The sequence below is a fragment of the Anomaloglossus baeobatrachus genome, chromosome 6 (genome assembly GCF_048569485.1).
Source record: "Anomaloglossus baeobatrachus isolate aAnoBae1 chromosome 6, aAnoBae1.hap1, whole genome shotgun sequence".
NCBI lineage: Eukaryota > Metazoa > Chordata > Amphibia > Anura > Aromobatidae > Anomaloglossus > Anomaloglossus baeobatrachus.
The window spans coordinates 378,382,786-379,536,218 of record NC_134358.1 but is presented as its reverse complement, the minus strand read 5'-3'; the positions used below and the strand labels follow the sequence as shown (position 1 = coordinate 379,536,218).

Sequence of the window (1,153,433 nt, the reverse complement as noted above, 5' to 3'; positions counted from 1 at the left end):
TATTTTATTGAAATATTGTGATGGCTAAAAAAACATAGTTATGTTGTTTTTGTTTTTTTTCTTTTTCATTACACTGTGTACCGATTGGATTTATTTATTTTAGATTTTGATTCTTTTGACATTTCCAAATACAGCAATAACACATATGTGAATCTTTTTCTTTTTTTTGTTTAATATTCAATGGGCAAATAGGGAATGATTTGAACTGTTCTGTATTTTTTTTAAATGATTTCATATTTTTAAAAAACATATATTTTTAACCCTTAGGGTACTTGAAGCTGCGATCATCCTATAACTTGTGCTGAATAGAGCAGTGCATTAACATGAGCCCTGCTCTGTACAGCAGACGACCTCCGATAAATGCCGGCTCGCATACGGTGTTCACAGGAAGTTCGCCATGACAGACACATGTGTCATCAACTGACCCCCGGCTGTCATGACAACCCATCGGTGCCCCGCAATCAGGTCACGAGGCGCTAATGAGGGTAAGATATAGCACACTTCCTTCCACCGCGTGTTAAATCCCGCAATCAGATATTGACAGTGGAATTTAACTGGTTAACAGCAGCGGGTAGATTTCCAAACCACCTGCAGCTGTTAGAGGCTCAAGTCAGCTGATCAGTTGTGCAAGGAAAGATACGGGCTCAGTGTTATTTTCCACATGGTCTCTTCCTAAGTTTGATTTGTACATTGTATAAAGCATTAATTGTACCTTCCTACTTTCTTATAAGCGGGGCGGGCATACCATTGGGGCAACCTGGGCTGCCGCACAAGGGTGCAAGGTTTAGGGGGCAATTTCTACCTCCAAAGCAGGTGGAATTGGGCATTATGATAAGCTATTGGACTGCGATGTGTCCATTAACTGTTCTTACACAGAAACTGTCTTCTGCTTTGTGTCCACCACTTTGTACCATCTTTTCACATTCTGCATATCTTGCTGTCATTCTTATACATTTATCTGTCCACTGATGACTTCAAAAACATCTTTGACTATGGAACAAATATTTAATGCGTTGGAATGTGCAATGCTCTGCAGATACAGATGACAAGTTCACTCATTGCACTTGCTGTCGTCTCGGTTGGCCATGTCATGGGTGTTGACCTTTCCCTTTCTACTATGTATATGTTTCACAGTATGTTATTTTGCTACCCTGATGCTTTGCCATTCCTCTCCAGATAGGATTTGCGGACACAGTATTATATGTGTTTATGATCTCTTGGCTTGCGGCAACACCTTCAGACGAGCCTCATGTTTCCCTTTACAAGCACAAATAAATGTTCCGATTAAGCTGTGTGCCTGTATGCGAAGGTCAACAACAGCTACACGAGCCATGTTAGTTTTGGACACTGCTCTGGAGTTTGCTTATATATGTAGAAATCTAGTTCTCCTCTTGTCATTTGGGGCCTTCTTGGTATGTGTTGTATATTCGCACTAAGAGGTTCAGTGAGCTTCCTGATGGAAATCCTACAGTACTCACCACGTAATACAGCTATACTCATTATACAGTTCGGAACAATTACTCCTTCTGTGTCTTGGTTCTTATGGGTCTCATAGGCTGAAATACAAGGCTAGAGATAATTAGAAATAAATTGAGGTAGGTATAGACTATACAGGGTATGCAGGACCTCATGACCTTGGGGACACCATCCAGTTGCTAAACACCATACCATTACCATTGTCCAGACTATATTCAGAGTTGTGGATTTACACTATTCACACTACAAGTCTTCTATAAAAGGTTACCCTGACTTTACTGTAATTATCTGCAGGGAGGGACAGTCATGGTGACATCATTGGGGTCCCAGCAGGCTGTCCCCACTGATCAGTAATGTTAGCAGATGTTTTCTGTGAGTTATTGAACAGTGAAAACAAGGAAGCATAGTTTCTCAGCAATACACAACAAAATCCTGGAAAATGTACCCTCTGGTAACAGTTGAGTAGACAAGTATGGAGACGGTAGTGATAGTGGCTCACATACTTGTACTACTAGCCCCTGCCAAACCTTACTGCATACAGTATGTTCATCATAACAGTGACATCTTTCTAGAAATAGTGGCCACCGACCCATTATAAGATCAGCCTTGTCTACAGGAACTAAACAAGTTGTGTGATTTATGATATCCACTTCTAAAAGTATACAGCAGGATATGGCTTTACATGGCAAGTGTTACTACAGATCGTATCTATGAATAAACGGTGCGGTAAACAATGCAGAATTGATTGTACGTAATCATATTATCCTGTTTACACTTCACAATAAATGATGCTAATTCATCTCTAAATTTAGTTTAGTCTGAGAAATCCTGTAATACATCTCACTAAGAAGACATAGAAACTAAACAGCGAGATACAGAGGCATTTATATAATCACACCATTTGTAATGTTACCTGTGACCTGTACTGATACGATCAGCCTGACCACAGTGAACCGCACTCTGGATTTACCACTGTCCATAAAAAGCACATCCAATCTATCATTTTCTATCAAGATTTCATTCACATATTTAGTTCTTAAAGGAATTATCCCACAAACAAAGTTCATTTAATCCATAGGTCTTGGAATAATATTAATATTCACAATTGGATATGTTAAAAAAAATGTTCCTGTGCTGAGACAATCTTATATATGTGTTCCTCCTGTGTACTGTGTAATGGCTGTGTCTGTCCGTAGTGGGACATGGTCTGAGCATACCACATCTCCTGACAGGGAAAAAGCACAAGGGTATAAAGGCAGTGCATCATGGTGTCCAAGATGCTGTTTTTGTGACACAAAATGTTTCCCTGCGTGCTTAAAAACATGCTTTACCTCAGAGAAAGAATCATCTGCAATGCTACGCTATGTGGCTAAGTTTTTGACGATGATCAGAATGTATTCAGAATGCTCTCAAGCAGGAAGACTTAAAGGCCATTTACACGCTGCGACATCGCTAACGATATATCGTCGGGGTCACGGTGTTTGTGACACACATCTGGCGTCGTTACTGACATCGCAGCGTGTGACACCTATGAGCGACCTTAAACGATCGCAAAAGTGGTAAAAATCGTTGGCCTGTGATACGTCGTTCATTTACCAAAAATCATTGTCTGGTCAGTAGCGAGTAGAGTTGAGCGCGGTTCGAGGTTCGCCAGTTTGCGGTTCGAGTGATTTTGGGGGGTGTTCTAGATAGAACTAGAACTCGAGCTTTTGCTAAAAGTTCGGCAGCTCGAGTTACGTTCGAGAACGGTTCTATCAGCAAAAAGCCTAGCTAATTCCTAGCTGGCTTTTCACTGTAATAGTGTGAGTCACTCTGTGATTCACACTATTATCAAATTTCAGCGTATAGTGTGCGGGGGGGACGGGTTTTAGATCTGTGGTGCTGAGAAAATGGCGATCGCCATTTTTTTTTTCCTAAGCGCGCGTACAGTGGGGCGGGCCAGCATTTCAGCCAATCCCAGACACACACACGGCTAAGTGGACTTTTTGCCAGACAAGCAAGGGCATGTGTCATAGGCTGTCCATGTCACATGTCCTTGCATTATAAATACGGCCATTTTCCCTCAGGACGCCATTATCTGTGCCTTCTGCGTCTGGGTGACAGTCACCTCTCACGCAGCTCCTGTCGCCGTTCCTGCTGTGTGCGCTCTACACACAGCGCTCTACAGCTTAGGGACAGAAGTTTATTTCAGCCCTTTTCAGGGCTAATTTCCTCAGGCTCAGAGCCATAGGTGACAGTCAGGTCCGTGGAAACGCTGTATACAGCTTCATATAACAGCGTCTGTGTACCTAAGGTCAGGGAACTCCTTGCTGCATTTCACCATTAGGAGGGATAGAAAGTGAGGCTTCCTTTCCTCTACACTGACCCACAACCCGGAAACTGTACCCTCCTGCACATTTTTGCAAAGTCATTTTAATTGAAAAGAGTGCTGCCAGTTAGTGCCATCCAAAGAGTGGCTGCTGTACTCCATTATTGTGCCACTTGTGCCAAGCAAGTCCCACCACCTCTGCATTCTACCCTCCTGCACATTTTTGCAAAGCCATTTTAATTGAAAAGAGTGCTGCCAGTTAGTGCCATCCAAAGAGTGGCTGCTGTACTCCATTATTGTGCCACTTGTGCCAAGCAAGTCCCACCACCTCTGCATTCTACCCTCCTGCACATTTTTGCAAGGACATTTTAATTGAAAAGAGTGCTGCCAGTTAGTGCCATCCAAAGAATGGCTGCTGTACTCCATTATTGTGCCACTTGTGCCAAGCAAGTCCCACCACCTCTGCATTTTACCCTCCTGCAAATTTTTGCAAAGCCATTTTAATTGAAAAGAATGCTGCCAGTTAGTGCCATCCAAAGAGTGGCTGCTGTACTCCATTATTGTGCCACTTGTGCCAAGCAAGTCCCACCACCTCTGCATTCTACCCTCCTGCACATTTTTGGAAAGCCATTTTAATTGAAAAGAGTGCTGCCAGTTAGTGCCATCCGAAAAGTGGCTGCTGTACTCCATTATTGTCCCACTGGTGCCAAGCAATTTCCAGCACCTCTGCATTCCACTCTCCTGCTCATTTTTATTAAGCTATTATAATAGCAAACACTGCTGAAACTTAGTGGCATCCAAAAAGTGGCTGTTGTACTCCATTAGTGTCCCACGGGTGCCAAGCAATTTCCAGCACCTCTGCATTCCACCCTCCTGCTCATTTTTTACTAAGCTATTATAATAGCAAACACTGCTGAAACTTTAAGGGACATAGTTGCATTGTCAAGGATAGTCAGTGTTGTTTCTTCAGCTGTCAATAAAGCTAGACCACCTCTGCAATCTACACCACCTCTCAATTTTTACTACCACATTTAAAGTGGCCAATCTTGTCGCTATCAAAATGAGTGGCAAAATGACAGATGCTGGTGGAAAGGGGAACAGGCGTGTTGGAAAAGGAAAAAAAGTTTTTGTCCGTGGGGAAGGTGGCAAAGCTACATTAACATCTGCTGAAGATAAGCCATCTTCCAGCAAAAGTAAGATGTCTACTACTTTCCGTGGACAATCCGATGTGCTCCCTTTTTTACGGACTCGAACAACTGTAAGAAAGGTAGATGATGCACAAAATAAGAACATGCTTGATTGGATCTCATGTGCTCCAACAAGTGCCCTCTCCTCCACCTCAACTACCGCATAAAAAAAACACCAATCCTCTGAGTTGTCATCCCAATCACACTTGCTTTCTCCCAGCTATCAAGTCTCCACCCGACCTGCACAGTATGGTGTACCAGAGATGGCTGAGTCTGCAGAACTGTTCACTCACACTATAGCCTGGGAATCAGAGGTCTGCTCCCAAGCTACAGTGAGTACAGACCAGGAAATGGTCTGCAGTGATGCCCAGAACCTTTGTGACTCAGATTCAGGCCCTGATGACCAACTTTCTGAGCATAATGTAGACCCTCATTCCCAAACTTTAACACCTGTTGGTGGAGACAATGAGGAACATACTGATGACGATGAGACGCAGATACCAGATTGGGATGACAACTTAAATATTTGGTCAGGGCAGGAAGAGGCTAGGTCTGAGGGTGAGGTGAGTGCAAACACAACGCTTGATGAGGAAGTTCTAGATCCCACCTACTGACAACCCACAGTCAGGCACTCGAGGAGGTCAACAGAGGCGGTGGAGGAGGATGCAACTGACGACGAAGTTACCTTGCGCCTTCCTGGACAGAGGAGGAGTACTGGTAGCACATCTACAACTGCATCCTCAGCCACCACTCTGCCTCTGAGCACTAACTAGTCAGGGTGGCTCAGCAGGTCGCATTTCCTCTAAGCCTTGCCTATCCTGGTCCTTTTTTGACCTTGCAAAGGATCGCCCAAATCATGTGATCTGTAAAATTTGTCGGGAATCTGTAAGTAGGGTCAAAAACCTCAGCAGTTTGACAACTTCTTCCATGAATCGTCACATGAATAAATATCATATGTCCCAGTGGGAACAGTGGGAAGCTCACCGTGCTGCAATGCGGCCTAGCGGAGCGGACCATCCACCGCCTGCCCCTTCCAGTGCATCCGCGCGCTCTTCATCTTCTAGGACTGTGGGGACAGCTGTCACACCTGGTTTTCCATGCACACCTTCCACCACTGTAACCGCAACAGGCAGTTTGCTTGGTAGGTCATCAGTTGGTTTGGAAGGGGAAACAAGTGCGTGTGTACAGCTCTCTCAGACATCGATAGCACCAACGTTGGATGAAGGCAACATCATGTCTACGCCTGCACTTTCCTCACAAACCTGCATTTTTCCAGGGACACCCTACTCACCACCGTCTACACACAGCAGCCAGATCTCTGTCCCTCAGATGTGGACAAATAAAAGGCCATTTCCTGCGACCCATAACAAAGCTAAGAGGTTGACTTTATCCCTCTGTAGGCTCTTGGCTACCAAAATGCTGCTTTTCCGCCTGGTGGACACACAGGATTTTCGAGCCCTTATGTCCGTCGCTGTGCCCCAGTACCAGATGCCCAGTCGCCACTACTTCTCTAAGAAAGGTGTGCCTGTGCTACACCAGCATGTTGTACTCAACATCACCGCTTCCTTGAGAAACTCTGTGTGTGAACGGGTGCATTTCACCACCAATACTTGGACCCAGGGCTGTGGAGTCGGAGTCGGAGCTCATTTTGGTGGAGTCGGAGTCGGTATAAAATGCACCGACTCCGACTCCTAAAATATATAATAAATTGGGGACAGTAGTGCAATCCAGAATGTGCTGAATATTTTACTAAATAATAACATTTAGTATAATGCTTATATTTAAGTGAAAAATCTATTGTAGTACAATGTGAACATCAGACATTTAATTATTTTTATGATACAATAATCAAGATATTTAGATAGAACTTAAAATATACTTATTAGAATACAACTTTAGAACACAAAAAACTAATAAATTGTGAATATGTAATACAATATACAGTATATATATATATATATATATATATATATATATACACACACAAGATAAATACACACACAAGATATATATGTAATCTACTGTATATTACATGGTGTATTACATATTTACAATTTATTACAGTTTTTTGTGTTCTAAATTTGTATCCAATAAATATATTTTATGTTCGATCCAAATACATTGATTATTGTATCATAAAAATTATTAAATGTCTGATGTTCACATACACATGTTCATGTACTACAATACATTTTTCACCTAATTATAAGCAATATATGTAGGAGTCGGAGTCGGAGTTGGAGTCGGAGTCAGTGCAAGAGAAATTGAGGAGTCGGAGTCAGAGTCGAAGGTTTGGCTTACCGACTCCACAGCCCTGCTTGGACCAGTAAGCATGGACAGGGACGTTACATATCGCTGACTGGGCACTGGGTAACTATGGTGATAGATGGCAAGACTTGAGCAGCAGGCCCTTCACCGTCCCCACGACTTGGGCATCAATCCTCTGTCTGTCCAAGTTCCTCCACTGCTTCTGCCTCCTCAACCTTGTCTGGGTCCTCCACCTCCGCCCCAAGCCTGTCTGGTCAGGCCACCAGCGTTGTAACTGCGCACAAGGAATCACGCACACCTCATTACTATGCTGGCAGCAGAGCGCAATGGCATCAGGCGGTCTTTATCTTGAAATGTCTTGGAAATAAGAGTCACACAGCGGCTAAGTTGTGGGCAGCTCTGGAGACTGAGTTTGGTAAATGGTTGTCTCCACTCAACCTGCAGCCTGGTAAAGCCGTGTGCGACAATGCTGCAAACCTGGGTGCGGCCCTTCGCCTGGGCAAGGTGACACACGTGCCTTGTATGGCTCACGTGTTGAATCTTGTTGTCCAGCAATTTTTAACACACTATCCCGGCCTAGATGGTCTTCTGCACAGGGCATGAAAACTGTCTGCTCACTTCCGCCGTTCAAGCGCCGCAGCTGAGCGACTTGCATCGCTCCAGAAGTCTTTCGGCCTGCCGGTTCATTGCCTGAAATGCGATGTGCTGACATGCTGGAATTCGACTCTCCACATGTTGCAGCGACTGTGGCAGCACCGCCGAGCACTGGTGCAATACGTCATGGCATATAGCCTGGCCCAACGAGATGCAGATGTGGGGCAGATCACCCTGATGGAGTGGTCTCAGATCAAGGACCTATGCACCCTTCTGCACAGTTTCGACATGGCGAAAAATATGTTTAGCGCTGACAATGCCATTATCAGCATGACAATTCCAGTAATTTACATGCTGGAGCACACGCTAAACACTATTCAGAGTCAGGGGGTGGGACAACAGGAAGGGGAGGATGTACAGGAGGATTCATATGCGCAAGAGACAACAACATTACCAAGGTCCAGACGTTCATCATCACCAAGGCGGCAGGCATGGGACCATGGGGGACAGAGATCAACAAAGGCGCATGATAGCAGACAAAATGTTGAGAAAGGTGCAGGAGAACATGAAGAAATGGAGGACGAACTGTCCATGGACATGGAAGACTCAGCGGATGAGGGAGACCTTGGTCAAATTTCAGTTGAAAGAGGTTGGGGGGAGATGTCAGAGGAAGAAAGAACGGTTAGCACCTCTATGTCACAAACACAGCGTGGACTTGGTCAGCATGGCTGCACAAGACACATGAGCTCCTTCTTGCTGCACTACCTACAACATGACACTCGTATTGTCAAAATTAGAAGTGATGATGACTTCTGGCTTGCCACACTATTAGATCCCTGGTACAAGTACAAATTTTGTGAAATAATTCCAGCCATAGAAAGGGACGCACGTATGCAGGAGTATCAGCAGAAGCTGTTACTCGATCTTAGCTCGGCTTTTCCACCAAACAACCGTGGTGCACGGAGTGAATCTCCCAGTTGTAACTAGACAACATGGGACGGTCTCATCATCAACAGTCTAACCGTACCAGCAGCACCGTATCTGGTGCTGGTAACAGCAATTTTATTGAATCGTTTCATAATTTTTTTAGACCATCCTTTGCAAGGCCAGCAGAGACAAGAAGTCTGACACATAGTCAACGGCTGGAGAGGATGATACAGGAGTATCTCCAAATGAACATCAATGCCATGACTTTGCAAATGGAGCCTTGCTCATTTTGGGCTTCAAATCTTGAAAAATGGCCAGAGCTTTCCACATACGCCTTGGAGATCTTGTCGTGTCCAGCTGCCAGCGTTGTGTCAGAACGTGTCTTCAGTGCTGCTGGGTGTGTGCTGACAGATAAGTGCACGCGTCTGTCCAGTGACAATGTGGACAGACTAACGTTCATCAAAATGAACAAGTCATGGATTCGCAAAAACTTTACTACCCCTGTGTCATCCTGGGGAGAGTAAATGCTGGCATATTTTTGAATGTGCTTGATGCAAATCTACCTGTGAAGTATACAACTGGGGCACAAGTGCTGCCACTGAAGGGGTGTCTGTGTGGCCCAATATTTGGAAAAAAGGGAGACTCCGATTGGAGTAACCCTTGCTTGCTGTGTTTCTAAAAATGATCCAAGATGAACAGATCTGGGATCAGCAAAGACTTTGCTACCTACCCCGGTGTCATCCTGGGCACGGTTAAGGATGGCGTATTTTTGAATGTGCTTGATGCAAATCTACCTGTGAAGTGTACAACTGGGGCACAAGTGCTGCCACTGAAGGGGTGTCTGTGTGGCCCAATTTTTGGAAAAAAGGGAGACTCCGATTGGAGTAACCCTTGCTTGCTGTGTTTCTAAAAAAGAGCCAAGATGAACAGATCTGGGATCAGCAAAGACTTTGCTCCCTACCCCGGTGCCATCCTGGGGACAGTTAAGGATGGCGTATTTTTGAATGTGCTTGATGCAAATCTACCTGTGAAGTGTACAACTGGGGCACAAGTGCTGCCACTGAAGGGGTGTCTGTGTGGCCCAATTTTTGGAAAAAAGGGAGACTCCGCTTGGAGTAACCCTTGCTTGCAGTGTTTCTAAAAATTATCCAAGATGAACAGATCTGGGATCAGCAAAGACTTTACTACCTACCCCGGTGCCATCCTGGGGACAGTTAAGGATGGCGTATTTTTGAATGTGCTTGATGCAAATCTACCTGTGAAGTGTACAACTGGGGCATAAGTGCTGCCACTGAAGGGGTGTCTGTGTGGCCCAATTCTTGGAAAAAAGGGAGACTCCGCTTGGAGTAACCCTTGCTTGCAGTGTTTCTAAAAATTATCCAAGATGAACAGATCTGGGATTAGCAAAGACTTTGCTCCCTACCCCGGTGCCATCCTGGGGACAGTTAAGGATGGCGTATTTTTGAATGTGCTTGATGCAAATCTACCTGTGAAGTGTACAACTGGGGCACAAGTGCTGCCACTGAAGGGGTGTCTGTGTGGCCCAATTTTTGGAAAAAAAGGGAGACTCCGCTTGGAGTAACCCTTGCTTGCAGTGTTTCTAAAAATTATCCAAGATGAACAGATCTGGGATCAGCAAAGACTTTGCTACCTACCCCGGTGCCATCCTGGGGACAGTTAAGGATGGCGTATTTTTGAATGTGCTTGATGCAAATCTACCTGTGAAGTGTACAACTGGGGCATAAGTGCTGCCACTGAAGGGGTGTCTGTGTGGCCCAATTCTTGGAAAAAAGGGAGACTCCGCTTGGAGTAACCCTTGCTTGCAGTGTTTCTAAAAATTATCCAAGATGAACAGATCTGGGATCAGCAAAGACTTTGCTACCTACCCCGGTGTCATCCTGGGGACAGTTAAGGATGGCGTATTTTTGATTGTGCTTGATGCAAATCTACCTGTGAAGTGTACAACTGGGGCACAAATGCTGCCACTGAAGGGGTGTCTGTGTGGCCCAGTTTTTGGAAAAAAGGGAGACTCCGATTAGAGTAACCCTTGCTTGCAGTGTTTCTAAAAATGATCCAAGATGAACAGATCTGGGATCAGCAAAGACTTTGCTACCTACCCCGGTGTCATCCTGGGGACGGTTAAGGATAGTGTATTTTTGATTGTGCTTGATGCAAATCTACCTGTGAAGTGTACAACTGGGGCACAAATGCTGCCACTGAAGGGGTGTCTGTGTGGCCCAATTTTTGGAAAAAAGGGAGACTCCGCTTGGAGTAACCCTTGCTCGCAGTGTTTCTAAAAATGATCCAAGATGAACAGATCTGGGATCAGCAAAGACTTTGCTACCTACCCCGGTGTCATCCTGGGGACAGTTAAGGATGGCGTATTTTTGAATGTGCTTGATGCAAATCTACCTGTGAAGTGTACAACTGGGGCATAAATGCTGCCACTGAAGGTGGTTTCTGTGTGGCCCAATTTTTGGAGAAAAGGGAGACTCCGATTGGAGTAACCCTTGCTTGCAGTGTTTCTAAAAATGATCCAAGATGAACCGATCTGGGATCAGCAAAGACTTTGCTACCTACCCCGGTGCCATCCTGGGGACAGTTAAGGATGGCGTATTTTTGAATGCGCTTGATGCAAATCTACCTGTGAAGTGTACAACTGGGGCACAAGTGCTGCCACTGAAGGGGTGTCTGTGTGGCCCAATTTTTGGAAAAAAGGGAGACTCCGCTTGGAGTCACCTTGCAGTGTTTTTAAAAAGGAGCCCTGATTAACAAGGTCATGGTTCAGCAAAGACTTTACTACCTACCCCAGTGCCATTTTGGGGACGGTTAAGGATGGCGTATTTTTGAATGTGCTTGATGCAAATCTACCTGTGAAGTGTACAACTGGGGCACAAGTGCTGCCACTGAAGGGGTGTCTGTGTGGCCCAATTTTTGGAAAAAAGGGAGGCTTCGCTTGGAGTCACCTTGCGGTGTTTTACATCATTTTAGAAGGGCATGCCATGCCTATATCTGTGTCTCTTCCTCTTTTTCCTCGTAACGCTGTTTTGTTTTCGCATGAGAATATGTTCTTGTCACTTTCCCATGTGTTTGTGTTGTGTTGTGAGTTGTTTGTCACCTTTTGGACACCTTTGAGGGTGTTTTCTAGGTGTTTTTATGTGTTTGTGATTGCCTCCCATTGTTTCCTATGGGGTTCGAGTGGTTCGCCGAACCGAATTCGAACGCGACCTCCTTTAGGCGAACCAAGCTCGAGCCGAACCACGACCAGTTCGCTCATCTCTAGTAACGAGGTTGTCTGTCGTTCCTGCAGCATCACACATCGCTGTGTGTGACACCGCAGGAACGACAAACATCATCCTACCTACGTCCACCGGAATGGAGGAAGGAAGGAGGTGGGCGGCATATTTCGGCCGCTCATCTCCTCCCTTCCTCTTCTGTTGGGCGGCCATTTAGTGACGCCGAACAAACCGCCCCCCTTAGAAAGGAGGCGGTTCGCCGGTCACAGCGACGTCGCTAGGCACGTAAGTCTGTTTCACGAGTGTAAGCGATGTTGTGCGCCACGGGCAGCGATTTGCCCGTGTTGCACAACCGATGGGGGCGGGTACGCTCGCTAGCGAGATCGCAGCGTGTAAAGCCCCCCTTACAGTTTATGGTCATTATGCCTCACCTAAGTTAAGCTGCAATTCTGCAATCTTTACTTTCTAAGGCCTACTTTTTACAATAACTCACAGTTATGCTCGGTCACGGTAATATCATAAAGGCTGCTGTTTTGCCTCTTTTATTGGAGTTCTGCTATGTTACCGCTACAAAATTCAACTTTCATCTCTGTATTTCAATTATAAGAAGAATTATTTATGCAAAATATTATTTCTCGGAAAATAGTAACTCAAGAACAATCAACCATGCGTGCACTTAAAATGTTAGGCCAGTGTGTACCTATAATAGGTCAATAATTCTAAGTGCAAAGGTTGTGAAACAAATGCGACCAATCGGAAATGATACATAAAAAACAAGAGAGAACCGAATAGAAAATAGAGGTCGTTATAAATATTTAGATTATTTATTGATTAAATACATGACTAATAAAGTAGCTTGGAGAAAAGAGGGCGTCAGACAATATACACAGTTGTATGTAAAGATATATGGTCAATTGTATGTAACAGAGAGGAAGCATCTGGCTTAGATGGTAGATCATTCAAAGTAATGTTGTGAGTGTTGCAGCCCACAAAGAATTGATAATATATATATTCCAATAAATAAATGTAGATTTGAACAGTGCCTGCTGGTACTGAGAGATAAGTATACACATGTAAAAATAAGGGCATTGATTGAGTGAAAAGGTACACAAGAAAATGTCTACAATAACTGCACAGTGTACTGTTATTGGGAGAGAGATGGCAAAGGGCTGCACTTGTAATATATGCTTAGTAGGTAGGTTGTTGCTGGAGTTTATACCAAAGCAAAAATTACAAGAATATGCATGATGCAACCCAGCATGCTATCCTAGGTGTATCCTGATAATGTGAACATAAAGTGCCTGCTGCTGAGAGGTAGGTATTTGTAAAAAGGCATTAAAGTGACTGCACAAGTAAAATGATCATATGCGCATCAGTACACAGTGATTCATATGCAGCATAAGTATACAACGATGCCATCCAAGATGCAGCCAGAAGAAATCATTCTGCTCTGCCTTCAGGGCTAAATGGTGGAGGTGACAAATTCAATCAAAGCAGCTCATGAACAGAAGCAAGCCCCTTACTGAGCTGAGCATTCAGCAGAATATAGGCAGGCATTTACAAGATTTACATTGGATCTTCAAAGGACAGTTTACAGTCTTCCAGGTGCCGATGTAAGAGTAACAATATTGTGGAGCGTGTCCCCCCACAAATAAAGCAGGCAAATTTCCAGACTCCTGACAGCAAGAAGCACGTCACACACTTTCCCCCTAAATTGTAAGACATACGTAGCAGTCAATAATTAATAACTCTCTGAAGAAAGCCCACAGACCTATCATGTTTTATGTCTATACATAGATAAAATAATAACTGGAACTATGATGGTCATATCTTCTGTGTAGAATGCTCAGGGCCTGAGATATGGGGAAAAGTGAAAAATCTATATTTCCCTGGAAAGTAAAAGTCACACCCATGTCCAGTCTCAGGTCATAAGGTGGGAGGGGACATGGAATATGCAGGGATTCATAACCTCATAAGTAAGGACCGTAAGGGCCCATATATAGTTCTTGCAAAGGGGCCCTCTTCTGTCTTTGTCCGCTACTGGTTATTTCCATGGGCAACATGTAACTTACTGTTCCATTGTTAGATTTCTGTATTACCACTTAGAATTTTCCCACTAAATTCTAGAATCAATCTATTATAAAGTCCTGATTGTGCCTGGAGCAGCTTTGTGAGCTGACTTGTGTCCTTTTTTAGCTTGAGCTTGGTGAGCTGCCATCTTGTTGTTGATAATATGTCATGTTACTTAGCAATTCCTCAGCTGTTACAGGAAAAGCAAAGGGAGCAAACCTCATCCCTCACATAACTGCTAGCACATCAGCTTAGAGTTTCTCATATGCCCATAAACTTATCCTATTATTATCAGCCCAATACTACATTCTCATTGACTATGTAATGTATGATAAAAATCACAAAGAGAAGTTGTGATTTTTGCAAAAAAAAAAAAAAAAGAGAATTCAGAGAGTTCTCTTATGACACTTTATGCAGATATGACATGATTAGTCATGAGCGAACCCCAACTGTATGTACAGTATGTCTGGTTCCTGTTCGGGTTTTTCATCTGAACAAATTTTGTTGAAAGCTAACCAGCAAATTTTTTCCATTGTGGGCACTTCTGGACCCATCACAGCCATATAAAATTAAAAAAAATATTAAAGAAAAGAAAAAAAAGCCATGTACTATTTTTGATAACCAGTGCTGGTAAACAGCAGCTACAGGCTGAAACTCCCAGTGGTCTGCTTTACCATGGCTGGTTATCAAAAATCTAGTCTCCCACTCTATTAAATAAATAATTTAAAAAAATGGCTTAGGGTCATCCCCATTTTTTATAATCAGCCAAGGCTGACAGTATTATTATTATTGGTATTATCAGGGTGAGAAGGGCCATGGTTATTGACTTGTCCTAGCCTAAAAATACTAGCCCGCCCCTGCCACAGAATTGGTATATCACATTAGATGTACCAATTCTGGCGCTTTACCCGGCTCATCCCAATTCTGACTTGCTCACTGCTTTGAAAAAGACCTATAGCCTCCTCTTGCTGGCCAGCAACTCTATTCATTTGGACAGCAGGCTAATAGCAGAATGGGTTTGGTGGCCATTCAGGGTGCGCAAGGCCCTATGTAAATTATTTCATATTCACTGAGTTGTATATATGGCGCCACTGTAGCTTCAGTCGCCACAGGGTACTGCATTATTCATCCCGGCTAAGGAGGAAGTTAGTGCCGGTCAACCACAATCCACAAATACACATAGCTAGTTGCCCTCTCACTGTGACTGGGTTAGGGTAGGGTCATTTAGGATGGTCACCATATCGTCTGGGGCCTCCCACCCACTAGCTCAGGAACACGGGGGGTAGAGCGACTGTTCGGGGGAGCAAGACGACACACACACACACACACACACACATACACACACACACTCAGTCAGCTGAGAAACCACCGGGAACCAAGTGAGACGCAGGAGAACATGGTCGCTAAGGGGAGAGTTCAAAGGTCCCTCAGGACCAGCGCACACTTCAGGGTGTGGAGCCCTAGGCTGGTGGGCACTGCAAGTCCCGCCAGCAGAATCTGCTGGGTAGAGGATTTCAAGTCTTCTGGCCCACACTCAGCGTCCGGGGCAAAGCAGCACATAGAGCCAGGAGTCGTGACCATAGGGTGGCTCCATCTACGGACTCCTGCTACCTGCTATACGGGATGGGGGGACTGAACAAACCCCAAGGACTCAGGTCCCAGCATAGCTTTAAGCTGCAGGGACTCACACAACACAGCGCAGGGAGGAAGGACTCACAGGAAACCGCACCGGTTCCGACCTCCAAACTATCCGTGATCGGCTGAGGCCCATCGCAGTGGAGTCCAGCAGTCCAACGGCGGGAGCAATTCAGTGAGTAAGCAACCTAGACTGCAACCGCTGTTTCGTCTAATCCTTCCGGCGCCCTGCGCTTCCATATTGGCGTGGACTACTACCCCCAACATCCTCCCTGGGACCTGAGCTGTGCCTGTGGAGAGATAGACCATCTGAGCTGCGTTGCCATCTGCCCCAGAGACAGAGAAACAGATATCTCACAGCGGCGGCTCCCATCATAGCCGCACACCACAGGTGGCGTCACGAAGACAAACTTTATCCTACTCCCCTGTAAATATCCCCATCTTTGTTGTCACCGACGGGGTCATGGAACAGGACCAGGCCGCTGTGACACCCCAAACCGGCTCGGTGACGAGTAACCCAAAAACCCCAGAGACCCCATGGGCGCGTCATATACCCCTGCTGACATGACACTTACAACACCCCTCTTGTTTTCCGCCAATCCCCTTTTCCGCTATTTTCCTGACCCTGTCCCTGTTTCCCCATTCTGTTATTGATTCCGTTCCATTAACCCACTTGTTAACTTTAGAACTGCCAAGATTGTCGACCAGACAGTAGTTTTTCCATTGACAGCCTAGAAGCCTTTGCAGCGAAGGCGAGATCCCTATACAAGGATAAATGGGTGGACGACAAACGTTCCCTGAGATCTGCTAAGCAGATTGTCATAAGACTGTCAGTAGGAACCTTATTAAGACTTGCCAGATTCTGCGTACACTTATAACAACAGGAGAAGTAATTAAGTGGCTCAGACAAAGACATATGGGGTGAGTGAGATCAGAAGAGGTCATGTTGGGTGACTGACTGACAAAAGACAGCACCCCATAGGTTCTAAGGAGACTTTTGAAGTAGGAAGAACAGCTCTGCAGTCAAACTGCTGACAAGTAAATAAAAAGTGATCTAATAGAAAATAAATGATTCTAACACATGTACGTGTATCATATGTGTGGATGTCGCATTTGCTGCTGCCATTTTAACATCATGTGTGACTTATCTATTTCGTTTTATACAGTATATGGTATAATGGTATCAGGGTTGTGTTCCCAGTCTGAAGTGCTATAACATGCCTATGGTGGGGAAAAGTAGAATTATGAGCCGATTACCGCTGGCTTATTTTAGGAATGGGGAGGAATGTTTTTCTGTAAAGCATTGCCGTCCTGGTACATGTTTTCCATTTTTCTGTAGTGCATTATTAGACATTGGCCATTACACCCGTCAGTATTTCCGTTTAGTTGCTGTGTTAAGTAAAATAACCAATTGCTAAATAAATGAGATGATGTGACATAGTTGGATGTGCCCTTTATAATTAAGTGATTTCCCAATGTCTCTATATATTCTAATACAATGTGACAGTTTTTTTAGTTGTTTATGTCAGTGAACTTGGTAATATTCCATTGGTAAATTATAACTAAATTATTATGTGTCTATATTAATAGGTAGGTTAAACCCCATTGCCATTGCTTAATAGGTGACAACAATCTTATGGACCCTCATCTATAACAGTAATATCCTCCTATGAGTTTGAAGATATTTGCTTAGATTTTCTTTTTAAGGTCCCCTTTAAACAGTGTTCTTTTGGGTGTTTTTAAGTTCAAGACAAAGGAAAACATTTTAAAATGTCAGTGATTTTTATGACGTGGCATTATTTTATTTAGTGTCATTTTGTACAAATGTTTTTCCTGGCATATAGACCAGGTTATGGGAGAAACATCCGAAAAACCACCATAACAAGAGCATGTTTTTGAAAAAGTCAGAAACACTCTAACCATAATGCATTGCATTACTAGCTGTATCTGAATTTTATATTTCAATATAGACTTTTAACTAACATTTGACCGCAAAAATGTTGTTAGGCCTCCTTCACACATCTGTGCAAAACGCTTGTATTGCACGGTCTGTTTTGTCCATCTGTTTGGTCATTTGTGTGTACGTGTGTGTCATCCAAGTGACATCTGTGTGCTGTCCGTGTGTGCATGTGTGACGTCCATGTGACATCTGTGTGACTGGCACAGGAAAAAAATGCATGATACTGACATTAACACAGACCATAAACACAGGAATACCAGCTCACCCAGTGGAGACAATCATGGACGGTGCATGGAAGGGAGGCCACTCCTAGATCCAAATGAAGAAAAATTCCAGCATCCAGTGCAGATAATAAAAATTCAATGGTATTTTTATTATCTGGACTGGATGCTGGAGTTTTTCTTCATTTGACATTAACACAGGGTATTGCATCTCAGTTAAAGTGCAGTACTCATCCTGGGAAAGAAAGAGGTTAACCACTGGTGTGCATCACTTACACAACACACACTTTAGGTGCTTTCCCACTGGAACTGGGCTAGAGGTGGTAACCATAGCAGTGGGACTTTCCCAACCACTAGTCAGTCATCAGGAAGGTGGGGGCAGGACGAGGGAAGTGAGGAACACACAGACTTTTACCTCAGAATAGTCTGGGACGCAGGAGAAGCAGGGTCGCTGAGGGGCATGCTTCAGAGCTCCCTCAGAGAAACCGACCGAGGGAAGTGCTTTATAGCTCCCTCGGGGAGGAAAGAGGAAGAGAGTGCCAGGACATCAGGGACTCACAGGACCACGGCAACTGAGGGGAGTGCTTCAGGGCTCCCTCAATTAGGACCAGGCAGACTGGAAGAAGCAGGAGACGACCGGTGGAGCTTGTAAGATGAAGTAGAAACACGGTAGCCAATGGTTAAGCCTAACAGTCCCTTCAGAACTGGTGCCGTCAGAGTGCAGAGCCCTAGGGTGGCGTACACTCCATGTTGTTCACATCCCATTGCCCACCACAAAGGTTCCAGGGAACAGCAGCATGTAGAGTCAGGAGTCAAGACCACTGTCGGGTCCACATTTGATTTGTGCTGCCTGCGAAGGGGATAGGAACTTAATTACCAAACGCAGGGGTCCCAAGCAGCTTCATCACGCCATGGGGATCCACACTACAGAGCACAAGGAAGAAAGGTCTCATACTCCACAACACCAGTGGTGGCTTCTGAATCATCGGCTGGGGCCCATCACAGCGGAAAGGTGACAACTTGACAGTGAGTAAAAGAACTTTGTCCATAGTCCTGGTGTCGTCCCGTCATTGCCGTTGTCATCACCCCAAGCTCCGGCGCAATCGGCCGCTACCCCCCACTATCGTCCTCCCTGGGGCCTAGCTCTGCCTGTGGGGAGCTAGACCATCTGAGCTGCGTTGCCATCTGCCCCAGAAGAGAGCAAAATCTCACAGCGGCGGATAATCGTTGGCCGCATAGCGCAGGTGGCGCTGCAAAGCAAACCCCCATCATCCCCAATACCGCTCACCTTGCACCTTTTATTGACACCAACGGGGTCATGGAGCCGGGTCAGGCCATAGCCGGGTCAGGCCATTCACAGTAACCCCAAATACCACTGGCCTGGTGACGAGTAGCCCTGTGGCCCCGTGGGCGCATCAGATAGATAGATAGTATAGCTAATTAGTTGAATTAATAAATAGTTAATTAAAGGAAAAAAATGACGTAGGGTCCCCCCTAGTTTTCATTAACAGCACAGGTAAAGCAGTAGCGGCACACTGCAACCCTCAGCTGTCTGCTGTACCTTTTCTGGGTATGAATAATAGAGGGGATCTCACTCTGTTGTTTTTAAAATATTTAAATAAATACTTTAAAAAGATGGTGTGGGGTCATCATCATTTTTCATAACCAGCCAAGGTACAGCAGACAGTTTTGGACTGGTATTATTAGGGTGGGAAGACCCATAGTTATTGGGTCCTTCCCAGCCTAAAAATAGCAGCCTGCAGCTGCCCAAGAAGTGACATATTCATTAGTTCCGCCACTTTTGGAGCTGAACCCGGCTCTTCCTGATTGTCCTAGAAATAATGGTTCATGGGGTTGATGCCAGCTGTGAATTGGCAGCTGGCATCAAGCCCTGGTGTTAGTAATGGGTGGGTGTCTATCCCAGGATATAAAATAGATAAAATAGAAAAAAAACACAAAACTTTTTTTATTTATTAGGTTTACCTACATTACTAATACCAGCCCTTAACTGTCTGCAGTGCCTTGGCAAGTTATGAAAATGGGGGAATCACACTCCTTTTTAAATTATTTATTTAAATGGTTAAAAAAAAAAGAAGCTTGCGAGCGTCTCTATTTTTCATAAACAACCAAAATACAGCTGACAACAAGGGGTTGCAGCCTGCAGCTGCTGCTTTACCTGTGCTAGTTATTTTTTCCCTTTATTTATTAATTCAACTGAATAGTTGTACAAGCTATCTATCTGTTATCTATCTATTATCTACTATCTATTATCTATCATTTTTCTATCTTTGCATATCTTTTACACATAAAAAGACATTCTGTATCATCCGTTTTTCTGGTACGTGTCACATGGATGTCACATGGATGCCATCTATGAGCTGCCTGCATTTGAAATATACTTGTCTCCATGTATACCACACGGACATGCAAGTGGTTTATTCGGACACATGGTCCGTGTGAAAACACAGCGGTGTGAAGATCCCTGTTGATTCTAGTATTAGTATGCATGGTAACGTGCCCCCAAAACTTGACAAAAAGGACTCCATATGTACTGGAAACACAGATGTGTTAAGGAGACCTTAGGATAAATATATATTTCGTTCATGAGGTATATGTCTGACAGTGACCTGAGTCTTCTTGATGCCAGAATGTCTGTCCTCCATAGGGACACATTGTAAATAAACAAAGGTTTTTTGTGGTGGCCTTCCATATGAGAAAGCCAAGTCTTCTGTCTTTGCAGATGTTAAATAAGTGGTATGCCGATTCATGCAATTACATTCCTTCACTTGTGACTGGTGAATGTGGAAACTCCCATTGTATATGTTCTGCTACATGCGCAGACTCACAAACAAGCTGTGTGAAACCAGACGAATTCTTCCCACAGCCAATTTCTCCCCATAAGTGAGCGCTGAGGAGATTACGGTATATACATATAGTTTAATGGCCTTTTCATATGGGCCAGTGTGAGCTGTATGAGGACAGACTGATGCTTAGTACATTCGTCCTGCCCCCATATAACTTGCATGTTGTCAGCGCATTTCCTCTTTACACATGGTGATGTTGTGTCAATAGCTAACAACAACCTAAGGATGAGTGGAGCACATTTTTCTTAAGAACACTTGTTTGTCAATTATTGGCCTATGATACTTAGCTTTAACCCACATTTTTACAGCTCAGTCACACCACATATATTGGTTGAGTGTTATCCAATAGTTTATCAGATAACTCTCGGACAATGATATGTAATGGGGCAATGCTGATCCGGCATGAGAAAAAAAAATCACAGCAGGCATCAATTTGATGCTCATATCGGATGCCATTCACACATGCAAGTATGTGGACGTGTTGCAAGTATGTGGACGTGTTGCAAGTATGTGGACACATGCATTGAATTGCACTGGGACTCACAGACTGGAGAAGATGGAGAAATATTGTTCTCCATCTTCTCCTCACAGTGTGCTCCGATTTTCTGATCCGAGAGCATCAGATCACACTAAGCTGACACTGAATTTGATTGAAATGTCATTACCATAATCAGCCCGAATCTCTCGGAATCGGGAGTCTACGATTGTGTGACTGTAGCTTCAGGCCAAGATGATACAACCTTAGGCCAAGTGCGCACGTTGCGTTCAATTCCGCAGCGTGTAAATCACTGCCTGTGCGTCTCAGAACGCAGCCGCAAAAGCTGTGTTCTGATATGCATTCGGCAGAACGCAATGTGCGCACATTCCTGGAGAATTCATGTGTTCTGGATGCTTGCTCTGCCATAGACAGAGTGGGAAAAGCATCCAGAATGCACATTTTTCACAGTGCGGTACCACTCGGCTCTGCAACATCCCCATAGACTTACACCAGAGCCGAGTAGGACCGCACTGTCAAACAGAGCATGGCTGGCTGCGAGACAGTGCCACGCAATCAGAAGGAACTCAGATGAACTTCACCCGACTTCATTGTGATCGTGCGGTTCTGTACGTGTACCGCGGCTTGATTTGCGGTCACACGTGAAAGACTCACCTGTGATCGCAAATCCCCTGAGTGACTGCAGTGAGCCGCACGATGAGCTGTGCTTTCACTCAGGTTACTCACGGCCACAGCTGCAGTCCTCCACCTGAGACTCACTTCAGTTGCTGCATGGAGCTCACAGGAGCGGCGGTGTTCTACAGCCGCTCCTGTCAGCTTCCGATGTAGCAGAGCTGAAAGCGTCGTAGGACCTTGCGTGGATTACGTTGGACCTGGAGTTGTTTTTGAGGGTTAATAAAGTGGTGAAAGAAGGTGTTTTTTTGTCTTTCATTTCAAATAAAGGATTTTTTGGATGTGTGTGTTTATTTTCTTTAACTTACAGGTTAATCATGGAAGGTATCTTGGGGAGACGCCTGCCATGATTAACCTAGGACTTAGTGGCAGCTATGGGCTGCTGCCATTAACTCCTTATTACCCCGTTTGCCACCGCACCAGGGCAATTGGGGATGAGCCAGGTAAAGTCCCGGCACTGTCGCATCTAATGGATGCGGCAATTCCGTCCAGCTGCTGGCTGATATTGTTAGGCTGGGGGGCTCCCCATAACGTAGAGCTCCCCATCCTGAGAATACCAGCCTTCAGCCGTGTGGCTTTACCCTGGCTGGTATCCAAATTGGGGGGACCGCACGTCATTTTGTTTTTAAATTATTTATTTATTTTTCTTACTGCTCGATATAGACATGCCCACAAGCGGCTGTGATTGGTTGCAGTGAGACAGCTGTCACTCAGTGTGGGGGCATGTCTGACTGCAACCAATCATAGGCACCGGTGGGTGGGGGAAGCAGGGAATACGTGATGGATTACTGAGCGGCCGGCATTTTCAGAAGAGGAGAAGCCATCACAGTGTGAATGCCGTACAGCGCCGCGCCGTTGATCGTGGATCGGTGAGTATGAGAGAGGGGGTGGAAGGTAGAGACTGACATGGACAGAGAGAGAGATAGAGACATAGAGAGAGAGAGAGACCGACCGACAGACCGACCCGACAAAGAGAGAAAGACGAAATACATGCCTTTGTTCTGTTAAAAAAACATGCGGATCGCAACAATAATGCAATGCAGATGCATTGCTTAACATTTTGGCAGTGTTTGTCTACAACTCATTGATTTCAATGGGTGTAGACCACTGCCAAAATGGCAAAAACAATTGACTTGTTGCTTCTTCAAACGCAGAAATTTTGATAAATTTTTGACAATCAAAACGCTGCGTTTGATAAAGCATTGTGCACACAGATTTTGCATGATTCTCATAGACTTTGCTGGGGAATCAGAACGCATGCATTTTGTCAATGACACAGTGCAGTTGTAAACACACTTAAAACACAGAAAAAACGCAACGTGCGCACATGGCCTTAGTTTCAGTCTGAGTGCAGTCTGAGGCCTGCAACACACATCCGTTTAAAACGTGCGTGTTTGGTCCGTTTCCGTACATACCGGAGATACGACCAAACGTGCACATATGTTGTTTTATGTTTAAAGGCACACGTGCGTGTTATTTGATCTTGTGTGTTCGTGTGCGTCCCACGTTTTTTGCTCCGTTTGGCATGGAAGCATGTTCGTTTTTGGGACGGAGCACGCGCACACGGACATAATGTTAGCCTATGGGAGTCCAAATAAAACGTTCCTTGCACGGATGTGTGGTTATGTTGTCCGTGAGAAATGTTTGTGTGTGATGCAAAATGTCGTTACTACATGTCGGAAGACAGAGTAGCGGGATGAGAATGAACTCGGGTGAACTTCACCCGACTTCATTGTCATGCCGCGGCTCTCTGTGTGCCGTGTACTGATTAGCAGTCACCTGTGAAGGACTCACCGGTGACCGCTAATCACCAGAGTGACTGAATGGAGTACCCCTCTCACATACTCTCCGTTCCCCGATCACCGGTGCGGCGCTGCACGGCTGTTCTCTAAACTCCGGCGGCTTTTCCTCTTTTGAAAAAGCCGGCCGCTCATTAATCAATCTCGTATTCCCTGCTTTCCCCGCCCACCGGCAAATATGATTGGTTGCAGTGAGACACGCCCCACGCTGAGTGACAGGTGTCTCACTGCACCCAATCACAGCAGTCGGTGGGCGTGTCTCTATGGAGTATAGAAATAAATAAATAAATAATTTAAAAAAACGGCGTGCGGTCCCCCCAATTTTAATACCAGCCAGATAAAGCCATACGGCTGAAGGCTGGTATTCTCAGGATGGGGACCCCCACGTTATGGGGATCCCCCAGCCTAACAATATTAGTCAGCAGCCGCCCAGAATTGCCGCATACATTAGATGCGACTGTTCTGGGACAGTACCCGGCTCTTCCCGATTTGCCCTGGTGCGTTGGCAAATCGGGGTAATAAGGAGTTAATGGCAGCCCATAGCTGCCACTAAATCCTAGATTAATCATGTCATGCGTCTCCCCGAGATACCTTCCATGATTGATTTGTAAATTACAGTAAATAAACACACACACCTGAAAAATCCTTTATTAGAAATAAAAAACACAAACACATTCCCTGGTTCACCAATTTAATCAGCCCCAAAAAGCCCTCCATGTCCGGCGTAATCCAGGATGGTCCAGCGTCGCTTCCAGCTGTGCTGCATGAAGGTGACCGGAGCAGCAGAAGACACCGCCGCTCCTGTCACCTCCACGCAGCAAATGAAGAGAGCCGCATGATCAGCAGAGGAAAAGCCGCCGGAGTTTAGAGAACAGCCGTGCAGCGCCGCACCGGTGATCGGGGAACGGAGAGTATGCGAGAGGGGTACTCCATTCAGTCACTCTGGTGATTAGCGGTCACCGGTGAGTCCTTCACGGGTGACCGCTAATCAGGACGCGACACAGACAGAGCCGCGGTATGAGGATAAAGTCGGGTGAAGTTCACCCGAGTTCATTCTCAGCGCGCGACTCTGCTGTCAGCCGGCATGTATCAACGACATTTAACATCACACACGGACATTTCATACGGACAACTCACACACACACGTCAGTTAAGTTTCACACGCACACACGGCCATTCCACACGCACACGTGGTTACCATACGCCGGACACACAGCCACCACACGTGCGTTATTTACGGACCAAAAAACAGATTACGGACATGAAAAACGGCCCGTATTACACGTGCGTGGTTATCAAGGACGTGTGTTTTAGGCCTGAGAGACCATTACATGAACAGCACTCAGTCCAATGTTATTCAGTGAGGCAGTGCAGATGAGAGCGGGCTCTCGTTTTCTGCTATGTGTCTGATAGGACTCACGCTTTCAAGTCCTTGGGTGTGTAAAAAAAAGTGGATTCATCCGGAGCCACAGTATGGCATCTGATATATGGATATATTACAATTCTGTAGCATAGGAAACTGCATTCAGTCTTGTACATTTTCAATAACTGCTGATGTATATGAATAGATAACATGTATTGTGTACAGATGACAGAAGAGAACAGTGTAAGTCTGGGGTCCCACGAAAGTATAGAAAATCGGTCTCATTCTCATCCAGAAAAGTGGGACGATTTTTTTTTTCTCACTTTTCTTCATTGTCCTGTCCATATACAATCCGTTTGTTACTCAGCAGCGATTATTCTTTTACTTGACCATTTACAGTTTCCCCTCTTATAAAATTGTAATGTACAGTATCTGTAAAATGGTATGTGACGCCCATCAGGTCCTCACAGGGTATTGTGCAATCTGCCCTTCTGCACAGTATCCACATCCTCCTTGGTTACGAGTCCCTAGCCTGTGGTGTTGCTCATAACAAGCTAATCAAAATCCTCTGTACCACACCCACCAGACACACCAATGGGTAGCCTGAAGGGAATAGGGCCACCCACTTGGGGGGTTGGTTAGGGAGGGTCAGCAGTGTCAGGAGACAGTCAGTGTGTAGTGTTGGAAGTGAAAGTGAGGAGAGGTCAGGAGCTGGGCTCCTTGGTGTACTAAGCGGCAGACGTTGGTCTGGGCCTGGTAGGAGCTGGAACCCCGGTCGCAAGGGATCATGACAAGCGGCACGAAACTGCCAAGGAGGGCAGCCGGTGGTCTTGTGCCATCTCCGGGCAGGAGTCAGGGCACGACGGGGTACGTGGACCCTAGGCCGGGAAGTAGCTTCAAGCGTCCTGGTAATTCACCCAAGGAGGATGGAGCCTTCAAGATTCGTTCTCTACCCGCTCCAAAATCGGTGTACTAGCGCAACGAGAGGGATAGGACTTTGCCAATCCGCAAAAATTATGGGTAGAGCTGGGCTCAACCGCCTAAGGAGGAAGGTGCTTAAGGGAAAGAAGGCACTAAGTAATATATTGGATCCCAAGCACTCAAATTTAGGACAAAGAGAATAAATGCAAAAAAGTGTTATTTTATTGGACTATTTGCAAAAAAAGAAAGAAAACGCCACCACAATATAGCAAAAGCCGACGTTTCGGCCTGTTAGGCCTTTTTCAAGGTTTTTGCGTATAGTGGGAGGGTGGATAGGACGAGTTAGACGTCATGGGATTGTTCCATGTGGCGTTTGCTTTGCTTTGCAAGGGTACGTCACGGAGGCCAGGGAGGCCCAGAAGACAGGTGGAGGAAGAGAAAGGATGCCTGGATAACACAGGGAGTGGGGACAGGGTCCCAGGGGTCTGTGATGGAGGCAGGAGGCATTTGCCAATCCGCAGTCCAGAAAATCCCAAGCGTGAACCCTGAGAGCAAGCTCACCCAGTTAGCCACACTGGAGAGCGGGAACCGACTAGTTTTACACTACAGGGGCCAATCAGTAAAAAGGTGCCAAGGAAAAGGTCACATGCTAACAAGCAACACCAACGGGCATGGGATCCAGGCGTGCTCCCTCCCTGCTGCAGCGGTGCTCAGAACTTTGGTTTACAAGTTGTCGGTGTCGTCATTGGACTGAGTGAGTACGCAGTGACCCTTACCTCTCCAACAGTATCCCTCCGCCCGCATCACCGAGCCCCGGGGCATCCCCCCTACCCACAGAGGGGTTGAACACCTGGCTGCCATTCCATCACCACCGGGTGCTCCCAACGGCAGCGGTGGTACTCCACCTTACCACACACTGTGGGTGGCGTCACAAACTTTAAATATACAGTCCCCTGTAAATACCCCCCTTTTATTTCGAGTGGCTGCACGACCCCTGGGTCCAGAGACCCCTCGAGCCACCGCGGATCCGGATCCGAGCAGCTCCGGCTTCTGACACGAGGGCGGTACAGGTACACCATACTGATGGTTGATATGGCATCCTAATTCTTTCTCTCACTGATTTTGGGGTCAAATCGCAGCATGCTAAGATGTATTTCTTATGCCGAACGCAGCTGAGAAAAAAGACGCAGATCTGCACTGACTCATTGAAGAACACTGGTCCTCATACAATCCTTTTTTATTAGTGTTCGGACTTAGGCTAGGTTCACACTTCCGTTGTTTTGCATCAGTCACAATCCGTCGCCTTGAGGAATTATGGTATCCTGCAAAATATTTTGCAGGAATCCAGTTTTTTCCCCATAGACTTCTATTAGTGACGGATTGCGACTGATGATGCTGCGTTGCATCCGCTGGGCGGGAGCAACGCAGCCTGTAATGTTTTTTGAGCAGTGCAATCTGTAGCATTTTGCTGCACATGCTCTCTCTGGCTCCCTGCACACGTAACCAGGATACACATCGGGTAACCAAGCAATGCGCTTTGGTTAGTTACCCAATATTTACAGTGGTTACGTGTGCAGGGAGCCAGCGCTAAGCGGTGTACGCTGGTATCTAAGATAAATATCGGGTAACCAATCAAAAAGTGCTTTGTTTTTAGTTACCCGATATTTACCCTGGATACGTGTGCAAGGAGGCCGACACTTCCCCACTCGGCTCCGCCCCCTCCTGCACTCCGCATGTGTACACACTCACACACACTCACACACACACTCACCTGTCCCCAGCCCTGCAGTCCCCGCAGCACTGACGTCCTCAGTGCCACGGCCCCGCTCGGCTCCGCCCCCTCGCGCTCCGCCCCCCGCACACAACGGAGTCCGACAATGATTTCTTTTCTTTGTCATCCGTTGTACAACGCATCAGTCACATGTGTCAAGCAACGCATGTGACTGATGCAAAACAACGAAAATGTGAACCTAGCCTTATACAGTCTTGTGAGCGAGCCCTTAAAGCGAGAGTGCTTTTATAACATCAGAAAGTGAACAATCATTCTTGAGTTTTAAATAGTTGACATATAATACTATAAATACCCACATTTCTAGCTCCTCTGGGGGTCCAGCAGTTTGGTGTGGAGGAACGAGAGGGATGAGCGTATGCAGGACACCCGTTGCCTCCCGCTCACGTCCTCGCTCCATGTACCTACATACAACAGCTGTGTTATACCATAGGAAGAGCACGGCTGTAATTGAGTCAGGGTGTAGTCAGCTTGTCTGGGGGAGAAAGAAAGAAGGGACGCATTATATGGAGACAGGGGTCAGCCTGGAATTAACTCTTGTGTAGCTGAAGCGTGGGCACTCCTGTATAATTGTGCTTGAGGTCTGAATGATTATGTGATGAATTAACATAATCATACATTTTCTGTAATGAATATGTGAAATCTCTGATCTATAAATAAATGAGTTCTAGTAATATGCAATATCTGTAGTTAGTGTTTAGAAGGTATCACATCGTCTGGTTAAAGCAGGGTGTGTCTGTTCCATTTCTAATGAGATCATGGAATATGACAGGAAAAGTCTGCCTCTAGCCAAAGAAAACGTCATGCGGCTGATTGGCTTTCTTACAGCACTGTTGGAGATATCCTAACTAATCTTACAGTAGAATCGGGAAAGCCTTATTAAAGAGTTACTCAAACATAGCCTATGTTTTATAGCAGCCTAGTAGAGATATTGCCAGCCTCCGTGTACTTCATGTTCAATCTCCTTCAGATACCATGTGTGTGAAAACAATTCTCCCAACATCTGCCTCTGACATTTCATGGTTAAATTCTCTCCTTCTTTAGATGGGCACATCCCAGAAACAACCTTCATTTATTGCTCTTAACGTGAATCTGTCGGTAGGTTTTGCTACTTTGTCTGAGAGCAGCATGGTGTAGGTAAATGGATCCTGAATTCAACGATGTATCACTTAGATTACTGGCTTCAGAATTTTTAGTTTTAGCAGAGCTGAGAGAGCTGTCCTGCCCATACTAGGCTCTCTGTACATTATACATTGACAATAAAGTGTCAATCAGAGGAGGTGGCATGCCGAACTGCCTTGTATTACCGAGTAAGGGCTCTTTTCCACTTGCGTATAGCTTCCTATGCGAGAGCATTGGAAGCGATATGCTGATGACCCTCTGCTGCGAGTGTCAGCCGAGGGTCATGCGACTGTGATCTGATCTTGCGATTGCATCACAGCTGCGGAGAAGAGGGAGGAGGAGCACTTTCTCCCATCTCCTCTGCTATCTGTCTCTGTGTATATCACACTGCACTCAGATTACATGCGAGTGCAGGGCGATGTTTCACACACTTCCATAGACTTGTATGGGTGTGTGAGCCGAGACTCGCTGCTAAATGCAGCATGCTGCGATTCACTCCACATGCCGCTGTGGCATGAAAAATCAATCACAGATGGACACTGCCCCATAGTTTTGCACTGGTGCGAGTGCAGACTGATGTTTTATCGGATTGCACTCGCACATGAAAATCGCAAGTGGAACCATACCCTAATGAGAAGTCCTGCTGTGTAAACACACACAGAAAAGAAACAACAGATCAGACCTTGACAAGACAGGCATCCCTGAACTTTCTGTGTTCACCCTTGCAGCATGCTGGCTTCAGCTTACGTAGTAAAAACCTGCTGACAGATTCCCTTTAAATCACAAGTGGTATAATCAGTTCATCAGTGCCAGGTAAAGGAATTCATACTTCAGAAACTATATACTGCTGCAGCTGTTTACTAAAGACATATACAGTATATACTACCCCCTGCTTGTGTATACATATTCTATACTGATAGCTAAGTGTTAAGGTGTAGAAGATGCACAATACACTACAGGTATGTTACATATAGAGGTTACGGGGAATCTATCAGCAGGTTTATGCTGTGTAATCTGAGAACAGCATGATGTAGGGGCAGAGAGCCTGATGCTAGTAATGTTTCTCTTACTGGACTGCTTGGTGTAGATGTAGTAGTGGTCAGAAAGCTGAGCTCCCCACACACCTGATTCCTGTGTACACTATGCATAGTCAGCAAGCTGCCAATCAGTATTGAGGGCGGGTTACACAGACTAGCTATCATAGCATGTCCACACTTTAGGTCTAGTCAGACAGTAATAATTTCCTGCTGATAAAACACTAATTATATTGAAACAACAACAAACAGCCAAGTGACACATCCCTGGAATCATGTGAAACCATGATTAAGACGTAGCCAAAACACACTGATAATTTATCTATTCCCTATGGTGTGTTTTTTCATTTTTGTTTGATTGCTTGTCAAGTTTTTACATCAAAGAAATAAATGTGAAATTTGATTCCATTTTATACAAATTCTCATCATGGAATAGTCCTTTTTTCTTTCTTCTTGTCAAGGCACATAACCCGCCAAGATCTTATCCGTGTGAATCGAGAGAACTAGGATACACAAAGTGGACAGGGTGAGCTGATGGCTGGATTCAGGGTCTCTTCCTCTATATTATGCTGCTCTAACATTAAATAGCAAAAACATTCTGACGGATTCCCTATAAGGCAGTGAATGATAAGCCGTAATATTAAAACCACCTGCCTGATCTTGAGTAATGAACTAACATTTTTCTCAAAAATACTTGCTACATTGCTTCCTGATAATAAAATAATAAAACTATAAACTTTAAAGAGGCTTTTCTATTTCAAATATTATTAACCCATAGGCTCAGACTTGTGTAAAATAACAAATCGATCTTTTATTCACCCTCGCAGAATCTAACGATGCCTTACCGCCACTGCTCCAGTCTTTGTTGATTGGCTGCAGCAGCGGCCCTGCCCATGTAAACAGCACAAGCCTCTGATCTGAGTTATTGGCTGCAGTGCTGGTGATGAGATGTCACCGCTGCAGTCTATCAACAAAGACAACAGCCGAGAGGCAAAGCTGGGCCCAGGCAGGGTGAGTAAAAGCTCAGTTCATTTTATGTGTCTCAAAGCCTATGGGCTAATATTATTTAAAATGGGACAACCCCTATAAAGTAAAAACAAATAGAATGCAATAGAATTAAATAAAATGTCATCTTCTCCCCAATCCAACCATAGGGGACATCCCCTACTACATGAACACGGACTATCTTCTACAGACCTCATAGACATCACTTGTCTATTTTCGGTACTATCTTATAGGTTATCTCTATTCCACACACATTATTACTTGTTTTCATATCTCTTTCCCTATCAGTCGGATTTTCTGCCTGCAAAGACAGGTTTCTACTTTACTTTTACACATCATTATATTTATTTTTCCAATAAATACATTAAAGGTTTGATAAAAACTACTGTGGGCATTATCAACGATACTGTGTGAATGCCTTCCGATATTACACTTTTTGTGTTGAATACTATGACAAGTAATTACTGATACAGTACGCAATTATATTGATTGATGAATAAGATAGGAAGCATTTGATGACTACTTCTTTTGCAGAAATATCAGATGATACCATGTATCCTTCATCAGGACGCCCCTGTGGTTCTGCGATCAGGGCCTGGCGGGGGTCTTCCTTGTATACTGAGGGTGAATATATTCTGGCTGCAGACATTCAGCGGCTTCAGAAGTAAACGGTTCTCTGTTTACGCAGACTCCATCCAATGACAAATCCTACAAGTCCTGGATCTCAAGTACTTTTTCCTGGATCTGTGAGCTGTCTTCTCATAAACTAAAGTTAAATGTCTGGCATTAAGTTCTCTTTGCTGGGGGGAGTTTTCTTTAACTTTTTTCATATGGATGTTCCCCTAATGGAATACCTTAACTACAAGATGAGCAAACTGTAATAAAATGGCATCTTTTATGAGAGAGAAGCACAAACAGAGGCATTGCTATGATGTCATACCTGATCCCCCGGAGAAAACTGCCTTGTGAAATACCTTCCATGTGTTCCTGCAGCACTAAGGCCAGAATCTGTTCTTTATTACGACATGATTATGTCGTTCGTCCATTCCGTGGGCAGCAGAATTCATTTAACTATGTAATAGCTGGCTGTGCCTGAGATGTTCCTCTAATTCAATGTTCTCTTAATTTAATGTTCCCAAAGTAAAGGTGCGAAAGTGTGCAACATGGATAATAGTTGAATGAAGGATATATGCACAACCGGTGAAGTCTTAGGCAACTAGGCCTAAATTAGCAACTATGCCCCCCCCAATCCCCAGGTGATTTTTTATTTTTTTTTGTTCTAACTTTTGTACCCCTTCTCTATGTCTTACCGTATATGGTGCATGTAATGGTTAATAAAACCCAATTGCAAAACAGAATGCAATTAGCTCCAGATAGACATTCTAAACTTCAAGTTATGTAGACAAGACCAGTAAAGACCAGGTCTAAAGATATATTCACATAAGTACTTGCAGATGCATAGTAAGGGAAGAACACATGCACAGTAGTTTGTAAACGATCAATCATTCACTTATGCTGTTATCTGGGGGTGTTTCTTAGCTCTGGTATTACAGACATTAGTTGAGCATACTTGGCTTAAAAGTTTTTCCAGTTTAAATTTTTAATTGTGTGGATTCCGCCCACCAATCATTGGAATATGGTGACTAAAGTTCCCCGTTCTACCTTGGTTCTACCCCGGCTGCAAAATGGTGACTTGGAGAAGATCATTGGAGTGCCCTGCCACTCCATTCATAGTCTATGACACTGACAAGGATTGGTGAGTGCCTTCGTGCACTTGGCTCACTTCATAACTTTGGTGCAATTGACTTGACTTGCAGGGTGCATGTGTGACCAGTCGCTTCATTCAGCTCCTCCTGGCTGCAGGTTAAGCCAGAATCACAATTGCATATGACTTGCACGAGACTCGAGTTGCGTCACTCGGAACGGCCTGCCACTCTCCGGACAGTAGGGTGAAGCTACATACAAATACATGCAGCTGCACTCTCCTGTCTGGAGAGCGGCAGGCCATGCCAGGTAATGCGACTCAACTCGGGAGTCAATCGTAAATGTGACTCCGGCCTTAGTGAGAGAATAGGGGCGCTAGTCCTCCATTTTGGTGAGATTTGATAGTGAATTATGTAAACTAGAAAAACACATTAGTAGCTAGCTTAAAGAGAACCTGTCACCAGATTTGGTGACTATAAGCTGCAGTCACCACCAGTGGGCTCTTATATGCAGCATTCCAGAATACTGTATATAAGAGCCCAGGCCGCTGTGTAGAATGTAAAAATGACTTTAAAAACTTACCTAAATGGTCGGTGTGGTGCAGACTGGTCAGATGGGTGTCTCCGTTCTCCGGGTCCGGTGCCTCCTCTTTCGGCCATCTTTGTCCTCCTTCTATTGAAGCCTGGGTGCATGACCCGTCCTACGTCATGCACAGTATCCGGCATTGAGGTCCCGTGTAGGCACACTACAATACTTTGATCAGCTCTGCTCAGGGCAGATCAAAGGGCGCTTGCGCGGGACCTCAATGTCAGCTTGTATGCATGACGTAGGATGCGTCATGCACCCAGGCTTCAGAAGAAGGAGGCCAAAGATGGCCGAAAGAGGAGGCGCCAAAAGAGGAGAAAGGAGACACCCATCCGACCAGTCTGCGCCACACTGACCATTTAGCTGAGTATTATAAAGTGTTTTTTATGTCCTACACAGCGGCCTGGGCTCTTATATACAGCATGTTAGAATGCTGTATATAAGAGCCCACTGGTTGTGGCCGCAGCTCATAATCACCGAATCTGGTGACAGGTTCCCTTTGAGTAAAGGGGGCTTTACACGCTACGACATCGGCCGCTATGCGGAGGGAAGGAGGTGGGCGGGATGTTCGTCCCGCTCATCTCCGCCCCTCCGCTTCTATTGGGCGGCGGTTCAGTGACGCAGCTGTGACGTCGCTGTGACACTGAACGAACCGCCCCCTTAGAAAGGAGGCGGTTCGCCGGTCACAGCGACGTCGCCGGACAGGTAAGTAGTGTGACGGGTCTGGGCGATGTTGTGCGGCACGGGCTGTGATTTGCCCGTGTCGCACAACAGATGGGGGGCGGGTACCCACGCTAGCGATATCGGTACCGATATCGCAGCGTGTAATCTGGCCTTAAGAGTAGATAAAGAATGCGTTCATCAATCTCATGCATTTGATATCAAAACTACAAAAGGACACTGCCTCTGCCATGTTTCATTGTAGTAACCAAAAGCACAGAATATTTGTAACATCTTCTCTTTCAATATAGAGCAGTACATCTATGAATACATGATAGCATGAATGAAATGTAACTCTCCAATACCAGGAGCTGTCATGCAGCACAACATAAGGACTCTGCCTCAACCATATTTCAATGTAGGCACCATACATCTTCTCAATTCATTTTTCTAAATGCATGGTTCCTACAGTGAAAGATGTTGGTAGCAGTTGTCCTTATGTGGGGCTGCATGTGTGCTGCTGGTGTCGGGGAGCTACATTTCATTCATGGTATCATGAATTCACAGATGTACTGCTCTAAAATGAAAGAGAAGATGCTACTATCACTCTGTGCTCTTGTTAGACGTGCACTTTTCCAACATTACAATAATTCAGAACACACAATTAAGGCCTCTTATCGCATTTTTGAAGAACAGGGTGAAAGTGACTCTGAGCCCAATCAAACACCTATGGGGAATTTTGAAGAGACAAGTTGAGCATCACTGTCCATCCAGCATCCAGGCTCTAAAAGAAGTCGTTCTTGAAAAATGCAAAAAAATAGATGTTGCAATATGTCGCCAACTTCTTCATTCCGTTCGTAGAAAACTTTGTGCTGTCGTTAAAAATCATGGAGGTCAAACAAAATACTAAATGTAATATTTTTTTTATTATGGGGTGTATTCATTTTTGCATCAACTAATTTGATTGCAACTGAAGATTTATTAATTTAAGTGATATTATTACCATTGATTTCATGTTATGGGTTAAATAAATGTTCTATAAAACGTAGTCTAAATAGAAATTGTTCTTGTGTTTAGTAATTAATTGATTAAATCTTACTTTTCAAAGAGGGTGTACTCATTTATGAGGAACACTGTAGCTTGTCTAGACAGGCACTTCTGAATGAACACAGAGCCATCAGTCATACATAGATTGTTCTCTGTGCATAGGCTGCCATTGTTTTCAGCAGCACATGTCCTGTTTAAACAAGACAATGTCATGTCAAGAACGAAGATCTTTAAGCGAGCTTAGCATCTGTTTAGACTGGCCGATGTGAGGAAATCAGCGTTCCTAGCACCCTAAGTGTAACTAGTCACAATGTTTACTGGACCAAGCATTCTGGTATGTAGTTTATTTATTAATCTCGGGGAACAGTGAGGTTAGATAAGGGACAGTGTTCCTTGGAAATATGTCAGCCTACAACGAGAAGTCATAAATTGCTTTCTGTGTAAACAGTGATGTTCCAACAACCAGCTTGGCATAATATGTGCCTTTTTATATTGTTATTGAGATCTATTTCAAGCTTTAATATATTGTAGAGCTACTGTTCAGAGGTGTTTCTGGCTAGAGTTTTCCCCAAATATGTTTTCGTAGCTGTTGGATACCAATTCCTTATAAAAGTTTATTTTAAAGTAGTATGTTTTTTAGATGGCCTTGATCCTTATGGAAAGATTGAATAGAGAATTTATTGTGGATATTTGGCAAGAAAGCCATATTCATAAATTGTTTACAAAGATACTAGATGCCAATTATATTTTGGTATATTAATGTATTATTTCATGCAGATTATTTGTATATAGACCTAATGTATCATGCCATGCTGTACACAGATGGTAATATGACACGCCCGGACCAGACCCTTATCAAAGGACAATAAAACTTTCACACTGAACTGCAGCAATATTTATGGCCCCACAACAGTTTGCCCCCCTGCCATAGTGATAGTTCTGTTTCATATAACTTGTTGTTTGTTTTTTTTTTGTTTTTTTTTACTGCACTATTCTAAGTCCTGTTGTGTATAAATATGTGACTCTTCAGATTTTGTGTTATACCATGCCTGATGAAGAGACCTGAGTAGTCTCGAAAGCTTGCAATTATTACCATCTTTTCAGTTAGCCATTAAAAGGTATCAACCACTGAGGACTTTCTGTTCTTTTAAACAATTTTTTATCTCTACTGGCTAACACGGTACAAAGATATATTTTACTTGTGTTAAAAAAGTGTGAAACAGCTGAAAATATGTCTTATATTCTAGGTTCTTCAAAGTAGCCACCTTTTGCTTTCATTACTACTTTGCCCACTCTTGGCATTCTCTTGATGAGCTTCAAGAGGTAGTCACCGGAAATGGTTTTCCAACAGTCTTGAAGGAGTTCCCAGAAATGCTTAGCACTTGTTTGCCCTTTTGCCTTCACTCTGCGGTCCAGCTCATCCCAAACCATCTCAATTGGGTTCAGGTCTGGTGACTGTGGATGCCAGGTGATCTGGCGTAGCACCCCATCACTCTCCTTCTTAGTCAAATAGCCCTTACACAGCCTGGAGGTGTGTTTGGGGTCATTGTCCTGTTGAAAAATATATGATGGTCCAACTAAACGCAAACCGGATGGAATAGCACACTGCTGCAAGATGCTGTGATAGCCATGCTTGTTTAGTATGCCTTCAATTTTGAATTAATCCCCAACTGTGTCACCAGCAAAACACCCCCATACCATCGCACCTCCTCCTCCATGCTTCACAGTGGGAACCAGGCATGTAGAGTCCATCCGTTCACCTTTTCTACATAGACACGGTGGTTGGATCCAAAGATCTGAAATTTGGACTCATCAGACCAAAGCACAGATTTCCACTGGGCTAATGTCCATTCCTTTTGTTCTTTAGCCCAAACAAGTCTCTTCTGCTTGTTGCCCATCCTTAGCAGTGGTTTCCAAGCAGCTATTTTACCATGAAGGCCTGCTGCACAAAGTCTCCTCTTAATAGTTGTTCTAGAGATGAGAAGTAGTGTCCAAACTTTTGGTATGTACTATATATATATATATATACATATATATATATATATATATATATCTGTTTGTGTATGTATAGATGTATATATACATATATATATATATACAGTATTACAGCATATACAGTATATATATATATATATATACTGTAATTGAATTGTGTGTATGTATATATATATATATATATATATATATATACACACACACACAAACAGATATATATATATATGCATATGTATATATATATATATATATATATATATATAGTACATATATATATATACTGTATATATATATATATATATATATATTGTGATAACACGCTCCGGGATCGCCTTTGCTGGGTTCAAAGGGCACGTATTCACTTCAGGCTGACAGCCGAATTCAAGGTGTAACTGACGCTTGGTCAGGTTTATTGCAGTGAAGCATAAACATAAGAAAAAATACCAACAAAATAAATCCTTGCCTGTCCGGCGCTAACTATACAGGGTGATATCCTAACTACAAACTGGAGGGCTTCTCCCTTCCAGCTAAACCATACAGACATCAAGCACTGCTCCAACTTACAAGTGTCTCCTACACAGACAGGCTTAGGCTGCTTTCACACATCCGGTTTGAGCAGTGTGGCTCAATCCGGCTGTGAAACCTATGCAACGGATGCGGCGAAAACACCACATCCTTTGCATAAGTTTTTACATCCGTTTTTTTCCAGTTGCGGCACGCTACTAAGCATGCGCAGTGGATGAAACCGCATGCGGCGGCCGGATGCGGTTTTTTGCGCATCGCGCCGCATCCGGCATCCATAGGCATGCATTGAACAATGCGCCGCAACGGCCGGATGCGGCGCGATGCGGTTTTTTTGCCGGAGCAAAAAACGTTGCAGGCAACGTTCCATCCGGCCGCGGCATCGGCTAAATCTGCCGCATGCGGCAAAAACCGGACCGAACGCAAGCCCATGCGGCACAATACGGCACTAATGTAAGTCTATGCAAAATAAACCCGCAACCGGCGGCAAAAAAAACATTTGCGGTTTTTCTGCAGAGCGCCGTATTGTGCCGCAGAGCAAAAACCGGATGTGTGAAAGTAACCTCACTGTGTTGCCCAGATGGAGACCCTCCCCCAACTTCCCAGATTCCTTTTACCTCCGTCCTTCACCTCCCATTAATCCATTAGTAGCCAGGTGTTCCTGACCAGGCTAAGTCACATAGGACCGATACCGGTGTGAGATAAACCTGCCCTCATCCACTAATCCCACATGAGTCTCACAATATATATATATATATATATATATATATATATATAAAAAGCATCTCCAAAAAGTACTGGCATTGAAAGTGTAAATGTTGTTTTAGTTCTTATTTCATATATCAATAGTATACATGAAAATAAGGAATTTGGTAAAATCGGTTATCATAAATATCTGCTTCTTTCACCTTCAGGACTGATCTTTTACTCTGAATTAACAGGGAAAAGCTGGATTCGTTGAGAATAGATTTTACCATGAAGTAAGAGTGAAGGATCACGCCGTACAGGTTAGGTATCTCAGAACGCATCGGCTGCCAGAGTTCTCAGTGGTTATCTCAAGACCATACCCTCCCAAGAATGATGATCTCTTGTCCAATGAATGATTGTTTTCCTCATTTATTGAGTGATTGGCTGCCATCGAGGGATTGGCTGCCTGTTTATACTGAAGGATAATCAGGAAACACATGTTTTAAGACTGCTTGTACACCGTTCTCTGTCAGTGTAAATGTAGCTTTAGACTCTGTTCACAGGTCTGTTTATCTTTTCCATTTGTCTGTTCCGTTTAGCTCGGATAAAACGGATCAGATAAACGGAATCAGCCTAGTATTCATGCATTCCTGTTTCACATGGAAGGCACGGGGCCCCACCAGTTTTTATGTGGTCCGTCTGTTTCCATTTATTGTTTATTTTTAGAACAGAAGAGAAAGTTCTCCATGCAGGACTTATACAATCCCACCCTGGGATAATAAACATTTGGTTACTTATCCCAGCTTATGTTTCACAGTTTACAAGCATATACTCAAGGGTGGTTTTACCATGGCTTTGGAGCCCCATAGATAAAGAGACAAACTGAGACGTAAACAGCTACTACATTCTATTACATTGCATGTACTGGACTGTATTTATAATTTGAAGAGTAACCATGACTGTACGATTGTAGATGCTTCCTTCTCGCTATGCACTAATCCCTTCATCCCACAGATTCCGCTTTGAATGAAGACATGACACCCGCTTGGATAATTTGGCCAAATCGGCCTTTATTATACAAACATGACATTAAATAAATACCTTTCTTTAAAGCGAGGAGGGTTCTTGGAGCTCCAAAACCTGGTGGACGTTCCCATAAAATTGATAAACCATCTGGAGTTGTCCCCAGCCGCAAACGACCACAAGCTCGGGGACACCATGACCGGAAAACCATTTCCCTAACACCGACTCCCAGGGGACCCCACCCTGGAGAGCCCCAAAGTCTGCCAGGTAATTACCATTCCAAATAAAAGAAGGGGGTTTACCATCCACCTGATGTACAACCCCCCCCCCACCATTTTACCACCAACTCCAAGAACCCCACCTCACTACCGCAACATGACAGAAAATAAATAAAAATACCCGGCCGAAATGACGCCGACACATAAAATATACAAAACTTTCTCCTGATGAAAACCCACACACCCAGCATAACACAGGGCGGGAGGGCGGGACCTTTTCTGCTGGCTTCACATGCTGTTCTGCTAGTACCCACCCCTTCTACTGATCCTATATTCCCAACTGACCACCCCTAGCACTTAACCCAGCCCCTTAAACTTCTGACCCCCCACAGCCCACGCTTTCTTTCCCTGCAACCAGTGTTAGGGTACCTTCACACTTAGCGATGCAGCAGCGATCCGACCAGCGATCTGACCTGGTCAGGATCGCTGCTGCATCGCTACATGGTCGCTGGTGAGCTGTCAAACAGGCAGATCTCACCAGCGACCAGTGAACAGCCCCCAGCCAGCAGCGACATGCAAGCGACGCTGCGCTTGCACGGAGCCGCCGTCTGGAAGCTGCGGACACTGGTAACTAAGGTAAACATCGGGTATGGTTACCCGATGTTTACATTAGTTACCAGCGCACACCGCTTAGCTGTGTGAGCAGGGAGCAGGGAGCCGCGCACACTGAGCGCTGGCTCCTTGCTCTCCTAGCTACAGTACACATCGGGTTAATTAACCCGATGTGTAATGCAGCTACATGTGCAGAGAGCAGGGAGCCGCGCACACTGCTTAGCGCTGGCTCCTTGCTCTCCTAGCTGCTGTACACATCGGGTTAATTAACCCGATGTGTACAGCAGCTACATGTGCAGAGAGCCGGAGCCGGCAGCACAGGCAGCGTGAGAGCTGCAGAGGCTGGTAACTAAGGTAAATATCGGGTAACCACCTTGGTTACCCGATGTTTATCTTGGATACAGCTTACCTCAGCTGTCAGACGCCGGCTCCTGCTCCCTGCTCGCTTCATTTGTCGCTCTCTCGCTGTCACACACAGCGATCTGTGTGTCACAGCGGGAGAGCGGCTTTGAAGAAAACGAACCAGGGCTGTATGTAACGAGCAGCGATCTCGCAGCAGGGGCCAGGTCGCTGCTCAGTGTCACACACAGCGAGGTCGCTAATGAGGTCACTGCTGCATCACAAAAAGCGTGACTCAGCAGCGATCTCGGCAGTGAGCTCGCTGTGTGTGAAGCACCCCTTAACCCCTCGTTGCCCTTCAAAGTCAGTCATGAGTCACTTTGCCCATGGCTCCGCTGTGGGCTCCGTTCAGCCTTTACTGGTAGATTATTAGTGAGACGCTCCATGATGAGCTGTTAGGAAGGCTATTTACGTCATTGGGGCATTGGGACCTCTGCTGTTTTTGTCCACCTCTGCATATGCTGTCTACAAATAAACATGTCTGTCCTGTAAGTACTAATTTCCATAGTTGTATACAAGTCTTCATTTCTCACCCTGTATTACCAGCCCAACACTTTTGAACCAAACTAACAGTATTAGAGGTATACAGTGCCTTGAAAAAGTATTCGTATCCCATGAACTTTTCCACATTTATTTCACATCACATCCACAAATTTTAATTTTTTTTGTTGGGATTTTATGTGATACTCTCACATGAAGTAGCAAGTATTTCTAATGTGTACAAGAAATAATTACTGGTTTTCTAAATATTTGAAAATTACAAATCTTAAAATTGTGACGTGCATTTGTATTCAGCCTTCCTAAGTAAATACATGGTAGGACCACCTTTTGCTGCTACTACTATTCCAAGCCTTTTGGGGTATCTCTACCAGCTTTGCAGATCCAGTGGCTGACATTTTTGCCCATTCTTCTACACAACATAGCTGTAGCTGCGTGAGATTGGATGGAGACATCTGTAAACAGCAATTTTTAGATCTTCACACAAATTCTAAATAGGATTTAGTTCTGGACTTTGCCTAGACCACACAAACACATGAATATGCTTTGTTCTAAACCATCCATTGTAGCTTTAGCAGTATGGTTAGGGTCGTTGTTCTACTTTGGTCTCATCTGATCAGAGCACCTTCTTCCACATACTAGGTGTGTCCTTTACATGGCTTTTTTCAACTGCAAATGGGATTTCTTATAGCTTGCTTTCAAAAATAGCTTTCTTCTTCCCACTCTAAAATAAAAGCCAGATTTATGTAGTATATGACTAATTGTCCTGTAGGCAGATTATCCTACTAGAGCTGTGGATCTCTGCAGCTCCTCCAGAGTGACCATGGATCTCTCGGCGGTTTCTCTAATTAGTTTCATAAACTAACCCTGATTTAATTTTCTCCACAACTGTATCCCTGACCTTTCTGGTGTGTTCCTTGGTTTTCATGATGCTGTTTGATCCCTAATGTTCTCAAACAAACTTCTGAGGCCTTCACAGAACATCTGTAGTTATACTGATAATAAATTAGACACAGGTGGACTAAAATTTACTAATTATGTGACTTCTGCAGGCACAGAATTTTATTTAGGGGTTTCAGACTGCAGGCTCACCTCACAATTTTCAGATTTATATTTTTTAAATATTTAGAAAACCATGTATCATTTCCCTTACACTTCACAAATTCTTGCTACTTTGTGTTGGTATATCACATAAAATCACAATAAAATTCAATGAAGTTTGTGGGTGTAATGTGAAAAAATTAGGAAAAGATCACAGGGTATGAATACTTTTTCAAAGTACTGTACATGTCACAAAACTCAATGTTCCTGTAAAATATATGATAGCGCATATGAGAAGCACCCGTGAGATAGGAGACTTATGTTTGTTTAACAGAACTACTCACCTTGTCAGGTTGTGCGCCCTCGCACAACCTCGATGGATGTGTAAATCCTCTGGGGAATGAGGGGCTGTCTCGGCTGGCGTTATCTGATGTTAGGCTGGGTAGACCTGGAGAGATGACCGCTGGAGGTTCCTGGTTCACTGACTCCTGAATTCCTGGAACTTCTTGCGGCTCTGTGTCCTCCCGCTGGAGTTATCAGAGTGAATGAATGGGATCTATTGCTTTCTGCAGCTCTATACCGGAATCCCTTTAGGGAGTGAGCATATGTGAAAAGTAAAAACCGGTCTTTTGAGCACTAGTAATAGATCTATTAGTCTTTAGTTTTCTTGGAATTAATAGAGCTTTAGTTGTGACAGAATAATAAAATAAAGCTCTTGTTTTCACAACGCGTTTCAGCAAGATCCACTTGACCTGAGGATAGCAAGTGGATCTTGCTGAAACGCGTTGTGAAAACAAGAGCTTTATTTTATTATTCTGTCACAAATAAAGCTCTATTAATTCCAAGAAAACTAAAGACTAATAGATCTATTACTAGCGCTCAAAAGACCGGTTTTTACTTTTCACAAAAACTCAATGTTCGGCACAGACCATAGCACAGACAAGAAAATGTATTCTAGCTGGAATAAATCATATTATTTGTAAGGAAAGTATGAAAGAAGGAGAAAAGGGACTCACATCATGACTGGGTGACAAAGTAATAAGCCTCATTAGGATCAATATGAGAATGGTAGCTGTCGGAGATCTAGCTTATTTCCCAGCAACTGATGGCGAAACTCTAACAACCCTTCAATACTGGGGGTGATTTTATCATGCAACTGTAAGGTAAAGGGAACCTGTCATGTTGAAGATGGTATTTCAGCAGATCAGGATATTATCTACCAGGAGCCGATCAGATTAATATATATTTTAGTGTGAAAAATTTCCGTTAATTTTTATTTATTATTTTCAGTGAAATCCCTGGTGTTTTTATGCATGAATCCAGTTTATGGCCCTATTCAGTGATTGACAGTGTTCCCTGTATGACCATTCATCTATATCTATATATATAATAGCCTTATTCTGTCTGTCTGTCTGTCTTGCTCCAAAATTGTGTCACGTGACAGACAGTGTCACCGTAAGTGTCATAAAAGTGACAACTGTCGGATTGGCCGCTGGGTTCGGCCTGGCCCCGTCCCCCCCCCCCGCGGATTGGCCTGGCCCTGCCCCCCGCATGAATTAGCCGCTCTGGGCTCGGCCTGGCTCTGCCCCCCCACGGATTGGCCGCTCGCCTCGGCCTGGCCCCGCCCCCCACATGGATTAGCCGCTTGCCCCGGACCTCCGCACGCACCCCCAGAAGAGAGAAGACAGAAGAAAGAAGACCCCGCAGTCATATTCACCAGACGCCGACCGGGAGCAGGTGAGCGCATCAAGGTCCTGCAGCGGCGGAACACACACACACACGCACACACATAAGAACAGACACACACATCAGATCACACTCACTCACTCTCACACACAGCTCACACACACATCAGATCGCATCCACACACAACAACATCCAGTGATATCGCTTACTTCTTGGCGGCGATACTGTGCGTGCAGTGACCTTCCAGGACCTGCCGGAGGATCACATGGCTGGAAGCATGTGGTATCTCCGGATGTTGTGAGTGTGTGAGCGCGTATGTGCGATATCGTCAGTGTGTGTGTGCGTGTATGCGATCGGGTGTGTGCGTGTATGCGATCGGGTGTGTGCGTGTATGCGATCGGTGTGTGCGTGTGTTCTGATGTGTGAGTCTATGCGATCGGATCTGTGAGTGTCGGCAGAGGAGCACGGCGTGCAGCACAGCTGCTGGGACCGCGCACCGGAGGGCACAGGGAGAAGTGGGGTGTGAGTGTATGCGATCAGATGTGTGCGTGTATACTGTCTTATGTGTGACTGTGGAGCACGATGGGGAGTGCGCAGCATGGGGGATGGAGCACGATGGGGGGGTGCGCAGCATGGGGGATGGAGTACGATGGGGGGTGCGTAGCATGGGGGATGGAGCACGATGGGGGGGTGCACAGCATGGGGGATGGAGCACGATGGGGAGTGCGCAGCATGGGGGATGGAGCACAATGGGAGTGCGCAGCATGGGGGATGGAGCACGATGGGGGGTGTGCAGCATGGGGGATGGAGCACGATCAGGGATGGAGCACGATGGGGGGGTGCGCAGCATGGGGGATGGAGCACGATGGGGAGTGCACAGCATGGGGGATGGAGCACGATGGGGGTGCGCAGCATGGGGATGGAGCACGATGGGGGGTGCGCAGCATGGGGGATGGAGCACGATGGGGGGTGCGCAGCATGGGGGATGGAGCACAATGGGGGTGCGCAGCATGGGGGATGGAGCACGATGGGGGTGCACACCTCCCTCCAAAACACACACACAGCGCCACACGTGCACCGCACAACACACCACACACACACTGGGAACCACAAACACCGCCCTACACAGACACCCACACACAAACAGACAACGCCGCACACACACAACACCCAACACACAAACACCGCAGCATACACAAATATACGCACATACCGCACAACACACACTGCACAAAACATACCTCCCCCAAAACACACACACGCACTCCACACCCACACAAACCGCGCAACACACACAACACCACACACACAGAACGCTGTAGACACACAGCGCTCCACAAACAACGCAACACACAATGCAACACACATAGAACACCGCTCTCACACACACCCCCACCTAGACAACACCCAGAATATTTACAGTGCCCTACACAAACACTGGCAACTACACACAACAACATCGATATATATAACAAAAAACATACATTAACTACACAATAAATTCTAGAATACCCGATGCGTTAGAATCGGGCCACCTTCTAGTATATATATAATTGCCTTATTCTGTCTGTATGTCTTGCTCCAAAATGACGTCATTACAGTAACAACCGTCGCATTGGCCACTTGGCTTGGCCCGGCCCTGCCCCCCACAAGCATTGGCTGCTCGGCTCGGCCACGCCCCCGCACACTTTGCCTGTTCGGCCATGCCCTCGCACACTTTGCCTGCTCAGCCACGCCCCCCGCACAGTTTGCCCGCTCGGCCACGGCCCCCGCACACTTTGCCCGCTCGGCCACGCTCCCCGCACACTTTGCCCGCTCGGCCACGCCCTCACACACTTTGTCTGCTCGGCCACGCCCCCCGCACTTTGACCGCTCGGCCACAGCCCCCGCACACTTTGCCCGCTCGGCCACGCCCCCTGCACACTTTGCCCGCTCGGCCATACCCCCCGCACATTTTGCCCGCCCTGTCATGCCCCCCCACACACTTTGCCCGCTCGGCGACGCCCCCCGCACACTTTGCCTCTTGGCCACAACTCTCCCACACTTTGCCCGCTTGGCCACGCCCCCGCACACATTGACCACCTATACACCTCCCTCCAGGACTACTCCACCTATTAGACACCTCCCTCACAGGACTACTCCACCTTTTAGACACCTCCCCCATGACTACTCCTCCTATTAGACTCCTCCCCCCAGGACTACTCCTCCTATTAGACTCCTCTCTCCAGGACTACTCCTCCTATTAGACTCCTCCCCCCAGGACTACTCCTCCTATTAGACTCCTCTTCCCTCAGGACTACTACTCCTATTAGACTCCTCTCCCCCCAGGACTACTCCTCCTATTATCCTCCTCTCCTCCAGGACAACTCCTCCTATTATCCTCCTCTCTTCCCAGGACTACTCCTCCTTTTACCCTCCTCTCCCCCCAGGACTACTCCTATTATAAACCCGCACAAACCGCGCAACACACACAGTACCACACACACACAATGCTGCAGACACACAGTGCTACACATACAACACAACACACAACGCAACACACAAATAACACCGCTCTCACACACCCCCACATCCAGACAACACCCAGAACATTTACAGCGCCCTACACAAACACTTGGCAACTACACACAATAACATCTATATACAGTTAGGTCCAGAAATATTTGGACAGTGACACAATTTTCGCGAGTTGGGCTCTGCATGCCACCACATTGGATTTGAAATGAAACCTCTACAACAGAATTCAAGTGCAGATTGTAACGTTTAATTTGAAGGTTTGAACAAAAATATCTGATAGAAATTGTAGGAATTGTACACATTTCTTTACAAACACTCCACATTTTAGGAGGTCAAAAGTAATTGGACAAATAAACCAAACCCAAACAAAATATTTTTATTTTCAATATTTTGTTGCGAATCCTTTGGAGGCAATCACTGCCTTAAGTCTGGAACCCATGGACATCACCAAACGCTGGGTTTCCTCCTTCTTAATGCTTTGCCAGGCCTTTACAGCCGCAGCCTTCAGGTCTTGCTTGTTTGTGGGTCTTTCCGTCTTAAGTCTGGATTTGAGCAAGTGAAATGCATGCTCAATTGGGTTAAGATCTGGTGATTGACTTGGCCATTGCAGAATGTTCCACTTTTTTGCACTCATGAACTCCTGGGTAGCTTTGGCTGTATGCTTGGGGTCATTGTCCATCTGTACTATGAAGCGCCGTCCGATCAACTTTGCGGCATTTGGCTGAATCTGGGCTGAAAGTATATCCCGGTACACTTCAGAATTCATCCGGCTACTCTTGTCTGCTGTTATGTCATCAATAAACACAAGTGACCCAGTGCCATTGAAAGCCATGCATGCCCATGCCATCACGTTGCCTCCACCATGTTTTACAGAGGATGTGGTGTGCCTTGGATCATGTGCCGTTCCCTTTCTTCTCCAAACTTTTTTCTTCCCATCATTCTGGTACAGGTTGATCTTTGTCTCATCTGTCCATAGAATACTTTTCCAGAACTGAGCTGGCTTCATGAGGTGTTTTTCAGCAAATTTCTCTCTGGCCTGTCTATTTTTGGAATTGATGAATGGTTTGCATCTAGATGTGAACCCTTTGTATTTACTTTCATGGAGTCTTCTCTTTACTGTTGACTTAGAGACAGATACACCTACTTCACTGAGAGTGTTCTGGACTTCAGTTGATGTTGTGAACGGGTTCTTCTTCACCAAAGAAAGTATGCGGCGATCATCCACCACTGTTGTCATGCGTGGACGCCCAGGCCTTTTTGAGTTCCCAAGCTCACCAGTCAATTCCTTTTTTCTCAGAATGTACCCGACTGTTGATTTTGCTACTCCAAGCATGTCTGCTATCTCTCTGATGGATTTTTTCTTTTTTTCAGCCTCAGGATGTTCTGCTTCACCTCGATTGAGAGTTCCTTAGACCGCATGTTGTCTGGTCACAGCAACAGCTTCCAAATGCAAAACCACACACCTGTAATCAACCCCAGACCTTTTAACTACTTCATTGATTGCAGGTTAACGAGGGAGGCGCCTTCAGAGTTAATTGCAGCCCTTAAGCCTGCTTTACACGGTACGACCGATTGTGCGATTTCACAATCGATCGTACCCGCCCCCGTCCTTTTTGCGTCACGGGCAAATCGCTGCCCGTGTCGCACAAAGTTACTAAACCCCGTCACACATACTTACCTCTCGTGCGACCTCGCTGTGGGCGGCGAACGTCCACTTCCTGGAGTGGGAGGGACGTTCGGCGTCACAGTGACGTCACACGGCCGCCGGCCAATCAGAGCGGAGGGGCGGAGATGAGCAGGATGTAAACATCCCGCCCACCTCCTTCCTTCCACATAGAGCCGGCGGCGGCCGCGGGAGGCAGGTGAGCTGCTCATCGACTAAAGTAACCGATATTATGGAACCTAACGAGCAGTACCCGACTCACGATTTGTGAGCGATACTGCGTCGCTAGGAGGAGTCACACAGGCCGGCATCGCCAGCGATGCCGGATGTGCGTCACAAAAACCGTGACCCCGACGATCTATCGCCCGATAGATTGCCTGGTGTAAAGCAGGCTTTAGAGTCCCTTGTCCAATTACTTTTGGTCCCTTGAAAAAGAGGAGGCTATGCATTACAGAGCTATGATTCCTAAACCCTTTCTCCAATTTGGATGTGAAAACTCTCATATTGCAGCTGGGAGTGTGCACTTTCAGCCCATATTATATATATAATTGTATTTCTGAACATGTTTTTGTAAACAGCTAAAATAACAAAACTTGTGTCACTGTCCAAATATTTCTGGAACTAACTGTATATAACAAAAATCATACATTAACTACACAATAAATTCTAGAATACCCGATGCGTTAGAATCGGGCCACCTTCTAGTGTAAAGATAATTCTTAGTCACTAGTAAGACTGCCCACTGGCCTCATATTATCAGCCGATGAAATAAGTATTCACTAATTTTGTAAGTATCATAGTATCATAGTTTTTAAGGTTGAAGGGAGACTCTAAAGCCCGCTTTACACGCTGCAATGTATCTTACAATGTGTCGGCGGGGTCAAGTCGTAAGTGACGCACATCCGGCATTGTAAGTACATTGCAGTGTGTGACAGGTACGTGCGATTGCGATTGAACGTTAAAACGTTCATCGCATACACATCGTACCTGTCTCTAGAATTGCACGTTAGATTGTTCATCATACCCGGGGTAGCACACATCGCAGTGTGTGACACCCCGGGAACAATGAACAGATCTTACCAGCGTCCTGTGGCTCCCACCGGCAATGCGGAAGAAAGGAGGTGGCGGGATGTTTACGTCTCGCTTAGCTCCGCCCCTCTGCTTCTATTGGCCGGCTGCCGTGTGACGTCGCTGTGACGCCGAACGTCCCTCCCACTCCAGTAAGTGGACGTTCGCCGCCCATATCGAGGTCGTATGGACCGTAAGTATGTGTGACGGGGGTTACCTGTATGTGCGGCACGTTCAACAAATTGAACGTGCCACACATACGATGGGGGCGTTGCAAATCGCATACGAAATCATATGCAAAATTGCAACATGTAAAGCAGGCTTAAGTCCATCTAGTTCAACCCGTAGCCTAACATGTTGATCCAGAGGAAGGCAGAAAAAAAAAACAACAATGTGGCAAACAAGCTCCAATGGGGAAAAAAAATTCCTTCCTGACTCCACATACGGCAATCAGACTAGTTCCCTGGATCAACACCCTGTCATAAAGTCTAATCTACATAACTGGTAATATTAAAGTTTTCAAGAAAGGCGTCCAGGCTCTGCTTAAATGTTAGTAGTGAATCACTCATTACAACATCATGCGGCAGAGAGTTCCATAGTCTCACTGCTCGTACAGTAAAGAATCCTCGTCTGTGATTATGATTAAACCTTCTTTCCTCAAGACGTAGCGGATGCCCCCGTGTTCCAGTCGCAAGCCTAGGTGTAAAAAGATCTTTGGAAAGGTCTCTGTACTGTCCCCTCATATATTTATACATTGTGATTAGATCCCCCCTAAGCCTTCGTTTTTCCAAACTAAATAACCCCAAGTTTAATAATCTGTCTTGGTATTGCAGCCCACCCATTCCTCTAATAATCTTGGTCGCTCTTCTCTGCACCCTCTCCAGTTCAGCTATGTCCTTCTTATATATCGGTGACCAGAATTGTACACAGTATTCTAAGTGCGGTCGCACTAGTGACTTGTACAGGGGTAGAACTATATTTTTTTCATGAACACTTATACCTCTTTTAATACATCCCATTATTTTATTAGCCCTGGCAGCAGCTGTTGCCTGACATTGTCCACTAAAGTGAAGTTTACCATCCACCCATACACCCAAGTCTTTTTCTGTGTCTGTTTTACCCAGTGTTCTACAATTAAGTACATAATCATAAATGTTATTTCCTCTACCCAAGTGCATGACCTTACATTTATCTACATTAAACTTCAATTGCCACTTCTCAGCCCAATCCTCCAATTTACATAAATCTCCCTGTAATATAACATTATCCTCCTCTGTATTGATTACCCTGCAGAGTTTAGTATCATCTACAAATATTGAAATTCTACTCCGCATGCCCCCAAGTATATTTCTAAAAGTGCAATTGCCATTAAATTCTCACTACATGTTGGTAACAACCCATGTAATCTGCACAGGCAAAGAAATCAAACCATAGATATCTGTAAATTAGGTGCAATAATGAAAAATGACACATGGAAAAATACTGAACACGCTTGCTATAATTTAATTAATTCGTACAAAAGCCTTTGTTGGTGATAACAGCCTCAAGACAGCTCCTACATAGAGAAACTGGTCATATGCATTGCTCAGGTGTGATTTTGGCTTATTCTTCCTCACAAGCACTCTTCAAATCCTGAAGGTTCTGTGGGCTTCTTTGGCTTCTTTGATAAACTCTGAGCTTTAGTTCCTTCCATATATTTTCTATTGCATTTGGGTTAGTTGATTGGCTCGGTCATTCGAGCAGTTTTATTTTCTTTCTCTGAAACCATTTGACAGTTTCCTTGGCTGTGTGTTTAGGATCATTGCCTTGCTGAATTGTCCACACCTGTTTCATATGCATCATTCTGGGAGATTGCAGCAGAGTTTTATGAAGAATTTCTCTGTTGATTTGCCTATTCATCCTTCATTCAATTGCATGAAGTTTCCCAGCGCTGTATGCTGAAAAACAGCCCCACACCATGGTGTTCCTACCTCCAAACTTCACTGTTGGTATGGTGTTTTTCGGGTGATATGCAGTACCTTTTGACCTCCAAGCATTGTGGGCATTATGGCATCCAAAGAGTTCAATTTTGGTCTTATGCAAACTATATTCTAGCAGTATTTCACAGGCTTCTATAAATGTTGTTGAGCAAGCTTTAAATGTGCTTGAACATGCTTTTTGTGCCTGCTGATTCCAAGTCTTTCTTTCCTGATAAATCTTTTTATTCCCCTGTCTGAGATTTTGCAGGCAACACCTGGATGTGGCCGGTTTATGGTGAAATTATGTTTTTTACACTTCCGAATTATGGCCCCAACAGTGCTCACTGGAATCTTCAATAGTTTACAAATTCTTCTGTAACCAATGCCATCAGTATATTTGGCTTCAATAAGGTTGCGTAGATCTTGAGATAGCTCACTGCCTGTACCCGTCATGGGTTGTTTCTTGTGGGGCACCTTGGCAATAAGACAACTTTTTATAGACCATCAGTTAAACCAGCTGATATTTTTTAAGTAGCAAGAATGCTTTCTAATTACTGATAGATTTCAGCTGGTGTCATGACTTTCCATGGCTTTTCGCACCTTTTTCTTTTCATGTGTTCAATACTATTTCCCTGTGTCATTTCTCATTATTACATATAACTTTATTTATGGGCACCTATGGTTTGATTTCATTGTATGTGTGGATTTGATGGGTTGTTACCAACATCTAGTGAAAAATTCATGCAAATAGCACATTTGGAAATATTCAGTTAAAATCAGAAGTTTACACTATCTAAAACAGGGGTCTCAAACACGCGGCCCGCGGGCCGCATGCGGCCCCTCAGGCTGCTTTGTGCGGCCCCCAGGCCCGTGCCCATGTTAACTATCGCGGCCGGTGCAGGGAACGCAGCCACTGTCTGCACTTTTTTTTTAGATGAATGTTTTGCCAACACTGTGCTCTCAGAGTCGAGGGCTCTGCGCCGGCAAAACAATCATCTGACATAAATCACTGACAGTTGCTGCGGACCCTGCACCTTCCGCGATAGTGAACAGGGGCACGGGCCTGGGGGCCGCACGAAGCAGAGATAAGGCAGCCAAGGGAACGCGGGACAGGTGAGAGGAATGGTGTTTTGTGTGTGTGTATGTATATACGTGTGTGTGTATATATATGTGTGTGTATGTATATACGTGTTTGTGTGTGTGTATATATACGTTTGTGTGTGTGTGTGTATGTGAAGGACGGCACATTAACCCCTTAGTGACCTATTGTCAGGGCCAGGTGGACGGGCAGACCCAGGAGGTGGATCCACTGGGCCGAACTCCTAGATGGTGGTAAGGGGTCCGGTAGCTGGAGCACTATAGGCAGCAGAACAGTCCGTGCACACGAGTATAACGGAGAAGTCCCTGGAACCACGGAGTCACTGGTGGTAGTCCGGGTGACGTAGCTCAGGTTCGGAAGCCGAGAAGATGTCAGGCGGGGTCCGGAACCTTTGGAGCGAGATGACGGGTCACCGCAGGGATCCGAGATGGTACGGACTGTCAGGATGGCAGATGGACAGCGTTCGGGGTTCGGGATTCGGCAGGACCGGATGGCGAGGCAGGCACGGCTCTACAAGAGAGATAGGTGAGTATATCACAGAGACACCAGGAGACCTGACTCCTAGCTTAAGAAACACGAAGATCAGGCCCCGCCCCCTTGGACATTACACCCCTTTATACCCTGTACCTGTTTTGCATCATTTCCTGTTAATGGACGCTGGCCCTTTAAGAAAGGGTCAATGACCGCGCGCGCGCCCTAATGCGCATGCGCGCGGCCCGAGTGCCAGAAGCCAGAGCAGGAAGCTGCGAGGAGGAAGCAGCAGGGCCGGGCTGGGGCTGTGAAGCCGACGGGCGCCGGGAGCGGGGACCAGGACGCTGGGGACGCGCCGGCAAAGGGTGCTGGAGAGCGGGGAGCGGCGGTGACCGGACCAAGGAACCGGGAAGCGAGGCGGGGGAGCCGGGGAGCGTGACAGGTGAGCCGGAGGGCAGCGCAGGGGACCCGGGGAGCGTGACAGTACCCTCCCCACGCCCCCCTCCCCGCAACCGGGACAGGAAGGCACGGATCAGCGGAGTACCCACATTCTCCCGGGGCTCCCAGGACCTATCCTCAGGACCATACCCTGCCCAGTCCACCAGGAAGAACTGTCGACCCCGTATGGTCTTCATGGCCACAATATCCCTTACCGCATAGATGTCGTCATCGGCAATAGGTGGAGGAGCCGAACTGGCAGCAGCGGAGAAGGGACCCAGGACAACCGGTTTGAGCAGGGAGACGTGGAATGAGTTGGGTATCCTCATCGTGGCCGGAAGCTGTAGCTTGTAGGAGACCTCATTGATCTTGTTGAGGACTTTAAACGGCCCGATGTAGCGAGGACCCAGCTTGTAGGATGGTATCTTCAATCGGACGTACTTGGATGCAAGCCAGACGAGATCTCCTGGAGAGAAACACGGAGGATCCAGACGTCTCTTGTCTGCGTGTCTTTTCATCCGCAGGGAAGCACGCCCAAGGGACGCCTTGACAGAGTCCCAAATGGTTGCAAAGTCACGGGCTACAGTATCAGCAGCAGGGACATCCGAAGAAGGGGATACAGGCAATGGGACTGAAGTCCGTAAACGACATGGAAGGGAGAGCTGGAGGACGACTCACTGATGTGGTGGTTATGGGAGAATTCAGCCGAAGAAAGAAGAGTGGACCAGTCGTCGTGATGGGCGTTGACATAGTGACGTAAGAAAGAGGTCAAGATTTGATTGACCCTCTCCACCTGGCCATTAGACTGAGGATGGTAGGCAGATGAAAAGTCCAGAGTCACTCCCAGATGTTTGCAGAGAGCCCTCCAGAAGCGGGAGGTGAACTGAGTTCCTCTGTCAGATACGATGTGTGATGGAAAGCCATGCAAGCGGAAGATGTGATGTATGTAGGCGTCCGCGAGTTCCTGAGCAGAGGGCAGTCCAGCCATAGGGACGAAATGAGCCATTTTAGAGAACCGATCCACCACGACCCATATGACTGTGTGTCCAGAGGACAATGGCAAGTCTGTAATAAAGTCCATCGCTATGTGTTGCCACGGAACTGAGGGTATCGGCAGAGGCAGAAGACGGCCATATGGCAGGTGTTTGGGCGTCTTGTTCCTGGCACAAGAGGAGCAGGCAGAGACAAAAGCAGCGACGTCCGTGCGAAGGGATGGCCACCAGTAATGACGTACAATCGCACCCCATGTTCTCTTCTGACCAGCATGACCGGCTGTTTTCGAGGCATGACCCCAGTGTAACACTTTTTGCCTGTCTGTCTCAGAGACATAGGTCTTCCCGGGCGGTATCTGGGCCAGGGTGACAGGGGCCACCGGAATGATTTTACTAGGACAGATGATGGGTTGGGTAGTCTCCTCCTCCTGCTCCATGGGCATGAAAGACCTGGACAAGGCATCAGCGCGTACATTCTTGTCCGCGGGTCGGTAATGGAGCTGGAAATCAAACCTGGCAAAGAATAAGGACCACCTGGCTTGCCGTGGGTTCAGTCGCTGAGCGGACCGTAGGTATTCCAGGTTCTTGTGGTCCGTGTAAATAATCACGGGGTACACTGCTCCTTCCAGAAGGTAGCGCCATTCCTCCAGAGCCAGTTTGACTGCCAAGAGCTCTCGGTCACCGATGGTGTAGTTGCGTTCAGGCGCTGAGAAGCTCTTGGAGAAGAATCCGCAAGTCACCATCTTCCCGGAGGAGGACTTCTGCATGAGCACTGCTCCAGGTCTTGATGAGGTGGAGGCATCCACCTCCAAGGTGAACTGGCGGTTTAACTCCGGACGGTGGAGTACAGGAGAGGAGGCAAATACCCGCTTCAGAGAGCCAAACGCGGCGTCGGCCGCAGGTGACCTGTCCTTTGGATTAGCCTCCTTCTTGGTCAAAGCGGAGAGAGGAGCAGTCAGGGCAGAGAAGTGAGGGATGAACTGGCGGTAGTAGTTGGCGAATCCCATGAAGCGTTGGATTGCCTTCAGTCCAGAAGGAGGAGGCCAGTTGAGAATGGAGGAGACCTTCTTTGGATCCATCTGCAGTCCGGTATCAGAGATGATGTACCCCAGGAAGGGGAGAGAAGACTGCTCAAAGACACACTTCTCATACTTGGCGTACAGACGATTCTCTCTCAGTCTTTGTAGAACCAGCTGTACGTTCTCTCTGTGGGACTGGAGGTCCGGAGAGAAGACAAGGATGTCATCCAGATACACTACCACACAGACGTAGAGAAGGTCCCGTAAAACGTCGTTCACCAGTTCTTGAAAGACGGCTGGGGCGTTACACAGGCCGAAGGGCATCACGCAGTATTCATAGTGCCCATCGCGCGTATTGAACGCGGTCTTCCATTCGTCCCCAGAGCGGATGCGTACCAGATTGTAAGCACCCCGAAGATCCAGCTTGGTGAAGACACAAGCTCCTCTAAGCCGGTCAAACAATTCGGGGATGAGCGGCAGAGGGTACTTGTTTTTTACGGTGATTTGATTCAAACCCCGGTAGTCTATGCATGGGCGTAAGTCGCCCTCTTTCTTCTTGACGAAGAAGAAACCTGCTCCAGCAGGAGAGGAGGATCTCCGAATGAATCCCCTTGCCAGGCTCTCTGTGATGTAAGTAGACATGGCCCTTGTTTCGGCTGGAGACAATGGATATATCCGTCCTCGAGGTGGTGTTGTTCCTGGGAGCAGGTCGATGGCACAATCGTAAGGACGATGTGGCGGAAGTACCTCGGATTCCTTTTTATCAAAGACGTCTGCAAAGGACCAATAGGCCGAGGGCAGCCCCGGTAGGTTCTCTGGAACCGGAGGTCGTCGGATGGGTTGTATGGTCTTCAGGCACTTCTCATGGCACGAAGAGCCCCATCGGGTGATTTCGCCAGTGCCCCAGCTGACTGATGGTTCGTGTGTCCGCAACCAGGGAAGTCCCAGCAGGATTTGATGGGACATGTGTGGGAGGACGTAGAAAGCGATGTTCTCGGTGTGCAGGGCACCGATACGCAGTTCCACCGGCTTGGTGATCCAGGAGATGGTGTCAGAGAGGGGTCTCCCATCCACAGAGGCAATCACGAGGGGCTTGTCGAGTGGAGTAACAGGCACCTGGTACTTGTCCACCGTGGCCTGCTGGATGAAATTGCCTGCTGCCCCGGAATCGAGGTATGCCTCAGCCGTGAACCGCGTCTCTCCCGTTGTCACTTGCACAGTCCACGTAACCGGGTCTGAGAGAGTCCCAGCACCTAGGGTGGCCTCTCCTACCAACCCTAGGCTTTGGAGTTTCCCGGCCTCTCTGGACAGGAGTGTAGCAGGTGTGTGCCCTCTCCGCAGTAAAAGCAGAGGCCCTTGGCGAGCCGCTCAGCTCGACGTTGTTCAGACTGCCGCACTCTGTCGATCTGCATGGGCTCGTGGACGGGGGCCCCAGCTGTCGATGACTGAAGTACGGCGGGCTTCTGCGGAGGAGAAGAATGCCATACTGGACGTCTCTCACGGGACACTTCCTTGGATCGCTCCTGAAAGCGAATGTCCACTCGAGTCGCTAGGGCGATCAGGGCATCCAGGGTGGTCGGTACGTCACGACCCGCCAGCTCATCTTTAATTCGCCCCGAGAGTCCTTCCCAGAAGGCGGCGGTTAGGGCCTCGTTGTTCCACCCGAGTTCCGAAGCTAAGGTGCGAAACCGGATTGCGTATTGGCCCACCGTCAGAGTCCCCTGACGTAACCGGAGAAGAGATGACGCAGACGCGGAGGCGCGTCCGGGCTCGTCAAAGGTGCCACGGAATGCCTGCAGGAACTCCTGGATGTTCGTGGTCACAGGATCCCCCTTCTCCCACAAGGGGTTCATCCACGCCAGTGCCTCACCCTCTAGATGGGACATGATGAAGGCGACCTTGGCTTGGTCGGAGGCAAACAAATGCGGCAGCTGCGTGAAATGGAGGGAGCATTGGTTTAAGAATCCCCTGCAGGTCTTGGGGTCTCCGGCGTATCGGGGTGGTGAGGCCAAACGAAGTCTGGAAGTATCTGAAGATGTCGCCACGGGAGCTGGAGCCGTGGATTGACTAGTGGAAGCCCGGGATGTTGAAGACGTAACTGCCGCTTGTAGCGTGTTCAGGCGGGCGTCCACAGAAGACATGAATTGCAGCATGCGGGTCTGAGTCTCACGCTGGCGTTGGAGTTCCTCCTGTACGGCTGCTAGTGCTGCAGCGGGATCCATGGCCTGATCTTACTGTCAGGGCCAGGTGGACGGGCAGACCCAGGAGGTGGATCCACTGGGCCGAACTCCTAGATGGTGGTAAGGGGTCCGCTAGCTGGGGCACTATAGGCAGCAGAACAGTCCGTGCACACGAGTATAACGGAGAAGTCCCTGGAACCACGGAGTCACTGGTGGTAGTCCGGGTGACGTAGCTCAGGTTCGGAAGCCGAGAAGATGTCAGGCGGGGTCCGGAACCTTTGGAGCGAGATGACGGGTCACCGCAGGGATCCGAGATGGTATGGACTGTCAGGATGGCAGATGGACAGCGTTCGGGGTTCGGGATTCGGCAGGACCGGATGGCGAGGCAGGCACAGCTCTACAAGAGAGATAGGTGAGTATATCACAGAGACACCAGGAGACCTGACTCCTAGCTTAAGAAACACGAAGATCAGGCCCCGCCCCCTTGGACATTACACCCCTTTATACCCTGTACCTGTTTTGCATCATTTCCTGTTAATGGACGCTGGCCCTTTAAGAAAGGGTCAATGACCGCGCGCGCGCCCTAATGCGCATGCGCGCGGCCCGAGTGCCAGAAGCCAGAGCAGGAAGCTGCGAGGAGGAAGCAGCAGGGCCGGGCTGGGGCTGTGAAGCCGACGGGCGCCGGGAGCGGGGACCAGGACACTGGGGACGCGCCGGCAAAGGGTGCTGGAGAGCGGGGAGCGGCGGTGACCGGACCAAGGAACCGGGAAGCGAGGCGGGGGAGCCGGGGAGCGTGACAGGTGAGCCGGAGGGCAGCGCAGGGGACCCGGGGAGCGTGACACCTATAACGTACTGGATACGTCATGGCTCCCTGGTACTTAAGGACCCATGACGTTCCCCGTACGTCAGGGCGAAATCGCGGCCCCAGAGCCCCGGTGGCTGCGATCGCTTTGCATTGCAAATTCCTTAGATTCGGGGAGGAAGGGACCTCAGGAGGGGTGGTGTCTCCTCCCCGGACCTTTGGAGGCTGTGATTGGCTGAGCGGCGTTCTTCAGCCAATCATAGCCACTGTAATGTTTCAGTCATTGAAATGAATGAAAATGAATGGCTAAAACATTGAAATCCAGCCACCATCAGTGCAGCTGTAGCACCAATCATTGGCTGAAGCTGGGTGACCTCAGTTTCACCCGCCCCCAGCTCTGATTGGAGAGACCGGCCTTGTGACCGATCTCTCCAATCACTTGTGGATCTGGGGCCGGAGACCGCCCCCTCAGCTTCACTCCTGCGTCTGTGGAAGGTAAGGGGAGCGATCTGTAAGTTATAGCGCCCCTGCCCCCTTTCAACCGCCGTCGCTACTGCCCCCTCCACCCATTACTGCATGATCGGAACATTACTATAGAATAGGAACTAGGTGGGCACATGACTATAGGATGGGGACAAGGTGGGCACATGACTATAGGATGGGGACAAGATGGGCACATGACTATAGGATAGGGACAAGGTGGGCACATTACTATAAGATATGGACAAGGTGGGCACATGACTATAGGATGGGGACAAGGTGGGCACATGACTATAGGATGGGGACAACGTGGGCACATGACTATAGGATGAGGACAAGGTGGGCACGTAACTATAGGATGGGGACAACGTGGGCACATGACTATAGTATGGGGACAAGGTGGGCACATGACTATAGGATGGGGACAAGATGGGCACATGACTATAGGATAGGGACAAGGTGGGCACATGACTATAGGATGGGGACAAGGGCACATGACTATAGTATAGGGACAAGGCTGGGGACATTACAAGGATGGGCATAATACTATTGGATGGGGAAATTACTATAGAATGGGGACAAGGCTGGGGACATTACTATAGGATGGGGAATAGGATGGGCACATTACTGTAGAATGGGGACAAGGCTGGGGACATTACTATAGGATGGGGACTAGGATGGGCACAGTACTACAGGATAGGGACATTATTACAAGGGGACAAGGATGAGAAACATTACTATAGGATAGGGATAAGGCTGGGGACATTACTATAGGATAGGGACATTACTATAAGATGGGGACAAGGATGGACACATTACTATAGGATGGACACATTATGATAAGATGGGGACATTACTATAGGATGGGACAGTACTATAGGATGGGGACAAGGTTGGCACATTACTATAGGATAGGGACATTACTGTAGGATGGGCACATTACTATAGAATGGGACAACTATATAATGGGGACAGTACTACAGGATAGGGAGATTGCTACAGGGGGACAAAGATGGGGAACATTACTATAAGATGGGGAAAAGGCTGGACACATTACTACAGGATGGGTACATTACGATAAGATGGGGACAAGGCAGAGGACATTACTATCAGATGGGGACAAGGATGAGCAAATTACTGTAGGATGGGGACTAGGATAGGGCACAATACTACAAGGGGACAAAGATGAGCACATTACAACAAGATGGGGAACATTACTAAAAGATGTTGGCCAAAATTTCTATATAGTGATAATTGTAACACTATTAGTTACAAGAAAGGAATAAAATGTAAAAAAAAAAACAAACAAAATAAGGCATGACATTTTTTTTACCATCAATTTTTTTTATATATTTAAACAAAGAATGTGCACTTTTATTATAATAAACAAGTGAAAAATCAATCAAAAAATCAGTTATATAAAGGTGTGTAAAAAAAATATATATGGTACCAATAAAAATGTCACTTTGTCCTGCAAAGAATGCGGCCCCCCAAATTATTTTTTTCCTCTGTGCGGCCCATACACCCAGCCAAGTTTGAGACCATTGATCTAAAAGAGCACAACTGCATGTGTTTCTCACTATCTGACATGAAATCAGAATAAACCTTTCCTGTTTTAGGTCAATTAGGAACCAAAATTATTTAGATTTATCAAATGCCAGAATAATGAGAGATAGAGAGAATGTGTAAGGCATTTTTATTACTTTCTGCAAAGTCAAAGGTTTACATATATTTCATTAATATTTGGTACCATTGCCCTTATACTGTGTGACTTGGGTCAAACATTTTGGATATCCTTCCACAAGCTTCTCACAATAGTTGGTAAGAATTTGGGCCCATTCCTCCTGACAGAACTGGTGTAACTGAGCCATGTTTGTAGGTCGCCTTGCCCGCACCGGCCTTTTCAGCTTTGCCCATAAATTTTCAATAGGATTGAGATCAGGGTTTTGTTATGGCCACTCCAAAATGTTGATATTAAGACACTATATAACCAGTTTGGCAGTGTGCCTTAGGTCATTGTCCACTTGGAAGACCCATTTCCGCCCAATCTTTAAGTTTCTGGCTGATGTCTTGTGATGTTGTTTCATTATTGCCATATAATCTTCTTATCTCATGATGCCATATATTTTGTGAAGTGCATTAGTCCTTCCTGCAGTAAAACAACCCCACAATATGATTCTGCCACCCCCCGTATTTCACAGTTGGGATGGTGTTCTTAGGCTTCAAAGCTTCTCTTTTTTTCCTCCAAACATACAGTAACAATGGTCATTATGGACAATTAGTTCAATTTTAGTTTCGTCACACCACAGGACATGTCTCCAAAAATGACGGTCTTTGTTCCTGTGTGCATTTGCAAATATTAATCTGGCTTTTTTATATGCTTCTTTTGGACTAATGGCTTCTTCTTGGCAGAGTGGCCTTTCAGCCCATGTTGATAGAGTACTCGTTTCCCTGTGGATAATGACACAATCTTACCAGCTTCAGCCAGCATCTTCACAAGGTCTTTAGCTTTTGTTTTTGGGTTGATATGCTCATGTTTCACCAAACCACGTTCATCTCTGGTACACAGAACCTGTCTCATTCTTGAGTGGTATGATGGCTGGACATTCCCATCTTGTTTGTTCTTGCGTATAATTGTTTGTATAGATGAACTAGCCACCTTCAGGTATCTCGAAATTGCACCCAAGGATGAACCAGACTTGTGCAAGTCCACAATTTTCTTCCTGAAATCTTGGCTGATTTCTTTTGACTTTCCCATGATGTTACACAAAGAAGCAGTGTGTTTCAGGTGTGCATTAAAATACATCCTCAGGTGTGTTTCTAACTCAGATGTTGCCAAAAAACCTATGAGAAGCTTCCGCTTCCAAAGACATGACATCATCACATGAGCTGTCCCATATTGTTTAAAGGCATAGTACTCTTAGTGTATGTAGACTTTTGACTTTGCAGAAAGCAATAAAAATGCCTTAAAATACTCTCTCGCTCTCATTATTCTGGCATTTGGAAAATATAAAAAATGTTGGTATCTAATTGACCTAAAACAGGAAACATTTATTCTGATACAGTTACACAGGAACTGTACGCCACCGTCTCGAAATCACTAAGGTTGACAAATCTCTGGCCCCGGATGGCATACACCCGAGAGTACTGCAGGAATTGAGTTCTGTAATAGATAGACCATTATTTTTAATCTTCACAGATTCCTTAATAACAGGGTCAGTACCGCAGGACTGGCACATAGCAAATGTGGTGCCAATATTCAAAAAGGGGACAAAAACTGAGCCGGGAAATTATAGACCGGTAAGTTTATTCTCTACGGTTGGTAAAATCCTTGAGGGTTTCTTGAGAGATGCTATACTGGAGTATCTCAAGAAAATTAACCTTATAACAGATTATCAACATGGGTTTATGAGGGATCGATCCTGTCAAACTAATTTGATCAGCTTCTATGAAGAGGTAAGTTCAAGCCTGGACCAGCGAAATGCAGTGGATGTTGTGTATATGGACTTTTCAAAAGCTTTGGATACGGTGCCACACAAAAGGTTGGTACATAAAATGAGAATAATGGGGATAGGGGAAAATATGTGTAACTGGGTTAAAAACTGGCTCAGTGATAGGAAACAAAGGGTGGTTATTAATGGTACGTACTCAGACTGGGTCTCAGTTCATAGTGGGGTACCACAGGGGTCAGTATTGGGCCCGCTTCTTTTCAACATATTAATTAATGACCTTGTTGGGGGCATGCGGAGTAGAATTTGAATATTTGCAGATGATACTAAACTCTGCAGGGTCATCAATACAGAGGAGGATAATGTTATATTACAGGGAGATTTATGTAAATTGGAGGATTGGGCTGAGAAGTGGCAATTGAAGTTTAATGTAGATAAATGTAAGGTCATGCACTTGGGTAGAGGAAATAAAATGTATAATTATGTACTTAATTGTAGAACACTGGGTAAAACAGACACAGAAAAAGACTTGGGTGTATGGGTGGATGTTAAACTTAACTTTAGTGGACAATGTCAGGCAACAGCTGCTGCCAGGGCTAATAAAATAATGGGATGTATTAAAAGAGGTATAAGTGTTCATGAAAAAAATATAGTTCTACCTCTGTACAAGTCACTAGTGCGACCGCACTTAGAATACTGTGTACAATTCTGGTCACCGATATATAAGAAGGACATAGCTGAACTGGAGAGGGTGCAGAGAAGAGCGACCAAGATTATTAGAGGAATGGGCGGGCTGCAATACCAAGACAGGTTATTAAACTTGGGGTTATTTAGTTTGGAAAAACGAAGGCTTAGGGGGGATCTAATCACAATGTATAAATATATGAGGGGACAGTACAGAGACCTTTCTAAAGATCTTTTTACACCTAGGCCTGCGACTGGAACACGGGGGCATCCGCTACGTCTTGAGGAAAGAAGGTTTAATCATAACCACAGACGAGGATTCTTTACTGTACGAGCAGTGAGACTATGGAACTCTCTGCCGCATGATGTTGTAATGAGTGATTCACTACTAACATTTAAGCAGAGCCTGGACACCTTTCTTGAAAAATTTAATATTACCAGTTATGTATATTAGATTTTATGACAGGGTATTGATCCAGGGAACTAGTCTGATTGCCGGATGTGGAGTCAGGAAGGAATTTTTTTCCCCATTGGAGCTTGTTTGCCACATTGTTTTTTTTTTTTTTTGCCTTCCTCTGGATCATCATGTTAGGCTACAGGTTTAACTAGATGGACTTAGAGTCTCCCTTCAACCTTAAAAAACTATGATACTATGATACTATGATTTCATGTCAGATAGTGAGAAAAACATGCAGATGTGTCTGTTTAGATAGTGTATGTAAACTTCTGGTATCAACTGTATCTACTTAGAAAATTGGTGATGTTCAATACTTATTTCACCTGCTGTACATGCAACAACAGGGATTTCAGTGATTAAAATGCAAGTTATTCTGAATCTTTTTCGACAAACCTATATATTATTCTGCCCAGCTTCACCTGTATTCAGATATTAGTCAATGTACAATGCGACAGGTTCCCTTTAATGTAATTGTTATGTGTGGTAGCATAGTGTAGCTATCCATGTATTACATATATTTGGTTTTATCGGCAGAACTGAGAAATAAATTGTGTTTTTATAGCTGAATCATAGAGGTGGGCTGAAATGTTTTTGTGCTTGTGTGAAGCCCCACAGGTGTTGTGTCGGTGCATTACCTTCAGGGACTCCACGAAGCTGGATCTCCGTCACTGGTAGGAAATCTTCTGTTTTAATCGTGACGCCACTCTCAGTATTGCGGTCAGTGGGGACCGCCACTGCAGGTTAGGGGACGCCTGGGGCTGATGGTGGGTGCAGTCGGATGTAGTAGCCTCCTGAGAGTGAGGCAAGCCCCAGGGCCCGGTGTAGGTTTGTAGTACCACAAGTCGCAGAATGACTCACACAGGCAGAACTGTCTTTCAAGGGCTTTACTCACATTTGATGGCAGGGTGAGTAGCCCGGGCGTAGCTGGGATGAACCAGATGGGAACCGGGTATCCTTCAGGCTGACTTTATGAGGGTGACTACTGACTCGCCTTCCTTAGCCCTTGGTGGTTTGGGGTGACCCCGACTTTGAGTCCCTATGGGGGTCACCCAGGGAAGATGCTGCAACCTCTCTCCCCCTTTTGTTCGCCGTTTGCTTGTTCCCCGGACCAGGCCACTCCAGCTGCTTGCCTCCTGTGACCTATGGGCCCTCACTGCGGTTACGTGGCTGCGGCTTTTGTGGTGTTGTGGCGTGGGCTTTGAGAGCCCCACACCGGCAGGTTTAGCAGAAGAAAGCTGGATCTATCTTCGCTTCGGGATCTGCCGCCCGGTTGGGCCTGGTGCTCTCTAGCAGTCTCCTTACTTCCCACTCCGTGCTTTCTCTCTAGCTGAAGCTGGCTTTCAGGTAGCACTCCTAGTTGACCGTTCTCCCCCGTCAGTAGCCACTGCGCGGGCGCTGTTAGACAGCATCAACCCCACAGGTCTGCTCCTCACTGAGCCCTATGGAGTTCTCCTCTAACTGACTCACTGCCCCTCCTCTCCTGTTCTTGCCTACGCCACCTAGCAACCAGATTCTCTTACCACACCCCTTGAGAGGAGATGGAGGCTTTTGGCCCCCTCCACTATTCCAGTGAAGGTCAAGGCTTTTCCCCCTCCTGGGATCCCCAGGGGTCCTCTCATGGGTACATGTGTGAGACCTGATCACTATGCGCCTGTGTTCCACACCCCGGTCAGCCTTCTGGATTACCTGTATTGTACTGTCCCCAGCATGGGTGCAGTACTCAGTGGTGCCTGACCAGGTCAGGGGCGCCACATTCCCCCTTAGTTATCACCAGCACGTCCTCGGGCTGCAAGACAACATTTTAAAATGCATAAAACATTAAAACATGTAAAACATTTTTAAAAGCACCAGGTACCATACATCACCACCCTCCACCCACAAGTCCGTTAACCCACCCAAAACCCTTTCACGTTGGCCGCGGCTTCAGCCACTTCTGGCAGGATGTAGAGGCGGCTTACATGGGCTGGTGGTTTCAGGGTATACCTGGCCTGGTGGATCCGCGCCTTCAGCCTCTTCTGGCAGGATGTAGAGGCGGCCTCCACAGTTGGTGCTGACCAAGTACCCTCTTTGTGGTGGTGAGCCAAGGCCCCATAAACAGGCGTGCTCTCTGGTTGCAGGTGAGCCAAGGCCCTATATACGGACGGGCTCCTCCTGGTTGCAGACGAGCCAAGCCCCTAAACAGGCTGACTCTGGTGGTGGTGGTGCCCTCTGGTGTAACTATTTACACTGCGAGAGTTTGTGGCTATAGCCAGTTCATAGCCTTAAGGTTTATGGTTTTCTCACAATAGTTTTTGTGGGCACATACTTGAACTTGAGAACGTTGCAAACCAAAACTTTTCAAAACTTCATCTGGTAACTTCTTTCTTTACTTTACTTTACTCCTCTTTACCAGGGCTTAAGCCTGTATGGCGGTGGCACCTGCTGCTTTCCTGCTCTTTATCGTCGTCTGTGGTCGTCTCATCCGTAGGTTCTTTTTCTCTGCTTTGTCTTCCTTCTCTTTCTTTAGGACTTTGTGTTACGTCCAGGGCATACAATCCTCTTTCACCTTGATGCATAGTAAACTGGACTGAATCTCCCATCTTTAGATTTCTGCCAGGGTGTCCTCGAGGCAGATGAGCTCTCACATCTCTTCTGTTGACAAATATCCCTTCTTTGATACCAGGTGCTACGATGAATCCGTATCCACTTCTCAGATTAAAATCCTCCACTACTCCTCTGAAAAGGGGTCCTCTGGCCTGGGCTTTGGACCTTCTCAGGGCTCGTTTTTCTTGCAGGTCTCTGACGGTGACTTCTCTCTGCTCTGGAGATGACGGTGCAGAGGATAGTTGCGTTCTGTTGCGGTTTGTCTTACGGGCTGGATTCTGTAGGGTGCAGCTCACAAACTCCCAGGTAAGGCTTTTGGGCAGTTCTTCTTCTGCAGATGGTGTCAGGTCTTCCTCATCCCAGCGAGAATAGGGCAGCATCTCTGGCTCTGGGTATGGCTCTGGAGTCAGCCCCTCAACCTCCTGGCCTCCTCCCCCCCTTAGTTCTTCCTGGCACTCCTTGGGTAGCAGTGCTGGGGATGGACTTCTTTCTGCCGGCCCAGGTGGGGAACTCTTTGCCGTGGTTGCTGCAGGAGCTGTCGGGATACTCTTCGGGGTGTGCGGAGGGAGCATGTACCGCTCCACCATCTCCCGTGGGAACTTAGCTTCCAGGTCGGCTTTTAGCTGCCAGTATGCGGAGTCCTCACCTACCAGGGATTGCCTAGCAGGGACTTCCTGAACCTGGGGAGCCTTGTCTGCTCTGGCCTTGCAGGCCGGGGTAAATGGTACGTCAGCCTTGTCTTGGCGGGCCGCGCCTGGCATGGCGGCGGCCTGGTCTTGGCGGGCCGCGCCTGGCATGGCGGCGGCCTGGTCTTGGCGGGCCGCGCCTGGCATGGCGGCGGCCTGGTTCGGCGTCGCAGCTGCGATGGGGTCTGTGCAGGCTGGGCTGGGCATCGCTGCAGGGACCGGGTCTTGGTGGGCCGAGCAGGGCATCGCTGCGGCGGCCTGGGCTTGGCGGGCCGAGCAGGGCATCGCTGCGGCGGCCGGGTCTTGGCGGGCCGAGCAGGGCATCGCTGCGGCGGCCTGGGCTTGGCGGGCCGCACCTGGCGTGGCTGCGGCCTGGCTCAGCATCGCCGCGCCGGGCGCCTCTTCAGGGACCGCGGGCGTGGCAGTAGGGGTCGGGGCACTTGCGCTAGCCGGGGCATCACTCGACTCACCCATCGTTGGCAGCATCGGGGTCTGAGTTGTCACCGCCCGATCTGGCACTCGGTGCGCGGCTCTCTCCTCGTAGGCCCGAACCGCCGCGGTCATCCATAGGAACTCCTCGCGTCCCTCTCTGATCAGCCTTCCGACCCTGGCTTCCAGTTGATCGCAGAACTCGGCAAGCTCCCGACACCACCAGGCAGCGGAGCCTGGCTCTGGGTCTCTGCACTCAGACGCCATTTTCATTAGCAAGCTGCTGGCTTCTCTTCTGCTCCGCCGTCTCCGGACGCTTCCGCTCTCTTTGCTGGCAAGCTCCGAACTCTGCAGGGGATCTCTGGGTAGCCACACCTCTTCGTGGGCGGTAACTTCTCCCAGCGCGGGCTGCTGTTGTTTTTCAGCGCGCTTTTCATGGTGGCAATATGGCGGCGCTTCCAATTTTTCAAGCGGACCGCCTAGGCACATGGTCACCTGTCTGAACAGGTCTAGTCCTTATCCTGTTCGTGACGCCAGATGTGTGAAGCCCCACAGGTGTTGTGTCGGTGCATTACCTTCAGGGACTCCACGAAGCTGGATCTCCGTCACTGGTAGGAAATCTTCTGTTTTAATCGTGACGCCACTCTCAGTATTGCGGTCAGTGGGGACCGCCACTGCAGGTTAGGGGACGCCTGGGGCTGATGGTGGGTGCAGTCGGATGTAGTAGCCTCCTGAGAGTGAGGCAAGCCCCAGGGCCCGGTGTAGGTTTGTAGTACCACAAGTCGCAGAATGACTCACACAGGCAGAACTGTCTTTCAAGGGCTTTACTCACATTTGATGGCAGGGTGAGTAGCCCGGGCGTAGCTGGGATGAACCAGATGGGAACCGGGTATCCTTCAGGCTGACTTTATGAGGGTGACTACTGACTCGCCTTCCTTAGCCCTTGGTGGTTTGGGGTGACCCCGACTTTGAGTCCCTATGGGGGTCACCCAGGGAAGATGCTGCAACCTCTCTCCCCCTTTTGTTCGCCGTTTGCTTGTTCCCCGGACCAGGCCACTCCAGCTGCTTGCCTCCTGTGACCTATGGGCCCTCACTGCGGTTACGTGGCTGCGGCTTTTGTGGTGTTGTGGCGTGGGCTTTGAGAGCCCCACACCGGCAGGTTTAGCAGAAGAAAGCTGGATCTATCTTCGCTTCGGGATCTGCCGCCCGGTTGGGCCTGGTGCTCTCTAGCAGTCTCCTTACTTCCCACTCCGTGCTTTCTCTCTAGCTGAAGCTGGCTTTCAGGTAGCACTCCTAGTTGACCGTTCTCCCCCGTCAGTAGCCACTGCGCGGGCGCTGTTAGACAGCATCAACCCCACAGGTCTGCTCCTCACTGAGCCCTATGGAGTTCTCCTCTAACTGACTCACTGCCCCTCCTCTCCTGTTCTTGCCTACGCCACCTAGCAACCAGATTCTCTTACCACACCCCTTGAGAGGAGATGGAGGCTTTTGGCCCCCTCCACTATTCCAGTGAAGGTCAAGGCTTTTCCCCCTCCTGGGATCCCCAGGGGTCCTCTCATGGGTACATGTGTGAGACCTGATCACTATGCGCCTGTGTTCCACACCCCGGTCAGCCTTCTGGATTACCTGTATTGTACTGTCCCCAGCATGGGTGCAGTACTCAGTGGTGCCTGACCAGGTCAGGGGCGCCACACTTGCGTATGTTAGCAGGTAACATCCGTCAAATACTGTTTCCTGCGACTGTCTGACTGCTACTCTGAACACATAAAAAGGCTACATACATGTAAAGTAAACCTGTCACCTGCTGAAAACCATAAAGTATGCTGGTAATTACAGAGTAAACTTAATGAAAAACACAAAAAACTAATTGCCTTCTCAGCTCTGTGACCAAAGTGAGTGTGACAGCAGCCATGTTTTGTTACTATAAGGAAGCTTTGCCCAAATGGCAGCATTGTGCAAGTATAAGGACAGTATAATGTTCCAGGTCGGAGACGTAGCCTAAGGCGGGCTTTGCACACTACGACATCGCAGGTGCGATGTCGGTGGGGTCAAATTGAAAATTACGCACTTCCGGCATCGCATGCGACATCGTAGTGTGTAAAGGCTCGATGATACGATTAACGAGCGCAAAAGCGTCGTAATCGTATCATCGGTGCAGCGTCAGCGTAATCCATAATTACGCTGACGCGACAGTCCGATGTTGTTCCTCGCTCCTGCGGTAGCACACATCGCTGTGTGTGAAGCCGCAGGAGCGAGGAACATCTCCTACCGGCGTCACTGCGGCTTCCGTAGGATATGCGGAAGGAAGGAGATGGGCGGGATGTTTACATCCCACTCATTTCTGCCCCTCCGCTCCGATTGGCCGCCTGGCGTGTGATGTCGCTATGACGCCCCACGACCCGCACCCTTAACAAGGAGGCGGGTCGCCGGCCAGAGCAACGGTGGCAGGACAGGTGAGTCCATGTGAAGCTGACGTAGCGATAATGTTCGCTACGGCAGCTATCACAAGGAAATCGCTGCTGCGACGGGGGCGGGTACTATCGCGCTCGGCATCGCAGCATCGGCCTGCGATGTCGCAGCGTGCAAAGTACCCCTAAGTGTGTGCAGAAGTAGCGAATTGTGCCCTGGTGTCTGAGGGGACACAAAGGCGCTCAACCAAATATGAAGCTATCAGTATTATAAGAGGCACATGGTAGGGAGGGAGCCTCATTTTAGATTAGTGCTAAGAGGCTTTATATATGCCTGTAAAATCAATGATTCTAATAAACCTGGCACGCATGATCTTTTTTTTACAAAAGTCCTACTGCTGGGACTACAAGCACTAAAACCGGGCTCTCAAGCTACCCACTCCTTATAAATGCACCCTGGCATGCCAATCAATATTTGTGGTTTTCATTGGCCTTATTTACTTTGGCTGGAGTGGTAAGATACATGCTTGACCTCAAACTCTTCCTCACATGCGGTGAATAGAAAGAAGGCACACCGCTTTCTGAGTGAGCAGTGGGATCCCTGCGATCCGACATTTACCCTCTATTCTGAGGATAGGAGATAAATATTCTAGAAGGCACATGACATTTAAGTATTTCTTTAAAGGGAATCTGTCATTAGGCTTTTGCTGACTAATCTGAGAGCAGCAAAATGTAGAGGCAGAGATCCTGATTCCAGCGATGTGTCACTTACTGGGCTGCTTAGTGTAGTTTTGATAAAATCACTGTTATACCAGCAGTAGATTATCATTGCAGGACTAGTAAACCTACTGCCAGCTAGTGCAGCATATTCATGAGCTCTGTATAACCCTGTCCCCACTAATGATTGGTAGGTTTCTGTGTACACTGTACATGGGCAAAAAGCTGCTAATCAATGGTGTGGGCCGGGTTATACTGCTCTCATCTATGCACCTACAGTCATGGCCAAAAGTTTTGAGAATGCTAGAAATATTAATTTTTACAAAGTCTACTGCTTAAGTTTTTCTAATGGCAATTTGCATATACTCCAGAATGTCATAAAGAGTGATCAGCTTAACAGCAATTACTTGCAAAGTCAATATTGGCTAAGAAAATGAACTTTAACCCCCAAAACACATTTCAACATCATTGCATTCCTGCCTTAAAAGGAGCAGCTAACATTGTTTTAGTGATTGTTCCATTAACACAGGTGTGGGTGTTGATGAGGACAGGGCTGGCGATCAATCAGTCATGATTAAGAAAGAATGACACCACTGGACACTTTAAAAGGAGGCTGGTGCTTGGTATCATTGTCTCTCTTCAGTTAACCATGGTTTTCTCTAAAGAAACACGTGCAGCCATCATTGCTCTGCACAAAAATGGCCTAACAGGAAAGAGTATCGCAGCTACAAAGATTGCACCTCAGTCAACAATCTATCGCATCATCAAGAACTTCAAGGAGAGAGCTTCCATTGTTGCCAAAAAGGCTCCAGGGTGCCCAAGAAGGACCAGAAAACGCCAGGACCTTGTCTTAAAACTGTTTCAGCTGCGGGATCGGACTACCAGCAGTGCTGAGCTAGCTCAGCAATGGCAGCAGGCTGGTGTGAGTGCTTCTGCAGGCACTGTGAGGCGGAAACTGCTTGAGCAAGGCCTGGTTTCAAGGAGGGCAGCAAAGAAGCCACTTCTCTCCAGAAAAAACATCAGGGACCGACTGATATTCTGCAAAAGGTACAGGGAGTGGACTGCTGAGGACTGGGGTAAAGTCATTTTCTCAGATGAATCCCCTTTTCGATTGTTTGGGATATCTGGAAAACAGCTTATTAGGAGAAGAAGAGGTGAGCGCTACCACAAGTCTTGTCTCATGCCAACTGTTAAGCATCCTGAAACGATTCATGTGTGGGGTTGCTTCTCAGCCAAGGGAATCGGCTCACTCACAGTCTTGCCTAAAAACACAGCCATGAATAAAGAATGGTACCAGAATGTCCTCCAAGAGCAACTTCTCCCAACTGTCCAAGAGCAGTTTGGCACCCAACAATGCCTTTTTCCAGCATGATGGAGCACCTTGCCATAAAGCAAAGGTGATCACTAAATGGCTCATGGAACAAAACAGAGATTTTGGGTCCATGGCCTGGAAACTCCCCAGATCTTAATCCCATTGAGAACTTGTGGGCAATCATCAAGAGACAGGTGGACAAACAAAAACCAACAAATTCTGGCAAAATGCAAGCATTGCTTATGCAAGAATGGACAGCTATCAGTCAGGATTTGGTCCAGAAGTTGATTGAGAGCATGCCAGGGAGAATTGCAGAGGTCCTGAAGAAGAAGGGTCAACACTGCAAATATTGACTTGCTGCATTAACTCATTCTAACTGTCAATATAACCTTTTGGTACTCATAATATGATTGCAATTATATTTCTGTATGTGATGGAAACATCAGACAAACACAATTAAAAACCAGAGGGCAACGGATCATGTGAAAATATAATTTTGGTGTCATTCTCAAAACTTTTGTCTATGACTGTACATTATGCTGCACTCATATGGGGAGATGGAAATATCAAAAGACAATAGCAGTTGATTCCAGTGCTGTAACCAATAAGGGGTGCAGAGGTAGTACTTGCCCTTAGTTTAGCACTCCCATAGCAGGATATATTCAGTGCTAATTTCTCCTCGCTGTATAGAAAGTTGTCACTTCCATAAACCCGTCAGATAGTGAAATCTGACCTTAATAAGGCCATTTTATGATAAATAAACTGTGCTGACTAATTTATTAGATGTTACAGATCTCGAGGTTTTCACATTTTACTGAGCATAAAAAATTCCAGCTTTTATACATTTCTAAACTTGATGTGAAATAATATACATGTCTGCCAAGGGTTGAAAGCCTTTAGTATAAATAGTTGATTGAATCAGTCACACACTTTCCAGGCTGTCCTGTATCTGCCATGAATAGCGAGCTCTCTATATAAATACGGAGCACTCCGGCAGATAGGCTGTAGACGCCGTGGGGAACAATAGTTTCTCTTGAGATTCCACAATTTCTGGACAAGTGTTAAACGCCATACGATATTTAGATGATGCCAGCCCGGGCGGAAGACATTGAGCTAGTTGTATATTTGTATTCTTTTTTTACCCATCATTTACGTTATGGCGGTATGCTGTCAAACATTATTATGCATTACTCAGCGTGGCTTGTAACAGTGCACAGATCTGATTTGGGAGCTGTATACGTCCTAAGCGATATCTCCTCTCAGTTAGTACTATATGGATATCTATTAGAGATCTGATATCTTTGTCACATGGCAGGAAGTTTGTGCACAGAAATCGGTTGACAATAACATCACAACCCAAATGCAAAGGCGCCTTTACATTTCAAGATTGTCATGAACGCATATTTGTAGGAACACTCATTCCTGATAATCTTGTAGTCTAAACAGGCTGATGATCACCTGATAAACCAGCAAAACACTCATTCATTGAGTCAAATGAACTTTTGGTTTTCACAAAGACAGCTGATCTGTAAATATTTAAAAATATCAGGTAATGTAAACCCACCTGAAAGGAAGTGTCCAATACTTAGGGTTCCGTCACTCTTTAGCGACGCACCAGCGATCCCACCAGCGATCTGACCTGGTCAGGATCGCTGATGCGTCGCTACATGGTCGCTGGTGAGCTGTCAAACAGGCAGCTCTCACCAGCGACCAGTGACCAGCCCCCAGCCAGCAGCGAAGCGGAAGCGATGCTGCGCTTGCAGGGAGCCGGCGTTTGGAAGCTGCGGACACTGGTAACCACGGTAAACATCGGGTATGGTTACCCGATATTTAGCTTGGTTACCAGCGCACACCGCTTAGTGCTGGCTCACTGCACTCGTAGCCACAGTACACATTGGGTTAATAAGCAAACCTTTGCTTATTTACCCATTGTGTAATCCGGCTACGTGTGCAGGGAGCAGGGAGCCGGCACTCGCAGCGTGAGAGCGGCGGACGCTAGTAACTAAGGTAAATATCGGGTAACCACCTTGGTTACCCGATATTTACCTTGGTTACAGCTTACCGCAGGCTGCCAGACGCCGGCTCCCTGCTCCCTGCACATTAAGATCGTTGCTCTCTCGCTGTCACACACAGCGATGTGTGCTTAACAGCGGGAGAGCAACAATAAAAAAATGAACCAGCACTGTGTGTAACGAGCAGCGATCTCACAGCAGGGGCCAGATCGCTGCTCAGTGTCACATACAGCGAGATCACTAATGAGGTCACTGCTATGTCACAAAAACCATGACTCAGCAGCGATCTCGCTATGTAAGAAGTACCCCTTAGGCTGCCCCATTCCATTCCCCTTGTTTGCTCCAGAAAAATAGTAAGCCTGCAAAAACCCATGTTGGTTAAACACGACTTATCTTTCATGAATCCATGCTGTTTGTCAATTATTATATTATTCTCTACAATATAATTTTGCATGTCATCTCATAAAATGCCCTCAAAACCTTTGCACACCACTGATGTCAGACTTACCGGACGGTAGTTAACTCTGTCCACCTTCTTACCTTTCTTTAATATCATCAACCACATCAGCCATTCTCCAATCCTGTGGCACCAACCCTTTTACTAGCATGTCTAAGGGCGGCTTTGCACGTTGCAACATTGCAGCTGCGATGTCGGTGGGGTCAAATCAAAAGTGACGCACAACCGGCGTCACTTTCAACATCGTAGTGTGTAAATCCTAGATGATACGATTAACGAGCGCAAAAGTGTCGTTATCGTATCATCGGTGTAGGCTCCGACTTTTTCAAAATTACGCTGCCGCGATAGGTACGATGTTGTTCCTCGTTCCTGCGGCAGCACACATCGCTGTGTGTGAAGCCGCAGGAGCGAGGAACATCACCTCCTGCCACCGGCGGCTATACGGAAGGAAGGAGGTGGGCGGGATGTTTACATCCTGCTCATCTCCGCCCCTCAGCTTTGATTGGCCGCCTGCCGTGTGACATCGCTCTGACGTTGTACGACCCGCCCCCTTAGGAAGGAGGCGAGACGCCGGCAAGAGCGACGTCGCAGGACAGGTGAGTGCATGGGAAGCTGGCGTAGCGATAATGTTCGCTACGCCAGGAATCACAAGATATCGCTGCTGCAACGGGGGCGGGGACTATCGCATGTGACATCGCAGCATCGGCTTGCGATGTCGCAACGTGCAAAGCCCGCCTAAGAATATGAGATACAGTGGTTTGTCGATTACTGAGCTTAAATCCCTCAATATCCGTGGATGGATGCCATCTGGCCGGGGACTTTGTCAATGTTTAATTTGCTCTGACTCAGGTTTACTTCTTTCTGTGTTAAATTAGTTATATCAAGTGGCGAACTTTAATTTTTGTCTTGTTGAATGGTCCCTGGAAAAGTTAGCTCATTGATGACCACGGATGTAAAGTGCCTGTTTAACTCAAGTAAAATATATCTTTGTACCGTGTTAGCCAGTAGAGATAAAAAAATTGTTTAAAAGAACAGAGAGTCCTCAGTGGTTGATACCTTTTAATGGCTAACTGAAAAGATGGTAATAATTGCAAGCTTTCGAGACTACTCAGGTCTCTTCATCAGGCATGGTATAACACAAAATCTGACTCTTCAGATTTTGTGTTATACCATGCCTGATGAAGAGACCTGAGTAGTCTCGAAAGCTTGCAATTATTACCATCTTTTCAGTTAGCCATTAAAAGGTATCAACCACTGAGGACTCTCTGTTCTGTTTAACTCATTCACCCCTGGGCAATTTTCCGTTTTTTTTGTGTTTTTTTTGCTCTCCTTATTCCGAGAGCTGTAACATTTTTATTTTTTCCTTCAAGCTTACCATATAAGGGCTTGTTTTTTGTGGCATGAGTTGTACTTAATTAAACCATTAGTTTTACCATATAGTGTACTGGAAAACTGGAGAAAAAATTCCAAGTGTGGAAAAATTGCAAAAAAAGTAAGATCGCACAATTATTTTTGGAATATTTTATTTGCTTTGTTCACTATATGGTAAAACTGATGTGTCAGTGTGATGCGTCAGATTGATGTGAGTTCATAGACACTAAACATGTATATGTTTACTTTTATCTAAAGGGATTAAAAAAAATTCACAAGTTTGTCCAAAAAAAGTGACGCACTTTTTCCGCCATTTTCCGAAACATGTAGCGTTTTCATTTTTCGGGATCTATGGCTCAATGAAGGCCTATTTTTTTTGTGTCTTGGGCTGACTTTTTAACAATATCATTTTTGCGAAGATGCTACGTTTTGATCAGGTGTTATTGCATTTTGTGCAAAATTTGCGGAGACCAAAAAATGTAATTTTGGCATTTGGAATTTTTTTGCAGCTACAGAATTTACAGATCAGGTTAATTAATTTTATATTTTGATAGATCGGGCGTATTTGAATGTGGCGATACAAAATATGTGTATATTTATTTTTTCTTTTTTTTAACCCTTTAATATTCAATGGGGTAAATGGGGGGTGATTTGAACTTTTAGGTTTTTTTATTTTTTACATTTTTTTAAAACTTTTAACTTTTTTTTTAATTTTACTAGTCCCCCTAGGGGACTATAAGGATCAGCTGTCTGATCACTTCTTTGTAGAGGCTTTAGATCTACCATGGGCATTCGCATATCAATTCAAACACTGATTTGTAATTAGTAATGTAATTGTAATTAGTAATGGAGGAACAGAATGATCATGTAAAGGTATTGCTGGATTTGTCTTTAAAAAAGCCATGTGCACATATGGCAAAAATTAACAGACCACTGTAAAATGTTCAGTTTTTCTGATTTTTCTCTGTATAGGTATATTTTTGAGTAAAATGTAAATTGCTCTTTTATAAACTACTTTTATAAACTACTGCATTGCTTTCAGACCTCAAATAATGCAAAGAAAATAAGTTCATAATAATTTAGAAACAACAATACTAATGTTTTACCTCAGGAACAGTTCAGAAATCATTATTTTGTGGAACAACCATGATTTTTAATCCCAGCTTTCACGCTCTTGGCTGCTTTCCTCCAGTCTGTCACACTGCTTTTGGGTGACCTTATGCCACTCCTGGCAGTAGAATGAGGTGGACTCTGGTTGGAATTCAACTGACACTAGAATTGACATGTAGAGCAGCTGATTTTATAGAACTGTGCAGCGGTCTCTTCATTTTTGCCAGAGCTGTATATGGCTTGTAATGTTAAATCCTTCTGACACATCCCCTTTAAAGAGGACCAATTACCACTCCAACATGTCTGTTTAGTAAATATACTTGAATGATTCATAAAAAATAATATTGTTGTGCTGTACCTCTGATGTTCCTACTAGAAATAGGAAAAACGCCTGAAGAACACATTGTATGAACATACCTTATCTCTGATCATCTGTAATATATTGACATAACAATGTTAGTTCCAACTCCCCAAGGTGCACAATACATTACATCCTTCTTAGGCTGCTTTCACACATCCGGTTTTAGCAGTGCGGCTAAATCCGGCTCTAGAACCTATGCAACGGATGCGGCGACAAAAACGCATCCTTGGCATAAGTTTTTACATGCGGCCCGTCCGTTTTTTGCCGGTTGCGGCACGCTACTGAGCATGCGCAGTGCAAAAAACTGCATGCGGCGGCCGGATGTGGTTTTTGCCACATCGCGCTGCATCCGGCATCCATGGGCATGCATTGTAAAAAGCGCCACATCGGCCGGATGCGGCACGGTGCGTTTTTTTTTGCCTGACACAAAAACGTGCCAGGCAACGTTCCATCCGGCCGCCGCATGGGCTAAATATGCCGCATCCGGCAAAAAACGGACCCAACGCAAGGCCATGTGGCACAATCCGGCACTAATGAAAGTCTATGCGGAAAAAACGCAACTGGCGGCAAAAAAAACAATTGCGTTTTTTCTGCAAAGAGCCGGATTGTGCCGCTCAGCAAAAACTGGATGTGTGAAAGCAGCCTAACCTTGTGAAATGTCAGATTTTATTTTGAAATCATGGTTGGAGCCATAGTAAACTCAATAATGGATGGGCGGCATCATGTATTTCCAAATAATTGATAATATTGTTAATTATGAGTGCATATTGTCAGATATATCTGTGGTCAAAAGCTACAAGAGAATCCTACTAGCCACAGCTCGGGGACTACAGTGTTAAAATATAATACTAGGAGAGCAGAAAATAATTAATATAGTTAGTAACAGACTTATTCTAAAAAAAAATGCCATTTTGAACAAATGTTACGCCCCAGCTGATAACTATTATTTTAAGTTGAATTAATGCAATCTATGATGCTGAGCATGTGACTCGTATTTGGATAGTATGTCCTTTGTACCAATCGCTTACAGGAAAGAGCATAAACGACTAAATCACTCCGGCAATAGTAATTATTGCCTAAATAATAGCTCTTGATATGCCAGATGAGAGAATAGCATCCTTTCACTAGAAGTTATCTCTTTCCTCCCAGGAGGCTGCCCTTTCCTTTTCATGCTATGAAATGAAAGGCAGTGTAAATCATGCACACCCTCACAGAAAATCACACAAGATACAGATACCATTGTCATCAATGTTCTTCCTGTATGATGGTTTGGACAGACTAAAACTTGTGGGCTGTATAGGACTGAATCATAAGGTTTTTTTTCAATTTGTTTATTAAGTAACAGAGATCAACCAGGTAGAAATAAGGACATGTATACAGGTAACACTGTCCCCTGTGCTAATGTGCCCATATTGTGCTCTGGTAGTAATGTGCCCATATTGTCCCCTGGTAGTAGTGTGCCCATATTGTCCCCTGTGGTAATGTGCCCTTATTGTGCTCTGGTAGTACTGTGGCCATATTGCCCCCTGGTAGTAATGTGCCCATATTGTCCCCTGTAGTAATGTGCGCATATTGTGCTCTGGTAGTAATGTGCCCATATTGTCCCCTGTGGTAATGTGCTTATATTGTGCTCTAGTAGTAATATGGCCATATTATCCCTTTGTAGCAATGTGACAATATTGTCCCCTGTGGTAATTTGCCCATATTGTGCTTTGGTAGTAATGTGCCCATATTATCCCCTGTGGTAATGTGCCCATATTGTGCTCTGGTAGTAATGTGGCCATATTGCCCCCTGGTAGTAATGTGCTCATATTGTCCCCTGTGGTAATGTGCCCATATTGTGCTCTAGTAGTAATGTGGCCATATTGTCTCTTTGTAGTAATGTGCCAATATTGTCCCCTGTGGTAATATGCCCATATTGTGCTTTGGTAGTAATGTGCCCATATTGTCCTCTATAGTAATGTGTGCATATTGTGCTCTGGTAGTAATGTGGCCATATTGCCCCCTTGTAGCAATGTGCCCATATTGTCCCCTGTGGTAATGTGCTCATATTTTGTGCTCTGGTAGTAATGTGGCCATATTGCCCCCTGGTAGTAATGTACCCATATTGTGCTCTGGTAGTAATGTGCCCATATGACCCCTGGTAGTAATTTGCCCATATTGCCCCCTTGCCCCCTGGTAGTAATGTCCCATCCTGTAATATCCCATTGTGATGTTGTTCACGTACAAAAAAAAATTATATTCTTCTCACCTTTCCTCCGTTCCCTCGTTGTCCTCCTTACCTGCTTCTTGAAGCCGCAGGCACATAGAGCCCGTGACAATTGCGGTACGATATATACACGGGGCCGCCGCCATCAGCGCGTTCCTACTGGAGAACGATTTGCAGCACTGCTACTCTTCTCACATCTTTACTAATGGCAGCCGCGCCGGCCAATCAGAATACACCCACATTAGCAGCTGGTCTCTGATTGGCCAGCGGCAGCTGCCATTAGTAAAGCTGTGTAGAGACGTGCTGCTCTGCGCGGTGCGCAGATTATACTCGCCGGCAAAAAAGTGCTGACAGCCGCAGCCCCGTGTATGTACCGGGCCGCAATCGTCATGTGGTCTAGGTGTCTGAGGCCACAAGAAGCAGCCTCAGGGGCCGCATGTGGCCCGCGGGCCACGTGTTTGAGACCTCTGTGCTATAGTGACAATGTAGTGACAATATAGTCTACAATTTGTTATCTATGTGTTTAACATTGAATAGTATAGGAGCAGCTTTGTAATTAATTAGGCTTACGATCGATCCGTAAAAAAACACTGATGACATTGATGGTAAACCAGACACACGGGTCATACACTAGTGTTACACTGATGAAAACACTGAGGACATCGGTATCATTGTATCACGGACGTGTTTAACCAGTGACGTGTGCATGAGGCCTAATATGAATTGAGAATATAAAAATATTTGTAAACACAGATTGTGCTCCAGAGAGTTGGATGCCCAAATCTTTCTAAGCATAATGTCATTATGTCAATAAGCGGTTAGTTTGGAGTGCAGATGGTGAATGCTTAGCTAACGTCTCTGAATAAATAGGATATAAATATGAGTGATGAAGACAACATGAGGCTTGCCGAGCATACGTAATAACAGATAAAGATCACATTCTCCAATCACAGCACTTTACTCTTATAGTGAAGAGTGACTTGATATATATGAAGTATCCCATGTCACTAGCGTGTGTGTTTTACTATGTTTGGTGGTTACTAGTAAGTATTTATTGATAGAGGTCTACTTTTGACATTATCTAATTATTTGAAACATCGTTGCTAAGTCATGTGACATGTGTACCCAATTATGCAGCCTGCTTTAATTACTGCTTCCCACAACTTAGATGAATTGATGATGACGTCAGTCTGAATTTTGTGCTAAAAATAACTGGTATCTGAAATGTTTGCCCACTATGGTAACAAGGAGTGTGATTTCCTGTATGTTGTTACATAGGATGCTGCATTTGAAGGCACATTTTTACCAATGTCCAAGAGAGTATAAAGGCATAAAAGTGATACAAAACACTGTAAAGTACCTTAAAGGGATTTTCCACTTCATCATTTTAAGAAATGCATTGTAGGCATAATTTAGTGGTATTTACAAGTATATAGGTATTACAGTTCAATGCTGACCTTCTTTATCATGTGCAGCCTTGTTCAGATGTGCTTCACGAAGGGGGAGATCCTGTAATAATATTGTATATTGTAACTACATACTAGTTCCACAAAATCATATAATGTAAAAGTGGGCAACTCCTATATAGGAAGAAGCAGAAGAAGATAGATGACAAAAAAAAAATCTGATTTGAAGGAGCATCTAAAAAATGATTCTTTAATCATAATACTCACCTCTGGAATCACTATAGTGTTGTATCTATCCAGCACGCTGCATTCCGACACCCAGTAAAGCCATTTGCCTGCACTAGGAGGAACTTGCTACATGCAGATCTACAGCTATAATTGAACTTTACACTAAATCATATATGAGCTCCTCGTAATGGCTGATGGTTGCAGGATTTTGTCATTTAATTCTTTAACCATGCAATGAAATAGAACATTTGTTTTATCTTAAAAATACAAGTCTGACCAGTTCCAACATCTGCATGGAGTTGTAATATTCTCTGTATGCTTGCTCTACTGTGCGTCTGAGATCTGTAATAGGTATTTTGAGACCGCTTAATACATAATAGGAAATTAATAAAATACAAGGTTTAGATTTATAAAGCCTAATGGTATATACTAAAATCACTAATATATTACAGGAAAAAATAGGAACTTTGCTTGTTTGTTAAGACAATATTTCCTCCTTTTGTAGGAAGAGCAAGGAATTTCCTGTGAATTATTGGATGAAGACTATCTGAAATGTAGCGTGGGATTTCCATTCATGAGGTCACGTTCTAAGGTAAGCTGATAAAACTAGATTCTGGTGGTTAGTTTATGCCAAATGCTATAACCTTTGGAGGTAAGTACAAAGAATATACTACTAATGTTAGTACCCTGCTTAGGGGCCCATCATGACAGTACTGCTGTCAGGGATCCCATCAGGACAGTACTGCTGTCAGGGACCCCATCAGGACAGTACTGCTGTCAGGGACCCCATCAGGACAGTACTGCTGTCAGGGACCCCATCAGGACAGTACGCTGTCAGGGATCCCACCAGGACAGTACTATTGTCAGCGACCCAATCAGTACAGTACTGCTGTCAAAGCCCCATCATGACAGTCATGCTGTCAAGGGTCCACAGCCCCATCTTCACTTATCACATTTTTCAATGTCATCCAGTAGCCAAAGCATTTTACTTGCACAGTGACTCTGGCCATATAAAATAAGCCCATTTATAAAAGGTGTAAGACTCAATTAGTGTTTTGTTCTCTCATTCTAAAGGGGCCACTAAATATGTGGTATAGATCCTACAATTTCATATGGTACTTTGTGTGTGAAAGGGGATTTTGACATGTGGTAATACAGCTGGAAGAAGACAAAAAACCCATTTGTCTTTATGACGCACTGATAAAACTAATGGCAGCTCTGGTCCTGTCCACAAACAATCTGGAATCAGTAACTCAACAACTCCCCAACATATTCTTGGTTCTCCTGCACATTGGGCCATACAGTACCTAAGGCATTATTAAGGAGAACAGTCACTAAGACTTTTTCTTCAAAGGGTTGTTTAAGTGTGAAAACCTTTCGGTAAACTCCTTTAAGGTCCATTTACTGTACAAGTTTATCAGAACATCCTAGGAATGCTCTTTCACAATAATTGTGCCGTCTGAGCATGCTGCCAATCACCTGACGAACAAGCTCAATGATCTCTTGGTCTGAATAGAGATCACTGTTTTTGGCAGCTCACCGTCCTGTATTTATTATTTTATTATTATTATTTATTATTATAGCGCCATTTATTCCATGGCACTTTACAAGTGAAAGAGGGTATACGTACAACAATCATTAACACTACAAAACAGACTGGTATAGGAGGAGAGAGGACCCTGCCCGCGAGGGCTCACAGTCTATTGGGAATGGGTGATGGTAAAATAGGTGAGGACAGAGCTGGTTGCGCAGTGGTGTACTGGATTGAGGTCTATTGTAGGTTGTAGGCTTGTTGAAAGAGGTGGGTCTTGAGGTTCCTCTTGAAGCTTTCCACGGTAGGGGAGAGTCTGATATGCTGAGGTAGAGCGTTCCAGCGTATGGGGGAGGCACGGGAGAAATCTTGTACGCGATTGTGGGAAGAGGAGATAAGAGAGGCGTGGAGAAGGAGATTTTGTGAGGATCTGAGGTTGCGTGCAGGTAGGTACCGGGAGACTAGGTCACAGATGTAAGGAGGAGACAGGTTGTAGATGGCTTTGTATGTCATGGTTAATGTTTTGAACTAGAGTCATTGGGCGATGGGAAGCCAGTGAAGGGATTGGCAGAGTGGCGAGGCTGGGGAATATCAGGGGGAGAGGTGGATTAAGCGGGCTGCAGAATTTAGGATAGATTGGAGGGGTGCAAGAGTGTTGGAGGGGAGGCCAGAGAGCAGGAGGTTGCAGTAGTCAAGGCCGGAGATGATGAGGGCATGCACTAATGTTTTTGCTGATTCTTGGTTAAGGAAAGCACGGATCCGGGAGATAATTTTGAGTTGTAGTCTGCATGAAGTGAAGAGGGCTTGGATGTGTGGCTTGAAGGATAGAGCAGAGTCATGGGTTACTCCAAGGCAACGAGCTTGTGAGACTGGGGAGAGTGAGCAACCATCAAGTTTGATAGAAAGGCTTGTTGGAGGAGATGAGTGAGGAGGAGGAAAGACAATGAACTCTGCTTTGTCCATGTTAAAGGGAACCGGTCATCAGAAATTTAGCTTTAAACCTAAAAGTTTCCCCCTCTGCAGCTCCTGGGCTGCATTCTAGCAAGGTTCCTGTACTTTTTGTGCCCCCTTTGAAACCAAATTAAACACTTTATAAAGTTGTACCTTTTTGTCTGCCATTCTTGTAAATTATCCATGGGGGCGGCTCTCTTGCGTCCGTTGCTGTCCCTCCTGCAGATTGACGCTGTCCCCCATTGCTCCATTTCATATCTCAGGACGCCGCCCACTGCGCCCGAGGTCCCGTGCACGCGAGGACCGCTGGTTACGTGGTCGCAAGCATGAGACTATGGGCAGCGCTGTGATTGCATCGCAAGTGCCCGCCCATAATCTCGTGACTGCGATCTCCCCTCTGCCTCCAGCGTTCTGCGCAAGCGCGGAAAGATGACCCGACGTCACCTCCTTCCCATCCTGCCCTGCAGCAGGAAATAGATGGGAGGAGCGCCGCCCATAGTCTCGTGCCTTCGACCACGTCACCAGTGGTCCTCGCGTGCACGGGACCTCGGGCGCAGTGGGCGGCGTCCTGAGATATGAAATGGAGCAATGGGGGACAGCGTCAATCTGCAGGAGGGACAGCAACGGACGCAAGAGAGCCCGCCCCCATGGATAATTTACAAGAATGCAGACAAAAAGGTACAACTTTATAAAGTGTTTAATTTGGTTGCAAAGGGGGCACAAAAAGTACAGGAACCTTGCTAGAATGCAGCCCAGGAGCTGCAGAGGGGGAATCTTTTAGGTTTAAAGCTAAATTTCTGATGACAGGTTCCCTTTAAGCTTTAGGAATCGCGCAGAGAAGAAGGATGAAATAGCAGACAGACATTGTGAAATTTTGGTTAGCAGAGAGGTAATGTCAGGTCCAGAGAGGTAGATCTGTGTGTTATCGACATAGAGATGATACTGAAAGCCGTGGGACTCTATGAGCTGTCCCAGGCAACTGTGTCAACAACATTGGTGCTTATGCAGCTTGAATGTTCTGACCATTCAGTGCGCGTCTGAAGCACGGTCGGCCCGTGTAAACAGGTTATTAAATGAGCAGGAACCGGCAAACACATTGCCGGTGGACGGTCGTTTAACCCGGCACATCATACTCCGTATCACTCACATGCATAAAGACGACAGACAGTGTGACAAAGTGGAATTTCATTTGGACACCATACCTTCTTTCTACCAAATTTGTGGCAGGATACTTATTTTAATTAATAAACTAATTCCTAGGAAGACAGAGAGGCAGCTTTGTGCATCATTATTAATACCGCTCTTCTGGTGGAATTACATTCAAGTTGAACACTACATTTGTTAAGCCTGTGTGTCATATTTACTCCTAAATGTGTTGGAAAAATAGTTATCACTTAATTTATTAAACAGGTTCTCTAGAAATAGAAAAGAAAAGAAATAATAAAAGGAAAAAAATACATTCTGATATACCTTCAGTTAGGAAATCACACTTGTATTGTCTAGGTAGGTCATCACTATAGTGCATTAACATGGCTTTCTTACACTGACAGAAACCTGTCCTAAAAGGTTAATATGTCAGGTGCCTGTGATCACGTGCATTAGGAAGCTCTACCCCTTCCATCATGTGTAAGAGGATGTGCTCACAGTGGATAATATGATCTAACACTAGAGATACCAGGGTTGCTGAGGTAAGACAAGACAGCTCACACTGCGGTCAACCCTGTCATTCTAATTTAATACTGAAGATACCAGGGATGCTGAGGTAAGTAGAGGCTGCTCACACTGCTGTACTCCATGTCTTTCTGATCTAATACTGGTAATACTGGGAGGGGAGGGTCTGAGGTAAGAAAAGGCAACTCACATTGCTGTCTACCCTGTCTCTCTGATGATAATAATAGTAATAGTAATACTGAAGATAGCAGATGTCAAGGGTGATGAGGTAAGAAGAGGCTGCTCAAACTGCTTTCCAATATATCTTTCTAGTCTAATACTAGAGATACCAGAGGTGGAAGTAGGGAACTGAGGTAGGAAAAGGCTACTCTTACTGCTATCTACCTTGTCTTTTGTTTTTAGGGGAATCTGTCACCAGGTTTTTGCTGTGTAATTTGAAAACTGCATGTTGTAAGGGTTAACACAGAGATGTCAGTGATGCATCTCTTATCACACTGTGTGTTGTTTACCTGCATGTTTTTTTTAGCTTCAGGACCTTATCATTACTGGACTACATTGCCTTGTGCATGGCAGTCCGGCATGGTCCCTTCTGTGATTAGCAGCTCCTCACTGTCTGTTGACAGATCGCCTGATGTGGGCAGGGGCAGCTTTTTGAGCTTCACTGCATTGCTAAATTTAAAATCCTGATTGTGTCAGAACTGCTGCATCTAGTAAACTAAGTGATACATCAATAGATGCAGGGTCTCTTTGCCTACATCATGCTGCTCTCGCTCTCAACCAACGTATCAAAAGCTTGCTGACAGATTCCGTTTAATGCTGGAAATACTAATATACCAATAGTGCTGAGGTAAGAAGTGGCTGCTCACACTGCTGTCTACCCTGTCTTTCTGATCTAATTCTGAAGATACGAGGGGTGCTGAGGTAAGAAGAGGCTGCTTACACTACTGCCCACACTGTCTCTCTGATCTAATACTGGAGGTGCCAGGAGTACTGAGGTAAGAAGAGGCTACTAGCATTACCATCCACTGTCTTTCTGATGTAATACTGGAGATACTAGGAATGCTGAGCTGAGAAGAGGCTGCTCAGCCTGAAGTCCATCTTGTCTTTCTGAACTGTTACTGGAGATACCAGGAGTGCTAAGGTAATAAGAGGCTGCTCACTCCTGCTGCTCTTCAAGCTCAGTTTCTGATCTAATACTGGAAATGCCAGGGGTGATGAAGTAAGAAGAGGCTGCTCACACTACTGCCCACACTGTCTCTCTGATCTAATACTGGAGGTGCCAGGAGTGCTGAGGTAAGAGGAGGCTACTAGCATTACCATCCACTGTCTTTCTGATATAATACTGGAGATACTAGGAATGCTGAGCTGAGAAGAGGCTGCTCAGCCTGAAGTCCATCCTGTCTTTCTGAACTGTTACTGGAGATACCAGGAGTGCTAAGGTAATAAGAGGATGCTCACTCCTGCTGCTCTTCAAGCTCAATTTCTGATCTAATACTGGAAATGCCAGGGGTGATGAAGTAAGAAGAGGCTGCTCACACTACTGCCCACACTGTCTCTCTGATCTAATACTGGAGGTGCCAGGAGTGCTGAGGTAAGAAGAGGCTACTAGCATTACCATCCACTGTCTTTCTGATATAATACTGGAGATACTAGGAATGCTGAGCTGAGAAGAGGCTGCTCAGCCTGAAGTCCAACCTGTCTTTCTGAACTGTTACTGGAGATACCAGGAGTGCTAAGGTAATAAGAGGATGCTCACTCCTGCTGCTCTTCAAGCTCAATTTCTGATCTAATACTGGAGATATCAGAGGTGATGAAGTAAGAAGAGGCTTCTCACACTACTGCCCACAATGTCTCTCTGATAAAATACTGGATATACAATGACTGCTAAGAAAAAAAAGAGACTGTCAGTTGGAAAAGCTTGACAGTACATGGTATGAGCTAACTACTCTACATTCTCACACACACCTGTCCTATTACCATTTTAAGTTATTGGCTGTTTTAATTCTATAGAGATTATTGCATAGGCAAAACAAGTTGATTTGCTAATTAAAGATATTTAGGTTTTTATTTTTAATGACCTGTCCTTTAGTTTTTTTTTCTATTCTCAGAGAACTGCTTTACTCTTTTCTGATACTTTTCTAGTCATACTAGATTGATTTTTGACCTGTTAAAGAATATGGTACACTGGTGGAGAGTCTTCTGCTCCACCCGAGTGTTTGGAATTGTTTTTTATTTTCTTTAGTCTTATTCTCCTCATGATAAATCTATTTTGTGTCACTTTATTCAATATTTGTTTTTGCCCAGTTTTCATATTCTATATCAGTTCTAACATCGTACTTGTTGTACATACCCAGATAACTTATTTTTTCATGACCAAACTTTTTGCCAAGATAAACCCTTTCAACTAATAATAGTCATTCATTAAATAATGATGTGATGTTTTATGATTATTTTCATTTGAATGTGTAACTCTGCTGTTTACGGGAGTTACTGGGGATTACTCAAAGACATGGAAAATGATCAGCCTCTTTCCTAATTAGCCTATGTGGGAGGAGGAAACAGTATGGCAGCTGCAGAAGTCGTTATTCGGAAAGCTTCCTAAGGGTTCATAAGGAGTTCTCCACTGAAACGTTACTCATTAGATTTGGTTTAATAAAAAAAACAACTATAGATATTTGATAAGTCAACATAGAAAAAAACAGATCATAACAGATCATGATTAAAGGATCAACCATAGATCCTGTAAGACAAAATATGCCATGTCATCAGTTTAGTGAGATCTGTCACTAGATTTCACTATACAAACTGAATATGTTAATAAATAAAATATTTTAGACCTGATAAAAATGTATTTACTTTGACTACCAATTTCAGAATGGCTGTATAATCCTTTATGAAGGGTTAACTCAATCTCCACCCACCTATCCTGATTGACAGCTCCACAGTGTCCCTCCTGCTGCTGAGATCTCACCATGCTCAGTACAAGCTGCAGCTGTCAGTTAGGCTGGGTGGACAGACACTGAATACACCTTGAGCGATATAGTTTTATATTTGGTGTCAAAAATGTCTGTCTTAATATCAGAATTTCACATCTACACTGACAGATATTCCCAAACTAAACCCACCAGCCTTACAGATCTATTTAATAATCTATGCAGTTTATATTGTAACATCTGATCACAGATCCATTTAAAATGTCATACTTCATGAAGATACAGATTAGGTTTAGGGTTAATTATTGTGAAATTGCAGGAGCACTATCACTGTGATGCAAACTTTATTTTTAATTGGTTAAAGGACTATTGCCAAATGTTGCATAGCAAGTTGAAAAAAAAGCCAAAGGTTCCTGTAGTTCTAACTTTGTTATGTTAATACACTACAGTTCAAAAGTTTAGGGTCATTTAGATATTTCCTTATTTTTTAAAGAAAAACACATTTTTTTTCAATGACGCTAACATTAAATTAAACAGAGTAGAAAGAGAAGTGGGAGGCCCCGCTGCACAACTGAGCAAGACAAGTACATTAGAGTCTCTAGTTTGAGAAATCGACACCTCACAGGTCCTCAACTGGCAGCTTCATTAAATAGTACCCGCAAAACTCCAGTATCAATGTCTACAGTGAAGAGGCGACTCCGGGATGCTGGCCTTCAGGGCAGTGTGGCAAAGGAAAAGCCATATCTGAGACTGGCTAATAAAAAAAAAAGATTAATATAGACAAAAGAACACAGACATTGGACAGAGGAAGATTGGAAAAAAGTGTTATGGACAGACGAATCGAAGTTTGAGGTGTTTGGATCACACAGAACATTTGTGTGACACAGAACAACTGAAAAGATGCTGGAAGAGTGCCTGACACCATCTGTCAAGCATGGTGGAGGTAATGTGATGGTCTGGGGTTGCTTTGGTGCTGGTAAAGTGGGAGATTTGTACAATGTAAAAGGGATTTTGAATAAGGAAGGCTATCACTCCATTTTGCAACACCATGCCATACCCTGTGGACAGTGCTTCATTGGAGCCAATTTCATCCTACAACAGGACAATGACCCAAAGCACACCTCCAAATTATGCATGAATTATTTAGGGAAGAAGCAGACAGCTGGTATTCTATCTGTAATGGAGTGGCCAACCCAGTCACCAGATCTCAACCCTATTGAGCTGTTGTGGGAGCAGCTGACTGTATGATATGCAAAAAGTGCCCATCAAGCCAATCCAACTTGTGGGAGGGAGGAAGCATGGGGTGAAATATCTCCAGATTACCTCCGCAAATTAACAGCTAGAATGCCAAAGGTCTGCAAAGCTGGAATTGCTGCAAAGGGAGCATTCTGTGCCGAAAGCAAAGTGTGAAGGAGAAAATTATTATTTCAAGTAAAATCATTATTTCTAACCTCGTCAATGTCTGGACTATACAGTCAGGGCCAGAAATATTTGGACAGTGACACCAGTTTTGTTATTTTAGCTGTTTACAAAAACATGTTCAGAAATACAATTATATATATAATATGGGCTGAAAGTGCACACTCCCAGCTGCAATATGAGAGTTTTCACATCCAAATCGGAGAAAGGGTTTAGGAATCATAGCTCTGTAATGCATAGCCTCCTCTTTTTCAAGGGACCAAAAGTAATTGGACAAGGGACTCTAAGGGCTGCAATTAACTCTGAAGGAGTCTCCCTCGTTAACCTGTAATCAATGAAGTAGTTAAAAGGTCTTGGGTTGATTACAGGTGTGTGGTTTTGCATTTGGAAGCTGTTGCTGTGACCAGACAACATGCGGTCTAAGGAACTCTCAATTGTGCTGAAGCAGAACATCCTGAGGCTGAAAAAAAAGAAAAAATCCATCAGAGAGATAGCAGACATGCTTGGAGTAGCAAAATCAACAGTCGGGTACATTCTGAGAAAAATGGAATTGACTGGTGAGCTTGGGAACTCAAAAAGGCCTGGGCGTCCACGGATGACAACAGTGGTGGATGATCGCCGCATACTTTCTTTGGTGAAGAAGAACCCGTTCACAACATCAACTGAAGTCCAGAACACTCTCAGTGAAGTAGGTGTATCTGTCTCTAAGTCAACAGTAAAGAGAAGACTCCATGAAAGTAAATACAAAGGGTTCACATCTAGATGCAAACCATTCATCAATTCCAAAAATAGACAGGCCAGAGTTAAATTTGCTGAAAAACACCTGATGAAGCCAGCTCAGTTCTGGAAAAGTATTCTATGGACAGATGAGACAAAGATCAACCTGTACCAGAATGATGGGAAGAAAAAAGTTTGGAGAAGAAAGGGAACGGCACATGATCCAAGGCACACCACATCCTCTGTAAAACATGGTGGAGGCAACGTGATGGCATGGGCATGCATGGCTTTCAATGGCACTGGGTCACTTGTGTTTATTGATGACATAACAGCAGACAAGAGTAGCCGGATGAATTCTGAAGTGTACCGGGATATACTTTCAGCCCAGATTCAGCCAAATGCCGCAAAGTTGATCGGACGGCGCGTCATAGTACAGATGGACAATGACCCCAAGCATACAGCCAAAGCTACCCAGGAGTTCATGAGTGCAAAAAAGTGGAACATTCTGCAATGGCCAAGTCAATCACCAAATCTTAACCCAATTGAGCATGCATTTCACTTGCTCAAATCCAGACTTAAGACGGAAAGACCCACAAACAAGCAAGACCTGAAGGCTGCGGCTGTAAAGGCCTGGAAAAGCATTAAGAAGGAGGAAACCCAGCGTTTGGTGATGTCCATGGGTTCCAGACTTAAGGCAGTGATTGCCTCCAAAGGATTCGCAACAAAATATTGAAAATAAAAATATTTTGTTTGGGTTTGGTTTATTTGTCCAATTACTTTTGACCTCCTAAAATGTGGAGTGTTTGTAAAGAAATGTGTACAATTCCTACAATTTCTATCAGATATTTTTGTGCAAACCTTCAAATTAAATGTTACAATCTGCACTTGAATTCTGTTGTAGAGGTTTCATTTCAAATCCAATGTGGTGGCATGCAGAGCCCAACTCGCGAAAATTGTGTCACTGTCCAAATATTTCTGGACCTAACTGTATTTTCTATTCATTATGCAACTCATTTGATAAATTAAAGTATGATCTTTCATGGAAAAGACAAAATTGTCTCGGTGACCCCAAACTTTTTAAATGTAGTGTATCTTCTATAGGGCACTTTTTATATGAGATTTGAGAGGTGTCTTTTAAAGCCAGTTTTCAATATAGTAGCGTGCTCACTGTATACAGTGACATTGCACCAGTCTGACTGTCTGTAATAACCAAGATCATGGCAAACATTTGTCAGTGAACAGTATAGTGTTCCAGAACTTTACACATATGTTTTTAAGACTTATTTTTTTTTTATTTTCCATGTCATTATACTAAAAAGAAATATTTTTTTTCAGTTTTCACTTTGACTTTGAAGTCTAATATTAGGCTGATGTTTCCTGTTCTGTATAGATCACTTTCCAGTAGTCATATTATTATCATCACTGACAGGATTGCAGTGAAAAAGATCACATAACCACAATAGGTGATGATAAGCTCTTTTCCTCCCTCTCTCATCCTTCCTGTACAATAACCTCAACAAAGGTAAGAGCATTCATAGAAAACTCGAATAGTAGTCACAAAACTTCTCTAGTCTATTGTTTCCTATGGTGCTGATGGATGATCTAAAGAATAGCTCTAAATGCTTTTCCAGGCAGTCAGGCACGATGGGAGCCCTAACAGTGCACAGAAAATAGCATAAAAAGATAAAAGTCAGAAAATATAAAAAGCATAGAAAAAGGAATATGTGTCACCAGTCTTGATTAGTAAAAATAATACAGTGACACATTTGCTTTGATGTATGACTCGCACAAGTGCAGTGAAAATCTCTGGCATTGCACTCGGGTCCATGTAAAGGCTGCTTTAAACGGTACGACCGATTGTGCAATTTCACAATCGATCGTACCCGCCCCCGTCCTTTTTGCGTCACGGGTAAATCGTTGCCCGTGTCGCACAAAGTCGGTAACCCCCGTCACACGTACTTACCTCTCGTGCGACCACGCTGTGGGCGGCGAACGTCCACTTCCTGGAGTGGGAGGGACGTTCGGCGTCACAGCGACGTCACACGGCCGCCGGCCAATGGAAGCCGAGGGGCGGAGATGAGCGGGACGTAAACATCCCGCCCACCTCCTTCCTTCACATAGCCGGCAGCGGCCGCATGACGCAGGTGAGCTGCTGTTCATCGTTCTTGGGGTGTCACACGGAGCGGCGTGTGCTACCACGGAAACGATGAACAACTAAATTAAACGATATTATGGAACCTAGCGACCAGTACACGACTCACGATTTGTGAGGGATACTGCGTCGCTAGGAGGAGTCACACAGGCCGGCATCGCCAGCGATGCCGGATGTGCGTCACAAAAACCGTGACCCCGACGATCTATCGCACGATAGATTGTCTGGTGTAAAGCAGCCTTAAGACAATGCTGTAGCTCACATCTGCAAGTCCTAATCGGACTGAGGAAAAAATCACAGCATGCTGCATTTGTCTGCAACTCTGGGATCACCCGCACCTATACAAGTCTATGGGTGCGAATGAAACAACGGACTGCACTCGGATTACATCCAAGTGCAGTGCGATATACACACAGGCTGACAGATAATGGAGGAGATGGGGAAATGAATCCCTACCTCTCCTCCGCAGCTGTTCTCAAATCGGAGGATGGGGTCAGGAACATGACACTCTGATCACACTCGCAGCAGAGAGGGAGCCGAGGGTCATTAGCATTTCACACCGATGCTCTCGCATCAGATGTCATACACTGATGTGACTCCAGTTTTTGTATGCGTATGCAGATACCAAACATATATAGTTGTTTTCTTAATTTAAGTGGCTAAAAAAAAATCAGAAATTTGTTAAAAAAAATTTACTTTTGTCGCCATTTTCCAAGACCAGTAACATCATTTCTTGGGATATGAGAGGTTAATTTTTGCACCATGAGCTGACCATTTTGGGGTAGATATGATTATGCTGTTCACAGATCAGATTAATTTGTTAGATTTTAATAGATCAGACTTTTATATAAGCACTGATACCAAATGTGTGTATTTTTTTTGTTTTATTTTTATTGAGGCAAAAGGGGGTGATTTGAACTTTTGTGGGTTTTTTCATATGTTTTAAAACTTTTATTTTCACTTTTTACTTTATTTACTAGACCCCTTAGTGCTTGAAGGTGAGATAATCCAATCACTTGTGCTATACATAGCAGTGCATAAATTCGGCCACGGCTGGCATCAGTACCCAGCGCACCTGGACAAGGGCTGGGGCCCTGGACCACTGGGGGGCCCACTCGCCGTCGGTAGGGGTGCAGATGTATCCTGCGGCCCCTGGGCCAAATTCCGGGGACCATAGTGCTATGGCCGACAGCTGCACGGTCCTGGCTGCCAGCCCTTAAATCCACACCTGCATGCAGCATGTCACTGCTGAACACTGCGTACAGGGGCATTAAAGTTGATATGTGGGCTGAGCTAGCGCGCAGTGTGCACTGCGCTCCTGCCCCACAAAGGAAGACATCCCACTGAACTGTATGTCCCCCCCCAGAACTATCTGTCCCCTGACGCCGGTGCGGTATACCCTCCAGAACTGTTTGTCCCATGACCCCAGTGCTGTGTACCCCCCAGAACTGTCTTTCCCCAGTGCTGTATACCCCCCAGAACTGTCCCCTGACCACAGTGCTGTATACCCTTCAGAACAGTCTGTCCCCTGACATCAGTGCTGTATACCCCCAATAATTGTTTGTTCCCTGACCCCAGTGCTGTATACCCCCCACAACTTTGTCTCCCCAGCCCAGTGCTGTATACCACCCAGAGCTGTAGCTCTCCCTGCCCCAGTGCTATATATCCCCCAGAGCTGTATCTCCCCCTCCACAGTGCTGTATACCCCCCAGAGCTGTATGTCCCCCCCACCCCAGTGCTGTATATGCCTCAGAGCTGTGTGTGCCCCCACTGCAGTGCTGTATACCCTCCCAGAGTTTTTTGTCCCCCCACTCCTGTCATGTATACCCCCAGAGCTGGATGTCCCCCATTCCAATGCTCTATACCCCCCAGAGCTGTATGTTTCCCCAGACCAGTGCTGTATACCACCCCAGAGCTGTGTACTCCCCAGAGCTGAATGCCCCCCTCTAGAGTTGTATGTCCCCCATAGCTGTATGTCCACAGCCTCTCCTGTGATGTATATACTACGCACTGTGTGAGGCCATGTCTGTTAGTGATGTCCACCAATCAGCGGGGCACAGCCACATGCCCTGGAGGAGCTGGATGGAGACAAGTGGGGGAGGTGAGGCTGCTGCTGGCTTCCCCATATTAAAAAAAATATCTCTAATGCATCTGTGTGTGCATGTATGATGTGTGTGTGTGTGTATGTACAGTATATATATATATATATATATATATATATATATATATATATATATACAGAGAGAGAGAGAATTTGGAGAAATGGGATCCAGCGAAAAGATGACTTTTCACCGAATAATTAATCTTCTTCTTTATTAATCCATTAAAATGTTATGACAAATATGTGAGGAACTCCGAAAACTAATATGCAATCCAGCAATGGACTACATGTTTCAGCGCTGTGCGCCTTCTTCATGGTCCGGTGAAGAAGATATTTTAAATTATTTGATGAAAATTCATCATTTTGCTGGATCCCATTCATCCAAATTCTTTATTTGTTTGGGCACACTCCCTGCCTGATCTCCCTGCAGAATACAAGGTGAACACCGACTATTGCAATAAGAGGAACTCCTTTATGGTGAGCTGGATACATGGTTTAAGACCAGTCGCACACTGTGAAAAACCAAAATAAATTCTACCTTATAACATAAATGGAGCTATATATATATATATATATATATATATATATATATATATATATATATACACACACACTACAGTTCAAAAGTTTGAGTTCATCTCCGACAATTTTGTCTTTTCCATAAAAAAATCATACTTTTATTTATCAAATGAGTTGCATAATGAATAAAAAATATAGTCCAGACATTGACTAGGTTAGAAATAATGATTTTTACTTTAAATAATAATTTTCTCCTTCACACTTTGCTTTTAGCACAGAATGCTACTTTGCAGCAATTACAGCTTGCAGACCTTTGGCCTTCTAGCTGTTAATTTGCTGAGGTAATCTGGAGATATTTTACGCTATGCTTCCAGAAGCTCCTCCCAAAAGTTGGATTGGCTTGATGGGCACTTTTTGAGTATAATACGGTCAAGCTGCTCCCACAACAGCTCAATAGGGTTGAGATCTGGTGACTGGGCTGGCCACTCCATTACAGATAGAATACCAGCTGCCTGCATAATTTGGAGGTGTGCTTTGGGTCATTTTCCTGTTGTAAGATGAAATTGACTCCAATCAAGCACTGTCCACAGGGTATGGCATGGCGTTGCAAAATGGATTCTTTGTTCAAAATCCCTTTTACCTTGTAGAAATCGCCCACAAAGCAACCCCAGACCATCACATTACCTCCACCATACTAGACAGATGGCGTCAGGCACTCTTCCAGCATCTTTTCAGTTGTTTTGCGTCTCACAAATGTTCTTCTGTGTGATCCAAACTAGAGATGAGCGAGCAGTAAAATGCTCAGGGTGCTTGATGCTCGAGTCGAGCATACTAAAATGCTCGGGTGCTCGACCTGAGCATCGGGCCCAATGTTAGCCTATGGGAAACTTGAGCTTTTTTCCGGCGTCACCCCCGGCCGTCTGGAGAAAGCTCAAAAATGTAACAAATCTATGACATCAGTGCTCAAATGACATGAGAGCAGCATAGGGAAGACCCCTGTAAGCATTTCTGACTCCCATGTCACTGCTGTGCACAATGTTGTCTTTGTATTAGGGGGAGGAAGAATCCTGTGTTCCTCCTCCCGCGTGACAGGCACTTTCGCTTTGTAGTGTATGTGTGTCAGCTTCTCTCTGCCTGTACATTCGCTGTAAAGTGATCAGTGGAAGAAAAAAAACAGTATATTCACCTGTCTGCAGACTCCTGAGACACTTCTGATCACTACAGGACCTGCCGGTGATCAGTTGATGCGGTCACCTGACGGCATCAGCTGATTATTTAAGTCCAGCGGTGAGGCCGACTTTTTACCACCCAGCCGGTTTAAACATCAGCTGATGCTGTCAGTTGACCACATCAGCTGATTACCGCGTGACTCCTGGAGCGATCAGACGGGAGTCTGCAGACAGGTGAGTATAGTTTTTTTTTTCTACTGATGCATCAGCTGATTGTATAAACGGCTTTTAAACAATCAGATGATGTGTCATGTGATTCAGGTCCTTGAACCTCACACATCATCTGATCGCTTTGACTTCCTTCTGGCAAACCGATCAGATGATATCAGATCCGAATTGGACATCGTGGGACCCTCGACCCAGGACTACGGCAGAGGGGGGGGGTTCTTTAGTTCAATAAAGATGGAGTCAATAATTGTGTTTTGTTTTATTTCTAATAAAAATAGTTTTCTCTGTGTTGTTTTTTTTTATCTTTACTAGAAATTCATGGTGGCCATGTCTAATATTGGCGTGACACCATGAATTTCGGGCTTAGGGCAAGCTGATAATACACAGCTAGCCCCAACCCCATTATTACCCTTCAAGCCACCCGGCACCAGGGCCACTGGAGAGTTCGACACAGCGCCAGAAGATGGTGCTTTTATGAATGCGCCATTTTTTGGGGTGGCTGTGGACTGCAATTCGTAGTGGGGAGGCCCAGAAAGCTTGGGCCACCCTATACTGCGGATTCAAGTCCCCAGCTGCCTAGCTGTACCTAGGTGGACACAAAAATTGGGCGAAGCCCACATTGTGTTTTTTTTAATTATTTCATGAAATTCATGAAATAATTTTCCCTATATTTTTGGTTCCCAGCTGGGTACAAGTAGGCAGCTGGGGGTTGGGGGCAGCTCGTAGCTGCCTGCTGTACTTGGCTGGCATACAAAAATATGGCGAAGCCCATGTCGATTTTTTTTTTTTTTTAAATCATTAAAAAAACAAAACAAAACATAACCCTAACCCAAGGGTTAGGGGTAAAAAAAATGCATGGGCTACCTCTGCATTTTCTATTGCTAAGAGTAACCCAAGGAGCTACTGGCTGCTAACCCGCACTGCTTGGTGGTACCTTCACTGGCAATGGAAAATCCAGGGAAGCCTTTTTTTTCCCAAAAAAGTAAAAAAATAAAAAAATGACTTTGACCTAACCATATTTTTGTAGGTACAGCAGGCAGCTACAGGCTGCCCCCAACCCCCGGCTGGCGATTTGTACCCAGCTGGGAACAAAACATAGAGGCAAGCCCTTTTTTAATTATTTCATGAATTTCATGAAATAATTAAAAAAAAATTATGTGGACTTCGCCCAATTTTTGTGTTCAGCCAATTACAACTAGGCAGCTGAGGACTGGAATCCGCAGTACAGGGTGGCCCAAGCTTTCTGGGCCTCCTGCTGGGAATTGCAGTCTGCAACCACCCCGAAAAATGTGCTTTCATAGAAGTGCTATCTTCTGGCGTTGTAACCAACTCCCTCAGCGGCCCTGGTGCCGGGTGGCTCGCTGGGTAATAATGGAGTTAGGGCCAGTTGTGTATTATCAGCTGGCCCTAAGCCTGAAATTCATGGCATCACACCAATTTTAGACATGGCCATGGTAAAGATAAAAAAAACACAGCACACAGAAAAATATTTTTATTAGAAATAAAACACGACACAATTAGTGACTCCATCTTTATTGAACTAAAGAACCCCCCCCTCTGCCGTAGTCCTGGGTCGAGAGTCCCGCGATGTCCAATCCAGATCCAATATCATCTGATCAGTTTGCCAAAAGTAAGGCAAACCGATCAGATGATGTTTCAGGTTCAAGGACCTGAATCACATGACACATCAGCTGATTGTTTAAAAGCCATTTATATAATCATCTGATGCATCAGTAGAAAAAAAAAAAAACTACTTTCACCTGTCGGCAGATTCCTGTTCCATCACTCTAGGAGCCGCCGGTAATCAGCTGATGCGGTCAGGTGACCGCATCAACTAATTGCCCACAGGTCCTGCAGTGATCGCACATGCCCTGGGAGTCCGCAGACAGGTGAATATGAATATCAAAGAAATCTCTCTCTCTCTCTTTCTCTCTCTCGCTTTCTACTTCTATTTGCCGAGAGAGAGAGTTCTTTAATATTCATATTCACCTGTCTGCAGACTCCCGGGGCACGTCGATCGCTCCAGGACCTGTAGTTAATCAGCTGATGTGGTCACCTGACCGCAGTCACCTGATCGCATCAGCTGATTACCGGCGACTCCTGGAGCGATCGAATGGGAGTCTGCAGACAGGTCACACTAATCTGTCCCTAGCTCATCAGCATCTCCCCCTACACTAGCTGGCTGTGGATCACACTGCCGAGAACAGTGCCGTCAGGTGTCATATAGAACTGATGACGCTGTGCGGCCAGCAAATCACTGTAATGCCACAACCAACATGGCTATGGCATTACAGTGTGTGACAGTCAATCCCTGCATATGGGCTGACTCTGTAAACAGCACCAACATGCAGGGACGGGGGGCCGAGCATGTGCCCAAGCATCTCACCGGTACTTGAAGCTCGCCAAGTATCCCGAGCACTGAGATGCTCGGGCGAGCACCGATTAGCGGCAAGCATACTCGCTCATCACTAATCCAAACACCTCAAACTTTGATTTGTCTGTCCATAATACCCTTTTTCCAATCTTGCTCTGTCCAATGTCTGTGTTCTTTTGCCCATATTAATCTTTTCCTTTTATTAGCCAGTCTCAGATATGGCTTTTTCTTTGCCACTCTGCCCTGAAGGCCAGCATCCTGGAGTCGTCTCTTCACTGTGGACGTTGACACTGGCGTTTTGCGGTTACTATTTAATGAAGCTGCCAGTTGAGGACCTGTGAGGTGTCAATTTCTCAAACTAGAGACTCTAATGTACTTGTCTTGTTGCTCAGTTGTGCAGCGGGGCCTCCCACTTCTCTTTCTACTCTGGTTAGAGCCTGTTTCTGCTCTCCTCTGAAGAGAGTAGTACACACCGTTGTAGGAAATCTTTTGTTTTTTGGCAATTTCTCACATGGATTATCCTTAATTTCTAAGAACAAGAATAGACTGTCGAGTTTCACATGAAAGTTCTCTTTTTCTGGCCATTTTGAGAGTTTAATGGAACCAACAAATGTAATGCTCCAGATTCTCAACTAGCTCAAAGGAAGTTCAGTTTTATAGCTTCTCTTATCAGCAAAACTGTTTTCAGCTGTGCTAACATACTTACACAAGGGTTTTCAAGGGATTTCTAAACATCAATTAGCCTTCTAACACAGTTAGCAAACACAATGTACCATTAGAACACTGGAGTGGTGGTTGTTGGAAATGGGCCTCATACACCTATGTAGGTATTGCATTCAAAACCAGACGTTTGCAGCTAGAATAGTCATTTACCACATTAACAATGTATAGAGTGTATTTCTGTTTACTTTAATGTTAGCTTCATTGTATAAAATTGTGCCTTTCTTTCAAAAATAAGGAAATATCTAAGTGGACCTAAACTTTTGAACTGTAGTGTTTATGTCAGTGTATATGATGTTGTATAGATTTTTGTCTATTTAGATGTATTTTTGTGAGCTTGTCTTTAAATATGTATATGTATGTCTGCCTGTATGTGTACGCATCTGTGTACCGTATGTGTGCGTCTGTGTGTGGATGTGGCCCACTGAGACTCTTTCACCCAGGGCCCACAAAAACCTAGAGCCAGCCCTCAGAGCTGCTATGTATAGCTAGAATCACACTCTCCTTTGAACGCCAGCTACAGGCTGGCTTTCATAAGAGGAACGTAATGATGGGCACAGGGGTCATAAGCAAACCCCTAGCTATCATGATAACCCATCGGCACCCTGTGATCATGTTTGGGCCACGTTGATGGAAACGTGGAATGATGCACCCCCCTGCCGGCATGTGTTCAATGCCGCTGTCAGAGATTAAAAAGACAAAACAATCACTGATCTCGGGGAGACAAGCCAGAGAAAACACTGCCGGCAGCCAACGAGGGCACTCAACACAGTGAAATCATAGGTGCATTGCCCCCTGGGAAATATTCAAATCAAAAAAGTCCATGGAGCCTCTGTTAGGAGTCTCGACACAGACACTAGCCAGATATCCCTCCAGGAAGGACCTAGCCAAGGAGTGACTCTTTTTAAGAAACCACCGTAACCACCATATTAAGTGGCCCTTTTAGTCAATATCCAACTCTTTGAGAAGTTTAAAGATATGACAAGGGAAATACCAAGGCCAAGTATCCATCCACAGACAGCTGTTTCGGGGTATTGCCCCTCATCAGTGTGGAGTAGGATTCTGGCCAGGTGGGAGCAGTGCCTAGTAGACCAACAAGACAAAACAATCACTAATCTCGGGGAGACCAGCCAGAGAAAACACTGCCGGCAGCCAACAAGGGCGCTCAACACAGTGAAATCCTAGGTGCATTGCCCCCTGGGAAATGTTCAAATAAAAAAAGTCTGTGGAGCTTCTGTTAAGAGTCTCGACACAGACACTAGCCAGATATCCCTCCAGGAAGGACCTAGCCAAGGAGTGACTCTTTTTAAGAAACCACCGTAACCACCATATTAAGTGGCCCTTTTAGTCAATATCCAACTCTTTGAGAAGTTTAAAGATATGACAAGGGAAATACCAAGGCCAGGTATCCATCCACAGACAGCTGTTTCGGGGTATTGCCCCTCATCAGTGTGGAGTAGGATTCTGGCCAGGGGGGAGAAATGCCTAGTAGACCAACAAGACAAAACAATCACTAATCTCTTGGAGACCAGCCAGAGAAAACAATGCCAGCAGCCAACAAGGGCGCTCAACACAGGGAAATCCTAGGTGCATTGCCCCCTGGGAAATATTCAAATTAAAAAAGTCCGTGGAGCCTCTGTTAGGAGTCTCGACACAGAAACTAGCCAGATATCCCTCCAGGAAGGACCTAGCCAAGGAGTGGCTCTTTTTAGGAAACCACCGTAACCACCATATTAAGTGGCCCTTTTAATCAATATCCAACTCTTTGAGAAGTTTAAAGATATGACAAGGGAAATACCAAGGCCAGGTATCCATCCACAGACAGCTGTTTCGGGGTATTGCCCCTCATCAGTGTGGAGTAGGATTCTGGCCAGGTGGGAGCAATGCCTAGAGATTGACAGCAGGATATAAAAAAAATAAAAGCTGTGGGTGGAGTGGAGCTCCAACTGCAGCTATTAAAGGCACATGATGGCTGGTTAAATCAGCATCATGCTCAGGGAAAGGTGCGGGTTCAGCATGCAAGCGCACAACAAATCCAGGGGCACAACATACAGTTAGGTCCAGAAATATTTGGACAGTGACACAATTTTCGTGAGTTGGGCTCTGCATGCCACCACATTGGATTTGAAATGAAACCTCTACAACAGAATTCAAGTGCAGATTGTAACGTTTAATTTGAAGGTTTGAACAAAAATATCTGATAGAAATTGTAGGAATTGTACACATTTCTTTACAAACACTCCACATTTTAGGAGGTCAAAAGTAATTGGACAAATAAACCAAACCCAAACAAAATATTTTTATTTTCAATATTTTGTTGCGAATCCTTTGGAGGCAATCACTGCCTTAAGTCTGGAACCCATGGACATCACCAAACGCTGAGTTTCCTCCTTCTTAATGCTTTGCCAGGCCTTTACAGCCGCAGCCTTCAGGTCTTGCTTGTTTGTGGGTCTTTCCGTCTTAAGTCTGGATTTGAGCAAGTGAAATGCATGCTCAATTGGGTTAAGATCTGGTGATTGACTTGACCATTGCAGAATGTTCCACTTTTTTGCACTCATGAACTCCTGGGTAGCTTTGGCTGTATGCTTGGGGTCATTGTCCATCTGTACTATGAAGCGCCGTCCGATCAACTTTGCGGCATTCGGCTGAATCTGGGCTGAAAGTATATCCCGGTACACTTCAGAATTCATCCGGCTACTCTTGTCTGCTGTTATGTCATCAATAAACACAAGTGACCCAGTGCCATTGAAAGCCATGCATGCCCATGCCATCACGTTGCCTCCACCATGTTTTACAGAGGATGTGGTGTGCCTTTGATCATGTGCCATTCCCTTTCTTCTCCAAACTTTTTTCTTCCCATCATTCTGGTACAGGTTGATCTTTGTCTCATCTGTCCATAGAATACTTTTCCAGAACTGAGCTGGCTTCATGAGGTGTTTTTCAGCAAATTTAACTCTGGCCTGTCTATTTTTGGAATTGATGAATGGTTTGCATCTAGATGTGAACCCTTTGTATTTACTTTCATGGAGTCTTCTCTTTACTGTTGACTTAGAGACAGATACACCTACTTCACTGAGAGTGTTCTGGACTTCAGTTAATGTTGTGAACGGGTTCTTCTTCACCAAAGAAAGTATGCGGCGATCATCCACCACTGTTGTCATCCGTGGACGCCCAGGCCTTTTTGAGTTCCCAAGCTCACCAGTCAATTCCTTTTTTCTCAGAATGTACCCGACTGTTGATTTTGCTACTCCAAGCATGTCTGCTATCTCTCTGATGGATTTTTTTTTTTCAGCCTCAGGATGTTCTGCTTCACCTCAATTGAGAGTTCCTTAGACCGCATGTTGTCTGGTCACAGCAACAGCTTCCAAATGCAAAACCACACACCTGTAATCAACCCCAGACCTTTTAACTACTTCATTGATTACAGGTTAACGAGGGAGACCCCTTCAGAGTTAATTGCAGCCCTTAGAGTCCCTTGTCCAATTACTTTTGGTCCCTTGAAAAAGAGGAGGCTATGCATTACAGAGCTATGATTCCTAAACCCTTTCTCTGATTTGGATGTGAAAACTCTCATATTGCAGCTGGGAGTGTGCACTTTCAGCCCATATTATATATATAATTGTATTTCTGAACATGTTTTTGTAAAGAGCTAAAATAACAAAACTTGTGTCACTGTCCAAATATTTCTGGACCTAACTGTATGATGTACCAGTACAACATATGTCATGAAGGGGTTAAAAGAAATTATGTAAAAGTTAAAGGTGCAGATGGAGCTTTCAGGCATTTACTGAGTTGTAGTTTTTGCTGTAGAAGTCTTGGGAACTTTATGTTTCAGCACTGTCCAGTACATAACTTGGCCTCATGTGCAGAAACTGATGACAAGGGATTGTTTTGTTCACCTTTTGGAAAATTAGTTCCAACCACCCACTTATAAAACATCCTCGAATTCTGTGTCCAAAATTTCTGCTAGTAGAAAGTGTTTGTTCCATAGCAATAATGTTCTACTATCCAGGCTCTAATATTGAAGCTGAGACTGAATTGCTATGGTAGGGTTGATCCATTCTGAGATATCAGGGGTTGAAGTGAGAGCTGCAGCTCGTACACTCAGTTCTGATTTTAAGAGCTTGCTCACACCACAGTATAAATTGGATAAGTGCTATCATATTTTTATCAGATCAATGTTATTCAATAGAGCAGTGCTGATGACCCTTTTTTTCACTGACCGTATCTGTGAAAAAAATGGCAGCTTGCTGTGATTTCACTCTGAAATCAGATGGGTGCGAGAAAAATATTGGATGCTGTACGGAGCCACATAGCATTCGATTCTTACAGATACATTACAGTTCTGTTGCATAGTAAACTGTAAATGGAACTGTAAATGATTAATAGCTGCTAAATAATAAGAATTGATTGATTATGGACAGCACAGGGATGACAAGTGAGGAAAAATCATCCCACTTTTCTGGATGAGAATCCTTTTATACACTAGTGTAACCCTAGCCTAAACCCTTAATATCTAATGACCAGGTTACAATTTTCAGTTTCAGGCTAGGGTCACACAACAGTATAAAAATCGGTCCCATTTTCATCCAGAAAAGTGGCTTTTTGTTCTCACTTGTCATCCATGTGCTGTTCACATACAGTCGTGTTTCCGTTTTTTTTTCTTATCAGCTATTAATCATTGACAGTTTCCTATGTTACAGAATTGTAATATATCCGTAAAAATTCAGATGCTATACTGTGGCTCCGCACGGCTTCAGATTTTTTTCTCACAACCATAGACTTGAATGGATGAGTCTCATCCGATTTCAGAGTCAAATTGCAGGGTACTGTGATTTTTTTTTCCCGTGCCAAATTGGTATGAAAAAAAAAGTTCATCACTACGGTCTCATTGAATAGCATTGGTCACAGTGCAATATGTTCTTTTATTGCTTTGCACTCGTCTGATTTTATACGGGGGTGTGAGCGAGCCCTCAAAATGAGTCCAGAATCACCACTGTATGTGCAACCCAACCTGAGATATAGTCTCCCTATCACCTACCTTAGCCAGTCTACAGTAGGAGAGTGATGGGGAAGGAGACTACGAGGATGCAACAGCACGGACAAGGTAGATGATCTCCTTCTGTCCCTGTGTAATGTAAAATGTGTATTATAGCTGTTGAGTAAATAAAAGTGTAAAAAAAAAATAATTAAAAATCATGTTAAGAAATTAAATAACATTTTTTCTTTTGTTCTTTTTTTTTTGTCATAAGAAACAAACACATTTTTGGCATCACCGTGTCTGTAACGACCCAAACTAAAAAATAGCTTATCCGTTAACTCTCCTGGTCAACCAAAAGCAGAAAGGGAAACCAGAATGGCAGTTTTATGGTCACTTTACTTAAAAAAACATTAGAAGAAAAGTGATTTAAAAAAAGCTTAAAATGGTACCAGAGAATACTACATTTTGTCACACAAGTAGAATCAGCTCTCACACAGCTTTGTCAATTAAAAGATAAAAAAAACCCATTTGGCTCTTATGGGGGCTTTAAATGTTGCGACATCGCTTCCGAAATATCGGCGGGGTCACGTCGTTAGTGACGCACATCCGGCGCCGGTAACGACATCGCAACGTGTAAATCCTAGATGAGCCAATAAACGATCGCAAAAGCATCGAAAATCGGCGATCTGTGTAGCGTCGGTCATTTTCATAATGTCGGGTCGACCGCAGGTACGATGTTGTTTGTCGTTCTTGCGGCAGCACACATCGCTGTGTGTAAACCCGCAGGAGCGACAAACATCTCCTTACCTGTCTCCACCGCCAATTTGGAAGGAAGGAGGTGGGCGGGATGTTATGTCCCGCTCATCTCCGTCCCTCCGCTTCTATTGGCCGACCGATTAGTGACGTCGAGGTGACGTCGCTGTGACGCCGAACGCACCTCTTCCTTGAAGGAGGGAATGTTCGGCAGTCACAGCAACATCACCGAGCAGGTATGTGCATGTGAAGCTGCCATAGCGATAATGTTCGCTACGGCAGCAAGCACCAGATATCGCATGTGCGACGGGGGCGGGTACTATCGCGCTGGACATTGCTAGCCGATGCTAGCAATGTCGCAACGTGTAAAGTACCCCTTAGAGTATGGCATCACAACATTATTTTTATATTCGATATTATTGTAAAAAAGTGATAAAACATGAATAAACTATACATATTTGATACCACCGTGTGTATAATGAACCAAACTACAATGTGAGCTTGCTATTTATCCCACTTAGTCAACGGCATAAAGTCAGAATTTCTCTTTTTTGTCACATTGTTTCACAAAAGATAAGTAAAAAGTAAATCGAATTGCTTCCAATTAAAGCTACAAAGCGTTCTATCAAAAATAAGCCCTCATATACTTACATTAACTGAAAAATGAAAAAGTAAAGTCTCCCAGAATATGGAAATCCCCCCAAAATGTTTTATACAAAGTATTTTTACTATGCAAGCATAGAAAAACAGAAATAAGGCAATATAAATTTGGTATATGGTTAATCGTACTGACTCATATGAATAAAGTAAATTTGTCAATTATACCATGAAGACAACATAAAAATTACCGTTATTGGGAAAAAATAGCAATTTCCACTTTTTACCATCTTCTGCACATTAACTTTTTGATGAAACAGTTGAGGTCAAAGTGGTAACCTCCCTGTGATAAATGTTTTGATGGCTAAAGTTTAAAAAAATGGGATCACTTCAGGGAGTTTCCTCTATACTAGTACCTCAGGGGTATGGCAAATGCAATATGTAGAAAGAAAACTATTCCCAAAAATGTGCTCCCCTTCCCTTCTGAGCCTTTGCGGTGCGCCAAAACAGTAGGGTTTTACCAAATTGACATGTTTCTGATTGGTGGTGCTCTGTTCTACTGCAGAGCCGATGCTTGGTTTTGTATTATTCTGGTTGTTCTCGATTTCGGGCCCTGTAGGGGGGACCTGTTCGTTGGAGCCTCGTTCCCGGTGAATGCTCTGCTTTATTTTAGAGCTACTTCACCCAAAATGCGGCTAGTGATCGTTCCTGTGTTGCAGCAATTGTTGCTGGCTCCCGTAAGTGACCATCTTGATTTCGTCCCGCTACCTTGTTGCTAGTACCCTCCTCCGCCTGTTTCCCCAACCCTGTCTTGACTCCCTGACTCCCAGACCCATGGCTTGTATCCTGACCTCGGCTACGCTCTCTCCCTTTGTACCTTTTGTGTCTTCATGGCTTCCAGACCCCTGGCTTGTATCCTGACTTCGGCTCCGCTCTCTCCCTTTGTACCTGACGTGTCTTCCTGGCTTTCAGACCCCCGGCTTGTATCCTGACCTCAGCTCCACTCTCTCCCTTGTAACTGACACGGATTCCTGACTTTGGCTTTTTTGACTACTCCTCCACTAGTGTATCTAGCGACATCTAGTGTTCTAACATCATACTTCTCCTCCACTAGTGTATCTAGCGACACCTAGTGATAGAGCACCACAAAAATATTGGGTATTGATGTACTCTGGAGAAATTTAGTAATAAATTACAGTGTACATTTTTTCTCAGGACCTTTTGTAGAAATGAAAAGTGTTTAAATATATCTACATGATATTGTAAAGAATGCAGTTTTTCATTTTCACAGGCCAGTAGTAAAAAAAAATCCATGAAACACCTGTAAAAATGTTCACTAACTCAGAGACTCTGCTAATGCAATAATGAAAACCAATTCAACAAAAGGTTCACTCCAAAAGACACATGGCACTCTTTCCTTGCTGAGTTAGGCTGTGCTCTAAGGGGTACTTTACACACTATGATATCGGCACCGATATCGCTAGCGAACGTACCCGCCCCCGTTGGTTGTAAGTCACGGGCAAATCGCTGCCCATGTCGCACAACATCGCTTACACCCGTCACTCGCACTTACCTGCCTAGCTACATCGCTGTGACAGCGACGTCACGCGGCAGACGTCCAATAGCAGAGGAGGGACGGAGATGAGCGGCTGGAACATGCCTCCCACCTCCTTCCTTCCTCATTGCCGGTGGATGGCAGGTAAGGAGATGTTCTTCGCTCCTGCGGTGTCACACATAGCGATGTGTGATTGCGCAGGAACGAGGAACAACATCGCTACTCACCAGACAATGATATTTGGTGTTTGGACGACCTCTCCAACACCAACGATTTTTACCACTTTCGCGATCGTTGTAGGTTGCTCGTACGTGTCACACGTTGCGATATTGCTAACGATGCCGGATGTGCGTGACAAACACCGTGACCCCGACAAGAAATCGTTAGCGATATCGCAGTGTGTAAAGTACCCCTAAGGCCTGCGACACATATCCGTGCCGCCGGCACGTGTTTGTCATTTTTTACACGTACCGGCGGCACGGAGACACGTTAAGCAATGCTACCCTATTGTAGCAGGCACACACACGAAAAACCACACGGAACGTGTGTCCGTGTGCGTTTGTACGTGTGTGCGTTTTTCAAAGCGCTGACATGTCAGTGTTTTCTCCCGCAGCACGGGTGTCACACGGCCTGCACCTGTACCACACGGGTGTAGTGTGGATGCGGTCTCGTGTGACACGCGCCGGAGCAAACACACGTGTCAGTGAAAAAAAAAAAAACATTAACTCACCTTCTCCAGCCCTCCTGCCTCTGCCGCTGCTGCCACTTGCTGCCGACCGCTGCTCATTATTCTCATTTAATATTCACTTCACTGCCTGGCAGCAGCGGGGAGACGGGAGGGCTGGAGACCGAGGATCAGCACCACGGACAGCAGCGCGGACAGCAGGAAGGACCAGGTGAGTATGTAAATTACCGGTTCTATGTGTGCTATCGCGGATAGCACACGTAGAACACACGTGGCCCGCACGTACCAGAGACACGTACTTACCTGCACGCAACACGCAGGGGAAATACGTGTCTCTCGGCACGTGTGTGAATTTCACGTGAGTGTGGCAGAGGCCTAAGACAGTAGAGTGCGACCACATATGGGGTATTGCAGAAATTCAGCAACAAATTGTTGGGTGGTTTTTTTCTTATTGCTCCTTGTGAAAATCACACTTTTAGCCAGTGCTTTCAATTTTCATGCATATTTTTTTAAATTTCACTTTGAAACAAAATTGCAAGAATATGCCTGCGTTTTTAAGTTGCTGCGTGGCATTTTGACAATTTGTCAGGTGTCTACCTTCAGAAAATTCATACATTATTGGGGTTAATATCAACTTTTTATTTTTTGTAATTTAGATTTTCTTTGTACACATCAAAACTGCAAAAATTATGTTGGTTAATGGATGCACAAAATGTAGAAAAAATCTTGGTTAAAAGTTAGGAAATGAAGTACTTTGTGAACAGTTCATCAAACATTGTACGCCATTTTGACAATTACAAAACTTGTGACTTTTGGTGTCTTGCGCCAACTCTGCCATCCTTATAAAAAAATGGATGGAGCTTAGCGGAAGGAGACTTGGCCTAGCATGACCGGACAAATTCACTATAATTTGCATGAATTATATTCAGAAAATGGCATGTGGACAGCTGGAAGATGCACCAACTTTATTAAGAGATGCACATCTTGTAATGAATTTGTGCGACTTGAATCTTACACCAAAGGCTTCTGGATTGAGACTGGCATGCAGAGCACAAGTCTTCTTTTCCAAAGGCCTCATACACATTAGACTGATAAATTATAAACTGGTTAGGATGACACACTATTGTATATGGGGATCCCAGAAAACTGATCTTTGGGGAGATGTCTATCAGGCACGTTGGACTTCAAATCACTTTGGACTATGAGAGACAACCTGGTGGAAGAGGTCTGGCGACAGGAACCTAAGCATCACTCCTGTGTATGGGAGAGCCAGCCAAGATGGCTGTCTGCTGAATAATTGGCTTCTGCCATCTAATGCCGGGTTATTACTTGCTTAACACCGGTGCACCAACTTTATTAAGAGATGCACATCTTGTAATGAATTTGTGCGACTTGAATCTTACACCAAAGGCTTCTGGATTGAGACTGGCATGCAGAGCACAAGTCTTCTTTTCCAAAGGCCTCATACACATTAGACTGATAAATTATAAACTGGTTAGGATGACACACTATTGTATATGGGGATCCCAGAAAACTGATCTTTGGGGAGATGTCTATCAGGCACGTTGGACTTCAAATCACTTTGGACTCTGAGAGACAACCTGGTGGAAGAGGTCTGGCGACAGGAACCTAAGCATCACTCCTGTGTATGGGAGAGCCAGCCAAGATGGCTGTCTGCTGAATAATTGGCTTCTGCCATCTAATGCCGGGTTATTACTTGCTTAACACCGGTGCACCAACTTTATTAAGAGATGCACATCTTGTAATGAATTTGTGCGACTTGAATCTTACACCAAAGGCTTCTGGATTGAGACTGGCATGCAGAGCACAAGTCTTCTTTTCCAAAGGCCTCATACACATTAGACTGATAAATTATAAACTGGTTAGGATGACACACTATTGTATATGGGGATCCCAGAAAACTGATCTTTGGGGAGATGTCTATCAGGCACGTTGGACTTCAAATCACTTTGGACTCTGAGAGACAACCTGGTGGAAGAGGTCTGGCGACAGGAACCTAAGCATCACTCCTGTGTATGGGAGAGCCAGCCAAGATGGCTGTCTGCTGAATAATTGGCTTCTGCCATCTAATGCCGGGTTATTACTTGCTTAACACCGGTTTAACGCACTATGTATAATTTTTTTCAAGTTTTTTCTGTAAAGTCATGTAATGTATTGTAGGGATTAACTCGCTTTTAGAACCAGGTACCATTCACATAGAACAAACATAAATTGAATACTACAATCCATAATAGTACAACTGATATACTACAATGGGGTCCCATATAACCATAGAAAAAACCTAAACATACTCCAAAGTACTTTGAAATTACTAATCATATACCACAAGTGGAGTAATTTTCTAAAGCAATTTTATTGATACAAAAAACAAAGAGCAATGGAGGCGAAATGCGCGTTGAGGTGCAGGGCAGTGGGGTCAGTATGGCCATCAGCGGTGGGTGTGCTAATCAGAGGTGGGTGTGCTATGAATTGAGGAAAATCAAGCGTGAAGCTGCCAAGATGCCATTTGCCACCACTTTGGCCATATTTCAGAGCTGCAACGTTACTGGAGTATCAAAAAGCGCAAGGTGTGCCATACTCAGGGACATGGCCAAGGTAAGGATGGCTGAAAAACGACCACCTTTGAACAAGCAACATAACACATAAGATAAAACGTCAAGACTAGGCCAAGAAATATCTTAAGACTGATTTTTCAAAGGTTTTATGGACTGATGAAATGAGAGTGAAGCTTGATGGGCCAGATGGATGGGCCAGAGGCTGGATCAGTAAAGGGCAGAGAGCTCCACTCCAACTCAGACGCCAGCAAGGTGGAGGTGGGGTACTGGTATGGGCTGGTATCATCAAAGATGAACTTGTGGGACCTTTTCGGGTTAAGGATGGAGTGAAGCTCAACTCCCAGACCTACTGCCAGTTTCTGGAAGACAACTTCTTTAAGCAGTGGTCGGTATTGTTGAAGAAAAACATGATTTTTATGCAGGACAGTGCTCCATCATATGCATCCAACTACTCCACAGCGTGGCTGGCCAGTAAAGGTCTAAAAGATGAAAAAATAATGACATAGCCCCCTTGTTCACCTGATCTGAACCCCATAGGGAACCTGTGGTCCCTCATAAAATGTGAGATCTACAGGGAGGTAAAACAGTACACCTCTCGGAACAGTGTCTGGGAGGCTGTGGTGGCTGCTGCACGCAATGTTGATCGTAAACAGATCAAGCAGCTCACAGAATCTATGGATGGTAGGCTGTTGAGTGTCATCATAAAGAAAGGTGGCTATATTGGTCACTAATTTTTTGGGGTTTTGTTTTTGCATGTCAGAAATGTTTATTTCTAAATTTTGTGCAGTTATATTGGTTTACCTGATGCAAATAAACAAGTGAGATAAGTTCATATTTTGTTTTTATTAAGTTGCCTAATAAGTCTGCACTGTAATAGTTTAGTGGCTTGCGAAAGTATTTGCCCTCCTTGAATTTTTAAACCTTTTCCCACATTTCAGGCTTCAAACATAAAGATAAAAATGTTAATGTTCTGGTGAAGAATCAACAACAAGTGGGACACAATTGTGAAGTTGAATGAAATTCATTGCTTATTTTAAACATTTTTTTAAAAAATAATAAACTGAAAATTGGAGCGTGCAATATTATTCGTCCCCCTTAAGTTAATACTTTGTAGCGCCACCTTTTGCTGCGATTACAGCTGCAAGTCGCTTGGGGTATGTGTCTATCAGTTTTGCACATCGAGAGACTGAAATTCTTGCCCATTCTTCCTTTGCAAACAGCTCAAGCTGAGTGAGGTTGGATAGAAGCGTTTGTGAACAGCAGTTTTCAGCTCTTTCCACAGATTCTCGATTTGATTCAGGTCTGGACTGTGACTTGGCCATTATAACACTCGGATACGTTTATTTGTGATCCATTTCATTGTAGATTTTGCTTTATGTTTGGGATCATTGTCTGTTTGAAAGACAAATCTCCGTCCGAGTCTCAGGTCTTTTGCAGACTCCAACAGGTTTTCTTCAAGAATGGTCCTCTATTTGGCTCCATCCATCTTCCCATCAATTTTAACCAGCTTCCCTGTCCCTGCTGAAGAAAAGCAGGCCCAAACCATGATGCTGCCACCACCATGTTTGACAGTGGGGATGGTGGGTTCAGGGTGATAAGCTGTGTTGCTTTTACGCCAAACATATCGTTTGGCATTGTGCCCAAAAAGTTCGATTTTGGTTTCATCTGACCAGAGCACCTTCTTCCACATGTTTGGTGTGTCTTCCAGGTGGCTTGTGGCAAACTTTTAATGACACTTTTTATGGATATCTTTGAGAAATGTCTTTCTTCTTCCCACTCTTCCATAAAGGCCAGATTTGTGCAGTGTACGACTGATTGTTGTCCTATGGACGACTCTCCCACCTCAGCTGTAGATCTCTGCAGTTCATCCAGAGTGATCATGGGCCTCTTGGCTGCATCTCTGATCAGTCTTCTCCTTGTTTGAGATGAAATTTTTGAGGGACAGCCAGGTCTTGGTAGATTTGCAGTGGTATGATACGCCTTCCATTTCAATATGATCGCTTGCACAGTGCTTCTTGGGATGTTTAAAGTTGTGGAAATCTTTTTGGAACCTAATCCAGCTTTAAACTTCTCCACAACAGTATCACAGACCTGCCTGTTGTGCTCCTTGGTCTTCATGATGCTCTCTGTGCTTTAAACAGAACACTGAGACTATCACAGAGCAGGTGCATTTATACAGAGACTTCATTACACACAGGTGGATTATATTTATCATCATCAGTCATTTAGGACAACATTGGATCATTCAAAGATTCTCAATGAACTTCTGGAGTGAGTTTGCTGCACTGAAAGTAAAGGGGATGAATAATATTGCACGCCCCAATTTTCAGTTTATTACTTTTTACAAAAGTTTAAAATAAGCGATACATTTCGTTCAACTTCACAATTGTGTCCCACTTGTTGTTGATTTGTCACCATAAAATTTACATTTTTTATCTTTATATTTGAAGGCTGAAATTTGGGAAAAGGTTGAAAAATTCAAGGAGGCCGAATACTTTCGCAAGGCACTGTACCTGCACAAACAGATATCCTCCTAAGATAGCCAAATCTAAAAAAAACCCCACTCCAACTTCCAAAAATATCAAGCGCTGATATTTATGAGTTTTTTAGGTTGATTGAGAACATAGTTGTTGATCAATAATAAAAAAAAAATCCTCTAAAATACAACTTGCCTAATAATTCTGCACACAGTGTATGCTATTACTGCGGGAGCTGGATTCTTTTTCTTCTTATCTTGAATGCTCCCATGCGTGCTTGACACATCTGAACTAAATAAGTTTATCTTGGTCTCATCAGACCAAAGGACATGGTTCCAGTAATTCATGTCCTTAGTCTGCTTGTCTCCAACAAACTGTTTTGCGGGCTTTCTTATGCATCATCTTTAAAAGAGGCTTCCTTCTGGGACAACAACCATGCAGACCAATTTGATGCAGTGTGCAGCGTATGGTCTTAGTAATGACAGGCTGACCACCTCTGCAACAATGCTGGCAGCACTCATACATCTATTTTGAAAAGAACCTGTGGATATGACGCTGAGCACGTGCACTCAACTTCTTTGGACGATCATGGCAAGGCCTGTTCTGAGTGGAGCCTGTCTTGTTAAACCGCTGTATGATCTTGGCCACTGTGCTGCCGTTCAGTGTCAGGGTGTTGGCAATCTCCTTATATCCTAGGACATCTTGATGTAGAGCAAGAATTTTTCTTTTCAGATTCTCAGAGAATTCTTTGCCATGAGCTGTCATGTTGAACTTCCAGTGATCAGTATGTCTGAATGTGTGAGTGATAAACTAACTACACCTGCTCCCCATTCAGACCTGGGAACTTGTAACACTAATGAGTCACATGACACCAGGAAGGGAAAATTGCTAATTTGGCGATTTTCACTTAGCAATGTACTCACTTTTGTAGCCAGTGGTTTTAACATTGTTGGCTGTGTGTTGAGCTATTTAGAGGAAACACCAAATTTCCACTGTTATACAAGCTGTACACGGACTTCTTTATATTGTATCACAGTGTCATATCTTCAGTGTTGTCCTATGAAAAGCTATAATACAATATTTACAAAAATGTGAGGGTGTACTCACTTCTGAAATGTACTGTATATCATCTTGTAGTGAATCTTCTGAAGGCTTTTCATTTATTAGGAATGATGTGGGTGTTGTGTTTATTATCACATACCTCTTATCACCCCACAGTGTTTATCAGTAGTTGGGTGAGCGTTGTTTCTCTGGAGTTGAGCAGTACAGATTTTACTGATACAGGCGGGTGAATGGCTTCCATTTAAATTCTGTATAGTAACTCGGGGTTATCAGTTTGGCCCGAGATCACATAGAAATTCTTGGAGTCTTGACAGATTTTATAGCTTTGTTACGGGAGCGGTCTGTTTTTTGGTTTCTTTAATGAATGAACATGCACGTGTCAGCAGATGGATGCTTTGCACATTAGTGCCTTTTAATGGCTTATTATTGTATGGCAGCATTCCTGGTTCAGTAAAAGAATGTAAATGCATGTGTAAAATGTTCAGAAGATAACATTGAGAAAGATATTTTAGCCTAATATATAAGCAGATCTGTTACCAGATTTCACAGTACAAGTGACAAATTATTATTAGGTAGATATATTAGACCTGGTAAGGCTTATGTACTTACTTTAAAAATACACTTAAAATAACTGTATAATCTTTTTCCTGCTTAAAAATAAGCATTTTAGGATGTCAGCTGTAGCGCTAATGCTCATATTAATTTGGGTACAATACAGCCATTCTAACCTCAATTATCAAAGAAAGTACATCAGCCTCGTCAGGTATCAGATATCAATTTAACAATGTGTGCAGTAGTGATTGGGGATTGTAATGATTAGACAACTAAGTTGAGCATCTCCAAAACAGGTCTTGCCAGGTGTTTAGTACCTACAGACACTGGTTTAAGGAAAGCAACCAATGAACAGGGGTAGCATCATTGGCACTCAGGGCTCATTGATATACATGGGTAATGAAGAGTAGCCCTTCTGATCCATTTCCGCATACATTTTGCACTCTCAAAGGGCTGAGACAAGGTATATTGGTGCCCTAGGCAAATAGAGCCGATGGTGCCCCCTCCACACGAACCTTCAGCCCCCATGTAAAGGAATGAGTAAAGAGACTAAGGTAACAGGACCCCAAATGCACTCTCCCCCCCCCCCTCTGGTGGGCAGGTGCCAAGATCCGTTGACTACTTTCAGTAGAATTCTTACCTGTTTCACCAAAATATACCAGAAAAAGTAAAAAAGTGGTGTACTTTATACGTGAGGCTCAGAAAGTGTGTTTTCACAGTTAGGGGTACTTTACACACTGCGACATCGCTAGCATTTGCTGGCGATGTCGAGCGCAATTGCACCCGCCCCCGTCGCACGTAGCGAACATTATCGCTATGGCAGCGTCACACACACATACCTGCTCTGCGACGCCGCTGTGACCGGCGAACCGCCTCCTTTCTGAGGGAGCGGTTCGTTCAGCATCACAGCGACGTCACAGCAGCGTCACTGAACCGCCGCCCAATAGAAGCAGAGGGGCGGAGATGAGCGGGATGTAACATCCCGCCAACCTCCGTCCTTCCTCCTTTTCCAGTGGACGCAGGTAAGGAGATGTTTGTCGTTCCAGCGGCGTCACAAATAGCGATGTGTGCTGCTGCAGGAACGACAAACAACATCGTACCTGCAGCAGCACCGATATTATGGAAATGAACGACGTGTCAACGAGCAACGATTTTGCACATTTTTGCGCTCGTTGATCGTCGCTCATAGGTTTTACACGCTGCTATGTCACTACCGGCGCTGGATGTGCGTCACTAATGAACGTGACCCTGACGATATATCGGCAGCGATGTCGCAGATTGTAAAGTACCCCTAAGATATGGAATGTGTGAAGCAATTGGTGGATATTCCAATGGAAGATAAACAGACTACATTATAAAGGGATATATATGATAGTTTTTATATCTATCATGCAATAAATACAATCTGCAACAAAACTGGGGTGGTTCTGGAACCATATTTCTCTATGGACAGTGGTTCTAGTGATGTGTTCATGTACTGGTTCTGGTCTTGTTTTTCTGTACTGATGGTAATTGTTGTGACATCTTCATGTAACGACGGTTGTTCTGGTGCTGTACTCATGTACTATTGATGACATGGTAATGTATTCACATAGTGATGATGGTTCTGTTGCTGTGTTCACCACCAGAACCATCATCAGAACCATCAGCAGTACATGAATACAAAACCAAAATCAACATCAGTACATGAATACATCACTAGAGCAATCCACAGTACATCAAAATGGCATCAGAATTATCATCAGTAAATGAATTGGTCACTAGAACAACCATCAATACATGAATATTTCACCAGAACCACCATCAGTAAATAAATGCAACACCAGAACTATTCCCAGTACATTAATCACCAGAATCTTCATCAATACATGAATACATCACAAGAACCACTATCAGTCAATAAGTACAACACCAGTACCGTCATCAGTACAGGAATACATCACCAGAACCACCATCAGTACATGAATACATAATCAAAACCACTATCAGTACATATATCACCAAGCTTAGTACAGAAATCAATTGTAATGTAAAGTCAGACTCATATTTATTTAACTCATGAGCCTACAACTCCCAATATGTCCTTAACAATATGTCCCAATATCCCCCCCTTATGTCCCCATAATATGTCCCCCCCTTTTACTTCATAGGCAGACCCTTTTGTCCCTATATCCAGCCTCTTATGTACCCATAGCCAGACCCTTTTGGAATGTCCCCATAACCAGCCTCTTATGTCCTCATAGATAAACTTGTATGTCCGCACAGTCAGCCCCTTATGTCTCCATAGACAGTCCCTCTTGTAATGTCCCCATTGCATCCCCTTATGTCCTCAAAGCCAGCCCTTTTATGTCCCCATATCCAACCCTTTATATTCCCATAACAAGCCCCTTATGTACCCATAGTTAGCCCCTTATGTATCAATAGCCAGCCCCTTATGTCCACATAGCCATGCCCTCTTGTGATGTCCCGATAGTCAGCCCCTCTTGTTTTACCAAAGCCAGACTCTTTTGGAATGTATTTATAACCAGCCCCTTATGTCCCCATAGCCATCCCCTTTTGAGCAAAACACTAAATGTCACAAGTTTTGTAATCATCAGAATGGCATACAGTCATATTCCTGTATGAGTCAAATATGGGTAGCAGCCTGGGGTGGACAGAATAGCTGGTGCAGATAGACTTACGCAGGTCACGTAGGGTAACAAGTGGTACCTATGTCTGCGATGTTTATTATCCTAATACTGTGATGCTCTTTCTATAAATTCTTCAATTTGGAAACATTCACCATGTTATCAAAAACTGATATTATTAAGAAAAGGCTAAGTAGGTTTATTTATGCTTGAATTTTAAACTTCTTTACTTTTTAGAAGATTGCTTTGTTAACAGTCTACATATTTCTAAGCGAAATGTCACCTAATTTAATAGTCACTTTTGTTTTCTTTCCTGATAGTATGACTTCAGTGTGATCTTTGATACAAGTCACTTATCTGGAGAAGATGATATTCTTAGGTTTCTGGTCAATGCCCAAAGGTACATTATCTGAAGTTTACTATGATGTTTATACACTTAATGTATCTATGTTATTCTTATCATTGGTGTGGTATGACTAATTTGCTGATGGTTTTCCCTAGAGGTGCCATGAAATAAACAATATACAAAATCTCATCAAGGGAGAATCCCAATTGATGTGTGATTAGTTAGCTTAGCTTCTAGGGGTGTTTTGTTGTCGTTTTAAAATTAAAATGTTCCAAAGCTTGGTCTGTATGAAAATCAAGCCAAAACCACACAAAATATATACTAAGGTATATCAACTAAAAACCACAAGGAACTACCTCAATTTCAATTTTATTTACATATCTTAGTTAAAAAGACACACCAGTATCCTCTCACTCAACATACAACTAAAATGTGACGGTATCAGTGAGTGCTGTACCCGTACCAAACAGGAGCAGTGGGGGATATATCGGATATATTTAATGAAACTCCTGGGATCTTAATCTTATAGGTGGATAGGGGGGCCTGCTGAATGAACCCTACTTTACCCCTTTACCCTTCCTACCAACGGAGGGTGTCTTAAGTTTTTGACTCATTTCTCCCGCTTCCTAACGCAATGACTTTTCAGTAGGACACCTGTAAGAAAACAAAAAATAGCATTCAGTTAAAAAGACTACACTATCAGTAGGGCTAGATGTCCGCAGACTACCAATTAAGAATGACTCACGTAGAATACTGTTGCCAGTCAGGGGTACTAATATAGAGCAGACTCGTTTCAACAAATCAAAGCAATTGACATAGGGATTAATATCCACTGATTCCTATAAGGAAAAATAATAAACAACTGCCTTCATCGGATGATTCCTATAACAAAAATAATCACAGACGCAATATCAAGGTTTGACCAGTATGACGGTCTATTTTTCATTCTAATGGTTCAGCAGGTACCTGTAAAAAATCTCTCTTATCAACAATGGTGTTTCAGGGACAATCCCCTATTAGGCTCTAAAAACAACCCAAACAATTATATACATTTTTGCTAGACCCATTCACCTCAGGCCATTATCTCCATTGGTAAGGTTATATATAGTTGGTTATTAGGGGTACTTTGCAAACTACGACATCGCAAGCTGATGGTAGCAATGCCGAGCGCGATAGTCCCCGCCCCCGTCGCACATGCGATATTTTGTGATAGCTGCCGTAGCGAAAATTATCGCTACGGCAGCTTCACATGCACTTACTTACCCTGCGACGTCGCTCTGGCCGGTGACCCGCCTCCTTCCTAAGGGGGCGGGTCTTGCGGCGTCACAGCGACGTCACACGGGAGGCGGCCAATAGAAGCAGGGGGGCGGAGATGAGCGGGACGTAAACATCCCGCCCACCTCCTTCCTTTCTCATTGCAGCCGGGACACAGGTAAGGCGATGTTCCTTGCTCCTGCGGCTTCACACACAGCGATGTGTGCTGCCGCAGGAACGAGGAACAACATCATAACATCGGTCCTTCCGAAATTATGGAAATGACCGACGCTACACCGGTCATACTATTTCGACGCTTTTGCGCTCGTTAAACGATTCACATACTCCGATGTCGACAGCGACGCCGGATGTGCATCACTTTCGATTTGACCTCACCGACATCGCACCTGCGATGTCGTAGTGTGCAAAGTACCCCTTAGTGTGCACGGGAAAAACATATGCAAACGGTCACATAGTTGTCCATGTCTTCCAGGATGTTTCCTAGAACAATCCTGCAAAGGAATTAAGAGGACCAATCTTATATATACAGTATAGCTAGGGTATCTTCCTCCTACATTATCAATTCATATTTACCTGCAAGAAAAATCCTCCTGGTCTAATAATGCCTCAGAGGACATAACAAGTAACTTATATCCTAGAAAAAACAACAGATATATACTAATAGAGCTACTGTTGCCTAAGGTAAAAAAACTACGCGTTTCGGCAGTATGCCTTCATCAGGTTACCCCTGAAACGCGTAGTTTTTTTCTTCATCTACCACCTGTCAGTGTTATCAGCCGGTGTTATTATACTTTTTTGGATATATTCTTTTTAACAAGTTGAAATAAAGAAATGCCATTTATTCAAATGCTTGGAGTCTGAGCTGGATCTTTCCCCTGCTTACTTTTGACTATTATTTATAGGAAGATACAGTATTCTCCACAAACCCGGTGCTTATTAATACGCTGTATATTTACAGAGATCATGCTTGCATTTATTTAGATAATAGGAATATACTCACATCCTACGTATTTTGTTTTATCAACCCACTATTACTTTATATCTCAATATTGGGAATATATGGAATATGTATATATCACTTAACCATATTCAGTCCAGTATGCATCTATCCAATCTCAAAATTTCTACATCCATCATTAATTAAAGACAATAAATGACATCTAAAATAGCTATAATCCATATTTTCCCCCTTAATGGCCTAATGGTATTCTATTTCACGTTTATGCTAGTAATGTAGTCTCAGGACAATATATATAAGGTAACAATGACCAGGTGGAGGGATTGCATATCCGCATTACTACTCTTTCCTATCAGTAAAACACATCAGACGTCAGATGAAACTGCTAAAACTCAAGATTTCATTCATCCCTCCGGACGAGACCGAGTCCAACAGAAACGTCCATCTCGCCTCTCGTTGCAATATTCTCCTGTTCCAATCCCCTTTTCGTTGTGTTCTTGGGAGCACCTCTATAACTTGAAAAGAGATGGCTTTGGTATCACCACCATGACATTGATTCACATGCCGAGCTATTGCCGTATCCCTCTTGTGAGTGATGTCACCCAAATGTTCCCCAATCCTCACCCGCAGCTGTCTCTTGGTTTTACCAACATATCCCAAGGGACAGGTGCACAGATAAACCACCCCCTGAGTCCTACAGTTGGCAAAGTCCCTAATCATAAAGGTTCTATTGGTGCTCAAATTACTGAACTCTTTCCTTTGGTTAATATAGGGACAGAAAATACAGTTCCCACATCTAAAGGTTCCTCAGCGTTTCCTGTCCAACCAGGTTCCCCCACCTTTTGGTGGTACAAAGTGACTTTGTATAAGGTGGTCTTTGATAGATTTTCCTCTCCTGAATGGCACCCGCCGTTGGTAGGAAGGGTAAAGTAGGGTTAATTCAGCAGGCGCCCCTATCCACCTATAAGATTAAGATCCCGGACGTTTCATTAAATATATCCAATATATATTCCCCACTGCTCCTGTTTGGTACGGGTACAGCACTCACTGACACCGTCACATTTTTGTTGAATGTTGAGTGAGAGGATACCAGTGTGTCTGTTTATCTAAGATATGTAAATATAATTGAAATTGAGGTAGTTCCTTGTGGTTTTTAACTGTATGAAAATCACCAAAACATGATTACTAACCTACTGTCGCCTTCAGTGCTGCCTGACCGCTGGTCCTTGTGGATATTTGTTGACCTGGCTGCAGTGGTGACGTCATGTCTACTGCACATTATGATTCAGCCTAGTGCTTATGAGATATATGGCACAAAACCGCCAAGTCCAGTGACTGGATACAATGGTCACTTGCTATCAATGCGACATCACCCCTGCTGGTTTGTAAAGAAAATTTGGTGGTGAGCAGCATTGAATCGATCAGTACTGGAGCAGCAGTGAGTAAGTAATGATGATTTTGGTATTTCATACAGATCAAGCTTCTGGATGTTTGAAGTTGGTCAAATCTAGAATACAATCTGGAAAATGAAAGATTCCCTCCGTAATAATTCTGAACCCCATGTTCCATTAGCCTTTAGTTTGGAGGTCTCCACATCTTCTACAAGTTAACTGTTAATGCCATTGGTAGCTCTACGAGGTCTACACCAATTAAAATGTCTCGATCTGTCACATGTTTCTTATAATAATAGGAACCTTTTAATATTTTTACTATTATGATGTATTCAGATTAAAATGTATTATGCACATCTGAACTAGAAAAATCAGTCACACCTATAGGTATAGGTGGGATACTAAGATACAATGACTAAATATAATAAGGAATCACTCCAAATACAATTAGAAATCTACATCTGAAGGAGTCATAACTTATTTGTGGTGGACTCTTAAGTCCACCACAAATATAAAGCCTGAATATTTTATTTAATGAATATACACATGAATAAAATGTCAATCAAGGTGAAGACATCAAACATAATTAGCAACACATGGTATGAAGGGGCATGGACAATGCATCACATTACACCACAATCATCAATCTTGATGACCCTTGAGGAAGCCCATGCGAAATGAGGGTTCGCGTTGCTCTTATATTTGGCATTCATTAAGCGAGTAATAGGTAATTAATGCCCTCATCACTGTTTGTTCTCTATATGCTATTTTTGATATGCACTTCACTATATAGGCTTTGTCCTGCATTATACTTCTCTATATTTATTGAGACATACTATATAAATATGTGTGGTGTATTGTGGTGCATTGTCTGTGCTCCTCCATACCATATGTTACTAACTATAATTATATCTGCTTCATGTTCTCACCATGATAAACATTTTACTTCATTAAATAAAATATTTAGGTTTTATACTTGTGGTGGACTTATGACTCCTTCGAATGTAGGTTTCTATAGAAAGTATAATGCATGTGGATCTGCTTCATGAGGAATTAAAGCCCCGCTGCATTCTTGTTTCTTCCTTATGGTTTGTCATTCAGTTTCTTTCAGATTTTCATGCAATTAGTTATATATATTTGTGTGTGTGTGTGTTTGTGCGTGTTTTTGTGCGTGTGTGTGTGTGTGTGTGCGTGCGTGTGTGTGTGCGTGCGTGTGTATGTGCGTGTGTGCGCGCGTGTGTGCGCATGTGTGCGCGCGTGTGTGCACGTGTGTGTGTGCGTGTGTGTGTAAAGAGCGACATTAAACATTTGCTTTATTGTGTCCTCCTTGCCAGTGGAAACAATGAACGAGCAGAATCTTTACATGACAATACCCTCACTCTAGCTGTGCCCCTAAAGCATGAAGTGGACTTGTCTGTAACAGGGTAAGCGACAACCTGGCATTTTACACTAATGAAGGGAAGTGTACCATATTCATCCCAATGGAAAATCACATTCTTTTCATGTTTCTATGTCAAACTTTCCATCCTCAGCTTTCATCTAGCCTCAGCTTTCAGGCTCTAAAAACAGGATATAGTAGAGTAATGTTTGATGGCGCGTTCACAACTCTTTCCTATAAGAATAAAAGACATCTATTTATTTAGTGCTAATAAGAATTTTTAACATTTAGGGTTCACACACACTGGCGTATAAAAAAAACGGTCCCATTCTCATCCAGAAAAGTAGGACGAGTGACAACCGTTGGATATTCCATTTGTCATGCAAATGTGCGATTTCTCCTAGCATCGTATGCAATGTGTTTCTTTTCTCAGCAATTATTCATTAATTACAGGACTATTTACAGTGTTCTATGCTACATAATGGTAATGTATTTGTAGAAAATGGATAGTCCGTGTAGCTTCCGTTTTTTTTCTCGCACTCATGGACTGGCATTGGTGAATCTTGTCCAATTTACACAACCACTTACAGCCAAATACAGCTGAAGAAAAAATTCCAGATCAGTACTGTCTTCTCATTACATAATATTGGTCAGTGTGATTTTTTTATCGGATTGCCATCGTCTGATTTATACATATGTGTGAATGAACCCTAAATGTGATCCATAGTATTTCATCACAAAAGTAGGGTCATCATTTTCCAACTGCTACATGTATCTTGGAGTGGGATTATAAACCAATAGAATGAGACCTTTTCTACACTATGTACACTAAATATCAAAAAAGTGTTTTAAACATGGCATTTATACAATGTGTGATCTGAGCTACACAGGGTGCTTTTGCAGCAGAATGCAGTGCACCACTGCTCAGGTAATTTAGAGGCACGTAAAGTGGACCTGTCATATCTGCCGACTTGTTATCGGAAATATTTGCATCTTACAGGAAACAACAATTTAGGATCATAATTTTTACATTTTGGCCTGGTCAGCTATTCCTCCTGGCAATGAATCAATAAATTGACTACTGGTTATCACAATTCCCATGATCAGAGGGGTTTGTCGTCACAATTCCTATGATCAGAGGGGTTTGTCGTTACAATTCCTATGATCAGAGGGGTTTGTCGTCACAATTCCTATAATCAGAGGGGTTGGATGCCACAGTTTGATATTAGCAGTGCTGATTGGATACTATCAGACTGACGGTCACACTCCCAACTTGTAACACCCAGTACTTAGTTTATCCATAAACTCCTATGAGGAGCAGCACAATGTCAGGAAAACATGCACCAGAATTGTGAGCTCTTGGGAAATATTTACTAAGTCAGCCATGCTATGAGAGCCAACAGATCCTTTCTAATTAGTCAAATATTTACATAAAAAAATCAGTCATTGGGATAGCTCAATATAGTCCTAAGAAATAAACCAACTGAAAGTCAGATGTAATTAGAGAAGGGGCCAATAGGACTAATGGAGAGGCAGCACCATAAATAGCAAACACTAAAGAAAAAACAAAGATGCTGAAAAACCTCAATAGAATGGTTAAAAAGTCAATTTTATTAATAAAATCAGAAATTTTAAGGGAACAATAACAAAAAAAAATGGCAACCAAATTACCAGCAGGAGAAAGGGGAGGTAATATGGACAAAATCTGACATAAATTTAGTAGTATTCTGTGATCACAACACAAAGCAAATTCCTATTTGAGTGTTTTCTTCTCTTATTCAGGACTGTGTCCCCTTCGTCCTTCGTGTATGGTGATACCGTGGATGCTTCCAATTTCGTTATTCTCCGGGATTTGGAATGCCACTTCCAGCCTCTTAATTTCACATTACAGGTCTGCATTATTCTGTTTAGTAATATTTGTGACCAACACAATAAAAGAGTGCAGTAATTCATCTTCAGCTCCGCTGTGCATACTCAGGACATCCACACATCAGTTTCATATTGTCAGTGATGAATTATCAACTGATACAAATGTATAAGAATGAGGAGAGAGCGCTACAAGTATTTTATAGAGATCTGGGAGGATTGCCTGTACCGTCTGGTTTCACAAGATCAGTAAGGCTGAAATTGGTTGGTGGTATTGAACACGCACTGCCATTCTTGCCCACTTGGCCAGTTGTGGCAGTTTTACCGCCTACATTTGGTTTCATCTTGAGGTTGAATTCTCACAACGGTGTGTTTTAAAGGCCAGCATGCAGATGTAACGCATATGGCACCTGTCCATTCATATTATCCATGAAAGTCATGGACCCATTTCTAAAAATATATGAGTTTGGTCCTCGATTCAGGCCAAACATGGATAGGTCTGCAATAAAATGCATCCATAGGCTTTATTATGTCTATGTGCTCACCATTAAAAAAACACAAAACAAAAAAAACCAGCAAACACACACAAATCAGGGTTAAAGGGGTTGTCCAGCCTTAAGGTGGCTTTACACGCTACGAGATCGCTAAAGCGATCTCGTTGGGGTCACGGAATTTATGACGCACATCCGGCCGCTTTAGCGATGTCGTTTCGTGTGACACCTACAGTATTAGCGATTTTGAATCGTTGCAAAAATGTTCAAAATCGCTAATCGGTGACATGCCCCCCTATTCCCAATTATCGTTGCTGCTGCAGTAACGATGTTGTTCCTCGTTTCTGCGGCAGCACACACATCGCTACGTGTGATACCGCAGGAACGAGGAACCTCTCCTTACTTACGTCCCGCCAGCAATGAGGAAGGAAAGGGTGGGCGGGATGTTCGTCCTGCTCATCTCTGCCCCTCCGCTTTGATTCGGCGGCCGCTTAGTGACGTTGCTGTGACGCTGAACGAACCGCCCCCTTAGAAAGGAGGCGATGCGCCGGTCACAGCGACGTCGCAGAGCAGGTATGTGCACGTGACGCTGCCGTAGGGATAATGTTCACTATGGCAGCGATCACCACATAACGGCCATACGATGGGGGCGAGTGCTATCACACTCGACATCGCTAGCATCGGCTAGCGATGTCGCAGCATGTAAAGAGGCCTTTAGACTACAAATCTGTAGTCACTCTGTGTCACTATATGTGACTGCAGACTTGTGAATCCTCACATTTCACACACTGCACACTGTGAGGATTCTCTGGTGCTGATGCTGGGAACACTGGGCACATGACCACAAGCATGTGCTTTACATATATCTAGTCATGTACCAACTAGATGGGTGTGGCCTCTCTCAATGCAAGTGTGTTGAATGAAGCTGGATATAGTCTAGTTGGAATGTGAACGGAAGTATGCAAATCACACACTTGCAGTCACATGACCGCCACCGCACCGGAGAATGCTCGCAGTGTGCATGAGTGGAGGATTCAAAAGTAGCCTAAGGCTCAACAACCCTTTTAAGAATGGGGCCTAAGGCCACGTTTGAATGGGCGTATTTCATGGTTTATATACTACAAGGTATGGTAAGTTTTTTTTTTTGCAATGTTAGAAATCTAACCTTTTGTGTGTCTAAGGGTATGTGTCCACGATCAAGACTCACTGTGTCCTGGATGCAGCGGATCCTGAGCTGCGGGGCCTTGAGTCTCCGCTGCAGCAGAACGCAGCTGCTCATACCCACAATCAGGGTTCAGTGCGCTGTGATCTGTTGCTTGTTTTTTCCCTACGGAGGACGCCTGCGATTCCGCAGCAAACAATTGACATGTTGCGGTCTGGAAACACGCACTGCAGGTCAGTGTTTGCTGCTGAAAAAACGAGCATAGTAGGCACGGGATTTCTAAAAAGCCAATGTACTATGCTTGTACTGTACACTGAAGCATGCTGCGTCCAAAGAGCTGCAAGCACTGATCGTGGGCGCGCACCCTTACTGTATACACTGTATACTGTATACTGTATACACACACATGCACACATACATAAACAACATCCATAAGGAAACAACTGTTAGTTCTGCATCAGATGAGAATAGGGAACATGGCTGGAAATGTGTCCAATGTTTATGCTCTGTTACAGAACGGTAGTGACCACAGGAATTTTTTCCCAGCACTGAAAGAACATGTAGAAATTGTAACATATGTTTGCTCTGGAAATATATAAATCTGGCGCCAAACAACTGCTATAAAAAAACCCAGAAAGATTTAAAAACAAAGACAGGAAAAATAAGCTGATGCAAAGAAGTGAGCCAGATATGGTTGTGTGCAGGGGCGGACATACCACTGGGGCACCGTGATCAGCCGCACAGGGGCCCAACGGATAAGGGCCCATTCCTACCGCCAAAACAGGTGCAAGTTAGCATTTTTATGAGCTCTTGGGCTGCAAAGGGCCCATATATTCTTCTTGCACAGGTGCCCTTTTCTGTCTGTGTTCTTCAGTGGTTATGTGTATAGTTTAATACAATTGCTACATTGAATTAGAAAGAAAATTGAAATGTAACAAAACTGATGACTGCAATGATTTAATGGCTAACTCACTTTGTTAGTGTTTCCTAAAAATCAATATAAACAGGCAAACTACTGAGAGTGGGAATGAAGTCACCATGCCACATGCAGTGAGTGTTCCACCGCAGTGGGCACATCAGTACTATATATTCTTATACTACTGTTGGGCTGAGACTAGCATGACAAACCTTATGTAGTAATGTAATTGAAGAGGCATTTCGGTGTAATAACCTGCAGGTAACGGGATACGCAAGGACTGCACAGAACCACGGGGGTTAATCAATGCAAATTTAATAATGTATTTCACAACACAGGTGGAGGAAAAGTGAGGGAATGGAGCACAGCAGTGGAGATAATGCAATATACATACAACTACTTTGAATAGCTTGTCAAGGGTAGGAAGCCTCAGATTGTACTCCCAAAAGCAAAACACAGAAATCCTTATTAAACAAAAAAACGCAGAGTCCATGTTATCTTACTTGTATAACACAGTGCAGAGTCTTTTCCTATCTGTCCCTAACTAAAAGTAGTGTGCACACTTAACTGCAGATTTCAGCGTGGGGTACCTCGTCACCGTTGGGGCCCGTATTCCGCCGGCAGACACCTCTAAAGTTCAGTCTTTGTCCCGGATCTGTAACTCGCACGTGCTGCCTGGCTCCTCGCTCTCCACATCCAGCCTCTTTGGATCGGTAATTTGCACGTGCTGTCTGGCCCCTCGCTCCACATCCAGCCTCTTTGGATCTGTGTCTTGGGGGGGGACACCACGCAACACTCTAAGGTACTTGGACCTCGGAAAACAGGGCAGACTGAGGCCTTCTATCTTACAGCCCACTCGAGCACACTCCACTCTGCAAAACACAGCTACAAGTAGACTCCTCCTCCTCCTGTTCCAGATTGAACCAGTCACTCGAGCAGTAGGACTTTTTGCCCGCTGTTCTCTGTTTTGACAGCAGGTGGCAGCATAACACAAGGAAGTCCACCAAACAGTCTTTTAACCTATATATATATATAAATGTTAACAGGTCTTACATTTACCCCCCTCTTTAACCTCGGCCGTCCCGGCCGATACACTCTTGAGGCACTCTGCAAAGGGGCACACGGTGGCAACTCCTGCCCTGCTTCACAACCTGTTGCTTGGGAGCCAATGTCGTAAAACAGGATTCAGTGACAGAACACACAAATTCATCTGCCAAGTACCACTCAGGGGGAATACCAGCATTAGCCCGCTCAGTCCGGCGTGGCACCACAGCTAACTCACCAGACGTCGGCGCCGTATCAGGGAGTACAGTATTCCCGTCCCCATCTCTGGAGATTAGTGACTCCTGCTCTGCAGGGGTGGCACCTGTGTCTTGAAAGGATGGGGGTGTGGATCTCTCCCAGTCTGCTGGGTTGGTCGGGGCCCGCCACCATTCTTCATCGTCAGAGCCCTCTTCGAAGGTAACAGGAACAGGCACGGGCACCGTCTCCGAGGTACTTTGTCTGGTCCTGTCTTCTGAATAGCAGGGCCTCAGCATATTACGATGCAGGATGAGGGTGTCGCCTCTTCGCTCACCTCTCACTTCGTATACTGATCCGTGGGGAGAGATTCTTCTAATCACAATGTACGGCTCTGTTTTCCAGCGCTCACTCAACTTGTGTCTCGGGTGTTTCTCTGCAACTAGTACTCGGTCTCCTGGCAAGAACGGGGCTTCACACACAGGTTTCCGCTGCGGGTGTGTCTTTTCTTGCAACCGCTTGGTGACGATTCTATGGATAGTCTCCAGCCGCCGACGGTGACAGTCAACCCAGGAACCTACGCTCTGACCTTCACTGATCTCGGGGGGAGCCAGGTTGAGCTCTTCTATGCCTCTTCCGGCTCTTCCAAACAGTAGTACGTATGGGGTGTACCCAGTGGTGGAGTGGACACGATTATTGTACGCCCACACGAGTTCTGCGAGATAGCCGGGCCAGTGATTCTTACGATCATCCTCCAACGTGCGTAGCATTTGTAGGAGGGTCCGGTTAAATCTCTCGCAGGCTCCGTTGCCCTGTGGATGATAAGGCGTAGTCCTTGACTTCTGCATTCCGTAAATCCTTTGCAGCTCTCTCATGACACCGCCTTGAAAGCAAGCCCCTTGGTCGGAATGTATTCTTTTGGGGCAGCCGTACACCCGGATAAAGTCATCACTGATGGCTCGAGCAGCTGATTCAGCTGTCTGATCTCTGGTGGGCGTCACCACCGCAAATTTGGAGAAGTGATCTGTCATCACAAGGCAGAACTGATAGCCCCGGTGGGAGTGGCCAATCTTCAGATAATCGATCATGAGTACTTCCAACGGCTCTTTGGTTACAATAGTCTGTACTGGTGCTTGCTGTGGGGGAGCCTTACTTAACTCGCAGGAACGGCACAGTTTACAGGCCTTCTCTACCGCCCGAAGCATCTGAGGACAGTATACTATTCTTTGCAACCACTGGTAAGTCTTGTTCGGTCCGAAATGGGCTCCCTTCTCATGCGCCTCTTGGGCCAGTGGTACTGCCATCTTCTGGGGTATCACTACTTGCCACCGTACTTCCAACTCTGTAGCTAGGTGCACTTTCCGATACAGCATCCCTTCTTGCACCGACAGCTTATCCCACTGGCTGAGAATCTGGAGGGCCACGTGCGACAGCATGGCCCGTATTTCCTTTCTAGGCTTGCGCTGCTGGATCACCCACTCTTTCACTTGAAGCAGTTCTGGGTCAGATGACTGAATTTTCACCCATTCCTCTCTGGTTTGGCCAAGCAGGCGTGATGTCGTGCCCGACGTAATTTCAAGCATACGAGCCTCTACCACTTGAGCGGTGAATTTACTGAAGTCCGGAATTTCGTCTTCCTCCAACTGTTCATCTCTCTCCCCCACTGGGGCTTCGGTGGTAACACGAGAAAGGGCATCCGCATTCTGATTTTCATGCTTAGAGCGGTATTGCACATGATAATTGTATCTGGAGAGTCGTGCCAGCCACCTCTGTTCCATTGCTCCCAGTTTGGCGGTGGAGATGTGAGCCAGGGGGTTATTATCCGTATAGACTTCAATTTTAGCTCCCGTGAGATATTCCGAGAACCTTTCGGTTATCGCCCATACTAGTGCCAGTAACTCCAGTCGAAAGGAACTGTAATTCTCGGGATTGCGCTCGGCTTCTCGCAACGTCCGACTTCCATATGCAATCACCCGTTCAGTACCATTCTGTACCTGGGCCAGTACTGCACCCAGGCCGTAGAGGCTCGCGTCTGTATACAACCGAAAAGGGAGGTTATAGTCTGCATAGGCAAGCACAGGGGCGCTAACCAAGGCCTCTTTCAATCGGTGTAAGGCTTTTGCTTGTCTTGGTCCCCAGCAAATTTTCTGTGCTTTTGGTCCTTTCGCAGTACCTCGGAGCAATTCGTGCAAAGGTTCTGCCTCCTTCGCGAAATCTTTGATAAAGCGACGGTAATATCCGGCTAGCCCCAGGAAAGCTCGAACCTCCCGCACTGTGCTGGGTGTGGGCCATTGTAGCACTGCTCTCACTTTCCCATCGGAGGGCTGTACGCCGGCTTCCGACACCTTGTGTCCGAGATATTCAATCTCTTCCTGAAAGATCCGGCATTTTTTTGGTTTTAGTTTAAGCCCATGGGCCCGTAACCGCTGAAACACTTGGTCCAGGTTTTCTAGATGTTTCTCAAAGGTTGCAGAATACACTACTATGTCGTCCAGGTAAATCAATGTGGCCTCGAAGTTCATGTCTCCAAGGCAACTTTCCATGAGGCGCTGAAAAGTTCCTGGGGCATTATTTAGTCCAAACGGCATGCGATTGAACTCGAAGAGTCCCATGGGTACAATAAATGCGGTCTTGGCCTTGTCTTTCTCTGTCACAGGGACCTGCCAATATCCGCTGGCCAGATCGAGGGAGGAGAAGTAACGTGCCTTTCCCAACGCCGACAGGGACTCCTCTATCCGGGGCAGAGGGTAGGAATCACGAACCGTGTATCCATTAAGCTTGCGGTAGTCAACACAGAAGCGGGTAGACCCATCCTTTTTCTTGACCAGCACGATTGGGGCAGCCCATGGACTCTGACTTTCTCTTACCACCCCGCTCTTCAGCATCTGCGCCAAAAGCTCTTTTACCTCTTGGTAGTACTTTGGGGGTATTTGCCTGTACCTTTCCCTGATCGGTGGGGCATCTCCCGTGGGTATTTCGTGCTGAATCTTGTCAGTACAGCCGAAATCTTCTGCGTGACGGGAGAACGTGGCTTGATTCTCCCAAATAAAGTCCTCTATGGCTTGGGCTTGCTCCGAAGCGAAGGGGCTCAGGTCCACTCCCATCTGCCCTAAGATGACGCGACTGTTCCATTGATCAGTGGGTTTCTCTTTTCTTTCCATAGAAAGAGCCCAAGTCCAGGCTTCCCCTGCCATGGGCTGCAATTCAATCGATTCTGCGGCCGCCACCTCTTCAGGCGCCAGGTAGACATGGGCCAGAACAACTCCCGAGGTCAAGGTGTAGGCCTGTTCACCGGTGTTCACGCAACGGAAAGGGACCCTTCCATTTCTTACTGTTGCTAAAGTGCGAGCCACCAACGGTTCGTCTCCGTTCTCTTCACCACGATAAGGCTCCACCAACACCTCCATCCCCTCGAGTGTATGGTGGGCCCCGACTGGCAAGGTGAGGACTGTCTCACGATTTGGAGGTAGAGTAATTGTTGTCTGTCTTGGGACTCGAACCCTCCCCACCGGGTAGCGGCTCCCACCATTCTTCCACAGTCCTCGGGCACGGATAAGGTGTTGGAAGACCTTTTGGGCAGGCCGGTTAGCAACTGTCGTCTTCCAGTAATCACAGCCCCCCGTGTCGAAGAGCAACTGGTCTAATTCTTTCAAGATGTTCATGCCCACGATAGCTGGCACCTCTCTGTCGTACCGGCCCTCCGTTAACACAATCCCTTTTTTGCCTAAGTTCTGGCCACAGGCACGTATGTTCATCCACACGACCCCTACAACCGGAATGGGAAGATTGTTTGCAGCCCTCAGTTTGATATGTGCCCCTCTGTCAATGGATACAGTTTGTCCAAAATGTTGGTAGAAGAACTGTTCTGGCATGGTGGTCACTTGGGACCCAGTATCCATCAGGCATCTTACTTCTTTCCCTTCAAATTCGGCCATGATCGTCGGCGTGCTGGCTGCTATATCTTCAGGGCGTTGGTTTTCTCTAAGCTCAGTTGGTCTCCCCGCCATGTGCCCATCCATGGAGGGAGGCACTAGTTTAACGGCGGTCTTTCTTGAGACGTCTTCCTCTCCGGACAGTGTCGGAATAAATGGTTCCGATTTCCACAGTTCCAACACTGGTAGTCTCCAGCGGGTCTCGGTCGTCTCTGCTCGATCTGTCCCCTCTCTTCTTGATAGGTATGCGTGCGGGTATTTGGCCGCGGTGCTGTAGTTCCTACTTCTGACGCCGGGGCTTGCATATTCTTCAGGAACTCTTTTAGAGCAGTAACAGTCTCTTGTAACTGATCCACTTTAGCCTCAAGCTGGCTCGGTTCTCGGTTTTTCTCACCCGGGACTACCTTATGCATACAAACTTCACCCCAGGCGTTCTGCGGGTCGCAATTTTCAGTTTGTGTGCGGGAGACTGCTTCTTCCAATATCTCCTGGAAAGTTCGTTTTTTTTCTACCCTGAGCCGTTCACGGAGGGCACCTTTGATCTTGGGGTTATGTAACCCACGGAGGAATTGATCTCGTAGGGTACGGTCAGCATAACCGGGGGTTTGTGCTAGCTCTGGCTCTGCTGTAAGCATTTGTCTCATTATTCTCTGGAGTGCATTTGCATACTGTGGCAGACCTTCTTCTTCACCCTGCAGCCTGTAGAACAGTTGCGCCTGTAAATCTCCTGCTTCTGGTTTCCCGCCATACACTCTCTCAAGAATCTTCACCACCTGCTCTAACGTCTTTCGTTCACTCTCAGGGCGCAATAAAATGGTCTCTTGAGCATGGCCTTCAAGGGCAATCAACAATATCTCCCCTTGATTTTCTGCAGTCACTCCTGCTACTCTCAACATGCCCCTCACTCTCTGCGCCCAGTCATGGAGAGGTACATTGCTGCCAGTAAATTTTGGTATATGGGTCAGCATAGCCCCCAGGGACAGTTGCCTTGCTGGTATTCCCCCATCAGGTTGTATTAGAACACCTCCATCAGCGACACCCCCCTGTCCGTCCATGGTTCCGTACCAGCCTGCGTATCCTGCCGACTACGCCAAATGTAATAACCTGCAGGTAACGGGATACGCAAGGACTGCACGGAACCACGGGGGTTAATCAATGCAAATTTAATAATGTATTTCACAACACAGGTGGAGGAAAAGTGAGGGAAGGGAGCACAGCAGTGGAGATAATGCAATATACATACAACTACTTTGAATAGCTTGTCAAGGGTAGGAAGCCTCAGATTGTACTCCCAAAAGCAAAACACAGAAATCCTTATTAAACAAAAAAACGCAGAGTCCTTGTTATCTTACTTGTATAACACAGTGCAGAGTCTTTTCCTATCTGTCCCTAACTAAAAGTAGTGTGCACACTTAACTTTAGATTTCAGCGTGGGGTACCTCGTCACCGTTGGGGCCCGTATTCCGCCGGCAGACACCTCTAAAGTTCAGTCTTTGTCCCGGATCTGTAACTCGCACGTGCTGCCTGGCTCCTCGCTCTCCACATCCAGCCTCTTTGGATCTGTGTCTTGGGGGGGGACACCACGCAACACTCTAAGGTACTTGGACCTCGGAAAACAGGGCAGACTGAGGCCTTCTATCTTACAGCCCACTCGAGCACACTCCACTCTGCAAAACACAGCTACAAGTAGACTCCTCCTCCTCCTGTTCCAGATTGAACCAGTCACTCGAGCAGTAGGACTTTTTGCCCGCTGTTCTCTGTTTTGACAGCAGGTGGCAGCATAACACAAGGAAGTCCACCAAACAGTCTTTTAACCTATATATATATATATAAATGTTAACAGGTCTTACATCGGTCTAAAACATTTCCTTGTCCCACCACTTCATAGGTGATAAATGCTAGATAGGTGGGAGTCTGATCGCTGCGACCTCTACTCTCTGCCAAAAAGGAGACCCTGTTCACACAAGCTGCAGCACCATGGATAGGAGGAGACCCTGTTCACACAAGCTGCAGCACCATGGATAGGAGGAGACCCTGTTCACACAAGCTGCAGCACCATGGATAGGAGGAGACCCTGTTCACACAAGCTGCAGCACCATGGATAGGAGGAGAGCCTGTTCACACAAGCTGCAGCACCATGTATAGGAGGAGAACCTGTTCACACAAGCTGCAGCACCATGGATAGGAGGAGACCCTGTTCACACAAGCTGCAGCACCATGGATAGGAGGAGACCCTGTTCACACAAGCTGCAGCACCATGGATAGGAGGAGAGCCTGTTCACACAAGCTGCAGCACCATGGATAGTAGGGTTTAGAATTGAGCATTAGGATGTACGGAAACTGTGTGCAGCTGGTTCATCAGGGCTATGAGTGACTTCTGGGGGAACCCATCACTGGGACCTCTGCCAGCTGCCGATTTTCAGATTGAGGGTCTTTGATACCCTCTACAATGCAGCGAATAGGAGTTTCATTGGAACACCTTTCTACCCACTCTAATTTTGTCCAGGACCATAGCTCTTAGGACACTCATCCTAAACATAATATGTTATCACCATTTGGTTTAATAAAAAAGCAATTTAGTTTTTCAATGGTATCTTTTTAAAAAAATAAATAAAAATTATATAGTGTAATACTAAACCACATGACTGTTACTAGTGGCAGAAGAGACTAATTTTGTGTCAGCTATATCCATTTATCCCGGTTTCCTTACACTTGTACTCAAAAGTTTACATACTGTGGCAGATTTTTTTTGCTTTCTTGGCCTTTTTTCAAAAAATATGAATGATAACACAAAAACGTTTTTTCCACTCATGGTTAGTGGTTGGGTGAAGTCATTTATTATCAAACTACTGTGTTTTCTCTTTTTAATCATAATGACAACCAAAAACATCCAAATGACCCTGATCAAAAGTTCACATACCCCAGTTCTTAATACCGTGTATTGCCCCCTCTAATATCAATGACTGAAGTCTTTTGTGGTAGTTGTGGATGAAGCTCTTTATTTTCTCAGATAAAAGAAAAGGTCAAACACCAAATATTTCCATAAAAAAATCTGTTTTCTTTATTGAGAAATCACATACATGATGAAATCAAATATGTCCCATGATGTGGACCTAATAAGGCCCCCGCCTAACGCATTTCAGAGGTGACTCCTTACTCATATTCATATTTTCTCAGATGGTAAAGCTGCCCATTCTTGTTGGCAAAAAGCCTCCAGTTCCTGTAAATTCCTGGGCTTTCTTGCATGAACTGCGCGCTTGAGTTCTCCCCAGAGTGGCTCAATGATATTGAGACCAGGAGACTAAGATGGTCACTCCAGATCCTTCTCTTTGTTCTGCTGTAGCCAATGACAGGTCGACTTGGCCTTGTGTTTTGGATTGTTGTCATGTTGGAACGTCCAAGTGCGTCCCATGTGCAGCTTCCGGGCTGATGAGTGCAAATTTGCCTCCAGTATTTGCTGATAATGTGCTGCATTCATCTTTCCTTCAACTTTGCCCAAGTATTCTGTGCCTTTGTAACGCACATATCCCCATGTCATCAGCGATCCACCTCCGTGCTTTACAGTAGGAATGGTGTTCCTTTCATCAGAGGCCTTGTTGACACCTCTCCAAATGTAACGTTTATGGTTGTGGCCAAAAAGTTAAATTTTTGTCTCCTCACTCTAAATTACCTTCTTCCAGAAGTTTGGAGGCTTGTCTATGTGCTGTTTGGCGTATTGTAGGTGAGATACTTTGTGGCATTTGCACAGTATTAGCTTTCTTCTGGCAACTCGACCATGCAGCCGATATTTCTTCCAATGCCTCCTTGTTGTGCATCTTGAAACAGCCCAACTGCTAGTTTTCAGTGACTCCTGTGTTTCAGCTGATGTTATCTGTGAGCTTTTATTTGCATCCCGAACTATTTTCCTGGCAGTTGTGGCCGGAATTTTTGTTGGTCTACCTGATCGTGGTTTGATTTTTATAGACTCTCTGATTTTCCATTTGTTAATAATCACAGTTTGAACACTGCTAACTGGCATTAACAATTCCTTGGATATCTTTTTGTATCCCTTTCCTGTTATATATGGTTCAATTATGTTTTCACATAGATCCATTGACAATTCTTTTGCTTTCCCCATGACTCACAATCCAGAAACATCAGTGGCTGGATGAAAGATGCAAGAGTCTGTCTGGATCCCAGAAACTCACTCAACGTTTATGCACACACACTGATTACAAGCAAACAGGTCACAGGTGAGGATGTTACCTGTATTAGCCATTCAAACTGGTTTGTATCAACCTCTGTGCATGTTACCAGGCCAAAATCACCAGGGTATGTGAGCTTTTGATCAGGGTATTTGGATGTTTTTGGTTGTCATTATGATTTAAAAAAGAGAAAACAGAGTAGTTTAACACTAAATGGCTTCACTCAACCACTAACCATGAGTGGAAAAAAAGATTTAGTGTTGTCATTCATTTTCTGTGAGAAAAGGCCAAGAAAACAAAAAAATCTGCGGAGGTATGTAAACTTTTGAGCACAACTGTAATTGTCTAAATATAAAGCTTTTGGAGATATTTTCCTGTTTATGTGCTTTTGATCTTTGATTTCAGGTTTACAATGCTGGACCGAGTACTTTGCCTGGATCGTCTATCAAAATTTTGTTTCCTAATCACCTTTCTGCTTCTGGAGCTGAGATGTTCCTTATCCAAGACGTTATAGTAAGTGTAGCCTTTTCATGTACTTTTGTATTTAACGGTCTTCATCACTTTTGTACAGTGAGTACAAACCAGCCAGCAGTTGCTGAGTACACAAGCGGGAGTCATAACCGAAAGCTACATGGAACTGGTCAGTAAAAGTGTTTGCATTAAAGAGTTGTCCAGATAAAATGTGCTTAACATAGTAGGTTATATAACTTGCTGAGGGCCTTAATTATCACAGGTACCCCAACATCCTAATGGCACAAAATCTTTAGAGGGAATCTGTCAGCAGGTTTTGCCATCTAATCTGAGAGTAGCATAATGTAGAGACAGGGGCTCTGATTCGAGTGATGTGTCACTTACTGAGCTGCTTACAGTATTTTGATTAAATCACTGTTTTATCAGCTGGAGATTATCACTAGATGACTAGTAAGCCTGCTGCAATGTTGTTCCCCATATTTTGAGCTCTGTTTAACCTCGCCCCCACCACTGTTTGGCAGCTTTCTGCCTATCCAGAGTGTATACAGAAAGCTGGCAATCCTATTTGTGCTCAGCACTTAGAAAACTACTAAATTTGCAGTAAATAAAACTGTGATTTTAGCAAAACCCACACCAGCCATTGGGAGAGGTCCAGTTACCAGGCAGTCTTTTTCTTAAACCTGAAGCATATTGCTGCCTATATGAACTTGTATATCTTCCCTGGACTTCTGCTGGGTTAATGACCAATTAAGTGTAACTTCTTGGGAGACACTATGTATTGGAGGGACTGGTGTCAGTAAATACGGTATGAGTTACGGTGGAATCTTGACACCCTGGTTGTTTTAGGGGTTGTTGAATAAAGGGAAGATTCTGGATATCGACTACCTGTTCCATCTTATAAACACAGGATTATACCTCTTTGAAAATAACCCAGGACCACAGCTGTATCAGCTTATTGAGATTGCCAGTTTCCTTTGGCAAGAATGATGGCCATATGAATGGTTGTATATCCACCAATTTGATACATTTTGTATGATGTTACTGACCCCTGAAGAGCCTCCTTCTGGGGAGGAGAAACGCGTCGGGTCAAGTTCTTTAGTGATGTAACGTAACAGCAATAATATATTGGATGTATTTTTTTTTTTCTTTCTCTTTTAAACTTTGAGTCATAAAAATTAATTTGAATAATACCTATACTCTCTCGTTATATTGTAATAGGTAAATTATACACAACTGGGGTTATGCATAACATTTAACTAAGATCCTTGTGATGCAAATGGCTATATTATTACATTAATATTGTCCGGGGCTGCATTTAGAATTAAATTCCTTTAGATATATTAGTACCTAGTCAATCCATAGATAGTTTAGACTGGGTCTGTAGCTAGTGGCTATTTTGCCAGATACAGATCTACAGTACTGAATCTCTGGGGTTGTCCTCAGAATTAAACTCCATAAATTGTGACTCGGACTTATGACAATTGACCTATAGTCGACTGTAAAACCTTTTCACCATAACTATAGCCCGACTGTATCCTTATTATTATCAAGATTGATGGGTATTATTCAGGTATAAGGCCATCCTTGGGAGAAATTTTATTATTGGTTCACTTGTTGGTGAAATTTGTCTTTCATATCTGTAAAGTGTTTTAGTATGTCACTTTTTCAAATAACAAAAAGAAATGTTTTTATAGCAGAAGTTTATTTGTGAGAATAGATTTTAGCAAAACAACAGCAAGCAGCTCAATAAGTGATTTGTCACTGGAATCAGGATCTCTGCCCCTAGATCATGCTGCTCGGATTACATAACAAAAACCTGCTGGCAGATTCCCTTTTGGCCTGTGCTTTCTGCAGTCATGCACATGTTAGGTATGCCATACTGTGTTCATACCTTATTTGAAGCAGATGGTACAAACATCGACAATATATCGTGATTTGGGTTATTAATGTTCTGTATTAAATCTGCATGTGCGCTGTGGGGTGTTTTTCTACACTGTGATCCGCCTGCATGCACTTTACCTGCTGTTTCTCTGTAAGGCTGTTGCTGTTGAGTTTGACAACTGGTTTTGAAATGAAGCAAATGTAACAGCCTAACTATAGTGAAATATGTTGGAAGCAGGAATAGCTCTGATGTGCCTCACTGGTCTCTTTTTTTAGGCATTATAAGGTCTCTTGGAAAATCTCTTAACAAAGGATTAGTTATGGGAAAGAAGCCAAAGTCTTAGATGTCTGAAAGGAATCTGAGTGTATCTATATTGATTAAAACAGCTTGAAGTGTTTAGAAGACGACAGTTAAGCAGACATATCTCCAGTTAACCCGCTAGTAGGATTAAGTTAAGACAGTAGAGAAAGTACAGTGAAATCGCAGTTCTGTACAACTGCACTTTGAGTTTCTAAATTAATTTATGACCATTTTTAACTAAAAAGTGTAACCACAACCTACCAAGTCAACATAAGGAGACTTATAGGTCACCCAATGCTATTCTGGGAACCTAAATATGCAAATATCCACTTTAGAAGAGAAGAGGACATGAACTCTTGCTCCACCTATTGCAGGCTTATTGCATATTGAAATTCCCTTAGGACATTGCATGGCTTACAAGTCTCCTTATGCCAGCTTAGCACTCTCTACAAGGAGAAACGTTCCTCTGTTGACCACTTACCAAAATCCTGTAACCTAGCCAGATCAGACCTCTTCCATTGCAGTGATGAGAGGCAAACACCTCAACATACGTGTGTGCAAATGGAGTGTCTGGTTTGATTTCTTATCCCAAGTCATATGGCAAGGCTCGGAAATCGTGGAAACCTTTTCTTGCCAACCAAGCAGCAGAGTCCTTTGGAATTATCATACATACTGTACATATTATAGCTTTCTTGACTTCTTCCGAGGTCTTCTCTTCTGTTTGCAACCTAGAAAAGTTCAACTTAATATTTTCAATGATATTAGACTGTACCATTGTCATTTTTCTTACTGTCAAATTGTGACAGTGTGTGATTTGCACACTATAATGATTCTCCTCTGTGTGGGTAGGTGGTCATGTGACAGATGTATACAATATGTATACTTGTAGTCATATACTGACTAGACCCCTACACTTCTCCCAATTCTCTTCCTTTGAGTGAATCTGAGTGAGACTAGTCAGCACATGACCACAAGCATGCAAATTGCAAATATACAGTGCCTACCCGCACAGGGAATACAGAGGAATCACCATGAGTCGGCCATCTGTAGCACGGATGTCAACTAGATTTCTTACTTTTTCTGGACAGCTTATCAAAAAATCAAAAACAATATTGTTTACAGACATATTGCAAAAACATAATAAATCCTTATGATTATAAGTGATACAGGCCTACAGCCCATAATTCTGATAAGAGGACATCAGTTGTATTCACTGTAGATTGTAAAATGATGATAATTAAAGTCAAAATAATCTGTATAACTTTTTTCAGTTTGAAAAAAAATCATCGATGCTTTAATTTTTTCTTTTACGGACAAGGCAAAAAGTGTCCAATCTTTACAGACTGTCCTGGAATTTGTGGGCAGTTGACAGCCCCAGTCTACAGTCACACAGAGCGGATGCAAACCTTCGTTTTGACCCCGGACAACCGTTTTAAAAGGCTGTTCCTTTGAAAGTAACTAAATTAACAATATCCACAAAAATAGTGTATGTACTCTAACTGCAACAAAAATTATAAATCAGAGAATGCTTGTTATTATTTCCTAAAGCGGGCTTTACGCTACGATATATCTAACGAGATGTCGGCGGGGTCACGTCGTAAGTGACGCACATCCGGCATCGTTAGTGATATCGTAGCGTGTGACAGCTATGAACGAGCAGAAATACTCACCTTCTCGTTCATCGTTGACACATCACTCATTTTCAAAAAATCAAATGTCCTGTTGTTCATTGTTCCCGAGGCAGAACACATCGCTCCATGTGAAACCCCGGAAACAATGAGCTGCAGCTTACCTGCGTCCCGCCGGCAATGCTGCAGGAATGAGGTGGGCAGGATGTTTTCGTCCCGCTCATCTCCGCCCCTCCGCTTCTATTGGCCGGCTGCTGTGTGATGTCGCTGTGACGCCGAACGTCCGTCCCCCTTCAGAAAGTGGATGTTCACCGCCCACAGCGAGGTCGCTTGGAAGGTAAGTACGTGTGACGGAGATTACAACATTGTGCAACACGGGCAAGAAATTGCCCGTGCCGCAGAAATGATGGGATCGCACGAGAAATCGACACATGTAAAGCTGCCTTAGGAGTCATATGGCCTTGTCTGACCACATTGCCTAGTTGACCATTTTGCAAAATAAAAGTCCAACCACAGTAGACTAATGCTGAGGAAAATTGAACAAATTCAACCATAACGAATGTTCATGTAAGATGAAATGTAATAATGTACATTTATTTCAGCACTCCAAATCAGCCACATTTGAATTTTTCATCCTAGACAAGAAATATTTACCTTTTTCACAAGATCTTTTTCCCATGAGTAACATTTCTTCAAAAGAATGCACCCAGGAAGATTACGCTTTTTTTTTTATTTTTCAGCATAAAAAAAGCATGTCTTAGCAGGAAAAAAGCTTATCTATCTATTGAGATAAAAAACAGCAAGTCACGATTCTCATAGACTTTGCTGGGATGCATTTTACTTGCTTTTATTGATTAAAAAAGCAAGTAAAAAATCATGAAAAAAGCCCTGTGGGCACAAGGCCTTAATTATCTTGTGTTTTCCTTTCAAGTACCACCTATTAGAGGTGGTTTCTTGAAGGTAAGGCTGTGTGCGCACTTTGCGTTTTTACCTGCGTTACCGCAGCGTTTTAGGGATTTCTTGTGCGCACTATGCTGTTCTAAATGCTGCATTTAATTTGCATAATTTTGGGCAAAAACTTAGCGTTTAAAGAAGCAACATGTCAATTGTTTTTGCCATTTTGGCAGCGATTTGCTAACATTAGAGTCAATGAGAAGTTGCAAAACGCATTCTACATCAAAATCCTAGCGTTTTACATGCTTTTTGGATGCAGAAAACATGCGTTTTTGACAATTTAATTGCATGCGTTTTTGACATTATATTAAAGGCATGATATGTCCCTTTACACACACACATAGTCCGACAATAAAAATGATGAAAAACATTAAATTAACGTTATTTTATACATAAATATCAACAAACATTAATCATTTAAAATCACCTACTGTAATTTTTGCTTTATAAGACGCACTTTTGTTCCCCCAAATTTTGGGAGAAAGTAGGGGGTACGTCTTATAATCCGAATATACGGGTGTGTGTGTGTGTGTGTGTATGTATATATATATATATATATATATATATATATATATACTAGAGTCCAAGGGAGGTGGGGGCAGTTCTGAGTGCTTCTGGGGGCTGGTGAAAGCTGTAGGAGACGCAGCGGGAGATCTCCTGCTCATATAATATGCACTGCCGCTGTCCATCACCGTGGTGCTGAAACCACACCGCGGTGATGGGCTGGGGCAGCGGCGCATATTATATCTGCCTGCGCCCTACTTTGATGGCACATGCCCCCCCTGTGTTAGATATGGCCCCCATGCTGCTGCCCATAGTAAAATAAAAAACTATTTACCTCCTCCAGCGCTGATTTCCCGGTATCTCTGCTGCCGCTGTGATCAGGCACGCAGAGATGATATCACTCTGCTGTGCCGAACACTTGACCGGCACCGAGAACCAGGAAGTGGAAGAGCTCAGCAGCATGGAGGGAGACACGAGGGAGGACAGCGTTTATTTTACTATGGGCAGCAGCATGGGGGCGATATCTAACGCAGAGGGAGGTGTGCCATCCATAGGGGGCCATATCTAACACAGGGGGAGGTGTGCCATCCATAGGGGGCCATATCAAACACAGGGGGACGTGTGCCATCCATAGGGGGCCATATCTAACACAGGGGGCGGTGTGCCATCCATAGGGGGCCATATCAAACACAGGGGGACGTGTGCCATCCACAGGGGGCCATATTTAACACAGGGGGAGATGTGCCATCCATAGGGGGCCATGGGCAGCACAGGGGTACGTGTGCCATCCATAGGAGACCTGTGCCAGCTGTAGGAGACGTGTGCCATCTATAGGAGACCTGTGCCAGCTGTCGGGGATATGTGCCAGCAATAGGGGATGTGTTTCAGCACAGGGGGACGTGTGCCATAAATAGGGGACGTGTTCCATCAATAGGAGACATGTGCCAGCAATAGGGGACGTGTGCCAGCAATAGGGGACGTGTGCCATCAATGGGTTCATGTGGCATCACTGGGGGACGTGTACCAGCATAAGGGGGCTATATTCAATATAAGGGGGCCATATCCAGATTAAGGGGGCTAATTTTATGATGGGGGGTTATGAGGGAGCTATACCCTATATGATTTGTTAGATAGACACTGGCATTATAAGACGGACCCCATTCAACATTAAAAAAAAAATGTCTTTTCCTTCACCAAATTTGGGGGTACGTCTTATAAAGCGAAACATACGGTAATTTGTTTATGATTTTAATCTTGATATTTGTTATCATTTTTTTCCCATTTTTTCATAGTGTTTGAATGTTTAAACTTTATTTAGCAGTGTATTTGTAATCAAAACGCATCTGACTTTAAGCAATGAAAAAGCATGTAAATCGCGGTAAAAACGCGGCCAAAACGCGGTAAAAACGCACGCGTTTTTATTGCGTTTTTGTGGTCAAAAGCAACTTTGGCAAATACCATTTTTGCAAGAGGATGCGTTTAGAACTGCAACTACCTCGACGCAAAGTGCGCACATAGCCTAAGTCCCTCTTTACAAGACACTTTCTTTCCTTGGGAGATAATTAATTCACAAATTAATTCAAGTGAACTTTATCCTGATTTTTGTTTTTATACTACACTAGTAGCCAAGACTCTATCTACAAACCTAAGGGCTCACGCGCAGGTTGCGTAGTAGCATGCATTTACGCTGCGTATAGCACTGTAGTGTAAATGCATGCGTCCTGCGTTCCCTGCACAATCTATGTAGATTGTGCATGATACGTGCGCACGTTGCTTTTTTGAACGCAGCTATTTGGGTGCTAAAATTTTGACCCAAATCCGTGCGTTCATAAATGCAGCATGTCAATTATTTGTGCTCTTTAGATGGAGCTCCCACTCTGTCTATGGTGGGGGCAGCAGCCAGAGCGCATGAAATCGGCTTTTTTTAACAAAAATACTGCATTCATTCTGCAGCGATTTGAAGCGCACATGTGCTGTGAAATCGCTGCAGAATAATCAGCAGTTATGTGCGCATGAGCCCTAAACATCTTTAACTGGTTACTGAACAGTGACTAGACTCTGTATAGCAGTCGGGGACCAGACCCACACTCTATTTTATTCAGGTGTTGTAAATGCATCTGTGAGATCAGTTGTAAGAGTAGGCCTGTATAAGGCTATGTGCGCACGTTGCCTTTTTTTGTGCCCACAAAGATGCAGCGTTTTTGTGCAGTTTTGGCCGAAAAAAAAAGTACAAAAACCCACCCACGGCAAAAACGCAGCGATTAAAACACATGCGTTTTTACCACGCTTTGGTGCGTTTTTGGCTGCGTTTTGCTGTGTTTTTGTTCACTGCGTTTTGCTGCATTTTTCCAATGCATTTCCAATGCAGAAAAATTGGCATGTTGCTTTTTTTTTTCCTCAAAAACGCAGCTTAAAAAAAAAAGCATAGTGCGGACAGCAAAAATGAAAACTCATAGACTTTGCTGAGGAAGCAAAATCATGTAATTTTCTGATGAAAAACACGCAAAAACGCGGCAAAAAGCGCAGCACGTACTTACCTTCCAAACGACCTCGCTGTGGGCGGCAAACATCCTCATCCTGAAGGGGGATGGACGTTCGGCGTCACAGCGACGCCACACAGCGGCCGGCCAATAGAAGCGGAGGGGCGGAGATGAGCGGGATGTAAACATCCCGCCCACCTCCTTCATTCCGCATTGCCGGCGGCTGCAGGTAAGCTGCAGTTCATCGTTCCCGGGGTGTCACACGGAGCGATGTATGCTGCCACGGGAACGACGAACAACCGGAGCACAGAAGGACGTTCGATTTTTAGAAAATGAGCGACGTGTCAACGAGCAACGATAAGGTGAGTATTATTGCTCGTTCACAGTCGCACGTAGCTGTCACACGCTACGATATGTTAAACGATGCCGTATGTTCGTCACTAACGACGTGACCCCGACGGCATATCGTTAGATATATCGTAGCGTGTAAAGCAGCCTTAAGATCTTTTGTAAGAACATCCTCTGCTTCCTCCATTGTTTTGCTTACCATAGCAAGTGCCCAGTCATCGGCATATCCAAATTTTTGTGACACTGATTTAGGAATATCAGCTAGGTACAGGGCAAACAGGAGAGGTGCCAGCACTGATCCCTGGGCCAGTCCGTTGTTTAAAGATTTCTTACAACTGGTTGAATCACCCATAATGCTCTCGAATCAGCTGCCCCCCTCACACACACCAAAACCCGCACAATCAACAGGCAACCCTGGCACACAAGGCAGACTAAAGAACTTAGACGGGCTTCCAGAATTGCTGAGCGCAGATGGAAGAGGTCTCATTCCACTGAGCACTTCATTGCATATAAAGAGTCCCTCACCACTTTCAAGTCCACACTCACTGCTGCAAAACAAACCTACTTCTCATCCCTCATATCTTCTCTCTCTCACAACCCTAAACAGCTATTCAACACTTTCAATTCTCTCCTCCGTCCTCCGGCACCACCTCCCTCTCCTCTCATCTCAGCTGAAGACTTTGCCTCTTTCTTCAAGCGGAAGATTGACAACATCAGAGCAAGCTTTGGCCCACAATCACCACAGCCCCTCATCATAGCTACTCATCCCTCTTCCTCCAAATCCAGCTTTTCCAGCTTTGACAGAAAACAATCTCTCCACTCTACTCTCAAGATCACATCTAACCACCTGTGCACTGGACCCGCTCCCATCGCACCTCATCCCCAACATCACCGCAGTCCTCATCCCAGCCCTAACCCATCTCTTCAACCTATCACTAGCAAGTGGTGTATTCCCTTCATGCTTTAAACATGCCTCTATTACACCCATCCTCAAAAAGCCCTCCCTTGACCCATCCTCTGTGTCAAACTATCGCCCCATATCCCTTCTCCCCTATGCCTCAAAACTACTGGAACAGCATGTCCATCTTGAATTGTCCTCATACCTCTCCTCCTGCTCCCTCTTTGACCGGCTTCAATCTGGCTTCCGACCACATCATTCTACCGAAACTGCCCTAACCAAAGTCACCAATGATCTACTAACCGCCAAAGCCAAGCGACACTACTCTATCCTCCTCCTCCTGGACCTGTCCTCTGCCTTCGACACAGTAGACCATTCCCTCCTACTACAGATTCTCTCATCTCTGGGCATCACAGACTTGGCCCTATCTTGGATCTCCTCATACCTAACCGACCGAACTTTCAGCGTCTCCCATTCTCACACCACTTCCTCAGCTCGCCCCCTATCTGTCGGTGTCCCTCAAGGCTCAGTTCTTGGACCCCTGCTGTTCTCCATCTATACCTTCGGCTTGGGACAGCTCATAGAGTCCCACGGCTTCCAGTATCATCTCTATGCCGATGACACACAGATCTACCTCTCTGGACCTGACATTACCTCTCTACTAACCAAAATACCACAATGTTTGTCTGCTATTTCATCCTTCTTCTCTGCACGATTCCTAAAACTTAACATGGACAAAACAGAGTTTATTGTCTTTCCTCCTCCTCACTCACCTCCTCCAACAAGCCTTTCCATCAAACTTGATGGTTGCTCACTCACCCCAGTCTCACAAGCTCGTTGCCTTGGAGTAACCCTCGACTCTGCTCTATCCTTCAAGCCACACATCCAAGCCCTCTTCAACTCATGCCGATTACAACTCAAAAATATCTCCCGGATCCGTGCTTTTCTTAACCAAGAATCTTCAAAAACATTAGTGCATGCCCTCATCATCTCCCGCCTCGACTACTGCAACCTCCTGCTCTCTGGCCTCCCTTCCAACACTCTTGCACCCCTCCAATCTATCCTAAACTCTGCAGCCCGCTTAATCCACCTCTCCCCTCGCTACTCCCCAGCCTCGCCACTCTGCCAATCCCTTCACTGGCTTCCCATCGCCCAACGACTCCAGTTCAAAACATTAACCATGACATACAAAGCCATGCACAACCTGTCTCCTCCCTACATCTGTGACCTAGTCTCCCAGTACCTACCTGCACGCAACCTTAGATCCTCACAAGATCTCCTTCTCTGCTCCTCTCTTATTTCCTCTTCCCACAATCGTGTACAAGATTTCTCCCGTGCATCCCCCATACTCTGGAACGCTCTACCTCAGCACATCAGACTCTCCCCTACCGTGGAAAGCTTCAAGAGGAACCTCAAGACCCACCTCTTCCAACAAGCCTACAACCTACAATAGCCCTCAGCCCAGTAGACCACTGCGCAACCAGCTCTGTCCTCACCTATTGTACCATCACCCATTCCCTGTAGACTGTGAGCCCTCGCGGGCAGGGTCCTCTCTCCTCCTATACCAGTCTGTCTTGTACTGTTAATGATTGTTGTACGTATACCCTCTTTCACTTGTAAAGCGCCATGGAATAAATGGCGCTATAATAATAAATAATAATAATAATAATAATAATAATAAGATGAAAAGTTTGATTTACAATCATATTGTTTAAGAGGTACATCATTTTCTTACATGGAATCACCTTCAAAACTTTATATAAAAGTCCTTCCCTCCACACAGTATCATATGCAGCAGAGAGATCGATAAGCGCCACTGAAACTTTCTTGTTCTTCTTGAATTCAGCTTCAATGAGAGTTGTCAAAGCTAAGACTTGGTCACTACAGTTTCGAGCAGCTCTGAAGCCGGCTTGCTCTATAGGTATTGGTATAGGTATAGGTAGTCGAAAATCTTTAAACTGATCTTGTTATATATTAAGCGTTCTAAGGCTACATGCGCACGCTGCTTTTTTTCCTGCTTTTTTGCTGCTTTTTTGGCTGCAGTTTTGTCAGCAGAACTTTCTGACATCTGACTTCCCAGCAAAGTCTATGAGAAGTCAGATTTGTCATGCGCACACTGCAGTTTATTTGTCAGCGTTTTTTTTGTCAAAAGTTTGTGACAAAAAAAATGCAGCATGTTCATTCTTCCTGCGTTTTTGTCAACATTTGTCACCCATTGAAATCAATGAGGGCATCAAAAACGCAGGAAAAATGCATGCTAATCAAAAGTGGTGCATTTTACCTGCCTTTTACCTGCGTTTTTGCTAGCAAAAACGCAGGTGATTTGTCAGGAAGTGAGGTCAGGCAAGTGGTCCCGTCCCGTCCCGTCCCGTCCTCCACGTGTTCCCCGAAGTACCGCTGTCCCCAGGGGAGATGATGTGGAGGACGGGGACTATCAGCAGCGGCAGCGAGAGGGGGATGGACATTGGCAGCTGAAAACATTGATTTTACCCTCTTGCTGCTGCCGCCGCCGCTGATAGTCCCGTCCTCCCCGTGTTCCCCGAAGTACCGCGGTCCCCGCACAGGGGAGATGATGGACCCCTCTCACCGCCACCGCCGCCGCCGCTGACAGTCCCGGGCTCCACGCTCCTGCCGCCGGCCGGCTCCACGCTCCTGCCGCCGGCCGGCTCCACGCTCCTGCCGCCGGCCGGCTCCACGCTCCTGCCGCCGGCCGGCTCCACGCTCCACGCTCCTGCCGCCGGCCGGCTCCACGCTCCTGCCGCCGGCCGGCTCCACGCTCCTGCCGCCGGCCGGCTCCACGCTCCTGCCGCCGGCCGGCTCCACGCTCCTGCCGCCGGCCGGCTCCACGCTCCTGCCGCCGGCCGGCTCCACGCTCCTGCCGGCTCCACGCTCCTGCCGGCTCCACGCTCCTGCCGGCTCCACGCTCCTGCCGCCGGCTCCACGCTCCTGCCGCTGGCTCCACGCTCCTGCCGCCGGCTCCACGCTGTAGCGCGATCAGCTGAGCTGTCAGAGGTTACTCGCGGCCACCGCTGGATCCAGTGACAGTGGGTAACCTCGGTGACAGCTCAGCTGATCGCGCTATTGTCTTCATTAGCTGCATGGAGGTGACCGGAGCGGCGGTGTCTGCTGCTTCTCCGGTCACCTCCATGCAGCACTGCTGGATGCGACGCTGGAGCATGCTGGATTACGCCGGACAAGGAGGGCTTTGTCGGGGTTAATAAATTGGTAATGAGGGAATGTGTTTGTGTTTTTTATTTCTAATAAAGGATTTTTCGGGTGCGTGTGTTTATTTACTGTAATTTACAGATTAATCATGGAAGGTGTCTCATAGACGCCTGACATGATTAATCTAGGACTTATTGGCAGCTATGGGCTGCCATTAACTCCTTATTACCCCGATTTGCCAACGCACCAGGGTAAATCGGGAAGAGCCGGGTACAGTCCCAGAACTGTCGCATCTAATGTATGCGGCAATTCTGGGCGGCTGCTGACTGATATTGTTAGGCTGGGGGGCTCCCCATAACGTGGGGCTCCCCATCCTGAGAATACCAGCCTTCAGCCGTATGGCTTTATCTGGCTGGCATTAAAATTGGGGGGGACCGCACGCCGTTTTTTTTAATTATTTATTTATTTCTAATTTTTTTTTTTTTCCAATTCAACAAGCTTTATGGGCTTGTTTGAACTGAAAAATACATGAAACAATTGTTGACAAAACTGCAGCCAAAAACGCACCAAAAATGCACCAAAAAAGCACCTACATTTTTTGTGACATTTCCAGGCTCTCTCTGACAAGGTGCAGTTTTGGCTGCAGTTTTGGCTGCAGTTTTGGCTGCAGTTTGTGAACACGAAAAAGAAGCAGCGTGCGCATGTAGCCTAAGAGCTTATATAAGCAGCTCAACAAGGCAATGGGTCTATAGCTTGATGGATTATCTTCAGGCTTCCCAGGTTTTAACAATGCAATTATTTTGGCATGTTTTAATTTACTAGGGACTTGAGCATTCTCCATAATATCTGAAAAGAATTTTGCCATCCATTTTTTCACATAAGGTCCACAGTGTTTCAGAAATTCAGGATGGATCCCATCAGAGTGGGGAGCTTTGTTAATTTTAGTTTCAGCAAGGGCAATTTCAATGTCACAGGTTGTAAAAGCACGTGAGTATTCTTCGGTTGGCGCCACTGATGATTTTAGTAGCTTAAACTTATTTTTAAATTCTATAGTGTGAGCTCGGTCTTTTGGGCTTCTTGAGATGTTCACAATGTGTGCTGCAATTTGATTTGGAGTTATAGCATTCATTTTCTGCTTCACTTTACGATTTCCTTCTAGTTTTGTTAGAAGAGACCATGCTTTTCTACTGGACTTTTTAAAGTCCAAATTCTCAACTGTTTCCATCCATTTAATACAGCGTGCTGCATTCAGTTTGTTTAACAATTCCTCACCGATTTACCATCTTCACTCTCAAGAAATTGTCTGTACAGTTGTTCACATTCATCAGACCATCCTGGGATATATTATTTGCGAAAGCCACGTGGTACTGATTTCTTTGCAGCTGTAATAACTGCTTTACAAAACCGTTCATAGTTTTTACTGATTGGAGGTATCCAGCCGATGCACTTATCAAGGTGATCTGCAAACTTCTTCCAGTTGGCTTTGGCAAGGTTCCATTGAGGACGCGGATACGACGTTACAAGAGGAATAGATACTCCAATGGTGATGATGACAGGGCGATGCTGGCTACGAGGGAAATGTTTGACAACACATCGAGATGTAGACAAAGGTTGATTGTTTCTATTACGTGAGACAAAACATAAGTCAGGATTCACTACTTTTGTTAGATTCCGCTTGAGACACAGTCTAATAGAATGCCTGTCAGCAGGGGTTTACATAGAAATCATGGGGCTTAGCAAAACTTCTAAATGGGCCCCCCTGCCCCCCCAAAAAAGAATAATTCATTTTCTGATTGGTCAGAGAAGAGCATGCCTCACAAGTGCAGCCCTTATAAAGTAATATAGTATAACTGCCAACATAGCCCTACATATAGAATAATGCACACCCCACAGCTCTCCATATAGTATAATGCACATAATGAACACCCAATAGTTTTCTATATAGAATAATCAACCCCAAAAGTAGAATAATGCACCCCATAGACCTCCATAGTATAATGCACCCCCATAGTCCACTATATATACTAATAATACACCCTCCTAGTTCTTCATATAGAATAATACACCCCTATAGTCCTCCATACAGAATAATGCACCCCCATAGTCCTCCGTATAGTATAGTCCACACCTCATAGTCCTCCATTTAAAATAATGCATGCCCCATAGTCCTCCATACAGTATAATGCGCACTCCGTAGTCCTCTATATAAAATAATGCACCCCTATAGTCATCTATATAGTGTAATGCACACCCTATAGTCTGCCATATAGAATAATGCATCTCCATAGTTTTCCATATAGAACAATGCACGGCCATAGTCCTCCATACAGAATATTGCATACCCCATAGTCTTCCATATAAAACAATGCACAACCCATAGTCAACTCTATGGTATTATGACCACCAGTGTAAAATAAATAAATACTCCCCTCCCATTGTTCCCCTGCTGCTCCAATCTCCTTGGTGAGTGCTTTGCAGCTTTGCTCTTCTCAACACAGCGGGTGTGCTGTAGTGACTTCATAGTTCTTGCTGCGCTGAGACTTGAGTCACCAAGGGAGAAATATGACGGAGGGAGCAGAGTGCTCCCTCTTTCATCATTGCTTTTAACTGTATCAGCATTTTGGATGCCGATACAATTGAACAGGCAGGGAGACCTGCCATCAGCACCTGGCCCGATCAACTCATGAGCCCTATAGCGGATGTGTGGTCTGCCGCCATTGGCAGTGCACTACTGCCTGCCAACATTTTGCTGACACACGTAATACAGCATAATACAAAACTATTGCAGTCCTCCCTGAATTTCTGTTGTTCCTGCATTCATTGTACTAGGTAGCTTTCCTGCTAGATTTTCATCTATTCCCCTTTAAACTTCTGTCCAGCTGCTGATTATCAGTATTCCCTTGTGCTTAAATATCCCCATATTTCCTGGACTTGTGCTGGTGATATTTTTCAGTTCATTCTAGCTCTGGATGCAAGCAGGTGGCTTGTACTCATCTGTGGTATCATTACTGAAGCTTTTCTGAACGTCTGCCTGAGTCATATGTGGATGAGTAGTTCATGCATTTTCCACTCTTTGTCCTACTTGTGTCTTCCTTTAGCATTTAGGGGGGTTGACGAAGAAGCGCGTCCGAACCGTTTAGAGTCCAGCACTAGGGATACCTAGGGTCAGGTATGCGGCCAGCACAAAGGTGCATAACCTGGTGAAGGACCAGGGACCAGCCAGTTTAGTCATGGGTTACCATGTCCCCCTTCCCTAGATGCAGTGGTCCCCTTCCCTTACCTTTTGCTGCCTGCTTAGTACTTGTCCGTTCCGAGTGTGGCAGTTACACAGAGTTTTGCACAAACTTTGCCGACTGTCATGGCAGCATTGGACTTTGTTCAGATTACAGATTCTGACACTCCAACCAATAGTTTCTCTGGTGTCTGGGATCAACACAGGCAGACTCCAGCGTCAATCTGCTTTGTGCTGATTCAAAGGCAGGCTAGAAAAAGTTAATCTCTCCTAGTCTGCTTGCTTCTTTAATCACATGTTGTGGGGAGACCTATCACATCTGCTCCCATTCTATTTATGCTGCTGAAATCCTGCCACCCATGCCAGCTATAGTTTATTCTATGTTGGTCTGTGAGGCCTGTGTCCCAGACTCTCTGGTTAAAGTTGTGCTTTAGTTGTGCTTATTGCTTGGTGCGGTTGTGGAGTTTACATCTGTTGTTTTGTACTTTCTTCCTGCTCTTGTTTTTCCTCCTTAATCATTTATTGTCTTTAACTTTGTGTATACGTGCTGTGTGGCAGAGTTTTGGTTTTCCACATGTCTGGTTTTATATGTGGTTTCAACACACTCCTGTCTCAACCCTCCCTGGGGTGAGGGGGAATAAGATCAGGACTGGTCAGAAGCAGGGCCAGGAAAGAGACTCGGGCCTTTCCACCATCAGGAGTATCCCTTAGATTAGGGAGAGCGTAGTGTCCACTAGATAGAGGGAAAGCTTAGGAGCCCCAAAGTCATCGTGACCCGACCTGTCCATATCATAGCTGCTGATGGAGGAGATGTGACCAGACCTGTCCATACAATGACTGCTGGTGGAGGAGAGGTGACCAGACCTGTCCATACAATGGCTGCTGGTGGAGGAGAGGTGACCAGACCTGTCCATACAATGGCTGCTGGTAGAGGAGATGTGACCAGACCTGTCCATACAATGACTGCTGGTGGAGGAGATGTGACCAGACCTGTCCATACAATGGCTGCGGGTGGAAAAGATATGACCAGACCTGTCAGTTCAATGGCTGCTGGTGGAGGAGATGTGATCCGACCTGTCCATCAGCTAATCCAATTGTAGAACACCTCAAATGGGAAGGACAGGTGCAGGTGACCGTGTCCGTTGTCATCTGAGAGAATCAGGTCGATTATGCAAGTAACACTTTCATCAAACTAAATTACTAGAATTCCATCAATATTGGATGCTGATTTAACAGAATTTTACCGTCTACTTATTATAATTTCGGTTATTTTTCTTATAGCTGATTCTGCATGTCAGGAAAACTTGCATTAAAAAATGCTGTTCTTTGTCCTAGCATTCCAGCTGTCACTAATTGGAAGAGGGGTAATCTTAAAATTTGTTTTCATTTCCCATTTAAGTCCATTTGAACCAGAGAACCTTAAGAGTGCGTGTTGGTATGCACAATGTACACAGAATAATTTGGAAATGTTGCATGCTACTATGTGGTGTCAGCTGTATATAATTAATCTCACTTCTCTTCAAAGACCAGTTATTAAATAATAGAAAGGGCTGATATTCACTTTTTATTACACCTTGTAGTCAAATATATCACCAACATAAAAGTTGTTGCCCCTGTGTGAAAAAGCGATTGCCCCCTAAACCTAATAACTGTCAAATAACAATCAAGCATTTGGCAACTGGCAATGAGTCTTTTACAACACTCTTGAGGAATTTTGGCCGACTCATCTTTGCAGTATTTTTGCAATTCAGCCCCAATGGAGGGTCTCTGAGCATAAACCGCCTTTCCAACGTCATGCCACAACATCTCAATTGATTTAAGGTCAGGACTTTGACTAGGCCACTCCAAAGTCTTAATTTAGTTTTCTTCAGCCATTCAGGGGTGGACTTGCTGGTGTGTTTTGGTCATTGTCCTGCTGCATAACCCAAGTGCGCTTCAGCTGGAGGCCACAAACAGATGGCTAAATATTCTCCATCAGGATTTTTTTAGTAGACAGAAGAATTTATGGTTCCAATTTCCACAGCAAGTCTTCCAAGTCCTGAAGCAGCAAAACAGCCCCAGATCATCACATTGCCACCACCATATCTTATTGTTGGTATGAGGTTCTTTTTCTGAAATGCTGTGTTACTTCTACGCCAGATGTACCGTATTTTTCGGACTGTAAGACGCACCGGACCATAAGACGCAGCCTGGTTTTAGAGAAGGAAAATAGGAAAATAAAATTTTAAGTAAAAAATGTGGTCATAACACACTGTTATGGGGCGAGGATCTGCTGCTGACACTATTATGGGGGTAATGTCCCCAAATTCTCTACTAAGGTACCCCATCCTGGTAATGATCCTCCTGCCTTGTGTGTATATATATATATATATATATATATATATGTCTCTCATCCTGGTATAGCCACATCTTGCTATATACTGCCATCCTGGTATGTACTCCCATCCTGCTATATACCTCATACTGGTATATGGCCGCATCCTGTCCTGCTATATATCCCATCCTGGCATATGGCCGCATCCTGCTATATACCCCCATCCTTGTATGTGCGCCCATCCTGCTATATACGCCATCATCCTGCTATATGCCATCATCCTGCTATATGCCATCATCCTGCAATATGCCATCATCCTGCTATATGCCATCATCCTGCTATATGCCATCATCCTGATCATATGCCATCATGCTGCTATATGCCATCATCCTGCTATATGCCATCATCCTGCTATATGCCATCATCCTGCTATATACGCCATCATCCTGCTCATGCCATCATCCTGCTATATGCCATCATCCTGCTATATGCCATCATCCTGCAATATGCCATCATCCTGCTATATGCCATCATCCTGCTATATACGCCATCATCCTCATATGCCATCATCCTCATATGCCATCATGCTGCTATATGCCATCATCCTGCTGTATGCCATCATCCTGCTGTATGCCATCATCCTGCTATATGCCATCATCCTGCTATATACCATCATCCTGCTCATATAACATCATCCTGCTATATACGCCATCATCCTGCTATATGCCTTCATCCTGCTCATATGCCATCATGCTGCTATATGCCATCATCCTGCTATATACACCATCATCCTGCTCATATACCATCATCCTGCTCATGCCATCATCCTGCTATATGCCATCATCCTGCTCATATGCCATCATCCTGCTCATATGCCATCATCCTGCTATATGCCATTATCCTGCAATATGCCATCATCCTGCTATATGCCATCATCCTGCTATATACGCCATCATCCTCATATGCCATCATGCTGCTATATGCCATCATCCTGCTATATGCCATCATCCTGCTATATACGCCATCATCCTGCTATATGCCATCATCCTGCTATATACGCCATCATCCTGCTATATGCCATCATCCTGCTATATGCCATCATCCTGCTAAATACGCCATCATCCTCATATGCTATCATGCTGCTATATACCATCATCCTGCTATATGCCATCATCCTGCTATATGCCATCATCCTGCTATATACGCCATCATCCTGCTATATGCCATCATCCTGCTATATACGCCATCATCCTGCTATATGCCATCATCCTGCTATATGCCATCATCCTGCTATATACGCCATCATCCTCATATGCTATCATGCTGCTATATACCATCATCCTGCTATATGCCATCATCCTGCTATATGCCATCATCCTGCTATATGCCATCATCTTGCTCATATAACATCATCCTGCTATATACGCCATCATCCTGCTATATGCTATCATCCTGCTATATGCCATCATCCTGCTATATACGCCATCATCCTGCTCATATACCATCATCCTGCTCATATGTCATCATCCTGCTATATGCCATCATCCCACTTATATGCCATCATACTGCTTTATGCCATCATCCTGCTCATATGCCATCATCCTGCTCATATACCCCCATCCTGCTCATATACCCCCATCCTGTTATATGTCCTGCATCCTGTGGCACACACAGAAAAAAAACAAAAAAACATTTATATTCACCTTTCCTTGCTCCACGCAGCATCACTCCTCCTCTGTCTGTGCCGGCAGCGCTGTGTGGAGCCGGCCACGATCCCTGTGGCATCGCGATGTCCTCCTGTCAGTGCCGGCGCGGCTGTGTGGAGGCTGTGTTTTCTCATTTCTTTATAGTAGTTTTATGGGTACAAATGAATCTGACTCTTTCCTTCACCTACAAAGAGATGCAATATTTATCTATCTATCTATCCCTCTATCTATCTATCTATCCCTCTATCTATCCCTCCATCTATCCCTCTATCTACCGTCTATCTATCCCTCTATCTATCCTTCTATCTATCTATCAATTATATCTATCTATCCTATCTATCTATCAATTATATCTATCAATTATATCTATAAATCTATCTATCAATTAATTATATCTATCTATCCTATGTATCATTCTATCTATCTATCAATTATATCTATCTATCCTTCTATCTATCTATCTATCAATTATATCTATCTATCTATCTATCTATCAATTAATTATATCTATCTATCCTATCTATCCTTCTATCTATCTATCAATTATATCTCTCTATCCTTCTATCTATCTATCAATTATATATATATATATATATATATATCTCAATTATATCTACATATCTATCTATCAATTGATATCTATCTATCTATCTATCCTTCTATCTATCTATCTATCTATTATATCTATCAATCTATCAATTATAGCTATCTATCTATCAATTAATTATATCTATCTATCTCTCTATCTATCTATCCTTCTATATATCTATCTATTATATCTATCTATCAATTATATCTATCTATCAATTATATCTATCAATCTATCAATTAATTATATCTATCTATCCTTCTATATATCTATCTATTATATCTATCTATCAATTATATCTATCTTTCCTTCTATCTATCCTTCTTTCTATCCTTCTATCTATCTATCTATTTATTATATTTATCTATCAATTATATCTATCTATCTATCCTTCTATCTATCCTTCTATCTATCTATCCTTCTATCTATCCTTCTATCTATCTATCCTTCTATCTATCGATCTATCAATTATATCTCTCTATCCTTCTATCTATCCTTCTATCTATCTATCTATCTATCTATCAATTATATCTATCTATCTATCCTTCTATCTATCTATCTATCAATTATATCTATCTATCAATTAATTATATAAAATCAAATCAAATAGGCTTTATTGGTAGGACCAAAAAACGATTAGCATTGCCAAAGCAAAAAAAGAAGTGTGACAGGGGAGTGGGTTAGGGTTGTGGGGATGGGGTTTTGGGGCCACAATTTAGGGAGTGATGGTCCATTTGGAGGTCTTTAGTACCCCTAATCTTATGACAATTATCTATCTATCTATCTATCCTTCTATCTATCCTTCTATCTATCTATATATATAATTGCCTTATTCTGTCTGTCTGTCTGTCTGTCTTGCTCCAAAATTGTGTCCTTACGGTGACACAAAGCTGATTGGCCGCTGGGCTCGCCATGGCCCCGCCCCCCCGCACGGATTGGCCCCTCGCCTCGGCTCCTCCCCCCCATGGATTGGTCGCTCGCCTCGGCCTGGCCCCGCCCTCCGCATAGATTGGCTACTCGCCCCGGCCCTCTGCACGCATCGCCAGACATAACCTTGCGCTGCTGGGATCGTGACGGAGCCGGTGAACGCTGGTAACCATTATACACATCGGGTAACTAAGGTCCCTTAATTACCCGATGTGTATCATAGTTACCAGTGTACACCGGCTCCGTCACGATCCCAGCAGCGCCACACATAACCTTGCGATGCTGGGATTTTGACGGAGCCGGTGAACGCTGGTAACCATTATACACATCGGGTAACTAAGGTCCCTTAGTTACCCGATGTGTATCATAGTTACCAGCGTACACCGGCTCCCGGTACACATGTGCAGGGAGCCGGCATTATACTCCTCTCCCCCCAGGACTACTCCTCCTATTGTAGTCCTCCTATTATACGCCTCTCTGAGTATAATAGGAGAACTATCATAGCATGGGGGATGGAGCACGATGGGGTGCGCAGCATGGGGGATGTAGCACGATGGGGGGTGCGCAGCATGGGGGATGGAGCACGATGGGGAGTGCGCAGCATGGAGGATGGAGCATGATGGGGAGTGCGCAGCATGGGGGATGGAGCACGATAGGGAGTGCGCAGCATGGGGGATGGAGCACGATGGGGGGTGCGCAGCATCGGGGATGGAGCACGATGGGGAATGCGCAGCATAGGGGATGGAGCACGATGGGGGTGGGCAGCATGGGGGATGGAGCACGATGGGAGGTGCGCAGCATGGGGGATGGGGCATGATGGGAGGTGCACACCTCCCCCCAACACACACACATAACACACCACACACACACTGGGAACCACAAACACCGCCATACACAGACACCCACACACACAGACAACGCCGCACACACACAACACCCAACATACAAACACCGCGGCATACATAAATATACGCACATACCGCACAACACACACATTGCACAAAACATACCTCCCCCCAAAACACACCACACCCACACAAACCACGCAACACACACGCACACAACACTACAGACACACAGCGCTCCACAAACAACGCAACACACGCAACACACATACAACACCGCTCTCACCCCCCGCCACACCCAGACAACACCCAGAACATGTACAGCGCCCTACACAAACACTTGGTAACTACACACAACAACATATATATATATATATATATAACAAAAATCATACATGAACTACACAATACGTAAATTCTAGAATACCCGATGCGTAGAATCGGGCCACCTTCTAGTCTATTATATCTATCTATCAATTATATCTATCTATCTATCTATCTATCCTTCTATCTATCTATCCTTCTATCTATCTATCAATTATATTTATCTATCAATTATATCTATCTATCTATCAATTATATCTATCTATCCTATCTATCCTTCTATCTATCTATCTATCAAGTCTATCTATCCTTCTATCTATCCTTCTATCTATCTATCCATCCATCTATCTATTATCTGTCATGTATCTATATATCCCTCTATCATCCATCCATCCGTCTATCATCCGTCTATCATCCATCCTTCTATCATCCATCCCTCTATCATCCATCCCTCTATCATCCATACATCCCTCTATCATCCCTCTATCATCCATCCCTCTATCATCCATCCATCCCTCTATCATCCCTCTATTATCCATCCCTCTATCATCCATCCCTCTATCATCTATCCATCCCTCTATCATCCCTCTATCATCCATCCCTCTATCATCCATCCATCCCTCTATCATACCTCTATCATCCATCCCTCTATCATCCATCCATCCCTCTATCATCCATCCCTCTATCATCCATCCATCCCTCTATCATACCTCTATCATCCATCCCTCTATCATCCATCCATCCCTCTATCATCCCTCTATCATCCATCCCTCTATCATCCATCCATCCATCTTTGCAGCTGAATAATCTGCTTCTGGTTTATCAACAGCAATATAGAGGTCAAGATAACCAAAACTGCCTATGTTCTTCCATACAGGCAGTGGCTCAGTGGTAGAGCTGCTGCCTATGTAACAATGGGCTCTCATGGTTCATGGGTTCGAGTCCCAGCCGCCTTGATAATCCAGAGCTGATGATAATTTAATTTAATTTATTCACTGCACTGAGGGGAGGAGCCGGGACATCAGCTGTGAATCGCAGGAGTGAGGGACACACCTCTAAAATCGGGGCAGTTCCGCAGAATCCGGGATGGTTGGGAGGCATGCAGGGCTCTGCACCCTTCCATACAGCACTCTGCACCCTCCCCCACACAGGGCTCTGCAGCCCATTATAGCATTATACGCCCCCACTGTGTAGGGAATAAATACATACCTCTCCTCGTTCGCCCGCTGTCTGTGCTCTGTCCATATCAGCATGTCAGAGAGCACAGACAGCGGGACAATGATGAGAATCAGCTCATTAGATTAGAGGTAAAACATATATATATCAGTAGATAATAGCCACCGATGGAATATAGCCCATCAAATGCACAAGGCTACATCAGATTGAATAATCAACACTGATATATTCTTAAAGTGAGGGTCATGATTAACTCTTTGCTACTCCCATAGGGTTAAAATTGATTTTTAAAGGTTATATTTTATATATGGGGTATTGCTTTGATTGATAGATCTCCTTGATGAGTGGTCTTTGCGCTGTTGTGGTAGTTTTGATCATCCCCACAATTCTACTTGCTACTTAGTGCCGGTATATTACATAAAATACATTTGTTTGTGGGTGTAACAAGAAAAATTGCAGAAGAGTTCAGGGGGTATGAATACTTTTCAAGGCACTGTAAATACACAGTATGTCTTATTAAAGGCCATTGTATAGCCACATTCTCGCAAAGAAAGTCAGTCGGTAAAAAATATGCACTATCAATATTTTCCTTTTCTACTAAGTCCATACTTAATCCAAGCTTCAAACTGCAATATGGGGAAAAATGAAAATATTCTAACAAAAAAGTTCATAACAAATGTGCTTATTTCAGTATATTTTTCTAATTGACCATGTGCTAAGCGAAGCTGTTCATGGCGTATGCACACTGAGGTAATAACTCGCAACAGATATTCCTAATCCGTGGAATAATAGTGTTTTATTCCTTCACATCATTATTTAGGAGTAATTTTGGTAACAAGTCCAGAAATGTATGAATGGTCATAGTGAAGCATGTACCAAGGACATAAATGTGACAATACAATGTATTTCTCTTTAGATTGCCCAAGACAAAGCACAGTGTACATTCCACAAAAACCCAGCCCCGTGTGTGATTCCACAGGAAAAGGAAAACATCTTTCACACAATTTTTTCATTCTTCAAAAAATCCGGCCGAAAAGTGTTGGTAAGTGATTAATTTTCTTACGGAGCATTTGTTTAACAAATGAGAACCCTAAATGTGCAAATTGTTATCAGTTATCCAATGACAGTGCCAATGACAATAATTGTCATCCATCACATCAGCCCATGTACTCATAGGATAGGGGCTCATAATCTACGTTTCTTATGTATCATACTCTACATAGATACAGACACACACTGGAGACTTTTGTATTTGTTTAAAAGTTAATTAACCTACAATATTGTTTTGTTTTTGGCATGTGGAAGTCAACCAGATAATCCTGGGGAAACCCATATAAGCTTAGGGAGAACATACATGCTCTGTGTAGCTGCTAATTTCGTTCACATATCAGCATGGCAAGGCAAGAGTGCCAACCACTGAGTTACCGTGCTCCTTTGGAATTACTATGCAGAAATGTTCACGTCTATGGTTCCATTCTCTTCAGATTTTTAAACTAGTTCTCTTTATCCAACCCTATTTTCCTATTCTTGACTTCTCCTCCTGCAAAATGGATATACAAGTTTTCCTAACAGTCTCCTGAAAGAAATTAGATCCATAGTGAATTTAGAAAATCAAAGACAGCATGGACACTGTTATCCATATACTAGTCACTTACGGCTTAAAGGGATTATATAGGACTATTTAATATTTTTTTACTATGGTCATAAGAACTAACAGCCAGGTAGTTGCTAACTGCCTGTTTTACCTGGATCAGAGTGGTCACAAATTGCTACTGCTGCTTTTGCTGGACATCATGTTGACAGAGCAGCTCTTTCTCTTCTGAACTGCTCTGTTAACAAGATGTGATTGGCAATGTCATGTAGATTGACAGCCAGCTCCCAGCAGTTAGGGTCCGGGTGGGGGGGGGGTGACTATCTGTCAGTAAGTATGACATCAGCAGTCATGTCCTGTTAACAGGACAGAGCGGAAGAGGAAGAGCTGCTCTGTCAACATGATCTCAGCGGAAGCAGGAGAATCGCCAGCAGGAGAGGTTTCTGACTGTAAAAAAGAAAAAAATAATCCCCTTTAAATATTGACAAATGACATATAAGGGTAGATTGTGAACTGTTAAGAAACTTGAGGTAAGCACCCATGTTTTCATAGGCATAAAAATGCTTACTTGTGGCCTTTATTGTTTCAGATGATTGATAGCATGACAGTAGTGCACCTGTATGATAATTATATACTTCCATTGCCACTTATCTAGTAGCTTCTTGTGTCTTTATTTATTGTGAGATGACAGCCAAACATAGAATCTATCACAGGCCCTTGTAATGTTTTTCTACAGTATTTGCCAGTGTGTTCTCATTCTCTGTGAAGGTTTGGCTTCCACATTTTTAGCCATATTGTGGGCATATGTGATTAGATACAGATTACTACTTGTGTGGTCTGGAGTGAGTAGTTAATTCTAACCATTTGTACTGGTAGATAAAGCTGAAAACAGCATGATACAATCTTCTTCGGGACAGGAGGGTGAGAATATACTTGGAGAGCTCCCCTGAGACAGCACAATGGGATCCTATCCGCGATGGGAGGGTGAGAATGTGCTGGGAAGCTCACCTGAGACAGCGCAATAAGGTCTTATCCGGGATAGGAGGGTGAGAATGTGCTGGGGAGTTAACCTGAGACAACGCAATAGGGTCGTATCCTGGGATAGGAGGATAAGAATGTACTGGGGAGGTCACCTGAGTAAGGCCTGAAACACACATCCGTGAAAATGCACGCACGTGTGTTACGATCCATTTTTCGGGTCCATGTCCCGTTTTTGTGTCAGTTTTTATGGTCCGTGTGGCATCTGTGTGACCGGCGTATGCTAGCCGTGTGTGCTTGTGTAATGCCCATGTGTGCGTGAGATTTGTAACTGACATGTGAGTGTGTTTTCCGTGTGAAATGTCCGTGTGTGTGATGTAAAATGTCGCTACATACCCGCTGACAGCAGACAGAGTCGCGCGCTGAGAGGGAACTCGGGTGAACTTCACCCGACTTCATTGTCATACCGCGGCTCTGTCTGGGTGTCGCGTACTGATTAGCGGTCACCTGTGAAGGACTCACCAGTGACCGCTAATCCCCTGAGTGACTGAAGTGAGCAGCGCGATTAGCGCTGCCGTCACTCAGGTTACCCGCGGCTAGCTGGATCCTCCACCCCCGTGACTGCAACTCACCTGTGACTTCATCGTTGTCACTCGGGCGACTTGCTGTCACAGGTGGAGGATCCAGCGGTGGCCGCGAGTAACCTGAGTGACAGCACAGCTGATCGCGCGGCTCGCCTCAGTTGCTGCGTGGAGCTGTCGGGAGCGGCGGTGTTCTTCTGCAGCTTCTGTCACTTTCATGTAGCAGAGCTGGAAGCGATGCTGGACCTCCGTGGATTACGCCGGACATGGATGGGTATTTGGGGCATAATAAATTGGTGAACGAGGGTATTTTTTAGTGTTTATTATTTCAAATAAAGGATTTTTTGTTGTGTGTGTTTATTTACTGTAACTTACAGGTTAATCATGACAGGTATCTCGGGGAGATGCCTGCAATAATTAATCTTGGCGTTAGTGGCAGCTATGGGCTGCTGCCATTAACTCTTTATTACCCCGATTGCCAACGCACCAGGGCAATTCGGGAAGAGCCGGCTAGAGTCCCAGAACTGTCGCATCTAATGGATGCGGCATTTCTGGGCGGCTGCTGGCTGTTATTGTTAGGCTGGAGGGGCTCCCCATAATGTGGAGCTCCCCATCTTGAGAATACCAGCCTTCAGCCATGTGACTTTACCCTGGCTGGTATCAAAATGGGGGGGGGAACCGCACGTCGTTTTTTTTTACTTATTTTTTTTTTTTACTGCTGAGTATAGACCCGCCCAGCGGCGGCTGTGATTGGTTGCAGTGAGACAGCTGTCACTCAGCATGGGGGCGTGTCTCACTGCAACCAATCATAGGCGCCGGTGGGCGGGGAAAGCAGGGAATACGAGATTGATTAATGAGCACCCGGCTTTTTCAAAATAGTAAAAGCCGCCGGAGTTTAATGAACAGCTGTGCAGAGCCGCGCCGGTGATCGGGGAACGGTAAGTATGAGAGAGGGGGGAGACTGACCGACAGACAGAGAGAGGGACAGACAAGACATAGAGAGAGACAGACAGACAGAGAGAGACCGACCGACGGACTGAGGGAGATTGACTGACATACACAGAAAAAGAAAGAATGACCGACATCGCTAGAAAAAAGCACAAAACTTACACGGACCATACGGAGATGCATCCATGTCACGTACTTGTTCGCACATACCCATTGACTTTCATGGGGTCCGTGTGTACGTGTTCCGTGCAGAAAACGGACATGCTTCCGTGCAAAACGGAAACACATACGGATCATGTACACGCACACACGGACCTTATGGAATAACACACTTGTGACCTCAATGATAGATTAACATTGGTGCATGTTTGTCCGTGTCTCCGGTACATACGGGAACGGACCAAACACGTACGTGTTTGACGGATGTGTGCTTCAGGCCTAAAGTAGATATGAGGCATAGTAGATATCATAAGCCACTTCAGACCATGGGCTCAAAGAGCCAGATGCAGGAGATGGAGAGAACAAGGTGATTTTCCTTTAGGCTATGTGCGCACTTTGCTTTTTACCTGCTTTTTCACTGCTTTTTCAACTGTAGCGTTTTAATGCCAAAATGCATGCGTTCTGCTTTTCAAGCAAAGTCTATGGGAATTTGGGTTTCTTGTGCACACTATGCTGTTCTAAACGCTGTGTCGTTGTGGCAGAAATTTGGGCAAAAACTCTTCTTTAGGCTATGTGTGCACTTTGCATCGAGGTACTTGCAGTTCAAAACGCAAATGGCAAAAACAATTGACATGTTGCTTCTTTAAAATGCAGAGTTTTTGCCCAAATTTCTGCAGCAAAAAAGCAGCGTTTTGAACAGCATAGAGCGCACAAGAAATCCCAAATTCCCATAGACTATGCTTGAAAAGCAGAACGCATGCATTTTGGCATTAAAACGGAAAAGCAGGTAAAAAGCAAAGTGCGCACATAGCCTTACTGCTTGCATAGATGAATAATATGAATACAGTGAATTAAAAGGGTTTTATTAAATCAAATAGATTTAATACATCAGTTTTAATTCACCACGTGTATTGTTCATCTATACAAGCAGCACAGGGAGATCACCTTGTTCTCTCCATCTCCTGAAAACAATTTGTACTGGAAATATCACTTTTGCAGTCTACTCATGTCCATAATCCAAAGTAAGGCCCCTTTCACACATCAGTTTTTTGCAGTCAGTCACCATCCGTCGAATTTTGAAAAACAACGGATCCAACGACTGATGCCGCTGGATCCATTTTTTTCTCATTGACTTGTATTACCGACAGATTGCGACGGATGGCCTCACGTTTCATCCGTGATTCGACGGATCCGTCCAAAATTGTTTGTCCGTTGGACGGAGACAAAGTAACGTTTTTTGTCTATGTCGAAAAATCGGACAGCGACGGATCCGTCACCGTCTGTCGTTTGGTAGAATGGAAGCCAATGGGCGCAGGATCCGTCGTAACTCGTAATCCATCAAATGACGGAATCCGGTGACGGATTCCGTTTTTTTTAACTGAGCATGCTCCAATTTATTTTATTTAGTATCAAATATAGCCAGCCAGTCGGATCCGTCGCTTTAGTTTTTCCACAATCTGCAACGGATCCGTCGATCCATCGAGCCAACGGATTGTGACTGACGGTAAAAAACTGATGTGTGAAAGGGGCCTAAGAAGAAGCAGATGCAAATCTCCCATGTCTGTGCAAAACAGTAATAGACTTATGGTTCTCTTCTTGCTGGAAACATTGCTTAGCAGCAGCAATTAGTGTGTCTATGAAAATATGTATAGACTTAAAGGGGTGGTTCACCCATTTTTTTTTTTCACCAATGATTGTCACTTACCATTGTATGCATCTTCTCCATTGTCTTCTGTTTCCAGTTCTGGCACTGAGCGGCGCTATCCTGCACGCTCAGTGCCTGTCACATGACCCCCTGGAGCTGTGGCCGCCGGCACCCTCTGATGTCCCGGCATTTCCGGGCTCTCAAACTAGACGGGTACGTCACAGGATGCCGGCGCCACTCACACTGATTGACAGGGCTGTGGGCGGTGACTACCGCACGTCACAGCACAGCATCGAGGGGAGGAGCCAGAGGACGCCAGTGTGGAGCGGTGAAGGCAGAGCGCGCTCTTACCCTCCGTCATCTGTGGGAGGTACGGGCTCCAGTGTGGAGTACAGGGGGGGTTTCCTCCACTGAAATCCCCCCTGTCACGCAAGTATGTGATCACACTGTCCACCCGCCCGCTGTGCTCAGCTGTCAGGAGAGCGGGCGGTGTCGGCAGTGTGATCATATACTCCCACCAGCAGCACAGGTGACCCGACGCTGCATGGGACCAATCTGTTCCACTCTGTCACCTGCACAACAAGTCCCAGAGTGGAGACAGTGACATGCTCTGCTCTGACACATAGTGTGCTGCATGTCACTATCTGTCTCCACTATGGGACTTATTGTGCAGGTGAGAGTGTATACAGTTGGTACTATGCAGCAGAAATCACAGAGTGGGGCAGTTAGTGACATGTATCATCCGGTCACCTGCACAACAAGTCCCACAGTGGAGACAGTTAGTGACATGTAGCATCCGGTCACCTGCACAACAAGTACCAGAGTGGAGACAGTGACATGCTCTGCTCTGACACATAGTGTGCTGCATGTCACTATCTTTCTCCACTCTGGTACTTGTTGTGCAGGTGACCGGATGCTGCATTTCACTATCTGTCTCCACTATGGGACTTGTTGTGCAGGTGACCGGATGATACATGTCAATAACTGCCCCACTCTGAGACTTGTTCAGGTGAGAGTGTATACAGTTGGAACAATGCTGCAGAAGTCACAGAGTGGAGCAAGTTAGTGACATGTATCATCCGGTCACCTGCACAACAAGTCCCAGAGTGGATACAGTGACATGCAGCACACTATGTGTCAGAGCAGAGCATGTCACCAACTTGCTCTGCTCTGTCACCTGCGGTGCTGCATGTCACGTTTTTGCCGCGATTTGGTGCGTTTTTTGCTGCGTTTTTGCTCACTGCGTTTTTAATCAGTGCACAATGCCATTAAAGATTGTTGATGAAAAAAAAAAAAAGGTCTGATGTCATTTCCTTATTCAAAATGTTCATTGTATGCAGGAGAGCAGACAGCAGCTGCAGAACTAGTGTATGCAGGAGAGCAGACAGCAGCTGCAGAACTACAAGGCTCAGCATCCTCCATTCACTAGTGTATGCAGGAGACCAGACAGAAGCTGCACAACTACAAGGCTCAGCATCCTCCATCCAGGACTGTATGCAGTTTTTTACCCAAAAAGAAAAAAAAAATGACATGGGCTTCGCCATATTTTTGTATGCTAGCCGGGTACAGCAGGCAGGTACGGGCTGCCCCCAACCCCCAGCTGCCTATTTGTACCCGGCTGGGAACCAAAAATATAGAGAAGCCCTTTTTTTTTTTTAATTATTTCATGAATTTCATGAAATAATTTAAAATAAAAATGACGTGAGCTTCGCCTAATTTTGGTGTCCAGCCGGGTACAACTAGGCAGCTGGGGATTGGAATCCACAGTGCAGGGTGCCCAAGCTTTCTGGGCACCCCCACTGCGAATTGCAGTCCGCAGCCACCCCAGAAAATGGCGCTTTCATAGAAGCGCCATCTTCTGGCGCTGTATCCAACTCTTCCAGCTGCCCTGATGCCGGGTGGCTAGCTGGGTAATAATGGAGTTAGTTGTATATTATCAGCTAGCCCTAAGCCCGAAATTCATGGTGTCACGCCAATATTAGACATGGCCACCATGAATTTCTAGTAATGATAAAAAAAAAAACACAACACACAGAAAAATATTTTTATTAGAAATAAAACACAACACAATTAGTGACTCCATCTTTACTGAAATAAACCCCCCCTCCGCAATAATCCTGGGTCAAGGGTCCCGCGCCGTCCAATCAGGATCCAATATCATCTGATCGGTTTGCTGGAAGGCAAAGTGATCAGATGATGTGTCAGGTTAAACTACGTGAATCACATGACACAGCAGCTGATTGTATAAAAGCCGTTTATACAATCAGCTGATGCATCATTAGAAAAAAAAATAAAAATAAATACATACTCACTTATGTGCTGATTACCGGCAGCTCCTGCAGCGATCGGATGAGAGTCTGATCCTGGCCCATCGCTGCAGGAGCGGCCGGTAATCAGCTGATGAAGTCCCCTGACGGCAGGATCAGCTGATAGCCGTCCGGGCGCGAAAAAGCCGGCGACACCGCGAGAATCGATCACCTGATGCGTCAGGTGACTGCATCAGGTGATCCAGCGCCAGGTCCTGGAAGCTTCGTACGTGCCCCGGGGAGACTGCACACAGCCAGAGCGGCGGTACCGAGACAGGGGCTGGAAAAAGGGCATGGCACCGGGACCCTGCAGACAGGTGAGTATGACATACACACACACATACACACTCACACACACACTGTATATACACACACACACTGTATATACACACACACTGTATATATGCACACACACTGTATATACACACACACACACTGTATATACGCGCACACATACACATACACTATATATACGCGCACACATACACATACACTGTATATACGCGCACACACACTTTCTTCCCCTGGCTGTGTAGAGCTGCTGCTGTCTCTGTGTGATTGCTCTCAGTGCACATCCACTGGGAAGAGGCAGGGAGGAGGGTTTGGATGGGAGCAGAGTGGGTGTATTAGACACAATGGGTGTGTTAGATAAGCTAGACACCGCCCTAGAGCCACAAAGAATTCTGGGACTTGTAGGAACTGAACACAGGAAGTCAGAGGAGAGATTAACCCCATCAGAGCTGTAGCCAGCAATGAGCATGTGCTGCTGGTGCACAATAAAAGGTAATTTTGCTGAAAAAACATAATAGATGTGTTGAGGGGCACATATTAGCAAGATTTATCAGAAAAAAAAAAATCAGTTTTGGTAACTGGACAACTTCTTTAAGTGATAACTGTGTAACATGAGCACAACTTGTGCACTGTGCTTGTCCAGCGTTAGAGTACAATACCATAATTGGTTATATTCACAAAGACAGTAATAGATGTGCGCTCAGTGCAGTATAATAGCAGCATATAAAACTCAATAGAAGCTGCAAAAAAGGTAATGAAATCAGCTAAAGTAGAAAATGAACAACAGATAGCCAAGAAATTATTAAAATACTTATCAAAACAAAATCCGCACAGATGGGGTCCCCTAAACAATGGTAAGAGGGAGCTGGTCTCCGAGGATCAAGAGAAGACACAATTACTGAATGGATTCTTTATCTCTGTGTATACCAAAGAGGAGAGAATGGCTGATGTACTCAATCCAAGTGCTCTTAACATGTCATCTCATGTACTCAGGTGGCTAAATGTAGATATTGAACCAAAGATGTAACTAACATAGATGTAAGAAAAAATAACATTAATTCTTAAATAACAAGGTATACACTGTTCCCAATTCTTTTAAAAATAGCAGTTAGATATTACATGTAAAATAAACAATAATAGTAGACTGTGTATAAGTACCCAATGAATAAAAGTCTACAAAAATTGATACATATTGCGAGTAAGGGTATAAACAGCTGTCGTCCCCTACCTGGGAGCCAGCTCACAGCTCGTCTCCTGCTTTTTACCCTGCACCGTCTAATAAACTAAAGATTCCTGCACAGCGGTACAGAGTGCGGTCCCTCATTTCCTTCACTCATCCAACGGTATAATAGTATATACAGTGCCTACAAGTAGTATTCAACCCCTTCCAGATTTAGCAGGTTTGATAAGATGCAAATAAGTTAGAGCCTGCAAACTTCAAACAAGAGCAGGATTTATTAACAGATGCATAAATCTTACAAACCAACAAGTTATGTTGCTCAGTTAAATTTTAATAAATTTTCAACATAAAAGTGTGGGTCAATTATTATTCAACCCCTAGGTTTAATATTTTGTGGAATAACCCATGTTTGCAATTACAGCTAATAATCATCTTTTATAAGACCTGATAAGGCGGCACAGGTCTCTGGAGTTATCTTGGCCCACTCCTCCATGCAGATCTTCTCCAAGTTATCTAGGTTCTTTGGGTGTCTCATGTGGACTTTAATCTTGAGCTCCTTCCACAAGTTTTCAATTGGGTTAAGGTCAGGAGACTGACTAGGCCACTGCGACACCTTGATTTTTTCCCTCTTGAACCAGGCCTTGGTTTTCTTGGCTGTGTGCTTTGGGTTGTTGTCTTGTTGGAAGATGAAATGACGACCCATCTTAAGATCCTTGATGGAGGAGCGGAGGTTCTTGGCCAAAATCTCCAGGTAGGCCGTGCTATCTATCTTCCCATGGATGCGAAACAGATGGCCAGGCCCCTTGGCTGAGAAACAGTCCCACAGCATGATGCTGCCACCACCATGCTTGACTGTAGGGATGATATTCTTGGGGTCGTATGCAGTGCCATCCAGTCTCCAAACGTCACGTGTGTAGTTGGCACCAAAGATCTCGATCTTGGTCTCATCAGACCAGAGAACCTTGAACCAGTCTGTCTCAGAGTCCTCCAAGTGATCATGAGCAAACTGTAGACGAGCCTTGACATGACGCTTTGAAAGTAAAGGTACCTTACGGGCTCGTCTGGAACGGAGACCATTGCGGTGGAGTACGTTACTTATGGTATTGACTGAAACCAATGTCCCCACTGCCATGAGATCTTCCCGGAGCTCCTTCCTTGCTGTCCTTGGGTTAGCCTTGACTCTTCGGACAAGCCTGGCCTCGGCACGGGTGGAAACTTTCAAAGGCTGTCCAGGCCGTGGAAGGCTAACAGTAGTTCCATAAGCCTTCCACTTCCGGATGATGCTCCCAACAGTGGAGACAGGTAGGCCCAACTCCTTGGAAAGGGTTTTGTACCCCTTGCCAGCCTTGTGACCCTCCACGATCTTGTCTCTGATGGCCTTGGAATGCTCCTTTGTCTTTCCCATGTTGACCAAGTATGAGTGCTGTTCACAAGTTTGGGGAGGGTCTTAATTAGTCAGAAAAGGCTGGAAAAAGAGATAATTAATCCAAACATGTGAAGCTCATTGTTCTTTGTGCCTGAAATACTTCTTAATACTTTAGGGGAACCAAACAGAATTCTTGTGGTTTGAGGGGTTGAATAATAAATGACCCTCTGAATAAACTTTTCACAATTTAAAAAAAAAAAAAAAAAAAAAAAATAACATTCTTTTTTGCTGCAGTGCATTTCACACTTCCAGGCTGATCTACAGTCCAAATGTCACAATGCCAAGTTAATTCCGAATGTGTAAACCTGCTAAATCTGCAGGGGGTTGAATACTACTTGTAGGCACTGTATAAAGTCACGCGGCAATAAATAATGGAGGTCTGTAATAAAGACTGTATCAGGGTAGAACCTCATATAATGTGACATAAGTATATAAATGGAGTGACAATGCAGCTTATATATTCCTAATGCTGGTGAGTCACACTCTGGCAGTGATGCGGATCATGTGATTGACTCTGGCTTGCGTTATGTACCACGTGTCTGGAAGCCTGCTCCTGTGATGTACACCGCCCTTTGGCTGGCACGGCAGTCAACGCACGCACCCTCCTTTTGGAACTAGCGACATGTACCACCAATCAGCGGGGGTTAGTTTGTGGGATTGTGCCACCCCCGCGACAGCCGACGGGCTGCTCAGACCCGAATCCTCAGTGGCTCGAGTGGTCTCCGGATCCGAGGCGGCGTAGCGTGGCACCCTCGGAAATAAAGGGGGGAAAATTTGTGGTTTTGGGATAATGTTCGTGACGCCACCCACGGTGTGTGGTAACGTGAGGGACCACCGCTGCCAGTTTGGGGAGCCCGGGGACGCTGGTGTGTGGCAGCTTAAGTTGTTAACTCCTCCGTGGGCAGGAGAGTGGTGTCTCGGGGTCCGGTGATGGATGGCATGGGGAACCCGTCGGGTGCAAGGGGGGTAACGTGCACTCACACAGTCCAAAGTCACTGATGATGACACCAGGTAAACCAAACTCTTGAGCACTCTGTGGCCCTTGGGCGGGCACGCTGTGTCCGTGTCCTCTTGGTGTTGCCTGTTGACCTGAAGTCTTGTCCTATAGCACTGTGTGTCCTACATGTGGATCCCTTACACTTAAAGCGTTTCAGGTCCCGCTCACCTGCGTGGCTAGCAGGGTGAGCTTGCTCTCAGTGTTCACGCTTGGGATTTTCTGGACGATTGTGGGAAGTCCTATCCCCCTTGTTGCGCTACTACCCCGATTCTGGAGCGGGTGGGGAACAGTTCCTGAAGATTCCGTTCCTGTCGGGTGAATTACTGGGCTGCGTGAAGCTACTTCCCAGCCTAGGGTCCGCGTACCCCGTCGTGCCCTGGTCCCTGCCCTGTTGTAGCACATAGCAGCCGGCCTGCTTTCTGTAGCAGCACCGTGCTCCCTGCCACTACATCCTGCGATCGGGGTTCCAGCTCCTTCTGGCCAGGCCAGCGTCTGGCACCTGGGACGTGTACAGGAGCCCATCTCCACAGCGTGACCTGGACTGTCACCGCTGTCTCTCTCCTACAACTCCCACTCGACAACTGCACTGACACTTCTGCCCTCCTTCTACCAGTATTACTCACAGCAAGTTGGGCTGCAGTGTGTACATCGCCCAGGCCAAAAGCTAATGCTCTACCAGGATACAGCTAAACCCCCACTAATGTGGAAGCATCACAGGTGCAGATGAAGCAGATCACACACACACCTCCATGGAATGGAGGGGAGGCGAATGCTAGATGATAAAACTGCACACTAGTGGCTTGCATAGAGCGCTGTTCACATGCAGATGGCACAGTCACAAACCCGCAGCCTATTAGGTGACGCCCTTCTATTAGATCAGGCGGGCTGCCAAGCCGTACCCCACTGTCTATCATGCACGGACAGACACTCTACAATGCAAGGCCCAACAGAAAGGGGCCTGGCTGTATCCTGTACAAACAAAAAAATATGAGGTTTTTGTTGGTATTTATGGCCATAAAACGTAAGCCTACACCCTCGTCACGGGACCTCATGTCTGTAGGTCCCTACACTAAATATAAAAATAGCAACAAAAAGAGGACAATGTCCTCCAAAAATCAAGTATTACTCACAGCAAGTTGGGCTGCAGTGTGTACATCGCCCAGGCCAAAAGCTAATGCTCTACCAGGATACAGCTAAACCCCCACTAATGTGGAAGCATCACAGGTGCAGATGAAGCAGATCACACACACACCTCCATGGAATGGAGGGGAGGCGAATGCTAGATGATAAAACTGCACACTGGTGACTTGCATAGAGCGCTGTTCACATGCAGATGGCACAGTCACAAACCCGCAGCCTATTAGGTGACGCCCTTCTATTAGATCAGGCGGGCTGCCAAGCCGTACCCCACTGTGTATCATGCACGGACAGACACTCTACAATGCAAGGCCCAACAGAAAGGGGCCTGGCTGTATCCTGTACAAACAAAAAAATATGAGGTTTTTGTTGGTATTTATGGCCATAAAACGTAAGCCTACACCCTCGTCACGGGACCTCATGTCTGTAGGTCCCTACACAAAATATAAAAATAGCAACAAAAAGAGGACAATGTCCTCCAAAAATCAAGTATTACTCACAGCAAGTTGGGCTGCAGTATGTACATCGCCCAGGCCAAAAGCTAATGCTCTACCAGGATACAGCTAAACCCCCACTAATGTGGAAGCATCACAGGTGCAGATGAAGCAGATCACACACACACCTCCATGGAATGGAGGGGAGGCGAATGCTAGATGATAAAACTATGATGGATGGCATGGGGAACCCGTCGGGTGCAAGGGGGGTAACGTGCACTCACACAGTCCAAAGTCACTGATGATGACACCAGGTAAACCAAACTCTTGAGCACTCTGTGGTCCTTGGGCGGGCACGCTGGGTCCGTGTCCTCTTGGTGTTGCCTGTTGACCTGAAGTCTTGTCCTATAGCACTGTGTGTCCTACGTGTGGATCCCTTACACTTAAAGCGTTTCAGGTCCCGCTCACCTGCGTGGCTAGCAGGGTGAGCTTGCTCTCAGTGTTCACGCTTGGGATTTTCTGGACGATTGTGGGAAGTCCTATCCCCCTTGTTGCGCTACTACCCCGATTCTGGAGCGGGTGGGGAACAGTTCCTGAAGATTCCGTTCCTGTCGGGTGAATTACTGGGCTGCGTGAAGCTACTTCCCAGCCTAGGGTCCGCGTACCCCGTCGTGCCCTGGTCCCTGCCCTGTTGTAGCACATGGCAGCCGGCCTGCTTTCTGTAGCAGCACCGTGCTCCCTGCCACTACATCCTGCGATCGGGGTTCCAGCTCCTTCTGGCCAGCCCAACGTCTGGCACCTGGGACGGGTACAGGAGCCCAGCTCCACAGCGTGACCTATCCTGTCACCTCTGTCTCACTGCTCAACCACTACTCAACCGACATTTCTGCCCTCCCTCTTCCATCCCTCCATCTGGGTGGCCCTATTCCCCTCAGGCTGCCCAATGGGTGTTTGGTTGGCATGGTGTAGAGTGTTCCTCAGGATTTAAGTATACCTGTTGGCAGCAACACCAAATTGACAGGACCCGTAACCAAGGAGGAGCGGGTATCATGCAGAAGGGCAGATTGCACGGCACCCTTGTGACGATCTGATAGGCCAGGATGTCACACAAGTTCCTAGGTGATAGATCCAAAAGACTTCACATGTGAGTAAGCGCTTCATGTGATCACCTTCCCGCTTTGATTTCTTAACTCTTTGTATGCCATAAATCTTCAAGCAATAATAATTTCATTGATGGTGAGTTATGAAGTCTTTAGCCGCTTGTGACAGATTTATGGGGATTAGTCGTAGTGGTCATATCAGTCAGATGTTCCGAAATACGGACTTTTTTGAGATGTACATCCCACACATACGGTAGTTTCTTACAGCTGACACATTTAATGATATATACAACATTTTTCGTATGTTAACTCAACTTTTAATTTTGTGTTCCGTACTCTGATCATGATTGAAGAAGATTTTAGTAACATTTGCTTGGAGGCAAGTCCAACACCTTTGTAAGCTGCATTTATATAAAAACCCACATTGTCTAACTATGTCTTAGTTGGAACTTGAGAGACAAAAGCACTTGGGGAGACGATTTTGCTGATGGTGGTAGCTCACTTGGCAACAACTTGACATCCCTCTTTCAGTATTGAAGACAAAATTTCATCCTCATAAAACAGGGGTAGGCACTTTTGAAAAATAGCTTGATTATACTTGAAATAATTTGATTATACTGAGGACTGAATTGCATTGACACAGTAGGTTTAGTTTGCTTAGTAGATCTTTTCTTATTAACTGACTTAATGAGGTCACCTCTAACGTTTTTACGTACAATATTATTGGCTTTTGTAAAGGTCCATTTAGGACATACTCTGTCAGATAATCTTTTTTATGAATTAAACAGTTACAAATTTAAGTTATGTTCCTGACTACAGTTTCGATTTGTTCTCTAAATTATTGGATATCAAGAGTTTTATAAGAAATTTGACTATTAAGCGTCACTTTTTTTCTGAATGTTACCCAAATTGCCACCAATAGCATTCAACTTAACCCACAAAAAAAACAAGTCCCCACTCAAGTCCACCATTTATTAACGGAAACATAGGGGGCTTCCACTCTACTGCTAGCTCAAAGTGGAAAAGTGCTATGGCTCCCCCCTCAAAAAAAAAATCCAGCAAAATCTGCCCTCCAAACACCCCCCTCTCTTCTGAATGCCACAGAATGCCTAAACAACAGTTAACGTCTACATGTTCAGCATTGTTGTAGTGAGGAAAGCCCGCTGAATTTACGGGGTGTAGATCTCCAGAAGCATGAGCTGAGCACAATGTATGAGCAGTACAATGTACTGGGCAATACAAGAGCTTATTTGCAGTTTTTAATTCTGCAACAATCAATGTGTTTGACTCCATGGGTGTTTTTCAATGACAAAATCATCATTACGCCTATCAATTAATTCCCAAAGGGGTGTAATTTTCAAAATGTGGTCACTTGAGGGGGGGTTCCTGCTTTTTTTAACACTTAAGGGCTCTGCACATGGAGTCTGCAAACTATTTTAGGAAAAACTGTGCTCCAAATGTCCAATGGCAGTCTTTCACTCCCGAGGCATACCGTGTGACCAAACATTACTCTACAGTCACATATGTAATATTGCCACATTCAGTAGAAATTGTGTAACACGTAATAGATTCTATTTTATCTATCCCCCTTGTGATAATTGGAAATCTGGGACTAAAACAACATTTTAGTGGTAAAAATGTAATTATATTTTCTTCACTGCCCGATAGTATAACATTTTGTGACACACCTGTAGTGTCAATATGCTCACTGCTCCCCTAGATGAATTCATTGCAGTTTGTAAAATGGGGTCACTTTTCGGGGATTTCTGCTGTTCTGGCACCTCAGGATCCTTACCAATGGGATTTGGTATCACAGAAATGTTCAAGAAAAACCCCGTACCTACACCCAAGGAAGTAGTGTTAAACAATGCTAAAAATGAACACGAGTGTAGGGGTTAAAAGGACAATAAGACCATTCAGAAAATTACATAAGACCAAAGAATAAAAACGAACAAAAAGGTCTAAATGATTATAACTTTTATTAAATATGTATAACACAAAACAGTTGGCTGGAAAGATAGAGTGTCACCGAAAATTGCATATAGCCTGGATAAGCCACTTTATAATATAGAGTAGACAGGTGCTATTTATATAATAACAGTAAAAGCAAAGTGCTGAATGAAATGTAAAATACACCTGACTAATCAAAACCCAATATATAAATATGGTAATAAATGTAAAGTGTCTACTCTATATTATAAAGTGGTTTATCCAGGCTATATACAATTTTTTGTGATGCCCTATCTTTCCAGCCAACTGTTTTGTCTTATATATATTTAATGAAAGTTATAATCATTTAGACCTTTTTGTTCTTTTTTTTTCTTTGGTCCCATGTAATTTGGTACCTGCAAATGTAGCGCCCGCATCCCAGCAGGGATGCCAACTTACTCACCGCCCCGGCCGGGTCGCGTCCTTCCCTGCTGCTCTGCGGCCGTCCACTTGTGCTCACTTCTCCCTCCAGGGCCTGTGCGCACCACACAGGCTCTCCGGGAATGTGCTTAGGGCATGCGCATGCACATCGGCCCTCCTCTTAAAGGGCTGGCACACGATTTCCCAGAAATGACTTTCGGCCTATGGCTGAGAAGCACTAGGTATTTTTAAAAAAAAAACCTCTCACTACAGGTGGTGCCTGTGCAATGCTCTTAGTTTGTCTACCAATCTACTAGCTAGTTATCAGTTCCCGTCATTCTTGTGTCAGTCACCCTTACCTGTGCCCGTCTTCCCATACCCATCTTCCCTGCCATGTCCACCATTCCTGTCCGCACCCACCTGCCTGTCTGTCTCAGTCATCTTGCCAGTACCTCCTTGCCCCTGTATCATTTTTTTCCTTATTAGCCCCTATAAAAATTAAAAACTTGTGCCAAAAGCAATTATTCTTTCTTCACCGCCCAATGGTATAAATTTGAGTGACAGACCAGTGGTATCAATATGCTCACTTCACCCCCTAGATTAATTGTACCATTCATTAAGGGGTGTACTTTGTAAAATGAGGTCATTTATGGGGGATCTGCCTACTAAATCTGAACTCTATTATGTCATTCATTCCTTTCTGAGCTTTGCACTGTGTCTCAAAAGTAGTTTTTAAAATTCTTGAAGATATTATGGGTTCAAGGTGCTTTCCACACCTGTAGGAAAATTTCTTGAGGGGTGTAGTGTCCAAAACGGGGTCACTTTTAGGGATTTGCACCGTTGAGCACATCTGTGGCTCTGCAAATGTGACATGGCGTCGACTATTTCAGCCAAATGGCACTCCAAAGTTCAAATGGCGCTCCTTCCCTTTCAAGCCCTGCCGTGTGCCCAAACAGTAATTTTTCACTGCATATGGGGTATCAGAGTACTCAGGAAAAATTGCACAACAAATTGTACTGTCCATTTTCTCCTTTTACCCTTGTAAAAATGTATTTTTTGTTTGGGAAAAAGTAATATTTTCATTTTTTCTTTCCACATTGCTCTAGTTCCTGTGAAACACCTAAAGGGTTATTAAATGTCTTGAATGTGGTTTTGAGCACTTTAACAGGGGTGTAATACTACTACCTTATAAAGTGTTAGTCTGACCTCATCTGAAATATGCAGTTCAGTTCTCAGCAACAGATCACAGAAATGATACTATGGAGTTATAGAAGGTACAAAGAAGAGGCACAAAACTGATAAGGGGCATGGAGGATCTTATTTATGAGGAAAGACTACAATCTTGAAAAAAAGATATCTAAAGTGTGAAAATTAGTTTCATGTAAAATCTCTGTAAGGCCCCCTTCACTCGTCCGTGAAAAACACGCACGTGTGTTACGGGCCGTTCTGCAGCTCCGGTCACCTCCATGCAGCAGCGCTGGAAACGACGCTGGACCATCCTGGATGACGCCGGACATGGAGGGCTTTTTCGGGCTGATTAAATTGTTGAACCAGGGTATATGTGTGTGTTTTTTATTTCCAATAAAGGATTTTTTCTGGTGTGTGTGTGTTTATTTACTGTAATTTACAGATTAATCATGAAAGGAATCTCGGGGAGACGCCTGACATGATTAATCTAGGATTTAGTGGCACCTATGGGCTGCCATTAACTCCTTATTACCCCGATTTGCCAAAGCACCAGGGCAAATCGGGAAGAGCCCGGTACAGCCCCAGAACTGTCGCATATAATGTATGCGGCAATTCTGGGCGGCTGCTGACTGATATTGTTAGGGTGGGGGGCTCCCCATAACGTGGAGCTCCCCATCCTGAGAATACCAGCCTTCAGCCGTATGGCTTTATCTGGCTGGCATTAAAATTGGGGGGGACCGCACGCCGTTTTTTTTAAATTATTTATTTATTTATTTTACTGCACAGTATAGGCACGCCCACCGGCTGCTGTGATTGGGTGCAGTGAGGCACCTGTCACTCAGTGTGGGGGCGTGTCTCACTGCAACCAATCATAGGCGCCGGTGGGCGGGGAAAGCAGGGAATAGGAGATTGTTTATTGAGCGGCCGGCTTTTTCAAAATAGTAAAAGCCGCCGCAGCAGTGTGAATGCCGTGCAGCGCCGCGCCGGTGATCGGGGAACGGTAAGTATGAGAGAGGGGGGGAAACTGACCGACAGACTGTGAGAGAGGGACAGAGAGACCGACAGAGAGATCGACCGACGGACTCAGGGAGATTGACCGACATACACAGAAATAGAAAGAATAGCCGACATCACTAGAAATAAAAACACCAAACGGACACGGACTATAGGTAGATGCATACGTGTTTACTAACGTGTGTGCACATACCCATAGACTTTCATTGTGTCCACGTGTGTGTGCTCCGTGCAGATAACGGACATGCATCCGTGCAAAACGCAAACACATACGGATCACGGACACGCACACACGGACATAATGAAATAACGCACGTGTGACCACAATCATAGATTAACATTGGTGCACGTTTGGCCGTGTCTCCGGTATATACGGAAATGGACCAAACACGCACGTGTATCACGGACATGTGAAGGGGGCCTAAAAAAGAGTGCATTCCCCCTGTCTAGAGAAATAAAAGTTCAATCTCCAAAGGAGCCAAGGTTTATTTACCATGAGAACTATTATTCTGAGGAATAGTCTACCTCTGAAGCTGGGCAGAGTGGGAATCGTTGTTGGTTGCATAAAGGTTTAGATACTTTTTTAGAATAAAATAACATAAATGTATACAATTAAACATATAGTATAATGCATCCTTAGATTGCTCCATATATTATAATGCACCCCTCATAGTCCTCCATATATTATAATGCACTTCCTATAGTCCTCCATAAATTATAATTCAGCCCCCATAGCTCTTGATTAGTGATGTAAAAGTCCGGATCCGCCCGGGTTAAAAAGTACCCGAGCACCGACCCCGGACCCGGGCCCGGAGTTCTCAGGGAACTCCGGTTAATGATCCGGGTCCGGCAGCTCGGCTGTTAACCTGAGTGACTTCATCGCTCATCGCTGCGGCGGCTCAGTCTCTGCCTAAAGCCAACAGTGTGCGGTCATGTTCTGTGTCCGCCTGTTGTGCCTTCAGTATGTATGTAGCAGAGCTAGAATTGTCATGGGACCTCGTTTGGATTACGTTGGACCTGCAGGAGTGTTTTGGGGGCTAATAAAGGGGTGAAAGAGGGTGTTTTTTGTATTTTATTTAAAATAAAAGATTTTTTCAGTGTTTGTTTTTTTCACTTTTGGATTAGTGATGGGGGGATCTCATAGACGCCACCCATTAGTAATGTAGAGCTTAATGTCATTAACCCCTTATCACCTCGATTACCACCGCATTAGGACAATCGGTATGAGCTGGGTAAAATTCCGGGATTGTCGCATTTAATGGATGCAACAATTCTGGGCGGCTGCAGCCCGGGGGCGACGGGGCAATAACCATGGGTCTCCCCAGCCTGAGAATACCAGCCCCTAGCTGTCGGCGTTATCATGGCTGGGTATCACACCGGGGACCGCACACTTTTTTTAAAATTACAGTGGAACCTTGGATTAAGAGTATAATTTGTTCCACGAGTGTGCTCTTAAGCCAAGTTACTCTTATATCAAACCGAATTTTCCCATAGGAAATAATTGAAACACAGACAATTCGTTCCACAACCCAAAACTATTTAATGTATTTATACAAACTTATTACAGTAATAAAAAATAATGTATTGTATTCATATAAAAGTATTACAGTACAATGATACAAAATACTGTACAGTAAAAAACATATAAAACAAAATAAATTGCACATTAGCTTACAATAGAATTCATGGTGTGCGGAAGGTAAACTATAGAGAGAACAAATGGTGTATAAATATGACAACCTTTATTCTAGTACAATAAACAAAAAACACCTCAAAACTATTCTCCCAAAAATAAGGGCAGAACTGAGCCAAATGTGGGGTAGAAATACAGCACAGGCAATTAGATTACAGTACAAGCAATGTGCGGTACAGGTTAGCAGAAAGACAGTACAATACTGTATCCACAAATGCAAATTGATAGACATGCTATATAGTACCATATATACTGTAAAATGGTATACTGTATACAGTACATATGTACACAAAGTTACCTCCAGAGCGGGTCAGAGTGCGGTGATCAGATGGAACCGTAAGTGTGCATGGTGAGTATTTGCTGTTATTGCAAAGCATTGCTCTTAAACCAAGTTACACATTTTTAGAAAGCTTTGCTTGTCTTGCAAAACGCTCTCAAACCAAGTTACTCTTAATCCAAGGTCCACTGTATTTATTTACATAATTAATAAAAAAAAGCCGCTTGCGGTTCCCCTTACTTTAAGGCTACATGCGCACGCTGCATCTTTTTGTGTTCACAAACTGCATCCAAAACTGCACGTTGTCAGAGAGAGCCTGAAAAAAAAATGCTTGTAATTGTAGGTGCGTTTTTGCTGCGTTTTCAGTGCGTTTTTCACAACATGCGTTTTTGCTATGTTTTTGTGACAAATGTTGACAAAAACGCAGGAGAATGAACATGCTGCATTTTTTTAAAAAAATAAATAAAACGCTGACAAATAAACTGCAATGTGCACATAGCAAATCTGACTTCTTATAGACTTTGCTGGGAAGTCAAATGTCAGAAAGTTCTGACCACAAAACTGCAGCCAAAAACGCAGCAAAAACGCAGCGTGCGCATGTAGCCTAATACACAGTCAAAGTAAGCGCACAGCTGGGGGGTGCAGCCTGTATCCCTATGCTATACCTGTGCTGTGTTTCATAATATGGTGCGACCCTAGACCAATTCTTAATTTATTTAGTTAGTTTTAGGCTACATGTTTATTTAGTTAGTTTTAGGCTGCATCTTTTTGTGTTCACAAACTGCAGCCAAAACTGCAGCCAAAACGCAGCCAAATGCAGCCAAAACTGCACCTTGTCAGAGAGAGCCTGGAAATATCACAAAAAATGCTTGTAATTGTAGGTGCGTTTTTGCTGCGTTTTGTGCGCATAGCAAATCTGACTTCTCATAGACTTTGCTGGGAAGTCAGATGTCAGAAAGTTCTGACAACAAAACTGCAGCCAAAAACGCAGCAAAAAAACAGCAAAAAACGCAGCGTGCGCATGTAGCCTTACACCAATTTAGGGACATACACACAACGGCTGTGATTGAAAGCAGTCGGACATGCTGTCACACAGGGTGAAGGCGCTGTCTGACTGCAACCAATCAGAGATGCCAGTACTGCTGGTGGGCGGGGGAAGCAGTGCATATTGTATGAAGGATAATGAGCGGCCCGAAAGCAGTGCGGAGACAGGTAAGTATAATGCGCCTGGTTTCCCCTTTTTTTCTTTAGTTTTCCTTTTTTATTTTTTTATTACCTGAGTTGCTGCATCCGGATCATTACCTGGAGTTTCCTGAGAACTCCAGGCAAGGGGGCGGTGCTCGAGTAATTTTGAACCTGCGTGGATCCGGACTTTTACATTACAGGTCCACCCATAACTAATTACTATACTTAATTTATCTCTAAACCCTTAAAGCGCACCAATCACCAGAATCTTCCTATATAAACTAAAGCCAGCTTATCATGCTGATTCTAGGCATACCTTTAGGTGTGAGCTCAGATGTATAGGTTTTGAAACACAAGCAAGTAAGTTTGCAAAATGAGCAGCTTTTTGATTGGCAGCAGCTGTCGGTCAGCTAATAGCTGGGTGTGTTTTGATAGTGATTCCTGGCCCCTCGCTGTCCGTCCTCCCCCTATCTGTTATTTATATTAATTCTATTATAGAAATGTTTTACTAAGTGGCTAGAAGGACCTGTGCTGATGTCATACAGATGTGACCAGAAGGGGCGGGGCCTTAGCCAACAGAAAAATAATGTTGCTTCCTGGTATCAGCTATGTTGGCTGAGGCCCTGCCACTTCTGGTCACATGGGTATGATATCAGCACAGATCCTTCTAGCCACTTAGTAAAACGCCTCTATAATAGAATTAGCAGAAATAACAGATAGGGGGAGGATGTGAAGGCAGGGGGTGGGAATCACTATCAAAACCCACCCCAGCTATTACCTGATTGGCAGCTGCTGTCAATCAAAAGCTTTACTTGCTTGTGTTTCAAAACCTATACATCTGAGCTGACAACTACAGGTATGTATAGAATCAGCCTGATAGCACCAGTATAGCACTGGCTTTAGTTTATATAGAAAAATCCTGGTGATTGGTGCGCTTTAAGGAAACATCTGTACCAGGTTTCATTTTTTGCTAGAGGCACATTTTCTGTATATGAAATAATTATCACATTGTTAAGAGCAGTGAGGAATGGATCTATTAAGTGTTTCACCAAAGTTAGAGCAATGGAATAACAAAGTAATGTGAAAGTTACATTTTTCTGGTTCAACTTTTTAAATGTGTATAATTAACATTATAAAAAGTCAACATTTATGTAACTTCATAAGACAATTAATGTTTAAGTTAGCTTGAGAGCTCATATGTTACCCTTCCAGACTGTTTCATATGGTTATTTGCCATTATTAACAAGTAATATTTAGATTGCACTGGATAGACACAGTGGAGAAATTGTTCTTCACTCTGATGAGTAGTTTGTAATAATAAAATGTGTCAGGCCTGCGAGCTATTCTCAGCTGTAGTTTTAAAATGTTGTTCTTCCTGTTCCTACTTCTTTCTGAGATTTTAAAAAGTAAAATTTGTATATTTTTACAAAATCAGTTATCCACTTGTCAAAATACTTCTGATGGTAGTAGTTGAGGCTATATTAAAAAGGCATAGTGTGAGATGTTGTGTTTGCAATTGGAAACCGCAGCTTTACCATTGTACGCATGCCCTATAGCAAAGGGCACGAGCTATGTGGTTTTCCCAGATGTTAAAACTGACTTGCTTTAAACACACAATCGAGGGAGCAATTTTGTATGATTTTAGTCCAATATTGGTGTTATTGTCATACACACGACTCACAAATAGTGGGATATTTAGCTTTCAGGTGAAATTTCAGGATAATCTAAAAATGCATGCTAACCTTTTCAGGTTGCTACCAACCTGCCTGCTGTGACAGCCACCATTCTTCTCCGGTACTAGTTTTTCTAATGCATCTGATTGAAATGAAATGTCATATACAGTATTATCAAAACATCCTGTTAAAATGGCCTGTATACTGAAGAAATGGTACAGCGCTACTCACTAGCACATGACAGAAAGACAGATTAGTGGATAAAGAGAAAAGTAAACAAACTACGTATCTAAATATAACCCAAGCTAAACGCTGGTAATGCCAGGGTCTCATAAATCACAAGTACCGTATTTTTCGGAATATAAGATGCACCGGACCATAAGAAGTACATAGGTTTTAAAGGTGGAAAATAAAAATGTTTGATGCAAAAAATGTGGCTACTAGTCTTCAGTGCGGCTCGGTCCTGATGGCTTTTAAAGTATCATATGTTTTTCTCTAAAGCAGCGTTTCAGGGCAAAACATATGTTGCTGAAGTCATAGATACAATCAGTACCTGATACATATTGCCTGTGGATCCGGGCAGCCTGAATCAGGAGACAGGTTCCCTTTAAGATCTTATGGGTGCCATTCATGTAAAAAGCTTGACCATTATCCTTTTGCCTTTGAGGAGAACTATAACACCCAGTATGTCCTACAGATCCTATGGCATGCTGGGAGTTATAGTTCACTACAGGAGTGGTACAGAGGTTTTATTTTTGGTACTCTTTCTTTTATTAGTACTTAATAGTGTTGAGCGAGTAGTTGACTATTCGTACTTGCTATGCTGTTAGCGAGTACTGTCCGCTATTTGCATATTCGTTACGAGTAGCAGGCACAATGTAAGTCAATGGGAAATACTCACTAAGTAGCGAGTAATCCGAAAGCCATACTTTTTGTGCAAGTAGCAAATAGTACAGTTTTCAGGTAACTCGCTACTTGGCAGGTATTTCCCATTGAATTACATTGTGTAACGGATATGCGAGTAGTGGACAGTACTCACTGAGAGCATAGCGAGTACGAATAGTCAACTACTCGCGCAAGACTAGTACTTAACCCTTGCCTCTTAATAGCTTCTCTGTGTGCTCATGTTAATGATTTCCCCCTGGCCCTGCCGCTGTGGTAAACAGGAGGATGTGGGTGGTCTCCTGTCCAGATCATGAGATGCAGTGATCTAATGAAAAGGTAGAGTCAGGGGGACTGCACACTGTGCTGTTCTGTGCTGCTCTAGCACTGCTTTTTTATTACATCACTGCAGCTCATGATCTGGACGGTAGACCACCCACTTAATTTGAGCGCAGGGCTGATACTGTGGGGCGTGCTGGCTGCTGAAAACAATTTGCACAACTGCGATGCTCACCTAACTCTGCCGACACCCTGCTCCTGCCTCCTGATAATCCAAAATGAATATTTACTGCTGCCCACACCCATAATCCATCCACCTCTCCATGCCAGCTTCATTGCTGATAGGTTGATGGGGTTATGGGTGTGGGGATCTATGGTTATTCCTTAAATAGTGGGCGCATGTGATTTCTTCAGTCTCCAGGTTCCTGCAGGTGACCCTTCTACTGCCTCCTGTGACCCAGCCAGGTACACTACATCTGGACTATAGGATGCATCCGCACTATCCTCCCAAACTTTTTTGAGGAAAAAGTGGGTATTATAGTCTGAAAAATACAGTATTAATTTCCTACTTACATCTCCTACCTAAATGTCTTGTGTGTTTACAGTATATCCTCATCCTTATTAAAAAATATACTTTAATGTCTTACAGGATTGTGACAAGTCAAATTGGCCATGTTTAGCGGTGGAATGTAATTTCACAACATTAGCAAAGGAGGAAACCCAAAATATTGATGTTCTTACATTGCTCAATACGGAGATATTGAAAAAGGTAAGAATACAGTTCTTCAGTATGAGTATATGTACGTATATTCTAATTATAGATATGAGATAATAAGTTTGAGTGCACAGAGATTTGCAGAATGTTTGCTATAAAGCTTTGCCCATAATTTTTTTTAGCCCCTTTGTATGGTGCAATGTTCTGGATATTAGGTAATGACTACAATGCTATGTTAGGTAATATATTATCATATGTTCTCCTCTTTCTTTTCTAGAAAGACAGGAGGGTTCAACCACAAAGGCTTACATTTTATAGCATTGGTAGCTATATTTACAGCAGAGATTTCCAGCTACTTTCACTCCCTCTCCCCTCTAAATTGACCTGCAGTACTGTTGGTCAGATATGCCCACTCCATACACTTATAATGAGTGAGGTATCGCCCACTAGTCCGCTCCTGGCTCAAAAAACAAGGAATCCTCTCAGCACATGGTGCCGGAAGAATTCATAAGTCACAGTCACATTGAGTAACTGCAGATTTACCATTCTAGACTGAACAACCCCTTTAAGGTTTGTGGAAAATGTTCACTGAAAAAAAGCACATAAAAAACGCAATATGTGCACACAGCCTAACAAGTCAGAATATTTTTCCTCAAATGTGTAGTTGTGTAAAAACGTGGTGTTTACATGGCAGTCCTGGCCAGTTATGCCAGTACGGATTAAACATGGGCTGAATATGGCTACAGCCGCTCATCAAGTTTATGATAAGTTACACCATTATAGTGGCGTAACTCCAGAAATATACTCCAGTCCCTGACTGGGGCTCATTCCCAGCAGCAGTGGACACTGGTCAACAGATGCACCTAGTTCATTAACCCTAGAACGCATATCTGGGGCCTCGCAGGCCTGCTAGGTTACTTGTTTTCTATTGTCTGCAAGATTGGTTGCGCGTTCTAGGGTTAAGTTTTGTGTTACCTAATGAATTGGGTGTATTATACGCCAGCGAGCCTCTTCATTAGGACTGCCATACGCAATACCAGTCTTATTGAATCGGCCCCAAAGTGTAATATGTTGCTTTCAATCAAATTTGTAGAAGTATTACATTTCTTGTGCAAGGGTAACATGCTAGTCATAGACCAATTACCCCTATAAAGCAGACAGACTACCTCAGCTGATGGACCCTCGGGGACTGTTCAGTCACTTTACCTCTCAGACTGCCACTGGGCCCAGGAATCCATATCATTCCCTTTGTAAGAATATACTTCTGGTTATTCTAATAGTGACATTCATTCCATAACTGAAAATGCTGCCCCGACTGCAATTTAAGCAAACCACAAATGTGGAGTTATGATATATGGAGTAATGATATACATTTTTTAGATTGTGAGAGTTGTTATAGAAGGGAAAATGTCATGATGTTCTCATGTGTCTTGTGTAACATTGTGTAAGCTAATATAGGTCTTTAAATATGATATGTTCTGCTCCACAGGACAGTTCCTCAGTAATTCAGTTTGTGACCCGAGCCCATTTATCAGTAGATCTAAAGTTATGGGCAGTAGAAGTGCCCCGTGGGAACGCACAGGATGCAACAGTAAGTACAATTAGCTGCTATTAGTCCTAAGCTCACAAATTCATCAGATTTTATGTGCATTTGAAATAAATTCAAAGTAATTTTTTCTGCAAGACGGCAATGTTGTGATCTTGGGCTCTCCGAGGGTAGTCATGCTGATTATAGTTACATTGAAATACATTGGTAATATATTGACTGTATCGATTGTTTTCATATTAAAAGGAATCTGTCACTTCCAAGGGAGTGATGAGCAACAGGACAGACGTCCTTACCAGGATCCTGGCATATATATACCACTGCCAGTAATTGACAGAAACATTTAAATGGATTAATAGCAGTGATTGGACCTACAGTAGTGCCATAGAAAATCCAGGGCCCTATGGGAAACTTTTGAATAGGTCCCCAATATGTGACGTCCCACTTTGACACTGATTAGCACAGCACAGAATGGACAGGACATTAAGGCTATGTCCGCACTTTGCGTTTTTACCTGCGGTTCAGCTGCGTTTTGAACTGCAGCGTTTTCATGCCAAAATGCATGCGTTTTGATTTTCCAGCAAAGTCTATGGGAAATGGGAATTTCTTGTGCGCACTTTGCTGTTCAAAACGCTGCGTTTAATTTGCATCATTTTGGGCAAAACCTCAGCGTTCAAAGAAGCAGCATGTCAATTGTTTTTGCCAATTGGGCTGCGTTTTGCTAACATTGAAGTCAATGAGGAGTTGTAAAAAGCAAGCAACATCAAAATTCCAGCGTTTTACCTGCTTTTTAGCTGCAGAAATCATGCGTTTATGACATCAAAATAATGGAATGATATGTCCCTTTACACACACACATAGTCCGACAATTAAATTAATAAAAAATATTAATTTAATGTTATTTTAGCCATAAATAGTATAAAACCGCTATAATTATATGAAATATTACTCTTATCGTTTTGATATAAATAATTACCATATTTTTCGGACTATAAGACGCACCAGACTATAAGACGCACCCTGGTTTTAGAGGAGGAAAATAGGAAAATAAAAAAATGTGGTCATGACACACTGTTATAGGGCTAGGATCTGCTGCTGACACTGTTATGGGGGTAATGTCCCCAAATTCTCTACTAAGGTACCCCATCTTGGTAATGATCCTCCTGCCTTGTATATGATCCTGCTATAAACCCCCATCCTGCTCATATACCCCCATCCTGCTCATATACCCCTATCCTGCTCATATACCCCTATCCTGCTCATATACCAGCATCCTGCTCATATTCCCCCATCCTGCTCATATACTCCCATCCTGTTCATATAACCCATCCTGTTCATATACCCCCATCCTATTGATATACCCCCCATCCATCCTGCTCATATTCCCCCATCCATCCTGCTCATATACTCCCATCCTGTTCATATACTCCCATCCTGTTCATATACCCCCATCATGTTCATATACCCCATCCTGTTCATATACCCCCATCCTGTTCATATACCCCCATCCTGTTCATATACCCCATCCTGTTCATATTCCCCCCATCCTGTTCATATACCCCATTCCTATTGATATACCCCCATCCATCCTGCTCATATTCCCCCATCCATCCTGTTTATATACTCCCATCCTGTTCATATACCCCATACTGTTCATATACCCCCCCATCCTGTTCATATACCCCCATCGTGCTCATATACCATCCTGGTATATGGCCTGTATCCTATAGCACAGAGAAAAAAAATAAACGTTTATACTCACCTTTTCCTCACTCCCTCCAGCACCAATCATCTTCCTCTCTGCGCCGCTGACCTGTGTGTGTGGAGACGTTCCCCTGCAGCATCGCGATGTCTTCCTGTCTGTGCTGATCAGCTGACCGGCACAGACAGGAAGACATCGCGTGCTGCAGGGGGACGGCTCCACACACGGGGATGGGTGAGTGTACTGATTCACTGCACCCCGCGCTGATGATGATGCGCGGGGAGCAGTGAATACAGCCGCACATGATCACTCCAGGCTGTAATTGCCAGGAGTGATCATGCGGACCGGCTCTTTACTATGCGCGCGTCCCCGCTCGTCCTCCCGCCCACCTGTCAGCGCCCGCTTCTGCGCTGAGCAATGGGCGGTAGGATGGGCGTGCATATGTAATGAGCGGGCCCACGTGGTCACGGCAGGTGCTGCTGCTGCCTGCTCGTGCCCCCGATGACCCGGTCTACCGCAGCACCCTCATTCCCGGCCGCAGCCCTATAGTCAGACCATAAGATGCACCCCCAACTTTCCCCCAACATTTGGGGGAAATAAAGTGCGTCTTATGGTCCGAAAAATACGGTATATTTGTTTTATATTTTTTTCACAGTGTTTGTATGTTTAAACTTTATTTAGCAGTGTCTTTATTTTCAAAACGCATCTGAGTTTAAGCAATGAAAAAGCATGTAAAAAGCGCTAAAAACGCGGCTAAAACGTGATAAATACGCACGCGTTTTTATCGCGTTTCTGTGGCCAAAAGCAACTTTGGCAAAAGTAATTTCTACCAGAGGATGCGTTTACAACTGCAACTACCTCGACGCAAAGTGCGGACATAGCCTAAAGGTAATCTGTCAGCAGGTTTCTGCTATGTAATCTGAAGACAGCATTCTGTAAGAGTTAAAACAGATTCAGCCCTGCGTCTCTTCTCACAAAGTGTGTTTTTGTTTACCTGCAATGTTAGGTTTAGCCTCTTAGCTTCCTCATTAGTGAGTCTGAGCTGTAGTTTGACTCTGACCCCGTCTGTGATTAGCAGCTTCTGTCTATGGAAATGTACACTGAAAGCCTGGTGTTGGGCGGGGGCAGCTCCGAGAGCTCTGCTACGTACAAAATCTCAAATCTTGAATTGTGTCAAAACAGCTGCACCCAGTAACCTAAGTGATATATCGTAATCAAGGCCGCTTTGCCTATATTATGCTGTTCTCAGATGAGGTAGTAAAAACCTGTTGACAAATTTCCTTTAACTGCTTCTTTTTACTATAGGATGCATATAACAATAAGACACAACTCAGATTGCGGGGGTCGATAGAGGAGTCATAGTTACATAGTTACATAGGTTGAAGAAAACACTTAGGTCTGTCTAGTTCAACCTTCCTCCACCAATTATACATTTCGTCACTAAAGTATTTACATAGCTACATAGGTTAAAAAAAGATCTAGATCTAGTTCAACCTTTCTCCACCAAAGTCAGTACCATTCAGTTTTGTACTCTAACTTAGCTATTACCTCTATATTCTAAGTGCAGTAAACGCCTATTAGTGTTTCTATGCAGCATGTGCAATATACACACAGCCATGCAGCACCTATATTATTATTATTATTATGCTATTTATTCCATGGCCCTTTACATTGAAAAAGGGTATACATACCGTAATAAAAACAAGTACAGTAATCATGAACAATACTAGGCACAGACAGGTACATCAAAAGAGAGGGCCCTGCCCGCAAGGGCTCACAGTATAGAGATGTACACAAATAACTTTCTAACGCACCACGTCCACAAAACACTTCTGCATGCACAGTAGATTTGCCGCATATATTCATATACTCACACAGCTCTGGATACATAAATACACTCAGTCAGCAATGCTATATACACACAGCTCTACAGCATGCATATACACACTCATACAATAGTGACACACACACACTACTCTGAATACATCCTAAATCAACTATATGAGTGGTTCAATAGCAGGTGGAAATTTGTCTTCTTAATACATCCTCCCACACGCTCAGTTTCTTGAAGACATGTGACTGATCACATGTCTCCAACATCGCAGATAGTTCTGGTCAGTGCTATTCTTTTTCAAGACCTGCAGCATGGAGAAAGCCATTTGGGATCACTTCAGCATCCTCTCCTGCCCTGATTAGATAAGAGAGATGGAGCAGTGCAGCTGCACAGTTCTATAAGGCTACTTTCACACATCAGTTTTCTGTATTCAGGCACAGTCCTTTTTTTTCCTGATCCAACGGATCCTGAAAAAAAAGTGAAAACCGTATCCACCGGATCCGTTTTTTTAACGGATCCGTTATGCCGGATCCGTTAAAAAACGGATCCGGTGGATACGGTTTGCATCCGTTTTTGCATCCTTTTCGTCCGTTTTTTGGCTGGATCCGTTTTGTTAATTACATTGGAGCATGCTCAGTTTAGAAAAACGGATCCGGCGGCCGCATCCGTTTTTTACCGCATTATGCCGGATCCGGCGTCCATAGGCTTCTATTGTAAAACACGCCGTATCGCGCCGGATCCGGCGCGATGCGTTTTTTTTGCCGGACAAAAAAACGTTGCAAGCTACGTTGCCTCCGGCCGCCGCATTAACTAATTTTGCCGCATCCGGAAAAAAACGGATGCAACGCAAAGCCATCCGGTACAATCCGGTAACAATGCAAGTCTATGGGGAAAAAACGGATGCGGTACTGGATCCGTTTTACCCGTTTTTTTCCGGATTGAACCTGATGGCAAAAAACTGATGTGTGAAAGTAGCCTAAGTGATCAGGAAGGACACTTCCTGTAGAGATGCTTTTACTATTGCATATGTCTCGGACGAGTCCCGCCCCAGAAGCGGTCGGACCCCTTGGATCCGGGTGTCACTACTCGTGACTCGAGGGTCTTCGGACCTGGGGGCTTGGGGTCCCGCCGAAACGTGATGGGGGTTATTTACAGGGTAGTTAGATAGTTTGTGACGCCACCCGTGGTGTGTGGTAATAGGGAGTACCGCCGCTGCCGTTGGGAGTACCCGGGGTGATGGAGTGTGGCAGCTGGATGACGTTACCCTCCACGGGTAGGGAAAGGTCCCGGGACCCTGGATGGTGGGATGGAGTGCAGGGGGAGCGCAGGCTCGCTGGTTGCAGGGGTTAATCAGGTACTCACTCAGAAGGAAAGCAGATGCTGACAACGTGCTAAACCAAGTCTCTGGGTGCCGCTGCCCTCTTGGGGAGCTTGTCCGTGTCCCGTCCCCTGCAGCACTGCCTGGTGGTCTGTGGCTTGCCTCCTGACACAGATTTTAGAGTGTTTGGTTGGCCTTTCATCTTGGAGCTTTCCGGGCCTCTCTCCCTGCTAAGAGTAGCAGAGGAGCTTGCTCTCAGAAGCTCACACTTGGGATCTCAGTGGGCTGCTTTGCTGGGAAAGCCCTATCCCCCTTGTTACGCTAGTGCCTCCGATCTCTGAGCTTCATGGAAACAGTCCATATAGGCCCTGTCCTCCGCAGGTTAATTGCCGGGTTGCTTGAAGCTTCTCCCCAACCTAGAGTCCACGTACCTCGACGTGCTTTCGGTCCCAGCCCGGCTATTGAACTGCGGCTGCTGGCTATCCTCCAAGACTAGCCAAGCACCTAGTCCCAATCTCCCGCGACCGGGTCTCCGACTCCTCCGGGTCCAGACCACCGTCTGCGACCTAATCTGCTTCTCCCCTGGGAGCTCCAACTTCCAGCTTCCTCCGAGCTCCTCACAGTTCGAGGGCTACCACTGAACTAACTTGTCACCTCCCACCTCCCTGTCTTACCCCTAGGTGGGCGGCCCTATTCCAGCTTAGCAGCCCACTGGTGTGCCTGTGTGCCTAACAGGGTGTGGTGCGAGGTGTGACTAGGATTTGTAGATGCTGGTGAAGGCAGTGCTGCAAGATGGAAACCCGGAACCATGGGGGTTGAGTCCTGCACTGGGAGATAAAGAGCATGCAGTACCCTGTGATGACCTGACTAGTCTAGGGGTGTCACACATAGACTTTTATTTTGGCCAGCTCCCCATGCCGCCTTGCAATGTATGCTAGATCTGCTCTTACTCAAGTATCTCCTACTATATACTAAAAAAAACAGGTGCTACAAACTATGTTGATTTTTTGTAATTATATGTGTATATGTAATTAGATCTTCAGGTATTTAAATATTTTAATTTCCTGGTATATTATCTCTAAACATGAGATTATTCTATAGCAAATTGTGCAAAACAAAGTTCTCCATATTAAGAGCACATGACATTAAAAGTAAGGTTTTCTTATAGATGCTAAATGTGGTAACACTGTCCAGAGCACTCAATATTAATGCAAGTTATTGAATACAACCGCAAGCTGAAATGTGGCTCTGGATTGCCTTTTCATTTGGCAAAGGATCTAGCAATTGAGTTGCAGTAATGGCTCCTTTCTGCTTACCACCCCCATAGCAATGAGAAACTCAAATATGTTTTTGTAAGAAAAGATCAACAATATTGTACGTTTTCCCCTGACACTGCTCTTTGGCATAGTCATTCTAAGCTTTTGGCTCAGGTACACTGACCCAGCACACAAAACAGCTACTTTACTTCAAATTGAGTTTTCTTTTCACTCACAAATCAAATCTGCAAAGCTTAGAAAAGCTGCAGCTCAATGTTTTGTGAAAAGCACCAAGAGAATTGCATTTTGGTTACATTAACAAGGCAATACATATAGTTGAAACCAGAAGTTTAGATTCACTATCTAAAAAGACACATCTGCATGTTTTTCTAACTATCTGACTTGAAATCAGAATAAACCTTTCCAGTTTTAGGTCCATTAGGAACCACAATTATTTATGTTTGCCAAATACTAGAATAATATGTGAATGTTTTAAGGCATTTTTATTACTTTCTGTAAAGTAATAAAGTTTACATACATTTCATTACTATTTGGCAGCATTGCCCTTACACTGTATAACTTGGGTCAAACATTTTGGATATCCTTCCTCAAGCTTCTCACAATAGTTGGTGGAATTTGGGCCCATTCCTCCTGACAGTACTGGTGTAACTGAGCCATGTTTGTAGGTCGCCTTGCTCGCACCGGCCTTTTCAGCTTTTCCCATACATTTTCAATAGGATTGAGATCAGGGTTTTGTGATGGCCACTCCAAAACATTGACTTTGTTATCCTTAAGCCACTTTGTAATCAGTTTGGCAGTACGCTTTGGGTTATTGTCCATTTGGAAGACCTATTTCCACCCAAGCTTTAAGTTTCTGGCTGATGTCTTGAGATATTGCTTCAGTATTGCCACATAATTTTCTTTCCTCATGATGCCATCTATTTTGTAAAGTGCACCAGTCCCTCCTGGAGCAATTCAACCCCACAACATGATGCTGCCGTCCCTCTGTTTCACAGTTAAGATGGTGTTCCTCAAAGCTTATCCCTTTTTCCTCCAATTGTAATGATGGTCATTATGGCCAAACATTTCAATTTTAGTTTCGTCACACCACAGGACATGTCTCCAAAATTTAAGGTCTTTGCTTCTGTGTGCATTTGCAAACATTAATCTGGCTTCTTTTACGTTTCTATTGGAGTAATGACTTCTTCCTGGCAGAGTGGCCTTTCAGCTCATGTTGACACAGTACTAGTTTCACAGTGGATAACGACACAATCTTACCAGCTTCCGTCAGCATCTCCACAAGTTTTTTTAGTTTTGTTCTTGGGTTGATATGCACATGCCTGACCAAAGCCCATTCATCTCTGGTACACAGAACCAGTCTCCTTCCTGAGTGGATGGCTGGACATTCCCATCTTTTGTGTAGTTTCATATAATTGTTTGTACAAATGAACAAGGCACCTTCAATTATCTGGAAATTGCACCCAAGGATGAACTAGTGCAGGTCCACAATTCTCTTCCTGAGATCTTGGCTGATTTCTTTTGACTTTCTCATGATACTACACAAAGAAGCAGTGTGTTTCAGATGTGCATTAAAATACATCCACAGGTGTGTACCTAATTAACTTAGATGTTGCCAATAAACCTAAGAGAAGCTTCCAAAGACATGACATTATCATATGGGCTGTCCTATATTGTTTAAAGCCATAGCACTCTTAGTGCATGTAAACTTTTGACTTATCAGAAATTAAATAAAATGTTTTAAACTTTCTCTCTCTCTAATTATTCTGGCATTTGGAAAATATAAATAAGCTTGGTTCCTAATTGACTTAAATGGGAAAGGTTTAGTCTGATTTCATGTCAGTGAGAAAATGTGTCTTATTAGATAGTGTATGTAAGCCTCTGGTTTCAAGTGTATCTGTAGATTTCCCAGTGACATTTATAGCAATTAAAATGATTGTATTATCAACATTACAAAAATAAAAGTTATTAGTTTTTTTTACGATGTACCAGCACAGTCATGTATGTAGCTCCAGAAAAATCAGATTGTGTGTAGTTTTCTTCAAGTCATGGAAATATGATCTTGGAATATCTTTCCTACTCATGTTAGCCCATATCTGTATAGAATATGAATGCATTATAGAAAATATGTCTGACGTACACTTACAATTTTATCTAAATAAGGTACTGTATATACAAAATGTTACCACAAGTTTGTCAACCAGCCATGTCTTAAATATTAAGCACTACTATATTTGTCAACAAAAGGACTTGTAGGTTTTCTGCTATGCACAGTAGGTTATCTCAATTAAAGGGATATTGCCACACAACTATAGTATACAATCGAGGAAATTACATCAAACATATCGATGAACCTTTTCATATGAAAGCAAACTGAGAAGTGATTTCCCATGAATAAAGTACATTTTAATTAATATACAGTGGAACCTCGCTTAACGAGTAACCCAGTTAACAAAAATTTCGCTTAACAAGCAAAGCTTTCTGTAAATTTGTAACTTGGTTTACGAGAAAGCTTTGCTGCACGAGCAAAATCCTCACCGCGCACACTTCCGGTTCCGTACACCCACCGCGCTCTAACCCACACTTGCAGTACGCACAAACACACACAAGCACACACAAACACACACACGCACACACATAAAGTATTATGCTCACCTTACCTTCCGTTCTACCGCTGGCCTCGTGGTTCTTGTAGTTCCCCGATACATCGTGACAAGGTAGGAATCCTCGTGGCGAACTAAAAGATCCCGGAGGCCGGCGATGGAACGGAAGGTAAGGTGAGCATAATATGTGTACCTTCAGTTCCATCGCTGGTCTCTTGGGTCCTGTAGCTCGCCGGTATAGGCTGTGCATCGGCAACCATAGCGACGAAGCAGGAACTTCCGCTGTCACCGCTACTCAAAGGCAGTGCGCTGACCAATCAGAGGCAAGCGGCTCCTGCCTTTGACGTCAGCGCTCTGGCAGTGGAAGTTCCTCCCTCGCCATGATGGTAACCCGATACACAGCCCGTACTAGCGAACAGCAAGTCCCAGGAGACCGGCGATGGAACGGAAGGTAAGGTGAGCATAATATGTGCGTGTACGTGCTTGTGTGTTTGTGTGAGTTTGTGTGTGTTTGTACGTGTTTGTGTGTGTTTGTACGTGTGTGGAATGGCACAATAGGGGACCAGGGTGGGACATTCAACAAGTTGTGGAACGAATTGTCTGCATTGCAGTGATTTCCTATGGGAAATCTTGCTTTGCTGAACGAGTAACTTGGTTAACAAGCACAGTCCTAGAACGGATTGTTCTCGTTAAACAAGGTTCCACTGTATCTTAGAATAAAATAAGTTCCACAATTGGGTGTGTTAAAAAAAATGTTTTTGTCTTGAGATATTTTTATAAATGTGCCCCTATAAATGAATACAGCTTGGTTTATTTTCTTCTAATAAACTGCAGCAACTCCTCTAAAGTGAGGGGGAGGGCGTCATTTTGTTACAAGGGGTGCTTATTAACACTCAAGGGGACTTCAAAGGCCATTTGTGATTATACTTCAAGGGCGCCATTTTACAACAATGGATATATGAGATTATACTCCTGTGAATGAATGTGAGTCATACATAGCACACCCCTTGTAGTATAATAATGCCCCTCAAGTCCAAGAATATATTCATATATGCATAAATATATGCAGTAACTATTTTCACCTCCACCATCCCTCTCCCCATTGCTAGTAACAGAGGCGCATACATTTTGTATAAATATAAAACTTTAAGGGTTATCTAGCCCCCTCACATTTCTCTGCTTCTCCCCTTGAGATCCACAGTGTCCCTGATGTGTGACCTTACACACAGTGACACGTGAGCTGTGTAGTGGTACTTAGCTGCTCCCTCTTGTCTTTGTGACTAGGACAGCCGACCTCTGTGACTCATGCCCCATCACAGGCAAAGCAAGCTGAATCTGCTGCAAGGCCGCCAGGCAGAGCGAAGGATATTTTCCCTGTCCGCACATACCTCTCTGTTGGGCAGTGTGATCGCATGACAGTTGGGGTAGAAAAAAAAATGCACCCTAAACAGAGTGGGAGAAATATTGCAACTAACTTGCTGCCACCCTATGGCGCCTTCCACTGAAGCAGCCGGAGCAGACACTAAGGCTATGTGCCCACGCTGCGGATTTACCGCGGATTTTGCCGCGGATTTGCCGTGGATTTGCCGCGGATTTCCCGAAAATCTGCAGCAGCGGCACTTCCAAGCCATTTCAATGGCATTTTGGAAATGCTGTGTCCATGCTGCGGATTTTTCCGCTGCGGATTTGCCGCGGATTTTGATCCGGAAAAATCTGCAGCATGTCAATTGTTTGTTGCAGATTTGGTGCGGATTTTGGGTATAGAATGGGGAAAAAAAAAAAAATCCGCATCAAAATCCGCGGCAAATCCGCGGGTGCGGATTTGCCGCGAAAGTCGCGGATTTTCAGGCAGAAAAGTCTGCAGGTACATTCTACCGTGGACACATAGCCAAAAAGTTCCATGGATGGAGTGGAGGCAGCAAGTGTAACTACCCTGCTGTCTCCCTGCAGTGCCCAGCACAGAAGCCTGGCACCCGGTGCTGCCGTTAAGCATGCTGTTATTGGAGAGGAGACAGCAAATGAACAGACTTGCTGTCTCTCTACGGCATCCCCTGACGTCTGGCAGTCATAGCCATGGGCCGGTCATGTGTACAAGCAAGCCATGTCTTTGTGGGCCAAATGTAATCACACTGTGGGCCAGATTTGGCTCACTGGCCAGAGTTTGACATGTATGCTAGAGGGTCCAGGACTGACTCTGCACTCATTGTTTATCTGATGGATATTTTTACTGCTATTTCTCTGTTTATCTATCTAAAAAAGCGTAATTAGATACGCCAATATATCCCTATAAAGAAGCTAAAGGAGGGATGTCTCTGTCTAACTGCGGAGGTAACTCAGTCGCTGTCTCTCAAATGTGACTATTTCTGAGACACCCTACACATACCTAAACATGCAAGCTATACTAAACTATATACAAACATAGACACCCCCCCATAAAAACACCTGTGTATACAATCCCATACATCAAAATCCTCACCAAGGAGCAGTCCACAGTGGACATAAGGTGTAAATCAACCAGTCCCCTTAGACAAACAGAATTGGACAGGCACCACCTATAATAATAATACTAATAAATAGAGTATCCGTGCAGTGAACCAAAAATCATGAGAACAAGGAATAAAAAGAAGTACACATACAAGCACCGGAACGCTACTGAATGAGATGTGCTACTCTTGTATATCCAAAGTGATAAAAATTTTATTAAACACAGTGCAAATATAAAACCATTAAAACACAAAACACAATTCACCTTTACAATAAATAGGGGATCCTCCCACATTCCCTATACAACATCACAAGGGAGCTGACTATAGATGTAAGATCCATACAGGGTAATCCGTACAAAATTGCACAGAGTATGAGAAACACAGCATATAACCAGTGATATCTACCATAATGGTTGTGTCAAATGACCAAAGAAATAACCCTAAGAGCATAAGCAGTCAGGAGTGAGGAGGTTAAAAATCCCACATCTTACACCAAACTTGTGGCTTCCTCGGGTGTAATAGTAATGGTACTGATTACCCTGTATGGATCTTACGTCTAGTCAGCTCCCTTGTGATATTGTATAGGGAATGTGGGAGGATCCCCCATTTATTGTAAAGGTGAATTGTGTTTTGTGTTTTAATGGTTTTATATTTGCACTGTGTTTAATAAAATATTTATCACTTTGAATATACAGGAGTAGCACATCTCATTCATTAGAGTTCCGGTGCTTGTATCTGTACTTCTCTTTTTTTCCTTGTTTTCATGTTATTTACCTTGTCTTACCACATTTCCCCCAAGAAAAATTAAGGATTCATCAGGAAAAAAAAGCAGGGTACACAGAGTATGCCTGGAGTCTTCACCATAACTCCTAAGAATAAGAAGCAAGTCACCTCGATACGTCAGAAGGCATAGCTCCAAGTGGATGGCATGCATCCCAACTGAGATAACCAGGCCCAACGTTGTTTGATGTGGGTGACGTCACTCGAACCAGCCCCTCTACACTACAGAAGTGGTATACAGGCATCTTACACAATGACAGACATATATAAGGTTCAGAATTATTTGCAATCAGTAAAATATATGAAAACAACAAATACATTTAGTATCACCGTGATCCTATTGACCTAGAGAATAAGCTAGCAGGTCATTTTTACTGCACAATGACTGCCATAAAATCAAAACTCTAAAAGCAATTGGAGAACTTCATTTTTTCCCACCATTTCATCCTATTAAGAATTATTTTCTTTCTTTTTGGTACTTGTATGGTAAGTGAATGGTGTTATTCAAAACTACAACTTTTCTATGGAAAAAAAATATGGTTATAGAAAGTACAAGAAAAACAAGAATGCAAAAGCAAAAAATGGCCCAAGCAAGAAGGGATTAGGCTATGTTACAGTGTTTTTGCCACAGTCGCAGTAGAACTGCAATGTATGAGCTGCGATTTTTGAAAATTACAATTGCAATGTTGTCACAACATGTGACTGCGGCCTTAAACTGGCCACCAATTTGTCTTGATCTCAGTCTAATTAATAATCTTTTTGACGATCTGAAGATAGCACCTACACATTACAGCTAATGTGCATTATTTTTGCCATCGTGCCGCAATGTTTTAGGCAAAAACGTGCAATTTGCACAAAAACCCACAATGTGGCCACAAAGTGTGAGCGAAGCCAAAATCTACTGTTATGGCTCATGCGCATGTTGTGTCCTGGCCAGTGCAGAAATAAATGCACCCTCTGGCAGACTTGACGCTGCGTGTTGACAAAAATAATGCATCCAAAACGCATGTATTTTGGATGCATTTTGCATGCATTTTACATGTGTTTTGGATGCATTTTTGTTTGTGCGGTCCTGTCACGCTCACCGGCCCCCCTGCCATGCTCACCGGCTCCCCTTCCACGCTCCCCGACTCCCCGGCCACGCTCCCCGGCTCCTTTGCAAGACGTCCCCCGCTCCACGGCCTCCATGTATACTCACCTGCGTCCTCCAGGCAACCCGATCCTTGGTCCCGGCACCCATCTGCGATGCTGAACGCATCTGCCTCCTGTGCACCGCTCCCTGCTCTGGCTTCTGGCACCCGGGCCTCGCGCATGCGCATTAGGGCGCGCGCGCGATCATTGACCCTCTCTTAAAGGGCCAGCGTCCTCCAACAGGATATTGAAGATTCAGGTGCAGGGTATATAGGGGGTTCCTTTCCAAGTGGGCGGGGCCTGTTCTTCGTGTTTCCTAAGCTAGGAGTCAGGTCTTCCTGTGTTTTGCCTCGTACTCACATATCTCTCTTGTAGAGTCGTTCCTGCCTCGCCAACCGGTCCTGACGATTCCTGAACCACAAACGGTGACTGTCCGCCGTCTCGTCAGTCCCTACCGTCTCCGGATCCGTGTGGTGACCCACCTCCTCGCTCCGTTGGTTCCGGATTCTGCCTGCCATCATCTCGGCCTCCGAACCTGAGCTCCGTCACCCGGACTGCCTTCAGAGACTCCGTGGTCCCAGGGACTTCTTCACTCCGCTCCTCTGAACGGACTGTCCTGCTACCCATAGTGCTCCGGCTACCGGGCACCTCGCCCTCGGTGAGGTGTTCAGCCCAGTGGATCCACCTCCTGGGCCTACCCGTCCTCCCGGTCCTAACAGTAAGAACAGGCCATGGATCCCGCTGAAGCACTAGCGGCCCAGCTGGGCGGTATGCAGCAGGAACTCGTCCGACAGCGCGAGACCCAGTCCCGCATGCTGGCCTTTATGTCCTCAGTGGATACCCGCCTGAACACGCTGCAAGCAACAGCCAGGCTTCTGCAGCACAGTCCACAGCTGCGGTTCCCGTGGCGGCTTCCTCGGAAGCCTCTAACCTCCGCTTGGCCTCTCCACCCCGATATGCCGGAGATCCTAAGACCTGCAGAGGATTCTTGAATCAGTGTTCCATCCACTTCAAGCTGCTGCCGCATCTGTTTGCCTCCGACCAAGCCAAGGTGGCGTTTGTGATGTCCCATCTAGAGGGTGAGGCACTGGCCTGGATGAACCCCTTGTGGGAAAAGGAGGACCCTGTAACCACTAACATCCAGGACTTCCTGCAGGTGTTTAGAACCACCTTCGACGAACCCGGCCGTGCCGCCGCGTCCGCCTCATCACTTCTCAGGCTACTTCAGGGGACCTCGACGGTGGGCCAATATGCCGTCCGCTTTCGCACCTTGGCCTCAGAATTGGGGTGGAACAATGAAGCCCTCACCGCCGCCTTCTGGGAAGGACTCTCCAGTCGTATTAAGGACGAGCTGGCAGGCCGCGATGTTCCTTCCACCCTGGATGCCCTGATCGCACTAGCCACCCGCGTGGACCTCAGATTCCAGGAACGATCCAAAGAGGTGTCCCGTGAGAGACGTCCGATACGACATTCATCTCCTCCGCAGAAGCCCGCCGTACTTCAGTCAGCGTCGTCTGGTGTCTCTGTCCATGAGCCCATGCAGATTGACCGTTTGCGGCAGTCCGAACAACGCCGAGCAGAACGGCTCGCAAAGGACCTCTGCTTCTACTGCGGAGAGGGCACACACCTGCTACGTTCCTGTCCAGAGAGGCCGGGAAACTCCAAAGCCTAAGGTTGGTAGGAGAGGCCACCCTAGGTGCTGGGACTCTCTCAGACCCGGTTACGTGGACTGTGCAAGTGACAGCAGGAGAGACGCGGTTCACGGCAGAGGCGTACCTCGATTCCGGGGCAGCAGGCAATTTCATCCAGCAGGCCACGGTGGACAAGTACCTGGTACCGGTTACTCCACTCGACAAACCCCTCGTGATTGCCTCCGTAGATGGGAGACCCCTCTCTGACACCATCACTTGGATCACCGAGCCTGTTGTACTACGCATCGGTGCCCTGCACACTGAGAAAATCGCCTTCTACGTCCTCCCGCATATGTCTCATCAAATCCTGCTGGGACTCCCCTGGTTACGGACACATGAACCGTCGGTCAGCTGGCGCGCTGGCGAAAATTACCCGATGGGGCCCCTCTTGCCACGAGAACTGCTTGAGGGCCATACAGCCCATCCGACGACCTCCGGTTCCGGAGTCCCTACCAGGACTGCCTTCGGCCTATTGGTCCTTCGCGGATGTCTTTGTTAAAAAGGAGTCAGAGGTACTGCCGCCACATCGTCCATACGACTGTGCCATCGACCTACTCCCGGGAACCACACCACCTCGAGGACGGATATATCCTTTGTCCCCTGCTGAAACAAGGGCCATGTCTGCCTACATCACTGAGAACCTGGCAAGGGGATTCATCCGGAGATCCTCCTCTCCTGCTGGAGCAGGCTTCTTCTTCGTCAAGAAGAAAGAGGGCGACCTGCGCCCCTGCATTGACTACCGGGGATTGAATCAAATCACCGTGAAGAATAAATACCCCCTGCCGCTCATCCCCGAATTGTTTGATCGGCTTAGAGGAGCTCGTGTGTTTACCAAGTTGGATCTTTGGGGTGCCTACAACCTGGTCCGCATCCGCTCTGGGGACGAATGGAAGACCGCATTTAACACTCGCGATGGGCACTACGAGTATTGTGTGATGCCCTTCGGCCTGTGTAACGCACCGGCGGTCTTTCAAGAATTAGTGAACGACGTGTTCCGGGACCTTCTCTACGTTTGTGTGGTGGTGTATCTGGATGACATCCTGGTCTTCTCTCCGGACCTCCAGACCCACAGAGAGAACATGCAGCTGGTACTGCAAAAACTGCGAGAGAATCGTTTGTACGCCAAGTACGAGAAGTGTGTCTTCGAGCAGTCTTCTCTTCCCTTCCTGGGTTACATAATCTCCGATACCGGTCTGCAGATGGACCCAGAGAAGGTCTCTTCCATTCTCAACTGGCCCCCTCCTTCCGGACTCCTTTTCCCCTGAGGAAGCCACCCTTAGAGGTGGCGATACGCGTGGGGTTATCCCTTGGGAAACCCTCTCCCTATGCGACCTCCATTTGCATGCTTCTGGTATTTTTCTGGCATCTCACCAATAGTGAGTATAGACCTAAGGGACCCTGAAGGCTTGGTGTAGATGAACTGCCCTGATTTTCTGGGCTACACTGATTTTTTGGTCATGCTGTCCCCTTATAGTAAGAATTTTGTAGCCAGTCATGTTAAGAGTTAACACTGCAGTTTGATGTTCATTTAGCATCTTCATTTATACCTTCTGGATATTTGGAGGCCTAGGCCTTTCCCAAATTGCATGTAGTGTTGTAAATTGTAATTTTATCTGTGGTATATCCAATTGATCCACCACTCAGGATCATTGTTGTAGCAGTGCAATGTGTAGATACTGTTTATAATATATGGATGTTGCATTAAGGAGAGGTTACGTATATTATATTTATATAATCATTTGTTATATACATTATATACTATATAAATTGTTTCCCAATGTGATTGGTTTCAGGCCATAGGCTTTTTAAGTGTTTTTATTACCTTTTGTGTGTGCCACACTTCCAGTGCGGACATGTGGTTTTTTGTGTACAATAAAATTTACTCCTTGATTGTTTGACAATGTGGTGATCCCGTGTTTGGTATACCCCTTTCCTCTTTCTCTAATTCCTCCTTCCGGACTGAAGGCAATCCAACGGTTTCTTGGATTTGCGAACTATTACCGTCCGTTCATCCCTTGCTTCTCTGCCCTGACTGCACCTCTCTCTGCCTTGACCAAGAAGGGGGCTAATCCAAAGGACTGGTCCCCTGCGGTCGACGCCGCCTTTGGCTCCCTGAAACGGGCATTTGCTTCCTCTCCGGTCCTCCACCATCCTGAGTTAAACCGACAGTTCACCTTGGAGGTGGATGCCTCCTCCTCTGGAGCCGGAGCAGTACTCATGCAGAAGTCCTCCTCTGGGAAGATGGTTACTTGCGGTTTCTTCTCCAAGAGCTTCTCAGCGCCTGAACGCAACTACACCATCGGTGACCGAGAGCTGTTGGCAGTCAAACTGGCTCTGGAGGAATGGCGCTACCTTCTGGAGGGAGCAGTGTACCCCGTGATCATTTACACGGACCACAAGAACCTGGAATACCTGCGGTCTGCTCAGCGACTGAACCCACGACAAGCCAGGTGGTCCTTGTTCTTTGCCAGGTTCGATTTTCAGCTCCATTTTCGGCCCGCGGATAAGAATGTGCGAGCAGATGCCTTGTCCAGGTCATTCGTGCCCATGGAACAGGAGGAGGAGACATCCCAACCCATCATCTGCCCAACCAAAATCATTCCGGTGGCTCCCGTCTCTCTGGCCCAGATACCGCCCGGGAAGACCTATGTCTCAGAACCTGACAGACAAAAAGTGTTGCACTGGAGCCATGCCTCGAAAATAGCCGGCCATGCCGGTCAGAAGAAAACATGGAATACAATTATACGTCACTATTGGTGGCCATCCCTTCGCACGGACGTCGCGTCCTTTGTCTCAGCCTGCTCCTCTTGTGCCCGGAACAAGACACCCAAACACCTGCCATATGGTCGTCTTCTGCCGCTGCCTATTCCCTCCGTTCCATGGCAAAACATAGCAATGGACTTTATTACAGACTTGCCCTTGTCCTCCGGACATACGGTCATATGGGTCGTGGTGGACCGTTTCTCCAAAATGGCTCATTTCGTCCCTATGGCTGGACTCCCCTCTGCCCAGGAACTCGCTGACGCTTACATACAGCACATCTTCCGGTTGCATGGCTTTCCATCACACATTGTGTCCGACAGAGGAACCCAGTTTACCTCCCGCTTCTGGAGGGCTCTCTGCAAACATCTGGGAGTGACTCTGGACTTTTCTTCAGCCTACCATCCTCAGTCGAATGGCCAAGTGGAACGAGTCAATCAGATCCTGACCTCCTTCTTACGTCACTACGTTAACGCCCATCACGACGACTGGTCCACGCTTCTTCCTTGGGCTGAATTCTCCCATAACCACCACGTCAGTGAGTCCTCCTCCAGCTCTCCCTTCCATGTCATTTACGGACTTCAGCCTTCCGTCCCATTACCTGTATCCTCTTCCTCGGATGTCCCTGCTGCTGATGCTGTAGTCCGTGACTTTTCAACAATTTGGGACTCTGTCAAGACGTCCCTTGGACGTGCTTCCCTGCGGATGAAGAGACACGCAGACAAGAGGCGACTGGATCCTCCGTGTTTCTCTCCAGGAGATCTGGTCTGGCTTGCTTCCAAGTACGTCCGATTGAAGCTACCATCGTACAAGCTGGGTCCTCGCTACATCGGGCCGTTTAAAGTCATTGGCAAGATCAATGAGGTCTCCTACAAGCTACAGCTCCCGGCCACGATTAGGATACCCAACTCCTTCCATGTCTCCCTGCTCAAGCCGGTTGTCCTTGGTCCCTTCTCCGCTGCTGCCAGTTCTGCTCCTCCTCCTATTGCTGACAATGACATCTATGCGGTAAGGGATATCGTGGCCATGAAGACCGTGCGGGGCCGACAGTTCTTCCTGGTGGACTGGGCTGGGTATGGTCCTGAGGATAGGTCCTGGGAACCCCGGGAGAATGTGGGTACTCCCCTAATTCGTCCCTTCCTGTCCCGGTTGCGGGGAGGGGGGCGTGGGGGAGGGGGTACTGTCATGCTCACCGGCCCCCCTGCCATGCTCACCGGCTCCCCTTCCACACTCCCCGGCTCCCCGGCCACGCTCACCGGTTCCCCTGCCACGCTCCCCGGCTCCTTTGCAAGGCGTCCCCCGCTCCACGGCCTCCATGCATACTCACCTGCATCCTCCAGGCAACCCGATCCTCGGTCCCGGCGCCCATCTGCGATGCTGAACGCTCCTGCCTCCTGTGCACCGCTCCCTGCTCTGGCTTCTGGCACCCGGGCCTCGCGCATGCGCATTAGGGCGCGTGCGCGGTCATTGAGCCTCTCTTAAAGGGCCAGCGTCCTCCAACAGGATATTGAAGATTCAGGTGCAGGGTATATAGGGGGTTCCTTTCCAAGTGGGCGGGGCCTGTTCTTCGTGTTTCCTAAGCTAGGAGTCAGGTCTTCCTGTGTTTTGCCTCGTACTCACATATCTCTCTTGTAGAGTCGTTCCTGCCTTGCCAACCGGTCCTGACGATTCCTGAACCACGAACGGTGACTGTCCGCCGTCTCGTCAGTCCCTACCGTCTCCGGATCCGTGTGGTGACCCACCTCCTCGCTCCGTTGGTTCCGGATTCTGCCTGCCATCATCTCGGCCTCCGAACCTGAGCTCCGTCACCCGGACTGCCTTCAGAGACTCCGTGGTCCCAGGGACTTCTTCACTCCACTCCTCTGAACGGACTGTCCTGCTACCCATAGTGCTCCGGCTACCGGGCACCTCGCCCTCGGTGAGGTGTTCAGCCCAGTGGATCCACCTCCTGGGCCTACCCGTCCTCCCGGTCCTAACAGGTCCCCCAGCTCTGCTACATGGCCGCTGACAGCAGACTGAGGCGGGCAATGAGAATGAACTTGGATGAACTGCACCCAACTTCATTGTCATCCCGCGGCTCTGTCTCTGTGTGCTGTCATGAACTCAGATGAACCTCAGAGGTCAGTGCTAGGACACAGGAGTCCACAGCAGTGACGTCAGACCTTCACCCGATTTCACTGACATCACGCATCTCTCTCTGTGTCGCAGCCTGTTTTGCGGTCACACGTCGAGGACTCACCTGTGATCGCAAATCCCCTGAGCGACTGCAGTGAGCCGCGCGATCAGCTGTGCTTTCACTCAGGTTACTCGCGGCCACAGCTGCAGTCCTCCACCTGAGAGCGGTAGCCGCGAGTAACCTCAGTGACAGCACAGCTGATCGAGCGACTCACTTCAGTTGCTGCATGGAGCTGAGAGGAGCGGCGCTGTTCTACTGCCGCTCCTGTCAGCTTCCGATGTAGCAGACCTGAAAGCGTCGTGGGACCTTGCGTGGATTACGTTGGACCTGGAGGTGTTTTTGAAGGGTTAATAAAATGGTGAAAGAAGGTGTTTTTTTGTCTTTCATTGCAAATAAGGATTTTTTGGATGTGTGTTTATTTTCTTTAACTTACAGGTTAATCATGGAAGGTATCTCGGGGAGACAGGGAAAGTAGAGAAAAGATGCCTGCCATGATTAACCTACAACTTAGTGGCAGCTATGGGCTTCTGCCATTAAATCCTTTTTACCCCATTTGCCACCGCACCAGGGCAATGCGGGATGAGCTAGGTAGAGTCCCGGGACTGTCGTATCTAATGGATGCGACAATTCCGGGCAGCTGCTGGCTGATATTGTTAGGCTGGGGGGCTCCCCATAACGTGGAGCTCCCCATCCTGAGAATACCAGCCTTCAGCTGTGGGGCTTTATCCTGGCTGGTATCCAAATTGGGGGGGACCGCACGTGTTTTTTTTTTATTATTTATTTTTTTTTTACTGCTCGATATAGACACGCCCACCAGCGGCTGTGATTGGTTGCAGTGAGGCAGTTGTCACTCAGCGTGGGGGGGTGTCTGACTGCAACCAATTATACGCGCAAGTGGGCGGGGAAGCAGGGAATACGAGATGGATTAATGAGCGGCCGGAATTTTCAAAAGAGGAGAAGCCGCCAGTGTGAACGCCATGCAGCGCAGCGCCGGTGATCGTGGATCGTGAGTATGAGAGAGGGGGTGGGAGGGAGAGACCGACATGGACAGAGAGAGAGAGACCAAAAGACCTGCATTTATTATGTTAAAAAAAACATGCAGGTCGCAACAAAAATGCAGTGCAAATGCACTGCTTAGCATTTTGGTAGCGTCTTTCTACAACTCATTGCTTTCAATGGGTTTAGAACGCTGCCAAAACGCTCAAAAGAAGTGACATGCTGCTTTTCTAAATGCAGAGATTTTGTCACATTTTTGACAATCAAAACGCTGAGGTTCAAAAAGCATCGTGCGCACGGATTTTGCATGATTCTCATAGACTTTGCTGGGGAACCAGAACGCATGCACTTTGACAATGTGACGCTGCTGCTCAAAACGCTGCAGAAACGCAAAAAAATAAGCAACGTGCACATGAGCCCTTAGGTAAATGAACACTGCAAGTATCCAAGAGCTTGAAAACATTGCTGTGGATGATGCTCATTGTTGTCAGAGTTTGTGCAATCAAATAATAAAGGGTTGTCTTGTTTCCAATTATTTTAATCCGTATTCTCCCAGACAATATATAACAAACACCTGTTATCAGGGCTGTATTTTGCCTTCGTGCTTCCCTAGGCACTTTAAGTGGTCGCGCCCCTTATTGACAACGTAAAACTGAGTTTTCGCACACGACCTCTGTTTAAGGCAGATCTACTCTGTAAAACACTTGAAAAAGTATCAATGAGAAACGAAGGGCACTAACCCCCCCCACAATGGGAATCACCACAGGCACATCAAAACATAGCATGAGTATAAAATATTCCCACCGTCCCCACTTATATACTGTGACTGTCACACTGCCCCTAATAAACTACACACTGCCCTCCCTTATAAATTATATCCACCACACCTTCCTCAATTATGAAATATGATCTGCACATTGTCCTCACATCATGCTGCCCCCCTCCTCAGTGTCCCATGCATGCTGCCCCCTCCTCACAGTGTCCCATGCATGCTGCCCCCTCCTCACAGTGTCCCATGCATGCTGCCCCCTCCTCACAGTGTCCCATGCATGCTGCCCCCTCCTCACAGTGTCCCATGCATGCTGCCCCCTCCTCACAGTGTCCCATGCATGCTGCCCCCTCCTCACAGTGTCCCATGCATGCTGCCCCTCCTCACAGTGTCCCATGCATGCTGCCCCCTCCTCAGTGTCCCATGCATGCTGCCCCCTCCTCACAGTGTCCCATGCATGCTGCCCCCTCCTCACAGTGTCCCATGCATGCTGCCCCCTCCTCACAGTGTCCCATGCATGCTGCCCCCTCCTCACAGTGTCCCATGCATGCTGCCCCCTCCTCACAGTGTCCCATGCATGCTTCCCCCTCCTCACAGTGTCCCATGCATGCTGCCCCCTCCTCACAGTGTCCCATGCATGCTGCCCCCTCCTCACAGTGTCCCATGCATGCTGCCCCCTCCTCACAGTGTCCCATGCATGCTGCCCCCTCCTCACAGTGTCCCATGCATGCTGCCCCCTCCTCACAGTGTCCCATGCATGCTGCCCCCTCCTCACAGTGTCCCATGCATGCTGCTCCCTCCTCACAATGTCCCATGCATGCTGCCCCCTCCTGACAATGTCCCATGCATGCTGCTCCCTCCTCACAGTGTCCCATGCATGCTGCCCCCTCCTCACAGTGTCCCATGCATGCTGCCCCCTCCTCACAATGTCCCATGCATGCTGCCCCCTCCTCACAATGTCCCATGCATGCTGCCACCTCCTGACAGTGTCCCATGCATGCTGCTCCCTCCTCACAGTGTCCCATGCATGCTGCCCCCTCCTCACAGTGTCCCATGCATGCTGCCCCCTCCTCACAGTGTCCCATGCATGCTGCCCCCTCCTCACAGTGTCCCATGCATGCTGCCCCCTCCTCACAATGTCCCATGCATGCTGCCCCCTCCTCACAATGTCCCATGCATGGTGCCCCCTCCTCACAATGTCCCATGCATGCTGCCCCCTCCTCACAGTGTCCCATGCATGCTGCCCCCTCCTCACAGTGTCCCATGCATGCTGTTCCCTCCTCACAGTGTCCCATGCATGCTGCTCCCTCCTCACAATGTCCCATGCATGCTGCCCCCTCCTCACAATGTCCCATGCATGCTGCCCCCTCCTGACAGTGTCCCATGCATGCTGCCCCCTCCTCAGTGTCCCATGCATGCTGTTCCCTCCTCACAGTGTCCCATGCATGCTGCCCCCTCCTCACAATGTCCCATGCATGCTGCCCCCTCCTCACAATGTCCCATGCATGCTGCCCCCTCCTGACAATGTCCCATGCATGCTGCTCCCTCCTCACAGTGTCCCATGCATGCTGCCCCCTCCTGACAGTGTCCCATGCATGCTGCCCCCTCCTGACAGTGTCCCATGCATGCTGCCCCCTCCTGACAGTGTCCCATGTATGCTGCCCCCTCCTCACAATGTCCCATGCATGCTGCCCCCTCCTCAGTGTCCCGTGCATGCTGCCCCTCTCCATGAGCTCCTAATGCTGCCTTCCTCTTTTCCATAATGACACCTCCATGCTGCCCCATTCATTCTAAGACCACCACACTAACGCTTATGCTGAGACCCCCCCCCCACACACACTACCCCACTCTTGATATTGACTCCCCCACATTGTTCCACTCCATACTGAGCCCAGACATGCTGCCCCTTCTCCATAATGAGCTCCCAATGCTGGCCCCCTCTTATTCTGAGTCCTTACACTCCCACCCATCGATATTGTCATTGCTCTATCCCTCAACCCTTGTCCTCTGTCTCTAGCATTGGCCCCTCTCTCCCATTCCCCCAGCAGCAGCCGCTCTCTCCTGCCTTCACCAGCAGCCTCTCCCCCAGCATCAGCCTCTCTCTCCCCAGCCTCCCCCAGCTTCAGCCTCTCTCCCCCAGCTTCCCCCAGCATCAGCCTCTCTCCTCTCAGTCTCCCCCAGCATGAGCCTCCTCCAGCATCAGCCTCTCTCCTCCCAGCCTCCCCCAGCATCAGCCTCCTCCAGCATCAGCCTCTCTCCTCCCAGCCTCCCCCAGCATCAGCCTCCTCCAGCATCAGCCTCTCTCCTCCCAGCCTCCCCCAGCATCAGCCTCCTCCAGCATCAGCCTCTCTCCTCCCAGCCTTCCCCCAGCATCAGCCTCTCTCCTCCCAGCCTCCCCCAGCATCAGCCTCCTCCAGCATCAGCCTCTCTCCTCCCAGCCTCCCCCAGCATCAGCCTTCCTGCTCCCAGCTTTCCCCAGCATCAGTCTCCCTCCTCCCAGCATCAGCCTCCCTCCTCCCAGCCTCCCCCAGCATCAGCCTCCCTCCTCCCAGCATCAGCCTCCCTCCTCCCAGCCTCCCCCAGCATCAGCCTCCCTCCTCCAAGCCTCACCTTCCCCCTCCCAGCCTCAGCCTCCCTCCTCCCAGCCTCCCCAGCCTCAGCCTCCCTCCTCCCAGCCTCCCCAGCCTCAGCCTCCCTCCTCCCAGCCTCCCCCAGCCTCAGCCTCCCTCCTCCCAGCCTCCCCCAGCCTCAGCCTCCCCCAGCCTCAGCCTCCCTCCTCCCAGCCTCCCCCAGCTTCAGCCTCCCTCCCCCCAGCCTCCCCTAGCCTCAGCCTCCCTCCTCCCAACCTCCCCAAGCATCAGCCTCCCTCCTCCCAACCTCCCCCAGCATCAGCCTCCCTCCACCCAGCCTCCCCCAGCATCAGCCTCCCTCCTCCCAGCCTCCCCCAGCATCAGCCTTCCTCCTCCCAGCCTCCCCCAGCATCAGCCTCCCTCCTCCAAGCCTCCCCCAGCATCAGCCTCCCTCCTCCAAGCCTCACCTTCCCCCTCCCAGCATCAGCCTCCCTCCTCCCAGCCTCCCTCCTCCCAGCCTCCCCCAGTCTCAGCCTCCCTCCTTTCAGCCTCCCTCCTCCCAGCCTCCCCCAGCCTCCGCCTCCCTCCTCCCCAAGCATCAGCCTCCCTCCTCCCAGCCTCCCCCAGCATCAGCCTCCCTCCTCCCAGCCTCCCCCAGCATCAGCCTCCCTCCTCCCAGCCTCCCCCAGCATCAGCCTCCCTCCTCCCAGCCTCCCACAGCATCAGCCTTCCTCCTCCCAGCCTCCCCCAGTATCAGCCTCCCTCCTCCCTCAGCATCAGCCTCCCTCCTCCCTCAGCATCAGCCCCCCTCCTCCAAGCCTCCCTCAGCATCAGCTTCCCTCCTCCAAGCCTCACCCTCCCAGCTTCCCCCGGCATCAGCCTCCCTCCTCCTAGCCTCCCTCAGCATCAGCTTCCCTCCTCCAAGCCTCACCCTCCCAGCCTCCCTCAGCATCAGCCTCCCTCCTCCAAGCCTCACCTTCCCCCTCCCAGCCTCCCCCAGCATCAGCCTCTCTCCTCCCAGCCTCCCCCAGCATCAGCCTCCCCCAGCCTCAGCCTCCCTCCTCCCAGCCTCCCCCAGCCTCCCTCCTCCCTCAGCCTCCCTCCTCCAAGTCTCCCTCAGCATCAGCTTCCCTCCTCCAAGCCTCACCCTCCCCCTCCCAGCCTCCCTCAGCATCAGCCTCCCCCTCCCAGACTCCCCCAGAATCAGCCTCTCTTCTCCCAGCCTCCCCCCCAGCTTCAGCCTCTCTCTCCCCCCAGCCTCTCTCTCCCCCCAGCCTTAGCCTCTCTCTCCCCCAGCCTCCCCCCCAGCCTCAGCCTCTCTCCCCCCAGCCTCAGCCTCTCTTCCCAGCCTCAGCCTCTCTCTCTTCCCAGCCTCCCCCCAGCCTAAGCCTCTCTGTCTTCCCAGCCTCAGCCTCTCTCTTCCCAGACTCCCCCCAGCCTCAGCCTCTTTCTCTTCCCAGCCTCCCTCTCTTCCCAGGCTCCCCCAGCCTCAGCCTCTCTCCCCCCAGCCTCCCCTTGCATGATTACAGTGGACAAAAAGAGGCATCGCAATTTGCAATGATCATCAACTAACCTGTAAGGTGCCCATACATTCTAAGCTCTGCCTTACCTGCTCCGGTGCCCGCCGCCCTGCTCTGGCTGGCTCCTCTTCTGGCTTGCTCCAGCTGCAGACGCGTCCTCCTCCGCGGCGTGTGTCATCTGCAGCATTGGACGCTGCAGCACGGGGCAGTGAGCTGATTGTCGCGCCCGCGCGCCTCTGACCCCGGAAGTGCAGGCCATGGAACTTCCGGGGTAAAGGCTACTTTACACACTGCGATATCGGTCCCGATATCGCTAGTGTGGGTATCCGCCCCCATCTGTTGCGCGACACGGGCATATCGCTGCCCGTGCCGCACAACATCGCCCAGAGCCGTCACACATACTTACCTGTCCGGCGACGTCGCTGTGACCGGCGAACCACCTCCTTTCTAAGGGGGCGGTCCGTGCGGCGTCACAGCGACGTAACTGAAACGTCACTGAACCGCCGCCCAATCGCAGCGGAGGGGCGGAGATGAGCGGGACCTAACATCCCGCCCACCTCCTTCCTTCCGCATAGCGGCCGGGAGGCAGGTAGGGAGAGCTTCCTCGCTCCTGCGGCGTCACACGCAGCGATGTGTGCTGCCGCAGCAACGAGGAACAACTTCGTTACTGCTGAAGTAACGATAATTGAGAATGGACCCCCGTGTCGCCGATTAGCGATTTTGCACTGTTTTGCAACGATGCAAAATCGCTTATTGGTGTCACACGCAACGGCATCGCTAATGCGGCCGGATGTGCGTCACAAAATCCGTGACCCCAACGACTCCGCATTAGCGATGTCGCAGCGTGTAAAGCCCGCTTAAGTCAGCTCACTATGCCTGGCGCCCGCCATGTATTTGAATAGACAGCAGAAGTGCGCCTCTCCTCCCTCCCAACCCCCCCCCCCGGAACACAGCTGAGTGTAATGGAGGGAGGGACGGGGGGCGGGGATGTAAAAAAAAAAAAAAATTATATATATTTTTTTTTTTCTTTTTGCTGCCAGAAAGTGCCGCCCCCCGCAACGTGCCGCCCTAGGCACGGGACCACGGGTGCCTAGTGGCAAATACGGCCCTGCCTGTTATTCATCCTCTCTGGGTCCCGTGATGCATCTCCATTGTTGCTCTGGACTTTGTTGATCAGCCGCAGTAGTAAAGTGCATCTCATAAATCACGCTTCATTCTTTTTTCATGATTGCACTGCATTATGTTGAAAGGTCAACTATTTTTTCGACTGTACTTGCACATGCTAGTGAAATATTCCAGGATGAAAGTAATGGAGGAGGGATGGACTTTACTACGCTGTCAGACACCAGTGTGGGAACATAGATCCCTGGTAGATATAGCCAGGAGACCAGGAAAAGTTTCAGTGCGGTTTATTGCCAGCACGTTTCAAAGTTAACAAACCTTTTCCTCAGGAGAAACCTCAGATGTCACACTGCCTTCCAGTCATAGGGAAGTGCACGTAGTGGCTACAGGAGCCTCTCACTATATTTTGAGGTGAGGCTTTTATTACTGCCCAACACTTTGATTGACAGCTCACTCTGCACATGTAAGCTGCAGAGTGAGCGTCAAAATGTTGTGACGTGATTCCATCCACCCCTCACTATATAATGCAGTGTGAGCGTAGTGGATCCATGCACTCCCCTAGTAATGGAAGCCAGTGGCTCCCAAAGGTTTATTTCTTCCTGGTAGCTGTTCTTTCAGTAAGGGGCCAGACAGCTTGTAACAATATTTAGATACAGATTTGCATGCTCCTGTAGCAATATGTTATATGCTGTATGGCCTCTAGGGGTCTCACTACCTGTATCAAAAAGGATGTGTCAGGACAACACATACACACCGGAGTACTTTTTTCATAAAAAAATGGTAATTTTTATTGAACATATAGAAAAATACACATTGTTAAAATACAATAAATTCATCAATATGTAGGTATATATAAAGGAGGACCTCTACCAACAATCACCCACAACATATAGGTAATCAGGTCCCCAGATGTAAAGATTCAAGCAATCAAGTATACTTGCATCACATAAATGAGCAGCAGAAAGAATTTTATCAATCAGTGTAACTATGCATGTGTCCTGAAGTCTGCTGCATACAGATAAGTGGAAAACAAAGTAACACCAGCGCTGGCCAAGGGCAAAGCTAATCAAAGTGACTAGCACCGTAACACTAGAGGTATATATAAGGCTTACCCATATTTGGACAGTGATGGCAAAGGGCACACAGAGTGGGGGAAAGATTGGAGCTCCCAGTCCCGTACGCGTGTCGCTGTCACTTCCTCAGCGGGGTGGAGGCAGGGGCGGAAGTCAACTTGGAAGATTTGGTTATCTTGACTAGTGCATTGCAGAGTGAAGTCTCCGGTGACAGCACGGCTGACTTCAGGTGCTGCGTGGAGAGGACACAGAGCGCTTGTGTTCTATGCGGCTTCCTATCATCTTCATGTAGCAGAGCTGACAGTGTCGTGTGGATTACTTCGGACCTGGATTGTTGTTTGGGGATTAATAAAGAGGTAAATGAGGGGGTTTTTTTGTCTTTTATTCCAAATAAAGGATTTTTCGCTGTGTGTGTTTCTTTACTTTCACTTATAGGTTAATCATGGAAGGTGTCTCGGGGAGACGCTTGTCATGATTAACCCAATTATTACATTGATTGCCACCGCACCAGGGCAATTCGGTGTGAGCGGGGTAGAGTCCCGGGACTGCCGCATCTAATGGATGCGGCAATTCCGGGCGGCTGCTGGGTGATATTGTTAGGGTGGTGGGCTCCCCATAACGTGGTGCTCCCCATCCTGACAATACCAGCCTCCAGCCGTGTGGCTTTATCCTGGCTGGTATCAAAATTGGGGGTAACTGTATTTTTTTTTTTTTAATTATTTATTTATTTTACTGCACGATATAGACCCGCCCACCAGCGGCTGTGATTGGTTGCACTGACACAGCTGTCACTCATTGTGGGGGCGTGTCTGACTGCAACCAATCATGGGCGCCGGTGGGCGGGGAAGGCATGGAATACCTGATTGAATAATGAAGCGGCAGCCATTTTCAAAAGAGGAAAAGCCGCCGGAGATTTGTGACAGCCATGCAGCGAGGCGCCCGTGATCAGTGAATAGGAAAGAGAGAGGGATTGTGCTGTGGACGCAGGACGCATGCACATACGCAATGTGCGCACATACTTACTGTGAAAACCCACGCTTTTGGTGATCGAACCTAACTCTAACTACCGAACTTTAAGCAAATCGTTCGAGTTTGTCGAACGACTCGAACACCCCCCAAAATCACTCGAACATGAAATTGGCGAACCATTGGACTCGAACATCGCTCAACTCTACTCATGAGTAGGCGTACAAAGACACTCTTACCAACCGCTAGTCATCTGTTAAAGCCAAAGTTAGTGGGAAACATCAAAGATCAACTAAAAAAAATCAAGATAGGCAAGCTTTCTATTACACTAAATCTACAAAGGATCTGCCGGATCTCCAGAGGAATGACAACAAACGACTGTAGCCAAGCAGCAAATACGACAAATAACGACACAAGGCAAATGTTGTCCAAAAACTAGGACCTCAGTCCTACGAAATTGTAGCAGAGGATGGAAGAAGCCTAAGGAGAAATCTCAGATATCCTAAGAAAACGCAAGAACGAGATGATTCATGGCCTTTTGAACAGTATCCTGCCACCCAAGACAATAAGGCAGCATGTACAAGCCAAGTACCAACACTGACTGCTGACCATCAGGGTGAGGATGCTAGCCAGAGACAGGCAATATCAGAAGGCATATTACCAGAATCAGAAGAACTGCAAGATATAGATAGTGACACTTGTTATGTTACTAGGACGGGAAGAATGATCAGAAAGCCTGCGCACCTCAAGGATATCTAACTGTATTTATTATGCTTATCTCTTACTTGGTTAGTTTAATCGTTGTGTTTATTATGTTTAATTCTAGTTAAAAGAGAAAGTATTTAGCAATATGATATATGCTGTATGGCCTCTAGGGGTCTCACTACTTGTATGTGTGCACCACAGAGAAGTGGGAACTCGCTGGTACGGCAGATTGGATGCAGGCAGGAGACAAGTGTAATAGCTGACAACTCCACTTAATAAAGAGCCTGAAGATCTCCACTGAGTGTGATTCATGAGAGACGCAACAAACAGAACAGCTCCCTCAAAGCTTGTGGCATTGTGCTGTGTGATAAAACTGTACATTTTAGGGTGGCCTTTTATTGTGGTCAGCCTAAGGGTAAGTTCACACAGTGCGTTTTTCGTGGCGTTTTTCGGGTGCGTTTTTGGCTTCAAAACTGCATGATTTTGCTTCCCCAGCAAAGTCTATGAGTTTTCATTTTTGATGTTCGCACACAACTTTTTTTTTTAAGCTGCGTTTTTGAGCTTAAAAAAAAAAATGGACGTGTCAATTCTTTCCTGCGTTTTTCTGCGTTTTCCCCCCATGCAATGCATTGGAAAAACGCAGAAAAATGTAGAGATCAAAAACGCAGCAAAACGCAGCCAAAAACGCACCAAATGCGGTTTTTGTAATCTTGATATACCACACCTGTGAGCAAAGGAGAAGAGGTCACTAACACAGATTCAGACAAATTTGTGAACAATATTTCAAAGAAAAAGGCCTTTTGTGTACAGAGAAAAAGTCTTAGATCTCAGAGTTCAGTTCATGAAAAGTGGGAACAAAAACAAGTGTTGGGTTTAGATTTTTGTTCAGTGTATATGAATGCATACACTTAAAAATATATTTGAGTATATTTCATTTCTGTCTAGAATTTATCGGGCTGGTAATAAAACTATACTATATTTTCCCTAAGCTCAGATTATATGGGTAGAAATGTTTTAACACATTGAAAAGTGAAATGCAGTAGCCTAAAGGAGCTATAAAAGCCATTATAGATGTTGGCGTACGCTGGGTGTAATATGTTTTTCTGGAATCTAAAAGTGAATAAATATTCTGAAACTTTTATACATTGAAATGAAGTCCATACACTTCCAGTTATCATCCTCTTAAGGGAACCGTATCTTGTTCATTATAGCAACATATCCACTTTGCGTTGTCCACTCTTTAAATATTGTGCCAAGTTTATAAGCACAATTACCCATAAAAAAAATCCAAAAAAACGGAAATAAATGAGAACTGCATTATGTAGTAATGATTGTTTCTGCCCCATAAATTTTGCATTGCTCCATGTAAGAGGGCCTTAAATAAATGCCTGTGTAGACCCACCTTATGGCTATGTTCCCGCAGTATAGTACCAGTCAAAAGTTTGGGCACACCTCTTCATGCAATGGTTTCCTTGTTTATATTGGAATCTGCACATTGTAAATTCAGACTGAAGGCAGCAAATTCACAATGCAACACATACAGAAATTAGGAGTAAAGAAACACTTGTGAAACAAACCAGAATGTGTGTTAAATTTCAGATTTCACAAAGAAACAACATTTTATTTTGGTGGCTACTGTACATCCTCTTGGTATACTCTCAAGCAGCTTCAAATAAATAGGTATAAAATGCAAGGAGAAAGGTTCCGCTCACCTGTTCCCTTGAGTGCAATGGATAATAGGTTCCAGCAATACAGAAGAAAATCCAGCTCTTCAATAAGGGATAGGCTTTTATTATATATAAAAAAAAAAATCAAATATAAAAAAGACAAAGAGATGGGTAGTAAAAATATACCCCAATGCGGTTTATGCGTTTCAAGGCTACATGCCTCTTAATCATAACCATTGTTCTCATTGATTTTGTACACTAGATTTTAAGAAACCTTATACTTGTTTGGTTTTGAAGTATAGTTTCATCATTTTTTTCACTTACTTATCCCCCTTCTTTTTTTTTTCTACAGGTTATTTTTGAGGCCCTACACAATCAGGAACCACGTGGTTATGTGGTGGGTTGGATCATTGCCATCAGCTTACTAGTTGGGATCCTCATATTTCTTTTGCTGGCTGTGCTGCTGTGGAAGGTGAGCTAGAGAGAAACTGAGGAAATGAAATGCCAGTTGTAGTTATGTAAACCCATCCTAGGCTGATTCTGTTGCATGTAGGGGTCAGATTTATGGTAAGTGGTTAATGAAAAGTTATGTTTCAGAGGACTGGCTACATCAAAATAAGTCATGTCGTTTTTTGTGATGTTAGATTTCATTTTCAGACAGTGTCTTTAACCACAGACTTGTCTCAAGTAATAAGCTGCTTCTCATCATTTTTAGATGCTAAGTTGAAAAGTTGGAGCAGTGTTTTTCCAAAAATAGGCCCTACCCTGAAAATAAACCCTAGTTGCAGTTCAATAATGAAGTGTCCATGCAGCTAAAAAAAGTTAAAGATACTGCAGGACACTTCATTATAGACAGCGGAGACCCCGCAATCATACTCACCAGACGCCAAGCAGGAGGACCTGCAGTGATCACACACCCACACACATCAGATCGTACACCCGCACACATCAGATCGTACACTCACATCAGATCGCACACCCACACACATCAGATCGCACACCCACACACACCAGATCGTACACTCACATCAGATCGCACACCCACACACATCAGATCGCACACCGACACACACCAGATCGTACACCCACACACATCAGATCGTACACTCACACACATCAGATCGTACACCCACACACATCAGATCGTACACTCACATCAGATCGTACACCCACACACAACAGATCGTACACCCACACACATTAGATCACACACCCACACACATCAGATCACACACCTACACACATCAGATCACACACCTACACACATCAGATCGCACACCTACACACATCAGATCATACACCCACACATCTTAGATCGCACACCCACACACGTCAGATCGCACACCTACACACATCAGATCGCACACCCACATACATTAGATCATACACCCACACACATCAGATCGCACACACACACGTCAGATCACACACCCACACATGTCAGATCGCACACCCACACACATCAGATCGCACACCCACACACATCAGATCGCACACCCACACACATCAGATCGTACACTCACACACATCAGATCGCACACCTACACACATCAGATCGTACACTCACACACATCAGATCGTACACTCACACACATCAGATCGTACACTCACCCACCTTAGATCGCACACCCACACATGTCAGATCGCACACCCACACATGTCATATCGCACAGTCACACACATCAGATCGCACACCCACACACATCAGATCGTACACCCACACACATCAGATCGTACACCCACACACATCAGATCGCACACACATCAGATCGCACACACACACATCAGATCGCACACACACACACACACACACATCAGATCGCACACACACACCACATCCAGCGATACCGATTTCTACTGGCCAGCAGAATCCTGAGATGCAGTGCGGTGGAATACAAGGACCTGCGGCTGCAGATGGAATGCATACAGGACCTGCGAACCATAACTTCCTCCCATCTTTCCCTGTGGCTGGAGGCATTCTGTACCGCCGGATGTGATGAGTGACTAGTGAGTGTGTGTGTGTGTGCGATCTGATCAGTGATTTTGTGTGTGATCTGATGTGTGTGTGCGTGTGTGTGTGCGTGTGTGCGTGTGTATGAGTCTGTGAGTGTGATCTGATCTATGTGAGTGTCAGCCAGAAGAAGGGGAGGACAGTGCGCAGCATACCTGCTAAGAGGGCCCACCAAAAATCGCAGGAGGACCTGGGTGCCACACAGTCGCCTGGACCCTGGTGAGTATGACTCTCCTGGGAAGGGGGGAGTCTGCTTTTTTTGGGAAGGTAAATTTACCCCCAACCTTGTCTCTCCAATAATAAGACCTACTCCAAAATTAAGCCCTAGCACTTTTTTTGGCGGCAAATAAAGTATAAGACAGTATCTTATTTTTGGAAAAACACGGTATAAATAAATATGTATTAAAGTGAAGCTTCTGCTGCAATTTCTTTTCTTTTTTTTATGTTTACTAATTAACTGCAACATTTTCAAAATCCATTTATTCTTCTGAGACTTATTCATTAATATGTTTACACTAGAATTCGGTTGTAAAATACCTTTATAAGTCACAATATTTTGGAGCAATTCGGAATTTGCCCAAAAACATTGAGATATTTGCCATTTACACACCAGTCTAGGCCAGCTATGCCAATATAGGCTTAGAATAAGTGGGACATCAGCGTGAAAGTGCATGGCTTCACCTGTCTGTCAAATTTATGAAAAGCTAACTTGCTCCAGAAATGTACTATTTCTGGCGGCAGTGTACCGCCCCGCGGCCTCAGCTGCGGCCACCGAGCCGCTCGGGTCCATGCTCGCGTTCTACGGGTTGTGGCTCGAGCCTCTCATGGACCCGGGGGTCATGTCGTTCTGCAAGGGGGTTTGCGTTGCACACGGGGGAATGCGGGTATTTGATTTTGGGATGATTGTTCGTGACGCCACCCACGGGTTGTGGTGATGATGGACACCACCGCTGCGGTGAAGGTATGGGGACTCCCGGGAGCAGTGTAGTGGCGCAGCTAGGTGTTGACCCCTCCGTGGGTAGGGGATGTGGGTCCCAGGGCCCGGTGGTGCGAGGGCCGGGGTGCAGGGCGCAGGGTTGCGGTGCCGCACGGTGCGGTGCCTGAGGGCACTGGTGTACTCACGATTAAACCACACAGAGTCACTGGTAAACCAAACGAAGGTATGAACGGGGCCCGCAGCCGGCTGCAGCTTCCTAGTCAGGTTGGCATTGTCCACCTTTCTCCTGCACCTATGTTGTAGTTTGACCACTGTGCCTGAGCACTGGTAGTCCGCTCCCCGGCGTGTAGATGTCGGAGGAGCTCCTTTGCCCGCAGGCGCTGGCCCTTGGATCTCTGGCCTTTGGTGGTGGCTACTATCCGGACGGGTTGGGCTGTTGCCGTCAAACGGGACTTTGGTGGGAATGAACCCCTGAGGTCCAGACCGCAATCAGTTAATTCGACTATGGTGGTGGCATATAGCCTAGTTCTGGGTCTTAGTACCCTGCCTGGTGCTCCGGTATTCGGTTAGCTCCCCGGTTTGGTTCCGGCGGGCCACTACCCTGTCCCGGTCCCTTACGGTTCCGCTGGTCGTGTTCCCGGTCTCCTGCAGGCGGCCACTGCCGTCTGCCTGCCTAACTGATCTGGGGTCCTAGGCTCCAGCCAGGCCCCAAGCAGAACTGTACGTCACTACTCTCCACTCCACTGTACTGAACTGGATTGTTTACTATTTTCCTGCCTCAGGCCAGCAGACTCCTCGGGGGGCGTGTCTTTCCACCTGACTCCACCCACCTGGTGTGCCTGTCTAACACTGAGGGAGGCAATCAGGTCTTTATGGTTGACTGATGGTACCTTTCTAGTGTGGGGGTGTACGTGGTGATGTTGTGACCTGTGACCCCTGTGTCTAGGGCGTCACAGCAGCACATGCCAATTACAGATGCACCTAATTCATCAAGTGGTGTGCTGCTGAATGAATTAGTCGCATTGTACTCCAGTGATCCCATTTAATAAGAACGATGTGCACAACACCGGTCTTAATGAACTGGCTTTATAGACTACTCAAGCTAGCATTTGATTATAATACAAGAAGCCCATTAATGTTTAAATACTAATCAGCAAGTATGCAAATAAAACTATAATCATACCATGTAATACACAAATGCATAAACTGTTATGCTATACTGTATATTCCTTATTTTACTTGAGGCTAGACATATACAGTATTTCAAACAGTATATGCATCAATGCAATATATGTTTTTTGTGGTTTGTTACAATCAAAAAACTAAAACATGGAGTCAACTTTGAAGATTTTCATGATTAAGAATTTTCCAGTGTTTTATGTGTGCAAATCTGTTGCTAATTTTATGTGACTCCATGGTTTAAAACTACCAAAAAAACATAGTCTGGTCCTGCAGTCATATTTGTTTTTTTCCATTAGCCTGTATACTTTGCTTGCCCAAAAATATATCTTTTAGACAGCAGTAGAAGAGAGATATAAAATATGATGACTGCAGAATGGGACTACACTAGGTTTGTTTGTAGTCTGTTACCATGGACACAGGTCTATAAGCAACAAAGAAGCTAAATACAAAAACAGTAGGAGAAATTGAACCAAGATTATTTGCAAAACTGCAATGTGTTTCTTATGAATCCATTGGAGCAATAAAAATAGGTTTGCAAATGGCTATACTCTTTGAAGGTTATTCTCGCATGTACAGCTTTGGTGAATGAACCAGTCAAATATTTATAAAACCTTGTATGTGTCTTGGGATATTAGACACTCCATGAATGTGTGGTGGAAAGTTGCATAGAAACCGTTGGAATCCTCACACACTGAGGTGTTAGCAGCTAAGAAGCAGCAGGGAAATGGGACACTGTCAAATTATTCTGTTGTGGAATGACAACCTCATAGAATATAAGTTAGACAATACTATGCGCATTTTCTTAAGGAACGTATCCGAGCCGATGTGAAAGCCCCATAATAGAGCTCTCTGCTATGTCTTCTGGCATTGCCTTGAATTCCTTTGGTTGATGTGTTTGTGGAAAAAAAAAGACATTCCACGATGCATTCCTTCATTTTGCCTTTGTGGATATCCTCTTGCTCATTTTATTGTTACTCATTTCCCAATTTCGGTTCCTGGAAGTAATTAATGGCCAATAATAAATGACGCCCCAGCCACAATGCATTAATGAGGCCAACTCTTTTTACAGATCCTTGGAGTATAGTCTCAGGTGAAGGAGAGGGGGGTCAGAATAGAAAATGGAATCGTTCATTTTGTCTCTTCAGCTTTGAACGCTGGGATGAACTTTTATAGCTGTAAATGTTATTTTCATCTGCGTATGAACCATATGGAAATTCTGTACAGTCAATTACTACGGAAAAACAAGGGCCTGCTGGAATGCATTAGATGCATGAGTCTACTTCATGGCTCCGAAATATAGATGAAAAGGAACGTCCTGCTCCAGGAATGCGAGATATAACACTTTATTGGCAATATTATTTTATATTGCATGCAAATAATCTTACCTATCCTGTTCTAGTGCTGCTAATTAATTACTATTGGATAGGTTAGACTGCAATGCTTTCTTATAGAAAGTATAGAAAGTGTGCGCTATACACTAGAAATGAATGTTTGCATTAAAGTTTCAAGAAAAAGTTGGAAGTAGCGATCCTAAAAGTCACAAGTGGATTTTTGACAATCCTTTGCAATATGACTCAGGATATATAAGCCAGATCAGAATCCCAATTTGCAGACACGGTGTTTCGGGGTGCTTGCCCCTCGTCAGTGCAAAGTATGGGGGTGTCTGATCTGGCTCATGAGAAAGCTATGTGGGGACCACGGGGGAACACTATTCTCCTTAAGGAGACTTTGCAAGCCAGTCTGGCTGCCAGGTAAGGGGACTTATAGCTGCAATGCCCCTAAAATTCCACAGGGGAACACTATTCTCCTTAAGGAGACTTTGCAAGCCAGTCTGGCTGCCAGGTAAGGGGACTTATAGCTGCAATGCCCCTCTGGGAAATATTCAAATTGTCTCTCCAGTAAAGGAGACAAACTCTAGCACAGCGCCACCTATTGGAAGTAGCGATCCTAAAAGTCACAAGTGGATTTTTGACAATCCTTTGCAATATGACTCAGGATATATAAGCCAGATCAGAATCCCAATTTGCAGACACGGTGTTTCGGGGTGCTTGCCCCTCGTCAGTGCAAAGTATGGGGGTGTCTGATCTGGCTCATGAGAAAGCTATGTGGGGACCACGGGGGAACACTATTCTCCTTAAGGAGACTTTGCAAGCCAGTCTGGCTGCCAGGTAAGGGGACTTATAGCTGCAATGCCCCTAAAATTCCACAGGGGAACACTATTCTCCTTAAGGAGACTTTGCAAGCCAGTCTGGCTGCCAGGTAAGGGGACTTATAGCTGCAATGCCCCTCTGGGAAATATTCAAATTGTCTCTCCAGTAAAGGAGACAAACTCTAGCACAGCGCCACCTATTGGAAGTAGCGATCCTAAAAGTCACAAGTGGATTTTTGACAATCCTTTGCAATATGACTCAGGATATATAAGCCAGATCAGAATCCCAATTTGCAGACACGGTGTTTCGGGGTGCTTGCCCCTCGTCAGTGCAAAGTATGGGGGTGTCTGATCTGGCTCATGAGAAAGCTATGTGGGGACCACGGGGGAACACTATTCTCCTTAAGGAGACTTTGCAAGCCAGTCTGGCTGCCAGGTAAGGGGACTTATAGCTGCAATGCCCCTAAAATTCCACAGGGGAACACTATTCTCCTTAAGGAGACTTTGCAAGCCAGTCTGGCTGCCAGGTAAGGGGACTTATAGCTGCAATGCCCCTCTGGGAAATATTCAAATTGTCTCTCCAGTAAAGGAGACAAACTCTAGCACAGCGCCACCTATTGGAAGTAGCGATCCTAAAAGTCACAAGTGGATTTTTGACAATCCTTTGCAATATGACTCAGGATATATAAGCCAGATCAGAATCCCAATTTGCAGACACGGTGTTTCGGGGTGCTTGCCCCTCGTCAGTGCAAAGTATGGGGGTGTCTGATCTGGCTCATGAGAAAGCTATGTGGGGACCACGGGGGAACACTATTCTCCTTAAGGAGACTTTGCAAGCCAGTCTGGCTGCCAGGTAAGGGGACTTATAGCTGCAATGCCCCTAAAATTCCACAGGGGAACACTATTCTCCTTAAGGAGACTTTGCAAGCCAGTCTGGCTGCCAGGTAAGGGGACTTATAGCTGCAATGCCCCTCTGGGAAATATTCAAATTGTCTCTCCAGTAAAGGAGACAAACTCTAGCACAGCGCCACCTATTGGAAGTAGCGATCCTAAAAGTCACAAGTGGATTTTTGACAATCCTTTGCAATATGACTCAGGATATATAAGCCAGATCAGAATCCCAATTTGCAGACACGGTGTTTCGGGGTGCTTGCCCCTCGTCAGTGCAAAGTATGGGGGTGTCTGATCTGGCTCATGAGAAAGCTATGTGGGGACCACGGGGGAACACTATTCTCCTTAAGGAGACTTTGCAAGCCAGTCTGGCTGCCAGGTAAGGGGACTTATAGCTGCAATGCCCCTAAAATTCCACAGGGGAACACTATTCTCCTTAAGGAGACTTTGCAAGCCAGTCTGGCTGCCAGGTAAGGGGACTTATAGCTGCAATGCCCCTCTGGGAAATATTCAAATTGTCTCTCCAGTAAAGGAGACAAACTCTAGCACAGCGCCACCTATTGGAAGTAGCGATCCTAAAAGTCACAAGTGGATTTTTGACAATCCTTTGCAATATGACTCAGGATATATAAGCCAGATCAGAATCCCAATTTGCAGACACGGTGTTTCGGGGTGCTTGCCCCTCGTCAGTGCAAAGTATGGGGGTGTCTGATCTGGCTCATGAGAAAGCTATGTGGGGACCACGGGGGAACACTATTCTCCTTAAGGAGACTTTGCAAGCCAGTCTGGCTGCCAGGTAAGGGGACTTATAGCTGCAATGCCCCTAAAATTCCACAGGGGAACACTATTCTCCTTAAGGAGACTTTGCAAGCCAGTCTGGCTGCCAGGTAAGGGGACTTATAGCTGCAATGCCCCTCTGGGAAATATTCAAATTGTCTCTCCAGTAAAGGAGACAAACTCTAGCACAGCGCCACCTATTGGAAGTAGCGATCCTAAAAGTCACAAGTGGATTTTTGACAATCCTTTGCAATATGACTCAGGATATATAAGCCAGATCAGAATCCCAATTTGCAGACACGGTGTTTCGGGGTGCTTGCCCCTCGTCAGTGCAAAGTATGGGGGTGTCTGATCTGGCTCATGAGAAAGCTATGTGGGGACCACGGGGGAACACTATTCTCCTTAAGGAGACTTTGCAAGCCAGTCTGGCTGCCAGGTAAGGGGACTTATAGCTGCAATGCCCCTAAAATTCCACAGGGGAACACTATTCTCCTTAAGGAGACTTTGCAAGCCAGTCTGGCTGCCAGGTAAGGGGACTTATAGCTGCAATGCCCCTCTGGGAAATATTCAAATTGTCTCTCCAGTAAAGGAGACAAACTCTAGCACAGCGCCACCTATTGGAAGTAGCGATCCTAAAAGTCACAAGTGGATTTTTGACAATCCTTTGCAATATGACTCAGGATATATAAGCCAGATCAGAATCCCAATTTGCAGACACGGTGTTTCGGGGTGCTTGCCCCTCGTCAGTGCAAAGTATGGGGGTGTCTGATCTGGCTCATGAGAAAGCTATGTGGGGACCACGGGGGAACACTATTCTCCTTAAGGAGACTTTGCAAGCCAGTCTGGCTGCCAGGTAAGGGGACTTATAGCTGCAATGCCCCTAAAATTCCACAGGGGAACACTATTCTCCTTAAGGAGACTTTGCAAGCCAGTCTGGCTGCCAGGTAAGGGGACTTATAGCTGCAATGCCCCTCTGGGAAATATTCAAATTGTCTCTCCAGTAAAGGAGACAAACTCTAGCACAGCGCCACCTATTGGAAGTAGCGATCCTAAAAGTCACAAGTGGATTTTTGACAATCCTTTGCAATATGACTCAGGATATATAAGCCAGATCAGAATCCCAATTTGCAGACACGGTGTTTCGGGGTGCTTGCCCCTCGTCAGTGCAAAGTATGGGGGTGTCTGATCTGGCTCATGAGAAAGCTATGTGGGGACCACGGGGGAACACTATTCTCCTTAAGGAGACTTTGCAAGCCAGTCTGGCTGCCAGGTAAGGGGACTTATAGCTGCAATGCCCCTAAAATTCCACAGGGGAACACTATTCTCCTTAAGGAGACTTTGCAAGCCAGTCTGGCTGCCAGGTAAGGGGACTTATAGCTGCAATGCCCCTCTGGGAAATATTCAAATTGTCTCTCCAGTAAAGGAGACAAACTCTAGCACAGCGCCACCTATTGGAAGTAGCGATCCTAAAAGTCACAAGTGGATTTTTGACAATCCTTTGCAATATGACTCAGGATATATAAGCCAGATCAGAATCCCAATTTGCAGACACGGTGTTTCGGGGTGCTTGCCCCTCGTCAGTGCAAAGTATGGGGGTGTCTGATCTGGCTCATGAGAAAGCTATGTGGGGACCACGGGGGAACACTATTCTCCTTAAGGAGACTTTGCAAGCCAGTCTGGCTGCCAGGTAAGGGGACTTATAGCTGCAATGCCCCTAAAATTCCACAGGGGAACACTATTCTCCTTAAGGAGACTTTGCAAGCCAGTCTGGCTGCCAGGTAAGGGGACTTATAGCTGCAATGCCCCTCTGGGAAATATTCAAATTGTCTCTCCAGTAAAGGAGACAAACTCTAGCACAGCGCCACCTATTGGAAGTAGCGATCCTAAAAGTCACAAGTGGATTTTTGACAATCCTTTGCAATATGACTCAGGATATATAAGCCAGATCAGAATCCCAATTTGCAGACACGGTGTTTCGGGGTGCTTGCCCCTCGTCAGTGCAAAGTATGGGGGTGTCTCTCATGAGCCAGATCAGACACCCCCATACTTTGCACTGACGAGGGGCAAGCACCCCGAAACACCGTGTCTGCAAATTGGGATTCTGATCTGGCTTATATATCCTGAGTCATATTGCAAAGGATTGTCAAAAATCCACTTGTGACTTTTAGGATCGCTACTTCCAATAGGTGGCGCTGTGCTAGAGTTTGTCTCCTTTACTGGAGAGACAATGTGAATATTTCCCAGAGGGGCATTGCAGCTATAAGTCCCCTTACCTGGCAGCCAGACTGGCTTGCAAAGTCTCCTTAAGGAGAATAGTGTTCCCCTGTGGAATTTTAGGGGCATTGCAGCTATAAGTCCCCTTACCTGGCAGCCAGACTGGCTTGCAAAGTCTCCTTAAGGAGAATAGTGTTCCCCCGTGGTCCCCACATAGCTTTCTCATGAGCCAGATCAGACACCCCCATACTTTGCACTGACGAGGGGCAAGCACCCCGAAACACCGTGTCTGCAAATTGGGATTCTGATCTGGCTTATATATCCTGAGTCATATTGCAAAGGATTGTCAAAAATCCACTTGTGACTTTTAGGATCGCTACTTCCAATAGGTGGCGCTGTGCTAGAGTTTGTCTCCTTTACTGGAGAGACAATTTGAATATTTCCCAGAGGGGCATTGCAGCTATAAGTCCCCTTACCTGGCAGCCAGACTGGCTTGCAAAGTCTCCTTAAGGAGAATAGTGTTCCCCTGTGGAATTTTAGGGGCATTGCAGCTATAAGTCCCCTTACCTGGCAGCCAGACTGGCTTGCAAAGTCTCCTTAAGGAGAATAGTGTTCCCCCGTGGTCCCCACATAGCTTTCTCATGAGCCAGATCAGACACCCCCATACTTTGCACTGACGAGGGGCAAGCACCCCGAAACACCGTGTCTGCAAATTGGGATTCTGATCTGGCTTATATATCCTGAGTCATATTGCAAAGGATTGTCAAAAATCCACTTGTGACTTTTAGGATCGCTACTTCCAATAGGTGGCGCTGTGCTAGAGTTTGTCTCCTTTACTGGAGAGACAATTTGAATATTTCCCAGAGGGGCATTGCAGCTATAAGTCCCCTTACCTGGCAGCCAGACTGGCTTGCAAAGTCTCCTTAAGGAGAATAGTGTTCCCCTGTGGAATTTTAGGGGCATTGCAGCTATAAGTCCCCTTACCTGGCAGCCAGACTGGCTTGCAAAGTCTCCTTAAGGAGAATAGTGTTCCCCCGTGGTCCCCACATAGCTTTCTCATGAGCCAGATCAGACACCCCCATACTTTGCACTGACGAGGGGCAAGCACCCCGAAACACCGTGTCTGCAAATTGGGATTCTGATCTGGCTTATATATCCTGAGTCATATTGCAAAGGATTGTCAAAAATCCACTTGTGACTTTTAGGATCGCTACTTCCAATAGGTGGCGCTGTGCTAGAGTTTGTCTCCTTTACTGGAGAGACAATTTGAAGAAAAAGTTGGATACTTAATGGTGTTGTCCAGGATCAAAAGGAACCATTACACACTCTTTGGCATTGTAGCGGATCTCCATACATTCAATTCTGACAGGCAGCAATGAACATCTAAAGCAGAAGAGTGCTCCACAATTAAAGGGATTTTCTACTACAGAACAACGTCTTATTGATTGACCCAAAGAGGTAAAAAAAAAAGGATATTACGGACGTTAGTCTTAGTGTTTCAGTGCTGTAGTCCCCACTGGTTCCTTGGTACCGATATTAGGCTGCAGCGCTCACATGACTCCCCTGACAAACAGTGGTCTGTTGCAATTGTGACGTCCTGGACTAGCCAGGTAGTCACAGTTAGCGCCCCGCACAACGCCTGTCCCTTAAAAAGGTGTCATCAGCCAACCATTAAACTCTAGTCACCCCTTTCTAAGCTTGATGGACACACCAGGATGCGGAGCCAGGCAGTTGGCCACGCCCACCGAGGAGTTGAGAGGGCCAGAGGCAGGAGAAACGTCAGTCTGTTAGTGGAGAGAGTAGTAGAGGAGGCAGGCCTGTGTGTCAGGTCTGCAACTAACTGACAGGTGTCAGGGTTGGAGCCCTGGTTCCTTTGGCTAGGAGGCAAGCGGTGGCCTCAGCCTGCAGGAGCTGGGAAAACTGCTCAGTGGTACCGTGGTGGACCGGGACAGGGTAGTGGCCCGCTGGTACCGACCCGGGGAACCGACTTGGAAACCGGAGCACAAAGGGGGTACTCAGACCCTGAAACGAGGTCCAGAAGCTACTGGACCGAGTTAATTAACTGATTGCGGTCTGGACTATAGGTCCTTTCCCACCCAAAGTCCAAATAGCCCAACGAGGGGGATAGAAAGCCACCGCAAAGGCAGAGAGATCCCACGGGCCAGCATCTGCGGGCAAAAGGGCTCTTCCGACATACACAAAGCCGGGGAGCGGACTCCCATCGCTGAAGCGCAGGCAGTCCACAGCTACACTACACGGTGCAGGAGAAAGGCAGAGACCACCAACCGGGTGGAGGACCAGACACAGCCGGCTGCGGGCACCGACCACCATCAACCAGAGACTTGTGTGTTTTTCTAATCGTGGGAACAACAGTGCCCTCCGGCCGTGCACCTCCCTTCACCGCCCAACCAAACTACAACACCTATCGGGTCCCGGGGCCACCATCCCTGCCCACGGAGGGGTTAACAACTTGCTGCATAACATCTCCCCCGGGTGTCCCGCAATAGCAGCGGTGGTGTCCACCTTCACCACAACCCGTGGGTGACGTCACGAACTCAACATGGCTCCGGCCGTACACCTACGTCCCCTAAACCGCCAGCCCCCCTTTCAGATCGAAGTGGACCACGGGGCCCCCTTGGTCCGGAGACGCTCGAGCCACCCACCAGCGAGCCCGGATCCGAGCGGCTCGGTCACAGCCGAGCCCAGGTGGTACACATCGACTCTTCTGGCGTCACGAACAGGATAATTACCCATTCACTCACCTGGTGAAGTGTGCCTTGTATGAACAGTCAGCGGTGATCCGTTGTGAAATTTCTGAAATCCGCCATCATGCCGCCATCTTTTGGCGCGAAGATTCCCGCCAGAGTCTTCTTCCCCGCAGAAAAGGTGCGAAAGCTGAAGCCCCGCCCCCTGGGAACACGGCCGTAAAGCAAAGCCGGAGGTCGGAAAATGAAACTTACCGGCCGGAGAAGGGAGTGCCGCGAAAAGACCAAGCGGGGGCGGGTGAAGATTCAGTGTCATGTGACCGAGCTGATAAAGGGCAGGGACTCCAGGACCCTGCCACACTTCTGGTTCCTGGACCCCGCGAGAGTGACATGGCCGACCCATCCCACAAGCCCGCAGCATCGGAGCCCGCACCCGGAACAGCGGCGTGGGTGGAAGCCCGAACCACCCAGATGTGTCGCCGGATACAAGCCCAGGCGCGGTTCTTAATGGAACGGTGGATGGCCGAGATGGAAGAGCTGGCTGCGGCCGTGCGGGCACGCGAAGTGAAGGTGACCTTAGTGGAGCAGGTGAGCGACCCATGCCCCTATGTCATTGAGGGACCGGCCGAGGCGGCTGAGGGACCCGGTCTGCCCCTGCCCTCTATATCGCCTCCCTCGCTGCCCGTACCGGTTGCCGCTGACCCCCCGCTCGGTCCGGAGATGCTCGAGCCACCCAGCAGCAAGCCCGGATCCGAGCGTCTCGGTCGTAGCCGAGCCCGGGGCAGTACACATCATTCACGTTTCCACACATCCATGTACTGCCATGTGCTGCAGCTGATCAGTGGCCACTTCTAACATGATGGCCTCACAGGATATTGATGCCAGGGCAATGGAAGGGATCACAGCTCTGAATTGAAAGGGTCGCCACCATTCCTGGAGGTATTCCTTTTTTTGTTACCTCCCTGGGCCCATTAGTAAGAAGTTATCCAATAGTGGACAATCCTTTGAAAAATAGAGTCCTCCACTATAAATCACTTGCTTCTTCTGAGAGTTGGCATCAAGTTTGTTGTTTTAACAAACACTATTGCTTATGTGATGGTCAGTTGTGCTGTAAATAGAAACATTTCCTTTTTTTCTGCATTTTTTTCTTATTTTGAGATCACATTTAAGGGACTTCAGAAGGAATTACTAAGTTTACTACAGAGATCTGGTCTCAAATTACAAGAGTTTCACCTTGAACTGGTCTGTCTGGAAAGAATTAATATTGTTACTCGAGGGGCCAATGTGCATTTATGAGGAATAATTATATATTCCATGTAAGGATAATCTCTGATTGGTACTTTTTCATATTCTGCATCAGAAGTAAGCATTTGTTTGGGTAAAGAAAAAACCCTGTTCTGCAGAAAATATGACACAACCGAATAGCAACCTTAAAAGGTTATACAGCTGGCAACACATTTTTGTATCAGAGTAAAGATATGCAGACCAAAAACAAATCCTTCTGTTATACACTGATGAGCAAAAGGGTAACAATATTTTGAACTTTAGGCTCCATACTTCACCATCCACTACAGGTTTGAGCGTGAAGCTACCATCACTTTGTTTACAATCATTTTGGCTATCTCATACATAAAATTGACTGGTAACTATTTAGCATATGATTAGTTATTCAGATTATTGTCCTGTCACTGCATTGTTACTGCTATGCTCCTGGTGTTTGAAGAATCTTTTTCTTCCTGTATACTACAAATTACAACCTGTTCTCACTTCCCCTAATACAGGGGTGTGGAATCTGTGGCCTGCGATCAGGGCTGACGTCACCACCCAGCAAACCCTGTCAAATGCCAGGGCCCTGGGCTGCCGGGGGAGCCCACTCGCAGTGGCAGGACGTCACACCTACAACGGGTGTCCGGTGCCCGCTCTGTCACCAGCCTCCCCCCCTCCCTCCGCCGAGGATCGCACTTTCAATTGTAGCGGCATCACAGTTGCCGATTCAATTGAAAGCAATGAATGATGAGATAGAGCGGCGCGCTCCCTTATCATTCTCCCGCTGTGTCTGTTGGCGCGCTGACAGCAGCAGAGCATGGTGATGTCAACACTGTGCGCCCGCTGAGAGGTCATAGCGACAGCAGTGGACGCGCTGAGGAGACCGGAGCAGCGGGGAAATGAGAAGTGAGTATGCATTCAATCACTGTGGCCAGACGACCATGGGGGCTGTATACTACATGAAGGTGCCTAATGCTATCTGGGTCTGCACTGTACTATATACAGGCTGTATACTACATGAAAGTGCCTAATGCTATTTGGGTCAGCACTGTGTTATATGTGAGCTGAATAATACATGAAGGTGCCTTATGCTATCTGGGTCTACACTGTGTTATATGGGGGCTGTATGCTACATGAAGGTGCCTAATGCAATCTGGGTCTGCACTGTGCTATATATGAGCTGTATACTACATGAGGGTGCATAATGCTATCTGGGTCTGCATTGTGTTATATACGGGCTGTATACTACATGAAGGTGCCTAATGCTATCTGGGTCTGCATTGTGCTATATACGGACTGTATACTACATGAAAGTGCCTAATGCTATCTGGGTCTGCATTGTGTTATATGGGGGCTGTATACTACATGAAGGTGCCTAATACTATCTGGGTGTGCACTGTGTTATATACGGGCTGTATACTACATGAGGGTGCCTAATGCTATCGGTCTGCACTGTGCTATATATGGGCTATATACTACATGAAGGTGTCTAATGCAATCTGGGTCTGCACTGTGCTATATGGGGGCTGTATACTACATGAAGGTGGCTAATGCCACCTGGGTCTGCATTGTGCTATATGTGGGCTGTATACTACATGAAGGTGCCTAATACTATCTGGGTCTGCATTGTGCTATATGGTGGCTGCTTAATTTTATATGGGGGTTCCATAGTGCTATATGGGGGTTGCATAGTGCCATATGGGGGTTGCATAGTGCCATATGGGGGTTACATAGTGCCATATGGGGGTTGCATAGTGCCATATGGGGGTTGCATAGTGCCATATGGGGGCTGTATAGTGCCATATGGGGGCTGTATAGGGCCATATGGGGGCTGTATAGTGCCATATGAGGGCTGTATAGTGCCATATGGGGGCTGCATAGTGCAATATGGGGGTTGCATAATACTATATGGAGGACTATGGGAGCTTCATAACACTATATGGAGGAATATGGCGGCTACATACTACTATACCCCCAGAGTTGTATGTCCGATCCATTCTGGTGCTGTATACCCCCTCAGAGCTGTTTGTCACACCAACCCAGTGTTATATACCCCCAACAGTTGTATGTCACCCCTCCACCCAAGAGCTGTATACCCCCAGATCTGCATGTCACCCCCCTACCTCAGAGCTGTTTGTCCCCCCACCTGAGACACTGCCCCACTCTGGAGCTGTATGCCCCCCATTGCTGTATAAACCTTTCCTCAGTAATATGTATGCCCCACAGTAATGTGTATGTCCCCAGCCTCTCTTGTGATGTACAGTTCCTTGTGAAGTATTCGGCCCCCTTGAATTTATAAACCTTTTCCCACATTTCAGGCTTTTTTTAAATTAATGGTGAAGAATTAACAACAAGTGGGACACAATTGTGAAGGTGAATGATATTTATTGCTTATTTTAAGTTTTTGTAAAAAATAAAAAACTGAAATTGGGGCGTGCAATATTATTCGTCCCCTTTAAGTTAATACTTTGTAGCACCACCTTTTGCTGCGTTTACAGCTACATGTCGCTTGGGGTATATCTCTATCAGTTTTGCACATCAAGAGACTGAAATTCTTGTCAATTCTTCCTTTTCAAACAGCTCGAACTCAGTGAGGTTGGATGGAGAGCGTTTGTGAACAGCAGTTTGCAGCTCTTGCCACAGATTCTCGATTGGATTCAGGTCTGGACTTTGACTCGGCATTCTCACACCTGGATACGTCTATTTGTGAACCATTCCATTGTAGATTTTGCTTTATGTTTGGGATCATTGTCTTGCTGGAAGACAAATCTCCGTCCCAGTCTCTCATCTTTTGCAGACTTCAACAGGTTTTCTTCAAGAATGGTCCTCCATCCATCTTCCCATCAATTTTAACCATCTTCCCTGTCCATGCTGAAGCAAACCAGGCCCAAACCATGTTGCTGCCACCACCATGTTTGACAGTGGGGATGATGTGTTCAGGGTGATGAGCTGTGTTGCTTATATGCCAAACATATCGTTTGTCATTGTGCTCAAAAAGTTCGATTTTGGTTTCATATAACCAGAGCACCTTCTTCCACATGTTTGGTGTGTTTCCCAGGTGGCTAGTGGCAAACTTTAAACAACACTTTTTATGGATATCTTTGAGAAATGTCTTTCTTCTTGCCACTCTTCCATAAAGGCCAGATTTGTGCAGTGTATGACTGATTGTTGTCCTATGGACAGACTCTCCCACCTCAGCTGTAGATCTCTGCAGTTCATCCAGAGTGATCATGGGCCTCTTGGCTGCATCTCTGATCAGTCTTCTCCTTGTTTGAGATGAAAGTTTGGATGGACAGCCGGATATTGGTAGATTTGCAGTAGTATACTCTTTCCATTTCAATATGATCGCTTGCACAGTGCTTCTTGGGATGTTTAAAGTTTTGGAAATCTTTTTACAACCAAATCCAGTTTTAAACTTCTCCACAACAGTATCACGGACCTGCCTGTTGTGTTTCTTGGTCTTCATGATGCTATCTGCACTTTAAACAGAACACTGAGACTATCACAGAGCAGGTGCATTTATACGGAGACTTCATTACAGACAGGTGGATTATATTTATCATCAACAGTCATTTAGGACAACATTGGAATATTCAGAGATCCTCAATGAACTTCTGGAGTGAGTTTGCTGCACTGAAAGTAAAGGGGCTGAATAAAATTGCAAGCCCCACTTTTCAGTTATTTTTTACAAAAATTTAAAATAAGCAATAAATATCGATCACCTTCACAATTGTGTCCCACTTGTTGTTGATTCTTCACCATAACATTAAAATTTTTTATCTTTATGTTTGAAGCCTGAAATGTGGGAAAAGGTTGAAAAATTCAAGGGGGCCGAATACTTTCGCAAGGCACTGTATATACAGCAGTGTCAGTGTGCTCTATGTGCGGCCATGTATGTTAGTGACGGCCTCCAATCAGCGTGGCACACACACATGCCCAGGAGGAGCTAGATGGAGACAAGTGGGGGAGGTGAATGAGGCTGTTGTCGGCTTCCCAATATTAGAAATATCTCTAATGTGTTTGTGTGTGCATGTATCATGTGTATCTATGTGTATCTATGTATGTCAGTGTATATGATTGTATCTAGATTTATGTCTATTTATATGTGTTTTTGTGAATTTTTCTTTCAATATGTATGTGTTTGTATGCCTGTATGTGTATGTATCTGTGCATGTCTATGTGTGGATGGAGCCCACTGAGACTCTTTAGCCCTGGGCCAACGAAAAACCTGGAGCCGACACTGCTTGTGAAGACCTTTTCTGCGGCCCCTATGAAGATACCCAGGAATCGCAGTGCTCAGGCAGCAGCCATGTATTGCTGGCTGCTGGCCCTTTAAACCCCATGTGCAATGCGGGCATGCATACATAACGTTAACTAATGAAAGATTAAGCCACGTGAGGATGTACTTTGTGGGTGGGGTTAGCCCACAAACCGCTCCCGTGCCACAGAAGAAGAAGAAGAGGTGCAGCCCCTCCGTCCCCATTGCTCTCTGTGCTCGTCAGTGCTGTCTATTCCGCCCATTGATGTATGTACCCCTACGTGATGTACACAAGCTCTTGTCCAACAGAGGAAGATGAGGTGCAGCCACACCATCCCCAGTACTCTCTGTGTCTCCCAGTTCTTTATATTCCCCCAGTAATGTATGTACCCCCAAGTAATGTATATACCCCCAGTGCTGCATGTCCTCCCAGTGATGTCTATACCCTTCAGTGTTGTATATGCCCCCAGTGACCTCCAGTGATGTATGTGCCTCTGTTCTAGCTCTGATTTAAAGGTCAGATTACAGGATCACCAGTGAGGCCTCTTAGATATCAAATTCTTGGAGAAAGGATGATGCACACTTGTGAGCAAAATCTCACAAGCAGCAGCCAATACAGCATGGACACATGTGGGAGACCATCTGATATCTGGGTCCAATCATACTGAGTAGTAAGCTATTGGTCTTTGTTTGTCACCATGTTGCTGTGTGAGAACGGCTGTCGCATGACCTCCCTGTTGTGAACAGAACAAGAAAAATGGTTGATCGTAATTTGGAATACCTAGGGTCGGGACTGATGCAATGAGCAGTTTGAGAAAATGGAAGTGTGTCGCCCTGGGCAAGCCAGGGGACACAGATAACAACACACACGCACCCCACATTCCCTGTAGGTACACCAGCTAACCCACAAATCCTTGTTGCCTTCCTCCAGGAGTCTGATGATGCACACCAGGGGGTGGGCCAGGTGGTTGGCTCCGCCCACCGAGGAGCTCACAACTCTGGAGGCAGGAAGTTCCAGGCAGAGTAGCCCAGGCAGGGCTTGAGTAAACAGCAGATAGCTCAGGGACGAGCTTGAGTAAACAACAGGTGGTTCAGCCAGGGAGGAGAAAGGAGTAGGAGGTGAACAGAGGGTAGCTCAGGAGAGAGCTAGAGTGAAACAGCAAGCAGTGAAGTAAAGAAAGAGAGCCTGAAGTTGGTCTGTGGCTGTGTGCCCAGACGGAGTCAGCAAGGTCAGCAGACAGTGGTGAAGATCTGCAGTGGGACTGTCTGGAGGTTGCTGGAAGGGCCACGGAGGCTGTGTGTATCCGGGGGTCTGGAGCAGTATACAAAGGGCAGTCAGCACCAGAGCAGGGGCTTTCGGATCCCAGCAAGGCTTGGAGTCGCTGTAAATTGCTAAATCCGTTAGTGAAGGGGACGTAGATCCCCCAACAAGCAAGTCCTGATTGACGGCAAAGGTCCAACCACAACGGGGAAACACCGCCACCGCCAAGGCACCAGTTTCCCAGGGCCGGCGCCCGCGGGCAAAGTGTGGAGCTCCTCCGGCACAGATTGCAGTCGGGGAGCGGGTAACCGGTGGGAATCCATCGCTACCAAACAGACATTTCAAAGGTGCAGGGAAGAGACCGTCACCGCTAACTGCAGGGAACCGCAGCACCGTGAACCGTCCGAGGGACCCGTCCAACCAGCCGTTTGTTTACCGAGAACTGTGTTGTGTTTACTGGCTGAGTGAGTACCTCAGTGCCGCAAGGCACAGCGCTGCCCCTGCACCCCACTGGGCCCCGGGATCACCAACCCCTACCCACGGAGGGGCAACACAACAACTGGCTGCTCCACATCACCATCCCCGGGATCCCCACATTGAGCAGCGGTGGTGAAATCACCACAACCGTGGGTGGCGTCACGAACTATAACAATCCCCACACCCAACAAACCCCCTTTCACTCACGGGCGAGGAGTGCCGCTCGAGAAACCCCCGGGATCCGGCCCACCGCTCGAGCCACCACTGAGCAGCAGCCGCCGGACCCGAGCAGAAGGGGTGAGCGTAGTGTGCTGACACCCTCCTCCCCGCCCGCGACAACTTGGCGTCACGAACAGGATCTTACCGCTCTGCCGTCTGGTAGAGGTGCGCCTTGTTACCGCCGGAGGTATCCGGCAGAAAAATTTCAGAAGCCGCCATCTTTGGCGCGAAAAGTTCCCGCTCGAGCGTCTTCTCGAGCAGTAGAGGCGCGAAGGCCAAAACCCCGCCCCGAGAGAGGAGGGGCCGAAAAGAGCTAAGGGGGACGCGATGGCGGCTGGCGGCATGTAGTCGCCGCTATAAAAGCAGGGACGCCAGGACCTTGCAAGAAGACCGTTCCTGGAAGCAAACAGTGAAGACACCATGTGGATGCCGTCCCGAAACACCGTGGCCCCCGTACCGGGAACCGCAGCGTGGGTGGAAATCCGGACCGCGCAGCTCCACCTAAGGCTGCAGGTCAAGATGCAGCTCCTCTTGGAGGAGTGGGAGACCGACATGGCGGACGTTATAGCCACCGTGCGGAGACGCGAGGAGGAAGCGGAGGAAGGGAGGGTGAGTGACCCACGCCCCTATGTCCCGGAGGGACCGGTCGCTGCGGCTGAGGGACCCGGTCCAAGCCCTCTCCCCCCATTGCCTCCTTCGCCACCCGTCTCGGGGGCCGTGACCCCGCCACTAGGCCCGCTACCACCGCAACCGGTAGCGATACCCAGCCCGTCCGCCCCAGCGGACCGACCTGTAGCCGGAGCCCGTAGCAAACCGGAGGCATTACCTTGGAAGGCCCCGAAGATTGTGCCAGAGACAGTCCCCGAGCAGTTTCCCGAGCCGGAGCCGATGACCCGCTCCGAGCCGAAGGCCCAACTGCGGAAAGCCCCTGTGCCCATCCCCCACACCTCGGCTGAGGTGGCGCCGGGTTGTTGCTGCAAGGCAGCGCCCAAGGCCATGACACCGCGGGATACGCTACCCACCTTCCTGACAGTGGGTAACGTGCTGGATGTCCCGCGGGGCTCAACCCGTGCGCCGGAGCTGGCAGCAGCGCCATACTGGGACAGGGAGCCGACAAAGCTGGGCCTGGAGATCGCGGAGAGGGAGAGAAGGAAAGCCGAGCTGGTGGCCCGAGCCATTCGGGAAAAGGAAAACCTGCGGCAAGCGACCTTCCGTGTCCGGGGCCCGTTCTACGAGGGGCAGGTGAGGCGGTTTGATGTCCGCCGGGGCTACGGATTCATATACGAACCGGGCCTGGAGGCCGAGGTGTTTGTGGCCCGGCGGGACGTGAATGCCCATCTGCCCGAGGAGCATCCTGGCCGCAATCTTATACCGGGGGACATGGTGCGTTACACCCGGCACTGCGGAGAGAGGGGGTGGTTTGCCCTGGATGTAAAGCTGAAGGGCAGCCCGGAGAGCAAGGTGAGCTCTGCATCCCCTCCCTCGGATGAAGCAGCAAAAGGACCGGAGTAGGGCAGCGGATGCCCGTTGCACCGTCCCCGTTGGGACCACCACTGAAGTTGTTGTTGTTTGAAAGTTTGAAATGATAAGAAAATGATACCGAGTTTTCACTTGATTTGTTTGTTGATTTGCAACCGGCCGGAGCTGGCACCGTTGTCCCCGTGGGGACCGTTTAAAATGCATGGGAACTATCCATGGACAAGCCCGTGAACTTGCAGGGCACCACAAACGTTAAGTGGCTTGTAAATATGTTGGGTACCGTTACCGTTTCTGCAATGCCGCCTCCGGAGAGGCAGGTTGGAGGGAGGGCCCTGAGCAGAGCAGGCTAGGGCCCAGCCACCAAAGGAACCGGTGGCTACCCTCTGGAGGGGAAGGACAGATCCCGCTCGGGTAACTTGTGCTGGACTGTGGGTCAAGGGGTGCTGCCTGGGTTTTAGGGGCAGCATCAGGGCCAGGTTGCTTGGGTGGGAGAGAGCGGAAACCGTGACCGTACACCGTTGTAACGTTAAAAAGTAAATGTGCCTCCCGTCTTGGGAAGAGTTGTGATTAAAAATGTATATAATTTACCGTTTATAATGTTATACCGTTTTATCTTTTCAGAAAAACAAAAAGGAAAATAAAACCGGTGTTGGACGGGCAGCCCGAGGACGGTCTGCGTTTTGCTAAGGGGGAATGTGTCACCCTGGGCAAGCCAGGGGACACAGATAACAACACACACGCACCCCACATTCCCTGTAGGTACACCAGCTAACCCACAAATCCTTGTTGCCTTCCTCCAGGAGTCTGATGATGCACACCAGGGGGTGGGCCAGGCGGTTGGCTCCGCCCACCGAGGAGCTCACAACTCTGGAGGCAGGAAGTTCCAGGCAGAGTAGCCCAGGCAGGGCTTGAGTAATCAGCAGATAGCTCAGGGACGAGCTTGAGTAAACAACAGGTGGTTCAGCCAGGGAGGAGAAAGGAGTAGGAGGTGAACAGAGGGTAGCTCAGGAGAGAGCTAGAGTGAAACAGCAAGCAGTGAAGTAAAGAAAGAGAGCCTGAAGTTGGTCTGTGGCTGTGTGCCCAGACGGAGTCAGCAAGGTCAGCAGACAGTGGTGAAGATCTGCAGTGGGACTGTCTGGAGGTTGCTGGAAGGGCCACGGAGGCTGTGTGTATCCGGGGGTCTGGAGCAGTATACAAAGGGCAGTCAGCACCAGAGCAGGGGCTTTCGGATCCCAGCAAGGCTTGGAGTCGCTGTAAATTGCTAAATCCGTTAGTGAAGGGGACGTAGATCCCCCAACAAGCAAGTCCTGATTGACGGCAAAGGTCCAACCACAACGGGGAAACACCGCCACCGCCAAGGCACCAGTTTCCCAGGGCCGGCGCCCGCGGGCAAAGTGTGGAGCTCCTCCGGCACAGATTGCAGTCGGGGAGCGGGTAACCGGTGGGAATCCATCGCTACCAAACAGACATTTCAAAGGTGCAGGGAAGAGACCGTCACCGCTAACTGCAGGGAACCGCAGCACCGTGAACCATCCGAGGGACCCGTCCAACCAGCCGTTTGTTTACCGAGAACTGTGTCGTGTTTACTGGCTGAGTGAGTACCTCAGTGCCGCAAGGCACAGCGCTGCCCCTGCACCCCTGCACCCCACTGGGCCCCGGGATCACCAACCCCTACCCACGGAGGGGCAACACAACAACTGGCTGCTCCACATCACCATCCCCGGGATCCCCACATTGAGCAGCGGTGGTGAAATCACCACAACTGTGGGTGGCGTCACGAACTATAACAATCCCCACACCCAACAAACCCCCTTTCACTCACGGGCGAGGAGTGCCGCTCGAGAAACCCCCGGGATCCGGCCCACCGCTCGAGCCACCACTGAGCAGCAGCCGCCGGACCCGAGCAGAAGGGGTGAGCGTAGTGTGCTGACACCCTCCTCCCCGCCCGCGACAGAAGGAATCAAAGTGAGATCAAAGGAATTTGGGAGGCAGACTTTATCCAAAGCTTTCAATATTACACTAAGTGCAAAAAGGTGCGCAGTTGCCGGTGGGACCTGGGTAAGGAGAGATTTTGGAATGCTTGTTTGCTCTCCTTAGCCAGGTGTCTTATACGTTCAGAGATGCAGTGACCTAAAAATGTCGCCTTCTGCTTACAGTACTGTAATTTTTCACGTGAAGCTTTGCAACCATTCTCTGCTAGAAGACATAGCAAAGAAATTGTGGCCTCCTTACAGAATGTCTGGTCTGGACAATAGAGCAAAAGGTCATCCATGTACTGCAATAGCATAACCTGTGGATAAGGCGGTTGCCAATGTTCCAGAATTCCTGCCATTGCTGTAGAGTAAAGGGTAGGTGAATTCATTCCTTCTTGCAGGAGGACTGTCTACACATACTGTTTCCCTTCATGCGTGAAGGCAAAAAGATACTGACAGTCAGGGTGTAGAGGCACAGAGAAAAATGCATTTGACAAATCAATTACTATAAAATATTTGGAGGTCCCTGAGTTTGTGTCACTAAAGTATGTGGGTTTGGAACAATTGATGTCACACTCTCAGTGACAGGATTAATAGCTCACAAATCATGCACCATTCTGTATTATCGGGGGAACCTTTGGGCCCTTTTTTCTTGATTGGATACAAGGGAGTGTTACAGGGGGAGAACATTTGTACTAGAGCCCGTGCCTGCACATATTCTTTTATATCTCTGGTCATGGCCATTGATTTGACTGGGCTTAAGGGATACTGCTTTAAACAAGGAGGAGTGTATCCGTCTTAATTTGATTATGACTGGGGGGGTGGGAAGCCGACCCACGTAAAGTTTTTCCTTTGCCCATACAATGTCTGGTACCTGTTGCATTTCTATGTCTTCACGCATTCTGGTATCAGACACTCTCGCAGTTTTAGGCTACATTCACACGACCGTTCCGTTTTTGCGGTCCGCAAAAAACAGTCCTCTTTTTTCACGGATGCATCCGTGTGACAACCGCATCTGTCCTGTTCCGTTCAGTATACGGCTCGTGTGATATCTGTGTGACTTCCGTTTTTTTTGCAGACATCAAAAAAACGGAAGGAGAGTCCAGGGTATCTGGCCAGAACTGGTCCCCATATAAAGTCTATGGGGAAGAGAATCTGGCGCAAAGGGGTAGGAGCAAGCGCTACATACTCATCGATCACCTGCACAGCTGTAACACTGCTCCCACAGCAGCTCTTTCTTCTTCCCGAGCCGGACGTTCATTAGGCTCATTTCATATTCACTGCTTCCCTGCTCACCGGCGTCTGTGATTGGTTGCAGTCAGACACGCCCCCACACTGAGTGACAGCTGTCTGACTGCAACCAATCACATCCGCCGGTGGGCACGTCTATATCGTACAGTACAATAAATAATTAAAAAAAATATATGGCGTGCGGTCCCCCCCAGTTTTGATACCAGCCAAGATAAAAAGCATCACAGCTGCTGGCTGGTATTCTCAGGCTGGGGAGACCTACGTTATTGGGAGCCGCAAAGCCTAAAAATATCAGCCAGCAGCCGGCCGAAATTGCTGCATCCATTAGAGGCGACAGTCCCGGGACTTTACCTGGCTCATCCCAAATGCCCTGGTGCGGTGGCAAACTGGGTAATATATGGGGTTGATACCAGCTGTGTAATGTCACCTGGCATCAAGCCCAGATGTTAGTGATTTCATGGCGTCTAACAGATACCCGACATTACTAATCCAGTCAGAAATAAAAAAAAAAATAGATGACAAACTTTGTTTGAAAAAACACTTGCCATCACATTCCCTCTTTCACCAATTTATTGATAAGAAAAAACAAATCCGGGTCTGGCGTAATCCACTAAGGGGGTCCCATGATGATCCATACTCACTGTCCCAGTCCATGAAGAACAGAATGCTCCCCATTGGCTGGGAGAGCAGTGCAGTGACCTGAGATAACATCATTAGGTCAGGCCAGGTCACCACAGGGGATGAGGAGCGCTGACTTCATGAGGTTAGCTGGGTACATTGCCTGGGTGATGAACGTCGCTGCACTCCTAATGTCAGCTTTCGTCACTGACTTCCATTGTCCGCCGCGTTCACAAGCGAAGTATCGCTTGAGCCCATGACGTCACCGCTAGTCACAGTCTCGGGCCGCTCGCGAAACTTGATGTGAGAACGCGGCAGACATGGAAGCCAGTGACGAGCGCTGACGTCAGGAGTGCAGCGGACTTCCTCACAGGAGGTAATGAACTTTGCTAACCTCCTAATGTCAGCGCTCATCTTCCCCGCAGCTGCTGACACTGCTATGCAGGCAGATGCTGACAGGCTGCAGTGCGAGCAGCTGCAGGGCTGGTGCGGGAGAGTGACACAGACTGCAGGGCCATCCAACGGAAGTGCTTACGTGCGGCTTCCGGGGATTTTGCGTACCCATTGACTTGTATTGAGTCACGGTCCGTTATTACAGAACAGATTAGGACATGTTCCATAATAACGGAACGGACATACGGTATCTGATGTGTTTATTTTTTAGGAACTGATGCACACGGAAGTGCTTCCGTGTGCCATCCGATCCTACACAAAAGACAATGAAAAGATGGTCCTGTCAGTAGGTCCACAAAAAAACAGGACATGAACAGGACAGACAGAACGGTCGTCTGAATGAGCCCTCAGACATATACACCATTGCTGCAATCTTGCACAAGTGTTTTTCAGACAGGGGACTTGTGTGACTGTAATACCTTCTGGAGTGTATTGTATGGTAGCTTGGATAGCACTTAATACATCAGTCCCCAGCAAATTTATAGGAGTATTCACACTAACAATAAGCTTTATGAGAACTCCCTGGCCATCCTGTAATTTCAGATTTCAGCTTCATCCGTCTTGTCAAAGGAGTTTCAGACACTAGTCCTTTTACACGCACACACACACACACACACTCCACAGTAACAGTGTCAATTAAAAATTCTGCCTCTTCTCACCCTGGCAACGTTATGGTTCAAGGTGAGACCAGATCCTGAGGGAACAAAAACAGGGTACACTTTTGTCACTGGGTTACCAGTTTCCTAGGCCAGAGGCAAGGGAGCAGGGAAATCAGTCTGCTCCCTCTCCTTTTTGGGTTTTTTGCACTCTCTCCACAATGCCAGCATTGTACGGTCGCTAGATCACCTGGTGTTCCCCTTCTCTGCTTCCACTGTTTTCAGTTGGAAGAATACAAGTCCATTCATCCATTCAAAATCCAAGCTGTGGATGTCCAGGCAAGATATCAGAGTCAACAAGTCGGCTCATCACAAGGTCTATCAGTTCTGGCACGACAAACATGGCAGTGGAGTTGACTCGTATTTTTTCGTAATGGTGAGATCACAGACATCCATGCAAGCACCATGTGACACATGTTACATAAGTCTGGAATGGTGGCCCAAGGTGAAGAAGTCTAGTCTTCAATATCATTATGAAAAGCATCGGCTCGAGTTTGCACCCAAAAAAGTACAAAAAGTGGACATTAGATAATTGGAAACTGGTGATTTTGAGCAATGAGACAAATGTCAATAATAGAGGCTCTGATGAGTGCAAATGGGTGTGGAAGAAACAAGGGAAAAAGGGGCTACGGGATTGAGAAACTGATGGAAACTGTCAAGTTTGGTGGAGGAAGCCTGATGATAATGGGGTTGTTTCACAGCCAAGGGTGTTGGATACTGGACCTGGATCAAGGGTGGTCTCAATGCTGAGCTACAGTGGGTACGGAAAGTATTCAGACCCCTTTAAATTTTTCATTCTTTGTTTCATTGCAGCCATTTGGTAAATTCAAAAAAGTTCATTTTTTTTCTCCTTAATGTACACTTTGCACCCCAGACAGAAAAAAAACAGAAATGTAGGAATTTTTGCAAACTTTATAAAAAAGAAAAACTTAAACATCATGTGGTCATAAGTATTCATACTCTTTGCTTAGTATTGAGTATAAGCACCCTTTTGAGCTAGTATCGCCATGAGTCTTCTTGGGAATGATGCAACAAGTTTTTCACACCTGGATTTGGGTATCCTCTGCCATCTCTTCCTTGGAGATCCACTCCAGTTCCATCAGGTTGGATGGTAAACGTTGGTGGACAGCCATTTTCAGGTCTCTCCAGAGATGCTCGATTGGGTTTTGGTCGGGGCTCTGGATGGGCCGGTCAAGAATGGATACAGAGTTGTTCTGAAGCCACTCCTTTGTTATTTTAGCTGTGTGCTTAGAGTCATTGTCTTGTTAGAAGATGAACCTTCGGCCAAGTCTGAGGTCCAGAGCACTTTGGAAGAGGTTTTTTCTAGGATATCTCTGTACTTGGCCACATTCATCTTTCCTTCAATTGCAACCAGTTGTCCTGCCCCTGTAGCTGAAAAATACCCCCTTGGCATGATGCTGCCACCACCATGTTTCACTGTGATGAGGTACCTGGTTTTCTACAAACATACCGCTTAGAATTATCATCAAAAAGTTCTATCTTTGTCTCATCAGACCAGAGAATCTTATTTCTCATAGTCTGGGAGTCCTTTATGTTTTGTTGCAAACTCTATGCGGGCTTTTATATGTCTTGCACTGAGGAGAGGCTTCCGTCGGCCATTCTGCTATAAAGGCCCAACTGGTGGAGGGTTGCAGTGATAGTTGACTTTGTGCAACTTTCTCCCATCTCCCTACTGCATCTCTGGAGCTTAGCCACAGTGATCTTGGGATTCTTCTTTACCTCTCTCACCAAGGCTCTTCTCCCACGATTGCTCAGTTTAGCTGGACGGCCAGGTCAAGGAAGAGTTCTGGTGGTCACAAAACTCTTCCATTTAAGGATTATGGAGGCCACTGTGCTCTTAGGGACCTTGAGTACTGCAGAAATTCTTTTGTAACCTTGGCCAGATCTGTTCCTTGCCACAATTCTGTCTCTGAGCTCCTTGGGCAGTTCCTTTGACCTCGTGATTCTCATATGGTGTGACATGCACTGTGAGCTGTGAGCTGTGAGCTTTTATATAGACAGGTGTGTGCCTTTCCAAATCAAGTCCTATCAGTATAATTAAATACAGCTGGACTCCAATGAAGGAGTAGAACCATCTCAAGGAGGATCACAAGAAAGAGTTAAAAATGTAAAGGGGTCTGAATACTTTCCGTACCCACTGTATATGTTAGTACAAGATGTTACTTTCTGCACTCAAGTACTATGGGACTGAAAAGGACGACATAGTGTTCCATCAGTAGAATGACACAAAGCATATTGTTACGGTTGCTGTGGCTCTGGAGACTATGTCCGGATTTCTTGCTACTGCACATGTGCAAGCGCTGGAGACTAAGTCCTATCTTGGAGCCATTGCACATGTGCGGGTGACATCATCGCTGACACGAGGTCACATGTCTCTGACACCTTCTAAGCTGATTGGCCACTGGTCATGTGCTTGTGACACGTGGTCACATGTCTCTGACACCTTCTATGCCGATTGGTCGCTGGTCATGTGCTTGTGACGCTTTGCTCGGTGATAGGCCAGCGTGATGTCATTGCTGTCATTCTGGCAGCAGATTGGCTCTGGTGTCCTCCATCTTGGATGAGGCACAGAGTCTATATAAGACCCTGACGCACGCCGCCCGGCGCTCAGTCCTCTTGGTTCATGCATGAGGGTAGACGCCCTGTGCACGTCCCTCTAGGCATCTCTCTGTCTATGTTAGGTGAGCGTTACCGGCAGGGTAGCGTTCTTATACCTTACAGCTCCGGCTGCAGTCCGTATCCTTACCTCTTAGTGGAGCGGACATAGGCAGGTGCCTGAGGCACATGGTCCGGCTGGGCCTTGTGATTCTACTCGTAGGTGGACGTTGCCGCTAGGGTAACGTTCCTTATACTGCGTCTGGCAGTTGTTCGTATCCTTGCACACTAGGGGAGCGAACAGAGGTAGGAGCTTTGTGCGGCTTATGCTGCTGTCCGTCTCTTTTGCACCACTAGAAGAGCGGACCTAGGCAGGTGCCATATCTAGTGGTTCGTGTCCTCGCACACTAGTGGAGCGAACACAGGTAGGAGCTTTGTGCGGCTTACGCTGCTGTCCGTCTCTTTTGCACCACTAGAAGAGCGGACCTAGGCAGGTGCCATATCTAGTGGTTCGTGTCCTCGCACACAAGTGGAGCGAACGCAGGTAGGAACTTTGTGCGGCTTACGCTGCTGTCCGTCTCCTGGCACCACTAGAGGAACGGACCTACGTAGGTGCCATGTCACACTCACTGCTTTTGTCTCTGTGATCTTTAACAGAGACCATTCCACACACCCTTCAAGTAAGGGAGGAATTGCTTTATTTTCTAATTATATTCCTCTGTGAGTTTAACAGAGGTATTGCCCTCTGCACTTGTGCTATTATTTTTTACGGTGGCACACTTATATACCCCTTATCCTCTGCCATAGTCTGCAGCAGAGTCTTTGCACGGTGGACCCTGACTGTCTGACATTCCTTTAGGTTTTATAATCAGACAGCCCCCGTAACACATATGTTGAGATTAGCAAAGAAGTGGTTCAATGACAATGAAGTAGAAGTGCTGGATTTGTCCCCACAGTCCTCAGACCTTAACCCAATCGAACACTTGTGGGTAGAGTTGAAGAAAAAGCTGTATACATACCCAAGTGAGCCGACCAGTATGAACCAACATTGGGAAAGTGTAGAAGAGACCTGGGATGAGATTTCGGTCAAGACATGCTTGCATCTTATCGAGTTGATTAAATATAGAGAGGGAACCACGGGTATATGCCGCTCTTAAAAACCACTGAAGTTGAAATGATGTGAAAATTTCTCTTTTATTTACAGCATTCCTACGCGTTTCAGAGACAAAGACCGTCTCCTTCTTCAGGGAAAAAAGAAATCATGATTTCTTTTTCCCTGAAGAAGGAGACGGTCTTTGTCTCTGAAACGCGTAGGAATGCTGTAAATAAAAGAGAAATTTTCACATCATTTCAACTTCAGTGGTTTTTAAGCGCGGCATATACCCGTGGTTCCCTCTCTATATTTAATCAACTTTCTATATTGTTATACGGGGCCGCTGCTTGAATCACACGGACACTCACATGCTTTTGAAGGAGTTGTGACTGGCACAACCCTATCAGGTGAGTGTAAGGCTATGTGCGCACGTTGCGTACAAGCCCTGCAGAAATTTCTGCAGCGATCTGAAGAGCACATGTGCGCTTTAGATCGCTGCAGAAATGTCCGTAGTGAGCGCCGATTCCATGCGCTCTGCCTGCAGCTCCTGCCATAGACAGAGCAGGAGCTGCCGGCAAAGCGCAGGAAAGAAGTGACATGTCACTTCTTTTTGCGCAGCGCTTTGGCAGTAGCCGAAGCGCTGCGCACTGAGACGCCACGTGCGCACGGCCCCTGCACAATCTCCATAGACTGTGCAGGGGCCGCAGGACGCATGCAGTTACGCTGCGCTACAAAGCGCAGCGTAACTGCAAGTTTTTACGCAACGTGCGCACATAGCCTTACTGTTCCTTTCCTATCACCACTTGTTATATCGGGTAAGACCCTATTGCGCCCTTTGTCTCCCCCTTTTTTAGTTTCTGTGCATCTTATCGAGAGCATGCCCAGAAATTCAGTCAGTGTAGAAACCTAAAGCTGGATATACAAAATGCTAACAAAGTAATAAAAATTTAACTGTAGATTTTTCGGAGCAAAACAGTAACAATGTAGTGACATGACAAGAATCTGCATAACTAATGATATGCTAAATAGTTGCAATTCAAATTTATGTATGAGATAGCCAAGATGATTGTCTATCAAATGATGGTAGGCTCACACTCAAAGCTGTAGTGGATGTGAGACATGGAGCCTGAAAATCAAAAGTTGAAAACATTGTTACCCTTTTGTTCCTCACTGAATGTATTTATTAATAATAATAATATTCATTCATTTATATAGCGCTATTAATTCCATAGCGCTTTATATACATCAGCAACATATATGCTGTGTGGTGTGAATAAAGCCTTAGTAATAGCTGTTTTCATCATTTCCATATTATAATATAAATGACTTCTTAGACTAGATCTTCTTTCATGTGCAGACTCCTTAAGGCACATGTCTCTTAATAAATTAGGCACACCTTACCCCAGTGTTGCCTTTATTAAGACTAACATACAAAATACCAGTTATAATGAACATGGCCCTATGTGATAGTGATTTTCCATACAGACATGCAGATGCCAGGTAGTTCTACCACCTGTCTGCTATGTGGACTAGTGCACAAGGCTGGAAGATGACCCAATCATATCTGTAATTTGTGGAAGCGACTGGCCCAAGAAATCACTTTTTTGTCTGAACAGTCTAAAGGCTGCTTTACACCAGACAATCTATTGTGCAATAGATCGTCGGGGTCACGGTTTTTGTGACACCTCCTAGCGACGCAGTATCGCTCACAAATCGTGAGTCGTGTACTGCTCGCTAGGTTCCATAATATCGTTTAATTTAGTTGTTCATCGTTTCCGGGGTAGCACACGCCGCTCCGTGTGACACCCCGGGAACGATGAACAGCAGCTCACCTGCGTCACGCGGCCGCCACTGGCTATGTGAAGGAAGGAGGTGGGCGGGATGTTTACATCCCGCTCATCTCCGCCCCTCCGCTTCCATTGGCCGGCGGCGGTGTGATGTCGCTGTGACGCCGAATGTCCCTCCCACTACAGGAAGTGGACGTTTGCTGCCCACAGCGAGGTTGGACGGGAAGTAAGTACGTGTGACGGGGGTTACTGACTTTGTGCACCACGGGCAGCGATATGCTCGTGACGCAAAAAGGACGGGGCGGGTACGATCGATTGTGAAATTGCACAATCGGTCGTACCGTGTAAAGCAGCCTTTAGACCATATCAATGCCACATGTTACAAATATTTATACAAAATACTGATCAAATTAAAGGGAACCTGTCACCAGGATTTTCCCTTATAAGCTGTGGCCACCACCAGTGAGCGCTCATATACAGTATTCTAGTGCCCAGGCCAATCTGTATAACGTTAAAAAAGAGCTTTTATTTTACTCACCTAGTACGTGGTCCGGTCTGATGAGTGTCGCTGATCTTGGTCCGGCATCTCACCTCTTCTTTCCATTGTCCTCCTCCTTCATAGCTCTGTGTGAATCACACATCCTACTTCATCTACACAGAGGCCTTCATTGTGCTCCTGCGTGCTTTGATCTGCCATGCTGAGGGCAGAACAAAGTACTGTAATGCACAGGCGCAGGGAAAGGTCAAAAACCGCCTGTGCATGCGCACTACAATACAGACGGGTTTCCATTTAATGACCCATAGCTACTGCATACATAGGCAGATGGAATTATGGTATGTACGTTTTGCATGCTATTATCATTGTATTATAGTTTTGTACTGCACATATCCATAATATGGTGCCAGGCCTAAAATGTCTAGTAATTGTTATGTTTGTAATTCTTAGTACAATATGTATGTACATTACCAATAGTGGTAGTAAATTATGGTTCTTTTAATATGAATTGTAAAAATATTTTTTTTACCTTTGGTAGAAATAAATAATACTCCTATTTTGTTTGGCTGTAAGTTCATTTTGTGAGTGTGGTTTTGGGAAAACCAGGACCTCTTTTACCATAGATCTCATGCCAGCATGCTCCACATGAGAACACGTTACTCAGAAATCCTGGCTGCTCTCTTAATAGGCTATGTGCGTAGTCGGTAGAAGCGTGCCAGGGCTGTTTTTGGAAAACATCTAAAACAGAGCGAATAAAAATGTTCTATTAGTAAAAAAAAAAAATAGTTATGTGCATGGATCTGATGGAAGCTGGTTTCATCTCACTGTTTCTTTTCTAGTCTTCAATTTCTATTCACCACTTTGTACTGATATGTCTTTGGCTAAATATTATTTTATTATAATGCGGATATTATGTTCACATACACTAAGTTATTTTAGTTTTCTAATAGCAGAAGCTTAAGCATAAAAGAGGGGGATCATTGATATTATCACTAATTTTACATCATAGTTGTTAGGTATGTACATGGATTCTAATAAGTCTTAAGAGGTTGTCCACAGACATTCTTTGCTCTAGACACTCCAGCCGGTCCCAGGACATGTTTTGTTGTTCCTTTTTTCACCCCTGTTCAGTAGAAAGGTACCTGGGTTGCATCCATAGAGTAGCTGCTGACTGGTGAAGTGAATTAACTGCAGGTTAGTTGACAAGCCAGACAAAACCAGAGGCTGGTACCAATTACAATATCAGCAGGAATGCATAAGTAAGTCAGTCCAGAGTCACGCCCAAGTAGATTTGTTTGTATTGTAGATTGTAACCCTATGATGGCAAGGCTCTCTTCCCTCTGTACCAGTCTCACTATTAATTGTAAATAATATACCGTATTTTACAGACTTTGAGACACACACTAGACCATAAGACATACCTAGGTTTAGAGGTGGAAAATAGCAAAAAAAATTGAAACAAAAAATGTGGTCATGACGCACTGTTATGGGGGGATCTGCTCCTGACACTGTTATAGGGGTAATGTCCCCCTATTCTGTCCTCTTAGTCCCCCATTCTGGGCACCCTCCTAGTGTATATATGTCCCCCATCCTGATATAAAGTATATGATCACCATGCTGGGCCCTGAAAAAGTTGTAATTAAGACATCGGTCTTGTAATAGAATAAACATCAAGAATGTAGCACAAGGAGCTGAATAATAACGTATAACTTGCAACGCGCAGGATGTCAGGTGCTGTACAACCTCAATCATTGGACTGTCATCAAGACTTAAATAGATATTCCTATCTCCAAAATCCTATCCCAATATGTAGTAGGTGTACTAATAAGAATTTTAGCAAATACTTCCAGTTAGAAATGTAATATAGTTCTTCTGAAAAGCTATGTCACTTACCTTAGCTGCAGGGCATTACAGTAGGTTCAGAATATTGGAACAATTAGTTGCTCGCGGTCGTAACCATGGATACCTAAGCTGCAATGCCCTGCACATGCTATAGCTATATCAGGGGAACTATTCTACATTTCTAAGTGGAAGTATTTGCAAATATTATTATTATTATTACACCTACTACATATTGGGATCGTATCTTGGAGATGGAAATAACCTTTAATTTACATGACTTAAAATACTGCATTGAGCTGGACATCAATCATGCTGAAGTATAAAGATTTTCTGATGTATTCTGGATCAAAGAACATGCATGACCTTTATTTCCACAGGAATTAAAAAAAACATTTCTGGTACATCCAAATATTTGTATTTTTCATTATATTTGGAAAATACCAGTATACTTGGATGTACGGGAATTGTTTTTATATAATTCATGTAGGAATAAAGCTCACACATATTTTTTAAACCAGAATACATCTGGAAAGCTTCATACTTCAGAATGTTGTTTTACCACATTGGGCAAAATTAGTCTTTTCTGTGCCGAGGATTGTTGGAGCCTTAAGGTGGCTTTACACGCTACGATTTCGCTACAGGGATCTCGTTGGGGTCACAGATTTTGTGACGCACATCCGGCCGCTGTAGCGATCTCGTTGTGTGTGACTCCTAGGAGCGATTTTTGGATCGTTGCAAAAACGTCCAAAATCGCTCCTCGTTGACATGGGGGTCCTCTCCCAATTATCGCTGCTGTCGCTTGGGCGAAGTTGATCCTCGTCCCTGCGGCAGCACACATCGCTACATGTGACGCCGCAGGAACGAGGAACCTCTCCTTACCTGCCACACGCCAGCAATGAGGAAGGAAGAAGGTGGGCTTGATTTTCGTCCCGCTCATCTCCGCCCCTCCTCTTTGATTGGGCGGCTGCTTAATGACGTCGCTGTGACGCCAAGTGAACTGCCCCCTTAGAAAGGAGGCGGTTCGTCAGTCACAGCGACGTCGCCGAGCAGGTAAGTACGTGTGACTCTGCCGTAGCGATAATGTTCGCTACGGCAGCGATCTTCACATATCGGCATAACGATAGGGGCGGGTGCTATGACGCTCGCCATCGCTAGCATCTGCTAGCGATCTCGTAGCGTGTAAAGCCACCCTTATTCAGGGGGAAAGGGATTGCAGATGTATTTTCTATAGCAATCATACTGCCTAGCAGAACAGGCCTTTATGAGAATGACAGGCTGATGACGTTAGCACTGTCCCCTGTAATGTCAATGCTACCTACCAAGTCACAATGGCAGCACCTGAAAGTGGAGATCTCTTACTATTGATTTCAATAGCATTTCAGAAAATACAGATGAGTCATCACTTTAGCTCTGAAGGACTGGAATTTAAAGGGGTTGTGTTATCAGGACACTCCCTGTCTACATGTCTTATTATGGTATACAGACATCATAGACTGGGGTCCTTCTAGTTTAGGTCCTCTCTGTTTTCCAGTTATCTATGGTTATCTATTTCTGTTTTCAAATGTTGAATTTCAAACCAAGTAACTTTTTGTAACAAAATTGTTTTGTTTTGTTTTTTTTAGATGGGATTCTTCCGCCGAAGGTATAAAGAAATCATTGAAGCAGAAAGGAATCGGAAAGACTACGAAGAAAGTTGGGACTGGGTACAGAAAAATCAGTGAGAGGCATGTGCCAGCCCAGTCACCTCACACACATTTGCTAGCTAATTGGCTCTGCTCTTGTATCTTCCATATGTGGAAGAAAAAAAATCTTCTCCAGATTTTCTGGAGGCTTGTTGATGCTGTGGATTCCTTTATCAGGCTGACTAGCAAAGGAGAGTGTGTCCTAGAGAACCACTGAGGCAACACAAAGTGACTGGAGAAAGACTGTTCCCTCTTCCAAGACAAATGGCCACCATGCTGCAGAGAATTGCAATAAATCCATCGTAAAGTATGGGGTGTAATTTCAGGGAAAAGCTGTTACCAAGAAGTATTTTTTTTTCATTTTTTATTTTATTTTTTTTTAATATTCAACTTTTATACTGAACTTGTCTTTATATTTGAAGATATACTGTATGTAATGAAGAGCTGTACAATTCTCTGACACACTGATATCTGGCTACTTGTACAGATCCCACCTAATGTATTAGGTGAAGCAATTCTACATAGTTGCACTGAAATGCAGATTATTATTGCCACCCTTGGGACGGAGTTTCCCCATGATCATTGGTCTCCAGCCTGTGACTCTCCGGCTTCTGTGAAACACCTAATAGTTGCACATTTGCAGGAGACCCCCAGGCTGCTGACTTTGGGCTCACTTTGGTGGGATGCCTGTCCTTTCATATTGTATACATGTATAGATTAATACAAATGCCTCTGTACATAACACACACACACTCGCATGAACTATCATGTGCTTCAATAAATTATTTGACTTCTCAATCATTACAAGACTCAGTACCTCAAATACATTTGTGTGTAATACTATACAGGTGTGTAAGGAAGAAGAATCCCTAATTCTTACTGCTGCTCTGTAATTATGCTATACTTGACTTTTACATGATCAGTTTCATGCCAACAAAGGATAGCGCCAGGTCAGTGCAGGAGTAAAAATCTGACTGCTACTCGGAAACATTGGCAGTTTATCTCACACTAATGCATTGTCACTTGTATAAACAATTCATACTTTTATTATTATGAATTACTAACAGGTCATCACTGATTTAGGCTGGAGTCACACTAGCATATGGCATCAGATGCGATATGCTAATGACCCCCGTGTCTCAGGCTCTGCTGTGAGCATGAACCGAGTGTCATGCAACTGTGACCGGATCTTGTGATCGGGTCACAGCTGTGAAGCTGAGGGGGGGCGCTGCGGAGGAGAGGGAGGGGTTAATACCTCCATCTCCTCCATTGTCAGCCTGTGCGTATATCGCACTGCACTGGGATAACATCCGAGTGCAGTCCGATGTTTCTTTCGCACCCATTCACTTGAATATGACTCTCACAGCAAATCGCAGCATGTTGTGACTGACCAACTGCTCTCCATCATTGACTAACATTGGTCAGAGTGCAATGCGAGATTTTCTCGCATTGCACTCGTCCGTTTTTCACGCTCGTGTGGGCGGACCCTTACATAGCATAAGGATTGATTATAGAACCACCAAGCCTTATTTCACGTATTACAGAATATTATTGTCACACGTCTAATGTATACACTACTTTACAATTTTATTTCTTCTGTCTATGTTGGAACCATGTCTCGTATTTACTGGAGTGGTTATGTTGCACTTTTTACACAAAGTTCAATATCTTTTAATTTGTTATTCTATTAATAGGAGAAACAACTGGCCAGTTCATTTTAGAGTTGAGAAACACAGCAAAATGAGCTTCATTCTTCTATCTCATATACTACTTACTCATAGGATATGTGTTAAAGGGAATCGGTCACAAGGTTTTTGCTACCTCGTCAGAGCAGTTTAATGTAGGGAAAGAGATTCTGATTCCAGCAATGAGACAATCATAGTTTTTAGATGTAGCATGGAGCAGAGCTCAGAAAGCTGCCCCTGCCCATACCACAGCTTCCTACATTGTGTAGTGACAGTAAGCTTATAATCAGCCCTGGGGTTAAGTGGTTGGACCAGGTTTTATACGGGTGCCTAGTCCGTGCAGTTATAAGCTCCTGCAGATAAAACATTGTATTGAAACAACGGTACACAGCCTAATAAGTGACACATCCCTAAAATCAGTGTCTTGGCACCTATCTCATGCTGTGTTCAGATTACATAGTAAAAACCTGATGACAGATTCCTTTTCATAGTAGGGAAACCTAGCACATGTTTGTCACACCCTATTTTTTAGCATACCTTTTATTATTAATTTTTATTTAATTTTACGGCTGATAAAAATATAATTTGACTAATGTGAACGTGTTAGTAATGGAAGCAAGGGTTCAAAGGAAACATCTAAGACCTAGCCCAAGACAGGCAGTAACGTCTTAGGCTTACATCATTCTAAGAGGAATATGGAAGAAGATGAAACAGCAACCAGGAACGGGTCCAATAAGGTTTCTGAAATGAGGAATCCCTTTCACTTTGTATCTTTGAAATAGAAACACTTTGGAAAATGATACCATTTTCATTGTACAGCACATCACTGGAAAAAAGGTCATACTCCCCAATACATTGTTGATATACCAGTTCATTGCAGACAGGTCTTGTGGATGTGTAATGGACATAGTACAGGTGGAAAATAATGATGAGCGTCACTCACACACCTACCCTTTATGATGGTGGCGCCTGCTTAGTGTTCTAAATGCACACACATAAGGCCTGTATAAGGTGCCAGCCACGCGGTGGTTATGGCTTGTGTCCCATGCTGGCTAACAGCCGATGTCACCATTTACAGTGCCTACAAATAGTATTCAACCCCCTGCAGATTTAGCAGGTTTACACATTCGGAATTAACTTGGCATTGTGACATTTGGATTGTAGATCAGATTGGAAGTGTGAAATGCACTGCAGCAAAAAAGAATGTTATTTCTTTTTTTTTTTTTTTAAATTGTGAAAAGTTTATTCAGAGGGTCATTTATTATTCAACCCCTCAATCCACCAGAATTCTGTTTGGTTCCCCTAAAGTATTAAGAAGTATTTCAGGCACAAAGAACAATGAGCTTCACATGTTTGGATTAATTATCTCTTTTTCCAGCCTTTTCTGACTAATTAAGACCCTCCCCAAACTTGTGAACAGCACTCATACTTGGTCAATATGGGAAAGACAAAGGAGCATTCCAAGGCCATCAGAGACAAGATCGTGGAGGGTCACAAGGCTGGCAAGGGGTACAAAAGCCTTTCCAAGGAGTTGGGCCTACCTGTCTCCACTGTTGAGAGCATCATCCGGAAGTGGAAGGCTTATGGAACTACTGTTAGCCTTCCACGGCCTGGACAGCCTTTGAAAGTTTCCACCCGTGCCGAGGCCAGGCTTGTCCGAAGAGCCAAGGATAACCCAAGGACAACAAGGAAGGAGCTCCGGGAAGATCTCATGGCAGTGGGGACATTGGTTTCTGTCAATACCATAAGTAACGTACTGCACCGCAATGGTCTCCGTTCCATACGAGCCCGTAAGGTACCTTTACTTTCAAAGCGTCATGTCAAGGCTCGTCTACAGTTTGCTCATGATCACTTAGAGGACTCTGAGACAGACTGGTTCAAGGTTCTCTGGTCTGATGAGACCAAGATCGAGATCTTTGGTGCCAACCACACACGTGACGTTTGGAGACTGGATGGCACTGCATACGACCCCAAGAATACCATCCCTACAGTCAAGCATGGTGGTGGCAGCATCATGCTGTGGGGCTGTTTCTCAGCCAAGGGGCCTGGCCATCTGGTCCGCATCCATGGGAAGATGGATAGCACGGCCTACCTGGAGATTTTGGCCAAGAACCTCCGCTCCTCCATCAAGGATCTTAAGATGGGTCGTCATTTCATCTTCCAACAAGACAACGACCCAAAGCACACAGCCAAGAAAACCAAGGTCTGGTTCAAGAGGGAAAAAATCAAGGTGTTGCAGTGGCCTAGTCAGTCTCCTGACCTTAACCCAATTGAAAACTTGTGGAAGGAGCTCAAGATTAAAGTCCACATGAGACACCCAAAGAACCTAGATAACTTGGAGAAGATCTGCATGGAGGAGTGGGCCAAGATAACTCCAGAGACCTGTGGCGGCCTGATCAGGTCTTATAAAAGACGATTATTAGCTGTAATTGCAAACAAGGGTTATTCCACAAAATATTAAACCTAGGGGTTGAATAATAATTGACCCACACTTTTATGTTGAAAATTTATTAAAATTTAACTGAGCAACATAACTTGTTGGTTTGTAAGATTTATGCATCTGTTAATAAATCCTGCTCTTGTTTGAAGTTTGCAGGCTCTAACTTATTTGCATCTTATCAAACCTGCTAAATCTGCAGGGGGTTGAATACTACTTGTAGGCACTGTACATTGGTCACATTTATTATGTTTCACAATGCTCATTCTGCCTTTATGTTGGGCTACTATTTCACTGTCTGGATTATGTAAAGATGCACATAAGTAGAGCTTTCAGACACTATTTCAGATTTAAACACATAATCTATATTTTTCTATATGAATGCAGTCATTGAAAAGTGTAATAAGCTTTAACTAACAGAACTAATATCTATGGGTTTATAAAATAGACTTTGTACCACTCTGCTGTATTTTGTCCACGCTGTTCTAATCATAATTGAAATATTAGTTCTTGTAGGAAGAAACATGTTTGTCCATCTATTAGACTAAAGGCCGCTTTACACGCTGCGAATTATCTGACGATCTCTTAAACGATGTGACACGCCCAGATTGTAGTTACGATTTGCCGAGATCGCTCATAGGTTGTTTATTAACGGTCACACGTAATGATCTCACAAGTGGCGCAAAATCGTTCAGCGATATATTGTATGACCAAGGCGGTCGTGTGGATGTTGTTCGTCGTTTGCAGGGTGTCAAACATATCAATATGTCTGCTGCGTTCCAAACAATGAACAATATTTTGAAAGTGAACGACGTGTCAACGATCAACGATTTTCAACCTATTTGCAATCGTTCGGAGTCGCACGTAGGTGTCACACGCAACGACGTCGCTAACGATGGCGAAAATGCGTCACGGAAACCGTGACCTCAACGACATATCGTCAGCTAAATCGTAACGTGTAACGGGGCCTTTACTTACATTGATTTTTCACGTCATGAGAGGGGTTCCCTACTTGGGATCCCCTTTATCTGTTAGAAAAGAGCGACATTCTGTAAGATAGACTCTTGCCCTGGTACACCCAGCACATCCATGTATGAGATGGACATGAGCTTACATTTCCTACAAATGTAGAACCAGATAAGACTTCTCCCAGCAAAAACATGAAGCGTTAGATGGGCTAGAATATTGGTCTGAGATAATAATGATGATATTAGTGCATTTCACTGTCATGTCCACATTCTAGTTTTTATCTGATCATCTGCTTGGAAACTGACAACTAATTCTGGCATGGTAAAGCCTATATGGAAAACTCCACACAAAAATATACTTAGGCTATGTTCGCACGTTGCGTTTTTTACCGCGTTTCTGCAGCGTTTTTGGCAGCAGCGTTTTTGGGCAAAAACGCACGCATTTTTGATTTCCAGCAAAGTCTATGGGAAAAGCAGAAATCCTGTCTGCACTTTGCTTTTTTTTCTGCAGCGTTTAATTTGCATATTTGTGGTCAAAAACCATGCTGAAAAAGAAGCAGCATGTCAGTTGTTTTTGCCATTTCTGCAGCGTTTCCTTAACATTGGAGTCAATGAGAAATGGCAAAAAGCAACCAAAATTACAATTCCTGCGTTTTTCATGCTTTTTACCTGCTTTTCAACTGCGTTTTTGGCTCCAAAAACGCATGCTTTTCTGGGCAAAAATAAATGGGTTCTAATGTTCCTTTACACACACACAATAACCGAAAATGCAAATGTAAAAAAATAATAAACTTTAGCTATTTTTCTGTTAAAATGTGCATAACCACTATTATTACATTAAAATTGATAATTTCCCATATAATTTTATTAAAAGTTAATTTTATATTTTTTTTCTCTTTTTTCATTCTTTTTGACTAATTCAACTTTATTTCTCAGTGTCTTGATCTCAAAAACGCATCTGCAGAAACGCAGGTAAAAAGCGCTAAAAACGCACTAAAAACGTGGTAAAAACGCATCTGCAGAAACGCAGGTGAAAACGCAGGTAACAAGCGCTAAAAACGCACTAAAAACGCGGTAAAAACGCATCCGTTTTTAGCGCTAAAAAATGGTCAAAAGCCATTTGGTCAAAAACCAAGGGAAGGAAAACGTGCAGAATAAACTGCAGGTACTCCGACGCAACGTGCGCACATAGCCTTAAAAGGGTATTTTATTAAATTTTCAAAGTTAAAAACACTTTTAAAAAAAGGAAAAGGACACAAGATCAACTTGGTCCAAGCAGTAACACGGTAACAAGTTTACAATCAATATTCCATAGTAAAGATTAATAAATATGATTTAGTGCATGCAAATAGCAACTGAGTGTCAGTAAAAAACAAGTAGGTAAATATAAATAAAGTGCAATGTTTTCCCTGAAACACAAGGTGGTTAAAGAGCACCAAAAAGGTAAGTATGGTTAGAAGTATAAAGTGCAATGCATATGTATAACAACTAGGTGGCAGAAGGTGGTAATGCATATAGAAACCATCCAGGTGGCAGTAGAGAGCAAAACCACACAATTGTAAATAGTTAGAAAAAAAAACCTTGAAAACCACAAGGTGGTAGAAGAGCACCGTAATATAGGTACAATTATAAATAAAATTAAATATAGTAAATATAATAAAGTGCAGTGCTTTTTACTAAACCACAAGATGGCAAAAAATTACAAGTGTGGTAACTGTGATTAAAGATAAGGTGCATAAGTGGCAACGGACCGCCATGAGATAGATACAAATGTAGAGCACATGCTCTCACAAAACCACATGGTAAAAACGGAACCATATGTAAGAATCCTAGTCAGAGTAAGCAGAGGCTTTCATACAGTATGGCTCATGCCAATCAGCGTATGAGGGTAAACTACCACTGGACTTGCACACAGACAATAGACCGAAGATAATAAAGATAAGGAATAGAGAGAATGTGTAAATAATTACCGCAAAGACCACCCCTTGACTCCCGTTTCGCCATCGCTTCCTCAGAAGGGGTGTGTGTTATTTACACATTCTCTCTATTCCTTATCTTTATTATCTTCGGTCTATTGTCTGTGTGCAAGTCCAGTGGTAGTTTACCCTCATACGCTGATTGGCATGAGCCATACTGTATGAAAGCCTCTGCTTACTCTGACTAGGATTCTTACATATGGTTCCGTTTTTACCATGTGGTTTTGTGAGAGCATGTGCTCTACATTTGTATCTATCTCATGGCGGTCCGTTGCCACTTATGCACCTTATCTTTAATCACAGTTACCACACTTGTAATTTTTTGCCATCTTGTGGTTTAGTAAAAAGCACTGCACTTTATTATATTTACTATATTTAATTTTATTTATAATTGTACCTATATTACGGTGCTCTACTACCACCTTGTGGTTATCAAGGTTTTTTTTTCTAACTATTTACAATTGTGTGGTTTTGCTCTCTACTGCCACCTGGATGGTTTCTATATGCATTACCACCTTCTGCCACCTAGTTGTTATACATATGCATTGCACTTTATACTTCTAACCATACTTACCTTTTTGGTGCTCTTTAGCCACCTTGTGTTTCAGGGAAAACATTGCACTTTAGTTATATTTATTATATTTATCTACTTGTTTTTTACTGACACTCGGTTGCTATTTGCATGCACTAAATCATATTTATTAATCTTTACTATGGAATATTGATTGTAAACTTGTTACCGTGTTACTGCTTGGGCCAAGTTGATCTTGTGTCCTTTTCCTTTTTTTTAAAGTGTTTTTAACTTTGGAAATTAATAAAATACCCTTTTAAGTATATTTTTGTGTGGAGTTTGCCATATAGGCTTTACTGTTATTGTTAAACTCCCTTACTGATCTATTGATTGGTATCTCTAATTCTGGCATGGACTGCAGTAAGAATAGTTAATCAGGATCAGGCCCAAGTGTACATTAAAATAAAAACTGCATTGATGACATCACCAAAATATATTAATAATAACATCTAATGACATCATAATTCAACAGTTATATAGGGCCACATAAAGTAGATTGTGCATATACCAAGATAATTGTCAAGAACAATATTTTTATTAATTTGTTTTAGATAAGAATTTTATATATTCACTTACAATAGGCAGTTATTTATCATTTAAAGTCCCATTAACACTCCTGAAATGTCTGTTAAGTAAATACTTGTATTCTCCTGAAAGAGAATCGGTCAGCAGGTTTTTGCTTCCTCTTCTGAGAGCAGCATGTTGTAGGATGAGAGACCCTGACTCCAAGAAGGTATCACTTAGGGTATGTGCGCACGTTGCTTTTTACCTGCTTTTTACCTGCTTTTTTGCTGCTTTTTCTTCTGCGCTGTTTAATGCCAAAATGGATGTGTTCTTCTATTCAAACAAAGTCTATGGGAATTTTGGTTTCTTGTTCACACTATGTTGTTCAAAATGCTGCCTTTTTGTGGCAGAACTTTGGTCAAAAACTCAGCTTTTCAAAGAAGCAACATGTCAATTGTTTTTGCCATTTGGGTTTTGCACTGCAAAGCTGAGTTTTTGACCAAAGTTCTGCCACAAAAAGGCAGCATTTTGAACAACATAGTGTGAACAAGAAACCCAAATTCCCATAGACTTTGCTTGAATAGAAGAACACATGCATTTTGGCATTAAACAGCGCAGAAGAAAAAGCAGCAAAAAAGCAGGTAAAAAGCAGGTAAAAAGCAACGTGCGCACATACCCTTAGAGTACTGGGTGCAGCGGTTCTGACACAGTCAAAGTTTTTAGATGTAACAATGCAGCAGACCTGAAAAAGCTGCCCCCGCCCACACCAGGTCTCTGTATACAATGGTATACATAAGGTCCTAAGCACAGTAGGGGGGAGTCGGATGAGTGCTCATTCCCAGCTAGTCACAGCAATAATAAGCTCCCGGTGCTGAGACAAACGTAGCAGATAAACAACACTGAGGACCTTCATAAAAGAGGCATAATAATTCAATTCAGCATGTGTTAACCCTTACAGCATGTTGTCTTAAGATTGCATAGCAAAAATCTGCTGACAGATTTCCATTAAAGAGAACCTATTGGAAACCTTTACCCCTCACACATACACACACACACCAAAGGTTATTATATAACTGTGTAGCCTTTTAGAAGATAGGCTAGTCAATCCCTTTATGACTCCAAAGCGCTATTGCTGGAACAGTATTTTGGGGTCATAAATGGATCAACTGACTTTTAAAGGGCTACACAACCATATTAATGGTTTTGGAAGGAGGGAAAGTGCTTCCCTTTAAAATTACAATTCTGGAGCATCTTTTGTTTTCTGCATATCACTGTTTCTCTGTTATTCTTCTCATAAAATTAATGAATAAATTGACAATTGGATGTAACACCCAAATGTTGATTTATTCATACTTTCCTAGAAGGAAAAAGCTGGGAATGCCACAACTGTTGAACTGGACACAATATAATAGGGGTTGCAGAATAAAAATGTGCTTTCTTTTAATTTACCTTCTCCATTGTGAGGACATTGGCAATCAAAGAATTTGAAACCTAATGAGTTAACTTTCTTTAAGTCCTAATGGGTGTTATCAGTGTTCCCTGGGGGTGTGCACCTCTCCCCAGTATGAATTACTATCTGATAACCCCAACTGGACTTCACTAATGTTAATGCATGATCTGTCAATAGTTTGCTAATATCTCTGCAATGGAGAGGTGGAGCCACTATATCATGTTTCCAGTTCAGCATGAAAAACATGGTGAAAGGTAATCTTAATTTTCTGGGAAATACAGGTATTTACTAGAATGGAAACGGAATATTTTAGTTTTGTATGTTACAGTGGCAAAACCTAGAAGTTCATGGCTTAGTTAATCCATTTGGCCCCCAGTTGTTAGACATAAAGTGGCTGTATTACAGCCTACTGAACACAGCCAAGAAAGGATTTTGCGCTCATTGTAACCGGAAATGTTATGTATTGTGATGATTGTTAAGTTTATGTGATGATTAGGGAAGATTGAATACTTTGATTATTAGACTTCGCGAATATTTTCCGAATACCTCACCGCTATTCGACTATTCGCGAATATTCGATGTGCAATGTAAGTCTATGGGAAACCCGAATAACAACTATTTGGAACTATTCGGTCTTCCCATAGACTTACATTGCACATCAAATAGTCGAATAGCGGTGAGGTATTCGTAACATTTTCGCAAAGCCGAATAATCGAAGTATTCGATCATCCCTAGTGATGATCACTCAGTGTCCATTATATGACCATGGATATATCTTTACTTTCTAACCCTGACACTGATTGACTGCAGGATCAGGAGGCTTATGGTCGGGACGGTATTGCTTCCGGTATGACGGAGATCATCAGAACAGCAGCTCTTCTTTTCTTCTTTATTCCCCATGGCCAGAAAATCCCTTTTTCACTAATTAAAGCCCCTATTTACGGATATCTGAGATCAGTTATATTAGAAATGTGCAGAGCTGTTCATTATGTAATTATTACACTTTATTTGGGGTAAGCAGAATGACACAAACTCTATAATATATGGTGCAGATTGCCATGTGTGCCTGCCACATTTCCTATATCGGTAACTTTGAAAAGATGGAAGTTCAGATTCTATTACAATTTATTTGACATTTACAAAGACTTAAGGCCGCTTTACACGCAACGACATCGCTAACGTGATGTCGTTGGGGTCACGGAATTCGTGACGCATATCCGTTCTTGTCATTGCATGCAACACGTACAAGCGACCGCTAACGATCAAAAATACTCATCTTATCGTTGATCGTTGGCACGCTGTCCATTTCCCAAATATCGTTGCTGTTGCAGGACTCAGGTTGTTCGTCGTTCCTGCGGCAGAACACATCGCTACGTGTGACACCCCAGGAACGAGGAACCTCACCGTACCTGTGGCCGTACCTTAGTGACGTCGCTGTGACGCCGAACGAACCGCCCCTTAGAAAGGAAGCGGTTCGCCGGTCACAGCAGGCAGGTAAGTAGTGTGACGGGTGTAAGCGATGTTGTGCGCCACGGGCAGCGATTTGCCCGTGACGCACAACCGATGGGGGCGGGTATGCTCGCTAGCAATATCGGTACTGATATCGCAGCGTGTAAAGTACCCTTTACCGTACATGATAAATTTTGATGTATAAAGATGTGAGATTATGCTACAACATAGAACAGAAAAAATAAACTGATGCTGCTTAAGGCCATGTACTCACAGCATCAGTATAGCATTGTGCTTTACTTTGCAAGGGTCAAATGTTATCACTCTTCAGGTATTTTTTGACCTTTATTGTAGTTACTGAAATGTGTATATTGATATTCTTCTTCTTTAATTTATTTATCATGATGTACATCAATAAACCATTTAAGGGGTTGTCCGGGACTATTTTATTTTTAAACATTGTGGCTAATATCTAACAGGTAGGTAGTTGCTCTCTAACTGCCTGTTGTGCCCAGCATAGATCTCTGCCGACACAGAGCATTCACAAACCACTCCTGCGGCTTCCGTGGACATCTTGTTGACAAAGTAGCAGATTCTTTTCCACTCTGCTCTGTTGATATGGCATTTATTGCTGACGTCATACTGATTGACAGCTGGCTCCCTGCTGTCTAACTGCAGGGAGCCGGCTGTAAATCCACATGATGTTGGCAGTTGCACCCAGAAGAGGAAGAATTCTTCTTTTATGATGAATCAGCAGAACTGTCTATGACCACTCTGAGTCTGACTGGGTAGAACAGACAGGTAGTTGGCAACTACCTGCCTTTAGTCCTTAGGCCTATGGTTAAAAAATAGAATTGTCCTTGACAACCCCTGTAAATCTATCTGCAAGTCCATTACCAGGTTTTCCCGTGAATCATGAAGTAACATATAAGGTTGCAGAGGACATGGTTGAAGCTGATTTTTATCTTTGTATTTTGATTTTCTGTTGTGTATAGGAGCACATTGAATATATTGCACAGAGGTTAGAATTTCTATTTATATACATATATAGATATATATATATATATATATACATACACATGTATGGAAACAACACAGGTATGTTGATTGATCTTGTCACAGTATGTATATCAGTACATGTTCTGGCATAAATGTCAAAGCCATTTTTATTGATTTCAGAAATATTTCTCTTTCCTACCGAGTTATGTTCCCACTGCCTTCAATACTTTCTGCTATTAGTAAAACAAGTCACTTTTTCACTATATACCTGTATTGAATCTTATCCACTGATATCTGATTCACATGCACTGTTATAGAATTGTTCAATTGTTTTTTGGGAGAAAGGGGCAATAAAATATAAACTAATTTAAATGATTGTCATTGTGTTATACCTTAAACCCAGGGGTGGAACTATAGCCATAGCAGCTGCTACGGGGCCTGGCATGCCAGCCAAAAACACGGTCCTGTGACAGTTTTGCAATGGAAAGCATCCTTAGGCTATGTGCCCACAAGACTCTGTACCTGAGGATTTTGCCGCAGAAAACATGCGGATTTATCTGGATTCTCTAGATAAATCCGCAGGTTTTAGCATGTACAGACACTCCCTATGTTATCCTATGGGACATGGGGAGTGCTGTGTCCATGCTGCGGTATGTGCGGCTACGCAATATGCTGCTGATGTCCCACAGCCGCACATAACTGCATGTCAATTATTCCTGCGGAAATACCTGCGGAATTCCTGGCCTTCCACTATGGAGATAGGCTATGTGCCTAAGGGAGCTCGCACCTGTGGATATATCTGCAGGTACATCCGCAGGTTTCCCGCAGCTGCTTGCCGGAATCCACAGCTATTTTTAGCTGCGGTAGTACAGCGAAATAGCTGCGGTAAACCTGCGGGTATTCTCGCGACTTACCTGCGGAAGTCCCGGCCTCTATCTCCATAGTGGAGGGAAAAAAAAAACACCAAAAAGGAGCCAAGACAAATGATATGTGCACACACAGAATGTGGTGAGCCTTCCTCATCAAGATGGCTGCAGCCAAGGTGCAAGATGCTGATGTCACAGCCACTCAACCTCCACACTAGAGGGGAGGGGCGGCTGCTTAGCATAAGACATGCACACTAATAATGCTTGCACTGGGAGCCCATCATATAATGAGTGAAATGCACAGTGTCTGAACTGTGACCTATAAATGACGCCAGAAACCCAGGTAGGCGGGCAAACAGCACTATATAGGTGCATCTCGCACGGATACACGAGACGCACAGTGTCTGAATTAAGGCCTATAAATGACGCAGAACACCAGGTCCAGGCGGGTCAGTTAGCACTATATGAGTACATAACACATGACAGGCTCACCATTTAACCACCTGAATTCAAAAGGTCCACACACATCCTGCAAAAATGGATAAAATGTGCCATACCTCAAATAGTGAGATATTAGTTTATATTTTGGATCAAAATATGTAAGCTCGCAATCCGTTCGTCAAGGATTCTCACACTTGCGAGTCCCTACACTGAATTAGTTAGAAAAACCACAAAAAACTATATAAGGTTGCCACACACTGTTAGTGGTATGTTGGCCCATTCCTCCATGCAGATCTCCTCTAGAGCAGTGATGTTTTGGGCCTGTCACTGGGCAACTCCCTCCAAAGGTTTTCAATGGGGTTGAGATCTGAAGACTGGCTAGGCCACTCCAGGACCTTCATACGCTTCTTACAAAGCTACTCCTTTGTTGCCCTGGTTGTGTGCTTGGGATCATTTTTATGCTGAAAGATCCAGCCACGTTTCTTCTTCAATGCCCTTGCTGATGGAAAGAGGTTTGCACTCAAAATCTCACGATACGTGGCCCCATTCATTCGTTCATGTACATGGATCAGTTGTCCTGGTCTCTTTGAAGAGAAACAGTCCCAAAGCATGATGTTGCTACCCCCATGCTTCACAGTAGGTATGGTGTTCTTTGGATGCAATGCAGCATTCTGTCTGCTCCAAACACGACAAGTTGTGTTTCTACCAAACAGTTCTACTTTGGTTTCATCAGACCATATGACATTCTCCCAATACTCTTCTGAATAATCCAAATGCTCTCTAGCAAACTTCAGACAGGCCCGGACATGTACTGGCTTAAGCCGGGGAACACGTCTGGCACTGCAGGATCTGAGTCCCTGGCGGTGTAGTGTGTTACTGATGTTAGTCTTTGTTACGGTGGCCCCAGCTCTATGCAGGTCATTCACTAGGTTCCCCCTGTGTGGTCCTGGGATTTCTGCTCACTGTTCTTGTGATCATTTTGACCCCATGGGGTGAGATCTTGCATGGAGCCACAGATCGAGGTAGATTATCAGTTGTCATGTATGTCTTCCATTTTCTTATTATTGCTCCCACAGTTGATTTCATCACACCAAGCTGCTTGTCTATTGCAGATTTAGTCTTCCCAACCTGGTGCAGGGCTACAATTTTGTTTCTGGTGTCCCTCGACAACTCTTTGGTCTTCACCATAGTGGAGTTTGGAGTGTGACTCTTTGAGGTTGTGGACAGGTATCTTTTATACTGATAAGAAGTTCAAACAGGTTCCATTACTATAGGTAATATGTAGAGGACAGAGGAGCCTCTTAAGGAAGAAGTTACAGGTCTGTGACAGCCAGACATCTTGCATGTTTTTAGATGACTAAATACTTATTTTCCAGCAGAATTTACAAATAAAATCTTGCCAAATCAGACAAGGTGATTTTCTGGATTTGTTTTCTCATTTTGTCTCTCATAGTTGTGGTCTACTTATGATATCAATTACAGGCCTCTCTCATCTTTTTAAGTGAGAGAACTTGCACAATTGGTGGCTGACTAAATCCTATTTTTCCCCACTGTAGATAGAGGGATAGAGGGATAGATAGATGATTTATTGATAGATAGATTGATAGATAGATAGATAGATGATAGAAGGTTATTAGAGATATACTAAATAGATAATAATTGCATAGAAAGAAAGAGAGATAGATATTAGATGAAAAAGAGCAGCACATTTACCTATATGATGGGTGCAAAGCCTACCAAACAATAATCCAGAAAAAATGAAGGCAGCATTCTCAAAAATAAAGAAACCAAGACTTTTATTATCCCATGTGATGTGGCGATGTTGCGGTTACATAGAACCTTTCTCAAGAAGAGCATTGGTAATAACGAGATGATATCATAATACAAATTACAGCCTACTAATGAAGACATATAAGTATTAATAGATTGTGATAGCTTGTGTATATTGTGCAATATAATCCATACTATACAGTCTATACAAATATTTCCATTCAGTAATGAAGAAAGGTGTGTAAAGTGTTCAAAACTGCAATTGTGCAGTAATAATATATAATTATTTCTTATGTTCATATGTTTAATATCATTAGATATGACTCAACCAAAAAGAAACTCCATCATAGAAACAATTCACATCTTGTTGATGGTGTTCCATCTTCACTATTGCGCATGTCTGTGCGCGTCACAGTGAGTTAGCCAATAGGAGATGTACTCGTAATAGAAGACAGCACATGTGCATTATCTGACAATAAGTAACAGACAATATTTTAGATATGGGATAGCTACCCAATTGCCCATAAGAGGGAATACAGCCATCATCATTATTACTAACAGCATCTATGTATACAGAGTACATGCGCAGGAATGCAAAACGCCATCTTTAAAAAAGGAATACATTGCTCATGGTATTAAATTATTATATATATTAAGAAATTATAAGAGATTTCTGAAATGATTCAGAGAATAAGTAAAACCTCACCTCATTGCTTCCAGACCACCCAGATGTCTGGAGACAGTACCAGGTGTCAAAAGTACTTGCGGCTCTAGTCTGAATCTTCCTGGACCCAATCCTCTAACCACCTCCCAAAAAAGGTAAATATAAGTGTTAGACTATGCAAAATAAATTACCTTATTTATTTCAGTCTCTTAAGTGGTGATAGTACAAGTCACCACTACTTTAGAGACCAACCCTTATATTCAAAACAGCACTGGTTCTTCTAGATAAACTTGCAAATAGTTTTTGAAGAACCTCGGCAGGGAGGTTGTTACAAATACAGTATCTTGTAGTCACAACCACACAACTTCTGTGATTGTAGTCTTGTGCAAATCCTTCTGTTTCTTCATGTAATCCCAGACAGATTTGATTATATTATTAATATATATTATATATGGGGCCATATCATCACTTCTAGGAGTCTTTGTTCTTATTTATGCTGAAGATAATCCTTATGCGGGCATCACACGAGACGATCTATCATGCGATGCATCGTTGGAGTCACGATTTTTGTGACGCACATCCGGCATCGTTTGCGACGTCGTCCCGTGTGACACCTACGAGCGACGCAAAACGTTTGCAAATCCTGTGCAAATCGTTTATCTGTCACACGTCGCTCATTTTTAAAAAATTGCGCTGGTTGTTCATCGTACACGGGGTAGCACACATCGCTCCGTGTGACACCCCGGGAACGATGAACACAGCTTACCTGTGTCCCGCGGCACCCGCTGGCTATGCGGAAGGAAGGAGGTGGGCGGGATGTTTACGTCCCGCTCATCTCCGCCCCTCCGCTTCTATTGGTCGGCCGCTGTGTGACGTCGCTGTGACGTCGAACATCCCTTCCCCTTCAGGAGGAGGATGTTCGCTGCCCACAGTGAGGTCGCTCAGCAGGTAAGTACGTGTGACGGCGATTTAACGACTTTGTGCGTCACGGGCAGCGATTTGCCCATGATGCACAAACGACGGGGGCGGGTACTATCTCTCGTGCAATTGCACGATAGATCGTACCGTGTGATGCCCGCATTAGGCTACATGCACACAACCGTTCCATTTTTGCGGTCCTCAGAAAACGGTCCTGGTTTTCCACGAATGCATCCGTGTGGCATCCGTGTGACAACCGCATCCATCCCGTTTCATTCTGTATACGGTACGTGTGTCTTCCGTGTAACTTCTGGGTTTTTTTGCAGACTGCAAAAAAATAGGAGAGTTACATACAGTCCAAGGTATCTGGTCAGATGCTGGTTCCCATATAAGGTCTATGGGGAACAGAATCTGGCGCAAAGGGGTAGGAGCAAGCGCTACATACTGACCGATCACCGACGCGTCTCTCACACTGCTCCCGTGGCAGCTCTTTGTTCATCCGGAGACAGCCACTCATTAGGCTCATATTTACTGCTTCCCTTGCTCACTGGCGTCTGTGATTGGTTGCAGTCAGACACGCCCCGACGCTGAGTAACAGCTCTCTGACTGAAACCAATCACAGCCGCCGGTGGGCGGGTCTATATCGTACAGTACAATAAATAAACAAATAATTTAAAAAAAAACAACGTGCGGCTCCCCCCAATTTTGATACCAGCCGAGATAAAGCCTCATAGCTGCTGGCTGGTATTCTCAGGCTGGGGAGACCCTCGTTATTGGGAGCCCCCCAGCCTAAAAATATCAGCCACCAGCCGGCCGTAATTGCCACAGCCATTAGACGCGACAGTCCCGGGCTTTACCCGGCTCATCCTGAATGCCCTAGTGTGGTGGCAAACAGGGTAATATATGGGGTTGATACCAGCTGTGTAATGTCACCTGGCATAAAGCACTGGGGTTATGATGTCACGGCGTCTATCAGATACCCGACATCACTAACTAAGTTAATAATAAACAAAAAAAATAGACGACAAATTTTTATTTGAAAGAACACTTTCCAAAACATTCCCTCTTTCATCAATTTATTGGAAAGAAAAACAAATCCAGGTCCGGCATAATCCAATAAGGGGGTCCCCCGATGATCCATACTCACTGTCCCAGTCAATGAAGAACAGAATGTTAACTATTGACTGAGAGAGCAATGCAGTGACCTGAGCTAACATCATTAGCTCAGGCCAGGTTACTGCAGGGGATAACGAGCGCCGACGTCATGAGATTAGCTAGATACATTACCTGGGTGAAGACCTCCACTGCATTCCTGACGTCAGCGCTCATCACTGAATTCCATTGTCCGCCATGTTCACAAGCGAAGTATCGCAGGTGCCCGTGACGTCACCACTAGTCACAGTCTCGGGCCACTCATGAGACTTGATGTAAGAACGTGGCAGGCATGGAAGTCAGTGACCAGTGCTGACTTCAGGAGTGCAGGACTTCACCACCGCAGGTAATAAACTTTGCTAACCTCCTAATGTCGGCGCTCATCATCCCCGCAGCTACTGACAATGCTATGCAGGCAGATGCTGACACACTGCATTGCAAGCAGCTGCGGGGCTGGCGCGGAGCAGGACACAGACTGCAGGGGCACCCGACGGAAGTCATACGGATGTGCTTCCGTGTGGCTTCCAGGGATTTTGCGGACCCATTGACATGTATTGTGTCACAGTCCATTATTACGGAACAGAATAGGACATGTTCCATAATATCTGATCCTGCACAAAAGACATTGAAAAGATAGTCCTGCCAGTAGGTCCGCAAAAAAACAGGAACTGAACAGGATAGACGGAACGGTCGTCTGATTGAGCCCTTAATGACATTGTATGTTTTAGTTTAGTGTCCTACTGTAGAAGAAATTTGGAGCCAATCAGGCACCTTCCTGATGGTACTGCATGATGGATAAATATCTGACTGTATTTCTCAACACTGCCGATACCATTAATCCTAACGAAATCCCCAACTCCATTTATTGAAATGCAGTCCAAAACTTCCCTCACTATTGCCTGAGGACTCTCTGTTCTTTTAAACAATTTTTTTATTGCCTGAAGATACTCATTATTCACTCTCCATCCTTTTGTTATAGCCAAATATTTCCCACTTTTACTTACTATCAGTCCAAAGCCCCAACTGCTGTTATTCTGCACCATAGTACCTGTGCTTCCATCCATATAAGAGTCACTTGGTGTTTATAGCTAAAAAAGGTACAGAAACATGCTGCAATGGAATCAAAACCAAATGTCACCAGTGTGACGAAAATATACAATTACCTCGATAAGTCACCAGATTAGTAAATTGAGTCCACCTGTATGTCATTTATTCTAAGCTTAACTACAGCTGTTCTGTGAAGGCCTCTGAAGTTTGTTTGAGAGTATTAGGGGACAAACTACATCATAAAAACCAATGAACACAGCAAGCAGGTCACGGATAAAGCTGTGGAGAAGAATAACGCAGGCTTGGGTTATAAAAAAAAAACCCAAGCTGTGAACATCCCATGGAGCACTGTTCAATCCATCATCCAAGTATGGAAGGATATGGAACAACTGCAAAGCTACCAAGACATGGCCATCCACCTAAACTTACATCCAGGAGAGCACTAATTAGAGATGCAGCCAAGAGGCCCATGGTCACTCTGAAGCAGCTACAGAGATTGACAGCTCTGGTCAAACAATCTGTCCAGAGGACAACTATTAGGCCGGAGTCACACTTATGAGTGCTTTGTGCGTCACTCGCGCAAGTCTCGCATCGCATCACTCGGCACCACTTGATGCTCCCCGGACACGAGCATCTCAGCTGCATAAAAATGCATGCAGTCGACCCGCTCCTGTCAGGAGAGTGTGCGGGCGGGCTATGTGATGCGATGCGAGACTCGCATGAGTCACTCGCAAGGGTGACTTCAGCCTTAGTTATATAAATACAAATCTGGACCTTATAGAAGAGTGATAAGTAAGTCATAAGAAGGGCTGGACACAGCTAGCATGTGGAAAAAGGTGTTCTGGTCAGATGAGAGCAAAGTAGACCTTTTTGAGCTAAATGCAAAATGCTATGTGTGGCATAACATGAACACCATTCCCACCGTCAAACATGGTAGGGCATCATGCTGTAGGGATGCTTTCCTTCAGCAGGGACAGGAAAGCAGGTCAGAGTTAATGGGAAGATGGATAGAGCTACAGGACAAATTGTGGCCTGGGGAAAGCACACAACAGTGGCCCATGAGCAGTGGCCCATCCTTATTGGGTTTACAGTATAAAATTCACCATTGAGTGGATTTAATACATCAGACTCTATACAGACACATCCTCACTAGAGTTGAGTGATGTTCGATGTTCGCCAATTTCATGTTCGAGTGATTTTGGGGGGTGCTCAAGATCGAACTCGAGCGTTTTGCTAAAAGCTCGACAGTTCGAGTTACGTTCGAGAACGGTTCGATCACCAAAAGCGTGGCTTTTTACACCAACAGTGTGCAGGGAGCCATCGCTGGCAGCCTGCGGTAAGCTAGTAGCCAAGGTAAATATCGGGTATCCAAGCAAAGCACTTTGCTTAGTAACCCGATATTTACCCTGGCTATGTGTGCAGGGAGCCGACACTTCCCCGCTCGGCTTCGCCCCCTCCTGCACTCGGCATCTACATACACACACTCACACTCACACTCACCTGTCCCCAGCCATGCAGTCCCCGGCACTGACGTCCTCAGCGCCACATGGCCCCGCTCGGCTCCACCCACCTCGCACTCCGTTGCCCGCACACATGGCCGCGCTCGGCTCCACCCATCTCGCACGCTGCCGCCTGCACACATGGCCCCGCTCAGCTCCACCCACCTCGCACTCCGCCGCCCGCACACATGGCCCTGCTCGGCTCCACCCACCTCGCACTCTGCCACCCGCACACATGGCCCTGCTTGGTTCCACCCACCTCGCACTCCGCCACCCACACACATGGCCCCGCTCGGCTCCACCCACCTCGCACTCTGCCACCCGCACACATGGCCCTGCTTTGCTACCTAGGCCGGTGTCATCCTGGGGACAGCTAAGGCTGGTGTATTTTTGAATGTGCTTGATGCAAATCTACCTGTCAAGTTTGCAAATGGGGCACAAGTGATGCCACTGAAGGGGTGTCTGTGTGGCCCAATTTTTGTAAAAAAGGGAGACTCTGCTTGGAGTAACCCTTGCTGTGTTTTTAAAAATGATCTAAGATGAACAGATCTGGGATCAGCAAAGACTTTGCGATGTCATCCCAGGGACAGTTAAGGCTGGCGTATTTTGGAATGTGCTTGATGCAAATCTACCTGTCAAGTTTTCAAATGGGGCATGTCGCGGGCAGAGGGGCCGCGCTCGCTACGCTCGGGTCCGGGGCTGCTGCTGCTCGGTGGCTCAAGCGGTGGGCCGGACCCGGGGACTCGAGCAGCGCTCCTCGCCCACGAGTGAAAAGGGGGTGGTTTGTTTGGGGAGATAGTTCGTGACGCCACCCACGTGGTGATAATGGGCACCACCGCTGCTGGTGACGGGAATCCCGGGAGCGATGGCAGGGAGCAGCTAGGATGTTGGTTCCCCCTCCGTGGGTAGGGGTTGCTGATCCTGGGGCCCGGTGGTGATATGGGGAGGCAGGGTAGCTGGGGTGCAGGGTTGCGGAGGCAGCGCGGCGCGGTGCCGGATAGCACTGTTGTACTCAGGCACAGATTCACAGAGTCTCTGGTAAAGCTAATGGCTGGATGGACGGGTCCCGCAGCCGGCTGCGGTGTCTTTGCTCTCCCCGGACAGGTTGATGGTGGCTGTCTTTCCCTGCACCGTTGTAGAATGTATTGACTCCGATGGTTTCCCACTGGTAGTCTGCTCCTCGGCGTGTATGTACCGAAGGAGCCCGTTTTGCCCGCAGGCGCTGGCCCTTTGATCTCTAGCCTATGGCGGTGGATTTTTATCCTCACTGTGTGGACTGTTGCCTTCTGTCGGGTCTTGGGTGTTAGGGAACCCGTGGGGTTCCGGTCACTATCGGATTTGATCGTTGTCGGCGGCTCCTAGCCTGGTCAGGGTCTGATGGCCCTGCCTTTGTGCTTGGTACAGATCTGCTCACCGGCTCGGTACCGGCGAGCCACCGCCCGACCCCGGTCCTACGGTTCTGTAGAGGTCCACTAACTCCTGCAGACGGCCACCACCGTCTGCCGACCTTGCTGTTTGTGTCTGGATCCCTACCCAGACACCGATAGTTTTCTCCTCCTCACACTTCCACTGTCTACTCAAATCTGTCTCTTTTCCCGCCTCCAGACCTGTGACCTCCTCGGTGGGCGGGGCCAACTGCCTGGCTCCGCCCCACCTGGTGTGGATATCAGACCCTGGAGGGAGACAACAAGGGTTTTGTTTGACTGGTGGTAACTATCCAGGGGAGGGGGTGTGTGTGGTGTCATGTCTGTGACTACCTGGCTAGTCCAGGGCGTCACAGGCACAAGTGATGCCACTGAAGTGGTGTCTGTGGGGCCCAATTTTTGGAAATAAAGGAAACTGTGCTTGGAGTCCGCTTGCTTGCATTGCTTTTAAAAATGACCCAAGATGAACAGATCTGGGATCAGCAAAGACTTTGCTACCTACGCCGGTGTCATCCTGGGGACAGTTAAGGCTGGCGTATTTTGGAATGTGCTTGATGCAAATCTACCTGTGAAGTGTACAACAGGGGCACAAGTAATGCCACTAAAGCGGTGTCTGTGTGGCCCAATTTTTGGAATAAAAAGGGAGACTCTGCTTGGAGTCCGCTTGCTGTGTTTTACATGATTTTAGAAGGGCATGCCATGCCTATATCTGTGCCCCATCCTCTTTTTCCTCGTCCAGCTGTTTTGTTTTCGCAGGAGTATATGTCCTTGTCACTTTCCCATGTGTTTGTGTTGTCTTGGGAGTTGTTTGTCACCTTTTGGACACCTTTGAGGGTGTTTTCCAGGTGTTTTTAGGTGTTTGTGATTGCCTCCCATTGTTTCCTATGGGGTTCGAGAGGTTCATCAAACGGATCGTCGAACAGTTCGTCGAACGGGGCACTGTTCGACGAAACGAACCGAACTCGAACTCTAGGGAGGTGGCATATCTCTACCCATGACCTAGGATGCAAACCCACCTTACTGATACTGGGCATGACACTGCAAGCCAAAGTCTTTTGATAATCTTCAGATTTCATGATGCCTTGCATGACACAGTCGAGACACCCAATGTCAGAGGCACTAAAACAACCTTAAAACATCTTGGAACCTTTACCATATTTGACTATAATTACGTACTGTACTATTCTTTGTAGACAAACTTATTCCTTTTTTGTAAACAGTAGAATGATGAGCTTCACCAAAAAGCTCTATCTTGGTTTCATTTCTCCACACAAATCTGTTGAAATGCAACCACATTAATTTTAAGTAAATGCTGTTTTTTATTAGTTAACATTTTTTATCATAGTGCTGGGTGTCAAATGCGACATGTAGTATTTTGACGTTTTGACCTGTCTCAAACGTTTTGCTACAAGGGAGATGAAAAAATAATAATAAATGTGCTGTACAGTGAATTGTGCTGTATATAGCACAAAATTAATCAAATAAATAGTCCAGCTGTGGGTACAGAAAAAAGCTATATAAAAAAAATCACTTTAAAAAATCAGATGGTTACGTTTAAACACATAGATGATCCGTTGAGTGCAACAATAGAAGTCTGTAGATTATGTCAATAATAAGTACAGTTGCATGTGTAATTAGAATTGCTAGAGCGCTTGTAGAGTAAAGGCCACTTCACACATAACGAGATCGTACAACGAGATCGTTACTACGTCACAGTTTCTGTGACGCAAGAACGACTTCAATTGCGATCTCGTCATGTTTGACACGTACCAACGATTCACCCCCTGCTGCGAAATCGCTGATCGATGCTGAACAGCTTGGGCCATTTTTGGCTCATTGGAGTCCTGCTGGGCTGCATGAATCTGTATGTTTGACACCCTATTTACGATTTCGTTGACGACCTAGATGAGATGCACGAAGGCGTGTTGTTGCGTCCCCGTTTCCACGCCCCTTCTGCGCCCATTGGTTGGCTCTGAGAACAATAGTGTGTAGTTACGTCGCCATTTCCGCGCCCCCTCTCTGCAACGATTGGTTAGCAATGAGAACACTATTGCGCTCTGATTGAGTATCGCTTCATGCTTTGTTCCCTTTTGAGTCTTCTAGGAGCAAACCTGTGACTACACCCAGATTCATTCGTGCTTTGTTCCCGCTTGCTTGGTTTTCGGATCAAAGCTGCATCTTCCCTCATTCGTTCCCGAGCGTGTCGCTGTATTACAGATTCATTCGTGCTTTGTTCCCGCTTGCTTGGTTTTCGAATCAAAGCCGCATCTGCACTTGTATATCCCTCATTCGTTCCCGAGCGTGTCGCTGTGAGGATTGAAACTGCGATTATTAATAGATAGCATAGACGTCTGCATTTTCTGGACATGGTAAGTCATTTTCGTAAAGTCTATGTTACTTGTTCCATGTTTTTGTTATAGTATGGAAAGTATTTGTGTTTATAGATAGTAATTATTTTTGCGGATCATGAAAGTGGTTGGTTGTTATCTGTATACATATTGCCTTTTGTGCGTCCATCGTCCTTTTATGTGTCCTTATCTAGTATTGCTGGTTATTTTGTCTCTCTGCTATAGCCGCCATTTTGTTTCTCTGACACAGTTACAGCCGCCATTTTGTTTCTCTGACACAGTTACAGCCGCCATTTTGTTTCTCTGACACAGTTACAGCCGCCATTTTGTTTCTCTGACACAGTTACAGCCGCCATTTTGTTTCTCTGACACAGTTACAGCCGCCATTTTGTTTCGCTGACACAGTTACAGCCGCCATTTTGTTTCTCTGACACAGTTACAGCCGCCATTTTGTTTCTCTGACACAGTTACAGCCGCCATTTTGTTTCTCTGACACAGTTAGAAGTGGTGCACTTCTATGGGGGCGGCCATTTTAGTGTCTCTTTTACACCCCCCCAAAAAATGTGATTGGTTTATAGCAACTTTTCTCATCTTTACATGTTTTTTTGCAGTGTGGACAACATGAACGACATGCAGCGTGTTGTGCTGGGTGCTGCATTGATGTTTGAGGCCGGTCGGCTACGTGAAGTGGAACAGAGGCGTTCCAAACGAAAGCGCCGCATGTGGACCAGAGAGTGGCTGCAGAAGAGGTACAAATACTCCCACATGCAACTGCTAAGAGAGCTGCAGGAAAATAATCCTCAGGATTTCCGCAATTTTCTGCGGATGTCAGAAGAATCATTTAGCCTTTTACTCGAAAGAGTTACGCCAATTATTCAGCGCAAGAATACAGCGATGCGTGCTGCCATCCCGGCAGATGAAAGATTGGCAGTCACGCTGCGTTTCCTGGCCACCGGACGCTCCCTGCAAGACTTACATTTTTCTTCTGCAATTTCAAGGTCCCTGCTCAGCGTTCTTATTCCGGAGACATGTAGAGCAATTTTCCACAGTCTGCGTAACTACATTGAGTTCCCCAAAACTGTGGAGGAATGGCAGAAGATTGCCACCGATTTTGAACACCTTTGGCAGTTCCCAAACTGTGGTGGTGCTTTGGACGGGAAACATGTGCGGATCACTCAACCACTGAACAGCGGCTCCTATTTTTATAACTATAAGGGCTATTTCAGCATCATCCTAATGGCCCTTGTGAATGCCAATTACGAATTTATTGCTGTTAATGTTGGCATGAATGGCCGGGTTTCTGATGGTGGGGTTTTAGAACAGACAGGCTTTGGTGAACGTTTGCAAAATGGTGAACTGCATTTGCCCCCCAACTCTGACACTACCGCAAACCTTAACTTTGTATTTGTGGGCGATAAAGCCTTCCCACTTCATCCCAATCTCATGAAACCATTCCCCCAGAAAAGTCTAACGGCGGAAAGACAAAGGTTCAATTACAGATTATCAAGGGCACGCAGGGTTGTGGAAAATGCCTTTGGGATAATGGCAAATCGCTTCCGCGTTTTCCACACACCAATTAACCTGAGTCTACCATCAATAGACGCAGTTGTTTTGGCCTGTTGCGCCCTTCACAACTTTCTTCGACGGCGAGATGCTATTACGTACTGTCCAACAGGCTTTGTAGACTCTGATGACTTAAATGGCGAAGTGGTGCTTGGCGAATGGCATTCTGAAGATCCCGCAATCGCAGGACTTCAACCATTGGCGCCCGGCAGAAATACCGATGATGCGAAGGCCTGTCGAGAAAAGTACTGCCAATATTTTAATGGTCCTGGTGCAATTACGTGGCAGCATTAGATAAACTTGTATTGAGCACATTTATTATGCTGAGTTTTATTTTCTTGTATTGATTTGTTTTAGAAACTTCCCTTCTTAATTTTAAAATATATGGTTACTTGTATTATGTTCATCACATTTATACTAATTTTAAAATATATGGTTACTTGTATTGTTATGTTCATCACATTTATACTAAAATGTCCTTTTTGCAAAATGATTACTTTAATAAACAGTTGTTTTAACTTTCCACAAGATTTGTTTGTCATTCATTCACTATTAAGGGCTACTGTGGGGAGCAGTACCACCATTGCTGCCGTTACATCACCCCCGGAGGCCCCATACAGCAGCGGCGGATTAAGGTGGCGTCACGAATATAAAGTACAATCACCCCCACTGAAGCCATGACTCCGGCAACCACTTACGACCCCCAGACTAGTCCGGCCTGGCACCGGGTGTCATCACCGCTATCATTGGGCCTCCTGCTCCGGATCGCACATTGAGAGTGAGCGTAGCGAACAACAGCGTGCCAAAATATGTGCCAAACCAGTTGATTTCAACCACATATTACATATGGGTGCACTAAGAAGAAATTGCACAATATATTTTATGGTGAATTTTATCTTGATACCATAGTAGAAATGCTCAATGGTATGACTAAAATTTGTTTTTGGGTTTAAAAGTAAAATGTTGACTTTTAACTTCAACATTGCTTTTCTTTAGGTAAAACCCTGCAAAGGTTTATTTACTTCCTCAATTTGGCGTCCAGCTGTATGATGAATACATCATTTAGGGCTCTTGTACAATTTTGATTTCCATGTACCAATGCAATAAAAAAAAAAAACACACAAATTATGAATATGAAGCCTTATATATTTTCATTTGGGGTTTTTAAACGGGGACGTTTGTGCGTCCCCGAAACCTTCAAACGACATCTCTTTTTCGATTTTTTATAATTGTATGTGCGCTCGCAGTGTGTGATACCACGACCCCTTGACACAGCATTTGCGTCATGGCGCGATCTCATTTCTGCAGCAAAGATCATTCTGATTTGTTAAAAGTGCGTCGCACTTTCACCTTCAAACATAGCATTTGTAATATTTCACAAATCAACAATCCAGCCATGGCCGAAGATGTAATATCGGCGGCCATTGGCTGGAGCAGGATCAACAACGTCCACCCCAATCTGATTGGAGCTAGCGTTCACGTGACGCTATCCGTCGAATCAGATGTGAAGAGGCGTTACCGCGGGTGACGCAACTGCGTTTGCTACGTAGACACACCAGCGAACAATGGCGGCACGCAGGAGGGCAACAGCTTGGGGAGAGGCGGAGGTCCGGTACCTAATTAGAGAAGTGGATGCTCGCGATTATGATTGCCGTGAGGCGCAAGAGCATCCACTTCTCCATAAGAAAGCGGTATTGCGCAGGATCCAACGTGGGTTGAGGAGGAGATTTCATTTGGAGCGCACCTGCGCCCAGATCCGCAAAAAATTAGCGGATCTGCGGTACCGCTCCAGTGCCCGGATCTCTGCCATACAAGCAGAGTTACAAAACCAAGGTAGGCGCAGATGAGTGTGCCTTGGCAACGTATAATGGTGTTCTTAAATATATATCTATTTATCTATCTATCTATCTATCTATCTATCTATATATATATATATATTTATTATAAAAATAAATATATAAATATATAATACATATATAAATAATATATATATATCTATATATATATTTTTAAATTAAATATATATATAATTCATATTAATTATATATAAATATAAATATAAGAAAATATACATATATAATAAATAATAAATATATAGATTTAAATGTATATATTTATGATATATATATATATCCTTTTACTTAATTAAAATTATATATATAATCTATTTTATAGATCGATAGATTATATATATATATATATATAATACATATAAAATATATATATATTTATATAGATATATAGATAAAATTCTAAAAATATATTTAGATATATATAATAATAAAAATAAATATATACATATAATATATATATATAAATAATATATATCTATATATAATTATAAAAATATATAATATATTAATTATATATATATATAATTATAAAAATAAATATATACAGATAATATTTAAATAATAAATATATATATTTTAATGTATATATATTTATTATATATATATATTTTTTGTTTTCTTTTAAATCATTAAAAGTATTTATATAATATATCGATCTATGTAATAGATCGATAGATAGATTATATATATATAATATGTAATAGATATATATATGAGATCTATTGCATTGAACGATAGATAGATTATATATATATATATAATATATATATAGATTATATATATATATATATATATAATATGTAACAGATCTATAAATAGAGATCTATTGCATAGATCGATAGATACACCGACACTTGTGGTACGGGCTAATTACACTGACACTCGGGACACAGGGAAATTACGCAGACAGTAGGCTCTCTACACCAAGATTTCCCATGAACTGACAACCCTCTATCAGCACACAGTTTTCATATGTTCTGATATACCTCTTGTCCTTGGCACCCAGCTTCGCCATGCTTGGCAAAACATCATTCCCTCACCACCCAGCTTTTCCCATATCAGAGAGAGCATTGCAAAGCCGGGTGCTGTGGGTAGTGGGTCTTTTTCCCTCAGCACAAAAAAATTCCATCTCCTGCTTGTATTTTTGTCCCCCCTCATATCTAGTTCTCCAAATACAATATTGGCCCCCACATAGCCTTCCATATAGTATAAAGGGTTCCACATAACCCTTCAGATATTAGAATGCATCCCATAGTCCTCCATGAACTGTAATGAATTTCCTAGAGTTCTCCATGAAGTTTCATTCACCCCAGAGTTCTCCATATATTATACTGCACCACATAGTCCACAATGTGTTCAAATTCACCCCCATAGTCCTTGTATAAGGTAGGCTACGTAGTCCGCCATATATTTCAATGTACCCCCCACAGTCCTATATGTATCATAACGCAACCACATTAAACTTTATATTTTCTTAAGAACCCCCAGAGGAGCAAGGGGCCGCAGAGGAGGGAGAGCATGTGCCCGAGCCCCCGGTGGATCTACAGCCACCAGAGGAGGAGGAGGAGGAGGAGGAGGAGGAGGAGTGCCACCCACAGGGGCCACCGGCCGGATCGCCCCCCGGTAATTTTTTAATATAACATTAACGCCATATAAAGTACAAAACAAAAAGCTGTTGAGTACTATAAAGTGTTTTTTGTTATCATAGATGCGAGTCCAGGCTCCATAAGTGAGTCTGTATCGGACGAGGGGGATAACCGTAAGTCATGAATCTCCTACTTTGTAATAATAAGCAGAAATAAAAATTATGATTTATTAATTTTACCATTCCCTCCATAGGCATACCCACTTTGGCCGAAATCATGTCCTCCCAAAGAAGGATTATGTCGGCCCACAGGAGGCTGATGGCCAGAGTGGAGCGGCATGCGGCGCTGCTGGCCCGTTATGTGGCTGGCCAAGGGGAGGGCAGCAGCAACTAACCTTTTTTTTTTTTTTCTTGTTATTGTATACATATACATGTGTTATAAAAAATTTGAAATTGATATCTGCTGTTTGGTATGTCTCATTGCATACAGCAAGTTAACAGCTATCACCACTCACAAACATCATATTACATGTAGGCATCTGTATAGATGCACCAATCCCATTATCCACGAGGGGGTGACTAGGCTTTACTGGTTGTTTGCTGTACATGAGTGTGGGGGTTGTGTGGTGGTATGCCAATGAGGGTGGAGTATGGTACAATCTCTGTAACTACCGTGTTTTGCCAGGGCATCACAACCATATGCTGAATTAAGTAACGCAGGCAGCAAGATTGAACCAACATAAATTTATTATTACAATGAAAATATAACAATCAATTAAAATTAATCTCAAATAACAAAACAACAACAATAACAAAATTTAGTGGCCGTCTTCATATTGGTTGACATATTCAGGCCGGGTGGGAGATGACAGTTGGCTTAAAAATGAATCATTTGAATACCTGGGATAATGTTGGGGGGGAAACTGTGGGGGGGGATACTGTGGGGGGTGGTCAAGCTGCAAGCGTGGTGGATGCATCCTGTTTGGTGTACTTTGCAGGGGCTGGCGAGGAATCCATGTCGAAGAATGATGGGGCTGGTTTAACTTGCATATCGTGTCATTGTCATCAAGTTCTCCTCGGCCTGCCTTTCTTAGGACTTCCAACATCAGTCTTTCAGCTTGCTCCCTCTGTGTGGAATCCAATTTGCAGAGTCTGTCCGATGCAAATGCGGCAAAGCTATCCACTGGAGTGCTTTTTGGCTGTGATAGCAGTTGGGTTGCCAAAGAATAAAATTCAGCCGATGTCACAGGGGTGTTGGCCTTCTTTTTGCGTAACTGTCTTCGCCGCATTTCACCAGAGGGTGCAGGTGCCTCATTATCCTCCACAATAGGCTCGCTCGATGTGGTGGGGTTCTCATTCAATTGGGGCCTCACCATATCTGTCTGAGGGTTCTGCGGGAACAGAAAAATAAATGTTAATTAAAAGTCATACATTAATAGTTAGTAAATTTAATTAAAGTGTGACAAAATTGTATTGGAGTGTACTTATCTGAACTGGAAGGGATAACTTTTCCAAACTGCACAATAAATCATGGTAACAATAAGTTACTATTTTGTGTTCCTCAATGGCATGTACATAATAAGTTTGAATACTATGTAACGTGAAGCAAATAAGGTACTTACATCTACAACAGCGGAGGTGTTGTCATCGATCGGGATGTCATCGTTTTCAATGTCTGCTTCCAGGTCTACGTTTCTTTGGTAGGAGCTTTCCATCATTCGTGGTAGCTCCTGGTCCCTTGTGAATTCCAGGAGATTGAAATACCACAAGGGAGAAACATATACCTGGTCAGTGCCGGCCCCTGACTTTTTTGATTTGTCCACCTTATTTGCTTCTTTCTTATATACAGTCCTCAAGCCTTGTATCTTCTTTTTTACTACTTTGACATCCACCGCCTCGCCTCCACTGTGTTTTTTAAAAAGCTCCACCAGTTGGGCATAGGCGGCTTGTTTTTTTATTCTGTCTGAATATTCTGTGGATTTGATTCTCCACAAGCAGGGCAGTGATTTATACAAATCCAGCAGCTCACGCACAAACTCTTCTTTGTTATAATAAGCCATCTGAAATAAAGAATGAAACATTTATATGTAAACATAAAAGAAGTTGCAATAAACCGATCACAATTTTTGGTTATGGTGTGGCAGAGACTAAAATGGCCGCCCCCTATGTGTGGCAGAAACACAAAATGGCGGCTGTAGCTGAGAGACAAAAGATGAAAAAAATCCAGCACTCAAAGCATTCAACTGAAATTGTTTTATATTTTATTCATGGATCTGTGTAATTATTAAAGACGTTTCGGTCATCCGACCTTCATCAGTTTACACAGAAAAGGTTCTGTAGACAGTATGTGACATTGACTGCAGACCGGGACGGGCAGCTTTTTCCTCTGGTCCAGCTTTTTCATATATTTCTACAGAACCTTTTCTGTGTAAACTGATGAAGGTCGGATGACCGAAACGTCTTTAATAATTACAGAGATCCATGAATAAAATATAAAACAATTTCAGTTAAATGCTTTGAGTGCTGGATTTTTTCCATTTTTCGATCTGGGGTGGGACCCTATCCAAGCACCAGCGACTATAGAAGGAGTGCCACATTTCTATATTTTATTTAATGAGAGACAAAAGAGCCAGCAATGCTAGGATAGGACACATTACAAACAGCACTATGGAGAGACCCCTCTTTAAAAGGCATTATACACGCACAGATAAAAGCCAGCAACTTTAATTAACTCACATAATAAATATTAACATATATCTAACAGCAATCAACTCACATAATAAATATTAACATATATCTAACAGCAAGAACATTATTCAAAAAAAAGCCCACCCCCCCAACAAGAAAAAAGACCTACCTTTTCAAAGAAGTGTAGAATGTAGAATCCAAGCGGAATCGCAAATACGATCTCACCGACACTCGAGAGCACTGCAAGGATACTCCAGGTGCAACTGCGGCTTCGATCCGAAAAACACACCAACAAAGCGACCGGGTACAATGGACGAAGGAATCAGGGTGGAGACGCAGGTTCTATCTCAAAGCAAAGCGCAAAAGAAGTGACAAAGGGTGGACGCGATCCAAAATTTAACCGCTAGATACGCCCCCTGCATGCCCAATCAGAACGCAGTATTGGCCGCCAATGAAAGCGGAGGGGGGTATGGAAAAGGCAACGCAAATGCACGCCTACGTGACTCACTGCATAATGGGATTGGAATCGTTAACATAGTAGCTGTGTGACAGGGTCCTTATCAATCAGAGCGGAGGGGGTGGAAAAGGCGACGCCCGCCCGGCCGCCCAATCAGAACGCAGTATTGGCCGCCAAAGAAAGCGGAGGGGGGTATGGAAAAGGCGACGCAAATGCACGCCTACGTGACTCACTGCATAATGGGATTGGAATCGTTAACATAGTAGCTGTGTGACAGGGTCCTTATCAATCAGAGCGGAGGGGGTGGAAAAAGCGACGCCCGCCCGGCCGCCCAATCAGAACGCAGTATTGGCCGCCAATGAAAGCGGAAAAGGCGACACAAATGCACGCCTACGTGACTCACTGCATTTTACTACGCCCCTAATGGGATTGGAATCGTTAACATAGTAGCTGTGTGACAGGGTCCCAGCGATTTGAAAGATCGTTATACGGGACGCATGCTCGTTCATAAACTCGTTATGTGTGACACCCAACATGCGATTTCAACAACGACTCATAAACGATCCAGAAAGTGTGACGTAGTAGCGATCTCGTTCACGATCTCGTTATGTGTGACTGGACCTTAAGAGAACAGCAAAGTGGATGATGAGGAGGCAGCCAGAAGCATGATGTTAGGGAGAAAGGTTTGAGAGAAGGGTTAAAAGAAGAGGGGAAGAGATCACTGATGGTAATATATAGAATGACAGTAGCGATGGTGGTATAGTGTTACCTGCATCCTGAGTTTAAGGAAACATGCACTACAGCAAATATCTATCGTTGGATATCTACAGGGAGTTCCAAATATTGGACCTACTGGATATGTTCTGCTTGTCAGGTACTTCCTAACCTTGGATGTACCGAGTACGTCTTGGCAATTGCAGGGGCTCAGGAGCTGTGCCTACTCGATCCCAGCCAGTAACTTTGCTTACTCGACAGCTGAGCCCCGACTCTTACAGCCAGTGATGGTCCCTGCACCGTGCATGGCTGTTTAATATGTCGTGGGCGGGGGGGCGCTGCGCTCACCACGCTCGGGTCCGGCGCTGCTGCTACGGCTGCTCGGTGGCTCGAGCGGTGGGCCAGATCCGGGGACTTGAGTGGTGCTCCTCGCCCATGAGTGAAAGGGGTGGTTTGTTGGTGTTTGGGATGTCGGTTCGTGACGCCACCCACGGTGTGTGGTGAGGTTGGGGCACCACCGCTGCTCTGTACGGGGATCCCGGGAGCGATAGCAGGGAGCAGCTGAGATGTTTTCCTCCCCTCCGTGGGTAGGGGGATTTTGGTAGTCCCGGGGCCCGGAGTGGTTAACTGTTTGGTGGGTTGCGGGGCCTGGCCAGGTGCAGGGTCGAGAGGCAGCACAGTGCCAGACGGCACGGTGGTACTTACTCAGCCAGTAACGTACACGGAGTCTCTGGTAAAACAAACGGCTGGATGGACGAGTCCCACAGACGGCTGCGACGGTCACTCCCGGTAGGTTGGCGGTAACTGTCTCTCCCTGCACCTGTGTTATGTTCTCGGCCCTGATGGCTTCCCACCGGTAACCCGCTCCCGCGGTGTAGTTGCCAGAGGAGCCCCTTTTGCCCGCAGGCTCTGGCCCTGGGAGCTCTAGCTCTGGCGGTAGCTTTCTCTCCTTCACGGTTTGGACGGTTGCCTTCAGTCGGGTCTTTGCTGCTGGGAAACCCCGGAGGTTCCCGTCGCTGACGGATTTGACCGGTTTAATGGCGACTCCTAGCCTGGTCGGGGTCTGTAGGCCCTCCCGGATGGTGCTGGCTTCTCTTCGCTCCCCGATCCGGTACCGGCGGGCCACCGCCCGTCCCCAGTCCTTACGGTTGTGCGTCAATCGGCCTCTCCTGCAGACGGTCACCACCATCTGCCAACCTTTCTGTCAGGTGCCCGGGACACGTACCCGGACACGGCCAGTCAGTTCCACCACTACTACTTCCTTACTTCACTCTTTCACTTCCCTAACTGATCTCTTCTCCTTTTCCCGCCTCCAGGACTGTGAACTCCTCGGTGGGAGTAGCCAACCGCCTGGCTCCGCCCCACCCAGTGCGGACATCAGCCCCTGGAGGGAGGCAACAAGGATTTGTGTCTGACATTGATGTTCCTAACCGGTGTGTGGGGTGTGTTGTTGCAGTACCTGTGACGTCCTGGCTTGTCCAGGGCGCCACAAATACCCTAAATACTGCAATTGATTTCGGTCACAGCATTTATTGTTTGGGGAGAGGGATTGCGCTTCCTGTCCCCTCCAATTAGTGCTCCTGCGATGTGATCATGAGGTCCTGATCATTATCATAGTGACTTGAGGTTATCATGTTGATCTCCAGATCACCAAGCTACGGAAAGCCTCTGGACCATGCCAGGAGCATGATCCCAGATGTTTTGTTCAGTGCTGCACTGATAGCTATACTGTATTACAATGATTGTGTATTGCAATACATTATAGCTGCGATCAGAGCAGTAAAAGGTAATGTCCCATATGCGGATTAAGAAAAAAAGTAAAAACAAAAATATTAAAAATATTTAATAATTAAGAAGAGAAAAAATAACGAAAACAATTATAACAATAACTATGTATTTATGTAAAAAAACAAACAAAAAAACCCCAAAACACATATTTGGTACTGCATATCACCACAATTGGTAAAACCATGTCTTTTCATCATACAAATAGCAAAAAAGTGGAATAAAATGCAATAAAAATATATATAAATAAAGATGGTACTTTTGCATCAGCAAAAAAATAAAAAAGCTATACACACACACACACACACACATACATATATATATATATATATAGGTATATATATAAAATTTTATTCATGGCTTAACCCCTTCAGCCCCCGGGCACTTTCCGTTTTTGCGTTTTTGTTTTTTGCTCCCCTTCTTCCGAGAGGCGTAACTTTTTTATTTTTCCATCAATCTTGCCATATGAGGGCTTGTTTTTTGCGGGACGAGTTGTACTTTTAAATGAAACCATAAGGTTTACCATATAGTGTACTGGAGAACAGCAAAAAAATTCCAAGTGTGGAAAAATTGCAAAAAAAGTGGGATTGTACAATAGTTTTTGGGATATTTTATTCACCGTGTTCACTATATGGTAAAACTGATGTGTGGGTATGATGCCTCAGGTCGGTGCGAGTTTGTAGACACCAAACATGTATAGGTTTACTTGTATCTAAGGGGTTAAAAAAAATTCACAAGCTTGTCCGAAAAACGTGGCACACGTTTTGCGCCATTTTTTCAAAACCCGTAGCGTTCTCATTTTTCAGGATTTGAGGCTCAGTGATGGCTTATTTTTTGCGTCTCGACCTGATGTTCTTAACGGTACCATTTTTGCACAGATGCTACGTTTTGATCGCCTGTTATTGCATTTTGCGCAAAATTTGCGGCGACCAAAAAACGTAATTTTGGCGTTTGGAATTTGTTTGCCGCTACGCCGTTTACTGATCAGATTCATTGATTTTATATTTTGATAGATCGGGCATTTCTGAACGTGGCGATACCAAATATGTGTGTATTTTTTATTTTTTTAACCCTTTAATTTTCAATGGGGTGAAAGGGGGGTGATTTGAACTTTTAGGTTTTTTTATTTTTTTTTAATTTTTTAAAACTTTTTTTTTTACTTTTTTTTTTTATTTTACTAGTCCCCCTAGGGGGCTATTGCGATCAGCAATCCGATCGCTCTGCACTATCTGCAGATCTCAGCTACAGAGCTGAGAACTGCAGATTTGCTGCTTCACTTTCAATGCCGGCTGTATTCCGGCATTGAGAGGAAGTGACTCATGTTAGCCACAGGCGTCATCACATGACCCTGTGCTACCATGGCAACCGCCGAAAGTCACGTGATCATATCACGTGACTTCCGGCGGGGGCGGGGTAAGTCACTGTCATGGCGGCGCCCATATACATATCGCTGCCAAGACTTTGGCAGCGAAATGTAAGGGGTTAATGGCCGCGGGTGGAAGCGATTCCACCCGCGGCTAGCAGGCACACATATCAGCTGTTGATAACAGCTGATATGTGCGCGTCTCGCCGCCGCCGACCGGCGGCAGGGGGCGGGGCTTACCGGCACACGATCCATGACGTATTCAGTACGTCATGGGTCGTTAAGGGGTTAAAAGTGGCAAAGCAGAAAAAACCCTATAAATGTGGTATTGCTGTAATTATACTCACCTGTAAAATAAAGATGTCATCACTTTTCTGACATGGTGAATTATGTAAAAAAATTAACAATTCCAAAATTACTGTATCTTCTTGATTTTTACTTACAAAAAGTGAAATAGAAAGCAATCAAAAAATATTATGTGGCCTGAAATGGTACCAATAAAAACTCCAACTCATCCTGCAAAAAACAAGCCCTCACATGAATGTTGGCAAGAAAAAATAAAAAAACTATAACCTTCAAAAGTCAGTAATGCAAAAAATATGCAGTATGTTTTCTAAAAAAAAAGCATTTTTAGTGTAATAGTAGCCATACCTAAAAAACCTATATAAATCTGGTATCACTGTAATCATACTGACCTGAGGAATAAAGCCACCTAATCATTTATACTGCACAGTGTACAGAGTAAAAAAAATAACTAAATAGAGCTTATTCTTCAACTACTATTGATTTGTTCATTCTGCCTCCCAAAGATTGCAGTACAGCATAGCTCACATCTATCGTGCACTCTACACTGTGCGTTTACATCGGGGATTATGTGTAAATTTGTGAAAATCATGATTCTGATAAAATTCTGAATGGAAAATTCATTGTAATGAGGCAGAGGGAGTCAATTTGAGCTCCCATCTAGCCTGTGCTCCAGCAGTGACCATCTTTTTATTTTTAATCGTATTTTAACAGCATTTTGAAAATCAGAAACATAAAATCAACTGATAGCAATAAAGTCACACAGGACTTGATTATAAACTATAATTTGAAAAAAATTAAACCACTTCTATTATCTGCTATAACAAACTAGAATTGCTATATCCAACATAAAACTATGTAAATGTAGTATAAACAATGCATGTCTTATTATTATTGTACTATCACCAATAAAGACTGTCAAAATATATATTGGATTTAAATAGTATGAAAGGTACAACAGAAAAGAAGGGAGGGTATCAAAGGGAAGAGAATAGAGAGAAGAAATACAAAGGAGGAGAAGAAGGTAGGAGGGGAAGAGAACAACAAAAAAAAATGGGGGTGGGCTGTAAGGGGAGGGCAACTATGCACTAATGAGTGTAAAGAAGTGTTATAAATCATATTTAATTCTTATCCTAATCCCTGTAGTAGTCTATGATACTAAGTTTTGGAATTCAGCAGATTCTCTAAATAGGATCCAAGGCTGCCATGTCCAAACAAAAATAACATTATCTCCAGATGACTGCTGATAAATCTTCCATATAATGGATATGTGTAAACTCTAAAGGCTGCTTTAAATGAGGCAATCCATCGTGCGATTTCGTTGGCGATGTTTTTTGTTTTTTTTTGTTTTTTATTGCTGATAGGTAGTTGTCTATGCGTCACACATTGAGTGTTGTTAAACGACACCAAAGCGCTCATCGATATATTGATTGGCCTTGGCGGATGTTCAAAAGGCTTCACACATGTTTTCCTTTGGTCAATCTGTCTTTTGTATGGGCGTAATTAGGCAAACTATACACTCCTCCATGACGTTGTCTGGACTTTTGCACGCTCTGAATTCTTCTGACCTGCTCAATCCAGTTCTGGTAATGTGGTTGATTGGTTAAATCCCATATATAATGTGACTCTCGTGCGTCCGTCTTTGTTGCCTCGTGTTTCATTAGTATCAGTCTTGTTTATTGTTTGTTTTCTGGATTATGTCGATTTAAGAGTGTCTATCTTCAAAAGGTGGGTTTGTTTTGGTTATTTATGTTGTTTTTATTGTTAATTTTAACTGTTGACAATCTGGCTCTTTTTTTTTTTATTTTTTATTATTTTTTGTCCTCGTGTGTTATTTTTTTTTTAACATGATAATTTATTTATTTTTTTTAATTTAAATTGTTTTTTTTTTCTTTTTGTTATAATTTAGATTACATTTTTAATATAAAAAAAAAATAAAATGATTTCCTATATTCCTTTACAGATGACGGCTCATCAAAACAAATTATTTTTGCGTGATTTCATTGACAAATATCGCACACTAACCTGTCTTTGGAAAATAAAATCGCATGAATATAGTAACAAACGCATCAAACAAGCAGCTTATGCGGAACTGATTACTATATATCAAAACCATTTTCCTAATGAGCCTGTGGATGTAAATCTTATAAAGAAAAAAATACAAGGCATACGCACTGTATATAAAAAGGAACTCAATAAAGTCGAGGAGTCACGATGTTCAGGGGCTGCCACTGCCGATCTTTATGTTCCACGGCTGTGGTATTTTGACCTACTTGACTTCACAAGAGACCAAGAGATTCCAAGGTCATCAACAAGTATGCTTTCCATTTAGGAGTCTCAAAATGTGGCGATTGCCAACGAACAACCGTCACCATTGGTATATTTACCTTTATTCATAAATTTAAGTTGACACACTATGAGCCTCTTTTTGTAAATATAAATCCATCTCTTGTTCTCTCTATCATCTTTTTTTTTTTTCTTTTTTAATTTTTATGAGATGCTCATGTTTTTTTATTTTTTTTTAAAAAAAAACAAAAACTTAGAAAATTAATTAAAAAAATTGGTTTACATGATTTTTTATTTTCAATATTTGCCTTACTACATATGTTTAATCTTATCACAAATGTGTACACACATCATTCTAATTTTTATTTTTTTTGTTTTAAATTTAGGATTCTGCTATTGAAAACACATCTCAAGAGCTGCAAACTCAAAATAGCTCTCAAAATCCTAGTTTAACAGAGTCTGAACAAACACCTGGCCCATCAAGACCTTTTTTAAGGCAATTACCAAGGCGAATGAGAAGACCAACGTTATTGACACGTGGAAACGAGTTGGCGTCTATTTGTCGGTCTATACTTGAGAAACATGACCGTCCCCCTGTATCCGGATTTGCGCATTATGTTGATGATGTTTGCAAAATAATTTAAAAAAATAAAAAATTACATGCAGAAAGAATCATCTCCCAAGTCCTACATGCGGCACAAGAAAATCGCCTTACATCGTCAACAGTTTTAACAGAAGACGTTGTTCAAGAAAATGCAACTGTTGTTGCTGACGTGGCAACCCTTGGGGAATCTGTTTCATTATCACCACCTCGAAAAGTGAAAAGCAAAAGGCGTCGTTAATATTTTTTTTTGTTTTTTTTATTATATTTTTGGTAATTGACTTGATTAATTTTGCTAAGAAAAATGTTTTTTTTTTATTTATTTTTTTTGTAACTCAAAAATTACCAGTAAAAATTAGACAAAGAAAATATTTGTCACCAATATGTAAATTTTCTGCTTTTTCTGTCTCACATAATTTTATTTATGGGATAAATTTGTCATTAAATTTTATGTTGCTAACACAATTATTGTCATGGTTTTTTTTCTTAAAAAAAAACAAAAAACCAAGAATTTGTCTAGAATTCACCAAAAATGTTGAATGACAAGAAAATACATAATATGGGTATTTTTTAAAATATATTTATTATATAGTGATTTTGCTACCCATTCAGATACTATTTTTTAGCATTATTTTAACAAAAAAACATGTTAAAAACATTACATGTTGTGAAACCTAATTTTTAAGTAAAAAACAAAAAAAAATTAACATTATGCATTTGCATTTTTTAAACAATTGAACATGATCATGTGCTGCCTGGGATAATCTGCATGCTGACTGATACACTTCTTCAAGCATTGTTCGGTCATCTGTATAAAAAAAGAAAAAATTAGAAAAAGGACATTTATATTTTTTTTTTTTTTTTTTTGGAATCATAAATTTATAAAATAAACAAAAAACTCACCTGCTCTAACTTGTATAGAAGCAGGTTCTGATTCTGAATCAGAACTTAGTGTCCAACCAGCAGCATGAACACGTCTTGCAGCAATAGGAGGAGGATCTTCAATGTGATCTAGGGAGTGACATAATTTTCTAAGACATTGTTTTGGGTTTTTTTTCTAGAACAAAAAATTAAAAAAATTTTTAGAAAAATTATAAAAACAAAACCTTGTTCAGAATCCACATTTTGAGCCAAAACTTGATTTGGTTCTGAAGAAGTTCCAGGATTAATGATTATTGCGCTCCCTTGGTCTGCTACATGACAAATCACCTTTTATAACATGGCATATTTGTAACGCAAATTTATGACACATATTATACACATGCTTTAGCAATTATTTTATTTTATTTTTTTTAAATTAAAAAAACGCCAAAAAATTATAGGTAAAATATACCTCGAGTAGTGGCATTTCGGGATCTAATTTCTGCTAGATGTTCCTTGCCACAATATTTCAGATCAGCCATTTTCTTCCTGATCTGCGTTTTTGAGCAGTGAAGTCCAAAATTATTCCGAAGAGCTTTCTTAATTTTGCGAAGGACTAGTTTTTTATGCTCCCTTGGACGTTCAGTTATAAGTAGACAATCATAATCTCTATTATCCATTTCGCTGACAAGAAGATGGATTTCAGCATCTCCCCAGACAGTTGCTCGCAAGTTTGCAGACATCTTTGTTTATGAGATTTTTAATCCGGAAGTGAACTTTGCAGCCTCCTTGTAGTGAAAGGAAGTGATGGCAATGTTTAATGTTCATACATAGAATAAAGTTTTTATGCTTTGAAAGTATGTTATGTATGTTTTTGAAATATATATTTGTATTCATATATTTAAAACTAATTGTAATTGATTTTAGATATAAAATTAATAGTTTTGTTACAGTTTAAATTTAATGTTTTTAAAAAAAAAAAAAAAAAATCTGTTATTTTATGGGCACATACTTGCAGAAGACACTATAATGATTATTAAAGTTTGGAAAAATTAAAAATAACTAACTTTATATATTCTTTTAAAAAAATTAAAATAACGACGCATTAAAATAATCACAAACACGATCCCGATTGATTATGGCATCATGCCGGACTCGACCTGAAGATTGATGTGTAGGCAGGGATGGCAACTGGGGATCACGAAAATGCCACGCTCCAGGGACAACATCTGAATCACCACTGACAATGTTGTCTACATACCCCGGGGGCATGTAGGCTGCAGCATCCATTTTGCATAAAAAATTGTGGAGCACACAGCTGGCAAGAACAACACTATCTATGGATTATAAACATAAAAGAGCCACATAAAAATATTATTGGCAACAACTCAAATAATGATAGAACCCAAACAAGAGAGAGAAACCGACTTGCCATTATTCCAAAGGTATTCTCAACAACCAACCGTGCCCTTGAGAGACGGTAATTAAAATTTTGACGTTCGGGACTCAAGTAGACTGGGGATAAGGATGCAGGAGATGGCTTTGAAGAGGGAATGCCTCATCCCCTAAAAAAACAAATTGTGAACTAAATAAACGCTTTCCAAAATCAGTTTGTTCTAAAACGCCCCCATCGGAAACACGGCCATTTATTCCTACATCCACTATTAAATATTCATAATTTGCATTAACAACTGCAAATAAAATTATACTAAAGAAACCTTTATAGTTATAAAAAAAAGAACCACTATTTGGGGGCTTAATTATTCTAATGTGCTTGCCATCAATCGCACCACCACAGCAGGGAAATTGCCACCGCGTTGCAAAATTAAGAGCAATATTAGACCATTCTGAAGTTGTCTTGGGGAAATGCATGAAATCTGCTAACGCATGTATTATTGCCTGACATGTTTCCGGAATTAATTAACTTAATAGGGATCTCGAAATACCGGCAGAATATTGTAAATCTGTGAGGCTACGGCCTGTGGCAAGATAGCGCAAAGTCACCAGCAACCTTTCTTCCGCAGGAACAGGATTACGCATTACAGTATTTCTGCGCATTATGTATGGGCTGATACACGTCAGGACTAATGAGAATGATTCTTCCGACATACGGAGATAGTTGCGGTAATCATGCGGATTGCGTTCCTGTAAATCATGCACTAGACGCACGTGGGATATCTCATCCCTTCGAAGCAGCCATTGGCGTGACCATAATCTTTTTGGCCGAGGATTCATACGTGTATGTTGGTCCATGTCCTCCTCCTCCTGCAATATCTCAGTCATAAGTAGACCCACAGATAAAATGTCAGTTTTGACATTGCTGAACATCCTGTAACCTTAAAATATATAAAACAACCCATTATAATGACGCCAAATGACTATTTTTTTTTTTTTTTTTAAAAAAAAAAAAAAGATTGGCATATAACACCTTACCACAAGAAATGGATACCAAGGAGAGAAGGCGACAAATCCAGCGAACAAATAAACTTAAGAAAAATTAGGACAAATGCACTATTAAACACTGTGCATGACGGCAAGCCTGAATGGAGAAACATCAGGACTACAGCTCCGGTTTTTATCATAGTAATAGCCAATCAAAACGCATCAGCTACAACCAATCCGAATATATTAGGCATGATTATTTAAAACATCAAATACGCCCTGAACGTTTAATGACGTGACAAACAACTACGAGGATGGCCGATTACACGGTGTCACACTTAGCAATGTGTCGTTCATGAAGAAAAAAATAAACGATTTTATGGAATTAAACGATGAGTACACGATGGCCGAATTTCAAACGATTAGGCATCGGTTGGACTCGCAAGGAGCTGTCACATGAGAAGATGTCGTTACGAAAGACAGAAGTGCGTCACAAAATCCGTGACCCCAACGATACATCGCACAATATATCGACTCGTGTAAAGCAGCCTTTACAGCCACTCGAACATTGATGGGGTGTATGTTCTATGCCAGTGCCTAGTAATTATTGTATGTGCCGCTGCCAGGCAAAATCGTAAAAGGCCACGCTTTTGAATTGCGATAGACCTCGGCAAATAGAGAGAATGGCTGCTTGAGGAGTTGGTACAACTTTCTCTCCAGAGATTTTATTATAAACTGAAAACACTTATTGCCACAATGGTTTTATTTTTTTCTGATTCCACTAAATGTGGAGCGTCGTGCCCTTTTCAGTTTCACAGCGCCAAAGTAAGCCCTATACCAAAGGGAATATTTTATGGAATCTTACGGTGTATTGGTACCACCTGGATAGAATTTTATAATTTTTCTCTTGTGTAAAACCTGCTGGGGACATCTTGTGAGTAAATAGAATGCTCTTTGTATTTATTCTCCTGAGAAAGTATACGTCATCGCCAATTCCTAAGCTCGCATAAAACTGGGTGCTGTCTCACATGGAACCCCATTCAGTAAACCGTAGACAAAAGCTATTGCATTAAAAGGAGGCGACCCTTGTAGGAATACTCTTTCAAACAGAGTTAGAGCGGGTGTTAACGAATGCCATTACCCCTCAGTCCCACCCCCGGGCAAAGGACCTCAGCTGTTCATACGTATTCCAACCAAGGCACTTTTTGAGCAGGATCCTGGTTCTGAATTTGATCTTATCAAGGAACCCCCAAAGCCGTCATTGTTTGACATAACTGTATATCAGAATCAGAGTTTCATCTAAGTAATTTGTCTTTGTTGATACATGGCGGAAAGGCGGGATTAGAGATTGAGGATTCATAAGACCTTTTTCCCTTTTCATGCCATCCCACACTCTCAAAGCATCCCTAACTAGAAATCCCTTGGGAAGATATCTATCTTAACTGTATTAATACACCCAAACCATGAGATAGGTTTTTTTATCATATTTCTGTAAATCTTTGAGTGTTGTCTTCAACAGTGAGTGATAATATAGAGAATAAATGCTATTTAGTATTGAAGGTATAAGAATACCTAAATATCTGCTTGCATTTGCTTGCCTTTTAAATAGAAATTACTTTTTTGCTAAATTGGCATCTTCTATTGCCAAGGAGATATTCAATGCTGCCATCTTAGTGTAATTAACAAAACGCTTTAATTCTATCATTAGAGCAGGAAGGGTAATATGTGTTTGGAATATGCTTAAAAGATAGTCAGCATAGAAGAAAGTTTTGTATTGGGTTCGTCCCACAAACTGACCATGCACACTGAGGGTTTTCCTTATCGAATTTGCGAGGCGTTCCATAACTATTACATAAAGTAAAGGTGAAAGAGGACAATTCTGTCTCGATTCATTATGAATTGTTATTTGGCCCGAGAGGATGTCATTAGTTTTGATACAGGTTGTTGGATAAGAGTGTAAAGCAAATATTTTTACTAAAACACTGTCCAATACCTATTTGACAGCCATTTGACAGTGTACACAGTCTAAAGCCTTTTTTTTTAGCATGAATTGACAGAAATCCAAGTGGTTTTAGGGAGGATCTGGTGTTTGCAATAAGAGATGTCTTATTTACATTATTTCTAGCTTCCCTACCATTTACAAATCCCACCTGATCTGCATGAATTTTCGAGGGGAAAAGGGATGTTAATCTATTGGCCAATATTTTGAATAATATCTTGATATCAATGTTAATCAATGAGATTGGTTTGTAATTTGATACGACTGTAGGATCCTTCCCTGATTTTAGTATCACCAAAGATGGAGGGGCAAAAGAGGACGAGTCCGAAATAGTAGAGTTAAATACGCTAGTGAGCAATGGAGTTAGCTGTTGTTGGAACAATTTAAATATTAGTGGTGTGAAACCATCTGGCCCTGGGCTCTTCCCTGCTGGAGTATTTTTTGTAGCATCATCTACTTCTAGTTCGGAGAACCTTACTTTTAGTTGTCTTACTGAATACTTGCATAAAGGGAGATGGTTGTATTAGCTATGTGTTGATCTATATGTTGTAAACTTTGAGGGCCTAGGTCTCAAAATTTTCCCATTATATATATATATATATATATATATATATATATATATAGGAGTAGTATGTTTACAAATATATCCAATATCTGTAGGGAAGCATGGTGGCTCAGTGGTTAGCACTGCAGTTTTACAGCGCTGGGGTCCTGTGTACAAATCCCACCAAGGATAACATCTGCAAGGAGTTTGTATGTTCTCCTTGTGTTTGCATGGGATTCCCTTGTGTACTCTGGTTTCCTCCCACACTCCAAAGACATGCTAATAGGGAATTTAGATTGTGAGCCCCAATGGGGACAGTAAGCATCTGTAAAGTGCTGTGGAATTAATAGCACTATATGAGTGAGTAAAATAAATAAAATCTGATTGTTTATATATTTGTTCCCCAATGTATGCTATTTGATTACATGGATGTAAAAGGCGTGCTAAAGGATGACTACATTTACCCACTTGGTTGTAGAGTAGTTTGATATTGGTTCCTATATCTCAGGATTTTTGATTCAACAGAGACTTAAGGTCTTCTCTGTATTTTAACAAATCTGCCAAAACTGTAAGGGAAAAATATTCTTGTGAATGGATTCTAAAGTATGCATCTGTTCAAGGAGTTGTGAAATTTTTTCGTACTTTGTCTTTTTTGAGGTGTGGACCATGTTTAATTATTGTTTCCTGAATAACGCACTTAAAGGCTTCCCACTGGATCGATGGAGAATTAGTGTCCGTTGCGTGGGTGGACAGGAAAAGGTCGATTGTGTATTTAATATTGTTTACACAAGCCAAATCCCAAAGCAAGATTATCATTTAGCTTCCATCTCCAGGAGCGAATTGAAGCATCAGGGGGAGTGATATTTAAAAATATAAGAGCATGATCAGAAAGCCACGGACCCACTTGGGGGGAGGGGCGACATGACCAAGGGGGAGGTAGGGAGTGATGGGTTAATAGGGACAGTGGTATATGCCTAATATGGCTTTGGGGGATGGTTTTAGCCGGGGAGGAAGAGGAGGAGCAGGGAAAGGGTTAGCTGGGAGAGGAAGGAGTTACCTCCTCTTCTGTTTCCGGACGCTGAACGATCTGCACGTGCACCTCCATGGCAGATCTTCAGGAGCTCCAGCGTCTGATTCAGGCAGCGGTCGCAGCGCACGGGCCCCTGGCAGTGCAGACCCACATCAGGGCTGCCGGGGTTAACCCGTCGGCGCTTGCCCCTCGTCCCCCCAGCAGCGGCGGGCGCCAGTCGCGGCCCCCCCCGCAGGTATTCCCCGGGCGCGGGGGGGGCGAGGAGGAGATGTAAGAGCCCCTCCAGGGACCCTCCGCAGAGTGCAGCGCAGCAGCAGCGTCTGGCTGCTGCAGAGGCCGGCGGGAGGAATCTTCGTTCCAGCCGCGGCGGTCGGGAGGTGGGAGTGGCCAGCACGGGGCCTGCTTCCGGTCCCGGCCTCCGGGCTGGAGTTACTGAGACTGCAGCGGCTCCAGGCCGGGAGCGCGCTCGGCGCAGGAGAGAGGCCAGCAGATCCCCCTGCAGTCGGCGGGGGGACCGCGGGGCTGCACGTGGCGGTAGGTCCGGCGCCGGGGGGGGGTCTGCGGTGCCTGACCCCGGTGCGGCTGAGAGAAGGAGTGACGGCGGGAGCCCTGCGGCAACCGCCGGGTCACTCAGTACCGCTGTGCAGCCCCCGGATGTGGCAGTCTCCCGTGGGAGCGGGAGGACTCGGCGGATGGAGGCCTGCAATAGCCCAGGAGGGCCAGAGGCGACGACGGCTGAGATCCGGAGCCGGGCGTCTGGTCGTCCGCGCCCAGAGGCCCCTTGCAGTCGGCAGGGGGGCGGGCGCAAGAGGTCGAGGCCCGGGGTGCCGGCGCGGGGGACAGGACGGTCTCCTGGGTTGTCACCCCGGGGCAAGAGATGGAGCGGGGATGACTCTGCCCACGCGGCGGCCCTGTCTGGCGGCCGTGGTGGGGGGGGTGCTGCGGCGGCGCCCCCCGGATGTCGGATGGAAGATGAGGCCAGCGGCGAGGAGGGGGAAGAGGCTTTCGGTTCGGAGGAGTCGGATGGACGACAGACGGAGGACAGCGAGGCGGCGGTCTCGGGAGACGCCGAGCGGCGGTCGGGTGAGACGGCCGCGGAGGCGGCAGGGGCTGCGCTGGCGGGGGGCTTCGGGGGGGGGGGCGGCTGCGGCTACGGCAGCGCCCGCTGGTTTCGCAGTGTGGAGTCAATTGTTGGGGCTGTTGCAGGGGCTGGCGGCGGCTTCGGGAGCGGGGGGGGAGGGGGCCCAGGCGCCGGTGGCGGCGTGGGTGGGTGCAGCCGGTTTAGGGGCCTCGGCGGCGACGGGGGGTGACGGAGCGGGTGCGAGTAGAGGGGGGGGCGAAGGGGGGAGTGAGACGGGGGGGGGAAAGGAGAAGGAAAAGGAGAAGGAAAAGGAGAAGGAAAAGGAGAAGGAGGATGAGGTGGTGCGCTTAGATGATAGGGCTAAAAGCGAAGTTTATGTTTGTTTTGAGGGCCCGCTGGGGGCCCATTTAAAGAAGGAGGTGCGGGAAAAAATTTGGAAAGGGGAATATGTGGAGATATTTTCTCTGCTTCCCCTGGAGAAATTTAATTTGGATAGGGTTAAGCCGAGTGATTCCAAAACGGAGAAGGACGAGGAGAAAAAGCGCCGTTATAGGCTTATTCCTCGGACTTTTGCCAACTGGCTACAGGCATTTGCGATTTTGGCGAGCGTGGTCGGGGAGAAGGAGCCGGAGCATTGTTCGGCTTTGTTCGGCTACATGGATGCGATAGGGGAGGCTTATCGAGTTTATGGCGGACTGGCGTGGCTGCGCTACGACGAGCAATTTAGGCAGCGGAAGGCATTGCGGCCAGATATGCGTTGGGACCATAAGGATATTTCCTTATGGATGCGATTGATGTCGGCACCGGCTCAGCCCTTTCGGGGGGGCGCCGGGGGTTCGGGGGGGGCCGGGTCCCCGGCAAGTTTCAAGAAAGGTTTGTGTTGGCAGTGCAATGAAGGGCAGTGCAGGTTTGGAGCGGCGTGCCGTTTTAAGCATGAATGCTCCGGATGTGGGGGGGGACATAGCTTGTCCAAATGTTTTAAAAAAGGAAAAGGAAAGGCTGGTGATGGGGCTGGTAAGAGGGACGACGCCGGTGAAGGTAGAAGTGATGGTTCCGTTTTTAAATAGGTATCCGGACAAGGAGGCGGCGGCGTTGTTAAGTTCTGGTTTTTCGGATGGTTTTCATATTCCGTCGGTTGTTAATGCATCGGTTCCGCCGTATCGTAATTTGCGTTCCGCTCGGGATCACCCGGAAGTGGTGGATGAGAAGCTGGAAAGGGAGGTGGCTTTGGGCAGGATGGGCGGCCCTTATGTCGCCCCGCCGTGCGGGAATTTGGTGGTGTCACCGTTGGGGGTGGTACCAAAGAAGGAGCGGAATAAATTTCGGCTGATTCATCATTTGTCTTACCCGGAAGGGTTATCGGTGAATGATGGCATTGCGCCGGAGTTGTCGGCGGTATATTATGTGTCGTTCGATAAGGCGTTGGACCTGGTTAGGGCGGCGGGGCGGGGTGCATTGATGGCAAAGGCGGATGTGGAAGCAGCGTTTCGGTTGTTACCGGTTCATCCAGATAGTCAGCATTTGTTGGGTTGCTGGTGGGATGGCAGTTATTATGTTGATCGTTGTTTGCCAATGGGCTGTTCCATTTCGTGTTCGTACTTTGAGGCATTTAGTTCGTTTGTTGAGTGGGTGGTTCGGGACGTGTCCGGGCTTACGTCCATCATTCATTACTTGGATGATTTCCTGTGTGTCGGGCCGGCGGGTTCGATGGTTTGTGCGGGTTTGCTATTTGCGTTGCAAAAAGTTGCGGCCAGTTTCGGGATTCCTTTGGCGCCGGATAAGACGGAAGGCCCAGCGCCGGTGATGTGTTTTCTGGGAATTGAAATTGACACCATTGCTATGGAATGCAGGTTGCCGGCGGAGAAGGTCCGTGATTTGAGGTCCGCAGTGTCAGGGGTAAAAGCGGCGAAGAAGGTGCGGCTTAAGGCGGTGCAGTCTTTGCTTGGAAAATTGAATTTTGCTTGCAGAATTGTGCCAATGGGGAGAGTGTTTGCGAGGCGTTTGGCGACGGCGACGGCCGGGGTACGGTTGCCGGCGCATTTTGTGCGGATCACAAAGGCGATCAGGGACGATTTGGAAGTATGGGATCAATTTTTGCAGCATTTCAACGGCCGGACGCTGGTGATGGAGAGGGTGGCGTCTAACGGGGCGTTGCAGCTGTTTACGGATGCGGCGGGGTCGGCCGGGTTTGGGGCTGTCTTCAGAGGTCATTGGTGTGTCGGGCAGTGGCCACAGGCGTGGCGGGAGAGCGGCTTGGTTAGGAATTTGGCTCTGTTGGAGCTATTCCCCATTGTAGTGGCAGTGGAGCTATGGGGGTCGCACTTTGCCGGAAGGAAAGTGTGTTTTCATTGTGATAACCAGGCGGTGGTGCACGCGATTAACAACTTGTCTGCTAAGTCGGAGCCGGTGGTGGTGTATTTGCGGCATTTAGTGTTGAGATGTCTGCAGTTGAATGTGCAGGTAGTGGCAAGGCACGTTCCGGGTGTTGACAACGAGGTGGCTGATGCTTTGTCTCGTTTTCAGTTCAGCAGGTTTCGGGCGCTGTTGCCGTGGGCGGACGAAGTTGGAGTGGAGTGCCCCGAGGATTTGTGGCATCTGGTGAGGCGGTGATCTCAGACTTGATTCGGAACTCGGTGACCGAGGTGACTTGGTGCCGGTATGCTAAGGTGTGGGCTGAATGGGAGGAGTTGTTGCGTCTGATGTTTGGTGGGGAAAGCGTGGATTACTTGGTGGCTTTGTTGTCATTGGTGAGTACGGATTTTTCAGCCGGGCGATCGGCATCGGCTGTGGCACATCGGGTGTCGGCAGTGGCATTTTGGTTAAAAATGAGAGGGGAGCGTGATGTTTCACAGGATTTTCGGGTTCGTCAGGCTTTGCGGGGCTTTCGCCGTGGCGTACGGGAGAGGGACAAGAGGCGCCCTGTATCGTTTGGTTTGTTGAGACGGATGGTGGGTGGCCTGAGCGGCATTTGTGAGTCTGTGTACGAGACGGTTCTATTTACAACGGCTTTCGGTCTCGCTTTTTATGGGGCGTTCCGGATAGGCGAGCTGGTGAGCCCGTCCAGGGTGACGGGTGGTGGTTTGATGTTTGAGGACGTGCAAGTGAGCAGTAGTCAGGTGGAGTGCCGGATTCGCCGGTCAAAAATGGATCAGCTGGGCCGTGGTAGATTGGTGGTGTTATATGCGGTTCCAGGAGAGGAATTGTGCCCTGTGCGTTTAGTCGAGAGATTTATGGCCGTGAGGGGAGGCTTACCTGGCCCGTTGTTGCGGCATTTGAATGGGTCGTTTTTGTCGAGGTTTCAGTTTGTGGCGGTGCTGCGGCTAAGTCTACGTAACGCGGGGGAGCGCCCGGAGGAATTCGGGTCGCATTCATTCCGAATTGGTGCAGCAACGGAGGCAGCCCGTTGGGGGCTTGGAGATGAGGTGGTAAAGCGTATTGGTAGATGGGAATCTTCTTGTTTTCGGAGGTATGTGAGACCGCAGTTGTTGTAGCATCATGGGACTTTGGTTACGTGCGGAAGGTTTGAGGAAAGGGGTGTTTTTTTTTTTGATGTGTTGGTGGTTGTGCTGTTATTGGTTTTGATATTTTCGTTTTGTTTTATTTGTTATAGGGAAGTGCCTGATCTGGATCTTGGGGCACTCCTTCGTATTTTGGGGTGCCCGTCGGGCGGAGGTCCGCCCGAATGGTCGACAGCTGGGTTTGGATCGTGCGCAGGCGACTGTTCGATGGATCGGAGTTCGGGGCATGGAGTGGGGCAGGGTGGTCCCGGAATTTCGTTTCCATTGTAAAGTTGAGCGGCCCCCGGATGTGCTGGTATTGCATGTGGGGGGTAATGATCTTGGTGCCAGGGCGTCGCGGGATTTGATCCGAGACATAAAGATTGATTTACTGCAGTTGTGGAAGCGGTATCCTGGTTTGCTGGTCGTATGGTCTGACATAGTGACCAGGTTGGCATGGAGAGGGGCTCGGTCGGTGGAGAAGGTTAATAAGGCCAGGGCCCAGGTGAATAGGGTAGTGGCTAGGTTTGTGACCAGGAATGGTGGGATTGTGGTACGGCACAGGGCTTTGGAGCCGGCTGATTGGCGATTTCGGAGGGGTGATGGTGTGCACCTCAACGAGGTCGGTCTGGATTTATGGGCGTTGGGTCTGCAGGATGGTGTGGAGCGTGCTTTTGGTGTGTGGCGGGTCCAGGCCACGTAAGGTGTCACGTGGTCTGTCCTGTGGCGGTGGGGGTAGGTCTGGTCCAGAGGTTTGGAAGTGATTGGTGGCTGGACCGGGAGTCATTGTCTTGGTATGGTGGCTCTCGGTTTCCGGGATGTGGCAGGCACGGGGTTCTGCCAAAGTGTGGGGGTCAATCCGTGGGTGATTGGCACCTCGTCTCTGGGTCGGTGTGTTGCGGCCGGGGACAGGGGGAGTAGTAGTAGTGGACTGGGCCTACCCCGGGGGGTATTGTAAATGTTATTGTCTATTGTTACCGTTATGTGGTTGTTTTGGGTCGCCCGTTGGACGGCGTCCCTAAGGTACTAGTCTGTAAAACAATAGGCAATAAAAAGGCTGCTGTGGCCATTTGAACCAAGTCGCATGCAGTCCGTGTGTTTAATTTTAGAGGATAAGGGGGTTTGGTTACACAGACATCATGACCGGAGAATCCTCCCTCAGCTGGTCAAGAAAGCCACGGACCCACTTGGGGGGAGGGGCGACATGACCAAGGGGGAGGTAGGGAGTGATGGGTTAATAGGGACAGTGGTATATGCCTAATATGGCTTTGGGGGATGGTTTTAGCCGGGGAGGAAGAGGAGGAGCAGGGAAAGGGTTAGCTGGGAGAGGAAGGAGTTACCTCCTCTTCTGTTTCCGGACGCTGAACGATCCCCGCCCACCCTCCCTTTGTGTTGTCATGTGGGAGATGTTTTTGGGTAGTTGGGATACCTTTTGTCACAGTAGCGGTGGGGGTAGGTCTGGTCCAGAGGTTTGGAAGTGATTGGTGGCTGGACCGGGAGTCATTGTCTTGGTATGGTGGCTCTCGGTTTCCGGGATGTGGCAGGCACGGGGTTCTGCCAAAGTGTGGGGGTCAATCCGTGGGTGATTGGCACCTCGTCTCTGGGTCGGTGTGTTGCGGCCGGGGACAGGGGGAGTAGTAGTAGTGGACTGGGCCTACCCCGGGGGGTATTGTAAATGTTATTGTCTATTGTTACCGTTATGTGGTTGTTTTGGGTCGCCCGTTGGACGGCGTCCCTAAGGTACTAGTCTGTAAAACAATAGGCAATAAAAAGGCTGCTGTGGCCATTTGAACCAAGTCGCATGCAGTCCGTGTGTTTAATTTTAGAGGATAAGGGGGTTTGGTTACACAGACATCATGACCGGAGAATCCTCCCTCAGCTGGTCAAGACCATAGAAAACTGCCTATGGACGGTTGAGGTTGCTAAGTAGAAAGAAATTGATTCTACTGTATGAATCATGTGAGGAGCAAAAAAAGGTGTAATCTCTAACTTTTGGGTTTACATATACAGTATCTGTAAACTGAAAATGATGGAGATCCAGCTTCAATAGGAAAGGTTGGCTACTGGAAACGACACCCCATCCCTCTGTAATATCGATAGAAGGTTTCAAGGTTAGGATAAAGTCTCCTGCCACCACGACTATTCCCTCTGCAAAGTCAGCCAAGACTTTCAATAAAGAGCGACATGCATTTGTTTGTCCCTGATTAGGTGCATACTTACCTGCAACAGTATACAAGGTTGAGAATATTTTCAGCTTTAAAATAATCTATCCTCAGAATCTATGTGAATGTCTGCAATAGAATATCCTATAGATTTATGAATGGCTACATACACGCCCCTCGATCGTGGCTCAGGGTTGATGCTGTGGAACTACTTTGTATAGTACCAATCTCTAATAGTGGGGACATGATCGTTTTTGAAATGCGTTTCTTGGAGAATTAGTAAATATACCCTCTGTTTGTGCATACAATAAGGTACCTAAGATCTTTTTTGAGGGACATTGAAGTCTTTGGTATTTAGAGAAATAAGTTTCACTCCTTTCATGATTATGTCATTTTAAGTCCACTGCAGCTCCCACCTACAAAGGGTAGGAGCAGGGAAGAGAGAAAGGAGGGTGAAAGCGAACCCCCCCTCTTAGAGGGGTAAGGTGAGGTAGATAGCAAGAAAGGAGATAGACAATTTAAATGAGTCAGTATAAATGGGAAGGAAGAATGGTGAGAGTGTTGTAGAGCCGTGTACTTACAATGAATACGTGAGCTACAAGTGTTGTGGGCGGAGGAGGGGACGCTGCGCTCACCCACTGCTCGGGTCCGGCTGCTGCTCGGTGATGGCTCGAGCGGTGGGCCGGATCCCGAGGACTCAAGCGGCGTTCCTCGCCTGTGAGTGAAAGGGGGTGGTTTGGTTTTAGGGATATTGTCCGTGACGCCACCCACGGTTGTGGTGAGATTGGTGACACCACCGCTGCTCTGGACGGGGATCCCGGGAGCGATGACGGGGAGCAGCTTGGATGTTGGTTCTCCCCTCCGTGGGTAGGGGGTTGGTTGTCCCGGGGCCCGGTGAGGGGGTAGGGATGTATGGCAGGCGGGTTATGGATGGAGCCTGGTGAGGTGCAGGGTCGTGGGGGCAGTGCTGTGCCGCACGGCACGGTGGTACTCACTCCGCCAGTAACAAATACACAGTCTCCGGTAAAACAAACGGCTGGATGGACGGGTCCCACAGACGGCTGCAGTGTTTCTCCTCCCGGCAGGTTGATGGTGACTGCCTTTCCCTGCACCTGTGTAGTGTGTACGGTTCCAATGGGTTCCCACCGGTAACCCGCTCCCCAGCTTGGATGGGTGCTGAAGGAGCCCCTTTTGCCCGCAGGCTGTGGCCCTGGGAACTTTAGCCTTGGTGGTGACTGTGTTTCCCTTCACGGTTTGAGCTGACGCCTTCTATCGGGACTTGACTGCTGGGAAACCCCGGAGGTTCCCTTCGCTAACGGATTTGACAATTTCAACGGCGACTCCTAGCCTTGTCGGGGTCCGTAAGCCCTGCCCGATGGTGCTGGCTTCTCTTTGTTCACCGGTCCGGTACTGCCGGGCCACCGCCCGTCCACGGTCCTTACGGCTCACTCCAATCAGCCTCTCCTGCAGACGGTCACCACCATCTGCCAACCTTGCTGTAACGTCCGGGCCACACACCCGGACCGCTTTCTGTCTGCTCCGCTACCACTTTTCGTCCTCTCACTTTCACTACTCAACTCAGAACTCCTTCCTTTTCCCGCCTCCAGGACTGTGAACTCCTCGGTGGGCAGGACCAACCGCCTGGCCCACCCCCTGGTGTGGACATCAGCCCCTGGAGGAAGGCAACAAGGATTTTGTGTTTGGCTTTGGTGTGCCTAACCGGGGTGTGGGGTGTATTGGTGCTGTTCTGTGACGACCTGGCTTGCCCAGGGCGCCACACAAGTCTCAATTAGGTCAGAGGAAAACCAATAGAAGCTACAATGTCATGACCGGCGGAATACAGATCCCCTCAGTTTGGGTAATGAGGTTTTCATGGAGGGGGGTTTCTCTCCGGGCCGGGAACATGCCACATATTACACTTAAATATATGATTTAATTTAGGTCACTCCTCAACCTCATTGAAAGTGCCAGAACACCACTATACAATTTTATACACAAAGAAAATGTGGTATGAATCCTTTTAATAAAAATAATCTTTATTATAATTACATTAAAATTAATACAGCAAGTGAGTCCTCAAGGGGTTAACTGAACTGCTGGAATAGGTTAATAACAGTAATTGTGGACAGTTTACAACATGAAATACATACAAGAGGATCACAGTATTTTGATCATAACAAACAAGGATGTAATACAGTGGATTTATACGTAAACACACACTGAAATTTCCTATTAATATTGTTTGATGGTAATGTACCCAATTTCAAACATTGCCAATTGCGATCACTTATCTATGTGTCATATCCATATAGTCGTTGTGGTATAACCAAGGCCTTGCTCACATAGCTAAGGACAATAAAATAGTTATAACCGGCATAACCACAGCCTACAATTTATCCACAGTTATAGTAAGGAACACTACTGACCACTTCACAGCAAGTCCAGGCAACCACCAGTCCCTACGCGCGTTTCACCTCTTCTTCAGGGGACGTATGGTGGACTGTGTGCAGGTCAGGTATATATAGTATAATGGATTAGTCTTAATTGGGAGAGGATGGACTTCCTGCAAGTCTGCGCAACCAAAATCCAGACTTGCTATAGGAAGAGTCAGATGTCAATCAATGACGTAGTTGTACTCTGGCATATAGACAGCCGTGAGTAACACACGTGACTACTATTTAGCCTAGCCGCCGGTAATCGCATAGTGTGCTTTCGCTAATGAGATGTGTCTCTTAGCAAAGAAGGACGCCATGTCCGATGACGCTAACAAGGGGGCCGAGTCAGCCGCGTCATAATGTGCTTGCGCTAATGAGATATGTCTCCTTAGCAACGGAAAACGCCATATCCGATGACGCTAGTAAGGGGGGCAGAGTCAGCCGCGTCATAGGACGTGACGTTTATTTATGGTAAAGACCACCCAGCACATGCACGTCATCGAATGAACTGTATGTTAATGTAGTGCCGTCCTATCATAGCGGATGCTGGTAAGGGGCAGAGTCAAACTAGTACACCCACGTCACAGGACGTGACGTCTGTTTCTGGTAAGGTCCGCCCCTCACCTCCACGTCATTGGATGAAGCGTGTGTTGTTATGGTAACATTAGATAACAACGTTTTGTTAGTATTAAAATCAATCCGCTTGCCCCGCGCCATCGGACATGGCAGGCGTTACTACAGTAACAGAGGGCGTCTGGCTAGTAGGTGTATGTCACACACGGCAAACCAAGTTAAATTATATTGTAGAGGCATAATCACAGGGTCAGTCAGTATGGCGGCAGCACTCGTAGTCAGACAGCCTTAATTCACATGTTTACAGAGACCCAATACCCATTTAATTATGGGCAAGTGACATGATTCATCCACCTAGCTGGAAGCTGATATTCAGAGTGACGAGAGACATGTAACTATAAAAGTCGGGCTATCCAAAGGGAAATTCAAGTGTATCCGTCACATGTACCTCAAACCCTGTAACATGTGCAGCCGTACAACCAGTCTATCCAAGCTCTAGTAACAGCCAAAGCAAATATACGGACTAAAGCACAAGATAATCACTGAGAACCTCCCCTATTTCCAAAATTGAATAAACCTATCACAACACCTTCAAGCCAGTGCCTGTAACCCGCTCCACATATCAAGTTTATATTGCAACAGAGATAACCCAATTCTAAACTCAACCACATCTATCTAAAAGTGTCAATAATATTTCACTTAGTCATAGATAATGTTCAACAATACAGTTCTGAACCTATGCAGTGATGGTGGTGCAACCATATTGAGCGTCCCCAAATGGCAGCAACAGCCCACTGCTCCTATAAGGTTCAACTAAAAAACTTAAATATATGAGACTATATTACTTAAAGAGCAACAGCTGTACCTAGTAAAGTTATCATCAAGACTGTATGTAATTTTAATTAGGCCAATCAATAGGCCAAACCGAAACTGGCCTGATGGTCAAATCCAAAGCATTTTTTATTAGGTCCCATACTGGGTCTGTGGGAACCGAGGCTGGTCGCTGCTATTACAAAACAATGCTTATAACTTTGACTGAGTACAGTATATGTTTTATTGTAACTAAATATCTGTAGTGGCCTGACCGGACATGTGAGTGACGGCATTGCATGAGAGCTCTGGAGGAAAGCGCCTGTCTAACCTTGCACTGGGCCTCACACTTTCAGTATTTGGCAGTGCTGATACCCCGTGATACCCATTAAATCTATTCCCAGCTATAGTAGAGACACCAAAGAGGTAACCATGTTTGATCAGTTTAATTGATATAAAGATAACATGTGGCTCACATGCAATGTCATTGGATTATACCCCTCTATCCCACACGATATGGCCATTACCAGCCTAGAATACTATCTTGACACATATAGTAAATAACAATTTAAAAAAATCTCATAACTTTGGTCAAATTTCTTCTCAACTATTTTACATTTGACAATAGATTCTCCTTGCAGCATACAGGAGTCAGCACGGGAGTAAAATTCGCAGTGAATATAGTAACGGTTAAAGTAGCAATATACCAAAAGTTGGGTCCACAGTAGGAACATTAAATAGCTAGACCAGCAGGGGAGCTAAACAAAATATGCAAAAATGCAGACCTAAAACATAACTTTTAATTCAAGTGCAGATAAAAGTGAATAAAATCACTGGTGAGACTTAAAACCAAAGGTACCAGAGGTCCAACAAAAACAGGCCAAATGGTTAGAGGGGCACATAAAGGCCCAATAGTACAAAAACCACCCCAGGTAGCTAGAGGTAAGATATGCAATCAACAAGATCCTCTACTATAGTACCAGCAGAGATGGAACAATGATATGCACGCATATGAAAAGTATACCTTTTCTATATTCAACCCCGTTCAGGGAGAGGTATTCACATACGTGTCAGTCCACAATTGCCCGGGTCACTAAAAGATAAAAAGCAAAGGGTAAGCCCTGGAGACTGCCAAACAGGCCAGTATTCATCATGCCCCATGGTTAAAGAGACTCACCGCACTCCGGCGTATAACCAGACTCAATTCAAAATAGCCGCGCTCAGCGTCCGGGAGCGCGCTCCATTTATCACCCGGCACATGCACAGAAGAGTCCGATTGCCGTGACGCGCACTCACAGCAGCCTTTACCTGATGTCGTCACATCCAGGTAAGTGGAACGCAAGCTATCCATACCATGGAGAAACACATGGCGTAACCATAGTGATATGGACGCCATGTTTAATAGACGCGATATAAACACAGTGTCCAGCATGTAGGTACAAGCCCATAGCATGCCCGGTATAAAGTAGCAGTATCATTGGTCAGGCTAATACATCAAATTTAGAACGAGCCTAGGTATTGTCACGCTCCCCGGGTCCCCTGCCCTGCTTCCCGGCTCACCTGCCACGCTCCCCGGCTCCCCTGCCTCGCTCCCCGGTTCTTCGGTCCGGTCTCCGTCGCTCCCCGCTCTCCAGCCTCCATTGCCTGCACTCCCCAGGCGTCCTGGTCCCCGCTCCCGGCGCCCGTCGGCTTCTCAGCCCCAGCCCGGCTCTGCTGCCTCCTCTCCACCGCTTCCTGCTCTGGCTTCTGGCACCCGGGCCGCGCGCATGCGCATTAGGGCGCGCGCGCGGTCATTGACCCTTTCTTAAAGGGCCAGCGTCCACTGACAGGAAATGAGGCACACAGGTACAGGGTATAAAGGGGTTTAGTGTCCAAGTGGGCGGGGCCTGTTCTTCGTGTTTCCTAAGCTAGGAGTCAGGTCTCCTTGTGTTCCTGTGAGATACTCACCTCTTTCTCTTCTAGAGCCGATCCTGCCTTGCCATCCGGTCCTGCCGAATCCCGAACCCCGAACGCTGTCTATCTGCCATCCTGACAGTCCGTACCATCTCTGATCCCTGCGGTGACCCGTCATCTCGCTCCAACGGTTCCGGACTCCGCCTGACATCATCTCGGCTTCCGAACCTGAGCTCCGTCACCCGGACTACCATCAGTGACTCCGTGGTCCCAGGGACTTCTCCATTATACTCTTGTGCACGGACTGTCCTGCTACCTGTAGTGCTCCAGCTGCCAGACCCCTTACCATCATCAAGGAGTTCGGCCCAGTGGATCCACCTCCTGGGTCTGCCCGTCCACCTGGCCCTAACAGTAAGAACAGGCCATGGATCCCGCTGAAGCACTAGCAGCCTTACAGGAGGAACTCTCACGCCAGCATGAGACTCAGACCCGCATGCTGCAATTCATGTCTTCTGTGGACGCCCGCCTGAACACGCTACAAGCGTCAGTTACATCTTCAGCATCTCGGACTTCCACTAGACAATCCACGGCTCCAGCTCCCGTGGCAACCTCTTCGGATGCTTCCAGACTACGTTTGGCCTCACCACCCCGGTACGCCGGAGATCCCAAGACCTGCAGGGGATTCATAAACCAATGCTCCCTCCATTTCACGCAGCTGCCGTATTTGTTTGCCTCCGACCAAGCCAAGGTCGCCTTCATCATGTCCCATCTAGAGGGTGAGGCACTGGCGTGGATGAACCCCTTGTGGGAAAGGGAGGATCCTGTGACCACGAACATCCAGGAGTTCCTGCAGGCATTTCGTGGCACCTTTGACGAGCCCGGACGCGCCTCCGCGTCTGCCTCATCTCTTCTCCGGTTACGTCAGGGGACTCTGACGGTGGGTCAATACGCCATCCATTTTCGCACCCTGGCTTCGGAACTCGGGTGGAACAACGAGGCCCTAACCGCCGCCTTCTGGGAAGGTCTCTCGGTTCGAATTAAAGATGAGCTGGCTGGTCGTGACGTACCGTCCACCCTGGATGCCCTGATTACCCTAGCGACTCGAGTGGACATTCGCTTTCAGGAGCGATCTAAAGAGGTGTCCCATGAGAGACGTCCGGTACGGCATTCCTCTCCTCCGCAGAAGCCCGCCATACTCCAGTCAACGGCATCTGGTGTCTCCGTCCACGAGCCCATGCAGATCGACCGTGTGCGGCAGTCTGAACAACGTCGAGCAGAGCGGCTCACCAAGGGCCTCTGCTTCTACTGCGGAGAGGGCACACACCTGCTACGCTCCTGTCCAGAGAGGCCGGGAAACTCCAAAGCCTAGGGTTGGTAGGAGAGGCCACCCTAGGTGCTGGGACTCTCTCAGACCCGGTTACGTGGACTGTGCAAGTGACAACGGGAGAGACGCGGTTCACGGCTGAGGCGTACCTCGATTCTGGGGCAGCAGGCAATTTCATCCAGCAGGCCACGGTGGACAAGTACCAGGTGCCTGTTACTCCACTTGACAAACCCCTCGTGATAGCCTCTGTGGATGGGAGACCCCTCTCTGACACCATCTCCTGGGTCACCAGGCCGGTCGAACTGCGTATCGGTGCCCTGCACACCGAGAACATCGCTCTCTACGTCCTCCCACACATGTCCCATCAAATCCTGCTGGGACTTCCCTGGTTACGGACACACGAGCCATCAGTTAGCTGGGGCACTGGTGAAATCACCCGATGGGGCTCTTCTTGCCATGAGAAATGTCTGAAGACCATACAACCCATCCGACGACCTCCGGTTCCAGAGTCCCTACCGGGACTGCCCTCGGCCTATTGGTCCTTCGCGGACGTCTTTGATAAAAAGGAGTCAGAGGTACTTCCGCCACATCGTCCTTACGATTGTGCCATCGACCTGCTCCCGGGAACTACACCACCTCGAGGACGGATATATCCACTGTCTCCAGCCGAAACAAGGGCCATGTCTACTTACATCACAGAGAGCCTGGCAAGGGGATTCATTCGGAGATCCTCCTCTCCTGCTGGAGCAGGCTTCTTCTTCGTCAAGAAGAAAGAAGGCGACTTACGCCCATGCATAGACTACCGGGGATTGAACCAAATCACCGTGAAAAACAAGTACCCCCTGCCGCTCATCCCCGAATGGTTTGATCGGCTTAGAGGAGCTCGTGTGTTCACCAAGTTGGATCTTCGGGGTGCCTACAACCTGGTCCGCATCCGCTCTGGGGACGAATGGAAGACCGCGTTCAATACTCGCGATGGGCACTATGAATACTGCGTGATGCCCTTCGGCCTGTGTAACGCACCAGCAGTCTTTCAAGAATTGGTGAACGACGTTTTCCGGGACCTTCTCTACGTCTGTGTGGTGGTGTATCTGGATGACATCCTTGTCTTCTCTCCGGACTTCCAGACCCACAGAGGGGTTTGTCAAGTGCAGCTGGTTCTACAAAGACTGAGAGAGAATCGTCTGTACGCCAAGTACGAGAAGTGTGTCTTTGAGCAGTCTTCTCTCCCCTTCCTGGGTTACCTCATCTCCGATACCGGACTGCAGATGGATCCAAAGAAGGTCTCCTCCATTCTCAACTGGCCTCCTCCTTCTGGACTGAAGGCAATCCAACGCTTTCTGGGATTCACCAACTATTATCGCCAGTTCATCCCTCACTTCTCTGCTCTGACTGCTCCTCTCTCCGCCTTGACCAAGAAGGGGGCTAATCCAAAGGACTGGTCACCTGCGGCCGACGCCGCGTTTGGCTCTTTGAAGCGGGCATTTGCCTCCTCTCCTGTACTCCACCGTCCGGAGTTAAACCGCCAGTTCACCTTGGAGGTGGATGCCTCCTCCTCGGGAGCCGGAGCAGTGCTCATGCAGAAGTCCTCCTCCGGGAAGATGGTGACTTGCGGTTTCTTCTCCAAGAGCTTCTCAGCGCCTGAACGCAACTACACCATCGGTGACCGAGAGCTATTGGCAGTCAAACTAGCTCTGGAGGAATGGCGCTACCTTCTGGAAGGCGCAGTGTACCCCGTTATTATTTACACGGACCACAAGAACCTGGAATACCTGCGGTCTGCTCAGCGACTGAACCCACGGCAAGCCAGGTGGTCTTTGTTCTTTGCCAGATTCGATTTCCAGCTCCATTTCCGACCCGCGGACAAGAATGTACGCGCTGATGCCTTGTCCAGGTCTTTCATGCCTCTGGAGCAGGAGGAGGAGACATCCCAACCCATCATCTGTCCTAGTAAAATCATTCCGGTGGCCCCTGTCACCCTGGCCCAGATACCACCCGGGAAGACCTATGTCTCTGAGACTGACAGGCAAAAAGTGTTACACTGGGGCCATGCCTCGAAAACAGCCGGTCATGCTGGTCAGAAGAGAACTTGGAGTGCGATTGTACGTCATTACTGGTGGCCATCCCTTCGCACGGACGTCGCTTCTTTTGTCTCTGCCTGCTCCTCTTGTGCCAGGAACAAGACGCCCAAACACCTGCCATATGGCCGTCTTCTGCCTCTGCCTATACCCTCAGTTCCGTGGCAACACATTGCGATGGACTTTATTACGGACTTGCCATTGTCCTCCGGACACACAGTCATATGGGTCGTGGTGGATCGGTTCTCTAAAATGGCTCATTTCGTCCCTATGGCTGGACTGCCCTCTGCCCAGGAACTCGCGGACGCCTATATACATCACATCTTCCGCTTGCATGGCTTTCCATCACACATTGTGTCCGACAGAGGAACTCAGTTCACCTCCCGCTTCTGGAGGGCTCTCTGCAAACATCTGAGAGTGACTCTGGACTTCTCTTCAGCCTACCATCCTCAGTCGAACGGCCAAGTGGAACAGGTCAATCAGATCTTGACCTCCTTCTTACGTCACTACGTCAACGCCCATCATGACGACTGGTCCACGCTTCTTCCTTGGGCTGAATTCTCCCATAACCACCACGTCAGTGAGTCCTCCTCCAGCTCTCCCTTCCATGTCGTTTACGGACTTCAGCCTTCCGTCCCATTGCCTGTATCTTCTTCCTCGGAGGTCCCTGCTGCTGATGCTGTAGCCCGTGACTTTACAACCATTTGGGACTCTGTTAAGGCGTCCCTTGCACGTGCCTCCCTGCGGATGAAGAGACACGCAGACAAGAGACGTCTGGACCCTCCGTGTTTCTCTCCTGGAGATCTCGTCTGGCTTGCTTCCAAGTACGTCCGATTGAAGCTACCATCCTACAAGCTGGGTCCTCGCTACATCGGGCCGTTTAAAGTCCTCAGCAAGATCAATGAGGTCTCCTACAAGCTACAGCTCCCGGCCACGATGAGGATACCCAATTCCTTCCACGTCTCCCTGCTCAAGCCGGTTGTCCTTGGTCCCTTCTCCGCTGCTGCCAGTTCGGCTCCTCCTCCTATTGCCGATGACGACATCTATGCGGTTAGGGATATTGTGGCCATGAAAACCGTACGGGGTCGACAGTTCTTCCTGGTGGACTGGGCAGGGTATGGTCCTGAGGATAGGTCCTGGGAGCCCCGGGAGAATGTGGGCACTCCTCTGATCCGTGCCTTCCTGTCCCGGTTGCGGGGAGGGGGCGTGGGGGGGGTACTGTCACGCTCCCCGGGTCCCCTGCCCTGCTTCCCGGCTCACCTGCCACGCTCCCCGGCTCCCCTGCCTCGCTCCCCGGTTCTTCGGTCCGGTCTCTGTCGCTCCCCGCTCTCCAGCCTCCATTGCCTGCACTCCCCAGGCGTCCTGGTCCCCGCTCCCGGCGCCCGTCGGCTTCTCAGCCCCAGCCCGGCTCTGCTGCCTCCTCTCCACCGCTTCCTGCTCTGGCTTCTGGCACCCGGGCCGCGCGCATGCGCATTAGGGCGCGCGCGCGGTCATTGACCCTTTCTTAAAGGGCCAGCGTCCACTGACAGGAAATGAGGCACACAGGTACAGGGTATAAAGGGGTTTAGTGTCCAAGTGGGTGGGGCCTGTTCTTCGTGTTTCCTAAGCTAGGAGTCAGGTCTCCTTGTGTTCCTGTGAGATACTCACCTCTTTCTCTTCTAGAGCCGATCCTGCCTTGCCATCCGGTCCTGCCGAATCCCGAACCCCGAACGCTGTCTATCTGCCATCCTGACAGTCCGTACCATCTCTGATCCCTGCGGTGACCCGTCATCTCGCTCCAACGGTTCCGGACTCTGCCTGACATCATCTCGGCTTCCGAACCTGAGCTCCGTCACCCGGACTACCATCAGTGACTCCGTGGTCCCAGGGACTTCTCCATTATACTCTTGTGCACGGACTGTCCTGCTACCTGTAGTGCTCCAGCTGCCGGACCCCTTACCATCATCAAGGAGTTCGGCCCAGTGGATCCACCTCCTGGGTCTGCCCGTCCACCTGGCCCTAACAGGTATGTGCGGCCACCGGACTATAGATCCGTAAGTGAAAAAATAGGGAGGGCAGCCCAGATCAGGGGAGATGCCTAAACCGGGGGTATGGAGAACCCAAATGAGACTAAGCCCAAATAGAGCCATCATAAGAGATCAGTAGTGACAATATCAAAGGAGTCAAAACACTATATCTGAGGGGGTAATCAAGAAAGCGCACATATGGAGTCATAAGAGAGGGGAACTCAGGGTATCGGAAAACCTGGACGGGCAAGGGGATGGGAATTGGGGTGCATACTACAAGCTGGCCCTACCATAAAGATGGCCCTACCTAACATGTGGGGGTCGGCACCCTAACAGTCCTACGCCTATGGTGCCCCCACTTGGGTGTCAACTGTCCCTCCTACGGGTGCCCAAGTCCTAAGGTGCTCCCAGGAAGGGGATAAAGGAGAGGGATTCATTTAATCTGTCTGGTTATACGCCGGAGTGCGGTGAGTCTCTTTAACCATGGGGCATGATGAATACTGGCCTATTTGGCAGTCTCCAGGGCTTACCCTTTGCTTTTTATCTTTTAGTGACCCGGGCAATTGTGGACTGACCTGCTGTGGTGTTTGCCCAGCGACAGCCCCTATTGATATCCCACCTGGACTCCCCTGATGATCTATATGTGAAACGTTGGGAGTGGGAATACCCTTCTATATGCCTGATTATGGTCTCTGGCCTTTATGGGATCTGAGGTGCTGATTGACAGCTTCCCTTTTGAGCCGTTATCCTGCTTCAATGCCCGTTACTGACTTCTGGACCTGGTAAGACCGTTCCCGTTTAATGAGAGATTTTTACGGTTTCCTAATGGTACCAGAATATCTGCCTCTGACACGTATGTTAATACCTCTCCCTGAACGGGGTTGAATATAGAAAAGGTATACTTTTCATATGCATGCATAACACTGTTCCATCTCTGCTGGTACTATAGTAGAGGATCTGGTTGATTGCATATCTTACCTCTAGCTACCTGGGGTGGTTTTTGTACTATTGGGCCTTTATGTGCCCCTCTAACCATTTGACCTGTTTTTGTTGGACCACTGGTACCTTTGATTTTAAGTCTCACCAGTGATTTTATTCACTTTTATCTGCACTTGAATTAAAAGTTATGTTTTAGGTTCGCATTTTTGCATATTTTGTTTAGCTCCCCTGCTGGTCTAGCTATTTACCGAATATAGTAACGGCACGCTGGGAAGAACTCTATATTTATAACAATACCAATCCTTTTTTCAATAATATAGTATGGCTGGAAGATATATTGATGACCTCCTCATTGTGTGGAGGGGGTTTACAATGTGAAGCAATATCTCTGGTTCAACATATGAATAATAGCTACTTTAATTTCAAATTTACGAGTGGCATCAGTTATAATAAAATCAATTTTCTTGATATCACCTTATCAGTAATTAATGGAAAAGTGATTATCTCTTCATACCGAAAAACGCTTTCCAATAACAGCATTTTGGAAGCAAATTCCTGTCTCCCCACACATTATAAAAAACATACCTGTGGGTGAACTCATTCGTACTAAAAGATATTGCTCTTATGAATGTACTTATAATGGTGAAGCAACGAAAATTTGTGCACAGCTTAAAGACAGAAAATACCCTGGGTGGGCCTTAAACAGAGCATGTTCTGTGATGGGAAAAACTTTTGATTCCTAATAAAAAGAATAATAGTAACCATAATAAAATTTCCTCCATAACATTTTCCACTCAATACAATACCTATTATAATAAAATTACAAGCATTTTGAAAAAAATACCGATGTTGCAACAGGATCCACTTCTAAAAAAACATAATGAAAACAAATGAGATTCGCTATGTAGCAAGGAAAGTGCGCACGTTACAAAATATCCTATCACCTAGCCTTTTTTATGGAGAACAAAAGTATAAATTAGACACTTGGTTAAATCTAAAAGGTTTTTACAAATGTGGGGCAGTTAGATGTAAGAGCTGTGAATATGAACATAAAACCAATAAGTTTACATCTATGTGCAACAAACTCATTTTCCCTATCACTAGCTTATAAATTGTAAACCAAACAATGTTGTTTACCTTGTGAAGTGCATCTCTTGTGTGCTTCAGTACGTCGGCTATACTACAGGTCCCCACTAAAAGCGCATTGGAAAACAAATGTATGACATATCTAATGTGAAGGCTATTGGCATATTGGCATTGTCTAAATACTTTGCCAGAGTACCTAAAAGGGCCTTATCTGCCTTCAGATTCACGGGATTGGATAAAGTTTACAAACCTTCACAGGTTGGGATTTAATAGAGAAAGTAAGTGGATCTTCACTTTAGAAAGTCGAAACCCTAAGGGATTGAATAGCAGAAAGGATTTCATAGTGTAGTATTAACCCATTTTAGATAATTTTCCCAGCATCTATTCATTTAGTGTAGTATCCCTGTCTCTTTCTTCACCATATGCTACATATATGAGAGGACCATATTATAGAAAAATAAGTAGCTAGAGCCACTCCCACACATTATTGAGCTGTCATATAAAGTGAAAGAGGGAGCATATAGGGGCTCACCTAAAATAGAAAATAATACAAAAAGAATCCTCCTTTACGAAAGTAAAATACTTTATTATATCAAACCATATTACAAGATGATTAAAAGTCAGTTTTTATCAAATACAAAGACATATAATAGAGACACAAGTGCACAAAAGAGTCTTAAATAAACCTACCACCAGTCAGCACATCCACAAATGGAGTCCTACCCTAACAAAGAAATAATGGTAGTAATAAATATAATGTCAATATAAGTAAAATAGATCCACAAGGAAAAAAATCATTTTCACCTGTGTTACCACTAAATGACCACTAGATGGTGGAAGCGGTCCATGGGAGAACATCAGCATAGAACCAATACGAAGCAAATAACTAGAGAGTCCAGTTCAGTGAGAGCCCAGAGACAGGTTTAATTATGCTACTGAGGTAACTGAGCAATTGGTCAGCAGACTGAAATATCTGCTGAATCAAAAAACCCACCTATGGTGGAACAAGACATTTATGGAGCGTTACCTGGAGAAGGGGTTTATACCAGGGCTGTGGAGTCGGAGTCGGAGTCGGAGCTCATTTTGGTGGAGTCGGAGTCGGAGTCGGAGCTCATTTTGGTGGAGTCGGAGTCGGAGTCGGAGTCGGTATAAAATGCACCGACTCCGACTCCTAAAATATATAATAAATTGGGGACAGGAGTGCAATGCAGAATGTGCTGAATATTTTACTAAATAATAACATTTAGTATAATGCTTATATTTAAGTGAAAAATTTATTGTAGTACAATGTGAACATCAGACATTTAATTGTTTTTATGATACAATAATCAAGATATTTGGATAGAACATAAAATATTTATTGGAATACAACTTTAGAACACAAAAAACTAATAAATTGTAAATATGTAATATATATATATATATATATATATATATATATATGTATGTATACAGTGTATATACACACAAGATATATATGTAATCTACTGTATATTACATAGTGTATTACATATTTACAATTTATTACAGTTTTTTGTGTTCTAAAGTTGTATTCCAATAAATATATTTTATGTTCTATCCAAATATCTTGATTATTGTATCATAAAAATTATTAAATGTCTGATGTTCACATACACATATTCATGTACTACAATAAATTTTTCACCTAACTATAAGCAATATATGTAGGAGTCGGAGTCGGAGCCGAAGTCGGAGTCGGAGCCGGAGTCGGAGTCGGTGCAAGAGAATTTGAGGAGTCGGAGTCAGAGTCGGAGTCGAAGGTTTGGCTTACCGACTCCACAGCCCTGGTTTATACCAAGAGGGTTACGCATACAACTTTTTCCATCTTTTGACAATAAAGAGAAGGTTTTTAAAAAACAATGGGAAGAAGTGTCAAATACTTGTTTATTAGTTTGCTAGTGGGACACAATGTAAATTCTCGTGTTATTGAATCAGAGATTAAGGCTATGTGCGCACGTTGCGTAAATTCATGCAGTTACGCTGCGCTTTGTAGCGCAGCGTAACTGCATGCGTCCTGCGTCCCCTGCACAGTCTATGGAGATTGTGCAGGGGCCGTGCGCACGTCGCGTCTCAGAGCGCAGCGCTTCGGCTACTGCCGAAGCGCTGCGCAAAAAGACATGTCACTTCTTTCCTGCGCTTTGCCGGCAGCTCCTGCTCTGTCTATGGCAGGAGCTGCAGGCAGAGCGCATGGAATCGGCGCTCACTACGGACATTTCTGCAGCGATCTAAAGCGCACATGTGCTCTTCAGATCGCTGCAGAAATTTCTGCAGGGCTAGTACGCAACGTGCGCACATAGCCTAACTCCATCCAAGAAAAACTGTCGGGTCAACTGTGCCAAGAAAAACTCTCTAAATTAAACTCTGACTTGGAAAAGGACTTTTCCAAGTCGGAAAGGGAGATAACTGGAGTTAAAACTAAAAAATATCAGAGATTCACTCGATTATAAAAATGGCTATGTGTACAGATGGAGAGTGTTACGAACCGGCGGCGCCATAGCCGCAAGCAGCCTGCTGCGGTTCCTGATGCGCCCAGGCACCGGCTGCCGTTCTTGGCCGTGCCTCGGGTCGTCCAGTTGGCTGCTCCTTCCACCACGTCTAAGTGTGGACAAGCGGCTAGTGCGCATGCGTGCGCCGATTTACCCCAGCCAGAGTCTAAGCCCGGTGTTTTGCCTAGTGAGCATGCTCAGCCTGATTGTGTTATGTCTGAGACTAAGGGGTACTTTGCACGCTGCGACATCGCAGGCCGATGCTGCGATGCCGAGCGCGATAGTACCCACCCCCGTCGCAGCAGCGATATCCTTGTGATAGCTGCCGTAGCGAACATTATCGCTACGGCAGCTTCACATGGACTCACCTGTCCTGCGACCGTCGCTCTGGCCGGCGACCCGCCTCCTTGTTAAGGGGGCAGGTCGTGCGGCGTCATAGTGATGTCACACGCCAGGCGGCCAATCGGAGCGGAGGGGCGAAGATGAGTGGGATGTAAACATCCCGCCCATCTCCTTCCTTCCGCATATTCTACGGAATCCGCAGTGACGCCGGTAAGAGATGTTCCTCGCTCCTGCGGCTTCACACACAGCGATGTGTGCTGCCGCAGGAGCGAGGAACAACATCGGACTGTCGCGTCAGCGTAATTATGGATTACGCCGACACTGCAGCGATGATACGATTACAACGCTTTTGCGCTCGTTAATCGTATCAGTGAGCCTTTACACACTACGATGTCGCATGCGATGCCGGAAGTGCGTCACTTTTAATTTGACCCCACCGACATCGCAGCTGCGATGTCGTAGTGTGCAAAGTACCCCTAAGTCCTCAGTTCAGGCTACTGAGCATGCTCCCACAATTAACCCTAACAGCCTCTTTGCACAGGTACTTGGACTTCGTGCTGTGTCTAGGTTCTGGGATGTGCCTACTGAGCATGCTCAAACTGATAGTCTGCTTTCTGAGCCTGTTGCTCAGGCTACTGAGCATGCCCAGGCACTTAGTGCATCAGAGGCTAGGTCCGGTAAGGACCTCACTGAGCATGTCCGTGAGGTGGCAGGCCCTGATAGGGCAGAGGGTGTCAGGTGTCCTGATGACGTGGCAACTCCGGACTGGCTCGCAGAGGCCCGACCCTATGATCTGGCACCTCACCATTGGTCGTCAGACGATGACTGGTGAAGTGTTTGGGGCGTGGCTGCCATGAGGTCATCAATGACGTGTGGTTCCGGATAGGTCGCATGTGACGTCACTGATGACATGGCACTCTGCTATTGGACCTTGGTGGTTCCACCCTGGGTTTGGGGCGGACTCAGGTTATAAAAGGGGCTGGAGACAACATGGAGGTGCGCAGTCTTCATTTAGAGTTCTTGGTGGCATAAGCCTTGTTGGAAGCGGTAGGTAGGGCTAGGCGAACGGTTCCTGTCACGCCAAGATTCGTGGCTCAGCACATGAGGGTCAGGCGCCGTGCTTCCTTGCTACCGTTCCTGTTGTGCTAGAGCAGTCCAGTGGCGTTAACTGGGCTGCGGCTGCTGCGTCACCTGTTCAGTTGTGCCTCCTATGCACACGGACAGAATACCTGTTGCGTCACCTGTCCGAGAGTGCCCTCTACGCACACGGACAGTGTACCTGCTGTGCCACCTGTCCGGTTGTGCCCTCTATGCGCATGGACAGCGCACCCCAAAACCCCTGTGAAGTTAACAGGGTGTTCCTGGATTGGGTGTGTGAACCCTATTATCCTCCTCGGCTTCCCAGTCAAATGCTACTGGTGTGACTACCTGGTCTGACGTGTCCTTTACACACGTGGCCAGTCGAGTGGTGGCCAGAAACGCTAATCGGAAGACCGCTCGGCCTGACGTGTCTTACACACGTGGCCGACAGGGCGCTGTCACAGCGGTCTTCTCGGTCAACGCTAACTGGTTACCATCCGGCCTGACGTGTTGTTACACACGTGGTCGGAGTAGCGTCCGCTCCACCGAAACGCTAACTGGGTTGTCGTCCGGTCTGACGTGTCCCTACACACGTGACCGGTTCCTTGAGTTATCTCAGAGCCATCCAGCTCTATAGTCTCCGCCTAACCCACAGGGTGCCAGCAGCTCCATTACCATCTGGAGCACAGTGGGCCCCGACTGGCGAATGGGATATATACCCCTGGTCCTAATCTGCCGGTCCCCCCGTAACAGAGAGGAACTCCTAGAAAACAGCTAAATGAATCATTATCCCGATCCAACTCCATCTCATCCCTGTCCCTGGTAATTGGGCTACTAATACATTTATGGAAAGATTTGTACAATCAACAAGGACTGGAAATTGGAGGGAAGAAGAAAAAGAACTTCCATACTTACGTAAAATTACACCTCCCCATTCTATGGATAAAAAGAGGAAAAGAGATTCAGAGATAATTAACCTATCTAACCATATTTTGACATAAACACAATAGGAAGTTCTTAAATTTGGACTTACTTTTTCCCCTGATGCTAATTTTGTTTTTTTTACAGTGATTAAAGATCTTCACTTATTTTTGAGAAAACTGGTTCTACATAGACTACACTCCAGGGGGAACACAGTTGAGCAGATTTTCACTAAAGCGTAATTGGATGCAATTAAAATCTTGAAGGAGTTGGACGAGGAGTTAACTGATACCCCTTCAGGTAGTCTTCTGCCTTTCCAAAATCCACCAAAAATTACTTTTACAACAACAATAGGGGATGCAGTCCCGTTAAGCCATCCCACCATCCCGACCACAAACAATTCCCAAAAACATATGTATACTAGATGCAGATATTGCAGCTCTGTAGGGGACAAAACAAAAAATAAAAGATAATAATTGAGTAATAGGTACTTTACTTTCAGTAATATGGTGCTACTAATAAAGCAACAGAGTGGACCTCAGTAATGACGGTTAAGAGCCCCAATCTAAATCTCTATAGTTTTCTAGATGCAAAGCCAAAGCCATCTATCCATACTGCCCAGATTTTTTCAAATTTAGAGATACAATTTCTTTTTAGGTATTTGATTTTTTACATATTTATTAGCCAGATGATTTTACTTATAAATTTCGGGATTGAGGGTTTCTGTTCTTCTATCCAATGTCGTACTATTTGGCTATGTGCGCACGTGTGCGCAGCGTAACTGGATGCGTCCTGCGTCCCCTGCACAGTCTATGGAGATTGTGCAGGGGCCGTGCGCACGTGGCGTTTTAGAGCGCAGCGCTTCGGCTACTGCCGAAGCGCTGCCTTCTAAGAAGTGACATGTCACTTCTTCCGTGCGCTTTGCCGGCAGCTCCTGCTCTGTCTATGGCAGCAGCTGCAGGCAGAGCGCATGGAATCGGCTTTTTTTTTTTTTCACTAAGGACATTTCTGCAGCAATTTAAAGCGCACATGTGCTCTTCAGATCGCTGCAGAAATTTCTGCAGTGACTGTACGCAACGTGCGCACATAGCCTTAGTTTCCTAGCCATATACAGCATTCTGGACATTGCCGTCTTGCAGTACGCATCAGTTGCTAAATCCTCAAATGCACACCAAGGGAGACAGAGTCATTTCTACTGAGTAGACGCTAATAATTAACTAATAATATATTTTTAGTTATTTCTTTCCAATAAAATTCAAGATTGGGACAAGACCACAGCATGTGAATATGATTGGCATTTTGTGATTTGCATCTGCAGTATAAAGGGCTACATTCAAATCCCTATATCAAATAGAAATTGTGGAGTTCTGTACTTTTGGTCCAGCAAAAATAGATGAGATAATCTATGTGATTCAGTGATTATTTTCAATAGGGCCTATGTTCCTTTCCCATTTTTCTTTAGAGTTAAATGGGGAGCGTGACAAAATTAGATCCAGTATAGCATCTGTTCCAGACGCATCTCGCCCCAGCAGCTGTCGAACCGCTCGGATCCGGGTGTTGCTACTCGTGGCTCGAGGGTCTCCGGACCTGGGGGCTCGGGGTCACGCCGAAACGTAATGGGGGGTTATTTACAGGGGAGTTGTGGGTCCCAGACTCTAATGGCACTTTCACCCGCAAACTCCTCTTCTCTGTTGAGGTGAGCGGTGATTCTCCTCCTACGCCGCTCCCTAGCAAGCACTTTTCCATCGCCAATGCCTTTCCCAATCATGGGAGCTGATGTCAGGTTTCACTTTGATCTCTGGTACTGGTTGTAATTGGAATCCTGCGGCTCCAGCAGCTGCCGGGATGCCGCGCGGCGGAGCTGGCATCTCCACAGGCTCTGCCTCCGCTATGGTAGGTAGAAAGACCGGCTGGTGTCTGGTCTGGTCAGGCCGGTGCTTGGACAACTGCTTTCGTGGCCTGGTCGGGTAGCAAGGTCAGAGGCTCTGCAGTCTGCTTCTCGTAAACGAGGACTCAAGGTTCCGCTGCCTGTGTTGGGGTTAGCAGCTTGGCGTCCGCCGAAGGTGAGGGTGACGGTGGCTGGATGCTTGCGTCAGGCGGGGGCAGACCGGATCCCGCAGCTGAATAGGCCGGGTCGACCGGGACTGGGTAGCTGCTTATCCTCTCCTCACGTGGGACTTCGATCTCACGGGCTCGCACCGTCATTGCCAGGCTCTTCATCTCTTCCCTCCAATGGTCCAGGATAAAGAGGAATTGCGTCCGCATCCTCCTGCAGAGTTGCTCTGTTTCTTGTTCTATCCAGGCCACGGTCCCAGGAGCAGCACACTCTGGTGACCAGTCTCGTGCTGCCGCCATCTTGCCCCTGCGGAACTTTACAGCAGAGTCCTGGCGTCCCTGCTTCACTTCCGCTGCCAAATCCCGTCACGCCCCCTTGGTTTTCGCCAGCCATTCACTTTCGCGCTGGGGACCCCTGGGAACTTCCGGTTCCAGCCATAATCTCAGGACGAAGGACGGGGCTTCGGCTTCATTTGCTTTTGGTCTGAAAGATGGCGTTTTGGCACCAAAGATGGCGGAAAATGGTGGGAACGGGATTTTGACACCGCAGCTTGGATTTTCAAGGCGCACGTTACCCAGGTTAGTGGGTCCAGTCCGAATCCTGTTCGTGATGCCAAGATTTGTTCCGGATGTGTCCCGCCCCAGCAGCGGTTGAACCACTCAGATCCGGGTTGTCGCTACTCGCGGCTCGAGGGTCTCCGGACCCAGGGTCTCAGGGTCAAGCCGAAACGTAATGGAGGGTTATTTACAGGGGAGTTAGGTAGTTGGTGACGCCACCCATGGTGTGCGGTAATCGGGAGTACCGCCGCCGCTGTTGGGAGTACCTGGGGTGATGGAGTGGGGCAGCCAGATGACGTTACCCTCCATGGGTAGGGGAAGGCCCCTGAACTCTGGATGGTGGGATGGATTGTAGGGAGACCGCAGGCTTGCTGGTTGCAGGGGTTAATCAGGTACTCACTCAGAAGGAAAGCAGACGCTGACAACGTGGTAAACCAAGTCTCTGGGTGCCGCTGCCCTCTTGGGGGAGCTCGTCCGGGTTCCGTCCCCTGCAGTATTACCTGATGGTCTGGAGCCTGCCTTCATACACAGAAATTTAGAAGTGTCCAAGTGTCCCGTAAGCTTGAAGCTGTCCGGGCCCTGCTCCCTACTATGGGTAGTAGAGGAGCTTGCTCTCAGGAGCTCACGCTTGGGATTTCAGTGGGCTGCTTTGCTTGGAAAGTCCATAAAGGCCCTGTCTTTCGCAGGTTAATTGCCGGGTTGCTTAAAGCCTCTCCCCGACCTAGGGTCCATGTACCCTGACGTGCCTTCGGTCCCAGCCCGGCTATTGAACTGTGGCTGCTGGCTGTCCTCCAAAACTAGCCAGGCACCCAGTCCCAATCTCCCACGACCAGGTCTCCGACTCCTCCGGGTCCAGATCACCGTCTGCGACCTAATCTGCTTCTCCCCTGGGAGCTACAACTCCCAGCTTCCTCACACTTTGCTCCCCTGGAGCCGACTGACTTGTCACCTCCCACCTCCCTGCCTGACCCCTAGGTGGGCGGCCCTATTCCAGCTTAGCAGCCCACTGGTGTGCCTGACAGGGTGTGGTGTGAGGTGTGACTAGGATTTTTAGATGCTGATGGAGGCAGTGCTGTAAGTTGGGAACCCAGAACCATGGGGGGTGTTGAGTCCTGCACTAGGAGATAAAGAGCGTGCAGTACCCTGTAACGACCTGACTAGTCCAGGGGCGTCACATATCGAAATTAATCCTCCCCAAATTGTTAGTATCCGCAATTCTTCATATAATCTTATTTTTTGGGACTCCATTGTCCATCACAAACCTCTCTGCTTGAAATGCATGTCACAATTGAATGTATTTGTAAAACTCTTGGTGGGATACTCCAAATTCCCTCTGTAACTGTGAGAATTCCTTCAAGTCTTTATTTTATAGATTGTGAGCTAATCCTCGAATCCCTTTCTGTTCTTATACTTTAAATCCTTGTAGTTTATAGAGATTCAGGAACCACAGAGTCTCTCATGCCAAAGTAAACTGGGAAACCCCTTGTATATCCTGAATACATCTAATTTTTCACCACTGTTTGTGTATCAAGGACAGTATTGGCACATGCTTCCGTTGAGTTGAAAACATTCTTGACTCTAAAGCCGCATATAAGACATTAGACTTGATATACTGTCGGAGTAACAAACTTTGAATCCACCCCCCCGCTTCCTGGATCGTTCTAACCACGAATATGGTGAAAATGAGCCGCAACAAAGTATGCCCAAGGATTTGGAGCTGCCAATCCCCCAGACTCCTTGCCTCTCTGTAGTGTTTCCATTTTGATTCTTGGGGTCTTTTCCCCCCATATCAATTCTCTAAACAGGCCATTAACTTTGTTAAAATATCTTTGCAGGATTCACACTGGTGAATTTTGTAATACATATAAAAATTGAGGCATCCAAATCATTTTAAGTAAATTAGTGCATCCCACTACCGATAGTGACAATTTTGCTCAGGTTCCACTTTGTGAGAATGGAAGTAAGATTTAATTTTTCATAGTCTCCTAATAGTGTTGTTATATTGATACTTAAGTATTTAAATTCCGAGACTACCTGCAGGCCTGAACCAGCATAGTACATAGTACATTATCGCTATTGTCCACTGGGAGCAGTGCAGATTTGCTCCAATTAATCACTAACTACAAGTGCTTTCCAAACTTTTCAATAAGTTCCATCGGCGATTAGAGATGTAGAAGCATCTGCTAGAAATAATAAGGTATCATCAGCATATACAGTCATGGCCAAAAGTTTTGAGAATGACACCAAAATGATATTTTCACATGATCTGTTGCCCTCTGGTTTTTAATTGTGTTTGTCTGATGTTTACATCACATACAGAAATATAACTGCAATCATATTATGAGTACCAAAAGGTTATATTGACAGTTAGAATGAGTTTATGCAGCAAGTCAATATTTGCAGTGTTGACCCTTCTTCTTCAGGACCTCTGCAATTCTCCCTGGCATGCTCTCAATCAACTTCTGGACCAAATCCTGACTGATAGCTGTCCATTCTTGCATAAGCAATGCTTGCATTTTGCCAGAATTTGTTGTTTTTTGTTTTCCCACCTGTTTCTTGATGATTGCCCACAAGTTCTCAATGGTATTAAGATCTGGGGAGTTTCCAGGCCATGGACCCAAAATCTCTATGTTTTGTTCCATGAGCCATTTAGTGATCACCTTTGCTTTATGGCAAGGTGCTCCATCATGCTGGAAAAGGCATTGTTGGGCGCCAAACTGCTCTTGGACAGTTGGGAGAAGTTGCTCTTGGAGGACATTCTGGTACCATTCTTTATTCATGGCTGTGTTTTTAAGCAAGACTGTGAGTGAGCCAATTCCCTTGGCTGAGAAGCAACCCCACACATGAATCGTTTCAGGATGCTTAACAGTTGGCAAGAGAAAAGACTGGTGGTAGCGCTCACCTCTTCTTCTCCTAATAAGCTGTTTTCCAGATGTCCCAAACAATCGAAAAGGGGATTCATCTGAGAAAATGACTTTACCCCAGTCCTCAGCACTCCACTCCCTGTACCTTTTGCAGAATATCAGTCGGTCCCTGATGTTTTTTCTGGAGAGAAGTGGCTTCTTTGCTGCCCTCCTTGAAACCAGGCCTTGCTCAAGCAGTCTCTGCCTCACAGTGCGTGCAGAAGCACTCACACCAGCCGGCTGCCATTGCTGAGCTAGCTCGGCACTGCTAGTAGTCCGATCCCACAGCTGAAACCATTTTAGGATACGGTCCTGGCGTTTTCTGGTCCTTCTTGGGCGCCCTGGAGCCTTTTTGGCAACAATGGAAGCTCTCTCCTTGAAGTTCTTGATGATGCGATAGATTGTTGACTGAGGTGCAATCTTTGTAGCTGCAATACTCTTCCCTATTAGTCCATTTTTGTGCAGAGCAATGATGGCTGCACGTGTTTCTTTAGAGATAACCATGGTTAACTGAAGAGAAACAATGATACCAAGCACCAGCCTCCTTTTAAAGTGTCCAGTGGTGTCATTCTTACTTAATCATGACTGACTGATCGCCAGCCCTGTCCTCATCAACAGCCACACCTGTGTTAATGGAACAATCACTAAAACAATGTTAGCTGCTCCTTTTAAGGCAGGAATTCAATAATGTTGAAATGTGTTTGGGGGGTTAAAGTTCATTTTCTAAGCCAATATTGACTTTGCAAGTAATTGCTGTTAAGCTGATCACTCTTTATGACATTCTGGAGTATATGCAAATTGCCATTAGAAAAACTTAAGCAGTAGACTTTGTAAAAATTAATATTTGTAGCATTCTCAAAACTTTTGGCCATGACTGTAATGCTATTTTTTCCTCTGTATTTCGTCTCCGAAACTCCCTTACACAGTCATGTTTTCTAATAATCATTGCCATTGATTCTGTTACTAGTGCTAAAAGCAAAGGGGATGGGAGCAGCCCTAGCGAGTACCCCTACGCAGTTCAAATGTTCTAGAGAGTCACCCATTTACTCTTATTTTGGCCATCGGGTTTCCGTACAGCAGCTTAACCCATCACGGTACCCCTCCTCTGCATGTAAAATTGATCACGGAAAAGAAAAAAAAAATCTTTAAGAATCACATCAAGAAAATCTCCACATTCCTTTTGCTCATCAGTAAAATCAGAAAAGTGATCAAGGAACCACCCAACAGCTTCCAAACCAGCATCATGATCGATACTGGTGTAGAGATTGTTGACATCCATGGTCACAAGAAGACAAGTCTCAGGTAGAACAGGAATATTACTAAGTAGCCCCAGAAAATGACTGGTATCTTTAAGAAAAGATGGTATGAGAGGAACAAAAGGAGAGAGTATCCTGTCATTAAATTTGGTGAGGGGTGAAAGAGTAGAGTCCATAGACGCTACTTTTGGTCTCCCGGGGGGGGGGTTTGTTCAGGTCTTTATGTATTTTGGTAAGCGTGTATAGTACAGGAGTAATGGGATGTTGGTTGATAAGAGATTTCTGAAGCCTTCACGTCAATGGTCCCTAATCTCCTATATTTATCAATTAATGTGGTAACCCTTTTCTTAATACGTGATGTAGGGTCTTGAGAAACCGGTGTATAGGTAGAAAGATCACTGAGCTGTCCCAAAATCTCCTGTATATAATATGATCTCTCCATGATGACAATTGCGCCCACTTTGTCAGCTGCTTTATTATTAGTCTGGAATCCCCCCTCAATCTCTGGATAACCTGTCTCTCAACTACTGAAATATTGTTCCTAACTTGAAGCTCACTCTTGTTGACCCTCTGCACCATATTGTCAATATCACGACCAACTAAGGAAATAAAGGTTTCCACCGGGTGATAAACCTTAGGAGGTTTGAAGGAACTGGTCAGTTTTAGGGAAGGGATTGTAATCACAACTGATCGTGGAATGGTAGTATAATGGCATCAGAGCTGGGCTCCCTGTCTTGATAATGTACAGTACTTTTAATCTGACATTACGAAAAGAATGATTCAATTCTTGCTCGATCTCAAATGAATTGAATCATGGGGTAGGACAGAAAGAGAGCCCCTTCTGCAATACATTAAGTTGTGCTGGGGAGAGGTTAACAGAGGAGATGTTGTATACAATGGATGGTGTACCTGAGATCGAGTCGGCATGCGATCTTGCTTGTTTAGATGATCTTTGCCCCCTCCCCGTTGGTTTCTTTTTGAACGTCTCGGCCATGGAAAAAACACAATTTGGTCCTTGATCGCTGTTCATGCTGCTGGAAGAAGCCTAATATCCAAATCTTGAACCATATTGGTTTGAGTGAAGCTCGTCACAACGCCATCTATAGAACTAGCCTCTGCTATAGTACTTTTTGTCTCTTAAAAATTTGAATCTTTAACGTTCCTAAAGGGTCTTCTTGAAATCCACAAGATTATCAAATGTCTTGCTCTTCAGCTTTGTAAAATCCACTTGAGAAAGATTATTAGATAGTTGTGTTTCAATTACACTAATTTTCTCCCGCAAAGATGTAAATTCCTTCCCCAAATAATCTATAGTCAAAGGGATGAGATCAAGAGAGCATTCGTTTAAGATGCTCTCGAATCACTTGCAGTAGTCATGATTGCTGGAAAACAACGTAGGTCTAACATATTCTGCTAATGTTACTGCATGTAATTCATGTGCTGTCTGGCGTTTTACCTCCTTCTCGTAGTCCTTATTTCTGGCTTCAGAGGAAGAGATGATCATAAATTTATTGTAAGATTTTATCCTAGCAATGATTGCTGAGGATTCCTCCACATTATATGAGAACATTGATATCGGCATTAGAAATTCTGTGTAGACAGGAGCACGGGCACAAACAAAAACAACAACCGTATTTGTCGTTTTACAGGATGCACTGGATTATAAGACGCACCCCAAATTTAGAGATAAGAAAAATAAAAAAAATAAATAAAAATGGGGTCAGTCTTATACTCTGGAGTTGTATTTTCAGACGGGGGCGGCACCGGTGGTGGAGCGGGGTCACAGGAGGCAGAGGTTGTGCTGGCAGTGGCGGCGGGTCTGTGGTGGTGGCAGTGGGTCAGTGATAGCTGCGGCGGCGGGTTAGTGGTGGCAGTGGCAGCGGGTCAGTGGCGGAGCAGGCCGGTGCGGTTGTTATGGACATGAGGGGTGCATTTTAAAATCCGAATATAGCTTACCCGGGGGAGCTGTCCGTGCGGCTCTCTGTGCGGGTGGCTGGGTGCTTGTTGCTGCAGGTAACCGGGTGACTGTAAGTGCCGGCGGCCGGGTGCCTCTCTGTCCAAGCAGCCGGCTGCCTCACTGTGTGGGTGAGTGGGTGGCCTTCTGACTGCCACTCTGTGCATGCGGGCGGGTAGCTGTGCAAACTCTTGTGGCTGTTCATCGGGTGTCCTAGTCTGTCCGCGGTCCCGGTTAAAATGATGGCGCCTGGAGCGGCAAGTGCGCAGATGGAACTCTCATGCAAAAGCTCCATCTGCACACGCTCTGACTCCCCGAGTGGCGCGTGCGCAGGTGGGGCTCTCATCCAAGAGTTCCATCTGTGCATGTGCTGACTCCCCGAGCGGCGCGTGCGCAGGTGGGGCTCTCATCCAAGAGCTCCATCTCAGCACGCGCTGACTCCCCGAGCGGCGCGTGTGCAGGTGGGGCTCTCATCCAAGGGCTCTATCTGCGCACGCACTGACACCCGGTACCATAATTTGAAACCGGGACCACGGACAGATTGGGGCACCCAACGAACAGCCACTGCAGTCCGCACAGCTACCCGCCCGCACGCACAGAGTGGCAGCCAGCAGTCCACCTGACCACCCACACAGCGATGCAGCCAGCTGCCGGGACAGAGAGGCAGCCAACCACCGGCACTGACAGTCACCAGGCCACCTGCAACGACAGGCACCTAGCCGCCCGCACACAGAGCCGCACAGACATCCTTCCCCCCGGTAAGCTATATTCAGATTTTAAGACGCACCCCTCATTCTCCTCCCAAATTTTTGGGAGGAAAAGTGCGTCTTATAATCCAAAAAATATGGTTTATAGAGAGACGCCTGACTCAACTGTCACCAGGGCTCAGAAGTAAAAAACAGTCAGCGAAAAATATATATAATACTTCAGCATTCTAATTGTAAAAAGGCAATAATTGCAAAAAATAATTGCAAAAGTGATCAAGGAACCACCCAACAGCCTCCAAACCAGCATCATGATCGATACTAGTGTAAAGACTGTTGACATCCATGGTCACAAGAAGACAAGTCTCAGGTAGAACAGGAATATTAGTAAGTAGCCCCAGAAAATGACTGGTATCTTTAAGAAAAGATGGTATGAGGGGAACAAGAGGAGAGAGTATCTTGTCAAGGAAATTGGCGAGGGGTGAAAGAATAGAGTCTGTAGACACTACTATTGTTCTCCCGGGTGGTTTATTCAGGTCTTTATGTATTTTGGTAAACGTGTATAGTACAGGAGTAATGGGATGTTGGTTGATTAGATATTTCTGAAGCCTTCACGTCAATGGTCCCTAATCTCCTATATTTATCAATTAATGTGGTAATCCTTTTTTAATATATGATGTAGGGTCCTGAGAAACCGATGTATAGGTAGAAAGATCACTGAGCTGTCCCAAAATCTCCTGTATATAATATGATCTCTCCATAATGACAATTGCGCCCCCTTTGTCAACTGGTTTATTATTAGTCTGGAATCCTTCCTCAATCTCTGGATAACCTGTCTCTCAACTACTGAAATATTGTTCCTAACCTGAAGCTCACCTTTGTTGATCCTCTGCACCATATTGTCAATATCACGAGAAACCAAGGAAAAAAATGTTTCCACCGGTTGATAAACCTTAGGAGGTTTGATGGAACTGCTCAGTTTCAGGCCAAGGGATTGTAATCACAATTGATCATGTAAAGGAGGTATAATGGCATCAGAGCTGGGCTCCCTGTCTTGATAATGTACTTTTAATCTGACATTGTGAAAAAAAATGATTGAATTCTTGCTCGATCTCAAATTAATTGAATCGTGGGGTAGGACAGAAAGAGAGACCCTTCTGCAATACATTAAGTTGTGCTGGGGAGCGGTTAACAGAGGAGATGTTGTATACAATGGATGGTGTACCTGAGATTGAGTCGACATGCGATATTGCTTGTTTAGATGATCTCTGCCCCCTTTTCGTTGGTTTCTTTTTGAACATCTAGGCCCTAAAAAAACATGATTCGAGCCTTGATCGCTGTCCATGCTGCTGGAAGAAGCCTAATGTCCAAATCTTGAACCATATTGGTTTGAGTGAAGCTCGTCACAATGCCATCTATAGAACTGGCCTCTGCTATAGTGCTCTTGGTCTCTTAAAAATTTTAATCTTTAACATTCCTAAAGGGTCTTCTTGAAATCCACAAGATTATCAAATGTCCTGCTCTTCAGCTTTGTAAAATCCACTTGAGAAAGATTATTAGAAAGTTGTGTTTCAATGACACTAATTTTCTCTTTCAAAGATGTCAATTCCTTCCCCAAAATATCTATAGTCAAAGGGATGAGATCAAGAGAGCATTCGTTTAAGATGCTCCCGAATCTCTTGCAGTAGTCATGATTGTCCGAAAACAACGTAGGTCTAAGTGAAACACGTAGGCCCCTGAGGATTCTTTTTGCTTTAACATATTCTGCTAATGTTACTGCATGTAATTCAAGTGCTGTCTAGCGTTTTACCTCCTTCTCGTAGTCCTTTTTTTCTGGCTTCAGAGGAAGAGATGATCAAAAATTGATTGTAATTTGTTATCCTAGCAATGATTGCTGAGGATTCCTCCTCATTATATGAGAACATTGATATCAGAAATTCTGTGTAGACAGGAGCCCGGGCACAAACAAAAATAACTACCGTATTTTTCGTTTTACAAGATGCACTGGATTATAAGACGCACCCCAAATTTAGAGATAAAAAAAGATTAAAAAAAAAATAATAATGGGGTCTGTCTTAAACTCTGGAGTTGTATTTTCAGAGGGGGGCGGCAGCGGTGGTGGAGCGAGTTTACTGGAGGCAGAGGTTGTGCTGGCAGCGGCGGCGGGTCTGTGGTGGCAGCGGCGGGTCTGGGGTGGCGGCAGTGGGTCAGTGATGGCAGCGGCGGAGGGTTAGTGGTGGCAGCGGGTTAGTGGTGGCAGCGGGTCAGTGGCGGAGCAGGCCGGTGCGGTTGTTATGGACATGAGGGGTGAATCTTAAAATCCGAATATATCTTTCCCGGGGGGGCTGTCTGTGCGGCTCTGTGTGTGGGCGGCTGGGTGCCTGTTGCTGCAGGTAACCGGGTTACTGTCAGTGCCGGCGGCCGGCTGCCTCTCTGTCCCAGCAGCCGGCTACCTCACTGTGCGGGTGAGTGGGTGGCCTGCTGGCTGCCACTTTGTGCATGCGGGCGGCTAGCTGGGCAAACTCTTGTGGCTGTTCGTCGGGTGTCCCAGTCTGTCCATGGTCCCGGTTAAAATGATGGTGCCTGGAGCGGCATGTGCGCAGATGGAACTCTCATGCAAAAGTTTCATCTGCGCTTGCACTGACTCCCCGAGCGGCGCGTGCGCAGGTGGGGCTCTCATCCAAGAGTTTCATCTGTGCACGCTCTGACTCCCCGAGTGGCGCATGCGCAGGTGAGGCTCTCATCCAAGAGCTCCATCTCAGCATGCGCTGACTCCCCGAGCGGCACGTGCACAGGTGGGGCTCTCATCCAAGAGCTCCATCTGTGCATGCGCTGACTTCCGATGCCATCATTTGAAACCTGGACCACGGACAGATTGGGACACCCGACGAACAACCACTGCAGTCCGCACAGCTAGCCGCCCGCACGCACAGAGTGGTAGCCAGAAGGCCACCTGCCCACCCGCACACCAAGGCAGCCGGCCGCCGGGACAGAGAGGCAGCCGACCGCCGGCACTGACAGTCACCAGGCCACCTGCAGTGACAGGCACCTAGCTGCCCGCACACAGAGCTGCACAGACATCCTTCCCCCCGGTAAGCTATATTTGGATTTTAAGATGCACCCTTCATTACTGCATGTAATTCAAGTGCTGTCTGGTGTTTTTCCTCCTTCTCGTAGTCCTTATTTCTGGCTTCAGATGAAGAGATGATCAAAAATTGATTGTAAGATGTTATCCTAGCAATGATTGCTCAGGATTCCTCCTCATTATATGAGAACATTGATATCGACATCAGAAATTCTGTGTATACAGGAGCCCGGGCACAAACAAAAACAACTACCTTATTTTTCGTTTTACAAGATGCAGCGGATTATAAGACGCACCCCAAATTTAGAGATTAAAAAGATTAAAAAAAATAAAAATGGGGTCTGTCTTATACTCTGGAGTTGTTTTTTCAGAGGGGGGTGGCAGCGGTGGTGGAGCGGGGGTCACAGGAGGCAGAGGTTGTGGTGGCAGCAGCGGGTCTGTGGTGGCGGCAGTGAGTCAGTGATGGCAGCGGCGGCGGGTCAGTGGTGGCAGCGGGTCAATGGCGGAGCAGGCCGGTGTGGTTGTTATGGACATGAGGGGTGCATCTTAATATCCGAATATAACTTGCCCGGGGGGGCTGTCTGTGTGGCTCTGTGTGCGGGCGGCTGGGTGCCTGTTGCTGCAGGTAACCGGGTGACTGTCAGTGCCGGCGGCCGGCTGCCTCTCTGTCCTAGCAGCCGGCTGCCTCACTGTGCGGGTGAGTGGATGGCCTGCTGGCTGCCACTCTGTGCATGCAGGCGGGTAGCTGTGCAAACTGTGGTGGCTGTTCGTCAGGTGTCCCAGTCTGTCCGCGGTCCCGGTTAAAATGATGGTGCCTGGAGCGACGTGTTCGCAGATGGAACTCTCATGCGAAAGCTCCATCTGCATACGCGGTGACTCCCCGAGCAGCGCGTGTGCAGGTGGGGCTCTCATCCAAGAGTTCCATCTGTGCACACGCTGACTCTCCGAGTGGCGCGTGTGTACCGCCCCGTGCTCGATAGCTGAGCTGCTTAGATCCAGACCTTCAGTGGGAGGCTCGAGGGTCTCCGGACCCGGGGATCCTGCGGTCACTCCAATCAAAAAGGGGGTTTGTGGTTTGGGGACGTAGTTGTACGGCCGAGGCCTTGTTAAGTTCGTGACGCCACCCACGGGATGTGGCGAAGATGAACACCACCGCTGCAGTTACGGGGCACCCAGGGGAGATGTTGTGCAGCAAGTTGTTAACCTCTCCATGGGCAGGGACGGTCGCCGCGGGACCAATTGGGGAGGATGTTTTGCGGCGCAAGGAGATGGGCGGCCGGAGGGCACTGATGTACTCACTATTAGTAAACACATGCGTCTCTGGTAAACCAAGGTGATGGTGGTCGGTGCCCACAGCCGCCTGCAGTCTGCTCCCCCACCCGGCTGGTGGTCTCTGTCTTTCTCTTGCACCTGTTTGTGATGGTGGACTACCTGCGTTTGCAACTTCAGGAGTCCACTCCCAGCTTGTGATTGCTTTAGGAGCCCTTTGCCCGCAGACGCTGGTTTGTGGGATCTCTGAGCCGTGGCAGTGGCTGCTTATCCCCCTCGTTGGACTGTTGCCCCCAGTCGGGACTCTGGGTGGGGCAGGACCTAGTTCTGCGTGCAATCAGTTAATTAGCTTGCCCCAGTAGCTTCTGGACCAAGCTTCAGGGTCTGAGTACCCTCCTTTGTGCTCCGGTTTCCGAGTCGGTTCCCTGGGTCGGTACCGGCGGGCCACTACCCTGTCCCGGTCCACCTCGGTTCCACCGAGCCGTCTTCCCGGCTCCTGCAGACAGAGGCCTCAGTCTGCCTCCTAGCCAAAGGCACCAGGGCTCCTACCCCGGCACCTGCTCAGTTTGGGTTCCTGCCTACGCTGGAGCTGCAGACAGCTCCAGCCCACACATCTCTCCACTTGAACTCTAGACCTGAACTTCTCTACTTTCCCGCCCCAGGCTGTCTGAACTCCTCGGTTGGCGTCTTCCAACTGCCTGGTTCCGACCCCTAGTGTGTCTATCAGGCCCTGAGGAGGGTGACTAGGGTTTTATATGTTTTATCTGTGTGTTACCTATGAGGGACAGGTGTAATACTGGGCCCTATCTGTGACTACCTGGCCCGGCCAGGGCGTCACACGTGCGCAGGTGGGGCTCTCATCCAAGAGCTCCATCTCAGCACGCGCTGATTCCCCGAGCGGCACGTGCGCATTTGGAACTCTCATCCAAGAGGTCCATCTGCGCATGCGCTGACTCACGGTGCCATCATTTGAAACCAGGACCACGGACAGATTGGTACACCCGACAAACAGCCACCGCAGTCCGCACAGCTACCCACCCGCACGCACAGAGTGGCAGCCAGCAGGCCACCTGCCCACCCACACAGCGAAGAAGTCGGCCGCCAGGACAGAGAGACAGCCGCCCGCCGGCACTGACAGTCACCAGGCCACCTGCAGCGACAGGCACCTAGCCGCCCGCACACAGAGCCGCACAGACAGCCTTCCTCCCCGGTAAGCTATATTCGGATTTTAAGATGCACCCCTCATTCTCCTCCCAAATTTTTGGGAGGAAAAGTGTGTCTTATAATCCAAAAAATATGGTTTATAGAGAGACGCCTGGCTCAACTGTCACCAGTGCTCAGAAGTAAAAAACAGTCAGCAAAAAATATACATAATACCTCAGCATTCTAATTGAAAAAAGGCAATAATTGCAAAAAATAATTGGAAAAGTCATCAAGGAACCACCCAACAGCCTCCAAACCAGCATCATGATCGATAGTGGTGTAGAGACTGTTGACATCCATGGTCACAAGAAGAAAAGTCTAAGGTACAACAAGAATATTACTAAATAGCCCCAGAAAATGAATGGTATCTTTAAGAAAAGATGGTATGAGAGGAACAAGAGGAGAGAGTATCCTGGCAATGAATTTGGCGAGGGATGAAAGAATAGAGTCCGTAGATGCTACTTTTGGTCTCCCGGGGAGTTTGTTCAGGTCTTTATGTATTTTGGTAAGCGTGTATAGTACAGGAGTAATGGGATGTTGGTTGATAAGAGATTTCTGAAGCCTTCAGGTCAATGGTCCCTAATCTCCTATATTTATCAATTAATGTGGTAATCCTTTTATTAATACGGGATGTAGGGTCCTGAGAAACCGGTGTATAGGTAGAAAGATCACTGAGCTGTCCCAAAATCTTCTGTATATAATATGATCTCTCCATGATGACAATTGCGCCCCCTTTGTCAGCTGGTTTATTATTAGTCTGGCATCCTCCCTCAATCTCTGGATAGCCTTTCTCTCAACTACTGAAATATTGTTCCTAACCTGAAGCTCACCCTGGTTGACCCTCTGCACCATATTGTCAATATCACGAGAAACAAAGGAAATAAATGTTTCTACCGGGTGATAAACCTTAGGAGGTTTGAAGGAACTGGTCAGTTTCAGGCCAAGGGATTGTAATCACAACTGATCATGTAATGGAGGTATAATGGCATCAGAGCTGGGCTCCCTGTCTTGATAATGTACTTTTAATCTGACATTGCGAAAAAAATTATTCAATTTTTTTTTTTTAAATTCTTTATTTTTAAGTGGGAACCTTCAACATTACATAATACAGTTCTTACGGCCAAATTGGCCAATTTGCATTACAATACATACACCATGAACAAGATGCAAGACGGGAAATATAAATTTGTAACTTGCTGGATAACCTTCCTTCATATATCTCATCCCGGGTTCCTGATAAGTCTAGATTCCACCACACTTTTTCTTTAATGCAGATTCACATTAAAACAGATAACAAAGGTAACTCACAAATGTATGTAAAACAAGAAAGATAAAGAGGCTAGAGAAGAAAGAGAAGATACTAAGCAAGCAGAGTGTGAGAAGAATAGGAAAGTGAGAAGACAGATGAGAGGGGGAGGGGGAGAGGAAGGGGAGAGGGGGGAGAAAGAGGGGGATTCGGCTATGTATTACGGTCTGCGGTTCCATCGGCAACCACGTCGCCCCCCACCAGGACACTATATTCCTCCGAATGCTGGAAGTCCAACCACTCCCGCCATGTGGTCCAGAATTTCTCATATGTATCATGCAGCGAAGAGGTTAAGTCCTCCATGTACATGAGGTCATTGACCTTATTGATCCATTGGACCAGCGTGGGGGGGTCATGCTCCTCCATCTTTCAGGTATGCATACTCTCGCAGCCATAATGAAGAATTTCCTCAAAGAATTCTTGTAGGTTTTTTCAGGGACCCCGCAGTGATGCAATAGGGAGCAGCAGGTCCCAACTCCTCGTCATTGCCAGTAAGCCAGCGAACGGTGTCGGACACTCCCTTCCAGAAGGGCCGAATTGCCTCACACCCCCAAAACACATGTAAAATGTTACCCTCTGCTGTGCCACATCTCCAACATGTGGGGTCTACCGTTGGAAACATGACATGTAACCTAGAGGGTACTCTCTACCATCTGGATAACAATTTATAGCTAGCCTCCTGAAACCTGGAGCTGATGGAAGAAGTGTGTGCCAATCTGAAGATCCAATCCCACTGTGTTGATGTCAACTGAATTCCCAAATCCCGTTCCCATTGTGAAGCAAACAGGGAAAGTTGTTGGTCAGGGGGCGAAGACAAAAGTAAATAAACCACCAAAAACGAATGTCGTATTGTGCCTAATCCCATACAAATTTGCTCAAACTGTGTCTTAGGATGTTGAAAGTGGGTCCTAGCTGGGAGACTACTGAAAAAATGCTTCAGTTGTAAGCATCTCCAATAGCCAAGTGGAATGGGATCCTGTCTAGCCCCCAAACCCTCCAATTGCGGCCAGGTATCCCGAATCCCAAAGTCTTCCACTCGGTCCACCCCGCCCCGAACCCATGCCTGAAAAACTGGGTCCACTCTACCTGGTTCAAAAGCGGGATGGCTCAGGAACGGTGTCAGGTTCGAGTGTCTGGGTATCAACTCCGATTGCACCCTCCCCATATTGCAGTATGTCACGGTTGACACGATAGTTGGATGTGCTTTCAAACTTGCAGGGACCGCCGAGAGCACCCACGGTAATTTGTTGAGGGGTATTGGGAAAAAGGACTGCTCTATTTGTATCCACGCCTTCTGAGACCCGTTCCTGCACCAGTCAATCATTCTGGTAAGATGCCCAGCTAAGTGATATCTTCTTATATCTGGCTACCCAATCCCTCCACCCCCCTTGGTCCTATGTAAGATGGCTCTTTTTATGCGGGCCGATTTACCTCCCAAATGAACAAAGACTGAATGGATTCCAGAGATTTGAAAAATCCCGACGGTATTTTAACTGGGAGCGCCTGTAACAGGTAAAGAATTCTGAGTATTTGTATATCTGGCATCTGCCAAACCAGGAGAATAATAATTTCCCCCATCTGTCACAGTCTTTCCTGATAATAGATAAAAGTGATGTGAAGTTCTGTGAGTAAAGAAGACCCAGGTCACTAGTCAGACGTACTCCCAGGTAATTTAGGGATTTGGCTGCTCATCGAAAGCTAAACGATGTTTTCAACTCTTCCACTTCTTTAGAAGTAAGATTTATGTTGAGAGCCACCTCCTTGAGAGATTTTGTGAAATTTATCTTAAAATTTGATAAATTGGAAAATCTCTGAAACTCCCTCATTAAGTTGGGGAGCAAAATGCTGGGTGCCGACACGAAAAACAGAAGATCATCCGCATATGCAGCTGCTTTATGCATTGCCTGACACCCCAACCCCTGCAATATCTGAATTGTCTCGTACGTGTCTGAGGAAGGGTTCTAGCATCAGGATGAAGATTAGCGGAGACAACGGGCACCCTTGACGAGTGCCGTTAGATATTTTAAATGGGTCGGATAGAATCCCATTCACCCAAACTCTTGCCGAGGGTACCGAGTATAAAGACATGATCCAATTCATCATACCGCGTCCCAACTCCAGACAACCGAGCGTGGCTTCCATAAAAGTCCAATCTACTCAAGGTTCTGCAGCAAAGTGTGCAGGGTTTAAAGATAAGTGTGGCATAGTTTCAACACAATTACATAGTGGTGATAACTGTAATTGTTTAATTTTATTAGGGAATTGTTTGTCTGTTTGTCTGTGATACTGTTAAAAATGCAAAAAAAAAAAAAAAGTTTGTCTTGGGATTTAATCAGTAGCATTAGTCACACCTGTTTCTAGAAGCTTCTGGCAGCTTCTGCGAGTCCTGTAGAACTATATAAACCAGCCAGATCAAGCAAGGTGCTGAGCGTGCGAGGTTCTGCAGCAAAGTGTGCAGGGTTTAAAGATAAGTGTGGCATAGTTTCAACACAATTACATAGTTTGACACAAGAACATAGTTTCAATTTATCCTGATACGTTTCCCATTGGGTTTTTTTATTTTTTTTTCTCTTTGTTTGTCTACTTTACTGTTTATCCCCATTTGATAGGTGCTCCATGGACAATGCTACCAAGTGTGTATCTTGTCAGATGTATGCATGCCTTGAGCAGCCGTTTGAGGGTGAATATGTCTGCACTCGATGCAAGCATGTTGCGTGTTTGGAAGCCAAGGTAACAGATCTAAATAAGCAGCTTGCAACACTCAGGGGCATTGCAAACCTGGAGAGGAGTTTAGAGCTCACTGAGCTTTCTCTGGCTGGGGCCAGTGATATGGAGGAGGGTGGAGGTGGAGAAGATCAGGACCCAGAGGTAGGTAGTTGGGTAACAGTTAGAAGAAGAGGTAGGGGAAAAAGTGTCAGGGAGCCTAGTCCTGACCTGGCACAACCTAGTAAATATGCCTGTTTGGCTGATATCAGGAATGAAGGGCCAGGACTAGGGTCACTACAGCAGGACGTTGCTCCTAGCAACCAGGAAAACAACTGCTGTAGGAAGGAGGGAAATAGGAGTGCAGCAAAGCCCAGACAGATGTTAGTGGTAGGGGACTCTATAATTAGGCGGACAGACAGGGTCATCTGTCGCCGAGACCGTGAATGCCGAACAGTGTGTTATCTGCCGGGTGCTCGGGTTCGGCATATTGTGGATCGGATAGACAGATTGCTGGGTGGGGCTGGGGAAAACCCAGTGGTCATGGTGCACATTGGTACTAATGACAAAGTTAGAGGCAGGTGGAAGGTCCTTAAAAATGATTACAGGGAACTAGGAGAGAAGCTGAAGTCCAGGACCTCCAAGGTGGTGTTTTCAGAAATACTACCGGTGCCACGAGCGTCACTAGAAAGACAGCAGAAGCTTAGGGAGATAAACACGTGGCTTAGAAATTGGTGCAGGAAGGAAGGGTTCGGGTTCATGGAGAACTGGACTGACTTCTCAGTCGGCTAAAGGCTCTACGGTAGGGACGGGCTGCACCTCAATGGGGAAGGTGCAGCTGTGCTGGGGAAGAAAATGGTCAGACGGATGGAGGAGCTTTTAAACTAGGATTTGGGGGGAGGGAGGGTAGTGGAGCAAAAAAGGGGATAGATAGAGCAGATAGAGACAGTGAGATGGTAGGGGTCAATGAAGGATTAGGGGGGGATGGGACATGCAAGGAAAGTAGGGAGGCTAGGAGTAATAAAGGTGTTAATAGGATTAAATGTCTACTGGCAAATGCAAGAAGTCTTGCAAACAAAATAAATGAATTGGAGACTCTTATGTCAACCATGGATTATGATGTGGTGGGCATTACGGTAACCGGGCTGGATGAAAGCCATGACTGGGTGACAAACATACAGGGTTATAGTACATTTAGGAGGGACAGGAAAGACAAAAAAGGTGGTGGGGTGTGTATATTTATCAAATCTAACCTAAAACCTGTGTTGAATGATGACATTGGGGGGAACTGCAACAATGTAGAGTCAGTATGGGTAAATGTACATGGGGAGGAGAATAATGGAAAAATGCTAATTGGAGTTTGCTATAAGCCTCCTAACATACTTGAACAAATAGAGGATAAAATGCTGGAACAAATTGAAAAGGCAGCTAATAATAATAATCGGGTTCTTATTATGGGGGATTTCAACTATCCAGACATACAGTGGGACATAGAATCTTCTGGTTGTGCTAAAAGCTGTAAATTCTTATCTACCATTCAAGACCATTTCCTCTCTCAGATGGTAGATGAACCGACGAGGGGAGATAATTTGCTAGATTTGGTCCTGTCAAATAGACCGGATACAATTTCAGATCTACAGGTCCGGGAGCACTTGGGCACCAGCGATCATAATATGGTAAGCTTCAACGTAATATTCAATAGAACATTTCAAAGGGGAAATGCTAAAACCTGGAATTTTAGGAAAGCTGATTTCAACAAATTAAGGGAAGAGCTTAAATGTGTAGATTGGGACAAAGTCATGGTAACTGGGGATACTGAACATAAATGGGGAAAGTTTAAGGATATATTGCTAGAGTACTGTAAAAAACTTATACCCTCTGGTAATAAAACATCCCGGAATAAAAAGAAACCACTATGGATAAATAAGACTGTACAAATTATAATAAAACAAAAACAAAGGGCGTTTAAAATCTTGAAGGCTGAGAATACAGAAATAGCATTGCAGGAGTATAAAGATATCAATAGGCAATGCAAAAAAGAAATCAAACAAGCAAAACTAGCTACTGAAACAAAAATCGCCAATGACATTAAAATAAATCCCAAAATCTTTTATAAATACATTAATGCCAAAAGGAAAACAAAGGATAGTATTGGCCCCTTAAAATATAATAACAAGTTAGTTATAGAGGACAAACAAAAGACTGAGATATTAAATAGGCATTTCTCATCTGTGTTCACCAAGGAACTGACTGTACCAGGCATCCTTCAACAAGTGAAAAATCAAAGTTCACCACCCGATATAATTAATTTAACACAAGAAGAAGTATGCCTACGTCTGAGTAAATTAAACATTGACAAATCCCCAGGGCCAGATGGCATTCATCCACGAATATTGAGGGAATTGAGCTCCGTAATTGACAGACCGCTGTATCTCATCTTTTTAGACTCGCTTGTAACAGGGTTGGTGCCTCAGGATTGGAGGATTGCTGATGTGGTACCGATATTTAAGAAAGGTAAGAGGGTAGATCCAGGCAACTACCGTCCAGTAAGCCTGACATCAGTAGTATGCAAAGTTTTTGAGGGCATTTTAAGGGATGACATGCAAAAATATGTTGCAGAAAATAATATAATAACTGACAGACAGCATGGATTCATGAAAGATAAGTCGTGTCTAACCAACCTGTTGGGGTTCTATGAGGGGGTAAGTGCAAACCTGGATATTGGTAATGCAGCTGATGTGATTTATTTGGACTTTGCAAAGGCATTTGATACTCTACCACATAATAGGCTTATACTAAAGCTCCAGAAGCAAGGACTGGGGGAAACTATATGCAACTAGGTAAGGAATTGGCTAAAAGATAGGAAACAAAGAGTAGTCATAAATGGAACATTCTCTAAATGGGCCATAATCAGCAGTGGGGTGCCGCAGTAATCTGTGCTAGGACCAATTCTTTTTAATCTCTTTATTAATGACCTTGTGGATGGGATTGATAGTAAAGTGTCAGTCTTTGCTGATGACACCAAACTATGTAGGATATTAAAAACTGACCTTGATAGTATAATATTACAAAAAGATCTGGATAAGATGTCAGAATGGGCAGATACTTGGCAAATGAGATTTAATGTTGATAAATGTAAAGTAATGCACCTAGGACGGAGTAATCCTATAACTGCGTATACATTAAATGGAAGTAAACTCCGGGCTACAGAACAGGAGAAGGACTTGGGTATTCTCATTACAAATAAGCTGAGCAGCAGCACTCAATGTCAAGCAGCAGCTGCAAAAGCAAACAAGATTCTAAGGTGTATAAAAAGAGAGATTAGATCCCGTGATCCCAACGTATTATTACCCCTCTATAAATCACTTGTAAGGCCACATCTGGAATATGGGATCCAGTTTCGGACTCCACATTTTAAAAAGGACATTCAGAAGTTAGAGTCAGTTCAAAGGCAGGCAACTAGATTATTACAAGGAATGGAAGGCCTCCCATATGATGAGAGGTTGAAAAAGTTAGATATGTTTAGCTTAGAAAAAAGACGTCTCAGAGGAGATCTCATTTATATGTATAAATATATGTGTGGTCAATATAAAGGACTGGCACATGACTTATTTCTTCCGAAGACAATACTAAGGACCAGGGGGCACTCACTGCGAGTGGAAGAAAAGCGATTCCGACAGCTAAATAGGAAAGAGTTCTTTACAGTTAGAGCAGTCACACTGTGGAATACCCTACCACAAGAGGCAGTAATGGCAGATACTATAACAGCTTTCAAAAAAGGGCTGGATGATTTCCTCACTACACACAACATTGTTGGTTATAAATGACTTAGTGACCAAATGTAGAACTGGTGGAGGAAGGTTGAACTAGATGGACCTAGGTCTTTTTTCAACCTTAGTAACTATGTAACTATGTAACTCTGTCGAACGCCTTTTCGGCATCTGTTGACAGTAGCATGGACGGTAGACCCTCCATTTTAGCTTTATGTATCAGATTAATGGCCTTAACAGTATTATCCCGTGCCTCACGGCCCGCCATGAAGCCTGCCTGGTCTGGATGAATTATTTGGGAAAGAAAAGGAGCTAACCTGTTTGCTAAGATCTTGGCGAATAATTTTGTGTCCACATTCAGCAGGGATATCGGAAGATAACTTGCGCATTGTGTTGGATCTTTCCCTGTTTTTGGTAATACCGTAATATGTGCTCTCAACGAATCTGCATTGGGGGTTGAGCCCTCTGAAGCCCTGGAATTAAATGCTGACAAGAGGTGTGGGGATATTATCTCTGTAAGTTTTTTATAGTAGACCAGGGGTAGGCCTTCCGGCCTGGAGCCTTTCCCGATTTTGATGACATAATTGCGTCCACCAGTTCTTGGTTTGAAATTGGAGTTTCCAACGCAGCTATATCAGAGTCCTCCAATCTCGGCATTTTTGCTTCTCTGAGATATTCTGAAATTTTTCTTTTAAAATATGATTTTGACTTCACAGGGTCATTTGTCTCTAGATTATATAAGGACGCATAGAATTTTTGGAACGCCTCTGCTATTTCTACCGAAGAGTGTAATATTGAACCCTGGGGATGTGAGGGGGATATTTTTGATATAAAGGTTGTCGCCTGTTGTTGTTTGAGTGCTCTCGCTAATGTCCTGCTGCACTTGTTCCCGTATTCATAAAAGTGTCTACGGAATCTATTGAGGACCCCCTTTGCCTTGTTGTTCAATAATTTCCGCAATTCGTCGAACTTTAAATAAGGATCACCCCAATTCTGCCAAGGGCATCTGCTTATGTTGTGTCTCCAAATCCCTCAGCTGTATTAGCATCCTGTTGACCTCCAATTCCCTTTCCCTCTTTCTTCTTGCCCCTTGCTGTATGAGCACCCCCCTAATGACGCACTTGTGGGCCTCCCAAACCGTTGTTGGTGAAGTATCCCCACCCGCGTTCAACGTAAAGTATTCTGTCAAAGAGTTCTGTACTGTCTGCAGGCTTTCCGGGTCCTCCAGCAAGGAAGTGTTCAACTTCCACTGCCACGGCTGTGGAATCGGAGACTGTAGCATTACCGACACCGTGCAAAGTGCGTGGTCAGAGAAAGTTATGCTATCTATCTGGGTTTTAGAGATCCTTTCAAGGTCTTTATGTTTTACATAAAAGTAATCCAGTTTGGAGTACACTCTATGTGTATTTGAATAGAAAGAGTAGTCTTTATCAGACGGGTGCAGAAGTGTCCATGTGTCCACAAGGTGCTGTTCATGTAGCATGCACCGCAGCCTGCGGAGAGCTGATGTAGGATGTGTCGATGTACCTTTCGAAGTGTCCTGCGCTGGGTTTAGAGCAATATTGAAGTCCCCCTAGTATGAGTGTCCCCTCCACGAAATCCGCCATTGTTTCCAAAAATCGAGCCAGAGTGTCAATTTGCATTACATTGGGAAGGTATATGGATACCAGAGTGTAAATATGCCCGGCGATCCTGCCCTTCACCATCAGTTGTCTACCCATGTCATCACTGCGAGAATCCATGAACTCCCAGGAAATTGAGGGAGAGATGAGGATGTTAGTACCTCGGGACTTCGGGTCTGGTGAGAAGCTATGGTATGCCTCAGGGAACCAGCGAGATGTTAATTTGAATGGTCTGTGTTTGCACAAATGCGTTTCTTGCAGAAAGGCGATTTGGACCCCATTTTTTTTACGAGTTTGCCAGGATAGACCTTTTACCCGGACTATGTAGTCCTTTTACATTTAGTGTCCCATATTTCACTTCCGAGACCCCTGATCTGTGCATAGTTATGTCAAAAACTGTGGTGAACCCCCTGTGAAAGAGGACGGGATATGGGAGAGTGGGATAGGGGATGGATGGGGAGCAGGGGTCAGAAAAGTCAGGGAAAAGAGAGAAGGGTACAGACCCTACAGGGAGGAGAGACGCAGAAGAAAGAAAGAATTCAAGAAGGAAAAAAAGATGAGTTAAAAAAAAAGAGAACGTTGATAATTAAACAAGATAGAATTATAAACCGTACCAGCTGGCCTAAAAGAACGACCAGTACAATTACACACTATAAAACTATACAGTCTCACTAAAACTTTCGGAGACCTGGTGCCCTCCTATCAGGAGAGCCACCCTTGGGGTACGTGGAAGACCAAGGGCAAAATCTGAACAGGCTCTAGGCATAAATTACATTGTTATATTAGGCTACAAACCCACGTCTCCCCCCCCCCCCCCCCCGTTCTGAGACAGGGCGGTGAGAGGCACAAATCTTAAAAAAACACCAAATTTGCTAGACTATCCTCACAACGTATCAATTCAAGGGTCCTTGAAACCCACACAAAGAGGAAGAGAGAGAGGGAAAAAAAAAAGGCATGAATACTTTAGAACATTTCACCTGACATTAACGCAATATTATGATGAACACATCAGGCCTAAGAATATGGCCTATCTCCCGTTCCTCCCATCATAAAATAAGAAACCCCAATCAAACCCAAGTCATCAATCTGGCTCCTCCTGGGAAGATTTCCAATCAGCATGAAGTCCCTGGAACTCTTCTGATATCTCGCAGACAGGCGTCTACTTCCTCTTTTTCTTTGGGGTAACCCGACAGATCTGTCTAGAAGTAGCCAATTAGGAATTTCCACCGCAGGTGTATCCAGAAATTTGAACAGACTCTCCACTTCCTCCAGACGCTTCAGCAAGAAATGGTCCCCTTTGTGGCAGACTATTAGGTGAAATGGATGTCTCCATCTGTAGGATGCTCCTTTCTTTTTGATCTTTTGCAAAATCGGCATAAGTTGGTGTCTCATGTACAGGGTTCTAGATGATATGTCAGGAAAAAGCTTGATGTCAGACCCTTCATATGAGACAGTTCCATACGACCATGCATTTCTCAGTGTGGCTTCTTTATCGGTGTAGTAATGCAGTCTGCACAGAACATCTCTCGTTTGGGCAGTTTCCCCCGGGCCTTTTCCGTACACTCTGTGGACTCTGTCAATCACATAGGTGGTATCCTCTGCAGCAACCATCACCTTGTTGAATATTAAAGTTACAGACTTGGGCAGGGCATTGGCTGTTATCACTTATGGGATGCCTTTCAACCGGATATTATTCCGCCTCCCCCTGTTCTCTTGATCATCTAATAGGATGGCGACATTTTGCAAATGTGTTCTGGAATTGGAGAGATCTTGCTCCAGTGTGTTAACTCTTTCAAATAATGTAAACACGCTGTGGTGCATGTATCCAGAGCGTCAATGTCCCCTTTCACAATAGACAGAGCCCTCTCATGTGCCGCCTCCATTTTGGTAACTAGTATGTCCAGGTCATTTTTGGTAGGGAGAGCTGACAGTAATTGCAATATGCGATCTGTTTCTGCAATGAGCCCGCCAGGTTTAACTCTATGTGTAACTTGGCCTCCAATTTGCTTCCCCTGACTGTTTGGGGATGAATTTTGCCTGGGAACCTGATATCCCTTGTAGTGACTGAGAGTCCATGCTGTCTGTGCCCCAAGGGTTGATTCCCTCAGCGCCCGCGCTCCTGCTCTCTGCCTCAGCCTGACCTCCTGGTCTCTGCTGTGAGGTTGGAATTCCCCCGCCTCCCTCCTCTTCTATATCCCTCACAGCGGGCTCTCCTCCTGTATTTCCCTGCACTGCTGGTGTCTAGAAAGCACAAGGAGTACTTGGTCTTGGCAGCGCTGCACTGACCCCGTTCTGTACCTCTCTGATGTGTGTCTCCCCCGACGCTTCCACACCGCTTCCTCTGCTGGTGCTTCCTGCTGCAGGCATCTGCCTCGTGGTCGCGGGCGCCATTACAGCAGCAGGCCTGGGACCCGGGGACAGCTTCCCACTTCTGAATAAGCGATCCACCGCTGTGCTGCTGCTCCTCAGCGCTGGCGGTCCGCTTTGTGTGCCTGTGCCTTTCTTTCCAGGCATGTTTGGAAGTGCCTGGTGGGTTGTAATTTGTAATCTGCCGCTTCAGCCTGCGGAGCTCTTAGAAAAAGTGTCTGCCCGCCATCAAGCTCAAGCCATGCCCCCATAATTCAATTCTTGCTCGCTCTCAAATGAATTGAATTGTGGGGTAGGACAGAAAGAGAGACCCTTCTGCAATACATTAAGTTGAGCTGGGGAGAGGTTAACAGAGGAGATGTTGTATACAATGGATGGTGTACCTGAGATCGAGTCGGCATGCGATCTTGCTTGTTTAGATGATCTCTGCCCCCTTTTCTTTGGTTTCTTTTTGAACATCTAGACCCTAAAAAAACATGATTCGAGCCTTGATCGCTGTCCATGCTGCTGGAAGAAGCCTAATGTCCAAATCTTGAACCATATTGATTTGAGTGAAGCTCGTCACAATGCCATCTATAGAACTGGCCTCTGCTATAGTCCTCTTGGTCTTTTAAAAAATTTGAATCTTTACCGTTCCTAAAGGCTCTTCTTGAAATCCACAAGATTATCAAATGTCCTGCTCTTCAGCTTTGTACAATCCACTTGAGAAAGATTATTAGAAAGTTGTGTTTCAATGACACTAATTTTCTCCTTCAAAGATGTCAATTCCTTCCCCAAAAAATCTATAGTCAAAGGGATGAGAGCAAGAGAGCATTCGTTTAAAATGCTCTCGAATCTCTTGCAGTAGTCATGATTGTCCGAAAACAACGTAGGTCTAAGTGAAACACGTAGGCCCCTGAGGATTCTTTTTGCTTTAACATATTCTGCTAATGTTACTGCATGTAATTCAAGTGCTGTCTGGCATTTTACCTCCTTCTCGTAGTCCTTATTTCTGGCTTCAGAGGAAGAAATGGTCAAAAATTGATTGTAAGATGTTATCCTAGCAATGATTGCTGAGGATTCCTCCTCATTATATGAGAACGTTGATATCGACATCAGAAATTCTGTGTAGACAGGAGCCCGGGCACAAACAAAAACAACTACCGTATTTTTCGTTTTACAAGATGCACTGGATTATAAGACGCACCCCAAATTTAGAGATAAATAAGATAAAAAAATAAAAATGGAGTCCATCTTATACTGTGGAGTTGTATTTTCAGAGGGGGGCGGCAGCAGTGGAGAAGTGGGGTCAGAGGAGGCAGAGGTTGTGCTGGCAGAGGCGGGTCTGTGGTGGCGGCAGTGGGTCCGTGATGGCAGTGGCAGCGGGTTAGTGGTGGCAGCGGGTCATTGGTGGAGCAGGCCGGTGCGGTTGTTATGGACATGAGGGGTGCATCTGTGGCGCCCTGGACAAGCCAGGGGCCACAGAGAACAACACCTACACAACCCACACTCCCGGTCAGGCACACCGAAGTCAGACACAAACCCTTGTTGCCTTCCTCCAGGGGCTGATGTCCACACCAGGGGGGTGGGCCAGGCGGTTGGCCCCGCCCACCGAGGAGTACACAGTCCTGGAGGCGGGAAAAGCAGGCAGTTGAGTTGAGTTGAGATGAGTTGAGGAGTGGAGGGAGATCAGTTTGAGAGTGGAAAGTGGAAGGAAGGAAAGTTGTAGTAGAGCAGACTGAAGTTGGTCCGGGCGTGTGGCCCGGACGGATCAGCAAGGTTGGCAGATGGTGGTGACCGTCTGCAGGAGTGGCCTATTGGAGCTAACCGTAAGGACCGTGGACGGGCGGTGGCCCGGCGGTACCGGACCGGTACGCAAAGAGAAGCCAGCACCATCCGGCAGGGGCTTACGGACCCCGGCAAGGCTAGGAGTCACCGTGAATTTGCCAAATCCGTTAGCGAAGGGAACCTCCTGGGTTTCCCAGCAGCCAAGTCCCGACAGAAGGGAACCGTCCAACCGAGAGAGGGAAACACAGTCACCGCCAAGGCTAAAGTTCCGAGGGCCAAAGCCTGCGGGCAAAAGGGGCTCCTTCAGCACCCATCCAAGCTGGGGAGCGGGTTACCGGTGGGAACCCATTGGAACCGTTACACTACATAGGTGCAGGGAAAGGCAGTCACCATCAACCTGCCGGGAGAAACAACACCGCAGTCGTCTGTGGGACCCGTCCATCCAGCCGTTTGTTTTACCAAGAACTGTGTCCTCATCATTGGCTGAGTGAGTACCACCGTGCCGTGCGGCACAGCGCTGCCCTCGTGACCCTGCACCTCACCAGGCCCCGTAACCCGCCTGCCATCCATCCCTACTCCATCACCGGGCCCCGGGACAACCAACCCCCTACCCATGGAGGGGAGAACTAACATCAAAGCTGCTCCCTGTCACCGTCCCCGGGATCCCCGTCCAGAGCAGCGGTGGTGTCACCAACTTCACCACAACTGTGGGTGGCGTCACGGACAATCTGAAATCCCCACAATCAATCCCCACCCTTTTCACTCACGGGCGAGGAGCGCCGCTCGAGTCCCCGCGATCCGGCCCACCCCTTGAGCCACCACTGAGCAGCCGCAGCCGCAGCAGCCGCGGCCGGACCCGAGCAGTGGGAGAGCGCAGCGTCCCCTCCTCCACCCGCGACACATCTTAAAATCCGAATATAGCTTACCCCGGGGGGGCTGTCTGTGCAGCTCTGTGTGTGCGGGCGGCTGGGTGCCTGTTGCTGTAGGTAACCGGGTGACTGTCATTTCCGGCGGCCGGCTGCCTCTCTGTCCCAGCAGCCGGCTGCCTTACTGTGTAAGTGAGTGGGTGGCCTGCTGGCTGCCTCTCTGTACATGCGGGCAGGTAGCTGTGCAGACTGTGGTGGCTGTTCGTCGGGTGTCCCAGTCTGTCCGCGGTCCCGGTTAAAATGATGGAGCCTGGAGCGGTGTGTGCTCAGATGGAACTCTCATGCAAAAGCTCCATCTGCACACGCGCTGACTCCCCGAGCGGCGCGTGTGCAGGTGGGTTTCTCATCCAAGAGCTCCATCTCAGCACGCGCTAACTCTCTGAGCGGCACGTGCGCAGGTGGGGTTCTCATCCAAAAGCTCCATCTGCGCACGCGCTGACTCCCGGTGCCATCATTTGAAACCTGGACCTTGGACAGATTGGGACACCCGACAAACAGCCACCGCAGTCCGCACAGCTACCCGCTGCACGCACAGAGTAGCAGCCAGCAGGCCACCTGCCCACCTGCACAGCGAGGCAGCCGGCCGCTGGGACAGAGAGGCAGCCGACTGCCAGCCCTGACAGTCACCAGGCCACCAGCAGCGATAGGCACCTAGCCGCCCGCACACAGAGCCGCACAGACAGCCTTCCCCTCCGGTAAGCTATATTCGGATTTTAAGATGCACCCCTCATTCTCGTCCCAAATATTTGGAAGAAAAAGTGCGTCTTATAATCCAAAAAATATGGTTTATAGAGAGACGCCTGGCTCAACTGTCACCAGTGCTCAGAAGTAAAAAACAGTCAGCAAAAATTATATATAATACTTCGGCATTCTAATTGAAAGAAGGCAATAATTGTAAAAAATAATTGCAAAAGTGATCAAGGAACCGCCCAACAGCATCCAAACCAGCATCATGATCGACAGTGGTGTAGAGACTGTTGACATCCATGGTCACAAGAAGACAAGTGTCAGGTAGAACAGGAATATTACTAAAATAAACCAACAGACATAAGAAGTCTTTTAGAACTGCCAAATAAGTACCCCTTATTTCTCTTAAGGCTGCTTTACACGGTACGACCAATTGTGCAATTTCACAATCGATCGCACCCGCCCCCGTCCTTTTTGCGTCACGGGCAAATCGCTGCCCGTGGCGCACAAAGTCGGTAACTCCCGTCACACATACTTACCTCTCGTGCGACCTCGCTGTGGGCGGCGAACGTCCACTTCCTGGAGTGGGAGGGAGGTTCGGCGTCACAGCGACGTCACATGGCCACCGGCCAATGGAAGCGGAGGGGCGGAGATGAGCAGGACGTAAACATCCCGCCCACCTCCTTCCTTCACATAGCCGGCGGCGGCCGCGTGACGCAGGTGAGCTGCTGTTCATCGTTCCCGGGGTGTCACACGGAGTGGCGTGTGCTACCCCGGAAACAATGAACAACTAAATTAAACGATATTATGGAACCTAGCGAGCAGTACACGACTCACGATTTGTGAGCAATACTTCGTCGCTAAGAGGTGTCACACAGGCCGGCATCGCCAGCGATGCCGGATGTGCGTCACAAAAACCGTGACCCCGACAATCTATCGCACGATAGATTGTCTGGTGTAAAGCAGCCTTTACACTAGCTCAATGAAGTATAACAAGAAAATGCATATAAAAAACATTTTTATTGATACAAAAAGTCCATGATGCTGGAAGAAGCCTAATGTCCAAATCTTGAACCATATTGGTTTGAGTGAAGCTCGTCACAATGCCATCTATAGAACTGGCCTCTGCTATAGTCCTCTTGGTCTCTTAAAAATTTTAATCTTTAACATTCCTAAAGGGTCTTCTTGAAATCCACAAGATTATCAAATGTCCTGTTCTTCAGCTTTGTAAAGTCCACTTGAGAAAGATTATTAGAAAGTTGTGTTTCAATGACACTAATTTTCTCTTTCAAAGATGTCAATTCCTTCCCCAAAAAATCTATAGTCAAAGGGATGAGATCAAGAGAGCATTTGTTTAAGATGCTCTCGAATCTCTTGCAGTAGTCATGATTGTACGAAAATAACGTAGGTCTAAGTGAAACACGTAGGCCCCTGAGGATTCTATTTGCTTTAACATATTCTGCTAATGTTACTGCATGTAATTTAAGTGCTGTCTGGTGTTTTACCTCCTTCTCGTAGTCCTTATTTCTGGCTTCAGAGGAAGAAATGGTCAAAAATTGATTGTAAGATGTTATCCTAGCAATGATTGCTGAGGATTCCTCCTCATTATATGAGAACGTTGATATCAACATCAGAAATTCTGTGTAGACAGGAGCCCGGGCACAAACAAAAAAACTACCGTATTTTTCGTTTCGTCACAAGAGGCAGAGATTGTGCTGGCAGCGGCGGGTCAGCGGTGGCAGCGGCAGCGGGTCAGTGGTGGAGCAGGCCGGTGCGGTTGTTATGGACATGAGGGGTGCATCTTAAAATCCGAATATAGCTCACCCCGGGGTGGGGGGCTGTCTGTGCGGCTCTGTGTGCGGGCGGCTGGGTGCCTGTTGCTGCAGGTGTCTGGGTAACTGTCAGTGCCGGGCTATGAAAAATAAAAACATGTTTGTACAGATATTGAGGAACAAACTCTATGTAAAAAAGGGGACATAATCTATATATATAATTGCCTTATTCTGTCTGTCTGTCTTGCTCCAAAATTGTGTCCCGGGACATGTCCTTACGGTGACAAACAGCGGATTGGCTGCTGGCCTCGCCATGGCCCCGCCCCCCTGCACGGATTGGCCGTTTGCCTCGCCTCGACTCCTCCCCCCGCACGGATTGGCCGCTCGCCTCGCCTCGGGTCCGCCCCCCCTCGCACGGATTGGCCATGTCCTTACGGTGACAAACAGCGGATTGGCTGCTGGGCTCGCCATAGCCCCGCCCCCCGCACGGATTGGCCGCTCGGCTTCACGGATTCGCCATGGCCCCGCCCCCCCGCACGGATTGGCCGCTCGGCTTCACGGATTCGCCATGGCCCCGCCCCCCGCATGGATTGCCTGCTCGCCTCGGCTCCTCCCCCGCACAGATTGGCTGATCGCCCAGGCTCCGCCCCCACACGAGGTGAGCGCATCAAGGTCCTGCAGGGGCGGAACGCACACGCACACACACACACACACACACACACGATCACGATCGCATCCACATACTCACAACATCCCGTGATATCGCTTGCTTCTCGGCGGCGATACTGTGCAGTGATCTTCCAGGACCTGCCGGAGGATCACATGGCCGGAAGCATGAGGTATCTCCGGATGTTGTGATTGTGTCAGCGCGTGTATGCGATCGGATGTGTGTGAGTGTATGCGATCGGATCTGTGTGTGTGTGAGTGTATGGATCGGATGTGTGTGTGTGAGTGTATGCGATCGGATGTGTGTGTGAGTGTATGCGATCGGATCTGTGAGTGTTGGCAAATGAGCACGGCGTGCAGCACAGCTGCTGGGACCGGCCACCAGTGGGCACAGGGAGAAGTGGGGTGTGTGTGTGAGTGTATGCGATCAGATGTGTGCGTGTTTAATGTCTGATGTGTGACTGTGGAGCACGATGGGGAGTGCGCAGCATGGGGGACGGAGCACGATGGGGAGTGCGCAGCATGGGAGATGGAGCACGATGGGGGGTGCGCAGCATGGGGGATGGAGCACGATGGGGGGTGGAGCACGATGGGGAGTGCGCAGCATGGGAGATGGAGCACGTTTGGGAGTGCGCAGCATGGGGGATGGAGCACGATGGGGGGTGCGCAGCATGAAGGATGGAGCACGATGGGGGGTGGAGCACGATGGGGAGTGCGCAGCATGGGAGATGGAGCACGTTTGGGAGTGCGCAGCATGGGGGATGGAGCACGATGGGGGGTGCGCAGCATGGGGGATGGAGCACGATGGGGGGTGCGCAGCATGGGGGATGGAGCACGATGGGGGGTGGAGCACGATGGGGAGTGCGCAGCATGGGAGATGGAGCACGTTTGGGAGTGCGCAGCATAGGGGATGGAGCACGATGGGGAGTGCGCAGCATAGGGGATGGAGCATGATGGGAGGTGCGCAGCATGGGGGATGGAGCACGATGGGGAGTGCGCAGCATGGGAGATGGAGCACGATGGGGAGTGCGCAGCATGGGGGATGGAGCATGATGGGGACTGCGCAGCATAGGGGATGGAGCACGATGGGGAGTGCGCAGCATGGGAGATGGAGCACGTTTGGGAGTGCGCAGCATGGGGGATGGAGCACGATGGGGGGTGCGCAGCATGGAGGACGGAGCACGATGGGGGGTGCGCAGCATGGGGGATGGAGCACGATGGGGGGTGGAGCACGATGGGGAGTGCACAGCATGGGAGATGGAGCACGTTTGGGAGTGCGCAGCATAGGGGATGGAGCACGATGGGGAGTGCGCAGCATGGGGGATGGAGCACGATGGGAGGTGCGCAGCATGGGGGATGGAGCACGATGGGGAGTGCGCAGCATGGGAGATGGAGCACGATGGGGAGTGCGCAGCATGGGGGATGGAGCATGATGGGGACTGCGCAGCATAGGGGATGGAGCACGATGGGGAGTGCGCAGCATGGGAGATGGAGCACGTTTGGGAGTGCGCAGCATGGGGGATGGAGCACGATGGGGGGTGCGCAGCATGGAGGATGGAGCACGATGGGGGGTGCGCAGCATGGGGGATGGAGCACGATGGGGGGTGGAGCACGATGGGGAGTGCACAGCATGGGAGATGGAGCACGTTTGGGAGTGCGCAGCATAGGGGATGGAGCACGATGGGGAGTGCGCAGCATGGGGGATGGAGCACGATGGGGGGTGCGCAGCATGGGGGATGGAGCACGATGGGGGGTGGAGCACGATGGGGAGTGCGCAGCATGGGAGATGGAGCACGTTTGGGAGTGCTCAGCATAGCGGATGGAGCACGATGGGGAGTGTGCAGCATGGGGGATGGAGCAAGATGGGGGGTGCGCAGCATGGGGGATGGAGCACGATGGGGAGTGCACAGCATGGGAGATAGAGCACGATGGGGAGTGCGCAGCATGGGGGATGGAGAACGATGAGGAGTGCGCAGCATAGGGGATGGAGCACGATGGGGAGTGCGCAGCATGGGGGATGGAGCACGATGGGGGGTGCGCAGCATGGGGGATGGAGCACGATGAGGAGTGCGCAGCATAGGGGATGGAGCACGATGGGGAGTGCGCAGCATGGGAGATGGAGCACGTTTGGGAGTGCGCAGCATGGGGGATGGAGCACGATGGGGGGTGCGCAGCATGGAGGATGGAGCACGATGGGGGGTGCGCAGCATGGGGGATGGAGCACGATGGGGGGTGGAGCACGATGGGGAGTGCGCAGCATGGGAGATGGAGCACGTTTGGGAGTGCCCAGCATAGGGGATGGAGCACGATGGGGAGTGCGCAGCATGGGGGATGGAGCACGATGGGGGGTGCGCAGCATGGGGGATGGAGCACGATGGGGAGTGCGCAGCATGGGAGATGGAGCACGATGGGGAGTGCGCAGCATGGGGGATGGAGCACGATGGGGAGTGCGCAGCATAGGGGATGGAGCACGATGGGGAGAGCGTAGCATGGGGGATGGAGCACGATGGGGGGTGCGCAGCATGGGGGATGGAGCACGATGGGGAGTGCGCAGCATGGGGGGTGGAGCACGATGGGGAGTGCGCAGCATGGGGGATGGAGCACGATGGGGGGTGCGCAGAATGGGGGATGGAGCACGATGGGGAGTGCGCAGCATGGGGGATGGAGCACGATGGGGGGTGGAGCGCGATGGGGAGTGCGCAGCATGGGAGATGGAGCACGATGGGAAGTGCGCAGCATGGGGGATGGAGCATGATGGGAAGTGCGCAGCATAGGGGATGGAGCACGATGGGGAGTGCGCAGCATGGGAGATGGAGCACGTTTGGGAGTGCGCAGCATGGGGGATGGAGCACGATGGGGGGTGCGCAGCATGGAGGATGGAGCACGATGGGGGGTGCGCAGCATGGGGGATGGAGCACGATGGGGGGTGGAGCACGATTGGGAGTGCGCAGCATGGGAGATGGAGCACGTTTGGGAGTGCGCAGCATAGGGGATGGAGCACGATGGGGAGTGCGAAGCATGGGGGATGGAGCACGATGGGGGGTGCGCAGCATGGGGGATGGAGCACGATGGGGGGTGGAGCACGATGGGGAGTGCGCAGCATGGGAGATGGAGCACGTTTGGGAGTGCCCAGCATAGGGGATGGAGCACGATGGGGAGTGCGCAGCATGGGGGATGGAGCACGATGGGGGGTGCGCAGCATGGGGGATGGAGCAAGATGGAGAGTGCGCAGCATGGGAGATGGAGCACGATGGGGAGTGCGCAGCATAGGGGATGGAGCACGATGGGGAGTGCGCAGCATGGGGGATGGAGCACGATGGGGGGTGCGCAGCATGGGGGATGGAGCACGATGGGGAGTGCGCAGCATAGGGGATGGAGCACGATGGGGAGTGCGCAGCATGGGAGATGGAGCACGTTTGGGAGTGCGCAGCATGGGGGATGGAGCACGATGGGGGGTGCGCAGCATGGGGGATGGAGCACGATGAGGGGTGGAGCACGATGGGGAGTGCGCAGCATGGGAGATGGAGCACGTTTGGGAGTGCGCAGCATGGGGGATGGAGCACGATGGGGGGTGCGCAGCATGAAGGATGGAGCACGATGGGGGGTGGAGCACGATGGGGAGTGCGCAGCATGGGAGATGGAGCATGTTTGGGAGTGCGCAGCATGGGGGATGGAGCACGATGGGGGATGCGCAGCATGGGGGATGGAGCACGATGGGGGGTGCGCAGCATGGGGGATGGAGCACGATGGGGGGTGGAGCACGATGGGGAGTGCGCAGCATGGGAGATGGAGCACGTTTGGGAGTGCGCAGCATAGGGGATGGAGCACGATGGGGAGTGCGCAGCATGGGGGATGGAGCACGATGGGAGGTGCGCAGCATGGGGGATGGAGCACGATGGGGAGTGCGCAGCATGGGAGATGGAGCACGATGGGGAGTGCGCAGCATGGGGGATGGAGCATGATGGGGACTGCACAGCATAGGGGATGGAGCACGATGGGGAGTGCGCAGCATGGGAGATGGAGCACGTTTGGGAGTGCGCAGCATGGGGGATGGAGCACGATGGGGGGTGCGCAGCATGGAGGATGGAGCACGATGGGGGGTGCGCAGCATGGGGGATGGAGCACGATGGGGGGTGGAGCACGATGGGGAGTGCACAGCATGGGAGATGGAGCACGTTTGGGAGTGCGCAGCATAGGGGATGGAGCACGATGGGGAGTGCGCAGCATGGGGGATGGAGCACGATGGGGGGTGCGCAGCATGGGGGATGGAGCACGATGGGGGGTGGAGCACGATGGGGAGTGCGCAGCATGGGAGATGGAGCACGTTTGGGAGTGCCCAGCATAGCGGATGGAGCACGATGGGGAGTGCGCAGCATGGGGGATGGAGCAAGATGGGGGGTGCGCAGCATGGGGGATGGAGCACGATGGGGAGTGCGCAGCATGGGAGATAGAGCACGATGGGGAGTGCGCAGCATGGGGGATGGAGCACGATGGGGAGTGCGCAGCATAGGGGATGGAGCACGATGGGGAGTGCGCAGCATGGGGGATGGAGCACGATGGGGGGTGCGCAGCATGGGGGATGGAGCACGATGAGGAGTGCGCAGCATAGGGGATGGAGCACGATGGGGAGTGCGCAGCATGGGGGATGGAGCACGATGGGGGGTGGAGCGCGATGGGGAGTGCGCAGCATGGGAGATGGAGCACGATGGGAAGTGCGCAGCATGGGGGATGGAGCATGATGGGAAGTGCGCAGCATAGGGGATGGAGCACGATGGGGAGTGCGCAGCATGGGAGATGGAGCACGTTTGGGAGTGCGCAGCATGGGGGATGGAGCACGATGGGGGGTGCGCAGCATGGAGGATGGAGCACGATGGGGGGTGCGCAGCATGGGGGATGGAGCACGATGGGGGGTGGAGCACGATGGGGAGTGCGCAGCATGGGAGATGGAACACGTTTGGGAGTGCCCAGCATAGGGGATGGAGCACGATGGGGAGTGCGCAGCATGGGGGATGGAGCACGATGGGGGGTGCGCAGCATGGGGGATGGAGCACGATGGGGAGTGCGCAGCATGGGAGATGGAGCACGATGGGGAGTGCGCAGCATGGGGGATGGAGCACGATGGGGAGTGCGCAGCATAGGGGATGGAGCACGATGGGGAGAGCGTAGCATGGGGGATGGAGCACGATGGGGGGTGCGCAGCATGGGGGATGGAGCACGATGGGGAGTGCGCAGCATGGGGGGTGGAGCACGATGGGGAGTGCGCAGCATGGGGGATGGAACACGATGGGGGGTGCGCAGAATGGGGGATGGAGCACGATGGGGAGTGCGCAGCATGGGGGATGGAGCACGATGGGGGGTGGAGCGCGATGGGGAGTGCGCAGCATGGGAGATGGAGCACGATGGGAAGTGCGCAGCATGGGGGATGGAGCATGATGGGAAGTGCGCAGCATAGGGGATGGAGCACGATGGGGAGTGCGCAGCATGGGAGATGGAGCACGTTTGGGAGTGCGCAGCATGGGGGATGGAGCACGATGGGGGGTGCGCAGCATGGAGGATGGAGCACGATGGGGGGTGCGCAGCATGGGGGATGGAGCACGATGGGGGGTGGAGCACGATGGGGAGTGCGCAGCATGGGAGATGGAGCACGTTTGGGAGTGCGCAGCATAGGGGATGGAGCACGATGGGGAGTGCGCAGCATGGGGGATGGAGCACGATGGGAGGTGCGCAGCATGGGGGATGGAGCACGATGGGGAGTGCGCAGCATGGGAGATGGAGCACGATGGGGAGTGCGCAGCATGGGGGATGGAGCATGATGGGGACTGCACAGCATAGGGGATGGAGCACGATGGGGAGTGCGCAGCATGGGAGATGGAGCACGTTTGGGAGTGCCCAGCATAGGGGATGGAGCACGATGGGGAGTGCGCAGCATGGGGGATGGAGCACGATGGGGGGTGCGCAGCATGGGGGATGGAGCACGATGGAGAGTGCGCAGCATGGGAGATGGAGCACGATGGGGAGTGCGCAGCATAGGGGATGGAGCACGATGGGGAGTGCGCAGCATGGGGGATGGAGCACGATGGGGGGTGCGCAGCATGGGGGATGGAGCACGATGGGGAGTGCGCAGCATAGGGGATGGAGCACGATGGGGAGTGCGCAGCATGGGAGATGGAGCACGTTTGGGAGTGCGCAGCATGGGGGATGGAGCACGATGGGGGGTGCGCAGCATGGGGGATGGAGCACGATGAGGGGTGGAGCACGATGGGGAGTGCGCAGCATGGGAGATGGAGCACGTTTGGGAGTGCGCAGCATGGGGGATGGAGCACGATGGGGGGTGCGCAGCATGAAGGATGGAGCACGATGGGGGGTGGAGCACGATGGGGAGTGCGCAGCATGGGAGATGGAGCACGTTTGGGAGTGCGCAGCATGGGGGATGGAGCACGATGGGGGGTGCGCAGCATGGGGGATGGAGCACGATGGGGGGTGCGCAGCATGGGGGATGGAGCACGATGGGGGGTGGAGCACGATGGGGAGTGCGCAGCATGGGAGATGGAGCACGTTTGGGAGTGCGCAGCATAGGGGATGGAGCACGATGGGGAGTGCGCAGCATGGGGGATGGAGCACGATGGGAGGTGCGCAGCATGGGGGATGGAGCACGATGGGGAGTGCGCAGCATGGGAGATGGAGCACGATGGGGAGTGCGCAGCATGGGGGATGGAGCATGATGGGGACTGCACAGCATAGGGGATGGAGCACGATGGGGAGTGCGCAGCATGGGAGATGGAGCACGTTTGGGAGTGCGCAGCATGGGGGATGGAGCACGATGGGGGGTGCGCAGCATGGAGGATGGAGCACGATGGGGGGTGCGCAGCATGGGGGATGGAGCACGATGGGGGGTGGAGCACGATGGGGAGTGCACAGCATGGGAGATGGAGCACGTTTGGGAGTGCGCAGCATAGGGGATGGAGCACGATGGGGAGTGCGCAGCATGGGGGATGGAGCACGATGGGGGGTGCGCAGCATGGGGGATGGAGCACGATGGGGGGTGGAGCACGATGGGGAGTGCGCAGCATGGGAGATGGAGCACGTTTGGGAGTGCCCAGCATAGCGGATGGAGCACGATGGGGAGTGCGCAGCATGGGGGATGGAGCAAGATGGGGGGTGCGCAGCATGGGGGATGGAGCACGATGGGGAGTGCGCAGCATGGGAGATAGAGCACGATGGGGAGTGCGCAGCATGGGGGATGGAGCACGATGGGGAGTGCGCAGCATAGGGGATGGAGCACGATGGGGAGTGCGCAGCATGGGGGATGGAGCACGATGGGGGGTGCGCAGCATGGGGGATGGAGCACGATGAGGAGTGCGCAGCATAGGGGATGGAGCACGATGGGGAGTGCGCAGCATGGGGGATGGAGCACGATGGGGGGTGGAGCGCGATGGGGAGTGCGCAGCATGGGAGATGGAGCACGATGGGAAGTGCGCAGCATGGGGGATGGAGCATGATGGGAAGTGCGCAGCATAGGGGATGGAGCACGATGGGGAGTGCGCAGCATGGGAGATGGAGCACGTTTGGGAGTGCGCAGCATGGGGGATGGAGCACGATGGGGGGTGCGCAGCATGGAGGATGGAGCACGATGGGGGGTGCGCAGCATGGGGGATGGAGCACGATGGGGGGTGGAGCACGATGGGGAGTGCGCAGCATGGGAGATGGAGCACGTTTGGGAGTGCCCAGCATAGGGGATGGAGCACGATGGGGAGTGCGCAGCATGGGGGATGGAGCACGATGGGGGGTGCGCAGCATGGGGGATGGAGCACGATGGGGAGTGCGCAGCATGGGAGATGGAGCACGATGGGGAGTGCGCAGCATGGGGGATGGAGCACGATGGGGAGTGCACAGCATAGGGGATGGAGCACGATGGGGAGAGCGTAGCATGGGGGATGGAGCACGATGGGGGGTGCGCAGCATGGGGGATGGAGCACGATGGGGAGTGCGCAGCATGGGGGGTGGAGCACGATGGGGAGTGCGCAGCATGGGGGATGGAACACGATGGGGGGTGCGCAGAATGGGGGATGGAGCACGATGGGGAGTGCGCAGCATGGGGGATGGAGCACGATGGGGGGTGGAGCGCGATGGGGAGTGCGCAGCATGGGAGATGGAGCACGATGGGAAGTGCGCAGCATGGGGGATGGAGCATGATGGGAAGTGCGCAGCATAGGGGATGGAGCACGATGGGGAGTGCGCAGCATGGGAGATGGAGCACGTTTGGGAGTGCGCAGCATGGGGGATGGAGCACGATGGGGGGTGCGCAGCATGGAGGATGGAGCACGATGGGGGGTGCGCAGCATGGGGGATGGAGCACGATGGGGGGTGGAGCACGATGGGGAGTGCGCAGCATGGGAGATGGAGCACGTTTGGGAGTGCGCAGCATAGGGGATGGAGCACGATGGGGAGTGCGAAGCATGGGGGATGGAGCACGATGGGGGGTGCGCAGCATGGAGGATGGAGCACGATGGGGGGTGGAGCACGATGGGGAGTGCGCAGCATGGGAGATGGAGCACGTTTGGGAGTGCCCAGCATAGGGGATGGAGCACGATGGGGAGTGCGCAGCATGGGGGATGGAGCACGATGGGGGGTGCGCAGCATGGGGGATGGAGCACGATGGAGAGTGCGCAGCATGGGAGATGGAGCACGATGGGGAGTGCGCAGCATATGGGATGGAGCACGATGGGGAGTGCGCAGCATGGGGGATGGAGCACGATGGGGGGTGCGCAGCATGGGGGATGGAGCACGATGGGGAGTGCGCAGCATAGGGGATGGAGCACGATGGGGAGTGCGCAGCATGGGAGATGGAGCACGTTTGGGAGTGCGCAGCATGGGGGATGGAGCACGATGGGGGGTGCGCAGCATGGAGGATGGAGCACGATGGGGGGTGCGCAGCATAGGGGATGGAGCACGATGGGGGGTGGAGCACGATGGGGAGTGCGCAGCATGGGAGATGGAGCACGTTTGGGAGTGCGCAGCATAGGGGATGGAGCACGATGGGGAGTGCGCAGCATAGGGGATGGAGCACGATGGGGGGTGCGCAGCATGGGGGATGGAGCACAATGGGGGGTGGAGCACGATGGGGAGTGCGCAGCATGGGAGATGGAGCACGTTTGGGAGTGCCCAGCATAGGGGATGGAGCACGATGGGGAGTATGCAGCATGGGGGATGGAGCACGATGGGGGTGCGCAGCATGGGGGATGGAGCACGATGGGGAGTGCGCAGCATGGGAGATGGAGCACGATGGGGAGTGCGCAGCATGGGGGATGAAGCATGATGGGGAGTGCGCAGCATAGGGATTGGAGCACGATGGGGAGTGCGCAGCATGGGGGATGGAGCACGATGGGGGGTGCGCAGCATGGGGGATGGATTACGATGGGGAGTGCGCAGCATGGGGGGTGGAGCACGATGGGGGGTGCGCAGCATGGGGGATGGAGCACGATGGGGAGTGCGCAGCATGGGGGGTGGAGCACGATGGGGAGTGCGCAGCATGGGGGATGGAGCACGATGGGGGGTGCGCAGAATGGGGGATGGAGCACGATGGGGAGTGTGCAGCATGGGGGATGGAGCACGATGGGGGGTGGAGCACGATGGGGAGTGCGCAGCATGGGAGATGGAGCACGATGGGAAGTGCGCAGCATGGGGGATGGAGCATGATGGGGAGTGCGCAGCATAGGGGATGGAGCACGATGGGGAGTGCGCAGCATGGGACATGGAGCACGTTTGGGAGTGCGCAGCATGGGGGATGGAGCACGATGGGGGGTGCGCAGCATGGAGGATGGAGCACGATGGGGGGTGCGCAGCATGGGGGATGGAGCATGATGGGGGGTGGAGCACGATGGGGAGTGCGCAGCATGGGAGATGGAGCACGTTTGGGAGTGCGCAGCATAGGAGATGGAGCACGATGGGGAGTGCGAAGCATGGGGGATGGAGCACGATGGGGGGTGCGCAGCATGGGGGATGGAGCACGATGGGGGGTGGAGCACGATGGGGAGTGCGCAGCATGGGAGATGGAGCACGTTTGGGAGTGCCCAGCATAGGGGATGGAGCACGATGGGGAGTGCGCAGCATGGGGGATGGAGCACGATGGGGGGTGCGCAGCATGGGGGATGGAGCACGATGGAGAGTGCGCAGCATGGGAGATGGAGCATGATGGGGAGTGCGCAGCATGGGGGATGGAGCACGATGGGGAGTGCGCAGCATAGGGGATGGAGCACAATGGGGAGTGCGCAGCATGGGGGATGGAGCACGATGGGGGGTGCGCAGCATGGGGGATGGAGCACGATGGGGAGTGCGCAGCATAGGGGATGGAGCACGATGGGGAGTGCGAAGCATGGGAGATGGAGCACGTTTGGGAGTGCGCAGCATGGGGGATGGAGCACGATGGGGGGTGCGCAGCATGGAGGATGTAGCACGATGGGGGGTGCACAGCATGGGGGATGGAGCACGATGGGGGGTTGAGCACGATGGGGAGTGCGCAGCATGGGAGATGGAGCACGTTTGGGAGTGCGCAGCATAGGGGATGGAGCACGATGGGGAGTGCGCAGCATGGGGGATGGAGCACGATGGGGGGTGCGCAGCATGGGGGATGGAGCACGATGGGGGGTGGAGCACGATGGGGAGTGCGCAGCATGGGAGATGGAGCACGTTTGGGAGTGCCCAGCATAGGGGATGGAGCACGATGGGGAGTGCGCAGAATAGGGGATGGAGCATGATGGGGAGTGCGCAGCATGGGGGATGGAGCACGATGGGGGGTGCGCAGCATGGGGGATGGATTACGATGGGGAGTGCGCAGCATGGGGGGTGGAGCACGATGGGGAGTGCGCAGCATGGGGGATGGAGCACGATGGGGGGTGCGCAGAATGGGGGATGGAGCACGATGGGGAGTGCGCAGCATGGGGATGGAGCAAAATCCGGAGTGCTCAGCATGGGGGATGGAGCACGATGGGGAGTGCGCAGCATGGGGATGGAGCACGATGGGGAGTGCGCAGCATGAGGGATAGAGCACGATGGGGGGTGCGCAGCATGGGGGATGGAGTACGATGGGGAATGCGCAGCATGGGGGATGGAGCACGATGGGGAATGCGCAGCATGGGGGATGGAGCACGATGGGGAATGCGCAGCATGGGGGATGGAGCACGATGGGGAATGCGCAGCATGGGGGATGGAGCACGATGGGGAATGTGCAGCATGGGGGATGGAGCACAATGGGGAGTGGGGATGAAGCACAATGGGGGGTGCGCAGCATGGGGGATGGAGCATGATGGGGGGTGTGCAGCATGGGGGATGGAGCACGATGGGGGTGCACATCTCCCCCCAAAACACACACACACACACACACTGCCACACACGCACTGCACAACACACCACACACACACTGGGAACCACAAACACTGCCCTACACAGACACCCACACACACAACGCCGCACACACACAACACCCAACACACAAACACCGCGGCACACACAAATATACGCACATACCGCACAACACACACATTGCACAAAACATACCTCCCCCCAAAACACACACACACACACACCCACACAAACCGCGCAACACACATACACAATGATACAGACACACAGCGCTCTACAAACAACGCAACACACAAACAACACCGCTCTCACCCCCTCCACACCCAAACAACACACAGAACATGTACAGCCCCTACACAAACACTTGCTAACTACAGACAACAACATCTATATATATATATATATATATATATATAACAAAAATCATACATTAACTACACAATACGTAAATTCTAGAATACCCGATGCGTAGAATCGGGCCACCTTCTAGTATAATATAATAGTCCAAAATACACACCTTGTGTCTTATAATGACAGTGTTCTTATGTCCAATAGTGTTACTCAATAAAAGAAAAGGACCTATGTGTTATATAGAAAAATATGAAATGAAAAATCCTCTGTCCTATAAGTATAATGAGAAATACAATATATCAATGTGATAGGAAAAACTGGGATTTACCACAAAGTCCCAGGTTTTTGTAAATGAATCATACAAATGGAGGCTGGACTTACAAAATACAGTGTATCCCATTCAAAATAAGACTTCGGAGAAGTTTAACATACTGTGGATACCATGCTGTATGAAGAAGCAAAGAAATTTTTGAGTGTATTAAAGAGACAGATCACCATTAGTGCTAACCTAGTGACAATTAATAGTATACTTGAAATAGCAGTCTAGTAGCATAGCATGTAAAAGGCTACAGCAACAAGATAAGGCACTGATGGTTTCCAAACTAATGTATCTGACTCGCCCACCCCAGGGCTATGGGACACCCGGTGCCGAGCCGGACTAGTCCGGGGGTCGTCAGTGGTGCCAGGGCCCAACTCCGTGGCCCTGGTGAATGTCAATTAATATGGCTTCAGTATTGGGGGTGAATAAAGTTTATATTTGTCGTGACGACACCTGTGGTTTGCGGCTATTAAGCCGCCGCTGCTGTATGAGGCATCCGGGGTGATGGAACGGCAGCAATGATGGTACTGCTCCCACAGGTGGAGCGGTACCCCGGGGCACAGTTGGTGCTCGTGAGAGTCTATGGTGTGGTGGAAGTCTATGCAGGCGACAATAACTGAGACAACACCAGAGGGTTCAATTCCAAGGTCTTTACTCACACTTCCTGGGCTTAAGCACACTGGTGCCTCTGGACTGCTGAGACCCACTGGCAGGGACCCCCGCCGATCCTGGGTAATTCCTGGAATGAAAGCCGGTACCCTTCTCTCAAGTGTCTCTGTCTGCAGCTGTCTCCTTAAACCTTGCCTTTGTAGGATGAACCTGGCTCGGCCTCCACAACAGCCTCCGGGCTGGGAGCTCGCCTGACGGTTATTGCCCCTTTTCCAGAGGTTCTGCGGTGGGCTGTGGCCCGGGGAGTTTGCAACTTTCCCTGGGCCTCGGTTTTTACTGTTGGAGATGATTTTTCCCTCCTTCGGTTTCTAGGGACCGTCCCCTGTTGCAGCTTGACCCCTCCACCAATGTTCCTGTGGAACAAGCCACCAGCTCAAAAGCGCTCTGTGGCCCTGGAATCCCTTCTCTTCCTTTGCTTGGTGTCACCTGGACCCTCTGAGTCCCAGGTTCTTCACCAGGAAGCGTCACTTTCTTCTCTTAGCTCCTGTCTGACTAGAGCTTTCTTTCTGCTTCTCCTTCTCGTCTGCCTCCCGCAGACCTCCTCCTCCTTCCTCCCTCTCCAACTTCAACTTCTCTCTACACTTGACCTTCCTTTCTCTGTCTACTCTCGGGTGGCTCCTCCCACCTCCCCAGTTGCTAAGCTGTACCCTATAGGAGCAGGGATGGGTCTTACGGCCCCTCCCAGCATGCAGCATGGGAGGGTTACTGCCACTGTCCCTGGTCCCAGTGTGTACCTAACAATGGGTGTAGTGTAGATTTGCCTGGGGACCGGCGTTCACTCCTTTCCTTACCCAGAATGGGACATCACACTGCTGGATGGGGTGCAATGTTCCTGTGGCGACGGAAGCCTCAGGGGCGCCAGATATCCTTCCACGTGAACTATTAAAGCACAATATGTCATCTAATCAGTGGGAGTATAGAAACTCTAAACATACTCAATTTTGGTATATAATAAAGGTTATCTACCTGATCAGATAGTGTGATATTTGCTAAGCAAAACATTTTCTTACTTGTTAGGGATAATACCTTATAAAAAGAGACCTATAATAGGCTCCCTATGGAAAAAGCAGGTATTGGACTAGCAGTAATATCATACCTCCCAACAGTTAAAGATGAGTAAGAGGGACAAAGGATGCGGCGCGCATAGCGCGCCGCTGCAATTTTAAGCCACACCCCCTAACCACACCCATTTTGCAATTTGTCACGCCCACATCCAATCCTTTTCAGCACTGCTGATCACATTGTTTAAGGCTGCATGCCCACGATCAGTATTTGCAGCATTTTGGATGTAGCGTGTTTTTGCTGTGTCTAAAATGCTGCATTGTACAGTACAAGCACAGTGGAGGGATTTCTAGAAATTCCGTGCCCACTGTGCTTGTTTTTTCTGCAGCAAACACTGATCTGCGGAGCGTCTTTCCAGACTGCAGCATGTCAATTGTTTGCTGCAGTTGCATGCGTCCTCCGTAGGGAGAACACAGCAGGAGACCGCAGCGCACTGAACCCTGATCGTGGGCACAGGCAGCTGCGTTCTCCTGCAGAGGAGACTTGCAGCCCTGCAGGTCAGGACCCGCTGCCTCCAGGACACAGCGAGTCCTGATCGTGGCCACAGGCAGCTGTGGTCTCCTGCGGAGGAGACGTGCAGCCCTGCAGGTCAGGACCCGATGCCTCCAGGACACCGATGTGGTGCCCTGGACAAGCCAGGACGTCACAGGTACTGCAACAACACACCCTACACCCCGGTTAGGCACATCAGTCACACGCAAATCCTTGTTGCCTCCCTCCAGGGGCTGATGGCCACACAAGGTGGGGTGGAGCCAGGCGGTTGGCCCCACCCACTGAGAAGTTTACAGTCCTGGAGGCGGGAAAGGAAGTCAGAACAGAAGAGTTAGGGAGAGTAAGGTGGAAGGAGTAAGTGGCAGGAGAAGAGCAGTCTGACCGTGTCTGGGTACGTGGCCCGGGCACATACAGCAAGGTTGGCAGACGGTGGTGACCGTCTGCAGGAGGGGCCGATCGACGCTGAACCGTAGGACCGGGGACGGGTGGTGGCCCGCCGGTACCGAACCAGGGAGCGAAGAGAAGCCAGCACCATCCGGCAGGGCCTACGGACCCCGACCAGGCTTGGAGTCGCCGTAAAACCGGTCAAATCTGTTAGCGACAGGAACCTCCGGGGTTTCCCAGCAGCAAAGACCCGATTGAAGGCAACCGCTCAACCGTGAAGGGAAATACAGTCATCGCCAAGGCTACAATTCCCAGGGCCAGAGCCTGCGGGCAAAAGGGGCTCCCTCAGCATCTATCCACGCTGGGGAGCGGGTTACCAGTGGGAAGCCATCGGGGCCGAAAACACACTACAGGTGCAGGGAAAGGCAGGCACCGCCAACCTACCGGGAGTGACCACCGCAGCCGGCTGCGGGACCCGTCCATCCAGCCGTTTGTTTTACCAGAGACTCCGTATACGTTATTAGCTGAGTGAGTAGCACCGTGCCGTCTGGCACCGCGCTGCCCCCGCGACCCTACCCCTCACCAAACCCTGCCATCCACTCTCCAGTTACCCTCACCGGGCCTCGGGACCACCAAAACCCCCCCTACCCACGGAGGGGAGAGAAACATCTCGGCTGCTCCCTGTCATCGCTCTCAGGATCCCTGTCCAGAGCAGCGGTGGTGTCCCAACCTCACCACAAACCGTGGGTGGCGTCACGGACCAACTTCCCAAACCCCAAAAACTATCCCCTTTTCACTCACGGGCGAGGAGCGCCGCTCGAGTCCCCGGATCCGGCCCACCGCTCGAGCCACCGAGCAACAGCAGCAGCGCCGGACCCGAGTGTTGGCGAGAGCGCAGCGGCGGCGGCCTCCTCCCCGCCCGAGACACAGAGAGTCCTGATCATGGGCACAAGCAGCTGCATTCTCCTGCGTAGGAGACGTGCAGCCCCATGGTTCAGGACCCGCTGCCTCCAGGACACAGTGAGTCCTCATCATGGGCACAGGCATACGCACATATACGGTACATATTTGAAGACAAATTCCCTAAAATACACATAAACAGACAAATCTATACACAGTCATCTGCACTGACATACATAGATATATACATCATACACATACACACATTGGAGGTAATAATATGGGGAAGCCATCAGCAGCCGCACTCACCTACCCCACTTGTCTCTATCCAGCTCCTCCTCAGCATGGGATCAATTGGCAACACTTTAACAGACCTAGCCAAGCACAGTGCACACTGACACCGCTGTGTATGTATCACAAGGGAGGATGGGGGGTTTAAATTATATATATATATATATATAATGTGTATACACTGTATATATACAGTATATATCACAGGAGGGGCTGGGGGCTACAGTATATACAGCACACGAGGGGCTGGGGGCTACGGTATATACACATCACAGGAGGGGCTGGGGGCTACAGTATATACACATCACAGGAGGGGCTGGGGGCTACTGTATATACAGCACAGGAGGGGCTGGGGGCTACAGTATATACAGCACAGGAGGGGCTGGGGGCTACAGTATATACATCACAGGAGGGTCTGGGGGCTACAGTATATACAGCACAGGAGGGGCTGGGGGCTACAGTATTTACATCACAGGAGGGGCTGGAGGCTACAGTATATACACATCACAGGAGGGGCTGGGGGCTACAGTATATACAGCACAGGAGGGACTGGGGGCTACAGTATATACAGCACAGGAGGGGCTGGGGGCTACAGTATATACAGCACAGGAGGGGCTGGGGGCTACAGTATATACAGCACAGGAGGGGCTGGGGTTATAGTATATACAGCACAGGAGGGTCTTGGGGCATAGACAGTACTTGAGGGGGCATACATATTTGGCCTGTTTCAGACGTCAGTGATTCTGGTATGTATGTGCTAGTTTTTATACGTACCAGAATCACTGACCTATGCAGACCCATTATAATCAATGGGTCTACACACACATCAATGATTTTTCACTGACCGTGTCTCCGTGCGTCGTACATGTGTATCCGTGATTGCCGCACAGAAACATGTCCGTTTTTTTTCTAGCATCACTGATGTCCCACGGACCACACTATGGTGTGATCCGTGAAACACGTACCAGAAAACCACGGATATTTAAAATAAAAAGCTTTTTCAACTCACCTTCTCAGCAATGCTGAGTTCGGCAGCTGCTCTCTGCTTATTCCTGCCTGGTTCATTATGGCATGCATATTCATTTATGCAGCCAGAGCCAACCCAGAAGTAGCTGCAGAGGTGAGAGAGCGGTGGCTGGATGGTGAATCGTGGGACTCTTCAGCACCACGGAGAGCAGGAGCGGGGGCAGGTGAGTATATGTCCATGTGCAATCACGGAGTACGGATCACGTATCACGGATTGCACATGGACAACCACTGTGTGCCGTGAATCACGGAGTATGAAGGGACATATGCGTGTTTAACACATCAGTGAAGAACGTCTGTGTTTTTCACTGAGGGGCATACACGTTACTAAGGGGTACACACATTACTGGGGAAAATACACTTGGTATATATACTGTGGGGCATACAAATTACTGGTAGCATAGATATTACTAAGGGGCATATAGCTCTGGTGTTGAGGCTTATACAGCTCTGGGGGCACATACAGCTCCGATGGGGGGGATGGGGGCATACAAATGTGGTGTGGGGGCTGGGGGGGCACACAGATCTGGTGAGGGGGGGGTGGCTGGAGGCATATAGCTCTGGGGAGGAGAGGGCTGCTGGGGCATACAGATCTGGTGAGTGGGTGCTGGGATACATATCTGGTGGGAGGGGGCTGGAGGCATACAGAGCTGGGGGGTGCTGGGGGGCATATACATCTTGTGAGGGGGCTGGGGGGCATACAAATCTGGTGTGGGGGCTGGGGGGGATACAAATCTGGTGTGGGGGCTGGGGGTATACAAATCTGGTGTGGGGGATGGGGGGCATACAGATCTGGTGAGGGGGGGTGGCTGGGGGCATATAGCTCTGGTGAGGAGAGGGCTGCTGGGGCATACAGATCTGGTGATGGGGGCTGGGATACATATCTGGTGGGAGGGGGCTGGAGGCATACAGAGCTGGGGGGTGCTGGGGGGCATATACATCTTGTAAGGGGGCTGGGGGGCATACAAATCTGGTGTGGGGCTGGGGGTATACAAATCTGGTGTGGGGGATGTGGGGCATACAGATCTGGTGAGGGGGGGTGGCTGGAGGCATATAGCTCTGGTGAGGAGAGGGCTGCTGGGGCATACAGATCTGGTGAGGGGTGCTGGGGGATACATATCTGGTGGGAGGGGGCTGGAGGCATACAGAGCTGGGGGGTGCTGGGGGGCATATAGATCTGGTGGGGAGGCTGGGGGGCATACAAATTTGGTGAGGGCACCATACAGATGTGGTGAGGGGGGTGACTGAAGGCATATAGCTCTGGTGAGGAGGGGGCTGGGGCATACAGCTCTGGGTAGGTGGGGGTCACATACAGCGTTTCTAGGTGTTGCAGCTTCTTTCCCTCCAGTCTTTTCATCTGTGGACAGAGCTCAGCATGTTGCTTGGTAGCTCCGCCCACAGATGGTCTTCCTTCCGTACACAAGCAGCCCAGCTGAGAGCAGTGCACGCTGAGCTGCAGGTGCCGATTTAACGCACCAGCAGCCAGGAAAGTGCTGCTGCCGCCGACTAATAACAGCGGCAGCACAGAGCCAGAGCAGTGAAGTAGCGCTCGGCTCTGCTCATGTGCATTAGGAGTGGGAGAAAGTCAGACGGGGAGCGAGCGTGTTGGCGGAGCCACGGGACAAAAGCCTCACGATCGTGACATCGGGACACCCGCTGAAATCCGGTACAGTCCCGCTGTATCCGGGACAGTTGAGAGGTATGGTAATATGCACTGGAAAAATCTGCAATATAAGAAAATATAATGAACCACTGACAAAGAAATGACAGTACAACAAAGGGACCGGATAAATACATGGATACCTGGTGGTAGTGGACGCCAAAGTGAAAATGGTGACTGCTTGCTAGGGAAGACCAGTGTTTACATAGCATAGGTGGTAAGTGGAAAGATGCTTCCTGCTTCCTGTGATTGGAACGCAGGAAGACACGAATTTGAACCGCAGTGCTGCTGACGCAGCTAGCGCATGCTCAGTAGCATTTATTGTAAGGGGCTAGTAATAGCTCCAACAAAGGTGGTTAGTGTGCAAACACTTCCTGCTTCCCGTTAATGGAACGCTGGAAGACTCCACTATGGACTGTATCAGCCGCACATGCACACTACACAAACTCAGTACTATTATAAACAAAAAATACATGGCTATATCAAATATGCACCGGGGGAATAACTACATAGTATCCCCCTGGAATGTGCCAACTTCATGGAAATACATTATAAACAAGGAGAAAAAGGAAGATAAAGCACAAGGATTGTATGTAAAATAGTACAAATTTTATTAGAATAAAACATAGTATACATATGAATATGTAAAAAAAAAAAAAACAAGACAATGAGGTCACAAATGTTTTGGAAACACTAGGGAGATAAAATCAGAGACATAGTACATAGATAGAAAACACCCGTACCCTACTGATTTGCAAATAATAATACATGGATCTGTATAATTATGTCGATTTGAAAATCACAAAAAATCCATGTAAAGGAGTGTAAACGCCTCAAGGTATATATGTGGGATATGCATCCCAGGTACTGGTACAAAAGATGGAATAGACTACCCCAAAGGAGGGCAATGAGGGTAAAATGCACTATCACCGTGTCAATGAGACACCCTGGGTCAATGTAGAGAATAAATGTATAACTCAAATATATGTACCTGTATAACAGGAGAGAACCAGAGAGAAATCACAATGACATGTGAAATGTGCACCCGGATATGTGGACCTGTAACAGGGAAAACCCAAAGGGAAATCACCAGTCCATATAGGGTATATAAACCAGGTGTATTAACCTGTGTAACAGGGAAAAACCCAAAGGAAAATCACAGGTCCATGTGGAATGTAGCCCAGAAATATAAACATATATAACAGGGGATACCTAAAGGGAAATCACAGAATCAGTATGGAATGTGTAGCCCAGATGTATAAACCTGTATGAACAGGGAATACCAAAGGGGAGAAATTGAATAGAAACCGTGTATAGTCAATTAATTGGAGCAATGTACGATACTGCAGAGCGCAGACAAGGTTGATAAACCGTATAATATAAGATGTAGTAAGCCGTATATATGAGCCTGGGAAACAGGGAATACTTCAGGGAAAATATTAGGTATGAGGCATGTGCCACAATTAAATAATACGTTAGTAGGTCTGCATGTGAAAAGTAAAAGTACATGAACCATAAAAAATAGAAAATAGAAAATAGAGTGAGAGATGTGACAATATGGCGATATGTCACAAACACCAATGTGCAATAACGTAGCCAGTTACTTGATGGGGGCTGCAAATAGGAAGTGGGGGGTGAGGGCCACTCAGTACTATGCCTGCGTGTAACATGATGGAAACGCCACTGAGCACGCGCCAGCAGCATAAAAACAAAGACAGGGGACAGGATAGCGTTTCAATGTGATCACAGTGGAGTTCTAGTGAGGTACCTATGGATAGTGTGGTGTTTAGAAAGCATGAGAATTGGCCCCAGACATCTAGGAGGAAAAGAAAAATATGATTAATAACATACCGTATACAAAAGAGAATTTGTAAATAATTACATACAGAAAAAAATCATTATATTATGATGCATAAAGAATAATGTTGCCAAACGAGGAAATTAAAATACATCAGGAGATTAGTACTTGAAAGTCATGTAACGGGGTGCCAGGGGTGCCTCGGGGATTGTAGTCGTGGCCCCTTCTGTCAGGCTTACCCCTGGCTCCGCCGTCACTATCGGGACAGGAGATGTCTTGGTGGGGCAGAGTGTGGTGGTGCAGATGTCGTCCGACGTACAAACACTCTCCAGGCATGATTCGGTGCAAATAAAAGACATTCTTTATTACACGGCTCTTCACACAACCGGCAGTTACAGATGACTTGTACACTTCTTTAGCTGGGGAAAGCCTGTCCTGACGTCTCCTCCAGTGGGGATGTGCCCGGCTAATCTTCTTCACCTGGCTCCCACTTATGGCTACCCACAGCCCGGACCCACACCGGGGCTGCTTCACACCATGAGGTTCCGCCCGCTCCTTTTCTCTCCGGCTTCCCTGTTCTTCCAGCTCCCACACTCTGCCCCGGCTCTGCTTCTTCTCTCCCGTCCCGGACACAACTGCCTTCCAATCTCTCACTTTCCTCAACAACACTTCTCTTCCCTCCCCTTGCTTTTGCCGGCCCCTCCTCTCCACTGTGGTGACAGCCGTCCCACCCGGCCACTAGGGGAACCCACTAAAACAATATAATAATAATAAAAACATTTTTATTAATAACAACATTCCGGGTAGACTATGCTTCTTTGTAAGGGGTCTGCCCACCCCTTACATACCTCCCCTCTTTAAGCCTAAGCCTCCCGGCAAGGCATGAGTCTAAAACTATACGTAAAAGGCAACAACATCATTTCAATGAAACTAAAAGCATGTTCACCTTTGGGCAACCGCAAGGGGCGCACCAGTCCAGTGCCCGGAGTTCCTCCTGGAAGCTCCCGGTCTTAGTCGTCCCCGGAGGCCGTCGGCAGGCACTCCCGGTCTTAGTGGAGTTTTCTGCCCGGAGGCTTTTGCAGCACTCCCGGTCTTAGACGTTGGACGGCAGGAACACAACTCGGCAAAAATCTTCTTAACGACGCGGAGGAGCCCCTGGCTCAGTCCAGCATCAGGCTCTCTCCGGGCTCAGCAACTTGAACGGTACGAACAGCAAACTTCTTCCGGCTCAAAACAACGCCGGTGTTTAGCAACAACAGGCCCGCCATCTTCCAGGCTTGAAAAGTCATTCCGGATGGTAGGCCCGTTGCCATTCAGCTCGTTGGGCTTTCACGTACTCCGACAAGGACTGCCAGGGCAACCGGCGCAGCCTCCGGAAGGGCTCGTAGTTGGCGGGTTGCTCCGCTGTCTCAGTCTCTGGCTTTGTCTCTTCTACCCCCGACGGGGGTGAGGGGGTCGCTGCACGGGACGGCTGAGGGCTGCCCATGACGATGACCGGATGAGTGGTCAGGTTTTGGTGGATAGCCAACACCGCCGGGGTCCCCTTCTCCGGGTCAGCGCTCGGTCCGGGCATGATTTCCGGGGCTACGGCCAGTGTACGTCTCGGGTGGGAGAGCTCAGCTAGTACCGGTCTTTGCTGCGACCGCCGCCGGTACTGGCATTCCTCCCACTCTAGTTCTTGCTGCCATTGAGCAGCCTCTTGAGTAGTAGGCATCCGGGTTACTCCGACCGCAAAGAGGCCTCGGCATCTCACCTCTCTCATAAACCGCACTTTTTCTCCCGGATATAACGTGTGCAGCCGTTGCGGCAGGCCTTCAATGTCCAGGTTCACTCTGTTATAGAAGTAGTGGTCACCGGTTTCCTCGTCTTCGATAAAGCCGTACCCCTCCTTCTGATTGAACTTTACCACAGTTCCCATGGTACACTGTTGTTCAAACTCCGCACTCCGGGGACCAGCCATCATTTCCCAGGCCACGGTCTCGGCAAGCAGCCTCTCCTGTACCGGGTCTGGTGATGGGGACTTTCGTTGAGGCAGGGGTGACGGCTGTACTGTGTCCCAAAAGAAGCCCCAATCGTCCCTCTCTAGCTTCCGGGCATGTGATTCTTCTGGAGCCGGAACTGGAACGTGTGGCGCAGATCCCACCACGACTGGCGGGGGTGTCTCCAGGTATGGGTATGGGGTTCCCAGAGGCCGGTTCCCCGACGGCAGCTGGGCGGTATATGTCGCCCGGACCTCGGTCGTGGTTTCTCCGGTCACGGCGTCCCAAGTCGTAACCCAGGTCACTTTGGTGGCTCGCCCCGGTCCTCCGGGCACAGCCGGCAAGTGAGAGGGAAATCCCTCCGCAGACGCAGACGCAATCTGCTTCTGGTGTCTTCTGTCCAGACCAGGCGCGATCAACGCAGTTTGTAGTTCCTCGGCGTTCTCCATCTTGCCTGTAGTACGTGTCTCTGGTAAGGGCATCAGGGTCGGTGGAGATGCTGGAGGAAGTGGAGGCGGGCTTACTTTTCCCGCTCTTGGGTATACTCCACCCCCAGTCTCACACAACAGCTCAACCCCTCCGCGGCGGTTCTTCTTTTTCTCTGGAACACTGCCCATTTCACATATCTTCATCCGTGCCCTGGGACCGGCACCTCCCCTCTTTGGGCGGAGTACTCCGAACTTCTTTTTCGGCACCGGCCAGCCCCAGGCTCTTCTTTTGGCGCCAATTCTTCGCGTGCTTTCCATGTCCTTGAAGACGACGGCCATCTTGCCGCCATCTTGTGCCCAGTCCAACGCCTTAGGCACTTCTTCCTCTTCCCACCATGGGATCGGGACTCTTCTCCAATAATCCGGATCCTGTGTCCTAGGCACCACTTGATCTCCGTCTTCTTGGGTCGGGACCCCTTGCATATAATCCGCATCCTGCCGACTACGCCACATGTAACGGGGTGCCAGGGGTGCCCAGGGGATTGTAGTCGTGGCCCCTTCTGTCAGGCTTACAGGCTTACCCCTGGCTCCGCCGTCACTATCGGGACAGGAGATGTCTTGGTGGGGCAGAGTGTGGAGGTGCAGATGTCGTCCGACGTACAAACACTCTCCAGGCATGATTCGGTGCAAATAAAAGACATTCTTTATTACACGGCTCTTCACACAACCGGCAGTTACAGATGACTTGTACACTTCTTTAGCTGGGGAAAGCCTGTCCTGACGTCTCCTCCAGTGGGGATGTGACCGGCTAATCTTCTTCACCTGGCTCCCACTTATGGCTACCCACAGCCCGGACCCACACCGGGGCTGCTTCGCACTATGAGGTTCCGCCCGCTCCTTTTCTCTCCGGCTTCCCTGTTCTTCCAGCTCCCACACTCTGCCCCGGCTCTGCTTCTTCTCTCCCGTCCCGGACACAACTGCCTTCCAATCTCTCACTTTCCTCAACAACACTTCTCTTCCCTCCCCTTGCTTCTGCCGGCCCCTCCTCTCCACTGTGGTGACAGCCGTCCCACCCGGCCACTAGGGGAACCCACTAAAACAATATAATAATAATAAAAACATTTTTATTAATAACAACATTCCGGGTAGACTATGCTTCTTTGTAAGGGGTCTGCCCACCCCTTACAGTCATATCAAGGATAAGATTATATTCACATATAGGGATCTTAATAAGGGACCTTATATTCCCTATTTAAACCAAGGGGTTCTAAAGTCTGCAAATTATGTATCCAGTACGCTTCACGTTCTTTTAGTCTTTTAATCCTATTTCCACCTCTTCTGGGTAAATCCACCTGTTCCAACACTTGAAATCTAAGTTGTGAAATGTTATGTCCTAAACTTAAAAAATGGTGCGGAATGGGCAATGATGTCATCTTACATCGCATAGTTGATTTATGCTTGCCGACATACCCGAGGCCGCAAGGGCATTTGATGAGGTATACTACAAAGGAACTGTCACAGGTGAAAAAGTCATTAATGAAAATGTGTTTGCTTGACCGTGGATGCGTGATAACATTTTCTTTAATCATATGAGAACAATGTGGACAACTCAGACAGGGGAAATTACCTTTTTTAGTAGTAGCAAGAAAGGTCGGTCTGGACTTAATTCTTATTCTGCCAATATCAGAAGACACTAGCTGATCCTGTAAATTATGTGAGCGCTTATGACAGAATAAAGGGTTATTCTGGAACTCCAAAATCCTGGGGTATGATTGACGCAAAAAAGGCCAATGGCGATATATAATGCCTTTAATGATTGGGTTGAAGGGGTGGAATGTGTTGACAAAGCTGATTCGAGGACCAGATTGTGTGTTATTTCGTCTACCACCATCCCTTCAAACTGATAATTCCAAAGGATAGCCTCTAGCTAAAAATTTGTTGGTCATCTCCTGGTGTCTGACTAGGCGAGTTTGTGGATCTGGGACAATTCTGGTCACCCGAGTATGTTGGGAGTGTGGAAAAGATTTCTTGATATGTGGAGGATGACTACTAGAAAAATTAAGAAGGCCATTTCGGTCAGTGGGTTTGACAATTAAATCCATAAATCCATGCATATAGTGTAATCTGGGATGTGGAATATCATGGTGTCAAGAAAATTGATCTTATCCAGATCATGGTGTATGGTAAATGTCAAACCCGACATAAAGGTGTTAATTTCATCAAAGAATTCCAGTAATCTTTCTACAGATCCATTCCAAATAACAAAAATATCGTCGATGAAACGCTTCCATAGTATAATGTGAGATAAAGTAAGCGGGTGATCGTTAATATATTTATGCTCAAAATGTGCCATAAATATATTAGCATAAGGGGGGCGCCATGTGCAACACCATCGTGGTCCCCCTCCTCTGCATTTAAAATTGATCACGGTAAAGAAAAAAAAAATCTTTAAGAATCACATCAAGAAAATCTCCACATAATTCCTTTTGCCCGTCAGTAATATCATAAAAGTGATCAAGGAACCACCCAACAGTCTCCAAACCAGCATCATGCTCGATACTGGTGTAGAAGCTGCTGACATCCATGGTCAGAAGAAGACAAGTCTCAGGTAGAACAGGAATATTACTAAATAGCCCCAGAAAATGACTGGTATCTTTAAGAAAAGATGGTATGATAGAAACAAGAGTAGAGAGTATCCTGTCAATGAATTTGGCAATGAGTGAAAGAATAGAGTCCGTAGATGCTATTATTGGTCTCCCGGGGGGGTTTGTTCAGGTCCTTATATATCTTGGGAAGCGTGTATAGTACAGGAGTAATGGGATGTTGGTTGATAAGGTATCCAGAAGCCTTCATGTCAAGGGTCCCTAATCTCCTATATTTATCAATTAATGTGGTAATCCTTTTCTTAATATGTGATGTAGGGTCCTGAGAAACCGGTGTATAGGTAGAAAGATCACTGAGCTGTCCCAAAATCTCCTGTATATAATGTGATCCATCCATGGTGACAATTGTGCCCCCTTTGTCAGCCAGTTTAATTATTAGTCTGGAATCCTCCCTCAATCTCTGGATAGCCTGTCTCTCAACTACTGAAATATTGTTCCTAACCTGAAGCTCACCCTGGTTGACCCTCTGCACCATATTGTCAATATCACGACCAACTAAGGAAATAAAGGTTTCCACCGGGTGATAAACCTTAGGAGGTTTGAAGGAACTGGTCAGTTTTAGGGAAGGGATTGTAATCACAACTGATCATGTAATGGTGGTATAATGGCATCAGAGCTGGGATCCCTGTCTTGATAATGTACTTTTAATCTGACATTACGAAAAAAATGATTCAATTCTTGCTCGATCTCAAATGAAGTGAATCATGGGGTAGGACAGAAAGAGAGCCCCTTCTGCAATACATTACGTTTCGCTGGGGAGAGGATATCAGAGGAGATGTTGTATACAATGGATGGTGTACCAGAGATCGAGTCGGCATGCAATCTTGTTTAGATTGATCTCTGCCACCTCCTCGTTGGTTTCCTTTTGAGCATCTCCACCCTAAAAAAACACAATTCCAGTCTTGAGTGCTGTCCATGCTGCTGGAAGAAGCGTAATGTTCAAATCTTGAACCATATTGGTTTGAGGAAAGCTCACCACAATGATACAAATAATGAAGAGATTTATATAACACAGATAAGAAATATAAATTAGTCACTGTTAGAAAACACAGTAATCCGAGGAATCTCAGATAAAGATGTATATATTCTGTCATTGGAGAAATGTGTAATACGTGATCAGAATAATTAATAATTAAGCAAATAGGGAAAAAGGTGTATAATGCCAATAAAAAAGAGACTTGGGTCACAAAAGGGATAGTGGCCGGTATGAGATAGAGAAAAAATACATATACAAAGCCAATGGAAGAGACAATGTCCTTGTCTGCCTCTATCTCTGTCTGCCTCTCTCTCTGTCTCTGTGTGCTTTTTTCTGCCTCTATCTCTGTCTGTCTTAGTCTCCATGTGTCTCTGTCTGCCTCTGTGTACATCTATCTCTGTCTGTCTCTATCTCAGTCTGCCTCTATCTCTGTCTCCCTCTGTGTGCCTCTGTCTCTATCTACTACTGCCTTTTTCTCTGTCTTCCTCTATCTCTGTGTGCCTCTGTCCTAGTCTGCCTCTATCTCTGTCTGCCTCTAAATCTGTCTGCCTCCATCTCTCTTTGTGTGTCTCTGTCTCCATGTGTCTCTGTCTGCCTCTGTCTACCTGTGTCTTTGTGTGCCTTTATCTCAGTCTGCCTTTATCTGTTTCCCTCTGTCTGCCTCTATCTCTATTTGCCTCTGTCTGTCTTTATCTCTGTCTGCCTCTTTTTCTGTGTGCCTCTCTGTCAGCCTCTGTCTCTTTCTGCCTCTCTCTCTGATTGCCTCTGCCTCTATTTATATCTCCATGTGTCTTTAGCTGCTTCTTTGTCTATTTGCCTATAACTCTGTCTGCTTCTTCTCTGTCTCCCTTGATCTCTGTCTCTGTGTGGCTCTCCGTTTGTTATTGTAACCGTGTGACTCCATGTGTCTCTGTCTCTCTCTGCCTCTATTTCTGTCTGCCTCTATCTCTGCCCCCTCTGTCTGCCTCTATTTCTTTCTGCCTCTATTTCTGTCTGCCTCGGTCTGCCTCTATCTCTGCCTCTATCTCTGTTTGTCTTTGTCTGCCTCTATTTCTGCCTCTGTCTCTGTCTGACTCTGTCTACCTCAATCTCTATCTGCCTCTATTTCTGCCTGCCTCTGTCTGCCTCTATCTGTTATCCACAATCTCTATTTGCCTCTATCTCTCTTTGCCTCTATCACTGTCTGCTTCTGTTTGCCTCTATCTCTGTCTCCATCTGTCTGCCTCTATCTCTTTCGGCTTCTAACTCTGTCTTCGTGTGTCTCTATCTGCCTCTGTCCATCACTCTCTCTTTGTCTGCCTTTGTGTACCTCTATCTTTGTCTGTTTCTCTCTCTGTCTGCCTCTATCTCTGTCTTCCTCTGTGTGTCTCTGTCTGCCTCTAACTCTGTCTGGCTTTATCTCTCTCTGCCTCTATCTCTGTCTACTTGTATGTCTATCTCCACTTGTCTGTCTGCTTCTGTCTATCTCTGTCTGCCTTTATCTCTGCCTGCTTCTATCTGTTTCTATCTCTATCTGCCTAAATCTCTGTCTGGCTCTATCTCGGTCTCCGTGTGTCTTTGTCTGGCTCTGTGTACCTCTATCTTTGTCTGTTGCTATTTCTGTCTGCATCTATGTCTATCTCCCTCTGTCTGCCTCTAACTCTGTCTTCCTCTTACTGCCTATATCTCTGACTCCCTCTGTCTGCCACAATCTTTGTTTTCCTCTGTCTACTTCTATCTCTGTTTGTCTCTATCTCTGTCTGCTTCTGTCTCTATCTCTTTCTGCCTCAATCTCTGTCTGCTCCTATCTCGGTCTTCGTGTGACTTTGTCTGCCGCTGTGTACCTTTATCTCTGTCTGTCTCTTCCTCTGTTTGTCTCTATCTCTGTGTCCCTCTGTCTGCCTCTATCTCTGTCTTCCTCTGTGTGTCTCTGTCTGCCTCTGTTAGGACCAAGAGGACGGGTAGGCCCAGGAGGTGAATCCACTGGGCTGAACACCTCACCGAGGGCAAGATGCCCGGTAGCCGGAGCAGTACGGGTAGCAAGACAGTCCGTTCAGAGGAGTGGAGTGAAGAAGTCCCTGGGACCACGGAGTCTCTGAAGGTAGTCCGGGTGACGGAGCTCAGGTTCGGAGGCCGAGATGACGTCAGGCAGAATCCGGAACCAACGGAGCGAGGAGGTGGGTCACCACACGGATCCAGGGATCGGAGATGGTAGGGACTGGTGGGATGGCAGGCAGTCACCGTTCGGGGTTCGGGAGTCGTCAGGACCGGTTGGCGAGACGGGGGTGAGTCTACAAGAGAGATAGGTCAGTATGGCACAAGACACAAGGAGACCTGACTCCTAGCTTAGCAAACACAAAGAACAGGCCCCGCCCACTTGGAAAGGAACCCCCTATATACCCTGTACCTGCATCTTTAATATCCTGTTGGAGGACGCTGGCCCTTTAAGAAAAGGTCAATGACCGCGCGCACGCCCTAATGCGCATGCGCGAGGCCCGGGTGCCAGAAGCCAGGGCAAGATGCGGTGTACAGGAGGCAGGAGTGCCGGGCCGGCTCAGAACAGCAGACGGGCGCCGGGACCGGGGACCAGGTTGCCTTGAAGAGGCAGGTGAGGGAGCATGGAGGCTGAGGAGCGGGGGACCAGGAAGCAGAGCCCGGGAGCGGGGAAGTGAGGTCCGGGAGCCGGGGAGCGTGGCAGAGCAGCCGGGGAGCGTGGCAGGGGAGCCGGGGAGCGTGACAGTACCCACTCCCCCACGCCCCCCTCCCCGCAACTGGGACAGGAAGGCACGAATCAGAGGCGTACCCACATTCTCCCGGGGTTCCCAGGACCTATCCTCAGGACCATACCCAGCCAAGTCCACCAGGAAGAACTGTCGGCCCCGTACGGTTTTCATGGCCACGATATCCCTTACCGCATAGATGTCATCGTCAGCAATAGGAGGAGGAGCAGAACTGGCAACAGCGGAGAAGGGACCAAGGACCACCGGCTTGAGCAGGGAGACGTGGAAGGAGTTGGGTATTCTCATCGTGGCCGGGAGCTGCAGCTTGTAGGAGACCTCATTTATTTTGCTGAGGACTTTAAACGGCCCGATGTAGCGAGGGCCCAGCTTGTATGATGGTAGCTTCAATCGGACATATTTGGAAGCAAGCCAGACCAGATCTCCCGGAGCGAAACACGGAGGATCCAGACGCCTCTTGTCTGCGTGTCTCTTCATCCACAGGGAAGCACATCCAAGGGACGTCTTGACAGAGTCCCAAATCGTTGAAAAGTCACGGACTACGGTATCAGCAGCAGGGACATCCGAGGAAGAAGATACTGGTAATGGAACGGAAGGCTGAAGACCGTAAACGACATGGAAGGGAGAGCTGGAGGAGGACTCACTGACATGATGGTTATGGGAGAATTCAGTCCAAGGAAGAAGCGTGGACCAGTCGTCGTGATGGGCGTTAACGTAGTGACGTAAGAAGGAGGTCAGAATCTGATTGACTCGTTCCACTTGGCCATTCGACTGAGGATGGTAGGCTGAAGAAAAGTCCAGAGTCACTCCCAGATGTTTGCAGAGAGCCCTCCAGAAGCGGGAGGTAAACTGAGTTCCTCTCTCGGACACAATGTGTGAGGGAAAGCCATGCAACCGGAAGATGTGCTGTATGTAGGCGTCAGCGAGTTCCTGGGCAGAGGGGAGTCCGGCCATAGGGACGAAATGAGCCATTTTGGAGAAACGGTCCACCACGACCCATATGACTGTGTGTCCGGAGGACAAGGGCAAGTCTGTGATAAAGTCCATTGCAATGTGTTGCCACGGAACGGAGGGAATTGGCAGAGGCAGAAGGCGACCATATGGCAGGTGTTTGGGCGTCTTGTTCCGGGCACAAGAGGAGCAGGCTGAGACAAAGGACGCGACGTCCGTGCGAAGGGATGGCCACCAGAAGTGACGTACAATTGTACTCCATGTTCTCTTCTGACCAGCATGGCCGGCTATTCTCGAGGCATGACCCCAATGCAACACTTTTTGTCTGTCAGTCTCGGAGACATAGGTCTTCCCGGGCGGTATCTGGGCCAAGGTGACAGGGGCCACCGGAATGATTTTACTTGGGCAGATGATGGGCTAGAATGTCTCCTCCTCCTGTTCCATGGGCACGAATGACCTGGACAAGGCATCTGCTCGCACATTCTCATCCGCGGGCCGAAAATGGAGCTGGAAATCGAACCAGGCAAAGAACAAGGACCACCTGGCTTGTCGTGGGTTCAGTCGCTGAGCAGACCGCAGGTATTCCAGGTTCTTGTGGTCCGTGTAAATGATCACGGGGTACACTGCGCCCTCCAGAAGGTAGCGCCACTCCTCCAGAGCCAGCTTGACGGCTAATAGCTCTCGGTCACCGATGGTGTAGTTGCGTTCAGGCGCTGAGAAGCTCTTGGAGTAGAAACCGCAAGTAACCATCTTCCCAGAGGAGGACTTCTGCATGAGCACTGCTCCGGCACCCGAGGAGGAGGCATCCACTTCCAAGGTGAACTGTCGGTTGAACTCACGCCGGTGGAGCACAGGAGAGGAAGCAAACGCCTGTTTCAGGGAGCAAAACGCGGCGTCGGCCGCAGGTGACCAGTCCTTTGGATTAGCCCCCTTCTTGGTCAAGGCGGAGAGAGGCGCAGTCAGGGCAGAGAAGTGAGGGATGAACTGACGGTAATAGTTCGCAAATCCAAGAAATTGTTGGATTGCCTTCAGTCCGGAAGGAGGAGGCAAGTTGAGAATGGAAGAGACCTTCTCTGGGTCCATCTGCAGACCGGTATCGGAGATTACGTAACCCAGGAAGGAAAGAGAGGACTGCTCGAAGACACACTTCTCGTACTTGGCATACAGACGATTCTCTCTCAGTCTTTGTAGTACCAGCTGCACGTTCTCTCTGTGGGTCTGGAGGTCCGGAGAGAAGACCAGGATGTCATCCAGATACACCACCACACAGACGTAGAGAAGGTCCCGGAACACGTCGTTCACCAATTCCTGAAAGACTGCTGGTGCGTTACACAGACCGAAGGGCATCACACAGTATTCGTAGTGCCCATCACGAGTATTGTAAGCGGTCTTCCATTCGTCCCCAGAGCGGATGCGGACCAGGTTGTAGGCACCCCGAAGATCCAACTTGGTAAACACACGAGCTCCTGTAAGCCGATCAAACAATCCGGGGATGAGCGGCAGGGGGTATTTATTTTTTACGGTGATTTGGTTTAATCCCCGGTAGTCAATGCATGGGCGTAGGTCACCCTCTTTCTTCTTAACGAAGAAGAAGCCTGCTCCTGCAGGAGAGGAGGATCTCCGGATGAATCCCCTTGCCAGGTTCTCAGTGATGTAGGCAGACATAGCCCTTGTTTCAGAAGGAGACAAAGGATATATCCGTCCTCGAGGTGGTGTAGTTCCCGGGAGTAGGTCGATGGCACAGTTGTAAGGACGATGTGGCGGCAGTACCTCTGACTCCTTTTTATCAAAGACGTCCGCGTAGGACCAGTAGGCCGAAGGCAGTCCTGGTAGGGACTCCGGAACCGTAGGTCGTCGGATGGGCTGTATGGTTTTCAGGCAGTTCTCGTGGCAAGAGGAGCCCCATCGGGTAATTTCACCAGTACGCCAGCTGACCGACGGTTCGTGTGTCCGTAACCAGGGGAGTCCCAGCAGGATTTGATGAGACATGTGTGGGAGGACGTAGAGAGTGATGTTCTCGGTGTGCAGGGCACCGATACGTAGTCCTAATGGCTTGGTGATCCACGAGATGGTGTCAGAGAGGGGTCTCCCATCTACAGAGGCAATCACGAGGGGTTTGTCGAGTGGAGTAACCGGCACCTGGTACTTGTCCACCGTGGCCTGCTGGATGAAATTGCCTGCTGCCCCGGAATCGAGGTACGCCTCGGCCATGAACCGCGTCTCTCCCGTTGTCACTTGAACGGTCCACGTAACCGGGTCTGAGAGAGTCGCAGCACCTAGGGTGGCCTCTCCTACCATCCCTAGGCTTTGGAGTTTCCCGGTCTCTCTGGACAGGAACGTAGCAGGTGTGTGCCCTCTCCGCAGTAGAAGCAGAGACCCTTAGCGAGCCGTTCTGCTCGGCGTTGTTCGGACTGCCTCAGACGGTCAATCTGCATGGGTTCGTGGACAGAGACGCCAGACGATGCCGACTGAGGTACGACGGGCTTCTGCGGAGGAGAGGAATGCCGTATCAGACGTCTCTCGCGGGACACCTCTTTGGATCGTTCCTGGAATCTGAGGTCCACGCGGGTGGCTAATGCAATTAGGGCATCCAGTGTGGAAGGAACATCGCGACCTGCCAGCTCGTCCTTAATACGACTGGAGAGTCCTTCCCAGAAGGCGGCGGTGAGGGCTTCATTGTTCCACCCCACTTCTAAGGCCAAGGTGCGAAAGCGGACGGCATACTGCCCCACCGTCAAGGTCCCCTGACGTAGCCTGAGGAGTGATGAGGCGGATGCGGCGGCACGTCCGGGTTCGTCAAAGGTGGTTCTGAACGCCTGAAGGAAGTCCTGGATGTTCGCAGTAACAGGGTCCTCCTTCTCCCACAAGGGGTTCATCCAGGCCAGTGCCTCACCCTCCAGATGGGACATCACAAACGCCACCTTGGCTTGGTTGGAGGCAAACAGGTGTGGAAGCAGCTTAAAGTGGAGGGAGCACTGATTTAAGAATCCTCTGCAGGTCTTGGGATCTCCGGCATAGCGGGGTGGAGAGGCCAAGCGGAGTTTAGAAGCTTCCGAGGTAGCCGCCACGGGAACTGTGGCCGCGGCCGTGGCCTGTGCCATTGATGCCTGAGATGCCAGGGACGTGGCAGTTGCTTGCAGCGTGTTCAGGGGGGTATCCACCGAGGACATGAAGGCCAGCATGCGGGACTGGGTCTCGCGCTGTCGTCCGAGTTCCTGCTGCAAGTTGCCCAGCTGGGCCGCTAGTGCTTCGGCGGGATCCATGGCCTGTTCTTACTGTTAGGACCAAGAGGACGGGTAGGCCCAGGAGGTGGATCCACTGGGCTGAACACCTCACCGAGGGCAAGGTGCCCGGTAGCCGGAGCACTACGGGTAGCAGGACAGTCCGTTCAGAGGAGTGGAGTGAAGAATTCCCTGGGACCATGGAGTCTCTGAAGGTAGTCCGGGTGACGGAGCTCAGGTTCGGAGGCCGAGATGACGTCAGGCAGAATCCGGAACCAACGGAGCGAGGAGGTGGGTCACCACACGGATCCAGGGATCGGAGATGGTAGGGACTGGCGGGATGGCAGGCAGTCACCGTTCAGGGTTCAGGAGTCGTCAGGACCGGTTGGCGAGACGGGGGCGACTCTACAAGAGAGATAGGTCAGTATGGCACAAGACACAAGGAGACCTGACTCCTAGCTTAGCAAACACAAAGAACAGGCCCCGCCCACTTGGAAAGGAACCCCCTATATACCCTGTACCTGCATCTTTAATATCCTGTTGGAGGACGCTGGCCCTTTAAGAAAAGGTCAATGACCGCGCGCGCGCCCTAATGCGCATGCACGAGGCCCGGGTGCCAGAAGCCAGGGCAGGATGCGGTGTACAGGAGGCAGGAGTGCCGGGCCGGCTCAGAACAGCAGACGGGCGCCGGGACCGGGGACCAGGTTGCCTGGAAGAGGCAGGTGAGGGAGCATGGAGGCTGAGGAGCGGGGGACCAGGAAGCAAAGCCCGGGAGCGGGTAAGCGAGGTCCGGGAGCCGGGGAGCGTGGCAGAGGAGCCGCGGAGCGTGGCAGGGGAGCCAGGGAGCGTGGCAGGGGAGCCGGGGAGCGCGGCAGGGGAGCCGGGGAGCGTGACAGCCTCTAACTCTGTCTGGCTTTATCTCTCTCTGCATTTATCTCTGTCTACTTGTATCTCTGTCTCCATTTGTCTGTCTGCTTCTGTCTACCTTTCTCTCTGTCTGCCTCTATCCCTGTCTGCCTCAATCTCGTTCTCTGTGTGTCACTGTCTGCAAACGGGGGGGTTAGAAACTCACCACGCCGTGCCCTTGATATGGAAGCCGGGAGATCTCTGAAGTCGGAGGGTGCTGATCCAACGCTGGTGCAGGGCAGCAGACAATGGCATGAAAAAGGGAGGAGAAGCATAGCGTAGCCATCCGGTAAGTGTAAAGTCCAAATTTTATTTCAGTTAATTTAAAAGTAATCATATCCACCGTGAGTTAACACTGATGCGTTTCTGGTAGTGTAACACTCTTATTCATATTGTCTCTGTCCGCCTCTATCTCTGTCTGCCTCTTTCTGCCTTTATCTCTGACTCTCTTTAGCTTTGTCTGTCTCTATCTCTGTCTCCCCTCTTTTTATTTGTCTGTCTTTGTCTCTGCCTCTGTTTCAATCTGCCTTTGACTCCGGCTTTCTCTGTCTGCCTCTGTCTGACTCTATCTCTTTCTACCTCTATTTCGGTATACCTCTGTTTGTTCGCCTCTTTATTGGTCTGCCTCTATCCGTTTCTGCCTCTATCTCTGTCTCCGTTTGTCTCTATCTGCCTCTTTCTCTATCTGCCTCTAACTCTGTCAGCCTCAATCTCTGTCTGCCTCTATCTCTGTCACCTTCTATCTGCCCCTATCTGTGTCTGCTTCTGTCGGCTTCTATCACTGTCTGTCACAATCTTCTTTTTCCTCTGTCTGCCTCTAACTTTGTCTTTCTCTATCTACATCTGCCTCTTTCTCTGTCTTCCTCTATCTCTGCGTGCCTCTGTCCTTGTCTGTCTCTATCTCTGTTTGCCTGTATCTTTGTCTCTTTGTGCTTCTGTATACCTCTTTCTTTGTCTGCCTCTAACTCTGCTTCTATCTGTCTCTATCTCTGTCAGCCTCTAACTCTGTCGGCCTTTATCTCTGTCTGCCTCTATCTCTTTCTGCTTCTAACTCTGTCTTCGTGTGTCTCTGCCTCTGTCCACCTCTCTCTTTGTCTGCCTTTGTGTACCTCCATCTCTGTCTGTTTCTCTCTCTGTCTCCCTCTATCTCTGTCTTCCTCTGTGTGTCTCTGTCTGCCTCTAACTCTGTCTGGCTTTATCTCTCTCAGCCTCTATCTCTGTCTACTTGTATGTCTATCTCCATTTGTCTGTCTGCTTCTTTCTATCTCTCTCTCTCTGTGTCTGCCTTTATATCTGTCTGTCTTTGTCTCTGTCTACCTCTCTCTGCCTCTATCTCTTTCTGCCTTGATCTCTGTCTGCCTCTAATTTTCTCTTCCTCTATCTCATTCTCCTTCTGTCTGTCTTGATCTGTCTCCCACAATCTCTGTTTGCCTCTGTCTGATTCTCTTTTTGCCTTTATCTCTGCCTGCTCTTATCTGTTTCTATCTCTATGTGCCTCAATCTCTGTCTGGCTTTATCTCGGTCTCCGTGCGTCTTTGCCTAACTCTGTGTACCTCTATCTTTGTCTGTGGCTATATCTGTCTTCATCTATCTCTGTCTCCCTCTGTCTGCCTCTAACTCTGTCGGCCTCTTACTGCCTATATCTCTGACTCATTCTGTCTGCCCCTGCCTGCCTCTACATCTGTCTGCCACAATCTTTGTTTCCCTCTGTCTGCCTCAATCTCTGTGTGCCTCTATCTCGGTCTTTGTGTGTCTTTGTCTGCCGCTGTGTACCTCTATCTCTGTCTGTCTCTTTCTCTGTTAGCCTCTATCTCTGTGTCCCTCTGTCTGCCTCTATCTCTGTCTTCCTCTGTGTGTCTCTGTCTGCTTCTAACTCTGTTTGGCTTTATCTCTCTCTCTGTGTCTATCTCTGTCTACTTGTATCTCTTTGTCTGTCTGCTTCTGTCTACCTCTCTCTCTGTCTGCCTCTATCTCTGTTTCTGTGTGTCTGTGTTCAAATGGGGGGGGACGTTAGAAACTCACCATGCCGTTCCCTTGATATGGAAGCCGGGAGATCTCTGAAGTCGGAGGGTGCTGATCCATCGCTGGTGCAGGGCAGGAGACAATGGCATGCAAAAGGGAGAGGAGCATAGCATAGCCATCCAGTAAGTATAGAATCCACATTTTATTTCAGTTAATTTAAAAGTAATCATATCCACCGTGAGTTAACACTGATGCGTTTCTTTTGGTGTAACACTCTTATTCATATTGTCTCTGTCCGCCTCAATCTCTGTCTGCCTCTAACTCTGCCTCTGTCTCTGTCTGCCTCTTTATTTTTCTATCTCTGACTCCCTCTGTCTGCCTTTAGCTTTGTCTGTCTCTAGCTCTGTCTGCCCTTTATATTTGTCTGTCTTTGTTTCTGTCTGCCTCTGTTTATATCTGCCTTTATCTCCGGCCTCCTTCTGTCTGCCTCTATCTCTGTTTGTCTCTTTCTCTGTTTGCTTCTGTCTCTATCTCTGTCTGCCTCTTCCTCTGTGTGTCTCTGTCTGCCTTTAACTCTGTCTGACTTTATCTCTCTCTGCCTCTATCTCTGTCTACTTGTATGTCTATCTCCATTTGTCTGTCTGCTTCTGTCTATCTCTCTCTCTCTGTCTGCCTTTGTCTCTGTCTCCTTCTCTCTGCTTCTATCTCTTCTGCCTATGTCTGCTACAATCTCTGTCTCCCTCTGTCTGCCTCTATCTCCGTCTGCCTCTAACTCTTTCTGCCTTGATCTCTGTCTGCCTCTAACTTTCTCTTCCTCTATCTCAGTCTCCCTCTGTCTGCCTCGATCTGTCTGCCACATTTTCTGTTTGTCTTTATCTCTGCCTACTTCTATCTGTTTCTATCTCTATCTGCCTCAATCTCTGTCTCGCTCTATCTCGGTCTCCGTGTGTCTTTCTCTGCCTCTGTGTACCTCTATCTTTGTCTGTCTTTATCTCTGTCTGCATCTATCTCTATCTCCCTCTGTCTGCCTCTTGCTGCCTATATCTCTGACTTCCTCTGCCTCTATATCTGTCTGCCACAATCTTTGTTTTCCTCTGTCTGCTTCTATCTCTGTTTGTCTCTTTCTCTGTCTGCTTCTGTCTCTATCTCTGTCTGCCTCAATCTCTGTCTGCTCCTATTTCGGTCTTCGTGTGACTTTGTCTGCCGCTGTGTACCTTTATCTCTGTCTGTCTCTTTCTCTGTTTGTCTCTATCTCTGTGTCCCTCTGTCTGCCTCTATCTCTGTCTTCCTCTGTGTGCCTCTTGCTGCCTATATCTCTGACTTCCTCTGTCTGCCTCTGCCTGCCTCTATATCTGTCTGCCACAATCTTTGTTTTCCTCTGTCTGCTTCTATCTCTGTTTGTCTCTTTCTCTGTCTGCTTCTGTCTCTATCTCTGTCTGCCTCAATCTCTGTCTGCCTGTATCTCGGTCTTCGTGTGTCTTTGCCTGCCGCTGTGTACCTCTATCTCTGTCTGTCTCTTTCGTTGTTTTCCTTTATCTTCGTGTGTCTTTGTCTGCCTCTGTGTACCTTTATCTCTGTCTACAAAAAACTAAATAGTTTTCAAAGCCAGCTTACCCGTACACTCCTGTGTGTGGATTCCAGTATCAATCCAGAAGATAGTCCGTATGGAAAACCAGAGCAGGAGCCAGCCATGGGAAATCCAAATGAAAAAACTTTATAATTCCAGCGGACAAATTTGAGTATGCAGATATATATTAAAAAATGTTTTGCATTTGCAAATCTTTATTTTGAAAAACTTCCATAAAATTGGAGCCACACTTCTGGGCGGTGAAGGAAAGAGATTAGGAGTTTTTGCCTGCTTAGACTAAGCGTTTCGGCGTACAAGCGCCTTCTACATGGTCATAGACCATCTCTTTCCTTCACCGCCCTGAAGTGTGGCTCCAATTTTATGGAAGTTTTTCAAAATAAAGATTTGCAAATGCAAAACATTTTTTAATATATATCTGCATCCTCAAATTTGTCCGCTGAAATTATAAAGTTTTTATCTCTGTCTGTCTCTTTCTCTATTTGCTTCTATCTCTGTGTCCCTCTGTCTGCCTCTATCTCTGTCGTCTTCTTCTGTGTGTCTCTGTCTGCCTCTAACTCTGTCTGGCTTTATCTCTCTCTGCATCTATCTCTGTCTACTTGTATCTCTGTCTCCATTTGTCTGTCTGCTTCTGTCTACCTCTCTCTCTGTCTCCCTTTATCCCTGTCTGCCTCTATCTCTGTATCTCTGTTTCTGTGTGTCTCTTCCTGCAAATGGGGGGGGGGGTAGAAAATCACCACGCCGTGTCCTCGATGTGGAAGCTGGAAGATCTCTGAAGTCGGAGGGTGCTGATCCAACGCTGGTGCAGGGCAGCAGACAATGGCATGACAATGGGAGGAGGAGCATAGCATAGCCATCCGGTAAGTATAAAATCCAAATTTTATTTCAGTTAATTTAAAAGTAATCATATCCACCGTGAGTTAACACTGATGCGTTTCTTTTGGTGTAACACTCTTACTCATATTGTCTCTGCCCACCTCAATCTCTGTCTGCCTCTAACTCTGCCTCTATCTCTCTCTGCCTCTGTCTCTGTCTGCTTCTTTCTGCCTCTATCTCTGACTCCCTCTGTCTGCCTTTAATTTTGTCTGTCTCTATCTCTGTCTGCCCTTTATACTTGTCTTTCTTTCTGTCTGCCTTTGTTTATATCTGCCTTTGTCTCCGGCCTCTATCTCTGTCTTCCTCTGTGTGTCTCTGTCTGCCTTTAACTCTGTCTGACTTTATCTCTCTCTGCCTCTATCTCTGTCTACTTGTATGTCTATCTCCATTTGTCTGTCTACTTCTGTCTATCTCTCTCTCTCTCTCTGTCTGCCTTTATCTCTGTCTGCCTTTTTCTCCGTCTTCCTCTCTCTGCTTCTATCTCTGCTGCCTATGTCTGCGACAATCTATCTCTCCCTCTGTCTGCCTCTATCTCCGTTTGCCTCCAACTCTTTCTGCCTTGATCTCTGTCTGAATCTAACTTTCTCCTCCTCTATCTCGGTCTCCCTCTGTCTGCCTCAGTCTGCCTCGATCTGTCTGCCACAATCTGTGTTTGCCTTTATCTCTGCCTGCTTCTACCTGTTTCTATGTCTATCTGCCTCAATCTCTGTCTTGCTCTACCTCGGTCTACGTGTGTCCTTCTCAGCCTCTATAGACCTCTATCTTTGTCTGTTGCTTTCTCTGTCTGCCTCTAACTCTGCCTGGCTCTTACTGCCTATATCTCCAACTCATTCTATCTGCCTCTGACTGCCTCTATATCTGTGTGGCACAATCTTTGTTTTCCTCTGTCTGCCTCAATCTCTGTGTGCCTCTATCTCAATCTTTGTTTGTCTTTGTCTGACGCTGTGTACCTCTATCTCTGTCTGTCGCTATTTCTGTCTGCATCTATCTCTGTGTCCCTCTGTCTGCCTCTAACTCTGTCTGCCTCTTGCTGCCTATATCTCTGACTTCCACTGTCTGCCTCTACCTGCCTCTATATCTTTCTGCCACAATCTTTGTTTTCCCCTGTCTCCTTCTATCTCTGTTTCTCTTTTTTCCTGTCTGCTTCTGTCTCTATCTCTGTCTGCCTCCATCTCTGTCTGCCTTTATCTTGGTCTTTGTGTGTCTTTGTCTGCTGCTGTGTACCTCTATCTCTGTCTGTCTCTTTCTCTGTTATCTTCTATTTTCATGTGTCTTTGTCTGCCTCTGTGTACCTTTATCTCTGTCTGTCTCTTTCTCTGTTTGCTTCTATCTCTGTGTCCCTCTGTTTGCCTCTATCTCTGTCTTCCTCTCTGTGTCTCTGTCTGCCTCTAACTCTGTCTGGCTTTTTCTCTATCTCTGCGTTTATCTCTGTCTATTTGTATCTCTGGCTCCATTTGTCTGTCTGCTTCTGTCTACCTCTCTCTCTGTCTCCCTCTTTTCCTGTCTGCCTCTATCTCTGTTTCTGTGTGTCTCTTCCTGCAAATGGGGGGGGGGTTTAGAAACTCAGCACGCCGTGTCCTTGATATGGAAGCCGGGAGATCTCTGAAGTCGGAAGGTGCTGATCCAACGCTGGTGCAGGGCAGCAGACAATGGCATGAAAAAAGGAGGAGGAGCATAGCATAGCCATGCGGTAAGTATAACCTCCAATATTTCAGTTAATTTAAAAGTAATCATATTCACCGTGAGTTAACACTGATGCATTTCTTTTGGTGTAACACTCTTACTCATATTGTCTCTGCCCACCTCAATCTCTGTCTTTCTCTCTCTCTGCCTCTGTCTCTGTCTGCTTCTTTCTGCCTCTATCTCTGACTCCCTTTGTCTTCCTTTAGCTTTGTCTGTCTCTATCTCTGTCTGCCCTTTATATTTGTCTTTCTTTCTATCTGTCTGCCTCTGTTTATATCTGCCTTTGTCTCCGACCTCCTTCTGTCTGCCTCTATCTCTGTCTTCCTCTGTGTGTCTCTGTCTGCCTCTAACTCTGTCTGGCTTTATCTCTCTCAGCCTCTATCTCTGTCTACTTGTATGTCTACTATCCCCATTTGTCTGTTTGCTTCTTTCTATCTCTCTCTCTCTGTGTCTGCCTTTATATCTGTCTGCATTTGTCTCTGTCTACCTCTCTGCTTCTATCTCTGTCTGCCTATATCTGCCACAATCTCTGTCTCCATCTGTCTGCCTTTATCTCTGTCTGCCTCTATCTCTTTCTGCCTTGATCTCTGTCTGTCTCTAATTTTCTCTTCCTCTATCTCGTTCTCCTTCTGTCTGTCTCTGTCAGTCTTGATGTTGTCGCGGGCGGGGAGGAGGGTGTCAGCACACTACGCTCACCCCTTCTGCTCGGGTCCGGCGGTTGCTGCTCAATGGTGGCTCGAGCTGTAGGCCGGATCCCGGGGGTTCTCGAGCGGCACTCCTCGCCCGTGAGTGAAAGGGGGTTGTTGGGTGTGGGGATTGTTTATTGTTCGTGACGCCACCCACGGTTGTGGTGATTTCACCACCGCTGCTCAATAGGGGGATCCCGGGGATGGTGATGCGGAGCAGCCAGGTGTTGTGCTGCCCCTCCGTGGGTAGAGGTTGGTGATCCCGGGGCCCGGTGATGAGATGGGAGATGCAGGGCCTGGTGGGCGCAGGGACGCGGGGGCAGCGCTGTGCCTTGCGGCACTGTGGTACTCACTCAGCCTGAGACGTTGACACAGTTTTACGGTAAACCACACGGCTGGAAAGACGGTTCCCACGGACGGCTGCACTTGCTCTCCCAGTAGGTGACGGTGATGTCCCTTTTCCTTGCACCTTTGTTTCTGTGTTGGTAGCGATGGGTTCCCACCGGTAACCCGCTCCCCGGCTTCAAGCTGGACCGGAGGAGCTCTACTCTTTGCCCGCAGGCGCTGGCCCTGAGAAACGGGTGCCCTGGCGGTGGCGGTGTTTCTGCTACAATGGTTGGGCTGTTGCCTTCAATCGGGACTTGGTTGTTGGGGGATCTTCGTCCCCTTCACTGACGGATTCGGCAAATTATGGCGACTCCTAGCCTTGCCGGGGTCCGAGAGGCCCCTGCCCTGGTGCTGACTGTCCTTTGGTACACTGCTCCAGACCGCCGGGCCACTACCCGTCCGCAGTCCTTCCAGGAACTTCCAAACGGTCCCCCTCCAGACAGTCACCGCCGTTGCTGACCTTGCTGATCCTGTCCTGCACACAGCTGGACTCTCTTCAGGCTTTCTTTCTGTCACCTTTCACCTTCCTTCAACTTCTCCTACTCCTCCTTTACCACTTCACTTCCTTAGCTTAACTTCTTGTTTTCTCCTTCCACTTCCTCCTCCTAAACTGAACTTCACTCTAGCCCTGCCTGGGCTAATCTGCTGGTTTTTCCCGCCTCCAGAGCTGTGAACTCCTTGGTGGGTGGAGCCAACCGCCTGGCCCACCCCCTGGTGTAAACATCAGCCTCTGGAGGTAGGCAACAAGGATTTTGGTTTAGCTTTGGTGTTCCTAACTGGGGTGTAGGGTGTGTTGGTGCAATGACCTGTGACCCCTGGCTTGCCCAGGGCGTCACATTCCCCCTTAGCAAAATGCAGACCGTCCGCGGGCTGCCCGTCCAACACCGGTTTTATTTTTCTGCAAAATATAACATTGTAAACGGTAACATATATACATTTTTAATAATTCTTCCCATAACGGGAGGCACATTTCTTAAACGTTGCATAACGGTTTACGGTTACGGTTTCCGCTCTCTCCCACCCAAGCAACCTGGCCCTGATGCTGCCCCTAAAGCCCAGGCAGCACCCCTTGACCCACAGTCCAGCACATGGTACCCGAGCGGGATCTGTCCTTCCCCTCCAGAGGGTAGCCACCGGTTCCTTTGGTGGCTGGGCCCCAGCCTGCTCCGCTGAGGGCCCTCCCTCCAACCTGCCTCTCCGGAGGCGGCATTGCGGAAAACGGTAACGGCAAACAACTTATTTACAAGCCACTTAACGTTTGTGGTTGCCCTGCAAGTTCACGGGCTTGTCCATGGATAGTTCCCATGCAAACTTTTTAAACCGTCCCCACTGGGACAACGGTGCCGGCTCCGGCCGGTTGCAAATCAAGCAGACAATCAGGTTACTGTTCGGTAATCATCTTATCATCAGCAGAACTTTCAAACAAACTTTTAAACATGAATTCACACAAACTTCCTGACCCCCCCTCCTTAAAGGACAGTCTCCCTGTACCTAAGTGGGGGTCTACCTAGGTTGGGACGGGTGGACCTTCGGGGCCCGGTGTCAGTGGGGCTATGCAGTGGGGCAGAGGGAACAACCGGTTCCTCCTCCCTTCTATCGTGTGGGGCAGGCGGAGGCATAGGGGAGCTGGGTACAGGTTCATCCCTGGGTACTGGCAATGGTTCTGGCTCACGGTCGACCGCTTCCACCACTTCTTCATCCACAGGTTGTGGGAACAGTATCACTGGAAGAATCACCGCGCCGTTCTGTGTAGGCCAGTCTGCTGGGAAGTCACCCATCACAGTGTGGATCACCTCTTTTGCCTTCTCCGCTGGTGGAGGAACTGGTACGTCCGCCGTTGCCCTCAATGCTGGTGGGCACCTTTTCAGATGGTCCCGGGAAACTGTGGCCAAAGTGCCCCCTTGGTCACGACTGATCTGGAAGGCCTTCCCATCTTCCCACCCTGTGGGTTGTATGACGTATGGGATCGGTTCCCATTGATCATCCAGCTTGTGGGTCTTCCTCTTCCGTTTTAACACCACATCTCCAGGCTGGAAAGGGCCCGCAGACGCTTTCTGGTTGAATCGCTGCTCCTGTTGTTCTCGACTTCGACTTAGATTCTTCTCCACATACTCCTGAATCTGCCGGTATTGTGCTCTCCGCCGAGTTTCCCATTCAGCTGTCGAAGGAAGTGCTTCTGGGGACTCCAACCCTATTTCTAGGTCCACCGGCAGGCGGCCGGGACGAGCCCTCATCAGGTATGCTGGGGTGCATTTTGTCGAGCTGGACGGGATATTGTTGTACATATCGACCAAGTCGGGTAGCTTCTCCGGCCACAGGTTCCGCTCTTCCAGCGGTAACGTCTTGAGGAGTCCCAGGACCAAGTGGTTCATCTTCTCACACATGCCGTTGGTCTGGGCGTGGTAAGGGGTGGTCCGGATCTTCTTACAGCCGTACAACTGGCAGAACTCGTGGAACACCTCCGCTTCAAAAGCCGGGCCTTGGTCAGTAAGCACTTTTTCTGGATATCCATGTGGGCGGCAGAAATAGGCTTGGAACGCTCGAGCAGCAGTTCGTCCAGTTAGGTCCTTGACGGGGACAACCACCATGAATCTTGAATAGTGGTCTACGATGGTCAACGCGTAGGCGTACCCGCTTCTGCTGGGGGTGAGCTTGACATGGTCTAGGGCGACCAGCTCCAGCGGTTGATGTGTGATGATTGGGTGTAGGGGCGCCCTCTGGCTGGTCTCGTCCTTCCTTCTCAGCGTGCAAGGACCACACTCTCGGCACCAGGCTTCTACCGACTCCCGCTTCCCACTCCAGTAGAACCGCTCTCTCAACAGCATCTCCAGCTTCTTCCACCCGAAGTGTCCGGCACCATCATGGTATGCCCGCAGAACAGTAGCCACATCAGCTTGGGGAATAACCAACTGGCAGATTTTCTCATGGGTCTTCGGGTTGATCAGCTCACGGTACAGCTTCCCTTGATGTAGATAAAGCCGTTTCCGTTCCTTCCACAAGCGCTGGGCTTCAGCGGGAGCGGCAGGGTCTATTCCAACAGCACCTTGTTCCACCAGGGTCTTGACGAGGCGGACAGCCGGCGCCTGGTTTTGAGCTTCCTGCCATTCCTGACTGGGCCGGGGGTCCAGATCCACCCGTTGTTGGTGTATTTGTACCTTCTCAGTTGGTGGCTGGTGAAATGCAGGCAGCTCAATCTCCTCGAGGTCATCATCCTCGCCCCCTTCTTCTGACAAATGGGGCATTCGGGAGAGTGCATCAGCGTTAATGTTGACACGACCAGCTCGGTACTTGATGGTGAAGTCGTAGTTGGCTAGCCGGGCCACCCACCGCTGCTCCAATGCGCCCAGCTTAGCTGTGTCCAGGTGGGTCAACGGATTGTTGTCCGTAAAAGCGGTGAATTTTGCGGCAGCCAAGTAGTGGCGGAACCGCTCGGTGATAGCCCATACCAATGCCAGGAGCTCGAGCTTGAAGGAGCTGTAGTTCTCGGGGTTCCTTTCAGTTGGCCTAAGCTTCCGGCTAGCATAAGCTATCACTTTCTCCTTCCCATCCTGGACCTGGGACAGGACTGCTCCCAGTCCCACATTGCTGGCGTCAGTATAAAGGATGAATGGGCAGCCATAGTCAGGATATGCTAAGACTTCTTCCCCAGTCAAGGCCGCCTTCAGCTGGCACAAGGAATCTTCATGCTTTTCCTCCCACACCAGTGGGGCCCCTAGGGGTCTACCACCTTTGGTCTGTCCCACGAGGAGATCTTGCATGGGAGCAGCCATCTTCGTGTACCCTTTGATAAAGCGCCGGTAGTACCCCACCAGACCCAGAAACTGCCTTACTTCCCTCACTGTGGTTGGTATCGGCCAGCCTTGGATGGCAGTGATCTTCTCAGGGTCGGGGGCGACACCTTCTGCACTTACCACGTGCCCCAGGTATTGCACCCTGGGTTTCAGCAGGTGACACTTAGAAGGCTTCAATTTCATCCCGTATTTGGCAAGGGACGCGAACACCTCGGCCAGGTGCTCCAGATGGGCTTCATACGTCTGGGAGTAAACAATCACGTCATCCAAATACAATAGGACGGTCTCGAAGTTTAGGTGTCCCAGACAGCACTCCATCAGCCGTTGGAAGGTTCCTGGCGCGTTGCACAGCCCGAACGGCATACTATTGAATTCACAGAGCCCCATCGGAGTGGTGAAGGCGGTTTTCTCCCGGTCCTCAGGTGCCACTGCCACTTGCCAATATCCGCTGGTGAGGTCAAGGGTAGAGAAGTAATTTGCAGTTCTCAGTGCGGCCAAAGACTCTTCAATACGAGGCAGTGGGTAGGCATCTTTATGGGTTATCTGATTAATCTTCCGGTAGTCCACACACATCCGCATGGTACCATCCTTCTTCTTAACCAGTACCAACGGAGCGGCCCAGGGACTACAGCTGTCCCGAATAACCCCTGCCTCCTTCATATTCCTCAACATGTCTTTGGCACACTGGTAATGTGCAGGGGGAATAGGCCTGTACCTCTCTTTGATAGGGGGGTGTTCACCGGTGGGGATGTGGTGTTGGACCCCTTTGATCTGCCCAAAGTCTAGTGGATGTTTACTGAAAACCTGTTCATACTCCTGCACCACCCTGTACACCCCTGCTTTGTGATGTGTAGGAGTATCGTCAGTACCCACGTGTAGCTGTTGGTGCCACTCCTTTACCACCCCTTGAGGCGGGGAAGTGCTGGTGTTAGGTGGGGAGACTGAGGGACTGGCTTCGTGGATGGTGTGGGGATCCAGGGTGAGCAGCTTGGCAATAGTGGCATACCAGGGAAGCCTGACTTCTTCCTCCCCACAGTTCAACACCCTCACAGGCACCCTCCCTTTTTTTACATCCACCACCCCTCTGGCGGCCATTACAGTGGGCCAGTGCTCGGAGGGCATGGGCTCCATCATAGCAGGGTAGTCACGCCCCTGAGGCCCTACTGCTGCCCTACACCAAATCATCATCTCACTCCTAGGGGGCACAGTCAATGGAGCAACATCCATCACTCTCACTCCACCAATCTCCCCTCCTGTTGAGCTTACATGCTGGCGGTACATCAGAGCTCGGATCTCACGCTGCACAGCTCTCTGCCGGCTCCCTGCCGCTGTGGCGGCTAGCTGTTGCAATAGGGTCAACACATCAGACATGCAGTGCTCCATCACATTGGTTCCCAGCACTATCTTCGGGTTATGATCACTGGGTTCATTCATGATCACAATCATACCCTGGTGTTGCAGTTCAGCTTGCCCCACTGTCATAGCCACTTGTTTATACCCCACCTGGGTCAATGGAAGTCCATTAGCGGCAATTAGTGTTATACTATTATCTGGGGGTGCCAGCTCGTCTATTGCCCAATACCGCTGGTACAACGTGTACGGTATGGTGGTTACCTGTGATCCAGTGTCCAAGAGAGCCATCACTGGTATGCCGTCCACAGCCACGGGGATGATGGGGCGGGCCCCGATATATCGGTCCCGCCAGTCCGGGGGGCCACGATGTTCTACTCCTGAGGATTGGCCCGGGGCCCCAGGGGTTGCTCGTTTAACGGGCACTGTCGGAAGTAATGACCCGGCTTACGGCACTTGTAGCAGATTGGAGGTCTGCTCCGTGGGTTATTAGCACTTCTCCGCTGCATCCAGGGAACATCCTCGGGGCTGTCAGGAAGCTGTATCTGTGCTGGAGGCTGAGATCTGGTCAGAGGTTGTAGTGCAGCAAGGATCTTGGCGAGGTCTCCGTCCATGCGACGGACCTGGGCGGCCAGTTCTTCCACTGTGCTGCTTGGGGCTGTAGGTATTGGAGAGGTTGGTATGGCAGAGGCCGCCACAACGGGGGCCGTCTCGACGGGCCACGGGGCGGGTTCCAGAATTTCTGCAGCTGGGGGCTGTAGTGCTTTAATGGCCCGTTCCTTTAACACAGCAAAGTCCACATCAGGGTGTTCCAGGGCCCACAGCCGGAGTTGTTTACGATCCTCAGGGGACCTCATCCCCTGCGCAAATTGCTCTACTAACATCTTGTTGCTATCCGCCTCATTAATAGGATTCACCCGCTTCAGCGTGCGGAGGGCGGTTTGCAGACGTAAAGCATAGTCCCGAATGCTATCCCCAGCCCGTTGCCGGCACTGGTAAAACTGCATCCTCAGCTCAGCTTCAGTCCGGGTCTCGAAGGCAGTCTGTAGCTTCTCAAAGATGGTGGCTACAGAGAGCGGGTCCCCCTCGGCCCAGGTCTCCGCTTCCTGCTCAGCCGCACAGTTTAACTGGCCTAGCACTATCGCTGCACGTTGCTTATCAGTCAGGGGGTACAGCTCTAGCAACGGGTTAAGCTTTTTCCGGAAGGCCTGTAAGGCATCCGGTTTCCCGTCATACTGCGGTAGCCAGGCAGCTCCGGGCGCATAGGGCAAGGAGAACGGCATGACCTGAGCGAGCGCGGGGGCCGCGGCACCTCCCGCCAGTACGGCCGGGACCTGGGCAGGCCCATTCCCATCCGCGGGTGCCACTGCGGCTGCGACCACCGCTCCTCCAGCGGCTCCGTCGGGCGCAGACATCTTGTTTCCGTCCCCCTTAGCTCTTTCCGGCCACTCCTCTCTCGGGGCGGGGTTTTGGCTTTCGCGCCTCTGCTACTCGAGAAGACGCTCGAGCGGGAACTTTTCGCGCCAAAGATGGCGACTTCTGAAATTTTTCAGCCGGATACCTCCGGCGGTAACAAGGCGCACCTCTACCAAACGGCAGAGCGGTTAGATCCTGTTCATGACGCCAAGTTGTCGCGGGCGGGGAGGAGGGTGTCAGCACACTACGCTCACCCCTTCTGCTCGGGTCCGGCGGTTGCTGCTCAATGGTGGCTCGAGCTGTAGGCCGGATCCCGGGGGTTCTCGAGCGGCACTCCTCGCCCGTGAGTGAAAGGGGGTTGTTGGGTGTGGGGATTGTTTATTGTCCGTGACGCCACCCACGGTTGTGGTGATTTCACCACCGCTGCTCAATAGGGGGATCCCGGGGATGGTGATGCGGAGCAGCCAGGTGTTGTGTTGCCCCTCCGTTGGTAGGGGTTGGTGATCCCGGGGCCCGGTGATGAGATGGGAGATGCAGGGCCTGGTGGGCGCAGGGACGCGGGGGCAGCGCTGTGCCTTGCGGCACTGTGGTACTCACTCAGCCTGAGACGTTGACACAGTTTTACGGTAAACCACACGGCTGGAAAGACGGTTCCCACGGACGGCTGCACTTGCTCTCCCAGTAGGTGACGGTGATGTCCCTTTTCCTTGCACCTTTGTTTCTGTGTTGGTAGCGATGGGTTCCCACCGGTAACCCGCTCCCCGGCTTCAAGCTGGACCGGAGGAGCTCTACTCTTTGCCCGCAGGCGCTGGCCCTGAGAAACTGGTGCCCTGGCGGTGGCGGTGTTTCTGCTACAATGGTTGGGCTGTTGCCTTCAATCGGGACTTGGTTGTTGGGGGATCTACGTCCCCTTCACTGACGGATTCGGCAAATTATGGCGACTCCTAGCCTTGCCGGGGTCCGAGAGGCCCCTGCCCTGGTGCTGACTGTCCTTTGGTACACTGCTCCAGACCGCCGGGCCACTACCCGTCCGCAGTCCTTCCAGGAACTTCCAAACGGTCCCCCTCCAGACAGTCACCGCCGTTGCTGACCTTGCTGACCCTGTCCTGCACACAGCTGGACTCTCTTCAGGCTTTCTTTCTGTCACCTTTCACCTTCCTTCAACTTCTCCTACTCGTCCTTTACCACTTCACTTCCTTAGCTTAACTTCTTGTTTTCTCCTTCCACTTCCTCCTCCTAAACTGAACTTCACTCTAGCCCTGCCTGGGCTAATCTGCTGGTTTTTCCCGCCTCCAGAGCTGTGAACTCCTCGGTGGGCGGAGCCAACCGCCTGGCCCACCCCCTGGTGTGAACATCAGCCTCTGGAGGTAGGCAACAAGGATTTTGGTTTAGCTTTGGTGTTCCTAACTGGGGTGTAGGGTGTGTTGGTGCAATGACCTGTGACCCCTGGCTTGCCCAGGGCGTCACAATCTGTCTCCCACAATCTCTGTTTGCCTCTGTCTGATTCTATCTCTGTTTGCCTTTATCTCTGCCTGCTCTTATCTGTTTCTATCTCTATGTGGCTCAATCTCTGTCTGACTCTATCTCGGTCTTCGTGTGTCTTTGGCTGCCTCTGTCGGCCTCTATCTTTGTCTGTTCTGTCGCTATCTCTGTCTTCATCTATCTCTGTCTCCCTCTGTCTGCCTCTAACTCTGTCGGCCTCTTACTGCCTATATCTCTGACTCATTCTGTCTGCCTCTGCCTGCCTCTATATCTGTCTGCCACAATCTTTGTTTTCTTCTGTCTGCCTCAATCTCTGTGTGCCTCTATCTCGGTCTTTGTGTGTCTTTGTCTGCCACTGTGTACCTCTATCTTTGTCTGTCTCTTTCTCTGTTTGCCTGTATCTTCGTGTGTCTTTGTCTGCCTCTGTGTACTTTTATCTATTTGTCTCTTTCTCTGGTAGCCTCTATCTCTGTGTCCCTCTGTCTGCCTCTATCTCTGTCTTCCTCTGTGTCTCTGTCTGCCTCTAGCTCTGTCTGGCTTTATCTCTATCTCTGCGTCTATCTCAGTCTACTTGTATCTCTGTCTCCATTTGTCTGTCTGCTTCTGTCTACCTCTCTCTCTGTCTGCCTTTATCCCTGTCTGCCTCTATTTCTGTTTCTTTCTGTCTCTGTCTGCAAACGGGGGAGTAGAAATTCAGCACGCTGTGCCCTTGATATGGAAGCCGGGAGATCTCTGAAGTCGGAGAGTGCTGATCCAATGCTGGTGCAGAGCAGCAGACAATGGCATGAAAAAGGGAGGAGGAGCATTGCATAGCCTCATTGGGGGACACAGGACCATGGGTGTTATGCTGCTTATCCATAGGAGGACACTAAGTAGATGCAAAGATATTAGCTCCTCCCCTGCAGTATACACCCCCTGGCCCAGCCAGGCTACTTCAGTTTTAGCTTAGTCTCTATAGGAGGCACATCTCTACAGACTACTGCAGCAAGAATTTTTTTGTTTTTGAAGGGCGATGGTTTCCTTCGAGGACCGATTTCCCAAAACCATCAACAGGCGGGAACGTGGAGTGTCGCCTCCCTGTACCCCCTCCTGCGACGCTGGATCCTGGGCTGTTACTCACTGGACGACGGGTCTCATGGCACCGATTTTCCAGAGCCCAGAGCAGATAAAAATTTCCTCAGTCCCTCTGGCAGGTTCTGAGTTGATACAAGCTCTGCACCAACGTGACCAGGCAGAGACTGCCATCTCCAAATGAGGTGAGACCCTTCCTGACTGGATTCTTTTCCATAGCCCAGAGCAGATGAAAAACCTCCTCAGTCCCTCTGGCAGGTTCTGAGTTGATACACGCTCTGCACCAGTGTGGTGCCCCAGGACCTGGTCGCCACAACAGCATTGCCCTCCCAAAGGGTTAATGCTGAGCCTGGAGGTAATTGGGAGATCTATTGGCCAGTAAGTTTAACATCCAACGCTCCGGCCAGCAGGGGGAGCTCTGAACCTGGAATTCCAGGGAGCATTCCTTAAGTCTGACCTGAGGGAGGAAGTAGTGTTCAGTCTGTAGAAAGGAAGCAACGAGAACAGACACAGAGTAGTGCTGCCTTGTGGAACTGGGGCCTAGAGCTGCAATAGCTTGGCCCTGTGAAGCAAGAAGTGCAGAGAGGCACAGAAGAGACTCGGACATCGGAGTCTGTGGTTGCCAGGGTATAAAATCCGTCCCTGGTAGCCGAATCCGGAGGGCAGGAGAGCTGCAAGCTCCCTGGCCCAGAAGCAATCTGAAGGTACAGCTGCATCCCAAGGGCCCGGTGTGGACTCCAGCAGAGAAGCACCAGAGAGGGCCTGCGCAGTCTACCACACAGAAAAAGGGACGAACCACTGGTCCCAGCAGCAGGAGGGCCTTTGCTAAATTCAGAGCGCAGGGTCCATAATAGTACAGAAAAGAAAGATTAGGGAGTAGGCCTCATACTCAACTGGCCAAAAATCACCCCCAGGCACTTCCAGGCCGGCCGGACCATCTTTACCATCTGTGACGGTCTCCCTGGACTAAACTGCTGTCGAGTAAAAGAGGAGAAGGTAAAGAGACTACTGTTTGTGCCTGTTTCTTTCATTGCCTGTCGGCCCTGCACCGTGTTATCCACACAACACCATAGACTTTCACGAGCACCAACAGTGTCCCCGGGGCACCGCTCCACCTGTGGGGAGCAGTACCACCATTGCTGCCATACCATCACCCCGGAGGCCTCACACAGCAGCGGCGGCTTAATAGCCGCAAACCACAGGTGGCGTCACGAAACAAATACTTTAATTGCTCCCAAGTCACCAGCCATATTTAAACTGACACCCACCAGGGCCACGGAATCGGGCCCCGCCACCACTGACTACCCCCGGACTAGTCCGGCCCGGCACCGGGTGTCCCATAGCCCTGGGGTGGGCGAGTCAACTTTTGGCGTGACGAACAGGATTTCGTGCCCGGCGCCCACCGGGTACTGTGCGCCTTTGAAAAGACTGTGTGTTTACTGTTTGAAGACTACCGCCGCCATTAGCTTCGCTGAGTGCAGGAAGAAGGGGGGCGTGCCCGAAAAAGAGCGCGAAGAGAGCGCGCCATCAGAGCGGAGGGTCGTTAACTCCGCGCTACCCGGAAGAGATTGTAAAAAGAAAGCGGAGCCTGGTAAGGTTCACTAAGGGGGAGGAAGATGTCCGACACCGAGGGAGAGCCGGTGGCTGTAGTAGTTCAAGACGCAGCAGCACCGGCCGATGTAATCCCAGTCGCCGTCGCCCCAGCCCCCGCGGTAGCGCCGGTAATGCCGATCACAATGCCGTACATCCCGGGAGCAGAATGGCTGCCGCAGTACTCCGGGGAGTCACATACCCTGAGCGACTTCAGAGAAAGGCTGCACAGCTTGTTCCGGGTGTATCCTCTGACTGAGAGCCAGAAGGTGGGCATATTAATGGGGCAGCTAGCCGGCGCGGCCCAGCGTGAAGTGAAGTCCTGGCCTGATACAGATAAAGGGACAGCAACCCAGATACTGGCCAAGTTAAAGAGTACTTTCGACACCCGCACCGCAGCAGAAATAAAGATGAGAATCTTTGGGTGCAAACAACGGGCCACAGACAGCATAAGGGACTATGCCTTAAACTTGCAGGAGGCCCTGAAAGCAATTAAACAGGTGGACCCAGAGAGTGTACGTGAAGAAGACAAACTCCTAACTGAGCAGTTCATAGAAGGGCTCCTGTCAGATGCCCACAGGACCCAGCTGCGTATCATGGTCCTGCAGAACCCTGCTCTGGACTTTGCAAAGTTTAAGGACCAGGCCATCCGGGTACTGAGAGAATCTACACCGAATGACCCAGTACCCCTCCGGCCTCTTGCTATCACGTACCCCGGGGTGGTGCCTGCAACACGAGCCGCTGCAGGGGCTGAGGCGCAGTCCCTGGATAAGGATCCCGCTGCAGAGCTCAGACAGCAGGTCCAGGAGCTGACCAAGACTGTAGCTGCCCTTGCCAAGACCGTGCAGTCTCTACAAGTGACCCCATCGCCTGCAAGAATCGAGTTGGCCTCCAGCCCAGATGACGTCCCATGGATGCGACAGAGGAGGATTCCGCCGACCCGAGGAAAAGACACAGACCGGTATGATTCAACGGGACAACCGATCTGCCGCCGCTGCAGCCATGCGGGCCATATTGCAAGACACTGTCCTTTAAATGGGCCGAGCCTGGGGCCAGGAGCCGACCCCCAGGTGTAAGGAAGCCCGGCTCAACCCCCAGTCGCAGCAAGTATGTGGGAGGACGCCCGGTCCTTCCTATTGTGCTGGATGGGATCCCTTTGAATGCCCTCCTGGATACGGGGTCCCAGGTAACAACCATCCCTTAAAAACTGTACAAAAGATATTGGGCTGATTCAGACATTGACCATGGCCCAGATGATGATTTAACAATTGTGGCCAGTAATGGTCAGCCCTTGCCTCAAATTGGGTATAAAGAAGTGACCATTAAAGTGGGGCGGGTAGAATTGCCATGTCAGGGGATGATAATTGTAGATATTGATCGCAAAGAATCCGACCCACTGCTAACCATTGGTACAAATGTGATAGAAAATTGTATTGCCGAAGTGATAATTTTGTTGCAACAGGCGTCTGAAACTGCCAGCTCCGGGCAGCAGCGTGCCCTACAGAGGGAAATCCAAGCCCTGATGAGGAGGCAGCAGGTAGAGCTGGCCGGAGGAGAAATTGGCAGTGTGAGGGTAAGTGACCCCCTCCCCATTGCAATACCCCCAAGAAGTGAAATGTTGATATGGTGTCGGGCAGCAATAGGCCTCAAGGGTCAGGATTACCAGGCCTTGGTAGAACCGGTGTATTCAGACAGCAGGCCTGGAGTCCTGATAGCCAGAGGGGTAGCAGACGTCCGCAAGGGAAGAGTGCCCGTCCGTGTCCTGAATTGTGGGGAGGAGGAAGCCAAATTGCCCCGGTACGCCACTGTAGCAAAACTGTACACTGTCAGTAACAATACCATCAAAGCAGTGGAACCCTTGATCCCGTCGGACCAGGCGGAAGACAATGGCTCCAAGGGACAACTGGAGGACTGGGGCCAAAAATTACATGTGGGCACCGACTCCACCCCCTCACACCAAAAGCATGGGGTTTACCGGGTGGTACAGGAGTACGAGCGGGTCTTAAGCAAACACCCCCTAGATTTTGGGCAGGTAAAAGGGGTTAAACATCAAATCCTCACGGGTGATCATCATCCCATTAAAGAGAGATACCGCCCTGTACCCCCAGCACAGTATCAGCGTGCCAAAGAAATGTTACGGGAAATGAAGGAGGCTGGGGTTATCAGAGATAGTTGTAGCCCCTGGGCCGCTCCACTAGTGCTCGTAAAGAAAAAAGACGGTACAATGAGAATGTGCGTAGATTACAGACAAATTAACCGCATTACACATAAAGATGCTTATCCACTACACAGAATAGAGGAGTCACTAACAGCCTTAAAGTCAGCTAACTATTTCTCCACCTTGGATCTCACCAGTGGGTATTGGCAGGTTCCCGTGGCAGAGGCGGACAATGAGAAGACTGCATTCACGACACCAATGGGCCTCTGCGAGTTCAACTGTATGCCATTCGGGCTCTGCAACGCCCCAGGGACATTCCAAAGGTTGATGGAGTGCTGCTTGGGCCATCACAACTTTGAAACCGTGCTGTTGTACCTGGATGATGTCATAGTCTACTCCAAGACTTATGAAGACCACCTGAGGCACTTAGCAGAAGTGTTCAAGTCCCTGTCGGAGTATGGCCTGAAGATAAAGCCGTCCAAATGTCACCTCTTGAAGCCAAAGGTACAGTACTTGGGTCATGTGGTCAGCGCAGAAGGTGTGGCACCTGATCTAGAGAAAGTCACAGTAATCAAGGAGTGGCCGAGACCCACCAAGGTAAAGGAGGTGCGGCAGTTCCTTGGGCTGGTGGGCTACTACCGAAGGTTCATTGATGGTTTCACAAAGATAGCAGCGCCTCTTCAAGATCTCCTGGTGGGCCAGCCAAAGCAGGCTAAGAAGCAGAGCCCTCCCTTTGAATGGAACAACCAAATAGAAACATATTTTGTCCGGCTGAAAGGGGCTCTCACGGGAGAAGAAATTCTGGCCTACCCTGACTACAGCCAGCCGTTTGTACTGTATACAGACGCCAGCAACGTGGGACTGGGAGCAGTTCTGTCCCAGGTGCAGGGAGGCAGAGAGAAGGTGATAGCTTACGCCAGTAGGAAGCTTCGGCCCACAGAAAGGAATCCAGAAAACTACAGTTCCTTCAAGCTGGAGTTCCTCGCTATTGTTTGGGCAGTGACTGAACGCTTCAAGCACTATCTGGCATCGGCCAAGTTCACCATCTTCACGGACAACAATCCGTTGACACATCTGGCAACAGCCAAGTTAGGTGCGTTGGAACAGCGATGGATGGCTCGGCTGTCTAACTTTGACTTTACCATCAAGTACCGGGCTGGCAAGAAGAATAACAATGCTGATGCGCTGTCCAGAATGCCTCACTTACCCGAGTCTGGAGAAGACCTGGATGAACTCGAAGAGATAGAGTTACCGGCTTTCCATCACCAAGGTGTTTCCCAGTGTGAGCATGCTGTAGGAGTGAAGCGCTCGAGTCAGCACGAGATCTCGGTCAACCGATTACTCCACCATAATTGGGAAGAGACACAGAACGGTGACCCGGCCGTGCGATTGGTCAAAGAAAAGCTAGCACAAGCTGAGACCCATCTCGGTCCAGACGCTCCCCAAGAAGCCCAGCAGTTGTGGAAGGAGAGGGGACGACTGTTCACCTACCAAGGCAAGCTCTGCAAGAGATATGTCAACTGGCGAACGAATGAACTCGTCTGGCAGATAGTGGTCCCACAGAGGGATGCTCCAATGGTCCTAGCAGCTTACCATGATAAAGCAGGACACTTCGGGTGGAAGAAGTTGGAGACCCTACTCCGCGATCGGTTCTACTGGGTGCACATGAGAAAGACGATCGAGAAGTGGTGCCGAGACTGTGGTCCGTGTAACCTGAGGCGGAAGGATGATGCCAGCCAGAGGTCTCCCCTACAGCCAATTATCACGAAGCAGCCCCTGGAGATGGTGGCCCTGGACCACGTGAAGTTAACACCAAGCCGGTCAGGCTATGTGTACGCCCTCACCATTGTGGACCATTACTCTCGTTTCCTGGTAGTAGTGCCTGTGAAGGACCAGACAGCCAGAACAGCAGCTAGATCATTCCAGGCATACTTTTGTCGGCCTCACGGTTATCCGGAAAGGGTACTGACTGATCAAAGTCCTGCATTCGAGGCCGAAGTGTTCCAAGAGTTCTGTAACATGTACGGCTGTAAGAAAATCCGAACAACACCGTACCACCCCCAAACCAATGGATTGTGCGAGAAGATGAACCATGTGGTTATTGATATGCTGAAGACTCTACCTCTGGAAGAAAGAAACCAATGGCCAGAGAAGTTACCAGATCTGGTAGACCTGTACAACCATATCCCAGTAAATTCGACCAACTGCAGCCCTGCTTACCTGATGCGAGCAAGACCTGGCAAGTTACCTGTAGACTTTGAGATGGGGACTGTGTCACCTGAAGCGGTTCAGGAGATAGAAGATTGGGATACAGAGCGACAACAGCAGTACCGCAAAGTCCAGGAATGCGTAGAAAGGAGCCTGTCCCAAGCAAGAACGAGACAAGAGCAGAACTACAATCAAGCAGCCCCAGCAACTCCCTTAGCACCTGGAGAACAGGTCCTCAAGAAAAAGCGGAGGGCGCATAAATTAGATGATCAGTGGGAGAAGGAACCCTACACCATTATTCCCTCCACCTTTGACAATAGTAAGGTATGACTCCTAAGCAAAGATGAAGGCAAGACCTATCAAGCAGTTTCTCGAGACCGCCTGAAAGCGTGCCCTGAACGGTGCAGAATCCAAAAAGAAGTAGAAGAAGTACAAGAATGTCCCCAAAGTCAAGAAAAAGAGGAAGAGATGATCCAAACAATCCTTGGAATATTCCCCAAAACTTGGACCCGAATAAACAATGCCATAGTGGTACCAGTCTTGACGTTCCCGCAGTTGGTCGAGCCAGAAACAGAAGGGGTTCCAGATCCATCTAAAGAACCGTCCGCTCCAACACAAGATGACACGCCAGCAGTAGAACAGGAGGCTCAACCCCCTGCCAGTGGTGAACCTGCTGTACCCTTGGCGAATCTGAGACCCCGTAGGCAACCAACATGCATCCCTGTCAGGGTTAGGCCTACCAATATCATGGGGGGGCAGACACTCCAAGTAGTCAGGGACAAACCCCAGAGCTACGCCGGTCCCAACGTAGCACTCGGGGACAGCCCCCTCCAAGGTATAGAACATAGAAAGTAAAATACCTAACAGAATGTAAATAGTTATGTGCAATGTCTGTATTGTTGTGTATAAAATGCTTTTTGTCTTAAGGTGATTAAGTAAATGGACAATTGGGCCACTGGACTATGGGTGGCCAACACCTAAATTGTTCATAGTTAGCACCAGTGTGCTCAACACCCCTGAAGAAAAACCCATCCAGCGTGCATAGAGTGGGGTCAGCAATGCTCTGACGCACGCCCAGAGCCTACGTTGGGGGTTTTATCGCGGCGGGTCCCCCATGGAGCCGTGTAATGGACACCCGGCAGGGAGCCACACTGGACTCTTATAGTAGTGTTTAAGTTTGTAACGTTTAAGTAATGCGCCTCCCATAATGGGATGAAATGTTCTAACATGTTATGTTTGTTTCTACAGTCCGGGAGTACTGAATTTAACTAAGGGGGAGTGTGGCGCCCCAGGACCTGGTCGCCACAACAGCATTGCCCTCCCAAAGGGTTAATGCTGAGCCTGGAGGTAATTGGGAGATCTATTGGCCAGTAAGTTTAACATCCAAGGCAGTTCTCCCTCCGGCCAGCAGGGGGAGCTCTGAACCTGGAATTCCAGGGAGCATTCCTTAAGTCTGACCTGAGGGAGGAAGTAGTATTCAGTCTGTAGAAAGGAAGCAAAGAGAACAGACACAGAGTAGTGCTGCCTTGTGGAACTGGGGCCTAGAGCTGGAATAGCTTGGCCCAGTGAAGCAAGAAGTGCAGAGAGGCACAGAAGAGACTCGGACATTGGAGTCTGTGGTTGCCAGGGTATAAAATCCGTCCCTGGTAGCCGAATCCGGAGGGCAGGAGAGCTGCAAGCTTCCTGGCCCAGAAGCAATCTGAAGCTACAGCTGCATCCCAAGGGCTCGGTGTGGACTCCAGCAGAGAAGCACCAGAGAGGGCCTGCGCAGTCTACCACACAGAAAAAGGGACGAACCACTGGTCCCAGCAGCAGGAGGGCCTTTGCTAAATTCAGAGCGCAGGGTCCATAATAGTACAGAAAAGAAAGATTAGGGAGTAGGCCTCATACTCAACTGGCCAAAAATCACCCCCAGGCACTTCCAGGCCGGCCGGACCATCTTTACCATCTGTGACGGTCTCCCTGGACTAAACTGCTGCCGAGTAAAAGAGGAGAAGGTAAAGAGACTACTGTTTGTGCCTGTTTCTTTCATTGCCTGTCGGCCCTGCACCGTGTTATCCACACAACACCATAGACTTTCACGAGCACCAACAGTGTCCCCAGGGCACCGCTCCACCTGTGGGGAGCAGTACCACCATTGCTGCCATACCATCACCCCGGAGGCCTCACTCAGCAGCAACGGCTTAATAGCCGCAAACCACAGGTGGCGTCACGAAACAAATACTTTAATTGCTCCCAAGTCACCAGCCATATTTAAACTGACACCCACCAGGGCCACGGAGTCGGGCCCCGCCACCACTGACTACCCCCGGACTAGTCCGGCCCGGCACCGGGTGTCCCATAGCCCTGGGGTGGGCGAGTCACCAGCATGACCAGGCAGAGACTGCCATCTCCACATGAGGTGAGATCCTTCCTGACTGGATTCTTTTCCAGAGCCCAGAGCAAATGAAAAACCTTCTCAGTCCCTCTGACAGGCTCTGAGTTGATACATACTCTGCACCGGTGTGTCCGGACACAGCAGGCATCAGAATCTCCACACTGGAGCTGATATCATCCCTGACAGGAATTTCCTCTGAGGTGAAATCCTCCCTGACAGGAATTGGAGCAAAGGTCAAGCTCCCAGGAGTCAGTGCACCGTTGTTGTGCAGGGCTGGAGGGGGGAAGGGGAGTCCTTTCCCACCATTTTATTATATTTTCTCCTCACACAGGAGCTATGCAGAGCACCGCTCCCTCTCCTTGTGATCAGAGTCTGTGGGCGTCTCTGAGCTTCCTCCTTCCCAAAGGAAACATTAGCACTGCAGAATATTGCTCCCTCGTTACAATCAGAGTTTGTGGCTCATCAGCCTGGGCTGCAGTCACATGCTTTATGCTTTGCACAACTACAGCAACATGTATAAGACTTCTAACGTACAGCCTATTATTCAGCCTGCACTACCTGCCACGCTGAGCTACTAGGGGTTGATAGCCCCTCTTCCTTCTGTGAGTGCGGTGCCCCTGTAGATGCCCCCCCCGCCCCACCACCACCGCAGCAACTGGTGGCGGGGCGGGTGCTGGCTATGCAACATCGTCCTCACACCCCTCAGGGCCCCTGGACAGAACGCAGCCTGATGACACCTCCATAGAGGGTCCTTCTGATAAGAATCAGCCCTCTGCTTCACCAGTTGTAAATCAGAAAAAGGGCATGACCCCCATGGTTCTCCCTTGGGGGTACACAGATGGGGTTCTCCCACATGTTCCGCATTCTCTGAGGAGCCGGAGGAAGGGGAATGATGTTTGTACCAAGATGATTCCTTGGTTTCAACCTCCCCGAGCGATCAAGCTGCGATGGACTCCCTTATTGCAGCAATCAACCAAACTGTGCATGTGTGCAGCAATCAACCAAACTGTGCATGTGTGCAGCAATCAACCAAACTGTGCATGTGTGCAGCAATCAACCAAAACTCTGCATGTGTGCAGCAATCAACCAAACTCTGCATGTGGAAGATCTCCCATCCACTACTACTGACCACGCGGTCTCCTTTAAAAGGGCGAAGAAACCTCAAAAAAAAAAAGTTTTTGCTGGCGCTTCGGTATCCGTAAACTCATGGAGTCTCGGTACCCCTTGGCTTAGCTGTCTCTAAGGGCTGGGCCGATCCGCTCTCGGTGGACCCCCCCTCCCCCGGCCTCCCGCCTACCTGAAAGACCATCCTGTCTTTTACTTGATGGATCCTCCTTCAAGGACCCAACAGACAGACAAGTGGAGCAGCTCGATCGCTCCGCCTTGAGGCCGCGGGTCCCTCTCTCCTTCCGTATGGATCGCACAGGCACCAGGAATACCAGTTTTCCTCAGGCCCTCACAGAAGTAACAGTTCACATTGCTGCGGCGGAGTACTTCATGCAGGCCTCCCTCGATGCTGCTACCTGCGCAGTTTTTGCCGCCTCGAATACCATAGCCATCCGTAAGGCCCTCTGGTTCCGATAATGGAGAGCGGACTCTGTCCCTGAGAAGCTTCTCACAGTACTCCTTTCCAGACCAATGGCTTGGCGATCGTCTGGACATGCTCTTTTTTTTTTATGCCACGGGAGGGAAAGAGTACCTCCCTCCCCCAACTCTAGCCCAGGATGTTGTTTTTTTTTTTAAACCAAATTTTTTATTTCTTTTCTTGTAATGGTAAAATAGGGTACAGAATGAAGAAAATAAGGGTCAACAAATCAAAATATCAAATAACATAGTCTCTACAATTTATCGATCAAATATTTGTCACGGTCATCAAATTTGCTCCTTCCCCTTCTTCGTCAATGTATATTTCCATTATTCAGTCTCCGCTACCCCCCTTCAGCATTCTTTGATAACTTGTTACAAACATTACTTGTAAACACTATCTCTCCCATTCCCCCCTCCCCTCTCCATGCGACACAACCCAGAATTTGGCCAACTATACTTTCAGCTCGCACAGGGAGCCTGACAGGTCTTCCTTCATGAACCATTCCGTAGACACAAATGTGGACATTATTTGTATTGTTTCTTCTCTAGAACATATAACGCTTATGAACTTTCTCCATTTACTGAAAAATTTTGCTGTCATCCTTTCTTTACACCTCTCCACCACCACCTTCTCCAACATGAGCGTTTTTTTCAATTGATTAACAAGTTCTTCTTTTGTTGGTGTTTCCTTCACCAGCCACTTCTGAAGAATAGCCCTTTTACTTATCATTGCTATATCATGGAAAAGATTCGGTAACTTGTCTCCCCCTTTCTCTCCCTCCTCTCGATGCTGATAGTGAAATAACCAGACCATTGGATCTAACTCTACATTTCTATTCCAGATTTTCCTCACTACCCCTTGGACTTGATTCCAAAATCTTTCTATCCTTTCGCACTGCCATATCCCATGATATAGATCTGTTTTTTCCGTACCACAATTTGGACAACTCACCATCTTATCTGAATGTCTTGCATTCAGTATATTAAATCCATAGATAGCTCTATGTATGATCCTGAATTTGGTATCTCTTAAGTTCTCATTCACAATCTTCTTTTTCATCACCATCCAACCATTCAAAATCTTCTCCTCCACTTCTTGATCTCCCAACTGCTTTGCCCACCCTTCCAACATTCCTCCTGATATGTTAGGGACTAACACTTCTCTCATATTTCCAGAAAGACTTGATATATTTGTGGCATGGATGTCCCTTAATATGATCGCATCTATCTGATTTGCCTCATATTCGTTATTTATGTTGTATAGTTTCTTCATTATCCCTTGTTTCACCTATTCAAACTGGAGAGTCTGGAGTGGGCGCAAGTCATACTTTGCCTTCAACTCCTCACACGTCATCCATCTCCGTTCTGTATCATGCATCAGGTTTTTTAGAGTTCCAATCCCTTTTTCCCTCCATTCTTTAAAGAGATAATTTTCCCTTCCCTGTGGAAAGTCAGGACAAGCCCATATATTAAGGAATTTGGAGATGTTCCAGGCTAACCCGAACTTTTTCCTAACCGCCTTCCAAGTCATCACTGTGTCTCTACAAATCAGTGAGTGTTTAATGTTGGGTGGCAAATTTGGAATGGATGTATGTAGGATTGAACTCAGGTCCCAAGGTTTACAAAATTCAGCCTCTATATCCCAATCAGAATACCTACTTGTTCGTCTAATCCAATCGACTACATGTCTTAAGATACAGGCCAAATTGTACCCCCTGATGTTAGGTAGTCTGATCCCTCCATTTTCTGTTGATAACATTAGCTTTTTGGCACTAATCCTCGGCCTATATCCCTTCCACAAAAAAACGTGAGAATGCTTTTGTCAATCTGTTCACATCCGAGTGTTTAAGAAGCAATGGGATTGTCTGCATTGGATAGAGAAGCTTGGAAAAGCTCTTCATTTTTATTAGATGATTTCTTCCCAGAAGAGTCAACGGCAAATTTGCCCAACCTTGCAGTTCACGTTCAATTTTCTCGATCAAAGGGGAATAATTTAATGAATTTATGGTCTTAGTATCCCTCCCAACCTGTACTCCCAAGTATTTAATTGTATTTCTAGCTATTGGAATGTCACATAATGCACCCCTCTCCCCCTCCGCTCTCTTTCCGTCCAAGAAGAGAATTTCACATTTGTTTTTGTTAAGTCTAAACCCTGCTAACCTCCCAAACTCCTCAATTTGTTCTATGACTCTACTCAATTGCGTTTTAGGTTTGCTCATGAACAAGATTATATTGTCAGCAAATAAGGCTGAGTGCAATGACTTCCTCCATACCTTGATCCCTTCAAACCACCCCCCCTCATTCAAACGTCTAGCCAGTGGTTCAATAGCCAAGTTAAACAATAGTGGTGACATCGGGCATCCTTGCCTTTTTCCCTTCATCAAAGGAAATGTTTTTGACAGAAATCCCGGGGTACTCACTCTTGCCCGAGAATTTGCATAAAGGACCCTCACAGAATTCCTAAAAGCTCCGTGTAAGCCCAGGTGATCTAGCACCTGTTCCAGCCATGACCACCTCACATTGTCAAAGGCTTTCTCCGCGTCCAAGGTGATCAAGGCTGGATTCCCCTCCCCCCCTTCTCTCGTCTGCTTTACTACATCAATTGCTAGCATTACTTTCCTAATGTTTGTCACTACTGAACGTCCTTTAACAAAGCCAGCCTGGGGGAGATCTATAATCTCTGGCAATACTGCCGCTAACCTATTTGCCATCAACTTCGCTAAAATTTTTAGGTCTTGATTAATCAGCGAGATGGGCCTATAACTAGATGGGTCTTCTAAATTCTTTCCTCCTTTAGGAATGAGCTTTATATAGGTTGTATTAAGTGTACCCGATATTCTTTCCCCGTCCATTATCTTATTGAATAACTCTGTCAGTATAGGTGAGATTTGATCCTTCATAATTTTGAAAAAACTGCCGCTAAAGCCATCTGGTCCGGGGGCCTTTGTCGTTTTTAACTCTCCTATAACCTGTAGCACCTCCTCCGTCACCTCTTTATTCAGAGCCTGTAAATTTTCCTCTGTGAGCGTAGGCATTTTTGTTTCTTTTAACCACTCATTTCCTTCTCTCCTATCATCTAACCCCTCCTCTTTATATAAACCTGCATAGAAGTCTCCAAGAATGTCGTTTATCTCTTTGGGATCTGTCGTTTTACTCCCCACAGCGTTTCTCAGTGTCATAATATGTGTCATCGGTCGTCGTCCCCTTGCCAGATTTGCCAATAACTTCCCTGCCTTGTTCCCGAAACGATTCAACTCTGCCTCTTGTTGTGTCCTGTACATACCTTCTTTGCTTTCTACCCAGTTCTCAAAATTGCCCTTCGCCTCCACCCACTTTGCTTTTGTCACCCTTGATGGTTTTTCTAAGAAGTCAGTATATGCTTCCCTGACTGCCCGGCTAGCCTCCTGAAACTTTACTTGTGTCTGTCGTTTCGCCTTTGTCGTATATCCTATCACTTTTCCTCTCAAAACTGCCTTGGCCGTCTCCCAATACAATAGTGTTTCCCCACTGTGCTCCTGATTCGTCAATGCATAATCCACCCACCATTCTCTCAGTATTCTATGGAAGTTCTCGTCCAAAGTCAAGAATGAGGGGAAGCGCCATATATAATCCTGTCCTCTCTGACCTTTGTCAGGTATACTGACTACCACTGGGCTATGATCCGATATTACCATAGTCTCTATAACTATCTCTTCTAACCTCTGCAATAAATTCTCACTTGTCAGCCAAAGGTCAATCCTTGACCAAGAGTCGTGTGGGTGGGAATAGTGTGTAAATTCTCTCTCTTGCGGGTGATATAATCTCCAGCAATCCTGTAGTGTAGTTGTATTTAACAATGCTCTCAGCGACCCCTCCGTGTTCCTCCCCTGCTTCCCCTGACTCCTCCTGTCTTCTTCCTGAGAAACCACTGTATTGAAGTCTCCCCCCACCAATTTACATATATCCCCATCCAGCAAAATCTTATTAGCTATATTTTAAAAAAAAAAACCTTTGTTACGTATTGGGTGCATATATATTGTGGATACTAAAAGTGCCTTGAGTACCTGAAATCTTTATATGTATGCATCTTCCTTCTTCATCTGAATCTTGTGTTTCCACCTCGTGTGCAAAGTTTTTATTGATCAAAATAAGAACCCCTGCTTTCCTACCTTTTGAGGCCGACCCATATACCCTTCCCACCCACATCTTGTTCATACGGAAGAACTCATCCTTTTGCAAGTGCGTCTCCTGTAATAAAGTAATATCAACCTTAAGCTTCTTGAGATGACGTAGTATCATATTTCGTTTATGCGGCGATCTAAGTCCCTTAACATTCCACGTAATGAACTTAACCATAATCCCCAAAATCAACAGTTCCTTTTTCAGGCCGTGTCGCATGGATTCCCCAACTCTCTTCCCCTCCCCTCCGCTCCCCCAACTGTGGATAACCCCTCCCATCCCCAACTTTACAAATACAATTAACGTCTTCCATTTTTTCTGAGATGATTGAGACTCCTTTCAAACCCCTGCTTTAAGTCAAGCTCTCCATGAAGCCACCCCACTAAGTCACCTCTCCCCTTCTATTGGCTATTAACTCCTTGCCCCTAAACAGCCTTTATAAATTTATCGAGCTCCTAAAACCGTTATTAAGACAAGAAAAAGAGAGAGAGAAGAGAAAAAAAAAAAAAAAAGCATTAGTAAATGATAAAAGGGAAAAAGTGATAAGCATGAAAAAGAGAGAGAGAAAAAGGGAGCGAAAGAAAAAGAGATAGAGAAGAAAGAGAGAAGGAGGTAGGCGAGACTTTAGAGAGTTAAGGCACATTTGACACCATACAGCTCCATTCAGCAGTCTCAAATTAAGTCCTTGTCTTGCCTGCTTGTTCATGAGCTGCTGCCTCTTCCTCCTCTTTTCCCAGCTGAAGTCGCCATCTGTCGCTTTTCCTTCGGACTGGCTGGTCTGGATCTCGATTGACTCCACTCTGGCTCGTTGTCGGGTCTAACTGCAGATGTTATGTTTGCAGGATCTGCATGTTTCGGATCAGTGAAAGTCCCTTCTTTTCCATTCCTCTCCTGTCGCCGTGTTCTCCCGTCCTGTAGTATCTCTCGCTCCACCGCTGAAGGATCCCAAAAAGTCTTTGTGACCCCCATCTTCTCCTCTTACTCTTAGTATTGCTGGGTATAAAAGCTGAAATTGAATGTTTTTGTGATAGACGGCAGTGCAGATCTGGCTAAATGCTTTTCTTTTTCGAGTGACTTCTGCCGAATAGTCGCCAAATAATAGAATCTTGTGTCCCTGAATGCATAGTGCCTTTTTCCTATTCCTGAAGGCCCGTAGAATTTCTTCTTTATCTTTGTATTCCAGGTATTTTATAATGACCTGTCTTGCTCTGGACATTTCACCTTGCCTAGAGGTATTATCATTGTTACTGTGACCATCTCTTTGCTCCCTTATGGGTCCCACTCTGTGCGCTCTTTCTACACGGCAGCTATGTGGTAAGCCTAAAGCCTGGGGTAATTCTTTTTCACAGATTGAGTCCAAATATTTTGTTGTCACTGTCTCAGGCAGACCCACCAGCCTTAAATTATTCCTCCTAGATCTGTTTTCGAGATCTTCTATTTTATCCTTCATAAGCTGAGCATTAGTGTTTAGCTCCTTAAATCTGCCCTCCAATCTTGTCAGATTCTCTTCAGCATCAGAAACTCTTTGCTCTACCTCTGTCAGTCTCATATCATGGTGCTCCACATCCCCCTGCAGCGCAGCCAAAGCCTTGTTCACTGCGGTTGCTATTGCCTCTCTGATGTCTGCTGTCAGATGATCTGCCACTTCTTTTGCCAACCTTTTGTAATCAATCTCATATCTTTCCCCCAAGCCCAATGTCTCTGTACCACTCTGCATACTCTGAATTCTACTGTTATCTTGGCCTCCTGCATATTGCTGCAGCTGCCCTTGTGGTTCCTCTCCCTCCTCCCCCTCCTTCCTCCTCACTGTGGGTGCCATGTTATCTGCACTCACCCCCTCCTCCCTCTGCTCTGCTCTGGGCTTGAATGGTGTTCCTCCACTTCTGAGGAGATAACGATCCATGCACTGACAGCTGGTAATTCAGTGCAGTCTCTCTATGTTGGTCTAGGGTGCTGTTTGCTTCTGTTAGTCGCTGTATATTGCAGGGGCTGTATGGAGCTGCTTCTTCCCCCTCCTCACATCTCAGCGCAGGAACAAGAAGTCCCCAGGATGTTTTTTAATAGACACGTAGGGCCTGACCTTCTCAACCCTCTCCAGGTCCACCTTGTCCTGGCAGTCTATACAAAGACCGAGGAGTCTCGTCCTCCTCCATCTGGGCTGCCGTCTCAGACCACAAATGGGTGCGAGACCTTGTGTCTTCCGGTTACAACATTGAATTCCGGACCTGATCCCCGGGTTGGTCTTTTTCTCTCAAACCCCCCAAAGGCTCCAAAACACCAAGAGGCCTTCTCCTCAGCAATCCACTCCCTCCAAACGGCGGGGGTGATAGTACCTGTTCCAGATGACGAGATGTTCAAGGCCTTCTATTCCAACCTCTTTGTGGTCCCCAAAAAAGGACGGGTCAGTTCGACTCATCCTGAACCTCTAACACCTGAGAAAACATGTGCACGTAAGGAGACTCAGAATGGAGTTCCTAGGGTCCATTATTACCTCTAGGGTCGAAGGAGAATTCCTTGCTTCAACAGCTATCAGGGACGCGTAAATGCACATACCCATCGCCCCAGCTCACCAAAAGTTCCTCCGCTTCACGGTTCAGGACTTCTTTTTTCATTTGTAACCCTACCCTCGGCCCTGCCACAGCACCAAGGGTCTTCACCAAGGTCATGGCGGCTGCCATGAGTGCCCTTCACGCCAGGAGATTGGCTGTTCTGCCTTGCTTGGATAACCTCCTCATCAAGGGCTCAACCAGCGTGCAGATCTCTGTGGGCTCCCTATCCCTCTTAGGGTGGCTTCTGACTTCAGTCAAATCATCCCCGATCCTGTCAAAATCCGTCACCTCCCTGGGCATGTTCCTGGACAGCTTTCAGGGCTTGATATTTCTCCCTCAAAACAAGGCGACTGCTCTACAACAAGCGGTACACTACCTTCTACTCTTGTACTCCTCTCGCTCCATACGATTCAGTATGAGAGTGCTAGGTAGGATAGCGGCGGCTATAGAGGCAGTGCCGCTCGCTTAGCCACACACCCACTGCAGCTTGCGCTTCTAGCTGACTGGGACAAGAGCCCCCTTTTCCCTGGACAAATTTTTTCACCTAACTCCTTCAGTCAGGTATGTGCTTTGCTGGTGGCTTTGGCCCTCTTCCATATTGAGAGGGAGATTTTCTCTCCCAAGTGGACTGGATACTCCTGACCACGGATGCCAGCCTCTTAGGCTGGGGAGCAGCATACTGGCTCCACACTGCTTGGGGACGTTGGATGCCCCAGGAGTCTTCCCTTCCCAGAAATCATCCTGAAAGTCAGCGCGATCTTTCTCGCGCTCAGGTCGTTGCTCCATCTGCTAGCAGGTTGTCTGAGTCGGGTCCAATTTGACAATGCAACAGCTGTGGCCTATGTCAATCGGCAGGGAGGTACCAGCAGCAAGACAGCTTATCTCGAGGTCCTCAGGATCCTCACCTGGGCCGAATTTACTGGGTTTGTGATTTCAGCGGTACACATACCAGGAGTAGAGAACTGGGCGGCGGACCTTCTAAGTCGCCAAGGCCTGGCCGCCGGAGAGTGTTTTCTCCACCCAGAAGTGTTCTCACACATCTGCTCTCGCTGGGGTACGCCGGACGTGGGTTTAATGGGCTCAAGGTTGAACGCAAAAGTACCCGCGTTCTTAGCCAGTTCACGTGATCAACAGTCCATCGGCGCGGATGCTCTACTCTCCTGAAGTCGCTTCCGTCTACCTTACATGTTTTTCGGTACAATTGCTCATGGCGCCTCTTAAGCATCCCAGACCTGCTGACCCAAGGCCCATTTCCCATCAGAACTCCAGAGCCCTTAAGATGACGACCTGGCCATTGAGACCTGGACTTTAAAAAGAGCGAGATTCTCTCCCACGGTCATCTCCACCATGATCAGTGCCCGAAAGCCGGACTTCATCCCGTATTTGCCACCGCACATGGAAAAGTTCCTTTCCCGGTGCAGGGAATCCAATGTCCAACCTATGCCTCTGGCGATCCCCAGAATCCTTGTTTTCTTTTTTGCAGTCAGGTTTCAAAAGGGGTTGGCCCTCAGCTCCCTTAAGGGGCAGGTTTCATCTTTCTCAATATTCTATCAATGCCAGCTAGCTTGCAATCCGCAAGTCCAGATTTTCCTCCAGGGCGTTTCCCATCTAGTCCCACCGTACAAATGGTCGCTGGACCCATGGGACCTCAATCTCATTCTGGACAGTCTCCAGAGGTCCCCCTTTGAACCTCTTAAGGAATCTTCTCTTGCTCTTCTCACCTGGAAGGTAACATTCTTAGTGGCGATTACGTCCATCAGACAAGTTTTGGAACTGGCAGCACTCTCTTGCTGCGAACCCTTTCTGATCTTTCATCAGGGCAAGGTGGTTCTACCACACCCCCCCCCCTTTTCCGGATTTTCTTCCAAAGGTTACTTCCCCGTTTCATTTGAACGAGGACATTGTTCTGCCTTTCCTTTTGTACACACCCAGTCCATAGGGTGGAAAGGTCTCTACATTTGCTAGACCTTGTGAGGGCTCTCCGATATTACGTACCCAGGACAGCCCCATTAGAAACATGGACTCCTTCTTCGTCATTCCTGAAAGGCCTAAGAAAGGACAGGCAGATTCATAGGCAACGCTGGCTCGCTATATTCGCTCTGCGATCCAGGAGGTCTACCGCTTGCAACTCAAGCCCATTCCTAGTGGGCTGCGGACTCCTTCCACGCAAGCAGTTGGCGCCTCTTGGGCCATTAGGCATCAGGCTTCAGTGGAACAGAGGTGGAAAGCCGCGACCTGGTCTAGCCTGCATATTGTTTCAAAGCATTACCGAGTCCATACCCAGGCTTCGGCTGAGGCGAGCCTAGGTAGAAACATTCTGGAAACGACAGTGGAGCACCTATCTTAGTAGGCGCTCCTGGCTATCTGAGACTGGTTCCTAGTCCTTGGGTTGCATTGTTTATTGTTTACCCACCCAGGGACTGCTTTAGGACGTCCCATGGTCCTGTGTCCCCCAATGAGGCGTCAGAGAAAAACGGATTTTTGTGTACTCACCGTAAAATTGTTATCTCTTAGCCATCATTGGGGGACACAGCACCCTCCCTGTTGCCCTGCTGGGCCTTAGTTTTTTCTCTTAGTACCTTTTTGTTAAGAGCATTCCCTCATGTTTTTTGTTACTTGTTCTCCTACTGCTTGTGTACTAAAACTGAAGTAGTCTGGCTGGGCCAGGGGATGTATACTGCAGGGGAGGAGCTAACATCTTTGCATCTACTTAGTGTCCTCCTATGGATAGGCAGCATAACACCCATGGTCCTGTGTCCCCCAATGATGGCTAAGAGAAAATGATTTTACGGTGAGTACACAAAAATCCGATTTTTATTTCAGTTAATTTAAAAGTAATCATATCCACCATGAGTTAACAGTGATGCGTTTCTTTTGGTGTAACCCTCTTATTCATATTGTCTCTGTCCGCCTCAATCTCTGTCTTCCTCTAACTTTGCCTCTATCTCTGTCTGCCTCTTTATTCTTCTATCTCTGACTCCCTCTGTCTGCCTTTAGCTTTGTCTGTCTAATATCTCTGTCTGCCCTTTATATTTGTCTTTCTTTGTATCTGTCTGCCTTTGTTTATATCTGCTTTTGTCTCTGGCCTCCTTCTGTCTGCCTCTATCTCTGTCTTCCTCTGTGTGTCTCTGTCTGCCTTTAACTCTGTCTGACTTTATCTCTCTCTGCCTCTATCTCTGTCTACTTGTATGTCTATCTCCATTTGTCTGTCTACTTCTGTCTATCTCTCTCTCTCTCTGTCTGCCTTTATCTCTGTCTGCCTTTTTCTCTGTCTCCCTCTCTCTGCTTCTATCTCTGTCTACCTATGTCTGCCACAATCTATCTCTCCCTCTGTCTGACTCTATCTCCGTTTGCCTTTAACTCTTTCTGCCTTGATCTCTGTCTGCCTCTAACTTTCTCTTCCTCTATCTCGGTCTACCTCTGTCTGCCTCTGCCTGCCTCGATCTTTCTGCCACAATCTGTGTTTGCCTTTATCTCTGCCTGCTTCTATCTGTTTCTACGTCTATCTGCCTCAATCTCTGTCTCGCTCTACCTCGGTCTCCGTGTGTCTTTCTCGGCCTGTATATACCTCTATATTTGTCTGTTGCTATCTCTGTCTGCCTCTAACTCTGTCTGGCTCTTACTGCCTATATCTCGGACTCATTCTATCTGCCTCTGACTGACCTCTATATCTGTCTGCCACAATCTTTGTTTTCCTCTGTCTGCCTCAATCTCTGTGTGCCTCTATCGCAATCTTTGTGTGTCTTTGTCTGACGCTGTGTACCTCTATCTCTGTCTGTCGCTATTTCTGTCTGCATCTATCTCTGTCCCCCTCTGTCTGCCTCTAACTCTGTCTGCCTCTTGCTGCCTATATCTCTGACTTTCTCTTTCTGCCTCTAACTGCCTCTATATCTTTCTGCCACAATCTTTGTTTTCCTCTGTCTGCTTCTATCTCTGTTTGTCTTTTTTTCTGTCTGCTTCTGTCTTTATCTCTGTCTGCCTCAATCTCTGTCTGCCTCTATCTTGGTCATCGTGTGTCTTTGTCTGCCGCTGTGTACCTCTATCTCTGTCTGTCTCTTTCTCTGTTTTCTTCTATTTTCATGTGTCTTTGTCTACCTTTGTCTGCCTCTAACTCTATTTCTCTGTGTTTCTTTGTCTGCCGCTGTGTACCTCTATCTCTGTCTGCCTCTTTCTCTTTTTGCTTCTATGTTCGTGTCTCTTTTTCTGCCTCTGTGTACCTTTATCTCTGACTGTCTCTTTTTCTGCTTGCCTCTATCTCTGTGTCCCTCTGTCAGCCTCTATCTCTGTTTTCCTCTGTGTGTCTCTGTCTGCCTCTAACTCTGTCTGGCTTTACCTCTCTCTCTGTGTCTATCTCTGTCTATTTGTATCTCTGTCTCTATTTGTCTGTCTGCTTCTGTCTATCTCTCTCTCTGTCTGCCTCTATCCCTGTCTGCCTCTATCTCTGTTTCTGTGTGTCTCTGTCTGCAAATGGGGGGGAGGGTAGAAATTCAACATGCCGTGTCCTTGATATGATAGCCGGGAGATCTCTGAAGTCGGAGGCTGTTGATTCAACACTGGTGCAGGGCAGCAGACAATGACATGAAAAAGAGAGGAGGAGCATAGCATAGCCATCCGGTAAGTATAGAATCCAAATTTTATTTCAGTTAATTTAAAAGTAATCATATCCACCGTGAGTTAACACTGATGCATTTCTTTTGATGTAACACTCTTACTCATATTGTCTCTGCCCGCCTCAATCTCTGCCTGCCTCTAACTCTGCCTCTACCTCTGTCTGCCTCTGTCTCTGTCTGCTTATTTTTGCCTCTATCTCTGACTCACTCTGTCTGCCTTTAGCTTTGTCTGTCTCTATCTCTGCCCTTTATATTTGTCTGTCTTTGTCTCTGTCTGCCTCTGTTTCTATTTGCCTTTGTCTCCGGCTTTCTCTGTCTGCCTCTGTCTCTGTCTGCCTCTGTCTGTCTCTATCTCTTTCTGCCTCTATTTCGGTGTACCTCTGTTTTTCAGCCTCTTTATTGGTCTTCCTCTATCGATTTCTGCCTCTGTCTCTATCTCCGTTTGTCTCTATCTGCCTCTTTCTCTATCTGCCTCTAACTCTGTCAGCCTCAATTTCTGTCTGCCTCTATCTCTGTCTCCTTCTATCTGCCCCTATCTGTGCCTGGCTCTGTCGGCTTCTATCGCTGTCTGTTACAATCTTCTTTTTCCTCTGTCTGCCTCTAACTTTGTCTTTCTCTATCTACATCTGCCTGTTTCTCTGTCTTCCTCTATCTGTGGGTGCCTCTGTCCTTGTCTGTCTCTATCTCTGTTTGCCTGTATCTTTGTCTCTTTGTGCTTCTGTATGCCTCTTTCTTTGTCTGCCTCTAACTCTGCTTCTATCTGTCTCTATCTCTGTCTGCCTCAATCTCTGTCTGCCTCTATCTCTGTCAGCCTCTAACTCTGCCTGCCTTTATCTCCGTCTGCCTCTATCTCTTTCTGCTTCTAATTCTGTCTTCATGTGTCTCTGTGTGCCTCTGTCCATCTCTCTCTCTCTCTGTCTGCCTTTGTGTACATCTATCTCTGTCTGTTTCTCTCTCTGTCTGCCTCTATCTCTGTCTTACTCTAATTGTCTGTCTGATTCTGTCTATCTTTGTCTCTCTGTCCTCCTTTATCTCTGTCTGCCTTTGTCTCTGTCTCCCTTTCTCTGCTTCTATCTCTGTCTGCCTTTTGCTGTCTATATCTCTGACTCCCTCTGTCTGCCTCTGCCTGCCTCGGTATCTTTCTGCCACAATCTTTGTTTTCCTCTGTCTGCTTCTATCTCTGTTTGTCTTTTTTTCTGTTCATAGAAAATAAATATCCAGCGGATCCAGGCTTTTTTTTTCTTTAAAACTTTACCTTTATTTAGTGCATATAAAAATTCTTCAGGAGAGAGGTATCCAACCGGTAAAGGTTGTTCATTACATCCAACGCGTTTCAACAGTGATATGTCATAATGTCTTATTCATGGATACTTTTACAACAGACAGTTTTAAATACCTCTTAAAACCCCATAATGCATCAGGTTTAGTGCTACGAAACCCAACCCAATGAAACACAGGGGCATGCATATAAAATGTCCTACAAATACAGAATTGGTAGCATACACCACCTATATACAAAAAATAGAAATAAAAACATTTTCATATGAACAAACATGATTGATTATTTTAATTAATCCCTGGTGGAATTTTATGTATATTTTCTCTCTTATCAATATAGCATGATTTCATAACACACACATAAAGGGCAGGATACTGATAATGGTAAACCATGAAAAAATTCCAGAAGTCAGCTTATATGATGGAAATTATTACATTTTTCTATAACCATATATACAATATTAATTTAAGGAATTTTCCCTGGTCCACACTATATATTAGCAATATCCACATACCTTTAATCCCAGCATGATACAGCTATTGTTCTCTGTTAGAAACTTCAAATTGATATAGAAGGGTTAATAGTTTCTCTATTTCTTCATTAAAGATTTATTGTTATTAGTAAGTATATCTGATGGTAGTTCATAGTCATTATGGAGCCTACGGAATAAGAGACAGACTCAAGGATTATTATGGTTTCTAAATGTTCTTCTTATCTCATATGCATGACTCTACATTTTTGTTTTGCTAAAACTTAAAGGTCATATGAACAATTAGTAAAGTTCAGCTCGAAGTTTTTTTCTTTTTCTTTTGCAATATCACATTGATCTGTAAATGGTATAAATAAACTGTACTTTGATGAAATAAACAGAAGAAATTGATCATGCCCACATGGATGCTGGTCTTTTCTCTCCGAGCGCTCGATCTTGATTAGGTCTGAAGAGGCCTAACTCAAGAGAACCTCACTGGTGATCCCATAAGCTGACTTGTGACAAAACAGAACAGCTACAACAGTTTGGCGCCCAACGTGGGGCCGTGGCCAACCGGCCTATTCGGAAGAAGTTTTGGGGACTCTTGAGACAGTGAAATTTCAGCTGCAGCAAGGTGAGAAGCTTTATTCTTACACTTCATTTCACTCTCTCTGATTTCCCGAATATTCTGGGTAAGGCTGTACACACGGTTCAAGAACTCTGGCATCACCAGTGAGTATTGTTTTTTTCATGCATGTCTGAATGAGAGTTGAAATATAGAGTAATAAGATAATCTGTTGTCCGTCCATTAACTGATTGCATAGAGTGCATAGCACGGAATTTGGGACAGTCTCTGTATAATTGCATTTGCTGTGTTGCTGTGTTTTGTGTTTTTGTGGCAATACTCTGGTCTAGGGATATGTGTTCATAAGTGGTTTCATATTAATGCCTAGATAAAGTAGGGAGGCAATAGGTTGTTGTATATTGATGAGAAGCCTCTGAATAACAAAGTGACAAGTAATTGTGATAAGAGACTTGGTGAAATAATATGTATGTATAAGTCTAATGGTTATATGTCATACTGTGGACTGTGAAAAGATGTTCCGGTTGTGAAATGTCACAGGGCATAGCCATATAGAGTATTTGAGTGGATACCTGACATATGTATTTTTTCCCATCAGTATCAAGAGCGGTTTAGATAATTTTATTTGCATGTGAGGTTAACTGATCCTTGGAAGGTGTATTGTTACCTATGCTTCTGGAATCAATGAATGAGTAAGACAAGTGGTCCTGGGATCTGTCCTTATAGTGAGATATTGTGTGTTTCTTCCCCTCAAAATGGGGATGAAGGTTTTATAGTAAAGTAGAATATTAGTGCTGTGAAGGTATATAAGTGGTCTCAATTTTCTGCAGGGATTGTGTATTATACCAGTGGGTATTAGGATTGTGTTTTGGAAGCTGAATCTGAACGAGATAAGACTCTTGCTAAACAAACTGTGCGCTGGCTGACATTCTTTTGGGAGGGGGTCAAGTGAACAGCTGCGCGATTTTCTGCCCTCTGTGAGAAGTCAGCTCTGTTAATTGTTTTGGTTTAACTCTTACGTTTGTTGCTGAAATACTTTGTAAAGGACCAGCATGGAGTAGCCAAACTGCACACATCAGGTCAGGTGGGTTAGAGAGCCGTGTGGCCTTCCCACTTACATGGAGGTGGTCTAGCAGGTGAGAGGACTATCACACCTGGTCCTTCCTGCTTTAGTCATCTGGTCTATTGGGTGAGAGGTGTTTTTTAACCCTTCCCAATACGCCCTACAGGTGTAGCAGGTGAGAGTGAATGCTGATTGAGCCTTCTTGCTACCACTTGAGAGCCCATTCTGACTTGCCAGGAGACGTGTGGCCTGTTAACAAGGTTCAGGGACACTGAGAGGGCATTTGCAGAAAGGTGGGCTGTGTGGGAATAAGTTGAAGCCATGGGCAACTTGTTCAGTGTGCAGCGTGGGGCTCCAGCAGGATCCAAAACAGCCAAACAGATAGTGCAAGAAAGAGAAGGCAAAGAAGCAGTGAAAAATGTCAGACCGATACTCAAAAAGGCAGACATGCCAGAGTACGGATGTTTGGATGTTGAGAAATGGCACAGATTCAGGGAAGAAAAGAGAGGTTGGATAAAAGACAAGAGGGTAGAGCAACAAGTAAATAAATGGTGTCGTGTGGCTGAAGAGGTGCAGCATTGTGGATATAAAGAGACCACAGCGGGAGATAAGGTGTATTATGAATGTTTTAATGCACCAAAAGCAGGAATTGTGACTGCTACCGCCCCCCCCTTCTCATAAGCAGAAACCCAGACCAGATGAATGGACTTGTAAACATTGTAGTCAGAAAAACCCAGACTGGAGAGGTACTTGTGCTACATGTAACGTTACTCGCCCTAAGCGGATTGCACTAAATCCTGTTCGAACCAGATCACATGTGATGACAGAGGACGCTGACACTGAGACAGAGGTAGTGAAGGAATTGAGTTTTGCGGAGGAAGCTGACGGTGAGGAAAGGAAAGAACGCGCTGGGACCAGTACAAAAAAATCAGATACATCCCGACCGAGGAAGGTCACAAGAATCAGACAGACACAGGAATATTACCCCTGGAGCCCCTCTGACCAGCTAGCTATGTTGAAACAGTTACCTGACCCTGAAAACCAACCTTTCCCATTTTACAGGCAAATACAGACAATACAGGTGACTTATAAATGCACTTGGGCAGACCTCGAGAGTTTGGTGACTGCAAAAGCAGGTGACGTGCTGGGACACATAATTAAGACGCAAACTGATATGATGAAGGAGCAATCATGGGTCATGGACGTTGAGTCTGAGAGGTCTGGAATGACGTACTGTGAGGCATTGAAAGGATGGGCTACAAAGAAACAAACAGAGCAGTCTGTACTGATGACTGACGTGACACAGCAAAAAGGGGAGAGTATAGAGACGTACTTTGGGAGGTTACAGCTGAAGTGGACAGACATGGGGTACAGTGCAAGAAACGACCTTGATATCAAAATATTGGTGAATGCATTCATTGACGGTATGAATAAGTTTTTACGAGAAGCAGTACAGACAGCCAGACCTGAGTGGAGAAACATGGACCCAACAGACCTTCTGCAAGTAGCTAAGGGGGTTGAACTGACAAAATGCAAGCGACCAGTTATGTATGCTAGAGCACAAGGAAGACAGTGGAAACAGAGGGGGGGGGCACCAGGTGACCGAGCGACCGTACAGTGCTGGAATTGTGGACAGAATGGACATTATGCCAGACAGTGCAAAAACTCCAAAAAGGAGAGTGAGCAGACTGATTTCCCTCCTCCCTTGCCTCTGACCTAGGAAACTGGCAACCCAGTGACAAATGTGTACCCTGTTTTCGTTCCCTCAGGACCTGGTCCCACCTTACTTACGACCATAACCATGCCAGGGGGGAAAGAGGCAGAATTTTTAATTGACACTGGGGCAGCCGGCACTGTGGTACATAAAGACCTGATAAAGCCAGATATGATCACTGACGAGACTGTGGAGTGTGTTGGGGTGGAGGGATTGGTGTCTGAAACTCCCTTGACAAAACAGATGAAGCTGAGATTACAAGATAGCCAGGAAATTCTCACAAAGCTTATTGTTAGTGAAAACACTCCTATGAATTTGCTGGGGGCTGATGTGTTAAGTGCTATCCAGGCTACCATACAATACACCCCAGAAGGTATTACAGTCACAAGTCCCCTCTCTGACAAACACTTGTGCAAGATTGCAGCAATGGTGTACATGTCCAAATCTGCGAGAGTGTCCGATACCAGAACTAGTGAAGACATAGCAATGCAACAAGTTCCAGACATTGTATGGGCAAAGGGAAAAACTGATGTTGGTCGGCTTCCTATTCCCCCAGTCATGATAAAATTAAAAGAAGGCTCCACTCCTCCTTGTTTAAAACAGTATCCCTTAAGTCCAGCCAAATCAATGGCCCTGACCAGAGATATAAGAGAATATGTGGAAGCAGGGGCTCTAGTACAAAGGTCCTCCCCGTGTAACACTCCCTTGTATCCAATCAAGAAAAAAGGGCCCAAAGGTTCCCCTGACACGTACAGAATGGTGCATGATTTGAGAGCTGTCAATGCTGTCACTGAGAGTGTAACACCAATTGTTCCAAACCCACATACCTTACTGTCACAAATCCCAGGGACCTCCAAATGTTTTACAGTAATTGATTTGGCAAATGCCTTTTTCTCAGTGCCTCTACACCCTGACTGTCAGTATCTTTTTGCCTTCACACATGAGGGGAAACAGTACATGTGGACAGTCCTCCCGCAAGGAGGAATGAATTCACCTACCATTTATTCTACAGCTATGGCAGGAATTCTGGAGCAGTGGCAACCGCCTCATCCACAGGTTACGCTATTGCAGTACGTGGATGACCTTTTGCTCTGCTGTCCAGACCAGACGTCCTGCAAGGAAGCCACAATTTCTTTGTTGTGTTTTCTGGCAGAGAATGGTTGCAAAGTTTCACGTGAAAAATTACAGTACTGTAAGCAAAAGGTAACATTTTTGGGTCACTGTATCTCTGAAGGTACGAGACACCTGACTGAGGAGAGAAAACAAGCAGTCCAAAATCTCTCCTTACCCAGGTCCCACCGGCAACTGCGCACCTTTTTGGGCTTAGTGTCATACTGCAGGCCTTGGATAAGGTCTGCCTCGCAAATGATGCAACCCCTCTATGATTGTCTGGCATCTGACCCCTTTGACCTCACTCAGGAAGCTATTGACTCCTTTCATTCCCTTAAACTACTCATTGTATCTGCCCCGGCCCTGGGTATTCCAAATTACGATCAACCATTTTTCTTGTTTTGCACAGAACAGGGAGGGCATGCGACAGCCGTCCTCACACAGCAACATGGTGACAAACAAAGACCAATAGCTTACTACTCAGCGCGATTGGACCCAGTTGTCAGAGGGTCACCCACGTGTGTCCGTGCTGTAGCGGCTGCTGCAGTACTGCTAGGGAAAGCTTGCGAGATCACATTGACATTTCCCTTAACAATTTACTCCCCGCATGACATTCATGCTATACTTGTGCAAGTCCAACCAAAACACCTGTCTATGGCCAGACAGCTCAGACTTGAATGTGCCCTTCTGATTCCTGAGTATGTCACCCTCAAGAGGTGTAATGTTCTGAATCCAGCCACCCTTTTGCCAGTAGATTCAGAAAAGGGGGAATTGGTGACAATGGTAGCAAGTGAGGATGAATACTTTGACATGACGCACGAGCATGACTGCATAGAGCTGATGAGTCAGGAGACAGCAGGTTTTCCACATGTCTATGATACACCTATTACTAATGCAGATTTTGAGTTTTTTGTAGATGGCTCCAGATACCACCTGGATGGGAGATTCTACACTGGATATGCAGTAGTATCCTCGCATGAGGTAATCCGAGCTGAACCACTCCCGCCGCACATGTCCGCGCAGGAGGCGGAGCTAACAGCGCTCATTGAGGCGTGTAGAGCGGGGTCAGGTAGGAAAATTAATGTTTATTCAGACTCAAAGTATGGATTTGGGATCTGTCATGATTTTGGCCCTATCTGGAGAAGTAGAGCTTTTCTTACGTCAGCTGGTAAGCCTATTAAAAATGCAGAATTGGTAAAACAGTTAATGGAGGCACTAATGTTACCAGTCCAGGTTGGCATCATTAAGGTGAAAGCACACACAAAAGGTGACTCACTGGAGGTAGCGGGCAATAGAAGGGCGGATGCGGCTGCGAAAGCAGCAGCAAAGAGGCCTAGGGATCAGAGGATAGTGGCAGGGAGCCAGCAAGTCCCAGCCACAGTGAGTCTGGATGTCCTGAAATCCCTCCAGCATCAGGCTGCCCAAACAGAGAAGGAACACTGGGGGAAAATGGGAGCTGGGCTGAATTCGAATGGAGTATGGGAAAGTAAGGACAGGTTGTGTTTACCAAGGTCCCTGTTCCCTATGATGGCACAAGCAACACATGGCCCCACTCACGCCTCAAAAAGTCACATGTGTAACCAGGTGAATGCCTTCTGGATCGCTCCTGGCTTCAGTTACGTAGCCTCCAAACACGTACAATCCTGCATTATCTGCGCACAACACAACCCAGGTAAAACAGTAAAAGTCCCTAAGAAAGCAACACCCAAACCGCTCTATCCGTTTCAACGACTGCAGATAGACTACATACAACTACCCAAGGTAGGAGTGTATGAATACGTCCTGGTATGTGTAGATCTCTTCTCAGGATGGGTTGAGGCCTATCCAGTAAAATGTGCAAATGCTAAAACAACTGCAGAAAAACTGATGAAGGAACTAGTCTGTCGGTATGGCATCCCAGAAGCCATAGAAAGTGACAGGGGTACACACTTCACTGGAGAAATAATGAGGGACATTATGCAGGCCCTGGGAATAGAGCAGGCATTCCATACCCCTTATCATCCACAGAGCAGTGGAAAAGTAGAGAGATTAAACGGGACACTTAAACTAAAAATTCAAAAGGCCATGGCAGAGACAGGAAAGAATTGGGTAGAGTGCTTATCCCTGGCACTCTTTTCAGTCAGACACACTCCAAATAGGAAGACAGGCTTGTCTCCTTTTGAAGTCCTTTTTGGTAGTGCCCCAAAAACAGGTCTCTACTTTCCACAAGTGTTACAGATGCAACACGGCACTATGACAGCCTACGTCCAGGCCTTACAGGAAAGACTTAATGTGGTGCATAAACATGTCTTTTCATCCATTCCAGATCCCAATGCAAGTGCAGATGTGCATCAGCTGAATCCAGGTGATTGGGTGGTCGTGCGCAGACACGTGAGAAGGAGCCTAGATCCACGCTTTGATGGCCCATTCCAAGTCCAGCTGACCACATCCACCTCAGTGAAACTTGAGGGAAAACCCACCTGGATCCACGCCAGTCACTGTAAAAAGGTCACTCCACCGGCAGAATGACAGTCTTGCTAATTATCCTGCTAGGTGTAGCAGGGTTGCTGCAACAAACAAAGACACTGAGCGAACTTTTTAATACGGACTGGGATAATAAACTCATTCGCCACCATATTTCTCTTACTGAGGACATGGAGGGAGAAAAGCCAAAAGACTGTTGGATCTGCACACACAGTCCTATTTCTTCAAAGACTATGCCTTATTTAGCCTTACCTCTGGAACCACAGGAGGTATTGGTACCAGACTGTATACACAATGAAACCTGGACTCAATCTAGATTTTTGGGAGAAGATGTACCTCGTGATGTATCTGCTACATTGACTATAGTTGGATGGGTCACTAAACCCTGGTTCCAGCTAAATATCACTCGACCCGATGGATACTCGTGGTGGATGGAATACGATTCAGACATGGGCATAATTGCCAAAATAAAGACTAAGATTCCTCATTCGGGCCCCATTCCCCATGATGGATTATGGTTCAGTCTTCAATACAATGGTGTTGGAAATTGTGGAGAAGACAATAACTGTTTCTATATACATACACATGACTCAACCAAGGACAATGAGACAGTATATCAGAAGGGTATTGAGGGCTGTACATCATCATTTATTAGACGGACTTTTAGGAGGGAGCGGGGTAGCTGTATCTCGGGTATGACCGGAAAACAAATGAACAATACGTGGTGTGCTCATAAAGTCATGAAGGGGCTTCTGAATCTGCTTTATTGTGTACAAAGTCAAACTCACTTTTGTATTTTCCCAGAGGGAGTGTTTTTGGTTTGTGGGAATCGTGCTCACAAGTGGGTGAGCCCTGACATGAGAGGGGTCTGCACACTTGCCAGACTTACACCTGCCACTTTCATAGTCCCTCATAGTGAAGTAGATGTAGCAGCTGTCCCAATTCATACCTTGTATAAACGAGCAGCAGATAATAAACCCCGGCCAAATGGTAGGCCTCATGTAGTAGAATTGGGAAAAGCAAATAAGGTATTTAGTGCTATTTTCATACACCCTTTCTTAATGCAAATGTGGGACAAGCTAGTAGAGTCCACTGACTACCTGGATGATCAAACTTTTCGGGTTCTTGAGATTCTAAATGCTACCAATGCTATACAAAAACAATTAATTGTAGTCACTAACCAGCATACTATAGTGCTAGACTTTGTGACAGCAAAAGACGGCGGAATGTGTCAAATAATTGGTCCTGCCTGTTGCCATTACATTGACCCTGCAGGCAACCTCCAGGTTAGAGCAGATATACAGAAAACAAGTGAACTTAGGGATAAATGGTTAAAAGAGCACGATGCCAACAAGGACTCCTGGTGGGGAAATACATTTTCTTTTATGAATCCAGCCAATTGGTTTAAAGGCATAGCAGGTTGGGTTTCTGGCATTATACAAACCTGTATGCAAATATTGTTGTTCTGTCTACTGCTTTATATAGCTGTAAAAACATTGATATATGCATTACCTAAACTATTGAATAATGTATGTTCTAAGAGTCCCAGCATTGAACCCTCTGTAGTTTACTACGGACCCCAAATGGCCTCTGCTGACCGGGAGTAGGTGTCCACACTGAGGGTGGATGGGTGAAGTGGTAGGAAGACCCCTCATGGGTACTAGGCCCATGAGCCAGCAGCTCCTGTTTGGACGCCTACTGACCGTGTAGTGAAGGTTATACCATTTACAAAAGGGGGAAATTGATATAGAAGGGTTAATAGTTTCTCTATTTCTTCATTAAAGATTTATTGTTATTAGTAAGTATATCTGATGGTAGTTCATAGTCATTATGGAGCCTACGGAATAAGAGACAGACTCAAGGATTATTATGGTTTCTAAATGTTCTTCTTATCTCATATGCATGACTCTACATTTTTGTTTTGCTAAAACTTAAAGGTCATATGAACAATTAGTAAAGTTCAGCTCGAAGTTTTTTTCTTTTTCTTTTGCAATATCACATTGATCTGTAAATGGTATAAATAAACTGTACTTTGATGAAATAAACAGAAGAAATTGATCATGCCCACATGGATGCTGGTCTTTTCTCTCCGAGCGCTCGATCTTGATTAGGTCTGAAGAGGCCTAACTCAAGAGAACCTCACTGGTGATCCCATAAGCTGACTTGTGACAAAACAGAACAGCTACAACAACTGCATGGGGAAAAAACAAACAAAAAAAACAAAAAAATTTGCTATTAGATAGCTCCAATCACTCAATTATATTGCATTATCATGTCCTGTCTGATGTTTAAATCATCTCGCACTCTTGTGCCTAGTTTAAACATCCAGAATGTCTCACGGTTTAATAATTTTGTATGAAAGTCTCCCCCCCCTTGGGGGCTTACTCACCTTTTCAATTGCTTTAAAGCTGAAACCTCTAAGATCACCCTGATGTATAGTAGTGAAATGCCTGGATACCGCTGAAGAACCGCACATAAGTTTCTTCCCCACATCTGACATGTGACGTCTTATACGGTTCTTCATCGGTCCTCCCGTACAACCTACATATTGTTTCATGCAGATAGTACAGTCAACAAGATAGATTACCCCTTCGCTGTTACAATTTAGATGCCGGTCTATGAGATACGATGTTTTATTAGAACCAGAAACAAAAGTATTACTTTTATCTACATATTGACATGCCTTGCAAGGGTGATGTCCACATTTGAAAAAACCTTTGTATGTTAACCACGTACTCTCACTTTTCCCTGTCTCACGTGTAACATTACTAGGACTGAGTATATTCCCCAAGGTTTTTGCCCTTCTAGAAACAAACCATATAGAGTTAGATTTAATAACCTTAGAAAGAATGTTATTTTCATTTAGAATAGGCAAATATTTTTTAATAATTTTTACTATATTAGAATATTGAGGGCTATACCTAGTAGAAAAGGTGATCGGTGCAATATAACCAGATTTCCTCTCCTGAGTAATTTCTTTATCTGATAATAATTTATCCCTATTTATATCTTTGACCTTGTTAATAGCTTTATGTATGGTCCATTTAAGATAACCCCTATGGGAAAGGCGATCAAATACTTTTTCTTGCTCTATTCTAAATGTTTTACTGTCACTGGTGTTCCTTTTTATTCTAATTAATTCGCCTAAAGGGATGTTCTGTATAAAATGGGCAGGATGACAGGAGCTACCATGCAATATCGAATTGCTATCTGTAGGTTTCCTATAAGGACAAATCTCTACCTCACCCCCTTCATCATGGCCTAAAATGTAATGTCCAAAAAATGTATATTATTTTTCTGGAGATTATAGGTAAACTTTAAATTAAATTCATTCTTATTGACATACGACATGAAGAGCCTGCATTGTTCTTCCCCTCCCTGCCACACAAAGATCATATCATCTATATACCGCCCATAAATTATAATATTATCACGAAACAGATTTTTTTCATTAAAAATATATTTTTCTTCCCACATTGCTACCACTGTATTTGCTAACGAGGGTGAATATTTTCCTCCCATGCTTACTCCTTGATTCTGTAAATAATATTTCTCATCAAACTGAAAATAATTGTGTGTCAATAAATATTTGACCGAAAAATACAAAAAATCTTTTATGGGTTGAATATAACAGCTATATTTATCCCAAAAATTTTTAGGCTATCCATAATTATTGTATGTGGGAGAGAGGGGTACAGGCTCTCAATGTCGCACTCCAACCACCTATAGTCCTCTTTCCAAAGAAAACCATCAAATCCCTTCATAATAATTTTCGTGTCCCTAATATATCCAGGCACTGTACATACTAAAGGTTGAAGATATAGATCTACCCATGATCCTAATTTTTCGTTTACTGACCCTATCCCTGCAATAATTGGCCTAAAGGGAGGAGGAAATGTGTTTATGAATCTTAGGCATAGCATGATAGATCGGTATGACCGGATGTTCTACCATAATGTATTTTTTTATGTTCTAATTTATAGCTCCCATGTCAATACCTTCTTGCAATAAATTTTCTAGTTCTTCTTTAAATTTAATAGTGGGATCTCCCTCTATCAAATGGTAGATATCACTATTCCTCAGAATTTCATTGTTGCACTTAAAGTACAATTCTACATCTAAAACTACATTTCCTCCTCCCTTATCAGCTTTCCTTATTGTAATATTTTTATTGGATTTTAATTCCTCAATGGCTACTTTTTCTAATTTGGTAAGGTTAGGTTTATCATGTATATGGCTTTAATCTAATACCGTTAATTCTTTTTCAGTAAGATCTTGAAATTGATCCAAAATAGCTGGTCTTGATTTCAATGGATAATAGTAAGGGTTTGAAATAGAAAAGCATTTGTTCAAATCAACATCATTTACAAGGCTTTCAGATTGTAAAGATCTTAGGGTAGATAGATTACACAAATCTTTAAATTCAAACATTTCCACGTTTTTTTGAATATCAAACATTTTTTCAGTATCAATATTAGGTGTTTCAATCCCCACATCGGAGTGACATCTATCTTTTTTTCTGTCTGCTTCTGTCTCTATCTGTCTGCCTCAATCTCTCTCTGCCTCTATCTCGGTCTTTGTGTGTCTTTGTCTACCGCTGTGAACCGCTATCTCTGTCTGTCTCTTTCTCTGGTTTACTCTATCTTCATGTGTCTTTTTCTGCCTCTGTACACCTTTTATCTCTGTCTGTCTCTTTCTCTGTTTGTTTCTATCTCTGTGTCCCTCTGTCTGCCTCTATCTCTGTCTTCCTCTGTGTGTCTCTGTCTGCCTATAACTCTGTCTGGCTTCATCTCTATCTCTGCATCTACCTCTGTCTACTTGTATCTTTGTCTCCATTTGTCTGTCTGCTGTCTACCTCTCTCTCTGTCTACATCTATCCCTGTCTGCCTCTATCTCTGTTTCTGTGTGTCTCTGTCTGCAAATGGGGGGAGGGGTAGAAACTCAACATGCCGTGTCCTTGATATGGAAGCCAGGAGATCTCTGAAGTCGGAGGGTGCTGATCCAACACTGGTGCATGGCAGCAGAAAATGGCATGAAAAAGGGAGAGGAGCATAGCATAGCCATCCAGTAAGTATAGAATCCAAATTTTATTTCAGTTAATTTAAAAGTAATCATATCCACCTTGAGTTAACACTGATGCGTTTCTTTTGGTGTAACACTCTTTGTCTCCGCCCGCCTCAATCTCTGTCTGCTTCTTTCTGCCTCCATCTCTGACTCACTCTGTCTGCCTTTAGCTTTGTCTGTCTCTATCTCTGTCTGCCCTTTATATTTGTCTGTCTTTGTCTCTGTCTGCCTCTCTTTCTATCTGCCTTTGTCTCCGGCTTTCTCTGTCTGCCTCTGTATCTTTCTGCCTCTGTCTGTCTCTATATTTTTCTGCCTCTATTTCGGTGTACCTCTGTTTGTCAGCCTCTTTATTGGTCTGCCTCTAACTTTGTCTTTTTCTATCTACATCTGTCTCTTTCTCTGTCTTCCTCTATCTGTGTGTGCCTCTTTCCTTGTCTGTCTCTATCTCGGTCTGCCTGTATCTTTGTCTCTTTGTGCTTCTGTATGCCTCTTTCTTTGTCTACCTCTAACCCTGCTTCTTTCTGCCTCAATCTCTGTCTGCATCTATCTCTGTCAGTCGCTAACTCTGTCTGTCTTTATCTCTGTCTGCCTCTATCTCTTTCTGCTTCTAACTCTGTCTTCGTGTGTCTGCCTCGTTCCATCTCTTTCTCTTTGTCTGCCTTTGTGTACCTCTATCTCTGTCTGTTTCTCTCTCTCTCTGCCTCTATCTCTGTCTGCCTCTGTGTGTCTCTGCCTGCCTCTAACTCTGTCTGGCTTTATCTATCTCTGCCTCTATCCCTGTCTACTTGTATGTCTATCTCCATTTGTCTGTCTGCTTCTGTCTATCTCTCTCTCTCTGTCTGCCTCTATCCCTGTCTGCCTCTACCTCTGTTTCTGTGTGTCTCTGTCTGCAAATGGGGGGGAGGGTAGAAACTCAACATGCCGTGCCCTTGATATGATAGCCAGGAGATCTCTGAAGTCGGAGGCTGTTGATCCAACACTGGTGCAGGGCAGCAGACAATGGCATGAAAAAGGGAGGAGGAGCATAGCATAGCCATCCGGTAAGTATAGAATCCAAATTTTATTTCAGCTAATTTAAAAGTAATCATATCCACCGTGAGTTAACACTGATGTGTTTCTTTTGATGTAACACTCTTACTTATATTGTCTCTGCCCGCCTCAATCTCTGCCTGCCTCTAACTCTGCCTCTGTCTCTGTCTGCTTCTTTCTGCCTCTATCTCTGACTCACTCTGTCTTCCTTTAGCTTTGTCTGTCTCTAACTCTGTCTGCCCTTTATATTTGTCTGTCTTTGTTTGTGTCTGCCTCTCTTTCTATATGCCTTTGTCTCCGGCTTTCTCTGTCTGCCTCTGTCTCTTTCTGCCTCTGTCTGTCTCTATCTTTTTCTGCCTCTATTTCGGTGTACCTCTGTTTGTCAGCCTCTTTATTGGTCTGCCTCTATCGATTTCTGCCTCTATCTCTGTTCCGTTTGTCTTTATCTGCCTCTTTCTCTATCTGTCTCTAACTCTGTCAGCCTCATTTTTTTTCTGCCTCTATCTCTATATCCTTCTATCTGCCCCTATCTGTGTCTGCCTTTGTCGGCTTCTATCGCTGTCTGTCACAATCTTCTTTTTCCCCTGTCTGCCTCTAACTTTGTCTTTTTCTATCTACATCTGTCTCTTTCTCTGTCTTCCTCTATCTGTGTGTGCCTCTTTCCTTGTCTGTCTCTATCTCGGTCTGCCTGTATCTTTGTCTCTTTGTGCTTCTGTATGCCTCTTTCTTTGTCTACCTCTAACTCTGCTTCTTTCTGCCTCAATCTCTGTCTGCCTCAATCTCTGTCTGCCTCTATCTCTGTCTGCATCTATCTCTGTCTGCATCTATCTCTGTCTGCATCTATCTCTGTCTCCCTCTGTCTGCTTTTAACTTTGTCAGTCTCTTACTGCCTATATCTCTGACTCATTCTGTCTGCCTCTGCCTGTCTCTATATCTGTCTGCCACAATCTTTGTTTTCCTCTGTCTGCCTCAGTCTCCGTGTGCCTCTATCTATTTCTCTGTGTTTCTTTGTCTGCCGCTGTGTACCTCTATCTCTGTCTGTCTCTTTCTTTTTTTGCCTCTATGTTCGTGTCTCTTTTTCTGCCTCTGTGTACCTTTATCTCTGACTGTCTCTTTTTCTGTTTGCCTCTATCTCTGTGTCCCTCTGTCAGCCTCTATCTCTGTTTTCCTCTGTGTGTCTCTGTCTGCCTCTAACTCTGTCTGGCTTTATCTCTCTCTCTGTGTGTGTCTATCTCTGTCTATTTGTATCTCTGTCTCCATTTGTCTGTCTGCTTCTGTCTACCTCTCTCTCTGTCTACCTCTATCCCTGTCTGCCACTATCTCTGTTTCTGTGTGTTTCTGTCTGCAAATGGGGTGGAGGTTAGAAACTCACCACGCCGTGCCCTTGATATGGAAGCCGGGAGATCTCTGAAGTCAGAGGGTGCTGATCCAATGCTGGTGCAGGGCAGCAGACGATGGCATGAAAAAGGGAGGAGGAGCTTCCTTGACCCACACTACAAAGACAAATTTACTTCGCTACTTGTGGAAGCAAACAAGGATTGTACTATGTAAACATTCAAGAGGACTGTAGTGGAGCAGTTGATGAAACGATTACCCTCAGATCATGCTGGCATCAAAGGTAGCGTGTCATCTCACGCAACAGGATTAGAAGAGAGGGCTACGCATAGTAGGAACAACACAGGCAGGGGACTAATGTGGCAAAACTGGTCCATTTTCCACAAACCGTCAACTGTGAATCAGATACCGGTTGGGGGAACGATGACAAGAAGGGAACAGTTAAGTAAGATGGTGAGGGACTATATAGGTGACCGTATCAGCGTGCTTTCCGAGTCTACTGTTCTCTTTAACTATTGGGTTTTTAAGCTCAACACTTGGCCAGACCTCGCGTTATACGCTTTGGAAGTGCTAGCTTGCCCTGCTGCGAGTGTGCTGTCTGAGCGTGTTTTCTGCTCAGCAGGGTCCATAATAACAGATAGTCGCACACGACTATCCACGGAAAGTGCATAGTTTGACGATGATCAAATTGAACCATAGATGGATTGCCCCAGAGTATCTAAGGCCACCTGTTAACAAAACCGAATAATAAGTGTAGCCCCAAAATTTGGATTTCTTAAGTTCAAATAAGTTCCATTGTTTCTCATTCAAGACTATTTTGTCTTCTATCATCTAATGACACCGCATGACTAATGTAACTTACAGTTAGGTCCAGAAATATTTGGACAGTGACACAATTTTCGCGAGTTGGGCTCTGCATGCCACCACATTGGATTTGAAATGAAATCTCTACAACAGAATTCAAGTGCAGATTGTAACGTTTAATTTGAAGGTTTGAACAAAAATATCTGATAGAAATTGTAGGAATTGTACACATTTCTTTACAAACACTCCACATTTTAGGAGGTGAAAAGTAATTGGACAAATAAACCAAACCCAAACAAAATATTTTTATTTTCAATATTTTGTTGCGAATCCTTTGGAGGCAATCACTGCCTTAAGTCTGGAACCCATGGACATCACCAAACGCTGGGTTTCCTCCTTCTTAATGCTTTGCCAGGCTTTTACAGCCGCAGCCTTCAGGTCTTGCTTGTTTGTGGGTCTTTCCGTCTTAAGTCTGGATTTGAGCAAGTGAAATGCATGCTCAATTGGGTTAAGATCTGGTGATTGACTTGGCCATTGCAGAAGGTTCCACTTTTTTGCACTCATGAACTCCTGGGTAGCTTTGTCTGTCTGCTTGGGGTCATTGTCCATCTGTACTATGAAGCGCCGTCCGATCAACTTTGCGGCATTTGGCTGAATCTGGGCTGAAAGTATATCCCGGTACACTTCAGAATTCATCCGGCTACTCTTGTCTGCTGTTATGTCATCAATAAACACAAGTGACCCAGTGCCATTGAAAGCCATGCATGCCCATGCCATCACGTTGCCTCCACCATGTTTTACAGAGGATGTGGTGTGCCTTGGATCATGTGCCGTTCCCTTTCTTCTCCAAACTTTTTTCTTCCCATCATTCTGGTACAGGTTGATCTTGGTCTCATCTGTCCATAGAATACTTTTCCAGAACTGAGCTGGCTTCATGAGGTGTTTTTCAGCAAATTTAACTCTGGCCTGTCTATTTTTGGAATTGATGAATGGTTTGCATCTAGATGTGAACCCTTTGTATTTACTTTCATGGAGTCTTCTCTTTACTGTTGACTTAGAGACAGATACACCTACTTCACTGAGAGTGTTCTGGACTTCAGTTGATGTTGTGAACGGGTTCTTCTTCCCCAAAGAAAGTATGCGGCGATCATCCACCACTGTTGTCATCCGTGGACGCCCAGGCCTTTTTGAGTTCCCAAGCTCACCAGTCAATTCCTTTTTTCTCAGAATGTACCCGACTGTTGATTTTGCTACTCCAAGCATGTCTGCTATCTCTCTGATGGATTTTTTCTTTTTTTTCAGCCTCAGGATGTTCTGCGTCACCTCAGTTGAGAGTTCCTTAGACCGCATGTTGTCTGCTCACAGCAACAGCTTCCAAATGCAAAACCACACACCTGTAATCAACCCCAGACCTTTTAACTACTTCATTGATTACAGGTTAACGAGGGAGACGCCTTCAGAGTTAATTGCAGCCCTTAGTGTCCCTTGTCCAATTACTTTTGGTCCCTTGAAAAAGAGGAGGCTATGCATTACAGAGCTATGATTCCTAAACCCTTTCTCCGATTTGGATGTGAAAACTCTCATATTGCAGCTGGGAGTGTGCACTTTCAGCCCATATTATATATATAATTGTATTTCTGAACATGTTTTTGTAAACAGCTAAAATAACAAAACTTGTGTCACTGTCCAAATATTTCTGGACCTAACTGTATGCTGCTGCCATGTAATTGTTTGGCCCAATCACCCAGGGCAATATTTTTCAAGCCTTTGAACATTATGTACTGGCACAAGCACTGTTGAGGCTACACTGTCTATTAGGCAGTCTCTATTTGTGTGCTTTATTGATTCTGTGCTCCACGGTGTGTTACACATGGCCCTCTGCCAAATCAGAATTTCTTTTGCTCCTTAGCATGTTATGCCCTATTGCTTATGCTACCAAGTTTTTAATAAAAAGCTGTTGGGAGTACCTACTGATGCAGTGCTCCATAGTGTCTGAACCATTATCCCCTGGGGAAACTGATTTTTTTTAAATCCTCGGTGTTAGCTAGTGGAATAAAGCCTGAGTTCAAGACTCAAAACTCTGCCACTTCCCCTGGGCTGCCTGCTTCCCAAACTGGTGTGCAAGAAGGTGGCGCTGATGCCACCTTCTCCCAACCTGATGTTGGCCAAACTCAATCATCAACGACCACATCCGCTTCGGTGTCCCAGCGTTCCGTTCAGTTGTCCATACCACAGACCTTCAAAAAGAAGCGAAAATACCCTGTTACGCACCCAAGTGCAGAAACCATAACTGCATACATTGCATGATTGTTAGCCCTTGAGATTTTGCCGATTCAGCTTGTGGGAACAGAGGCTTTCTGCGACCTTTTGGCGGTGTGAGAAAATGAATGTATTAAACTCCTTGGCATGTTATGCTCTGTTGCTTATGCTACCATTTTAAAAAAAAAAAAGCTGTTGGGAGTACCTACTGATGCAGTGCTCCATAGTGTCTGAACAGCTACACCCTAGGGGAACTGAATGTATGAAACTCCTTGGCATGTTATGTTCCGTTGCTTATGCTACCATTTTTTAAAAAAAAGCTGTTGGGAGTACGTACTGATGTAGTGCTCCATAGTGTCTAAACCACTAGATCCTAGGCGAACTGAATGTATTAAACTCCTTGGCATGTTATGCCCTGTTGCTTATCCTACCATTTTGTTTTTAAAATAAGCTGTTGGGAGCTGTTGGGAGTAACTTCTGATGCTGTGCTACATGGTCTTTGAACCATTCCCCCCTGGGGAAACAGAATTTTTTTAAATCCTCGGTGTTAGCTAGTGGAATAAAGCCTGAGTTCCAGAGTGAAACAACTGCCACTTCTACAGTGCTGCATCCTTCACAATCTGTGGTCTAGGAAGCAGGCGATGATGCCTCCTGCTCCCAACCTGCTTTTGGTCAGATGCAATCATCAACGACATCAGCTTCGATGTCCTAGCGTGGCGTTCATTTGTCCATAACACATACATTTCTGATAGTTCCATAGCTAGTGGAATAAAGCTTAATTTCCAGACTCAAAACTCTGCCACTTCCCCTGGTCTGCCTGCTTCCCACACTGGTGTGCAAGAAGGTGGTGCTGATGCTTCCTTCTCCCAACCTGATATTGACCAAACTCAATCATCAACGACCACATCCGCTTTGGTGTCCCAGCGTTCCATTCAGTTGTCCATACCCCAGACCTTCAAAAAGAAGCAAAAATACCCCGTTTCGCACCCAAGGGCAGAAGCTATAACTGCACACATTGCATGATTGTTAGCCCTTGAGATTTTGCCGTTTCAGCTTGTGGGAACAGATGCTTTCTGCGACCTTTTGGCGGTGTGAGAAAATGAATGTATGAAACTCCTTGGCATGTTATGCTCTGTTCCGTTGGTACCATTTTTAATAAAAAAAAAAAGCTGTTGGGAGTACCTACTGATGCAGTGCTCCATAGTGTCTGAACAGCTACACCCTAGGGGAACTGAATGTATGAAACTCCTTGGCATGTTATGTTCCGTTGCTTATGCTACCATTTTTAAAAAAAAAGCTGTTGGGAGTACGTACTGATGTAGTGCTCCATAGTGTCTAAACCACTAGATCCTAGGCGAACTGAATGTATTAAACTCCTTGGCATGTTATGCCCTGTTGCTTATCCTACCATTTTGTTTTTAAAATAAGCTGTTGGGAGCTGTTGGGAGAAACTTCTGATGCTGTGCTACATGGTCTTTGAACCATTCCCCCCTGGGGAAACAGAATTTTTTTAAATCCTCGGTGTTAGCTAGTGGAATAAAGCCTGAGTTCCAGAGTGAAACAACTGCCACTTCTACAGTGCTGCATCCTTCACAATCTGTGGTCTAGGAAGCAGGCGATGATGCCTCCTGCTCCCAACCTGCTTTTGGTCAGATGCAATCATCAACGACATCAGCTTCGATGTCCTAGCGTGGCGTTCATTTGTCCATAACACATACATTTCTGATAGTTCCATAGCTAGTGGAATAAAGCTTAATTTCCAGACTCAAAACTCTGCCACTTCCCCTGGTCTGCCTGCTTCCCACACTGGTGTGCAAGAAGGTGGTGCTGATGCTTCCTTCTCCCAACCTGATATTGACCAAACTCAATCATCAACGACCACATCCGCTTTGGTGTCCCAGCGTTCCATTCAGTTGTCCATACCCCAGACCTTCAAAAAGAAGCAAAAATACCCCGTTTCGCACCCAAGGGCAGAAGCTATAACTGCACACATTGCATGATTGTTAGCCCTTGAGATTTTGCCGTTTCAGTTTGTGGGAACAGATGCTTTCTGCGATCTTTTGGCGGTGTGAGAAAATGAATGTATTAAACTCCTTGGCATGTTATGCTCTGTTCCGTTGCTACCATTTTTAATAAAAAAAAAAAGCTGTTGGGAGTACCTACTGATGCAGTGCTCCATAGTGTCTGAACAGCTACACCCTAGGGCAACTGAATGAATTAAACTCCTTGGCATGTTATGTTCCGTTGCTTATGTGTCGCCCGGGGACCAGGGGGGTACTCAGATCCGGGCCACGGGGTCACTTCTGTGGGTATCACGGTGGCGTGACCCGGTCTGTGATCCCATGCTCCACAGTAAAAGGGGATTTGGTAAGGGAGATTGTCCGTGACACCACCCACGGTTGTGGTGATTGTGGACACCACCGCTGCTCTGTATGGGGATCCCGGGAGCGGTGACAGGGAGCAGCAAAGTTGTTGGTTCTCCCCTCCGTGGGTAGGGGGTAGTTGTCCCGGGGCCCAGTCGGGGATAAGCAGGGAGCAGGGCGCAGTGCTGCGGTGCGGTGCCTGAGGGCACGGGCGTACTCACAAGGAGTTCACACAGAGTCACTGGTAACTAGGAATTGCCGGTGTCTGCAGCCTTCGGTACGGGGGTGTTAGTGTCCCACACACGGTGCAGCAGCTCCTGTTCTTTCCCTGCAGAGCCAGGTGCCTTTCTCTCCACTCTCTTCCTCCTTCTCCTCAGCCGGGAACGGGGAATACACTCCCCTGCAGTGATCCGGGTCACCCAGGTACCGGGGGGCCACTACCCTGCCCGGCTACCTCTGGCCCCTTCCTCACTCACAGCCTGTCCCGGCCCTCTCGGAGCACGCTTCACTATTAGCCTGGGAGCTACAACTCCAGACTCCTCTTCTGTCTGTCTCTCCATACACTCTGCTCAGCCCCCCCCCCTCTCCTCTGCTTTTCTCTTACCCTGGGGGATGTGGTTTGTCCTGCTGCACCGGTGTGAGATCAGATTACCAAGGAGGATTAACTCTTTCTGTGACAACCTGGCTTTGCCAGGGCGTCACACTTATGCTACCATTTTTTAAAAAAAAGCTGTTGGGAGTACCTACTGATGTAGTGCTCCATAGTGTCTAAACCACTAGATCCTAGGGGAACTGAATGTATTAAACTCCTTGGCATGTTATGCCCTGTTGCTTATGCTACCATTTTTTTTTAAAATAAGCTGTTGGGAGCTGTTGGGAGAAACTTCTGATGCTGTGCTACATGGTCTTTGAACCATTTTCCCCTGGAGAAACAGATTTTTTTTAAATCCTCGGTGTTAGCTAGTGGAATAAAGCCTGAGTTCCAGAGTGAAACAACTGCCACTTCTACAGTGCTGCATGCTTCACAATCTGTGGTCTAGGAAGCAGGCGATGATGCCTCCTGCTCCCAACCTCCTTTTGGTCAGATGCAATCATCATCAACGACATCAACTTCGATGTCCTAGCGTGGCGTTCATTTGTCCATAACACATACATTTCTGATAGTTCCATAGCTAGTGGAATAAAGCTTAATTTCCAGACTCAAAACTCTGCCACTTCCCCTGGTCTGCCTACTTCCCAAACTGGTGTGCAAGAAGGTGGTGCTGATGCTTCCTTCTCCCAACCTGATGTTGACCAAACTCAATCATCAACGACCACATCCGCTTCGGTGTCCCAGCGCTCCGTTCAGTTGTCCATACCCCAGACCTTCAAAAAGAAGCGAAAATACCCCGTTTCGCACCCAAGGGCAGAAACTATAACTGCACAAATTGCATGATTGTTTCATAGTTTCATAGTTTTTAAGGTTGAAGGGAGACTCTAAATCTATCTAGTTCAACCCGTAGCCTAACATGTTGATCCAGAGGAAGGCAAAAAAAACCCAATGTGTCAAATAAGCTCCAATGGGGAAAAAAATTCCTTCCTGACTCCACATACGACAATCAGACTAGTTCCCTGGATCAACACCCTGTCATAAAATCTAATATACATAACTGGTAATATTATATTTTTCAAGAAATGCGTTCAGGCTCTGCTTAAATTTTACTCATCCCTCATTACAACATCATACGGCAGAGAGCTCCATAGTCTCACTGCTCGTACAGTAAAGAATCCTCATCTGTGATTATGATTAAACATTCTTTCCTCAAGACGTAGCGGATGCCCCCGTGTTCCAGTCGCAGGCCTAGGTGTAAAGAGATCTTTGGAAAGGTCTCTGTACTGTCCCCTCATATATTTATACATTGTGATTAGATCCCCCTAAGCCTTTGTTTTTCCTAACTAAATAACCCCAAGTTTAATAACCTGTCTTGGTATTGCAGCCCCCCCCATTCCTCTAATAATCTAGGTCGCTCTTCTATCTACCTGTAAGATTATGCTATTTATAACCTTCTATACTTTTGCTAACAAGAAATGCATCCATTCCTCTCTTAAATTCATTCAGTGAGTTGGCCATCACCACTTCCTCAGGAAGAGAGTTCCAGAGCCTCACTGCTCTTACCGTGAAGAACCCTCTTCTATGCTGATGTAGGAATTTTCTTTCCTCCAATCGAAAAGAATGCCCCCTTGTTCTTGTCATAGTCCTTGGTACAAACAGATCATGGGAGAGATCTCTATATGGCCCTCTGATATATTTGTACATATTTATTAGGTCTCCCCTAAGTCTTCTCTTTTCTAGAGTAAATAGACCTAATTTTGATAACCTTTCTGTGTATTGTAATGCACCCATTGCATTTATTATTTTAGTAGCCCGCCTCTGAACCCTTTCAAGTTCAGTAATGTCTTTCTTCAGCACCGGCGCCCAAAATTGCACACAATACTCCAAGTGTGGTCTGACTAGTGATTTGTACAGAGGGAGAATGATGTTTTCATCTCGTGCCCCCAGACCTCTTCTAATGCATCCCATCACCCTATTTGCTTTGGTGGCTGCTGCCTGACACTGGGCACTCCAATTTAGATTCTTATTCACTAAGATGCCTAAGTCTTTTTCCATGTCTGATTTCCCCAGCAGTTTCCCATTTAGTAAGTAATCGTAGCATCTGTTTCTCCTTCCCATGTGCATAACCTTACACTTATCTGTGTTAAACCTCATTTGCCATTTTTCAGCCCAATTCTCCAATTTACTCAAATCCATCTGTAGTTGCAAACTGTCCTCCTTTGTGTTAACTACCTTACATAGTTTTGTATCATCTGCAAATACTGATATTTTACTCTGTAAACCATCCACCAGATCATTAATAAATATATTAAATAGTAGGGGGCCCAATACAGACCCCTGTGGCACCCCACTAGTAACCCTGGCCCAATCTGAGTATGCACCATTAATAACCACTCTTTGTTTTCTACCACTAAGCCAGCTACCTACCCATCTACACACATTTTCCCCGAGCCCAAGCTTTCTCATTTTACTTAGCAGTCTTTTATGTGGGACAGTGTCAAATGCTTTACCGAAGTCGAGATAAATGACATCCAATGATTCTCCTCGGTCCATGTGAGAGCTTACATCCTCATAGAAGCTGATCAGGTTAGTTTGACAGGAGCGATCCTTCATAAATCCATGTTGATATGGAGTTAAACAGTTATTAACATTGAGACATTCCATAATAGTATCCCTTAAAAACCCTTCAAACATTTTACCCACAACAGATGTTAAGCTTACCGGCCTATAGTTTCCAGGTTCCCTTTTGCACTCTTTTTTGAATATTGGTACCACATTTGCTAGCCGCCAATCCAGTGGAACAGACCCAGTTTCTATAGAGTCTTTAAATAAAAGGAATAGAGGCCTGTCTATCACATTACTTAACTCCCTTAATACCCAAGGGTGAATGCCATCAGGACCTGGTGATTTGTCAATTTTAATGTTACTAAGTCGGTTCTGCACTTCTTCCTGGGTTAGGCAGGTCATACTTAATGGGGCATTTACATGATCACTCTGCATTTCCACTGGCATATGCTTTTCCTGTGTGAACACAGTTGAGAAAAAAGTATTTAAAACATTTGCTTTTCCCACATCGCTTTCTATGATTTTACCCTCATTATTCTTTAAAGGGCCAACACCATCAATTTTAATCTTTTTTCTGTTTATATAATTAAAGAATAGTTTGGGATTTGCTTTGCTTTCCTTAGCAATGAGTCTCTCAGTTTCTACTTTTGCTAAATATATTTGTTTTTTACACATTTTATTTTTTTCTCTATATATTTTTAATGCTTCCTCGCTGCCTTCTTGTTTTAGCTTTTTAAATGCCTTTTTCTTATTATTCATTGCCCCTTTTACATCCTTATTTAGCCACATTGGTTTTCTCCTGTTCCTAGCCCTTTTATTTCTGTATGGTATGGCTAGCTCGCAGTGGGTGTTTAATACCGATTTAAAAATTTCCCACTTATTTTCTGTGCTCCCATTTTTGAGGACATTGTCCCAATCAATTTGGCGAAGGTCTTCTCTAAGCTGATCAAACTTTGCTTTCCTGAAATTCAGCGTTTTTGTAACCCCCCTCCAAGGCACCTTACTAAAGGACAAGTGGAATTGTATTATATTGTGGTCACTATTCCCTAGGTGCCCATCCACTCGTACGTCTGTTATTCTATCTGGCCTGTTGCTTAAAATTAAGTCCAGAAGGGCTGCCCCTCTAGTTGGGCCCAGCACAAGTTGGGACAGATAATTATCCTTAGTTACTGACAGAAACCGGTTTCCTTTCTGAGATACGCAGGTTTCAGTTTCCCAGTCTATATCGGGGTAATTGAAGTCCCCCATAATAATCACCTCATTGTGATTTGCTGCTTTGTCTATTTGTTTCAATAATACATTTTCAGTGGTTTCTGTTATATTTGGTGGCTTATAACAAACCCCTATGAGGATTTTATTAGTTTTCCCTCCTTGTATCTCCACCCATAGAGACTACACCTCTTCATTTCCCTCTTGAATATCTTCTCTTAGTCTGGGCTTTAAACTGGACTTTATATATAGACAGACTCCACCCCCTTTCCTTTTTTTACGATCCCTCCTAAACAATTCATATCCTTGCAGGTTAGCCGCCCAGTCATAACTATCATCTAACCATGTCTCAGTTATTCCTACTATGTCGTATTTCTCCTCATACATTACCAGCTCCAGTTCCTCCATCTTATTGGTCAGGCTTCTTGCATTGGTCAGCATGCAGGAAAGAAGTTTTGCTCCCCTTTTCTTAGCTTCCTTCTGATTACCCTGTCTTGGGTCCTCTTTACGCCATCTAGTATCCTTGATTAGTTTGTCCTTCTGTTGCATGTTCTTGTCTGCTGTTTTTTCTCCCATCCCCTCTTCTTCTAGTTTAAAGCCCTCCTGATGAGTGTGGCAAGCCTTCTGGCGAACGTGTGTTTCCCAGGTTTTGTGAGGTGTATCCCGTCTCTTGCGAGAAGTCCATCGTAGAGGTAATTCACTCCATGGTCCAAGAATCCAAATCCTTGCTGCCTGCACCACCGTCGTAGCCAGTTGTTCAAATCTAGTATCCTATTCCATCTTCTGACACCATGGCCATCGACTGGGAGGATTGATGAGAAAACAACCTGTACGTTCCGTTCCTTAATTTTCTTCCCCAGAATTTCAAAGTCTTCACAAATAGTTAGTAGATCATTTCTTGCCGTGTCGTTTGTTCCTACATGTATCAATAGGAACGGGTATTCGTCCTTGGATCCGAGGATAGTTGGTATCCTGTTGGCCACATCCTTGATTTTTGCTCCCGGTAGGCAGCATACTTCTCGTGCGGTTATGTCCGGCCTGCAGATAGTTGCCTCCGTGCCTCTTAGTAGTGAGTCGCCCATAACTACCACTCTTCTTTTCTTTCTGGATGCACTGCATTTTGCTCCTGAGTGTTTTTGAGTGTCTTTTGTTTCTGCTTTTGTTGACAAAGTAACTTCTTTTGATGATACTGTGTCTTCTCCTGTAGAGACGGTATCATCCTGAGCTGTGCCATTTTCGTTCTCCAGCATGAGGGCTTCATATTGGTTGCTAAGCTGTGTGGGTGGTGCCGACCACTTGATCCGCTGGCTTCTTTTGGTCACATGTGTCCACTTTTCAGCCTCTGTATGTGTTCTGAAGCTTTTCTCACTTTCCATATCCTGAATTGTTGCTTCTGCCTCGTCCAAGAAGTCCTCATGTTCTTTAATTAGCTTCAAAGTTGCTATTCTTTCTTCCAGTCCCTGCACCTTTTCCTCTAAGAGGGCAACAAGTTTGCACTTTTGACAGGTGAAGTTGGATTTTTTGTGCGGCAGATCCGTAAACATGTAGCATGTATTGCAGGTGACCATGTGGATTTTCTTCTCTTCCATAATGCTGATGTAGCGTATGACAGGCGAAAGTTGGTTTTGCGATGTCCTCAAACAGCGAGACCCGGCAAGTCCCAGCAATCGATCAGCTTACGGCGACTCTTCTCTTCTTAAACAGCTACAGTTATCACCACTATGAGATTGTGTTAAAACTATGCCACACTTATCTTCAGTCGCCTCCCTTTACTTCAGTACCTCGCACTCTCAGCACCTCGCTTGCTCTGGCTGGTTTATATAGTTCTACAAGGACTACTAGAAGCTGCTAGAAGCTTCTAGAAACAGGTGTGGCTAATACTACTGACTAAATCACTAGACACACTTTTTTTTTTTTTTTTTTTTGCTTTTTCACAGTACCCCAGACAAACACAGACAACAAATCCCTAATGAAATTAAACAGTTACAGTTATCACCACTATGAGATTGTGTTAAAACTATGCCACACTTATCTTCAGTCGCCTCCCTTTACTTCAGTACCTCGCACTCTCAGCACCTCGCTTGCTCTGGCTGGTTTATATAGTTCTACAAGGACTACTAGAAGCTGCTAGAAGCTTCTAGAAACAGGTGTGGCTAATACTACTGACTAAATCACTAGACACACTTTTTTTTTTTTTTTTTGCTTTTTCACAGTACCCCAGACAAACACAGACAACAAATCCCTAATGAAATTAAACAGTTACAGTTATCACCACTATGAGATTGTGTTAAAACTATGCCACACTTATCTTCAGTCGCCTCCCTTTACTTCAGTACCTCGCACTCTCAATGCACTCACTGCACTGCAATGCACTATAATGCACTCAATCCTCAATTGTTAGCCCTTGAGATTTTGCCGTTTCAGCTTGTGGGAACAGAGGCTTTCTGCGACCTTTTGGCGGTGTGAGAAAATGAATGTATTAAACTTCTTGGCATGTTATGCTCTGTTGCTTATGCTACCATTTTTTTAAAAAAAGCTGTTGGGAGTATCTACTGATGCAGTGCTCCATAGTGTCTGAACCACTACACCCTAGGGGAACTGAATGTATTAAACTCCTTGGCATGTTATGTTCCGTTGCTTATGCTACCATTTTTTAAAAAAAAGCTGTTGGGAGTACCTACTGATGTAGTGCTCCATAGTGTCTAAACCAGTAGATCCTAGGGGAACTGAATGTATTAAACTCCTTGGCATGTTATGCCCTGTTGCTTATCCTACCATTTTTTTTTAAAATAAACTGTTGGGAGCAACTTCTGATGCTGTGCTACATGGTCTTTGAACCATTCCCCCCTGGGGAAACAGAATTTTTTTAAATCCTCGGTGTTAGTGTGGCGCCCTGGACAAGCCAGGACGTCACAGGTACTGCAACAACACACCCCACACCCCGGTTAGGCACATCAGTCGCACACACAAATCCTTGTTGCCTCCCTCCAGGGGCTGATATCCACACCAGGTGGGGCGGGGCCAGGCAGTTGGCCCCACCCATCGAGGAGTTCACAGTCCTAGAGGCGGGAAAGGAAGAGAGTTGAGTTAGGGAGAGTGGAAGTGGAGGAGCGGAAAGTGGTAGTGGAGGAGCAAGAACAGACAGACGGTGTCCGGGTACGTGGCCCGGGCACTCAAGAGCAAGGTTGGCAGACGGTGGTGACCGTCTGCAGGCGAGGCCGATTGACGCTCAACCGTGAGGATCGGGGATGGGCGGTGGCCCGCCGGTACCGAACCGGGGAGTGAAGAGAAGCCAGCATCATTCGGCAGGGCTTACGGACCTCGACCAGGCTTGGAGTCGCCGTTAAACCAGTCAAATCCGTCAGCGACGGGAACCTCCGGGGTTTCTCATCAGCAAAGACCCGACTGAAGGCAACCGCTCAACCGTGAAGGGAAATACAGCTACCGCCACAGCTAGAGTTCCCAGGGCCAGAGCCTGCGGGCAAAAAGGGGCTCCTCTGGCAAATACACCGCTGGGGAGCGGGTTACCGGTGGAAAGCCATCGGAGCCGACAACACATCACAGGTGCAATGAGAGACAGTCACCACCAACCTACCGGGAGTGACCATCGCAGCCGGCTGCGGGACCCGTCCATCCAGCCGTTTGTTTTACCAGAGACTCCGTCTACGTCATTGGCTGAGTGAGTACCACCGTGCCGCCTGGCACTGCGCTGCCGCCCCTGCGACCCCGCAGCTCGCCAAACCCCGCCATCCACCTTACAGTCACCATCACAGGGCCCCGGGACCACCAAAAAACCCCTACCCAGGGAGGGGAGAGAAACATCTCGGCTGCTCCCTGTCATCGCTCCCGGGATCCCCGTCCAGAGCAGCGGTGGTGTCCCAACCTCACCACAAACCGTGGGTGGCGTCACGGACTGACTTCCCAAACCCCAAAACTATTCCCCTTTCACTCACGGGCGAGGAGCGCCGCTCGAGTCCCCGGATCCAGCCCACCACTCGAGCCACCGAGCAGCAGCGCCGGACCCGAGCGTGGTGAGCGCAGCGTCCCCTCCCCGCCCGTGACATTAGCTAGTGGAATAAAGCCTGAGTTCCAGAGTGAAACAACTGCCACTTCTACAGTGCTGCATGCTTCACAATCTGCGGTCTAGGAAGCAGGCGATGATGCCTCCTGCTCCCAACCTGCTTTTGGTCAGATGCAATCATCATCAACGACATCAGCTTCGATGTCCTAGCGTGGCGTTCATTTGTCCATAACACATACATTTCTGATAATTCCATAGCTAGTGGAATAAAGCTTAATTTCCAGACTCAAAACTCTGCCCCTTCCCCTGGTCTGCCTACTTCCCAAACTGGTGTGCAAGAAGGTGGTGCTGATGCTTCCTTCTCCCAACCTGATGTTGACCAAACTCAATCATCAACGACCACATCCGCTTCGGTGTCCCAGCGCTCCGTTCAGTTGTCCATACCCCAGACCTTCAAAAAGAAGGGAAAATACCCCGTTTCGCACCCAAGGGCAGAAACTATAACTGCACATATTGCATGATTGTTAACCCTTGAGATTTTGCCGTTTCAGCTTGTGGGAACAGAGGCTTTCTGCGACCTTTTGGCGGTGTGAGAAAATGAATGTATTAAACTGTATCAGACAAAAATCCTTGTTGCCTCCCTACAGGGGCTGATGTCCACACCAGGGGGTGGAGCCAGGTGGATGGCCCCACCCACCGAGGAGTTCACAGTCCTGAAGGCGGGAAAAGGAAGTCAGATCGGTTAGGGAGTTGAAAAGTGAAGTGGTAGTAGAGAAGACTGACCGTGTCCGGGTGCGTGGCCCGGGCACATACAGCAAGGTTGGCAGACAGTGGTGACCGTCTGCAGGAGAGGCTGATTGACACGAACCGTAAGGACCGGGGATGGGCGGTGGCCTGCCGGTACCGGATCGGGGAGCGAAGAGAAGCCAGCACCATTCGGCAGGGCCTACAGACCCCGACCAGGCTTGGAGTCGCCGTAAAACCAGTCAAATCCGTTAGCCAAGGGAACCTCCGGGGTTTCCCAGCAGCCAAGACCCGATTGAAGGCAACCACTCAAACCGTAAAGGGAAATACAGTCACCGCCAAGGCTACAGTTCCCAGGGCCAGAGCCTGCAGGCAAAAGGGACTCCCTCAGCATCCATCCAAGCTGGGGAGTGGGTTACCGGTGGGAAGCCACCAGAACCGAGAACTTAACACAGGTGCAGGGAAAGGCAGTCACCGCCAACCTACCGGGAGAAGAACCACCGCAGCCGTCTGTGGGACCCGTCCATCCAGCCGTTTTTTTTACCGGAGACTTTGCATTCATCATTGGCTGAGTGAGTACCACCATGCCGTACGGCACCGCGCTGCCCCCGCGACCCTGCACCTCACCAGGCCTGGTAACTCACCTGCCATTCCTCCCTCACCGGGCCCCGGGACAACCAACCCCCCTACCCACGGAGGGGAAGAACAACATCCAAGCTGCTCCCTGTCATCGCTCCCGGGATCCCCGTCCAGAGCAGCGGTGGTGTCACAACCTCACCACAACCGTGGGTGGCGTCACGGACAATAAATCCCCAAAACCATTCCCCCCTTTCACTCAGGGGCGAGGAGCGCCGCTCGAGTCCCCGGGATCCGGACCACCACTCGAGCCACCGACCGAGCGAGCAGCAGCAGCAGCCGGACCCGAGCAGTGGGTGAGCGCAGCGCCCTCCCCGCCCGCGACACTAGCACAGGCAAGATCTCAGACAAGACTCATGTACAGGTACATGGACCAGACAGATACAGAAGCAAAGGCTGGATTGGCACTAGAACACAAGCTGGGGAGGTTAAGGTAAAGGCAAGGTCACAGGTACAAAAACACTAGAACTGGGACCTAATTGTCATGTTCGTCTCCCTGCATGTGGAGACCAGTGGCGACTTTTGGATTGAAACCTTTCATCTAGCTCTCTACATTTAAATGGGTTTCTTTTCCCTTGACACTGAAGTGGTTAAGTGTCAGTTTTTCTCTTGCAGCCTTTCCAAGCAGTTCCCTGCTGAGTGTTTTAACTGCACTCACTTTGTAGTCACACCCTTCAGGGTTAAATAGTGATGTGTTATGATTCAGGGACCAAGAAGGATCAAAAAATGCAGAATCCAAAAGAGTAAGAGTGGCTGGAACCTTAACAGATTGCAGACCTAATCCTGACACAACTAGAAGTAGCCATGAGACGAGCCTACGATGACCTAGTCGTCTCGACACAGCCGGAGAACTAAATATTCTCACAGATAGAAATATAAGAAAGCTAATCTGCCTTGGAGCAGTCCCCAAAGATAGATAGATAGATAGCCCCCCACATGTAAAGGCTACGGTGATATAGAAAAATACAATACAAGGTCAGAAAAGACAGATTCAGCAAAGGTGAGGCCCAAACTATCTTTATAGAAAAGGATAGGAAGGAGTACTGTTTGCAACCGTAACAAAACACCCAAATAAATACCAGCACTTCTGATATGGAAAAATCCTGAGGTCACACAACCTCTCCCCCAGTGAATCAGCACTCAGATGTTACTGGGATCCAAAAACACTAATATAGATGAGGGACTGAATTAATACCAAGCATGACAAACACAATACCTTGCAGAATCATGGAGCTAAGTATACAGACACTCCCAGCAGGGAATGATCCTATTCCACCAAGAACTCCACACAGACAAAATAGGAATCAAGCATTAGTATTAAAGCAGAAAAAAAAACAATAAGAAAGTGAAATCAAACAGCAGAGGTACAAAGACCACTTATCTGAGAGGAGTTCTGGTTGTGAGCAGGGCTGGTTACAGAATGTCCTTAACACACAGAAGACTATTGAGCACCAGCAAGAAACAAGAGAAAACTACTCAGTTATATAGTCCCAATCTGACCCTGATTGCCAGTCTTCTGCAGGTGATAAATCTAAAAATAAGAAGCGCTGATAGGGTAATACCAGATGACAAGTGTAGTATATAAAAGAAATATACACTCACCTACTGTGGTTGTGAAAGTCACAACCACTGATACGCATGAGATAATGGCGTCTGCTGCAGCCCCACGTGGATGAGCATTCAAACAGGAGTAGAGAAGGGGTTAACGCTGCGCATCAGACAAATGAAAGTGTAAAGATGTTGATGAATAAATATCTTTTTATTTAATCGGTCTACACGTTTCGAGGTCGAAACCTCTTCTGCAGGACCAGGACATCAACAAAGCATGAAACAGATCGAAATTGCAGATCAATATACATATGGTATACCAGGAAGACCTCCTACTGACAGAAAAAAAATGGGCGGGCAGGCCCTCTATCGGCGTGACATAGCATATCTGTTACGGTTGCTGTGGCACTGGAGACTATGTTCGGATTTCTTGCTACTGCACATGTGCGAGCACTGGAGACTATGTTCGGATTTCTTGCTACGGCACATGTGCAACTGCTGGAGACTAAGTCCTATCTTGGAGTCATTGCACATGTGCGGGTGACATCACCGCTGACACGAGGTCACATGTCTCTGAAACCTTCTAAGCTGATTGGCCGCTGGTCATGTGCTTGTGACACGTGGTCACATGTCTCTGACACCTTCTATGCCGATTGGTCGCTAGTCATGTGTTTGTGACGCTTTGCTCGGTGATAGGCCAGCGTGTCGTCATTGCTGCCGTTCTGGCCGCGGATTGGCTCTGGTGTCCTCCATCTTGGATGAGGCACAGAGTCTATATAAGACCCTGACGCACGCCGCCCGGCGCTCAGTCCTCTTGGTTCATGCATGAGAGTAGACGCTCTGTGCACGTCCCTCTAAGCATCTCTCTGTCTATGCTAGGTGAACGCTACCGGCAGGGTAGCGTTCTTGTACCTTACAGCTTTGGCTGCAGTCCGTATCCTTACATCTTAGTGGAGAGGACATAGGCAGGTGCCTGAGGCACATGGTCCGGCTGGGCCTTGTGATTCTACTCGTAGGTGGACGTTACCGCTAGGGTAACGTTCCTTATAATGTGTCTGTCAGTTGTTCGTATCCTCGCACACTAGGGGAGCGAACATAGGTAGGAGCTTTGTGCAACTTGTGCTGCTGTCCGTCTCTTTTGCACCACTAGTGGAGCGGACCTAGGCAGGTGCCATATCTAGTTATTCGTGTCCTCGCACACTAGTGGAGCGAACGCAGGTAGGAGCTTTGTGTGGCTTACGCTGCTGTCCGTCTCCTGGCACCACTATAGGAACGGACCTAGGTAGGTGCCATTTCACACTCACTGCTTTTGTCTCTGTGATCATTAACAGAGACTATACCACACACCCTCCGAGTAAGGGAGGAATTGCTTTATTTCCTAACTATATGCCTCTGTGAGTTTAACAGAAGTATTGCACTCTGCACTTGTGCTTCTACTATTTACAGCGGCACACTTATATACTCTTCCTCACTCATTAACCTATCCCTTTTACGTTAATGCTAAATACGGTAGTCGCTGTGACTTTAACAGTACACGCCGTGATTGGCTCTAGTGTCACTGAGACGTATCAGTGTCAGTACTGCTTCCGTAGTACAAGATACACCTTATCCTCTGCCATAGTCTGCAGCAGAGACTTTGCACGGTGGACCCTGACTGTCTGATATCCCTTTGTTTTTTATAATCAGACAGCCCCCGTAACATTAGGACTGAGCCAATGGTCTGGCAGTTATGGCAGAATATCAGCAGTTACACCGTTACATACAAGTACTTGAGTCGCGGCTCAAGAGTATAGAGGATAAACCTCAGACCATGGTGACATCTGCACATGATCCTCGACTTGCTCTGCCAAACAGATATTCTGGCGATGCCAGATCATGTTGTGGTTTCATTAGTCAGTGTCAGATACACCTAGAGGTCAACTCTTCTCGCTTCTCTATGGAAAGGTCCAGAGTAGGCTTTATCATCTCCTTACTTCAGGACAAAGCCTTAGAATGGGCGACTTCCCTGTGGGAGCGCTCTGATGTGGTTACTCTGAGACATCAAGACTTTCTTGATGCTCTTAATGCTGTATTCATGGGTCCGCAGGTTATCCATGATGCGGCCCTGAGACTGTTAGATCTATATCAGGGTTCGTTATCTACTAGCTCTTATGCCATTGCTTTTAGAACTCTGGTGGCAGAACTAGATTGGCCAGAGAAGGTGTTGATTCCTATCTTCTGGAGAGGGTTGGCAGGCTATGTAAAGGATGCCCTTGCTACTCGTGAGGTCCCTGCTTCTCTGTAGGACTTGATCACAGTAGCAACGAGGATCGACGTACGCCATAGGGAACGTAGACTCGAGGTCTCTTCCTCACGCCCTAAGCATCGGGCTATTCCAGTTGTTGAGGGTCCCCCACCATCTTCCTCAGCATCTGAAACATCTCCCACTCCTATGGAGTTAGGTCATTCGTCCTCCAGACTACGCAAGTCTGATCCTCCTATATGTTACGTATGTCATCAGGCTGGGCACTATGCCAACAAGTGTCCTAGCCGTCAGGGAAACTCCCAGGCCTAGTAACCATTAGAGGGGGGTTACTAGAGACGTCTTCTGCACCCTCTAAGTGTAGTATCCCAGGTCAGCTCTCATTCTCTGAGAATACATGGCCTATTATGGCTTTTGTGGATTCCGGAGCTGACGGGACTTTTGTGTCCTCAGGATTTGTAAAGAGGCACAATATTCCCTCTATCATGTTAGAGGCGCCTATTCCTGTCCGTGTTGTTAATGGGACTATGTTGTCTGAATCCATTACATTGAGGACAGTTCCCTTGCGCCTTTCAGGGTCATATAGAGGAGATTTCTTTTCTTGTTTTGCCTGAGGGTATAGATGACATCCTTCTGGGTCTCCCATGGCATCGGACTCATGCTCCTCACATTGACTGGGAGTCCGACAGCATTATTAGTTGGGGTTCGAAATGTCAGTCTCCATGTCTTCCTTTACCACCTAAGGTCGTTGCTGTTGCATCAACTGATCTCTCTCCCATACCTACACCCTATTTGGATTTCGCTGACGTGTTCTCCAAACAAGGTGCTGAGGTTCTCCCACCCCATAGGCCGTATGACTGCGCAATAGACCTTATCCCATGTTCGGTTCCACCTAAGGGCAGGGTTTACCCCCTGTCAATACCTGAGTCGGAGGCCATGTCGACCTATATAAGAGAGAGTTTAGAGAAGGGGTTCATTCGTAAGTCTGTCTCTCCCGCGGGAGCTGGGTTTTTCTTTGTTCGGAAGAAAGAGGGTGATTTGCGTCCCTGCATAGAATACAGGGGTCTCAACGCAATCACAATAAAGAACAAATACCCGTTACCTTTAATTTCGGAGCTCTTTGACAGACTGAGGGGAGCTCAGGTTTTACGAAGTTGGATCTGTGGGGTGCGTATAACTTGGTACGAATTCGAGAGGGTGACGAATGGAAGACCGCTTTTAACACCCGAGACGGTCACTATGAATACCTCGTCATTCCTTTTGGTTTATGTAATGCACCCGCAGTATTTCAGGACTTCGTAAACGATGTGTTCAGGGATTTACTGTTATCCTCCGTCGTGGTGTATGTGGACGACATCATGATTTTTTCTCCTGATCTGGAGACTCATCGTCAGGATGTCGTTCGTGTCCTTTCCCGTTTAAGGGAGCACTCATTGTTTGCTAAACTCGAAAAGTGTGTATTCGAGCAGTCATCCTTGCCTTTTTTGGGTTACATTATCTCACAAGAGGGTCTAGCTATGGATCCTGCGAAGCTCTCTGCTGTCCTGGAATGGTCCGAACCTCATTCCTTGAAGGCGGTGCAACGCTTCTTAGGATTTATAAATTATTACCGGCAGTTCATACCCCATTTCTCCACTTTGGTGGCCCCTTTGGTGACCTTGACTAAGAAAGGTGCTAATCCAAAAGTCTGGTCTACTGAGACATCCCAGGCTTTTGAGGCAGTAAAAAGACACTTTTCAACTGCTCCCGTTCTTCAAAGACCCGATGAGAATAAGCCCTTCCTCTTGGAGGTTGATGCCTCTTCAGTGGGTGCTGGTGCGGTCTTGTATCAAAAGAACGGTGTAGGTAGAAAAAGGCCGTGTTTCTTCTTTGCTAAAACCTTTTCACCAGCAGAGAGAAACTATACCATTGGGGATAGGGAACTGCTCGCCCTGAAATTAGCCTTGGAGGAGTGGCGTCACTTGCTAGAAGGAGCGAAACATCCTTTCCAGGTCTATACAGACCATAAGAATCTGACGTACTTACAAACCGCTCAGCGTCTGAATCCTCGCCAAGTCCGCTGGTCCTTGTTTTTCTCCCGCTTTCACTTCTCCATCAATTATCTGTCTGGGAGTAAGAATAACAAGGCAGACGCCCTGTCTCGCTCTATGGTTTCTACCCAGGAAGAGATTGACGAACCTCGTCTTATCCTTCCCTCCAGGGTTTTTCATACGCTCTCCCCTGTGACGTTAGACCAAATCCCACCGGGCAAGACCTTTGTTCCGCCTGATCGACAGAATGATATACTGTCGTGGGCCCACACCTCAAAGGTGGGTGGGTATTTTGGTATTAGACGGACACGAGAGTTACTCGAGAGGTGGTATTGGTGGCCACACTTAACCAGCCACGTCAAGAGATATGTCGGTTCCTGCTACTCGTGTGCTCGCAACCGTCCGTTACGGCAGAGACCGGCTGGGCTCTTGCATCCTTTACCAGTGCCTGATAGACCATGGGAGGTGGTAGGCATGGACTTTGTGGGTGATCTTCCGTGTTCACAGGGACATAGATTTGTGTGGGTCATTACGGACCATTTCCCCCAGATGGTTCATCTCGTACCGTTATCGAGAATCCCATCTTCCAGGGTACTAGCCAAACTATTCCTCAAGCATGTCTTTAGGCTTCACGGGATGCCAGATCGTATCATTTGTGATAGAGGTCCACAATTTGCTTCCCGTTTCTGGCGAGATCTTTGTAGCCTTCTGCAAATTGAGTTGAATCTCTCTTCGGCATACCATCCGGAGACCAATGGTTTGGTTGAGCGTACCAATCAATCCATGATTATATACCTTCGACACTTTGTTGCTGAGAACCACGATAACTGGTCCTCCCTCCTATCCTGGGCAGAATTTGCGCTTAACAATTCGCTGACTGAGGCCACTGGGCAGACACCGTTCGTACTCAATAATGGGCAACACCCTAGGGTACCGGTACCGTTTCCCGCTGCTGCACCTCCTCCTCTTGTGGCCGACTGGGCAACTAATGCCAGAGAGGTTTGGGATCGGACTCAAGAGTCGATCCAAGCAGCTAAGGACCGCATGAAGACGGTGTCCGATCGGTTTCGTCACCCGGCTCCTGTCTTTTCTCCGGGGGACTTTGTGTGGCTCTCTGCAAAACACGTGAAACTTAGAGTGAGCTCTGTCAAATTTGCTCCTCACTTCCTGGGTCCTTATGAGGTTCTTCGACAGGTAAATCCTGTAGTCTACCAATTGAAGTTACCCATCCATCTTAGGATCCATGACAAATTCCATGTTTCACTGTTAAAGCCGGCTATTTTACCTCACGCTCGTGAAGTGCACTCTCCTGCCTCTGAGTCCTCTCACTCTAGCTATGAGGTACGAGCCATAGTTGGTTCTAAGATGGTTCGAGGGCGCAGGTTCTTCTTGATAGATTGGGAGGGCTATGGCCCGGAACATCACTCTTGGGAGCCTGAGGAGGCTGTCCATGCTCCCGACTAAAGGCTACTTTACACACTGCGATATCGGTCCCGATATCGCTAGTGTGGGTACCCGCCCCCATCTGTTGCGCGACACGGGCAAATCGCTGCCCGTGCCGCACAACATCGCCCAGAGCCGTTACACATACTTACCTGTCCGGCGACGTCGCTGTGACCGGCGAACCGCCTCCTTTCTAAGGGGGCGGTCCGTGCGGCGTCACAGCAACGTCACTGAAGCGTCACTGAACCGCCGCCCAATAGCAGCGGAGGGGCGGAGATGAGCGGGACGTAACATCCCGCCCACCTCCTTCCTTCTGCATAGCAGCCGGGAGGCAGGTAAGGGGAGCTTCCTTGTTCCTGCGGCGTCACACGCAGCGATGTGTGCTGCCGCAGGAACGAGGAACAACTTTGTTACTGCTAACTATTTTTAAGAATGGACCCCCATGTCGCCGATTAGCGATTTTGCACGTTTTTGAAAGACATGTGACCTCGTGTCAGCGATGATGTCACCCGCACATGTGAAATGGCTCTAAGATAGGACTTAGTCTCCAGCGCTTGCACATGTGCAGTAGCAAGAAATCCGAACATAGTCTCCAGTGCTCGCACATGTGCAGCAGCAAGAAATCCGAACATAGTCTCCAGTGCCACAGCAACCGTAACAGTACCTCCTCCTCAAGGGCCCCCCTCCCGGCGACGCAGGTAATCGGCAACTAAAGGGGGCTTTACACGCTGCGACATCGCTAATGCGATGGGGTCACGGAATTTGTGACGCACATCCGGCCGCATTAGCGATGCCGTTGCGTGTGACACCGATAAGCGATTTTGCATCGTTGTAAAAACGTGCAAAATCGCTAATCGGCGACATGGGGGTCCATTCTTAAAAATCGTTACTGCAGCAGTAACGAAGTTGTTCCTCATTCCTGCGGCAGCACACATCGCTGCGTGTGACGCCGCAGGAACAAGGAAGCTCCCCTTACCTGCCTCGCGGCTGCTATGCAGAAGGAAGGAGGTGGGCGGGATGTTACGTCCCGCTCATCTCCGCCCCTCCGCTGCTATTGGGCGGCGGTTCAGTGACGCTTCAGTGACGTCGCTGTGACGCCGCACGGACCGCCCCCTTAGAAAGGAGGCGGTTCGCCGGTCACAGCGACGTCGCCGGACAGGTAAGTATGTGTAACGGCTCTGGGCAATGTTGTGCGGCACAGGCAGCGATTTGCCCGTGTCGCGCAACAGATGGGGCGGGTACCCACACTAGCGATATCGGGACCGATATCGCAGTGTGTAAAGTAGCCTTAAGGGAGGAATTGCTTTATTTCCTAACTATATGCCTCTGTGAGTTTAACAGAGGTATTGCACTCTGCACTTGTGCTTCTACTATTTACAGCGGCACACTTATATACTCTTCCTCACTCATTAACCTATCCCTTTTACGTTAATGCTAAATACGGTAGTCGCTGTGACTTTAACAGTACACGCCGTGATTGGCTCTAGTGTCACTGAGACGTATCAGTGTCAGTACTGCTTCCGTAGTACAAGATACCCCTTATCCTCTGCCATAGTCTGCAGCAGAAACTTTGCACGGTGGACCCTGACTGTCTGATATCCCTTTGTTTTTTATAATCAGACAGCCCCCGTAACAATATCCCATTAGAGCATCAAAGTTACATAGAGATAGCATTTATACATATAATCATACACAAACATGGCCCATATACAATTGAAAATAGAAAAATAATAAAGAAAATACATATATATATATATATATATATATATATATATATATATATATATATATATATATAAATTAAAAAAAAAAATTATATATGTGTCTTTAAAGTGATTGGAACATCTAAACGGATACTGCATCCATCAAGAGTATAACTTTAACTTAATGGTGAACGCCATCGCTGACATTGTATCAGTTTCAAAAGAAAAGAGAAAAAAAGAAAGATAAAGTTGTGTGTGACCTGTGTGAAATATATCGCAATACATTGCTTAATTCCCTCAGAATGGCCAGAGTCCATAAAAAGAGAATCTATGTATAAAAAAGAAGATCTGCACATGCTACTGGCTCAGAAACAGAAGCCGCACAGAACGCAGGTCTTAGAAGGTCATATGAGTTCAGACCGTGGGAAAAAGACAAGTACGCATGCGCCGCAAGGTGACTCGAGTGCAATACCCCGTGTGGCGTCTCTAAAAGGCTATGTGTTATCAGTATGCTTCAGAAATCAATGCGAACATACAACAAATTACAGTAATCATAATGTAGCGCACTGCATCCTATATAATTATATGGCCTAAAGAAACATTATTGTCAGTAACAAAACATTTAAAACCTAAAACGTAGAAACGGATATATATGTATTAAACCAATATAGAGCTCCTTTACACTGAAGGCACAAAAAAACGGTAATCACATATTATTAATATGCAATTGAGACGGGATGATACTATATAGAATATTATTAATAAAATATATAAATATATAAATAAATATATAAATAGTGCTATCAAATATAGGTGCACTGTAAAACAAATACAATCAGTAAAAACCATAAAAATCAATAAAACAGATCTGTCACTTCATTAAAGCCTGCTTTACACCATACGATCCAGCATACGATATCGTATGCGATCGTACCCGCCCCCATCGTATGTGCGGCACATTCAATTTGTTGAACAAGTCGCAAAAACGAATAACCCCCCGTCACACGTACTTACCCGTCCATACGACCTTGATGTGGGCGGTGAACATCCACTTCCTGGAGTGGGAGGGACGTTCGGCGTCACATCGACGTCACGCGGCAGCCGTCCAATAGAAGCGGAGGGGCGGAGATGAGCGGGATGTAAACATCCCGCCCACCTCTTTCCTTCCGCATTGCCGGCGGGAGCCGCAGGACGTAGGTAAGATCTGTTCATCGTTCCAGGGGTGTCACACACTGCGATGTGTGCTACCCTGGGTACGATGAACAACCTGACGTTCAATTTTTAGGAATTGAACGACGTGCATGCGATGAACGTTTTACCGTTCAATCGCAATCGCATGTAGCTGTTACATGCTACAATGTAACTTATGATGCCGGATGTGCGTCACTTACGACGTGACCCCGCCGACACATCGTAAGATATTTTGTAGCGTGTAAAGCGCCCTTTAGTCCCGTTGGATTTAATATATTTAGTTTGTAAATCCAGAAAGTCTCTTTCTTGCTAAGCATTTCAAATCTGTTAGGAATATCGGTCGGGATCTGTTCAATAGGTGTTATGGTGATCCTGGTTTTTTTCTCATGTGCAATAGTGCAGTGATGAGAATGTCCATGAAGGAGGAAGCCCTTTTTGATATTATGTCTGTGGGAGTTTAATCTATTGCGTAATGCCTGTATAGTTCTTCCCACATATTGTTTACCGCATATACAATCAATCAAGTAAACCACAAAATCAGACTATCAGACTTACATGTCAGATGTCCCCTTATAGTATCCCGCCTTACCACACACCATGGGTGGCGTCACGAACACTATCCAATCCACCCATCAACCCCCTTTTCATTTCGAGCGGCCGCGCCTCGGGTCCGAAGACCCCTTGAGCCACTGCGGATTCGGATCCGAGCAGCCCGTCGGCTGTCGCGGGGGTGGCATACCCTCGAAAATCTTGGCATCACAAACAGGATGCGAGCAGGACCCACTAACCTGGGTCACATGCGCCTTCAAAAGTGAAGTTCGGGAGTCCAAATCCTTTTTCCCGCGATGTCCGTTATTTTTCCTCTGTTTTCACACCATCTTCCTCGGAAAGTGCGCAAAGCCAAAGCCCCGCCCTTCGTCCTCAGCCTGAAACATGAGCCGGAAGTTCCCAGAGGGCCACAGCGCGCGAAAGAGTGCTGGGAGAAAACCAAGGGGGCGTGCCTGAATATAGCGAAAGCGGAAGAGAAGCAGGGATGCCAGGACTCTGCCATACTGTTCCTGGACAACGCAGAGGCAAGCTGGCGCAGCGGAGCGGAGCTGGTCACCGGAGCGTGCTGTTCCCGGGACCGCGACTTGGATTGAAGAAGAAACCGAGCAGCTGTGCAGGAGAATGCGGACGCATTTCCTGTTCATATTGAATCACTGGAGGGAAGAGATGAGGAGTCTGGCGGTGGCGGTGCGAGCCGGTGAGATCGAAATCCCACGTGAAGAGAGTTACCTAGTCCCTGATGATTACCTTAATCCGGCCATGGCGGCTGAGGGATCCTGTCTGCCCCCGCTTGTGGCAACCACTCCACCGTCACCGATTTAAGGTAGGGGACTTGGTCTGGTTGTCATCCAGACATGTTCCTATGAAAGTTTCTAAGCCAAGGTTTATTGGACCTTATGAAATTTCGAAGATAATTAATCCTTTTTCTTTCCGTTTGGCTCTCCCAGAGACTTTCAAGATTCACAATGTCTTTCATAAGTCTTTCTTGAAAAAAATATGTTGAACCAGTAGTGCCCATGGCTGCGCCTCCTGATCCTGTGTTGGTCAAAGGGGATCTGGAATATGTAGTGTAAAAAAATTTGGATTCCCGTATTACTAGACAGAAGCTCCAGTATCTGGTCAAGTGGAGAGGTTATGGTCAAGAGGATAATTCTTGGGTGGTTGCTTCCGACATACATGCTGATCGCTTGATCCGTGCTTTTCATCGAGCCCATCCTGACAAATCCGGGGGTTCCGGGGAGGGTTCGGTAACCCCCCCCTCAACAGGGGGAGGTACTGTTGTGAATCCATTTTCCAGTTTGGGGCTCCCTCTTGTGGTCAGTGCTGACAGTGCAGTTAACTTGTGGAATGAAAGCCACACACTTGAACAGGCCTTTCAGATTGGGACTATATAACGGAGTAGTTTTCTCCTGTTACTTACCGGTGCTCAATGGATATCCTGTGTGTTAAGGATATTTTGAATCCAGCCCTGCTCACTACCAGAACTCCTCTTAGATAAGTGGTCTTGTGTCTCTGCTTATTGTTTCCACTTTCTTGTTATTTTTTCTGCCTTGATGCTATGCTTGATTCCTATTTTGTCTGTGGGGAGTTCTTGGTGGAATTGGATCATTCCCTGCTGGGAATGTCTGTATACTTAGCTCCATGATTCTGCAATGTGTTTTGTCATGCTTGATATTAATTCAGTCCCTCATCTATATTAGTGTTTTTGGATTCCAGTAACATTTGAGTGCTGATTTAGTGGGGGAGAGGCCGTGTGGCTTCAAGGGTTTTCCATATCAGGCGTGCTGGTATTTTTTTAGTGTTTTTACGGCTGCATATAGTGCTCCTTCCTATCCTTTCCTATAAAGATAGTTTTGGCCTCACCTTTACTGAATCTGTCTTTTCTAGCTTTGTATTGTGTTTTCCTATATCACCGTAGTCTTTACATGTGGGGGGCTATCTATATCTTTGGGGATTGCTCCAAGGCAGATTAGCTTTCTTATATCTCTATCTGTAAGAATATTTAGTCCTCCCGCTGTGTCGAGACGACTAGGTCATCGTAGGTTCATCCCACGGTTACTTCTAGTTGTGTGTCAGGATTAGGTCTGCAATCCGTTAAGGTTCCAGCCACTCTGTTACCTTTTGAGTTTCTGCATTTTTTCATCCTCCTCGGTACCTGAATCATAACAGAGTACCTTCTGATGCTATGCTACATGGTGTCTGAACCATCACACCCTGGGGAACTGAATGTATTAAACTCATTGGCATGTTATGCCCTGTTGCAAATCCTACCAATTTTTTTAAAAAAAAACTGTTGGGAGTACCTACTGATGCAGTGCTCCATGGTGTTTGAAATATTTCCTCCTTGGGGAAACTGAATTTTTTTAAATACTCGGTGTTAGCTAGTGGAATAAAACCTGAGTTCCAAAGTGAAACATCTGCCACTTCCACGGTGCTGCATGCTTCACAACCTGCGGTCTAGGAAGCAGGCAATAATTCCTCCTGCTCCCAACCTGCTTTTGGCCAGATGCAATCATCATCAACGACATCAGCTTCGATGTCCCAGCGTGGCGTTCATTTGTGCATAAAACATACATTACTGAATCATTTGAAGAGAATTTGAATAGAGGGCCACTTTAGCTGGTGGTGCTGGTGGAGGAGGAGGAGGAGGAGGAGGGCAAGGCCAACACCCAAATGGCCACATTGGCAATAGCACTGTAAAGTGTTATGGAGTATGTATTCTAACTTTCACACTAGTGATATAGGGAACGCAGAAAACTACAAATGACTGCCATCCCTCCCCAATGTATGTTACAGGGACCACCTGAGAGCACTCAGAAGTCTGAGGTTTGAGGACAGCCAGTGACCCTTTCTACATTTGAATAGAGGGCCACTGGAGTTGGTGGTGCTGGTGGAGGAGGAGGAGGGCAAGGTCAACATCCCAACGGACACATTGTAGCTGACCTTTTAAAGTGCTGTCAAATATGTCCCAAAAAAGGAGGTGCGAGACAGACACCAATATAACGTATAAGTTACAGCCCTTTCTAATCGAAAAAGAAGGAAAAATGTAAAACTTGAAACGTGTGAACATATGCTAAAGTGTTTTTTTTTGGAAGGTCGGGGCTTGATTTGACGTTTTATTACAGTGATTAGGTACTAGAAACTGTTTCTTAGCAATTTCCCCTCTTTTACTTTGGTTTCAGAGCTGTTCTGGTGACTACATAAACGCCGCGTGCTGCTCTGACCACGTTATTCAAAGACACCAGAAATGCAGTGAGGCACCTTCTACAGGCTGTGCCCATACTGTTTCAGTCTTTTCCCATCGATTTCCGCCTTTTCCTTAGTCACCACAGGTCACCGTTAGGTCCAACATAAAATTATTCTGGTTTCCCATAGACTTACATTGGGAGTCGAATATTCGTGAATACTCGAATAGCGGCGAGGTATTCGACGGATATTCGACGAAGCGAATAATAGGGTATTTGATCATCCCTAGTGTATATGCATTACTGCCCAGAAAACATTGGATATTATATGTTATGTTGTTGCATTATGGAGTCATGTCCTTTGTCTGTGCACTCCTCCCAGTGACTTCAGGTGTTTTAATTTTTCTTTTGCACGTTCTTTTCTAGCCAATATAAGAGATCAGTTTGAACACGAAGAGAGGTATAAAATTAGATTAGGACCCAGTTAAATTTGGCCATTTGTATTTGCTAAGTAACTCCATTTTTTTTTATTAAAAAATGTTTTCTGGGCAGTAATGCATATTCACATTCCAATGTTCACCATTTACATCCTTCCATTTTTTCCTTCCTTTTAGTTGAGTGCAACTGTTGTTTTAGATATTAGATTCAGAATCACAGACTGGAATCTGGACTGGCCACAGACATGATGGAGCCATAGGCAGGAGTCAGACAAAGTGGTGCCAAAGCCACAGGCAGCAGTCAGGCAGAGCAGAGTCAGAGCTACAAACAGGAGTTAGGCAGCGCAGAGTCGGAGCCACATGAATGATAGATTTGGGTTCAAATGCAAACAGGCAGAATTGGATCAGGTTTTGGTACAAACAGGTTGGTTAGCACAGGCAAGATCTCAGACAAGACTCATGTACAGGTACATGGACCAGGCAGATACAGAAGCAAAGGCTGGATTGACACTAGAACACAAGCTGGGGAGGTTAGGGTAAAGGCAAGGTCACAGGTACAAAGACACTAGAACTGGGACCTAATTGTCATGTTCGTCTCCCTGCATGTAGAGACCAGTGGCGACTTTTGGATTGGAACCTTTCATCTAGCTCTCTACATTTAACACTAGAGACTTCCGGTTCCTGTCCTGGCTGAGGTGGAAGCATAGAGGAGAAGCTCCTGCCACCCCTCACAGAAACCGACTAAAAACAGACCCCCCCGGACAAGCCACCAAACAGAGAGCAGCACAGGAGGTTACCTAAAGCAGACAGCTATGGAACGGTACCTCCTGAGAAGTGCTGGGAGTGGTGAGTCAGCCTGGAGAAGCTTTGATATGGACAGGGGAGAAGATAAGATAATGGCGCCGAGCCTGATGGGGGAGGAGCCTGAACGCATGGTGGGAGACTCAGAAAAGCAAACACAGAGCTGGAAGGGGAGAGATAAGGGAGATATGAGCAAGGAGACAGGAGATAAGGAAGATATGAGCGAGGAGGAGGACACAGCAGGAGAGAGGTGGATGCAGGGGACTGATGATGGTGGATCGCAATGGGAGGATGAAGGAGATATGGAGGCAGAGGGGAGAGAAGATGCAGGCAAAGCAGGGCAGCTCAGAGACACAGCAGTGTTGGAGGATGAAACTGACAAACAGCACAGGGAGATTAATCCCACTCAGACTCACAGGAAGTCAAATGCAAGAATTCATAGTACCCCTTCCAAAGGAAACAAAAAGCAGCCTACTACACCAACATCACAAGCCTGCAAGTTATTGGGGGATGGAGGTGGTGGCCCAGTCCAGACAAAGAGAACTAAGAAAACAGCACCACCTGCAGGCCAAGACAAGTACACACAAAAGCTTAATGTGGACTATAAAAAACTGGCTGAAGAAGTGACATCACACTTGTCAAAAGAGGTTAAAGTGGCTATTGAGGCAGCCATACAAACATCATTAGCTAATATGCAAAAACAGATAAATGCCCATGCCTCTAGACTGGCAGAATCAGAGCAGAGAATATCTGACTCCGAGGAGACAATACTGGCTATGCAAGCGCAAATAGCAGCTCTAGCAAAATCTAATGAATACTTGAAGGATAAAGCGGACGATTTGGAAAACAGATCGAGACGAAACAACCTACGTATAGTCGGGTTGCCAGAGTCTGTGTCGATTGGACAGTTGGATAATATATGCGAGTTGGAGCTACCGCAGGCCCTGGGCATAAAGGCGAAATTCAGAGTTGAAAGAGCCCACAGAGTGGGTCCACTGAGACACCAGGAGGCGAATAAGGGAGAGGGCCAAAACTCAAACAAGAATACCCCGATAAGAGCCAGGCAGGTGATTGTCAAATACCTTGATTATAAGCATAAGGAGGAAATATTGAGGGCCTTTAGAGAACGAAAGCGTCCACTACAATATCAAGGCAACAGACTGCTAATTTTTGGGGATTATTCAGCGGAAGTATCCAGAAGGAGAAAAGAATTTACCAAAATTTGCTCATTTCTGTACAACAAAAAAGTAAAATGCCAGCTATTATACCCTGCTACACTGAAAGTTAGAAACCCCAATGGCTCGTTTGTATACTACAAGGACTACAAAGAAGCAGAAAACATTCTCATGGCAGAGCTCAACAAGACTAGGTCAGAAAGGCAAGAAAAAGGAGCTAGTGGAGAAGGGAATAATAGAAGAGGATCCCCCACAAGCTCAGGAAGAGATGTGGGACGTCTTGGGGGACAAAAGCAAGTCGAGACCAGGGAGGAAAGGAGGCCAAGCCCGGGTCGACAGCATAATTCTCGCCTGGAACACAGGAACCAACCCTTGGAGAGAAACCATGATACCTGAACTGGAACTCGCTCATTGTTTTTCCTTTTTTTGCCTGTTTTTTTTTTTTTTTTCTCTTCCCAAACAGGGAGAGGCGTTGAGGAGGATGCATTACGGAGAGAGGGTTGGGGAGGTGAGAGGAGGAGGGGGAAGGGAGAAAAGAGAGGAAAACATCCCAAAGTCTGGGTCCTCTTCCCTCCCCCTCTCTTTTTTTTTTTTTTTGCTCTTCTTCTTTCTTTCTCCATCTTCTCTCCCCTTGGTCTTTTTTTTTTTTTTTTTTTCTCTTTTTCTCCTTTGTCCAGGAACATCATCCAAATTCAAATGAAGTGGGCCTGTTCTGGACTGATGGCTACCTGGAGTCAGAGATAAGTAGGACTGGAGAATCTTGCTGAGGTTTTGACATACTGTGCTAATTTTTGCATAATTTTCAAAGGCTTATTCAAGTTAGTCCGGGGATAGAACATATATTTTTTGGGGGGTGATTAGGGAGCTACATATTTTGGCTAGGAATAAGGGAGCTCACCAACGTGGCGGGAAGCGCCGTGGATTTCTCGGAAGGGAAAATATGTTTTACAGTTACATGCTTTTTGTTGTATTTGTTATATTTGCAAGGTGGGGAAAGGGAGTGTCGATTTTGTGGTACCAACTGTGATTCTAGTGTCGAACATCTCGTCTTCCTTGATGCAGGGGCCCATAGGGGAGGGAGTAGTAAAAGCAGAATACACAGGTAAACATGATACAGATAACTACGTGGAACGTTAAAGGGCTGAGATCACCTAACAAACGAGCAATGATATTGAGACATCTGAAAAGACTAAAGACAGACATTGCCTTATTACAGGAAACCCACTTGGGGGGGGAGGACTTTTTCCGCATGAAGAAACATTGGGTGGGCACCGTTTACGGGGCAGCGGCACAAGGTAGAAAAGCGGGCACTATGATTCTAATAAATAAACAATTCAGTCATGAGGTAGTGGCACATGAGGCAGACGAACATGGAAGGTGGCAGCACTTAACAATCGTTAGTCCAGCGGGTAAACTCAGTATTTATAATGTCTATGGCCCAAATTCACAACAAATCACATTTCATGATGACATAAAGGCCACCATATTAGCAGATGGGGAGGCTAACATTATAGTGGGAGGCGATTTTAACACCGTCCCAGACTCAGCTGAAGATAGGAGGAGGGGCGAGGAGGGGACAGCTAATGTGGGCAGGAGTTTAGACAATAGGGATGTAACATTAGAAGACGTAGGACTGAAAGACATCTGGAGACTAACTCACCCACATGACAGAGAGTATACACACTTCTCTCACCCTCATGATAGCTGGTCACGTATTGATCAGTTCTGGATCTCGCAGGATTTACTGAGTGGAACGCAAGATTGTGTGATAGAGAATATGGTGATCTCTGATCATAGTCCGGTGAGATTGGGCATTAGAGAGAAATTCAGGAGAGGTACAGATATCATATGGAGATTCCCATCGTTCCTTCTCAGGCAAGATAATTTCCATAAGGTGCTACAGGAGTGGTGGGGAGAATTCGCAGAGGACAATAGGGAACATAGAGAGTCCCCAGTGATATTTTGGGAAACGGCAAAAGCGGTCCTAAGGGGCCGTCTGGTGGGGTACGCAGCCATGATCAAACGGAAAACCAATGAGAATTATAATTTCCATAGTGAAGCAGTACGGGTAGCATATACAAATTATGTGACAAGAAGGTCTCCCATGACAAAAGGCAGATGGCTGGAGGCAAAAGAGGGATTTGACGAATGGGCCAAAAAAAAGGAACAACTATTCTGGTCGCACAAGGAGGTTGACTTACATAGGTTTGGCAACAAGGCGGGAAGGATGTTGGCCAATCTGGCAAGGGGCAGCAGAAAGATGACAGTGATCTCTAAACTGAAAACAAAGGGGGGAGAGGTGACTACGGATCCTAAGGACATTAATAAACTGTTGGGAGATTACTATAGAAAACTATATGGGTCAGGGAATAACGACATGACTGATGAGGCAGAGTGGCTAAGACAAGCCCAAATGCCTAGCTTGACGGAGGAAGATTTGAGTGCCTTAAACGCAGATATCACAGTAGAGGAGGTGACGAGAACAATTGGGGAGCTTAACACCAACAAGGCACCGGGACCTGACGGTTTCAATAGTGAATTCTATAAGGCTCTGAAGGATCTGATCTCGCCGGATCTAACCTCAGTCTTTAATGCTTTCCTGGGAGGGGCGGAAATACCCAAAAATTCCAACATAGCATATATTAAATTACTCCCCAAGGGAACCAAGGACCTGGATGATCCCTCTAGTTATAGACCTATATCGCTCATAAATCAGGATTTAAAAATTATGTCCAAGATCATGGCTAATAGACTGGCCGAGATCTTACCTAGGATCATTACGAATCACCAGGTGGGGTTTATTAAGGGAAGAAATGCCGTTACCAATATCCGAAAGACAATTCTAGTGGTAGACGCGGTTAGACTGGGTCTCACTGAGGGAGGGGCTAGACCTGCCCTAGTTACACTTGACGCAGAAAAAGCGTTTGATAATGTAAATTGGGGTGGTTAGACAGGGTAATGGAGGCCATAGGGATTGTAGGCAAGATGAGACTTTACATTAGAAACCTTTATGCCAACTCGGGAGCTAGGGTACACACTCCGGGCTTTCTATCAGACGTGTTCCCTTTGATGAAGGGAACAAGACAGGGCTGCCCATTATCTCCTCTTTTATTCAACCTGGCAATCGAGCCGTTGTCAAGAATACTACAGGGACAAAATAGCTTTAAAGGAATCAAGATAAGGGGTTCAGAAGTAAAGACAGCGCTTTTTGCTGATGACATCATACTTTATATGGGGGACCCCGGTGCGGATTTGCCACAGACTCTTGCCTTGATTGAAAAATTTGGCTCATTCTCCGGTTTCAAACTGAACAAAAAAAATGCGAGATCATGTTCCTAAAGGGGCATCATGGGACAATGGGGGGACAAATAAGGGATGGCTGTCTATGTGGAATTCCTATAGCACAATCTTCAATTAAATACCTGGGAGTGCATATAGGAAGATCGGTGGAAACAATCTATAACTTGAATTATGGACCGCTAATCAGGAAAATTATAGTTCAATTAAAGGGATGGAAAGGTCTGCCACTTCCATTACTGGCAAGATGTCACCTGATAAAAATGATGAGCTTTCCTAGGCTGCTGTATCCCTTCCAGACAATCCCGCTATTGCTAAAACTAAAGGATGTGAATAAGCTCAACTCCGCGTATACAGAATTTCTGTGGAGGGGAAGGAAACCCAGAATAAAGCTGCGTACGCTGATGAAGTCAGCAGAGGAGGGAGGTCTAAACTTTCCAGATGTCCAAGGGTATAATCTTGTATGTATCATGAGGCATGTAATTGATTGGGTGAGAGGAACGAGTAGGCACTCAGATCATGCGATGGAAACTAAATATGCGTCACCGTGGGATCTGACGTCCATTCTGCACTCCCCACTATCCAGGGTTGAAGGGCACATAAGGAACTCAATTATATTCCGAGACACCATGCTAACATGGAAGTCGGTAAGGAAAAAACTGGGGCTCTCATGGAAAGTGTCCAAGTACTTGAACCCCTGGGCATTCCCAAATTTTCCCCTGGGACGAGAAAACAAGCTATTTACTAGATGGAAAGAGAGGGGAGTCAGGAGAATGATAGATGTTATGAATGTGGAGGACAGGAGGTGGATGACAGGTCGGGAAGTGTTGGATAAGTACAACCTTAATAGCTCACATGTCATCCAGTATGAACAATTGAAACATGGAATAATAGGAGACCTGGGTGTGGTTGGAAGAGAGCTGAACAGAAGTTCGATTGATGAGTTACTGGAATGTGATGTAACAAGTATAAATGTCTCTAAAATTTATCGATCGCTAAGGGGGGTGCTTATCTCACGGGAGGATAGTCGGACTTTAAAAGCGTGGGGGAAACAATTGGGAAGGGAAGAAGTGGTGGATGATATACTGAGAGGATGGGTACAAGTGCGGAAACATATTACCAATGAGAGATGGAGAGACACTCAATTCAGAATTCTACATAGGGCCATTATAGGTTTCAACATACCAGGTAGGGATAGGTGGTGTCCTAAGTGTCAAAAAGAAAAAACGGATATGCTGCATGGGCTATGGGAATGTGAGACAATCGCTAGGTTCTGGAACCAAGTCAGACTATTTGCCCAGTCAACATGGGGAATTTTCAGCAAACTAGACTTAATGGTGTGGATTTTCCACTCCTTTGAGGGAGGAGTAGGAGGAGGACCGAGCGCGCAGGAAAAGAGGAAATACGCAATAACGCATGACATAGCCATGATAGCTAAGCGTTGCATCTTAAAACACTGGATTCAAAGGGAGGGCCCATCCATAAAGGAGGTTATGGGCGAACTACACAACCTTCTGAAGTGGGAAAAACTAGAAGCGGAGAGGGATAAAGATGGGTTGACAGCCAAGTTTTTTGTGAGATGGAGACATTTTATTGAAAGCCAATTCACACAGGGAGAAATAATTAACCTGATGGCACCTTTTGTTCACTCGGAGTGGTATATCCTGAGCGATATCCAGGACAGCCTGGGTAAACTGAGAATCACCTAGGAGGGGGCTCTGGCGGGAGGGGGAGACGAGACGGTTGGGAATACCAAGACACGCTAGCAAAATTGAAATCATTCAGGGACGACACAGAGATTTAACGAATTGTATTGCATATGTTATATTATATTTCATTACCTCTGTTTTGGTTTAATGTTACTGTATACTATCTTAAATCGAACAGCAACATGGAACTCCAAATTGGGGTATCACCCACCTCTATGTCACATTTTGTCAGACGAATGTTCTTCTTTTGCAATGATACTTGTCATGTTTTTACAAATTTGAAAAATCAATAAAAAACGTTTTGGAAGAACACTAGAACTAGTGGACTCGTGACACCTATATAGAAATACATGGTGCAAAGTAGTCAAAATGACTACCTCAGTAGTTCTAGTGTTAAATGGGTTTCTTTTTCCTTGACACTGAAGTGGTTAAGTGTCAGTTTTTCTCTTGCAGCCTTTCCAAGCAGTTCCCTGCTAAGTGTTTTCAGCTGCACTCACTTTGTAGTCACACCCTTCAGGGTTAAATAGTGATGTGTTATGATTCAGGGACCAAGAAGGATCAAAAATTGCAGAATCCCAAATAGTAAGAGTGGCTGGAACCTTAACGGATTGCAGACCTAATCCTGACACACAACTAGAAGTAGCCATGAGACGAGCCTACGATGACCTAGTCGTCTCGACACAGCCGGAGTACTAAATATTCTTACAGATAGAAATATGAGAAAGTTAATCTGCCTTGGAGCAGTCCCCAAAGATAGATAGATAGCCCCCCACATGTAAAGGCTACGGAGATATAGAAAAATACAATACAAGGTCAGAAAAGAGAGATTCAGCAAAGGTGAGGCCCGAACTATCTTTATAGAAAAGGATAGGAAGGAGCACTTTCTACAACCGTAACAAAACCTCCTAATAAATACCAGCACTTCTGATATGGAAAAATCCTGAGGTCACACAACCTATCCCCCCAGTGAATCAGCACTCAGATGTTACTGGGATCCAAAAACACTAATATAGATGAGGGACTGAATTAATACCAAGCATGACAAACACAATACCTTGCAGAATCATGGAGCTAAGTATACAGACACTCCCAGCAGGGAATGATCCTATTCCACCAAGAACTCCACACAGACAAAATAGGAATCAAGCATTAGTATTAAAGCAGAAAAAATACAATAAGAAAGTGGAAATCAAACAGCAGAGGTACAAAGACCACTTATCTGAGAAGAGTTCTGGTTGTGAGCAGGGCTGGTTACAGAATGTCCTTAACACACAGAAGACTATTGAGCACCGGCAAGAAACAAGAGAAAACTACTCAGTTATATAGTCCCAATCTGACCCTGATTGCCAGTCCTCTGCAGGTGATAAATCTAAAAATAAGAAGCGCTGATAGGGTAATACCAGATGACAAGTGTAGTATATAAAGGAAATATACACTCACCTACTGTGGTTGTGAAAGTCACAACCACTGATACGCATGAGATAATGGCGTCTGCTGCAGCCCCACGTGGATGAGCATTCAAACAGGAGTAGAGAAGGGGTTAACGTCGTGCATCAGACAAATGAAAGTGTAGAGATGTTGATGAATAAATATCTTTTTATTTAATCGGTCTACGCGTTTTGAGGTCGAAACCTCTTCCGCAGGACCAGGACATCAAAAAAGCATGAAACAGATCGAAATAGCAGATCTATATATATATGGTATACCAGGAAGACCTCCTACTGACAGAAAAAAAAATCGGCGGGCAGGCCCTCTATCGGCGTGACATAGCATATCCCATTAGAGCATCAAAGTTACATAGAGATAGCATTTATACATATAATCATACACAAACATGGCCCATATACAATTGAAAATAGAAAAATAATAAAGAAAATACATATATATATATATATATATATATATATATAAATTAAAAAAAAATTATATATGTGTCTTTAAAGTGATTGGAACATCTAAACGGATACTGCATCTATCAAGAGTATAACTTTAACTTAATGGTGAACGCCATCGCTGACATTGTATCAGTTTCAAAAGAAAAGAGAAAAAAAGAAAGATAAAGTTGTGTGTGGCCTGTGTGAAATATATCGCAATATATTGCTTAATTCCCTCAGAGTGGCCAGAGTCCATAAAAAGAGAATCAATGTATAAAAAAGAAGATCTGCACATGCTACTGGCTCAGAAACAGAAGCCGCACAGAACGCAGGTCTTAGAAGGTCATATGAGTTCAGACCGTGGAAAAAAGACAAGTACGCATGCGCCGCAAGGTGACTCGAGTGCAATACTCCGTGCGGCGTCTCTAAAAGGCTACGTGTTATCAGTATGCTTCAGAAATCAATGCGAACATACAACAAATTACAGTAATCATAATGTAGCGCACTGCATCCTATATAATTATATGGCCCAAAGAAACATTATTGTCAGTAACAAAACATTTAAAACCTAAAACGCAGAAACGGATATATATGTATTAAACCAATATAGAGCTCCTTTACACTGAAGGCACAAAAAAACGGTTATCACATATTATTAATATGCAATTGAGACAGGATGATACTATATAGAATAATATTAATAAAATATATAAATATATAAATAAATATATAAATAGTGCTATCAAATATAGGTGCACTGTAAAACAAATAAAATCAGTAAAAACCATAAGAATCAATAAAACAGATCTGTCACTTCATTAAAGCCTGCTTTACACCATACGATATCGTATGCGATCGTACCCGCCCCCATCGTATGTGCGGCACGTTCAATTTGTTGAACGTGTCGCACAAACGAATAACCCCCCGTCACACGTAATTACCCGTCCATACGACCTCGATGTGGGCTGTGAAGATCCACTTCCTGGAGTGGGAGGGACGTTCGGCGTCACATCGACGTCACGCGGCAGCCGTCCAATAGAAGCAGAGGGGCGGAGATGAGCGGGATGTAAACATCCCACCCACCTCCTTCCTTCCGCATTGCCGGCGGGAGCCGCAGGACGTAGGTAAGATCTGTTCATCGTTCCAGGGGTGTCACATACTGCGATGTGTGCTACCCCGGGTACGATGAACAACCTGACGTTCAATTTTTAGGAATTGAACGACGTGCATGCGATGAACATTTTACAGTTCAATCGCAATTGCACGTAGCTGTTACATGCTACAATGTAACTTACGATGCCGGATGTGCGTCACTTACGACGTGACCCCGCCGACACATCGTAAGATATATTGTAGCGTGTAAAGCGCCCTTTAGTCCCGTTGGATTTAATATATTTAGTTTGTAAATCCAGAAAGTCTCTTTCTTGCTAAGCATTTCAAATCTGTTAGGAATATCGGTCGGGATCTGTTCAATAGGTGTTATGGTGATCCTGGCTTTTTTCTCATGTGCAATAGTGCAGTGATGAGAATGTCCATGAAGGAGGAAGCCCTTTTTGATATTATGTCTGTGGGAGTTTAATCTATTGCGTATTGCCTGTATAGTTCTTCCCACATATTGTTTACCGTATATACAATCAATCAAGTAAACCACAAAATTAGACTGACATGTCAGATGTCCCCTTATAGTATCCCGCCTTACCACACACCGTGGGTGGCGTCACGAACACTATCCAATCCACCCATCAACCCCCTTTTAATTTCGAGCGGCCGCGCGACCCCGCCTCGGGTCCGGAGACCCCTCGAGCTACTGCAGATTCGGATCCGAGCAGCCCATCGGCTGTCACGGGGGCGGCACACCCTCGAAAATCTTGGCATCACGAACAGGATGCGAGCAGGACCCACTAACCTGGGTCACATGCGCCTTCAAAAGTGAAGTTCGGGAGTCCAAATCCTTTTTCCCGCGACGTCCGCCATTTTTCCTCTGTTTTCACACCATCTTCCTCAGAAAGCGCGCAAAGCCAAAGCCCCGCCCTTCGTCCTCAGCCTGAAACATGAACCGGAAGTTCCCAGAGGGCCACAGCGCGCGAAAAAGTGCTGGGAGAAAACCGAGGGGGTGTGCCTGAATGTAGCGAAAACGGAAGAGAAGCAGGGATGCCAGGACTCTGCCATACTGTTCCTGGACAACACAGAGGCAAGCTGGCGCAGCGGAGCGGAGCTGGTCACCGGAGCGTGCTGTTCCCGGGACCGCGACTTGGATTGAAGAAGAAACCGAGCAGCTGTGCAGGAGAATGCGGACGCATTTCCTGTTCATATTGAATCACTGGAGGAAAGAGATCAGGAGTCTGGCGGTGGCGGTCCGAGCCCGTGAGATCGAAATCCCACGTGAAGAGAGTTACCTAGTCCCGGATGATTATCTTAATCCGGCCATGGCGGCGGAGGGATCCTGTCTGCCCCTGCTTGCGGCAACCACCTAACTGTCACCTACCCTGTCCTCGGTGGACGCCGAGCTGCCATCACCCATCCAGCGGAACCTGCAGTTTTCTTATGTCAGGCTCCAGCAGCAGCCCCAATGTCTACCGTTATCCCAGTCACATCAGCGGTCACCCGGAACTCGACCAGACCAGACCTGGCCGCAATACCGGGCCCGTCCTCAGAGGTGGAGCACCCTGTCCCTGCAACCCCGGCTGCAGAGCAGTCGGTTTTTATGTCTACAGCAGCGGGAGTGGGAGCTTCCAGTCCACCGGTTCCACTACCGCGTGGCATCCTGATGGCTGTTGGGGCCACAACAGTAATTTCAAAGCCAGAGCCAGTCAGGGAGCTGAGGCCGGACGCCGACGCCCACTGCTGGGAACGACCACAACAACAGCTGATACCGACAACGACCCCAGCAGATCAACGGCAGCGGGACATGATTGCTCGTACCCAGAGAGAGAAGGATCATCTGAGGAAATCTACATTCCATGTCCGAGGCCCACCGAGAAGGGGCATGGTGCACCGTTTTGACCCTGAGAAAGTGTGGGGTTTCCTGTCCGAGGCCTGTCTTGCCGAGGAGGTGTTCATTGCAAGAAGAGATGTTGAGCAACACCTCCTGAGAGATCATCCTGGCTGCAACCTGGAGCTCGGGGAGGTGGTCAGCTACACTCGGCACTGGAGCGAGCAGGGCTGGTATGCCCTAAATGTGAAACGGCTCGCTATAGTGGATGAGCGGGTTGTACCAGCTGCCGTTGTTGGTTACCAATCTCCAAGGGAGCGGTACCAGTAAAGTAAAAATGTTAATACTGCAAAAGTTAACGATGCCATAGAACTGTTAGGTATCGATGTTTTCGTTTGTTATTTTTCACAGTTTGTTGTTTTCCATATAGAAACTGCTAGAAAATGAGTGCTTTAATGAAACAGTTTTAAATTAAATGGGAAAGTAACCTGATTTTCCTCTAGATTTGCTACAGGTGTACACCGGTACATGGACTTTGTTGACTTTTCAAAGACTCTATGGTTTTAACAGTTAAGTAAAAAAATGGACCACGGTCACAGGACTGGCGTGACAAACACAAACTTTTGTCTTGTACATAATTGCACCTTCTGTGCCCACAAGAGTTGTCTGACACAGCCCCGGGACCTTAACCCAGTCAAGGACCCACCTTAGGTTTCCAGAGGGAACAGGTTGTTTGGGTGGGGGGTTATTGGGATCCGGGCTGTTGGGACTGGACTGTCGCAGGAAGGCACTGCAATGGGGAAGGTTGAGTCCCCGCTGCCACTAAAACCGGTGGCGCCCCCCTGTTGACAGATGAACTCAAAAATGCTGTAACGTTTAAGTAAACGTGCCTCTCTAATAAGGGATGAATATGTTAATAAATGTTATCTATGTTAACCCCTTTTTTCCCTTCAAGTTTAATAAATGCTTGGTGTCCTGTAGTTCGCGGGCGAGCTACGTTTAACCAAGGGGGAATGTGACGCCCTGACCTATCAGGTCATCACAAGGGTGTCGTTCAATCTGCCCTTCTGCATGGTACCCGCTCCTCCTTGGTTATGGGTCCTGTCTCTTTGGTGTAGCTAAGAACAGGTATACACAAATCCTGAGGAACACTCTACACCACACCCACCAAACACTCATTGGGCAGCCTATGGGGAATAGGGCAACCCAGATGGAGGGATGGTAGAAGGAGGGCCAGAAGTGTCAGTGTAGTAAAGAGTATGTCAGTGAGCAGTGACAGGAAGGTCACGCTGCGGAGCTGGGCTCCTGTACCCGTCCCAGGTGCCAGACATTGGTCTAGCCTAGAAGGGGCTGGAACCACGGTCGCAGGGGTTAGTGGCAAGGGGCACGGTACTGCCACGGAGGGCAGTTCAGCAACCTGGTGCTACAACCGGGCTGGGGCCAGGGCACAACGGGGTATGCGGACCCTAGGCTGGGAAGTAGCTTTATGCAGCCCAGCAATTCACCCGACGAGGACGGAATCTTCATGAACCGCTCTCCACCCGCTCCAAAATCGGGGTACTAGCACAACGAGGGAGATAGGACTTACCAAAACCGTCCAGAAAATCCCAAGCGTGAACCCTGAGAGCAAGCTCACCCTGCTAGCCACGCAGGTGAGCGGGACCCGGGTAGTCTTAGGCAAAAGCGATCCACAAAGAGTAAACACAGTGCCAAGGGACAAGGCTTCCGACCAACCAGCAACGCCAAAATGGCACGGACCCAGCGTGTTCAAACAAAGGCTACAGGGCATTTCAGGACTTTGGTTTACCCGGTGTCTGAGTCAGCATCTCTGGACTGTGTGAGTACGCTGTGCCCCCTTTGCCCCAATGGGTCCCCAGCCATTCCCATCACCGAGCCCCGGGACACTTTTCCCCTGCCCACGGAGGGGTTAACATCTTAAGCTGCCACCCCATCTCTCCCGGGCGCTCGCTCCCCAAACGCAGCAGCAGTGGTATCCCACCTTACCACACACCGTGGGTGGCGTCACGAACACTATCCAATCCACCCATCAACCCCCTTTTAATTTCGAGCGGCCGCGCGACCCCGCCTCGGGTCCGGAGACCCCTCGAGTCACTGCGGATCTGGATCCGAGCAGCCCGTCGGCTGTCGCGGGGCGGCACAATAGTGTACTGGAAAACAGCAAAAAAATTCCAAGTGTGGAAAACTGCAAAAAAAGTGGGATCGCACTAAAGTTTTTGGAATATTTTATTCACCATGTTCACTATATGATAAAACTTTAAGCAAAGGGAGAAAAAAGGAACAGCACTCACCGGTAATTGGTGTGAAGTATTCAGGTTTATTTCATGATTTCATGGTCGGAGGATACATGCGAAACGGCCGTAGTCTTTTTGTGCTAACCATCCTCATTCCCTCCCTGTAACGCCGAAGCATGTATCCTCCGACCATGAAATAAACCTGAATACTTCACAGCAATTACCGGTGAGTGCTGTTCCTTTTTTCTCCCTTTTCTTAATGTTTCATGCTCTGATGCTTTTGGAACAAGCACCCCGTAGCTGTATTCAGCATAGTCCGACCTGGAAGTTTTCTCTAGTCACAGCAGAGATCAATAGCACCGTGTGTGCTTTCTGCAACTAGCCGCTGGTTGTTTGATGTGGACAGTCCTCAGTGGAAGTAGTGCCCCGCAAATCCTTCTTGTTATTACTGCATATATGATAAAACTGATGTGTCGTTGTGATGTCTCAGGTCGGTGCGAGTTTGTTGACACCAAACATGTATAGGTTTACTTGTATCTAAGGGGTTAAAAAAATTCACAAGTCTGTCCAAATTAAGTGGCGCACGTTTTGCTCCATTTTCCGAAACCCGTAGCGTTCTCATTTTTCGGGATCTATGGCTCACTGATGCTTATTTTTTGCGTCTCAGGCTGACGTTTCTAATGGTACCATTTTTGCTCAGATGCAATGTTTTGATCACCTGTTATTGCATTTTGCGCAAACCTTGCAGCGACCAAAAAAAGTAATTTTGGAATTTTTTTTGCTGCTACGCAGTTTACTGATTAGATTAATTGATCTTACATTTTGATAGATCGTGCATTTCTGAACGCGGCGATACCAAATATGTGTATGGGCTAAAGGGGGGTGATTTGAACTTTTAGGTTTTTTCATTTTTTAAAACTTTTTTTTTTTATTTTACTAGTCTCCCTAAGGGACTATAACGATCAGCAATCTGATGGCTCTGCCATAGAGCTGAGATCTGCAGATATGCTGCTTTAGGTCTCTTTTCCAGGTGCGTACCGCTTCCGATGCGGGAGCATCGGAAGCGATATGCTAATTACCCCCTGCTGCGGTGTCAAGTGAGGGTCATGCGACTGTGATGCGATCTTGCGATTGTATCACAGGAACGGAGAAGATGGAGGGGGCACTCTCTCCTCATCTCCTCCGTTGTCTGTCTCTGCGTACACCACACTGCAGTCGCATATCATGCGAGTGCAGGGCAATTTTACACACACGTGAGCCGAAACTCTGTGCAAATCGCAGCATGCTGCGATTGTACCGAGAGCCCGAGTCGTGTGGAGAAAAAACAGGACAGATGAAACTGTCTCATTGATTAACACTGGTGCGAGTGCAATCCGATTTTTTATCGGATCGCACTCACACCAGGAAATTGCAGATTTAAAAGTGCCCTTACTCTCAGTGCTGGCACTATGCCGGCACTGAGAGAAAGTGACTCATGTTAGCTACAAGCGTCATCACATGACCCTGTGCTACCATGACAACCACTGGAAGTCACGTGATCATGCACATGACTTCCGGTGGGGGCGGCGGTAAGTAAAAGTAATGGCTGCGCGCATATACATCTCGCTGCCAGATTTTGGCAGCAAGATGTAAGGAGTTAAAAGTTGCGGGTGGAATGCGATTCCACTCGTAACTTGCAGGCACACATGTCAGCTGTTGAAATCAGCTATGTGTGCGGATCGCCGCGACCTGCCCACGGCAGGGGGTGGGGATTAACCTCACATGATCCATGACGGATATCTACGTCATGGGTCGTAAAGGGGTTCACTCAGATAACTTCTCCTTAGAAAGAGATCCCATGAGACTCTCCTGGTTGGAATTAATTTCTAATTCAACATTAGCATTATATCCTACCAATAGTTTCATAAGGGTCCTGGAGCAGGTACTAGATGCCTCTTCCCATTGTTTCCTAAAATTTTTCTCACTAATATCAAAGATGGAAATAATTGGACACGTAGTCCTATTGGTATTAACCCCTTCTCCAAATACCGTTCCATAAATGTCATATTTCACTATAGGCGGGTTTTTTGGTTGATCAGATGTTTAAGTTTGCTAATTTTTCGGTCACCTCAGTGCAAGAATTAAAAACTGTGTCTGGACTCTCATTAAACACCTGGTCAATTTTGGTGAGCCATGCCTCTTCACCTGCTCTGTGATCCATGTGTCCTTTAGAAAACGCTGTGAACAAACACAGATATAAGAGCAAATATGAAAAACGAGAAAGGTCACACAGGGGAACCATTATGAAAAATTTATAGAAAATACAGGCCACTACCAATACATTATAAATTTCTACCAAGAGAGAATAGGAAAAATATAGTGGCCTATAAAGTATATGAAGAAAAATCTACAGGCATCCTCTTTATGAAAATAGAAAAAACCTTTATTAATTACATGGTTTTAAAAAGTACATACAAGAGTAAAAAGAAAATAGAAATTGTACATATATACTCAGGTGAGTATGGAAGAGTTCCAGAGAACACCATCAACCAGTGAATTCAGGAATAGGATGCAGCCCATATATACTGTAAATGCAGAGCGTCCTCTAGATGGCTAGTATTAAAAAGCCATATTCATATCAGTCAATCACTAATAGTGACAGAAGACCCCTGTAAAACCGTATCAATAGAGTCCAGTGACATTAGTTAGATTACTAATACCATAATCCCAGTGGGTCAGACTGACAAGGCATCACATATCCAGAGGGCCGATTAATGCTTACCCATCCTGAATGCACTGATTGATGGAAACGCCCTCCAACGCGTTTAGTAATCTTCCTCAGGGGGCCGTAATAAGGTGTATAACAAGGAGGGGGGCCCTTTATAGTGGCAATAATTAATTGAATAGCCGCCAACGTCTTGTTTCAGCCGCATTGGGACAGGACCTCACCAGTGATTCGCGTCATCGGGCAATTACTGAAGATGACGCGAATGTATAGTAGTTTGTGTTTGGTTACTCCAGCAGTGAAGGCAGAGTATGGAGCACCCCTGCCGGAAGATAGTATCACATCATGGACCAGCAGCATTTTAGTGTTGGTTGCAGGAGAAGTAGGAGCTTGCTGCCCTGAACTTCTGAGTGCACACGAGAAGATAAGTTATACTGGAAGTGAGACGAAGCTAGAGGACATCAAGACCCCTAGGGCCGTAGGTGACCATCATGGTCCTGGAGCAGTAGGCATGGACAACGCATCCCCCATGTACAGGGCTGTATTTTGCCTTCGTGCTGCCCTAGGCACTTTAAGTGGTCGCGCTCCTTAGTGACAACGTAACACTATGAGTTTTCGCACACGACATCTGTTTAAGGCAGATCTACTCTGTAAAACACTTGAAAAAGTATCAATGAGAAACGAAGGGCACTAACCCCCCCCCCCAATGGGGATCACCACAGGCACAGCAAAACATAGCATGAGTATAAAATATTCCCACCACACCGTCCCCACTTATATACTGTGACTGTCACACTGCCCCTAATAAACCACACACTGCCCTCCCTTATAAATTATACCCACCACACCATCCTCAATTATGAAATATGATCTGCACATTGACCTCACATCATGTTGCCCCCTCCTCAAAATGTCCCATGCATGCTGCCCCCTCCTCACAATGTCCCATGCATGCTGCCCCCTCCTCCCATTGTCCTATGCATGCTGCCTCCTCCTCACAGTTTCCCATGCATGCTGCCCCCTCCTCACAATGTCCCATGCATGTTGCCCCCTCCTCACAATGTCCCATGCATGCTGCCCCCTCCTCACAGTGTCCCATGCATGCTGCTCCCTCCTCACAATGTCCCATGCATGCTGCCCCCTCCTCACAGTTTCCCATGCATGCTGCCCCCTCCTCACAATGTCCCATGCATGTTGCCCCCTCCTCACAATGTCCCATGCATGCTGCCCCCTCCTCACAATGTCCCATGCATGCTGCCCCCTCCTCACAGTGTCCCATGCATGCTGCTCCCTCCTCACAATGTCCCATGCATGCTGCCCCCTCCTCACAGTTTCCCATGCATGCTGCCCCCTCCTCACTATGTCCCATGCATGTTGCCCCCTCCTCACAATGTCCCATGCATGCTGCCCCCTCCTCACAATGTCCCATGCATGCTGCCCCCTCCTCACAGTTTCCCATGCATGCTGCCCCCTCCTCACAATGTCCCATGCATGCTGCCCCCTCCCCACAATGTCCCATGCATGCTGCCCCCTCCTCACAATGTCCCATGCATGCTGCCCCCTCCTTACAGTGTCCTATGCATGCTGCCCCCTCCTCACAATGTCCCATGCATGCTGCCTTCCCCTCACAATGTCCCATGCATTGCTCCCCCTCCTCACAATGTCCCATGCATGCTGCTCCCTCCTCACAGTGTCCCATGCATGCTGCCCCCTCCTCAGTGTCCCATGCATGCTTCCCCCTCCTCACAATGTCCCATGCATGCTGCCCCTCCTCACAGTGTCCCATGCATGCTGCCCCCTCCTCACAATGTCCCATGCATGCTGCCCCCTCCTCACAATGTCCCATGCATGCTGCCCCTCTCCATGAGCTCCTAATGCTGCCTTCCTCTTTTGCATAATGACACCTCCATGCTGCCCATTCATCATACTAAGACCACCACACTAACGCTTATGCTGAGACACCCCCCCCACACACACTACCCCACTCTTGATATTGACTCCCCTACATTGCTCCACTCCATACTGAGCCCACACATGCTGCCCCTTGTCCGTAATGAGCTCCCAATGCTGCCCCCCTCTCATTCTGAGTCCTTACACTCCCCCCATCGATTTTGTCTTTGCACTATCCCTCAACCATTATCCTCTGTCTCTAGCATTGGCCCCTCTCTCCCATTCCCCCAGGAGCAACCTCTCTCCCCCACCTTCAGCAGCAGCCTCTCCCCCAGCATCAGCCTCTCTTCCCCAGCCTCCCCCAGTTTCAGCCTCTCTCCCCCAGCTTTCCCCAGCATCAGCCTATCTGCCCCCAGCATCAGCCTCTCTTCTCCCAGCCTCCCCCAGCATCAGCCTCTCTCCTCCCAGCCTCTGTCCTCCCAGCCTCCCCCAGCATCGGCCTCCCCCAGTATCAGCCTCTGTCCTCCCAGCCTCCCCCAGCATCGGCTTCCCCCAGCATCAGCCTCTGTCCTCCCAGCCTCCCCCAGCATCAGCCTCTCTCCTCCCAGCCTCCCTCAGCATCAGCTTCCCCCTCCCAGCCTCCCCCATCATCAGCCTCCCCCAGCATCAGCCTCTCTCCTCCCAGCCTCCCCCAGCATCAGCCTCCCTCAGCATCAGCCTCCCTCCTCCCAGCCTCCCACAGCATCAGCCTCCCTCCTCCCAGCCTCCCCCAGCATCAGCCTCCCCCCTCCTAGCCTCCCCAGCATCAGCCTCTCTCCTCCCAGCCTCCCCCAGCATCAGCCTCCCTCAGCATCAGCCTCTCTCCCCCGAGCCTCCCGCAGCATCAGCCTCTCCCAGCATCAGCCTCCCCCAGCATCAGCCTCCCTCCTCCCAGCCTCCCCCAGCATCAGCCTCCCCCCTCCTAGCCTCCCCCAGCATCAGCCTCTCTCCTCCCAGCCTCCCCCAGCATCAGCCTCCCTCAGCATCAGCCTCTCTCCTCCGAGCCTCCACCAGCATCAGCCTCCCCCAGCATCAGCCTCCCTCCTCCCAGCCTCCCCCAGCATCAGCCTCCCTCCTCCCAGCCTCTCCCAGCATCAGCAGCATCAGCCTCCCCCCTCCTAGCCTCCCCCAGCATCAGCCTCTCTCCTCCCAGCCTCCCCCAGCATCAGCCTCCCTCAGCATCAGCCTCTCTCCTCCGAGCCTCCCGCAGCATCAGCCTCTCCCAGCACCAGCCTCCCTCAGCATCAGCCTCTTTCCAACCAGCCTCCCCCAGCATCAGCCTCTCTCCTCCCAGCCTCTCCCAGCATCAGCCTCTCTCCTCCCAGCCTCCCCCAGCATCAGCCTCCCTTAGTATCAGCCTCCCTCCTCCCAGCCTCCCCCAGCATCAGCCTCTCTCCTCCCAGCCTCCCCCAGCATCAGCCTCTTTCCTCCCAGCCTCCCCCAGAATCAGCCGCTCTCCTCCCAGCCTCCCCCAGTATCAGCCTCTCTCCTCCCAGCCTCTCCTAGCATCAGCCTCCCCCAGCATCAGCCTCTCTCCTCCCAGCCTCCCCCAGCATCAGCCTCCCTTAGCATCAGCCTCCCTCCTCCCAGCCTCCCCCAGCATCAGCCTCTCTCCTCCCAGCCTCCCCCAGCATCAGCCTCTTTCCTCCCAGCCTCCCCCAGCATCAGCCTCTCTCCTCCCAGCCTCCCCCAGCATCAGCCTCCCTCAGCATCAGCCTCCCTCCTCCCAGCCTCCCCCAGCAGCAGCCTCCCTCCTCCCAGCCTCCCCCAGCATCAGCCTCCCTCTTCCCAGCCTCCCCTAGCATCAGCCTCTTTCCTCCCAGCCTCCCCCAGCATCAGCCTCCCTCAGCATCAGCCTCCCTCCTCTCAGCCTCCCCCAGCATCAGCCTCCCCCCTCCCAGCCTCCCCCAGCATCAGCCTCCCTCCTCCCAGCCTCCCCCAGCATCAGCCTCTCTCCTCCCAGCCTCCCCCAGCATCAGCCTCCCTCCTCCTAGCCTCCCCCAGCATCATCCTCCCCCAGCATCAGCCTCCCCCCTCCTAGCCTCTCCCAGCATCAGCCTCCCCCTCCCAGCCTCCCCCAGCATCAGCCTCCCCCCTCCTAGCCTCCCCAGCATCAGCCTCCCCCAGCATCAGACTCTCTCCTCCCAGCCTCCCCCAGTATCAGCTTCTTTTCCCCCAAGTCTCCCCCAATATCAGCCTCTCTCCCTCCACCACATGCGCAGATCTCCAGTCTGCATTAGAGACACCCCCACGCTTCTTATGAATCTTCAGCTCTGCGAGCACTTACCTGCTCCAGGGCCCGCTGTCATCTTCCTGGCTCACGTGAGTATCCTCTTCTGACACCGGCTTCCATCGCGGCGTCCTCTGCGGCGTCCTGCTGTGAGCTCTGCATGTGAAATCCACACAGCATTGGACGCAGCACAGAGGAAGGAGTGAAATGGCGCGCCTGTGACCCCGAAAGTGCAGGCGCCGGCAGTTCCGGGGTCAATCAGCTCTCTGTGCCCGGCCGCCGCAGTTTGTCTGCATTGACGTCTTAATTGATGGAGGTGCGCCTCTCCCCCCCCTCCGAAAATACAGCGGATTTAATGGATATGTAAAAAAAAAAATTTTTTTTTTACTGCCAGAAGGTGCCGCCCCCCCGCATCCTGCCGCCCCAGGCACGGGACCACGGGTGCCTAATGGTAAATACGGCCCTGCCCATGTATATAACATGGAGGATGGTACAACACCCAGTGCTAGGTCCCGTCTGTGCTCCAAACTGCTGTTTGAAGTTTGCCCCATGGATTTTGCCCAATTTCACAATGCCCCTATGGATTTTGCCCTAACAAACCCCTGAGAGACTGTGCCCAGTCCCATGAATCATGAGTGGAGGGAGGGTGGACGGATGACCCAATGTACCGGTTGGGACATGTTTTGTTCTTTCTGGATGAATAGTTTTAAGGACTGTAATACCACCATCGCAGCAGATGGGAGACATTGTCAAAACCACAGGGTGGTCTTCGTTACGTCGTCTGGAGAAGGACTGTGACCTCGGACTGGAAGGGTAACTCTTGGCCCATGGGCCTGTTTTTTTGAACACAGACTTTGTTTGATTTGGAGAGTTAGGATGGTGTGGCTTGAAGACAGAAAATGTAGAGACCCCAGAAAAGAAAATTTGATAGAGATTTATTGTGGGTTTTATTACCTGATTTTATTATGTTGCAGATTTTTGCATTGCTGAAGACGGCCACGGTTAAAGTGGGGAGGAATGTAGGAAGGTGGACTGTGACCTGCAACCCCTGGAAGACTTTCATGTTTGTGTTAAGTATATACTGTATATTTATATGTGTAGTAATGACAATGTTTGCTATCAGCAAAATGCAACGTTTAAAACGTGTGTTCAGTAAAGCATTTAAAGTTTGCAACCGTTTTGGATTCATCTGTAGTAACTCAGAATATAACATCACACGGTGTGAACAAGATCCAGACGGCCGCCTAACGGCAGCCTAACCATCAAGGAGTCCCACTGCAACCCGGTAACACCTCCATACCCACTCCACTAAGCACTCTTTCCCTCCTGTCTGTAGTGTGCCAGGGCTGGTGCATGACTGCATCCATCACCCATGTATACTGACCCTGGCTACATTACACTCTGGCAGTCACTGTCACTTTCAAATTGCAGGCTGGTTTAGTGCGTGGCACAGCTGTTGTCCAGATTCCTCCCGCACTTTGAAAGTGACTGTCGCAGTGCGGGGCACGGTCATGCCCCACACTCCGTCCGCATTTTGAGGGTATGTGCCCATGATCATTATTAGCAGTATTTTGGATGCAGTCACACACAGTGGGGTGATAGGAGCCCACTGAGAACATCCCCAATGTCCTCACCTACTAACGCCCCTCCATACGGTGCCTTCCCTCCCTGAGGAGTCACACACAGTGGGGTGATTGTAGGTGAGGACCCTGGGGATGTTCTCAGTGGGCTGCTAGTGCCCCTCCATACTGTACCCTCTGGAGTCACACACAGTGAGGTGATAGTAGGTGAGGACACTGGGGATGTTTTCAGTCGGCTGCTAGTGCCCCTCCATACTGTGCCCTCTGTAGTCACAAACAGTGGGGTGATTGTGGGTGAGGAACCCTGAGGATGTTCTCAGTGGGCTCCTAGTGCCCCTCCATACTGTGCCCTCTGGAGTCACACACAGTGGAGTGATTGTAGGTGAGGACCCTTGGGATGTATTTAGTGGGCTGCTAGTGCCCCTCCATACTGTACCCTCTGGAGTCACACACAGTGGGGTGATTGTAGGTGAGGACCCTGGGGATGTATTCAGTGGACTCCTAGTGCCCCTCCATACTGTGCCCTCCCTCTTTGCAGGACTCACAAACAGTGGGGTGATTGTAGGTGAGGACCCTGGGGATGTTCTCAGTGGGCTCCTAGTACCCCTCCATACTGTGCCCTCCCTCACTACAGGACTCACACACAGTGGGGTGATTGTAGGTGAGGACCCTGGGGATGTATTCAGTGGGCTCCTAGTGCCGCTCCATACTGTGCCCTCCCTCCCTACAGGACTCACACATAGTGGGGTGATTGTAGGTGAGGACCTTGGGGATGTATTCAGTGGGCTGCTAGTGCCCCTCCATACTGTACCCTCTGGAGTCACACACAGTTGGGTGATTGTAGGTGAGGACCCTGGGGATGTATTCAGTGGGCTGTGAGTGCCCCTCCGGAGTCACACACAGTGGGGTGATTATAGGTGAAGACTCTGGGGATGTTTTCAGTGGGCTCCTAGTACCCCTCCATACTGTACCCTCCCTCCCTGCAGGAATCACACATAGTGGGGTGATTGTAGGTGAGGACCCTGGGGATGTATTCAGTGGCTTTCTAGTGCCTCTCCATACTGTGCCCTCTGGACTCACACACAGTGGGGTGATTGTAGGTGAGGACCCTGGGGATGTTCTCAGTGGGCTCCTAGTACCCTTCCATACTCTGCCCTCCCTCCTTGCAGGACTCACACACAATGGTGTGATTATAGGTCAGGACCCTGGGGATGTATTCAGTGGGCTCCTAGTGCCACTCCATACTGTGCCCTCCCTCCCTACAGGACTCACACATAGTGGGGTGATTGTAGGTGAGGACCTTGGGGATGTATTCAGTGGGCTGCTAGTGCCCCTCCATACTGTACCCTCTGGAGTCACACACAGTTGGGTGATTGTAGGTGAGGACCCTGGGGATGTATTCAGTGGGCTGGTAGTGTCCCTCCGTACTGTACCCTCCGGAGTCACACACAGTGGGGTGATTATAGGTGAAGACTCTGGGGATGTTTTCAGTGGGCTCCTAGTACTCCTCCATACTGTACCCTCCCTCCCTGCAGGAATCACACACAGTGGGGTGATTGTAGGTGAGGACCCTGGGGATGTATTCAGTGGCCTTCTAGTGCCCCTCCATACTGTGCCCTCCGGAGTCACACACAGTGGGGTGATTGTAGGTGAGGACCCTGGGGATGTTCTCAGTGGGCTTCTAGTGCCTCTCCATACTATGCCCTCTGGAGTCACACATAGTGGGGTGATTGTAGGTGAGGACCGTAGGGATGTTGTCAGTGGGCTTCTAGTGCCTCTCCATACTATACCCTCCCTCCCTGCAAGATTCACAAACAGTGGGGTGATAGTAAGTGAGGACCCTGGGGATATTCTCAGTGGGCTTCTAGTGCCTCTCCATACTGTGCCCTCTGGTGTCACACACAGTGGGGTGATTGTGGGTGAGGACCCTGGGGATATTGTCAGTGGGCTCCTAGTGCCCCTCCATACTGTGCCATCCCTTCCTGCAGGACTCACACACAGTGGTGTGATTGTAGGTGAGGACCCTTGGGATGTTCTCAGTGGGCTCCAAGTACCCCTCCATACTGTGCCCACTGGAGTCACACACAGTGGGGTGATTGTAGGTGAGGACCCTGGGGATGTTCTCAGTGGGCTTCTAGTGCCTCTCCATACTGAGCCCTCTGGAGTCACATACAGTGGGATGGTTGTAGGTGAGGACCCTGGGGGATGTTCTCAGTAGGCTTCTAGTGCCTCTCCATACTATGCCTTCTGGAGTCACACACAGTGGGGTGATTGTAGGTGAGAACCCTGGGGATGATCTCAGTGGGCTTCTAGTACCTCTCCATACTGTTCCTTCTGGAGTCACACACAGTGGGGTGATTGTAGGTGAGGACTCTGGGGATGTTCTCAGTGGGGTCCTAGTACCCCTCCATACTGTGCCCTCCATCCTTGCAGGACTCACACACAGTTGGGTGATTGTAGGTTAGGACCCTGGGGATGTTCTCAGTGGGCTTCTAGTACCCCTCCATACTGTGCCCTCCATCCCTGCAGGACTCACACACAGTGGGGTGATTGTAGGTGAGGACCTTGGGGATGTATTCAGTGGGCTGCTAGTGCCCCTCCATACTGTACCCTCTGGAGTCAGACACAGTTGGGTGATTGTAGGTGAGAACTCTGGGGATGTTCTCAGTGGGCTCCTAGTACCCTTCCATACTCTGCCCTCCCTCCTTGCAGGACTCACACACAGTGGTGTGATTATAGGTCAGGACCCAGGGAATGTATTCAGTGGTCTCCTAGTGCCCCTCCATACTGTGCCCTCCCTCCCTGCAGGACTCACACACAGTGAGCGATTGTAGGTGAGGACCATGGGGATGTTCTCAGTGGGCTTCTAGTGCCTCTCCATACTGTGCCCACTCTCCCTGCAGGACTCACACACAGTGGGGTGACTGTAGGTGAGGACGCTGGGGATGTATTCAGTGGGCTGTTAGTGCCCCTCCATACTGTACCCTCTGGAGTCACACACAGTGGGGTGATTGTAGGTGAGGACCTTGGGGATGTATTCAGTGGGCTGCCAGTGCCCCTCCATACTGTACCCTCTGGAGTCAGACACAGTTGGGTGATTGTAGGTTAGGACCCTGGGGATGTTCTCAGTGGGCTTCTAGTACCCCTCCATACTGTGCCCTCCATCCCTGCAGGACTCACACACAGTGGGGTGATTGTAGGTGAGGACCTTGGGGATGTATTCAGTGGGCTGCTAGTGCCCCTCCATACTGTACCCTCTGGAGTCAGACACAGTTGGGTGATTGTAGGTGAGAACTCTGGGGATGTTCTCAGTGGGCTCCTAGTACCCCTCCATACTGTACCCTCCCTACCTGCAGGAATCACACACAGTGGGGTGATTGTAGGTGAGGACCCTGGGGATGTATTCAGTGGGCTCCTAGTGCCCCTCCATACTGTGCCCTTCCTCCCTGCAGGACTCACACACAGTGGGGTGATTGTAGGTGAGGACCCAGGGGATGTTTTCAGTGGGCTCCTAGTACCCATCCATACTGTGCCTTCCCTCCTTGCAGGACTCACACAGTGGGCTGATTGTAGGTGAGGACCCTGGGGATGTATTCAGTGGGCTCCTAGTGCCCCTCCATACTGTAGCCTCTAGAGTCACAAAGTGGGGTGATTGTAGGTGAGGACCCAGGGGATGTTCTCAGTGGGCTCCTAGTGCCCCTTCATACTGTGCCCTCCCTCCCTGCAGGACTCACACACGGTGGGGTGATTGTAGGTGAGGACCCTGGGGATGTATTCAGTGGGCTGTTAGTGCCCCTCCATACTGTACCCTCTGGAGTCACACACAGTGGGGTGATTGTAGGTGAGGACTCTGGGGATGTTCTCAGTGGGCTCCTAGTGCCCCTCCATACTGTGCCTTCCCTCCCTGCAGGACTCACACACAGTGGGCTGATTGTAGGTGAGGACCCAGGGGATGTTCTCAGTGGGCTCCTAGTACCCCTCCATACTGTGCCTTCCCTCCTTGCAGGACTCACACAGTGGGCTGATTGTAGGTGAGGACCCTGGGGATGTATTCAGTGGGCTCCTAGTGCCCCTCCATACTGTAGCCTCTAGAGTCACAAAGTGGGGTGATTGTAGGTGAGGACCCAGGGGATGTTCTCAGTGGGCTCCTAGTGCCCCTTCATACTGTGCCCTCCCTCCCTGCAGGACTCACACACGGTGGGGTGATTGTAGGTGAGGACCCTGGGGATGTATTCAGTGGGCTGTTAGTGCCCCTCCATACTGTACCCTCTGGAGTCACACACAGTGGGGTGATTGTAGGTGAGGACTCTGGGGATGTTCTCAGTGGGCTCCTAGTGCCCCTCCATACTGTGCCCTCCCTCCCTGCAGGACTCACACACAGTGGGCTCATTGTAGGTGAGGACCCTGGGGATGTATTCAGTGGGCTCCTAGTGCCCCTCCATACTGTGCCTTCCCTCCCTGCAGGACTCACACACAGTGGGCTCATTGTAGGTGAGGACCCTGGGGATGTATTCAGTGGGCTCCTAGTGCCCCTCCATACTGTAGCCTCTGGAGTCACATAGTGGGGTGATTCTAGGTGAGGACCCTGGGCTTCTAGTGCCCCTCCATACTGTAAACTCTGGAGTCACAAAGTGGGGTGATTGTAGGTGAGGACCCAGGGAATGTTCTCAGTGGGCTCCTAGTGCCCCTCCATACTGTGCCCTTCCTCCCTGCAGGAGTCACACACAGTGCAGCCTGGAGGGGAGGGCTTGGGAAAGTAAGCTGCTCTTCCACAGGGCTGGCAGCTGCTGCCAAGGGGCGGGGGGAGGGATACAGTCTCCGGAGATTACAGGGAGACAACAGTACGAGGAGGGCTGATAATTACACCGGAGCAGGATCCGGTGCCCTGGCTGCCAGTGACGGATTCCTGGTGACCCTGGCACCTCCTGTGCTGCTGTCAGGTAAGCGCCTGACTCCCTGGCTGTAGGGAGCGGCGGGCAGTGCCACCTGTTGTCGCCCCTGCAGTGTGTGCGCTGGTGTCCTGTTACCATGTGCTTGTGTTGTCTTCAGCGTTGCTGGGGGCAGGTCCTGTGCAGTTCTCAGGGCACCTTATGGACAGTGCCCAGTGTACAGCAGGCATATGGGGCAGGGCAGCCAGTATATATAGCAAGCGTCGCTTCTGCCAATGTGACTGACTGATGAAAGTTTTCAAGTGCTGTGAACAATGCAGGTATCATTGGCACGTTGTGCCACATCAGATACTTTATGTTCCTTGGTTCCCTATGGCATTGTTGTGGGCACATTTCCAATTTTCTTATCATTTCGTGCCTAGCACCCGGTGTTATCGGTGTCTTTACGTGTCATGCTGTAGGTGACATATTTAATATTTTTGTTTATGTCTGTAATAAATACAAAACAAACTGAAAAGCCAAGACTCCGGATATTCACGATTATATGACCGCTTCTGTCCTAAACGTTATCAGAATATGGTTCTGTCGTGACTTCTTGGTGCCATTCTTGTGTATTTCTCAGCCCTACCACTGATGCCCTCTCAGGTTCTACCACTTAGGGCTCATTCAGACATCTGAGTCTTCCATGAGAAAAATAGACCGTTTTTTTGGGACCAGCCTTTGATCAGTGTTAATCAAGTGTCTTCAGTTTTTCTTGTACTTGAAGAAAAAAGGTTCTCCACCTTCTACTTTCTAACAGGCCACCATCAGATCAAGATCACACATCTCTGGCACCAAATCGTACCTCTGAATGGGTGACCTCCACTCTTCTTCCGGCGTCTGAATGGGTGACCTCCACTCTTCTTCCGGCGTCTGAATGGGTAACCTCCACTCTTCTTCCGGCGTCTGGATGAACGACCTCCATTCTTACTCTGACGTCTGAATGAGTGACCTCTACTCTTCTTCTGGCATCTGAATAGGTGACCCCCACTCTTATTCCAGCAGTCTGAATCGACAACCTCCACTCTTACTCTGTCATCTGAAAGAGAAACCTCCACTCTTACTTTGGTGCCTGAATGTGCGACCTCCACTCTTACTCCAGCATCTGAATGGGCAACCTCCACTCTTACTTTGGCGTTTGAATGGACGACCTCCACTCTTACTCCGGCGTCTAAATCGGCGACCTCCACTCTTACTCTGGCATCTGAATGGGTGACCTCCACTCTTATTCTGGTGTTTGAAAGAGCAACCTCCACTCTTACTTCGGTGTCTGGATGGGCGATCTCCACTCTTAGCACGGTGTCTGAATGGCTAACCACAACCTCCACTCTTGCTCTGGCTTCTGAATGGGCGACCTCCACTCTTAGGCTATGTGCGCACGTTGCGTATTTGCATGCAGTTACGCTGCGATCTGCACCGCAGCGTAACTGCATGCGTCCTGCGTCCCCAGCATAATCTATGAAATTATGCAGGAGACGTGCGCACGTGGCGTCTTAGAGCGCAGCGCTTCAGCTGCTGCCCGAAGCGCGCGTTCTAAGAAGTGACATGTCACTTTTTTCCTGCGCTCTGCATGCTCCTGCAGCTCCTGCTCTGTCTATGGGAGGGGCTGCAGTCAGAGCGCATGGAATCGGCTTTTTTTTTTCACTATGGACTCTTTCTGCAGCGATTTGAAGCGCACGTGTGCTGTTCAAATCGCTGCAGAAATTTCTGCAGGGCCAGTACATAACGTGCGCACATAGCCTTACTCCGGCGTCTGAATCGGCGACTTACACTTTTGCTCTGTCGTCTGAATGAGCAACCGCCACTCTAATGCGGGCGTCACACGAGACGATATATCGTGCGATATGTCATCGGGGTCACGTCGTTAGTGACGCACATCCGGCATCGTTTGATATATCGTAGCGTGTGACAGCTACGAGCGATGGTGAACGAGCAAAAATACTCACCTTATCGTTGCTCGTTGACACGTCGTTCATTCTCAAAAAGTCGTTTCTTCTTCTGTGCGCCGTTTGTTCATTGTACCCGGGACACCCCGGAAACGATGAACACAGCTTACCTGCGTCCCGCCAGCAATGTGGAAGGAAGGAGGTGGGCGGGATGTTTACGTCCCGCTCATCTCCCTCCCTCCGCTTCTATTGGCCAGCCGCTGTGTGACGTCACTGTGACACCGAACGTCCCACCCCGTTCAGGAAGTGGATGTTCGCCGCCCACAGCGACGTCGCTCAGCAGGTAAGTGCGTGTGACAGGGGTTTAATGACTAATTATCCGTGACGCACAAACGACGAGGGCGCACGATAGATCGTCTTGTGTAACGCCCGCTTTACTCTGGCGTCTGAATCGGCGACCAACACTCTTACTCCGGTGTCTGAATGGGCGACTTCCACTCTTACTCCGGCGTCTGAATGGGCAACCTTCACTCTTACTCCGTCGTCTGAATGTGCGACGTTCACGCTTACTACGGTGTCAGAATGGGCAATGTGCACTATCACTCTGGCGTCTGAATAGGCGACCTCCACTCTTACTCGGGTGTCAGAATGGGCGACCTCCACTCTCATTTTGGTGTCAGAATGGGCGAACTACACTCTTACTACGGTGTCAGAATCGGCGACCTCCACTCTACCTCCGGTGTCAGAACAGGCGATGTCCACTCTCCCTCCGGTGTCAGAATAGGTGACTTCCACTCTCACTCCGGCGTCAGAATGGGCAATATCCACTCTTAAGGGTGCTTTTCACGCTGCAACATCGCTACCGATATATCGCCGGGGTCACGGTGTTTGTGACGCACATCTGGCGTCGTTAGCGACATCGCAGCGTGTGACTGCTAGGAGCGACGATCAACGATCGCAAAAACGGCAGAAATCGTTGATCGTTGACACATCGCTCCTTTTCATAATATCGTTGGTTGTGCATGCCGCTGGTTGTTCCTCGTTCGTGCGTCATCACACATCGCTATGTGTGACACCGCAGGAACGACTAACATCTCCTTACCTGCGGCCACCGGCAATGAGGAAGAAGGAGGTGGGCGGCATGTTCCGGCCACTCATCTCCGCCCCTCCTCTGCTATTGGGCGGCCGTTTTGTAACGTCGCTGTGACGCCGATCGCACCTCCCCCTCGATGAAGGGATTGTTCGGCAGCAACAGCGACGTCGGAGAACAGGTATGTGCGTGTGACGCTGCCGTAGCAATAATGTTCGCTATGGCAGTGATCACCACATATCGCACCAACGACGGGGGCGGGTGCTATTGGTCGCGACATCGCTAGCAATCGCTAGCGATGTCGCAGCGTGTAAAGCACCCTTTACTACGGTGTCAGAATGGGCGACCTCCACTCTCACTCTGGCGTCTGAATGGGCAATCTCCACTCTAAAGGCCACAACCGTCGGTTGTGCGTCACGGGCAAATCGCTGCCCGTGGCGCACAACATCACTAGTAACAGTCACACATACTTACCTGCCTAGTGACCTCACTAAGCGGCCGCCCAATAGCTGAGGGCGGAGATGAGCGGGCCGAACATCCCGCCTAACTCCTTCCTTCGTCATTGCCGGCGGCCGCAGGCACAGTGATGTTCCTCGTTCCTGCAGTGTCACACATAGTGATGTGTGCTGCCGCAGGAACAACGAACAGCCTGCGTCCTGCACCAGCAACAATATTCGGGAATAGAACAGGAAAGAACAATACTGTACAACGACTCAGTTGCAAAAAACACTTCAATTTTATTTATATAGGAAAAAGTTTTTTCATACAAATAGCAAAAAGCGATAAAAAGTAGAGACAGATGGTTTATGCCACCAGGTGGCGCTCTCACCACAACATACGGCAGGTAAAGTACACATGCAAAAATAATGTTAGCAAGTACACAGCCTAGGGCTCACCTAAAGAGATGTGGCCCATGGTAGGGTACAATACAAAGGTAGTAGTGCAAAAAACCGCTGATCCAAGATACCAAAGAATCAATATGCCTAATGGCTAAAAATATCCCTCGATCAGCAGTAGTACTGTTACCATACCTGGAGACGTGGTGGGAACCCTGAACCCCGACCTATAGGTTTCGTTAATGGTTCTTCTTCCGGGGGTGGTCTCTGGGTAAAACAGTAACCCTTTTAAATAAAAACTCACCAATCACGACCCATAAAAGGTCCACCACTTAGGTAGTAAGATATATAGTATAGTCCCCTGATGGAAGTAACCAAAACCCTGATTGGGGGATAATCGCAACCTCCCATCCATACGTCATAACGAGGGATGTTAAACCGGAAGCGGAAGTGACGCGCCAAGCACGTCACTCCCATCATGCCCCACGCGTCACGCACGTTACACCGGAAGTGGAAGTGACGTGCTAAACACGCCACTCCCATCATGCCTCACGCATCCACATGCTGCACCGGAAACGGAAGTGACGCGCTCAGCACGTCACTCCCATCATACCTCACGCGTCCTCACACCAACGCTAAACCTAACATTATTTTTGCATGTGTACTTTACCTGCCGTATGTTGTGGTGAGAGCGCCACCTGGTGGCATAAACCATCTGTCTCTACTTTTTATCGCTTTTTGCTATTTGTATGAAAAAACTTTTTCCTATATAAATAAAATTGAAGTGTTTTTTGCAACTGAGTCGTTGTACAGTATTGTTCTTTCCTGTTCTATCATTATCTGTATATGGCTCTATCCATATTTAAAAAATGGCACGGGATTGGTCGTGTCTTTTGGTATTCTGTACTTAAATATTCGGGAATAGAAAGACGCGTCAACGATCAACGATAAGGTAAGTAATTTACATCGTTAATGGTCGTTCCTGCGTTTCACATGCAATGACGTCGCTAACGAGGCCGGATGTGCGTCACGAATTCCGTGACCCCAACGACATCTCGTTAGCGATGTCGTTGCGTGTAAAGCGGCCTTTACTCCGGTTTCCTAGCATGCATCAAGTGCTGTAAAGTTTCTCTGTGCCTGTCATTATGTGGCAGTAGGCATCCCCCCTAGTCCCACAGCTGACAGAAACTGTGAGGAAGACTAGAGCAGTTCATCATCGTCACCTAGCAGATGTCTGCTTTCATATTTCCGAAGCAGCGCTGCGGCTGGTTGTTATGGGCATCTGCTCCTGTTCTCCCTTAAGAACCATTTTATTTCCTTCATCTTTTGTCACGGGAGCAATTCTAGTAATAGAATACAACCCCTTAGCGTATCTGCACACAACGTCTTTTTCAGGTGGATTCTGCTTTCAAAGCCACCAGAAAAAGCGTTGGCAGTCAAAAGAACGTAGTGCACTTTTATGTCAAATCTACTAGTTGTTCATATATCTTCATATATATATTTTGAGCATCTTTTAACATCTTCAAGTCTGTGAAACCTGCTTTAAAAACACTAAAGGGGGCTTTACACGCTGCGACATCGCTAGCGATTGCTAGCCATGTTGCGAGCAATAGCACCCGCCCCCGTCGTTCGTGTGACATGTGGTGATCGCTGCCGTAGCGAACAATATCACTATGGCAGCGTCACACGCACATACCTGTTCAGCGACGTCGCTGTTGCTGCCGAACAATCGCTCCTTCAAGGGGGAGGTGCGTTCGGCGTCACAGCGACATCACAAACCGGCCATCCAATAGAAGAGGAGGGGAGGAGATAAGCGTCCGGGACATGCCGCCCACCTCCTTCCTTCCTTCCTTTCCGGTGGACGCAGGTAGGATGATGTTCGTCGTTCCTGCAGTGTCACACATAGCGATGTGTGGTGCCGCAGGAACGAAGAATAACCAGCGGCATGCACCACCAATGATATTATGAAAAGGAGCGACGTGTCAATGATCAGCGATTTTTGCCGTTTTTGCGATCGTTGATCGTTGCTGTCACACACTGCGATGTCGCTAACGACGTCGGATGTGCGTCAGAAACATTGTGACCCCGACAATATATCGTTAGCGATGTTGCAGCGTGTAAAGCACCCTTAAGGGTACGTGTCCACAATTTGGGTTAGTAGTGTGACGCCCCTGGGCTTTGGGGTACTCGGCCCCGGGCGCAAGGTGCGCAGTGTGGGAGATCAGTTGTGGTCGCGACCGATGCCCCATTCCGTGACCCTGGGAGTCGGTCCGAGTAAAAAGGGGGTAAAAATAAAAGAAAAGGGAGAAATAAAAATAAAGAGTTTTTCAACCACACCACTTGTGGTGTGCGGCCAAGTTATTTGAAGCAGGGTCTTGCTGGGGCTGGTGGAGTATTGCAGCTTAGGTGATTTGGGCCCTCCGCAAGCAGGGCTAAGCCCAAGGGGTGGATAATGGGGATTGTAGTGTGGAACCGTCTGTGTAAGTGTACGGAGGCGATAAGGAAACAGTCCACACCAGTATTGCAGTTTTAACTTGCCTTGTCTTTACTTGGTTTCAGTGCTTAGACCCGCTGGTGCCGGTTCCAGATGTCCCCGCTCCCCTTGTTCTGTGTGTCAGTTGGGACCTGGGGTAGCTGTCCTCCGTGCACTCTCGTTTGTATTGGGCTCCCGTGACTTACAGCTTCTTGGGAACCCCTCCGTTTCTGTCTTGGTCCTATTGCAGGCAGCCTGGACTATTTAATCAGGATCAATCCCCGGTCCCCTCTTTGCTGCTGATGCTTCAGACTCTTTGGTTGGCGATGGACCCTGGAGATCTTCTTGCCTGGCAGATTTAACAGCTGACCATAAAGTGTCCCGCTGTCCTAGGGTCTGCACCCCGCCTCGTGCTGAGTCCTGTGAGCCTAGGTTCCAGACTTCCACAGGCGCCCTGCGGTTCCTGGAGTTTCCACTTCCACAGGTAACCCACGGTTCCTGGAGTTCTGGTTCCTTACTCCACAGTCGCTCACTCCTGTTACAGCTTTCCATTGTTACTGCAGGTCTTTTTCTTTCTTTCTGTACTTTTACTCTCTCCTTCACTTCCTTGACTTAACTCCACTACTACTTTCTCTTTTTAACCACTTCCTCCTGCCAACTTCCCAACTGACCACTGGCCCCTCCCCTCGCTGGGTCTCTCGCTACAGATTGGGTGGCGACTATCCAATCAGTGCCCATCCTTTTTACCTGTTGCTAGGCAGTCTCCCAGTCTGGTGTTGGGGTATGTGTGTGTCCTGAAGGTGCTGGTGTGTTGGCTGGCACCGATATTCCGGGATTTGGGTTTCCACGTTCATAGTTTATGGCACCTGGTAACGCAGGAGTGCTACAGGAGCATTCTGGATGCAGCAAACCCGGACCGCAGGTCAGTAAACGCAGCGTTAAAAAAGAAGCACAGCAAGGAAAATGCTAAACTATTAAACTACCATGCTTGCTCTCTCTCCACTTCTAAATGCGGCATTTCTACTCCAGAGTTTGCCCTTCTCAATACTAGCAATTTGAGCATTGTCACAATTTTTGAATTTTTGAATATGAATATGAATATAATCTCTGAATTTGAATATCGGTACTGCAATTTCAGGAACTTGTTGATCATTATACATGTTTCAGTAGCTATGAAAATGTCTAATAATTGATATACTGCTTGTATGTGACACCTGCTGGCTGCTTTCTCTACATGACTTGTTATGTGACTCTATTTTGTTATTTTGTTATTCTGTTAATTTTCAATAAAAATAGATTGAACTTAAAAAAGAAGCACAGTGGGCATGGGACTTTTATTTGTCCCATCCACTGTGCTTCTACTATACAATGCAGCGTTTCGGACACAGCAAAAATATGCTGCGTCCAGATTGCTACTAATTCTGATTGTGGACACGTACCTTACAAGAATTGACATTCTGTCGATTTAAACCCAGAACAAATCTGCAAGGAGAAAATAAGTAACACAGGCATGACATTTCATAGTGCTACATAAATGGCTGCAGATGGATATATCATTGGTGCAACCTGTGCAGGGCCCTAGAGGTCAGGGGGCCCATTTCTACCTCCAGAGCAGGATAAATTGTGTATTTTGATGAGCTCTTGGGCTATATAGGGCCCATATATTGTTCTTGAACAGGGGCCCTTTTGTATCTGTGTCTGCCAGTGAGCTACTTCCTTTGACAAAGAGCTACCGGAAGAACAAGCAGGGATTCAAAAAAAGGCAGAGGAACAAAAGATGTAATTGCTAACATTAGATGGATAATGGAAAAGGCCAAATAATATATTGAGGAGCGTTATTGTTTTATCGACTACAGCAAAGCCTTTGTGTTGATCACCAGAAACTTTGGAATATCATGAAGGATATGATATGGGTGTGCTAAGTCATCTGATCAGCCTCATTAGCAATCTTTACGTTAAACAAGAAGCAACAATATGCACGGAAAACGATGACACTGTATAAGTAGAGCAAGGTGTCAGACAATACTGCATCCTGTCACCATTTCTCTTCAGTTTATTTGCAGAAGCCATTTTCAGGAAGGCTGGACTTGCTGAAAAAGAAGAATGAATCAAAGTTACTGAACGAATCATCAATAATCTTAAATATGCAAATGATACAACATGGATAGCAACAAGCATAGATCGAATGAAGGACTTATTACAGAGTATCAAGATAGAAAGCTCAAAAATGGCACACCTAGTCAGTACAAAGAAGACATAGATATTGACTACCACCAAGTACAGCCTGGACAAATTTGAGATGGATGATGATGAACTGGAAGTTGTAAAAAACTTCAATCTACTCAGATCAATGATCACTCAAGATGACGACTCAAGAGTCAGTAGGAAAATAGCTTGACGCAAATCAACAGTGAAGTCACTGGAAAAGATCCTCAAATCCTGGAACATTTCACTGGTGACGAAGACATGGCTCATACATAGTCTATTCTATTCTGTGGTACCATAGGAATTTGAAACCTGGACGATAAACAAGACAGAAGAAGAATCAACGCCTTTAAAATGTGGTGCTTGAGAAGGGTGTTCTCAATACCATGGATGGCAAAAAGAACAAAGAAATCAATTTTGGAACAAATCAAGCCAGAGATGTGACTTGAAGCTAGAATTACCAAGCTATGACTTGCCCACGTCGGACACATCATACAAAAAGTGCAATCACTGCAGAAGCAGCGTGGTCAACCAGAATGTCTATCTCCTACTTCTCCTTCATCTAAGTGCAGAGGAAGATCTTCTTTTATCTGCAGATATGACTGCAGCAGCTGAATATTCTATGGGCATTATTGGAGTTGTGACATACACAACCCAATCAGAGGAGCAACCCCCAATATCAACTTTAAAAAACAGTATTACCATATATGCTCTTGTCTCTCTTTTTTGTTTATCACTGGAGAAGGACATCATGGTTGGAAGAAGAGATGGAACAATGTGAAGAGGAAGACAAGCAATCCGATGGCTTGATACTATCAATATAACAGCAGAGAAGACCCTGGTGGACCTATCTTCTAGCCTTGCACAAGTTCGATCTTTCTACAGAGCATTCATCCATCATGTCACCCTGCCCCTTAATCAGACTTAAGGCCAATAAAGAAAGAAAGAGCACTACATTTCAGGATTTTCATTCACTTTGCAGGCATCAGGAAACCCTTCAGATTTTGTGACAAATATGCACAGAAAAAAAGGCACCAAATCTGCAATGAGTGTACAGGTCTTATTGCATTATATGGGTGAATTCCATTGACAGGCTCCTTTCAAGTGATCCCCAAAAATAGCCCAACGACATGGTGTCTTTTTCCTGTGCCTCCCAGAGATCTGTAATCTATGGGGAAAGTGAGCAGCAAGTGTTTAACTCATCCCAGAGGAAATTACCATTAAATTCTGCCATCCATGTAATGTGAATGCTGGATTCTCCAGAGACTTTCTGCACTCCGGCTCATTGATGTACCCTCAATAGGGTATTCCATTATGATGCAGCATATTGGGTAACCCTACAGCACGATGGGCTTTCTCACGATCGTCTTGATTTGCCTGTTTTTCTGAGGCAGACATCACATGCTGCTGTGCCTCCCTGAAATATCGGCATGAGTATCTTTATTTTGAGTAAGGCGTGTGATCCTCTTATTTAGAATAGCCGGCCATGGCATTCTGAGTTTAGAGAGGAGGTAATGAAGCGTGCCAAATTGACTATTTTAACTTGTGCAAACATTATATAACTGAATGTGGCTTTGTCTTACGGATGTAGGAGGATGAAATCCTCACAGCTTTCTGTCTACTTTTCTATTTCAGCTCAGGGATGTCCCATAGTTTCAGGTAAACCACAGTCGCTGGGAAGGAATACTATGGTGATTGTATGCTCCTCGATTTGAAGAAAGGATTTTATAAAGATATTTTACAAGAGATCGCCATGGAAATGTCACAAAAGCAGCCAATTGGGTAAGTAGCACGTTTATTACCACAGCATTCGTACCTGGGTGATTGCAAAGAAATACTATAACGCAAGTGTGTGATACTCTATGTGTCTGACAGCTAGGTAGGTCTCATTTCAGTTTTAGATTTTGTAGAAAATTATTTTTTGCAATGTACATGACGTGCTAAGTTGTTCCCTCTTAGGCTTCGCTCACACTTGTGTTTAAAATTGGCAAAACCAATGTGAGGAAATATCGCACTGCACTCTCACTGATGTTATTCAATGTAACAGTGTCCATCTGCGAGATATTCCTTAGCTGTTTTCAGGCTGAGAAAAAAATGGTAGCATGCTGTGTATGGCTGCATATATCGGCCAAGACTCGCCAATGCAAGTCAATGGGTGTAAGAAAAAGTCAGATGCCACACGGACCATCCATCTGCAGTCCAATTTTTCCCATGCATGTCAAAGAAAAAAAAAAAAGAATATATATATATATATATATATATATATATATATATATATATAAAACTAAAAAGCGATATATAGATAGATATTCACCAGCAATATGATGTCACAACCCCCTACATACAGTATTATATACTAGCACCCTTTACTGACTTTCTTAGTAATAATAATATTTATTCACTTATGTAGCACCATTAATTCCACAGCGCTTTACATACATTGGCAGCACTGTCCCCATTGGGGCTCACAATCTAAATTCCCTATCAGTATGTTTTTTTGGAGTTTCATGTGGCAGTAAAGGGTGTTTAATCTAATAAACAACTTAAAAAAATGATGCAGGGTCCTTCCCATTTTTGACAACCAGCAAAGGTAAAGCAGACAGCTGCGGGCTGTTGTTATCAGGCTGGAAAGGCCCATGGTTATTGAGCTGTTTCCAGACTACAAATACCATCACATTAGATACACCAATCCTGGTGCTTCACATTGGCTCTTCCCTATGCCCTGGTGCAATGGCAATTGGGTAATTATAGTTGGGGATTATGTCACCTGTGTAGTGTAACTGGCATCAAACCTTGGTGTTAGTAATAGAGATGCGTCAATCAGACATGCCCTTTACTAACCCAGAAAAGAGAAAAAAAACCCACAAAAGTAGTTTATTTTAAAAAAAAAAAAACAAAAACCAAAACTACTCCTGGACTCTTTACTAGTAACCAATTTTTTTAAAAAACAAACACAAATTCATGCAGGTTCAACGTAGTCTAGAAACTCTGACTCAGGGTACGGTTCTACTTGCACACAGCTTCCGATGCGTGAGCATTGGAAGCGATATGCTAATGACCCTCTGCTGCAGGTGTCAACTGAGGGTCATGCGATTGTGATGCGATCTTATCACAGGTGTGGAGCAGAGCGAGGAGTACTTTCTCTGCATCTCCTCCGCTGCCTGTCTCTGTGTATATATCGCACTGCACCCGGATTACATGCAATGTTTTACACACTCCAGATGGACACTGTCTCATAGTTTTGCACTAGAGTGAGAGCAATCTGATGTTTTATTGGATTGCACTCGCCCATGCAAAACGCAAGTGGAACTGTACCCAAAGTCCACAAATAGAAAAATGAGAAACAAACACAAGACACTGTCTCTCGTTCACCAAATTCTTTGAAAGCAAAGTTATGACCAAGGCCTTGATATAACATTGCTTTACGATAACTAGCTTAAAATTTCAGTTATTATAGTATGTAAAGGTTTATGTTAAGACTCATTGCATATGGATGGCATACTGTTGCTAGGCGAGAAAAAAAAATCACACTCGCATAGCACTCTCATGACATACACAGCACATTCGCAGGACACTTGCCCCACTTTACTGCATGAGTATCGTAGCAATTGTTTATACGCTAGTGGGAGCAAGGCCTAACATTGTGTCCAGCATACGTTATGTGAATTTTCTTTATATGAACTGTATAAGAACTTTACATACAATGAAAATTGAAGTTCTTTGTTTTTAGGTTGTGTATATATGACACCGTTCAAATACATTAGGATCAATCTCTTAAAGGGAACCTGTCACCAGATTTTTCCCTATGCAACTAAAACTACAACCTTCTGCATCTCCTCGGCTGCATTCTATGAAGGTGCGCCTTGTATCTGGCCCCCTTTTCAGACCGCAAAAACAACTTGATAAATATTACCTTTTTGTATGTAAATTTTTTAGTAGGGCCTAAAGGGCGAGCCCTCTTTCTCCTTCGTTCACCCCTCCTGCTGCAGTTCGCCGTCCCCTGTGTTAATTTGAATTGATGACGGCGGTCCCATCATCCTCCACGCTGTGCCGAAGTCTCGCGCATGCGCCGTTATCGTAGGCCACTATCGCAGGCCTGTGCACAAACTAACCCTTGCATGCGCCTGGGATGTATTTACTCAGGCACGAGATTATGGGTGGCGCTATGCATGACCTCACCAGCGTCATGCTAGTACCCGCCCATAATCTTGTGCCTGAGCAAATACATCTCAGGCGCGCGACCGTCGTCATCAATTCAAATCAACACAGGGGACGAAAGAGAAAGAGAGCCCGCCCTTTAGGCCCTACTAAAAAATTTACATACGAAAAGGTAATACAGTTAGGTCCAGAAATATTTGGACAGTGACACAATTTTCGCGAGTTGGGCTCTGCATGCCACCACATTGGATTTGAAATGAAACCTCTACAACAGAATTCAAGTGCAGATTGTAACGTTTAATTTGAAGGTTTGAACAAAAATATCTGATAGAAATTGTAGGAATTGTACACATTTCTTTACAAACACTCCACATTTTAGGAGGTCAAAAGTAATTGGACAAATAAACCAAACCCAAACAAAATATTTTTATTTTCAATGTTTTGTTGCGAATCCTTTGGAGGCAATCACTGCCTTAAGTCTGGAACCCATGGACATCACCAAACGCTGGGTTTCTTCCTTCTTAATGCTTTGCCAGGCCTTTACAGCCGCAGCCTTCAGGTCTTGCTTGTTTGTGGGTCTTTCCGTCTTAAGTCTGGATTTGAGCAAGTGAAATGCATGCTCAATTTTGTTAAGATCTGGTGATTGACTTGGCCATTGCAGAATGTTCCACTTTTTTGCACTCATGAACTCCTGGGTAGCTTTGGCTGTATGCTTGGGGTCATTGTCCATCTGTACTATGAAGCGCCGTCTGATCAACTTTGCGGCATTTGGCTGAATCTGGGCTGAAAGTATATCCCGGTACACTTCAGAATTCATCCGGCTACTCTTGTCTGCTGTTATGTCATCAATAAACACAAGTGACCCAGTGCCATTGAAAGCCATGCATGCCCATGCCATCACGTTGCCTCCACCATGTTTTACAGAGGATGTGGTGTGCCTTGGATCATATGCCGTTCCCTTTCTTCTCCAAACTTTTTTCTTCCCATAATTCTGGTACAGGTTGATCTTTGTCTCATCTGTCCATAAAATACTTTTCCAGAACTGAGCTGGCTTCATGAGGTGTTTTTCAGCAAATTTAACTCTGGCCTGTCTATTTTTGGAATTGATGAATGGTTTGCATCTAGATGTGAACCCTTTGTATTTACTTTCATGGAGTCTTCTCTTTACTGTTGACTTAGAGACAGATATACCTACTTCACTGAGAGTGTTCTGGACTTCAGTTGATGTTGTGAACGGGTTCTTCTTCACCAAAGAAAGTATGCGGCGATCATCCACCACTGTTGTCATCCGTGGACGCCCAGGCCTTTTTGAGTTCCCAAGCTCACCAGTCAATTCCTTTTTTCTCAGAATGTACCCGACTGTTGATTTTGCTACTCCAAGCATGTCTGCTATCTCTCTGATGGATTTTTTCTTTTTTTTCAGCCTCAGGATGTTCTGCTTCACCTCAATTGAGAGTTCCTTAGACCGCATGTTGTCTGGTCACAGCAACAGCTTCCAAATGCAAAACCACACACCTGTAATCAACCCCAGACCTTTTAACTACTTCATTGATTACAGGTTAACGAGGGAGACATCTTCAGAGTTAATTGCAGCCCTTAGAGTCCCTTGTCCAATTACTTTTGGTCCCTTGAAAAAGAGGAGGCTATGCATTACAGAGCTATGATTCCTAAACCCTTTCTCCGATTTGGATGTGAAAACTCTCATATTGCAGCTGGGAGTGTGCACTTTCAGCCCATATTATATATATAATTGTATTTCTGAACATGTTTTTGTAAACAGCTAAAATAACAAAACTTGTGTCACTGTCCAAATATTTCTGGACCTAACTGTATTTATAAAGTTGTTTTTGTGGTCTAAAAAGGGGGCCAGATACAATGCACACCTTCATAGAATGCAGCCGAGGAGCTGTAGAAGGTGGTAGTTTCAGTTGCATAGGGAAAAATCTGATGACAGGTTCCCTTTAACTGAATTGAAGGTGTGAAATGACTTGTTCAGCTATATTTCAACAGGTTCCTTCATGCATTGCCACTTTCTAGCATTGATATAGTCTCCTAAACAATTAAATTGCAACAACAAGCAAGTGATTAAAAAATGAAGACAAAGTTTTCAAAACATCTCAATATATTCAGCATTCAGTAGGAACTCCATGCACAGAAATGCACACACGTACTCACATTGGCATGCTCTAAATTAGAATATGGCTGTCTGAGAAACGTTCTGTCACATTGAATGCACTTGGGCAAACTCTTGGGATCCGCTACTGGGAGCTCGCTTTCAACCGGTAGAGTCCAGAGATGCCACAGGCCAATTTAGCATGTTTAGACCACTCAGTAGAATGAGCAACATGGCATTGTCTTGTTGAAAAACAGCTCCTGCCACACTTTGGAGTCATGGCCACACCACTGATTTCACGACCAAATCATTGTAATGCTTCACAAAGTGACATCACATGGGTCCTACTCCTGGGATGATGGTGTGAGGTGGCATTGTTTTAACTTCAAATATACTAAACATCTCAGTGACATTACATCTACATTGACTTGGTTGTGGAACCAATAGTACGGCCATTTCTCCAAAAAGTCAAAAGAACCATTTTCAATACGACAATGCCAGGCCATATGTTGCTCGTGCTACTGTCTTCATCCAGCCTCCATGACCTAAATGTACTATCATAGCCCACAGTGTCTCTGGACAGCTCTCATATCTAGCACATTTGGGATCTCATTGATCTGCAATTGCAAAGGGAGCTGCCAGCAACAGATCTTGATGACCTGCATCCCCAAGTGCTTTTAGCATGGCAGAGCATTCCTCAGATGGCCATTAATAACCTCCCTTATAGGAGACAAGGCATGTAAGTGCATGTATTTCTGCGTTTGGATTTCATACTCAATACTAAAAAAATTGAAAAGTTTTGAACATTTTTCAATTTTTTTCATTCTTTGCATCTCATTAACATGTCTATCCATCCCATGACTTCCATAATTCCATGACTTTTCCTTCTTGGTGTTGCAATTTTTATGTTGAGGAGTGTTGATAAAAATTTCCCTTTGCTTCAATATATTGTGATCTTACTATCATAGTGTTGATGGATAGGGTTGGCATTTAAGGTGCCCATACACATGAGACTGAGGCTGGCTCAATCCTACAATTTTGTGAATAATTCAACATGCCTGATCATTTTGTTCTATATGGAGACAGGATGCCATCAAAGTTGTCTGTCGGCACCTTACTCCCTTCTCCGCATACAGGACACTGGCAGTTCATTTCTAGACATGTGCCTGAAAGTAGTGTGAATTTAGCCTTAGGCCCTGTGCGCACTGGAAAACGTAATTTTCTTAAGAAAATTCCGCAGAGTCTGAAAAATTACCACACCCGCGGTAAAAAAACGCGGCAAACCGCACCCGAAAACCGCATGCGGTTTGCTGTGGTTTTACCGCGGTATTGCCACGATATTTTTGTCGCGGGTTGGTACATGTGTTTTAATGCATTCAATGCAATAAAGCACATTGAAAAAAAAAAAAAAGTAATTTTCTTCTGAGATAGATAGTAGATAGATAGATAAATAGATAGACAGATAGAATAATAGATACAGTGCCTACAAGTAGTATTCAACCCCCTGCAGATTTAGCAGGTTTACACATTCGGAATTAACTTGGCATTGTGACATTTGGACTGTAGATCAGCCTGGAAGTGTGAAATGCACTGCAGCAAAAAAGAATGTTATTTCTTTTTTTATTTTTTTTTTAAATTGTGAAAAGTTTATTCAGAGGGTCATTTATTATTCAACCCCTCAAACCACCAGAATTCTGTTTGGTTCCCCTAAAGTATTAAGAAGTATTTCAGGCACAAAGAACAATGAGCTTCACATGCTTGGATTAATTATCTCTTTTTCCAGCCTTTTCAGACTAATTAAGACCCTCCCCAAACTTGTGAACAGCACTCATACTTGGTCAACATGGGAAAGACAAAGGAGCATTCCAAGGCCATCAGAGACAAGATCGTGGAGGGTCACAAGGCTGGCAAGGGGTACAAAACCATTTCCAAGGAGTTGGGCCTACCTGTCTCCACTGTTGGGAGCATCATCCGGAAGTGGAAGGCTTATGGAACTACTGTCTGCCTTCCACGGCCTGGACAGCCTTTGAAAGTTTCCACCCGTGCCGAGGCCAGGCTTGTCCGAAGAGTCAAGGCTAACCCAAGGACAACAAGTAAGGAGCTCCGGGAAGATCTCATGGCAGTGGGGACATTGGTTTCAGTCAATACCATAAGTAACGTACTCCACCGCAATGGTCTCCGTTCCAGACGAGCCCGTAAGGTACCTTTACTTTCAAAGCGTCATGTCAAGGCTCGTCTACAGTTTGCTCATGATCACTTGGAGGACTCTGAGACAGACTGGTTCAAGGTTCTCTGGTCTGATGAGACCAAGATCGAGATCTTTGGTGCCAACCACACACGTGACGTTTGGAGACTGGATGGCGCTGCATACGACCCCAAGAATACCATCCCTACAGTCAAGCATGGTGGTGGCAGCATCATGCTGTGGGGCTGTTTCTCAGCCAAGGGGCCTGGCCATCTGGTCCGCATCCATGGGAAGATGGATAGCACGGCCTACCTGGAGATTTTGGCCAAGAACCTGCGCTCCTCCATCAAGGATCTTAAGATGGGTCGTCATTTCATGTTCCAACAAGACAACGACCCAAAGCACACAGCCAAGAAAACCAAGGCCTGGTTCAAGAGGGAAAAAAACAAGGTGTTGCAGTGGCCTAGTCAGTCTCCTGACCTTAACCCAATTGAAAACTTGTGGAAGGAGCTCAATATTAAAGTCCACATGAGACACCCAAAGAACCTAGATAACTTGGAGAAGATCTGCATGGAGGAGTAGGCCAAGATAACTTCAGAGACCTGTGCCGGCCTGATCAGGTCTTATAAAAGACGATTATTAGCTGTAATTGCAAACAAGGGTTATTCCACAAAATATTAAACCTAGGGGTTGAATAATAATTGACCCACACTTTTATGTTGAAAATTTATTAAAATTTAACTGAGCAACATAACTTGTTGGTTTGTAAGATTTATGCATCTGTTAATAAATCCTGCTCTTGTTTGAAGTTTGCAGGCTCTAACTTATTGGCATCTTATCAAACCTGCTAAATCTGCAGGGGGTTGAATACTACTTGTAGGCACTTTAGATGGATAGATAGAGGACAGATCAATCAACAATCGACACGCTGCATTTCTCCCGGCGGTAGTGCGTTCACTTTACCGGCCGTGAGAAATGACCTGTGGTTACCTCTCTGCAGGCTCGTTACGAGGCTGTATTCTGTACAGTGTCAGTCGCAGCTGGATGCAAGCGACGTGGGACCTCGGTGGATTACGCCGGAGCTGTGTTTGGGGGGGTTAATAAAGTGGTGAAAGAGGGGGCTTTTTGTCTTTTATTTAAAATAAAGGATTTTTCGGTGCATGTGTTTATTCACTTTACTTACAGGTTAATCATGAAAGCTGTCTCATAGACGCTGACATGATTAAAGCCTGGACTTAGTGGCGGCGATGCGCTGCCATTAACTCATTATTACCCTGATTACCACCGTATCACGGCAATCTGGAAGAGGTGGGACACTCCGGGACTGCCGCATAATGGATGCGACAATCCCGGGACAGCTGCGGGCTGATATTCTCTGCTGCGGGAGGGGGTGGCATTAACCATGGTCCTCGCCCTCCCCAGCCTGAGAATACCGGGCTGCCGCTGTGTGTTTACCTCGGCTAGACAGGAAAAATACGGCGGAGCCCACGTTTTTTTATTTTTATATGTCCGTTTGATTTCTATGTGTATTCTATATGTCTGTTTCTGTGTGTGAGTGCGACATGTGTGTTTACTATATGTCTGTGTGGGAGTGGGATGTGTGTGGGTTTACTCTCTGCTCCGCTTCCTCTTCTTGTCATAATGACATCACTTCGCTGCAAACCACAGGCAGTGATGAACATTATGTCCCGAAACCGCGAAATACCGCAGGGAATAACGCAGGAAAACACAATGAATCGCACAGAATTTGCTGCCTGTGTTATTCCCTGCGGGATTTCACGATTACATTGCAGTCAATGGAGTGAAATGCCGCAGCGACGTGCGGAAAAGAAGTGACATACAATTGTTTTTGCTGCGGGAATCCCGCAGCAAAACATGCAGCTGTCAAAATCCGAATAGTGCGCACAGGATTTTTTTTTTCCCATAGGATTTGCTGGTGAATCACTGCAGAGATGTTATGAACATAACCTGCAGCGAAACATACAGCAAAACCGCAGGAAATCCGCGGCAAAAAAACGGTAAGTGCGCACAGGGCCTCAAAGAATATTAGTATCTGTCATATCTATGAACTGTGCACTATGCTATTACTTGATCACTCACTTGATACTATTTTATGGGTTCTTCAAAATGCTTCCTGTACAGTCTTTTACTGTTAGCACATTTATTTCAAACACAATAGGTTGTTTTTTTTTTTAATTTGAAGACTGTTGCCAGTGCTTGAATAGCACATTGACTGAGAGGCACAAATATAACTTGAAACTCTTTAGGAAACAAAGCCTACATTGTATGGAGAACATGCATAAAGAAGCTGCACCTGCTCTCCGCAGTTTGTGAGATCTTAGCCCTCCCAAATATAGACCCGATATGTCAGACTCTATGTAAAGGCCTATGCTATACATTCTGTAACATTCACATAATTACTTACATGCGTCTCTAAATTTAGTAACATTTTCAGAATATTTCAGTTTACTGAGAGGACCTCAAAAAAAATTAGCAGATAAAACTGTAGCAAAAATGAGCTAATATTATTCTATGTATTGCTAGAGATTTTCAGCAATGTAGATTTGTGTGAACTCAGTACACATATCAGAAAGTAATACTAAGTAACTGCTGTGACATATTGACATAGGAGACACAGACCAGACTGGCCTCAGTACCATACCATGGCTGATATGAACTTGCACTGGTCTCCTTACATTTGCATATTTCTGCTTCCAGGAGACTCAGACTAGACCGGCCTCAGTACCATGCCATGGCTGCTATGAACTCGTACAGGTCACCTCACATTTGCATATTCCTGTTTCCAGGAGACCCAGACCAGACCGGCATCAGTACCATGCCATGGCTGGTATGAACTTGCACTGGTCTCCTCACATTTGCATATTCCTGTTTCTAGGAGATTCAGTCCAGGCCGGCCTCAGTACCATGCCATGGTTGCTATGAACTCGTACAGGTCTCCTCACATTTGCATATTTCTGCTTCCAGGAGACCCAGTCCAGACCGGCCTCAGTACCATGCCATGGCTGCTATGAACTCGTACAGGTCTCCTCACATTTGCATATTTCTGCTTCCAGGAGACCCAGACCAGACCGGCCTCAGTACCATGCCATGGCTGATATGAACTTGCACTGGTCTCCTTGCATTTGCATATTCCTGCTTCCAGGAGACCCAGTCCAGACCGGCCTCAGTACCATGCCATGGCTGATATGAACTTGCACTGGTCTCCCCGCATTTGCATATTCCTGCTTCCAGGAGACCCAGTCCAGACCGGCCTCAGCGCCATGCCATGGCTGATATGAACTTGCACTGGTCTCCTCGCATTTGCATATTCCTGCTTCCAGGAGACCCAGTCCAGACCGGCCTCAGCGCCATGCCATGGCTGATATGATCTCGTTCGAGTCTCCTCACAAATGAACATTGCTGTTTCCTCTTGTTTTGTTGTTGTACTATGCCACGGTTCTGTTGGGATGCCTTTATTCTAAACAAGAAAGCGTTCTCAGTATCAGTTGGGACCTCAGCAATAACAACATCAGTCAGCAAGCCCACTTGTATCAACTATTCTGTGATAAATGTTATTAGTGTTCCAATTTGATAACGAGGTATATTTATTATTGTTTGTGCCCAATATTTTCAGAAATGTGTTAAGCTTAATAACCTTTTAAAAATTTAATACGCCATGTTAGTACCTGTGCCAAATGTTTAAAATGAAGAGAAAAAGGGCCCGATTACCCATTCAGATTGGATTATGATTGTTTTTTTTAATACGTTTCTAGGTTTAAATTTGAATAAAGTTGCATTTTCTAGACAGGCCCAGCAGTCTTAAAACACGCATGAAACGTACATTGATGCAGCAATGCTCAGGAACGCATTATCAAGAAGAATTCGATTAATTCCCAATACCCACAGTTTAGACTGGCCCATCACCTCACTTATCTAACTATTCCTGCTTTTCCCTTACAAAATATTCTCCCAAATCTGATCCTTTTTATCATCTGTTTAACCCTTCTATGAACTCAATAGCCCTCTGTACCTGCACTTATACATACTGGCTGGTGACCGGTTCATGCAGCGATATGTAAATTCCCTATTTATTATACTGATGGCTCGATCGTACATGATAAGCACTTTATTTTTACCCTTTGTACCTCCCCTAATTCCTCATACACTGTAATCTTTTGAGCAGGACCCTCACTCCTCTTGGTAACTGTTGAATTGTGTATTACTGTGTAATGTCTGATATTGTCTGTACATGTCCCCTCTGAATTGTAAAGTACTGGGGAGTACCGTATGTTGACCATATGTTGAATATAAATAAAAATTATTATTATTATTTATGTTGCAGTTTGACATGTTGGTATTTTGGTCTTTACTAATATTAGAAAGAGCACTAAAGATGCTTAAAAACTCGTGTGAAATTTGAGTGTTGAGCGGCACTATCACCGGAGGTTAGTGTAGGCTATTAGTATTTTGTAATCAGGAATATAGCAATTGTGAAAGGGTTGTTTGAGTAGTGGACAATCGCTTTATTAGTAAGGAACCTATTTAATTATGTGAAGATGCTCTCCTGAGAATGCAAAGAAAGTATATAATCTATTTTCTCTGCACTTTGGTCATGTTAAGATTTTTACTATTCTGTCAGGGGTTCAAGATTTCTGACAGTAATAATAGCTTACCATCAGAAATACCTGAACTCCCCATCACTTGACTTTCGTCCATCAAGACTTGTAACTATCATTGTTTATGGCACTGACTGGATACAGTAATTGTTGTTTTATTATTATTATTATTATTTATTTATTTTTTTTTTCATGAATTAATAATACATGTTGAAATAAAATACTTTACAATATATCTTATCAAAGAAATCTGCTTCTTTCTCATCCTTGACTGATCATTCATTCTCAAAACTTTGAATTCACAGATTATTAAGGGGGCTTTACACGCTACGATATTGTTAATGTTTTATCGTCGGGGTCACGTTGTTAGTGACGCACATCTGGCGTCATTAACGATATCGCAGCGTCTGACACTTACCAGCAACCTTAAGCGACCACAAAAATTGTGATATCGTTCACCATGGAGAGGTCGTCCCAAAACCAAAAATCGGTAATGGTTGATTATTGATGTTGTTCCTGCAGCAGCACACATCGCTGTGTGTGACACCGCAGGAGCGAGGAACGTCTCCTTACCTGCCGCCGGCCGCAATGCGGAAGGAAGGAGGTGGGCGGGATGTTATGTCCTGCTGATCTCCGCCCCTCCGCTTTTATTGGCCGGCCGCTTAGTGACGTCGCGGTGACATCACCGTCACGCCGAACGCACCTCCCCCTTGAGGGAGGGATTGTTCGGAGGTCACAGCGCCGCCGCCGACCAGGTAAGTGCGTGTGACGCTGCTGTAGCGATAATGTTCGCTGCGGCAGCGATCACAAGATATCGCGTGCACGACGGGGGCGGGTGCTTTTGCGTACGATATCGCTAGCAATTGCTAGCAATATCGTAGCGTGTAAAGCCCGCTTTAATCTCTCTTCAGTGTACACAGATTTTCAAAAAACAATAGCCAAACAATTGTGCAATTGCACTTTTTTTGCAATTTTACAACACTTGAAATTTTTTCCCCCGTTTTCCAGTACAATATTGGGCAGATTGAAAGGTGTTGTTCAAAAGTGCAACTCGTCCCGCAAAGCAAAAAAGACAAGCCCCATATGGCTACATTGACGGAAAAAAAAACAACATATGGCTCTTAGAAGGGAAAGAAAAAACGTAAAATCTCCCGATGGTGAAGGGTGAATCTATCTTTACTGGATATAGAGTTTAGAGATTTTAACCTTTACTTGAGAGTGAAAAATCAGTTTATGAGGTGAAACAAACAAAATTCTCTAAAATACATTATAAAGTTGCTTATTTTCATGTGTATTATTGATTTATGAACCAAAAATGAAAACAGCAGCTAATCTTTAAGGCTAGGTTCACATTTCCATTGTTTTGCATCAGTCACATGCGTTGCTTGACGCTTGTGACTGATGCGTTGTACAACGGATGACAAGTATTGGTTTGAGAAAGCGGATTCCGTTTTTGAGAGCAATCAGCTCATCGGTCTCAAAAGCCGGCGGTCGGCTATTGTGATCGATAAGCTGATCGCTCTCAACAGCCGGCGGCCGGGAGATCAGCTGATCGCTCTCATAAGCCAGCAGCCGGGAGATCAGCTGATAGTTCTCATTAGCCGGCGGCCGTCTTCTGTGAGCGATCAGCTGATCTCCCGGCCACCGGCTTTTGAGAGTGATCAGCTGATCTCCCGGGGTCCGGTTAATGAGAGCACTGATCGCTCTCATTAGCCGGCCGCCGGGAGATCAGCTGATCGCTCTCAAAAGCCGGCGCCGGCTTATGAGAGCGATCAACTGATCGTTCACAATAGCCGGCGGACGGGCAATCAGCTGATCGTTCGGCCGCCGATGAGCATGTGCAGTGAAAACATATGGATTGCGCTGCTTAAAAAACGTTACAGGCTGCGTTCCTGACACCCGACGGTCAGTCGTTTCACGACTAATCAGTCAGGTGGAGGATGCAACGCAAGGGCATCAGTCGCAATCCGCCGTTCATGCAAGTCTATGGGAAACAACGGAATCCGCCAAACGGAGTCCGTTGTTTACCAGAGCCGCGGATTGTGACTGATACAAATTGACGGAAGTGTTAAAGGGGGCTTATCACGCTACGATATCGTTAATGTTTTATCGTTGGGGTCACGTTGTTAGTAACGCACATCCGGCGTCATTAACGATATTGCAGCGTGTGACACTTACCAGCGTCCTTAAGCGACCTCACTATCTATGTGTCCTTAAATTTTGTAACTTATGATTTCAAGATTTGTTAACTACAAAACCTAATAAAAATCATTTGAATAGGAGAGGTCGTCCCAAACTCAAAAATCGGTAAGGGTTGTTTATCCATATTGTTCATCGCTCATGCGGCAGCGCACATCGCTGTGTGTGACACCGCAGGAGCAAGGAACATCTCCTTACCTGCCGCCGGCCACAATGCGGAAGGAAGGAGGTGGGCGGGATGTTACGTCCCGCTCATCTCCGCTTTGATTGGCCGGCCGCTTAGTGACATCGCGGTGATGTCGCGGTGACACCGAACACCCCTCCCCCTTGAGGGAGGGATTGTTCGGCAGTCTGAGCGACGCCGCCGACCAGGTAAGTGCGTGTGATGCTGCCGTAGCGATAATGTTCGCTGCGGCAGCGATCACACGATATAGCATGTGCGACGGTGGCGGGTACTTACACGCTCGATATCGCTAGAAATTGCTAGCGATATCGTAGCGTGTAAAGCCCGCTTAAGACTTTAGTTGTGTTTATATTTACACTAAGCTATGCCATTTGCTTTTTTCATCTTTGTACACACCACTCCGCTGTTAAGGAGCAGACACATTTCGGTGACTATATACAGTATGTATTGACGCTAGAGATAAGCATGGTTATAAAATGAAAATAGAAGGAAATGTTTTGGGGTTCAATACCAGTAATATACCACGTGTAGTATTGACCTTGCTCCGCCATAGCTATCTATGAGCCCACTGTACATTTTCTGCCAGCGGACTGACATGTAAAGTGCTGCATGAATACACACAGGCTGAGAATAAAGAAGCCTTGTTTGGTATAACAGGTGGAGAGGTGTGTTCCCATCATTCTTTCAGCAAAGGAAAAAGCTTTTTAAATTTAATTTTGTTTTTATAGACAGGAAGCCAGAATCTTCCTGTAGTCCCTTTCATAAAATTATAAATTGTCTTTTGATTTTCGTGGCACAGGACCAGATGCCATTAATGTGCATAGTGGAAAATGTCACAGCAACTTATCATTGACCACGTTTATTCTAATGTTCAAGGAGAACTGTTCCCAAAATCTACCAGCTCTTAGTATTTCCAAATGTGTTTTTATTATCAGGAAATGTTAGCAATTTATCTTAATATTTGTACAGAAAATGTTCCACGTTAAAACACCAAAATGGGTAACAGTTATGTCTGTCCCATAAAGTTAAGCGAGGTTTACAGAAATCTTTATCTATATACCGTGCTGCAGCAACAACTCTGTTTAGATCAGGGGTCTCAAACACACAGGCCGCATGCGGCCCCTCAGGCTGCTTGTTACAGCTCGCAGGCACGTACCCCTCTTGACGATCGCGGTCAGTGCAGGGACCGCAGCTGTCACTGCTCACTGCTTTATTTCAGATAAACTTTTTACCGGCGCTGCGCAGAGTCAAGCTCCTTCTTTGCACTACTCCAATGGCAGCTGTTGGCCAAGCAGAGGCAAGCAGCTGATGCATATGACGTCACCTGCTTGCATTTGATTGGCCGGCTCCTGACATTGGAATGGTGCAGAGAGAGCTTAACTCTGCATGGCGGCAGCAAAACATTCATCTGAATTTTAGATGAAGTGCTCACAGCGGCCGTGATCTTCAAGGGAGGCATGTGCCTGCAGGCCGCAAGAAGCAGGAAAGAGGATGCTGAGGAACGGAGGACAGGTGAAAAGAATGTTTTGGTGTGTGTCTAGAATGGCACAATAAGGGACCAGGATGGGACATTGCTACAAGAAGAGGGTCAGTAAAGGGGACATTTCTACAAGAAGAGGACCTGCATGGGCACATTAGTAAAAAAGGACAAGGATGGGCACATTACTACATGATGGGATAAAAGTGGGGCACATTAGTAAAAGGGGACAAAGTTGGGCACATTACTACAGAATAGGTACAAGGATGGGGCACATTAGTAAAAGGTGATAAGGAGGGGGTACATTACTACAGGATGGGGCAAATGACTATAGGATGGGATCAAGGAGGGGGCACATTACTACAAGATGGGCACATTACTACAGGATAGAGACAAGGATAGGGCACATTAGTTAAAGGGAACAAGGATGAGGCATGTTACTATAGGATGGGCACATTACTACTGGATGTGGACAAGGATGGGGCACATTAGTAAAATGGGACAAGGTTGGGCACATTACTACAGGAGGGGGCACATTACTACAGGATTGACATGTAACTACAGAATGGGGACAAGGATAGGGTACATTAGATAAAGAGGACAAGGCTGGGACACATTACTACAAAGTTGGGGCATATTTGTAAAAGGGGCAAGGATGGGCACATTACTACAGGATGGGGGCAAGAATGGGCACGTTACTTCAGGATGGGCACATTGCTACGGAATGGGGACAAGGATGGGTCACATTTGTACAATGGGACAAGGTTGGGCAGATTACTACAGGAGGGGGCACTGTTGTGAATGTCAGTTATGCTTTGGCTGCTGTGAGGCTCCCTCTTGTGGCCTGGAATGGTTTGGACAGATACCAGGTGTGTTGAGCAATGGGCGTTTCCATTTCTAACTCTCTGCTTATTTAACCCCTGGTCTGATAGCAGGCCATGCCGGATGTCAGTTGTTCTTTGTTCACCAGCCTGCTTCATCCTGCTCCAGACCACATCTACCCCAGATAAGTGCTTGTCTCTTTATTTTTGTTTGGTTCTTTTTGTTTTATCTGAGTTTGTCATTTGCTGTGGTTGTTTTCAGTTTATTTGCATGCAGGGATCTTCCCTCTCAGTTGCTTAGCTGGAAAGCTCCCTGCAGCTATGTTTGGAGTATTGCTCCTATAAGTCCATGTGTTTGTTGCTTCTTGAATTTGTAATGGTTCCTGCTTTTTGTTCATTGGTATGACAAGAGCGCCTGGTATAGGACGGAGTTCAGATCTAGCGATCTGAGGGCTTTTTTGTACTATCAGGTTGTTGGATTTTTGCAGGGTTTTTCTCTGGCCACCATTAGTCCCTTTCCTGTCCTGACCTTTTTAGTCAGTAGGGCTTCACCTTTTGCTAATCCTATCATCTATCTGTGTATTGTGTTTTCCTATATCACCGCAATCTTTGAATGTGGGGGGCTTGCTATTCTTTATCTTTTTTCTGAGGCAGAGAATTATTCATCTTTTCTTCTTTTAGGATAGCTAGTTCTCCGGCTGGGTTCGCAGTGCGCAGGATGTTAGTTCACCCCTCGGCTACTTCTATTTGTGATGGTTAGTAAGGGGATGGCGGCCAGATTAGTTGCCAATGGTCTTGTCACCTTTTACCAATGATTTATGGTTGTCTTCCATGGTTCCGGATCATAACAGGGCACATTACTACAGGATGGGTATGTTACTACAGGATGGGGCACATTAGTTAAAAGGGACAAGGCTAGGACACATTACTAAAGGATGGGGACAATGATGGGGCAAATTTGTAAAAGGGGACAAGGATGGGTACATTACTACAGGATGGGGACAAGTATGGGGCACATTTGTAAAAGGGGACAAGGAAGGGCACATTACTACAGAATAGGGACAATGATGGTGCACATTACTACAGGATACAACAAACCAGGGGAAGGTGGAGAGGGCACAGCGTATACTATAATGCAGACAATGTGCAAACACTGCAGGAGATAAACAGGAAAAACAAAGGACAAAGTGCTATAAACTGCATCAGTCTCTAAATAAACCTCAATCTAATATATAAAGCTCAGTGTATGTATGTGTGTATGCGTGTATGTCCGCTAAAGGAATTTGCACCGTCGCATTTACAATCACGAAATTTTGCACAGACGCCTCATGTGACTCAGGGATTGTCATAGACTATGTTTTGATGGGAAAATGTAACCCCGCGCTTTACAGTTAAGGCCACTCTACACGCTGCAACATCGCTAGCGATGTCTCTAGCGATCGCACCTGCCCCCATCGTTTGTGCGTCACGGGCAAATCGCTGCTCGTGGCGAACAATATTGGTAGTGCGCGTCACACGAACTTACCTTCTTAACGACGTCGCTGTGGCCAGCGAACAACCTCTTTTCTAAGGGGGCGATTCGTGCGGCGTCACAGCGACGTCACACAGCGGGCCACCAATAGAAGCGGAGGGGCAGAGAGCAGCTGCATAAACGTCACTCCCACCTCGTTGCCAGAGGATGCAAGAACTCTGTTGTTGTCGTTCCTGGGGTTTCACACATAGCGATGTGTGCTGCCTCAGGAACGACGAACAACCTGCATCTAGAACGAGAATGATATTTTGAAAATGAACGACGTGTCAACAATTTGGTGAGTATTTTGGATCGTTAGCGGTCGCTCGTGTCACACCCAACGACGTCGCTAATGAGGCCGGATGTGCGTCACAAATTCCGTGACCCCCCCAAGACATCTCGTTAGCGATGCCTTTGCGTGTAACGGGGCCGTAACTCTCCAAAATCCTGCCTCCATTAAACTGCATGGAGGTGGGAGCTACATGCTAATAGCAACTGTCAGTGGTTGCTATAGGAACAAAATAAACTGTTAGTATAAAGGTTACACGCAACGACATCGCTAACGAGATATCGCTGGGGTCACGGAATTCGTGCCGCACATCCGGCCTCGTTTAGCGACGTCGTAGCTTGTGACACTTACGAGCGACCGCTTACGATCCCAAATACTCACCAAATCGTTGATTGTTGACACGTCGTTCATTTTCAAAATATCATTGCTCGTTCTGGACGCAGGTTGTTCGTCGTTCCTGAGGCAGCACACATCGCTAAGTGCGACACCCCAGGGACGACGAACAACACCGCACCTGCGTCCTCCGGCAACGAGGTGGGAATGACGTTTATGCGGCTGCTCTCCGCCCCTCCGCTTCTATTGGTGGCCCGCTGTTTAACGTCGCTGTGATGCCGCACAAACTGCCCCATTAGAAAAGAGGTTGTTCGCCGGCCACAGCGACGTCGTTAGGAAGGTAAGTTCGTGTGACGCGCACTATCAATATTGTTCGCCACGGGCAGCAATTTGCCCGTGACCAGCGTATAAAGTGGCCTTAAGAAGCTTATGTGTAAGGTAATATAATGTCGGTGGGGAGACGGATAAAGAGAGACAGAAAGAGACAGACAGAGACACAGACAGAAACAGAAGGGCAAAGAGACAGACCTGGAAAGAGACAGATGGGGAAAGAGACAGACGGGGAAAGAGACAGGCAGGGAAAGAGACAGCCCTGGAAAGAGACAGATGAGCAAAGAGACAGACGGGCAAAGAGATAGACGGGCAAAGAGACAGATGGGCAAAGAGACAGACCTGGAAAGAGACAGACCTGGAAAGAGACAGACGGGCAAAGAGACAGACGGGTAAAGAGACAGACAGGCAAAGAGACAGATGGGCAAAGAGACAGATGGGCAAAGAGACAGCCCTGGAAAGAGACAGCCCTGGAAAGAGACAGCCGGGCAGAGAGACAGCCGGGCAAAGAGACAGCCCTGGAAAGAGACAGCCCTGGAAAGAGACAGACGGGCAAAGAGACAGACGGGCAAAGAGACAGACGGGCAAAGAGACAGACGGGGAAAGAGACAGACGGGGAAAGAGACAGACGGGGAAAGAGACAGATGCTGAAAGAGACAGCTCTAGAAAGAGACCACCCTGTTAAGATACAGACGAGCAAAGAGACAGATGGGCAAAGAGACAGATGGGTAAAGAGACAGACGGGCAAAGAGACAGACCTGGAAAGAGACAGACGGGCAAAGAGACAGTCCTGGAAAGAGACAGACCTGGAAAGATACAGACGGGGAAAGAGACAGATGGTGAAGGAGACAGACGGAAAAAGAGACAAACCTGGAAAGAGACAGACGGGGAAAAAGACAGCCCTAGACAGAGACAGCCCTGGAAAGAGACAGCCAGGCAAAGAGACAGATGAGGAAAGAGACAGCAGGGCAAAAAGACAGCCGGGCAAAGAGACAGCCCTGGAAAGAGACAGCCGGGCAAAGAGACAGCAGTGCAAAGAGACAGATGGGGAAAGAGACAGCCGGACAAAGAGACAGCCGAACAAAGAGACAGCCGGGCAAAGAGACAGCCCTGGAAAGAGACAGACCTGGAAAGAGGCAGATGGGGAAAGAGACAGATGGGCAAAGAGACATTCCTGGAAAGAGACAGACCTGGAAAGAGGCAGACGGGGAAAGAGACAGATGGGGAAAAAGACAGACCTGGAAAGAGATAGCCCTGGAAAGAGACAGCCGGGCAAAGAGACAAATGGGGAAAGAGACAGCAGGGCAAAGAGACAGATGGGGAAAGATACAGATGGGCAAAGAGACAGCCGGGCAAAGAGACAGCCCTGGAAAGAGACAGATGGGGAAAAAGACAGATGGGCAAAGAGACAGATGGGCAAAGAGACATACCTGGAAAGAGACAGACCTAGAAAGAGGCAGACGGGGAAAGGGACAGACGAGGAAAGGGACAGACCTGGAAAGAGACAGACCTGGAAACAGACAGCCCTGGAAATAGACAGCCCTGGAAAGAGACAGCCCTGGAAAGAGACAGCCAGGCAAAGAGACAGATGAGGAAAGAGACAGCCGGGCAAAGAGACAGACCTGGAAAGAGACAGACCTGGAAAGAGACAGACCGGGAAAGAGACAGACCGGGAAAGAGACAGACCTGGAAAGAGACAGACCAGGAAAGAGACAGCCCAGAAAAGGAGACAGCCCTGGAAATAGACAGACGGGGAAAGAGACAGACGGGGAAAGAGACAAACCTGGAAAGAGACAGAAGGGGAAAGAGACAGCCCTGGAAAGAGACATCCCTCGAAAGAGACAGCCCTGGAAAGAGACAGCCCTGGAAAGAGACAAACCTGGAAAGAGACAAACCTGGAAAGAGACAGACTTGGAAAGAGACAGACGGGGAAAGGGACAGACAAAGACAGATGAGGAAAGAGACAGATGGGGAAAGAGAGAGACAGACACACATATAGAGACAGACCCAGAGATAGAGACAGATAGACTGATATAAATACAGACAGAGAGATGGAAACAGACAGACAGAGACATAGACACAGACAGACAAAGAAAGACAGAGAGACAGACAGACAGCGACACACAGACAGAGACTGGGAGAGAGACAGAGAGACAGTTACTATCCCAGGCAACGCCCGGGTGCTACAGCTAGTCTAATATATAAAGCTGTGTGTATGTGTGTATGTATGTCCGCTAAAGGAATCTGCACCGTCGCATTTACAATCACAAAATTTTGCACAGATGCCCCATGTGACTCAGGGAACGTCATAGACTATGTTTTGACAAGAAAATTTAACCCCGCACTTTACAGTTACTCTCCAAAAAACCTGCCTCCATTAAAGTGAATGGAGCTTGAAACTACAGGTTATTAATAGCAGCTGTGATTGGTTGCTATAGGAACAAAGGACAGTCACAGTATAAGAAGCTTATGTGTGAGGTAATATGATGTCGGTGGGGAGACAGACACGGACTGAGAGACAGACAGACAGACAGGCACAGATAGAGAAAGAGGCACACAGGGAAACAGACAGACAAACAGAGACAGACAGACAGGAAAAAAAGCCAGATGGACAGATAGAAAGAGACAGACAGAAAGACACATGGGGAAAGAGGCAGACAGAGAAAGAGACAGACAGAGGTAGACAGAGCAAGAGACAGACAGAGGCAGATAGGGAAAGAGACAAACAGACAGAGAAAGACAGGCAGACCGGGAAAGTGACAGACAGAGAGACAGTGAAAGTGACAGACAGAGAGACAGAGAAAGTGACAGACAGAGAGAAAGGGAAAGAGACCGACAGGGAAAGAGACCGACACAAACAGACAGGGAAAGAGGCAAACAGAGGCAGACAGGGAAAGACACAGACAGGGAAAAAGACAGATAGATAGAGAGACACAAACAGACAGAGCGATAGCGAAATAGACAGACAGTCAGTGAAAGAGAGCCAGACACACATAGCAATAGAGAGAGATAGACAGAGATAGAGAGACACAGACAGAGAGATAGCGAAATAGATAGACAGACAGGGAAAGAGAGACAGACACACATAGCAATAGACAGAGACAGACAGAGATTCAGAGACACAGACAAAGAGATGGATACAGAGACAGACAAACAGAGACAGACACAGACAGACACACAGATAGACAGAGACAGACAAATAGAGAGACAGAGAGAGACAGACATAGAGAGACAGACAGACAGAAGGAGACAGGGATAGAGACAGAGACATACTCAGGCATGGAAAGAGACAGACAGAGAGAGACTGGGAGAGAGACGGTTACTATCCCGGGTAACGCTTGGGTACTACAGCTAGTAGTGTATATAACTAAGTAATGGCTACGTGCAATCTGCATACATTTACAACAAAGCAGGATCACCTAAAGTGCATAGCTTTATTATGTAAAAAAATTGTGTGCTGACATTCAATATAAAAAGTGAATATACTGTGTCAGTGTGTGACATTGGCTTCCCATTGGCAAGGGGAATGATAGTACACAGTTATGAATTTATCATTTGCCTGCATTTATCTTTTCTCTTGGCTGAAGATATCTCGAGATGCATATTAGAGCAATGCTATATATGTTTTTCAAAGCTGGTCCTCTTGGACCACTCATCTGTGGTTGCCTCTAGCCAATAGGAAAACTAGCTAAGAACACATATGCACACCCAGATACAAATTATTGCAGTCCTTAAAAGCCAGTTAGGGTGTTTCAGGAGCCAGTTTAACTTTTTAGTAGCTGACAAAATCTTCCCTAGACAAATAGAAAATTTGGAGTCAGCGACAAATGCTTAGGCATATTGACTGTAAACTCATGTGATTAGTTCAGCTCCTATTTACATAGACATTGCAAAACTTCTTAAAGCCTTGTTACCACAGTAAGTGGGTGTTTTTTTACATACAATTTAAGCCAGAAAGGTGGCTTGAAAACAATCTAAACCACATTTAGCAAACTATAACTTCATAAATAGTTGAAGAGATGCGACCGTGATTCGACCCATGTAGTCAGGGGGCTCACTGACACCAGTGCTGGTTCTCGGATACACATTCAGCTGAAATGTATTGCGGCACAGAGGTGTCGGGTCTCTGCACCACAACAGCTATACATTCTGCCAGGTAATCAGGAACTAACAGCTGATATCAGCACACGGCCATCGAGGCCAGCGCATGAGGTCATTGTCATACGCCACCTGCCCTCCTGCGCTTACTATGGAGCAGGAAGAGGAGACTGCAGTGCTTGCTGGCTGTGAGAGCTAGTACAGGTGAGAAGAATATCCTGTTTATATCTGATGGAGCACAGCACCAAGATGGGCGACATTATAACAGGAAGGGCCAGATGGGGGGACATTATTACAGGAAGGGGACAGGATGGGAGACATTGTTATATGATAGCTCCTAGGACAGGGGACAATCTTACAGGATGGGACCCAGGATGGGGATATTATTAGAGGAAGCGGCCCAGTACAGGGGACGTTTATTACAGGATTGGCCCTAGGACAGGTGATATTATTGAATGATGGGGTAAATTATTAAAGGATTGGGGCAATTTTGGGGGACATTATTACAGTATGGGTTACATTATTACATAAAGTGGCCAGGAAGGGGTTCATTATTAAATAAAGGGGCTAGGATGGGAGACATTATTACAGGATAGTGGCCAGGATAGGGCACATTATTAGAAAAAAGCCAGGTTGGTTGACATTATTACAGGATAGAGACCAGTACGGGGGACATTATTATAGGAAGGGGCCAGGCCAAGAGTCATTATTACAGGAAAGGGGCCATGATAAAGGACAAAATTACAGGATGGGAGCCAGGATGGAAGACTTTCTTACAGAATGAGGTCCAGGATGGAGGATATTACATGATCGGTGCCAGGACAGGGGATATATTTAAAGAAAGAGTCCCAGAGTGGGTCGCATTATTACAGGTTAAGGTACTTGATTACAGGATAGTAGCCGGTGTGGGGGATATTATTACAAAAATGAGCCAGGACAAGGGTCATTATTTCAGAAAGCGGACAAGTTGGAGGATATTATTACAAATTAGGGCACTGGATGAGGGACATTATTACAGGATGCGGCCATTATCACAGACTGAAAGCCATCATTACTAGATAGGGGCTATAATTACAGAATGGGGGACATTATTACAGGATAGGGGCCAGGACAGGGGACATTATTAAAGAAAGATGCCAGGTTGGGGGACATTTTTACAGGTTGGGGGCCAGGCTGGGGCCATTATTACAGGATAGGGGCTATAATTACAGGATGGAGGACATTGTTACAGGATAAAGACCAGAATAGGAGACATTATTACAGGATGGGGGGCAGTACTGGGGACATTATTGATGAGAGGGGCCAGGTTGAGGTACATTATTACAGATTGGGAGCTAAAACGGGAGACATTATGATAGGGTTGGGGCCAGGACAGGGAATATTATTAAACATAGGGGCCACGATGGAGGACATTACAGGAAAGGGCCCAGAACAGGGGACATTATTACAGGATTTGGCACTTTATTACAGGATAGTGATCAGTCTGGGGACATTATTACAGAAAGGGGCCAGAACAAGGCTCATTATTACAGAAAGGGGCAAGGATGTAGGACATTATTATAGTTAAACAGAGAAAACTCCATAACACCATAGTAAAGTGTAAATAGCAAATGGAGGCAACTCTAGAGTCCTCCAGACGCAAGCACATACTTCAAATTAATCATAAATACAGGAGAACAAAGGAGTATAGAAAGTGCACACATTCTTTTATTAAACACAAAAGGAGGGGTTGACAAAGGTTTCACATAAAAATATAAAACAAGTTTTATCTCCTGAGGTGAACATGGCACAAATCAAAGAAAAATCTCAAGAAGCGCTAAGCATAACAAAATCAGCAAATATGACTACACAAAAGGCCAACAAAGAGTTAAAAATACGACCTAAACATATATAAGGTGCCACAGTGCATATAGGGTTAAAGGTTTTCCTCTTTGCTGGAGCCTCCATATAATGATAAGGTCCTGATAGTGCTAGAACATGAGCAGAACTTGTGGGGTAGGGCAACACATATAATTGCAGAAAATCCCAGATAAGGGAGCTTATAAAAGAAAGGGGCAAGGTTGGTGGACATTATTACAGGTTGGAGTCAAGACTGAAGACATTATTACAGGATAGGGACCAGGATGAGGAACATTATTATAGGATAGGGGCCAGGACGGGGGATATTATTAAAGGAAGAGTCCAGGGTAAGGGTCATTACAGGAAAGATGGCATAATGGAGAACATAATTACAGGATGTGGGCCAGGATTGAGGACATTCTTACAAAATGAGGATCACGGAGGCGAACATTACAGAATCGGGGCCATGATGGGGATTATTATTAAAGATAGGAGCCAAGATGGAGAACATGATTATAGGTAGTTGCTCAGAATCGGGACACTTTTACAGGATAGGGTACTTTATTAAAGCATGGTAGCAAGTGTGGGGGACATTATTACAAAAGGGGGGAAAGACAAGGGTCATTATTACAGAAAGGGGACATGATGTGGGACATTATTACACAGTGGGGCCAGGACAAAAGACATTGTTACAGAATAGGGCCTCAGATGGAAGCCAGTATTACAGGATAGGGGCTATAATTATAGGAATTAGGTCATTATTACAGGATATGGGCCAGGATGGGGGCATTATTAAAGGGACTCTGTCACCAGGTTTTTGCCACATAATCTGAGAGCAGCATAACATAGGGGCAGATATTCTGATTCAGTGATGTGTCACCTACTGGGCTGCTTAGTGTAGTTTTTATAAAATCAATGTTTAATTAGAAGGAGATTACCATTAGATAACTACTTGGCATGCTGCCAGTTAGTCCAGCAGATGCAAGAGCTCATTATAACCCTGCTCTGCATTCAAATAACTACTAGATCTGCAGCAGAGAAAACATTGATTTTATCAAAATGACAGCAAACAGCTTAGTAAGTGACAGATTGCTGGAATCAGATTTTCTGTCTCTGTCATGCTTCAAACAGATGGGGTAGCAAAACAGGGTGACAGATTCCCTTTAAAGAAATTAGCCAGGATTGGATACATTATTACAGTTTGGGGTCTAGAACGGGGACATTATTATAAGATGAGGCAGGGATGGGGGAAATTATTACAGGATAGGGGCCAGTATGGGGGTGCATTATTACAGGGGCCCATACATCTGAGCAACATGCTGGTGGGGCCCAGGTACAAATTTTGCACCAGGACTCATAGGCCTTTAGGTACATCACTGACTATGACTGTCATTGTTACTTAGATATCAATATCTATGTTCAAAAAATTTTCTAAAGCCAGGCTTCCCTTCTCCATAAGTTTTCATTGTGAGTTAGGTAGTTCCTCATTTGCCAGAACAAGGGTCATTATTACAGGAAGGTGCCAGGATGGAGCTGATAATTAGAGGATGAGGTCCAGGACATTATTATAAGATGAAGGCCAGAATGGAGAACATTATTACAAGATGGGGGCCAGGACAGGGGACATTATTAGAGGAAGGGCTCAAGATGGAAGATATTATAGGACATGAGACATTATTACAGAATGGGAACCATAATCGGGACATTACTACTGGATGGGGGACCAGAACAGAGGTCATTATTACAGGATGGAAGACATTATGTCAGGATAGGGACCAGTACGGGGAACATTATTACAGGAAGACACCAGGACAAGGGTAACTCTTACAGGAAGAGGCCAGGATGGATGTCATAAATCATAGATAGAAGATAGAAGGAAAAAGCCGAGCACAACTTCCAGCTAGCAATTATCGCGCCTCATTCACCTGTCATGGTGAGCAGACTTTTCACTCCTTAAGTAAGGATCTGCAACTGGCGGTGCAACTTCATAGAGTGAGCATATAAAGATCAGAGCAGAAAACATGAGAATGGAAGGCACTCACCAGTGTTGTCTTGCAGAAAAAATCTTATTTATTCTTTACAAAAGGACCAACATCCTAGGAGGGAGGGGGAGAGGGAGACACGGACTACACACAGACGACAGCTGTTTCGCACCGGCAGCTGGCGCTTTGACAAGTCTCACGTGTCAAAGCGCTGGCTGCCGGTGCGAAACAGCTGTCGTCTGTGTATGGTCTATGTCTCCCTCTCCCCCACCTTCCTAGGATGTTGGTCCTTTTGTAAAGAATAAATAAGATTTTTTCTGCAAGAAAACACTGGTAAGTGCCTTCCATTCTCATGTTTTTTTTGTTCAGGATAGATGTCATAGTTACAGGATGGGGGCCATGATAAAAGATATTATTACAGGACAGGGACCAGGACAAAGGTTACCACAACAGGTTAGTGACCAGGATGGGAGAAATTATTAAACAAAGGGGCCAGGTTTGAGGACATTATTACAGGAAGGAGCCCAGATCAGAGGACATTATTTCAGGATGGGGGCTAGGACAGAGGACATTATTACAAGACGAGGCTAGAACAAGGATCATTATTTTAAGAAGGTGATAGGATGGAGGAGATTATTACAAGATGGAGGCCAGGACAGGGGACATTACAGAAAGGGCCCAAGACAGGGGACAGCATTAGAGGAAGGACCCAGAGCAGCATATATTCTTACAGGACATGGGATGTTTTTACAGGGTGGGGGCCATGACGGGGTACATTATTACAGGATGGAGAACATTATTATAGGAAGGACCCAGGATGGGAAACATTATTAAAGGAAGGGGACAGGACTAGTGTCATTATTAAAGGAAAGGACCAGGGTGAAGAACATAATTACAGAAGAGGGCTAGGAAGGAGGACATTATTTATTACACAGTGGAACTTAGGACCGATGACATTATTAAAGTATGCAGGACATCTTTTCAGGATGGGGTACATAATTAAAGAAATGGGCCAGAATTTGGACATTATTACAGAAGAGGGGCCAGAATGAGGGACATTTTTAAAGAACGGAGTCAGGACAGCGACATTACAGGTTCGGCAGGGCAGGGAAGAGGACATTACAGGTTGGGCAGGGCAAGGGACCTTATTACAGGATAAGGGCTATTATGGGGGACATTATTATAGGAAGGGGCTAGAGGAAGAGTCATTATTTCAGGAAAGGGGCCATGATGGAGGACAGGATCAGGGATATTATTAATGAAAGGGCCAAGATGGTGGACATTATTATTTGGAAGTGGCCTAGAAAGGGAGACATAATTAAAGAAAAGGGCCCGATTGCTGGAGGTTATTAAAGGTTGAGGGCCATGACGGGGAACCTTATTACATAATAGGGGTTAGCACTGGGGGACATTATTAATAAAAGGGTCCAGGATGTGGCATATTATTACAAGACAAGGGACATTATTACAGGATAGGGGTGATAATGGAAGGAAATTATTTCAAGCTATGGACCAGAATGGGGGATACTATTACAGGATAGGAGATATTATTATAGGATAGGAGCCATGATAAGGGACACTAATACATGATATGGGCCAGGATGGAGGAAATTATTACAGGGGCCCATACATCTGACCAACATGCTAGTGGGGACTCTTTTGAAATATATATGAAACTAGGTCCACCACTGAGTATGATCGTCATTGTTATGTAAACATCAATGTTTATATACACATTTTTTCTTAAAGTCAAGCTTCGTTTTTCCATACCCAATATGATTTAGGAAGTTCCTGACTTGTCCTCAAGCCTGTGCCATGTTCTGTGACAATAACTAAGCAGGGCTCCTGGGAGGTTGCTTTATTGAACTGCTTTCACTTCAGCACTATTTTTGCTTGCTTTTATCTTTGCACATACATGCCCAAACCCATAGATCATGCTCAAAAGATTAATTACAGTTAATGCTTTAAACGTCTATTTTCCGCTGAGATTTTTTTCATTCACGTTTGAAAAGTAGGTAAGGTCCTGTAAAGGAAAGCTTGTAGCCAAGATTAAAGATGTCATACCCTATAATATGCTTGTAGCAATCTGCTTTATCTGGGATGTGAATGGTAGAGTATCTTGTTAGTGCAGCACACAATAAATGCCATTACAACAAGATAAATGTTATATTTCACTTGCAGACATGTTAACACCTCAAGGCCACAAGTGTATACATTAAAAAAAATGGGAAAATTCATGGCAAAAATTTTCATTAAAAATTAGATTTTAGTTTTTGAGTTCTTCACTTGACTTTTTGAACTTGATAAATTTCATACACTTATGTGATTGTTCAGCTATACATTTTTGTGTTTTTCTTATTGTGTAGAAAAAACATGGCATGAAAGAATCTAATATCCAGATAATGGTTCAAACCACCAGAACAATAATGATGTGATGGCCAACACCCAGCTCCAGTCTAAAGGCCCAGTCACACACAACGACTTACCAGCGATCCCGAAAACGATGCGACCTGGTCGCTGGTGAGATGTCACACAGTCAGACCTTACCAACGATGCAGGAACGATACAGGTCGCAGTAGCGACCTGTATAACGATCTCAGCAGTATCTGTGACCCTGTCACACAGTGTCAAACACAGCGATGTGTCCTGCCTAGCAGGACATCGCCTTTGAAGAAAATGGCCTGGACCATTCGGCAACGACTAGAGATCTCACAGCAGGGGCCTGATCGCTGGTAGGTGTCACACATAACGAGACCGCTAATCAGATCGCTACTGCGTCACCGAAACCGTGACTCAGCAGCGATCTCGCTAGCGATCTCGTTATGTGTGACGGTGCCTTAATACCAAACCTGCCAATACAAATAAGATAAATGCAAGATATATTACAACCTGTTCTCACATTCTCTAAAAGTTTAGTATTTTATTAGGTTGATTCCCAAGCAAAAGGGCACTGGTTTGAATCGAGGAGCAGTCATGAAGATTTCCCAAGAAAAGAGAAACAGCACCAACCAACAATCGTCGATAGCGGTCTCTCGGCTAAGGGCGGCGTTACACGGTACGATATATTGTGCGATATGTCGGCAGGGTCATGGAATTCGTGATGCACATCCGGCATCGTTAGAGATGTCGTACCGTGTGACACCTCCGAATGACTGTTAACGAGCAAAAATACTCACCTTATCGTTGCTCGTTGACACGTCGTTCATTTCTATAATGTCGTTCCTCCTTCTGCGCGCCGGTTGTTCGTCGTTCCCGTGGCAGCACACATCGCTACGTGTGACACTCCGGGAACGACGAACATCTCCTTACCTGCGTCCCGTCGGCAATGAGGAAGGAGGTGGGTGTCGCTGTGACGCCGAACGTCCCTCCCCCTTTAGGAAGTGGATGTTCGCCACCCACAGCGAGGTCGTTCGGGAGGTAAGTACGTGTGACGGGGGTTAACGACTTTGTGCGCCACGGGCAACAAATTAAATTAAAAAATATTACTTTCCTATCTATTATATCAATGCAGTTAATAGAATCTCAAGTCATAATTTCTATAAGGGAACAAAGGATTTGAATGGTACTTTAGTTTTCTTTTCACTGACTTTCCTATCTACCAGTCGTAAATCTGCCTTTCTCTGCATTCTTCTGCATTCAAACCAGGGCTGTGGAGTCGGTAAGCCAAACCTTCGACTCCGACTCCGACTCCTCAAATTCTCTTGCACCGACTCCGACTCCGGCTCCGACTCCGACTCCGGCTCCGACTCCGACTCCTACATATATTGCTTATAGTTAGGTGAAAAATTTATTGTAGTACATGAATATGTGTATGTGAACATCAGACATTTAATAATTTTTATGATACAATAATCAAGATATTTGGATAGAACATAAAATATATTTATTGGAATACAACTTTAGAACACAAAAAACTGTAATAAATTGTAAATATGTAATACACTATGTAATATACAGTAGATTACATATATATCTTGTGTGTGTATATACACTGTGTGTATATATATATATATATATATATATATATATATATATATATATATATTACATATTTACAATTTATTAGTTTTTTGTGTTCTAAAGTTGTATTCCAATAAATATTTTATGTTCTATCCAAATATCTTGATTATTGTATCATAAAAACAATTAAATGTCTGATGTTCACATTGTACTACAATAAATGTTTCACTTAAATATAAGCATTATACTAAATGTTATTATTTAGTAAAATATTCAGCACATTCTGCATTGCACTCCTGTCCCCAATTTATTATATATTTTAGGAGTCGGAGTCGGTGCATTTTATACCGACTCCGACTCCGACTCCACCAAAATGAGCTCCGACTCCGACTCCACGACTCCGACTCCGACTCCACAGCCCTGATTCAAACTGAGGCTGGGTTCACATCTGTTATCTCTTTAATTACCTGTTTCCCAAAAGAGGTGATCAGCTTCAAAGGGGTCATGTGGAGGTTGAGTGGTAGTGTTAGGCTATGTGCGCACGTTGCGTACAGTCACTGCAGAAAGTTCTGCAGCGATCTGAAGAGCACACGTGCGCTTCAAATCGCTGCAGAAAATGTCCGTAGTGAAAAAAAAAAAAAAGCCGATTCCATGCGCTCTGACTGCAGCTCCTCCCATAGACAGAGCAGGGGCTGCAGGCAAAGCACACGGAAGAAGTGACATGTCACTTCTTAGAACGCGCGCTTCGGGCAGCAGCCGAAGCGCTGCGCTCTAAGACGCCACGTGCGCATGGCTCCTGCATAATCTTCATAGATTATGCAGGGGATGCAGGACGCATGCAGTTACGCTGCGCTACAAAGCGCAGCGTAACTGCATGTAATTACGCAACGTGCGCACATAGCCTAAGAGGGAGCTGGGTGATCACAGACAGGACTCTGCTCTACTTTATTAGTCTGATATTGTGCATATGTTCTGCCCTGGCTGGGGGGTGCAACGCTTACTTGAGTCTTCTGGGGTGTGTCCCCTGCCTCGCTGGGGCACGTCATCCACCAATAGTACTTCTTTAGGGTCGCTCACAGGTGTTGCAAACGTCAATTGCTCATCCCAAACAGTCCTAGAACCCTCCGGTTTCAACATGTCTCCTGCTCGCAGCAACATTTCTTGCAACAACGGTCACTTTGTCAAGGCCACACACCCTTTACTCTGAGGCCAAACTTTGGTCAGCTCCATCGCTGTCTTTGTACTCCCCAACAATTGCTCGCTGGTGGGAGTGTACTTTCTCTTGCCATGGTCGAACCAGCACCTTTCAGAGACTGTTCTGGCACCGATCAACAAAGGCTTTTACTTTTGGGTGCACAGGCTGGAGGCCTGCACCTTTAATCATGGGGCGTTCCTTAATCCCCAGCTTCTGAACACATATTGCAGATCTTCGCTCTGTTTTACTTTTTCTTATCCTCTGATGAACTTGAAAAGGGCGGGTTCTACTGTAAACAGGATTGTTTTTTAATTCCCAGCTTCTGAACGTACCATACAAGAAAGAGGGCCCCTTCTCTATTTAGATTCACCCTGATTTTAACGTTGTGGGAAAAGACCACCCCAGAGGCATTGATTTCCTCCTTGTTTCGGGCCATGCTTTGACCAGGACATTTTGGTATGAGAGAGTCTGATCTGCCCAAACCTGTTCAGGGGTGTTGTACAACGCTAGTATAAACTGCTCTCGGAGTATCCGGTCCATGGGGCCTAGGCCGCCAATTCCAATGGCTTCCTTCATCCTTACCTCCGCTATCACATCTTACAATGCTGTTGCATACTGGGAGACACTTTCATCCTTCTGCTGTAGCCTAGAGAATAACTTCACCCTGAGGTGTCCCTCACTGGCTGTCTCGACCTACATTTCTTCCAAAAACTCCACCAGGTCTTTAAGAGTATTGAGGGTGGCTTCTGGTTGCAGGTAGATGTTTCTGTGGGCCTCTCCGTCTAGAGTGGTCATTGCGATTTCCACCTCTAAGTTGGGACTGATATTGAAGGCTTTTAGGATACCCTGCAATCGGGTCACCCAGTCCGACAGGGGCATGTTATTCCCATCAAATTTAGGTAGTTGTTAAGTATAGTACCCATCGGGAGTGTCCTTGCAGGGGTCCCACCATTGCCCACAGCAACTCCACCAGCATTAACATCAGCATTAACAGTAGCATTTTCGCCATTGTTGTCTGCTGCCTCCATCTTGGAATTTGTACCCTGCTCACAACGCCACTTGTAAGAGGGAGCCGGGTGATGACCGACAGGACTCTGCTCTACTTTATTAAGCAATGTGCCCACGGGAGAAAGTAACTGCGGAATTTGCTGCGGAAAACCTGCGGATTTTCTAGATTTTCCAGATAAATCCGCAGGTTTATGCAAGTACAGACACTCCCCATGTTATCCTATGGGATTTGGGGAGTGCTGTATTAATGCTGCAGTATTTGCGGCTGTGGAAAATGCTGCGGATTTCCCGCAGCCGCACGTAACTGCATGTCTATTATTCATGCGGAATTATCTGCGGAATTCCTACGCTTCCACTATGGATATACAGGGCGGGAATTCCACACGAAATCCGCAGGTTTACTGCAACAATTCCGCAAAAATACCACAGCAATGGATAGCCACGGATTCTTGGGAGTTGCTGCGTGAACCTGCGCAAATACCTGCAGAAACGTCCGTAGGTATGATCTCCCATGGGCACATGGCCTTAATCTGAACTTGTACGTATGTTTCGCCCCGGTCAGTGGGTGTGATACAGTGGGTATGGAAAGTATTCAGACCCCTTTAAATTTTTCATTTTTTGTTTCATTGCAGCCATTTGGTAAATTTAAAGAAGTTCATTTTTTTCTATTAATGTACACTCTGCACTCCATCTTAACAGAAAAAAAACGGAAATCTAGAAATTTTTGCAAATTTGTTAAACAAGAAAAACTGATATATCACATGGGCATAAGAATTCAGACCCTTTGCTCAGTATTGAGTAGAAGCACCTTTTGAGCTAGTACAGCCATGAGTCTTCTTGTGAATGATGCAACAAGTTTTTCACAAGTGGATTTGGGGATCCTCTGCCATTCTTCCTTGCAGTTCTTCTCCAGTTACGTCACGTTGGATGGTGAACGTTGGTGGACAGATATTTTCAGGTGTCTCCAGAGATGCTCAATTGGATTTAGGTCAGGGCTTTGGCTGGGCCAGTCAAGAATGGTCACAGAGTTGTTCTGAAGCCACTCCTTTGTTATTTTAGCTGTGCGCTTAAGGTCATTGTCATGTTGGAAGGTGAACCTTCGGCCAAGTCTGAGGTCCAGAGCACTCTGAAACAGGTTTTCTTCCAGCATATCTCTGTACTTGGCTGCATTCATCTTTCTTTCAATTGCAACCAGTCATCCTGTCTCTGCAGCTGAAAAACACTCCCATAGCATGCTGCTGCCACCAGGTTTCATTGTTGGGATTGTATTGGGCAGGTGATGAGCAGTGCCTGGTTTTCTGCACACATACTGCTTAGAATTATCAGTTTGGCTGGACAACCAGGTCTAGGAAGACTTCTGTGGTCCCAAACGTCTTCCATATAAGGATTATGGAGGCCACTGTGCTCTTAGGAATCTTGAGTACTGCAGAAATTATTTTGTAACCTAGGCCAGATCTGTGCCTTGCTACAATACTGTCTCTGAACTCCTTGGGCAGTTCCTTTGACCTCATGATTCTCAATTGTTTTTTTTTTTATAACTGAATGTTTTATTACATTTTTTTAAAAACAGACACGGAAAAAGTACATGAATGCATAGATATGTCTCACAAGCATATGAGCAATAACTGTAAACCGAGAATCAGTGTACATATCACTCTCCTGGTACAGTGCCTACAAGTAGTATTCAACCCCCTGCAGATTTAGCAGGTTTACACATTCGGAATTAACTTGGCATTGTGACATTTGGACTGTAGATCAGCCTGGAAGTGTGAAATGCACTGCAGCAAAAAAAGAATGTTATTTATTTTTTTATTTTTTTTTTAAATTGTGAAAAGTTTATTCAGAGTGTCATTTATTATTCAACCCCTCAATCCACCAGAATTCTGTTTGGTTCCCCTAAAGTATTAAGAAGTATTTCAGGCACAAAGAACAATGAGCTTCACATGTTTGGATTAATTAATAGTACTATTAATTAATAGTACCCATCGGGAGTGTCCTTGCAGGGGTCCCACCATTGCCCACAGCAACTCCACCAGCATTAACATCAGCATTAACAGTAGCATTTTCGCCATTGTTGTCTGCTGCCTCCATCTTGGAATTTGTACCCTGCTCACAACGCCACTTGTAAGAGGGAGCCGGGTGATGACCGACAGGACTCTGCTCTACTTTATTAAGCAATGTGCCCACGGGAGAAAGTAACTGCGGAATTTGCTGCGGAAAACCTGCGGATTTTCTAGATTTTCCAGATAAATCCGCAGGTTTATGCAAGTACAGACACTCCCCATGTTATCCTATGGGATTTGGGGAGTGCTGTATTAATGCTGCAGTATTTGCGGCTGTGGAAAATGCTGCGGATTTCCCGCAGCCGCACGTAACTGCATGTCCATTATTCATGCGGAATTATCTGCGGAATTCCTACGCTTCCACTATGGATATACAGGGCGGGAATTCCACACGAAATCCGCAGGTTTACTGCAACAATTCCGCAAAAATACCACAGCAATGGATAGCCACGGATTCTTGGGAGTTGCTGCGTGAACCTGCGGAAATACCTGCAGAAACGTCCGTAGGTATGATCTCCCATGGGCACATGGCCTTAATCTGAACTTGTACGTATGTTTCGCCCCGGTCAGTGGGTGTGATACAGTGGGTATGGAAAGTATTCAGACCCCTTTAAATTTTTCATTTTTTGTTTCATTGCAGCCATTTGGTAAATTTAAAGAAGTTCATTTTTTTCTATTAATGTACACTCTGCACTCCATCTTAACAGAAAAAAAACGGAAATCTAGAAATTTTTGCAAATTTGTTAAACAAGAAAAACTGATATATCACATGGGCATAAGAATTCAGACCCTTTGCTCAGTATTGAGTAGAAGCACCTTTTGAGCTAGTACAGCCATGAGTCTTCTTGTGAATGATGCAACAAGTTTTTCACAAGTGGATTTGGGGATCCTCTGCCATTCTTCCTTGCAGTTCTTCTCCAGTTACGTCACGTTGGATGGTGAACGTTGGTGGACAGATATTTTCAGGTGTCTCCAGAGATGCTCAATTGGATTTAGGTCAGGGCTTTGGCTGGGCCAGTCAAGAATGGTCACAGAGTTGTTCTGAAGCCACTCCTTTGTTATTTTAGCTGTGCGCTTAAGGTCATTGTCATGTTGGAAGGTGAACCTTCGGCCAAGTCTGAGGTCCAGAGCACTCTGAAACAGGTTTTCTTCCAGCATATCTCTGTACTTGGCTGCATTCATCTTTCTTTCAATTGCAACCAGTCATCCTGTCTCTGCAGCTGAAAAACACTCCCATAGCATGCTGCTGCCACCAGGTTTCATTGTTGGGATTGTATTGGGCAGGTGATGAGCAGTGCCTGGTTTTCTGCACACATACTGCTTAGAATTATCAGTTTGGCTGGACAACCAGGTCTAGGAAGACTTCTGTGGTCCCAAACGTCTTCCATATAAGGATTATGGAGGCCACTGTGCTCTTAGGAATCTTGAGTACTGCAGAAATTATTTTGTAACCTAGGCCAGATCTGTGCCTTGCTACAATACTGTCTCTGAACTCCTTGGGCAGTTCCTTTGACCTCATGATTCTCAATTGTTTTTTTTTTTATAACTGAATGTTTTATTACATTTTTTTAAAAACAGACACGGAAAAAGTACATGAATGCATAGATATGTCTCACAAGCATATGAGCAATAACTGTAAACCGAGAATCAGTGTACATATCACTCTCCTGGTACAGTGCCTACAAGTAGTATTCAACCCCCTGCAGATTTAGCAGGTTTACACATTCGGAATTAACTTGGCATTGTGACATTTGGACTGTAGATCAGCCTGGAAGTGTGAAATGCACTGCAGCAAAAAAAGAATGTTATTTATTTTTTTATTTTTTTTTTAAATTGTGAAAAGTTTATTCAGAGTGTCATTTATTATTCAACCCCTCAATCCACCAGAATTCTGTTTGGTTCCCCTAAAGTATTAAGAAGTATTTCAGGCACAAAGAACAATGAGCTTCACATGTTTGGATTAATTATCTCTTTTTCCAGCCTTTTCTGACTAATTAAGACCCTCCCCAAACTTGTGAACAGCACTCATACTTGGTCAACATGGGAAAGACAAAGGAGCATTCCAAGGCCATCAGAGACAAGATCGTGGAGGGTCACAAGGCTGGCAAGGGGTACAAAACCCTTTCCAAGGAGTTGGGCCTACCTGTCTCCACTGTTGGGAGCATCATCCGGAAGTGGAAGGCTTATGGAACTACTGTTAGCCTTCCACGGCCTGGACAGCCTTTGAAAGTTTCCACCCGTGCCGAGGCCAGGCTTGTCCGAAGAGTCAAGGCTAACCCAAGCACAACAAGTAAGGAGCTCCGGGAAGATCTCATGACAGTGGGGACATTGGTTTCAGTCAATACCATAAGTAACGTACTCCACCGCAATGGTCTCCGTTCCAGACGAGCCCGTAAGGTACCTTTACTTTCAAAGCGTCATGTCAAGGCTCGTCTACAGTTTGCTCATGATCACTTGGAGGACTCTGAGACAGACTGGTTCAAGGTTCTCTGGCCTGATGAGACCAAGATCGAGATCTTTGGTGCCAACCACACACGTGACGTTTGGAGACTGGATGGCACTGCATGCGACCCTAAGAATACCATCCCTACAGTCAAGCATGGTGGTAGCAGCATCATGCTGTGGGGCTGTTTCTCAGCCAAGGGGCCTGGCCATCTGGTCCGCATCCATGGGAAGATGGATAGCACGGCCTTCCTGGAGATTTTGGCCAAGAACCTCCGCTCCTCCATCAAGGATCTTAAGATGGGTCGTCATTTCATCTTCCAACAAGACAACGACCCAAAGCACACAGCCAAGAAAACCAAGGCCTGGTTCAAGAGGGAAAAAATTAAGGTGTTGCAGTGGCCTAGTCAGTCTCCTGACCTTAACCCAATTGAAAACTTGTGGAAGGAGCTCAAGATTAAAGTCCACATGAGACACCCAAAGAACCTAGATAACTTGGAGAAGATCTGCATGGAGGAGTGGGCCAAGATAACTCCAGAGACCTGTGCCGGCCTGATCAGGTCTTATAAAAGACGATTATTAGCTGTAATTGCAAACAAGGGTTATTCCACAAAATATTAAACCTAGGGGTTGAATAATAATTGACCCACACTTTTATGTTGAAAATGTATTAAAATTTAACTGAGCAACATAACTTGTTGGTTTGTAAGATTTATGCATCTGTTAATAAATCCTGCTCTTGTTTGAAGTTTGCAGGCTCTAACTTATTTGCATCTTATCAAACCTGCTAAATCTGCAGGGGGTTGAATACTACTTGTAGGCACTGTATATATCTCTGCTTGCTGAAGTGTAATGTCTGCTCCCCTCTACTGCTGAATTCACTCTTCTGGTATATATCTCTGCTTGCTGGGACGTATGCTATATCATTTTTACCTTATGTTTAATACTCACTGATGTATGACTGTATCTTCCTCTTGTAAATCTTATCTGATGGTGGAAGGTGTGAATCTGTGTAGACTAGAGTCCGGGTGGGGGTCAAATGTTCTGTTTCCTTTGATTCCTTAATTATTCCCTGGTGTGATCAGCATTTGTTAATTTTCCTTAACAAGCTGAGCTCCCATAATCCCCCTCACCTACTCCTCTAGTCTGCCCTATATATTATTATTATTATTATTATTATTTATTATTATAGCGCCATTTATTCCATGGCGCTTTATATATCTGGGGCTGTTCTAAGGGGTGCACGCGTGTGCGGGGTGCTGCATGCGTGCCATCTTTTGCAAAGTGCCAACGTTGCTAAGTGCCTGGCAGTTATTTCAATGGCAGTTAGTCAGGGCAGGAGTCAGGTAAACTAATCTTTGACACTGTTTCCACCATGACTATTATTTCTCTCTCTATCATCCTATGTGCCTTTACTGTCCACTTTCACCGCCCTGTCCCCCCTCCATCACCACTCATCCACATCAGTCCCTCTCTCCTCCCCTCTCCTATGTACAGGTCCCAGGCTCTTTTCACCTATCTGAATAACCTCAATCCTTCATGCTCCAGGGTTTCACACAAAAAGACATGCCACACGTCAAAAAAACATCTGATCTTTCTCCTTCTACTCCTACTTCTATCAGGTGATATCTCTCCTAATCCCGGTCCACCCCATGCTAACTTTACCCCCTGCCCCACCTCCCATAGAAACCCTGATAATCTTATTAACATTCCCTGTACACCCTTACTTCCCTCTTTTAATTGTGCTCTCTGGAATCCACGGTCCATATGTAACAAGCTTCCTTACATCCACAACCTCTTTCTCAATAACTCTCTTAACTTACTAGGCCTCACTGAAACCTGGATTCAGGATTCTGACACTACTTCCCCTGCTGCCATCTCTCACGGTGGTTTACACTTTACCCATTCACCAAGAACTGGAAACAGATATGGTGGTGGAGTCGGCTTACTCCTGTCCCCACAATGCACTTTCCAGGTCATCCCCCCAGCTCCATCACTCTCATTCCCATCCTTTGAGGTTCACACCATCAGGCTCTTCCATCCCCTTCCCCTCAGAGTAGCTGTCATATACCGTCCACCAGGCTCACCCACCCAGTTCCTTGACCACTTTTCAGCCTGGCTGCCACACTTCATGTCCTCTGAATTGCCAACCCTCATCCTAGGAGACTTCAACATCCCCATGAACAGCCCCTCCTCCCCATCTGCATCCCAGCTTCTATCTCTCACCACCTCCCTTGGCCTCTCACAGCTCTCATCCTCTGAGACACATGAAGATGGTAACACCCTTGACCTGGTCTTTTTCCGCTTCTGCTCAATCTCTCACTTTGACAACTCACCTCTTCCCCTCTCTGACCACAACATCCTCTCCTTCAAGCTCACAAACCCTCGTCCGCCCCAGCACACTCCCACCTATCACACATTCAGAAACCTACAGGCCATTGACTCTCAAAGGCTTACAGACTCTCTACACTTATCACTATCCCCTATCTCCTCACTTTCCTGTCCTAATCTGGCTGTAAAGCACTACAATGACACACTCAGAAGCACCCTGGACCAAGTAGCAGCCCTCACCCTCAGAACCTCCAAACACCAAGTAAAACAACCTTGGCTCACATCACAAACTCGATTTCTCCAGCGATGCTCTAGGAGTGCCGAGCGCCTATGGAGGAAATCCCGCACACCAGAAAACTTCATCCACTACAAGTTCATGTTAAGGACCTACAACTCTTCCCTTCACCTCGCCAAACAGACCTATTTCACCACCCTTATCTCCTCACTAGCCAACAATCCAAAAAAGCTCTCTGACACCTTTCACTCCCTCCTCAGTCCCAAAGCACAGACCCCTATCACAGACCTTCATGCTGATGACCTGGCCTCGTATTTTACAGAGAAAATAGAAAACATCCGCCGAGAGATCAGCTCCCAGCCACCAAGCGTTGTGAATCCCATCCCTCCCCATATCCCATCCAGCTCACTTTCCACATTTGACCCAGTCACAGAGGAGGAAGTCTCCAGGCTCCTCTCTTCTTCTCGTCCTACCACTTGCCCTACTGATCCCTTCCCCTCACATCTTCTCCAGACACTCTCTCCGGTTGTCACCACTCACCTAACTAAAATCTTCAATCTCTCTCTCTCTCTTCTGGTATCTTCCCTTCCTCCCTCAAACACTCTATCATTACTCCATTATTAAAAAAACCTTCCCTTGATCCGTCCTGCACAAGCAACTACAGACCAGTCTCCAATCTCTCCTTCATCTCTAAACTCTTGGAGCGCCTGGTCTACTCTCGTCTCACCCACTACCTTTCCGCTCACTCTCTTCTAGATCCTTTACAGTCTGGCTTCCGCCCTTCACACTCAACAGAAACCGCCCTTGTCAAAGTGACCAACGATCTATTGACAGCAAAACGTAACGGTGACCACTCTCTGCTTATTCTTCTTGACTTTTCTGCCGCCTTCGATACTGTTGACCACCATCTCCTTCTCTCTATGCTCCATTCTATCGGCCTAAAGGACACTGTTCTTTCCTGGTTCTCTTCCTATCTTTCTGGCCGCTCATTCAGCGTATCATTTGCTGGCTCCACATCTTCTCCTCTTCCTCTCACTGTTGGGGTCCCTCAAGGTTCAGTCCTTGGCCCTCTTCTTTTCTCCCTCTACACTGCCCCAATTGGAATGACCATCAGCAGATTTGGCTTCCAGTACCATCTTTATGCTGATGACACACAGTTATACACCTCATCCCCTGAGCTCACCCCCGCTGTACTACAGAACACAAGTGACTGCCTGACTGCTGTTTGCAACATCATGTCTGCTCTCTATCTGAAACTTAACCTTTCCAAAACTGAACTTCTGCTTTTCCCTCCATCTCCCAACCTTCCTAAACCTGACATCTCCCTCTCTGTGTGTGGCACAACGATACGTCCTAGGCTGCAGGCCCGCTGTCTGGATGTTATACTTGACACTGATCTCTCCTTCACCTCCCACATACAATCTGTTGCCCGCACCTACCGCTTGCACCTCAAGAACATCTCTAGAATCCGCCCCTTTCTCACAATGGAAACGACAAAAACCCTCACCGTGGCCCTGATCCACTCTCGCCTTGACTACTGTAACTCTCTATTAATTGGTCTCCCCCTAACTAGACTCTCTCCTCTACAGTCCATCCTTAATGCAGCAGCCAGGGTCACCTATCTGGCTAACCGCTACACGGATGCCTCTGCTCTTTGCCAGTCATTGCACTGGCTGCCCATATATCACAGGATCCAATTCAAACTGCTTGTTCTCACCCACAAAGCTCTCCACAGTGCAGCACCCCCCTACATCTCCACCCTCCTCTCTGTCTATCATCCCACCCGTTCTCTACGCTCTGCAAATGACTTTCGACTAACATCCACACTAATTCGAACCTTCCACTCCCGAATCCAAGACTTCTTCCGAGCTGCACCAAACCTCTGGAACGCTCTACCCCAAGAAGTTAGGACAAATCACAACTTACTCAGCTTCAGACGCTCCCTAAAAATGCATCTTTTTAGGGCGGCCTATCACACTCCCTAGCCAAACTAATTTCACCTAATCCCTCTACAACTTCTCAGAACATAACCCCATGTCAAACTCCATGGCACCCAAATGCATCTCAAGGCTCTGGCCAACTGGTCCAGGAAGCCATTATCTATCCCCCATGAGATGGCTGGATTGTCATTGTAAATAAGCACTTGTACCTTGCCCCTCCCCCCACCTCACTGTAGTTTGTAAGCTCTCACGAGCAGGGTTGCCATTTTTCCCTTTAAATATTGTATATTCTATAATTGTTACTTGTTTGTATATGTTTATGTATATGATATGTATATGTATATGAGCCTCCTGAATTGTAAAGCGCTGCGGAATATGTTGGCGCTATAGAAATAAAGATTATTATTATTATTATTATTATTATTATTATATCATACTATCCACTAATACAATAAAAACAGGGAATGTGACAAGACAAACAAAACAATACTAGACAAGGAGATATAAGGAGGGGGGGGGTGAAGTAGTGAGGGTGGATATATCAGGGTTCCATCAAAACCATACCTTACTATTATTCTTTATTGGCCCAATAGGTGTCCCAAAGTGACCAAACGCTCTCAACATGATCTACCGTGTTATTTGACAGGGCAGATAAATACTCCATCCTTCTCACATCTTGGATCCGAGAATGGAGATCTGTAAGTGAGGGTGGATGGGCTAATCTCCAGTTACGGGCAATTAGACATCTAGCTGCTGTAGTTATATGTAACAATAACTGCTTCACTCTTTTCCCCAGCTGAACAAGTGGTATATTTAATATATAGAATTTAGGATCCAGGGGAACCTGAAGGCCAGTTACTTTATATATAAGGGATTGCACCAACCTCCAGAAGCACTGGATAATGGGGCATACCCAGAATATGTGTGGTATGTCTCCTCCTGTAGCTCCACACCTCCAACAATTGTCAGGTATAGCTGGGTTTAGTTTATGTAGTATTGATGGGGTGTGATACCAATACATGAGTAATTTATACTGATTTTCCTTATAGACATAGCATGAGGATGTCTTAGAGGCAGTATCCCAGATCTGTTTCCACATACACAGGGGAATGGTCTCACCAAGGAAATCTTCCCATTTCCTCACATATGTATGATCTGGCTTATCTTCTGGGCAGGGGGTAATTAAAATACGGTATATATCTGAGATGAGGCCTTTAGTAGAGACCCCAGCTCTGCACAATCTCTCAAAAAGTGTAGGGATAGAGACTTCTAAGGAGGTAAAAAGGGAGTGCATCAGGTGTCTAATTTGTAAATACCGATATTGGGAATTGCCAGGGAGATTAAATTTATCAGCTACGGTGGCGTAGGGGAGAATGACTCTGGAACGTGCGTCTACTATGTCAGCAAAGCAAAAGAGTTTCCTGTCAAACCATGTCTTAGTCGCTGTACCCTGCATACCGTCTGGCATTCTGGGATTAAAAAGAAAAGAAGTCAATGGAGAGTGTTCAGATTTAAGTGGAAACTTTTTGACACAACAGTCCCATATCCTCTTCGTGAAGGCCATAGGGCCCAGAGTATGTGGGTCAGGCTTGTTTGATGAGGTGTCCCAGACGTAGGAATTGGGGTGTATTGGGGCGAGCCATAACTTCTCTATTTCCATCCATCTAGAGAAGGCACTGCGATTAGACCATGCAGGGATGTGACGTAAGTGTACTGCCCAATAGTACCTAGTAATATCAGGGACCCCTAGGCCTCCTCTCAGTTTACTGTCAAACAAAGTAGTTTTCTTGATTCTATGTCTCTTGTGGGCCCAAACAAATTGAAGTATACTAGACTGAATGTTGCGCAATTCTTTGTATGGTACACACACTGTTAGGGTCTCACATAGGTAAAGTAGCTTCGGCAGGACAGACATTTTGACTGCAGAGATTCTTCCAAACAGAGACAATGGGAGCTTGTTCCAATTGAGCAGGAGCCTTTTTATCTCAGTAAATAAACTAGGATAGTTCTGCTGGTACAAGAGCTTATACTTAGATGTTAGTTGTATCCCCAGGTATGTCAAGGATATATTTTTCCATTTATAATTGTAGTTTTCCTGTAAGAAGGAAACTCGCCCCTGTGGAATATTAATAGGCAGGGCTTCCGTTTTGCTCTGGTTGACCCTATACCCTGACAGTCTTCCAAATTGTAGCAATAGGGAATGAAAATTCGGGAGGGTGGTATGTGGTTGGGACAAAATCAATAGGACATCATCCGCATATAAGGATAGCTTAAACTCCTTGTCTCTCACCATTACTCCACGTCAATGCGAATAGCAGCAGCCAATGGCTCAATGCACATAACAAAGAGCAGGGGGGATAAAGGGCATCCCTGACGAGTGCCATTGTGTATCTGAAAGGGTTGAGATGCGGCATAAGGAAGTTTGACCGATGCTGAGGGGCATGAATATAAACTTTTCAGGGCTGTAATAAATGCACCCGAGATTCCAAAATGACGCAATGTTTCAAACATGAATGGCCACCCCAGACGGTCAAACGCCTTCTCTGCATCCAAACTAAGAAGGTGTGCTTCACTCTCTGTCTTATTAACAACTTCTACTAAGTCAATAATCTTCCTGGTGTTGTCCCCCCCTTGCCTACATGGGACAAAACCCACCTGGTCTTTGTGTATTAGGTGAGGGAGCAGGACCGAAAGACGTAGAGCCAGTAGTTTAGTAAAGATTTTCAAATCAGCATTAAGGAGTGCTATGGGCCTATAATTGGCACATTCCATAGCATCCTTCCCCGGTTTGGGTATGAGCGTAATATAAGAATGTAACATACTTGTAGGTATAGGGGAGTCCGTGAGGAAGCTATTAAATAATTTAACTAAATAAGGGGTGAGTCGATCCGCAAATGCCTTGTAGTAAAAATATGTCAGACCATCTGGACCCGGTGATTTTCCATTAGGAAGTAATTTAAGCACCTCTTCTACTTCTTCACACGTGATTTCTTTATTCAGTGTATTTGCAGCACTCTGAGTAAGAGTAGGCAACTTACACTGCTCAAGAAAGGAGTGGATTAGCTCCCTCTGCTTTCCTGGGTCTGTAGGAAGAGTGCTGGGCAAAGAATACAATCTTGACAAATAATCCTGAAAAATCTTTGCAACTTTAGTGGGGTCATAGAAAATATTCCCCCCCGAATCTCTCAAGGCATAAACGGATGAGTTCCCCCTATCCTTTCTAAGTTGGCGAGCCAAAAGGGAGTGAGATTTATTTCCTTTGTCATAGTATTTATGCCTGCTATAAAGTAGTAATTTTTCTGTTATATTGACCTCTAGGTCCTTCAGTTGGGCACAAGTCTTTACTATACCTCTAAGGGTACATATTGATGGGTTAAGGGTCATCCTATTTTCTTTATCTCTGAGACTTGATACTGGAGCTTAAAGCTATGCATTGCCCTCTAAAGACGGCCTTATGGGCTTCCCAAACCGTAGAAAAATTAGGCACTGGCCCCTCGTTGTTCTTGAAGTATTCTATCAGTCTTGCTTCCAGTTTGTCTCTGTAGGGAGTTCTCTTGAGGAGGGACTCATTGAGCCTCCAGTGGCAGACTCTTGTGCTTGGCATTGTCTGATCTAGAGTGAGAGTCATTGGCGCGTGGTCTGACCACGTGATTGCACCAATGTTGCCAAAGAAGAAGTCGATCCTGGTGTGTGTACCATGAGGGGGAGATTAGAAGGTAAAGGTTTTTTCTGAGGGATGTTTAACTCGCCACAAATCAAATAAGGCAAACCTGCGGATCAGTCTTCGAAAGGCAGCTGTCAATTTACGCTGAGACGGGCTCGACAATTGATTGTTAATGGTCAACCTGTCTAAAGAGTCAGAGAAAATAGTGTTAAAATCTCCACCCACAATCCACGCTGAGGAGGGAAGGCGTGTGAGTTTGAGGAATACCCGGTTCAAAAAGAGGATCTGGGAGGTATTAGGGGCGTAAATATTACATAAAATGATCGGAAGATCCTTATATGTCCCTTGTAGGATAAGGTACCTACCCTGTGGGTCTGCCAAGGAGGTCGTAACTTGAATGGGACAGGTCCTTGATATCAAAATCGCCACACCGGCTTTTTTCCTTTCCTGGGAAGCTAAAAAAATCGTGGGGTACAGATGTTTAGCAAAATTGCAGTTCCCATTGAGGTTCAAGTGCGTTTCTTGCAAGAAAACCACATCAGCTCGCTGGGTCCACATCTCACCAAGCGCCATACGCCTCTTAATGTTTGAGTTTAAACCCTTAACATTTAACGTTAAAATTTGAACCATATTTTAAGTTGTAGTAGTATAATGCAAAATTAGCATTACATACGAAGGATAACCAGGTATTCCCAATCTCACAACTGCCTAAAGGCCCATGCTGGATGGCTCTCAATGGGGTACAGAGGATTCCCTCACCACAATTAGGGTAGACACATAAGGAATGGGAAAAGACAATGACAAAACACATAACATATAGAGCATAACATTTACATGTCACAAATGTTACCGGAGAGGAGTGAAGCCATGGGCAAAAGCCTTTACCTCCGCCACCGTCCTCTCCGGCCAGGGTCAAAGAAGAAAAAATTGGCATAACGTAAAAAAGTTTACCAATATCTAAACCCTAACCTCCTTTACCAACTCTTCCGTAGGAGGAACCAGGGTAACTCTAACCCTTGAAGGGGGTTTGTAGCTATGGACACTCTGCTATTGCAGTCAGTATCGGAAGCTAGATTCAAAACATCTACAAGAGGGGAGTATTCAATTCTCACTGCCCTAGTAGCAAACCAATGCAAATTTTATGAGGAGTCATAACCAGATATATTAATATCAAAAAAAAGAGAAGAAAAAAAAAAAAGTGAACAGCTACTTATGAAAGAAAGGACCAACGAAAGTCCCTGTAATAAACAAGGGAGGGCATGAAGCCACCCCCCCCAATTACCCCCAAAGGGGGCTGCAGCTTGAAACCAGAGATTCAAACAAGGGGCTCCAGTTCCCAGAAGAGAAAAAAAATAAATAAATAAAAATTGTCATCTCAGGTTGGAGCTGGTCGTGCCTTAGGCCGTGATGAGGGAGATCCCCCCTAGAGTCCACTTGCTGCCAGACTGGACGGGGTGGATTGGATGGCATCTCTAATTCCCAGTCTATTGGGGTGGGTGGAGGGATTCCCAGGTCAGTGCAGAACGCTGGGAGGTCCCGAGTTGAGCGTAGCACAGCCGTATGATTATCTTTTGAGGCTATGAGGGCAAATGGGAACCCCCAGCGATATCGGTTGCCCTTATCTTTTAAGGATGCAAGTAGTGGCTGCAGGTGTCTCCTTTTCTGTAGGGTGATCCAAGATAGATCAGGAAATAATTGGATCCGAGTCCCTTGATATTCAATTCTCTCTGAGGTACGGGCTTTAGCCATAATGGACTCTTTTAGTTGGAAGTCGTGGACGCAGCAGATAATGTCACGAGATTGATTTTGAGGCCCCCTGGGGCGTAATGCTCTATGTGCTCTGTCCAATTTTATCCTTTGAGTTATAGGGCGCTCCAGCACAGTGTTAAATATGGTTTCAAGTATGGCATGGACATCCTCATTACCCGTGGCTTCAGGGACACCTCTCACTCGGATATTATTACGGCGTCCTCTGTTATCCAGGTCTTCCAGATGTTTGTTAGTTTCACTCAGAGCCTGAGCATAGGAAGTCACGTTTTTCTGTAATTTGATAATGTACTGTCTAGTGGCATCGTGTTCCCTTTCCACTGAGTCCACTCTATCTACCAGTAGCCCAACATCTTGACGGATTGAGTTAATTTTTGACTTACAGGTTTCTTTCACCTCTGAGATCAGGGATTTGAAGTCTTCCTTGGTAGGAAGGGGATCCAGATACTTTTTAAATCTTCTATGGTCAAAATGGTGTTCCATCTCTCCCAACTCAGTCTTTGATGGGGAGTCATGTCACCCTCCCCCGTCCTCCTGCTGAGACACCAGAGCAGACAGTGAAGGCATAGTGTCTAGGTCCATATCCAATGGATCCGACCACGTACTTTTGTTTTTCGCCTTACTGCCTTTAAGGGTTGATTGTCTTTGTGCCTTAGGTGGCATAGGATCTCTCACAGCACAGTTTTTCTTAGTAAGAAACTTGTCCATTGGAGTCACAAACGGCTGTCCCCTTCTTAATCTGATTGATCACCCTGGTCCTCTTCTCCTCCTCAGCCCAGCCAGATCATTACTCAGTCAGTGCAGTGTATTATGTCTCTTTTCAGTATTCCTTATATATATGAGACTATTAAAGTTGTAGCTGTCCACTTATATCCTCTATTTGGGCGGTAGAATGAGCCTCCCCTCTACTCAGACATTATACAGGGTTACATTACTCCTTCACAGCTCCCTCATGCGGTGTTTTCTTTGCAGCAAGTCAGTGTCACAGTGACCACCAGGTGGCGATAGGGTAATGTGCAGGGAGCCAAGGAATGTCCACTAGGTGTCAGTGCAGACCTTTTTTCAGCCGAGCGCTTAGAGAAAAGCTTTATCCAGCAGGTGGCAGTGCAGAGCTCTGTAAAAGCTTTCCTGTTTTTTTAAGGCAACTGCAGCACAGTTTCCCGCCTTCTTCTTCTTCAGCTCTCAAAGCCTGCAAAATTGCGTTGCCCACATGGAGCCCTGGTGTCCCGAGGGGGGCGCAATCACAGCTGCTGCACCTCTGGGGTACAACCACTCCGTCACTTGGAAATGCCTCCTTCTCTCCTGTGTCTGAACTGGGACAGCACTGAAGGTGAGACTCAGGACTGCACTCTGACTATGTGGAGGTGCTATGGCATTTTAGGGAGGGGGGCCAAGGGTCTCCTCTGGGGGAGAAGGCCTTACCTCCACTGTGTCTCGGTGCATGCTAGGAGCTGTCCCACGAGTATAGTTCCGATCTCAGTGTTCTGCTTGGAGCCCTCCTGGAGTTGTGCTCCCAGCCTAGGTCTGTGTCCAGAGCTTGTGGTGATAGCTGGAGATCCTGGCTTGCACCTTGCTGGATACTTAGGGGTGCTGAATCCTACAGGTATCTTCCAGGGTAGCAGGGGACCCAAGTTAGGGTGTTTTGCAGCAGATTGTAAAGTTTAAAGAGGACGTTTTGTGTTCTAAAAGCAGGAGCCCAAGTGAAGTGCTTCTTCCCTGTTAGGTGCCTAGGCCACGCCCCCCATTCTCATTTGGTTTGACATGCACTGTGAGCTGTGAGGTCTCATATAGACAGATGTGTGCCTTTCCAAATTAAGTCTTATCAGTTTAATTAAACACAGCTGGACTCCAATGAAAAAGTAGAACCATCTCAAGCAGGATCACAAACAAATGGACAGCATGTGACTTAAATATAAGTGTCTGAGCAGTAACCTGTTATTCATCCAGCAATATACGATGAATTTGGTCTACATACACAGCTGCCAGAAGAATTTTATTTTCTCTCTCCGTTTTATTGAATCAGCAATGCCATCTGCGATTAAACCTCCTTTTTGAGACCGGCAAAACAGAAAGTTCTTACACAAGTTTATGAAAATGACAGGAGTTAGATCCTCAGTTTGTAATTTTTTACTCACTGTATTTGGGTGATGAAGCAATTCCTTCAATTCAGCCACCTGTGTCCATTGACCTTCATTTAGTGGTACCTGAGGGTTGGCTATATCTACAGGAAAGGGTTTCAGCTCAAGCAATTGCACAATCATTAAATAAGCGCAACTGTTGTGAATACATTTTCCAGTTTGGGGCTCCCTCTTGTGGTCAGTACTGGCGTTGCAGTAGATTTGTGGAATGAAAGCCACACACCTGTAGAGGACTGGCAATCAGGGTCAGATTGGGACTATATAACTGAGTAGTTTTCTCTTGTTACTTGCCGGTGCTCAATGGTCTCCTGTGTGTTAAGGACATTCTGTAACCAGCACTGCTTACTACCAGAACTCCTCTCAGATAAGTGGTCTTTGTACCTCTGCTGTTTGTTTTCCACTTTCTTGTTGTTTTTTCTGCTTTGATACTAATGCTTGATTCCTATTTTGTCTGTGTGGAGTTGTTGGTGGAATGGGATCATTCCCTGCTGGCAGTGTCTGTATATTTAGCTCCATGATTCTGCAAGGTATTGTGTTTGTCATGCTTGGTATTAATTCAGTCCCTCATGTATATTAGTGTTTTTGGATCCTAGTAACATCAGAGTGCTGATACAGTGGGAGAGAGGTTGTGTGACCTCAGGAGTTTTCCATATCAGAAGTGCTGGTATATATTAGGGTTTTTTACGGTTGCAGACAGTGCTCCTTTCTATCCTTTCCTATAAAGATAGTTTATGCCTCACCTTTGATGAATCTGTCTTTTCTAGCTTTGTATTGTGTTTTTCTATATCACCGTAGCCTTTACATGTGGGGGCTATCTATCTATCTTTGGGGACTGCTCCGAGGCAGATTAGCTTTCTTATATCTATATCTGTGAGAATATTTAGTTCTCCGGCTATGTCGAGACGACTAGGCTCGTCCCACGGCTATGTCTAGTTGTGTGTCAGGATTAGGTCTGCAATCCTTTAAGGTTCCAGTCACTCTGGTACTATTTGGGATTCCGCATTTTTTGATCCTCCTCGGTCCCTGAATCATAACAGCTAACCTATCGAGTGGCTTGATTGACAATTGCCCCTTTTCTAGCACATCTCTTCAAGATGTAATCAATTTTAGAGGTTCTGGCAGCAATAACCAATTTCCTTACTTTGCCAATCAGAGTTCCATCATGTCCCTCTTGCAGACAATCTTTTATTGCCATCTTCAGTCTGTACAACACAGCGCATGTGATATATAGAAGAGAGATGTGAGGCAGCTTTAACAAGATCATCTAATTTATCATTTTGCTGTTTATTGAAAGTTTAGATTTGCATTAAGAAGTACTTATTGCATTTTTCAGATCATAAGATGCACTTTTCCTCCCAAATATTTGGGAGGAAAATGAGGGGTGCGTCTTAAAATCCCATTATAGCTCACCGGGGAGTGGTGGAGAGGGGTCACATTAGGCAGTGCAATGCTTTGTACTGTGCTGAGGGCGGTGCTCTGTGCGGCGGGCGGCACTGCTCTGCTTTGTGTGGCTCTATGCAGCAGACAGCAAGGCTCTATGTGGCGGGCAGCGAGGCTCTACGCAGCAGGCACCGAGGCACGGGTCATTCTGAAGATGTCGGCGGTAATTACTTCAAATAATGGAGCCCAGAGTCGGTGCGTGCGCAGATGGAGCTCTCAGCTCAAGCTCTCATCTGTGCACACGCCGACTCCAGCCGCCATTTCTTTGAAGCCCACACTGCCGATATGGTGAGTTTTAGTTAACACTTCGATCAATATCAGACAAGCATCCATGCTTTTTTGTGGAGCACTCTGTCCGAAAAATATGGATAGCTCCTGTACGTGAAAAAGTGACGACTCAATTAGCACTAAGGGTCTTGATGCTCCTATGCCACCAGACTTGGCTTTTGTAGTCATAGGGGGTAGATAGGACATCATCACTGCAGCCATATAAGTAAAAAGTGTTGGGGCCCACCAGATCGATGGAGCTTCACAGGAGAGATGTAAACTAACAGTACACTGCAAAACAGGAGTACTGAAGTTCATTGTACAAGCAATCAAAAGTTTATGTCCCCTAGGGAGACTTAATACAAATTGTAAAAATATTAAAAGACATGTAAAAACAAATATAAAAAAATGAAGTCATTTCCATTTGCTAAAATAAAAACAATCTACCCATGCCAACATATTTGGTAAAAAAAACTATATAAAATTGTACTACATCAAGTGACCATTGTGAAATGAAACAATTTCCTGTTTTTTTGTTGTTACGTTCCCCATGCAAAAATATATTTTTTCTGATTTCCAATATATTATAAAGCAGTAGTGAAATGATGCAAGTAAATAAAATTTATTGTATTAAAAAAAACAAGCCTTCACAAATCTACGTCAACAATAAATGTTATTGCTTTTGGAAAACGAGGAGGAGAAAACAAAATGAAAAATTAAGTAATGGCTGTTTCCATTAGGGCTTAATATTTCAGTATGGGTTCTTTTGCTGTATATACTTTTCCCTCTCTCTGGCCACATTTTAGATATTTTCGTAAAAAAACTCTTACAGATAATGTCAGCAGGTTTTTGTTCACAAATCTGAAAACAGCATTCTGTAAGGGTTAACACAGAGATTTCAACAATGCCTCTCTTGTCAAGGCCAGTGGTGTTGTTTGTTTAGGCTACTTTCACACTTCAGTCATTTCAAATCCGTCAGATCAGTCGTTGTGACGGAATCACGGATCCGTAGTTTTTCAGCTGTCAATGGACACAACGGATGTGTTATTTCACAGGATTCCGTTCACAGGAATCCTGTGAAATAACTGATCCGTTGCGTCCGTTACACCCGTTGTGTGTCCGCTTTACGACGGATCCGTCATGATCCGTTTGTTTTTGGGACAGCCCAATGGGAGTGCCAGATATTTTGGTGACCTATTACTGTGTTACCATAGGCTATCTGTGACCGATTGTAGAGAAAGTGGCAGAATAAATGTTGTTATAGCTAAAATTGTGTGTGGAATATTCCTATCAAGCCACTCTGGAGCCTTGCAATGTGATGGTGTACATACTGGGCATGCTTAGTAGAACATGACGGAATGCAGCACTGGATTCCGTCGTGCGACGGATTACGGTGGAATCCTGCACAATAGATAACCAATATACCTCTTGACGGATTGCGACGGAATCCTGCGCAATGCGTTTTTTTGACGCTCCAAAAAACGCTACAGTGTCAGTTCCTTCCGCATGACGGTCAGTCATTCCTGGACTGATCCGTCGCGCGGCAGATGCAACGCAAGGCCATCAGTCTCATTCCGTCTTTAATACAAGTCTGTGCGGAAAAAAATGAATCCTGCAAAATATGTTGCAGGATACCGTATTTTCTCAAGGGCAACAGATTGTAACTAATGGAAATAGACTGAAGTGTGAAAGTAGCCTTACAATGTTTGTTTTAGTACTAGTAGCTTATCATTGCTGGAGTTCATTGCTTCATGCATGGCGGTCCAACATGCCACCTGCTGTGGTTAGGAGATCACTGTTACTGTACAAAGTCTATACAGAGCCTGGTGTGGGCGGGGGCAGATCTCTGAGCTCTTCAACAGTCTAAATCTAAAAGTCAGAGTTAGAAGCGCTGCACCCAGTAAACTAAGTGAGACATTGTTGGATTCAGTCTCTCTATGCCTACATTATTCTGCTCTCAGATGAAGTAGCAAAAATCTGCTGACAGATTCCCTTAAAGATAAAATCTGTTTACTGAGAGATGCTCATTGTTGAATGACGGCATCATGATCTAATTAAGTCTTATGATTAATTACATAGGTTATTTCTCTCTTCTTCCAATGAAAAAAAAAATACTTTTTCATGTTCAGAAGGGCAGTGAGCCCCATAGGGGTGAATGGACCCCATGACGATCGGGAGGGTGCAAGGTTAGGAAAGGGTTAATGGGTTTGCATGGGATGGGGGATATGTGGGAGTACAGGATTGGTAGAAGGGAGCTGTAAGGGGATTGGGGGGGAGCAAGGATGGGGTGGGGTGTTGTGAGAGGTATAAGAGAGGGGGGTGTACTGATCACCTCCCCTTTCGTCGCTTGATCTCTGTGTCCCAGGACGTACTGCTGCCTCCTGCCATGGCTGCCCTTGCTGAACTGCTGGAGATGGTGCGGGGGGCCTCCGAGGTATTAGGAGTGGATGCCCTGAGGCAGCAGCTGGCAGCGGTCTGTGGGGCTGGAGCGGCGCCGCCTGCTGTTCCAGCGCCCGGGCCGATGCTACGTGCTCGGCGGGCGCGACCGCCGGAGCGCTACTCCCCCAGCTGGAGGGGGAGAATACGATCAAGGAGCCCCTGCGGGGACCCTCCGGAGCAGCGGCGGAGCCCTTCCACTCACCTAGGGGAGCAGCCGGCCACCGGGAGGAATCCGCGTCGGAGATCCCGTGGGTCGGGGGTGGGCGGAGCCTCGGCGAGGCCCACTTCCGGTCCGCGGCCTGCGCAGCATCGGACCGGAGCATGGATGACGGCAGCCCCCAGTGATGTGCCGGCTGGGGGTGGCGCTCGGCGTGCCGGATTGCCGGAGGAGACTCCCTGCAGGCCGCAGGGGAGAGCTACAGGACGGAGGACGGGAGCGGATGCGCGCGGCGAGGTCAGGAGATCGGAGGAGGGGTACGGTGGCCCGCAGGCACAGAGGAGATCGGTAGTCACGGTCCCCCCCGGCGAGGAGCGTGCTGGGGGAGGGTCCCGGCGAGGAGCAAGCTCGGCACGGCCTTCCTGCAGTCGGCAGGGAGAGAGCCCTCTGAGGACGGTAGGAGAAGTGGCGGCGCAGCAGGATGGCACGACTACAGCGAGGAAAGACGGCGGCAGGGCGCCACGGCGGGAGAAACGGAAGAGGTCAAGCAGGAGTCGCCCGGACGAGCAGGGTGTGGTGACCGTGGGGGTCGACGGCCGCCAGGTGCGGGCTGTCCCCTCGCTGGTCCCCCCTGAGGATTTCGGCAGCGCATCTGACTCCAGCGAGGAAGAAGGAGCAGCGGCGGGTCGGACGGAGCGGCAGCAGGAAGATCGTGGCACGGCTGTTCCGGGGTCGGCGCAACGGCAGCCTGGTGAGCAGACAACAGAAATGTTTCATGCTGTGGGTAGCGCGAGCGGGGGCGGGGGTTCCGTCGCGGGACGCGTTGCGCTGGGGGCGAGTGCGGTCGGGCAGTCTGGTTTACCGGGTCCGGAGTTTTGGGGGCAGCTTATGGGGGTGTTGCAGGGGTTGTCTGCGGAACGGGTTAGTCGGACTGGGCCTGGGGCTCCGGTGGGGGCGTGGGTGGGCCCCACGGAGGTGGTGCGGACAGAGGCGCCGGTGCGCGAGGTTGCGGCGGGGGACCCGACCTCGGCGGCAGGTACGGGACAGGAGGCAGGTGGGGCGGCTTCCGGGGGCGCAAGTAAGGAGGCGGAAAAGGAAAAAGAAAAGGAGGATGAGGTTGTGCGCTTGGATGATAGGGCGAGGAGTGAAATTTATGTGTGTTTTGAAGGTCAGTTAGGGGTTCATTTGAAAAAGGAGGTGAGGGAAAAGATTTGGAAAGGGGAGTATGTGGAAATTTTTTCCCTGCTTCCCTTGGAAAAGTTTAATTTGGATAAGGTAAAGCCCAGTGATACCAAAAAGGAGAAGGAGGATGAGGAAAAACGGAGGTATAGGTTGATCCCGAGGACGTTTACTAACTGGCTACAGGCCTTTGCGATCTTAGCCAGCGTGATCGGAGAAAAGGAGCCGGAGCATTGTTCCGCCCTATTTGGATATATGGATGCGATAGGGGAAGCGTATAGAGTATACGGCGGTTTAGGGTGGTTGAGATATGATGAGCAGTTCCGGCAACGGAAGGCTCTGCGGCCGGGAGTCCAGTGGGGCCACAAGGATATTTCTTTGTGGATGCGGTTAATGACGGCGCCGGTTCAGCCCTTTCGAGGGGGTGCCGGGAGCCCGGGTGCGAGCGGCGGGTCCTCGGCTGGACAGAAAAAGGGAGCATGTTGGCAGTATAACGAGGGACAGTGTAAGTTCGGGGCCTCTTGTCGGTTCAAACACGAGTGTTCCGGATGTGGAGGGTCCCACCCTCTGGCCAGGTGCTTCAAGAAAGGGAAAGGAAAGGCGGGGGATGGGTCTGGAAAAAGGGAGGACGCCAGTGAGGGTCGAGGCGATGCTTCCCTATTTAAGTAGATACCCGGATGTTCGGGCGGCGGAGTTGTTGGAACGGGGTTTTACGGAGGGCTTTCGGATTCCGTTTGAATCTGAGGCGCCGGTGTTTCGCCCGGGAAACCTGAGGTCCGCAAAAGAACATCCGGCGGTGGTGAAGGAAAAGCTGCAGAAGGAGGTGGAGTTGGGAAGGATGGCGGGCCCATTCCAGGACCCGACATTCTCCAATTTACGGATTTCCCCCCTTGGGGTGGTTCCTAAGAAGGAGCCGAACAAATTTCGGCTCATTCATCATTTATCTTATCCGGCGGGATTGTCGGTGAATGATGGGATATCACCGGAATTGTCGGCGGTATGTTAAGTATCGTTCAATAGGGCCTTGGAGCTGGTAAGGGTAGCGGGGCGGGGGGCCCTGATGGCAAAGGCGGATGTGGAAGCAGCTTTTCGTTTACTCCCGGTGCATCCAGAGAGCTTTCATCTCTTGGGGTGTATGTGGGATGGTGAATACTATGTGGATCGTTGCTTGCCGATGGGCTGTTCCATTTCGTGTGCTTATTTTGAGGCATTCAGTACGTTTGTGGAATGGGTAGTCAAGGAGGTGGCAGGAGTCCATTCGGTGATTCACTATTTGGATGACTTCTTTTGCGTCGGTCCGGCGGGCTCTTCGGTTTGCTCCTTGTTGTTGTTCACGTTAGAGCGGATCGCGCGTAGCCTGGGTATTCCGTTGGCAAAAGACAAAACAGAAGGGCCGGTGACGGTTTTATGTTTCTTAGGTATCGAAATTGATACACTGGCAATGGAATGCCGGTTGCCGGAGGGGAAGCTGTTGGATTTGAAGGCGTCGGTGCGGTTTTTGTCTCAGGCCAAGAAGGTGCGGTTGCGCGAGTTGCAGTCAGTGCTCGGAAAATTGAATTTCGCTTGTCGCATTATGCCGATGGGGCGGATATTTAATAGGAGACTGGCGGGCGCAACCGCGGGGGTAAAAGCTCCAAATCACTTTGTCCGAGTGACAAAAATGATGAAAGGGGATTTGTTGGTGTGGGAGGAGTTCTTGGACCGGTACAACGGTCGGACCCTTTGGATGAGCGAGGCAGTGTCCAATAGCCAGCTGGAATTGTACACTGATGCTGCTGGGGCGACGGGTTTTGGAGCAATTTTTCAAACGCGCTGGTGCGTGGGAAAGTGGCCGCAGCGTTGGGTGGAAGCAGGTTTGGTGAGGAATTTGGCGCTGTTGGAATTGTTTCCCATTATTGTGGCGGTGGAGTTGTGGGGCCCTGTTTTTGCTGGAAGAAGGGTTTGCATGCATTGTGACAACATGGCGGTGGTGCATTCCATCAACGCACTGTCGGCAAAATCCCCGCCGGTTGTGGGGTACTTAAGGCATCTCGTGTTGCGTTGCTTGGAGTTAAACATTTGCGTGGTGGCTCGGCATGTGCCTGGGATTCACAACGAGGTGGCTGATGCGCTATCACGGTTTCAGTTTTGCAGGTTCAGGAAGCTGGTGCCGGAAGCGGACGCGGAGGGAGAACCTTGCCCGAACTGGCTGTGGGACCTGGCATCGGTATAGCATTTGAGGGAATTCGGAGATCGGTGTCTGAGGCTACTTGGTGCCGATATCAGGCGGTGTGGAAGGAATGGGCAGAGTTGGAAAGTAGGGAGTTTATGGAGTCGGGTTACAAGGGTCGAGTATTGGGGGTACTGATGTTAATAAGTGGGGATTTTTCGGAAGGCAGGTCGGTTTCGGTGATTGGTTGCAAGTTGGCGGCGTTGGCCTTTTTGTTCCAGATGCAAGGGGTTCGGGACGCAACTAAGGATTTTCTGGTGCGACAGGCAATGAAGGGTTTTCGGAAAGGGGCTCAGTCGCGTGACTCTAGGCGGCCGGTGTCATTGCCATTGTTGGTGCGTTTAGTGGGGTGTTTAGGGGAGTTATGTTCATCTCCTTATGAGCGGGTGTTGTTTTCGGTAGCTTTTGTACTGGCGTTTTTTGGGGCCTTTCGTATTGGCGAATTGGTCAGCCCGACTAAGCAAGCGATGGGTGGTTTGCTGTTGGGTGATGTAATGCTGGGGGAGGATAGAGTGGAATGTCGGCTTCGCTTTTCTAAGACGGATCAGAGGGGCCGGGGGCGCTTAGTAGTGTTGTTCGCTTTATCGGGGCACCAGTTGTGCCCAGTGTTACATGTGTCAGAGTTTTTAAAAGTGCGCGGCGGTTACCCTGGTGTTTTTCTTAGACATGCGGACGGATTGGCTTTGTCGCGGTATCAATTCAATGCGGTGCTGAAGATGGCTCTAGCAAGGGTGGGGGAGGAGCCACGTGAGTACGGGTCTCACTCTTTCCGGATTGGGGCGGCAACGGAGGCCGCCAGGTGGGGTTTGAGTGAGGACTGTATCCGGCGGATTGGGAGGTGGGAGTCTTCCAGGTTCCGTTTGTACATTAGGCCTCACTTGGTCAGGTGATGGTCAGGGGTGGGGGATTCAAGGTTGGTGTTTGATGCCGGTTTTGTGGGGCAATTTCTTGTTCTGTTGCTGTTTTTATTCGTGGTCTTTGTATTTTAGGTCCATGTCTTGTGTGGATCCTCGGGCACTCCTATGTGTATTGGGGAGCGTTACGGGCGGATGTGCGACGTGACGGTCGGCAGCTTGGAGTGTCGGTGTCGGAAGCTCGAGTAAAGTGGCTCGGAATTCGGGGCATGACCTGGGGTAGAGTGCGCCCTGAGGTGGCTTATTATAGCCGGATGGATCGGGTCCCTGATGTGTTAATTTTGCATGTGGGGGGGAACGATTTGGGAGTGAGGTCGGCGAGGGAATTGAAAAGGGATATTAAGCTGGACCTGTTGCATTTGTGGAGGGCGTTCCCGGGCATAGTTATCGTTTGGTCAGACATTATAGCTCGGACGCAGTGGCGTTTTGGGAGGTTGGTAGACCGTATTAATAGGGCCCGGAGCAAGCTGAACCGGGCTATTGGCAGGTTTGTGGCGAGAAATGGGGGGTTGGTGGTGCGGCATAGAGAATTGGAGGAGTCCACGGAGCAGTATCTGAGGAGAGATGGGGTTCATCTGACTGATGTGGGTCTGGATTTATGGATGTTGGGTTTGAGGGATGGCCTAGAGCAAGCACTGGGGGTGTGGGGGGCTCGGGCCAAGTAAGGGTGTCACTTGGCCGGCCTGTGGCGGGGTGATAGGTCCGTCTGAGAGGTTGGGAGTACCGACAGTCGGTTGTTTGGTACGAAGTCGCTCAAGGGGAGTGGCTTCGGAGTGGATGGGAACTTGTGGGCGGAGGTCCCGCAGGTTCTGGGTGGGGTAATTAACGATGGAACGTTGTTACCCCTCACCTTGGGCCGGGTGATCACGGCCGAGGTGGTCCTCTGGGCCGGTTTGGAGGTTACGGCCGGGGGGTTAGGAATGATGGTTTGCCTCTCGGATGGATCTATCGGTGTTTCTGGTTATACGGGTATATATGTATAAGGTTAAGTTGAACAATTGAGTGGCATGTTGGGCCACGAGTTTTGGTATACATATATACGGTAAAATAAAACTGTGGCCATTCCTGCAATAAAGTCGTGGTTCTCGTCTTTATTTAGGGAGATATAGTACGGGGGGTGTTTCTGCAGGATAACCTGCTTATCCCTTATAGATGCGTCAAGAAGGGCAGTGAGCCCCATAGGGGTGAATGGACCCCATGACGATCGGGAGGGTGCAAGGTTAGGAAAGGGTTAATGGGTTTGCATGGGATGGGGGATATGTGGGAGTACAGGATTGGTAGAAGGGAGCTGTAAGGGGATTGGGGGGGAGCAAGGATGGGGTGGGGTGTTGTGAGAGGTATAAGAGAGGGGGGTGTACTGATCACCTCCCCTTTCGTCGCTTGATCTCTGTGTCCCACCCGCCCGCCCTGATATATAATTTTTATGTATATGTTTATAAAAAAAAAAAAAAAAAAGATTAAAAAAAAAAAAAAAAAAAAAGTGAAACGGTGATGGTTTTTTAAAAAAAAAAAAAAAAAAAATTTATAAAAATAAAAAAAAAAAAAAAGGAATAAAGGTGAATACAAGGTTGAGTTGCTAATCTATTGTTGTCACAGCGGGGTGATAGGTCCGTCTGAGAGGTTGGGAGTACCGACAGTCGGTTGTTTGGTATGAAGTCGCTCAAGGGGAGTGGCTTCGGAGTGGATGGGAACTTGTGGGCGGAGGTCCCGCAGGTTCTGGGTAGGGGTAATTAACGATGGAACGTTGTTACCCCTCACCTTGGGCCGGGTGATCATGGCCGAGGTGGTCCTCTGGGCCGGTTTGGAGGTTACGGCCGGGGGGTTAGGAATGATGGTTTGCCTCTCGGACGGATCTATCGGTGTTTCTGGTTATACGGGTATATATGTATATGGTTAAGTTGAACAATTGAGTGGCATGTTGGGCCACGAGTTTTGGTATACATATATACGGTAAAATAAAACTGTGGCCATTCCTGCAATAAAGTCGTGGTTCTCGTCTTTATTTAGGGAGATATAGTACGGGGGGTGTTTCTGCAGGATAACCTGCTTATCCCTTATAGATGCGTCAAGGGTTTTTTTTCTTGGCTGTGTCGGATGCACTGATACGGTAGTAAGCGTCCCAAAAGTTCAATTTGATTGAGGTCTGAAGAATATGATAGAAAGTTAATGAGATCATTGCCTTTGTCATCCAAGAACTGTTTGCACTCTCTGGCTATATACGGCCACAGATTGTCCCCCACCAGGAGGAACCCAGGATCCTCTGCACCAGTGGCTATGAGGATTTCATCCTGATACTTAATAACAGTCAGTGTACTGTTCGCTATAACATGGAGGTTTGTATGACCTTCAGGGATATGCCTCTCCAGACCATTACTGACCGACCACCCAACTGATCATACTGGATGATGTTATTGGCAGCATAACGTTCAACACAATGTCTCCAAACTTTTTTACATTTGTCACATGTGCTGAGTATGAACCTGCTATAATTTGTAAAGAGAAAGGGAAGCAAACTGTGGATCTACTAATTCTAGCATTTTCTTGCAATTGATAATTGAACTGCATAAACAGGGTTGTCCGCACTGGTGCCACTACATAATATTGGACCATAATGTCACCTCTTTGAAGTCTGTTTCTGACAGTTTGGTCAAAACATGTACACAAGTACCATGCTGGAAGACATTTTGTGGAGTTCTGGCCTTGCTCTTCCTGTTCTTCTTTGCACCAGGTAATACAAACTAGTCATGCTTCTGGGTTCAGGCCCTTCTATTGATCTGTCTGGCTCGGCTTATGTTTGGGCCCTTGTCTGGTATCTTCTCGTGCTCTTAAGACTGGTTTCAGACGTCCGTGTTTCAGGTACGTGTGACATCCGTTTTTAAAACAGATGCCACATGTACTCATGTTATTATTTGCTGTTAATCACACTTCCATGTTTTCACACAGACCACCTGACCTCTCATGACCCTGCACACACACACGCAGACATGTCAGTTTTTTATCCGGCAGCACGGGTGTCACACGGATCGCACATTGATGTGATCTGTGTGACATCAGTGTGACATGTACCGGAGAAAACACAGGTCCTTTTAATAAAAATACTTTCTATATTTACCTCTCTCCAGTGATGCTGTCTCTGGCACTGCTGCCTCCCGCTCCTTATCGCCGCTCATTATACTCACTGAATATTCAGTGCCCTGTGGAGCTGGAAGCAGGAGCAGCGCTTGGGACTTCAGTGTCGGGGACCGCATCGCTGGGTGAGTATAGAGCAGTGTGTGTGTGTGTGTGTGTGTGTGTGTTCAGTGTATACATGCATGTGCACTATGTGTGTATGTGCTCGGTGTATCCATGTGTGTCTGCCCTGTGTGTATACATATGTGTGTATATGTGCTGAATGTATATATGTATGTGTGTGTTGTGAGAACCTGGAAGCCGGAACATCGCGGGGACCAGCATCAGGGACTCATCACAGTTCCCAATGAACTCTGATGAACCCGTGAAGCTGTAGCGTGGGTGTCGCGGGGGTCATCAGGATGTCATCAGAGTTCATTGGGAACGCCAATGACCTCCTGGATGTCACTGTGCTTGCAGAATACTCACCTGGCCCCGCGATGCTGTCCTCAGTGGTGCTGTCCCCGCGATGCTCCGGCTTCAAGGTCCTGAGTGCGGTGAATAATCAATTAACATAATGAGCGGTGGTCAGGAGCAGGCGGCAGCAGAGCCGGAGAAAGCAGGTAAATATGGAAAATCTTTTTATTTCACAGACACGTGTTTTCTCCTGTACCTTATGTCACACGTGTGCCACATGTGTGACTATAACCATGCGTGTGACTGGTACCTGATTAAACATGGACGTCTGAAACCGGCGTAAAGCCCGCTTTACACGCTGCAATGTATCTTACAATGTGTCGGTGAGGTCACGTCGTAAGTGACGCACATCTGGCATTGTAAGTACATTGCAGTGTGTGACAGGTACGTGCGATTGCGATTGAATGGTAAAACGTTCATCGCACGCACATCGTACCTTTCTCTATAATTGCACGTCAGATTGTTCATCGTACCCGGGATAGCACACATTGTAGTGTGTGACACCCCGGGAACGATGAACAGATCTTACCTATGTCCTGCGGCTCCCGGCCCACTATGCGGAAGGAAGGAGGTGGGCGGGATGTTTACGTCCCGCTCAGCTCCGCCCCTCCGCTTCTATTGGCCGGCTGCCGCGTGACGTCGATGTGACGCCGAACGTCCCTCCCACTCCAAGAAGTGGACGTTCGCCGCCCACATCGAGGTCGTATGAAAGGTAAGTACGTGTGACGGGGGTTAATCGTTTGTGCGGCACGTTCAACAAATTGAACGTGCCACACATACGATGGGGGCGTTGCAAACCGCATATGATATCATATGCGAAATTGCAACGTGTAAAGCAGGCTTAAGACTGTGCTGGGAGACACAAAAGCTGTCTTGCAATGGCACATATGGATATGGATTAATTTTGTAATTAATCCATATCCATATGTGCCAACCCCTTTAAGTTTTATCCATTTTTAATTATATACTCAAACATGCCTAATCTTGTGTTCTAAATATGTCTAAGGAGTGCTTTACACGCTGCGGCGACATCGCTAGTGATTGCTAGCGATGTCGCGAGCGATAGCACCTGCCCCCATCGTTGGTGCGATATGTGGGGATCGCTACGGTAGCGTCACACGCACATACCTGTTCAGCGACGTCGCTGTGACCGCCAAACAAAATCTCCTTCAAGGGGGAGGAGCGTTCGGCGTCACTCCGGCGTCACTAAGCGGCCGGCCAATAGCAGAGGAGGGGCGGAGATGAGCGTACAGAACATGCCGCCCACCTCCTTCCTTCCTCATTGCCGGTGGACGCAGGTAAGGAGATGTTCGTCGTTCCTGCGGTGTCACAGATAGCGATGTGTGCTGCCGCAGGAATGACGAACAACATCGTACCTGCAACAGCAACGATATTTTGAAAAGGAGCGACGTGTCAACAAGCAATGATTTTTCACATTTTTGCGCTTGTTGATCGTCGCTCCTAGCTGTCACACGCTGCGATGTTGCTAACGGCGCCGGATGTGCGTCACAAATGACGTGACCCCGACGATATATCGTTAGCGATGTCGCAGCGTGTAAAGCACCCTTTAGTGCAGGTAATCTAACAAACGGCCGATATTTACATTAGGATTTGCATAGAAGGCCTTTCCACAGTATGCAGCAGTGGTAGCTACACACTGGTTTATTGCCCCTAGGACCACATGGAATTGCCGCCATTGCTTAAAAACGATTACATATAAGCAATTTCCACAATGATACTGACCTCAAGTGCTTTATAAAGTGATGTTTTATATTGCAGTCAGTAACATGATATAGCCATGTTTTCTTTGGAGCCTATTTCAGTTTGACACCTGTTTTTCTACGAGGGCTCACACACACAGCAGTTTTGCTGAGGTTTCACACATTTAATGCACCCAGTTTTAAAAAAATAATTGTGAGTGAACATATTGGTAGATATTTACACACGTAGATGCAAATGCTAGAACGTCTGTTCTGCCAGTCTTCTAGGTGATGCAGCCAACACAAATACCGAGGCAAGCTGTCATGTTTACCTTCTACTATACAACGACGAATCATATTTCTGCAATGCAATACACTGTTAAGGAAAACACGGCATCAAGCACTTATAGTGATAACATTTGTGTCTCTATTAAATACTTGAAACTATAAGGTGTACATAAATGAATTTATTTTATTAGTGTATGATATCCAATTAAATAATACCAATGTAAAAAAAGATATTCTGTACTTATTCTTCCTCAAGAGCCTCCAAATACCTTTTATTAAAGTTTTGACGTCCTCCTTCGTCCTCCAAATCAGCTGCTGCTCCCCAGGATTTTTTACATCCTCTATGTCTAGTCTCAGCATTTCCTCTGCAGCTGGCTACATTTACCATGAGTTTGGCACTATGGAAAATAACTACTTATTCAGTGATTTTTCTTGTATGCCAAAACACAGACCAATTTTCATCATTGTTTTGGATAGGCTTTTCATTAGTATTTGGTCAGTGTGGTTAACAATCCTTGATGGGTTTTTGGGGAGATTTTGATGCTGGCTATATTTGCCACTCCAAAAAGCAAGACCATGCCCCTAGATGGCTGTGCCTACTATTAGGATGCGGCCTATTAATTCATTTGTATTGAGCAAGGCCGTACCCACTAGTCGGGTTCTGTCCAGGAACGTGCACACTGCACACTTATAGTCATGTGACCGCCGTTCATGGCTTAGAAACTGGTGAATCCTTCGCAGTGCACATTACGGCCCTGTGAGGATTCATAAGTCTGCAGTCACATACAGTAGAGTGCCACTAAGGCTAAGGACACACATCCGGCTTTTCTCCCGTTTGTCGGATCTGGCGCGCTCCCGTACATTGTATACAGTACGGTGGCTGCACGACAAGCTCCGGTCACGTGCTGTCATGTGACCGGAGCATGTGACAAGTAAGTTGCAGCGCAGCCAGTGTACTGTATACACTGTACGGGAGCGCGCCGGATCCGACAAACGGGAGAAAAGCCGGATGTGTGTCCTTAGCCATAGAGTGCCACAGAGAGTGCCACATATAGCGTGAACGCATAGAGTGACACATAGAGTGACTGCAGACTTATCATTTTAGACTGGACAACCCCTTTAAAGCACACATGGTCTATCTATGAAAATCACAGACCAAACACACATGAAAAATGGATGTCAGATTGAGGCCTTCACACCACATTTTTGGGGCACCTTGGACATATTCTGTTTGAATAAGGAAAAAAAACATTCAAATACATTGCTGTTTTCATAGAATGTATTGGGTGAAACGTATCTCAGATATGCAAATGTCTTTCACACATATTTGCATATTTCTATTTGAAAAGATTTTTAAAGGATCAAAATAGCCAAGTCTACGGAACTTTTTTATTTTTAAACCCCCCCAAGCTATATGTAGTTTTCTTCACCTTAAAATCAATAGGAAAAATGCGTTTTTTGACCTTTCATTTTCCAAAAGTCAATCATATGAACTGTTAAACTAGCTGCCCCATTATAAAAATCATCCCTTCCTTTCTTTTATCAGATGCAAATGAGTGCAACATTTCACAATGAATCATTTTTTTTACATTACATTTACAGTAGCAAATTGCAAAAGCATATTGTGATACTAGCCTTAGCAAGTGTGCACTCAAAGGTGCAATGGAGAAGAGGGCATGTAGATCAGCTCATTGAGCTCTCATTGTCGGTTCTGCCTCCAGCAACGCACAGTGGTGTGATGTCCCCTGTGATGTGTTGCAGGAGGCGGCCGCATGCACAGATCAACAGGCGGGTGTTCGACGCTAGTCATGCTCTAAAGGGTGCTTTACACGCTACGACATCGCTAACGATATATCGTCGGGGTCACGTCGTTAGTGACGCACATCCGGCGCCGTTAGCGACATCGCAGCGTGTGACAGCTAGGAGCGACGATCAACGAGCGCAAAAACGTGAAAAATCGTTGCTCGTTGACACGTCGCTCCTTTCCCAAATATCGTTACTGCTGCAGGTACAATGTTGTTCGTCATTCCTGCGGCAGCACACATCGCTGTGTGTGACACCGCAGGAACGACGAACATCTCCTTACCTGCGTCCACCGGCAATGAGGAAGGAAGAAGGTGGGCGGCATGTTTCGGCCACTCATCTCCGCCCCTCCTCTGCTATTGGACGGCTGCCGTGTGACGTCGCTGTGACGCTGTACGAACTGCCCCCTTAGAAAGGAGGCGGATCACCAGCCAGAGCGACGTCGCAGGGAAGGTAAGTCAGTGTAACGGGTGTTAGCGATGTTGTGCGCCACGCGCAGCGATTTGCTCATGACGCACAACCGACGGGGGTGGGTACGCTCGCTAGCGTTATCGATACTGATATCGCAGCGTGTAAAGTACCCATTAGAACGGTGATGTGGCTATCACAAGCATCGGAACTCATTGAGCTTTAGCAGGCAGGTTCTTCATGAATTGAGGGGTGTGTGACCTATGATGTGGCATTCTCAGCACTGATCCAAAGCGCAGGGCACAAAGTGCTGAGCTCAGTGATTATTATGTGCTGTTGATGTGATGTCATTGCTGCTGCCTTTACAAAATCACCTTAAGGCTATGTGCGTACATTGCGTTTTTTCATGCGTTTCCGCAGCGTTTTAATGCAAAAATGCATGCGTTTTTCCAAGTAAAGTCTATGGAAAATAGGGCTTTCTTGTGCGCACTATGCGTCCAAAAAAGCTGCGTTTTTTGTGTCAAAAATTTATCAAACTCTTTGCGTTTGAACAAGCAACATGTCAATTGTTTTGAGCGTTTTGGCAGCGTTTTGGTAACATTGAAGTCAATGAGAATTATCAAAACGCAACCGAAAAGAAATTTCTAGCGTTTTACATGCTTTTTTGATGCTGAATGCATGCTTTTTTGGCAAAATCAAAGCATGCATTTTTGACATTATATTGAGGTCAAGATGTTTCCATTTGCCCTCACATCCAGCCCGATTTACAAGTAAGAGTCAAACAATAATTTAACTTTATTTTGAACATAATTATTAAATCTCAGTAATCATTTTCGGAAAATTATCATTATAGTGTATGATTTAAAGCTTTTTGTATTTATATTTTTTTTTTCATTTTTTTTCTACTGTTTGAATGTTCAAACTTTGTTTAGTTGTGTCTTTGTAATGAAAACGCATCTCAATTTAAGCACTGAAAATGCATGTAAAACGCGGTCAAAACGCTAGAAAAACGCATGCGTATTTCCTGCGTTTATGTGGTCAAAACCAAATTTGACAATGACAAATTCTGCCAGAGGATGTGTTCATTTCTGCAAGGTACTGAACGTAACATGCGCACATGGCCTTAAAGCAATAGAGAAGAAGCACTGCAACTGGGAGAATAACAGATTATTTTATTATTTTGAACATGGCCATGACAATTTAGGTAAAAAAGTTTAAGGCTATGTGCGCACTAGGAAAGTGATTTTTCTCAAGAAAATTTCTTGAGAAACTTCTGGGAGTTGAAGATTACCGCATCTACGGTAAAAAAACGCACAAAAAACGCTGGGAAAATGCATGAGGTTTTGCCGCATTTTTGGTGCGCTTTTGCCACGGTTTTTCCGCAGTTTGGTCTCTGCGGTTTTTTACGCTGTAAACTGCAATAAATAATATAGATAATAGATAGATAATCGATAGATAGCTAGACAGATAATGGATAGAGGGAAAGATGGATAGATGAATAGATAGATAGATAGATAATAGATGAGAAAGACCTATATAATGTCCCACCTCCCTGCATATTCTAAGCAGGCACCCTTTAGTGACTTTCATGTGGCACTAAAGGGGGCTTAGCCTTGTATTTAGCCAAAAAATAAATAAATAATTAAAAATAAAATGATGTGAGGTGCCCCCTATCTTTTGTAGCCAGCTAGGGTAAAGCAGACGGCTGCAGCCTGCAAACCACAGCTGGCATCTTCACCTTGGCTGGTAATCCAAAACAGAGGGCACCCCACGCTGTTATTTTACATTAAATAAATAATTTAAAACAAAAATGTGGGGTCCTCCCCAAATTGGATCACCAGCCAAGGTAAAGCGGACAGCTGTGGTCTGGTATTCTCAGACTAGGGAGGTCCACCATTATTGGACACTCACCAGCCTAAAAATAGCAGGCCACAGCCACCCCAGAAGTGGCGCATCCATTAGACGTGCCAATCCTGGCGCTTCGCCCCAACTCATCCCGTTTCCCTGGTGCAGTGGCAAACGGGGTAATATATAGGGTTGATGCCAGATGTGTAATGTCACCTGGCATGAAGCCCTGGGGTTAGTGATGTCACGCGTCTATCAGTTACCTGACATCACCAACCCAGTCAGTAAGAAATAAAAAATAGACAACAAAAAAAGTTTTATTTGGAAAAACGCTCCCCAAAACATTCCCTCTTTCACCAATTTATTGAAAAGAACAATCAAATCCGGGTCCAGCATAATCCAATAAGGGGGTCCCACGACGATCCATACCATAGTCACTGTCCCAGTTAATGAAAAACAGAATGTTCCCCATTGGCTGGCTGGGAGAGTAGTGCAGTGACCTGAGCTAACATCAATTGGTCAGCCCAGGTCACTGCAGGGGATGACGAGCACTGCTGTCAGGACGTTAGATGAGATCATTACCTACTGTGACGATCTCCTGCTCTCCTGACATCAGCGCTGTCACTGCCTTCCATTGCCCGCCGCGTTCCCAGCGAAGAATCGCGGGAGCCCGTGACGTCACCGCTAGTGACAGTCTCGGCCCGCCCGCGAGACGTGAAGTGAGAACGTGGCGGGCACAGAAGGCAGCGACAGCGCTGACGTCAGGAGAGCAGGAGATCGTCACAGCAGGTAATGATCTCATCTAACCTCCTGACAGCAGCGCTCGTCATCCCCGCGGCTGCCAGCACTGCAGTGTGAGAAGCTGCTGATACTGCAGTGCGGGCAGACACTGACACTGCTATGCGGGCAGCCGCGGGGCTGGCAGGGAGCGGGACACAGACTGCACGGGCACCCAACGGAAGTCACACGGAAGTGCTTCCGTGCGGCGTCCAGGGAGTGTGATGTGTGTGTTTATGCTCTGCTCCACTTCCTCTTCCTGTCATAATGACATCACTTCCCTGCAAAATGCAGGGTAGTGATGAACATTACTGTAGGTAAACCACGGCTATACCGAGGGTATACCGCACATCATTTGCTACCTGCGGTATACCCGCGGTATTTCGCGATTACATTACTGTACAATGAATGGAGTGAAATACCGCAGGTACCTGCGGAAAAGAAGTGACATGCACATTTTCTCAAGAAATTTTCTCAAGAAATTCTGCAGAAAGAGTGTTCTTGAGAAAAAAACGCAGTGTGCGCACAGCTATTTTTTTTTCCTATAGGTTTTGCTGGGAAATGTCTGCAGAAAGGTTACAAACATTTCTCAAGAAATTTCTGTAGCAAAATCGCGGGTAAAACCAGCCGTAAAAACGCAGTGTGCGCACAAGGCCTAAAGGAGACAATGAAAATTCCCTTTAAAGGTGTTCAGAGGTTTTGCAAATATACAGTACAGAAATATTGACGCTCTGTTAGATCCAAAGGCAAAACAAAACACTTTGCCCATATTTTTTGCCAGTGGGGAAGAATGGGCAAAGATTGTTTATAACCCCACAAAGGCACATAATTTTTCTGATTTAATTAGGCTAAGTGCACACATCCGGTTTTTGCTGTCAGGCAGAATCCGGCGTGTGAGTCCTGCAACGAATCCGGCAAAATTTGTGAAAAAACGGATGTGCCGGACCGTTTTTTTTCTGGATCCGGCATACCGGATCTGGCAAAAACCGGATCCAGCGCATCCGTTTTTTCATCCGGCGCATCCAATTTTCTGTCCGTTTTTTGCCGGATTCGTTTTTTTGGTTATTTTCTTTCAACCCCTTATATAAAAGTCAACTTATACATGTTTGGTGTCTACGAACTCACACTGACCTGAGGCATCACACCCACACATCAGTTTTACCATATAGTGAACAGAATAAATATCTCAAAAACAATAGGGCTATCGCACTTTTTTTGCAATTTTTCTGCATTTGCAATTTTTTTGCCATTTTCCAGTACATTATATGGTAAACCTTATGGTTTCATTTAAAAGTACAGCTTATTCCGCAAAAAATGAGCCCTCACATGACCATATTGACTGAAAAATAAAAAAGTTACGTCTCTCAGAAGAAGAATGGCGAAAAAAAAAAACGGAAAGCGAAATCGGCCGGTCGTGTTTTTTTAAACAAAGACCCCCAAAGTACCATAGGTGCTTTCCTTTGAGAAATAACCCAATCATGTAAAGTTACCTTAAAATGACACACCAAATACAAAGGTTTTGGAACAAGTTTAATATTTCTTTTTTTAATCTCTTTTTTTTCAATAATAGTACAAAACAAACGTGCCTCAAGAATGGGGACCTCCTGGCTAGCGGATGGCTGGTTGCAGGCAGATGGCTGGCAGGGTTTCAGCAGGCTGGCAGGGTTGGGCAGCAGGCAGTGTTGGTCTTGGTTGGCAGGCAGTCATCACAGTGAGCAGTGAGGGCTTTATATACCTGTGTTGTGCCAGTTTGAGCATGCTCAGTTTAAAAAAACAGATCCGTCCATGTATTCCGGTTTTTGCCGCATCCCGCCAGATTCGGTGTCCATAGACAGCCATTGTACATTACGCCGCATCGCGCGTATGCAATTTTTCTCATGAGACAAAAACCGTCTAGGTCGACGTTTTTTCCGGCCGCTGGATCAGACAATTACTCCGGATCTGGCAAAAAACGGCGAGAATGCACGGCAATGCGGCAGAATCTGGTGCTAATGAAAGTCTATGGGGAAAAAAACGGATCCGGTTTTTCAGAAATGCGCCGGATTGTGCCGTACAGCAAAAAACTGATGTGTGTACATACCCTTAAACATCACTAAAGCCTGCTTTACACCTTTCAAATTCTGCATACGATATCGTATGCGATGTGACACGCCCCCATCGTATGTGCGGCACGTTCAATTTGTTGACCGTGTCGCACAAACGATTAACTGCTGTCACATGTACTTATCCTTCCATACGACCTCGATGTGAGCGGCAAACGTCCACTTCCTGGAGTGGGAGGGACGTTCAGCGTCACAGCGACATCACACGGCAGCCGGCCAATAGAAGCGGAGGGGCAGAGATGAGCGGGACGTAAACATCCTGCCCACATCCTTCCTTCCGCATAGCCGGCGGGAGCTGCGGGACGCAGGTAAGATCTGTTCATCGTTCCCGGGGTGTCACACACTGCGATGTGTGCTGCCTCGGGAACATTGAACAACCCGACGTTCAATTTTTAGGTTTTGAACGACGTGTATGCGATGAACGGTTTTACGTTCAATCGCAATCGAACGTAGCTGTCACATGCTACAACACCACTAACGATGCCGGATGTGCATCACTTATGACATGACCCCGCCGACACATCGTTAGATTTGTTGTAGCGTGTAAAGCCCGTTTTATACTTCTCACTAAAGGGGTTGTCTTGTGATACCCGCTTCTCCATTCACTCCCTATGGAGCTGCTGAGTGCTGAACTCAGCTTTTTCCAGCAGCCCCATAAAGAAGGAATGGAAGCAGTGCTTAAGTGTCCAATGTACTGCACCATTTTGTAATCGGGATAAAAGTTCTCCTATGGGGATAAAAGGTGTCTACTTTGCCAATCAATAAGATATCATCTATCCAGACAAAGCACTGTATGGCAGCATTGGATAAATAAAGGATAAAAAGAGGTGTATTTTTAGACATCCTTACTGATTTACACAACTCACAAAAAGTTAGAGTTATTTGGCTTTCAGGTGAAATTTCAGGATAATCCTAAAATACACTCTAACCTTACGAACTTAAAGGGAATCTGTCAACAAGTTTTTGCTATCTCTTCTGAGAACAGCATTATTTAGGCAAAGAGATCCTGAATCCAACAATGTGTTACTTAGACTACTGGGTGCAGCCTTTCAAACACAATTAGAATTTTTGGATTTAAGGTACCTTCACACATAACGACTTACCTGCGATCCCAAAAACGATGCGACCTGATAGGGATCGCAGGTAAGTCGCTGGGAGGTCGCAGGTGAGATGTCACACAGTGAGATCTTACCAGCGATGTAGAACAATACAGATCGCAGTAGCGACCTGTATAACGATCTCAGCCGTCACCATGACCCTGTCACACAGTGTCAAACACAGCGATGTGTCCTGCCCAGCAGGACATCGCCTTTGAAGAAAATGACCTGGACCATTCTGCAACGACTAGAGATCTCACAGCAGGGGCCTGATCGCTGGTAAGTGTCACACATAACGAGATCGCTAACGGGATCGCAACTGCGTCACCAAAACGGTGACTCAGCTGCGATCTCGCTAGCGATCTCGTTATGTGTGACAGTACCTTTAGTCATGTAGTAGAGCTGAACGAGCTGTCCCCACCCACACCAGGCTCTCAATAGAGATTGTACATTAACAGTGAGGTGTCAATCAGAAGAGGGACGTGATGGACTGCTGTGAGCATGACATATTTGTGTTCCAGCAATCAAAAGGGTCCAGCTGCCTAAACAAACATAGCTAATAAACAAAAGATTGGACTGTGACAAGATAGCCATCACTGAACTTTCTGTGTTAGCCTTTGCAGCATGCTGGCTTCACCTTACATAGCAAAAACCTGCTGACAGATTTCCTTTAATGGAATGCACATGTCCAACTGTTCAATGTTTCAGTACTTTTTGCACAACTGTTCTCTAACAAGGAGCTTAATTGCAAAATTCACAACAAGTGTTTGATCCATGAATCGACCAATAAATTTCGGGGTTTACTTAGAATTGACATTTAACTAGTCCTCCTCATGCTGTTCATATTTTGACATCTTGAGACCAAGACAACACCTAACAATTGATCAACAGTACCTTATCATTGTGAGGTTTCAAGCAGGATGGAGAAGAAAGTGGCCATTTTGCTTAGAGTGTCACAGAGTGTCATCGGCAGGTTGCAACCGAGATATAAAGAGACTGTAAGAGTCACATAAAGGCATAGAAGAGGATGTCCTTTGGCCACATCCCACACTGATGACCACTTCATTGTGAACAATGTCCTTCGGAACCGGGTGATGAATGCCACAAAACTTCAGGCACAATTAAGTGAGGTGAGAGGCACCTAAGTGTCGCCATTCAAAACTGTTTACATCAGCATGTTGTGCATGCTAGATTACCTGCAGGCACAGGAGTCATTGTCTTGCATGAGCCAGAGAGCATCTATGCTGGATGAGGGACCTGTGGGCCTCAGTTCTGTTCACTGATGAAAGTCAATTCACGCTGAGCAGAAATGATGGCCACCAACGATGTTGGAGACATCAAGGAGAGCGCTATGCATCAAGCCACTGATGTCACCAGATGAGGTTTTGGTGTTCCTGTTGTTACAGTGTGGGCAGGTGTGTCTAGTCAATACAGAACTGCCCTACACTGTATGAATGGTATAGTGACAAGACCCTATTACTTGAAAAACATTATTAATCCAGTCTTTGTGTCTCTGCATGAACAACACAGGCCTAATTTCATCTTCATGGATGACAATGCTCCAACTTATTGAGGTTGTATCAGTAGGCAACAGTTGCTGGAGACTGGGATGCTTCAGATGAAGTGGCTGCACTTTCTCTAGACATGAATCCCATAGAAAACCTATGGGATCAACTTAGAGACTCACAACTCTGTACCCCAGAACCTCAATGACTTATTGTGAGTAGTGTATATCCCATAACCCACTGAAAACCCAATCTGACATGAAACAGAAATTCCAGGGAGATGTTTATATGACAAGAATTACAACATTCGGTTGCTTCGAAATCTACAGTAATGGACAGATTATAAGAGCAATCTAAGACTCTATTACTCAAATCAGATCATGTAACACAAATAATTATTATGTTCTGCTCCACTCTCTTATTTTAGTCAGTTGATTGAAACGTGAATTAAACAGCCCATACAGGGAAGATACGGCGCACTCAATGTTTCTGTTAAATATTCTGTTAAAAAGAATGTGCCCCAAACAATTAATGTATAAAATTAAATGGTGTCATTTTAAAGAAAACATTTTGTTTTTTTCCTTAACTGAGCCACTGGGGGCTGCCATTTTTATTTTCCTGGTAAGTTGTAGAACACAACACTTACAGACCACCAATATGCAGCTCATGGAGCCTAAAGTCGGTGTACAACTCCAACTCTTATACTTGACCATATAAGCTGTGAACTGTCTTTTCACAGCTGTAGGTGGAGCTTGGCGCCATTTTATTGTAGCACAGTGCTATGCATTGTCTACAATTTCCTTCTATTACTTGTAATGACTATGATAAGAGCAGAGGAGCCGCAATAACATAACTGCTCCACTTAGATAACTGTAATTACAGGTGAATACAGGTCCTAGCACCAGGACTGCGACATTGACTCCGTCCATGCGGTGAGTACTCGTCATTGGATGAAATCACATCCGCAGAGCTTGTATCTGGACCTGTGCTTACCAGTAACTACTGTTATCTTAGCAGAGCAGTTATATTATATATACTCAGATCACAGTAAATGTCAGCTGAGCCGTGTATCTAATCTTTGGTGTGATACAGTCCGCAGAAGCGTATGCCTAATCCAGTCATAGATTATACACCACGGTGTATCTAATCCTATTGTCATAATTCACTCCTTTTTTTAGTTTCACTTCTGATACAGGTCACGTTAGGGGTTAATCCTTCCTGCCTCGTTCTGGAGGTCAGGCTGCTTTATTAGGGCACTGTTTCTCTGGGACTATGCCAGTGATATTTCTGGCTCTGCTCTGTTCTGCTCGTGAGTGACCTGTTGTCTGCCCTGCCCCCCTCCTGACCTCCGTGTTCACCTGACCTGTTGTTAACCTCCTCTGTTCTCTGTTTCCGTCTTGTCAGTGTCTTTCCCGCTGTCTCCCTTCAGCTCCCTGCTCGTCTGTCTCCCTGTTTGTTCCTTATCTGTTTACCTTGATTCTGTTCTTGTCTTCCCAATCTCCCTCGCTTCTAGGCTCTGATTTCCCTGCTACTGACTGTTTGCTTCCCTCTGACCACGTTTAGACTTTGCCCCTGTGTAAGACCTCATGTTGTGACACGGCTTTCTGACGATTCTACTGCCATCTGGTGGGCTTGACTAGTATTACCTCTGCTAGGGAATTCTCTGCTCATACGTTTTCTCCACTCTAACGCCCCCTAGTGGTTTACCAGCTAACTACCTTCTCAGGTAGTTTCAGGAATCCTCTCTGTCCCACATTACTGCGCTGTACTGCTATTGTACATTTTAGAGTACAGCGTGACACCTATGATGTGGGATACAGTCTGCTGAGCTGTGTTTTAAATCCAATCATATGTAATACAGTCCGCAAAGATATGTATCTAATCCTATTGTGTCTGACACATTCCGTAGAGTCAGACAGATTACAAAGTGATTCTATGTACTTCATTAATGTCAATGGCCTGTCTGTGGATTTTCCTGAACCACTATTTCCGAGCATGAGATGGAAGCCTTAATGGAGCCACTGACGTGTAGCAAAAGCATGTTGTGAACACAGCCTAATTTGGGTTTAGTAGAACTTTATCATTTTGTTGTTATGCCTGTAATGAGAATACTGTAATACACTGTGGCTGAATGAAAACTCTCAAAGAATAAATGTAAAAAGGAAATCACAACACATTCTAATTCTTCTACCACGATAACTGATGCCATTGCTTCTGCTGTACGCTCACTAGACTCCAGGCCATACAGTGATAACAGTTTTGGAATGTGAACTTGGTAACTGGTTGTAACGCTCATCAAAGTATAATCTAAGGTCATTCACTGACAGGCCACAACCCATAAATATGATCTGTGTGGTGTAGATTTAGCTTCCAAACTGTATATGCCTAGCAGTATTATGTGACATTCATTGAGTATTTTTAGGGCTCCAGCTTAGTAATGATACATTCGGATGACTTTTCTGGTGTCCCATTATAAAATAATCACTTATAAATAATTAATTTGCTTTTAATTCTGTGCGATGTTGGGCCACTTAATTTTGGTTTCTTATTTTTTTTTTTTTAAGGGAAAATAGTTTTGTTTGTATAAAATTATAGATGAAGAGATTATAACTCACCACATCATGAAACAAAATAAAGGGAACCTGTCAACCGTTTTTTGAGGTATAAACTAAAACTAGTAGCTTAAGTAGCACCTGTGCTGAATTCTATAAAGGTAAAAACAAGAAAGCCAGCACTAAATGTGCACTACTGCACTAAAAATTCCAAACTGTACTTATTAAAATTTGAGATTTTTGGCAAAAAATTGCAATTTCTTGAGCTACCCCGCCACGTCACGGCTAATCTCTTTGGGGCAGTCCTACTCTAAAATATTTTTATTTAATATGTGCCATATGGCCTCGCATGTGAAAAAGTAGAATTGTTCTTAGCAGTACTCACTTGGTGTTTTTCTATCCCGTACCCATGACTGTGCTATCATGGCTGTGGGCGGGACAGGCCCAAGCAAATGCTGCTTGAAGTAAATAGCCTGTGGACAGGGCCTGATGACTGAATGTGAACAGCCACCAATCGCCAAAATCTAGACAGGTGGAATTCAACCCAAATTGGGGTGCATGGCAAGGTGGGAGTCAGCCACTGACCAATTCAATGAAGAAAAAACAAGAAAGCCAGCACTAAATGTGCACTACAGCACTAAAAATTCTATAAAGGTGCATGTTATCCCCTGACTCCCCCTGTAAACCCCACATATACATTTTGAAAATCTCCCTTGCTGTATGGTAATCCTTGGGTCCGATCCGATGGGCATCCTTGGTTGTGGCTCCTGTCCCTCCTCTCTGTGCTGATTGCCTCCTTTTGCTGATGAATGACTCAAAAAAACTGGTGACAGGTTCTCTCCTCCACAGGCAATTTTCAGTTTGATATGTATGTTTTTCCCTCTCTTTCTTCCAAGAGCCATACATTTTGTAATTTTGCATCAGTTTAGACGTATGAGGGCTTGTTTTTTGCAGAATGAGTTGTAGTTTTGAAAGACAACACTCATTTTACCATATGATGTACAAAAAACAGTAAAAAACCCCTTCCAAGTGGGATGAAATGGTACAAAAACTGCAATTCCGACAATGTGTATTGTGTATTTTTTCTACAGAATTTGTTGTAAGGTTAAGATGACCTAGAAACATAATTCTCCAGGTTAGTGAGATTATGGTGATACCAAACTTGTGAAAAAATTTTTAAATTCAGAATTTTGTAGAAAAAAAAATCAGGTTTGTATCGGCATTTTCAGAGACCTGCAGTGTTTTTATTTTTCTGATGATGGGACTGTGTGAAAACTTGTTTTTTGCATGGTGAACTGATATTTTTTATTAATATCAATTTAGGTTACTTATCACATTTTGATCATTTTTATTGCATTGTTTTGTAGAAGGTGCAGTGACTAAAAAATGCAATACTGATGTTAAGATTTGTTTTGGGTTTTTTTTTACCATTACTGCATAGGTTAATTCATTTTATATTTTGATAAATCAAACTTTTACAGACATAGTGATACATGTTTGTGTTTTACATTTTTTAAATTTCTTTTTTTTTAGGTTAAAGGTGGTGATTCAAATGTTTACATATTTGTTTTCATTATGTAATATTGTTTACAACCTTATGTTAAATTTTTCACTTTATTTTTTGTCCCCTTGGGACGTGAACCTGTGATTGTATAATGGCTTATACTAATATTGTAGCAGATGACGAAAATCGTGGTCTCCTTTGAAACTCTATCCATGGCTGAGCTTAACAGGAGTACCCATAATGTAACTATGCTGGCCTTTAGCAAGTCCCTGGCTGCCATTGGATTTCATCAATGTACTGCATTAACGTCACTCCTTTTAAAAAAACATTGTCTGAGATTGACAGCGGCATCTAAATGGTTAACAATACTGATTAAACTCTTATCTGGCTGCTGCTGTAGCTACAGGGTGTGGAGATTTCAGCTCCTGAGCCCCCTCCAGACACAACTTTAGTGTTGACACAGAAAATTTGCCTTGCCCTTTTCAGATAAGTTCCATGTAAGAGGAAAATAGTCTATTTAATAGTCTATTTAGGCATTATAAGCTGCTACATCAGTGAAAGCCTTAAGGCTGCTTTACACGCAGCGACATCGCTAGCGATGTCGCTGGTGAATACACCCGCCCCCGTCGGTTGTGCGTCACGGGCAAATCGTTGCCCGTGGCGTACAACATCGCTCGGACCCGTCACACGGACTTACCTGCCTAGCGACGTTGCTGTGGCCGGCGAACCGCCTCCTTTCAAGGGGGGCGATTCGTGCGGCGTCACAGCGACGTCACATGGCAGCCGTCCAATAGAAGAGGAGGGGGGGAAAGCAGCCAAAAGAAAGTGACACCCACATCGTTGCCGGAGGACGCAGGTAAGGTGATGTTCCTCGTTCCTGGGGTGTCACACGTAGCGATGTGTGCTGCCTCAGGAGCGACGAACAACCTGCGTCCTGCGATAGCAACGATATTTGGGATTAGAACGACGTGTCAACGATCAACGATTAGGTGAGTAATTTTGATTGTTAGCAGTCGTTCGTATGTTTCACACGCAACGACGTCGCTAACGAGGCCGGATGTGCGTCATGAATTAACAACATCTCGTTAGCAATATCGTTGCGTGTAAAGCCCCCTTTATTCAATGTAATTCTATTTGATCTTTTTCTGACCTCGAATAGTATCCACAAGGGGTGTTCTCCATTTCCTTTGCTGTTCCCTATAGTAATTGCACTCCAGACAAAGAACATCAAACCAACCTATTAATTGAGGATTTACCAAATGGATATAGGCAACATAAACTGGATTGATTTGCCAACAATGTTATCTTGACCATCGCAGACTCAATCAACTCTCTAAAGGCCACGTCTCACTAAGCAATATCGCTAGCAACATCGCTGCTGAGGCACGACTTTTATGACGCAACAGCGATGTTGCTAGCGATGTTGCTGTGTGTGACATCCAGCAACAACCTGGCCCCTACTGTGAGGTCGCTGGTTGTTGCTGCATGTCCTGGACCATTTATCAGTTGTTGCTCTCCCGCTGTGAAGCACACATCGCTGTGTGTGACACCGAGAGAGCAACAACTGAATGTGCAGTGAGCAGGGTGCCGGCTTCAGCGGATGCTGGTAACCAATGTAAATATCGGGTAACCAAGAAGCCCTTTCCTTGGTTACCCGATATTTACCTTCGTCACCAGCGTCTGCCGCTCTCACGCTGTCAGGGCCGGCTCCCTGCACACATAAGCCAGACTACACATCGGGTAATTAACACAGGGATTGCACAGTCTCGTGAGAGTGGCATGGCGCATGCGCGAGTTTATGGGCGGCCATAATCTCGCGCATGCGCCGTGCCACTCTCGCGGGACTGCAATGTGCACAGTGTGACCGCTGGTGACGTGTTGCGCATGCGCGAGATTATGGGCGGCGCTGTGATTTTCATCAGCAAGTACCCGCCCATAATCTCGTGCTTGCGCTTTCACCGCCACCTCCACCGTTCTGCGGAAGCGCTGGCCAGCTTACCTCACGTCACCTCTTTGAAATTGCGCGTTGGGGGACAGCCTAAAGCGACAGGGAGACAGACTAACGGACACCAGAGAGCCCGCCCCCGTGTACCATTATCAAGATCTGAATACAAAAAGGTACCACTTTATAAAGTCTTTATTTTGGTCAGAAAGGGGGCACATAAACAACAGGAGCATTGCTAGAATGCAGCCCAGGAGCTGCAGAGGGGGAATCTTTTAGGTTTAGTGCAAAATTTCTGATGACAGGTTCCCTTTAACCTCTTGGCATCTTTGGAAGCCTGAAGATTTCAAAAGAATGAACATATGAACAGCAAGTAATTATTACATAGAAATGCTTATGTTCATTCTTTTGAGTGTTTAGTCAACGCTTTTTCTAGCAGTTTTGGAATCCGAATCCTCCTGAAAAATACATTGTGTGCACATACTCTTAGTTGGTTATTTAGGTATATTCTAGCACAATGAGGAGTTGTTATTCACATACTAAGTTATTTGTTCATGTGTTCTCTGTGTCTGTACCTGTATATCATCCTGGCTAATAAAGAAATTGGGAGTGGGTGAAGGATTCTATGGAACGTGTGCCTATTTTTAGCTCACACCTGTTTGTGACGTTGTTTTGTACCCAATATGGAACATTTATAATTATTTTAATTTTTCTTGTCTGTCTTTTCTAATTAATAATACAATACATGACTGTTTTGTACACTATACAGCTCTTCTGAGCGTCTTCATGTACACATATAATGCTTTCTCTTGTTCCTGTAATTTGCTCTAGTTTCTGTATCCAGGAATTATTAATTGCGTTAATTAATGCAGTATTGACTGTGCTTAGTGTTGTGGCGAGCCTTGTGAGAAATCCAAGAGACAACCATCTTCAGCAACCATCAACAAACAAACAATTGTTTTTTTTTTGTCAAAAAATGTAAAGTATGTAGTTTACGGTGATTAATCAAGCAAAACCAGTCCACATGGTAATATAAGAAGGGGGAAAACATGTATTAATTGTGCAGAGAAGGACACAAAAATTTCAAGGAGTGTAAAGGTCAGCCCCTAATAATTTCATGCTGCTTTCAAATCCCATTAACCTATTAATAACCACACCTAATACCATTTTGGGCTAAATGGGTTGGCCACAGCAACATTAAACAGCAGTAAATCCTTACCAAAAACTATCTGCTATCCATACCTATTTTTTCTTGCTTCCAGTTGTTCCTTCAGACCCCCAAAAATTAAGGCCAACCGCTGTTGTACAGCAGTCCTTGTGAAATAACACTAATTGGTTATGGAATAGAAACCGTCACTGAGGAAGAAAAGGTACACCTACTTTGTATTTCGACCAAACCCACACAAAAGGTTTAGAGGAGTTTTCCCCTACGTTTTGAGCTTCTTGTCATTTAACATAGCTCTTCAAAATAATACAATTTATAATATACTTGTATTGGATGTATAATTTCTATGATCTCATCTCAGCCTGAATCACATACGGTAGTACTGGATTGTTATGCAGAGTCTTCTTCCTCCTCTGTTATGTCTGATACTTTTTCAGCACAGAAATCAGACCAAATGAAAGGAAGTTGTCACTAGGCTCCTGATGGTGGGTGTGAATGTTTTGGAGTTAATTACAATTAGTCTGCCTCACTGCTTCACAATCTGAGCTGATGGTTTCATTCAGCAGTACCAGTAGCAGGGGCCAACACCTTTGCTTTTGAAACGCATATCACAGCACTTCACTAGCCAAGGATTTAGCTAATCCAATCACTGACGTGGACATCTAAATAGTGCAGACGTTTGCATAACAAACACAGTGAACAGGGCTGTTTTGCCATCTGGCAATTGCCAGATGGGCTGGTACCTGCCTTGGGCCTCTCTGACACTTGTTATCTTCCAATATCTTCAGCAGCACAATGTAGAGAAGGGAGGGGGTGAGCTAAGTGCAGGCAAACAGGCTGCAGCAATGCATGATGGAACTTGTGTTAACAAAGCACAGTAAGTCTGGGGAGGGGACGTAATCGTTGTAAACATCAGAGCTGCAGATGGCATACACCAAGTGATGCTATCTGCATGGTAAAAGGTCTATATTACTATAATAAGAGTATGGATTTATTTAAGGGCACTTAATAGCACGGTTGATGAATAAAAAATGAAATGAGTTACGGTAGAGAATAACTTCTTTACAGCTTTATCAAGGCCATCCTTTAATCCCGAAAGGAAGATATCCAACACCATCTTATCCAAGTAAACCCCGTCTCTCAGCAGTAAGTCATTGTTATCCCCTTCTAATTATCTGTGTCTTACCACTATGCCACCTAAGGTCTGAATATATTTGGATACACTTACATTTAGCAATCGTATGGCTTTCTCAACTCCCATCGGGCTCCTGGCACTCCTCCAATGACTTCTTGGAACTATTTCTAACCATATTACAGTGACTGTCAAAAAATTCCTCAAATCTAGAAATATCCCATTTCATTAAAAACAACAGATTACCCACCTTTAAATTCTATAAATTGTTGCCTTCTGCGTGAATTATCAAAACCACATTACTTTAGTATTGCTTACTACATTGGAACACTGACAGAAGGACTTGGATCCAACATAAACCTCTTACTCCATTCCAAACCACTGTGACCTGGTGTTTGCCCAAACATATGCCACCAGGACACACGTTGGCTCTCCTTTCTGCCCAGAAAATATATGAATACTATCACTTTTTACATACTATATCCAGAACTTGCAACAATTTCACCAAGTTGAAGGACACCAGACATCTCCTGTCAAAAGCAACTATTTCCTTGTACCAACCCTTTATCATCTACTTAACTGTAAACACTTTCATTACAGTCTTCGTGTCATGTAACTTCAAGAAAAAGAACACACCCGCCAAACATTTATATGCCTTACTTGTACTTACTACGCACGTGTTTGCCTCAAAAATATTAATATTTTAGTATTGCCTATAAAAGCTCTGATGTGTCCTCCGGAACAATACGGAACAATACCCTTAGCACATATTCCACGCTTTCGTGTGACCACGCAATGTTGCTTTTGAGACTGAATTTCATATTGATTCAGAAAGTTCTTTTCTACTATGGTCCATAAGAAACTGAGGCATAATCAACCCATTGGCTATGCATCCAGATGAAGCTCACTGAAGGCTTGTGTCTGTAATCAGGATAAAGCATGAGACACCACGTTTTGAGTACCTGAAACATATTTGACCTTAAACCAAATGTTATGCTGTAGGCACCTCAACTCAACAAAACCAAGACCGAAGGGGACCCTGATGTCTGTGAGTTCACTACAGTAGCTGTGTTCACTCGGAAACCAAATTATTTTATTTACTCACCCCCCAACTCTATTGCTACTACAATTGGGAAAAACTCTAATAAGGTCAAATTCCTACCCATTATAAGGTCCAAGTAATGAGCTGGTCATCTTTCACAGCACCAGTGGCACCCAAAAATTGCTGCAAATTCCTCACTTCCTGCCGTATTCATCAACAGACTAAGGTCCTCACTTGAAACTTGTTCTTCTTATATTAATGGCTTCCCATCGAAAGAGGAATTTCTTCAAAACCAAGAAATCCTCTTTTATGTTCAGTATGACTCTAATAAAGTGATGTGGCTGTGAAATCCCTCTGGTCACTAAAGATAGTCTCAGAGAAAAATACCCTTCCTATGGGAAAAACTTTGAACACAAATATCAATATCCCTAGCAGAACCTGAAGCTAGTGTAACATTACTTTTTTGCCCTACTGAGATGATTAAGACTGTTCTGTTATTTGTTAACTTTATCTTCTGGCGGAGGACGGGCCGGCGCTGTGGAGGGGAGGGCTGGTGCTGCGGATGGGAGGGATTTATCTCCGCCTCTCTTCAGTAGCCGGCAATAGCGATTCTCGCATTGCTCTCGTGCTACACTGGTGTAATGTGAGAGAAGTGCAATGTTTTTCTCACCCCATTGACTTGCATGGGTGCGAGTGGAACAGAATCGCATTCCACTCGCAGCATGCTGTTACTGTTTTTTCGGTCCGATTAGGGCTGAGAAAATAATCGCTCATGGATGCTGACCCATAGAGTAATATTGGTAAGAGTGGAATGCAATTTTTTTTATCACATTCCACTCGCTCCGTTTTTCTCGCCATGTGTCTTAGGCCTAAGAAAGTAAAACTCATACATGAGCCCTCTGTTTTTTCAGCGGACAATGGAACACCTACTGTATCTTTGACTTTAATTTGCTAAACCTGTGTAACAGATATCTATAAATGCCTGAAACCCCTGGCCCTACAGACAAGAAATCATCCAGGTAATGTGTTGCTGAACGAATGACTGTCTTGTATCTGCGTGTCCATTCCGAAAATGAGCTGAAAAGTTCAAAGCAATAACACAAAATGGAGCAACCCATCGGGAAACACATATCTACAAAATAATGTTCAATGCAACAGCCCAATAAATGGAAACATTCCTGGTGAATCGGCAAAATCCTATATGCCGCTAATATATCTGATTTTGCCAACAGGGCACCTTTCCCTAATCGTTGTGCCAGGAAAATGTCTCTGTCAAAAGATGTGTATTTTACCACCACCACCACCACCTCCTCCTCTTTTAGAATACCATCATTGGACCCTGGAGGATGAAACAGATAATGAATGAGGCAGAATTTTCCTGTTTCTTTTTCAGAAAACAGACCTAATGGGAAAACTCTAAAGTTATCCAGAAGCTTTGATCTAAATGCCCGGCCAGCCTGCCTAATGCTACTTCTTTCATTAATTTATCTCTGACTGTTGAAATATGTTTTAGAGCCAACTTCAAATTTGAACAAAAGACTGAAACTAGTAAAGGATGGCAAGGTATAAAAAATCCTTCACAATATCCCTCCTGCAGTACCCTTGCTTCCTCCCTCTTGGGGTATAGATCTAACCAATGCAGGAGAATTTCCCTTTTCACCCCTGTTTTTTGTTGTATTGGTACCACCCACTCTAAGATTTTCCTTTTGTCTGCAAACACAACATGATGTCGTGTGTGCCTCCCCGCAAATGGAATACTTGTGTCGGAACGTGCATGTTGCATAGATAGAGCCGACAATATCCTTTATTGAATATTAGCCAGCATGACCCACTGAGCTTAGGTACCACTGCTACCAGTGCATGACCATTGGAGGCAGCACCCCTAGAAAGGAACATTGAAGCAGTCTGTGAGCTAAAATTAACTGTATCCACACATTTGTTGCCTTTGATGCCCAACCGCAAGTGCTAAGCCAATGAAATTCTTTGTTGTACCTCCACCATGCTGCTCCCCCATACAGTTTATATGCGCTAGAGATAGTGTCGATATGTATCATGAGCTCTGTGCCTTTCTCGTGCTGCAAACAACAAATTTAGTGAGCTAGTGTTATGGGGGGACTGGCAGATTAGGACCAGGGGGTATATATATATCCTAATCGCCAGTCGGGGCCCACTGTGCTCCAGATGACAAAGGAGCTGCTGACACCTGAGGGTTAGGCGGAGACTATAGAGCCTGATGGCTCTGAGATAATCCAGGTAACCTGTGAACCGGTCACGTGTGTAGGAACACGTGAGACCAGACGACAACCCAGTTAGCGTTTCGGTGGAGTTGGCGCAATCCTGACCACGTGTGAAGGAAACACGTCAGGCCGGATGGTGGCCAGGTAGCGTCGACCGAGAAGATCGCTGCGACAGCGCCCTGTCGGCCACGTGTGTCAGACACGACAGGCCGAGCGGTCCTCCGATTAACGTTTCTGGTCACTACGCGAATGGCCACGTATGTAGAGGACACGTCAGGCCAAGAGATCACACCAGTAGCGTTGACTGGGAAGCCAAGGAGGATATAAGATTCACAAACCTAATCCAGGAACACCCTGTTAACTTCACAGGTGTCCTGGGGTATGCTGTCCGTGCGCGTTGGAGGCACAACTGGACAGGTGGCGCAGCAGGTGCGTTGTCCGTCTGCGTAGGGGGCACAATCGGACAGGAGGCGCAGCAGTCGCAGCCCAGTTAACTCCACTGGGCTGCACAAGCAGGACTGGACAGTAGGAGGTGGAAACCCGGCGCCTGACCCTAACGTGCTGAGCCACGGGTATCTTGGCGTGACAAGCACCGGACGCCTAACCCTACCTACTGCTTTCAAACACAGGCTTATGCCACAATAAGGCTCTAACATGGAGGTGTGCTCTATCTGAGCAAATGTGACGACTGCGCACCTCCATGTTGTCTCCAGCCCCTTTTATAACCTGGGTCCGCCCCAAACCCAGGGTGGACCACAATGGCACCTCCAGGGTCCAACAGCAGAGTGCCATGTCATCAGCGATGTCACCAGCGGCCTATCCGGAATCGCACGTCATTGATGACCTCATGGCAGTCACGCCCCAAACACTTCACCAGTCATTGTCTGACGACCAATGGTGAGGTGTCATGTCATAGGGGTGGGCCTCTGCGAGCCATTCCGGAGTGGCCACATCATCAGGACACCTGATGTGTGTCGGCCTATCAGAGCCTGCCACCTCCCGGACATGCCCAGTGAGGTCCTTACCGGACCTAGCCTCTGATGCACTAAGTGCCTGAGCATGCTCAGTAGCCCAAACAACAGTCTCGGAAATCAGACTATGTGCCTGAGCATGCTCAGTAGGCACAACACAGGACTTAGACACGGCACGATGTCCAAATACCTGTGCAAAGAGGCTTTTCGCACTAAGTGTAGGAGCATGCTCAGTAGCCTGAACCGAGGACTTAGCCTCAGAAATGGCACTATCAGGCTGAGCATGCTCACTAGGCGAAACACTGGACTTAGGCTTTAGTTCGGGTAAATCGGGGCACGCATGCGCACTAGCCGCCTCTCCACACTTGGACGTGGAAGAAGAAGCAGCCAGCTTGACGACCCGAGGCACGGCCAAAAACGGCAGCCGGCGACTGGGCGCAACAGGAACCGCAGCAGGCTGCTTGCGGCTATGGCGGCGCTGATTCGTAACAGCTAGCACCAGAAAAGCCTGTAGCCATTTGCCAAAGGTCTTTGACACCCTCGGCTTCCTATCATCTCTTTTGAAAACCCGCTCCTTGTAGATAGTCACCTGATCATTAGAAATCAGAGACCACACATCGACATGTTCACCACATCTGATCTTGTCTCTCATCTCCATACCCAGGTGAGTACCCATGTTACGCTCACCGAGGAGCGGCGAACGTCCGGAGGTGGACCCACTGGACCGTGCACCGGACTCCCCTGAGAAGACGGCCAGCAGCGAACCCCTATACAGGGACTGTGCGGCGCCTCCCCAGAAGGCCTAAATGCACGGCAGCCAGGGACCGGAGGTAGGAGTCTCTGTACGGCCAGGCGTGGCTCGGGTACGATGTCCGCGGCAGGCGGAACACGGAAGTGGCACCGGAGATGTTTCACAGCAGGTGACGTCCACAGCCGGTACGGTACAGATAGTGTCCACGGCAGGTATGGCACGGTGACGTCCACGGTAGGAATGGGTGGTGACGTCCACAGCCGGTACGGTACAGATAGTGTTCACGGCAGGTATGGCACGGTGACGTCCACGGTAGGAATAGGTGGTGACGTCCACAGCCGGTATGGTATAGATGGCACTACGGTGAGACACAGGATTAGAATCAGGTAACAAATGTACGGATCATAAACAATAGCATAGACAGATTAGGACACTGGCAATGCACTAATAGAGGCGTTGCTCGGGCGCCTGCTGCCGGGGGAAGTGAACTTAAATACCTATTAGGCAGCAGGTGACCTCTGAGATCACTTCCAGGATTTGGGGCATGCCACTTTAAGAAAGGGGGCGTGGCCTCGCACGCAGCCCAGAATCACCTACAGCAATTCTGTGTGAGGAGGAAACTGCAGCAGGCCTAGGAGTGGGAGCAACGTCTGCAGAGCCCTGGGGCCGGTAAGTGGAAGGCCTTCTCTGCCTGGGAGTGGGGGCAGGAATGCATGTGGGAGCTATGCTGGGACTGGGCAGATGTGAGGGAGAGCTCCCCCCCCGGGGTCTGGTGGGACCAGGCGTTACAACCCAGAGGAGCTATCCCAAAAAATACCAAATCTTTAAAAACCAAACCTTGTTACACCATTGAAGCATCAGGCTGGGGAGGAGTCTCTCCACGCACTGTTAAAGGTGAGTTATAGGACCACGTTTCCATTCTAAACCTTCTAAGTAAGTCTTTAATACTATAATCAAATCCCAGCTTGTGACATGTGTGCTACGTGATGTGGACATGTAGCATGGGACACTCACCATTCAGACGACTCTCGATCTGGACTTCTCATGTTGCATGTTGCATCGGCTGGATCCAAAGGTTGTATCTATGCTTTGCTCCACCGTGTGGGAACCCCACTTACCTACAGTCCCTGACAGAAGTTCTGTCGCTTATCCATGTTATGTAAATAAAGGCTTATAACCTGACTTTAAATTCATCCATTGGTTTCATAAATTACTCCTTTGAAAGCTGAAACCCTTCCAAATTTGGTTTAGGTTATGAAAATAAAGTTGCTGAAATATTGATCATTTAATGAACACAGAAATGTCAAATGTTGGCAAGACAAAAGTATATACAGTTAGGTCCAGAAATATTTGGACAGTGACACAAGTTTTGTTATTTTAGCTGTTTACAAAAACGTTCAGAAATACAATTATATATATAATATGTGCTGAAAGTGCACACTCCCAGCTGCAATATGAGAGTTTTCACATCCAAATCGGAGAAAGGGTTTAGGAATCATAGCTCTGTAATGCCTAGCCACCTCTTTTTCAAGGGACCAAAAGTAATTGAACAAGGGACTCTAAGGGCTGCAATTAACTGTTAACCTGTTAACCTGTAATCAATGAAGTAGTTAAAAGGTCTGGGGTTGATTACAGGTGTGTGGTTTTGCATTTGGAAGTTGTTGCTGTGACCAGACAACATGCGGTCTAAGGAACTCTCAATTGAGGTGAAGCAGAACATCCTGAGGCTGAAAAAAAAGAAAAAATCCATCAGAGAGATAGCAGACATGCTTGGAGTAGCAAAATCAACAGTCGGGTACATTCTGAGAAAAAAGGAATTGACTGGTGAGCTTGGGAACTCAAAAAGGCCTGGGCGTCCACGGATGACAACAGTGGTGGATGATCGCCGCATACTTTCTTTGGTGAAGAAGAACCCGTTCACAACATCAACTGAAGTCCAGAACACTCTCAGTGAAGTAGGTGTATCTGTCTCTAAGTCAACAGTAAAGAGAAGACTCCATGAAAGTAAATACAAAGGGTTCACATCTAGATGCAAACCATTCATCAATTCCAAAAATAGACAGGCCAGAGTTAAATTTGCTGAAAAACACCTCATGAAGCCAGCTCAGTTCTGGAAAAGTATTCTATGGACAAATGAGACCAAGATCAACCTGTACCAGAATGATGGGAAGAAAAAAGTTTGGAGAAGAAAGGGAACGGCACATGATCCAAGGCACACCACATCCTCTGTAAAACATGGTGGAGGCAACGTGATGGCATGGGCATGCATGGCTTTCAATAGCACTGGGTCACTTGTGTTTATTGATGACATAACAGCAGACAAGAGTAGCCGGATGAATTCTGAAGTGTACCGGGATATACTTTCAGCCCAGATTCAGCCAAATGCTGCAAAGTTGATCGGACGGCGCTTCATAGTACAGATGGACAATGACCCCAAGCATACAGCCAAAGCTACCCAGGAGTTCATGAGTGCAAAAAAGTGGAACATTCTGCAATGGCCAAGTCAATCACCAGATCTTAAACCAATTGAGCATGCATTTCACTTGCTCAAATCCAGACTTAAGACGGAAAGACCCACAAACAAGCAAGACCTGAAGGCTGCGGCTGTAAAGGCCTGGCAAAGCATTAAGAAAGAGGAAACCCAGCGTTTGGTGATGTCCATGGGTTCCAGACTTAAGGCAGTGATTGCCTCCAAAGGATTCGCAACAAAATATTGAAAATAAAAATATTTTGTTTGGGTTTGGTTTATTTGTCCAATTACTTTTGACCTCCTAAAATGTGGAGTGTTTGTAAAGAAATGTGTACAATTCCTACAATTTCTATCAGATATTTTTGTTCAAACCTTCAAATTAAACGTTACAATCTGCACTTGAATTCTGTTGTAGAGGTTTCATTTCAAATCCAATGTGGTGGCATGCAGAGCCCAACTCGCGAAAATTGTGTCACTGTCCAAATATTTCTGGACCTAACTGTATATATATATATATATATATATATATATATATATATATATATATATATATATATATATAAAGTCAGCCATATTTAATATTTTGTGTGACTTCCATGAGCTTGAACGACTGCATCCGTGCGGTTCAACAATGATTCATACAATTTATTGATGGTCATCAGGAATAGCAAAGAATGCAGTCTTACATGCCTCCCAGAGTTCATCTAGATTATTTGGTTTTGTCTTCGAAGCTTCCTCTTTCATCCTACTCCAAACATGCTCAATGATGTTCATGTCTGGTGACGGGGCTGGCCAGTCCTTGAGCACCTTGATCTTCTTTGCCAGGAGGAACTTTGTTGTAGAGATGGATGTATGAGATAGAGCACCATCCTGCTGCAGAATTTGACCCCTTTTATAATTGGGAATGTAAGAGGTAGTTAATACTGCTTGATATTTTAATCTATTGATATTGCCTTCCACCTTACAAATGTTTTGCACACCCCCATACTGAATGTAACCTCAGACCATGATCTTTCCACCACCAAACTTAACTGGTTTCTGGATCCATACGGGCTCCACTAGGTCTCCTGCAGTATTTGCGGCGGCTTTGGTGTAATTCAAGGGAAGATTCATCATAGAAATCCACCTTCTGCCACTTTTCCAGCGTACATCTGTTTAGCAGGCTGTGGGACTTGGAAATGCCACACGGTTTTTTAATTGCCTTTTGTTTAGTGCTGGCTTCTGGGCACTGATTCGACCATGGAGGCCATTTCGAGATAGAATCCTACAAACTATTCTAGTTGAATAGTTGAACAGGTACTTGAGGTGACCAGGTCTTTTGGAGCTCTGCAGCAGTGGAAGAGGGGCTGGCTTTGGATTTTGTAACCAACAAACCTTCCTCCTCAGCAGTTGTCTTGCAGGGTCTGCCTGACCTGGGCTTGTCAAAAACATCTCCAGTCTCTTCAAATCTTTTTTTAATTCTTTGTACTTGATGCTGAGACACATTAACAGTAGAAGTCCCAGAGAGGGGTCATTTAACAGTTCTACCTTTGGAACCCAGAGACGGGTTGAATGACCTGAAGGATTTTAGCTAACATCCTATAATCACCGTCTTTTGTTTGTAATTAAGGCCATTACTGTCGCACCACAGGAGGTTGTTGTCTTCCATTGAGTTTAGCCATTTAGTTTCTAGTTAGTTAGGTCAGTTTGGACTAAGGGTCATTTGACCCTCTTTCGGGACTTCAGGGGAGAGCTCGAAATTTCTGGGACTTCTAGTGTTAAAGGTGCCAGCCACCTCTGCAGTGGATCTGGTCTTCAGCCTCTTGATAATCAAGGATTTGGCTGCAGGGTGGATTTTTGGCATGTTATCAGAGGTCAAGTTGCAGTTTAAGTGAAGGTCTGGGGTGCTGGGTTCCTTTATATACATACACACTAATTAACCGATCATTTAGTGAGCACAGGTGAGGATGTAAACTAGGATTGGGTGCATTATATGACAAGGCGACAAAACTTTTGTCATGCTAAAATCTGACTTTTCTGTGTTCATTAAATGATCAATATTTCAGCTTTGCAGCAACTTTATTTTCATAACCTTAACCAAATTTGGGAGTGTTTCAGCTTTCAAAAGAGTAATTTATGAAACCAATGGATGAATATAAAGTCAGGTTATAAGCTTTTATTTACATAACATGGATAAGCAGCAGAACTTCTGTCAGGGACTGTACCATGCAGAACCTCTTTTCAGATGAAGTGGAGTGGTGATAACGGGAAACCGTGTGCTTTCTGGACACTGTCCTTTCTGGCGAGGAGTCCAAAGTGAGAGACTGAAGATGACCTGCTGCCCACCTATGACTACTGTATTCCAACCCGTCATTCTTCCCTTGACCTCCAGTACACGTGTCTGATACTCCTCTGAGCCTTTTTATTGCCAACATTGTCGTACCCTGCAAAAGAAAATTCAGAAGATGAGATGGTCCCCAAACTTCTATTCACATTGCTGTGAGTGCAACTTCATCCAGGTTCACCTATGCCACCACCATCTTTGTTTTTTCTACACTGTTTGGCCCTATCTGCCATTACTGGTGTATCGGATCAGTGTTCTGATGAGAGTACCACGTTTCCCATGTGCTGTCATGGTGGACTTCTGTTCCATGCAGTCCTTTATGTACTGGGCAATAATGCAATAACTATGACCGGCCAATCACTACCATGTCTCTCTTGTCTCTTACTGATGCTCCACCTTCCTGCTGTGCTAACATTCGCATACTGGCTTCTATACGTGCGGCAGCTTGTTGAGTGCTGCAGTGTTTTTTTTCAGAAACAAGCCAGCTTCTCGTTGTGTTGGGGTGACTAGAGTTCATCCATATTCTTTATGCGCCCCATGTGCAGAGCGCCAGGCATAATTGTCAGCGCAGTCTCACCTGGTGCCATCTTCCTGCGTCTGACATCTTCTATGCCAAGGTACTGAACTGGGGCTTAGTTGCCCCAAAACTCCTGCTTTGCAGCATGGCTTACCACTCACTGAATGGCTTCCTTTAACTTCTTCACCTTCTCTCTGTGCTTCATTCATTAGGCGCTTCAGCCATTTGATGCCTTCTAGCTCAATTCTTGCCTGTACCTGTTCCTCTATGCCAGTGTTTCTCAACTCCAGTCCTCAAGACCCACCAACAGATCAAGTTTTCAGGATTTCCTGAATACTAGACAGGGCGTAAGTCCATCATCTGTGCAACATTAAAGAAATCGTGAAAAACTGATTGAGGAGAACCTGAAAACATGATCTGTTGGTGGGTCTTGAGGACTGGAGTTGAGAAACACTGCTCTAGGCCCTCCATTAGTATTATTTCATCTATTCTTATAGAATATGGCCAAAATGGTCCACTTGTGCACCATTCCTTTATAAAACTAACTTCACCACGCCCCCAACAAACATAGAGCAGCCCAACTTTTTCCACGTATTTTTCATTAACCGTTTCCTGACTGACTTGCTGCCCTGAGGCCTATTCTTATTTAGTTCAGGCCATTTTATGAACAAGTCAGTAATTCCCAGCTTACGATCTCCTCCAGAGTCCTCTGTGACATGTAATGATTACCTTTATATTTCCGCATGGACCACATATTATTATTTTACACAGGAGACCTTGCTTGCCAGAAATAATTTAATATATGTTCACAGCAATCACTTTACTTTTATCTCTTCTTTCCTTTTCATAGCCGCATATTATTTTTGTGGTTATTCTTCTTATCAGCCACAACCAGCGAATTGTATTTTTAAGCACATTACAATAAGTGAATTCCTCCACCGTAGGCCCGTTTCACACGTCATTGAAAAACAGAGACGTTTTTCACTGACGTGTAAAACACGCACATGTCCCTCCGTGTTCCGTGATTCACGGCACATGTGGGTTGTCCATGTGCGATCCGTGATCCGTGATTGCATATGGACATTACTCACCTGCCTTCACTGCTGCTGTCCATGGTGCTGATCTCCTCGGGTCTCCAGCATCCGCCCACCGCTCTCAGCACCTACTTCCTGGTCGGGTTTTCCTGCTCTCATGAATATTCATGAGCCAGGCAGAAACTGCCGAGAGCGGAGGCTCCAGAGCGAATCGCAGGCAAGGTAAGTTGAAAATATTTAATATTTAATATGTCCGTGATTTTCTGGTACGTGTTTCACTGATCACACACGGATCACACCATAGTGTGGTCCGTGGGTCATCAGTGATGCCAGAAAAAAACTGACTTGTCTCTGTGCAGAATCACGGCCATGGGTGTACGCTGCACGGAGACACGTTCAGTGAAAAACCACTGATGTGTGAGCAGACCCATTGATTATAATGGGTCTGTGTAGGTCAGTGATTCTGGTACGTTTTAAAAAAAGCACATACGTACCAGAATCACTGACGTGTGAAAGGGGCCTTACAGCTACTTATCTGCAGGACTTTTCAATAGACTGGTAGTGAATGAATCATCAAATGGAGCTGGGGTTTTTTTATGACCCATTTTTGTAGGACACAAACTCACATAGGCTGATCTCCTCTGTCCAATTGTAGGACAGAATCTGTAAAGATTTTTTCTGTAAAGTAGATGACAGCTAACATTTTTTTTAATAAGATAGGCAACAAAAAAACATTGATATATGTATAGTCCAATAAATATCTGTCGGTGTGTTGTCAGTGAAATGGACCATTAATAATGACTGTGTGAATAATGCCTGAGGCTTCAACATACACATATTTAATATTTGAAATACATATAAAATAGTATGTGTTTTATGTGTTTTAAAAGTGTTCTGTGCTGATTTTTTACATGTATCATTGATGGCAATACCAAATAACATATTGAGTTGTCTACCCTGTGTTTACACTTGGAACGGCACCACCATACAATGTCTGTTATACATAAAAAATGTAGACTCTCAACCTCCAGTTAAAAAGTATATCAATAATATAAAGCACAAATAAAAGAGACAATGCAGAAAAACTGCGATACACTGAGACTCAATTATAAAAAATCCGTATATACTTTACATTCACATGTTCAAAAATAGATAAAACAACGCAATGCACATTAAAAACATTAAAAGACAGCTACAGGTACCATCACAATGAGGCATCCCTCCCCCATAAAAATATAAGTCCAACTATATAGCAAAAAAGGGAACAACAACTGCGGCATTGACCAAAATGTAAAGCCATATATAAGCAAGTCCTATATAATAGAAACCTAGCTAACAGATCCGTGGGTCGAGGGGGAACAATGGGTATCTGCAATAGGCTTTGGGCTTCCTAGATGTTGCAATATTCAGATTTTGTTTCCAGAATTGGCATCATTCTTGGAGAAATTTATATTGTGCCCTAGGCCAAGGGGTCCTCAACCTGCAGCTCGGGATCTCTGGTGCATGATGTGCACCAGAGATGATCACAGCTGTATGCCAGCTAGGTGCATTAACTTGGTCTAACAAATAGTTATGAAGAGCAGGTCTCCAGATGGTGACTTCTATGAGTAGGTCCGCAGAGAAGAGAAGATCTGGATGTGCATATACTAAGGAACGGAATATAGCAAACTGGACATATGATGATATTGTTAGTTAATGAGTGCTCGAAGCTCAATGCAATAGTGTGATAAGTGTCCTTGATGCAATAATAACGAATGGAGGTACAGTGGAAACCCCTGAATGTAAGTATACTGCCTATAAGGGATGGGGCACAAAAATATGGCGTGCTGTCTATTGGGAAGCTGTGTTTGTCCTTATACTTGTAATGGGGGCTGTGGGTATCACTACAGTGGAGTGGAGAGGCTGGGTATGGATCACAACTCTCTAAGAGCTGAATGTGGCTCTCAAGGCAATTATTTCTTATGCGTTACTTATGTAGCATCATCATATTCCGCAGCACTTTACAGACATTATCATCACTGTCGTCATTTGGGCTTACAATCTAAACTCCCTATCAGTATGTCTTTGGAGTGTGGGAGGAAAGCAAAGGAAACCCACACAAACACGGGGAGAACATACAAACTAAGTGCAGATGTCTGTCCTTGGTGGTGAATAGAGATGAGCCACCCCCCTAGCATTCGAGTTCGGTTCGGTTCGTCGAACGGAGGCTCCGTTCGACGAACGTTCGACGAACCGTTCGACGAACCACTCGAACCCCATTGAAAACAATGGCAGGCAAACACAAATACATAAAAACACATTATACATGTACACATACAGTTAATAAACATTGCCATAACACTTACAGGTCCCGCGACGCGTCCTGCACTCTGTCTCCCGCCGCTTTTCCTTCCGATAATCACTGCGTCCTCCCAGTAACCAGCACTGATGATAGGCCTTATCGTGACGTCAAAAATAGCATGTGACCAGTCACGTGTCTATTATCTCATTGGCTACAGACTGGTCACATGGCTAGACGTCATGCTAGGTCCTGTCAGTGCATCTCTCCGGTACGCGGTGATCGTTCCAGCATCTCCGTGTGCCGGCGAAATGCTCTGGCACATGGCCGGCTTCCCCGTTCCTGCATGTGGGCGCTCTTACTGAGTCAGCCCACATGCAGGGACTAGATGCCACAGCCGGTGAAAAACGGAGATCACCGTTGCTATAGCAACCCGCCTGTCAGCGGTGACATCACCGCTTACAGCACGCAGCTTCTGCTCACTCAATGAGCGAATAGACTGCACGGGAGCAGCAGCGTTCTTCCTCCCATGCTGTGCTGTCTGATGTAGCAGAGCTGCATGGGTTGAAGGAGAAAGAAGACAGAAGACCATGGATCGTGGAGGGATGAGAGGGAGTAATAAATATGGAGTCTCTAAGTATGTCTGTGTATTTATATCTATTAAAGTATTTTTTCTCTGTGTGGTGTCATTTTTTAACCCTTTATTGGAGATTCTTAATGGCCGGGTCAAATTTGCCTGACATTAAGAATCTCTGGCTTAATACTAGCTAGTAAAACAAAGCTAGTATTAAGCTAGCCCTAACCCCAATATTACCCAGCGAGCCACCCGTCACCAGGGCAGCTGGAAGAGTTGGATACAGCGCCAGATGATGGCGCTTCTATGAAAGCGCCATTTTCTGGGGGGCTGCGGACTGCAATACGCAGCAGAGGGGCCCAGAAAGCTCGGGCCAACCTGTGCTGCAGATTCCAATCCCCAGCTGCCTAGTTGTACCTGGCTGGACACAAAAATGGGGCGAAGCTCATGTCGATTTTTTTTTTAATTATTTCATGAAATTCATGAAATAAATAAAAAAAGGGCTTCCCTATTTTTTTAGTTCCCAGCCGGGTACAAATAGGCAGCTGGGGGTTGGGGGCAGCCGTACCTGCCTGCTGTACCTGGCTAGCATACAAAAATATGGCGAAGCCCACGTCATTTTTTTTGGTGGGCAAAAAACTGCATACAGTCCTGGATGGAGTATGCTGAGCCTTGTAGTTCTCCAGCTGCTGTCTGCTTTCCTCCATACAGATAGGCAGCAGAAAGCAGCTGCAGAACTACAAGGCTCAGCATACTCAATCCAGGACTGTATGCAGGCGTTTTTTGCCCCCCCCAAAAAACAAATTACGTGGGCTTCGCCATGTTTATGTATGCTAGCCAGGTACAGCAGGCAGCTATGGGCTGCCCCCAACCCCCAGCTGCCTATTTATATTCGGCTGGGAACCAAAAATATAGGGAAGTCCTTTTTTTTTAATTATTTCATGAATTTCATGAAATAATTAAAAAAAAAATGACGTGGGCTTCGCCCCATTTTTGTGTCCAGCCAGGTTCAACTAGGCAGCTGGTGATTGGAATCCGCAGCTCAGGGTGCCCAAGCTTTCTGGGCACCCCTGCTGTGATTTGCAGTCCGCAGCCGCCCCAGAAAATGGTGTTTTCATAGAAGCGCCATCTTCTGGCGCTGTATCCAACTCTTCCAGCTGCCCTGGTGACGGGTGGCTCGCTGGGTAATATTGGGGTTAGGGCTAGCTTTATATTATCAACTGGCCGTAAGCCCAAAATTTATGGTGTTTCACCAATATTAGACATGGCCACCATGAATTTCTAGTACAGTTAAGAAAAAACACAACACACAGAAAAATATTTTTATTAGAAATAAAACACAACACAATTAGTGACTCCATCTTTATTGAAATAAAGAACCAGTAATCCTGGGTGTAGGGTCCCGCGCCATCCAATCCGGATCCAATATCATCTGATCGGTTTGCTGGAAGGTAAAGCGATCAGATGATGTGTCAGGTTCAAGGGCCTGAATCACATGACACAGCAGCTGATTGTATAAACGGCTTTTTTACAATCAGCTAATACATCAGTGCAAAAAAACCAAACAAACTACACACTTCAGTGCAGACTCCTGTCCGAAAAGCAGCAGCTGATAGTTTAGCCGTCCGGGCGGTAAAAAGCCGGCCTAACCGCTCGACTTATAGTGTCAGCTGATTCTGCCAGGTGACCGTATGAGCTGATCATCGCCAGGTCTGAGAGAGAGAGAAAGAAGAGAGAGAGAAGATAGAGAAAAGAGGGAGAGAAAAGAAAGAGAAAAGAGAGAGAGAAAAGAGAAAAGAGAAGAGGGAGAGAGAGAGAGGTGAGAAGAAGAGAGAGAGAGAAGAGAGAGAGAAGAGGAGAGAAGAGAGAGAGAGACAAGAGAGAGGTGAGAGAGGAGAGAGAGAGAAGAGAGAGAAAAGAGAGAGGAGAGAGAGAGGGAAAAAGAGAAAAAGAGAGAGAGATAAAAAGAGAAAAAGAGAGAGAAAGAGAGAAAAAGAGAGAGAGGAGAGAGAGGGAGAGAGAGAAAAAAACAGAGCAAAAGAGAGAAAGAGAAAGAGAGAGAGTGAAAGAGAGAGAGAGAAAGAGAGAGAGAAAAAGAGAGCGAGAGAAGAAGAGAGAGAGAGAGAAGAGAGAGAGGAGAGAGCAATGCAGCCTCATTCCGTGAACTGCTTCGATTTTAGAGGTGCGGCTCACAGCTGATGTCCAGCTCCTCCCCTCAGTGCATAATTAAATTAAATTATAATTATAGATAAATAATAATTATAATTTAAAAATAAATTTAATTCTTTATCGGGGCGGGCGGGACTTTAACTCGTGAACTAATGCTTCTTAGGCGAGAGCTCTAACCATTGAGCCACTGGCTCTACCAAAAAACATAGGTAGATTTGGTAATCTTTAGCTCTATACTGCAGTAGAGAATCTAGAAGCAGATTGTTCAGCTGCGAGGATGGATGGATGGATGGATGGATGGATGGATGGATGGATGAATGCATGAATGAATGAATGAATGGATGGATGGATGGATGGGCGGGCGGATGGATGGATGGGCGGGCGGATGGATGGATGGGCGGGCGGATGGGCGGGCGGATGGACGGGCGGATGGAATGATGGATGGAATGATGGATTGGCGGACGGACGGACGGATGGATGGGAGGGTGGATGGGCAGGCAAACACCGGCAGTACCGCACTCATCATCGCACACACGCAGGCACTACAACCACCATCATCACCGCAGGCACTACAACCCCCATCATCCTCCCCATAATTAAATTAAATTATAATTGTAAATAAATAATAATTATAATTCAAAATTAAAAATAAGTTAAATTCTTTCCCGGGACGGCCGGGACTTGAACTAATGCTTCTTAGGCGAAAGCTCTTAACCATTCAGCCACTGGCTCTAATGAGAAACATAGGCAGATTTGGTAATCTTGACGTCTGCATTGCAAACTGAAGTCTCCAGTGACAGCGCGGCTCACGTCAGGTGCTACGTGGAGAGGACATAGCGATCGTGTTCTACGGTGCTCCCTGTCATCTTCATGTAGCAGAGCTGACAGTGTCGTGTGGATTACTTTGGACCTGGAGGGGTGTTTGGGGATTTTAATAAAATGGTGAAAGAGCATGTTTTTTGTCTTTTTTTCCAAATAAAGGATTTTTCGCTGTGTGTGTTTATTTACTTTCACTTACAGTTTAATTATGGAAGATATCTCGGGGAGCCGCTTGCCATGATTAACTCCTTATTACCCCGATTGCCACCGCACAAGGCTAATTCGGGATGAGCTGGGTAAAGTCCTGGGATTGCCACATCTAATAGATGCGGCATTTCCGGGTGGCTGCTAGGTGATATTGTTAGGGTGGTGGGCTCCCCATGACGTGGCGCTCTCCATCCTGACAATTCCAGCCTCCTGCCATGTGGCTTTATCTTTGCTGGTATCAAATATGGGGGGAACCACATTTTTTTTTATACGATATAGAGCCGCCTGTGATTGGTTTCAGTGAGACAGCTGTCACTCATTGTGGGGGCGTGTCTGACTACAACCAATCATGGGCGCCGGTGGGTGGGGAAAGCACGGAATAACTAATTGAATAATGAAGCGGCAGCCGTTTTCAAAAGAGGAAAAGTCGCTGGAGATTTGTGACAGCCGTGCAGCGAGACGCCCGTGATCGGTGAGTAGGAAAGAGAAAGGGATTGTGCTAGGGACGCAGGACGCATGCAGATACGCAATGTGCGCACATACTTACTGTGAAAAGCCACACTTTTGGTGATCGAACCGTTCTAGAACGTAACTCGAACGTCGAACATCGGTCATCTCTAGTGGTGAACCCAGGACCCCAGCGCTGCAAAACACAACAGTGTGAGCCACACCGCTGGTAATAAAGGATGGAGAGCATAGCCCTGGGCATTATGCTCACCATGAAAGCCCATTTATAGTTACCAACTATTGTCATGATTTGCTTATTTCTAAGCAATCATAATGACAATTGGTCATTTGTATCAAAGGTGAAGATCAATGATGTTATCAGAATGGCAGTTTATGTAAAATAAACATCCTTAGTTTTTTTTAAAGAAAGGAAAAAAGACAATTCCATCTGAAAAGGGTATTTTTTTGAAATTCACTATTCATGGAACTTTCTCTCTCTCTGAATATATATATATTTTTATATATATATACAGTGCCTACAAGTAGTATTCAACCCCCTGCAGATTTAGCAGGTTTACACATTCGGAATTAACTTGGCATTGTGACATTTGGACTGTAGATCAGCCTGGAAGTGTGAAATGCACTGCAGCAAAAAAGAATGTTATTTCTTTTTTTAATTGTGAAAAGTTTATTCAGAGGGTCATTTATTATTCAACCCCTCAAACCACTGGAATTCTGTTTGGTTCCCCTAAAGTATTAAGAAGTATTTCAGGCACAAAGAACAATGAGCTTCACATGTTTGGATTAATTATCTCTTTTTCCAGCCTTTTATGACTAATTAAGACCCTCCCCAAACTTGTGAACAGCACTCATACTTGGTCAACATGGGAAAGACAAAGGAGCATTCCAAGGCCATCAGAGACAAGATCGTAGAGGCTCACAAGGCTGGCAAGGGGTACAAAACCCTTTCCAAGGAGTTGGGCCTACCTGTCTCCACTGTTGGGAGCATCATCCGGAAGTGGAAGGCTTATGGAACTACTGTTAGCCTTCCACGGCCTGGACAGCCTTTGAAAGTTACCACCCGTGCCGAGGCCAGGCTTGTCCGAAGAGTCAAGGCTAACCCAAGGACAACAAGGAAGGAGCTCCGGGAAGATCTCATGGCAGTGGGGACATTGGTTTCAGTCAATACCATAAGTAACGTACTCCACCGCAATGGTCTCCGTTCCAGATGAGCCTGTAAGGTACCTTTACTTTGAAAGCGTCATGTCAAGGCTCGTCTACAGTTTGCTCATGATCACTTGGAGGACTCTGAGACAGACTGGTTCAAGGTTCTCTGGTCTGATGAGACCAAGATCGAGATCTTTGGTGCCACCACACACGTGACGTTTGGAGACTGGATGGCACTGCATACGACCCCAAGAATACCATCCCTACAGTCAAGCATGGTGGTGGCAGCATCATGCTGTGGGGCTGTTTCTCAGCCAAGGGGCCTGGCCATCTGGTCCGCATCCATGGGAAGATGGATAGCACGGCCTACCTGGAGATTTTGGCCAAGAACCTCCGCTCCTCCATCAAGGATCTTAAGATGGGTCGTCATTTCATCTTCCAACAAGACAACGACCCAAAGCACACAGCCAAGAAAACCAAGGCCTGGTTCAAGAGGGAAAAAATCAAGGTGTCGCAGTGGCTTAGTCAGTCTCCTGACCTTAACCCAATTGAAAACTTGTGGAAGGAGCTCAAGATTAATGTCCACATGAGACACCCAAAGAACCTAGATAACTTGGAGAAGATCTGCATGGAGGAGTGGGCCAAGATAACTCCAGAGACCTGTGCCGGCCTGATCAGGTCTTATAAAAGACGATTATTAGCTGTAATTGCAAACAAGGGTTATTCCACAAAATATTAAACCTAGGGGTTGAATCATAATTGACCCACACTTTTATGTTGAAAATTTATTAAAATTTAACTGAGCAACATAACTTGTTGGTTTGTAAGATTTATGCATCTGTTAATAAATCCTACTCTTGTTTGAAGTTTGCAGGCTCTAACTTATTTGCATCTTATCAAACCTGCTAAATCTGCAGGGGGTTGAATACTACTTGTAGGCACTGTATATATATATACAGTATATATATATATATATATATATATATATATATGTGTGTGAAAAATAATTTTAGAATATTTTCTTTTGTAATACGGCTGTATTACGGCATCTTTAGCAGTGATCATAGAGAGATACAAGTCCAGAAACTAATAGCAGGTTAATCTCAGGCTCTTTTTGCAAGTTATGATTTGTTTGTAGTGGATCCAGTATTAAAGGAAAACTAGTTCTGATATAAATGTATACTTTGGTTTACGTGTTGCATCCATTTTTGTGCCATTTGTGATGAATCCATTTTTACTCGAGGTGTCTTGAACACTTCCAGTGTTTTGTACATGTGTGTTTTAAAAATGGATTCAACAATGGATGACTGTCCATTAGGCTATGTGCCCACGTTGCATTCTGTCTTTGCAGAAATTTCTGCAGTGATTTGAACAGCACACGTGCGCTTCAAATCGCTGCAGAAACAGTGCGTAATGAAAAGCCGATTCCATGCGCTCTGGATGCAGCCCCTCCCATAGACAGAGCGGGGGCTGCATCCAAAGCACATGAAAGAAGTGACATGTTGCTTTTCAGAACGCAGCGCTTCGGCAGCAGCCGAAGGGCTGCGTTCTAAGGTTATGTGCCCACGTAGCGTATTTTCATGCAGTTACGCTGCATTCTGCACCGCAGCGTAACTGCATGTGTCCTGTGTCCCCAGCACAATCTATGCAGATTGTGCCTAATCCATGCCAACGTGGCGTATTAGAACGCAGCTGCTGCCGCCGAAGCGCTGCGTTCTAAAAGCAACATGTCACTTCTTTCATACACTTTGTATGCAGCCCCCGCTCTGTCTATGGGAGAGGCTGCATCCAGAGCGCATGAAATCGGCTTTTCATTACGGACTGTTTCTGCAGCGATTTGAAGCGCACATGTGCTGTTCAAATCGCTGCAGAAATTTCTGCAGGGATAGAACGCAACGTAGGCACATAGCCTAATACGCCACGTGGGCATGGATTAGGCACAATCTTCATAGATTGTGCTGGGGACGCAGGACGCATGCAGTTACGCTGCGGTGCAGAACGCAGCGTAACTGCATGAAAATACGCTACGTGGGCACATATATAATGTTTCCCATAGACTTCAATGTAAAAAAAATAATAAAAAAATGTATCTTAATTTCAATTCATTTTTTGGCTGGAAAAAAAGTTATACAGACTACATTTTTTGATACAGTGAAAAATGGATTGCAGCTGGACTGCAGTCAAACAAGACATTTTAGAATTTTCTATCCCCATTCATACGAAAGGATCCTGTATCAGTATATTTTTTTTCTGTTTTTGCCATCCCAAAATGGATAAAAAAATGTGAAAAAATACAGGAGATGAGATGAGCAGTGGCGTAACTAGAGTTTGATGGGCCCCAATGCAAAGTTCGGTCCTGGGCCCCCCCTCTACGTTTACCAACACTTGGGGTATGGGATAATGATGCTGACACTTGGCTCTTTCCCTCAGCACCCAGCTTCCCTATGTTCTGATATCCATCTTGTCATCGGCACCCAGCTTTCCCATGCTCTGCTATATGCACATCAGAGCATGGGAAAGCTGGGTGCTGAGAGACGTATAGCAGAGCATGGCAAAGCTGGGTGCTGAGGGAGAGAGCCCTTTTCCCTCAGCACAAAACGTTCCCATCCCATGCTTGTATCTTTGTCCCCCCTTGTATATAGTTCTTCAAATACTATAATGGCCCCCACATAGCCTTCCATATAGTATAACAGGTCCCACATAACCCTTCATATATTAGAATGCAGCTCCATATTTCTCCATATATTATAATTCACCCCAGGCCTCCATGTATGATGCAGCGAGCCCCCCATGCTCCCTGTATACTCCTGGCAGCTCCCCCATGCTCCCTGTATACTGCTGGCAGCCTCCCCCATGCTCCCTATATACTGCTGGCAGCCTCCCTTATGCTCCCTATATACTGCTGGTAGCCTCCCTATATACTGCTGGCAGCCTCCCCCATGCTCCCTATATACTGCTGGCAGCCTCCCCCATGCTCCCTATATACTGCTGGCAGCCTCCCCCAGGCTCCCTGTATACTGCTGGCAGCCTCCACCATGCTCCCTATATACTGCTGGCAGCCTCCCCCATGCTCCCTATATACTGCTGGCAGCCTCCCCCAGGCTCCCTGTATACTGCTGGCAGCCTCCACCATGCTCCCTATATACTACTGGCAGCCTCCCCCATGTTCCCTATATACTGCTGGTAGACTCCCTATATACTGCTGCCAGCCTCCCCCATGCTCCCTATATACTACTGTCAGCCTCCCCCATGCTCCCTATATACTGCTGGTAGACTCCCTATATACTACTGGCAGCCTCCCCCATACTCCCTATATACTGCTGGTAGACTCCCTATATACTGCTGGCAGCCTCCCCCATGCTTGCTATATACTGCTGGCAGCCTCCCCCATGCTTTCATGCCGGCCATGCACTGATTTAAAAATAAACCAAACAAAAACAAACATGTTTTTACCTCTCTCCTCATTCCCCTGCTGCTGTCCTCACGTGTCCTCGTTCCCCGCTGCTCCATCCTCATCTCTCCTCCGCTCCCCTGCAGCTGCGGTCGGCATCCTCCCGCTCTGTGCTCTGAGCACAGCGGACGCACAGGAGTGACGTCACCGTGCAGGCACAGAGGGAGAATGAAGGAGCGTGGAGCTGCACGGGCCACTCCACGCTCCTTCATTGTTGCTCTGCGTGATGACGGGGAAGGGGGGCCCGGTGCTGCCGCCGCTGACAATGGGCAGGGGGGCCTCGTGTCAGCGCCGGAGGCACCGAGTCATACAGCGGCCGCGTGGTCTGCGCAAGATCAGCGCAGCTCCTCTCACAGAAAGGAGCTGCTTGCTGATCTGCAGAGCGGGCCCCTAAAAGCTGCCGGGCCCGGTCGCACTCGCAACCGCTGAAACCGCGGTAGTTACGCCCCTGGACATGAGAAGAAAGCCTATCTCCAACACTGCTGGACGTAAACTCATTATAATAGATGGTTGAGAATAGGAAAGGCTGACAGGATGACAGCACCAAATTTCTGTTGCTAGGACTAGATAATGATGGCATGGAAGGGTATGGGCAAGAAAAGCAGAACAAGTTTTGCTGATTTAGATATTTTCTTTTACTAGTTACCAAACTTTTCTCCTGCAAAAACGCCTGATAATTAGAAGTCTTCTACATTTCTATGTCATCATATTGATTAGAAAGCTGCATGAGAACCAAAATGGTCACCTTTATGTGACGAGATAAGTCACCCAGCCTTCTACAGTCCTGAATGACAAGTTTACTTTACTTTATCAATTACTTTATCCTTGAATAACTTTGTGACAACACTGTGAGAGCTTTGCAGACAAATTGTTTGTCACCCATCTTTACCAGGAACAGATATGGTGACAGGTATAGTCTTTACAACTTAAGGTACTGTCACACATAACGAGATCGCTAACGAGATCGCAGCTGAGTCACCGTTTTGGTGACGCAGTAGCGATCCCGTTAGCGATCTTGTTATGTGTGACACCTACCAGCGATCAGGCCCCTGCTGTGAGATCTCTAGTCGTTGCCGAATGGTCCAGGTCATTTTCTTCAAAGGCGATGCCCTGCTGTTCAGGACACATCGCTGTGTTTGACACTGTGTGACAGGGTCACAGTGACTGCTGAGATCGTTATACATGTCGCTACTGCGACCTGTATTGTTCCTGCATCGCTGGTAAGATCTGACTGTGTGACATCTCACCAGCGACCTCCCAGCGACTTACCTGCGATCCCTATCAGGTCGCATCGATTTCAGGATCGCTGGTAAGTCGTTGTGTGTGACTGGGCCTTTACAGTTCTCAAATCACCTGTATATCTGACAGGTATGTTTCAAAGTGAAGGAATTGACACAAATCTTGTAAAATGGAGAAAACTGGACTGCGCGCAGTGATGAAGTACCTGAAGGCTGTCCTGAAGCTTCTGTATAGACGGGGATATGATTTATATACCGCCTTCTCTTCCTCTCTACATAGCCTCTACATGTTTGAGTTGGTTAGCCCTTAGGCTACGTCCACATGGGACTTACCCACTGTGGAATTCCTGGCATCAAGATAGACAGCTGCACAATCTGCACAGAACTGTGATATTTCTGTAGATTTAATTTTGGAAATGCTATGGATTTATTAGATTTTATCCTTGGCATTGCAGTGACATGTTGAAACCTAACTACGGGGAGATAAGGTATGCACACCAGTGACTATGTAAGGGGAATACATGAAATAGCAGAAACTGCTGTGTGAATACTGACTTGAAAAATCCAATAGCTATATGCAAGAGTGAATATGTGAAAAATGGAATCTGCATTACTGCCATGAACATATGAATCAAGAGAAATTTAGCTACTGAATTGATCAATGCAATAGAGCCCCAACACTACGCCAAAGTATTTCTCTACGTTGGGGTCCCTAGCTTGTGTGTGTCCTCTCATGCAGTTAAAAAAACCTACCGTGTATGGGAAGCTGAGACCCAGGCTATTTATGCGTATGATATGGATTGGCAATAGGTGTGGTTGGGGAGGGTTCACAAACGAAAAAATACTAACAAATAGGAATAACGTTTGGAACACCATTCTAAGTCCGAACTGGGTGCAAAAACCTAAAAAAACATCACTACGGGGAGATAAGGTATGCACACCAGTGACTATGTAAGGGGAATACATGAAATAGCAGAAACTGCTGTGTGAATACTGACTTGAAAAATCCAATAGCTATATGTAAGAGTGAATATGTGAAAAATGGAATCTGCATTACTGCCATGAACATATGAATCAAGAGAAATTTAGCTACTGAATTGATCAATGCAATAGAGCCCCAACACTACGCCAAAGTATTTCTCTACGTTGGGGTCCCTAGCTTGTGTGTGTCCTCTCATGCAGTTAAAAAACCTACCGTGTATGGGAAGCTGAGACCCAGGCTATTTATGCGTATGATATGGATTGGCAATAGGTGTGGTTGGGGAGGGTTCACAAACGAAAAAATACTAACAAATAGGAATAACGTTTGGAACACCATTCTAAGTCTGAACTGGGATCACTACGGGGAGATAAGGTATGCACACCAGTGACTATGCAAGGGGAATACATGAAATAGCAGAAACTGCTGTGTGAATACTGACTTGAAAAATCCAATAGCTATATGCAAGAGTGAATATGTGAAAAATGTAATCTGCATTACTGCCATGAACATATGAATCAAGAGAAATTTAGCTACTGAATTGATCAATGCAATAGAGCCCCAACACTACGCCAAAGTATTTCTCTAGAAAAGCACTAGAAAATGGTTTGAGAGAAAGCACTGGAGACTACTAAAGTGGCCAGCAATGAGTCCAGACCTGAATCCCATAGAACTCCTGTGGAGACATCTCAAAATGGCAGTTTGGAGAAGGCACCCTTCAAATCTCAGGGACCTGGAGCAGTTTGCCAAAGAAGAATGGTCTAAAATTCCAGCAGAGCATTGTAAGAAACTCTTTGATGGTTACCGGAAGCGGTTGTTCACAGTTATTTTGGCTAAAGGTTGTGCAACCAAGTATTACGCTAAGGGTGCCAATACTTTTGTCTGGCCCATTTTTGGAGTTTTGTGTGAAATTATCAATGATTTGATTTTTGTTTCATTCTCTTTTGTGTTTTTTCATTGCAAGCAAAATAAATGAAGATAATAATACCAAAGAATATGTGATTGCAATCATTTTCAGGAAGAAACTAAGTATTATCTGACAGAATTGCAGGGGTGCCAATACTTTTGTCCAGCACTGTAGCTATTATTTTAATATAGAGGGTTTTTTTTTGTAACTCGGGCATTTCTGAACACAGCGATACCACATGTGTGTATATTTTTTTATTTATTTAACCTTTTAATTTTCAATGGGGCGAATGGGGGGTGATTTGAAATTTTAGTTTTTTTAAATTTTTTCTTATTTTTTTAAAACTTTTTTTTTAAATTATTTTTATTTTACTAGTCCCCCTATGGAACTAGAAAAATCAGCAGTATGATCGCTTGTTACTTTCTGTAGATAACAGCTGCACAGCTGAGATGTGCAGAAAATTTGCTTTACTCTCACACACTGTGGTCTGCTGGTAGTGAGAGGAAGTGACTCATGATAGCTACAGGAGTCATCACATGACCTTGTGCTACCATGACAACCATCGGAACCACGTGATAACATCACATGACTTCCGAAGGCGCTAGGTAAGTGAATGCTTACCGCTGCCCGCTGTTCATTTCACTGTCACATTTACCAGGCACAAGTGGAACACAGATCCACTCGTGCTGGACAGCAGTACATGTCAGCTGTTCAAATCAGCTAACATGTGCAGGAATTGCTGCCAGCTGCCCGTGGCAGCCGGCAGGGAATAACCTGACATGATCCATGACGTACCCAGTAAGTCGTGTTGTGAAGAGGGTAATAATATTTTTACTACTTTCTTATTATCAGTCATATTATTGCTATTATTATTTTCACTAGGGGTTTATTTTATACTAACCACCTTCGTACACAATAGCGCAGCGTAACTGCATGCATCCTGCGTCCCCTGCATAATCTATGGAGATTGTGCAGGGGCCGTGCGCACGTGGCGTTTTAGAGCGCAGCGCTTCGGCTGCTGCCCGAAGCGCGCGTTCTAAGAAGTGACATGTCACTTCTTCCGTGCGCTTTGCCGGCAGCTCCTGCTCTGTCTATGGTAGGAGCTGCAGGCAGAGCGCACGTTCTCTGCCGGCACCATGCGCTTCAGAATGGAGCTTTTCAGCTGCGCTCTGAAGCGCACCTTTTAGGTGCCGTGCAGAGCGCACACGTGCGCACATAGCCTAACCGTACAGAACAGACGTGACAGAGCGCAAGTACAGATCACCGTGTTGCCCCTCATCCTTCCATTAACATGTAGTACAGAGTACAGACTACTGTACAGCCATCTGTAGTCCTGTGGGGCTGCAGAGAAACTGGAGTGACTTACTGACCTTCTCTCCCTATAAATTATACTCAGGCGATGATCTCACTGCTGCTATGAGCTTCAATTGGGAATTTATTTAACAGGAATGTGTGATTGAAAATTACCTATTATTGAAATCAGGCTTTTATGGTAGATGTATTTTTTTTATCTTATTATGCTCTTTATTAAAAAACTAAATCCTTCAATATTCTATCTATTCAGGATTTTTTAGAGTTTTATTTCTTGTACTTTCAGAGACTTTTCAACAGGCTACTTATAATCAGAGGCAGGATTACAGTGACAGATAATGCCTCTAGACAGAACTGATAACAGTGGAGCTGCCATTCACTATACGTGATCATACAGATATGTCGGTTCCCACTTTCTTCACAATGATTTTTGCACACGCTCATTACCTGGTTTCAGTATAAAACAGAGGGCTACAGTCTTTTCATTGCTGCTAATGTTCAACTGGATTTCCTGCAACAACAGGAAGTTAAAGGGAACCTGTCACCTGATTTTGATTTCTAAACCAAAACTAGAACTTTCATCAGTTCCTGTTCTGCATTCTATAAAGATCCATGTTATCCCCTGACTCCCCCTGTAGACCCCCAAAAGATTTAGCCTAGGTATGTGGATGACACAGGTGATGTCATCCACACCGCCAGGCAAAATCTTGCGCATGCGCACATAGGTTTTTGGCTCTGCCCATAATAGGGCAGAGAAAAGTGCGCCTGAACGAGCCGGCAAGGCCTCTGCACAGGCGTGAGAGTTTGCCTAGCTACTTGGAATGTGCTTCAATAATCATCAGAGGATGGCAGTTAATGCCGAAAGGAGGGATAGGAGCCGCAACCTAGGACGCCCATCGGACCGGACTGGACCCAAAGATTACCATTCAGGGTGAGAGATTTCATAAAGGTATTTGTAGGGTGTACAAGGGGAATCAGGGGATAACATGCACCTTTATAAAATGCAGCACAGGCGCTGCTGAAGGTGCTAGTTTTGGTTTAGAATGCAAAAAACTGGTGACAGATTTCCTTTAAAGAATAAAAAGCCCCAGTGGCCAGTGTGAGAACTGCAAGATTTTTAAGTTCTATTTCCAATAAAGATTATAATATGGATAAAAAAACCAATGCCAAGTGTTATTCTTAAAAAATACATTGAACACAAAAACTTGATTTAAATAATAGGCCGAATTCTGATGACCTTTTCTATTTAAGCTTTTTGGTACATTTTTGATGCTACAGTTACTTCCAAAAATACCGAAGAACCTATGGATATTAGGGGATTAGCAAAATGATTTGCAAGACCCTGACCCGTCATCCTCGTCAGTAGTCTGTGTAGGCAGGATCAGCCCCTGACCCGTCAGCCTCATCAGTAGTCTGTGTAGGCAGGTTCAGCACCTGACCCATTCCTCCTTGACTGTAGTCTGTGTAGGCAGGACCAGCCCCTGACCCGTTTCTCCCCAGCAGTAGTCCGTGTAGGCAGGACCAGCCCCTGACCCGTTTCTCTGCAGCAGCAGTCTGTGTAGGCAGGACCAGCCCCTGACCCGTTTCTCCCCAGGAGTAGTCCGTGTAGGCAGGACCAGCCCCTGACCCGTTTCTACCCAGAAGTAGTCTGTGTAGGTAGGACCAGCCCCTGACCTGTTCCTCCCCGGCAACAGTCTGTGTAGGCAGTACCAGCGCTTGACCCGTTCCTCCCCGGCAGTAGTCCGTGTAGGCAGGACGTCCCCCTGACTCGTTCCTCCCCGGCAGTAGTCCGTGTAGGCAGGACCACCCCCTGACCTGTTCCTCCTCGGCAGTAGTCCGTGTAGGCAGGACCAGCCCCTGACCCGTCATCCTCATCATTAGTCCGTGTAGGCAGGACCAGCATGCAGTAAACTTTTTCGGTCAGTACTCAAATAAGGGGCATCTGTGGTGTTTACTGAACATTGATGGATCGCATTAAAGTTGCAGTAAATTAAAGGAGTTATCTGGGACTATTTTATTTGTTACTATGTGCCTAAGAACTAACAGGCATGTAATTTGCTTCTACCTACCTGATAGGTTTTAGGCCCAAAGTAGCAAAATGAAACACTCCTGGATAACCCCTTTAACCCCTTAGTGACGGAGCTAATTTTCACCTTAATGACCAGACCAAATTTTGCAATTCTGACCAGTGTCACTTCATGAGGTTATAACTCTGGAACGCTTCAACGGATCCCGGTGATTCTGAGCTTGTTTTTTCGTCACATATTGGACTTCATGTTAGTACCAAATTTAGGACAATATTTTTTGCGTTTATTTATGAAAAAAAATGAATTTTGGCAAAAATTTTGAAAATTTAGCAATTTTCAACTTTTGAATTTTTATACCGTTAAACCAGAGATTTCTGTGACACAAAATAGTTAATAAATAACATTTCCCACATGTTTACTTTACATAAGCACAATTTTGGAAACAACATTTTTTTTTGTTAGGAAGTTAGAAGAGTTCAAAGTTTATCAGCGATTTCTAATTTTTACATCAAAATTTACAAAACCATTTTTTTAGGGACCACATCATATTTGAAGTGACTTCGATAGGCCTAGATAACAGAAAATACCCAAAAGTGACACCATTCTAAAAACTACACCCCCCAAAGTACTCAAAACCACATTCAAGAAGTTTATTAACCCTTCAGGTGCTTCAAATGAACAAAAGCAATGTGGAATGAAAAAAAGCAAAAATTAAATTTTACCTTAAAAATGTTGCTCTAACACAAAATTTATTCACTTTTAGAAGAAATAACAGAACAAAATGGACCACAAAACGTGTTTCCCACTTTCTTATGAGCGCGCCGATACCCCACATTGTTACGAACCGGCGCCGCCATAGCCGCAAGCAGCCTGCTGCGGTTCCTGTTGCGCCCAGGCGCCGGCTGCCGTTCTTGGTCGTGCCTCGGGTGGTCCAGTTGGCTGTTCCTTCCACCACGTCTAAGTGTGGAGAGGCGGCTAGTGCGCATGCGTGCGCCGATTTACCCCAGCCAGAGTTTAAGCCCGGTGTTTTGCCTAGTGAGCATGCTCAGCCTGTTTGTGTTATGTCTGAGACTAAGTCCTCAGTTCAGGCTACTGAGCATGCTCAAACTGATAGTCTGCTTTCTAAGCCTGTGGCTCAGGCTACTGAGCATGCTCAGGCACTTAGTGCATCAGAGGCTAGGTCCGGTAAGGACCTCACTGAGCATGTCCGTGAGGTGGCAGGTCCTGATAGGGCAGAGGGTGTCAGGTGTCCTGATGACGTGGCAACTCCGGACTGGCTCACAGAGCCCCGCCCCTATGATCTGGCACCTCAGTATTGGTCATCAGACGATGACTGGTGAAGTGTTTGGGGCGTGGCTGCCATGAGGTCATCAATGACGTGGCAGTTCCAGATAGGTCGCATGTGACGTCACTGATGACATGGCACTCTGCTATTGGACCTTGGTGGTTCCACCCTGGGTTTGGGGCAGACCCAGGTTATAAAAGGGGCTGGAGACAACATGGAGGTGCGCAGTCTTCACATTTGCTCAGTCAGAGCACACCTCCATGTTAGAGCCTCATTGCGGCATAAGCCTATGTTGGGAAGCGGTAGGTAGGGTTAGGCGAACGGTGCCTGTCACGCCAAGATTCGTGGCTCGGCACATCAGGGTCAGGCGCCGTGCTTCCCTCCTGCCGTTCCAGTCTTGCTATAGCAGCCCAGTGGCGTTAACTGGGCTGCGGCTGCTGTGCTTCCTGTCCGATTGTGCCCCCTACGCACACGGACAACGCACCTGCTGCGCCACCTGTCTGATTGTGCCCCCTACGCACACGGACAACGCACCTGCTGCGCCACCTGTCCGATTGTGCCCCCTACGCACACGGACAACGCACCTGCTGTGCCACCTGTCCGGTTGTGCCCCCTACGTGCACGGACAGCGTACTCCAGGACCCCTGTGGAGTTAACAGGGTGTTCCTTATTTTCCTCGGCTTCCCGGTCAAAGCTACTGGTGTACCCATCTGGCCTGACGTGTCCTACACACACGTGGCCAGTCGAGAGGTGGCCAGAAACGCTAATCGGAGGACCGCTCGGCCTGACGTGTCCTACACACGTGGCCGACAGGGCGCTTTCGTGGCGGTCTTCCGGTCAACGCTACCTGGTTACCACCCGGCCTGACGTGTTTCCTGCACACGTGGTTGGTGTAGCGCTAGGTGCACCAAAACGCTAATCGGGTTGTCGTCCGGTCTGACGTGTCCCAACACACGTGACCGGTTCCCAGAGTTCCTGGGTTATCTCAGAGCCATCCAGCTCTATAGTCTCCGCCTAACCCTCAGGTGCCAGCAGCTCCATTGTCATCTGGAGCACGGTGGGCCCCGACTGGCGATTAGGATATATACCCCCTGGTCCTAATCTGCCGGTCCCCCCGTAACAGTAAGACTGCGCCAGGGTCTGGCTGGCATGGCGGAGATGGAGCAGCTACGTCAGTTCATGCTGCAGCTTGATGCCAGAGTGAGGTCTCTGGAGAAGTCTGCTCTTGCTGCTGATATGGATGATGTGGTGGCTCAAGCGGCTGCAATGGTGTCAGTCACCAAGCCTACTCCAACCCTCCCTCACCTCTCGCTGCCCAACAAGTTTACGGGGAACAGCAAGGCATGTAGGGGATTCGTGAACCAGTGCTCAGTCCATCTAGAGCTGTTGGCTGCACGGTTTCCTACAGAGAGGTCGAAGGTGGGGTTTATCATCTCCTTGCTCTCTGATAGAGCACTGGAGTGGGCTACACCTTTGTGGGAGAGGAATGACCCCGTAGTACAGGACTCTAAGGAGTTTTTGGAGTCCTTGCGACAAGTGTTCCTGGGGCCTCAGGTCACTCACGACTCGGCCCTACAGCTACTGACTTTGGAGCAGGGGCGTACCTCCTCAAGTCAATATGCTGTGAGTTTCAGGACACTTGCTGCAGAACTGGGGTGGTCAGAGAGGACTCTCATTCCACTGTTCTGGAGGGGATTAGCCTCGCACGTGAAGGACGCATTAGCGTCGCGTGAGGTACCAACTACCCTTGAGGGCCTCATGTCTCTGGCTACCCGCATTGACCTGCGGACCTCCGAACGTCAGCTGGAGCGCAGGTCAGAGGGTCGTTCAGCCACTGTAGTGGTCTCTCCTACTGCACCTCCCTTAGAGGACATCTCTGTCCCTATGGACATCGCTAGGGTTGGTGTTGCTAGGTCTTCGAGTCGCAAGGGCATTTCCTGTTTCGCTTGTGGGCAGTATGGTCATTATGCCAACCGTTGCCCAAAGCGTCAGGGTAAGAGACCGCGATTGGTGACCATAGCTGAAGGTAGACTGGACTCTGCGTCATCCATTAGGGTGACGTTTCCCGCGTCAATTTCCTTTAAGGGGTCAACATGGTCCACAAGGGCAAGTGTGGACACAGGTGCTGGGGATAGTTTCATCTCCTCCTCTTTTGCCCGGCGGCATGCCATCCCACTGGTGCAAATGCCAAGGCCAGTGAGAATCCGTGTATTGGATGGGTCCTTGTTGCCCAAGGTAATTCACCAGCGGACAGTGCCCATTACCCTTGCCATGTCATCTGGGCATAGAGAGACTATTTCATTTCTGGTTCTCCCTAAGGGTGCAGATGATATTCTGCTGGGTATTCCTTGGTTGAAGCAACATTCCCCACATATCGACTGGTCGTCTGGGGTGATTACGCGGTGGAGCGAGTCTTGTAGCTCCCACTGCATGTCTCCATCTTCTGCCCGTCGCTCAGTGGTATCTGTGGCGACTATAGACCATTCGAGTGGGAGGGCCGCTAGAGGGGGGGGTACTGTTACGAACCGGCGCCGCCATAGCCGCAAGCAGCCTGCTGCGGTTCCTGTTGCGCCCAGGCGCCGGCTGCCGTTCTTGGTCGTGCCTCGGGTGGTCCAGTTGGCTGTTCCTTCCACCACGTCTAAGTGTGGAGAGGCGGCTAGTGCGCATGCGTGCGCCGATTTACCCCAGCCAGAGTTTAAGCCCGGTGTTTTGCCTAGTGAGCATGCTCAGCCTGTTTGTGTTATGTCTGAGACTAAGTCCTCAGTTCAGGCTACTGAGCATGCTCAAACTGATAGTCTGCTTTCTAAGCCTGTGGCTCAGGCTACTGAGCATGCTCAGGCACTTAGTGCATCAGAGGCTAGGTCCGGTAAGGACCTCACTGAGCATGTCCGTGAGGTGGCAGGTCCTGATAGGGCAGAGGGTGTCAGGTGTCCTGATGACGTGGCAACTCCGGACTGGCTCACAGAGCCCCGCCCCTATGATCTGGCACCTCAGTATTGGTCATCAGACGATGACTGGTGAAGTGTTTGGGGCGTGGCTGCCATGAGGTCATCAATGACGTGGCAGTTCCAGATAGGTCGCATGTGACGTCACTGATGACATGGCACTCTGCTATTGGACCTTGGTGGTTCCACCCTGGGTTTGGGGCAGACCCAGGTTATAAAAGGGGCTGGAGACAACATGGAGGTGCGCAGTCTTCACATTTGCTCAGTCAGAGCACACCTCCATGTTAGAGCCTCATTGCGGCATAAGCCTATGTTGGGAAGCGGTAGGTAGGGTTAGGCGAACGGTGCCTGTCACGCCAAGATTCGTGGCTCGGCACATCAGGGTCAGGCGCCGTGCTTCCCTCCTGCCGTTCCAGTCTTGCTATAGCAGCCCAGTGGCGTTAACTGGGCTGCGGCTGCTGTGCTTCCTGTCCGATTGTGCCCCCTACGCACACGGACAACGCACCTGCTGCGCCACCTGTCTGATTGTGCCCCCTACGCACACGGACAACGCACCTGCTGCGCCACCTGTCCGATTGTGCCCCCTACGCACACGGACAACGCACCTGCTGTGCCACCTGTCCGGTTGTGCCCCCTACGCGCACGGACAGCGTACTCCAGGACCCCTGTGGAGTTAACAGGGTGTTCCTTATTTTCCTCGGCTTCCCGGTCAAAGCTACTGGTGTACCCATCTGGCCTGACGTGTCCTACACACACGTGGCCAGTCGAGAGGTGGCCAGAAACGCTAATCGGAGGACCGCTCGGCCTGACGTGTCCTACACACGTGGCCGACAGGGCGCTTTCGTGGCGGTCTTCCGGTCAACGCTACCTGGTTACCACCCGGCCTGACGTGTTTCCTGCACACGTGGTTGGTGTAGCGCTAGGTGCACCAAAACGCTAATCGGGTTGTCGTCCGGTCTGACGTGTCCCAACACACGTGACCGGTTCCCAGAGTTCCTGGGTTATCTCAGAGCCATCCAGCTCTATAGTCTCCGCCTAACCCTCAGGTGCCAGCAGCTCCATTGTCATCTGGAGCACGGTGGGCCCCGACTGGCGATTAGGATATATACCCCCTGGTCCTAATCTGCCGGTCCCCCCGTAACACACATGTGGTCAGAAACGTCTGTTTGGACAAATGGGAGGGCTCGGAACAGAAGGAGCAATATTTGAATTTTGGAAAGCAAATTTGGCTGAAATAGATTGCGGGCACCATGTTGCATTTACAGGTCCGCTAAGGTACCTAAACAGAAGAAACCCCTCACAAGTGATGCCATTTTGAAAACTAGACCCCTCAAGGCTTCTATCTAGGGGTATAGTGAGCATTTTGGATCCACAGGTACTTCACAGATTTTGTTAATGTTACGTTGTCATATTGAAAATTTTAATAATTTTCTCAAAAATGTTGCTTTAGCATCAATTTTCTCACTTTTTCAAGAGGTAATTCCGAAAATTTGACCTCAAAGTTTGTTACCCACTTTTTTATGAGCGCGGTGATACCTCACATGTGGTGTGAAACCTTTGTTTGGACAAATGGGAGGGCTTGGAACGGAAGGAACAATATTTGAATTTTGGAAAGGAAATTTGGCTGAAAAAGATTGCGGGCACCATGTCGCATTTGTAGGTCCCCTAAGGTACCTAAACAGCAGAAACCCCGCACAAGTGACCCCATTTTGGAAACTAGGCCCCTCAAGGAATTTATCTAGATGTTTGGTGAGTACCCTGAACCCCCAGGTGCTTCACAGAATTTTATAATGTTGAGCCATGAAAATGAAAAAATAAAATTTTACCACAAAATTGTTATTTCAACCAGGTAGCTTTTTTTTCACAAGGGTAACAGGCAAAAAGTCATCATGAAATTTATTGTGCAATTTCTCCTGAGTTTGACGATACCTTATATGTGGTGGAAATCAACTGTTTGGGCGCATGACAGGGCTCGGAAGGGAAGGAGTGCCATTTGACTGCAAAATTGTCTGGAATCAATAGCGGACGCCATGTTGTATTAGGAGAGCCCCTGAGGTGCCTAAACAGTGGAGGTCCCCCACAAGTGGCCCCATTTTGGAAAATAGACCCCTGAAGGAATTTATCTAGATGTTTGGTGAGTACCCTGAACCCTCAGGTGCTTCACGGAAGTTTATAATGTTGAGCTGTGAAAATAAAAAAATACATTTTTACCACAAAATTGTTACTTCAACCAGGTAGCTTTTTTTTTTACAAGTGTAAAAGGAAAAAGTTCAGCATAAGATTTATTGTGCAATTTCTCCTGAGTATGCTGATACCTTATGTGTGGTGGAAATCAACTGTTTGGGTGCACAGCAGGACTCGGAAGGGAAGGAGCGCCATTTGACTGCACAATTGGCTGGAATCATTAGCGGACGCTATGTTGCATTTGGAAAGCCCCTAAGGTGCCTAAACAGTGGAGGTCCCCAACAAGTGACCCCATTATGGAAACTAGACACCTCAAGGCTCTTATCTAGGTGTATATTGAGCAGTTTGAATCCAAGAATACTTCACAGAATTTGATAAGCTTAGGTTGCCATATTGAAAATTTTCATTTTTTTCACAAAAATGTTGCTTTAGCATCAAATTTCTTACTTCTTCAAGAGGCAACAACAAACCGTGGACCCAAGAGGTTGTTATCCAATGTCTTATGAGCACAGGGATACCCCATATGTGGCCAAAAACCTCTGTTTGGATAAATGGGAGGGCTTGGAATGGAAGAAGCACCATTTGAATTCTGGAAAAGTTGAAATAAATTGCGGGCACCATGTCACATTAGCAGGGCCCCTTGGGTACCTATACAGCAGAAACCCCCCACAAGTGACCCCATTTTGGAAACTGGATTTTATTCAGGAGTATAGTAAGCATTTTGAATCCACAGGTACTTCACAAAAATGTTGCTGTAGCAACAAATTTCTCACTTTTAGGCTATGTGGCCATGATCCAGCGTCACGGCGTCTAGTACACAGTGTCAGCCTTCCTGCAGAGATACGAGTGTTGTCCACGGGAGAACGCAGCTGCCCATGCCCACGATTTGGGTTCAGGCTGCTGTGGATTTTAGCTCTATGCTACCTGCAGAGAACACTCTTGTCTCCGCAGCATAAACTGACATGCTGAGGCTCGGGAAGCTGCGCCACAGGTCGGTTTATGCTGTGGAGAAAAGAAGCACAGTGGGCATGGGATTTCTAAAAATCCTTCCACTGTGCTTCTACTGCACAACGCAGCGTTATGGACGCAGGGAAAACACTCTGCGCCCAAAATGCTGCAAATTCCGATTGTGGACGCACAGCCTAAAATGCTACAATGGATGAATGGATAGATGTCAAACAAATATAACGTCCCATTCCCCTGCTTATTCTAAGCTGGCGCCCTTTAGTGCCTTTCATGTGGCACTAAAGGGTGCCTAGCCTTGTCTTTAGCCCCCCCAAAAAATTAATAATTAAAATAAACGACGTGGGGTCCCCCCTATTTTTGATAGCCAGCTAGGGTAAAGCAGACAGCTGTAGCCTGCAAACCACAGCTGACAGCTTCACCTTGGCTGGTGATCAATTTTGAGGGCTCCCCAGGCGTTTTTTTAAAAAAACAAAACAAAACAAACAAACGTGGGGCCCCCCCCAAATTAGATCACCAGCCAAGGTGAAGCGGACAGCTGGGGTCTGGTATTCTCAGGGTGGGAAGAGCCATGGTTATTGGACTCTTCCCAGCCTAAAAATAGCAGGCCGCAGCCGCCCCAGAAGTGGCGCATCCATTAGATGCGCCAATCCTGGTGCTTCGCTCCAGCTCATCCCGCGCCCTGGTGCGGTGGCAAACGGGGTAATATACGGGGTTGATACCAGCTGTAATGTCACCTGGCATCAAGCCCTGGGCTTAGTGATGTCACGGCATCTAAACAGATACCCGACATCACTAACCCAGTCAGTAATAGAAAAAAATAAAGACAAAAAAAAAATGTATTTGAAAAAACACTCCCCGAAACATTTCCTCTTTCACCAATTTATTGAAAATAAACAAATTCCGGTCGCTGTAATCCATTTTGGAGGTCCCTCGACGACTCTGGACCTTCTAGAATATGGGGGCTCGTTCAGGGAACGTATCCCCCATTTTCTGGAAGAGCAAGCTCTCCATGAGCAGTGTGGGTGCAGTAATCTGAGAATACTGCACTCACACTGCCCCGGTCCAACCTAGGGCAGAGTGACCTGCAGTAACCTCATTCCAGAATATGAGGGGCATGCTCACAGAACGTACCCCCCATTTTCTAGAACAGCAGGCTCTCCATGTGAGGAGTGTCGCTGCAGATTACTGCACTCACTCTCCCCCGGTCCACAGTACAGCAGCATGTGCAAACAGCGCGGTCAGCGTCCCTGCTTGCAAGGATCCAGCTGACAGCCGCTGTCTGCACATGCGCCGCCAGCTTTCCAGAGGGAGGCGGAGTGATCGCGGGGACAGAGCAGCAGCCAGGTAACGGAAGACCGGGGGCTGAGGGGGGGTGACGGCGGGAGACCTGGCGGGACCTGGGGACAACTTTTCTGTCGCATGTGATGTGTCACAAACGGCAGAAAGAGCAGGATGAATGCGGCCGCGCGCTACTGTGCGCTGCGCGCCGCCATCTTGCACGCTCCGGAGGAGGGAAGGGGGAGCGCTCTGGAGAACCGGAGGGTATTCCGGGGGACCAGACAGCTCCGGTGTACCGGAGGAGGGGTCAGGGGGAGGACATTTCCCTCCGATCTGAAATGTTTGATCATTTCAGATCAGAGGGAAATGAATGCAGAGCCGGCAGCGGCGGCAGTTTTCGGCGCGCGTCGGCGCCATTTTGGATGTCTGGTGGGGGTGGGGGTGGTGGGGGTTGATTTCTCCGGTACCGGGGGCTTTGGGGGTACTAGAGGATTATATTTCTTTATCATCTGACATGTTTAATCATGTCAGATGAGAAAGAAATCAGTATTATTTGCCATTTTTTTTTTTTTATGTGTATGTCGGTATATGGTGTATACCGGCGATCACATTATCGGGGTCCAATAAAAACAACCCGATTCATAATCTTGGGGGTCTCAGCTACCTCCGGTAGCTGAAACCCCCGAGATTTTTCGTCACTGGGGGGTGCTACAAGCTTTTTCCGGCCTGACGTCTGAAGACGTCGGAACAGAATAAGTACCCTGTTTTTCCGACGACTTGAGACGTTAGGCCGTTGCTATGGGGTTAAAGTGGAATCCTTAAATATAGGGAACAGTCGGCCCTCACAGACTGATGGACACTACCTGATCCACTGCTGCACAATATCCCGTCCACATGGCATCCGGTGACATTGTCACTTCTCGTAATGTATCAAAATCCCATAAAACAGGAAAAGAGGTTTTAGGCGCTTCATCCATATTTGTATGACTTGGGTGTACAGGGGCTGCTGTGGTTGGGCGAGATTGGGAAATGTAAAGATATTTCCTGTTACATATGTGATCATTTCCGCTAAAGGGGTTGTCTGATGGGAGAAGTGATGGCTGATCCCCCTTGTGTGATGGATGTATCGTCGCCCATCATCTTATTAAACGTCTTATACCTTATATCTCACGCTGATCGCTGGTGTCTGTCTTCACAGTAATAAACTGAGGACAACTGACTTTTTCTTTTTTTTAATTCAAGCTGAGAAATCCTATTGGTTGTTTATAAATGCAGTTACCATGGTGACAAAGCTATCTGCAGATTTAAAGGGACAAGACGCAGTTATTGAGCTGTAGTACAGTTTACCATAAATTTCATATAACACTGTATATTACATGGACCTGTTCAGGCATACGCCTCTGTATCTCTACATATGTTTCATAGATTTACTCAGAGGAGCTGTAGAGATATCTGGAGTAAAATGGCTTGAGTTGTCAATTGTACATGTATAAAAAAAGCGGGTTATGTAATGGTCCTAAAATTGTGGTTTTATGTTCAGAACAAATCTAAGGCTATGTGCCCATGGGACTCTGTATCTGCGGATTTTTCTGCAGCTAAATCCGCAGCATTCCTCTGGAATCTGCACCTTTTATAGGTGCTGATTTTGTGCGGATTTGTTGCGGATTTGTCGTGGATTTGACGCGGATTTGGTTGCGGATTTTGCAATTTTTTTTACATTTAATTGAATAGGCAAAATCTGCAGGTAAATCCGCAACAATAATTGACATGCTGCAGATTTTTCCGCACGGAAATCCGCATGATTTCCGCTGCTGAAAAATCCGCAGCGTGGGCACAGCATTTCCCAAATGCCATAGAAATGGCTGGGGAGTAGATGTGCTGCAGATTTCTGAAAAATCCGCGGCATTTCTGCAGCAGCGGCACTTCCAAGCAATTTCAATGGCATTTTGGAAATGCTGTGTCCATGCTGCGGATTTTTCCGCGGCGGATTTGCGCGGATTTTGATCTGGAAAAATCTGCAGCATGTCAATTATTGTTGCGGATTTTGATCCGGATTTTGGCTATAGAATGGGGAAAAAAAAAAATCCGCATCAAAATCAGCGGCAATTCCGCGGTAAATCCGCGTAAAAAGAAGGTGCAGATTTGCCGTGAAAGTCGCGGATTTTCATGCAGAAAAATCCGCAGCAACATTCTACCTTGGACACATAGCCTTAGTATTAATCAGAAATCATTTGATGCTACTGAAGTATTTTTTCAATGTTCCCATCAACTTTATCGCATATTTCCATCACAGAATGCTGTTACATATAGCTAGTAGATGCCATAGCAAAGACATCATTGGGTCCAATCAAGGGGCAATGCAGCCCCTTTTGGCTTTTCTCCTGCAGTTGGTCCCCCCTGGCCATTATAATGTATGTAATGCATCAAGGTCCCTTTTGGCTTTTTTCCTGCAGTTGCTCCCCCCTGGCCATTATACAGTATGTCACAAAAGTGAGTACACCCCTCATATTTTTGTAAATATTGTGTTATATCTTTTCATGCGACAACACCGAAGATATGACACTTTTATACAATTAACAGTAATCAGTGTACATCTTGTATAACAGTGCAAATATTATGTGTCTTCTAAAAAACTTAACACAGCCATTAAAGTCTAAACCACTGGCTACAAATGTGAGTACACCCCTAAGTGAAAATGGTCAAATTGTGCCCAAAATGTCAATATTTTGTGCTGCTACCATTATTTTCAAGCACTGTCTTAACTTTTCTGGACATGAAGTTCATTAGAGTTTCACAACATCCCCTTAAATCCTCTCCCACTCCACCATGATGACATCGCGGAGCTGGTGGATGATAGAGAGGGTAAAAAGTGAAAAATTCAAGCATGCGCAGAGTATATTAAAACATAACTTTAATAATGTCCATTAAAAACAATGATACAATTAAGTTAACCCCTTAACGACCACGAGCAGTAAAATTACATCCCAGCGGTCATAGTGTTAATCCCACCCGGCTGCCATGGGCAGCTGGGGGAGCCGCGCACATGTCAGCTGATTTGTACAGCTGACATGTGTGCCTAGCAGGCATGAGCAGATCCACGATCTGCCCGTACCTATTAACCCCTTAAATGGCGCTGTCAAAATGTGGTCACGTGGTCATGATTACGTGGATCCGATTGTTGTCATGGTATTACAGGGTCATGTAATGACTCATGTAGCTCACATGACTCAGTTCCTGTTTCATCAGCCGAGAGCTGTGTGAGATAGAGATGAGCATAGCTGGTGTTCACAGCTGTGTAGCTACGGGTCGCCGAAAATGACGCAAAACGTATGCCACTTTTTTTGGACAAACTTCTGATTTTTTTTAACCCTTAGATAAAAATAAATGTACTCATGTTTACAAACTCGCACTGACCTCTGGAATCACATGCACTCATCAGTTTTACCATATTGGAAACAGTGAATAAAATATCTTAAAAACAATAGTAATATTATTATTATTATTATTATTATTATTATATTATTATAGTGCAATCGCACTTTTTTTGCAATTTCTCCGCATGTGGAATTTTTTTGTTGCTTTCCAGTACACTATATGGGAAAACTCATGGTTTTATTTAAAAGTACAGGTCATTCTGCAAAACACAAGTCCTCACATGACCAGATTGACTGAAAAATAATAAAGTTAGAAGAAGGAAGGCAAAAAAAAAATAGAAAGCGCAAAATTGGCTGGTCGTGATGGGGTTAAAGCTTATTTAGACACAAAAAGATCTATCTACGTCTTTTGAGCAAAAAAAGCTTTGCTCTTAATCATGACATGATGATGGAGACCTTGCGCTCCTCCACCTTCTGTTTGAGGAGGCCCCACAGATGCTGAGTAGAGTTTAGGCCTAGAGACATGCTTGGCAAGTCCAGCACCTTTAGGCTATGTGCGCACTTTGCGTTGTAGTGCCTGCAGTTTATTCTGCGCGTTTTTAAGCCCTTGGTTTTTGACAAGATGGCTTTTGACCATTTTTAGCGCTAAAAACGCATGCGTATTTACCGCGTTTTAGATGCGTTTTTAGCGCTTTTTCCATGCGTTTCCACATGCGTTTTCACAGATGCGTTTTGAACATCAAGACACTGCTAAATAAAGATTAAATAGTCAAACAGACTGAAAAAAGAGAAAAAAAAGCAAAACAGATAATTTTAGAATTAATAAAGAAAAGTTATATTTTTTGAAAATATAGCGGTTTTATCATATTAATTCCAAAAATAGCAAGAAAATCATAATTTTCTTTACTTTATTTGTCTGATTATGTGTGTGTGTAAAGGGACATATTATTCCATTAATTTAATGTTAGAAAAGCATTTTCTGCACCTAAAAAGCAGGTAAAACGCAGGAAATTTGAAGTTTCTTGGTTTTTGCCATTTCTCATTGACTGCAATGTTAGCAAAACGCTGCAGAAATGGCAAAAACAATTGGCATGCTGCTTCTTTTTCTGCATGGTTTTTGACCAAAAATATGCAAATTAAATGCTGCAGGAAAAAAAGCAAAGTGCGGACAGAAATTCATCTTTTCCCATAGACTTTGCTGGAAAACAAAAACGCATGCGTTTTGGCACAAAAGCGCAGCCTCAAAAAACGCAGCGGAAACGTGGGTAAAAACGCAAAGTGCGCACATAGCCTTACCCTCAGTTTCTCTAGTGAGGCAGTGGTTGTCTTGGAAGTGTGTTTCGGGTCATTATCATTTTTGAATACTGCTCTGCAGCCCAGTTTCTGAAGGGAGGGGACCATGCTCTCTTTCAGTATGTCATAGTGCATGTTGGCATTCATGGTTCTCTCAATGAACTGTAGCTCCACAGAGCCAGCAGCACTCATGCAGCTCCAAGTCATGACACTCCCCCACCATGCTTGACTGTAGGCAAGACACACGTCTTTGTACTGCTCATCTGGTTGCCACCACACACGCTTGTCACCATTTGAACCAAATAAGTTTATCTTGTTTTCATCAGTGCACAGGACATGGTTCCAGTAATCCATGTCCTTAGCCTGCTTGTCTTTAGCAAACTGTGTGATTACTTGTGCATCATCTTTAGAAGAGGCTTTCTTCTGAGAAGACAGCCCACCAGACTAATTTGGTGCAGTGTGTGGTATAAGGTCTGAGCACTGATAGGCTATCCACCCACCCCTTTAACCTATGGCGCAATGCTGGAAGCGCTCAGATGTCTATTTTGAAAAGACAACACACTGTGCAGTCATCTCTTTTGGTCGACCATGGTGAGGCCTGTTCTGACTGGAACCTGTCTTTTTAAACCACTATATGGTCTTGGCCACTGTACTGCTGCTCAATTTCAGGGTGTTGGCAATCTTCTTATAGCCTGGGCCATCTTTATGTACAGCAACAATTCTTTTTTTCAGATCCTTAGAGAATTATTAGCCATGAGGTGTACTTCCAGTGATAGGTATGAGAGTGTGTGTGAGCGATAACACCTAATTTAACAAACCTGCTCCCATTCACACCCAAGACCTTATAACACTAATAAGTTTTAGGATACTGGGATGGATAATTACTAATTAGGCATAATTTTCTCATTTTCATATAGGGGTGTACTCACAAGTGTCATTTATTCAGTGTTGTACTATGAAAAGATATAGTAAAATATTTACAAAAATATTAAGGGTGTACTCATTTTGTAACATACTGTACATGACTGTGCTGAGTTTTAGTTCCCTGCCCAGCTGATAATCAGAAACGGCGCTGTGCAGGGTGGATACAAGTAATGGCAATTCAGTAAGAGCAATATGCCTTTATTACATATTAGAAAAGATGGATCACGTTAAAGGAGTTATCCACTACTCGATTGTCATTGAAAGATCAGTCGGACATGCGGCATCGGTTTTGTGAATAGTACTCGTCTTGTGAGCTCTTCATCCCACGCTTTTCCTATATAGCAAGTCTAGTTTTGGTGTAAGCCATGGGTCTAAAACCCGGCTGCACATTACTGCATGGTGGGAACATTACTTCAGAAAAATTAAATTTTTAGTGATATATTTTTTCTATACACCTTTGTCACTTTTTTTTGATCATTTTTCACTCATTTAATTTTTTAAATGGTATTCATTATATTGGTTATGGTACGGTTTTATAGCTTAGGTCGTTATAGATACGGTAATAACGTTCAATTCTTTTATTATAGTTTATATACAAAAAAGCATTTTTAATAGTAAAAAAAATTATTATTTTTTTTTTTTACATTTTGTCCCCTTCTTATAAGTAATATTGTTTTACAGTTAGCACCATATAGCAATTTTGGCCAACATCTTGTTCCCATCCTTTTCCCCTTCTTTAAGTAATGTGCCCCATCCTGTAGTAAGGTGTCCATCCATGTATTCATCCTGTAGTAATGTGCCCCATCCTTATCACTATCATGTAGCAATGTGCCCAGCCTTGTCCCCATCCTGTAGTAATGTGCCCCATCCTTGTCACTATCATGTAGCAATGTGCCCAGCCTTGTCCCCATCCTGTAGTAACATACCCATACTTGTCCCAATATTGTAGTAATGTCCTCATCATGTAGTATTGTGCCCTATCCTTGTCCCCATCCTGTATTAATGTGCCCATCTTTGTCCCCATCCTGTAATAATGTGTCCATGCTTGTCCCCATCCTGTAGTAATGTGCCCATGATGGTGCCCATCCTGTAGTAAGTTGTCCATCTTTGTCCCCATCCTATAGTTCTGAGCCCATCCTTGTCCCCATCCTAAAGTAATGTGCCCATCCTTGTCCCCATCTTGTAGTAATGTAATGATCCTTGTCTTCTGAAGTAATGTTCCCATCATGCAGTAATGTGCTCATCCTTGTCCCCTGTAGTAATGTGCCCATTCTTGTCCCCATCTTATAGTAATGTGCCCATCTTTGTCCTCTGTAATAATGTGCCCTTCCTTATCCCCTGTAGTAATGTGCCCATCCTTCTCCTCTGTACTAATATGCCCCATCCTTGCACCCATGCTGTAGTAATGTGCCCCATCCTTTTCCCTTTGTAGTAATATGCCCAATCCTGTAGTAATGTGCCCCATCATTGTCCATTTGTAGTAATGTGCCCATGCTGTACTCTTCTTGTAATAATGTCCCCTTTGCTAGTTCTCTTCCTGTAGCAATAGTATCCCATCTTGTAGTAATGTCCCCTATTATGCCGTTCTTCAAATACACATAAAAAAAAATTCTTCTCACTTGTCCTCTGTTCCCTCAGTGTCCTCTTTTCTTCTTCTTGCGGCCTGCAGACACGTACACCCTTTGACGATCATGGCCTGTTGCAGGGTCAGCTTTTCATTTCAGTTGAATGTATTGTCAGCACCGCGCATAGACAAGCTCTCTGCACAGCTATAACAATGGCAGCTGCTGGCCAATCAGAGGTCAGCAGCTGACGTCAATGTATGATGTCAGCTGCTGGCCAGTGCCAGTGTGAGGATGTATTTTGTAGGCGGAGTTAGCGCACAATATGCTACTGTCACACAGAAGAAGAGAGCAGTGCCAGCTACACCATCACCAGTGTAGTATATGACCCCAGCCCTGCCCAGTGCTGTATATGCCCCAAGCCTCTCCAGTTATGTATATGGCCTCATCCTCCCCCAGTTTTGTATATGACCCTAGTCTCACCAGTGATGTACATGCCCCAGCCTCCCAGGGATGTACAGTATATGACTCCAGTCGTCCATAGTGCTGTATATGACCCCAGCTCTCCCCAGTACTGTATCTGACCCAAGCTCTCCCCAGTGCTTATGGCCTCATCCTCCCCCAGTTTTGTATATGGCCTCATCCTCCCCCAGTTTTGTATATGACCCCAGTCTCACCAGTGATGTACATGCCCCAGCCTCCCAGGGATGTACAGTATATGACTCCAGTCGTCCATAGTGCTGTATATGACCCCAGCTCTCCCCAGTACTTTATGTGACCGCAGCTTTCCCCAGTGCTTCATGCGACCCCAGCCCTCCCCAGTGCTGCATATGATCTCAGCCCTTCCCAGTGCTGCATATGACCTGAGCCCTCCTCAGTCCTGAATATGACCCCAGCTATCCAGAGTGCTGTAAATGACCTCAGTCCTCCCCGTTCATGTATATGACTCCAACTCTCCGCAGGGATATATATGCCCCGAGTACTTCCCAGTGCTGTATATGACTCCTCCTGTGATGAATATGCCCCACCATCTCCTGTGATGTATATGCTTTATTAATACAGCTGCTGTTCCAGGTTTATTTTGATCTGGAGGGCAGTCATGTCTTTGTGATAATAAGTAAAATTATTATCACAAAGACATGACTGCCCTCCAGATCAAAATAAACCTGGAACAGCAGTTGTAAGAAACAACATCAATATCACCTAACATCACAGCCATACCAAAGAGAAGCAGTTCCAGCCATCACATTAGGGATAAATTATAGTAGATAGATGGCCCTTGGCAGAAAAAAAGGTTCCCCAGCCCTGGTTTATACAATAAACCTTTATTTATTGTGATGTATAAAACAACGCATTTTTGGGTCAGACTGACCCCTTGCTCAGTAACAATACATCATATCACCATACATCAAATGGAGCGTGAAAACGGCCTCAAACATAAGTGGCCACCCAGTGCAAGTATACCAGTTTTAGCTATATAAACATTTAAAAAAAGATATTTTAAAAATATTAATCCATTAGATAAATATCTGCTCTCTATGACGACCAGACTAAAGTAACTGTTGTGATAGCAGCTCAAAAATATCACTCCATCTTTGTTACTACCTGCTGTATTAGTACACATATACAGTATATCACAAAAGTGAGTACACCCCTCACATTTTTGTAAATATTTTATTATATATACCTTCAGCTCTTTACAACTCTTGGGCTGGCCGAGAATGTTGTAACTGTTCCTGCCCTGGGCATGCACAGTAAATCAATGAAGCTGGTGAACTTATAACCTCTCAGGAGCCACTGGCTTACATTTATAGGCGTACGGATGGAGCGACAAGTCATTTTATTTTACCTTGACATTATCATATATGTGTGTTTGATTTAAAGTATCAAGATTAAAATATACTGACTGTTGCTGGCATCTTACACGGGACACTTCTGCCGAACATGGATACACTGCAGTTAGTTGTTAGTAACCGTTAAATAGGTAACCCACTACTTGGACACCCCTTCTGAAACCCTATGTTCCCCCTCCCCCTAAGGAAAATAATAACTACCTATACTCATTTTTGGTGCTGCACCGTTTCAGAGTTGTCAGCTCTGTCTCTCCCAGGGCTCACATGGCATTATGTCACACAATCTCTGTGGAAAATCAGCACTGGCTTCACGCTATCCCCTGTCAGAAAAATCAATACATCCAGTGGAAGTAGAGTTGCTGCTCTCTTATTCACTTCCAATGTCAATTACATCTGTAGGAGGGAAGAATGAAGCCAGTGCTGATTGGTCATACAGATTGTGAAACATAAAAATGTCACGTGAACCCTGGGAGAGGCAGAGCTGGCACCACTGAAATGGTGTTATTTTTCCTGGGGGGATGAAAACAGGGATTCAGAAAAGATTGTCTGAGTAGACTCATAAAATCTTAGAATGGTAGAGTTGTAATGGACCTTCTGGGTCATCTAGTCCAACCCCCTGCTCAAAGCAGGATTCACTAAATCATCCCAGACAGATGTCCGTCCAACCTCTTTTTAAAGACTTGCATTGAAGGAGAACTCACCACCTCTTGTGGCAGCCTGTTCCACTCGTTGATCACCCTCACTGTCAAAAAGTGACCCCATTTTGGAAACTACACCCCTCAAGGATTTTATCTAGCGGTATAGTGAGCATTTTGAACCCACAGTTACTTCACAGAATTTGATAACATTAGGCCGTCATATTGAACATTTTAATTTTTTCACAAGAATGTTACTTTAGCACCAAATGTCTCACTTTTTTGCATGCGGCCGCCATCTTTTCAGAAGGAGGAGGTGGGATCATGGGGGATCATTGCTATAGGAAGTAATGGGAGAGATCGGTGGGTGACAGTGGGTAACCTGGCTGGACCTGGGAAGAACTTTTCTGTCGCATCTGACATGTCACATACGACAGAATTCAGAGTAGGTGAATGTAGTAGCAGCGCCACTCATCTGTGCCACTAATTTGATGATCGAAAGGGGGTGAGGGGCTGGAGGGGGACTTTGGCAACATCGGGGAACTGGAATGGACTGGGGGAGGAGATTTATCTCCCATCTGACATGTTTGATCATGCCAGGTGGGAGAGAAATCATTTTTTTACCGGAGTCGCCATTTACTGTAACGTGACTATCTTTATACGGAGTATAATGATGATGACGTGACCGGGGACTGGAAAAAGCTGCACGAATTGTGATATCCAGAGTCTCAGCTACCCCTGGAACATGTAGATAGCTAGTTGAAAGGTTAGGATTTCACTGAGCCCTACACTACACACAGGATTCTGTTATTACTCAATGAATCTGGTATTACACAAGCAAGTGCGATCCCATCATCGCCCCAGTTCTCGTCTTTTTAAAGCCTTATATTCTCTATTCACTTTATGAAGCAGGCAGAGGTAAATACAATAAGGATATGACACTATTTATTGGTCTCTTTTGTGTACTTCCCCCCTAAGCCCAAATTTTCCAGCCAGCCCTTCTCAATAGCCCAAAATGGAAATCACCTTTAATTCCTTTAGTCTCTGAGATAATAGGGAAAGTAAACTGCAATTATAGATATGAGGCTATGATAGCACAAAACCAACATAAATGCCTACAATATGATTAAGCCTTGGAATGTTGGAAACTATTTTCACATTCAGTTACATAAGATAGAAATCAAACACAAGATTTATGGCACCCTCTTAACTCTTTTACCTTTTACCTTACTTTGTTCATTCTCCTTCTACATTTCTTTATAGTTCATCAACAGTATATAGTACTCATATATAGCTTTGCTGTATTTAAGCTTTATTGAAATGTACATTATAAATGTATGTAATAATTTATCATGTATCATTTAAAACTAATAATGTTAAATAATGTTAAAAGACCTGAGTAACCTGTGACAAGCACAGATGCGACTGAAGCCTGGGGTGAAAGCCAGCATTGGACTGGCTACATGTTTAACATTGATATTTATTGGGTTTAACAAATAACAACACACATTTTACAAACGTGGTTATCCTGAATCTTAAATGGGAACGTTAGAGGGAAAGAAAGGGAAGGGCGGGGCGATATACAATTTTATTTGGGTGTAAATCCTGTTGGTTATCTAGATGTGGGAAAGGAAGAAGGGGAAAGAAGTCATACCTACTAAACAAGCAAAGGACCAATAAACATAAGGAGAACAATTGTATTTAACTTGCGTGATTATAAGATGAATAATAGAAATTAACTGCTTGAGGAACAAAATTAGCAAATAAAGAATGGGTGACAAATTTAGGTCAAAGAAGTCACAAATTATTTATTCCAAATAGACCAAGTTTTCTCCTATTTTAAAGTATTACCATTTTTAAGAGCATAAATATGCTCATGAGTGCAATTCTTTCAATGATGTTTTCAATTGTAGGGGTATCTTTGCATTTCCAAAATGTAGCTATCATGTAATTAGTAGTGGTTAGAATATGTGAAACAATATACTAATGTTCTATTAAATGTTTATCTATATGCAAAGAGAATATAGTTAGGTAAGTGGGATACGGTTTCCGATAATCTTTTGTAGTAAGTTTCGTGTAGAGTAGCACAAAAGTTTGACTTAAATGAGATTTTCACGGCCTTTTCCCAGTCTTCTAATAAAAAGTTTCTTTGAAATTTTTCTTTTAGTTGTTAATATTGGTAGTTTTGCTTAGATTGAAATCATTGTTGAAATATGAAATAGGTTTCTGGTACTCCAAATAGAAGAATTGTGGGTCTCCCTGAGAAGGGTAGAGACCAGTGTGGGAATAAGAAGCTTCTGGAAATTCATTTTCTTGTATCTCTTAATTTCAAGATATGGGACAAAGTCAATATTATCTCATTTAAATTTCTCTAGAAGGGGATAAAAAGGAGAAGGCTTCTTATAATCTAAAATTAAATTTGAGACAAGTATGATACCATTTTTCTTTCATGTTTTTACAATTAAATGAGATATGATTGTTTCAAAACTTCAGTAGGAATATCCTTTTTTAATCCAATAGGGTTGAGATTTTAAAGGGAACCTGTCATGAGGTTTTTCCCATAAATGCTGCGGCCACAACCAGTAAGTCCTCATATACAGCCTTCTAGAATACTGTATATAAGAGCCCAGACTGATCTGTATAACATAAAATACTTTTTACTAGGCCTCCTTCACACATTTGTGCAAAACACAAATGTTTTACACGTTCCGTGGTGAAGTTACGTATGTGTGTGTGTCCGTGAGTGTGTTTTACGTGTACCTGTGCTATCCATGTGACATCTGGATAGCACACAGACAGCATGACAACATATTTAACTTTCTCGGATGCTGCGGTCTTCAGCGCTGCTGTTACTTCCGGGTCTGTGCTCACTGCAGTGAATATGCATGAGCTTAATGAGCGGGACCTGGAAGCAACAGCAGAAGTAAAGACAGCAGCGCTGGAGACAGGTAAGTATAAAATAATTTATTGTGTTTTCTTCGGTACGTGTCGCACTGACATCACACAAATCACATCAGTGTGCATTCCGTGTGACATCCGTGCTGCCAGCAGAAAAAAGACATGTCGCTGTCTGGCGCACACGGACATGCATATCCTCCACACTTGGTCCGTAGGAAAACGGATTTGTGACCAAGCTCATTGATTTTAATGTGTCTACGTGTCCATGTCTCCAGTATGTGTGTAAATAGACATCACATGTACCGGAGACACGGATGTGTGAAGGAGGCCTTATACTCATCTTCGGGGTTGTCCGTTTGGTCCTATGGGCGTCACTGGACTCGGACAGCACCTCCTATCTTCTTGGGATCATCGTCCTTTTTCCCTGCTTCGTGTTAGTGACACAGCCAGCGTCATCCACACAGTGTCCTCCATTGCACTCCTACGTGCACGCACTTCTCTCTACCCTGCCGAAGGCAGAACAAAGTACTGTAATGCGCATGCATGGGAATTCTTTTACTTTTCCCCACAATTGTGCACACTACTTTGCTCTGCCCTCTCTGGAGTGTAACAAGAGTTGATATTTCTGCCAAACTTTTCTTGCAGGCCGAACATGAAAATAGCTTCTTCTCTGTGAGAATTCTCTCATGTTTACCAAGACTTGATTTCTGATTATAATCATCTTTCCCACACACAGAACATAAAAATGGTTTCTCACCTGTGTGAGTTCTCTTATTATAAAATCATTTTTGTAGTTAAAACATTTCCCACAATCTAAACATGCAAATGGCTTTCCTAATGCATGAATTTTCTGATGTGTGACAAGTTTTGATTTTTTGGAAAAACATTTCCCACATTCTGCAGATGTATATAATTTCTCCCCTGTATGAGTTCTCTTATGAACAACAAGGTTTGGTCAACAAATAAAATATTTCCCACACTCTAAACATGAAAATCTCTTCTTTCCTATGAGAGCTATAACATCCCTTCTGTGACTTATTTTCCTTAATAGTCTGTGATTAATCAGAAAATAGGGCTTGTTTAACCCTAGAACGCGCAACCACAGAAATCTATCATAGAAAACAAGTGACCTAGCAGGCTTGCGAGGCCCCATGTATGCATTCTAGGGTTAATAGGATCAGATGATAGGTCTTTGCTGGGAAGCACCGAGGATACAGCTGGGATAATGCAATGTTCTTCATATGTGTCATGTGGCACACCAGGATCATATGGTTGAAAATGTGAAAAATATCCCGGCCCCTATGGACTTGCCTAGCAGTGGTGGCTAGTGCCAAGTGCTTCTTTGACTGGGCTATTGCTGGTCCAATGTGAGTCATAACATGATTGGTCTCCTACACATAACAGAGAGAATCAGAGAGGGTAATTATTCAGATTCCATTACGTTAAGAAGAATAATCATTCTAGGCGTTGCGTCTGAAGCCTGTCTATTGTTTATAAAGCCAACTTAGTCTTCATGGACCAAGTCGGGGATTATTGTTTTTAATGTATTAGCATGTATTAGCAGTGTCCAGATACTCAGTCCCTTGGTAACAGACTGGAGTAATACTGCCCAAACAATGCACAGGAAGAGACTGCTAGTCCATAGAGTTATGTTCCTTCCTGTGCATTGTTTGGGCGGTATTACTCCAGCTTTGTCTGTTACCGAGGATTATCTGTTTTCCTGTATGGCATGCACTATGGGACTGTGCATCTGGACACTCTACTTCTATCCTCATCTTTTTCAGGCCTCCTGATGAACTGTGTAAACAGAGAAACGTGTCAAGACATGCACATTTTCGGCTATTGTACCTACAGCAGACCTTTTTTACACAGCTAGTGGGCTATCTAGTGTTGGAAACATCCACAGTCATGCTGGACCTTGCATTGCGGCTTTTTTACCCTATGTATCCTCACTATCTGTAAAGGATCTTTCATATATTTGAAGCTAAGTATTTGCTATTGGAGGATTTCCTAATATATGTTGTATACATTGTAGATTCTCATGTACATTTTGCCGTTCTATTATGTGCAAATCCTTTCCTTCGCCAACCTTTCCTTCCCCCTCTGTTTCCCCAACGCCATGTGTTTATCCAGGTGTGGGTGTATGGATATTTTGACCTATACTGTATATACAGTAATTGGGTATTTTATACCTGTTGGTCATTAATTATTGAATTGGAAGGTTTGTTTTGAATAGGCTGGATTTCTATTTGGTGTTTGTGGATTGCACTTATTGTACTTTATTCAGTGTGATGTGCCTATTACACATTTTATGTGTGTGTTTTTAATTATTTGTATAAATAAAATTTGTATTTTGGGAATTTTTGTGATATGTATTATTTGAAATACTATTTGACAGAATCAAATTGTAATGCATTTGTATTCCCAGACCCTTTGATGACTCTGTGATCTGATGTTGCCTTTTAATATGACAACTTTCATGTGGTTTTGTTTGTGTATATATTTGTAACCGTGCTGGACTATAGGACTTACTTGTAGGACTTATATAGGCTTATTCCTGCAGTGGTGAGCAGTTTTGTTTCTGTTTCCATATTCTTGTATATATTTGTATTTCTTCAGATATTTTATTATACCATGCTCTATGAAGAGACCTGAGACATCTTGAAAGCTTGCTCTGTAACATTATTTATTTTATTTTAGTTAGCCATTAAAAGGTATCAGAACTACAAGATTATAATTTTGTTTCTCTCACTGAAAGCAAGCAATCATTTTTCAACTGCCTAACACGGTACCAAAATTTTTTTTCTTTTAACTGGAAACACAGATAAGACAGACATGGATAACATAAACTCAGTCCTGCTGCACACTCTCAGGAATAAACAGTAAGAAACTAAAGAGAAAAGCAAGTGAAGTTAGGCTGCAACAAAACAAGGGTTAACACTACAACAGCAAACAACAATAATATAACAACCTCCAGTAAGCCTAGATAAATCCACCTCTCCATGCCAGTATAGTCAAGCTATAGTTGGCAATAATGCAAGATTCCAGCCAGCATATATATGGGGTGAGTGAATATGACTGGCTATGTGACTAAAGATCAACAAGCAGTCCAGCAGTGATTAAGGGGGGTGTTACACGGGACAATATATCGTGTGATCGCCTGAGCGATCGCACCCGCCCCCATCGTTTGTGCGTCACGGGCAATTTGTTGCCCGTGTCGCACAAAGTCGTTAACCCCCGTCATACGTACTTACCTCTCGAATGACCTCTCGGCAAACATCCTCTTCCTGAAGGGGGAGGGACGTTTGGCGCCACAGCGACGTCACACAGCGGCCGCCCAATAGAATCGGAGGGGCGAAGATGAGCTGGACGTAACATCCCGCCCACCTCCTTCCGCATTGCCGGCGGCCACAGGTAAGCTGCAGTTCGTCATTCCCGAGGTGTCACACGGAGCGACGTGTGCTGCCTCGGGAACGATGAACAACCGGCGCGCAAAAGGAGCAATGATTTTATGAAAATGAGCGACGTGTCAATGAGCAACAATAAGGTATTTTTGCTCGTTAACAGTCGCTCGTAGCTGACACATACTACGATATGTCAAACGATGCCGGATGTACGTCACGGAATCCGTGACCCCGACGACATATCACCCGATATATCGTAGCGTGTGACGCCGCCCTAACTCTTGCTAGCCTGCCTATGAACTATAGGTCTGTGAGTCGACACCTGGGTCACCCAGCGCTGATCACAGACATCAGAAACGTTAATATACAGACTACAAGAATGGAAGGTTTCCCCAGATCCTGATGCAATGACAATTGGTAAAGCTTGCAAAAACTTCAGTAAGGGTAGTGAAGTCAACCACAATAAGTAGTTAACCACAATAGGGCAGTGAAGCAAAAATAACTACATTTTTACCACTAAGATGTTGTTTTAACCCCAGATTTTCAATTTTCCTAAGAGTAATAAGTAAAAAAAGGCTCCATAATGTGTTACACAATTTTTGTAGCAATAATCCATATGTGACTATACACTACTGTTTGGGTGATGAAGAATGAATAATTACTTTTTTTTTATAAGGGCTAATAAGAAAAAAATAAACCACACCGTTTGTTGTGTAATTTTTCCTGAGTGTGTCAATACCTTCCATGTAATCAGGAACTACTTTAGATCTACAGTGCAAAGCTGAGAAGGGAAGGAGCGCCATATTGGACTTCAAAATTTGCTAGAATGGTTTTCAGGTGCCATGTCACATTGGCAAAGCCCCTGAGGTGCCAGAACAGCAGAAATCCCCCATAAGTGACCCCATTTTACAAACTGCAGCCGTCAGTGAATTCATTTAGGGGTGCAGTGAGCATATTCATACAACAGGTGTGTCACAAAATGTTATACTATTGGGTGGTGAAGAAAAAATAATTACGTTTTTACCACTGAAATGCTGTTTTAGCCCAAGATTTACAACTTTCACTAGGGAAATAGATAAAACAGGCTCCATAATGTGTTATACAATTTGTCCTGAACATGTCAACACTACATTTGTAACTGTATAGTACTGTTTGGCCACACGGCAGGCATTGGGAGGTAAGGAGCCTCATTTGACTTTAGGAGCACAGATTTTCTTAGAATAGTTTGCGGACTCCATTTGCAGAGCCCCTAAGTGCGCAAAAAGAAGAAACCCCGTCAAGTGACCACATTTTGGAAATTAAACTCGTCTTAAAATTCATTTATGGGTATAGTGACAATTTTGTCTCTGGAAAACACCTATTGATTCAAATGCAGTGAATGTTACAGAATAACAAATTGCAATTAAGCTCTTGTAGTGTCCAGTACATTGTAATGCTTGTACATTGTGTACAGCTCATGCTTCTGGAGGAACACACCACTTAAATTAAGCGGACACTCCTCACTACAACAATACCAAACGTGGATGTTAAATGTGATTTAGGCACACTGTGGGGTTCATAAAGGATGAGGCATTTGAATTAGGGAGCGCAGATTTTGCTGGATTTTTTTCTTTGGGAGGGAGCCAGTGCGCTTTTCCAGAGCCTTTATGCTACCAGTAAAATGGAAGCCCCCTATATTTAACAGATGACGAACCTGAGTGTGTGTGGGTTGAGTTGAAACCTATCTGTAGCAACTTGTGGTACAAAACATTTTGGATAAGTTCACATTTATCCTGTGCTCTATGCCGAGCACTTACATTGCAGTTTACATGTATTCAGTTGAAACCCCTAATGGGTCCATTCATAAATCAGGCAGCAGAGTTACTCTGTCCTCTGTTCAGCCGTGTCCTTCTTTTCAAAGGTGCACGAAGCTGTTGTTGAATGCAATTTTGTGCATGCTTATAAAGACATGAAAAGATGGACAAACCTGGACCATAGGCTAGACGAGAGTTTAAAGTGACTCCATCTACCTCATTACCATGAATTTTTTGTTGGGAATTTAGTTTGAATCACATTTTTCAAAGATTTACAGTTAGGTCCAGAAATATTTGGACAGTGACACAAGTTTTGTTATTTTAGCTGTTTACAAAAACATGTTCAGAAACACAATTATATATATAATATGGGCTGAAAGTGCACACTCCCAGCTGCAATATGAGAGTTTTCACATTCAAATCGGAGAAAGGGTTTAGGAATCATAGCTCTGTAATGCATAGCCTCCTCTTTTTCAAGGGACCAAAAGTAATTGGACAAGGGACTCTAAGGGCTGCAATTAACTCTGAAGGCGTCTCCCTTGTTAACCTGTAATCAATGAAGTAGTTAAAAGGTCTGGGGTTGATTACAGGTGTGTGGTTTTGCATTTGGAAGCTGTTGCTGTGACCAGACAACATGCGGTCTAAGGAACTCTCAATTGAGGTGAAGCAGAACATCCTGAGGCTGAAAAAAAAGAAAAAATCCATCAGAGAGATAGCAGACATGCTTGGAGTAGCAAAATCAACAGTCGGGTACATTCTGAGAAAAAATGAATTGACTGGTGAGCTTGGGAACTCAAAAAGGCCTGGGCATCCACGGATGACAACAGTGGTGGATGATCGCCGCATACTTTCTTTGGTGAAGAAGAACCCGTTCACAACATCAACTGAAGTCCAGAACACTCTCAGTGAAGTAGGTGTATCTGTCTCTAAGTCAACAGTAAAGAGAAGACTCCATGAAAGTAAATGCAAAGGGTTCACATCTAGATGCAAACCATTCATCAATTCCAAAAATAGACAGGCCAGAGTTAAATTTGCTGAAAAACACCTCATGAAGCCAGCTCAGTTCTGGAAAAATATTCTATGGACAGATGAGACAAAGATCAACCTGTACCAGAATGATGGGAAGAAAAAAGTTTGGAGAAAAAAGGGAACGGCACATGATCCAAGGCACACCACATCCTCTGTAAAACATGGTGGAGGCAACGTGATGGCATGGGCATGCATGGCTTTCAATGGCACTGGGTCACTTGTGTTTATTGATGACATAACAGCAGACAAGAGTAGCCGGATGAATTCTGAAGTGTACCGGGATATACCTTCAGCCCAGATTCAGCCAAATGCCGCAAAGTTGATCGGACGGCGCTTCATAGTACAGATGGACAATGACCCCAAGCATACAGCCAAAGCTACCCAGGAGTTCATGAGTGGAAAAAAGTGGAACATTCTGCAATGGCCAAGTCAATCACCAGATCTTAACCCAATTGAGCATGCATTTCACTTGCTCAAATCCAGACTTAAGACGGAAAGACCCACAAACAAGCAAGACCTGAAGGCTTCGGCTGTAAAGGCCTGGCAAAGCATTAAGAAGGAGGAAACCCAGCGTTTGGTGATGTCCATGGGTTCCAGACTTAAGGCAGTGATTGCCTCCAAAGGATTCGCAACAAAATATTGAAAATAAAAATATTTTGTTTGGGTTTGGTTTATTTGTCCAATTACTTTTGACCTCCTAAAATGTGGAGTGTTTGTAAAGAAATGTGTACAATTCCTACAATTTCTATCAGATATTTTTGTTCAAACGTTCAAATTAAACGTTACAATCTGCACTTGAATTCTGTTGTAGAGGTTTCATTTCAAATCCAATGTGGTGGCATGCAGAGCCCAACTCGCGAAAATTGTGTCACTGTCCAAATATTTCTGGACCTAACTGTACATGTATACCTTGATGGAAGTGCTCAGTGTAGAGCACAAATGTACACTGGAGACGCAGAAGGAGGTATTACTCCTTCTTTGCCCATGACAGGAAAAATACAAAAAAAAATTTTTTTGTATAATAGAAGAAGTGATTTTATTTCCACGCGTTTCAGGAGTCTGAGTTCCCTTCTTCAGGAAAGGAATCACTCTTATTCACATCCATGTGGAATTTTTTTTTGTATTTTTCCTGTCACAGGCAGCGCAGTAATACCTCCTTCTGCTCCTCCAGTTTACAGAGGACTGCTGCAGCCTGGTTCATTGAGTTTGCTTTGGGTTTTGTGACTCTCTCACAACCTTAACAGGCGTTAAGCGTGTTAAGCGTGCTTAGCTTATTTCTACTCTGGTTTTGTTGAAGGATAAGACCCTATTGCGCCTTTTGTTTTCCATTTTTTTCCTCTTCAGTGTAGAGCACAGCATAGATGTGAGCCGTAACTTACTGCGATCAATGGGATGCAGACAACAGTAGTTGAAGAATTTGCTCATATATTTATTTTTTACTCTGTATAGTATAATTACAGCAATATCAAGTTTATATAGGTTTTTTATGTTTGGCTACTATCACACCAAAAAACTCGTTTTTACAAAATAACGTTTTTTTGCATCATCAAATGTTTAAGGCTATAGTTTTTTTTTATTTGCCTGCCAATAGAGTCATATGAGGGCCTGTTTTTTGCAGGACAAGATGACATTTTCACTGAAACCATTTTAATTTACATATGACTTTTTTTTATTGCATTTTACTCAACTATTTTTGTTTGCTTTATGATGAAAAGAATTACGGTAGTTTTTGTGTTCACTGAAGGGGAAATTTAGTGTGACTTTTTTTAGATTGGGTTTTTCTGGATGCAGCAATACTATATATTTGTACTTTACTTTTCTTCAATTTTATTTTTAAATAAATATACATATTTATTTGTATAATAATAATAATAATTTTTATTTACATAGAGCCAACATATTCCGCAGCACTTTATAATTCAGAGGGGAAATATACAGACATTATCAGACATTACAGAGTAACATAAGATACCAAGAGGAATGAGGGCCTTGCTCGCAAACTTACAATCTACGAATATTTTTGGTTCTTTATGTTCTGATTTTTAAAAATGTATTTACGATTTTTTTTTTCTTCTTAACTAAGTCCCTATATGGGACTAATTTTTATTAGCATGATCACTGGAATAATGGTTTGGAAAGGAACAGCTTTGCAATCATTATCCCTTCAGTTCTACACTGACAGAAGCCTTTTAAACCATGTTCCTGGCATGGTCTAACAGGCCTACCATAGCTGGCTAACCCATAAGTTGTCCTGACGACCTCAGGTTGCCAAGGTAACGATCATGCCCCCGTAATCACGTCACTGGAGACCCAATCAGGTAGGAGAGGTAGTTTTTGCCCTTTTCCTGCCCCCTAAATGTTGCAATTGCTATTGATCATGGCATATATGGGGTTAAACAGCCAGGGGCGTTGCAGGCACCATCCAAGCCTGTGACACCCAAAGCCTGGCTATAAGTTATGCCGAGCTCTTGGCGCAGAACGTTCAAGCACAGCTTCTTTTGTTTCATTGAAACTCTAATGTCTTAAATTTATGTAATTTTACGGGAACCCCTTCAGGACCATGACAGGTTACATGACATGTCGTGACGGGGTAATTGGAATTCTAATTTTAGTCTGATAAGCTTTGTTTCTTCTTAACCTTAGTTGAGTAATAATTAGATCTTAGTTGATAATAGTTAGATCTAATATTTTTCATAGTTTTATTGAAATCTATTGCTAAAAGGGATTTTAAGTTAATCCTTTAAAACTAGACTACAAATTTGAACTTTCTGTATCTGGTTTGTGAATGGGTGCATTTAACTAATTATTGGCTTCTAAATTCAGAGGTATTATCATATTTTTAATATCACATCACGTTTACTAGGTACACAGCAATTATAATTATCAAAGACAGTAATGACACATTGACGAAATTAACCATTTCTTTCAGCATTAGAAGGCAATATAATTCTCATGCATGAGATTATGTTACATATACTATACTAATAAACCATTGTCATTATATTGCCATTATATCTAGATGTCCTTGTTGCACGATTTCTTTAAGAAAGCGGTCTGCGACAACACTATGTACTCTACCAAATAAAATTCTTCAGATACAATGTATTTTCAAAGAACAATGTCCCAGTTCTGCTTCGCAGAGTTTTTCCTTTTTTGCAGAAACTTTCCCTTATATACAGTACAGACCAAACGTTTGGACACACCTTCTCATTCAAAGAGTTTTCTTTATTTTCAGGACTCTGAAAATTGCAGATTCACATTGAAGGCATCAAAACTATGAATTAAAACATGTGGAATGAAATACTTAAAAAAGTGTGAAACTACTGAAAATATGTCTTATATTCTAGGTTCTTCAAAGTAGCCACCTTTTGCTTTCATTACTACTTTGCACACTCTTGGCATTCTCTTGATGAGCTTCAAGAGGTAGTCACTGGAAATGGTTTTCCAAAAGTCTTGAAGGAGTTCCCAGAGATGCTTAGCACTTGTTGGCCCTTTTGCCTTCACTCTGCGGTCCAGCTCACCCCAAACCATCTCGATTGGGTTCAGGTCTGGTGACTGTGGAGACCAGGTCATCTGGCGTAGCACCCCATCACTCTATTTCTTAGTCAAATAGCCCTTACAAAGCCTGGCGATTGGGTTCAGGTCTGGTGACTGTGGAGACCAGGTCATCTGGCGTAGCACCCCATCACTCTCCTTCTTAGTCAAATAGCCCTTACAAAGCCTGGAGGTGTGTTTGGGGTCATTGTCCTGTTGAAAAATAAATGATGGTGCAACTAAACGCAAACCGGATGGAATAGCACGCCGCTGCAAGATGCTGTGGTAGGCATGCTAGTTCTGTATGCCTTCAGTTTTGAATAAATCCCCAACAGTGTCACCAGCAAAGCACCTCCACACCATCACAACTCCTCCTCCATGCTTCACGGTGGGAACCAGGCATGGAGAGTCCATCCGTTCACCTTTTCTACAAAGACACGGTGGTTGGATCCAAAGATCTCAAATATGGACTCATCAGACCAAAGCACAGATTTCCTCTGGTCTAATGTCCATTCCTTGTGTTATTTAGCCCAAACAAGTCTCTTCTGCTTGTTGCCTGTCCTTAGCAGTGGTTTCCAAGCAGCTATTTTACCATGAAGGCCTGCTGCACAAAGTCTCCTCTTAACAGTTGTTCTAGGGATGAGAAGGTGTGTCCAAACGTTTGGTCTGTACTGTACGTCTTTTTCTGCTGACTCAACAACCCACTCGTTCTTCACATCTTCACTTTGAGTTACACACCCAGAACGTCGCACTAATACAAACAGGTAATGTAATACCTATAAGCAATAACACAAATGGATGCAAATCAAGAGAAATATGCAAAACAGCTGACTGAACTGTCATAACATGACCAACTTGACAAAATGAGTGTTTGCCTCTCGTAGTCAGCAACCTTAACCCCTTAGTGAAGGAGCCAATTTTGTCCATAATGACCAGGCCGATTTTTAAAAATCAAAAATTTGGCGAAAATTTTGAAAATGTTGCAGTTTTCAAATTTTTAATTTTTATTCCTTAAACCAGAGTTATATCACACAAAATAGTTAAGAAATAACATTTCCAACATCTCTACTATACATCAGCACAATTTCTGAAACAAAATTTAGAAGGGTTCAATTTTTATCAGTAATTTCTCATTTTTCCAACACAATTTTCAAAACCATTTTATTAGGGACCACATCACATTAGAAGTGACTTTGAGAGGCCTATGTCACAGAAAATACCCAAAAGTGACATAATTCTGAAAACTGCACCCCTCAAAGAGCTGAGAACCAACAAGTTTATTAACCCTTTATGTATTTCACATGAATTAAGGTAGGTGGAATGAAACAAAAAATAATTATATTTTACTTAAAAATGTTAGCTTAGCCCCAATTTATTCACTTTTACAAGAAATAGCAAAATACTATGGACCCCAAACGTTGTTATTCAGTTTCTTCTGAGTGCGCTGATACCCCACATGTGGTCAGACAACTGTGTTTGGACAAACGTCATTGCTTGGATGGGAAGAAACAATATTTTAATTTTGGAACACAAATTTGGCTGAACTAGATTGCAGGCACCATGTTGCATTTGCAGAGGAAAGACAAAATCCAGCTAGCTGAGCAGTAGATGAAATATAAAATATTCTTCTTTATTTCAAAATTTGATAAAAATATCAGATAGCAGCATATGACAAGTTAATTCAGGCAGAGATGGAAAAAATTATTACTGCTGTAAACGCACGACAAGACGCGTTTTGGCTTTATGCCTTTATCATTGTCATGACATGAAGGCATAAAGCCGAAACGCGTCGTGTCGTGCGTTTACAGCAGTAATAATTTTTTCCATCTCTACCTGAATGAACTTGTCATATGCTGCTATCTGATATTTTTATCAAATTTTAAAATAAAGAAGAATATTTTGTATTTCATCTCCTGCTGAGCTAGCTGGATTTTGTCATTCCTCTTCATATTGAGTGTTGGCAAGAGCTCCTGCCATTCAATCCGATGCAGAGCCTTCTCATGAAATAGCAGTATATCTACTGGAGTTTTCTGTACGGTAAACTGGCTTCCTTCTGTTTTTTCATGTTGCATTTGTCGGGCCCCTAAGTTGCCTAAACAGCAGAAATCACCCACAGCTGACCAGATTTTGAAACTAGACCCCCCCAAGGATTTGATTCAGGGGTATAGTGAGCATTTTAAACCCACAGGTACTTCACAGAATTTGATAACATTAGGTTGTCATCTTGAAAATTTCCATTTTTTTCACAAAAATGTTACTTTATCACCAAATTTCTCACTTTTACAACAGGTAGCACTAAAAAGTGGACCCCGCAGCTTCTCCTCCACTTTCTTATGAGTGCGGTGATACCCCAAATGTAGTCAGAAAGTTCTGTGTGGACTAATGGGCGGGCTCAGAACGGAAGGAGCAATATTTGAATTTTGGAAATCAAATTTGGCTGAAATAGATTGCGGGCACCATGTCGCGTTTGCAGACTCCCTGAGGTACCAAAATATAAGAAGCCCCCACAAGTGACCCCATTTTGGAAACTAGACCCATTAAGGAATTTATGTACGAGTGTGTTGAGGATTTTGATCCCTTAGGTGTTTCACAGAAGTATTTAAAAGGTGCCTGTGAAATTGATAGTTTTCCTCTAAAATGTTATTTTAGCTTAACATTTGTAATTTTGACAATGGATAATAGGAGAAAATGGACTTCATAATTTGTTGTGCAACTTCTCCCCAACAGAGTGATACCCCTTACATGGTAAAAAAAAATAATGTTTGGGAACATGGCAGGGGTCAGAAAGCAAACAGTGCTACTGATGTTTGGAACGCAAATGTTCCATTTGCAGAGACCCAAAGGAGCCAAAAATGCAGAAACACCCACATGTGACCCCATTTGGCAAACTAAAGACTATAATGATATCATCTATTGGTGTGGTGAAAATTTTTAACCCACAAATTACACAGAATATTATTAGATTAGGCTGTGAAAACAAAAAACATAGGGTTTTTCCTGCTATAATTTTACTTTAGCCTCAAAATTTTTAAGGGAATTAATCAGCAGGATTTTCATATCATGTAAAGCCAGTGCTATACTGGTGCTAGGGTGCTGAGCCTAAGCATACCTTTTGTTCCGAGATTGGATGTTTTATTTCAGAAATATGTGCAAATAAAGTTCCAGCAATGCACTGCTATTTGATTGACAGGTGCAATAGGGGTGGGGATATGTGGGTCGAGTCTTGCTATCTATTCCCACCCCTGTCTGTCTGCACTGGAATTAACATCTATTATGGTGACAGGGGTGGAAGGCCAGGCAGGCAGACAGGGGTGTTTTAATTTCTACCCTTTTTTATCATGTGAATTTTGATCGCTTTTCATTCTTTTTTTGTGTATCATTTTGATGAAATATGCAAATTTTGGTATTTTCCTTACAGCATTCGCAATATGGAATAAGTAACGTGACATTTGTATAGATATGGTTGTTTTGGACGAGGCGATACCAACTATGTGTACGTCTCTATTAACCAAAAATTAGATGAAAATACCAAAATATTCTTTATTGAAATCTGAACTTCCAGGGTATACACCTAAGATTAATCCAAAACCAATATCCCAGTATAATTATTAATATCAAAATTATAGTCACCATAATTATCACAGTAAGAATCTTTATTGATAGCAAAGAATGTTAAAAACATAAATCACACAAAAGACATAATAAATAGTGTTGAGCCACCCCTCTAGTGTTCGAGTTCGGTACAGTTCGTCGAACGGCGGCTCCGTTCTGCGAACGTTTGACGAACCCCTTCGAAACCCATTGAAAACAATGGGAGGCAAACACAAACACATAAAAACACATTATACATATACACATACAGTTAATAAACATTGCCATTACACTTACAGGTCCCCACGATGCGTCCTGCAGACTAGTGTATGCAGGAGAGCAGACAGCAGCTGCAGAACTGCAAGGCTCAGCATACTCCATCCAGGACTGTATGCTGGAGTTTTTGCCCTCCCCCCAAAACATTAAGTGGGCTTCGCCATATTTTTGTATCCTAGCCAGATACAGCAGGCAGCTACGGGCTGCCCCAACCCCCAGCTGCCTATTTGTACCCGGCTGGGAACCAAAAATATAGGGAAGCCCTTTTTTTATTATTATTTCATGAATTTCATGGATTTCAAGCTTTCTGGGCACCCTAGCTGCGAATTGCAGTCCGCAGCCACCCCAGAAAATGGTGCTTTCATAGAAGCGCCATCTTCTGGCGCTGTATCCAATTCTTCATGCTGCCCTGGTGACGGGTGGCTCGCTGGGTAATAATGGGGTTAGGGCTAGCTGTATATTATCAACTGGCCCTAAGCCCGAAATTCATGGTGTCACGCCAATATTAGACATGGCCACCATGAATTTTTAGTACAGATAAAAAAAAACACAGCACACAGAAAAATATTTTTATTAGAAATTAAACACAACATAATTAGTGACTCCATCTTTATTGAAATAAAGAACCCCCCTACGCAGTAATCATGGGTCAAGGGTCCCGCGCCGTCCAATCTGGATCCAATATCATCTGATCGGTTTGCTGGAAGGCAAAGTGATCAGATGATGTGTCAGGTTCAAGGGCCTGAATCACATGACACAGTAGCTGATTGTATAAACGGCTTTTATACAATCAGCTGGTGCATCAGTGCAAAAAAAACCAACAAACAAACTACACACTTTTGTGCAGACTCCTGTCCGACAGCAGCAGTTGATAGTTTACCCGGCCGGGTGGTAAAAAGCCGGCCTCACTGCTCGACTTATAGTGTCAGCTGATGCTGTCAGGTGACCGCATCAGCTGATTATCGCCAGGTCTGAGAGAGAGAAAAGAGAGAGAAAAGAGAGAGAAAAGAGAAGAGAGAGGGAGAGAGAAAAGAGAGAGAAAAGAGAAGACAGAGAGGGAGAGAGAAGAGAGAGAAGAGAGGAGAGAGAGAGAGAGAAGAGAGAGAGGAGAGAGAAAGAAGAAAAAGAGGAGAGAGAGGAGAGAGCAATGCATCCTCATTCCGTGAACTGCTCCGATTTTAGAGGTGTGTCCCGCGGCTCACAGCTGATGTCCGGCTCCTCCCTCAGTGCATAATTAAATTAAATTATAATTATAAATAAATAATAATCATAATGTAAAATTATAAATGAATTAAACTCTTTACCAGGACTCAAACTCGTGAAATAATTCTCCTTAGGCAGTAGCTCTAACCATTGAGCCACTGCCTCTAATGGAAAGCATAGGAAGGTTTGGTAATATTGACCTCTGTTTTGCACTTGAGAATCCAGAAGTGGATTATTCAGCTACAAAGAGGAGAAAGAGTGAAAAAGAGAGACAAACAGAGAGAGAGAAAAAGAGAAAAAGAGAGAAAAAGAGAAAGAGAGAGAAAAAGAGAGAGAGATAAAAAGAGAGAAAAAGAGAGAGAGGGAGAAAGAGAGTAAAAGAGAGAAAAAGAGAGAGAAAGAAAAAAGAGAGAGAGAAAAAGAGAGAAAAAGAGAGAGAGAAAAAGAGAGAGAGAAAGAGAGAAAAAGAGAGAGAGAGAAAGAAAAAAAAAGAGAGAAAAAGAGAGAGATGAGAGAGAGAGAAGAGAGAGAAGAGATAGAGAGGAGAGAGAGAAAGGAGAGTGAAGAGAGAGAGGAGAGAGCAATGCAGCCTCATTCCGTGAACTGCTCCGATTTTATAGGTGTGTCCCGCGGCTCACAGCTGATGTCAGGCTCCTCCCCTCAGTGCATAATTAAAATAAATTAAAGTATAATTATAAATAAATGATAATTATAATTTAAAATTAAAAATAATTTAAATTGTTTACTGGGGTGGCCAGGACTTGAACTTGTGAACTAATGCTCCATAGGCAGTAGCTCTAACCATTGAGCCACTGCCTCTAATGAGAAGCATAGGAAGATTTGGTCATCTTGACCTCTGCATTGCAGAGTGAAGTCTCCGGTGACAGCACAGCTCACTTCAGATGCTGCGTGAAGAGGACACAGAGCGCTCGTGTTCTACGGCGCTCCCTGTTATCTTCACGTAGCAGAGCTGACAGTGTCGTGTGGATTACTTCGGACCTGGATTGTTGTTTGGGGATTAATAAAGAGGTAAATGAGGGGTTTTTTTTGCCTTTTATTCCAAATAAAGGATTTTTCGTTGTGTGTGTTTATTTACTTTCACTTACAGGTTAATCATGGAAGGTATCTCGGGGAGACGCCTGCCATGATTAACCCCCGTTATTACCCCGATTGCCACCGCACCAGGGCAATTTGGAATGAGCTGGATAGAGTCCCGGGACTGTCGCATCTAATGGATGCGGCAATTCTGGGCGGCTGCTGGTGATATTGTTAGGGTGGTGGACTCCCCATAACGTGGCGCTCCCCATCCTGACAATACCAGCCTCCTGCCGTGTGGCTTTATCCTGGCTGGTTTCAAAATTGGGGGGTTGTTTTTTTTTTAATTATTTATTTATTTTACTGCACGATATAGACCCGCCCGCCGGCAGCTGTGATTGGTTTCAGTGAGACAGCTGTCACTCATCGTGGGGGCGTGTCTGACTGCAACCAATCATGGACGCCGGTGGGCGGGGAAAGCAGGGAATACCTGATTGAATAATGAAGCGGCAGCCATTTTCAAAAGAGGAAAAGCCGCCGGAGATTTGTGACAGCTGTGCAGCCTCGCGCCCGTAATCTTTGAGTAGAAAAGAGAGAGGGATTGTGCTAAGGACGCAGGACGCATGCAGATACGCAACGTGCGCACATACTTACTGTGAAAAGCCACACTTTTGGTGATCGAACCGTTCTCGAACGGTAACTCGAACTGCCGAGCTTTAAGAAAATCGTTCGAGTTCGTCGAACGACTCGAACACCCCCCAAAATCACTTGAATTTGAAATCGGCGGACCGTTCAAATCGAACATCGCTCAACTCTAATAATAAAATCATAAAAACACAGGGCATGGAGAGCATGTCATACTAAAATTCATGTAAGGTCACAAATAAACCACACTGGTGTGTCATATAAATATGCAATTGAAAATAAATAAATAAAAATATATATATACATATAGACATACAACACATACCATAAGTGCAGAGCATCACCTGTAGGAAAATAGTTGAGTAGAGTATAGCCCTGCTCCCCTTCCACATACTGCAACACGCATTTCACAACCGCTTTCTCAGAGAGTGACATGGAGGGGACCAGAAGGTTCCTTTTATCTTGCAATACGGAATAAGTCATGTGACATTTGTATTGATTGTGTTGTTCTGGACACGGTGATACTAACTATGTGTACGTCTCTTTTGCTTATTTTCGTTTGAACACAAAAGTTGTATTTTTAATGGCGAAATGGGTTTTTGTGTGGGCTTTTGTTTTTACACATTTTATCTTACTTCTTTTTTTTTACTTTTTCACTTGGTGGCACCAGACATGAGTTACTCATACCAGACCACCAGGTTTTTCTATGCCTGTATCCTTTACCCAGAAATGGTACTCTGCCCCTACTATCAGGTTTATGAGATTGCATTACCCGGTTTGAGGCTCTGACAACAAACTAAAGTGGGCTTTACACACTACGATATATCTAACGATATGTCGTCGGGGTCACATCGTTATTGACGCACATCCGGCATTGTTGGGCATATCGTAGTGTGTGACAGCTACGAGCGACTGTGAACGAGTAAAATATTCACCTTATCGTTGCTCATTGACACGTCGCTCATTTTCAAAAAATCGATCGTCCTTCTGCGCGCCAGTTGTTGATCGTTCCCGAGGCAGCACACATCGCTCCGTGTAACACCCCGGGAGGGAACGAGGAACTGCAGCTTACCTGCCGACGCCGGCAATGCGGAAGAAAGGAGGTGGGCGGGATGTTACGTCCCGCTCATCCCGCTCACGACAGGTGCCTAGTGGTAAATATGGCCCTGCTGACACATGTAAAAACGCTATTAGTCTTCAGATATGGGATTAATCTGCAGGCTTGAATCCTCCCCGGTGCTTGCACATTGAACCCCACTGCTGGGAGAACATTAACTTTAATCCTCCATTCAGCATTCAGGTTTCAGTCACAGGAGCTGCGTCGGCAAGGTCAGTGTCCGCTCTGTGTATTGAGAACGTAGGCTGTAAGTGTGATGCCCTGGCAAAACCAGGTAGTCACAGAAAGATTTAATTCTCCTTGGCAGCTACACAATCCCCACACAGATGTACACCAGCCAATTAGGCCCTACTCACCCCCTCCCCAGGAAAAAGGGAGGGGGAGAGAGTAGTTAAGTTCAGTTCGTGTTCTAGTCAGTGAAGAGCTGACAGGGAAAGCTTGGAGCTCCCTGGAGAAGGTGGTAGTCGGGGTTGGAGCCCTGGACTAACGGACTAGGTGGCAGTGAGGGCTACAGGCGACGTAGATCCGGTCGCGGGGAACCTGAGGCGACCGGGACAGGGTTGTAGCCCGCCGGTGCCGAAAGTGGGGACTCGGTCCGGAGGTCGTTCGAGCGGACTAGTCCAGACACAAGGGAGACAGACAGAGAGAGTGGAAGGAAGGCTGTACATCTGGGTGTGGGACCCGAAGACACCCGCCAAAGGTGACCGGCCATTTGGCAAGTTGGTTGACAAAACAGACTGTGTGTTTACTGACCCTCCACATTAAACCAGCCTCATCCAACACCATGACTACCAACTGTAAGTGCTCTACTTCCTGCCTCCTAAAGACTGCTCCCTGCAACCTCTCACAATACTCTGGGCCCCGGGACTACACCTCCCCTACCCGTGGAGGGAATCCCACCTTGGTGCCCTGCTCCATCAGCCCCGGGCACCCCCGTATCTAGGCAGCGGCGGTGTCACCATCCATCACCGCAACCCACGGGTGGCGTCACAGACAATCTCCCCTGTAAATATTCCCTTTTCACTTGTGGGCGGCGGACCGCTGCAAGAGCCCGGGTCCGGTTCCCATTCGAACCACAGTAAAGCCCCGGATCCGAGCATCCCCGAGTAGCCCCTTAGCTACGGTCTGGCCCCCACCCGCAACATAAGCATGCTCTCCACACTGACTGATAGCCGCTCAGCATTAAATCTACCTGTCAGTCAGTGTGGGGGGTGGATTCAGACACCGTTCTAGATTTACAGAGCGGATGTGACAGACAGTACGGTAGCGTCCGGCAATAGAAGATCACAGCGGTTGCCTCCGCAGAATGCTTGCTGACATTGTATTGTTCCTGCTGTCAGTATTCAGTGTACTTCAAACAGTCTCATATACTTTGGCACTCAAAAAGGAACAAAGTGGATTTGATTTTTCATGTAAAAAATAGAACTTTATCACAAAATTTATTTTTCAGGTTTGCAAGATTTGACAGTTGTGCAGACCTTTCGGCTATTGCGTCATAAGCCTTTTTCAATAAACTGTCTGCTGATAGGTTCTTTATAATGTGATATGTTAGTCAGGGAATCAGGAAAAAGGGGAAAAGCAACATGTTATGGGACAAGCACCAGAGACTATAAACTCATGAATATTAAACAGGTGACTTTATTGACCAGGAAATCAAGATATGTAAGTGTATGCCTTTATTAAACATTAATGAGTTCACTATTCAAAATCAATGGTAGCATATACTGTACGTGCCCAGGTGTCGCTTGCTACCTGTATAATCTGCAGGAAAAATAGCCTAAGGTTGCCTTATGACACCAATAGGTGCGGGGGGGCGGCACCTTCTGCAGCAAAAAAAATATTTTTTTTTTCTTTTTTTTTTCTTTCTTATACACATCCTCCTCCGTTAGACAGTCGATTAAGTCCGCTGTGTTTTCGAAGGGGGATGGGGGGAGAGGTGCACCTTTATTTATCTGTATCTGTGCCTTTAAGACACAATACAGATAAACTCCAGGCGCTGGGCACAGGGAGTTGATTGACCCTGGAAGTGCTGGCGCCTCCACTTCCGGGGTCAGAGGCACACGCCAATCATCTCTGTGCTGTGGTGTCCGCATGTGAAGCATTTTCAGATGCCGCGGAGGAGGAGAGATCACTCACCGGTGCCGAGAGAAGAAGGGCGACAGACACAGGAGGAGGAGGAAGAAGAGGAGAGCAGCAGGAGCAGGTAATCGCTCACAGAGCTGAAGATTCATAGGGAAGGTGTGGGTCTTCCTAATGAGGATTGTGGGGGAGGGGCAGGCAGAGACTATAGTGATGTGTGTGGGGGAGGGGCAGGCAGAGGCTATAGTGATGTGTGTGGGGGAGGGGCAGGCAGAGGCTATAGTGATGTGTGTGGGTGAGGGGCAGGCAGAAGCCATAACATGATGTTTGTGGGAGAGAGGCAGGCAGAGACTATAGTGATGTGTGGGTAGGAGGGGCAGGCAGAAGCCATAACGTGATGTGTGTGGTGGAGGGGCAGGCAGAGGCTATCGTGTGCTGTGTGTGGGGTGGGGGCAGGCAGAGGCTATAATGTGCTGTGTGTGGGGGAGGGGCAGGCAGAGGCTATTATGTGCTGTGTGTGGGGGAGGGGCAGGCAGAAGCTATAGTGATGTGTGTGGGGGAGGGGCAGGCAAAAGCTATAGTAATGTGTGTGGGGGAGGGGCATGCAGAGGCTATAATGTGCTGTGTGTGGGGGAAGGGCAGGCAGAGGCTATAATGTGATGTGTGTGGGGGAGGGGCAGGCAGAGGCTATAATGTGCTGTGTGTGGGGTTGGGGCAGGCAGAGGTTATAATGTGATGTGTGTGGGGTTGGGGCAGGCAGAGGCTATAACGTGATGCATGTGGGGGAGGGGCAGGCAGAGGCTATAACGTGATGTTTGTGGGGGAGGGGCAGGCAGAGGTCATAACGTGATGTTTGTGGGGGAGGGGCAGGCAGAGGCTATAACATGATGTTTGTGGGGGAGGGGCAGGCAGAGGCCATAACGTGATATTTGTGGGGTTGGGGCAGGCAGAGGCTATAATGTGATGTGTGTGGGTGAGGGGCAGGCAGAGGCTATAATGTGATGTGTGTGGGGGAGAGGCAGGCAGAGGCTATAATGTGATGTTTGTGGGGGAGGGGCAGGCAGAGGCTATAATGTGATGGTTGTGGGGGAGGGGCAGGCAGAGATTATAGCGTGATGTTTGTGGCGGAGGGGCAGGCAGGGCTATAATGTGATGTTTGTGGGGGAGGGGCAGGCAGAGGCTATAGCGTGATGTTTGTGGGGGAGGGGCAGGCAGAGGCTATAATGTGATGGTTGTGGGGAAGGGGCAGGCAGAGGTTATAGCGTGATGTTTGTGGGGGAGGGGCAGGCAGAGGCTATAATGTGATGTTTGTGGGGGAGGGGCAGGCAGAAGCTATAGCGTGATGTTTGTGGGGAGGGGCAGGCAGAGGCTATAGCGTGATGTGTGTGGGGGAGGGGCAGGCAGAGGCCATAACATGATGTTTGTGGGGGAGGGGCAGGCAGAGGCCATAACGTGATGTTTGTGGGGGAGGGGCAGGCAGGGCCATAACATGATGTTTGTGGGGGAGGGGCAGGCAGGGCCATAATGTGATGTTTGTGGAAGAGGGGCAGGCAGGGCCATAATGTGATGTTTGTGGGGGAGGGGCAGGCAGAGGCCATAAAGTGATGTTTGTGGGGGAGGGGCAGGCAGAGGCTATAGTCTGAGGATTAGGAGGCCTATTGCTGTAGAGGGGGTTTAGGGAGTTTATTGTTGTAGAGGGGGATTACAGAGTGAGGGATAGTGCAAGGGACAAAATTGATGGGAAAAAGTGTAAGTACTAGTATGTTGGGGGTCTCAGTATGTAGAGGGGTAAATTTGTGATTCAAGATCAATTTAAATAGTGGTTTTATTATGAAGAACTTGTAGGACCAGCACAAACACAGATGTTTTGTTCAAAAGACCTTCATCAGTGCGTGCAGAGGGTTCTCAGACAGTATAGTAGCATGACGAGCGGCGTAGCTGGGTATGACGTGGTGTCCACCGCTGTATATGTGGCAATGCTGGGCTCATGCTGGTCCTACAAGTTTCTACATCTACTTGAGATGCTTTTGGACCCTTCTTGTGCCCTCCCAGAAGTGCCGTGTATCAACTCACTAAGTATGGAGAAGGGGAAGCATTCGGAGCTCATTATGGAAAAGGGTTAGCATAAACCCCCAGTTCGAACAGGGGCAGCATGGGTGGGCTCAGTATGGAGTAGAGCAATGTAGGGGACTCGGTGTGAAACATGAGATAGTGTGTGTGTGGGGGGGCTCAGCTTTAGGCATGAGGCAGCATGGTGGTCTCTGTATGATGAGTGAGGCAGCATGGTGATTTCTGTATGATGAGTGGTGCAGCATGGTGGTCTCTGTATGATGAGTGAGGTAGCATGGTGATCTCTGTATGATGAGTGTGGTAGCATGGTGGTCTCTGTATGATGAGTGTGGTAGCATGGTGGTCTCTGTATGATGAGTGGAGCAGCATGGTGGTCTCTGTATGATGAGTGTGGTAGCATGGTGGTCTCTGTATGATGAGTGGGGCAGCATGGTGGTCTCTGTATGATGAGTGGGGCAGCATGGTGGTCTCTGTATGATGAGTGGGGCAGCATGGTGGTCTCTGTATGATGAGTGGGGTAGCATGGTGGTCTCTGTATGCTGAGTGGGGCAGCATGGTGGTCTCTGTATGATGAGTGGGGCAGCATGGTGGTCTCTATATGATGAGTGGGGCAGCATGGTGGTCTCTGTATGATGAGTGGAGCAGCATGGTGGTCTCTGTATGATGAGTTGGGCAGCATGGTGGTTTCTGTATGATGAGTGAGGTAGCATGGTGGTCTCTGTATGATGAGTGAGGTAGCATGGTGGTCTCTGTATGATGAGTGAGGCAGCATGGTGGTCTCATTATGGAAAAGGGGCAGGCAGCATTTGGAGCACATTAAGAAGGGGCAGCATGGGAGGCTCAGTATGGAGAGGGGCAGTGTGAGCTCCATATGGAGAGGGACATTGTGAGGAGGGGGCAGCATGATGTGAGGACAGTGTGCATATTTCATAATTGAGGAAGGTGTGGTGTTTTAGTTTATAAGGAAGGACAGTGTGGCGTTTTAGTTTATAAGGAAAGACAGTGTGGCGTTTTAGTTTATTAGGGGGCAGTGTGGCGGTCATAGTATATAAGGGGATGGTGTGGTGGGAATATTTAATAGGAGAGGATAGTGTGGAGGCCATGTATGTTAAGAGGGATTGTGCGGAGTAATATTCTTTTGCTGGGAGCACAGTGAAGAGCAGTTATTTTTTTCAGTTCATAGCATAGGGCTTATTTATGGCACAGGATTTGTGGTTATTGTTATTCGGGAACATTATAACGACATTGTTATTTTTCGGGGCACCATGGTGAGATGTGCTGCAGAAGACCAGAGAAGAGGGAAGTCTGCAGAGACGAGATGTGGATGTGAAGTCATCATGGAGTCGGACACATGAGAACAGCGATCAGTGAGTGAATTGTCACAGACCTTACACTACACTAACATTTACACAGGTTTAGGGGAAAAAAATGCCCGGAGTGCTTCTTTAAAGGGAACCTGTCAGCAGATATAGGGCCTATCAGCTGCGGCCACCACCAGTGGGCTCTTATATACAGAATTGCTGTATATAAGAACCCAGGCCGCTGTGTCGAACGTAAAAATCACTTTATAATATTCACTTAAAGGGTGGTGCTGTGCAGACTGGTCGGATGGGTGTCTCCATTCTCCGGGTGCGGTGCCTTCTCTTTTGGCCATCTTTGTCCTCCTTCTTCTGAAGCCTGAGTGAGGCGTCCTACATCATCCACACTAGCCAGCATTGAGGTCCTGCGCAGTACAATACTTTGATCTGGCCTACTCAGGGCAGACCAAAGTGCACCTGCTCAGGACCACAATGTCAGCTGACAGGTTCCCTTTAATATTAGCAGAAAAATCAACATTTATTTAATATGCAAAAATGAGGGCATTTTGGTGCACTATTGGTGTGGTATTTGCTTTGGTGCACGGTTGGTGTGGTCTTTGTGTCGGTGCACCATTCGGGTGGTCTTTGCTTTGGTGCACTATTGGGGTGGTCTTTGCTTAGGTGCACTGTTGGCGTGGTCTTTGCTTCAATGCACCATTGGTGTGGTCTTTGTGTCAGTGCACGGTTGGTGTGGTCTGAGCTTTGGTGCACCATTGGTGTGGTTTGTTTTATGCCCAATAACTCTGAGCAGATTGGTGAGGAATCTGGTCCGGAGACCCCCAACCACAGCTGAAAAGCTCTTTTAGAAAGGGCACACAGTGCAGAGCGGATGCTGTAGAAAGTCATAGTCCCGTCTCCTGAGCTGTGCACTTCTAAGGGGTCTTTTGAGCAATTTACAAGGGTCTCCAGACCCACACCAATGTGCTCAGAATTAATGGACCTAAAACATAGAAGATATCTCCCAAAAATTAAGGTATTTTTTAAATGTTTAATAGTGCTACTGCCTGCATCGTCAGTACTGTGGTTCCTGTATGGTCCACAGTCTGTTGATGGCTGGTAACAACTTCTGGTATCTCCTTACCATTGTTACAGACATACTAGGAGCTGCAGTTTTATGCCAGACGGTTTTATGTTGGGCTGGCTTTAGTTCTGGTGATGTAGTGTTTTGAGCTTGGTTCTGTTGATGCAGTCTCGTACCAATGGTGGTTCTGGTGATGTAGCAGTGTGCAGATGGTGGTTCTGGTGATGTAGCAGTGTGCAGATGGTGGTTTTGGTGATGTAGCAGTGTGCAAATAGTGGTTCTGGTGATGTAGTAGTGATTTGAGGTTGGTTCTGGAGATGTTGTCATGTACAGCTGGTGGTTCTGGTAATGTTATCGTGATTTGAGGTTGATTCTGGTGATGTATTCGTGTAGATGTAGCAATATTTAATTTATTAGATTTGATAGTAGATCATTATAGGGTCATTGTGCAAGTCTAAATAAATATCTGTCTTAATGAGGCCATAAGTCTGCCAAACTAGTATTTGGCTAAAGCCCCCATACGCTATAGACAGCTGTCCCATCATTCGGCTGGTAGTTATCTTTCCTGACTCCCCCATACACTATAGACAGGTGTCCCATCACTCAGCTGGCAGCTATCTCCCTGACTCTCCCGTTCACTATAGACAGGTGTCCCATCACTCAACTGACAGCTGTCTCCCTGAGCGCTTACTTTGTTGAGTGCTCGTGTTCTCTGAGACAGACGCTATTACACATCTCTGGGAGTGGCTCGTCTCTTAGAGAAAAAAGGGTCCACAATCCAAAATTAGACCTGCTGGGTCATCATTTCTCTGACAATCAGACTATCGGTCAAGCCTGTCTATCTCCGGGTTCTGGCAACTGTAATCTGTGTTCAACCACTGGGCATGTGAACTATTAGGGTATGTGCAGAAAACGGCTTTTACACATCTGTGAATCTTTTGAGTTTTTCAGGCGGAGGACAGTTTAGGCCTCTGTCACACGCCCGTGAAAATCACACACGTATTTCACGGACGTGTCAAAGATGCGGATTGTCCTCGGTGTGCTGTGTGTATGGCACACGTGTGTTCTTCGTGTGTTATCCGTGATAACACACGGAGAACGGGAACTTTCTACTCACCTGTCCCTGGCGTCGCTGTCCGTGGTGCTGATCTTCGGTCTCCGGTCCTGCCGACTCTCCGCTGCTGCTGCTTCCGGCCGCAGTGAAGTGAATATTAAATGAGCATAATGAGCAGCGGTCGGCAGCAAGTGACAGCAGCGGCAGAGACAGGAGGGCAGGAGAAGGTGAGTAAAGGTTTGTTTTTTTTAAAAGACACATGTCTTTTCTCCGGTGCGTGTCACATGGAACACATCCGTGTGGTCCGTGTGTGTTATGTGTGACACGTTTGCATTCCGTGTGAGACCCGTGATGCCGGAGAAAAACAGACATGTCAGCGTATGGAGCACACGGGCACACGTAAGTACGGAACGGACACACGTTCCGTGCAAAAATACTTACATGTGCCCGAAACTATAGGAAAACATATGTCAACGTGTGCCCGTGTCTCCGATACGTGAGAAAACTGTCCATACACGTACCGGAGGCACAATGGCGTGACAGAGTCCTTAGGAAACACTGGCATCTTTAAATTGAAATTGTATTAAGGCGGGCTTTGCACACTACGACATCGCAGGTGCGATGTCGGTGGGGTCAAATTGAAAATGACGCACTTCCGGCATCGCATGCGACATCGTAGTGTGTAAAGCCTAGATGATAAGATTAACGAGCGCAAAAGCGTCGTAATCGTATCATCGGTGCAGCGTCGGCGTAATCCATGATTACGGTGACGCGACAGTCCGATGTTGTTCCTCGCTCCTGCGGCAGCACACATCGCTGTGTGTGAAGTCGCAGGAGCGAGGAACATCTCCTACCGGCGTCACCGCGGCTTCCGTAGGATATGCGGAAGGAAGGAGGTGGGCGGGATGTTTACATCCCACTCATCTCCGCCCCTCCGCTCCGATTGGCCGCCTGGCGTGTGACGTCGCTATGACGCCGCATGACCCGCCCCCTTAACAAGGAGGCGGGTCGCCGGCCAGAGCGACGGTCGCAGGACAGGTGAGTCCCTGTGAAGCTGCCGTAGCGATAATGTTCGCTACGGCAGCTATCACAAGGAAATCGCTGCTGCGACGGGGGCGGGGACTATCGCGCTCAGCATCGCAGCATCGGCCTGCGATGTCGCAGCGTGCAAAGTACCCCTTAGTGCTAGTCAGCAACTTCTTGGTGGCAGGAGCCCGAAAAATGGTTGTTACCTGTTTTAACCACTTAGTGTCTTTGAAAACCTGAAGCTGTTAAAAGAAGCTAAATAAAACTGAAGGTTTGCGCAGCAAGTGCTGATCTTCATTCTTATAGGGGTTAGCAGTTTTTCAAGTGTGTTAAAGAGTAGATCGGCCTTAGACAGATGTTGTGTGCACAAAATCATATTTTTACGTTGTCAGTAAGGGGCGAGACCACTTAAAGTGCCTAGGGCAGCATGAAGGCCAAATACAGCCCTGTGTGTCAGGTTACCTTTAAATCGACCCACAGCTAGAGAGCAAAAAACAGGCAAAGAAGATAGTTAAAGCTTTGGTAATCCTGTAAAGCGAACCAAAAAAAGCTCAAGTTAGGTTAGGACCAGGGTTCCTTCTGTTAGAAAATGGATGAACTCTTTACCAACGCTTCTTAAAAAAATTTCGCTTCATCTGGAGAATCAATTGGGATAATTTTACCCTGAAACAAAATCAGTAATTTTGCTACAAATCCCAATCTGTATGACATTCCCTCTTGTCTAAGGAAAAAAAAAAAATAACATTTACTCACTTATATAGCGCCATTAATTTCACAGTGCTTTACACACATCAGCCTCCTGTCCCCATTGGGGCTCACAATCTAGAATCCCTATCAGTATGTCTTTGAAGCGTGGGAAGAAACTGGAGAACCTGGAGGAAACCCACGCAAACACAGGGAGAACATACAGACTCCTTGCAAATGTTGTTAAATAATATTGGTTCCCCAAATGGCTAGCTTATGGACATGGTATCTTTCGAAAAATCTGAAAACACTTTTATATTCTCGAACAGAGTTGGTAATTTTTGGTTGTCTCTTGTTTAATTAGTCAACTTTTCTTTGATCTGGAAGTGGTGTAGTCTCAAGATGACATCCCTCAGTTCAGCTGAAGAAATGTTCTTTGGTTTTGGAAGTCTGTGGATTCTATCTATGACAGTGTCTTGAGGTGAAAGATCTGGAAGTGTCGCATTTCATAATCCTGGACAAAGAGCAGGAGATTCGATTTTACAACATTTTCGGAGATGCCCCTCAATTGTTTCTCCTACACCTATCCTCTAGATCCACAACTTTTCATATAGCTGGTTACATGTTTAGCCAAACACCTTGTAACCATTTCACTGCTGACTTCTTTCAATAATAACTTGGCTCTTGCTCCTGTGCTGTAAAGTCCTATGTAGGAAGCAAAGAGTTAACAGCATTCCATGAGAGATAGCTTGGAGGGACAAACTGGATATTGTAAAAAATTTTCTCTGGACTCTGGGATGATAAACCAGAATGGTCAGATGTCCTTGTGACAGGCTGTGAACTCTCACCTTACAGCCTGCACAGGCACAAAGTTCAAGCTAACAAGCCAGCCACTATGGTGAATTATACTAGGGGAAGGGGCTCTTGCAGTCTCTGAATGGCTCTTACTGAGGGTGAAACAACGTGTTCGGACGCCGTGTGTAAGCCCCCTTCAGCCCACTTTTTCCGGAATTGCTGTCTTTATGGCTGGCTGTATGTGGCGGAGAGTCGGATTGCCCAATAATTAACTTCCATTATACTCATTACTCGAGTTGAGCATGTAAGAGCGTCCAACCTGCTTGATTCGAGTAAAAAGCACTTTAGTATTTAAGTGCTTGCGAATCACTAATTATTACCCTTTTGCTTGTCAGTGTACTCAATTAGAACATACATTGATATTGTTGGATTTTCTCTCATTAGACTAATGTCAGGAGGCTCGGCTAACAGTCTAGTTCGTATTGGGCCGCCCAACTCTCAGCATCTGTCACTGAAGATAAGGCTCTGGCTGTCCGATTTTGGACAACTGATCCTACTGATCTTTTGTTCTCTGCAAGATAAGCATATACCAAAGGAGTTTGGCAGCTGCTCACTCATAGGCCTCTTTCACACGTCAGTATTTTGCGTCAGTGTTTCATCAGTGTTTGTTCACCAAAACCAGGAGTGGAACTTAGAGAGAAGAACTATAATTGAAAGACTGACACCTGTTCTGTGTTTTGGAGACACTCCTTATTTTGGCATCCAAATACTGATGACACACTGATGAAACACTGATGGAAAATACTGATGTGTGAAAGAGGCCATAAACAGTACAGGAAGGCTCGGAAGTGCAACTGCTCCTGAATATGGACAAGTCCAGAGAGAGCTGTCAGATGAAAGATTCACCAAATCATTTGGCCAACAGCCATCAATTGTTTATGGGGTCCCCATAGCTGCTTTTAGACAAAAGGAACGCAGCCTATAAAGCCAATTGTAGGCTATTTAATGACCTGTTTAGACAGCTTGAGTGCACTTCTAAATGCATAAAACGATTGTTGACCCCTTCATTACCCCTGACATACATGTAGTGTCCCTGACTTTGATGCAGACTCGCACGCCAAGCCCGTGTCTTTCCCTGCATATAAAGGCTGATTTAATCAGACATCTTGTGCCTTTAACAGCCGTGGGTGGATCAGAGTTCCACGCATGGCTGTTAACTTGTTAAATTTCGCTGTTAATCTCTGACAGTGGAATTTAACACTCACTGGCAGGCGGGCGCGTCATTGTGCATCACAGGTGCACCGATGGGTTGTCATAACAATCGGGGATCAGCTGATGACCCAGGTGTCTCTCATTATGATACACATGTGAACGCCAGCCGCGAGTCAGTGTTTATAGGAGATCATGATTTCTGCTATACATAGCAATTCTGATCCACTGCTCTCTAGAGCACAAGCGATCGTCCAATCGCTGCTTCAAGTCTACTAGATGCACTAACATATACAATAAAAAGGAAAAAAAATAAACCTTTCCAAAAACATGGAAAAATAAATAAACAAAGCACAGAAGTTCAAATCACCCTGAAACTGAGCTGCAGAACAGTGGCTATGACCATACAGCGGTTTAACAAGACCCGTTCCACTCAGAACAGGCCATGACATGGTTAACCAAAAAAGTTCATTGCACGTGCTAAGTTTCAGAGGATGTCTTTCAATATAGACGTATGTGTGCTGCCAGCATTGCTACAGAGTTTAAAGGGGAGGGGGTGTATCAGGGTGCAACATGTACATGAGATGCCAGTATGCATGACAATTTAATGCTGTATCTTAGATTGACCACAAGGTGCCACTGTAGAGCAGAATATCTTAATGAACAGACTTTAACTGACTTTCAGCCAGAGAGTGGGCGGAGCTAAAGAGAGTCCAGGAACACAGGACAGAGAGGCTGTGGGAGGCTCTGCTTGGTAATCTAGAAAATCGGACTGCTGTTTTTCTTTTGTGGATTTTTCTTTTTGTTATTTCTGTCTTTTCGTCCCTGGACAAGGGGAACTGCCTGAGTGGACGTCGTGTTGGGTTTTTGTGGTTTTTACCAAGAAGGACCGGGTAGAGATCATCCAAGAGGAAGAAGACCGTTTTAACTGCTGTGTGAGCAGGTGACCGACGCCATCTTAAAGAAAGGCCATAGCTTTGGTCACCGCCAGAGACGTAGAGATCTGAGTGCTTTTGAAACGGACCAAATCATTTGTGAGTGATAATTGCTCTGGAGACCGGTCTCTGTAAAGTTACTCTGTGTAAAGTTAGACAGTTAGGGATAGTTAGTCAGGATTAAGGACACATTAAACAAGGTTATTCACTGAAAGCGAACGTTGAAAAGGAACTGTACTTAATGTTTTATCCCAGGACGTCCTCTCCCAAATGAAGCCTGTCTAAGTTTAAGTGGTGTGGTTCTGAAAGTAATAGACTAATGCTAAAGTGACAAGTTCTCCTCTACTACATTGCGCTGTCTGGAGACAGTGAGGTATAGGGCACTGTGTAGTGAGATAAGTACATATGTTTGCTTGATTCTGAGGGATTATTGGGAAAAAGGCCGGGTACCCCTGTTATATTGTGAATAGCGTGGGATGTGGTTGTAGGATTGTATTCCTAACAGGACCACTTGTCGCCGTCTGCAGTAGCGTCCCTGGGTAGGCCCCATTATTAGAGAGGGGTGGGAGTGGAATAGCTGGGGAAGTATAACCCAGTCCCTGTCCTGCAGACTGACACTTGGTGTCTTCCAGGCCCCATAAATTGTTATTTGCATGTTCCAGGCTGTTGTGACTCATAAGCTGTGGGTCCTGTTATTGTCAATCTTTGTTACATATAAAGAAAACAGTTGGTTTATCATCTTTGTGTGATTGGGTTCTTGCATAGCACCACCGTATCATTATATCCACCACGACCAGCATCCAGTCGTTACAGGGGGTCAGCCTGTCAGTGCTCAAACCATATGCCGCACACTGTATCAAATTGGTCTGCATGGCTTTCATCCCAGATGGATGCTTCTTCTAAAGATTATGCACAATAAAGCCTGCAAACAGTTCCCTGAAGACAAGCAGACTAAGGACATGATTAATGGAACAATGTCCTGTGGTCTGATGAGCCCAAGATAAACTTATTTGGCTCAGATGATGTCAAGCGTGTGTGGTGGCAACCAGATGAGGAGTACAAAGACAAGTGTGTCCTGCATACAGTCAAACATGGTGGTTAGAGTGTCAGCTGTATGAGTGCTGCCAGCTTTGGGGAGCTACAGTTCATTGAGGGAACCATGAATATCGACACGTATTATGACATACTGAAACAGAGCATGATCCCCTCCCTTAGGAAACTGTCTTGCAGGACAGTATTCCACCATAACGACCCAAAACACACCACTGTCTTGCTTAAGAAACTGAGGGCATTGGTGCTAGGCTGGCCAAGCATGTCTCCATGCCTAAACCCAATTGACCATCTGTTGGACATCCTCAAATGAAAGGTGGAGAAGTACAAGGTCTGTAACATCCATCCACCTGCTCTGTGATGTTGTCATGGAGGAGTGGAAGAGGATTCCAGTGGCAACCTGTGATGCTCTACTTAACTCCTTGCCCAAGAGAGTTAAGGCAGTGCTTGAAAATAATGATGGCCACATAAGATATAGACTCTTTGGGCACAATTAGGCAGTTTTAATTTTAGGGATGTACTCTGTTTTATTGCCAGCGGTTTTTACATTTATTGTCTGTGTGTTGAATTATTTAGAGGACAAACCAAATTTATATTGTTATATAAACTGTACACTGGCTACATTACATTGTATCAAAGTGTTATATGTTCAGTGTTGACCCATGAAAAATTTTAAAAAAATATTTACAGAAAAGAGGGATGTACTCAACTTTATGATATACTGTATGTCACCATCTTGGTATATATGCCCCCCATCCTGAGCCCATTCTGGTATATACAGTGCCTTGCAAAAGTATTTGGCCCCCTTGAATTTTTCAACCTTTTCCCACATTTCAGGCTTCAAACATAAAGATAAAAATGTTAATGTTCTGGTGAAGAATCAACAACAAGTGGGACACAATTGTGAAGATGAATGAAATTTATTGCTTATTTTAAACTTTTTAAAAAAATAAATAACTGAAAATTGGGGTGTGCAATATTATTCGTCCCCTTTAAGTTAATACTTTGTAGCGCCACCTTTTGCTGCGATTACAGCTGCAAGTCTCTTGGGTATGTGTCTATCAGTTTTGCACATCGAGAGACTGAAATTCTTGCCCATTCTTCCTTTGCAAATAGCTTGAGCTGAGTGAGGTTGGATGGAGAGCGTTTGTGAACAGCAGTTTTCAGCTCTTTCCACAGTTTCTCGATTGGATTCAGGTCTGGACTTTGACTTGGCCATTCTAACACCTGGATACGTCTATTTGTGAACCATTCCATTGTAGATTTTGATCTTGGGTTTGGGATCATTGTCTTGTTGGAAGACAAATCTCCGTCCCAGTCTCAGGTCTTTTGCAGACTCCAACAGCTTTTCTTCAAGAATGGTCCTGTATTTGGCTCCATCCATCTTCCCATCAATTTTAACCATCTTCCCTATCCCTGCTGAAGAAAAGCAGGACCAAACCATGATGCTGCCACTACCATGTTTGACAGTGGGGATGGTATGTTCAGGATGATGAGCTGTCTTGCTTTTACGCCAAACATATTGTTTGGCATTGTGCCCAAAATAGATTTTGGTTTCATCTGACCAGAGCACATTCTTCCACATGTTTAGTGTGTCTCCCAGGTGGCTTGTGGCAAACTTTAAACAACACTTTTTATGGATAGCCTTGAGAAATGTCTTTCTTCTTGCCACTCTTCGATAAAGGCCAGATTTGTGCAGTGTACGACTGATTGTTGTCCTATAGACAGACTCTCCCACCTCAGCTATAGATCTCTGCAGTTAATCCAGAGTGATCATGGGCGTCTTGGCTGCATCTCTGATCAGTGTTCTCCTTGTTTAAGATGAAAGTTTGGATGGACGGCCGGGTCTTGGTAGATTTGCAGTGGTATGATACTCCTTCCATTTCAATATGATCGCTTGCACAGTGCTCCTTGGGATATTTAAAGTTTTGGAAATCTTTTTGTAACCGAATCCAGCTTTACACTTCTGCACAACAGTATCACGGACCTGCCTGTTGTGCTCCTTGGTCTTTGTGATGCTATCTGTGCTTTAAACAGAACACGAAGACTATCACAGAGCAGGTGCATTTATACGCAGACTTGATTACATACAAGTGGATTATATTTATCATCATAAGTCATTTAGGACAATATTTGATCATTCAAATGAACTTCTGGAGTGAGTTTGCTGCACTGAAAGTTATTTTTTTTTAAAAAGTTTAAAATAAGCAATGAATTTCATTTAGCTTCACAATTGTGATTTTACACCATAACATTACATTTTTATCTTTATGTTTGAAGCCTGAAATGTGGGAAATGGTTGAAATATTCAAGGGGGCCGAATACTTTCGCAAGGCACTGTATATGTCCTTCACCCGGGTATATATCTTCTTATTCTGGGCCCCATCCTGGTATTTATGTCCCCACCCTAGACCACTTCCTGGTGTGTGTGTGTATATATATATAGTCCACTTTCTGTCATTAACACATAAAACACAAACATTTTGCCCACCTTCCACAGCTCCCACGTCAGCCTCTGTAGCCGGTGCAGTGGCCGGCAGCTGACATTGCCGTTTCTGCTATGGCCTTGCATCTTGTCACTGTCATGCTACCCCTGTTACTGGAACACTGATTTTAACTGCTGGCCTCTGTTTAGCTAGCAGCTATATCGCGGTGCAGGGACCCGGCAGGTCACTGCACAGCAATGCATTTCAGCTGGATGTGCGTCCTTGTAAAACAAGCAAAAAGTGTGGTTAGAAGTCTAAAAATTCAAACATAGAATTTCAAGTGCTCCAAATTGGTGATAAGAGGGGTGTGTATTTTTTATAACATAAACACTGTGGCCCGATTCATGAAGGTGTTTTCACCAGTTTTCTAGCATAAGGCTATGTGCGCACTTTGCGTTTTTCCATGCGTTTCCGCAGCGTTTTCAACTGCAGCGTTTTAATGCCAAAATGCATGTGTTTTGATTTCCAAGCAAAGTCTATGGGAAATTTGGATTTCTTGTGCGCATAATGCTGTTTAAAACGCAGCGTTTTAGTTTCAGAAAATCTGGCAAAATCTCTGCGTTTAAAGAAGCAGCATGTCAATTGTTTTTGCCATTTTGGCAGCGTTTTGCTAACATTGAAGTCAATGAGAACTTTCAAAACGCATGCTTTTTTTAACAAAATAAACGCATGTGTTTATCCCTTTAAAATAATGGCATGATATGTCCCTTTACACACACACATAGTCCGACAATTAAAATAATGAAAATCCATAATGTTTAGTTATTTTATGCATAAAGATTATAAAACAGTTTTAATTTTAATAAAATTAGCTATTTTGTGCATGATTTTAATCATATTTGTTATCTTTTTTTCCGTTTTTTTATAGTGTTTGAATGTTTAAACTTTATTTAACACTGTATTTGTATTCAAAACGCATCTGACTTTTAAGCAATGAAAAAGCATGTAAATCGCTGTAAAAATGCGGTAAAAACGCAAGCGTATTTATAGCGTTTTTGTGGTCAAAACCAAATTTGACAAAGACAATTTCTGCCAGAGGATGCGTTTAGAACTGCAACAACCTCGACGCAAAGTGTGCACACAGCCTAAGGGAGCTTGGCCCAAGGGGGACAGAGCATGGGTGGGACAGTGTGTTGCTAAGCTCACGCATCTAATTCATGAAAATGTATGCATGCATTTCTTGAATTAGGCATGTCATAGGCTATGTGCGCACTTTGCGTCGAGGTAGTTGCAGTTCAAAAAGCATCCTCTGGCAGAAAGGACAATGCTTTTGGCTTTAAAAATGCATGTAAAACACAAAGAAAGTAGCCTATGTGCACCTTGCGGTTTTCATGAGTTTTTAGTGCTTTTCCGATGCTTTTAGAAACGCTACAGTTTTGTATTAAATTGAATGGATGGGAAACGCAGCAGTTGAAAAAGCAGTGGAAAAGCAGGTAAAAAAGCAAAGTGCGGACATAGCTTTACGCTGAGAAAGTTAAGGTAAATCCACACACACGTCAGTATGTGAGTCTGAATGGTCCCATGGTTCATAAAAGGTTAAAAATGATGCCTGCGTCTAGGATTAAATAGAATCATACATTTTTAATTAATCTTATTTAAAATAGCAGTAAGCCATATCACGCACAGAGGACAAAAGTAAGAATCATCCGATTACATGTTGATGAGTCACTGTGGCCCTTTGTTGCATTATGGGTGGTTAGGCATACAACAGTTAGGCTAGTTTCACACTTGCATTGTTTTCCTTCAGTTGCAATCCACCGTTTTGGAAAACAGCGGAATCCGTTAACGGATTCCGCTGCTTCCCATAGACTTGTATGGACGACGGATTGTGACTAATGGACCTGCGTTGCTTCCGCTGGCCGATGCTGCGTTGCTTACGCCGGGCGGAAGGAACGCAGCATGTACCGTTTTTGAGCAGGGGAATACTTAGGATTTCGCTGTGCATGCTCTCTCTGGCTCCCTGCACACGTAACCAGGGTACACATCTGGTTACTAAGCAAAGCGTTTTGCTTAGTAACCCGATATTTACCCTGGCTACATATGCAACGAGCCAGCGCTAAGCGGTGTACGCTGGTAACTACGGTAAATATCGGGTAGCCAAGCAAAGTGCTTTGCTTAGTTACCCGATATTTACCCTGGCTACGTGTGCAGGGAGCCCAACACTTTCCCGCTCGGCTCCGCCCCCTCCCGCACTCCACTCCACATGTATAAACGCACACACACACAGACACATGCACACACACAGACGCGCACACACACACTCACCTGTCCCCAGCCATGCAGTCCCCCCAGCACTGGCGTCCTCAGCGCCAGGCCCCGCTCGGCTCCACTCACCCCACACTTTGCCCCCCCCCCCCGCACTCCGCCCCCCGCACACATTTTCGGCGGCCGGACCATCAGCTGATCACCCGGCGGCCGACTGCTGTGAGCGATCAGCTGATCACCCGGCTGCTGTGAGCGATCAGCTGATGACCCGGCGGCAGACTATTGTGAACGATCAGCTGATCACCCGGCGGCCGGGTGATCAGCTGATCGTTCACAATAGTCTGCTGCCAGTAAAACTGTAAAAATAAAAAAAGCAGATTCCGTTGTTTTGTATGATCCGTTGCATCCGTTGTGCCACTATATGCAACGCATCCGTTGTATCCGTCACACAACGCAATGTAACGGATGCCGTTCAACGCAAGTGTAAAACTAGCCTTACATACACACAGGTATAATATATCACACTTGTAACTGAAATACTGTTTATAGGTGAATTATATGGGATCCAATAATGTATATAAGTGGATTATGTGCAGGCTCATACTATACTATATATAGGGGGCTATGTGGGGGCTTATACTGTATATAGGAGGCTATGTGGGGGTGTCGCGGGCGGGGAGGGGACGCTGCGCTCGCCCACTGCTCGGGTCCGGCTACTGCTGCTGCTTCGCTCGCTGCTCAGTGGCTCGAGCGGTGGGCTGGATCCCGGGGCCTCATAGGGCGCTCCTCGCCCGTGAGTGAAAAGGGGAATGGTTTTGGGGATTTATTGTCTGTGACGCCACCCACGGTTGTGGTGAGGTTGTGACACCACCGCTGCTCTGGACGGGGATCCCGGGAGCGATGACAGGGAGCAGCTTGGGTGTTGTTCTTCCCCTCCGTGGGTAGGGGGATTGGTTGTCCCAGGGCCCGGTGAGGTAGGGATGGCAGGTGGGTTACGGGGCCTGGTGAGGTGCAGGGTTGCGGGGGAAGCGCGGTGCCGCACGGCACAGTGGTACTCAGCCAATGACGAATGCAAAGTCTCCGGTAAAACAAACGGCTGGATGGACGGGTCCCACAGACGGCTGCAGTTGTTCTTCTCCCGGTATGTTGGTGGTGACTGCCTTTCCCTGCACCTGTGTTATGTTCTCGGTTCTGGTGGCTTCCCACTGGTAACCCGCTCCCCAGCTTGGATGGAGGCTGAGGGAGCCCCTTTTGCCCGCAGGCTCTGGCCCTGGGAAATGTAGCTTGGCGGTGACTGTATTCCCCTTCACGGTTTGAGCGGTTGCCTTCAATCGGGTCTTGACTGCTGGGAAACCCCGGAGGTTCCCTTCGCTAACGGATTTGACTGGTTTTACGGCGACTCCAAGCCTGGTCGGGGTCTGTAGGCCCTGCCGAATGGTGCTGGCTTCTCTTCGCTCCCCGATCCGGTACCGGCGGGCCACCGCCCATCCCCGGTCCTTACGGTTCACGTCAATCAGCCTCTCCTGCAGACGGTCACCACCGTCTGCCAACCTTGCTGTATGTGACCGGGCCACGCACCCGGACACCATCAGTCTCCTTTACTACCACTTCACTTCTCCAACTCCAAAACTGATCTGCCTTCCTTTTCCCGCCTCCAGGACTGTGAACTCCTCGGTGGGTGGGGCCAACCGTCTGGTTCCCCCCTCTGGTGTGGACATCAGCCCCTGGAGGGAGGCAACAAGGATTTTTGTTTGACCTCGATGTGCCTAGCCGGGGTGTGGGGTGTGTTGTTGTAGTACCTGTGACGTCCTGGCTTGTCCAGGGCGCCACAGGGGCTAATGCTGCATGTAGGAGATTATGTGAGAGCTCATACTATATATAGGGGGCTATGTGGGTGCTCATGGTGTAAGTGGGACTGTGTGGAGGCTCATATTGTTAATAGGGGGGATATATGAGTGCTCATCCTGTTTATAGGAGGACTGTGTTTAGGCTTATACTTTATACTTTACAGGGGATTCAGCATATGTAATTCTGTTTAATATTAAATAATACAATTAATATAAAATAATACATATAATTAATATATTAATATTGAGCAGAATGAGGTAAATGTTATTTATTAAGTATTTTGTGTGGTGTGACTGTCTGGATTAAAGGGACATTGTCGGCACAAAATGACTGTTCACATCAAGTTTAGGAGCTCGGTGCATCATGGCGGAGCCCATCATTTAAATCCACCTTCCGGTTTTTCCTCTATCTCCACCCTCACGATGTGGCAGATGTGGCTGCATGGATCCAAAGAAGGGCGGATATAGATGGAGAACAAGCAGATGAGAAGGTGTATATAAATGATTGACCCCTGTTATGATGCACCGAGCGCCTGTACCTGGTTTCAAAAGTCATTTGTGCTGACATAGTCAACAATAATTATTCAAAGTCTGAAAACTGCTAATTTGTAGACATATTTGTAAAATTTCTGCTGTTTTTATTTATTTATAAAACATTTATTCATGTGTCACATGTCACATTTGAAAAATGTGGGGTTAAGGAGTTAAAAAAATGACAGGAATATTTATCAAATAAAGGGGTTTCCTGCCTTAAAATGTTTTGTGACATTATGCTTGAGGAAATTGTTGAGAGGTTGCAGCGGTGACACAAGTGGAGCAGTTGATCCAATGTAGCGGATACATGGCACTGAGACCAGCTGGTGGCTGCAAAGATGATGTGCTTTGTAGTTATGAGTACACCAAAGCAACCTGTCACTAAGGCTAGTTTCACACTTGCGTTGAACGGTATCCGTTGCATTGCGTTGTGTAACGGATGCAACGGATGTGTTGCATATAGTGGCACAATGGATGCAACGGATGCTGCAAAACAACGCAATTCGTTTTGATTTTTTTTTTTTACAGTTTTACCAGCGGCAGACTATTGTGAACGATCAGCTGATCGCTCCCTGCAGCCGGCCGCCGGGTGATCAGCTGATCGCTCCCAGTAGCCGGCCGCCGGGTGATCAGCTGATCGCTCCCATTAGCCGGCCGCCGGGTGATCAGCTGATCGCTCCCTGCAGCCGGCTGCCGGGTGATCAGCTGAGCGCTGTCACTTGCCGGCAGCCGGGCATTCTGGTGGCCGGTCGCTGAGCTGAACGTTCGGCCACCGCGAGCCAAAATAAAGTTTGATTAAAAAAAAAAAAAAAAAAGAGCATGCGCAGTGAAATCCAGAGGATTCCGCTGCTCAAAATAACGTTACATGCTGCGTTCCTCCCGCTGGGCGGAAGCAACGGAGCATCGCCCAGCGGAAGCAACGCAGGTCCTTTTGGTACAATCCGTCACCCATACAAGTCCATGGGAAACAGTGGAATCCGTTAGCGGATTCCGCTGTTTTCCAAAAGGGCGGATTGTAACGGAAGGAAATAAACGCAAGTGTGAAAGTACCCTAAAGATCGTGCGTGGTTAGTGGGGAGAGGGCAGCAGTGAGGTGAGTAAGGCCGAGTTCATATGTTCAGTAATCATCCATTAGAATGGATCCTGCAGAGATCTGCAAACACAACTGTTAACGGATCCGTTCTGCATAGGCCTCAATGTTAAAAATAACAGATCCTGAAGAAATCATTAATTCAATAACAGACAAAAAAAAATATTTATTTATTATAAAGCACCATTGATTCCATGGATGGAATCCTCCAGAGAGCTTGTCAACAGCTCTCTGGAGGATTCCATCCATGGAATCAATGGTGCTTTATAATAAATAAATAATAATAATAATTCTAACGGATGATTACAGGATATGTGAATTCAGCATTACTGTGAATAATGTCCCTGGCGTTGCCCGGGATAGTAACTAAGTCTCTGTTTCTGTCTCTCTCCCACTGTACCACTCACCCTCTCTCCAACCCTCCTTCTCTCCCATGCCCCCACTGTTCCTCTTTCCCATTATCCCTCTCTCCCATTCTCCCTCTCTCTCCCACTGCCCCTCTCTCTATCTCTCTCTCTCTCTCTCTCCCATTCTCCCTTTGTCCCATTCTCCCTCTCTCTCCCACTGCCCCTCTCCCTATCTCTGTCTCTCTCCCACTCTCTCTCTCTCCCATTCTCCCTCTCTCTCCCACTGCCCCTCTCCCTATCTCTGTCTCTCTCCCACTCTCTCTCTCCCATTCTCCCTCTCTCTCCCACTGCCCCTCTCCCTATCTCTGTCTCTCTCCCACTCTCTCTCCCTCCCATTCTCCCTCTCTCTCCCACTGCCCCTCTCCCTATCTCTGTCTCTCTCCCACTCTCTCTCTCTCCCATTCTTCCTCTCTTTCCCACTGCCCCTCTCCCTATCTCTGTCTCTCTCCCACTCTCTCTCTCCCATTCTTCCTCTCTTTCCCACTGCCCCTCTCTCTATCTTTGTTTCTCTCCCTCTCTCTCTCTCTCTTCCATTCTTCCTCTCTCTCCCACTGCCCCTCTCCCTATCTCTGTCTCTCTCCCACTCTCTCTCTCCCATTCTTCCTCTCTTTCCCACTGCCCCTCTCCCTATCTCTGTCTCTCTCCCACTCTCTCTCTCCCATTCTTCCTCTCTTTCCCACTGCCCCTCTCTCTATCTTTGTCTCTCTCCCACTCTCTCTCTCTCCCATTCTCCCTCTCTCTCCCACTGCCCCTCTCTCTATCTCTGTCTCTCTCCCACTCTCTCTTTCCCATTCTCCCTCTCTCTCCCACTGCCCCTCTCCCTATCTCTGTCTCTCTCCCACTCTCTCTTTCCCATTCTCCCTCTCTCTCCCACTGCCCCTCTCTCTATCTCTGTCTCTCTCCCACTCTCTCTCTCCCATTCTCCCTCTCTCTCCCACTGCCCCTCTCCCTATCTCTGTCTCTCTCCCACTCTCTCTCTCCCATTCTTCCTCTCTTTCCCACTGCCCCTCTCCCTATCTCTGTCTCTCTCCCACTCTCTTTCTCCCATTCTCCCTCTCTCTCCCACTGCCCCTCTCTCTCTCTCTGTCTCTCTCCCACTCTCTCTCTCCCATTCTCCCTCTCTCTCCCACTGCCCCTCTCTCTATCTCTGTCTCTCTCCCACTCAAATTCAAATTCAAATTCAAATATGCTTTATTGGCAGGACCAAAATACAATTAGTGTTGCCAAAGCAGGAGAAATACAGTAAGTGTGGTGGGAGGGGATCAGGGTTATGGGGAGTTGGGGGGCACAATTTGGGCTCTGACAGTCCATTTAGGGGTCTTAGGTTCCCCTCAGCTTATGACATGTGGTGACATATTGGGCGGCGATCTCCACCATTGATTCCTCTTCCCCCAGTAGGAAGCGGAGTTTCATGTCCTCATCCATGGATGGAAAGCCCGGGCTATGGGTGGTAAATTTCTGGAAGTGGGAGCCCCTCACTGCTGAGTATTTGTCACAGTGCAGTAGGAAATGCGTCTCGTCCTCCAGAGCCCCCTGCTGGCAGTGCTGGCACAGTCTGTTCTCTCGCGGCTTGTATGTCTGTCGGTGCCGCCCTGTTTCCACCTCTAGGCTGTGGGCACTCAGTCTGTACAGGCTCAGGGTCTGCCTGTCTTTGGGGTGGCGTAGCCTTTCCAGATATGGGGCCAGAGTGTAGTCCCTCCGCAGTGACCGGTAGATGGTGAGTTTCTGGGAGTTCTCTAATTCACTCTTCCAGTCCTCTATGTATTGCATCTTGCAGCTCTCAGAGATCTCTTTTATTTGGGCTTTTGTCAGGGTGTGTTGCTGACTTTGGCTGCCGCAGTTCTTGGCTTGCTCTGGGCTCCGGCTCAGCAGGGCTTTATGATGGTAGGAGCTGGGGTTGCTGTTCTGTGTGTGTGCCTGGTGTGATAGCGCCCTCTTGTGTATAGTGAACCATAAGGGGAATCGGCCCAGCTCTGCCCTACAGGCTATGTTTGAGGTGCTGCGATGGACTTGGAGGAGATATTTACAGAACTCCATGTGGAAGACTTCGGTAGGGCTGGAATCCCACTTTGTGTGGTCTGGGTAGGTCACTGGGCCCCATACCTCGCTGCCATATAGCAGTATAGGGGTGATGACGCTGTCAAATATCTTGAGCCAGACTCTCACAGGTGGTTTGAGGTGGTACAGTTGTCTTCTGATGGCATAGAAGGTTCTGCATGCTTTTCCTTTCAGGGCTTCTGCTGCTTGCTTGAGGCTCCCGTTATTGCTTAGCTCCAGACCGAGGTAGGTGTAGCTGCTGGTGTTCTCCAGCGTGGAGCCATTTAATGTGAAGGAGGGAGTGTTTATTTTGTTCTGGTTCCTCTTCTGAAACACCATGACTTTGGTCTTCTTTTGGTTGATGGGAAGCGCTCTCTCTCCCATTCTCCCTCTCTCTCCCACTGCCCCTCTCCCTATCTCTGTCTCTCTCCCACTCTCCCTCTCCCATTCTTCCTCTCTTTACCACTGCCCCTCTCCCTATCTCTGTCTCTCTCCCACTCTCTCTTTCTCCCATTCTCCCTCTCTCTCCCACTGCCCCTCTCTCTATCTCTGTCTCTCTCCCACTCTCTCTCTCCCATTTTCCCTCTCTCTCCCACTGCCCCTCTCTCTATCTCTGTCTCTCTCCCACTCTCTCTCTCCCATTCTCCCTCTCTCTCCCACTGCCCCTCTCCCTATCTCTGTCTCTCTCCCTTTCTCTCTCTCCCATTCTTCCTCTCTTTCCCACTGCCCCTCTCCCTATCTCTGTCTCTCTCCCACTCTCTCTTTCTCCCATTCTCCCTCTCTCTCCCACTGCCCCTCTCTCTATCTCTGTCTCTCTCCCACTCTCTCTCTCCCATTCTCCCTCTCTCTCCCACTGCCCCTCTCTCTATCTCTGTCTCTCTCCCACTCTCTCTCTCCCATTCTCCCTCTCTCTCCCACTACCCCACTTTCTATCTCTGTCTCTCTCCCACTCTCCCTCTCTCCTATTCTCCCTTTCTTCCATTCTCCCTCTCTCTCCCACTGCCCCTCTCTCTATCTCTGTGTCTCTCCCACTCTCTCTCTTCCCCTCTCATCACCAAAATCATATTACCTGACACATAAGCTGTCATATACTGAGAATGTCCTTCGTTGCCTATAGCAACCAAGCAAAGCTCCTATTAATGACCTGTAGAAAAGTATAAGAAGAGCTATGATTGGTTGCTTTAGGTCACCTGATACATTTCCAGGCTAATTGTCAAAACTGCCAATATATTACCTCACATATCCAAACAGTAAGTGTTTTTTTTTTTGGCGAGTAATGCAAAGCGCAGGGTGAAAATTTCCCCTCAAAACATATTCTGTGACGTTCCCTGAGTCAAATGAGGTGTTTGTGCAAAATTTTGTTATTGTACATGCGATAGTGTGGATTCCTTTAATATACGTACATATACACACACATACACACATACTGTACATACACACATGTACATACACTCAGCTTTATATATTAGATTGTGTACCCTCCATGTAAAGGGAACCTGTCACCTTGGAAAAAATGCAATTTACTTGCAGATTTGGAGTTGTAGATGATTGACTGCCGACTCTGCAGTGCTGATGTGCAGAACGAGCTGTCAATGGAAGTACTTGGTATACTTATATGCACCACCGTCCTAGAGTATATACCTGTGAGTGGTGCTGCGAGCAATGACTGTAATTGCTCCCTACACTGTCTCCATGACTAAAGCGGGTGTTGAACACATTTAATTTCTCCTGGTCGCTGCACTTTCAGCCATGCAGCCTTGTAACACTATTTACTTGCAAGTTAACTCTATACCTGCAGCTATATAGCATTTTTAGAGATGACAGGTTGCCTTTAAGACAGATGACTGGTCTTGTTGAATGTTAAGCAATTCTACTTTACTGTGTATAGACACTTTTCATATTATACAATACAAAGTAATCTAATTTCTACCAGATTTATAGCAAGTCAATGTTATGCTGTTAACCAAATGTAAAACTACTTATAGATTTTATTATGTCTCCTAAATTTTATTTCCCCTACCAGTAACTCTAAACTCGCATATTCATACATACTGTTAGCAAAATATTCTCTTTAACTTAAGCTGAAAAAAATATTTTTGTACAATATATTGTTATTTAACAAACTATGGATATAATTGTGTCTCCTGTTTACAAGCTTGATTATAGGATTATCATTAAAACGTTAGTAATTCTGTATGATACTTAAAGCATTATGCTTCCAGATAAAATGTAAACCTAGCCTATCTCATTCCTGCCTGCCTTATATGATGCCCCACATACAGTGCCTACAAGTAGTATTCAACCCCCTGCAGATTTAGCAGGTTTACACATTCGGAATTAACTTGGCATTGTGACATTTGGACTGTAGATCAGCCTGGAAGTGTGAAATGCACTGCAGCAAAAAAGAATGTTATTTCTTTTTTTATTTTTTTTTTAAATTGTGAAAAGTTTATTCAGAGGGTCATTTATTATTCAACCCCTCAATCCACCAGAATTCTGTTTGGTTCCCCTAAAGTATTAAGAAGTATTTCAGGCACAAAGAACAATGAGCTTCACATGTTTGGATTAATTATCTCTTTTTCCAGCCTTTTCTGACTAATTAAGACCCTCCCCAAACTTGTGAACAGCACTCATACTTGGTCAACATGGGAAAGACAAAGGAGCATTCCAAGGCCATCAGAGACAAGATCGTGGAGGGTCACAAGGCTGGCAAGGGGTACAAAACCCTTTCCAAGGAGTTGGGCCTACCTGTCTCTACTGTTGGGTGCATCATCCGGAAGTGGAAGGCTTATGGAACTACTGCCTTTGAAAGTTTCCACCCGTGCCGAGGCCAGGCTTGTCCGAAGAGTCAAGGCTAACCCAAGGACAACAAGGAAGGAGCTCCGGGAAGATCTCATGGCAGTGGGGACATTGGTTTCAGTCAATACCATAAGTAACGTACTCCACCGCAATGGTCTCCGTTCCAGACGAGCCCGTAAGGTACCTTTACTTTGAAAGCGTCATGTCAAGGCTCGTCTACAGTTTGCTCATGATCACTTGGAGGACTCTGAGACAGACTGGTTCAAGGTTCTCTGGTCTGATGAGACCAAGATCGAGATCTTTGGTGCCAATCACACACGTGACGTTTGGAGACTGGATGGCACTGCATACGACCCCAAGAATACCATCCCTACAGTCAAGCATGGTGGTGGCAGCATCATGCTGTGGGGCTGTTTCTCAGCCAAGGGGCCTAGCCATCTGGTCGGCATCCATGGGAAGATGGATAGCACGGCCTACCTGGAGATTTTGGCCAAGAACCTCCGCTCCTCCATCAAGGATCTTAAGATGGGTCGTCATTTCATCTTCCAACAAGACAACGACCCAAAGCACACAGCCAAGAAAACCAAGGCCTGGTTCAAGAGGGAAAAAATCAAGGTGTTGCAGTGGCCTAGTCAGTCTCCTGACCTTAACCCAATTGAAAACTTGTGGAAGGAGCTCAAGATTAAAGTCCACATGAGACACCCAAAGAACCTAGATAACTTGGAGAAGATCTGCATGGAGGAGTGGGCCAAGATAACTCCAGAAACCTGTGCCGGCCTGATCAGGTCTTATAAAAGACGATTATTAGCTGTAATTGCAAACAAGGGTTATTCCACAAAATATTAAACCTAGGGGTTGAATAATAATTGACCCACACTTTTATGTTGAAAATTTAACTGAGCAACATAACTTGTTGGTTTGTAAGATTTATGCATCTGTTCATAAATCCTGCTCTTGTTTGAAGTTTGCAGGCTTTAACTTATTTACATCTTATCAAACCTGCTAAATCTGCAGGGGGTTGAATACTACTTGTAGGCACTGTACTCCCAGACTCCGCGCCTCTGCACTTCCTATAGCTATGTGCTTACCTAAGTAGTGCAGATTCCAGATAAGGAAGAACAGCTTAACTATGGGTAATAAAAACACAATATACCTATTATTTTCTACCTCAGAAATCCCTATTCTTTATATGTTGCAGTATTGTTTTATAATTGTTGTATTTAAAGTGCAAGTGCAGTCACACCCGCAGCGATAAACTTATATGCCAACGAACTGAAACACTGATTCATAGTTCAACCAGCTCAAATCTCTCATCATGCTGCTATGTGCAGCATCTCATAAAATACAGAGCATGTATTATTTCAGTAGAAACTGATACCAGCAGTTCAAAGAATGTTTTATATGTGGCATATATTGGGATCATATTCCTGCATGATCTCACAAAGTATGAAAATAACTTGGGTGTGTGATGTATTTTTACTCTGTTTATATTTAGAATACATTTGCAGAATGATTATTAATATCTGCAAAATGGGTTTAAAGCAATCCTCACGTTTCCCAAGAAAACTATTAGGGCTCCATCAGGTGTTAATAATTTTTTTCTTTCCCAAAACACAGTCCAGCTTTCATCAGAGCTTGGTCAGTGTGTCAGTATATACCATCAGAGCTTGGTCAGTGTGTCAGTATATACCATCAGAGCTTGGTCAGTGTGTCAGTATATACCATCAGAGCTTGGTCAGTGTGTCAGTATATACCATCAGAGCTTGGTCAGTGTGTCAGTACATACCATCAGATTTTGGCCAGTGTGTCAGTATATACCATCAGAGCTTGGTCAGTATATACCATCAGAGCTTGGTCAGTGTGTCAGTATATACCATCAGAACTTGGTCAGTGTGTCAGTATATACCATCAGAGCTTGGTCAGTATATACCATCAGAGCTTGGTCAGTGTGTCCGTATATACCATCAGAGCTTGGTCAGTGTGTCAGTATATACCATCAGAGCTTGGTCAGTATATACCATCAGAGCTTGGTCAGTGTGTCAGTATATACCATCAGAGCTTGGTCAGTATATACCATCAGAGCTTGGTCAGTGTGTCAGTACATACCATCAGATTTTGGCCAGTGTGTCAGTATATACCATCAGAGCTTGGTCAGTTTATACCATCAGAGCTTGGTCAGTGTGTCAGTATATACCATCAGAACTTGGTCAGTGTGTCAGTATATACCATCAGAGCTTGGTCAGTATATACCATCAGAGCTTGGTCAGTGTGTCAGTATATACCATCAGAGCTTGGTCAGTGTGTCAGTATATACCATCAGAGCTTGGTCAGTATATACCATCAGAGCTTGGTCAGTGTGTCAGTATATACCATCAGAGTTTGGTCAGTGTGTCAGTATATACCATCAGAGCTTGGTCAGTGTGTCAGTATATACCATCAGAGCTTGGTCAGTGTGTCAGTATATACCATCAGAGTTTGGTCAGTGTGTCAGTATATACCATCAGAGTTTGGTCAGTGTGTCAGTATATACCATCAGAGCTTGGTCAGTGTGTCAGTATATACCATCAGAGCTTGGTCAGTGTGTCAGTATATACCATCAGAGTTTGGTCAGTGTGTCAGTATATACCATCAGAGTTTGGTCAGTGTGTCAGTATATACTATCAGAGCTTGGTCAGTGTGTCAGTATATACCATCAGAGCTTGGTCAGTGTGTCAGTATATACCATCAGAGCTTGGTCAGTGTGTCAGTATATACCATCAGAGTTTGGTCAGTGTGTCAGTATATACCATCAGAGCTTGGTCAGTGTGTCAGTATATACCATCAGAGCTTGGTCAGTGTGTCAGTATATACCATCAGAGTTTGGTCAGTATGTCAGTATATACCATCAGAGCTTGGTCAGTGTATCAGTATATACCATCAGAGCTTGGTCAGTGTGTCAGTATATACCATCAGAGCTTGGTCAGTGTGTCAGTATATACCATCAGAGCTTGGTCAGTGTGTCAGTATATACCATCAGAGCTTGGTCAGTGTGTCAGTATATACCATCAGAGCTTGGTCAGTGTGTCAGTATATACCATCAGAGCTTGGTCAGTGTATCAGTATATACCATCAGAGCTTGGTCAGTGTGTCAGTATATACCATCAGAGCTTGGTCAGTGTATCAGTATATACCATCAGAGCTTGGTCAGTGTGTCAGTATATACCATCAGAGCTTGATCAGTGTGTCAGTATATACCATCAGAGCTTGGTCAGTGTATCAGTATATACCATCAGAGCTTGGTCAGTGTGTCAGTATATACCATCAGAGCTTGGTCAGTGTGTCAGTATATACCATCAGAGCTTGGTCAGTGTGTCAGTATATACCATCATAGTTTGGTCAGTGTGTCAGTATATACCATCAGAGCTTGATCAGTGTGTCAGTATATACCATCAGAGTTTGGTCAGTATGTCAGTATATACCATCAGAGTTTGGTCAGTGTGTCAGTATATACCATCAGAGTTTGGTCAGTGTGTCAGTATATACCATCAGAGCTTGGTCAGTGTGTCAGTATATACCATCAGAGCTTGGTCAGTGTGTCAGTATATACCATCAGAGCTTGGTCAGTGTGTCAGTATATACCATCAGAGCTTGGTCAGTGTGTCAGTATATACCATCAGAGCTTGGTCAGTGTATCAGTATATACCATCAGAGCTTGGTCAGTGTGTCAGTATATACCATCAGAGTTTGGTCAGTGTGTCAGTATATACCATTAGAGCTTGGTCAGTGTGTCAGTATATACCATCAGAGCTTGGTCAGTGTGTCAGTATATACCATCAGAGCTTGGTCAGTGTGTCAGTATATACCATCAGAGCTTGGTCAGTGTGTCAGTATATACCATCAGAGCTTGGTCAGTGTGTCAGTATATACCATCAGAGCTTGGTCAGTGTGTCAGTATATACCATCAGAGCTTGGTCAGTGTATCAGTATATACCATCAGAGCTTGGTCAGTGTGTCAGTATATACCATCAGAGTTTGGTCAGTGTGTCAGTATATACCATTAGAGCTTGGTCAGTGTGTCAGTATATACCATCAGAGCTTGGTCAGTGTGTCAGTATATACCATCAGAGCTTGGTCAGTGTGTCAGTATATACCATCAGAGTTTGGTCAGTGTGTCAGTATATACCATTAGAGCTTGGTCAGTGTGTCAGTATATACCATCAGAGCTTGGTCAGTGTGTCAGTATATACCATCAGAGCTTGGTCAGTGTGTCAGTATATACCATCAGAGCTTGGTCAGTGTATCAGTATATACCATCAGAGCTTGGTCAGTGTGTCAGTATATACCATCAGAGCTTGGTCAGTGTATCAGTATATACCATCAGAGCTTGGTCAGTGTGTCAGTATATACCATCAGAGTTTGGTCAGTGTGTCAGTATATACCATCAGAGCTTGGTCAGTGTGTCAGTATATACCATCAGAGCTTGGTCAGTGTGTCAGTATATACCATCAGAGCTTGGTCAGTGTGTCAGTATATACCATCAGAGCTTGGTCAGTGTGTCAGTATATACCATCAGAGCTTGGTCAGTGTGTCAGTATATACCATCAGAGCTTGGTCAGTGTGTCAGTATATACCATCAGAGCTTGGTCAGTGTATCAGTATATACCATCAGAGCTTGGTCAGTGTGTCAGTATATACCATCAGAGCTTGGTCAGTGTGTCAGTATATACCATCAGAGCTTGGTCAGTGTGTCAGTATATACCATCAGAGCTTGGTCAGTGTGTCAGTATATACCATCAGAGCTTGGTCAGTGTGTCAGTATATACCATCAGAGCTTGGTCAGTGTGTCAGTATATACCATCAGAGTTTGGTCAGTGTGTCAGTATATACCATTAGAGCTTGGTCAGTGTGTCAGTATATACCATCAGAGCTTGGTCAGTGTGTCAGTATATACCATCAGAGCTTGGTCAGTGTGTCAGTATATACCATCAGAGCTTGGTCAGTGTGTCAGTATATACCATCAGAGCTTGGTCAGTGTATCAGTATATACCATCAGAGCTTGGTCAGTGTGTCAGTATATACCATCAGAGTTTGGTCAGTGTGTCAGTATATACCATTAGAGCTTGGTCAGTGTGTCAGTATATACCATCAGAGCTTGGTCAGTGTGTCAGTATATACCATCAGAGTTTGGTCAGTGTGTCAGTATATACCATTAGAGCTTGGTCAGTGTGTCAGTATATACCATTAGAGCTTGGTCAGTGTGTCAGTATATACCATCAGAGCTTGGTCAGTGTGTCAGTATATACCATCAGAGTTTGGTCAGTGTGTCAGTATATACCATCAGAGCTTGGTCAGTGTATCAGTATATACCATTAGAGCTTGGTCAGTGTGTCAGTATATACCATCAGAGCTTGGTCAGTGTGTCAGTATATACTATCAGAGCTTGGTCAGTGTGTCAGTATATACCATCAGAGCTTGGTCAGTGTGTCAGTATATACCATCAGAGCTTGGTCAGTGTGTCAGTATATACCATCAGAGTTTGGTCAGTGTGTCAGTATATACCATTAGAGCTTGGTCAGTGTGTCAGTATATACCATCAGAGCTTGGTCAGTGTATCAGTATATACCATCAGAGCTTGGTCAGTGTGTCAGTATATACCATCAGAGCTTGGTCAGTGTGTCAGTATATACCATCAGAGCTTGGTCAGTGTATCAGTATATACCATCAGAGCTTGGTCAGTGTGTCAGTATATACCATCAGAGCTTGGTCAGTGTGTCAGTATATACCATCATAGTTTGGTCAGTGTGTCAGTATATACCATCAGAGTTTGGTCAGTGTGTCAGTATATACCATTAGAGCTTGGTCAGTGTGTCAGTATATACCATCAGAGCTTGGTCAGTGTATCAGTATATACCATCAGAGCTTGGTCAGTGTGTCAGTATATACCATCAGAGCTTGGTCAGTGTGTCAGTATATACCATCAGAGCTTGGTCAGTGTATCAGTATATACCATCAGAGCTTGGTCAGTGTGTCAGTATATACCATCAGAGCTTGGTCAGTGTGTCAGTATATACCATCAGAGCTTGGTCAGTGTGTCAGTATATACCATCAGAGCTTGGTCAGTGTGTCAGTATATACCATCAGAGCTTGGTCAGTGTGTCAGTATTAGAGATGAGCGATGTTCAATTTGAACCGTTCGCCAATTTCAAATTCGAGTGATTTTGGGCGGTGTTCGAGTCGTTCGACGAACTCGAACGATTTGCTTCAAGGTCGGCCGTTCGATAACGGTTCGATCACGAAAAGTGTGGCTTTTAATAGTAAGGCTATGTGCGCACGTTGTGTATTTGCATGCGTCCTGCGTCCCCAGCACAATCCCTCTTTCTTTCCTACTCACTGATCACTGGCGCAGCGCTGCATGGCTGTCACAAAGCTCCGGCGGCTTTTCCTCTTTTGAAAATGGCTGCCGCTCATTATTCAATCTGGTATTCCCTGTTTTCCCCGCCCACCGGCGCCCATGATTGGTTGCATATAAAATAGAAACTCCGGCACTCAAGGATATATCAGGATAATAGTTTATTTTCCAAAGTGAATAGATCAGATATAACGTTTCGGCTGATGCCTTCTTCACAACTGAAATTTGTCTAATAGAATACAGAAAGGAAAATCAGTACCAATATTCATACAATTATTCATACACAGCTTCATATTAGTGACTGTAAAATAATGAACAACTTAATGTAATCAAGCATTTTACCTAGATGGTATGACAAGTGATGCCTAAGAAGAACGTCAGACGTATTTGTCCAATTATATCTAAAAAGATAATGCCCAAATATTAAAAAACCATAAAGAAATCGTGAGATAATCCTAATAAATACATATTATTAGGACACCATATACCATTATTGCATCATAAGGCGAATCAATTAGTGTCAATCCATAGATTTCTATGGGACATAATCTGAGCAGGTAGGAAAAGGAACATACTTGTAAAGTAAATAAGTAACCAAATAAGCAAAGCAGCATATTATTACCTTCATTCGGAAAATAATATGTGGATATATTATAATTCCCAAAGGGGAGGTGATTATAGTGCTGGGCCGCTATAGAGCTGAAAGAACAAAGTGAAAAAGACACTTTTAGTATGCCAGCAGTGAAAGAAAAGACTCCGGTAAAGGCAAAAAAGTCCCATAGACAATGTTAAAAAAACCACAGCAAAGTATCGCCCAAGAAGGGGTTAACAGAGAGAGCAACCATAGCATACCTGTTTAGCCAAGGATCAGCGGTAGAATGTGAGAAGTGGTGACCGCGTTGGGGTTTAAATGTGCTGAAGGGGCGGGCATAAGTGAGTCATTTCCTGTGTAATGGAAAGCATGAAGGAGAATGGCACGCAAGCCGCGCGTGCGCAGTGTACCCGGAAGTGCGCGCATGCGCAGTAGCAATAATCAAGTGAAAGTGAGCCACGGCTCCCAGAACCTTATTGTAAAGCGGTATAAGTTAGGTGCGCATCTGTAAAACAAAAGAGAGGGATAGGACTTTATTAGAACAATCGGAATACCCTCATGAAGAGCATAATATTAAATTTCATTATCTTCATATAGGGAGCATAAGTGCATACCGCATTCATATATGTGCTCATGTGTATTAGCATATACACATGTTTGCCAATGTACACAATATAATAATGTATGTCAGCACAAATCACATAAAGACATAAAGAGAAGGAACTATAATATAGACAAACATCTTATACTTATGAAAAAAGGAACCTAAATCGATTATCTCCTATAATGGAGTTTATCTACCGCAATATGAGTGCATATCAGCACGCGGGCATCATATGTGCCCGCATGCCCATATGCACACACATAGTTCTCATCCACATATCATAAATTACAAAAATTGTTACATAAAAAATTACTACATAAAAAGGTTCTCCCAGATACTGTAATAATTTCAACACTTAATAAAGGGTAGGACGGACCTCATATCATGTTATAATCAATAACTCTCATATTCCCTATTAAGTCCAAAGGGGGAAAGTGTATTAAGAGTGTGGATCCAATAGGATTCCCTTTCTTTAAGTTTTTTAACCCTATCCCCCCCACGTCTCAAAGGCGGAACATGCTCCAGAACCTGAAATCTCATCTGAGTGACCGTGTGACCACACTGGATAAAATGATGAGGAATAGGCAACATAACCAATTTACACCGTATGGTGGATTTATGTTTCCCTATGCGGTCTCGGACATGCTGGGTAGTCTCCCCAACATATCCGAGACCGCACGGGCACTTGATTAAATATACTACATATGAGGTGTCACAAGTAAAAAAATCCTTAAGGTAAAAAAAATTTCCAGTGCGGGGATGGGTAAATTGATTTCCTTTTATAATATTCGAACAGTGAGGACAATGTAAACAGGGATAATTACCCTGTTTGGGAGTAGATAGGAAGGTTTGTCGAGATTTAACAGTTTTTGACCCTATGTCCGCCCTTACCAATAAGTCCCCAAGATTAGGAGAACGTCTATAACTGAAAAGAGGTAAAGAAGAGAATTCAGTTATCTGTGGATAAGAATTACGTAGTATCTGCCAATGTCTAAGTATAATTCCTTTTATAATGGGATGAAAGGGATGAAATGTGTTGACAAAGGTAATAAATGGTCCTACCCTTTTTTGTCTTGTTGTGGGGCTATGACTAACATGATAGGCAGAGTCAACTATAGATGAAGGATAACCACATTGTAAAAATTTATTGGACATTTCCTCATGTCGCACTATACGTTGCCTATGAGAAGAGACAATCCTTGCCACTCTTTTGTGCTGGGATATTGGTAATGCATTCTTCAAATGTCGTGGATGGCTACTGGTATAATACAAAAGGCTATTGCGGTCCGTCGGTTTCACATAAATATCTGATGTGATATTACCCCTTGGATTCACATGTATAAGTGTATCGAGGAAATTAATACTAGACGAGTCTACATGTTGGGTGAAGGATAAGCCTTCGACTCTAGTGTTAAGATGATGGAAAAACTCATCAAAGAGTAATTGGGGACCTGAAAAGACGATAAATATATCGTCGATATATCTTTTGTACATCAAAATGTGATTTTGAACTAAAGGATGGTTATACACAAAGTTAGATTCAAAATGCGTCATAAAAATATTCGCATAAGGTGGTGCGACATTCGAACCCATAGCCGTTCCTTTAATCTGTAAATAAAATTGATCTTGAAATAAGAAATTTTTTTTATGTAAAACGATATCCAATAAATCAAGACAAAATTGTTTTTGTAATGGAGAAAAATCGCTATATTGTTCCAGAAACCACGACATTGCTTGTATACCAAGATCATGTTGTATACTAGTATACAAGGAGTTAACATCCAAAGTGACAAGGAGTGTATCAGGAGGAAGGGGACCCAGGGATCGTAATTGTTGTAAAAAAATCATCTGTATCTCGTAAATATGAAGGAGTCTTAGATACCAATGGCATCAAAATTATAATATATCCACATATTATTTTCCGAATGAAGGTAATAATATGCTGCTTTGCTTATTTGATTACTTATTTACTTTACAAGTATGTTCCTTTTCCTACCTGCTCAGATTATGTCCCATAGAAATCTATGGATTGACACTAATTAATTCGCCTTATAATGCAATAATGGTATATGGTGTCCTAATAATATGTATTTATTAGGATTATCTCACGATTTCTTTATGTTTTTTTAATATTTGGGCATTATCTTTTTAGATATAATTGGACAAATACGTCTGACGTTCTTCTTAGGCATCACTTGTCATACCATCTAGGTAAAATGCTTGATTACATTAAGTTGTTCATTATTTTACAGTCACTAATATGAAGCTGTGTATGAATAATTGTATAAATATTGGTACTGATTTTCTTTTCTGTATTCTATTATACAAATTTCAGTTGTGAAGAAGGCATCAGCCGAAACGTTATATCTGATCTATTCACTTTGGAAAATAAACTATTATCCTGATATATCCTTGAGTGCCGGAGTCTCTATTTTATATTTGATTATTATTCTCCTGAGCACCATACTAGTGAGCCAGACCATTACTTGGACTATCATGATTGGTTGCAGTCAGACACGCCCCCACGCTGAGTGACAGCTGTCTCACTGCAACCAATCACAGCCGCCGGTGGGCGGGTCTATATTGTGCAGTAAAATAAATAACTAAATAATTAAAAAAAAAAAACCTGCGGTACCCCCCAATTTTGATACCAGCCTAGATAAAGTCACACGGCTGGAGGCTGGTATTGCCATGATGGGGAGCGCCACGTTATGGGGAGCCCACCAACCTAACAATATCAGCCAGCAGCCTCCCGGAATTGCCGCATCCATTAGATGCGACAGTCCCGGGACTCTACCCGGCTCATCCCGAATTGCGCTGGTGCGGTGGCAATCGGTATAATAAGGTTAGGTTAATCATGACAGGCATCTCCATGAGATACCTTCCATGATTAACGTGTAAGTGAAAGTAAATAAACACACACAACGAAAAATCCTTTATTTGGAATAAAAGACAAAAAAACCCCTCATTTACCTCTTTAATAATCCCAAACACCCATCCAGGTCCGACGTAATCCACACGACGCTTTCAGCTCTGCTACATGAAGCTGACAGGGAGCGCCGTAGAACACGAGCGCTCTGTGTCAGCTCCACGCAGCAACTACATGAGCTGCGCTGTCACCGGAGACTTCACCCAGGTAGTGCATGCGTGTGATCTCTCTCTCTCTTTCTCTCTCTTTTTCTTTCTTTCTCCTCTTTGTAGCTGAATAATCCACTTCTGGATTCTCTACTGCAATACAAAGGTCAAGATTACCAAATCTTCCTATGCTTTTCATTATAGGCAGTGGCTTAATTGGTAGAGCTGCCGCCTAAGGAAAATTAGCTCATGAGTTCGCGTCCCGGACGTTGCGGTAAAGAATTTAATTTATTTATAATTTTAAATTATAATTATTATTTATTTATAATTATAATTTAATTTAATTATGCACTGAGGGGAGGAGCCGGACATCAGCTGTGAGCCATGAGACACACCTCTAAAATTGGAGCATCATTCTTTTTCTCTCTTTTGCTCTTTCTTTCTCTTTCTCGCTCTCTCTTTTTCCCCTCTTCTCTCTTTCTCTCTCTTTCTCTCTCTTTCTTTCTCTCTCTTTTTCTCTCTCTTTCTCTATTTTTCTCTCTTTCTCTCTCTTTCTCTCTTTTTCTCTCTTTCTCTCTCTTTCACTCTTTCTCTCTCTTTTTCTCTCTTTCTCTCTTTCTTTCTCTCTTTTTCTCTTTTTCTCTCTCGTTCTCTCTTTTTCTCTTTCTCTCTCTTTCTCTCTGCTTCCCTCTTTCTCTCTCTTTCTCTCTCTCTTTCTCTCTTTCTCTCTTTTTCTCTCTCTTTATTTCTCCCTCTCTTTTTCTCTCTCTTTTTCTCTCTCTTTCTCTCTTTCTCTCTCTCTTTGTTTCTCTCTCTTTTTCTCTCTTTTTTTCTCTCTTTTTCTCTCATTCTCTCTTTTTTTCTCTTTCTTTCTCTCTCTTTTTCTCTCTTTCTCTTTTTCTCTCTCTCTTTCTCTCTCTTTCTTTCTCTCTCTTTCTTTTTCTCTCTTTTTCTCTCTTTTTCTCTCTTCTCTCTCTCTTTTCTCTCTCTTTTCTCTCTCTCAGACCTGGCAATGATCAGCTGAAGCGGTCACCTGACGGAATCAGCTGACACTATAAGTCGAGCGGTGAGGCCGGCTTTTTACCGCCCGGCCGGCTAAACTATCAGCTGCTGCTGTCGGACAGGAGTCTGCACAGAAGTGTGTAGTTTTTTTTGCACTGATGCACCAGCTGATTGTATAAAAGCCGTTTATACAATCAGCTGCTGTGTTATATGATTCAGGCCCTTGAACCTGGCACATCATCTGATCGCTTTGCCTTCCAGCACACCTTTTTTTCTTCATCGTTCCTTATGGGAGACCCAGACCATGGGTGTATAGCAAAGAAGAAAGCCGCGGAGACACCATCACGTGTTTCTCAACGCTGGCAGGAAACTAGCCAGGTCTTTCACCGGGAAGGAACAACCACGGGAAGGACAGTCTCCAGTCAAGGAGACCACCTATACCAAACATGGTATCCATCCACAGACAGCCGTTTCGGGGTATTTGCCCCTCATCAGTGTGGAGTAGGAATCTGGCTAGTGGGGGCAATGCCTAGTAAAAGACTACTTCAGCAAGCATTGTTGACCTTAGGGAGATTAACATATCCACTGCGGAGACACCATCACGTGTTTCTCAACGCAGTGATTCTAGAGCATTGCCCCCTGGGAAGTATGCAAATAAGAAAGCCGCGGAGACACCATCACGTGTTTCTCAACGCTGGCAGGAAACTAGCCAGGTCTTTCACCGGGAAGGAACAACCACGGGAAAGGCAGTCTCCAGTCAAGGAGACCACCTATACCAAACATGGTATCCATCCACAGACAGCCGTTTCGGGGTATTTGCCCCTCATCAGTGTGGAGTAGGAATCTGGCTAGTGGGGGGCAATGCCTAGTAAAAGACTACTTCAGCAAGCATTGTTGACCTTAGGGAGATCAACATATCCACTGCGGAGACACCATCACGTGTTTCTCAACGCAGTGATTCTAGAGCATTGCCCCCTGGGAAGTATGCAAATAAGAAAGCCGCGGAGACACCATCACGTGTTTCTCAACGCTGGCAGGAAACTAGCCAGGTCTTTCACCGGGAAGGAACAACCACGGGAAGGGCAGTCTCCAGTCAAGGAGACCACCTATACCAAACATGGTATCCATCCACAGACAGTCGTTTCGGGGTATTTGCCCCTCATCAGTGTGGAGTAGGAATCTGGCTAGTGGGGGCAATGCCTAGTAAAAGACTACTTCAGCAAGCATTGTTGACCTTAGGGAGATCAACATATCCACTGCGGAGACACCATCACGTGTTTCTCAACGCAGTGATTCTAGAGCATTGCCCCCTGGGAAGTATGCAAATAAGAAAGCCGCGGAGACACCATCACGTGTTTCTCAACGCTGGCAGGAAACTAGCCAGGTCTTTCACCGGGAAGGAACAACCACGGGAAGGGCAGTCTCCAGTCAAGGAGACCACCTATACCAAACATGGTATCCATCCACAGACAGCTGTTTCGGGGTATTTGCCCCTCATCAGTGTGGAGTAGGAATCTGGCTAGTGGGGGCAATGCCTAGTAAAAGACTACTTCAGCAAGCATTGTTGACCTTAGGGAGATCAACATATCCACTGCGGAGACACCATCACGTGTTTCTCAACGCAGTGATTCTAGAGCATTGCCCCCTGGGAAGTATGCAAATAAGAAAGCCACGGAGACACCATCACGTGTTTCTCAACGCTGGCAGGAAACTAGCCAGGTCTTTCACCGGGAAGGAACAACCACGGGAAGGGCAGTCTCCAGTCAAGGAGACCACCTATACCAAACATGGTATCCATCCACAGACAGCCGTTTCGGGGTATTTGCCCCTCATCAGTGTGGAGTAGGAATCTGGCTAGTGGGGGCAATGCCTAGTAAAAGACTACTTCAGCAAGCATTGTTGACCTTAGGGAGATCAACATATCCACTGCGGAGACACCATCACGTGTTTCTCAACGCAGTGATTCTAGAGCATTGCCCCCTTGCATACTTCCCAGGGGGCAATGCTCTAGAATCACTGCGTTGAGAAACACGTGATGGTGTCTCCGCAGTGGATATGTTGATCTCCCTAAGGTCAACAATGCTTGCTGAAGTAGTCTTTTACTAGGCATTGCCCCCACTAGCCAGATTCCTACTCCACACTGATGAGGGGCAAATACCCCGAAACGGCTGTCTGTGGATGGATACCATGTTTGGTATAGGTGGTCTCCTTGACTGGAGACTGCCCTTCCCGTGGTTGTTCCTTCCCGGGGAAAGACCTGGCTAGTTTCCTGCCAGCGTTGAGAAACACGTGATGGTGTCTCCGCAGCTTTCTTATTTGCATACTTCCCAGGGGGCAATGATCTAGAATCACTGCGTTGAGAAACACGTGATGGTGTCTCCGCAGTGGATATGTTGATCTCCCTAAGGTCAACAATGCTTGCTGAAGTAGTCTTTTACTAGACATTGCCCCCACTAGCCAGATTCCTACTCCACACTGATGAGGGGCAAATACCCCGAAACGGCTGTCTGTGGATGGATACTATGTTTGGTATAGGTGGTCTCCTTGACTGGAGACTGCCCTTCCCGTGGTTGTTCCTTCCCGGTGAAAGACCTGGCTAGTTTCCTGTCAGCATTGAGAAACACGTGATGGTGTCTCCGCGGCTCTCTTATTTGCATACTTCCCAGGGGGCAATGCTCTAGAATCACTGCGTTGAGAAACACGTGATGGTGTCTCCGCAGTGGATATGTTGATCTCCCTAAGGTCAACAATGCTTGCTGAAGTAGTCTTTTACTAGGCATTGCCCCCACTAGCCAGATTCCTACTCCACACTGATGAGGGGCAAATACCCCGAAACGGCTGTCTGTGGATGGATACCATGTTTGGTATAGGTGGTCTCCTTGACTGGAGACTGCCCTTCCCGTGGTTGTTCCTTCCCGGTGAAAGACCTGGCTAGTTTCCTGCCAGCGTTGAGAAACACGTGATGGTGTCTCTGCGGCTTTCTTATTTGCATACTTCCCAGGGGGCAATGCTCTAGAATCACTGCGTTGAGAAACACGTGATGGTGTCTCCGCAGTGGATATGTTGATCTCCCTAAGGTCAACAATGCTTGCTGAAGTAGTCTTTTACTAGGCATTGCCCCCACTAGCCAGATTCCTACTCCACACTGATGAGGGGCAAATACCCCGAAACGGCTGTCTGTGGATGGATACCATGTTTGGTATAGGTGGTCTCCTTGACTGGAGACTGTCCTTCCCGTGGTTGTTCCTTCCCGGTGAAAGACCTGGCTAGTTTCCTGCCAGCGTTGAGAAACACGTGATGGTGTCTCCGCGGCTTTCTTATTTGCATACTTCCCAGGGGGCAATGCTCTAGAATCACTGCGTTGAGAAACACGTGATGGTGTCTCCGCAGTGGATATGTTGATCTCCGTAAGGTCAACAATGCTTGCATGGGTGTATAGCTTCTGCCTCCGGAGGACACACAAAGTACTACACTAAAAAGTGTAGCTCCTCCCTCCTAGCATATACACCCCCTGGATAACCAAATATAGCCAGTTCAATGCTTTGTGTTCAGGAGGCACACATCCACACATACATTCTCATCTGATTTTGATTTTTGGAAAAGAGTTTGAAGAAAAGCGGGTCCAGCCCTGGACTCCCGGCATGTCCCTTCTCACCCCACTGTGTCGGCGGTGTTGTTAAGGTTGATTTCAGGGCTGGAGCCTTACATGCCGCGCTCCTTCACCATCCCTCGGACTCTGGCTTGAAGTGGGAGCCAGCACGGTTCTCCCTGCCTTGCAGGAGACCGGTCTCCATCCGCAGCCCTTTCAGGAATCTGCCGGACGGAGCACTCATCCCTCAGGGACCTGGCCCTGCATCTCACAAGCTAAGTATCTGAGACGTTATTTTCAGGGGGTCCCTTGTACTTTAATGTGGGGGAGAGTGTGCTGTGTATGTATTCTGACATTCCCGGCCGGTTCTCTGGTTTTCACCCGAGAACCGCGCCGATGGTGCCTGTTTGCCGGCCGCATTGTTAAATCTAGGCCCCGGCTTCGCCTGAGGCCTAGTTTCGATTTCACTGCCCCTGCATGTCAGTCATGCAGAGGGACAGTGCGACTCCGCCCAGCGGCTGGTCGGCACAGGGGAGAGACACTCCTCTCTGAGGAAAGATTCCCTCCCCTGTATATCTCCTTGGCCCTCCGAATCCCGCTCTTAGAGTAGGCCCCGCCCCCTCTCCTCGCTCCGGCGCCATTTTTTCAGCGTTCTTATGCCATGTCTGCACAGCGATCAGCGCTGACTGCAGCATCTCTCTGGGGGTCCGGGCTGTGGGATCTGGAGGGCACAGAGACAATGTCAAACGGTCTGGCAAGCCACAACCTCCGGTTGTGGACCTGCTTATATACTGCTTATATACTCTGCTGGGGGTCATTCTGGCTCAGAGCCCCCACTTCAGCAGCATGTCTCACACGAGAAGTAAGACTGCAAGGCTGCACTCATTATGCACTGCATGTAGGCTCGTACTGCCTGTACCGAGCACATAACCACATTGTGATTCCTGCTCTAACATGGTGGTGCATCAGCCTGGAGTCTCCTCCCCAGTGGTCCCTCCGGCTGCTCCGGCTCCGGTGGCTGAACCCCCGGCTTGGGTAGAATCCTTCTCTCCATGGGACAGCTGTCCCGGACTCTGCTGAGCATGCATTAGCCCCCTTCTCAGGGCGCCTCTGCTGCTACGGCTCGCTCAGCAAGGCCCACAGAGGATTCTTCTTCTTCTGGTCTCAGACCCCGTCCTCCTCAAAGGAGACGCAGGGTCCCCTCTCCTTCCTCGTCCCGCGGCTCTGATTCACGAGCTGACTCGCAGGACGAGGAGGATCCCTTTACTGGGGGCTCGGACGCTACCTCCATGTCCCCCATTGATCTGTCCGAGGGTGACGCAGATATTAGTGTTTCGATTGCGTACATTAATTCTGTACTGGACCTCAATCCGCCAGTATCAGAGGAGCAACCCTCTCTGGCAAAAAAGCACCAGTTTACCTTGCTTAAGAGAACAAGGAGTGTGTTCCTTAACCACTCCAGTTTTCAGGCCACTGTGACCAAGCCCAGGGCCTGCCCTGATAAACGCTTCCCAAAGCGTGGTTCTGATGACCGTTTTCCCTTTCCACCAGAAGTGGTCAAGGAGTGGGCTCATTCACCAAAGGTGGACCCTCCGGTGTCTAGACTCTCAGCCCGGACAGTTGTATCAGTGGCTGATGGCACCTCTCTTAAGGATTCCACTGTCCGCCAGGTTGACCTTCTGGCCAAATCTGTATATGAGGCGGCAGGGGCCTCGTTCTCCCCATCTTTTGCAGCAGTGCGGGCTCTCAAAGCCATCTCTGCTTCTCTAGAGGAGATGCATTCCCTCACCAGGGACTCTATGCCCGAAATGGTTGCCTTAACTTCCAGGCTTCAGTCTTTTCATCCTATGCCATGTCTGCCATGCTGGAGACTCTCACCGCACTGCGGTAGCCTCGGCTAATTCCCTCGCTATCCGCAGGCTCCTGTGGCTTCGAGAGTGGAAGGCAGATGCTTCTAAAGAAGTTCCTTGCTGGGCTCCCTTTTGCTGGGACCAGACTATTCGTGAACAACTGGACGTCGTTCCATCAGGCACCTAATGCAGGTGCTGGGTCAGATGGTGGTGTCAATGGAAGCGGCTCCCTTGCCCAGTTCCATCTGCGTCCTCTGCAGCTGGACATTTTCCGCTGTTGGAACAAGCGGACTTCCTCCTTCCACGGGTTGGTGGCTTCGCCACAGACCAGGGGCTCCTTTCAGTGGTGGCTTCGGCCCCTCTCTCTTCAGAGACGCTCCTTCCTGGCCCCGTCCCGGGTGATCCTCACCACGGATGCCAGTCTATCCGGCTGGGGAGCAGTATATCTCCACCATGGAGCGCAGGTCACTTGGACTCCGTCCGAATCAGCCCTCTCGATCAATGTGCTGGAAATCAGAGCTGTGCTTCTAGCTCTCTTAGCCTTTCACCATCGGTTGACGGCCAGGCACATTCGAGTCCAGTCAGACAACGCGACAGCGTTTGCCTACATCAACCACCAGCGCGGGACACTCAGCCGCCTGGCAATGTTGGAGGTTCAACGCATCCTTCAGTGGACGGAGGACTCCAAGTCCACCATATCCGCAGTCCACATCCCAGACGTGGAAAACTGGGAGGCAGATTATCTCAGCCGTCAAACCGTGGACAGCGGTGAGTGGGCTCTGCATCCGGCAGTTTTTCGGTCAATCTGCCGCAAGTGGGGCACTCCGGACGTGGATCTTCGCTCCACGATCCTCAGGCTTTTGCAGCAGACGCACTGGTTCAAGATTGGTCCCAGCTTCGTCTGTCTTACGTGTTTCACCCTCTAGCTCTTGCCCAGAGTCCTGCGCAAGATCAGAATGGAGGGCCATCGGGTCATTCTCATTGCTCCAGACTGACCCAGGCGAGCTTGGTACCCTGACCTGCTCCATCTGTCCGTAGAGGTGCCATGGCATCTCCCGGACTGTCCAGACCTTCTCTCACAAGGTCCGTCTTTCCGCCAGAATCCTGCGGCTCTCAGATTGACGGCGTGGCTCTTGAGTCCTGGATCTTGACGACTTCTGGTATCCCTCCTGAAGTCATCTCCACTATGACTCGGGCTCGGAAGTATCCCTTGGCCAAAATCTATCACAGGACCTGGAGAATTTTCCTGTCCTGGTGTCATTCTTCCGGCCAGGCTTCTTGGCCTTTTTGCCTTGCCGACCCTCCTGTCCCTTCTACAGTCCGGTCTGCAGCTAGGACTATCCCTCAATTCCCTCAAGGGACAGGTCTCGGCTCTGTCAGTGTTGTTCCAGCGGCGTATCGCTCGGCTGGCTCAGGTGCGCTCCTTCATGCAGGGCGCATTTCACATCATTCCGCCTTACCGGCGGCCTTTGGAGCCCTGGGACCTTAATCCGGTCCTCACGGCTTCCGGAAACCCCCCTTTGAGCCTCTTAGGGAGGTTTCTTTGTCTTGTCTTTCACAGAAAGTGGTCTTTCTAGTGGCCATAACTTCCCTCAAGAGAGTCTCTGATTTGGCTGCACTCTCTTCGGAGTCACCTTTTTTGGTTTTTCATCAAGACAAGGTGGTTCTCCGTCCGACTCCAGACTTTCTCCCTAAGGTGGTTTCTGCTTCCACCTTAACCGGGACATTTCCCTGCCTTCCTTTTGTCCGGCTCCTGTTCATCGCTTTGAAAAGGCGTTGCATACTCTGGATCTGGTGCGGGCGCTCCGGATCTATGTGTCTCGCACCGCTGTTCTTAGGCGGTGCACCTCTCTTTTTGTGCTGACCACTGGTCAGCGTAAGGGCCTCTCGGCATCTAAGCCGACCTTGGCTCGTTGGATCAGGTCGGCCATTCCCGATACCTACCAGTGTACTCAAGTGCCTCTCCCGCCGGGGATCAAGGCACACTTGACCAGAGCTGTCGGTGCCTCTTCGGTTTTCAGGCACCAGGCTATGGCTCAGCAGGTCTGTCAGACTGCCACTTGGACTAGTCTGCATACCTTTTCGAAGCACTACCAAGTGCATGCTCATGCTTCGGCAGATGCGAGCTTGGGCAGACGCATCCTTCAGGCGGCTGTCACCCATTTGTGAAGTTAGGTTCGCCTACTTCTCAGTTTTTCTGTTTATTCCCACCCATGGACTGCTTTGGAACGTCCCATGGTCTGGGTCTCCCATAAGGAACGATGAAAAAAAGAGAATTTTGTTTACTTACCGTAAAATCTTTTTCTTATAGTTCCAACATGGGAGACCCAGCACCCTCCCTGTTGCCTGTTGGCAGTTTTCTTGTTCCGTGTGTTTTCACCGGCTGTTGTTGTAGACAGAGGTTCCGGTTGTTCCGGGTTTTGCTCTATCTCTACTTGTGGGTGGATGTCCTCCTTCAGCTTTTGCACTAAACTGGCTATATTTGGTTATCCAGGGGGTGTATATGCTAGGAGGGAGGAGCTACACTTTTTAGTGTAGTACTTTGTGTGTCCTCCGGAGGCAGAAGCTATACACCCATGGTCTGGGTCTCCCATGTCGGAACTATAAGAAAAAGAATTTACGGTAAGTAAACAAAATTCTCTTTTTTCCAATTATTTATTTATTTATTGTACTGCACGATATAGACCCGTCCACCGGCAGCTGTGATTGGTTGCAGTGAGACAGCTGTCACTCAGCGTAGGGGCGTTTCTGACTGCAACCAATCATAGGCACCGGTGGGCGGGGGAAGCAGGGAATACGAGATTGAATAATGAGCGGCCGGCATTTTCAAAAGAAGAAAAGCCGCCGGAGTTTTGGGACAGCCGTGCAGCGTCACGCCCGTGATCGGTGAGTATGAGAGAGGGAGTGAGAGGGGGGAGAGAGACCAGGAGTGATTTTAAACGATTTAGATCGTTCTGCTGGACATGCTGAGCATGCACAGTAGAACGTGATAGAATCCGTCAGCGGATTCTGCCGCTTAGTGCATTGCGGCAGAATCCGCCCTCATAGACAATCATTAGACACATTGGCCGATTTTAACGGAATCCGTCAAGGTGCGTTATTTTAACGACCCAAAAAACACTACATGCAGCGTTCCCTCCGTCCGACGCTGCATCAAAATAACGACTCAGTGTCGTCCAGCGGATGCAACGCTGACACTTGCGTTACGGTGCGTCGTCAATACAAGTCTATGGAGAATAGCGCAGTGCGTTACCGGACTGCTCTATTCTTTATAGCAAGTGTGAAAGCACCCTACTACTTGCGTATTCATTCCGAATAGCATGTGCAATGCAAGTCAATGGGGAAAAACTCACAAAGTAACGAGTAACCCGAATGCCGTACTATTGGTGCGAGCAGCGAATAGTGCGGAATTCGGTGTTTCATAAAAAGGTTAAAATGATGCCTGCATCTAGGATTAAATAGAATCATACATTTTTAATAAATCTTATTTAAAATAGCAGTAAGCCATATCACGCACAGAGGACAAAAGTAAGAATCATCCGATTACGTGTTGAAGAGTCACTGTGGCCCTTTGTTGCATTATGGGTGGTTAGGCATACAACAGTTACATACAAACAGGTATAATATATCACACTTGTAACTGAAATTTAATACTGTATATAGGTGAAATATGTGGGAGCCAATAATGTATATAAGTGGATTATGTGGAGGCTCATACTATACTGTATATAGGAGGCTATGTGGGGGCTAATGCTGCATGTAGGAGATTATGTGAGAGCTCATACTATATATAGGGGGCTATGTGGGTGCTCATATTGTATATAGGAGGATTTTGTGGGGGCTTATACTGTATATATGGGGGCTATGTGAGGGCTCGTCCTGTATATAGGGGCTGAGTAATGGCTCATACTGTATATAGGGGACTGTGTGTGTGCTCATGCTGTAAGTGGGACTGTGTGGAGGCTCATATTGTTAATAGGGGGATATATGAGTGCTCATCCTGTTTATAGGAGGACTGTGTTTAGGCTTATACTCTATACTTTACAGGGGATGTCAGCATATGTAATTATGCTTAATATAAAGTAATACAATTAATATAAAATAATATATATAATGAATATATTAATATTGAGCAGAATGAGGTAAATGTTCTTTATTAAGTATTTTGTGTGGTGTGACTGTCTGGATTAAAGGGACTTTGTCGACACAAAATGACTGTTCACATCAAGTTTAGGAGCATCGTGCATCATGGCGGAGCCCATCATTTAAATCCACCTTCCAGTTTTTCTTCTATCTCCATCCTCACCTCTTTTTTAATTGACTGGGGTGGCAGATGTGGCTGCATGGGTCCAAAGAAGGGCGGATATAGATGGAGAACAAGCAGATGAGAAGGTGTATATAAATAATTGGCCCCCGCTATGATGCACCAAGCGCCTGTACTTGGTTTCAAAAGTCATTTGTGCTGACACAGTCAAGAATAATTATTCAAAGTCTGAAAACTGCTAATTTTTAGACATTTTTGCTACATTTCTGATGTTTTTATTTATTTATAAAACATTTATTCATGTGTCATATATCAGATTTGAAAAATGTGGGGTTAAGGAGTTAAAAAAATGACAGGAATATTTATCAAATAAAGGGGTTTCCTGCCTTAAATTGTTTTGTGACATTATGCTTGAGGAAATTGTTGAGAGGTTGCAGCGGTGACACAAGTGGAGCAGTTGATCCAATGTAGAGGATACATGGCACTGAGCTCAGCTGGTGGCTGCAAAGATGATGTGCTTTGTAGTCATGATTACACCAAAGCAACCTGTCACTAAAGATCGTGCGTGGTTAGTGGGGAGAGGGCAGCAGTGAGGTGAGTAAAGCGGGCTTTACACACTGCGATATCGCCCGAGCTTTGTCGTTGGGGTCACGGTTTTGGTGACGCACTTCCGCAATCGTTAGCGATATAGCTTTGTGTAACAGCGTTCAGCGATGTAAAATCGTCGCAAAAGCGTGATTTATCGCTAATCGGCTACACGGGTCCTAATTCCCAAAAATCGTTGTTATTTCTTTGTAACTATCGTTGCTCGTTCCTTTCAACATACTTTTCGTTACGTGTGACACTACTAAAGCGACTTAAAAAATTGTTGCCTCTTGCGTCATCATCGATACGGGCGTGTATGGTGGTTTAAATGTTCAATACGCCTACTTGTTTCCTATTTGCTAACGCATCTGCTCCATGATTGGACCATAATATATGTAATACGCTAACATCCTTTTAGCGTTTATCCATTTGGTGGGTTCATTTCCTAGGTTCATTTCGTAGGTTTTGGACGTGTCCTGCTGCCTCCGTGTCCGGCGTATAGTTTGGCGTCATTCGTCCGTGAGATAAACTTCGCATGTGAGTTTGTTTGGTTTTTTTTCCTTTTTTTTTTTTCAATAATTGTTGTATATTTTTCCTCTTTTTTTTTGGTTTATGTCTTCCTTTGTATTATAACATTTAAATATGTTAGTATTTTTAATTTGGGTTTATCCTAATTTAGTAAATAGCCTATATTATGACTGTATTTGTGTTTCTTTAATACATTACAGTTATATCTATTATATTAACCATTATTGTATGTTAATCAAGATTGCACGCATCCAAACTTTCAAGTTTAAAAGCCGTCAAACATTACTGTGACCAATAAGAATAAGATTCATATCTGTTAAAGGTTTTTATTGTGAGAACCAAAAAAAATGGTTTATTATTTTAAAAAAAAAAAAAAAATAAAAAAAAACCTAAAAAATTACTATATTATTCTCTGTTATACAGGCTAAATATGCGTAGTGAGCCTGAAAATGCCGTCATAGCTGCCATGCTTGTAGCCGGAGGAGCCCTTGCACTTGCCGAGGATCATGACATGCGATGCAGAACTAGAAAAAGACGAATTTGGGCACGCAAATGGCTACTAGAGAGACAACGCTATACACACATGCACCTTGTAAGAGACCTACAAGAGCATAACCCACATGACTTTCGAAACTACTTACGCATGTCTGAAAGCTCGTTCTCATACCTTTTAGAGAAAGTCCGCCCTTATATCATGCGCAATAATACCGTAATGCGTCAGGCAGTACCTGTAGACGAGCGTTTGGGGGTGACTCTTCGATTCTTGGCTACAGGACGCAGTTTGACTGACCTTCAATATTCATCAGCAGTGTCCCGCTCTCTACTTAGCTCATTAATTCCAGAGACATGTTTGGCAATAGCACATGCTTTACATGACTACATGCATTTGCCAAATAGTCCTAGTGATTGGGAAAAAATTGCAAATACATTCAACCTATTATGGCAATTCCCTAATTGTGGTGGCGCAATTGACGGCAAACACATAAGGATAATGCAGCCACATAATTCTGGCTCATATTATTACAACTACAAGGGCTACCACAGCATTATCCTTATGGCGGTTGTCAACGCCACTTATGATTTTCTGTACATTGATATCGGCATGAATGGGCGAGTTTCGGATGGTGGGGTATTTGAACATACGGAGTTTGCATTACGGCTAAAACAAAATCAACTACAATTACCCACAAACCAAAATACCATTGGAAATTTAAATTTTGTTTTTTTGGCGGACGAGGCCTTTCCATTACAACGTCATTTGTTACGGCCATATCCACTTACAGGCTTGAATGTAGAAAGACGCATTTTTAATTATCGTCTATGCAGAGCTAGAAGAGTTGTCGAGAATGCTTTTGGCATCTTAAGCAGTAGATTTCGTATCTTTTCCATGCCAATCAACTTAAAACTTGAATCCATTGACAATGTTGTGCTTGCATGCTGTTATTTGCATAATTTTCTCAGAAAAAGAGATGGCCTTGAATATGTTCCACCTGGCTTTGTTGATGTAGAAAATCAAAGTAATGGTGTTGTTGAGCTTGGGGCATGGCGTCAGCAAGTTAACCCACTGGATAATCTTTTGCCACAGCCACCCCTGACACGTAGTATGATGGATGCAATGGAAAACAGAACCAATTATTGTAATTTTTTTAATGGCCCAGGGGCTGTGTCATGGCAGCATGTTTCTAATTAATTAATGAGTTTAGGTGATCATTAAACATGAGATTGCATGTTTGAGTTAAAATAATGTAAGTAATATTTTTGAAAATGTTATTATTTTAAAAGAAATTGCCTTAAGGGTGTAAAGAATATGATTTTGAAGGGAAAAATGTTTATTCTGTTATGAAAGTAAATTTTTTAATTTTACTTAATACAACATTGGGAATATGGTTTTTTTTTTATTGTCAAAACATTTGTAATCATCACTAAATAATGTATGATTGTAAACCAAATATTTCTTCTGGAAAACATATTAATTAAAAAAGGAACAAAAAACAATAAAAAACTAATTAAGCATTACAAGCATTCTGTCAATCATTTATCTCGTATGATAATTTAAATTTAATAATATGTTTGATTTTTACATGACATAAACCATTATGATTTCAAAAATATACGCCACATTTCCTTTACTAAAATATAAATCACATACAAAATTTTTTATAAATTAAACAACAAAGTGTTAAAAAAAACAACGCATTTGCGCATACAAAAATGAGCACATAAGTATTATTAATGTACATTACGGCGTAATACAATGTTCAGTTTGTTAACATGTAAATAAAGAAACGTCATGACGTCCAAACGTCTAAAGGACCATGTGACACGCCACACTGTGTACCTGCTGATCTAAAGCGAAACTGAAAGGGAAAATGTCAACCAACAAACGTGCAAAGGTCTGGGGCCAAGGGGAGGTCCAATACTTGGTGAAAAGGATGGATGCACTGGACTATATATGTGCAAAGACATATCAACGTCCTATGGGACATAAAAGAAGTGTTGTTAAAAAAATATGCAGGGGCCTGTACCGTAAATTTCATATCAGACGCACATCAACGCAGGTACTGAAGAAATGGGCTGATTTAAAGTACAGGGATAAGGAGAGAATAGAAGAAATTCGAAGTAACCTGGTAGTGATAGCTGGTAAGATATTTTTTCATCCTTACATAATATATTTTTTTGATTTATAATATCAAAACATTACAGTTGTTGTTTTTAAAATCATTTAAGGTCTGCTGTGATTTTTTATATCAAATAATCACATCATATTTTGTTTTTTTTGGTTTAATGAAATTTGTTTTTATTTAATGTTAACAGATGTAAATTCATTGAATAATGAGTCAAGCCAGCCCACTAACAATAATGAAGAAAATGTGGTACAGCAGCTGGCTCCAAGCATGGATTCCAACCGTGAAAATAGCCTACCCATTTTAAATGAGGAAGCAGACAGCCTTGATTATGATGTCATTTCACCATCATCAGGACATGCTGATGCTGATGTAATGTCTGAAGAGAATATGGAGGACAATGGTACTGATGTGGTTTGGCAAAGTTAGTACAGTGGTAAATATTTTGCTACATGGATAAAACTCTAACAATATTAACTTATGTTGAAATTAGGTGGGAAAGGATCAGGTTGGGACATGAGCGCATCATCCGGAGATGAACGTGAAGAACAAGTTGTAAGTAATGGTAAGTTTCATGATTGTACAACATAATGGTCAATGTAAAAATTTTTTTTTTTTTTTTTTAAAACCAAACGCTAAAGTATTGACCAAATAATGACATTTGTTTTTGATTCTTTTCAGAAATAATAACACTATATGATATTTATGTGTCTGCGAACCGACTAAAAGAAGCCTCTGCGGCGCATGATGCCCTAATCCATAAATATATTAATCAACGTCATAAATAAATGATGTTTGTTTTGTATTTTTCTATGTTTAACATGTATGTAGAAAGGTTTTAAAATGAATAGTTAAACTAAAAAATATTTAAAAAATAATAAAAATTTATACAAGTTCATAAATGAATCTAATTTAAAATAAAAAATTTACAAAATTTTAAAAAAAATGTGCGTAATTGATTCAAACAACACATTATTTCATATGCCAGGTTTATTCTCTAGGGAAATTGGTATAGTTACAAATTTGTTTTTTGTCACAAATATGCACTAAATATCATGCAACAGAAATAATACAATAATAAAAAAAAAAAAAAAACTCGAAAAAAAAAAACAAAAACCATTATAAACTACTTCTTTTTGCGTTTGTTAACCAAACTCATGCGTGACCTACGGCCACGCACACCACCCTTTGGAAGTGGTTGTATTGATGGCTCTGCTGCAGCTTGAGGATTTTCAGGGGCATCAACAGGATCAACAGTATCAACAGGATCAACAGGATCAACAGGATCAACAGGATCAACAGGATGAGAAACCTCGCCAATGGCAACATAGGATGACTCTGTTAGTTTTTTAGCTCTTGCCAAACGTAAGACATCCTGGATTAAACATTGGGCAATGTATTTTTGGTCTGGGGTAAGTTCACACATTTCATCATCCACGAACATAGCAATACCAGAAAGGGGTGGTCTGTTGTGCTGGTCTAGGATGTTTTGTGCCACTCCCATCAGTTTGGTTACAGCTGTAGTAGTGTTTGCAGGGATGGTTTTTTTTTTCCTTTGCCAACTTTGTGTGTATAACACATTGGATGGGCCTGCCTCAACCAAATCAACATTGGTTAATTGGCTAGCAGGAGATTCCATTAGGTGTTCAGATGATGATTGTTGACTTGTTGTTGGCTCCTGCAATACAAAAATAACATAAATAAATAAACTTGTCATTTAAAAATATTTTTTAAAAACAAAATTTGAATACTTTTGCATATATTGAAAAGTATACAAATATTCATTTCATCATAATTAAAAACAACACACATTGTTTATGACAAATTATGACAATAATAAAAATTATACCTCAGATATAATCACTTCATTGTTAGCATCTGGGGGAATATCACCACCAATATTGAGGCTACTGGTTGATGGCCTGTGAAGCTCCTGGTCCCTTGTGAAATTCAATAAATCAAAATACCAGAGCGTTGGGATGTAGACATCACCAGTGCCAGCACCAGAACGTTTGGATTCCTCTATTTTGTTCAGTTCTTTCTTATAAACTGTGCGTATTGCCTGTATTTTTCTTTTCACGAGATCCTCGGTACCTTTTTGATTAGGATGGTATTTGTCATATATTACAATCATTTTAAGGTACGCATCCTTTTTAAGTTGCCTATTGCTGTACTCGGGGGATTTTATTTTCCATAAGGGTGTTTGCGTCTGGTACACCTCTATGAATTCACGTAGGAATTCCTCCTTATTAGTACACATCTGGAAAACATTAAATTGGAGATAAATCAGTACAAACACTGATTTAAAAATTTTTACACAAAAATAAAAAAAAAAAAAAAAAATCTAAAAAAAGACATATTGAGTAAATACTATAACACATACCTTGCAGCAAAGATTCGCAAGTCCAGATGACAGTTGTTTTCAAAATTCACTTGTGCGAGGACAAACGCTAATGGGTAGACAAAAGCTGCAAGAATGAACACGCATCTGCGCACATTTATACTACCAACATCCAATGAAAATCAATAGCGCTGATTAAACAAATGAGTCGAGGCAAGAAGGGGTGTAGCGAGTTTACTATTCTACTACATCAAGATGCACTTTGTGTGGGGAACCAACGCCCATATCGCCATAACAATTTGAAATCCATGCGGTGAGACCGCTACACAACGATGCTAATGTTCCTCATTACATCGGGAAACGAGATAGCTTGGAAGGTGACTATAAAAGAGATTGTGACATGTGACCGTAAGCACACGACTAAAACATGGACACACAGCGATGAACACACATCGCACTAACGAACAGGGCGTGCCGCACATACGACGATATTGCGCCCGATATCGCAGTGTGTAAAGTAGCCTTTAGGGGCACTTTGCACACGACATTGCAGGTGCGATGTCGGTGGGGTCAAATTGAAAGTGACGCACATCCGGCGTCGCAGGCGATATCGTAGTGTGTAAAGCCTTTTTGATACAATTAACGAGCGCAAAATCGTCGTAATCGTATCATTGGTGTAGCGTCGGTCATTTCCATAATTTGGAAAGGACCGATGTTACGATGTTGTTCCTCATTCCAGCGGCAGCACACATCGCTGTGTGAAGCCACAGGAGCGAGGAACATCTCCTACCTGCGTCCTGCGGCTCACGCCAGCTATGCAGAAGGAAGCTATGCGCTCCTCTGCTTCTATTGGCCACCTGCCGTGTGACGTCGCTATGACGCCGCACCACTCGCCCCCTTAATAAGGAGGTGGGTCGCCGGCCAGAGCGACGTTGCAAGGCAGGTGAGTCCATGTGAAGCTGGCGTAGCGATAATGTTCGCTACGCCAGCTATCACCATGACATTGCAGCTGCGACGGGGGCGGGGACTATCGCGCACGGCATCGCAAGCATCGGCTTGCGACGTTGTAGTATGCAAAGTGCCCCTTAAGGTACCGTCACACAACGAGATCGCTAGTGAGATCGCAGCCTAGTCACGGTTTCTGTGACGCAGTAGCGATCCCGTTAGCGATCTTGTTATGTGTGACACCTACCAGCGATCAGGCCCCTGCTGTGAGATCTCTAGTCGTTGTAGAATGGTCCAGGCCATTTTCTTCAAAGGCGATGTCCTGCTGGGCAGGACACATCGCTGTGTTTGACACTGTGTGACAGGGTCACAGTGACTGCTGAGATCGTTATACAGGTCACTACTGCGACCTGTATTGTTCCTGCATCACTGGTAAGATCTGACTGTGTGACATCTCACCTGCGACCTCCCAGCGACTTACCTGCGATCCTTATCAGGTCGCATCGTTTTCGGGATCGCTGTAAGTCGTTGTGTGTGACTGGGCCTTTAGGCCGAGTTCATATGTTCAGTAATCATCCATTAGAATGGATCCTGCAGAGATCCGTTGGGATAAAAGTTCTGCAAACACAACTGTTAACGGATCCGTTGTGCATAGGCTACAATGTTAAAGGGAACCTGTCACCACTTTTTTGGCCTATAAGCTGCGGCCACCCCCAGCGGGCTCTTATATACAGCATTCTAACATGCTGTATATAAGAACCCAGGCCGGGGGTATAACATAAAAAACACTTTATAACACTTACCTAAAGGTCGTGCTGTGGGCCTGATGGGCATTTCCGTTGTCCGGTGCCGGCGCCGCCTCTTTGGCCAGCTTTGGTCTCCTTGTCTAGCAGTGTCCGACGTCATACATACTCGCCGGCATTCAGGTCCTGAGCAGGGCAGATCAAAGTATTGTAGTGCGCCTGCACAGGACCGGCGAGTGTGTATGACGTAGACGCGTCATGCACACAGGCTTCAGAAAGAGGGTGAAGATGACCGAAAGAGGCAGCGCCAGCATCGGACAACGGAGACTTCCATATGGCCAAGCGGGCGACCGTTAGGTAAGTATTATAAAGTGTTTTTTATGTTCTCACAGCGGCCTGGGCTCTTATATACAGCATGTTAGAATGTTGTATATAAGAGCCCGGTGGTGGTGGCTGCAGCTTATACGCCAAAAAACTGGTGACAGGTTCCCTTTAAAAAAAAACAGATCCTGAAGAAATCATTTATTCAATAACAGACAAAAAATGTGTTTGTCAACAGCTCTCTGCAGGATCCATTCTAACAGATGATTACAGGATATGTGAATTCAGCCATACTGTGAATAATGTCCCTGGCGTTGCTCGGGATAGTAACTAAGTCTCTGTTTCTGTCTCTCTCCCACTCTACGGCTGGGGCCACACGGGGACTACTGCGATCCACTTGCATGACACTCGGCTCATGCTGGCAGTACAGCAGAGCTGAGTGTCATGCGTGTGTCCTTGCTACTGAGGTCCGTTCGTGCGAGCAGACCTCAGCTGCGGGGGGCGGGCCGGCATCAGAGAAGAGCGACCAAGATTATTAGAGGAATGCGTGGGCTGCAATACCAAGACAGGTTATTAAACTTGGGGTTATTTAGTCTGGAAAAATGAAGGCTTAGGGGGGATCTAATCACAATGAATAAATATATGAGGGGACAGTACAGAGACCTTTCCAAAGATCTTTTTACACCTAGGCCTGCGACTGGAACACGGGGGCATCCGCTACGTCTTGAGGAAAGAAGGTTTAATCATAATCACAGACGAGGATTCTTTACTGTACGAGCAGTGAGACTATGGAACTCTCTGCCGCATGATGTTGTAATGAGTGATTCACTACTAACATTTAAGCAGAGCCTGGATGCCTTTCTTGAAAAATTTAATATTACCAGTTATGTATATTAGATTTTATGACAGGGTGTTGATCCAGGGAACTAGTCTGATTGCCGGATGTGGAGTCAGGAAGGAATTTTTTTCCCCATTGGAACTTGTTTGTCACATTGGGTTTTTTTTTTTTTGCCTTCCTCTGGATCAACATGTTAGGCTACGGGTTGAACTAGATGGACTTAGAGTCTCCCTTCAACCTTAAAAACTATGATACTATGATACTATGATCAGGAGGGGAGGGAGGGATTTCTCTCCCTCTTCCTGCATAGCCGGCTATTGCCATTCTCGCACTGCACTAGCGGTACACCTTTGTACCGCGAGTGCAGTGCGATTTTTCTCTCGCCCCATTCACTTGAATGGGTGCGAGAGAAAGAGTCTCGCATTACAATCGCAGCATGCTGCGATTGTTTTCTCGGTCCGATTAGGGCTGAGAAAATAATCGCTCATGTGTGCTCACACACAGGCTAGAATTGGTCCGAGGGGAATGCGATTTTTATAGCACTCTACTCGCACTGTTTTTCTCGCCGTGTGGCTTAGGCCTACCACTCACCCTCTCTCCAACTCTCCTCTCATTCTCACTCTCTCTTCCACTACCCCTCTCTCTATCTCTGTGTCTCTCCCACACTCCCTTTCCCCCTCTCACCACCAAAATCATAATACCTGACACATAAGCTTCTTAGGCTGGAAACACATCTATGCGAGTAAAATTGGTCCGACTGGGCTGAAAAAAACTCGGATGATTTTAGTTCACGTTAGGTACGAGTGCAACGCAAGTGCGATGCTTTTTCTGAATAAATTAATGATTTTACTAGCGCGTGTAATGCGTGTGTAATGCGTATTTTTTACTATGTCATCTGCCATTCAGCTCTGCTACATGGCCGCTGACAGCAGACACAGACAGCCACGTAGCAGAGCTGAATGGCAGATGACAGCAGACACAGACAGAGCCGCACGATCAGAATGAACTCGGGTGAACTTCACCCGACTTCATTGTCATGCCACGGCTCTGTCTGTGTCGCGTCCTGATTAGTGGTCATCTGTGCAGGATTCACCGTGCCCGCTAATCCCCTGAGTGACTAAAGTTAGCAGCCCTCTCTCATACTCACCGATCCCCGGCGCGGCGCTGCACGGCGTTCACACTGCTCCAGCGGCTTTTACTATTTTGAAAAAGCCGGCCGCTCATTAAACAATCTCGTATTCCATGCTTTCCCCGCCCACAGGCGCCTATGATTGGTTGCAGTGAGACACGCCCCCACGCTGACAGGTGTCTCACTGCACCCAATCACAGCAGCCGATGGGCGGGTCTTTACTGTGCAGTGAAATAAATAATTAAATAATTAAAGAAAAACGGCGTGCGGTCCCCCCCAATTTCAATACCAGCCAGATAAAGCCATTCGGCTGAAGGCTGGTATTCTCAGGATGGGGAGCTCCACGTTATGGGGAGCCCCCCAGCCTAACAATATCAGTCAGCAGCCGCCCAGAATTGTCGCATACATTAGATGCGACAGTTCTGGGACTGTACCCGGCTCTTCCCGATTTGCCCTGGTGCGTTGGCAAATCGGGGTAATAAGGAGTTAATGGCAGCCCATAGCTGCCACTAAATCCTAGATTAATCATGTCAGGCGTCTCCCCGAGATACCTTCCATAAGTAATCTGTAAGTTACAGTAAATAAACACACACACACACACACCTGAAAAAATAATTTATTAGAAATAAAAAACACTAACAAATTCCCTGGTTCACCAATTTAATAAGCCCCAAAAAGCCCTCCATGTCCGGCGTAATCCAGGATGGTTCAGCGTCGCTTCCAGCTCTGCTGCATGAAGGTGACCGGAGCTGCAGAAGACACCGCCGCTCCTGTCAGCTCCACGCAGCAACTGAGGTGAGTAGCGTGATCAGCTGAGCTGTCACTGAGGTTACCCGCTGTCACTAGATACAGCGGTGGCCGCGGGTAACCTCAGTGACAGCTCAGCTGATCGCGCGGCTGTCTTCATTTGCTGCGTGGAGCTGACAGGAGCGGCGGTGTATTTTGCAGCTCCGGTCACCTTTATGCAGCAGAGCTGGAAGCGACGCTGGACCATCCTGGATTACGCCGGACATGGAGGGCTTTTTCGAGCTTATTAAAGTGGTGAACGAGGGTATATGTTTGTGTTTTTGATTTCTAATAAAGGATTTTTTCAGGTGTGTGTGTGTTTATTTACTGTAACTTACAGATTAATCATGGAAGGTATCTCGGGGAGACGCCTGACATGATTAATCTAAGATTTAGTGGCAGCTATGGGCTGCCATTAACTCCTTATTACCCCGATTTGCCAATGCACCAGGGCAAATCGGGAAGAGCCGGGTACAGTCCCAGAACTGTCGCATCTAATGTATGTGGCAATTCTGGGCGGCTGCTGGCTGATATTTTTAGGCTGCGGGGTTCCCCATAACGTGGAGCTCCCCATCCTGAGAATACCAGTCTTCAGCCTTATGGCTTTATCTGGCTGGTATTGAAATTGGGGGGACCGCATGCCGTTTTTTTTTAATTATTTACATTATTTATTTCTCTGCACAGTATAGACCTGCCCACCGGCTGCTGTGATTGGGTGCAGTGAGACACCTGTCACTCAGCGTGTGGGCGTGTTTCACTGCAACCAATCATAGACGCCTGTGGGCGGGGAAAGCAGGGAATACGAGATTGTTTAATGAGCAGCCGGCTTTTTCAAAATAGTAAAAGCCGCCGCAGCAGTGTGAATGCCGTGTAGCGCCACGCCGGTGATCGGTGAGTATGAGAGAGGAGGGGAAAATGACCGACAGACTGTGAGAGAGGGACAGAGATAGTGATGGACCGACAGAGAGAGAATAGAGACCGAGAGGGAGAGACCGACTGACAGAGAATAGTGATTGACAGACATTGGTAGCCATCACTCGTTTCCAGTGTTTTAGGAAACATGTGAGAAATGTATTTAGAAAATCGGATGTCACTAGGATGGTGTGAGTGCCGTCCCGTGACATCCGATTATTTACACGCTCCCATAGACTTGCATTGGAGAGACTCGCAGTAGAAACTCGCAAAAAAGCAGCATGCTGTGATTTTTTTCTCAGTCCGATTTGGACTGAGAAAAAAATCGCGAATGCGAGCTGAATCATTGACTAACATGTGTCCGATTCCAATGCGAGTTTTTCTCGCATTGCTCTACTGCGAGAAACTCGCAAGTGAGAAGCAGCCCTTATACTAAGAATGTCCTTCGTTGCCTGTAGGCAACCAAGCAGAGCTACTATTAATGCCCTGTAGAAGATTAGAAGCAGAGCTGTGATTGGTTGCTATAGGCCACCTGATAACTACAGTGCCTTGCAAAAGTATTTGGCTCCCTTGAATTTTTCAACATTTTCCCACATTTCAGGCTTCAAACATAAAGATAAAAATGTTAATGTTATGGTGAAGAATCAATAACAAGTGGGACATAATTGTGAAGTTGAACCAAATTTATTGCTTATTTTATACTTTTTTTAAAAAAAAAAAATAACTGAAAAGTGGGGCGTGCAATATTATTCGTCCCCTTTAAGTTAATACTTTGTAGCACCACTTTTTGCTGCGATTACAGCTACAAGTTGCTTGGGGTATGTCTCTATCAGTTTTGCAAATAGCTGGAGCTGAGTGAGGTTGGATGGAGAGCGCTTGTGAACAGCAGTTTTCAGCTCTTTCCACAGATTCTCGATTGGATTCAGGTCTGGACTGTGACTTGGCTATTCTAACACCTGGATACGTTTATTTGTGAACCATTCCATTGTAGATTTTGCTTTATGTTTGAGATCATTGTCATGTTGGAAGACAAATCCATCGGACTCTAGTTGTGCCACTGGTGTGGGGAGCCTCTATACAGTGTGTTAGCTGTCATATACTGTGGGGACTACTTTGGGGGCCCTCATACAGTGTGGGGAGCTACTAATAAAGCTACTATTCAATGTGGGGGCTGCAGTGGGAACAATTAGGCAGTGTGTGAGCTACTGTGGTTGCCATTATACAGTGTATGGACCATTGTTTTGGGGAGATGTAGGCCCATCATACTGTGTATAGCGGAGGTGTAGAGGTATCATACTGTGTATAGGAGGAGCTATGGGAACATCATACTGTATAAAAGGCAGGTATAAGGGCTTCATACTGTGTATAGACGAGCAAAATGTGGGCATTTTTCTAGGGCACTTATACAGGACATTAATATTTTCTAAGGGGAATTCTACCCTCTAGAGGGCATAAAGGACACATTTTATTATGTAAAGGACACAGTGGTGGCATTAATATTTGGGGGGCACAGTAATGGCACTAATATGTGGGGGCACAGTTGGGGCATTATGTGGGGGTACAGTGGGGGCATTAGTATGTAGGGGGCACAGTGGTGTCATTTATATGTGGGGGGCACAGTGGTGGCATTATGTGGGGGTATTAGTATCTGGGGGCACAGTGGTGGCATTAGTATGTGGGGAGCACAGTGGGGGAATTATTACCATGTTAAGGGCACAGTGGTTGCATTACTATGTGGGGCAGTAGGAGGAGCACAGTTTTTGTGCTACACAGCAGATGCAGTAAGGGCTCATGCGCACGTAACTGCTGAATATTCTTCAGCGATTTGACTGCTCATGTGCGCTTCAAATCGCTGCAGAAACACTGCATAATGGATGCATTTTTTTTTGTAGAAAAAAGCCGTTTTCATGCGCTCTGGCTACTGCCCCCACCATAGACAGAGCGGGAGCTGCATCAATAGCGCAGGGAATAATTGACATGCTGATTTTATGAATGCACGGATTTGGGTCACAATTTTGGCATCCAAATCGCTGCGTTCATAAGAGCATTGTGCGCACGTATCATGCACACTCTACATAGATTGTGCTGGGGACACAGGACGCATGCATTTACGCTGCAGTGCAATACGCAGCGTAAATGCATGCAATTACGCAATGTGCTCACGAGCCCTAATAGGGACACATACAAAACCAGCAGCTCAGTATTGGGGTGATGGCAGGATGAGGAGTTTGGTAGGTTTCGATTAGATGGAGATGGTGCCAGAAATGTGACGAGTTGTGGCTGGAAGAAGTTGTCATGTCGGTCTGGGCCAGATGGAAAAGATGGAAAAGGTGAACAATTCCATCTGAAAGAACGTCAGCTGTAAGTCACCATCTATAACTGTACTGTGATCTCTTGTATGTGCTGCAGGACCGATATCTACCACTATATTGTCACCATATAGCGGTAATATCAGTATCATCTGCTGAGGTTCCACTATACCCACAATTAGTCTGTGCCACCGTAGTTATCATGATTACCTGGTTAGGGGCCCACTCAGATGTTTCTCCCCCCTGAGCTGAACGCTTAGCTATGCCACTGGCTCAGCCCCTTTAAATGTACTTTAGAACAGCTTGCAATGGGACAAGAGAAATACAATGTATTGGAATTAGCTAAATAGGTAAATCAAGATATGGATATTGAACGGTGTTGAACCTTAGGGCATTAACCACATGTGCAAACAAAGCCTCATAGGTCATCAATATTAAGTAGTAGACAAACCCTTTAAATACTGAAATACATCGCTGTTGTGTAAAAACATTTGTGTTATGTGCTTGGGCATACTTGCACAACATTGCTATCTGTCGCTCAGGAATGAATGTCATTTCGACGTGCTTAGCTTTACAAGCTGGCCTGGTGCCAGATCGTTTCTCACATTGCATTCTCGGGGATATGGTAATGATCAACAGCGGCCCGTTAGTATCCCCGTCCTGAAAAAAGATAGGAATGCAACTTTAAGCATGTTCACACACTCAGTTTTTTTGCACGATTTCTTTCACATGAAAATCATTCAGTGTTGTCCGGGGAAAACATATAGCTGACATGTCATGCACATTCTCAAAGTGTTTTTAAGCATTCAGTTGAAAAAAAAACAGAAAGAGTAGACATTTTGAGGCTTTAAAAAAATGCTTTGTAGCTCTAAAAAGAAGGAAAAAACCATACAGTGTGAATGAGATTGAAGGAGAAATCGGATTTATTTTGCTGCTACTGTACCATGCCGAGTTGTTTTTTGCACAAATAAACGCACAAAAAAGATTTAGCAAATACTACAAGTGAACAAGAGCATAATGCCATAATTTACCACTTTTATTGGACACCAAAAGCCCAACCAATGCTGTTTATTTTACATAGTTTTTTTTATGAGGGATTGTTTTTTAGAGCTTTTCAGTGGAACTATTTTATGATAGCTCTAATTTATTGGTTAGCTTTCATTTTTTGAGCTGGGAGGGACTTTTATGACACTGGATAGTCTGATTACACCAATACCAAATAAGTTTTATGTATAAGACATTTAATTTTGTGTTGTTATATTCTAAAAACCATAATATTTTTCTTTTCTTTTGATATAGCCATATGAGGGCCTGTTTTTTGGGAGCTGAGATGAAGATTTAATTTGTACTATTTTCTGGAGTGTACAATGTATTCATTATTGTTTAAGAGGGAAAGGAGAATGCCAAAATCAAGAATTCCGTCAGTTTAGGTTTCATTCAAACGTCTGACTTTCTCATATGTGGTTCTAATGGATAGCACTTGCAAATGTGGTAGTCTATGTGGTCATTCACATGTCATTGATTTTTTTTTTTTGTGGTTCGTGCATTCTGATTTTGATTCAAGACGTGTGCTTTCATTGCAAATAAAGTATTTTTTTCAGTGTTGGTGTCTATTTCTTGTCACTCACAGATTAGTAATGGGGGTGTCTCATAGACCCTCCCCATTACTAATCTACGACTTAGTAGCAGCTGTGAGCTGTCATTAACACCTTATTAGGACGATTGCTACCGCACCAGGGCATTCGGAAGAGCTGGGGAAAGTTCTGGGATTGTCACGTCTAATGGATGTGGCAATCCTGGGTGGCTGCAGGCTGGTATTTTTGTGCTGGGAGGCCGATAACCATGGGTCTCCCCAGCCTGAGAATATCAGCCTCCAGCTGTCAGGCTTTATCTTGGCTGGTATCAAAATTAGGGGAGACCATACGCCGTTTTTTTTTAATAATTTATTTTAATAATTAAAAAAAAGCCGCATGCGGTTCCTCTTATTTTGATACACAGTCAAGATAAGTGCACTGCTGGGGGCTATAGCCATATGCTTTATCTGTGCAGGATATCGTAATATGGAGGGACCCTACGCCAATTTTCTATTTATTTATTAATTCCTACAGTACCATTTAGACACACATAGCACCTGTGATTGCAAGCAGTCAGACACGCTGCCACTCAGGGTGAGAGCGCTGTCTGACTGCAACCAATCACAGACGCCGGTGGACGGGGAAGCAGGGAATATGTATGAGGCTCATGAGCGGCCCTGGAAGTAGAATGAGAGGCGGGAGCAGTTACAGCCTCCGTAAGTTTAACACGCTTGCTCCAATCCCCCTATTCCTTCTACCACCATTTTTAAGTCCCGAATTCTGGTCTCCATAGACTGATGTGGAACCGTCGTTCAGCCAGATACCCGGGATCAATTCCAGTCCAGACCTGTTTTTTTTTTTAACCCGGTTAGATCCTAGACCCCTACCCCTGGTATCTGTGAGTCCACCCATCACTGTTTACTAAAAAAAAATGCATGGGATAAAACTGTGCAAAACAACACACAAAAAACGCACGGAGACGCATGGGTTTTATTGACTCCGTTTGCTGGCACAAGGTGCGTTTTCCAGCCAGCCACAAAACTGTAGCTTGTGGACATAGCCTTAAATGGGTAGATTTCGAAATTCTAAAATTAAGTTTTGGAGACTTCTTGTAAAATTTTAAAAACAATGTTTAAAGAATTATGCCAACCCAAAGTAGACGTAGATTTCTTATGGAAAAAAAATAAAGTTAGAAAGTTACTACTAACACAATTTACAAGTTGCCACAAAAAAAATCTATTGCAGAATCAGTAGGTTAGCATTCTAAAGTTATTACCACATAAAATGATACATGTGAGGTCTGAAAATAAAGCTTTATCAGAAAAGATGAGGATTGTGCATGGAAGCCTGTGGTACTGCTGGCTCACCTTAGCCTATGATACTTTTGCTTCTTTTTTTTAAATGTGTCTTCCATGAGAATATAAATTTTGGAAGATAAAAACATGAGTATAAAATAAAGAAAAATCCTTGACCAAAATTGGTTTAAAAAATACAGAAAAACTTTGGAATTTTCTTTCCAAGCCAGAATGGAGACAATAAAGGACCTTGCACTAAAGTGAGTCTGTTAAAGGGAATCTGTCAGCTGTTTTTTGCTACCTCATCTGACAGCAGCATCATGATGTAGGCAAAGAGATCCTTAATCTAGTGATGTATCACCTAGCTTACTGAGTGCAGCAGTTTTGATGCAATCAGAGTTTTTAGATTTGCCATGGTCCAGAGCTGAAAGACCCGCCCCAGCATCACCAGGCTCTGAATATACAATTTCTATAGACAGTGAGCTGCTAATCACAAGAGGGATGGAGTCAGATAACATGACAGGAGCCAGTTCGTCACAGCAATGATAAGGTCCTAGTGATAAAATATTCAGTTTAAGTAAACAATAGCACAGGAGCTTGACATGTGACAAATCGTTAAATTCTGTGTTTTATCCCTTACCTCATCCTGTGCTCAGATAGCAAAAACCTGCTGACATGTCCTTTAAATTGCCACTCAGTTTTACGTTTATAGATTCACAGATAACTATAATTTGCACTGGTGGGAGTGATTTCACATCCTGTTAGCGTGAATATACTTACATACTTTTACATATACTTTGTAACACCTTGGACACTTTTGTTCACATGTTGGAAACCTGCTTGGCAACTTTTGTTTGTGTGACACAAACCTAATGAGAGGGTTGGAATCTGTTTGCATTAGGCATAGCTTGGTAATAGAAGTCATAAATAGTATACTTTATGAAATGTTTGGTTATACAACATATTTTATTGTCCGTCTCCTTTATCTCACGTTTTCACATTGTTATGTTTTCAAAATGCATTATTGATTAGAAATCACTTTAAAACACCCTTGTGGGTGTGACTAGAGGTTTTGGTTGTAATCCCGTATATAATAGATACTTTGGATTTGTTGAATTTAAAATAGTACCATTATTGTAAATCAGGCTATGTTGCTGCAACAAACCTGGACATTTGTGAGACTTTTTGTTTTTTTTTAAATATTTTTTGGAATATACAGTTAATTAGTTCAGAACATTTTTACATTTGTATTGTTTTGTTTATGTTACACTAACATACTCTACAGCAAAGGTGGGCAATTCATTTTTTCAAGAAGCCACATGAGAGGCCATATCTGGTGTGGATAGCTAAGCCAATAGGCTGAAAATAATTCTGCTCAATATTCATATTAACATATTAATTATTATTATTGTATTATAATATGAATTTTATCACTTAATATTGAACAGAATTATGTTTTCTGACATCCCCTTATACAGTATGAGCCCACACACAGCCCCCCTATACACAGTATGAGCCCCCCACATAGCCCATAATATACAGTATGAGCATCCCCACATTGCCCCTCTATATTCAGTGTGAGCCTACACATATCCCTTATATACAGTGAGAGACCCTTCCATAGTCCCCCTATATATCATATGAGCCCACACACAGACCCTTATATACAGTATGAGCCCCCCCATAGGCTTTTATATGCAGTGGGAGCCCCCCACATAGCCCCTCTATATACAGTGTTAGAACACAACCCCTCTATCTACAGTATGAGCCCACACATAGCCCCTATATACAGTGAGAGCCTCCACACAGCCAATGCATATACAGCTTCAGCTCCCACATAGCCTCCTAAATACAACATGAGCCCAGCAAAGTCTCCTAAATAAAGCATGAGCTCCACATAGTCTCCTAAATACAGCATGAGCCCCCACATAGCCTCCTGAATATAGCATAAGCCCCACTTAGCCTCCTAAATACAGTATGCGCCCCCACACAGCCTCCTATATACAGCATGAGCCCCAAATAGCCTCCTATAGGATTTCTATACTGTAAATGATAATGCTATTGCATATATAGAAAATCTTGATATTTGACTTTGATTTTTATCCTTTTGATATTTTTCAATCATTGTCTATTGACTGGTGTTTATTTTTATATGATGGTAAGGTATACATTCATACGATTAAAAAAGCCTCCTAAGTAAAGCAGAGCCCTCCACACAGCCTCCTAAATATAGCATGAGCCCCACACAGCCTCCTAAATACAGCATGAGCCCCACACAGCCTCCTAAATACAGCATGAGCCCCACACAGCCTCCTAAATACAGCATAGCCTCCGAAATACAGCTGCTATGACATCATCGAATTTGCTGTGTCACTTGCTGATTGGTGGAAGAAGGAGCCAGAGTAATGTCCTCCACTACTGTATTCATTGCTATCTACATCCTGAAGATGCAGATAGTGGTGACATTAGGCCTCTGGCAGCAGTGGTACCTGGGCAGCAGAGGGTATGGTGTGGCCCATGGTCCACTGTTTTCAGCCCTTTAACTGTCTTAGCACGTGGGCCGGAATGGAACAGCTAGAGGACTGGATGTGACCCTATATCATTGATCTATGTTCCCTTTAAGCCTTACATTCCAACTTTTCTATTATAAATGCTAGGAAACACTTCATTATAAGCAAATTATCATTGTATTACTGAATTATCTTCTAATATCAAGAGCCAATACAAAGACAGGCTCCTGCCCTAGAGTACTGTACAGTATCATGGTGTGTTCACACTGGCGTATAGTGTGTAACTCGGACAAGTGCTATCCAATGTTTTAGTACTCGCTCCAATGTTAAATTGGACTGCACTCGGATGACATTTGAGTCCAGTCTGATATACACAGAGACATGCAATGGAGAAGATGAATGGAGAAATGAATCTCTCCATCTTCTCACCAGAGAATCGGAGCACACTAGAATGACAATGGATGCTAAACACTTGCAGCAGAGTTTGAGCCAAGTATCATTAGCATCTAGCATCCGATGCCCTCACATTGGATGCTAGTGTGGGCGCACCCAGGGACGAGCTGGTCCAGGGTGTAGTGAGGCAATTGCCCCCCGTGGGCCGGACCCCAGCAGCAGTTTTGGGCCGCCCGGCTGTCTGCTGCCGACACTGTACTTTACATTTGTATAAGTGCCAACCCGGCCTACAGTATTGTATGGTTAAGTTATTGTACTGTTGCAAAAATGCATGCCCCTTGGAAGAATCTGAATTTTGACGTTGATTACAATTCTAGGCAAAGTCTAATGGTAATGAAGCTAATAACGCACAGATGTACTGTTCATCTGTTATAAAGCACATTGAGTGAGCATGCAAGGTGCAGGGATGAAAAGTTAATTGGCTCTAAATGTAATAATCTATAGACCTCCGTTTAGCTGTGATAACTTCCACGGAACATTTCCTACAACTATAAATAGCATCGACAAGAAATTCAGAATCGTTCCTCTATGCAAATATTTTTCCGTTCATCAATATTTCTTGGGTTCATGCCACAGCATCTCGATAGAGTTAGGACTCTGACTTGGCCATACAGGAATAAAATGTCTTTCTTTTCCAATCATTCTTTCCTTAATTTACTTAGGTCACTATTACAATATAATCCTATGGAGCTGTGTTTTGATGAACTATAAACTTACATTGTTAAAGCAATTTTGGCTCACACATAGAACCCAGGGTGATCCCGCAAAGTGAAATTATAGCTATGTGAGTGAAATGAGAACCGGAGTGGTGGTGGAAACCAGAAAAGCAATCAATAAGTATTTGATTACACTTAGAGAACAACACATATTTTTATTGGTATAGCCAATAAAAAAATAACAACGGCAGTGTTTCTTTAAATTTAGACACCCTACGCCATTTTTTGTGGGCAGAATTGACAAGATGCACTATCCACATGGCAGTCAGCAGAGAGAGGAAGGGAGATAAGAAATGTTCCTCCCATTTTTCTGTAGTATAAAGTGAACACAAGGCTAGTGTTTTGAAAAGTATTCTTACCCCGTGAACATTTCGACTTTTTTTCATTTTATACCCACAAAATTAAATGTATTTTTGGGGGATTTTATGTGACATTTCAACACTAAGTAGTAAGTAGCAACTATCTGTGAATTGTAAAGGAAATGTTACATGGTTTTCTAAATGTTTTAAAAATATAAATCTGAAAATGACGTGCATTTGTATTCAGCCCCTCTGGGTCAACACTTTGTAGAACCATATGTCTCTGTTATTACTGCTGCAAGCCTTTTGGGGTATGTCTCTACCCACATTGCACATCTAGAGGCTGAAACTTTTTCCCATTCTCCTTTGCAAAATTGCTTTAGCTTTGTGAGATTGGATGGGGATCGTCGGTGATCAGCAATTTTCAAGTCTTTTCACAGATTCTCAGTAGGATTTAGGTCTGGACTTTGACTGGGGAATTCAAACACATGCAAATGCTTTGATGTAAGCCATTCCATTGTAGCTCTGGTAGTATGCTCTGGGTTGTTGTCTTGCTGGAAAGGTGAACCTACACCCCAGTCTCAAATCTTTTGCAACCTCTTCCAAGTTTTCCTCCAGGATTGCCCTGAATTTAACTCTATCCATCTTCCCATCAACTCTGTCCAGCTTCCCTGTCCCTGCTTAAGAAAAGCACCCACACAGCATGATGTTGCCACCACCATGTTTGACAGTGGGGATGGTGTTTTCAGGATGATATATAGCATTTTGCATTTAGCCCCCAAAATTGTATTTTGGTCTCATGTGACCAGAGCACCTTCTTCTACATGCTAGCTGTGTCCCCTACATTGGTTTTTGCAAACTTGTTATTTATGACTTGCTTTCAAAAATGTCTTTATTCTTGCCAGTCTTCCATAAGGTCATATTTGTTTGGTATACAGCTAATGGATATCTGCAGCTTCTTTATATTGACCATGGGCCTCTTGTCTGCTTCTCTACATGCTCTCCTTGCTTGTGATGTCAGTTTAGGTGAACAGCCATGTCTTGATAGGTTTGCAGTTGTGCCATATTCCTTACATTTTTAGATAATGGATTGACTATTGCACCATGAGCTGTTCAGATCCTGGGCTATTTTCTTTTACACCCTAACCCTACTTATGTTTCTCCACAACTTTATCCCTGACCTTCCTGGTGTGTTCTTTGGTTTTCATGATACTCTTTGATCAAAAATGTTCTCAAACAAAACTCAGAGGGCTTTACAGAACAGATGTAGTTATACTGAGACATTACACCCAGGTGGACTCAATTTATTAATTAGATGACTTCTGGAGGCAACTGGTTACTCAGGATTTTGTTTATCAGAATACAGAGGGCTGAATACAAATACTTGTCACAATTTTCAGATTTATGCTTTTAAAATATTTAGAAAACCATGTATCATTTCCTGTATACTTCACAAATACTTGCTACTTTATGCTGGTAGATCTCATGACATCCCAAAAAAATACATTTAAATTTATGGAAGTAATGTGAAAAAAATGTGTAAAAATTCACGTGGTAGGAAAACTTTTTCAATGCCCTGTACATTGCACATGAAATCTGGTGCAGACATCTCAACACCAAATTCGCACCTCCTGGCAGAAAACTCCACTAAAACAGCAACAAAACCGTTTTTTGCATATAAATAAACATAGGGTACTTAGTAAACACTATTTTTGATAAAAAAAAAGCGTAAAGCCATCCCACCGCAATAATGTGTACCCAATCGGGACAGTACCTACACTCTAATATTAAAACCTCACCATGTGTCAACAGACATCAATCTGAATAAGGACAGAGAGTGGCTGGGTCCCAACTGGACACAAAGCCATGGGAAGCAATATAGATGAATTGCCCAGCTCACTAAGTAGGGGGCCGCTAGTATATAGCAAGAAAAAAATCCAGCGGAAAAAATGAGACATCCAAAATTTCTTTAAAGCTTCACTTTTATTCTTTGCATAAAAACAAGCTATGTGAAAAAATGTCATATCACCATTGTGAAGGTTTTATACTGAAATGTGTAGGCCCACTATTTGCTACTATTTTTGCATGTCTTTGCTGTTTTTTTCACAGATCTTATTTTTTATGCAAAGAATAAAAGTGAAGTTTTAAAGAAATTTTGGAAGTCCGCTTTTCCACTCGATTTTTTCTTCCTATATAACAGCCATGATAAGCGCACAGCTCGCATGTAGCCTATAGCCCTTTGCTTTATCTGTGATGGGTATCAAAATATGGGGGACCGTTGGTCAATTTTTTATTAATTTATTTATTTTTATATCACAATATAGAACCGCAGACAGGGTCTGTGATTGGTTGCAGTCAGACTCTGTCACACAGGCTGGGGGCGCGTCTGACTGCAGTCAATCATAGACATGGGGACTGCCGGTGGGCGGAGAAAGCAGTAAATATGCATGAGTGTTAATGCGCGGCCCCGGAAATAGACTGAGTGGCCAGGAAGCAGTTACAGCCGCATTGGCGACTCGGTAAGTATAAAGCGCTTACTCTAATCCCCCTGTCCCTATGAAAAACATTTTTAAGCGCTGGAATCTGGTCCCTATAGACTTATATGGGGACCAGCGTCTGACCAGATGAGATCAATTTTGGGCCAAACTCGTTTTGTTTTTTTTCTAAATTCGGTTAGTCCTGCCAACTGTGTTTTTTTTGGTATATTGTGGATAGAACCAGGATCTACGAACCAGTTAGAACAATGTGTGCCCCAAGATGAGACCTGTGGGAGATAAGGAATGTGTCTTTATTTATTTTTATATATGAAGAAATATTAAAAGCAGATGCCGTGGAATACCCTTTCACACAAAGTGCGGCTTTGAAGGGCTTTAGGTGAAAGGCGAGTATGGTCAGTTTTACAGCTAGAGTCAGTCCTGCTGGATGGCTGGATGGCTTCCCATGGCAAACTATCATTTAATAGCTCTTGAGAAACTCTGGGTTGTGACAACTTTATGTACTGCAATGTAATTATAATAATTAGAATTAAACAAATTACTCATATAATGTTACATAAGAGTTAGCTACCGCCTAAGAATAAGGAGGGCTGCAGTCACATCATTTAGAAGTCGATATTAATGAGTAACCATCTGACAAAAACGCTCTGAGGACTTTGACTTTCCTAATACAACAAACTACAGAAATGTCATGTGTTGTAGTGTGGCAGCCTGCACAGGACTACGTCTATACAGATTATGCTGTGCCCGGATTATCTGCAGCCAAGAAACTTTCCTTTTCACTGGGAGATTTAACCAAGGAGCCAAAGAAGACTAGAGACATAGGGGTTACTCTAGGAACTTACATTGTCAATCCCAGGTATTTGTATATAATGTATGTTTTTCAGTGCATTGTCTGAGCAATGATGCCATTACTGGGCTAGGTTACAGGCTAATAGATGCTGGCCGGCAGTCTGACTACTGTAGCAGCAAAGTGAGATTATGTCTGGTGTGATAAGGTATATCCGACATGTACACAGCAACCCTACTCTTGGCAGACAAGTAATGAGTTCTGTTAATTCTTTACTAGTCCAGAAAAGTATTATTCTACTTAAGGTTGGTGTCTTATTTCATTGTTTTTGGCTGTTTAATTTGTTTTGTTTAGGTTTTTTTCTTGCTCAGAACCTGATGTGAATATAGTAGTTTATGAAGAATTGTTCTGTAGGTCTGGTTCCAAAATGTCAGAGAACGTTAGACCATGCCTTTCCCCCACTGTATATCAGTGTGGTTGGTTGTGGTTGGTCTGCAATAAATGTAGTGTACGCTTCATGCGCTCTATTTCCAAATGGTTATGAAATGTTAAGAATTTGAAGAATTACTCTTAAGCCGGAACCATCAGCGGCAGAGGTGGGGATATCCTATTGCTACTGATATACAGGAGTTATGGTTTAGAGATTTTTGTTACTATGTTTTACAATGAAACAATGGATGATGTAACTGTCCTGCTATCTGTGCCTATCTGAGCAGTGCGCATTGATATTCTATTTAGCGGCGACTGTATGAGTAATCAGGCAATTTTTTTTCATTATTGTATTAATTGATGAGTTTTTTAGTCTTTGATAAAGATGTTTTAAAAGATTTCTCACCAGAGCTTCTACTTCTACTACATATGCAAAATGCTAAAAAAAAAATTAGGATAGGTTATCAATGTCTGATCAGCTGGGGTCTGATACCCCGCACCCTCGCTGATCAGCTGTTCTCGGTCCTGGCAACAATAGCAGGTGGCCGGAAATGCTCAGTTCCCAGAGCTGCTCAGCCTTCTGATATTGGCCACGGACGGGTACTGCACATCCTCCTCCTATTTATCTGAATGGGAGGTGGATGTGCAGTATCCGGATGTGGCCACTATCAGAAGATGGAACTGAGCATTTCCCGCCACCTGCTGATGCTGCTGAGACCGAGGACAGACGATCGGTGGGGGTGCCTGGTGTTGGACTCTGGCCGATCAGACATTGATGACCTATCCTAATGCGGGCTTTACACAAGATGACTGATCGTGCGATGCATCGTCGGGGTCACGGTTTTCGTAAAGCACATCCGGCATCGTACACGACCTCGTCTCGTGTAACACCTCCTAGCGACGCTGTATCGCTCACAAATCGTGAGTCGTGTACTCGTCGCTAGGTTTCATAAAATTGTTTAATTAAAATGGCGGCGGTTCATCGTTTCTGTGGCATCACACGTTGCTCCGTGTGACACCACGGGAAGTCAACGATCAATGATAAGGTGAGCATTTTTGATCGTTAGCAGTCGTTAGTACGTTTCACACGCAACGACGTCGCTAATGAGGCCGGATGTGCGTCACGAATTCTGTGACCCCAATGACATCTCGCTAGCGATGTTGTTGCGTGTAAAGCGACCTTAAGCCCTCATATGGCAATATTGATGGCAAAATAAAAAGAGTATGTCTCTTGGAAGAAAGGGAGCAAAAAATGAAAACTAAAAACGGAAAATCGCCTGGGGGTGAAGAGGTTAAATCCCTGCAACAAACAAAGTTAAAAACCCCATTGTACCACAATGCAGTATATTAACAGGGAAGAAAAGTTCTGAATGCACCCCACTCACCATCACCTTAAAGTTCAAGAAATACCTTGATAAAGAAATGGCAAATTTTTCTTTGTTTTTGATACTCGTTATGTCCATGAAGAAATCCTTAGACTTCTGAGCAGATAACGTTGGATCCTGATGACTTCTTGGACCAAATAATGAGCGAACATATAGCTGATGAAAAAGACATATCCACCAGATTGCATACCAAGCCAAATGTTTAATACGTTTTAGTAACAAACATAAATAAAAAAAATAATAAAGGGCTTAAAAAAACCTATGGAACGACCATAGGACATATCAATCACCCTTGCCAAGAGGTCTCTCCTCATATTTTCATTGAAACACTTTTTTCTACATGTCTGTGAGGTGTTATCAGGATCCAAAGCTATTAAAAATAAAGGTTTAAAAAATAAAGTTTAATGTTCTTTGGCTCCTTCTCTGCTGACAAAACCTCATGATGTGTGTTGTGACATTGCTGGCTGATACACAACATCACTTCTTATGAAGCCTAGTCAGTGGCGTTGCTCAAAATGATATGCTGGAGCCCACAGCGTCATGGTGTCAAAAGGTCTAGTCAGCATCCAAGGTGCTAAAGACCATAAACCTTACATTCATTATCATCTGGGGTCTGGAGGGACCTCGGAATATAAAAAAGCACACTTGTTTTGCTTCTAAATTCAATGTGAATTAATACAAATTTCTGCTGTTGGTATGTTTCTTCTTGTGGAGAGGGCCAAGCATAAGACGTCTTATAGGTCATGTAATGCTCCTCTGAAAAATTAAATATGAATATGTTCTAGAAAAGGACAGGAAGAATTAGGGTACCTCATATTGGGGATAGTAGTTCTAAAAGTCTATACTGACCCTTTTTACGAGCCTTGTCAAATAACTAAGGATTAAAAGCCAAACCAGACCCCCATTTGCAGAAAAGTGTTTTGGAGTGTTTAATTTTCATCAGTTCAAAGCAGGAGATCTGATTTGGCAAAGGCCCCCTTCACACGCCCGTGAAAATCATGCACGTGTTTCATGGACGTGTCAAGGGTGCGTGTTCCCCTCCGTGTGCCGTGTTTATGGCACTACGTGTGTTCTCCATGTGTTATACGTAATAACACATGGAGAACGGAAAGCCCCACCTTACCTTTTTTTACGGAGCTGTCTGTGGTGCTGACTGACAGCGTCCGGCACAGGCCACGCCGCGCTGACCCTGCTTCCAGCCCCCAGTGAAGAAGATGCTTTGTTCAAATTCACTGGGGGACGGATGCAGGTGACAGCCGCGGCAGACACTACAGGACTCGTGGAGGTGAGTTTGTGTTTTTTTTTATTTTTAAAATGACACGTGTGTTTCTCCGGCGCATGTCACGTGGGCCCGCATCCACACTACTTCCGTGTGGTACGTGTGCGGGCCACGTGACACCTGTGCTGCCGGAGAAACACGGACATGCATCCGTGTGGAGCACACGGGCTCACGTGTGCTGCACACGGAGGCACGGGCCAATGGCTAAACACGTGGGTGCACATAAACCCATTGATTTTAATGGGTTTACGTGTGCCCGTGTCTCCGGTACATGCAGGCACGGACCTAGCACGTAACGGAGACAGGTGCATGTGAAGGGGGCCTAAGGGTGAGAGCTCTGACAGTAGGCTTAAAGGGGAACATTTCTCCCTGTGGAAAGTGCTACGCTGGCCTAAAAAGAATGTTAGGCCATCCAATGCTCCTCTGGGAATTTTAATATGCAAATATCCTCATTAGAGAGGAAGAAGTCTAGAATTGGGAATTTTAATATGCAAATATCCTCTTTAGAGAGGAAGAAGACTAGAATTCTAGTGCCACCTACTGGAAGTAGTCAATATTTACCCTTTTAACTAGCCTTGCCATGGCTTAAGAAAAAAAGACAAACCATACACTCCATTTTCAGACAAGGCTGAACGGAGCCCCACAGTGGAGCCATGCACAGAGTGACCCATGACTTACTTTGTAGGGCAACGAGGGGTTAACTTTTAGGAAGAAAAGTTCTGGGGGGGTCAAAAGTTTAGGGGGCTTGGTGTAAAGTTAGGGAAATGGTTAGGTTTTGAATAGGGTATATAGGGTCAGGAAGTGGGGTGGAGAATACCAGAACGGCACGTGTTGCCACCAGAAAAGGTCCCCGCCCTCCCGCCCTGTGTTGATTTGGGGTATGGGTTGCTCAGGAGGTAGTGTTGCATTTTAATAAACTGTTCAGTGTCGTTTTGGCTAGCAGTAGTTAGGTGGGTTCTTGGAGTTGGTGGTAAAATGGTGGTGGGGGGTTATACATCAGGTGAAAGGTAACCCCCTCCTTTTCCTTTGGAATTGTAATTATCTTGTGGACTTTGAGGCTCTCCAGGGTGGGGTCTCCTGGGAGTCAGTGTTAGGGAAATGTTTTCCCGGTAAGAGTTGTCCCCGAGCTGTTTTTTTGCGGCTGGGGGCAACGTCGGATGGTTTATTAATGCTATGGACATTTGCCAGATTTTTGGAGCTGCAAAAACCCTCCTCGCTGTAAGAAGTTACGCTATTTGTTTACTGTTATGTTTGTTTAATAAAGAGCTGATTTGGCCAATTTATCTAAGCAGGTCTCATGTGCTCATTGGAAGGGGAATCTGTGGGGAAAAAGGGTAATGGTAGCAGGTCTGATTTGGCTATGTGAGAGGCCTCGTACCGGTGTTCTGATGGGGAACACTTCTCCTTGTGGCGAGTGCCAAGCCAGTGTAAGGTGTTTCAATTTTGCATAATTGATTCTCTTTCTTGTTGCGACTACAGAAACATCATGTTAGGATGTAAAAAACGTACCGCACATGGACCTATGTTAGTATGATACTTTCACCTGAGCGATTTTATACATGAACCAATGCTTTGTGTGAAAAAAGTCAGAGCATGTTTTGCTCTTTCTTGTCTGTGTTTTTGTATGTGGCTCACTTTATATTACATTGAATGTGCAAAAAACCAGACACCATATGTACTGTATATCCATGGCATCCATTTTTAACAAATCAAATGCAATAATTAACATAGGAAACTGTATTTGACATTGTATATTTCTTTCATTATTGACGTATGAAAACAACTTGGGTTGCATAAAGATTGCATACAGATGAGAATACAGATGAAAAAAATGGCCTTTTTTCATTTTGAATGTGGGATGAGTTTTATATGCTTGGCGTGCACGTAGCCTGACACAGAGAGAGTAGTTACCATACATACTGTCAATCATTGTAATACTGCTCAAAATCATTAAGATTGACTATCCCTATTCATCTCTGATCCCTATTCATATGTACAGTCCATGGAATTAATGGTGTTTTATAAATAATAATAACCGCTATAAATACTGGGTGCATAGTTGCCCACAAGGATGTGTCTCCTAAGTATCCCTGAATAAGGATTAATTTCCTCATGTGAATATTTGACACAAATGAACGCATGAATCCTTTTTTGTAAATAGGCTTGGCTGTGCTCCTGTTTGCTTCAGTTACATAACGTTTTGGTTTCTTTTAGACCATTTAAAATGTAAATGATGTGGAAATTCATACAAAATATAGTTCGTCTTTGTACAATGAAGAACTTTTGTACTAAGGAACAAATATATTTTTGCTTTTTTTTGTGCACATTTTATATAATTGACTTAAAATATTAGCACATTACTGAGTATAATCACACAAAAATGCTTGTAAGTATACTTTGAGTGTATAGATTCTTACTGTAAAAAAGTCATTTAATTTCAAGGACTCAGGTTATATTCAGTGTAGTATAATTGTAAATAAAATTGTAATATTTAGTAGTAACTTTCTTATATATTATTTCTTCCAGTAAGAAAATTAAAGCCCCTGCTCCTCCTCCACCAGTACAATCTACCTCCAAACCACAAATAGAGCACATGTCATCAACAGACTCCGAGGGGACGGGAAATGAAATCTCGGAAGAATCAAAAGAAAATCTGCTCCATAGAAAGGTGGATCTCACAATATGTTTACCAGATGGGCAGGAAAAGACAGTCACTGTTGATGGCAGGTAAGTCACTGTGCTGACTACATTTTTGCAACCTGTTTAAAAAACATTACAAATTTGTATTCATCCATCGGTTTCACATGAAGAATAGCTATGTGATCGGCACAACAATGAAATTTAGTGAACATCATTATAAGTTAGTTTGGTTAGTCAGGTGCTGGTGTCATCAACACATCCAGCAATACTTTGGGTGTTCATTATAAGCACAACTTAAACATGTTGGCCACTACTTTTACATTGATGGACTTTCCTTATGATAGGTCATGAGTGTGTGATCGACCGGGGTCCAACACCCTGCTCCTATGCCAATCAGCTGATTCTGGTGCTGGCAGCTGGATCAGGATACCGAAAATGCTCAGTTCCAGAGTGGCTCTGTTTCTTGCAGTACCCAACCGTGGATGCTATCATTTGATGGGGCAGCTCTTGCTGCAACAGCCGACATCGAGAAAAGCTGATCGGCATGGGTGTAGGGTATCAGACCTGGTTGTTCAGACATTGATGACCTATCCAAAGGAAAGGCCATCAATGTAAAAGTAGTGGAGAACCCCTTTAACTGTTTCATTTACTACAAAAACCTTGTACAACTCCTGGCATGTTCATTCAGTTTACTTTTGTTTAAAAAAGCAGATCACAGACATGGCACCAAACTGGAGTCATTTCAAATGGCAACATTCTGGCTGTAAGAAACACTAAAAAAAATCATGAAAACATAATGTGCTAGCCAGTTACAGTTACTTTTGAAGACCAAACAGGGGGAAAAAATTATGGAATCACTCAATTCTGAGGAAACAATTATAGAATCATGAAAAACAGACAAAAAAACACTCCAATACATCACTAGTATTTTGTTGCACCACCTCTGGCTTCAATAACAGCTTGCAGTCTCTTAGGCATGGACGTAATGAGTGAGAAACAGTACTCTTCATCAATTTGGCTCCAATTTTCTCTGATTGCTGTTGCCAGATCAGCTTTGCAGGTTGAAGGCTTGTCATAGACCATTTTCTTCAACTTCCACCAAAGATTTTCAATTTGCATTGAGATCCACACTATTTACAAGCCATGTCATTGACTTTATGTGTCTTCTTTCAAGGAATGTTTTCACAGTTTTTGCTCTATGGCAGGATGCATTATCATCTTGATAAATGATTTCATCATCCCCAAACATCCTTTCAATTGATGAAATAAGAAAAGTATCCAAAATTTCAATGTAAACGTAGGCATTTATTGAAGATGCAATGACAGCCATCTCCCCAGTGCCTTTACCTGACATGCAGCCCCATATCATCAATGACTGTACAAATGTACATGTTCTCTTCAGGCAGTCATTTTGTTTATTGTTTAGCTTTTCTGTATGTAAATCCCATTTCCTTTAGGCAGTTTCTTACAATGTGGTCACAGACATTGACGCCAGTTTCCTTCCATGCGTTCCTCATTTGTTTTGTTGTGCATTTCCTGTTTTGGAAACATGTTGCTTTAAGTTTCCTGTCTTGACGCTTTGATGTCTTCCTTGGTCTACCAGTATGTTTGCCTTTAACAACCTTCCCATGTTGTTTGTATTTGGTCCAGATTTTAGACACAGCTGACTGCGAATAACCAAATGCTTTTGCAACATTGCGTGATGATTTACCCTCTTTTAAGAGTTTGATAATCCTCTCCTTTGTTTGAATTGACATCTCTCGTATTAGAGCCATGATTCATGTCAGTCCACTTGGTGCAACAGCTCTCCAAAGTGTGATCACTCCTTTTTAGATGCAGGCTAATGAGCAGATCTTATTTGATGCAGATTTTAGTTTTGGGAATGAAAATTTACAGGGTGATTCCATAATTTTTTCCTCATAATTCAGTGATTCCATAATTTTTGCCAGGGGTTGTAGTCTCGTTTCTGTGTTCCATATCTAAAGCCATGACATTTTTTAGTATAGCATAACCTGTACAGAAGTCATGCTGAAAAGGGTTCAAAATTAGGTGTGTGCAGCCTATGTGGGTGTAAAATGCATTGCTGACTGTTCCACTCCTATACTGAGGGAAAAACAAAACGTAAAAAATACTCTATGTGTGCACGTGACATAATAACTACTATTTATGCATACATTTTCCACCTTCTTTTATTCAGCCTGTCTTGTAGACACGTGGTGAATCTGGGAAACAGTAAGAAATGAATTTCTTAATTAGCTTCTTACGCAACCCAGAGTATGGGTGCTACAATACCACACCTTGTTTCCTAATTTAATTTAATATATGTGCAAGCTCAATGTACATTGAGTAGTCACATTGCAGCGTTCCATAGACATCCTCAGTTATATAAACACTAGTCTAATTTGGGAGCTCAGACAGTAATATGAATGGCGTGCCCTGGCACATTAGGCAATTGTCAGGATTGTATTTTTGGCATACAAGAAAAATCTGTTGTTGGAAAATGATTGCTACATACTTCATTACCTGTATATAGCCATGACAACACACACGTATGGCAATTTATACTACACCCAGGATATAATAAAGGGGGTCTCTACTATGAGGATAACCCCTTCTTAAATACTATAATTCCTCAGGTAAAATAAAAAAAATCTTATACACCCCTCCCATACCAGCAGCATGCCAGGAATGTCAGCGCCAATTATATTGAAGCTTGTATGACGTTGTTATGCCTCATGAGTGCTGCAGCCAATCACTGCGCTTTCACTTTTTTCACATGAAGGGTCAGGGAAGGTGAGCGCTCTGCAGCCTGTTATTGGGAATAGGACTCATATGGGAAAAATATTTTACACAAGGAAAAATAGCATTGGGGTTATCTGAGTAATGGACAAGCCATTTAAGGCTGTTTACAAATGTTGTTTTGCCGCCATTCTCAAAAATAGTGGAAAAATATTTGAAGTTCAGTTGTGATCATCGCAAAGAACTGCAACGTGTTACGTGACTATAAGATTTGAATGTAGCTCTGAGACATCCTGTATGTCAGTTGTCCCCAATTTTTCTGACCTTGAGAGCCACATTTAGATCTGACAGAGGGTTAGGAGCAACCTTTAGTAGAGAGGGTCACAAGCCACATCCAGCTCCCACCCCCTCACAGTAGTGACACCCAGAGACCCCACTACCCGTATAATGACAGCCAAAGCTTTTCCACAGAAATCACACTGAGGCAGTATACTAAGTTCCAGGGGTTTGTACCCTACCCCCATTCAGATTTGCTCTTCTGTGTGGGGCTACTCACAAAAGTCCCTGTGACGACATGGACTCTCATGGGTTAAAGTTTCTTAAAATCCAGCCAGACAGCATGATCATAGTATCATAGTATCATAGTTTTTAAGGTTGAAGGGAGACTCTAAGTCCATCTAGTTCAACCCATAGCCTAACATGTTGATCCAGAGGAAGGCAAAAAAAACCCCAATGTGGCAAACAAGTTCCAATGGGGAAAAAATTTCCTTCCTGACTCCACATCCGGCAATCAGACTAGTTCCCTGGATCAATAACCTGTCATAAAATCTAATCTACATAACTGGTAATATTAAATTTTTCAAGAAAGGCGTCCAGGCTCTGCTTAAATGTTAGTAGTGAATCACTCATTACAACATCATGCGGCAGAGAGTTCCATAGTCTCACTGCTCGTACAGTAAAGAATCCTCGTCTGTGATTATGATTAAACCTTCTTTCCTCAAGACGTAGCGGATGCCCCCGTGTTCCAGTCGCAGGCCTAGGTGTAAAAAGATCTTTGGAAAGGTCTCTGTACTGTCCCCTCATATATTTATACATTGTGATTAGATCCCCCCTAAGCCTTCGTTTTTCCAAACTAAATAACCCCAAGTTTAATAACCTGTCTTCGTATTGCAGCCCACCCATTCCTCTAATAATCTTGGTGGCTCTTCTCTGCACCATCTCCAGTTCAGCTATGTCCTTCTTATATATCGGTGACCAGAATTGTACACAGTATTCTAAGTGCGGTCGCACTAGTGACTTGTACAGAGGTAGAACTATATTTTTTTCATGAACACTTATACCTCTTTTAATACATCCCATTATTTTATTAGCCCTGGCAGCAGCTGCCTGACACTGGCCACTAAAGTGAAGTTTACCATCCACCCATACACCCAAGTCTTTTTCTGTGTCTGTTTTACCCAGTGTTCTACAATTAAGTACATAATCATAAATGTTATTTCCTCTACCCAAGTGCATGACCTTACATTTATCTACATTAAACTTCAATTGCCACTTCTTAGCCCAATCCTCCAATTTACATAAATCTCCCTGTAATATGATAGATTGTCTATAGATGGGGGAGAAGTCCCTCATTGTTTTTACAAGACTCTTGTTGACTCAATGTAATTGTGTTGGCCACTGAAAGCTAGACGTATTGTTCTCCAGACTTTTCCAGTAATCATTGTATTGTAGTTGTGTATTGCTAATGTGATTACCTTAGTAGCCATTGTTGAGTCGGTGACTTGCCGACTCCATGTAGATATACTGAGTCTTTCTATGCACGTCATTTAAATGAACATTATCCATGCAGCTTGAAATTCATCCAATGGGAGAAGCAATCTTGTCCAACCAATCGATGAGGACGCAGTGTATCCTAAGGGAAAGTTATGGCTATAAAAGGGACTTCTTTAAGCCACCAGGGTTGATGAAGGTTGATGGATCCAGTCTAAGCTCTTTGGAGCTGACTAGAGGATCAGGATATCTTATGGCTTCAATCTAGGGACTCCGGACCCGGTTGGAGACCATATCCACAGCCTAGGGATTTCGACTCCGGCTGCCAGGATTTTAACATCAAACCAGGACTACCTAAGGAGGACACTCAGGTTGGGACAGTTCAGTCACCTGTTACAGACTTTGCAGACCTCAGACATCTTGGAACCTGTGAGGCATGGACATTCTAAATCCCTGGTGAGCCAGCGGAAGGGTGAGACTCTGTTGCCTGTTACATTTGTGTGTTTTGCTGGTTATGTGTTATGTGCCGTTAATTGTTTGGGGATCCAATAAAGTCTAATTATTGTGGTTCCCTCACCCTGTGTTGTCTGAGTAGTGTTATGCCCACGGTTAAGGAGGCCGGCGTTCAGTTGGGATGAGCCCTGAGCCACGCTGTCTTTCTAAAGGCGGCGGGTTTTAGTGGACGAGAGCACCCACTGAGCCCCGTGTCTCCACAGTCCCCATATGGAGACCTATTCTTTATAGCTGTTTGCTAGACCTGGTGCTAATGCATCAAACTGTAAGACAGCCGTGAGTCACGCAACAGAGGCCGTGGGTAACATGTGGCTTTCAAGCTACAGGTTGGTTGTGGACCCCTGCAGGATGTGGTACAAATTACCACTTGTATGGTGTCAGGACAATACTCAGGAAATTATGTGTGCAATTATATTTGATATGAACTTCCAATAGAATTAAGGGAGATATGCAGGTATGGGATCTCAAAGTATGGGTCCATCAAAAAGAAATAAAATCTAAGTACTGTACATACATTTCAGTTTAAGACATATTATGAATAAGTGATTACTGAACAGCAGATAAAGTAAGGTACGGTAATTCTTTAGTAATAGAGTCTAAAATAGAGACATTTTGTTTATGGATTGATCCCTTCAGTTGAAATGCTTTGCATCCATTGCTTTAGAACACGTGATTCAGGCAAAAGAAAGAAGTAGTTCCTTGTCAGCTTGGCTTTTGTCTTGGCAGAAATATCAGCTGTATCCTCATTTATTCAGTGCTTCTGGCTTTCTTCCCAGCTTTCCCGGTTGAAAATGTGAGGTTTCTTCTGCAGCTCTTTCAACTCGATCTGATACGTGTCATTTTAACAACTCCGGTCTTTTGCTTAGTTTTGTGCAAATAAAAAATGTATCCAATTCAAAAGAAAATACAAAAATAATAGAATTCTTTGTAGCAGGTCTTCGGTCTTATGGTATGATTTTCGCAGACAGCTCTTTAATTTCCAGTCTTAGTTTTAAGTATCATCCTGTAAATAATGGAAGCAGGGCTCAGAGACTGATTACAGAATGTTACTAAGAATAGCTGGCAGAAGTATCAAGATTTTAATCATTATGTGGTTTCTCCTCTAGTCTCTATCATCATAGAGTGAAAGTCAATAGAACTATATCGCAAGCCTTGCAAAACGCCCAAACGTTGTTGGTTGTGTTTAATCCCTTCATTGCCAGGGTTTCCTGCGACTTTGCGCCTCTGGAAGCGAGAATAATTTTTGAACTTTTAAAATGTCCATCTAAAATCTGGATCATTAAACATTTACTTCATATTAACCCCCAATATACAGTCAGGGCCAGAAATATTTGGACAGTGACACAAGTTTTGTTATTTTAGCTGTTTACAAAAACATGTTCAGAAATACAATTATATATATAATATGGGCTGAAAGTGCACACTCCCAGCTGCAATATGAGAGTTTTCACATCCGAATCGGAGAAAGGGTTTAGGAATCATAGCTCTGTAATGCATAGCCTCCTCTTTTTCAAGGGACCAAAAGTAATTGGACAAGGGACTCTAAGGGCTGCAATTAACTCTGAAGGCGTCTCCCTCGTTAACCTGTAATCAATGAAGTAGTTAAAAGGTCTGGGGTTGATTACAGGTGTGTGGTTTTGCATTTGGAAGCTGTTGCTGTGACCAGACAACATGCGGTCTAAGGAACTCTCAATTGAGGTGAAGCAGAACATCCTGAGGCTGAAAAAAAGAAAAAATCCATCAGAGAGATAGCAGACATGCTTGGAGTAGCAAAATCAACAGTCGGGTACATTCTGAGAAAAAAGGAATTGACTGGTGAGCTTGGGAACTCAAAAAGGCCTGGGCGTCCACGGATGACAACAGTGGTGGATGATCGCCGCATACTTTCTTTGGTGAAGAAGAACCCGTTCACAACATCAACTGAAGTCCAGAACACTCTCAGTGAAGTAGGTGTATCTGTCTCTAAGTCAACAGTAAAGAGAAGACTCCATGAAAGTAAATACAAAGGGTTCACATCTAGATGCAAACCATTCATCAATTCCAAAAATAGACAGGCCAGAGTTAAATTTGCTGAAAAACCCCTCATGAAGCCAGCTCAGTTCTGGAAAAGTATTCTATGGACAGATGAGACAAAGATCAACCTGTACCAGAATGATGGGAAGAAAAAAGTTTGGAGAAGAAAGGGAACGGCACATGATCCAAGGCACACCACATCCTCTGTAAAACATGATGGAGGCAACGTGATGGCATGGGCATGCATGGCTTTCAATGGCACTGGGTCACTTGTGTTTATTGATGACATAACAGCAGACAAGAGTAGCCGGATGATTTCTGAAGTGTACAGTGATATACTTTCAGCCCAGATTCAGCCAAATGCCGCAAAGTTGATTGGACGGCGCTTCATAGTACAGATGGACAATGACACTAAGCATACAGCCAAAGCTACCCAGGAGTTCATGAGTGCAAAAAAGTGGAACATTCTGCAATGGCCAAGTCAATCACCAGATCTTAACCCAATTGAGCATGCATTTCACTTGCTCAAATCCAGACTTAAGACGGAAAGACCCACAAACAAGCAAGACCTGAAGGCTGCGGCTGTAAATGCCTGGCAAAGCATTAAGAAGGAGGAAACCCAGCGTTTGGTGATGTCCATGGGTTCCAGACTTAGAGCAGTGATTGCCTCCAAAGGATTCGCAACAAAATATTGAAAATAAAAATATTTTGTTTGGGTTTGGTTTATTTGTCCAATTACTTTTGACCTCCTAAAATGTGGAGTGTTTGTAAAGAAATGTGTACAATTCCTACAATTTCTATCAGATATTTTTGTTCAAACCTTCAAATTAAACGTTACAATCTGCACTTGAATTCTGTTGTAGAGGTTTAATTTGAAATCCAATGTGGTGGCATGCAGAGCCCAACTCGCGAAAATTGTGTCACTGTCCAAATATTTCTGGACCTAACTGTAGTTATGCAATTGTGTGTCAAAGGGTATTTTTTTTGTAAAAAAACATAAAAATTAATAATAGTGGCTAAAATTGTGACCTAAACAGAAAAATACATACAGCACACTTCCTTAAAAGGGATGGGGCATAAAATAAATTTGTTTCAATAATTGAAAGAGTATTATTTTTTCATATATATATATTTATTTTTTAATGGTATAAAATATGAAACATTATTTTTAGCCCCTTTATTCCAGAGCCTGGATTTCACCTTCATGACCAAGCCATTTTTTCAAATTGGACCAGTGTCACATTGACAGGTTATAGCTCTGGAATACTTCAACAGATTCCAGTGATTCTGAGATAATTTTTTTTGGTAAATTTAAGATAATATTTTTTGCCTGTTCATGACCTCAAGCTATAGTGCACTTGGGTTATGCAGCAGGACGATGATCTAAAACACACCAGCAAGTCCACCCCTGAATGGCTTAAGAAAAACAAAATTAAGACTTTGGAGTGCTGTAGTCAAAGTCCTGACCTTAATCTGATTGACATGCAGTAGCATGACGTTAAAAAGGGGGCTCATTCTCTGAAACCCTCCAATGTAGCTGAATTACAACAATTCTGCAAATGATGTCACACAAAGTTTTGCACAAAGTTCGCTGACTGTTATGGTGGCATCAGGCTCTGTTCACATTGCAGATTCTGACACTTCACACGATGGTTTCTCTGGTATGTGAGATCAACACAGGCAGACTCGGCCGTCAACCTGCTGTGTGCTGATTCATAGGCAGGCAAGCAAGAGTTCATCTCTGTTAGTCTGCTTGCTCCTTTAATCACACGTTGTGGGGAGACATATCACATCTGTTCCCATGCTATGTATGCTGGTTGAAACATTCTACCCATGCCAGCTATAGTTTGTCTATGTTGGTCTGTGAGCTTTGGTGTCCCAGACTTTGAGTTGAAAATGTTGCTTTGTGCTTGGAGTGGTTGTGGAGTCTACCCATGTTGTCTTGTTGCTTCATTCCTGCTCTTGTTTTCCTCTTAATCCTTTATTGATTTATACCTCTGTGTGCGCGTTTTGAGTGACAGAGTTTTGATATCCCCTTTCTGTTATTTCTGTGGTTTTCAACATATTCCTGTCCCATCCCTCACTGAGGTGAGGGGGAGAAGGAATAAGATTAGGATTGGTTAGGAACAGGGCCAGGAAGGAGACTCAGGCATCTCCACCATTAGGAGTATTCCTAACGCTAGGGATAGCATAGGACCCCATAGCTGGGGTCACCGCCGTTCACTGCAAGTGGGTCACACAGTAATGTGCAAACTGTAGGCTGCTATGACGAGTGGTGTTGTCATGAGGTCACTACAGTTCACTGCCATGGTTCTCACACAAAGTATTACGAGAGCCGCTGGCAGTGAACTGGGGTGTACTCATGACATCATCGCTTGTCACAGTAAAGTGGGTCGCACAGTAGCGTGAAAAGCGCCGCAGTTCACTGCCGGCTGTTCCAGTACTTTGTGTGAGAACTGCGGCAGTGAACTGTGATGAACTCATGACGTCACCGCTCATCAAAGCCACCTGCATTTTGCACACTACTTTGTGACCCACTTTGCTGTGATGACCGGTGACCTCATGAAGTCACCACAGTTCACTGTCGGCCCCGATTCTCAGACAGCACAGTGTGAGAGCTGGAAGTGACTGCTGTTCTAGCCTATGAAGTTTGTTCTGTGAACGTTCTTTATACACTGGGGCACTGAGTCATGTGACCTCCATATGGATTATGGTGGACCTGCTGGTCTGGTCTTTATTTCTTTAATAATTTTCTCTTTTAATTTCTTTTAGAGGCGCTTTTATGCAACGTCGTGGAACCTCCATGTGTAGTACAGTGGAACTTCAAGGCTTTTTATTTTTTATAATAAATTGGTGAATGAGGGCTAGTTTCGGGGGGTGATTTTTTTAAATAATTTTTTTTTGTTGTGTGTTTTTGACTATTTACATCTACTGGGTTGGTAATGGGGCGCCTGATAGACACGCACCCATTACTAAAACCAGGGCTTGACACCAACTGTCAAGTCACAGCTGACATCAACCCCATATACCCCATCAACCGCACTAGGTTAACGAGGCGAAGCGCCAGGATTGGCGTATCTAATGGATGCACCACTTCTGATGCAGCTGCTGCCTGCTATTTATAGGCTGTGAAGGGACCAATAACCATCGACTTTTCCTGCCTGAGAATACCATTTCCCAGCTGTTAGCCTCACTTTGGCTGGTGATCCATTTTGGGGGGACACCACTTACTTTTTTTTTTATTATACATTTAATTTTAAATAAATAATTAAAAAAGTAGTGTGAACTGACCTTTGTTTTGGATTACCAGCCAAGGTAATGTTGCCAGCTGTGAGCTGCAAGCCAAGCTGCAGCTGTCTGCTTTACCTTAGCTGACTACCAAAAATAGTAGGGACCCCATGTTGTTTTTTTAAATCTAACTACCGTATTTTTCGCTTTATAAGACGCACTTTTGTTCCCCCAAATTTTGCGGGAAAGTAGGGGGTGCGTCTTATAAGCCGAATATACGGGGGGGAGGGGCGGTGTATATATATATATATATATATATATATACACTGCAGGGTCCGCTCTGGAGCGCTGCTGGGGCAGGTGAACACTGCGGGCGGCAGCATCAGATCTCCTGCTCCCGCTCATATAATATGCACAGCCGCTGTCCATCACCATGGTGCTGAAATCGCATCGCAGTGACAGGCTGGGGGAGTGGTGCATATTATATGTCCCTGCGCCCCCCTGTGATCGCACATGCCCCCCCCTGTGTTAGGTATGGCCCCCATGCTGCTGGTCATCCTAAAATAAAAAAGCTTTACTTACCCCCTCCAGCGTTTCTCCCCGGTGTCTCTGCTTCCACTGTGATCAGGCAGTCACGCAGAGATTAAGTCACTCTGCTGTGACGATCACATGACCGGCACCAAGAACCAGGAAGTGGAGGAACAGAAGCACGGAGGGAGACAGGAGGGAGATCAGCGCTGCAGGAGGTAAGGAAAGAGTGTTTTTTTTTACTATGGGCAGCAGCATGGGGGCCATATCTAACACAGGGGAACGTGTGCAATCCATAGGGGGCCATAGGCAGCACAGGGGAACGTGTGCAATCCATAGGGGGCCATAGGCAGCACAGGGGAACGTGTGCAATCCATAGGGGGCCATAGGCAGCACAGGGGAACGTGTGCCAGCACAAGGGGGCTATATTCAATATAAGGGGGCCATATCCAGATTAAGGGGGCTAATTTTAGGATGGGGGCTATGAGGGACATATACCCTATATGATTTGTTAGACGGACACTGGCATTATAAGATGGACCCCATTTAACATTAAAAAAAAAATTCTCTTTTCCTTCACCAAATTTGGGGGTGCGTCTTATAATCAGGTGCGTCTTATAAAGCGAAAAATACGGTATTTCTTTTGTGGCTAAATTCAAGGCTAAACACTTTTTAGTGCCACATGAAAGGCACTATAGGGTGCAAGCTTAGAACACAATTGTGTCCCTAGTTTCCTTAGACAGCTCTTTGGTCATGGTCATGATGGAGAGGTTGGAGTGTGATTGATTGATTGATTGTGTGGACAGGTTTCTGAGGCTGGTTTCACATCAGCGTTTTCCTGCCGCACTCCCAGACCCGGCCAAGGGCAGTACAGTACAATACAGTTCACTAGCAAGCTCCGGGCACATGTGGTCATGTGACCGGAGCATGTGACAGCATGTGACCGGGGCTTGCCGCACTGTCTGTGAACTGTATTGTACTGTATCGCCCTTATGCCGGATCCGGCAGTGCGGCAGAATACCGCTGATGTGAAACCAGCGTTATACAGGTATCATGTTCAAAGATTTGCCATTAATACAGGTAATGAGTGCAGAGTAGGAGGGCTTCTTAGAAAAAAAATAACAGGTCTGTGAGAGCCAGAATTCTTCCTGGTTGGTAGGTGATCAAATACTTTATTTCATGCAATAAAATGCAAATTAATTATTTAAAAATGTGATGTTCTGGATTTTATTTTATTTTGTCTGTCACAGTTGCAGTGTGCCTACGATAAAAATTACAGACCTCCCCATTCCTTGTAGGTGGGAAAACTTGCAAAATCAGCAGTGTATCAAATACTTATTTTCACCACTGGAGGTGTTTGGCATCTATCTATCTAGCTTTTGACAGTATGTAAAAGATCATGATAAAAACAAATTGTGCACGCATGTCTGAGTGCCGCGCGTTTTTCTTTCTCCCATTGAATTGTAGTGGTGAGACATGCAGGCATCCGCAGCGTGCTGCAATTTGCCCCCATATCGTTTTTGGAGAGGAAAACGTACAGATATGCCCTACACTATTGTTTAACATTGGTGCAAATGCAATGCAATTTTTTATCGCATTGCAGCTGCAGATTTTATATGCAGATGTGACTGAACTCTCAAAAAGAGACCAGAATCACGAATTATAGGCTGTTGTCACACGAGCATTGATTCTTTCATACGAGAGAACTGAATTGTTTATGGAAATTATACTACGATCAAATTCTGATCCACGTTTGATCAGAGCATAGTGGGATCCGATTCTCTCGCATGAGAATCAGAGCACTATCAGAAGAAGATGGAGAGCAAAATGTCTCCATCTTCTCCATTCTGTGCATCCATCCAAATCAGACAGCACTCAGATGTCATCCATGTGCAGCCAGATGATTTCCAAGCAACAATAGTCTTGAATGGGTATGTGCCATCTGATTTGCTCTGCAAATTGCAGCATGCTGCACTTATTTTCTCATGCTGATTGGCAATGCTAGTCATCACTGCCCTATAAAATAACATTTGTCCAGTGGTGTTAGCAAAGTGTGAGTCGGGAGTGACAGATACAGTTCTCACTTCAACTCCTGATATTTCAGGCTGGGTCGTAATTACATACATATGGCTATTAGTAGGCAGGACATCCTTAGATACTGAATTGACACTCTGCGAGTTCATATGAGATATATCCTTAGCTGGGAAAGTGTTATTTTCCATTTCATGCCTACATTATTAGGAACACCTGAAAAAAACTGTAGCAGAGGTGTATCAAGTTGCTCTTTTACACGTCGTTATAAATTCAGCTTGGTGCCCCCCTTCTGAAGTCTTGGGTTGAATCCATAAGGAACAAACCTGTTTGTTTTTTTAACCTGCAAACTTCATCGCATTCATATACAATACACATCATTTTAGGTGCACACATACATCTTCTGAGTGCTGGTTCTGGCCTCCCATTCTCATCAGCACGTACTTTTTCCTGCTGACTTATACCCCTTGTGAAAATGATAGCGTGGAAGCATGGCTTCCACTAGAATTGAAATCTTTCTGTCAAGTGTCTATACTCTTGGGCCAGTTTCAATGAGGAAGACAAACTATTTAGGAAGCAGACGTTGGTTTGTGCAGGGCTTCATGAGCGATTACTGTAAATCTATGTGAGTGCAAGTGCAGAAGGATGCATGACGAAATTATTAACTATTTTTCTGTGATTAATCAACAAGCTGTTACCTTTGTTTGGCAGATTTAAGTGGATACTTAGAAAAAATGTCATAGATTTCTCTTCACTTCATTTGAATAAACTAGAATATAACAGTTTAGTAAAAACATTCATTCTAATCTCGTCTCACACAACTCATTCTAATCTGGTCTCCCACAACTGTGTCCTTCTTATATCTTAAGGCCCCGTCACACTAAGCAACATCGCTAGCAACATCGCTGCTAACGAACAACTTTTGTGACGTTGCTAGCGATGTTGCTGTGTGTGACATCCAGCAACAACCTGGCCCCTGCTGTGAGGTCGCTGGTTGTTGCTGAATGTCCTGGGCCATTTTTTAGTTGTTGCTGTCCCGCTGTGAAGCACAGATCGCTGTGTGTGACAGCGAGACAGCAACAACTAAATGTGCAGGCAGCAGGAGCCGGCTTCTGCGGAGGCTGGTAACCACAGTAAACATCGGGTAACCAAGAAGCCCTGTCCTTGGTTACCCGATATTTACCTTTGTTACCAGCCTCCGCCGCTCTCACTGTCAGTGCCGGCTCCTGCTCTGTGCACATGTAGCTGCAGGACACATCGGGTTAATTAACCCGATGTGTGCTGTAGCTAGGAGAGCAAGGAGCCAGCGCTAAGCATTGTGCACTGCTCCCTGCTCTGTGCACATTTAGCTGCAGTACACATCGGGTAATTAGCCCGATGTGTGCTGTAACTAGGAGAGCAGGGAGCCAGCGCTCAGTGTGCGCTGCTCCCTGCTCTGTGCACATTTAGCTGCAGCACACATCGGGTAATTAACCCAATGTGTGCTGTAATTAGGAGAGCAGGGAGCCAGCGCTCAGTGTGCGCTGCTCCCTGCTCTCTGCACGTGTAGCTGCCTGCGCTGGTAACCAAGGTAAATATCGGGTTGGTTACCCGATATTTACCTTAGTTACCAAACGCAGCATCTTCCACGCGGTGCTGGGGGCTGGTCACTGGTTGCTGGTGAGGTCACCAGCAACTTGTGTAGCGACGCTCCAGCGATCCCTGCCAGGTCAGGTTGCTGGTGGGATCGCTGGAGCGTCGCAGTGTGACATCTCACCAGCAACCTCTTAGCAACTTACAAGCGATCCCTATCGTTGTTGGGATCGCTGGTAAGTTGTTTAGTGTGACTGGACCTTTATACATCTAGAGCCAGTAGGACACCTGTAGACTGGTCTTCATTCTTATCTGGTCTCCCACAACTCATACTACAACTTTCTCCTTATATCTTATACCCCTAGAGCCAGTAGGACACCTGTAGACTGGTCTTCATTCTTATATGGTCTCCCACAACTCATACTACAACTGTCTCCTTATATCTTATACCCCTAGGGCTAGTAGGACACCTGTAGACTGGTCTTCATTCTTATATGGTCTCCCACAACTCATACTACAACTGTCTCCTTATATCTTATACCCCTAGGGCTAGTAGGACACCTGTAGACTGGTCGTCATTCTTATATGGTCTTCCACAATTTATTCTAATCTGGTCTCCCACATCTGTGTCCTTCTTATATCTTGGGTTCACACATAGCGACAGCGACAACGACGTCGCTGTTACGTCACCATTTTCTGTGACGCAACAGCGACCTTGTAAGTCACTGTTATGATCGCTGCTTAGCTGTCAAACACAGCAGATGCAGCAGCGATCATAACGACACGCCTCGCTGTGGTACATGTGCAGAGAGCAGGGAGCCGCGCACACTGCTTAGCGCTGGCTCCCTGCACTCCTAGCTACAGTACACATCGGGTTAATTACCCGATGTGTACTGCAGCTACATGTGCAGAGAGCAGGGAGCCGCGCACATTGCTTAGCGCTGGCTCCCTGCACTCCTAGCTACAGTACACATCGGGTTAATTACCCGATGTGTACTGCAGTTACATGTGCAGAGAGCAGGGAGCTGGCACTGGCAGAGAGAGCGGCGGACGCTGGTAACGAAGGTAAATATCGGGTAACCAGGGAAAGGTCTTCCCTTGGTTACCTGATGTTTACCCGGGTTACAGCTTACCGCAGGCTGCCAGAAGCCGGCTCCTGCTCCCTGCTCGCTTCATTTCGTCGCTCTCTCGCTGTCACACACAGCGATGTGTGCATCACAGCGGGAGAGTGACGACCAAAAAATGAAACTGGACATTCAGCAACAACCGGCGACCTACCAGCAGGGGCCAGGTCGTTGCTGGACGTCACACACAGCGACAGCGACGGGACGTCGCTGCAACGTCACAGAAAATGGTGATGTAGCAGCGACATCGTTGTCGTCGTCGCTGTGTGTGACACCACCCGTGTCATGTTATACCCGTATGGCCAGCAGGACACCAGGAGTCTGGTCTTCATTCTAATCTAGTCTCCCACAATTTATTCTAATCTGGTATTCCACAACTGTGTCTTTCTTATATCTTATACCACTAGGGCCAGTAGGACACCTAGAGGGATGGCCCTCATGCAGCACAACAGTAGAATGAACCAATGAGTGTCCAATTTTCATTAAAAACCAGGCACTGGTGTTAATGCGAGCTCAGTCCTTTTCCGAAGAATGGTGTGGAGGAAGAACTGCACCGGCCCAGCTGTGTCCCTGCTAGACTTGCTCCCGGTTGGAAAATAACCTGGTGATTTGCTTTCTAAGAATGTTTGCCAGGTCTCTTTTATTTCTTAATATGTAGAATAGCTTTGTATTATTTGATCAGGATTTTCCAAACAGGTAGTCTTTTTGATTGCTCTCACTGGAGAAGTACGCTATAAATCTTGCATGCACTGTCCTGTGTAAATCTTCTCCGGTAATTTACCTGGTTTAGAACTGAAGTGAGCAAGTGTTGTCTCTTTTGTTATGTGAGTATAGGTGTTACAGCAGGTGTGGCACTGCCATTTGTTTTATTAGCTTTTAAAAATGATAATTCACATCTGATTAGTTGTTCTTAGCCTTTGTTGAAACATATACTCGTATATTATCCTATAAGAAATACTTTTAAAAATGTGTAACAAGTTGAGAATAGATTGCTTTGAGACATTCTCTCCCCATCTAAACATTTTCATTGTTCTCTGGAGCCAATCATTTCAAAAGCATACTAAATCTAATACCTTTTATTGCCTCATCACACATAAAAATTATACAGGGTAAACAACGTCATTGCCTTATGATAAGAAACGTACACAAATGAGACTGATTTATGGCTGCCAATGGAGCTGGGTAACTGGTGTTTACTGAATACACGTATTTATTTATTTTACTTGCTTGTAAGGCACTATACATTTCCACAGCACTTTACAGATGTCATCATCACTGTCCCCACTGGGGCTCAGAATCTAAATTTCTATCAGTATGAGTCCTTGCAGATGTTGACTTTGGTGGGACTTGAACCCAGGACCCCAGTGCTAACCACTGAGCTACCGTATTGTCTGGGTATGTTCACACTGCATTTTTTTAGTAGGATTTTGAAATGTATCCATTCCAAAACACATATAAAAAACATCAAATACTTTTGGAATACTCTTTGTATTTTTTTTTGTGGGGGAGGGGTGAGGAATATTTGTTGTACAAAAACTTTTGAAAACCGTGGCATGAAAAAAAATGAAAGTCACTTCTTTTAGGCGGTTTCCTCATAGAATCTGCTTCATCCATGATACTGGTAACTAACGGCTGCCAATCACTGCAAGGAAGACAAAGGCTTCCTAAACCTTCTTGAAAAAAAATCCAAAAATAACACCTCCAAAATATTTAATGTGAACAACCCTAAAAATAGTAAAATGAATACTGCTCTAATTCGGGGGTACGCTGCAAAACTGACGGAGAGGTGTTTCACAGTACAGGTAGATAATGACCTACAACACCTTTCTGCTCCTCTTCTCAGTGATCTATATATACACAGTGCGGAAGCACACTGCTATTAATAAATATATGAAATTCAAAGAGTGCAAAAGCCATCCAACCATGTCAAGGTGTACCGTTACTATGGATGGTCCCTCAACACTTTTACCTCTACACATGCCAAAATAGCCTCATCTGACCAGGATGTAAAAACATGTATTAGTTGATACTTTTAATTGTACTCAATTGCAATTAATGAATTGAGCTATGACAATATTTGGAAGGCTGTCATTGATTTAGCCCCTTCCCACAAAGCCATGGGTTAATCTTCCTGATTAGGCCAAGATCTTTACATCTGATATGTGTCACTTCATTATGTAATAACTCTGGAACGCTTCCACATATCCCAGTGATTCTGAGATTGTCTTTATCATGACACTTTATAGCTGATATTACTGGTAGTCAATTATTTGTGTTTAAAGTAGCCCTCCCATGAAGATTTCTTTTCATAAATCTGTGTATGTAGTGTAGTGTGTGTGTATTGTTACTTACCACCTCCTTCTGTGGTATCCAGCACTGTTGTGCGTCTCTTATCGGTAATGTCACCGCTATTCAGACTATGCGGTTCACTTGGTGCACTCTGCATGCATAGCTGGAAGTCTCTTTTACATTGAAACGCTATGGAGCTTCATTCTGGCGCTCCATAAACTTACATTGTAAAAGCCACTTCTGGGTCACGCAGATCGCAGTGTGACCCAGACAGTTTGAATAATCTGTGACATCTGAAATTTGGCAAAAAATGGAGAAAGTCATATCACACAAAATAGTTAATAAATAAAATGCACCTTATGTCTACTTTATGTCAGTATCATTTTCTTAAATATCTTTTTTTGTTAGGATGTAGAAGGGTTAAAAGTTTAGCAACATTATTTCAATGAAATTATTTTTTTTAGGGATCAATTCACTTTTGTAATAAGTTTGAATTCTTTATATTCCGGAAAACTCCTGAACAAGACCCTATTTTAAAAACTACTGAATCGCAGGGGAAGAAGGGGAGAGGTAGGGAGGGGGGGTGAAGGAGGGGAGGGTTAGGGGCACTTTGCACACTACGACATCGCAAGCTGATGCTGCGATGCCGTGCGCGATAGTCCCCGCCCACGTCGCAGCTGCGATATCATGGTGATTGCTGCCGTAGTGAACATTATCGCTACGGCAGCTTCACATGCACTCATCTGCCCTGTGACGTCGCTCTGGCCGGCGACCCGCCTCCTTATTAAGGGGGCGGGTCGTGCTGTGTCATAGCGACGTCACACGGCAGGCGGCCAATAGAAGTGGAGGGGCGGAGACGAGCGGGACGTAAACATCCCGCCCACCTCCTTCCTTCCGCATAGCCGGCCGGGAGCCGCAGGACGCAGGTAGGAGATGTTCCTCGCTCCTGCGGCTTCACACACAGTGATGTGTGCTGCCACAGGAACGAGGAACAACATCGTGACATCGGTATTTCCCAATTAATGGAAATGACCGACGCTACACCAATGATACGATTACGACGCTTTTGCGCTCGTTAATCGTATCATAAAGGATTTACACACTACGATGTCGAGAGCGACGCCGGATGTGCGTCACTTTCGATTTGACCCCACCGACATCGCAGCTGCGATGTCGTAGTGTGCAAAGGGCCCCTTAGTTTTTGTAAGTAAGGTTTATTGTTTCAGAGGGTTAAGCTACAAAGGATGGTGAAAAATTGGGCATTGGGGAGTGGTTAATTGAAGTTTTTAATAATGAAGAGAGGGAAGAGGCAAATTTAAAGAAAGGGATGGATATCTGGATATTACGCTATGAATGATTTATTTGCTATTTAGATTTGTTGGCCCCTCTTTTCTTCATTATATACCCCATTTCATTAATGCAAGAAAACAAATAAAAATTTGGTTTACAAAAAAACCCGACATGAATCAAGGTATTCAGACTCGCATTCAAGATTCATGAGCATCAGAAGAATAAACAGAAGGTGGTGGGGGAAAAAATAAATGACTGTTTTTCCCCACTATATTGTTGAGTTCATTGTCACAGGATGTAACAGATGAATATGGACCCCACAATTTGAAACGCAACTTTTCCTGACTCTACATATCCCCAATGTGTGTTCAGATATTACTATTCGGTCACTTAACAGTTCATAAGGGAAGGAGCGCCATTATGATTTGCTAGAATGGTTTGTGTGTGTCTTGTCACATTATCATAGCCCCTGAGTTGCCAGAACAGCACAACCCCATTTTTCAAAGTAATAGGTAAAAATTGAGTTTATAATATTTTACTCAGTTTCTCCCCAAATCTGGAATCCCCTGTATTGAGAACTCTTGATGGAAGGAGTAGTATTTGACTTTTGGAGTGCAGATTTCCTGAAATAGGCCATTTTAGAACCAATAATCTGACAGCCAGCTCATAGAAGGTGTAATATGCCACTCTCTACTTTCAATTATACTAGTGTTTTAACACCATCTATTTGAAACTTGTATCCTTGTTTTTTAGTACATTATTTGCTAAGGTGAATGGAGTAATTAACCCCCTCACCACATACGCCATACAGCTACAGCACTGGCTCACTAGCAGGTCCGGCCCAATGATCGCACTGGCTAGCTAGCAGAACCTGCAAAATCATCAACTGGTGTCTGCTATATATCATAACTGACACCCTGCAGTAGCTCCCGTTATCAGTGCTAGCGCCAATCACAGATATTTAACCCTTCTGTTGCCACTGTCAATAGCAACAGCATCATAAAACTCTTTGCGCCGATCAGCACAACACAATTGCGATCGCGTTGTGCTGTTGGTCTCCAAGTAATGGCTGCGGGGTCACTCAGGTACAATGGCCTGTAAGGTCCTATCTTGTGGAGGAGCTGACACGCCTCCTGCCTGTGTATGATTGACAGCTCTAATACCCTGCATTGCAGAGTATAAGACCAGGGCTGAGAAAGTTGATATCCAATAAAGGCACTAAGTAAAAAAACTAAAAAAAAATCAAATAAAGCTAAAATACAGAAAAAAAATGGAAAAATGTTTCGGAAGTAGAACCAATCTATAAAATTGTCATATTATTTAACTCTTTTTGTGAACACCAGAAACAAAATAAAATAAAAAATATGCCAAAAATGTAGCTTTTACATCATACTGATGCCAAAAGAAAGGATAAAAAGTGATCAAAGAATCACAAAGAATATAGTATCAATAAAAAACATGTTGTCCTGTAAAAACAAGCCCTTAAGGTACCGTCTCACTAAGCGATGCTCCAGTGATCCCACCAGCAACCTGACCTGGCAGGGATCGCTGGAGCGTCGCTACACGGGTTGCTGGTGAGCTGTCAAACAGGCAGATCTCACCAGCAACCAGTGACCAGCCCCCAGCCAGCAGCGACGTGTGGAAGCGATGCTGCGCTTGGTAACTAAGGTAAATATCGGGTAACCAACCCGATATTTACCTTGGTTACCAGCGCACACTGCTTAGCGCTGCCTCCCTGCACTCGTTAATTACCCGATGTGTAGTCTGGCTATGTGTGCAGGGAGCTGGCACTGACAGCGTGAGTTCGGCGGACGCTGGTAACGAAGGTAAATATTGGGTAACCAAGGAAAGGACTTCTTGGTTACCCGATAGTTATAGATAGATAGATAATAGATAGATAGTTGGCTTGTACAGCTATTTAGCAAAATTAATGACTAATTTTAGAAAACAAAAGACATGGGCTCCTATAACCAGCACAGGTACATACAGCAGCAGCTGCGGGCTGCAACCCTCAGCTGTCCCTTGGGTGGTTTCGAAAAATAGAGGGGCTCCCATGCTGACTTTTTAAATTATTTGAACAAATAATTTAAAAAATGGCCAAGGGGACAGCAGACAACCTGGGGCTGATATTTTTAGGGTGGCAAGGGCCATTGTTATTTGTCTCTTGCCAGCCTAAAAATAGCTGCCTGCATGCAGTCGACTCAGAGGTGGCGCATTTATTAGATGCTCAACACAACTCATTCAGTGGAAAAATAAAAAAGTTATAGGTCTCAGAATAGGGTGATGCAATAAATAGTTTTTTTGTAATTCTGTGTTTTAGTGTGCAAATTATGAAAATACTTCATAACCCTGTCATCACTGTAATAGAACTGACCTGAAAAATAAAGTCGTCTTATCATATTTAATGCACAGTGAACAGGCGCGTGCTAGCATGCTGTTCAATAACCATTGCCCAGCTTCATCGGCATTGACGTGCGTACCTGTGTCCGTTGTCACCGCTTCAAAACACTGGGTATAGGGTCAGTGGGCATGATCAGAAGTCCCACTCCTTTATGACTAGTATCATAAAGGATCTTTATAAATACCTTTTCTAAAGATATCTTTCTGTATGCTATAATATACAGAGTCTGTTAGGCAGGGATTAGAAATATGCACCCAGTACTGCTCATGGGAGCATATTGGGAGCATCGTGGGAGCATACTGTTCTGAGAGCATATTTCACCTGACAGGTTCACTTTAAAGAGAAGCAACCATCAAGATTTTAATATATAATGCCAGGGCTATACTGGCGCTAGGATGCTGAATGTAACCATACCTTTTTTTCAGAGATTGGATGTTTTATTTCAGAAATATGCGCAAGTAAAATTCCAGCAATGCACTGTTATTTGATTGACAGGTGCAACAGGGGTGGGTGTAGCTATCTATTCCTGCCCCCCTCTGTCTGCTTGGTTCTGCAATTTAAAAAGACAGATTTGACTTAAAAGTTAACACAGGCATAGCATCATATCCAGAGGTTTTCTTTTCAAAATAGACGTATGAGTGCTGCCAGCATTGCTGCAGAGGTTACAGGGGAGGGGGGTCAACCTGTCATTACTAAGACCATATGCTGCACATTGCATCAAATTGGTCTGCATGGGTGTCATTCTAGAAGGAAGCCTCTTCTAAAGATGATACACAAGAAAGCCCGCAGTTTCTTGAAGACAAGCAGACTAAGGACATGGATTACTGGAGCAATGTCCTGTGGTCTGATGACATCAAGATAAACTTATTTGGTTCAGATAATGTCAAAGGTGTTGCAGCAACCAGGTGAGGAGTACAAAGACAAGTGTATCTTGCCTAAAGTCAAATATAATGGTGTGAATGTCATAGTTTTGGGGCTTCAGCAGTGCTGTTGGCTGTGAGGAGCTATAGTTCAGTGAGGGTACCATAAATGCCAACATGTACTGTGACATCCTGAAGCGGATCATAATCCCCTCCCTTTGGAAACTGAGCCACAGGGTAGTATTACAACCTGATAAAGACCCCAAGCACGCCACCAAGAAGACCACTGCCTTACTAAAGAAACTGAGGGCAAAAGTGTTGGACTGGCCAAGCATGTGTGACGCCCCAGCAGCAGTTGGACTGCTCGGCAGACACTTCGATGAAAAGGTGGATTATTTACAGGGGAGAATGTTCGTGACGCCACCTGCGGTGTGCGGTAACGAGGAGTACCGCCGCTGCCGTATTGGAGTGCCAGGGCAGATGGTGTGGGGCAGCCGTGATGGAGGTTCCCTCCGCAGGTAGAGGCCCCGGGACTCAGGGTAGTGAAAAGGTAGGAACAGTCTATATTGGTATAGGGCCGGCAGGGTGCTGGGGAGCCAGGGTACTCACTCAGGGGTGATGACGCATTCAGTGGACACAGACTCTGAGGTAAAACAAGTCTCTGGGTACCGCTGCCCTCGGTGACAGCACGTTCGGTTGTCCTTTTCAGTGATTTTGTGGTGGACTGGAGCCTTCCTCTATACACTGTTTACTCTGTGTGTCCCTGGCCCTGTTGGCTTGAAACCTTCGGGTCCCGTCCCTCTTTTTACTGGGGACCTGATCTTAGCAGCTGGAACGTGGGATTTTCTGTGACTGCTCTGTGTGGGAAGTCCTATCCCTCCGTTGTGCTGACGCCGCTAATCTCTGAGCTGTTGCAAATAGCATGTGAAGCTACTTCCCGCTGCAGGTTAATTGCCGGGTTGTGTGAAGCTACCTCCCGACTTAGGGGCCTGTCCCTCGCTGTGTGCTCGGCCCCCAGACTGGTTACTATGGATCCAATGGCTGACGGTCCTCTTGACCCGTCCAGCCCTGTCCTCCAGTTCCCTGCGACTGGGTCTCCATCTCCAAAGGCACAGGCCACTGTCTGCGACCCAGCCAGACTCTCCTCAGGGAGCTCTTACTCCCCAGGTCCTCTCTCTTTGACAGTTACTACCAACTGTCTAACTGACTCCTCCCACCAGCCTGTCTGACTCATAGGTGGGCAGTTCCTTTCCCAGCTGGAACCACACCCCCAGTGTGCCTGACAAGTGTAGTGTTTGGGTGACTAGGATTTGTGCTGTTGGTACAGAATCACTGTTGCGGACCCTGGAACCAATGAGGGTGGGTCCTGCACCAAGGATAGAGAATAGTGCAGTTCCCTGTGACACACTGGACTAGTCCAGGGGCGTCACATTCCCCCTTGGTTAAACGTAGCTCGTCCCCGAGCTACAGTGCACCCAGAGTGTTTATTTTTATCTGCAAAAAGTGAACATTTTAATAAGAAAAACATATCTATCCATCCCACGCAGGGGAGGCACTTTGTTTGATCCCACCGTTTCGCTTTCCCAGTCCTTCATCCCACCCCCAAAGTTCCAAAAGGAGGCAAGCCACCACTCCTGTTGGTGGCCAGAAACTTGGGCCATATGTCTCCTAGGTCTCTCCTCCACCTGTGTCTTCTCCTGTAGGTGGGTATGCAGTTCGTGGGTATGAATGGGAAATAACCATTTACAATAGCACCAGTTCGTGCTGGCTACCACCAGTCCTGTAGCCAAAGGTCCATTTTTAATAAAACTTATGCATTGGTCATCAATCAGGTCATGAATCCAGGTAATTAAAATAAAATCAACATTCTTCTTATCAACACTCTATATCAACATGTCTTACATGACTATAATTAGCATGGAAAATAGTAGAATTAAAAGCATGGAAAATACTAAACATTTTTAACTTTACTCTATATTCAGGCTATTTACATTAGGGTAGAGTAGCCGGGTTCCGCTACCATTCCTCATCTCTGAACCTATGTGGGGGCTCACCAAAGTTCACACGGGTGGGCTTTCTCAGCCCCTGGCTTCCCTCTAGCCCTTGTTCTCTGGTGTTTGCTACTACCTGTTCCCCACTACTGGTGCTAGGTGTTGTAGGTGGTAATCTACGTGTTCGTGGTGCTGGTATGGGTACTTCTCTAGGTGCAATGATTTCAGGCCTCCTTGGTTCTGGTTCTTCCGCGGGTTGCGGGAATGTGAGTACAGGCACAATCACTGCTCCATTCTACATAGGCCAATCTTCCGGGAAGTCACCTAGGATGGTGTGGATTACTCTCTTCTTTTTCTCAGTCACTTGAGGTTTGGGCTGTTCTTCCTTCTGGATGTTCAGGGGTTCAGGGCACTTTTTCAAGTGGTCACAGGAAATTACAGCTGTGGTTCTTCCTTGGTCCTTGCTGACAAGACAGGTCTTCTGGTTGTTGAAATTGGAAGGCTGGACCACATATGGCTCTCTTTCCCACTGGTCGTCCAGTTTATGCATCTTTCTTTTTCTTTTTAAGACCACTTCTCCTGGTGAAAATGGAGGGGCTTGGGCTTGTTAAAGCTCCTTTCTTGCTTTTCCCTACTTTGCTCCAGATTCTCCTCGACATACTCCTGAATTTGCCTATATTGGGCTCTACGCTTGGTACCCCAATCTGCATTTGGGGAATAAACTTCAGGCATCTCAACTTCCATCTCCAGATCCACTGGCAGTCTCCCAGGTCTAGCCCTCATGAGATAAGCGGGTGTGCATTTAGTGGAACTCACAGGAATACTATTCTACATGTCCACAAGATCTGGCAATTTTTCAGGCCACTGGTTCCGCTCTTCAAGGGGTAGAGTTTTCAGCAGGTTGATGACTACATAGTTCATCTTCTCACACATCCCATTTGTTTGTGCGTGGTAGGGGGCAATGCGTATCTTCTTACACCCATACAATTTACAAAATTCTTGGAAGATTTCTGCTTCAAAAGCAGGACCTCAATCTGTTAGGACATGTTCTGGGTAACCATGGGGTCTGCAGAAGTGTGCCTGGAAAGCCTTCGCCGCAGTGCTGGCAGTTAGATCTTTGACAGGTACCACCACCAGGAATCTTGAATCTACTATGGCGAGTGCATAGGTGTACCCATTCCTGCTTGGTGTGAGCTTGACGTGGTCTAAGGCACCGTGTTCTAGAGGCTGGGTAGTTACTATTGGTTGTAATGGCGCTCGCTGACTGGTGCTATCGTTTCTCCTTAATGTACATGGACCACAGTTCCTGCACCAAGCTTCTATGGTGTCTCTCATCCCAGTCCAATAAAAGCGACTTCTCAGCAACATTTCCAACTTCTTCCAACCAAAGTGCCCAGCTCTATCGTGATAGGCCTCCAACACCACTGGTGCATATACTGTGGGTATCACTATCTGGCATATTCTCTCATGCGTTTTTGGATTAATGAGACTTCTGCACAACTTGCCTCGATGGAAACACAGTCAACTTCTTTCTTTCCTCAATTTCTTAGCTTCTTCTGGAGCATCTGGTTCAAGATGTGAATCAGCCTGGGATATCAATGCCTTTATCAATCTGATTGCAGGGTCATTATCTTGGCCATCTTGCCAACCATGGTGGGGCAATGGGTTGAAGGTCGCCTCTTGCTGATCATTATAATATCAGGGTTTCACTCTATCAGTAGGGCGATGGAAAGCAGGTAGCTCAATCTCCTCCAGGTCATCTTCATCCCTCCCATCATCACACAACTGGGGCATCCTGGACAACGCATCAGCGTTAGCGTTCTTGCGACCAGCCCTGTACTTTATAGTGAAATCGTAATTTGCCAGTCGTGCTACCCACCGCTGCTCCAAAGCTCCAAGCTTCGCCGTGTCCAGGTGTGTCAACAGGTTGTTGTCTGTATACACGGTTAATTTTGCAGAAGCCAGGTAATGCTTAAACTTCTCTGTCATGGCCCAAACAAGTGCTAAGAACTCCAGCTTGAAAGAACTATAGTTCTCAGGATTTCTTTCTGTTGGACGGAGTTTCCTGCTGGCGTATGCAATCATCTTTTCCTTGCCATCCTGTACCTGGGATAGAACAGCTCCCAGTCCTACGTTGCTGGCATCAGTGTACAGCACAAATGGGAGGTTATAGTCAGGATATGCCAAAATCTCATCTCCTGTCAAAGCTGACTTCATCCACTTAAAGGACTTCTCCTGCTCCTCACCCCATGTGAATGGAGAGCCAGAAGTCTTGCCGTGCTTTGTTTGTCCGATTAGGAGATCTTGCAAGGGGGATGCCATCTTGGTATAGCCTTTCACGAACCTCCGGTAGTACCCCATCAATCTGTCACGCTCCCCGGCTCCCCGGCCACGCTCTCCGGCTCCCCTGCCTCGCTTCCCGGCTCCCCTGCCACGCTCCCCGGCTCCCCTGCCTCGCTTCCCGACTCCTCTGCCAGGCGTCCCCCGCTCCACAGCCTCCATGCCCCATCACCTGCGGTCCCCAGGCAGCCTGGTCCTCGCTCCCGGCGCCCGTCGGCAACCCTGCTCCAGCCCGGCTCTCCTGCCTCCTGTTCACCGCTCCCTGCTCTGGCTTCTGGCACCCGGGCCTCGCGCATGCGCATTAGGGCGCGCGCGCGGTCATTGACCCTCTCTTAAAGGGCCAGTGTCCTCCAACAGGATATTGAAGAATCAGGTACAGGGTATATGGGGAGATCCTTTCCAAGTGGGCGGGGCCTGTTCTTCGTGTTTTGCTAAGCTAGGAGTCAGGTCTCCTTGTGTTTTGTGGTATACTTACCTATCTCTCTCCTAGAGCCGCTCCTGCCTTACCAACCGGTTCTGACGATACCCGAACCCCGAACGGTGATGGTCTGCCATCCGGTCAAGTTCATACCATCCAGACAAATTTACCTGTTGCCTCTGCTGGAGCCTCGAATCTCTCTTTGCAGGACCCTCTGGCATCCCGCTCTTTCAGTTTCAGAGAGCTGTTGGAGCAGAAACAATACTTCCCCCATACAATTCTCATTAACAGTCCCCAAAATCATCTTAGGGTTCCGGTCACTAGGGTCATTCTGCACTACTATGAGTCCTTGGCGTGCTAACTCCACCCTGCCCACCTTGATGGTCACCTCCTTGAACCCGAGTTGTGTTACTGGTAAACCATTAACAGCGTAAATGGTGAGGTCATTGTCCGGAGGGGCGAGTTCCTCAGTTGACCAGAATTTGGTATACAGTACTTGGGGGATAGTTGTTACCTTGGAGCCGGTATAAAGAAGTGCTGAAGTCGGCCCGTTTAAAGGACAATAATGGACGTAGTGACCAGTCTTGTTGCACCTATAACAAACAAGGTGTTCATACCGGTCACAGTTCCTTCCTCTGTATGTCGAGGTCCTCCCTCTCATCCAAGGGACGTCATCTGGGCGGTCAGCAAGCTGGATCTTCTCCACCGGCTTGGTCTTGGGCTGGAGCTGCATTGCCTCTAGGATCCTTGCAACATCACTGCTCAGCTGCTGCACCTGTAAAGACAAATCACTGGTACCGCCTGCAGGCGCTACTGGGGTCTTTGGCTCTGGCAGTGCTCTAACAGGAGGTGGCACATGTAGAGGAGAAATGCCGGCTTGCCAAGACGTAGCAGGAGAATCAGCTGGCTCTGGGGTTTGCAAAGCCTTGATGGCTCGGTCTTTTAAAACAGCAAAGTCCATTGCAGGATATTCCAGAGTCCACAGCCGTACCTACTTGCGGTCCTACACTGACCCCAGGCCTTGCAGAAACTGTTCAACAAACATCTTGTTTCCTTCAGCTTCACTGATGGGGATGGTTAGTTTGAGAGTCCGTAGCGCTGATTGCAGCCTCAGGGCATAGTCTCTAATGCTTTCTTGTGGGCGCTGCTTGCAGTTGTAAAACTTTATCCGGAGTTCTGCCTCAGTGCGGTTTTCAAAGGAAAGTCACAGACGTTCAAAAATGGCAGTTACTGAGGCCCTTTCCTGATCTGTCCAGGTTTCCGCCTCCAGCTCTGTAGCGCCTGATAACTGGCCGAGTAGTACAGACGCTTGCTTCCGGTCATTCATCCCATACATATCCAGGAGTGTGCGGATTTTTCTTTTGAATCCTTGCAGAGTGTCAGGGGAACCATCATATTGTGGTAGCCAGGTAGCGCCTGGCACATATGGTAAAGTCATTGGCATTATCGTCGCGGTCGCTTATGTGTCCATGTCACCTTGATCTTGAGGGGGAACCGCCGCTGCTCTCGCTTCACCCGGCGCCGACATCTTTCTATGCCCCCTTGGTTTTCAGCGGCAAGATGGCGGCAACTGAATTTTTTTTTTTATTCACTTTGGGCTCAACAATTTTGGAGAAGGCGCACGTCACCCAGGTTAGTGGGTCCAGTCCGATCCTGTTCGTGACGCCAAAAATCGATGTGTGACGCCCCAGCAGCAGTTGGATTGCTCGGCAGACACTTTGATGAAAAGGGGGATTATTTACAGGGGAGAATGTTCGTGACGCCACCTGCGGTGTGCGGTAAAGAGGAGTTCCGCCGCTGCCGTATGGGAGTGCCGGGGCAGATGGTGTGGGGCAGCCGTGATGGAGGTTCCCTCCGCAGGTAGAGGCCCCGGGACTCAGGGTAGGGAAAAGGTAGGAACAGTCTATATTGATATAGGGCCGGCAGGGTGCTGGGGAGCCAGGGTACTCACTCAGGTGTGATGACGCATTCAGTGGACACAGACTCTGAGGTAAAACAAGTCTCTGGGTACCGCTGCCCTCGGTGACAGCACGTCCGGTGGTCCTTTTCAGTGATTCTGTGGTGGACTGGAGCCTTCTTCTATCCACTGTGTACTCTGTGTGTCCCTGGCCCTGTTGGCTTGAAACCTTCGGGTCCCGTTCCTCTTTTTACTAGCAGCTGGCACGTGGGATTTTCTGTGACTGCTCTGTGTGGGAAGTCCTATCCCTCTGCTGTGCTGACGCCGCTAATCTCTGAACCGTTGCAAATAGCACGTGAAGCTACTTCCCGCTGCAGGTTAATTGCCGGGTTGTGTGAAGCTACCTCCCGACTTAGGGGCCTGTCCCCCGCTGTGTGCTCGGCCCCCAGACCGGTTACTGTAGATCCGATGGCTGACGGTCCTCTTGACCCGTCTAGCCCTGTCCTCCAGTTCCCTGTTACTGGGTCTCCATCTCCTCAGGCACAGGCCACTGTCTGCGACCCAGCCAGACTCTCCTCAGGAAGCTCTTACTCCCCAGGTCCTCTCTCTTTTACAGTTATTACCAACTGTCTAACTGACTCCTCCCACCAGCCTGTCTGACTCATAGGTGGGCGGTTCCTTTCCCAGCTGGAACCACGCCCCCGGTGTGCCTGGCAAGTGTAGTGTTTGGGTGACTAGGATTTGTGCTCTGTTGGTACAGAATCACTGTTGCGGACCCCGGAACCAATGAGGGTGGGCCCTGCACCAAGGATAGAGAATAGTGCAGTTCCCTATGACACCCTGGACTAGTCCAGGGGCGTCACACATGTCTGCAGACCTAAACTCTATTGAGCATCTGTGGGGCCTCCACAAATGGAAGGTGGAAGAACCCCAGGTCTCTAACATCAACCAGCTCCTTGATGTCATAGAGGAATGGAAGAGGATTAGAGGGACAACCTGTTAAGCACTAATAAACTACATGCACAAGTGAGTTAAGGCAGTGCTTGAAAATAATGGTGGCCATACAAAATATTCACACTTTGGACACAATTTGGCCATTTTCACTTAGGGGTGTACTTACATTTGTTGCCAGCGGTTTTGACATTAATGACTGTGTGTTATGTTATTGTGAGAGCAGACCAAATTTACATTGTTATGCCAAGAGCATGGTCTGAAAGGCTTTTGTCAGTGTAAAATTGACAGGTATAATCCATTGCAATGTTTATTATACTAGTGATCAGAGTAGTAAAAGTTAAAGTCCCATGTAGGGACTAAGTAAAAAAGTAAACACAAAAGTGCAATAATTGTAAAAATATTTTTGAAAAATCACAAAACAAAGAACAAAATAAAATGATACCAATAAAAACGTATATTTATGTAACAACTAAATAGTACATATATTTACTATTGCCACATCCAAAACTACCCGACCTATAAAACTGTATCACTATTTAAACCTTCAGTGAACACCGTAAAAATAAATAAAAAATGTGGCAAAAAATATTGTTTTTTCATCCTACCACCCATAGACCACAGAAGAACCAATGTGTCGCAGATCTGTCAAATGATTTTTAGCCCCAAATACATGTATTTGAGGTAAAAGAAAATTGTTCCCAATGATGGACAACCACGCACTCTCACAAAATGTTTTATTGCTTAAACCTTTGTACATGTATATGTAGTGTAGAGTAAAGGGTGCTTTACACGCTGCGACATCGCTAACGATATATGATCGGGGTCACAGTGTTTGTGACGCACATCCGGCGTCGTTAGCGACATCGCAGCGTGTGACAGCGACGATCAACGATCGCAAAAACGGCAAAAATCGTTGATCGTGGACACGTCCAAATCATAATGTCATTGGTGTTTCATTCCGCAGGTTGTTCGTCGTTCCTGCAGCACCACACATCGCTATGAGTGACACCGCAGGAACGACGAACATCATCCTACCTGCGTCCATCAGAAAGGAGGAAGGAAGGAGGTGGCCGCTCATCTCCTCCCCTCCTCTTCTATTGGGCGGCCGTTTTGTGACGCCGCTGTGACGTCGCTGTGACGCCGAACGCACCTCCCCCTTGAAGGAGAAATTGTTCGGCAGCAACAGCGACGTCGCTGAACAGGTATGTGCGTGTGACGCTGCTGTAGCGATATTGTTCGCTACGGCAGCGATCACCACATGTTGCACGAACGACGGGGGCGGGTGCTATCGCTCAAGACAACGAGCGACTAGCGATGTCGCAGCTTGTAAAGCACCCTTAAGTATGGTAATATAGTTTCATTTGGATCACTTACCTGTTTCCACTTCCTGTCCTCTTCTGGGTCACGTGCCTTCTATTCTGACTTGCCAAATCACACTGGGGTTTGTATGTAATCCAGAAGGCGCTTTATCAATGTAAAGGCCCTGTCACACACAGAGATAAATCTTTGGCAGATCTGTGGTTGCAGTGAAATCATGGACATATTGTTCCATTTGTACACAGCCACCTGGCACTGATTGTCCACAATTTCACTGCTACCACAGATCTACCACAGATCTACCACAGATCTACCACAGATCTACCACAGATCTACCACAGAGTTATCCTACCACAGATCTACCTCAGATCTACCACAGATCTATCTCTGTGTGTGACAGGGCCTTAAGTCTATGCAAGTCTTTTACAATGTAAGTCAGAACAAGGCTCCAAACGCTTACCTTGTAGAAGAGACTTCTAACTGACACTAACGGTGGCTTTACACACTGCAACATCGCAAACGACATCGCTGTAACGTCACCGGTTTTGTGACGTTATAGCGACCTCCCCAGCGACATTACAGTGTGTGAAACACATCAGCGACCTGGCCCCTGCTGTGAAGTTGCTGATCGCTACAAATCGTTCAGGACCATTTTTTGGTCCTTTGTTTCCCGCTGTGCAGCATGATCGCTAGAAAGTCTCAGTGTGTAAAGGGGACTTTACAGCGATTTCCCTTTCAAAAAGCTGCTTTACAACGTCCCCAATGACTAGCTAGGTCGTTCTGCAGGTTCGGATCGCTGTTGCGTCGTTGGCCAGGTCTGCCTGTTTGACAGCTCACCAGAGACTTTGTAGCGATCCCGGCCAGGTTGGGATTGCTGGTGGGATCGCTAGAAAGTCTCAGTGTGTAAAGGGGCCTTAAGGGGTACTTTGCACACTACGACATCGCAAGCCAATGCTGCGATGCCGTGCGCGATCGTCCCCGCCCCCGTCGCAGCAGCGATATCTTGTGATTGCTGCCATAGCGAACATTATCGCTACGGCAGCTTCACATGCACTTACCTGCCCTGCGACGTCACATGGCAGGCGGCCAGTAGAAGCGGAGGGGCGGAGATGAGCGGGACGTAAACATCCCGCCCACCTCCTTCCTTCCGCATAGCCGGTGGATGCAGGTAAGGTGATGTTCCTCGCTCCTGCGGCTTCACACACAGCAATGTGTGCTGCCTGCTGAAACGAGGAACAACATCGTACCGTCGCTGCTGCAAAAGTATGGAAATGTCGGACCCTACACTGATCATACGATAACGACGCTTTTGCGCTCGTTAATCGTATGTAAAAAGATTCACATACTGCGATGTCGACAGTGACGCCGGATGTGCGTCATCTTCGATTTGCCCCCCACCGACATCGCAGCTGCGATGTCGTAGTGTGCAAAGTACCCCTAAGGCTCCAGTGTGATCTGACAAGTCACATACTTCTTTAAGTAGAACATGACGTGGATAAGTTTAAATCCTAAAGTGAATGTGCCTCTTCTAAAATTTTTGTTTCTTGGTAAGTCTACAGAACACAATTTTTTAGATTTTTTTTAATATTGGGATTCTTTTTCCTCTTTTGCCAGTTTAGATTTCTGTGCCTTATGAGATGGCTGCTGTGAATACATATTAATTGATAAAGAAAGTCATAAATTACAATATCAAGGAAGTAATTAATACAGCCTTCTCCAGAAGATGCTTAGGGAACTGTATGTTTGTATATCATGCTTCATCTACATATACAACGCCACAATAGGTCTGTAATTTAATCATATGCCCGATGGTGATCCTATCATAGTCTTAACACCAAAGCTGCGGTTAACAGGAAATATCTGATTATTGTGTCTACTCAATTGCCTAGAATGATACCTGCGCTATTCGTGGATTTTTATGTATACGCAAATGAAAATTAAATAAAGTAGATCCTAATCTGAAATGTGTGAAGAATAAATCCTGATTTTAAACGTACTGTATATGTTCTCATATGAGATTTCATTTAATTCCTAGTTTGTGGCTCATAATGTTTGTGGATCAAATAATGTCATGATTGAAGGCATTTATGCCCTAGGCTACATGCGCACGCTGCATCTTTTTGTGTTCACAAACTGCAGCCAAAACTGCAGGCAAAATGCAGACAAAACTGCACCTTGTCAGAGAGAGTCTGGAAATGTCACAAAAAGTACTTGTAATTATAGGTGCGTTTTTGCTGCGTTTTCGGTGCGTTTTTGCTGCGTTTTTGCTGCGTTTTCACAACCTGTGTTTTTGCTGCGTTTTTGTGACAAATGTTGACAAAAAGGCAGGAAGAATGAACATGCTGCATTTTTTTTGTCACAAACTTTTGCCAAATAAAACGCTGACAAATAAACTGCAATGTGCGCATGACAAATCTGACTTCTCATAGACTTTGCTGGGAAGTTAAATTTCAGAAAGTTCTGACAACAAAACTGCAGCCAAAAACGCAGCAAAAACGCAGCAAAAAAAGCACCGTGCGCATGTAGCCTTAAAGAGGTTGGGAAGGCAACTCCTCTTTTTTTGTGTTTGAACAACTCATCAAAATGAAATATGTTCTAATAAGAAAATATTATGGCAGGGGAAATTAACATTAGATTTCAACTGCCCAATGTAGATGTGTTGAGCAGCAGCTTATCACACTGTGGGAACCTGTGAATACTTGGATAGACTAGTGTACATGTGCATAATCGGTCAGATCCAGGAGCTGTCAGCCAAATGACTGAGATTGCTGTTGGAAGACATAGCTGTGGCCTGATAGGGTTACTTTGCACGCTGCGACATCGCTAACCGATTGTAGCGATGCTGAGCGCGATAGTCCCCGCCCCCGTCGCATATGCGATATGTTGTGATAGCTGCCGTAGCGAACATTTTCGCTACGTCAGCTTCACACGCACTTACCTGCTCTGCGACGTCGCTCTGGCCGGCGACCCGCATCCTTCCTAAGGTGGCGGGTCGTGCGGCGTCACAGCGACGTCACACGGCAGGCGGGCAATAGAAGCGGAGGGGCAGAGATGAGCGGGGCGTAAACATCCCGCCCACGTCCTTCCTTCCTCATTGCAAGCGGGACACAGGTAAGGTGATGTTCCTCGCTCCTGCGGCTTCATACACAGCGATGTGTGGTGCCGCAGGATCGAGGAACAACATCGTACCTGTCGCTGCAGCGAAATTATGGAAATGACCGACACTACACAGATCACTGATTTTCGACGCTTTTGCGATCATTTATCGGTTGTTCTAGGCTTTACACGTTATGACGTCGTTACTGGCGCCGGATGTGCATCACTTTCAATTTGACCCCGACAAGATCGCAGTAGCGATGTCGCAACGTGCAAAGTACCCCTTAGTATTCTCATGTCCACAGCCAGCCTTAGGAGTCATAGTGGGAAAAATAGTAGAATGCTGGGGTGGTATTAGAAAAGAAGTGAAGGTAACCTGTCAGGAGTTTTACGGTCCCCAAACTACAGTAATTACATTGCTCGGTAGAGTAGTGAAAAATCATACCTTCCTGGCCACAAATGAGGGAATAAAGTTTGAACCTTTATGGGAAGAAAACTGTAAATATGCATACAACAACTACAACGAACAAAAATACAAACACAACACTTTTGGTTTTGCTCCCATTTTTCATGAACTGAACTTTGAGATCGAAGACTTTTTAGGCCTTTTTCTCCCAAATATTGTTCACAAATTTCTCTGAATCTGTGTGAGCATTTCTATTTTTCCAAGATAATCCATCCACCTCACAGGTCTGGCATATTGAGATGCTGATTAAACAGCATAATTATGCCACAAGAAAATGCCTCTGTAAAATGTGGAGCTTTACAGTATTGGAGGGTCAGAAGGGGGGGTCAGGATATCAGGCCGTAACTGGTGTGACTTCCATTTGCCTCATGCAGTACAACATATCTCGTTCGCATAGAGTTAATCATGTTGTTGTTTGTGGCCTGTGAAATGTTGGTCCACTCCTATTCAATGGCTGTGTAAAGTTGCTGGATATTGGTAGGTACTTGAACATGCTGTCGTATACTCCAATCCAGAGCTGACCACACAAGAACAGAGAAAAAGTCTTAGATCTTAGAGTTCAGCTCATGAAAAATGGGAACAAAAACAAAAGTTTTGCTTTTGTATTTTTATTCAGTATATAAACTGGAAAAAAACACCAAACCGTTGCAATCAGAGTGCCTTCGTTTTCTGCATGATGAATATAAACTTGATGACAGATCAACTTATCTTTTTTACATTGAGTCATTTTTTTTTCAGAGGGTTTCCATTTCTTTTTTAATAGCAAAAATTGTTGAGTCAACAGTTCTATAATGTAATGTGAGAGGTAGATCTGTTGGGAACTATTAGGCTATGTGCGCACGTAGCGTTCTGCCCTGCAGAAATTTCTGCAGCGATTTGAACAGCACATGTGCGCTTCAAATCGCTGCAGAAAGAGTCCGTAATGAAAAAAAAAAAGCCGATTCCATGCGCTCTGACTGCAGCCCCTCCCATAGACAGAGCGGGGGATGCAGGCAGAGCGCAGGAAAGAAGTGACATGTCACTTCTTAGAACGCGCGCTTCGGGCAGTAGCCGAAGCGCTGCGCTCTAATACGCCACGTGCGCACGTCTCCTGCATAATCTTCATAGATTATGCTGGAGACGCAGGATGCATGCAGTTACGCTGCGGTACAGATCGCAGCGTAACTGCATGCAAATACGCAACGTGCGCACATAGCCTTATAACTCAATTACTCACACACAGCCCTATTCTTTAAGTAGGTAAGTAGAAAGAAGGTATATTTTCACTTGGTAAATGGCTAAATCCATTCATCTTTTTTTTTCTAGTAAAGCAGTGATGGACTTCTTGGTGGAACTGTGCAGCCAGCATCATTTGAATCCAGCTCAGCACACTCTTGAGGTGCGCTCTGGAGCATCACAGCAACCCTTCACTTTAAGGCCAAATACCCTCATTGGAACTTTAGATGTAGAAACTATGTTTCTGAAGGAGAAAGTTACAGAAGTAAAAGTCCGAAAGCCACCTCCAAAGATTCCTGAGGTTAGTTACAGCAAACATTTCAGCAACTGTACATGTTTCTGTGCTACATACACTACAGTTCAAAAGTTTAGGATCACTTAGATATTTCCTTATTTTTGAAAGAAAAGCACATTTTTGTTCAATGAAGATAACATTAAATTAAAAAGAAATAAGAAATACACTCTATACATTGTTAATGTGATAAATGACTATTCTATCTGCAAATGTCTGGTTTTGAATGCAATTTGTACATAACTGTATAGAAGCCCATTTCCAATAACCACCACTCCAGTGTTCTATTGGTACATTGTGTTTTCTAACTGTATTAGAAGGCTAATGGATGTTTATAAATCCCTTGAAAACCCTTGTGCAAGTATCTTAGCACAGCTATAAACAGTTTTGCTGATTAGAGAAGCTATAAAACTGACTTTCCTTTGAGCTAGTTGAGAATCTGGATTACATTTGTTGGTTCCATTAAACTCTCAAATTGGCCAGAAAAAGTGAGCCTTCACGAGAAACTCGACAGTCTATTCTTGTTCTTAGAAATGAAGGATATTCCATGTGAGAAATTGCCAAGAAACTGAAGATTTCCTACAATGGTGTGTACTACTCCCTTCAGAGGAAAGCACAAACAGGCTCTAACCAGAGTAGAAAGAGAAGTGGGAGGCCGCGCTGCACAACTGAGCAACAAGACAAGTAAATTAGAGACTCTAGTTTGAGAAATCGACACCTCACAGGTCCTCAACTGGCAGCTTCATTAAATAGTACCCGCAAAACGCCACTGTCAATGTCTACAGTGAAGAGGCGACTCCGGGATGCTGGCCTTCAGGTCAGAGTGGCAAAGAAAAAGCCATATCTGAGACTGGCTAATAAAAGGAAAAGATTAACACGGGCAAAAGAACACAGACATTGGACAGAGGAAGATTGGAAAAAAGTGTTATGGACAGACAAATCGACGTTTGAGGTGTTTGGATCACACAGAAGAACATTTGTGAGATGCTGAACAACTGTAAAGATGCTAGAAGAGTGCCTGACGCCATCTATCAAGCATGGTGGAGGTAATGTGATGGTCTGGGGTTGCTTTGGTGCTGGTAAAGTGGGAGATTTGTACAAGGTAAAAGGAATTTTGAATAAAGAAGGCTATCACTCTATTTTGCAACGTCATGCCATATCCTGTAGACAGCGCTTGATTTGAGCAAATTTCATCCTACAACAGGACAATGACCCAAAGCACACCTCCAAATTATGCATGAAGTGTTTAGGGAAGAAGCAGGCAGCTGGTATTCTACCTGTAATAGAGTGGCCAGCCCAGTCACCAGATCTCAACCCTCTTGAGCAGTTGTGGGAGCAGCTTGACCGTATAGAACGCAAAAAGTGCCCATCAAGCCAATCTAACTTGTGGGAGGGGGAAAGCATGGGGTGAAATATCTCCAGATTACCTCCGCAAATTAACAGCTAGAATGCCAAAGGTCTGCAAAGCTGGAATTGCTGCAAAAGGAGCATTCTGTGCCGAAAACAAAGTGTGAAGGAAAAAAATATTATTTCAAGTAAAATCATTATTTCTAGCCTAGTCAATGTCTGGACTATATTTTCAATTCATTATGTAGCACATTTGATAAATAAAAGTATGATTTCTCATGGAAAAGACAAAATTGTCTCGGTGACCCCAAACTTTTGAACTGTAGTGTATTTATAACTAATTTCCAAAAGTAAGCGTTCAGTCTTTTGCAGCTCAAAGCCTTGATTAAAATTTTATGTGATATTTTATTTCCATGTTCTATTACATGAAAAAAATCTTTCATTTTTTTTTATTAACAGGGTTTAAAGTTTTATGTGAATAAATGATGATAAATTTTACAACTCTCTAATATGTTTTGTATTTCATCATTTTTAAGGTTTGTTTTTCGTGATCATTGTTATTCAAAACAGTTCTGATAATGTCTAGCAGACAGGAGGGGAGCTGATAGTCCTAAAGGGGTTTTCTGACTTCCATGAAATTTGGTTGAAAAGCAGGCAGTTTTATCATAAGACAGAACTATACTCACCATTCCAGTCTTTTGCCTGCCCAGTATAGGCCTCTGTAGTGGTTTGCACTGTTTTGTAGTCCCTGATTGCTGAGGCAATTTATTGGATGTAGAAGCTTATTGGTCCAAGATGTAATCACTGACGGTCCCAAGAGAATTCCGGGGTACTCTGCACTTTAGCCATGGTGCATTAAATAGCATTATCTGCCTTCACCCCACATGTTATAAATGTTTGACGACCTCTTTGAGTTGCATACCTGTATTTTCAGTCCATTCATGGATATCAAGTAGACTCTTTCATCATACATTGATGTACAATGTCAGCACATTCTTTAGATCTGTACTACAGTCATTGTTTTTTATATCAACACTTAATGTACAATAACATTTACTTGTTTAACACTGTGACACATTTAAGAGACATGAAGCCGGTTATAAACTGATTATTTACTTGAACTCATTCGTTTTGCAAACCTTTATCTTGAAGTATATTGTGCTATTTCATCCTCCCAAATCCCTAAATAGCTGTTTGAAATTGTGTAATGAACATGATGGTAGTGGCATTTTTACAGATGACAGATGATATAATGTGTATCTTTGATTAAAGGCATGAGTAATGTGTTAGTACTGTTTACCATCACAGGAGGTAGGAGCACACAGAAGACATTAGAGATAATTGGCCAATAATTGGCCTTCACCCTTCAGCTTACATTGACTGTGCAAGTAGCCAATCCTAGGGGTGACGTCACATGCAGTGACGCTGTAGAAAACCTCACTGAAATGTGGATTTACCACAAATCTGCTCACTTTCAAATTGATTTTGTGTGATTGATACTTAAACACTGCCACAATGTCTGGTAAGAACACTAAAGAGCCCCAGTCATTTTATTTCTTATATATGTAGTATCCTATTAGGATGCACAGCGACGTTTGGTTTATTGTTGTTCTTTAAATGGTCTTTTCTTTTGTTATTTTTTTTGTAACTAGTATGCATATGTCTTGGCCAGTAATTGGAGCAGTCTCTATGACTTAAAAATGATGGCTGCCACGAGGAATAATGTTAATTTCCTCCCGGTAGCCAGGCTATGTGTGCAGCCTCTGGGCAGCTTTACAATTTTATTAACCTGTAGATTAACCCCATAACTGCAGGTGTTTTTGACATGACAAGTTTCTTTTATTAAATTAATCACATCTTACCCAACCATGCCCCTTCATTAAGACTGGTGTGAACAGCACACAAAAGAATCGGTCCCTCGTCCTTTCTTTCATAAGAAAGTCTCCTAAAATAAATGAATATTATGTTAAAGATTCTTTATTTTTCATATACAATTGTAAAACACCTTTTTTATTGATTAACCCCTCAGCTTAAGTCTTATAGAATTTGTCTATATAGGGCAGTTGTACACAGAGAAGTAAAAAAACATAGTGTCATCGGGATTTCCCTGCCTCTTATCTGCTACACTGTTTTGTTTTTATCTATTAGAAAATGTAATGTGTGACTATTGTCCAGTATTGGGGTTGCCTGAAGCTTGCCTTAGGAGCTATACACATTACAGATATGCTACTGCTGAAGACTTTTTCTATTATGGCAAATTCTTTTCTCTGTGTTGTATTAAGCAGCAATGCATACCTATCAAGTGTTGCTTATATATCATGCCCTGTCTTCTTTTCTTCTGGTTTACTATTTTCTTTAGAATCAGTGAACCTTTTATCTTTTTAATTTCCACTTCCACTCATGTGAATCTTCTTCTAAACCCTTTGTCAACTTTCAGTGTTAGATGTAAAACCCTCCAGGTGTGATTGCACTTTTGTGCTGTTTGCTGAGCACCTAGCAGTGGACGTGCTGAGTAAGTCAGCTCCTTTTACAAGTCAACTGGTCCATCCCTTTTCAAAGCGAAATGCTAATGAGTCACTAGATCTGTATGAGAGGGATCAGGTGAAACTAGGAAGCCCATTCTGCATTCCATTACATTGCATGGTAGCTAGGACTTGGCAAAGAGGACTGATTCCAGTGGTTCGGACTTTGTTTTTTGTCTTCACCAGAAAACCATCCGGCTTGTTGTGAACTTCCTTGGTACTCAGAAAGCTGTTGTGAGAGTCAATCCTGCCGTGCCCTTGCGGGACATCCTTCCAGCTGTGTGTGAGAAATGTGAACTAAGCTATGAGAACGTGACTCTTTTAAGAGACGTAATCAGCAAAGAAGAGCTAGACATGTCCCGGTCACTAAATGAGCTGGGTATAAAGGAACTATATGCCTGGAGCAGTAAGCAAGGTAACTGCAAATCTTTAATCATTTTCTTTTTTATAAAGTTGTTAAATTTAATAAATAATTATTAATGAATTCCTGTAAAGTCTTATTTCATTAATAAATGTCACCTTTGTGAATTAATGATGTGCTATGATGATGCGCTGATGCTGAGCTTGCCTCCCCTATCCTCTAAGCATATTCAGTCTTAGAGATATTTCACTGATGATATGCACTACACATACCAGTATGCCATGTGTTACTAAGCATTGCCGTTTAAATATTTACTGACTTTATAAAAAAAACCTTTTCATAAAACAATTGTACAAGCAAATATTATTTTCCTACACTTATGAGCCACTTCTTTTGCCCCTTCTGCCTCCTAAACTAATGATTTATTTACAAATACAACTAAAACCCAAGTCAGTCTGTCAGCTCACAAAGGGATCAGATTAGAGGTTCCTATTGAATGTTATAGAGAGGGATGGGGAGGGGAGTTAGGTGCAGAGTCAAAAAGAGAACGATGTACAGAGGAAAAAAGATGGTGCAGCTCCTTTCCAGTAAGTGTTTTATACTACCTGCATGGTGTACTGAAGTCATCTGAGGCATATGAATGCTTCCTCAATGTTCTCTACTCCTGCTTTATACAATCACTATGTTATGTAAACATTTGCGATCATATTCTAAATAAATGTTGATTTTATATACAGTGCTGGCCAAAAGTATTGGCACCCCTGCAATTCTGTCAGATAATACTCCGTTTCTTCCTGAAAATGATTTCAATCACAAATTCTTTGGTATTATTATCTTCATTTAATTTGTCTTCAATGAAGAAAAAAAAAATTGTCATAAAGCAAAATTGGATATAAATCCACACCAAACATAAAAAAGGGGGTGGACAAAAGTATTGGCACTGTTTGAAAAATCATGTGATGCTTCTCTAATTTGTGTAATTAACAGCACCTGTAACTTACCTGTGGCACCTAACAGGTGTTGGCAATAACTAAATCACACTTGCAGCCAGTTGACATGGATTAAAGTTGACTCAACCTCTGTCCTGTGTCCTTGTGTGTACCACATTGAGCATGGAGAAAAGAAAGAAGACCAAAGAACTGTCTGAGGACTTGAGAATCCAAATTGTGAGGAAGCATGAGCAATTTCAAGGCTACAAGTCCATCTCCAAAGACCTGAAAGTTCCTGTGTCTACGGTGCGCAGTGTCATCAAGAAGTTTAAAGCCCATGGCACTGTGGTTAACCTCCCTATATGTGTAAGAAAAGAAAAAATGATGAGAGATTTCAACGCAAGATTGTGTGGATGGTGGATAAAGAACCTCGACTAACATTCAAACAAGTTCAAGCTGTCCTGCAGTCCGAGAGTACAACAGTGTCAACCCGTACTATCCGTCGGCATCTGAATGAAAAGGGACTGTATGGTAGGATACCCAGGAAGACCCCACTTCTTATCCCGAGACATAAAAAAGCCAGGCTGGAGTTTGCCAAAACTTACCTGAGAAAGCCTAAAACGTTTTGGAAGAATGTTCTCTGGTCAGATGAGACAAAAGTAGAGTTTTTTGGGAAAAGCCATCAACATAGATTTTACAGGAAAAGAAAAAGAGGCATTCAAAGAAAAGAACACGGTCCCTACAGTCAAACATGGCGGAGGTTCCCTGATGTTTTGGGGTTGCTTTGCTGCCTCTGGCACTGGACTGCTTGACCGTGTGCATGGCATTATGAAGTCTGAAGACTACCAACAAATTTTGCAGCATAATGTAGGGCCATGTGTGAGAAAGCTGGGTCTCCCTCAGAGGTCATGGGTCTTCCAGCAGGACAATGACCCAAAACACACTTCAAAAAGCACTAGAAAATGGTTTGAGAGAAAGCACTGGAGGCTACTAAAGTGGCCAGCAATGAGTCCAGACCTGAATCCCATAGAACACCTGTGGAGAGATCTCAAAATGGCAGTTTGGAGAAGGCACCCTTCAAATCTCAGGGACCTGGAGCAGTTTGCCAAAGAAGAATGGTCTAAAATTCCAGCAGAGCATTGTAAGAAACTCTTTGATGGTTACCGGAAGCGGTTGTTCGCAGTTATTTTGGCTAAAGGTTGTGCAACCAAGTATTAGGCTAAGGGTGCCAGTACTTTTGTCTGGCCCATTTTTGGAGTTTTGTGTGAAATGATCATGATCATGATCAATGATCATGATCAATGATTTGATTTTTGCTTCATTCTCTTTTGTGTTTTTTCATTGCAAGCAAAATAAATGAAGATAATACCAAAGAATTTGTGATTGCAATCATTTTCAAGAAGAAACTGAGTATTATCTGACAGAATTGCAGGGGTGCCAATACTTTTGGCCAGCACTGTATGCTTCGGTGGTTTGTGAGGACTCTAATAGTCTTTTCTGTAGGAGATTACTGCTGTATTATTCGATGGGCCTGAAGCAAAATTTGTACATGGACCCCACCATCCCCTCATGTTGGTCAGATGTATGTATATATGTATATATGTATATAGATGTATGTATACATTTAGCTTTATAAATTCTATAAAGATATGAGTTGCACTCCTCCCATTATGTAGTAATGTCCCCCATCCTGTTCTAATGTACCCTATTCTGGGCCCCTTCCTGGTAAATATGTCACCATCCTGTACAAATGTCCCCCGTCTTTGGCTATTTCGGGGTAAATGTCTTCCATCCTGGTATATACTGTTCCCCAGTCTTGTATATACTATCACCCAGCCTGGTATATATATTCATCACCTAGGACCTTCCTCAAATATACTGTCCCCCTTCTGACCCCCTCCTGGTATATACTGTCCCCCTTCTGACCCCCTCCTTGTATATACTGTCCACCTTCTGACCCCCTCCTGCAATGGTGGCTGCACTTTCCTGCAATAGGTCTTATCTTACTGTTCTCCTTGTCAACAAAACATCATATCAGCAACTAGACATTACTAAATAAACTTACTGAAGAAAGCTGGAAGCCAGAGTGACCATATAGCATTGATGAGACGAGGTGCACTACAGACTGCCAGTGCTTCACCTCCAGCCAGCACACTGTTACACATAGAGGATGGAGGGGGCGGAGCCCAGCGCTGCCCAGCAGCTCCCACTGACAGTGCAGGAACAGCGCAGCTCTGCTCTGATTGAGAGGTGTCGGCTGCTTCTCTGCAGGGCAGGTCCTTCAACTCCGTTGTGATGCCCCTGTGTATTATGTCTTTCATACTGCTGATGCTGTTTCTGAACAAAGTCTATACTAAAATATAAAAGCAAGAATCCCTCATTTCTGCGTACTTTGTATGGGAGAGTCACAGCATCTATTCTCCAACCACTAGGTCGGAGACAAAGGGGAAAACTGGTGAAAACGCAGGAAACAAGTACAATAATAGCCATAATGTTACCCCTTAGGTACACATGTGTCGCCCAGGGATATGGGATACTTGGTCCCGGACGGTGTACGTCTGGAGGTTGTCACAGTGGTGGCCGTTGCCCGGTTCCGTGCCCTGGGCCTTTTTTCTAAAGGGGGTATATTTACAGGGGATTGTAATATTCACATGTGACGCCACTTGCAGTGTTGCGGCTATGTGTATGGAGCCGCCGCTGCACAATGTCCACTGCTGGGGCTGGTGTTAATGGCAGCCTGGATGATAGGTCCTCACCAAGCAGGGCCAGGCCCCAGAGGGTAGGTGTGACAGATGCTGGAAGAATGGAGTCCACACAAAAGTTCAGTGCAACTGGTTTTACTCACTGTCCGTTGATGGTAACTGTTTACCCGAGGCCGGCTGGTTTCACCTCCAGGTACCCTTGTACCCAGTGGCAGTTAGTAATCTGGTGCCTTTTTCCTCTGCACCTGTCTCTGGTTAGTGGGTCCCCATGGCGTAGAGCCACTGGGGGTCCCCGTCTGGTGGTATTGTTCCACTGCTGTCCACCTGACGGTAGCGTGAACCCTGTAGGGTTGGAGTCTCTGTTCTTGTCCTTGGTTCTTCCTTTGCTACTGAGTCTTCGGATTCTTAGGGTCAGCAAGGTCCTTGATGGTCCCCTTGCTGTGCAGGTGTTAACAAGCCTGCCAGGAGCTTCTGCTTGTCCTAGGGTCCTGTACCCCGTCCGTGAGTAGTTCCGGGAGTAATCCACCGTACTCCACCGGCAACTACTCTCCTGGGCACTAGGTTACTGCTCACTACAGGACAGTCTGTCTCCACACCTTCACAGTCTTACTCCTACTCCATTACTCTCTTTCTCCTTCCTCACTCTCTTACTACTGACTCCTCTCTCTGTCTCCAGTCCGCCCCTCCCACCTGGTCAACTAGTGGACTGGACTGGCTCCACCTCTAGGTGGAAATCCATAGGTCCGACCCTAGCTGGGTACCATTGGGGGATTGTTGAGGAGAACTGGGATTGTGTAGTGTTTGTGTAGCACCGCCACTGGGTTTCCGGGTCCCTAAGGGGGTAGGCCCTGCATCCCGGTGGGGATGCAGTACCTTGTAGCTCCCTGATGGCTTCAGGGGCGCTATACACCCATGACAGCTTACTCTGAAAAGTCCCCAGAAAAGACAGGTATTCTTTCAATTTTCTATTCTCAGTTCGTGGATAAGGCTGTAGGATGAGTAAAGGTGAAACATAAGCAGCACACTTCACTTATGTGTATCTGTTCCAAAAGATCTTTTTATGCTTCTTTTAACTATAAATATTCTTGTACCTGGTACTTTCATTTAACCCCTTAGCAAAACAACAAGTATCCTTTTGGCTGAGAAGGATGTGGGGAGAGGATTCCTTCATAATGCTGTGTACAACACAACTTGATCACCAGTAAAAGTGTGACGGGAATACTTCCACAACAACTGCCTGAACTGAGAAAACTCCTATCCCAGTTTAAACCTTGTAAATACTACATCTTGTAATGACAACATTGCTAACAAAAAGAGAAATACCTTATGGTTTACTACTGACAAAGTGGCCTCTGGACTTCCCTGTTGTGCCCTAACAATAGAATTGCATTTGACATGCGCAGGCTGTAGTGTCATGTCATGTACCATTATGCCAACACAGAATGTTAACAAAAATTATATATATATATATATATATATATATATGTATATATATATATACACACACACACACACACACACACACACACAATTCACGTGTCCCTGACATCTCAAGTATGTAACTTTTCCAAATAAGCAGTTATGTATTTGTAGATGAGGAATAACACTAGTTCTTGCTATTATATGACTTCTACATTTTTCCCTCTGTAGACTCTATGTTTAACCACTGTCCAAGAGTCATAAAGGGGTTGTCCACTATTACAACAACTTTTTCTCATTCCCCCAGGTAACATTAAAAAGCCTATACTCACCTCCACAGCCAGGGCGGTTCCAGCAGTGCCCGGAGTTCACGTGAGGTTGTGACGTCAAGCGAGCCCCATGTCTAATTAGTGCTGGCATTCTGTCTCCCCGTTTTTGGACACAGGAGCAATCAACAGGAAGTGACTGGCAGCTGTAGCTCTCACTTCCAGTTGATTAACTCATTTGTCCAAAGGCAGTGAGAGGGAAGCCGGCAATGATTGGACGTGGAGCTCAAATGACATCACAATGTTTTTAAGTTTCATAGGAGCTAATAAGAAAAAAATGGACGACATCGTTTGTTGTGTAATTTTTTTGAGTGTGCCAGTACCCTACATGCAATCAGGAACTACTTTTGAGGTAGAGTGAAAATCTGTGAAAAGAAGATTGGACTTTAGAATTTGCTGGAATTGTTGGCGGGTGCCATGTCACATTGGCAAAGCCCCTGAGGTGCTAAAACAGCAGAATCCCCCACAAGTAACCCCATTTTACAAACTGCGCTCCTCAATATATTCATCTAAGGGTGCAATGAGCACATTGACACTACAGGTATATCACAAAATTTTATACTATTGGGCGGTGAAGAAAAAATAATTACATTTTTACCACTTAAATGTTGTTTTAGCCCCAGATTTCCAATTTTTACAAGAAGAATATTTAAAATTACCCCATAATGTGTTACACAATTTCTCCTGAATGGGAATGTAGGGAAGGAGAGCCATTTGATTTTTGGAGCCCAGATTTTCTTACAATAATTTTCAGACTCCTTTCGCAGAGCCCCTAAGGGCCAGAACAGCAGAAACCTCCTTAAGTGACAACATATTGGAAATTACATCCCCCAGTATGGGTGTAATGATGATTTTATATTTGCAAAACACCATAAATTCAAACACAGTAAATATTGCAGAATTAAAAATAAAGCAAATTAACCTTTGTTGTGCCAATCAAATTTTAATATACGTACATTGTGTCTAACTTGTGCTTCTGGAAACGCACACCCTATAAATTAAGCGGGCTCTCCTCACTACAACATTGCCAAACATGTGAATGTTAACTGTTGTTTAGTCATATTGTGGTGCTCAGAAGGGAGGGCAATTGGTTTTTCGAGTGCAGACTTTGATGGGTTTCTTTTGGGGGAGCGCGATGCGCCATAGTGTCTTTCTATAGCCTTTGTGCTACCAATTGTGCTACCAGTTATGTGGAAGCCCCCTATATTTCCGTTAACAGGTGATGGACCTGAATGGGGACTTGTTTTTTTGTGTATTGAGCTGAATTCTATTTGGTGGCAATTTGGGGTACAAGACATTTTTGATCAGTTTACATTTACCCTGTGCTCTATGCTGAGCACATACATTATGGTTTCCATCTACATCTCAGAAACTTGTCATTCAAGTGAAACCCCCAACGGATCCATTCACTATAAGGGCGCAGGAGAGTTACTCCTGACTCCATTTGGCCTCTGTTCAGCAGTGAACGACTGGTTAACAATAGATTGGGAACATAGTACTTTATATGCTAAATTAATGCAAAAATATTCCCAGAATATCAAATTTTATTACAATCATAAAAAAGTGTAAAAAACACACACAATTGAATTGTCACACTGACTAATTAAGTGCCTATCCCAAGATACAGTCATATGAAAACGTTTGGGCACCCCTATTAATGTTAACCTTTTTTCTTTATAACAATTTGGGTTTTTGCAACAGCTATTTCAGTTTTATATATCTAATAACTGATGGACTCAGTAATATTTCTGGATTGAAAGAGGTTTATTGTACTAACAGAAAATGAGCAATCTGCATTTAAACAAAATTTGACAGGTGCAAAAGTATGGGCACCCTTATCAATTTCTTGATTTGAATACTCCTAACTACTTTTTACTGACTTACTGAAGCACTAAATTGGTTTTGTAACCTCATTGAGCTTTGAACTTCATAAGCAGGTGTATCCAATCATGAGAAAAGGTATTTAAGGTGGCCACTTGCAAGTTGTTCTCCTATTTGAATCTCCTATGAAGAGTGGCATCATGGGCTCCTCAAAACAACTCTCAAATGATCTGAAAACAAAGATTATTCAACATAGTTGTTCAGGGGAAGGATACAAAAAGTTGTCTCAGAGATTTAAACTGTCAGTTTCCACTGTGAGGAACATAGTAAGGAAATGGAAGAACACAGGTACAGTTCTTGTTAAGCCCAGAAGTGGCAGGCCAATAAAAATATCAGAAAGACAGAGAAGAATGGTGAGAACAGTCAAGGACAATCCACAGAACACCTCCAAAGACCTGCAGCATCATCTTGCTGCAGATGGTGACAATGTGGATTGCTCAACAATACAGCGCACTTTGCACAAGGAGAAGCTGTATGGGAGAGTGATGCGAAAGAAGCCGTTTCTGCAAGCACGCCACAAACAGAGTCGCCTGAGGTATGCAAAGCACATTTGGACAAGCCAGTTACATTTTGGAAGAAGGTCCTGTGAAACAAAAGGTCTTGATGAAACAAAGATTGAGTTGTTTGGTCATACAAAAAGGCGTTATGCATGGAGGCAAAAAACACGGCATTCCAAGAAAAGCACTTGCTACCCACAGTAAAATTTGGTGGAGGTTCCATCATGCTTTGGGGCTGTGTGGCCAATACCAGCACCGGGAATCTTGTTAAAGTTGAGGGTCACATGGATTCAACTCAGTATCAGCAGATTATTGATAATAATGTGCAAGTATCAGTGACGAAGTTGAAGTTACGCAGGGGATGGATATTTCAGCAAGACAAGGATCCAAAACACCGCTCCAAATCTACTCAGGCATTCATGCAGAGGGACAATTACAATGTTCTGGAATGGCCATCCCAGTCCCCAGACCTGAATATCATTGAACATCTGTGGGATGATTTGAAGCGTGCTGTCCATGCTCGGCGACCATCAAACTTAACTGAACTGGAATTGTTTTGTAAACAGGAATGGTCAAATATACCTTCATCCAGGATCCAGGAACTCATTAAAAGCTACAGGAAGCAACTAGAGGCTGTTATTTTTGCAAAAGGAGGACCTACAAAATATTAATGTCACTTTTATGTTGAGGTGCCCATACTTTTGCACCTGTCAAATTTTTTTTTTAAATGCAGATTGCACATTTTCTGTTAGTACAATAAACCTCATTTCAATCCAGAAATATTACTGAGTCCATCAGTTATTAGATATATGAAACTGAAATAGCTGTTGCAAAAACCCAAATTGTTATAAAGAAAAAAGGTTAACATTACTAGGGGTGCCCAAACTTTTTCATATGACTGTAGTTATATCCGTATGGTCGTGGCTCGAGGGGTCCGGACTCGGGCTCGGCACTCACTCCGATCCTTGGAAGGGGATATTTACAGGGCAGAAGTTCGTGACGCCACCTGTAGGTTGCGGTAATGGGAGTACCGCCACTGCTGGAAGGATTACCGGGGCAGATGGTGTGGGGGCAGCAAGGGGTCGGTCCCTCCGCAGGTAGGGAAGGCCCAGTCCTCAGAAGTTTTGGTGTGGGATATTTGGGAGCGCAGGGTGCAGGAAACAGAGTAATCACTGTGGGTAGTCGTGGTGCAGGATGAACATTATAAAGCTGACACACTGAAGATAAACCAAAGTCTCTGTGCATCACAGTCAATACAAGGGAGCCCATCAAGGTGTCTTCTCCCACCGGTGTCACTTGATAGTCCGGACCCTGTCTCCGTGCACAATTTTAGTTGTCGGTTGTGGCCCTTTGGCATGAAGCTGTTGGGGCCCTGCTACCTGTGTGTAGGGCAGCTGTGCTCTTGATGGGTGGCAGTTGGGATTTCAGTTGGGCTGCTTTTTATGGTGAACCCTATCCCCCGCGTTGTGCTGATGCCTTCAATCTCTGAGCTCTTGGGAAGTTCGTGAAGATACTCTCCCTCCCAGGTAATTATCAGGATGGATGAACCTGCTACTGACCTAGGGTCCTGTACCCCGTCATGCTCGGTACCGGTCAGTTCTTTTGGGGTTCTGATGCCGACAGTCCTTCTAGACTATGTCCGTTGCACCCTTTCCAATGTCACGGCCACCGGTCCCCAACTCCTGTGGTCCCGGACCACCGTCTGCGACCCAACCTTGGTCTCGCTCCCTGGAAGCTACTACTCCCAGCTCCTCACTCTTTGAGGGTGGCCCTACTCCAGCTTAACCATCACACCGGTGTGTCTGACAGGTTTGATGTGAGGTGTGGTTGGGATTTGTAGTGCTGATGGTGTGAGACCGGTTATTGGGAACCTGGAACCATGGGGGTTGGGTCCTGCACCCTGGAGGACAGGATGCAGTTCCCTGTAGCACCCTGATATAGTCAGGGGCTCTACATATCCATATATAATTATAATAAAGAGCGTCCCTAGATACACAGATAATCAAAAACTCCACATAACAATGTATATCCACGTTCCTCCCCCTCATCCCTGGATACCAGGAACCTATTGGGGGGAACAGAGGACCATAGGACTTATAAGGACATAAAAACCAGCAGCTACTACAATAAATCTTGCACAATATACAGATGACGAAAAAGTCCACCAAGGAATACTTATCTTAGATTAAATACAAAGTCCTTCATATCCAGATGTATTTACAAGGGCATTCAAAGCCAGGACCAGAAAGAGGGAATTCAGACTGCTGTAAAATAAACTGTGCAGTCAATCCTCTCCGTAGTATCGCCGAAGTATGGATAATTTGCCTCGACTCATTTCCCCGTAATAAAATAAGGTTCATCAGGAGGCCTGAATACAATAAAGATGATGATAAACTATCAGACACGCAGTCCCATAGTGCAATCTCCACTGGATAGACTCAGCATGTGGTACAGACAATACTGCAATGACACCACCCGCTGCAGAGAAAGGGGTGCCTCCTTTCACTGCAGCGGGTGATATCATTGCAGTATTGAACACAGATTTGACCTCAGAATTGAGAATTTTGATAATGACTGATCAATTCTGGCAGAGAAAGAAGCAAATTTGTCCAACAAGAAATGTTATAAAGTTGCCTGTTTTCATGTGTACTATTGATTTGTGATCTAAAAATTAAAACAAGGGATACACTTTAAGATGATTTCCCCAGTAAGGGCACGATAAATGGTATTTAGGATTCAACCTGAATAATTTTATGAGGCTATTTGAAGTTACACTTTATTTTTTGATCCTTTTAGTAATATAATTGTTGTAAAACTTAATTCAGCTTGAAGACACTAAAGGGTACTTTACACGCTGCGATATCGGTATCGATATCGCTAGCGAGCGTACCCACCCCGTCGGTTGTGCGACACGGGCAAATCAATGATCGTGGCGCACAACATCGCTTACACCCGTCACACGGACTTACCTTCCCTGCGACGTTGCTGGCCGGCGATCCGCCTCCTTTCTCAGGGGGCGGTTTGTGCGACGTCACAGCGACGTCACACGGCAGCCATCCAGTAGAAGCGGAGGGGCGGTGATGAGCGGGCGGAAGATCACGCCCACCTCCTCCTTCCTTCTTTTCCAGTGGACTCAGGTAAGGAGCTGTTCGTCGTTCCTGCGGTGTCACACGTAGCGATGTGTGGTGCCGCAGGAACGACGAACAACATTGTACCTGCAACAGCAACGATATTAAGGAAAGGAGCGACGTGTCAACGATCAACGATTTTTGACGTTTTTGCAAACGTTGATCGTCGCTCCTTGGTGTCACACGCTGCAATGTCGCTAACGGCGCCGGATGTGCGTCACTAACGATGTGACCCAACGATATATCGTTAGCGATGTCGCAGCGTGTAAAGCACCCTTAACTGTCACAGTTCCGATGTGTGGTGCATTTTTGCATTACATAACATAACAATGTTCTGCCATGCTGTCCTGCAAAATCGGTACTTGCCTGTTTCGTTGCGCAGAACATTTTGCAGGTTTAGATGCTCTGCTGTTTGTCATTTTGAGCTCCGGTGGACGGGTTGTTTCTCAGCACTGGGTCCGACACTGGTGCTGGGAGGGGCTTTCTCATATACACCTATTTCAGGGTGATTGCTTTACTTCATTAGGGAGCATGCTGTCCCGGAACATCGCCAATCATATTTCCTGGTTCCGCAGTAAGTGCACTGGATTCCTGTTTGTGTAAAGTTATCTGATCTTGACTTCTTGACCCTGGACTGTAGTTGACTCTGCTCTGCCCGCCCCCCTGACTTTGTTGTTACATCCTGGCTTCTGACCTCAGACCTTGTCCTGACCACGCCTCCACCTGCTCTCTGTTTCCTATACGTACACTCCTGGAATTCTGACCCTTGACCTGTATTTTGATATTGTTTCTGCCTGCTCCCTGTCTCCTGTTGTGTTCTCCTGGTTCCTGATCCCGGCTTGTTTTGACTACCTTTCCATTCACACTGCACACAAGTAGTATCTAGCGCCACCTAGTGACTAGCATCATGCTACGCCACATAGTGTCGAGCATCACATTAACTCCGTTTTTCATTTTTGTGCTTTCGTTTTCTCTTCCTAGAGACATAACTTTTTATTTTTCCTTCGACATAGCCATTTTAAGGCCCTGTGCGCACACTGCGTTTTTTTGCAGCGAATTTGCCATGGTTTTTGCTGCAGAAAAGGTGCGATTTTTGTTCATAACCTTCCTGCAGTACTTCTCCAGCAAAATCTATGGGAAATCCAAAATGCTGCGCGCACACTGCGTTTTTTTTTCCCTACAGGTTTTGCTGCAGAATTTTTGTAGTTTTTCTGCAGCAAAAAGAAGTAGCATGTCAATTATTTTCGGCACGCACCTGCGTTTTTGCCATAGATAATGGTAAAAAACCACAGGGACCAACCCGCGGAAAAACCACGGCAAATTCGCACCAAAAACGCAACAAACCGAGGCAAAACTGCATGCGGCTTTGGGTGCGTTTTTTGGTGCAGTTTTTGCCGCGGGTACAGAATTCTACCAGAGGGTGTGGAATTTTTTTAAGAAACATCCATTTCCCTGTGCATACAGACCCTAACGCTTGTTTTTATTTGTGGTTGTAGCTTTTAATGACACCATTAATTTTACTGAATATTGTATGGAAAAATGGGAAAAAATGGCAAGTGGGGTGAAAATCGGAAAGAAAAATGCTATTAAACAATTGTGTTCACATTTTGTTTTTACTGCCTTATTGTGCAGTATAAATGGTCTGTCAGCATAATTATCCAGGTTAGTATAATTAGGGGAACACCAAACATGTACTGTATAGTTTTGGTATTAGTAGTAAAAAAATGTTCTGAAATTTGTTAAAAGAAAAGAAAATTGCCACCTTTTTATTAACTCGTATCTTGTTTAATTGTACTTCAATGGAGCTGTTCAATGGCTTGTTTTTTTGTTTGCTGTGATGCACTTTTCATTGATACCATTTTGGGATACATATGACATATTGATTACTTTTTGCTGCATTTTTTTTTTTTTGGAGGGGGAACTGCTGTGACTGAAAAAAATCAAATCTAGAGTTTTATACTATGGTAGCCTGGACTTTTATGGAAAGGGTGATTCCAATGATATTCAGTATTATTTATTTATTTATTTTTTAATATTTTTTAAAACATTTTTTGTCTTACTTTATTTTTTAGTCTCCCTAATGACTTTAACCAGCGTTTGTTTACTAATGTATTGCAGGATATATCTCCTTTCAAAGCTTAGCCTTTACCTGAGCTTCAAAGTCCCCAACTGCCATGGTAACTAATCGGTCTCCTATGATAGCTTGTGATCATGTGCGTTGGAGATTGCGCTATTTAAGTTCTGCTCTCAGTGATTGACAGCTGGATTTAAATAACTAAACAGCATCAATCATGGCTAGTTCCAATTGCTTTTGTCTTGGGCAGATGCCGGCTATGTGTTACATCCAGCATCATCTCTGTTTGGAGATTCTAAATGAACTCCATACACTCACACCCTGACAAAGGTGTTAATGTTCTTTTTTGAGCGAATCTAACTTCTACGTCTGCAAATAAATACATTTCTACTAGGGCTGAGCGGATCCGGACTGTAAAAGTCCGGATCCGTGCGGTCTCAGTGCTATCTCTGTGCCGGACCCTGGTGCGGGATTCTGCGTGCATGATCCGAATTCGGCAATTAATAAAAATAAATAAAACAAGAAATATATGAGAGTTTCATACTTACTGAGACTCGGTGTCATGGCAGCACACTTCTTCCGGGTCGCACATTCACTTCCTGTACTGTCCATCGCATACACACAGCTATCCATGTTTTCTCCGCCCACCACCGTCCTCTCATCTGTGATTGGTTACAGGCTGACGCGCCCCCAGCCTGTGACAGCACTGCCTGCAGTCATCGCTTATCGCGGCTCAGTAATAGGCTGCACTCAGAGCTGGCAGTCGTGCGCTATGGCTGCTCACTCTGAGATGTAGCAGAGCTGGATGTGTCATCGTGGGACCTCCTGTGGATTACGTAGGACCTGGAGGGCTGTGTTGGGAGTTAATAAAGTGGTGAAGGAGGGTGTGTTTTGTACTTTATTTCAAATAAAGGATTTTTCTCTGTGTCTGTGTTTATTTACATTTACTTGCATGTTTGTGATGCAAGTATTTGATAGACGCCTGTGCCATCACAACCTAGGGTTTAGTAGCAGCTGTGCGCCGCTATTAACCCCTGCTATTACCCCGATTGGCACCGCATCAGGCCACCGGGAAGAGCCGGTAATGCACCGGGATTGTCACATCTAACAGATGCGGCAATACTGGGCACCTGTGGGCTGAGAATATACCATCCCCCAGTCGGCGCTATCATGGCTGGGGATGAAAATTGGGGGGGACCGCACATCGTTTTTTTAATTATTTAACAAAAGAGAAGCCGCATGTGGTTCCTCTTTTGATACACAGCCAAGATAAGCACAGGGCTGGGGCACAAAAACAGCGTCTAAATGTTTTTTTGTTTCTTTTTAGTTTTTGGACCAAGGGATATAAATTTGGTTATTATGACATTTTTACACCATATTCCGGCACCCAATCAACGCCTTCTCGTAAAAAAAAAATTGGTACTGAAATCTGGGGCAGACGATTTCAGCACTAAATGTGCACCTCCTGGCAAAAAAATTGCGGCAAAAATCGCAGCAAAAAATGCGTCAAAATACCACGTTTTCTGCCAGGAGGTGTAGATTGGATGCAGGAATATGGTGTAAAAATTTCAGCACCAAATTTGCATCCCTTGGCCCAAAAAAAAAAATAAAATTTGTCAGCAGGTGGAAATTTGGTGCTGAAATCTGGTGCAGACGATTTCAGCACCAAATGAGCACCTCCTAGCAAAAATCTGCGGCAAAAATCGCAGAAAAATAACTGCAGCAATAAACTGCAGCAAAAACCACGACAAAAAAATGCATCAAAACACCGCGTTATTTTGCCAAGAGGTGTGGATTGGATGCAGGAATATGGTGTAAAAATTTCAGCACCAAATTTGCATCCCTTGGCCCAAAAAAAAAAAATTTTGACAGCAGGTGGAAATTTGGTGCTGAAATCTGGTGCAGATGATTTCAGCACCAAATGAGCACCTCCTGGCAATAAACCACGGCAAAAATCGCGTAAAAATAACCGTGGCAATAAACCGCGGCAAAAAAATGCGTCAAACCACAGCAGTTTTTTGCCAGGAGGTGTAGATTGGATGCTGGAATATGGTGTACAAATTTCAGCACCAAATTTGCATCCCTTGGCCCAAAAAAAATAAAAATTCTGACAGCAGGTGGAAATTTGGTGCTGAAATCTGGCGCAGACGATTTCAGCACCAAATGTGCACCTCCTAGCAAATAACCACGGCAATAAACCGCTGGAAAAACTGCGGCAAAAAAAATGCACCAAAACACCGCATTTTTTTGCCAGGAGGTGTAGATTGGATGCAAGAATATGATGTAAAAGCACAAAATCTGCATCTCTTGCACAAAAAAACTGCGATTTTTCTGCTAGGAGATGCAGGTCTGTGAACTCTGTGACCTCCACCTGAGGTCAGGTTAAGTACGATCACAGGTGAAGGACCGTGGGAACCTCCAGCTGTGACTGCAAATGACCTGAGTGACATCACCGCTCATTGCGCAGCTCATTCATTCTCTCGAGTTCACAGAGAGCGGTCGTGCTCTATTGCCTTTCTTTGTGATATTCAGATGTAGCAGAGCTGAAACAGCGTAGGACCTCCTGTGGATTACGTCGGACCTGGAGGGCTGTGTTTGGGTTAATAAAGTGGTGAAGGAGGGGGCGTTTATATTTTCTTCCAAATAAAGGATTTTTCTCTGTGTCTGTGTTTATTTACTGTTATTTACAGGTTTGTGATGCAGGTATCTGATAGACGCCTGTGCCATCATAAACCTAGGGTTTATTAGCAGCTGTGCACTGCTATTAACCTCTCATTACCCCGATTGGCACCGCAGTAGGCCACCGGGAAGAGCCGGTGTTGCACCGGGATTGTCACATCTAATAGATGCGGCAATACTGGGCGGCTGCGGGCTGGAATACCAGCCCCCAGCCGGCGTTATCATGGCTGGGGATGAAAATAAATTAGGGGGAACCGCACGTCGTTTTTTTTTCAATTATTTATTTAAATTTAAGAAAAAGAAAAAAAAAGCGCCGCATGCGGTTTCTCTTAGACCGGGATCACACATGCGAGGGACTCACGTGAGTGTGCCATGACATCACCCGGCAAAGCCTCGCACATGTAACTGGATACATAGCACAGATACAGCCCAACAGCTGGGGCTGCAGCCGCGAGCTATATTTGTGCTGCCGATTGTTTATTTTTTACCACGATACTGACCCACACACACTTGCACTGCTTTCCCCGCCCACTGGCCATCCTGGCACCTGTGATTGGTTGCAGTCAGCTGACACGCTGTCACTCAGAGTGGGGGCACATCTAACTGCAACCAATTACACACGGTGGGCGGGCAAATCAATGAATATTGAATTGTCGGCTCCGGAAGGTAAAAGCGTGACCTGGAAGGAGTGTGCCGCCATGACAGCGCCTCAGTGAGTACACCGCGCTCGCTCATACCCCCCTATCCCCTCCACAAACGTTTTTAATCTCTGGATTCTGATCCCCTTTGACTTATATGGGCATCAGATTCTGGAGCTGATCGGACTCTTTTAAAAGTGATCTGCCGGTCCCGGATTTTTGGGCGTTCGATCAGCTCTAATGTCTACATGTCTTAAATTCCCTATAGTTTTCATTTATTTAAGCAAAATGCAAAATATTCAATTCAAACTTTACATCTTGTTTTAAATTTCTTACGATTTTTGTCAATTTTATTTTAGATAATAATGTATAAGAATACCTCAGGTACACCATATTACAGATCATCTGGTGATAGTTTTTGGGGCCTCAGGCTGTCCCTTTAAATATTTGTTTTAGCTGAAATATTGACAAATAGACCCTTTCTCATGTATGCTAGTTAAATACTCCAGTCCTCTATAGAGTTTAGTTTATTTGGATATTTTCTATCTTGGACTTTTTTTTATTTGACCTTTGCAGCCACTGTGAATAATGTATACTCTGAAAAGTTATAGATATGGGCAGATGGTTTACAAAATGTCTTTATTGATTTTACGCATGTTCACAAAGAAAGTAATTCATTTGATCACTAGTGTATTATGAATCTTAGTAATTGTAATTCCTTTCTGTTTGCTAATAAACATGACACGTCAGGCATGCAGCCAGTGTGGGTGAACAGCTGTCTGTGAAATGTGCTGTGGACTTTGTATATGAGGTGTGTCCGTGTAAGGCAGCCAGCACTGCACCTCCTTGGGTGTCTCCCGAAGGAGCGTCTACTCCTTCTGCAATGTGTGCTGTTTTCATTTCTGCATAGCTGTCTGCCGTTATATGCATCCATCTAAGGTGTCTCTCTCTCTCATAATAACTTTTTTCTGTTGTATTTTATTAATTTTGTTGTCTTATTTTATATGCATATGTCAGCAAATTTAAGTGTGAAAATATTTGCTTGAAACTTACACCATGAACATAAAAATTCCGTCATATTCCCTTTTGCTCTTGAACACCACTAAATGATATGAAGCAGATAGAATGTACAAGAATATATATATATATATATATATATATACAGCGAGTGAAATAAGTGTGGAACACGTGACAAATATTCCTAGTAAATATATTTCTAAAGATGCTGTTGACATGAATTTCTCACCATATGTTGGTAACAACCCATCCTATCCACACAGTCAGCGAAATCAAACTATAGCTACTGTGCATAAATTAAGTTACATTTAATAAAGAGAACTGACACTATGAAAAAGTATTGAACATGCTTACTGAAATTTAATTAATACTTTTGTTGGTGATGACAGCTTTAAAATGTGGCCTCTATGAAAAAATAAGTCTTATGCATTGCTCAGATGTGATTTTGGTCCGTTCTTCCATACAAACACTCTTCAAATCCTGAAACATCCGTGGGCTCCTTCTACAAACTCTAAGCTTTACTGTAGTTCCTTCCATAAATTTTCAATTGGATTCAGGTGATTGGCTGGGTCATTCTAGCAACTTTATTTTCTTTTTCTGAAACCAATTTCTCACTGACATGTTTCTATGCAGCACACACGCGTGTCTTTGTGTTCTGCACAGAGACATGTCTGTTTTTCTCCATCATCACTGATGCAATAAAATGATGCAATTAAACACATGTATCAACCCGCACGCGGCAAAACCGCGGCAATACCGCGAACAATACCGTGGTAAAACCGCAGCAAATCGTGGCAAACCGCATGCGGGTGCGGTTTGTCACGTTTTTTTACCGCGGGTGCGGTAATCTTTCAGTGCCTGCGGAATTTTCTTGAGAAAATTCCGTTTTCCAGTGCGCACAGGGCCTAAGATAGGATCTTGGAGATGGGAATACCCCTTCCATTTATGCACATCTATGGTTTGATGTCTTTGCCTGTGTGGATTGGATGGGCTGTTACCAACAGCTGGGGAGAAAATAGTATCAATACCACTTCTAGAAAAAAATATACCGTATTTTTCGCTTTATAAGACGCACCGGAATATAAGACGCACCCCAAACTTAGACATAAAAAAAGGTAAAAAAAAGAAAAATGGGGTCCGTCTTATACTCCGGTGTTCTCTTACCGGAGGGGGGCAGCAGTGGTGGTGAAGCGGGGTCACAGGAGGCACAGGTTGTGCTGGCAGGCGCGGCAGGTCAGTGGCAGTAGGGTTTGTGGTTGCAGGTGCCGTGGCGTCCGTGGTTGCAGGCGCGGTGGCGTCCGTGGTGGCGGCAGCAGCCGTGGCGGGTGAGCCGTGCAGCAGGCCGGTGCAGTGAGTGTCCGCGGTCCCGGTTCAGTGGTGGCAGCGGCGGCGGCGACTGCTCAGTGGTGGCAGGGACTGCTCAGTGGTGGAGTGTGTCCGCGGTCCCGGTTCAGTGGTGGGAGTGGCGGCGACGGCTCAGTGGTGGGAGCTGCGGCAACTGCTCAGTGGTGGCAGCGGCAGGGACTGCTCAGTGGTGGAGTGTGTCCGCGGTCCCAGTTCAGTGGTGGCAGCGGCGACGGCTCAGTGGTGGGAGCGGCGGCGACGGCTCAGTGGTGGAGTGTGTCCGCGGTCCCGATTCAAGTAATGGCGCCCGGAGCGACGCATGCGCAGATGGAGCTCTCATCCAAGGGCTCCATCTGCGCACGCGCTGACTCCCGGAGCAGCGCGTGCGCAGATGGAGCTCTCATCCAAGAGCTCCACCGGCGCCATCATTTGAAAGTGGGACCGCGGACAACTGGTAAGCTGCACAGCCGCCCGCCCCGCATCCACAGAGTGGCAGCCAGCAGGCTGCCCGCCCACCCTGCGTACAAGCCGCCGGGTACCTGTGCTTGCGTGCGGTGGCAGCCGGGTACCCATGGCTGTGTGCGGGCGGCAGCTGGGTGACTGTGTGAGGGCGGCAGCCGGGTACCTGTGTGAGGGCGGCAGCCGGCTGCTGCCCGCACGGGCACCCGACTGCCGCTCGCACACAGCACTCGGCTGCCGCCCGCACACAGCAATGGGTACCCGTCTGCCACCGCATGCAAGCACAGGTACCCGGCTGCCGACCCCACACAGCACCCGCTGCCGCCCGCACACAGCCACGGGTACCCGGCTGCCGCTGCACGCAAGTACAGGTACCCGGCTGCTTGCATGCAGCCACAGGCACCCGGCCGTCCGATCGCCTCAGACAGGACCCCCCTCCCCCGCTACCGCTTTATAAGACGCACCCCCCATTTTCATCCCAAAATTTGGGGAGGAAAAGTGCGTCTTATAAAGCGAAAAATACGGTACATAGAAAATTGGTGAAGTATTCAATATTTATGTTGCCCAATATATATATATATATATATATATATATATATATGTATATATGTATCTCTCTCGCTCTCTCTTTCTCTCTCCTTTTATATATATATATATATATATATATATATATATATATATATATATATATATATAGATAGATAGATAGCTATATGAGTATATAGCCTTCCTTTCATGCTTTTTTAACATAGCTTGTGAAGGTTATGTAAATATTAATAGGAGACTTGGAACACGTAGCTAGTTAATCTTGGTTCTCCCATTTCAGGTTTAGACAGTTAAAGAAACAAGTGTCTGGATTTATGATAGAAACAATTTCTCTGGTCACAAAAGCCTGATGCAGGGCATACAGTCATACAGTCATCTCAGCAAACAGTTGATGGATCAAAGCTAGTTTAAACAACATCATATTATCCTGACCCTTGTGCTTTAAAGAAGTTGTCCAGTTACCAAAACTGATTTTTTTTTTCTGATAAATCTTGCTAATATGTGGCCCTAAACACATCTATTATGTTTTTTCAGCAAAATTACCTTTCATTGTGCACTAGCAGCACATGCTCATTGCTGGCTCCAGCTCTGATGGGGTTAATCTCTCCTCTGACTTCCTGTGTTCAGTTCCTACAAGTCCCAGAATTCTTTGTGGCTCTAGGGCGGTGTCTGGCTTATCTAACACACCCATTGTGTCTAATACACCCACTCTGCTCCCACCCAAACCCTCCTCCCTGCCTCTTCCCAGTGGATGTGCACTGAGATCAATTACACAGAGACAGCAGCAGGTCTACACAGCCAGGGGAAGAAAGTGTGTGTGCGTATATACAGTGTATGTGTATGTGTGCGCGTATATACAGTGTGTGTGCGTATATACAGTTTGTGTGTATATACAGTGTGTGTGCGCGTATATACAGTGTGTGAGTGAGTGTGTATGTGTGTGTGTATGTCATACTCACCTGTCTGCAGGGTCCCGGTGCCATGCCTGCTTCCAGCCCCTGTCTCGGTCCCGCCGCTTCGGCTGTGTGCAGTCTCCCCGGGGCAGGACCTTGCTTGCAGGACCTGGCGGTGGATCACCTGATGCAGTCACCTGACACATCAGCTGATCGTAGTCTCGCCGGCTTTTTCGCGCCCGGCCGGCTATCAGCTGATCCTGCCGTCAGGGGACTTCATCAGCTGATTACCGGCCGCTCCTGCAGTGATGGGCCAGGATCAGACTCCCCTGCAGGAGCTGCCGGTAATCAGCACAGACGTGAGTATTTATTTATTTTTTTTTTTGCACTGATGCTTCAGCTGATTGTATAATCGGCTTTTATACAATCAGCTGATGTATGATGTGATTCACATCCTTTAACCTGACACATCATCTGATCGCTTTGCCTTCCAGCAAACCGATCAGATGATATTGGATCCGGATTGGACGGCGCGGGAGCCTAACCCAGGATTACTGCCGAGGGGGGTTTATTTCAATAAAGATTGAGTCACTAATTGTGTTGTGTTTTATTTCTAATAAAAATATTTTTCTGTGTGCTGTTTTTTTTTTATCTGTACTAAAAATTCATGGTGGCCATGTCTAATATTGGCGTGACACCATGAATTTCGGGCTTTGGGCTAGCTGATAATATACAGCTAGCCCTAACTCCATTATTACCCGGCTAGCCACCCAGCATCAGGGCAGCTGGAAGAGTTGGATACAGCGCCAGAAGATGGCGCTTCTATGAAAGCGCCATTTTCTGGGGTGGCTGCGGACTGCAATTCGCAGTGGGGGTGCCCAGAAAGCTTGGGCCACCCTTCACTGTGGATTCCAATCCCCAGCTGCCTAGTTGTACCCGGCTGGACACCAAAATTAGGCGAAGCTCACGTCATTTTTTTTTTAAATTATTTCATGAAATTCATGAAATAATTAAAAAAAAAAAAAGGGCTTCTCTATATTTTTGGTTCCCAGCCGGGTACAAATAGGCAGCTGGGGGTTGGGGGCAGCCCGTACCTGCCTGCTGTACCCGGCTAGCATACAAAAATATGGCGAAGCCCATGTCATTTTTTTTTTCTTTTTGGGTAAAAAACTGCATACAGTCCTGGATGGAGGATGCTGAGCCTTGTAGTTCTGCAGCTTCTGTCTGCTCTCCTGCATACACTAGTGAATGGAGGATGCTGAGCCTTGTAGTCCTGCAGCTGCTGTCTGCTCTCCTGCATACACTAGTGAATGGAGGATGCTGAGCCTTGTAGTCCTGCAGCTGCTGTCTGCTCTCCTGCATACACTAGTGAATGGAGGATGCTGAGCCTTGTAGTCCTGCAGCTGCTGTCTGCTCTCCTGCATACACTAGTGAATGGAGGATGCTGAGCCTTGTAGTCCTGCAGCTGCTGTCTGCTCTCCTGCATACACTAGTGAATGGAGGATGCTGAGCCTTGTAGTCCTGCAGCTGCTGTCTGCTCTCCTGCATACACTAGTGAATGGAGGATGCTGAGCCTTGTAGTCCTGCAGCTGCTGTCTGCTCTCCTGCATACACTAGTGAATGGAGGATGCTGAGCCTTGTAGTCCTGCAGCTGCTGTCTGCTCTCCTGCATACACTAGTGAATGGAGGATGCTGAGCCTTGTAGTCCTGCAGCTGCTGTCTGCTCTCCTGCATACACTAGTGAATGGATGATGCTGAGCCTTGTAGTTCTGCAGCTGCTGTCTGCTCTCCTGCATACACTAGTGAATGGAGGATGCTGAGCCTTGTAGTTCTGCAGCTGCTGTCTGCTCTCCTCCATTCACTAGTGTATGCAGGAGAGCAGACAGCAGCTGCAGAACTACAAGGCTCAGCATCCTCCATTCACTAGTGTAAGCAGGAGAGAAGACAGCAGCTGCAGAACTACAAGACTCAGCATACTCCATCCCGGAATGTATGCAGTTTTTTGCCAAAAAGGAAAAAAAAATGACGTGGGCTTCGCCATATTTTTGTATGCTAGCCGGGTACAGCAGGCAGGTACGGGCTGCCCCCAACCCCCAGCTGCCTATTTGTACCCGGCTGGGAACCAAAAATATAGAGAAGCCCTTTTTTTTTTTTAATTATTTCATGAATTTCATGAAATAATTTAAAAAAAAAAATGACGTGAGCTTCGCCTAATTTTGGTGTCCAGCCGGGTACAACTAGGCAGCTGGGGATTGGAATCCACAGTGAAGGGTGCCCAAGCTTTCTGGGCACCCCCACTGCGAATTGCAGTCCGCAGCCACCCCAGAAAATGGCGCTTTCATAGAAGCGCCATCTTCTGGCGCTGTATCCAACTCTTCCAGCTTCCCTGATGCCGGGTGGCTAGCCGGGTAATAATGGAGTTAGGGCTAGCTGTATATTATCAGCTAGCCCTAAGCCCGAAATTCATGGTGTCACGCCAATATTATACATGGCCACCATGAATTTCTAGTAATGATAAAAAAAACAAAAAACACAACACACAGAAAAATATTTTTATTAGAAATAAAACACAACACAATTAGTGACTCCATCTTTATTGAAATAAACCCCCCTCCGCAGTAATCCTGGGTTAGGGTCCCGCGCCATCCAATCCGGATCCAATATCATCTGATCGGTTTGCTGGAAGGCAAAGCGATCAGATAATGTGTCAGGTTAAACTACGTGAATCACATGACACATCAGCTGATTGTATAATCGGCTTTTATACAATCAGCTGATGCATCAGTCGAAAAAAAAAATAAATAAGTACATACTCACTTATGTGCTGATTACCGGCAGCTCCTGCAGCGATCGATTGGACAGGAGTATGATCCTGTCCCATCGCTGCAGGAGCTGCCGGTAATCAGCTGATGAAGTCCCCTGACGGCAGGTGCAGCTGATAGTCGGCCGGGCGCAAAAAAGCCGGCAACACCGCGAGAATCGATGAGCTGATCCACCGCCAGGTCCTGCAAGCTTCGTACGTGCCCCGGGGAGACTGCACACAGCCAGAGCGGCGGTACCGAGACAGGGGCTGGGAGCGGACATGGCACCGTGACCCTGCAGACAGGTGAGTATGACATTTTTTTTTCTACTGTTCACTTTGGTTTTCGCCGCTGCCTCCACCTCCCGCCCAGACATGGCGCCGCACGGAGCTGACATGGCACCGGGCGGGTTGTGGACGCAGCGGTGACGGTACCGGGAGGATTCATGCTTCTGTGTTTACCAACAGAAGGAATCCTCTTCCTGTACACGTCATTGTAGTACCCACCCCTTGCGTTTATAGCTGCGTTTTTAGTCATAGAAACGCAGCTATATGCGTTTTTCATTGCGTTGTTGAACATCTCATTGAACTCAATGGGTGAAAAACGCAGTGAAAAACGCAGAAATAATTGACATGCTGCATTTTTGTGGTCAACACAAAAACGCAGCTACAAAAAAAACGCTGTCTGCGGACAGCACTTCTGAAAGCCCATAGACATTGCTGGGGAAGCAATGTCACTGCGTTTTCAGCACAAAAATGTGGTAAAAAACGCCGCAAAAAACGCAGCAAAAACGCCTAGTGCGCACAATGGCATAGACTTTACTCGGGAAGCAAAGTCATGCAGTTTTCTGAGTAAAAACGCACCAGAAAAACTGTGTGAACTTACCCTTAGTTGGTGACATGCTCTGCTCTGACACATAGTGTGCTGCATGTCACTGTATCCACTCTGGGACCTGTTGTGCAGGTGACCGGATGCTACATGTCACTAACTGTCTCCACTATGGGACTTGTTGTGCAGGTGAGAGTGTATACAGTTGGTACTATGCAGCAGAAATCACAGAGTGGAGACAGATAGTGACATGTAGCATCCGGTCACCTGCACAACAAGTCCCAGAATGGAGACAGTGACATGCAGCACACTATGTGTCAGAGCAGAGCATGTCACTGTCTCCACTGTGGGACTTGTTGTGCAGGTGACCGGATGCTACATGTCACTGTCTCCACTGTGGGACTTGTTGTGCAGGTGACAGAGTGGAGCAGATTGGTCCCATGCAGCGTCCGGTCACCTGTGCTGCTGGGGGGAGTATATGATCACACTGCCGACACCGCCCGCTCTCCTGACAGCTGAGCACAGCGGGCGGGTAAACAGTGTGATCACATAATTTCGTGACAGGGGGATTTCAGTGGAGGAAACCCCCCCTGTACTCCACACTGGAGCCCATACCTCCCACAGCTGAATGCTGGCAAGCACGCGCTCTGCCTTCACCGCTCCACACTGGCGTCCTCCGGATCCTCCCCTCGATGCTGGGCTGTGACGTCAGGTAGTCACCGCCCACAGACCAGTCAATCACTGTGAGTGGCACCGGCATCCTGTGACGTACCCGTCTTGTTTGAGAGCCCGGAAATGCCGGGACGTCAGAGGATGCAGGCGGCCACAGCTCCAGGGGGTCATGTGACTGGCACTGAGCGTGTAGGATAGCGCCGCTCAGTGCCAGAAATGGAAACAGAAGCCAATGCAGAAGATGCAGACAATGGTAAGTGAGAATCATTGGGGAAAAAAAAAAAAAATGGGTGAACCACCCCTTTAAGTGGTCACGAAAAAACACCAATAATATAATTGAAATATGATATAAACCAGGACTGTAGAAAACAGAAATGGCTTTAGATAGTCTGGTCAGAATTTTAAACTGAGAATCTCATGTTTAGCTTTGTAACTTTTAGCCTAACATTAGATCAATGTATGATTTTTGGATGTGCGGTCCATGTCTTTTCTACAGTTATAGTAAAAATTATATGCTCGGGCAAACAATATGCAACCAAAGAAAAAAGGAAAAAAGGAGATTATGTATTTCCTTTTAATCTGCTTTATTTGTGCAAAGGTTTGAAACAAAAATTTCTTATAACGTTTCATCCTAATCTCCAGGCCTTAGTGAAAATAATAAAATCTATGTGACAAACAAAAAATGAAACAATAAGTACAGAATTTTCATTATCAATGATTAGTGAGAAAATAATTTACATAACATGAATATACTTGATATAACTTTGAAAAAGCAGACAAGTGTTAATACATCACACTCAGTACAATATAGAGCTATAAACAACAATGTTCACAATGCTAATAAGGTAATATCTTTGAATACAGTCTGTGAAAGTAAAACCTCATCGTTAATTAACATAGTAAATATGTATCTTACTTACCTATGTGAATATTAGGAAAACACGGGAATGGTGAATCAACGTTCACATATATGTAGATATTGGGATGGAATGTACCTAGGGTAAATAATAATAATCAGAGTTATATCTGTAGAACGGATTAAATGGAACCAGAAACCAAAAAAGTAATCTGTAGAGTGAATTATGAAGAGACGGGGAGAGAGTAATACAAGAGATTCTTTAGAAAGGACAGTCCTGGTGCTCAATAAAGGATAAGCAAGAGAAAACATCACAGCAACTACCTTTGCTTGTGTTCAAAAAAGCCTCTATAAACAGAAACAGTCACAGGTAGTATTACGGCATGGAAACCCAGGCTTCTAGGAGAATCGTTTGAAAAAAGGGTTATTGGGCCCTTCCCAGTCTAAAAATACCAGCCCACAGCTGCCCTAGAAGTGACGCATTACATTAGGTGTGCTTCGACACAGCTCTTCCCAGTTGCCCTGGTGCACTGGCGATCAGGGTAATGGTAGTTGGGGTTGGTGTCATACAAAAATAGTTTATTTGAAAAAAAACACTACTCTACACTTTCCCTGGCTCACCATTTTATTAAAAAAGAAAAACCCATGGAGGTCCACCGTTGTCCAGGTAATCCGACAAAGTCCATAAAAAAAAAGCGAGTAAAAAAAAAACAAGAGACTGTCCCTCGTTCCCCTGTTTATTAGAAAGATACAGTCATATGAAAAGTTTGGGCACCCCTATTAATGTTAACCTTTTTTCTTTATAACAATTTGGGTTTTTGCAACAGCTATTTCAGTTTCATATATCTAATAACTGATGGACTCAGTAATATTTCTGGATTGAAATGAAGTTTATTGTACTAACAGAAAATGTGCAATCCGCATTTAAACAAAATTTGACCGGTGCAAAAGTATGGGCACCTCAACATAAAAGTGACATTAATATTTTGTAGATCCTCCTTTTGCAAAAATAACAGCCTCTAGTCGCTTCCTGTAGCTTTTAATGAGTTCCTGGATCTTGGATAAAGGTATATTTGACCATTCCTGTTTACAAAACAATTCCAGTTCAGTTAAGTTTGATGGTCGCCGAGCATGGACAGCACGCTTCAAATCATCCCACAGATTTTCAATGATATTCAGGTCTGGGGACTGGGATGGCCATTCCAGAACATTGTAATTGTTCCCCTGCATGAATGCCTGAGTAGATTTGGAGCGGTTCTTTGGATCATTGTCTTGCTGAAATATCCATCCCCTGCGTAACTTCAACTTCGTCACTGATTCTTGCACATTATTGTCAAGAATCTGCTGATACTGAGTTGAATCCATGCGACCCTCAACTTTAACAAGATTCCCGGTGCCGGCATTGGCCACACAGCTCCAAAGCATGATGGAACCTCCACCAAATTTTACTGTGGGTAGCAAGTGCTTTTCTTGGAATGCCGTGTTTTTTTGCCTCCATGCATAACACCTTTTTATATGACCAAACAATTCAATCTTTGTTTCATCAGTCCAAAGGACCTTCTTCCAAAATGTAACTGGCCTGTCCAAATGTGCTTTTGCATACCTCAGGCGACTCTGTTTGTGGCGTGCTTGCAGAAACGGCTTCTTTCGAAATCACTCCCCCATATAGCTTCTCCTTGTGCAAAGTGCTCTACATTGTTGACCGATGCACAGTGACACCATCTGCAGCAAGATGATGCTGCAGGTCTTTGGAGGTGGTCTGTGGATTGTCCTTGACTGTTCTCACCATTCTTCTTCTCTGCTTTTCTGATATTTTTCTTGGCCTGCCACTTCTGGGCTCAACAAGAACTGTACCTGTGTTCTTCCATTTCCTTACTATGCTCCTCACAGTGGAAACTGACAGTTTAAATCTCTGAGACAACTTTTTGTATCCTTCCCCTGAACAACTATGTTGAATAATCTTTGTCTTCAGATCATTTGAGAGTTGTTTTGAGGAGCCTATGATGCCACTCTTCATAGAAGATTCAAATAGGAGAACTACTTGCAAGTGGCCACCTTAAATACCTTTTCTCATGATTGGATACACCTGCTTATGAAGTTCAAAGCTCAATGAGATTACAAAACCAATTTAGTGCTTTAGTAAGCCAGTAAAAAGTAGTTAGGAGTGTTCAAAACAAGAAATTGATAAGGGTGCCCATGCTTATGCACCTGCCAAATTTAGTTTAAATGCAGATTGCACATTTTCTGTTACTACAATAAACCTCATTTCAATTCAGAAATATTACTGAGTCCATCATTTATTAGATATATGAAACTGAAATAGCTGTTGCAAAAACCCAAATTGTTGTAAAGAAAAAAGGTTAACATTAATAGGGGTGCCCAAACTTTTTCATATGACTGTATTAAGATATATTTAGCGTATAGAATTGTATATATCCTTGTATCAATGTGAATTACCCATGTCGTGATAACAAGTGAGGACTTGGGTATAACCTACCCTGATATGTGATAGAATGACATGTGAAGCTTGATTTGGGATAACCCCAGTTAGTCACAAGAGCAAAACAGCGCTTATGTCCTATGTGGCAAACGGGAGAAAGTTTTAAAATTTCACAAATAGGAGACCACTAATTAGGTATATGTCAAACTTTAACATCCCTATTGATGATCCCCTCTCCCCAGCTGCCACTCATCTTTTATCTCTATCCTCCTCTCTTGGTCTTTCACAATTAACTAACTCTCCTATGCATGAAGGCGGGAATACGCTAGACCTGGTCTTCTGTCTCTGCTCAGTGCATGATTTTGCTAACTTCCCTCTCTCACTCTCTAACCACAACCTTGTTTCATTCTTGGTCAAGAACTGTCAATCCACTCAGGATGCCTCTACTTACCACCCATACAGCAATATACACGCCATTGACACACAGAAATTTCTGAAGAATTTGCAATCATTACTGGCCCCAATCTCCTCACTTTCATGTCCTGACTCTGCTGTAAGACATTACCCTGCAGAGCGCCCTAGATGCAGCTGCTCCTGCTACATGCAGATCAACTTGGTACAGATGGCAGCAGCCCTGGCACACGTTGCAAACACGTTTTCTCCAGCGGTGCTCAGGTGCGCTGAACGTCTGTGGAGAAAATCCAATCTAGCCAAAGATTTCATCCATTATAAGTTTATACTCAAAACATACAATGCTGTCCTTCACCTCTCCAAACAAGCTTACTTCAACACCCTCATTACCCCTCTAGCCAACAATCCTAAACGACTCTTTGATACTTTCCACTCCCTCCTCAGACCATTGACACACAGAAATTTCTGAAGAATTTGCAATCATCACTGGCCCCAATCTCCTCACTTTCATGTCCTGACTCTGCTGTAAGACATTACCCTGCAGAGCGCCCTAGATGCAGCTGCTCCTGCTACACGCAGATCAACTTGGTACAGATGGCAGCAGCCCTGGCACACGTTGCAAACACGTTTTCTCCAGCGGTGCTCAGGTGCGCTGAACGTCTGTGGAGAAAATCCAATCTAGCCAAAGATTTCATCCATTATAAGTTTATACTCAAAACATACAATGCTGTCCTTCACCTCTCCAAACAAGCTTACTTCAACACCCTCATTACCCCTTTAGCCAACAATCCTAAACGACTCTTTGATACTTTCCACTCTCTCCTCAGACCAAGAGCTCTGGCCCCAACCACCAACCTCAGCGCGGACGATCTGGCCAATTATTTTAAAGAAAAGATTGACCATATATGCCAGGAAATTTTGTCACAGCCTCATAACACCACACATTGCTTGTCCTCATGCACTTCATCTAGCTCACTTTCATCCTTTGATCCGGTCACTGCTGAAGAAATCACCAGCTCCTCACATCTTCTCGCCCTACTAACTGCACCAGTGACCCTATTCCCTGACATCTCCTTAAATCTGTCACCCCAGCTGTCACCACTCCCCTAACTAAAATATTCAATTTATCTCTCCTCTGGTGTCTTTTCGTCCTACAAACATGCAAGCATACACCCATTACTTAAAAAAACATCCCTGAACCAAAACTGCGCCGCTAACTACAGAACAGTCTCTAATCTCCCCTTCATCTCCAAACTCCTGGAATGCTTGGTCCACTTCCATCTAATCCGCAATCTGTCATATAACTCTGTCCTCGACCCTCTAAAATCCGGTTTCCGTTCCTTACACTCTACTGAAACTGCTCTTACTAAAATCTGTAATGATCTACTAACAGCTAAATCTAACGGTCCCTATTCCCTGCTGATTCTCCTGGATCTCTCTGCTGCATTTGATACTGTGGATCACCAGCTCCTCCTTATGCTCCGCTCTATCAGGCTCAAGGACACTGTTCTCTCTTTGTTCTCCTCCTATCTCTCTGACCGCTCCTTCACTGTATCTTTTGCTGGCTCCTCTTCCTCTCCTCTTCCCCTTACAGTCGGGGTTCCTTAGGGTTCAGTCCTCGGCCCCCACCTTTTCTCTCTATGCACTTTCCCTAATGGACAAACCATTAGCAGATTTGGTTTCCAGTACCATCTCTATGCTGATGACACCCAACTGTATACGTCGTCTCCTGACATCACCCCTGCATTATTACAAAACACTAGCAATTGTCTGTCCGCTGTCTCCAACATCATGTCCTCCCTCTTTCTTAATCTGATCCTGTCAAAAACTGAACTTCTCCTGTTTCCTCCCTCTCCCAACCTTCCAAAACCCAATATTACCATTTCTGTTTGTGGTTCTATCATTACTCCCGCAGCAGCCAGGATCATTTTCCCCTCCAACCGCTTCACTGATGCCTCTGCTCTGTGCCAGTCATTGCTCTGGTTGTCTATCCGCTACAGAGTCCAATATAAACTTATCACTCTCACCCACAAAGCGCTCCACAGTTCCGCACCACGCTACATCACCTCCCTCATCTGTGTCTATCCATCCTACCCGTGCCCTCCATTCTGCTAATGACTTAAGACTGACATCCTCAATAATTCAAACCTCCCACTCCCGTCTTCAAGATTTCTCACAAGCCGCGCCAATGCTATGGAACACACTACCAAGAACAAGTCGATTAACTCCCAACATCCACACCTTCAAGCGGGCCCTAAAAATGCATTTCTTTAGACCAGTGTGACGCCCTGGCCTGGCCAGGTAGTCACAGATAGGGCCCCGCATTACACCAGTCCCCTAACAAGGTGACAGCAGCCAAACACTTAAACTCTAGTCACCTCCCTCAGTGCTTGATAGACACACCAGGGGGCGGAGCCAGGCAGTTGGCCACGCCCACTGAGGAGTTCAGAGAGCCTGAGGCAGGAAAACAGTTCAGTTGAGTTTTGACGGTGCAGTTTGAGAGTTCAGTGGAGGAGGTCAGGCCTGTGTGACAGGCCTGTAGCCAACTGACAGGTGCCAGGGTAGGAGCCCAGGCACCTTTGGCTAGGAGGCAGACAGAGGCCTCTGCCTGCAGGAGCCGGGAAGATGGCTCGGTGGAACCGTGGTGTACTGGGACAGGGTAGTGGCCCGCCAGTACCGACCCGGGGAACCGACTCGGAAACCGTAGCACAAAGGGGGGTAATCATACCCTGAAGCTAGGTCCAGAAGCTACTGGGGGCTAACTAATTAACTGATTGCGGCCAGGACTATAGGTCCTGTCCCACCCAAAGTCCCGACTGAAGACAACAGCCCAACGAGGGGGATAGAAAGACACCGCCACGGCAGAGAGATCCCACGGGCCAGCGTCTGCAGGCAAAGGGCTCTTCCGACATCCACAAGTCGGGGAGCGGACTTCTGGCGCTGCAGACGCAGGTAGTCCACCATCACACAAAAGATGCAGGAGAAAGGCAGAGACCACCAACCGGGTGGGGGACCAGACTGCAGCCGGCTGCGGGCACCGACCACCATCACCTTGGTTTACCAGAGACTTGTGTGTGTTACTAATCGTGAGTACACCAGTGCCCTCCGGCCGCCCATCTCCCTGCACTGCCTAACTACTCCCCCAACGGGCCCCAGGGCCACCATCCCTACCCACGGAGGGGTTAACAACTTGCTGCGCAACATCTCCCCCGGGTGCCCCGTAACTGCAGCAGTGGTGTCCACCTACACCACAACACGTGGGTGGCGTGCCGAACTCAAACACGGCTCTGGCCGTACACCTACGTCCCCAAACCGCCAATCACTTTTAGATCAGAGTAACCATGAACCCCCCGGGTCCGGAGACCCTCGAGCCACCCACTGAAGGTCCGGACTCGAGCGGCTTGGCTACCGCCGAGCACGGGGCGGCACACTAGCCTATCACCTCACCTCACTCATCTGATCTAGTCCCATTCTGCCCTTCATAAAATGTACTTCCAATTCTTGTCCCCTGTATCTTCTGGTTCCTTCATCTTCATGTACTTTTTTACACTCTGTACCTGTATAAATTCTGGCCGATGACGGGTCCATACAGCTGGTTTTGAATACCCCATTAAATCAATGGCTGGACCATATATGACAAGCTTTTCTCTTCCCCCCATTCACCTTTTGTACCTCCCCTATTCCCTCATAGAATGTAACCTTACGAGCAGGGCCTTCACTCCTCTTGGTATCTGAATTTTGTTATTTTGCATTGTCTCATATTGTCTGTACATGTCCTCTCTGAATTGTAAAGCGCTGCGGAATATGTTGGTGCTATAGAAATAAAATGTATTATTAATATTATAGTTACATAGGTTGAAAAAAGACCTAGGTGCATCTAGTTCAACCTTCCTCCACCAATTATATATTTTGTGACTAAATCACAGTTTAGTGATAATAACAGTTTACAGTTAATGTATCTAATGTCTTCATATCAGAATTATGGGCTGTATACCTATATCACTTATAATCATAAGTATTTATTATGGTTTTCCAGTGTGTCCATAAAAATTGTCTGTCTGTGATTTTTTGATAAGTTGCTGTGGCGCCTCTGCGGCTTCAGGCGCCACAGGGTACTGCACCTCACCAGAGGTGCAGTATTCATCTCGAAAACGGAGGAGGTCGTCACCGGTAAACCACCAACAACACACTCAACCAACACATAACACGGGATCTCTTCCACTGGGACTGGGCTAGGGTAGGTGCTGGGATAGCCATCATGAGGTATGGGACCTCTTGCCCACTAGTTCAGGAACCCAGGAGGCGGCGCACCAACAGGAGTATTTAGGAGCCATCGCACACAATAGTCAGTCTGTTCGGGCTCAGGAAGTGCCAGCTCGCACTCAGGAGGAGACAAGCAGAGACACGGACAGTTCAGGACCCGTGGTCTGGAGCTGGAGGCTCGACCCAGGTTCTTAGGAAAGAAGGGGGATCCCAGGGTTCGTGGGGAGTGCAGAAGGCACCTGTGGCCCATTCCACGGCAAGGAGCTGGGGGTGGAGGGAAAATGACGAAAGTGGATGCACAGAAGGAAACACCGGCCTCGACCTCTGAAGTATCCGGGATCGGCTGAAGCCCATCACAGCGTAGCTCGGTGCTCCAACGGCGGTGTGCTTCCAGTCTGTAAAGACCTTAAACTGCAGCCTCTGTGTTGTCCCGTTACTGCCGGCGCTTCCAACATCGTGCCCCAACTCCAAAGGAGACTACCATCTCCTATCATCCTCCCTGGGGCCAAGCTCTGCCTGTGAGGAGCTGTGACACCCGAGCTGCTTTACCATCCGCCCCAGAAGAGAGAAGTTCCTCAGCGGCAGCTAATAATTGGCCACACACCACAGGCGGCGTCACGAACAACTACCCCCATCGTCCCCATCTTTTCATCTTTATTGACACCGCCGGGGTCACGAAACCGGGCAAGGCCACCACGGCGTCTCAGGAGAAGAACTGCGGTCTGGAAACGGGTAACTCTTAGACCCCGTGGGCGCCTCATTGCCCATAAAAAATAAAAAGTCAAGTTGACATTCCTGATTTGTCAATTAAGGAGACATCCTTTAGAAAGAAGTGCTAATGACATGTCATAAATACATTGCAATTCTGCAGTATAGTGAGAGACTAAAGGGGGCTTTACACGGTAGCGATATCGCTAGCAATTTGTAGCGATAGCGAACGTGTAAGTACCCGCCCCCGTCGTGCATGCGATTGTTTGTGATCGCTGCCGTAGCGAACATTATCACTACGGCAGCGTCACACATACTTACCTGGTCAGCAGCGTCGCTGTGACTGCCGAACAATCCCTCCTTCAAGGGGGAGGGACGTTCGGCATCACAGCGACGTCACACAGCGGCCAGCCAATCAAAGTGGAGGGGCGGAGCTGAGCGTGATGTAAACATCCCGCCCACCTCTTCCTTCCACATTGGGGCCGGCGGCAAGTAAGGAGACGTTCCTCGCTCATGCGGTGTCACACATAGCGATGTGTGCTGCCGCATGAGCGATGAATAACAACGCTAAACAACCCTTACCGATTTTTGAGTTTGGGATGACCTCTCCATGGTGAACGATTTTCACCATTTTTGAGGTCGCCTAAGGTCGCTGGTAAGTATCACACGCTGCGATATTGTTAATGACGCCGGATGTGCGTCACTAACAATGTGACCCCGACGATCAAACATTAACGATATTGTAGCGTGTAAAGCCCCCTTAATATGGAGCATGAATATTCAGGACGGCAAAGCAATTCCAAAGGCTTCTTTTGGTCCTTGTATCTCTACTAATTTGGAGCCTCTGGATATATTCACATGGTCTTAAAGCACTAAGGGGTACTTTGCACGTTGCGACATCGCTACTGCAATATCGTCAGGGTCAAATCAAAAAGTGACCCACATCCGGCGCCAGTAACGATATCGCAACATGTAAAGCCTAGATGCACCGATAAACGATCACAAAAGCGTCGAAAATCGGCGATCTGTGTAGTGTCGGACATTTCCATAATGTCGCACCAATAGGAGATACAATGTTGTTCCTCGTTCCTGTGGCAGCACACATCGCTGTGTGGGAAGCCGCAGGAGCGAGGAACATCTCCTACCTGCCTCCACCGGCTATGCGGAAGGAAGGAGGTGGACGGGATGTTTACGTCCCGCTCATCTCCACCCCTCTGCTTCTATTGGCCGCCTGTTGCGTGACGTCGCTGTGACGTCGCACGACCCGCCCCCTTAGGAAGGAGGCGGGTCGCCGGCCAGAGCGACGTCGCAGGGCAGGTAAGTGCGTGTGAAGCTGCCGTAGCGATAATGTTCGCTACGGCAGCTATCACAAGATATCGCATGTGCGACGGGGGCGGGTACTATCGCGCTCGGCATCGCTATCATCGGCTAGCGATGTTGCAGCATGCAAAGTACCCCTAAAGCAGCGTTTATCTTTTTTTATTGCATTGCTGGAGTGGTGCTTTAAATCTAAGTCCTGTGACCCCTGTCATATATTTACCTTCCTGCAGTTTCACCTTCTATCACCACTACTCTGGTCGGTCTCCAGTGACTTGAGACCTCTCAGCTATGCCAGTGTTTTAATGGCACGCTGGAGGTCACAATTCAATACAATTCTATGAGAACCTCGTTTTGACTCTCATGACTCTCACATGTATTGAGCGCTTGTGACGTAACGTTTTGACTCTCACATGTATTGAGCGCTTGTGACGTAACTACTGACTTCCAGCCAGGCAGAAGTTACAGTCACAAGATGGCGCTGTGGGACTGGAGCAGTGCTGAAAAAGCATGAAAACGTCGGAGGGTACGTATAACACTAACGGCAGGGGAGTTGCATTTAAAGCGCTTCTCCTGCGCTGAAAAAACAAACATGCTGGACTAGAGCTTTAATGATGTAATGTAAGATTAAGTTCCTACATGAGTTTTTGATGTTACATATCTTCAGTTTGCAAAAATTGCAGTGTATTACAGTTACAGCAAAGTGGATGGACTTTATAGAAATCTCCTGTGTACTGTACTTATTTTTAAGCTACGTAATCTGATCTATGGTGCGTGTTTGAAATCCACGACATCTGAATTTCTCTTGTGGGTACATAGAGTTTTAGAAATGAAGAAAGAAAAACGTCCAGCGCAGTCCTCAAATTGTAGATTAAAATCCAAGGTTTATTGTAGTAATTCCATAAAAGATAAAAAGAACTTTTAGAACCCTATCAAACTGCGCGTTTCGACACATAGTCTTAGTCATCAACATGACTAAGGGGTACTTTACACGCTGCGACATCGCTAGCGATTGCTAGTGATGTCGAGCGCGATAGCACCCGCCCCGACACTCGTGCGACATTTGGTGATTGCTGCCGTAGCGAACATTATCGCTACGGCAGCATCACACGCACATACCTGGTCAGCGACGTTGCTGTGACCGCTGAACAATCCCTCCCTCAAGGGGGAGGTGCGTTCAGCGTCATAGCGATGTCACTGCGGCGTCACTATGTGGCCGGCCAATAGAAGCGGAGGGGCTGAGATGAGCGGGACGTAGCATCCCGCCCACCTCCTTCCTTCCACATTGCCGGTGGACGCAGGTAAGGAGATGTTCGTCGCTCCCGCGATGTCACAGAAAGCGATGTGTGATGCCGCAGGAATGACGAACAACATCATAACGGTGGCAGCAGCGATATTAAGGAAATGAACGACGTGTCAACGATCACCGTTTTGGAACGATTTTGCGATCGTTGATCGTCACTCATTAGTGTTACACACTGCGATGTCGCTACCGGCGCCGGATGTGCGTCACTAACGACATGACCCCAACGATATATCAGTAACAATGTCGCAGCGTGTAAAGTACCCCTAAGACTATGTGTCGAAACGCGTAGTTTGATGGGGTTCTAAAATATACCTATTTCATCTGCTGACCGCTATTTATCTTTTATGGAATTACTACAATAAACCTTGGATTTTAATCTACAATTTGAGGACTACGCTGAACGTTTTTCTTTCTTCATTTCTGAATATTGGCAGCCAAGCCTTCCGTGCGCTAGGTCCAAACAGAGAGCGGTGAACAGCAGGATCGGTGAGCTGAATTTTCTTTTCTTTTTTTACATAGAGTTTTATGTACGGATAGACATGCATTAAATGCTGAAAGAACATAGGTAAAAAAACGCATATAATCTGAACATGACTGTATCAGTGAAGTTTTGTCAAAGCCAAATTGCAGGAAGTATTAAAGCAAAGCAGCTTTATTAAAAACATGACTAGTGATGGGTGAATAGTGACTATTCATGTTCAGATAATACCATAAACTGAGTACTGTTCCAGTATTCGTCATAAGAAAAATGCTGAAGTTCCCCAATGACCTGCGTTAGGTTTGTTATTCGTGACGAATACTGAAATAGCATTTTGGGATTTGTTATGAATAATCCGAATAGGAATAGTTACTATTCGCCCATCACTAAAGATGACATACCAACAAGAGACAAAACCTTCAGCATCAAAAACGTGATAACAACACACTTAAAAATGCAAGTAACCTAATTTACTTCAGGCCTCGTACACACGCTGAGTATTTGGTCAGTTTTTACCTCAATATTTGTAAGTCAAAAGGAGGAGTGAAACAATCAGAGAACAGGTACAGTGCCTACAAGTAGTATTCAACCCTCTGCAGATTTAGCAGGTTTACACATTCGGAATTAACTTGACATTGTGACATTTGGACTGTAGATCAGCCTGGAAGTGTGAAATGCACTGCAGCAAAAAAGAATGTTAGTTCTTTTTTTATTTATTTTTTTTTACATTGTGAAAAGTTTATTCAGAGGGTCATTTATTATTCAACCCCTCAAACCACAAGAATTCTGTTTGGTTCCCCTAAAGTATTAAGAAGTATTTCAGGCACAAAGAACAATGAGCTTCACATGTTTGGATTAATTATCTCTTTTTCCAGCCTTTTCTGACTAATTAAGATTCTCCTCAAACTTGTGAACAGCACTCATACTTGGTCAACATGGGAAAGACAAAGGAGCATTCTAAGGCCATCAGAGACAAGATCGTGGAGGGTCACAAGGCTGGCAAGGGGTACAAAACCCTTTCCAAGGAGTTGGGCCTACCTGTCTCCACTGTTGGGAGCATCATCCGGAAGTGGAAGGCTTATGGAACTAGTGTTAGCCTTCCACGGCCTGGACAGCCTTTGAAAGTTTCCACCCGTGCCGAGGCCAGGCTTGTCCGAAGAGTCAAGGCTAACCCAAGGACAACAAGGAAGGCGCTCCGGGAAGATCTCATGGCAGTGGGGACATTGGTTTCAGTCAATACCATAAGTAACGTACTCCACCGCAATGGTCTCCGTTCCAGACGAGCCCATAAGGTACCTTTACTTTCAAAGCGTCATGTCAAGGCTCGTCTACAGTTTGCTCATGATCACTTGGAGGACTCTGAGACAGACTGGTTCAAGGTTCTCTGGTCTGATGAGACCAAGATCGAGATCTTTGGTGCCAACCACACACGTGACGTTTGGAGACTGGATGGCACTGCATACGACCCCAAGAATACCATCCCTACAGTCAAGCATGGTGTTGGCAGCATCATGCTGTGGGGCAGTTTCTCAGCCAAGGGGCCTGGCCATCTGGTCCGCATCCATGGGAAGATGGATAGCTTGGCCTCCCTGGAGATTTTGGCCAAGAACCTCCGCTCCTCCATCAAGGATCTTAAGATGGGTCGTCATTTCATCTTCCAACAAGACAACGACCCAAAGCACACAGCCAAGAAAACCAAGGCCTGGTTCAAGAGGGAAAAAATCAAGGTGTTGCAGTGGCCTAGTCAGTCTCCTGACCTTAACCCAATTGAAAACTTGTGGAAGGAGCTCAAGATTAAAGTCCACATGAGACACCCAAAGAACCTAGATAACCTGGAGAAGATCTGCATGGAGGAGTGGGCCAAGATAACTCCAGAGATCTGTGCCGCCCTGATCAGGTCTTATAAAAGACGATTATTAGCTGTAATTGCAAACAAGGGTTATTCCACAAAATATTAAACCTAGGGGTTGAATAATAATTGACCCACACTTTTATGTTGAAAATGTATTAAAATTTAACTGAGCAACATAACTTGTTGGTTTGTAAGATTTATGCATCTGTTAATAAATCCTGCTCTTGTTTGAAGTTTGCAGGCTCTAACTTATTTGCATCTTATCAAACCTGCTAAATCTGGAAGGGGTTGAATATTACTTGTAGGCACTGTATATGGCCGGAGTCACACTTGTGAGAGACTCGTGGAGTCACTTCTGAGAGACTCGCGTGAGTCTCACATTGCATCAACTAGCACGGCCGCACACTCTCCAGACAGGAGCGTGCAGCTGCCTAGAAATACATGCAGCCGACCTGCTCCTGTCAGCAAAGTGTGTGGCCATGCCGGGTGATGTGAGTCTCTCACAAGTGTGACTCCGGCCTTATAGAAACACAGGCACCACCTCTGCATTATTCATTCACTTTCTGTTCTGTTTCACATCTAATGTGATAACAAAATGTAATCTTGACAGTGCATGAATTACTTTGTGGGCGCTGAGCACTTTCTGCACATTCCTTTGTGGAGATGGTTCACATTATATGGCTGAGATTTACTTACTGAGCACATGCCACATCAGCTGTCAGGATTCTTACCATTATGCGGCTGCTCTGTAAACATGAAACAGCTTGCCAAGTGAACACTTGCCAATTGGCAGGAGGCTTTGGATACATTTGTTTCTTAAAGGAACTATTTGGATTAAATTGGATTGGATTAAATTGTAAATTGATAGATTTAGTATAATGCTATAGTTTGGGGAATAGGTCTATGTGTTTGTGTATCATGCTAATTATGCTGGGCTTCATCAGATCGTGACTTTCGGTATATTCTGAGGATTTGCAGTATATAGAACCATGATGAAACTTCAAGTTGACTAAATAATAAAAATTGAATTATTCATTAAAAAAGAATTTGATAAAATATTATAAAAAATTAATCACCAACCTAATCCCCTATTTATAATAAAAAATAAAGAAAAATATAAAAACATATTCTGTATTACCACAAATTTTCAATATATCACAATATAAAGTTAGTTAATAACTACAGTAAATTCCAAATAAAAAAAATAAAAACATTGAGACGTCATTGCTGTTACTCCTTTGAAAAATGTAATGAAACATGATATGTATGTACCCTAACATGGTACCAGTGTTATCTACGCAACACTGACCACTGACTGACCACCGCACTGACTACCACACTGACTGACATCAGCTGCCAATCACTGCAGAGGGCCCGGTTACAGCCGTCGCTGCCATAAACAGAGCTGTGATTGAATCCGTGCCAGCGCCACCACTGGTCCTGTGAATGAAACTGGACGCTGCAGGTAGGAATAAAGTTAATTTCCTCCCAGCAGCGGAGTTCAATCTGCAGGCGTCAGGCAGGTTCCAAATGCTATTAACTTGCAGATGAAACCCATATCTGCAGGTTCATAATGTTTTTACATGTGACAGGTTCCTTTAAGTAGGTAAAAAATTAGATCCTATTGGTTATAAGAACAGTTGAGCTATGCCAAAATATAAACTAAAACTAGTACCTTAAGCAGCGCCAGTGCTGCATTCTATAAAGGTGCACGTTACCCCCTGACCCCCTGTAGCCCCCAAAAATACCTTTATAAAATCTCCCACCCAGTATGTAAATTGTCCTGTCCGATGGGCGTCCTATCGGACTGGACTGGATGGGACAATTTAAATACGGGGGAAGAGATTTTATAAAGGTATTTTAGGGGGCTACGGGGTGTGTTCAAGGGGTTACGTGCACCTTCATGGATTCAGCACAGGTGCTGCTTAAGGTGTTAGTTTTAGTTTAGAAGACCAAAATCTGGTGACAGGTTCCCTTTAAAAGCATAAAATATCCATCCGTGACATGATATTATAATGTAATAGGCACATTTTTTTAGGTAAATAGCCTTTGGTAGCCTTTGATAAATTTTAGGTAAATAGCCTTTGTTAACTATTTAATTGGTAATGTAGCTGAATGTGGCAGGTTTATGTCTGAACAAATTATAAACTACCTGATTTGCTTACTGCAAAGGGGACCTGAAGAAATACAGTATTATTATTATTAATTATTATTATAATAATATTATTATATTATATATAATTATCATGTATGGTGCTTTACAAGGGAAAAGGGTTTACATAAAAACAAGTACAACAATCATAAACATTTCAAAAACAGACTGGTAAAGGAGGAGAGAGGACCCAGCCTGCGAGGGCTCACAGTCCACAGGGAATGGGTGAGGGTACAGTAGGTGAGGACAGAGCTGGCTGCGCATTGGTGTACTAGTCTGAGAGTTATTGCAGGTTGTAGGCTTGTCGGAAGAGGTGGGTCACAGATGTGTGGAGACAGGTTGTGAATGGCTTTGTAAGTCATGGTTAGTGTTTTGAACTGGAGTCTTTGGGCAATGGGAAGCCATCAAAGAGATTGTCAGAGAGAAGAGGTTGGGGAATAGCGAGGGGAGAGGTGGATTAATTGGGCTGCAGAGTTTAGGATAACTTGGAGGGGTTCAAGAATGTTGAAAGGGAGGCCACAGAGCAGGAGTTTGCAGTAGTCGAGGTGGGAAATAATGAGGGCATGTGTGCCGCCCCAGCAGCGTATCGGACCATTCGGATCTGGGGGTAGTGTCCGTTCGTGGCTCGAGGGTCTCTGGACCCGGGGGCTTAGTGGCCACACTCTAAAGTAAAAGGGGGATATTTACAGGGGAGTTATAGTTCGTGACGCCACCCATGGTGTGCGGTAACTGGGAGTACCTGGGGTGATGGAATGGGGCAGCAAGGTGTCGTTACACTCCACGGGTAGGTGTATGACCCGGCACTCTGGAGGATGACACTGGGTGCCGTAACGGGGAGATCACTCATGTACTCACTCAGCCAGTAAGCAGACGCTGACAACTGGGTAGACCAAGTCTCTGAGTGCCACTGCCGCTCAAAGGGGAGCTCGTCTGAGTCCCGTCCCCTGCAGTGCTGCCTGGTGGTCCCTGACCTGCCTCCTGGCACAAAGTTTAAATTCACCGTAGTGGCCCGGTAGTCTGGAACTTTCCGGGCTCCGCTCCCCACTATGGTTAAGTGTGGGAGCCTGCTCTCAGGGCTCACGCTTGGGATTTTAGTGGGCTGCTTGTATGGAAGGCCCTATCCCCCTCGGTGCGCTAGTGCCCTGATTCTGGAACTAGTGGAAACAGTCCATGAAGGCTCCGTTCTCTGCAGGTTAATTGTCGGCTTACCTGAAGCTTCTCCCCGACCTAGGGTCCGTGTACCCCGCCGTGCCTTCGGATCCGGACCGGTGATAGCACCAGGCTGCTGACCGTCCTCTTTGACAGGTTCAGGCACCTTGCCTCAATCCCCTGCGACCGGGAAACCGACTCCTCTCGGTCCAGACCACCGTCTGCAACCTAGACAGCTACTCTTGGGAGCCACCGCTCCCTGCCTCCTCCACTTCACTACTCCCCACTCTCTACCCTCTACTCTGACAGTCCTCACCTCCTCTTCCTGACCCCTAGGTGGGCAACCCTATTCCGCTCCAGCCGCCCACTGGTGTGTCTGGTGGGTGTGGTGCAGGGTGTATTTAGGATTTGATTTGCTGTTGGGGGCAGCACCGCAAGAAGGGGACCCAGAACCATGAGGGATTTGAATACTGCACTGAAGAGAAAGAGCGTACAGTACCCTGTGATGACCTGATAGTCCAGGGGCGTCACACATGCACAAGTGTTTTTGCTGTTTTTGGTTAAGGAATGCAAAAATCCGGGAGATATTTTTGAGTTGTAGTTGGCAGAAGGTGAAGAGGGCTTGGATGTTTGACTTGAAGGATAGAGCAGAGTCGAGGATTATTCTGAGCATACCTCCCAACTTTTAAAGAAGGGAAAGAGGGACAAAGTTTTTTGGCGCGCAACGCATGCCACGGCAATTTTTAGGCCACGCCCCATCCACACCCATTTTACAAACAGCCACACCCATATCCACTCCCCATCCACACCCATCCAGCAAACTGAAACTGCAGAAGCTGTCCGTGATCACTCTGAGCCGCCACAGATCAGCAATGTGCAGAACAGTCAGGGAGTTGACTACAGGGTGTGTAGGCGGCTAGGACCCAGGAGGAGAGCTGAACAGGGTGTTCAGGCAGCTAGGACCCAGGAGGAGAGCTGAACAGGGTGTGCAGGCAGTTAGGACCCAGGAGGAGAGCTGAACAGGGTGTTCAGGCAGCTAGGACCCAGGAGGAGAGCTGAACAGGGTGTTCAGGCAGCTAGGACCCAGGAGGAGAGCTGAACAGGGTGTGCAGGCAGCAAGGACCCAGGAGGAGAGCTGAACAGGGTGTGCAGGCAGCTAGGACCCAGGAGGAGGGCTGAACAGGGTGCGCAGGCAGCTAGGACCCAGGAGGAGAGCTGAACAGGGTGTGCAGGCAGCTAGGACCCAGGAGGAGAGCTGAACAGGGTGTGCAGGCAGCAAGGACCCAGGAGGAGAGCTGAACAGGGTGTGCAGGCAGCAAGGACCCAGGAGGAGAGCTGAACAGGGTGTGCAGGCAGCTAGGACCCAGGAGGAGGGCTGAACAGGGTGTGCAGGCAGCTAGGACCCAGGAGGAGAGTAGAACAGGGTGTGTAGGCAGCTAGGACCCAAGAGGAGAGCTGAACATGGTGTGCAGTTAAGGGTTTGTTCACACATCAGGTTTTTGCTGTGCGGCACAATCCGGCGCTTTGCGGGAAAAACGCATCCGTTTTTTTTTGCCGCCGGGTGCGTTTTTTCCTCATAGACTTTTATTAGCGCCGGATTGTGCCGCATGTACTTGCGTTTGATCCGTTTTTTGCTGGATGCGGCAAAAATCGTCACTCCGGCGGCCGCACAAGACGCAGAGAGGAACGTTTTTTGCCAGCAGCAAAAAAATGCATAGCGCCGGGTGCGGAGCTGTGCGGCATGGTGCATAATGAAAGTCTATGTGAGCCGGATATGGTGGCATGCTTCAAACGCCGGAAGCATGTACCGTATCTGGTTTTTACTTCTGAGCATGCCCAGAAGTGATATAAATTCATTGCTTGTCAGAAAATCAATCAATTACTCACTCACTCTCAAACTCTCTCACTCACTGACTGACTCACTGACTCATTCACGCACTCTCACCCACTCACTGATCACCGGCGCAGCGCTGCACGGCTGTCACACTGCTGGCGGCTTCTCCTGATTTGAAAATGCCGGCGGCACATTATTCACTCTCGTATTCATTGCTTTCCCCAACAACGCCCATGATTGGTTGCAGTCAGACATGCCCCCACGCTGACAGCTGTCTCACTGCAACCAATCACAGCTGCCGGTGGGCGGGTCTATATTGTGCAGTAAAATAAATAAATGATTAAAAAAAAAGGGCAGCGGTTCCCCCCAAATTTTGATACCAGCCAAGATAAAGCCACACGGCTGAAGGCTGGTATTCTCAAGATGGGGAGCGCCACGTTATGGGGAGCCCTCCAGCCTAAAAATATCAGCCAGCAGCCGCTCAGGATTGCCGCATCCATTAGATGCAAGGAAAACCGTGAAAAACACTGTGGAAAGAGAGCGCAATAGGGTCTTACCCCACAAACAAATAGGGTGTGATTCACAGAGGTTACTCACCAAGTGTAGTTGTGAGAGTCACAACCACTATGCAGGCATATAAACTGGGTCAGAGGCAGCAGTCATCCCTGTGATGAATAATTTAGGTAAGGAGATGGATGTTTGAATACCGCGCCAAAGACCACTAATGCAGGAGATGAATTTAACGTGACTTTATTCCATGTTCAGGTCTACGTGTTTCAGGAGCATCCGCTCCCTTCCTCAGGACAATACAGGCACAAGCAACATCAAAAATCGATTTGATGTTGCTTGTGCCTGTATTGTCCTGAGGAAGGGAGCGGATGCTCCTGAAACGCGTAGACCTGAACATGGAATAAAGTCACGTTAAATTCATCTCCTGCATTAGTGGTCTTTGGCGCGGTATTCAAACATCCATCTCCTTACCTAAATTATGCATCCATTAGATGCGACAGTCCCGGGACTCTACCTGGCTCATCCCGAATTGCCCTGGTGCGGTGGCAATCGGGGTAATAAGGGGTTAATCATGGTAGGCATCTATGAGACACCCCCAATGATTAACCTGTAAGTGAAAGTAAATAAACACATACACCCAAAAAAATCCTTTATTTGGAATAAAAGACAAAAAAACACCCTCTTTCACCATTTTATTAAAATCCCCAAATACCCCTCCAGGTCCGACATAATCCACAGAGGTCCCGCGACGCTCTCAGCTCTGCTACATGAAGCTGACAGGAACGGCAGTAAAACACCGCCTCTCTCTATAAGCTCCACGCAGCAACTGAAGGGAGTCGCGCTGTCAGCGGTGACGTCACTGAGGTAATGTCGGGTTGTGTGCGGTGATGATGCATACAGGGTAGTGCCGGCGTGTGCGGTGATAATGCGTGCGGTAATGCAGGGGTGTGCGGTGATGATGCGTGCGGGGTAGTGCCGGCGTGTGCGGTGATGATGCGTGTGAGGTAGTGCGTGCGTGTGCGGTGATGATGCGTGTGAGGTAGTGTCTGCGTGTGCGGTGATGATGATGGGGGCAGTAGTACCGGTGTGTGCGGTGATGGTGGGGTCTCTCTCTCAGCATAAAAAAAAAAACAAAACGGATCCGTCGCATCAGTTTTTTCACAATCTGAGACGGATTTGTTGCATCAGGCACAAACCAGATTGTGCCTGACTGGAAAAAACTGTTGTGTGAACTTAGCCTAAGATGCAGCAGCTCTGCCAGGCAGGAGATCATGTGGTCGGTAGCTGATAGAAGCATTGGCAATGCTTCTATCTTTGCATATTACCGGCCAGTGCTGTGCACCTGCAGGAGAGGAAACAAGTGGTAAGTACCCTGTGTCCTCTCCCCAATGTCCTGATCTACCGTGGTATGTGCCTGCAGCATTGAGAAGCAAACACACGATAGATCAGGACACAAACACACGGGAGTCAGAGAAACAGCTAGAGGAGCACAGGCTCCGGGCTGGGGGGGGGGAGGGGAATCAGCGCTGGGGAGATTCATTTTTCATACCTTAGCAGCAGCACAGAGCAGACAGAGACTAGTTTCGGGTAGCGCGCTCCGCTCTGCAATGCTCACGTCACGTGTATGGTAGGAGGGAAAAGCAGCGAGGCGGGGAGAGAGTGGGTGGGCGGAGCCACGGGATACAGACCTCCCGCCCGGGGCAACGGGACAAACTCTGCAAATCGTGATAGTCCCGCTGTATCCAGGACGGTTGGGAGGTATGCTCTGAGGCAAAGAGCTTGCGAGATTGTGGAGAGTGAGCAGCCATCAACTTTGATGGTTAGGCTTGTTGGAGGGATTGAGAGAGGAAGAGTAAAGATAATAAATTTAGTTTTGTCCATGTTAAGCTTTTGGAAAGAAGGATGAAATAGCACACAGACATTGTGGAATTTTGTTTAGTAGGAAGGTGACGTCAGGTCCAGAGAAGTAGGTCTGCGTATCATCAGCGTAGAGATGATACTGAAAGCCGTGTGACTCTATGAGATTGCCCAGGCCGAAGGTGTAAATAGAAAAGAGGAGGGCTCCAAGAACTGCACCTTGGGGGACACCAACAGATAGGGGGCGAGATGAGGAAGTGGTGCGAGAGAGGGAGACGCTGAATGTCCGGTCTGTTAGGTATGAAGAGATCCAAGATAGTAGCATATGTTTCTGTAATATTGTAAATTGACATGCAGCTTTTCAGGGCGCGTGAGCTAACCTGACATCAGCACATCATTTACATTGCTCATACTGAGCAGACATACCCACTAGGTAAATATTGAGTCTCTGCAAATCTAATGTGGATCTACTGTGATACAAATGATACAAACATATTGTAGCCTGTGCCTAGCAGGATTGCCATGGTTTTGTTGCCCTCTGCTGTCCACAATGTGTATTATCCATGCCTTTAGAACACTGTAAGCACACTAGGGTGTAAACATGGATAATAAAGATAAGCACATTTATTTAAGGGGATTTTAATTTTCCATGAAGTTTACAAAAATTTTTACTCTGCAGAAAAAGTGACTTCTTGTAATTCGCTCCTCGCAAATTCAACAAAATGGAGTTCAGCTCTGACCACCATTTAGCATTAAATGAAGAGGGCAAAGGAAATGGTTAAAATAAAATAAATAATACTTTTTTACCTGTCCCGCTGCCCCAACAGCTCACCATCCTGTGAGCCTTCCTTTTCCCCTACCGAGCAAGTCCTCTTCAGCCTCTTCACCTAAGGCCAGCACTTCCACCATTACTACGATGTCCTGTCGTGGTGCACATCATGATGCTACGACACACTGTCTGAGCGATGGCGTGGTGTGCAATGAGGTTAGAGGCACAGTGTGCTGGACATCCTGGCCTGGCGTGAAGAGGCTGAAGAGTATCTCTGTGGTGGGGGAGAAAAGAAAAGATGTGGAGTAACACATGTTGGACTGCAAGAAAGGCAGGACAGATTAGTGATGTGAATATTAATTTAATTTTTTTATATCCTACGCTTATCATTCTCTGGAGTCTGGAATGACCTCAGGTTATAATAAGGAACATTTAGTTTGCAGAGAAGAACTTCTTTGCAAATTTAATTTCCCTGCAAAATCTGCAAATTTGAATCTCCGATCTGCTCTAAAGTCCACTTTACACACTGCAATATCGGTACCGATATCGCCAGCGTGCGTACCCGCCCCCATCGGTTGTGCGACAAGGGCAATTCGCTGCCCGTGTCACACAACATCGCCCGGACCCGTCACACTACTTACCTTCCCTGCGACGTTGCAGTGACTGGCGAACCGCCTCCTTTCTAAGGGAGCGGTTTGTTTAGCGTCACAGCGACGTCACAGCAGCGTCACTGAACCGCCGCCCAATAGAAGCGGAGGGGCGGAGATGAGCGGGACGAACATCCCGCCCACCTCCTTCTCTCTGAATTGTGGCCGGGAGGCAGGTAAGGAGAGGTTCCTCATTCCTGCGGTGTCACACGTAGCGATGTGTGCTGCCGCAGGAACGAGGAACAACTTCGTTACTGCTGCAGTAACGATATTTGAGAATGGACCCCCATGTCACCGATGAGCGATTTTGCACATTTTTGAGACAATGCAAAATCGCTCATACTAATGAGAGACACATACTGTGCTGCATGTAGTCACAACAGCAATTTTTTTAGATGCTAACTGATCTAAACCTCTCTAAGGCTATGTGCCCACGTTGCATTGGGTCCCTGCAGAAATTTCTGTAGTGATTTGAACAGCACATATGCAGTTCAAATCGCTGCAGAAACACTGCGTAATGAATGCAGTGAAAAAGCCGATTTTATGCGCTCTGGATGCAGCCCCACCATAGACAGAGCTGGACCTGCATACAAAGCGCACAGAAGAAGTGATATGTTGCTTTTTAGAATGCAGCAATTTGGCAGCATGCAAATCGCTGCGTTTTAAAACGCAACGTGCGCACGTATCATGCACAATCTTCATAGATTGTGCTGGGGACGCAGGGGGTATGCAATTACGCTGCAGCGCAGTACGCAGCGTAACTGCATGCAAATACGCAACGTGGGCACAGAGCCTTACAGTGTCTTGTTCTGTGCCCACAAAAAAACATTGCTCCTAGTGAAGCTCATTAGTAGTCACAATCATTATATTACTGCTTTCATAGTCACCATGTGCCCTCCACCAGGGCCGGATTATAGGCGGGGCAGGTGGGGCTCCAGCCCTGGGGCCCCCACCACAAGAGAGTCTGAGGGGGCCCCCACCACCATCTGTGTGGCCGTCATTTTATTAACACCGCAGTGGTTCAGGACCGCACTGTACATTTAAAGATTTTCAATCCCAGCCGTTACTGTGCTGCAGACACACCCACTGCACACTGTGTGAGCTGCGTCTGCAAGGATGACGTCACCGCGCGCCTGATGCTTCTTCCTGCCGAAGAGGAGCTTGTGGGAGGACCGGAGCAGAGGCCTCAGTGGATCACGGTGAGTATGACGTCATACATCATGGTGACGGGTAGAAGGCTTCAGTGAGGAGGGAGCAGGACAGGATTCCATAGTGTCAGCTCAGCGGTCGCTCTGCCGGGGATCGGTGACCAGAAAAATGCCCACATTAAAATTGCCCACAGGAAAAATGCCCACATGAATATTGCCCATAGGAAAAATGCCCACAGGAAAATTGCCCACATGGAAAATTGCCCACACGGAAAATTGCCCACACGGAAAATTGCCCACATGGAAAATTGCCCACATGGAAATTTGCCCACACGGAAAATTGCCCACATAGAAAGTTGCCCACACGGAAAATTGCCCACACGGAAAATTGCCCACACGGAAAATTGCCCACACAGAAAATTGCCAATTGCAGCATCATAAAGTTTCAGATCTCTGATATTTGAGGTGCAAGGTGAGGATGTTCACATGCTATGTGAAAAATGTCCACAGAAAATTGCCAACAGACATGAATACCCACTAGGATTGGGGACCATGTAACTCAGGATGGGAACATATATACCAGGATGGAGACAACGTGGACCATACATATCAGGATGAGGACCTTATATACCAGCATTGGATCATATACACCAGGATGAGGACATATTCACCAGGATTATGGGCATATATACCAGGACGGAGGACATTACTACATAATGAAGGGGGAGGGGAGGCAGTTCATAAGTCTTGATAGAAGTTAGAACACTACAAGGGCCCGTACATGTGAGAACATGTGTGAGCAGGGGGGGGGGAGGTCTAAATTTCACACTGGGGCCCATTGGACTCTAGTTACAACATATCATACATTCCCAGCACGAACACAAGGTGGTACAAGCGACAGAGTCTCACCTCTCTGCTGTGCCTTTGGGGCTTTCAGGACCAGCTATGGCTACTTTCACAATTGCGTTGTTTGCCATCCGTCACAATGCGTTGTGTGACGCATGTGATGGATGCGTTGTAAATAGTGTGATAATAAAGGCAACAGATTCCTGTGAAATAACACGTTGCGTTACTTTTCTTTAGCCGAGAGAGAGAGAGCCCCCATCATCACCGCACACACACAGGCACTACCGCCCCCATCATCACCGCACACACACAGGCACTACCGCCCCATCATCACCGCACACATGCAGGCACTACCGCCCCCATCATCACCGCACACACCCCGTCACTACCGCCCCCATCATCATCACACACACGCAGGCACTACCGCCCCCATCATCACCGCCCACACACAGGCACTACCGTCCCTATCATCACAGCACACACCGTCACTACCGCCCCCATCATCACCGCACACAGCGGCACTACCGCCCCCATCATCATCGCACACACCACAGCACTACCACCCCATCATCACCGCACACACCCCAGCACTACCGCCCCCATCATCACCACACACACGCAGGCAATACCGCCCCCATCATCACCGCACACACCCCCGGCACTACTGCACCCATCATCACCGCCCCCACCCTGGCACTACCTCCCCCATCATCACCGCACACACGCAGGCACTAACGCACCCATCATCATTGCACACACCCCGGCACTACCACCCCCATCATCGCCGCCGCACACCCCAGCACTACCACACCCATCATCACCGCACACACCGGCACTACCGCCCCCATCATCACCGCACTCACGCAGGTACTCCCGCCCCCATCATTAATGCACACACCAGCACTACCTCAGTGACATCCCCGCTGACAGCGCGATTCACTTCAGTTGCTGTGTGGAGCTGACAGAGAGCGGTAATGGTCTGTGGCCGCTCCTGTAAGCTTCATGTTGCAGAGCTGAAAGCGTCATGGGACCTCTGTGGATCACGTCGGATCTGGAGGGGTATTTGGGGATTTTAATAAAGTGGTGATAAAGGGTGTATTTTTGTCTTTTATTTCAAATAAAGGATTTTTTTGGGTGTATGTGTTTATTTACTTTCACTTACAGGTTAATCATGGGGGGGTTTCTCATAGACGCCTGCCATGATTAACCTAGGACTTAGTGGCAGCTATGGGCTGCAATTAACTCCTAATTACCCCGATTGCCACCGCACCTGGGCAATTTGGGATGAGCCGGGTAGAGTCCCGGGACTGTCGCATCTAATGGATGCGGCAATTTCGAGTGGCTGCTGGCTGATATGTTTAGGCTGGAGGGCTCCCCATAACGTGGAACTTCCCATCCTGAGAATACCAGTCTTCAGCCGTGTGGCTTTATCTTGGCTGGTATCAAAATTTGGGGGGAACCGCTGCCCTTTTTTTTTAATCATTTATTTATTTTACTGCACAATATAGACCCGCCCACCGGCAGCTGTGATTGGTTGCAGTGAGACAGCTGTCACTCAGCGTGGGGGCGCATCTGACTGCAACCAATCATAGGCACCGGTGGGCGGGGGAAGCAGGGAATACGAGATGGAATAATGAGCGGCCGACATTTTCAAAAGAGGAGTAGCCACCAGAGCATGGTGACAGCTGTGCAGCGCCGCGCCCATGATTGGTGAGTATGAGAGAGGGGGTGAGAGGGAGAGAACGACCGACAGAGAGCGATAGAGAGACCAGGAGTGATTTTAAACAATTTAGATCGTTCTGCTGGACATGCTGAGCATGTGTGACGCCCTGGATTAGCCAGGTAGTCACAGGTAGGCCCTTGCACAAACACCTTCCCCTAAAAAGGTACCAGCAGCCAATCTTAAAACCCTGAGTCACCCCTCTCAGGACTTGACGTTCACACCCGGGGGTGGAGCCAGGCGGTTGGCCACGCCCACCGAGGAGATCGGAGAGCCTGAGGCGGGAAAAACAGAGAGTTCAGTGACAGGAGTGGAGGAGAGTGGTAGCAAAGTGTGCACGTCTGTCAGGGATCTGGGTTGGAGCCCGGATACCCTGTGGCCAGGGGGCAGACGGTGGTGGTCGCCTACAGGAGCAGGGATTACAGCCGGTCGAACCGTAAGGAACCGGGACCGGGTAGTGGCCCGCCGGTACCGAACCGGGGAACCAATTGGAAACCAGAGCACCAGGAGGGGTACTCAGACCCAGTACGAGGCCCAGAAGCCACTGGACCGAGTTGAATTCACTGATTGGGGTCTGGACTTTAGGTCCTTTCCCACCCAAGACCCGACTGAAGACAACAGCCCAACCAGAGGGATAGAAAGCCACCGCCCAGGCATCGAGATCCCACGGGCTAGCATCTGCGGGCAAACGGGCTCTACTGGCACACACAAAGCTGGGGAGCGGACTACTGTTGCTCAGGCATAGGAGTCACCATTCTACGAAAAGTGAGGTGCAGGAGAAAGGCGGAAACCACCAACCTGAAAAAAGGGGAGAAGCACAGCCGCCTGCGGGCATCATCCACCATCTTGTTTGGTTTACCAGAGACTCCAGTGTGTCTGTAATAGTGAATACAACAGTTCCCTCGGGCCGCGCACCGCATCGCACCAACAAGCCAGCACACATCCCCCCTCCTCAGCACCCTCGGGCCCCCGGGACCATCACCCCCTACGCACGGAGGGGTCAACACCAAGCTGTGTAACACCATCCCCGGGAGCCTAGTCAACGGCAGCAGTGGTGTCCATCCATTCACCACAACTCGTGGGTGACGTCACGAACTTAACCCCCAAAAAACAACCGCGGCCTCGGCCGTGGACCTCCCCACCGAACACCACCCCTCACGTAGCGTCAGCATCCCTTCAGAGTGACGTGACCCCCAGGTCCGGGAGGAGCTCGAACCACCCACCGATGAGCCCTGATCCAAGCCCCGGGGCGGTACATATGCTCAGTAGAATGTGATGGAATCCATCAGCGGATTCCGCTGCTTAGCGCATAGCGACGGAATCCGCCACCATAGACGATCATTAGACACTTTGGCTTCCATTGGAATCCGCCAAGGTGAGTTGTTTTAACGACACCAAAAACGCTACATGCTGCGTTCCCTCCTCCTGGTGCTCAGTCAAAATAACGACTCAGTGTCGGCCAGAGGATGAAACGCAGACACTGCGTCACAGTGCATTGTCAATATAAGTCTATGGAGAATAGCCCAGTCCGTTATCGGACTGCGCTATTTTCCATAGTGGCGGATTGCGATGAACGCAAGTGTGAAAGTACCCTATCTCTGCCAGCAGCACCCTGCTTTTGGTGGGCTCCCCTGAGATGATAATGTATTAGATGTGACCTGCAGTCACATGTAACTCAACAGATAATACAGTGATACTTTTGTGAGTACAGATAGTAGTGATTGCTCCTCTGGATCACACTGCTGCTGGTTCTGCATGTGCTGCTGTTTTGGGCTGGTGGAAGGAGTAAGGGTATGTGCGCACGTGTGCGTATTACATGCAGTTACGCTGCATTCTGCACCGCAGCGTAACTGCATGCATCCTACGTCCCCTGCACAATCTATGGAGATTGTGCAGGAGCCGTGCGCACGTGGCATGTTAGAACGCAGCGATTCGGCTGCTTGCCGAATCGCTGCGTTCTAAGAAGTGACATGTCACTTCTTTCGTGCATTCTGCATGCTGTCTATAGGGAGAGGCAGCATGCAGAGTGCACGGATCTGCCGGCACCATGCGCTTCAGAACGCAGCTTTTCAGCTGAACTCTGAAGCGCACATTTTCGGTGCGGTGCAGAGCGCACACGTGCGCACATAGCCTAAGGCAGAATCAGTGAGATTAGAGCAGACTGTATCTATCTATTGCTGATAATGACAGACTGTTGCTACAAACCACAGATCTTCAGCATTTTTGCAGTTTTGCACTAGGTCAACTGTAAATCACAAGTTGATCACCTATCATGTGAGCATCCTCACCTTGCACCTCAAATATCATAGATCTGAAACTTTGTGATGCTGCAATTGGCGATTTTCTGTGTGGGCAATTTTCCATGTGGGCAATTTTCCGTGTGGGCAATTTTCAGTGTGGGCAATTTTCCGTGTGGGCAATTTTCCGTGTGGGCAATTTTCCATGTGGGCAATTTTCCGTGTGGGCAATTTTCCATGTGGGCAATTTTCTAGTGGGCATTTTTCCTGTGGGCAATTTTCCTGTGGGCATTTTTCCTGTGGGCATTTTTCAGGGAACCCCGGGGATCAGTGTGAGTTATTGCAGGAGTGTTTACTGCTGCAGATAAGGTTGGGCTGTCAGTGCCTGGCTGTCAGTGCCGGGTCATCATGTCGGGCTGTCAGTGCCGGGTCATCAGCCTCATCCCTCCCCTGCAAAAATTCGCACTGATCTCCAGCAGAGAGCAGAGACGTCACTACACAGATCACTGATCACATCTCAGCCTGCAGCACAGATTACACTATATGGCCCATATTACATATAAAATAGATAATAAAATCCAGGTGTGATCAGTGCAGGACATTGTATATCTGTGTACATGGTATATCACATCCAGTGTACAGAGTAGTGTGATATACTGTGTACACACATCAGATGGTATATATATAATAATGTGTATATTGTATAACATCTGGTGTCTGTATCACAGTACACCCGGTCAAATGCCGGGGCCCTGGGCTGCCGGGTGGGGGGCCCACTCGCGGTGGCAGGAGTGGCGTATCGCTAGTCAGGGGGGCCCGGTGCCCACGCTGTCACCGCCCCCCTTCCCCCGCCGAGCATCACACTTTCAATTGTATCGGCATCACAGTTGCCAATACAATTGAGAGCAATGATGAGATGGAGTGGCACGCTCTCTCTCATCATTCTCCCCGCTGTGTCTGTCTGCCTCTGACAGCTCTGCAGCGGAGCGAGCGCGGTGACGTCAACACTGCGCGCCTGCAGTGAGCTTAGAGCGACAGCAGTGGACACGCCGAGGAGACTGGAGCAGCAGGGGAACAAGGAAAAGTGAGTATGTACAATCACTGTGGCCAGACGACCATGGGGGTGCTTTAAATGATATGGCAGCGGTATACTACATGATGATGCCTAATGCTATCTGGTCTGCACTGTGCTATATACGGGCTGTATACTACATGAGGGTGCCTAATGCTATCTGGCTCTGCACTGTGCTATATAGGGGCTGTGTACTTCGTGAGGATGCCTAATGCTATCTGGTCTTCACTGTGCTATATAGGGGCCGTGTACTACATGAGGATGCCTGCACTGTGCTATATGCGGGCTGTATACCACATGAGGATGCCTATTACTATCTGGGTCTGCACTGTGCTATATAGGGGCTGTGTACTACATGAGAGTGCCTAATGCTATATGGGTCTGCATTGTGCTGTATACCCCCTCAGAGCTGTATGTCCCCCCACCCCAGTGCTGTATACCCCCCAGAGCTGTATGTCCCCTCCACCTCAGAGCTGTTTGTCCCCCCCCACCTCAGAGCCACTGCACCCCTCTAGAGCTGTATGCCCCCCATTGCTGTATACCCCTTTCCTCAGTAATATGTATGCCCCCCAGTAATGTGTATGTCCTCAACCTCTCTTGTGATGTATATACAGCAGTGTTAGTGTGCTGTATGTGCGGCCATGTCTGTTAGTGACTGCCACCAATCAGCGTGGCACAGACACATGCCCAGGAGGAACTGGATGGAGACAAGCGGGGAGGTGAATGAGACTGTTGCCGGCTTCCCAATATTAGAAATATATATATATATATATATATATATATATATATATATAAAAAATATAAAATGTGTCTGTATGTGCATGTACGATGTGTATCTATGTATGTCAGTGTATGTATATGTATCTGTGCATGTCTATGTGTCCATGGGGCCCCACTGAGACTCTTTCACCCAGGGCCCAGAAAAACCTGGAGCCGGCCCTGCGTGTACCAGTCATGTATTCTCCTGTTCACTGTACAGAGGCGTACCTTTGGGGGGCATGTGGCATATTTGCTCCTGCACAGCAATCAGGGGGGCACCATTGGAAAGTGTGAGGCAGCAGTATGGTGGGAGAAAATTGTAAGTGGACAGTATTGGGAAAGAAAAGTGTGAGGGACATAGTATAGAGACTGGGTAGTGGGGGGGGATTAACCAGTATAGAGAAGGGGCAGCATGGTGGCCAGTGTGAGGGTACAGTATAGAGGACATAGTATGCTGAGCTGGGGGAATGTGACACGGAGGTACAGTATAGAGTAGGAGCAGTATGGTGGCCAGTGTGAGGGCACAGTATGGAGGCACAGCATGCTCAGAAGGGGGAATGTGAGATGGAGGTACAGTATAGGGACTGGATAGTGAAGCAGGTAGGCAGTATAGAGAAGGGGCAGCATGGTGGCCAGTGTGAGGGCACAGTATGCTGAGGAGGGGGAATGTGAGACAGAGGTACAGTATAGTGACTGGATAGTGAAGGAGGTAGGCAGTATAGAGAACGGTCAGCATGGTGGCCAGTGTGAGGGCACAGTATAAGGGGCACAGTATGCTGAGCTGGGGGAATGTGAGACGGAGGTACTGTATAGAGAAGGAGCAGTATGGTGGCAAGTGTGAGGGCACAGTATGGAGGCACAGTATGCTGAGGAGGGGGAATATGAGACTGAGGTGCAGTATGGTGGCCAGTGTGAGGGCACAGTATGGAGGCACAGTATGTTCAGGAGGGGGAATGTGAGATGGAGGTACAGTATAGTGACTGGATAGTGAAGCAGGTAGGCAGTATAGAGAAGGGGCAGCATGGTGGCCAGTGTGAGGGCACAGTATGGAGGCACAGTATGCTGAGGAAGGGGAATATGAGACTGAGGTGCAGAATAGAGAAGGAGCAGTATGGTGGCCAGTGTGAGGGCACAGTATGCTGAGGAGGGGGAATGTGAAACTGAGGTGCAGTATAGTGACTGGATAGTGAAGGAGGTAGGCAGTATAGAGAAGGGGCAGCATGGTGACCAGTGTGAGGGCACAGTATGCTGAGGAGGGGGGATGGTGAGACTGAGGTGCAGTATAGAGAAGGGGCAGCATGGTGGCCAGTGTGAGGGCACAGTATGGAGGGCAAAGTATGCTGAGGAGGGGGAATGTGAGACTGAGGTGCAGTATAGTGATTTTGGTACTGAGGGTGAGGGCAGTATAGAGAGGGGATAGCATGGGGAACATTGTGAGGGTACAGCTCAGGAGGGGGAGTGTGAGGAGGGGGCACAGTATAGACATTTGGAAGTACAGTATAGTGGGGACTCAATGTAGAGGACGGTGTGAAGAGGGGGCCCAGTACTGAAAGAATAGGCCATGTACCATAAGAGGGACATTATGTGGGTCATTTTGTGCAGGGAGCACAGTGAGGGGCAATTATTTATTCAGGCGCACAGTGTAGGTCATATATTTATATTTAGGAGCATTATAATCATTCTGCTATTTATGCTTAAGGTAAAATACAAAAAGACAGTTTCATTCTGATAATGCTAAAGTATGGAAACCATGAATATGTGAACATGGACCTGCATTACTGCTAAGGAAAATCTAAGAAAAATGAGAAATTTAGCATATAGAAATGGCCATTTGTATATCTGCCCAGTTGCCCCTTCACGGCATATCTCGTAACTGGGTACCTAACGCTATGCTAAAGCCTTATGTTTAATGGCATAATGTCAAGATGTGCTGCAGAAGACCCGGGAGGTCTGCAAAGATGAGCTGTAGAAGTGAAAAGTCATCATGACATCTGGACAAGATGGAGAAGAAAGAATAAGATGACTCCGATCAGGGAAGATGTCACCTACAAGGTACCTGGATGCAAATGTATGTTTGTGATACTCAATGCTTCTCATCAGGACTGTGGTTCCTGTATGGTCCAAAGTCTGATAAATACTAATAACAACTCCCAGCATTTTCTTACAATTGTTAAAGACATACTGGGAGTTGTTAATTCATGTGATGCAAATTTATATGGGGATATGAGTGACATTACAATATATTATTGTAGTAAACTTGGTGCTGTAGTCATGTATTGTTGGTTCTGGTGATATATTCCTTTACTGGTGAGGGTGCTAGTGATGTATTACTGTACTGCTGGTTGTTCTGGTGATGTATTTATATACCTTTTACTGGTTATGATCTTGTACTCATGTAGCAAGCCATAATTTGTAAAATTACATGACCACAAGGGTTTCTACATTAGTATTTATGTTCATAGCATTAAAGGGGTTGTCCAGGTTTGTGATGAAAGTCTCTGTGACTGCAGAGTTCTAAATCCTCAGTGTGCACACTACACACTGTCAGGACTCTCCGGTGCCAGCAGTGAGAGCTTGAAGGCACTAACCACAAGTATAATCACAATTCACTTATATTGAGTGAGGCTGCACACATCTAATTTGAATGTGGCCGGAAGTAGACAAATCGCATACTTGCGGTCCTCTGACTACTTGCTCATGGCATGGGAAAATCATGACAGCGTGCAGTCCGCAGTCTGTGAGAATTCAGAAGTCTGCAGTCATATAGAATAACTACAAATTTTCATTGCGGACCTGGACAACCCTTTTAATAATAAAATTAAGCCCTGTAGCATGCCCAATCTTAGCAACCTGTAATATACTCAATGTAAGGATTCAGCTCTGCTTGTTCTGCTTGCCAATTCCAGAAGTGGTCACATGACCACTCGCAGGTAATTTTCATACTTCCATTCACAATTAGCTTCTCTTCCTGCTTCTCTTTATGGGCTGTAGTATTTCACTGAACATTGAGAGAATTAGGAATAGCAGCTCATGGGCACGTGGCAAGTGTGAAAATGGCGTATGAGCGGTCACATGACGCTTACTCAAACCGCATAAGCCGTGTATAGGAGGGGGCGCCAAACTGAATGATCCACCTCTGATACTGTATATGGTATACTGTGTACAGACATTAGCTGTTAGGTACTACTCCAGAGATAATTCAATAGAGCGTACATTGTTATTTTTAGCAACCATTGCTGCCAGTGAAAACTTTCCCTTTATGCATATTTACTGTTCCTTGGCTGTCTTAACATTGGGATCAATAAAAAAATGTGAGTAACTCTACTTTCTATATACTTGTATAAGTGACGGCTGTGAGTGATCCTGGACTGTATCTGTATTGTAGTACTGTAAATCTGAATGTGGCAGAACGACAGGATAGGATACATGCTCATTGGATTTATATCTAAATGCTACAGTTCGCGCTCTACTGTTATGGCTAAAAATGTTAACGTTATTGGGCCCCCACCAGATTTTCTGCCCAGGGGCCCCCACCAACCTTAATTTGGCCCTGCCCTCCACACACATTATGATTCTTCACACTGGACATTCCCCCACACATAGAACAGTATGATGCCCCCACAATACATTTCCCCCCATACACTGTATAATATTCCCACAGTACATTGCCACCACACAGAATGATGCCAATACATTCCTCCCACACACTGTATAATGTTCCCACAGTACATTTCCCCACACGGTATGATGCCCCCACAATACATTACCGCCCACACAGTACAATGTTCACACAGTACATTCCCTCACACAGTATGATGTCTCCACAATCCATTCCCCCCACACACAGTATGATGTTCCCACAATACACTCGCCCATACAATTTGATGCCCCCACAATCCATTCCCCACACACAGTATAATCTTCCCACAGCACATTCCCTCACACAGTATGATGCCCCACATAATACATTGCCCCCACACACAGTATAATGTTCCCACAGTACACTCCCTCATACAGTATGGTGCCGCTACAATACATTCCCCCCACACACAGTATGATGTCCCCACAATACATTCCCCCATACAGTTTGATGTCCCCACAATCCATTCCCCACACACAGTATAATCTTCCCACAGTACATTCCCTTACACAGTATGATGCCCCACACAATACATTCCCCCCACACACAGTATAATGTTCCCACAGTACACTCCCTCATACAGTATGGTGCCCTTACAATACATTCCACCCACACACAGTATGATGTTCCCACAATACATTCCCCCATACAGTTTGATGCCCCCACAATCCATTCCCCACACACAGTATAATCTTCCCACAGTACATTCCCTCATACAGTATGGTGCACCTACAATACATTCCCCCGACACACACTATATTGTTCCCACAGTACATTCACCCCACACAGTATGATGCCCATACAATACATTCCCCCAACACACAGTATAATGTTCCCACAGTACATTCCCCCACACAGTATGATGCCCCATCAGTACATTTCCCCATACAGTATAATGCAGTTCCAAACCATCCCAAATGCAGCAGGACAGTGCCGGGTTTGTATGCATCCTTCAGCAGGTGATGAGAAATGTCACCTAAGAAGAAAATACCGTTTTTTTTCTTCTCTTTTTAACTGCTGAATGAGCACCATGTACTGAATAGAAGCTTCGGCAAAACTGAGACTTCCATTATACCAAACAGTCACATGATTAGCAGGTCTTTGACATCACAGAGCTGATGGGTCCTAATTGACCCAGATCAGCTCTGCGATTGACTTCTCACTGGATGTTTTACCTGTAATTGGGGCTCCTACAGACTTCTGAGAGACAGTGGATCTCCAAATCATTATGGAAAAATATATAAAAAAGTGAAATAAATAAAAAGTCCTCACCTCCCACCCAAAAAAAAACAATATAACAATAATATTTTATAATATATTAAACAGCAGAAAACATGCATTCATGACCAAAAGTGTTGGCATTCTTGACATTTTCCCAGAAAATTATTGCAATTACACATGTTTGTGTGTATTGGAACAACACACAAACCCCCCTTCCCCAGAAAATAGGCAACTTAGACATAATTTCACACAAGTCCCCAAAAATAGACAGGGTAAAATTGTTGGCATCCTCAACTTAATATTTGGTTGCACACCCTTTTGAATAAATAACTGCAACCATTTGTTTTGTATAACCATCAACAAGCTTCTTACACCTCTCAACTGGAAGTTTAGACCTCTCTTCTTTTGCAAACTGCTCCAGGTCTCTCACATTTGAAGGCGCCTTCTCCCAACAGCAATTTAAGATCTCTCCATGGGTGTTCAATGGGATTTAGATCCGGACTCCTTGTTGCCACTTCAGAACTCTCCAGCGCTTTGTTTGCATCTATTTCTGGGGGCTTCTTGAAGTCGTTAATAGCCTGTTTAGACAAGCTAACTGCACTTCCATGAGCAAAGAACAATTTTTAGTTTGAATTTATTGGGCAAAGAACAGCACTGTTCTTAACTACACACGTCTAATTTACACAAGATGATGTTTCCAGAAATTATTTTTAAGCAAGGTTAAATATAATTTAATTTGATAAATGAGCGTTTTGGTGGTTCTCCAAATTGCTGCCATTTTAGACATGCTGATAGCCAGCAAATGATGGGTCCTAAATTTGAAGTGATGTGAGTAGGGATGAGCGAACTCGAATGGCAAAGTTCAGGGTTCGTACTGGTAACCTAGTGTCCGGGGCACAAATACGGACTTCTCACGAAAGTCTGTGGTTGAATTTGGAGTTCGGATGCTGTTTGGATGCTATGTAAAGTTTATTCAAAAGCCATCACCAAGCTTTCGGCATGGGGAAGACTCTGCTGGGAACAAAATCAAAAAAATGATGTGGGGCCCTCCTTATTTTTGATAACCAGTCAAGGGTAAAGCAGAGAGCTGCAGGCTGCACACATTGAAGCAGGGATTTTGGCCCACTGCTCCTTATAGATCTTCTCAAATCTTTCAGATTTTGGGGCTGTCACTCAGCAACACTGAGTTTCAGCTCCTGCCAAAGATTTTCTATTGGGTTCGGGTCTGAAAACTGACTAGGCCTCGCCAGGATGTTGAAATGCTTCTTACAGAGCTGTACCTTAGTTGCAATGGCTGTGTGTTTCAGGTCATTGTCATGCTGGAAGACCCAGGCACAACCTATCGTCAATGCTCTTACTGAGGGAAGGAGGCTGTTGGGCAAAATCTCGCTATACATAACCCCATCCATCCTTCCTTCAATACGGTGTAGTCATCCTGTCCCCTTTGCAAAAAAACACCCCAAAAGTATGATGTTTCCACCCCCATGCTTCACAGTTGGGTTAGTGTTTTGGGTGTCTTCCTCATCCTTCTTCTTCCTTCAAACACAAAATTCAAAATTCTGTTCTGGTTTTATCTGACCCCATGACCTTCTCCCATTAGCGATCTTCAAAAGGGCCTGGACATGTGTTGGTTCCTAAAAGTTTGGGTCCCCATTGACCTATATCGGATTTGGATAGTGAACTGAACTTTTAACTAAAGTTCAGCCGAACCTGGTAAACCCGAACATCCACAGGTCCTCTCATCTCTAGATGTGAGTTGTATAATGCCTAGTTTTATCATTTACCAGCATCTCTCCTGAAGTGTAGAGCAAATTGTTTGAAGGAAACCTGTCCTCGTGTTTTTGCTATGTAATCTGACTGCAGCATGAAGTAGGGACAGAGACCTTGATTCCAGTAATGTGTCACTTAGTCTACTGGTTGCTGCAGTTAAAATAGAATTACAGTTGTCTCTGTTGCAGACCTAGCAGAGTTCAGTTGTTGAGCTGTGTATAACTCCGCCCTTTCCACAGCTTTCTGTGCAAATTGTATAATGACAGCGAATAAGGGCTCGTGCGCACGTTGCGTACTTACATGCATTTACGCTGCGCAGTGCACTGCAGCGTAAATGCATGCGTCCTGCGTCCCCTGCACAATCTAGCAGTGTTTCTGCAGCGATTTGAAGCGCACATGTGCTGTCAAATCGCTGCAGAATATTCTGCAGTTACGTGCGCATGAGCCCTAAATCAGTGTTGGGGTAGTGGTCGGATTAGGATGCACAAGGCCAATTGTCCTGTAGTGATACTGATAAAACACTGTATTGAAACAGTTAAAGAAAATACTAAATAATTATGGCTCTTGGGTTAAGAGAAAAAAAAATATTGTAAAAAAGAAGCCCATTCCTTAAGGGGTTAATTTGATGCAGTTTTTCTTACATTTTGTATTGACGTATTTTGCATAATTTTTATTTTTAACTCTGAAGTTTATTAATGTAAGAGGTGGATAGAATCTTTTTAACATGACAACAGAAGATGATAGAACACGGAGAAATTGAAACACACGAGATTTAAATGAGACTAATTTCTAAAACATAGCGAAAGCTTTTTAGCATTCATAAATCATCTGACAGTAAATCAGAGAGACTTTGATCAAGAATATGCTCATTAGTTTCAATTGTCAAACTGATATATAAAAATATTGAGCTGGATTACATTGAAAGAACAGCTGTTATGAACTGCAGTACATAAATATACTCCATCCAGAGTTGTAGCTAGGGGCTCAGCTGAGGGGGTGAAACATCTGAGTGGGCCCCTAACCAGATTAACTGTGTGTACAACAATGGTGGCACAGCTTAATCATAGGTAAAGGGGAGCATTAGCAGATGACTGTGCTGTCACTGAAAATCACTATACAAAGATGAAAGGTAACCTGTCACCCACTGCCGGACACAGACAGATAAGGGCCCCTGTGCAAGAACAGTATATTCCCTTTTTAGTCTAATAACATTAAAATGCACTATGCCACCTGCTTTGGTAGATTCCAGTCCTGCAGAGCTTATAATAGATTACAGTACAGTTATAGAAGGTGACTTACAGCTGACGTTCTGGAGTCACTCACTTTTCCCATCTTTTCCATCTGGTCCAGACCAACACAACAACTTTTTCCAGTCATGACTCGTCGTCACTGATTACAACAAGGCACATTTGACTTCTCACATTTCCAGCCCCGTCCTCATCTATTCCCAACCTGCAAAAACTCCTCATCCTGCTGACACCCTAATACTGAACTGCTACTGACGTTTGTGTCCCTATTACTGATCCTCTTAGTGCCCCACATAATAATAACGCCCCATGTGCACCTTTAAAATAAGAGACAAACAGCGCAATAGGGTAAAATAGGTGACAGTGCTCACCTGGGGTAATTGTGTTAGACACAACTACTATCTCAGCTTAATATGGATGCCGCAGATCCACATGGAAGGTAGCATCTGGTGTACTAATGGAATAGGTTAATCCGTAGCTTCCGAATATTAATGAATAATGACGAGAATAGTTAAATCCCTGGAATTCAATTTATTTGGCAAATAAATTGCATTCCAGGAATTTGTCTATTCTCTTCAGTATTCGACAACCAAGGATTAATCCATTCCTTTTCTATCTCTGATGCTGTCTTTCATGTTGGTCTGCAGCAGCCACATGGAAGAGTGGCCGTCATGTGCAAGTAAAGATGCCGTCTCAGTGTGTGATCCCGCATCAAAGGCAGGAACACAACCTTTTACATAAATATTTGTCAAAGGTCATGAAAGAGTTAAAAACTGAATTCATTAATATATCTGAAACCCACATTCATAAAGTTTGTTAACCCTTAAGGTATTTCACAGTAATTAATACAAAGTGGAATTAAAAAGTGGAAAATTACATTCTTTCAAAAATAATGTTACTTTAGCCTGACATTTTTAATTTCTTTATGCTGTTATCAAAGAAAATGTACTGAAAAATGTGTTAAGTAATTTCTACTGTACACATCAATACCCGATATGAATTTGGAATCTATTGTTTGGGCACATGGTACAGAAGGGAAGGAGCACTATTTGACAGTTGAGCTCAATTTCAGCTGGAATTGATTGTAGACACCATGTCTCATTTTGCACAGCCCCCAGGGTGCCCAAACAGCAGATGTCCTCTTAACTGACCCAATTTTGGATTCATTCCCCCTCAAGGAATTAAACAATGGGTGTAGCGACCTATTTGGGTCCACAGGTACTTCATGAAAGTTTATAGCGTTAGGATCTAAAAATTAAAATGAAGTGTTTTCAACAAAAATATTGTTTAAGGTCCAAATTTTTCATTTTCACAAAGTTAACAAGGAAAAAATGGACCCCAGAATTTGTAAAACAATTATTCCTAAGTAGACCAATACACCATATCTAGTTGAAAATAACTGTTTTGGCACAAAGCAGGGCTCCAGAGGAAGAAGCACTATTGAACTTTGAACCACAATTATAGCTTGAATTTATTGTGGACACCATGTTGTATTTGCAGAGGCCCCATGGTACCGAAACAGAACAAACCCTCTACAAGTGACCCATTTTGTAAACCATACCCCTCAAGGAATTTATCTAGAGATGTAGTAATCTTTTTAGACCCATAATTGCTTCTCAGAAGTTTATAACACTGAGACGTGAAAATGAAAAATTTCAATTTATCACAAAAATGTTGTTTTAACCCCAAATATCTCACGTGTATAAGGGGAAATAGAAGAAAGCGGACATCAATATTTGTACAGCAATCGCTCGGAAATATGTCAGTACCTGATATGCGGTCGAAAAATACTGTTTGGGCACACGGCAGAACTCGTAAGGAAAGAAACGCTGTCGCTAGCAACTGTACTAAGTTTTTCATTTCTCATGTAATCCTTTTTGTAAAAGTGAAATAATTATTTTTTTAAACATACAAGAGAATGCTAGTGTCTTCCTCACAAAAAGTATGTATGTTGCAAACAATGATTTTTTTCCCCCCACATCTATTGTACTACTTAAATTTTATGTCTTTAGATGCCAAACGAAAACCAATACACCTGTTACAGATACTGTATATTGGATGTCTACATACTTAGCCTTTTCTAATCTAATTTTTTGGAAATGGGTTGAATTTTGGTAATTTGTTTTTTAAAAACGTGAACATTTAACTGCACACCAATTTTAGTAGTCCAATTTGACAACCAAACACGATACCCCTATACTGAGGCCTGCTGACACACTTTGCTTTCTGTTGCAGGGATAATTTAGTGTGCACACAGCCTGGGTAGATGGGTGCTGGTAGACGGGATATGATACCCCCAATAATATTCGATTATAGAATACACCACACTCTCCAGAGAATTTCATGCACTTGTGTTTTATTTATACAGACAGGTGATGGACAGGTGAAGGAACAGGGAAAAGTGACACAGCAGAAACAGTTGTCTGGGTAATTTATTGCTGCTGCCTATGTCTACTCGGATTCATTTATCCTTAATATTGGGTGCCCTCTTGGTGCACATCAGGGCTGGGGAGCGGAAAGGCTTCAATGTCAGGATATGATTTAGAAAGTATGGGCCAATGAATGGATTTGGCATCAATGGGTGGAAAGAGTGTACAAAAGGTATGCGTTCTGGCTTAGTCACATGAATTTAGGGTGTTGGGTTGTTGTTGGTGTTGTGTTGTATGATAGAATCCTGTTTTTTTTCTTCCTTCAGTAATTTAGGGGGGTAGTGATGTTACTGAAACTTACTTGCCATCTCGTCAAGTCTGGTGCTCAACACAGTATAAAAGATAAAGTCTGGCTCAGACTGTCATAGACTAGGTGCTCTGGGTAAATAGTAGTACAAAATATAAGTAAAACCCATGCACTCAAATGATGAAGAGAGGGAGAATGTATGCAAAGTGTTTTTTTATTGACAAACTGCAAAAATGTGAACCCTAAACAGAAGCAACACCCTGCTTCTGTTTAGGGTTCACATTTTTGAAGTTTGTCAATAAAAAACACTTTTCTTACATTCTCCCTCTCTTCATCATTTGAGTATGTGGGTTTTACTTATATTTGGTGCTCAACACAGACCTGTCTGAAACAATATGGGAAACTCTATGGTACTGAGTTGGGTAAGCTGGTTTTGGTAGCTTTTGGATGACAGCTCGTAAAGTCAAGTAAACTATTGCAGTCAGTTGGTTTAGAATATAAGTTTTTTAAGATTATGGTGTCTAAAGCAATACGAGAACTGTCATATTTGATTGTAAATTGTAATTCTGGTCTAATAGAATTGAGATAGACCAGAAATGAATTAGGGTGTCCTCTGTGCCCATCCAGATGCAAAAAATGTCATCGATAACCTTTTAACTTTTTGTATTCTCATTTTTTGGAAACAGTTGACTATTGTTAAGTTTTTTATTTTAAAACGTGAACATTTAACTGTGTAAGTCTGTTTTTGTACACCTATTTTATTAGTCCAATTTGACAATCATACACGCTAGCCCTATACTGAGGACTGCTGACACACTTTGCTTTATGACCATGTACCTACATAGCATTTAAAGAGGTTGTCCACTACGTTTATATGAATAGCCTATATATAGAATAGGTCCTCAATGTCTGATCATCCATGGTCTGACACCTGCCACCTCTGCGGATCAGCGGTTCTGGGTCCCAGCAGCGGCAGCATACAGCCAGAAATGCTCAGTTCCGTAGCTGCCCTGCCCTCTCATAGTGGCCGAGGCTGGGTATTGTGCATCCACCTCTTATTGATTTGAATGGGAGGTGGATGTGCAGTACCCGGCCGTGGCTGCTATCAATTGATGGAGCAGCTCTGTAACTGAGCTGCATACTGCAGGGTGTCAAACCCCCGACAATCAGACCTTGATAACCTATACCAAGTTTAGGCTGTCAATGTAAAAGTAGTGGCCAACCTCTTTATGTTATTTACTTTTTGGCAATGATTGATTAATTGGGTTTGAAATAATTGTCAAATTAATTATTAATTGTTTATTATAGTGTTCAGCATGATTGGTAAAAGAAATAGTGGCAATGGCAAAAGACACGGTAGTGTAAAAGAAAAAAAAAACATACCATGGCTAAGAATGTGGACGCTGGTTGCAAGCATCAGAAGCAATATCATCACTGGCACAAGCCATCCGAGCAATAGGTCTACCAAATGCACGTCACAACTAGACACATTTTCCTCTGGCAAGCATATTAGTGAAGAGGATGCAGATGGCATAAATATCTCCTATAGATCTCTGACAATATGTTACTGTATTAACATACCTTGCATACATCGCTCATTAACTGCCATTGTAAAACAAGTGCAGCAGACTAAACTTTGTAATAAAGTAATAAAAAGTATGCAAAAGTAATAAAAAGTATGCAAAGACATGCTGGCCCGATCTGAAGGGCATTCTTTTGGGGCATGTTATGTGCACTGATGGATATGTTCAAGGAACATACTAGAATCTTTTCCAAACATGTTTACATAAGATTTGAACTTATTCTTGTCTATTTTTATGTTTAGTTTATCTAAAACTCTTCATTCTGCTTCACTACATATATTATTTTAGCTTAGTAATGTTTCAGATTCAATCACACTATTTTATAATGCAATATAGACTTTTGTACAATTAGTTATTGAAAATCAGAATGTAGAGAATAAATGCTAAAGCAATAAATATTAAGTATCCAGGCTGCGTGTAATGTATATTTTATAAGCACCCAGACCATATCGTAACTAACAAATATATAAGGATGCCACTATAGAAATAGCAAATAAACAGGATAGAATCCGTGGCTATAGCCTAATATAAATAATATTAATTGATATATGGATTTTCTGTTTGATTCATTAAGAATGGTGATTTCTTTGGATTCTCCTGATGACGTGGCATGTAGGAGTCAGACAACCCTGATTCATTAAGAGGTGCGCACCTCCTAATGAATCAGGAGAGTCTGACGAATGGCACAAGATTCCGTACGCTATGCCAGAAATCAGACAGATTACCGGCATAAGGAGCATCACACCTTAGACGAGTTGAGGTGTTGCGCCTCTGTGAAGCCCCGCCCCACTACAGCTTCGCCCATTTTAGTGATCCTGAAAAAACTGTTGTGAAAACACCAACATTTCAAAATTTTTCACACAACTCTAAGTTGCAAATATGTTAACAATAATCTTGATTTGCTTACATAATTGTTGTTTTCATTTTTATTTCATAAATCCATAGTACACACGAAAATAAACAACTTTGTAATATTTCTTCTCAGACAAATTTGCTTTTTCTCTGCCAGAATTTATCAGTCATTATCAAAATTCTCAATTCTGAGGTAAAATCTGTATTCAGTGAAGACTTTCCATTACTGAGATAGGAGATGGCAGCTGTTACTGATGAGATTCTATGTAGATAGAAGAGGGAGGAAGTGGCGGAGCTCTGTATCTAGCTCCTCCCTCTGCCTATAGCTCCTCCCTCTGCATATTACTCCTCCCTCTTTTTGCTGTCTCTAGCTTCTCCCTGTCTATTGCTCCTCCCTTTGTATCTAGCTCTTCTCTCTGTCTCTAGCTCCTCCTTCTGCCTATAGCTCCTCCCTCTGTCTATTGCTCCTCCCTCTGTATATAGCTCTTTTCTCCGTATCTAGCTCCTCCCTCTGCCCATTGCTCCTCCTTTTGTATCTAGCTCTTCTCTCTGTATCTAGCTCCTCTCTTTGCCTATTGCTCCTCCCTTTGTATCGAGCTCTTCTCGATGTATCTAGCTCCCCTCTTTGCCTATTGCTCCTCCCTCTGTATATATCTCTTCTCTCTGTATCTAGCTCCTCCCTCTGTCTATTGCTCCTCCCTTTGTATCTATCTCTTCTCTCTGTCTCTAGCTCCTCCTTCTGCCTATAGCTCCTCCCTCTGTCTATTGCTCCTCCCTCTGTATATAGCTCTTTTCTCTGTATCTAGCTCCTCCCTCTGCCTATTGCTCCTCCTTTTGTATCTAGCTCTTCTCTCTGTATCTAGCTCCTCTCTTTGCCTATTGCTCCTCCCTTTGTATCGAGCTCTTCTCTCTGTATCTAGCTCCCCTCTTTGCCTATTGCTCCTCCCTCTGTATATATCTCTTCTCTCTGTATCTAGCTCCTCCCTCTGTCTATTGCTCCTCCCTTTGTATCTATCTCTTCTCTCTGTATCTAGCTCCTCTCTTTGCCTATTGCTCCTCCCTTTGTATCTAGCTCTTCTCTCTGTATCTAGCTCCTCTCTTTGCCTATTGCTCCTCCCTTTGTATCTAGCTCTTCTCTCTGTATCTAGCGTCTCCCTCTGCCTATTGCTCCTCCCTCTGTATTTAGCTCTTTTCTCTGTCTCTAGCTCCTCCCTCTGCCTATTGTTCCTCCCTCTGTAATTAGCTTTTTTCTCTGTCTCTAGCTCCTTCCTCTGCCTATTGCTCCTCCCTCTGTATTTAGCTCTTTTCTCTGTCTCTAGCTCCTCCCTCTGCCTATTGCTCCTCCCTCTGTACTTAGCTATTTTCTCTGTCTCTAGCTCCTCCCTCTGCCTATTGCTCCTCCCTCTGTATCTAGCTCTTTTTTCTGTCTCTAGGTCCGCCTTCCTTTCATTGTCACAGTATCCACCATCTCCTATCTCAGTAATTGGAAACTCTTTACTGAATACAGATTTTACATCAGAATGGAGAATTTTGATAATGACTGATCAATTCCGGCAGAGAAAGAAGCAAATTTGTCTGATAAGAAATATTATAAAGTTACATATTTTTATGTGCATTATTGATTTATGAAATAAAAATTAAAACGACAGTTACTCTTTAAGGGAACCAGTAAGGCAGACTAACATTAAAAAAACCCTGTATTTAACAAAGTAAAAACAATCTTATCTATTAGATATGCCTTAAACAATAATTATAGAACTAAAACTATATATTGAAAGTAATGGCATACAAGTATGCACATGTGTCGATGAGTAGTAAGCAGGGGAAATAGTAAATGGTAACAGGAAATGATGCAGGGTAGTAGACATTGATCTCCCCTTTACTATCTATATTATGGGCTATCAATGTCTACTACCCTGCATCATTGTCTTGTGTTTATTGTAATAATAAATGTTAGCATCACACTATGTTCCTGTGGCATAATATGCCTGTCGGGGGTAGCATTTGATGAGTATAGGGATATACAGGGGATCAGCAGGGTCAGACGATGAGGACCAGGGGCGACAGTCTCTTACGTTGCTTATCAGGGTGCCAACCGCTAGGCAGGGACAATTCTTTGCCCGCTTAGGGTTTCTTACTCATCAGCACATATACATACTTGTATACCATTATTTTTAATATATGTTTTTGGTTCTATAATTGTTCTGTAATGCATATTTAATAAATAGTGTTTTTAACTTGTTAAATACAGGGACTTTTTTCATATTTGTTCGCAACTCCAAATTGCACCAATTTTTGTGGATTTTCACAGCTTTCATGACACTTTTTTGGCATAAAAGAATGGATGAATCGGGCCCTTAGTACCCAATTATAGCTCTGACCTACTTTGCCACATTATTTTATTTTATTATTTTCATTTTGTAAGGCCTTTTTTAGATGTCAGTGATTTCCACAAACAAGAAAAACAGTATGATTTTCATCAGTATTTTGGATCTCATTTGGTTTACAATGGAGAGAATTAGTATCCATGTGCTGTCACTGATTTTTCATGGACCCATAAACTTCCATGACTAATTTTTATCTGTGACTCAAACCAAAAACTGAGACCCATGATCTGTAAAAATCAGTAATGTAAACAATGCTATAGTTTAAAAAGGGTATGCGTTCTATTTGTGTAAAAAACATGTCTGAAGCCTAATCATTGCTTGGTTCCAAAATTGCAGTTGTTGTATGTACCTGTGATTATAGATTAGCTGGAGTGATTATCCTCACAGGGCTTGTAATCTATTTAAAATTGTTACCTGTCTTTTTAAACATCTAGAGAACATAAAAACCTGCGCTGATATTATAAAAGAGTTTACAGCTCATGTTTATTATCGGGACCTTGCACTTAGGCTAAGCATCAATTGTAGCTAATCTGCCTTGCAAAGTCCACCTTGTAAAAGTAAAGTACAAGTTTCCAATGAGGTGTTTTAGTTGCTCCACAGCAAAGGTTTAAGGTACACACGTAAGAAGGCAGTGGGGTGAAAGCAAGCTTTTATCGGTATGCCATGCTTCTATTTACCTCTACAGTTATTATAATTAGTAGATAATATATTTGGAAATTGTTTGATCTGTTGTTTGGCTTCAGTCCTGACTGCATTACTCTTTACAGAAAAGAATCGGAACCTTTCCTCAAACAGCGACACAACCGAAAAGGAGAAAAAGGGAATCTTTGGATTTTTTCGAAGCAATAAGAAAGTAAACAAGGTAAATGATTCCGGTTTTTAGTACTTGCTTTGCAGAAAATAATGCTTTTCTAGAAATTCTTTTGCTGTCATACACTATGGGATCTGGGGTTAGAGACAGATTTCCTGGGAAAGACTTATCGTTATTGATTCCTTTTGTTTTCCCTGTAAGTGTTTACTACTTGTAAGTTATGTTCTCATTTTGTTTTTACATTTTATATTAGTGCCACCTTTTATTACTGAACACTAATGTATTCACACAGCGTTTTTGTCATCATGAATTTTGCATGGTAACTCACTAAATGCTTAGTTCAATACCTTATAGTGAAGAATTTATAGGCATCTAAGTGCAATTATAATGATATAATTTGGTCAGTTTCATAGAAGTGTAAAAACGATGACCCCTATAAACTCCTTTTAAAAACTTATCGTGAAACATGTGTTGAGTTATTAAGGGTTTTTAGTTTATACTTTACTCATATTATATATATATATATATATATATATATATATATATATATATATATATATATATATATATAAATTAAGCTTGCAATGTATTTTCTGCTACCAAATATCATTTGTTTTTGTTGAGAATTTATTGTATATATGAAATTATTTTGGGCTCTTTACACTTGAACTTAATTACTTGTCTCTCCTGGGACCATTAGCTCATGATGTATTTTGTTTGTTTGGTGTGGCAGTTTGTATTAAAGGGTTTGTCCAGTGCCTGGACAACCACTTCTCATTCCCTATGTGTACCCCCATAAAAATAACACAGCCTATACTCACCTCCGGTGCTGGTGTGGTTTGAGCAATGTTGAAAATCGCATTCCCGGGGCTAATGTGACATTATTATGACACATTAAGCCCCACGACCATTCAAGGCGGGCTTCCTTCTCCCTGTCTTAGCACGGTTAAGTAATTAACAGGAAGTCAATGGCAGCCGCAGCGCTCACTTACTGTTAATTACTTAACCGTACAAAGGCAGATGGAGAGAGAAGCCCACCCTGTTTGGTTGCGGGGATCGCGTGTCATATCATTGTTACATGGGAATGTGAGTTCCGTCATCACTGAAACCACACCAGAACCAGAGGTGAGTATAGGCTTTATTTTTATGGGGAATGATATGGGATTGTCCAAGTAGCAGACAATCCCTTTGAGAGTACATTGTAGACTGCAGCTGGCCTTGATAGATGGACAGATGGACAATATGTTCACAATTTTGTATTTCAGACTAAATTTTCAGGAAAGGGCTTGTTGTAAGAATAATTGATAAATCTTTGATTGTTTTAATCAATTTATTTGTCTTTGAGTAGTTTGTACAATTTGTTGTTCTTTGAAGTCTTGTATTTTTTTCTACTTTGTCAGTTGCAATGTTTTGCACGATCAGCTGCTCCTCTGCCAGCTTCAGATTGTTTTCTGTTTAACAAGTTTAATTACATTTTATCACTAACTAGGATAAACTAGCACAGGAATAATTGGCAATGTCAATTCTACAAACTTTGCACTTTATAAGTGTATAGTATAAGTGAAACTTTGTTATACATCTTATCAGAAATATGTGACTTTTTTTCTTACTAACCAGCACCCCCCTGGCTCCTTACCTCATCATTCAATCTTTAAAAGCAGCTAAAATCTGCCCCAGTCAAAATTCGTTTCTCCCAGCTTACTGAGAGATCAGATTACAGCTGTCTGTTGAACTTTATACAGATGGGTGTGGGGAGGTGTTAGAATGAGGAAGGCATAAAATGAAAAAATTAGGCACACACGAACTGTGTTGCCACTTTCTAGTACATGTTTTATGTCATCCCAGGGCCACATTGCTCAGTAATGTTGTATAATGTGCTCAATGTTTCCATTGCTTCTGGACAAGCGCTACATAGATACCGTAGGGTGTGGATCCTTCTTCTCTCAGTGCCCTCTTGTTTTAGAGACGTCACATCAACTAGTCTCCACCGACTAGCTTATACACCAATGAAAATTAGAGTTAGTTAATGATAATGGGAAAACTGATGAAAAGTGCACAATGCATGCATGTAATGGACAGAAATGTTATTATTGTAAACACACGCTAAAGCTTATTCTGAGAAGTCATCTCAAACAGCAGGAATGATTTAAATCTTAGATATAGGAATTTTATTCCAAACCAAAGATAGACAAGTGTTAAGTATATGTTAAGGAGTTGTCTAATTGTCTTAAATAGATAAGATTGCTGTCATGATTGACTCCTGGCTCAGCTGGAGCTGAGCCTTTTTTTAGTTTCACTTCTGATGCAAGTCACGTTAGGGGTTAATCCTTTCTTCCTTCGTTCTGGAGGTCAGGCTGCTTTATTAGGGCACTGTTTCTCTTGGACTTCACCAGTGATACTTCTGGCTCTGCTGTGTTCTGCTCTTGAGTGACCTGTTGTCTGCCTGCCCCCTCCTGACCTCCGTGTTCACCTGACCTGTTAACCTCCTCTGTTGTCTGTTTCCATCAGTGTCTCTCCCGCTGTCTCCCTGTTCGTTCCTTATCTGTTTACCTTAATTCTGTCTTGTCTTCCCACTCCCCCTCGCTTCTAGGCTCTGATTTCCCGGCTACTGACTATTTGCTTCCCTCTGACTACGTTTAGACTTTGCCCTTGTGCACTTACAAGACCTCATGTTGTGACACGGCTTTCTGACGATTCTACTGCCATCTGGTGGGCTTGACTAGTATTACCTCTGCTAGGGAATTCCCTGCTCATACGTTTCCTCCACTTTTACGCCCCCTAGTGGTTTACCAACTAACTACCTTCTCAGATAGTTTCAGGAATCCTCTCAGTCCCACATTACTGCGCTGTACTGCTATTGTACATCTTAGAGTACAGCGTGACATTTGCAAATTGCAAAATCCTATCCTTTCTCAAGAACAGAGGGGGTTTTAACTCTATCCTTCTTATTGTCTATTTTACCAGCCGCCACTGCAGTCTATCAGCAGTGGCTGGTCTCCTATGCGAAGAGCTCAGCGCTTATAAGCTCTTTGCGGTAGATCTTTGAACCAAGCCAACTTCAGTTTGTCTCCATTGCTGCAGAAGGAAAGCTGTCTCTGCTTACAGTGCGATAGTGACCATAATGTGGGTCAATGGTGCAGCCATGCTGTTGGCCTAAGCTGTTAATCATCATGGGTGAACCCACCAACCCACCCGCCCCTTAGGAGACTGTGGAGAAATGCATTCCTGAAGATAAAAGTAAAATATATCTTTGTACCGTGTTAGCCAGTAGAGATAAAAAAATTGTTTAAAAGAACAGAGAGTCCTCAGTGGTTGATACCTTTTAATGGCTAACTGAAAAGATGGTAATAATTGCAAGCTTTCGAGACTACTCAGGTCTCTTCATCAGGCATGGTATAACACAAAATCTGAAGAGTCACATATTTATACACAACAGGACTTAGAATAGTGCAGTAAAAAAAAAAAAAAAAAAAAAAAAAAAAAAAAAAAAGAACAAGTTATATGAAACAGAACTATCTCTATGGCAGGGGGACAAGCTGTTCTAGCCATAAATACTGCTGCAGTTCAGTGTGAAAGTTTTATTGTCCTTTGATAAGGGTCTGGTCCAGGGCTGTGACATGCTCGGATGGTCAGAGGAGCACATCTTTTAACTGATGTTTTAACTGATGTAAAAAGACATGAATCCATGAGACACATTCATTCCTTCTCTGAATGTGTCAAAGGTCATCATAAGTTTGTACTCCCATAGTCTCCTGTCTCTCTGGGACTTGAAGTTTCCTTTCAATACCAGCAATTTCATGTCCATGATGCTGTGGTCTGGGTTACAAAAATGTTTGGCCACAGGTAGATCCATCCTTTTTTCTCTAATTGTGTGGCGGTGAGAATTCATCCTTGTCCTGAGCTGTTGTCCTGTCTCCCCTACATACAGACCCCCAGTTGGACATTTGGTACATATAATTAAGTACACCACATTGGTTGTGGTGCAGCTGAACGTACCTGGGATCTTGTAGTCCTGATGTGATCTGGGAATCTTTATCTTGTCCGTTGTCATTATTAATGGACAGGTCTTGCATTTTTTCTGGTTGCAGGGAAATGTTCCTGTTGGTGTTGGAGAGGACAGGGAGCTTCTGACAATGATGCTTCTTAGATTTGGGGGCTGTCTAAAACACAGAAGTGGGGGGTCTGGAAAAATAGATTTTAACCGGGCATCTTTTTGCAGTAATGGTTGTAGTTTCCGTGCAGCTCCTCTAAACACCTCCAGATGTGGATTGTAGGTGACTACAAGAGGGACCCGGTTGTTCTCTTCTTTGGTTTTATAATGTAGAAGATGGTTTCTTGATATTCTGGTGGCTCTTATAATCTGGTTTTCAATTGTTCTTGGGTGGTAGCCTTGATTCAAAAAGGTTTTTCTGAGGCCCTCAAGGTGATTGTCTCTATCTGTACTGTTGGAACATATCCGATTGTACCTGATAGCCTGGCTGTATACAATAGAGTTTTTTATGTGTTTTGGATGAAAACTGTCCCATTTCAGGTATGTTGGACGGTCAATTGGCTTCTTGTACAGGGATGTCTGTATTTCATTGTTCCGTAGTTTAATGATGGTGTCCAAGAAGTTGATTTCCGTGCAGGAGTAGTTGAGTGTTAGGTTGATGGTGGGATGAAACTGATTAAATTGTTCATGGAAGGTCTTCAGCTGCTCCTCAGACTCTGTCCAGATGATTAAAATATCATCAATGTAACGGTAGTAGGCCAGAGGCCTGATAGGACAAGAGGATAAAAAGTCACTCTCAAGCTTGGCCATGAAAAGATTTGCATATTGTGGTGCCATTTTGCTTCCCATTGCAGTCCCAGTCTCCTGTAGATATATGTCATTGTCAAATTTAAAGTAATTATGGGTGAGGATAAATTTTGTAAGCTTCACCACAGAATTGGCATCAGTTCCTGTATTTTCCAGGAAAATTTTGCAAGCATTTAATCCATCCTGGTGTGGAATATTCGAGTACAAGGATTCCACATCCATGGTGGCAAGGATGGTTCCCTCTGGAAGAGGACCTATTGCTGATAGTTTTTTCAATAGGTCAGTAGTGTCCTGGATGTAGCTGGTTGTATCCCTTACCAAGGGTTTAAGGATACCCTCTACCCATCCAGAGACTTGTTCAGTGAGGGTGCCCACACATGAAATGATGGGTCTTCCTGGGTTTCCAGATTTGTGAATTTTGGGAAGCATGTAGAATGTGCCTATTCTTGGACTCACCGGTATCAGTTCATCAGTTCTTATGGATATGTCAGGCAGACAAGAGGCCAACTTGTTAAGTTCCTTGTAATAGTCCTGTGTAGGGTCAGACTCCAATTTCTTATAGTAGCGTGTGTCCATCAGTTGTCTGTGTGCTTCCTTCATGTAGTCTGATTTGTTCATCATGACTATTGCACCCCCCTTGTCTGCAGGTTTAATGATGATTTCTTTGTTGGTTTTCAAAGATTTTATGGCCCTTCTCTCCTGGGCACTGATGTTGGATGGTTGCCTCCTGTGTGTGTCTAGGAAAGTGGATTTTACCAAATGTCTGAAAGTGTCTATATAGTTATCCAGATGAGGGTTGCGTCCTGGTGGAGGTGTCCAATCTGATCTTTTCCTGGTTGTCAAGATCCGTCTTCCTTCAGTCTGGGAGGATTCTGAAACATCTGCATCGCTAAAATATTCCCTCAGACGTAGTCTCCTGAAGTAATCTTCCATGTCGCTGCAGAGTTCAATTTTGTCTAGAGCTTTAGTCGGACAAAATGAGAGTCCTCTAGAAAGCACAGCAACTTCCATTTTGTTTGGTTTGTAATCCGAGAGATTGATAACACAGTTAGATGCTTTTGTGCCTTGAATGGACTTGGTTTCCAAGTTGTCAGGTTTTGGCTTTGTTCTCCACCTGTTTGTATTAAGTCCTGAATTGAGGCGCAGTCTGTGTAGCTTCTTTTCCTTGTTGTGGATCAGAAGGGTTCGTAGTCTGTAGTAGTATTGTTGTACTTCTTGTTCTGTGCTTTCTGGAAGTGTCTTCCTTTGTGTTTCAAATTCCCTCTGGATTTTACTCTTGATGCTGTAGAAGACATGCAAAAGGTGATTCCTTAGTCTCTCAGAAGTCCTGTGACAAAGGTTTTGTGCATAATGGGTATTGTAGGTATGTAGAATTGGGTTTGTAATCCAGAGTCCTTTGGGGATCAGATTCTCCTTTTTGCATTTGGATAAGAAAAATATGTCGCTGTCCAGTTGTGCGCGTTTCTTCAGAAGTGTCTTTAGTTCCATAAAGATGCGGTACATTCTGGTATCCTCCATTTTGATACAAGTAAAATATATCTTTGTACCGTGTTAGCCAGTAGAGATAAAAAAATTGTTTAAAAGAACAGAGAGTCCTCAGTGGTTGATACCTTTTAATGGCTAACTGAAAAGATGGTAATAATTGCAAGCTTTCGAGACTACTCAGGTCTCTTCATCAGGCATGGTATAACACAAAATCTGAAGAGTCACATATTTATACACAACAGGACTTAGAATAGTGCAGTAAAAAAAAAAAAAAAAAAAAAAAAAAAAAAGAACAAGTTATATGAAACAGAACTATCTCTATGGCAGGGGGACAAGCTGTTCTAGCCATAAATACTGCTGCAGTTCAGTGTGAAAGTTTTATTGTCCTTTGATAAGGGTCTGGTCCAGGGCTGTGACATGCTCGGATGGTCAGAGGAGCACATCTTTTAACTGATGTTTTAACTGATGTAAAAAGACATGAATCCATGAGACACATTCATTCCTTCTCTGAATGTGTCAAAGGTCATCATAAGTTTGTACTCCCATAGTCTCCTGTCTCTCTGGGACTTGAAGTTTCCTTTCAATACCAGCAATTTCATGTCCATGATGCTGTGGTCTGGGTTACAAAAATGTTTGGCCACAGGTAGATCCATCCTTTTTTCTCTAATTGTGTGGCGGTGAGAATTCATCCTTGTCCTGAGCTGTTGTCCTGTCTCCCCTACATACAGACCCCCAGTTGGACATTTGGTACATATAATTAAGTACACCACATTGGTTGTGGTGCAGCTGAACGTACCTGGGATCTTGTAGTCCTGATGTGATCTGGGAATCTTTATCTTGTCCGTTGTCATTATTAATGGACAGGTCTTGCATTTTTTCTGGTTGCAGGGAAATGTTCCTGTTGGTGTTGGAGAGGACAGGGAGCTTCTGACAATGATGCTTCTTAGATTTGGGGGCTGTCTAAAACACAGAAGTGGGGGGTCTGGAAAAATAGATTTTAACCGGGCATCTTTTTGCAGTAATGGTTGTAGTTTCCGTGCAGCTCCTCTAAACACCTCCAGATGTGGATTGTAGGTGACTACAAGAGGGACCCGGTTGTTCTCTTCTTTGGTTTTATAATGTAGAAGATGGTTTCTTGATATTCTGGTGGCTCTTATAATCTGGTTTTCAATTGTTCTTGGGTGGTAGCCTTGATTCAAAAAGGTTTTTCTGAGGCCCTCAAGGTGATTGTCTCTATCTGTACTGTTGGAACATATCCGATTGTACCTGATAGCCTGGCTGTATACAATAGAGTTTTTTATGTGTTTTGGATGAAAACTGTCCCATTTCAGGTATGTTGGACGGTCAATTGGCTTCTTGTACAGGGATGTCTGTATTTCATTGTTCCGTAGTTTAATGATGGTGTCCAAGAAGTTGATTTCCGTGCAGGAGTAGTTGAGTGTTAGGTTGATGGTGGGATGAAACTGATTAAATTGTTCATGGAAGGTCTTCAGCTGCTCCTCAGACTCTGTCCAGATGATTAAAATATCATCAATGTAACGGTAGTAGGCCAGAGGCCTGATAGGACAAGAGGATAAAAAGTCACTCTCAAGCTTGGCCATGAAAAGATTTGCATATTGTGGTGCCATTTTGCTTCCCATTGCAGTCCCAGTCTCCTGTAGATATATGTCATTGTCAAATTTAAAGTAATTATGGGTGAGGATAAATTTTGTAAGCTTCACCACAGAATTGGCATCAGTTCCTGTATTTTCCAGGAAAATTTTGCAAGCATTTAATCCATCCTGGTGTGGAATATTCGAGTACAAGGATTCCACATCCATGGTGGCAAGGATGGTTCCCTCTGGAAGAGGACCTATTGCTGATAGTTTTTTCAATAGGTCAGTAGTGTCCTGGATGTAGCTGGTTGTATCCCTTACCAAGGGTTTAAGGATACCCTCTACCCATCCAGAGACTTGTTCAGTGAGGGTGCCCACACATGAAATGATGGGTCTTCCTGGGTTTCCAGATTTGTGAATTTTGGGAAGCATGTAGAATGTGCCTATTCTTGGACTCACCGGTATCAGTTCATCAGTTCTTATGGATATGTCAGGCAGACAAGAGGCCAACTTGTTAAGTTCCTTGTAATAGTCCTGTGTAGGGTCAGACTCCAATTTCTTATAGTAGCGTGTGTCCATCAGTTGTCTGTGTGCTTCCTTCATGTAGTCTGATTTGTTCATCATGACTATTGCACCCCCCTTGTCTGCAGGTTTAATGATGATTTCTTTGTTGGTTTTCAAAGATTTTATGGCCCTTCTCTCCTGGGCACTGATGTTGGATGGTTGCCTCCTGTGTGTGTCTAGGAAAGTGGATTTTACCAAATGTCTGAAAGTGTCTATATAGTTATCCAGATGAGGGTTGCGTCCTGGTGGAGGTGTCCAATCTGATCTTTTCCTGGTTGTCAAGATCCGTCTTCCTTCAGTCTGGGAGGATTCTGAAACATCTGCATCGCTAAAATATTCCCTCAGACGTAGTCTCCTGAAGTAATCTTCCATGTCGCTGCAGAGTTCAATTTTGTCTAGAGCTTTAGTCGGACAAAATGAGAGTCCTCTAGAAAGCACAGCAACTTCCATTTTGTTTGGTTCTATTGTATACAGCCAGGCTATCAGGTACAATCGGATATGTTCCAACAGTACAGATAGAGACAATCACCTTGAGGGCCTCAGAAAAACCTTTTTGAATCAAGGCTACCACCCAAGAACAATTGAAAACCAGATTATAAGAGCCACCAGAATATCAAGAAACCATCTTCTACATTATAAAACCAAAGAAGAGAACAACCGGGTCCCTCTTGTAGTCACCTACAATCCACATCTGGAGGTGTTTAGAGGAGCTGCACGGAAACTACAACCATTACTGCAAAAAGATGCCCGGTTAAAATCTATTTTTCCAGACCCCCCACTTCTGTGTTTTAGACAGCCCCCAAATCTAAGAAGCATCATTGTCAGAAGCTCCCTGTCCTCTCCAACACCAACAGGAACATTTCCCTGCAACCAGAAAAAATGCAAGACCTGTCCATTAATAATGACAACGGACAAGATAAAGATTCCCAGATCACATCAGGACTACAAGATCCCAGGTACGTTCAGCTGCACCACAACCAATGTGGTGTACTTAATTATATGTACCAAATGTCCAACTGGGGGTCTGTATGTAGGGGAGACAGGACAACAGCTCAGGACAAGGATGAATTCTCACCGCCACACAATTAGAGAAAAAAGGATGGATCTACCTGTGGCCAAACATTTTTGTAACCCAGACCACAGCATCATGGACATGAAATTGCTGGTATTGAAAGGAAACTTCAAGTCCCAGAGAGACAGGAGACTATGGGAGTACAAACTTATGATGACCTTTGACACATTCAGAGAAGGAATGAATGTGTCTCATGGATTCATGTCTTTTTACATCAGTTAAAACATCAGTTAAAAGATGTGCTCCTCTGACCATCCGAGCATGTCACAGCCCTGGACCAGACCCTTATCAAAGGACAATAAAACTTTCACACTGAACTGCAGCAGTATTTATGGCTAGAACAGCTTGTCCCCCTGCCATAGAGATAGTTCTGTTTCATATAACTTGTTCTTTTTTTTTTTTTTTTTTTTTTTTTTTTTTTTTTTACTGCACTATTCTAAGTCCTGTTGTGTATAAATATGTGACTCTTCAGATTTTGTGTTATACCATGCCTGATGAAGAGACCTGAGTAGTCTCGAAAGCTTGCAATTATTACCATCTTTTCAGTTAGCCATTAAAAGGTATCAACCACTGAGGACTCTCTGTTCTTTTAAACAATTTTTGAAGATAAAAGATCAGACAACTCCTTACTGATAATGTTGAGATAGATAAGAGAAGCAAAAAATGAATAGTTATAACAGAAATAGTAAGATGAAAGAATATTCAGATTAAAATAAAATTCCTGAATGTAAAATGTGACAAGTAAGGAATTGTTAGGTTTATGAGTAAGACGATAAGGAAATGGCCTTGTAGAAGCTATTTATGGAAGTTTAAAGAGTGGCTTTTCTTTTTCACATTAAAGCATTCCTTTACACACATGACCTTTACTAATTAACAAATGTCAAAAGCACAAATAATTCTGTAGTTAGTGGGTAGTAGAGAAGATGTTATACCCAGTGAGGTTCTGCTTGTTTAGATTGAAAAAAAGGGGCCATATTGCTTATAGTAATAAGTGAGAGGCCATGTTTCATTTCTTTGCTTGTTTAAAGGGAACTTGTCATGTTGAAAATGGTATCTACAGGCATGATGTTATGGAGCAGAAGGCACTGATCAGAAGATATGCATTTTTGTGTTAAAGGCTTTATTGCATTTTTTCAATGAAATCCTTAGTGTTTTTATGTCTGAGCTCAGTAGGTAGTCCTATTCAGTGATTGACAGTCTTCCCTTCATTACTGTGCATGTAGATATAGCTGTCCATCACTGACTAGAACCACCCACTGGACATTTATACATGCAAACACCAGGGATTTCAATGTTTAAACTACAAGTTATACTGACTGTTTTCAAACAAACCTATATTACAATCTGTTCATCTTCCTCTTTATACCATGCTGCCCACAGATTCCCTTTATAAAATGGAACTGAACTACGAAATACATCCAATAATTTTTGGAGCTCGGTTCACTTTTGCATCAAAGGTTCTTTTTCTGATGTGTCCCTGTTATCTGGTTTTTAAAAACCGGTTCCAGGCCAGATGCTGGTCCCCATATAAATCTATGGGGACCAGAATCCGTCGATTAAAAATGTTGGTAGAAGGGATAGGGGGATGGGAGCAAGTGCGCTCTACTTACCAAGGCTCCGGTGCAGCTGTACACTGCTTCCCGGCTGCCCATTCACTTCCAGGGTCACACATTATCGATCATGCATACGCACTGCTTTCCCTACCCACGCTGAGTGACAGCTTGTCTGATGCTTCAAATCATAGACCCAGTCTGTTGGTCTATCGTACAGTAAAAATAAATAAATAAATAAAAAAATTGGCTTAGGGTCCCCCCATATTATGATACCCAGCACAGATAAAGCCCACGGCTACAAGCTGCAGCCCACAGCCATGCGCTTATCTTGGCTGTGTATCAAAATAAGAAGAATGGCATGCGGCTTTCTTTTTTTTTTTTTAAATTATATATTTAAATAAATAATTCAATAATTTAAAAAAAACAACGTGCGTTCCCCAAATTTTGATACTCAGCAAAGATAAAGCCCAACAAATGGAGGCTGGTATTCTCAGGCTGGGGAGACCAATGCTTATTGGGGCACCCCCAGACTAAAATTAGCAGCCTGCAGCTCCTATTTTGATTCACAGCCAAGATAAATGTATGGCTGTGGGCTGCAGCCTGTAGCCGTATGCTTTATCTGTGCTGGGTATCATAATATACCCTACGCCAAATACTTTATATATTTTTACTATACAGTTGACCCAGACAGCGCCTGTGATTGGTTGCAGGCAGATGCTGTCACACAGACTGGGGGCGTGTCTGACTGCAACCATTCGCAGATGCCAGGACAGCCGATGGGCGGGGACAGCAGTACATATGAAATGAAGGTAATGCGGCCTTTGAAGTGAATGGGCGGGAGCAGTTCCAGCCGCGCCGGAGCCTTCATCAGTATGAACTGCTTGCTTCATTCTTAATTTCTTTATTTTTCCTTTATTTTTTTTTTTTCATTTCCTGAGTTGCTGGATCCGGATCAACACCCGGAATCACGGGTCCGGCATTCAGGTAAGTTTGAAACCGTGCGAATCTGAACTTTTAAATCTGAGTATGATCAGAGTGGGATCTGTTTTTCTCAGAGGTGATGAGAAAAAAATTTTCTCCATCGTCTCCATTCTGTCAATCTATGAAAATTGGACGATACTCAAATGTTGTTGGAGTGCAGTCCTATTTTCTTCATAGACTTGAATGACTAAGTGCCTTCCAATTCTCGGAGGCAAATAATGCATGCTGCGATTTTTTTTTTTACTCATTAGACGTGCACTGCCTTTTTGAATACCATTGGTCTGAGTGAGATGCGATATTTTGTTGGATAACACTCGGATCAAATATACAGTCGTCTGCACGAGCCCTGACCTCCTATCTCTAGGCTGTAAAACCTTTAAATGGCCATTGCTTTCCTTGACTCATCTTTTGAACTGTCTGTGATCGTCTCTTTTGATTGGCTGGGCTAGAGCAATCACTACAAGGCATTATGGAGAAGCCAGGTAGCAATGCCTGACAATTTTCAGCAATGTATACAATGGCACTGCACATTTTTTAGATATCTGCGCAAATTAAATATCAAATTGTTCAAATTCATTGGAGCCTCAAATTTCCTCGAATTCAGTTTGAAGTTGATTCACAACAGATCAATTTGATCATCTCTACCTGCCATGCCAGCCTTTTCTTAAGAAATAGTTCTTTCAGTTGAAATAATGTCCTTACCGTTATTGTTGTAGTTTTAATTCGACAAACAATATGGTTAAAATGACCGTTCTTTTTTTATTTTTGTTTTCACAGAATGAGGGAAGCATAGGGAATGTTGAAAGTGATGATTATGAGGAGGTTTTCAGAACCGCATCCACCAGTGGAAACAGATGTGAGGTGAGTGTGACAAATTACACACCTTAGAATGGTAAACTATTAGGATTAAGGAAAATATGTATGGCCCCCTTCACACATCCACGTTTCCAGTATGTATGGTGTCCGTTTTCACACGTACTGGAATCACGTTCACACGCATACTCATAAAAATGTGTGTTTATTTTCACACCTTTGTGTTTTTACACAGACTGTGTGGAGACATGGAGATATGTCCGTTTTTTACTGTCAGCTCAGATGAGAAAGGCCAATAGAAGTCTATGGGTCTGTGAAAAACATGTACAGCACATGGATGAGATCCATGTGACATTTGTGTCCTGTCCATGTGGCACAGACCAGATTTAATTACATTCAAGAAATTAAAGATTTTTACGTGTTAAAGCTGAGAGAGAGATAAATAGCTAATAGATAGATTTTACAGCTATTAGCCAAATAAAGAAAGGTGAAGCAGACAGCTGTAAGCTGATATTATCAGGATGAGACGATCCATGGTTATTGGGCCCTTCCCAGCCTAAAAATGCTTCAGAAGTGACGCATCACATTCCCAATTCATTGATGCGTTGGAAATCAGGGTAATAGTTTATGGAATTAACTCAGCTGTGTTGTGTGAGCTGGCATCAAGCCCTAGTGTTAGTAATGGAGATATGTCTATCAGACACACCCATTACTATTCAAGTAATCAAAAAAAATTACACACGTAAAAATAATTTCTTTCAAAAATACTCCCCGAAACTTATTTACCATTTTTATTAAAAAAAAAACCTTTGCAGCTCCACTTTAGTTCAACGAATCTGTCATAATCCAAAAAAGATATCTGAAAAACACACAAACATAACACAGATAAATAAAACAAGACACTTACCCTTGTTCACCACTTTATTAAAAAAAAAAAACATAAATTCCCAGCTGGTCTGATATAGTCAAGTGATTCTGACAGTCTGTGGAGTATCGTTCTGACACCCCATAGCCTTTGCTTATAGACAATTCCAGGTCACGTTGCGCTGTCTGAAACCTTGATCAGCATTGACATCAGTAGCGTTACCACTATTCAGTGTCGCCACGTCTCTCTGCGCTGTGCGTGACTCGGCGAAACTGATGAGTGGTAATGTTACTGATGTCAATACTCTTCAGAAAAGCGCAGCGTGATCCAGAGTGACCTGGTGACCAAGCGACCTTGAACAGCGATAATGTTACTGATATCACCATGCATCCGAGGCGTTGGGTCTCATGCACTGCAGTGTGACCCGGAATTGCCTATAAACAAAGTCTAAGGAGTGTCAGAACAATGCTTCATAGACTTTGTTTCTCAGAATCCTTGATTACGTCGGACCAGCTGGGAATTATTTTTTTTCTTTGCATAAAATGGTGAATGAGATTAAGTGGGCACCGGCCCTGGCTGCGACAGCTAGATCTCAACTATCACTTAACCTGATCTCCCGGCGGCAATCGTGACATCTTTTGTGTCCACATGATCGCCATGACATAGCCATATGTCATAGGTCGGGAAGCCCTTCCAGACCATGAGTATGTCAAAGGTCGTGAAGGGGTAATTACTTTCTAATGTGGATAATGTAACTGCTTTTATAAATTACTTTTATAAATATAAATTTGTATTCTGTTTACTTAGCTTTTCTTTGTCTTATATTACTTTATGTTTAAACAGTGTAACAGAAACAGCAAAAAGTGATTGATGGTGTTTACGCTTTCCCTAGGGACCTATTCCTGTCTTATACTGTGTAAATTAACCAGTGGTAGCAGAGAACTGTGTCTTTGGGTGCATTCAGCTATCCATGGAAATCAGTCTGAGATCGCAATGCACAGACTGGCTAGCGAGTCTCAAAATCCAAGTGTGACCACTTCATATATGGCTAGGTCCAGAAATATTTGGACAGTGTCACAAGTTTTGGCATTTTAGCTGTTTACCAAAACATATTCAAGATATAGTTATTTAATCAATATGGGCTGAAAGTGCAGAGTCTCAGCTTTAATTTGATTATAGTTACAAGTGAAAAGGTTTTGGTACCGTGTTAGCCAGTTGAAAAATTATTGAATGTTCTCAGTGAGAGGAACAAAATTATAATCTTGTGATACTTTTTAATGGCTAACTAAAATAAAATAAAATAAAGTGATGTTACAAAGCAAGCTTTCGAGACATCTCAGGTCCCTTCATCAGGCATGGTATGACAAAATATCTGAAGAAACACAAATATATTCACAAACAGAGCAGAGGGATGACATAAAATATATTTAAATAAACAAACACTGAGCTTAGAAAGTGAATCCTTAATTAGCTGTGATTAGTGGTGTGAAAGGTTTACTGTCCCAATATCCATGTAGGATCAGAGGGGGCCTCTATGTTGGAGAAACAGGACAGAGACTGAGAGCAAGGATGAGATCTCACCGCCACACAATTACAGACAGAAAAAATCCATTTACCTGTGACCAAACATTTCTGTGCTTCAGGACACAACATAAACCATATGAAAGTTGTCATATTAAAAGGCAACTTCAGATCACAGAGCCATCGCAGTGTCTGGGAATACAAATTCATCACAATGTTTAACTCTGTGGACACAGGACTCAATCTGTCAGAAGGATTTATGGCCCATTTCAAAATCTGAGGACTCTATTCCAGAGACTCACCAGACCTCTGATCCTACATGGATATTGGAACAATAAACCTTTCACACCACTAATCACAGCTAATTAAGGCTAGTTTCACACTTGCGCTATTTTGACGCAAACGGAATCTGTCACTAATGTAGTACAGTTCATTTATTTACAGTGGAAGCGCGACATCATGTGGACACAAGCGGTTACTGCATGACACACACACGCGCCATAGTAACGTGCTTCCAATGTAAATAAATGAACTGTACTACATTAGTGACGGATTCCGTTTGCGTCAAAATAGCGCAAGTGTGAAACTAGCCTAAGGATTCACTTTCTCAGTGTTTGTTTATTTAAATGTCTTTTATTATGCCATCCCTCTGCTCTGTTTGTGCATATATTTGTGTTTTTTCAGATATTTTGTCATGCCATACCTGATGAAGGGACGTGAGATGTCTCAAAAGCTTGCTTTGTAACATCACTTTATTTTATTTTATTTTAGTTAGCCATTAAAAGGTATCACAAGATTATAATTTTGTTCCTCTCACTGAGAACATTCAATAATTTGATTGTATTCACACCCTAATTGGAATAAGGCATCTTTTTTAAGGTGCCAAAAGTAATTGGACAGTTATCTCAAAAGCTCTTTAATAGGTTGTATGAGCTATTCTCTCATTTTATCCATTATCAATTACATAGTTGAAAGGTCTAAAGCTGATTCCAGGTTTGGCATTTGCATTTGGAAACTGTTGCTGTGAGACCACAACATGCTGTCAAAGAAGCCCTTGATGAAATTGAAACAGACCATCTTTCAGCTGAAAAAAAGGAAGAAATCCATCAGAGAGCTAGCACAAATGTTAGTAGTGGCCAAATCAACAGTTTCATACATTCTGCATTAAAAAAAAAAAGAAGAAAAGGAGCGCAAGGGTGAGCTTGGGGAAAAAAGGACTGGATGTCCATGGAAGACAACCGTGTTGGATGATCACAAAATCCTTTCCATGGTAAAGAAAGTTGTTCACAACATCCACGCAAGTGAAGAACACTCTCCAGAGAAGACTTTAAAAAAGCAAATACAGAGGGTTCACCCAGGGGCGGATTGAACGTAGTCCAGGCCCTGGGCAGTTTAGAAGGCTAGGCCCCCAGCCCTGTTGATGTATTCTCTGACATGTCACCTGATCCCCTTAATGGATCATGTGATAGGTACACAAGTGCACATCTGTAGACACAAAACAAGTAAGACAGTGGTGCGCAATGAACATGGCATAACTTTTTTCCTTTATCTACTACACTGTACATAACATAGTGCTCTGCATAATAGAGCAAGGGTGGGAAATTAATTTTCCCTAGGGGCCACATAAGAGACCAGGACTGTTGGGGTGGGCTGAACCAAAAGGCAGAAATTAATTATTTTCAATATTGACATTAATTATAATTGTTATTTAATATTAATTATATCACTTAATATTAATATTGAGCAGAATTAAGTATGCTGACACCCCCCAATAAACAGTATGAGCCCACACACAGCACCCCTTATATACTACATGAGCCCTCATACAGCTTCTAATTACCGTATGAGCCCCCACATAGCCCCTATGCATAAGACCTCGCAATGCCTCCTTTTATACAGCATGAGCTTCCACATAGCTTTCATTATACAGCGTGAACCACCACGTAGCCCCCTATATAAAGTAGGAACCCCACATAGCCTCCTGTATACAGCATGAGCCACCACATAGCCTCCTCTATACAATATGAGCCCCCCACATAGTCTTCTATATATAGTATAAGCTCCCACAAAACTTCCTAAATACAGTATGAGCCCCCACATAGCTTCCTATATACTGTTTGAGCCACCACACATCATATATATATACACCATATTTTTCGCTTTATAAGACGCACCTGATTATAAGACGCACCCCCAAATTTGGTGAAGGAAAAGAGATTTTGTTTTTAATGTTAAATGGGGTCCATCTTATAATGCCAGTGTCCGTCTAACAAATCATATAGGGTATATGTCCCTCATAGCCCCCAATCCTAAAATTAGCCCCCCTTAATCTGGATATAGGCCCCTTATATTGAATATAGCCCCCTTGTGCTGGGACACGTCCCCCTGTGCTGCCCATGGCCCCTATAGATGGCACACCTCCTCTGTGTTTGATATGGCCCCCATACTGCTGCCCATGGCCACTATAGATGACACATCTCCCCTGTGTTTGATATGGCCCCCATACTGCTGCCCATGGTCACTATAGATGGCACATCTCCCCTGTGTTTGATATGGCCCCCATACTGCTGCCCATGGCCACTATAGATGGCACACCTCCCCTGTGTTAAATATGGCCCCCATACTGCTGCCCATGGCCACTATAGATGGCACACCTCCACTGTTAGATATGGCCCCCATACTTCTGCCCATGGCCACTATAGATGGCACACTTCCCCTATGTTAGATATGCCCCCCATACCGCTGCCCATAATAAAATAAAACACTCTTTCCTTACCTTCTCAGCGCTGCCCCTCCTCGTGTCTCCCTCCTTGCAGTTGAGCTCCAGCTTCCTCCACTTCCTGGTTCTTGCTGCCGGTCATGTGATCGGCACGGCAGAGTGATATCATCTCTGCGTGCCTGATCACAGACAGCAGCAGCAGGAGACCGGGAGATCAGCACTGGAGGTAAGTAAAGCTTTTTTATTTCACTATGGGCAGCAGTATGGGGGCCATATCTAACACAGGGGGGATCATGTGCGATCAAAGGAGGGCGCAGGCAGATATAATATGCCCCGCTGCCCCAGCCCATCAGCGCGATGCGGTTTCAGCACCACGTTGATGGACAGCGGCTGTGCATATTATATGAGCGGGAGCAGGAGATCTAACGCTGCTGCCCACAGCTTCACCAGCTCCCAGCACCGCTCCAGAGCGGACCCTGCAGTATATATATATATATATATATATATATATATATATATACACCCCCCTCGTATATTCGGTTTATAAGACGCACCCCCTACTTTCTCCCAAAATTTGGGGGAACAAAAATGCGTCTTATAAAGCGAAAAATACGGTATATAAATATATATACTGCTACTGTTTAAGTGTTCCCTTTATTTTTTTGAGCAGTGTACATAATATATATATTATATATATCACATACTCACCTCACTTCCTTTCCCCCAGGGCTCCACATCTTTTTCATCTTCACTTGTACATGAACGTGAACATGAACATGAAGGAAATCTGGCCATGAGCTCCCTGATTGCTCTCATTATAATCCACATATGGGTTCATAATAGCTTATCATAAGGTGTAAACCATTAACCAGCCTTAACAATATAAAGACCAGATTGAACATTACAAAAAATACATGTAAAGCCAGCCATGTTTTAGAAAGGCATTCTTTGGACAGATGAAACTAAGATCAACCTGTATCAGAATGATGGCAAGAAGAATGTATGGACAAGGCTTGGAACTGCTGATGATCCAACGCACACCACATCCTCTGTAAAACATGATGGAGGCAGTGTGAGGGCATGGACATACATGGCTTCCAATGGCACTGGGTCACTAGTCATTATTCATGATGTGACAGAAGACAGAAGCAGCCAGATTAATTCTGAAGTGTACAGGACGATACTTTCTGTTCAGATTCAACCAAATTCAGCAAGGTTGACTGGATGGTGCTTCACAGTACAGATGGACAGTGACCCAAAACATACTCCGAAAGCAACCCAGGAGTTTTTTAAGGCAAAGAAATGGAATATTCTGCAATTGCCGAGTCAACCCCATTGATCATGCAATTCACATGCTTAAAGCGGGCTTTACATGCTACAATATATCTTACGATGTGTCGGCGGGGTCACGTCGTAAGTGACGCACATCCGACATCGTAAGTTATATTGTAGCGTGTGGCAGCTACGTGCGATTGTGATTGAACGTTAAAACGTTGATCGCATGCACGTCGTTCAGTTGCTAAAAATTGAACGTGAGGTTGTTCAATGTTCCCGAGGCAGCACACATCGCAGTGTGTGACACCCCGGGAACGATGAACAGATCTTACCTGCGTCCCGCGACTCCCGCCGGCAATGCGGAAGGGAGGAGGTGGACGGGATGTTTACGTCCCGCTCATCTCCGCCCCTCCGCTTCTATTGGCCGGCTGCCGCGTGACGTCGATGTGACGCCGAACGTCCCTCTTACTCCAGGAAGTGGATGTTCACCGCCCACATCGAGGTCGTATGGAAGGGTAAGTACGTGTGACAGCAAATAATCGTTTGTGCAACACGTTCAGCAAATTGAACGTGCCACACATATGATGGGGGTAGTTACGATCGCATACGATATCGTATGCTTAATCGTAACGTGTAAAGCAGGATTAAGGCAAAACTTAAAGTAGAAAGACCCACTGATAAGGCGGTCCATAAATTTACTGTGATGCAATCTAATTGTGCATCACCCTTAAATCTGTCTGCTCCAAATTATGAGTCATTTGGTAGTAGCATGCATACTATTTCTACCAGACCAGAGAAACCAGCCAGATATCCCTCCGGGAAGGGCCCAGCCAAGGGGTGACTCTTTTTAGGAGACCACCATAACCACCATATTAAGTGGCCCTTTTAGTCAATATCCAACTTTTTGACAATTTAAAGATATGACAAGGGAAATACCAAGGCCAGGTATCCATCCACAGACAGCTGTTTCGGGGTATTGCCCCTCATCAGTGTGGAGTAGGATTCTGGCTGGGTGGGAGCAATGCCTAGTAGACCAACAAGACAAAACAATCACTGATCTCGGGGAGACCAGCCAGAGAAAACTCTGCCGGCAGCCAGTGAGGGCGCTCAAGACAGTGAAATCCTAGGTACATTGCCCCCTGGGAAATATGCAAATCAAAAAGGTCCGTGGAGCCTCTGTTAAGAGTCTCAACACAGAAACCAGCATGATATTCCTCCGGGAAGGGCCCAGCCAAGGGGTGACTCTTTTTAGGAGACCACCATAACCACCATATTAAGTGGCCCTTTTAGTCAATATCCAACTTTTTGACAAGTTTAAAGATATGACAAGGCAATTATCAAGGCCAGGTATCTATCCACAGACAGCTGTTTCGGGGTATTGCCCCTCATCAGTGTGGAGTAGGATTCTGGCTGGGTGGGAGCAATGCCTAGTAGACCAACAAGGCAAAACAATCACTGATCTCGGGGAGACCAGCCAGAGAAAACACTGCCAGCAGCCAGCGAGGGCGCTCAAGACAGTGAAATCCTAGGTACATTGCCCCCTGGGAAATATGCAAATCAAAAAGGTCCGTGGAGCCTCTGTTAGGAGTCTCAACATAGAAAACAGCCAGATATCCCTCCGGAAAGTGCCCAGCCAAGGGGAGCAATGCCTAGTAGACGAACAAGACAAAACAATCACTGATCTCGGGGAGACCAGCCAGAGCCCTTGTCATATCTTTAAACTTGTCAAAAAGTTGGATATTGACTAAAAGGGCCACTTAATATGGTGGTTATGGTGGTCTCCTAAAAAGAGTCACCCCTTGGCTGGGCCCTTCCCGGAGGGATATCTGGCTGGTTTCTGTGTTGAGACTCTTAACAGAGGCTCCACGGACCTTTTTGATTTGCATATTTCCCAGGGTGCAATGTACCTAGGATTTCACTGTCTTGAGCGCCCTCGCTGGCTGCCGGCAGAGTTTTCTCTGGATGGTCTCCCCGAGATCAGTGATTGTTTTGTCTTGTTGGTCTACTAGGCATTGCTCCCACCCAGCCAGAATCCTACTCCACACTGATGAGGGGCAATACCCCGAAACAGCTGTCTGTGGATGGATACCTGGCCTTGGTATTTCCCTTGTCATATCTTCAAACTTGTCAAAAAGTTGGATATTGACTAAAAGGGCCACTTAATATGGTGGTTATGGTGGTCTCCTAAAAAGAGTCACCCTTTGGCTGGGCCCTTCCCGGAGGGATATCTGGCTGGTTTTCGTGTTGAGACTCCTAACAGAGGCTCCACGGACCTTTTTGATTTGCATATTTCCCAGGGGGCAATGTACCTAGGATTTCACTGTCTGGAGCGCCCTCGATGGCTGCCGGCAGTGTTTTCTCTGGCTGGTCTCCCCGAGATCAGTGATTGTTTTGTCTTACCAGACCAGAGAGACATGACACCGATCTGCATAGAATAAAATGACTGTTTAATACGGAAGTGGAAAATACATTTAAAGAGAATTATTGGCTAGCAGCCAATAGTACGTAACACGTCTCCTATTGGGTAATCTATCATAGAGCTTATTCTGTAATATGCAATATATTGTAATGTGCTTGGTTCCTCATTTATTTAAGCTATGTCAGCATGATTCACTTGTCATGAGACTCAGACTGCCTGAGTCTGATGCCAAAGAGATATAGGTGTGGTACAGTTTCAAACAGCATCTTACATCCTGTTTTTTTTATATCTTCATATAACTCATATATACTCATAATAGTTCATAATCTTGTCCATAACACCACACACAAGCAACAACTGATGTTGTTGCTGTAAAGGCCTGACAAAGCATCACAAAGACAGAAAACCAGCATTTGGTGACTTTGCCTGCAGAGGTTTCCCTGCAAAGTATTAAACACAAACATTTTATTTATGGTAAAGTAAATTTGTCCAATTATTTTTGAGCGTCTGAAATGAGGAGGATTTGTAGAAAAATGGTCGCAATTCCTAAATATTTTACAGGTTATTTTTGTCCAATGTCTTTAGTTAAACCTGAAAGTCCTACACTTTTATTGCATCTCAGAGTGTATAGCACTGAGTGGAATAGATAATGTAGTATGTAGAAAGAGTTTACAGAAAAAAAATAATACTGCTTTAAAATAAATAATTATTAGATATACATTAAAAAGATCTTAAAATAGAACCCTTGAACATGGACAAATCCTGAAACAAGCTGACACTGATGTCCACTGCAAATTCCCTCTTGAAATATGCTTTTCCTAGCCACGGATGTTGGTAAGCTAGTAATGCAAATGGTGCTGCTGCTCAACTTAGGCTGCCCCTCTAATAGCTCTAATCCTTATGGATAACAGCGTCAGTAACTAAGGAAACCAGATAAGCCAAAGAACTATGAACAAATTATATACAAGAGTAAACTCACATATAAGAGACTAGGCATCCAAAGGAGATGTGTGAGTTATGTAGGGTCACTTCAGTGAAATGCTACATGCATATGGGGAGAGCATATCCCCTATAGAAGCCTGAATGCGGCTACATTCACATAGAAAACAACAACATTAGCATAGCATAAGTGTAGATCTCTGACGCATTTTCCCTTTGTTAATCTCTCAAATGTTCATCAGCAGGAAGGTGTCACTGAAACGCACGTCGGGCTGGGGACCACTCATTTAATCAGGTTTATATTTTGCATTATTCCAGCCCAGTGTTTAACATCTTTGCTACGCAACTATGGTTGTCTGTACACAGGTTTAATGTCTATTTGTGATGACATGTATACGCATATGATTTTACTTGGGAGTGTTAATGTATAGTTCATTGTTGCTGCTGCTGTGTTCGTTTGTAGATTTAATTCTATGTTTATTATTATATACTTTTCTCTCTATTTATATCCATATGTTGGACACAGAATGCATTATTTTTTATTTATCTGGTTACTGCAGGAAATATTTAAGTTTTGCATGAAAGTATATTTTCCTTTTTTTTCTAATCAGGACTTTGGAGATCTACAAAAAGAATTGTGCATAATACTTCATTTTTTACATTTAATATATGAATGGCACTATTCCAAAACAGCAGTTTTATTATTTTTTGTCACTGTGCTTGCAAGATCAAACAATATTTATGTGCCGTAACTATTGCCCACTTGTTCTTTAGATAGCTTATTAAATATTGAATTTTTAGTTTTTAATTTTAGGGTACATGCCCACGATAAGTGTTACTCGCGTTTTTGACGATACGTGTTTTCGCTGCTTCAAAAATGCAGCGTATTATAGTACAAGCACAGTAGATGGGATTAATAGAAATCTCATGTCTACTGCCCTTTTTTTACGCTGCACAAACTCACCTGTTGTGCGTGTTTCTGAGCTGCAGCATGTCAATATCTCTTGCAGGTGCTCTGAGTTTTCAGTGTGAAATGTCCACATAGACTTAAATTAGATGCGGAAAATCCACTGGTAAAAAATTGCATACTAGATTTTAGTGCATTTACACAGAGTAAACGCATAAAAAACGCATCTACACAAAACATATCAGATATCAATGAAGTTGGTGGAAACTCAGGCAGCAGAACAACCAGGAAGTTGCCCAAAGCAAAGAGTTCAACTGTAAAAGTAAAACCAGTTTATTATTACAGATTATAGCGGTATAAAATCATGCATAACTAAAACCTTAATGATTTCATAAGAAACACTATTACCGCCCACATCCCAGTACACACAAACACACGTATATAGGCACAGAAAAAAAATATAAAAATATATCTAGCTAGGTTATAGAAATATATTATATAGAATATATAGAGCTAGATCTCCTGCAGGTATCTAATCTTCCAGCCCTCCTACACAATGTACACTGGCACCCTTTAGTGCCTTTCATGTGGAGCGAAAGATTATTTTGCCTGGTTTCACCGAATAAATAATAAAAAGAAAGTGTGGGGTCCACCCCTATTTTTGATAACCAGCAGAGGTATTGCTGACAGCTGAGAGCTGATATTATCAGGCTGGGAAGGCCCATTGTTATTGGGCCCTTCCCAGTCTAAAAATACCAGCCCACAGCTGCCATAGAAGTGACACATTATATTAGGTGTGCTTCGACACAGCTCTTCCCAGTTGCCCTGGTGCACTGGCAATCAGGGTAATGGTAGTTGGGGTTGGTGTCATACAAAAATAGTTTATTTGAAAAAAAACACTACTCTACACTTTCCCTGGCTCACCATTTTATTAAAAAAGAAAAACCCATGGAGGTCCACCGTTGTCCAGGTAATCCGACAAAGTCCATAAAAAAAGCGAGTAAAATAAAAACAAGAGACTGTCCCTCGTTCCCCTGTTTATTAGAAAGATACAGTCATATGAAAAAGTTTGGGCACCCCTATTAATGTTAAACTTTTTTCTTTAGAACAATTTGGGTTTTTGCAACAGCTATTTCAGTTTCATATATCTAATAACTGATGGACTTAGTAATATTTCTGGATTGAAATGAGGTTTATTGTACTAACAGAAAATGTACAATCCGCATTTAAACAAAATTTGACCGGTGCAAAAGTATGGGCACCCTTATCAATTTCTTGATTTGAACACTCCTAACTACTTTTTACTGACTTACTAAAGCACTAAATTGGTTTTGTAACCTCATTGAGCTTTAAACTTCATAGGCAGGTGTATCCAATCATGAGAAAAGGTATTTAAGGTGGCCACTTGCAAGTTGTTTTCCTATTTGAATCTCCTATGAAGAGTGGCATCATGGGCTCCTCAAAACAACTCTCAAATGATCTGAAAACAAAGATTATTCAACATAGTTGTTCAGGGGAAGGATACAAAAAGTTGTCTCAGAGATTTAAACTGTCAGTTTCCACTGTGAGGAACATAGTAAGGAAATGGAAGAACACAGGTACAGTTCTTGTTAAGCCCAGAAGTGGCAGGCCAAGAAAAATATCATGATCATGATTAAGGGTGATTGTTTCACCTGAAACGCGTAGTGCTGTGCTGGTCATGTCATCCGTTGTCTGCATGCTGAAATAAAGACCATGGCTTTCCTCGCCTGAAGAAATGGATGATCCTCCTTTCTTTTATTTGCAATATCGGGCTTTGGCAGTGCCTGTCCATGCTCCAGGGAGAGGCCAGGAGTGAGCGTGTACACGGTGAGCTGATATACATAAATTGGATTAATAGGGGTGCCCAAACTTTTTCATATGACTGTAAATTCCCAGGTCCGATGTAGTCCAGCAGTTCCTACGATGTTCCTTGCTTATGTAGATCAAAGTGATGACCGTTGACATTCCTGATGTCACCGCTCATCAGAGGTCTCATGGGTCTCATGGAATACAGCATGAGCCAAGAGTTGCTGCTGCTCAAAGTCTATAAAGCCTTATTCTGAGGCTACAAGCATTCGATCTAGGTAATCAAGGAACGTTGTTGGAACCACTGGACTTGGTCAGACCTGTGAACTTTGCTTTCTAATAAATTAGTGAATGAGGGACGGTCTATTGTTTTTGTTTTTCTTTTTTTTTTATGCATGTCAGGTTTCCATTTGTGGCCTTTGTCGGATTCCCTGGACTGCGACAGAATCCCATGACTACATCAGACTGGCATAGCTTTTTCTTAAAAGAAATTGGTGAAGCAGGGAAAAAGTCGGGAAGGGTATTTCAAACAATCTATTTTTGTGTGTTTTTTTTAACTTACTGGGTTAGTATTGGGGATGTCTGAAAGACGTCTCTCCATTTCTAACATCAGAGCTTGATGTCAGCTAACAGTAGACAGCTGACATCAATCCCAAGTACTGTTACTTGCTTGTATATGAACCTCTGAATTGTAAAGCGCTGTAGAATATGTTGGCGCTATAGAAATAAAGATTATTATTAGAACTACCATTACCTGATTGACAACTCACTACAACATTCGGGAAGAGCTGGGGAAAAGCGCCAGAATTGGCACATCTTATGTCATGCGTCACTTCTGGGGCAGCTGTGGGCTAGTATTTTTTGGCTGGGAAGGGCCCAATAACCATGGACCTTCTCAGTTTAAAAAATTCAGCCCCCATCTGTCTGCTTTCCCTCTGCTAATTATCATAAATATGGGGACTCTACTTTTTCTTTTTTAATTACTTTTTTAGTAGGTTAAACCAGGCTAAACACCCTTTAGTGCCACGTGAAAGGCACTAAAGGGTACAAGTGTAATATGTAAGGGGGCTGGTAAATTAGATATCTGCAGGATATCTTCTATTCTATCTAATATATTTCTATTATCTATCTAGCTATATCTTTATTTGTCTGTATATGTGTGTGTGTTGGGACGTGGGCGGTTATAATATTTCTTATGACATGGCATGTTTGATTTTATTCCACTATAATTTGTGATCACTTGTTTTACTTTATCAATTGAACTCTTTGCTCTGAGCAATTTGCTGTTTGGTCTGCTGCCTGTGTTTCCCCTAACTTCATTGATGGAAGAGATAAAAATGCATGTAAAGAAAATGCACTAAAATACGCAAGGAAAAAATGCAAGGAAACTAAAGTGGGGAATTGATGCAGAAATTCTGCAGCGTCAAAAACTCACCAAACGCTGATGGTGTGAGCATATTCTTATTGTCCATTGTATTTTGTATTTTTACATCTTGCCACAAGAGGGCAATCTACTATTACAAACAGTCTCATTCTTGACTACAGTAAAATGTGTTATTGTAGTCTAAAAGAAGATGCACACAAGCAATATATCAATAGTATACAAACACAGTAGTACTGTAGACATCAGCTACATAGATGTCTGTGTCATAAATCACTATAGGTACTTATTCAGACAGTTATTTTGGTTCGTACTCCTATGATGGAAGCCAAAACAACTGTGACTGGATACTCCTGTCAAAGTGTTTATGATTATGCTACTGAACTAGTAGCAGTACTGAGAACTAAAGACTCTTCCAAGAATAAAATACTGGGATCTTCGTGTGCGTACCATATTGTGTGATAAGGCTAGAGCTGAATTCTGCTTTAATGTGACTTTTAATAAATGTATACTATTATTTGTGTAGTTGAAATATGATTAATAACACTGTTAACCTCCAACCCCGAGACTCTGAGAACAACAGATGTGTGGTGTCTGTATGTTTCCCTTGTATTATCTTCAGTTTCCTCTCTCAATCCAGAAACATGGAGAAAACGTTAAATGGTGACAGTATTGCAGAATATATTGATCAGCCATTATAGGAATGTTTTTTCTGCTTATCAATGGTCTGCACAGATTTGTCCTTCTCTTGTCTGTTTTGTGGGCCTGACTCTGCTGTTCAGATTAGTGAGTCAGGACATAGACAGCACAGCAGTGCCATCTTTGTTGCACATGCTTGGTAAACCGCCATCTGCTTTTTGTTTTTTTTTGCATACGTGAAAGACGAATGCAGCACACTTATAAAAACTGGTCCATTTTTTCATGTGTGAATCACAGACGCTAAAATAAAGCGGGCTTTACATGTTGCGACATCGGCAACAAGATATCGTCGGGGTCACGTCGATAGACGCCTTATTATGCGCAGGTCTGCAGTTTGTGTTTAAATGTAACTGTTTTCTTTTGGTTCTGTAATGGTTAAGGACTCTTTCCTGTCTGGCTATCCGTTGTAGCCTTGATCTCAGGTGTAGCTCCTTGTGATTACTCCCCTTCGCTATTAAAGGTCACTTGTCTTACCATCTGATGCCGGTGATAGCATCTCATTTCGAAGCCGTCCACTTTTGAAGGAGACAGTCTCTGGAAGAAGCTGAGGTGTCGTGACAGTTGCATCTGTGATGCTTAGCTGCATTGGAGAAGTCTGGAGTATTTTCTTTATTGTGTCTATTTCCCCTGTCTGTCTCCCTTCCCTTGTGTTGTATTATTGTAGTGGGGAGACTAGTACTCTTGCCAGCCTTCTCACTAGCCAGGGTGCGTTCAGGGCTTGCCAGGGCCTAGGCACACGATCGGCGATGAGGGGAAGGACTCGTATAGAGATATTAGGGTGTTCAGATATCAGCCTCAGATGAGTGCATGAGGTGACTGCTCCTCTTTCCCTAGCACCAGGGCCAGGACCATTGTATCATGTTCCTGGTGTACCCTGTGTGTTGACGCGCTCGCCAGAAGGTTCCCTTATGCCTTGTGGAACCCTGGTAGTTACTGTGTGACACACACTTCACAAGAATTCTGAAGGTGTTTCGTCCCAAAACAATGGCAGCTGATTCTTTTTGTGTTTTGAGTTGTAAGTGGAACATTTATGACTTTTCTTAAGGCTGCTTTACACGTTACAATTACACATGCGATCTCACATGCGATGTGACAGGCCCCATCGTATATGCAGCACGTTCAATTTGTTGCCCGTGTCGCACAAACGATTAAATCCCGTCACACGTACTTACCCTCCATACGACCGCGATGTGGGCGTCGAACATCCACTTCCTGAAGGGGGAGGGACGTTCGGCGTCACAGCGACGTCACACGGCAGCTGGCCAATAGAAGTGGAGGGGCAGAGATGAGCGGGACGTAAACATCCCGCCCACCTCCTTCCTTCCGCATTGCAGGCGGGACGCAGGTAAGCTGTGTTCATAATTCCCGGGTTGTCACACACAGCGATGTGTGCTGCCTCGGGAACATTGAACAAGCGGACGTTCGATTTTTAGAATTTGAACGACGTGTATGCGATCAACGGGTTTTCGTACAATCACAATCGCATGTAGGTTTCACACACTACAACAACATTAACGATGCCGGATGTGCTTCACTTACGACGTGACCCCGCCGACATATCGTTAGATTTATTGTAGCGTGTAAAGCCCGCTTTAGAGACATCCTGGATATGCTTAATAAGATTGAGATATGGGGAAATTGGAAGTCAATTCAGCACCTTAAAGTTATTAAACTATACAAATTTTGCAATGTGGCTGTAGTCATTATTCTGCTATAAGAGCTACTGTCATTAGGGAGTCAACTCTCCTGGAATGCCTATGAGGTTACCACAAAAAGGAGAGTTCTTCTGGACTCCCTTAAGAATCGGTAAATTTCTACGTCCTACCATAGCTCTCCAGAAACAAGTGATTTGGGGAAAAAATTGAGCTGTAGCATCTAATTGCATGGTAAGAGGTCCAAAAACTGGATGTGGAGGGGTCAGAATGTGCAAGTGGGAAGCAGGCCTTCTAAAAAGGGGCACGTTATTGCATATGCGATATACATGTCATGTATACAGGACTGCTCTATCTACAAATAAGGCTATGTGCTCACTCTGCAGTTTTGTTTCTTCAGCAAAAAACGCACTCTCTGGCAGAAAAACTCACCCTCTGGCCAAAAAACGCATAAAAAACTGCATGCATTTTTGCTGCGTTTCAGTGCGTTTTTGGTCCAGTATAGGGTACGTGTTTGCGCTTTTTAGAGAAGAAACAAAAGGATAGGATAATTAATTGATAGATAGATGACTAAAAAAGCGCCAAACAAAGGGGTCAAATCAACAATATGAATCAAAGTGTAGTACACCCTGGCATGGTGATCAAAACACAATCAATTGAAAACACTAATGAAGACCCAAAGCAAATAGCCAAACATAAAATGTAAATGTTATTTGAAATAATTTTGGCGCTGGACCCGGCACTTCCCGTTGCCCTATTCCCATTAAAAAAAAAAGAGAGAAAAAAGTGTAACAAACCTTTTAGGAAAATTTGAAAAGTGTACTCTACTATCCTGAGGCTGCATAACTGCCAGATTCTCAGAGCATCTTCTGCCTTTACCTTGTCCTTATTTAGCATCTATATAGAGACATATTGGTGGAAATGTATGAGACTAAATTAAAAAATGAAAGTTGCGCTGTGATAAGATACTATGGGAAGAAAGAGTACTTGGTTTGGCAGAGCTGGGGAAACGGACTCCAAAAGTCACAGAATTTTTGCAGAACCTCAAGATATGCAAAAATGTTGTGACTTTTCAAAGCAATTTACTGGCATAATCACTATGATCAATCGGTGGAGACCTCTGTTTACACCACCTATTAGTTACTTTATTTTGTCACGTCAGGTCACACCCTTTCAAACTAAATGTGCCAGAATTCTGACATAATTTGTGTCAATAAACTGTCTTTCATGTCAGGGATCATATTATTATTTATTTCGGCACATTCTGAGCCTTGTCCACTTAGACTTTGCCCTTATTGAGACATGCAAAGAATATGTCTAAATATTCAATTTGGTAAAAGACAGTTTTTTGCTGCAAATTATTCAGAGCTCTGGCACATTTAGTTTGATAGGGTGCCCTCGTGGTGTTTATTAATCTAGTATATCGCCATAGTTCAGCCAGAGGTGTATCTTTTGTTTATTCTTCATTTGTCCGAAATTTCCTAGGACTAAAGAGTAAAGAGATGACACAGCAGTGCAGGAACATTCAGTCATGCCCAGGGCATATGACTAGTGTCTGTGGGTAAACACCCATCTGGACTAATCTGACTAGTAATTTACATACATGGAATTCTAAAATTTAATTTTGGACAACTGTGTCCATATACTGTATATAACCATAAAAACATTATTGTAATGGCAAAAAAATATATAGTATTAATACGTGTGTGGTCAATACAAAAGACTGTCACAACTTATTCCTTCCAAAGACAATACTAAGGACCAGGGGGCACTCACTGAGAGTGGAAGAAAGGTGATTCCGGCAGCTAAATAGGAAAGGGTTCTTTACAGTTAGAGCAGTCAGACTGTGGAATTCCCTACCACAAGAGGTAGTAATGGCTGACACTGTATCAACTTTTAAAATAGAGCTGGATGATTTCCTCAGTACACACAATGTTGTCGGTTATAAATGATTTAGTGACAAAATGTATAATTGGTGGAGGAAGGTTAAAAAGGCTCTAAAATGTAATTTCACCAATTCCATGCATTATGAGACCAGACAGGTTCCCTTGTGCTTTTTAGATAAGGCAAGTTAAAATGTCTTGCTGTTTGTAAAACGTCCCACATTTTTGGGGAGAAATATAAAATATTTATTTGCAGCTATGAACGCCACAACCAAGGTGAGGGAATTACAAACCTGGAATATACAAAGTTTACATAGAGATGAGCAATTCAATGTGCACTGCCCTGGCCAAAGTCCCATCCTCTAAGGCAGCCTTTCTAAACTTCTGCAGATGTCATCCTTGGCCTGCCATACACAGACTCTAAAGGGTTGTTAGGTTGTCAGAATTTTAGGAATAAGGACTAGTAAGGTAAGGGATGGATCTTCGCATAAATCCATTTATTGGAAAATGTGGATATATGGATGTTAGATACTGCAATGCTTATTTAGCGGATTGGCTTTGCTGTGTGACCAGGGGGGGACTCTATGTTACCCAGTATAAACCATAAAAATAGGATATATAATAAATAATTTCATAGGATAATTAAGCAAAAAGGCAGAGGCAATGCAATAAGAACTTCTAATTATTATTCGGAAGGGGCTCTCACCGCACAAGTCTTGTAGGTCGTTGATTAAAAGCCTAAAGTATTTGCAGTTTGTACGTATCAGATTTATGTCATTGGGGTCCATGACTGGCATATAAATTAGTCAGTAATGAGTCACTTCATGATTAAAAGTGAACTGCTTGATGCCTGTAATATAGTAATGAGGTACAGTAAACTTTTACAGCTCTGTAAATCGAGACATTTTCATTCAGGCCAGGGATGAAGTCATCGTCCGCTGTTCAATAACCTGTCTCGCGTTCATTTTCGCTCGGCATCAGGGATACACAGAGATGGATGTTTTTGTCATTGCCTTAACAGTAAATGGTTAAAGATCAGCAATTACAATTATGTCAGCCTTTGTTCTAGTCCTTCCCAGGGGGTGAAGGTAAAGGTCATTAAATACATAGGTTATAGCTTCGCTAGCAAGAAATATCAAAAAGCTGACAACAAATATTTCACTTATGTGGAGATCATAATGTAAGCATTTTAGGAATGTTGTCCATTTATGACTTTCTTATAAACATAAAGATCTCTAGCTCAGAGCAAGAGGTTTCCAGGCTTCACAGAAATGATATGCTACTACACATACACACTCCGGGATACCTAAAGAGGTTTTACACTTTTAAGCTCGATTCATCAAAGCAATTTTGCCCGAATTCCTCTGTAAATTGCTTTGAAAAGTCGCAAAATTGTGGCTCAACTTTAGTAAGACTGATGTAAGATTTCTGGCGTGGTGCATAGAGGTGCACGCTGCTTGTGAGATGCTCCTCACTCCACCACATCCCTTATCAGGCAGCACTGACCCCCTCCCGAGTTCAGCTCTGGTTCCCAGCGTTTTGGTTGTAGCGGTGATTTGACATCACTGCAGCAGCCAATCACTGAGCTCAATGGCTCGGCCGAGGTAGACAGCACAAGCCGCAGAGCTCAATGATATCCTGCAGCAGGGATTTGATCTGTCAGTGCGTTGTCACTGCTGCAGCCAAAACACTGAGGCCTGAAGAGAGGTGGAGAGCCGGCACTGGAATTGGGTGGTGGGGGTGGGCGGTGGGAATGCTATGTTTATAAGATTTCTGTTTGTTGGATGATTTTATGTAAACAACCTTTTGTACTTTTTGATTTTGTTATACAGTCTGAGGATTATAAGTTCATTGTTTCATATTTTTTTGTTGTTTTAAGTACATATATCATTTTGTCAGCATTGTGATGTGTGTTTTACCCTCCTGTTAGAAAATATCATAGCAATGCAAAATTGCCTAACTACATAAGACCAAGATACAGTCTTATGAAAAAGTATTTACAGATACTATCATTGCTTATTAATCATACATAATGATGTTCAATAATTGTGATATGTGACACTGTGAACTTGTCCGGTATGTTAATGGAAAATTAAGGCACCAGATATGTTGACTTCCTTAATTTAATTTTTCACTTAGTCTTCTATTTGGTTTTACATTGACCCCTGACGAAGGTCTCCGAAACGACTGTCAGGTTGTTGCCTACTTCCCCGCCACTTCTTGTTGTCCTCTCTAAAATCCATTCAAGTGACTAACTATTCCCATTTGGCATTCATGATTTTTGTTTCATGTTCTAGCAATTCGCACTAATCTTGTTAACAGCTAATTCTTACATTGTCCTGCACAGTTTTTCTAACACCTTGCAGTTTGTTATGCTAGCCATACAATATAATTCTTGGTCATCTTAAATACCAGCTATGTTGGAGGTGACAACGTAATGCACTGTATTAATTGCTTCACCCCTTGAGTGTTATATTTATTAATGAGTTGGTCAGAAACTGTTATTTATATTTATAATTGTTACAAACGTGAGCTAGTAACGGCATTTATTTTGTATTGGTGGGCTTGCAGCCTTTTTTCACCACTACTTTTATCATACACTTTTTCTATTCACATTAAAATAAAAAACTTTTATACCTTAGGACTGTCTGATCGCATTTTCCTTTTTGCTTTATCTTGTTTTTACATAGGTCAGGGATAATCTGAATTTTAAATAGTAACTACACTTTAAAGAATATTCTAAAAGTGTTTCTCTGAGAATGAGATAAAATGGCATCCTTGAGCTACAGACTGAAGATATACAGCTTCTGAGACCGGTGTTTCAACTCACAAGAGCTGTATAACATACCTCGGTTAGCGGCCAGCTGTGTTGTGTGAAGAAAAATTTGAACCCATGTTTTTCATAATAAGGAGAGTTACAGCTTGATAACACTCCTCCATCAGTCTGAAAGCTTTATAACAGTGTACAGAACTGAATGCGCCCAACTGGAAAACAAATATACATTGAGGTGAATAAACCGGGAGGTGATCCCCGTTGTGCGCAGTGAGGAAGACATATATTCCTGCACATATGACAGCCTGAATGATGTATAAGCGAGACAGCTCTTATCAGTTCTTGGAAGCTACATGATGAAATAAGTCACTAATTTTCTAAATAAATATATTTCTAAAGATGCCATTGGCAGGATTTTTTTTACCAGATGTCTGTAACAACCCAGCCAATCTGTCATGGCTATACTCTATGGTTCGAACCTGTGATTTCACTTTTGGTTGAACCTTAGCTTATTTTGTGTTGGTCCAACTGCTGAAGTATCTCTTGTCTTTTTTTTTTCTATTGCGCTGCCTTCCTGTTTCACTTTTATTCAAGTGTGTACAATTTCTCAGTTGGTTTGCCCAATCACATTTTGAGAGGGGTTCCCCAGGTGCCTCTAGCTATATTTCTGATGGTTATATTTCTGCATGTATGATTCTCTTGAGTCCCAGCTCCTCGGTTAAGGTTTCCTTACTGAGAAATTGCTGCTGCTATTCCCTGCAGTGTTTGCAAATCCCTTCCCAGTTATCTCTTATTTTGTTTCATTTAGATTTGGGAGAGTTTCCAAGTATTCTTTTATTCTTTTTGGTTTCTTTTATTCCATCATTCCTGTACAACTGTGTTTGCCTGTTCCTAGCCCTGTCTCCCACCCTCTGCTTGTGTGCACTTATTTTGGAAATTAGACACCTTTTTAGAGACCATCAGTTGAACCAGGTGATATTATTTTTTTACAAAGAGGCAGGATTGCTTTCTAATTACTGATATATTTCAGCTGGTGTCATGACTTTTTTTTGGCTTTTTGTTTTCTCTTTCTTTGTGTATTAAATACTTTTCCCCTCTGGCATTTCTCATTATTACACATCACTAAATTGGATTTCTTTGCCTGTGTGGATTGCATGGGTTGTTACCGAAATCTGGTGAGAAATTCATGTCAATAGCACCTTTAGAAATATATTTACAGTAGAACCTTGGATTACGAGTAACCCGGTGTGCGATCATTTCGCCATACGAGCAAAGCTTGCTGCAAATTTGTAACTTGGTTTGCGAGCAATGCTTTGCTGTACGAGCAAATACTCACTGCACACACTTCCAGTTCCGTACTTTCACCGCACTCTGACCCACTCTGGCTGCTTCTTGTGGTCTGCAGGCACATGGATCCGGTAACAATAACAGCCGGCGCAGGGGCTGCTGCTGTCTGTGCTTCATGTCTGCCGGTGCTGAGCTCTCTCTGCACACCTCCCAAAGGCAGCATGCTGACCAATCAAAGGCAAGCATCTCATGCGTATGAGATCAACGCGCTGGCCAATCAGAGGCAAGCAGCTCATGCGTATGACGTCTGCTGCTGAAGCACTGACAGTGGCAGCTACTGCATCGGCCGCGATCATTACTGGGTTCACATGCCTGCGGACTGCAAGAACCAGGGAAGAGGTTGCCGAGGGAACTGATGATAGGTGAGAATAGTGTGTGTGTGTGTGTTGAATGGCACAATAGGGAAGTTGTGGAACAAATTGTCTGAGTTTCAATTATTTCCTATGGGAAAAGTTGCCTTGCTATACGAGTAACTTGGATTACGAGCACACTCACAGAACAAATTATGCTCGTAATCCAAGTCTCCACTGTACTTAGAAATTGATGATATGTTTAATAATTATTTCACCCACTGTATATATCTTCAGTCTGCAACTCGTATAGACATGTAACTAGGACAGGCTGCCTTTGAATTTTACCACGGATCAATTTATCTTATTCTTGGAGAACCCTTTTAAATCAACAGTACAAGCAAAGATAATAATTCAGCAATAAAAATACCTTATAAATAATAATTTAACTTATTTATTACAGCAATCTGCTTTTACCATCTATTCTTCATTTCTTCTGTTCTGCTTTGATCATTCACTTTCAAAAACGACTTAACTCTATCTACAGATCAGTTTTCAGTAATAGATCATATTAAACCTTGTGTATATAAAAGTCTATGAAGAAGGGAGAGAAAAGGAACAGGAGGGAGAGAAAAGCAGCACAACAGAAATACTGTAGAAGCAGCTGAGACTCCTAACACAGAGGGAATATTTGCTAAACCTGCCAGATGCAATAAATACAATGGCCAGAAATCGTGTTGTTCCTCATGTACACACACAACGACTCATTTTGTTAAGTTATTTGACAGTACAGTTACACTTTAGCCCCCTAAGGCTATGTGTCCACGTTGCTTTTCCCTACTTGCAGTTCTAAATGCACGTTTTGTCCTTAATTGAATTAGCCAAAGTTGCCTTTTGCAGAACTTTAGCGCTGAAAACGCATGCGTCTTTGCCGCGTATTTGATGCGTTTTTAGCGCTTTTTGAATGCTTTTTCAAATGCTTTTTGACACATGCGTTTTGAACATCAAGACACTGATAAATAAAGTTAAAGCTCCATTCGCTTTAATGGAGGCAGATTTTTTGGCGAATAACTGTAAAGAGAGGGGTTAAAATTTCCCCTCAAAACATAGCCTATGACGCTCTCGGGGTCCATACTTGGGAGTGTGCAAAATTTTGTGGCTGTAGCTGTGACGGTGCAGATGCCAATCCCGGACATACACACACACATACACATACACACACATACACACACACACACACACACACACACACACATACACACACACATTCAGCTTTATATATATATATATATATATATATATATATATATATATATATATATATATAAAGGCACTCAGGTAACGGACTCTGATAGCTTTTTGTCTCTCTAGCTCCTATACAGCGCCATATCCTGTAAGCTGAGAACATTACAGGTCTCGGAAAACGGTGACACATTAAAAATGTGGGTTTGATTTTTTACAAGTTTCTTAATTTTGCACCACTAAAGCCATTTGCACACATAGAATATTTGATCAGTACATTACCTCAGTATTTGGAAGTCAAAACCAGGAATGGAACAGTCAGAGGAAAAGTATACTACAAACACGTCACCACTTCTGTATTTATCACCCACTCCTGGTTTTAACTTATAAATACTGAGGTAAAAACTCACCAAATACTCAATGTGTGCACTTGGCCTTACAGATACTGAGGTAAAAAACTCACCAAATATTGAACATGTGCACGTGGCCTTACAAATACTGAGATAAAAAACTCACCAAATACTCAATGTGTGGCTGTGGCCTTACAAATAGTGAGGTAAACAAACTCACCAAATACTCAACGTGTGCATGTGGCCTTACAAATACTGAGGTAAGAGCTCACTAAATATTTAATGTGGGCACGTGGCCTTACAGATACTGAGATAAAAACTTCACCAAATACTCAACCTGTGGACGTGGACTTACAAATAGTGAGGTAAACAACCTCACCAACTACTCAACGTGTGCATGAGGCCTTACAAATACTGAGGTAAACAACCTCACCAAATACTCAACGTGTGCACGTGGCCATACAAATACTGAAAAACCTCTATTAAAATACAAGTTTATTAATAAATCCTTAAAATATTCCCAATAGACACAAAAACAATGACAAATAACAAAAGGGTCAGGTAAACCCTTACATAAATTGAAAATAGAGTAAAGGGACGGGGAGGGGGGGCCCTGGTGACTCTAGGTAGAAAGGATGTCCCTACCTATCAACGGAGGGTATGACACCTTAAATTTCCGGGCGCCTTCGTTACACGTCGACTGTACCTTTCCCTCACCCTAAATAGGGAAGATGACCCAAGAGGGAAAGGGGGGGCCGTCCCAAGATAGTTAGTATCTAACAGGATATAGACAGGTATGTATACTTATTTCAATTCCTGACCCAGATAATATAATATACAACCACTAAAAACAGAATGGTATAAATAAACAACAATATGCTGCACGATTTAACTCATGTGGTACATAATGATTTGTCACACAATAATATGTCACAGAAAACCTCTATAATCCTTATACAATCATGACAGGATTACAATCAGCAGAAAAGTTGATACCACCCAATGATACTGTTATCCTAGTGTAGGTAACAATAGCCCTTGTCACAGATGATACTAGACAATGACAAAGGATAACACAGGAAGAAAAAGAAAATAAACTTCCCTGAAAAAGCAGATCTTTATCCCTCTACGTGTTTCTCCTTTCCCATTAAGGCCCCTTTACACACTGAGACTTTCTAGTGATCCCACCAGCGATCCCAACCTGGCCGGGATCGCTATAAAGTCTTTGGGGAGTCGCTGGTGAGCTGTCAAACAGGCATACCTGGAAAACGACGCAACAGCGATCCGGACCTGCAGAACAACCTAGCTGGTCATTGGGGACGTTGTAAAGCAGCTTTTTGAAAGGGAAGTCGCTAATGAAGTCGCTGTAGCGGTGTCAAACACACCAATGCATGCTGCACAGTGGGAAACAAAGGACCAAAGAATGGTCCTGAGAGATGTGTAGTGATCAGCGACCTCATAGAAGGGGCCAGGTCGCTGATGCGTTTCACACACTGCAATGTCGCTGGGGAGGTCGCTATTACGTCACAAAACCGGTGACGTTACAGCGATGTCGTTTGCGATGTTGCAGTGTGTAAAGGGGCCTTTAGAGGTTCGTCATGAGGATTGGAGAGACGGCAACAAATCCTGTAAGGTGGTAATCCATGGCTGTAGGCATGTGACAAATCATTATGTACCACATGAGTTAAATCGTGCAGGATATTGTTGTTTATTTATACCATTCTGTTTTTAGTGATTGTATATTATATTATCTGGGGCAGGAATTGAAATAAGTATACAAACCTGTCTATATCCTGTTAGACCCTAACTATCTTGGGTCGGCCCCCCTTTCCCTCTTGGGTCATCTTCCCTATTTAGGGTGAGGGAAAGGGACAGTCGACATGGAACTGGGGGGACTGTAAACTTAAGATGTCATACCCTCCGTTGATAGGTGGTGACATCCTTTCTACCTAGGGTCACCAGGGCTCCCCATCCCTTTACTTTATTATCAATTTATGTAAGGGTTTACCTGACCCTTTTCTTATTTGTCATTGTTTTTGTGTCTATTGGGAATATTTTAAGGATTCATTAATAAACTTGTATTTTAATAGGGGTTTTGAGGTTACCCATTAGTCCGATTTAGTACTCTACCCGCATTTATTTTCTTTTGTTAATTTGCTTACAAATATTGAGGCAAACAACCTCACCAAATACTAAACGTGTCCATGTGTCCTTACAAATACTGAGGGAAAAACTCACCAAATATTCAATGTGTGCACGTGGCTTTATAAATACTAAGGGAAAAACTCATCACATACTCAACATGTGCACATGGCCTTAAATAAAACAAACACTATACTTGTTTGGTATCTTTGTAATCATACTAACTTGGAGCATCATACTGCCATGTCATTTTAACCGTAAACTGAACACTATAAATAAAAATAACTAAACACTATTGCAGAATTGGACTTCTTTTGGTGCTTTGCCACAATTGGACTTTTCCCCGCCTTTCAGTACATCAAATGATATAATGGATGTAATAACATGCGATCAATATATCGTAAATATTCAAAGATAATATCAATAAAAACATCAGCTTGGGTGGAAAAAACAAGCCCTCACACAGCTCCATATCCAAAAAATTGAAACTGTTACGGCCCTTGGAAAGTCGTGACACAAACAAGATTTTTTTTTTCAAAATGTCTGATTTTTTTATCACTTAAAACAAAAACTATAAATATTTGGTATGGTGTCATTCAAAAGTGCAAAAAGCAAACCCTCACTTAGGTAGATCAATGGAAAAATAAATGTTATGACTCTTGGAATAAGGGGAGGAAAAAACGAAAGTGTAAAAATGAAAATCACCCGGTCCTTAGAGGGTTAATACTTACTGGCATTCCACAATCTCTTGCTTACTGCATTATTTCTTACCAGTTTGGATTCTTCATTTTCTAGGAAAGCTAGTAATCTGGTGTTACGTGAGAGAATACGCATCTACAAGTGTCAGAACTCGCAGATCCTCCTGTACATACTCAATGATGTGTATTGTATGCAGTAGTTTAGAAGCATTGCATTGTGTATAAAATATTCTTTAACTATCTAATCTAATTTCTTTTTGGGAAATACATGCGTTTGGGAATATGGTTTTACTTGGCAAATGTAAGCAAGTTTAAATCAAGTGAAAATCTGTTTTCTTACATATGCAAGGTTTAGTGTATTACGCCTTCTAGAAATGTACTCAACATACCGGAGTAGCCTTATTTTAGAGTCATGTAAGGTCTCTTCCTTATTCTGAGACCTCATATGCTCCCAGGTTTTTGTTTGTTCAGAAGCATGACTGTCATACTTCTTGCAGTGACTCTTAAGATAAATTTAGTTGCTGACTTAAAACTTAATGTGCACATGAGCTTTGCCATCATGCTGTAAAAGCAGATCCTTTAGTGACCACATACATGTTGCTGACATAATAGTTCTCAACAGTTGTTTCTGCTGAGGAATATTTACCAGAATGTATTATGTCTCTTTTTCTAAACATTAGTCAGCAGACAACCAACTGCAGAGTAAAAAACGTATTAGTAATGAATAGTATCTCAAATCTATCAAGTAAAAATTGCAGATTTCTCCCTTACCAAAAGCAAATTTTGCAATAAGTTTGATAGAAATTGTACTTTTATTGATTAATATGCCTCAGTGTGACTGCTCCTCTTGCGCAGTTGCTGGCTTTTAGTGTAAAATATAAACCACTCAGTAATACCTTAAAGGGAACCTGTCAGGTCCCATATGCGTTATTCCCTATAAACATGGTGATGTGTGGCCTAGTAACCCCTTCCTACTCATCCCTGTGTTGTAATATTGTGTAATATGAATGTATAAAAATACATTTTCTTACACACATGTTCCCTATGTAAATGATCAGAGGGTCTAGTCCCCAAAGCGTCGCATCGCCCCGTGGGCGTTTGCATGCTTTCCGTGGTATCACGCCCCTGTGGGTGTGAATACCATGGATTTACATGAGCGACGTCACTGTCAGCTCCTTAAGATTCCGCGCGTGTGCACTTGCCATTCCTGCAGCCTTGTTATCCGGGTGCTTGCTTGTCGGCTTCATTGCGCATGTTCAGAAGATTCCTGCGGTTCCGACCATGCACAGAGTGCGTCTGAAGCCAACAAGCAAGCACCCGGATAACAAGGCTGCAGGAATCTTAAGGAGCTGACGGTGACGTCGCTCATGTAAATTCAATGTTTCATGCTACTTGGCATTGTGTCCTTGGTTGGAGCCCTAGGGAAACATAGTTTTTATGCTGATATTTATGTCACATGTGGTTTGGAAGTTTTTGCAGATACTGAGTCAGCAATATTTTTGGACTATGCTTCTACCTGTCGGTTGACCTCTCTCTCTAACTACATGTAGTCAGCCACTTTATGACTGGGTTGCTGTGGTTCCTAAATACTTCCGCTTTTCAATAATACCACTCACAGTTGATTGTGGAATAATTGGGAGGGAAGAAATTTTAGGCACTTTGACATCCTTATATAGTACCATACTTAAAGTTTACTTACTTGGACAACTCATTCCAATTGTTTGCCCCCATTAAAATAAAAAAAAACTTATACCCACCTCCACTACTGACGCTGTTCCAGCTGTGTGGGCATTGCCTCTCCCAGGACTCACGTGAGATTGTTACATTACTGAAGCCCTGTGCCCAATCATCGCTGGCTTCACTGTCCTCACCTTCGAATGATTAAGTAATGATGAGGAAATGAGAGCTGCAGCTGTCCACTCTTGATTACCTAATTTTCTGAAGGCACGGACAGTGAAGCCGGCGATGATTGGGCGCAGGGCTCGTGTGCTGTAACAATATGATATGAATACTGGGAGAACCAGTGCCAACACTGCTGGCATGGTGCCGATAACAGAGGTGAGAATAAGTTTTTTTTTTTATTTCAACGGGAGCAAACATGGGGAATGAAAAGGGGTTGTCCAAGTAGTTGACAATCCCTTTAAATTATGTGAGTTATTTTACAAATGTATGTAAAGCTAGACAACATGGCTATGTGCTTCATTTTATACCCCTATGTCATTGTGACTGAATGAGAAACCTGAAAAAAATAATAATTCAGTGAATTAAGAGCGGAATCCCAATACTTTTGTCCATTTAGTGTGTATGGACTTTCCCCTCTTTGGCCTTCTGCTGTATATGCCCAAATATATGTAAACATCCCTCTAATTATTGAGTTCAAATGATTTTTGCAATCTTCTGCAAACATCTTCAAAAACTAAGCACATAGCTAAATATTGGTAGCTCTATGTATTATACTAAAGCCTCCAATGACTGAACATGGCACTATCATAGGATACTGGTAAACTTTCCGATCTGAAAGTTTCAACTGCAAATGCTTTTATTGAAATCTGAGAGTGCTAATGTTCCCAATATGATATGACCAGACAGTGTGGTTTATGGCGTGAGTTTACATATTTCTCCTAATGTAGAGATTCTAAAAAGAGTAAGTGCAAACTGCGTGTCTCTGGGGGGTCCAGTTGTCATTCTTGTAAGGGTGTATACAGGTGGTTTGTTGTGCAGTTTAAATAGTATGCATAGACTGGCTCTTGTTGGGCACAGTGGTGTCACTACTCGGTCATGACAAATGGTATGTAGATGGTCTCCAGCAACAGCTCAAGTGGATTTTACTCACTGGGAGGCAACAAGCCTGAAAATTGCAGAATCTTAAAGGGTAAAAGGCTTGAAGAGATGGTCACGATGTACAAATGACATAAGACTGATAACACTTTGCTTGTACTTGTGACAGTCTGCAGGCAGCAGTTTAGTAGCAACTCTGTTTCTTACAGTTTCTTTCACAATACAGCACGGCAAATACTCACGGTGCTAGTCATGGTGCCTCCTATTAGCCACTTCACTTGGCAACAGTGGCCCTTGTTGTGCAATTTGCACACTCTTGCAGCTTATTCACAGATCTTTACACACAGACACTTGTCTTTTGCTGTCTCTCATCATCAGCACTCAGACTCTGCTTATGTGACCATCCTCACAGTTGGGAATAGGCCCATATGTTCCCATCTGTTGTGGCAAATGTTCGCTCTTATGGTGCTCGTGTATTCTGTTCTGCACCCTGCTGGAAAATGGATTTTTCACTCACAGGAATAAACCTCTATGTTGCCTCTATAAAAGCTAACCTCTTTTTCCTGAGGAAGACTACATCGACTGAAGTGTAGGCTGGTGGTTAATACAGTGAAAAAAATAATTATTTGATTCTTGCTGATTTTGTGAGTTTGCCCACTGACAAAGACATGAACAGTCTATAATTTTAAGGGTAGGTTAATTTTAATAGTGAGAAATTATATTAATATATTTGCATTTTGCAGAGAGAAATAAGTATTTGATACCCTACCAACCATTAAGAGTTCTGGCTCCTACAGACCACTTAGATGCTCCTAATCAACTCGTGACCTGCATTAAAGACAGCTGTGTTAAATTGTACCTGTATAAAAGTCTCCTGTCCACAGACTCAATTAATCAGTCAGATGCTACCCTCTACAACATGGGCAAGACCAAAAAACTTTCTAAGGATGTCAGAGACAACATCATAGACCTGCACAAGGCTAGAATGGGCTACAAAACCATAAGTAAGACACTGGATGAGAAGGAGACAACTGTTGTTGCAATAGTAAGAAAATGGAAGAAATACAAAATGAGTGTCAATCGACATCAATCTGGGGCACCATGCAAAATCTCACCTCGTGGGATATCCTAGATCATGAGGAACATGAGAGATCAGCCTACAACTATTCAGGGAGAACTTGTTAATGATCTCAAGGCAGCTGGGACCTCTGTAACCAAGAAAACCATTGGTAACAGATTATGCCATAATGGCTTAAAGTCCTGCAGTGCCCGCAAAGTCCCACTGCTAAAGAAGGCACATGTGCAGGCCTTCTGAAGTTTGCAAATAAACACCTGGATGATTCTGAGAGTGATTGGGAGAAGGTGCTGTGGTCAGATGAGACATAAATTGATGTCTTTGGCCTTAATTCAATTCCCTGTGTTTGAAGGAAGAAAAATGCTGCCTATGACCCAAAGAATACCATCCCCACTGTCAAGCATGGAGCTGGAAACATTATGTTTTGGGTGTGTTTCTCTGCTAAGGGCACAGGACTACTTTACTGCATCAATGGGACAATGGATGGAGCCATGTACCAGTACCATAAAATCCTGAGTGAGAACTTCCTTCCATCCACCAGAACATTAAAAATGGGTCGTGGCTGGGTCTTCTAGCACAACAATAACCCAAAACATACAGCCAAGACAACAAAGGAGTGGCTATAAAAGATCACATTAACATCATGGAGTGGCCTAGCCAGTCTCCAGACCTTAATCCCATAGAAAACCTATGGAGGGGGCTGAGGCTTTGAGTTGCCAAAAGACAACCTCAAAATCTTAATGGTTTAGAGATGATCTGCAAAGAGGAGTGGACCAAAATTCCTCCTGGCATGTACAAACCTCATCATCACCTACAAAAAACATCTGACTGCTGTGATTGCCAACAAGGGTTTTGCCACCAAGTATTAAGTCTTGTTTGGCATTGGCAGAGGGATCAAATACTTATTTCTCGCTGCAAAATGCAAATAAATTTATATAATTTATACAATGTGATTTTCTGGATTTTATTTTGTATATTCAATCTCTCACTGTTAAAATTAACCTATCCTTAAAATTATAGGCTGTTAATGTCTTTGTTAGTGAGCAAACTCACAAAATCAGCAAGGGATCAAATACTTATTTCCTTCACTGTATGTGCTCCTCTTAGCCACACCACTTGGCAAGTTTTATATTCCCTTTTCTTCCTAGCTTTCAATGTTGCACATAACTTCTCCTTTCCTGCTTTTGCAAAAAATATTAAATTGATATTTTGCCCGGAAAGATTACCCTAAGCTGTATTTAAATATAACCTTTATTGGCAAGTATAAAATGTAAGGGATGACAAAAACTAGTACCCCTAAGACAAAGATAGAAAATTCAGACAATAGAACACATATTTGGAAACGCAAAATGTATGCCGTCTCACCAATAAGAAGGAGGTGATAAGAGACTAAGTTACCCCTTGAAAAACTGTCACCTTCCCAACCTTGAAATGAAAACACCTTAAACAATAGAAGTGGTACCCCCGTTCCTCGGAGGCTTGCCCTCACTGACCCTATTACTCAAATACAGGTAAAAACAGGAGGATAAAGATACATCAATAGGGGGTAGAGCATAATAGTAAGGCAAAATGCATATCACATAACATGGTTAACATAGCAGATTTCCACAAAGACACATGTATTTATAACCCAACAGTGTAAACATGATATGCAAGTAATATCAGAAGTAATAAAATGAAATTTCAGACCATATCCGCCTCTAGGTGTTTCTCCCCCCACATAGATGAGAAAGCGGGATCTTCAGGAGGCTTGTCACGGTTTCAGCTTGATACATGAAATGTCCACAAATGTCATATAAAGGTCTAGAGGTAATGGCTCTAAAAAATGAAAAAAATATGAAAAATAAATATACATGGTACTACATAGCAATATAAATCTGCCAAATTGCAGAAAGCAAATAGAAACCGTGGGTTAAACGGACTAGATATGAATACCAACCCCACTTTGGACCGACACTATGGATATGAAAAAATTGATCATATTGAATATACTCTTGTGCAAGGTCCCCCCTATAGTCCTAACTCACCATGCCCCCCAAACAGAACCTGCATCAGATTAAGGACTAAGCTCACTTGTAAATATTGAATAAGATACCTTTAAATGGGTCTGCTCACAAGTGTGGGTTAATCACATTAATACAAAGTAATTATCCCACCTGGTCGCTTGATAGAGCTAAGAAAATTGTTGACACCAAAAATAGGAATGTGCTACTAAGGAGTAGTATCCAAGTCAAAACCAAGGAGGGGTTAAATATCCCGACCTTGGTGCTTACTTTCATTAGTTCCTTTAAATCGATTTCAAAAATAGTCAGGGAAAATCTGCATGTTGTGAGGGATGATTCCATAATTAACAGCAGTCTAAATAATGGCATAAGAATAGTTTCCACAAAAGCACCGACTCTGGGACAATCATTATCTCCTAGCTTATTGAAAAATCATAAAAAAGTGTAACAATTCCACATGGGTAAGTACGGTGGGATATTATAAGTGTGGTGTCTCTCCCTGCAGGACATGCACCTTTTCTCTGAAAACACAAACATTTGAAAATTTTGATAACAGTAAAAAATATCCGTAAATTCTTGAACTGTAATTCTGATTATGTAGTGTATGTTATTCTATGCACTGAATGTAATCTTAATCATGTTAATATGTTGCTTCCACGATTAGAAGGCTAAAATGTAGGATACGGGAACATTTATATGAGATTTCAGATAATTCTAATAGGAATGTGTCCAATGCCGTAAAGCATTTTATCAAGCACCATAACCGCAGCACAAATAGCTTTTAGGTATTTGCAATTGAACATATCCGGGGTGGAAATAGAGAATTAAGGCTAAGAAATAGGGAAGCTTATTGGATTTTTATTCAGGGAATTGTGGCCCCACAGGGTTTAAATATCAGAAATAAGGTAATGTTACATTATTAGTTTTCGTAATTTCTTATCTAAATTTTCATTATAATATCTATGACAAAATGGGTGGAATGGATTTTTTTCCAATGTTTCTTAATGTTTTTTTTTTATTTTATGTTCTGAGTAAATATTGTACAATCTTTCTACATTGTTCATAATGTCCACGAATATATGTATATATTTCTTTTATTTTTGCAATTTTGTATATTGTATTGTCTTGTGATTGTTATATATTTTTTAGTGTATTTAGAAACCTTTTCTAGTATATGACATAGGTGTGGTTCAGTCGGGTGTCAGATGTGCTTGATTTACCAATCCATTGGCTGACTATTTCAGAGACCTCTGTTACACTGACTGTTCACATTCATCAAGTCTAAGAAGCGTTGCGCTTGAAACGCGTCTGGTGTGAGCCAACAACTGCTATGGACCTACTATATTACTCATTAATCATGCAATATTTTCTTGGATGATTTTAAAGAAATTACCAATAAAGGTGAATTTTATTTTAAAGAAAAAAAATCTGGAAGCTGGATAATTTCTTCTTGTTTCACTTGTACCTGACGTTGAAGCAGCAGCGGGATCCTTTGCTTTTTATTACCGACGGAACTGAGCGGTCTCCGGGGTGAGCTGAATTCTTTTTCTCCAAACTATATATCTTTTATCTCTTCCAGTGAGCAGGCGACTCGAATCCTATAGGAAAGCTTACTGTTGCTTGTAGAAGTTTCTGGATTCAATGACGTTGCTGAGCTCCTGGGCAAATTTACTGCTCCTAAGAAAAAGGCTCCAAGCAGTCTCTCAGTTTGCCACTGGCCCTGAAAGTCTAGGTGTCCTAGGGACTGATACCCTGCCAATATGCAGCTGGTCCCTCCAGAGGTTTCAAAAGTTACCTCAGGCCAAGGCCGTCACCATTTTACACTCCTCTCACACGTTCCCTCTGACACTAACTGACTTTACCGCACCCTTAAGCTCCTTCCCCTCTCCTACTAGGGCGCACACACAAGCCTTGTTGTCAGCTCAGGTGAACAGCCCCAGTAAGAGAGTGTAGGCAAATGTTTGTATGTAGTGAACAGCAGAGAAAACCTAAATCTCATTAAAGCTGGCAATACATGTGTCACGCTGGTTTCTTTCCAGCGAGACTCGTCATTAAGTGGACATTTTTTCCTTTTAGCACCTGAGGGGTTAATGCTTCTTTTGCAAGTCTGCTGAAAGGCATTCCCTCAGGTGCTCTAAGTTATTCATTAGGCTGGACCTTTAAAAGGTTCCAGCATCCTTCACACAGTGCTGGTTATTTTCTCTCCACAGTTGATAGAGACAACCATTGTGTTTGGTCGTGTTCTACCCTAGTTCCTGTAGCCTTCTGCAAACAAGGTGTAGTTTGCTAGGTTGCAGAAACAACGTTATTTTGTTATTTTTCTTTATTTTATTTTTGGTGCTGTTCCCTGGAGTTATCCCGTTGAACAGGTAGGGGGTCTCTAGACCAGGGTCCGTGTTGGAGACAAGGACAGGTTGGAGGGTCATGCCCTATTTTCAAGTGTACCCGTGGCTTGAGGGCAAGTCAGAGTTCTTCAGCTTACAGGGTCAGAGAAGCCCCTATCCCTGGAGAGCGGTCCATACACGTGACAACATGTTATACATATTGAAATATACATGCAGCTATTATTTGTGGTGACCACAACTGCTCATCTGAATGAGTCTGCTCTCTATAGGCACAAAAGAATATACAGTACGTTAGCTCACTGTATACCTTGGACAGACATGCTAATGCCAATGTCACAATGCCCATGACTCAAACTCAAGCATTTTATACAGTGGCTGATGCATCCCTGTAAGACCCCAGATTTTTCTAACACGATTGATTCAGACATTACCCATATTTCACATCACACATGGAACACTATCAGATTTGTAGCACATTGGTTGTAGCACACATATAGACAAGTGATAGGTTCTCTTTAATAAGAAATATTAAAATATTGTAAGCTTTAGGCTGTGTGCGCACGTCTGCGTGTTGCATGCTTTTACGCTGCGTTTAGAACTGCAGCGCAAGTGCACGCGTCCTGCGTCCCCAACACAATCTTTGAAGATTGTGCATAATCCAGCAGCACGTTGCGTTTGAGAGCACAGCGATTCGGATGCTGAAATTTTGATCCAAAACGCTGCATTCTAAAAAGCAACATGTCACTTCTTTTGTGCGTTCCGGATGCTTTTCCCACTCTGTCTATGGCAGAGCAAGCATCCAGAACGCATCAATTCTGCATTCAACAATGCATTCAGCTGCTTTCTGAAAAGCATGAACACTGCGGAAGATTTGGCATGGGAGAACGCGAACGTGTGCACATACCCTTAATTTCAACGTTTCAGATTAATCAAGTAATGTTCTTAGAATGTATTCAAATGTCTGCTTACTGTAAGTATATTCATATCAGTCACCAGCATTATTTACATCGAGCTAATAGCTTCATCCCTGACCTTTACAAAGATGACGCACTGTGATTGATACTTCTAATGGTCGGAGGGACTGACTTTCATTCAGTGCACAGATCTAGTTATTCTGGGAATGAGATGGACTCTGCATTTTTTATTTGATATAAATATAGTATTTTTTTCGCATTTTGCAAATTTTAAGACAAGATATCCAAATTTTGTGCGTGGTTTAAGAATTGAAGCATCTTTAGCTCTTAAGGCCCTGTCACACACAGAGATAAATCTGCGGCAGGTCTGTGGTTGCAGTGAAATTGTGGACAATCAGTGCCAGGTTTGTGGCTGTGTACAAATGGAACAACATGTCCATGATTTCACTGCAACCACAGATCTGCCAAAGATTTATCACTGTGTGTGACGGGGCTTTAAGATTTCACATGCAAGAACAACTATATACATTTTCATGGTTGGATAAAACTAAGCGTATTAAAATAGTGAATTGTTCTTACACACTTTCATGCTTTTGATATCAGTTTGATTAATCAATTTTCTTTTTAATTTTACCTACCTATTCCTTAGGTTAATCCATAAATATACTATTCAAACATATGACTGAATGTTTGCATCCATCTGATATTGACTTGGATACTAAAAGAAAATAGTACAATTAACCCTTTTTTGTGCTTCTGAAAAGTGTAAGAGTTACTATATGCATTTTACTAGCTTCAGAAAAAGTCATCCAGATGTAAACTTCCAAATACAGTTGAAAGCAGAGGTTTACATACACTATCTAAAAAGACCCGTCTGCAGCTTTTTATCACTATCTGACATGAAATCAGAATAAACCTTTCCTATTTTAGGTCAATTAGGAACCAATATTATTTATATTTGCCAAATGCCAGAATAATGAGACAGAGAGAATGTCTTATGGCATTTTTATTACTTTCTGCAAAGTCAAACGTTTACATATATTTCATTAGTATTTGGTTGCATTGCCCTTATACTGTATGACTTGTGTCAAACGTTTTGGATCTCCTTCCACAAGCTTCTCACAATAGTTGGTAGGAATTTGGGCCCTTTCCTCATGAGAGAACTGGTGTATCTGAGCCACAAACTGGTTTGTAGGTTGCCTTGCCCGCAGCGGCCTTTTCAACTTTGCCCATAAATTTTCAATATGATTTAGATCAGGGTTACTTTGTTATTCTTAAGCCACTTTGTAACCAGGTTGGTAGTATGCTTTGGGTCATTATCCATTTGGAAGACCCATTTCCAACGAAGCTATAAGTTCCTGGCTGATGTCTTGAGATGTTGCTTCAGTATTGCCACATAATCTTCTTTACTCATGGTGACATATATTTTGTGAAGTGCACTAGTTCCTCCTGCAGCAAAACAACCCCACAACATGATGCTACCACCACCGTGTTTCACAGTTGGGATGGTGTTCTTAGGCTTCAAAGCTTCTCCCTTTTCCTCCAAACATAACGATTGACATTATAGCCAAACAGTTCCATTTTAGTTTCATCACAGGGCATGTCTCCAAAAATTAAGGTCTTTGTTGCAGTGTGCATTTGCAACCATTAATATGGCTTTTTTTTATGTTTCTTTTGGAGTAATGGCTACTTCCCTGCCAAGTGGCTTTTCAGCTCATGTCGGTACAGTACTCGTTTCACTGTGGATAATGACATTTCTTACCAGCTTCCGCCAGTATCTTCACAAGGTCTTTTGCTTTTGTTCTTGGGTTGATATGCACATATCTGACCAAAGCACGTACATCTTTGGTACACAGAACCCAGCTCCTTCCTGAGCGGTATGATGTCTGGACATTCCCATCTTGTTTTTACTTGCGTATAATTGTTTGTACAGATGAACGAAGCACTTTCAGGTATCTGGAAATTGAACCCAAGGATGAACGAATTGCAAGTCCACAATTCAGGGTGTTTCAGGTGTGCATTAAAATACATCCACAGGTGTGTTCCTAATTAACTCAGATGTTGCCAATAAACCTTTCAGAAGCTTCCAAAGGCATGATATCATCACATGGGCTGACCCATATTGTTTAAAGGCATAGTACTCTTAGTGTATGTACACTTTTGACTTTGCAGAAAGTAATAAAAATGCCTTAAAATAATCTCGCTCTCTCATTATTATGGCATTTGGCAAATATAAATTATTTTGGTAACCTAATTGACTTAAAATGGGAAAGGTTTATTCTGATTTCATGTCAGATAGTGAGAAAAACCTGCAGATGTGTATTTTTAGATAGCGTATGTAAACGTCTGGTTTCAACTGTATATCCCAAAAGGACAGGTTCTGCCCTACACAAATCTTTGAAATGATGTATACAGTTTTATAGGCATGCAGACACATAGTTACATAGGTTGAAAAAAAACTTAGGTCCATCAAGTTCAACCTTTCCTCACCATTATACACTAGACATTTTTTGGCACTAAATTATTGATAACCCGTAATGCCATTTTTGCTGTGGAAAGCATCCAATCTTTTTAAAAGCTGTTGCAGTGTTTGTCATTACTACCGCTTGTGATAGGAAATTCTTTACTTCTTTTTTAGCTGCTTGAATCTCCTTTCTTACTCCCGTAATGAGTGACCCCCCTGGTCCTTAGTATTGTCTTTGGAATCAATTACCATTGTGCCTGTCTTTTATATTGACCACACATGTATTTATACATATAAATGAGATCTCCTCTGAGACAACTTTCAACTTTTCCACCTCTCATCATATGTGAGGCCTTCCATTCCTTGTAATAATCTAGCTGCCCACTTTTGAACTGACTAACCTTGTGAATATCCTATTTAAAATGTGGAGTTCAAAACTGGATCCCATATTCTAGATGTGGCCTTACAAGTTATCTATAGAGGGGTAACAATACGTTCTGATCACGGCATCTAATGTCACTTTTTATACACCGTAAAATGTTGTTTGCCTTTGCAGCCACTGCTTGACATTGAGTACTGCTACTCTGCTTTCTTGTAACCAGAAGGTCAGTTTTTAATATCCTACATAGTTTGGTGTTCTCAGCAAAGATTGACACTTTAATCTCAACTCTATCTACAAGGTCATTAATAAAGACATTAAAAAGAATCTGTCCTAGCACAAATCCCTGAGGTACCCCACTGATGACTATAACCCAATTAGAGAATGTACCATTTACGACTCTTTATTTCCTGTGTTTTAGCCAATTCCTTACCAATCTGCATATAGTTTTCCCTAGTCCTTACTTCTGGAGTGTCATTATAAGGCTATTATGTGGTACAGTATCAAATGCCTTTGCAAAGTACAGATAAATTAGCTGCATTACCAACATTAAGATTTGCACTTACCCCCTCATAGAACCCCAACAGGTTGGTTAGGCACGATTTATCTTTCATGAATCCATGCTGTCTGTCAGTTATTATATTATTCTCTGCAATATATTTTTGCATGTCATCTCTTATAATGCTCTTAAAAACTTTGCAAACCACTGATGTCAGGCTTACTGGACAGTAGTTGCCTGGATCCACCCTCTTTCTTTTTTTAAATATCGGTATCACATCAGCAATCCTCCAATCCCGAGGCACCAACCCTAATTCTAAGAAGATGAGATACTTCAGTCTGTCAATTACTGAGCTCCATTCCCTCAATATTCGTGGATGAAAGCAATCTGGCCAGGGGATTTGTCAATGTTTAATTTGTTCAGACGCCTAACATTGGCCAAAAATGTGGTGGGAACAGAGCTTTTGAACCATGAACCACATTTCAAGTTTTAGTAGAATACTTGGTTATTTAAAATTACCAAGCTTTAGGACAGCAGGAGAAATGAACAGGTTAAACAGGGGTGCCAAGTACATAGACTTAAGCTGAAGCTTAGTTTATTCAGTTTATTTACCTACAATAATTCTCAAGTTCTCTTAGTTCTTGTTCAGTCAGTCAGGAATGTCACTCTTCTAATCTCTGCTAGAGTTCATTCACTTCTAAAGCTCTTCAGAGCTTATATTTAGCTGCTGTACGCAGAACTACTTGTCTATAAGCAAATAATAATGTTCACTGAACAACATATTTTGTCCTTAACAATTTTTTTTATTTTAACTTCACTAAACAAAAACAGTATATCTAGTACTACATAAATGTACTCACTCAAAGTGTATAACCTTTGCTGTGATTTTTTGTGAGTTCGAGAAACATGACAACATCAGTTGGCTTCTAAATTTCCCAGACATTAAACTGCAATCTATGAGATGTGCTGGAAAAATGAGTCCGATGCATGGAGACCCCTCATATAACATACAGAACTAAAATGATTTCATTAAAACAAGAAGAAACATTTAATCTACTTTTCACATAAGGGTCTGAAAGTGCAGTCCAGTAGTAAGCAGGGATTTGTTATATGGCCTCACATTCACTTTTCGTTAGCCTTTTATTTTTGTGCAACAATATTTACCACAGAGATTGACAATTGCTATGGACATTAGGCAAACACATTTTTATAATCTTTCAAATGGTTTTGAGTGGGGGTCTTCCTCTAAAAATAGAAATATAAAAACAGAAGTTAGGAAACCCTTACATTTGTTACAAAAACATCTGATTTAGATGGGGTGGTCTTCACAAAATGTACTACCGTAAATGTTTCAGATGTCAGATACTATTTACAAGGGAAAACATATCATTGGGGCAACCCAGGGGTCAAGGAGGTAAGGCTGCTTTCACACCTCCGGTTTTAGCAGAGCCGGCCAATCCGGCTCTAAAACCTATGCAATGGATGTGGCGTCAAAACCGCATCCTTTGCATACGTTTTTTACACGCAGCCCGTCCGTTTTTTGCCGCTTGCTGCAGGCTACTGAGCATGCGCAGTGGAAAAAACCGCATGCGGCGGCCGGATGCGGTGTTTGCCGCAGGACGCCGCATGCAGCGTCCATAGGCATGCATTGCAAATTGCACCACATCGGCCAGATGCGGCGCGATGCGGGTTTTTTAGCCGGACAAAAAACGTGCCAGGCAACATTCCATCCGGCTGCCGCATCGGCTAAATATGCCGCATGTGGCAAAAACCGGATGGAACTCAAGCCCATGCGGCACAATACGGCACTAATGTAAGTCTATGCAAAAAAAACGCAACCAGCGGCAAAAAAAACGGTTGCGGTTTTTCTGCAAAGCACTGGATTGTGCCGCACAGGAAAAACTGGATGTGTGAAAGCAGCCTTAGGGACCCCATTTTCACCTCCAAAGCAGGTGGAATTGTGCATTATAATGAGCTATTGGGCCCATATACTGTTCCTGCGTAGGGGCCGCCATCTGTCTGTGTCCACCAATGATTTGTTACATTTCTTTTTAATACTTATGTGTATTATTTATTTATCAAGAAATGTTTTTTGAAAGAAAAAATATGTAGACATGAAACTGAAATAGACATCATATTCTAAAAACTGCTATAAAAAAATATTAGCCCAAATAAAGACAGTTTACTACAATATCCTGAAAGAAATATCTTGCTTTCAATATTGCATCTGGAAGTATCTAAAGTACATATGGCTTCCAGCAGAGATCTCGCCAGCCCTTTACACGCTGTACAATATCCTTTGGCTCTGTAACATACTGTTTTTGCCTAAGTAAACAATGAACTAGGAACAAATCTTGGCTGGTAATGCAACCGGACATTGTCTGTACTGTCCACCCACTAAAGTACTTGTAGGATATTAATGTGAGTACAAAACATTGACATGAGGTTATGTATCATGAATCATGATGAGCTAGCATCTGGCCATCACTGCTTCTGTAGCCATACCCCTTTTCATAAATTGTGGTTATCATTCACAGCACAGGTGTTTACTTTTTGCGGGGAAAAAAGACAAGTGCAGATAACTCTGTGAGACTAAGGCTATGTGCACACAGTGCGTCTTTTTGACGCTGCATTTTTGTGCGTTTTTGGCCGCTAAAAACGCACAAAAACGCACCTGCGTCGAAAAAACGCGGCAAAAAACGCACGCGTTTTGCCGCGATTTGGTGCGTTTTTTTGCTGTGTTTTGCTGCGTTTTTGCTCACTGCGTCTTTATGCGTTTTTTATCAGTGAACAAAAAAAAAAGGTCTGATGTCATTTCCTTCTTCAATGTGTTCTTCATTCTCCACTAGTGTATGCAGAAGAGCAGACAGCTGCAGAACTACAAGGCTCAGCATCCTCCATCCAATAGTGTATGCAGGAGAGCAGACAGCAGCTGTCGAACTACAAGGCTCAGCATCCTCCTTCCAGGACTGTATGCAGGATTTCTTTGCCCCCCCAAACAAAAAAAATGACGTGGGCTTCGCCATATTTTTGTATGCTAGCCGGGTACAGCAGGCAGGTACGGGCTGCCCCCAACCCCCAGCTGCCTATTTGTACCCGGCTGGGAACCAAAAATATAGGGAAGCCCTTTTTTTTTAAATTATTTCATGAATTTCATGAAATAATTTAAAAAAAAAATGACGTGAGCTTCGCCCAATTTTTGAGTCCAGCCGGGTACAACTAGGCAGCTGGGGATTGGAATCCACAGTGCAGGGTGCCCATGCTTTCTGGGCACCCCCGCTGTGAATTGCAGTCCCGCAGCCACCCCAGAAAATGGCGCTTTCATAGAAGCGCCATCTTCTGGCGCTGTATCCAACTCTTCCAGCTGCCCTGATGCCGGGTGGCTCGCCGGGTAATAATGAGGTTAGGGCTAGCTGTATAGCTGGCCCTAAGCCCGAAATTCATGGTGTCACGCCAATATTAGACATGGCCACCATGAATTTCTAGTAAAGATAAAAAAAAAACACAACACACAGAAAAATATTTTTATTAGAAATAAAACACAACACAATTAGTGACTCCATCTTTATTGAAATAAACCCCCCTCCGCAGTAATCCTGGGTCAGGGTCCCGCGCCGTCCAATCCGGATCCAATATCATCTGATGGATTTGCTGGAAGGCAAAGCGATCAGATGATGTGTCAGGATCAAGTGCCTGAATCCCATCACACATCAGCTGATTGTATAAAAGCCGATTATACAATCAGCAGATGCATCGGTGCAAAAAAAAAAAATAATACTCACTTATGTGCTGATTACCGGCAGCTCCTGCAGCGATGGGGCGGGAGTCTGATCCTGTCCGATCGCTGCAGCAGCTGCCGGTAATCAGGGATGAAGTCTCCTGACGCATCCGCTGATACCGGCCGGGCGCCCGCGTCACCGCGATACTTACGATCAGCTGATGCGTCAGGTGACTGCATCAGGTGATCCATCGCCAGGTCCTGCATCCATCGGAGCTTTTCCGGCCGTCTGCACACAGCCGGAGCGGCGATACCGTGAGAGGAGATGGGAGCGGGCATGGCACCGGGAGTCTGCAGACAGGTGAGTATAACTTTTTTTTTTTTTTTCTACTGTTAACTTTTGTCTTCGCAGCCGCTTCCACCTCCCGCCCAGACATGGCGCCGCACGGCAGCATACATGCACAGGACGGGAGATGGAAGCGGCGGTGACGGTACCGGGAGGATTCACGCTTCTGTATATACTGACAGAAGGAATCCTCTTCCTGTACACGTCACTTTACTACCCACCTCCTGCGTTTTTAGCTGCGTTTTTGGTCTTAGAAACGCACCAAAACGCACCAAAACGCAGCTATTTGCGTTTCTCATTGCGTCTTTCAACATCCCATTGAACTCAATGGATGAAAAGCGCAGTGAAAAACGCGGGAATAATTGACATGCTGCGCTTTTGTGGTCACCACAAAAACACAGCTGAAAAAAAACGCTGAGTGGGGACAGCAAAAATGAAAACTCATAGACTTTGCTGAGGAAGCAAAGTCATGCAGTTTTGAGGCCAAAAACGCACCCGAAAAACGCGCAAAAATGCCGAGAAAAACGCACTGTGTGCACATAGCCTAAAGGCCCCGTCACACACAGAGATAAATCTTTGGCAGATCTGTGGTTGCAGTGAAATCATGGACATATTGTTCCATTTGTCCACAGCCACAAACCTGGCACTGATTGTCCACAATTTCACTGCAACCACAGATCTGCCGCAGATTTATCTCTGTGTGTGACAGGGCCTTAAGCCTACGTGCCCACGGGACAATGTACCCCCCGACTTTTCCTCAGGTTTGTCCGCAGGTTTCCCGCAGCTGCTCCCCGGAATCCGCAGCTTTCCATTGCTGCGGGATTCGAGCATTTTTGTTGCGGTAAACCTACGGGACAAGTGCGGAGATACCTGCGGATTTCTCATTATGTATCTCCATAGTGGAAAGGCGGGACATCCGCAGGTATTTCCGCATGAATAATTGACGTGCGGTTACGTGCGGCTGCGGGACATCCGCAGCATATTCTGCAGCTGCACATACCGCAGCATTGATACAGCACTCCCCAAATCCCATAGGATAATTTGGGGAGTGTCTGTGCTTGCGTAAACCTGTGGATTTATCTGGAAAATCCAGATAAATCCGCAAGTTTTCCACAGGAAAATCTGTGGGTACTTTGTCCCGTGGGCACATAGCCTAAAGCGGGCTTTACACGCTACGACATCGCTAATGCGGAGTCGTTGGGGTCACGGAATTCGTGACGCACATCCGGCCGCATTAGCGATGCCGTTGCGTGTGACATCGATTAGCGATTTTGCATCGTTGCAAAACAGTGAAAAATCGCTAATCGGCGACACGGGGGTCCATTCCCAATTATCGTTACTTCAGCAGTAACGAGGTTGTTCCTCGTTCCTGCGGCATCACACATCGCTGCGTGTGACGCCGCAGGAGCGAGGAACGTCTCCCTACCTGCCTCCCGGCCGCTATGCGGAAGGAAGGAGGTGGGCGGGATGTTACGTCCCGCTCATCTCCGCCCCTCCGCTGCGATTGGGCGGCGGTTCAGTGACGTCGCTGTGACGCCGCACGGACCGCCCCCTTAGAAAGGAGGCGGTTCGCCGGTCACAGCGACGTCGCCGGACAGGTAAGTATGTGTGACGGCTCTGGGCGATGTTGTGCGCCACGGGCAGCGATATGCCCGTGTCGCGCAACAGATGGGGGCGGGTACGCACACTAGCGATATCGGGACCGATATCGCAGTGTGTAAAGTAGCCTTAAGACAACAAGGTGTTTTGGAAGTCAGGATCGAAGCTCTGTTACTATTGTGTACAAAATGTATACATGTATGCATGAACTTTTAATCACATAGGAGCCTCACATCTGTACTCAAGATGCTTCCACTAAAAAAAGGTGTAGTAATAGCCAGTAACTGTTTCTAAAATGGCATTTTAACATTTTTTTTTTTATGGTGAGCATGTGAGCATCCTGGATAGTTCAGAATTAGAGATGATTGAACCCAAAGTTCAGTGTTAGGTGATCATACTTAACACAGACATTACAAAAAAATAAAGTTTGGCTATTTTACGTATGAACACCACTCACACGAGCATCGGCTGTGCTCAGGTACGCTTGGTGCTCAGCCCAGTGCAAGCCGCTTGCAGTGTTTGAATGGCTCACACTGGGGGAAAGAAAATGGAAAGGCCCCGCCAACCCTCCCCTAGAAGTGTTCCGTTTATGGCTGACTGCATGTGGGTGAAGAACCGAACTGCCTAATTAACAGCTTCCATTGGGGTTCAGGTCAAGTCCAGGTTGCATACCAAACTTCATCTAAAGTCCGGCTGAACCCACCAAACCGAACTTCCACTGGTGTGCTCATCTCTAATCAGAATACTTCCATGATGCACATATGCGGTGCAATAGTGTTTTTATGTTAAGAATGGTATATATGTGCTTGTCATTAATAGTTTTAAAAAACATTATAATTGAGCAAAATAATGTATACAGTTAGGTCCAGAAATATTTGGACAGTGACACAAGTTTTGTTATTTTAGCTGTTTACAAAAACATGTTCAGAAATACAATTATATATATAATATGGGCTGAAAGTGCACACTCCCAGCTGCAATATGAGAGTTTTCACATCCAAATCGGAGAAAGAGTTTAGGAATCATAGCTCTGTAATGCATAGCCTCCTCTTTTTCAAAGGACCAAAAGTAATTGGACAAGGGACTCTAAGGGCTGCAATTAACTCTGAAGGCATCTCCCTCGTTAACCTGTAATCAATGAAATAGTTAAAAGGTCTGGGGTTGATTACAGGTGTGTGGTTTTGCATTTGGAAGCTGTTGCTGTGACCAGACAACATGCGGTCTAAGGAACTCTCAATTGAGGTGAAGCAGAACATCCTGAGGCTAAAAAAAAAGAAAAAATCCATCAGAGAGATAGCAGACATGCTTGGAGTAGCAAAATCAACAGTCGAGTACATTTTGAGAAAAAAGGAATTGACTGGTGAGCTTGGGAACTCAAAAAGGCCTGGGCATCCACGGATGACAACAGTGGTGGATGATCGCCGCATATTTCCTTTGGTGAAGAAGAACCCGTTCACAACATCAACTGAAGTCCAGAACACTCTCAGTGAAGTAGGTGTATCTGTCTCTAAGTCAACAGTGAAGAGAAGACTCCATGAAAGTAAATACAAGGGGTTCACATCTAGATGCAAACCATTCACCAATTCCAAAAATAGACAGGCCAGAGTTAAATTTGCTGAAAAACACCTCATGAAGCCAGCTCAGTTCTGGAAAAGTATTCTATGGACAGATGAGACAAAGATCAACCTGTACCAGAATGATGGGAAGAAAAAAGTTTGGAGAAGAAAGGGAATGGCACATGATCCAAGGCACACCACATCCTCTGTAAAACATGGTGGAGGCAACGTGATGGCATGGGCATGCATGGCTTTCAATGGCACTGGGTCACTTGTGTTTATTGATGACATAACAGCAGACAAGAGTAGCCGGATGAATTCTGAAGTGTACCGGGATATACTTTCAGCCCAGATTCAGCCAAATGCCGCAAAGTTGATCGGACGGCGCTTCATAGTACAGATGGACAATGACCCCAAGCATACAGCCAAAGCTACCCAGGAGTTCATGAGTGCAAAAAAGTGGAACATTCTGCAATGGCCAAGTCAATCACCAGATCTTAACCCAATTGAGCATGCATTTCACTTGCTCAAATCCAGACTTAAGACGGAAAGACCCACAAACAAGCAAGACCTGAAGGCTGTGGCTGTAAAGGCCTGGCAAAGCATTATGAAGGAGGAAACCCAGCGTTTGGTGATGTCCATGGGTTCCAGACTTAAGGCAGTGACTGCCTCCAAAGGATTCGCAACAAAATATTGAAAATAAAAATATTTTGTTTGGGTTTGGTTTATTTGTCCAATTACTTTTGACCTCCTAAAATGTGGAGTGTTTGTAAAGAAATGTGTACAATTCCTACAATTTCTATTAGATATTTTTGTTCAAACCTTCAAATTAAACGTTACAATCTGCACTTGAATTCTGTTGTAGAGGTTTCATTTCAAATCCAATGTGGTGGCATGCAGAGCCCAACTCGCGAAAATTGTGTCACTGTCCAAATATTTCTGGACCAAACTGTATTAGTTACAAGAAATTTTGCAAAATAATAACCCCAAGTAAAAAAACCTTATAAATTACAATTAGAATAATTTACCATTGATATAAGTTTTCTTTTCTCGCTTACAGCAAAGTAAATGTCAATTGTTTTATAGCTGCATGTTTTTTTGATAATGTAATGTGTGTCACCAAGAGCAATCGACAATATTTCATGTCACACTAATGTTCTCATTTTTCTTTACAGGGCTTTTCAACCGCTCCAAGCTCCCCATCTGTGAATTCACGTTCTGGTGCACTTGGTGCGTCGTTGTCACTTAGCAATATATCTGGGATTGGTACTAGAACTGAGATAAAGAAGAGGAGAGCACCTCCTCCTCCAGAACCAGTATCCCCAATAGCTGTTGTCGAGAAAACCCCTGAAGATATGTCAACTGGGCCGGTATGCTATTATTCACTATACAGCTGGTTTACCTCAAAGTATTAAGTAATTTTTTTCTATTAACAAATATCAATATTCAAATATTACTAGAACTTTGGAAAGATGTGTCAACACTCTGATTAAATTATGCTTAAAGATGACCGTTCACCACATTTTTCATGGTAAATTGCTTAGAGAATGTTTCTCAGTGTTTGAAATGTAATTATACAACTATGATTTCTTGGTCTAGCCTCCTGCATGAGTCAATGGGGATAGAGGCAGTACAGCTGAGTTTAGCTATGTCCATTAGAAACTCTTATATCAACTCTCCTCTCATAGCACTGTCAACTTTGCTGTACTGCCCTTCCCCCAAACTGTTTACCCAGAGATGTGGCAATAATCACTCTTGTGTCTGTTGTGCTCAACTTGTAATCACTGTGGTGGGATGGGATCAGAGCAGGGTCTCATTACATCTCCTACAGGAGAAATCCAGGACAGGCAGGCTGCTGGTGTGTCAGATGTAATGACAGTCTTGATCTTAGTACAGAGCAATTACAAGTTGCTTGACCACAGCAGACATAAGTTTGAATACTGACACTCAGATGAGTTGATAGAAGTGTTTGTAATTTGACTCAGCTAAACTCCGCTACACTGCCCCTTTATTCGCACTGAGAGATATAGGAGGTTAGACCAAGAGATCAGACTGTCTGACATACACAAACGAGTAAAAGGGTAACAATGTTTTGAACATTTGACTATCACGAAGATTTTTCAAACACCAGGAGCAAAAAAGGAACAATGCAGTGACATGACAAGAATCTTCATAACTAATCATATGCTAAATAGCTGCAAGTTAAATTTATATATGAGATAGCTAAGATAATTGTCTATAAAATAAGGGTAGTCTCACGCTCAAAGCTGTAGTAGAGCTTTCTTTTAAGTGTTGCTACGTGCTTATGATTGGTCAGCATTATACAGGGATAAGTGCTACACGTCCCCAATGAAAACTCTGATAACACCCACTTGGACTTAAAAAAAAGAACTCATTATATGCCAAATACTTTAGTTGTTAAAATCTCTACAAAGGACAGGTGAAATAAATAAAAAATAACTTGTATTCCACTCTGCAGCCATTATTGCATCGTGTTTCCAGCTCAGCATGAAAAAGTCCTTTTTTATAGCTAAGGCTACACGAATACATTTTGTAGTGCTAGACCAGCAGTTAAATTGAACCTGTCAGATAATTCATACTGCCTGCATCCAGGTTTGTAGTCAAGGTCTGTGAAATTTCAGGGAAGACAGTTTGAGGATCCTGCTGGGAACTATAGGAATAGATGTGATTAGTCCGGTGCTGCCCAGACAGCCGACACATGCTCCATACTGGTCACATCTATAAGGCCCTGTCACACACAGAGATAAATCTGCGGCAGATCTGTGGTTGCAGTGAAATTGTGGACAATCAGTGCCAGGTTTGTAGCTGTGAACAAATGGAACAATATGTCCATGATTTCACTGCAACCACAGATCTGACAAAGATTTCTCTCTGTGTGTGACAGGGCCTTTATAGTCCCTAGACAACAGAGCATTTCAGAGAAAAACATATCTGGCTGCAATCATGTAGCCTGGCTCTGATTTGGGCTGCCAGTGGTTTGGGCAGTAGGAAACGATTGACAGATTCCCATTAATATGAATACATTGAAGGGGTATTGCCATCTCTAAGATCCTATCCCAATATGTAGTAGATGCAATAATAATAATAATAATAATAATAATAGCAAATACCTCCAATTAGAAATGTACAACAGTTCTCCTGATTAACTATGTCACATACCTCATGAGCAGGGCATTGCAGTAACTTAGATATCCATGGTTACAACCATTCATAGTGACAATTTGTTAGTTAAGTGCTAATGGTAATAACCTTGGATACCTAAGCTACTACAATGTCCTGCACATGAGGTAAGCGACATAGCATATCAGGAGAATTATACTACGTTTCTAATTGGAGGTATTTACTAATATTATTATTATTGCATCTACTACATATTGGTATAGGATCTTGGAGATGAAAATACCCCTTTAAGTTTTAAGTTGCATGCAGTCTTGAGGATTACAGGTGTCACTTTATTGTAGCATTAATGCTGCAAAAAGTTACTGTGTATCCAGGTTATATTGTTATAAAATGTGGAAGGTCATTTGGATACAAGTTTGAAAATTAATCACTGAAACAGCAGAAAGTAGGTTAATCCAAGCTGTAATTTTAATAACTGAGACCAATTCTAGGAAATCATTTGTTTTCAGGTAATAGTTTTGATAGTTATAGAGATATGTCAATGACATTTTTATGAAATAAAAGGACTAAATCTTACTTTTCAGTATTGCAGTCTCGTAGGAGCTTGGATCCTGGCTTAGTTATTTCATGATGCAGATTCAGCCGGTGGGTTAAGCTGGGTTTACACACTGCAACATCGCAAAGGACATCGCTGTAACGTCACCGGTTTTGTGACGCAATAGCGACCTCCCTAAGTCTCTGCTAAGTCTCTGGTGAGCGTTCAAACAGGCAAACCTGGCCAACAACGCAACAGCGATCCGGACCTGCAGAGCGACCTAGCTGGTTGTTGGGGACGTTGATAAGCAGCCTTTTGAAAGGGAAGTTGCTAACAAAGTCGCTGCAAAGTCTTCACACACTGAAACTTCATGCTGCACAGCGGGAAACAAAGGACCTAGGAATGGTCCTGAACGATTTGTAACGATTACAACTTCACAGCAGGGGCCGGGTCGCTGATAAGTTTCACACACTGCAACATCGCAAACAACATCGCTATTGCGTCACAAAACCGGTGACGTTACAGCGATGTCGTTTGAGATGTTGCAGTGTGTAAACCCAGCTTTAGTGCTCCTCTCCATGCATAATAAGACACACTGTACATACTTCCCCCACTATCTTGCTGAACTCTCTTTGAGACACACAGAAGGCCACTAAGCACCTGCTGCATCCACATCCTTACGATATTAATGGATAGTACAACTGGAGTGTTAAAAAGTAAGATTTATCATATATTTAGCATAAAAATAGCACTTTTCTTGATACTTGGTTACTAAAGCTATCATATTAAAAAGTAAGATTTATATAGTTTAGATAAATATTAGCAATTTTCTTGACTTGACTGACTGTATGTGTAGCGCCCCACGGGGCAGGAGCATTAACTTACTCGTCGCCGGATCATCGACTGTCATGGTCACAGGCGGCCTAGCCCGGCTCCGTTGCCCCGAGGCATACAGAAGATGGAGAGATGTTGGGGGTAGTAGTGAGGTGTTTGTCGTGACACCACCTGTGGTATGCAGCCAGGGAATGGGCCGCTGCTGCTGTCGCTGTCCTCCGGGGCAGATGGTAGTAGCAGCCAGGGATGATATCGCTCTCCACAGGTAGAGTGGACCCCAGGGAGGATGATGAGGGGAGTAGTACTGGCGGCTCGGAGCGGCAGTACCGGTAATAAAGAGTCAGAGTTTATGACTGCGGTTCCAGGTTGTTTACTCAGTTTTAGTGATATGCCGCTCACCCAGGTAATACTGGTCACTTGCTATGATGGGCTCTGTTTAACCCCAATCCCTTTTGAGATCAGTTTGATTTGGTGTTCGGTGGGCTTCTCCTTGTAACACCAGTCATTGGATCCCCTGGCTTGAAGCTACGAGGGGACCCTGGGTTTCACGAGATGTACTCTTGTCCCTATTTGCAGGTGCCGCGGTTCTGATGTGGTGTCCAGCTTGATGCGAGACCCCGGATCCTATATGGCACTGTGCTGTTGGGCACTGTGTGGTCAGGGAAGCTTAAAACTTTCCCCGTCCAAGCAGATTCTGGAAAACCAATGTAAAGAATGATCTCCCCTAGGGTCCTGCCGCCTTGCGTGGCGTCGGTTCCGAGGGGAGGAGATTCACTTTTCCCATGGCAATCGTGTGACCTTTCTCCTTCCCACCGGAGCACCCCTAAGATGCAACTGATCCCTTCCTCTCCTGCTGGAGAACTCCCTAACTTTCGTGTTGGCTCCTGACTCCCCTTACTGGCTGCACCTCCCCCCTCCCAGGTCCTAAGCTAGTGGGACTGGGGCCCCTGTTGAGGGCATCCTGTAAATGCCTTTCTGTCGGCGACCCTTTTATTACCCAACCCTAGTCCATTACCCAGTGGGAATAGGGCAACCTGGTGTGTGTGTGTGTGTGTGTGTGTGTGTGTGTGTGTGTGTGTTTGAGTGTGTAATGTAGTGAAACTGAGACTGATCTCCTCAGGAACCAGGTTTAGCATTACACCAAATTTGGGTGCAATGCTCTGTGGCGACTAAAGCCTCAGGGACGGCACACTCTCCTACAGAAAATGACGGCATTGCCGGGCCACAGCAATTTAAAGTTGGTACACCGCATTTTGTATATGCAATAAACAAATAACATTCTTCCCTTTATGGGAGGCACCATCATTAAAGTTACAAACATGTCAACTCTACACTGGTAGCATTATCAAAAGCAGTATCAGAACATCTGCAAGGTAAAAAGTATTATCAAAAAAATTTTTTGTAGCAAAAATATCAAAAACAGTATCAAATATTTTTAAGTACTGGCTATAGCAGCATGCATTGTCATAAACCATTGATATTTTAAAACTAGTGCAAACTTCAGGAATTTAAAACATTCCTGTCAGCATATAAAACATTTTCAAAACATTTTCAACAGTTAACGATCAGCAGTGTCATTATGCAATTAATATCAACATCTGCATAGAAAAACATTTAAGAAAAACAGTTATTCTTTCTTGGCTGCTGGTGGTGCCAGCGGGCTGGTCCCAACCCCCTGGCCTTGGATATTTGCTGCACATCCGCAGGCAAAGTGTCCAACCTTATTGCAATGTCGGCAAATCGGCTGTCCGTTAGCATCAAAACGATCAGGTGCCGGTGGTAGTGGGGCTCTTGCGTGCTGCCGCCAGAGGAGGTCATCAGCACTAGAAGCCAGTTCAATGGTTACGGGTGACTGAGTCCCCTGCCGGGATTGCACGATTTTGGTCAAAGTAGCCATACCTTTGGTCAGTTTCAACATGCGGAGCTGCAGTTCATCATTGGCGCCGCCACTTGCAGACCGTTCCTTGGCTCCCACTTGCACTGAGGTAGTTAAGGATAATCCAGGTGGTTTTAGCACAATGCCGCCATGATCTGGTTCTCGCAGTGCTCAGATGGCCCAGTCTTTGAACTCTGCGAAGCTGAGATCAGGATTCTGCATGGACATAAGTGCATCTGGGTCCGGTGGTTATCAGACAGGAGTCCCTCAATAAACTGGTCAGTCAGCATAAGGTTCACATCTTTCACTTCCTCCGGGTCCGCCTGCAGAACTACTTTTAGTGCCTCCTGCAGATTTAAAGCATAGCCCCGAATACTTTCTTATACTTTTTGCTTGCATCCATAGAACCGCATTTTTATCTCAGACGCTGTACGAGTTTCAAAGGTTTCCTTCAGCTTTGCGAAAATGTCCTTTGCCACTCTTTTATTAGTCTTTGGCCAGGATTTGACTTCACGTCAAACTGCCCCAGTCAATTGACCGATAAGGACACTGGCTTTCTGTCTTTCTGTCAGATGGTATACCTGGTACAAGCTGTGAAGTCTCTCCTTGAAATTCGCCAGGGTATATGCCTCCCCGGAATACTGGGGGAGCTACGTTGCCCCTGAAAGGTAGGGCAGAGAAAAGGGTAACACTGGAGCTGGTGCTTGCGCCATTGCTGCAGGTCAGGCAACAGGGACAGTTTGGTCTTTCTCCTCTGTGGACATGTCTGAGCCAGTCTCAAGTTTCCTGTCGACTCTTAGCAGTGGGACTCGCTTTGGCGCTCTTCCTGGGCTCCTCCCACACTTTTCGTGCTCTTCGCGAGTACCGTCCATGACGACACACCCCTTTTTCCTGCGCTGCACAAGCAATGGCAACTAACCTTTTTAAGCAAAGTCCTTTTTAAACATAGTCCAATAAGCTGCACAGTAGCCAGGTTTTTAGGCTGGGCACGTTATCCTGTTCGTGATGCCAAATGTAGCGCCCCACGGAACAGGCACAATTAACCTACTCATCGCCGGGCCGTCAACTGTTGTGGTCATGGGCGGCCTAGCCCGGCTCCGTTGCCCCGAGGCATACAGAAATGGCAGGGGAGAGATGTTGGGGGTAGTAGTGAGGTGTTTGTCGTGACGTCAACTGTGGTATGCGGCCAGGGAATGGGCCGCCGCTGCTGTTGCTGTCCTCCGGGGCATATGGTAGTAGCTGCCAGGAATGGTATTGCTCTCCACAAGTAGAGCGGGCCCCGGGGAGGATGATGAGGCGAGTAGTAATGGCGGCTCGGAGTGGCAGTACCGGTAATAAAGAGTCAGAGTCTAAGGGGTACTTTGCACGCTGCGACATCGCAGGCCGATGCTGCGATGCCGAGCGCGATAGTATCCGCCCCCATCGCAGCAGCGATTTCCTTGTGATAGCTGCCGTAGCGAACATTATCGCTACGGCAGCTTCACATGGACTCACCTGTCCTGCGACCGTCGCTCTGGCCGGCGACCCGCCTCCTTGCTAAGGGGGCGGGTCGTGCAGCGTCATAGCGACGTCACACGCCAGGCGGCCAATCGGAGCGGAGGGGCGGAGATGAGTGGGATGTAAACATCCCGCCCATCTCCTTCCTTCCGCATATCCTACGGAAGCCGCAGTGACGCCGGTAGGAGATGTTCCTCGCTCCTGCGGCTTCACAAACAGCGATGTGTGCTGCCGCAGGAGCGAGGAACGACATCGGACTGTCGCGTCAGCGTAATCATGGATTACGCCGACGCTGCACCGATGATACGATTATGACGCTTTTGCGCTCGTTAATCGTATCATCGAGCCTTTACACACTACGATGTCGCATGCGATGCTGGAAGTGCGTCATTTTCAATTTGACCCCACCGACATCGCACCTGCGATGTCGTAGTGTGCAAAGCCCACCTATGGCTGCGGTTCCAGGTTGTTTACTCACTTTTAGTGCTGTGCTGATCACCCATGTAATACTGATCACTTGCTATGATGGGCTCCGTGTAACCCGAATCTCTTTAGAGATCAGTCTGGGTTGGTGTTTGGTGAGTTTATCCTTGTAACACCTGTCTGTGGATCCCCTGGTTTGAAGCTAAGAGGGGACCCTGGGTTTCACAAGGTGTACTCTTGTCCCTATTTGCAGGTGCCGTGATTCCGATGTGGTCCGGCTTGATGCGAGGCCCAGGATCCTATATGGCACTGTGTTGTCGGGGGTTGTGTGGTCAGGGAAGTTTGAAACTTTCCCCGTCCAGGCAGATTCTGGAAAACCAAGGTGAAGTATGATCTTACCTAGGGTCCTACCGCCCTGCGTGGCGTCGGTTACGAGGGGAGCAGATTCACTCTCCCCACGGCAACCGTGTGAACTTTCTTCTCCTTCCCACCGGAGCACCCCTGAGATGCGACTGCTCCCTTCCTCTCCTGCTGGAGAACTCCCTAGCTGTCATTTTGGCTCTTGACGCCCCTTACTGGCTGCACCTCCCCCCTCCCAGGTCCTAAGTTAGTGGGACTGGGGCCCTTGTTGAGGGCATCCTGTAAATGCCTCTCTGTCCATGACCCCTTTATTACCCTAGCCCTGTCCCCTGTGGGAACAGGGCAACCTGGTGTGTGTTTGAGTGTGTAATGTAGTGAAACTGGGACTGGCCTCCTCAGCAACCAGGTTTAGTATTACACCCAAATTTGGGTGCAATACTCTGTGGCGACTGAAGCCTCAGGGCCGCCACATATACATTTGTAATGTGAGGCTCTTTTACATGTTTTACACTTGCTTGTATGATAATTAAAGGGTTTCATACTAATAATGATTGACGGTATATACTGTATTTATGATGTATCATATAAATGTTCCACAGCTTCTTCATTTTCTGGTCAAAAAGTATCACATGCATTTTGTCTTATATAGCAATTCAACTCCATACGAGTGAACAGGTCAAAAGACGTGCAACATGAATGGCTTTCAAGAGCAAAGTTTATCAGGACAGAGTTAAAAGATGTTAGCGCGTTGGCCACTTTATGGCCATGTTTCTCTGATGCCCTAAACTGTGGGGTTCCCTTTGTAATGCATATAATAATATGCCCCTGCTGCCCAAGAATTAGCAGTGTAAACACTGGACAGCAGCTTTGTCTTTTCCATAGCAATCAATAGGGGAGCAGTCATGTAAGTAATCACCACGACCCTATTTGTGTGCACATACAGTACAGACCAAAAGTTTGGACACACCTAATTCAAAGAGTTTTCTTTATTTTCATGACTCTAAAAATTGTAGATTCACATTGAAGGCATCGAAACTATGAATTAACACATGTGGAATGAAATACTTAACAAAAAAGTGTGAAACAACTGAAAATATATCTTATATTCTAGGTTCTTCAAAGTAGCTACCTTTTGCTTTGATTACTGCTTTGCACACTCTTGGCATTCTCTTGATGAGCTTCAAGAGGTAGTCACCGGAAATGGTTTTCACTTGACAGGTGTGCCCTGTCAGGATTAATTAGTGGGATTTCTTGCCTTATAAATGGGGTTAGGACCATCAGTTGTGTTGTGCAGAAGTCTGGTGGATACACAGCTGATAGTCCTACTGAATAGACTGTTAGAATTTGTATTATGGCAAGAAAAAAGTAGCTAAGTAAAGAAAAACGAGTCACCATCATTTCTTGTGCATCATCTTTAGAAGAGTCTTCCTTCTGGAATAACATCAATGCAGATCAATTTGATGCTGTGTGTGGCGTCTGGTCGGAGCACTGACAGGCTGACCCTCCACCGCTTTAACCTCTGCAGCAATGCTGCCAGCACACATACATCTATTTTGAAAAGAACCTGTGGATATGATGCTGAGCATGTGCACTCAACTTCTTGAGTCAACCATGGTGAGGCCGGTCTGGTTGGAAACTGTCTTGTTAAACCACTGTATGGTCTTGGCCACTGTGCTGCAGCTCAGTGTCAGGGTATTGGCAATATTCTTATATCCTAAGCCATCTTTATGTAGAGTAACAATACATTTTTTCACATACTCAGAGAATTATTTGCCATGAGGTGCCATGTTGAACTTCCAGTGACCAGTATGAGAGAGTGTGGGAGTGATAACACCAGATTTACCACACTTGCTCCCCATTCACACCTGAGACCTTATAACATTAATGAGTCCGATGACACAGGGGAGGGAAAGTGGCTAATTGGGCACAATGTGACCATTATCACTTAGGGGTGTACTCACTTTTGTTGCCAGCGGATTAGATATTAATAGCTGTGTTCAGTTATTTAGAGGACACCAGATTTACCCTGTTATAGAAGCTTTACACTGACTACTTTACATTGTATTAAAGTATCATATCTTCAGTGTATCTCATAAAATGATATAAAATATTTTAAAAAATGTGAGGGGTGTACTCACTTTAGGGATATACTGTATTTGCAATTTCTTTACACTATGTTATAGCTAGTGCACGTATGTTAAATAGAAATTTTATGACTATATTTTAGATTATATTTTTCCTTAGTAAACCTTGTTCATGTAGATTCTAACTTCAACTTTTGATTTGTAGGAAGTCAAATGCTTTTTTATCAGTAGGGAAAAACGTCAATTCCTCATTAGTGGGGCTTCCTAAAAAGATAACATGTTTGTTTAGTACATTTTACCGCCACTGTTGCTAACAGGAAAATCCTGTAAGAGCAACCAGTTTATATTTGTAGTGACGCATGAGAAAAACCTGCTCTTCAAGGTTCTTTATTTTCTACAAAATGTCCCTATGTAGCTCTCCGTTTATGAATGTATAAAAGTTGTCATACTGTGTAATGAATTCTCTGAAGAGCAATTGACAGTGATCAGGAGATGTGGTGTATTATTCTTATCAATGATATATAGAAATAGCCTGGGTAAGCTCTGGTTTACATAGGTTACATAGCTTTTTATTATTATTGTTAATGATTTAAAAAAGCATCCTGGCTTAAAGGGGTTGTCCGGTTGAATGTGATAAGACTGCAATTACTCGATCTGACCGCAGACATATGAATCTGCACAGTGCACAGTGTGTGCTGCGAGGATTCACCGGATTTTGAGCCAGGAATGGCAGTCACGTGACCGCAATTGTGCGATATGCATATTCCCAGCTAGAACCCAACTAGTGGGCATGGCCTCACTTCATACAAATATATTGAACAAGGTCACGCCCACTGGACTATAATGACCACTAGTTGGATGCACCCACTCCATTCACTTGTATTGAGCGAGGCCTCGTCCACTAGTTAGGTTCTGGCCATACACATCAATATCGCACCATTGCATTCACGTGACGGTTGTTCCCGGCTCAGAAACCAGGGAATACCTGCAGCACCCACTGTATGCGCTGAAAGGATTCATAAGTCTGCAATCACATAGAATGACTGCAGACTTATCAGACCGGACAACCCTTTTAATGTATCACCGTTGCATTTATGTTTCAACAGCTAAAAGAACAGTAGAGGTCCAAAAGCATTCACACAAATTCACACTTGGCCATTTTATGTGTATCAGGGCACAATCTATATTTTCTCCAGATAGACATGTCTCTGGCATCAGCAACTCCTTATTCTCTCCCCATAGAGAACACATGAATGCTTATCTACGCCATTTGTTCATGTATATGGGGGTATTAGGAGAGATAGCAGTTGATTGACAGTTATTTAAAGAGTATGGGCACTATATATTTCCTCAGACACCTTAGCTTACAGGGTTGTCCTCAAGTTTTAAAGTGTTCCCCTCTCCATTGGATATGGGATAACTTTTCTATCACCTGGGAATTCAACTGCCATGGCCCCCATTGATACCAAGAACTAGAGCTCTAAACAGCTCAGTACTGATTGGAGTGAAGGTCAGTCACTGCTGTTCCATTCATTCCTAATGGGAGTGCATGATTGACCTCCACTCCATTCAGCACCTGGGCTCTTTAAAATTCCAGTTCTCAGGACTGATGGGGGCCATGGTGGTTGCACCCACAGTAATTGGAAAGTTATATCCTATACTAGAAGGTGGCCCGATTCTAACGCATCGGGTATTCTAGAAGTTATTGTGTAGTTAATGTATGATTTGTGTTATATATATATATATATATATATATATATAAAATAATATAATGATAATATATATATATATATATATATATATATATATACAGTCATATGAAAAAGTTTGGGCGCCCCTATTAATGTTAACCTTTTTTCTTTATAACAATTTGGGTTTTTGCAACAGCTATTTCAGTTTCATATATCTAATAACTGATGGACTGAGTAATATTTCTGGATTGAAATGAGGTTTATTGTACTAACAGAAAATGTGCAATCCTCATTTAAACAAAATTTCACCACTGCAAAAGTATGGGCACCTCAACATAAAAGTGACATTAATATTTTGTAGACCCTCCTTTTGCAAAAATAACAGCCTCTAGTCGCTTCCTGTAGCTTTTAATGAGTTCCTGGATCCTGGATGAAGGTATTTTTGACCATTCCTGTTTACAAAACAATTCCAGTTCAGTTAAGTTTGATGGTCGCCGAGCATGGACAGCACGCTTCAAAACATCCACAGATTTTCAATGATATTCAGGTCTGGGGACTAGGATGGCCATTCCAGAACATTGTAATTGTTCCTCTGCATGAATGCCTGAGTAGATTTGGAGCGGTGTTTTGGATCATTGTCTTGCTGAAATATCCATCCCCTGCGTAACTTCAACTTTGTCACTGATTCTTGCACATTATTGTCAAGAATCTGCTGATACTGAGTTGAATCAATGAGACCCTCAACTTTAACAAGATTCCCGGTGCCGGCATTGGCCACACAGCCCCAAAGCATGATGGAGCCTCCACCAAATTTTACTGTGGGTAGCAAGTACTTTTCTTGGAATGCCGTGTTTTTTTGCCTCCATGCATAACGCCTTTTTGTATGACCAAACAACTCAATCTTTGTTTCATCAGTCCACAGGACCTTCTTCCAAAATGTAACTGGCTTGTCCAAATGTGCTTTTGCATACCTCAGGTGACTCTGTTTGTGGTGTGCTTGCAGAAACGGCTTCTTTCGCATCACTCTCCCATACAGCTTCTCCTTGTGAAACGTGCGCTGTACTGTTGACCGATGCACAGTGACACCATCTGCAGCAAGATGATGCTTCAGGTCTTTGGAGGTGGTCTGTGGATTGTCCTTCATTGTTTTCACCATTCTTCTTCTCTGCCTTTCTGATATTTTTCTTGGCCTGCCACTTCTGGGCATAACAAGAACTGTACCTGTGTTCTTCCATTTCCTTACTTTGGAAACTGACAGTTTAAATGTTTAAATCTCTGAGACAACTTTTTGTATTCTTCCCCTAAACAACTATGTTGAATAGTCTTTGTGTTCAGATCATTTGAGATTTGTTTTGAGGAGCCCATGATGCCACTCTTCATAGGAGATTCAAATAGGAGAACTACTTGCAAGTGGCCACCTTAAAAACCTTTTCTCATGATTGGATACACCTGCCTATGAAGTTCAAAGCTCAATGAGGTTACAAAACCAATTTAGTGCTTTAGTAAGTCAGTAAAAGGTAGTTAGGAGGGTTCAAATCAAGAAATTGATAAGGGTGCCCATACTTTTGCATCGGTCAAATTTTGTTTAAATGCGGATTGCACATTTTCTGTTAGTACAATAAACCTCATTTCAATCCAGAAATATTACTCAGTCCATCAGTTATTAGATATATGAAACTGAAATAGCTGTTGCAAAAATCCAAATTGTTATAAAGAAAAAAGGTTAACATTAATAGGGGAGCCCAAACTTTTTCATATGACTGTATATATCTATATATATATATATATATATAGACGCTGTTCTGTGTAGTTGCCAAGTGTTTGTGTAGGGCGCTGTAAATGTTCTGGGTGTTGTCTGGGTGTGGGGGTGTGTGAGAGCGGTGTTGTTTGTGTTTTGCGTTGTGTGTGTTGCGTTGCTTGTGGAGCGCTGTGTGTCTGCAGCGTTGTGTGTGTGTGGTGCTGTGTGTGTTGCGCGGTTTGTGTGGGTGTGTGTGTGTGTGGGGTGCGTGTGTGTGTTTTGGGGGGAGGTATGTTTTGTGGAGTGTGTGTGTTGGAGGAGTAGTCCTGGGGAGAGAGGAGTATAATAGGAGGAGTAGTCCTGGGGGGAGAGGAGTATAATAGGAGGAGTAGTCCTGGGGAGAGAGGAGGAGTAGTCCTGGGGGGAGAGAAGTATAATAGGAGGAGTAGTCCTGGGGGGAGAAGAGTATAATAGGAGGAGTAGTCCTGGGGGGATAGGAGTCTAATAGTAGGAGTAGTCCTGGAGGTGAAGAGTATAATAGGAGGAGTAGTCCTGGGGGGATAGGAGTCTAATAGTAGGAGTAGTCCTGGGAGAGAGGAGTATAATAGGAGGAGTAGTCCTGGGGGGAGGAGTCTAATAGTAGGAGTAGTCCTGGGGGAGGAGTCTAATAGTAGGAGTAGTCCTGGGGAGAGGAGTATAATAGGAGCAGTAGTACTGGGGGGAGAGGAGTCTAATAGGAGGAGTAGTCCTTGGGGGAGAGGAGTAAAATAGGAGGAGTAGTCCTGGGGGGAGGTGTCTAATAGGTGGAGTAGTCCTGGGGGGTGGTGTCTATTAGGTGGAGTAGTCCTGGGGGGAGGTGTATAGGTGCCCAATGTGTGTGGGGGCGTGGTCGAGCGGGCAGAGTGTGTGGGGGCGTGGCCAAGCAGGCAGAGTGGGTGTCTATTAGGTGGAGTAGTCCTGGGGGGAAGTGTATAGGTGCCCAATGTATGTGGAGTGTGTGGCCGAGCGGGCAGAGTGTTTGGGGGTCGTGGCCGAGCGGGCAGAGTGTGTGGGAGGCGTGGCCGAGCGAGCAGAGTGTGAGGGGGCGTGGCCAAGCGGGCAGAGTGTGGGGGGACGTGGCCGAGCCGGCAGAGTGGGTGTCTATTAGGTTGGTTAGTCCTGGGGGAGGTATATAGGTGCCCAAGGTGTGGGGGGCGTGGCCGAGCGGGCAGAGTGTGTGGGGGCGTGGCCAAGCGGGCAGAGTGTGTGGGGGGCGTGGCCGAGCGGGCAGAGTGGGTGTCTATTAGGTGGAGTAGTCCTGGGGGGGAGGTGTATAGATGTCCAATGTGTGTGGGGGTATGGATGAGCGGGCAGAGTGTGTGGGGGGCGTGGACGAGCGGGCAGAGTGTGTGGTGGGCGTGGCCGAGCGGGCAGAGTGTGTGGGGGCATGGCCGAGCGGGCAGAGTGTGTGGGGGGCGTGGCCGAGCGGGCAGAGTGTGTGGAGGGCGTGGCCGAGTGGGCAGAGTGTGTGGGGGGCGTGGCCGAGCGGGCAACTATGCAAAGCGGTTTCCAGAGTTACCCGATGTGTATCATGGTTACCAGCGTACGCCAGCTTCAGGACACGTGTGTCGGGAGCCGGAGTAAGCTAGTAAGCATGGTACACATCAGGTAACTATTCAAAGCGACAGTGCTGGTTCACTTTTTGTTTCTTGGTCTCCTGCTGTGCAGCACAAATCGGCGTGTTTGACAGTGGGAGACCAACGATCTGAATGGGCAGGGAGACGACATACGCTGGTAACCATGGCTCACAATCGGGTAATTAAGCAAAGTGGTTTCCATGGTTACCCGATGTGTACCATGGTTACCAGCGTACGCTGGCAACCCCAGCAACGTGAGGGTATGTCTCGGCTGGGTTGCCGGTGTGGGCTCCCGGGGGTGCAGCACTCACCTGAGAGTTGGGGCTCTGTGTGGGTTCAGGGAATGCGTGTGGGGACGGGGCCAGGCCGAGCACCCAATGCGTGAGGGGGCGGGGCCTGGCCAAGCAGCCAATCTATGCGGGGGACGGGGCCTGGCCGAGCCCAGCGGCCAATGCGATGGTTGTCACTGTAATGACGTCATTTTGGTGACAGACAGACAGACAGAATAAGACAATTATATATATAGATATTGGATACGTTATACCCTTTAATGTTGGCTAAACCCACTGCTATCGGTGGGATCTGCCAACAGGTTAATGTGTATGAAGGCCTTCCAACTGTGCCCTTACAGATAAGGGAAGGATCCAGCATTTCTAATTTACAACTGACAATCCTTTTATTTTCTGGGAGATGATCTGCTGCCAGAGGAATCTGACACTGGCACTCTCGAGAGTACAAAGTAGCACTTGGCTGAGCCACTATGAATTGTCACCTTTGAACTGTGCGTCATCTGCTGTGGCTAGATGAAATATGGTCACTGTCCCACATAATTTATGTTCATCATAAGCAAGAGGGCATGTTATTAAATCAAAAAGGGGATTTTTATTGAGAATCATTTGCAGTATCATTCCAAAGGATGGCACAGATACCATATTTGCCATGTATACAGTATTTTTTGGATTCTAAGACCTGCCGGATCAGAAGACACACCTAGGTTTTAGAGAAGAAAATAGGAGAAAAACATTGAAGCAAAAAATGTGGTTATGGGAGGATCTGTTGCTAACACCGTTATGGAGGTAATGTGTCACTGTCCCCTATCCTTGGCCCCTTCCAGGTACAATGCCTTGCGAAAGTATTCGGCCCCCTTGAAGTTTTCAACCCTTTCCCACATGTCAGGCTTCAAACATAAAGATAAAAATGTTAATGTTATGGTGAAGAATCCACAACAAGTGGGACACAATTGTGAAGTTGAATGACATTTATTGCTTATTTTAAACTTTTTTAAAAAATAAATAACTGAAAATTGGGGCGTGCAATATTATTCGTCCCCTTTAAGTTAATACTTTGTAGCGCCACCTTTTGCTGCGATTACAGCTGCAAGTCGCTTGGGGTATATCTCTATCCGTTTTGCACATCGAGAGACTGAAATTCTTGCTCTTTCTTCCATTGCAAATAGCTGGTGCTGAGTGAGGTTGGATGGAGAGCGTTTGTAAACAGCAGTTTTCTGCTCTTTCCACAGATTCTCGATTGGATTCAGGTCTGGACTTTGACTTGGCCATTCCAACACCAGGATTTGTTTATTTGTGAACCATTCCATTGTAGATTTTGCTTTATGTTTGGGATCATTGTCTTGTTGGAAGACAAATGTCCGTCCCAGTCTTAGGTCTTTTGCAGACTCCAACAGGTTTTCTTCAAGAATGGTCCTGTATTTGTCTCCATCCATCTTCCCATCAATTTTAACCATCTTCCCTGTCCCTGCTGAAAAAAAAGCAGGCCCAAACCATGATGCTGCCACCATTATGTTTGACAGTGGGGATGGTGTGTTTAGGGTGATGAGCTCTGTTGCTTTTACACCAAACATGTCGTTTGGCATTGTGCCCATATAGTTTGATTTAGTTTCATCTGACCAGAGCACCTTCTTCCACATGTTTGGTGTGTCTCCCAGGTGGCTTGTGGCAAACTTTAAACAACACTTTTTATGGATATCTTTGAGAAATGGCTTTCTCTTTGCCACTTTTCCATAAAGGCCAGATTTGTGCAGTGTACAACTGATTGTTGTCCTATGGACAGACTCTCCCACCTCAGCTGTAGATGTCTGCAGTTCATCCAGAGTGATCATAGGCCTCTTGGCTGCATTTCTGATCAGTCTTCTCCTTGTTTGAGATTAAATTTTTGAGGGACGGCCAGGTCTTGCTAGGTTTGCAGTGGTATGATACTCCATCCATTTCAATATGATCACTTGGACAGTGCTCCTTGGGATGTTTAATGTTTTGAAAATCTTTTTGTAACCAAATCCGGCTTTAAACTTCTCCACAACAGTATCACGGACCTGCCTGTTGTGTTCCTTGGTCTTCATGATTCTCTCTGTGCTTTAAACAGAACACTGAGACTATCACAGAGCAGGTGCATTTATACGGAGACTTGATTACACACAGGTGGATTATATTTATCATCATCAGTCATTTAGGACAACAGTGGATTATTCAGAGATCCTCAATGAACTTCTGGAGTGAGTTTGCTACACTGAAAGAAAAGGGGACGACTAATATTGCACGCCCAGTTTTCAGTTATTTATTTTTTAAAAAAGTTTAAAATAAGCAATAAATTTCTTTCTGCTTCACAATTGTGTCCCACTTGTTGTTGATTCTTCACCATAACATTAACATTTTTATCTTTATGTTTGAAGCCTGAAATGTGGGAAAAGGTTGAAAAATTCAAGGGGGCCGAATACTTTCGCAAGGCACTGTATATATGTCCGCCATCCTGATGTATATGTCCTCCATTCTGGTATATATGTTCCCCATCCTGGTATATATGTTCCTCATCCTGGCCCATTCTGGTATATATGGTCCCTATCATTTTATATATGATCCCCATCCTGGTATATATGTCACTTATTTTGGTATATATGATCCCCACCATGGACCTATCCTGATGTATATGCCTGCCATCATGCTGCACTTATAAAAAAATAAATAATTCGACTCACTCTCCATCCACTCCCCCAGTGCGTAGTGTCCTCTTCTGATGCTGGCATGATGTCAATGCCATATGCGTCCAGTTACATGCCAACATCAGCTGCCTGAATATTCGCTACTCCCCACATCTGGGACTATGGGTGTGGGAATCAGTGAATATTCATTTTCTTTAATAGTGGGCACACTTGATTGCCCCAGAGACCTTACTGCAGCCTTCTGCGACCCACTCCTCTGCCACCGCCACACCCCCTCCCTGCAGCCAGATACATCTGAACTATAAGACGTATGCCCCACTAACTTCCCAAATGTTAGGGAAAAAAGTGCATCTTATAGTACGGAAAAATACGGTAGTTACATTTTCAATATGGATAATAGGATCGCTTGAAGAGAAAGGACTAGAGTGATTATTGAAATTCACTTGGCCAAAAGAGAATTACTACCATAGAGGACAGGTTTTCTATATGTGCAGCAAACATTACTTATATTGGCTGGCAGAGTAGTCAAACACCTTGAGGCAAGCTGAAGATCAACAGCGTTACAACAGTGAGACACCACATTGTGTGATTTGGCAGTGCAGTCAGGGAAAGTAGGAAATGAATAACCATGGAGAGTCACAATACTAAGAATAATACAACTAAAATCTAGCTTCACTCAGGAAGAAAGCTCCAAATTAGGATCTATATACAGCAGTGCTCTAGAATTAGGCTTAAATTGTGTTAGATATAACTCGATTGATTAGTGCGTGTCACCTGTCATAAATCCATCTCTTCACAATAAAGTCTAGGGCAATGATAATTTTCAGATTAGTAATCATTATTCTAATTCGCTTTCTTACTCTTTTATAGCTTCTATGATAACATATGCTTGCAGCGACTTTATTGAAAGGTCATGTGCTCGACCGTTTTGCCCTGAGCTTTATATTTCTGGAATCGTCTCCTGCATGCGTGATGCAGGACAAATCATTTCCAGTGCAGATTATAAACTGTGGGATGAGATCAGTGCCATTGGCCACCATGATGTCATCTCTATTATTAGCCTCCTGATATACAAAGATATTACTAAAAGCATTGCCAAGTTTCCAGAGTGATAATACATAAATCCTCATAATAAGTGTAATTTAAATTGCATTGATTATTTTCTGCAGCACATCTAAGAGGAACAAGAGAACCATTTATCATATTCATAGGATTATTATCTAACCTAAAAACTGGAAAAGCTGATTGAAGTGGACAGGCAGTTAATCAATGGTAACAAACATCATCTTTAAAAAGCATGAAATCATTTGGTAGAAAAATAATTTGAGGGGCTGCTGATAAGTCTTTGGCTTTACCCAGAAAGAAATGAGATAGGATGATGAAACTTCACATTTATTCCACATACTCTCCACTGATGTCAACACACTTCTTACATCGGTATTCCAAGTTCTGTAAGCCTAGCAAAAAAAAAGGATTTCAGTTGTACCTCAAACCAGACATTCGTAGCAGCCATGGCATCAGAAATGGTGTAAAATTTGGTACCCTTGAGGTGTTTCTTCGGGTTTGGAAATAGATGCTAGTCGAGGGAGCTAAATCTGTTGAATAAGGTGGGTGGTCAACCAGCTGGAAGCCCAGCTCTGCCAGTTTTACCGTGGTCGCTTGTGCAGATTGAGCAGAGGCATTGTCTTGCAGGAACAAGATTCCTTTGGACAACTTGTTGTGCCTTTTGGCCTTCAGAGCTGCCTTCAATTGGTCCAAAAGTTCAATGTAATACCTTGCATTGATGGTGGAACCCTTTTGAAGGTAGTCCACTAGCAGCACATCCTCCTTATCCTAGAACACAGACGCCATCACCTGAGTGGCCGATTTTTGCACCCTGAACTTCTTAGGACGAGGAGAACCACTGTAACTCCAGTGTTCTGACTGCTCCTTGTTTTCAGAGCCATACAAATAAATCCAGGTCTCATCCATAGTGACCAATCGATCCAGGAAATTCTAATCAGCCCGGAAACACTGACAAATGGACCGGGAATTTTTCACTGGCATGCTTCTCTGATCTGTTGTCAAACATTAGTGGACCCACTTTGCAGATAGCTTCCTCATGTCCAAATGTGTATGGATAATGACACAAACACGTTCACAGGAAATCCCCATGATGTCTGCTATTTTTTTTAGCTAAAATTTGTCGATTCTCCAGTATGAGGTTGTGCACAGCATTGACGATCTCTGGAACAACAACCACTCTCGGTCGTCCAGGATGTTCCTCATAATTGGTGCTGAAGTGGCCTGTTTTAATTTTGGCAACCCAGTTCTTAACTGTGGAATATGAAGGGCATTGATCCTCCAATGTCTGCGACATATCACCATGAATATCCTTTGCGGACTTTCCTTGCAAAAATAAAATTTTATCACTCCTCTGCTCTCAGTTGCTGTGAATATCGCATTAGACTCCACCATTTTGTTTTCCCACATGCGTAGAACACTGTTGCCATAAGCAACAAACACAAAATTTTCAAAACTTATATTAGACACATAAAGCTTTCATGTGATGTAACATTCGCTACCATAGAAACAAATAAAGATCACAAAGCCAAAGACTTATCAGCAGCCCCTCATATAAGTTTTCCTCATTATGGCTGATACTATGTTTTTTTTTCCTTTTAGTAAACTGAAGCGTTAAATATTTTTGGATTGGTTAAGGATTAGGAAAGGGAAAGCTGGACATTTCGAGACATGGTTATCCAAGTGAAATCCTAATAAATAGATAAAAACCATATCTGAACATCCAGTGTAAATATGGACATCATAGGATCATTCCTTTGTATATTAGACCGTATATTGGATACGTCTGTGACTGCGCACATGGTGAATGGCATTTCTTCCCCAGCACATCATGAATGTGTGTGAGAGGTTATCAGACAGGTGGAAAACAAGCTAAATTTATTGTACTGAAAACATTAGAGGAAGCCAACGCAGTTGTCAAAACAAACATTCCCAACTTCCTGCCGACGAGGATGTGAAAGTCCGGCACAGACTGACTTCCTCAGCTGCATGGAGGCGGCAGGGAAGTAGTGGGACGCCCGAAGTATAGGAAATCTCAGCTATTTTAATCATTTAATAGCCTTGTCTAGTTTATGGGCAACTTCCTACCTGACACATCCAGTTGAAGTTGGTGAATTGTTTGATAAGGATTACGCATGTATTAATGTTTAACAGCCACTGACCTTGACATTTCAGCAAGTATGAATGGAATGAGAACATTTGTGACTGAAAGGAAATGAACCTTTTCCTTTATTTCTTGTCTGATTGTGAGTTGGGGGATTGACATAGCAAATGCCAAGGCTACAACAGTCCAAATATTCCCAAGGTCATACATGGATCATGCTAGAATGCAAAGATTGTCTCAATTGGCACCAAAGCAAAGGCAAAAGTTGCAAAGATAGTAATCATTCAACATCCTTGTACTAGAAGTCACAATGCTCGGCTGTCATGGCTTTATTGCTTATCATTTCCTAATTTAGTTTACTGATTAACTTAAAGCACCACTCCAGCATTTTATATCATTCCATCTCTGGAGTGGCACTATAAATCTAAGTCCCCTGACTCTTGTCTGTTTCAAGCAATATGTGACCTGCCGCCAGTTCCAGTGTTTCAGGGTGCACGCTGGAGGTCACTAATCAGTACAACTCTGAGAGCCTTGTTGTAGCCTCGTTCTGACTCTCATAGACTTGTATTGAGTGTTTGTGATGTGAATTCTGACTTCCAGCTAGTCAGAAGTTACAGCCACAAAATAGCGTCTTGAGACGGGAGCGACACCAAAAAAGCATGCAAATTGTGTCTTCAGAGAGGAAGGAGACAAACTCTAGCGCCACCTATTGGAAGTAGCAATCCCAAAAGTCAAAAGTGACTCTCCAATAAGCCTTGTCATATGACTTAGGATTTATGTCAGATCAGAACCTCAATTTGCAGACACAGTGTTTCGAGGTGATTGCCCCTCGTCAGTGCAAAGAATGAGATCTGATCTGGCTGTATGGGAAGCTATAATAGGGTGGTATAAAAACGCTAAAGCATGAATATAAAACCAGAGCGAGGGGACTTAGATTTTAGGTGCCACTCAAGTGCTGGGAAAAAAAACAAAACGCTGGAGTGGGGCTACGTACACATCACATTGATTAATATTATTTTGTTTTGTTTCCTAAATGCAAAACTAGGCAACTTTCGAAATGGTCTTAAGATTTTATTTACTAATCTGCAACTGCAAAGAACATGTAAGTCCTTACCTAGCTGCTCTGAAAATTCTTATAGAAATCCACTAGATCTCTGCTCCTAGCTCCGGCTGCTCTCTTCCCTCCTCTCTGTCAACATTAGGGATAGGAGTAGGTAGGAGGTTGTGCACAGAAGATGTGATTATCAAAAGGGAGGGTAAGGATCTATATTCTCAGGAAGGGCTGAGCAAACAGGTGGGAGATAAGGAGAAAACCACATGAAGAGGAAATCAGTTCAGGAATTAAGCTGTGTTGATGCACAAGTGTTAATGAAGACATTTGTGCAGTGGACATGAGAAAAATCTGAAACTACATATCAAAGGTCTAAAAATGAATGTTGGAATGAAGATTGTAGACTGAATTTATTTACTAAAGTTAACTATAATAAAGTTAACATATATAAAAATCACGTTTTGAAGTCAAAGTGGTCCATATATAGTCTTTAGCTTTTTATGCCAGATAGGATGGGGGCTTTTTTGTAGATTTCATGAAAATATTGAAAAAAAAATAAATTCCACTATAGTATTTTTGTATTTTTTTTCTTTTATATAATGATCAATATGTTTCAAATAGAGCTAATCTAAAACTAATTCTAATGAGGACACGGAGAAAAGAATGTCTCTGAAAAAAAGGTTATATAGGTGACATTGTACTCACTGATGTGTATATATAAATATATATATATGTATATATATATATACCTTATGTAATAAATATATGTAAAATAAGTAAATCTGCTGAAAGTCTTCACATTTTCAGGAATACAGTTCTGGTTATCCTGAGCTCTTCACTGCACTATGAAGTCTGGGGTTTCTTAAGGCAAGAGTGAAAACATATTTATTTCAGGCTTTGTTTTGACTGCATACATAAGAAGTTATCAGGTTGCAGCAGCTACTGCAATAACCTGTGCCTGCCTTCCACAAGCTGTGAATCATAAGGTTGATTTGGATAGACATGGGTATGTGAAGCCATTCAATTCTAGCATTCCCATACCTTATTTATACAGAGCAAGAGTAGTGTCACAAAAGACAACACTGGAATAGAAGTCAGATACATGATACAAAGGAGACGTCTTTGTTTAGGACCATATTTAACTCATTTCTGTTAAAGACCCATCATAGTCATCATATGCATCATACATAGTCACATCACTCCATGCAATATAATATAAGCAGAACACTGTTGTCTGCTGGCTTTTACAGCAAAGAGTATACTTTGGAGACTTTGTACAGTCACCAGGTTTTTGCCCCCCCCCCCCCCCCATCTGAGAGCAGGATAATGTAGAGACCCTGATTCCAGAGATGTGTCACTTTCTGAGCTGTTTTCAATGTTTTCTTTGCTGCAGATCTAGCAGTTATACAGAGCTCATGAATATGCTGAATTACCTGGCAGCATGCCAAGTAGTCCTCTAATGATAATCTACTGCTGATTAAACAGTGATTTTATCACAATTATACTAAGCATCTCAGTTAGGCCCCCTTCACGCGTCAGTGATTCTGGTATGTATGTGCTTTTTTTTAAACGTACCAGAATCACTGACATACGCAGACCCATTATAATCAATGGGTCTGCTCACACATCAGTGATTTTTCACTGAACGTGTCTCCGTGCAGCGTACACCCGTGGCCGTGTTTCTGCACGGAGACAAGTTAGTTTTTTCTGGCATCACTGATAACCCACGGACCACACTATGGTGTGATCCGTGTGTGATCAGTGAAACACTTACCAGAAAATCACGGACATATTAAATATTAAATATTTTCAACTTACCTTGCCTGCGATTCTCTCTGCATCCTCCGCTCTCGGCAGCTCCTGCCTGGCTCATGAATATTCATGAGAGCAGGAATAGCCGACCAGGAAGTAGCTGCAGAGAGCGGTGGGTGGACGCTGCAGAGCTGGAGACTTCGGCACCATGGACAGCAGTAGTGAAGGCAGGTGAGCAATGTCCATATGCAATCACAGATCACGGATTGCATATGGACAATCCACATGGGCCGTGAATCACGGAACACGGAGGGACATGTGCGTGTTTTACACGTCAGTGAAGAACGTCAGTGCTTTTCACTGACGTGTGAAATGGGCTTAAGTGACACATCGCTGGAATCAGGGTCTATCTCTATATTATGCTGCTCCTCAGATGGGGTAGCAAAAACCTGGTGACAGATTCCCCTTAATACTATGCTCTTAAAGTCTCATTTAGCTTTCCTTTCCATTAAATGTAATTGTAATGGTGTTACAGTTCCCACTGGATCTTTCAGATTTACTGACTTAGGTCTAGCAGCCATGTCTGTAATTAATTGCTCTGTATATCCTGACTTCAGTTACTCAGGTATCCAGATCCTAGACATCCTAGATCACTTCCTGAGATAGTGATTTCATCTGTGAAGGGAAACCCACAAATAGGACCTAGGCTGTCTGCCTGTACTTAGTCTCCAGTGATTTTATAATGTCAGGTTCATAACCTACAGTTCGGTCCAGAAATATTTGGATAGTGACCAAAACTTTGTGATTTGGGCTCTGCATGCAACTACTTTTTATTTAACCCCTTCACCCCGTTAATTTTTCATTTTTGTTTTTTCCTCCCCTTCTTCCAAGAGACATAACTTTTTCATTTTTCCATCATATCCATATGTGGGTTTGTTTTTTGCAGGATGAGTTCTACTTTTGAATTACACCATTGATTCTGCCCTATATTGAACTGGAAAACAGAAAAAAAAATCAAGTGTAGTTAAATTGCAAAAAAAAGTGCTATTTCACAATTATTTTTTAGATTTTTTTATTTACCATGTTCATTGGTAAAATTGATTTGGGGAAATGATTCTCCAGGTCACTACGAGTTCTAAGATACTAAGCATTTATAGTGTTACTTTTATCTAAGTAATGAAAAAAAAATTCAGAAATTTGTAAAAAAAAAAAGAATTGTGCGTTTGTCGCCATTTTCAGAGACCCATTGCTTATTTTTTAGTCTTGAACTGACATTGCAGGTTATTGCAATGTTGCAGCAACCAAAAAAACATAATTCTCGAGTTTTTGATTTTGTTTCTCACTACGTCGTGTACTGATCAGATTAATTTATATTGTATTTTGATAAATCGAACATTTCTGAACCAAGCAAAAACAAATATGTAGGTTTTGTGTTTGTTTGTTATTGTTTTATATTCAATGGGGTACAAAAGGGGTGATTTGAACATTTTTGGGTTTTTTTCTCTTATTTTTAAAAACTTTTTTTTTTTACTTTTTATTGATTTTACTAGTTCCATTAAGGGACTTTATACCTGCACTGTCCGATCGCCTCTGTTGTTCAGAACAATGTTTCAACATCACTCTGAGCAGCAGAACTGCTAATCTGTGAATGTCGGCACTGGCATTACAAAGTTCACAGGAACTTTGTAATGACAGTAAAAGGGGACATCAGCTGACCCCCGGCTGTCATGATCGACAAGAGAAAGATTGACATTTGGATTTAACTAGTTAACAGACGCTGGTGAATCTCTGATCCACCCACGCCTGTTAGCTGCAAATGTCAGCTGATTAGATCAGCCGACATGTTGCTAGGAAATGGCACAGACATGGCCTTAGGGCACAAACACATCAGCGTTTTTCTGCCGCACTGCCGGATCTGGCACAAGGGCAGTACAGTACAATACAGTTCACAGACAGTGCGGCAAGCCCCGATCACATGCTGTCACATGCTCCGGTCACATGATCGCATGTGCCCGGAGCTTGCTAGTGAACTGTATTGTACTGTAATGTCCTTGTGCCGGATCTGCGAGTGCGGCAGAAAAACGCTGATGTGAAACCACCCTTACATACGGTACAATCCTTTGCATATGACCTAGGATATATAAGCCAGATCAGAATCCCAATTTACAGACATGGTGTTTCGGGGTGCTTGCCCCTCGACAGTTCAAAGTATGGGGGTGACTGATCTGGCTTATGAGAAGCTTTGTGGGGACCACGGGGGAACACTATTCTCCTTAAGGAGACTGGCTTGCAAAGTCTCCTTAAGGAGAATAGTGTTCCCCCATGGTCCCCACAAAGCTTCTCATGAGCCAAATCAGACACCCCATACTTTGCACTGACGAGGGGCAAGCACCCCGAAACACCGTGTCTGCAAATTGGGATTCTGATCTGGCATATATATCCTAGGTTATATGCAAAGGATTGTTAAAAATCCACATTTGACTTTTAGGATCGCTACTTCCAATAGGTGGCGCTGCGCTAGAGTTTGTCTCCTTTGCTGGAGAGATAATTTGAATATTCCCCAGAGGGGCATGGCAGCTATAAGTCCCCTTACTTTACTGGCAGCCAGACTGGCTTGCAAAGTCTCCTTAAGGAGAATAGTGTTCCCCCGTGGTCCCCACAAAGCTTCTCATGAGCCAAATCAGACACCCCATACTTTGCACTGATGAGGGGCAAGCATCCTGAAACACCGTGTCTGCAAATTGGGATTCTGATCTGGCATATATATCCTAGGTTATATGCAAAGGATTGTTAAAAATCCATATTTGACTTTTAGGATCTCTACTTCCAATAGGTGGCGCTGCGCTAGAGTTTGTCTCCTGTCCTGGAGAGACAATTTGAAAAATATGAAAACAAATTTACAAAAATTCAGATTACCCTCCTTTTGCCCCATTTGAAAATGAAACAAAAAACAAAACACAGATTTGGTATTGCTGTGTTCAGAAATGTCCAATCTATGAAAATAAAATATAAATTAATTTGATCGGTAAACAGCGTACCGAAAAAAAATGAACAATAGCAGAATTACATTTTTATGGCCCCGCAACTTTGCAAAAAATGCGATAAGAGGCAATCAAAAAATCACATCTATCCAAAAATGGTATCATGAAAATGTCAGCTCAGGGGACAAAAAAACAAGAAAAGGCAATAGCCCAGCAGGCAGAGGAACTGACCATGCAACAACAGGTCAACAGATTGAATCCCCAAACCGAGTCATGACACAACTTTTGTCACTGTCAAATATTTCTGGACCTAAGGGTAAATCCCTGATTGTCCACATAGTAACTTCATAATCATTGAATCAGGTTTTCCTGATAGTCCTATAACCACTAAAGTATAACATCAGGCACCTAGCGGTGCAGTCTACCTTCCCAAACATTTATTAAAGATTGGGTCATTCTAAAGCACTTCCTGAATTGCACTATGGTACTGTAATATAAGGTCATTACTACAATGTCATGTGGGAACAGAAATGACTTCCCTTCAATGATGGCAATGCTATTACTGAAAAGTGGAAGCGTTCAGGAACCACCACAACTACGTAGCAGTTTACGTAAAGGGCTCAGCAGACTTCTGTGGTCACTTTATTACTGCAGGTTGCCAAATGCTGACAATATGCAGTGTTATCCCACTATTCTCCGCTCGAGCACTCAGTCACGTGACCACAAGTATCCAACTTGGACCCACCTTAAGAGTTTTTCTGTGAAACAAATTCCAAGAATACAAATAGTTTAACAATTGGACATAAAAAAACAAATGAAAATATTACAAATCAGTGTTATTTTGTCACAAAATTTGCCTAAAGGTATTGTTGATTCCTTGATAATGGGGTAAAAAAAATAAAAAGCATCGTTAACACACCTCAAGGCGACTGTCTCCATTGTAGTATTTTACTGACAGAATATTTATTCAAAACTTGGTTAATTGTAATACTAAATTATAGAAAAAAAAGTGTGGTTTTGAGAAGCCTCAGGGGCACTTGTGTGCTATCAGTTCTGGAAAAAATGCAGAACAGTTTGTCTGTAGGGGCATGGCACCTAACAGACCCATTAACATTTCCAGCAACCAGCCCAGAAAAGCTGGACAATAAGACTGGGGCCACACGGGGCACTAGTGCGATCCTCCCATGACACGGGAGCCGAGTGTCATGCAAGTGTCATTGCGACTGTGGTCCCATCGTGCAATCAGACCACAGCTGCGGGAGGATGGCCGACATTGCGGAGGGGAGGGCTGACTCTGAGGAGGGGAGGGTCGGCTCTAAGGAGGGGCGGGCCGGCGCTTCGGAGGGGAGGGTCCATGCTGTGGAGGGGAGGGAGGGATTTATCTCCCTTTCTCCTCAGTAGCCGGCAATTGCAATTCTCGCACTGCTCTCACGTTACACCGGTGTAACGCGAGAGCAGTGCGATGTTTTTCTCACCCCATAGACTTGCATGAGTGCGAGTGGAACAGGATCGCATTACAATCGCAGCATGCTGCAATTCTTTTCTCGGTCTGATTAGGGCTGAGAAAATAATCGCTCATGGGTACTGCCCCATAGAGTAATATTGGTTCGAGTGGAATGCGATTTATTATCTCATGCCACTTGCTCCGTGTTTCTCACCGTGTGTCTTAGGCCTCATTAGGTTTATTTTTGCAAATGATGTACATGGCATAATTGCAATGTAAAAATAGAATATTTATAGGGGTTATCCATTACTAGACAATCTCTGCTCAGTCATTATGGGGTCCCATAGAAAATAAAAACAATCTATACATTACTCACCTCCTGCAGCAGTGCCATTCCACTGATGTCTGCGCTGCTAGTCCCGGTGGGTCATATGAAATTATTGGGTCACATGACCGCTAAGAAAAAAAAATCCCAAAACTTACAAATTTATTAAATTTGGTTTATTGAACACAATAAGTGAAGATATCATTGAAAAACTCTATTAAGAAAGGTAACAGACAGAAAACCAGTCAATGTAAGTGAGTGAGAGTAAATATATACAAATACTACAAGGCTCTATGAATGTCCCAAAGGGATGGTCCCACCTTGCTGCGCAAATGGTGCCCCTGCTTACCCATGACTCTCCCTGGGATTCCCTAAGGAATCCCTAAACTAGGACCTGCCCGTCCCAAAAGTTATTCACAAAATAAAGATTTGACTGTGAGGGATTAAACAACCAAAATAGCCAAAGCAAACACTACAATGAGTGTAGTTATCTAAATAGAGTCACAAAAAAGGAAAAAGTGTATACAAAATGGCTAGGGATAACTGGTGCGCACCACAGTGCCCAGCCAAATAAATAAATAGATAAAAGATAAGCAATACAATTACAAGTCAAACCAGTAAAAAAAAGGAAAAAGTAAAAAACTTTCCTTATTGATGCATTTGTTCAGAAAAGGACGGGCTCAACGCGTTTCACCTGTGCTTCAGGTTCATCAGGAGCCATGAGTAGGTTGTGGATGTCCCAGGATGAGGTGGATACTCTTTTTGGATTCCTCCCATATTGTTAATTGTTAGCTTTATTCACATGACTGCTAAGGTCAACAAATGGCCATTCATCAGCTGCAGGCCATCAATATTTCAGAGTAGATGTCTGATATAATGAAATACACTATCAAAGCAAAAAGGACTTTGTGCGCCACAACATGAAGTTTGTAAAAACATAATAATCCAAGACATGATTATTGCATATAAAATATTTTTTATATATAACTTTCCAATTCAGGAGAAGTGCCCCTCCACAAAATCAGCACGTCATTGATGTACCTAATCCACTGTTGGATCTGGTCGGCGTCCTGCACATCACCCCCAAACACCTCCGTCTCCCAGAACCCCAGGAAAAGGTTAGCATAAGAAGGCGCACAGGCCGCCCCCATTGCAGTCCCCCATTTCTGTAGATAAAACCTATCCCTGAACGTGAAGAAGTTGTGCACGAGGACAAATTCTAACAAGTCATAAATTAAACGACAAAGATGGTAATCCAAATTGCTCATACCTAGGAAGAAGTCAACGGCCCTTAGAACCAATTGGTGGTCAATAACTTTATGATTTTATCCGCCTGTTAAATTCAGTATATCTTGTGCCAATAAATTTGTGTCCTCATTTACCCTGTAATTATGTTCTTTGAAGTACGGTATATGTATTCACGTTGACCCAAGCATATTTATTTATTTAATAAAAATAATGTTTTATGTGCAATAATCATGTCTTGGATTATTATGTTTTTACAAACTTCATGTTGTGGCACACAAAGTCCTTTTTGCTTTGATAGCGTTCCCCTTGTTGTTAGGACGTGCCGATACGACCTACAGAAGGCCGTGAGAATAATTCCATTTTTTTTCAGATTTTTGTGTTATAATGAAATACAGTAGTAAGGCTGCAGCAGGCCAGTGGCTGCTGATTGTCTGCAGCTGTCATGTGACACAACAATGTCACCTGACTTACTGGGATTAGCAGTGCCGACTTCCCTGGGGAACATGAGTGGGTTATTTAAATTTATTATGTGATCCTGAAGTGGATCCGAAAGCTGGTGTCACACACAGCGACAACGATAACGACGTTGCTGCTACGTCACCATTTTCTGTGACGTTGCAGCGACGTCCCGTCGCTGTTGCTGTGTGTGACATCCAGCAACGACCTGGCCCCTGCTGTGAGGTCGCCGGTCGTTGCTGAATGTCCAGCTTCATTTTTTGGTCGTCACTCTCCCGCTGTGACACACACATCGCTGTGTGTGACAGCGAGAGAGCGACGAAATGAAGCGAGCAGGGAGCAGGAGCCGGCGTCTGGCAGCTGCGGTAAGCTGTAACCAGCGTAAACATCGGGTAACCAAGGGAAGACCTTTCCCTGGTTACTCGATATTTACCTTCGTTACCAGCCTCCGCTCTTGCTGCCAGCGCCGGCTCCTGCTCTGTGCACATGTGGCTGCAGTACACATCGGGTAATTAACCCGATGTATACTGTAGCAAGGAGAGCAAGGAGCCAGCGCTAAGCAGTGTGCGCGGCTCCCTGCTCTCTGCACTGTGACATGTAGCTGCAGCACACATCGGGTTAATTAACCCGATGTGTACTGTACCTAGGAGAGCAAGGAGCCAGTGCTAAGCGCGGCTCCCTGCTCTCTGCACTGTGACATGTAGCTGCAGCACACATCGGGTTAATTAACCCGATGTGTACTGTACCTAGGAGAGCAAGGAGCCAGCGCTAAGCGCGGCTCCCTGCTCTCTGCACATGTAGCACAGCGACGTTATGATCGCTGCTTCTGCTGTGTTTGACAGCTAAGCAGCGATCATAACAGCGACTTACAAGGTCGCTGTTACGTCACCGAAAATGGTGACGTAACAGCGACGTCGTTGTCGCTGTCGCTTAGTGTGAACCCAGCTTTAAGTAGGGTTTTCCATTAGTAGACACTACCTTTAAGATCATTGCAGTCTATGAACCTGGTGAATTTGTTTTAGCTATTTACAATAATGTTTGTTTTATAATGAATTGTAATATTTTAATATCAGTTTAATACAATAATTGATACGTTTATTTTGTACTTGAGTTAGAAATGGTCTTCCTGACTTGTGAGTGAAATACAGAGCATACTATTATTGCCATCTATGTGAGCCAAAGAACTTTTGTGGTTCCTTGCTATTCTATCCTCTAACGTCTCCACACACGTCTCAAGTACTGGGGTGTTATATCAATTTGTACTGCCAAGTGTGATGGTATTGCTGAAATAAATCACCATGGTCTGAATGGACTTTAACTTGTAAATGGAATCAAACATCTCTAAAGTGTATTGGGGATTGGCTTCTTGGCTGGACTAATGCAACACATTTGTTGGTCATGTGTATGCAAACCAAGTTCAAAACAAGCTCATAAATTATTAATAAGATGTCACTTGAAAGCAGACCAAATGTGTTTGTGTAGTATCTAGAAATCCTCATCACAATTACTGAAAACATTTGTGACTGAATGGACCTATGGATGGTCACTGGCAAAGTGGCTAATACTGTGGTAGGGGATTGGCATTAAAAAGAAGTATGTGACAGTGGGTTAACTCCAAAAATCACATTTTCTTATCCATAAATGAAAACACCACACTTAATTGAAATATTTAGATAGTGTATAAGTCAAACCACATATTTGCTACATGGCATTTAAATGTATTTCCAATGCTCCTTGTTACTAATATCTGTATATAATGCTACTATAAGGCTATGTTCACAGGTTTAGTATTTGGTCAGTATTATACATCAGTAGTTGTAAGCCAAAACCAGGAGGGGGTGATAAATGTAGAAGAGGTGACATGTTTCTAATATACACTGATTGATCCACTCTTGGTTTTGGCTTACAAATACTGATATCAAGTACTGACAAAAATACTGATGTGTGTACGTAGCCTTAGAGTTTGGTAGGTTATTAAGGTTCAGTGGGCATTAACTGTGAAATATCTAACAGAGACTGTTCAACAATGTAAGAACGCTGGTACTACTTTGAGCTCTCGGTGCTTCTGGACATGGCAGTGTCCATGAGCCCTTAGGCTTTATTCACATGTTACTGTTGTTGACTGGATGTTCAGGAACCCTGCTAATCTCGTTAACATTCATTGTATGTTTTCTCCTGTGTCCTTTAGGCTGTGTGCACACGTTGCGTTTTTTACCGCGGAAACGCTGCATTTTGAACCGCAGCGTTTCAGTGGCAAATTGCATGCGTTCAGTTTTCCCAGCAAAGTGTATGGGAAAGCTGAAAAATCAGTGCACACGCTGCGTGTCTTTCCGCAGCGTTTTGGATGCCAAAAATCGGTGCGGAAAGAAAAGCAGCATGTCACTTCTTTTGTGCATTGTGGCTGCGTTCTCTCCCCCATTGAAATCAATGATGTGGGGTCAGAACGCATCTACACCGCATGGACCTGCTTTTTTGTTGCGGTCCGCGGGCTTTGTCGGCACGCCAGAACGCAGGCATTTACCTGGAAGTGAGGTCAAGAGGTTTCCTGTTGACCTCACTTCCTGGCAAAGCCCCCGGTGTCGCCAAAGTGCCCACCCCGACCCCCGACCCCCCTCCCGAAAATCCAACATGGCCGCGCGCACAGTAGCGCACCGGCCGCCCTGCTTTTATGTTATCTGTCGTATGTGCCTTGAAACATGCGACAGAAAAATGCACCCAGGCCCTGCCCGTTCACCCCAATTCCCCCCGGTGTCATACATACCTGTCCGGTCTCAGCACTGATCCCCCGCGGCTCCCTCCGCCTTCACAGCAGACGCCGGCCGGTCACATGTGCAGAGCAGCTGACAGCCAGCACTGTGTTCAGTGTGAGCTGTGCTGGCTGCTCGGCACTCTGCAGCTGTGACCCGGGGAGAGTGGGTGCAGATTTTTGCACCCACTCTCCTCAAATGGAGGGTCTGCCCTCCTAGAAAATGGGGGATACGTTCCCTGAACGTGCCCCCATATTCTAGAAGGTCCAGAGCCGATGTGGGACATCCAAATGGATTTCTGCGGACCCATTTTTTTTATTAAATTGGAGAACAAGGGAATGATTTGGGGAGTGTTTTTTCTAATAAAAAATTTTTTGTTGTCTTTTTTTGCTTTTGTTTACTGTCAATTAGTTATGTCGGGTGTCTGATAGACACCGTGACATCACTAATTGCTGGGCTTGATGCCAGGTGACATTACACATCTGGTATCAACCCCATTTATTACCCCGTTAGCCAACGCACCAGGGCGCGGGATGAGTTGGGGCAAAGCGCCAGGATTGGCGCATCTAATGGATGCGCCACTTCTGGGGCGGCTGTGGCCTGCTATTTTTAGGCTGGGAAGAGTCCAATAACTATGGCTCTTCCCACCCTGAGAATACCAGACCTCAGCTGTCAGCTTCACCTTGGCTGGTGATCTAATTTGGGGGGACCCCATGTTATTTTTTTTTTATTATTTTTATTTATAAATAAAAAAAAAAAACCTGGGGAGCCCTCCAAATTGATCACCAGACAAGATGAAGCTGCCAGCTGTGGTTTGCAGGCTACAGCTGTCTGCTTTACCCTGACTGGCTATCAAAAATAGGGGGGACCCCACGCCATTTTTTTTTTGTTTTTGTGATAAAAACTAGGCTAGGCACCCTTTAGTGCCACATGAAAGGTACTAAAGGTGCCAGCTTAGAATATGCAGGGGGGGGTGGGACGTTGTATATATATTTGACCTCCATTGACGCTTTTTAGGCTGGATGCCCACAATCGGGGTTTGCAGCGTTTTGGGCGCAGATTGTTTTCCCTGCGTCCATGACGCTGCGTTGTGCAGTAGAAGCACAGTGGAAGGATTTTTAGAAATCTCATGCCCACTGTGCTTCTTTTCTCCGCAGCATAAACTGACCGGTGGCGCAGCTTCCCGAGCCTCAGCATGTCAATTTATGCTGCGTAGATGAGTGTTCTCTGCAGGTAGCATAGAGCTCCACAGCAGCCTGAACCCAAATCGTGGGCATGGGCAGCTGCGTTCTCCCGTGGGAAACACTCACATCTCTGCAGGAAGGCTGACACTGGGTACTAGACGCCGTGTCGCTGGATCATGGCCACATACCCCAACAGTGAGAATATTGTTGCTACAGCTACATTTTGGGGGAAGTAGCTGTGGATTCAAAATGATTAATATACTCCTGAATAAAATCCTTGAGGGGTGCAGATTCCAAAATGGGGTCACTTGTGGGGGTTTTCTGACGTATAGGTACCCAAGTCTTAAAAAACGCACCTAAAAAAACGCATGAAAAACGCATGAAAAACGCATGCGTTTTCGATGCGTTGTTTCTCAAAAAGCATTGTTTACTATTCTCCCCTCTGCCAGAGGGTGCGTTTTTTTCCGCGCGGAAAAAAAAGCAACGTGTGCACATACCCTTAAAGGGAATCTATCTTCAGAAAATGACCTACGGTACTTTTTATGGTTCCAGCTCTCTTTAGGTCATTGATCATGTCCTCCCAGGTAGTTCTGGGCTGATTCCTGACCTTTCTCGGAATCATCCTTACCCCACGAGGCGAGATCTTGTATGGAGTCCTAGATTTAGTAAAATTGACAGTCATCTTGCGTTTCTTCCATTTCAAATTATTGCACCAACATTGGCAATGTATGAGATACTTTTCCCCACTGTATGTGTTCTGTAATTCTCAGCTAGGACTTTAATCTGATTGACTACTTTGCCAAGCATCTTAAGGGTAAGTTCACACAGTGCGTTTTTCGGGTGCATTTTTGGCCTCAAAACTGCATGACTTTGCTTCCCCAGCAAAGTCTATGAGTTTTCATTTTTGCTGTCCGCACACAACTTTTTTTTTAAGCTGCGTATTTGAGCTGAAAAAAAATTGGACATGTCAATTCTTTCCTGCGTTTTCTGCGTTTTCCCCCCATGCAATGCATTGGAAAAACGCAGAAAAACGCAGAGATCAAAAATGCAGCCAAAAACACACCAAATTGCGGTAAAAACGCATGCGTTTTTGCCGCGGGTGCTTTTTTGTGCGTTTTTAGCGGCCAAAAACGCAGCGTCAAAAAAACGCAGCGTGTGCACATAGCCTAAAAGTGACTGCCCTTGATTCAGTGGAGGAACTCCTGGTCAGGTTCCAGAAAACGTCCAAGAAACACATATTTGGGTCAAGTTAAAAGGCAAACAAATTCTACTATAGAATGCCATTGCTATTGCTAAGGAGATGTCAGAACAGAAGAGATCAATTAATGATATACACTAATAAGATTATGCAGGCTCTGCTGATTTGTAAGGCAATACAATGATTCAATTATTTTAAAATTTTTCCATTTGTTTTTATTTTTTATTTATTTATTTTTTTTAAACATTGATACATTTTATGTTATAAAAGTGGGCGTTTCAATGTTGTTCTTCTTTCAGCTGTATGCTGCAGTTCACAAAGAACAGCAGAAAAAGAAAAGAAGAGCTCCACCACCGCCAACCTCTCAGATGCCAAATCAAAGACATGAAGATTTGGAAAAGAGGAAAAGCTACACTGGTAAGTATGTGAAGACAGCATGTTTCAGCCATTGGCTGTAATGTATTGCCGTGTCGTTTGCCCTCAATTTATGGAGCCTGCAGTGAAACCTGTAAGGCTGCTTTCACACATCCGGCTTGAGCAGTGCGGCTCAATCCGGCTGTGCAAGCTATGCAACGGATGCGGTGAAAACACCGCATCCTTTGCATAAGTTTTTCCCATGCGGCCCGTCCGGTTTTTGACACTTGCAGCATGCTACTGAGCATGCGCAGTGGCAAAAACCGCATGCGTTTTTTGCCGCATCGTGCCGCATCTGGCCGCCATAGGCATGTATTGAAAAATGCGCCACATCGGCTGGATGCGGCGCGATGCGTTTTTTTTTGCCGCACGAAAAAACGTGCCAGGCAACGTTCCATCCGGCCGCCACATCGGCTAAATCTGCCGCATGCGGCAAAAACCGGATGGAAAGCAAGGCCATGCGGCACAATGCGGCACTAATTAAAGTCTAAGCAGGAAAAACGCAACCGGCAGCAAAAAAAAACGGTTGCGATTTTCCTGCAAAGTGCCGGATTGTGCCGCATTGCAGAAACTGGAGGTGTGAAAGCAGCCTAACTTGCCTGTGATTGCAGAGTATGGCTGATCCTGAGACTTCTAATTATTGATGGGAATAGAAAGGTTTGATGAGCGACATAACTGCATCATTAAAAGTATTTTTGGACTCTTCTTCCATTTCCTGGCTGCTTAACATTAGTTAATTTACTAATATTTTGAGGTTAATATAGCTGGGCAAGTGCTTTTTAAGTTTGCTCACTAATATAAACTAACTGTGCTCTGATATCTATAAGAAGCTGCTGTCTGTTACAGAAGATCCTGTATTTATAGTATACTAGAAGGTGGCCCGATTCTAACGCATCGGGTATTCTAGAATTTATTGTGTAGTTAATGTATGATTTTTGTTATATATATAGATGTTGTTGTGTGTAGTTTCCAAGTGTTTGTGTAGGGCGCTGTAAATGTTCTGGGTGTTGTCTGGGTGGGGGTGTGTGAGAGCAGTGTTGTGCGTGTGTTGCGTTGTTTGTGGAGCGCTGTGTGTCTGCAGTGTTGTCTGAATGTGGTGTAGTGTGTGTTGCGCGGTTTGTGTGGGTGTGGGGTGCGTGTGTGTGTTTTGGGGGAGGTATGTTTTGTGCAATGTGTGTGTGTTGCGCGGTATGTGCGTATATTTGTGTATGCTGCGGTGTTTGTGTGTTGGGTGTTGTGTGTGTGCGGCGTTGTCTGTGTGTGTGTGTGTCTGTGTAGGGCGGTGTTTGTGGCCCCCAGTGTGTGTGTGTGTGGTGTGTTGTGTGGTGCGCGTGTGGCAGTGTGTGTGTGTTTTGGGGGGAGGTGTGCACCCCCATCGTGCTGCATCCACCATGCTGCGCACCCACCATCGCGCTCCATCCCCCATGCTGCGCACCCCCCATCGTGCTCCATCCCCCATGCTGCGCACCCCCCATCGTGCTCCATCCCCCATGCTGCGCACCCTCCATCGTGCTCCATCCCCCATGCTGCGCACGCCCCATCGTGCTCCATCCTCCATGCTGCGCACCCCCCATCGTGCTCCATCCCCCATGCTGCGCACCCTCCATCGTGCTCCATCCCCCATGCTGAGCACTCCCCATCGTGCTCCGTCCCCCATGCTGCGCACCCCCCATCGTGCTCCATCCCCCATGCTGCGCACCCCCCATCGTGCTACATCCCCCATGCTGTGCACTCCCCATCGTGCTCCATTCCCCATGCTGCGCACTCCCCATCGTGCTCCATCCCCCATGCTGCGCACTCCCCATTGTGCTCCATCCCCCATGCTGCGCACTCCCCATCGTGCTCCATCCCCCATGCTGCGCACCCCCCATCGTGCTCCATCCCCCATGATGCGCACCCCCCATGCTGCGCACCCCCCATCGTGCTCCATCCCCCATGCTGCGCACCCCCCATGCTACGCACCCCCCATCGTGCTCCATCCCCCATGCTGCGCACCCCCCATCGTGCTACATCCCCCATGCTGCGCACTCCCCATCGTGCTCCATCCCCCATGCTGCGCACTCCCCATCGTGCTCCATCCCCCATGCTGCGCACTCCCCATCTTGCTTCATCCCCCATGCTGCGCACCCCCCATCATGCTTCATCCCCCATGCTGTGCACTCCCCATTGTACTCCATCCACCATGCTGCGCAATCCCCATCGTGCTCCATCCCCCATGCTGCGCACTCCCCATCGTGCTCCATCCCCCATGCTGCGCACCCCCCATCGCGCTCCATCCCCCATGCTGCGCACCTCCCATCACGCTCCATCCCCCATGCTGCGCACTCCCCATCGTGCTTCGTCCACCCATGCTGCGCACTCCCCATCGTGCTCCATCCCCCATGCTGCGCATTCCCCATCGTGCTCCATCCCCCATCCTGTGCACTCCCCATCGTGCTCCACAGTCACACATCAGACAGTATACACGCACACATCTGATCGCATACACTCACACCCCACTTCTGCCTGTGCCCTCCGGTGGGCGGTCCCAGCAGCTGTGCTGCACGCCGTGCTCCTCTGCCTTCTGCCGACACGCACACATCCGATCGCATACACGCACACATCCGTTCGCATACACGCACACATCCGATCGCATACACGCACACATCCGATCGCATACACGCACACATCCGATCGCATACACGCGCACATCCGATCGCATACACGCGCACACCCGATCGCATACACGCGCACACCCGATCGGATACACGCACACACCCGATCGCATACACGCGCACACCCGATCGCATACGCGCGCACACCCGATCGCATACACGCACACACCTGATCGCATACACGCGCACACACATTGACGATATCGCACATACGCGCTCACACACTCACAACATCCGGAGATACCACATGCTTCCGGCCATGTGATCCTCCGGCAGGTCCTGGAAGGTCACTGCACGCACAGTATCGCCGCCGAGATGCAAGCGATATCACTGGATGTTGTTGTGTGTGGATGCGATCTGATGTGTGTGTGAGAGTGAGTGAGTGTGATCTGATGTGTGTGTGTGTTCCGCCGCTGCAGGACCTTGATGCGCTCACCTGCTCCCGCTCGGCTTCTGGTGAGTATGATCGAGGGTCTTCTTTCTTCTGTCTTCTCTCTTCTGCACGTGTACCGGGAGCCGGTGTACGCTGGTAACCATGTTACACAATATTACCCGATGTGTATCATGGTTACCAGCGTACCCCGCCCCCCGCACGCACGTGAGCCCACACCAGCGTACGCCGGCAACCCCAGCAATGCGAAGGTATGTGTCGGCTGGGTTGCCGGTGTACGCTGGTGTGGGCTCCCGGGGGTACAGCACTCACCTGGGAGTCAGGGCTCCGTGTCAGTTCGGGGAATGGGGGCAGGGCCAGGGTGGGCGTGCAATGCGTGAGGGGGGCGGGGCGTGGCCGAGTTGCCAATGCGTGCAGGGGCCGGGGCGAGAGGCCAATCCGTGTGGGGGCGGAGCATGGGCGAGCGGCCAATCCGTGCGGGGGGGGCGGAGCCGAGGCGAGCGGCCAATGAGAAGCTTGTCGCGGTAACGACAGAATTTTGGAGCAAGACAGAGAGACAGACAGACAGACAGACAGAATAAGGCAATTATATATATAGATTACAAAGTCCTATCTTTACACACGCACATTGCAGTATGGAAATGCATTGCTCAATATGTTAGTTTGTATTGGTCACATTACACAGGTAGGTATGATGTATGCATATATACCCTTAAATGTGTCTTGAGACAAAAGTAAGTATATTTTGTAATAGTTAACAGTAGAACTACTGGACTCGTGACACCTATATAGAAATACATGGTGCAAAGTAGTGAAAATGACTACCTCAGTAGTTCTAGTGTTAAGCTGTACATGTTTTACAGGCAATGCAGTTTTCCTGGACTGTAATATTGATGCAGATCCAGAGGCTGACATTTTTACCTATTCTTCTTTGCAAAATAGCTGTAGCCGAGTGAGATTGGATGGAGGCGTCCGAAAAGCAATTTTCAGGTCTTCTCACTAATTTTCAATGGGATTTAGGTCCGGAAGGTGACTGGGTCATTCACACACATGAATATGCTTTGTTCTAAACCATCCATTGTAGCTCTTGAAGTATGTTTAGAGTCATTGTCCTGCTGAAAGGTGAATCTTTTGCAGCCTCTAACAGGTTTTCTTCCAGAACTGTCCTTTTTTTCCCTTCTCTTTTTTCTTTTAAATTCTGTTGAGGACAGTGAGAAGAAACTCAGTTTTATGTGACACTTGTCAAAACTAAGTGAGAGAAACCCAGGCTTAAAAAGTCGTATTCACCATAATGGCTTCAAACCCACTTAGGAAGACATTAGGAAGAATCTTTTCATGCGTGAGAGCCACTATCACATGGCTTTTATATCTGCATGGATGTAACAACTCTGATATGTTGGTCTGTGAGCTGAAGCACGTTGTGTAGGAGTCCTATGTATTATACAGTATGCATTATCATACTGAGCATTTGTGAGCTGAGAGCACTGGAATGTCAGAAAGTGCAGATAAAAATGACATTTGGAATCTGCGTTGTTTCATCTATGCAGTCTCGGCAAATGCTAATTGGGATGAAACATACTTTAGAGATTCCTTTTAGTAACTCTGTGAATGCATACTTTTGAAACCTGACAGCATGTGGTGCATATGCTGTCAGGGTCCACGGGTATTACTGGTGACAGCAGATGGCTATGTGACCACATATAGGCAGTTTGCATACATCCAGTCACATTCCGACTAGACATGTTCAGCTCCTCACAATGAGAGACGCCGAGCATGTCTAGATGGCAGGTGACGAAAACCAGAAAAAGAGGGACCTATCATATAACTGAGTACATCACTATAAATTGACAAATAATTTATTCATGAAAATACAGTTGCTAAAAACACTTAAAAGCACATACACATACAAAAAGGACAGAAATAACTGGAAAACATAGCATCCACCTGCAATATCAAGTCAACCAGAACAGTAATGAATACAAGTGCATAAAAACCAGCCCTATATATAGTCGGCAGGTGACCGCAACTATGATTACATCCATGTGATCCTGTGACCACCTGCTCCCTTCTGTAATTATGGTGAATACTGAAGTCGTGTACATCACATGTACTTAAAGACTGCAGACTTGGAGCTCAAACCCCCTTAAAGGGAATATGTCTGCAGTTTTTGACCCTAATCTGAGAGCAACGTAATGTAGAGACAGAGATTCTGATTCCAGCGATGTGTCACTTACTGAGCTGCTTGCTGTCATTTTTATAAAATCAGTGTTTTCACTGCTGCAGATCTAGGAGTTATACAGAGTTCATGAATATGCTGGACTACCTGGCAGCAGGCCAGGTAGTTCTCTAATGATAATCTAATGCTGATTAAACAGTGATTTTATCACAACTACACTAAGCAGCTCAGTAAGTGATACATCGATGGAATCAGGATCTCTGCTCCAACGTTATGCTGCTCTCAGATTAGGTGGCAGAAACCTGGTGACAGATTTCCTTTAAGGATTTTACTATGTACAGTTGCCAGGAAAAAATAGCATGCTCTGGGTAGGTCTATCTTCGAGCATGTACTCTTCTGTAGGTATAAAAGAGTTCTGTAGGATTTATTACTATTTTTGTGTAGCTAAAAAATATGTATGGCCCTAAATCACCCTGACGTAGTTAGATAAATGGAGTGGCTGCAAATAGAAACATAGTTTTGTACTGTAGATTTAGATAATTATCTGGATATTAAATTATGCTATCCTTAGTTGAACTCCTTTTCCAAACACATGCTAAATACATTCATTAGAATATATTACAAGAGCCACCCATTGTGGAACAAACGATATGTAACGGCTACGTGTTAAATTTAACGACAACTATTTTGTCACCTACTTGTTTTACATTTTCTTTTTTAAATTTTTAATTACATTTGAATCATGAAGGTCAAGGCAAAAGTTTGGTTATTGTGAGCCGTGGGGTCAGTTGGGGGAATGTTAGACCAGGATTCTAAATAGACTATTGCTCGCCTTTTCCACAACAGCTACGGTATATTGGTAAGGCTCTGATCACACTAATGCCTGGTTCTCCCACAGGGTTTTGCATTGGTAGAGCAAGGCAGTTTTTAGCATTATGCTTGAAGTAAAAATGATAAGCACTAAAACCCTTGGTGGATACTTCTGTCATAAATAGAAGCCATAGAGCTGAGTCACGCCAGCCTTATTGACATGTGCCAGGAGGCATATGAATAGATATACATATATGCCTCACCATAAATTCTTCTACCATCAGAGTAAAGGGTACTTTACACCCTGCGATATCTGTACCGATATCGCTAGCGAGCGTACCCGCCCCCGTCGGTTATGCGTCACGGGCAGCAAATCGCTGCCCGTGGCGCACAACATCGCTAACACCCGTCACACGGACTTACCTTCCCTGCGACGTCGCTGTTGCCGGCGAACCACCTCCTTTCTAAGGGGGCGGTTAGTGCGGCGTCACAGCGACGTCACACAGCAGCCGTCCAATAGCAGAGGAGGGGCAGAGATGAGTGGCTGGAACATGCCGCTCACCTCCTTCCTTCCTCATTGCCGGTGGACGGAGGTAAGGAGATGTTCGTCGCTCCTGCGGTGTCACACATAGCGATGTGTGCTGCCGCTGGAACGAGGAACAACATTGCTAGTGACCAGACAACGATTTTTGGTTATTAAACGACCTCTCCAAGACAAACGATTTTTGTCTCTTTTGAGATCGTTTAAGGTCGCACATAGGTGTCACACGCTGCGATGTCACTAACGACGCCGGATGTGCGTCACAAACACCGTGACCCCGACGATATATCATTAGCGATGTCGCAGCGTGTAAAGTATCCTTAAGACTTGTGGTATAGCGAACACCACAAATTCATGACAAGCAGCATCCAGCAAGCCCTCATCCTGCCCCAGCACTACCCACTTTGTCGGAGATAGGGGAAAATGGTGTGAAAATGCACAGCCTGCACTTATGTGAAAATTTTACAACTTTTCAAAGCTTTTTATATCAGAATACTGGTTTAAAAGCATTGATAAATTGGGCCCATAGTGTCTAATTCTTGTGAGACCGTTTTTTGGGATGGTTGCGTTGTGTTTTCTGCTTTGTAATATATCATAGTTAGAGCAAAATAAGTGTTGAACACTTTCCAGTTTTTGATGTAAATATGTTTTTAAAGGTGCTATTGATACAAATTTCTCACCAGATGTCGTTACTACCCATCCAATCCACACTGGGAAAGAAATCAAACCATAGATGTCCATAAATTAAGTTACGTGTAATAATGAGAAAAAATAAAGGGAAAAAATATTGAACACGCTTACCGAAATGTATTTAATACTTTGTGCAAAAGACTTTGTTGGTGTTGACATCTTCAAGAGGCCTCCTGTATAGAGAAACTGGTCGCATGTAGAGTTGGGCAAACCTGCAGATGTTCGGGTTAGGCAGATCCGGTTGGACTAAAAAAAAAAAAAAAAAAAAGGCTGGTTCTGGACTGGACTTAATCCCAAACTTAAGCCCGAAACCTGAACCCCATATAAGACTATGGGAACTTGAACTTGTGTGCTGTAAAATGGTGTTTGTAAGGGCTAGAGGGCTGAAAAAGGAAGCAAAACAGGGATTAAAGCAGGACAATACTTACTGAGTCTCCGCGCGGCTTTCACATTGCTTCCGGGACTGTTCATTAAAACTTATGAATATGCACTGCTTCTCCTACCCACCCTCTGTAATAGCGTCTGTGATTTGCAGTCAGACTATGCCCCCACCCACTTTGGCAGCGTCTGTGATTGGTTGCCCTCATACCAGCTGTTTGGGTCCCGGAGTGGAGTGTAAAAATAAATAAATAATTGGAAAAAACGGCATAGGGTCCCCCGTATTTTGATACTCAACATAGATAAAGCAGACAGCAGGAGGCTGCAGCCCCCAGCTGTGTGTGTTATCTTGGCAGTGTATCAAAATATGAGGGACCCTATGTGGCTGCTTTTAAAATGATTTAAATAAATCATTTAAAACAACAGCGTGAGGTTCCCCACTATTTTGATACCCTGCTGAGATAAAGCGAACAGCTGGGGGATGGGGAGATCCATGGTTATTGGGCCCTCCGCAGCCTAAAAATAGCAGCCTGCAGCCACCCCAGAATAGGCGCATCTATGAGATGCACCAATCCTGAAGCTTACCCGGCTCATCCCGAATGCTGCGGAGTGGTGGCAATCAGGGTATTATGAGGGGTTAATGACAGCTGTGATTTGTCAAAATATCATAGCTGTCATCAAGTCTGCAGTTAGTAATGGATAGGTGGGTAAGGGTCTAGGTGACGCCCCATTACTAATCATGTAAGTAAAAAGAAATAAACACAAAACAGAGAAAAATCCTTAAAAAACAAACAAACAAAACACACGCTTTCTCCAATTTATTCACCCCCAACACACCCCTGCAGGTCCCATGTAATCCACACCACGATGTCCCACAATGATCCCATCTCTGCTACATCTGAGGTTGCAGTGTGCGGTCATATTAGAAAATCTGACCGATCACTACAGTCAGGGACACACTGATGGAGACGCAGTTGTGAGAGCAGTGATGACAATGAAATCACCTGACGTCACAGCTTTTGGTTCCTACAAAACCCCAGCTATGAAACTCAATGAACTCTGTAAACTCACCCCAGATGAACTCTATGAACTCTCTATAAGCACTGTTAGGTATAGTGAAAATCGCGGTCTCCAGTAAACTCTGGCTTTCACAGGAAAACCACCATAAGAAGCACGAGGGTTTTCAGCAGAGGCCCAGATGTCATGTCAAACCATTAGCGCGCCGTGATCACATTAGGGGCACACAAATGGTTGCATAGAATGACTTGCTTTCAGGCACGCATTAAATTCCACTGTCATAGATTGACAGAGGTATTTAACAGGTCAACAGCTGTTCGACTGCTCGACTGTTCAAGGCACATGATGGCTGAATAATTCAGCTATCATCTGCTGACAAAGATACATGCTTGGCTTGTGAGCCTGCTTCAAAGTCAGAGAGCTGGCATATGATGTACCAGTATGTCATACGTCAGTAAGAGGTTGAAGGTGCAGTATCTAAAAAATCACCTTACCTTTTTGATATTTCTTTTTCTTTTAGCAACTTAATTCTCAAAATTTCAGTAAAATGTATACAATTATGGCCTTAATCAAGCATGTTTAAGTCCTTGTGCTGTCCATAGGTAAATGGATAGCATATAGACAGTGCCGGGCAAAAGCAAATCAATGGGGTGTTCACATGAGCGCTTTCAGACTCGAACTGATGATCCATGTGCAAAAAATTGCAACAAGCATTATGGTACTCTGATAGGTACTATTAAAGAGCAGATGCAATATGTGCACTGTTCCTAAGACATCTGCTTTTATCTGATCCATTACAATTACCGTAATAACATAAAACACTGTATTTGATAAAAACGTGATGGCATAAGAATGACATTACATATGAATAATAGTTCATTTTCTTTCTGGATGAAAAACTGTTTTACATTGTGCAAATCACAGTCTATTGCAAATACCACAATTACTCCTCAACTCACTTTAATATATTATTTGATTAAGATTTCTTATTTATAAAATGTCACCCATTTTCTAATCGAAATGGGTTTGCTTAAATACAGTATAGTAAAAATAATATACAATTAATACATTTTGCATAAAATAATTTGTGTATTTTCATAGGTAATGGACGGCAGGTACCACAAAAGCCCCCAAGAGGAAACTCCCGAAGCCCACCCCAGTTAATGATACCCCCACCCCCTCCCTATCCTCCTCCTGATAATTTCATTGTGGACCCACCAGTGTTTGAAAATGGAGCTCCTCTAACAGGACCAAGTAGACCCATACCTGCTAAACGTAGGTTCTGTCTGAATTTTGATACGCTCCTGTCAGCTCCACTTTTACTTTGATATATCCTGCTTCTCCTATAAGTGTCTTTGCCCTTTTTTCTTTCCCTTCACATTCTTCCTTTCTGGGGTCTTAACAGATCACTGAAATTGATTAAAGAAAATAAGAAACATATATTATAGCCCTGCCACCTTTCATGGAAAATACCTTTAGCCAAAGCAGTGATCTTTGAAGACTACTTGGGTCTAAATTCTATTCCTTGGGTGGCACTTTGTTGTTTATGCTTTTACCTTTATACTTTCTTTTAAAGTGAACCTGTCAGGTCCAATATGCACCCAGAACCAAGAGCAGTTCTGGGTACATATTGCTAATCCCTGCCTAACCGTCCTTGTATACACTAGCATAGATAAAAGGATCTTTAGAAAAAAGTATTTCTAAAGATCTTTTATCTTATGCTAATGAGCGCGAGGACTAGTCCCAAGGACGTGTTTGCCCACAGTGGTGTACTAACATGCTATTCAATGCAGTGTCAACAGAGGTGACCAGCTGTGTTCGCTGTGAACGCTCTTCTTAATACTTCCAGTCATGCGCAGTAGACCTCTCTGAAGTCGGGACGTGTACACACAGCTTCAAACTGCGCATGACCGGAGGTACCCAGCATTCAGAAGTGTAACAGCAAACACAGGTACGCGCGTCACCGCTGGTGATGCTGAATTGAATAGCATATTAGTACACCTCTGTGTGCGGACTAGTCGGGAGATATAACACCCTTGGGACTAGTCCCTACGCTAAATAGCATGAGATGAAAGATCTTTAGAAATACTTTTTCTAAAGATCCCTTTAGCTATACTAGTGTATACAGGGACGGTTAGGCAGGGATTAGCAATATGCACCCAGAACTGCTCCTGGTTCTGGGTACATATTGTACCTGACAGGTTCCCTTTAAGGTTTAGTCCTGCTCCGCTCACTTGCACACCAATGTGCACAATCTGCAAGTGTCGTGCGCCTGTCCCTTTCTGATGAATGGAACAGGTGCATTATACGTGTTGACCACACACACATGCTGGCAGGTGTCACTAGGCTTGGTGTCATCTGCCTCGCTCACTGGCAGGACTAACCTTTAAATCATTTAAATAGTTTTAAGATTTGGTACTTTCTATGGTAGTATCTGTAAAATATATATATATATATATATATATATATATATATATATATATATATATACTAGCTGTACTACCCGGCTTCGCCCGGGTTAATAACTGCTGTTAACAAAATAGAATGTATTAACAAAAATGTATTCTGCACACAAAAAACACAAAACAAATGGATATAAATGTAATTATTAAATTGTTGCCTATATTAACAAATCAGAGCTCAGATTAATTAACTGTAGCAAAATAGAAGCTAAGCTGTTGGCAGCCTGATAAATCTCCAGGCAACAGAAAGCCCTCCCCCCTGACAGTATATATTAGCTCACACATATACATAATAGACAGGTGATGTGACTGACAGCTGCCGTATTTCCTATGTGGTACATTTGTTGTTCTTGTAGTTTGGCGGCTTATTAATCAGATTTTTATTTTTGAAGCATAATACCAGACTTGTGTGTGTTTTAGGGCGATTATGTGGCGAGGTTGGTGTATGTGTGGTGAGATGTGTGCTGAGGGTGGTATATGTGTTCAAGCACGTGGTAGTGTGTGGCGCATTGTGTGTGTGTTCATATCTCCGAGTGTGGTGAGTATCCCATGTCGGGGCCCCACCTTAGCAACTGTACGGTATATAGTCTTTGGCGCCATCGCTCTCATTCTTTAAGTCCCCCCTTGTTCACATCTGGCAGCTGTCAATTTGCCCCCAACACTTTTCGTTTCACTTTTTCCCCATTATGTAGATAGGGGCAAAATTGATTGGTAAATTGGAACGCGCGGGGTTAAAATTTCGCCTCACAACATAGCACCGGACGCTGCCCGGAATAGTAACTTTCTCTCTGTTTCTCTCCCATTCTCTGTCTGTCTCCCCCTCTGTATATATCTCTCTGTCTCTCTCTATCTCTTTGTCTGTCTGTCTCTTTCCCTGTCTGTCTCTTTCTCCATCTGTCTCAATCTCTTTCCCTGTCTGTCTATCTATCTCTTTCCCTGTCTATCTATCTCTGTCACTTTCCCTGTCTGTCACTTTCCCTGTCTGTCACTTTCCCTGTCTGTCTCTTTCCCTGTCAGTCTCTTTCCCTGTCAGTCTCTTTCCCTGTCAGTCTGTATCTTTGTCTGTGTCTATCTCTTTGTGTCTGTCTCTTACCTAGTCTATGTCTGTTTCTTACCCTGTCTGTGTCTGTCTCTTTCTCTGGCTGCATTGTGACACGCCAACATTCCATATAAGGGCGTGGCTGCGCATTCTTCTGAAGTTCTGGCTGCACTGTGGCTCCGAGCTCCATTCGCTTTAATGTAGGCAGGTTTTTTGGCGAATAACTGTAAAGAGCGGGGTTAAAATTTCCCCTCGAAACATAGCCTATGACGCTCTCGGGGTCCAGAAGTGTGAGTGTGCAAAATTTAGTGGCTGTAGCTGCGACGGTGCGGATGCCAATTCCGGACATACACACACACACACACACACATACACACATACACACACACACACATTCAGCTTTATATATTAGATAGATTATATATATATACATATATATTTATTTATTTATTTAGGTTATCATGTAAATTTTATTCAAGTTTAGCCAAGAAATGATTGTGCTGCTTAAAATATGAAGAAAGAAATATACAGTATTGAGAAAAAGAAGATACAATAATGGTCTTCTATCAAGACACACAAATTGCTCATAGGCATCAACTGCAATTTCAGCAATACATCTGCTAACAAATATTAACCATATAATGTATGGAAAACATTCTCAGTGGTCAATATGAAATATAAATAGTCCAATAGTGGGAAAGTAATTTTCTCTACAGCACATAGTGTTCATTTTCAGCAAATAAAAGCAAAAATTCTCAAATATCTGCCTGTTGTCAATCAGGATGACATCCTGGGAAAGGTACTAAAAAATAGTTGCATGTGTGTGGCAAGACGAGGCCGATCCTTGGGAAACATACTTTCCCCCAGCCTTTTTTCCACAGTAAAAATTGAGATAACTCCGGCACACTACTAATTTTCCCATAAGAATCAAGGAGACATGGTAGATTTGAAAAATCTTTTTTCTTTTATTTTGCTTGTGAGGTAGTGAAAAAGGTGCTGTACATAAGTCCGCCGACGTTTCGGCCAATCGGCCTTCCTCAGGTCGGACAAAACTGGAAAGCAGCAGGAGAAGAAGCAAAATAGAGGTAGATATATTAGACCGTATGTACGAACAGTAGGGTGAGCACTGTTGTATGCAGGAACATCACATGTAGTTCTACTGGGAATAGTGACTCACTATAGAGGGGATACCTCTTGTCAATCGGAAACAATAGAATATCGTGGTCCTCTGGTGGCCGTTCTGTGACTACCAGAAAATAGGTATGGAGGGTCACCAAGTTACGTCAAATATGGCCAGCAACCTGTGTTCAGGTGAGCTACCAGCATGCTTTAATATATTCAAAGAATCACGTGTCCATGTTATATATGTATTACCATTATTCTTAGGCGTTCACAAATCTTGTTATTCCAAAGTAGCTGTAGCTCCAGTAAGCGTTCTAGGTTAGGGGCTGGAGAAGGGTATGCGGAATAAGATAGGGCCTGACCCGGGTAGTGACCTATGATTCCAGGTGCTAAGGTATGGGAGAGGGTCCCAGGAGATAGGGGGAATCCGGGCAACTACCGGCGGGTGTCAGAGGTGCTGGGTAGCTGGACCGCGGTAGTCCATACCTATTTTCTGGTAGTCACAGAACGGCCACCAGAGGACCACGATATTCTATTGTTTCCGATTGACAAGAGGTATCCCCTCTATAGTGAGTCACTATTCCCAGTAGAACTACATGTGATGTTCCTGCATACAACAGTGCTCACCCTACTGTTCGTACATACGGTCTAATATATCTACCTCTATTTTGCTTCTTCTCCTGCTGCTTTCCAGTTTTGTCCGACCTGAGGAAGGCCGATTGGCCGAAACGTCGGCGGACTTATGTACAGCACCTTTTTCACTACCTCACAAGCAAAATAAAAGAAAAAAGATTTTTCAAATCTACCATGTCTCCTTGATTCTTATGGGAAAATTAGTAGTGTGCCGGAGTTATCTCAATTTTTACTGACTGTTTTTCTCCAGAGCACCTACACAAGGTGAAGCGAGGTCTTTTTCTCACTAATTTTTTCCACAGTAAACCGACAACAACATTGGTTGCAAGTGAAAGGTTTTTATAGGTGTGGGGGATCCAGATGTAATGTATGTCCTTATGCCCAAAATAGAAAAACTGTGATTTCACTTCCTTCTGGTAAGACGCATACAATACAATCTTTTATCAATTGTGATACAGATCATGCAATTTATTGTATTGAATGTGCAACAGTTTTTTTTTTTTTTTTTTTTTTCTTCCTTTCTCTCCCTCCAATGTGTTCAGTCACACAGTTCATTGCAATGAGATTAAATATGACTTGCTCTATGTCGTTGCTGAAATACTATTAATGGTACTTTATATGAGATTCTCTATACTATGGTGTTTCACAATCCCTTCCCCCTTCTTTTTGTCCAATCCTACTTTTTGTTTTTAGTGTGTGATTTTTAATCATGTGTTACCAATTGTCTCTAACTATATTGTTGATCTTTACCTATAAATGTCTAGAGCTCACTAAAAATGTTAGCCTATGATTAAGGACGCTCTTTTGCGTCGGAAACGCGTCAGGGTCTTCTGAATATGGATGGACTTTTTTAATACTATGTGAAAATAAAGAAAGAAATTATTTTACGTTGGATGTCCCGATATTTTTTCCTCTTATTCAAGTTACAGTCCACCTGGCGGACTTCATATCGTTGCACTCCATGGATGTGTGGTGACCTATTCCATTGGACGTGTCAAGCTTTCCTCCACTTCGTCTGTTGTTATAGATAGTCCAATACACTTAAGAATATCAGAATGAAGCAAAAAATAAATCCAACTCTGGCGCTCAGGAGAAATTTTGAGGGGCACAGTATATAATAGAATTGTTTTTTTTGTTTGATTGAATACAGTATATGATGTTGATTTTTGTCATTGCACCTAAAAAATGTCATTTGTCTTAATTATTGTACCTTGCTCACTGTACATATATATGTATATGTACCCAAGGGCTCCTTATTTAAGCAGACACAGCAACGAGTATATGTGTTAGAAAAGGAGACTGAACTGGTTATATACATAATAGACCACTGACACGTTGCCAGGATAATATAAATATCTCATTACCATGGCCTCTGTCAAGGGGTTAGATATATTGGGCACACGTGAACAATTAGTTCTTGAAGTTATATTAAAATCAAGAAAAATGGACAAGTGTAAGGCTATAAGCGACTTCAGCAAGGGACAAATGAGTGGGTTGGAGAACTGGGTCAAAGCATCTCCAAAAAGGCAGGACTTGTGGGATATTTCTGGCATGCAGTGATGAATACTCATTAAGCCCTTCAAGACATATGATGTAAATGTATGTCATATGTCATGTCCCAGCCTTTGATACAGCCTTTAACATCCGCGGGTAGGGCAGATCTCTGCACATGGCTGTTTTCCTGTTAAATGCCACTTTCAATCTCTGACAGTGGCATATAACATGTGCCCGCAGGGGAACTTGCACCATCATTTCAGGGTGCCGATGGGTTGCTATGACAGCTGTGCCTGTCATTACGATTTTCCTGTGAAAGCCAGTGTTTGGCTGGCATTCATAGGAAATGCACTGCTACGTATAGCACAAACAATCAGATGATCACAGCTTCAAGTCCCCTAAGGGGAAAAAAAGTTTTAAAAAATACGAAAACCCCCCCAAAAACACAAGTTTAATTCTCCCACTTTTTGCCCCATTAAAAATAAAACAATTATAAAAAATAAACATATTTGGAGTAGCTGTATTTGTAAAAGTCCTATCTATCTGAAGATTAAATAAATTAATCTGATCGCTTAATGGTGTAACAAGAAAGAAATCCAAACCCCAGAATTACCATTTTTGGCCGCCACAACATTTCAATAAGAGGTGATCAAAACATAGCATCTGCACCAAAATGGTATCAGTATAAACATCAGCTCAGGGCAAAAAAGAATAAGCCATCACACAGCTCCAGATCCCGAAAAATGAAAATGTTATATGTCTCGAAAAACGGCAACAAAAGAATTTTTTTTTTTTACAAATTTATGATTTTTTTTCATCCTGAAATAAAGACTGTACCTGTTTGGTATGTACGAACTCATACTGACCTGAGAATCATATTACCAAGTCAGTTTTACCAGATAGTGTTTATGGTACATAAAAAGCTCATAAAACAATTGTGAAATTGTACTTTTTTTTGCAATTTCATCGCTCTAAGGCGGGCTTTGCACACTACGACATCGCAGGTGCGATGTCGGTGGGGTCAAATTGAAAGTGACGCACATCCAGCATCGCATGCAACATCGTAGTGTGTAAAGCCTAGATAATACGATTAACGAGCGCAAAATCGTCGTAATCGTATCATCGGTGCAGCGTCGGCGTAATCCATAATTACGCTGACACGATGGTCCGATGTTGTTCCTCGTTCCTGCGGCAGCAAACATCGCTGTGTGTGAAGCCGCAGGAGCGAGGAACATCTCCTACCGGCGTCACTGCGGCTTCCGTAGGATATGCGGAAGGAAGGAGGTGGGCGGGATGTTTACATCCTGCTCATCTCCGCCCCTCCGCCGCTATTGGCCGCCTGCCATGTGACGTCGCTATGACGCCGCACGACCCGCCCCCTTAGGAAGGAGGCGGGTCGCCGGCCAGAGTGACGGTCGCAGGGCAGGTGAGTGCATGTGAAGCTGGCGTAGCGATAATTTTCGTTACGCCAGCTATCACACGATATCGCACCTGCGACGGGGGCGGGGACTATCACGTGCGACATCGCAGCATCGGCTTGCGATGTCGCAACGTGCAAAGCCGCCCTAAGGGCGGCTTTGCACACTGCGACATCGCAGGTGCGATGTCGGTGGGGTCAAATCGAAAGTGACGCACATCCGGCGTCACTTGCGATGTCGTAGTGTGTAAATCCTAGATGATACGATGAATGAGCGCAAAAGCGTCATTATCGTATCATCGGTGCAGGCTCCGACATTTCCATAATGCCGGTGCCGCGACAGGTACGATGTAGCTCCTCGTTCCTGCGGCAGCACACATCGCTGTGTGTGAAGCCGCAGGAACGAGGAACATCTCCTTGCCTGCCGCCAGCGGCTATGCAGAAGGAAGGAGGTGGGCGGGATGTTTACATCCTGCTCATCTCCGCCCTTCCGCCGCCATTGGCCACCTGCCGTGTGACGTTGCTGTGACGCCGCACGACCCGCCCCCTTAGGAAGGAGGCGGGTCGCCGGCCAGAGGCGATGTCACAACGTGCAAAGCCCGCCTTAGAATCCTCTTTCAATTTTGCAGTACAATATGGGTCAGAAGTAATGGTGTTATTCAAAAGTACAACTTGTCCTGCAAAATACAAGCCCTCATATGTCTATATTGATTGAAAAATATAAAATGTATGGCTCTTGGAAGGCGGGTAGGGAAAAAATTAAAATCACCTTGTCATGAACGGGTTTAAGGGAAGGTATCACCTACGGTATATTGTTTTTTCAGAAATGAAGAAAAATTATTTTACCTTTTTTGAAAAAAATATTGTACAGTTTTATTGTTTAAAGTTTGAAATTGTGAAAATTTGATCTGTTGGGGGCCATGAGGACTGGAGATTAGGATACACTGACCTATATGAATAGTTGTATGCAAACACAACAATACTCTTGGGTGGGAGAATATTACAAGCCATTGTTTTAAACCCCTTAAGGCCGCTTTACACGCTGCGGTCTTGCTAGCGAGATTGCTAGCATGCGTACCCGCCCCCATCGTTTGTGCGTCATGGGAAAATCGCTGCCCGTGGCGCACAAAATCGCGTGGACCCATCACACTAATCACCTGCCTAGCGACGTCGCTGTGACCGTCGAACTGCCTCCTTTCTAAGGGGGCGGTTCATTTGGCGTCACAGCAACGCCACCCAATCAAAGCGGAGGGGCGGAGATGACCGGGACGAACATCCCGCCCACCTTCTTCCTTCCTCATTGCGGGCGGCCGTAGGTAAGGTGAGGTTCCTCGTTCCTGCGGTGTCACACATAGCAATGTGTGCTGTCGCAGGAACGACAAACAACATCGTACCTGCAGCAGCAACGATAATTGGGAATAGGGGGGCATGTTAGCGATTTTGCACATTTTTGCGATGATTCAAAATCGCTCATAGGTGTCACACGCAACGACATCGCTAGCGCGGCCGGATGTGCGTCACAAATTCCGTGACCCCAACGACATCGCTAAAGCGTAGCGTGTAAAGCGGCCTTTAGTGACCAAGCCAATTTTGACCTTCATCGCCAGCCCAAATTATGAAATTCTGACCAGTGTCACTTTATGTGGTAATAACTCTTGAACACTCCAACAGATTCCAGTGGTTCTGAAATTTCTTTTCATTACACATTGAGCCGAGTGTCATGCAAGTTTACCTGCGACTGAGGTCTGACCATGCGAGCGGACCTCAGCTGCGGAGGGCGGGCCGGCACTGAGGAGGGAGGGATTTATCTCCCTTTCTCCTCCGTTGCCGGCTATTGCCATTCTCGCACTGCACTCGCATTACACCGGTGTTCCGCGAGTGCAGTGCGATTTTTCTCTCGCCCTATATACTTGAATGGGTGCGAGAGAAAGAGTCTCGCATTACAATCGCAGCATGCTGCGATTGTTTTCTCGGTCCGATTAGGGCTGAGAAAATAATCGCTCATGTGCGCTGACACACAGACTAATATTGGTCCGAGTGGAATGCGATTTTTTTTTTTCCTTAAACAGATTTTATTGAAAATTGAAATGCAAGTTACATCAGAATGTGAATCAACACATGTATCAAAGAACAATTGTAAATAGTCTCATTGCATATCATACCCAAAAGGATATTGAGCATGTGATAAACCTTCAAGTACAACGCATGTAAAACACAATCCTTATGCTATATTAATAAACCCATAACAGAGTCCTTACATCAAGACCATATCATAGAGAGAAAAAAAAAGGAAAACAAGATTAAAGGTCCAGTCACACTAAGCAACTTACCAGCGATCCCAACAACGATAGGGATCGCTGGTAAGTTGCTAGGAGGTTGCTGGTGAGATGTCACACTGCCACGCTCCAGCGATCCCACCAGCAACCTGACCTGGCAGGGATCGCTGGAGCGTGGCTACACGAGTTGCTGGTGAGCTCACCAGCAACCAGTGACCAGCCCCCAGCGCCGCGTGGAAGATGCTGCGCTTGGTAACTAAGGTAAATATCGGGTAACCAACCCGATATTTACCTTGGTTACCAGCGCACGCAGCTACACGTGCAGAGAGCAGGGAGCAGCGCACACTGAGCGCTGGCTCACTGCTCTCCTAGTTACAGCACACATCGGGTTAATTACCTGATGTATGCTGCAGCTAAATGTGCACAGAGCAAGGAGCAGCGCACACTGCTTAGCGCTGGCTCCTTGCTCTCCTAGTTACAGCACACATCGGGTTAATTACCCGATGTGTCCTGCAGCTACATGTGCACAGAGCAGGGAGCAGCGCACAATGCTTAGCGCTGGCTCCCTGCTCTCCTAGCTACAGCACACATCGGGTTAGTTAACCCGATGTGTCCTGCAGCTACATGTGCACAGAGCAGAAGCCGGCACTGACAGTGAAAGCGGCGGAGGCTGGTAACAAAGGTAAATATCGGGTAACCAAGGACAGGGCTTCTTGGTTACCCGATGTTTACTGTGGTTACCAGCCTCCGCAGAAGCCGGCTCCTGCTGCCTGCACATTTAGTTGTTGCTGTCTCACTGTCACACACAGCGATCTGTGCTTCACAGCGGGACAGCAACAACTAAAAAATGGCCCAGGACATTCAGCAACAACCAACGACCTCACAGCAGGGGCCAGGTTGTTGCTGGATGTCACACACAGCAACATCACTAGCAACGTCGCTGCTACGTCACAAAAGTTGTTCATTAGCAGCGATGTTGATAGCGATGTTGCTTAGTGTGACGGGGCCTTAAAAGAAAAATGGAAAGAAAGTCAGAGAAAGAAAAGAGACTAAGAGAAAGACGACAATGACAGGGGAAACATAAAGACAAACAATGACAGATTAAGGGAAGGCTTGGGGGGGGTGGGAGGGGATAGGAGAGCTTATGTACCTCGTACTATGTCATTTAAACCATTTCAAGGTGACCAACCTCTTTGTGATAGGTAAATCTAGATCCACCTCTGGAGATCAGGTGAATCTCGGGACATAATCCCGCTTTGCCAAACCAAATAATATCTATCTATGTACAATTGATTGTAGGAAGTGAGCCGTTCCATTCTACTCAAGGCGTCTATTTCTGTAACCCAATCCTTCAGAGTGGGGGCAACAGATGATCTCCATTTTCTGGGGATAATAGCGTGAGCTGCAGTAACACAATGTTTTAAAAGACCTTGCTTAATTGTCTTAACTGAGCCTGGCATTATAGATAACAAGCTTAATGGGGGGTTTTGTGCACCTTCACTCCCGTGACCTGAGCATAGACCTCCAGAATCTTGGACCACAATTGCTGTATTGGCTGACACTCCCACCAGATATGTAGCATACTGCCCGGGGCCGCATCGCATCTCCAACACACTTCCGAAATGTAAGGGTAGATTTTGTGTAAAGTTTCTGGGCATTTGTACCATCTAGTAATTATTTTATAGTTCTGTTCCTGTGCTTTACACGCCATCGGGAGTTTGTGTGCACAAAAGAAAGCTCTCTCCCACTGATCCCTTGGTATTGCTTCTCCCAGTTCCCTTTCCTATTATTTTTTAAACCAAGGTTCATCATCATTCTGGTGTTGAGTAAGAGTTGAATACACCTGAGATATGGTGTGTTTAGGAGTAGTGTCCTGGAGCAAAAGAGAGTCAAATTGGGTTAATTTGGCACTTGTCAGCCCCCTCATCTGAAGGGCAGCCACAAATGACTGTAATTGGAGGTATGCAAACCAAGGTACTGATTGGTCCGGGAAGTTATCTCTTAAGTTAGAGATGGTAGGAAAGGGTTAGGAAGCCGACACAACTTGACCCAGTCTAACACCATGGGTTGATGGCCACACTAAAAATTTGTTCACATTCATCCCTGGGGGAAAGTCAGGATTGTCGAATAATGGTGTCATGGGCCCTGGTACATACGACAAGGTCTGTTTTTTGTTCACGGTATCCCAAATCTTTATCACATCCCGAGTTAAAGAAACAGTAAGTGAGATATTTTGACGTTTTTTTTTAGAGATCCTGAGGTTAAAGAGACTGTTGACATGTCTTTCTCAAGGGAGACCCACTCCTTTCCAGCTTCCCCATGGAACCAGTCTACAATCCTTATCAATACTGCCGCTCTGTGATAGCCTTAAAAGTCCGGGAGACCCGTCCCCCCTTTACTTTTATGTCTACATAAAAATCTACGGGCCAATCGTGGTCTCTTTTGCCCCCAGACAAAGCTGGAACATACTGTATTGAGTTGTTTAAAAAATTGTTTGGTATTTTTATTGGGGCCGCCTGGAAAATATAAATATATAAAGCAGCTTCGGGAGGATATCCATCTTAATGGCATTAATCTTCCCAAACCACGATAATTTCGCCCCTTTGGGGTCTGCTGTCAATCGTACCACCAGATACTGCATTGAAGTAGAGCACCACTTAAAAGGAAACACTTTTTGTAGAGCAATCTGTTCTGAGAATGGTAAATTGATATTTAAAATTTCAGATTTCTTTAGGTTAACTTTAAAATTGCTCACGTCACGGTATGTTACGGGGGGACCGGCAGATTAGGACCAGGGGGTATATATCCTAATTGCCAGTCGGGGCCCACCGTGCTCCAGATGACAATGGAGCTGCTGGCACCTGAGGGTTAGGCGGAGACTATAGAGCTGGATGGCTCTGAGATAACCCAGGAACTCTGGGAACCGGTCACGTGTGTTGGGACACGTCAGACCGGACGACAACCCGATTAGCGTTTTGGTGCACCTAGCGCTACACCAACCACGTGTGCAGGAAACACGTCAGGCCGGGTGGTAACCAGGTAGCGTTGACCGGAAGACCGCCACGAAAGCACCCTGTCGGCCACGTGTGTAGGACACGTCAGGCCGAGCGGTCCTCCGATTAGCGTTTCTGGCCACCTCTCGACTGGCCACGTGTGTGTAGGACACGTCAGGCCAGATGGGTACACTAGTAGCGTTGACCGGGAAGCCGAGGAAAATAAGGAACACCCTGTTAACTCCACAGGGGTCCTGGAGTACGCTATCCGTGTGCGTAGGGGGCACAATCGGACAGGAAGCACAGCAGCCGCAGCCCAGTTAACGCCACTGGGCTGCTATAGCAAGACTGGAACGGCAGGAGGGAAGCACGGCGCCTGACCCTGATGTGCCGAGCCACGAATCTTGACGTGACAGGCACCGTTCGCCTAACCATACCTAGCGCTTCCCAACATAGGCTTATGCCGCAATGAGGCTCTAACATGGAGGTGTGCTCTGACTGAGCAAAAGTGAAGACTGCGCACCTCCATGTTGTCTCCAGCCCCTTTTATAACCTGGGTCCGCCCCAAACTCAGGGTGGAACCACCAAGGTCCAATAGCAGAGTGCCATGTCATCAGTGACGTCACATGCGACCTATCCGGAACCGCCACGTCATTGATGACCTCATGGCAGCCACGCCCCAAACACTTCACCAGTCATCGTCTGACGACGAATACTGAGGTGCCAGATCATAGGGGCGTGCCTCTGCGAGCCAGTCCGGAGTTGCCACGTCATCAGGACACCTGACACCCTCTGCCCTATCAGGGCCTGCCACCTCACGGACATGATCAGTGAGGTCCTTACTGGACCTAGCGTCTGATGCACTAAGTGCCTGAGCATGCTCAGTAACCTGAGCCACAGGCTTAGAAAGCAGACTATCAGTTTGAGCATGCTCAGTAGGCACATCCCAGAACTTAGACACAGCACGAAGTCCAAGTACCTGTGCAAAGAGGCTGTTAGGGTTAATTGTGGGAGCATGCTCAGTAGCCTGAACTGAGAACTTAGTCTCAGACATAACACAAACAGGCTGAGCATGCTCACTAGGCAAAACACCGGGCTTAGACTCTGGCTGGGGTAAATTGGCACACGCATGCGCACTAGCCGCCTCTCCACACTTAGATGTGGTGGAAGGAACAGCCAACTGGACGACCCGAGGCACGGCCAAGAACGGCAGCCGGCGCCTGGGCGCAACAGGAACCGCAGCAGGCTGCTTGCGGCTATGGCGGCGCCGGTTCGTAACACTGTACATGTCGAACTCCCTCAGGATCGCTAGAATAGACACTCTTGGATTTGTGACATACAATAATAAGTCATCTGCGTTTAGTGACAACTTATAGCTGTTCTGACCGACAGAGATGCCCCCAATGTCAGGATTATTTCTCAAGGCTACCGCCAAATGCTCCATCACTATAGCGTACAGTAATGGGGACAAGGGGCATCGCTGTTGGAATGCGATTTTTTTATCGTACTCCACTCGCACCGATTTTCATGCCGTGTGGCTTAGGCCTTAAAAGTTTAGTAGCAATTTGTCATTTTTTCAATTTATTTAGGAACCTATTCAGATTTAAATGGAATTTGATGGGCCTATACATTGGAAAACTCCCCAAAAGTGAAACCATTTTAAAAACTGCACCCCTCAAATACTTCAAAACTGCTGAGAACTGAAACCTTCTTACTTTTTTTGCCAAATAAGCCTTATTAGGGCTTGTGTTTTTGCAGGTCTGTTTGATGTTTTAAATTTTCCCTTTTTTTTTTGCATATGACATTTTGATCGCTTTTGATTATATTTATTGTGTGTCAGTATGATGAAAGAATGACATTTTGGTGTTTTTTTGTATTTTTGTACGGTTTTGGCTGTATGGAGTAAATTACATGACAGTTATAGTTCGGGTCGTGTTCATAAATTTTTGTTGTAACACAAAGGCTACACTTTTAATGGCGAAAGACACTTTTTTTTCAGTTTTTTTTTCTTACTTTTTACATTTCTTTTAAACTTAAGGGGGCTTTACACGGTAGCGATATCGCTAGCAATTTGTAGTGATAGCGAGCGTGTAAGTACCCGCCCCCGTCGCGCATGCGATTGTTTGTGATCGCTGCCGTAGCGAACATTATCGCTACGGCAGCATCACATATACTTACCTGGTCGGCGGCGTCGCTGTGACTGCCGAACAATCCCTCCTTCAAGGGGGAGGGACGTTCGGCATCACAGCGACATCACCGCAATGTCACTAAGCGGCCGGCCAATCAAAGCGGAGGGGCGGAGATGAGCAGGATGTAACATCCCGCCTACCTCCTCCCTTCCGCATTGTGGCCGGCGGCAGGTAAGGAGACGTTCCTCGCTCCTGCGGTGTCACACACAGCGATGTGTGCTGCCGCATGAGTGAATGAACCACCTGCATAAACAACCATTACCGATTTTTGAGTTTGGGATGACCTCTCCATGGTGAATGATTTTCACCATTTTTGAGGTCGCTCAAGGTCGCTGGTCAGTGTCACACGCTGCGATATCGTTAATGACGCTGGATGTGCGTCACTAACAACTTGACCTCGACGACAAATCATTAACGATATCGTAGCGTGTAAAGCCCCCTTTAGTCCTGTTGTGGGAATTAATTATTGTTTACTTTGATCACTGGTCTCATGTATTCCAGTACTTTTGTTCTGCAGTACATGAAACCTGTCAGTGATTCAGAAACCGTTCCTGTTAGACCATGCTTACAGCTGGATCTTACAGGCTACCATACCCTGGGGTCATCAGATGACCTCAGGATACCATGTCATTGTTCTCTGGGTGTCAGTCCTGCCAAAATGAGTCTTATAACCCCCTTTTATCTTCTTCATTATGACAGCAGTATTTAAAGGGTTATTCGGCCCTGATCAATTCCAATACTGATCAGAGCCAATGCCCACAGGTGTCAGCTTTCATGTACAGCTGTCACCCGCTGGATTTTTGGCCCAGGGGAGGGTGCAATTTACTTATTCCTAATCCCTATTTAAAATGGCAATGAAGGAGTAAGACCTCTTAATGGCCGTTGTTGTTATGTTTGTTGGCGGTCATTTAGGGGTTAATGCAAAGGAGCATGAACGGGAGAGAAAAAGGAAAGTCCACAATTCCTTAAATTTATTATCAATCCAAACTCACACTCCTGCAGCTCACACTGCACAAAAAGTCACATTGTAGTCAGTGGTTTCACTCACTAGCCTAGGTTACATACGGTAAGTGGAAAAAGGTTTCATAGACCAGTCGGCTTTGCTGTAGTAGTTGGTTACTGGACACGTATGCTTGATATCTGTCATGGATTATCCTTGAGAAATATTAAGCGCTATAACATAGTATAGAAGGACCTAAAGCAGAGATAATAAAGAAAACATTTCTCCTTATATATTCATAAATACCAATATAAACATGTTGTATAAAAAGACATATACTCTTCGTGGCACTCTAGACTTCGGCCTGAATCTGGGTTTCGCTTTCACAGCTTCTTACGAGGTCATTTCACAGTTTCTAGTGCATCATTTTGAAGAATAACTAAGTCTCCTTAAGGAGAATAGTGTTCCCCCGTGGTCCCCACAAAGCTTTTCATGAGCCAGATCAGACACCCCATACTTTGCACTGACGAGGGGCAAGCACCCCAAAACACCGTGTCTGCAAATTGGGATTCTGATCTGGCATATATATCCTAAGTTATATGTAAAGGATTGTTAAAAATCCACATTTAACTTTTAGGATCACTACTTCCAATAGGTGGCGCTGCGCTAGAGTTTGTCTCCTGTCCTGGAGAGACAATTTGAATATTTTGCAGAGGGGCATTGCAGCTATAAGTCCCCTTACTTTACTGGCAGCCATACTGGCTTGCAAAGTCTCCATAAGGAGAATAGTGTTTCCTCGTGGTCCCCACAAAGCTTCTCATGAGCCAGATCAGACACCCCATACTTTACACTGACGAGGGGCAAGCACCCCGAAACACCGTGTCTGCAAATTGGGATTCTGATCTGGCATATATATCCTAAGTTATATGTAAAGGATTGTTAAAAATCCACATTTAAATTTTAGGATCGCTACTTCCAATAGGTGGCGTTGCGCTAGAGTTTGTCTCCTGTCCTGGAGAGACAATTTGAAGAATAACTAAGCATTTCGGAGAAAAGTATATATTTTTGGTTCACTTTAGTTATAATTATCTTCAGACCTGAAATCTCCACAGATCGCTCAAAAAGTCTGCTGAGATGTGCAAATCTCAGGACACAGGAGTGCTTAAGCGTGCACCCAGAAAGCAGAGAGTTTGTATTAAATCTACATTGTGCTCTGAGTGTGCTCACGGAGGAGCTATGCAATATTGTCTTCTGAGATCCTAATTTCTATGAGGTCCTTTGTGTGACTGGTGAGGGTCTCTAAACCTGGAGAAATAAAAGGGACACAAGAATACACCATGTGCAGAATTATTAGGCAAATGAGTATTTTGATCACATGATACTTTTTATACATGTCCTACTCCAAGCTGTATAGGCTTGAGAGCCACCTACCAATTAGGTAAATCAGGTGATATGCATCTCTGTAATGAGGAGGGGTGTGGTGTAATGACATCAACACCCTATATAGTGTGTGCTTATTTATTAGGCAACTTCCATTCCTTTGGCAAAATGGGTCAGAAAAGAGATTTGACGGGCTCTGAAAAGTCCAAAATTGTGAGATGTCTTGCAGAGGATGCAGCAGTCTTGAAATTGCAAAACGTTTGAAGCATGATCACCGAATAATCAAGTGTTTCATGGCAAATAGCCAACAGGGTCGCAAGAAGCGTGTTAGGCAAAAAAGGCTCAAAATAACTGCTTATGAATTGAGGAAAATCAAGCATGAAGCTGCCAAGATGCCATTTGCCACCAGTTTGGCCATATTTCAGAGCTGCAATGTTACTGGAGTATCAAAAAGCACAAGGTGTGCCATACTCAGGGACATGGCCAAGGTAAGGAAGGCTGAAAAACGACCACCTTTGAACAAGAAACATAAGATAAAACATCAAGACTGGGCCAAGAAATATCTTAAGACTGTTTTTTCAAAGGTTTTATGGACTGATGAAATGAGAGTGACTCTTGATGGGCCAGATGGATGTGCCAGAGGCTGGATCAGTAAAGGGCAGAGAGCTCCACTCCGACTCAGACACCAGCAAGGTGGAGGTGGGGTACTGGTATGGGCTGGTATCATCAAAGATGAACTTGTGGGACCTTTTCAGGTTGAGGATGGAGTGAAGCTCAACTCCCAGACCTACTGCCAGTTTCTGGAAGACAACTTCTTCAAGCAGTGGTACGGGAAGAAGTCAGTATCGTTCAAGAAAAACATGATTTTCATGCTGGACAATACTCCATCACATGCATCCAACTACTCCACAGCGTGGCTGGCCAGTAAAGGTCTAAAAGATGAAAAAATAATGACATGGCCCGCTTGAAGAAAGGTGGCTATATTGGTCACTAATTTTTTTTGGGAGGGTTGCATGTCAGAAATGTTTATTTCAAAATTTTATGCCGTTATATTGGTTTAAAATAAACAAGTGAGATGGGAATATATTTGGTTTTTATTAAGTTACCTAATAATTCTGCACAGTAATAGTTAACTGCAGAAACAGATATCCTCCTAAGATAGCCAAATCTAAAAAAAAAACACCCCAGTTTCCAAAAATATTAAGCTTTGATATTTATGAGTCTTTTGGGTTGATTGAGAACATAGTTGTTGATCAATAATAAAAAAATCCTCTAAAATAAAACTCGCCTAATAATTCTGCACACGGTGTATAACATTTTGTGCCAAATCTTTAGTCAATAATAGTCCTTCTGTGTATCCTTTTGGACTGCATTTGAATCCTAGCTCTGTGTCTCACCCTCTGCTTGTGTGCACTTCATTTATATTTATTATAGTTTCTGTGTTACACTTGGTTTACAGCTTAGGGTACAATTAAGGACACTCAGGAACACCGTCGACATATGTAATCTTAGGGTGCCAACCTCCGCAGTCAGGCAGGGACAAATCAGGTTCAGATCTAGGGCAAGTACTAGCCTGTTTTGGGACCTGTGGATTTCTGTTTTTACATCTCTCCTGGTCTGTCCATCTCCGTGAGAGTGTTAGGGTTCAGTTGTAACAATAAAGGGTGCTTTACACGCTGCGACATGGCTAACGATATATCGTCGGGGTCACGTCATTAGTGACGCACATCCGGCGCCGTTAGCGACATCACAGCGTGTGACACCAAGGAGCGACGATCAACGATCGCAAAAGCGTAAAAAATTGTTGATCGTTGACACGTCGCTCCTTTTCATAATATCGTTGCTGCTGCAGGTACGATGTTGTTTGTCGTTCCTGCAGCATCACATCGCTGTGTGACACCGCAGGAACGACGAACATCTCCTTACCTGCGTCCACCGGCAATGAGAAGGAAGGAGGTGGGCAGCATGTTCCGGCCGCTCATCTCTGCCCCTCCTCTGCTATTGGGCGGCCTCTTAGTGACGCCGCAGTCACGTCGCTATGACGCCGAACGCACCTCCCCCTTGAAGGAGGGATTGTTCGTCGGTCACAGCGACGTCGCTGAAAAGGTATGTGCATGTGATGCTGCCGTAGTGATAATATTCACTACGGCAGCGATCACCAAATGTCGCACAAACGACGGGAGCGGGTGCTATTGCGCACGACATCGCTAGCTATCGCTAGCGATGTTGCAGCGTGTAAGGCACCCTTAAGAGTATAAAGGATAATTGTGGTCAGGAAAATATATTCTTTAGCTAAGTAACATTGTAGCTCCATTATATTATTTCTTACTTGTAATCTTACTTTTACCCTTGAATTGTCTTTTGCTGAAATAATAATAAAAGAAGACTTAAGGGGGTGTTACACTCAGCGATATCGCTAGCGATATCGCTGGTGAAAGCACCCTCCCCCGTCGTTTGTGCATCACGGGCAAATCGCTGCCCGTGGTGCACAAAATCGTTTGGAGCCGTCACACAGACTTACCTGCCTAGCGACGTCGCTGTTGCTGGCGAACCGCCTCCTTTCTAAGGGGGAGGTTCGTGCGGCGTCACTAAGCGGCCACCCAATAGAAGCGGAGGGGCGGAGATGAGTGGGACATAACATCCCGCCCACCTCCTTCCTTCTGCATTGCCGGCGGCCGCAGACAAGCTGCAGTTCGTCGTTCCCGAGGTGTCACACATAGCGGGAACGACGAACAACCTGTGTGCTCAACAAACAACGATTTTTTAAAAAAGAACAACGTGTCAACGATAGATGATAAGGTGAGTATTTTCCATCGTTAACGGTCGTTCCTTGCTGTCACACGCAACGAGGTCGCTAACGATGCCGGATGTGCGTCACGGAATCCGTGTCCCCGGCAATATATCGTTACGTCGCTGCGTGTGACGGGGCCTTTAAAAGTAAAGCTTTCATGCAGTGTTGACCAATTTGAGATATTTTCTGTTTTCCCCACTTCAATATTTCTTCACAGTAACTTTTGATAGCTATCTCAAAACAATGGAGTTTGGAAACACATATGTAGCCATTAAATAAGGACTGAATGCTGCCCCAAGTACAACACGAATTAAGTAACGGGTTTACTAAGGTCTGTGCAATCAATCATCATGGCCTGTCATACACAGAGTGGATCACTCCTATAATATATTTAGTCATACAAAAAACAAAGGAGTCTAGAGATACATAAAAAAATTCAAATTGTAATAAATGACAATAATAGCGACATAATAAGGAGTAAAACCAAGGAGGAGAGTCAGGTGGACAAAAAATAAGAAGGTAGAGGGGGTCACATCAGTTGTAAAGAGGGATGGTATTGTGAAAAAAAAACCTTATGCACTGTCCCAATGTAATTCAAGCTCCAGGGGTAAGGATGACTTAATGCATACTAACAAAATTGAGTACTTGCTACCATACTTGTAAACAGAGTAAAGCATAATAGCCACAATTACCTACCCATTGCTTTTTAGCTGTCACACCTGACCTCCAGCCCCGATGTGTGTTTCACGTGGGCTTCTTCGGGAGGTTGTAGGGAGCTGTGTGTCTCCTATCTATATATAGGACAATCCTATATGGTGGTTTAAATAGTCGCATTTAGCGGCGCATGCCTGTCAAGGCCCACTCCACGTGGTACATCGCCTCCGGCAGATTGAGTGACATGTTGGGTCAAGGGTTTGTCCCCCATGAAGTCAATGACTCAGCCGCATCACCAGTAGGCACCTTCAGAGATGCTCCAGTTGAGAAGGGCCTTCACACACATGCGCACAAGCAGCATCATCTTGCAAGAGGGCAGTTTTCATAATTGAGATTTGAGATCCTTCAGGACAAACATTTTCTGCTTTATATACATAGATTCACCTATTAAATCTCTGAACAATGTGAGGTGATTACCAAGGGTCATATACTAAATACTTTTTTTAAAATGTCTCCCAAAAGATTTAGCAAGGTAATCCAAAAGCTAAGAAAGCAAACCTTTCCCAAACAACTCCAAGTTTTGGCTTGAAAGGAAACTGGTGAGAGAGGCTAAATCAAGGGAAGCTGAATCATCTGACCACCGGTAATGTGGTCTTCAGGAGAATTGGATGAGACAGGCTGAATAAAGGGATTGCTTGGGACCAATGTATCATGGCACACACGACAGCACATCTGTATGGCATCAGATTTTTACAGATACATTTATATTATACATCTAAGAAACTCTATTTGATTACATTTTGAATACGTTTGTATGTACCCGACCTTACTCTGTTTTTTTAAACAGCAATTTTGGCATTGTATTTCTTTATATTTTTTGCCCATTAACATTTTTTCCCGACAATTACATTGTGATAGTTATATAGTTTGGGTCATTACAGACACGTCAATACCAATTAATATACTGGACTATTAGTGTGTTGAACTACTAGTTATACTTACCTGCCAGAAGTCAACTTCTTCCGGTAAGCTTCCCCAGTTAGCAGATATTGTTAGGCCACCGGTTGTCAGATCTACACATTCATTTGCACCTCATTATCACGTTACAACAGCCAGTATGGTGTCAGAGGAAGCCAACTTCCCCTGTATAACCTCCCTAGATAGCATAGTTGCCTTTTTATTGCAGCATCACAGTATAAACAGACTGCCAGAATCAGAAGTGTCTATGGCTCCATCCAACACATTAGATGCCAGCTGTCAATCACTGCCGTGTCTATGGTGCTATTACTTTGGCAGAACTTCTGAATCTGTGCGACCACCTTGACTTATTGTACATCTTGGTGCCATCTGAAGGCATTCCATAATATATATTTACTTCATTGTGTATTAAACACGACCTGTCACTTGCACAACATAAAGAGAGAGGGAAATACCCTTTTAAATTGCCTGAGCTCCCCTCAGTATAATATTTTATTATACAGTAAATAATTGTAGGGGTTGAAATCTTAATGTTCCTTAATGGTGAAATGCCATACTGTAGATTTTGTTGCAGAAATTTCTGCCACTGAAAATTAGTACCATTTACCTGTATGAATTTGTCTCAGATACGTATGCCAGTTTCCTAACTTTCTGCAACGAAATCTGCAGCAAATGTTCAACGTGAATAGACACTAAAGGGGGCTTTACATGCTGCGACATTGCTAATGCGAACTCGTTGGGGGTCACGGAATTGGTGATGCACATCCGGCCGCATTAGCGATGTTGCTGCGTGTGACACCTATGAGCGATTTTGCATCGTCACAAAACCGTGCAAAATCGCTCATCGGTGACATGGAGGTCCATTCTCAAAAATCGTTACTGCAGCAGTAACGAAGTTGTTCCTCGTTCCTGCGGCAGCACACATCGCTCCGTGTGACGCCGCAGGAACGAGGAAGCTCTCCTTACCTGCATCCTGGCCGCAATGCGAAGAAAGGAGGTGGGCGGGATGTTACGTCCCGCTCATCTCCGCCCCTCCGCTTCTATTAGGCGGCGGTTCAGTGACGCAGCTGTGACGTCGCTGTGACGCTGAACGAACCGCCCCCTTAGAAAGGAGGCGGTTCGACAGTCACAGCGACGTCGCCGGGCAGGTAAGTAGTGTGACGGGTCTGGGCGATGTTGTGTGGCAAGGGCAGCGATTTGCCTGTGTCGCACAACAGATGGGGGCGGGTACCCACGCTAGCGATATCGGTACCGATATCGCAGCGTGTAAACCGGCCTTTGCGCTGGAATTACACTTGCGTATGAAAAATCGGTCCGAGTCTCATACCAGAGAGTAGGATGATTTTTTCTCACTTGTCATCCATGTGCTGTCAGTGTGCTGTCCGTGTGCAATCCGTTTTTTTCTCAGCAGCTATTAGTCATTTACAGGAGCATTTACAATGTTCTCTGCTACATGATATAATTGCATCCATAAAAACGGATGTCACTAGGATGGTCGGTGTGCGGTCCGTGTGACATCTGTTTTTTTCTTGCACCCATAGATTTGCATTGGCGAGTCTCGCGCAAGATACCCTTGCAATCGCAGCATGCTGCGATTTTTTCCTCAGTCCAATTGGAGCTGAGAAAAAAAGCAGATTGGAGCTGCCTCATTGATGCGAGATTTTCTCACATTGTACTCATGCGAGTCATACGCAAGTGTGACTCCAGACTAATAATAAGGCTATTTGCATCGTATAGTTGATGGCCTAGCCTTAAGGGCACTTTACACGCTGTGATATCGCTATCGATATCGCTAGCGAGCGTACCCAACCCCGTCGGTTGTACGTCACAGGCAAATCGCTGCCCGTAGCGCACAACATCGCTTACACCCATCACATGGACTTACCTTCCCTGCGACGTCGCTGTTGCCAGCGAACCACCTCCTTTCTAAAGGGGCGGTTTGTGCGGCGTCACAGTGACGTCAAATGGCAGCCGTCCAATAAAAGCGGAGGGGCGGAGATGAGCGGGCGGAATATCCCGCCCACCTCCTTCCTTCCTCATTGCCGGTGGACACAGGTAAGGAGATGTTCGTCGTTCCTGCGGTGTCACACATAGCTATGTGTGATGCCACAGGAACGACGAACAACCAGCGGCATGCACCACCAACGATATTATGAAAAGGAGCGACGTGTCAACGATCAACGATTTTTGACGTTTTTGCGATCGTTGATCGTCGCTCCTAGCTGTCACACGCTGCAATGTTGCTAACGACGCCGGATGTGCGTCACAAACACCGTGACCCCGACGATATATCGTTAGCGATGTCGCAGCGTGTAAAGCACCCTTTAGTCTTAATATCAGATCGTGAGGATCCTACTCTATACTCAATTGCAGGTGAGCTGTCCTAAAGGGCTGCATTACTCAGCCAAGACCACAGCCTTTTCATGGTTTACATTGGTCTGTCTACCAGAATAGCATACACTTAATAGCCCCTTCAGTCAATCTGATATTGATAACCTCTGCTACTGTAGGAAAATTTAGAGAAGTTAAATATGATTATGCATCATAAAACTCCAAAAAGCAGTGATCTAAAAAAAAGCAACAAATTGGTTGAGCTTTGGCGTCACACCCTCTTGGCAAATTGATGTGAAAACACCAAACGTTTCAACATTTCTGCACAAATCCACATTGTGACAAAATGTTGTGGCTTTTCAAACCAGTTTATGACAGAATATTACAGTCAGAACAAAATGTACTGTTCATGCGGCGTTATGTTCACAGAAACTGAATGAGAACGTGCCACCAGTTTTGCTGATAGCCACGTCATTACAGGCTCAGATTTGGGTTCCGTATAAGGCTCTGGGCACTGTTCTTTGGCCCTTTAAGACTCCTCTCAGCCTCTAGAAGTGTTTTGCTTTTGTTAGGTTGTTGCATGCGTTTTACTTCATTGTGTTTTTGGAATGTTCTGATTTTAACACAAAAGCTCCACTAGCCCTCAGTGGTTTGCTGCAAAATGTTTCTTTTGTGATTGCTTTGCTTTTGCTTGTTTCCTGAAGGCAGTGCGGTAATGATGGCCTGATGTGACCCTTCCAGTTACACTTACTCATTCTGCATTTTATCTTGTTTCTCTTCTCCATAGTTTACTGCTGTGCATCATTCCCTTCACAACTGGAGCGCTGCTGAAAAGGCTCTATCCATACACTTCCCATTTTTCACCAGATCTCTACTGTTCCTGTCCTTTACTTTTAGATGTGTGGACTTCAAAGCATCTCTTGGAATGAATGTGTCCTTTCTTTAGATCACACTTTCCTATTTAACCTAATGACACAAATTTTCTTGTACTGTAAAAGGTCTGAAATGTATTTGCAAATCATATACCAAAGGTTTTTTTTCTAATTTCACATGATATATGAGTTTTTCCTGCGGTGTTCACATTGTAAAACGTCCTAAAAGGTTGAGTGACAAAGTAAAGTTATTTACGCCATACCTAAAAGTAGTAGTCATATTATTTGCATTACCAGAAAGTGCCTTATTTATCTGCTAGGAATTATGATCTAAATATAATAAAGCAATAAATGTGGTTGATATAGTTAAATAGACCTGTTTCATAATTTCTAAATTCTAAGGTGTCTACTGTGCATCTGTTACCTGTGTGAATATGAACATAGAAGCGTATATACAAAAGGTTTTAAAAAATCATATCAAGGAACAAGAATTCCTATTTTTTTTGTATATTTAAATAAGTTGTCCGACATAAACTCAAAAAAAATTTGTAAGTAATCTTTTCTGTATTGTCATATAAAACACACCTACATTATTTTTTTTTGTTTTCTAACTTTTGTTCCTCTTGAATTATCCCTTTCTCTGCAGCTCTTTGTTTACATTCAGCTCCAACAAACTGATCTCTTCCTGTGCTAAACCTCTCAGTCAGAGCTGGCGCCGCCCTGCCTCAGTGTCCAGCCTCACCCTCTGCACACACATTCCCTGTCAGTATTTTGCCCAGCACTGACCTGTTTTCACTCTAGCATTGGAAATAACAGCCCCACATCGGGCTCTGCACCCCACACACACACATCGGACTCTGCACCCCACACACACATTGGGCTCTGCACCCCACACACACATCGGACTCTGCACCCCACACACACATCGGGCTCTGCACCCCACACACACATCGGGCTCTGCACCCCACACACACATCGGGCTCTGCACCCCACATACACATCGGGCTCTGCACCCCACACTTACATCGGGCTCTGCACCCCACACACACATCGAGCTCTACACCTCCCACCATATCGGGCTTTGCACCCCACACACACATCGGGCTCTGCACCTGTCGTGGGCGGGGAGGACGCCGCCGCTGCGCGCTCGCTAACGCTCGGGTCCGGCGCTGCTGCGGCTGCTGCTCGGTGGCTCGAGTGGTGGGCCAGATCCGGGGACTAGAGCGGCGCTCCTCGCCCGTGAGTGAAAAGGGTGGTTGGTTTGGGGGATTTAGTCTGTGACGCCACCCACGGGTCGTGGTGAAGATGGGCACCACTGCTGCTGGTGACGGGGATCCCGGGAGCGATGGTAGGGAGCAGCTGGGATGTTTTTTTTTCCCCCTCCGTGGGTAGGGGTCGGTGGTCCCGGGGCCCGGTGATGTGACGGGGAGGCTGGGTTGGTGAGGTGCAGGGTTGCAGGGACAGCGCGGCGCGGTGCCGGATGGCACGGGTGTACTCACTTAGTAAGAGATGCACAAAGTCCTTGGTAAACCAAACGGCTGGATGGACGGGTCCCGCAGCCGGCTGCAGTGTCTCTCCCCGGACAGGTGATGGCGGCTGTCTTTCCCTGCACCTTGATGTACTTGATTGACTACTATGGATCCCCAACGGTAGTCCGCTCCCCGGTGTATGGATGCCGGAGGAGCCCGTTTGCCCGCAGGCGCTGGCCCTTGGGTCTCTAGCCTTAGGCGGTAGCTGTATACCCTCACGGTGTGGGCGGTTGCCTTCTATCAGGTCTTTGGCTGTTAAGAAACCCCTGGGGTTCCGGTCACACTCGGATTTGACTATTGTCGGTGGCTCCAAGCCTGGTTGGGGTCCTATGGCCCTGCCTGTGTGTGCTGGCTTCACTTCGCTCCCCGGTCGGTACCGGCGGGCCAGCGCCCGACCCCGGTCCTACGGTTCCGCGTTGCTTCACCACTCCTGCAGACGGCCACCACCGTCTGCCAACCTTGCTGTCAGTGCCTGGGCCACAAACCCAGACACTCAAGTGCTTGCTCCTCTCACTTCAAACTCCTAAACTGTTCTGACACTTTTTCCCGCCTCCAGGCCTGTGAACTCCTCAGTGGGTGGAGCCAACCGCTTGGCTCCGCCCCACCTGGTGTGGACATCAGACCCTGGAGGGAGGCAACAAGGGTTTTGTGTTTGGCTGGTGTCACTGTCTAATGGGTGGTGGTGTGTGAGTGTTATCTGTGACGACCTGGCTAGTCCAGGGCGCCACACACCCCACACACACATCGGGCTCTTCACCCCAAACACACATCGGGCTCTTCACCCCACACCTACATCGGACTCTGCACCACACACACACATCAGACTCTGCACCCCACACACACATCGGGCTTTGCACCCCACACACACACACACATCGGGCTCTGCACCCCACACACACATCGGGCTCTGCACCCCACACACACATCGGGCTCTGCATTACACACACACATCGGGCTCTGCACCCAACACACAGACATCGAGCTCTGCACCCCACACCACATTGGGCTCTGCACACCCCACCACATTGGGCTCTGCACCCTACACAAACATCGGGCTCTTCACCTCACACCTACATCGGACTCTGCACCACACACACACATCGGACTCTGCACCCCACACACATCGGGCTTTGCACCCCACACACACACACATCGGGCTCTGCACCCCACACACATCGGGCTCTGCACCCCACACACACATCGGGCTCTGCATTACACACACACATCGGGCTCTGCACCCAACACACACACATCGAGCTCTGCACCCCACACCACATTGGGCTCTGTACACCCCACCACAGCGGGCTCTGCACCCTACACACACATCGGGCTCTGCACCCCATACACACATCCGGTTCTGCAACCCACACACATATCGGGCTCTGCAGGCCGCACACATATCGGGTTCTGCACCCCACACACACATAGGACTCTGCAATGCCCCCATGGCGTTCTGTACCGACCCCCCCACACACATAGTGCTCTGCACCAACCCCCATCCCCATAGGGAATACATGTAGGGAATACATACTCACCCCTCCTTGGTCCCCGCCGCTGCTGCACATTCGTCTGCTGTCTGCTCTGGCCAGTGGCCATATCAGACAGCGGGACAATGCTGAGAGGCAGTGCAGCGCTCCCTCTCATCAGTGCTTTCAAATGTATTGGCATCTGTGATGCCAATACATTTGAATGTGCAATCCTCAGTAGGGGACCCGGTGCTGGCGGTGAAACTGCGGACAGCTGCCGCCGGGCCCCTCCCCCAGCTCACGGACCCACAGCAGTGGCAGGGGGAGGTTGCGGGGAGAGTATGGGGAATGTGTGGGAGGGTGCGGGGAAGGGGGACGCACTGTATCCGCCCAGCAGGGCGGCAACATGAAGTCTGCTCTGTGGCTGTTAACAATGTAGTAGTGATGTTACAGGAAGCAGCAAAATCCCGGCAGGAGCGGTCACATGACCACTCTGAGCCGGGGGAGAGGGGCTGACAGCAGGGCAGGTAGGTAGTTGCTATCTACTTACCTGCCCCAATGTAGCCCAATAGTAAAATAAATAAAGATTAGCAAAATAAGCCAGATAACCCCTTTAATAAATTGTAGCTTTTCCTTTGTACATAAATGGCTATTCTATACAAGTAAGTTTTGGGTTAAAAAGCTATCGACTTGTTCTATTTGTTGTTTTTTTTACATTCTTCTTATGAACCTTTGTGGTATTATAAAGTATTAGATTTTGACACTTTTCTTCCATGCTACATAATTTTTTAGATGGTCTTCTTGAGGTGACATGTTAGAGTAAGATGCTCCTGTTTCTTTGAGATGCACATACCTTTTAAAGAGTGAGGGTCATCTGACAAGTGACGTGTGCCTCTGTGTGCACCTCAAGCAAAATTTTACTCTAGTTCCAAACTGGAGTAAGATTTCTGGCTTAAGGAACACTACAGCTTGTAATGATTTAGACAAGGTATGACATCTCGCCCCCTTCAACACCCCATGCCACCACAGCTCCACCCATTTTGGTACAGTTAGGAGAAATTTACGTGAAACTGCCAAAGATAGCAAAATTTTATAACTTTTCAAGGCAATTTACACCATAGTTCTGGCAAAATATGTTATATGAATCAGGCCATAGGTTAAAGCTGTTGCTAGGTGATAGTCACTATCCCTACAATCTCATTACACTTGCCATTGCACCTTCTTCTCCCTATTCATACCTACAGAAACTTTACTTGAATCAGTATTGATTGTAATTTCATCACAGGCAGGGACGTAATGATTGTGGTAGCAGAGGGTGTTACCGGGCCGATGCTGGAGTGGGGCCCACTGACCCCAGTGTCAACTTCAGTTGAATGTGTGTCCAAGGATGCACATTCGACTGAAGAGTATTGCAGCACATAGACCCATCTGATCCCTGCACTGCAATAAATGGTGCTCGCCAATTGGAAGCCGGCAGTTGATGTTGGTATGCCAGGCATTGAACTCGCATGTCAGTGAGGTCATGCCTCACCATAGCAGGTATGTCGATGTCAGCTGCTGATCTCTTCGCCAGCTACAGAAGAAGACTCTATGGGTCATGGTAGCCGGGGAAGGTGAACTGAACTTTTTTTTTCTTTATGCATTAGAGGCAGAATGGTGGTCTTATATAACAGGAAGTGGCCCAAGATTGGGAAAATAAATACCAGGATAGCAGGAAGGGTCCCAGGATGGGGAACATATATACAAGGAAGGGTCCCAAGATGGGGACAAATATAACAGGATGGGGGATATATATACAAGGAATGGTCCCAGAATGGAGGACATATATAGCTAAAAGGGTCAACAATGGAGGACATATATACCAGATTGGGGGACAATCTACCTACAAGGGGCCCAGGATGAGGGACATAAATGCCTGGATTTGAGAAATTGCTACATAATCAAGGGGGTAAGGCAACATGTATGTCTTTATAGGATTTAGAATGCTACAAGAGCCCATACATCTTATCGACATGTAGAGCGAGGGGTCGGGCTGCAAGTGACCAACATGCAGTGGGGAGGTAAGGCCCCTGGGGTTCCAAATTTGCAACAGTGCTATTTGGGTGTCACATTCAAGTTGTTCTACCTGCATCTCTTTGTTTATTTATATACCTACAGTCCTATGGCCGAAAGTGTTGGTACCCTTGAAATCGTTCCAGAAAATGAAGTGTTTCGCCCAAAAAATTATTGCAAGTATATATGTTTTGTCATCCACATGTTTATTTCATCTTCCATTTGTATTGGGACATGGCAAAAAAAACAAACAGAAGAAAACAAAGCAAATATGACATAATTTCACACAAAACCTCAAAAATCGGCAGCACAAAATTGTTGGCACCTGTCCAAAATTGTGGCTAAACAACTTTTATTCAAGCATGTGATGTTCGTTCAAACTCACTGGATAAAAAGATGAGAAGTTGACTCAGTCTTTGCATTGTATGTCTGTGTGTGACACACTTAGAACAGAAAGAGGAGAAGAGAACTGTCTGAGGACTTGAGAACCAAATTTGTTGAAAAATAACAATCTCAAAGATCTCTATGTTCTTTTGTCCATGGTGCACAATATAATCAAGGAGTTTACAACCCATGTCACTGTAGCTACCGTATTTCTCTGAAAATAAAACAGGGTCTTATATTAATTTTTTTTCTCCAAAAGATGCTTTAGGGCTTATTTTCAAAGTGTGATTCTTTTGAGGGTGTATACTTTCCTTTATTAAAGGGTCTATCTGTCCTGCTGCATTCTATTGCCAATTGATTTTACTTTTTTACATGAATAGCTGCCTAGACACTATTTCAATTAACTTTTTTAATGAACTGTAACTAGGGCTTATTTTTGGAGTAAGGCTTACATTTCGAGCATCCTCAAAAGTCCTGAAAAATCACGCTAGGGATTATTTTCATGGTAAGTAATATTTTCAGGGTAATCTCCCTGGAGGTGGATGGCAGAAAAAAATTGATGAAAGATTTCAACACAGGATAATCTGAATGGTAGAAAAGCAGCCACAGTCCAGTTCCAAAGAAATTCAAGCTGTCCTGCAGACTCAGGGTGCATCAGTGTCAGTGAGAGCTTTCAATCGACATTTCAATGAAATGAAACACTATTGCAGGAGATTTCAGTTTGACAAAATGTATAAAATATACGCGAGCAAGCCAAATCCTTCTGGGAAAGCATCTTGTAGACAGATGAGACCAAGATACAGTTTTTTGGTAAAGCATACCATCATTCTGCACTTTAATGATTATGAAATAAGGGCTACAAAGAAAGGATCACAGGACCTACAGTCAAATATGGTAGAGGTTGAAAGATCTTTTTGGGGTTGTTTTGCTGAAGATTACCAAAGGATTTGGGTCACATTGTAGTGCCCAGTTTCAGAAAGCTGGTTTTGCGTCCTAGATCATGGGTCTTCCAGCAGGACACTGACCCAAACATACTTCAAGAAGCCCCTAGAAATGGATGGAAACAAAGGGTTGGAGAGTTCTGAAGTAGCAGCAATGAGTCTGGATCTAAATCCCATTGAACACCTGTGGAGAGATCTTGACATTGCTGTTGGGAGAAGGCAGTCTTTACATATGTGAGACCTGGAGCAGTTTGCGGGAGTTTGAGGAGTAGTCAAAAATTCCAGTTGAGAGGTGTAAGAAGCTTGTTGATGGTTATAGGAAGTGATTGATTGCAGTTATTTATTCCAAATGGTGTGTAGCCAAATATTTAGTTGAGGGTGCCAACAATTTTGTCCAGCTCATTTTTGGAGTTTTATGTACAATTACATATGTCCATTTAGTCTTTTTTTATTTTGACCAAATGCATACAAACTAATAAACATGTGTAATTGCAATAATTGTCTGAGAGAAGAAACTTCATTTCCTAGAATAATTTCAAGGGCCCCAACACTTATGGCCATGACTGTATTTTTCCACCTATTCCTCAGCAAGGAATGTGCAAATGTACGCAACCTGCAAATGAACGAAGCAAGTAGGTAGCATAAAGTAATTCATTTTTAAGTTGTAACATAATAATGGGTGCAGTTACAAGCTATTGTTAACACATTAGGGATGCTCACCTTTAATGTACAATGACCATGCATTATCGCTGTATGAAACTGGCTCAGAAGTTGAACCTGCTTTATATAGGACAAGTGCATGCATTGTTACATGTCTGGTACCTGACAATTACTAATGCAACAAGAATGTGCTGACTGCATTCGTGTAACCTTTTTAATAATGCTGTCAAGCAAGAGAGTGGCATTAACAAGTCTTCAAGATGGAGGCCACAACTTCCAATGGTCAAAAGCACCCTGTGCAACATGATTGCAGGATTCCAATCAGTTGTCATGGCAGATGGGGACCATCTGAAAGCCTTCATATCTGCTGTGGCTTTATATCTATGAAACCTTGCCCATGGCTGTTCTTCATATGACATCATGTATTTTACAATGCATATTTGGTGCTGAAATTTTAACAGCATATTCCTGAACCAATTTACACCTCCTGGCAAAAAAAATGCATCACTACCGCATGCGATATGATGCAGTAGTGAGGCGATTTTTTTTTTTACCAGGAGTTGTAAATTGGATGCATGAATATAGTGTAAACCTTTCATCACCAAGTCTGCATCTCTTGGTCCAAAAATGCAAAAAAACAGTTGCCGTTTCAGTGTGGTTTTCTGCCAAGAGGGGAAAAATTGGTACTGAAATGTCTGCATCAGATTTCAGCACTAAATTTGCATCAAGTAGTCAAGTAGTAGCTATTACATTATATATGAAACAAGTATTTTATTAGTTGATGAGCCAACTGAATTACATCTGCAAATATATCCACAGCGCCTTAACAGCTAGGATCAAGCATACCTAGACTATTTCCTTTCTCCAGGAGGTACCATGACCCCATGGACTTCTAGTATGGCGTGTGGCTTAGTCATGCTCAAGCAAACCAGATTGTCCTCCGTAAGTGTGGAAATGCTTGTCAAAATGAATCAGTGCAGATTTTCAATCAGGTATAGTTGATGCTATGGATTAGATCTGCCTGCCTGTTCATTGTATGTTTTACTGTCTGCTGCCACTAGTGCCAATTACTCAAAACAGCATCTTCTGCCTATCCATCATGTTATATGTATATTGTTCTGCTGCGGTCCCGACACAACCGGAAGTCTCTTTGCCTATCCCATAATTCTTTAGTACAGTGCAGTTACTGACTCTTCCACTGCCGATAGACATCCACACATCTTGTGACTGTCCATTGTGAAATGTAGTTTTACTGTATTGATGCTGAAATCCCTACAATGCACAAGGTAACATGAAGCTGTTCTTAAAAAAAGGAATCATTTTTTTTACACCTTGTTTAAAATCATTATTTTTTAACTTTTCAAGCATTATCCTAAGAATAAGACTAGTGTTAAGTTTCATTGTGAAGGCCTTTTTGTAGTGTTGCCCACATAGTCTCCAGATGGTCATTAGGGGTTAGAAAGGAGCAATGGAAGCTGAATTAGAAGTCTGTCTTCTTAAGCAATGAGTTCTTGCATTTGTCTTGGACGCAATGATTGCCGGAGATTGGGCTGGAGACCACATGGAGTGACATAATATACGGTAGTCAGACCCTTCTAATCTTCAAAGTTCAGGTACACTAACATCTTGGAGTTACATTGATTTGGTCATGAAACCAGTAGTACAGATATTTCTCCAAAGTGTCTGAGGAGTCAAGTTTCAAAATGACAGCTCCAGGTTGCATGTGGCAAATTCTATTGTGAGCAGCCTGCATGGCTTAAGCATGCTTCCATGGCCTCCAGCATTTCTGGACTTGACTCCAATTGAGCACATCTGGAACATCATTGGTCGGCAATGGCAATGGGAGCTGCTAGCAGCGAATGTTGTTGATTTGTGTGCCCAAGCTCATTTAGTGTGGCAAAATATTCATCAGACAACCTTTAATGATAGCATTCCAAGAGCGTTAAAGTATGTGTATTGCTGAGTGTGGCAGTCATTCTCGATACTGAATAAATCAAGATGTTTTGAAATTTTTGATTCAATTTTTTCATCATTTAAATATCAACATGTCTATTGATCATCTGAATTCCATATTTCTTTCTTCTTGGTGTTGCAACTTGAATATATATATATATATATATATATATATACAGTTAGGTCCAGAAATATTTGGACAGTGACACAATTTTCGCGAGTTGGGCTCTGCATGCCACCACATTGGATTTGAAATGAAACCTCTACAACAGAATTCAAGTGCAGATTATAACGTTTAATTTGAAGGTTTGAATAAAAATATCTGATAGAAATTGTAGGAATTGTACACATTTCTTTACAAACACTCCACATTTTAGGAGGTCAAAAGTAATTGGACAAATAAACCAAACCCAAAAAAAAAATGTTCATTTTCAATATTTTGTTGCGAATCCTTTGGAGGCAATCACTGCCTTAAGTCTGGAACCCATGGACATCACCAAACGCTGGGTTTCCTCCTTCTTAATGCTTTGCCAGGCCTTTACAGCCGCAGCCTTCAGGTCTTGCTTGTTTGTGGGTCTTTCCGTCTTAAGTCTGGATTTGAGCAAGTGAAATGCATGCTCAATTGGGTTAAGATCTGGTGATTGACTTGGCCATTGCAGAATGTTCCACTTTTTTGCACTCATGAACTCCTGGGTAGCTTTGGCTGTATGCTTGGGGTCATTGTCCATCTGTACTATGAAGCGCCGTCCGATCAACTTTGCGGCATTTGGCTGAATCTGGGCTAAAAGTATATCCCGGTACACTTCAGAATTCATCCGGCTACTCTTGTCTGCTGTTATGTCATCAATAAACACAAGTGATCCAGTGCCATTGAAAGCCATGCATGCCCATGCCAGCACGTTGCCTCCACCATGTTTTACAGAGGATGTGGTGTGCCTTGGATCATGTGCCGTTCCCTTTCTTCTCCAAACTTTTTTCTTCCCATCATTCTGGTACAGGTTGATCTTGGTCTCATCTGTCCATAGAATACTTTTCCAGAACTGAGCTGGCTTCATGAGGTGTTTTTCAGCAAATTTAACTCTGGCCTGTCTATTTTTGGAATTGATGAATGGTTTGCATCTAGATGTGAACCCTTTGTATTTACTTTCATGGAGTCTTCTCTTTACTGTTGACTTAGAGACAGATACACCTACTTCACTGAGAGTGTTCTGGACTTCAGTTGATGTTGTGAACGGGTTCTTCTTCACCAAAGAAAGTATGCGGCGATCATCCACCACTGTTGTCATCCGTGGACGCCCAGGCCTTTTTGAGTTCCCAAGCTCACCAGTCAATTCCCTTTTTTCTCAGAATGTGCCCGACTGTTGATTTTGCTACTCCAAGCATGTCTGCTATTTCTCTGATGGATTTTTTCTTTTTTTTCAGCCTCAGGATGTTCTGCTTCACCTCAATTGAGAGTTCCTTAGACCGCATGTTGTCTGGTCACAGCAACAGCTTCCAAATGCAAAACCACACACCTGTAATCAACCCCAGACCTTTTAACTACTTCATTGATTACAGGTTAACGAGGGAGACACCTTCAGAGTTATTTGCAGCCCTTAGAGTCCCTTGTCCAATTACTTTTGGTCCCTTGAAAAAGAGGAGGCTATGCATTACAGAGCTATGATTCCTAAACCCTTTCTCCGATTTGGATGTGAAAACTCTCATATTGCAGCTGGGAGTGTGCACTTTCAGCCCATATTATATATATAATTGTATTTCTGAACATGTTTTTGTAAACAGCTAAAATAACAAAACTTGTGTCACTGTCCAAATATTTCTGGACCTAACTGTATATATATAAAAAAAGACAAAACGTTTGGAGCAGCACAAGAGCAAAAAACTTTTTAGTGTGAAATTCTCCCACCTTGCGGTTTCTTCAGATGACTGTCCATGAACAAGACAAAAATAGGCAGGCAGCACTCCACGATTTTTTAAATTACTTTGACCTTTATTGGTCACATAGGTGCATAGTGACGTTTCAGTTCTCACTTGAACTTCAGGCCAGAAGAAGGTTCAAGTGAGAACCGAGACATCACTATGCACCTATTTGACCAATAAAAGTCAAGCAAATTACAAAATCGTGGAGTGCTGCCTGCCTATTCTTGTCTGATATATATATATACTGTATTTTTCGCTTTATAAGACACACTTTTGTTCCCCCAAAGTTTGGGGGAAAGTAGGGGGTGCGTCTTATAAGCCGAATATATGGGGGGGAGGGGATGTATATATATATATATATATATATATATATATATACACTGCAGGGTCCGCTCTGGAGCGCTGCTGGGGGCAGGTGAACACTGCGGGCTGCAGCCTTTGATCTCCTGCTCCCGCTCATATAATATGCACAGCCGCTGTCCACCACCATGGTGCTGAAATCGCACTGCAGTGACGGGCTGGGGCAGCGGTGCATATTATATGAGCCTGCGTCCCACTGTAATCGCACATGCCCCCCCTGTGTTAGATATAGCTCCCATGCTGCTGCTCATTCTAAAATAAAAAAGCTTTACTTACCCACTCCAGCGTTTCTCCCCGGTGTCCCTGCTTCCACTGTGATCAGGGAGGCACGCAGAGATGAGATCACTCTGCTCTGCCGATCACATGACCGGCACCAAGAACCAGGAAGTGGAGGAACAGAAGCACGGAGGGAGACAGGAGGGAGATCAGCGCTGGTGGAGGTAAGGAAAGAGTGTTTTATTTTACTATGGGCAGCAGCATGGGGGCGATATCTAACACAGGGGAACGTATGCAATCCATAGGGGACCATAGGCAGCACAGGGGAACGTATGCAATCCATAGGGGACCATAGGCAGCACAGGGGAACATATGCAATCCATAGGGGACCATAGGCAACACAGGGGAACGTATGCAATCCATAGGGGACCATAGGCAGCAAAGGGGAACGTATGCAATCCATAGAGGACCATAGGCAGCACAGGGGAACGTATGCAATCCATAGGGGACCATAGGCAGCACAGGGGAACGTATGCAATCCATAGGGAACCATAGTCAGCACAGGGGAATGTATGCAATCCATAGGGGACCATAGTTAGCACGGGGGAACGTATGCAATCCATAGGGGGCCATATTCAGCACAGGGGAACGTATGCAATCCATAGGGGACCATAGGCAGCACAGGGGAACGTATGCAATCCATAGGGGACCATAGGAGCACAGGGGAACGTATGCAATCCATAGGGGGCCATAGGCAGCAGAGGGGAACGTGTGCCAGTACAAGGGGGCTATATTCAATATAAGGGGGCCATATCCAGATTAAGGGGGCTAATTTTAGGATGGGGGGCTATGAGGGACATATACCCTATATGATTTGTTAGACGGACACTGGCATTATAAGATGGACCCCATTTAACATTAAAAAAAATTCTCTTTTCCTTCACCAAATTTGAGGGTGCGTCTTATAATCAGGTGCGTCTTATAAAGCAAATATATATATATATATATATATATGCATGTTTATATATATATATATACAGTGGGAAAGATAAGTGTTTGATACACTGTTAATTTTCCAAGTTTTCCCACATACAAAGAATGGAGAGATCTGTAATTTTTATCGCAGGGACGCTTCAACTGTGACAGACCAAAAAAAAAAAAATCCAAAACATCACATTGTATGATTTTTATATAATTAATTTGCATTTTATTGCATGCAATAAGTATTTGATCACCTACCAACCAGCAAGAATTCTGGCTCTAACAGACCTATTATTTTTTCTTTACAAAGCCCTCCTACTCTGCACTCATTACCTGCATTAATTGCACCTGTTTGAGCTTGTTACCTGTATAAAAGACACCTGTCCACACACAATCAATTACACTTCCTCCTCTCCACCATGGCCAAGACCAAAGAGCTGTTTAAGGACTCTAGGGATAAAATGGTAGACCTGCACAAGCTGGTATGATACAGGACAATAGGCAAGCAGCTTGGTGAGAAGGCAAAAACTTTTGGCACAATTATTAGAAAGTGGAAGAAATAAAAGATGACTGTAAATCTTATTTGGTCTTGGGTTCCATGCAAGATCCCAATAAGGATGATTCTGAGAAAGGTCAGGATTCAGCCTAAAACTACATGGGAGGGTTTGGTCAATGACCTAAATAGAGCTGGGACTAAAGTCCCAAAGATTACAATTAGTAACACACTATGCCATCATGATTCAAATCATGCAGGGGATGGAATATCCCCCTGCTCACACGAGCACATGCCCAGGCCCATTTGCAGCTTGCCAATGACCATCTGAATGAGCTAGGGGAGGCATTAGAGAAGGTCATGTGGTCAAATGAGGTGAAAATAAAACATTTTGGTATCAACTCCACTTGCCACATTTGGAGGAAGAAGAAGGATGAGTACAACCTCAAGAACACCCTCCGAACCATGAAGCATCGGAATAGAAACAAAATACTTTGCTTTTCTGCAAAGAGGACAGGACGACTGCACCGTATTGAAGGGAGGATGGATGGGGTCATGTATCGCAATATATTGGCCAAAAACCTCCTTCCCTCAGTAAGAGCATTGAAAATGGGTTGTGGCTGGGTCTTCTAGCATGACAATGACCCGAAACACACATCCAGGGCAACTAAGGAGTGGCTCTGTAAGAAGCATTACAAGGTCCTGGAGTGGCCTAGCCAGTCTTCAGACCTGAACCCAAAAGAAAATCTTTAGAAACCTGAAAGATCTGGAAAATATCTGTATGGAAAAGTCTGTGCTGTAGTGTGTGCAAACTTGGTCATGAACTACAGGGAACGTCTGACCTCTGTAATTGCAAAGTAAGGTTTCTGTACCAAATATTAAGTCCTGTTTTTCTATTATCTCAAATACTTATTTCATGGAATAAAATGCAAATGCATTATTTAAAAATCATACAATGTGATTTTCTGGATTATTATTTTTATTCTATACTGTATGTCATAGTTGAAATGTACCTATGATAAAAATTACAGACCTTTTCATTCTTTCTAGATGGGAAAACTTGCAAAATCATCAGTGTATCTGTAAACAGGGTGGTAGGGGGTGCTGTAATCGCGGTCAGTGTGTCGTGTAACCCCCTGGCCCTGCTACAGGCAGATTGAGGGCCCAGTACATGTCTGGGGTTCTTCCACTTACTTGCCACCTAGGGATCCTTTGACTCCTTCTGTCTTCTGGTTCAGGGTCAATCAACAATATGACAGCAATCAAATTCTCTTTTCTTTAACACGGCTTTACTGTTCTTTTGTGGCAGGGTTCTCATACAAGATGCAGTCACTTTAAAATCCTTCCTCTTTATCTGTTCCTTTAGCAGTTACTTTCAAGCTGTTCATTTCTTCCTGTGCACACTGGCACTACACTGTGTTCCAAATTATTATGCAAAAAATATTTTTTCATATTTTCCTAAATTAACCTTATGAATTGCAGTCATTGTTATTTTCCAGTCATCTACTATTCGAGTATAATTGAAATGTTTTTGATCAAACTGCCTATGAAAACAGTATATTTTTAAAAATAATAAATATTCAAAATGCACTCAAAATGCATGTTCCAGTTTATTATGCACAGCAGAGTTTTCAAACTTTTTATTTTTATTTTGAAAAACAAAATGATCAATTGTGAAATTATAAGCATTATCAGCTTATTACAAAATGAAATCAAACAGTGAAAACTCAATTCTAGGTGATGTTTCATTTGCACATAGGACCCCTTGTTTGATAGAAGCTTCTGAACTCTCTCGTCCATTGAATTTGTCAGTTTTTGGATGGTTTGTGCTTCAATTGTTTTGCATGTGGACGGAATACCCTCCCAGAGCTGTTGTTTAGATGTGAACTGCCTCCCGCCATCATAGACACTCCTTTTGATGATGCTCCAGAGGTTCTCAATGGGGTTGAGGTCAGGGGAACATGGTGGCCACACCATAAGTTTGTCCTCTTTTATGCCCATAGTAGACAGAGATGCAGATGTGTTATTTGCAGCATGAGACGGTGCATTATCATGCATGAAAATGATCTTGCTGCGGAATGCATGGTTCTTCCTCCTGAACCATGGCAGGAAGTGCTGTTTTAGAAACTCCACATAGATTATGGAGTTCATCTTTACCCCTTCAGGGATCCTAAAGGGGCCAACAATCTCTCTCCCCATGATTTCAGCCCAAAACATTACTCCACCTCCTCCTTGTTAGCGCCTTAGCCGTGTTTTCATGGTGTGTCCATCAACCAGCCATCCTCTACTCCATCCATCTGGACCATCGAGCATTGCACAGCACTCATTGGTGAACAAAACAGTTTGGAAATCAGTCTTCATGTATCGTTTGGCCCACTGGAGCCGTTTCTGCTTGTGTGCAGTGGATAGAGGTGGTCAACAGGATGGCTTACGCACAGCTGCAAACCTCTGAAGGACCCTGCATCTTGTTGTTCGTGGGACGTTGGAGGCACCAGCAGCTTCAAAAACTTGTCTGCTGCTATGACAAGGCATTTTAGCAGCTGCTCTTTTAACCTGATGCAGTTGCTGTTACGGGGGAACCGGCAGATTAGGACCAGGGGTATATATCCCAATCGCCAGTCGGGGCCCACCGTGCTCCACATGGTAATGGAGCTGCTGGCACCCTGGGGGGTAGGCGGAGACTATAGAGCTGGATGGCTCTGAGATAACTCAAGGAACCGGTCACGTGTGTAGGGACACGTCAGACCGGACGACAACCCAGTTAGCCTTTTGGTGGAGCGGATGCTACTCCGACCACATGTGTAACAACACGTCAGGCCGGATGGTAACCAGTTAGCGTTGACCGAGAAGACCGCTGCGACAGCGCCCTGTCGGCCACGTGTGTAAGACACGTCAGGCCGAGCGGTCCTCCGATTAGCGTTTCTGCCCACCACTCGACTGGCCACGTGTGTAAAGGACACGTCAGACCAGGTAGTCACACCAGTAGCATTTGACTGGAAAGCCGAGGAGGATAATAGGGTTCACACACCCAATCCAGGAACACCCTGTTAACTTCACAGTGGTTCTGGAGTGCGCTGTCCGTGCGCATAGAGGGCACAACCGGACAGGTGGCGCAGCAGGTACACTGTCCGTGTGCGTAGAGGGCACTCTCGGACAGGTGACACAACAGGTATTCTGTCCGTGTGCGTAGGAGGCACAACTGAACAGGTGACGCAGCAGCCGCAGCCCAGTTAACGCCACTGGACTGCTCTAGCACAACAGGAACGGTAGCAAGGAAGCACGGCGCCTGACCCTCAGGTGCTGAGCCACGAATCTTGGCGTGACAGACACTGTTCGCCTAGCCCTACCTACCGCTTCCAACAAGGCTTATGCCACCAAGAACTCTAAATGAAGACTGCGCACCTCCATGTTGTCTCCAGCCCCTTTTATAATCTGGGTCCGCCCCAATCCCAGGGTGGAACCACCAAGGTCCAATAGCAGAGTGCCATGTCATCAGTGACGTCACATGCGACCTATCCGGAACCGCCACGTCATTGATGACCTCATGGCAGCCATGCCCCAAACACTTCACCAGTCATCGTCTGACGACCAATGGTGAGGTGCCAGATCATAGGGGCGGGCCTCTGCGAGCCAGTCCGGAGTTGCCACGTCATCAGGACACCTGACAACCTCTGCCCTATCAGGGCCTGCCACCTCACGGACATGCTCAGTGAGGTCCTTACCGGACCTAGCCTCTGATGCACTAAGTGCCTGAGCATGCTCAGTAGCCTGAGCAACAGGCTCAGAAAGCAGACTATCAGTTTGAGCATGCTCAGTAGGCACATCCCAGAACTTAGACACAGCACGAAGTCCAAGTACCTGTGCAAAGAGGCTGTTAGGGTTAATTGTGGGAGCATGCTCAGTAGCCTGAACTGAGGACTTAGTCTCAGACATAACACAATCAGGCTGAGCATGCTCACTAAGCAAAACACCGGGCTTAGACTCTGGCTGGGGTAAATCGGTGCACGCATGTGCACTAGCCGCCTCTCCACAGTTAGACGTGGTTGAAGGAGCAGCCAACTGGATGACCCGAGGCACGGCCAAGAATGGCAGCCGGCGCCTGGGCGCAACAGGAACCGCAGCAGGCTGCTTGCGGCTATGGCGGCGCCGGTTCGTAACAATTGCCTGTTGGAAAAAGTCCTCAATTTTTCCTTATCAGCATGCACACGTGTGTGCTGTGAATCAGCTACATACTTCATGATTGTGCGATGATCACGATGAATGTTGATTGTATTCATGCCTTGGCCTAAATACTCCACAATTTGTTGCTTCTTAGCAGCCGACACATCCTTTTTCTTTCCCATTTTGGCAAAAAATGTAGGCTGCTTAATAATGTGGAACAGCCTTCTTAAGTAGTCTTGCCTTTATTTGGACACACCTTCCAAACTAATTTGCACAGGTATCTGCAATTGCTTTCAGTGATATAAAGAGCCCTGACACACATCACCATCAATGAGTTTAAATGACAAACAAAAAATTTCTAACCTTATCACTCCTAAACTCTTTTTGCATAATAATTTGGAACACAGTGTATACTGCACTTCTGTCTGTCTCTAATGCTGTCTTTTCTTTTGGCTGCATTCTGTTACTAGCCGACTAGTCTAAACCCATTAAACTCCTGGGGTCCTACCTTGGCTTTCTTCCCTGTGCCCAGTGGGCCTGCGAAACCCCTATGTCACCCAGTAGGCTGCCAACAACAGACCACCTCATAGGGGGACCAGTCTACCCCCAACACTAGACACACCCTGCTCTCAGGCAGCCATTTTCTCCTCCCTGAACGTTTCCTTTGTTCCAGGGACCTAGTTCCCAAGCTCCTTTCAGAGTGTCATGGTTAGCCTCCCCGTCCACATGGCAAGGGGGCGGAGCCTTCTCCCGAGCCTCACTTCTGGAGCCTGGATGCCTTAAAAGCTAACATTTTGTAACACCTGCCTGGATAAACAGACTCAGGTAGGATGTAATGGACAGACTAGAGGGAAGCCCCTCACCAAGCAGGACCCCAGAACCCTGAAACCCTTTAACCCCTGTACAGGGATTTGGAATTACACAGGGAACTGGAGATCTCTACCCGTGGAAGGCTGCAGTCCGATGAGAGTAGTCGTCAGGCAGGGTCAAACCAGGAACAGCAGGACAGGGACAGAATCGGAAGGCAAAGGCGTAAACAGAAAACGTAGCAGTGGTCAGATCCGGGGCGGGCAGCAAGGTACAAAACAGCAGGCAGAAGGGTAGTCAACAACAAGCAAGTCAGCGCACAGGAATCAAAAAACAAACAGCACATGAGCCAGAATCAGAACTATCTCTGGCAGAGGCAAGCAGACAGGAGGGGGAATAAGAAGGGTGTGGTGTCTTCCCACTAGCTGTAGCTGAATGATGGTACTTCAGCTGGGAGACACCCGCCACCTACAGTCAGCCAGCGGTACTGCAGATCCCAAGATATCCCAGCCCAGTGGATGATCGGAGCCTGCGCCCACCGGTGCTGCTGGCATCGACTCTTCTCCCATCACCAGCACCATCCACGGCAGGAACACTGCGTCGCCTGGCGATCGGAGCAGAAGTCGCTGGAGCAGACTCCGGCGGTGACGTAACAGTACCCCCCCCCTCCACGAGGGGCCTCCGGACCCTCAAAACCCGGCTTCCCAGGAAATTGGAGGTGAAACCGCCGGACCAGACCCTTCCAGTGCACCAAATACTGTACCGCCCCTCTGACAATGCGGGAATCAAGTATTCTCTGTACCTCATACTCCAAGTTACCTTCAACCAAAACAGGAGGAGGGGGGGTCACTGACTGGGTGAATGGGGACACGATATAACTTGAGGAGGCACTTATGGAACACATTCGATATCTTAAAGGACGGGGGGAGTTGCAGACGGAAAGCTGTGGGATTAATGACCTCGATTATCTTGTAAGGTCCGATAAATCTCGGACCCAGCTTAGCAGAAGGGACTTTGAGTTTAATATTCCGTGTGGATAACCATACCTTGTCCCCAACTCCAAGGCTAGGGCCCTTGGAACGTCTCTTATTAGCAGAGGAGGCTTGACCAACCTTTGCCTTCTTCAGGTTCTCTTTCACCTCAGACCAGATAGCCTTCAATTTGTCCACAGTTGATTCAGCCTCAGGAGTATCCACCACAGCGGAAGAAAAAGAACCAAAATGGGGATGCAACCCTAAATTGCAGAAAAAGGGGGTAGTCTTGATGGATTCCTGATACTGATTATTGATTGCGAACTCAGCTAGCGGCATATATTCCACCCTGTCAGACTGACGGTTAGACACATAACACCGGAGATATTGTTCAAGGGTTTGATTGGAACGTTCGGTCTGACCATTGGTCTCTGGGTGGTAGGCAGAAGAAAAAGATAGCTCTATATTGATCTTCTTACAAAATGCCCTCCAGAATTTCGAGACGAACTGTGTTCCTCGGTCAGAAACAATATTTTCCGGAACCCCGTGTAACCGCACAATATGCCTAATGAACAACCTGCTAAGAGTTTCAGCATTAGGTAATCCGGACAGAGGAACAAAATGACACTGTTTGCTGAATCTATCCACTATTACCCAGATACAGGTCTTCCTTTCTGAGGGTGGAAGGTCAGTGATGAAGTCCATGGAGAGAAGTGTCGAAGGGCTTACTAGGGTAGGTAGGGACTAGAGAAATCCGGCAGGGCGGGTACGAGGTGCCTTGGCTCGAGCACAAGTTTCACAAGCCAGTACAAATTCCTTACAATCTTTTGCTACGGTTGGCCACCAAAAATGCCTGGTTACTAATCGGAGGGTATTGCCGATACCAGGGTGACCTGCCAGCACAGACTTGTGGGATTCCTGAAGTACCCGTAGGCGAAGTGAGGGGGCGACAAACAGTTTATGGACAGGAGTGGTTTCAGGAGCTTGGTCTTGGGTATTATGGACCTTTTCTATCAAATCTAAGGAAACAGATGACATAATAATGCCTTTAGCTAAAAAATGCTCTGGTTCAGAGTTTTCAGACTGAGAGGGACAGAAGCTACGGGAAAGTGCATCAGCTTTGGTGTTCCTGGTACCGGGCCGGAATGTTACTACAAAATCAAATCTGGAGAAGAACAATGCCCACCTAGCTTGCCTAGGATTGAGTCTCTTAGCAGATTCCAGATAAGTGAGGTTCTTATGGTCTGTGATGACTGTGACCTTATGTTTGGCGCCTTCGAGGAAGTGGCGCCATTCCTCGAAGGCCCATTTAATTGCCAACAGCTCACGATTACCAATGTCATAATTTCTCTCTGTGGGAGAAAACTTGCGGGAAAAGAAGGCACAAGGACGAAGCTGAGTGAGAGACGGAGTACCTTGTGATAGCACCGCTCCCACTCCAACCTCGGATGCATCGACTTCCACAATAAACGGACGCCTAAGGTCAGGCTGAACCAGAATCGGGTCTGAGGAGAAACATTCTTTTAATTTTGAGAAGGCATGGATCGCCTCTGGCTTCCAGTTAACCACATCAGCCCCCTTTTTACTCAAATCAGTGAGGGGTTTGGCAATTTTGGAAAAATCTCTAATAAATTTGCGGTAATAATTAGCAAACCCAAGGAAACGCTGCAAGGCTTTCAGAGACTTGGGTTGTACCCACTCTTTAATTGGTTGAAGCTTAGAGGGATCCATGCGGAAGCCTTCTGCGGACAATATATAACCCAGGAAATTAACCTCTGCCTCAAAAAAAAACACATTTCTCATATATAGCAAATAGGGAGTTCTGTCTGAGTCTCTGGAGTACAGTGCGGACATGTTGGACATGTGACGTAGCATCAGGAGTATAAATCAGGATGTCATCCAGATAGACCACCACATATTGGCCACAAATATCTCTGAAAATGTCATTAAAAAAGTTCTGGAATACAGCCGGCGCATTACTTTATCCAAAAGGCATTACCAGGTACTCATAGTGTCCCTCTGGAGTATTAAATGCGGTTTTCCACTCATCCCCTTCTCTGATGCGGATTAGGTTATATGCTCCCCTGAGATCCAGCTTGGTGAACCACCGGGCTCCTATGAGCTGGTTAAACAGATCGGGGATGAGTGGCAGAAGGTACTGATTCTTTACAGTAATAGCATTCAGTTCATGGTAGTCAATACAAGGTCTGAGGCCACTATCTTTCTTATCAACGAAAAAGAATCCAGCGCCGACTGGTGACCTGGATGGTCTGATGAACCCTCTCTGCAGACTGTCTGCTATATAATCTTTCATGGCCTGACGCTCCGGACCAGAAAGATTATACATTTTACCCTTGGGGAGTCGGGAATTGGGAACCAAATCTATGGGACAGTCATAATCTCTGTGCGGGGGTAATTTTTCAGATTCAGATACAGAAAACATGTCAGCAAAATCCCTGATTGCATGAGGTATGAAGATGGGTTCAGATCTGGTCAGGTTAACAGATAACGACATACACGTCTCCTGACACTCAGGGCTCCATCGCACAATCTCACCCTGATGCCAGTCTATGACTGGGTTATGCTTACGTAGCCACGGCATGCCCAAAACCACCGCTGACATCAGATTCTCAAGAACAAAAAATGACACGGATTCTACATGCAGAGCCCCAAGAAGCATGGAGATCTCTGGAGTTACAAAAGTAACCACACCCTGCGTGAGAGGTGTACTGTCAATAGCAGAGATTCTAATAGGCGCATTTAACCTTAGCAAAGTCAAACCCAGCTCTTTTGCTACAATAGTGTCTATAAAATTAGCAGCAGATCCACAATCAACAAAGGCCTGCAGCCGCACAGATTTACCCTGGTGAAACAATGAGACAGGTATCATTAACCTCATAGGGTCTGCAGGAAGTACCTGGGCACCTGAGCGGGTATCCTGGGGCCCGCTCAGGTGCGGTTGCTGCCTTGGAAATGATTGCCTCAGAGATCCAGGCCCTCCACGATCGGCTCCACAACGTGATCTGTTCCCTTGCAGTCGACGGGACTCTGGACATGCGGAGGTTGGTGCTCTAGGGGCTTGAACCTGAGCAGACCTGAGATCCTGCACTTGCTGTGTAAGTCCATATACCAGGCCAGAAAGGGTGTTCACCTGATTCAGCACAGCATGGAGAGAATCCATTTTGTTTTTTGTTTAGTGGGCCAGAGATAATGTAACACCTGCCTGGATAAACAGACTCAGGTAGGATGTAATGGACAGACTAGAGGAAAGCCCCTCACCAAGCAGGACCCCAGAACCCTGAAACCCTTTAACCCCTATACAGGGATTTGGAATTACACAGGGAACTGGAGATCTCTACCCGTGGAAGGCTGCAGTCTGATGAGAGTAGTCGTCAGGCAGGGTCAAACCAGGAACAGCAGAACAGGGACAGAATCGGAAGGCAAAGGCGTAAACAGAAAACGTAGCAGTGGCCAGATCCGGGGCGGGCAGCGAGGTACAAAACAGCAGGCAGAAGGGTAGTCAACAACAAGCAAGTCAGCGCACAGGAATCACAAAACAAACAGCACATGAGCCAGAATCAGAACTATCTCTGGCAGAGGCCAGCAGACAGGAGGGGGAATAAGAAGGGTGTGGTGTCTTCCCATTAGCTGTAGCTGAATGATGGTACTTCAGCTGGGAAACACCCGCCACTTACAGTCAGCCAGCGGTACTGCAGATCCCAAGATAACCCAGCCCAGTGGATGATCGGAGCCTGCGCCCACCGGTGCTGCTGGCATCGACTCCTCTCCCATCACCAGCACCATCCACGGCAGGAACACTGCGTCGCCTGGCGATCGGAGCAGAAGTCGCTGGAGCAGACTCCGGCGGTGACGTAACATATTTCCAGTGAACCAGCGCCGGCTACAAGCTTAGCACTGCTTTGCCTGTGAGTGTTGGTCCCTGTAAGTGTGATCCTGATCTGTTCCCTCTCTGTGCCCTAAGCGTCTGTCTGTGTTCTGTCTCCTAGTCGTTCTGCCATTCCTCCTTGCCACCTCCTTCCTTCCCAGAATAGCCCCGGTTGTTCCCCCCCCTCCTACCTCCCCACTTGGTTGTTTCCTCTGGTACTGAGCTCGGCCTCATCATGACTCCTCCTCTGCTAGTTCCTCCAGTCTTTCTGCTGCCCGTACTGTGTATGACCCAGACCCGTCTGACCATCCCCCTCATGCTCCACAGTTTCAGCTGTCCGGCTAATGCTAGCAGACACTGCATTAACACACACTGGGAGTTCCCCTCCTTGGTCACTCAGCTCCGTGTAGTGTCTTTGCCTTCAGGACTCCAGCTCCCCCTGCTGGCAGCCTGACAGTATAGACGGCCCCAATAGGCTTTATCTTCCCATAGGAAAAAAACAAATAAACATTTTTTTCTTGGTAGAAAGGAGAGGCTAACCCTTTCCTTAACACCTAGTGTACTTGCTGTGTAAATGCTACCGGGCTACCCGGCTATACTGCACCCCACCAGCACTGTTAACTACCTGCACTTGTATAAGTCTACTACATCTGTTCTATCTAAAACTTCCTCACTGTTACACAAGGCAGTATTTAAAGATAAAAGATACAAAATACATTACACATGAAAGGCATAGAAACACACATTTGGCATTACATACGACACAGTACCCTTTCGGCCACTACATGGCACCAGCCGCACTTACAATAATGTCCTTGTAAAATATCATGAAACATTTTGGTCGAGGTCTTCAGAGGGGGGTTCTTTACACACTGACCACCCCCTTACATATCCAATACTTATTTTACTCACTGTTTGTAATCCGCATTATCGCTCCCATACACAGAGGGCATTAGATTGGGGTGGAAAAACCTGATGACAGGTTTCCTTTAGTTGAATGCTACTTAGGCCGGTATGGAGATCTACTGAAAATGTCTGTAATATAAGATGTGCAGCAAATGTCTATGTCAGCATAATGATGAATTAAAGAAAACACCTCTCAGAATAGAACGAGATTGAGTTGTGAATACCAAACACATTGACATGAGTGGAGCTGTCTCTGGAAATTTCTAACAATTCCGAACAACTGCTTTACAAGCATCCTTTCACAGTGCACCATCACACAGACTCAGTTCAAAGGTAGAATACTGGCTTTGTTCGTTCTCAATATTTTTCCCAGAATTGTTGGCTTTTTCCCCCAAAGCTCACCAAACTTACGGCTTTAAAAAGTAATCCTAGTTTTTGGTTTCTTTGCATAAATTGATTGTACACGTGAAAATAAGAAATTTTGTAATACATCTAATCAGCGAAATCCACATTTTTCAACCAATCTTTCATTTTTAGAATTTTCAATTCAAATTTGTATTCAATGAACATGGATTTTTCCTTTACTTAGGCCCGTTTCACACGTCAGTGAAACACACTGACGTTTTTCACTGGCATGTAAAACACGCACATGTCCCTCCGTGTGCTGTGAATTACGGCACACGTGGGTTGTCTAAGTGCAATCCGGGCTCCGTTCTCGGTGGCCCGTGATTGCACTTAGAAATCAACTCACCTGTGCGCGCTCCCGCCGTCCTTGGTGCTGATCGCTCCCACGGTGCAGCATCCAGCCGGCGCTGACCCCCGCAGCAGCTGCTTCCCGGTCGGCTGTGTCGTGCATCATGAATATGCGCGACAGTAATGAGCCGGTTCTGAAGCAGCAAACTGCACGGGCTGCAGAGAGCGCCGCTGAAGCCGGGTGAGTAAAAATGTTTTTTATTTTAAAAGCACGTGTTTTTTCTGGCACGTGTTTCACGGACCACACCACTGCGTGGTCCGTGGGACATCAGTGATGCCAGAAAAAAATGGACATGTCTCCGTGCGGCAATCACGGACACGCGTGAACGCTGCATGGAGACATGGTCAGTGAAACATCACTGACATGTGAGCTGACCCATTCATTATAATGGGTCTGCGTATGTCAGTGATTCTGGTACGTTTAAAAAAAAAGCACAAGCGTACCAGAATCACTGACGTGTGAAAGAGGCCTTAGACAGTATATAAAAGTTGATGCTAACAAAGCTGTATGGAGAGCTGTATCTGTCATTTTAGGAGAACTCGGAATAGGATGTCTGCTTCTGACTCTAGCTCTTTCCTCCACAGAATTTCGGTAATGGGAAAAACTGTCTTCTCTGAATATAGATTTTACATATTATTCCATGAGTTGAAATGCTGGGGCTTCTATATGAGGCAGCTTTGTCTCTGTAGCATTGGAGCACTGACGCTGACCGGCATCGGGAGTTAACAGCACACTCTAGTAATCCTAGCTAATTCAGTGCAGTGCTTACAAACGAGATTATAAAAAGAGCTTGTGAGCACTGCATATGTACGCTGCTATCCTTAGCAATGAGCAGTAAACCAAAAATACAAACTTAATTGTCTGGGAATGGGGTATTTAAATGAATGTTAAATTGGGATGTTGCTTTATTTTACAAGCCCTTTCCAATTATACAAATCTTAGCAGCTGCAAATAGCCCTTTAAAGGTGTATAAGCACCTTGTGATTTCATTTGCAGAACATGTCAATGTTGCACCCGCTACAATCTAAGGCTAGCGCCACACATCCGTGCCTCCGGTACGTGTTTGGCATTTTTTACACGTACCGGTGGCACGGAGACATGTTCAGCAATGCTACCCTATGGTAGCAGGCACACACACGTAAAACCACACGGAACGTCTGTCCGTGTGCGTTTGTACGTGTGTGCGATTTTCAAAGCGCTGACATGTCAGTGTTTTCTCCGGCAGCACGGGTGTCACACGGCCCGCACCCGTACCACACGGGTGTAGTGTGGATGCGGTCCCGTGTGACACGCGCCGGAGAAAACACACATGTCAGTGAAAAAAAAAAAAACATTAACTCACCTTCTCCAGCCCTCCTGTCTCTGCCGCTGCTGCCTCTTGCTGCCGACCGCCGCTCATTATTCTCATTGAATATTCACTTCACTGCCTGGCAGCAGCAGCAGCGGGGAGACGGGAGGGCTGGAGACCGAGGATCAGCACCACGGACAGTAGCGCGGACATCAGGAAGGACCAGGTGAGTATAATAATTACCGATTCTACGTGTGCTATCGCGGATAGCACACGTAGAACACACGTGTCACGCACGTACCAGAGACACGTACTTACCTGCACGCAACACGCAGGGAAAATACGTGTCTCTCGGCACGTGCGTGAATTTCACGTGAGTGTGGCAGAAGCCTAACATAGTATGTGTATTTAGTGTAAACATTCTGCTGAATGACTCTCCATGAAATGACCCCAGTCTAAAAATCTCTTAGGCTAGCGCCACACATCCGTGCCTCCGGTACGTGTTTGGCATTTTTTACACGTACCGGCGGCACGGAGACATGTTCAGCAATGCTACCCTATGGTAGCAGGCACACACGTAAAACCACACGGAACGTCTGTCCGTGTGCGTTTGTACGTGTGTGCGATTTTCAAAGCGCTGACATGTCAGTGTTTTCTCCGGCAGCACGGGTGTCACACGGCCCGCACCCGTACCACACGGGTGTAGTGTGGATGCGGTCCCGTGTGACACGCGCCGGAGAAAACACACATGTCAGTGAAAAAAAAAAACAACCTTAACTCACCTTCTCCAGCCCTCCTGTCTCTGCCGCTGCTGCCTCTTGCTGCCGACCGCCGCTCATTATTCTCATTGAATATTCACTTCACTGCCTGGCAGCAGCAGCAGCGGGGAGACGGGAGGGCTGGAGACCGAGGATCAGCACCATGGACAGCAGCGCGGACATCAGGAAGGACCAGGTGAGTATAATAATTACCGATTCTACGTGTGCTATCGCGGATAGCACACGTAGAACACACGTGTCACGCACGTACCAGAGACACGTACTTACCTGCACGCAACACACAGGGAAAATACGTGTCTCTCGGCACGTGCGTGAATTTCACGTGAGTGTGGCAGAAGCCTTAAGCAGAGTCACAATGTTAATTGCTTAATGTTCTCAGTCATTTTTATCAATGCCTGTCAGCCTTTACAGCTGTAGGGGTGATTTGCAACTCAATAAATTTCATTGGTTTTGCTGTCATCAAAAGAATTTGCTGCCAAAAGGCAATGCATAACCTCTGCTGAAGTTTCTGACTTTCTTAGTGGAATTTCAACTCCATTTAAAACTTTAAATTATTTTCATCATTTATAAAATTGCCGTTACATAACTTGTGGATTGTGAACACGTGTTTCACAAATTGTTTCATGGGGACAAAAAATATCTGCACAGTCAATCTACAGATGTTGTTATAAATTCCCTGCTGATATTTGTCTTTATTTGGCTGGAATAACAGCTAATAAGCTTTTTAATTTTTCATTTTTGTTTTTTACATAGTTCTGCTAAAGATTGTATTTTTTATAAACATTATTTCACACAGTTTATCACAAAATCTGTACGTATGTTCAGATTAAATGGGTTGTCCACTACTTTTACATTTATGGCCTTTCCTTAGGATAAGGTCATCGATGTCTGATCGGCCAGGGTTCGACACCCGGCACCCCCGCCGATCAGCTGTTCCCGGTGTCAGCGTCAGCCAGAAAATCTCAGTTCCAAAGCTGCCCTGTATTTTGATAGCGGACGCAGCCGGTACTGCACATCTGTCTCCCATTTAAATTAATAGGCGTTAGATGTGCAGTACCCAGCAGTGGTACTATCAGAAGATGGAGCAGCTCCAGAACTGTTCATTTCCGGCTGCCTGCTGTGGACACCTAGAACAGCTGATCGGCGGGGGTACGAGGTGTCCGACTCCGGCCTATCAGTCATCGATGACCTATCCTAAGGAATCACCATAAATGTAAAAGTAGTGGACAACATCTTTAAGGGCTCATGGGCACTGAAGAGTGAGTAGGTGTCTTTGCAGTACCATACTATAAGCTCTATGGCTACATTCAGACTATCTCTGTGCCGCTTCACTAACTGTCCACATAGCATATGACTTCAGAAGCATTTTGCAATTTACGTGCACTAGTATGTAACATAAATCGGACCAAACCTGTAGTCCTTGTGTGAACTAGCAGATAGGTTAACATTTTGTCCGTGTGCTACCCATTCTCTACACTGAGCACATAGGCCAAAAAGACTTTTGTCTGGACAAACACTTAATGTGGGGCGTACCCCAAGTCAACGTATTCTGCCCAAGAAGCAGTGTTCCAGGGAAAAACAACACCATGCAATGAAACACGCCATATTTATTAGCATGGGATTTGTATAATTGATTTTTAAATTATAAAAATATACTATCATATAGAAAATATTGGAAAAGAGCTGTGCATTATCTAGGGTGTAATAAATCATAAAGCTTCAATTTAATACTGTAGTGTTGTATAAATCTGAGGCTGGGTTCCCAAGCAGCGGTCATGCAGCGGCTTTAAACCACAGTAGTCGCTGTGGTCTTTCCACGATTTCCCTGTACAATCACTTAATCTTGAAGATGAAACAGCTTTTCCTTGGAAGATTAAGTGATTGTGCATGGGAACAGTGGAAAGACCACAGCGACTACTGCGGTTTAAAGCCGCAGCCTGATAGGGGTATGTTTGGTTATCTGCCAGAAGGCATGGAACAACTGAAATTGTTTTCTAAGTTAACCACTAGATGACCCATGTATAACTTCCTCTGTACCAGGACCAGATTTACAATTTCATTATGCACAGTAAAAAGGAACAGCTAATAGATGTAATGGTGTTTAGGGTGATAAAGGTTGTGTGCCTTCAGACTTCAGCCGTATGTATCCAGCCTTATAACTCATTTTGAAGTTTAAATGAAAGAATAACGGGAAAATGGTCAAAAAACAGAAATATGTTCTGCTATCATCATGCTTGTTGTATAGGTGTAATTAAACTCAATTAACTAAATGATGCGTTTCTTTTAGCTATAAACTATGACTTTTTTTTTAGGTATTGCCTATGGCAAGTCCATGGCATATAAACATAGCCTAAAGCACAGGTGTGCTTGGTTTTCAGGGCTAGAGATGCTCTTTGTAGGCTCTGGTTACTAGATGAGCACTCTGAGGGATAGAGTCCAATCTACTAAGTGAGAATTGTCTTTCTTATAGGCGTTGCCTTGCCTTCCAGTGATTGTGTAGTTGAAGTAGTATAGGCTTATTTGTACACACATTTGTAGTATTTCTGTTTGCCTTATATTCCAATATTTTTTAATACTTTTATTTTTTCAGAAGTTAATCAGTATTATTAACATATTTCTATCATTAAATCAACATGCAGGTGAAAAACGCTTAAATCGAGGCAACAGTGTTTCATTGGAGGAACTTTTGGCGAGTGATGATGCTGGATCTGTAAATAGTTACCGAGAGAACTCAAGCATTGTGAGCCCCCCAACAGACAACACCTCATTAGATCTGCAAACTTATACTAGCAAAAGAAAAGATAAATCTGAGATACAATTGAATGAATGCAAGTCCCCTACAGACAATACGCACCCTTCCAGAGCTGGATCTGTTAACAGCGATGCCTCATGGATTCTAAATACAAGGTATGTATCATACGCTTTTGAAGCATCTGATGCTAATATCAAATTTGTTTTTTCATTTTGAATGATTTTTAAAGAGAATGTGGCATACTTTACTTACTGCTGTTATTTAGGATTAGAAAACAACATATCATTATAGAGTGGGTGTAAAAACTCTGCACACTCTTCTTAAAGTACCAGGTTTTTGTCATGTACAGAAATCCTACCAAGAAAAATCAGTTCAGATTTTTTTCACTTCTAATGTCATCCATAATCTGTACGAATCCATTAAGAAACAAAACTAAAATAATGTGGTTGCATAAATGTGAACACCTTTTTATAATTTCGGATGTGGTTGCATTCAGAATTACACAATCACATTTAAACTTATGTGAAATATTCAGTACACTTCTGCCATCATTTGTAGCGAATCTGATTAACCTCATATAAAGTTGTTGTTCTAGTAGTATTTTCCTGCTATTTGCTTACTTAAATCTTATAGCAGCGGTCATGTTTCTTAAACAGCTTACAACACAGCAAAGGTACAGAAAAACCTCCAAGGTATTAGGTATACAAAATTTAGCGCTACATTGATATTACCTATAACTGGGCATCCCAAAGAATTCATTAAAAGACAAGAATAAAATTAGTCCTGGAGGGTGCCAAGAGGCCTGCAACAACATTAAACAAGCTTAATACATTTTTGGCAAGTCCCCATTGTGCACGACAAGTGACAACAATCTCTTGTATTCTTCATATGTTTGGTCAGGGTAAAGTGGCAAAGACAAAACCCTTTCTTTATAAAGAAACATCTGAGCCAAAATCTTGAAGTTTGTCAAAGGCATGTTGGAAAATGTGTTATGGTCTAATGAGACCAAGTTTGATCTTTTTGGCCATAATTCCAAAATTATGTTTGGTACAAAACCAACATTGCACATCACCATTGTAGTGGCAGCATTATACAGTGGAACCTTGCTTAATGAGAACAATCCGTTCTGGGACTGTGCTTGTTAACCAAGTTACTCGTTCAGCAGAGCAAGATTTCCCATAGGAAATCATTGCAATACAGACAATTCGTTCCACAACTAGTTAAATGTCCCATCCTGGTCCCCTATTCTGTCATTCTACACATGCACAAACGCACACAAACACACACAAACTCACACAAACTCACACAAACACACACAAACACACAAGCACGCATGCAAACGCACATATTATATGCTCACCTTACCTTCCGTTCTATCGCCGGTCTCCTGGGACTTGCTGTTCTCCGGGTTACCATAACGACGAAGGAGGAACTTCCTGCCAGAGCGCTGACGTCAAAGGCAGAGCCGCTTGCCTCTGATTGGCCAGCGCGCTGCCTTTGAGTAGCGGTGACAGGAACCAGAAAGTTCCTGCTTTGTTGCTATGGATGCCGATGCACAGCCTGGAGTGGACCGGAGCGGCGAACTACAGGACCCAGGAGGCCGGCGATGAAATGGAAGGTACACATATTATATGCTCACCTTACCTTCCTTTCCACTGCCGGCCTCATGGTACTTGTAGTTCGCCGCGAGCACGTCGCGATGTACCCAGGAACTACAAGAACCATGAGGCCGGCGATGGAACGGAAGGTAAGGTGAGCATAATACTGTATGTGTGTTTGTGCGTGCTTGTGTGTGTTTGTGTGGACTGCAAATGCGGGTCAGAGCGCGGTGGATGGACGAAACAGGAAGTGTCTGAGGTGAGGATTTTGCTCGCACAGCAAAGCTTTCTCGTAAACCGGGTTACAAATTTACAGAAAGCTTTTCTTGTTAAGCGAAATTCTCGTTAAGTGGGTTACTCGTTAAGCGAGGTACCACTGTGCTTTGGAGCTGTTTTTCGGCAGCTGTAACTTTGTCTTTAGTCAAGGTGGAGGGAATTATGAACAGTACTAAATATCAGTCAATTTTACATCAAAACTTTCAAAACTCTGCTAAAAAGCTGAAGATGAATTTTAACTTTCAGCACAAAAATGACTATAATATCTAACGGCACTCATCAAGGTTGCCCGTTGTCTCCACTAATCTTCATCCTGACACTAGAACCCTTCCTCAGACATGTACGAGCCAATTCAGATATTGCAGGGTTGGGGCGGGTCAGGCAATGCATAAAGTAGCTGCATATGCAGATGATTTTCTGTTTTTCGTGTCGGCACCCAGGATTTCGCTCCCCAACTTAATGAAGGAGTTTCAGAGATTTTCCAGCCTATCAAATTTTAAGATAAATTTCACAAAATCTGAGGCTCTCAACATAAATCTTACTTTTTTTTTTTTTTTTTAAAATCAGATCTTTTTTATTAAACACTGGTACAAGGGTACAAAACAGAAATGATCGTTGCATAACATTATCATAGTAGGTTGAACGTCATCATATTATGCAGAGCTATACAATTACAATAAATACACATTTATAATAGTATTTTGATTTTCCATAAACTAACCAATTGAGCTACTTCTTTAAAATAACAAAGTCATTAAGGATAAAAGTTGTTTTTCCTACTATGTTTGTCCCGCTCAACACTCATTCTCCGACCATGTCACTCCACAACATTTTCCGCTCAATCACATCTACATAAATTTTATTTCTAAAGAAGTGGAAGAGTTGAAAACATCGTTTAGCTTTCGATGAGCAGCCAAATCCCTAAATTACCTGGGAGTACGTCTGACTAGTGACCTGGGTCTACTTTACTCACAGAACTTCCCGTCACTGTTGTCTATTATCAGGAAAGACTGTGACAGATGGGGGAAATTATTATTCTCCTGGTTTTGCAGATGCCAGATATACAAAATTAATGTCTTACCCAGAATTCTTTACCTGTTACAGGCGCTCCCAGTTAAAATACCGTCGGGATGTTTCAAATCTCTGGAATCCATTCAGTCTTCGTTCATTTGGGGAGGTAAATTGGCCCACATAAAAAGAGCCATCTTACATAGGACCAAGGGGGGTGGGGGGATTGGGTTGCTAGATATAAGAAGATATCACTTAGCTGGGCATCTTACTAGAATGATTGACTGGTGCAGGAACAGGTCTCAGAAGGCGTGGATACAAATAGAGCAGTCCTTTTCCCCAATACCCCTCAACAAATTACCGTGGGTGCTCTCGGAGGTCCCTGCAAGTTTGAAAGCACATTCAACTATCGGGTCAACCGTCACATACTGCAATACGGGGAGGGTGCAATCGGAGTTGATACCCAGACACTCGAGCCTGACACCGAACCTGAGCCATCCCGCTTTTGAACCAGGTAGAGTGGACCCAGTTTTTCAGGCATGGGTTCGGGGCGAGGTGGACCGGGTGGAAGACTTTGGGATTCGGGATACCTGGCCGCAATTGGAGGGTTTGGGGGCTAGACAGGATCCCATTCCACTTGGCTGTTGGAGATGCTTACAACTGAAGCATTTTTTCAGTAGTCTCCCAGCTAGGACCCACTTTCAATGTCCTAAGACCCAATTTGAGTAAATTTGTTTGGGATTAGGCACAATACGACATTCGCTTTCTGTGGTTTATTCACTTTTGTCTTCGCCCCCAGAACAACAACTTCCCCCGTTTTCTTCACAATGGGAACGGGATTTGTAAATTCAGTTGACATCAACACAGTGGGATCGAATCTTCAGATTGGCACACACATCTTCCATCAGCTCCAGGTTTCAGGAGGCTAGCTATAAATTGTTATCCAGATGGTACAGAGTACCCTCTAGGTTACATGTCATGTTTCCAACGGTAGATGCCACATGTTGAAGATGTGGCACAGCAGAGGGTAACATTTTACATGTGTTTTGGGGGTGTGAGGCGATCCGGCCCTTCTAGAAGGGAGTGTCCGACACCATTCGCCGGGTTACTGGCAATGATGAGGAGTTGGGACCTGCTGCTGCCCTATTGCATCACTGTGGGGTCCCTGTAAAAACCTACAAGAATTCTTTGAGGAAATTCCTCATTATGGCTGCGAGAGTATGCATACCTGAAAGATGGAAATGAGAAATTCTGTACCACATGGCGGGAGTGGTGGACTTTCAGCATTCAGAGGAATATAGCGTCCTGGTGGGGGGCGACGTGGTTGCCGATGGAACCGCAGACCGTAATACATAGCTGAATTCCTCTCCCTCCCCCCCTCTCCCCTTCCTCTCCCCTTCCTCTCCCCCTCCCCCTCTCATCTGTCTTCTCACTTTACTATTCTTCTCACACTCTGCTTACTTAGTATCTTCTCTTTCTTCTCTAGCCTCTTTATCTTTCTTGTTTTACATACATTTGTGAGTTACCTTTGTTATCTGTTTTAATGTGAATCTGCATTAAAGAAAAAGTGTGGTGGAATCTAGACTTATCAGGAACCCGGGATGAGATATATGAAGGAAGGTTATCCAGCAAATTACAAATTTATATTTCCCGTCTTGCATCTTGTTCATGGTGTATGTATTGTAATGCAAATTGGCCTATTTGGTCTTAAGAACTGTATTATGTTATGTTGAAGGTTCTCACTTAAAAATAAAGAATTTTTTTTAAAAAATTAATATAAAAAGTTTTTTAATGCTCCAGCCAGAATCCAGACCTGAATCAAATTGAAAATTTGTGGGTTAATCTGATGGTTGTTGGTTGATTTAGGAGATGACCTCTTAATCTGACATATTTGGAGCACTACTTCAAGGAAAAGTGGGCAACAACTGCCTGTTCTACATGTGCCAAGCTAATAGACACCTACCCAAACAGACTGTGTACTGTCATAAATTCAAAGGTACTTCAACAAAGTATTAGTTTAAAGGGGTGGGACAAAGGCAAAAGTAAATTTCATTTAAATCCCTATCTGTTTGATGCTATAATCTAAGTTATTTACCATATACCATACTTGTATTAAAAATTCCCTACCTTTCCCTAAGAACTCTATCTAACTGCTATTCTTTATTTCCTGTCTGATAATGATTTGTTTGATAATCCCAGTGCATGCTAGGATACTCAAATGATGTGTCATCAGGGGGCAGAGTCTGTGGCAGTGACCAAAACCTCTGTCCTCTCCCTGAAACAAAGCATCATCATGATTCTCGTTTCAGGTGCTGGTCAATTGAATTGTGCAGAATATAGGCCTTTCTAATCTAAGAGGCTGATGGTTGAGGTAAGGAGAGGCTGCTCACTTTGCTGTGCACCCTCTAATTTTTGAATGCTGAGCAGCTGCTGTGAGCATGAGATAACCTATGCTACATGCTATCTTCAGATCATAGTAGCAGAGCTTCCCACTGCACATGCTCCAAGGCACCTGTCCTATTGACATTGTAGGACAGAACCCTATATATATATATATATATATATATCTTTGCCTCCATTTATAAATAATTATGCCATGCATACTTATACTTTTATATTACATAGAAACAATGCAGAATGAAATGTAATATAAACAAGCAAGCGAGCACCTTCATGTGGTAATACCATGTAAAAGACATTCATGGCAAATCATTCAGCTACGCTACCAATGACCGAGCAGCCCAGCTGCTGTGTCAATTAGACCCTGTGCACACAGTGCACTTTTGATGCATTTTTAGGTGCAGTTTGTTGCCTTAAACTATATGTGTTTGCTTCCCCACCAAAGTCTATGAGAATTCAGAAAGGCTGTGCACATGTTGCTTCTTTTTTCCTTGCAGTTTTGGTTGCAGAAAAAAGAAGCAGAATGTCAATTCTTTCTGTGTTTTTGACCTGCATTTTTCCATTGAATATAGTGAAAAAATGCATGGGCAGAAACGCACCCAAAAAACGCACCGAAAACACACTGAAATGTGGCAAATAATACAGCAAAAACCCATGCGGGTTTTTTATGCGTTTTTTCGTCCAGAGGTGCATTTTTCTGCCAGAGGGTACGTTTTTTGCTGAAGAAACAAACCTGCAGTGTGTGTACATAGCCTTACTGTATGGTAGAACAAAGTGTTAATAGTGCTAGGAAAGCAGCTTGTCATTTTGGTCCTGTTGGCTTTTCTTGTATATTAGCAGAGGCTTCAAGTGTCACCTTTTCTAGTGCTTACCGGGGTCACATTGGCTCCACATCAGCAATCATTTTAACATATTTTTTCCTAACTAGATGTCAGCAATGAGGGAGCATGAAGGGTCGGCAGCACGGGTGCCTAAGTCCCCCTCTGGAGTAACTTGCAGTTCGGCACCATTCAAGCTAAGGCTATGTGCGCACGCTGCGTTTTTGTGCGTTTTTTGCTGCATTTTTGTTGCTGCGTTTTTTCCAATGCATTGCATGGGTGAAAAACGCTGTCAAAAACGCAGAAATAATTGACATGTTGCATCTTTGTGGTCACTACAAATATGCACCTAAAACAAAACTTCACAGTGCGGACAGCAAAAATGAAAACTCATAGACTTTGCTGGGGAAGGAGATTCATGCAGTTTTAAGACCAAAAACGCACCTGAAAAATGCGAAAAATGCACCACCCACACATAGCCTAAAGGCCGCTTTACACACTACGACTTTTCTGACGATATGTCGTTGGGGTCACGGTTTTCGTGACGCACTTCCGTCACCGTTAGCGAAGTCGATGCGTGTGACACCTACGTGCGACTCCGAACGATCGCAAATAGGGTTAAAATCGTTGATCGTTGACACGTCGTTCAGTTTTAAAATATTGTTCGTCGTTTGGAACGCAGCAGACATATTGCTACGTTTGACACCCTGCCAACGACGAACAACATCCACACGACCACCTTGGTCAAACAATATATCGCTGAATGATGTAGCGTCGTTTGTGAGATGTGTACGTGTGACCGCTACAAAACGACCCATGAGCGATCTCGGCAAATTGTAACAACGATCTGAGTGTGTCACATCGCTAACGAGATCGCTAGTGATATCGTTGTGTGTAAACCAGCCTTAAAGGGAACTTGTCAGCAGAAATTTTGCTTTAAACCGAAAAGTTTCCCCTTCTGCAGCTCCTGGGCTGAATTCTAGCAAGGTTACTATAGTTTTTGTGCCCCCTTTTAGACCAAATTAAATACTTTATAAAGTTGTACCTTTTGGTATGCAAATCTTCTAAATTATCTATGGGGGCGGGCTGTCTGGTGTCCGTTACTGTCCCTCCTGCTGATTTACGCCGTCCCCCCAACGCTCCATTTCATACCTCATCATGCTGCCCAGTGCGCCCGTGGTCCCGCGCATGCGCCGTGCGACTGTACCGGGACTGTGCACTGTGTGCACAGTGTGACCGCTGGTGACGTGTTGCGCAGGCACGAGATTATGGGCGACGCTGTGATTGTCATCAGCATGTGCCCGCCCATAATCTCGTGCCAGCGCTTTCCCCTCTGCCTCCAGCGTTCTGCGCAAGTGCTGGCCAGATGACCCGACGTCACCTCTTTCCCATCTTGCCCTGAATCAGGAAATAGATGGGAGGAGCGGAGCAGGACACCACCGGTTACGAGGTGACGTCGGGTCATCTGGCCAATGCTCATGCCTGCGCAACACGTCACCAGCGGTCACACTGTGCACACAGTGCACAGTCCCGGTACAGTCACACGGCGCATGCGCGGGACCACGGGCGCACTGGGCAGCGTGATGAGGTATGAAATGGAGCGTTGGGGGACGGCGTAAATCAGCAGGAGGGACAGTAACGGACATCAGACAGCCTGCCCCCATAGATAATTTAGAAGATTTGCATACCAAAAGGTACAACTTTATAAAGTATTTAATTTGGTCTAAAAGGGGGCACAAAAACTATAGGAACCTTGCTAGAATGCAGCCCAGGAGCTGCAGAAGGGGAAACTTTTAGGTTTAGAGCAAAATTTCTGTTGACAGGTTCCCTTTAATGGTTCTGGTTGCAGTTCCCAGTACAGCCAGATGTCCAAGGACCGAGCAGTACAGAGAAAAATTAGAAAGGGGCAAAATGCTAAACTAGCGCTGAGCCTCTTCATTTTCAGGGAGGGAGTATATATTCTATCAAAATATTTTCATTTTATACAGTGGAGAAAACCACTTTCACAGAAGCCTTTATCCTGCTGACAGACGTACAAGACAAAAATGGAGAATTTGGTTTCCCTATTTTGCTTACCTCCTAATAGACATCTATTAATTATTATATTCTATGGATTCCCCAATACATGCTGTAGTTCCACTAAAGGCGACACCAAATTTTAAAGCAAGGCATTCTAGGTGCTGACTTTTTTCTTATGAAATTTAAAATGCTAACTTTACTTTTTAGCAACAAACTTGATACTGTTACATTATTAATATCAAGTGTTAATGAAAAGTGGCAGATTGTCATCTGTTGAAAATTAAAGTGACCCTCCGGATACTAAATGTGACTGCACATATCTAAGTTTCCCTGTTCTGCTGCTTCTACCTACCGGTCAGATAGGCTCTCCATTTTTTTTCTCCTGAGATGGACATAGGAATGTGGCAATCGCTGCGTCTCCATCCCATAGCAATGGGACTGTCTCCTCCCCATAATCCTATAGAATGTAAGCCCGCAAGGGCAGGGCCCTCTTCCCTCTGTACTAGTCTGTCTACTGTAACTTGTATATGTATTTTGTATGTAACCCCCTTCTCATGTACAGCACCATGGAACTAATGGTGCTTTATAAATAAATAATAATAATAATAATAATAATAATATGCATGGAGGCATGGTACAAACTTTCCAGTGATCCCCCTGCCTCTGCAGAGGTCATTTTGGAAATTAAGAAAATGGTGCACCCATCTGATAGGGAGGTAGCGGCAGCCGAACAGAAGACCTTATAAATGTAAAGTCAGATAATCTGGGGCATATAGGGTCTCTTAAACATCTTCCAGAATGTTCTCTTTAATTAATAAAAACAAATTTCAGAGCTGATCCCCATATGTCTCCAGTGTCTGTAATCTCACCACAATTTAAAATATTGTAAAATTGCAAAAAAAAAATGAAGTCAACTGATGCTCCAGAATTCTTCTGTTATGTACATTATCAAAGACATAAAAGCCATATAAATGAAAGATACAGAAAAAAATATAAGGAATTACAGTATGTGTTTGCCAGACAGTAGTCTATCTTCACTGTAATGTTAGACATTACACATTTAGGAGACAAGGTGCTTGATCTCATGATGATAAAAGATTTCATAAGGAAGTGACAGTGAACAGAAAGTTTATGGAATACTTCGATGTTCTGTTTTTCTCAAACAGAAACGTAATCATGACATAGTTTTTCTACCACGATTGACTAATCAATTGTTCTCTGACCAAATAGAGAATGTTCTGCTAATGTTCTCCTGACGGAGAAACATTTTCTGGTTGTACACTGTAGAAATTGTGCGTACTCGTCTTGTCCAAGTGCGGTCTGTGTCTGGAACAGCCGCTGTCTAGTTTCTGGCAGTCAGTACAGTAATTGTAAGTCCAGACTGCACAGGGAACATCATATCTTCATAACATGAACAACATTCTCTGGATCCTGACCTGAAGCTCCATAAATCAGGTGTTTCTGTACAAGCTCTTCATATTTTTCTTTTTGCCTGTTCATTTTCACTTAAAAATGCCTTTGATAATATATTATTAATATATGATCTGTTAAACAATAAAATAATTGGTAAAGTAAAGGTAGAGCAAGTCATTTGACTGGTCGTGTACTGCCAAAGGTTAAAGCATTTTGCTTTTTCAGATTCTATTCAAGGCTACCACTCCTACATATGTTCACATTCTTCATGGCATAGAAGGACAGACTTACTAAAAATAATTCAGGATTGTTTTGTTGCAGTCATCCTTGCAAAGCATTTTAAAAGGAAAATTTTTCTCATGCCTTTCCATTCATTCTGATTAACAGAAAAAAGAAATACAAAATAACATTGATGTTACATCTACATAATAAATAATGGTGAACCCCGACTGTATAGCTGACATTAGAATGGACTACTCTCCATTCCACTCTTAGAACCTGACGATTTTTCCCTGCACAAGCAAACTTACTCTCCGGGTGGTGACATAATTACTATTTTCAGGAAACAGACGACCAGGCAGGGGCGTAACTACCGCGGTTGCAGGGGTCGTCATTGCGACAGGGCAGGTTAGGGTCCCGCGTCCGCCCTGCAGATCAGCAGCCGGATCCTTTCTGTGAGAGAGGAGCTGCGCTGTCCTGTCGCAGACCATGAGGCCGCTATATGACCCGCTGACACCGCCGCTGACACCGGGTCCCCCTTCCCGGTGTCAGCGGTGGTGGCATCGGGCCCCCGTCCCCCATCATCGCATACAGACATGATAAAGCATCGAGTGGCCCACGCCGCTCCATGCATCATCATTCTGCCCCCGTGCCTGCATGGTGATGTCACTCCTGTGTGACTGCTGTGCTGAGTGACTGCTGTGTGACTGACCAGAGCAGCAGGGGAACGAGGAGAGAGGTGAGGACGAAGCAGCAGTGAAACAAGGAGAGGTGAGGACAGAGCAGCAGTGGAAGGAGGAGAGAGGTGAGTACTTCTTGTTTTTTATTTTTTTTATTTTTATAAATCAGTGAGTACACAGTGGCCAGAGGCCTGGGGGCTGTATGATACATGGAGGCCTGGGGGGATGGCTGCATGATACATGGAGGCTTGGGGGGGCTGGCTGCATGATACATGGAGGTCTGGGGAGCTGGTTGCATGATACATAGAGGCCTGGGGAAGCTGGCTGCATGATACATGGAGGCCTGGGGGACTGGCTGTATTATACATGGAGGCCTAGGGGGCTGGCTGCATGATACATGGAGGCTTGGGGTGCTGCATGATACATGGAGGCCTGGGGGGCTGGCTGCATGATACATGGAGGCCTGGGGGGCTGGCTGCATGATACATGGAGGCCTGGGGGGGCTGGCTGCATGATACATGGAGGCCTGGGGTGGCTGGCTGCATGATATTTGGAGGGCTATGAGGGCTACTTTATACATGGAGGACTATGGGGGTGCATTATAATATATGGAGGACTATGTGGTGCAGTATAATATATGGAATACTATGGGGTGAATTATAATGCATGGAAAACTATGAGAAATGCATTATACATGGAGGACTATGGAGGTGCATTCTAATAAATGAAGGGTTATGTGGGACCCTTTATACTATATGGAAGGTTATATGCAGGCCATTATAGTATTTGAAGAACTTTATACGAGGGGGGACAAAGATACAAGCATGGGATGGGAATGTTTTGTGCTGAGGGAAAAAAGGCTCTTTCCCTAAGCACCCAGCTTTCCCATGCTCTGCTATACATCTTCTTTCAGCACCCAGCTTTCCCATGCTCTTATATGGGAAAGATGTATAGCAGAGCATGGAAAGATGGATGCCGAGGACAAGATGGATATCAAAACATAGGAAATCAGGGTGCTGATAGAGGGATTTCAGATCATGGAAAACCTGGGTGCTGTGGGTAAGAGCCACGTGTCAGCATCATTATCCCGTACCCCGATTGTCAGTGTCATTTTCCCGTACCCAAAGTGTCGGTGTACGTGGAGGGGGGGGGCCCAGGTCCAAACTTTGCACCAGGGACCATTAAACTCTAGTTACTGCCACTGCCACCAGGCCTACATCATTGAAGGCTACAACCATTGGATGAAGTTATGAAATAAGCAGAGCTCCACATTCTTGCTCCCGACATATAGCGTTCTGTCTCCATGATCTTCTATTGCTTTGCAGCCCATCCTCATAAGATCCATGCTTTCTCCTGTTCATGTAGAAATATGATCTATTTCGGGGCTTCTTCATTTTTTTCTACTGGTGTCTCACAAGCCAGAACATGCTAATGCCTGCACCTCATCAGTGGTCAGAGTCCATTTTCAAATGATTTTTTTTCATCTGAGCACAGGGAAATATTAGGATAAGTACAAGAATTACATTTGTCCTCGTGCGTCTTAAAGGGAACCTGTCAGGTGCAATATGCACCCAGAACTACGAGCACATGGCCGACTAGCCAAGGGAAGTAACTCCCTTGTGACTAGTCCCCTCGCTCATTAGCATACCATATGAGATCTTTAGAAATACTTTTTCTAAAGATCTCTTTATCTATGCCAGTGTATACAGGGACGATTAGGCAGGGATTAGCAATCACTGCTTGTGGTTCTGGGTACATATTGCACCTGACAGGTTCCCTTTAAAATCTAAAAATATATGATCCTATTTTCACAGTTACATAAGTGGAGACTTTGATTAATATGGTATAAAGGTAATTAGTAATTTAATGTAAGGCCCCTTTCACACATCCGTTTTTTGCCATCAGTCACAATCCGTCGCTTTTTGCAAAAAATGATCCAGCGCTGGATCCATTTTTTTCTCATTGACTTGTAGTAGCGACGGATTGCTACAGATGGCATCACGTTACAGCCGTCGTACGACGGATCCGTCAAAAAATGTGTGTCCGTCAGACGGAGACAATGTCCACAGTAATGTTTTTTCTATGCGTCGAAAAACGGACAGCGACGGATCCGTCTTTTGGTGTAATGGAAGCCTATGGTCGCAGGATCCATCGTAATCCGTGAAATGACGGATTCTCACGATGGATCCGTTTTTTTGAACCGAGCATGCTTAGATGGGGTCTAAATTCATTCCTGGTCAGTAAAAAGTTTCTCTCTCTCTTTCTTTCTCTCTCTCTCTCTGTCTCTCTCTCTCTTTTTCTCGCTCTCTTTCTTTCTCTCTTTCTCTCTCTTTTCCCTCTCTCTCTTTATCTAGCTTTCTCTCTCTCTTCCCTCTCTCTTTCTTTCTCTTTCTCTCTCTCTTTCTTTCTCTCTTTCTCTCTCTCTTTCTTTCTCTCTTTCTCTCTCTCTCTCTTCCCTCTCTCTCTTTGTCTCTCTCTTTCTCTCTGTCTCTTTCTCTCTCTCTCTCTTCCCTCTCTCTCTTTGTCTCTCTTTCTCTCTCTCTTCCCTCTCTCTCTCTTTCTTTCTCTCTTTCTCTCTCTCTGTCTCTTTCTCTCTCTCTCTCTTTCTTTCTCTTTCTCTCTCTCTCTCGTCCAGGTTGGGGTGATATAGCTTGTCAATCACAAATAACTTTTGGCATGAAAAAAGTGGTACGACGGATCTGTTTCTTTACAGTGATCCGTCGCATCAGTTTTACCAGAATTTGCGACAAATCTGTCAAATCAGTCACAAAAACGGATTGTGACTGATGGAAAAAACTGATGTGTGAAAGAGGCCTAAAAAATACCCACTGATGTTTCTTAATGGAACATTTTGAATTTGAAGGGCTTTTTCAGGACTGTCATATTGATGACTGATCCATTGCGTAGGTCATCAATATTATTTGAGAGGAGGTTTGACATAGGAACAAGCATACTGGTCTCCATGCACGCAAAACATGCAGTGTCTAGGCTACTCCAATGATCATCAAGCTAATTAATTATTGAGATGTCAGTCTGTTTAGGATCCACATGGGATACAGCAAAACTATGCAAGCAAAGGTCCGGTCTTTACAAGTGATTTGAATAAAAAAGGAAATGTATTGAGAACAACATTTACAATTAAAAATTGTTAGATAAAGATAAGATATACCGTATATGAAAAACAATGTATATGGAAGCCTTTATAAATTTAAGGCAGGTCTGACCTAGTTCAAAAGTTTGCAGTAGTTAAATAAAAATTCTGTCCCATAGTCATGGAGTTTCTAGGTATGCGCGGACCATGGTATGTTGCACATCATTAATAAGTGAATAATTTGTTACGAAAACATAAACAATTATTTGTTGTCAAGAATAATTCTGTTGTACAGACTTTTGAGCAGAGCAGCAGCTTACAGAGAAATCATGGGGCCCCATAGCAAAGGTTCTAATTGGGCCCCCCTGCCAAAAAAATCGTATTCAGCAGGGTTACGGAAGAGTATATCTTACAACTTTGCAGACAATAAAATATTTTCTTCTCCTTTTCAAGCTCATAGATTCCACTTTCATTGCCCCCATAAAATATGATGCCAGCAAAAGTGCCCCAAAACACAGTATGATGCCACCATAGTTAATTCCTCCAAAGTACCCTCCACATGCACAGTATGATGACCCTACTGTACGCTCCCACAAAGTATAGTGACCTAAACACAGTATGATTCCCCAAATGTAAGCCCTACACAGCCCTCTACTCAATAGAATGGCCCCCATTATAGCCCTCTAAACAGTATAATGGCTCCCCACATAGCCCTGCAAAAGGTGTAATGGTCCTTACATAGCCCCACAATCCATTATTGGTGGCCCTTCAAACTGTGCTATGCCCCCCCCCCACATAGACCTCCAACAGTATAATGGCCTTCCACATAGCCCTGCAAATAGTGTGATGGCCCCCACAAAGGCCTGCAAACAATATAATGGCCACCAGATAGCCCACTATACAGTATAGTGTGCCCAATGCAGCCTTTCATATAATATAATGGGCCCCACATAGCCTTTCATTTAGTATAATGGCCCCCCACACAGCCCTCCAAATATTATAATGACCTCAAATATCCCTTCAAATACTATAATGACCCCCATATAGCCCTCCAAATGGTATAATGACCCCCACATAGCCTTCCATATAGATTAATGCACCCCACGTTGCCTTCCATGTAGTATAATGCACCCCGCATTGCGTTACATTTAGTATAATGCACCCCACATTTCCTTCCATGTAGAATAATGCGCCCCACATTGCTTCCAACATAGTATAATGCACCCCACATTGTCTTCCACACAGCAGATGGCATGGCATCCTCTTTCTTCATTGCATTCAACTGTATTTTGCACTCAATATTCCTATGTCCTACAGTAAAGACATACTAGTTATTCTAGAATCCATGATAGTCTTTGTGCACTTGTGAAGTAGCTATTCTAGGGAAAAGTTTATCAAACACTGTAGCAGAGCATAATCAATGGCTGAGTTCCAACCTTGGCACTTATCCAAAGTATGCACCACTAAACAGCTTAATATCAGGCCCTGCAAGCTTACTAAACTGGGATCTAGCTGTGCAAAATGTCTTATTATCCTTACTGAGCACAAGTCACTCAACTTTTACTCTAAACTGTGTTCTATGATGCAAAGGAGCTCACCTAACATCCTTCATCTATCCAATGTAGGATTTTTATGGAAAAGGCTATTATGACATGAATATACACCTTTTGGTGGCTGTAGGAAGGCCCAAAAGGTCATTAATTTTTCTATTTGAATAATAAAATCTCAAGGAATAGATATTGCACTTTGTCATCCAGTGATTCATTGCTGATATTTTCCAGAAAGAAGCACCATTTTGGAAAGTGACTATACAAATGTAGCTAAATATAGAGGCTTATGCTGAGGAGCCAAATCTATTAGTGACTTTTTTTTTAAAAAATGACATACTAGTACTTAGCTCCCAAAGTTAGTTTAAAGGGAACCAATCACCAGGATCTTCGTATATAACCTACAGCCAGTGCTATACTGGCACTATCATGCTGATTCTAGGCATACCTTGAGGTGTCAGCTAGGATGTATAGGTTTTGAAACACAAGCAAGTGAAATTCGTAAAATAAACAGATTTTGATTTGCAGCAGCTGCCGAAAAGCTGATAGCTGGGGTGTGTTTTGATAGTGATTTCTGCCCCCTGCCTGTTGTTCCTCCCCCTATCTTTTGTGCTAATTCCATTATAGAACCATTTTACTAATGTTTGTGGCTAAAAGGATCTTGCTGACGTCATACCCATGTGACCAGAGGGGGCGGGGCCTCGGCCAACAGAAAAATAATGTTGCTTTCTGGCATCAGCTATGTTGGCTGAGGCCCTGCCCATTCTGGTCACATGGGTATGACATCAGCAAGGTCCTTCTAGCCACTTTGATTTAGCTACAACCATTAGTAAAACGCTTCTATAATAGAATTAGCATAAATAAAAGATAGGGGGAGGAAGGACAGGCAGGGGGCGGGAATCACTATCAAAACCTACCCCAGCTATTAGCTGCTCCGCAGCTGCTGCCAATCAAAAAGCTGCTCATTTTACAAGCTTTACTTGCCTGTGTTTCAAAAACTATACATCTTAGCTAACAACTAAAGGTATGTATGGAATTAGCCTGATAGTACCAGTATAGCATTGGCTTTAGTTTATATAGGAAAATCCTGGTGATTGGTGCACTTTATGTCTTAGTGTATCAGTGCAGTACATATAATGGCCCCAGCAATGACAAGATGGTTATCACCAGCCCCTGTAAAGTTGTTTTAGTGATCTTAATGTTAGATGTGTGTCCATACAGAATTACTGTCCATGCAGCAGTCCAAGGTTCCTGCTTCTTTTATATCAATCGTATTACATAAAATGACTGAATACAATCACAGCCTTTGTTAGGACCACTCATAATATACGTATTTACAGCAGTCCATAAACAATTTGTCCACATTGTTGTAATATTCCACCATTCAACTACTGAACTTCTTTGTAGTAGGCTAGTTCCCATAATTCCATGGCTACTGGCAGACGGAGGCCTCTACAATAAATTTATACTAAACTAAGAAAGATGAATTTCACAGAATTAGACAATAGTAAGAGATCATAGTGGAGTTAATTCTTATTAATAGTCTCTGCTGTTTCATATGTTAAACGTAATAGTAGAATAAAGCACATATTTTCCCTGAGAGCAAACCAAAGATGAACTGTCAACAAAGATAACCACTGCAAAGTGTTCTACTGAGAAGAAAAACATACTTTCCTGTGGTTTTCATGGAAGCCTAGACTTGCATGAAATGGAATGTTAAATTGTGTTTATGAAATGTGCTGAAATTTGAAGCCAAAACAATGTTTTGCTGTAGTATAGTCATAATTTACCTTAGAAAGAAGTATTTGAAAGGAAATTTGCTATGTCATTTACTCCTATTAAACTATGCCCAATACCGTACAGGTTATGTAATGTGTCTATAAAGCTAAACACTCCAGTATATAAGTGAAATAAACACTTTTAATCTCTACTCACCTACTGTGTAAATCCCTTGTTTCCAGTCTAGTGGGTGGAATTAGACTTTAGTTCAGTCACGCTCATCCAGCCATTAGTCACACCCACTGCGGTTTTAATGATGAGCTCTGATGTCACAACCCTTTCGAATAAATCCAACAGTTTTGTGCTGACAGCCAGGTCCCTGGGCATGCATAGTAAAGCTGGGAAATAAAAAGTCAAAGCATATTGGCATGGCGGCCTAGAGGAACTGATGGTAGTGGGTGCCATATGAGGTAAGGAAGGAAAAACGGTGGTGCGCTAACTTAAAGCAGAAACCATATAGGAAATCTGTACATTAGTGTGGGCACTCACTATCAAAAATGTCCTAAATTCCAGTGCAGTATACAGACAATAGAAAGGGACATAGCAAGGGAGGGATCCAGAGGCTAGATGAGACAGCCATTTTGCTTCACATGAGCTTCCGCTGGCCTCTAATTTACAATCTGCACATGCTCCAGAAGACACTGACACTCAGAGACTTTCTGTGTGCCCAGAGAGCGAAAAGCAATGTAACCACAACCAACATGAATGAAAGAAAGGGAATTACATAGAAAGCGAGTAAAGATGAAGGGCTTTATTTCCTTATATACTATACTCGGGCATTTAGCATAATAGCCACATTATGGATGCACATCACATGACCTCTATGGCATCGGAGGCCATTTGGTATGGCAGAATGACGTATCAGTTTCCCTTCAATTACATTTTAGTATCCTAACTTTAATGGACATGCGACATTAAATATAAAATATATTCTCACTCTGACATCAGAATTTCTCGCTTTTATGTGCTTACATACTGAGACCTTCACTGATAGCTATAAAATGGGTGGTGGCACTTATTGTATTGTAGTTTAGAAGCTAAAATACGAAAAGGATAATGTTTTTTTCTTGATGACACAAATATGTTGTGACTGACCAAATTAACATTAAATTACTGTTTTGCCACTTAGCATCAAACTGGTTATCTTTTTGATAGAATAGTCGAATTCTAGTGAAGTAGATGTAGGTAAACTGTCACCACAAACCTATAACTGAACTGACTGTGAGATGTACATCACCATGAAGATATTTCAGACATTGATTTTGTTTGAGGCTTAACGGAAACAGTGGACAATTACTAAGCATGACTTAGAAGATAAGTTAGTATGAAGGTAATTCAGCCAATGTATAAAGTAATACACTATGAATATAAATATAAGAAGTTGATCTGCTACTCCAGCAGTTATGCTTTCACACTGCAACCACTACTTCCTTGACGAACCACTTTACCCAAGATCTCCAGTGTATATCCCACAGTGAAAGTGCAGATGTTGGCAACAATACAATTAACTCCAGTGTTAAACAGTTTGCTCGGAGAACTGCCCAGCATGTCAGGAATTCATTATCGGAAAGAAATGCTTCCTTATCCTTCCTTGTGTGCCTGACACATGAGAAAATGTTTATGCACAGTCTGATGTGAAACCCATTTCTATGTTTTATCTGATTTCTATTTTAAGCTTTAGGCTGGGGTCACACTAGCGTATAACATCTCAAGTGAGAGCATCGGTTGTTCTATGCTAATGACACTTGGCTCAGACTCTACTCTGAGCATGAGCTCAATGTCATATTGTGGTGATCTGGTTATCTCACATGCAAGTATCAAATCACAGGTGCGGAGAAGAAGGAGAGACGAATCTCTCCATCTTCTCCATTGCCTATCACTGCATAGACTTGTATGGATGCGTGTGATCAAATCGCACCATTCTGCATTATTTTTCTCAGTCCAATTAGAGCTGAGAAAAAAAATCGCAGATCTGTTTTGCATCGTTGACTGACCTTGGTCCGAGTGCAATGTGAGAATTTCTTCCATTGCAATCGTCTGATTTAAATGTGACCGAGGCCTTACATTAATTTCAGAAATGTTTTGTACATTTTCAAATTTTAAGTTCTCAGTCTCAAGATTAGAGTTGAGCGCGGTTCGCGGTTCTCCAGTTCGCGGTTCGAGTGATTTTTGGGGGTGTTCTAGATAGAACTAGAACTCGAGCTTTTTGCTAAAGCTCGATAGTTCTAGATATGTTCGAGAACGGTTCTAGCAGCAAAAAGCAGGGCTTTTTACAGCTACAGTGTGCAGGAGCCATCGCTGGCAGCCTGCCAGAAGCTAGTAACCAAGATAAACATCGGGTATCCAAGCAAAGCGCTTTGGTTAGTAACCCGATGTTTATCCTAGTTACGTGCAGGAAGCCCACACTTCCCCGCTCAGCTCACTCCGCCCCCTCCTGCACACGGCATGTACACACACACTCACACACACACACACACACACACACGTCCCCAGCCATGCAGTCCACGACACTGACGTCCTCCTGTCACTCTGCACACATGGTCCCGCTCGGCTTACCTGCGGTGATGAAGTCCCGACCTCAGCGCTGTCACTGTCCTCCATGGCCGCCGCTTGTCACATCACCTTCTCTCGCTTCCGACCCGAGACTGACTAGCGGTGACGTCACGGGCCTCTCGCGATACTTGGCTGTGAAGGCGGCGGTCATTGAACTTAGTGACAGGTGCTGTCGGCAGTGCAGGAGAACAGCGCAGGTAATGTACCTCGCTGACAGCAGCACTTGTCATGCCCTGCAGTGACCTGGGCTGACCCATTGATGTTAGCTCAGGTCACTGCACTGCTCTCCCAGCCAATGGGGAACATCCTGCTCTTCATTGACTGGGACAGTGTGGATCGTCATGGCAACCCCTTGGATTACACCAGACCTGGATTTGTTTTTCTTTCTAATAAATTGGTTAAAGAGGGAATGTCTTGGGGATTGTTTTTTCAAATAAAAATGTGTTTGTCGTCTTTTTTTTTTTATTACTGACTGGGTTGGTGATGTCGGGTATCTGATAGACGCCTGACCTCACCAACCCCAGGGCTTGATGCCAGGTGACATTACACATCTGGTATTAACCCCATATATTACCCCGTTTGCCACCGCACCAGGGCGCGGGATGAGCTGGGGTGAAGCACCAGGATTGGCACATCTAATGGATGCGCCACTTCTGGGGCGGCTGCGGCCTGCTATTTTTAGGCTGGGGAGAGTCCAATAACCATGGACCTCCCTAGTCTGAGAATATCAGACCACAGCTGTCTGCTTTACCTTGGCTGGTGATCCAATTTTGGGGGGACCCCTACGTGTTTTTTTTTTAAATTATTTATTTAATTTAAAATAACAGCGTGGGGTGCCCTCAGTTTTGGATTACCAGCCAAGGTGAGGTTGCCAGCTGTGGTCTGCAGGCTGCAGCCGTCTGCTTTACCCTAGCTGGCTACAAAAATAGGGGGAACCCTACGTCATTTTTTTTTCATTCTTTTGGCTAAATACAAAGCTAAGCACCCCTTAGTGCCACATGAAAGGCACCAAAGGGTGCAAAATTACAAAATGTAGGAGAGTGGGACATTATGTGTCTTTCTGCCATTATAATGACAGAAAAGACTGATATGAAGTGCACAAGCACAAGAAAATCACCAGAGCGCTCTACGCTGTGAAAAGCAGTAGAAAATGGCACTGGAGTGAACATGTGACCGCCTCATGTAGGATGAAGCTATGGATCCTGGGTAAATTTATGCATTTACCCTCCTTCAGTTTTTTCGCAGTACACAAAAAAAACGGAAGGCACACGGATGACAAACAGATGACATACGGACCGTCTACGGAACGGAAACGGATGCCACACGGATGCACCCGTGAAAAAAAACGGACTGTTTTTTGCAGACCGCAAAAATGGATCGGTCGTGTTAATGTAGCCTTATTCTGATCTGCCGTTTATAAACAGCAGGCAGAAATAAGTGAATAACGCGCCCCGGCGTCAGAAAATCTCCGGGGTTTCAGGGCTAGCTGAGACCCTGGAGATCATGATTCAGGACGGTTTTTCCAGTCCCCGCTCACGTGATCACAGGTATACACCGTACACCGATGATCACGTTACAGTAAATGACAGCGCCGGTAAAAAATTATTTATCTCCCATCTGGCATGAACAAACATGATAAATCTCCTCCCCGGTCCCCCGGTGTCGCCAAAGTGCCCCCCCTGATGCCCTCCCAGAAATCCAAGATGGCCGCGCGCACAGCAGCGTGCCGGCCGCATTCACCCTACTCCTCTGATTTCTGTCGCATGTGCCATGACACATGCGACAGAAAACTCCTCCCCAGGCCCTGCCAGGTCACCCCCTATAACACCACCGGTGTTCCCCGGTGTCCCACGGTACCTGTGCAGTGTTGATCCCCCCACGGCCCTCTCCTTCACAATAGACGCTGCCGCATGCACAGAGCGGCTGTCAGCTCAGCTTCCTGTGTTCAGACACAGTGAGTGGTGGTTATGCATCTGTAAGCTAAATGGGCGGCACGGTGGCTCAGTGGTTAGCACTGCAGTCTTGCAGAGCTGAGGTCCTGGGTTCAATTCTCACCAAGGACACCATCTGCAAGGAGTTTGTATGTTCTCCCCGTGTTTGCGTGGGGGTACTCCGGTTTCCTCCCACACTCCAAAGACATACAGCGCTATGGAATTAATAACGCTATATAAATGAATAAATTATTATTATTACTGCAATGCCCTGCTCATGAGGTAAGGAACATAATTGATCAGGAGAGCTATATACTACATTTCCAAATGGAGGGATTTGCTTTTATAGTTTCCCTGCTGAACGACTACCAAACATGAGAGTCCGTTATACGCCACAAGAAAACACATCTAAATAGCGAGCTCTGTTGTTAAGTATTCATTCAGCTGGATAACTGGACTTAAAGGGGTATTCCATCTCCAAGATTCTATCCCCAATATATAGTAGGTGGAATAGCAATAATATCAGCAAATACCAATATTTGGAAATGTAGAATAGTTCTCCTGATTAGGCATGCCCTTACCTCATGAGCAGGGCATTGCAGCTTTGGTAGCAACCATTACGACATGGACTCTGCTGCTGTGGACCCGGGGAGAGTGAGTGGAGATTCATTGCACCCACACTCCTCACATGAAGGGTCCGCACTCCTAGAAAATGGGGGATACGTTCCCTGAGTGTCTCCCCTCCATATTCTAGACGGTCCAGAGTCGTCGTGGGACCCCTTTATTTTTTTTCTTACAATAAATTGGTGAAAGAGGAAATGTTTTGGGGACTGTTTTTTCAAATAAATTTCTTTTGTGGATTTTTTTTTTTGTTAGTACTGACAGTTTATGATGTTGGGTATTTAATAGACACCATGACATCACAAACTGCTGGGCTTGATCTCAGGTGACTTTACAGCTAGTATCAACCCGATTTATTACCCCGTTTGCCACTGCACCAGGGCACGGGATGAGCTGGGGTGAAGCGCCAGGATTGGCGCATCTAGTGGATGCGCCACGTCTGGGGTGCCTGCGGCCTGCTATTTTTAGGCTGTGAAGGCCCAATAACTATGGACCTTCCCACCCTGAGAATACCAGACCACAGCTGTCCGCTTTACCTTGGCTGGTGATCCAATTTGGGGGGGACCCTACTTTTATTGTGTAATTATTAATATTTATTAAATAATTATAAAAAAAGAGCCTGAGGGGACCTCCACATTGGATCCCCAACCACGGTAAAGCTGCCAGCTGTGGTTTTCAATCTACAGCCGTCTGCTTTACCCTAGCTGGCTATCAAAAATGGGGGGACCCAATGTCATTTTTTTTTTTAACTATTTTTTAAATAGAAAAAATTAATGGGCTTCCCTGTATTTTGATTGCCAACCAAGGTAACGGCAGGCAGATGTGGGTGGCAACCCATAGCTGTCTGCTTTATCTGCGCTGAGAATCAAAAGTACCGCGGAGCACTACGTCATTTTTTTTAAAGATTTATTTTTACAGCACTGTGATGTCCAGCAATCAAAATACAGGGAAGCCCATTTTGTTTTTAGTTATTTAAATAAATAATTAAAAAAAATATATATGGGCTCCCGCTGCATTTTTTGTATTGCTAGCTAAGGGTAATCCAAGCAGCTACTGGCTGCTAACCCCCACTGCTTGGTGTTACCTTTACTGGCAATGTAAAATCCAGGGAAGCATTTTTTATTTTTTTTGCCAAAAAACTACAAAAAAAGGACGTGAGCTTCGCCATATTTTTGTATGCTAGCCAGGTATAGCAGGCAGGTGCTGGAAGAGTTGGATACAGCGCCAGAAGATGGCGCTTCTATGAAAATGCCATTTTCTGAGGCGGCTGCAGACTGCAATTCGCAGCAGTGGGGCCCAGAAAGCTCAGGCCAACCTGTGCTGCGGATTCCAATCCCCAGCTGCCTAGTTGTACCTGGCTGGACACAAAAATGGGGCGAAGCCTACGTCATTTGTTTTCTAATTATTTTATGAAATTCATGAAATAATAAAAAAAGGGCTTCCCTTTATTTTTGTTGCCAGCCGGGTACAAATAGGCAACTGGGGGTTGGGGGCAGCCGTACCTGCCTGCTGTACCTGGCTAGCATACAAAAATATGGCGAAGCCCACATAATTTTTTCAGGGGGCAAAAAACTTCTGCATGCAGTCCTGGATGGAGTATGCTGAGCCTTGTAGTTCTGCAGCTGCTGTGTGTCTGTATGGAGAAGAGCAGACAGCAGCTGCAGAACTACAAGGCTATGCATACTCCATCCAGGACTGTATGCAGAAGTTTTTTGCCCACCAAAAAAATGACGTGGGCTTCGCCATATTTTTGTATGCTAGCCAGGTACAGCAGGCAGCCACGGGCTGCCTCCAACCCCCAGTTGTCTATTTGTACCCGGCTGGGAACCAAAAATATAGGGAAGCCTGTTTTTTTTAATTATTTCACTTATTTCATGAAATAATTAAAAAACAAATGACGTGGGCTTCGCCCCATTTTTGTGTCCAGCCAGGTACAACTAGGCAGCTGGGGATTGGAATCCGCGGCACAGGTTAGCCAGAGGTTTCTGGGCACCTCTGCTGCGAATTTCAATCCGCAGCCGTCACAGAAAATGGCGCTCTCATAGAAGCGCCATCATCTGGCGCTGTATCCAACTCTTCCAACAGCCCTGGAGCCGGGTGGCTTGTTGGGTAATCATGAGTTAATACTGGCTTTGTTTTACTAGCCAGTATTAAGCCAGAGATTCTTAATGTCAGGCACGTTTGACCCGGCCATTAAGAATCTCCAATAAAGGGTTAAAAAAAAGACACCACACAGAGAAAAAATACTTTAATAGAAATAAATACACAGACACATTAGAGACTCCATCTTTATTACCCCCTGTCAGCCTCCACGATCCATGGTCTTCTGTCTTTCTCGTTCAACAAATGCAGCTCTGCTACATCACTGCTGCATGGGGGAAAACGCTGCTTCCCGTGGAGCCTTCACTCCGTGAAGGCTCCACGGGAAGCAGCGTGCAGCCTTCACTCTGTGAGAGATCAGTGCTGCTAGCGGTAACAGCGGTAACGCTGACAGACGCGTTACCATAGCAACGGTGCTCCCGGAGCCGCGGTTAGCAGTGACGTCACTGCTAACTGCGTTGCTATGGCAACGGTGATCTCCGTTAATGACCGGCTGTGTCAGCCGGTCCCTAACGGAACGGGGAGTCGACCATGTGCTAGAGCATGTCGCCGGTACACGGCGATACACAAATGTGCACCGTGTACCGGAGAGATGCACTCGCAGGTCCTACATGACGCGTCATAGTCATGTGACCAGTCTGTAGCCAATAAGATAATAGCCACGTGACTGGTCACATGGCTATTTTGACGTCACGATAGGTCCTGCATCACTGCTGGCAGTGCTGGTCACCGGGAGGATTCAGCGATCATCGGATGGAATAGCGGCAGGAGACAGAGTGCAGGAGGGATCGTGGGGACCGGTAAGTGTTATGGCAATGTTTATTAACTGTATGTGTACATTTATAATGCATTTTTATGTGTTTGTGATTGCCTCCCATTATATCCTATATGTTCGAGTTTGGTTCGTCGAACGTTCGACGAACCGACCTTGAACGGGACCTCCGTTCGACGAACCGAACTTGAACGGGACCTCCGTTCGACGAACCGAACTCGAGCCGAACCACAGCCGGTTCGCTCATCTCTACTCAAGATCTATCAGAGAAAGTTCTCAATGAACAAACTTGTCTAATAAAGCAACAGAGAAGTCAAGGGTGCAAACATATTTATGTTTGTTCCTAAAACATAGTACAATTAAGTCACTGCAGTTTTAGGATCTGCCTAAGTTTACACATACCTCTTGAAGTTTGGAGATATTTCAAAATTGAAATTGCCTTGGCCAGCTTTAGATCCTTCTTCAGAGATTTAACTTTAAGATTTTGTTAAACTGGTGTAAAAGCGATATCTAGGCCTGTAATTGTTGCATGGGCCAAGGTGTTGTATTGCGGCCCTGGGAACCAGTGAGATGGGTTCATCTGAGTTGCTTGTTATGTATTTTTTTGTAGATATTTCCCATTCACACTGCATAACCTCAGATGACACAGGAATCCCAGATGTAATGCATTAACAAGCAAGGATTCAGTCCATTTTATAAAAATAACTGAACTTTACTGTTGTAACTGGTATAACAAGTTTACAGTAGGTAGCAGGTACCAAGTTTGGTTAACATAGATTCTTCTGTTTTACATAGAGGCGCAAACATCAGTTTCAAGTGGTGGCATATAATTTGTAAATTTTAGCAATACAGCATAGGTGACCATAGCTGGGTATGGTTTTACCTTCCATGGCACTTTCGTCTGCGAAGCACCTCCCACAGCTGGCCTGCTTTTCTTCACGTTTCACACAGTGTGATGGGCTGGTGTTCACGCTGCTCTGCATAATCTACTCCCACAATGGGCTTGTCTTTCTACTTGCACTGGGACACAATCCACCATTTTTGAGCACATGTTTTGAGGCGCCAACATACCACAGCTACATCCTACCACGTCTACATTCCACAGGACTTGAACCCGCTGCCAATTTATAAAAAAGTTAAATGGAGCCTTTTGTGTAAAATAAAAATGTTATTAACATGCAGATATTGTGTCAATCTGCAGACTAATGACATTCTAAAGCCATGCGGATGCCTTACTGAGGGCCCACTCTCTAGAGGAAATTATTCTTATACATTCTGGTAACGTTGGGCTTTTAGTCATAAAGACACGGTTTCATTCCCTGCTTAGGGCATAGTGAGCGGCGGCTGTAACACTGATGCAATGCTGGTGGGAGAGTTCCATCAGCGAAGTTAGATAGGGGCTCCAGAGGGTCCAGTGGCCCCTTGCAGAAGGACAGGTAATGTCCTGCCTTCGTTTCAAGGTTCTGTCCGGTGACCTCTTGATCTGTGGTTGGTTCCCCTATCTGTTGAGCTATGGTCCTTTTCCTTTTGGTCCTAATGCTGATAGCTACTATTATTTTTGTTTTCCCATTCTAGGCTTTATCCTCTTTTTCATTGTCCTATTTTGGTTTGACCTATCACAACCTGGATGGGGGATACATGTGTTCCTCCCTTTACTGCATTTCATTGCTGAATATAGCTCTATGTGGATTTGTTCCTTGGCTTTCCAGCTCCTCACATTTGGGTTTACCTTAGAAGAAAACGCAGTTGAGTACCTGTTGATTGTCTGTGTGTTTTCTTTCCTGCCCCCTTATCCTTTCACGTTATTTGAATTTGCTTCTGTTTACCTCACACTAGATTTATGTCTGATCCTGTACATCTTGCATCGTCCTTGTGGGTAGTGTTTGTGGCTGCCCACTGGTCCCTTAAACATGAGAAACCCTATAAAGGGAGCAAAGTCCGAGGTGGAGCTGTTAGTTATGCTACTAGGGTTTTATAGTCTGTACATGGACTAGTTGGGTGTGATCATGACTTCCCCTCTTTCCTTACCCGTGTGTGAATGAGGCACTTGAATAACAATACCCTCAGATCATCTTACATGTATACATCCTCTTTATAAATCACTGATAAATAAGGCCATTTCATCTAATATCCTCAACCCTCAAGAAAAAAGGGTTTTATCTGTAAAAGGCCCTACCACTCCATTCTTTTATCATCTTAAGAAAATTCATAAAGATCTCCTGGGTAGACCCAATATTTCCAGGGAGGGTTCCTTAACAAGTAATCTATCTTATTATAATATTGACAAGATTATGCAAGTTCATGTCCGCAAACTACCAAGCTATTTGAGAGACTCCACACAACTTATTGGACTGCTACAAGAGAATCAGTGGTGTAACTCATGTGTGTTCCTCACATTAGATGGTTCCTCTTTATATTCCAATATTAATCATAGCATTGGTTTATCTTGTATGGAAAGATACCTATCTCTCAATTACAGAATTTGGTACCATCAAAAGGAATTTATGCTAACAGGTCTTTCTTGTATCCTACCATTTTACTTTTATGGGAAAACACCACCATCAGACATGTGGAACTGCAATGGATTCAAAAGTTGCACCTACTTATGCAAACCTATTTATGGGGATTTTCGAGAAAAAAATTGTTTACAATAACATATACAGTAAAAATATTTTTCTGTACAAAAGATTCATTGATGGCCTTTTTTGTATCTTGGGCAATTCTAAAGCAGATATTCTTCTATTTATCAATAGTATTAATTAGAATAACTGGAGTCTCACAGTTTCACCCAATATTAGTTTACAAAGTATTTATTTCCCAGACTTCACCATCTTCCATGTGAATAATTGTGTTTGCATCAAAACCTTTCCCAAGCAGGTAGATGCCTTATAGTCAATATAAAAGAATCAGGAAAAAATATCCCAGGAACACAGATTTTACCGTTCAGACTAATATTCTCCATGAAAGATTCAATGGTCAGAAGTACACTAGAGGGCTGATTAAAAGGGATTATTTTTTTTAAAATATGAAGAATTGCAGCCAAAATTTGCTTCTTTAAAATCTAAAAAAAAGAAATTATAAATTGTGGAAAACATGAATTTAAATTTATTACTACCTACAGTTCCCACTACCACTTCTGTTTCCTTCAATCTTCCATTGGATCCTCCCCAGCTGCACAGTATACTCATTTTTTTATACTTGGCTCTTCCTGATGTAAGCTTACTAGATAAGCAAAATAGATATCATGCTAACTTATCAGTTCAATGAGTAAAAAGTTGTTAGCAAAGCATAAGAAACATATTTGAACATTTATGGTTTTGTAACATTTTTCAGCCTTCTGAACATCAACAATTCACCTTTTGAGATACTTAAAAATATCTTTTGTTCGTGCCATGATACACTTACACAAATGTTTTATGAAGATAAGACTTTAATATATCCCTATTCTCTAAATAAACCTGGTTGCCCCCTTGCATCTTTTTGTCACCCTATTGATTGAAAACATCACACTCTTTTGCCTACAAATAAATTGTTAATTATAAAGCTCGTCTTGATCTATTTTGACATGTCTGTAAATCTGATGTAGTTTCATGTCAAATGGTGTGTGTGTGTGTGTTTACATGAGTATATATATATATATATATATATATATATATATATATATATATATATATATATATATATATATATATATATATATATATATATATATATATATATATATGTATATATATATATATATATGAGACAGTGTGACTGGTCTTTTTTGGCTCATATTTATACCCATCCAGATATGGATATGTCCACATTGTAAAGGTGCTGCCAGTACGGTTTGAATTCAGGTTAGTACCTGCGTGGGAAACCAGCAAGGGAACCCCTGTTTCATTCTGTTTCTTTCTATTGTATAATGCATATAACAGGGAGTGGTGCTCTGTTTGCTGGATTTGCACTCCAGCTCCTGGCCGCTTCATTAGCCTCCTTTATGTTCACCAGCTGATCTTGTCGGTTTTTAAAACCCACAAAAGATGCATGCAGTGTAGTGTAGGACCCAGCAAAGGAGGGTGCCGTGAAGGGGCGCTGGGCTGGTATTACAATGGCCATTCTAATATTCTAAACACCTCAATTTATGTTATAAGGTAGAATTTATTTTGTTTTTTAAAAGTGCGACTGGTCTTTTTTGTCTCATATTTAGACACCATCCAGATATGCACCTGTCCACATTGTAAAGGTGCTGCCAGTACGGTTTGAACTCAGTTTTGTACCAGCGTGGGAAACCAGCAAGGGAACCCCTGCTTCATTCTGTTTTTTTCTATTATATATATTTATATATATATATAGTACAGACCAAAAGTTTGGACACACATTCTCATTAAAAGTTTTCTTTATTTTCATGACTCTGAAAATTGTAGATTCACATTGAAGGCAGCAAAACTATGAATTAAAACATGTGGAATGAAATACTTAACAAAAAAGTGTGAAACAACTGAAAATATGTCTTATATTCTAGGTTCTTCAAAGTAGCCACCTTTTGCTTTGACTACTGCTTTGCACACTCTTGGCATTCTCTTGATGCCAAGAGAATGCCAAGATAATACTCAGTTTCTTTTTGAAAATGATTGCAATCACAATCATCATTATTATGTTCATTTAATTTGTCTTCAATGAAAAAAAAAACTAAAATTTGTCATAAAGGCAAATTGTATATAATTCCACACCAAACATAAAAAAGGAGGTGGACAAAAGTATTGGCACTGTTTGAAAAATCATGTGATGCTTCTCTAATTTGTGTAATTAACAGCACCTGTAACTTACCTGTGGCACCTAACAGGTGTTGGCAATAACTAAATCACACTTGCAGCCAGTTGACATGGATTAAAGTTGACTCATCCTCTGTCCTGTGTCGAGCATGGAGAAAAGAAAGAAGACCAAAGAACTGTCTGAGGACTTGAGAATCCAAATTGTGAGGAAGCATGAGCAATCTCAAGGCTACAAGTCCATCTCCAAAGACCTGAAAGTTCCTGTGTCTACGATGCGCAGTGTCATCAAGAAGTTTAAAGCCCATGGCACTGTGGCTAACCTCCCTAGATGTGTGAGGAAAAGAAAAATTGACGAGAGATTTCATCACAAGATTGTGCGGATGGTGGATAAAGAACCTCGACTAACATCCAAACAAGTTCAAGCTGCCCTGCAGTCCGAGGGTACAACAGTGTCAACCCGTACTATCCGTTGGCGTTTGAATGAAAAGGGACTGTATGGTAGGATACCCAGGAAGACCCCACTTCTTACCCCGAGACATAAAAAAGCCAGGCTGGAGTTTGCCAAAAAACTTAACTGAGAAAGTCTAAAACATTTTGGAAGAATGTTCTCTGGTCAGATGAGAAAAAAGTAGAGCTTTTTGAGAAAAGCCATCAACATAGAGTTTACAGGAAAAAAAAGGCATTCAAAGAAAAGAACACGGTCCCTACAGTCAAAAATGGCAGAGGTTCCCTAATGTTTTGGGGTTGCTTTGCTGCCTCTGGCACTGGAATGCTTGACCGTGTGCATGACATTATGAAGTCTGAAGACTACCAACAAATTTTACAGCATAATGTAGGGCCCAGTGTGAGAAAGCTGGGTCTCCCTCAGAGGTCATGGGTCTTCCAGCAGGACAATGACACAAAACACACTTCAAAAAGCACTAGAAAATGGTTTGATAGAAAGCACTGAAGACTATTAAAGTGGCCAGCAATGAGTCCAGACCTGAATTCCATAGAACACCTGTGGATAGATCTCAAAATGGCAGTTTGGAGAAGGCACCCTTCAAATAAATCTCAGGGACCTGAGTTTGCCAAAGAAGAATGGTCTAAACTTCCAGCAGAGCATTGTAAGAAACTCATTGATGGTTACCGGAAGCGGTTGTTCGCAGTTATTTTGGCTAAAGGTTGTGCAACCAAGTATTAGGCTAAGGGTGCCAATACTTTTGTCTGGCCCATCTTTGGAGTTTTGTGTGAAATGATCAATGATTTGACTTTTGTTTCATTCTCTTTTGTGTTTTTTCATTGCAAGCAAAATAAATGAAGATAATACCAAAGAATTTGTGATTGAAATCATTTTCAAGAAGAAACTGAGTATTATCTGACAGAATTACAGGGGTGCCAATACTTTTGGCCAGCACTGTATATATATATATATATATATATATATATATATATATATATATATATATACTGTATATGTATGTATTAAAAGGAACTGAGAAACAAACTTTTTTATGTCTAACACGGTACAAAGATATATTTTACCTGTGTTAAAATTAACTCAAATGTTTTGCAGCTCTATCAGAGCAGATGATGAAGTGGCACTAGTAAAAAATGGAGAAGAAGAAAAATTTATAGCTGCGCAATTCCAGAAGACGCTGGCGGAGCTTGATGAAGACTCAGAAGGTACTTAACGTTTTCACCAATATCTACTGTGGTTTTGCAGTAATCTATAACACTATAAGACTATAGGTAAACGGTAATTTTCTGAACTATGTAGTCTAAAAAACACTGATTCATGGAGCACCAAGTGACATACGTTTGTAAGGGCCCACTTAGAAGAGCAAATAATCTAGAATAAGCATTTATTGGAACACCCATTTGCAGATAATCTTGTGTAAACATGACGACAGTTATCTGATGAATTGGCAAAATACTTCTGTACCAGGTTATTGTCTTGTTCATATTGCTATTAACCCCTTAGGCGGGCTTTGCACACTACGACATCGCAGGTGCGATGTCGGTGGGGTCAAATTGAAAATGACGTACTTCCGGCATCGCATGCGACATCGTAGTGTGTAAAGGCTCGATGATACGATTAACGAGCGCAAAAGCGTCGTAATCGTATCATCGGTGCAGCGTCGGCGTAATCCATGATTACGCTGACGCGACGGTCCGATGTTGTTCCTCGTTCCTGCGGCAGCACACATCGCTGTGTGTGAAGCCGCAGGAGCGAGGAACATCTCCTTCCGGCGTCACTGCGGCTTCCGTAGGATATGCGGAAGGAAGGAGGTGGGCGGGATGTTTACGTCCCTCTCATCTCCGCCCCTCCACTCCTATTGGCTGCCTGCCGTGTGACGTCGCAGTGACGCCGTACGACCCGCCCCCTTATTAAGGAGACGGGTCGCCGGCCAGAGCGACGGTCGCAGGACAGGTGAGTCCATGTGAAGCTGCCGTAGCGATAATGTTCGGTACGGCAGTTATCACAAGGATATCGCAGTTGCGACGGGGGCGGGGACTATCGCGCTCGGCATCGCAGCATCGGCTTGCGATGTCGTAGTGTGCAAAGTGCCCCTTACTGTCAGGGCCAATTTTCATTTTTACGCTTTCATTCTTCCCCCTTTCAAAAAAGTTATAACCTTGATCTGAGATTTTAGTGCAACAATATTTTACATCATAAAAATGTTACAAGTAATTTTATTATACTCACAAACGAACATGTTGTGTTCTAACAGCATTTAAACATAATCCATGAAGTGATCATAATCACTTTGAGCTATGTTTCGCCTGCACCACCTTCCTCTGGTGTCCAAGACTAGATGAACCATGAGGTTTTTTTTGCCATCGGTATTTATATATCTATTGGATAAAGGTATCAAAATAGAAGTGTCTCAATTTCTGTGTTTTTTTTTCATTAATGGACTAGAGATTTTCAATATTATACCGAAACTGTGGTGCACAAAAGACGAACCTTCATAAAACGCTATTAATCTTATACTCTTACAAATATACTAGTTTTGGATTTAATAAATAGTCTCTTATGGGGTGACTGGCAGATTAGGATAAGGTGGTGTATATCCCAATCACCAGTCAGGGTCCACCGTGCTCTCAGATGGTAAAGGAGCTGCTGGCAACCCGAAGGTTAGGCGGAGAATACAGAGCTGGGTGGCTCAGAAATAATAGGAGCCTGACCCGAGTTCCACGCAACTCGGATCAGGAGACTGTGAACCCTGTTCAGGCCACAGGGTCCACACACCCCAGCCAGGAATTCCCCTGTTAACATCATAGGGGTCATGGGGTACTCTGTCTGTGCATGTAAGGAGCACACCGATGGACAGGTGGTGCCGCAGCCCAGTTAACCTCACTGGGCTCCCTGTACAGCACTGGACGGTAGGAGGAAGAAGCCCGGCGCCTGACCCTAATATGCTGAGTCACGAATCTTGGCGTGACAGGCACCGGACACCTAACCTTGACTACCGTTTCCATACCTAAGGCTATTACTGCAATGGGCTCTATGCATGGAGGTGTGCTATGTCAGAGCATACATTAAGACTACACGCCTCCATTTGGTCTCCAGCCCCTTTTATTATCTAGAGTCCGCCCCAAACCCAGGGTGAGCCACAATGGCACCTCCAGGGGCCAATTGCGGAGTGCCACATCATCAGTGACATCACAGCGGCCTATCAGAAACCGAAATGTCACTGATGACACAGGCGGGCCTCCACGAGCCAGTCCGGAGTGGCCACGTCATCAGGACATCTGATGCCCTCTAGTCTGCCACCTCACAAACATGCCCAGTGAAGTCCTTACTGGACTTAGCCTCCAATGCACTAAGTGCCTGAGCATGTTCAGTAGCCTGAACAACGGACTTAGTCTCCAAAATCAGACTATCAGCCCGAGCATGCTTAGTAGGCACAGCACAGGACTTAGACACAGCACGAAGTCCAAGTACCTGTGCAAAGAGGCTTTTCAAAGTAAGTGTGGGAGCATGTTCAGTAGTCTCAACATAGGACTTAGCCTCAGAAATGGCACTATCAGGCGGCAGAGCATGCTCACCATGCAAAACACTGGACTTAGGCTCTGGCTGAGCTAAATCGGCGCGTGCATGCACCCTAGCTGCCTCTCCACAGTTAGACATGGAGGAATAAGCAGCTAGCTGGACAATCCAAGGCACGGCCAAAAATGGTGGCTGGAACCTGGGGGTAGCGGGATCCGCAGCAGGCTGCTTGCTGCTACGGCGCGCCGATTTGTAACATAGTCATTGTCTCAGATTTATTTCCAGGGAAAAATATATATTGATATTATCTATAAGATCAGAACAATGATGATTTTTTTTTTTTTTTGCAGATATGGATGATGGAGACATTGGAGACAGGTATCATATTGGCACTAGATCAAGTCCTGTAGGTGAAGAATCAAGTGGTTATAATAACTCCAGTGAACATCATGCTGCTGTTCCAGTTACCATAATAGATTTGGTTCCAGAAATTAACACTTTGAAGTATAATCCACACAATCTCACAACAGTGAAAGAATACAGTAAAATACTAAATTCCTCTGCTGTCAGTAACAGGCAGAGTATTGGTATGCCCCCAGAAATAGAAAAGGAAAATAGTAGAACATTTAAAACTCACCAACCCACTTCACAAGAAGGAAAATTGAAAGCTGAAGATTTTAAACTTGAAGAAAATCACAACACATCAAATAGTGTTATGCGTAATATTTCTCAAAAGCCATCTGCTGTTAAAGAAAGTCAATCAACTAATATAGTTACTTCCTCCATCAAGGGTTTTCAAGATACGAGACAAGCAAAAGAAAAAAGTGACATATTGCCAGACAAAATTCAAATCAAAGACAACCATGTTTCAGGTAATGTTTCTAAGGCAATTGAGCCCACTAAATCAGTACTGAGGCGACAACAGGCATATGAAGCAAAAGCAGGCATGACCACTTTTACAGTTGTTCCACCCAAACCAGATATCAAAAAATATGACAGAGAGGTCTCCATTTCAGCCAGTGCCATTAAGATAGATGATCAGGGGAATCTAATAAGCCCTCAGTCTTCATTTGTTAAAAAAGATATGAAAAATAATGTAAATAATGAAACAGAGGGAACCCTTATTGAGAAACCACTTTTAGAAAAAGCTAAAGAGTTCTGGAGATCAAATTCTATGGAACCACAAGTTGTGGAATCAAAAGAAAAAACTGTCAAAAGGTTAGACCCAGTCAAAAGTTTTAAGCTAAATCAAGCTCCAGAAAATAAAGTCAATTCTACGTCAGTTGTGGGTTTAGTTCAACATATAACTGGAAATAAGGTAAATGATACTAATAATAAGTTGTTGATAACAAAATCAGCACCAAAATCGGCACCTGCTCCAGAGAAGATGATTATAATTGAAAATACTAGCAAGGGAAGAGCAGATATGTCGTTTGTAAAGCCTACGGCTCATGATAAGTTTAATGGAGTACAGCAAACAAAACCTACAAAAGGTCCTGGCGAAAACAGGACCAATATTGAAAGCACAAATAAGGGTAAAGCTGACCTACAAAGTCCTGTTAATGAAATGCCTAAAGGATCACAACATACCAAACCAATTCAGTTCTCAACAGCTTCACAGGAAAGAGTAACCATTATAGAGCAACCAAACACAGAGAGAAAAGATTTGCCATTTCTGAAGTCTTCCAAACGGACATCTAGCCAATATGTTGCATCTGCTATATCCAGGTATACAGAACCTGTAAATATAAAATCTGAAGAAATTTCAGAGGCCAAACAGAACACAAGCTGTAGTAATGGGGACAACATATTAAAGAACAATGGAAACTTTATACCGGAGAAGCCAAAGGTAGAAGTTAATAAGCAAGAAATGAGTGTAGATTGGAGGAAAAACTTCAGCAACAGCAATAGTGGAAATGTATTAAGTAGAAATCTCCAAATGGAACCAGCGACTAAAATTAATTCTGATGGTAAGCAATCTATGCCTTTTAGAATAGGAAGATCATTATCAGAACAAAATGGTTCAATTGGATCACAAAGTATTTGGGGAAATACAACTGTAACTAAAAGGACAAACATAAACTCTTCTGCTCCTGAATCTTCTCGACCAATATCTGGCCTGCCATCGAATGCCTTTCTAAAAGCTGTTAGAGAGAAGTCTGTTAAACTAGAACAGGCTGATTCCATTGTCTCCATAAAAACAGCACCTGCCACAGCAACAACCCCTGAGATTGAAGAAAAACATAATACTGATACTGTACCTTCAACAGTAATAGATGAACCAGACAGTCCCAGTGGCAGTAACATTTTTGGACCTAAGGCCAGACTTCGAGCTGTTGTACAGAAGCCTATGCAGAAGGATTCTTCAATCCACAGTGCCTTAATGGGAGCTATTCAGTCTGGGGAAGGCAAAGAGAAGCTTCGAAAAATTCAGGTAATCCGCTTCACTTATTGCTGAATTTATGGTTTTTATGTCATGTCTAATTAGACATATGCTCCGTCCATAATATAAACATAATTGTTTAGATGTTTAGGCTGATTAATTAAATAAATGTATGTAGAGATGACATGAAAGAAATGAGAATGAAGAATAAAGATTTCATATTCGGATTATTTGTATGACATTGGAAGTAGCAAAGATCTTAGAGGTTAGAATTTTACATGTCTAGTCTTATATTTTCTGTAACGTCTAGAACATTAAATGGGAATAAAGATTGGTTGCAGAAGTAATCAAGCAGGACTGGAAAAGGACATGAAATCTTGTGCCCCTTATATAGTCCTCTGTCTTTGCTGTACATGTTTAAGATTCAGTTTACCAAACAACTCAGCACTCCGGAATTGTAGTTGAAGTAAAGATTGATTTTATTTTCTGAATCCAGTAAATCCACAATCTCAGTCTCACAGAGCAGAACATTCTCAAACACTCTGTGGAAAAGAATAGAGCAATATTTACAAAAATATATATATTTACATAGTTATTAGAACTAGTGATGAGCGAGTACCAAAAAGCTCGGGTGCTCGAGGCTCGAGCCGAGCATCCCAAGATACTCGTGTACTTGGCCCGAGCACCGAGCCCAATGTTATCCTATGGGAGACCCGAGTATTTTTCTGAAATGACCCCCGGCAGCATGTAGAAACCCTAAAAATGTCACAAAAGTCTCAGAAGATTGCTCAGCATGGGGAAGACCCCTTGAAGCATTTATCACTCAAGAATCACAGCTGTGAACAATTTTGTCCGAGTTTTACGCCATTTTTATGGACTCACCAGAAAACCTTCCAAAATGACACCAAAATGAATTTTCATGGCGGAAATGTTAAGGGCACATACCCAATAGTGAGATAGAGCTGGTGTATGTTACTTTTTGAGATTATTACATGAAAGATTTTACGTAAAAACATTGTGTGGCACTCCGATGTCCAAAACGCACGTTTTGTGCTTTTTACTAGCGATGTCGGTCATTTTTTTTTTCATTCTATCTCCCGTCGGTCGGTCTCGCTCTGTCTGTCTCTCTCTGTCTTGTCTGTCCCCCTTTACAGTCTGTCGGTCAGTCTCCCCCCTCTCTCATACTTACCGTTCCCCGATCACTGCCGCGGCGCTGCACAGCTATTCACTAAACTCCGGCGGCTTTTCCTCTTTTCCATTAATCAATCTCGTATTCCCTGCTTTCATGCTTTTCGGCACCTATGATTGGTTGCAGTGAGACACGCCCCCACGCTGAGTGACAGGTGTCTCACTGCACCCAATCACAGCAGCCGGTGGGTGTGTGTATACTGTGCAGTGAAATAAATAATTAAATAATTAAAAAAAATGGCGTGCGTTCCCCCCAATTTTAATACCAGCCAGATAAAGCCATAGATGCGACAGTTCTGGGACTGTACCCGGCTCTTCCCGATTTACCCTAGTGCGTTGGCAAATTGGGGTAATAAGGAGTTAATGGCAGCCCATAGCTGCCACTAAATACTAGATTAATCATGTCAGGCGTCTCCCCGAGATTCCTTCCATGATTAATCTGTAAATTACAGTTAAAAAACACACACACACGAAAAATCCTTTATTAGAAATAAAAAACACTAACAAAGTCCCTCGTCACCAATTTATTAACCCCGGCAAACCCTCCATGTCCAGCGTAATCCACAGTCCTCCAGCGTCGCATCCAGCTGTGCGGCATGAAGGTGACAGGAGCTGCAGAATACACCGCCGCTCCTGTCAGCTTCACACAGCAACTGAACACAGCCGCGCGATCAGCTGAGCTGTCACTGAGGTTACCTGGATCCAGCGGTGGATTCAGCGGTGGCCGCGGGTAACCTCAGTGACAGCTCAGCTGATCGCGCTACTCACCGCCACACCAGTCAGCTCCACGCAGCAACTGAGGTGAGTATCGCGATCAGCTGAGCTATCACTGAGGTTAATCGCGGCCACCGCTGGATCCAGCGGTGGCCGTGAGTTACCTGACTGACAGAAGCTGATCGCGCTACTCACCTCAGTTGCTGTGGAAGCTGACAGGAATGGCTGTGTATTCTACAGCTCCTGTCACCTGCATGCAGCAGAGCTGGACGCGACGCTGGAGGTCTGTGGATTACGCCGGACATGGAGGGCTTTGTCGGGGTTAATAAATTGGTGATGAGGGACTTTGTTATTGTTTTTTATTTCTAATAAAGGATTTTTCGGGTGTGTGTGTGTGTTTTTTAACTGTAATTTACAGATTAATCATGGAAGGTATCTCAGGGAGACGCCTGACATGATTAATCTAGGATTTAGTGGCAGCTATGGGCTGCCATTAACTCCTTTTTACCCCGATTTGCCAACGCACTAGGGTAAATCGGGAAGAGCCGGGTACAGTCCCAGAACTGTCGCATCTAATGTATGCGGCAATTCTGGGCGGCTGCTGACTGATATTGTTAGGCTGGGGGGCTCCCCATAACGTGGGGCTCCCCATCCTGAGAGTACCAGCCTTCAGCTGTATGGCTTTATCTGGCTGGTATTAAAATGGGGGGGGACCGCACGCCGTTTTTTTTAATTATTTATTTATTTATTTTACTGCACAGTATAGACACGCCCACCGGCTGCTGTGATTGGGTGCAGTGAGACACCTGTCACTCAGCGTGGGGGCGTGTCTCACTGCAACCAATCATAGGCGCCTGTGGGCGGGGAAAGCAGGGAATATGAGATGGCTGTGTGCAGAGCACAGCGCGCCCGCCGGTATAAAGGCTCGGTCACGCTGTACGGGCCGGCCAATCACTGCAATTCCACAACTAACAGGGCTGTGGCATTGCAGTGGTCTGCCAGCCAATCCCTGCATGAGGGCTGGCTCTCAAAAGAGCGCCAACATGCAGGGATGAAGACCAAGAGTACAGCACGAGTATCGCGAAATTACTCGGTACCCGCCGAGTAGCCCGAGTACAGTGATACTCGTGCAAGTACCGAGTAGTGACAAGCTTACTCGCTCATCACTAATTAGAACATGTCCAAAACAGAATATAACAAGTCAAAGACATATCAGTATCAAGCATAAAAATATTTCCAAGGTACACAAACTATGTAATAATATTACAGATTTGGAATAGGTAGTAGTACCCAATTGGGCATCCACACAGTAATAATGCCCCCTCTATGATCTCACATAGCAAGACAGCCCCCGTTATGCCTTCTAATATTGTAGTAATAGTACACTCTAAGCATCCACTTGATAATGGTGCCCCCATTATGCGTTCATATGGTAATAATGCTTTCTCTGCACCTCCACATAGTAATACTGCCTCCTTGGTTCCCCCACACAGTATTAGTTCTCCTATTTTGTTTTTATGCAATAATAGTGCCACCACATAGTAGTAGTGCCCACATTGGGCTTCCACTCACAGGTAATGCTCTATATGTGCTCCCATATAATAATAGTGTCCCCATTGTGCCTACACGTAGTCCCCTATGTGCCTATACCCTCTGTGCCTCTACTTTGCAATAGCCCCCCTTTCTTTGGGAGACCCAGACCATGGGTGTTTAGCTTCTGCCTCCGGAGGACACACAAAGTACTACACTTAAAAGTGTAGCTGCTCCCTCTGAGCTTATACACCCCCTGGTGAGCAGACCCAGCCAGTTTATTGCTTTGTGTCAGGAGGCAAACATCCACACATGCATTCTCATCTGATTTGTTTGACTTTTGGAAAGAGTTTGAAGAAAAGCGGGTCCATGTCTGGACTCCCGTCATGTCCCTTTTCACCCCACTGTGTTGGCGGTGTTGTTAAGGTTGATTTACAAGGCTGCAGCCTTACATGCCGCGCTCCTTCACCATCCCTTCTGGGCTCTGGCTTGAAGTGGGAGCCAGCACGGTCTCCATGCCTGGCAGGAGTCCGGTCTCCATCCACAGCCCCTTGAGGATTCTGTTGGACCGGAGCACTCATCCCCAGGGACATGGCCCTGCGCCTCAGCAGCTAAGTACCTGAGACGTTTATGTTGGGGGTCCCGGTTCTTTATTGTAAGGGGAGAGTATGCTGTATGTGATTGTTTTAACTTTTCCGGCGGGTTCTCTAGCTTTTGCCTGAGAACCGCGCCGATGGTGCCTGCTTGCCGGCCTCGCCGCTTAAATTTAGGCCCCGGCTTCGCCGGAGGCCTAGTTTTATTTTCCTGCCCTCGCATGTCACTCATGCAGAGGGACAGGTTCGGCTCCTCCCGGCGGCCGTTCTACACAGGGGAGGGACACTCTGGGGCGTCCCTCCTTCCCTGCAGGTCTCTATAGCCCTCCAGTTCCCGCTCTTTTATAGGAACGCCCTTTTCTCAGGCAGAGTTCACTCTGCTCTGGGACATCCTGCATTCTGCATCTCTGCTGAGGTGCTGCGACTGGGGGACCGGGCTTCGGGATCTGGAGGGCACACAACACCGCTCTCAGAGGTCTGGTAAGCCACAGCCGGTCTCCGGTTGTGGACCTCTGTATATTCTCCCTGGGGTTCATTCTCTGCAAAGCCCCCACTCCAGCAGCATGTCTCACACAAGGAGCAAGGCTCCAAAGCTTTATTCTGCATGCACTGCATGTAAGCTCCTGCTGCCTGAGCCGAGCACCTAACCACATTGTGATGTCTGCTCTAACTTGGCGGTGCCACAGCCTGGAGTCTCACCCCCAGTGGTCTCTCAGGCTGCTGCTGCACCTGTGATTGAACCCCTGGCCTGGGTAGAGTCCTTTTCTAGGTCCATATCCCAGTCATTTGCTGAGTCCATGGGGCTTTTGTCCAGGACTTTGATGAATATGCATCAGCCCCCCTCACAGGGTGCCTCTAATACTCTTGACAGAGGACTCCTATCCTCTGACCTCCGTCCATCGGAGCTCACGGAGGATTCATCATCTGATCCCAGACCCCGTCCTTCTAAGAGAAGGCGCAGGGTTTCCTCCCCCTCCCCATCCCATGGCTCTGTCCCAAGAGCTGACTCTCAAGATGAGGAGGATGCCCTCACTGGGGGCTCGGAGGCTATGTATCCCATCGATTTCTCTGAGGGTGACTCAGATCTTAGTGATTTGATTGCTTCTATTAATTCTGTGCTGGATCTCAATCCGCCAGTGTCAGAGGAGCAACTCTCTTTGGCAGAAAAGCACCAGTTTACCTTGCCTAAGAGGGCAAAGAGTGTGTTCTTTAACCACTCCAGTTTTCAGACCGCTGTGACCAAACCCAGGGTCTGCCCTGACAAACGCTTTCCAAAGCGTGGTTCTGATGACCGGTTTCCATTTCCACCTGAGGTGGTCAAGGAGTGGTCTCACTCCCCAAAGGTAGACCCCCCGGTGTCTAGGCTCTCAGCCCGGACCGTTGTGTCGGTGGCTGACGGCACCTCACTTAAGGATTCCACTGACCGTCAGATTGACCTTCTGGCCAAATCTGTGTATGAAGCTGCGGGGGCCACGTTTTCCCCGACTTTTGCAGCAGTGTGGGCTCTCAAAGCCATCTCTGCTTCTCTAGAGGAGATGCATTCCCTCACCAAGGAATCTATGCCTGAGATGGTTACCTTAACTGCTCAGGCTTCAGCTTTTTCATTCTATGCCATGTCTGCCATGCTAGAGGCTTCTCACCGCACTGCGGTGGCTTCAGCTAATTCTCTTGTTATCCGCAGGATTTTGTGGCTTCGAGAGTGGAAGGCAGATGCTTCTTCCAAGAAGTTTCTTGCTGGGCTCCCTTTTGCTGGTTCACGGCTGTTTGGTGAACAGCTGGATGAAATCATTAAAGAAGCTACTGGCGGGAAGAGTACTTCCATGCCACAAACCAAGACCAGGAAACCCGCCCAGGGTAGGAATCAATCGAGGTTTCGTTCCTTTCGTTCCTCCAACTGGTCATCCTCTAAGCCTTCCGCCTCGTCCGCTAACTCAGCCAAGGATCAGAAATCCAACTGGCGCCCAAAAGCGCGTCCGCAGAAGACCGCAGGAGGGTCTGCCACTAAGGCAACTTCCTCATGACTCTCGGCCCGCTCCAGCCACGTCCTTAGTCGGTGGCAGGCTCTCCCACTTTGGCGACGCTTGGTTAAAGTAAGTCTCCGATCAGTGGGTGAGAGACATCATATCTCACGGCTACAGGATAGAATTCTCTTCCAGCCCTCCAAACAGATTTTTTCTCTCAACTCCCCCCTGCTCCAAGGCCGTGGCGTCCTTGCAGGCAAACGGAGTGATTGTCTCAGTTCCCGCTCAGGAACGGTTCAGAGGTTTTTACTCAAATCTCTTCCTAGTTCCAAAAAAAGGACGGTACCTTCCGGCCCATCCTGGATCTCAAGCTTCTCAACAAGCATGTCCGGGTGCGGCATTTTTGCATGGAGTCTCTGCGATCAGTCATTGCCTCTATGACCCAAGGGGAGTTCCTGGCATCCATCGACATCAGAGATGCCTATCTACATGTGCCAATCGCAGTGTCACATCAGCGTTGGTTACGTTTTGCGATAGGAGAGGATCATTTCCAATTCGTGGCTCTCCCCTTCGGGTTAGCCACGGCCCCTCGGGTATTCACCAAGGTCATGGCGGCAGTGATTGTGGTCCTGCACCTCCAGGGGTTAGCAGTGCTTCCTTATCTGGACGACCTTCTGGTCAAGGGTACATCCAGCGCAGACTGTCAGCGGAGTGTTTCGCTCACTCTCGCCACCCTAGCCCAATTCGGGTGGATTGTCATTCTTCCCAAATCCACTCTGACTCCGATCCAGAGTCTCACGTACCTAGGGATGCAGTTCGAGACTTTGCCGGCACTTGTGAAGTTGCCCTTAGACAAACAGCTGTCACTCCGGTTGGCGGTGCGCTCTCTCCTGAGGCCCCGCCGTTATACCCTCAGGCGTCTGATGCAGGTGCTGGGTCAAATGGTGGCCTCCATGGAGGCGGTTCCCTTTGCCCAGTTCCATCTGCGTCCTCTGCAGCTGGACATTCTCCGCTGTTGGGACAAGCGGCCTTCCTCCTTACAGAGGTTAGTGGCTCTGTCGCCACGGACCAGGAGCTCTCTTCAGTGGTGGTTTCGACCCCTCTCCCTGTCCCAAGGGTGCTCCTTCCTGACTCCGTCCTGGGTGATTCTCACCATGGATGCCAGCCTATCCGGCTGGGGAGCGGTACATCTCCACCACAGAGCACAGGGCACTTGGACTCCGTCCGAGTCAGCCCTTTCAATCAATGTGCTGGAAACCAGAGCTGTGCTTCTAGCTCTCCTAGCCTTTCACCACCTGTTGGCGGGCAGGCACATTCGAGTCCAGTCAGACAACGCGACGGCGGTTGCCTACATCAATCACCAAGGCGGGACACGCAGCCGCCTGGCAATGTTGGAGGTCCAACGCATTCTTCAATGGGCGGAGTACTCCAAGTCCACCATATCCGCAGTCCACATCCCTGGCGTAGAAATCTGGCAGGCAGATTATCTCAGCCGTCAATTCGTTGACGGTGGCGAGTGGTCCCTGCACCCGGCAGTGTTTCAGTCAATCTGCCGCAAGTGGGGCACTCCGGACGTGGACCTAATGGCATCCCGTCACAACAACAAGGTTCCGGTTTACGTGGCTCGCTCCCACGATCCTCAGGCCTTCGCCGCAGACGCTCTGGTTCAAGACTGGTCCCAGTTTCGTCTGTCCTACGTGTTTCCCCCTCTAGCTCTCTTGCCCAGAGTCCTGCGCAAGATCAGAATGGAGGGCCGTCGAGTCATCCTCATTGCACCGGACTGGCCCAGGCGAGCTTGGTATCCGGACCTGCTCCAACTGTCCGTGGAGATGCTGTGCCGTGACCGTCCAGACCTGCTCTCGCAAGGTCCATTTTTCCGAATTCTGCGGCACTCAAATTGACGGCGTGGCTCTTGAGTCCTGGATTTTGACGGCTTCTGGTATTCCTCCTGAAGTCATCTCCACTATGACTCGGGCCCGTAAGTCTTCCTCTGTCAAGATCTGCCGACCACCGTGCGGAGCTGCCGCCCGACCACCGTGCGGAGCTGCCGCCTGACCTACACCCCACCTATTGTCTCCTCCCCATAATCCTATAGAATGTAAGCCCGCAAGGGTAGGGCCCTCTTCCCTCTGTACTAGTCTGTCTACTGTAACTTGTATACGTATTTTGTATGTAACCCCCTTCTCATGTACAGCACCATGGAATTAATGGTGCTCTATAAATAAATAATAATAATAATAATAAGATCTATCACAGGACTTGGAAAATTTTCCTGTCCTGGTGTCGCTCTTCCGGCCATTCTCCTTGGCCATTCTCGTTGCCGACCCTTCTGTCTTTTTTACAGTCCGGTCTGCAGCTAGGACTGTCCCTCAACTCTCTCAAGGGACAAGTCTCAGCTCTATCAGTGCTGTTTCAGCGGCGTCTCGCCCGGCTGGCTCAGGTCCGCACCTTCATGCAAGGTGCGTCTCACATCATTCCGCCTTATCGGCGGCCCTTGGATCCCTGGGACCTTAACTTGGTCCTCACGGTATTGCAGAAACCCCCTTTCGAGCCCCTTAGGGAGGTTTCTTTGTATCGTCTTTCTCAAAAGGTGGCCTTTCTAGTTGCCATAACTTCTCTCAGGAGAGTCTCTGATTTGGCTGCACTCTCCTCGGAGTCACCTTTTTTGTTTTTTCACCAAGACAAGGTAGTTCTCCGTCCGACCCCAGATTTTCTTCCTAAGGTGGTCTCTCCCTTCCACCTTAACCAGGATATTTCCTTGCCTTCCTTCTGTCCGGCCCCTGTTCATCGCTTTGAGAAAGCGCTGCATACTCTAGATCTGGTGCGTGCTCTCCGGATCTATGTGTCTCGCACCGCTGCGCTTAGGCGGTGCACCTCTCTTTTTGTGCTAACCACAGGGCGGCGCAAGGGTCTCTCTGCTTCTAAGCCGACCTTGGCTCGTTGGATTAGATCGACCATTTCGGACGCCTACCAGAGTACTCAGGTGCCTCCCCCGCCGGGGATCAATGCACACTCAACCAGAGCTGTCAGTGCCTCTTGGGCTTTTAGGCACCAGGCTACGGCTCAACAAGTCTGTCAGGCTGCCACTTGGACTAGCCTGCATACCTTTTCGAAGCACTACCAAGTGCATGCTCATGCTTCGGCAGATGCGAGCTTGGGCAGACGCATCCTTCAGGCGGCTGTCGCCAACTTGTGAAGTTAGGCTCCGCCTACTTCTTGTTTTTTTCTGTTTATTCCCACCCAGGGACAGCTTTGGAACGTCCCATGGTCTGGGTCTCCCAAAGGAACGATAAAGAAAAAGAGAATTTTGTTACTTACCGTAAATTCTTTTTCTTATAGTTCCGTATTGGAAGACCCAGCACCCTCCCTGTTGCCTGTTGGCAATTTTCTTGTTCCGTGTGTTATCACCGGCTGTTGTCGCGGACAGAGTCTCCGGTTGTTCCGGTTCTTACTCGGTTCTACTTGTGGGTGGCTATTCTCCTTCAGCTTTTGCACTAAACTGGCTGGGTCTGCTCACCAGGGGGTGTATAAGCTCAGAGGGAGGAGCTACACTTTTAAGTGTAGTACTTTGTGTGTCCTCCGGAGGCAGAAGCTAAACACCCATGGTCTGGGTCTCCCAATACGGAACTATAAGAAAAAGAATTTACGGTAAGTAACAAAATTCTCTTTTTTCATCCTCAGGGTGCCCATTTATACCTCTGTCACCAAATGGCCTGCGGGCAGATTGTAAGATGAGCTGTACAGGCCTGAGAACATGAGGCCCACTATGTTGTCAAAGAATTTTAATTTTTTACTTCATTTGTAAAACTATGTGTTCATGATAATTTTCTTTATGTATTGGTCTGTGATTATCTTTAAGATGCAATTGTATCATGATACAGTGACATGCATTTTTAACTTGCCTAAAATATTAATTTAAGACATTTTTATACTCCTACTTTAGAACTCACCAACTGATGGAGATGAGAGAAAGTATGTTGAGCCAGAGAATGAAAGGTCGGCATTACTTTCAGCAATTCGAGCTCATAACGGCTTCTCAAGGCTGAAAAAAGTAGGTGGAAGCTAATATTACTACTGATATTTTGGTATTGCTACTCACTACATCTATACATTTAATACGCATTCAATATATATATATATATATATATATATATATATATATATATACACACATCACAAAAATCACAGGAAATAGCATCTGCTTTTACATTCTTGGTACAAAGTACAAGGCTATGTTCACACACTGCGTTTTTTTACCTGTGTTTTTGGTCCGTTTTTGCTGCAGAAATTTCTTGAGAAATTCTTGTAACCTTTCTGCAGACATTCCCCAGCAAAACCTATGGCAAAAAAAATTAGCTGTGCGCACACTGCGTTTTTTTCTTAAGAAAATTCTTTCAGTAGATTTTCTTAAGAAAAAGAATGAGCATGTCACTTCTTTTCTGCAGCTAACTGCGTTATTTGCCATAGATAATTGGCACAATAATGCAGGGAGCAACCAGCGGTAAAAACGCACCAAAAACGCACCGAAAACGCGGCAAAAGCGCAGGTGCGTTTTTGGTGCGTTTTTTAACGCAGGTGCACTAATCCTTCACTCTTAAGAAATTTCTTAAGACATTTCTTAAGAAAAATCATTTTTCTAGTGTGAACATAGCCAATACTACAAATTTGACCAACAGAATTCCACAGTAGTGTAACTGACCTGTACTTCATATAATGATGAAATCAGCACGAGGGTGTAAGTGATGTTAGATATGAGGAATAGTGTGGTGAAGACTTATGCATAATGGTCTATTTCAAATACACCAATGCAGGCAAACAAATAAAACTGTATCACAAGACTGTAAAAATACATTGTATTATCTCAACATCGCCACAGGGCTCGCTTCTCCTCTATTCGTCTTTCAACTTCATGTTGCTGCTTAAAGGAAACCTGTCACATGAAAAAAGGCAATTAATCTGCAGATATTGAGTTAAACTGAAGGTTAATAGCATTTGAAACCTGCATTTCAAACCGCGCTGCCGGGAAGAAATGAACTTTATTCCTCCTGGCATTAGGATAGGTCATCAATGTCTGAGTGGCTGGGGTATGACACCCCGCCGTTCAGCTGTCCATGGTGTCGGTGGCAGCAGCAGTCAGCCGGAAATGCTCCCTTCTGGCGATGCCCCGTTTTCTGATAGCAGGTGAGTACTGCACATCTGCCTCCTGTTGATTTGAAAGAGCAAAAAATAATATAAGACCCTGTCTTATTTACAGAGAAACATGGTAATACTGAAAGACGTGTAAAGTGTATCTCCCCTTACTTCTAGTTAAAGTGATATTTTTTATATTTATGTGATCCCTTCATCTCAATGTGAAAATGTAACGTCATGCATGCTCTGACTACTGCAGACTTTCATGATCTGCTGTGAGTAGTAGTTTTCTCCACAGATTGCATTTTACAAAAAAAACATTTCTTAAGAGTAATTGCAGATGATGTGGCCACAACACAACCTCAGTGCCTTCAATAACCTTACTGACGCTTTCACTGCAAAACTGCATGGTTTTCAGTTTCAGTCATTGACCTGCAGTTTTGTGGGTAAATCTGCTGTTTACTTGCAAACACATCCAGTCATTAAGAATGAATCTGAAAACAAAACAGAACATTCTGAGGTAAAATTGTTTGCAAACACAGCAATCTTTCCAGTCAAATGCAAGGAGAATGTGTTGGGTCAGATAATATCTGCTCATAGCTGAAGCAGGTCTCCAGAATCAGTAGTACTGCTGGGCCCTCAGTACCCTAGCCTGACACTGCTCTGCCCTCTTTGCAGACAGTCTGCTATATAATCCTTGAAATCCTAGTATTCTAGAACAAATAAAGATGGCATATTGTACCCAAAGGGAGACATGAGTTAGGTACCATGGTGATTGCCAATTCACGGACCCTCTGTGACCAAGAGCTGAGTTGTTCCTTTGGAAGTCAGTAGTCCAACGATGAAATTCAGCCCAATATTACACAACCAAATGCATCGGTTGGCGTAAAGGTATAATTTTGCTCTACAACTAGTATATGATCAGCCCTTTCCTTATGACTCAACTGCACAGTGCTCCAGAGTCTAAAATACAGACTGCAACTCCCACTTAGCAGATTCCAGGGAGGGCTTTGTTGTTTACCCTCTCACCCCTGTACAGGTATCTGGCCTTAGCTGCAGAGACCCCTAGTTTGCACACTGGATCACATTCACATCCAACTAATAGCTGCTGTCTCATTGTGTGAGTAGGCAGTGAGATATTCAGAAGGTTATGGGATGGAAATGAACAAGTGGTGTGTTGTCAGTTAAAAGCAATACTGTAATTATTAAAGGCGGATTGTCACTGATTTAAATATGGTATTGAACATCCAAATTAAAATTAACTTGCCTTTCATCTGCTGACCAGCCCCAGTCATATACCCATCAGCAAGTACTAATATGAATATATTAAAAAATAGGTTAAAAAGTAAGGGTTTATCCAGCTCACCTAATTCCTAGGAGACCATATATTTAACCGTGCACATATCGAATGAAGCCAGCCAACTCCTTAGATAGACAAAATTCACAGGGTGGGATCCAGCATCAGGTCCATAATTTTGTTAAAAAATTTGAAGAACTTTTATTTCATAATCTTTAAAAAATCCACCATGTGGGAACAATTTGATTGTTCCTACATGATTCATTTTTTAAAGATTATAAAATAAAAGTTTTTCTCATTTTTTAACAAAATTATGGACCTGATGCTGGATCCCACCCTGTGAGTTTTAAAAAATAGGTAATAGCTGGTAAGTGATCATGCTGACTAAGAGGTGGCTTGGCTCAGAGGTGTTCATACACTGAGCAGAAGTTGAGAACTTTCTGTTAAAAAATGATGAGCTTAGCCATGAATGCACGCCACAGCAATGTCTACAGTGACATTGTCTACAGTCCCTTCAATGTCAGTGCTGCTAACGTCAGCGGCAGGCCTTCTTAGTGGAGAAATGGATAGTTAAGGAACTAAGCAACATGAATATGTAACACAGGTGATTTCAATGCACATCAACATATTGGGGCATATTTTTACTGTCTAGACAGCGCGGTGTGGGTCATTGTGGGGCGTGTCTTTCTCCAGGCTCGGACCCAGTCATGTGACCTGCCTGGACCATGTGATGATTTCACTTGGTCTTTGGCTGCTTGCGTCACAACTCCGGCCCCTGTTTGGACCCGGTCATGTGACCTGCCTGGACCATGTGATGTTCTTCTTCCTGCTGTCTGACACCACATCCCCCTGACAAAGGCTACATGCCGAAACACGTGTAGGGCCCTGGCGTCGTCACAGCAGTGGTGGATCATGGTGTACACCCTTGATTTTTGGACATTGTTTTCTTATTTATTATGGTGCACTGCCTGTTTTGATCTCTTGCCATGTCCACTCCTTGAGCAGCCCGGTTTTTTTTCAGGTTAAGCATATTCCATAGTCACAAGACTTAGCTTGGGAGTTTCTGATTTACATATTTCTTTGTCGCTCCATTGGGAGACCCAGACAATTGGGTGTATAGCTTCTGCCTCCGGAGGCCACACAAAGTATTACACTTAAAAGTGTAAAGCCCCTCCCCTTCTGCCTATACACCCCCCCATGCATCACGGGCTCCTCAGTTTTTATGCTTTGTGCGAAGGAGGCACACATCCACGCATAGCTCCACATTTTAGTCAGCAGCAGCTGCTGACTATGTCGGATGGAAGAAAAGAGGGCCCATAACAGGGCCCCCAGCATGCTCCCTTCTCACCCCACTCTGGTCGGCGGTGTTGTTAAGGTTGAGGTACCCATTGCGGGTACATAGGCAGGAGCCACATGCTGTTTTCCTTCCCCATCCCTTAAGGGCTCTGGGTGAAGTGGGATCCTAATCGGTCTCCAGGCACTGGGACCGTGCTCCCTCCGCAGCCCCTGGGGAATCTGCTGGACAGGAGCCGGGTATCGTCAGGGACAAGGCCCTGCTACTGTGAGGTACTCTGTGTCCCCTTGGGGACGGCGCATGGAGCGCTTGTGTCATACACGCTGCAGCACTGCTGGGTGTGTTAGTGCGCCGGGGACTACCGCGCTGACCGCGCTTGTTTGCCGGCCGCGCTTATAACTTTAGTCCCCGGCTTCTGCGGCCTAGTACCGCATACTCCCGCCCCCGGGCCTGTCAGTCAGGGGAAGGGAGGGACGCTGCACTGGACGTCAGCGCTGAGGGCTGGAGCATACTTTGTATCCTCCTCCCCCCTCACTCAGCACAGTGGGGCACCAGATTCCCGCACTTTCTAGGGCACGCCCACGGCCTCCTCCTCCTCACAGAACGCCGACAGCCATTCCTGTCAGCACCTCTGACGCTGGAGAGGAGAGACAACACGGCTCTGGGAGGCCCAGGCAGGGATCTGGTGGTCACACAACCGCTTGAGCGGTCGGTAAGCCGCACCTGTTAGGTGCTGGCCCCCCAGGGCGCTGCAGTGTATATATATATAGGCTTATATGCTATACATTTACTCTGTAAGGTCGCACTGTTGATTTTGGCTATATACCCTCCTGGTTTGTACTCAGAGGGGACAACAGCATGTCGTCCGCAAAAAGCAAGGGTGCCAAAGCACAGGCTTACTTTGCTACCTGTACCTCATGTGCGGCTATGCTACCGGCAGGTTCCACCTACCCTCATTGTGTGCAATGCTCGGCCCCTGTGGCACTTACTCAGTCGGAGCCTCTGCCACTGGTGGCCCAAGTGGAACCACCTGCTACCACTGTCCAGGTGACAGGGACGGAGTTTGCAGTATTCGCTGACAAACTTGCTGAGAGTATGGATAAATGGTCTGCTAAGATACTAGAGGCCTTGCAGTCCAGACCGGTGACACAGGCCCCGGGCACTGTTGAATCATTGACCCCAGGTCCCCCTCAGTTGGAGCAGCAAAGTGCTCCTGGGGTGACTCATAGGTCCCAAGGTGAGGTCTCTGACACGGACCACAGTCCCAGACCGCCTAAGCGGGCTCGCTGGGAGCCCCCCTCCACATCATCACACTGCTCAGGGTCTCAGCAGGAGGACTCTCTAGAGGATGAAGCGGAGGTGGCAGATCAGGATTCTGATCCTGAGACCGCTCTCAACCTAGATACACCTGAAGGGGACGCCATAGTGAATCACCTTATAGCGTCCATCAATCAGGTGTTGGATCTTTCTCCTCCAGCTCCTCCAATTGAGGAGTCAGCTTCTCAGCAGGAGAAATTCCGTTTTAGGTTTCCCAAGCGTACAATGAGTACTTTTCTGGATCACTCCGACTTCAGAGAGGCAGTCCAGAAGCACCGAGCTTGTCCAGATAAGCGCTTTTCTAAGCGCCTTAAGGACACACGTTATCCCTTTCCCCCTGACGTTGTCAAGGGCTGGGCGCAGTGTCCCAAGGTGGATCCTCCAGTCTCCAGACTGGCGGCTAGATCCATAGTTGCAGTGGAAGATGGGGCTTCGCTCAAAGATGCCACTGACAGACAGATGGAGCTCTGGTTAAAATCCATCTATGAAGCTATCGGCGCGTCCTTTGCTCCAGCATTCGCAGCCGTATGGGCACTCCAAGCTATCTCAGCTTGTCACGCACAGATTAATGCAGTCACACGTGCCTCTGCTCCGCAGGTGGTGTCATTAACCTCTCAGGCGTCGGCGTTTGCGTCCTACGCCATTAATGCTGTCCTGGACTCTGCGAGCCGTACGGCGGTAGCTTCCGCCAATTCGGTGGCAGTCCGCAGGGCCATGTGGCTACGTGAATGGAAGGCAGATTCTGCTTCCAAAAAGTTGTTAACCGGTTTGCCATTTTCTGGCGACCGCCTGTTTGGTGAGCGATTGGATGAAATCATTAAACAATCCAAGGGAAAGGACTCATCCTTACCCCAGTCCAAACCAAACAAACCTCAACACCGGAAGGTACAATCGAGGTTTCGGTCCTTTCGGCCCGCGGGCAGGTCTCAATTCTCCTCGTCCAACAGGCCGCAGAAGGATCAGAGGAACTCCGATTCATGGCGGTCTAAGTCACGTCCTAAAAAGACCGCCGGAGGAACCGCTCCAAAGGCGGCCTCCTCATGACTTTCGGCCTCTTCACTCCGCATCCTCGGTCGGTGGCAGGCTCTCCCGCTTTTGCGACGCCTGGCTGCCACAGGTACAAGACCGTTGGGTGAGAGACGTTCTGTCTCACGGTTACAGGATAGAGTTCAGCTCTCGTCCTCTGACTCGATTCTTCAGAACATCTCCGCCCCCCGAGCGAGCCGATGCTCTTCTGCAGGCGGTGTGCACTCTGAAGGCAGAAGGAGTGGTGATCCCTGTTCCTCTTCAGCAACAGGGTCACGGTTTTTACTCCAACTTGTTTGTGGTGCCAAAAAAGGACGGATCCTTCCGTCCTGTTCTGGACCTAAAACTGCTCAACAAACACGTAAAAACCAGGCGGTTCCGGATGGAATCCCTCCGCTCCGTCATCGCCTCAATGTCCCAAGGAGATTTCCTAGCATCAATCGACATCAAAGATGCTTATCTCCACGTACCGATTGCGCCAGAGCATCAGCGCTTCCTGCGTTTCGCCATAGGGGACGAACACCTTCAGTTCGTGGCACTGCCTTTCGGCCTGGCGACAGCCCCACGGGTCTTCACCAAGGTCATGGCAACAGTGGTCGCAGTCCTTCACTCTCAGGGTCACTCGGTGATCCCTTACTTAGACGATCTGCTTGTCAAGGCACCCTCTCGAGTGGCATGCCAACACAGCCTGAACGTTGCCCTGGAGACTCTCCAGAGATTCGGGTGGATCATCAATTTCCCAAAGTCAAATCTGACACCGGCCCAATCATTGACATATCTAGGCATGGAGTTTCATACTCTCTCAGCGATAGTGAAGCTTCCGCTGGACAAACAGCGTTCACTACAGACAGGGGTGCAATCTCTCCTTCAAGGTCAATCACACCCCTTGAGGCGCCTCATGCACTTCCTAGGGAAGATGGTGGCAGCAATGGAGGCAGTTCCTTTTGCGCAGTTTCATCTGCGTCCTCTTCAATGGGACATTCTCCGCAAATGGGACAGGAAGTCGACGTCCCTCGACAGGAACGTCTCCCTTTCTCAGTCAGCCAAAGCCTCCCTTCGGTGGTGGCTTCTTCCCACTTCTTTGTCGAAGGGGAAATCCTTCCTTCCCCCATCCTGGGCGGTGGTCACGACGGACGCGAGTCTGTCAGGGTGGGGAGCGGTCTTTCTCCACCACAGGGCTCAGGGTACCTGGACTCAGACAGAGTCCTCCCTTCAGATCAATGTTCTGGAGATAAGGGCAGTGTATCTTGCCCTAAAAGCATTCCAGCCGTGGCTGGAGGGCAGGCAGATCCGAGTTCAGTCGGACAACTCCACCGCGGTGGCATACATCAACCACCAAGGCGGAACATGCAGTCGGCAAGCCTTCCAGGAAGTCCGGCGGATTCTGCTGTGGGCGGAAGCCACAGCCTCCACCATATCCGCAGTTCACATCCCGGGCGTAGAAAACTGGGAAGCAGACTTTCTCAGTCGCCAGGGCATGGACGCAGGGGAATGGTCCCTTCACCCGGACGTGTTTCAGGAGATCTGTTGCCGCTGGGGGATGCCGGACGTCGACCTAATGGCGTCCCGGCACAACAACAAGGTCCCGGCATTCATGGCACGGTCTCACGATCACAGAGCTCTGGCGGCGGACGCCTTAGTTCAGGATTGGTCACAGTTTCAACTGCCTTATGTGTTTCCTCCTCTGGCACTGCTTCCCAGAGTGTTACGCAAGATCAGGTCCGACTGCCGCCGCGCCATTCTCGTCGCTCCAGACTGGCCGAGGAGGTCGTGGTACCCGGATCTGTGGCATCTCACGGTGGGTCAACCGTGGGCACTACCAGACCGTCCAGACTTGCTGTCTCAAGGGCCGTTTTTCCATCTGAATTCTGCGGCCCTCAACCTGACTGTGTGGCCATTGAGTCCTGGATCCTAGCGTCTTCAGGGTTATCTCAAGAGGTCATTGCCACTATGAAACAGGCCAGGAAACCAACGTCCGCCAAGATCTACCACAGGACGTGGAGGATATTCTTATCCTGGTGCTCTGATCAGGGTTTTACTCCCTGGCCATTCGCCTTGCCCACGTTTCTTTCCTTCCTTCAATCCGGATTGGAAAAGGGTTTGTCGCTCGGCTCCCTTAAGGGACAAGTCTCAGCGCTCTCTGTGTTTTTTCAGAAGCGCCTAGCCAGGCTTCCTCAGGTACGCACGTTCCTGCAGGGGGTTTGTCACATAGTCCCTCCTTACAAGCGTCCGTTAGAACCCTGGGATCTGAACAGGGTTCTGATGGCTCTTCAGAAACCACCTTTCGAGCCTATGAAGGATATTTCTCTTTCTCGCCTTTCGCAGAAAGTGGTCTTCCTAGTAGCAGTCACATCACTTCGGAGAGTGTCTGAGCTAGCAGCGCTGTCTTGCAAAGCTCCTTTCCTGGTGTTTCACCAGGACAAGGTGGTTCTGCGTCCGGTTCCGGAATTTCTCCCTAAGGTGGTATCCTCCTTTCATCTCAATCAGGATATCTCCTTACCTTCTTTTTGTCCACATCCAGTTCACCAATGTGAAAAGGATTTGCACTTGTTAGATCTGGTGAGAGCACTCAGACTCTACATTTCTCGTACGGCGCCCCTACGCCGCTCGGATGCACTCTTTGTCCTTGTCGCTGGTCAGCGTAAAGGGTCACAGGCTTCCAAATCAACCCTGGCTCGGTGGATCAAGGAACCAATTCTCGAAGCCTACCGTTCTTCTGGGCTTCCGGTTCCCTCAGGGCTGAAGGCCCATTCTACCAGAGCCGTGGGTGCGTCCTGGGCATTGCGGCACCAGGCTACGGCTCAGCAGGTGTGTCAGGCGGCTACCTGGTCGAGCCTGCACACTTTCACGAAACACTATCAGGTGCATACCTATGCCTCGGCAGATGCCAGCCTAGGTAGGCGAGTCCTTCAGGCGGCGGTTGCTCACCTGTAGGAAGGGGCCGTTTTACGGCTCTATTACGAGGTATTATTTTACCCACCCAGGGACTGCTTTTGGACGTCCCAATTGTCTGGGTCTCCCAATGGAGCGACAAAGAAGAAGGGAATTTTGTTTACTTACCGTAAATTCCTTTTCTTCTAGCTCCAATTGGGAGACCCAGCACCCGCCCCTGTTCCCTTCGGGCTGTTGTTTTTTTGTGTACACATGTTGTTCATGTTGAATGGTTTTCAGTTTTCCGAATTTCCTTCGGATTGAATTTACTTTAAACCAATTTATAAGTTTCCTCCTTACTGCTTTTGCACCAAAACTGAGGAGCCCGTGATGCACGGGGGGGTGTATAGGCAGAAGGGGAGGGGCTTTACACTTTTAAGTGTAATACTTTGTGTGGCCTCCGGAGGCAGAAGCTATACACCCAATTGTCTGGGTCTCCCAATTGGAGCTAGAAGAAAAGGAATTTACGGTAAGTAAACAAAATTCCCTTCTTTGTATACATTTTGAGACATAATGGCTATGTTCTTTGTATGCACTTTATGGATTATGTGTATAACTCATTTGGGACACTAACCATAGTCATAGCCCTCGGTGTACTTTATTTATATACTTTTTTGTACAATTATTTGTCTCATATTTTTTCATTCACTCCTTTTTGCAAACATCTTGCAATTGCATTTTTCTGCAATTTGTGTTACCTGAACAAACAATCTTTCATATCACTGTATTGTTTAATATATATAGTGGCTATATTTTGTATGTACTTTATGGGCATTTTTAGATCTATTGGAATTGTACCCATAGCCACATTTTGTCATGTGATAGATATTCATATACGGATTCTAAACCTTGTTTTTTTGCTCCTATTTCTGCTGTGTTGTTTTCGTGGTGCAAAACACACTTTTTTATTACTGTCTACTTTGCTTTTTTAACTTTACATACTAATTAAATTTTGGATTTTATTCTTTGGTATCGGCTATTCTCTTGATAGGGCTTGTTATTGACATTTAATAGCCATTCTTCCATTTATATAATTGTGAGATATGGGTCATGCATTGTCACTAGTGGATATAAGTTCCTAATATATCTTTTGATGACATGAATTGGGTATTAATTTACAGTGCAAACCTAAAATAGATCATTTTAAAATGGTCAAAGTGGTTCATACTATTTGATAAATATGGCTTGTTAGAACTGTTTAGCTTAAGTTAATACCACCTATTAATTGGATTACTTTGTGAAAAAATTTTGGTAAATAATGGGACGCCCCTTTATCCTATAAACTACACCTCTTTTCAGTGAGATCCCCCACCCATTTGACTTGCAACTATTTAGCATATAATGAATTATGCAGATTCTTGCCATGTCACTGCATTGTTACTGTTTTGCTCCTTACATGCTAAATGTAAATTTTTATTATTTTGTTAGTATTTTTGTAAATCCACCTTTGGCTTTTAACACTGCCTGTATCCTTCTGAGCATGCTCTCCATCAGATTCAGCATGTCTCAACCAAAATCTGATACCATGTGTCTGCTACACGTTCCCAATGTTGGTCCATACAGGTCGACTCACCTGAGTATGTATACAGCTTTTTCTACAACTTTACTTACAAGTGTTTGATTGTGTTGAGTTTTGGGGACTGTGGGGGAAAATCCAGTACCTCTACTTCATTGTCATTGAACCATTACTTTACGACGCATGCTTCTGGTCATTGTCCTGCTGGACTACTATGTCGTCCTTTTGATACCCATAGTACTTGCGTGTACGAAGTAACTTGTCTTATAGAATACTCATATATAGCTCAACATTGAGCCCACCATCAATCCTGGTCAAGAATTCAATACCTTTGGCCAATTACCATATCATCAGGCTTCCTCCACCAAACTTCACAGTTCCTTTAATTTCTCAATCCATTAGCCCCTTTTTCCCTTGTTTCTTCCACACCCACTTGCACCTATCAGAGCTTAGACTTTTGACTCTTGTCCATCCCTCCAAATCCCCAATTTCCAATCTTCTACTGTCCACTTTTTGTACTTTTTTTGCAATCTCGAGCCGACACTTCTTATGATGATATTGAAGTCGAGGCTTCTTCACCATTTTTCCAGCCACCATTCCAGAATTATGTAATGTGCATCACACAGTGTTTGCACGGACCACTGTGATCTCACTATTAGGAAGCATACCAGTGACTTCCACTACTGTGTTCTCCGCTCCAGAACTAATAGACCTTGTGATGAGCCGACTTGATGAGTCCGATATTTTGCCCGGACGTCCACTTCTTGTCTTTTGAATAGTTGGACTTCATTTAATATCTTTCCAACTGTCATGAGACTCACATGATGCAGTTTGCCAATTTTCTTGGCTGAGACACCACTATTAATGAGCTGGATGATGCTGTTTCTTTTTTCTTGGGAAACTTTCTTCATGGCTGCTTCTCTATTTAAACCAATGACCTTTTGCATTGGACTCAACAAAGATTTTTCCACTACAAGGTACAAAACAGTAACAATGCAGTGTCATGACAAGAATCTGCATCGCTAATCATTTGATAAATAGTGGCAAGTAAATGTATGTATAAGATAGTCAAGATAATTGTCTATAAAATGAAGGTAGTCTCATGCTCAAAGTTGTAGTGCATGGTGAGATATGGAGCCTGAAAGATAAAAGTTCAAAACATTGTTACCGTTTTGCTCGTCAGTGTATTTTGCTTGATAACTATACCCCATTGATCCTCTTCACATAAATGGAATTAAGCTTCTGATAATGCTCTCCTGGATATCCAATTATTTGGTTGTCTATTTTTTCACATTTTTTTTATTGCATCGGTAATGGATCCTAACACTTTCACACCAAGCTTTCTATGCATGACTAGCAAAAAAGTTCTTTATTGCTGTGCATGAGCTTCTGTATACATAAGACCCCACTATGGCAGTTCTTTATTGAATAGGATATGTTAGATACACTCATGCCCAACACTACAGCCCTCCGCAAAGAATACCACTTGACTGTTAAAATGAAGATTAAGCTGTGTTTCATTCATTTGAGGCCCTGAGTTCAACAATTTATCACTTAGATTACTGGCTGCAGTCATTCTTACATAGTGAAAGATTTTAGATTTAGCATGTCGCAGAGCTCTGAGAGCTGTCCTCACACACACCAGGCTTTTAGTGTACATTTCCATAGACAGAACCTGCTAATCATAGAGGGGGCGGAGTCGTCTGAAGATCAGGCCCTGCCAGACCCAATAATGATAAAGATAAGAGGCTAATACTAACATTGCAGGTAAAAAAAAAAAAGACTGAGATAAAATAGAGACTTCAGCCCTGTATCTGTTAACTATTGCAGCATGCTGACTTCAGGTTACATTGCAAAAACCTGCTGACAGAGTCCCTTTAAGTCAGTTCCAATGAAAATAGGAATGATGCTATGCAAACATCCCAAGGGAAACTGGGTTCAGTTTTTGTGGCCTACCATGTATTGATAATACATTATGTAGATATTGTAGTGCAAGCGCTGATATTTTGATGGTTTGTATTTCAGAAAATACTGCAATCCACAGTATTAGAAATACAGTTAGGTCCAGAAATATTTGGACAGTGACACAATTTTCGCGAGTTTGGCTCTGCATGCCACCACATTGGATTTGAAATGAAACCTCTACAACAGAATTCAAGTGCAGATTGTAACGTTTAATTTGAAGGTTTGAACAAAAATATCTGATAGAAATTTTAGGAATTGTACACATTTCTTTACAAACACTCCACATTTTAGGAGGTCAAAAGTAATTGGACAAATAAACCAAACCCAAAAAAAAAATTTTTATTTTCAATATTTTGTTGCGAATCCTTTGGAGGCAATCACTGCCTTAAGTCTGGAACCCATGGACATCACCAAACGCTGGGTTTCCTCCTGCTTAATGCTTTTCCAGGCCTTTACAGCCGCAGCCTTCAGGTCTTGCTTGTTTGTGGGTCTTTCCATCTTAAGTCTGGATTTGAGCAAGTGAAATGCATGCTCAATTGGGTTAAGATCTGGTGATTGACTTGGCCATTGCAGAATGTTCCACTTTTTTGCACTCATGAACTCCTGGGTAGCTTTGGCTGTATGCTTGGGGTCATTGTCCATCTGTACTATGAAGCGCCGTCCGATCAACTTTGCGGCATTTGGCTGAATCTGGGCTGAAAGTATATCCCGGTACACTTCAGAATTCATCCGGCTACTCTTGTCTGCTGTTATGTCATCAATAAACACAACTGACCCAGTGCCATTGAAAGCCATGCATGCCCATGCCATCACGTTGCCTCCACCATGTTTTACAGAGGATGTGGTGTGCCTTGTATCATGTGCCGTTCCCTTTCTTCTCCAAACTTTTTTCTTCCCATCATTCTGGTACAGGTTGATCTTGGTCTCATCTGTCCATAGAATACTTTTCCAGAACTGAGCTGGCTTCATGAGGTGTTTTTCAGCAAATTTAACTCTGGCCTGTCTATTTTTGGAATTGATGAATGGTTTGCATCTAGATGTGAACCCTTTGTATTTACTTTCATGGAGTCTTCTCTTTACTGTTGACTTAGAGACAGATACACCTACTTCACTGAGAGTGTTCTGGACTTCAGTTGATGTTGTGAACGGGTTCTTCTTCACCAAAGAAAGTATGCGGCGATCATCCACCACTGTTGTCATCCGTGGACGCCCAGGCCTTTTTGAGTTCCCAAGCTCACCAGTCAATTCCTTTTTTCTCAGAATGTACCCGACTGTTGATTTTGCTACTCCAAGCATGTCTGCTATCTCTCTGATGGATTTTTTCTTTTTTTTCAGCCTCAGGATGTTCTGCTTCACCTCAATTGAGAGTTCCTTAGACAGCATGTTGTCTGGTCACAGCAACAGCTTCCAAATGCAAAACCACACACCTGTAATCAACACCAGACCTTTTAACTACTTCATTGATTACAGGTTAACGAGGGAGACGCCTTCAGAGTTAATTGCAGCCCTTAGAGTCCCTTGTCCAATTACTTTTGGTCCCTTGAAAAAGAGGAGGCTATGCATTACAGAGCTATGATTCCTAAACCCTTTCTCCGATTTGGATGTGAAAACTCTCATATTGCAGCTGGGAGTGTGCACTTTCAGCCCATATTATAAATATAATTGTATTTCTGAACATGTTTTTGTAAACAGCTAAAATAACAAAACTTGTGTCACTGTCCAAATATTTCTGGACCTAACTGTAGCTATTCTTACCATCAGAATGTGATAAATCAGCTTATGAACTTAGGAATGTCAGTTAAAATTATCTGATGATCAATTTCAGATTAAGGCCGCTTTACACGCAACGACATCGCTAACGAGATATCGCTAGGGTCACAAAATTGGCGACGCACATCCAGCCTCGTTAGCGACGTCGTTGCATGTGACACTTACGAGCGACCGCTAACGATCCCAAATACTTACCAAATTGTTGATCGTTGACACGTCGCTCATTTCCCAAATATCGTTGCTCGTTCAGGACGCAGGTTGTTCGTCGTTCGTCGTTCCTGAGGCAGCACACATCGCTACGTGTGATACCCCGGGAACGATGAACAACAGCGTTCCTGCGTCCTCCGGTAACGAGGTGGGAGTGATGTGAATGCGGCTGCTCTCCGCCCCTCCGCTTCTATTGGTGGCCCGCTGATTGACGTCACTATGACGCTGCACGAACCGCCCCCTTAAAAAAAGAGGTTGTTCGCCGGCCACAGCAACGTCGCTCAGATGCTCATGTTTAATTTAGGAATAGCGAAGACACAAATACGTATAATTTTAATTAATAATTTCAAGTGGATATCTGGTCAGATTATGTAGTGTAAGAAGGATAAGATGGTCAGAGATACACTTCTTTCCACCTCCCTGGCCTTGCTGCTGGCAGCAGTGAATGGCTATGAACAGCAGGTCACCAGATGGTGACTTTTGTGAGTAGCCCCACACAGAAGAGCAGATCTGGATTGGGGTAAGGTTGGAACCCATGGATCTTATTTACTGCCTTAGTGTGATATTTGGGGAAAAGCTTTGTTTGTCATTATACTCGTAATAGGGGCTCTGGGTGTCACTACTGTGAGGGGGTGGCAGCTGGATGTGGTTCACAACCCTGTCTCAGATCTAAATGTGGTTTGCGTCCCTCTTTCAGAGCTGAATATGGCTCTCATGGTCAGAAAGGTTGGGGAGCTCTAGTTTATAGATACACAAGTGACTATTATTTGATAAGGTGAATTCCATTCTTTTTTTGAAAGTTAACAAATATGTTTTGTTTGCTAGGTGTCTTCTACTGCATCGGATGAACTCCAGACCTTGAGAAGTGTAGAAACATTGAAGTCTAATGAATTTTCTGCAACAGATACATCCATCCCCCCCCCACCTTGTTCACCACCTCCTCCACCTCCACCCATACTAAATGCAGCAGCAAAGTCGCCACCAATCTCTCCAAACAGTCCAGTGGATGCAAGAGAAGCTTTGTTAGAAGCAATTCGTTCAGGTTCAGGGGCTTCCAGATTGAAAAAGGTACATGTATGCAAATTAGATTGGCTAAGAACTAACTTCACAGAAAACCTCACATATAATAATAATAATAATAATAATAATAATAATTTGTTTTTATAATATATGTTTGCTGTATTTTTGTCTCTTTATATTTAACATGGACCTGGTGTCCATGTGAAAAGAATTATACCACATGCTTATGTCTTGTGTGTCTTGCGTATACAAGTATATGGATGTGCAGAAAAAATAATCAGATCTCATTTGGATCATTCATTTAGTATCTGATTTTTATGATTACATTGCCATTATTAACCTAGGAAGTTGTACTTGTATGTATTTATACATGTATATTTTAAAATGCTTGTGTATAAGTATGGATGCTACAAAGGCATAAAATATGGACACATGGATGATACACAGAGGGCACAAGGATGACAATATGGATGAAAATTGTCCGAGTTTTCTGGATGAAATTTGGACAATTATTCATATGCTCATCTGACCCTGGCCAAAATTTGTATATATTTTTGTTTTGATGCAGGGCCGAAGTACAAGGAGCATCATTTATGTATCTTTGGTCTTTTGTTTGATCTGGCATTGATCTGTACTCTGACCATAAACTCATTTGTTTTGTTAAAATTGTCTTTTAGCTTGCATGAGCAATCAAACTCATTGGCCATGTGCACACTTTGAGTATTTGATGAGTTTTTTTACCTCAGTATTTGTAAAAAAATTCAGAAGTTCTGCGTGTGTTTCTATTAGGTTGCGTGCCTACGATCAGTGTTTTGCATGTTGAGTGTTTCAGTTGCATCCAAAATGCTGAGTTGTACAGTACCATCACAGTGGACGGGATTTCTAGAAATCCCATGCCCACTGTGCATGTACAGCCCATAACGTAAACTGATCTGTGGTGCGGCTCTCCGACCCACAAGCATGTCAGGTCATTGCCGCAGACATGCAAGCGTTGTCAGCAGGGAGAACAGAAGAGAGAGACTGCAACTGCCGGAGCCTGGATCATGGGCACAGGCAGCTGCGGTCTCCTGTGGAGAAGACTCATGGCCCCACAGGTCAGGGCCCGCAGCATCCAGGACACAGCAGGTCCTGATCATGTGCCAATACCCCTATACTTTTCCTCTGACTTTGCCACGCCTGGTTTTGTCTTACAAATATTGAAGTAAAAATCTCATCAAATGCTGAATGTGTGCACATGTCTTTAGGCTACAATTCCACAATGAGTTTTTGGTGAGGTTTTGAAGTTGGGAAATTTCTGCTGCAGTTCTGCACCTATCATGCAAGTTAGGTTACTTTAGTTTTTGAATCATACTATGATACGTGTTTTAATACTGTATTGGGGGGAGGCAGAAGATCATGAGCACCTGATATTGTCTACCTGTCACATTGGATATTATTCTATGCCTATGCTGTGTTTCTCTGAGCTCCTATCCCAACACAGCACAGTCATAAAATGGGGCACATTCACCAGCCCCTATGTTTTATACTGTTGGTGATAAAACCCCTAATTGGCTGTCACCAGTTGATCAGATTGATGCAGGGCATTATGGGAAAGCCCACACTGCCACGCCAGATGCCATTAGCTTGCTCACTGAATGTGCAGCATGTGTGAAATGGCACTAGGCATTTTTTTTCTGATCCTCATGAATCAAATTGCAGGTTTTTTTAATTTGTGTGGAACCACGGATTTTAGCTCAAATTTGATCCACTCATGTCAACAGCTATTCTATAAATTGCTGCTTTTTGCATTACTGCATTAAAGGGAACCTGTCACCAGCATTTTCCCCTATAAGCTGTGGCTACCACCAGTGTTCTTTTATATACATCATTCCAGAATACTGTTTATAAGAGCCGAGTCCACTGTGTAGAATTTAAAAAACACTTTTATAAGACTCACCTAAGGGGGCGGTCCGGTCCGATGGGTGTCGCTGCTCTCCTGTCCGGTGCCTCCTCTCCGGCGATCGCTGTCCTCCTTCTTCTGAGGCCTGTGTGCATGACGCGTCCTACGTCATGGACAGTAGCCAGCATTGAGGTTCTGCGTAGACGCACTTTGATCTGCTGTGCTCGGGGCAGATCATAGTATTGTAGTGTCCATGCGCGGGCGGTCTTTAACCTTTCCTCGCGCCTGCACATTACAGTACTTTGATCTGTCCTCTGCAGGACTGCAATGTCGGCTTGTGTGGATGACATAGACGCGTCATCCACACTGGGGTGGGAAGAAGGAGGACAGAGATTGCAGCGGACCGGAGAGCAGCAACACCCATTGGACTGGACCGCCCCTCTAGGTAAGTATTATAAAAGTGTTTTTCATGTTATGCAGCACAGCCTGGGCTCTTAGATACAGTACTTAGAATGCTGTATATACGAGCTCAGTGGTGGTGGCCACAGCTTATAGTCGCCAAATCTGTTGGCAGGTTTCCTTTAATGTTACTGAGGTGGACAGGCCTATCTCAAACCTAATCTAATCATGCCCTTGAACTTACCCTATTGCCCTTTGAATTCTAGTTATGTTGCTGTTTTCTGCCACTCATGTAAAGCACTGAGAGTTCAAAGTGTCTTGTATATATTGCCAAATGGAAGTGTACTGTATTTTCAATTGACATTATAGGTAACAGGCTTATGTTTTATCAATTTTCCTTGAATTTCTATCTAATTCTATACTATAAATCTCTCTGATAAAGTATTTTGCATATAATGTAAACTCCTTGTCTGCTAAAAAGTTTATTTTTCAAATTTCCCTCCAGTAGCCTTCATTATAAAAGTTGATCCGGTTTTGGAAACCATTTAAAATCATAACATTTGCAGTTGGCCTTTTTGTACAGTTTGAAATGCCGCTAGGTTTTTGTCACTTACTCATTTGAGTGCTTACACCTAGGAACCATAAGTCTGAGAGGTGTATGATGTTTCATCCCAGTAACAAAAGTAATCTGCATGTTTATTTCCAGTCCTTAATAATCATATTTACATCTCAAAAGCCATGATGTTAATTTTACAGGCCTGCAAGGGTAAAATTGTTTGTAAAGTAAATGGTACAGTCAGGGCCAGAAATATTTGGACAGTGACACAAGTTTTGTTATTTTAGCTGTTTACAAAAACATGTTCAGAAATACAATTATATATATAATATGGGCTGAAAGTGCACACTCCCAGCTGCAATATGAGAGTTTTCACATCCAAATCGGAGAAAGGGTTTAGGAATCATAGCTCTGTAATGCATAGCCTCCTCTTTTTCAAGGGACCAAAAGTAATTGGACAATGGACTCTAAGGGCTGCAATTAACTCTGAAGGCGTCTCCCTCGTTATCCTGTAATCAATGAAGTAGTTAAAAGGTCTGGGGTTGATTACAGGTGTGTGGTTTTGCATTTGGAAGCTGTTGCTGTGACCAGACAACATGCGGTCTAAGGAACTCTCAATTGAGGTGAAGCAGAACATCCTGAGGCTGAAAAAAAAGAAAAAATCCATCAGAGAGATAGCAGACATGCTTGGAGTAGCAAAATCAACAGTCGGGTACATTCTGAGAAAAAAGGAATTGACTGGTGAGCTTGGGAACTCAAAAAGGCCTGGGCGTCCACGGATGACAACAGTGGTGGATGATCGCCGCATACTTTCTTTGGTGAAGAAGAACCCGTTCACAACATCAACTGAAGTCCAGAACACTCTCAGTGAAGTAGGTGTATCTGTCTCTAAGTCAACAGTAAAGAGAAGACACCATGAAAGTAAATACAAAGGGTTCATATCTAGATGCAAACCATTCATCAATTCCAAAAATAGACAGGCCAGAATTAAATTTGCTGAAAAACACCTCATGAAGCCAGCTCAGTTCTGGAAAAGTATTCTATGGACAGATGAGACCAAGATCAACCTGTACCAGAATGATGGGAAGAAAAAAGTTTGGAGAAGAAAGGGAACGGCACATGATCCAAGGCACACCACATCCTCTTTAGAACATGGTGGAGGCAACGTGATGGCATGGGCATGCATGGCTTTCAATGGCACTGGGTCACTTGTGTTTATTGATGACATAACAGCAGACAAGAGTAGCCAGATGAATTCTGAAGTGTACAGGGATATACTTTCAGCCCAGATTCAGCCAAGTGCCGCAAAGTTGATCGGATGGCGCTTCATAGTACAGATGGACAATGACCCTAAGCATACAGCCAAAGCTACCCAGGAGTTCATGAGTGCAAAAAAGTGGAACATTCTGCAATGGCCAAGTCAATCACCAGATCTTAACCCAATTGAGCATGCATTTCGCTTGCTCAAATCCAGACTTAAGACGGAAAGACTCACAAACAAGCAAGACCTGAAGGCTGCGGCTGTAAAGGCCTGGCAAAGCATTAAGAAGGAGGAAACCCAGCGTTTGGTGATGTCCATGGGTTCCAGACTTAAGGCAGTGATTGCCTCCAAAGGATTCGCAACAAAATATTGAAAATAAAAATATTTTGTTTGGGTTTGGTTTATTTGTCCAATTACTTTTGACCTCCTAAAATGTGGAGTGTTTGTAAAGAAATGTGTACAATTCCTACAATTTCTATCAGATATTTTTGTTCAAACCTTCAAATTAAAAGTTACAATCTGCACTTGAATTCTGTTGTAGAGGTTTCATTTGAAATCCAATGTGGTGGCATGCAGAGCCCAACTCGCGAAAATTGTGTCACTGTCCAAATATTTCTGGACCTAACTGTAATTGTCACATACTTTTGATCAATGAACTCAGTAAAAATATCGAAAAAATTCCATCATAACCAGTTTTTACCCAAACACTGACTCCATAGGCTTTATCTTGCACTATTCTTTGACCCATTTATGTGACCTTTGGTAGATGATTTTTATCTCATTAGATTTGTTAAAACTTAATGGACGTTGTGCTGTGATTGGCTGCTGTGTGCTGTGTATAATCCGCCTGTGAGTCTCCATATATTTACTATACACATACATACAATTCCACATACATATACACACACGAAAACATACACACATTATGTATATATGTATTATTTATATACAGTGTGTCCACCCATATCCTGTCCACCGCCATTAACTTGAGAACGGCGGCAGCTATAGGCATGGAAGTGGTGTCTAGGTATAGTAAAGTAGCCATGCGCTGTGCAATGAAACCACCTATAGCGCCACCTGGTGGAAAACAACGGAGTTAGCATTTTTATCTCGAAAATGGAACAAGATAGAGAAAAAAAGGATTTAATAAATTGTAGGGCATCATCAATTCAATACGAATCGACACCTTACATACAGAAATGCTATGATATAAAACCCATGACCCCCCAAAACATTGAATGCTGGTCACGCATATGGCGCTCATTTAACTTTGATGCTCAAAGTGGCCACCGTCAGCTGCAATGCACATCTGGACTTTGGACAGCATACTGTATCTTGCTGCATGTTGTGCAATATAGTACATGACACGTTTGCATAAGCATCTGTAATACGTCGTCATAGGTCCTGCAATGTTGGTGGAGGGGTCGTATACACCTGCTGTTTGATGTGACTTCACAGAAAGAAGTCCAATGGGGTCAGGTCAGGTGAGCGTGGAGACCACTCCACACAGCCACCATACCCATGACTTGTAGAAAGGTCTCCATGAGGTATCGCTCGAGAGTTTTACGCCTTCTAATCATAGCATTTCTGTATGCAAGGTGTCGATTCGTATTGAATTGATGATGCCCTACAACTTTGTAATTCACTTTTTTTCTATATCTTATTCCGTTTTCAAGATAAAAATGCTAACTTCGTTGTTTTCCACCAGGTGGCGCTATAGGGGGTTTCATTGTGCAGCGCATGGCTACTTTACTATACCTAGACACCATTTCTATGTCTATAGCTGCCGCCGTTCTCAAGTTAATGGCGGTGGACATGATATGGGTGGACACACTGTATATACATTACAGTTCAAATGTTTGGGGTCACCAGACAATTTTGTCTTTTCCATGCAAAATCATACTTTTAGTTATCAAATGAGCTGCATAATGAATAGAAAATATAGTCCAGACATTGACTAGGTTAGAAATAATGATTTTGTTTCAAGCATGTGATGCTCATTCAAACTCACCTGTGGCAAGTAACAGGTGTGGACAATATGAAAATCACACTTGAAACCAGATGTCAGCAATCTGAAGGTTATAAGTCCATCTCCAAGCTCTTGATGTTCCTTTGTCCATGGTGCACAACTTAATCAAAAAGTTTACAACACATGGCACTGTAGTTAATCTCCATGGACGGCAGAGCAGAAAAAAATTGATGAAATGTTGCATCGCAGAATAGTCAGTATGGTGGATGAGCAGCCCCAATCAAGCTAAGAAATTCAAGCTGTGCTGCAGGATCAGGGTGCATTAGTGTCAGTGCAAAATATCCGTCAACATTTGTTTGAAATGTAACTATGCAGGAGAACAAGGAGGACCCCACTGCTGACACAAAGACATAAAAAGCTAGACTGCAGTTTGCCAAAATGTACATGAGTGAGCCAAAATCCTTCTGGGAAAGGACAGATGAGACCAAGATAAAGTTTTTGGTAAAGCACATAATTCTACCGTTTACCAAAAATGTAAAGGTGCCTACAAAGAAAAGAACACAATACCTACAGTCAAATATGGTGAAGGTTCAAAGATGTTTTGGGTTGATTTGCTACCTCTGGCACTGGGTGCCTTCATCATAAAATCTGAAGATTACGAAAGGATTCTTGGTCGCAATGTAGTGCCAAGTGTCAGAAAGCTAGGTTTGCGTCCTACGTCATGGGTTTTCCAGCAGGGCAATAACCCCAAACATACTTCAAAAAGCTTGTTGATGGTTATAGGAAGTGATTGATTGCAGTTATTTATTCCAAAGGGTGTACAACCAAATTGGATGCCAACAATTTTGTCCAACCCATTCTTGCAGTTTTGTGTGAAATTATATCCAATTTGTGTTTTCTTTTCTTCTGGTTCTTTTTTGTGTTATTCCAATACACACAAAGGAAATAAAAATGTGTTTGACAAAACAAGTGTAATTCCAATAATTTTCTTGGAAAATTACTTCATTTTCTAGAACAAGTTCAAGGGTGCCAACACTTTCGGCCATGACTGTATACATGTAGAAACATACATTCACACATACATTCAAATCCACCTGCTGTGCGGCTTGTCTCCCCAGCCTGGAGATACTCTTCTTCAAGCCACCTACGCTCCCTTGCATCAACCTCACAGATGTGATTTCACAGGCTGGCACAGCCACAAGATTAAAGGTGCAGTGACGGCTTGTCGGTGCAGCAAGCCCTAAGCAGCTGATTTGGGCTCGGCCCAGTGGGCATGTGCCACTCTACTTCCCCCCTGGACCAACCTGCCTCGATACAGATCACTTAAACAGTATGATAATCAAGTATTTAATAGAAGGCATTTAATGTTATTAAGCTTAAATCTCTATTGGATTGCCTTCTCTCTTCCTTTCCAGATCATTTAAATTAAGACTATCAGGGATTCCATAGTCCCTTCCTTAGCTCATCTTAAATAAAGGTTGTTTCCATCCTCAGAAAAACCATAATGTTACAGTCTTGTGATCCAAGGCTAAGGTAGAGCTGACAGGATTATGAGGGAAAGGCTGTACAGTCTCAAGACAGACAGTAATGGATGTAGTTAGGTAATTGGAGGGCTGGAGCCTAATAGGCAGGGATTAAGATATCCATTATGTAGGGACTGTTTTATCTGCTATTAGTCTACTGACAGTGTATTGCTGCAAGTAGATGATGAGATTTTTGTGTGCTTGGTGAAAAGCAAAAAAAAATAAAAAATGGAAAAAAGTCGTGGGCCATGAAAATTTGAGCTGTGCAACAAGCAAGCAAATTTGTTTAAATTATTGTTATTGTGTTAATTACAATGAGACATTAGCTGCATATACGCAATAAAACAGTGTTGGGGGTTTGAGAAAATTATATTTTGTGTGGATGCCATGCATGTTAAATTTTGGAAGCAAATTATACCTGTTTTCTATTTTAGAGCACATAATGAGTTGAGCATGGATATGGGTATATGAAGGAGGTATGGGGAGAAACATGCATATTGGTGTATGAAGGAGGTATGGGGAGAAACATGCATATTGGTGTATGAAGGAGATATGGGTCTGGACATGCATATGGGTGCATGAAGGAGGTATGGGGAGAAACATGCATATTGGTGTATGAAGGAGGTATGGGTCTGGACATGCATATGGGTGCATGAAGGAGGTATGGGGAGAAACATGGATATGGGTGTATGAAGGAGGTATGGGGAGGTATATGCATATGGGTGTATGAAGGAGGTATGGGGCTGAACATGCATTTGGGTGTATGAAGGAGGTATGGGGAGAAACATGCATATTGGTGTATGAAGGAGGTATGGGGAGAAACATGCATATGGGTTTATGAAGGAGGTATGGGGAGGAACATGGTATGGGTGTTTGAAGGAGGTATGGAGAGGAACATGCATATGGGTGTATGAAGGAGGTATGGGAAGGAACATGCATATGGTGTATGAAGGAGGTATGGGGAGGAACATGCATATGGGTGTATGAAGGAGGTATGGGGAGGAACATGCATGTGTCAAACGATCACCCCATATCCCTTCTCCCCTATGCCTCAAAACTACTGGAACAGCATGTCCATCTTGAATTGTCCTCATACCTCTCCTCCTGCTCCCTCTTTGACCGGCTACAATCTGGCTTCCGACCACATCACTCTACTGAAACTGCCCTAACCAAAGTCACCAATGATCTACTAACCGCCAAAGCCAAGCGACACTACTCTATCCTCCTCCTCCTGGACCTGTCCTCTGCCTTCGACACAGTAGACCATTCCTTCCTACTACAGATTCTCTCATCTCCTGGCATCACAGACTCGGGCCTATCTTGGATATCCTCATACCTAACCGACCGAACTTTCAGCATCTCCCATTCTCACACCACTTCCTCATCTCGCCCCCTATCTGTCGGTGTCCCCCAAGGGTCAGTTGTTGGACCCCCTGCTATTCTCCATCTACACCTTCGGCCTGGGACAGCTCATAGAGTCCCACGGCTTTCAGTATCATCTCTATGCCAATGACACAGATCTACCTCTCTGGACCTGACATTACCTCTCTACTAACCAAAATTACACAATGTCTGTCTGCTATTTCATCCTTCTCTGCGCGATTCCTAAAGCTTAACATGGACAAAACAGAGTTCATTGTCTTTCCTCCTCCTCACTGATCTCCTCCAACAAGCCTTTCCATCAAACTTGATGGTTGCTCACTCTCCCCAGTCTCACAAGCTCGTTGCCTTGGCGTAACCCTCGACTCTGCTCTATCCTTCAAGCCACACATCCAAGCCCTCTTCACCTCATGCAGACTACAACTCAAAAATATCTCCCGGATCCGTGCTTTCCTTAACCAAGAATCAGCAAAAACATTAGTGCATGCCCTCATCATCTCCCGCCTTGACTACTGCAACCTCCTGCTCTCTGGCCTCCCTTCCAACACTCTTGCACCCCTCCAATCTATCCTAAACTCTGCGGCCCGCTTAATCCACCTCTCCTCCTGCTATTCCCCAGGCTCGCCACTCTGCCAATCCCTTCAATGGCTTCCCATCGCCCAATGACTCCAGTTCAAAACATTAACCATGACATACAAAGCCATCCACAACCTGTCTCCTCCTTACATCTGTTACCTAGTCTCCCAGTATCTACCTGCATGCAACCTCAGATCCTCACAAGATCTCCTTCTCTACTCCTCTCTTATCGCCTCTTCCCACAATTGCGTACAAGATTTCTCCCGTGCCTTCCCCATACTCTGGAACGCTCTACCTCAGCATATCAGACTCTCCCCCACCGTGGAAAGCTTCAAGAGGAACCTCAAGACCCACCTCTTCTAACAAGCCTACAACCTACAATAGCCCTCAGTCCAGTACACCACTGCGCAACCAGCTCTGCCCCCACCTATTGTACCATCACCCATTCCCTGTAGACTGAGAGCCTTCGCGGGCAGGGTCCTCTCTCCTCCTATACCAGTCTGTTTTGTACTGTTAATGATTCTTGTACGTATACCCTCTTTCACTTGTAAAGCGCCATGGAATAAATGGCGCTATAATAATAATAAATAATAATAATATGGGGAGGAACATGCATATGGGTATATAAAGAAGTTATGAGGAGGAACATGCATATGGGTGTATGGAGGAGATATGGGGAGGAACATGCATATGGGTGTATGAAGGAGATATGGGGAGGAAAATACATATGGGAATATGAAGAAGGTATGGGGAGGAACATGCATATGGGTATATGGAGGAGATATGGGGAGGAACATGCATATGGGTATATGAAGAAGGTATGGGGAGGAACATGCATATGGGTGTATGGAGGAGATATGGGGAGGAATATGCATATGGGTATATGAAGAAGGTATGGAGAGGAACATGCATATGGGTGTATGAAGGAGGTATGGAGAGAAATATGCATATGGGTGTATGAAGGCGGTATGGGGAGAAACATGCATATGGGTGTATGAAGGAGGTATGGGGAGTAACATGCATATGGGTGTATGAAGGAGGTATGGAGAGAAATATGCATATGGGTGTATGAAGGCGGTATGGGGAGAAACATGCATATGGGTATATGAAGGAGGTATGGAGAGAAATATGCATATGGGTGTATGAAGGAGGTATGGGGAAGAACATGCATATGGGTGTATAAAGGAGGTATGGAGAGAAACATGCATTTGTGTATATGAAGAAGGTATGGGGAGTAACATGCATATGGGTGTATGAAGGAGGTATGGAGAGGAACATGCATATGGGTGTATGAAGGAGGTATGAAGAGGAACATGCATATGGGTGTATGAAGGAGCTATGGAGATGAGTTTAACGCTGAGCTGAAAGTGCATGAATGTAGTGGGTATTCAGGAGATATATATGGTCTTAATACTGAGCCAACTGCACATGGGTGTGTGTATGTGTGGAGTCTTGAGGAATATGTGTATGGGCATAATTGCTTTTTAATATAATGTTCTATACATGAGAAAAAATATAAAAAAGTAGAAACTGTATGTACCTTATCCCCAATCTCAATATGTGGGAATCAATAGGGCCGTTTATATGGGCATGCTGGTAATAGCAAGATGAATTAAAAGATCTGTTGGTGAGACATCAATTTCCCTGTGTGAGACATGTAGTGACTGACAGTCTGCTCTGCCGCCCCCGTGCCATCAGCCAAGCTGCTCGGATCCGGATCTGCGGTGGCTCAAGGGTCTCCGGACCCGGGCGTCGTGTGGCCACACAAATGAAGGGGGGTATTTACAGGGGATGTATTAGAGTTTGTGATGCCACCCGTGGTTTGTGGTAATTAGGAGTACCACCGCTACAGTTGGGAGTACCCGGGGATGATGGAATGGGGCAGCCAGGTCTTGTGACCCTCCACGGGTAGGGCCTCGGTGATGATGGGGGGAGTGCCGTTGGATGCAAAGGGGGTCACTTGCATACTCACTCAGTCCATTAAGTTGACACTGACAACTGGATAAACCAAAGTTCTGGATACCGCTGCCGCTGAGGAGAGCTTTGTTCGGGTCCCGTCCCATACGGTGCTGCCTGGTGATCCCTGACCTGCCTCCTGGCACTAAGTTTATTTCTAGGGTGGTCCTGGTGATATGAAACCTGCCGGGTCCCGCTCCCCACTATTTCTAAGTGTGGAAGCTTGCTCTCAGGGTTCACGCTTGGGACTTTCTGGACCGTTTTGAGTGGTAAGTCCTATCCCCCTCGTTGCGCTAGTACCCCGATTTTGGAGCGGGTGGGAACGGCTCTTGAAGACTCCATTCGCCTCGGGTAAATTGTCAGGTTGCCTGAAGCTACTCCCTGACCTAGGGAGTTGTGAATGTCAGTTATGCTTTTGCTGCTGTGAGGCTCCCTCTTGTGGCCAGGAATGGTTTGGACAGAGACCAGGTGTGTTGAGCAATGGGCGTTTCCATTGCTAACTCTCTGCCTATTTAAACCCTGGTCTGCTGGCAAGCTATGCCGGATGTCAGTTGTTCTTTGTTCACCAGCCTGCTTCATCCTGCTCCAGACCACATCTACCCCAGACAAGTGCTTGGCTCTTTATTTGTTGTTTTGTCCTTTTTGCTCTAATCTGAGTTTGTCATTTGCTGTGGTTGTTTTCAATTTATTTGCATGCAGGAATCTTCCCTCTCAGTTGCTTAGCTGGGAAGCTTCCTGCAGCTATGTTTGGAGTATTGCTCCTATAAGTCCATGTGTTTGTTGCTTCTTGAATTTGTAATGATTCCTGCTTTCTGTTCATTGGTATGACAAGAGTGCCTGGTATAGGATGGAGTTCAGATCTAGCGATCTGAGGGTTTTTTTTGTACTATCATGTTTTGGGATTTTTGTAGGGTTTTTCTCTGGCCACTATCAGTCCCTTTCCTATCCTGTCCTATTTAGTCAGTAGGGCCTCACTTTTTGCTAATCCTATCATCTATCTGTGTATTGTGTTTTCCTATATCACCGCAGTCTTTGAATGTGGGGGGCTTGCTATTCTTTATCTATTTTCTGAGGCAGAGAGTTATTCATCTTTCCTTCCCTTAGGATAGCTAGTTCTCCGGCTGGGTTCGCGGTGCACAGGATGTTAGTTCACCCCTTGGCCACTTCTAGTGTTGATGGTTAGTAAGGGGTGGCGGCCAGATTAGTTGCCAATGCTCTTGTCACCTTTTACCAATGATTTATGGTGGTCTTCCATGGTTCCGGATCGCAACACTACATCCGGCCTACAAATTTAAAGGGTACTCTTGAGAAGGAAAAAAAAAAAAAGTCTGCTGAAAGATTATTTTTTTTTGGTGTTTTTCCTCTTTTTTTTGGGGGTTCCGCGGAAGATTTCTTTTTCCTAGCATGGATGAATTGGGTGAGCGTGTTGCTCATCTTGATGCTAAGGTTCATCGTATAGAGTCTTTTCTTGCACAGACTCCCCTTGCAGAGCCTAAGATTCCCGTTCCTGAATTTTTTTCAGGAGCTAGGTCGAGATTTTTGAGCTTCAAAAATAATTGTAAATTATTTTTTGACCTGTGCCCTAAGTCCTCAGGGAATCCCATACAGCAGGTCAAGATTGTCATCTCCCTACTGCGTGGTGACCCTCAGGACTGGGCCTTCTCTTTGGCGTCTGATGATCCGATTCTCAGTGATGTGGATTCCTTTTTTCAGGCCTTGGGATTATTATATGATGAACCCAATATTGTGGACCAAGCAGAAAAGGCCTTGTTGTCCTTAGCTCAGGGTCTGGATTCTGCAGAAACTTTTTGTCAGAAATTTCGAAAGTGGGCGGTCCTTACCAAATGGAATGATGACGCGCTTGCGGCTCTTTTTCGGAAGGGTATTGTTGATACTGTGAAGGATGTAATGGTAGGATTCCCCATTCCTTCTGGTCTAGATGCCTCTATGACCTTAGCCATTCAGATTGATAGGCAGTTACGTGAGCGCAGGAAGATACCTGCTGGTTTTGTGCCTGTGGAACAGCCTTTGGAGCCTATGGAGTGTGATAGGGTCCTTTCTAATGCTAGTCGGCAGGGGTTCAGACGGAAGAATAGACTGTGCTTCTATTGTGGAGACGCTTCTCATAATATCTCTGTCTGCCCTAAACGTGAAAGGAGATTGGCTGGTTCTGTTACTGTGGGTTCTTTGCAACCAAAGTTTCTTTTGTCTGTCACATTGATTTGCTCATTGTCTTCATTTTCTGCATTGGCCTTTGTGGACTCCCCTCTTTGTGGAGGGGCAGCGCTCAATTTGATAGATTTTGGGTTTGCTAGGGATTGTGGTTTCCCCATGGTTGCTTTGCAAACTCCTATTCCTTTAAGGGGCATTGATGCTACCCCTTTGGCAGAAAATAAACCCCAATTTTGGACCCAGGTGCCTATAAGAGTTGTACCAGCGCATCAGGAAACTTGTACATTTTTAGTATTGCATAATCTACAGGATACCTTGGTACTAGGATTTCCGTGGTTGCAGACCCATAATCCAGTTCTTGACTAGAGATCCTTGTCAGTAGCTAGTTGGGGTTGCCAAGGTGTGCATCAGGACCTTTCCGTGTCGTCCATGTCTGCTCAGGCAGTTGATGTTCCGGCCTTCTTGTCTGATTTCCGTAATGTATTTAATGACCAGGAATCTGATTCTCTGCCCCCACACCGGGACTGTGACTGTGCCATTGAGCTGGTGCCCGGTTGTAAATTTCCGAAGGGGCGGATTTTCAACTTGTCTGTGCCCGAACATGATGCCATGTGGTCATACATCAGGGAATCATTGGAGAAGGGGCACATTCGGCCCTCTTCTTCTCCTTTGGGTGCTGGCTTTTTCTTTGTTGCTAAGAAAGATGGTTCGTTGAGACCTTGTATTGATTACTGTCTTCTTAATAAAATTACGATCAAATATCAGTACCCTTTGCCTCTGATGTCTGATCTTTTCTCTAGAGTGAAGAGTGCCAAATGGTTTACGAAACTGGATCTTAAGGGTGCGTATAATCTCATCCGTATTAAGGAGGGTGATGAATGGAATACGGCTTTTAATACTCCTGAGGGGCATTTTGAGTACCTAGTGATGCCTTTTGGGCTCACTAATGCCCCCTCCGTCTTCCAGGCCTTCATGAATGATATTTTTCGGGATCTTATTGGTAAATTTTTGATTGTCTATTTGGATGACATCTTGATTTTTTGTGATGATTGGAACTCTCATGTTGGGCAAGTACGGGCTGTTTTTCAGATACTTAAGGATAATGCACTGTACGTTAAGGGGTCAAAGTGCCTCTTTGGGGTGCAAAGGATTTCCTTTTTGGGCTTCATCTTGTCTCCCTCCGCTATCGAAATAGACCCGGTTAAGGTTCAGGCTATTTACGACTGGGTGCAACCGACTTCTCTAAAATCCCTGCAGCAGTTTTTGGGGTTTGCTATTTTTTTTAAAAAAAGCTCATCATAGGACATTAGTATATATTCATAAAAAACTCACCAAAAATAAAGCCAACAGCCAAAGACTGGTCAGATAGTGGCAAAAGCACATGCAAGATGCATACGGCCCCCCATGATAAAGGTTGGAAGATCACAGGTGCAGAATGCCTATAAAACAACCACCCCCAGCCTATGACAACAGGAGGGGGAGGTTGCTGGCAAAAAACTGCACACAAATAAGATCTAATATAGGGCGTCAGTCACACAGATACGTGCAATGCACAGTGTCCAGGCAAAGCCTATTTATCACGCCCTTCTATTAGGTCAGGCGGGCTGCCCAGCACCTAGGTGCATTGGCACAATGGACAGACATCCCAGGGGACCGGCTGCATCCTGCAAAATTGTGCGATAATAAATGATAATAATTTATTATCAATTTTATCATTTATTATCGCACAATTTTGCAGGATGCAGCCGATCCCCTGGGATGTCTGTCCATTGTGCCAATGCACCTAGGTGCTGGGCAGCCCGCCTGACCTAATAGAAGGGCGTGATCAATAGGCTTTGCCTGGACACTGTGCATTGCACGTATCTGTGTGACTGACGCCCAATATTAGATCTTATTTGTGTGCAGTTTTTTGCCAGCAACCTCCCCCTCCTGTTGTAATAGGCTGGGGGTGGTTGTTTTATAGGCATTCTGCACCTGTGATCTTCCAACCTTTATCATGGGGGGCCGTATGCATCTTGCATGTGCTTTTGCCACTATCTGACCAGTCTTTGGCTGTTGGCTTTATTTTTGGTGAGTTTTTTATGAATATTTGCTATTTTTTACCGTAAATTTATAGCCAATTTTTCTGCCATTGTCAAACCTCTGACGGATTTGACCAAGCAGGGAGCTGATGCTGAGCATTGGACCCCCAGAGGCGATTGTGGCCTTCCAGGAGCTTAAGAGGCGATTCACTTCTGCCCTAGTTCTGCAGCAACCTGATGTGTCTCGCCCATTCAGGTTGAGATCGATGCCTCCGAGATCAGAGCAGGAGCTGTTCTGTCTCAACGAGACGCTACTTCGGGTAAACTTAAGCCCTGTGCCTTTTCCTCTCGGAAGTTTACTCCTTCTGAACGGAATTATGATGTGGGGAACCGGGAATTATTGGCTATGAAGTGGGCATTTGAAGAGTGGAGACATTGGTTGGAGGGGGCTAGACATCAAGTTGTGGTGCTTACAGACCACAAGAATCTTACCTATCTAGAATCTGCGAAGATGTTGAATCCTCGGCAGGCCAGGTGTGCTTTCTTTTTTACCCGGTTTAATTTTATGGTCTCTTTTTTGCCAGGCACCAAGAATGTTAAGGCCGATGTCCTTTCCAGGAGTTTCTGTGCTGACTCTTTGGAGGTTGTCGAGCCGTCTTCTATCCTGAATGATGGTGTAGTTCTCTCGGCCATTTCGCCTGATCTGCGGTTGGCACTGGCGGCATTTCAGAGGGATAAACCTGAGAGATGTCCTACGGGGAAACTGTTTGTCCCGGACCAATGGAGAGACCGAATTGTCTCTGAGGTTCATTGCTCTGCTTTGGCGGGTCATCCTGGCATTTTTGGTACTCAGGATCTTGTGTGCCGCTCTTTTTGGTGGCCTTCCCTGTCCTGGGATGTCCATAGTTTTGTGCAGTCATGTGGAGTTTGTTCTAGGTCCAAGCCCTGTTGTTCACGTTCTAGTGGTCTATTATTGCCTTTGCTGGTACCTAAGAGACCTTGGACACACATCTCTATGGGTTTTATATCAGAGCTTCCTGTCTCTCAGAAAATGACTGTGATTTGGGTGATCTGTGATAGATTCTCCAAGATGGTCTACTTGGTTCCCCTATCTAAGTTGCCGTCTTCATCAGAGTTGGTGCCTTTTGTTTTTCCAACATGTTGTTCATTTGCATGGTATTCCCGAAAACATTGTTTCTGACAGATGGGTGCAGTTTGTATCCAGATTTTGGAGGATTTTTTGTTCCAAATTGTGTGTTCAGCTGTCTTTCTCCTTGGCGTTTCATCCTCAGACCAACGATCAGACTGAAAGGGCTAACCAGACCCTGGAGACCTATTTACGGTGTTTTGTTTCTGCGGATCAGGATGACTGGGTTTCGTTTTTGCCTTTGGTTGAATTTGCCCTTAACAATAGAGCTAGCTCTACCACATTGGTGTCCCCATTTTTCTGCAATTTTGGGTATCACCCCAGGTTCTTCTCGGGGCAGCTTGAGGCGTCTGACTGTCCAGGGGTGGATTCGGTGGTAAACAGAATGCAGCAGATTTCGGGGCAGGTAGTGGATAAATTGTTTAAATCCCAAGAATCTGCCCAGAAATTTGCCAACCGGCGTCGGACTGTTGGTCCCCGGTTTAAAGTAGGGGACATGGTGTGGTTGTCCTCCAAAAAATTCCTATGAGAGTTCCATCTCCTAATTTTAAGCCCAGATTTATTGGACCTTATAAGATTTCGGAGATTATCAACCCTGTATCTTTCCGTTTGACTCTGCCTGTGTCGTTTAAGATTCACAATGTCTTCCATAAGTCCTTGTTGAAGAGACATGTGGAGCCTACAGTTCCTGCAGCAGCACCTCCTGACCCTGTTCTGGTACAAGGGGATGTGGAGTATGAGGTTGAAAAAATTCTGGATTCCCGTCGCAGTAGGCAAAAGCTTCAGTACCTGGTGAAATGGAAGGGTTATGGGCAGGAGGATAACTCTTGGGTTGTGGCTTCTGACATTCATGCGGACAGGTTGATTCGCGCCTTCTATCATGCTCATCCTGAGCGACCCGGTGGTGTTGGTAAGGGTTCGGTGACCCCTCCTCAAGGGGGGGTACTGTTGTAAATGTCAGTTATGCTTTGCTGCTGTGAGGCTCCCTCTTGTGGCCAGGAATGGTTTGGACAGAGACCAGGTGTGTTGAGCAATGGGCGTTAACATTGCTAACTCTCTGCCTATTTAAACCCTGGTCTGCTGGCAGGCTATGCTGGTTGTTTATATGCTGGATGTCAGTTGTTCTTTGTTCACCAGCCTGCTACATCCTGCTCCAGACCACATCTACCCCAGATAAATGCTTGGCTCTTTATTTGTTGTTTTGTTCTTTTTGCTATTATCTGAGTTTGTCATTTGCTGTGGTTTTTTTCAATTTATTTGCATGCAGGAATATTCCCTCTCAGTTGCTTAGCTGGGAAGCTCCCTGCAGCTATGTTTGAAGTATTGCTCCTATAAGTCCATGTGTTTGTTGCTTCTTGAATTTGTAATGGTTCCTGCTTTCTGTTCATTAGTATGACAAGAGCGCCTGGTATAGGACGGAGTTCAGATCTAGCGATCTGAGGGCTTTTTGTACTATCAGGTTTTTGGATTTTTGTAGGGTTTTTCTCTGGCCACCATCAGTCCCTTTCCTATCCTGTCCTATTTAGTCAGTAGGGCCTCACCTTTTGCTAATCCTATCATCTATCTGTGTATTGTGTTTTCCTATATCACCGCAGTCTTTGAATGTGGGGGGGCTTGCTATTTATCTATTTTCTGAGGCAGAGAGTTATTCATCTTTCCTTCCTTTAGGATAGCTAATTCTCCGGCTGGGTTCGCGGTGCACAGGATGTTAGTTCACCCCTCGGTTACTTCTAGTGTTAATGGTTAGTAAGGGGATGGCGGCCAGATTAGTTGCCAATGCTCTTGTCACCTTTTACCAATGATTTATGGTGGTCTTCCATGGTTCCGGATCACAATACTAGAGTCCATGTACCCCGTCGTGACTTGGTCCCAGCCTGGTGATGGTGCAAGGCCGCCGACTGTCCTCCTCGACAGATCCATGCCCCTTGCCACGATCCCCTGCGAGCGGGGGTCCAGCTCCTCTAGGCCCAGACCACCGTCCACCACCTAGATTACTCCTCAGGAGCCTGCTCCTGACCTCCTCTCACTTTCACTTCTCAAGCTCGTCTATCTCCTTCTGACACCCCTGACCTCTTCTCCAACCCCCCCAGGTGGGCGACCCTATTCCACTCAGGCCGTCCACTGGTGTGTTTGGTGAGTGTGGTGCAGGGTGTATCTAGGATTTGATTAGCTGATGTAAGCAACACCATGTGGTTAGGGACCCAAAACCAAGGAGGAGGTGGATATTGCACGGGAGGGCAGATTGTACAATACCCTGTGACGACCCAATAGTCCAGGGGCATCCCATTCCCCCTTGGTTAAACCTAGCTTGTCCTCGAGCTACAGGACTTCAGAGGTTTATTATTTTTTTTTTTCAAAACTGCAAAATAGAAAAGAATAACATTTTTAGATACAAGGTTCATCCCACATTAGGGAGGTTTGGCACTTAAACATTACAGTATTGGAGTTCATCAAATCAACAGTGTAATGCCACCGGTTATATTACTAGCGGAGGCTCAACCTGCTCTGTTGCAGCCTCTTTCTGCGACAGTCCAGTCCCAAAGTCCCGGATTCCATTAACCTACCACCCAAACAACCTGACCCGCTGCATACCTATTCGGGGGTCCGTGACCAGGTTAAGGTCCTGGGTGTTGCAAAAGACGACTCTGGTAGAAGTCCTGAGCAACCTGGTAGCCGTTGCTCATTGCACCAACCCCCACCGGGGCCTTTTGATGCTGTCTACCAGCACTGTGCCGTCCAAGGTCCTGATGGCCTTTTCCCTGGAATAAAGGGCGGAAAAAGGTTCAACAAGGAGGGTGGAGTCTAATTATAGCAGAACTTTCCTGTCACCTTCCATCAGGAACCCTTCAGCGGGTCCCTGACAGCCTCCTCCACCGAACACTGGAGAATGTTCAACAAAGGTGACAGACCACACAAACTTTAAAACTTGCAGGTTCTGGTCCCTTTAACGTCGGGCACCTCCTGGACACACTCTTGCAACGTGCCCTGGTAAACCACAGCGACAACTTATGGGTACCACCACATTCATGGTATCGACTGAGATCTCTTCATTCGAAGTGGACTCTGCTTCCACCTCCATTATCTCCAACGCCTGTAGTGCTTGTGATGACAGAGACATCCGACAGCCTTTTCTTCCAAAACGTGGCACCCGTGCAGATTCTGAGGTACTGGAATCAGAATCGCCTTCCTCCATCTCTTCCGGTTCTGAGTCCACGGTAACTGGGTTAATCTGATCAGAGGCCGCGGACTGGTCATCTCCATTTGGGGTCGAGGGATCCGCTGCCGGTGTTGCGGGCAGCGCCTCAGGGTCAGCCATGGCAGAGGGAGGAGGCGACGGCGGCAGGGTGCTTGCCATGAGCGGGGGTGGCTTGGATCCCACAGCCTCATCGGCCAGATTAGTGAAATCAACTGAGTAACCGCTTACTCGCTCCTCTCATGGGACTCCAATCTCACGGGTTTGCACCGACGCGGCCGTCCTCTGCATCTCGATCCATGTAGCCGCTCCGTGAGCTGTATCTTCTGCTGAGCAGCCGCGCTCCTCTGCCATCTTGACTCTGCACCGTTCAGGAACGTTATAGCAGAGTCCTTGTGTCCCTACTTCTCTTCCGCTGCTACATGCAGTCACACCCCCTCGGTTTTCGCTCACCACTCACTTTGGTGCTGTGGCCCTCTGGGAACTTCCGGTTCCGGGCTGACTCTCAGGATGAAGGGCGGGGCTTCTGATTTTTCTGGACCATTTTGAGTGGAAAGTCCTATCCCCCTCGTTGCGCTAGTTCCCCGATTTTGGAGTGCGTGGGAATGGCTCTTGAAGACTCTGTTTGCCTCAGGTAAATTGTCAGGTTGCATCCAGCATTATAGAATACTTCTGGCCACAGGGAATGATGGGAGGAAGTCACATGTCTTTCCACAGGTCCTGTAAGCTAGCATTGCGGCAGGTCCTTGCATTCCACTGCACAGCCTCTCAGGATTCTGCCATCCAGAAGAGATCGGTGTCGCTGGATGTGGTGTGTGTGATGCGATGTGTATGTGATCCGATGTTTGTGTGTGCGATCTGATTCTGTGTGTGTGTGTGTGTGAGATCTGATTGTGTGTGCAATCTGATTGTATAGGTGTGTGAGATCGGATGTGTGTGTGTGAGATCGGATGTGTGTGTGTGAGATTGGATGTGTGTGTTTGAGATCAGATGTGTGTGTTTGAGATCGGATGTGTGTGTTTGAGATCGGATGTGTGTGTGTGAGATCGGATGTGTGTGTGTGTGAGATCGGATGTGTGTGTGTGAGATCGGATGTGTGTGTGTGTGAGATCGGATGTGTGTGTGTGAGATCGGATGTGTGTGTGTGAGATCGGATGTGTGTGTGTGTGTGTGAGATCGGATGTGTGTGTGTGAGATCAGATGTGTGTGTGTGAGATCGGATGTGTGTGTGAGATCGGATTGTGTCTGTGTGAGATCAGATTGTGTGTGTGAGATTGGATTGTGTGTGTGTGAGAGCGGATATGTGTGTGTGAGAGATCTGATTGTGTGTGCGTGAGATTTGATTGTGTGTGTGAGATCGGATGTGTGTGTGAGATCGGATGTGTGTGGGTGTGAGATTACTGAAAGTCCTCTGCCCTTGCAACTGGTGATTGTGATTGCAGGTGACCGCTTTCTATAATTAAGTGTCTTGCAGTATCTGTAACTTTTTTAGCTGCATGGACACTTCATTATTGAACGGCGACTAGGGCTTATTTTCGGGAGAGGGCTTATATTTAAGCCTTGCTCCGAAAATGCTGAACATCCCCGCTAGGGCTTATTTCTGGGGGAGGTCTTAATTTTGGAAAAACACTGTAACTGTTGTTTTGATTTTATTTCATAAATCAATACATTTGAAAATAAGCAATTATGTATTTCATCTTTATCAGAGAAATGTGCTTCTTTCACCTGGATTCATCTTTCCCTCTCAATTCATTACAGTGCAAACAGATTTTCTTATTACTGAAATAGATATACAGTATATTGGTGCTTTTAACCCCTTAAGGACAATGCCAGTTTTGTACTTAATGCCCAGACCATTTTTTGCAATTCTGACCAGTATCACTTTATGAGGTTATAACTCTGGAGCGCTTCAACTGTAGCTGACATTTTGGAGATTTTACAACGTTGGGGTGCACTATTTACTTTTTTCTGACCACCGTTTTAAGATGGCGAAATGGCATAAGTACCCTTTTCTACCGCTGTTTTAATCCGTACAGCGGTCGTAAAGGGGCTAAAATGCTTTGGAGAATGGAGGTGAGAGGAGCAAAAGGCTCCTGTCACCACAGTTAAATTTCACCATAGAACTTTATGAGCTCAATGGGAGAATTTGTATTCACTGAAGGCAGATTTTACCTGTAAATTGAGAATTTTGAGAATGAAACATCAGTTCAGGAGAAAAAAAAGCAGATTTCTCTGATAATATACTACTATGTATTGTACTGTATAATATTGCTTATTTTTTACATTAGATTAAATGTAATTGTTTCATGATGTAACTAGTAATATTTATTTTTGACTATATTTTCTTTCTTAGAAAGTATTTATGTTATGTTCTTTATTGAGAAAGTCCAAATCCATATCCTGGTTTTTACATGAAATATGCTAATTTAGTTGTACATTTCCTTTGTTCCAGGTCTCTGTGCGTACATTGTAGGACAATATAAATGAAGAAAGCAGCTACACCTATCTGCAATGCCCAGACAGCTACACTTGAGAAGTCCAGAACAGCAACTCTGCCTTGATTATTTTGTCAACTGGCCAAATTTTTTACTTGGTTTGCTGTTTCAAAATAATGGTTCAAAAGGGAAAATAATGTATCGCTATGCTGCACGGTATATGTGCCAAGGAAAATGTGTTTTGCCTTGAAATGCATTCAGAGATTGCCAATAAAATATTCTTGTTGGCAAGATAAATCTTAGAAATTAAACAATACACCTTTTTCTGAAAGCCACACTGGTAAAATGATTTTTATTTTTACCATGATTGGAACTGTCTTCATGCTGCCAGCTAACTCGAGAAGGAATAAGAAACAATCTGAAAATATTCAACCCTGTGTTTTATTATGAGATTTTATGTCTTACTAAGATGGAACATCGAGGTGTACAGTACCTAACATACAAAGTGTTAAACTGCCAATTTCACTAATTACTTTGTTTTAAAGGCTGAATTCATAATCAAACAGAATACTAAATTCACTAACCTAAATCTGACAATACAACTATCTGTATAGAGCTCACGATGCCTTGTAAATAATGTATTTCTTGCTGCATATCATTCTTGGAGTCCATTCACACTGTGAGATACACAGCATTAAGCAATGACCAACTATTAACTTATGTGGCAGCCGGTAGTAGTTTATAGCCTTTTTACAAGGCTTGTTCTGTGCACACAGGTGGCCATTATTCTCAGCAGCGTATTACTGTTTACACAGGAGGATGTGCTGCCGAGATGATGATCTTTTGTACAAACCAACAATCTTTTCACCCGATAAACTTGCATTTTATTCATTCATAGGGTGATCGACAGCCCGTTATCATGGCACAATTATCAAGAACGAGCATTCCAAGGAAACCTTCATGATAATTGTCCAGTCTAAATTCATCTTTAGCTATCAGCCACCCTATATTACTATTGAGTCTGCAGGTTTACTTGCATCTTATACATGATTATTAGTTACATTTCATCTAGATATTAAAAGAATACATCTAAGGGTATGTGCGCACGTTGCTTTTTACCTGCTTTTTACCTGCTTTTTTGCTGCTTTTTCTTCTGCGCTGTTTAATGCCAAAATGGATGTGTTCTTCTATTCAAGCAAAGTCTATGGGAATTTGGGTTTCTTGTTCACACTATGTTGTTCAAAATGCTGCCTTTTTGTGGCAGAACTTTGGTCAAAAACTCAGCTTTGCAGTGCAAAACCCAAATGGCAAAAACAATTGACATGTTGCTTCTTTGAAAAGCTGAGTTTTTGACCAAAGTTCTGCCACAAAAAGGCAGCATTTTGAACAACATAGTGTGAACAAGAAACCCAAATTCCCATAGACTTTGCTTGAATAGAAGAACACATCCATTTTGGCATTAAACAGCGCAGAAGAAAAAGCAGCAAAAAAGCAGGTAAAAAGCAGGTAAAAAGCAACGTGCGCACATACCCTAATAATAAAAAATAATTGGGAAACTGACAAAGTTTTAAGAAACTGTCATCAAAAATGGATTTCCACTCTTACATTTTCAGTCATCTCCTTATCATCACAGGTAGGATAAAAATGACAAATAACTCCTATTTAAATCACACAGTATAGCACCATTCAATGAAACCAGTCACCACTGTTTTACATATTGAATTGTGTTATGGCTGTTTAGGCTTTTGTCCCCCAGTAAAAGCGTTACCTTTCTGGTAGAAATTGGATGTGTCAGTTATGAGAATTTTAACCTAGAAGCAAAATGCAAATCAGACTGGAATTTCATGGGGGCCATCAATGGAAGTCGTAGGCTATGTGCCCTGACTCAACCCCAGCGTACTTCCAGCCTATCAGTAGTTTTTTTTTTTTATTGGAGCACAACCTGCTATACAGCCATACCACTAATTACATATGTAAAAATGTACTGACAGGTTCCTTTCAACAGTACATAATGGTCGCAACTCACCTCCTCCACCTTCCTGTGCCATGACCTCTGCACAGATCATACAGCATGTCTAGAAAATCCTACAGATGTGAATTAATATATCAAGACTGTTATTGGTTATGGTCCGTGTTCCTTGTATACAGCTAAATATTGCTAACAGCTGCCTTGGCAATATGGTGGCCCCCACAAACATGTAGATAAATCAGAATAAAATACTCAACAATAAAAAAAGAAAAGATTAGAAGAACAAAAGAGTTTAGATAGAAATCACTTAACTGACATTTTATCACCATTATGAGCACTGCTGTAAAGTGATACAGTTGTGCATAGTAATGGTAAGCTTAAAGAATACCCATAGGTTTTATTTTTCCCAATATCAATATCACACATGGAAAGAAGCAACTTTGTTATAGAGCTTACCTGAGAAATTTGATTATTTTGCCCCCTGGATTGATCATGCTTTCTCATTTTATGGGTTGAATCTGTGTTTAGTGAAGACACATTTTCCATTACTGAGCAGAGAGATGATAGTTGGTGCTCTGAAAAGTCTATGACAGGGAGGAGGTGCTAGAGACAGACAGAGATTCTGCTGCAAGTTCTCCTGAGAGGACAGGTATAGTTAACAGAGAACTTTATGGTGACCACCTGTCATCTCCTATCTCAGTAATGGTTAAGGCTATATACACTGAAGACAAATTGAGAATATCAAGAATGAATGATCAGTCCAGGAAGAGCAAGATGCAGATTTCACTAATAAGATATATTACAAATATCTTATTTTCATATGGACTTTTGATTTATGGGGAAAAAATATCAAACAATAGTTACTCTTTAGGTTCCCTTCAACATTACATTAAAAGTAGGGAAAAACTTTTCATTTTGCCTAGGGTGGGGCAATAAAAAAAAACCCAATCCCATACTCTCGTCCCCAGCCTGTCTCAGGGTCTCAACATCTGTAACTGCTGCAGTCAATCGACTTCTTCCAGTCAGACAGGCAAACTGCTGTATTCTGTATGGTGAGGCCCCTCAGACTGGGGGTGGACACAGTAGCGATTGTGGAGGAGGTTTGGGATGTGAATATAGGATATTTTACAATAATTTTTACATTGTGGATAACCCCATTAATAAGATTAATTTAGCTTTATCACCATGGAAAGATGCAGACAGAACCAGCAATGCCAACCCGTACTTTAGTGACAAACTTACATGTGCAGCCTGGCAATACACACAAAGAGGCAACAGAATATTACTTCATTGATATTCCCTAAACTATGGAAGGAGAAGATTTTTAAAAAAAAAAAAAAAAAAAAAAAACTACATTGTCCTTTTTAAAAATTGTATTTGATGATAATCAAAAAGATAACCTTACAATGGGCACTACGGGCTATAAAATGCGATATACATCAGTTGAGCCTGCTGATTTCAGTGGGCCAGGGCCACCATTTTATGTGTATGGAGGCCTCCTTACATCAAGGGAGATAAGGATTCTGCATGTGTATGGGTAAGATGGCTGTCGGATGACCTCTAGTGTGTATGGCCTTAGTCAAGAAATCCTACCTCAGATCTTGAAAGCCGAAAACAAACCTTAGAGACCATCAGAGCCATCTCATGCTTTCATTATCCCCTAAAAAATTACTCTGTGAATACTATAACACAACCCATGAATTAGGATTTTTACATTTTTGTCTCTTGGTGACAAAACTACAATTTGTGATTTTGTTTTGCAGTGGTGAGGAAACCTATGAATGGTTTAAAACTATCAGACTAAATATTATTGCTAATTTCTGGCAAGCTTCAAAATTGGATGTGGAAGAGGGAAAACGTCCTTTTTTAGTTTGCAGAATTTGTTCTTCATGGTATTTTGTATTAGTGAAAATGAAGGTCAAATGGAATGACTGTCAACTTTCTATTTCCAGTTAAGAATCGTTTTTCTATTCATCTTTTTGTTCTTGGTTTTGTGAAATGTTGTTTTACCATAGAGAGAATTATCTGCAAGAATATGACTTTTTTGAAGGTTAACAGTAAAATAATTTCTTGCAGAAGAACTAGCCATTTGGTAAAACTTTGTTGATTGAACTAAGATAAATAAATGGTCCCATAAACCACACATTGTATTACATTCAGATAATAGGAATCAAATATCTTTTTGAGATCAATACAGATAAATTATATTACTACAACCTCGTAAGTGTAGTAACATTTTGGGTGTATAAAATATTGTGCAATCACTTGTAAATATTCACTAGACCTTGAATTGTCTTGCTGTTTTTTTTTTTAATAGCTAAAAGATACAACATTAAAATAATAAAATATAGTAATGCTTCTATATCAGGTAATTCTGGGATGATTTTTCCCTCAGAGCCTACTTACATTACACCTGTTTTTTAATCCATTCATGGCTTGTCCTTTTGTCTCTTATTGTAAACGTTACTATTTATTTTAGATCTGACCCCATAGCCTCAAATTTAAGGCTTGACCTGTTTTAGTTACTTTTCTTCTGGATGGCAAAGCAACTAGATTTTCTGTAATGAAGTACTCCTAAGCAGGACAGTGTTGTTAAACCATTGATTCTCATCACGAGGGGTTTGTACTGTATGTAGGTTATCTATGATCTTTAAACATTCCAACATGCACCCTTTCCTAGTTCTGCCTCCTCCGTTCTGGGTGTATGGCTTTTCCTGCAACGGGGCAGTAGTGCAGATGAAAGACAGCAAGTACAAGACATCTTAATGGAGTTTTCCACTACTAATGTTACTCTCTTTTATTTTTCCTAATTATTCCTAACTAACATTTTCCAAATATACTTCTACCTACCCTGCTCATGTAAGCTAATCGCTGTGAGGTGTGTATATTCTTATGTGGATGTTCTGGCTTTGATCCTTCAGGTCTGGAGACTGAATCGGACAAAAAGGAGCAGGGGATGTCACTGGTGGGGGTGTGGCTGCCTCTCTGAGTGACAGCAGTCTTGGAGCGCATGCTTAGATCACATTTCACTCTCCTTTCAGCCTGGTTTACAGTGCAGTGCTTTCTTGTGACATGCGCCGCAATGTACCTATAACCCTGTAATATACTATCTAATGATCGGCACATTGCAGTGCTTGTCAAATGATAGTACCACACTGTAAAGCAGGCTGAGAGGAGAGTGAAGTCTGATCTAGGCATGCGTGTTCAGGCTGCTGTCACTCACAGAGAGGCAGCCCTGCCCTCCCCCACCAGTGGAAGGATCAAAGCTAGAACATAAATAAACAGAGAGATCAGCTTACAGGAGAAGGGTAGGTAGCAGAAGTATATTGTGATAGTGTTAGGTAAGAATAGTTAGGACAAATGAAAGGAGATCACATTATTATTGGAAAAAACCTCTTTAAGACCTCTCAGCTCATGCATTTGTGGATGCTTTTATGTTGTAATCACCTCCTGCACAAGAACTCTACAACCTACCTTCCTTTATCAGGACTACTGATACCCTGCACACTTTGTGCAGATGTGACCATATTACACATGTACATTCCATTCCAATTCCTGCCCATATGGCAACAATATTTTTGAAACTAGAGGACTCCTTAAAATAAGTCCACAAAGAAGTGCAGTTATCTGATTTATATATCAATCACCCGAATTATCCTAGTATTATAAAAGACACATGCCTAAAGACACATATGATTTATGTGATATATATTTGTACATGTTGAGCATAATGGTGAAGGAAAATGAAGTATCTCATATCTTGTGATATGACTTGCTGACTCCTGGTTTGTTCTTTATTCTTAAAGTCTTTAGTCAAATAGCAATCCTCAATTTAGAGGGGAGCCACATATATATATATATATATATATATTACAATAGCAAATATTAAGAGGCTAAAATGTAACTTTTATTACTAATGTTCATAAAAACGTAGGTTAGGTATATGAGTAACTAAAAGCTCCTTGGTTCACTGTAGCTAGTTCGGGCAATGACCATGTGATATTAGTTATGTTAGCCAAGAAAGCCTATAATATATAACAAAATTATCAAAAAAAACAACTAAACAAACAAAAATATTGAGTATGACTATTTGACCTAGATAATGGACAGTGGTCTAATAGGTGAACAAAAAAATAATCAAAACAACTCAATATAAACAACCTAAATACTATATCATGGTCCTAAGCAAAAGATCACACAGTAGTCACAGATAATATAGATGAGAAAACAGGAACAATCTCAACCATTTTTTGGAAGCTTGAGGTACATCAAAGTCTCCTATGTACAGGTCTTTCCGTTTTCAGACCATCATTGACCCTATATATCCCTAGGAGAACTAGCTTCATCTGTCACCCCAATAGCTTACACCCTAACAAGGGCAGACCACATCTAACCCTCTCTTGGAACCCCTATAACATTCCTAGCCTATTCCCGACGCATTTCATCACCCTTGAATCATCAGGGGACGCCGGTGTTTCAATAGAGGTAAGAGGTCCTGTGCCCAAGCTCCCAGAAAGAACTGTGGAGTCTGCCCTTGTTAGGACGGAAGCTATTGGGGTGACAGATGAAGCTAGTTCTCCTAGGGATATATAGGGTCAGTGATGGTTTGAAAACGGAAAGACCCATACAGAGGAGACTTTGATGTGCCCCAAGCTTCAAAGAATGGGTCAGATTGTTCCTGTTTTCTCATCTATATTATCTGTGAATACTGTGGGTTCTTTTGCTTAGGACCATGATATAGTATTTTGGTTGTTTATATTGAGTTTTTTTGATTATTTTTTTGTTCACCTGTTGGACCACTGTCCATTATCTAGGTCAAATAGTCATGCTCAATATTTTTGCTTGTTTTGTTGTGTTTTTTTGATAATTTTGTTATATATTATAGGCTTGCTCGGCTAACATAATTAATATCACATGGTCATTGCTCGAACTAGCTTCGGGGAACCAAGGAGCTTTTGGTTACTCATCTACCTAATCTAGGTTTTTATGAACATTAGTAATAAAAGTTACATTTTACCCTCTTAATATTTGTTTTTGTATTTATTCTTAAAGTCTTTGTAGTAAATGATAAGGGAATCTAATATATCCAGACTGAATTATTTTATAAGTTAAAACTGCACCAATGTAGTAATGCTGAGTTTGTCAATCGGCAAACAACATCATGATATCACGTGGTTTTATATAGGGCTGCAGGAAAACCTACTTACTTTCCTTAAGCCAGTAAGTTTTAAAGAAGCACTCCCATCAGTTATTTTATTTTCTTAAACTGTGTATGTATTAGTGCAGTGTTAATGTGTTATTATACTTACTGATCGCTGTCTTCTCCGGTATCCAGGGGTGTTCCTCTTCTAAGTCACATGACAGTGATTCAGACAACTCACCGGATCACGCTGTGCTCTATGTGACCCAATGGAAACATATGGAGTCTCATTTTGGCACTGTATAGACTTAGGCCCTGTGTGCACGCTGCGTTTTTTGCCGTGGATTTGGCCCGTATTTGCTGCATGAATTGCTGCAGAAAATGTTCACAACCTTTCTTCAGTCATTCCCCAGCAAAACATATGGTAAAAAAAATGCTGTGCGCACACTGTGTTTTTTTTCCCCTGCAGGTTTTGCTGCAGCATTTCTCGAGAAAAAAAATGAGCATGTCACTTCTTTTCTGCAGGTACCTGCGGTTTTTGCCATAGATAATGGTAAAAAAACGCAGGTACCAACCCGCGGAAAAAAACGTGGCAAACCGCAGCAAAAACGCGTGTGCGGTTTTACCGCGTTTTTTGCCGCAGATGCGGTATTCTGCCAGAGGGTGCGGATTTTTCTTAAGAAAAGTCCATTTTCTAGTGCGCACAGAGCCTTTAAAAGTCACTTCTGGGTCACACAGAGCGTGGCGTGATCCAGTGAGTCTGAATCACTCTCATGTGACTTAGACGAGGAACAGCCCTGGTGCTGAAGACAGTGATTGGTGACTATATTTGCACCTCACACTACACTAACATTTACACAAGTTTAGGGAATAAAATAAAAAGAGAGATGACTTCTTTAAAGGCTTCCAAGAGTTTAGTGAGGAACTTGGCAATGCTGTATCTGAGTAATAAGTAATGTGTGTTACTTAAAACGGTTTGTTGATGACTATGTAATAGCCAGTGTTATAGATGCAGTAAGACAATGGTATTAGGTATACTATCTATAGGATGCACAGTCTACTTTTATAAGTGCACAGTACTTAGTGGCATGTCCTCCTCAGAGAGCTTTCATATAGCTCAGGCTGTCTTCTCAGAAATTCTGAGCAATTTGAAGGAGCGTGCACTAGAATTCATCACCGCTGTAGTAAGGTGTTGAAGTAGTGTTTTCTCCCGTTATATATTGGAACATTTTAATGCTGAACTGACAGTAAAAAATTGCCAGCAGCACAATACAGACAAGACATAGAGATGAGGGTGACAAATTTGTTTTATGAAATAATAACTAAGACTAGAATTCTCTGCTAGCAAAAAATGTACTCCCAGTATTTAAAGAAGCAAGCACTCCCATTACAATGTATGTTAGCTAAACCTAGATGAATGTATATGTATTGTAGGTGTCTTCTCTGATTTCCAACCCAGCTTCAGTCCTCTTCTGTGTCACAACTAGTCCAACTTGCCGACTCATACTGTGGGTTATGTCGTTATTACAGTGTAGGAATATGTGTGATGCAGAGAGTTGGATATAGTCATGTGACTCAAAAGAGGACCGTAGAGGACTGTACACCGGAGAAGACAGCACTTAGTGAGTATACTAATACACCTACACTACACTACGTATGCATTCACACTTTTGTACCCATGAAAATGTAATGGTACAGCTTCTTTAAATGAGCCAACAACTATCAGAGAATCACTGCTTCCTTCAGAGTGACGGACATACAATTCTGAAGCCTCGGCAATACTAAATCATTCTATGAGTATTAATGTTGCTGCAGAGCAGGTCAATCACTCTAGGGAGCAGATTTCATCACCTGCCTATGTAGGGCCTCTGCGGCTCTGTACAAAGAGCTATAAGGCAATCTATGTCCTCTGTACACATTGTATTATAAGGTTTTCTCCTCAAGAAGCAATGCTTTTATTGAAGCAAACCTCTGTATTATGTCACATTGCATCATTTTTTCTTGTTGAATTATAACAGCGCTCCTCCGCCCCCTAAAACAATACCTCTATATGAAATGTTACATATAGGAAGATAAAATACGCCTCATAGCAATCTATAGGTGGTGTATTACAGTTCCATAAATACAGATGTGATTTTCCTTATTTTGTCTCTAAACCAACATGTCCTGAAATGATCAATGCCTTTATGGATGTAGCTTCTCAGCCATACTTTTTTTTTCTGGATTAATATGTGACAGATTCAATAAAAAAAAAAATTATTGGAATGGGCAAGATTGTATTGATATGGTATTATGGCAAATTGTATAACAAAGAGTAACTGTACAGTCATTTTTTTTTTGCACTATTGTGTTCTGCATGGAAAATTATGAAACATTATAATTCACTTTATTAGACAATTTGACCAAAGGTGAATCCAAAAACATAGATTTCCACAAGCTTTTCTCATTGATGTGCAACATATGGGCTCCGTGTCTATGTACTTGGCATACAGATAGATATTCTGTTTGGGAATGGAGGTGACACCTCAGGAGCATCCTTGCTCCTGGGGGAGGTAATGCCCCTGCGTACAGACCCCGCTTAGCTCTATGTCTCCTGTTCTTTGTATATGGCACCACGTGTGAAAGATGTCGACACAGCAGCAAGAGAGGAGTACTGGATATATGAAAGACGTGCTCCTCTTCTGTTATACCAGGATAATAGTAATAATGAACATGAAAGAAGCCAAATCACCCAATGAATTGAATTACATTTCATGAATTTTCATGCTGGAAATAATAATGAAAAACTAAGAGTTCAGTTACTTTTTAATTCAATTAAGTCATCTGTAGCTCCAATTTACTTGTATGCATGAGTCTTCAACACAATTAGACATATTTCCTGTTGGGGCCTTTATTATACCTGGTTCTTATGATTTTAAGGTTAATGGCCTTATCAAGCAATGGTTAAGGCGCTCCAGACGGGGAATGGTGTCAAGAGAAGATGAATAGTGCCAGCTGATGGGGAAGCGCCAGCAAACCTTGTAGTGTTCTCTATTGTACACTAAACTATCCTCATAAAAGCGCTGTGATCCAATAAATCAAAAGCGATTGAAAAATACAATTTCTAATGAATTACATATGTCAAAATGCATTTGACCGTGCTGCTCCATAATAAACATTGTATAGCCCAATATACCAAGTATGATGTGCTGCTTAAAAAAGTAATAACCCATGGCAAAGTAGACATTACAAGAAGTGCTCCTGACCTAAGGATGTGTTCATGCAGTCTATTTAACTGTACATCTGTTTAATCACTGCTAATATAGACTGTATGTTACACTAGGAATTGGTTAACAGTATTTGCTGTCGTTAGCTGTATTAATCCACTGACCGAGATGTGTATATTTAAATGCATAATTAAAATTATAACTTAAATGTTAATATGACTTATTTTTGTTAAACTAAGAAACTAGAAATTTAGATCTGAAAATATCTATAAACATATATTATATATATTTTTATGCAATTATTTCTTAAAGATTATTTTTAGATCTAATATCTGTACTGGAAAAGTTGTAAACTGGAAAAAGAATGTATGAGCCAAATATAGGAAATAAATGTCTTCTGAATTGTGCCACAAATAAAGGAATCAGAAACAAATCAGTGATTTGTTTTTATTTTTTACTATAATAAGGTATAATAGAATTTTGTGCATTAATAGAACAAAGAATATTACAGTACTGGACTAAAATGCTGCATGGTGGAAGGACAGCTGCCAAGTACATTATCTTCTCTGCAAAGACAAACCTGCGTTGGAGCAGCTAGACATGTCATTTATTGGAAAGCTCTGTATTAACAGGTAATGCTGGTATATTGCACACATATCCGGCATGGATGGCTGCCAAGTTGGCTGTTATCCACAGCATTTTAGATTAACGTTAGGCATGTTATTCTACAATTAATATTATTAAATGCACACAAGATTATAAGATTCTAGTCAACTTCAAAGACAACAATAAACATGTGCATCTCAATAAGTTAGAATATCCTCAAAAAATAATTTATTTAAGTAATTCAATACAAATAGGGAAACACATATATTATATAGAGTCATTACACACACAGTGATCTATTTCAAGTGTTTATTTCTGTTAATGTTGAGGATTATGGCTTACAGCCGATGAAAACCGAAAAGTCATTATCTCAGAAAATTAGAATAATTCCCACAAAACACCTATAAAGGTGTTATAAAGTCAGTCATTAACATACTCCACAAGGATGGTAAATCACAAAGAGTCATTGTTAAAGAAGCTGGCTGCTCACAGAGTGCTGTATCCAAGCATATTAATGGAATGTTGAGTGGAAGAAAAAAGTGTGGTAGAAAAAGGTGGACATGCAACTGGGATAACCGCAGCCTTGATAGGATTGTTAAGAAAAGGCCATTAACAAATTTGAGGGAGATTCACAAGGGGGTGGACTGCTGCTGGAGTCAGTGCTTCAAGAGGCACCACACACAGACGTATCCAGGACATGTGCTACAACTGTCATATTCCTTGTGTCAAGCCACTCATGACTAATAGACAGCACCAGAAGCGTCTTACCTGGGCCAAGGAAAAAAAGAACTGGACTGTTGCTCCGTGGTCCAAGGTGGAAATTTTACAGCACTTCATGCTTCCAGCAAGACTTGGTGTAGTGGCCCGGTCCAGATTGTGTCTGTTTCTTTAAGTACATTTACTTATATGTAATATTATGTTATATGTTATAAGTAAAGCATTTTTCATTTGCTGTGTTCTAGCACCATCTACTGGCGAAAACTGTAAGAATCTGAAGTGTGCATTGGGTGTTTTCCTCTTGGCCAGTTCTTGGTCACATGGCTCAATAGGTGGAGCTATTCCCCAGCCTCTGTCTGGAAAGAACTGGAATGTTCTGCTTCTGGCTGAGTCTCCTCTGAGGGAAGACATTATGTAGAGTTTCTCTTCACCACAAGACTCCTGCTAGGCCCGAGACCTAGAATTTCACCATTTACTGATTTTTACAGCCAATATACTGAAGGCTTCCTATCCTGAATCCTCACTGGCCAGATATACATCTCTTCAGACAGTAGGGCATACTGAGTATATACCAGACCCTACTGCACGCAGATTGGGGAAGTTTGATGGTCTCCCACCCCACTGCAATATTAGTGTCTTGCATGCAATTGTCCACGCACCAGCCGTCCGGTCCCCGAAGCGCGCTGGGAAACTTTCTACATTTGCTTACAAGTACTGCATGTGTCTTAACTAGCAGTGAATTCAACCCCAGGACTCCAGGTCTGTACAATCTTATTACTGTATCATATCTACCCTCTAAGCTCAAGAGACTCTGAACCTGCTAAAAGCATACCAGAATTAAATCTGAAACAAATCATGCTCTTAAAAGTTCCAGAACCCTAATTGCACTTCAGCATTCAACTCCAAGCTGTATTTGCCATGGCCTACCCACAAAAGACTGAAACATACAGTATATTCTGTGTTGTTTTCCTTTGTTCCCGCTGTATTAAAGCAACTGTTATCCCCAAGACCGTGTCTGTGAACTGTCCATCAGCTGTGGATACTGTGTGGGGGTGGATAGCAGGGAACATCAGGGCCTGGTAGACCACCCAGGGAACACGGCCCCTGCAACCTCGTGCCAGAACAGCAACTGTATAAAAATTAAACAAGGGAGCGCATGTGAAGGTTCTGGGAGATAGCGGTGAGGAGGAGAAAAGGAATCTGCTCACCTGATGTGGTTGTACAGCCCTCGCACAACCACGGTATAAGGCGGGAGTGTGGTGTCAGAGCTCTTTTAACCTGTTAGCCTACGATGTCCATCCAGGGAAGCAAATTCCTGAAGAGCTGGTCACATGACAGATCACTGGGCGTCTCTGGTAATCTGACCTCCGTATCAAGCAGCTCTTGCCATGAACCCACAGGGGGGGAAGATCAGCAGTAAAGTATAGAAACACGGTCTGATAGAGCGCTAAGGAGGCCACAGTATTAGAAAACAATAAATTCTAAAAAAAATAATCTATCAGCCACAACGCGTTTAGATATACACAATATCTTCATCAGGTGGATATATCCACCTGATGAAGATATTGTGTATATCGAAACGCGTTGTGGCTGATAGAAAACAATAAATTCTAAAAAAATTAATCTAATACTGTGGCCTCCTTAGCGCTCTATCAGACCGTGTTTCTTTACTTTAGAACAGCAACTGTGACATATAGAACATTTGAGGTCCTCTGTCCCTGGTCCCTTACATTGGCACCTGCCGACACTGTCAAAAGTACCAATGCCTGGTTTAATAACTACAGTATCACTGTGCTTGATTGGCCAGTAAACTCGCCTGACCTAAACATCATAGAGAATCTATGGGGTATTGTCAAGAGGAAGACGGGAGACACCAGACCCAACAATGCAGACAAGCTCAAGACTGCTAGCAAAGCAACCTGGGCTTCAATAACACCTCAGCAGTGCCACAAGCTGATAGCCTCCATGCCACACCGCATTGATGCAGCAATGCAAAGAGAGCCCGGACCAAGTATTGAGGCATTTACTGTACAGACTTTTCAGTAGGCACCAACATTTCTGAGTTTAAAATCATTTTTTCAGTTATGATATTCTAATTTTCTAAGATAATGAGTTTTGGGTTTTCATTGGCTGTAAGTCATAATCATCAACACTAACAGAAATAAAGACTTGAAATAGATTACTCTGTGTGTAATGACTCTATATGCGTTTTCCTTTTTGTATTGAATCACTGAAATAAATTAACTTTTTGCGAATATTCTAATTTATTGAGATACACTTGCATGTATTTATATTATTATTATTGTATATATTATGTATGTATGTGTATGCACTTGTATTTGCCAATTTGTGATGTTTATTATTTAAAAAAAAGCAAAAAAAGCGCATTCAAAATGCTTCATTGTTTTGTAGTAATTTTATAAGATTACTACTATTTACAATCTACTTCTATGTATCAGTATTATTTGTTTGTGGACTCAAAAGTCTGTGATGCAACTTCCAGTATACCAAAGTCTCAAACTGATATCAGCAGAGTCTGTGGCTCATAGTTTTAGCTGTTGTCTGCAGTGATGTAGGTTGTGGGTTTGATCCCGTGGAGACCAGAGCTCAAGGAGTAATTGTTTTTTGTAGTTTCATAGGGACAAAAAAAATCTTACTTTTTCTTCACATCTAGAATATAGGGAGATATAAATACACTGCTATGTACAGATCTATCTCTGTGTACTAGTATAATCTGCCTGTAGACTCACTGTCTCCAATGCAGCTAAAGTATACCAAATTCTCTAATGCAGATCAATGTAGGCTGTGGCTCATGGCTTTAGTAAGAGCCTGCTATGATAAAGGTTGTGAGTTGGATTCCTGGGGAAACTGTATAAGAAGTGAAATGTTTATATCATTAACTGTAAATCTGTTCAGAGTAGAAATGGTGACATCACCCCTTAAAGAGGAGGAGCCACTGAGCTATGGGGAGAAGAAAGTGAAAGAAAATCAGCTGGACAAATTCTGGAATATAGGGACACTGGTGAACCTTCAAATGAGAACGGTCCTGCTGAATCCAGAACGGAGAGCTACAAAATGAAACAAAAGTGAGTACACCCCCCTCACATTTGTAAATATTTTATTGTATCTTTCCATTGGACAGCACTGAAGATCTGACCCTGTGATACAATGTAGGGTACTCAGTGTACAGCTTGTATAACAGTGTAAATTTGGTGCTGTCTGAATATCTCAACATATAGCCATTAATGTCTAAACCAACTCACTTTTGTTGCCAGCGGTTTAGACATTAATGGCTGTGTGTTGAGATATTTTGAGGGCACCAAATTTGCACTGTTACACAAGCTGTTCACTGACTACTCTACATTGTATCAAATTGTCAGACCGTCAGTGCTGTGCAATGAAAAGATATAAAAAATGTACAAAAATGTGAGGGGTGTACTCAATTTTGTACCATACTGTATGTAACAGCCCCAACTGAGCTATAACAAATAACAGTAGTTACTAATGATGAGCAAGCATGCTTGTCACTGCTCGATACTCAATTGAGCATCAGGGTGCTAGGGTACTCGGCTTCTGGTGCCTGGAAGTGTCATTTGTAAACAATTTGACACAAAGAGACAGCTCCCTTCAGTGAATGATGGCTTCTTACAGTCTTTGAATGGCTCTCACTGCGAGTAAAAAGTAATGTGTTCAGATGCTGTGTGCAATTAAAAAAAAAAAAAAACCACCCACACTACCCTAGAAATGCTCTCTTTATAGCTGGCTGTATGTGGGCAAAGAGCCAAACTGACCAATAGTTGATTTCCATTTTACGCGTTACTTGACCTGAGCCTGTCAGAGCGTCCACCCTGCTTGACTTGAGTAAAGAGCACTCCAGCACTTTTAGGCTCGGTCATCATTAATCGTTACACTTTAACCCCTTCAGCCCCGAGGCACTTTCCGTTTTTGTGTTTTTGTTTTTTGCTCCCCTTCTTCCGAGAGCCGTAACTTTTTTATTTTTCCATCAATCTTGCCATATGAGGGCTTGTTTTTTGCGGGACAAGTTGTACTTTAAAATGAACCCATAAGTTTTACCACATGGTGTACTGGAAAACAGCAAAAAAATTCCAAGTGTGGGAAAAACTGCAAAAAAAGTGTGATGGCACAATAGTTTTTGGAATGTTTTATTCACAGTGTTCACTATATGGTAAAACTGATGTGTGGGTATGATGCCTGTGGTCGGTGCGAGTTTGTAGACACCAAACATGTATAGGTTTACTTGTATCTAAGGGGTTAAAAAAATTCACAAGCTTGTCCAATAAAAGTGGCGCACGTTTTGCGCCATTTTCCGAAACACGTAGCATTCTCATTTTTTGGGATCTATGGCTCGTTTCTAATGGTACCATTTTTGCGCAGATGCTACGTTTTGATCGCCTGTTATTGCATTTTGCGTAAAACTTGCGGCAACCAAAAAACTTAATTTTGGCGTTTGGAATTTTTTTGCCACAACTCCGTTTACCAATCAGATTAATTGATTTTATATTTTGATAGATCGGCATTTCTGAACGTGGCGATACCAAATATGTGTATATTTATTTATTTTTTAACCCTTTAATTTTCAATGGGGGGAAAGGGGGATGATTTGAACTTTTAGGTTTTTGTTTTTTTTTTATTTTTTAAAACTTTTTTTTTACTTTTTTTTTTTTATTTTACTAGTCCCCCTAGGGGGCTATAGCGATCAGCAATCCGATCGCTCTTATCTATCTGCTGATCACAGCTCTACAGCTGTAAGCAGCAGATTCAGTCACTTTCTGTTTCTCTCTGCTCTCGGCCGAGGGAAAACGAAAGTGAAACTTCATAGCTGCAGGCGTCATCACATGACCCTGTGCTACGATGGCAACCACCGAAAGTCACGTGATCACGCACATGACTTCCGGTGGGGGCGGCGGTAAGTTAAAAACATGGCCGCGTGCATATAGATCTTGCTGCCAGACTTTGGCAGCGAGATTTAAGGGGTTAAATGTTGCGAGTGGAAGCGATTCCACTCGCAACATGCAGGCACACATGTCAGCTGTTGAAAACAGTTGATATGTGTGCCGACCGCCGTCGCCTGCCCGCGACAGGGGGCGGGGCATAACGGGACACGCTCCATGATGGATATATCTGTCCATGGTCGTGAAGGGGTTAAATCAAAAAGTGCTAAAAAATCTTGCTCCATTTCTTAATAACAACTCCAATAGAGCATAAATATTCAAGGTGCTCATGATGTTAACTGGAGTCATTGCTGTTAAAGGGAATCTGTCAGCAGGTTTTTACTACTTCATCTGAGAGCAGCATCTTCAAAATATAACGGACATGAGTCAGTATCAAATTATGCATATTTTTATTTTTTTATTCAACAACAAAATATTTCTTTTCCAAAAAATATATATTATAAAATATTGTGCTCAATATTATAGTAGATTGATCCCAGTAAAAAACAGTAAACACAGAACTAAAGCTAGTCCATGGGGTCCATTTTATAACACTGTTCAAACCATAACCACATATAAGTGAACACAGGGGATATCACTTATGGAGCTCCCAGCACTTCCTGAATCAAACAATGGTAGCAGTGAAAGAAACACCTTAGATTAAATCTCCAAGTGTTATTTTTATATATAAAGTTATCTAATTGCCCACATAAATGGTATTTAAACATTCACAGCGCCAGTGGATGAACAGGAGTGTTTCAGATTATAGCCCTAATCCCCTGCTGTTCATTTTATATCCCGAACAATGGCCTGCGCGCTGCGCATATGTCACCTCAATCCCAGATGGAAAAGGGAGTGGAATCAAAGGAAACCCTCTGTCTCCAGGGTGTCAGGTGCACAGCACACACAGCCCAAGCCAGGTCATTAATACGATCAGTACATAATAACACTCATATGCAGAAACCGATCAAGCAGTTTGACAGATTAAATTCAATAAGTTTGTTTAGTTACCCATAGTGGGAGTGGACCACCTGGACAGCTCCCCGACACGTGTTTCGCAGTCCGCTTTCTCAAGGGGGCGTGGTATTTGGGCGCTCCCTCCCTGTCTTAAATGCGGTGCCACATAACACCATGTGATATCACCCAGCCAATCCATCACGCTGTATCTCCGGCGTACAAGCGTCAATACAAATCATGCCGTATGTAAGTAATCCATTGGGTGGGGGAGGTCACATGGTGGTGATGAAGGTAACGTCATCACTCGTGCATGCTGGGTAGAGCAATGCGCGCCACATCCGCCAACCACGCCAGCCGGGGCATGCGCAGGAGAGAGTCCTACCTCCCATCCCTTCCATGGTCCGGAGGCGCGGCTTCCAGAAAGTAATCGCAGAAGTGCGCGTAATTAAACTCTGCACACTCCATAGAGATCCAATCCAGACGCCACAACAACCGAATATCGGGCCCATGGGGTATAGGCAGCAGGCGCCTTGCTGTCCCACCACATGTCCCAAACAATCGGCTGCAGGGCACCCAGGTTGATCATCCAAGGTAACATGTGCAGAGAAAAATATGCACATTTACACCAGGCAAAACCGCATCCAAGCCTTATCAAATCACTTATAAAGTCTGAATTATTGTGAATTTTTATATATATATATATTTTTTTATTTTATTATAAATGCTAATTTCTACATAATTTTATGCTAATTTTCTAAAAGAAAAATGGAAAAAGGCAAATAGGAAAAATGAAAAAGAGGGAAAAGAAATGAAAGGGAACCAAACGGAATAAAAAGAATAAAAAGAAGAAGCAGGAAAAAGACCCTATAAGAATAACGAGGCAGTAGTCATCAGACTTAACAAAGATTAAATTCCATGTATGAAGAGGGAGTAACTAGAAATTTTTATGCCAGATAAATTCTTATACTGTACCGCCTCTTCAATTTATAATTATATTATGCCGTAAATATAACAATAATAATAAAAATAATATTAATAATAAGGAAAAAGGGGGGGGGGAGGGGGGAGGGGGGGAAGGGGAGGGAGGAGAGGAGAGGAATGAGAAGGGGGGGGGGAGGGGAGGGGGGGGAGGGAGAATAGTTATCCCTTTGAAATTCAATATTTCACTACATATCAAATATATATAGATATGCAAAGTTTACCAAAATGGTCTCACTATATCTAGTCGGTCTCAAGATGTAAAACTTATCACCATGACGGGGTGACAGGCACCATGCCAACCCCCACACGGACAATTACGACAATTTTTGCGTAGTGAAGAGGAGGGGGGGGGGGAGGGGAAGAGGGGAATGAAGGGGGGGGGGGGAGAGGGGAATGGGAGGGAGAGGGAGGGGAACAGGGTGGGGAAATTTTGGATATAATCAAAGTCCATGGTCTTTCATCGTCAGAGGTCTTCCTCCTCATTGCCTTCCTCCACTATTCATAACGTAATTTCATTATTTTTTCTGATGTTCCTCTTTAATCCAATTTCTTTCCTATTTTCGGTATATCACGCAACACTCAGAACAAGCGATTCGAAAGAGGAAACGTCACTATAACAATAAGGGAAAGGTATACTATATTAAAACCACAATAATTAAAAACAAATTAAAAACACTGCCACTGGAGGGAGATGCAAGAGAAGAATGGTATCACACATGGTATATCACAGGTATGAAGCAAAACCCAAAGACTCATTCAAACCCTGGGGCTTCATAGTCCCCAGGGTTGAAATCCATCTACATTCTCTTTGTGCTAATATTTTCATAATGTTGCCACCGCGGTTACCCAAAGTTACATGATCAATACCTCGTACTGAAAAGGTTGTAGGGTCCGAGTTGTGTTTTTGTCTAAAATGACGGGGAATTGTTTTCAATTGTGTGACATCTATCGCCGTTTTTCCATTTATTATGTCACGAACGTGTTCACGTACCCTAATTCTTAATTGTCGTGACGTTAACCCTACATAAATTTTTGGGCAGCCACACGTGGCATAGTATATAACTTGGGTTGTGCTACATGAAATATGGTGGTTAATTCTATAATTATCTTTGCCATTTTGGCATGGTGCCTGTCACCCCGTCATGGTGATAAGTTTTACATCTTGAGACCGACTAGATATAGTGAGACCATTTTGGTAAACTTTGCATATCTATATATATTTGATATGTAGTGAAATATTGAATTTCAAAGGGATAACTATTCTCCCTCCCCCCCTCCCCTCCCCCCCCCCTTCTCATTCCTCTCCTCTCCTCCCTCCCCTTCCCCCCCCTCCCCCCTCCCCCCCCCCCTTTTTCCTTATTATTAATATTATTTTTATTATTATTGTTATATTTACGGCATAATATAATTATAAATTGAAGAGGCGGTACAGTATAAGAATTTATCTGGCATAAAAATTTCTAGTTACTCCCTCTTCATACATGGAATTTAATCTTTGTTAAGTCTGATGACTACTGCCTCGTTATTCTTATAGGGTCTTTTTCCTGCTTCTTCTTTTTATTCTTTTTATTCCGTTTGGTTCCCTTTCATTTCTTTTCCCTCTTTTTCATTTTTCCTATTTGCCTTTTTCCATTTTTCTTTTAGAAAATTAGCATAAAATTATGTAGAAATTAGCATTTATAATAAAATAAAAATAAAAAAAAATATATATATATAAAAATTCACAATAATTCAGACTTTATAAGTGATTTGATAAGGCTTGGATGCGGTTTTGCCTGGTGTAAATGTGCATATTTTTCTCTGCACATGTTACCTTGGATGATCAACCTGGGTGCCCTGCAGCCGATTGTTTGGGACATGTGGTGGGACAGCAAGGCGCCTGCTGCCTATACCCCATGGGCCCGATATTCGGTTGTTGTGGCGTCTGGATTGGATCTCTATGGAGTGTGCAGAGTTTAATTACGCGCACTTCTGCGATTACTTTCTGGAAGCCGCGCCTCCGGACCATGGAAGGGATGGGAGGTAGGACTCTCTCCTGCGCATGCCCCGGCTGGCGTGGTTGGCGGATGTGGCACGCATTGCTCTACCCAGCATGCACGAGTGATGACGTTACCTTCATCACCACCATGTGACCTCCCCCACCCAATGGATTACTTACATACGGCATGATTTGTATTGACGCTTGTACGCCGGAGATACAGCGTGATGGATTGGCTGGGTGATATCACATGGTGTTATGTGGCACCGCATTTAAGACAGGGAGGGAGCGCCCAAATACCACGCCCCCTTGAGAAAGCGGACTGCGAAACACGTGTCGGGGAGCTGTCCAGGTGGTCCACTCCCACTATGGGTAACTAAACAAACTTATTGAATTTAATCTTTCAAACTGCTTGATCGGTTTCTGCATATGAGTGTTATTATGTACTGATCGTATTAATGACCTGGCTTGGGCTGTGTGTGCTGTGCACCTGACACCCTGGAGACAGAGGGTTTCCTTTGATTCCACTCCCTTTTCCATCTGGGATTGAGGTGACATATGCGCAGTGCGCAGGCCATTGTTCGGGATATAAAATGAACAGCAGGGGATTAGGGCTATAATCTGAAACACTCCTGTTCATCCACTGGCGCTGTGAATGTTTAAATACCATTTATGTGGGCAATTAGATAACTTTATATATAAAAATAACACTTGGAGATTTAATCTAAGGTGTTTCATTCACTGCTACCATTGTTTGATTCAGGAAGTGCTGGGAGCTCCATAAGTGATATCCCCTGTGTTCACTTATATGTGGTTATGGTTTGAACAGTGTTATAAAATGGACCCCATGGACTAGCTTTAGTTCTGTGTTTACTGTTTTTTACTGGGATCAATCTACTATAATATTGAGCACAATATTTTATAATATATATTTTTTGGAAAAGAAATATTTTGTTGTTGAATAAAAAAATAAAAATATGCATAATTTGATACTGACTCATGTCCGTTATATTTTGAAGCTGTTGTTGGAGTCTTAAAGGTATCTCAAAAGATGGGTTTATTGAACTTTTGTATTGTATTCATCTGAGAGCAGCATGTTGTAGGCAAACAGATTCTGAAACTAACAATGTATAACAGATTACTCTGTGCAACCATTCTGACATTATCTAAGAATCGAGTGTAGAGATGTGGGTAGCTGTCTTCGCCCACCCCAGGCACTGCTGGTTGGTGTCAATCACAGCAGGAGGCATGCCAGACAACAAGGCAGGACACTTCCTAGTCCTTTAATGCTAACCACAGGGTAATAAAGCTTTTATTTTAAGTATGCAATAGATGAACACATATAAGAGAAGCACAGTTATTTTTCTTTTTGAACTCTTGCAGCATGCTGTCCTCAGCTTAAAATGCAAAATACTCCTAACAAATTACCTTTTTGAGTTACAACCTTGTTGAGTGTATGCAGCAGCAGTGGAAAAAAATGAAATAAAATCTTGATTAGGATTTCTGAGATTTTCCTTTGGTAGAACTGTATTCAGTAACAAAGTGCCCAATATGAGTCACGCATTTCCAGGGCAGAACAGGCAGCATAAACAATGAAACGTTGTGGAATTTTGAGATGCAGTAGACATGTTAATGATATGCAAATTGAAATAAAACTTTCAAAATTTCTCCATTTACTCAGTATCAAGTATGAACACCATGGACTGAAATACTTTGCATGCTATCAATGAGGGTATTACTGGTTGTCTTAAGAATGTTCTGCCATGTGAATGCACTTAATCATGTCAATCATCAAGTATCCTCTACTGACAGCTCCCTATGCAATTGCTGACCATTGAAGTTACAGATGTGCTCTATGGGAGACACGTCTGGAGGTGCTGCAGACCATGGTAGTGCATTTAGGGTATGCAGACTGTTCATAGTAGCATGAGTAACATAAATAAGTTCGCATAAAAAAAAACCTCACCAGAAATAAAGCCACCAGCCAAAACAAAATGGTCAAATAATGGCAAAAGCACATGCAAGATGCCTACGGCCCCCCATGATAAAGGTTGGAATTTCACAGCTGCAGAATGCCTATAATACAACCACCCACAGCCTAATATGTCAGGAGGGGGCGGTTGCCAGCGTAACACTGCACACTAATAGGATCTAGTATAGGGCGTCAGTCACACAGATACGTGCAATGCACAGTGTCCAGGCAAAGCCTATTGATCACGCCCTTCTATTAGATCAGGCGGGATGCCCAGCACCTAAAAGGTGCACTGGCACTGTGGACAGACATCCCAGGGGACCGGCTGCATCCTGCAGAATTGTGCAATAATAAAATGATAAAAATGATAATAAAAGTATGACAAAATATGACCAATACCTCACTTTTATTATCATTTTTATCATTTTATTATCGCACAATTCTGCAGGATGCAGCCGGTCCCCTGGGATGTCTGTCCACAGTGCCAGTGCACCTTTTAGGTGCTGGGCATCCCGCCTGATCTAATAGAAGGGCGTGATCAATAGGCTTTGCCTGGACACTGTGCATTGCACGTATCTGTGTGACTGACGCCCTATACTAGATCATATTAGTGTGCAGTGTTATGCCGGCAACCGCCCCCTCCTGACATATTAGGCTGGGGTGGTTGTATTATAGGCAACAGATAACCATTAATAGCATCACTAACAGGGTGGCATGGTGGCTCAGTGATTAGCACTGCAGTCTTGCACTGCTGGGGTCCTGGGTTCAAATCCCACCAAGGACACCATCTGCAAGGAGTTTGTATGTTCTCCCCGTGTTTGCGTGGGTTTCATCCGGGTTCTCCTGTTTCCTCCCACATTCTAAAGACATACAGATAGGGACTCTAGATTGTGAGCCCCAATAGGGACAGTGTTGCCAATGTATGTAAAGTGCAATGGAATTAATAGCACTATATAAATGAATAAAATTATTATTATTAACAGGCGTGCAAGTGCGCGAATTTCTGTGCTTGGGATTCATACCTGGTATTGAAAAAAACACAATGTTTTGAAAATGTTGTTTCCATTGTTTTAGCATTTCCATATCATTGACATGTCTATTGCTCTTTTAATTTTCATAATACAATGACTTTTCCTTTTAGATATTGCAATTTCGATGTTGAGATTTTTCCTATTCAAAAAAGTAGACCTGTAACACTTGCAGGCATGTAAAGTAACAAGGCCAAATGGTACTCACCTTCCAGCGTTGACTCTTTCGCAACCCCAGTCTCTGAGGTTTGGATGCGGCGGTGACATCATGTCAACATCACTAAACTCTTCTGCAGCCAATCCCTGCGTTCAGTGTGTCTACCGATGAGGTACTGAGTCAGAGATTAACTGTAGCAGTGGGGCTGGTAGTGTGGATAAGGGCCATCTGGTTTGTTATTTTAGATGCTTACAAGTGTTTGGGGTCCATTCTGGAGAAAGTGAAAAACCTCACTAATAGAAAAGTTAGAAATAAGCTAAACGCAGCTTACACCTTATAATAATATCTAAAAATCCTCTCATTTTGGGGGGAAGCAACTAAATGTGTATGAGACTCTCAAAAAGGATCAGGCTCGGATCTCAAAGTGTCTTACTTTTGTTCTCAAATGAGATAATCTCCGTATGGCGTGGTTGGGTATATGTCCATTAAAGTGAATAGAGTTGCAAAGCCATATACAGTACAACCTGTGAGCACATGTGGAGCTGTCCTGTGATAAAACAGCTGTTTCTTAATTTCTGTGCAGCTCCTTCAATTAATGTCTAATAACTACTATTAGTATTGCCTACTGCGCCAGAGATGATGCTCTGGGAAGAAGGAAGGGGCCAAAGCCTCTACAAGATGTGTCTTGCAGGCGATTACCCATTCCTTCCTAAAGAAGACCTTTGAGTGCTCCAATGCATAGAGTCAGGAGAGATTGGAGTCGTCCCCTGGTTATGTACAGTGTATTTAGCCTGCAAAGCCAAAAGTGTCACCAATACACATATAATATCCAGTGTAAAAACTAAAGCAGTATTTTTTTAGAGAGGATATACAACATGTTGATATTTGTTTTTAAAGCAATATGTTGCATGAAAAAAATGGTTAGAGAATAATTTCTATATCTGGGGGCAAATTTAACATGCAGTGCAATTGAGTATTAGAAAAAAATGTATATATTGTAGATTGTATAAATTCCCTGGCTTAATTTATACACTTTTAATCAATCAAAGTTCTTGCTAGTAGTAAAGGAGCAAATGGTTGTTTTAGTGAATAGCTTTATTCTACATTAAACTTCGATCCATTTCTTCTTTTGGCATTTTGTTCCTTGGTGACCTGCTTTAACCATTGGCGGCTTTAGGATTTTCTTGTTAGAAATTTTCTAATACTAGAGTCCTATGTAATACAATCTTGCTAAAATAGTCAACATTTTGATTAAAAATTCAATATATAGATACAGTATACGATTTTACATTGTTGAAAGCTAGGAAATTTGGAATGTCTCCTTGCACCAGGACTAAAATCCAGTTTGCACTTAACTTTGGCGTGCTGTTTTGTAGCCTAAAGAGTGATTTTCTATAGAAATTGGTATTAGAATATTTACTTATGGCTTAAAAAACACCTTAAAAATAAAACACTGAACTATAGCTCGCTGATTAGTGCATGACTTGTAGCTTCACTTTAGTTTGTTGGTCGAATATGCATATTACCAGCATGAGAAACTATGAGAGAGTGATGAAACAGTAAAGGATAGGAGGGGCTAATGTGAGGAAGCACAATATAAATATACTTACTCTGAAGCGACAATCACACAAGTGATGATCCGTCAAAGAGAATTGGATCGATTATGGTAACGACACTTGTCTCAAATTGTGATCAGAGTTTGAGCCGAGTGTCAGTTTACTGTGATCTGATTCTGTATCCAGGGAGATAAAAAAAAAAACTATTGCATTAGCCATGCCCTCATAAACTGTAAAGATAACATCCATAGTATTGTTCCCCATTCTCACAGTACCTGCAGTTCAGTGTAACACTGGGGCTGCTTCTTAGTGCTCCCCCTCTCTTCTGGGATGTTATATCTCATTTCAGGGGATGTGGCCTGCTCCCTGCTAGTTGTTGAAAGCCCCCTGATATTATCTGCTTCCCTACAGTCCTAGATTAGGGAGTATTTCACGCTCCTGTTATGGCCCCTGATCTTGGATTGAATGGAAGCATGATATCAGAAGACTGCCTACTACTATCAGGGAGCAGGCCACATCCCCTGATATGTGATGTAACGTCCCAGAAGGGAGGGGTAGCACTAAGAAGAAGCTCCAGAATTACACTGAATTGCAGGTACTGTGAGAATGGGGAAAAACACTATGTATGTTATCTTTATAGTTTATGAGGGCATGGCCATTAGAGTAATTTTTCATCTCCTCGGAGTATTCCTTTAAGCAACCAAGGGAGTAGAAAAACAGCCTAGTTTAGATATTATGTAAAAGAAAAAATATAAGATATGCTTGCCATATGGTGCTCTCTCACCTTACCTGTCCCACAAATAGCCCCTCATATATATAACCATAACCAATTATAACTCTTAATATATTTTTTTTATTCTTTAGGGATAATTCAATGAGTGATTTTTTTTATTACCCTACAACCTTTTTCAAGCTTCATTTTTTTGTTTAACTTCTTTATGACGGAATTTTTTTTTTGTTTTTCCGCTTTAGTTTTTTTTCTTACTCTTTTTCCAAAAGCTATAACACTTTTTTTATTTCTTCATTAACATAACTGTATGAGAGCTTTGGTTTTTTTTTGCAGGACTAATTGTAGTTTTATATAACACCATTCACATAAATATTGAGGAATAAACCCCCAAACTGCCTGCTTGGACAATATCAAGGTCTCAGAATGCTAAATAGAACTGTGCAGTGCATCTCAATATCTCCCACAATTAAAGTGCGGCGCTGCCTAGTGACAGGAGCAGAAGGAATGAGTACATGTATTTATATTACAGTACACCCAGATTGTGAGAGGCCTATGGACACATATGACCAGGTGTGTCAGAAATTGACGGATGGTACCATCTAATCAGGTTGTCGTCATTGATGTTATTAGAGAAAACCCAAGAGTATTCCTCTGGACCATAATCTTTCCAATGTACAAGATATTAAAGGGACCCTCGAACTACCAAGGATTTTTTGAGCTTCATATTGCAGCCTACCAAACCTTGTGCCCAGCACTAAAGCTTGACCTATCTGTTCCATTCTTATTAGCAGAGGAGGCCTGTCTACATTGTGCTCTTCATAGATTTTCTCTTAGCTCAGACCAAATGAACTTTAACCTATCTACGGTTTTAGCAGCCTCTGGAGCATCCATCTTGGAGGCAGAAAAAGAACCAAAGTGAGGATGATATTGAAGATTATCGATGAGCTGAAAATTCTAATGGACTCTTGGTGTTTATTTATTTATTTTTTTACTTATAGAAAACTCAGTGAAAGTAAGATGTTCTACTGATGATCAGACATAACACCAAAGATATGGCTCGAGTGCCTGATTAATACTTTTAATTTGTCTCTTGTGCTCAGTGTAGTAGGTAGATGAGGATGAAAATGACAATACAATATTCATCTTATTACAGAATTCCCTACAGAATTTGGAAACAAACTGAGTTTCTTGGAAGGACCGAATATTATCTGGAATATCATGTAGAGGTACAAGGTGTTTGATGAAGCTGCATTTCCACTGAAAGATTACAAATGTTTTTTGCCTTATCCATGGATCCAGGAACCAGACTGTAGTTTCGAGCACCGCAGTTGCATGATAGTGTATGGCCCAATTTCCTCCATTCCTTCCTTATTCTTTTACATCCCTCTCCTCCCCCTTTACTTATCTATATAAATAAACACACTACACCATCTTTTAGATAAATTTGGCCACAGCGGCCATTTTATTAACATAAATAACAATAAGAAAATAAATAACTGACAATTAAGGGGAGGTCCTTGAAGCTACCAGATCTGGCACATACCACCACATTACAAGGTATCTCTATTTTACCCTCAGCCGTCAACTCCCAGGTCAAGGGCACTATGCCACAATAAGTGGCCCAAAATGTGTAATTACCAGCTCCCAAGGCACATCCCCGTCCAGAGCCCCATTAACTGCCAAATCAGCAAATACCTCAATTCCATCTGGGAGGGAATTATCCATATAACTCCACCCCTAACTTTACAAACTCCAAGGACCCCACCCTACCACCAATGCACACGCGCCCTGAAACCTGAGGTGCGTGCGCCCCCAACTATCTCCAGGGCTCACTCGATCCTATCCTGGATTGCGAGAGCCCATAAATCAATTCCAATGGCATTCAGATGCACGCCATCATCCAGCCAAAAATTTCCCTCACCTGACTCCAAGTCATGGTGTCGTACACCAACACCCCCATTACGGGCTACAAAACACGCTACCACCCTATTTAACTTCACCCTGTCCCTATTGATAACCCTCTCTGATCTTGCCGCCCTCCACTTTTTCCTAGGCACAATGTCCGACCACACAATCACCACCTTTGGGAATGTTGACCACAGCCTCAATAAATCAAAACGAATGTCCCTAATTAACTCCCACACTCATCTGGAACTTAGATCGTTAACACCCACATGTAAAACTAGGATGTCAGGCATCCTGTCTTACCAAGCCACATTATGAACCTCTGGTAACACGGCTCCACACCATCCCCCTTACACCCAGCCATCTAATCTTCAGTACCTCTCCACTCTGGTATCTGGAGAGGAATGACCGTCCTTATGAGAAAGCAGCGGGCCTCCTCCCCCTGCCCCAACCGATGATACTCTGAAACAACTTACCGGACACATCGTTGAACCATCCACTGCTCTCAACATCACCCTTTTACACCTCCCCTCCTGATCCGTCTTGGACCTCCTAATCCAGAATTCCAGCACCCGCTCTGAACAAAAAACATTAGTCCACAACAAGCCTCCCCTTCTTTGCTTGGTGATACCAGCTCCCCCACCCTTAAGGCCCCGAAAAAGGCCAGTGAAAAGGCCAACCGGAACAAAACACTCTCCCACTCAGAGCTGCAAACCCCCACCAGCCGCTCCCCGAGCTTCTCTAACATATCAAACGACTCTGGCCTCGGCATGTCTACCCTAACGTGCCCCCTCCGATAACCCTTCAGCACCTGCCTAACAAGAAAACCCTTAGTTATGTCCGTGTGCCCTCTAGGTTTAAATCCAAAAGCCAACCCCGTCACAAAGCCATTCATCTTTGCCACGGACCAGCCCAATTCTGACGCTCAACCAAAAACAAACAATACCGCTAGCATCCTATCCCTTTCTGAAAAAACATCTCCCCAAAACCGCAACCAGCTACACCATATTTGCCACGCTGACTCATTCGCCTCCCATGTCCTCTCCGTGACCTAGCCCCGTATCAACCGACTCACTCCCCGACAACCAGCCGCCACAGCTTTGATGGGCACTCCACTCCTGAAGACCGAGCCTCTGAGGCTAAGGCACGAAAATGATTGCACTGAAACCGAGAGAGAGCATCAGCAATTGAATTCTCTATCCCAGGCACATGAACCGCCACAATACAAGCATTCAGCCGTAAGCATCGCAAAACTAGTTCCCTCAACACTCTTTTCACCGGAGGGGATGAAGCCGAGAGATTATTAATAACAGCTACCACCCCCATGTTATCACAGTGAAACCTGAGCTTGCGATCTCTAAACTCCTCACCCCAAATAGACACCGCCAACAAAATGGGGAATAACTCCAACAATGTCAAGTTCTTCAAAAAACCCCGTTGCTTCCAGTCCTCTGGCCAACTGCCAGCACACCATTGGCTTCTACAATAAGCCCCAAAACCAGCCCCTCCCTCTGCATCCGTGAAAATCTCCCTATCAAATTTAGTCTGTGCCTCACTCTAAATAAGAGACCTCCCATTGTAATCCTGCAAAAAAAGTCCCCCAGACCACCAAGTCATCCCTATGCTCCTTTTTCAATCGCACGTAATGCAGTCACCGCAGTTAATCTCCTACAAAATACCCTGCCCATCGGCATGATTCTGCAAGTCAAGTTCAACTTGCCCAGCAACAACTGCAACTCTTTTAATGTCAACTTCCAAGACCGTCGGGCCCTCTCCACTTCCTGTCGTAAGGACACCAATTTGTCTCCGACAACCGACACTCGAATACTACAGAATCAATTAAAATTTCCAAATATTGAACTCCGTACAAGGACCTTCCGTCTTTTCTAGAGCTAAAGGAACCCCAAAACGCCGCGCAACCCAAACCACAGCTGCCAGCAAATTCTGACAAACCGTCGAGTTAGGCATGCCCATAGCAAGAAAATCGTCTAAATAATGAATAAATGACTGAATGGTAGAAACATCTTGCACCACCCATTCCAAGAATGAACTGAATGCCTCGAAAAATGAACAAGAAATTGCAGAACCCATCGGCAAACACCGATCCAAATAAAAACCTCCCTCCCAATGGCAGCCCAGCAACCGTATGCTATCCGGATGCACAGGTAGCAGCCTAAAGGCCACCTCAATATCTGTTTTTGCAAGCAATGCCCCACCGAGCACAATTCCGGATCTATGCCATCATTAACCAAAAAACCCTTTCGGATACGATAGATCAGAGGTCTCAAACACGTGGCCCCTAAGTCTGCTTCGTGCAGCCCCCAGGCCCGTGCCCCTGTTGACTATCGCGGTCGGTGTAGGGGCCGCCTGCAGCCACTGTCTGCGCTTTATGTCAGATGAATGTTTTGCCGGCGCTGCACTCTGAGTCAAGTGCTCTGTGCAAAACTATTCCTCCAATGGAGATTGCCTAACCTCAGCTGCTTACCTCTGATTGGCGAACGGCCACTGCTGCATTGGAAACATTGTGCACAGAGAGCTTGACTCTGCGCGCGCAGCGCCGGCAAAACAATTATCTGACATAAAGCGCTGACAGTGGCTACTGCCCCTGCACCGGCCACGATAGTCAATGGGGACACGGGCCGGCAGACAGCAAGAAGCAGAGATGAGGCAGCCGAGGCACACGTGAAAAGAATGATTTTTTGTTTTTTTCAGTTTTTTTTTATGTGTGTGTGTGTGTGCGTGTGTGTGTGTGTGCAGAATGGTACATTAAGGGACGAGTATGGGACATAACTACAAATTGAGGACCAGGAAAGGGCACATTACTACAAGAAGAGGACCTGCATTGGCAGATTAGTAAAAGGGGACAGTGATGGGACACATTACTATAGGATGGGGACAATGTGGTCACATTTATATAGGATGGGGACAAGGCTGGGGACATTAATATGGGATGGGGACAATACTATAGGATAAGGATAAGGACAAGGTGGACACATTACTATACAATGGGGACAAGGCTGGGGACATTACTATACGATGGCGACAAGGTGGGCACATTACTATAGGATGGCGACAAGGTGGGCACATTATTATAGGATGGGGACTTTACTATAGGATGGGCTCTTTACTATAAAATGGGGACATTACTATAGGATGGAGACATTACTACTGGATGGGGACAAGGTGGGCACATTACTATAGGATGGGGTCATTACTATAGGATGGGAACAGTACTACAGTATAGGGACATTGCTACAAGGGGACAAGGATGGGGAACATTACTATTAGGGATGATCGAATACCTCAAATATTCGGCTTCGCGAATATCCGACGAATAGGTCGCCGCTATGCGAATATTCGATGCGCAATGTAAGTCTATGGGAACCTGAATAGTTCCGAATAGTTGTTATTTGGGTTTCCCATAGACTTACATTTCGCATTGAATATTCGCGAATAGTTGAATAGCGGCGACCTATTCGGCAAATATTCACGAAGCCGAATATTTGAGGTATTCGATCATCCCTAATTACTATAAGATGGGGACAAGGATGGAAACATTATTACAGGATGGGCACATTACTATAGGACAAGGACAAGGATTGACACATTACTATAGGATGGAGAGATTACTATAGGATGGGGACATTACTGTAGGATGGGGACAAGGATGGACACATTAATATAGGATGGGGACAAGGCTGGGGACATTACTATAGGATGGGGACAAGGCTGGGGCATTACTATAGGATGTGGACAAGGCTGGGGACATTACTATAGGATGGGGACATTACTATAGGATGGGCACAGTACTACAGGATAGGGACATTACTACAAGGGGACAAGGATGGGGAACATTACCATAAGATGGGGACAAGGCTGGGGACATTACTACAGGATGGGGATAAGGCTGGGGACATCACTATAGGATGGGGACAAGGATTATACATTATTATAGGAAAGGGACATTACTATAGGATGGGGACATTACTATAGGATGGGGACAAGGATGAGGCACTTTACTAAAAGATGGGGACAAATATGGGGAACATTACTATAGGAAGGGGACAAGGATGAGGCACATTACTACAGGATGGGGACAAGATTGGGCACATTACTACAAGATGGGGACAAGGATGGGCACATTACTGTAGGATGGGGAGTAGGATGGGCCACAGTACTACAAGGGGACAAGTATGGGCACATTACAACAAGTTGGGGAACATTACTAAAAGATGTTTGCCAAAATTACTATATGGTGCTAATTGTAACACTATTAGTTTCAAGAAAGGGATAAAATGTTAAAAAAATAAAAAAAATCAAAATAAGGCATGTAAACCATGAATGTGTGAACATGGACCTGCATTACTGCTAAGGAAAATCCAAGAAAAAGGAGATATTTAGCATATATAAATGGCCATTTGTATATCTGTCCAGTTGCTACTTCACGGCATATCTCGTAACTGGGTACCTACACTATGCTAACGCCTCTCTCTTGTTTAAAAACCTCCTGTGTATTGGCAAGTAGGAACCTGCTATGTAAGATAAGCCCATACACAGGAGGTTTTTAACCCAGAGAGAGGTGTTAGCATAGTGTAGGTACCCAGTTACAAGATATGACGTGAAGTTGCATCTGGTCAGATATACAAATGGCCATTTATATATGCTAAATATCTAATTTTTCTTGGATTTTCCTTAGCAGTAATGCAGGGGTATGTTCAAACATTCATGGTTTCCATACTTTAGCATTATCAGAGTGCAAACTGTCTTTTTTTGTATTTTATGTCCCGTTCAGTTATGCACCTGTTCACACCTCAATTTGTTGAGTGCAGTCAGTCTTTTTGTCTATAGTAAGAGGGTCATACCTTCTGACCGTGCACCCCTCCCCCAGTTGCCACAGGTAATCTTATCCTGTATAGCAGGTTCCTACTTGCCTATACACAGGAGGTTTTTAACCCAGAGAGAGGCATTAGCATAGTGTAGGTACCCAGGTACGAGATATGCCGTGAAGTGGCAACTGGGCAGATATACAAATGGCCATTTATATATGCTAAATATCTCATTTTTCTTATATTTTCCTTAGCAGTAATGCAGGTTCATGTTCTCACATTTATGGTTTCCATACTTTAGCATTATCAAAGTACAAACGGTCTTTTTATTAATTTTATGTCACGTTCAGTTATGCACCTGTTCACACCTCAGTTTGATGAGTGCAGTCAGTCTTTTTGTCCAAAATAAGGCATGACATTTTTTTTTACCATCAAAAATGTTTTTTTTTTGTTTTTATATTTAAACAAAGAACGTGCACGATTGTTATAATAAACAAGTGAAAAATGTTCAAAACCAGTGATCCAAAGGTTTATAAAAAAAAAAAATATATATGGTACCAATAAAAATGTCACTCTGTCCTGCAAAGTATGCGGCCCCCCCACATTATTTTTTTTCCTCTGTGCGACCCATACACCCAGCCGAGTTTGAGACCCCTGCAATAGATGGTGAATAAGTTAGAATTTGTTAGGCTCTTTTTTTGGCACCACGCCCAAGGAAGAAACCACCAAACCCTCAACCAGACGAAATTGAAACGGGCCAGCCATCGGGCCAAGTCCCACCTCCTTCTGAATTATGTCTCTCACCACCTCTGGGTACCACAATGCTGACACCAAATGTTTTAAAGAAAAGGGGAACTGATGCAACAGCGGGGGAATCTTGAAACCATCTGGAAAACCCTGAAACAGAAGAACCACCCTATCCCTATCCAGGAATCTATTTAGAAAGGGGGCCAACGCGTGAAGCCGCACTGGTGTCTCCCCATTGGCTATTGCCAGCGCCGGGCTTCCCTTTTCCTTTCTTAAAACATTTTGTCGCACCATTTGAGGACCCACTACAGTGTGAGCAGATATGTTTGAACTTACAACTGGTCCCATAGATACATTGCCCCTCATTAAATTTACAGCATGCCCCAGACTTGTCACCCTGGCCACCGCTACCACCGCTTCCTGCCTGAGACCCTCTGCCTGCGCCCCCAAGAAAGGGCTGCCCATATCGCGATGGGGCCATGACCTTCAACCAAAGCCCAATATCCTTTTGATCCCACCTAATACTGAGACGTACTGCCTTTCTTTGGCGGAATTGCTCATCGTAATGAAGCCATGCCTGGCCTCCATATTTCCTGTGTGCCTCCCCAATGAAAACTTGATAACAGAACAATGGCGAACAATTATCCGGCTCCTTCTCACCCACCATACTTGCCAGTATAGCAAAAGCCTGTAACCAGTTCACAAATGTCTGCGGTATCAGGCATCACCTCCTTCTTTCCTCTTCTTCCTTTTTACTATCATCCTTTTTTCCCTTATCCAGATTAAACTTCTCCAATGGAAGCAGAGAAAAAATCTCCACGTATTCGTCCTTCCAGATTTTTTCTTTTGTCTCCTTTTTCAAATGAGACCCCAATGGCCCCTCAAAACACACATACACCTCACCCTTTGCTCTATCATATAACTTTATTACATCCGCCCTATCCTTCTCTATCTGAACAGAAACCGAAACCCCACTGGTAACTGTCTCACTGCCTTGACACACACTCCCTAGACTACCGCCTAACACTGCTGCACTATCCTGGGTACCCACCTAGGCTGCCATCTGAGACACCACGCCCCTTCCCCCATAACCTCGCTCCAGACACAACAAAATCTCCCAAACACTACCTAAAAGCTCCCTGACCCCACTACCTTCAGCTTCCGGATCCCCCCCCCCAACAGGGGCCATACCCGGGAATGCCAACTGCTCCCCCAATCCTAATCCTAACACACTTGAGTTCTGGGATGTACACAACACAAAGCCATAGTCACCAGGCTGTACGGTTGCTGTGATACGGCCAGCCGCCATTCCTTAATCCTGCCATCCGCTCAGTGCCAATCCCAACCTGGGGGGCTCCATCTGCCCCACCGCTGTCACCCCTCACCTCTAAGACGGCTGGGGGTGTCAAAAGTCCAGTTACAGTCCCCTCACCTCTAAGAAGGCTGGGGGTGGCAAAAGTCCAGTTACAGCCAAGGTGTCAGGTTGAACAAATGATCGCCCGCTCTGTATTCTAAGGCTCTGGCTCCTGCTACTTGGTTGCTGTCTCCGCCTATATTCATCCTCCTCGTTGCAGGGGTTGTCCTCAGCTGCAGCCACCTGGCAAAGCACCTCAGCTGAAGGACCCACAGAAGGCCCCAGCCTGCCACTGTGCATACCCTGCCTCCTCTGCACTGACTCCTGGCCTCTCCAGCTTGCAGGCCCCGAACTCCTTGCTTCCTCGTCTTGTCGCCCAGCAGACCCTGCAACCGGAGCATCGCCGCCATGGCCTGCCGCAGTCCTCATCTTTCCACGCTGGAGGTAAAGGCCCCGCGCTGACCACGCTTTGCAGTCTGCCACCTCCCGCAGCCCCAGGCTCGCTGGCCGGATTCCTCTTCGACTGCAAGCGTCGACCTGATGGAGCGTTCCAGCGCTCCGTAGCTGATGCCTGGAGAAAGGGGTAGTCTCTAAGCTCAGTCTCTCCGACGGCCTCCATTGCTGCCATCCGGACCCCTCGGTGCTGCGCTGCAGCTCCGCATCTCCCAGCAGGCTGGACAACTGCTACTGCAGCCAGGCTTCACCCCGTATGCCTGCAGCCACCCTCAGCTGCCCAAACAGAGCCTCCGTGTTTGCCATAAGATAAGGTGACTGTGGGAGGTGGTACACTCCAGTCTTTGAGGCACACCAAAATGGCTTCTCTTCCCGCACTTTCCTATATATACCTCCCGTGTCACACGCCCCTCCCCGATCCCCTTCCCTTAAAGCTCCCCCTCCATTCCCTCATGGACCAACCCCTGTCATGTGGGTGTACCGCCCCGCACTCAGCTGCAGCCGAGCCGCTCGGATCCGGGCTCGTTGGTGGGTGGCTCGAGCGCCTCCGGACCTGGAGTCACTTCGCTCTGAAAGGGGATGCTGGCGCTTTTGGTGGGGGTTAGGTAGGTGTACGGCCGGAGCCGCGCTTCAATTCCTGATGCCACCCACGGGATGTGGTGAAGGTAGACACCACCGCTGTAGTTACGGGGCACCCGGGGGAGATTTTTACGCAGCAAGTTGTTAACCCCTCCATGGGCAGGGATGGTGGCCCCGCAACCTGTTGGGGGTAGCTGGGCGGTGCAGGGCGGTGCGCGGCCGGATGCACTGTTGTACTTCCTGTTATTGACACATACAAATCTCTGGTAAACCAAGTTGATGGTGGTCGGTGCCCGCAGCCGGCTGCGTCTGGTCCCCCCTCCCGGTTCAGTGGACTTGGCATTTCTCCTGCACCATGTTGTGTATTTGGGCTGCCTGCACTTTAGCGACGGGAGTCCACTCCCTGGCTTTGTGGATGTCGGGAGAGCCCTTTTGCCCGCAGATGCTGGCCCATTGGGCTGCTGTCTTCAATCGGGACTTGGGGGGAAAAGGACCTATAGTCCAGACCGCAATCAGTTAATTAACTCAGTCCAGTGGATTCTGAACCTCGTTTCAGGGTCTGAGTACCCCCCGTGTGCTCCGGTTTCCGAGTTGGTTCCCCGGGTCGGTACCGGCGGGCCACTACCCTGTCCCGGTCCACCATGGTTCCACCGAGCCATCTTCCCGGCTCCTGCAGGCTGAGGCCACCATTTGCCTCCTAGCCAAAGGTGCCCGGGCTCCAACCTCGGCACCTGTCAGACTATCACAGGCCTGTCCCACAGGCCTGACCTCCTCCACTGCTCAACACTAAAACTAATCTGCCTGTGTTTCCTGCCTCAGGCCCTCTGAACTCCTCGGTGGGCGTGACCAACTGCCTGGCTCCGCCCCCTGGTGTGTTCATCAAGCACTGAGGGAGGTGACTAGCTTTTAATGGTTGGCTGATGACACCTTTTTGGGGGACAGGTGTAGTGTGGGGGTCTATCTGTGACTACCTGGCTAGTCCGGGGCGTCACATGGGCCTCTGCTCAGTTCTCCTCTCCGGCCCATTCTTTATACTGATCAATTGTTTGGAGCTGTCTGAACTTCACTTGTTCTAAATTTCTTGACCTAGAGCCATAGCCAATGTGATTAAAGCGGGCTTTACACGCTACGATATATCTAACGAGATGTCGGCGGGGTCACGTCGTAAGTGACGCACATCCGGCATCGTTAGCGATATCGTAGCGTGTGAAAGCTATGAACCAGCAGAAATACTCACCTTCTCGTTCATCGCTGACACGTCACTCATTTTCTAAAAATCGCTCGTCCTGTTGTTCATCGTACTCGAGGCAGCACATATCGCTCCGTGTGACACCCCGGGAACGATGAACTGCAGCTTACCTGCGTCCCGCCGGCAATGCTGAAGGAAGGAGGTGGGTGGGATGTTACGTCCCGCTCATCTTCGCCCCTCCGCTTCTATTGGCCGGCCGCTGTGTGACGTCGCTGTGACGCCGAACGTCCCTCTCCCTTCAGGAAGTGGATGTTTGACGCCCACAGCGAGGTCGTTTGGAAGGTAAGTACGTGTGACGGGGGGTTATAGCATTGTGCGACATGGACAACAAATTGCCCGTGCCGCACAAATGATGGGGGTGGGTGCGATCGCAAATGCAAGGTGTAAAGCAGCCTTAAGAATCTAGGCAAGACAAGGAATAAACAGAGCAACAAAGCGTGCGAGGTGCTGAAGTAAAGTGTGGGGATTGAAGATAACTGCATAGTTTAAACACAATTTCATAGTGGTGATAACTGTAATTGTTTAGTTTCATTAGGGAATTGTGTGTCTGTCTGTGATTCTGTGAAAAAGAAAAAAAAAAAAAACAGTTTGTCTTGTGATTTAATTAGTAGTATTAGCCACACCTGTTTCTAGAAGCTTCTAGCAGCTTCTGGTAGTCCTTGTAGAACTATATAAACCAGCCAGAGCAAGCGAGGTGCTGAAGTAAAGTGCGGGGATTGAAGTCCATAGTTTAAACACAATTTCATAGTTTGACACAAGAACATAGTTTGAATTTATCCTTATACGTTTCCCATTGTTTTGTTGTTTTTTTTTTCCTTTGTTTTTCTACTTTACTGTTTATCCCCATTTAATAGGTGTGTGACGCCCTGGGCAAGCCAGGGGTCACAGGTCATCACACCACCACACCCTACATCCCAGTTAGGAACACCAAAGCTACTAAAATCCTTGTTGCCTTCCTCCAGGGGCTGATGTTCACACCAGGGGGTGGGCCAGGCGGTTGGCTCCGCCCACCGAGGAGTACACAGCCCTGGAGGCGGGAAGAACCAGGCAGATAGAAGTGGAAGTTCAAAGTAGAAGGAAGTGGTAGAGGAGCTAAGTGAAAGTGAAGTAGTAGTGGAGCAAAGAAGAAAGGAGCAAAAGTGAGCGTAGAAAGACCTGAAGTTAGTCCAGCTAAGTGCAGGACAGAGTCAGCAAGGTCAGCAACAGCGGTGATCGTCTGGAGGGGGACTGCTCGGAGGTTGCTGGAAGGACCGCGGACGGGTAGTGGCCCGGCGGTCTGGAGCAGTATACGAAGGACAGTCAGCACCAGGGCAGGGGCCTCTCGGACCCCGGCAAGGCTAGGAGTCGCCATAATTTGCCGAATCCGTCAGTGAAGGGGACGTCGATCCCCCAACAACCAAGTCCCGACTGAAGACAAAAGTCCAACCATTAAGGAGGAACACCGCCACCGCCAGGGCACCAGTTCCTCAGGGCCAGCGTCTGCTGGCAAAAGAGGGCTCCTCCGGCCCATATCCAAGCCGGGGAACGGGTTACCGGTGGGAACCCATCGCTACCAACAGAGAAACACTAGGTGCAGGTCAAAGGGACATCACCGTTACCTACTGGGAGAGCAAGTGCAGCCGTCCGTGGGAACCGTCTTTCCAGCCGTGTGGTTTACCGTAAAACTGTGTCAACGTCTCAGGCTGAGTGAGTACCACAGTGCCGCAAGGCACAGCGCTGCCCCCACGTCCCTGTGCCCACCAGGCCCTGCAGCTTCCACACCATCACTGGGCCCCGGGATCACCAACCCCTACCCACGGAGGGGCAACACAACACCTGGCTGCTCCACATCACCACTCCCGGGATCCCCATATTGAGCAGCAAATCTGCTACAAATCACCACAACCGTGGGTGGCGTCACGGACAATAAACAATCCCCCCACCCAACAACCCCCTTTCACTCACGGGCGAGGAGCGCCGCTAGAGTCCCCGGGATCCGGCCCACCGCTCGAGCCACCGAGCAGCAGCAGGCCGCAGCAGCCGCGGCAGCAGGACCCGAGCAGCAGTGGGAGAGCGTGGCATCCCCTCCTCCGCCCGCGACAACTTGGCGTCACGAACAGGATCTTACCGCTATGCCGTTGGGTAGAGGTGCGCCTTGTGACCGCCGGAGGTATCCGGCTGAAAATTTCCAGAAGTCGCCATCTTTGGCGCGAAAAGTTCCCGCTCGAGCGTCTTCTCGAGTAGCAGAGGCGCGAAGGCCAAAACTCCGCCCCAATAGGGGAGTGGCCAGAAAGAAGCTAAGGGGGACGCGATGGCGGCTGGCGGCATGTAACCGCAGCTATAAAAGCAGGGACGCCAGGACTCTGCAGCAGTACTGAGTTCCTGGAAGGCACGATTGCCGAGATGTACCACCCAACTCCCAACGAGGAAGCACCCGCGCCCGGCACAGCGACGTGGTTGAGGGACCGGACCATCCCACTGAGTAATCGTCTGCAGGCCCATATGCAACTCCTCCTGGAGTGGGAGACCGACATGGCGGACGTGGTGGCTGCTATGTGGAGACGCAAGGCTGAAGAGGAGTTGGAGGAGCGGGTAAGCGACCCACGCCCCTGTATTCCTAAGGGATCGGCCGTTGGAGCTGAGGGGCCCGGCCGGCTTCCACTCACCCTGCCTCTCTCCCCGCTACCCGCGATAGCTCCTGCCGCCCCGCCATTAGGCCCGCTACCTGCCCAACCGGTAGCGATACCCTGCCCATCCGCTCCGGCGGACCAGCCGGCTGCAAACGTCGACGGCCCTGAAGTGCACCAGGGGGAACCGCGAGGACCGCAGCCCCTTAACAACATGGTGCCAGAAGTCCCAGTAGAGACTGTGCCAGACCCTGAGCCCGAGACCATGGCCTGGATGAAGGCCCGGGTGATGCAATTCCACCAGCGTCAGCAGGATCAGATCTTCCGGATGATGGAGCAGTGGACCAACGAGGTGGAGGAGCTGCTTACAACTGCCCCGATGTACGGAGGGGAAATGGATGTAGCAGAACCGACTGGTGACCCACGTCCCTATGTCCTACCAGGACCGGCCGCTGCGGCTGAGGGGCCCGGCCTAGTCTCGGCCTATGCATCACCCTTGCCGTTACTTATGTGGCGCCTCAGTGTAAGCTCGCCTGATTTGCTGCTCCGTGCTACCGCGGAAGGGGCTGAAGTGCTGGATGCTGGAGGCCAAGAGGCTGCGACAGCTGGCGGTAACCCGCCCGATGCAGAAACAAGAGATGACGACTCCGGCCCTAGTCCCGGGTCCGCTGCTGAGTTTGAAGAGGCAAGTGAGCGTTCCCGCTATGTAGGAGACCCCGTGGTTGTCCATACCCCGCGTACCAGTGGAAATGGGTACCGGGTGCCCCTGTCACCGCAGGCATGTCAGTGCATGTTTGATGTGCTGGTGGAAGAGGAAGGGCCAGCCGCAGCCGAAGAATCTGAGTAGGGCAGCGGAGCACTGTTGTCCAGTCCCCGTTGGGACCACCTTTGTGTTTGTTGAAAATGATAAGCAAAATAATAACCGAAGTTTAACCAGATTCACAGTGATTGAACCGGCTGGAGCCGGCACCGTTGTCCCCGTGGGGACAGTTTAAAAAGTTAGCATGGGAACTATCCATGGACAAACCCGTGAACTTGCAGGGCAACCACAAACGTTAAGTGGCTTGTAAATATGTTGTTTTACTGTACCGTTTTCCGCAGTTGCCGCCTCCGGAGAGGCAGGTTGGAGGGAGGGCCCTCAGCAGAGCAGGCTGGGGCCCAGCCACCAAAGGAACCGGTGGCTACCCTCTGGAGGGAAAGGACAGATCCCGCTCGGGTAACTTGTGCTGGACTGTGGGTCAAGGGGTGCTGCCTGGGCTTTAGGGGCAGCATCAGGGCCAGGTTGCTTGGGTGGGGGAGAGCGGAAACCGTACCCGTAAAACCGTTTAGTAACGTTTAAGAAATGTGCCTTCCGTTGTGGGATGATGTTATGCTTTACATGTTATCTTTTTACATTTACAGAAAATAAAACCGGTGTTGGACGGGCAGCCCGGGGACGGTCTGCATTTTGCTAAGGGGGAATGTGATGCCCTGGGCAAGCCAGGGGTCACAGGTCATCACACCACCACACCCTACATCCCAGTTAGGAACACCAAAGCTACTAAAATCCTTGTTGCCTTCCTCCAGGGGCTGATGTTCACACCAGGGGGTGGGCCAGGCGGTTGGCTCCGCCCACCGAGGAGTACACAGCTCTGGAGGCAGGAAGAACCAGGCAGATAGAAGTGATAGTTCAAAGTAGAAGGAAGTGGTAGAGGAGCTAAGTGAAAGTGAAGTAGTAGTGGAGCAAAGAAGAAAGGAGCAAAAGTGAGCGTAGAAAGACCTGAAGTTAGTCCAGCTAAGTGCAGGACAGAGTCAGCAAGGTCAGAAACAGCGGTGATCGTCTGGAGGGGGACTGCTCGGAGATTGCTGGAAGGACCGCGGACGGGTAGTGGCCCGGCGGTCTGGAGCAGTATACGAAGGACAGTCAGCACCAGGGCAGGGGCCTCTCGGACCCCGGCAAGGCTAGGAGTCGCCATAATTTGCCGAATCCGTCGGTGAAGGGGACGTCGATCCCCCAACAACCAAGTCCCGACTGAAGGCAAAAGTCCAACCATTAAGGAGGAACACCGCCACCGCCAGGGCACCAGTTCCTCAGGGCCAGCGTCTGCGGGCAAAAGAGGGCTCCTCCGGCCCATATCCAAGCCGGGGAGCGGGTTACCGGTGGGAACCCATCGCTACCAACAGAGAAACACTAGGTGCAGGTCAAAGGGACATCACCATTACCTACTGGGAGAGCAAGTGCAGCCGTCCGTGGGAACCGTCTTTCCAGCCGTGTGGTTTACCGTAAAACTGTGTCAACGTCTCAGGCTGAGTACCACAGTGCCGCAAGGCACAGCGCTGCCCCCGCGTCTCTGCGCCCACCAGGCCCTGCACCTTCCACACCATCACTGGGCCCCGGGATCACCAACCCCTACCCACGGAGGGGCAACACAACACCTGGCTGCTCCGCATCACCACTCCCGGGATCCCCATATTGAGCAGCGGTGGTGCTACAAATCACCACAATCGTGGGTGGCGTCACGGACAATAAACAATCCCCACACCCAACAACCCCCTTTCACTCACGGGCGAGGAGCGCCGCTAGAGTCCCCGGGATCCGGCCCACCGCTCGAGCCACCGAGCAGCAGCAGGCCGCAGCAGCCGCGGCAGCCGGACCCGAGCAGCAGTGGGAGAGCGCGGCGTCCCCTCCTCCGCCCGCGACAGGTGCTCCATGGACATTGCTACCAGGTGTGTATCTTGTCAGATGTATGCATGCCTTGAGCAACCGTTCGAGGGTGAATATGTCTGCACTCGATGCAAGCATGTTGCGTATTTGGAAGCCAAGGTAACAGATCTAAATAAGCAGCTTGCAACACTCAGGGGCATTGCAAACCTGGAGAGGAGTTTAGAGCTTACTGAGCTTTCTCTGGCTGGGGCCAGTGATATGGAGGAGGGTGAAGGTGGGGAAGATCAGGACCCAGAGGTAGGTAGCTGGGTAACAGTTAGAAGAATAGGTAGGGGGAAAAGTGTAAGGGAGCCTAGTCCTGACCTGGCACAACCTAGTAAATATGCCTGTTTGGCTGATATTAGGAATGAAGGGCCAGGACTAGGGTCACTACAGCAGGATGTTGCTCCTAGCAACCAGGAAAACAACTTTTGTAGGAAGGAGGGAAATAGGAGTGCAGCAAAGCCCAGACAGATGTTGGTGGTAGGGGACTCTATAATTAGGCGGACAGACAGGGTCATCTGTCGCCGAGACCGTGAATGCCAAACAGTGTGTTATCTGCCGGGTGCTCGGGTTCGGCATATTGCGGATCGGATCGACAGATTGCTGGGTGGGGCTGGGGAAAACCCAGAGGTCATGGTGCACATTGGTACTAATGACAAAGTTAGAGGCAGGTGGAAGGTCCTTAAAAATGATTACAGGGAACTAGGAGAGAAGCTGAAGTCCAGGACCGCCAAGGTGGTGTTTTCAGAAATACTACCGGTGCCACGAGCGTCACTAGAAAGACAGGAGAGCTTAGGGAGATAAATATGTGGCTTAGAAATTGGTGCAGGAAGGAAGGGTTCGGGTTCATGGAGAACTGGGCCGACTTCTCAGTCGGCTACAGGCTCTACGGTAGGGACGTAGAGAAAGAAGATTTTTCAGCTCACCTGCTGTCTGAGTGTTGAAGTCCACAAATGCACGGCATCCACCGGGAGGTTCCAGCCGGTAATACAAGGGTAAGGAGTAATGGAAGAAAGGATCCGGCACGATTATATTATAAAAACATCAAAAATCTTTATTTCCATGGTTAAAAAAGTACCTGTGGAGACCAAGCGGTGTACCTCACAAGAGACTTAACGCGTTTCGGACTGCGGTAAAAACAGGAGAGTCCTTAATCATAAGCATTTTCTCTGTGACACAAGACTACTGAAATAGGTTACTCCATTAGATGAACAAAGGGGGGAGAGGAGGAGCAAGGATTCCTTGATTAAATGAGAAACCAGGTGGGTAAAAGGGATCACATAGAAACATATGAGATCAAATAATCATATAATGTGAATGATATCGAATACTTATTGCAGAAATGTCACCATAAATGCCACAATAAAAATATATATAAAATACCACATGTGAACAGTGTTATTGGTAATAATTTACATAAATGACATCAGAAATATATATAAATAAAAAAAATAAATATACCCCTCTGCTACCATGTGCACCTTGGTTGCGTTTTTTTAGGATGGATTTATTTTTAGTAGCCGTGTGCCAGGTATAGATTTGTTTGGACTCATACCCTGCAGTCTTTGTTGTCACGTGGTTTTGAATGAGGAATATTCAGTAAGAAAATTCAAGAATATCTTTTTGTCAACACCCCTGTATGCCCTATTTTTCAGGGCTTGCCCAAAATTCACAAGGGAGTTTTCCCTCCCCCGTTGAGACCTAAAGTTGCCAGTACGGGTTCCCTGACAAGCAATTTGAGTGATTGGCTGGACCACCATATCCAGCCACTCATGAAACGCTCTACTGGGTATATTAAAGATACAAAAAGCCTATTGCAGAACCTTGATAAAATGACCTGGACAGAGGATTCTTTTTGGATGACAAGTGATGGTGTATCACTATATTCTTGCATACCACATAGAGAAGTGTTACAGGCACTTAATTACCATTTGGAAAAATATAATTCATCTAGTAAGGTGTTTAAAGAATTCATTCTCATGGCAACAGGCTTCCTATTGACACACAACTTTTTTCAATTTAATGGGATTTTTTATCTCCAGACAACCGGGTGCCCAATGGGCGCGAGTTTCTCGTGCGCTCTTGCCAACGTCTACATGGCCTATTGGAAGGAGCGATGTATCTATGCGGATAATAATCCATTTTTAGATTCCATCATAATTTACGCAAGATACATAGATGATCAGCTTTTGATCTGTAATTTAAAAAACTTTGATACCCCCCAACAGGCCGTAGAGGCTATTGGCACATTATTCAATGATAATTCTTTAAATTTAAAATTCATAGTTAATTATCATGAGGAATCTGCGCCTTTTTTGGACATTCGTTTGTCTGGCGACCCCCTAACTGGATCTATAAGTTCCACCCTGTATAGAAAGCCTATTAGTGGGAATACTTCCCTTCATGCAGGCAGTTGCCATATGCCCCACACTTTGCACAACTTGCCAGTGGGCGAGTTTCTGCGGGCCAAAAGATTATGTTCATCTGAGAAATCTTATCAGACTGAGGCCAATCTCATCAGGAACAGACTAAACAAGAGGGGATATTCGGATCATATTTTGAATCGAGCTTCCTCTATTACCGCTAGTAGAAGCCGGAAGAGCCTATTGGAAGACCGCACTAAAACTTCCACTTCCACAAAAAAGGTTACTTTTTCCACTCCATTCAGTACAGATTTCTTCCAAATTAAACATATTATCCAACGCTTTATTCCCCTCTTAAAACAGGATACTGTTCTTGATTCCATCCTCCGGTCAGGGGTTAATATAGTTGCTAGAAGAGCCTGTACTGTTGGCAACTTAATTGCCCCCAGTATGTACACCACTAAAAAACATAGTAAATCCTGGCTCAGCGTTTCTGGTTCTTATAGATGTGGGTCTAGCCGATGTGGTCTTTGTAAATTCATGCATAATACCAAGTCAATTGTGAGGAATCATGGAAAGAATTTTTCTATTAACTCCTTTATTAACTGCTCCTCAACGCATATTATCTATGTAGCCACATGTACGGCATGCTACGAGGACTACGTCGGCTGCACTTCCAGAGCCCTTAGAACCAGAATCTCAGAGCACACCCGAATACCATCAACCGCTTCAGATCCTACTACTGTGAATTATGCCATATTGGTTAGGAAACGCTCCTTATCTGGCCTGACCAGACATTTTATCGAGCACCATTTGGCAGATTTTTCAACATTGGTTGTTACCGGGATTGAATATGTACCCAGACCCCCCCGAGGGGGGGACTGGTTTCAGGCTCTTCTTCTTGCAGAAGCAAAATGGATTTTAAAACTTAATTCCAGGTACCCCGATGGTCTGAACTATCGCTCAGACTTACGCTACATTTTCTGAGTAATCGAATTCCCTGTTTACACTAAAGGAGAAAAAAAAAAATATATATCATCCCGTTTATTTATGCTGTTTTTTTTTTTGTTTTTTTTATTGGAAATTAAAAAATTCACGATAATGTAAAATAAATAATAAAAAAATTGAAAAGATCCCCTTAAATAACATTCATTATGACATTTTTATATATAGATTATTACTCTAACATATTATCTTCTTTTTTGTTAAAATTTTTTATTTTTTTTATATTTCTGATGTCATTTCTGTAAATTATTACCAATAACACTGTTCACATGTGGTATTTTATATATATTTTTATTGTGGCATTTATGGTGACATTTCTGAAACGCGTTAAGTCTCTTGTGAGGTACACCGCTTGGTCTCCACAGGTCAAAAATCTTTATTTCCATGGTTAAAAAAGTACCTGTGGAGACCAAGCGGTGTACCTCACAAGAGACTTAACGCGTTTCGGACTGCGGTAAAAACAGGAGAGTCCTTAATCATAAGCATTTTCTCTGTGACACAAGACTACTGAAATAGGTTACTCCATTAGATGAACAAAGGGGGGAGAGGAGGAGCAAGGATTCCTTGATTAAATGAGAAACCAGGTGGGTAAAAGGGATCACATAGAAACATATGAGATCAAATAATCATATAATGTGAATGATATCGAATACTTATTGCAGAAATGTCACCATAAATGCCACAATAAAAATATATATAAAATACCACATGTGAACAGTGTTATTGGTAATAATTTACATAAATGACATCAGAAATATATATAAATAAAAAAAATAAATATACCCCTCTGCTACCATGTGCACCTTGGTTGCGTTTTTTTAGGATGGATTTATTTTTAGTAGCCGTGTGCCAGGTATAGATTTGTTTGGACTCATACCCTGCAGTCTTTGTTGTCACGTGGTTTTGAATGAGGAATATTCAGTAAGAAAATTCAAGAATATCTTTTTGTCAACACCCCTGTATGCCCTATTTTTCAGGGCTTGCCCAAAATTCACAAGGGAGTTTTCCCTCCCCCGTTGAGACCTAAAGTTGCCAGTACGGGTTCCCTGACAAGCAATTTGAGTGATTGGCTGGACCACCATATCCAGCCACTCATGAAACGCTCTACTGGGTATATTAAAGATACAAAAAGCCTATTGCAGAACCTTGATAAAATGACCTGGACAGAGGATTCTTTTTGGATGACAAGTGATGGTGTATCACTATATTCTTGCATACCACATAGAGAAGTGTTACAGGCACTTAATTACCATTTGGAAAAATATAATTCATCTAGTAAGGTGTTTAAAGAATTCATTCTCATGGCAACAGGCTTCCTATTGACACACAACTTTTTTCAATTTAATGGGATTTTTTATCTCCAGACAACCGGGTGCCCAATGGGCGCGAGTTTCTCGTGCGCTCTTGCCAACGTCTACATGGCCTATTGGAAGGAGCGATGTATCTATGCGGATAATAATCCATTTTTAGATTCCATCATAATTTACGCAAGATACATAGATGATCAGCTTTTGATCTGTAATTTAAAAAACTTTGATACCCCCCAACAGGCCGTAGAGGCTATTGGCACATTATTCAATGATAATTCTTTAAATTTAAAATTCATAGTTAATTATCATGAGGAATCTGCGCCTTTTTTGGACATTCGTTTGTCTGGCGACCCCCTAACTGGATCTATAAGTTCCACCCTGTATAGAAAGCCTATTAGTGGGAATACTTCCCTTCATGCAGGCAGTTGCCATATGCCCCACACTTTGCACAACTTGCCAGTGGGCGAGTTTCTGCGGGCCAAAAGATTATGTTCATCTGAGAAATCTTATCAGACTGAGGCCAATCTCATCAGGAACAGACTAAACAAGAGGGGATATTCGGATCATATTTTGAATCGAGCTTCCTCTATTACCGCTAGTAGAAGCCGGAAGAGCCTATTGGAAGACCGCACTAAAACTTCCACTTCCACAAAAAAGGTTACTTTTTCCACTCCATTCAGTACAGATTTCTTCCAAATTAAACATATTATCCAACGCTTTATTCCCCTCTTAAAACAGGATACTGTTCTTGATTCCATCCTCCGGTCAGGGGTTAATATAGTTGCTAGAAGAGCCTGTACTGTTGGCAACTTAATTGCCCCCAGTATGTACACCACTAAAAAACATAGTAAATCCTGGCTCAGCGTTTCTGGTTCTTATAGATGTGGGTCTAGCCGATGTGGTCTTTGTAAATTCATGCATAATACCAAGTCAATTGTGAGGAATCATGGAAAGAATTTTTCTATTAACTCCTTTATTAACTGCTCCTCAACGCATATTATCTATGTAGCCACATGTACGGCATGCTACGAGGACTACGTCGGCTGCACTTCCAGAGCCCTTAGAACCAGAATCTCAGAGCACACCCGAATACCATCAACCGCTTCAGATCCTACTACTGTGAATTATGCCATATTGGTTAGGAAACGCTCCTTATCTGGCCTGACCAGACATTTTATCGAGCACCATTTGGCAGATTTTTCAACATTGGTTGTTACCGGGATTGAATATGTACCCAGACCCCCCCGAGGGGGGGACTGGTTTCAGGCTCTTCTTCTTGCAGAAGCAAAATGGATTTTAAAACTTAATTCCAGGTACCCCGATGGTCTGAACTATCGCTCAGACTTACGCTACATTTTCTGAGTAATCGAATTCCCTGTTTACACTAAAGGAGAAAAAAAAAAAATATATCATCCCGTTTATTTATGCTGTTTTTTTTTTTGTTTTTTTTATTGGAAATTAAAAAATTCACGATAATGTAAAATAAATAATAAAAAAATTGAAAAGATCCCCTTAAATAACATTCATTATGACATTTTTATATATAGATTATTACTCTAACATATTATCTTCTTTTTTGTTAAAATTTTTTATTTTTTTTATATTTCTGATGTCATTTCTGTAAATTATTACCAATAACACTGTTCACATGTGGTATTTTATATATATTTTTATTGTGGCATTTATGGTGACATTTCTGAAACGCGTTAAGTCTCTTGTGAGGTACACCGCTTGGTCTCCACAGGTCAAAAATCTTTATTTCCATGGTTAAAAAAGTACCTGTGGAGACCAAGCGGTGTACCTCACAAGAGACTTAACGCGTTTCGGACTGCGGTAAAAACAGGAGAGTCCTTAATCATAAGCATTTTCTCTGTGACACAAGACTACTGAAATAGGTTACTCCATTAGATGAACAAAGGGGGGAGAGGAGGAGCAAGGATTCCTTGATTAAATGAGAAACCAGGTGGGTAAAAGGGATCACATAGAAACATATGAGATCAAATAATCATATAATGTGAATGATATCGAATACTTATTGCAGAAATGTCACCATAAATGCCACAATAAAAATATATATAAAATACCACATGTGAACAGTGTTATTGGTAATAATTTACATAAATGACATCAGAAATATATATAAATAAAAAAAATAAATATACCCCTCTGCTACCATGTGCACCTTGGTTGCGTTTTTTTAGGATGGATTTATTTTTAGTAGCCGTGTGCCAGGTATAGATTTGTTTGGACTCATACCCTGCAGTCTTTGTTGTCACGTGGTTTTGAATGAGGAATATTCAGTAAGAAAATTCAAGAATATCTTTTTGTCAACACCCCTGTATGCCCTATTTTTCAGGGCTTGCCCAAAATTCACAAGGGAGTTTTCCCTCCCCCGTTGAGACCTAAAGTTGCCAGTACGGGTTCCCTGACAAGCAATTTGAGTGATTGGCTGGACCACCATATCCAGCCACTCATGAAACGCTCTACTGGGTATATTAAAGATACAAAAAGCCTATTGCAGAACCTTGATAAAATGACCTGGACAGAGGATTCTTTTTGGATGACAAGTGATGGTGTATCACTATATTCTTGCATACCACATAGAGAAGTGTTACAGGCACTTAATTACCATTTGGAAAAATATAATTCATCTAGTAAGGTGTTTAAAGAATTCATTCTCATGGCAACAGGCTTCCTATTGACACACAACTTTTTTCAATTTAATGGGATTTTTTATCTCCAGACAACCGGGTGCCCAATGGGCGCGAGTTTCTCGTGCGCTCTTGCCAACGTCTACATGGCCTATTGGAAGGAGCGATGTATCTATGCGGATAATAATCCATTTTTAGATTCCATCATAATTTACGCAAGATACATAGATGATCAGCTTTTGATCTGTAATTTAAAAAACTTTGATACCCCCCAACAGGCCGTAGAGGCTATTGGCACATTATTCAATGATAATTCTTTAAATTTAAAATTCATAGTTAATTATCATGAGGAATCTGCGCCTTTTTTGGACATTCGTTTGTCTGGCGACCCCCTAACTGGATCTATAAGTTCCACCCTGTATAGAAAGCCTATTAGTGGGAATACTTCCCTTCATGCAGGCAGTTGCCATATGCCCCACACTTTGCACAACTTGCCAGTGGGCGAGTTTCTGCGGGCCAAAAGATTATGTTCATCTGAGAAATCTTATCAGACTGAGGCCAATCTCATCAGGAACAGACTAAACAAGAGGGGATATTCGGATCATATTTTGAATCGAGCTTCCTCTATTACCGCTAGTAGAAGCCGGAAGAGCCTATTGGAAGACCGCACTAAAACTTCCACTTCCACAAAAAAGGTTACTTTTTCCACTCCATTCAGTACAGATTTCTTCCAAATTAAACATATTATCCAACGCTTTATTCCCCTCTTAAAACAGGATACTGTTCTTGATTCCATCCTCCGGTCAGGGGTTAATATAGTTGCTAGAAGAGCCTGTACTGTTGGCAACTTAATTGCCCCCAGTATGTACACCACTAAAAAACATAGTAAATCCTGGCTCAGCGTTTCTGGTTCTTATAGATGTGGGTCTAGCCGATGTGGTCTTTGTAAATTCATGCATAATACCAAGTCAATTGTGAGGAATCATGGAAAGAATTTTTCTATTAACTCCTTTATTAACTGCTCCTCAACGCATATTATCTATGTAGCCACATGTACGGCATGCTACGAGGACTACGTCGGCTGCACTTCCAGAGCCCTTAGAACCAGAATCTCAGAGCACACCCGAATACCATCAACCGCTTCAGATCCTACTACTGTGAATTATGCCATATTGGTTAGGAAACGCTCCTTATCTGGCCTGACCAGACATTTTATCGAGCACCATTTGGCAGATTTTTCAACATTGGTTGTTACCGGGATTGAATATGTACCCAGACCCCCCCGAGGGGGGGACTGGTTTCAGGCTCTTCTTCTTGCAGAAGCAAAATGGATTTTAAAACTTAATTCCAGGTACCCCGATGGTCTGAACTATCGCTCAGACTTACGCTACATTTTCTGAGTAATCGAATTCCCTGTTTACACTAAAGGAGAAAAAAAAAAAAATATATCATCCCGTTTATTTATGCTGTTTTTTTTTTTGTTTTTTTTATTGGAAATTAAAAAATTCACGATAATGTAAAATAAATAATAAAAAAATTGAAAAGATCCCCTTAAATAACATTCATTATGACATTTTTATATATAGATTATTACTCTAACATATTATCTTCTTTTTTGTTAAAATTTTTTATTTTTTTTATATTTCTGATGTCATTTCTGTAAATTATTACCAATAACACTGTTCACATGTGGTATTTTATATATATTTTTATTGTGGCATTTATGGTGACATTTCTGAAACGCGTTAAGTCTCTTGTGAGGTACACCGCTTGGTCTCCACAGGTCAAAAATCTTTATTTCCATGGTTAAAAAAGTACCTGTGGAGACCAAGCGGTGTACCTCACAAGAGACTTAACGCGTTTCGGACTGCGGTAAAAACAGGAGAGTCCTTAATCATAAGCATTTTCTCTGTGACACAAGACTACTGAAATAGGTTACTCCATTAGATGAACAAAGGGGGGAGAGGAGGAGCAAGGATTCCTTGATTAAATGAGAAACCAGGTGGGTAAAAGGGATCACATAGAAACATATGAGATCAAATAATCATATAATGTGAATGATATCGAATACTTATTGCAGAAATGTCACCATAAATGCCACAATAAAAATATATATAAAATACCACATGTGAACAGTGTTATTGGTAATAATTTACATAAATGACATCAGAAATATATATAAATAAAAAAAATAAATATACCCCTCTGCTACCATGTGCACCTTGGTTGCGTTTTTTTAGGATGGATTTATTTTTAGTAGCCGTGTGCCAGGTATAGATTTGTTTGGACTCATACCCTGCAGTCTTTGTTGTCACGTGGTTTTGAATGAGGAATATTCAGTAAGAAAATTCAAGAATATCTTTTTGTCAACACCCCTGTATGCCCTATTTTTCAGGGCTTGCCCAAAATTCACAAGGGAGTTTTCCCTCCCCCGTTGAGACCTAAAGTTGCCAGTACGGGTTCCCTGACAAGCAATTTGAGTGATTGGCTGGACCACCATATCCAGCCACTCATGAAACGCTCTACTGGGTATATTAAAGATACAAAAAGCCTATTGCAGAACCTTGATAAAATGACCTGGACAGAGGATTCTTTTTGGATGACAAGTGATGGTGTATCACTATATTCTTGCATACCACATAGAGAAGTGTTACAGGCACTTAATTACCATTTGGAAAAATATAATTCATCTAGTAAGGTGTTTAAAGAATTCATTCTCATGGCAACAGGCTTCCTATTGACACACAACTTTTTTCAATTTAATGGGATTTTTTATCTCCAGACAACCGGGTGCCCAATGGGCGCGAGTTTCTCGTGCGCTCTTGCCAACGTCTACATGGCCTATTGGAAGGAGCGATGTATCTATGCGGATAATAATCCATTTTTAGATTCCATCATAATTTACGCAAGATACATAGATGATCAGCTTTTGATCTGTAATTTAAAAAACTTTGATACCCCCCAACGGGCCGTAGAGGCTATTGGCACATTATTCAATGATAATTCTTTAAATTTAAAATTCATAGTTAATTATCATGAGGAATCTGCGCCTTTTTTGGACATTCGTTTGTCTGGCGACCCCCTAACTGGATCTATAAGTTCCACCCTGTATAGAAAGCCTATTAGTGGGAATACTTCCCTTCATGCAGGCAGTTGCCATATGCCCCACACTTTGCACAACTTGCCAGTGGGCGAGTTTCTGCGGGCCAAAAGATTATGTTCATCTGAGAAATCTTATCAGACTGAGGCCAATCTCATCAGGAACAGACTAAACAAGAGGGGATATTCGGATCATATTTTGAATCGAGCTTCCTCTATTACCGCTAGTAGAAGCCGGAAGAGCCTATTGGAAGACCGCACTAAAACTTCCACTTCCACAAAAAAGGTTACTTTTTCCACTCCATTCAGTACAGATTTCTTCCAAATTAAACATATTATCCAACGCTTTATTCCCCTCTTAAAACAGGATACTGTTCTTGATTCCATCCTCCGGTCAGGGGTTAATATAGTTGCTAGAAGAGCCTGTACTGTTGGCAACTTAATTGCCCCCAGTATGTACACCACTAAAAAACATAGTAAATCCTGGCTCAGCGTTTCTGGTTCTTATAGATGTGGGTCTAGCCGATGTGGTCTTTGTAAATTCATGCATAATACCAAGTCAATTGTGAGGAATCATGGAAAGAATTTTTCTATTAACTCCTTTATTAACTGCTCCTCAACGCATATTATCTATGTAGCCACATGTACGGCATGCTACGAGGACTACGTCGGCTGCACTTCCAGAGCCCTTAGAACCAGAATCTCAGAGCACACCCGAATACCATCAACCGCTTCAGATCCTACTACTGTGAATTATGCCATATTGGTTAGGAAACGCTCCTTATCTGGCCTGACCAGACATTTTATCGAGCACCATTTGGCAGATTTTTCAACATTGGTTGTTACCGGGATTGAATATGTACCCAGACCCCCCCGAGGGGGGGACTGGTTTCAGGCTCTTCTTCTTGCAGAAGCAAAATGGATTTTAAAACTTAATTCCAGGTACCCCGATGGTCTGAACTATCGCTCAGACTTACGCTACATTTTCTGAGTAATCGAATTCCCTGTTTACACTAAAGGAGAAAAAAAAAAAAATATATCATCCCGTTTATTTATGCTGTTTTTTTTTTTGTTTTTTTTATTGGAAATTAAAAAATTCACGATAATGTAAAATAAATAATAAAAAAATTGAAAAGATCCCCTTAAATAACATTCATTATGACATTTTTATATATAGATTATTACTCTAACATATTATCTTCTTTTTTGTTAAAATTTTTTATTTTTTTTATATTTCTGATGTCATTTCTGTAAATTATTACCAATAACACTGTTCACATGTGGTATTTTATATATATTTTTATTGTGGCATTTATGGTGACATTTCTGAAACGCGTTAAGTCTCTTGTGAGGTACACCGCTTGGTCTCCACAGGTCAAAAATCTTTATTTCCATGGTTAAAAAAGTACCTGTGGAGACCAAGCGGTGTACCTCACAAGAGACTTAACGCGTTTCGGACTGCGGTAAAAACAGGAGAGTCCTTAATCATAAGCATTTTCTCTGTGACACAAGACTACTGAAATAGGTTACTCCATTAGATGAACAAAGGGGGGAGAGGAGGAGCAAGGATTCCTTGATTAAATGAGAAACCAGGTGGGTAAAAGGGATCACATAGAAACATATGAGATCAAATAATCATATAATGTGAATGATATCGAATACTTATTGCAGAAATGTCACCATAAATGCCACAATAAAAATATATATAAAATACCACATGTGAACAGTGTTATTGGTAATAATTTACATAAATGACATCAGAAATATATATAAATAAAAAAAATAAATATACCCCTCTGCTACCATGTGCACCTTGGTTGCGTTTTTTTAGGATGGATTTATTTTTAGTAGCCGTGTGCCAGGTATAGATTTGTTTGGACTCATACCCTGCAGTCTTTGTTGTCACGTGGTTTTGAATGAGGAATATTCAGTAAGAAAATTCAAGAATATCTTTTTGTCAACACCCCTGTATGCCCTATTTTTCAGGGCTTGCCCAAAATTCACAAGGGAGTTTTCCCTCCCCCGTTGAGACCTAAAGTTGCCAGTACGGGTTCCCTGACAAGCAATTTGAGTGATTGGCTGGACCACCATATCCAGCCACTCATGAAACGCTCTACTGGGTATATTAAAGATACAAAAAGCCTATTGCAGAACCTTGATAAAATGACCTGGACAGAGGATTCTTTTTGGATGACAAGTGATGGTGTATCACTATATTCTTGCATACCACATAGAGAAGTGTTACAGGCACTTAATTACCATTTGGAAAAATATAATTCATCTAGTAAGGTGTTTAAAGAATTCATTCTCATGGCAACAGGCTTCCTATTGACACACAACTTTTTTCAATTTAATGGGATTTTTTATCTCCAGACAACCGGGTGCCCAATGGGCGCGAGTTTCTCGTGCGCTCTTGCCAACGTCTACATGGCCTATTGGAAGGAGCGATGTATCTATGCGGATAATAATCCATTTTTAGATTCCATCATAATTTACGCAAGATACATAGATGATCAGCTTTTGATCTGTAATTTAAAAAACTTTGATACCCCCCAACGGGCCGTAGAGGCTATTGGCACATTATTCAATGATAATTCTTTAAATTTAAAATTCATAGTTAATTATCATGAGGAATCTGCGCCTTTTTTGGACATTCGTTTGTCTGGCGACCCCCTAACTGGATCTATAAGTTCCACCCTGTATAGAAAGCCTATTAGTGGGAATACTTCCCTTCATGCAGGCAGTTGCCATATGCCCCACACTTTGCACAACTTGCCAGTGGGCGAGTTTCTGCGGGCCAAAAGATTATGTTCATCTGAGAAATCTTATCAGACTGAGGCCAATCTCATCAGGAACAGACTAAACAAGAGGGGATATTCGGATCATATTTTGAATCGAGCTTCCTCTATTACCGCTAGTAGAAGCCGGAAGAGCCTATTGGAAGACCGCACTAAAACTTCCACTTCCACAAAAAAGGTTACTTTTTCCACTCCATTCAGTACAGATTTCTTCCAAATTAAACATATTATCCAACGCTTTATTCCCCTCTTAAAACAGGATACTGTTCTTGATTCCATCCTCCGGTCAGGGGTTAATATAGTTGCTAGAAGAGCCTGTACTGTTGGCAACTTAATTGCCCCCAGTATGTACACCACTAAAAAACATAGTAAATCCTGGCTCAGCGTTTCTGGTTCTTATAGATGTGGGTCTAGCCGATGTGGTCTTTGTAAATTCATGCATAATACCAAGTCAATTGTGAGGAATCATGGAAAGAATTTTTCTATTAACTCCTTTATTAACTGCTCCTCAACGCATATTATCTATGTAGCCACATGTACGGCATGCCACGAGGACTACGTCGGCTGCACTTCCAGAGCCCTTAGAACCAGAATCTCAGAGCACACCCGAATACCATCAACCGCTTCAGATCCTACTACTGTGAATTATGCCATATTGGTTAGGAAACGCTCCTTATCTGGCCTGACCAGACATTTTATCGAGCACCATTTGGCAGATTTTTCAACATTGGTTGTTACCGGGATTGAATATGTACCCAGACCCCCCCGAGGGGGGGACTGGTTTCAGGCTCTTCTTCTTGCAGAAGCAAAATGGATTTTAAAACTTAATTCCAGGTACCCCGATGGTCTGAACTATCGCTCAGACTTACGCTACATTTTCTGAGTAATCGAATTCCCTGTTTACACTAAAGGAGAAAAAAAAAAAAATATATCATCCCGTTTATTTATGCTGTTTTTTTTTTTGTTTTTTTTATTGGAAATTAAAAAATTCACGATAATGTAAAATAAATAATAAAAAAATTGAAAAGATCCCCTTAAATAACATTCATTATGACATTTTTATATATAGATTATTACTCTAACATATTATCTTCTTTTTTGTTAAAATTTTTTATTTTTTTTATATTTCTGATGTCATTTCTGTAAATTATTACCAATAACACTGTTCACATGTGGTATTTTATATATATTTTTATTGTGGCATTTATGGTGACATTTCTGAAACGCGTTAAGTCTCTTGTGAGGTACACCGCTTGGTCTCCACAGGTCAAAAATCTTTATTTCCATGGTTAAAAAAGTACCTGTGGAGACCAAGCGGTGTACCTCACAAGAGACTTAACGCGTTTCGGACTGCGGTAAAAACAGGAGAGTCCTTAATCATAAGCATTTTCTCTGTGACACAAGACTACTGAAATAGGTTACTCCATTAGATGAACAAAGGGGGGAGAGGAGGAGCAAGGATTCCTTGATTAAATGAGAAACCAGGTGGGTAAAAGGGATCACATAGAAACATATGAGATCAAATAATCATATAATGTGAATGATATCGAATACTTATTGCAGAAATGTCACCATAAATGCCACAATAAAAATATATATAAAATACCACATGTGAACAGTGTTATTGGTAATAATTTACATAAATGACATCAGAAATATATATAAATAAAAAAAATAAATATACCCCTCTGCTACCATGTGCACCTTGGTTGCGTTTTTTTAGGATGGATTTATTTTTAGTAGCCGTGTGCCAGGTATAGATTTGTTTGGACTCATACCCTGCAGTCTTTGTTGTCACGTGGTTTTGAATGAGGAATATTCAGTAAGAAAATTCAAGAATATCTTTTTGTCAACACCCCTGTATGCCCTATTTTTCAGGGCTTGCCCAAAATTCACAAGGGAGTTTTCCCTCCCCCGTTGAGACCTACAGTTGCCAGTACGGGTTCCCTGACAAGCAATTTGAGTGATTGGCTGGACCACCATATCCAGCCACTCATGAAACGCTCTACTGGGTATATTAAAGATACAAAAAGCCTATTGCAGAACCTTGATAAAATGACCTGGACAGAGGATTCTTTTTGGATGACAAGTGATGGTGTATCACTATATTCTTGCATACCACATAGAGAAGTGTTACAGGCACTTAATTACCATTTGGAAAAATATAATTCATCTAGTAAGGTGTTTAAAGAATTCATTCTCATGGCAACAGGCTTCCTATTGACACACAACTTTTTTCAATTTAATGGGATTTTTTATCTCCAGACAACCGGGTGCCCAATGGGCGCGAGTTTCTCGTGCGCTCTTGCCAACGTCTACATGGCCTATTGGAAGGAGCGATGTATCTATGCGGATAATAATCCATTTTTAGATTCCATCATAATTTACGCAAGATACATAGATGATCAGCTTTTGATCTGTAATTTAAAAAACTTTGATACCCCCCAACGGGCCGTAGAGGCTATTGGCACATTATTCAATGATAATTCTTTAAATTTAAAATTCATAGTTAATTATCATGAGGAATCTGCGCCTTTTTTGGACATTTGTTTGTCTGGCGACCCCCTAACTGGATCTATAAGTTCCACCCTGTATAGAAAGCCTATTAGTGGGAATACTTCCCTTCATGCAGGCAGTTGCCATATGCCCCACACTTTGCACAA

The 1,153,433-nt window shown here is 45.3% G+C and overlaps 2 protein-coding genes across 4 annotated transcripts in view; both read left to right on the top strand.

The window, feature by feature from the left end:
- ITGA9 (integrin subunit alpha 9) overlaps positions 1-255,371 on the top strand; it is a 644,853-nt gene extending 389,482 nt beyond the window's left edge. The window contains exons 19-28 of the mRNA XM_075316572.1: positions 80,696-80,782; positions 116,861-116,940; positions 121,845-121,934; positions 123,671-123,779; positions 136,084-136,191; positions 160,338-160,463; positions 185,384-185,503; positions 186,939-187,040; positions 218,491-218,610; positions 254,372-255,371. Coding sequence (XP_075172687.1) covers positions 80,696-80,782; positions 116,861-116,940; positions 121,845-121,934; positions 123,671-123,779; positions 136,084-136,191; positions 160,338-160,463; positions 185,384-185,503; positions 186,939-187,040; positions 218,491-218,610; positions 254,372-254,470 — 1,041 coding nt within the window. The 3' untranslated portion in view covers positions 254,471-255,371. The remainder of the gene's footprint in view (positions 1-80,695; positions 80,783-116,860; positions 116,941-121,844; positions 121,935-123,670; positions 123,780-136,083; positions 136,192-160,337; positions 160,464-185,383; positions 185,504-186,938; positions 187,041-218,490; positions 218,611-254,371) is intronic.
- A 247,154-nt stretch (positions 255,372-502,525) lies between these two features.
- Positions 502,526-1,096,330, top strand: COBL (cordon-bleu WH2 repeat protein). 3 transcript variants are annotated; one of them, XM_075315047.1, is made up of 16 exons: positions 502,526-502,650; positions 512,764-512,910; positions 739,621-739,821; positions 775,877-776,087; positions 780,134-780,362; positions 851,616-851,710; positions 864,485-864,568; positions 912,301-912,495; positions 947,725-947,842; positions 957,598-957,771; positions 1,011,211-1,011,478; positions 1,042,461-1,042,570; positions 1,045,232-1,047,315; positions 1,057,194-1,057,301; positions 1,072,529-1,072,771; positions 1,095,208-1,096,330. In XM_075315047.1, the coding sequence occupies exons 2-16, from the start codon at positions 512,828-512,830 to the stop codon at positions 1,095,226-1,095,228; spliced, it is 4,224 nt and encodes a 1,407-aa protein (XP_075171162.1). In that variant the 5' UTR covers positions 502,526-502,650; positions 512,764-512,827; the 3' UTR covers positions 1,095,229-1,096,330. The 3 variants fall into 3 exon arrangements, with proteins under 3 accessions (XP_075171162.1, XP_075171161.1, XP_075171163.1); XM_075315046.1 differs by lacking the exons at positions 502,526-502,650; positions 512,764-512,910 and adding an exon at positions 733,840-734,070; XM_075315048.1 differs by lacking the exons at positions 502,526-502,650; positions 512,764-512,910; positions 957,598-957,771 and adding an exon at positions 733,840-734,070.
- Positions 1,096,331-1,153,433: the final 57,103 nt, after the last annotated feature.

Coding starts and splice junctions, on each gene's coding strand:
- COBL (XM_075315046.1), top strand. CDS start 733,898: ATGTCATGTGTTGTAGTGTGGCAGCCTGCACAGGACTACGTCTATACA. Junction 851,711..864,484: donor GCAATAAGAAAGTAAACAAG/GTAAATGATTCC, acceptor TTGTTTTCACAG/AATGAGGGAAGCATAGGGAA. Junction 912,496..947,724: donor AAGATATGTCAACTGGGCCG/GTATGCTATTAT, acceptor TTCTTCTTTCAG/CTGTATGCTGCAGTTCACAA.